The following is an 857,831-nucleotide window of genomic DNA, read 5'->3' as shown; positions in this document are numbered from 1 at the left end:
TTTTGTTTTCTTTTGGTGTGTATGTGTGTGTTTTCTGGTCTGCACGGTTCTCAGTCCCTCAGAACCATTTATTTCCTTTTATTGTTGTTTTCCTCACTTGGCTTCCCCGCTCCACCAGACAGGCTTAATAACTGGCAATCATCACATCGCAGGGCAAAGCAGTCGGCAGCCACCCCCGCAACGGAGGAATCAGAGCCTGAATGCTCTGGAACTATTGCCTCTTTTGTTTTTCCAGGCAGACTCCAGTTTTGTCTCTTGACTATCCCTGAATAAAGAGAATCTTAAAACATCATGTGGCTGCAAATGGCTTCACATAAGCTGGAAGGAGCAATAAACAGGAAGTCCACAGCAAAGGAGAAATAAAAATGATCAGTCAATTAGGCTGTGAGAATGACTTCACTGAGCGCCCCCCCACCTCCACCTCCAAGGCATCTTTGGAGGAAACTGGGCTGCATTAATCAGGCCTGGGCAGGCAGGCCCCAGAGCAGAGCTGCCAGGAGGGAAGGCCTGCAGTGAGCCAGCGATGGGGAGTGAGTGCCACACCACTTCCAGAGCCAAAGATCTGCCAGGAGGGGCAGGACAATGTGGCCCACATGCGGTGAGCAAATCATCCAGCCAAGTTGCAAAACTTCCATGACACTCTTTTATCCTGTCCTGGGGTGGGATGAGAGGCCCCACGATGAGGAATGAACACAATTGCCCCGGTGCTGCAGCCCACACCTGGCTGCTCTGGTGACACTCTGGACTCTCACATTCAGACAGGACCCCCCACAGTGTTCTTGAGCCATCTTGGCCCCGAGAGTCCCATGTCTAGGGAACTTGCTGCCCTTCCCAGCCACCACCAGTGCCTATGGCTTATATGCCCAGGTATCCTGACCCAGTGATGCCCCTCCAGAGCAGGAATCATCACCACGATAAGTTAGGCCCGGCTCCACCCTACCCAGGAGGCCTTCCTGAAAACAGCATCACAGAGAATTCGGAGGACAACATAGCTACTGCTTTGATGTCGGGCTTAAAGAGAAAGCATGCCTCCTAAAGCAGAGAGAGAGGAGAGAAAGAGATAATCAGCCTCTCGGTGTCTCATTTCATGAAGAGGGTCAGATTGTACAAATGGGGAGTTAAATAAAAAAGGATGTAGGAGGAGGTTCAAACTAATTTGAGGTCAGAAAAGTGAGAAACATATTTTTAGTTTCTAAGACCACCTAAAGAAGGCAGGGTAGTCCAGGCGTGGTGGCTCACTTCTGTAATCCCAGCACTTGGGGAGGTTGAGGCGGGAGGATTGCCTGAGCTCAGGAGTTTGAGACCAGCCTGGGCAACAAGGTGGAACCACATCTCTAAAAAAAAAAAAAAAAAATAGCCAGGTATGGTGGTGCATGCCTATAGTTCCAGCTACTTGTGGGGCTGAGGCGGGAGGCTCTCTTGAGCCCAGGAGATCAAGGCTGCAGTGAGCCAAGATCATGCCACTGCACTCCAGCCTGGGTGACAGAGCAAGACTGGGTCTCAAAAAAAAAAAAAAAAAAAAAAACCAGGGTATACCACATGTAGAATATTATGATTTAAAAGTAGTTCCCTCTCCAATCCTAGTTCCTCTAGTCCATCTTATTTTATTTATTTATTTATTTAAGAATGAGTTTCGCTCTTGTTGCCCAGGCTGGAGTACAGCAACACCATCTCAGCTCACTGCAACCTCTGCCTTCTGGGTTCAAGCGATTCTCCTGCCTCAGCCTCCCACGTAGCTGGGACTACAGGCACCCACCACCATGCCTGGCTAATTTTTGCATTTTTAGCAGAGATGGGGTTTCACCATGTTGGTCAGGCTGGTCTCGAACTCTTGACCTCAGGTGATCCACCCACCTCAGCCTCCCAAAGTGCTGGGATTATAGGCGTAAGCCACCACACCCGGCCTAGTCCACCTTATTTTATTGTGGCTACACTGTAAATCCATTCTGGAAGTGGCCAGGGTCATGTCTCTATACTAGGGGTTCAGCTGCAGATAGTGGGGAGCATTTCCAAGGAGGCCTGAGAGAAGGCAGGTGTTATGCATGATGCAAAACAGCAGGGTGATGGCAGAGCTCTGACCTCAATGCTCCTGAACTAGAGGTGGTCGTTAGGACTAGGTTGTTTTCCAACAGCTGACACCCCTGTGATTGGACCAAAGAGTTAGATATTTTAACCTAGTGTGTAAACGTGGTTAATCTCCGGCTTCTGTTTAAGCAATGGCCCATCTTCCTGGAAACATTCCTGCTCTCTGAGCCCTGGGATCTTGGAATAGAACCACTTGCCGGAAGTGGCCATTGCTGCTCCACCACTGTAGAAAAATCTCCTGCCCAGGTGCCCAGGCTTCTCTGTTTTATCAGCTGCTGCAAGATTCTCCATCACCTCCCCAAGCAGACCCAGCAGGAATCCAACCATTGCAAGCCTATCACTTTTCAACAACGTGGACACTTACATGGTAAGACTAGATCCACGTTATGCTGGAGTGAGGAGAGGCTCAGTAAAGCTTCCTATCTCCCAGAGAAGCTATGTGCTGAGAACTGACCCAGCCAGTTGTCCTGGACAGTAAGTGAATCAATCGGTAGAAGCCTCTGCTATGCGCCTGGGCTCTGTGTTCAGTACTGTAGTTTATACGAAAGAAGCCAAGAAAGATGTGGTCCTGCCGTCCGTGAAGTTGCACCCTAGTCTAACTCACAAGACTAACGAACATGTGGGCTGAGATCATACGATAAGGCCGCATGACCATTCTGGCCTTCGGTAAACCCAAGCCTGAACATATATCTAAAGCTATGGTGCTTCGTTAAATAATACTGCACATTGTTATTTAACTTTTCTTCTATGTCTTGTACCACCATAAGGTCATAAATTCCTCTAAAGTAGGAAGCACAACTTACCCTTTTTAGGGTCTCATGCATCCCCCCACCCCCTACAGCTTTCAGCACAGGTGCTTGTGATGTTGTTACTGGATGCTCTGGTGAGTATAATTGCGTGAAACACAATAGAATTGCAATAGGAGTTTGTGTACGGGAGTAATCTGGGTGGGCTGGGGTAGTTGGAGAGGGAGGCTTCCCTGGAACTACAAAGGGCAATTGACAGTAAAAATACCACAGTTTTTTTTTCTTTTCCTTTTGAAAGTAGTGATTAAAGACAACATTTAAAAAACTGTAAAAGTGTAAATATTCATTATAGAAACATGTCAAATGAAGAAAAATATAAAGAAGGAGATTCAAATCACGGGTAATTTCATTCCCAGAATGAGTGAGCTCACAGAATACATAATTATCAACTGTAACAAGTGCAGTGAAGAAAGAGACCAGCAAGAGAATAAATCTGAGAGACCTGATCTAGAATAGAGGAGGCCTCTCCCAGGATGCAACATTGAAGCTGAGACCTGAAGGATGAGCAGGGCTGAGATGGATGAAGAGAGAGAGAAGCACATAACAGGTGTGTTAAAGGATGCATTTCTTTAAGAAGCTAATTATGCTTGTAATCTCAGCACTTAGGGAGGCCGAGGTGGGCAGATCGCTTGAACCCAGGAGTTTGGGACCAGTCTGGGCAACATGGAGGAACCTCATCTTTACAAACACACACACACACACACACACACACACACACACACACACACACACACAAAATATTAGCTGGGCCTGGTGGCATGCACCTGTAAGTCCTAGCTACTCAGGAGGCTGAAGTAGGAGGATCACTTGAGCCTGGGAGGTCAAGGCTGCAGGGAGCCATGATTGCACCATTGCATTCCAGCCTGGGCCACAGAGTAAGACCCTCAAAAAAAAAAAAACAAAAAAAACCAGGTGAATCATCATAAGATGAACATCTGTCAAAGTTTTTATTTAATCTTTAACCTCATTAATGAATGAGGGAAACATTAAGATCTTACAACTGGTTCAAAGGCTAATTCAAAGTACCACACTTACATAGGTCAATCAAGAATGCTGAAATGAACATGTCAAAGATTCCAAATTCGGTGGATGAAGGGCAGTTGTCCCTCTGCTGGATAGAATGTATTGGCATATGGAAAATAATCCTTACATTGCTCTTAGTCATCTACAACTTGCAGAGTTGTCTCTAGCTCAGAAAATGAAAGATGGAGATGACCAGGAAGAGTAAGTCAGAATGCCTACAAATTCTTCCCCCATTTCAAAGCCTTTCAGAGTTTGTCCTGATGTGTGCAAATGTCCTGGGAAGGAAACAGCTTAAGAGAAATGAAAGAAGAGGAGGTTGCTGGGGTATAATGAGCCAGGAGGAGGGTGGTTGAGATAGGATTCATGGTGTACGTTCCCATTTGTGGGCTGTGTGTTTGTGTGTGTCAAGGTAAAGCTTATTTCTTCTTTATTTATTTATTTATTTATTTATTTATTTATTTATTTATTGAGACAGAGTCTCGTTCTGTTGCCCAGGCTGGAGTGCAGTGGTGCAATCTCGGCTCACTACATCCTCTGCCTCCAGGGTTCAAGCAATTCTCCTGCCTCAGCCTCCTGAGTACCTGAGATTACAGGTGCCCACTAACTCTTCCAGCTAATTTTTTTTTTTTTTTTTTTTTTTTTTTTTAGTGGAGACAGGGTTTCACTATATGTTGGCCAGGCTAGTCTTGAACTCCTGAACTCAAGTGATCCACCCACCTCAGCCTCCCAAAGTGCTGGGATTACAGGCATGAACCACCGTGCCCAGCCTCTTTTTTTTTTTTTTTTTAAGACCTAACTTTTTTAGGGCAGTTTTAGGTTCACAGCAAAATTGAGTGGAAAGTGCAGAGATTTCCCATACACCCACTGACCCCACATGCACCACCTCCCCATTATCCACATCCCTCACCACAGGGGTATATTTGTTACAACTGATGAACCTACATTGACATATCATTATAATTCAAATAGTGTAATTTATATTAGGGTTCACTGTTGGTGTTGTACATTCTGTTTAACTTTTATTATACATTGGAGAAGAAGGGAATGGCCTAATGCTAACAGACTCAGCAGAAAAACTCAGCAAGGCCTGTCTGCCTAGATTCTTCTTGGCCTCTCTGTGCAGAGCGCCTTCCTTCTGGGTATGGGGCAAGACACTGCTGGAATGGGAGTCTGATGACCTACAGCCAAACCAGGTAGGTCAGATTCTTTCTTTCTTTCTTTTTTTTTTTTTTTTTGAGATGGAGTTTTGCTCTTGTTGCTTAGGCTGGAGTGCAATGGCGTGGTCTTGGCTCACTGCAACCTCTACCTCCTCGGTTCAAGCGATCCTCCTGCCTCAGCCTCCCAAGTAGCTGGGATTACAGGCACCTGCCACCATGCCCAGCTAATTTTTATATTTTTAGTAGAGACAGGGTTTCACCATGTTGGCCAGGCTAGTCTTGAACTTCTGAGCTCAAGTGATCTGCCCACCTTGGCCTCCCAAAGTGCTGGGATTATGGGCATGAGCCACCGCTCCTGGCCAGATTATTCCTTTATGGCCAATTTTTACACAGAAGGCGGAGGGAAAGTTAGAGAGTAGTATTTTAGGTTTTATGGCTGGTTTGAGGGAAAGGGGTTCTGGTTTCTAAGACCTGCCAGGGTTTGGTCAAATGTAGGATGACATAATATATCCCTCATTGCATTATCATACAGAATATTTCTGCTGCCCTAAAAATCCTCTGTGTTCTGCCTATTCATTCCTCTCTCCCTTGTCTTTTTTTTTTTCGCTTAGCAATATAGGATAAACATTTTCTCATACCATCAAATATCCTTTTGAAGCCCAATTGTGAAAGCCTGCACCATTCCCTTGCAGTGGACACACCATAATGTATTAACTAAGGCCCTCAGTCCTCTTCATTTAAGTTGTTCCTATTTGAGATTCAGACACATTAGTCTTTGTTTTCATGAATCTCTGATGATTTCCCTAGGATAGATTTCTCTAAGTGGAAAGTCTATTCTAAAAGTGTTGATTAGCAAAAACTGCTTTCAAATGAAGTACTTTAGGAAAATATTGAGGTATGGAGAGGTAGCATCTTTGAGAGAGATGGAGACAGCATGAAGTGGGGCAGTTTTGGAGTCTGGATGTGTAGATTGGAAGAGGTGGGGGAGTAGAACGTGCCTCAAGGTATTGGGCTTGGGCTTTCCTTAGAGACAATGGGACATAGGCATATTTGGAAGAAGAACTAATTTGAGGGAAGAAGATAAATTTATTCAGGGACATGAAGGATTTGGGTTATTGGGGCTCAGAAAACGATACTTCAAAATGAAGGCCTCAGAAACAAAAGTTTTTCTCTGATCTTCTCTTGTCCTCCTGTCTCTCAGTCCCATCCTCCCGAGACTAGCCAGAGACACTAGAATCTAAGAACAACCCAAGGCAGGTCTTAGAAACCAGAACCCCTTCCCCCCAAAGCAAGCCATAAAAACTAAAAATATTACTCTCTAACTTTCCCCTTGCCTTCTGTTTAAAAATTTGCCATAAGGAAATTTTCCGACCTCCCTGATTGGACTGTAGGTCATAAGACCCCCTTTCCAGAAAGGGTCCTGCCCCAAACCCAGAAGGAAGGAGTGCTGCTCAGAGAGGCAAAGAAGACTCTAGACAGACAGTCCTTGCTTGGTGTTCCCACTCTGTCTATCAGCATTAGATGGTTCCCTTTTTGTCCAATCATATTATTGGACAATATTTAATATATTAATCATATATTAAATAAATGTGTATGCCTTTTCTCCAATTAATCTGCCTTCTGCAAGTTGATTTTTCAGCAAAACTTTTGAGGGCCAAGGGGAACCAGGGCGCACCTAGGGGCACAGGGGCAGAGTCTGGGCTGGAGAAGTGTATGAGTCCATTTTCACACTGCTATAAAGAACTTCCCAAGACTGGATAATTTATAAAGGAAAGAGGTTTATTTGACTCACAGTGCAGCATGGCTGGGGAGGCCTCAGGAAATTTACAATCATAGTGGAAGGTGAAGCAGGCATGTCTTACATGGCGGCAGGTGACAGAGAGCAAATGTGTGCATAGGAGGAATTGTCAAACACTTGTAAAACCATCAAATCTCATGAGAACTCACTCACTATCATGAGAACAGAATGGGGAAAGCTGCCCCCATGATCCAATCACTTCCCACCAGGTCCTGCTCTTGACACATGGGGATTATGGGAATTACAATTCAAGATGAGATTTGGGTAGGGACACAGAGCCAAACCATATAAAGAGGTAAATTTGGGAGTCATAGCAGAGATCTTCTAGTTAAAACCATGAGAGGAGCTGTCTAGGGGAGAGAGAGCCCCAGGGTGATCAGAGCCCTGCAGAAGAGCCATGCTCAGAGGCACATTTGGAAGACACAGCAAATAGGTAAACAGGGGAGAAAAAGGTGGGAAAGTGCCTTGGGAAGGCTGGGTCATAAACAATGTCAAGTACTGCCCTGAGGTCAGCAAGGCTGAGGACTAGGGGGGAAAACCATTGTGTTTGGCCAGAAGAAAGTCCTGGCAACCTCCAGCAAATGCAGTTGCAATAGAATTGTGGGGGTGGAAGTCCGCGGTTTAGGGAATAGTAGATGGAGGCATTGAGTGTCAGCCACAATGTGGAGGATTTTGGCAGCCAAAGGAAGCGGGAAGTCTGGAAATTAGCTAAAAAAGAGGAGAGTGGAGCATTGTATTTTGTGAGTGTGTGTCTTGTTCCTATTCCAAGCCAGCAGCTTCAGTCGGCTTTTCCACATCCCCTACCACAGTTTCCTCAGCTTATTTTTCAATCCTAAATATTTTTTCAATCTCAGAGGAGATTACGTGGCTTCATAGGACCAGCTCTTCACAGAGAGCCTGGAACATAGGAAGTGCTCACTAAGCATTAGCTATTGTCATCATTTTTTATTAATTAACAGTCCTTAAGGGCTGGGCATGGTGGCTCACACCTGTAATGTCAACACTTTGGGAGGCCAAGGCAGGTGAATTGCTTGAGCTCAGGAGTTCAAGACCAGCCTGGGAACATAGTGAGGCCCCATCTTTACAAAAAATAAAAAAATTAGCCGGGCATAGTGGTGCATACCTGTAGTCCCAACTATTTGGGAAGCTGAGGCAGGACAGTTACTTGAGCCCAGGAGGTCAAAACTTTAGTGAGCTATGATCACATCATTTCACTCCAGCCTGGGCGACAGAATGAGACCCTGTCCCTGCTCCCCCTCTCAACAAAAAGAGTCCTTAAGAACAAAATATACAAACAAGAAGGACAGACATGAGGTAGGTAGAGTGAGAGTGGGAATGAGGTAAAAGGCGGGGGGTGGGGGGGCGCTGTCTTTAGCAGGGAATAATTGAAGCACAAACGGCTGGTTTATCTTTTCTTGGCCTTCATTGTGGGTCTACTGTGGACTGCATCTTCTGTGTAAGATGCACTAAAGGAGCCTGCCTTTTGTCAGTTTGCACGTTGATTTGAGACTCTTGTCCAAGATTTCTTTCTGCATTTTCATTCATTGCTTTGAAGTCAGTCTGAGTTTTAGTCTGGTCCTGCCCCTTGGGACTGCAGGAGGGGACAAAGGGGAACTCCCTGGAGTTTGAGATTTGGGAAGAATGTGCAGAGGGAAAATGAGCAAATGCCAAATGTGCCGGCACTGCCAGCAGACGCGAGTGAGGGATGGGGGCGCCTGATAGCCCACATCTCCAGGAGCAGATTGTAAGCGTAATCTCAAGGATTCATCCGCAGGGAGGATCTGGGCAAGAACAAAAGCCCAGAAGTTTCTGTTTGTGTGGCAAGATACAGAAACAGTGTGGGCTGAGAAGCAGAGGGGCAGGTCCTGCCTTTCGTGTAGCAAAATGACAATTACCCCATCTTTCAGCAGGCTGTGCAGGAAGAGGTAATTCGTTTATGTTGTCTGTAATTCTGCTGGCCTTCCCCCTACCCTGCCTCACATCCTGGTTAGAAGGCAAATAAGTCACTAACGTCCAGACAACCTAGTTTAAAGCTTCGATCATTTAAATTGTCACTTTGGGTAGGTCCAGTATCTGATAAGATTAAAATGCTCCACCTTGCAGCCTTTAGCTCTGCCTACTTCTCACCCTAAGATACTACTTCTCACCCCTGTCTGGGTACACAAAGAAAGAGATGTGTGTGGGTCACACAGGACGGTGGTGGGGTGGGAGCGTCTCAGACACATCCTCAGCATTCTTTATGTTCAGGGGCTTCCTGTGTCTACCTGGTGACTACTTGCCTGGCATTCTAAGGTGGCATAAAGGCTATTTAATGTGTGCTCTCTCGGCTTGACCACAGCGCAAAGCAATACACTGATGTGGCTTCACCGTGGCTTTCCTGTTGCTGTCTGGTTCTCTGAAACTGACATTAGGTCCCTATGCGGCAATTTCTCCCTGCGGCCCTGGCTATCTAGCCACCCTTCCCCAAGGTAATTCTTATCTTTCTCCCATCAGCATAGCTGGCTGCATTTCTTTTTAAGGAGCAGAAGTCCTGCCTTTGCAAAAGCTGACCGTCTCATTGCTTGATTTCATAACTGGGCTAAATGTCACCATGGGGGAAAAAAATCTACCATTAAGGCTACCCGTACAAAGAGACATGAGCCCCCTGAATTCCTCTGCATTGACTGATGTGTCAGATCCAAAGTGTTTGGAGTAACCCGTTGTTCTGGCATCCAGTGGAGAGGGCTTTCTTAGCCAGGACTGAAAGCTTGAGAGGCCTTTTATTTCAAACCCTCTAAACTCCGTGCTCAATGAGTATGGAAAGTGTTGCATGTGGAAATCACCAGGGCGACTGGGGGAAATGTTGCCAAAAGAGAAAGTTTCCAGTTCCTTGCTTTCAAAAGTGTGCACTGTGCCATATGTTGTGAGGTAATACAGATGCTCTGAATGGGGGCGCCACAGCCAAGGAAAGCAAATACAGTTCTAGTCCCTAATCCCGGGCCAGTGCAGAACTACTAAGAAAGAGTGAAAGACCAGGCTGCTAGGAACCCAAGCAGTGCAAAATGGAAGGAAGCTGCCCTGGGCCCAGAGCTTCATTTTGTTTAGGAGGAGAAAATGAGCTTGAAAGTGTCCCTGAAGCAGCAGTGTTCACATTAACAGATACCATCTGGAAATCAAAACTCAGAGTTTGTTTTTACAGATTTGTACTGAAAACCTGCTCCAGCCAGGGAACCTCACATCTCAGAAGTCTCCAGCAGGGCACTGAGATGTAAACAATCATTTAGCAAAATCCGGAGTCAAAATGACAGACGAAGGCTGTTGTCTTCTCTTTATGTAAATCAAGAAGTGAGGTTGGATGTGACCAAGTGCATGGAGATGTTACAGTTTGTATTGAGGCATTTGAAGTAATTTTTTTTCTTTTTAATTTTGCTGGGTACATGGTAGGTGTATATATTTATGGGGTACATCAGATGTTTTGATACAGCCGTGCAATGTGTAATAATCACATTGGAGTAAATGGGGTATCCATCACCTCAAGCATTTATCATTTCTTTCTTTCTTTTTTTTTTTTTTGAGACAGAGTCTCACTCTGTCACCCAGGCTAGAGTTCAGTGGCGCAATCTCAGCTCACTGCAACCTCCACCTCCTGGATTCAAGCGATTCTCCTGCCTCAGCCTCCCTAGTAGCTGAGATTACAGGCACCTGCCACCACGCCTGGCTAATTTTTTGTATTTTTAGGAGAGACAGCTTTTCACTATGTTGGCCCAGATGGTCTCGAACTCCTGACTTCAAGTGATCCACCTGCCTTGGCCTCCCAAAGTGCAAGGATTACAGGCGTGAGCCACCGCACCTGGCCGCATTTATGATTTCTTTGTTACAAACATTACAATTATACTCTTTTAGTTATTCTTTAAATGTACAATAAATTGTTGACTGCAGTCTTCCTGTTGTGCTATCAAATACTGGATCGTATTCATTTCTTTTACCTATATTTTGTACCCATTAATCATACCCACTCCCCTGCACCCTGCCTCCAATTTAAGTAATTTTTAACAGCCTCAGAGACAGGCAAAATGTATCTTCAGGACTCTTCATTCCCCTCAAGTATCTCGGGTCCTCATTCTGGTCCCCTATTTAATCACCCTCTCTGAATCCCCTTCCCCCGATATTACCTTTCCTAGGGGATAATGGTTCAATGGAGGATAATGGTTTAATGGGTTTTTTAGTCTCTCTCCCTATCTACCCTCTCACCATATCTGTATTTTAACCGGGCTTTCTGGTGACAATACTGTGCCTCTAGAGGAACTGTCTGAATTGTGGGGATTTGAGGCAGCAACTTGGCAGGCTGTTGAGGGGATAAGAGGGTTGCATTTGGGGAGCGGGTATACCTCTCAAATCCCCATTCTGCAGACAGTCACCTACACATGAGCATTCCCTGCTGAGAAGCTGGCTGGAGCTTCTTTTGGCTGCGCCTCCCATCTCCTGCCGTAGTCTGGCAGGCATGAGCAGGAACGTGGGCAAAAGCCTTGCTTCCCTGTTCGGAGCAGAGCATTAACTGTTCTGTGTTGTTGGCTGAGAACAATTAGTGCAGGTTTCTCTGGGTAACTGGGTGAAACACAGGCCCTGTGCATAATTCTACGTGCTCACCCCTTGCCTGCATATGACTATTTTCAAACAAATTTCCCATCCAGAAGTGCTCAGCTTCTCAGAGAGCCCCCATGCCTGGCTTCTTGCTCTGGCCCTCCACCGAGCTGGGACGCAGCTGGATTGCAATTCCATGGCCGTCCACTTCCTGCTGCTCCACGCTGGACTGTGGTCATCCTCGTGCTAAGGAAGGTCACGGGCTTGTTAATTAGCTGGAAAGCAAAGACAGACAGGATACAAATGTTCCTAGAAAGAAACTAGCATAGTGTGACGTCAGTACTGTTTTCAACTTTTAGCTGCTACCCTTTCCTGTTTCCTGAGGACATTTCAACATGACTTCGAGCACAGTTAAAGTGAACTGCCAAGGTTAAGCGAGGTATGGGCCTCAGAGCCACAATGCACTGATTTTTCTCTTGGTTTCTCAAAGGGAAGGTATGTGAAACCACAATGGGAAATACAGATTTCCAAGTTTTATTTTTATTTGCATGCAACATATATTTGCATGATCCTTTATTCTTGACATTTTTGCATTCATAATTTCATTTGAAGTTTTACCAGAATCATTTTAGGTAAGGTGGGCATTTATCTTTCCCTATCTCATCAGAATGAGATATTTGAGCTTAGAGAGCTACTACAGGTAGTAGTGACCAAGGTAGGACTAATTCTAGGTTTCCCGGCTCCTAGACAGGATTTCCATTGCATCCGATTGCCTTTCATTACAGAACCCAGAAAGAGCTGTGGGTTGGTCAAAATCTATCAGATCTGTTCAAGTGGAGATATGCTTTTGTTTTTTTCGTCTGTCCAGCTTTCCTTCCTTACGGAATCTCCCAGCCCCTAATTCTATAATACTACTCGCTTAGTTTGGCTGTGGTGAAACCCACCTTGTCCTCTACTAAAGATATGGAACGAAGACCTCGTCAGTCAATCTTCCATGATCCCGGCCACCGCAATTGGCTCAGGTAGGGGCACATGACCTAAGTTGGCCAATCAGTTTTCTTGGGCCTTTTGTTAACGCTCTTTTGTTTCTCCAGGTCGTTGCTGCCATGAAGTAAGAGTCTGTCTGGAAATGAAGGCGAGCAGAGGCCACAAAGCTGAGACATGGAGACAGAGAGAGTCCTGATGTTATTATTTGAACCATTGAGTCCAGCTGTGCCTGAAACTCTTCAGTGAGCCAAGAAATTCCTTTTTGGCTTAAGCCAATTGGAGTCGTGTTTGTGATACTTGCAAATGAAAGGAGTTATTGACTAATAAAACTGCCATTTCTATCTCTCCAAGAATTAGGAAATACTTCTTTAAAACTGTTTATTTGCAGTATGCTTTATTCCTTCCCACAAAAAAGAGGCAGCTTATAAAAGTAAATATGAAAAATAGGCACAAAGGGTGTATAATACATGAAATACATGTGTATATGTCTAGCACAGTCTTTATATTAAGTTGACAAAAATTATTATTATTATTATTATTTTTGCAACAGAGTTTCACTCTTGTCACCCAGGCTGGAGTTCAATGGCATGATCTCGGCTCACTGCAACCTCCACCTCCTGGGTTCAAGTGATTCTCCAGCTTCAGCCTCCCGAGTAGCTGGAATTACAGGTGCCCGCCACCACCAGCCCAGTTAATTTTTGTATTTTTGGTAGAGATGGGGTTTCACCATGTAGGCCAGGCTGGTCTTGAATTCCTGACCTCAGGTGATCTGCCTACCTTGGCCTCCCAAAGTGCTGGGATTACAGGCGTAAGTCACTGCACCTGGCCCAAAAATTATTTTTTAAGTTACAGTACGAACTACTGCTGAGGGTGCTGGGTAATTAACATTGTTGGAGAAATTATAAACTGGTGCAAACCTTCTGGAGATAAATTTGACAATGCTTATTCATATCCATTGTTTGTCTATAATCAACCATTCTTCTTTTAGGAATGCATCTGAAAGAAATAATTACATAAATAAGGAGATATGCAAAGATTTAGCTATGAGAATGATTGTTTAATCACCAGAAGTTGGAAAACAGCCTGAATATCCAATGACATAAAAACAAAATTGGCGGGGCGCGGTGGCTCACGCCTGTAATCCCAGCACTTTGGGAGGCCGAGGCGGGCGGATCACAAGGTCAGAGATCGAGACCATCCTGGCTAAGACGGTGAAACCCCATCTCTACTAAAAATCAAAAAATTAGCCGGGCCTGGTGGCGGGTGTCTGTAGTCCCAGCTACTTGGGAGGCTGAGGCAGGAGAATGGCCTGAACCCAGGAGGCGGAGCTGGCAGTGAGCCGAGATGATGCCACTGCACTCCAGCCTGGGCGACAGAGAGAGACTCTGTCTCAAAAAAAAAAAAAAAAAATTATCTGTCCACCAATTGGAATACCATGTATTTATTAAAATAATGATGTGGAATTTTATTTACTGACTTGGAACAATATTCATATATTGTGAACTGGCTTTGGACTAATACATTTAAATTCTCCCTAGGCTGACTGGGCGCGGTGGTCCGTGCCTGTAATCCCAGCACTATGGGAGGCTGAGACGGGTGGATCACTTGAGAGCAGGAATTTGAGACCAGCCTGGCCAAGATGGTGAAACTCCATCTCTACAAAAATACAAAAATTAGCCAGGCATGGTGGCATGCACCTGTAATCCCAGCTACTCAGGAGGCTGAGGCAGGAGAATCGCTTGAACCCGGGAGGTGGAGGTTGCAGTGAGCCGAGATTGCACCACTGCACTCCACCGTGGGTGACAGAGTGAGATGCTGTCTCAATAAAATAAAATAAAACAATTAATTCTCCCTAGGCTGCAGCAAGAATCGAATGAATCACTCTTAACCCCATGCCAAACAAACAAACAAACAAACAAAAAAACCCTACTTGTTGGTTGTGGGCCTTAAAAAGAGAGCTGTATAGAAGTGGCAAAAATTAAGTTTGTGTATCCTTGCTTGGGTCAAATTTGGCTGTCCATAGATATGAGGTTAATTTTTTCCTGTTAGAGCATGTGCTGGTTCTATCTATACATGCTCCAATTTTCAAATATTTCACTAATATTAGGAGATTATCTGTTGGCATTGAGTTGGGTCTCAAAGTATCATCTATTCTAGACCAATGGTCACCAAAATGTATGTATCCTCAAAATAAAGCACTGGTCTGTGAAAAGAAAATCTTAGAACTTCTATTTCTAGTTAACCCTTTTTAATGTAAAAATATAATAAATGTGTTTTATAATGAACATAATACATGTGCCTTATAAGTAATGTGTTTTCTAATGCACATAATAAAACAGGATAGTATATAACAAATACATATGCAAAGATTATTAAAATGTTTTTGATGATAAAGTATGTTCTGGTCACCTATTGCTGTGTAGCAAACAAACTGAAAAGCTGGTGGCTCATTCATAATCTTGTGGACCAGGAATTTGTAAAGCACTCAACTGGGCTGTTCATCTTTGCCCCAAGTAGCATCAAATGGAGCAGCTGCCTCCAAGATGGTATACTCACATGGCTGGCAAGTAGGTGCTGACTATCAGTTGGGAGCTCAGCCAAGGCTGTTGGCTGATGGGAGTCTCAGTTTTTTCTATATGGTTTCTCCAGTGGGCTGTTTGGGCTTCCTCACAGCATGGTAGCTGCGTTCCAAGAGGAAATGTTCTAAGAGATAGGAAGTAGAAGCTGCCAGTCTTTAAGGCTTGGAGCAAGAAAATGCCATAACATCACCTGTATCATAGTCTATTGGTCAAAGCAGTTCAAGAGTCCGTTCATGATTCAAGGGCTAGAGGGATAGACCCCATCTATTAATGAGTAGTCTGCCAAATAATTTGTGGCCATCTTTAATCTACCATATAATACGTGATCACAAGTGTCTAAAGACCAATAATTTAGACAAACAAATGTGTCCCAAAGCCCCACTCCCCTGACTGGGCCTCAGCACTCTTACATGAGGAATTCCTGGCTGCCAGAAGCTGGTCTGCCTGGCTCCACCCATGCAGCTCGCAAAGAATGTTCCATTGGAAATGAGGCTCAGACTTCTGTCTTAGTGGCTTGTTGACTCTGTAGTCAGAAGAATAGATGCAGGACAATGGAGGAAAAATAGAGTCTATTATTGGTGCCATTGCTTTCTCTTACTCAATAAAACAGAGTTTGACTAATAGTAGAAATAACATTTATATGGTCAGTCTTGGTGACCTGTACAAAGTTTTCTCTTTCACACAGTATACTTTAAACCAAAATATATTAAATACTAACCTAAATATAGACAGAATGACTTTCATGACTCAAAAGCATATGACTGAAACTGTTCTACCAGAAATCTCCCAGTGCACAGGCTGACAACCTGCTCTTCCTTCCTCATCAACCTAGAAAAATAATCACAAACAGAACTTGAAGATTTCTCCTCTATAACAGAATATACTCTTGAGGAAAGGAAAGTTGGTTACTTAACAGTATAAACTTATCTTTGTAAGGAAATGTGTGTGAGAGATGAGAGTAAATTTATTCATTGTTTATCATCCTGACCCCTGCCTTTGAGGAGAGAGTATCCTGAGAAGAACCTGCTGTTTTCCAGAGCAGGGTGATAGGTGAGGATGCAAATTAGAAAAGGGAAGAGGGTGAAAAAATTGTTTTTCATGAGAAAGCAAGAGATGTCTGAAGGAGACAAAAGGACAGACAATGAGTTGTCCAGAGGGCTGGGGTGGGGGATGATTTGGCTAGATGGTTGCGTGTAGTCTCCTCCAGATTGCTACAAACGTGTCGGTAAAAGCTGCATGACTGTATCTGGCAATTATTTCTGTGTTGGATTGGATTCTTTAGGGGAATGATCCCAGGGGATGTTGACGTGCCTTGAAGGTAGACACAGAGGAAGGACAAGGAAGTCCAGTCACCTGTGAGCAACATTGGAATAGCTTGGAAAAGCCCAAGCTATCCTCACACCAAATTGTGAGAGTGAATATCTCTGAAAAGTAGATGACAAATGACATTTATCTTGTTAATTTTTCACTTTAATATTTTAAAATTTTCCTATTAGTTGGGTTGTTAAAAGGAAATTATTCTGAAACCTGCATGGACTTTGCAATCAGACATACCCACATTAGAACTCAGCTCCAGTATTTCTAAAGTTTCTGGATTTTGGACAAGTTCCTTAAACTTTCTAGGCCTTAGTTTCCTCACTTGTATGAACAAGATAATAATAGTCCCTTCCTTATAGGCCGTTGTGAGGATTAAATGAAATAATTTGTGCTAAATTCTTCAAACGGTGCCTTAGAACTGAGTAGACATACAATGAATGGTAAAAAAAATTATTATTGTTGTTGTTAATAACTAGTTTGCTAGTGGTTCTCAGATCCTGAAAGCAACCAGCTTTTTCTACTGGCTGCCAAGAAATTAAGGCAGCACCTGGGTATATGTCTTTATCTTTTAAAGAACCAGCAGAGTAAATTCAGCTGAGTTTTATCCCTATCACCATAAATCACACAAGATAGATATCATCATCCTAAAGAACAACGTTTTGCGCACTTACAGTGTGCAGCTTATTTAAGTTCTGTAGAAGTTAGAAACAGTCAGTGGGGCCTCCATCTAATAGCCAGGTCAGTTCTGGCCCCTAAAACCCAAGTGTCTCAATCTCTAATTAAAAACACATTAAGGGTGGGCTATAATTAGCACTGGGCCCACATGTTCTTAATTCCCAGGGAAGAATACACATTACATTTCAGGAGTTCTACACTATCCAACGCATTCTGATGTGGGGTTTGGGTTCCTCATGTGAGAAGCTTTTTGATGTGGTTTCTGTTCCAGTAAGTTATACTCTGGCTTCTCAGAGCAGGCCCAGCCTGCCATGCTCAACATGAATTCTAAGTGCCAACCAAGCATGCACGCCTGCAAGCGGACAGCACCACAGACTGCTCTGGCATTAACTCATCAGGGGCTGTTTCAGTGTGTCATGGACCCCACTGTTCAGGGCATCCAAGTTGCTGCCCTGGAGCTTGGCTATCTGAAACAGCACTCCTGAAAACATTTTTGGTCTTTGACTTCTTCAGTGGGAGGAAATATCCTCTGAACACTGCATGTGCCTGCTTGAGGCTACAGAGGCAAACTTGTGAGGATTCATGAAACATCTGTGCTGCTCAGAGTGACATCTTCCTTGTGGTGCCTGGTATTTATTCATTATATACAAAAGTATACACCTTGCGGTAGATATTACTAGTGCCCACCAAAATCTGGTTTCCCACTCTCTCTAGGCACACAGAAGACAAGCTTTCCCAGCCCTTTTTGGTTAGATGGGGCTTGGTGACTCCATACCAATGGGATGTGAGCAAAAGTGACACCGATCACTCCTACTGAAGCACTGAAGCGCAGGAGAGAGGTCCAGGCTGCCGAGGAGACCGAAGGAGTCCTGTGTTGTAGATGTCCTAGCTGTTGCCGGTACTGATGGTAGAGCCTCCATCAGCCTGGATCCTTGAGTTACTGATGGAGCAGAATTCCCTCAACACATACATGCCCAACTTGGACTTGCAATGGACATATAGCATATGCAAGAAATAAACTTTTTTTGTTTTCGGCTTTGGGATCCAGGGGTTAATTTCTTATCACAGCACAACCTAGCCTATTCTAATACAAGTATCTTGTAAATGTGAGTCATATAGAGACTGGTGGCAGGTCACCTGTATGACCTGTCACTGGAAGGAGGTCAAGCCTGTCTACTATGAAAGAGGACAAAAGGTAGATTCCTATCAGGGAGGAGCAACAGTCCAAATGACCAAATTCAAGGGCCTGGAACAGTGAAGTCAACCCTGGGATGGCTGGAGGCAGGGCAAATGTTCTGGGTGACACTCAGTCTCTGGAGGTGCTCATCCCAGGCACACCAGACTCCAGACTCAGATCAGCCAAGCAGACCAACCCAACCCCCAGGGAAGGCAAGGATCCCCAACGACCTGTTTATCCTGGACTCATTGGTTCTGATCCTGAATCAGTTGGTGGCATGTTTTTGGGGCCCCAGAAAGTAAAAGAAGCTTCATAGGTCACTTCGGATGTACAGGATGTTGGGCAGTGATGAGAGTTTATTAACTGATCTTTCTTTTCTTTGCATAGACTCTGAGTGCCAATTATCCAAATGGGAGTTAAGACACACTCAGCCTCCCTACCTAGGCTCTTTGCAATGCACTGTAAATGAGAAATGACCAACCCTTATGTGATGGGATACAGTGCTGCTCTATCCATTTGTGAGCCTGAAATTATCCAGCTGCCCTGTCTATAGCTATGGGAGTTTTAGTACACTGGATAGAAGGAACCTAGAAAGAGAATTAGGGAAAACTGTTTTTCTCTTGACATCATTGATGACATGGTTTGCAGTGACTGACAGTATCTATCTTGTGCCCAAAATGAGGTGGCATTCAGCTGATGACAGCAGAATGATGCACATAAGCAAATTCCTCATGGTGCCCAACTGTCTTTTTTTTTTTTTTTTTTTTTTGAGACAAAGTCTCACTTTTGTCCCCCAGGCTGGAGTGCAATGGTGCAATCTCAGCTCACTGCAACCTCCGCCTCCCAGGTTCAAGCGATTCTCCTGCCTCAGCTTCCTGAGTAGCTGGAATTACAGGTGCCTGCCACCATGCCTGGCTAATTTTTGTATTTTTTGTATTTTTAGTATTTTATCTTTTGTATTTTTTGTATTTTTAGTAGAGACGGGGTTTCACCATGTTGGCCAGGCTGGTCTTGAACTCCTGACCTCAGGTGATCCACCCGCCTCAGCCTCCCAAACTGCTGGGATTACAGGCGTAAGCCACCATGGCTGGCCTCCAAGCTGTCTTCTTACTAGAACTGGGAGAAAGAGGAAAGGATGATGGGGGTAAACCTCTCATGAATCCCTGGGCTGGAACTGCAGAAGGATTTATACTTCTGTATAGAATTGTCTTTGCAGAAATCTACTTCTCTGAATTAGCTGAGAATGCAGAACCCAGAGTCTGGCAATAGTGAGATGAAAGAGTTCACTGGGACCAAATTGTGTTTTTCTACTTTGCAGAACTTTAAGCTAAAGTCTTTCAGGGTTCTTAATGTTTTTCTTTCTTTCTCTTTTTCTCTTTCCTTTTTTTTAGAGACAAGATCTTGTTCCACTGCCCAGGCTAGAGTGCAGTGGCATGATTATAGGTCTGTATTAGTTTGACTCATACTGTTATGAAGAAATACCCAAAACTGAGTAATTTTAAAGAAAAAGAGATTTAATGGACTCACAGCTCCACCTGGCTGGAGAGGCCTCACAATCATAGCAGAAGGCAAAGGAGGAGCAAAGGTACGTCTTACATGGTGGCAGGCAAGAGAGCATGTGCGTGTGCAGGGGAACTACCTTTTATAAAACCATTAGATCTCGGGAGACATATTCATTATCATGAGAACAGCATGGGAAAAACCTACCTCTTGATTCAATTACCTCCCACTGGGTTCCTCCCACAATACATGGGGATTATGGTAGCTACAATTCAAGATGAGACTTGAATGTGGACATAGCCAAACCATGTCAAGGTCACAGTCCTGGACTCACACTCCTGGACTCAAGCAATCCTTCCCACTCAGCCTCCTGAGTAGCTTAGACTACAGGCACATGTCATTGCACTCAGCTAATTTTTTTATTTTTAAAATTTTTATAGAGACAGGGTCTTTCTATGTTTTCCAGGGTGGTCTTGAACTTCTGTCCTCAAGTAATCCTGCCTCGGCCTCCCAAAGTAGGTTTTTAATTTTTATTAGGTAATTATTTTCAAAGTCAAAAAGGTACAGTTACCCTTACTGAAAATTTGCCGCTGCAAGAGAAGTAGGATCTTGTTAGAAATTACTTATGTTATTTTGCTTCCTCTATCCAAATCTACTGTGGTAGGCAGGCTAGCTGGGAGACTGAAAACCACAACTTCATTCCCAGATACACTGCTGTAAAATAATTAAGTCAGATGTTAATGTTACAGGACCACCAGGTTCAATTGCCCATTGTGTGGTAACATACCAATACACTGGAACAGCAGGAGTTGCAGCAGAGAAAGAGTTTAACAATTGCAAGGCAGCCAAATGAGGACATGGGAAAAAACCTCAAATCTGCCCCCGCAAGAGGTTTGGGGATGGAGTGTTTAAGGGATCTTGTTTGGTAAAGGACTAAAAAGTATGATCATCACTGATTGAGAAGTGAGGGGTGACATCATGGGACAGGGAGATAAAGAAACTGCATTCCTGTGCTGAGTCAGTTCCTTGATGGGGGTCTTCAGACCAGCTGGAGTCAGCCATTCTGCTGGAATTCAGGATCTGAAAAACACCTCAAGCAAAGCAATTCTTGGGTAAAAAGGTACAGTCGTTAGAGATTCTATCTATGGGAACAATGGGGGAGCACGTGGTCAGTGAGCTACATGACTTCTGGTTACTTAGCAGCTGCAGAGAAATGGGTCAAAGTGCATCAGTTTTTATATCCCAGACAATGCCTAGCTATAATTCTGCCTAAAGCCTGGCTTATAATTCCAGTTAACCCTGTGACAGTGGTTTCATTAATGTGGTGAATCCATTTAAACACAGCTAAATTCAAAATGCATATATATTTTAATATGCTTGTAATGCACATGAAAATGCCTGTACTTTTAGAGTAGGAGGTAGATTTCTGACCCTGTCTTCCCCCATTCTGATTTAATAAAGAATTTGGAGAGGGTGAGTAGTGTCAGTTTAAAATATGTGGCAAGGTTGAGGTGGGAGGAACACTTGAGCCCAGGAGTTCAAGGCTGCTGTGAGTAAGGACCAAACCATTGCATTCCAGCCTGGGTGACAGAGCAAGACCCTATCTCTAATAAAAAAAGAAAGAAAGGAAAAAAAATTCATGTCAAGAACCAAACTAGTGGTTTTCTATCTTTTAAATCCATATTAATAGCACTAAATTGTACTTTAATTGTGATTTCCAAATGTCACCTCAATACTCTGTGAAGTAAAAGATAAAGCCACACATTCTGAAATGTTCTGTAGTTACATTTTATTTTTTAGGCATTCTGAATGTGCTTTATTCCTGATGGTTACTCATATGAGGATTACTGGAAACCGGAAGTGGCAGACAAAGCTTCTTGCTCAGAGCTTTAAGGCCGGATCCAGAACTGGAGCCAGTTCCACTTACTGTGATTGCCACAGGCCAGGGGGAATGGTGCCAAGGACAGGTCTTGGTGTATGGAGCTGTAAGTTGTACCTGATGGCTTGAAAATGTACCCTGATTTCAGATTGGCCCCATGCTGAAGTGTAGAACAATGGTTCCCAAAGGTCAATCTCTATGCATATTCATGGCAAAAGTTGTGAGGCTTGTACCCTTTCTGCAGGCAACAGTTAGAACTTTCAATACCTAAATTGAGCACATAAATGAATATAATACAAAAAATTAAAACTGAACCAAAAAAACATTCAAGTGAGAGAGGAAGCTGAAGTGCAAGAGGTGTCCTCTCATTAGCAGATGAAGGGGTTGTTAAGTTAAAATCTTTGTTCCATTCTGGTCCAAGGTCAAAATAGAGCTACATTCTATAAAGGAATATGAAATGACTAAAGAAAGATATTTTTAATGAGCTCACATAATTCATGGCCTGTCCATGCTGCCTAAAGCACCACTCCTGATTGAAGGGTGCCCTGAACTCTGCTCCCATCTTGCTAGCCCCCCGAGGGCTGAGATTGATGTGTAGAGAGGGAAAGTAAACCCTGAGCTTTGGGAGCTGTTTGGGGTCAAGTCAGAATTTGTTTCTGTCCTGCCTTTCAAAGCTTTGTTTTCTTATGAACCATCCATACTAATGACTCAGCACTACTGAGCCAGGGAGGGCCCGGGAAGAGCCTTCACCTTCAAGGAGGTGCAGTTCATGATGGACATTACTTAGAAATTAGGAAGGCTGGGGCTTTTTCTAAAAGGATTGATTAGAGCTAGAAATTCAGTTTCATGGTTGACCAGGCCCCTCTACATCCATCCCCACCCTGTGGGTTGGCCTAACTAAAACAAATAATAAATGTGCAAAGCTCTACAATGATTCTATTCAGAGTAACTGCCTTCCATTTCCAAAGCCCAGGCCAATGTAAAGTAATTCAAGACTTCACTCCTCTTCAGGGGACTACTGAACATCTTCTATGGCAATTAAGCCATGGAACCTGTGCAAATAAGATTGTGATGGAATGCTATTTTGAGGCATGGTGAAAGCATTTCCAAGAATTGGGTATTAATTCTGACCATAGCACATAAATGAAGTATGGGTTTTTAATATATCCATCATGGTAATGACTAATTAATACCTTTCCTTTCTAAAACATTCATAGTTTACAAAATAGGTTCACATGACTCATCTCTTTCTATTTTCAGAACCCTATGGTAGGTAGGACATGCATTATTACTTACATTAATTACATGAGAAAACTAAGACTTCTTGGAGGTTAACAAGCTTGCCCTAGCCAGGTGCAGTGGCTTGCACCTGTAATCTCTACACTGTGGGAGGCCGAGGCAGGAGGATCACTCATGCTCAGGAGTTTGAGGTCATCCTGTGCAACATAGCGAGACCCTCATCTCTACAAAAAAAAATCTTTTAAAACTTAGCCAAGCTTGGTGTCATGCACCTGTAGTCTCAGCTACTCATGAGGCTGGAGTGGGAGGACTGCTTGAGCCCAGGAGTTCGAGGCTACAATAAGCTGTGATTGCACCACTGCACTCCAGCCTGGGCAACAGAACAATTTAAAAAAAAAAATTGTCTCTAGTTAAAAAAAATTTTTTTTAATTGTCTCTGTTTAAAAAAAAAAAAAAAGCTTGCCTCAAGTAACAAAATTGGTAGTAGATTTAGGAGATTACAATCAAGACTCCAAGTCCAGTACTTTTTCCAATCCACCCCACTGTCTCTACCAGAAAAAAAAAAAATCTTTCCCTTTGTTGAAAACTTTGAAATTTATAAATTATTTTAGTACTTTTATTATTGTATTTGATGGTACTAATAAATAGCTAACAATTTTTGAGTCAAGATTAAGTTGAGTCATTATGTTGAGTTTCAAGTGCTCAACACAAATGATCTTGTTTATGAGGTAGGTATAATTATCACTATTTTTATGGGTGAGGGTAAGGCACAGAGAGGTTTTGTAATTTGCCCAAACCACACAGCTAGTAGGTAGTGGAGCAGAGATTTGAAAAAAGCCAGCATGGCTCCAGAGCCTAACTTGCAGTGGTGTGCAGCCTCCTGTCCTCACATCCATCTGGTGAAGCAGGCAGGTTTATGACTTCTTTAATTGATGATTGAGAGCCATAGGTCCAATTGCTAGTAGACAGAACCATCCACATTGCCAAAATGTTTGGTATTGTTTGGGTCCAATTTGACTGTTCCATCTGGGAGGTCAAGTTCCCAATAACCAAGAGAAACCATTACTCTTCTTTTAGATGGGGTTCTTCCTCTGCTACCCTTCCACTTTATCATAGGCCTCCTTTCCAGTCAGCTGATTTTCTTCTTCACAAAGGCATCACCCTTCTCCCTATCTTTGATACCAAAATCCCTTAAGTTCCTTTTCCTTCATTTCCCATATCCAGCCAATTATCAGGAATTCCTATTTATCTGTTGTATGTGTCTCTAGAATTTGCTTTTTCTTCTTCTCTCCTACTGCCATGACCATAGTCCAGTTGACTAACCAGACAACGGCCTCTCCAGCTTTAGGCACTTCCTACATTACAGCCATCTTGTCCCCAGTCATCTTAAAAGCTCAGTGGTCCTCATCACATTGCATGCTATGAGCCTCCAGTGGCACTCCACTGTCTGTCACAGTAGCCCTGGTTCTTGGGTCCTCCATTCTCTTCTCTCCTGTCAAGCAGGTCTCCTCATAGTCCCCATCTCTTGCCCATCTTCTTATGCCTATGCCTTCATTGTTATTTCCCCTGCTAAGTCGTTTCTCCTCTCTCATGCTTATCCCAATCTAGACATCCTTCCAGTCATCTGTGAAATCTCAGACCAGTCTTTCTTCTTGGATTTATATTGCTCTTATAGAAGATACTTAATGTTTAATTTTGTTTTCTATTTGTCTCAGTATTAATTTTATCTCCTCCACTGAAAAGGCAAATTCTCTTCTATAGTAGACTTGTCTGTCTTCTTTCTTGAGCAGCTGAGGAACCCATCTTCTCTAATTCCTTTCCCACTTCATGGCAGTTGGTTCTCTCAGGAGGTATGAGAACAAAGGGGTGGGGTGGGGATAAAGTGAGTCACCCAAGTGAAAAGGCACAGCAAGCAGAATCTGATTTCTAATCTCCAAAGCACTGTTGTTCCTCGGGATCCATGGGGAATTGATTCCAGGGTTTCCAAGGATACAAAAATCTGAGGATGCTCAATCCCTCATATAAAATGGTGTAGTATTTGCCTGTAACTTACGCACATTCTGCCATATACTTTATTTTATTTATTTATTTAGTTTCGAGACATCCTCATTCTGTTGCCCAGGCTGGAGCACAGTGGTGCCATTATAGCTCATTGCAGCTTCCTGGGCTCTAGGGATCCTTCCCCGTCAGCCTCACAAGTAACTGGGATTCTAGGCTCATGACACCATGCCTGGCTTTTCTCCTATACTGTAAATCATCCCTAGATTATGTATAATACCTCAAACAATGGAAATGCTATGTAAATGGTTACTATACTGTATTGTTTCCGTCCTTCCTTCCTTCCTTCCCTCTTTCTTTCTCTCTCTTTCTTTCCTTCTCTTTCTTTTTCTTTCTTTTCCTTCCTTCCTTCTTCTTTCTCTTTCTTTCTTTTTCTTTCTTTCCCTCCCTCCCTTCTTTCTTTTCTTTCTTTCTTCCTTTCTTTCTTTCTCTCCTTCTTTCTTTTTCTTTCATCTTTCTTTCCCTTCCTCCCTCCCTCCCTTCTTCTCCTTTCTTTCTTTTTTCCTTTTTTCTTTCTTTCTTTCTCTCCTTCTTTCTTTCTTTCTTTCTTTTTCTTTCATCTTTCTTTCTTTCTTTCCCTTCCTCCCTCCCTCCCTTCCTTCCTCTCTCTCTCTCTCTCTCTCTCTTTCCTTCTTTTTTTTTTCCTGTCTCACTCTGTCACCCAGGCTGGAGTACAGTGATGCAATCATAGCTCACTACAGCCTTGAATTCCTGGGCTCAAGCAATCTTCCCACCTCAGCCTCCCAAGTAGCTGGGACTACACGTGCACACCACCACATCTGGCTAATTTTTTTAAAAAATTTTGTATAGATGGAGTCTCGTTATGTTGCCCAGGCTGGTTTCAAACTCCTGGGCTCAAACCATCGTTCCACCTCAGCCTACCAAAGTGTTGGGTTTATAGGTGTGAGCCACTACACCTGGCCTGTATTGTTTTCTTCTTATTATTATTATTTCTTTTTTGACACAGGGTCTCACTCTATTACTCAGGCTGGAGTGCAATGGCAGATCTTGGCTCACAGCAGCCTCAACCACCCAGGCTCAAGCAATCCTCCCATCTCAGCCTCCCAAGTTACTGGGACTACAGGCCGTGCTGCTTGGTTAATTAAAATAAATTTTTTGTAGAGATGGGGTCTCACTATATTGCCCAGGCTGGTCTCAAACTCCTAGGCTCAAGCAATCCTCCAGCCTCAGCCTCCCAAAGTGCTGATTACAGGTGCAAGCCACTGCACCCAGCCTAATTTTTATTGTGGTTTCCCCCGCCTGCAATATTTTCGATCCCCAGCCAGTTGGGTGAGTCTGCGCATGCAGAACCGGGCATAGGAGGACTGTGACATATTAGAGTGGAAACTAGCTCAAGGCAGAGGTTTCAGAATAATTCATGAAACAGTTTTGCCAGAAGAGACATTGCTAGATGCTGCTAAGCATCATTCAGAATCAACAGGTTAAATGGCCATTCGTCAAGGTTAACTCTGCCCTGGGCCAGCTTCTGAGGGGTTAACACTTTGAAAACATAAGAAAGATGATAATAAAGTTAGTATATATGTACACACTTGAAAAGTGTGTTATCTTTCCAAACTGAATCCTCAAGCACCATCATCTCAGAAATCAAATACTTTTAAGTTGGAAGGCATTTTGAAGGTCATCTGATAACATTTTTGGAATAATATTAATATACTTTTCTCTTTTGTGTTTATTGACTGGCTTACCCTTTACCCTTTTGCCAGAGACATACTTACCTTTAGATTTCTACAGCATCAATGCAAAAAAAGTTAATATTGAAAGTCTTCCAATCCAAAGTAGGATTTTTGTAGAAACAGTAGTTGCAAAACCTAGGCTTTGTTGGGAGAGAAATAGGATTTTCTAAATTTCTTTAGCTCCCATTGAACATCTGAGAAACAAGGTTGTAGGTAAAACTCAGATCACAGTCATTTCCATGCCTGCAAGCACTGGTTCTGTTTAAAATGACTGGGCTGGGAAGGGAGGCAGATGCTTTAGGGTAAAAGGAGAATGATAAATTGTAGAGGCAGAAAGCCTGCCCATTTCTGGTCCCAAAGGACCATGAGAAGAAGAAGGGAGACAGATGCTGGAGAGACACATCGATCTTGATTTTCTGTTTCTGGAATGCCCAGAGGGAAGGGTGTGTTCAATAAGTTAAAGTCCACACAGGGTTCTTTCCCCCCATTTCATATTCAAGACTCTACATGGAAACATAGGCTCCCAGGTCCATCTGGGAGCGGCCACATCATTGTAAACTCAGCAGTCCAGTGTGGTTAAGCAGTGGAAGGGCTAAAGTTTGGCTTTCCCAAGTTGCCCTCAGTTCCTGTGTGGTGTGGAAAGAATTCAGGATCTCCTGCATGCCTCTGCAGGGGTGGGGCACAGATGCTGGTTGAGTCTGGCTGGAGAACTTACCAGAGAGGATGACTGCGGTGGGGGGCAAAATGGTGCTGTGGCCAAGGACTGCAAAATGAACTGCCTGAGTCCTGACCTCACTGGAGTCATAGCCAGACCCAGGGACCCACAGGAATAGAGAGCCAAAGGGGTCAAATTAGGAAAAATAAAAAAGTAGGTGGGGGCTGGGCTCTGACTCAGCCAAGAGATGAAATGAACCACAAGCTACCCAACCCATAGTCTTCGGCAGATACTGGCAGAATGCCAAGGTATGGGACAAGCGACACATCAGTGGTCACCAGTCCAGGGGGCAGCCCAGATCAGCCACCATGCAACAAACAGAGCGAGTATCCAGAAAACACCATGTGGAATCAAGCCTGCTCTTCTCCTGCCATGAGAATACAATCCACCCTCCTCCTACACCCTGGTGCCATCTTAGTGAGAGAAAGAAAGGAGAGAGACATCTGAAACTCTGGGTATTTCTTCAGAAGAGAAATCTTAAGAAAACTTCCAGAGCATGAGATTGGACTGAGATTAGAGGGTGGAGTAAATTTAGTTTCCCACGTCATAGTGGGGCTGGGGCTCCTAGGAAAAATCAGAGCATATTCACAAGTCCTCCATACTCTGAGTAGGGTGAGTGCCTTGGTGACCCTGCACCACACTCTAACCTTCTTCTTAAAAGGTACGGGAAGAGGCTCCTCTGGACTCTGGGCCAGTGTGGGAGAGAGGGGAGGCAGATATTAGTATCCCTATCTGACATATGGAGAGAACAAGTGTATCTGCATTAGACCAGTCTGGTTCAACATTTATGTAACAAGTTGTGAGCTGTTTTTCAGTTGCCGTGGACCCTCAGGTTAAAGCCCCTTCAACAACTGCAGAAGATGCCCATGGAACAATGGTGACAGGAGTTTGTGCTCAGAAGCACAACTTCAGTTTCCTGTGTCCAGGCCCAGTCATATCTGCAAGCCTTCATTCAGGAGAATCCATGGCTGAAGATGTTCCTGGCATGGTGATGTCTGGGGGTGGCATGGTTCCATGTTCCTTTTGTTGTGTCAAATGTTCCAAATGGCATGGAGTTGATAGGACAGTGATTGAACAAAATGTTTCCCTCCCTCCCTCCCTTCCTCCCTTCCTTTCTTTCCTTTCTTTCTTTCTTTTTCCTTCTTTCTTTCTTTCTTCCTTCCTTCCTTCCTTTCCTTCCTTCCTTCTTCCTCTCTTTCCCTCCCTTCCTCCCTTCCTTCTTCTCTTTCTTTCTTTTCTTTCTCTTTCTTTCTTTCTTTTCTTTTCTCTTTCTTTCTTTCTCTCTCTCTCTCTCTTTCTTTCTTTCTTTATTTCTCTTTCTTTCTTCCTTCCTTTATCACCTAAAATTGAAACCTTTATTGGCTGCAGTTTTCATCCATCTGCAAAAACACACTAGAAAGAGAAAGAGGTTGGCAACGGACTTCAGGCTTTTTCCCCAGAGTGTTGCTTACCTGACTTTAACCAGATGCTGTGCATCAGCTTGTCTCTGCCCTACATGCTCAGCATGTAAAAGACAGAAGAAATACAAGGAATGCTTGTGATGCTATGGGCCCTCCATCCCCCTCTTTTTCTCTTTCTTTCTCTCCTCCCCCCTTTTTTTCATCCCAAGACCGGATATACAAGTTCCAGAAGAGGAATATACATCCCTAGAGTTTGAAATCAAATCTGGAATTCATATCCTCTGTAAATGTACTTTATTAAAAGCAGGAGTCAAGAAAGGTTTTGGAATTATTACATTGGAGAGGTTGACTGCATAGAGAGGACTTGGAATTAGGAATAATTTTAGACATGTTTTGCAGGCAGCAAACTCGCGGATGAATGGAAAAACTGGACACTTTGACATCAGTCTTACCTCAAAGACTAAAACCAGCCCTCAAAGTGTGTTACCAAGTCTGAAAAGACAGCATGAGACTGCAATAAGGCCCATGCATTTATAATTGTCACAATCGGGTGAATTGAGATGTTTGCAGATACGCATAGTAGGTAGAAATTCCAGGCATTGCGCTGTCTGTTTGAGGTTAATCTTTGTAAAATTTATGCTGATGCTTCTGATATTTAGTGCAACCCCAGACTGCTGCCAGGGATAGAAGGCTGTGAGAGTCTGTGTGTGTGTATGCATGTGTCTCTGTGTGCATGCATGTGTCTCTGTGTACATGTGTGTGTCTGTGTGCGCATGTGTGTCTGTATACAATTGTGTGAGCATCACAACCCTGGTGCCCTGGGCTCTTTGTGTGTCTGTGTGATGTGTGTGTGTGCATGCACATGTCTGTGTGTGCATGTGTTGAGGTCCAGAAGTGGAACCAACTGAAGTTACAAGGGGAGGAACCGGGGCAAGGTCACACGAGCCACCAGGACAAGCCTGCAGCCTGTACAACTGGGTGGGGAACCAGGAACTTGTCCATTGTTCCCTCAAGGCCTGGCCAGTTTTATATCAGTAAACTGTCTCTGAACAATTTTTTCCCCTCGGCTTGGCATCACGTCATTCTGAATACCACTGCAGCTCATGGGTGTTTCTCTGATGAAAACCATCATGCGAGGGGCCAGCCAGCACCACGGCGGAGGCAAAGTGATTATGGTTTGCATTCTGGAAATAAAAGAAGAACTAAGCCCTTTAACTTGTCAGAGAAAGGTAGAAGTCCCTGGTGACCCTGGAGAAGCCCCAAGACCCTGAGGGGTCCCAGAGGGACAGGGGGAGAGCCAGTATTTCTGAGCTCATTTCAGAGGGAGTCGTGGCTGCATTTGCTAGAAGGCTCAGAGGGAAAGGTAGAAATGCTGAATGTGCTGCTCCTGATGGGGCCAGGAGCTGGCTTCCTGCCACTATTCAGCTCTGTAGTCCAGCTCCATCACTGCTCCCCGCCACTCTCCATCCACATCAATATTTCTCCTGCTGCCTTATCTGAAAGCTCCCCTTTGCAGAATATGTGGGAAGGTACCGTGAACATTTGGATGGCTAAGGTCCTTGACTTTTCATGTTGGCTGCCTCACTAAAACTTTTGAGTTATTGTCTTTATTACAACAGCCGTACAGGAGAATTTGAAATGATCCCTGCAGTGGCTCCCAGGAGAAACAGCAGTGGGATCATTTTCCCCTGTTCCTGTCTTCTGGAGAAAGCTGGATCCCTCCCCGCCTTGTTTTTTCCTCCACAGGGTTCTGGCCTCCAGAGATGAGTGAGAGGAGCGTGGGGCTGGAGTCTCTGCCCCCACAGTTCCTTGCAGGAAAGGTGGCTGCTTAGATTCCAAGCTTCCTGCCTGGACCAGTGACGACTTGACACCCCCTCGGGGAGGTGGTTATGTTTGTCCTGTAAACTCTTAGGGAACTGTGTTCTGTTCCATCAGAGGAGGTCATGTGGCTTCGAGGGAAAAGATGTGTTTTGCTGTGGGTAGCTAAGGTCATGGAGACACAGCCAGGCAGCCACGTTGACAGAGTCCCCTCTCGGGAGAGAGAGCACTGTTCAGGGAGCCAACAGGAAATGACATTCATCGTCAAGTGCAAATCAGTGGGATACAAAAAGCCCCGGGCACCAGAGTTGTGACGCTCACACAACTGTATACAGACACTGCTAGAGAAGCATGTCCTGTCAGGAGGCACAAATCAGTGAATGGATACACATTTATCTCGTTAAGACGTCTTTCCAGAATTCTCGGGCCCCTCTGCCAGAGTGTTCCAGGGAATTTGTTCTCCCACTGATTCACTGACGGCTGCGTTTTTCATTATTACTTCAGCTGTGGTTCTGAGGCTCCCCCTCCTTTCAGCGCGGGGCATCCTGTTTGTTTTTAAAAGCCAACAATTTTCCCAGAATGCACTGAAACCAGCAGGTTTTGAACAACTCGAGAGAGCTGTGCTGGCCTTCTGCTGAGGAATCTGGGGAGGGAGCTGCGGCCCAGAACCCAGCAGCCCCGGGCTCGGCTCTGAGGAGTGGTCCTTCCCTGTGGCCTTGCTATGGCCGCGTGTGCCATGGATGAAAGCACAGCTAGCCACTCTCAATGCAGATGTTTTCATCTTCTTGTTTCTTTTTTTTTTAAATTAAGGCATAATCAGTATACAGTAAAACGCACAAATCTTAAGCCTACAGCTCAATGAATTTTTTTTTTTTTGAGACAGAGTCTTGCTCTGTCGCCCAGGCTGGAGTGCAGTGTCGTGATCTCAGCTCAGTGCAACGTCTGCCTCCTGGGTTCAAGTGATTCTCTTGCCTCAGCCTCCCATGTAGCTGGGATTATAGGCGTGCACCACCACACCCAGTTAATTTTTTATTTCAAGTAGAGACAGGGTTTCACCATGTTGCCCAGGCTGGTCTCGAACTCCTGACCTCAGGTGATCTGCCTTCCTCAGCCTCCCAAAGTGTTGGGATTACAGGCGTGAGCCACCGCACCCAGCCAGCTCAATGAATTTTGACAAATGTATACTTTCAGTTAACTACCACCTGAGACTATAGACCCTATCGAAGGTCCCAGGAAATCCCCTTGTGCCCTTTCTGCTGTTTATTTTATTTTATTATTATTTTTTTAGAGATGGGGTCTCACTCTGTCACCCAGGCTGGAGTGCAGTGGCATGATCCATAGCTCACTGCAGCCCCCAGCTCCTGGGCTCAAGCAATCCTTCCCTGTCAGCCTCCTGAATGACTGGGACTACAGGAGCATACCACCATGCCTGGCTTGTTTTTTTAAATTTTTTTTTGTGGAGACAGGGTCTTACTATGTTGCCCAGGCTGGTCTCAAACTCCTGGCCTCAAGCAATCCTCCCACCTCAGCCTCCCAAAGTGCTGGGATCACAGGCGTGAGGCACCTCACCCAGCTACTGTTTAATGTTTAATCACATGCAGGTCTTACAGTGGTACTGAGCTCTGACCTCACTTGGAGTTGCTTGTCCTCCTTGCCACTCTGGAGCCTGCCACCAACACAGGCTGCAGTTCTTCCCTCCCCTTAGCCACCCTCGCCATAGCCGGGTGAGGGAGCTGGGGCAGATTCCATTGCCTTCTTTTAAAAAGTTATCATCTTGTAGCTCAGAGAGGTCAAGTGATTTGCTCGTGGCCACCCAGCCAGTAAGGAGCAGTGTGATGGCTGGACCCAGCTCTTCCATGCTTGTTCTCAGGGCTCCTTCCTCTGCCCTGGCTTTGTGCACAACACACACATGGCTGTTTTCAGGAGAGCAAAAAGCTACTGCCCTGCTGGGGTGAGAGTTGATCAGGATGTAGACCATCCATGAATCAAGGGAGCAGATGCATGGAGGCCGCTTTTGCCCAGGTTAGACGTGGCCCAGGTTCTAGATTCTAGACTGCTTCTCATGTGGGAGTCACCTCTGCCTAGCAAGCTCGTGATATGAGTTCTCGTCTCATCTCTCCCTTCTCTTTTGTGCCCCCAACACAAATGAGCAGTACGATTAATATGTATCACAATCACCTGCGGAGCTATTTACACCTCCCAGTTCTCAAACCAACTGCACTTCAATAAAGGCTTGTGAGAGGAGCTCGCTATCCGCCCCCAACCCAGAGGAAGGAGCTAACATTCATCAGTTTCCACGGTTCCGCCCCTAGCAACATTTCCTAGAAGATTCCCCTTCCTTAACGTCTTTCTCCATTGTCTTAGCTATCTGAGTAGCTCCTAGATTATTGGGTGCCTTTGGATCATGTCCATTATTCAACTCGTTCATCTAATCTCTGCTCCTTTCCGGAATTGTCCTTTAACCCCTGGAAAGCCTTAATGTTTGTGGTCATTCAACACAGCCCAAATATGCCAAATACACATGCAAACACACCCTGTGCTGAAAACCCTTCTGCAGCTCCACTGAATCAAGTCCAAAGTCCTTAAAGTGGGACCTAAGAGTCTGCCAGTACCTGATCCCTGCTTACCTTCCAGTTGCATCATTTGTCCAACTTCCCTGAAACATACCCTCTCTTTCCACCACTATTTTCCAACTGCTTTCCCACCTTCACTCATATGCAAGCTCTGCTCTCGGCCTGGAAAAGCCCTACTCTTGGGTCCATCTAGGAAACACCTTCTCATTTTTCAGGACTCAGATTGAAGATCTCTTCCTTCAGAAAACATCTCAGCCTCTCCCCTCACACCCCACACCCCAAAATGCATTATTCCTTCTTTTTAGGCTCTGTCTCCTATCCCTAACTAAACCAGGAGCCATGTATCTTCAGAGCCATAGAGTCTGAACACACATAGTGGGTACCGAGGGCAGGGCCATGAGCCCACATTTTCCTGTTAAAATAGTATTCCAGTAAAAGTGTTTACTGAGTATTTTCTCTGTGCCAGACACTGTTTTAAGTGCTTTTTTTCTATTAGACTTATTTGTATAAAAATATCTTTTTCTCTAATATTAGTTACTCAGAGTGCCCTCATGTCAGGTTTCAGAGGATGCAATATAACTTTTTTTTTTTTTTTTGAGACAGGGCCTCACTCTTTTGCCCAGGCTGGAGTGCTGGAGTGCAGTGGCATGAACATGGCTCACTGCAGCCTCAACCTCCTGGGCTCAAGCAGTCTTCCCACCTTAGCCTCTGGAGTGGCTGGAATCACAGGCCCATGCGCCACCACACCTGGCTATTTTTTATTTTTTACTTTTTGTTTTATGTTGTTTATGTTTTTTATTTTTTATTTTATGTTGCCTGGGCTGGTCTCAAACTCCTGGGCTCAAGCAATCCTCCTGCCCTGGCCTCCCAAAGTGTTGAGATCACAGGCATAAGCCACTATACCCAGCCACAATGTAAGTTTTAATTGTAGCATCTGTAAGATTCAATAAGAGCCATTGTCCCCTGTTGATTGGAGGGTTCCACTGGATTGCAGCCGTATGTTGGACATCTCTGATTCATTCATCTGAGTGGGATTGTTTTCATAGTTTCATTTATTGTAGTTTTTAAAAGTGCTAATTGAATTATTTGAAGCGTGATTTAGTTTATTTTGACAATCTCATTCCCATTATATCTAAACATGTAAATACAAGTCAATAGGAAAAAATTATTCAAGATATACAAATGATTCAATATAGAAAGGCTTTTAAATTTTATTTTAAAAGCAATCTCTCAGGACCATGTCTATTCCATTCCAGATATTTAACATGCCTTGAGGAAGAGCATCATTTTTATAGAAAGGGGATTCACGTTCCCCTAGATTTACGATGCAGGATAGAGTTGGGGGTCCCAGTGCAGAAAGGGGACCAGCAGCTGAGCCCTCCAGCCTCCTCATTATCACTGGCATGTGCTGGCATTTCTTAGGGGATGGCCAGCTTAAAGCCACCAAAACGTACTTCTTCATTCATTAATCTCTGAGAGTGGGAGTGGAGACAGGTAAATCCGCGCAAGATTGGCATGAAGTGCAATATGACTTCGCTTTCTTACAAGGAGCCACCCTTCATAGAAATTGCTTCCTTCAACCTTTCAAAGGATGAAATGCTAGAAGACAGACAGCATCTGGCTCAAACAGCAGCATATCAAAGGGGATAACGGTACACTGTGTGGTGAACAACGGGTTCCTGTATACTGAGCAGGATGATGGCAGAGGAAGAAAGCAGCCTGTGTGAGGCACAGTAAAAAAGGGTCGGTGCACCTGTGGATGTGTTAAAGAAGAGAGTGAGGACTACGGCGAGAATGACGCCATTCTGCTCAGGTGACCCGAAGAGGCAGGCAGCCATCCTCCCACGGGGGCATGAGACACAGCTGTCTTTGACTCAGGGACTGGAAGAGAAACTAAGGACAGAGGTTCTCCTTTATTTTTATTTTATTATTATTGTTTGAGACAGGGTCTTGCTCTGTTGCCCAGGCTGAAGTCCAGTGGTGTGATCACTGGACTAACTCCAGCCTCAACCTCCTGGATTCAAGCGATCCTCCCACCTCAGCCCCCCAAGTAGCTGGGACTACAGGTGCCCGCCACCATGCCAGGCTAATTTTTTAAATTTTCTGTAGAGACCTGTCTCCACTATGTTGCCCAGGTTGGTCTCGAACTCCTGGGCTCAAGCAATCCTCCTGCCTTGGCCTCCCAAAGTGCTGGAATTACAGGTAGGAGCCACTGCACCTGGCCGGACTCCCCCTTCTGAAAGTCACCAGCAACTAGCCAGGGCCATGAGTTAATGTACAACTCAAAATTGGCATCTTCAGGGGGTTCTTAAGAGAGCAGGAGAAGAGGCTATTTATCTATAATTAGATAAAAAGAGCTGAAGTTTGATTTCTTTTGTTTCAACCAACCCCTTTTTTATCCTCCCCCACCTCAAGGCTTTTCCTCCCCTTCTCAGGCATTACTCTCTTGACCTCTGCTCTTTGACCTGCTAAGGCACGATCAGCTGCACGCCATTCACACCTCTAAGTAAAATTAATCCTCTGGCATCTCCCACTATTCCCTTTCAGCTGTAACCCCAAATGAAAAGCTGTCGTCTATTAAAGGAATTTCAGGTTGATCCTGAGGTATGTTTTCTTGGCAGACAAGAATCAAATTCTGGAGGTTCTGAGTGAAGCCTGCCTTGAGTATCTCAAGCCACCCTTTTCCAGAACCTTTACGAGCCCCACTGGAAGTATTAATATCTAAGGATAGAGTGCCCAGAAATATCCCACATGCTTCATTTATACATTCATCTTTTTCAAAGTCAGTTTTAATTTCTATCAAAGTTATACATGCATGGTTTTTAGTGGTTCCCAAACATGGCTAAAATTGAGACTCATCTGGGGGAATGTTTTAAAATCCTGAAGCTTAGACTTCCCTGCAGAACAACTAAGTAAGAGTCTGTTGGATGGATGGCCCGGGTACTGGTGTTTCTGAAGTTCCCTGGGTGACTCTCATATGCAGTGGTGATGTGAGCCATTGACTTAGATTTGAGGGGATGGGCAGTTCTACAAAGCACATTCAAAACCAGACCATGGCTGGGTGGGTGACTCACGCCTGTAATCCTAGCACTTTGGGAGGCTGAGGCAGGAGGATTGCTTGAGGCCAGGAGTTTGAGATCAGCCTGGGAAACATAGTAGAACCCCATCTCTACAAAACATTTTTTAAAAATTGGCTGGGTGTGGTGTGTGCACCTTTAGTCCCAGCGACTGCAGAGGCTGAGGCAGGAAGATCATTTGAGCCCAGGAGTTCGAGACTGCAGTGAGTTATAATCTCACCTGGGCAACAGAGTGAGACGCTCTCTGAAAAGAGAAGAACAAAACAACAGGCCAAACCAAACAGCGAAGACTTATTCTTTATTTCTCACTTCCCAGAAACAATAACTTCAACTCTCTGGGTTGATTTATAGGGTATTTAATCTTTACCCTCATATTTCTAATTAGGTGCTTATATTGCTACTTCTTCATTTTTTTGGCTTTAATTACCTATTGACTTCCCTCAATGGAAAATAATAATTCACTCTCTTCTGGCATCCTCACCCCAGCCCCCAAACTCCCACTTCCCAGCCCCCATGTCAGCTCAACACAGTTATAATTTGGTTACATCAACATTCATATTAGGACTGTCCTCTTCTTTGTTTTCTTAGTTTTCTGTATACTTGCCACTAATTCAACCCCAAGAGCTCCTCAAATTGTCCTCCTCCCACTAGGTTGAAATCTCTTGAGGGAATGATTCTCACTGCCCTATGACTTCCAGCAGCCACCTCCTCAGGCCACAGCAGGATGACACCCCCTCACCACAAGTCTGGGGAATTCCACTGTTTCTTGTGTGGGATCCCCTGTCCTTCCTATCTTCTGTTTTGGTTTTCTTCCTTGTTTTTGTGGAGTCTGTCCTCCAGGAGCTTCTGAGGACAGCATATGTTAGAGTAAAGTGTTTGACGCCTTGACTATCTGAAAACACATTATTCTCTCTGGCAGTTTGGCTGGATATAGAATTTTAGACAGGAAATAATTTTCTCTCAGCATTTTGAAGGCATTACTTCACTGCATTCTGACTTTCTGGGTTGCTGTTGAGAAATCCAATACCTTTTTGATACTTGATAATTTGCATGTAACTTTTCTCTCTCTCTCTCTCTTTGAAAGCTTGTTGGAGCTTTTCCTTGATCCCAACATCCTGAAAATTCATGATGATGTACTTGGTGTAACCCTGTTTTCATCCACCGGGCCAAACACTCAGGAAGCCCTTTCAATCAGGAATCACAAGCCCTAGAGTCTGAGAAGTTGAGTTCTTTTATTAATGATTTCCCTCCTTCCATAGACTCTGTTCCCTCTTTTTGGACCTATTGTTTGGATATCAAATCCCCAGGATTTGTCCTCTAATTTTCTTATCTTTTTCTCTCCTATTTTCCAATTCTTTCTCTTTTTGTTCTACTTTCTGGGGATTTCTTCATCTCTCTCATCATTCTTTTCTATTAAGATTTTCATCTCTAATGTGTTTTTTAAATTCCTAAGATCTCCTTCTGACCTCAGCATGTCCGTTGTGTAGAGCACCGTGTTGTTAAGAGTGAAATATCTTATCTCCTCGAGGACTTTGGAAACCACCCAGGGAGGAGGGCTATGTGTGGCTTTGCTGTTTAGATATGAAACCACCTCTGGGACTCACACACACCTGGATAAGGTGACTAGAGCACCACCTCCAAGGGACACGGGGGAGACTTTACCAACATAATACATAGACAAAGATAGTATACAACCCAGAGATGCTATCTCTTCTCACTATGCAGGAAGCCTCACATCCACAGCACCATCTGCCTCGTGTGACCTGCCACCTGGTTAGTGGGTGACAGTGCCCCATCCTCACTTCCAGCAGCAAGAGCCTGACCATCACGTCTTCTTAGGTTGGCTCTGACTCTGGCTGGGCTGATGGCCATGTTGGCTGAACCAAGAGAAACCTTCACATTCCCAGATGTCCCAGAGCCCCCCTTCCCATCAGGTCTGTGTTCAGACCCCTCCTTCTCTTCCACTCATTCCAGCCCCCAGCCCCCATCCCATTCAACACAACCTATACCCAAAAGTAGAGAAAGATATGGATAAAGAGAAGGAGGGAGACAAAAGAGCAGGGGGGAGGAAATATGTTTATTACTTTAGAGGAAAGGGAAAGGAATTGGGAGAGTTCCCACCTAAAAGTGTCTGTGTTCTTGGGTGGATTAGAAGGACTAACATGGCTGAAGGCCAAAGGAATGAGGGCATGGAAGGTTCTGGGGAGTGTGGTGGAGATGACAAGCAAGGGGGTGTCGTCGTGAGGGAGGGGTGTGTGGGGAGGAGGGGAATGAAGGTAGGGGACCAATGATAACTCTAAATACAGGAAGTAAGGGGGGACTGAACAACGTCACGCAGTTGAGAAGCAGATTTAGCAGGCAGGGAGTGGGAAGAAGAACGGTGTGGTAGGCTGAACAATGGCCCCCCAAAACACATCCACATCCTCGTCCCTGGGCCCTATTAATGTCATCTTATTTAGCTAAAGAAGGACTTTGCAGATGTGGTGAAAGATCTTGAAATGAGGAGATTATTTTGGATTACCCATTTGGGTCCTAAATGCAATCATAGGTGTCCTTGTAGAGAAAGATTTGACACCAGAAGAAGAAAAGGCAAAGTAACCACAGAGGTGGAGATTGGAGTGCTGCAGCCTCCAGCCAAGCAAGGCCAGCAGCCACTGGAAGTTGGAAGACACAAGATCCTCCCCTGCCGCCTCCAGAGGGAGTGAGGCGCAAGCCCTCTCAACACCATGATCTCAGCTCAGTGATGCTGATTCTAGATTTCTTGTCTCCAGGACTATGAGAGCATACGTTTCTGTCATTTTAAGCCACCAAGCCAGTGGAAAATTGTTACGTCAACCACAGGAAACCAATACAGCAGTTAGGAAGATAGGGCCACAAAGGAGAGCTCCAGGGTTCCACATCACACAGGAGAGTCGCTCTGAGTGAGAATAAAGTACCACTTGTAGCTTTCTGCTTGTTGAAAGTGGAGTGGAAGTGAAGTGAAATGGAAATAAACATCATAAGCACTTATCCTGTGCTAACAACTGGCTGGGCATCCAAAATGCATTATCTCATTTAAATTTTATAACCACCTCTTAAGATAAGTTTTCTTATCCTTTTTTTTTTTTTTGTAGGCAAGGAGATTAAAGTGCAGAGTGATTAGGAACCACAGTGATCATGGAAATGGAATTTTGAAGTCCCATCCATCTATCTCCAGAGTGAAGCTTCTGTTCACACCATCAGGTGACTCTGAGGCTCAGATGATGAATAGGATCACAGCCTGGGCATGGAAGGGGATGGCAGAAGTTGGAGTAGGGAGGAGACTAATATCTTAATAAATGCTAAGCTCTTCGACTGAACTTGAGACCCCCTGTGTGTGCTTTGAAAGGGTGGGAGGGGAGTGTTGGGTCCTTCACCTGAAAGGGTTTCAGGGACAGTGGTCTCATCAGGGAAAAACCAAGTTTGTTATGACAAGGAAGCAGATAGGACACATTCCAGAAAAGGCTAAGGATGCAGAGAAGTTTCTTGGCTACGAAACGGGATATTGGAGAGGGTACAGTGAAAGCCATCAGAAAGGCAGACACTCTGAAAGCCAGCAAAATGGCCAAAGGGTGGCATGGAAATACTCACTATAAACCCATAGAAATGATTTATAGATAAAAGAAAACTCTTAAAATGCATGGACAACAACAACAAAACACAAACAACCTAATTTAAAAATGGGCAAAGGACTTGAATAGACATTTTCTCCAAAGAATATATACAAATGGCCAATAAGCACATGAAAAGATACTAGACTAGTCATTAGAGAAATGCAAACTAAAACCACAGTGAGATACCACTTCATATCCATTAGAATGATTGCTATCCAAAAAAACCCAAAAAAACAAAAAACCCACAGAAAATAAGTGTTGGTGAGGATGTGGAGAAATTGAAAATTGGAACCCTTGTACACATTTGGTAGGAATGTAAAATAGTGCAGCTGCTATGGAAAACAGCATGGCAGTTCTTCAAAAAATTAAAAATAGAATTACTATATGATCCAGCAATTCTACTTCTGGGTATATACCCAAAAGGATTGAAAGCAGGGATTCAAAGAGATATTTGTATACCATGTTGTAGAACAGCATTATTTGAAATAGCCAAAAAGTTAATGAACCCAAGTGTTCATCAACAGAAGAATGAATGTACAAAATGTGGTATTTATGTATATGAAATGAACCATTATTCAGTCTTAAAAAGGAAGGAAATTCTAACATGTGCTGTAACATGGAGAAGACATTTTGCTGAGTGAAATAAGCCAATCACAAAAGGGCAAATACTGAATGAGACTGGGTATCAAGAGCACTCAAATCCACAGAGACTGAAAGCCAGGGGCTAGGGGAGGGGAAATAGGGAGTTATCATTTAATGGTACAGAGTTTCAGTTTTGCCGGATGAGAAGAGTTCTGTGGCTCGATGGTGGTGATGGCTGCACAACCGCACGAATGCACCTAATGCCACTGAACTGTACATTTTAAAATGGCTAAGATGGTACTTTTTTTTTTGAGACAGGGGCTCACTCTGTCACCCAGGCTAAAGTGCAGTGGTGTGATCACAGCTCACTGCAGTCTTGACCTCCCAGATTCAAGTGATCCTCCCACCTCAGCCCCACAAGTAGCTGGGACTACAGACGTATGCCACCAAGCCCAGCTAATTTTTAATTTTTTTGTAGAGATGGGGTCTCACTATGTTGCCAGGCTGGTCTCAAAATCCTGGGCTTAAGCATTCTGCCCTCCTCGACCTCCCAAAGTACTGGGATTACAGGCGTGAGCTATGATGCCTGGCCAAGATGGTACATTTTATGTTATGTGTATCTTAACACAATTTTTGAAAATAAAATTAAATAAGTTAACAAATAACGCATGGATGAGCTTGTAAGGTAGAAAAGGAAGTCCCCAGATGCTGAAGTGAAGAGGAAGCTGAGAGCTGAAAACAGTGGTCGTGGGGAGACAATCAGGTCCAGTTATGGCCAAAGGCTTGGCTTTTAACACCCATGCAGGGACAGGAGATGAGGCCTCATGCCTGGATAAAGTGACTGGTTGGAACTGAGTCCCCTACATAAAACCCAGATGCTCTGAGAAAAGCCAACCATCAATCCAGAAAGATATTAAGGAAGCTCATCTCTACCCTGGCTCCAGCTGGGGGGAAGAACAGACCCCTGTGAAAAATCAAAACCCCAGCCATGTGCTTGGCCCAAGTTTAGAGTCCAAATATCTACTAACTGCATCAGAAGGGAACCCCAAGCCAAGAAATTAACATAAAATTGGTTCTTAGCTCCAGGATTTGACACAGCCAAAGCCAGTGCAGCCCTGCAGAGCTGGAGGATGACCTGAGCATGGAACACACAAAGGAAAGAGGCAGAGGACAGGCAGAGCCCTGAGAAGCCACATCCTGGCTTCTGAGCTGCTTTCCAAAGGCCCTGAGTTTGACAGAAATCCAAACATGTCTCGTCTCAGACGCTTTCCCCTTTAATTTTCAAATTGATGTATATTTTAAGAGAAATTTAATCCATGTGTCTCTGAATCATGTACAACAAACTCCTCTAACAGTCACTCCATGTTGGGAGCTTGGGAGATTTTTGTGAACTTGGAACAACTTGGTACAAGATGCTCTTTTTTAAAAAAAGAAAAAGATTCTGTTTCCAGTGTCTGTCTAGTTCTCCACCCCAGATCCAAGACTTTTGTCAGATGCTAGGAACCTGCTGCACGAGGACTGCGCACTCCTCTTCCTCCTCTTCCTTGGTGGTCAAAGGGAACTCATCCAAGCCACAGGGGTGCAGGGCTTGGCTCTGTCAAAGAAGCAGTGTGGTCCTTGAAGCTAGCACTACCAGGGCTTTCATTTGGTTCTCCAGCACAATGGCTGTATTTGAGGAGGGCTGGCAAACAGAACACCAGTTTCCAAACCCTGCTTCCTCAGGTGGCCAAAGTGCTCCACCCAAACTCATTATACGGTGGCAAACCTCACAGCCCCTTGTTGGTGGTTCATACTCTCCTGCTAACGGGAGCCTAGCTCCGAAAGCCTCCAGGAGAGGAAAGTATTCAGCCAGGATGGGCTGCGCAGTATTTCCCTCCAATCCTTCTCAAGTTCTGCTGGCTGAGAGCACAAGGTCCCAGCTGACCCCACTGCTTCAGCAGTCCTGCGGTGTACCTCATTTCCAGGAATCCTACCCAGCCCTGGGGCAGAGAGTCTTGTCACGTATTTACCCACAGACGCTCCAACATGTAGAACCTCTGGAAAGAATCTCCAGGCTGGGATTTTGGACCCCTACAGTTTCTACATTTCCTTTGTAACTGGTAATGATATACGTGTCCGTTTTTTTTCAGTGGTGCAATCATAGTTCACCGCGGCCTCAAACTCTGGGCTCAAGCGATCCTCCCACTTCAGCCTCCTGAGTAACTGGGATAATAGGCATGTGCCATCATGCCCTGATAAGCTTTATTTTTAAAATTTTTTTGTAGAGATAGGGTCTTGCTATGTTGTCCAGGCTGGTCTCCAACTCCTGACCTCAAGCAATCCTCCTGCCTTGGCCTCCCAAAGTGCTAGGATTGCAGGCATGAGCCATCACACCTGGCCAGGTGTTTCTTTAAAGTTTATCTTCTTTCTTACTTTCACATTCTTGCTCATTTAACTTTTTAGCTGATTTTGTGCTATGGCTGCAAAGGCCAATTAAAAGTAAGAGTCAAACCTTTTCACGTAAAACCATCATAGGAGCTAAAAACCACCTCAGGGCTGACAGGTTTTTGACATAATTTTCTCTCCTTCAGGGTTGGAGTGACTCAAAGTAACTTGCTTTTGTAGCATAATTTTAGGGGCGACCTTCTTCTCAGTAATCTCCCCTAGTGGGCCCTGCTATTCATTCCATTGCTGTTATTAGCAATCCCGCCAGTGTTAAGATTACTGGTAGAGGAAAAGAAGGAAATTTGAAATACTCTTGGAAATTAAAGCACACCAAGTCCAAAGCAGCTTGAGGCAAATGAGTCAACTGGAGCAGGAAGTCCAGCGAGAGTGATTTAGCAGAAAGAATTCTGGGTTCGGAGTCCAAAGAAGAGGGGTTTAATTCTGACTCAACCCCCTTTGTCTGCCTTACTTCTCTCATCTCTAAATGGGCGACAACTATCCCTGTCTCATTATAAGGCTGAGATTAAGACTTAAAATGTTTTGGACGTGGTAGCTCATGCCTGTAATCCCAGCACTTCGAGAGGCCAAGTTGGGCGGATCACTTAAGCTCAAGACCAGCCTGGGCAACATAGAGGAAACTCTGTCTCTACCAAAAATACTAAAAATTATCCGGGCATGGTGACAAGCACCTGTAATCCCAGCTACTTGGGAGGCTGAGGTGGGAGGATTGGGTGAGCCCAAGAGGTAAAGGCTGCAGCGAGCTGAGATAGTGCCATTACACTCCAGCCTGGGCAGCAGAGTGACACCCTGTCTCAAAGAAATAAAATAAAATAAAATATTTTAAATGTGTGTGGTTCGTGGGGTGGTCCGTGAGCCTTTTCTGTAATGACTCTGAATATCAGGACATAATGAGAGCAGTGAGCATGGGCTCAGGAAGGATGGAGCTCCAGGATCTGCCAGAGCCCACACTGTGCTGAGCCCCAATGAACTCTCTGAGGGCTGGTCTCCTATTGAGACAGCAGGGACCCCCACTCTTAGTGGCCTGCATGCCTCCACCACCCCCAAGCATGGAAATAAAAGAAAGTCTTAAGTTTCTTCAAGGAAAATTCCAGACACCGAACTAGTCCTGAGAAGTAAATGAGCAGTATGCTAAGCAAGAAGGTAATAGTAGCCTAAAACAATAGCAATGAAGCTAGAATTGTAGGATATTTGGTTCCCCTGTAGAAACTAAACATAACATCTTTTTTTCTTTTTTTTAAATTTAATTTTATTTTACGTTCTGGGGTACATGTGCAGGATGTGCATGTTTGTTACACAGGTAAACATGTACCATGGTGATTTGCTGCACTTATGAACCCATCACCTAGGTTTTAAGCCCCACATGCATTAGCTATTTTTCCTGATGCTCTCCCTCCCCTCAACAACCCTGACAGGCCCCAGTGTGTGTTGTTCCCCTCCTTTTGTCTATGTGTTCACATTGTTCCGCTCCCACATGTAAGTGAGAACATGTGGTGTTTGGTTTTCTGTTCCTGTATCAGTTTGCTGAGGATAATGGCTTCCAACTCCATCCATGTCCCTGCAAAGGACATGATTTCATTCCTTTTATGGCTGCATAGTATTCCATGGTGTAGGTGTACCACATTTTCTTTATCCAATCTATGATCGATGGGCGTTTGGGTTGATTCCATGTCTTTGCTATTGTGAATAGTGCTGCAATGAACATACACGTGCATGTATCTTTATAACAGAATGATTTATATTCCTTTGGGTATATCCTAGTAATGAGATTGCTGGGTCAAATGGTATTTCAGGTTCTAGGTCTTTGAGGAATAGCCACACCGTCTTCCACAATGGTTGATTTACATTCCCACCAATGGTGTAAAAGCGTTCCTATCTCTCTACAGCCTCACCAGCAACTGTTGTTTCTTGACTTTTTAATAATCGCCATTCTGACTGGCGTGAGATGGTATCTCACTGTGTTTTGATTTGCATTTCTCTAAGGATCAGTGATAAACAAAACATCTTAACATACATTTCTGAGTTGTGTTTCAGAAACCTGGACCTCTGCCCAATAGATCTGCCATTATGTAGACCTCAGATAAGGGGGCACTGAAGATTGGAGTCAGACCATGGTTCTTTGTTCTAACTTTCTTTCCGAGGGGCCTTGGGGGGGGGGGCACACCCATCAGCTGGAGCTAACATTCTGTTCTGCTGAGCCCAAATTTTAAAATAAAGCTTCTTTTCCTTAACCAATTGCTAATCAGAAAAATCTTTGAATCTACCTATGGCCTATAAGCCCCCGTTTCAAGATATCCCACCCTTTTAAGCCAAAACCAATGTGTAACCTCCAGGTATTGCTTTATGATTTTGCCAGTAACTTCTAATTTCCTGAAATTTATGCTTGCCTTTAAAAACCCTTACCCATGAGCCATTGAGGAGGTCAGATTTCGGGGTTGGCTGCCTGGTCCTCCTTGCTTCGGTCGCTGCAAATAAATACCTTCCTTTCTTCCCCTGCAAACCTCAATGTGGATATCTGTTCTTATTGCACCAGCAAGCAGAGCCCAGTTCAGTAAGAGTCTGAGTGCCCAAGGCATCTTGCTGGTCTGCCAGCCTTCCCCATGATGATGCCTGAGAACTGAGAAAGGACTGAGTGTGTGTCCTTTCAACACCCTTCAAGAACACCCAGAGCCTGTCTGGAGCAGCCCATCAGCCCTGGGTTTCCTCAAACATGGCCCATATGGGTCCATTCTCTATCTTGGCTCTTGGGTGAATGGCTTGGAGAGTGGGCTGGACTGTTGGAAGCTCCTGGGTGGCATTTTAATGAAGACTGTTATACTTCAGGTGTAACTTTTTTTTTTGAGATGAGTTTCACTCTTGTTGCCCAGGCTGGAGTGCAATGGCGTGATCTCGGCTCACCACAACCTCCACCTCCCGGGTTGAAGAGATACTCCCACCTCAGCCTCCCAAGTAGCTGAGATTACAGGCATGCACCACCACACCTGGCTAATTTTGTATTTTTAGTAGAGATAGGGTTTCTCCATGTTGGTCAGGCTGGTTTCGAACTCCCGACCTCAGGTGATCCGCCTGCCTCGGCCTCCCAAAGTGCTGGATTATAGGCATGAGCCACTGCGCCCAGCCTCAGGTATAACTTTTAATGATTCCTAGGAGGCTGGGTGTGGTAGCTCGCATCTATAATCCCAGCACTGGATCTGTTGAGGCCAGGAGTTTGAGACCAGCCTAGCCAACAAGGTGAAACGCTGTCTCTACTAAAAATACAAAAATTAGTGGAGCGTGGTGGGGCATGCCTGTAATCCCGGCTACTCAGGTGGCTGAGGCAGGAGAATCATTTGAACCTGGGAGGTGAAGGTTGCAGTGAGCCAGATCGCGCCACTGCACTCCAGCCTAGGCGACAGAGCAACTCTTGTCTCGAAAAAAAAAGAAAAAAGAAAACTTTTACTGACTCCTAGGGAAGCCTGCTCACTTCTGCTTGGGGCACCTTTCCTCTGGCTTCACAAAAAATTGTTTATAAGGCCAGGCCCAAATAAAATTAAACAGTATAGCAGGATTGTGATGGATTATGAGAGACTCCAGTCTGAAACAAGCAGATTCCCCGCAGACCCTGGATCTCTCAGGATAGTGAGTTACCCCGATTAGTTATTTTTTCTATCTGTTTTAATGATTGTCCCTCAGATCAGGCCCCTGGAGCTCCTGGGCCTGGGTGGGACGTGAGGCTGCCATGTGAGCCCCAGGCTCCAGCAGCAGGGGAATTTGTTTTACCTCCGGGCTTGGAAATCAGCCTGACTTTTGGGAGGGAGCCTAATTGATTCCACTGGCGGCAGCACTGTGGTGAAGACCCCTGGAAAGAATGATGTATGGGGCCAGGGTACCAGCGCCCAAGACACACACACTTCCTTTAATTAACAAGAGTGCGATGCCAACAAACACACCGGCATATGGGAAGTGAAGGCGACTGCAAGCCAAGCCTCTTGACTTCCTCTGGGGGTGCCCTGCCAACTGGGATTATTCGTTGTTCTCGTTTCCTCACAAAAAAGCCCCTGTGCTTGGTGGAGGGGCCCGACAGCGGGCGCTGGCAGTCCCCCAGGCTGGCGGCTCTGCTTGAGCCTGTCTTCCTGACTCTCTGGCAGGGCACACTTCTCTTAAGTAGCTAGTTTGAAGCAGGCAGAAAAGCCAGGGCTCCTTTCTGGGGATTTCCTGGCCAAAAACAGTCATCTTCCGGCTCCTTTTTTCTCTCTCTTGGTATATTTCAGGATGTTGGTTATGTCTATTGATAAACTTCATCTTCTTCTCACTCCAGAACTCCCATAATCACCACCTACCCTCACCCTGCAGGGTCTGCCATCGTCTCCTGCACCCATGAGGCTGGTTGAGGTTAGGAGTGGGGATGTCCTGGCTGACTCCCATGTCAGTGATAATCTATTTTAAAATATGATGCTTTACAAGTGTCTTTTGATTATTGACAATTGCAAACACTGCTTGAGAGAGTAATTAAATAAGCATACATGAAAAGTGTCTGTTACGTGTCGGGCACGGTGCTAGGTACCGAGGATACCAGGCACCGGGGGTGGAACCTCTGTCGGGGTAAGGAGGCAGAGGCGGGAACGGAGGGAACAGGACAGGGTAAGGGCCATAATGGAGACATGTTGAATGAGCCACTAGTACAGAGCAGAAGAACTCTCTTGGCTGTGCACAGACCACAGGAAGCAGATTCAGACTTTTTAACTTGTCTTTAATCTACGTTTTTATGTAGACTCTCAGGCCTCCAAATCTTCCAAATCAGAATCCCAGGGAGGAAGGCCCCCAGGAAGATGTATTTTAACAAATTTCTCACATAATTCTCATTTACACAAAATTTTGAGCACCACTCTCCAATCAGAGGGTCACTGTTCTGGGAAGAGTGCACAGAAGCGATGACACTTGAGGGGTTTGTTTTCTGTTTCTAAGTAATAGTCTTTATTTTAATTTTTCTTCTTTTTTCTTTTTTTTCTAATTTGAGATAGACTCTTGCTCTGTCGCCCAGGCTAGAGTGCAGTGATGCAATCTTGGCTCACCGCAAACTCTGACTCCCAAGTTCAAGCGATTCTTCCATGTCAGCCTCCCAAGTAGCTGGGATTACAGATGCACACTACCACACTCAGCTAATTTTTATATTTTTAGTAGAGATGTGGTTTCACCATGTTGACCAGACTGGTCTCAAACTCCTGATCTCAAGTGATCTGCCCGCCTCAACCTCCCAAAGTGCTGGGATTACAGGAGTGAGCCACTGAGCCTGGCCTGTATTTGAATTTTGATTTTCCTTAAAATAAATTATCAGAGGGTATTTTATAATATATCATATATACAGGGGTAGGTCCTAATTTTGTGGGGGAAGTAGCTTATAAAATTTGGGTGGGCATTTTTTGATATTCATTTATTATTATTATTGTGGTAAAATATACATAACAAAATTTACCATGTTAACCATTTATAAGTATTCAGCTCAATGGCATTAAGTACATTCACAGTGTTATGCAACCATCACCACTACCCATCCACAGGACTCTTTTATCTTGCAAAACAGAAACTCTGTACCCATTAAACAATAACTCCTTATTTCTCCCTTGCACCAGTTCCTGGCAACCACCCTTCTACTTTCTGTCTCTGTTAATTTGACTACTCCACGTACGTCATATAAGCAGACTCGTACAATATTTGTCTTTTTGCAATTGACTTACTTCACTTAGCATAATGTCCTCAAGGTTCATCCATGTAGAAAAATGTGTCAGAATTTTTTTTAGAGAGTCTCATTCTGTCACCCCCAGGCTGGAAGGCAGTGGTGTGATCATAGCTCACTGCAATCTTGAACTCCTGTGCTCAAGGGATCCTCCTGCCTTAGCCTCAGAAAGCACTGGGTTTACAGGCATGAGCCACTGCACCCAGCCAGAATTTTCTTTCTCTTTAAGGGTCAATAACATTTCATTGTTTGTATATACCACATTTTGCCTATCCATTCCTCTGTTGATGAACACTTGGGTTGCTTTCACCTTTTGACTATAGTGAATGATGTTGCTATGAACATGGATCTACAAATATATCTTCAAGACCCTGCTTTCATTTCTTTTGGATATATATCCAGAAGTGGACTTGCTGATCATATGGTAATTCTATTTTTCATTATCATTATTATTATTTTAGTAACTGCCACAGTTTTCCACAGTGGCTGCACCGTTTTACATTCCCACCAACAGAGCACAGGAGCTCCAATTTCTCCACATCTTCACCAGCACTTGTTATTTTCTCTTTCTTTTTCCCTTCCTTCCTTCCTTCCTTCCTTCTCCTTCTCTTTCTCTTTCTTTCTCTTTCTTTCTTTCCTTCTTTCTTTCTTTCTTTCCTTCTTTCTTTGTTTCCTTCCTTCTCTTTCTCCCTTCCTTCCTTCGTTCCTTCTTTCCTTCCTCCCTTCCTCCCTTCCTTCCTAGTAACCATCCTAATAGGTGTGAAGTGGTATCTCGTTTTGATTTTCATTTCCCTATTACTTAGTAATGTTGAGCATCTTATCACGCACTTATTGGCCATTTTCATGTCTTCTTTGGGATGACATTTGAGTTTTGAAAGATGAATAGCACCTTTTTCGTTTGGTTGGGTTTTTGTTTTGTTTTGTTTTGTTTTGTTTTGTTTTGACAGGGTCTTGCTCTGTCACCAAGGCTGGAGTGCAGTGGCACAATCACAGCTCACTGCAGCCTCTGCCTCCTAGGTTCAAGTGATCCTCCATCTCAGCCCCCCAAGTAGCTGGGACTAGAGGAGTGTGCCACCACACCCGGCTAATTTTGTTCATTTTTTTGTAGAGACAAGGTCTCACTATGTTGCCCAGGCTGATCTCAAACTCCTGGACTCAAGTGATCCTCCTGCCTCAGCCTCCCAAAGTGCCGGGATTACTCAAAGCTTGAGCCACCACGCCTGGCTAAGGACTTTTAAGGGGAGAGATGGGGAAGGTGGTATCATGCAGAAGGAATAAAGTAACAAACATCTTAAGTGTAGGAAAGAGTGTGTTGTGAGACTGGAGCACATCTAGGGAGGAGGCACAGATGGAAGTCAGGCTGGGAAGTCTCTTACGTGTCATGGAGTGGACATTGGTTGATTCTTTGACCACCCACCTATTCACCACTCCAAATGGCACCTACAGGTTGGGCACTTGTCACAAGTCAGACCAGACTAAGAATGCCAGATTCCCTCTCCTGGAGCTTTGAAGATAGAGTGAAACGAAGCAAAACACATACACAAAAAAGTTTAGCGAGCACTCATTCCAGCACGGGACCTAATAAAAATCTCTCTAATTCATTCCCTTTTCCTTAAGTGGGGTATAATTGGTTTTTGTTGTTTGCAACCAGAAAACATCAACTGACATGAATATAAAGGGAAGCACAGGGGGAGATAGAGTTCTTCATGCTTATCATGTGTCAGGAACTTGCATACATTCATTTAATTTCTTTTCTTCATGTTTTCTACTATTTTGCAGACATAACATTTAATTGTTTTAGGTGGGTCTGTGTCTTTCCAAATAAATCATTTTCTCTTGGTCTTGGGGTTTCTGGAATCAGAGGAGAGATACTACTTACTTGAGGCATTGACAATTGCTTTTGCTTGGCTAATGACTGAGAAAGGATGTAGAAGGCTTCTTTGTTGAGGGCTTTGATACAGTGGTGGAATATCTGAAAGTGACCTGTAGGTATGGACTCACCATATTTCTATCAAGTAATGAGGACATGAAGAGTGTGTTCACAAGTGTTGTGAGAAAAAGAGAGGGGTTGACAGGTCTGACAATACCTGAAAGAATAGGCTTACTTTTTCAAAAGGATTTTGGTAAACCTACAAGAAAAATAAATAAATAAAGCATAACAACAGGAAAACAAAAGTTCACTAGAAGCATAAAGAAAACACTATTTTATATAGAGAAGACCAATCACCTGAGGACATAATTAAAGAATGACTGTCACGCCTCAATGTGGATGAAAAGAGAGAGGTCAGACTATATAAGAAGTTGTTTGATAACTGTTGCTTAAAACACACACGCCCAGTAACAGTAATATCATTACAATTAAGAAAGAGAGTCATCTAATACATACACTCTCTCTAACACCACTACCATATATAAGAGATATTCGTACGTTTATAAAAAATATATATACTCAATCAACAATTATTCGAGGCACACCTACTATGTGCCAATCTCTATAGCAGGCAAGCACTATTATTTCATTTTACTAAAGAGATCACTGAGGCTTAGAGAACTTAATCAGTGGTGGAACCAGAACTCAAGCCAGGGTCTTTACACCATGTGGGTAAACCCTATTTTGATTTTTCAGTAATGGAAGTAGAAGAACTCTGTCCACCATGCTGAATGTTTTCTGTTGTTGTTTGTTTGTTTTTGTTTCTGTTTTTGTTCTTTTGAGATGGAGTCTTGCTCTGTCATCAGGCTGGAGTGCAGTGGCGCGATCTCCACCTGCAACCTCCACCTCCTAGGTTCAAGTGATTCTCGTGCCTCAGCCTCCCAAGTAGCTGGGACTACAGGTGCATGCCACCACACCCAGCTAATTTTCATATTTTTAGTAGAGATGGGGTTTCACCATGTTGGCCAGGATGGTCTCGATCTCTTGACCTCGTGATCCACCCACCTTAGCCTCCCAAAGTGCTGGGATTACTGGTGTGAGCCACCAAGACTGGCCCATGCTGAATGTTTTTGAGTAAAGGTATTACCTTATCTACTGGGGGAACCTGCCCCCAATATTTCAACGTAGGTTCTTTCTATTTTCCATAAGTGTCAGCCAGCTGAGAAATAAAGAGAAAGAGTACAAAGAGAGGAATTTTACAGCTGGGCCACCAGGGGTGACATCACATATTGGTAGGACCATGATGCCCACCTGAGCTGCAAAACCAGCAGGTTTTTATTAAGGGTTTCAAAAGGGGAGGGGGTGTACAAACAGGGAGTCGGTCACATCCTTCAAGGGGCAAAAAGCAGAACAAAGATCACATGCTTCTGAGGAAACAGGGCAAGGGCAAAATCAGAACTCCTGATAAAGGTCTATGTTCAGCGGTGCACGTATTGTCTTGATAAACATCTTAACAGAAAACAGGGTTCGAGAGCAGAGAACCAGTCTGACCAAAAATTTACCAGGGTGGAGTTTCCCAATCCTAGTAAGCCTCAGGGTACCACAGGAGACCAGGGCGTATTTCAGTCCTTAGCTCAACCGCATAGGACAGACATTCCCAGAGCGGCCGTTTATAGACCTCCCCCCAGGAATGCATTCCTTCCCCAGGGTATTAATATTAATATTCCTTGCTAGGAAAAGAATTTAGCGATATCTCTCCTACTTGCATGTCTGTTTATAGGCTCTCTGCAAGAAGAAAAATATGGCTCCGCAGGCAGTCAGACCTTATGGTTGTCTTCCCTTGTTCCCTAAAAATCGATGTTATTCTGTTCTTTTTCAAGGTGCACTGATTTCATATTGTTCGAACACACATGTTTTACAATCAATTTGTACAGTTAACACAATTATCACAGTGGTCCTGAGGTGACGTACATCCTCAGCTTACGAAGATAACATGACTAAGAGATTAAAGTAAAGACAGGCATAAGAAATTATAAAAATATTATCTGGGAACTGATAAATGTCCATGAAATCTTCACAATTTATGTTCCTCTGCTGCAGCTCCAGCCAGTTCCTCCATTCAGGGTCTCTGACTTTCTGCAACACTTATCAGATCTTTGCCATGGAATGATAACTCTGATTCTCAGGTATAAAGCAACTGTGATAATCCAGGCAAGAAATGATGAAAGCCCAAACTAAACAATTGCAGTAGGGATGGAGGAGAGGAGAAGGGTTGGAAAAATAGAAGGTTCTCTACAAGACTCAATGACATAATAAGGAGATGGAGACTTGTGAGGGCTCCAAAACAATTCCTTCCCATGTCTTTAAAAAAACTAAGTGATGGTCTTGCCTCTCACCAAAACAGAGAATACTGGGAAGAGAAGCCAACTGTGCTCCCATGAAGTCAGAGTGTCCATGATACAGAACCATGGCTCTCCTCTCCCCAACAGTCCACTAGTGTTTCCCAATCTGCTTCTTTGCCATCCTCTCAAAGTGTCACACAGCCCAGTCACTTTGAGAACATCACTGGTTCTCAACTTTGGCCAAAAGAAAACTGTGTGTTCAGCAAGTGCTTCACCAATGGCAGGATTTCACCATAATGTCTGTGGGCAGCTTCACAATTTCTGATTCAGACCATTCTTGCAACTGCAAAAGCCGCTGAAAGGTCTCTGAATGAACATCTCATGTTCTCATGTCCACTACTGCAGGGAAGGTGGAGATGCCATTCATTCCTTAGCAGATTTTTTTTCCAGCTTGTGGTTTTCACAAACCACATAGAAGACTACACATTCCTGTCCAATCAGCAGGCTGAAGACTCATGCTTGTACAGTACACATTGGTGCTGTGCGATGTACCCACAGCCAGGGAAGTCTCTGACTACTCCTGAAAACCCACTGTGGCAGCAGAGTCTGATCTGATTACTGAGAGAAGTTTTGGCAGTCCTGAATTTGAAAGAGCTGCTATGAATTTGACCCCAGGTTGAAGAGTGTTGCAATCAGATGTCATCATTCTACTGAACCTGAAGAAGACAGAGCACAGCCTGAGCTGTAGACTGGACTACAGAGTTGGGGCTGGCCCAGAAAAGAAGAGTGCTCAGTGATAGCAGCTTGAAACAACAAATGTATATTCCTTTACATTGTTCCTGTGGGTCAGGAGCCCAGGAGCAGCTTATCTGGGTGATTCTGATTTGAGGTCTCTCATGAAGTTGCAGTCAAACTATTGGTCAGGACTGCAGTCATCTGAAGGCTTGACTGGGGCTGGAGGATTCAATTCCAAGCTCACTCACATGGTTGTAGGTAGAAGTCTCAGTTCCATGCCATGTGGGCCTCTCCATATGGTTTCTTTCCATTGGGCTGCATATAGCATCTGGCTTTGCCCAGTGTAAGAGAGAAAGACAGAGTGGCACAGAGACAAAGAGAGACTCAGATCTCTGTGGAAGCCACAGTATCTTTTATAACCTAATCTCAGAACTGGCATACCAATATTTCTGCCGTATTCTAATTGGTCATATAGACCATCCCTGGCACAATGTGAGAGAGAATAACACAACCGTGTCAATGCCAGGAGGCAGAGGTCCCCACCAGAGCCATCTTGGAGGATGGCTACCATGCTGTGAAAGTTTTGGTGAGCCCTCAATCCTGTACAGAATCTGGTAAACAGCCAGAAGGAAAGACAATTCAACCTATGAGACTTACATTTAGCTTTTTTTTTTTCCAACTTGATCACAGTATAGGAAACTTTGCACACTTTATATTGCCTGCGTTTTGATCTCCAGTGGACCCAGCATTTCCAGCCCACTCCATTCATGAACCTTCCATGCATAGTGCCAGCCTCTAAATGCAACTTCACCTGCATCTAGAACCAACACTATATATAGTTCAGCACTTTATCACTTTTTTATTGTTCTGCATATACTTATATGGCTTCCCCAACTAGACTGTAGGCTCCTTATGAGAAAGGAACATATGTCTTCTTTTTATTTGGAAGGGACCACAGTGGCAAGCCTTCTGCTAGACACAAGGTGGTTGTTTAATCAAGAGTTATTCACTGACTGATTGACTTCGAGACCCTCCTTAAATCCTCCTTTTTATAGTCTGGGAATTTGAGGAGTCAGCAAGGAAAAAACTTGGTCAGATGAATCATCACTCAAGTCCAGAGCAAAACTCCATAGGCAGCTGCTGATCCCAGCTGGGGGAAGAAGGCTGGCTCTTAGGCCGAGGCTCAGAGGCTGCCTGCTGCATTTAGCTCGGGCTAATGATGCAGCCTTTCTTGCACTGAGCTGCCCACTAACTCATGAGGCTGTTGGAAGCCTTGTTCCTGTACACTGTGGGCTGGTTGTGTGCATTTGGCCAAGTGAACACTAATGCTTCAAGAGGAAATGGTTCCTAACAAGCAGAACTTTCTTTTAAATCTCTCCAGCATTTGTGAAACCATTGTGACATGGGAAGCAAGTCTGCTTACAGAGCAGAAGGGCCACTGGCCTTGCACAATGTCATCCATACACACTAGTAAGTCATAGGGTTCTGATTCTAGTCTGCTCCTTAGCACCAAATCATACAACCCTCAGTGATTTGGGATGCTGTATTCAGCCCAGTGCTGGTGATAATAGACAGGGGTGCCAATCAACTGCACTCTGCTGTTGCTAAGTGGCAACACCAATTTCTCAGATTAGAATCCCACTGAGGGCAACCTGGCCCCACTCCACCTCTGCCTGCTTTTCACTCGGCTTGAGTCTACCAAGGTTAATGTGTCCCCACTGGATGTTTGATTATCCAAAATGACCTTGGGAAACCTGTGCCTTTTGTTCTTTCAGTGAATTTACCTTCATTCCTGTGTTGTCTGCACAGTGGTTCTGCATTTGTGGCAACTCCGGGGAGAAAGGCTGTGAAAAATGCTTTGTTATATTACATTGCCCCCTGGCTCCAGTGAATTGCTCTGTAAATCACACTATTGTTAAAGTGTCCTAGGGAAACTAAACCACTTTCTGGGTCTCAGAGAGCACAAGGATATTAATCAGAGGCAACTATTGCAGAAAAAAACATTTTTTTTAAAAAAAGGAAAGTAACAAAAATACTCACAGTTTTTAATGTGTGGGGCTTGGAAAAGAGCATACATTGGGAAAGGGGCCAAACCAGAATATCTTTACTCTTTCATAAATCCTCTGATAGAGGAATGCATTATCTCTGAACACTTTAAGCCCGTTTAGTTTTATAGCAAAACAATATTGTACACCTGCTGCATCTTAATGATCTAGCTCAAGCAGCTCAAGCAGAGTGAGAATGGGGGAAGGGGTGGGAGGAGGTAGACTCTATAAATCAGGAAGAACCTTTAATCAGATTCAGCTGGGACCCACAGGGACTGCTAGGAGGATGACAGGTACAAGCATCCCACAAATATTCCTGAGAGAACCTGTCCTTGACTGTAGCCCAAGAGGCCCTGAGCCTAGCTCTGTGAGTCATAGGCTCAAAGCACCAACATTGAGGAGGGGAAGCAGCAACAACAGCACTGGTTTCTCAAATTATTGCTCAGGACAACTCGTCAGCAGGCCCACAGCCTTTGCTGAGAGCCCATAAACCACTCTGCACGAGGTATGATGAAAAAACACAAGCAAAAGAAAGAAAAAATGCTGGAACTTTAGTCAATAGAATATGGCTCAAAAGAAGTCGGAAAGTTGGGCTTGTGTCTCTTTTTGTTGCTCAGATTTCTTGTCACAGGGTTTGGTTTCTAATGAAATCTGGCTCAACATGGACAGCTTGTGCCTTCCAATGACTTTTCATCTAATGATATGTGACAAGCACCAAAAAAGTACTGGCCTTAAACATATATTAGAGACAAATTGTCTAGATCCCAGACCTCCAAAACAAAATTGTGCAAGTGGGGAGAGGGGTGTCTTTCCACTAATTAATTGCAAAGAAAACAATGCAACAAAGGTCAACCTCTTCATATCCCTTCTATTTCTTCACCCTCCCTCTTCTTCACTCCAGCTAAACACACACAAAATAAAGGTCACTTGAAATACCACCAGCCTTAATATTTTGGTGTATAGTGATTATGATTAAGTGGATGGACTCTGGGGTCAGTGGGCCTTAGTGTGAGTCATGGCTCTATGTGCCCTTGGGCAATTACATTAATTCTCTAGGCTTTAGTTTCTTCATCTGTAAAATGGAAATAATAATAGCATTGACCTCGCATCGTTCTTATGAGAATGAACTAAAGTCATCCACATAAGAGGCTCAGAACATGACCAGGCAAATAGTAGGTACTCAATAATGTCACTGTTAACAATCAGCATTATAATATATATTAATACATATATCCTTGCCATTTTAATTATGAATATATACATTTACATAGACTCTTTTTTTAAAGTAAACCATACTTTACATATGGTTTTTGTAATTGTTTTTAAACTTACAATGTATTATGAACATTTTATACATCATTAATCTCCCAGAACAACATTTTTAACGCTGCAGAGTATGCCATTACATGAATGTACCCTGGCTATTTAACCAATCTCCTATTAGACAATTAGGTTGTTTCCAATACTTGATAGTATAAATACACTCTGAGGAACCGCTTTGTAGAGGTTTCTTGCACACATCATTAGTTGCTGCCTTAGGATGAATTCCCAGAACTAGAAGCACTGAATCAAAAGAAATGCAATTAAAATATTCCAAAAAGAATAAGTGCATTACAGAAAATAAGGAAAAGGAAAAATACAATTCCACTGCACTAATACACACTAATATAATTTGGGCAATTTAGAATTTCCAATGGCTTTATTTTTCCTTAGAAGAGATAGAAGCTTCAAGTAAAAGATGGGCAGATGTTTATTATTTCTGCTCCCTTCTTAAACTCACTAAAATGACAAGAAAGAACTAAAAACAAACACAGAAACAAACAAACAAAATAAAAAACTCATAAGCCCACAATGTTAAAAAGAATGGAATAGGAGATGTCAACAGCCAAAAGATGTGAACAACATTTTGAGAGCTGAAAAGCAGATCAGATGAGCAATAACTGACTTCGTGGATCAGAGGAAACTAAAATTCATGCCATGACTGAAACTCCACACTGACTTTAAATGGAGCAGCTAGATCCTTCTGATCCCCTCTGTAGCCCTAAAAGAAGACAGACAATTTACCTCCTGGAGAGGCCGAATCAGACCATTCTGAATCAGAAATAGGAAGCACTGCTGAGGGTAGGATGAGGCATCTTCATGAAAGACATGTATTTAAGTGAAAGTTGACATACCCACTGAAAAATAAGACTCCTAGCCCCTTCCTTAACTCAAGTCCCAGCATGCTGGCAGCCAGGTTCGTACACCCTTTCCCTTTCCCCATCCCTGCTCCCTGGAGGGAAATTGGGGCATTCTTCTGAGAGCAACTGATGGGTCCAAGAGAAAAGACTATGGAGTTTCCCCTAAGGAAATGGCCCCACATAAGCTATAGTGAAGTCCAACAACTGACAAGTCTCCCCACTCCACGTGGAAGAGGATCACTTTTGAGAAAGCTCCAAATATGAAATACACCAAAAGAAACCAAACTAACCAAAAAGAGAAGCTCAGGGAAAACAAAAAACAAAACAAAAAACAAACAAACAAAAAACACCAGGGCAAGAAGCAGAAGAAAAAATACTGCATCCATGAAATGATAACAGGAGCCTATTAAAAAATTAGAAAACAAGGCAATACTCTGAGTAGTTACACATATGAGGGGGAAAACATCAACTTTTCTTTTGAAAGATAGTCGAGGAAATCTCCCAGAAGAGTAGAAGAAAAAGCTAAATTCATAGAATAAAAGATATAGATAAAGGATATAGTTAGATGTAAAGGATAAGAAAACTTGAGACAGATGTTCCAGAAAGACAGAACCAAGAAAACAGGAAGAAATCATTAAAGAATCAATACTGGGTCTGAACTGAAGGAGAGTGATGCACGATACAGTGAATAAGAAAAAACATACCCAAGACACTTCATTCTCTAGTTTCATAGCACCAGGAGTAAAAAGGTCATAGAAGATTCTAAAAAGAAATTTTAAAATGAAAATACAACTCACTTATAAAAGATTGAGAATCAGAATGGCAATTGAAGGTAATAGAGAAATTCTGGGGGAAATGATTTTAACCCAGAATTCTATACCCAGCCAAACTATCAGTCAAGTGTACCAATATAATAAACAGTTTCAGACATTCAAAGTCTCAAAAAAATTTATCTTCTTTTCTCAAGAAACTATTGGTGGGTGTGCTTCCTAAAATATCGGAGTAAGAAAAGGAGAAAAAGACATGGTGATGGGAAAGCTGACTGCTGCAATTTAGAAAACCAAACATAATTGAATAGCTAATGAAGATGCAAACTTACTTTTTTCTCACATAACAGCCCAAGATAAATATTTCAGGTCGTGGACAACTGCTTCCTTTGGTCATTCAGGGATTGTGGTTCCTTCTGCATATCTTGTTTTTCTGCTGTGTCTTAGGGGCAGTGGTTCTCAAAAATGAGATCCTCAGGCCAGTAGCATCAGCATCACTTGAGAACGTATGAGAAATGCAAATTCTCAGGTCCCAACACCAGACCTAATGAATCAGAAATTCTAGGCATAGAGGGCAGAAATCTGTGTTTTAACAAGACTTCCACGTGATTCTTATGCATGCTAAAGTTTGAAGATGACTATCCTAGGGCATTATCCTTTTCTGCATGATGAAAATTTGATTGCAAGCACTTTCATTTTCCAGTTCACCAGAGGAAAAGTGTGTAGGTTTTTATGGACCAGGCCAGGAAGTAATATACAGTTGCTTCCACTAGCATTTATTTGGCAAAATCTAGTTATGTGGTAATCCCTAGCTTTAAGGGTGAGTTGGGAAGTGTAGCGTTTAGTTAGGCAACCTCATATAGCTACATTTCTATTACAATGAAAGAAGGAAAGAAAGGATTTGGGAGGATAAGCAGCAGTTTCCACCATATGTATAATCCAGGCAACAGGACTCCAACAAAGATAAATCCCAGATGATGTTGAAGGGACCCGTAGAATGTCCTATTCACAGGGCTAGAGCTGTGAATCAGGCCACAGAGCAAAGAGTCCAGACAGGAACAGGAAAGCCAAAAAGCTCTAGGAAGGGCGGCCAATGAAAATAATGAAACCAAGAGAATACCTGTATTTGAATGTATTTTCAGGAGATTTTGTGGATGAATTAATAATAGGTACATAGAAAACTAAACAAAATACAAAAACAGAAAACTATTAATTCCAGGGAAAACAAAAGGCTGAATGAAAAAGGAAACATAATTATAGGATTCTATGTGGCTTACCTGGGAATAATATTTACATAGTCATAAAATAAATATTTAATGTTGATTTTACCCAAAATGGTGGCATAACTATGTTGGGAGGTTGAGCAGAGGGAAAGTGTGTGCAGGCCAGTTTAATGATGATAATAAGTAATATTTATATAGCGCTTACTGTGCACCAGACATTATTCTAAGCCCATTATATATTCAACATTTAATCTTCATAGTCACTCTATGAGGAAGATAATATTATTGTTACAAGAAAGCGGTCCTGATCCAGACCCCAAGAGAGGGTTCTTGGGTCTTGCGCAAGAAAGAATTCAGGATGAGTCCATAAAGTGAAAGCAAGTTTACTGAGAGAGTAAAGGAATAAAAGAATGGCTACTCCATAGACACAGCAGCCCCAAGGGCTGTCGGTTGCCCATTTTTATGGTTATTTCTTGATGATATGCTAAACAAGGGGTGGATTATTCATGCCTCACCTTTTTAGGCCATATAGGGCAACTTCCTGATGTTGCCTGGCATTTGTAAACTGTCATGGAGCTGGTGGGAGTATAGCAGTGAGGACAGCTAGAGGTCACTCTCATCACCATCTTGATTTTGGTGGGTTTTGGCTGCCTTCTTTATTGCAGCCTGTTTTATCAGCAAGGTCTTTATGACCTGTATCTTATGCCAACCTCCTATCTCATCCTGTGACTTAGAATGCCTTAACCGTCTGGGAACGCAGCACATTAGGTGTCAGCCTCATTTTACCCAGCTCCTATTCAAGATGGAGTTGCTGTGGTTCAAACACCTCTGACATTATCATCCATTTTACACAGGAGGAAATCGAGACCCACAGCAGTCAAGCAACTTGTACAAACTCACACAATTAGTAAGTATTAGACCTGGGATTTAAACCAGGTAATTTCTCTCCAGAGTCCATACTCTCCACTAGTATGCTATATGGTCACATTTTCCATGATAGGAAGTCAAAAGACAATTCCTAAAATCAGTAAACCAAGAAAAACTGGATAAGCTGTGATTTATAAATAAAGACAGAAATACCAAGAAGAAACAGATAAAAGAGTTGAAAGTAATTGTTTCTGGCTGGGGGGTAACTGGGAGTGGTCAAAGGATTGCTGTTTTTCTTATTGTTGTTACAGTCTAGTAGTAATGTTTGAATTTTAAAAGCTTTTAAACATCACTTCAGTCAAAATTAATTTTTTATTCTTCAGTGGTTGGTGCTTTGTAAAAATAAATAAATAATAAATAAATAAATTTTTTCTTTTAATACAAGATGGCAAAAAGAATGCACCTGGCTAAGTTAACTTAGAGAATGGGTCAAGTATGCAAGGTAACCAACAGGGAAAGTTACAGAGAGAGGGAGAGAGATTGAGAGAGAGAAATTTCCACAGAGAAGTGGAAACAAAAGGATGATGTTTTTGGAGGAATGACAAGCAGATTTAAGGGAGCCAGAGAGAATGAGAAGGGATGAGATTGAACAGCCAGGGCAGAGACACATTGAACATTTGTCATGGGCTATATACCCAGAAGGGAGCAACTACTTCATGGAAATTCTGTGGGCAGAATCCAGAGAAGCCACTGAATTAGCACTCCAGTGGCTTTATGCAGAATGGTTTTGATTTGGGCCTCTAACATGAGATTCCTCCTTCCTCAGTGACCAAGTCAGCTGAGAGAAACGGCTCCGGCCTTAAAGCTGAAGACAGAAGGAAGGATGAACTGCAAAGCCATAAGGTGACTGATTAAAACCCTAATTATGTGTCAACCCAGGCCAAACCAAAGTAAATAATGAAACATGTCTGTCTACTACGTGGCTTTGGAGCAAGTCGGTTAATTTCCCTGAGCCTCAGTTTTCTCTTTTCAAACAATAAATGTAATAAAGCCTGCATGTGTATAGCACATCATACTTTTCAGAGCCGTTTTTCATTTTCCTTTTCCCCGAGGTGGGTAGCATAAAATTATACAGCCAGTTATCGGTGGAACCTGAATTCTATTTCTAGATCTAATTCACTTCTCTTTGTAAACTTTGCTCAATTAAGAGTCAGAGAACTCTATGAAGTAAAAAGAAATAGATATATATTCCAATTTATAAAGGAAGAACCAAGATATACCCCATATCTCCTGGCTCATTTGGAACCAGGACCCACACCTAAGTCTTTTGGTGCTCAGTTGGGGGCCTTTTCCAATATACAGCATCTGTTGTGACTAAATGAGACTTCGTGGGTAGGTAGAAGGGCAGCTCGTAAACATGATAGTGCCCGCTCCTGCCGGCTGCCGTGGACAAGCGGGCCTGGGTGTGGCCACCATCCTTCCCTGAGTCCAGGTTTCACACGCTCTGTCCTGTTTTCAGGATATCCATTTGTCTGATTTTTTTATTTAGAAAAATACCACCTCAGTAGTAATGACAGCTAAGATTCACTCCTGCGCCTGCCCTGTAGGGGGTCCTGCTGGTGGATGCGTGAGTTGGGGAGAGGGAGGCCAGGAGGAGGCCGGGCTGAGGCACCCGGCCCCGCTTGTCCAGCAGGCTCTGGTCGCCGCCGTCCCGACGCCTGCTCCGCCTCCTGGGCCTGGCGAGTGCGCGAGGCCGAGGCTTGGGGCCCAGCTCGGCTCACTTTGGATGTTTTTAAACTCGCACGATTTTCTTCCGAACACCGTCCCGCAGCCCCTCGTTCTGCCCTCCCGGCCACCCCACGGCAGCGCCGCGAGGAAAGAGCGCCCGGGGCTCAGCCTCCAGGGAGCCGGGACCCACCGCGGCCAACACGGGCCCCGCGCCCCTTCCCAGGCTGGGCGTCGCCGCGTCGCGCCCCCGAAGGCCCCGGCCGTTCCTGCCCCAGCGCCTTTTAACCGGGGAACGCTGACTAGCTGAATACAGCGGGAAAGCCGCCATTTGTTCTGGGGCTGGCGGCCGGCATTGAAGCCAGATGTGCGCGAGGCTGACGTTGACATGGCACATCTGGTGGGGGTTTTGGTTTCCATCGCGGAGTTTACCACATCCACCCCAGTCGGCTAGGAGACAGGAGGCGGACATCTGGAAGTCATTGCAGCTGTCACGCTTCAAGGGGATCCTGTACCACAGAGAAGAGAATTCAATACGTAACGGAGCAAAATTGTCCAGCTCTTCTTGTCAGCCCAGATTTCAAACACATGCAGGAACATGGCAACCGCGGTATGGCGCCCTCCGTCCCTCTGGGGTGCCCGTGGCCACCGCAAGCCCGAGGGTCCTTTGCCCACTCCAGGCTCCTCAGTTGTCTCCATGGAAAGACTGGCTAGAAGGCCACGTTCTTTTGATCTCAGTTTGCTGGAAGTTTTAAATTAAACCTTGCTTAGGCTCTCATCCCATTTCCATTCATACCCTCTACCTTCTCCTGGCATTCAATGCTCTAGCCCTACCCTACCTACTCAACTTATCTCCTGTTCCTTTCCCAAAGCAAATACGACTGCTCAGCAAGGCTAACTAACAGAAGTCAGGCTTATTCTGACCCCAGCTTTTCCTCCTGCGTGGAATCCCCTGTTCTCTTCAGGTCAATCCAAATCTGTTCCCCGTTCTGAGGTCTACCTCAAGTTTATTTTCATCTATGAAGCCCTTCCTGACCTCTCAAGCTTCCACTGATCTTTCCTTCTGTGTGTTTCCCTAATTAAGTATAAGCCCATGAAGAGGAAATATCGTTTTACATTTTTCTATCTCCTTCAGCAGCAAACATGCTGTGCTGAAGTATAGCAAGCCCTCCATAAACCCAGTTGGATAAAAGCATGAATTAATATTTTCTTAATTAAGAAAAAATGAATCAACGCTTTCTGGTCTTTCCACGTAATTTTGTTATCTCCTTTATTTTTCATAACAAGACTCAATGTCTACGTGTAGTATGTCTTGAACTTTTTGGAAAGATAGCTCTAAAAATCTAGTAAATTAATAATAATACCTGAAGAATTCTATTAATTTGAGATTCCATTAATTTGGAATTCTGCCAGCTATAGTGCATTGATAATTGATTTTAAAAAGTGAAGTGTAGTGGAAAGAGAACCAGGGTACAAAGTCAGAGGATCTGAATCCTATTCCCAAGAGTGTCCCTAACTTTGATCTTGGACAATCATTCACCTTCTGTATGGCTCTAGTCTCCCTCTGTAAAAAGATAAAAAGTTGTGTCCAGTGGCCTCTTCCTGGTAACGGACAGAGCTGGGGACATTCTACTGAGTAGGGATACCCTTCAGCGCAGCTTTTCCCCACCATTTCTAGATCTGTTCTGGAGTTAGAGGGCGGCAGTCTCCATCAATCAGTGTTTCACCTGCCCAGCACCAAAGCCACATGGATACATATACAACGTGGAGAAAGGGCAGAATAAGGAAGGAACAAGCATAAGTAGCTGCAGGATTTAGCTGTTGTGAGTGTCTAGTGTTTTCAAAATTAAGACAAGCCATTGCAGCAAGCATTGGGAAAGACTGAGCATCTCAAGCCGTAGATGGAATCTCTTGGGTTTTGTCCTTCTTTTATGCATTGATACAAATGCAAAGCACCCTGCTCTATCCTTGCTATATGGGATGGGTAAGAATGTAACAGGATAAGTAGGATGCAGTGATCAAGGAGAGGAATAGAAGGAAGGAGGGGACTACCAAGGGAAAAAGAAAGTGTGCCTCCTTGATATGGTTGCCCAGCCAAATAGGATGTTTAGCTTCCATGGGAGAAAGGCCATGTAACAAGGTAGGAAGGGAATAGGAGTCACAGAGCCAGGTGGGTCTCTGCCATTCTGCCCTGTGGGTAAGACAGATGGCTTTTCCTTCCCAATCCTCGACTACAAAAATGAGGCACTTTTAGAGAAATAATCTCCAAACTCTTTTAGCTCTTACCTCACATAATTCATTTGGAAACCATCTTTGAACCCAAATTTAACATACCATTTCTGACTAAACTCCAAATCTCTGCCCTAGGGTTTCCTAAACTTGTGGGGTTCTGAGACATCATCACAAAGGGGAATTTGGGTATTAAATTCCTGAAGTCCTTTTGCTTCATTCCTTCTAATGGAAGAAGAAACTTTCTCCCTTTCTCCCTGGGGGCAATTGGTTGTAATAGGAAGATTACAGGTTAATGACTTAGAAAATCTTCCTCAAACGAGAATAGTACTTAATTAAATTCCATTAAATCATAACTCCTGGCTTCTGTTTTTGGCCCCTTGCTCCTGAGTCCAGAATCACATTCTTCCTTTATCCCTGGGGTTGTTGAATTAAAAGAGCATAAAGCTCTAGGGAACAACCTGATCACCTCCGCTCTATCCACCACCACTGCCTTCCTGTCTGAACACTCAAAAGATGGCCAGTGGGCAAGCCAGACTCCTTCAGAAGAGAGGATGGTCATTTCTAATTTGTCTTGGTTTATGAGCAACTTGACAATTTGACTAACTACCAAAGAGCCAGGACTAGATCATCATCTCATAAAAAGCTAATAAAAAAGGCTGTTAATGCAGCCCATTAGTCTGCTGAAAATGAGAGGTTATGCAATCATTGTCTTAGCTGGGAAGACCTAAGCTCTCCAGGAAGAGTTCACACAGCACCCAGAAAGTCCTTAAGAGGGAAGTTCATGCCTCTCTGCTGTCCTTTATGGAGCTTGGGCATTTCAGCATCTTGCCCCCTCTTTCCTTCCCTGAATGCTTCTTCTCTTTCAAGTATACCCTTGTTTTCTCTCTTCAAACTCACTCCCTCTCCATGGACACATTCTGCCACATTTCTCTGCTGTGTTCTAAGGGTGAAGCCCTAGAAGCTTCCATTCTTATGAGAAAAGTGCTCAGAACTACAGACTAGACTCAGGCCAGCCTCACACACAATCAGGCAATTTTAGGGGTTCTAGGGATGCCTTCCTTTCTCAAATAAAAAATCTGCCCTCTTCTGAACCCCACTGTTAGATTCCTTGGGAACCTTGAAGCTTTCCATTATTCAATAGTTCTCTGTTACAGACCCTGGAGAGGAACTGAGGGTGCCAGATCCCCTTATCTTGTGCAAAAGGGCTCTCTTCCTTCTCTGAAATGCTAGTGTTCTGTACGATTTTGGCACTTTTCATCCAGGGATTTGCTCTGTGACTTTGGGCTAATCACTTTTCCTCTCTGGACTACAACATCCCCCTTTGTAAAATGACTAAGAGAAGAGAAATTCTAACTTGCAGCAGGAAATTCTAGTTAAGCCCAAGGACAAGCTCTGATTGAAAGGACGGTAGAAGGGTAAAGAGTGAGTTATCTTTACATTCAATTCTAGCTCTTACCACGTAGGGCTGAACCACTTTGAGATGCAGCTCTCACCTTTGTGTGCATCTGGTCTTCCGTCTTGTGTTTATTGAAAGGATGATGCAGAGACAATGCTCTTCGGACCCCATCTACTTGCCTAGCATTGTCCAGAGCATGAAAGTTAATGCGTAATTGATTTACTCTTATGCTCAATTTATTTTCAAGATGACTCAAGGTGCCACCAAAGAAGGATACAGTTCAGGAGCAGTTTAAATGGAATCCATCTGAAGGAATCAGAAGAAATTGATGGTTTCAGGCACTGAGGATGTTCTGCTTCTGATATTTTAGCAACAAATTTGGCCTTTGTTTTTCTGGCAGCTGAGGCATAAGGGGGTGACATGAAGGACTCTGTGCTTCCTAGTGAATAGTGGGTTCAATAAATATTTTTTTCTTTTTTTGGAGTGGGGGTGGTGGCAGGGGGAACAGGGTCTCACTTGGCTGCCCAGGCTGGAGTGCAGTGGTGCAGTCTTGGCTCAATGCAGCCTCCACCTCCTGGGCTCAAATGATCCTCCCACTTCAGCCTCCCGAGTAGCTAGGACTACAAGCAAGTGCCACCACACCTGGCTAATTTTTTTGTGGTTTTTGTGGAAACGGAGTTTCACCATGTTGCCCAAGCTGGTCTCAAACTCCTGCGCTCAAGCGATCTCCCTGCCTTGGCCTCCCAAAGTGCTGGGATTATAGGTGTGCAGCACTGCACTCAGCCATAATAATTTTTTTTCATTGACTCTCAGCCACCCCTTGGTTGGGAAGGCAAAACACTGAAGGGGGAAAGTCCCAGATGAAAGGGGAACAGGGTAGATTTTGAGGACGGCTTTTGGAGATGATAAAACCCTAGAACAAGATTCAAACTTTCCTGTTGCTAAGGCAAAGCCCGTCTAAGAAAGTCCCACGATGCATGCAGGCCACTAGCACAGCTCCAGCCTAGGAAGCAGGCCCAAGACTGCACAGGCTGCTGGGCACATGCCCAGTTGCTCCCTGTAGCAGTTCCATCCCAGACGCTTTTTACAGGAAAATGTAGTATTTCTCTGTTTTGCCCAATCACACACCTTTGGAAGAGAAACAAAGTCATCTTCTATCCGTAGGTCCTTAAGCCTGAGTGCTAACCAGCTCCAAAGCTGTCCCAGAGAACCCCTCATTACAGAAAGCTTTTGCCACTGACTTGAGGATGAACACAACACCTCCTCAGCAGCAGTCAGCTCAAACTCCCCCTCATATTCCCGAACCCTGCCGCTGGGGTTCATTCAGTCAGACCCAGGATCAACCCCAACCACCCTTGCAAGAATGAATACTCAGTTTAAGCTCTGAAATTCTCCCAGTTTCTCCACAGATGAAATTCTCTTTCTCTTTGCTCCTCCTCAACTTCCACCTTCCCTCCCAGCTGCCACTCAAAAAAGCATTTGTTCTGTGGCTCCTTTTCCAGATCCAGGCTTTTTCTACTACAGGGTCCGCAAGGTTATTTCTGCTCCAGTCGGGGAGCCAGCTAGGTAAAATCTTACAAAGGTACTGCCACCTTCACCAAATTCAGTTGCATTTGGAAACCTGATTTGCCATGCTTCAGGGTGCCCGGGCTACCGGCTCTTAAAACCAACAAAACAGTGGGAAATGACTTTCTGAGGTCATCTTGTCCAGCCTCCTGCTTCTAGACAGGTGACTATCCAAATATTTTTTATTTTTATTTTTTTTGAGATGGAGTTTCACTCTTGTTGCCTAGGCTGGAGTGCAATGGTGCGATCTTGGCTCACTGCAACCTCTGCCTCCAGGAGGCAAGCGATTCTCCTGCCTCAGCCTCCCAGGTAGCTGGGATTACAGGCGCCCACCACCATGCCCAGCTAATTTTTTGTATTTTTAGTAGAGAAGGGGTTTAGTAGAGAAGGGGTTTCACCATGCTGGCCAGGCTGGTCTCAAACTCCTGATCTCAGGTGATCCGCGCACCTCGGCCTCCCAAAATGCTGGGATTACAGGTGTGAGCCACCCTACCCGGCCCAAATCTTACTGAGATAATTATTCCACTCTATCTTCTGATAGTTCTGCTACTATTTAATCACTCTTTTAGATGAGTTCTTCCTTAGATTAAACCTGATTTTTTTCCTGCCCTAATTTAGGCCCAATTCTCAGCCTATTCTTTGTAACTGTGACAAATAACCGAGTGTTTTCTCTCTGTCCTTAGCCTTCTCTTCAGCACAGAAAGTCTCCCCAGAAATAAAACTCTGATTGTTCAACTCCTTCCTTCCCACTTGTCCCTTTAAGCACCCTCTAAATCAGACCTGAGGCTCCCAAGAGAGTCATATCCTCTCTCTCGCAGCTGGTCTGAGTTTTGTCATCTGGGAGACTGGGCTTAGAACAGCTTGAAGTTAGTACAGAGGCGAACGAAGCTTTAAATCTCCAGCACTTAACAGCTTCTCTGCAGCCTCAGAGGTAACCACATTTTCTTGCCTTCTTCCTCTCATCTCTATATATATCTGTGTAATCTCTGTTCACTGGAGCCTGACTCCAGCCCTCTGTCTGCACCGCTCTGGTTGCGCTGAAAGAGGGAAGGTTAGGGAAGAAAAATTAATAGACACAGACCCATAAAAATAACAGGCTCTCTAGAGCACACATGAAGAAATAATTAAACAGATTAAACTTGGGGGATGGAAAGAGAAGGGCAGGAGGCTTAGCAGGCAGAGACTGATGCCTCTGATTTTCACTTCCAAAGGGGCTGGGGCTCAGTGGGGAGGGATTTTTGTGCTTTTTTCTTCGTTCCGGTGGGTTGGATTCACAGCCGAATATTGTTAAGTCACTAAGCTCTTTAAAGGCTAGGATGGTGCCTTATCTTTGTATCCCCTCTAGGATCCTCAGATCATGCCACACCCTAGTGAGAAAAGGAAATTTGATATTTATGGAGTGTTCTTTATGTGCCACGTACAAAGTTAGATACTTTATGTCCTGGCTGATTGTCAACTGAGGGTGTTTCAAACTTCAGAAATGAGTGCAATCATTTTCCTATGACCCAGGATGATGTCTACCTAAAGATCTTGTGATTTTGAAGCCGAAAAATAGCTTCTCACATCTTCCCCTGCCTCACTCCTTCCCTTTCTCTCTTCAATGGGCAGGAGCTTTTGCTACGATGGTGAAGGAAAGAGGAGGCTGGTATTTAGAGATCACTTCAATATCAAAATGTCTTAGTCAGCAAGGCTCTCAGAATGCCCTGGGATAGTGAGAGGGCTGCAGAGACGGAAAAGCCTTCCTCCCTCTCTCACAAGTACCACCATTCCTCTGGCACCATTCCTGGAAGCTCAAATGAAAACACCCTAAAGAGGAACAATCCTCAACCACTGGTACATTGAGCAGGGTGACCCATGCCTATAACCCCTGCTCTTTGAGAGGCCAAGGCGGGAGGATCACTTGAGCCCATGAGTTTGAGACCAGCCTGGCCAACATGGGAAAGTCCCTGTCTCTACAAAAAATAAAAAATTAGCCAGGTGTGGTGGCATACCCCTGTAGTCCCAGCTCTCAAGAGGCTGAGGTGAGATGATTGCTTGAGCCCAGGTGGTCGAGGCTGCAGTGAGTGGAGATCATATCACTGCACTCTAACCTGGGCAACAGAGCGAGACTATGTCTCAAAAAACAAACATAAAACCCCTCTATTAACATTACTTTCTGATTTTTCAACAATTTGAGAATAGATATTAAAAGACAAGGTTCAGAATAGAAACACCTTCCCCAGGGAGTGCAGACCTGAATGGCACCCAGAACAATGACTGGCAGCAAGATCACAGGGCATGGGAATGAGGCAAGCCAGATGCATGCCTCGGTCCACCGGCTCCTGCTGGCAGATTGCTTCACTGCTCTGGGCCTCTCACATGCTCTCTCTCTTCTTTTCTTTTTTTTTTCCCTCCCTCCGTCCCTCCTTCCTTTTGTCCCCTCCCTCCCTCTCTTTCCTTCCTTCCTTCCTTCCTTCCTTCCTTCCCTCCCTCCCTCCTTCCTTCCTTCTTCTTTTATTGAGACAGGATCTCACTCTATCACCCAGGCTGGAGTGCAGTGACACAGTCATAGCTCACTGCAGCCTCAACCTCCTGGGCTCAAGCGATCCTCCTGCCTTGGCCTCCCAATTAGCTGAGACTACAGGTGTGCATCACTGTGTCCAGCTAATTTTTTTATTTTCCTATAGAGAAGGGGGTCTCACTATGTTGGCCAGACTGATCTTGAACTCCTGGGCTCAAGTGATCCTGCTGCCTCGGCCTCCCAAAGCACTGGGATTACAGGTGTGAGCTACCACACCCAGCTTCTAATTTTTTTAATGAATAGGCTTTATTTTTTAGCAGTTTTAGGTTTACAGAAAAATGAGACCAAAAGTACAGAGTTTTCTTATACGCCCTCCCCACTAATTTCCTCTGTTACTAACATCGTCACTCTTTGGGTTGTACATTCTATGGGTTTTGACAAATGTAAAGACATGTACCCTTGACCAGGCATGGTGGCTCACGCCTGTAATCCCAGCAGTTTGGGAGGCCAAGGTGGGCGGATCACTTGAGGTCAGGAGTTCAAGACCAGCCTGACCAACATGGCGAAACCTCATCTCTACCAAAAATACAAAAATTAGCCAGGTGCTGTGGCAGCACCTGTAATCCCAGCTGCTTGGGAGGCTAAGGCAGGAGAATCACTTGAACCCAGGAGGCGGAGGTTGCAGCGAGCCAGGATCGTGCCACCACGCTCCAGCCTAGGTGACAGAGTGAGACTCTGTCTCAAAAAAAAAAAAAAAAAAGACATGTACCCAACATTACCCTACAGAATACTTTCACAGCCCTAAAAACCCTCTGTACTCCACCTATTCCTTCTCCCTCTCTCTCCCACCCTAACCCTCAGAATTCACTGATCTTTTTTACTGTCTCTATAGTTTTGCCTTTACCAGAATGTCATACAGCTGGAATTGTATAGTATATAGCTTTTTCAGAGTGGCTTCTTTCATTTAGTAATGTGCCTTTAAGGGTCTTCTTCTTCTTTTTTTTTTTTAATGGCTTGAGAGCGCCTTTCTGTTTATGGCTGAATCTCTAATTTTTTTGTTGAAGCATAACATATATACATTAAAGCCCAATGAATTTTTATTAAGTGAACACCCAAATAAAGATATAGAAAATTACCAGCACCCCAGCACACTAGTGCCCCTCCCGGTTACTACCAGTCCTCTAAAAATAACCACTAGTCTGACTTCTATCATCACAAATTAGTTGAGCCTGTCTTTGTAGTTCATAGAAATAGAATCACACAGTATGTACTTGTATTAGTCTGTTCTCACACTGATATAAAGATACTACCTGAGACTGGGTAATTTATAAACAAAAGAGGTTTAATTGACTCACAGTTTTGCATGGCTGGGGAGGCCTCAGGAAACTTACAATAATGGAAGAAGGCAAAGGGGAAGGAAGGCAAGTCTTATATGGCAGCAGGAGAGAGAGACAGTGCACAGAGGGGAGCTGCCAAACACTTTTTAAAACCATCAGGTCTCGTGAGAACTTACATCATGAGAACAGCATGGGGGAAACTGCCCCCATAATTTAATCATCTCCCACCAGGTCCCTCCCTCAACACATGGGGATTACAATTTGAAGTGGGATTTGTGTGGGGACACAGAGCCAAACCATATCAGTACTCTTCTATGTGTGGTTTCTTTTCTTCAATATTTAGGTTCATCTGATATTATGGCATTTGTTCTTGTTTATTCCATCATATAGATATACCAATTCATTTAACCACTCTGCTGTTGATGGATGTTTGTGTTATTTCCAGTTTGGGGCTATTACAAATAATGCTGCTACGAACATTTTTATATATGTCTTTTGGTGAACATATGCTCACATTTCATTTTGGTATAAACCCAAGAGTGGAATTTCTGGGCCACAGGGTATCTGTACCTTTAACTCTGGTAAATAATGCCAATTTACCAAAATCCTTGTACCAATTTACAATCCCACAACTTCTCATCCTCCCAAATACTTAGTATTGTCAATATTTTCAATTTTAGTCATTTTAGACCCATGGTCATTTGAATTTGCATTTTCCCAATAACTAATGAAGTTGACTACTGTCTCAGGTCAGGTCCCTTGAGAAACAGACTGAGATGGAGGTTTGCATGAGGAAGTTGATTGGGGAATGCCCTTAGATGGACACCTGTCAGAGACAGAAGGCAACAGGATGGACGTCTCATTGCAATAGGCTTCCGCTGATCCCATGGGAACTCAGGAGCTGGCCTGACCCTTCAGAGTTGTCCTGCCTTGAGGCAAGGGGGCCAAGCCTTCACAGCAATCACTGAATGTGGTTTTGACCCATCATTGAATGCAGGTTGTCCTTGGAAAGGAGTATGACTGGGTAGTAGAGTTCTCTTTTGCCAAGGGCAGTTCCTAGAGAGGACCACAGGGGAGGAGAAGGCTCCCAGAAGCTAGGGAGATGAGCGCTTTAGTCCCAGAAGGCAACCTTAACTCCACACTGTAGCTGCATCAAGCACCTTTTCATATGCTTCCTGGCTACTTAGAGACCCTCTCCTGTAAAGTGCCTATACTGATTTGCCAAGTTCTTTTTCATTAGGTTGTCTTTCTTTTACTTATTGATTTATAGAAGTGTTTTGTATATTTTAAAGATGAGTCCTTTGTCAGATATATGCAATACAAAAATATATATTGCCTTTTCATTCTTTTCATGGTGTCTTTTTATGAATGGAAATTCTTAATTTTCACAGTTTTTTATTCCTTTTTGACAAGTGGGTTTTATTGTGATCTGTTTACAAAATCTTCACATACTCTAATATCATGAGAATATTCACATGTTGCCTTCTAGAAGCTTTATTGTATTACTCTTCATATTAATGTCTGTGGTCCACCCTGAATTGATTGTTGTGTATAGCATGTTCTAGAGACCAAATTTACTTTTTTTTGTTTGGACTTCTAATTAACCTTAGCACCGTTTACTGAAAAGATCACCCTCATCTCATTACATTTCAGTGATAACTTTGCCATAAGCCGGGTGACTGTGTCTATGTGGGTCTATTTCTGGGTCCTGTTATGTTCTGTTGGTCTTTATGTCTGTCTTTGTACCAATTCCATACAATTTTAATTATCAAAGCTTAAGATAAGTCTTGATAGCTGATCATATAACTCCTCTGACTTTGTTTTCCTCAAGAGTGTCTTTATTATGCATAGCTCTTTCCATTTCCACATAGATTTTAGAATCAGCTTGTCAATTTCTACCAAAAAAAACAACAACCTGGCTTGGATTTCTATTGGAATTGTATTGAATCTATCGATCAATTTTGAGAGAATTGACTTTTTACAGCACTGAGTCTTCCAATCCCTGACCATGGTATATATTTACTGTCTTAGTCTGTTTTCTGTTGCTTACAACAGAATATCAGAAACTCAGTAATTTGTAAGGAAAATAAATTTATTTCTTATCGTTATGGAGGCTGAGAAGTCAAAGGTCAAGAGATCACAACTAATGAGAGCCTTCCTGCTGGTGGAGATTCTCTGCAGAGTCCCAGGGTGGCATAGAATACCACAGTGGGGGCTGTGTGTACTAGTTCAGGTCTCTCTTCCTCTTCTTATAAAGCCACCAGTCCCATTCCCATGACAACTCATTAATCCATTAGCCCATTAGCCTATAAATCCATGAAAAGCTTAATCCATTCCTGAGAGCAGAGCTGCCATGACCCAATCACATCTTAATGGCCTTACCTCTCAATACTGCTGTATTAGGGATTCAATTTCAACATGAATTTTGGAAAGAACAAATATTCAGACTAAAACATCTATCTCTTCTTTAATTTCTCTCAGTAATGTTTTGTAATTTGCAGTAAGGAGATCTTATACCTCTTTTGTTAGATTTATTCCTACATGTTTGATTTTTTTTTTTTAAGAGTGTCTCACTCTGTCACCCAGCTTGGAGCACAGCAGCATGATCATAGCTCACTGGAGCTCAAACTCATGGGCTCAGGTGATCCTCCTGCCTCAGCCTCTCAAGTAGCTAGGACTGCAGGCACAAGCCACCATGCCCAACATAGTAGTCTTTATTTAATCTTGATTTTCCTTTAAAGAAATTATCAGATGATATTTTATTATATACCATATGTACAAGAGTAGATTCCAATTGTGTGGGGCAGTAGCTTATAAAATTCGGGTGGCCATTTAAAAATATTCATTTATTATTATTATTTTAAATGTGGTAAAATACACACAACATAAAATTTACCATCTTAACCATTTTTAAAGTATTCAGTTCAGTGCCATTAAATACATTCATGGTATTGTGCAACAATCACCAGTATCCATCCCTAAGATTCTTTTATCTTGCAAAACTGAAACTCTATACCCATTAAACAATAACTCTTTATTTCCCCTCCTATGAGTCCATTTTGCTTTCTGTGTCCATGAATTTGACTATTCTAGATCTGTCATATAAATGGATTCATATAGTATTTGTCTTTTTGTGACTGACTTATTTCACTTAGCATAATATCCTCAAAGTTCATCCATGTTGTAGCATATGTCAGAATTTCTTTCCTTTTTAAGGCTGAATATTTCATTGTCCTTGGGACAGGACAAGCCTACCTTCCTAGTAGACCTAGACATTGGCCCCAAAGATGTCTTCTCCATTTCTACCATGAGGACCTAGAGAGTCATAAAATAGTCCTGGAAACCAGACCTCATTAGCCAGATTTAATGAGGCCTCGTTATGACACTCACTAATTTTGCAATTTCTCCACCCACAATGTCTTGGATTCCTTATTTATAAGGCACTTTCACATGTGATCTCACAAAATCACAACAATCCCGATATAGAAATGAGGAAACTGAGACTCAGAAAGACCAACTGGCCTTTGCAAGGTTACACTTTTGATAAACAGGCAAGACAGGATTCAAAGCAAAATCTCCTGCCAAGAAACCTTCTGATTTTAAATGCCAAGTTCCTGAAATGAAATTGAGACTCAAAGCCAGGCACGGTGGCTAACGCCTGTAATCCCAGCACTGTGGGAGGCCAAGGTGGGCGGATTGCTTGAGGACAGGAGTTCGAGACCAGCCTGGCCAACATAGTGAAACCCCATCTCTACTAAAGATACAAAAAAATTAGCTGGGCCTCAGCCTTGGGAGGCTGAGGCAGGAAAATCGCTTGGACCTGGGAGGTGGAGGTTGCATTGAGCCTAGATTGCACCACTGCACTCCAGCCTGGGTGACAGAGTGAGATGCTGTCTCAGAAAAAAAAGAAAGAAAGAAAGAAGGAAAGAAAGAAAGAAAGAAAGAAAGAAAGAAAGAAAGAAAGAAAGAAAGAAAGAAAGAAAGAAAGAAACTGAGACCCAAAAAAAGGATCAACAAAATGAAAAGTTGTTTTTTTTTTTAAAGATAGACTGCTAAGTAGATTAACAAAGAAAAAAGAGAGAAGATCCAAATAAGCACAATCAGACATGACAAAGGCAACATCACAGCCAATCCCACAGAAATACAAAAGATCCTCAGAAACTACTGTGAACATCTCTTTGCACACAAACTAGAAAATCTAAAGGAAATGGATAAATTCCTGGAAACACAGAAACCTCCCAATATTGAACAACAACAACAACAACAACAAAACCCCCAGAAATCCTGAACACACAAATAAGGAGTAATCGAATTTGAATCAGTAATAAAAAGCCTACCAACCAAAAAAAAGACCTGGACCAGATGGATTCACAGCCAAGTTCTACCATACATACAAAGAGGAGCTGATACTAATCCTATTGAAATTATTCCAAAAAATCAAGGATGAGGGACTTCTCCCTAACCCATTCTATAAAACCAGTATCATCCTGATACCAAAATCTGTCAAACACACAACAACAAAAAAATAAAACTACAGGCCAATATCCCTGATGAAATAGACACAAAAATTTTCAACAAAATATTAGCAAACCAAATCCAGCAGCACATCAAAAAGTTAATTCACCATGATCAAATGGGCTTTATTCTTGGGATGCAAGGATGGTTCAATGTAAGCAAACCAATAAATGTGGATCATCACATAAACAGAATTAAAAACCATATGATTATCTCAATAAACACAGAAAAAGTTTTTGATAAAATCCAACATCCAGGCAGGTGTGGTGGCTCATTCCTATAATCCCAACACTTTGAGAGACCAAGGTGAGAGGATCACTTGAGCCCGGGAGTTCAAGATCAGCCTGGGCCACCTGGTGAGACCCCATCTCTACCAAAAATTTAAAAATTAGCCGGGCATGGTGGCATACACCCATGGTCCCAGCTACTCAGGATGCTGAAGTGGGAGGATTGCTTGAACCCAGGAGGTCAAGGCTTCAGTGAGCCATGATTGTGCCACTGCACTTCAGCCTGGATGACAGAGAGAAACACCATCTCCCCTCCCCTCGAAAAATACAACATCTCTTCATGATAAAAACTCTCAACAAGCTAAGCATTGAAGGAACATACCTCAAAATAATAAGAGCCATCTATGACAGACCCACTGCCAGCATCATACTGAATGAGAAAAGGCTGGAAGCATTTTCCTTGAGAACTGGAACAAGACAAGTATGTCCACTTTCACCGCTCTTATTCAACATAGTACTGGAAGTCCTAGCCTGAGCAATCAGGGAAGAGAACAAAATAAAAGGCATCCAAATGGGAAAAGAGAAAGTCAAATTATCTCTCTTTGCTGACGATATGATTTTATACCTAAAGACTCTGCCAAAATTCTCCTAGATCTGATAAACAACTTTAGCAAAGCCTTGAGATACAAAGTCAACATACAAAAATTGAAAGCATTTCTATACATCAATACCATTCAATCTGAGAACCAAATTAAGAATCTAATCCCATTTACAATAGCCACACATACACACAAATAAAATACCTGGGAATACATCTAACCAAGGAGGTGAAATATCTCTACAAGGAGAACTATGAAACACTGATGAAAGAAATCACAGGGCTTGGCGCAGTGGCTCATGCCTGTAATTCCAGCACTTTGGGAGGCCGAGGTGAGTGGATCACCTGAGGTCAGGAGTTAGAGACCAGCCTGGCCAACATGATGAAACCCCATCTCTACTAAAAATACAAAAAATTATCCAGGCAAGATGGTGGGTGCCTGTAATCCCAGCTACTCAGGAGAATCACTTTATCCCAGGGGGCGGAGGTTGCAGTGAGCCAAGATCATGCCACTGCACTCCAACCTGGGCAACAAGAGTGAAACATCATCTCAAAAAAAAAAAAAAGAAAAGAAAGAAAAAGAAAAAGAAAAAAAAAGAAATCATAGCTGACACATACAAATGGTAAAGCATCACATACTCATGGATTGGAAGAATCAATATCGTTAAATGTCCATACTGCCCAAAGCAATCTACTGATTCAACACTATTCCTGTCAAATTACCAATGTCATTTTTCACAGAATTAGAAAAATGCTATTCTAAAATTCATATGGAACCAAAAAGAGCCCAAATAGCCAAGGCAATCATAAGCAAAGAAAAGCCAGAGGCATCACATCACCCGACTTCAAACTAAACTACAAGGCTACAGTAACCAAAACAGAATGCTATTGGTACAAAAATAGACACATACACCAATGGAACAGAATAGAGACCCTGAAAATAAACTCACACATCTATAACCAAGTGATCTTTGACAAAGTCAACAAAAATAAACAATAGAGAAAGGACGCTTTATTCAATAAATTGTTCTGAGAAAACTGGCTGACCATATGCAGAAGAATGAAAGTGGACACCTATCTCTTAATATATACAAAAATTAACTCAGGATGGATTAAAGATTTAAATGTAAGCCCTAAAATGATAAAAAATCCTAGGAGAAAACCTAGGAAATACCCTTCTAGACATTGGCCTAAGCAAAGAATTTATGACTAAGTCCTCGAAAGCAAATGCAACAAAAAATATTGAAAATTGGGACCTAATTAAAGAGCTTCTGCATAGCAAAAGAAGCTATCAACAGAGTAAACAGACAGTCTACAGAATGGGAAAAAATATTTACAAACACTATGCATATGACAAAGGACTATTATCTAGAATCTATAAGGAACCCAAACAACTCAACAAGTAAAAAACAACCCCACTGAAAAGTGGGCAAAGGACATGAACAGACACTTCTCAAAAGAAGATATACAGGTGGCCAACAAACATACGAAAAAATGCTCAGCACTGCTAATCATCAAAGTGATGCAAATCAAAACCACAACAAGATATCATCTCACACCACTCAGGAATGGCTATTATTAAAAAGTCAAAAAATAACCGATGTTGGCAAGGCTGCAGAGAAAAGGGAACCCTTATACACTGTTGGTGGGAATGCAAATTAGTTCAGCCACTGTGGAAAGCATTTTAGAGATTTCTTAAAGAACTAAAAACAGAATTACAGTTCAACCCAGCAATCCCATTACTAGTTGTAGGAAAATAAATCATTCTACCAAAAAGACATCTGCACTCAAATGTTTATTGCAGCACCATTCACAATAGCAAAGACATGGAAATCAACCCAAATGCCCATCAATGGTGGATTGGATGAAGAAAATATGGCACATATGCCCCATGGAATACTACACAACCATAAAAAAGAACAAAATCATGTCCTTTGCAGCAACATGGATGCAGCTGGAGGCCCTTGGCCTAAGTGAATTAATACAGGAACAGAAAACCAAATATCGCATGTTCTCATTTATAAGTGGGAGCTAAGCATGGGGTACACACAGGCACAAAGATGGGAATAGTAAACACTGGACCCCAAAAGGAAGGAGGGAGAGAGTGGGACAAAGGTTGAAAAAACTATCTATTGGGTACTATATTCCCTACTGGGATGATAGGATTATTAGAAGCCCAAACCCCAGCGTCACACAATATACCCATACAACAAACATGCATGTGCACACCCTGAGTCTAAAATCAAAATTTTTTTAATTAAAAAAAAAATGCTGAGTTCTGTACAATGGAAAGGTGGGATGGCAGGAAGGTGAGCATGTCTGCAAATCACAAGACTCCCTGGGCGCCGTGGAGATGGTCCTCAGCTACGAACAAAGCCATTTTCTAAGGCTCTTGTTCTTGTCTAAGGGAACAGAACCAAAACTTCCAGCCAGGGTTCTTCCTGTCTGTATTTCTTCTGCTTTTCCACTGGGTAGTTGGAAGCTGAAAGTGTGAAAACTGGAGGTATTTCAATGCCGAGGTGCCTGTTGTCTGATAAACGCCTGTCTACTTCGTCTCTTGGCTGGACGGGGAGCTGGCTGCCCAGGCAGGCCAAGCTGTAGCACCCCTTCCCAGCTGGCAGAAGATCGCAGGGCACCCCCTGCCCAGGGTGCGAGGCTTCCTGTCCGCACTGAAGCATCTGGCTTGAGCTAATGAGCTGTTGGCATGCATAGGCAATTATTTTAGCTCTTTAAAAACCTGCCAAACTTCTTTTTATAGCCATGGCAGTCCCTTAATGACTCAGGCCTGAAGTCAAATCCTCTGTGCAGAAGGCAGTGGCTCTGCTCTAGGACGTTCCCTGCCCCTTACACTGCCCCAAGTCATGGGCCCAAGGTTCAAGCTTTACCCATCTCACCTCCCCACAGCCTCAGAAGGCAGGGTCCTAAGGAGGGGCTCAGGAGGCTCGCTCAGTTCCAGGAAGTCCCAGCATATTCTGGGACCACTGGACGGGAACAAAGACCAAGGCCTCTCACCTGGGCCCTGGAGTGTGCTGATGGAGTGCTGATGGAGTCCACAGAGCATATCCGAGCTGACCTTTGGGCCTTGGAGGCCTTCAAAATGGTTAGGTTTTGGAGCTGAGTTGTGGTCTGGGCACAACTCCAGCTCCTTCTGCATCACCCTCCGTGCTATTCTTTCATTCCCCACAATTTGATGCCCCAGCAGCCGTTTCCCCAGCCAAAAGCTGCTCTCAAGGGAGAACCTGAGAAACTCACATAGTTTTATCAAAAGAAACATTGCTTTTTGGAGTGAGGTCCTAGGGAGAAATGATGGTTCCATATGAGCACGTTTTTCAAAATAGTACCTTGTCACGGCTTTTTTTTTTTTTTTTTTTTTTTTTGAGACAGGGTCTTGCTCTGTCACCCAGGCTAAAGTGCAGTGGCATGATCATGGCTTACTGCAGCCTCGAACTCTGGGCTTAAGCCATCCTCCCGCTTCAGACTCCCAAGTAGCTGGGATGACAGGTGTGTGCCACCACATCTGGCTAATTGTTTTTGTTTTTTTGTAGAGATGGGGTCTTGCTATGTTGCCCAGGCTGGTCTTGAATTCCTGGGCTCAAGTGATCCTCCCACCTCAGCCTCCCAAAGTACTGAGATTACAGGCATGAGCCACCATGCCCAGCCTCCTTGTCACAACTTTTAAAGGTAACTATTTTGACTCAGTGGCTGTTAAGACCATGCTGAACACATACTGGATGAAGTAGGGCTGCAAGAGGTAGAGAAAGGTTTGTGCAAGGCTAGCCCTACTAGGAGCTTGCTCTCCATAGGCCAGAGGCCCAGGCTCTGCACCTGACTCCTCTTGACTTGTTGGCCTGAGCAGTGTGACTGAGTGAACAGAATGGAGAAGGCCCCTTTCTGCTTCCCAAGAAAAGTCACCCACCTCTTTTTTTTTTTTTTTCTTGAGATAGAGTCTCACTCTGTTGCCCAGGCTGGAGTGCAGTGGTGCAATCCCAGCTCACTGCAACCTGCGCTTCCTGGGCTCAAGGGATTCTTCTGCCTCAGCCTCCAGAGTAGCTAGGACTATACACGTGCGCCAACACGCCCAGCTAATTTTTGTATTTTCAGTAGAGATGGGGTTTCACCATGTTGGTCAGGCTGGTCTGGAACTCCTGACCTCAAGTGATCCACCTGCCTCAGCCTCCCAAAGTGCTGGGATTACAGGCACCCCTTCTCTTTAGAATAGAGCCGTGGCATAGCTCAAGCAGCCCACTGGTTCACAGACATAGTCAACCTGCAGCACACAATCAAATGTCCCAAGGAATTGCCTTTCCTCTTTCCCCCACTTTGTTCCCTGCTTTCCTGCTCTTTCCCCAACTCATTTCCCCCTTTTCTTCATTTTCCTGGTCTCCTTTCACCCCTCTTCTCCTGTCCTTCTTCTTCCCCTCCTCTTTCTTTCTTCATTCGCCTTTTCTTCCTTTCCTGTGCCCTCCCAAGTCTTCTCTCTCTCCTCCTCCCCCTCCTTTTCCTCCTGCTTCTCCTCCTTTTCTGCAGAGAGTGTTTCTCTGGCTGTGGTTCCTCATCATGGAGAGTTCTTGGAGCTGGTGCCAGGAGTCTCTAGGTCTCTCCTAGAGATGGTCCCTGCATCTCCTCGCTGCCTCTGTGGAGCACACACCTGGCACACAGCAGAGCCCTGGGGCCCACGGTCTCCACAGCAAGCCAGGCTGTGGTGTCTAGTTGTTTCCCTGCTTCAAAAAACGGGTTCAGATAACAGGCAGAGTCAGTCACATGTATGGAGCCGTTCCTCCTGGGGCAGGCTGTATTTCTCTAGATCTCTCTGTACTTTGAGCATCGCTGTGTGCCGGGCCCAGAGCAGCGGGAGATACAGCAGGGAGTACAGAGGTAGGAACAAGCTACTGTTAGCACCAGCCAGAGTTACACAGACCTCTCTATGAATCACTTTCTGTCTCTGTGACTCAGACAAGTTATTCCAAGCTTCTGTTTGCTCCTTTGTAAAATTAAGCTTCAATTTCATTAAATGGCATAGGGCACTTCGCATGGTGCTGGCAGATAGTAAGCTCTGCACAACTGTGATGATGATGATGATGACCATGATGATGAGGTCCCACTCATTCACTTGGGTAGCTTTCCATTTAGGATGGAGATGAAACTGCAATTCAAGGGAGAAAATAAAATCAAGAGGGCATGGATGAAGAACTCTGGGCAGTGGGGGTAAGGGAGAAACTTCTTCTCCGTGGGGTGATGAGGGAAGACTTTGAGGGGAAGATAGAACTTAGCAGGGCTTTTGAGGTCAGGAGTTCAGTGTGCCACAGTGAGAGAAGGATGTTTCTAGGGGAGGAAGCACCATGAGCAAAAATACAGAGTAGGGGGAGAATCTGGCTACGCAGTTGGGGATTACTGGAACCTTTGGGATTTTGAGGTTGGAGTGTACTCTCTTGCGTGTGTGCACTAGATCACGTCCCCTCTTGCCTATTCAAGGACATCCCTCCAGCAATTTTCCTCTTTCTCTCCTGCAGCATTCCTGTTTCTCCCCTCCTGTATCATTCCTGTCAACGTCCAAATATGCTATTATTTTACCTATCTCAAAACAAAACCAAAAGCCTCCTTGACTCCACGCCTCTGCTCACCTTTAGAACAAAGCTCCTAGGAAGTTAGCTACACTCACTGTCTCCAATTTTCCTTCTCCTAACCTCTCACAGCCCACCCTTTCAGGCTGCCACACTTACCATTCTGCTGAGATTATACAGCCTGAGTATCTCTTATCCCAAATGCTTGGGACCAGAAGTGTTTCGAATTTTGGATTTTTTTTCTGATTTTTGAATATTTGCAATTTACTTACCGGTTGAGCAGGCCAAATCTGAAAATGCAAATTTCAAAATTCTCCCATGAGCATTTTTTTTTGAGCATCATGTGGGCACTCCAAAAATTGTTGATCTTGGAGAACTTTGAATTTCAGATTTTCAGATTTGAGATGCTCAGCTTGTACTTCTCAAGGTCACCAATGACCTCCACATTGTTCAAGCCAATGTTTACCTTTCTGGACCCCTCGAGAGCATTTGTCGTAGTTGATCAACACTGTCACCTTGAAATGCTTTCTTCACTTGGTTTCCAGATAGCATACTGTCCCAGTTTTCCCCCTACCTCATGAGATGCTCCCTATGATCAGTCTTTTCTGGTTCCTCCCCATCTCCCTGACCTCTTCCCACTTGAGTACCCCAGGGCTCTGGCTTGGATTTCTTCTTCTTTTTTTTTTTTTTTTGAGATGGAGTCTCGCTCTGTTGCCCAGGCTGGAGTGCAGTGGTGCGATCTTGGCTCACTGCAAGCTCCACCTCCCGGGTTCACGCCATTCTCCTGCCTCAGCCTCCCGAGTAGCTGGGACTACAGGCACCTGCTACCACACCCGGCTAATTTTTTGTATTTTTAGTGGAGACAGGGTTTCACTGTGTTAGCCAGGATGGTCTTGATCTCCTGACCTCGTGATCCGCCTGCCTCGGCCTCCCAAAGTGCTGGGATTACAGGCCTAAGCCACTACTCCCAGCCTTCATTTTATTTTAAAGCCAGTGTTTGCTTACTTTTTCTTTTGTCTTAATTTTTTTTTTTTTGAGATGGATTCTCACTCTGTCACCTAGACAGGAGTGCAGTGCCGTGATCTCACAACACTGCAATCTCCACCTCCCGGGTTCAAGTGATTTTCCTGCTCGGCCTCTCGAGTAGCTGGGATTACAGGTGCCCGCCACCATGTCCAGCTAATTTTTGTAGTTTTAGTAGAGACAAGGTTTCTCCATGTTGGCCAGGCTGATCTGAAAGCCCTGACCTCAAGTGATCTGCCCGCCTCGGCCCCCAAGGTGCTGGAATTATAGGCATGAGCCACCACGCCCGGCCAATTTTTTTAAATATGGAAAAAATGTATACAACATAAAATTTACCAGCTTGATCATTTTTAAGAGTACAGATCAGTAGTATCAAGTACATTGGCATTGTTGTGAAACAGATGTCCAAAACTCTTTTAATCTTGCAAAGCTCAAACCCTTTACCCAATAAACAAGCCCCCTCCATTCCTCCTTTGCCCAAACCCCTGGCAACCACCATTCTACTTCCTATTTCTATAAATATAACTACACTAGGGACCTCATATAAGTGGGCTCATACAGAATGTGTGTTTTTGTGACTGGCATATTTCACTTAGCATATAAGCATGTCAGTTTTTCCCCTAAACCTGATCTTCCCCCAGGCTTCTCTATCTCATTTGATGATGACTCCATCCTTCTACCTGCTCCATTGAAACACCTGGAGTCATTCTTGACTCCTTTCTGTTACACCTCACATCCAATCCAGCAGGAAATCCCACTGACTCTACTTCAAAATATGTTCAGATTTGGGCCACTTCCATCCCTCGACTATTATGCTCATGGTCCAACCCATCATCTTTTCTCACCTGGCTTATGGCAATAGGTTTTTAAGTTGGATGACCTATCTCCCTTCTCTCCTTTAAGCCCTCCAAGGGCTTCCCACCTCCAACAGGGAAATGTCAAAGGGCTTTAATAATCAACAGATCCTACGTGATCTGGCTCCCATTTGCTCTGTGAGCTCATCTCTTACTAGTCTCCCCTTGTGTCGGTGTTATCTTTGACTGCATAGCAAATTACCCCAACACTTGATGGCTTAAAACAACATTTATTATCTCACCATTTCCAGGTAGGAGGTGGGGTGTGGTTTAGCTAGGTCCTCCAACTCAGTCTCTCACAAGGCTGCAGTCAAAGTGTCTGCTGGAACTGTGGTCCTCTCAACTGAAGGTTGAATCTACTTCCAAGCTTCCTTACCTGGTTGTTGACAGGACTCAGTTCCTCAGTTCCATTGGACCAAGGGCCTCAGTTGCTCACTAGCTGTCGACCACAGGCCTCCCTCAGTGCCCTGTCATGGGGGTGTCTCCATGGGGCAGCTCACGATGCAGCAGGTGGCTTCCTCCTGCAGCAGAGCAAGCAAGTTACACAACAAGAGAAGGCAAGCAAGACAGAAGCCAGAGTCTTTCAGTAACTGGTTCTCAGAAATGGCACCCAGCATTTTTGGCATATTCTACTGGTTTAAAGCAAATCCCCAGGTCCAGCCCTTACTCAACAACAGGGACTACACAATAGCAGGGATTCTGGAGGCAGGGCTCACTGGGGGCTATTATAGACGCTGCCTACCACACCCCACTTCTTCACCTGCACAGACCTCCTTGTTCCTTGAACGAGTGGGGCATGTTCGTATCCTGGGCCCTTTGCCACAGCTGGTCCTCCATTTGGAATGCTCTTCCCACAGCAGTGAGGCTATATCTGACCACCTTACTTAAAATTTCAACAGCCTTTCCCCTACCCTCATTTCTTTCTCTGTTTTTGTGTTTTTTTGAGATGGAATCTCGCTGTGTCACCCAGGCTGGAGTGCAATGGCCCGATCTCGGCTCACTGCAGCTGCCGCCTCCCGGGTTCAAGCAATTCTCCTGCCTCAGCCTCCCGAGTAGCTGGGATTACAGGTGCCCACCACCATGCCCAGCTAATTTTTATATTTTTAGTAGAGACGAGGTTTTGCCATGTTGGCCTGGCTGGTCTCAAACTCCTCACCTCAGGTGATCTACCCACCTCAGCCTCCCAAAGTGCTGGGATTACAGGCATGAGCCACCACACCTGGCTAACCACCCTCATTTCTTCCCCCAGCTTTATTTTTCTACATATCACTGATCATTTTCTAATGTGCTGTACTTTACTTTCTTGTTTGTTTGTCTCCCCCAGTAGAATACAAGCTTATGAGAGCAGGGATTTTTGTCAGTTTGATCCACTGCTGTATCCCCAGTGCCTAGAGCACTGTCTAGTACATAGTAAGTACTCAATAAATGAATGAGGCTGAGCACGGTGGCTCATGCCTGTAATCCTAGCACTTTGGGAGGCTGAGGTGGACGGATTGCCTGAGCTCAGGAGTTCGAGACCACCCTGGGCAACACGCTGAAACCCCGTCTCTACTAAAATACAAAAAATTAGCCAGGCATGGTGGTGGGTGCCTGTAGCCCCAGCTACTCAGGAGGCTGAGGCAGGAGAATAGCTTGAACCCAGAAGGTGGAGGTTGCAGTGAGCCGAGATCGCACCACTGCACTCCAGACTAGATGACAGAGTGAGACTCTGTCTCAAAAAAAAAAAAATAAATGAATGAATCCTGCAAGCCTGTGACATTCAACTTTTTAGTGTATAATTATTTCTTCAAAAAATATGGTAAGGAATCCAAAAATATAAGACAGATGAAAGTAAAGTGGCTCTGTTCAAACTAGGGAGTACAGAACCAAAGTCCCACTCCATCTGCTCCCACCCCAACCCTGTCACTCCCCATTTGAGAAGGCTCACAGAGCCCTGGGGTTCTCTCAGAGAGCTGTAAGCAGTTCTATTCAAAGATGAGAGGGAAAGAGATCTCTGCCCCAAACCCTTGTGTGCGGGCTGGATCCTGCTGGAAACGAGCCTGGTCTTTTGAGCCACAGGAAAGGAGCCCCACAGCTTTGCCCCTATCCCCATGCTGGCCTCCCGTGAGCTCGATATGTGGACCCAGCTCTCTCCCAGCAAAACTTTGTCTCATTCCTGGCCTCTGAAGAGTGAGAAAACACTCAGAACCCCCAGCACATCATTGTTGAAACAGATCTTAAATGTCATTTAATGTAACCCACTGAATCATTAATTCATTCAACAGCCATCCAGTCCTTGCTATGTTTGTGCCAGGCACGGCATACAGACATGAAAAGCTGAGTACCTATCCCCTAGAAGTACATGTGGGAGACAGCAAACACTGAAAAGACTTTCTCCAAATTCTATTTGAACACCTCCAGTGCTGGGGAACTCACTACCTACCAAGGCCGTACATTACCCTGCCCGATAACATTAGCAGCAAAACTGTTCTTTTTCTTGAGCCCTGAATCTGCTTTCTTACAGCGTCCACCTTTGGTCTTAATTTTATCCTCTGGCTCCACACTGAATAAATCTATCCCTCACCAAATGACAGCCTTTTAAGTATTTGAAAACAGTAATCAAGTCCCACAGAAAACTCTCTAGAGACTTGTGGCCGCCTTTGGGGACCTACATTTTGTGGCTGCTCCTAACCAGTTGGATTTCGGAGCTAGGCAGAGCCTAGTTGCCGCTAATCTTGTAGCAGGGCTGCAGGGCTGGAAACTGCCTCTGGAGTTGGAAGCCCACAGTGCCCCACCCCAGCATGAGGGAATTCCAAGATGCTTGCACTAGAAGGGTAAACGGTTCCAACAAGAGGTAATTCCTGGGCTGGAGGCAGTTCACTGCCTCCACATTCATCTCCCTAGAGAGGGCAGCTTCTCCTCTGGGTCCAGCCTTGCAGCTCACTCATTTGATTTCAAAGCAGCCAAATCCCAGTTCTTTGCGACTTGGGGAAGTACAGTGGCAGTGGGGGAGGTAGCAGCAAGGAATTCGATGGTTTTTTGTGTGTTCTTTGTTTCAACAAAATGTAGTTTTCCAAGTAATTGCTTGCCTGATGCAATAGGGCCTGCTGGGCCTCCAGGGCGTAAATCTTCCTGACAAGGGGGCAGTTTTCTGCTTCTTCCTGCAAGGCTGAAGCCCAGTTCTTTCTCTGGGACAGCCCAGCAGGTCTTGAATTCATTAAAGTTTCTCCAGCACTTTCTGCCAGAGCTGTGGGCTGCTTGGCACAATCCTGGCTGCCCTTTCCTGCAGGAGGAGCCTGGGCTTGCCCAGGAGAGGAGGAGAGGGAGTTCAGTGGGGCGGAGGAAAGGGAGAGGGAGCTGGGGATGGGGTGGTGGGGAGGGGAGAAGAAGTGAGAGCCTTTACCATTAGCTGGCTAGCCAGGCAGCCTTAGGAAGGCAAGAAAAAGCCTCAAAAAATATTCTCAGAAGAACCAGGATCTGGAAGTGACATGTGGCATCTACCCTGCACAGCTGCACGAGAAAACATGTTCGCAAAAAAGCTGTCTTGATTCCTTGCTGCAGGGAAGTAAAGGTCCATTTTAAAGTGTCTGAAGATTCTCTGTGTGACATTGCCCTCATCTCTTTCCCTTCTTTCCTTCTCTTTTTCTCCATGCACTTGTTTCCATTTAAAATGTAAATAAATAAAAACACTCTCTTGCTTCCTTTTCCCTCCTTCCTTCATTCTTCACCCCCAATTCCCTGCCCATCTCAAATTCCACCCCAGCCCCACTTCTCTGACACTCGAAAGTGCCTGAATCCATTTTCCTTCCCACCCACTTCTCTGCAAGGTGTCTGTCTCTCTCCATTGCCCTTCTTCTCCTCCTGCCCCGTGAGTCTCCTCTGGTTAAATGAGGTAGAATGCTGGCATTCTCACGTCCTTGGGGACATCTACGCATCTTAAATACATAGAGAAGACAGAAGGTCATCAGAATGTCAACCTGTTGAGGGCAGGAGTATATCTGAAATCAGTAGCAAACACCCACCACTTGGCATGGTCCATACTCACCAATGGGTCCACGTCCAACCCTGCTCATTTCTAATAAAGAAAGGCCATTCTGGTCCACACAGGCCTTTAATCCATGATCCCAAGTAAAGGCCTCAGGCAGAACTCTTCCATGAATACCATTATTACAGGAAAGGAGTCTCAGTCCAGACCCCAAGACAGGATTCTTGGATCTCACACAAGAAAAAATTTAGGGTGGGTCCACAGTGCGAAGCAAAAGCAAGTTTATTAAGAAAGTAAAGGAATAAAAGAATGGCTACTCCATAGACAGAGCAGCCCCAAGGGCTGCTGGTTGCCAGTTTTTATGGTTATTTCTTGATGATATGCTAAACAAGGGGTGGATTATTCATGCCTTTCCTTTTTTTATTTTTTTGAGACAGAGTCTCACTCTCTCGCCCAGGCTGGAGTGTGGTGGCATGATCTCAGCTCACTGCAACCTTCGTCTCCTGGGCTCAAGCAATTCTCCTGCCTCAGCCTCCCGAGTAGCTGAGATGACAGGCACATACCATCATGCCCAGCTAATTTTTGTATTTTTAGTAGAGACGGGGTTTCACCATGTTGGCCAGGCTGGTCTCGAACTCCTGAACTCAAATGACCTGCCCACTTTGGCCTCCCAAAGTGCTGGGATTACAGGCATGTGCCACCACGCCCAGCCAGTGCCTCCCCTTTTTAGACCATATAGGGTAACTTCCTGACGTTGCCACGACATTTGTAAACTGTCATGGTGCTGGTGGGAGTGTAGCAGTGAGGAAGACCAGAGGTCACTCTTATTACCATATTGATTTTGGTGGGTTTTAGCTGGCTTCCTTACTGCAACCTGTTTTATTAGCAAGGTCTTTATGATCTGTATCTTGTGCTGACCTCCTATCTCACCCTGTGGTTTACAATGCCTTAACCATCTGGGAATGCAGCACAGTAGGTCTCAGCCTCATTGTACCCAGCCCCTACTCAAGACGCAGATGCTGTGGTTCAATCGCCTCTGACACCATTTCTGCTCCTTCATAGCCCCACTCCCACCAGGTTTGTAAAACCTAACCCTCTCCACCCCAGAAGAAAAGTCTCCCAAGCTCAGTCATTTTTATGTATGTGTGAATTTAAAACCCCATGTTAGGTCAATGTAGAGATATTTGCCTTTTAATCTTCCCTAATTGTGGGATTAAAGACTTTAACATTACTTCAGGCAGCACCCGCTTGGGGAAAGGTGTTTACGGGGGGCAAAGTGATCTTTGCATTTTCTCAGAATAGACTTATATATGCAGCTACACATGCAATTCTCTCTGAAGACAGCTTCCATCCCCAACCCGTGAAACCACATTAAGAAGCTTCTTGTCCTCACTTCCAGGGTAGAGAAAGGGCTAAGAAATACCACCAATGGAGAACAAGGGGACTTGTGAAATCTCACTCCCTCCCTCACCTCCCAAGGGTCTGGAGACAGAACTCAGTGTACTAGATTAACCTAGACACATTCCTGACTGGACACAGAATCCTGGGCTAGATCTTCCAGGAACCCCGTGATTGTGGGATTCTCTATGGTCCCAACCCATGGTTTCTACCCATGCTGGAAAAAAATAAGAAGCCCCACCCTTTCACTCAAGGGCACAGATCAAAACCACGCCATTGATGGGTGTGTGGTGAGTACCGCAGGGGCACATTTGTCTTGGAATTTAACGTGCATCTCAACAGAGAGTTCTTTGGTGGGTCGGGGGCTGGGGAGGAGAGGCATGTTATCAGCAACATCATCATCAAATGATATTTTCTTCCAAGTGTCCAGATGTGCATGACACTGTGACGGGGCAGTGAAGGTGGGTCCTTGTGCTGTGTTGGAAGCTTTCTCATCAGCACCAAGAGCTGTTGCTTATTAGATACTCATACAATCGTGCTCTGCGCCCAGCCTCTCCTCGCAGTGAGCTTTAGTCTAAAAGTGGAGTGCAAACAAGCTTCTCTTCTCCAAAATCCCCATACAGAGGTCTTTAGGGGAACTCGCAGAGGCTAAGTCAGACCCCTATTTGATTTGGTTGGTGGCCTCTGCCACAGAGCTAATGAGCTGCAAAGACTCCTCTTCAAAAAGAAAACACTGAGTCTTTGAAGCCTGCACAGACCCGCCCAGAATCCCACAGTCTCCAGCTGCAGCCTTTCTCGCTTCCTGACAGGGCCCTCGAGAATCCCTCGGGATGGGAATCAGAGAACATATCCCGTGGATAGAGCAGGATGGAACCAGCCACCCATCCAGTGCACACCCCGCCAAGGTCTCCCCGCTGGAAAAGGAGAACTGTTTTGCCTTGCACCCTACATTTTATGCATGACAGGAAAAGCCTAATAACAAATACCATTTGTTGAGCAATTAATTGTCTGCCCCTGTGCAGAGCACAGTGCCTGTGTCATTTCCTTCATGTCTCTAATAAACCTTATTCTAAAGACATAGAAACTGGGAAAAGGAGAAGCTCTGCCATTAGACCAATGTCACATAGTGTGTAGATGGCAGATCCGGGGCTCCACCCTAGGTCTAGCTGACTTCCAGGACCACACATTTTAACATATGGCAAATTCATTTTATTTCTATAAAACCCTGGAAATAAGCCCTGATCCACACGTGTATAGGACTCGTGTGCTTAAGGCCAAATAGAAATTCATCTGTGTCTAAACAAATCATGCTTTAGAGCCAGTGAAGTTCTCTGAGAGAATATGGAGAAAGTTCTCACGTGTGGATCTCCTCCTCCTCACTGCCCGGCCACACATCTGTTTGGTGGGAAGATTTCTGTGTGCACACTGCCAACTTCTAGTGAAATCAGGGACCATGAGGACGGTGGGAGGTATCAGGGCTGTGGGTAAGATTTCTGCTTCCTACTGATTTCTGAGAACTTGCTGCTGAACTCCTTGATTCCTGCACAAGGGCAGCCAGATGAGAAGGTGAGAGTTAAACAGAATTAAAGAGAAGCAAGTTGTAGACGCAGAAGAAGAGCAACAAGAATCTAACAAGACTGGATTGACAACGTACTTAATGCTCAAAACTCACAGTCGTGTGTGTGTGTGTGTGTGTGTGTGTGTGTTTGCTGGGGCAGGGAGGTTGGGGAATGGGAGAACATAAGAAATAGAAGCCTTTCAAGGCTCTTGCAAACTGGTTGAGGAGAAAATATCATTATTATATACATAATAACAGCCCAAAGCAGTTTGCATTCTATCATATGGAAGTGCTGGATGATTCAGTACAGGCTGTCACTGCAAGAGGAGTCCAGATCAGTGGAACTTGAGAATAGTAAGAAGGGGCTTCATGGAGTGTGAAGGGAACTTCAGCTGGCCCTTGGAAGCTGAGTAAATGCAACCGGGTGCTGAGGAAGAGAGGGCATTCCTGCAGAGGAGCATACACATGAAGACTATAAATAATAACTCAAATCAAACCTGCATTGGACTTAAAATCACAAGCTGTTAGGGCTCAAAGGATCCTTCGAGGCTGTGTAGTTCAGCCCTTCCTTTTGCAGACAGGAACACAGAGGGGCTAAAGAAATAAAGTTGCAATGGATAAGCTGCTTAACCTCCTTGGGCTTAGTGAATATTTGTCTCCATGGAACTGGGATTTCTTTGTAGACAAGATCTCAGTTATCCTAATAACATCCTTGGGAACCAGCCAGGGAGACGGAGATGGAGATGAGAGTGGTGATTTGGTCCTTTGTATGACAGTCAGTTGGAAAAGAACCAGGTTCCCCCAACTCTGTTAGGGCAGACTCCCAAGCTGCAAAGCTATTGGGAAGGGAATGCTGTAATGAGGGGTGGTGGGGAGGAGAGACCTTCCAACTGGCCTCCCTCCGTCCATTCATGCGCACTTCCATTCTGTTCGGCACACCGCAGCCAGGTATAGTTTTATACACAAAATTCACCTATTTTAATTGGGTAGTTTGATGAAATGTTAGTAACTTTACACAGTCTTGTAAGCATGAGCACAATCAAGATATAGATGTTTCCATTACCATAAAAACTTTATTAATGCAACCATTGCTGTCCATATCTTCTCCCTACCCCTACCCAGGCAACTACGATTGCTCTGTTTTGCCTTTTCTAAGATTTCATATAAATGGAATCAGACAGCGTGCTGTCTTTTTGTTTTTCACTTCTTCCACTTAGTATGGTATTTTTGAGATTCATTTATGTTGCATGTATTAATAATTTCATTCACTTTTATTGCTGAGTAGTGTATGAGTATACCCAATCTGATTATCCACTCAGCAGTGAAGTTTGGGTTCTTTCCAGTTTTGACCTATTTTGAATGAAGCTGCTGTGAACATTCACATACAAGACTTTGTGAGGACATATATTTTCATTTCTCTTGGGTAAATTTCTGGGAGTGGGATAGCTGGGTCATAGGGTAAGTATATATTTCGCTTTATAAGATACTGTGGCTGGGTGCAGCGGCTCGTGCCTGTAATCCCAGCACTTTGGGAGGCCAGGAGGGTGGATCACCTGAGGTCAGGAGTTCCAGACCAGCCTGGCCAACATGGAAAAACCCTGTCTCTTCTGCCAACTTACATTTGACTCTCCAAAGAAATAGAACCAATAAGATATATCTATAAATAAATTTATTATAAGGTATTGGGTCACATGATTATGGAATCTGAGAACTCCCACAATCTACCATCTGCAAGCTGGAGACCCAGGAAAGCCAGCGGTATATTTCAAAGTCCTGAGAGTCAGAGAGCCAGTGGTGCAGGTTCCAGTCTGAGCCTGAAGCCCTAAGAACATGAGCACTGAGGGCAGGTATCATGAGCTGGTATCCCAGCTCAAGCAATCAGGCAGAAAATGTATTCACACTTCCTCCACCTTTTCTTCTATTCAGGCCCTCAACAGACTAGATGATGCCCACTCACACAGGGGAGGGCCAAGTACTTTACTCAGTCCACCAATTCAAAGGCTAATCTCTTCCAAAAGCACCCTCACAAATACACCCAGAAGCAATGTTTCACCAGCTGTCTGGGCACTCCTTGGCCCAGTCAAGATGACACATAAAATTAACCATCACAGCACCCTCAACCAGGATTTCAAGGATAGTTTGATAAAGAGACTATATACAAAGGTTAAAAGAAATAAAAAGAGAAGTTAAGGCATTCCAGGATTAGCAAATGTGGGAAGCCATTGTGACTCCTAGGCCTGAATGGGCAGAGGGAAAAAGGTGCTACAAGAACCAGCAAAGTTGGAACCATGGGAACGGGGCCACCCAACAGGAACTGCTGTTGTAGAATACAGGCACCACCAGAAACTCAGCACCCAGGCAGGGAGAAAGCAGGAGGGGAAATGTCATGGCTTCTCTTCCCTCTGTTCTCTTATCTCCTACTCATGCCTCCCATCGCCCAGACCCAACTGGAAGCCAGAGGGCAAGGGAGCCCAGGAGGCATAGTCTCAGTGATCACCCTCCTGGGGTGCACAGCAAGACAGAGTAGGACCTTCTCCAGCCTGGTTTTGCCCTCTTGTTCCTTCCAACACAGGCATACTGGATGTCTTTCAGTTCCTCAAATAGTTCTCTTCATCCCTTTGCTGCGTGATGATTCTTCTATGAATATTTTTCCCCTGTATGTGCCAACCTCACCCATCTTCAGCCTCCTTTTGTCAGCTTAAGCCTAAAATCTTCAAGGAAGTCTTTTATGGCTCCCCAGATTAGAAAATGACTCCCTTTTATATCTATTTCTAAAGCTCCTTGTACCTCTCTCTTACAACACTATGAATAATCAATCATGTATTATGATTAGTTAGTTATTTATCTAATATCTGCCTTCTCCAACAAACTGTGAGCTCAAGGAGAGCGGAAGCAAGTTTATTTTGCTCACTCCTCAATCTGCAGAACTAGCACAGGAAACAGCACAGGATCTGCACACAGGACTCGATAACCACATGTAGATGGATTAGTCAGTATGTCTGTCTCTCTTTCTGGAATATGAGGGAACTGATCATGTTCTACTAATTTCTGAATCTCCATCTCCAAACATGGTGCCTAGCATATAATAAGCTCTCAGTAAATATGATATAATATATTAATACATAGACAAAACTATTTATATTTTTAACCTAACTGCTTTTGAAAGTAAGGAGTTCCATTAATTTAATGCCCACTGTGAAAAGTTGTCTTTTTTAAAAATTCATCCTAAAATTAATAATAGACAATAGAGATTCCAAAAGGTGGAAGATGGGGGGGGGTGGGATGAGATGGGATGGGATGAGAAATTACCTACTGTGTACAATGTAAACTATTTGGGTGATGGCTACGTGAAAAGCCCAGACTTCACCACTACACCATGTATTCATGTACAAAACTTCACTTGTATCCCCTAAATCTATAAAAATTAAAATTAAAAAATTTGTCCTAAAATTGCCTCTTTTGAGCTTGGAGTCTTCACCCTGCTCCCCAGTTTTGTAATTCTCAGCCTTGGGAGCCAAGTCTGTATCCAACATGTTTCTGCAGCCTTCACTTCTGCCAACTCACATTTGACTTTCCCAGTCCAACTGGACGACATCTCTGCAGTCTCTTTATATTTGGCCAGACTTCAGCCCCTAGAATACTTTATTTCTGTCTTCTAGAATTTTTCAAACCCCATCATATATTACTAACTTTCCAGTGTCAGAAATGTCCATTACACTGTACTTGTCTGTTAGGTTCTTAAACCAAAGAAGGACATGGCTTTCTCTTTCCATCCCAGTCCTTGTCCTGATGTGCAAGTCAATCAAATTCTTGGAGAGTCAGTTTCTTCATCTATAAAATAGCTGTGATATCTGATAAACCAATTATGTATTGCTGGGTAACAAACCATCTAAAAACTTAGTGGCTTAAAACAACCATTTTATTTGCTCATGATTCCATGAGTCAGCTATTTGGGTTGGGCTCAGTTGGGGCCTCTTCTGCTCATCTTGCCTGGGGTCACTCATGCAGCTACAGTCACCTGGCAGTTCAGCTGGAGCTTGATTGGTTTTGAGGGCCTCAACTGAGACAGCTTGTCTGCTCCATGAGGCCTCATCCTCTGTAGGCTAGTCCATGCTGCTTCACATGATAGCAGGAGAGTTCCTGGTAGCAAGAGAAGGCAAAACACCAATACACAAGGGCTTTCAAGCCTATACTTGCATCACATTTGCTAATATCACACTGACCAAAGCAAGCCACACGGTCAGGCCCAGAATCATTGTCAAAAGGGCTACATAAAGGCATAGACACAGGGAGAATGATTCACTGGGGACTGTTACTGCAACAATCTACCATACCTGTTTGCTTCACAGAGCTATAGTGAGGAACCAATGAGACAGTGCTTGCATACCACAGTGTACAATGCCAATGCAAGTTAATATTTTATTGATGTATGTAGTCCCATCATTTTACTTTTATTCATGATATATCTGGAGTCTTTCTCTGTCCCCTATTAGATTCAAGTCCCTTTCAGATGGTGTTATGGGTTGAGTTTTATCCCCCTAAAAAGATATGTTACGTGAACTTATTTGGAAATAGAGTCATTGCAGGTGTAATTAGGTAAGTTAAGATAAAGTCATACAGGAGTAGGGTGGGGCCTTAATCCAATATGACTGGTGTCCTTGTAAGAAGATAGTGTTCTTGTAACAAAATGGCCATGAGACAGAAATACACAGGGAAAACGTCACGTAAAGCCAGAAGCAGAGATTGGAGTTATGCCACCACAAGCCAAGGGACATCTATGGCAACCAGAAGATGGAGGAGGAAAGGAAGCATCTTCCCCTAGAGGCTTCAGAGGGAACATGGTCCTGTCAATACCTTGAGTTTGGACTAGAGCCTTCAGTACTGTGAGACAAAACATTTCTGTTGTGTTAAGTCACCCAGTTTGCGATGCATTGCGACTGCAGCCCTAGGAACCCTAATTCAGATGGTAGATATCTTTAATCCTCATCAGCTTCATCTAAAGAGTTATAAGATAGAATAAGCTGACAGATTTTGGTTGGGAGTCAAGAGTTTAGGACACTCACCACTGTGGAACTTGAGCAAGTCACTTCACCTTTCTGGGTCATTGTTTTCAAATCTGTTCAGGAGGAGCGTTGCAGTGGATCCATGTTTCCAAAGTATGGTATGGGTGTACTATGATAAGGCACTTAAGATGCTTTTACATGGGTAAATGGGCAAACATTTTTAAATTTTCATGTTTATATTAATCATGGCTATCTTAAATGTCTGGTAAGGCTGGTTTTCAATTTATGTTGGTAATATAAAAACACACAAGGTTTTGAAAAGTCTCAATTTAAATAAAACCATGAGTAAATAATAGAACAGTTGGCATATGTATATGACAAAACTGTGAAAGACTGACATTTGGGGAAACATTGAACTACATATTCTCAAAAAATCCTTCCAGATCAGAAATGTTAGGATTCTGTCGATCCATAAGGATGCCCATTAGAATGGAACACAGAGAGGTCTGGAAGAAGACAGGTGGGCAGTTGATGAAGAGATGAGAGAAGCTTAGGCTGCTCTGCAAGAACCCAGGAGGGGCAGTAAGCCCTTGTCACTTTCAGAAATTGTCCTCCAATTGAGTAGCTGTTTGCTCTGTATCCATCATATATTCTTACCTCTACAAGCCCCCATCTCACTAGCTGTGTTTGCAGGATATATCTTACCCTATTTCAGCTTCCATGACTGGAAGACCCAGGTCCTGAGACAAAAACCACTCCACCACTCAAGAGGCAAATGGTAATAGCTATCAAGTTGGGAAACTGGAGAATCTTACAGTTTGACTTTGCTGTACACTGTGTTCTGATTTTCATACTAGGGTATAATATGGGGTCACATTTGACTATAAGTGGCTAATGTGTAGCTGAAGACAGAGCAAGGAGCATAGACACATGAGTCATCATCTTACCGAAGACCCTTAGTGCTGGAAACAACCTCAGAGACCATCTCTCCTCTAGTGTGTCTCACTGGATGCCTTCCAGCTCCTAAGGAAACAAATCCATTGGCGAGATACCCCTTTCATGTCCGGTGGCACTTAGGGTTAGAAATTTTCTCCCCGTAACTTAGATTAGTGGATCTTTAAGCTGGAAAGACTCTCAAACAATTGTGTGGTTTGCCCTTGCCCTTGAACTGTGCAGGTGTTGTTATCCACATTTTTCACAGGAGACAATTGGACCCCAGAGAGGTTAATTGATGGATAGGAGGATCCCATCTTCCAGTTCAATAACTTCCCATTATGCCATGGTATTCTATGCACATTCTGATTGACCTCTCAGAGCTGACTGAACCAAAAAACCATCAGTCCTTCCTTTTCCCCGGTGCTGGCATCTCTTCCCCAGTATGTTTGATGTGTGACCATGTGTGTCATCCTCCTCCAACCCCTGAGCAATCATCCTCCACCAATCCTAGGGGAAAGTGTAATTATCAAGTATACCTGCCTGACTTCTGTCCCATTGTTGGCACTGACTTGCTGGGTTTGGGATTATTGCCCATCAGTTCTTTTTCTGCATTCAGTGTCTCCACACGATAAGCCCTTCTAGCAATCCTCCATCTAGTGGAAAAGATCCCCTTGCACAGCCGTACAAATCTTTCTTTTTGTGGGGGTCGAGGGGAGACAGCGTCTTGCTCTGTTGCCCAGGCTGGATTGCAGTGGCATGATCACAGCTCACTGCAACCTTGCCCATCTGGGCTCAAGCAATCCTCCCACCTCAGCCTCCTGAGTAGCTGGTACATAGGCATGCCACCCTGCCCAGTTAGTTTTTTAATTATTGTAGAGAAAGGTTCTCACTATGTTGCTCAGGCTGGTCTTAAACTCTTGGCCCCAAACAATTATTCCACCTTGGCCTCCCAAATGGCTGGAATTATAGGTATGAACCACCATGCCTGGCCATCTTTTCTTCTCTAGACTAGATATTGCCAGTTCCCTCAACTGTTCCCCAAAGACGTGGTTTCCAAATCTCAGCCTTGCTGTTGTGGTCTGGAGTGGTCTTATGCAGTGTCCAGAACTGTCTAGATATGCAACAGTCTGGATAGAGGAGGTATCTATGCAACATCCTCTGAGTCTATACAAAAGTCTGGATACAGTTGGAATATCACCACCCAGTCTGGCCACTATACTTCTGTTCATGTATCATTAACTTTCTGAGTGGCCACAGAACACCCAGGACTCTTGGTGAACTTGCAGTCAACTAAATCCCTAAATTACGAACCAATGTTAGACTTCAGTTTCCATACCTTTTACTTGTACAATGGATATTTTTAGTGTAATTTTTAAAATCTCAGATATTCCTGTGGATGACCTGCTCATCTCCTTCAGGTCTTTGCATAAATGTCTTTTGGCAAGGTTTTCTAGACAAGCCCACCAGGAACCCTGGCCTTGCCTCAACACACCTCTCTAGCACTCCCTGTCTCCTTCTCAGCTTTATTTTTCTCTGTAGCACTTATCACCATCTGACATATTATTATTTTACTTCATTTTTTAAACTCTGTCTTCCCCTATTAAAATGTGTAAGCTTCATGAGGGAAGGGCCTGTTATCTATTTGTTCACTGCTACAACCTCGGAACAGGTATGAGTTCCTGGCACACAGTGAGCACTCTTGTATTAGTCAGCTTAGGCTGCCATAACAAAAAACCATAGATTGGGTGGTTTAAACAACACACTTTTATTTTCTCACAGTTCTGGAAGCTATAAAGCACAAGATCAAGGTCTAGCAGGGTTTGGCTTTGGGTGAGGGTTCTTTTCCTGGCTTGCAGATGGCCACCTTCTCACTGTGTACTCTTGTGCCCTTTCCTCCATGAATGCACTCAGAGAGAGAGATTTCTTTCTTTTTTTTTTTTTTTCTTTCTTTTTTTGAGATGGAGTCTTGCTCTGTCACCCAGGCTGGAGTTCAGTGGCACCATCTCAGCTCACTGCAACCTCCGCCTCCTGGGTTCAAGCGATTCTTCTGTCTCAGCCTTCCAAGTAGCTGGGACTACAGGAGCAAGCCACCACATCCAGCTAATTTTTTCTTTTTTTTGTATTTTTCGTAGAGATGGGGTGTCACCATATTGGCCAGGCTGGTCTCAAACTCCTGACCTCGTGATCCACCCACCTCGGCCTCCAAAAGTGCTGGGATTACAGGCGTAAGCCACCACGCCCAGCAAGAGAGATTTCTTATAAGGCCACCAATCCTATTGGATAGGACCCCATTTTTATGATCTCAATTAATCTTAATTATCTCCTAAAAGCCCTATCTCCAAATACAGCCCCATTGAGGGTCAGGGCTTCAACATATGAATTCTGGGAAGACACAATTCAGTCTCCCCAAAATTGAGGTCACCTACTGAAACCACTCATACAGATGAGGAAACTGTGGTCCTAAAATGCTGAGGCAACATCTTGTTCACTCTCTCCCTGACAGATCCTCACAAAGGGGCTACCAGTGGTGCCTTGGGATTGGCATGGGACTATGAAATGCCCCCAAACCAGGCCCCATCCAAAAGGCATACATCTGTCACCTTAGTTCTCCTTCCTGCTGGGGCCTCACCTCCAAACTTCAAGACCAAAGACCCTCCTTCCAACGTGTCCCGTGGTCTGGTAGGCCCCAGAAAACAGGTACAGTGGCCCATCCCCAGCTGCTGGAAGAACTTGCCATCTTTTTGGGAAGTCATTGTCAATCTGTACTTACTGAGCCCATCCCAGTATCCATCTGGGCTGTGCTAGCTACATAGTGACAAGGGGCTGATAGGACAGTGCTAATTTTCACAAAACTGTTAGACAAAAATTAAGTGCTAACCATGAATCCAGGGTGACAGGAGTTCCAAGAAGAGAGAAATCAGAGTAAGTGGAACACATCTTCATGGAAGTCGTGGGATTTGAATCAGATCTAAAAGGATGTGTGGGACCTAGACAAAGAGAGGGAAGGAAGGGAAACTTTGCAAATGGTGACAAGGGCTGGGGGTGATGACAGCACATTATGAACAAAGGATTGAGTCAGGATCGACCCCGAGTATAGGGCTGGGAGGGTGCTGAAGGCTCCAGCATCTGTGTGGAGATGGGTGAGCAAAGCGCTGGGAAATACAACTTCTTTTGCCAAGTTATTTTATGCTTTCTTCTTCCCTCCTCCCTCCTGGATCAGCTTAGGTGAAAAGGCTCAGAGCTTCCCTATAAGAGTTTACAGGGAGCTTCCCAAGAATGCTGGTTCACAGCAGACCTTTTATTTTCCCAATAGAACAGGCAGCTCCTTGGATTTTCTTACCATCCTTCCTACGCAGGGGTTTCTTCCATCAACAGCCAGTTCTGGGAGGGCGAAGAGCCCCAACTCACTCACTTGAGCAGACTCCAAGTTCCTTGGGGTCTGAGGTCCAGTGGGAAAAAAGGGTTTGGCCAGCAGGTCCCTTCCTTCTTGGATTTGACAAGAAGTGGGCAGGTCGCAGGCAGCTGTGCTGAGTATTTATGTTACGCAAAAGGCCGACTCAGCCCTTCTTCCTGCCAAGGTCAGCAAGCCACGTTCCCAGTGGTTTGGGTGTGTGGGTGTCTTCTGGGCTAGCAGGAAAGTCTGCCAGGAGCCCAGGCCTTAGCTTGTGCAGACCCCAAGAAGCTAGGCAGCTTCTATTCCCCCAAGGCTGCATCAGGTCCCCCTCGGAGATTTTCTCTCACCCCAGGCCTTCTGCCTTCTTTTCACTGAACTCTTTGTTCACCAATGAACAGTACTCAGGGGACAGCCTGTCAAAGAGGACCCAGGCCTGGACTGAGTTGGGGTGGTGGGAGGCTGTGGCAAGAACAGGAGGCCCTGGAGAGAAGGCAGGGACAGAGCAACTACAGTCATACATTTGTCAACACAACTTCAGTCAAAGCCCCTGTCACAGCCTCCATCGGCCACATCCACACACGTCCTCATTTTATGCTGCTGAAATTAGACTGAAATGGACATGATTTAAAGAGGAAAATAAGTAGCCACAGGATAACCTGATTGCTGAATGAGGAAGGGGAGCAGAGTTGTTTCAGTTCTTTGCTTTGGGAATTAGCAGAATCAGATACATTTGAGAATTAAGGATGTCTGATGTGCAGATAAACCTCCTAATTTATTTATTTATTTATTTATTATTTATTTATTTTAGAATTGGAGTCTTGCTCTATCGCCCAGGCTGGAGTACAGTGGTATAATCGCAGCTCACTGCAGCCTCCACCTCCTGGGCTCAAGCAATCCTCCCACCTCAGCTTCCCAGTAGCTAGGACTAAAGGCAGCACCACCATGTCCACGTTTGTTTGTTTGTTTGTTTGTTTGTTTGTTTGTTTGTTTTTGTAGAGATGGGGGGTCTTCCTATGTTTCCCAGGATGGTCTTGAACTCCTGGCCTCAAGCAATCCTCCTGCCTCAGCCTCCCAGAGCTCTGGGATTACAGACATAAGCTACCTCACCCAGCCCTCCAATATTATTGAATATGTGTAAAGCGGCTATGTCCTTGTCGCTCAGGCTTCCTCTCTGCCTATGCAAATTCTACCCATCCCTCAGGTCAGCTCTCTGGAAAGCACCCTGTTCCTCATCCAACTCTCATGAGTCGGGGACCGGGCTGCTCAAAGCTCACAGTCCACCTGGTACTCGGTTGGACACTGCTGAATGAAACCCCTTCCGTTGGTCCCTTGGCGAAGCTTGGATGAGAGGATTCCACCACCCCAAATTTCCCTGGATCCCTGAACACCTAAACCAACCACATTCACTGTGAGGAAAATAGATGACCATAGATAGAAAATAACAGCACAGAGAACAGGGACAGCATCTGCAAGCCAAGTCCCTGGATGATCCCAGAGCCCAGCGAGAGTTTTCTCTAAACATCTGTTTGAGTCAAAGCTCAGGGCCCACCCCAAGCATCAGCATAGGCCCCGGCCCTCCGCAGCCCGCAGCAGCATGAAGCAGGGATTCCCTGAGCTGCATATCACTGCAGGTTGCGTGAAAGAGTATGTCCAGGTGGGTGGGGCCCCGAAAAGCAGGGTCTGGGGCTGAGCTCTTTGTAAGTGAGACCCAGGAGCCCCAGTTTAATTAGAATTCCTGCCTAGGATGAAGGCTCGCGGCTGCCAGCCCAGGCCTTGAGCCATTGGTCACGGCTCATAAAGGCCACACACGAGTCACAGAGCCCAGGCGAGGCCAGCATCCCTTGTGGACGGAGCCTCAGAAGTCTCTATGATCCCTGCCTTCCACCCTGGGCTCCCCGGAACCCCATCAAAACCCCTACTCTGCAGGCCACATGTGTAACGACACCTGATAAGGATCCAGACTGATTGTGTCCACTCAGTGGGGTTTCTGTTTTCTCCCTAGCCTTCCAAGAGGCCGTGGTTGTCACCAGGGCGCCCCCACCCCTACCCCTGAATCCCAGCTGCAGGGACTGCCATTCAAACATCCACGTGTCCAAGATGGCTGCGGCATTGGCATGAGGACAAACCAACCTACCCCACAAGGGTGACTAGTTTGAGAAGATTTATATCAAACAAATACTTTTAAAACTGTGAAATGTGCTATAAACTTTGTGCCCAGTTTTCTAACGATGGCGTCGCCGGTGGCTGGCAGCTGCTCTGTTCCATGATCCCCCCAGGGTTCCAGCGGAGACCACCAAAGAGAGAGGGGGAAGGCCAGGGCTGCATTCCACTCCAGCATCTGGGAGGCTGCACCCCCAGAGGAAAAAGTGCTTGCCTGCCTGCCAGCGGGTGTACTCTGACCCTGAGCCTCCAAACACCCACCCCACAGCAGACCCCCCAGAAGCTGCTTCAGATTCCATCTTTGAAGAAACTTCATCCCTTGCTTTAACTTTCTGGATGCTGCTTACCTGTTTTCTCAGAGAGGCTAGCCCTTTAAGGGGTTCATAGTCATTTACACTTTAGTGTGAATTAGGGAGCTAAGAACAAATTAATTTAGAGAATTAGGAGTGGGGGCGCCTAGGATACCAGAGTTCTGAGGAGAAGGGAAATGAGAAGATCAGCAGAAACTGGGCTCTGAACTGAGTCAAAGGTAACCGCGGTCTTTTAAGTCAGGGGAAGTTCTGCTCACTCATCAATGATATCTTGGTTAAAGGCAGGTTGTTGGGGCCAGATTGCTGGGGTTTGAATCCTAGAACTGCCACTAACTAGCCACTAACTAGCTTTGGCAAGTTACTTAGTCATTGTGTGTCTCAGTGTCCCCAGCAGTAAAAGAAAGAAACTCTTAGCACCTTCCCCCAATGTTGCTGTAAAGGATTCAATATGTCAACATATGTGTGAAGCAGTTTAAGAACAGAGACTGGCAACTGTGCTATAAGTAAACATCACAGAAGTGTCACTACAGGTTGAGTATCCATTATCTGAAATGCTTAAGAACAAAAGTCCTTTGGTTTTTTTTTTTTTTTTTTTTTTTTTCAGATTTCAGGATAGCTGCATTATACTAATTCAGCCTCCCAAATCCAAAAATTTGAAATGTTCCTGATATGGTTTGGCTGTGTCCCCACCCAAATCTCATCTTGAATTGTAGCTCCCATCATTCCCATGTGTTGTGGGAGGGACCTGGTGGGAGATAATTAAATCTTGGGGGCAGTTTCCCCCATACTGTTCTCGTGGTAGTGAGTAAGTTTCACGAGATTGGACGGTTTTAGAAGAGGAAAACCCTTTTGCTTGGTTCTCATTCTCCCTTCCCTGCCTCCATGTAAAATGTGCCTTTTGCCTTCCACCATGATTGTGAGGCCTCCCCAGTCACATGGAATGGTGAGTCAATTAAACCTCTTTTTCTTTATAAATTACCCAGGCATGGTGGCTCACACCTGTAATCCCAGCACTTTGGGAGGCTGAGGCGGGCAGATCATTTGAAGTCAGGAGTTCAAGACCAGCCTGACCAACAGGGTGAAACCCCATCTCTATTAAAATACAAAAATTAGCCAGGCATGGTGGCGGGTGCCTGTAATCTCAGCTACTCAGGAGGCTGAGGCAGGATAATCCCTTGAACTCAGGAGGTAGAGGTTGCAGCGAGCCGAGACTGCACCACTGCACTCCAGCTTGGGTGGAAGAAAAAGACTCCCTCTCAAAAACTATATATATATACACGCATATATAGATATACACACACACACGTATATACATATATACATAAATATATATGTATATATGGTAACTTACATATGTATATATGTATATACATATATGTGTGTATATATATGTGTATGTGTGTGTGTGTGTGCATATATATGTATACACACACACACACATATAAATTACCCAGTCTCAGGTATGTCTTCATCAGCAGTGTGAAAATGGACTAATACAGCTCCAATGAGCATTTCCTTTGAGCATTGTGTTGGCTCTCAAAAAGTTTGAATTTTGAAGCATTTTAGATTTCAAAATTTCAGATTTGGGATGCTCAGCCTGTATTGTTATCTACAAAATTAGGGCGGGAGCCTGGACTGTCCTGGTATTCTACTGACAAAGTCGGGAGGCTGTCTTTGAGAGTGGCCTCTTGCTTGGAAGGAGAGTGTCTCATTCCTCCCCAAAGGAAGGCTCCTGGAGTGGGTAGGAAGAGAAATGTTTTTTAAAATCCCTGGATGGCTAGGCACAGTAGCTCACGCCTATAATCCCAGCACTTTGGGAGAGAGAGGCGGGTGGATCACCTGAGGTCAACAGTTCGAGACCAGCCTAGCCAACATGGTGAAACCCTGTCCCTACTGAAAATGCAAAAATTAGCTGGGCATGGTGGTGTGCCTGTAATCCCAGCTACTTGGGAGGCTAAGGCAGGAGAATGGCTTGAACCCGGGAGGCAGAGGTTGCAGTGAGCCAAGATCGTGCCACTGCCCTTCAGCCTGGGCAACAAAGCAAAACCCTGTCAAAAGAAAAAGAAAACTCCCTGGAGAGAGTACCCCAGCAGCCCTGAACCCTCCATCCCACAGCCTGCAAAACTCCCCTCTGCACTATCACCAGCTTTCCACCTCACATGCAAATGTTGTGCCACATTAATAAATCAGTTCCCAGCCATTAGAAGCCTGTAATAATCCCTTTCACTCAGCCTGTCCAGCCTGTTTTACAGAGCACCTAATTAACTAAGAGCTGAGATTTGGGGTTTCTTTCTCCTGAGAGACTCCTCACCGAATCCCATCTCCCAGAGCATGTCCCTGTCTGGCTGATGGAATCTCGAGGCTCGGATCAGCCTGGCTGGGAGATGGTCAAGTAGTCAGAATGTGGGAATATGGGGCTGCCATGCTAATGGAAATGAGTGATAAATAAATACATTCAATTTAATTAACTAAACGATCCATCATTACTCAGACTTAATGTCCTCCTGCAAGATCTAATCTTCATGTTACTGTTAAGAAAAGTCAATGCATCATAATGGTAAACTATAAAGGAGAATCTCAGCTCATTCCATCTCCCCACTTGGATATTTTCAAAATATTCATATTCTTGGAGATCTTGCCCTAATGCATTCGTTATTCATCCATTCCACAGAATTATTTATTGAACACTTACTGCCTGCCAGACACTGAGCTAGGCATGAGGGATACATATATTAACCGAGAGCAGTGATTCCCAAAGGGGGTGTATGCCTTAGGGAGGGAGCCAGGTGATCTGTTAGAAGTCAATAAGAAAACATTATAAGTTCCATTTCTATTTATTTTTAAGCCTGCCCCTGTTGAACTATATGTTTGTGCTTCCTTTATGATGACTAATATATGAATACAGAAGTATATGAGAGGGTTTTTTGGTTTTGGTTTTGTTTGTTTTGTTTTGAAACAGGGTCTTGCTCTGTTGCCCAGGCTGGAGTGCAGTGACGCAATCATGGTCCTTGACAACCTGGGCTCAAGTGATCCTCCCGTCTCAGCCTCCTAAGTAGCTGGATTGTAGGTGCACATCACCATACCAGCTAATTTTATTTTTATTTATTTATTTATAGAGACAGCATCTCGCTACGTTGCCCAGGCTGGTCTCAAATTCCTGGGCTCAAGCGATCCATCCACCTCTGCCTCTCAAAGTGTTGGGATTACAGGTGTGAGCCACCACGTCCTGCTGGGTGTTATTTTTAAAATAAATAAATACCCAAATATTGAAGGCACATACCCTAAACATTTTATCCATGGAGTGCCTCATCAAAAAAGCTTAGAGACCACAAGCGTAGAGCAGCAGCTCTCAGAGAGATCTGTGTGGAGTAGGCGAGAGAATTAGAATCCCCTGGAGAACCTTTTCAAAATAAATTCTCCTGTCCCCTTGGAGGAACTGTCAGAATCTCAGGGGAAGAGACTGAAACATTTGTAATTGTTACAAGCTCGAAGTATTTCCAATACTAATCCTACCTCCTCTCTCATCCCTAGTGAGAATTGTCTGTTCACTGACTTCTAGGAAGCCCTCCTTCTAGGAAGCCTGCACTGTAATATCCTGGGGTCGCCAGTAGCATATAGTGTCCAATGCAGATCATTCAGGACTGATTTGTAACTGCCTGCATTCTTCAGCACAGTCATGCACACCACGTAATGACGTTTCAGTCAACACCAGCCCACGTATACAACGGTGATCCATAAGATTGTAATACGGTATTTTTACTGTGCCTTTTCTATGTTTAGCTGTGTTTAGATCACAAATACTGTTGTATTATAATTGCTTACCGTATTCTGTACCCATGCTATACAGGATTGTGGCCTAGGAGTAATAGGCTATATCAAATAGCTTATATGTTTAGTAGGCTCTGCTATCTAGGTTTGTGTAAGTGTGCTCTATGATGTTCACATAACAATGAAATCTCCTAAAGATGCACTTCTCCGAATGTAGCCCCATCATTAAGCAACATATGACAGTACTTTAGAGATGACTGATATCTCAATTCTGTTGGAAGCTCCTTAGGGACAGATTTTGTGTCTCTCCTAAATATTGGAGTTAGACACATGCCGGCACTTTCATACCCGGGTTGATGCAAGCCGGGGAGAGTCGTTGCTTCTCTTGTGTCCAGGTCTACAGGTAGGCTTACTGTCAGAGACAGCACTGCTGGATTTGTTGAAATTGTACCTCTTTTCAGAAGGGTGGGAGAAGAGCCTGGGAGCCCTGGAGCCAAGCCAAGGAGGTGACCTGAATGCTGGCCTCCACACGCCACCTTTGGCAGACATTAAGTCACTCCCCTCATTGGGCATGGGCAGGAGAGGGATTCCTGGGACTTTGTCATCATGAAAGTGCCCATGGTCTCACCTCTCCAGGCAGGACAAAAAGAGCTGGGTTAGTCACTTGCCCTTTTTCCCAACTTCCACCCCCTCCATCTACTTCTGCAGTGCTCATTGCCCTCCTAATGCCTCTTGTCCCAGTCCCAGAGCAATTTACACTGAGGAAAATTATAGCCTTAGCCCACCCAGGGCTGATTTAGAAAGAAAAGGAGAAGTTAGGAGGGATGGAGAAATCACTGCAAAACAAACCCTTAAACTGGACGCGTCCGCTGTGAAGCTGCTGAGCTCATCCTGCCTGCCCATGGCCTCAGCTCAGGGAGGGGCCAAGGATTGCTGCTCTTTGCCCAGGGTGGTCTATAATCGGACCAGAGTTGACCATGTGACCAAGGGCATCCCACCCACAGGCTGGCTGGCAACCCTCGAGCAGGCCTGGAATGAAGAATTCTGCCCATCTGACGAGCTTCCTCCACATTTGGCATAGACAAAAAGAGAAGGTTGGGAAGCTGGTCAGAAATGAGACACACCAGAAGAGGAGAAGCCAGCCTGCCAGGACCGGGACGCCACATGGCCCCAGAGAGCTCGGGGCAGGAAGCCAGTTCCCAGAGCCCCCTCATGACTAGCAGCTCTCTGATTCCAGGGCTCAGGCACCACATGGTCCCTTGCTCCAGGTGGTCTGGGAAAGCACTGGTTCTTTGCCAATGACAGAGGCAAGCAAAGACATTGATTGTGCCCAGAGAAAGTCTCTAGATATTGTTACCAAACCAAACTTGGGCCCAACTGCTCTGTGCAGCAAAGCCAAACACTGACATGGGTCTGCAGCAAGAGAGAGTGAGGCATTTATTGCAGGGAGCCAAGCAAGAAGAATTGGGCAGCTCAGGCTTAAGACCCAAACTCCCCAATAGCTTAGAGGTAACGGTGTTTGTTTGTTTGTGTTTTTGTTTTTTTGAGATGGTGTCTTGCTCTGTTGCCCAGGCTGGAGTGCAATGGCACCATCTTGGCCCACTGCAACCTCCGCCTCCCAGGTTCAAGCAATTCTCCTGCCTCAGCCTCTTGAGTAGCTGGGATTACAGGCGCACACCACCACACCCAGCTAATTTTTGTATTTTTAGTAGAGACGAGGTTTCACCATGTTAGCCAAGCTGGTCTCGAACTCCTGACTTCAAGTGATCTGCCTGCCTCAGCCTCCAAAGTGCTGGGATTACAGGTGTGAGCCACCGCACCTGGCCAGCTTAGACGTAAGGGTTTTTAAAAGCGAACAGGCAGAGGTTACAAGTACAGTCATCAATCAAGTCTTGGAAGCTATACATTGATTTGAGCTTCAAAGGTGGGACATCTTGAAGTGGGTGGGTGGGGGGGCATAGATCATAGGTGGATTTAAAGAAATTCTGATTGGCTATATGAAATAGCTTATGTGTGTAGCAGGCTCTACTATCTAGGTTTACATAAGTGCACTCTATGATGTTCACATAACTATCAAACCGCCTAAAGACGCATTTCTCAGAATGTGCAAGAAGTCTTTTGTCAAGGAGGAAAAGCTTTGTCTAAAACTTTGGGGTCAGCAGACAAGAATGTTAGCTCTGGCCCAGGGGCATGACCTCCTCCAGGCCCCTCAGGAAGAACTTTAGGACAAAGATCAGCAGTCAAAGTTCAGTCCTCCGCTCCCCCTTATCTGAGGTCTATGTGCCAGCAGATCCACTCAGTAGGGGTCCAGGTTTCTGAAAAACAGCTCAGGGACATATGCTTAGATGTTATCTTTAGTTTCTGTAAGGGACAAAACATCTCCTGCTTCTCATTTCTTGGCTATTGTTTTAGGCTACTATTACCTTCTTGCTTATCAAATTGCTCATCTACTCTCTAGGCCAGCTAGGTGCCTGGAATTTCCCTTGAAGAAACTCAAGATTTTTCTTTATTCCCATGCGGCCAATGTGGCCTGCTCAAGCCCCCACAGGACATCCGATGTTTGTCTCCATGGTCTTCATGGTGGGCCTGGACAACAGAGCTATCTAGGGGCCTCAAACTTTGAGCCCTGCTCTGTGAAAAATAGGCAGCCCCTCAGACAGGAATCTGTGGACGGCAAGGGCGGGAAGCTGTGATTCCTGGGAGGACATTTCCCTTCCTTTTCACTAGAACCAAGGTGAGGCTCAAGGGTGACTCTCCTCATCTCCTCACCCACCTCAGGCCTCTCGCAGAATCTTCTCTTCCATTTTCAGTTCTGCTCTAGACGCTCACAAGAGACAAGAGTAAGATTCCCCCCTCCAATACTGACTCAGGGAAAAAAACATAATCAGGTTTCCACTTCCAGTCTCTTGACTCTCAGGGATTGTCTGAGACCCAGCCCTCCCTGGAGGGAGCCAAAGGCTTGATGAGCTTCTTCCTAGGGCAACCTCAGGGCACAGCCCCTTGGGGCTGCTTTGGTGAAGCACATTTAGGGTGTACCCTCAATGAAGGGACAAGATGTTGAACAGGGCTCTTCTGGTTACCCAGAATTATGGCCAGGATCCAGGGTAAGGGCAAGAAAGAAAAACCACAATTAAGACCTCATATCCTACATCCAGAGGGCTGCCAACCAGGTCACATGGGGCAAGCTAAGAGGAGTCAGACCCAGCCTGCTCAACACCAACACAGCCCAAAGGAGGAGGCTCGAGGACAGGAAGGAAGGCCCCTGGTCTTTGGAACACTGCAGTGGGCATGAAGGCTTTCCCCGCCCAGAAGAGGAGTGAGGGGAACTCCAGGGGAACCACTAGGAAATGTTGGCAAGGCCTGAAAGAAGGAAGCACTGACCTCTCATCCCCACCAGATAATGACTGAGCTACAGCGCCTATTGGAGTGGAGGTGCTGAAAAACTCTTCAGAGAACATTCTGGAAAAAGGACCATGGTGCATGGCATTTTAGTTCCCCTCTTCCACCTATGGGGGCCAAAAGGAGAGTGCTTGGCACATGTTCCTTGAACTTTTGAAACTGGCGAGCAGAGATGCTGCATTAGTTTCCTAGGAATGCCGTAGCAAAGTGTCACACACAGGTGACTTAAACAGCAGAGATTCCTTGTCACATAGTTCTGGAGGCTGAAAGTCTAAAATCAAGGTGTGGTGGAGCCATGTTCCCTCTGGAACCTATAGGAATCCTTCCTTGCCTCTTCCTAGCTCCTCATGGTTTGCAGGAATGTGGTTCGGCATTCCTTGGCTTGCAGTTGCAATATTCCAACCTCTGCCTCCATCATCACACAGCCATTTTGTCCCTGTGTGACTCTGTCTCTTTGTCTCTTCTCCTTTTTTACAAGGACAACAGTCATGTTGGATTAAGGCCCCACCCTACTCCAGGATGACCTCATCTGAACTCATTATATCTGCAACAACCCAGTTCCAAATAAGGTAAGGCATAAGGTACTGAGAGTTAGGACTTCCACATATCTTTTTGGGGAACACATCCCATAACACATACTGATGCCTGTTTCTGAACTAAAGGTTTCTGAAAGTGAGAGGCTCACTGGAGTGGCCGGTGGATCTGAAGGGACTGTAGCATAGACCACTTAGAAAGAAGATGGGGCCACTCCCACCCTGCTCCAGTTCTCTATAAAGAGGACCTCAGGGATTCCTGCAGTTGTGCAGGAAGAAGCCTGTGGTGGCTGGGCGTGGTGGCTCACACCTGCAATTTCAGCACTTTGGGAGGCCGAGGCAGGAGGATCACTTGATGCCAGGAGTTCAATAGCAGCGTGGGCAACCTCTTCTCTACCGTGTGGTGGTGCACATACTCAGGAGGCTGAAGTGGGAGGATCACTTGAGCCCAAGAGGGGCTGGAGTGAGCTATGATTGTGCCAGTACACTCCAGCCGGTACAACAGAGTGAGACCACCGTCTCGAAAAAAAAAAAAAAAAAGAACCAGGAGTTCCAGGACAGCCACAGAGCTGGGTAGTAGGACACCTAAACCAGAGGGGACAAGCACCCAAAGGGAGACTGCCGCCCACCCTGGAGGGGGTTCCTTATTTTGGAGGAAACCGAGGTGAAGCTGAACACTGCCCCCAAGAAAGCCAGGCCCGGAAGTCTCCCCACACTGGCAGGGACTGGTCAGGTAGGGAAAGCTCTGCCTCTACCCCTCCTTCCTGCCCTCTAGCCCCATCGAAGAGAGAGAAAAGGAGGGAGGGTTGCAGAGGCAGACTACACCATCCTCCTGTTCTCCGGGTTGCTGGGAGCCAATGCTCTCACCAGCCCAGGAGGAGGGAGGACAGAGTGTTGCATTGTGCTTAAGACTGAAGTTTGGAAATGTGAACAGGCCCAAGCCTTAACTGCTGGAATGAGACTGTGTGAATGTCCAAAAGTGACAGGGGAGGCATGGCACCCATCCAAGGAAGCATTAGGGGATGTGAAGCAGCGGGACAGAGGGCCTACACTGTATAAATGAAAGCAGCAATTGGGGAAAATAAATCATACCATTGCAAGCTCACACTTCAACAGTTCAGACTCCTCCATCTAACCAGTTATAATGAGTTTCTCTGAACCTGATTTGTAAAAGTGTCACATGCAGGCTGCTGCCTCCACCAGCTAGGCTGTGCCCTTCATCCGGCGCTTGGGACCCAAGCTCAGACAGCCGTCTTCCTGCAGCAGTGACATGCCCAGGTGAGAACAGGTCCCAGCCCTCGTCACTCCAAAGCCAGACACAGAACTACATGGGCTGCAGCACAAAGAGGTCTTTGTTGGCATCCATCCTCAGACAATCTCAATATCCCTCCCCTCAGGTTGCAAGTGTCAGACATCAGGAAACTTTCTCCAAGGAAGCAAGGCTGAGTAAGGGCTGCCAGGCTACCAAGAAGCCAGCTCCACCATATATTTCACAGAATGAGGCTTTTTGGAGTGACACAGACCAGGGAGAAAAATGCTATGGGCACTCAAATTCTTGAGCTTGTTACTGCTCTAGGGCAAGGTGTGAAGAAAGCATTGTGGAAGATGCTGCACCATGGAAATCTGTTGGGAGAAGGAGTGGGAGCGTCTTGGTAATAATAAAGCAGGTTGGGGCGTGTGTATGTGTATTTGGGGGGACTGAAGGGTACGTGGGGCGAAACAAAACCGGCCATGGCAGCAGCGGAGGAGGAGGACGGGGGCCCCGAGGGGCCAAATCGCGAGCGGGGCGGGGCGGGCGCGACCTTCGAATGTAATATATGTTTGGAGACTGCTCGGGAAGCTGTGGTCAGTGTGTGTGGCCACCTGTACTGTTGGCCATGTCTTCATCAGTGGCTGGCACGGCCAGAACGGCAAGAGTGTCCAGTATGTAAAGCTGGGATCAGCAGAGAGAAGGTTGTCCCGCTTTATGGGCGAGGGAGCCAGAAGCCCCAGGATCCCAGATTGAAAACTCCACCCCGCCCCCAGGGCCAGAGACCAGCTCCAGAGAGCAGAGGGGGATTCCAGCCATTTGGTGATACCGGGGGCTTCCACTTCTCATTTGGTGTTGGTGCTTTTCCCTTTGGCTTTTTCACCATCGTCTTCAATGCCCATGAGCCTTTCCGCCGGGGTACAGGTGTGGATCTGGGACAGGGTCACCCGGCCTCCAGCTGACAGGATTCCCTCTTCCTGTTTCTCGCCATCTTCTTCTTTTTTTGGCTGCTCAGTATTTGAGCTATGTCTGCTTCCCGCCCACCTCCAGCCAGAGGAGAATCAGTATTGAGGGTCCCTGCTGACCCTTCCGTACTCCTGGACCCCCTTGACCCCTCTATTTCTGTTGGCTAAGGCCAGCCTTGGACATTCTCCAGGAAGGCCTGGGGAGGAGGAGTGAAGTCTGTGCATAGATGGGAGAGCCTTCTGCTCAGAGGCTCACTCAGTAACGTTGTTTAATTCTCTGCCCTGGGGAAGGAGGATGGATTGAGAGAATGTCTTTCTCCTCTCCTAAGTCTTTGCTTTCCCTGATTTCTTGATTTGATCTTGAAAGGTGGGCAAAGTTCCCTCTGACTCTTCCCCCACTCCCCATCTTATTGATTTAATTTAATTTTTCACTCCCCAGAGTCTAATATGGATTCTGACTCTTAAGTGCTTCCTCCCCCTCACTACCTCCTTTAATACAAATTCAATAAAAAAGGTGAAATAAAAAAAAAATCAATAAAGCAAAATAAAATTTGCTGGCATATGGGGCTCAAACAACTCAATTAGAATCAATTCACCAAATATTTACGGAAACCCCATTGCATGCACGAAATAGTATTAGGCACAGTTAGGAATAGAAAGATCAGTAGGGCAGGGTCTGTTTTAAAATGTACCTGGGATTGGCTGGGTGAGGTGGCTCACCCCTGTAATCCCAGCACTTTGGGAGGCCAAGGCGGGTGGATCACCTGAGGTCAGGAGTTCGAGACCAGCCTGACCAACATGGTGAAACCCCATCTCTACTAAAAATACAAACATTATGTGGGCGTGGTGGGGGCACCTGTAATTCCAACTACTCCGGAGGCTAAGGCAGAAGAATCGCTTGAACCCGGGAGGCAGAAGTTGCAGTGAGCCAAGATCGCGCCATTGCACTCCAGCCTGGGTGACAGAGCAAGACTCCATCTCAAAAATAATAATAATAACAAAATAAAATGTACCTGGGATTTATTTAGGCATGATGAGACCAGCAGATCAGGAGACAACTGCCATTCAAACTGTTCCCAAGCAGAGGAAGTGCACTTACCACCCAGGGTCCCGTGGGAAGCACCAGGGTCTGTCAAGAAGAAACACAGGTAACAGCCTGTGTGTGGTTATCTTGGAAAGGAATAGGCAGGGAAGGGTAAGCAGCCCAACAGGTCTAGGAATGAAAAATTTGAATAATTTTGGCAGGCTCTGGGCTTTAGAGGTGGTTGTCCAGTATCTGGCCCTCAGGCAATTAGGGCAGGGGATTAGTGTCCTGGCCTTGGGATCTGGTGGGGCTATGGACTTGGAATTGGTTGGTTTGCATATCAAAAATGAGCTTGCAGGAAATATGGAACCAGCCCAAATGCCCATCAATTAATGAGTGGATAAAGAAACTGTGATATATATTGGAATATTACTCAGCCATAAAAAGGAATGAATTAATGGTATTCACAGCAACCTGGATGGAATTGGAGTCTATTGTTCTAAGTGAAGTAACTCAGGAATGGAAAACCAAACATTGTATGTTCTCACTCATAAATGGGAGCTAAGCTATGAGGATGCAAAGAATAAGAATGATACAGTGGACTTTGGGGACTCAGGGGAAAGGGTGGGAGGGGGGTGAGAAGTTAGACTACAAATTGGGTTCCGTGTACACTGCTTAGGTGATGGGTGCATCAAAATCTCACAAATCCCCACTAAAGAACTTGCTCAGGTAAACAAATACCAGCTGTTCCCCAAAAACCTGTGGAAATAAAAAAATTCAACACTTTTTATAAATGAGCTTGCAGGAGAGTTGTGTGTTATCTCTAGGAATTAGTTAACCCTGGATGGGGCAGTGCTTCCTGGGTCCCAGATGGCAAGGAAACATGGTCAACACAGAGTTTCTGCTCTCAAGCTAAAAATTCAGGAGGAAGGACCTAGAACATGTCCACAAGCATAACACAAGACAGAATATAATATGTGGCATAAAAGATACAAATGAAGGGCATGGGATTTCCTAGAGAAGGAGAAATTATCCAGTTGAGGGAATCAGGAAATGCTTCAGGGAAGAGGTAGTATTTAGGCAATGAATAACAAAATATATTTAGTTTTTAATTGATAATACATGTGCATGATTTTTTAGAATCCAAAACAACAACAAGGGTCAAACTAAGAAAGGCAAAGCTATAGTGATGAAGAAGAAATCAGTAGTTGCCAGGGGTTAGGATTGGAAGGAGGAAAGAAATAAAAAGGAATAGCACAAGGGAGCTTTGGGGATGATAGAACTGTTCTATACTTAATTAGAGTGGTAGTTACACAAATTTTACATGTAGTACCGGCCAGGCCCAGTGGCTCACACCTGTAATCCCAGCACTTTGGGAAGCCGAGATAGGAAGATCGCTTGAGCCCAGGAGTTTGAGACCAACCTGGGCAACATGGCAAGACTCTGTCTCTACAAAAAAAAAAGTTTTCTTTTAATTAGCCTGGTGTGGTAGCACCCACCTGCAGTCCCAGCTACTCAGGAGGCTGAGGTGGGAGAATCACTTGAGCCCAGGAGGTTGAGGCTGCAGTGAGCCATGACTGAGCCACTGCACTCCAGCCTGGGCAACAGAGTGAGACCCTATCTGAAAATAAAATAAAATAAATTTGCATTTCTTTTCTGAGTGCCACTGAGTATCTTCTCATATTATTATTATTATTTTATTATTTATTTATTTTTTTTGAGACAGAGTTTTGCTGTCACCAGGCTGGAGTGCAGTGGTGCAATCTCAGCTCACTGCAACCTCCGCCTCCTGGGTTCAAGCAATTCTCCCTGCCTTAGCCTCCTGAGTAGCTGGTATTACAGTTGCCTGCCACCATGCCTGGCTAATTTTTGTATTTTTAGTAGAGACGTAGTTTTGCCATGTTGGATAGGCTGGTCTCGAACTCCTGACCTCAGGTGATCTGCCCACCTCGGCCTCCCAAAGTGCTGGGATTACAGGCATAAGCCACCAGGCCCTGCCTCATGTAATTTAAGAGCCACTTGGATGTCCTTTGCTGTGAATTCTGTGCATGTCCTTTATTTTTATTGCATTGGGGTCTTTATTAGTTTGTAGAAGTTCCATATAGATTGAAGAAAGGAGTCCTCTGTCTGCTGTTTATGTGGTAAATATCCTACTGTTTGTTGTTTGGATTTTGACTTGGTTGGTAGTATTTTCAGCCGTGGAGAAAGTGTTAGTCTTTATGTAATCAAATGTATCAATTTTGTTTCTTTTATGTCGTCTGGATTTTGTGTCATACAATTTCTTTCCGCTAAATGACTATTATAATTGATGGGTGAAGAGGGAGTGAACAGAGTGAGCACAGGGATCTTTATATATCTGTTATATCAAGCTTACTAATTGTATTATTCAAATCTTCTATATGCTAATTTTTTGATCTGATTGATCTATTAATTACCAAGAGAAATGTAAAAATCTACCAGTGTGATTATTAATTACCAATTTCTTCTTAAAAGTCTGTCCATTTTTGCTTATACATATGTATAAGCAAAATTATATATATATATATGTAACCATTGCAGTGGCTTACACCTGTAATCCCAGCACTTTGGGAGGCTGAGGCAGGTGGATCATTTGAGGTCAGGAGTTCAAGACCAGCCTGGCCCACATGGTGAAACCCTGTCTCTACTAAACATACAAAAATTAGCCAGGCAGTGGTGGTGCATGCTTGTAATCCCAGGTACTTGGGAGGCTGCAGTGGGAGAATCACTTGAGCCTGGGAGGCAGAGGTTGCGGTGAGCCAAGATCATGCCACTGCACTCCAGTCTGGGCAACAGAGTGAGACCCTGTCTCAAAAATAATAATAATAATAAATATATATACACACACACACACACATAAAAGCAAAATTATATATGTGTGTGTGTGTGTGTGTGTGTGTGTGTGTGTGTATACTTTTTTTGTAGAGGTGGGGTCTCACTATGTTGCCTAGGCTGGTCTCAAACTCTTGGGCTCAAGCAATCCTCCCACTTGGCCTCCCAAAGTGCTGGGATTATAGGTGTAAGCCACAGTGCCCAGCTTCAAGTTCTTTCTTGAAGAGAGAGTTAAGCAGTACATTTCTATGTCTGCTATAACATGCATATTTGCCTACATCAGCATTTTTATCCCCTTCCTAAATAATACTTGAATTTAGCATTATAACTTATCGTTTCTGCCCATATTCAGTGTAGGTGCTCAGTATCTAATCCCACCTCTTGTCACACCCCCAGAGTTAATCATCATTGTTTTATTCAGTCAATGCATGTTCATATTTTCATATACAATCCTCCCTAAGTATCCACAGGGAACTGATTCCGGGGCTCCTCTGGATACCAAAATCTTCAGATGCTCAAGTCCCTGATATAAAATGGCATAGTATTTGCATATAACCTACACACAACCTCTTGTATACTTTATAGCATCTCTAAATTAGTTATAATAGCTAATACAATGTAAATGCTATGTAAATAGTTGTTATACTGAATTATTTTTTAAATAATGTTACTTATACAAATAAAGAAACATTACAATTATAAACATTTTAAAAAATATTTTTTGAAAGTTGCAGTTATAGGTAATAAAGTTTCTCAAAATAAAACTACCATGGCACTACTGAGTAAGGCATTTCTCTCTGGATTTTTTCCCGAGCGAGGGCTGTGGATGAATTTGCACTGAGACAGCTATCCCACTTGTACATGACACACTATTTCTACATAATAAGCTGGGGTTAGGGCTAAATATTTAATAGGGAGCTGTTCTTCCAGAAATCATTCATGATTGTGGTCTACTTAATACTTTGCTTCAAGGCCTTAGGCAAGCAAGGATAAATAACAGGTGTCACTTCCTTAAACATAATTATTATTTTATATTTTTTACTTTTATTTCCATAGGTTATTGGGGTACAGGTGGTATTTGGTCACATGAGTAATTTCTTTAGTGGTGAATTGTGAGATTTTGGTGCACCCATCACCCAAGCAGTATCTATTGCACCCTATTGGTAGTCTTTTATCCTTCACACCCTGTCTACCCTTTCCCCCTAAGTCCCCAAAGTCCATTGTGTCATTCTTATGCCTTTGCATCATCATAGCTTAGCTCCCACGTATGAGTGAGAATATACGATGTTTGGTTTTCCATTCCTGAGTTACTTCACTTAGAATAATAGTCCCCAGTCTCACCCAAGGTCACTGTGAATGCCATTAATTCACTCCTTTTTATGGCTGAGTAGTATTCTATCATATATATATATGTGTGTGTATATATATATATCACAGTTTCTTTATCCACTCGTTGATTGATGGGCATTTGGGTTGGTTCCATGTTTTTGCAATTGCAAATTGTGCTGCTATAAACATGCGTGCGCAAGTATCTTCTTTATATAATGACTTCTTTTCCTCTGGGTAGCCCATTAGTGGGATTGCTGGATCAAATGGTAGTTCCACTTTTAGTTCTTTAAGGAATCTCCACACTGTTTTCCATAGTGGTTGTACTAGTTTATGTTCCTACCAGCAGTGTAGATGTGTTCCCCGTTCACCACATTCATGCCAACATCTACTGTCTTTTGATTTTTTGATTATGGCCATCCTTGCAGGAGTAAAGTGGTATGGCATTGTGGTTTTGATTTGCATCACCCTGATCATTAGTGATGTTGAGCATTATTTCATATGTTTGTTGGCCATTTGTATATCTTCCTTTGAGAGCTGTCTACTCATGTCCTTAGCCCACTTTTTTTTTTTTTTTTTTTGAGACGGAGTCTCGCTCTGTCGCCCAGGCCGGACTGCGGACTGCAGTGGCACAATCTCGGCTCACTGCAAGCTCCGCTTCCCGGGTTCACGCCATTCTCCTGCCTCAGCCTCCCGAGTAGCTGGGACTACAGGCGCCCGCCACCGCGCCCGGCTTAGCCCACTTTTTGATGGGATTGTTTGTTTTTTTTCTTGTTGATTTGTTTGAGATCATTGTAGATTCTGGATATTTGTCGTTTGTCAGACAAATTTCTCTGCTGAGAAATCTGCTGTTAATCTGATAAGTTTTCCTGTATTGGTTACCTGGTGCTTTTGTCTCACAGCTCTTAAGATTCTTTCTTTCATCTTATCTTTAGATAACCTGATGACAATGTGCCTAGGCAATGGTCTTTTTGCGGTGAATTTCCCAGGTGTTCTCTGTGCTTCTTTTTGTTGTTGTTGTTGTTGTTGCGACGGAGTGTCGCCCTGTCGCTCAGGCTGGAGTGCAGTGGTGCAATCTCGGCTCACTGCAAGCTCCACCTCCCGGGTTCATGCCATTCTCCTGCCTCAACCTCCCGAGTAGCTGGGACTACAGGCGCCCGCTGCCACGCCCGGCTAATTTTTTGTATTTTTTAGTAGAGACGGGATTTCACCATGTTAGCCAGGATGGTCTCAATCTCCTCACCTCGTGATCCACCTGCCTCGGCCTCCCAAAGTGCTGGGATTACAGGTATGAGCCACCGCGCCCGGCCCTCTCTGTGCTTCTTGTATTTTGATGTCTAGGTGTCTAACAAGGTCGGGGAAGTTTTCCTTGATTATTCCCCAAAATATGTTTTCCAAACTTTTAGATTTCTCTTCTTCCTCAGGAACACTGATTATTTTTAGTTTGGTCATTTAACATAATCCCAGACTTCCTGGAGGCTTTGTTCATATATTCTTATTATTTTTCTTTGCCTTTGTTGGATTGGGTTAATTCAAAGACCTTGTCTTCAAGCTCTGAATTTCTTTCTTCTGCTTTTTCGATTCTATTGCTGAGGCTTTCCAGAGCATTTTGCATTTCTATAAGTGTGTCCATTGTTTCCTGAAGATTTGATTGTTTTTTATTTATGCTACCTATTTCCTTGAATATTTCTCCCTTCACTTCTTGTATCATTTTTTGGATTTCCTTACATTGGGCTTCACCATTCTCTGGTACCTCCCTGATTAGCTTAATAACTAACCTCCTGAATTCTTTTTAAGGTAAATCAGGGATTTCTTCTTGGTTTGGGTCCATTGCTGTGAGCTAGTGTAATTTTTGGGGGGTGTTAAAGAATCTTGTTTTGTCATATTACCAGAGTTGGTTTTCTGGTTCCTTCTTACTTGGGTAGGCTCTGTCAGAGGGAAGGTCCAGGGCTGAAGGCTGTTGTTCAGATTCCTTTGTCCCGTGGGAGTGTTCCCTTGATGTAGTACTCTCCCCTTTTTCCTATGGATGTGCCTTCCTAAGAGCCAAGCTATAGTGATTGTTATCTCTCTTCTGGATCTAGCCACCCAGCAAGTCTACCCGGCTCCAGGCTGGTACTGAGGGTTATCTGCACAGAGTCCTATGATGTGAACCATCTGTGGGTCTCTCAGCCATGGATACCAGCACCTGTAACGGTGGAGGTGGCAGGGGGGTGAAATGGACTCTGTGAGGGTTCTTAGCTTTGGTGGTTTAATGCACTATTTTTGTGCTGGTTGGCCCTCTGCCAGGAGGTGGCACTTTCCAGAGAGCATCAGAGGTGGCAATATGGGGAGGAACAGGCAGTGGGTGGGGCCCTAGAACTCCCCAGAGTATATATGCCCTTTGTCTTCAGCTACCAGGGTGGGTAGGGAAGGACCACTGGGTGGGGGCAGAACTAGGCATGTCTGAGCTCACACTCTCCTTGGGCGAGTCTTGCTTTGGCTGCTGTGGGAGATGGGATGAGGTTCCCAGGTCAATGGAGTTATGTTCCTAGGATGATTATGACTGTCTTTACTGTGTCAGGCAGGCTGTCATGGAAGTGGGGGAAAGCTGGCAGTCACAGGCCTCACCCAGCTCCCATGCAACTTGAAGGGCCAGTCTCACTCCCACTGTGCACCTCCTAACAGCACCAAGTCTGTTTCCAGGGAGTGGGCAAGCAGGGCTGAGAACTTGCCCCAGGCTACCGGCCTCCCAGCTGCAAAAGCAAATAGGCTTTCCTTCTTCCCCTGCCTGTGGAGTCTGCACACCAGATTCACGCCCTCCCCCCAGGTTCTGGCCAGAAGGCTTCTCCATCAGTTCAAATTGTTACAAAGTTCAGCTGGAGATTTTCTTCTCCCTGTGGCCTTTTCCCAGCACTTCTGGCCACCATCCCGAAGCACTCCTGTGAGGCCAGGCAAAAACCCTAGGGGACCCATCAAGCTCCCAGGACTCTTCTCGCTGCTTCCTCTACCCTGTATTTTGCTCGGCTCTCTAAATTAACTCAGCTTCAGGTAAGGTCAAAATCTTCTCTTGTAATCTAGGCCTTCAGTTTCCCCAGTCGGGGGTGTGTGTTTGGGGGTGGACGATCTCCCTTCCCCACGTCCACAGTTTGGGCCCTCACAGTATTTAGGGTGTCTCCTGGGGCCTGCAGAAGCAATCCACTTCCTTCAGGGGGTCTGTGGGTCCTCTCAGGTTTCCTGATTTATTCCTGCAGTTGTACTGGAGCAGAAATTCGCAATGCAAGCCTCTGCGTGCTGCTCTGTCTGTCCAAGTTGGAGCTGCAATCTAGTCCTGCCTGCCATCCACCATGATCTGACCATAATTATATTTTATTGTTGTATTTTTTGCATTTTTTTGATCCACAATTGGTCAAATCCACAAATGCAGAATCCTCAGATACAAAGGGCTGACCATATGTTTACTGATTTCTTTGTTCATCATTTCTTCTTGCATTTTAATTCTTCCTTCTGCTTTCAATTTTATTCTTCCTGAAGTATATCCTCTTTCAGCAAATGTGTTAGTGTTTCTCAGACTTTGTTCTGAAAATGTTTTTATTTTGCACTCACTTTTTTTTTTTTTTTTTTTTTGAGATGGAGTCTCACTCTGTCACCCAGGCTGGAGTGCAGTGGAGCGATCTCAGCCCACTGCAACCTCCACCTTCTGGGTTCAAGCAATTTTCCAGCCTCAGCCTCCCAAGTAGCTGGGATTACAGGTGCATGCCACCATGCCCTGCTAATTTTTGTGTTTTTAGTAGAGACAGGGCATCACCATGTTGGCCAGGCTGGTCTCAAACTCCTGGCCTCAAGTGATCCACCTGCCTCAGCCTCCCAAAATGCTGGGATTACAGGCATGAGCCACTGCACCTGGCCTGCACTCACTCTTAAGTGATAGTTTAGCGAGGTATAAAAAAAATTTTTTTTTTACTAGGATTCTGAGCATTTTGATACATGATTTTCAGGCTTCTATTATGACTATTCAGAAATCTGATGATAGTCTAATTGTTCTCCCCTTGTAGAGTGCCCTGGTTCCTTTTAAGACTTCCTTTTGGTCTCTGAGGTTCTGCATTTTGACCATAATGTGTCTGGTTATTATTTCATTTGATTTATTCTGCCTGTGACCCCTGTGATTTCTGAATCTATGATTCATGTCTCTCATCAACTCTGGAAAATTATCAACCATTTCCTCTAAAATATTGTCTTTGCCTCATTGTTTTTATTTTTCTTTCTGGAACTTCTGTTAGATACATAGCGAACCTTTTTAGTCCATCCTTCATGTCTCTTAACATCTTTTTTACATTTTATATATTTTCAAACCTTTGCAATGAATTATGGACAATTTCTTTAATTCTAGATTTAAGTTTATTTATGTTCTGTTTTGTATAAATGTGCTGTTTTATACAACATTATATTTTAATTTTGGTGCCTATATTTTTTATTTCATGTGCCTGTCATTTTTTCATCATATTTTTCTCTTTTCTTACATTTTTCATTACTTTCATTTATGTCTTCAATCTTTTTGAGCATATACTTTTATGAATTTCTATCTAGTAGTTCCATTTTCAGAAGTTACTAGTCATGGCCACTGATACACACTAATGATGGATTGTTTCCCAGTGAGTTTTAAATTTTGAGCCACATCCAGCAGAATCCCATCTGTGGAAATCCTTTAAAGCCAGGGATCAGGGTGTGTCCTTCCAGTGGGATTTTGTGTTTGCTGCTGCCCATCTCTCCAGGCCGTCAGTAGTGTCAGCCTTAGGACATTTTAACATTAAAGTCTTAGCTGGAGGATTCCTGGCCACCCAGATAGTATAAATTAGAACCAAACTCAGCCAAGGTACAGGCTGTGACTACAAATTCTCAGGGGGTCCTTCTTCCCATTCAGACCCAAGTCATAGCAGATAGGCCTCCTTGCTGTCTCCTTCTGCTGGTGAATGAATGTATTTTAGTCCATTAGTTTACTGTGCATGAGGCTGACAAATGATTCTGACTTTAAGCAAGAGCCTTGGTTCCAACCCCTCTGCCTGAAGCAGGCCCAAGGCTGTGTCCCTGAGAAGGTTCAGACCCAACCCTTGGCCATCACCAGGTCTGAAAACAAGCCGTGCTCCTACCAGGGCTGCCACAGTCTCTGACCACATATTTATCAGTCTGTTTTTCAGTTTACTCTTTAATTTTGAACGTGGGAATTTCTTTTAGTTTTTTTACATGTTCAGTTATATGTTTAAAGGGATATTTGTTATATCATATTTAGGATTTCCAGTTGTTTGTATCAGAAGAATTCCCAAATTATATTAGTTCACCATATTGACAAATTAACGTCTGATCCTCCAGCAAATTAAAGGCTGAGGCAGGAGGATTGCTTGAAGCCAGGAGTTTGAGACCAACTTGGGCAACATAACAAGACCCTGTGTTTACAAAAAAAAAGAAAAAGAAAAAAAGAGAATTAGCTTGGCATGGTGGTGTGTGCCTGTAGTCCCAACTGCTCAGGAGGCTGAGGTGAGAGGATCCCTTGAGCCCAGGAGGTCGGGCTGCAGTGAGCTCTGATCATGTCACTGCAGTCCAGCCTGAGAGAAAGAGTGAAACCCTGTCTAGAATGAATGAATAAATAAATAAATGAATAAGCTTCCTCATTGTTTGTTCAGGCACTTCATGACCTCATATTAATAAGTTTATTGCCTCTCTGGGCAACATGTCAGCCTCAGTTTCTTTCTGTTAAAACACTGGGCCTCTCCATTTTTTAAATTCAAATCCCTGGGAATATGTACTTGGTTGGACTAGCTCACCCCATCTAGGCAGAGCTCCTCACCCCAAGACTCCCACAGGCCATGGGCAGCCCATGAGTTGGCTGCTTTTGAGTCAGGTTCAATCAAGTGCAGCTGGAGGAAGAATGAGTCTCACGGTGCGAAACACTGTGGCTAATGGTGCCTCCATCAGGACCATTTCCTTAGAAAGGCCTGTGGACACAGAAGGCACTCCCAGAGACAGTCCTCCTCCCAAGCACCATCAGGGCAAGATACCACCATCCCCTGAACAGCACAGCATTTTACCCATGAACAAATGAATAAATAAACAAACAGCGAGTTGAATAGCCCATAGTCAATTGTGATGGTTTGTACAGGTTTCAGTTTGAAAAGCAGTCACTAATGAGCTGCTTGGTCACATTTTGTCAATTATTTAGATGTAGAGATCAAAGTCAGATTATAGGTTGGGTACAGTGGCTCACATCTGTAATCCCAGCACTTTGAGAGGCTGAGGTGGAAGAATTGCTTGAGCCCTGTAGTTCAAGACTGGCCTGAGCAACACAGCAAGACCCCATCTGTACAAAAAATAAATTAGCCAAGTGTGGTGGCCTGTGCCTATAGGCCCAGCTACTTGGGAGGCTAAGGCAGGAGGATCTCTTGAGCCCGGGAGTTCAAGGCTGCAGTGAGCTATGATTGCATGACTGTGCTCTAGCCTGGGTAACAGAGTAAGACTTTGTCTCTAAAAAAAATTTTAAATGAAAAAGAAAAAAAAGTCACTTTATACATTTGATGCATGACAGAAAGTTGAAAGGGATAGATAACACTCTCCAGAAATGAGGTTCAAATGGTTTTGGCTGATTACAATCAACAAGATTTAATTTAATGAGGATGAGGGAAAGCCCTAAAGTTATGTCCAAAATTCCAATGGTGAAGCACAGGATTGTTGTGTCCTGACTCGGCTGCAACTCATGGACCAAGAATCTGGGACTTTTAGTGACGGTCATTTCAACCTGACCCTGACTAGTCCTGCTCAACTCCTACCCAAATCCTCCGGGCCCTGGTGAAACACATAGGGCCCACAGAAAAAGAGCTGTCCATGATCGCCCTGCCTCTGTGAGCTTCAATCCTAACTTACCTGTCTCATCAGCCTCATGTTTAGCTCTACCGCTGCCCATTCTCTTCTGTACCCCAACATAGCCTCCTTAATTTTATGCACAATTTAATTTTCTGGGCCCCTTTCTCATCTCTCTGCTTGTTAGTCATTTCACTTGCAGTCTTCTGGGTCTGCAATTCATACTAGGAACTTTGGAAGAAATGAAGGATACATTTCTCTTAGAGAAGAGACTATGGGAAGCAAAATGGGACCTTCAAATGAAAGCTAGGGTGGACAGGTCCTGTGCTGCTGCAGCCACCGCTGTTAGAACCAGAAGGGAGACAGTTGAAAGGATCAGATGTCTGTTCAATACAAGCCACTTACTGTTTCAATGAATATGTGCGAGCACTTACTATCTGCAAGGTGATAGGCACTTTGGGCCATCCAAAGGAAGTACTTGCCAACAAATAGAATGCATTCCGTTGAATTCTAGTGTTGAACGGGGATCCCTGACCTGCTATTGAGAATGCTGCAGAGTTGATTGCTGCATTGGGTAAGGGGACTAGACTCACCCAGTGGCAAAATCCTGGATCCACAGTGACATCTCCAAGCCAGGCCCACTCTCCCAGAAAGGCACTGACAAAGATGAATCCTTTTGAATGCAGAGGAGTAACAGACCACAAGCTGTAATTTCAAAGGGGTCAGAATGACCTGCAGAAAAGCCTGCAAATACTTCCCTACCTGTCTTCTTGCTTCTGGCCCTGGAAATTAGCCCAACCCACTCCCAAGCTGCACCTGCAGAAGATGAAGGGTAGCTGAAAATAGCCACCAGTGTGCAGAGCAATTTCCCAGAACCTCCATTCTCTGATTTGGCTCAGATTCTATCTTAGCTTCCTCCAATCTCCTGGCTCTGACTTCACCTTGGTTATTTGAACCTTGGCTTGACTTATCCTATAGACCAGAGAGGTTTTCAAACTTGAGCTAGCATCGGAATCACCTACAGGACTTATTAAAGCTGAAGCTGCTCATCCCCAGAGGTTTGTTTTTGTTTTTGTTTTTTCTTTTTTGAGACTGGGTCTCATTCTTTTACCTAGGCTGGAGGGCAGTGGTGTGATCAAAGCTTACTGCAGGCTGGACCTCCCAGGCTCAGGCAATCTTTCCACCTCAGCCTCCCAAGAAGCTGGGACTACAGGCACGTACCACCATGCCTGGCTAATTTTTAAAAATTTGTTGTAGAAATGTGGTCTCACTATGTGGCCCACGCTGGTCTCAAACTCATGGCCTCAAGTTATCCTTCCACCTCAACCTCTGAAAGTGCTGGGATTATAGGCATGAGACACCGTGCTCAGCCCACAGTTTCTAATTAAGTCAGTCTGGGATGGGCCCAAGAATTTGCAGCTCTAACAAGTTCCCAGGTGAGATGGATGCTGCTGGTCTCGGACCAGGCTTTGGGAGCCACTGCTCTAGAACTAGGCGCAGCTCTCCCCTCTGCGAGAACCTTTAGTGTAACCCAGCCCCGCAGAATCCTAACTCTGTCTCCTAAGCTATCACAGCCCCAGCCATCACTCCAGTACCCAAAGGGCACTTGGGATGTTACCAATGAAACGATGCCTAAAGTTTCCCAGCATTTGATTCTGAAACCCAGGGTTTCTTGATCTAGCAATATGCAAGTGCCCCAGAAGGCATTTTGCCATAGTTTTACAGAGATAATTAATTAAAAATCTTCTGGGAATGGTATTCCCTCATTGAGAGTCAGCATGTTAAAAAAAAAAAAAGAAGAAGAAGAATAAAACTAACTCTCCCAAATCTTCCTAAATCACATGAGACTCAGCTGGTGGCCTTAGAGTTGCAGACTGAAGTACCAAAGCAGACAGCTTCAAAGAAACAGTCGGGGTCAAATACAAAGAAACAGTTGGGGTCAAATATTAACAGCTGGCTCTAACATAACTCTTATTCTGTGCCAGGCTGTGTCATAAATACTTAACATATATATTAAATACATTTATGTATGTATTATTTAGTTCCTCATAACAAACCTATAAAGAAGATTTTGTTATTATCCTCATTTTCACTAAGAAAACTGGGGCACAGAGAGGTCAGGTAACTAGACTGAAGTCACACAGCTAGAACATGAGAGAGCCAGGACCAAGCCCGGGAGTGGAGCCCTCAGGTCTATGCATTCCCCACGGCACCGCACAGCCTGGGGTAACTTACACAGACTCTGAAATCTGTGTTCTGGATCCAGCCTCCTTTTTCTGCTGAAATATGTACCCCCTAGTTGGGATCCAATTTTCAGGTGCCTGAAGTCCTCCACCCTTTCCTTACCATCCCCACCTTGAAAGAGAAGTGTTCCCTTGTCGAAGAATTTCATTTCAGGCATCGGCAAGCAGAGAAATTTGGGGGAGTCACTGGGGAGGGCCTAGACCATACCAGGTCTTAGCTGGCCACAAACATATACCTGACTTAGGTTCTCAACTGTTTTTCAGCAACTTAGTGGAGGTGGGATTGCTGGGATAAGTCCCCGGGGGCTCTCCCCTAAATGGTAGGCCCCTCAAGTCATGGTAGGTCAAGGCCACTTCCAGGTTTTGAGCATATCTCCAAAAGAAGGGTTTATAATAAATGTTTACATTAAGCAATCACACATTTAACCCCCCAAATAAATATACTGGGAATGTACAGTTGACCCTTGAACAACAAATGGGGTTGGGGCACCGACCCCTTCAGATTGAAACTCCTGGTCAGGCATGGTGGCTCACGCCTGTAATCCCAGCACTTCGGGAGGCTAAGGCAGGAGGGTTGCTTGGGCCAGGAGTTCAAGACCAGCCTGGGCAACATAGTGAGACCTCATCTCTATTTTTTAATTATAAATTAAAAAATGAAAAGACTCCTGTGAATTCAGTGTGTCCCGCCATGTGATGGCATGGCAGTCTGTCATCTGAGGGTTGTGGGAGGAAAGTCTTCCCTGCCTTTTGGGTAGCTGGAGACCCATCTGCAGAGGACACCCACAATCCAAAGCTGAGCACCCCCTATCTGGCCCAGTGGCCACCCCTCCCATCTGTGACAGGACTCGCTGGAGGGGCCTAGCTCTGGGGACCCTGGCTGAGGCTCCAGCGTCAGTTGGGCTTCATCTCTGGTTTCTCCCAGAGCCCAGACTGGCCTGCCCAGCACCGTCTACCAACCAGAGGCCTCTCTCAGCCTTCTCGCTTCCTAAGCTCCAGCTGAATTCTCCCAGCTTCACTCACTGCTGCCCTAAAACTGAAAATTCATAATATTCTGGTTCATTGACCAATATTTTAATAGGCATCTAATGGGTCTTTTGCTCCTAAAAATCCCTTCCTCATATCCTGGAGCACAGCTCTAAACCTCTATATCATTTCCACGTCTGGTTGTGGAACTTGACCAAATCCACAGAGTCCTTGGCCTGCTTCTCCTTTACTAAAAGGGACATGGTTTTGTTTTGAGTTTGCCCCTTTAGTCTTTCAGAAGGGCCATAGGACCGCATAGACACCGTTCCCACCCAACGTCTGCATGTAAGACAACTGTGGTAGCAACATTGGCTTGCTTGGGCTTCGTTTCGCTGCTGCAACAACAACTAAACATTTCCCAAGAGTGAGTGCATCTCAGCATAAAGATAGGGTAGGCAGATGAGATGCATGATGCCCAGTTAAATTTGAATTTCAGATAAACAATAAATACATTTGTAGCATAAGCATAGCCTGTGCAATTTGGGGGATATACTTACACTTAAAAATTATTAGTTGGGCCAGGCACAGTGGCTTGCAATGGTAATCCTAGCACTTTTGGAGGCCAAGGCAGGAGGATTGCTTGAGCCCAGGAGTTTGAGACCAGCCTGGGCAACATAGCAAGACCCCATCTCTCCAAAAAATGAAAAAATTAGCTGGGTGTGGTGTCTTGCATTTGCACAGCTACTCAGGAGGCTGAGGCAGGAGGATTGCTTGAGCCCAGGAGATCGAGGCTGCAGTGAGTTACGATCATGCCACTGCACTCCAGCCTGGGCAACAGAGCAAGACCTTGTCTCTAAAAATTAAAAATAAAAGTAAAAATTAAAAATTATTAGTTGTTCATTTGAAATTCAAATTTAACTGGGGTGCTGCATTTTTATTTGCTAAATTTGATAATGCTAAGCTGACATCAAATAATCCAGTTTAATGAGAGTTCTGTGAAAATATGAACAATAAGTACAGGCAGCCCAACAGCCTCACTAAACTCAAGTGCCTGCTTTTTGCCTACAGAACAGCAGGCATCTGATTAATGATCACGACTGACCCAGTATCCAGTAGAAAACAGGAAATTCCCCAAAAGGATATTGCAATGCTACTTGAAAAAAAAAATGAAATGAAAAATACTACACAGTCAAAAGTTAACAAGGTCTACCATAGTTATGAAACACCCTTTCTAAGGATGACGCAGGCTGAGGTTGGTAAAGATAGATCTCTCCTCTATCATAATTTTTCCAAAGGTACTTACCTAAAAAGCAAAGGGTGATTCAGGACACCTAGGTCCTTGCCTTATTCCAGGACTGGTCACTGTAGGATTGGAGGTGAAGACCTTAACAGCAACTTCCACCCCATCCTCAGTGCCTCAATTTCACCCTAGATGCAAACAGAGACCATCTGAAGGCCCTCAGAAGAAAAGTGTGTGATGTAGTCAAGGAAGTCTTCCACCATTTAAATAAACAGCCACAGTGAGGTAGCTCTGCCCCTCCGATGAGAAGGGAGGAAAATTGCCTCATTAAAAAACATTTTCAATAAAAAATTTTCATCAGAAACATTCACAAGAGGGTTTTGGTCAAATGACGCAATAATTTTAAGGCAATAATAACCATGTTTTTGAAAGTCGGTGCTGATTACCAGGTGTATTGAAAATGGCCTTGGGGAAATCTCTGTGCAAATATTTCCTTTTTAGTTTAATTTCAAAGACTACTTAAAAGGAAAAAGGGAGGATGTCTGCAGTAATAAAGGAGCAATCATTTGCACCTGGACAGGACTGTGTTTCATCCCAGAATCTGGAGCGTTTTGTATACAGATGGGAGAGCCCGGGTGTGCGGCAGAGGCTGCGGGGTCAGGAAGGGACATGGCAAAAAAACAATGTACCTCTACCAAGGTCACACGGAAACACAGGTGGATTCGATAGCACGGCTCCCGCCTGATTACAATCACACAGCTTCCCTGCTCTGAAGAAAGCATAGATCACGTGATGGGAGGTCCCTCCTACCTTCAAAATCAAAGCCTCTGCAGCTGCCACAAAGCTAATATGGCCATGGCCAAGTTTACTGAGCATCTGCTACATGCACAGCCTGTTAGGCACCACAGGGGAGAATGAAGAGGGATAGACCCTGATCCTGCCAGCAAGTGCGAGACGAGCTCAGGAGGCAAGACTGGCTTGTGCGTGTGTGCACAGAGTGGCTTTGTACTACTCTCTTTATGGAGAGATGGAATCTGTCAGCAAGGGTGTAAGGGGGTATACAGACCTTCCTCAGGCCTCCAAGTGTAGGAGACACTTAGATAGAAACGTGGGACATTTCATAATGTTTCATAATGTCTTATATTCTATCCCTCTCTACTAGAAAACTGGAGAACCCCTGCCTTTCCCCTAAGAAATGCAAAATAGACTTCAGGCTGGTCCCAGGCTGTTTGCAGAAAACCAGACATTGGAGGTCTCTTCCAAGAAGTTCAAAAGGGGTTCTGGTTAGTGTGTCCCTTCTCTGTTTGTGTTTTGCTGGTTTCTTGCCCCACCTAGTACTTTATTCGCTCCCTCTTTTCTTCTTTTCCTTCCCACAAAAGAAAAACTCATAATGAGACCACAAGACAAGGACAGCAGAGAAGCTCCTGGATTCTCACCCATTTTGCTGAACTCTTAGGGGAGCAATGGTTCCTGTTAGGGCTGAGCCATGGTCTGAGCTGGGAGGAGGGTCACACTGACCAGGACAGGACTGCTGGTGGCCACATGCCCCCCATCCACTAAATGCTTACAGAATAAAGGATTAGACAGGTCAGCAGACGGCCACTATCAGAGGGACCCTCTGTCATTCACTACCACAGGACTGGCCACCAAGCAGCCTGGATGTTCTGGAATAGTTTCCATTTCAAATGATATATTGACCCCATAAATCATCCAAATGGCCTGGAAATTATAACATTTCAGCATCCAAGCTACAATTTCAAAAATGGCCCCTCACATTTGGAATCGGTACAAAAATCTTCCATCAGCCCAGATCTCCTGGCTGGGTTTCAGAAACTAGGATCACTGCTAGAGGATGATGGGAAAGTACATGTATTCGGCCTTCATGCTCCCCACATACCCTTTCAGCCACCTGTTCCCACCTGCTGCCCAGCCGACTCCACCCTCCCTCTGCCCCTTTCTGGTGAAAACCTGCCCCAATTAGCATCTGGCAAGCATACACCAGCAAAAAGACTGAGGAGGATGTTAGGATATTTGCATCCTCACAAGAGACAGCGTCTTGAGACAAAGGGATGAAATCCTAATAAGGAATTAGGGGGTTTAAGCAAATGTAAGAGAATATAGAGAAGGCTGGGCTTGGTGGCTCACACCTGTAATCCCAGCACTTTGGGAAGCCAAGTTGTAAGGATCACTTAAGCCCAGGAGTTCAAGACCAGCCTGGGCAACATAGCAAGACCCTGTCTCTACAAAAAAAAAAAAAAAAAACAACAACAACAAAAAAAAACAGATAGAAAAATTTAGTCGGGCATGGTGGCACGCACCTGTAATCCCAGCTACTTGGGAGGCTGAGGTGGGAGGATCACATGAGCCCAGGAGTTGGAGATTGCAGTGAGCCATGATTGTGCCACTGCACTCCAGCTTGGGAGACAGAGTGAGACCCTCTCTCTAAGAAAAAAAAAAAAAAAAAAGAGAGCGAGACAGAGAGAGAGAGAATATAGGGGAAAGGAAAGTGAGGGATCTCTGTGGAACCCTTTGAAGCTGCCCTGCCTATTTGCCACGTTAAGTCTCCTACGTCTGAATGGGGTGGAGGAAACTGCAACTGCTGTGGTTGAAGGAGAGAGTAGGTACCAAGCAGGACTGAGAGCTCCTTCATGAGTGACCAAAACTGGACACAGCCCAGTGGCTGCACACACTTCTGATGAAGGGGCCATGTGGCAGGAATAAGTTCCTTGACGACCTGACTCAAAGGCCACTGGACACTGGCTGGAAGTCTGGAGGTGAATCCCATATACTTTTTGCACTTCTGCACCTGTGATAACATGAACCCTGCCCAGTGCTGCACAGTGGCTAATATCACAGGAAGCACTCAGCCCACTGCTGTGAAAGGTACTAGGCTAGCCACTGTTGGTGGTCGCCATGTCCCAAGAATCACAGCCCCTAGGGAGCCTGGGTCACATCTCAGCCAGAAATGGTATGAAACAGATGTCTGTTCTGCTCATCTGCAGAATGGGAGCCCTGAATTCTGCCCCAAACACGGTCTCACCCAGCCAGGGGCATCTTGCCACAGCTCACCTAAAAGGCACACTCTAGGCTGCCCGGGTTGGTGGTCTATGTTCCCAGGACTCACCTGTCTTCTCTCTGCTCCCTGGTGACTACTGTCTCCCTTCTGCTCCCTCCCACACCTACGGCGGGGACCTGACTGCTACCTCCTCAGTCTCATGTTTTGATTCCATACTCTTGGCTTTCTTATTTCTGATTCCTTGCCTTTTGCTGTGATAATTCCGTGGGCAGATCTCATTGTCATGACCTCCATCTTTGGCAAGCCCTGGGACACACCTTCCCTATGTAGAGTCCCCACAGGGATGTGTGTGGGATGAGCCAAGAGAGAAACCATGCTTGAAAAATCTCTCTTCTCTTTGTTCTTCCAGCTGCCTGCAGAAGATGGGTAAGCTTCGCCCTTTTCCAATCCTCTAATCAAAGAGGATGCATGAAAGTCTTTGAAGAAAGTCTCTGCAGAAGGCTGATTCACCCTCAAATTTTTTTCTCTGCCTTCTCCTCCTATGGCCTGCAATTTCCACAATTAGAAATTAATTCCTTTGAATTTTTTCTGCTAAAATACATATAAGCCTGGGAAAGGAAACAGCAGTTGTATTCCAGAGTGAATGTACTTATTCTGAAAGAGTATTTTGATAAGGGGAGAAAGAATTTAAGAGTTCCTGGGAATGAGGGAATTGGGAACGGTTAAAAGGAGCCTCAAAGAGAGGAGAAACAACTTTGGAATGGAAAGATTCCGTCGAGAGGGGGCCCAAGCCAAACTTTTCCTCTCTCAGAGCTTTGCACAAGCCAAGCAGGTCAAAACCAGGTCTCCAATCAGCAAAAGGGGGTAAAAGGTTGGGGAATATTGGAGCAAGTTCAGGCATTGGATACAAAGGCTTCCTTTAGTCTAGGAATTGTGCAAGCACCAAGGGTGCAGTGAAAGGTAAGACCCAGCTCCTGCCCTCAATGTAGAGTTCACAACGTAGTTGGGAGAATCAGTACTCATCATTCGGGTTGAGGGCCTTGGATGTTCTGGCCACACACAGAGGAGGGGCACGGTCAGCAGGCACCTGATGCAGCCTGGAGAAAGGGGAGGATGGGACACATAGACTGGCTATAAAGAAAAAGACAAGTTAGAAGTAGCCTAACCAGTGACTAGGCACGGTGGCTTACACCTGTGATTCCAGCACCTTGGGAGGCCAAAGCAGGAGGATCACTTGAGGCCAGAACTTCAAGACCAGTGTGGGCAACATGGTGAAACTCTGTCTCTACAAAAAAATAACAAAAAATAGCCTGGTATGGTGGCACATACCTGTGGTCCCAGCTACTTGGAAGGCCGAGTGGGAGGATCACCTGAACCGGGGAGGTCAAGGCTGCAGTGAGCCATGATCATGCTACTGCACTTCAGCCTAGGTGACAGAGAGAGACCCTGTCTTAAAAAAAAAAAAAAAAATCAGCTGAGCATGGTGGTATGCACTTGGAGTCCCAGCTATTCAGGGGCTAAGGCAGAAGGATCACTTGAGCCCAGGAGTTTGAAGCTGCAGTGAGCCATGATCACACCACTGCATTCCAGCCTGGGTGACAGAGCAAGACCCTGGCTCTAAAAATAAATAAATAAATTTTTTTAAAAAAAGAAGTAGCCCACCAGGAAAAGGAAAGGCATACCAAGTGGAGGAGAGCACATAAGCAAAGGCTTGGGGGAAAGCACCTTCTATGTGGTAGGAATGTAGGTCCTTAAGCGGATGTGAAGGGAGATGAGGCTGCAAAGGTGTTTGACCACCAGAGTACTGGAGGTCATGTCAAGAAGTTTCAACTTCCTGGCTGGGCGCAGCGGCTCACGCCTGTAATCCCAGCACTTTGGGAGGCCGAGGCGGGCGGATCACCTGAGGCCAGGAGTTCGAGACCAGCCTGGCCAACATGGTGAAACCTCCATCTCTACTAAAAATACAAAAAGTAGCTGGGCGTGGTGGCGGGTGCCTATAATCCCAGCTACTCGGGAGCCTGAGGCAGGAGAATCTCTTGAACCCAGGAGGCAGAGGTTGTAGGGAGCCAAGATCACGCCATTGCACTCCAGCCTGGACAACAAGAGCGAAACTCCGTCTCAAAAAAAAAAAAAAGAAGTTTCAACTTCCTTAGGAAAGCAATCACAAGCTTCTGAAGAATTGTAAGCAGAGGACTACATGGCAATTCGTATCTGCCTTGTTCACCAGAAGGCAGGCAGATGATGGAATGCAGGGGAATGAGGCTGGGGACAGGGGCGCCAGTTAGGAGGTTATGGTAATAGATTCGAGATGAAGGACTCACCTGAAGCAGGTGCAGAGAGTATAGAGGAAGATTGGGAAGATCTGAGGACCAATGTAGGGGCTGAGGGAATGTAAGAGGGTGACAACCATTGCCTGGATTGCCAGCAGGGCCACGGGGAATGGCTCTGTCCACTGAAAAAAGGAAGGCAGGGATGTCATGCAGGGCTTAGCTTTGAAAGTTTGGATGAAAGCAAAATTTCATATGGCCAACATTGCACTTGAAAATCCCTTAAATTACCCATAATGTACAGCAGAGATCATCATGGCTTTGGTTGAATCAGATGAAGTTCCAAGGCCTTGTTATATGTGAAATGCAGATTTTTTTTTTATGTCAGGGTCTTGCTCTGTCACCCAGGATGGAATACAGTGGCATAATTATAGCTCACTGCAGCCTTGAATTCCTGGGCTCAAGCGATCCTCCTGCCTCAGCCTCCTAAGCAGCTGGGGTTATAGGTGCATGCCACTGCTCTCAGCTGAAATACAGATCTTAAACCCCAAAAATCGCACTCAGCATGGAGAGATGCTCATTACAGGAAAAACACAAGGAACTCCACAGAAATAGAAGAATCAGGTCTTCCACTTCTTCACCCCAGGGTTTTCGGCCATGGGTAGAATGACCAGCAGGAACTCCAAGCACTATTTGAGTCTATGATTCTCAACCTTGGCTGCACATTGGAATCACCTGGGGAGCTTTGAAAAATACAGATGCCTGGGTTCCACCCCCAGAGATTCTGATTCCATCCTTCTAGAGAACAGTGTACGCATCTGAATTCTTAAAAGCTCCTTAGAGATTCTAAGGTGCAGACAAGGTTGAGAACCACTGATTTAAGTTGTTCTCTCTCCTCACCTTTGCCTCATTTGAATTTCTATGAGTTAAAGGGCAAAGGGTGAGTTCAGTTTTGGACTTGGGTTCAAGCAAAGACATCCTCTACCCTCTACTAATGATCCCTCTGGGTCTTATAAATGTTTATCCAGGCAGCCCTGGGTTCAGCAACAGTTCCTGATTGATGGGTACAGTTGCTGGGATGGGGAAGAGGCTCTTCCAGACAGTAGTTCCAGACAGCTTGACTCTGAAACACAAACAAACAGAAAATAGTCACTCTGCCTCCCAACCTGTTCAGCACTGGGGAGGTGGCAGGGTGGGGATCAGGGGAAGATTTCAAACAAGGGCAACATTTACTAGGCTTTTCCAACCACGCTAGAATAGTTATTACTGCAAATAGCCGATTTGACTGCTACGAGTCTATAATTTCAATCTCTGAAGTAACATGTTCTCAGAGCTTCTGGTATCTCAGTTTGTTGATGCAATGAGGAAAATCCAAGGACAGTACTTCAGGCGCGTCCTCATGCCCCAGGTGCTAGTGCCCTAGTGAGAACCAGGCTCTGCAAAATCAGGCTCCAAGACTGTCACAAGGAGCCTCCTTCAGAGTCTAGGTTAGGGCTAAGTTCTTATTTTTCTTCCCATGCTTGCAATCTGTACGCCCTCTCCTTAAAATGGTCATTGTGTTACAGGAAAGGGGTCCTGATCCAGACCCCAAGAGAGAGTTCTTGGATCTTGCACAAGAAAGAATTCAGGGCAAGTCCATAGAGTAAAGTGAAAGCAGGTTTATTAAGAAAGTAGAAGAATAGGGCCAGGTGCGGTGGCTCATGCCTGTAATCCCAACACTTTGGGAGGCCGAGGTGGGTGGATCACCTGGGTTGGGAGTTCGAGACCAGCCTGACCAACATGGAGAAACCCCATCTCTACTAAAAATACAAAAATTAGCCGGGCGTGGTGACACATGCCTGTAATCCCAGCTACTCTGGAGGCTGAGGCAGGAGAATCGCTTGAACTCAGGAGGTGGAGGTTGCAGTGAGCCGAAATTGTGCCACTGCACTCCAGCCTGGGAAACAAGAGCAAAACTCCGTCTCAAAAAAAAAAAAAGCAGAAGAATAAAAGAATGGCTACTCCATAGACAGAGTAGCCCTGAGGGCTGCGGGTTGCCCATTTTTATGGTTATTTCTTGATGATATGCTAAACAAGGGGTGGATTATTCATGCCTCCCCTTTTTAGACCATATACGGTAACCTGACATTGCCATGGCATTTGTAAACTGTCATGGCACTGGTGGGAGTGTAGCAGTGAGGACGACCAGAGGTCACACTCATCGCCATCTTGGTTGTGGTGGGTTTGGGCTGGCTTCCTTACTGCAGTCTGTTTTATAGGCAAGGTCTTTATGACCTGTATCTTGTGCTGATCTTCTATCTCATCCTGTGACTTAAAATGCCTTAACTGTCTGGGAATCCAGCCCAGTCGGTCTCAGCCTCATTTTACCCAGCTCCTATTCAAGATGGAGTTGCTCTGGTTTGCACGCCCTCTGACAAACGTTTCTCCAGGCATCCTCCCTGGGGCATCTTTAAAACTCTAACTCCAGAAAATCCTGACCACCCCTCTCCCCAAGAGGCAATGAAGACCGAGTCAATCTATTCTCGAGTCCATAGGATGGCCGACCAGCTCAGCAACCAGAACAGAAGTGCCACACCAGTCGAGAGTGGAGGCCTCCAAGCGTAGCTGAAGGCTACCACCAGCCACTCTGCCTTGATCTGCTGGACACTGATAGGGCCTCCCCATGAGGTCCCTGGGGGAAGAAGAGGTTCATACCAGTCCCAGACTTTTGGGCATTCAAATCCAGTCAGTGTTCATCAAGCCCATGATGGAGGAGGCACAGCAGGTTAGACCATCACCTGAACCCTAATGGGAGATCACGGGTTGACCCTGATTTCCTGGAGCTGATGCTTTAACCCTTCAAGAAGGCAGCTCTTCTGTGGAAGCCCCAGCCCAGCTAGCCCACAGCAGCCAATCCAGGTCAGGCACTTCCCTCCAGGGCAGGTCCAGTGGCCAATCCAAGGCAGGAACTTCCGTCCAGGGCAGGTCAGGCCCAGTGCTCAGCTGACACATGCTGTTTGGGTTACCTCCACCTAGGGGCCAAGGGAAACCCTTGGCCTTCTGAAGGTTCTCTGAAAAATCAACGCACAAAAGGGAGATCAATTGGAAAAAAGACGTGTAAATTTATTTAACGTGTATACAAGGGAGCCTTCAGAATGAAGACCCAAAGATACAGGGGATATTGTCCACTTTTATGCTTAAGTTCAACAAAGTATGGACAGCCATGTGGAAATATGATTGGAAAAAAAGTCCATCCTGATGGACTGGCTGGGGGCTGGGGACACCCAGCAAAGCCTATCTGTCTAGAATCTTCTTGGCCTCTCTGAGCACCACTTCTTCCTTCTGGGTGTGGGGCAGGACCCTCTCTGGAAAGGGGGTCTTCTGCCCTACTGTCAAACAAGGTCAATCAGATAATTTTTCATGGCGAGTTTTTACACAGAAAAGCAGAGGGAACATTAGAGTAACATTTTTAGGTTTTATGGCTGGCTTTGGGGAAAATGGGTTCTGGTTTCTATGACCCACCATGGAAAAGAGGGATTCTAGTTTCCCTGGCCAGCCTCGGGGGAGAATGAGAGGCAGAGCCAGGAGGGCAGGAGAGGACCAGAGGAAAACTTTTGCTTCTGAGGCCTTCATTTTGGAGGCTATTGTTTTCTGAGCCCCAACACCCACCTTGGGTTATCCCAATCCTGCTAACAACACAGAAGTCTGGGACAATCATCTCCTAACCTGAGGGTAAGGGAGAGATTCCCATTCTTGTCTTTGGGATTCCTCAGATCTCCAGTGGCTTCAGTGGGTGGCTGTGAAATTCTTGAAACAAAAGCAATTCAAATTCACTTAAAAAGAAATTAATGCAAAATCATAGAGCACTTTGTGGGGGCTAAGAGGAAGGAAAAGATGTCACAAAACTGACAAATTTATATAATGTATTCATTCATCAACACCCACCATCTGCCAAGTACTGTGCAACGTCCTGGCACTACACACACGAATGAGGCACGGCCCCGGCCCCAGCAAAGTCTCAGTTTGGTTTAAGAAGCAGATGATTGGCCTGGTGCGGTGGTTCACGCCTGTAATCCAGCACTTTGGGAGGCTGAAACTGGCAGATCACGAGGTCAAGAGATCGACACCATCCTGGCTAACACGGTGAAACCCCGTCTCTACTAAAAATAGAAAAAATTAGGTGGGTGTGGTGGTGGGTGCCTGTAGTCCCAGCTACTTGGGAGGCTGAGGCAGGAGAATGGTGTGAACCCAGGAGGTGGAGCTTGCAGTGAGCTGAGATCCCGCAACTGCACTCCAGCCTGGGCAACACAGCAAGCCTCCCGTCTCAAAAAAAAAAAAAAGCAGATGACTGCAATAGTCAATGTTAACAACTGTGACAGAGGTGATATGGCAGCCCACATGAGGTGTTGAATTCTGCCTGAAGGTGTCAGGAAAAGGTTTGGGAAGATTGGTAGGAAATCAGGACGTAAGAACAAGCAGTGTAGGGAGAGACGGCACGTGTGAAGCCACAGAGCTATGTGAGAATGTGGCACCTTCAGAAACCAACTTCCAAAGGCTGGGACCTCAACCTCTGTGTCCAGCCAAGGCTTTGTCTGGCCCAGGAAGAGGGCTTTCCTGACATCATCCTACTGAAGTTTCTTCTTCACTGCACCCTGAATCTGTGCACATATGTCTGATAAGCACAGGTTCAGGTATGTGGCCTTGGGAGTCACATACGTCATCCTCTGCAGGTTGCTAAAAATACCTCGGCCATCTGCTGCCTGCCATCACACCTGCCCAGAAAGAAGTCAGCCAGGTAGGCCTTGCCAGAAAGCAGGAGTCGGCAGGGGAGGACGCTGGCAATAATGTTGCAGTTTGACTGACTATTCACTGGTTTTCAAGCATTTCAGGAGGCAAGATTTTTGCCACACAGATACACTGGCCTCAGAGAATCCCCTAAAGGGGAGGAAAGCCAGTACTTTTTTTTTTTCTTTTCTTTCTTTTTTTTTTGAGGCAGGGTCTCACTCTGTCACTTAGTCTGGAGTCTAGTGACACAATCATGACTCACTGCAGCCTCCACCACCCAGGCTTAAGTGATCTTCTCACCCCAGCCTCCCAAGTAACTGGGACTATAGTCACATGCCACCACACCTGGCTAATTTTAAATTTCTTTTTTTTTTGTAGAGACAGGGTCTCACTATATTGCCCAGGCTGGTCTCAAACTCCAGGGATTGAGCGATCTTCCTATCTTGGCCTCCCAAAGTGCTGGCATTACAATTGTGAGTCACAGCACCCAGCCGAGAGCCTGTTCTTGTTGAGTAGCTGGTCTCCACCCGAACATGGGTCAGTTGCTTTGTGTAAGTTACTGTGATCTCTACTTAAAGAGGAAACTGAGGCTCTCATGCCAGCACATAGTGAGAAGGGGTGAAGTCAAACACTATCCTAAGCCTCTATAAACCCCACAGCCATACCTGCCTTCCCAGCAAAACCCTCTTCCAGTCAAGCCAAGGACTCCAAGCTGTACCCTTTCACCTCCATCCCCTGCCTACTGACTTTCGAGAGGCCTCTCTCCTGCACCATCATCCTTCCCTTCGGCACGACTCCTTCATCAGGGAACTGTCACCAACAGCACACACAGGCTAGTTTAAGAGCAGGTGTTTTTAAACTTTCTGAACAATCCTTATTTTAAAAAATAACAGCTATATATGTATGGATCCCTGGACAGGAAGCGAATTTGTATATTCCTTTCCTAGAGAGGTCCTTGCTTGCATGACATCAGAGAAAATGAATACATGACAGAAGAAACAGAAGAAAATGGAAGAATCGAGCTCTGAAATAAAATCCTGATAAGTCTGAGATGTAAAAATAATCCATTCATAACACCTTATTCCCCATGCAGATATCCCTGTGTGACCTTAGAATTTGGGATATTCCAGTGCTGGGGATGCGACGTCACTAGACTCCAGCCTTGTCCCCTTTCTGTCAGTGCTTCTGCCTGTCCTTGGTCTGCTGAGCACTCCCCTTCTCAGGGCACACCTTACCTGCACGGTGCTCCAGGACACCTGGTTTTCCTTGTCCACCTCACACCTACCCGTTCTCTCCCAAGCCGAGGATATGGGAGGCTCCTCAGAATCCAGTCCTTCAGGCTCCCATTCCATTCAGAAAACACAGCCTTTTCCCACATTTCTCCTGAATCTTCAGTGCCACACATGCTATTGTTCTTCTGTTTTTTAGAAGCCATCTCTCCCAAGCCATCATTTTATTCTCACTTTCCTTTTTGGACTCCCCCCAATGCTTCTTTCTAGTCTCCTAATTATGCCCTGTTCAAGGGCACCAGAGTTCAAGCTTGTCTTTCACACACAACGTAACAGCAGGGTGAATAAGATGATGTAGTCGTATAGACCATAGCCTTATACAGTCATGCACGGAGTGTAGAGGGGTGGGACAGGAGACACGTTTAGGAGTCTAGATAGGAGAAGAAGTGGGTGTCAGAATGAAGTTGGGATAGAGGTTGAAGTAGAAGTACAGAAGTAGAAGCAAGAGCTTGAGCTTTGGAGTTAGATATCATCTTTTTTGTAAGCCTCAGTTTCCCTTTCTGTAAAATGGGCACAATGATGCTGACATGAAAAAGTTATTAAACAGACTAAATTTGATGCAAAGTGCTTCACTTATATGACCTCATACTGTTGTTATTCCTTTTTTTTTCAACAAGTGAAGAAATTAGAGCTTAATGCTTATGTCACTTGCCCAAAACCACACAGTTCATAAACAGCAGAGCCAGGAATCAAACCCCAGTTGGTCAGTCTCCATCACCCCTGCTTTTAGTCAACACGCTGCCTCACACGACCTCAGACATTCCAATTCCCAGTGGGACCACATCTTTGCCTCAGAAATCACAGCTACGGTGCCCCCACCAAGGAGTGAGATACTGCCCCATCTTAGTCATCTCTAGGATAGGTATCATCCTCACCAATGCTGCCCCCACCTCGCCACTCTTGAGTCAGTAATGGGCAGGTTGGCCAGCAGCCTGCAATGTGAACTGCTGCTCTAACATTGCCAGCTCTGCCCACACCCTAGAAGTGGGTAGTTACAGGCTCCTTGAGGCCAACCATGCTTCTTTCCCTTCAGATCTATGTCCTCAGCTCAGCAGGGCATGTACTAAGTGTCCAATTAAATACCTGCTTGTTGAGGTATGGGTTGAAGGTGTCTGCTGGTGCCAAGACAAGAACCTGGCAAAGGACTGGAGTGGCACATTTCTCATGAGCCACCAGCCACCTGAGTTCGCTGTGGGATCCGCCCTCTTGAAATGTGTCACTGGCAGACAGAGCCACTGAGCACCGTCTGAGTCCTAGATCCCGCTCAGCTCTGACTTCACAGGGGACCCCCGAGCCTAAAGCAGCCAGAGGGAGTCAGAGGGAGGAGCAACATGAATCATCCTCATAACATTTGTGTGAATATTACACATTTAGCTTTACTCACAAGTTGTAGGTTTGATAGAAGCAATCTTCAAAAATACTGTACAGTGAATATAATTATTTTCTTACAATCCATTTTCATTTTAATTATGCCAAACATCCAGACACCTTCTCTTCTCTGGTATCTCTCTTGTCACATTATTTACTCTCAAATCAGCTACTTTTCAAGCCATTTACTAATTTTTTTTTCAAGCCCACAAAATAGATGCAAGGACTTTTTTTTCAAATCTGAAATATCAGATCTATTTAAAAATTCATATAATATAGAAAGAAATATTGTAGTAAACACCCAATATCTACTCATAATCCCTTTCCCAAATATCACCACTATAATAGGCTGGTTTATAGCCTTCCTGAATTTTAATGTGTATGTAAATATAAATGAAATGTAAGTGAATTTGGTCATTCAAATATACTGTCCTGAAACACTCATTTTTCTTTGACAGTCTCTCACAGGATAACTGTTGATGGTTATACATATAGATTCAAGCCATAATTTTTAATAACTGCTTACTTAATATTTCATTGAATAAAATTTCCTTTTTTTTTTTTTTGAGATGGAGTTTCACTCTTCTTGCCCAGACTGGAATGCAATGGCGCAATCTTGGCTCACTGCAACCTCCACCGCCTGGGTTCAAGCAATTCTCCTGCCTCAACCTTCCAAGTAGCTGTGATTACAGGCATGCGCCTCCACGCCCAACTAATTTTTTTAGTAGAGATGGGGTTTCTCCATGCTGGCCAGGCCAGACTCAAACTCCTGACCTCAGGTGATCTGCCTGCCTTGGCCTCCCAAAGTGCTGGGATTACAGGCATGAGCCACTGCGCCCGGTCCCATTTTTTTTTTGAGATGGAGTCTTGCTCTGTCACCCAGGCTAGAATGCAATGGCGCAATCTTGGCACACTGCAACCTCTGCCTCCCGGGTTCAAGCTATTCTCCTGCCTCAGCCTCCTGGGTGGCTAGGATTACTGGCGCACCCCCACCACACCCGGCTAATTTTTGTATTTTTAGTAGAGACAGCATTTCACCATGTTGGTCAGGCTGGTCTCAAACTTCTGACCTTGTGATCTGCCTGCCTTGGCCTCCCAAAGTGCTGGGATTACAGGCGTGAGACGCCGCACCCAGCCCAAAACTTCCATTTTAAAAAATCAATACCATGTAAATGGATATTTAAGCTGTTTTCATGTCTTCGCTATTTTAAACAAGTCAAAAACAGATATTCTTCTTGATTATTTTCTTAAGATAAATTCCCAGAAGTAGAGAGATGCCTGGGCAAAGGAGTTGCATATTTTACATTTTAATGTCTATTTCTAGGCCACCTTCTAGAAAGGAGGCCTGTTGTGAAGGTCCTGTATAAAGAAATACCTTTCTTGAGTATTACAACTCTAAAGAGCTCAGAGAATGGCAAGGAGCTCCTCCTGGCTCCCCAGGCAGCCCCCACTGGGAAGCAGAATTGGGAACAGCACACCTTTTCATACTTTCTTATCCCTTACTGCAAGCAAAATCCAGGCAAACTCTTGAATCAACATAATTTTTTAAAATTTCTAGGGTCTTTTTTTTTTTGAGACAGAGTCTTGCTCTGTCGCCCAGGCTGGAGTACAGTGGTGCAATCTCGGCTCACTGTGCAACCTCCGCCTCCTGGGTTCAAGTGATTCTCCGCCTCAGTCTCCTGAGTAGCTGGGATTACAGGAAGCGCCACCGCACCCAGCTAATTTTTGTATTTTTAGTAGAGATGGGATTTCACCATGTTGGCCAAGCTGGTCTCGAACTCCTGACCTCAGGTGAACTGCCCACCTCAGCTGCCCAAAGTGCTGGGATTGCAGGTATGAGCCACTGCACTCAGCCTTTTTCTTTTTTTTTTTCATTTCTAATACTCCCTTTGCTCTTGCAGCCCAAATATTTCCTGGTTATTTACAAATTTAGATGACATTCATGACATTTGAAAATTTAAAAAATTGGAAGAAAGTGTACAGTGCACACAAAGGGACACTATATATATTCTAATATCAATGTGAGAATGACTTGACAGAACTAGTTACAAGAAAAGGAATAACCCTCCAAGATCCCCAAGAGTCACTTAAGTCTTGTTATCTCCTCTTCCACAAAACCTCATTTTCCAAACCTGGCATTCAAGACAAGTCTAGCCCCATCATAAAATGTAAAGCCTTCTTTTTCCTGAACTCCATTTTTCTCTAGTGAAGCAGAAACCATTGTCTTTCACTCAAACCTATTGAGCTTTCCTGCTTTATGTCTTGGTAGTTAATAATAAAAGATGTCACCCTTTATTGAGCATCTACTATATGCCAGGCACCATGCTAAGTGCTTTATGGAGGTGTTGGGACTCAGAAAACAATACCCCAAAATAAAGACCTAAAAAGCAAACATTTTTCTCTGATCTTCTCCTGCTCTCCTGTCTCTTACTTAGTCCATTCTACCCCCAAACTTAGCCATAGAAACTAGAGCAGGTCATAGAAACTAGAACCTCTTTTCCCCAAAACCAGCCATAAAACCTAAAAACATTAATCCAACTTTCCCTTCACCTTTCCATGTAAAAACTGGCCATAAAGAAATTATCTGACCTACCTTGTTTGACTGTAGGTCATAAGACCTTCATTTTAGAGAAAGTCCTGCTCCATACACAGATGGAAAGGAAGCTGCTCAGAGAGGCCAAGAAGAATCTAGACAGGCTTTGTTGGGTTTTCCCACTCATAATAACTAATCTATCAGCATTAGATCAGCCTTTTTTTGTCCATCATATTTCTGCACCACTGTCCATACTTTATTGAACCTGAGCATAAAAATGGACAATTAGCCCTGTATCCTTGGGTCTTCATTCTGAAAGCTCCCCTGTATACACATCCAATAAATTTGTATGCCTTTTCTCCAGGTAATCTGCCTTTTATGAGTTGGATTTTCAGCAAAACTGTGTTTTCCCTGCAGGGGATATTTTAGGTAAACCTTACAACAATCCTATGAAGTAGGTACTATTCATCCCCATCTTACATATGGAAAAATGGAGTTTCAAAAGATTAAGTGACTTACACCTAGCCACACAGCTATTCCAAGTTCAGCCATCATGTTAAACCATGTCATCCTAACACCAACATGTCAGCGTTCAATCTCTACCCTGCATTGCCTGACACCCCACTTTCTCCAGCTCCTCACAATCCAAATCCTCAAGATGCAACTCGAAACCTATCTCTTTAATAGTGTCCAACTTTCTTCTTTTTTTGTTGTTTGTTTTTTGAGACAAGGTCTCACTCTGTCACCCAGGCTGGGGTGCAGTGGCACGATCTCGGCTCACTGCAACCTCTGGCTCCTAGGTTCAAGCAATGCTCATGCCTCAGCCTCCTGAGTAGCTGGGATTACAGACACATGCCACCACCTCCAGGTTTTTTGTTTGTTTGTTTGTTTGTTGTATTTTTTGGGAGAGACAGAGTTTCACCATGTTGGCTAGGATGGTCTCGAACTGCTGACCTCAAGTCATCTGCCCACCTTGGCCTCCCAAAGTGCTAGGATTACAGGTGTTAGCCACCATGCCTGGCCTCTTTTTTGTTTGTTTGTTTTGAAACAAGGTCTCACTCTGTCTCCCAGGCCGGAGTGCAATGGCATGATCTTGGCTCTCAGCTCACTGCAACCTCCACCTCTGGGGTTCAAGCAATTCTCATGCCTCAGCCTCCCAAGTAGCTGGGATTATAGGCGCCCACCACCATGCCTGGCTTTTTTTTTTTTTTTTTGCAGTGTCCCACCTTCAATCAGCTGAATGCTCTCTTTTGTCATTCTGAATCTCCTTGTCTGAACTCTGAAGAGGTCATTGTTTCTACTCCTTGCTACCAGTGTTTCAGTTTAATTCATTCAGTTGATAGTTTTTCTTCAGTCTCCTCCATGGGCCAGGCCCTGCCAGGTGAACAGCTCGCAGCCCCAATCCTCAAGGAGGTGAGGCTGGTCGGGTCTCCCAACTAGATGGTGAGCTCATTGGAGGCAGGGACCAGATGGGTACCTCTCTGCATTCTCTACAACACTGGGAGCCCAGAAGACCTGCAGCAAATATTTCTAGATTGATTGGTACCTTGGATGGTTGACAACTGTACAGAAGGAGGGCTGCTTTTCTCCCCGCAAATCTTTGCCTGCCCCTATGACCTGCCTGGTCTATGGATTCACCACTTCCTGTTCCAGGCATTTCTCTTCTCACCAGGAGGCTGCTCAGGCCAGGTCATTTATCTCTGAGTCCTGTCTTCTTGGGAGAAGGACTGCTCAGCAGGTGCCTGATAACAAGCCCATTAAACCTCTCTCTCTGCTCTCAGCATGAGCGCTCCTGCACTCTGCAGTGTTTATCTTCCCTTCCAAGCAGCTGGGAGGATGAGCAGGGTCCACTGTGGAGAGGAGAAAGCAGGAAAGAGACTGTACCTGGAGCCGTGGGTCACCGGAACAACAAGAACTGCACACAACACACCCCGAAGGAACAGCAGTGGGACAGAGGTTAATAGAAAACCAAACTCCATCCCATCCTTCCTCCTCCACCTGCTCCTCTCTCTCCAACACACACACACACACACACACACACACACACACACACACACACACACCCTCCTTCCTTGTACCCCTGACATGAAATACAGGAATAATACCCACAGCAGAATACAGGAAAGAGGAAAAGCAAAAGAAGCTACCTTTTACGGTGGGAATTGGTGTGGGTGGTCCCTAGTCCCCAGGGTGCAATTTGAGAGTATCAGGTGGGCCTAACTCCTCTGCCGCCTGTCACCAGGGCCTGAGAATTCCCATTTAGAGTTGTTCCCATGATGTTTCCACAGTCTCCCTTTGAGAAGTAAATATTGGGCAGCCAGAGCTGGCTCTGTGGCATTCAGAAGGGCCCCACACTTGGTTTAATGTTCTGCTGTTGCTATCTTGAGATTCTTAATTTTTTAAGAAGGAATCTTGCATTTTCATTTTGTACTGGGCTTAGCAAATTATGTAGCCAGTCCTGTGGGCCACAGAGAGGAAGGGTCTTCAGAGACAGGATGAGGACAGAGCAGAATCTCCTTGTGGGACTGTGTGCAGGGGCTGGTGAGCGCTGGCAGAGCTGTCCTGGGATTGAGGGCTCACTTCACCGGCTGCATTCAGGCCCACAGAGAACAAGAAGCCACAGCCTGCAGCTGCTCAGGGAACCTGCCTGGGGCCAGACCAAACTCTCTGTTTTTTACCCCTCACCAGCCTTTTCCAAGTCACCAAAGCCAGGGGAGCACAGAGCTGAGAGGTTCTGGGTCTCACTGTGTCTTAGGGAGGACATCAGAGGTCCCCCTGTCCCCAGCTCTGAGCGTGCACAGGAGCCTGACCACACTTAAACCAGGCCCTGGTTCGGTCAGTCCACCAGGCCCTGGGCTCAGCCTCTAGCCACAAATCCTTCCACAGTCGCCAGAGCCCTGACAAAGCTGACTCTAAGGAAACTGGGACTGGGAACCCCCGGTTCACCAGGGCTGAACCGACTCCAGAGGGAGCTCATCAGACAGACCATGAGAGAGTAGAGAATTCACTCCCAACGCCATCTCCAGCAGGAGCCCTGCTCTCTCCTCTGGGAAAAGCAGCACTTTCTGCAGGGTTGGCAGGAGCGAGGCCTTCCTTCAGGCCAGGACTCAGTCCCTTTGCATCCCAGTGTCAAGCCCAGGGCCTAGCCCAGGGAAACCCCTGGAAGAGAAACGAGGAAGGAGGGAGGGAGGGATGATCTAGGTGTGTCTATTCAGAATGGAGCCTAGGAGGCCCTCCTGTCTTCTAGTCCCCTCCAAAACAGCCTGTCAGATTCCACGAATATGATTTCATTCCCTTTGCCTTTGGGGCTTGAGAAGCACTCATAAAATTCAAATGTCCCTGGAAATAGTCATTCTATGAGCTTTCTTCCTTGGAGATAAAGGTAGGTGCTTAGAGATGGTGAAGGCAGGAAGGAGGCAGGGAGGAGGGAGACAGGGAGGGAGAGGAGGAAGGGCAGGGATGACACACAGCTACTGCACCCGTGGGCCCTGGGCAGGAGCACAGCAGCCACCGGAGTGGAGAGAGGCCCTGGGCAGTCACTGAAGCCACATCTGGGCTGCCGGGCAGACGGAGGCTGCTCCACATGGCTCCTGATCTGCTGCTTATTGACTTCTGCTTCTCCCAGGCTCCTTCCTGCCCCAGCTCTCTACTGTCCTGGGCCGATGCCTCCTCGCTTCCCTGGTGACCAGAAAGCAAGGCCTCCCCTGCACGATGGGTGGGAGCACAGGGAAGGGTGGTACTACTGCGGAGTGTCAGAGCTCTGCCTCCTGCCTCCCCTCCCCCAGGCCCTCTGAGTACCCTGCCGCTGAGGCTGAGGCTGAGGCTGAGGCCATGCTGAGAAGTCTCCTGCCACGTCCGACTGCAGGAGTGGGAGGAGGAGCTGGAGGTGGGGGCTCTCAGACACTCATTGAAAATCCCGCCTGCCCCACAGAACGCAACCTCATTAAGATGGCCTGCTGGAGAGAGGATTAAGGCATCACAGTGGGTCCCCATCATGTGGTTGTTATTATCAGTCGTTTCCATCATCATTCAGAACTCATAATTCAAAACTGGTGCCCTCTTGCCAGCCGTGGCTGCCCTGGGATCAGCTGATCAGAGCCAGGCTCCCCCACGCCTACATTCCCGCTTTGAACCCATAAGCATGTGGAAGCCTCAAGCACGCAGGCCTCCAGACCCGCCTAAAAGAGAAAGGGAGTGGCCCACTCCCCCAAACCAAAGGGAGTGACGGTGGCGGGGTGAGGCGGTGGGGGCCGGTGGGGGGCCGGTGGGGGGCAGCTGGTGGTCAGGGAAGGCCTCATGAGGGAGGCGGCGCCAGGCCCTTGAATAGGGGAGGGGCAGAGAGGACAAACAGAGCTTCTTTCCTTCTAAAGCGCCTGTCTCTACTCCCCTTCCTGGCACCCCTAATAGCCTAGAAGTTTCCCTGTATCTGCCCCAAAGGCAGCAAAAAGCATTTTCCTGGGAATTCTAGGGATCAAAGTGGTCTTCACTGCCCCAGAATTCCCCCTAGTGAACCTGGTAGTGAGGACAATAACTCCTGGTTCCTCTTCACACCTGCAGCTGCTACCGGGGTGACCTCCAGGGTCCTCACTGCCGCTCCCTCCCGTCTCAACCTGGAGAGGAGAGTCACTCCTTGGAATCATCACCTGCAGTGACCCTAGGCATGGGGGAGCACCCCAGGAAGGCCTTAGATACTTTACAGTGTTCTCCCTACAGGGGAGGCTCAGCTCCGGCTGCTGCCCTCACAGACAAGGTCGCCACTGCAGGGAGTGGGCTCCCGGGGGAAGCACCCAGGCCCGAGCTCCAGTCCACTCATTCCTTCATTTGTCCTTTCATTCACTTCGCTGACTGTCTAGTGAGCACTTCCTATGGGCCAAGTGCTGAGCTGTGGACTGAGGTACAGAGGTAAGGGCCACATTATCCTCCCTGAGCTCACAGCTGCAGTGGCAGGCGGTAGAGTTGGCACTTTGAGGGTGGGACATCGTGGGGGAGGCTGGGGGTCTCTGTCCTTACCCTCAAAAAGCTCACAGCCTCAAAACCTAACACAGGGTAAACCAGGAGAGGAGTCGGCATGGAAGTCTCCTTGGACACAGGAGGAGCACCCCGGCCTCGAGACAGGAAGAGCTCACCTGGAGAAAGGGGAATGGGGAGGAGGAGGGCAAGGCTAAACACAGGAGAGACAGCAAGGCAAAGGCCTGGAAGCAACACCTAGAACCTTCCAGAAGATTAGAAGAACTGGCACAGCGATGATTCTGGAAGCTGGAGCTCAGAAAGAAAAGGGGAACCCACCAAAGGGCTTCAGGCAGGGGCCGTGAGTGGTCAGATGTACGTGTTGGAAAATGCCTGGCCACGGTGAGGGGGGGCGACTGGAGGACACCATGTTGGAGGACCTGCCGTTGTCTAGTGAGAGGTGATGGGCACCTGAACCAAAGCAGTGAAGGTGGGGATGGGACAGAGGGGCCGATCTGATGGGTTCAGGAAGGGGCATCAACAGGATGGGGTGACTGAGTGTGGAAGGCATGCAAGAAGGAGGATGATGCCCAGCACCTGGCTCCAGCAGCAGGAAGGACAGCCGAGCTGTTCACAAAGGCAGAGAAGGGAAGACAAGGAGCAGGTTCCCGGGGAATAATAAAACTGTTCAATTTTGAACTTGCTGAGTTTCTTGGGGTTTTTTGTGGGACGAATAAGAGATGCTAGAAAGCTGTTAGAGGGCTGGGCATGGTGGTTCACCCCTGTAATCCCAGTACTTTGGGAGGCAGAGGTGGGAGGATTGCTTGAGCCCAGGAGTTTGAGACCACCCTGGGCAACATGGTGAAACCCCACTTATACAAAAAATAAAAAATTAGCTAGACATAATGGCCCACGCCTGTGGTACCAGCTACTCAGAAGGCTTAAGTGGGCCAGGAGATTGAGGCTGCAGTGAACCATGATCACAACACTGTACTCCAGGCTGAGTGACAAAGTGAGACCCTGTCTAAAAAAAAAAAAAAAAAAAAGAAAGAAAGAAAGAAAAGAAAAGAAAGGAAAAGAAAGAAGAGAAGAGAAGAAAAAAAAAACTGTTAGGTATTCCTGCCTAGACCTTGAACATTACAGATTTGGAAGACAATGGCAAACTGCAGTCATAAATGAGGTCATTCAGTTTGTAAATGACAATGAGGATAAGTCACAGAGGCACACCCTCATATAACAGAAAGGGAAGGGGAAAGGAACAATAAGAGAGAGAAGAAAAAATCAGGGCAGAAAAAGAGGGAGTGCATTAGGACTTTTCCGCGTGTAACAACAAAGCCAATTCAAACTGACCTAAATAGTAAAAGTGATTTACAGGGACATGTGACTGGAAACACAGGGCCAGATCTGGCTTCAGGTTCAATTTGATTCAACCGCTCTACCAATGGCATCAAGGATCCAGTTTCTCTCTGTCCTTCAGCTCTGCCTTCTGCAGGATTAGCTTTATTATAATGTCAGTGGCCAAAACGCCCAGGTTTCTTACTTCCCCCTCCAAATCCAGGGGGAACAGGCCATCATACCCAGAGACCTCTCAGTACATCAAAGAAACATCTTACCTAGAAACTGCAAATAAATTTTTTTCCCAAACTGATTGTCTTGAATTTGGTAACATCTTCACCTCTGAACCAATTTCTATGGCTTTTATTGCTTATGCCAAAGCCATTTTCCCCAGACTTGGAGCTTAGGATAGAGTTGATTTTCCACAAAGCACATAGACAGAGGGGTAGATTCCTCAAGTAAAAGCAGGGTACAGGAGTTACCTTATTACCAAAAGACAGAAATACTGGGCATGAGGGAGGCAATCACAATACAAAATAACACAGGTGAGAGTTCTCAAGAAAGAGGAAGTAGACAACAGCAGCAAAAACTATAGAGAGGCCAAGGAACAACAACATTGAATGTGTGTGTAAGGTGGGATGGGGGAGATCTATGAGGAAATTCTTCCTGGAAAACTGGCAATCGTTGAAGAGCATCAAACCATGCATGGACTTCAGATAAGATGTGTGTGTGCACATGTATGCATGCATAGGCTTTAGCTAGGACACATGGGTGTACGTGTATACATGCATGGGTTTTAGTTAGAATGTGGGTGTGTGCGTGTATACATGCAGAGGCTTTAGATAGGACACATGTATGCATGCATAGGCTTTAGACAGGACATATGTATCCATGCATAGGCTTTAGATAGGACACATGTATGCACACATGGGCTTTAGACAGGATGTGTATGATACCATGCATGTGTACTAGTGCATGCACTCACACCACACACATTGGTAAGGAGGGGTGTCCTGGCAACAGGAGGGTCCTGTGCAGAGATCCAGAGGCAAGTTTGACAGCACATTCTGATGGAGAAAAGCAGGAATCTAGTGCAAGAATTGGAGGCAGCAGAAGATGAAGAGCCGTGAGCTGGGACCAAATTCTAGCAGCTCTCAGTAGAGTCCCCCTGAGCCTCTTGGACATAGTCCTGAAGGCTGCGGAAACTGCTGGAGGGCTTCGAGCAGGGGATGGCACAGCCACAGTGAAGTTTAGAAAAATCACTGTGGCCTCGGTGTGGGGTGTAGTGAAGGAGCAAGAGAGCAGGTGGGAAGAGCAATGGGAAGGTGATGGCAGGTGTCTGGGTGGCCTTGGCAAAGGTGGTGGGGGCAGGCAACGGTCAGAAGAGGACAAAGCAAGATACTAAAGAGGATAAGAGAGCAGGGCTGGGGAGTGATTGATATAGAGGGTGACAGGGGAGGCACTATGGATGTGAGAACAGGCCTGGACAGCCACAGCCACCATCCATCAGTAGAAGGCCACCATCCACTGTGGCCACCATCCACCAGGAGAAGGCTACCATCCACTGTGGCCACCATCCACCAGGAGAAGGCCACTATCCACCAGAAGAAGGCCACCATCCACCAGGAGGAGGCCACTATCCACCAGAAGAAGGCCACCATCCACTATGGCCACCATCCACCAGGAGAAGGGCCTGCGGAACTCTCTTCTCTCCTCCCCTCCCCCTGCCATTCATCCACCTCTGAGGTGCCAGTGATGTCACAATGCACTGCCACAGTCTGAGTGACCACCTATGAACCACCTACGAATTGTGAGAAGGAAATTGCAGGTACTTGTGTGGGAAATGCTGCAGTATCCAGCTGGCTCCACAGGTGGTAGGGAGTGGGAGCTTAAAAACGAAGAAACTGAAGGGGACAGATGATCCTGATGAAATGGAGACTGGATTTTTATTTTTTAAAAAATACAAGTGAAAGAGAATGCAGCCCCAAAGAGTAGCTGGAGCAGAATGGGATCCTAAGTCTTCGCCTTGGAGGTAGCTCCCTTCATGTCTGGTAATTTTTCTTCTTGAAGGTGAAGGGTTTGCAGTCCCTGTTCCAAGAACTGGAACCTCACGTCCTATTTCTTGTAGACTTTGGCTTTTGTTGAATGGGAGATGCTGGAATCTTTTCCACAGGAGACCAAACCAAGTCATCCTCTTGGCTACACTTCCTTGGCCCTGGCTCTAGTTTTGGGGGGAAGAGGAGAGGGCTGAGGAATTGATAGAGCGGAGAATGCACAGGGGGATGCGGGAGGAGGAACGGGGCTCCTCCCAAGGGCCCCTGGAAGAAAAGCCCGGAAGGAAGTGCTGGTGATGCTGCTAATGCTCTGCCTCTGCCTTCCCACTCAGCGTCTGCAGGCCTGGGTCCTGGGCCCTTGTCTGACCCCAGGGGAAGAGGAGGAGGAGGTGCTGATGCTGGAGCGGGTTTTCAAGGCCTGCTCTGCCCAAACAAAAGCCACCAATTTGGAAAACGCAAGCTGCTCGCTGGCCACAGCCACCTCTGCCTCCACCCACCTAGGGGGAATTGCCCCACTCGTCTCCCCAGTACACTGTCCCCGTCCAAGCCCAACCCATGTCCAAGGGAAGGCACCAGGGAAGCTGCAGCCGACGGGATTAGGCATCGAGTGCCCAGGCTGGGGCTTTGGCCTTCTCTCTGTCCAAAAAGTAGAAGTCGAGTCCAGAAAGAGCCAAACTAGAGGCCCCAGTCTCTATTTTCAGAAGATGCTCAAGGAAATCTCTTCCTCGATCTTTAAAAACCTCTCCACCCAATCGCCAGGAAGGCCATGAGGTCAAAAGCAGCCGTTTTGCTCACATCCCGCCCCTCCTTCCCCCTCGCTGAGCACCAAGAATAACTTCCTGCTGGGGATGAGGGTGGGTAAAAAAAGATTTAATTACAGCTTCTGTTTCTGACCTCGCTCCCCTACCCCTGGGAGCTGCCATGTTGCCCTGCCTGACTGTGGTGTCACCAAGAGGACACTGGCCTGGGGACACCGGCCTGGGGACACCAACCACAGGCCGGAGAGAGCCTGGGGGCTGACGGTGGGTTCCCTGAGCCGGCTCTGATAGTACCAGAAAATCCAGGGTTGGGTTACCCGCTAAGGCGGTCTCCTACTGCAGCCGAACCAGTGGGAGCACCCAGAGCCAGGGCACAGAGCGGGCTCCATGGATTGTTTTGAGAACATAGCAGGCCAAGCTCAGTAGCTCATGCCTGTAATCCCAATGCTTTGGGAAGCAGAGGCGGGAGGATTGCTTGAGGTCAGGAGTTCAAGACCAGCCTGGGCAACATAATAAGACCCCGTCAATACCAAAAATTAAAACATTAACTAGGCATGGCGGTGCATGCTTATAATCCCGGCTACTTGGGAGGCTGAGGCAGGAGGGTCACTTGAGCCCAGGCATTGGAGACTGCAGTGAGCTATGATCACACCTCTGCACTCCAGCGTGGATGACAGAGCAAGATTTTGCCTCAAATAAATAATAAACAAACAAACAAAATGACAAACTGGACATAGGGGAAATCGCTGGCTTTGGTAAGGTCAAGCTGAAGAAAAGAGAGACTCAGGAGAACACTCGGCCGACCAGAGACCACTGAGCGGAAGTAGAGTGAAACTTCCTAAGAGCCTGGAAGGTACCCCCTGTCCTCCTCGAGCCTGCAGTGCTGATGTGGAGGAAGAGCCACCCACAAGATGCGCCTGAGCCACAAGCCACACCGTGAACCCAGGTACCCTGCACCCATGTACCAGCCTGTGGGTGTCTGACGGGACCCCCCAGTCAGACTGCCAAATTCTCCAGTGTGCCCTGGGATATTCTAAAAATTATTTCTATGATTATGAAAAATAAAACTCACTTTGTGCACCCCCCCCCAAAAAAAAAATTCTAAGGCAGGATGGAAGATGCTTCTAAAAGACAGGGTAATTTTCTCCCCAGATGTTTCCAGGCCAGCACCGTCCCCGCTTCCAATTTCCAAATCTCACCCTCAACTCCCACCCCATCACATTCTGGCTGGCCAGACTGCTTCACAGTCATTGCTTTTTCTTTTTTAGAGACAGGGTCTTGCTGTGTCACCCAGGCTGGAGTGACACCATTTTGGCTCACTGCAGCTCAACTCCGCTGGGCTCAAGCAGTCCTCCTGCCTCAGCTTCCCGAGTAGCTTGGGACTACAGGTGTGCACCACCATGCCTGGCTAATTTTTTTATGTTTTGAAGACATGGGGTCTCCCTGTGTTTCCCAGCCTGGTCTTGAACTCCTGGGCTCTAGTGATCCTCCCACCTTGGCCTCCCAAAGTGCTGGAATTACAGGCGTGAGCCACAATGCCCAGTGGTTACTGCTTGTTCACATTTAGTGATCAACAGCATCAAATAAAACCTTGGCGTGCGGCCACCCATCATTGTGAACAACCCTAGACAAGACTTCTCTGGGCCCTCCACCCCCTCCCTGACCCGCCCTGCCTCCGCCTTCCAACAGCCACCAAGCAAACATTTGCAAGTCCATCTCTGCAGACCAAAAGTGCTTAGCGATCCTCTTAAACTCTGACAACCAGGTGAGGAGGGCCTTTCTCCCTATGAAACCCCTTAAACTCCTCAGAGACCCCTTTTAATCTGGTCATCAGATGTTTTTGAAAACCACTGCAGAGCCTGGGGGAGGCATCCGTGGAGCTATGTGAAAATTATCTCCCTGCTTTGGGACCTTACCCACCAGGATTCCGTTAACTGCCTTTGTTGTCCAAGAATGTGAGTTAGGAATCCCTCCAGGAGGCAGGAGGGGTGATTCCAATGAAGAGGAGAATGGAAGCTTTTAGACATGGTCCCTCTGTGCCAAGAACAGCTTTGGAGGCTTACAAGCGCTCACAGGACCATCAAAGGGAGCCGGCGCTGATACCTCTGTTTGTTGACTCAGTGAAAATACTCTATCTCAGGGTTATTGCCATTGAAAACATCTCCTCTATCTGGAATCTTTTCTACACCAAGCATACAATTGCTGCATTCATCTCTTGGGAGGAATCTGTCACCAAATCCATAAGCTGCCTCCGCCAGCAGGCGGGGCAGGATACCAACTTGCCTGACCTCCGCCCACTGGGATGAGCCAGGACGGAGTTCCTGTGTTAGTAAAGCCCCAGATGTTTCTCCTACCCTGCGGCTGCACCCTCTTCCTCCCCCACCCCTACCGCTCCCCTCTCACCCTCATAATCAAGGCAAAAGGAGAGGGGTGGAAGCAGAAATTTTCACCTCAATCAATGTTTGGGGACATTTACATAGACATAGGATGTGCTACCATACCCAAGCAAAGGAAAACCAGGCTGGGTGCAGTGGCTCACACCTGTAATCCCAGCATTTTGGGAGGCCAAGGCAGCAAGGCAGGAAAATCCCTTGAGTCCAGGAGTTCAAGACCGGCATGGGTAACAGAGTGAGACCTCGTCTCTACAAAAAAATTAAAAACTAGCTAGGCATGGTGGTACATACCTGCAGTCCTAGCTACTCAGGAGGCCAAGGCAGGAGGATCAATTGAGCCCAGAAGTTGGAGGCTGTGGTGAGCTATGATTGTGCCACTGCATTCCAGCCTGGGCAACCAAGTGAGACCCTGTCTCTAGAATGAATGAACGATGCAATCCCAGCACTTCGGGAGGCCGAGGAAGGCGGATCACCTGAGGTCAGGAGTTCAGGACCAGCCTGGCCAACATGGTGAAACTCCGTCTCAACTAAAAATACAAAAATTAGCCAGGTGTGGTGGCACTCGCCTGTAAGCCCAGCAACTCGGGAGGCTGAGGCAGGAGAATTGCTTGAACCTGGGAGGCGGAGATTGCCGTGAGCTGAGATTGCGCCACTGCACTACAGCCTGGGCAACACAGCAAGACTCAGTCTCAAAAATGAAGAAGAAGAAGAAGAAGAAGAAGAAGAGGAAGAGGAAGAGGAAGAGGAAGAGGAAGAGGAAGAGGAAGAAGAAGAAGAGGAAGAAGAAGAGGAAGAAGAAGAGGAAGAAGAAGAGGAAGAAGAAGAAGAAGAAGAAGAGGAGGAAGAGGAGGAGGAGGAGGAGGAGGAGGAGAAGAAGAAGAAGAAGAAGAAGAAGAAGAAGAAGAAGAAGAAGAAGAAGAAGAAGAAGAAGAAGAAGAAGAAGAAAGGAAGGAAAACTGACCTTGTACCATGCCCTCTATGTGCCAGACATATGCTATGTTACACAGTTGATCTGATAGTAACACACTGAGGTTGGTCTTTCATGGAGGAGAAAATTGTCCAATGTCACGGTGGCAAAAGTAAGACTTGAACCTAAGTCCCACCAGATGATGGCAAGAATGTGGGCAAACCACTAAGATGCTGAGCTTCGGGCCACCTGTCTCCATACTGGGAATCGCAATAGCACCTCACTGACCCACCTCCTTGCCCTGTGGGGAGGGAAGACAATTGTGAGTGCAAAGCTAATTCACAAGTGTCAGTGGGCTGGGAGCACCTGAGGACAGGGAGATCCTCCACTGTATCACAGTGTGCCCAGCACCCAGATCCATGCTGGGGCGTCATCAGCCCTGTACTGAGTATCAGCCCTCTACTGGAGTGGAGTGAAGCCATGCCCACACTGTGTCCCGTGGAAAGCAGAGGAGAATTCTTCTTATGGTCCGGATGGAAGGAGTGGGTGCAAACAAGGCGTCCATCACACGGCAGACCACCCTGAGCAGAGAACGAGCACACAGTGCTAGGAGTAGGAAGCAGATAAGGGGTCCCCCAAACCTCATCTTTTGGATCAACCAAATTCATGGCAGCCTAATCCAAAGAGCCCTGTGGCCCTCTCACAAGAGCTGGGAGTTGAACTGAGGCCCACAGCATACCTCGCTTTAATGGGACAGCTGAGCCCAAGCATTGGTAGTGGGGGCAGGGCAAAGGGGCTGATGGCGGCCTGATGCCAACCTCAAAGAAACCACATGGCTTCTGACACAGGGGCAAACAAGCAAGGTGTGGTGGTTCTCGCCTGTCATCTCAGCTACTCAGGAGGCTGAGGCAGGAGGACTGCCTGAGTCCAGGAGTTTGAGACCAGCCTGGGCAATATAGCAGGACCCCATGTAAAAAAGAAAAAAAAAAAAGCACAGTATAGGGAGGACAGACAAGACCCTCAGACCTGGGTATGGCTAATCTAAGAGTAAAAAGGGGCCAGGCACGGTGGCTCATGCCTGTAATTCCAACACTTTAGGAGGCCGAGGCAGGCGGATCACAAGATCAAGAGTTTGAGACCAGCTTGGCCAACATGACAAAACCACATCTCTACCAAAAATACAAAAATTAGCCGGGCGTGGTGCCAGGCACCTGTAGTCTCAGCTACTCAGGAGGCTGAGGCAGGAGAATCGCTTGAACCCGGGAGGCAGAGGTTGCAGTGAGCTGAGATCGCGCCATTGCACTCCAGCCTGGACAACAGAGCGAGACTCCATCTCAAAAAAAAAAAAAAAAAAAAAAGTATTTTAAAAGGATAAAGTGCCCTGGAGATGGAGATAAAACAGAGAATCCCCATGAAACCAAGTCAGCCCTGTCGCCAGGGCATCTCCTGTCTTCTGTTCTGATGAACATTAGCGTCACCTCCTCACGGAAGCCTCCCCTGACTCTGAGAGAGATCTTCACAGTCCCAGGACACCTTATCTATACCTGTGTCATGACACTAACTGCATTCAGCCTTTTGTTGCAAGCATTTACATTCCTATCTCCTCTTCCTCTGGAACTAAGTGCAGGGCCAGAGACTTAGTATTCTTGTGTCCTTCTAGGGCAGCTACGACAGTGCCTGGTGCTTGGGGAGTGCTTGACAGATTCAGGTTGAAGAAACAAAGGCAGGTACAGGCAAGGAAGGGAATGAGGGGACCGAGGAAGGTCGGAATGGCCCTGCTGGTCATCAGGACTTGTGGACCCACTGCCGCCTGCCCTACTATCCCCCACATCGTCCATCCCCCAGGCTCCAACATGGCCCAGTGGGGTCCCAGACACATTCGGGGGGCGGGCAGTGGGCGGCGTTTCAGTCTGGGAGGAGGCCTTTTCCCAGGCCCTGTGGACCTCCCCACCGGCGGGAAGCGATCTTGCCAGGTGATCCTACCGGATCGCATCTGCAGAACTACAACTGAGCCGCTCTCTCGGGTGATTTGTGTCTCAAAACCACGCCAAGGCTGTAAATCAGGTGGTAGGAAGCTCTGTCTCCTGTTTTCCTGCTCAGCCAGACGGAGACAGAATGTACTGCCACCGGCTCCCAAATCTGGAAAACCAAGTCTGATTTAAGAGGAGATGTTTTAGCAGACATTAGCTCAGGTCAGGGCTGGGGAGCAGGGTCTCTTGCCTCTCCCTTCCTGCTCCGAAGGAGAAGGAAACAGCCACCTCCTCCCCAGCTGGGGGCTGAGTGGGTGGAGAACCTGAAAGGCAGGTGCCTAACAAGCCCTGGGGTTCGGTAGCAGCTGCTTAGAGCTCCTCCCCGGGAGGCTCCGGAGGGGAATTTTCCACTGCCCCGTTCAATTTACCAGGACAATTTAGCTCAGCTATACCGCGGCCTTGACTATTTACAGTGGGGAGCGCAGGGCGGTGGAGGAGCCCTCTAAGAGTCCGTGCAAGAGGGCCGCGGCCCAGCTAGAAGGGTCTGCAGGGGGCAAGGTGTGGCGGAGCGGGCTTCAGGCGCAGGTTTTGCTTGCTTTCACCACGCCCCAGGTCTAGCTCACGGCCTGCACCTGGGATGTTGGGGCTGTGCAGAGGCGCCGTGGGTGGGGACCAGGCCCCCTTTTAGATAGGGAGGGGAGGAGCAGGGCCCCGGCTGCGGGGAGTTGGGAGAGAAGCCAAAGCGTCTCCCCCCTCCCTCTGTTCCTGCTTTCTCAGGATGTCTGAGATGCCCAGCGTGGGTGAGTGCACCCTCCCTCCCTGGCTCTGCTCCTCCCCCTCCCCGGAACCACCACCCCCTCAGCCCTGAGCTGCCGATGCCCTCGGGGTTCTGTTTTCATTCCAGGCTGTGGATCCGGTCGTGGGAAGCAGGTAGGAAACCATGATTCTCGGGGTTAAATGAAGAAATATATTTAGTGCTCACAGAAATTTAGAAATTTAGAAAGCCAAATATTGGGTTAGCCGCCAGGAATGGAGAGGGAAAAAACCCAAAGCAAACAGCAGAGGAAAGAAATTCCTACCAGACAAGGTCCTTATTCATTCTCCCAACCCCAGGTGCAGGGGCCTGCAGGGGAGAGACCCGCTGAACTTAAGACTCTGATCAAACCCCAGACTCGGACCCTGCGCTGCCCATGGGGCCGACCGTCAATATCTGGATTGGCAATGGCACCCTAGAGCTCACTAAGTTGACCCTAAAGCCCTTTGGGAGCCAAGGGTGGGGGTGGGGAAGGAATAACAAAGTAGAAAGTTCCTGGATTGAGGTGGAAAAATCAGTTTAACCTCCCTGGGCCTCATCTACGGAATGTAAGGGTTGGATTATGATTTCACAGGTCATAGCATCCTACTATTGTTTCTGCCTAAAATAAGCAGCAATAAGAATGAGTGTGAGGAAGACCACAGCAGCAGGACCCACCTGTTTCTGAGGCCTAGGGAGATGCAGTGATAGATTTCAGCTTATTCCTCATTCTCAGGTTTCTGTACCTTGACCCTCCATAGAGTGAACTTCTAGGTTCTGAGCTGACTCCTTGGAAACCCTAGACTCCAGGGACGCGCTTCTAGAACCTGCTCAGATTGCTACTCAGTTAACAGCCTGGCCCAGGAGGATTGCAACACCCAGCCTGGCTCCCAGGCAAGCTAAAGAGGGCTTGATGATGGGAAGAGGTTAAGGGGTACGTGGAGAGAAAGAAGGATCAGAAGGCGGAAACATCATAGACCTCCTGGGATGCCTTCTGCAGGATCACAGAGAAGGCAAAATTTGTCCTCCTGACTACAAGATGCCAAGATACATTTGTATCGAGCCACTGAATTCTCTACCCCTTCTGTAGAGGTGGTTGGGGAAGAGCTGCAGTAGGAAGCTGGGTCCCAAGTAATGAAGGACCTTTAGAAGCAGAAGGTGTTAGGGTGGGGGCAAAGGACTGAACTCTGACCAACCAGAAGAAAGGAAAAACTGGAGTTCCTTTCCCCTAGGTCTGCCTTTCTTTCTCAGGGTCTCTATTTACTTCTCATGCACTTGACTCTCTGCTTCCCTCTCCCTCATTTCCACAAAGGGGCCCAAGCTTCACATGCATCTCGCACCCCCGCACCTTGTGGGCAGGAAATCTGAGCACAGGCATTTCCTGTACGCTGATAAATGCCCACTGCAAAGAGCCCCAGCCTGAAGGTGGCCCTGTCTCCTAGTTATGTCCCTCCACATCCTTATCTCCCCAGGCTCCAGCCCTCACCAGCAGGGACTCAACAAACGCCATCTGTCAGATGAGTCATGGGACCAGAAGCTTGGGAGAAGACATGCAGAGCCAACCACTAACAAAACTGGCAAATGAAATAAATGCCCAGAAACCTGCTCCATCCCCAGCATTCCTTAAGTCCTATAAATTGCACCACCTTTTACCAGTTTTCAGAAACTAAAAGTCATCCTTGACATCCGTCCAATCAATCACCTCCTATTTATCTCCCAAATTCATTCTTTTTTCTTTTTGAAACAGAGTTTTTACTCTTGTTGCCCAGGCTGAAGTGCAATGGCACGATCTCAGCTCCCTGCAACCTCCGCCTCCCAGGTTCAAGCCATTCTCCTGCCTCAGCTTTCCTGAGTAGCTGGGATTACAGGCATGCGCCACTACGCCTGGCTAATGTTGTATTTTTAGTAGAGATGGGGTTTCTCCATGTTGGTCAGGCTGGTCTTGAATTCCCAACCTGAGGTGATCCACCCACCTTGGCCTCCCAAAGTGCTGGGACTACAGGTGTGAGCCATTACACCCGGCAAATTCATTTTTATAATCTTGCCACCCCCACAACCACTGCCCTCATGGACCCTGGGCACGCCTCACCCGAATTACAGAAATTCCCTCCCAGCTGGTAAAACTGTTTGTGTGTGGCTCTCCTTCATTCCATCCTCCCTGGTTTAGCCAGAGAAATAATTCTAAAATGTACACATCCCAAAGCATCTCATTTTCCTGCATGCAGTCTTTCATCATCCATTCACTAACTGGAGGACAACATCTGAATTTATTAGTGAGCATACAAAGGCTTTTCATCCGCTGAACCCAGCGCATCTGCTACCATTTCCCTGGTCTCCGGTCAGAACTAGTGACTGTCCCATAAACAGGTTCTGCTGGACTTCCAGTCAAGATGGAGCGGTGAGTTCTCTGTTCCAACCACAAACCAGCAGTAAATAAAACATTTTCGCATATAACCCAACACACACAGTTGGGCTGAAAAACAAGGCAAGCTTTCTGTGAACCAGAAGCAAGAACAGAGCCCAAAATCACTAAATGGGGCTGTGACTGACATGCTGCTGGGCTCTGAGTCCCAAAGGGTTTTAGAGAAGCCAGGAGCCCAGTTACCTTAGAAAGGGCAGTGACTAAGATGAACACCAGGGGTCTTCTGGAGGCCAAGAATGTTCTTTTTGTGCTCTGGGGGTTTATTACACAGGAGCATTCACTTTGTGAAAACTCATTGAGGTGCCCCTTTACGATTCATGTGCGTTTCTGTATATCTGTTATATTTCAATAGAAATGTTTACTTGAAAAACTTTGTCCTGGGAGAAAGCCCAGAGGAAGACCCTACTTTTAGATGCTGGAGACCAGGGTAGGGTGAGGTAAAGTGGGGTGGAAATAGAGCACAGCCTCAAAGTGAGGACCCATGCCAAGCCACCCACAGCTCCTCATCTGGATTGGCATCATTCTGGCACAGAATAAGGAACCATGAAATAACACGTAAGAGCTGGCGCTGGAACAGCGGCTTAGGAAAATGGGTGGAGGCAACCACAAAACTATAAACTGTGCATTCAGGAAGAGAAGAAAAAAAGACAAAAACAAAACAAATCAAAGGGGGAAAACTGCCACTAGAAATGGATCTGCAAATCAAAATTCCAAAACACATTTTAACAATGAAAAAGTCTAATGCTAAGAAAGACAGTAAAATCAATAAACAACATTAATTCATTCCAGTTGACATCAGTTTTATAGAGCAGAAGTCATAAAAATCTACCAATTTTATAGACTAGTACTAAAATCTATCAGTTTCATAGAGGATAGGTTTTGAAGTATATATACATTTACATTTCTCAAAGAAATCATAAAAACATATTAAAAATAAGCAATAAATATTAGATGAAAATAGGAATGGAACAAGAAGAAGTGGGAATAAAAAAGATTAGGAAGGCCAGGCGCGGTGGCTCACACCTGTAATCCCAGCACTTTGGGAGGCCAAGGCAGGCAGATCACCTGAGGTTGGGAGTTCGAGACCAGCCTGACCAATATGGAGAAACCCTGTCTCTACTAAAAATACAAAATTAGCCAGGCATGGTGGCACATGCCTGTAATCCCAGCTACTCAGGAGGCTGAGGCAGGAGAAGCACTTGAACCTGGGAGGTGGAGGTTGCAGTGAGCCGAGATCATGCCATTGCACTCTAGCCTGGGCAACAAGAGTGAACTCTGTCTCAAAAAAAAAAAAAAAAAAAAAAAAGATTAGGAAAAGCCTGGGCACGATGGCTCATGCCTGTAATCCCAGCACTTTGGGAGGCCAAGGCAGGTGGATCACCTGAGGTCAGGAGTTTGAGACCACCCTGGCTAACATGGTGAAACACTGTCTCTTCTAAAAATACAAAATTAGCCAGGCGTGGTGGCGCATGCCTGTAATCCTAGCTACTCAGGAGGCTGAGGCAGGAGAATTGCTTGAACCTGGGAGGTGGAGGTTGCAGTGAGCCGAGATCACACCACTGCACTCTAGCCTGGGTGACAGAGTGAGACTCTGTCAAAAAAAAAAAAAAAAAAACTCAAGGAAAACGAACAAACTGGAAATCTTAGACACAAAAAATAGCCATTGAATTGTTTAAGCCTCAATATTCAGGTTAAACTCTAGACTGAGTGTAGTCAGAGAAAAAATGATGAAATGGGGGATAGTATGGAAAAATTTATCCAAAATGAAATACAAAGAGGAAAAGAAGGAAAAATATGAAAGACAAGACATAAGTAGATTAAGAGACTCTAGCCTAAGAGAGATCTAGAAGAGGACAGTAGAGAAGCTAGCTTTGTGTATTTATTTTTATTTTTTGTTTCTGTTTCTATTAGCGTCTTGCTACCCTCTTCTAAACTTTGTACCAGAGATTTGGAAGGGAGATTGGAGATGAGTCATTTTCTTCCTCCAGCAGAGGCAGTGGGTGTCTAGACTCGGTCAGACATAGTTTATGTAGAGTCTGGCTAGACTCCATTCCCCTGCCACCCATGGACCCCAGGGATGCAGGATAAGTGTGATACCAGCAGAGATTTCCTCCAGTTCTCTGACATCTATTAATAGATGATAACAGCAACTTCTAGACTCTCTGGACTATAGCTACAGTGGTCAATCTGAAAGTTACATGCATCCCCTGATTTTCTTTTTGTTAGCACCCAATTCCCTATATTTGATCCCTTTCTGCTTGAAATACCTAGAATAGTTTCTTTTTTCTTTTTCTTTTTCTTTTTTTTTTTTGAGACGGAGTCTGGCTCTGTCGCCCAGGCTGGAGTGCAGTGGCGTGATCTTGGCTCACTGCAAGCTCCGCCTCCTGCGTTCACACCATTCTCCTGTCTCAGCCTCCCGAGTAGCTAGGACTACAGGTGCCTGCCACCAGGCCTGGCTAATTTTTTGTATTTTTAGTAGAGATGGGGTTTCACCGTGTTAGCCAGGATGGTCTCAATCTCCTGACCTCGTGATCCACCTGCCTCGGCCTCCCAAAGTGCTGGGATTACAGGCGTGAGCCACAGTGCCTGGCCCTAGAGTAGTTTCTGTGTTCTTTACTGATAAAAGCAAATGGCTGTATTTGAAGCTATACTACCCTTCCACATAAAATGGACCCAAAAAATAAAGAGTTGTAAAACAGGAAGAAAAGATCACAGTATTAGAGAACAAGTTCAGGAAGCCCAATATTCAAATAGGAGTTCTAGAAACAGAACTTGGAGGAAAACTGAGAGAAGGAATTCAGCAAAAAAAAAATTCAAGGCCGGGCATGGTGGCTCATGCCTGTAATCCCAGCACTTTGGGAGGCCGAGGTGGGGAGATCATAAGGTCAGGAGATCGAGACAATCCTGGCTAACACGGCGAAACCCAGTCTCTATTAAAAATACAAAAAATTAGCCGGGCATGGTGGCGGGCGCCTGTAGTCCCAGCTACTCGGGAGGCTGAGGCAGGAGAATGGCGTGAACCCGGGAGGTGGAGCTTGCAGTGAGCCGAGATTGTGCCACTGCACTCCAGCCTGGGCTACAGAGGGAGACTCTGTCTCAAAAAAAAAAAAAAAAAAAAAAAAAAAAATTCAAAAAGTGTTCCCAGAACAAAAGGACAGATGTTTGTCAATCAAAAGAGCCCACCTAGCGCACAGCACAAAGGATGAAAATGGATCCATGACAAAGCACATTATAATGAAATTTCAGAACATTAGGGATAAAAAGAAGATCCTATAAGCATCCAGAGATGGGGACAAACAGTTGTATACTCAGTTATCAAGAATCAGAATTCATTCAGACCACTCAAAAGCAAAAATAGAATCTAGAAAGTAATGAAGCAATGCCCTTTAAATTCTAAAGGAAAAATTATTTCTAACATAAAATTTCACACTTAAAGTTGCAATCACATGTAAAGATAGAGAAAAAATATTTTTACATATACAGATAATTTTTGTGAAGTATTTCCTTAGTACCTTCTCTCAGGAAGCGACTGAAGGATGTGTTTTACCAAAAATAAGAAAACAAAAAGAGGAAGCTATGGAATACAAAACCAAACCTGGAAAGAGAGGAAGGGAATCCCTGGGACAATGATGAAAGGGGACACCAAGATAAGAGCTGTGAATAAGTGTGGAAGGCAACCAGTCCAGATTGCAGCAGATCAGAATGCTCCAGGAAAGATTTCCTCAAGAAGATAAAAGTGATAAACTGGCCGGGCATGGTGGCTCATGCCTGTAATCCCAGCACTTTGGGAGGTGGAGGCGGGTGGATCACCTGAGGTCAGGAGTTCCAGACCAGCCTGGCCAACGTGGTGAAACCCTGTCTCTACTAAAAATACAAAAATTAGCTGGGCATGGTGGCACACGCCTGTAGTCCCAGCTACTCAGGAGGCTGAGGCAGGAGAATCACTTGAACCCAGGAGGCGGAGTTTGCAGTGAGCCGAGACCATGCCACTGCACTCCAGCCTGGGCAACAGAGTGAGACTCTGTCTCAAAAAAAAAAAAAAGAAAAGAAAAGAAAAACAAGTGATAAACTACTTAATGTTTGGATGCACTGAAAGAAGGTTTATACATCGACAGGCATGGTGGCTCACACCTGTAATCCCAGCACTTTGAGAGGCTGAGGCGGGCACATCACCTGAGATCAGGAGTTCAAGACCAGTCTGGGCGACATGGTGAAACCCCATCTCTACCAAAAATACAAAAATTAGCCAGGTGTGGTGGTGCACACCTATAGTCCCAGCTACTCAGGAGGCTGAGATGGGAGAATCACTTGAATCTGGGAGGCGGAGGTTGCAGTGAGCCAAAATCGTGCCACTACACTCCAGCCTGGGTGATTAAAGAAAAAAAAAAGTTTATATAACTTGGACTAAATTAGCAATAAGAATATAGAAAATGAAGCAAATGAAAAAGGAAGACAATCATGAACTCCAGGGAAAATAAAAGGTTGTGCAGAAAAGGAAAAATAATCACAGTATACTATATGGCTCAGCTGTGACTAGTGTTACAATAGTCATAGTAATATAAATATTTGATATTGATCTCATCAAAATTATAGTATTGAAAGGATTAAGGGACAAAATAGTGTATGTGTAGTGGTGGAGAAGGGGGTGGAAGAGAGCCAAAGCTTTATTGTCCATAGAGGGAAGACCATAAGTAAAAGCTATAGTTGAAAAATGAATATAAGCATATTATTTAGAGAGAAAGAGGTAAACACCAAAAAAACTAGCTGAAAGAGTTGAAAAAGGAGGTGGGAGGATCACTTGAGCCCAGGAGCTCTAGGCTGCCTGGAGCTATGATCACGCCTGTGAATAGCCACTACACTCCAGCCTGGGCAACATAGCAAAACTCCATCTCAATCAATCAATCAATGAGCTGAAAAAGGTTGCCTCTGAAGAAAGGGAAATGTGAGGCAAGGAGTAGGGGACTGCTGTTTTTCATAATAAGTCTTATAGACCAATTTAACTCTTTAATTTATGTGTATGTGTGATTTCATATAAAGATAAAGCTAAAATAAATAAGATCAGAACTTAATGAAACAAAAAACAAACAATAGAAAGGATAATGGTCATGCCTGTAATCCCAGTACTTTGGGAGGCTGAGGTGGGCAGATCACCTGAGGTCAAGAGTTCGAGAACAGCCTGGCCAACATGGTGAAACCCCGCCTCTACTAAAAATACAAAAATTAGCTGGGCATGGTGGCACATGCCTGTAGTCCCAGCTACTCAGGAGGCTGAGGCAGGAGAATCGCTTGAACCCGGGGGTCAGAAGTTGCAATGAACCGAGATAGCGCCATTGCACTCCAGCCTGGGCAACAGAGCAAGACTCCATCTCAAAAAAAAAAAAAAAAAAAAGGAAAGGATGCATTAGCAAACTATATCAGGAATAAAAAATTACTGTTTCCACTTACACAGAAGATTTGAAAATTTTATGAAAAGTTTTATGTATTAAATACTTCCGATAAAATGGATAATTTTCTAGTCATAAATAGCTAAAATGATGCAAAAATAAATGGAAAGCCTAACTAAACCAATTACCATCAAAATTTTTGAACTAGTAATCGAAAGTCTCTTGCCCTATGCTGGGTGCAGTGGCTCAAACCTGTAATCCCAGCACTCTGGGAGGCCAAGGCAGGTGGATCACCTGAGGTCAGGAATTCCAGACCAGCCTGGCCAACATGGTGAAACCCTGTCTCTACTAAAAATACAAAAATTAGCTGGGCATGGTGGCGGGCACCTGTAATCCTAGCTATGCAGGAGGCTGAGACAGGAGAATCACTTGAACCCGGGAGGCAGAGGTTGCAGTGAGCCAAGATCATGCCACTGTACTCCAGTCGGAGCAAGACTCCCGCTCAAAAAAAAAAAAGTCTCTTTCCCTAAATGATATCTGTCCCAGATGGTTTTAGAAACTCATTTTCTTAAACCACTAAGGCACAAATAAACTATTTGTTTGTTTGTTTGTTTGTTTTGAGATGGAGTCTCCTTCTGTCGCCCATGCTGGAGTGCAGAGGTGCAATCTTGGCTCACTGCAACCTCCACCTCCCCAATTCAAGCCATTCTCCTTTCTCAGCCTCCTGAGTAGCTGGGATTACAGGCACACACCACCATGCCCAGCTAATTTTTGTATTTTTAGTACAGACGGGGCTTCATCATATTGGTCAGACTGGTCTCAAACTCCTGATCTCAGGTGATCCACCTGCCTTGGCTTCCCAAAGTGCTGGGATTACAGGTGTGAGCCACAACACCCGGCCACAAATAAACTCTTAAAAACATGTGGCTGGGCGCAATGGCTCACGCCTGTAATCCCAGCACTTTGGGAGGCAGAGGCGGGGGGATCACGAGGTCAGGAGATCAAGACCAAGGTGAAACCCCGTCTGTACTAAAAATACAAAAAAATTAGCTGGGCGCGGTGGTGGGCGCCTGTAGTCCCAGCTACTCGGGAGGCTGAGGCAAGAGAATGGTGTGAACCCAGGAGGCGGAGCTTACAATGAGCCGAGATTGCGCCACTGCACTCCAGCCTGGGCGACAGAGCGAGACTCCATCTCAAAAAAAAAAAAAAAAAAATGTTTTCTGTTCCTGTGCCATTTGTTCTCCTAAATTCTTCTTCTGGTGAGATTTTCTGTGGAGCACAGAATAGCCCAGTTACGGCCTGCATCTTCCAACCTTCCTTGCAACTGAGGAGTGTCTGACTAAATGCTCACCTTTGATGATGAGCAAATAATGGTGCCATTTCTCCATTACTTGCTATGGAGAAATGGCGATTCCTAGGGTTCCTGTAAAAAAGTGTCACAAACTGGGGGATTAACAACAGAAATGTACTCCCTCACAGTTCTGGAGGCTGTAAGTCCAAGATCAAGTTGTCAGTAGGGTTGGTTCCTTCTGATGATTGTGAGGGGAAGTCTGTTCCACCCTGTGTCCTAGCTTCAGGTGGTGCGCTGGCAATCTGTGGCATTCCTTGGTGTCTCTCTGCCTTCATGTTCACATGGAGTTCTCCCTCAGGTGTGTCCAAATCCCCCCACCCCTCTTTTTTTTTTTTAATTTGAGATGGGGTCTCACTCTGTCACCCAGGCTGGAGTGCAGTAGTACCATCATGGTTCACTGCAGCCTCAACCTCCCAGGCTAAAGGGATTCTCCCACCTCAGCCTCCCAAGTAGCTGGGACCTACAGGCATGTGCCACCACACCCAGCTAATTTTTTTTTTTAATTTTTATTGTTAGTAAAGATGGGATCTTGTTCTGTTGCCCAGGCTGGTCTCCAACTTCTGGCTGCAAGTGATCCTCCCTCCTTGGCCTGGCAAAGTGCTGGGATTACAGGTATGAGCCACTGTGCCTGGCCCAAATTGCCTCTTTTTATAAGGACACCAGTCACATTGGATTAGAGGCCCACCCTACTCCAATATCACTTTAATTATATCTGTAATGACCCTATTTTCAAATAAGGTCACATCCTGAGTTACTGGGAGTTAAAACTTGAACATATGAATCAAGGGGACAACATTTGTTTCAAAGGAAATTGCTCACCCTCCTCTTTCCTATTCTCCCTTTCCTAAGGGCCGCACACATACAGAGCTGAACTTGTATCGCCGTGTAGATGAAGACAAACACCTTTAGGAGATGGCAGAGAAACAAAATGGGAAACCCTCAGGTCTCCAAATGACTACACCAAGCAGAATTGCCCCACCAGCCTGCACCATTCATTTCTAGACTATGAGCAAGAAGTACACTTCCATCTTATTTAAACAACCATATTTGGGGTTTTTGTTGTTGTTATTGTTGTTGTTATAGGAGCTTAGCTTTTACTCTAAGAAATACAGCTACTCAACTCACTTCATTAGGATCTTAACTATAATATCAAAACCTCCTAAGCACAGAATAAAAAATACAGTAGAGCAATATCATTTATGATCATAGATGCAGAGCTTCCAAATGAAATACTAGCATATTCAAGGAAAGATATATATACCATGACCTAGTTGTGTTTAATTTCTGGAATTCAAAAATGGAATGTTTGACATAAGAAAATCTATTAGGCCGGGCGCGGTGGCTCACGCCTGTAATCCCAGCACTTTGGGAGGCCGAGGCAGGCAGATCACGAGGTCAGGAGATCGAGATCATCCTGGCTAATACGGTGAAACCCCGTTTCTACTAAAAAATACAAAAAAAAAATATTAGCTGGGAGTGGTGGCGGGCGCCTGTAGTCCCAGCTACTTGGGAGGCTGAGGCAGGAGAATGGCGTGAACCCGGGAGGCAGAGCTTACAGTGAGCTGAGATCGTGCCACTGCACTCCAGCCTGGGTGACAGAGCGAGACTCTGTCTCAAAAAAAAAAAAAAAAAGAAAAAAGAAAACAGTTTGGCAGTTCCTCAAAAAGTTAAACATAGGATGTTTGAAAATTTAAACGTAATATGACCTAGCAATTCAACCCCAGGTATACAACCAAGAGAATTGAAAACAGGTGTTCAAACAAAAACTTGTACAGGATTGCTCATAGCAGCATTATTTATAATAGCCAAAAGGAAGAAACTACTCAAATGTCCATCAGCTGATGAATGGATAAACAAAATATGGTGTATTTCTACAATGGACTATTATTCAATCATAAAAAATGAAATGCTGATAAATGCCAAAATTGACGAACTTTTAAAACATGCTAAGTGGCTGGGTGGGGTGGCTCTAGTCCGTAATCCCGGCATGTTAAGAGGCCGAGGTGGGCGGGTCACTTGAGCCTGGGAGGTCGAGGCTGCAGAGAGCTGAGATCGCGCTACTGCACTCTAGCCTGGGTGACAGAGCAGACCCTGTCTCAGAAAGAAAAGAAAAAACAGAAAAGAGAAAGAAGACAGGAGAGGAGAGAAGGGGAGGGGAGGGGAGGGGAATGGAGAGGGGGAGGGGAGGGGAGGGGAAGGGGGAGGGAAGGGGAGGGGAGGGGAACATCCTGGCCGGGTGCAGTGGCTCACGCCTGTAATCCTAGCACTTTGGGAGGCCAAGGTGGGCGGATTGCCTGAGCTCAGGAGTTCGAGACCAGCCTGGGCAACACGGTGAAACCCCGTCTCTACTAAAATACAAAAAAATTAGTTGGGCGTGGCGATGTATACCTGTAGTCCCAGCTACTCAGGATGCTGAGGCAGAAGAATTGCTTGAACCCAGGAGGTTGAGGTTGCAGTGACGCGAGATTGCACCACTGCACTCCAGCCTGGGTGACAGAGTGAGACTCTCTCCCAAAAAAAAAAAAAGAAAAGAAAAGAAAAGAACATGCTAAGTGAAAGAAGCCAGAGAAAAAAAGGCAACACATTGTATTATTCCATTTAATGAAATATCCAGGATAAACAAATCCATAGAAATGAAGAGCAGCTGAGGGGTTGCTGGGGCTAGGGACGGGGGGGATATCAGGAATGACTGCTTCATGGGTACAGAGTTTTCAGGTGATGAAATCTTCTAGAATTAGATAATAGTGATGGTTGCACAACATTATGAAAATACCAAAAACCACTGAACTGTACACTTTAAAATTGTTAAAATGGTGAATTTTATATTATGTGACAATTTTGTAAAAGAATTCTATATCCAATGAAAATATTCTTCAAGAATGAGAGGGAAATAAAGGCGTTCTCAAGTGAAAAATCAAGAGAATTTGTCATTAGTAGACTTGTTGTAAAATAAATACTAAAGAAAGTTCTTCAAACGGAAGAAAGAGGATACCTGAAAGAAATTTAGAACATCAAGAATGAAGACAGAGAAACAAAAATGGTAAAAATCTGGTTAAATATAATAGACTATTTTTATCTTAAATTCTTTATAATATGTATATGTTGGGGCTCAGAAAACAACACCTCAAAAGTATGGCGCTTTGGTATGCTGAACACTTTGAACTAAAATAGAAAGGACTTAGAAGCTACCTCAGAATAAGGCCTTTCTGGCCTCATCTGTTTCTATCGCCTAGAGACTTCTAGAGACTTCTGGAGTCTCTATCCCCCTAGAGACTTCCCCTAGAATTTCCTTATCTGACTAAGGAAACTTCTTTCCAAAAGAAATGCAATTGTCTTAAGATCCCCTTCCTAGGAATCTCATCAAATAATCAGAAAAGATTAACCACCAGAGAAGAATGGAGACTAAAGTCAGATGACTCTTCATCTAGTCCTCTGAGGCAGTGCCAAGAGATAACCTGGGAGGCTTTATCTACCAGGTTAAGTTTCACCCCTCACCTTCCGGTAACTTGCTGGCGTCGTTTAGTTTCCTAGGAGAATCATTTACAAGATAATGTCTGAGCCTCCTGGGCCCATTCATTTCCCCTAAAAATCATTAACAACCCCTGCATTTTCCCCATCTCCCTCTTCCCTATGAAGCAGATATATAAGCCTCAATCATCTGGCCCTTTGGGTCTCATATTTAATATTGTACCCATGTTTTTGTATGTTAATAAATTTATATGCCTTTTTCTCCTATTAATCTGTGTATTGTCAGTCATTTTAGCAAATCTTTTTTTTTTTTTTTTTTTTTTTTTTTTGAGATGGAGTCTCGCTCTGTCACCCAGGCTGGAATGCAGTTGGGCAATCCTGGCTCACTGCAACCTCTGCCTCCCAGGTTCAAGCAATCCTCCTGTCTCAGCCTCCTGAGTAGCTGGGATTACAGGTGCATGCCGCCACACTCAGCTAATTTTTTGTATTTTAGTAGAGACAGGGTTTCCGCGTGTTGCTCAGGCTGGTCTCTAACTCCTGAGCTCAGGTAATCCACCCACCTCAGCCTCCCAAAGTGCTAGGAGCTAGGATTTCAGGCGTGAGCCACCGCGCACAGCCTTTAGCAAATCTTTAGAGAGAACAAAAGGGAAGCTTTCCCTCTGCCCCTGCGTATGACAATTGAAAGAAAAATTACATCATGAGACCTTAAAAGCACAGGCAACCAAAGCAAAAATGGACAAGTGGGATCACATCAAGCTAAAGTTTCTGCACAGCAAAGGAAACAATGAAGAGAAAAGGAAACTAAGTGAAGAAACAACCCACAGAATGAGAGAAAATATTTGCGAACTACCCATCTGAAAAAGAATTAATAACCAGACTATATAAGGAGCTCAAACAACTCCACTGGAGAAAAACAATCCAATTTTAGAATGAGCTAAAGATATGAATAGACACTTCTCAAATGTATGACCAACAGGCATAAGAAAAAATGCTCAACATCACTAATCATCAGAGAAATGCAAATCAGAACTACAGTAAGATATCATCTCACCCCAGTTAAAATGGCTTTTATCCAAAAGACAGGCAATAATGAATGCTGGCAAGGACATGGAGAAAGGGGAACCCTCCTACACTGTTGGTAGAAATATAAACTAGTACAGCCACCCTGGAGAATAGTATGGAGGCTCCTCAAAAAACTGAAAGTAGAACTACCATATGATTCAGCAATCTTATTGCTGAGCATCTATCCAAAAGACATGAAGTCAGTATATGGAAGAGATATCTGCATTCCCATGGTTATTGCAGCACTACTCACAATAGCCAAGATATGGAAGCAAATTAAATGTCCATCAACAGATAAATAGATAAAGAAAATGTGGGCTGGGCATGGTGGCTCATGCCTGTAATCCCAGCACTTTGGGAGGTTAAGGAGGATCACTTGAGGTCAGGAGTTTGAGACCAGCCTGGCCAATATGGTGAAACCCCATCTCTACTAAAAATACAAAAATTAGCTGGGTGTGGTGACACATGCCTGTAATCCCAGCTACTCAGGAGGCTAAGGCAAGAGAATCACTTGAACCTGGGAGGCAGAGGTTGCAGTAAACCAACATCATGCCACAGCACTCCAACCTGGGCAACAGAGAAAGAAAATGTGGCACAAATATACAATTGAATATTATTTAGCAATAAAAAATGAAATCTTAGGCCAGGCGTGGTGGCCCATGCCTGCAATCCCAGCACTTTGGGAGGCCGAGGTGGGTGGATCATGAGGTCAGGAGTTCAACACCAGCCTGGCCAAGATGGTGAAACCCCATCTCTACTAAAAATACAAAAATTAGCCAGGCGTGGCGGCAGGTTCCTGTAATCCCAGCTACTCAGGAGGCTGAGGCAGGAGAATCACGTGACCCAGGAGGCGGAGGTAGCAGTGAGCAGAGATTGCGCCACTGCACTACAGCCTGGGAGACAGAGCAAGACTCTTTCTCCAAAAAAGAAGAAATCTTGTCATTTTCAACAACATGGATGAAACTGGAAGACAACATGTTAAGTGAAATAAGCCAGGCACAGAAAGACAAATACCACATGTTCTCATATATAAGAAGTTAAAAAAAAAACAAAAAACCTGAGTGAATGGAGATAGAGGATGAAAGGATAATGGGAAGTGGGAGATAAAGCAGAGATGGTTAATGGGTACAAAAATACAGTTGGAGAGAATGAATAAGATCAAGTATTTGGTAGCACAATAGGGCAATGGGGTGACTCTAGTTAACAATTTATTGTATATTCTTAAATAACTAAAAGAGTGAAATTGGAGTTTCTAACAAAAAGAATGAAAAAGTCTTGAGAGGATGGATACCCCATTTACCCTGATTTGATCATTATACATTGTATGCCTGTATGAAAACGTTACATGTAGGCTGGGCACAGTGGCTCATGCCTGTAATCCCAGCACCTTAGGAGGCCAAGGCAGGGGGATCACCTGAGGCCAGGAGTTCAAGACCAGCCTGGACAACATAGTGACACAGTGTCTCTACAAAAAATGTTAAAAATTAGCCAGCCTGGTGTGATAACATGAGCCTATTGTCCCAGGTACTTGGAAGGCTGAGGCAGGAGGATCAATGAAGCCCAGAAGTTTAAGGCTGCAGTGAGTTGTGATCGTGCCACTGCACTTCAGCCTGGGCAACAGAGCAAGACCCTATCTCTACAAAAAAAGTACTCCATAAATATATACAACTACTATGTACCTGTAATAATTAAAAATAAAATTTTAAAAATTATATCATGGCCAGGCGCGGTGGCTCACACCTATATTCCCAGCACTTTGGGAGGCTGAGAATCACTTGAGCCTAGGAGTTTGAGACAAGCCTGGGCAACATGGAGAGACCGTCTCTACAAAAATAAAATTGTTTTAATTAGCTGGGTTTGGTGGTGCATACCTGTTAATCTCAGCTACTTGGGAGGCTGAGATGGGAGGATCACTTTAGCCTCAAAGGTAGAGGCTGCAGTGAGTCATGACTGCACCACTGCACTCCAGCCTGGATGACAGAGCAAGAGCCTGTCTCAAAAAAAAAAAAAAAATTATCTCATGGTTTAAAGAGTTTTTGATGTATGTAAATATAATATAGTTAACAACTACAAGCAGAAAGGGGGAGGGTAAAGAAACCCACGTGGTGGTAAGGTTCCTACATTCCACATGGAGTGGTAAAATATGAATTCTAAGTAGACTATGAAATATTAGGTATATATATCATAATATTATAGAACAATCTATTTAAAAAAAATTTTTTTTTGAGACAGAGTCTCACTCTGTTGCCCAGGCTGGAGTGCAGTGGCATGATCTCAGCTCACCGAAACCTCTGCCTCCTGAGTTCAAGAGATTCTCATGCCTCAGCCTCCTGAGTAGCTGGGACTACAGGCGCGTGCTACCAGGCCTGGCTAATTTTTGTATTTTTTAGTAGAGACAGGGTTTTGCTATGTTGGCCAGGCTGGTCTCAAACTCCTGGCCTCAAGCGATCCACCCGCCTTGGCCTCCCAAAATGCTGGGATTACAGGTGTGAGCCACCACCACCCAGCCAAAAAAAAAGTTAAACTATACAATGGAAGATGTGGTTAAAACTCAACAGATAGCCAGGTGCGGTGGCTCATACCTGTAATCCCAGGACTTTGGTAGGCCAAGGCGGGTGGGTAGTTTGAGCCCAGGAATTCCAGACCAGCCTGGGCAACATGGTGAAACCCCATCTCTAATACTATTGGCCGGGTGCGGTGGCTTACGCCTGTAATCCCAGCACTTTGGGAGGCTGAGGCAGGAGGATCACGAGGTCAGGAGATTGAGACCATCCTAGCTAAAATGGTGAAACCCCGTCTCTAATAAAAATACAAAAATTGGCCGGGCGTGGTGGCGGGCGCCTGTAGTCCCAGCTACTTGTAAGGCTGAGGCAGGAGAATGGCATGAACCCGGGAGGCGGAGCTTGCAGTGAGCTGAGATCATGCCACTGCACTCCAGCCTGGGCAACAGAGCAAGATTCTGTCTCAAAAAAAAAAAAAAAAAAAAAAAAAACTAAACATTAGCCAAGTGTAGTGGTGTGGGCCTGTAGTCCCAGCTGCTCAGTAGGCTGAGGGGGGTGAATCACCTTAGCCTGGGAAGTGGAGGCTGTGGTGAGCTTTGATCATGCCACTGCACTCCAGCCTGGGCAATGGGAGTAAGACCTTGTCTCAAAGGAGAAAAAAAAAAAAAGATAAATTAAAATGAAATACAAAAAAAAAAAAAAATCAAATAATCCAAAAGAAGGCAAGAAAGAGGAAACAGGAATTTTAAAAACAGAACAAACAGAAACCAAATACTAAAAAGGGAGACCTAATTTCAAACATATTGATATTTACATGAAATAAAGTGATCCAAAAGAGATTATCAGATTGGATTTTTTTTTTTTTTTTGAGACAGAGTTTTGCTCTTGTTACCCAGGCTGGAGTGCAATGACGCAATCTCTGCTCACCACAACTTCCGCCTCCCAGGTTCAAGTGATTCTCCTGCCTCAGCCTCCCGAGTAGCTGGGATTACAGGATGCACCACCACGCCCAGCTAATTCTTGTATTTTTAGTAGAGACGGGGTTTCTCCACATTGGTCAGGTTGGTCTCGAACTCCCGACCTCAAGTGATCCACCCACCTTGGCCTCCCAAAGTGCTGGGATTACAGGTACGAGCCACTGCACCTGGCCCAGAGTGGATTTTAAAGCAAACAAAAACAGACCCAACTATTTACCATCTACAATTTTATAATACAAGTAGGTTAAAAATAAAACAATGGGAAAAGATATACCATGCAAGCGCTAATCAAAAGAAAGTCGAAGTGCCTATATTAATATTAGACAAAAGAGACTTCAGAGCAAAGATAATTTCCAGAGATAAAGAGAGGCAATACATAATAATAAAAGAGTCAGCCCAGTGGGGCCCAGTGGCTCACACCTGTAATCCCAGCACTTTGGGAGGCCAAGATGGGTGGATCACTTGAGGTCAGGAGTTCAAGACCAGTCTGGCCAACATGGTGAAACCCTGTCTCTACTAAAAATACAAAAATTAGCAAGGCGAAGTGGTGTGTGCAGGTAATCCTAGCTACTCAGGAGGCTGAGGCAGAAGAATTGCTTGAACCCAAGAAGCAGAGGTTGCAGTGAGCTGAGATAGCACCACTGCACTCCAGCCTGGGCAACAGAGTGGGACTCTGTCTCAAATAAATAAATAAATAAAATAAAAATAAAAAATAAAAGAGTCAGCCAGGTGTGGTGGCTCACACCTGTAATCCCAGCACTTTGGGAGGCCTATGCAGGTGGGTGACCTGAGGTCAGGAGTTTGAGACCAGCCTGGCCAACATGGCGAAACCCCATCTCTACTAAAAATACAAAAATTAGCCAGGTGTGGTGGCAGGCACCTGTAATCCCAGCTACTTGGGAGACTGAGTCAGGAGAATTGCTTGAACCCAGGGGGCGGAGGTTGCAGTGAGCTGAGATCATGCCACTGAACTCCAGCCTGGGTGACAGAGTGAGACTCTGTCTCCAAAAAAAACAAAGTCCATTCCCCAAGAAGACATAACAATTTTAGATGTGTATGCACCTAACAAAAGAGCTTCAAAATACACACAGCAAAACCTGTTAGAATTGAAAGAACTGGACAAGTCCACAACTATAGTTAGAGATTTCAACATTCCTTTCTTAGTAACAGATAGGACAAGCCAACATAAAATCAGTAAATATAAAGAGTTGAACTATTTCATCTACCAACTGGATTCAATTGACATTTACAGAACACTACGCCCACCCAACAAGAACAGAATATACATTCTTCTGAAATGCACATTGTACATTCACTATGATAGATTATATCCAAGGTCATAAAACAAACCTTACTAAGTGCAATAGCCTTGAAATCATACAAAGTATGTTCTCAGATCATAATAAAATTAAATTAGCAATCAATAATGAAAAGATAACTGAAAAATCCCAAACACTTGGAAATTAAACAACATAATAATCTATATGTCAAAAAGAAAGTTTCAAGGGGAATTAGAAAATACTTTGAAGTGAATGAAAAATACAATATAAAATTTGTGGGATGCAGCTAAGGCAGTGCATAGAGGAAAATACATATTATTAAATGCTTATCTTAAAAGAAAAAATCTTAAATCAATATTATAAGTTTCCACATTGAGAAGCTAGAAAAACAAAACCAATATAAACTCAAAACAATCAGAAGGAAAGAATAAAAATAAGAGTGAAACCAATAAAATTAAAAACAAAAACAATGAAGAACATCAATAAAACCACAGCTACTTCTTTGAAAACATCCATAAAATTGATAATCCTCTAGCCAGATGAACCAAAAAAGTGGGGAAAGGGAAACATATTACCTGTATCTGGAACAAAAGAGAAGATATCACTACAGACACCACAGACATTTAAAGAATAATAAGAGAATACTACAAACACTCTACACAGATACAAATTTGATGACTTACATAAAATGAACCAATTTCTTGAAAGCGATAAAGCCAAAAAATTGAATTCATTTTAATGAACGGTTAAAATATTCTGATCATTTCTTGGGGTAATAGAATTGTTCTGCATCCTACTTGCTACAGTGGTGACATGAATCTAGATGTGCTAAAACTCAGAACTAGGCTGGGCGAGGTGGTTCACACCTGTAATCCCAGCACTTTGGGAGGCTGAAGCAGGTGGACTGCCTGAAGTCAGGAGCTCAAGACCAGCCTGGCCAACATGGTGAAACCTTTTCTCTCCTAAAAATACAAAAATTAGCCGGACTTGGGGTCATGCGCCTGTAATCCCAGCTAATCAGGAGTCTGAGGCAGGAGGATCCCTTGAACCCGGGAGGCAGAAATTGCAGTGAGACGAGATTGTGCACTCCAGCCTGGGCGACAAGAGCGAAACTCCATCTCAAAAACAAAATGAAACAAAACAAAACAAAACTCAGAGCTATACATATCCCCTCCTTTAAAAAGTCAATTTTACTGTTAATTTTTAAAATTTATAAAATCAATTAAGAAAAGGCCAAATCAATCAAGTGGACGCAAGTAAATAGGACATTTTCAGAAGAAACAAACAAAAATTGTAACAATATTCAACTGTCCTAGTAACCAGGAAATGCAATTAAAATAACAATAAGAAATTATTTCAGACACAAACATTAACAACAGCAAGTCTTGGGAAGATGTAGATTAACAAGACTTTCACATGCTGCTGGTAGAAGTACAACTGGTCAACCCCTTTGGAGTGGAATTTAATGAGATGAAGCTGAAAATGGGCCTGCCCTTCACCCCAGCAATGCCCCTTCTAAAACTTCTCTTAGGAGGCCAGGCATCGTGGCTCATACTTGTCATCCCAGAGCTCTGGGAGGCCAAGGCAGGAGGATACGTTGAGACCAGCCTGGGCAACACAGTAAGACCCCATCTCTACAAAAAATATTAATAACAAAAATAGGCAGAAGTGGTGGTGTGTGCCTGTAGTCCCACCTACTTGGGAGCTTGAGGTAGGTGGATCGCTTGAGCCCAAAAGTTTGAGGCTGCAGTGAGCTACGATCATGACACTGCACCCAAGCCTGGGCAACAGAGCAAGACCCTGTCTCAAAAAAAAAAAAAGAAATTCTCCTAAAAGCACAAAAAAGGATGTGCTCAAGAAAGTTCATTGCAGCATTGTCTGTAATAGCAAAATATTTTCAAAAACTAGGAAATTCAAACATCGTATATTATTCATACAATGGAATACTATATGGTAGTATTTTAAAGACATATAATATAATATTTTATGATATGATATGATATTTTATTTTATTTATTTTTGAGACAACCTCACTCTGTCACCCAAGCTGGAGTGCAGTGGTGCGATCTCAGCTCATTACAACCTCCGTCTCCCAGGTTCAAAAGATTCTCAGCCACCTGAGTAGCTGGGATTACAGGCACCTGCCACCACACCCGGCTAAGTTTTGTATTTTTAGTAGAGACAGGGTTTCCTCATGTTGGCCAGGCTGGTCTCTAACTCCTGGCTTCAAGTGATCCACCTGCCTCAGACTCCCAAAATGCTGGGATTACAGGCGCGAGCTGCTGCACCCAGCCTGACATGGTATTTCAAATAAATGAACTTAAAATTATGTGGAATTAACAAAGATAAAATCTCAAAAATATAATGTTAAATGTAAAAGCAACCTGTAAAAATGACACTAGTTATACAAATTTGAAAACATGTAAAACACTGTTACATATTGTTAGACATCTACAAATGCTTTAATAATATAAATACATGCCTGGAAAAGAGAAACCCGAATTCAGTCGTTGTCTCAGGGTGCAGTACACAAGGGGATTTCCATCGTATCTGTAACTTCTTTTCTTTTTAAGAAAAATGAAGTAAGCAAGGCAAAATACTGGAATTTAGTAGAGATGAATGGTGGATTCATGGACCTTCATGATGTTATTCTTTGCATTTTTCTTGGCATTTTTAACATTTCATAGTCAAAATAATCATTGCCTCTGTATACAAAAATATATCATAGTGGTTAAGAGCACTAACCATGAGCTCTGGAGCTGGAAAGCCTGAGTTTTTCTCCCATTTCTACTGCTCATTATCTGTGGGCTTTAGCAAATTACCTAACTTCTCTGAGCCTGTTTGCTTTTCTGTAAAATAAGGATAGCAACAGCACTTTCCTTATATTTTTATGAAGATTATATGAGTTAAAATGCAAGATGCTTAGTATTATATAATGCTGGGCACATAGCAAATACAAGTTTTAGGAATTTTTCTTAATTAATTTTTTTCTTTTCTTTTCTTTCTTATTTATTTATTTATTTATTTTTTGAGATATGGTCTCCCTCTGTCACCCAGGCTGGAGTGGAGTGGCACAATCATAGCTCACTGCAGCCTGGACCTCCTGGGCTCAAGCAATCCTCCCACCTCAGCTTCTGAGTAGCTGGGACTACAGAAGCCTGCCACCACACCCAGCTAGTTTTTTAATTTTTTGTAGAAAGGAGTCTCACTATGTTGCCCAGGATGGTCTGGAACTTATGGCCTCAAACAATCCTCCCACCTCAGCCTCCCACAGTGCTGGGATTGCAGGCATGAACTACTTACTGCACCGAAACTCTGCTGTCCACTCTGTGGTGGCTTCCCCAACACTGTCCCCGTGTCTAATTGGGCACCCCATCCTGAGTTTTTACCTTGCTTAGTGGGTAGCTTTCTTTCTTTCCTTTTTTTTTTTTTTTTTTTTTTTTTTTTTGATACGGAGTCTCACTCTGTCATCCAGGCTGGAGTGCAGTGGTGTGATCTCGGCTCACTACAACCTCCGTCTCCCGGGTTAAGCGATTCTCCTACCTCAGCCTCCCAAGTAGCTGGGATTACAGGCACCTGCCACACCCAGCTGATTTTTTTGTATTTTTAGTAGAAATGAGGTTTCACCATGTTTGTCAGGCTGGTCTCAAACTCCTGACCTCAGGTAATCCACCCCCCTCAGCCTCCCAAAGTGCTGGGATTACAGGTGTGAGCTGCTGCACCTGGTCCTTGACTATACTATTTTCTTATTTACCTTTGTATTCCAAATGTCTGGCAATGGTAGGAATATGAGTCATTACTAACAAACAAACAAATGAACAGGTGAATATCCCTTCTTTCCCCCAATAAACCTACCTGTGTTCTTTCTCCCCTTCCTCCTTCCTCTTCCCAAGGGCCCAGTACTCTAATAGACTGGCTTAAGTACCTCTAGTCATGGAAGATATACTTCGCAACACTCTTCTTGTATAATAAAAGAAACCCTTCTGTAGAAGTCACTCTTGAAACAAAAGAAAGAATCGCTAAGGGTGGAATCTTAGATCCTAAGGCACACCCCCCACTCCGCAGCTATTATCTCTCTCTGCTTAGTGCAGGACCATCTCAACAAATGAGAAACACTGGAAGATAATGTGGGAACAGAGTTCTCAGGGAAAACGCCGCGAGTGTTCTCTTGAAAAGTTGTATGTGAGACACATTTTTAAAAACACAAATCATATTCTGAATGAATAAAAGAATGTTTTTAATTTACTGGAGAAACTGGCTTGTTAAATCCTATTGTGAATTCTTTCTTAAAACCGGAGTAAGGAATTCTTTTGTTAAGTAAATATTCAAGCCCTTCCCTGCCAAAGGGCTTTTGAAATCTTTGCTGTAATGATGCTGATGTTTTCTGTGTTTATATGTCAAATGCCTGGAGCTTAATTGTTAATGGGTAAATAAGAGACGCCACTAGGTCCTTGCCAAGAAAGGCCCAATAGCTGAGGTTGGGAGAACAATGGCTCCACAGGACTCCCCCAGAGAGGGAAGAAGGGAGAGGACAGTTAGAGAAAGAGTGGCTCTATTCTCTTGTAGATGTGGCTGTTGGAGGAGCCAAGGAAGAGACCAACCTGGGGGATGAGAACACAGGCACGTGTGCTGGAGTGGACCTGAGCCTGAACAAAGGTATCGGGCACAGCTCTGGCTTTGCTTCATTTCTCCTTCTTGCCAGTTGATCAGGAATTCCTGCTGCTCTCCAGAAAACCATCAGAAGCATATGTTGCTGTTGGAATCACCACCCACCAGTGGGCAGAAGAAAGCTGGGGTCACAGGCTAATTTCCCCAGGCAGGTGGCCTGGGTTGAATTCCACGCCCGCCACTGTAGGCTAATCTGCCCCACTTTAGGCATGTTATTTAACCTCTGTCCTTGGAGTCCTATGCAGCAAAATGGGGATAAGAATGCCTACCCCATAAAAGGTTTTGTAAAAATTAATTAATATTGTAGAAAAATGCTTAGAACCGTGTCTGATGCATAGTACATGCTATGTGTGTTAAATATTTAACTGACAGTTAAGGCCAGACACATTGGCAAAGTAACCTTAAATCCAAAAACAGCAGACCAATTGTAAGGAAAGGGCTAACTGGAAATTTTTATAAGTCTGTTTGCTGAAGAAGCCTTTTCCAGATTTTTTTTTTTTTTTTTTTTTGAGACAGAGTCTCGCTCTGTTGCCCAGGCTGAAGTGCATGGTGCGATCTTGGCTCACTGCACCTCTGCCTCCTGGGTTCAAATGATTCTACTGCCTCAGCTTCCTGAGTAGCTGGGATTACAGGCACGCGCCACCACGCTGGGCTAATTTTTGTATTTTTAGTAGAGACAGGGGTTTCACTGTTGGTCAGGCTGGTCTCGAACTCCTGACCTCAGGTGATCCACCATCCTCAGCCTCCCAAAGTGCTGAGATTACAGGCGTGAGCCACTGCACCTGGCGCCTTTTCCAGATTTGAAGTTGCAGGGAGAGCTGAGGATATTCACAGGGCAAGGACTTGAGGCAGAGAGACGAAGACTCGGGTCTGCCAAAGCAAGGTCATTCCCTCTGGATTCTAGTTCTTCAGATGGATAGAATGAGGTCAAAGATAAAGCTCTCACCCAAGCAGGAGGAAAAAAACGCTCTCAAGGATTGCCAGACTCTAAAAGTTTCAGAGTTGAAAAGGGCATTTCAAGCTATAAGCAGCCAGCCAAGAGCTAGGCACAGGGTGTCTCAGTTCTTGGCATTGCTGGGCCAGCATCTATACTTAGGGAAAATCCACATGGAAGGACCCCTTCTCCTCTCTCCAGGAAAACACTCAGCTTAATGACAGCTGGGTCCAGAGCAGGGGCCTAGCAAGTCCTTGTCTGGGCCTCTGGTGCCGGAGTCAAAGGAGGTCCTGATCCAGCCTTGGGATTCCAGCAAGGACTTTACCCCATATTCAGGAGGGGAATCTACAGGTCTCCCTCAAAGACCCTCAGGACATTCTGTGGGCAGCCCCTCCACCATCTCCTCGCTGCTGTTCAAATTCTCACTTTTATTTGTGTGCCACTTTTAATTTGTCAAAGCACTGTCACATCTACTAGCTCACCTGATCTATGCCACCACATCAGAGGATACAGAAAGGTGGTATTAGGACATCTGACAGCCAAGGAAGCAGAGACTCCAGTGGTTAATGTCTAGCCCAGGACCACAGCTACTAGCAGAGGCTACACCTATACCCCTGACTTCACATCACACTCTGCCACACTCCCTCTCCTGTGTGAGGGCTCCCCCAGGAAAAGAGGAAAGACAGGAGCTATTCTAGGCAAAGTAACCTTAAATCTGAAAGCAGAAGATGAATTGCAAGGAAGTGCAGCTCCAGGACGTGTTCCCCTATCTTCCCATCAGAACTCAGCCAGCAGCCATGGACACAGGCCTCTCTTTCCTCTGCACTGCTTCCCCACCCTGGTTCCCGCTCTGGGGTAGGTCCCTCCCAGACCATTATGGCTGGGACGTGCAGCATCTTTTTTCTCTGCTTCTCCAGTAACAGCTGGTTCTGCTCAACTCCCAAAGATGATTTTCAAGAACCCCAACACTACTATCTGCCTGGGCTGCCAGAAAGAGAAAGGGCACCCTCAGAGACACTGAAGACCACCCTCCAGAAGCCGCCAGCACTTTCTATCATGTGACTAGCTCTGGGTGCTCCTTATCTAGCGAAAGGGGCTGGCTCAAATGGCACAGATATTGAAGATCTTCCTGAAGAAGACAGGAAGAGATGCTCAGGTCAGGGAGGGAATGAGACCCCTGGGGAAGGGACTCCTCCCAGCTGAGGAGTTGATTAGAAGCAATCTTGGAGTTGGCAGGAGCCTTAGAGACTGCCTGAGCCAGTCCGGGAAGCTGGCTGAGGAGCTTGGGAGCAAGAGACTAAAACCAGCCAAGTTTGGGACAGAAGGGAAGGAAAGGGTTGAGCAGCGAACAGAGAGACAAAGAACAGGCAGTTCCAAAGAGCCAAGAATGCAAATCATTTGCAGACGCCGCTGGCGAGAGCCTCCACCAAGGCTGCTGTGGGGGTGCCTGATGCCACGAGCACAGCCACTTCTACACGTCACGGTGAGCGTGAGCCCATGCATGTGAGTGTCCCCGCTGAGTCATTCCATGTGTGTAATGATTGTGTCAGTTGTGAGTCACCAATTGTGTGTCAGTCAGGGCGGGGTGTGTGTGTGCTCAGTGCACAAGCACGTGAGGGCTGCCAGTGCCCAGAGTGACAGTGGAATGTGAATGAGAGCCAGAGAACCCGAGGAGCTCAGAGCACTCCCAGGGGGAAGCTGTGTTTAAAGGGCACCACGCTTCATTCACACCGTACATCACACACCACATTTCTGAACACGTTCCAGAGAAAGCCATCTGTGCCCGCTTCCTGCTGAAACCCCCTATGGAGCAGCAGTGCTGAATTCTTCAGGCTCACGGGGTTGTTATCAGAGTCAGAGATGGCCACAATCTTAGAATCCTGCATTTCAAGCCCTTCGTTTTGCAGAGGGAGGAACTGTGGCAGAGAAAGCTGACACAATGGTCCCAGAGTCACAGAGCTAGCTGGTAGAAAAGCCAGGTGTGGACCCAGGTGTCTGTCCAGACTTCCCTGCCCAGGACTCGGTATGTCAGCACAAAGTGGGTCCTTTTTCCTTTTTTCAGCAGGGATGTGATGACATCACTTCTTTTAACTAAAATGCACCCAGATCTTCCCATGAAATGAAACCCTGATGTCACGTCCTAAAGGCTGGATTTGATGAATAGCCCAAAAGGCAAAGTTGGGGCATCTCTGGCCAGACGGTTCTAGACTGAGAGTCATTTGACCTATTTTCCAAGAGCCTTGCCCCACCCAGGTCAGGAGGAGTCCACAGGGAGACCCATTCTTAGGTCTCTAGGTCCAAGATTGGCCAGGCACTTTGGCAGCCTTGATGCTGTGTGATTCAGAAGCTGCTTATGAGATGTTTGCGGATGTCTCACACAGGACTCCTGACTCGTCATCCTGCCACCTTCCTGGTGGCCATTTCACAGCTCAATTTCTCCTGCCCCACAACAATGAAAAAATAAATGAAAGTAGGGGATTTATTTTAGCAGTTTTCAAATTGAGTATCTCAAAGGGTTTAATAGGTAAAGAGCCTAACCCTATTAACTAGTAAGTTGAGGTTTGGGGATTATCTGTTTCAATTACCCATTCCATTCATTCTTCTCAGATGGCTCAGAGTTGACCTGAACTTCAAAGGGATCACTTCAACCACTTATTTCATAATAATTATTTCATAATAATTAAGTAGTTACTATATACACAGCACTGTTGAGGCCATTCAATAGGCACAGACACTGCCCTACATCCCTGGAGAGCAGAGATTTATTATCTCATTTATCAGAACTTCAAAGCCCTTTCACTCCAATTACAGCTTGTCACTGACCATGGAGGCGGCTGAGGTGCTCAGGGCACATGAGGCAAGGAGAATGGGAGGGGCAGAGAAATCACTGCTCCAGACTAGATCTGGAGTGGAGTGGTCTTACATTTGGGCCCAGGTTCTACATTCATAAACTGGTGCTTTTCCCAACAGGGCTCTGCTAAAAACATGCCCTGGAAAGGGAGGTAAAAGGATGCCTTCTCAGCCGAGCGCGGTGGCTCACACCTGTAATCCCAGCACTTTGGGAGGCTGAGGGGGGGGTGGATCACCTGAGATCAGGAGTTCGAGACCAGCCTGACCAACATGGTGAAACCCCGTCTGCACTAAAAATACAAAAATTAGTCAGGTGTGGTGGCGCGCACACCTGTAATCCAAGCTACTCAGGAGGCTGAGGCAGGAGAATCGCTTGAACCTGGGAGGCGGAAGTTGCAGTGAGCTGAGATCGCGCCACTGCACTCTAGCCTGATTTTTTGAGACTCTGCCTCAAAAAAAAAAAAAAAGGATGCTTTCTCGTGTGGCAGACTGACAGACAGATTAAGGGTTGATATAGTAAGTGTCCTTCATATATGACACATGGGCCAAAAGAGTAGAATCACCAAATGTTTCCTTGAATATAAAAAAATATATTTGCAAGGGTGGTTATGTCAGCATTATGTGTAATTGCAGAAAGCTATAAAGGACCTGAAAAATCCATTGATAGGACATCAGTTAAATAAATCAATCATGGTACAACCATACACTGGCAGATAAGCAACTATAAAGAAGGAGTTAGATCTACCTACATTGACCCAAAGAGAGGCACAGGATTATTAGGTTTAAAAAAAGGAAAAGAGGCCGGGCACAGTGGCTCACTCCTATAATCCCTGCAGAGGCAGGAGGATCACTTGAGCCCAGGAGGTCAAGGCTGCAGTGAGCTATGATTGCGTCACTACACTCCAGCCTAGGTGACAGAGCCAGATAAAAGAAAGAGAGAGAAAGAAAAGAAAGAGAAAGAAAGAGAGAGAGGGAAGGAAGGAAGGAAGGAAGGAAGGAAGGAAGGAAGGAAGGAAGGAAGGAAGGAAGGAAGGAAGGAAGGGGAAGGGAAGGGAAGGGAAGGGAAAGGAAGGAAGGAAGGAAGGGGAAGGGAAGGGAAGGGAAGGGAAACGAAGGAAGGAAGAAAGAAAGGAAGGAAAGAAAGGTCGGGCTCGGTGGCTCACGCCTGTAATCCCAGCACTTTGGGAGGCCGAGGCGGGCGGATCACCTGAGGTCAGGAGTCCGAGACCAGCCTGACCAATATGGAGAAACCCTGTCTCTACTAAAAATACAAAATTAGCCGGGTGTGGTGGCGCATGCCTGTAATCCCAGCTACTCCGGAGGCTGAGGCAGGAGAATCACTTGAACCCGGGAGGCGAAGGTTTTGCGGTGAGCTGAGATCATGCTACTGCACACCAGCATGCCAGCCTGGGCGACAGAGCGGGACTCCGTCAAAAAAAAAAAAGAAAGAAAGAAAGAGAGAGAAAAGAAAAGAAAGAGCAAGGAACAGAATATGATCTTATTTTGCATTAAAAAATTAAAAGAGGTATCCTATAAGTAAATACGTATGTTTATATATTTGCATAAGTAAAAAAGAAAATAAGAAAATGTATACAAGTGGGAAAATGTGTAGTATATAAAAAATGTAGAGGGATACACGTGAAGCTGGTTATAATGTTTACTTCAGAGGGTGGGGTTAAAATGGGTAAGAAAATTAATATTTTGTATACATGTTTTGCCTTATCCATATAAGTTACAAATATGGATAAGTCAAAACATATTTAAGGCTTATACATACAAACTTTATACTTTATAAAGTTTATATTTATAAATATAATTTTTATATTTATAAATATTTATAAATATATAAATTTATAAATATATTTATAAATATAAACTTATATTAAATATATTAATAAACTTATAAACATATATATAACTTAAGAATAAAATGTATTACAAAAATAAAGAATAGACAAAAGGGGCTTGCAGATGCTGCCTGGCCACACTCATCCTTGGCGCTTGCCCCCATGGAGGCCTCATCTACTGTGACACTTGGAGAGCTGGCAGCCATCACTCAAGAAATCAGGACACATTTGGCCTCTGCTGCAGCATCAGGGAACAAAACAAGGACTAAGGCTGTCAGTTCTCAAGAAAAATACTGATGTGCATAATCGTATGTGACATAAATTTATTCAGTGACTTTGAGATATCTTACTCTAAAGAGATAAAATTAATTAAAACTAGTGCAAATTTCTGGCAACAGTATTCCAACTCCCCATTATTTATTGAGGGCATTGAAAATTGGAACACATCACAGATCCTTAAGTCATTCTCTGAATCCGGAGGAGAAAAGGGGAAGGCAGAGAGCACGCACCGTATGTGCCAGGCACTGGGCTGAGTGCTGCGCCTACACTATCCCACCTGATGCTTGCAATAACCCTGCAAGGCAGGAGTAAAAGGAACACACACATACACAAATACACTGACACACACACTCACACACATGATCACACACATACTCATACACTCACACTCAAGCATGCACTAGAAAATACAGAACAAAGCAAGCATTGGCAACTAATAGAAGTATAGTGCTGGCTAAGCACAATGGCTCACATCTATAATCCCGGAGCTTTAGGCTAGGAGTTCAAGACCTGGGCAACATAGCAAGATGCCATCTCTACAAAACATTTTTTAAATAAAAATCTTTTATTTTTCTTCAGATGGAGTCTCGCTCTGTCACCCAGGCTGGAGCCCAGTGGCGCGATCTCAGCTCACTGCAACCTCCACCTCCCAGGCTCAAGTGAGTCTCATGCCTCAGCCTCCCAAGTAGCTGAGATTACAGGTGTGAGGCACCACGCCTAGCTAATTTTATATTTTTAGTAGAGATGGGGTTTTGCCATGTTGGCCAAGCTAGTCTCAAACTCCTGACCTCAAGTGATCTGCCCGCCTTGGCCTCCCAAAATGCTGGGATTACAGGCTTGAGCCACCACACCTGACCTAAATAAAAATCATTTTTAAAAACAGGTATAGTGCCTCAGGGCTCAAGAAAGCAATACCCCTATTGCTGTATGGTAAACCGCAGGCAAGGCTACTGATCAGACCAGGGTAGTAGTAATTCCAGGGTTCTTTGCACACTTAGCCAGGAGACTGGCTAGCTCAGCACTGCCTGGGTTCGCTTTATCCTTTTTACCGCTCTAAAGCTCTGAGAGGCGGGACCTAAGCCTAAAAGGAAGTGAAATGAGGCAGCACTCTCTTCACTGCAAGTGATTGAAAACTAACTCAATCCAGCAAGGCAGCAAATTATTTGGCTCTCATAACTAAAAATGTCCATGAGTAGATGGCTTCTGGCTCAGTGGGATCAGGGGTCAGCTAATATCAACCAAGACTCATTCAGTCCCTTCATTTCTTCTGCATTGGCTCCATTTTTCAAGCAGGCTCTTTTGAGAGAGCAGCAAAGATGGCCCCGGTAATTCCATGTTACTTGCTGCCTTGCAAGTAGCTATTCCAATGAAAAGAAAGCACCTCATTCCCAGCAGTTTCAGCAAAAGTGCAGGGATGACTGTCATGGGCCTAGCTTGGGTCACATTCCCATTTCTGAATTAACTACCATGCTGATCTGATTGCCCAGGGTGGGTCAGCCCTTCCCATATCACATGGACTAGAAATGGGGTAGTGATCCTCCCATGAAAAAAAAAAAATGGAAGGATAGTGGCAAAGGAATATAGGAGGGATGTTGGACAAGCAGATGATAGATGCCCATCACAATGTCACGTAGAATCCTACCAATAAGAGGACAAGGATGGTGACTCATATCTGTAATCCCCATGACTCAAGAGGCTAAGGAAAGAGAATTACTTGAGGCTAAGTGTTCGAGACCAGCCTGGGCAACATAGTGAGACTTCATCTCAATTAAAAATTAGCTGGGCATGGTGGTGGACTCCTATAGTCCCAAGTACTTGGGAGCCTGGGGTTGGGGGACCACTTGAGGCCAGGATGTCAAGGCTGCAGTGAGCTATGATTGCACCACTGCACTCCAGCCTGGGCAATAGGCCAAGACCAGAAAGAAAGAAAGAAAGAGAGAGAGAGAGAGAGAGAGAGAGAGAGAGAGAGAAAGAAAGAAAGGAAAGGAAAGAAAGAAAGAGAGAAAGAGAAAGAAGAGAGAGAGGAAGGAAAGAAGAGAGAGGAAGGAAGGAAGGAAGGGAAACCCACCAACAAATTGTAAACTGTGAGAATGTGAGAAGCTGGTAGGCATTAGTTTTTTTGTTGTTGTTGGTTTTTGTTTTTTGTTTGAGTCGGAGTCTCGCTCTGTCACCCAGGCTGGAGTGCAGTGGCACGATCTCAGCTCGCTGCAACCTTCGCCTACCGGGTTCAAGCGATTCTCCTGCCTTGAGTAGCTGGGATTACAGGCGCCTGCCACCACACCAGCTTTTTGTATTTTTTTTGTATTTTTAGTAGAGACGGGGTTTCACCATATTGGTCAGGCTGGTCTCAAACTCCTGACCTCGTGATCTGCCCACCTTGGCCTCCCAAAGTGCTGGGATTACAGGCATGAGCCACTGCGCCCAGCCGGCATTAGTTTTTTATTTGTCATATCTTGGCCACCACAACGCCCTTGGAAATTGCTCAACATGACAGAAGTTCTGAAGACCCTGAGAACCCTCTGTTCCCATTGCCAAGGTTAAGGATTCAGGAAGGATGCCCAAGAACTCTGTGAAAACTCTTGTCAATAAATACTAGAACCATCAGTTCCTGACACCCCACACAGGATATGGGGAGTTCCAGTTGCCTAAAGAACTGTAACAGTAGAAGCTTCTCAATGCTAAGGAGGCTGGAAATGTCCTCCCAGGAGCCAAGGACCCAGGTTTCAGCTCAAGCTCTGCCTTTAACGAGCCACATGACCTTGAAAACATGCTTAAGTGTTGGGGGCGGTCAGAGCTTTCATATGTAAAATAAAGGGGCTGGGGAAAGCAACATGAAATGTAAAGTTGTCTCCAGCTTCAAAACTCTGATTCTAAGTCAGAGTCAGGAGATGGAAAAAGTTTATGGGTAAATAAACTTTTACCCATTGGTAAATGATTAAATAAATAAGTGAGAAAACAGTAGGCTAAAAAAAAAACAAACAAAACGAAAACCCACACCACACCCACCAGCCAAATCTGTGACAGTTTGAGCAATAAATAAATGCTAATAATAATGGATTATAACCCACTAATAAAATAACAGTCTACAAGTTCATACTGATATCCATCCATCCATTTATGCATACATGAGAAGGTCAAGGAAAAGCTCTTCTTACAGTAGAATGTTAACTAGTAAATTAACAAGGAATAACGATGTTACAAAATCATCAGTGGATATTTAAACTGGTGGTTAAAAGTTTGATGAGAAACAGGATATTTACAAAGTCTTAAGGCATCTCCCCATAAATTACTTATTAATTGCAAAGAGGAAACATAGTAACTTTACAGTGATGAAACCTGAAGGCTACTACCTTAACCAGTGATCAAAAGTTAACGTCCGCTGGCTGGGGGCAGTGGCTGACGTCTGTAATCCCAACACTTTGGGAGGCCAAGGCTGGTGGATCACCTGAGGTCAGGAGTTCGAGACCAGCCTGGCCAACATGGCGAAACCCCGTCTCTACTAAAAATACAAAAAATTAGCCAGGCTTGGTGGCAGGCGCCTGTAATCCCAGCTACTTGGGAGGCTGCGGAAGGAGAAACGCTTGAACCCGGGTGATGGAGGTTGTAGTGAGCCAAGACTGCGCCATTGCACCCCAGCCTGGGCAACAAGAGTGAAACTCCATCTAAAAAAAAAAAAAAAAAAGTTAACGTCCCCAGTGTTGGAATAGGCCAACCTCATGTATATCTTTGATACAGTGTTCTGAGAAGGTCACAGCATCTCCCCAGTGTCCTGCCCAAAACCCATAACCTGAATTTAATCACAAGAAATGTTACTTAATAATTGACCTGTACTATTTTAAAATGTCAAGGTATAATTTGAACTTTTTTGCCACACACAAAAAAAGTCAAGGTCATAAAACACAAAGAAGGTTAAGGATTTGCCCAATTTAAAAGAAACTGAAGAGACAATAACAACCAAATGCAATGTGTGATCCTGGATTAAATCCTGAATTGAGGAAAAAAATAGTTGTCAAGGATATTACTGAGTGTAATTGATGAAACTGAATATGGATGATGACGTGAGCATGCATAGCAACCTGCCTGGAGCTACGGTGTGGGTAGTCCAGGGACACCAAGCCCCCAAGCTCCAGCTAAGGCGTTCATTCCCGAGCCTGGGGACTGTGGCATCCAGCCCTCTGAAGCTGCGTGGTCCCAGGATTTCTTTCATCTTTTGCTTCCCTCTTCAAGCTTTCTGATTCATTCATTGGCATAGTCTGCTGGGAGAGGCAGCAGGAATGTCTGGAAGATTCTCCAGAGCCCCAACAGTCTGCCACCTTCACCTCTCACATCTACTTCAGCTCCAGTTCCTTCCCTGTCCCCACAGGGAGAGTCCATCCTAAACAAGGAGTTGGTGACCTGATGTCCCTGAGGAGCTCAGGAAGCCCTGATGCAGCGTGAGTTCAAGTCCCATGGGTATCCAGAGGGAACTTCCAACTGTGGTATCCCTTACACAGAAATACTTTCTGTAAACCACTCCTCCTTGCTTCCTCCCATCCTGACTCGCTGCCCAACCCCAGCTCCAGCATATTCCTCACCAGGAGGGAGCACTCACCCAGTTCAAAGCAGCACATCTGCCTGAGAGAAAAAAGCAAAGTCACCAATATGAGCCAAGTCACTGAGATGGAGGAAAAAATCTCTAGGCCACAGTCAGGATTCTAGTTCTCTTTTTTATTTATTTATTTTTATTTTTATATTTTTTTGAGGCAGTTGCCCAGGCTGGAGTACAATGGTGCAATCTTGGCTCACTGCAACCTCCGCCTCCCAGATTCAAGCGATTCTCCTGCCTCAGCCTCCTGAGTAGCTGGTACTACAGGCACGTGCCACCACACCTGGCTAATTTTTTGTATTTTTAATAGAAACGGGGTTTCACCATGTTAGCCAGGCTGGTCTCGAACTCCTGACCTCAGATGATCCACCCGCCTTGGCCTCCCAAAGTGCTGAGATTATAGGCATGAGCCACCGCGCCCGGCCTATTTTTTATTTTTTTAAGATATGGAAATCTGGCTACATTGCTCAGGCTCGACTTGAACTCCTGGCCTTATGTGGTCCTCCCCACTAAGCCTTCCAAGTAGCTGGGACAACAAGTGCATGCCACCACTCACAAACTAACTCTTATAACCACTTACTGAGGATCAGCCCTGTTGTAGGCATCGTGCTGTAAGTTTTACACACGTTTTCTTTCATCCTAATGATGCCCATGTTACGACAGAGGAACCCGAAGCCTCAGAGAGATTTAAATACTTCTCCATACCTCCCACAAGATTTTAAAATAAAATCCAAATGAATTCACAATCTAACTGTATTTTTTTTTCAATGAAGAAATGTAGAATATTTGTATAACTGCAGGAACTAGAGACCTGCACAGGCCAGACTCTGTACTAGAAGACATTAAAAACACACATTTGGTTATATAAAATGTGAAATATGGTAAAAGACACCTTAAACAAAACTAAAAGACAAAAGACTGAAAGAAACATAAGAATTGGTAGCCCATAACATAAGAATTGATAGCCCTAAATATACAAAGATTGCCTACAAATTGATTAGAAAAAGACAATCAGAAAAAGAGGGGCCATGTACAGTGGCTCACACCTGTAATCCCAGTACTTTGGGAGGCCAAGGCAGGAGGATCGCTTGAGTCTAGGAGTTCAAGACCAGTCTGGGCAACATAGTGAGACCCCCATTTCTACATAAATTGTTAAGGATTAGCCACGTGTGGTGGCATGTACCTGTAGTTCCAGTCACTCAAGAGACTGAGGTGGGAGGATCACTTGAACCCAGGAGTTCAAGTCGGCAGTGAGTTATGATCACACCACTGCACCCCAGCCTGGGCAACAGAACAAGACCCTGTCTCTAAAAAAAAATAAATTAAGTTAAATGTAAATTTAAAATAAATTATGGTACAACTATACTATGGCATATCATGCAGTTATCAAAAATATTAATGAATGCATGCCAACATATTGACCTAGACTGTAGATTTCCACACTATATTCTTAAACTTTAAAAAAGTGCATAGGGCTGGGTGCGGTGGCTCACGCCTGTAATCCCAGAACTTTGGGAGGCCAAGGCATGTGGATCACCTGAGGTCAGGAGTTCGAGACCAGCCTGAGCAACACGGTGAAACCCCATCTTTACTAAAAATCAAAAAAAAAAAAAAAAAAAAATTAACCAGGCGTGGCCGGGCACGATGTCTCACGCCTGTAATCCAGCACTTTGGGAGGCTGAGGCAGGCGGATCACAAGGTCAGGAGATTGAGATCATCCTGGCCAACATGGTGAAACCTCGTCTCTACTAAAAATACAAAAATTAGCTGGGCATGATGGTGCGCACCTGTAGTCCCAGCTACTTGGGAGGCTGAGGCAGGAGAAACCCTTGAATTCAGTAGGCAGAGGTTGCAGTGAACCAAGATTGCACCACTGCACTCCAGCCTGGGTGACAGAGTGAGACTCCATCTCCAAAAAATTAATTAATTAATTAATTAATTAAAATTTAAACACTTAAAAAATTAAAAAGTGCTGGGTGTGGTGGCTCAGGCCTGTAATCCCAGCACTTTGGGAGGCCGAGGCGGGTGGATCACGAGGTCAGGAGATCCAGACCATCCCGGCGAACACAGTGAAACCCCGTCTCTACTAAAAATACAAAAAAAAAAAAAAAAAATTAGCCGGGAGTGATGGCGGGCGCCTGTAGTCCCAGCTACTCGGGAGGCTGAGGCAGGAGAATGGCGTGAACTCGGGAGGCGGAGCTTGCAGTGAGCCGAGATCGCGCCACTGCACTCCAGCCTGGAAGACAGCGAGCCTCCGTCTCAAAAAAAAAAAGAAAAAGAAAAAAAGAAACAAAAACCCATATATGCATACATATGTTTGCTTCTGTTTCCCTTATCACACATTAAGTAGTGGAAATATGCAAGCAAACTTAGTACTGGTTACTTAGTAGACATAAGAGAGGCAAAGAGTAGCAAGAATGGTTCTTCAATTTGTTTTTGTATCCCTATTTAATTTAATTTGTTAGAAAAGAGCAGGTAACTTTTGTAACTTTCACAATTTTAAAAAATCGAGGAACTTCCAGGCTGGGAGCAGTGACTCATGCCTGTAATCCCAGCACTTTGGGAGGCCCAGGCAGGTGGGTCACTTGAGCTCAGGAGTTTGAGACCAGCCTGGGCAACATGACGAAACCTAGACTCTACTAAAAATACAAAAATTAGCCAGATATGGTGGCCTGTAGTCCCAGCTACTCGGGAGGCTGAGGTGGGAGGATCACCAGAGCCCAGGAGGTAGAGGCTGCAGTGAGCCCTGATTGCACCACTGCACTCCAGCCTGGGCAACCAGAGTGAGACCCTGTCTCAAAAATAAACAAATATCTCACTGTTATACTGAAACTTACTTTATTTAACAAATAAACATAAGTAAATAAATAATGAACTTCTTCAAATTCAAGGATCACTATGTACAGTTGTTCAGGTTCAGCACTGTATAAACGATCTGGGGTGGGAGGTATGTGTAGTATTCATATCTTCACATCGTACACGTCAGGGAATGAAGGAATGTGTGGAGACACCAGCCAAAGTTCTGAAGCTGCAGGGGAGAGTCCTCCCCTACTTAAAACCCACACCATACAATGGATCACACACACACTCAGAAGAGCCTGCACATACATTGCTGACACTCTCATATGCACCACTGTGCCTCTCCCAACCAAAATTCAGGTGACCCTGCACCCTTGGAGACCCAATTCTTTACCCTTCCTCACTTTGAACCTGGTATAACCCCTTTACTTAATGGAGGAATTCGGGTTAAGGCAAAGGTACAAGCTGCCAGAGGCATACATGCCCTGGCATTGGAGGGCAGGGGTGGGCAGGGAGCATGAGCAATGAGAGTGTGGCACATGTGTGCCCTCAGCCAGGAAGACTGCAGTGTAGATGTTCCGGAAAGCTCTCTGCTGGGCACAGCCAGGATAAGGCTGCCACGCACAGTTGTTCAAGCTATGCGGTAATATACTAAATTTAACACAATTTTACCTGAGCAAGGGGCATTGTTTTCCAATTTGCACAGAGATGCCATATGGGCAGACAGAAGCCCCACTAGTAATTGACAGAGACAGACTCCAACCCCAGGCTCTGCTTCATTATCAGCTGTATGACTTTGGAGATAAAAATAGGATCATGGATGTTACAGCACTTTTTGAAAAGTCGTAAATATAAGGTATCGTTATAAACAATTCTCCAGTTCTCCAGCCAGCAGACTGGCTGGAGATCATCTAATCTGTTCCCTGTCTCTAGGCTTATGAGAATACAGGCCACTGGGAGAGACTCGCATCTGTGGTTTCTTCAAAAACACAGCAGCCCACAGTGATCTCTCATTCTTCCATTTCTATCACATTCAGGTATGTACCAGGCATTTAGAAATCAGTGTGTTTTACAAGCTCAATAATCTTTCTTTGAGTGGGTAAGGTTTATATGTGTGGGATGTGTGTGTGTGTACATATATCTGTCCTCAATAATACCTGAAACTCCCAGAAGACAGACATTGTCCTTCTTTGCATTTCCTGTAGCCCTGTAGCACCTTACAGGTATTCATCAACTGTTTTCCCAGGTATCTTTTATTTATTTATTTTGAGACAGAGTCTCACTCTGTCACCCAGGCTGGAGCGCAGTGGTGCAATCTCAGCTCACTGCAACCTCCGCCTCCTGGGTTCAAGCAACCCTCCCACCACAGCCTCCCAAGTAGCTGGGACTACAGGCACATGCCACCACGCCCGGCTAATATTTCTATTTTTAGTAGAGATGGAGTTTTTGCCATGTTGGCCAGACCAGTGTCGAACTCCTGACCTCAGGTGATCCACCTGCCTCAGCCTCCCAAAATGCTGGGATTACAGGTGTGAACCACTGTGCCCAGCCTCCCAGTTATCTTAACTGTGTTAAGATATCACTGCCCGTTTAGTCTAGATTTAAACAAATGAAAGCTCTTCTAATAGAGATGAAATTAAATAACATATAGATGATACCTAGACAGTACTTTGTCTATGATAGATGCTTATAAACTTATAAATATTTCTTTCCCTTTACTTATGATGAAAAGCGAATAGCATTCATTCAACAACATTCATTCAAGGCCTTTTTTTTTTTTTTTTTTTTTTTTGAGACGGAGTTTCGCAATTGTGGCCCAGGCTGGAGTGCAATGGCACTATCTTGGCTCACCGCAACCTCTGCCTCCTGAGTTCAAACAATTCTCCTGTCTCAGCTTCCCAAGTAGCTGGGATTACAGGCATGTGCCACCATGCTTGGCTAATTTTGTATTTTTAGTAGAGACGGGGTTTCTCCATGTTGGTCAGGCTGGTCTCAAACTCCCGACCTCAGGTAATTCGCCTGCCTCAGCCTCCCAAAGTGCTGGGATTACAGGCATGAGCCACCATGCCCAGCCAAGGCCATTTGTTATGTATCAGGCAATGTACTGGGTATTGGGGATAAAATGATACGTAAAAAAGTCTTTTCTCAAGTTCTGTGGGTCATCTGGCCAGAAAAAATGGCCTTGATGGTGAACTCCCATGTTATGTGAAGTTGTAAACAGGCACTTTTGGATGGAGCATAACGAAGGGATAATTGGATGTAGTCGTGATTTTCTAGGGTTGGAAGAGGGTAGGAGATGGCAGTTTGGAAGGTGATGTTTGAACAGGGTCTTGAAGGATAACTAGGAGTTCACAGAGATGAAAAACAACAAAAGCATCATAACTAGAAGAAGCAGAATAAGAGAAGCCACTCACAATTTTTAAAGTTAGTTTGAAGATAACCACCTTCTTGAACAGAACTATGACTCATGCAATGCCAGGGAAATGACCCCAAATCAAAATCAGCTGATTGGAAGAGAGAAAAGCACTTCAGACCTGGGCCCTCCATCCACCATCCCACCCCTAGGTCTCTTCCAGGCCTGACACTAGCCTTTACCAACTTGTAGTTTAAAGGCATTTGTGACTGTTTTGTTTTGTTTTAACGGAGCCTTGCTGTCACCCAGGCTGGAGTGTGGTGGTGCAATCTCAGCTCACTGCAACCTCTGCCTCCTGGGTTCAAGCGATTCTCCTGCCTCAGTCTCGCGGGTAGCTGGGATTACAGGCACCTGCCACCACGCCAGGCTAATTTTTGTATTTTTAGCAGAGACGGGGTTTCACCATGTTGGGCAGGCTGATCTCGAACTCCTGACCTCAAGTGATCTGCCCACCTTGGTCTCCCAAAGTGTTGGGATTATAGGCGTGAGCCACAGCACCCGGCCGTAAAGGGGTTTGTGGCTTTTTAAAGTTTGCAAGTTATTATTTTCCTTTATCTAGAAAAGAGCTGTTTTTAAAGCCAAAGACTAAAAGTTACAAGCAGCCCCAGGTATTTATTTTAAAACTGAGAATTTCCCCGAGGCCTGAAATTTGGTGTCTGGGTTCCAGGCCTGGGGGTAATTGTTGGGTTCCCCTCTCAGACCTGCCCTCCCACCCTGCACCATCTGTTCAGCAGGGCACAGCTTCCCAAAGGTCTGCCCAGTCCTCTCCTGGTAACCCTACCTGGGGAGAAAAGCCACTCCTATGACCCACCAGATCAAAGATAGAGCCCAAAGTGTTTACAGTATCAGCTTTCGCTCCCCAGAGGGAAGGGCTGTATCTTTCTTTATGGCTACAAAACCAACGGTGGCTTTGTGAATGACCGGCCCTGTTGGCACCTCCAGGCACAGGAGCCCAGCTGCTGCCCCAGCCCAGGGAGGGAGGGAGGCTGCGGACAGGGCATCCAGCCCGAGAACAAAGCTATCAGCCCCATCTCTGCAGGGTACCAGCCTCGCCCTCACACCTGCCAGGCGGGGGCCTTTTCTTTCTCAGTTAACTTCGTCTGCCTGGTTCAGCACCAGGCACACTGGAGACTCTCCGGGTTTGCGGTTTATCGGCAGCCCAGTTTTGTGACAAGACCTTTGAGATCTGGCCTCAGGAGATGTGGGTGATACTCTTCCTCCACCTATGACCAGGTGCCTGTCTGAGCCTCAGTTGAGCCTCAGTTTCCCCATCTTTTTTTTTTTTTTTTTTTTTTTTGAGACGGAGTCTCGCTCTGTCGCCCAGGCTGGAGTGCAGTGGCGCGATCTCGGCTCACTGCAAGCTCCGCCTCCCGGGTTCACGCCATTCTTCTGCCTCAGCCTCCTGAGTAGCTGGGACTACAGGCGCCCGTCACTACGCCCGGCTAATTTTTTGTATTTTTAATAGAGACGGGGTTTCAACGTGTTAGTCAGGATGGTCTCGATCTCCTGACTTTGTGATCTGCCCGCCTCGGCCTCCCAAAGTGCTGGGATTACAGGCGTGAGCCACCACACCCGGCCAGTTTCCCCATCTTTAAATGATGGTGATCATCAAGGTCAGGAGATCGAGACCATCCTGGCTCAGATGGTGAAACCCCATCTCTACTAAAAATACAAAAAATTAGCCAGGCCTGGTGGCGGGTGCCTGTAGTCCCAGCTACTCAGGAGGCTGAGGCAGGAGAATGGCGTGAACCCGGGAGGCGGAGCTGCCAGTGAGCCAAGATGGCGCCACTGCACTCCAGCCTGGGCGACAGAGCGAGACTCCGTCTCAAAAAAAAAAAAAAAAAAAAAAAAGATGGTGATCATCATGTCTGACCTGGCTGCCTTTCAAGATTGGTCACTCATGTAAAAGGGCAGCACCGTGGGGCAGCAGAGGCAGCGCAGGGTGGAGGCTGAGGGCTCAGCTCGAGTTTACCAGCCAGGCTGTTATTTCCTAGTTATGTGACCCCAAGCAAGTTATGTAACCTCTCTGATGCCTCAGTGTTCCTCATCTGTAAAATGGGATTATAAGAGTTCCTGCTTCACAGGGTCATTAGGAGGATTAAATGAGATCATGTTTATAAAGAGCTTAGGACAGCATCTGGCACATAATACAGCTTAGCCAGCATCTACTCTGTGGATGGTGCGGGGTGGGGGGGTTTACAGAGATCAAAGGCACCGAGCTCACAGCATGGTGACTGCGAAGAGAATCAAATGAAATAACAATTGCAAAGGCAAATCAGGTCATTAACCCCGCATGCACACCCCACTTCAAACATCGTGTGTGTGTGTCTGTCTGTGTCTGTCTGTGTCTCCACTGCATGTTGTGATACCTGCCTCCCTCTCCATCCCCTCAGTCATTACCCTCCAGCCACACTGGACTCCTTTCTTGTCCTGGAACCTATCAAACTCTTTCCTGTCTCAAGCCTCCGCAGTCCTCTCTGCTTGAACTGTGGCTCCTGCAGAGAAAGCATCAGAATCTCCGGGGAACTGATTGGAAATGCACATTCTCCAGCCCCGCCCAGAACTCCTGAATTAGAAACCCTGGGGTGGGACAAGCAAGCCGTGCTTTCTGGGGCACAGGTGATTCTGGTGTGTGCTGAAGTTTAAGAACCACTGGCCGAGAACATTCTTAGGTCTGCTCTTCTTTTGCCCGGCCCCTCCCTCGCGGAGGAATTCCTTCTTATTCCTCTCTGAAGAGTGGCTGCTGCCAAAAAACGTTTGTGAGATGGCCTGGGTTTTCTTTGTTGATTTATCATTTAGTTTGGAAGAAATCAGAAGTCTCTTTAAGAAGCCAATTTGAAACATTCACCCCATGGGAACAGTTCTGGATGAAGTCAGAAGATCTGGAGGCAGCGCAGTAACACACGTAGGTTTTCTGGCCATATGGACATTTCAGAGAAAACAACGCACAGAGGCCTGGAGCAGGTGAACTGGCTTAAGTAGAGAGAAACTAAGTCATTTGGGGATATTTAGCACCTAATGTCAAGGCAGAAATGTCTAAGATGTAATTAACAGTTATATTCTAATCTCAATAGTAGCTAAGTACAGACTTAAACATAAGCCTGTATATAACAAAATAACCCCAGGAGAACCAAAGAAAATCTAGAAGTTGCTGCTAAAAACAGTTATGTTAGTGATACCTAGGAAAGTTTTTTTTCTTTTAACATGTCATTGTGGTTTACAAATGAAAATTGAGGCCGGGCGTGGTGGCTCACGCCTGTAATCCCAGCACTTTTGGAGGCCAAGGTGGGCGAATCACAAGGTCAGGAGTTCAAGACCAGTCTGGCCAACATGGTGAAACCCCATCTTTACTAAAAATACAAAAAATTAGCTGGGCGTGGTGGTGGGCGCCTGTAATCTCAGCTACTAGGGAGGCTGAGGAAGGAGAATCGCTTGAACCTGGGAGGCGGAGGTTGCAGTGAGCCAAGATCATGCCACCGCACTCCAGCCTGGGCAACAGTGTGAGACTCCATCTCAAAACAAACAAACAAACAAATGAAACAAATGAAAATTGAAACTTCACCCATTTATGGCTATTGCCTAAAGAATTTATAAATGCCTGGGTCATTGCAAGCATATTGCTGACATGTCTCTCGGTCTGCGTTACCCTGGTGGACATCACGACACTCACCTGACAGGCAGCAGCTTCCTTCCAGTAAAAGCAAAGAATCTGAAAGGAATGGAAAAGGCTCCACACAGTGCCATTTTATAGAAGGAAATGCAACAAGGTCACAGACCAGAAGGACAGCAGCCCAGGCCGGCTGGGCATGGAGGAAGTCCCAAGATGCTGCTGGGCATGAACAGACCTCCTCATACAGTGTGCCTCTGAAGAAATAATGCAATTGTGTGGGGCCAGAGGAGCCACAAATAGAACAAAGGGAGGAAAGGAAAAATCAATATGCAGTAAAGAGGAGGAAGGGAGCCCGGCGCGATGTCTGAATCTCGCTGGCAAGAAAAGGAAACAGGTGGTCTAAGCAGGCAACCCTTCACCCCACATTGTAATGCTGGGGCATGGACGTGTTCCATAGATCACTCACTGAGAAGTCTTCACAAGAACACTCCAAGGCAGACACTACTATCCATCTTCCACACACTGGGGGATTGAGAGTCAGAAGGATTATACAGCTTGTTCAAATTATAAATAAAAGCCCTGAGATTTGAGCCCAGGGTCCCAAGCTCTTTCTAAGCCACCATAGCTGCCTGGTCTATAAGGCAACTCCCCGAATATGAGCTGCAGCGAACTTGGGGGCAGATAGGACCACCTTACCTGTGTTATGGAGTTGGCTTCCCCAGGATGATCCACCTGGGAAACAGCCTCTGGGGAAACCTGACTCCTTCCCCTCCCTGCTCTGCACAAACTGATGTTATCTCTGCAAGCAGTCAGAGGGAGAGCTGCAAGTGGCCTTCACCGGGGCCTCGGGAAAGGGACACCTTTCTCCTTAGCTCCCTGTTCCCAACTCTTCCTGGAGGATGTGTTATAGAGAAAAGGGATACTCAGAGAAGCAGGAAATGGCAACCTTGGAGCTCCCAGCACTGGAATCTGCATTCTTTCCTAGTTGGCCCCTTTCCGGGGGAAAAGTGGGGGATCCCTTTTACTGCTCCACACCCTGAGCCCCTGGGACCCAGTAGTGCCCCCCTCCCTCCTTTCCACCCTGCAGCGTTTTTCACTGGAGAGTAAAACAGAACTCAATAAATCAAAGTGGTTTCCCCAGCAACCGTGGGAGAAGCAGGTTTACTTACGCCAGGTAAATAATGCATGAGCTCGGGCTGAGAAATACAGTGACCAAGTTCATGTTACTAACAGGTTCACTGAACCTCCAGGCTGGGCTTCTGAGCCGCAGTCTCAGGGGATAAGGTTGCAGTTCCCCACCAGGCCCTCCTCTCCAAAGGAATCCTTTCTGTATTCAGGCTTTTTGTTTTTTGGGTATTCTTTTTCTTTTCCCCGGTCTCACTGTGCTATATCCTACTCCCTGAATCAGATTGCCTCTGCCTTCGACAGCCAAGAGACTAGGTACCCATTCTCTGAGAGGCTTCTCCTGCTTTAAAGACAGGGCATATATTGGGAGATGCTGGATTTTGCAAAGTCAGGCTGGCTCCCTTGTCTCCTTGGGTCTGCCGGAAGACAGTTGGCTTCCAGATCCATTAGGTATATCTGACAGGTCAGCCAGGTCCCCACGTTCCCTGGCACAGATGGACTGCCAAGAAGAAATGTAAACTGAACCAAATTGTGAAAGAACAACTTGTGATGAAGACCGTGTGCTCCTCCCTCCTCCCGAGAATAACTGATACTCTCTCTCTCCCCTCTCAGATGTTTGACTCTCTCTGATTTGTACTCTGAAAGTAATAAGTTCTTCTTAAAAAAAAAATTTATAAATACTAAATTATAGTATAATGTAGAAAAATCTTTTTTCAAACTGCCCTCTCCCAATCTAAAACATCCCCTACCATGTCCCCACCCTAAAGAGAATTTCTCATTTTTAAATGATAGAAAAATTGGCCGGGTGTGGTGGCTCACGCCTGTAATCCCAACACTTTGGGAGGCCGAGGCAGGCGAATCACCTGAGGTCAGGAGTTCGAGACCAGCCTGGCCAACATGGTGAAACCCCGTCTCTACTGAAAATACAAAAATTAGCCGGGCGTGATGGTGCGTTCCTGTAGTCCCAGCTACTCAGGAGGCTGAGGCAGGAGAATTGCTTGAATCCAGGAGGTGGAAGTTGCAGTGAGCTGAGATCACACCACTGTACTCCAGCCTGGGTGACAGATCAAGACTCCATCTAAAAAATATATATATATAATATATATTTATAAATATTTATATATAATATATATTTATAAATATTTTTATATATATAATATATATAATATATAATATATAATATATATTTATATATATTATATATAATATTATATATAATATATATAATATATAATATATAATATATATTTATATATATAATATATAATATTATATATAATATATAAATATATATAATATATAATATTATATATAATATATAAATATATATAAATATATATTTATAAATATTTATATATATAAAATTCCTATGGAGAAAAAAATTAAGAAGTTGCCTCAACACAGGCAACGAGATTTAGGCAACTAATGCCATTTATTCTCTCTAACATATTAATGGTATTATAAAATGGTCTGAAAGCCGACCTTGTATACAGTATCAAAGTGTTAATGAGTAACTATCTATGGAAATGCCCCGATTAAAAGCCTTCCTGTTCCCCAGGTGGAAAGGAAGTAATTCACATTGACAACAGATGCAGCCCCCTGATGCAAAATGAGGCAAGTCTTCAGGGAGTATCATAGCAACCTCACTGGTCTGTGAAAATTATAGCAGTTTCGCATTAAAACCTGAAAACTGAACAGCCAAATCTGTTGGAAAAACTACAGGGGGAAAAAAAGCCCCTGGAGCAAATGTAAATAAGACAACTAAAAAAAACCTTCAGGTACCTATTAAAGCAGATACCTATTAGGTAAAATCATACGGATAAAGCAAGGTCTAGCTTGTGACTGAAATAAAGTACGATGTTTGGTCAGGACTACACAGTTGCTTAGGGGACTCAGGATCATGCATTCACCACTAAACATTATGACAGGCACATAAGAAATGGCCGGTGCAGTGGCTCACACCTGTAATCCCAAAACTTTGGGAGGCTGAGGCAGGCAGATCACCTGAGGTCAGGAATTTGAGACCAGCCTGCACAACATGGAAAAACCCTGTCTCTACTAAAAATACAAAAAATTAGCAGGGCGTGGTGGCAGGCATTTGTAATCCCAGCTACTTGGGAGGCTGAGACAGGAGAATTGCTTGAACCCGGGAGGCGGAGGTTGCAGTGAGCCGAGATCGCACCGTTGCACTCCAGAATGGGCAACAAGAGCAAAACTCCGTCTCAAAAAAAAAAAAGAAAAAAGAAGGAAAGAAAAGAAAGAAAGGGAAGGGAACGGAAGGGAAGGGAAGGGGAGGGAAGGGGAGGGGAGGGGAGGGGAGAGGAGGGGAGAAGAGAAGAGAGGAGAAGAGAGGGGAAGGGAAGGGGAGGGAAGGGGAGGGGAGGGGAGAGGAGGGGAGAAGAGAAGAGAGGAGAAGAGGGGAAGAGAAGAGAGGAGAAGAGAAGAGAGGAGAAGAGAAGAGAAGAGGAGCCGGGCGCGGTGGCTCATGCCTGTAATCCCAGCACTTTGGGGGGCCGAGGCAGGTGGATCACAAGGTCAGGAGTTCAAAACCAGCCTGGCCAAGATGGTGAAACCCCATCTCTACTAAAAATACAAAAAAAAAAAAAAATTAGCTGGGCGCAGTAGCAGGCGCCTGTAATCCCAGCTACTCAGGAGGATGAGGCAGGAGAATTGCTTGAACCCAGGCAGCAGAGGTTGCAGTGAGCCAAGATCATACCACTGCACTCCAGCCTGGACAACAGAGTGAGACTCCATCTCAAAAAGAAAGAGAGAAAGAACGAAAGAAAGAAAGAAAGAACGAAAGAGAGAAAGAACGAACGAAAGAAAGAAAGAAAGAAGAAAAGAGAAGAGAAAAGAAAAGAAAGGAAAAGGAAAGGAAAGGAAAAAGAAAAGAAAAGAAAAGAAAAGAACATGCTCGGTAACAACCAACTGACGAAATGACTGGAGGTATAATTGGGGGACGTGCCACCCTGTCTCCCACAGATCCTGCAAACAGGTATGTAATGATGACACAGCAGTAGTTAGCCCTCAAATATGGGCTGATAAATGGATTCGTGCAATATGGTAGCACAACCTGAAGAATGCTTTGGAAAATCACCACCACAAAATGTGCTGGGATTGAGTTGTAACAGTAGATCAACAAATCCTGTTCCACTGAGCAAACAGTCTGTCTGTTGGAGAATATGAATAATTACTCCGGAAGTTATCAACAGAAACACAAAAGTCTTGATAGAAAATCACAGAACTTATTATTTTTTTTTTAATAAAACAATGCGTGTCCCCAGCAGAACAGTCCTAGAGTAACTATGGAAACTGAGAAACTCTTATAGTAAAATCTGCTATCCCTTTGGGAGCTGGAGAGGTTTCCAGACACTCACTGCCCATCTTTCAGGTATCAGAACTTAGCACACTTTGGCATCCATTCAAAAGGCAGTACAGTTAGACACTTGCCATATCAGCATGACATTCCTGTCCCAACAACAGATTATTTCCACATTGTTAGCTATTAATCCCGCAAGGACTGTTACAAGTTACACAAACACAATCACATTATACCTTAAAGTTTCACGGTATCGATAGTATTTTCAAAGCACTATTGCACTTTTATTAAACTTTTTTTTCAGTTTCTTTTTTTCTCTTAGAGTCAGGGGTCTCACTCTGTTGCCCAGGTTGCAGTGCAGTGGCGTGATCATGTCTCACTGCATATTTTTGTTTCTATGCTCTCATTTTACTACCCACAAGAAAACTGTGGGACTAGTTGAGCTAGCATTTGACAAGAGAGAAAACTAAAGCACAGTCAGGCCTTCCAGTGCCTTAAGCCCTCAGCAATTTCAGGCGTGTCTTTGTGGCCAGGGGTATCGCTGGAGCAACACTGGGACATTCATTCCCTCATGGACACATCCCTACAGGTCAAGGTATATTATCCAAATGATACCCTCCAACACGTCACAGGCTTTCCCCTGTGTCACCCCAATAATTGAGAGGAAAAACTGGAAAGTATTTCGCAACCCTAAGCTGTTAGACAATTGCAAAACTTCCATGTAAAGTGTGCCATCTGCATGCATCTGAGACCTGGGAGGCCCTCCCTGCTCCCTCCGCACCCTGCCCTGCCACATCACCAGGGGAAGGTACATCTCGCCAGGATGATTCTGTCCTGGCCCCTGACTCACCTGACCACAGCCCTGCACCTCTCCATGAACCATGGGAAATAATTTAAGAGTTTGGGTCTAGGGAGTGCCGATCAATCCGTCCTTGGTGGGCTGCAGAACACGTGAGGTAGGGCCAGCAGCTGGCAGGGCAGAGGTCAGACAGGATCTGGGTGGGGCTCACAGACAGGCTCTGTCGCAGAGACCCCTGCCCCCACAAACACATCCCTGTCCCAGTTGAGAACCAGGAGGATACTACAAAGTCTAAGGTGGGAGGATTGCTTGCTTAAGGCCAGGAGTTTGAGACCAGCCTGGGCAACATAGCAAGACCCCATCTCTATGAAAATTAGAATATTAGCTGGGCATGGTGGCTCGCACCTCTACAGGTACTCTGCACCTCTTCCCAGCTACTCTGGAGGCCGAGGTGGGAAGATGGTTTGAGCCAAGGAGTTCGAGACTGCAGTAAGCTATGATTGTGCTACTGCACTCCAGTTTAGGAGACAGAGCAAGACCCTGTCTCTAAAAAATTAAAAATAAAATAATAATTTTTTAAAAAAGAGGGAGACTTCTTTAAAGGCCAATGGGTGTGGCCTATGGCCCAAGCCTCTAAAGCATTTTTAGGGGATCTGGGGAGAAATACCAGCCATCCCTGATCACTGTCAGAGAGAATTGCCCACTCTGCTATACAGCCTCAGAGCTGGGCCCTTCCTCTACTGGGCAATCTTTGACCAGATTTCATGCCCCGCCAACCACCCAAGCCTGGCTCCTCTCCCAGTTTTTCCAGAATGCTTTTAAAATATCACAAGCTCCAGTTTAGCTGTACTGACCCCCTGCTCAGGCGCCTCCTCCCCAGACAGGCTCTGCCCCTGAAAGGAAAACCACACTACACTCTCAGACTAAGCCCTGACTTCTCAGCGCCCCACTGCCATGCGCCTAACCCGCCCTGCAGCCTTCAGAGGAAGACTGAAGCCTCTCCTAAGGCAGGAAGCAGAAGACAGAATGCTGGGCTCCAGGACCAGAAACTCTACTCCATCTTCCCCTTACCCTGCCCACCCCAAACATCAGTCTCACACCCAACCTCCACCTCCCACCCAATCCCATCTCAGGGTCTGCAGAGCACCCTCCAAAGCATCGCAACACCATAAAGTCTCAAGTGCACTTTCCCATACTCAGAAAAGCTCTGCAGGGCAGGTGACCATCCCTCTTTCACAGATAAGAAAACTGAGGCTCAGAGAGGTTGAGTGCAGAGGATAGAAAGGAGGTTAGTGCAGTGAGTGGCAGAGCAGGGAATGAGCTCAGGTTGCAGGTCCCTGGCTTGGCACTCTCCACTGCCCTATGGCTCCCAGTCCTTGCCAGGGGGGCCCTTCTCTTTGGCCCCCCCCATTTAGGTCTTTGGAAACTGAGGCACACATTATTCTGCTCCCTATACTTGACTTTCAGCACGGCAGTGACTATAAATGGCAGCAGCCCCAGGAAGCTGGAGATTTCCTTCCATCCTGCTTGTGAAGAGCTGTGGCGCTGGGACTGGTGCGGTGGCTCACTCCAGTAGACCCAGCACTTTGAGAGATGGAGGTGGGTGTATTGCATGAGTTCAGGAGTTCAAGACCAACCTGCGCAACATAGTGAGACCTCGTTTCTACTAAAAATAAAAAAAAAATTAGCTGGGTATTATGATGCATGCCTGCAGTCCCAGCTACTCTGGAGGCTGAGGTGGGAGGATTGATGGAGCCCGGGAGTTTGAGGTTGCAGTGAGCCATGATCGCACCACAGCACTCCAGCCTGGGCCACAGAGTGAGACCCTGACTCAAAAAAAAAGCCAACAACAACAAAAAACAAGAGCTGTGGAGGCAGTGGACAGGACCAGAGCAGCTTAGAGTCAAGCCAGGTGCTCTTGAAACTGTACCAGGGGACAGTGCTGGGAGAACACAGCCCCACCCTTGACCGCACACACATCCTACAGTCGGGCGCTGCGCCCGGCAGGTCAGCCTCTGATGGCACGGGCGCCTCCCTGCTCTGAGTCCTGAGGGAAGGCTTGGGCTGCATGGCTGGGCCTCCCAGCCTTCAGAGGCCTAATGGGATGCAAATTGGAATTTGCTCCCCTAATGATGTATTATGCATGGACTTCCTATTAGAGTTCGCTTGAAAACTCATCATCCATCACCCCAGCAGGGACGAGACAGCCTTGGGCCTGTGTCAGCAGTTTCTTATCCTTTGGTGTCTAATGGCAAATTCATCTCCCTTGGCTATGGGGTCCAGGGGACTCCAGAGGTTTGGCACGTGGCCTGAGTGGAGCGGGAAACCACTTTCCAGCATCTTTGAGGTTTCCTGCCCTTGCTGGAAGCGGGCAGGGCCGGAGTGGGAAGAAGGAGACTGGTCTGCACGGTGGGGACCATCTCCAGTGGGTGCTGGACGACTTGACCTCTTGTAAAGGTGCCCTGGAGTGTGGAGATTCTCTGGCGGTAGGAGGGAGAGGTGTGGGCTGGGAGGGAAAAGGGAGTGAGCGCTCGCATCAGGGACGGTCCCAGGACCACGCTGTCTTCCACCCACGGGAGTAGATACAGTCCTGAGTGTTCTCACAGGATCAGGCTGGGGCACGTTTCCTCCCTCCCACACACCTACTTGCACACACACACCCCCACACATCCACATGCAACCCGTGTCTCTGTACTCCTGCACAAACTCACACCTCCCACACAGGTTCACATATGCCCAATCTAAACCCCCACTCACACACAGCACACTCGTCCAGTCACATACACCCTCACTCACATACCTACAATGCACACACATACCCTCCCTCATGTACACTCACACACACCCATATACCCCCACACACAGCACACACAGGTTTAGACACATACGTGCACACTCGCACCCACAGTCACATACATACCACACACACACACCCCTTCACACACTCTCACACACACAGAACACACAGGCCTATACCCACATACACACTCACACCCACACATACCATGCATGTAACACACAACCTCACTCACACTCACATATACACTCACATACACTCATACTCACACTATCATTCTCACACACACACACACACTCACACCCTCACACACGGTCACAAAGTCACACACTATCACACACATACACACACTATCACACACCCTCACCCTCACACATATACACACTCTCACATAAACACACACATACACAATCACACATTCGCACTCAGTCACACGTATACATTGTCACATACACTCACACACATTCACACTACCATTCACACATACAATCACACACACTCTTACATACACTCACACTCATATACACTCATGCATACTATCACACTCACACACTGACACACACATACACGGATACACACTCACACACTCACACTATCACTCACACTCACAAGTACACCCACATATACACACACTATCACACACTCTCACACGCACATATACACTCTCACATGCATTCACAAACACACGACTACACTCACACTATTACACCCTCACACACACATACATACACACACACAATCACATACACTCACACACACCCTCACACAATCACACACACTCTCACACACATACACATACAGTCACATACACACTCTCGCACACACTCATATAGTCACTCTCATACACACACACACTCACACACCAGTGTTGTCTCAGAGACCGCTGCAGAGCGAGCTGCTCCTCATTCATGAGAGGCTGGGAGGAGCTCTCCAGAGTCGCTAGGATACAGACTGTGTGGGCGTTTTTGGAGCAATGATAAAGTTCCTTGTCGATGTGAAGGTGGGAGTCGTGTTCTCTTCCGCAGCATCTTCCCACCATGGAGACGCCGCTGGGCATTCAGGACGAGCAGCCTGACAGGAAGGCTCCCGTAGGCTCTGGAGGTACGATAAACACAGGTCACAGGAGGCTTCAGCCCATGAAGACAGACTGTGGAGAGGGAATCCCATTAGCCACTGCTGACTGAGCACCTGCAGGGGCCAGGGCTGAGCCGGGGAGCCCAGGAGACCCAGACCCATTCCCACGCGAGAACGCCTAACCCAGGGTAGTTTATGACCTGCCACACAAGGGCTTGCAAACCCTAAGTGCTAGTCTGGGTGGTCAGAGGAGGACAACGTCACTGTGGGCTGGATTGATGAGGGAAAGAGGAGAAGGCAAGAGCATTCCAGGTGGAGAGATTGCCATGAACTGAGACTTAAGGTAGGATTATGGAAGTTGTGGAGAGAAGAGCCAACCTTGAAGAATTGGGTATTAAGGGTCTAGTCCCTGGGTTGCACTGAGGTTGGACCTGGTGTTGAACTCACTATTGCCTCATCTGAGGAAGAAGAAAGACCTCCACCTATCCTTCAGCCATGCTTCCACGTTCACCTCTTCCAGGAAGCCACCCAAGATCTCCCCTTCTCAGAGCCCAGCATATCTATTGCCTCTAAGAGTGTAATTTCTCATGATCTCAGATTTAGACCTAGTCAGCCCATAGTTAATGACTTTTTATGATAACTCCCTGATATAAATGGCAGAATCTCTGTCTACCAGGGCAAGTCATTGAAACTACTAGCAGCCTCAGTGAGGTACATGCCATATGTCAACACAGAGTATTAGAAGTGTTCAGAGGAGGATACCTAATGCTAAATGACGAGTTAACGGGTGCAGCACACCAACATGGCACATGTATACATACGTAACAAACCTGCACATTGTGCACATGTACCCTAAAACTTAAATTATAATAATAATAAAATAAAAAATAAAATAAAATAAAAAAAGAAGTGTTCAGAGGAGGAAGAGAAAACACCCAGATAGGACCATGAGGAAAGGCTGCGTGGAGGAGGTGGTGTTCATGATGGGCTGGAAAGGACAGCCTGAATGTATCCCTCACCATTCATTGGCTTACAGCTGGTCTCCCACACTACATTTTATTGATTATGGCTTAGACCTGGTCATCCCTTATAATGCCTGGCACAGACATTACAGAAAAGTAGGAGCCCACATCCAGCCCACTCCCAGTTCTGTGAGTCTCTCATTTCCAGGGAAGGTTGGAATCCTACCCTGGGTAGCCCTGTGGCTGCTGCCTTTACTCTGTAGGTCAGAGTGAGTAACAGAGTGCAATGTAGAACCTAGGAACCAGAACCTCAGAGCTGTTGGTCTTTGTTTTGCTTTTACAGCCAGGAGCTAGAGATTATAAGTGGAAGCACAAAGTTCCAAAGATACTTCAATGAGATGAAAGCAAATCACACATTTAAAAGTGTGCTTTCTAATGCCAGCACTTTGGGAAGCTGAGGCAGGTGGATCACTTGAGCTCAGAAGTTCAAGGCCAACCTGGGCAACATAGGAAGACCCCGTCTCTATTTAAAAAAAAATACAAAAATTAGCCAGGCATGGTGGTGTGCACCTGTAGTCCCAGGTACTTGGGGGGCTGAGGTGGGAGGACTGCTTGAGCCTGGGAGGTTGAGGCTGCATTGAGCCATGTTTGCACCACTTGGTGACAGAGAAAGACCCTGTCTCAAAAAAACAAAAAAGAAAATGTGCTTTGCAAAGAAATGGAATCAACCTAAGTGCTCATCAACAGATGAGTAGATAAAGAAAATGTGGTATATATACACAATGGAATACTATTCAGCCATTAAAAAAAGAACAAAATCATGTCTTATGCAACAACTTGGATGGAACTGAAGGCCATTATCCTAAGTGGAGTAACTCAGGAACGGATAACCAAAATACCTCATGCTCTCACTTATAAGTGGGATCTAAGCTAGGGATATGCGAAGGCATACGCAGTGGTATCATGCATATTGGAGACCCAGAAGCAGAGAGGGGTCGAGGGATTGAAAAATCACCTATCGGCCGGATGCGGTGGCTAATGCTTGTAATCCCAGCACTTTGGGAGCCCGAGGTGGGCGGATCACAAGGTCGGGAGATCGAGACCATCCTGACTAACACGGTGAAACCCCGTCTCTACTAAAAATACAAAAAATTAGCCGGGCGTGGTGGCGGGCACCTGTGGTCCCAGCCACCTGGGAGGCTGAGGCAGGAGAATGGCATGAACCCGGGAGGCGGAGCTTGCAGTGAGCCAAGATCGCGCCACTGCACTCCAGCCTGGGCAACAGAGCAAGACTCCATCTCAAAAAGAAAAAAAAAAAAGAAAGAAAGAAAGAAAATCACCTATCAGTCAGGTACACCGTACACTATTTGGTTGATGGGTGCACTCAAAGCCCAGACTTCACCGCTATACAATTTATCCATGTAACCTAAACCACTTATACCCCTGAAGCTAAAACAAAACAAAATCAGGCCAGGCGCGGTGGCTCATGCCTGTAATCCCAGCATTTTGGGAGTCTGAGGCAGGCTGATCAAGAGGTCAGGAGTTTGAGACCAGCCTGGCCAATATGGTGAAACCCCATCTCTACTAAGAATACAAAAATTAGCCGGGCATGGTGGCATGCACCCGTAATCCCAGCTACTCGGGAGGCTGAGGCAGGAGAATTGCTTGAACCTGGGAGGCGGAGGTTGCAGTGAGCCGAGGTCACTCCATTGCACTCCAGCCTGGGTGACAGAGTGAGACTCTGACTCAAAAAAAAAAAAAATTATGCTCTGAAATAACTTTACAGTGGAGAATCCTAACAATTACTATACCCCAGCCAGGAGACCCAGGTCCACATCAACAGTGACAAGTTATGTTGACAGTATGTAGTCTTGGTATGATGGGCTGAAAATGGCCCTTGATGCCTGCAGTTCTTCTCTCCAAACCCATAACTCCAGTCAAATCATGAGAAACACATCAGACATACTCAACCAATATGCCTCAAAACTGTCAAATTCATCAAAAACAAGGAAAGCCAGAGAAACTGTCACAGCCAAGAGGAGCCTGAGGGGACATGACAACTAAATGTAATATGGGATCCTGCATTCAGAAAAAAAGGACTAAGTAAAAACTAAGGATAGCTGAATAAAATATGGGCTTTAGTTAATAACAGTATATCTACATTGGTTCACTAATTGTAACAAATGTATCTATTCATGTAAGATGTTGATAATAGAGGAAATGGTGCAAGTAGATGGGAACTCTGTAGTGTTTTTGCAATTTTTCTGTAAATCTAAATGGTTCTAAAAGAACATTTTTATTCAAAATAATTGTGCTTTTTTTTTTTTTTTTTAGACGGAGTCTTACTCTGTCACCCAGGCTGGAGTGCAGTGGCACAATCTGGGCTCACTGCAGCCTCTGCTTGCCAGGTTCAAGCAATTCTCCTGCCTCAGCCTCCCAAGTAGGTGGGATTACATGTGTGGGCCACCACGCCCAGCTAATTTTTTTGTATTTTTAGTAGAGACGGGGTTTCACCATGTTGGTCAGGCTGGTCTCAAACTCCTGACCTCAAATGATCCACCCACCTCGGCCTCCCAAAATTCTGGGATTACAGGCATGAGCCACAGTGCCCAGTCTAGTAATTGTGCTTTTAAACAATAAGGGCATTCTGTCAATGTTAGTCATTACAAGGGTTTTTGTTTCGTTTTGTTTTTTTGGTTTTGAGACAGGGTCTCCCTCTGTTGCCCAGGCTGAAGTACAGCGGCGTGATCATAGTTCACTACAGCCTCAAAGTCCTGGGCTCAAGGGATCCTCCCACCTCAGCTTCCTGAGTAGTCAGGACTACAAGAGGGTGGCACCATGCCAAGCTAATTAAAAAAATTTTTTTGTAGGGATGGGGTCTTGCTATGTCACCCAGGCTGGTCTTGAGCTCCTGGCCTCAAGTGATCTTCCCACCTCAGCCTTCAAAAATGCTGGGATTGTTAATGTTAATAATAGACTCCCAATCCAGTGCTCATCCTGTCCCATCACATGGTTGCTGGGCATATTCTATGTGCCCATAGGGTCCTCTTGGCTGTGACAGTCTCTCTGACTTTTCTTGTTTTTAATGACCTTGGCAATTTTGAGGAGTCAGGTATTTTGCAGAACATCCCCCAACTGGGCTTTGTCTGTTCTTCTCAACTTGATTTCAAGTCACTCAGAACCATGATAGGGCCCACAGAGCTGAAACCACTGCTTTTCCCTGGGCAAGTAGGAGCGAGAAGAACCTCTGTTCCCTACGCCATGAGTCTAGGGAAACTGAGGAGCTAGGGCTCAGGGGTAAAGCTGTGCTTTGGGGAAGCATGGAAGGTTTTCAGAAAACAGGCTCAGAAGGACGGGCACGTTCTACAGTCCCAAAGTGGTGGGACTACAGGTGTGAGGCCAGGAGTCCAAGACCAGCCTGGGCAACATAGCAAGACCCTGTGTCTACAACAAATTTATTGATTTATTGATTTTTATTTTTATTTATTTATTTATTTATTTTGAGACGGAGTCTCGCTCTGTCACCCAGGCTGGAGTGCAGTGGCGCCATCTCGGCTCACTGCAAGCTCCGCCTCCCGAGTTCACTCCATTCTCCTGCCTCAGCCTCCTGAGTAGCTGGGACTACAGGCGCCCGCCACCACGCCCGGCTAATATTTTTGTATTTTTAGTAGAGACGGGGTTTCACCATGTTAGACAAGATGGTTTCGATCTCCTGACCTTGTGATCCGCCCACCTCAGCCTCCCAAAGTGCTGGGATTACAGACGTGAGCCACCGCGCCAGGCATGGTTTTTATTTTTGAGACATGGTCTCACTCTGTTGCACAGGCTGGAGTGCAGTGACATGATCTTGGCTCACTGCCAACTCACCCTCCTGGGCTCAAGCCATTCTCATGCTTCCTCAGCTTCTTCAGTAGCTGGGACTACAGGTACATGCCACCATGCCTGGCTAGTTTTTGTATTTTTTGGTAGAGATGGGGTTTCACCATGTTGCCCAGGCTGGTCTTGAACTCCCAGGCTCAAGTGATCCGCCCACCTCAGCCTCCCAAAGTTCTGGAACTGCAGGTGAGAGCCACTGCGACCCGCCTCTACAGCAAATTTAAAAATTAGCCAGGTGTGGTGGCTCGTGGTTGTGGTCCCAGATGCTCTGGAGGCTGAGGCAGAGGGATTCCCTTGAGCCTGGGAGGTCGAGGCTGCAGTGAGCTATGATTGTGCCACTGCGCTCCAGCCTGGGTGACAAAGCGAGACCCCCATCTCCTAAATAAATTAATTAATTAAATAAAAAAAGGTTCTGGTCTCACTGCACCAGGGCTGGGTCCGATGTTTCAGCTTCGCGTCTTGCGGAAGATTTGGCCTCCCACTAAGATGGGTCCAGGAGGGAGGGTCTTAGCTTGGGATTGGATATTCCAGAGGACTAGACTCTTCATGTCTCTCCAGAGCCAACCCGAGGGACGGCCTCCTTCCTCCACAGCCGGCTTCAGTGGGTCCTTGGGGACCGATGGCACTGTGGATGCTGGTGCCTTCAAGAAGTTGCCTTGACAACCCATCCTTCCAGGTGTGGGGGAGAGAGCGAGCGCCTGCATGAGTTCTGAAAAGGACAGGATTCTAGGATGTTGAGCTGCCTCTAAGAGTGTTGTCATCTTGATGGGTACCTTCATTATACAATTTTCTAGGCTCGACCCTCCCTTGCCAGCCCCTCCTCTTAGGACTCAGCCTGGTGAGGGGGCGGCAGCAGCTGCTGGGCACTGGCCTGTGTGGGTTGGACAGAGCTGGCAGGCAAATGCGGCACGCTAAATTCAGGGGACCATTCGAGATGTCTAGACAGGAAGTCAGGCTGAGACAAAAGCAAGGACACTCCCCTCACACTAGAGCCCAGGCAGGCTGTCCCACTGCTTCAGGAGCCCAGAGGATCAGACCTCTGGGGTCTGAGTGCCAGCCCACAGCAGGTCTTTCTTTTTTCACTTTTTAGAGCCAGGATCTCACTGTGTCGCCCAGGCTGGAGTGCAGTGGCACAGTCGTAGCTCATTGCAGCCTTGACCCCCAGGCTCAAGCAATCCACCTGCCTCAGCCTTCCCAGCACCAGGACCACAGGCGTGTACCACCACGCCCAGTAATTTTTAAATTTTTTTGTAGACACAGTGTCTTATTATATTGCCCAGGCTGGTCTTGAACTCCTGGCCTCAAGCAATTCTCCTGCCTCCCAAAGCGCTGGGATTACAGCTGTGAGCCACCTCACCGGCCCCAGGGCAGGTCTTTATGGAAATAAAGGGTATGTTTTGACCCAGCCCCTGTGCAGCAGAGGTGTGCAGGGTGGGGCAGGGAACTGTGGCTGGGTGGCACTCAGGTGAAAGCTGCTCACTATGGCCTTGAAGTTGAGGCTGGGAGAGTAGATCTGGCATCAGTGCTTCAGGCCCTCCTCCCAGAGCCAGCATTGGGCGTGCTCTGAACACCACTTAACATCCAAGTGGGAGTTGGCAGGGAGGGCAGGGCCTCAGGGGTCTAGCTCAGCTTAGCCAGCGTCCAGCACTGGGACCTTGAACAATCAGTCTGTCTCTCTGTGTCCCCATTTGTAGAATGGGGCTAATCCTATCCCTGCCCTACCTGCCTCATGGGTTATTATGAGATACAGATGAAACGCTGTGTGGGAAAGACCTGTGTGAAGTGCTTGGCAGGCATGACTCTAAAGGGTGTTTACACTGTGAAGCTTTGAGGCTGTTGAGATATTCAGTTCCATTGAACTGGGAGACTTTGTTTCTTTTGGCTGTCAATGACTGAGTTGCTTAGATTGGGAAGTCTTACAGGTCATTGAGCCCAACACGCCCATGTGGTCCTTGAGAAAAGCTAGAGCATGTGATGTTGTGACCTCCCTTGTCCCAGAACAAGTCAGTATCTGAGCTGGGGCAACAGCCCAGGGCCCCCAATTCTCTCACAGGGCTCCGTGGCTCATGCCACACGGCTTCCATGTCTGGCAGGGCCGATTCTCCTGGCGCTAAACACCTTCCTCTCGCCTCCCTCACCGAGAACCCAACAGCCATCATTTGCATTTTAGTACACACCCGCTCCCTGCCAGCTTATCATATAACCAAACACCCATGCCAGATTCTAGGATCTTTAAGGAAATACAAAAGAGTGAAAGACACAACAGAAAGATGATAACCAAGTGTTCCTTGGGCGCTCTGCCAGTGTGGATCGGCAGTATGCCTGGAACTCCCGGCTTCAATCTGTTCACCAACCTGTTACTCTCCCTCATCCAAGCTGCTCCTGAAAGCCCGTCTCCTCTGGGAAGTCTTCCCAGATCAACTAAGCGACTGGCAGCTTCTGTGATTTGCCCGGTCTGAACCTCGTACTTCCCTGGATGTCATGCACCCACCTTCCACCCCTGCGGGCACATGGCCTTGTCCCCTCCTCCCAGTTGCTAGGCCCATCCTGGCTCCCCACTTCCCTTCCCGCACCCGACAGCTCCCCAGTCTGCCCCGATTCCGGTCTGGAGCTTGACGTACATTTGATGTTAATACTTTTTCATCTCCTCATGTATTCGCCTCCTGCTTTCATTTGGTGGCAAGTGTCCCCTCTCTTTGCTTTTTCACATCTGTGTGGTTCATCGGAGACATTTGTAACTCAGGGGGTCTCATTATCAAGAAGGGAGAATCTCATGCCTCTGCCCTTTGCTTGGGTCTGATGAGGAGATGGCTGGACTCTCATTTCCAGTGCTTTAAACAAATCCAAATTCCATGTCTCACCAGCTTCAGCTAGCTAACTGGATTCCTGCTTCCCAGAATTCTCTCTATCCATGAGCAACAATTCTATCTTTGATTTTTTTCATCTAAGCTATGAAAGAAATAGAAAAGTCAATTTATTTATTTACTTATTTTTCGTGGCAGAGTCTCGCTCTGTCTCCCAGACTAGAGTGCAGTGGTATGATCACGGCTCACTGCAGCCTCAAACTCCTGGGCTCAAGTGATCCTCCCACCTCAGCCTTCTGAGGAGCTGAGAATACAGGTGCACACCACTACGCCTGGCTAGTTTTTTAATTTTTTGTAGAGATGGGGTCTCGCTCTGTTGCCCAGGCTAGTCTTGAACTGCTGGTCTTGAACTCCTGGTCTTGAACTCCTCAGCTCAAGCAAGCCTCCCCAACTTCAGCTTCCCAAAGTGCTGGGATTACAGGCATGAGCCACCACACCTGGCCCATTTTTCTTCCTCAGACTTTCTACTTACCCTGATCTTTGGTTATCTGAGGTTAGTGTTGTTTAAAAGGGGCCTGCAGAAATGCTACTATTTGTCGAAAAAGGAAGGGGGGTAGAACACACACACACACACACACACGCACACACACACACACATGATATCTACACATAAATATGTACATGCATAGGTATGTATGTTCTTGCTGTCAAGTTTAACTTATCTTGGAATGATATAAGTCTAAATTATCTTCGTAACTATACATTATCTCTGAATGAACACCAACATCTGAAAATATCAGTTGCCTTTGGAGATTTTCATTATATGCCTTTACAGCTTTTAAAACTTAAAAAATAATAAATTATTTGATGTATACGAAGCTTAATTAAAATGAATGTTTATCTTGAGGTATAATAAGAAATACTTCTTCCCCATGGAGCCACCAGCCTCCCATCTTAAGAAATGGAACCTCACCAATGGTGCTGAATCTTCCTGCAGCCCCTCCCTGCTTCCACAGAGGGAAACACTGGCCTCAGTCCTATTTTCATGCTTTCTTGTAGTTTATCACAAATGTATATATTCCTAAGTAATATATCATTTCACTTTACTTGCTTTCAACTTTGTAAAAATGGTATCACACTGTTTGTATCTTACTGTGACTTGCTAGTTGCTCTCACCATAGTTTCTAATATCATCCATGCTGATGCTGGTAACTCTGTCTTACTCTGTTGTCCAGGCTGGAGTGCAATGGCACGATATTGGCTCACTGCAGCCTCCACCTCCTGGGCTCAAGCAATCCTCCTGCCTCAGCCTCCCAAATAGCTGGGACTACAAGCATGCACCATCATGCCCGGCTTTTTTTTTTTTTTTTTGAGATGGAGTCTCACCCTGTTGCCCAGGCTGGAGTGCAGTGGTGTGATCTCGGCTCACTGCAACCTCCACTTCCTGGGTTCAAGCAGTTCTCCTGCCTCAGCCTCCCGAATAGGTGGGATTACAGGCATGTGCCACCATGCCTGGCTAATTTTTTTATTTTTATTAGAGACAGGGTTTCACCATGTTGGCCAGGATGGAATCGAACTCCTGGCCTCAGGTGATCCTCCCGCTTCGGCCTCCCAATGTGCTGGGATTACAGGCATGAGCCACCACGCCCAGCCGGCCAGCTAATTGTTGTATTTTTATTAGAGACAGGGTTTCACTATGTTGCTCAGACTGGTCTCCAACTGCTGAACTCAAGCAATCTGCCCGCCTCTGCCTCCCAAAGTGGTGGGATTACAGGCGTAAGCTACTGCACCTGGCCTGGCAACTTTTATTCATGTATTTTCATTGTTAACTAACATTCCATTGAGTGCATATACCCACTTTCTTGATCCCTTTTCCTGGTGATCCACAATGAGTTCTTTCCCATCTATGTGGCTATGAACATTCATGTATCTGCCTCTTGCTGCACTCATGCAAGAGTTCTCCAGGGTTGGCTCCTGGCAGTGGAACTACTGGGCCAGCGGGTAGACAGACTCCCAGCTTTTGCCAAATGGCTTCCAACGTGGTTGTACCAATCCTCTCAAGCAGCATGAAGGGGTTTTTTTTGTTTATCACTTTCATCAATGCTTGATACGAACAGTCTTTAAATTTTTTGCCAAACCAGTGGGTGTAAAATGGTGCGATCTTAGGAGCTTCATTCACATTTTTTTGGTTACTGCTAACATTGGGAGCATCTTCTTCTGTTTATTGGCCATTTGTGTTTCCTTTTCTATGACCTTTTGAATTCTGAACCATGTAAATATATTACCTGTCCAAAATATTTATTTATTAAAGTGGGCCTGCAATAACTCATTTCTCATATACAAAGGGCCTACCACTTTACACACAAATATCATCTCTGAACAGTGTCACAATAAATAAAACTGCTAACAATACACTGGTGAGTGTTATGAGCTGAACTGCATTCCTCAAACATTCATTTGTGTGGCTGGGTGCGGTGGCTCATGCCTGTAATCCCAGCACTTTGGGAGGCCGAGGCGGGCAGATCACAAGGTCAAGAGATCGAGACCATCCTGGCCAACATGGTGAAACCCCGTCTTTACTAAAAATACAAAAATTAGCTGGGCATGGTGGCACATGCCTGTGGTCTCAGCTACTCAGGAAGCTGAGGCAGGAGAATCCCTTGAACCCAGGAGGCAGAGGTTGCAGTGAGCCGAGATCATGCCACTGCATTCCAGCCTGGACAACAGAGCGAGGCTCCGTCTCAAAAGAAAAAAAAATTATTTGTTTTTTTTTTTGAGATGGATGGAGTCTTGCTCTTTTGCCCAGGCCGGACTGCAGTGGCACTATCTCGGCTCACTGCAAGCTCTGCCTCCCGGGTTCACGCCATTCTCCTGCCTCAGCCTCCTGAGTAGCTGGGACTATAGATGCCCGCCACCGTGCCCGGCTAATTTTTTTTTTTGTATTTTTAGTAGAGACGGGGTTTCACCATGTTAGCCAGGATGGTCTCGATCTCCTGACCTCGTGATCCACCCGCCTTGGCCTCCCAAAGTGCTGGGATTACAGGCATGAGCCACCGAGCCAGGCCAAAAAATTATTTGTTAAAACCTTATCCTCCAATACCTCAGAATGTAACCATATGTGGAGACAAGGTCTTTTAAGGGGTGCCTGAAGTTAAAATGAGGTCTTTAGGGTGGGCCTAATCCAATCGGACTGGTGTCCTTATAAGAAGAGGATGTTAGGACACAGACCAAAGGACAACCATGTGAAGACGCAGGGAGAAGGGTCCCTCTGTAAGCCCAGAGAGAGGCTCAGAAGAACCCACCTCATCAGCACCTTGATCTTGGACTTCCAGCCTCCAGACCCATGAGACAATAAATGTCTATAGTTTTAGCCACCCAGTCTGTGCATTCAGTACAGGGAGCAAACTATGGTGTACATAGCATCTCCACATCCTTATTTCAGCTACTCATTCATCATCAAATATTAGCAGAGCACATCCTCGGTCTAAGGCACTTTTCATTGTTAAATCCTCACTGCAGTGTTTTAAGGCAGGAATAACCACTCCTGTTTATAAAATGAAGAAACTGGCTGGGTGTGGTGGCTCATGTCTATAATCCCAGCACTTTGGGAGGCCAAGGTGGGAGGCTTGCTTGAGCCCAGGAGTTCAAGACCAGCCTGGGCAACACAGTGAGACCCTGTCGCTACAAAAAATTTTAAAACTTGCTGGGCATGGTGGTACATGCCTGTAGTCCCAGGTACTTGGGAGGCTGAGGTGGGAGAACTGCTTCAGCCCAGGAGGCAGAGGAGGCAGAGGAGGCAGTGAGCCAAGATCGCACCACTGCACTCCAGCCTGGGCCACAGAAGGAGACCCTGTCTCAAAAAAATAAATAAAATAAAATGAGGAAACCAAGGCTCACAATATTTAAGTGAGTGCAAAGGAGGATAACCAGGATGACAAAGAAACTGAAATCGCCATATGAAGGGCCAGAGAAAACTCAGGCAGATGTAATCATCTGGTTTACATGAAGAAAGGCTATCATGGGAGACAGCCCTTTATAGCCCTTCTTTATAGCCCTAAGGAATGGAACGATGGTGAATAGGAAGAAACCCCAGGCAGACAAATTTCACCTGAATAGGAAGAAAACCATTGTCATAGTCAGACTGGTCTAAAGACAGGGCAAGGCATTTGGGGAGTAATGAATCATCCCTATAGAAGCTGGACAGCCACTTAATTCGGGGTGGCGTGTATGTGTGTGTGTGGTGAGATTCAAGCTTCAGGTGTGAGGTTGGATGACATGACATCAAAGATCCCTTCCTGTCCCAAGAGTCGATGCTGTTTCTGAGACCAGGTGACAGGTAAGCAGTGGGCCAGAATCTGGACTCTGATTCCCACGTCTCTCCACCACACTGAGCTGCCTTTCAACAGATGAGTGGCTGGACAAATGAACTCCAAGGATGGTAGGGTTCACTCAGCCACCTGGGGACAGGACGCAGTGACAGGGAGTCTATACAGCTTTTGAAATGAGAGAATGAATTCCTCGCCTTTCCCTTTTCAGAAGTCTGGCGCGTGCCTTTTTGGAAGTTTCAGGAGAAGGTAGGCAGCTGGAAGCAGTAGGGAAGGAGCCGTGTTAAGACCGCCAAGCACCAGCTCCCCCATATGTCTCCTCCTTAATTAATCTTCTGCATTAGTTCCAGCTGTAAGATGACTTTTTCCCTCCATTTTACAGATGTGGAAACTGACACTCAAAGAGGCTATGGGGCCAGGGCGTGATAGCAATGTCTGTAATCCCAGCATTTGGGGAGGCCGAGACCAGTGGATCACCTAGGTCAGGAGATCGAGACCAGCCTGGCCAACATGGTGAAACCCCATCTCTACTAACAATACAAAAATTAGCTAGACATAGTGGCGGTCACCTGTAATCCCAGCTACTCAGGAGGCTGAGGCAGGAGAATCACTTGAACCCGGGAGGTGGAGGTTGCAGTGAGAGGAGATTGTGCCACTGCACTCCAGCCTGGGCAACAGACGAGACTCTATCTCAAAAAAAAGAGGCTATGGAACTGTCCAAACTTACAAAGCTAAGTCACAGCAGCGACCTTCACTAAATCACCCAACTTCAGGATGTTTTTTAAAAGAGAAACAGGGCCTCATTCTGTCACCCAGGCTGGAGTGTGGTGGCACAATCACAGCTCACTGCAGCCTCCAACTCCTGGGCTCAAGTAATCCTCCCACCTCGCCTCCCAAGTAGCCAGGACTACACGCATGCACCACCACGCCCACCTAATTTTTAAAAGTTTTGTAGAGTATATTGTCCAAGCTGGTCTTGAACTCCTGGCCTTAAGAGATCCTTCCTCAGCTTCCCAAAATGCTGGGATTATAGGTGAGCCACTGTGACAGGCCTCCATTTTCACATCTTGTTGCCCAATGGCTATCTGAATGCAAACAATTTGTTTTTTATTTCTGTAAATCCAGACTGCTATCCTTCAGTAAAAAGCCCAGGATAAGCAAGTCTTCTCAGAGAGGATTTATATGCCAGGAGGGAATGGGACAGGGGCAACTTCCTTCTTATTCTCTGATTCAGACAATTGACAGGTGAAGTAGAGGCTTCCAACCCTGGATTCCGCCAGATGGCCGCCCTTGGGCTTCTCCCTAATGAAATTCTCCAGGAAGAGAACTAGTGCTTCCTTCTCCCCGCGAATGCGGTCCTCTCTTCCTTCCTTCAGTGAACACTTTTATTCCAGAAGACAGTAATGCTCCCTTCTAGCAGAATCTCAGCAGAGAAGGGTGACTGCACTGGCTACAGCAGAGAGGACTGAATGGGCCTGTTTCAAGCTGAATGATCTATTCAGCCTTCATTGATCTGCAAACTGGCTGAGAGCCCTATGAGCTGGCCAGGAACATGGCATCGGAGCAGGGAGTGCTCTGTGCTCGTGTGTGTGTGTGTGTGTGTGTGTTGTGGAGGGAGGGGTGTGCATGCATCCAAGGCAAAGTATAACTCCTATTTTAGTCTGAGCCCCACCCTCGTTGGTTAGGACACGTAAACATGGGGCGGGCAGTGGTTCTCCCAGACAGTAACAAGGCTGAGGGGGAGGATCAGGATCATTGTTTTTCCCTTGGAGCTGGAAGGCTAGACGTATCCACTCCCCAATTCAGCTGGTTCTGCCAGAGAGAGGAAGCTGGGAAGGTTCCAGAACAGGAAGGAACTTCTTCACTCTATCAGCTTTTCTTTGACTTCTGGGGGCTTCAAAGGCCTTCCTCCTCCTACAGAGGTCAGAACGCAGTACCTTCCCATTGCAATCCTGTCCCAGAACTAAAGAATGGGACATCTTTAAGCTCTGGGTCCATAGGGCTGAGCTTTCCTCTCTCCTTTCAAATTTGGCCTCAAGAATTTCTTTCTCCGCAGTCCAGTTCCACCCTCTCCTGCACCCCTGACTTATCTGCCATATTATTCCTGCCATCCAACCTTCAGAGAACTCAGAATAGAGCACACTCCATTGTTACAGATAACCCACCAAAGGGGTGGAGAGTTACAGAACAAAGAGAAGAAACAGTAGTTTCCCTCAGAAAGTTTAATTTAGATCAGGTTAGCACAAGGCTAAGCCACTTCAATACAAAATTTATGAGCCAGTGCCTGGCACAAAGCACATGTCTTGCGGGTCAGACCTGGGGACTGCTGCTGGGGATGACTTTCATGCCTGCGTTTTAGGAATGACCTCGCAGAGGAGGCCAGCAATCCGCTGTCACGAAGACGAGTGCCAGGCTGCCATCAGGTTTACAAGGGGAGCCGTGGTGTGCCCGGCATGGGACGCTGTGCCCACTAAGCGCAGGAGCAAATGCAGAGAGCCAGTGGCAGCTGGGTAGAAGGGAGGGACTGATGCTTTAATACCAGACACAGGGAGAGGAGATTGCACAGAGGGAGATCATCCCACTACCAGGGACCAGGTAGTGTTCGTCACATTCCACAGGTCCAGTGGCACAAAATCCCCAGAATGGGGAACACAATGAAAATAGACACAGCCAGGCAGAGGCTGCTTACCTGCGGAGTGACCTTGGATGACACTTCAAGCTGGTTGGGCCTCAGTTTTCTCACCTAGGTGAGGAAGGAGTTGGATTTGATCAGTGATTTCCTGAATTTTGGACCAGTCCAATTAACTAAAAGTTTGGGGGACTAACTTTTCATGCTGCCAAAAAAGAATATTTTAAAAATATCACCATCACTATCAGTTTTAAAAAGAAAGCACATTTTGATACTAAAAAAGTAGATGAGGCTGGGCGCAGTGGCTCACGCCTGTAATTCCAGCACTTTGGGAGGCTGAGGTGGGCAGATCACAAGGTCAGGAGTTTGAGATCAGCCTGAGCCAACATGGTGAAACCCCGTCTATACTAAAAATACAAAAATTAGCCAGGTGTGGTGGCATGTGCCTGTAATCTCAGCTACTCAAGAGGCTGAGGCAGGAGAATTGCTTGAACCCAGAAGGCAGAGGTTGCAGTGAGCAGAGATCGTGCTACTACACTCCAGCCTGGGCAACAGAGTGAGACTCCGTCTCAAAAAAAAAAGTAGATAAGACATCATCTTAGAATACTAAGGAGAGGCCTTTAAAGAAATTCAGCTATATGGAAAACTCCACTACATGATCGTACTTGTCTCATTTCATCAAAGACTCTTGAAAGCTTCATTATGGAGGGAAACGGATTCAAGCATTGGGGAACTAATAGATGATTCCAGAGGAGCTTCCTAGCTCCAAAGATTTCAAGATTTGAATCACACCTGAGCAAATCACCTAATCACCCTTTGAACTTCTATACAATGAGGGTGGCTCAATGAGAGAATATAGATAGGGACTGGGTATTTCCCCAAGGCTGCAGCATAGTAATAACCCTCAGAGAATGGTGACTGATGTACTCTCTGCAGGTGATCCCTGACACCTGGAATGAAAGTTATCATTCCTCTTGTTTAGCTGTTCCAATTTTTCCTGTGTTCTGAGGTGCCCAAGAAGCTTCCTCTAGGGATTTCCTGTAGCTTTGAAGGTCTGAGCAGGGTGCTACAGGCAGAAAGCTGGGAGATACCCCCCACTTCTTGCACTGGAGGCAATAAATCACACTGGGGAGGAACCGCACCTCACCCTTGCAGCGCTCGTAGGTAAATGTCTTTCAATGGGCCGACACGGTGGCTCATGCCTGTAATCCCAGCACTTTGGGAGGCCGAGGGTGGGGGTGGATCACTTGAGGTCAGGAGTTCCAGACCAGCCTGACCAACATGGCGATACCCTATCTCTACTAAAAATACAAAAATTAGCCAGGCATAGTGGCGTGCACATGTAGTCCCAGTTACACGGGAGGCTGAGGTGGGAGAATCACTTGAACCCAGGAGGCAGAGGTTGCAGTGAGCTGAAGATCTTGCCACTGCACTCCAGCCTGGGCAACAGAGTGAGACTCCGTCTCAAAACAATGTCTTTCAATGAACGTAGGTGAGATGTCACTTCTATACTCTGAGGTCCAGAGACTCTGTGCTCTACACAGATGAAAGAAGCTGTGTGTGCAGTTTTAATAGAACCCACCCCAGGCTATGGGCTCCCAGAATTTCACAACAGATCAGCCAGGAGGGAAGGGAGGTATTCTTCCCTAGAGCTGTCATTGTGGTGACAGAAACAATCGAGGGAGCAGCTCCCCACCCAGCCCCAGGATCTGGGTCCAGCAGACCTGGAGAGTCTGCCCTGGCTGCACAGACCGTGGTGGGACTGTCTGGCGGAACTGTTGTCTGGAGACAATGCAGCCCATGTGACAGGCCTTAATGAGTCCCTTCTGGAATCCCACAATGGCCAAGTGGCACAGGCTCTCTGAATAGGTTGCTGTTTTTCAGCAGTGGCAGGGGCTGTGTTGTGGCAACCTCCTCTCTTATTCAACCTCCGGCATCTCTCTTCTTTTCCTTTCTTTCTTACCTTTGTCTTTTATCTACTTTAACTCTCCTGTTCCCTTTTGATCTCTTCCTTCTCCTCCACCCTCCTGATTTCTGTTGTTTCTTAGACACAAAATCGCCCTTCACTCCTGCCCTGTGGTTGCCCCATTCCTGGATCACAGAGCTGATCAGTTGCTGCAGCATGTACCCCCTCTCCTTTCCGGGGACTGCTTTTATTTATTTATTTATTTTTTGAGACAGAGTCTCACTCTGTTGCCAGGCTGGAGTGCAATGGCGCAATCTCGGCTCACTGCAACACTGCAACCTCCACCTCCCGGGTTCACGCCATTCTCCTGCCTCAGCCTCCCAAGTAGCTGGGACTACAGGCACCCACCACCACGCCCGGCTAAATTTTTGTATTTTTAGTAGAGACAGGGTTTCACCGTGTTAGCCAGGATAGTTTTGATCTCCTGACCTCGTGATCCACCCGCCTTGGCCTCCCAAAGTGCTGGGATTACAGGCGTGAGCCATAATGCCCGGCCCCTAATTTTTGTATTTTTAGTAGAGATGGGGTTTTGCCATGCTGGCCAGGCTGGTTTCAAACTCCTGACCTCAAGTGATCCACCCACCTCGGCCTCCCAAAGTGCTGGAACACAGAGGAGTGAGCCACGGCGCCCGCCCTGGAGGCTGTATTTAAATCCTGCTTTCCCTGCTGCTGGGAGTGTGGAAGAGTCAGCGCATCTCTGTGATTGAAAGGAAAAGCCACTGTGATATAAGTTAGTTGTGTGTGCTGCCATGCCATGCCCCCATTTTAAAGTTCTCTAAGCACTAGCAGGATGGCTTCTTTTTCTCTGCCACTATGGAGAATTGCAAAGTTCTGATCTAGAAACTGCGCAGTTGGGTATGTTTGCCTTCCTGCTCTTCCTTCCTGGATTGGCAGTGACAGGGGCCATGGGCAGCAGAGGCTGAACCAATCATGGGCACTGGGGGCCCCTCCCAGCCCAGGCCACACTTTAGGGCGTCTCCTGGGTGCCTTCCCTACAGCCTGGCTGGCTGGCTTCAGCTGTCAATCAGTCTGTAAGAAGCCCCACTGCTGGGGAGGGTCCCCTCTGCCACTGCAGGCTTTCCTTCACCATCCATCCCTCAGCCTGCACTCTCCACCCCCACCCGACCTCTTCAGAACCAGAGCTGTGGAAAAATCAGTCTTGATGAATGGAGATTACGGGGCTCTGTGTGTTACAAAATGTGGTCAGGAAATGCTGAGGGTCTTCCTGAGCTCACTAGTGGATTCCCTAGAGAAGGATAATGCAATTGAAGAGGAATTGAAAGGAGCTTTCCAAAGAGAAAGAAGAAAGACAGCAGTTTCTGTCCAGGAGGGGAGAAGTGGCAGAGGGCAGAAGCCAGGGCCAGAGCACTGCAGCCACTCCATCAATCTGCAGCTTTCCATCACTTCAGCCCTGGCAGTGACGCCGAGGGGAAGGGAAATCTGAAGCCAGAGAGCAAGAGGACAGAGAGCACAAGAGATTGCCAAGGAAGTTATTGAGGAAAGGGATTTGAGAATCACCAATGTGTTTCAGGCTCCTGGATTGCTCGCCCTTCTTTCTCTGCCTCAATCACGTTTTCTTTGACATCTGTCCTTATGAAATCCAGGTGCAGGATGAAATGTTGAGTGAGGATGGAACAAAGGAAGACCACTGATGAGAATAAGGAAGGCAAAGGGGGCAGGACCTCCCCACACCTCTTTTTATTTTTTAAGAGACAGGGTCTTGCTGTGTCTCCCAGGCTGAAGTGCAGTGGTGTGATCATAGCGTGCTGCAGCTTTGACCTCCTGGGCTCAAGGGATCCTCTTGCCTCAGCCTCCCAAGTTGCTGGGACTACAGTCACAAACCACCATGCCCAGCTAATTTTTAAATTTTTTCTAGAGACATGGTCTCCAACTCCTGGCCTCAAGCAATCCTCCCACCTCGGCCTCCCAAAGCACTGGGATCACAGGTGTGAATCACTGTGCCTGGCCCCCACCTCTTTAGACCCAAACTGGCATCAATCTAGGTGGCAGCTTCAGAATGGCTTTGTGGAGAGGTGAGCCTGGTACCACCCCCAAATGTCTGAGCAATAAACCAGAGGGTAGTTCAGGCCTTCTTGCCCATCGGTGACTCCTGGTACCGTGCACAGCAGCTCAGGTAAAGGTGGTCCACATCTAATGAGCACCTATTACCAACCCAGCTAAAAAGCCCTGAGCTTTACATTCTCATAACTCTACAAATCCACTTCACAGTTGAGAAAATTGAGGTGCAGAGAGGCTGCTAAATTTGCCAAAGTGACAAAAGAAAAAATTTGTACATTGGACAGACCGATGCTTACCCAGCTCCTAGGAGAATATTGGAAAGTCAGTGAAGCAAAATGCTAAGGAGGGCTGCAGTTATTCTGCATATTTGATCAAGGATAGAGATAGTCTCATTTAGATCCTCTGAAGGGCTTTAGAATTTAAATAAAAGGCTACCTGAAGCAGAAACAGGAAGAGGAAGGTAGGAAGGGTGTGTAACTGCTCCCCAGTCCCAGGACAAAGCCCCCTTAGCCAGGACCAGGGGGACCGACCACATCTTTGTCTGGACAAAGTTGTGTGGGCATTTATTGTCCCAATGTGTGCTCCAACGATCCTCTACCTGTCATCAACCCTCTGTTTTTGCTGCCACCAACACATGATAATCTAATCTGGAAGTTAAAAAAAAAAAAAAAAAAAAAGGAATGGAGTATCTGTAGAAACAAACATCATCAAATGTCCTGGCTCCCTTCCCAGGGCTTCAATAAAAATGCAGGAAGGAAGAAGCCACAGAGCGGAGTCCACATCAGCAAGTCCTTCCTGAGTCTCCATTAAGTACTCAGGAGAGGACTGTGCAGCTTCAGTGCGGATTGCCAGGTGCTGTCCCGGAGGGGACCCTCCTGGTGGAGGAACAGGCTTAAGGATGAACAGGGGACAGAGATGTGTTGAGTATTTGTATTCCTGGATTGTTCTCTTTTCTGTGCCCCCATATTCAACATTTTGACATAACAAACTTTCTTCCTGGCCAGGCACAATGGCTCATGCCTGTAATCCCAGCAATTTGCGAGGCCGAGGCAGGTGGATCACCTGAGATCAGGAGTTTGAGACCAGCCTGGCCAACATGGTGAAACCCTGTCTCTACTAAAAATACAAAAAATTAGCCGGGCGTGGTGGTGGGCACCTGTAATCCCAGCTACTCAGGAGGCTGAGGCAGGAGAATCACTTGAACCTGGGAGGTGGAGGTTGCAGTGAGCCAAGATTGCATCACTGCACTCCAGCCTGGGCGACTGAGCGAGACTCTGTCCCCACCCCCCCAAAAAAACAAACTTTCTTCCTGATTGTTATAATAATGTTCACTGCACTTAAAAACTTGGTTTTGAATTATCGTATGAAGTACAGCTCTAATTTAGGCAACTAGTGACCTGCGTTCTGCTCGGGAAGCTGGGAGGCAGGGACAGGGGATCTTTCATAGACGTAAGGAACACAATAGCCAAACAAAGTTTATGGTGAGAAACCTGACAGCGAAGTCAGAGACAAAACCATTTCTTTTTTTCTTTTACTTTCTTTTTCTTTTCTTTCTTTCTTTTTTTTTTTTTTTTTGGACATAGGGTCTCACTGTGTTGCCCAAGCCAGTCTCCCACTCCTGGGCTCAAGTGATCCACCCCACTTGGCCTCTCAAAGTGCTGGGATTACAGGCGTGAGCCACCATGCCCGATCAAAATCGTTTCTTTAATCAGAAGACTACCTACCCCTTGCTCCTCTACTAAAAATTCTGAAAGGCCGGGCAAGGTGGCTCATGCCTGTAATCTCAGCACTTTGGGAGGCCGAGGTGGGCAGATCACGAGGTCAAGAGATGGAGAACATCCTGGCCAACATGGTGAAACCCCATCTCTACTAAAAATACAAAAATTAGCTGGGCATGATGGTGTGTGCCTGTAGTCCCAGCTACTGGGGAGGCTGAGGCATGAGAGTCGCTTGAACCTGGGAGACAGAGGCTACAGTGAGCCAAGATCGCACCACTGCACTCCATCCTGGTGACAGAGTGAGACTCCATCTCAAAAAAAAAAAAAATTATGAAAGACAGAAGGAGGTGGAACTATAGGCGGGCAGAAGGCGTGCTAAAAGATACAAATGAAAAATAAACTTGAAACATACCTAGCAGAAAGCACACTTGATTTGAAAGATTCTATCTCAGTTTTCTGTGGACCTATTCATAACACAGAAACATGGTTTCTTAAAATACAGTTTCTGCACTGGTGGGTTGAGTCTCCTCAAAAATGCCTTCCATATTTTCACTGGCCCCTGCTTTGGCATGAACTCATAATTCCTGAACACCACCTCCAAGTGGGCTGGCAGAACTGGAACCGGCAGGGTGGTTCTGAAACCTAGGGACACCCCTAGTGACACTGAGATTTGGGCACACAGGTGTCAGATTTCAGCTCTTCTTTTTTTCTATCATCCCACCCCCTCCCTCAACACACACACAGACATACACACACACACACTTCACAAGATCCTATGAAGTAAAACAGTTTTAGAAAAATGGCACTGGTGTTGATTCAAGCAGATTACTAACAAGTTCTCTCTAAAAACACACACTCAAACTGTTACAATTCTGTTTGGTGTGGTTTAAACTTTTTTCTAATAATTGAATTTTTAAAGAAAGAGGGGTTTTAAATTCCCTTCTGTTAATCAAGAACAGCCTCTTTTCCCACATGGACTGGCTGGCCATGAAGGCTCTGGAGTCAGCCTATCTGCATTGATAGGTTTGCTTCCTTACATAATGACTTGGGGAATTATGTAGCCTCAGTTTTCTCACCTGTGAATTGGGAGCTAACAATAGCATCTGTGAGGTTGAAATGGGATAACTCCTATAAAACCATTTACCATAGTACCTGCTCATAGTAAGCATTCATTAATAGTAGCTATCATGACTTCAAAATAAAACATACCACCAAAAAGCCTTATGTAGAGAGATAAAATCTAACACTGTGATATTTATTTATTTATTTATTTATTTACTGAGACAGGATCTCCCTGTGTTACCCAGGCTAGAGTACAGTGGCATGAACATGGCTCACTGCAGGCTTGATCCTCCTGGGCTCCACTAATCTGCAGCCTCTCAAAGTGCTGAGATTACAGGCCACCATGCCTGGTCCACTATTTGTATTTTCTATACAGGCATACCTTGGAGATATTGTGCGTTCGACTACAGTCTACCACAATAAAGCTAATATTGCAATAAGGTGAGTCGCATGAATGTTTTGGTTTCCCAGTGCATATAAAAGTTACGTTTGACCGAGTGCGGTGGTTCATGCCTGTAATCCTAACATTTTGGGAGGCCTAGGCGGGTCAATCACCTGAGGTCAGGAGTTCAAGACTAGCCTGGCCAACATGGTGAAACCCTGCCTCTACTAAAAATACAAACATTAGCCAGGCATGGTAGCGCGTGCCTGTAGACCCAGCTACTCCGGACGCTGAGGCAGGAGACTCGCTTGAACCCAGGAGGTAGAGGTTGCAGTGAGCCAAGACTGCACCTGCATTCCAGCCTGGGAGACAGAGCAAGACTCCCTTTTAAAAAAAAAAAAAAAAGTTATATCCACACTATACTGCAGTCCATTAAGTGTACAATAACATCATGTCTAAAAAAAGTCCATACCTTAATTTAAAAATACTTTATTGCCAAAAAATTGCTAACAATCATCAGTGCCCTCAGTAAGCTGTAATCGTTTTGCTAGTGGAGGGCCTTACCTCAATGTTGATGGCTGCTGACTGATTAGGGTGGTTGGTTGCTAAAGGTTTGGGTGACTGTGGCAATTTCTTAAAATAACACAACAGTGAAGTTTGCCACATCAATTGACTATCCCTTTCACAAAAGACTTGTCTGTAGCATGTGATACTGTTTGACAGCATTTTATCCATGGCAGAACTTGTTTCAAAATTGGATTAGATCTTCTCAAACTCTGCTGCTGCTTTATCAATTAAGTTTATGGGATATTCTAAATCTTTTGCTGTCATTTCAACAGTGCTCACGGTATCTTCACGAAGGGTGGATTCCATCTTAAGAAACTACTCTCGGCCAGGTGCTGTGGCTCATGCCTGTAATCTCAGCACTTTGGGAGGCCAAGGAGGGTGGATCACCTGAGGTCAGGAGTTTGATACCAACCTGGCCAACATGGTGAAACCTTGTCTCTACTAAAAATATAAAAATTAGCCAGGTGTGGTGGCACACACCTGTAGTCCCACCTACTCGGGAGGCTAAGGTAGAAGAATTGCTTGAACCCAAGAGGCAGAGGTTGCAGTGAGCCAAAATAGTGCCACTTCACTCCAGCCTGGGCAAAAGAGGGAAACTCCGACCCTGTCTCTACTAAAAATACAAAAATTAGCTTGGCGTGGTGGTACATGCCTGTGATCCCAGCTACTCGGGAGGCTAAGGTATGAGAATCCCTTGAACCTGGGAGGTGGCGGAGGTTGCAGAGAGCCAAGAACGCACAACTGCACTCCAGCCTGGGCAACTGAATGAGACTCCATCTCAAAAAAAAAAAAAAAACACTCTCTTTGCTCATCCATAAGAAGCAACAAAGCAGCTCCCCATCCATTCACGTTCTATCATGAGCTTGTAGCAATTCAGTCACATCTTCAGGTTCCACTTCTAATTCTAGTTCTCTTGCTATTTCCACCACATCTGCAGTTACTTCCTTCACTGTAGTCTTGAACCCCTCAAAGTTATCCATGAGGGTTGGCATAAACTTCTTCCAAACACCAATTAATGTAAATATTTTGACCTTCTCTTATGAATTGCAAATGTTCTTCATGGGATCTAGAATGGTGAATCTTTTCCAGAAGGTTTTTCAGTCGACTTTGCCCAGATCCATTAGAGGAATCACTATCTAAGACAGCTACAGCCTTATAAAATGTGTTTCTTAAACAATAAGACATGAAAGTTAAAATTACTCCTTGGTCTATGGCTGTAGAAGGATGCTGTGTTAGCAGGCATGAAAACAACATTTATCTCCTTGAACATCTCCATCAGAGCTCTTGGGTAACCAGGTATGTTGTCAATGAGCAGTAATACCTTTGAAGGAATCCTTTTTTTCTGAGCAGTAGGTCTCAGCAGCGGGTTTTATTCAGTAAACCACCAGGCACGGTGGCTCACGCCTGTAATCCCAGCACTTTGGGAGGCTGAGGTGGGCGGATCACGAAGTCAGGAGATCGAGACCATCCTGGCCAACATGATGAAACCCTGTCTCCACTAAAAATACAAAAATTAGCTGGGTGTGGTGGTGCATGTCTGTAATCCCAGCTACTCAGGAGGCTGAGGCTTGAACCTGGGAGTCAGAGGTTGCAATGAGCCGAGATCGCACCACTGCACTCCAGCCTGGCGACAGAGCAAGACTCCTTGTCAAAAAAAAAAAAAAATTCAGTAAACCATACTGTAAACAGATGTGCTGTCATTCAGGCTTAGTTATGCCATTTACTGAACACAAGCAGAGTAGATTTAGCATAATTTCTAACAGCAATAGGATTTTTGAAATGGTAAATGAACACTGGCTTCGACTTAAACTCACCAGCTGCATTACCTCCTAACAAGAGAGAGTCAGCCTGTCCTTTGAAGCTCTGAAGCCAGACATTGACTTATCTGTAGCTAGAAAAGTCCTAGATTACATCTTCTTCCAATAGAAGGCTGTTTTATTTACATTAAAAAATCTATGATCTTAGCTAGATCTTCTGGATGACTTGCTGCAGCTTCTACATCAGCACTTGCTGCTTCACCTTGCACCTTTATTATATGGAGATGGCTTGTTTCCTTAAGTTGAAGCAGCCTCTGCTAACTTCCAACTTTTCTTTTGCTGCTTCCTCATCACCCTCAGCCTTCACAGAATTGAAGAGAGTTAGGGCATTGCTATGGATTAGGCTTTGGCTTAAGGGAATGTTATGGCTGGTTTGATCTTCTATCCAGATCACCCAAACTTTCCTCCATATCAGCAATAATGCTGTTTTGCTTTTTTGTCATTCATATGTTCACTGGAGTAGCACTTTTAATTTTTTTTTTTTCCTTGATACAGAGTCTCGCTCTGTCACCCAGGCTGGAGTGCAATGGCGTGGTCTCGGCTCACTGCAACCTCAGCCTCCTGGGTTCAAGTGGTTCTCCCGCCTCAGCCTCCAGAGTAGCTGGGGCTACAGGGGCGCGCCACCACACCCAGCCAGTTTTTGTATTTTTAGTAGACACGGGGTTTCACTATGTTGGCCAGGCTGGACTCGAACTACTGACCTCGTGATCCATCTGCCTCGGCCTCCCAAAGTGCTGGGATTACAGATGTGAGCCACTGCACACCCAGCCTCACTTTTAATTTTTTTTAAAGAACTTTTGGCTGGGTGTGGTGGCTTACGCCTGTTATCCCAGCTCTTTGGAGGCCAAGGCAGGCAGATCACCTGAGGTCAGGAGTTCAAGACCAGCCTGGCCAACATGGCAAAACCCCATCTCTACTAAAAATACAAAAATTAGTTGGGTGTGGTGACACATGCCTGTAATCCCAGCTACTCTCAGGAGGCTGAGGTGGGAGAATCACTTGAACCTGGGAGATGGACATTGCAGTGAGCCAAGATCACGCAGCTGCACTTCAGACTGGGGACAGACCGAGACTCCGTCTCAAAAAAAAAAAAAAAAAACCTTTTCCTCTGCATTCACAATTTGGCTAATCATTTGGCACAAGAGGCCTGCGTCTGGGCCTATCTCAGTCTTTAACATGCCTTCCTCACTAAGCTCAATCATTTCTAGCTTTGGATTTAAAGTGAGAGACATGGAATTCTTCCTTTCACTTGAACACTCAGAAGCCATTGTAGGATTATTAATTGACCTAATTTCAATATTGTGGTATCTCAAGGAATAGGCAGGCCCAAGGAAAGGGAGGGGTGGGGGACAGCCAGTCGGTAGAGCAGTTGCAACACATATTTATCGATTCGGTTCACTGTTTTATATGGGTATGATTCATGGTGCCCCAAAACAATGACAATAATGAAAAGATCACTGATCATAGATCACCATGACAGATATAATAATAATGAGAAGGTGTGAAATTTTGCAAAAATTACCAAAACGTGTCCCAAAGACATGAAGTGAGCACACTCAGCTGGAAAAATGGCGCCAATGGCCTTGCTCAATTCAGGGTTGCCACAAACATTCCATGCTTAAAAATCGCACTATCTGGGAAGTACGATAAAGCAAAGCACTGGCCGGACGCGGTGGCTCACACCTGTAATCCCAGCACTTTGGGAGGCCAAGGCGGGTGGATCACGAGGTCAGGAGTTTGAGACCAGCCTGGCCAATATGGCGAAATCCCGTCTCTACTAAAAATACAAAAAAAAAAAAAAATTAGCCAGGCATTGTGGCACGCACCTGTAGTCCCAGCTATTCAGGAGGCTGAGGCAGAAGAATTGCTTGAATCTGGGAGGTGGAGATTGCAGAGCCAAGATCGCGCCACTGCACTCCAGCCTGGGCGACAGAGCAAGACTCCATCTCAAAAAAAAAAAAAGCAAAGCACCATCAAACAAGGTCCATCTGTGTATTTCTCAGAAAATAAGCTCACATGCTCACATGCTTGGAAACCTATCAGAACCAGACAAATGGTGTTAGGAACAGAGCAGCAAATAATTGGCCTCTATCTAGCCTTAGCAAGAAACATCCTGGAAGAACTAAGGGGACTTAACACCCACGCAGATTACTTTCTAGATAGGCCTGAGAAATCCACCCCAGCTGACTCAGCAAAGAGATACCTACAGGCCCCCCTCATCTGCTAACCAAAACCCTATATTGGCTGCCGGGCACTGTCAGGGTATGCCTGGCTTCTCCTGGGCTAGGCAGGCCTCAAAAAGGTGCCCTGAAAGCTCTCTGCACTCAGTGGCATGGAGGAAACCAGGTTTCGGTGAAGACAGGCAGTCAGAGGCATCTCCAGCCCTTCCAGAACCCAAACCATTCTTTAGTCATCTGAGATATCAGGAGATCAGCTTTCATGTTGTCCCTCTTTCTCTTTGGATGACTAAGAAGGCTTTTCTTTTCTTTTCTTTTTTTTTGAGAAGGAGTCTCACTCTTGTCACCCAGGCTGGAGTGCAATGGCGCGATGTCGGCTTGCTGCAACCTCCACCTCCTGGGTTCAAGTGATTCTCCTGCCTCATCCTCCTGAGTAGCCGGGATTACAGGCACGCGCCACACCTGTTTCTACTGAAAATACAAAAAGTTAGATGGGCGTGGTGGTGTGTGCCTGTAATCTCAGCTACTCTGGAGGCTGAGGCAGGAGAATCGCTTGAACCCGGAAGGCAGAGGTTGCGGTGAGCTGAGACGGCGCCATTGCACCCCAGATTGGGCAACAAGAGCGAAACTCTGCCTCAAAAAAAAATCACTATATATTATTATTATCATTATTATTATATTTTGCTGATTAGAAAACTAGTACAAGATCAGGGCCAGGGTGCCTTGGAGCACATTGGAGGAAGGCCACTTCCTCTGGGCAGAGGCAGCCGGGCAGTAGCACACAGGATTCCAGCCCAGGGCCTATAAAAAAAACTCCTCTCAAAAAAGTCAAACAATGTAAAGGTACATAAAAAATGGGCCAGGCACAGTGGCTCATACCTGTAATCCTAGAACTTTGGGAGGCCAAGGTGGGAAAATCACTTGAGCCCAGGAGTTCAAGACTAGCCTGGGCAACATAGCTAGACTCTGTCTCTACAAAAAATTAAAAATTTAAAAATTGGCCAGCCATAGTGGCATGGACCTGTAGTCCCAGTTACTTGGGAGGCTGGGGCAGGAGGATCACTTGAGCCCAGGAGTTCAAGGCTCCAGGGAGCTGTGATCACATCACTTCACTCCAGCCTAGGCAACAGAGAGAGGTGGCTCAAAAAAATAGAGCCTGGCTCAAAAAAACAAAACTAAACCGAAGTATAAGCCTCTTACAATCACATTCCCAAAGAAAACCACTATTAAAAATTTGGTTAACTATTTTGTTTTGTTTTGACAGAATAATAAAATTCAGTTAGGGGGAAATTTAACCTGAATGGGAGAACACCATCTATTTTTAAATTATCTTCCTCTCTGACCCTACCCAGCCCAATATCGCCAAAGGTTCTTAACAACCCAGGAGAAGTCAGCTGCAACTTTATTAGCATATCCTTGGATGGAATCCGCATCAAAGTTGAATCCTCAAGTATCTCAGCCTAACCCTGAAACTTTGATCTTTGTACCTAGGCAGGGCAAAGCCTAAGGAACTAGGTCCTTCACTCTTGGGGGTGGAGGGCGGTCCTCAGAAATGCAAATTTTTCACTGTTCTGCCACTGCCTCCTCTGTCACCTCTCCAGACCCCAGCCCTTGGATGAGTGGCTTTAACCAGGAGAGGGTTTACAAGTCTGTGTCAGAAAGAGGAGAGCCTTTGGAGAACCCTGAAGAAACACACAGGACAGAAGACCAGCTTGTTTGCATTTAGTGTTCTGAAGGGAGTCAGAATCCTAGACCAGCGACCATAGCTGGAAGGATTCGCTGAGGTTTAATAGGGCCCCTTAGCTTCCCCATATGTGTTCTTGTTGTTTTTCTCTTATTTCACAGTAAAATCTATAACAAAAAGGGCTGTTTATCTTGGGGTACACCAAGGAAGAGGGAGATGAGGGTGAAAAATATATCCTTTTCTGCAGCTGGTGTTGGGGAACAGAGAATCCAGGGTGGAAGTGGGGGTAGAGATGGTAAATACATAAGAAAGTCACAAAGAAGGCTGGGTGCAGTGGCTCACACCTGTAATCCCTGCACTTTCGGAGGCTGAGGCAAGTGAATGGCTTGAGCCCAGGAGTTCAAGACCATCCTGAGCAACATAAGGAGACTATCACCTCCACAAAAAAATACAAAAACCAACTGGGCATGGTGGTGTATGCCTGTAGTCCCAGCTACTTGGGAAGCTGAAGTGGGAGGATTGCTTAAGCCCAGGAGGTCGAGGCTGCAGTAAGTCAAGATCGTGCCACTGCACTCCAGCCTGGGGGAGTGAGGAACCCTATCTAAAAAAAAAAAAAAAAAAAAAAAAGCCACAAAGATATGCAGGCTCCAGAAGGTGTCTTCCATCAAAGGAAAGTTCCTGGGCTAAAAAATAATAATAACAACAATGACTACCATTTATTGAGCATTTACAATGTTCTGGGCGCTTTGCCAAGTGCATTACACACATTTTCTCATTTAATCCTTTCAACAGTCCTGGGAAGAACAGTTACCATTGTTATCTTCATTTCACCATTGAGCAAATGCAGTGGAGCTAACTAGCTTGCCCAAGATCACACAGCTAGCAATAAGTGGCAGAATCAGGACCCATGCTCAAAACTGTTTGACCCCAGAGACTAAGTTCATCCCTTCAGAGCAAAATAATTCGATGCTTCAGTGACTACCAACTGTCTACCCCCCACCCCCACCCCTCAACACAAACTCTCCAGGCTTGCTTTCCTCAGCTATCCCAGATGAGTTTGTGGATTTTCACATTGCCATCTTTCAAGATTCAGGCATCGCTTCCCCTGAGTCATCTTCCTTCCTGATCTCTCCTTCCACAGCCCCCTGCAGATGCCCCCGGGTGGCACTACGTGTCATGTTTGGTCTCCCCCACAAGACAAGTGAGGTCCCCCAGGCTGTGCACTCATCTCTTTCATCTTCGGATCCACTGTGCCCGGCACAGCGCCTGACACACAAGAAGTGCTCCCTGACACCCCCAGGCTCCGTGAATAGATGTGGCATTCAGGCCAGACAGAGCTGAGCTGCCACACAGCTCGCTCCCTTTCTCACTCCAAATTGGCAGAAGAGAGTGAATGTTATTTACAAAAACACCAAGCCAAATAAGACCCTCCCTTCCCTGACATGCTGAAGCTGCTCTGGGAACAGACAGGGGTCACCAAATGGTGGCCAGATGGTGACTGACTGCTGCTCCCTAACTCCAGGGGCCTGGGGCAAAAGGCTTGGCTGCCCACCTGCTCCCAGGACCTGTGAACCATCCACTTTGTAGGGAAAACCCCAGACAGTTCCCTCCTCCCGAATCCCCTTCTGCAACCAGCTCTCGGAGTGGAGACTCTGCCAGCTCTCACCACATCCTGGGGACTCTTGAAGCCTGGGCTGGAAGTTCTGCAACCTTGCCCCATGTCAATGGTGCTTACTTTACCTGACTTGTTCCATAACAAAGAATTGTTAATTCTGCAGTATCGACCCAGGGTAGTGGGGTGATCATTCCTGGTAGGCACAGCTGAGCCCTAAAATAACAGAACCCAGATAGAGCAGGGGCAGAAGGAATGTGGGGAGAGGGGAAGAGGAGCTCCCGTCTGCCAGGGAAAACTCTGAGGACACAAGTAGCTGGAGGAACAGGGAAGGGATTTCCTACAGTGTTCCCAAACAAAGAGAGCTGGCCGGGCTTTGGGGAGAGCTCCGTTTCCCTTCGTTTCATTCAGCAGTGGTCTCCTCCTCCCACAGATGTGGGAGGCAACAGGCCCCCAACCAGTTATCAGGCCCTCCAGCATGAGGGCCTTTGTCTCCCCTTAGACATGTAGCTGGCAGGGCGAAGGGCCGACAAATCCTCCCTGACCCTCCCAGCTCTTTGTTATCTCAGAGGGAAGGTTACATTTCTGTATGGGAGGCAAGGTGCCAGGAGGCCTCGGGCAGAACAGAGACAGGCAGAGCTGCTGTCTGACCCCTGTTGCCTGGAGCAGCTCAGGGCTGCCCTAGGGACACTCTCCCTCCACTGGCCTGGGGCCCTTCCAGAAATGGGAGGGCTACATTTCAGAAAGAGGGCGAGTAGAGGAGTGGGACAGAAAAGGAGCGAGGTGGGCTGGAAGGATAAAAGCAGCCAACTCTCAATTATTCAGAAACCTGTCTGCAGTGTGTGGACAGCCCATGCCTTTGCTGAGTTTCTCACCTTCTCTGTTCAGCTGCCATCAGCTCTTTCCCTGAGAAGTGGAGGAGGGACCCTGGCAAGTTGGCCACTTGCTTTCATTTTGGCTTCTTGATAAATCTATAGAGGATTTTTCAGCAGCAGGCCCATGTCCCTCAACCCCAAACAAGCATTTAGATCATTATCTTTCTGTTTAAATCAAGAACGCATTATTTAGCCTTTTATTTGGGGTTCAAGATACTCCTACAATGGTTCTAAATCATAAGAAAAAGGGGCTTGATTTAAAACCCCTTGTTTTGGGCCAGGAATGGTGGCTCACGCCTGTAATCCCAGCACTTTGGGAGGCCAAGGTGGGCAGATTACCTGAGGTCAGGAGTTCGAGACCAGCCTGGCCAACATGGTGAAACCCTGTCTCTACTAAAAATACAAAAATTAGCTGGGCATGGTGGCAGGTGTCTGTAATCCCAGCTACTCGGGAGGCTGAGGCAGGAGAATCGCTTGAGCCCAGAAGGCAGAGGTGAGCTGAGTGAGCTGAGATCGTGCCATTGCACTCCAGCCTGGGCAAAAAGAGCAAGACTCCATCTCAGGAAAAAAAAAAAAAAAGAAAACAAAAAAAACCCTTTTTTGAGAAGAATTACGGAGCAAAGTAGAAAAATAGTAGCTGGGTGTTAACATTAAATGCTGGATTTTTTTCATGGCTTGTCTTCCCAATCATATTCCCTCAAATTGTGTTTCCTCCTCTGGTAACCCAGGTTGGTTATGCTTAGCAAGTCCATGAACAATAAATATACATGGAAAACCTCCTGTGTAGAATTGGTCAGACACCTAGATAAGATCCTTGCCCTAAAGCAGTTTAGAAACCAGTTAGAAAGAAAGCAGAGTAAGGAAAACCACTAACAAAGCACGGTATCAACTCAGTGGATAGTCAGCAAGTGAGCAGGGGGTCCAGGGACTGACAAAGCTGGGATGGGCAGGGAAGGCCTCTTGGGGGTAGGGTGTGAGTATGGCCTTCTTACAAGCGTGTGATGTGTAGTAATTAAAATGCAGGAGGCCTAATGGGTGGGCAGCTTACATAGGAGTATAAACCAAGCTTGACCAGGAGCTGAAAGGTTAAATGGTGGCTCTTAGGGGAAAACCCTATAAACAGTGGCTGAAGTTCATTTATTCAACAAAGATATGAGTTCTTGTTTCTCATTTTTTGTTTTGTATTATTTTGTTTTGAGACAGGGTCTTACTCTGTCGCCCAGGCTGGAGTGTAGTGGCTGGATCATAGCTCACTGCAGCCTCAAACTCCTGGGCTCAAGCCATCCTCCTTCTTCAGCCTCCACCTCCAGCTAATTTTTAAAAATATTTTGTAGAGACAAGGGCTCACTTTGTTTCCCAGGCTGGTCTTGAACTTCTGGCTTCAAGTGATCCTCCCGCTTCGGCCACCCAAAGTGCTGGGATTACAGGCGTGAGCTGTAATTTAGTTGTTTATTTACTCATTTGTTCAACAAATACTTATTGAATATTTGCTCTTTGGCCAGTCAAGGGATTTCATGAGTGTCTACTATGTGAATAACACTGTGTTGGCCACTAGTCTGTCACCTACTGGTGGATTAGAAAAATAGCGCGAGGACCATTTTTTCTTTTCTTTTCTTTTTTTTTTTGAGACGGAGTCTTGCTCTGTTGCCAGGCTGGAGTGCAGTGGCACAATCTCGGCTCACTGCAACCTCCGCCTCCCGGGTTCAAGCGATTCCTCTGCCGCAGCCTCCCCAGTAGCTGGGATTACAGGCAAGCGCCACCATGCCTGGCTAATTTTTTTGTATTTTAGTAGAGACGGGGTTTCACCTTGTTGGCAAGGATAGTCTCGATCTCCCGACCTCGTGATCCACCCGCCTCGGCCTCCCAAAGTGCTGGGATTACAGGCATAAGCCACCGCACCCGGCCAACTCTTTTCTTAAATTAGCCAGGGAGGCGTGGGTGGGTTGGGTGAGGAGTTGGGTGGGGGGATCTCATTCAGTATTCAAACTTCTACAAGTTTCGGGGTTGAGGTGGGTGATGGTAAGGGAACAGGCCCTGCCACTACCTTTCATAGTGACTTCCATTTGTGTAATATTTTTGGTCCACTGAGAGCTATTATTTTATTTGATTCTTATGACCATCTTGTGAAGGAGTATCAACAGATACCCCGTTTTGATTTTATCAGATGCATGATTTGTCCTACATCAAACTTCATAAATGATGGACAGAATGGAGGAATCCTTCAGACCAAGTGCTGCCTACTTCCCACCCCAATGGTGGCCTCAGCCTGGGCTCACATCACACGCCCCAAGGAGCCTTGGAAAAAATAAAGGCTCTTGGCTCCTTCCTGGGACAGCGTGATTCCTCATGTCTGAGCAGGCCCATGAACTTGTATTTTTCAGACGTTCCCTAGGACCCGTGTCCATCTGGATTAGGGAACCACTACATTATACCACTTCGCGGGAAGACTCAGGGGGAAGCATTTTAGCCACTTTCCTGTGTTCCACAGTACTGGAGGGTGTTCTGAGTGGGCTGTGATTAATTTCCAAACCAACCACACGTCTCCCCTCAACTCCCACTGCTTACTCTTTGCTTCCTAGACATTCACTGCAGGCTGGAGACTTCTGGAAGCCAACAGCATCGCTGTAGAATTTACAGGGTCCAGTTCCCGGTGGACCACAAAACCTAAATTATGTGGCTGGGGAAAGCTGAAATCCAAGGGAAGGGTTTGAGGAGGGGCTGACCTTATAATAAAACCGGCTTGTATTTACTAAGTGTTAACTATGCGCTAGGCCCTCGTTGACGCCTCAACTCTATGTGAAAAGCACTATTATCCCCCATTTACAGATGGGAAAACAGAGATTTAGAGCGCGAAAATCATTTCCCCAAGGCGCACAGACTCCAAAGCCCACGCTACCAGGTACAACCTCAAGGCTGCGGCGTCTCTTCACCTGCCCCCTAGCCCCCAAACCGCTGCTATGTCTAGGGCCTGACATTCCGGCGCCCTCTGGGACGTGCTCAGATGCAGGGGCGCAAACGCCAAAGGAGACCAGGCTGTAGGAAGAGAAGGGCAGAGCGCCGGACAGCTCGGCCCGCTCCCCGTCCTTTGGGGCCGCGGCTGGGGAACTACAAGGCCCAGCAGGCAGCTGCAGGGGGCGGAGGCGGAGGAGGGACCAGCGCGGGTGGGAGTGAGAGAGCGAGCCCTCGCGCCCCGCCGGCGCATAGCGCTCGGAGCGCTCTTGCGGCCACAGGCGCGGCGTCCTCGGCGGCGGGCGGCAGCTAGCGGGAGCCGGGACGCCGGTGCAGCCGCAGCGCGCGGAGGAACCCGGGTGTGCCGGGAGCTGGGCGGCCACGTCCGGACGGGACCGAGACCCCTCGTAGCGCATTGCGGCGACCTCGCCTTCCCCGGCCGCGAGCGCGCCGCTGCTTGAAAAGCCGCGGAACCCAAGGACTTTTCTCCGGTCCGAGCTCGGGGCGCCCCGCAGGGCGCACGGTACCCGTGCTGCAGTCGGGCACGCCGCGGCGCCGGGGCCTCCGCAGGGCGATGGAGCCCGGTCTGCAAGGAAAGTGAGGCGCCGCCGCTGCGTTCTGGAGGAGGGGGGCACAAGGTCTGGAGACCCCGGGTGGCGGACGGGAGCCCTCCCCCCGCCCCGCCTCCGGGGCACCAGCTCCGGCTCCATTGTTCCCGCCCGGGCTGGAGGCGCCGAGCACCGAGCGCCGCCGGGAGTCGAGCGCCGGCCGCGGAGCTCTTGCGACCCCGCCAGGACCCGAACAGAGCCCGGGGGCGGCGGGCCGGAGCCGGGGACGCGGGCACACGCCCGCTCGCACAAGCCACGGCGGACTCTCCCGAGGCGGAACCTCCACGCCGAGCGAGGTAAGAGCCGCGGCGCCCCCGGATCTGGGGCGGGCTTGGCGTCCCGAGCGGCCCCCGGCGCCGGAGCCTCCCGGCTGCGCGCTTTGCCCGCCGCAGCCCAGCCGGGGCCGGCGCCTCCCTCCGCTCGCCGCCCGCCCCTTTCACCTCCTGGCTCCCTCCCGGGCGATCCGCGCCCCTTGGGTCTCCCCTCCCTTCCCTCCGTCCGCGTCTCCTGCGCCCCCTCCCTGCGCTCGTCCCGCCGCTCTTCCCGCCGCCCAACTTTTCCTCCAACTCGCGCTCGGGAGCTGGCGAGGCGGCGGCGGCTCCTCAGTGAGTCCCGGGAGGGACAGGCCCGGGGCGAAGGCGGCGAGGCCCGCGGTTTCCTGGACTGGGGAGGAGGGCGGGAGTGGGCGGCGAGGTGGGATGCGTTGTGTGTGTTATGTGTGTGTGTTGCATTCCACTCCATGTCTTTTTGGTCCCCTTTTGGGGATTCACCCCCAATTCAGCAGGTAGCTTTGGGCTCAACGCTAAAAATCCGGGGCATTCCTAAGTCCTTTTCCACCCCCGGGAAAGCCTGGGGTGCGGGTTGGGGTCGGATGGGGTGGGAGATGAACTGCGGAGGACGTGGAGGGCTAGGTTAGCTTCTCTTGGAATAGGTTTTAAGGAGGTGTCGTCACCAAATGGCTGAATCTGCTTGAGCTGAGAGCGAAAAACGACTCCCCTTTCCAGAAGGGGTGATCTTATGACTTGGACGGTCTCTGAAAGGGTCGGAAGTTTGGGGAACGGGAGGACAACCCACGGTCGTTAAGCCGAGGTGTGGGATGGGGGCGGAAGGACCGTTCGGTCCCAATCTGGTTCCTAGAGGTGGGGGAAGGGATGAGGGTTTTTGTCCGGTGTGGTTCACTCGGCAGCGATGCGTATGCTTCTCTGGCCCAGACCCCTCTGCACCTCGCTTCCCCTACCGTTATGTTTGGGGTTGGGAGAAAAGTGAGGCTACGACCCATGTTTGCGGAGGAATTTTATGGACCTTGTAGATGGGGGTTCATATAGAACACACACCCCCTATGAGGCAGCCAGACACTTTTTTGGTGGTGGTGGGGGGGGGGTGGGGTGTGAAGCCTGTTTCTTGTTCTGAGCCCAGAAGCTATCAACCCTTTTGAAAAACATTACCACGGTGCCTTTCTCCCCCAGCACTCCCCCACCCCCAATTTCCAGATGTAGCAGCCGCATCTGGTTCCGTTTCACCCCACACGGGTACACCGCAGCCGCATTATTAACTTCCCTCTTCCTCCCCTCCCCCTCCCCCAAATTAAAACTCAGATTCTTCAGCCTGTCTTGACCACCTCCCTCCTTAACATTTCTGGAGACTTGGAGATGCGGCGTTGAGATTCGGGGGAGAAAAGAAAGTTCCCTTGGATCCCGAGTTATTTAAGATCTCACCAAGTTATTCGCCGCCGCTGGTGGGTGGCGGCGGTCCGGGTGCTTTCTGGATTGCGCAGTAAAGAGGCATCTTGGGAGATGGGGCCAAGGTTTTAGGGGGTGCCACTCGCGAACGGTTCATCCGCTAGACTAGGGGGGCTCTTTGGCTGTGCGTCTGGCCAGAACTGGCCTTGACGATGGAAGTTTCTGGAACCAAAGCGTTGCTTTCTCTCCCTTGTGTTATAGCTGGAGCTGCGGGAGCGCCTGCCCTGCCCGGAGCCCGCGGTCCCCTCTCGGCTGCCCCGCGGTGGCGTCACGCGCCCCTCCCGGAGCAAGCCCGGTGCGCAGGGCCGGGGGCGTGGGCGGCTGCTGCCAGAGGCGCTCTCTGTGTGTTTTTAAGGACTGATTTGGGCCGCATCCCCCGGAAACTAAAGTGGGGTGTTTTACCGTTTAAATAACGGCTACAGGTTTGAAAGCGGGGTTGGATTTTCGAGTTGTGTTTGGTAATAGTCTTTGAGGCAGGAAAGCGCCTTGTGGTCCAAAGTTGCCGGGAGGGTGGGGAGAGTCGGTGTCTTACCCGCTTCTTTCCAGCCTCTTTCAAATTGAAAACACTTCTCTGGTTTCCTTCTTTGGGCGGTAGTTTTGGAGGCTGTAATGAAATCGCACTTTCTCTAGACGTGGTAATTAAGGTGACTGTTTCCTCCGCAGATGTGCCCTACCCTTTGCACCTCCGGACCAGCGCTTTTTTTGGAATACTATCTAGCCTTGAGACTGTTTAGCAGAAAGTGGCCATTTTCCTCCCTTGGCCCGGGCTCCCGGTTTCCTCCCTGAGGCTTGTTTAAAAGCGAAGTAGCAGGGCCCCGTGGGACGCGCCTTGGTCTGGGTAATCACCCCCACGCCCGGGTCATCCACCTTCCTCTCGGTGACCGAGGTTCAGCAGCCTCTGCTATTGCCGGCCGTCTTTGCCGATGGCCTGCCTCCCTAATGACTTGTTTACATATCCTACCCCCAGTGGGTTAGGAGAAGCTCCGGGGCTGCCCCGACCCTCCGAGTGCAGGGTGTTTGGGGACCGGGAGGCTGCTGGGGCCTGACTCCAGCTGGGAGGGTTATGAACTGCATCAGTGACGAGCTGCTTGAAATATCTGTTGCATTTACTCTTAGTCATAGCTGAGTGTCAGCTTTTTAATGAGGTTCATCCAGATTGAGAGCCACTTGGACTGCGTACTTCACTGCCTGCTTTTCCAAACATGCCTGCAGAAATGCTCATTTTCGAGGTATTTTTCCCAATGGGAATTCAGGCCAGAGTGGGCACCACTTGAACAATCTTAGGGTGCTTCTTTTCCTTGGCCTCTGGCCATGGAGGGTGTTAGACAGTTCCATTAGGTGGCCCTTTGATAGCAAGGGAAGCAAAGGCTCAGGAAGAAATGGAGAAGCGTCCCCCACTCCCTAGGGGCAGAGGATTAGATACATCGGTGCATCCCTCAGGCTGGGCTAGCTTTATTCCTGGTGGACTCCAGAGGGCAAGAAAATTGAATTGAACACTGGGTAGGCAGATTCAAGCCTTAGAGACCAAGGAAAATCCATGGGTTTTGCTTTTAGTGGTGTGCTCTTTGTTTTCAGTATTGACCTGAAACAAGACTCCTAAAATGAGAGATTTGCTGGTATGAACTTGGGGGTTTAGCAGCCGGCTTCTACAAAGGCTTTTTTCTTGCCTTCGTTTCTAAAGTGTCTTTCGTCAAAATGGCTGTTAGTTATAGAACATCCTAGCAAAGTTTGAGCCTGTTGCTGCTGGAGGAAAAGGAGTTAGAATTGATTCAAATGTCTTATTCTGAAAGGGCCTCACATCACTTGATAGTTTAATTTCCTCCTGGGAAATTTGTGTCTTACATTTGTCTTCCCCAGAGCTTTGTAAAAGGCCTGAACGCACCAGGGACTAGTGGGAGCCCAGATGCAGAGCTTTAGAGAAGATTCTGGTGTTTCCAGAGAGGATGAAATGTCAGACTTGGGCTAGGATATTTGTTTTTCCTCCTAAGGTTGCATCTACTTTAAACAGAAATTCTCTCCTCGCCACCATTTATCTCTCCCCTGCAATGAAAGAAACCATGTTTAGGGCCCTCTCCCCCATTTAATAGCCCTCACATGGATGAACTATCCCAAGAATTTGGTGGGGTTCCACTCATAGTACATCCTGTCTTCAAGAGCAAGGTTTTCTAGATTATGTGCAGCAGTTCGTGTTTCACTTGTTGCTTTTTTTTTTTTTTTTTTTTTTTGAGATAGTCTCGCTCTGTCGCCCAGGCTGGAGTGCTGTGGCGCTATCTCAGGTCACTGCAACCTCCGCCTTCCGGTTGAAGCGATTCTCCTGCCCCAGCCTCCCTAGTAGCTGGGATTGCAAGCATGCGCCACCATGTCCGGCTAATTTTTTGTGTTTTTAATAGAGATGGTGTTTCACCATGTTGGCCAGGCTGGGCTTGAACTCCTGACCTCAAGCAATCCGCTGGCCTCGGCCTCCCAAAATGCTGGGATTACAGGTGTGAGCCATTGTGCCTGACCACTTATTGCTAATTTTTTATATGTCTCTTACTTCCAAGGACATTTAGACACTTTTTTTTTTTAAAGAGACTCAAAAAATTAGCATTTCCATTGGACCAACTAAAATTTAGCAAGCTGAGCTGAGTAACTTTCTCCATATGTTTATTAAGTACTTGCCCCCTGCCCTCTCAACATGTGAGTAGAGAATGGTCACTTTGGGGAAGAAATAAGTCTTATTCTCATCTGAAGGGATTAATGTTTTGGTGTTACTTCCTCAATTCTGAAGAACCAAGTTGTCCAGAAATTTTCTCAGGGTTCTTTGGACTAGAGTTTGGCTGGTTAACAAGGGGTACTACCTAATTGCTTTTCTCTGATATTCTCAGCCTCTTTTTCTGGAGGAGTATCTCTGTCAGTTTCTTTTCATCAGCCCTTTTTTTTCCTTCATTCACTTACTCATTCATCCAGTTAACAAACATGTTGGCATCTCCTGTGTACATGCTAGGTGCCGAGGGTGTTAGCAAAGGTTAGGGAGGCACAGACCCTGTTCTGAAGGAGCCTGCAGTTTCGTGGGGAGAGAAGAGAATGAAGAACATAAATAACAATCATATAATATGACCTAAGTGCTATGTGAGAGGGGCTAGTAATGTGGTTTGCAAATTTGGAGGAATGAAATTCTCCAGCTAGAAGGCCCAAGAAAGTCTTATGGAAGAAACAGCTTCTTAAGGTGGGGTTCAGAGAAAAGGGAAGGGCTGGCCTGTTGCAGAACAAGGAATGGCATGAAGAAAGTCTTGCACAGAGGCATGGATGTTGCTTCGAGCTGTGGCGCCCTATAGAAATAGAACATGAGCAGCTGGTCACAGTGGCTCATGCCTGTAATCCCAGCACTTTGGGAGGCCAAGGCAGGCGGATTGCTTGAGCCCATGAGATGGAGATGAGCCTGGACAACATGGTGAGACCCTGTGTCTACCAAAAAATACACAAATTAGATGAGTATGCTCGTGCTTACTGGTAGTCCCGGCTATTCAGGAGGCTGAGGTGGGAGGATCACTTGAGCCTAGGAGGCAGAGGCTGCAATAAGCTGTGATTGCACCACTGCATTCCAGCCTGGGGGACAGAGGAAGACCCTGTTTAAAAAAAAAAAAAAAAAAAAAGCCAGGCACAGTGGCTCATGCCTGTAATCCCAGCCCTTTGGGAGGCCAAGGCAGGTGGATCACCTGAGGTCAGGAGTTCAAGACCAGCCTGGCCAACATGGTGAAACCCTATTTCTACTAAAAATAAAAAAATTAGCCGGGCTTGGTGGCTCATGTCTGTAATCCCAGCTACTTGGGAGGCAGGAGAATCGTTTGAACCCGGGAGGCGGTGGTTGAGCCAAGATTGCGCCACTGCAACTCCAGCCTGAGTGACAGAGCAAGACTCCATCTCAAAGAAAAAAAGAAAGGAAGAAAGAAATATAACATTATAACATGAGTTATGTATATGTTCAGATTTTCTAGAAGCCACATTGGAAATTAAGTTAAAAGAAAGAAATAGGTAAAAAAAATTTTTTTTTTTGAGACGGAGTCTCACTTTGTTGCCAGGCTGGAGTGCAGTGGCGCAATCTCGGCTCACTGCAACCTCTGCCTCCCGGGTTCAAGCAATTCTCCTGCCTCAGCCTCCTGAGTAGCTGGGACTACAGGCGCGCGCCACTGCACGCAGCTAATTTTTGTACTTTTAGTAGAGACGGGGTTTCACCATGTTGGCCAGGATGGTGTCGACCTCTTGACCTCGTGATTTGCCCACCTCAGCCTCCCAAAGTGCTGGGATTACAGGCGTGAGCCACCGCGCCTGGCCAATATTTGTTTTTTAATTAACTTGTTTGTTTAGATTTTATTTAATGTAACTATATTTCCAAAATATTATCATTTGAACATGTAATCAATATAGAAATTATTGATGAGATACTTTACATTTTTTTCATAACAAGTTTTTAAGATGCGGTGTATACTTTTTACTTATAGCATATCCGTTAGCACCAGCCACATTTCAAGTGTGCAGTGGCCACTGTGTGGGCCACAGGTCTAGAATATAAGACATGAAGATGGAGAGTGAGAAATGCCTTTGGAAAGGTTGGAAGTTCCTGTCCTTCTGCTGCCAATTACCAAATCTCCTGAGAGTGCTATTAAGGAGTGACTCAAAGCACTACACAAAGAGAATTATAAATATCTTAATATTATATCTGAAATCCAAATGCATAATTCTTTACATTTGGTTGGTACTTTAGAGAGGAGAGAATGGGCACAGTCACCCACACCACCCATTTGAGCCTCATAATCACCTGTGATGTGGCTTCCTCTAGGTGGGAAACCGAGGCTTAGAACGGTTAAGTGACTATCCCAGGGTGGCAAGATCATAAGTGGAAGGGTGTGAATTCATACTGTCTCCAGCGGACAAGAATAAAAAGACCCAGGCTGGGTGTGGTGGCTCATGCCTGTAATCCCAGCACTTTGGGAGGCCACTGTAGGTGGATCTCCTGAGCCCAGGAGTTCATTACCAGCATGGGCAACATGGTGAGACCCCATTTTTATTAAATATACAGAAAATTAGCCCAGCTTCTCGGGAGGCTGAGGTGGGAGGATCACTTGAGTCTGGGGGATGGAGGTTGTAGTGAGTTGAGATCGTGCCACTGCACTCTAGCTTGGGTGACAGAGCAACACTCTGTCTCAGAAAGAATAAAAAGATTTGGCCATGAATTCGTCAGCTAGTTTTCCTTACATAATTTTTGGACAAGGAGATCTGACATTCATAGGTTTTTCTCTTAGAAGTGGGAGAGCTTCAAGGTCACGTGGTCCGTCCAGCCCCTGCTATCTCACCAGACACTGTCCACCCTGTATGTTGGATCAGTACTCCAGTGAGAAGACAGCAGGCACTTTCACCCATGCAGCCCATTCAGTCTTCATAACCACCTGTGATGGAGGCAAGGCAAGTATTTCAGCCCCCTCTGATGAGTGGGAAACTGAGATGTGCCCCCTCTCTGCTCCCCACCGAGGACCTCTGCATGCAGGCATGAATCCCAGGAGCCTAGCTGATATTGGAGAGACGGGGCGGGGGGAACCAGCTGCAGGGTCTTGGAGGAAGCTGCTGTGTACACCTGCAAGGCTGCAGGTTACATCTATCTGTCAAGCAGTGAAGGAAGGAAGTTGTTTCTAAGGGATTGGAAAAATTCATTAATTAGTAGAATGAGAAACTGAGGTGAAGCAGGAGGTGGCAGGGTCCCAGACAGCATGTTGGACTAGTGGCCTGTGTCACTGTGTTTTTTGCAGGCGGGTGGCATGGGGTGTATGCTGACTTCTTATTCCAGGAGTTGGTGCCAGGAGGCCAGGTTTTCTTAACATCCTTGTTTTACAGATGTCAAACTTGAGGGCCAGAGGGGTAGGAGAGGAAGAGACTTTTTGTACCTTTTTTGGGAAAGAACAAGAGGGAAGCTGGCAGATGAATTTGAAGTGCATTGACCAGGGAGCTGAGAGAGGGCGGTCTGCAGCCAGCCCACACCTGGGAGGAGGCGGCAGGCTTTTCTGGGGACAGAGTGGCCAAGTCGAAGCAAGCTTAACCATCTCAACATGACACCACTCTTTCCCATTGGAACCTGAGAACTTGTTCAGTATTCTGACACTTAGCAAGGGACCTGGGTTTTCTTGGTCAGGTGTGCGTTTCTGGGTGACAGGCCTGCATCAGGTGTATTTTCGGGATGTAGTAAGTTGTGGAATATGGGTTTAGGGGCATCCTCTGGCAAGCACTGCTTCTATCCCAGCTCTGGGAATGTGCCCCATGCAGTGTCCTAGATGGCCCATCTGTGGTCTGCTTCCAAGGGTCTTTCTTTTAGTTAGTTAGTTTTGAGACAGAGTCTCACTCCGTCACCCAGGCTGGAGTGCAGTGATGCAATCTCGGCTCACTGCAACCTCCACCTCCCAAATTCAAGCAATTCTCATGCGTTAGCCTCCTGAGTAGCTGGGATTACAGGCGTGCACCACCACACCCAGCTAATTTTTGTATTTTTAGTAGACGAGGAATTTCACCATGTTGGCCAGTCTGGTCTCAACTCCCCACCTCAGGTGATACTCCCGCCTCAGCCTCCCAAAGTCCCGGGATTGTAGGTATGAGCCAACATGCCCTGGCACAAGGGTCTATCTTTGACCAATGGAACTGCAAATCAAGCCTCTTTTGTTACCAGAGTTACCTTGGATTTACCCTTATCTACTTGGTTTGGATAAATTGAGTTTGCATCAGATGGAGTCAGGCTTGATCAATCCCTTATTTACTTCCTCCCACCCTGTTCTCTAATATCCAAAAACCTTGAGGCACTATTACATGCTAGCTACATTTCCTTGAGTAAAGTACTTAACCTCTTTGAGCCTCAGTTTCTCCATTGCATAAAAGGAATAATAAAACTTATCCCCCATAAGTTTATAGTGAGGAATGAATTAATTCCTCACTATAGTTCTAAATTAATTCTACTTAGGGCATCCTTGGTACATAGTGGGTGTTCAGTATTCATTTCATTTTCTCTTTTCTGATTCCTTTCGTAAAAGTAGAAAAATGAAAGAGAAATGTTGACTTCTCTTTTGATTTGAAATCATTAAAACATTTTAGTAAGCCTTGGGAGGGAGCTAGTGGTGTGGCATGTGTATCCCGCTGGCCAAGCACATGTGAACGAAGCCAAGAATCCAGGGGCTTTTCTGCCAGCCAGCACTGACTCACTTGCGAGGGGCCCTGCCTGGCTCGGGGGAGGCAGGGCTGAAGTACCACATTAGGGCATGTTCCGGGGAAGTAGATTCTCTGAATAACTTGGATGGCTCCCTGGAGCATTTAGGACAGAAGCCACCTGGAAAATAGAGATGGTCACCCCCACGTAGCCTTGACAGTGCCCAGAAAGTCTTGTCACTTGGTAAATGTTAACAGCTATGATCCGTTCTTTAAGACCCTGGGGAGTTTTAAGTTTTACCCCACCAGACCTGAGAAGGGTAAAGGGCTGCAGATTCTGTTCTTTTAACTGGGGCCAGTGTGAGCCATCTTTGACTCAGTGCTTGCAATAGACCTTGATTCTGCAGTGGGACCTCCCAGGCCCCCTTGCCCCCCGCAACTTCTGGACTCATATCCGTCAGACATCACTTGTCACCTTCCAGCATCAGGGAGAACTGGATCCCTCCTGGCTCCACACTCTTAGGCTCTTTGTAAGTAGCTGGTGAGGGTTTTCTTCTCTCTGCAAGGGAGGCTGGTAGAACTATGGATGTGATTCGTACAATTTTAGAGACAAAAAGAAAGTACCCAGGAGGTCATTTATTTCAGCTGCTTCATTGCATAGGTCGGGGAGTTGAGCATGGAGTCCAGCAGCTACTAACTAGTTATCTCTGTACCTGGCTTCCATTTACTGGTCCTTAGCTTGTTCCGTGATTCTTCATTGCCCCTTATTTCTCACCAGAGGGACTGGTTGGCCCTAGATGGAGTGGTCTTTTTAAAATTTTTTTTTTAAATTTTTTGAGACAGAGTCTCACTCTGTCACCTAGGCTGTAGTGCAGTGCTGCGATCTCGGCTCACTGCAACCTCCGCCTCCTGAGTTCAAGCAATTCTCCTGTCTCAGCCTCCTGAGTAGCTGGGATTACAGGTGTGTACCACTATGCCCAGCTAATTTTTGTATTTTTAGTAGAGATGGGATTTCACCATATTGGCCAGGTTGGTCTTGAACTCCTGACCTCAAATGATCTGCCCACCTTAGCCTCCCGAAGTGCTGGGATTGCAGGTGTGAGCCACCGCACCTGGCCTGGGCAGAGTGAAGTCTTATGCTGGGGAGCCATCAGCATGCTCAAACCTCCTGCAATTGTAGCACACTTTGTAAAACTGTTTCCCACAAAAGGGCAGAACTATTTGGGACTTTCATGAGACCATTCACTTTGTAGCACATACTACTTTGAAGTTTATACCTTGGAAAACCTCATGATGGTATTCCCAGGCTTGCACGTAATCTGCACTCAAAACATAGCTGTAGAATTGAACTAAAGCATCCCTCTGTCCAATTAAGACCTATAACCTCTCTTTTTGAGACAGAATCTCGCTCTGTCACCCAGGTTGGAGTGCAGTGGTGCAATCTCAGCTCACTGCATCCTTCGCCTCCTGGATTCAAGCGATTCTCTTGCCTTAGCCTCCGAAGTAACTGGGACTACAGGTGCGCGCCACCACGCCTGGGTAATTTTTGTATTTTTAGTAGAGACGGGGTTTCGCCATGGCCAGGCTGGTCTCAAACTCCTGGCCTCAAGTGATCCTCCCGCCTCAGCCTCCCAAAGTGCTGGGATTACAGGGTGCACCACCACACCCAGCCAGGACCTATGATCTAATTCATTGTTGGGGTAGCTTCACAATTTTCTTCTGGACGCCTTAGTAAGTCCACACTTTAAGCAGCCACCACATGGCATACTTTACCTTCTGTTTTTCCTTTCCCCTCCCCTACCTAGACCCTCCTAACTTTTGGGGTTTTTTTCCTTTCCTCAGGGTCAGTTTGAAAAGGAGGATCGAGCTCACTGTGGAGTATCCATGGAGATGTGGAGCCTTGTCACCAACCTCTAACTGCAGAACTGGGATGTGGAGCTGGAAGTGCCTCCTCTTCTGGGCTGTGCTGGTCACAGCCACACTCTGCACCGCTAGGCCGTCCCCGACCTTGCCTGAACAAGGTAAGGTGCTGGCTGGGGGCAGCCTGGACTCCTGGGCCTTGGGAACAGGATGGGCTGGGAGGGAGGTGATATGGTTGCAGGTGATGTGGTCAACAGGGAAGGCTCCTTCCCAAGTGGAGCAAAGAACTCCCTTCCTGTAGGAGAAACTCTCAAGATACCTGGGTTGGTTCTGGTCTGGTTATAAACATAACTGACTTCATCAGAGGTTGGGGTCATGAAGGCTGGTGACATCCATTTACCTGAGATGACATGTTTGTGGGGGGTAATTTATGCTTTTCTCTTTCTGAGGAAAGAATATCTGATGAGGACCCTAGTGTCACACTTTAACATAGGTGATGTATAAAATGCAGCTGGTGGTGCAATGGGGAGAGAATGACCTTAGAATTTGCGTGTAGAACTTGGGTCAGACTACAGGGGATGTTGTAGGAGGTGAGAGCTTGCTAAAGACCTCTGACTTCCAGAAAATTGTTTCAAGGCCACATCTTCGCCAGGCATAGTGGGTCACACATGTAACCTCAGCACTCTGGGAGGCTAAGGCAAGAGGATCACTTGAGGCCAGGAGTTCAAGATCAGCCTAGGCAATATAGCGAGACCCCATCTCTACAAAAAAAAAGGAAATTAACTGGGTGTGATGGTGCACGCTGCTAGTCCCAGCTACTTGCTACTCAGGAGGCTGAGACAGGAAGATTGCATGATCCTAAGAGTTGAGGCTGCAGTGAATTATGATTGCACTACTGCGCTCCAGCCTGGGTGAAAAAAAGGCACATCTTCTATAAGGGTCAGCAGTCATGGCTTCACGCCTGCATTTTCCTATCCTTAACTGTGTCTCACAGGTTCTGTTTGGGGGCCTGCCAAGCGATTTGCTTTGGATAGGTACTGTTTGAGGGGTTTTGAAGTGATTGAGACCCAGGAAGCATAAAGGGGCATGGAGACCTATGGCGTGTTGGAAATTCAGAGCCATCATCGGTAACAGGAAGGACTTACCCCACCATTCTTGGGATCTGTGTGAGCTGTGGAAAGGCCTCTTGGGAGATTATAGGTACAGAATACCGGTGGCTTTCGCGGGACTTTGAAAACTAATGTATGAGCATTTCTGCTGCCAGAGGATAGTGTGGTTCGTGACTCAGTGGCTGGTCACACAGAGAAGGTTGACACACAGTGGGTGAAAGGTTGGAGGTGCGCGTGATGGGGTGGCTGTGTGCAAAAGGCTGCCACTCAGCTGGTCAGGGACTCGTTTGAATGATGAGTGATGGGTGAGAATATGTGTCCTCTGGATGGAGTTGGGGATGAACAGGGAAAGTTGTGTGAGACTTTATAGAAGGTGCAGTGGCTAGAGCAGGCATATTCATGTTGCTGTCAGTAACAGAACCGAAGGCAAGGTCTGAGCTGGAGCACGGTGGGGACCCAAAGTGGGAGAGACTGTGTCTGCCCACAGGGAGTTTATGGTCAGGAGGGATGGGCAAGTACAGGGATAAGTAACACAAGACAGACTGTGTTTAAACCACCCAGTGAAGTTACAACCAGAGGTGGTGGGAATGCAGAGGAAGAGGGGAGCAGAGAGCACCTGAGATGGGCTTGAGTTCAGAAGGGGAAAAATGAAGGGCCCTCCAGGTTGAACAGCATGAGTGTTCAGAGACAGCATGTATATGGTTTATGGAGAACGGTTTGCCTGGTGAGTAGGTAGCTCTGGGAAACAACACTTGGAAAAATTGGATTGAGTTAGCATATGGAAGGCTTAATGCCCTGCTAAGAAAACTATACTTAGGGCCGGGCACGGTGGCTCACGCCTGTAATCCCAGCACTTTGGGAGGCTGAGGCGGGTGGATCACAAGGTCAGGAGTTCGAGACCATCCTGCCTAACACGGTGAAACCCCATCTCTATTAAAAATACAAAAAAATTAGCCGGGCGTAGTGGCAGGCGCCTGTAGTCCCAGCTACTCCAGCTCCAGTCTCCAGCTGAGGCAGGAGAATGGCGTGAACCCGGGAGGCAGAGCATGCAGTGAGCTGAGATCGCGCCACTGCACTCCAGCCTGGGCAACAGAGTGAGACTCCGTCTCAAAAAAGAAAAAGAAAACTATACTTAGGCCAGGCGTGGATTATGCTGGTAATCTCAACATTTTGGGAAGCCGAGGCAGGAGGATTGCTTGAGCCAAGAAGTTTGAGACCAGCCTGGGCAACATGATGAGACCCTGTGTCTACAAAAAATAGAAAAATTAGCCAGGTGTGGTGGCACATGCTTGTAGTCCCAACTATTAGGGAGGCTGAGGTGGGAGGATCACTTGAACCTGGGAGGTAGAGGTTGCAGTGAGCCATGATCACACCGCTTCACTTCAGCCTGGGTGACAGAGTGAAACTCTGTCTAAAAAAAAAAAAAAAAAAAAAGCAAGAAAAGAAAACTAGACTTAAATGGGTAGATGCTGGGAAACTTGAAAAGTTTTTAGCAAGTAGTGACACTATCAGCTTTCAGAAAGTTAATTTGGCAGCTCAGTGTGGATGGCTGGGAGGAAAGAGTGAGGTGCACCTGTGTTTGCATCCTGCTCTGCCACTTGATAGCTGCATTATTTACTTCAACAAACTACTCAAACACCATACGTCACAGTTTGCTCATCTGTAAAACAGGGATAAATAATAAAGGGTTAAGTGGGGTAATCCAGATGAAGCACTTCCATGTAAGGTGTTAATAGTTGCTATTGCTGCCACTGCTGCTGCCAGAAGGATGAGGTCGCAGGTTATTTTGAGTGTCTGGCTAGAGGAAGTGCAGGTACTGACCAGGATGGGGACTGGGAGATGATAGAGGAAGGAAAAAGTAGTAAAGACACTACAGCAATAGCATCTGTGGGTTTAAGTAGGTTGGGTGTCAACTGTGGGCAACTGGAGACTGAGATGAGAGTGTAAAGGGAGTGAGTCAGAGTGGGAGGTTTGAGGGGAGTTTAGATTTGAATCCGCCAATTGTAGACAGCGATAAAGGAGTGGAAGAGTAGCAAGGAGCTAGTTGAGGTTTGAGAATGTGAATTTATAATGGAGCCTAAAGTACTTTCTTTTTTTTGCAGCCCAAGAAGGGAGAAGTGGATCTCGGGCCTGGCTGCTTGTGAGCCAGCCCGACGGGATGAGTATAAGGAACTTTAGGGCCAGGGTGGGGGTGCTAGTAGAGGAGGGGGCTTCACGGAAGCTGCTGGGGCAGGGTGGAGGCTGGAACCTGGGGGCTGAAGATCTTGATGAGGACAAAGTACCGGCCCTGTGAACAGAAGAAAGGGAGTAAGAGAGGTGGATGGGGCTCTTAGGAGCCATGTACCCAGGAAGACTGACATTAAATGACCATTTTTTAAAAATCAACTTAATTTTCAAAGGCACATTGGCTCCCACCTATAATCCCAGTACTGTGGGAGGCAGAGGCAGGAGGATCACTTGAGCCCAGGAGTTTAAGATCAGCTGGGTTTGTTTGTTTGTTGGTTGGTTGGTTTTAAGAGACAGAGTTTCACTCTGTTGCCCAGGCTGGAATGCAGTGGCATGATCTTGGCTTACTGCAACCTCTGCCTCCCAGGTTCAAGCGATTCTCCTGCCTCAGCCTCCTAAGTAGCTGGAATTACAGGTGCTCACCACTATGCCTGGCTAATTTTTATATTTTTAGTAGAGATGGGTTTCACCAGGTTGGCCTTGAACTCCTGACCTCAAGTGATCTGCCCACCTCGGCTTCCCAAAGTGCTGGGACTATAGGTGTGAGCCACCACACCTGGCCAAACCAACTTAATTTAGGTATAACAGTTTGGGCTATTGTAATAAGACTGCTGTGAACCTTCATGTGCAAGCCTGGGTGGGCACACATTTTCCTTGGACTGCCCTGGTTTTGATTTTGGCTCCACACCTTACTGACTGTTGGCTCTTGGGGAAGTTCCTCTTTGTGCCCTTTTATAAAATATATTGATAATGAATGTGTGCTCATAAGGTCATTGTGAATATCAAATAAGCATGTCTGCAGAGCTCATAGGACATTGCCTGGTCCGTAGGCCATGAGCAGTCAATGGCCGTTGTGGGTCCCTTTCCCTGGGCCTCCAGGGGAGACGGCACATGGCGAGGAGCATGTTGTTTCATGGGACACAGCAACGGAAAGCCCCTGCACTTGGAGAACAAGCCCCAGGTCTCTGTTTGGTGGAGTAAGCCCCCGTCTCAGTGTGAGTGTGGTGCTTTCACATAGCCTGTCTCTCATGAGCTTTGTGACAGAACAGAGAACTGCTGTGCCCAGGACATTCTAAGGGGAGATCTGGCTTCATGCTTTGTAAGCTGTAAGGAACCTTGTAAGTGTAAAGTATATTGCATAGTCTTGGGCCTGCTGATTATTAAATAATAATGCTGATATTTTTTAATTAATTAATTAATTTATTTGAGACGGAGTCTCACTCTGTCGCGAGGCTGGAGTGCAGTGGCGTGATCTTGGCTCACTGCAACCTCCACCTCCTGGGTTCAAGCGATTCTTCTGCCTCAGCCTCCCAAGTAGCTGGGATTACAGGCGCGTGCCACCACGCCCAGCTAGTTTTTTTGTATATTTAGTAGAGACGGGGTTTCACCATGTTGGCCAGGATGGTCTCGGTCTCCTGACCTCATGATCTGCCCACCTCGGCCTCCCAAAGTGCTGGGATTACAGGTGTTAGCCACCATGCCTGGCCAATGCTGCTGTTGTCCTAAAAAAAAAATCATAGGGCGAGCACAGTGGCTCACACCTGTAATCCCAGCACTATAGGAGGCCGATGCAGGAGGATTGCACGAGCCCGGGAGTTCCAGACCAGCCTGGGCAACATAGCAAGACCCCATCTCTAAAAATTTTAAAAATTAGCTGGGTAACGTGGCACACATCGGCAGTCCTAGCTATTCAGGAGGCTGAGATGGGAGAATTGCTTGAGAGTTGCTTGAGCCCAGGAGTTGAGGCTACAGTGAGCTATAATCAAGCCACTGCACTCCAGCCTGGGTGTCAGAAGGAGACCCTGTCTTTAAAAAAAAGAAGAAACACATTATAATCTATGTATTAAGGGCTTTGTCCAAAAGGTGAGAGCAAACCACCTAAAACCCTGTTCACACTGAGTTTTCCCCATTTAAAAGGCCTTGCTGTGATTTTAAGTGTGTGTGTGTGTGTGTGTGTGTGTGTGTGTGTGTGTGTGTGTGTCTGTGTGTCTGTGTGTCTGTCGGGAGCCCCTCCCCACTGAGCGCAGTACCAACGCCCCTCAGTCTGCAAGTGCTCCTGAGGGATTGGGGAGGGCCTGGAGTTTCTGGCTGTCCTTGGAAAGTTGATTTAATAAGGGTTCCAGGAAAACCAGCCTCCCTCCCCTCTCCCTCTCCTTCCCCTCCTTTGGTTTGGGATCTTACAGAGCCTCAGCTTGTTTCAGATCAGGCTTTGAGAGTGGTGAGGGAGTTGTTTGGAAAGACTGAAGCCGGTTTCAGATGATAAGCCCCAACATTCTGAGCTTGCAGAGGGTGCATTTGTCTGTCTTTTGCAATAAGTCAAGTCTTGGTGGGCAAAGCCAGTGAGTGAGTACAACACTGCTTGCAAGGCCACTGCTGGTAGTTGGGGTGGGGGTCCTGCCCCCTTTTCAGCAGTACTGTGGGTTAAACACCCCAGTGCTCAGAAAACCTGCAGCTCAGAAGTGATTTAATGGGCTGAGTTTTACAGCTCCTCCCACCCACCCAGATTTGAAGGAGTCTGGTGGCTTGTTAGAGGGGGGAGAGGTTGCACTTAATGGAAAAACCACACATTTCCATTCTGGCCTCAAGCCCCCTGGATGCCCTGTGTGCACCACAAAGCGGGGCTTTGTCTCTGTGTTTTGCAGAAACCTGCACCTATGGGGGAGAGGCTGTGCGTGGTGCCAGAGCCATTGCCTAGCCTCAGATCATAGGGCCCTTGCAGGTCCTCCATCCCTGGGCGTCTCCAGCTGCCTTTGGCCCAAAGGGGTGTGCGTTTCAGCCTGGCTGCAGGGAGAGTCTCAAATAGGTACTACAGGTTTGGTAGTGGGACACCCTCTGTTCCACTATCAGACCTGTAGTCTAGCATCTACACTGGACTGTGGTCCTGTGTCCCAAGGCTGCCTTGGGACACAGGCAAGACCCTCCCCTACTCCCACCCCATCTCCAGCATGATTTCTTATGATGAAAAGAACTTGTTTGCTTCTCATTCAACCTGGATGGTAAGAGGAGTTTCTTCATCCCCTGCCAGAAGGCGAATGGAATTCCATGGAGCAAAAGGTGATGTCAGATGACCCTCTTGAGAACAAGGGTGGAGGATTTAGGCCTCTAGAAATCTGCAAGGTGCTAAGCTCATAACAGGTTTCCCCAGAGGATCAGCTCTGTCCCACTTCCCCTGGAGAAGTGGCTCCAGTGCCTGGAAGGGGTGTTTGCAAGTGTTCAGAGCTGGACAGGGAGGACCCAGCCCTCGGCCTGTGAGAGAATGTGAGGACGCTCACGTGGCCCTCTTGACCAAGCTGGGGCAAGCGCAGCAAAGCCACTCCGAGGCTGTGTTCTTGGCTCCGGCTTCTGCATTGCTACACCATTAGCTTCACTGATTTTCCACTCTGGCTCTGCCAGGCCCGCTCCCTGAAGTCAGGGAGGAGGAATTTCTCAGGGAAGAACAAATGGCTGTCCAGAGATCTTGCTGCCAGTGGGGGAAGGGAGGGATCCCAAACAAAGACTCTGTCAGGGTTTCCATCACCTGGTTCCTGTGACTACCTGGAGTCGGGTCAGCAGGAACTGGAGAGACAGCATCAGGGATTCTTTGGGAGCCTGTGGCCCCAGCACGGAGGGGTGTTTGCTCCTGGCCAGGCAGAAGCAGTGAGTGATGGCTTGTGTCTGGGCGGTGATGAATGGCCCTGGGAGAAGTGAGTCCTGGGGAGTCATTATCCGGGAGGGCGAGGTCTGGGGTCAGAGAGCCCGACCAGCAGCTGGCCCTATTTTCACAATGCCTCGTTCCTCCGGGGCCACTGGGGGCTCCAGCTCACCCTGTAGACACCACCTTTGCCTCTTTCTTCCTTCCCTGAGGCTTGGAAATGAGACAACTGTTTCCCTGTTGACCGGGGAAGTCCAGCTGCTCTCATTCTCCTGGGCTCCTGAACGGGGCGGCCCAGGCCTTCCTCCTGGGCCTGGCTCTTTCACCAACTTGCAGGCAGGCAATCCCTTCTCCCCACCCACCATACTCCCCAGCCCCACTGCACCCTAAATAATTAAGCTGAAAGCTAACTGCCCTACCTGGATCTGAAGGGCCTGGGCTAAATCCCAAACTGTTTCCTCCTAGGAGAAGCCTGCTGGAGTCTGGGCCACTTCTGACCTTGGGGTTTGCTCTGACTTACAGCTGGTGGCAGCCAAGTAGCAGGGCCAATTGCCCTAACCCCTCCTCCCCGGTAGTGGGCCTGTTGCCTCTTAGCATTGCCAGTGTGGCACCAAGAGACATTGAACTTCTACCCTCAGAGTTCCCTCCCTTCTCCTGTTTCTTGGCTCACAACAGTTCTTGCCTTTCCACTTGCCAAACAGGTATCTACTGCCTTCATGTAAAGCATTTGTGCCCTGCAAACTAGGGGCTGTGGGGTGAGGGCTCCGTGTAGCTGGTTTCAGGCACTGAGAAAGATCCACCCTGGCAGAGCTTGAAACTCCACGCCCTCTCCTCGTTCACATGCTGTGGCGTGGCTGAGCCTCCCGGGATGGGTTGTGTAAAAGGTGGGGTGGGGGCTGTGCCATTTGTGTTCCCAGGCCCTGGACATGGAGACACAGGGAGCCTGAAGTGGGTGAGAGGGTCAAGGAGTTCCGCAAAGAGTAGACTTAGTGGTTACGAGGTTGGGCAGAGAAAGAGGTCAGAAACAGCAACACGGAGGTTTCTAGGAGTTAACCAACAGTGAACATTGAATTCAGAGCTTAGCCCTTCCTCACTTTTCTCTAGGATCAAAAACTAGCTTCTGGCTAATGGTCCATTCATTGACTGATTTTTTTTCACTCATTCATTTATTCATTCATCTAGTCAAGCAAGTCTCTTCCTTTTTCCGTAAATACAATGTATACTTTATACATTGTTTTATCCTAGTCCCTTAGCTGGAAATATCTGTTCCTGTCCTTTTCTTCCTTTTCACTTTTTATAATTCCTGCTCAAATCTTAGTTTAAGGTTTAGCTTGGGTTTAGATTAAAGCTTAACTTAAGGGCCACCTCCCTTTTGAAGCCTTCCCCTATCTCCAAATTAATTACCCCATTTTTTCTCTTTTTCTTTTTTCTGTGTTTTTTTTTTCTCCTGAGACCTAGTCTCGCTCTGTTGCCCAGGCTAGAGTGCAGTGGAGTGATCATGGCTCACTGCAGCCTCGACCTCCTGGGATCAAGCGATCCTCTGGCCTCAGCCTCCTAAAGTGTTAGGATTACAGGCATGAGCCACCATGCCCTTTTGAGATGTAGTCTCGCTTAGTCATCCAGGCTGGAGTGCAGTGGCGCGATCTCGGCTCACTGCAACCTCTGCCTCCCAGGTGCTAGCGATTCTTCTGCCTCACCCTCCCGAGAAGCTGGGATTACAGGCACCCACCACCATGCCCAGCTAATTTTTGTATTTTTTGTAGAGACAGGTTTTCGCCATGTTGGCCAGTCTGGTCTTGAGCTCCTGACTTCAAGTGATCCACCCGCCTCAGCCTCCCAAAGTGCTGGGATTACAGGCGTGAGCCACCACACCTGGCCTCTTTTTAACTTTCATTCTAACACTTACTTTACTCTGCCTCACATTATGTGGAGTTTTTAATAGATGTCTGTTTACTCCACTAGAGCAAAGTTCTCTATAGTCAGCAAGTATATCTTTATCACTCTTTTAAAAACATTAGTGTTTAGGCTGGGCGCGGTGGCTCACTCCTGTAATCCCAGCACTGGCCAGCCTGGCGAAACCCTGTCTCTACTAAAAATACAAAAATTGGCCAGGTGTGGTGGCACGCACCTATAATCCCATCTACTCAGGTGGCTGAAGCAGGAGAATCACTTGAACCCGCGAGGCGGAAGTTGCAGTGAGCCGAGATCGCACCACTTCACTTCAGCCTGGGCAAAAGAGCGAAACTCCGTCTCAAAAAAAAAAAAAAAAAAATTGGTGTTTTGTTAGATAATCTGGGTTCATCTTTCAAAATTCAGAAAATACAGACCTGTAAAGAGGAAAAGGAAGACTCCTATAATTCCATCATTCAAAAGCAATCACTGTTAACTGAATTTATTGTTTTAGACTTTTTTCTTGCATTTATGTAAACCTGACTTTTCAGAATTAGGATTTATACTGTATACGATGTTTTGTGACTGATATCAGCATTTAGAGCCATACAGAGAATGTTTTTCATTATGCTTAAGAACTACATAATGTTCCATTGTGTGGGTGTACAAAGTTGATCCAGTTCTCTACATTTGGGCATTTAGGTTATTTTCAATAGTTTGCATTCAATAGAACATATTCTTACAAATAAAATCTGTCCATGTATCCAAGGATAGTTCCATTTGTTTTAAGTTTTGATTTTATCACTATTACATCACTATACCAAATATCCCCCAAAAGATTATACCAGTAAATGTCTTTTAAAATATAATAATAAATACCAGCCGGGTGCAGTTGCTCACACCTATAATCCCAGCACTTTGGGAGGCCGAGGCAGGCAGATCACTTAAGGTCAGGAGTTTGAGACCAGCCTTGGTAACATGGCAAAACCCTTCTCTACTAAAAATACAAAAATTAGCCGGTCATGATGGCGGCCACCTGTAGTCCCAGCTACTCAGGAGGCTGAGGCAGGAGAATAGCTTGAACCCAGGAGGTGGAGGTTGCAGTGAGCTGAGATTGCACCACTGCACTCCATCCTGGGCGACAGAGCAACGCTCTGTCTCAAAAGTAATAATAATAAATATCATCTCCACACTCTGCATGCTTGACATTTTCCCATTTTTACAATGATTCCATAGGCATAGGTTTTATGACCATAATCAGATGAGTAAACTGAGGTTTGAGGGGTTAAGTAACCTATCTTAAGTTTATATAGTGGGTGAGGGGTGGAACTAGGATTTAAACTCAGGTGGTTCTGCTATAGTATTTTTTTCCCATTGTATTACACTATTTTTCTATATCAAATTGGGTTTCCCCACAAAATCTAGGTGGACCAACTTCTGAATGTAAACATTGCTGGCTCAGTCCCCTTTGTCTCACAGGAGTCAGGCATCCCCTCCCTTTGTCAGGGGTGTGTGTGTGTGTGTGTGTGTGTGTGTGTGTGTGTGTGTGTGTGTGTGTGTGTTTGCTTGCAGTAATATCTCCTGTGGCATTCTGTAGAGAGGTTACACATCAGTCACAGGTCTGTGAACTGCCTTAATGAACAAGGTTCCCTAGCCTAGAATAATCAATGGAACAAAATCCCCATGGACGCTGCCATTTCCACTGTTGCCAAAGACCTACATGGAGAAGGTTCCCAAGGTGTCAGATCCGACACCTGAGTTTTCTTTATAGGTCACAGTTAGCCTAGAATGTGTGGTATGGGTATTGCCTGGACGCATAAACTAGATTGCTTCTAATATGGATGTGGTCCAACAATCTCTGATGAATGGAAGTAAACATATCAAAAGCTTCAGAGGCTGGGACATTAACATTTTTTTGAGGCTACTAGTGTTTTTTATAAATAATGAAGAAGGGCCAGGCGCAGTGGCTCACACCTGTAATCCCAGCACTTTGGGAGGCCGAGGTGGGCAGATAGAGTGAGCTCAGAAGACCCGCTTGGGCAACATGGCATAAACCCCATCTCTACAAAAAATACAAAAAATTACCTGGGCGTGGTGGTGGGCGCCTGTAATCCCAGCTACTCGGGAGGCTAAGGTAGGAGGATCACCTAGGCCTGGTGTGGTGGGTCACACCTGTAATCCTAGCACTTTTGGGGGCCAAGGTGGGCTGATTGCCTGAGCTCAGGAGTTCGAGACCAGCCTGGGCAACACGGTGAAACCCTGTTTCTACTAAAATACAAAAAACTAGCCGGGTGTGGTGGCGGGCGCCTGTAATCCCAAGTACTCGGGAGGCTGAGGCGGGAGAATCGCTTGAACCAGGGAGTCAGAGGTTGCAATGAGCCGAGATTGTGCCACTGCACTGCAGCCTGGCTACATAGCAAGACTTCCTCTTTAAAAAAAAAAAAAAAAAAAAAAAGGTGGGAGAGGGCTGAGTCAGTTTGCCTTGGAGGCATGGGGGAGGAGAAGGATGTGAACAGGGAAGTGATCTAAGAGCTTCCCTAGGAAGGAAGGACACCCTTTTCCTGGAATGCTCTCCTGCTCTGCCACAGCTTTCAGTCAATTATCACTGCCTTTAGAATGCTTATCAGCACTCCAGCCCTTCAGAAGTGTCCTTCTCCTCCTCTGGTGTCAAACTCCAGAGTTTACTTTTGGAATTAAGGTTTATTTTCCTTAGGTTTTAGGAAGTAGCTTTTGAACCTTAGAAGAGTCAGTTTCCTTTACTAACTACTGAATGAAGTTAGGCATTCAAAACTTGGGTAGTCATGATTTGAAGTGTCACTTGCGGCCAGGCACAGTGGCTCACCTGTAATCCCAGCATTTTGGGAGGTTGAGGCGGGCAGATCACCTGAAGTCAGGAGTTCAAGCCCAGCCTGGCCAACATAGTGTCTCTACTAAAAATATTAAAAAAAAAAAAAAATAACCGGGCGTGATGGCAGGCGCCTGTAATCCCAGCTACTCTGGAGGCTGAGACAGGAGAAGCACTTGAATCCAGGAGGCGGAGGTTGCAGTGAGCCAAGATTGCACCATTGCACTCCAGCCTGGGCAACAGAGTGAGACTCCGTTCCCCAAAAAATGAAATGTCAATTTCATTGAGACTGTATGAATGCCTGACATGCACTTGAAAGTGATGTTTATTTTATAATTTTAGCCCTTCTTCACTACCCCAAACTCCCAGTGCATTTAAAAAATTTATTGGCCTAGCCATTCTCATGGGGTAATATATCATGACCATCAAAAGATGACACTAAAGTGAATCCTCCATGTATAGCTGGGCTTTCTGCCAGCCTTAGATTCTGGAGAAGCACCCCAGGCCAGGGAGAACGGGTGAAGAGGAGAAGCATTTATTGAAGGTGCTGGTAGCCGGAGCCCTGAGACCAACACAGAATCGTTTTTTCTGAAGGACAACTCAAGGACAGTTGAGGGCTCTTCACTTCCCTCACATCAGAGGGAGCTTTGTGCTCACGATGGGCACGGAAAGGGATGCCAGTAAGCGATGCCCCTCTATCATCTCACAAGACCCAGGTGAAACAGGACATTGGTTAGGGCTGGGACAGGGTCAGTCAGCCTTCTCATTTTACAGTGGAGGAAGCTGAGGCTTGAGAGGGGAGGTGACTTGCCTGAGGTCACACAGTAAGTGATCAGCTGTCATCTGAGTGATTTCTTCAGGTACTCTCTCTGGCTGGACCCAGCCAGTGACAACTACCTGTGGCTCAAGCTGAGTTTGGGACTAAATGGTTTTACAAGGACCTCAAAGTATACTCTCTCTCTTCTAGTAGGACATGGGGAATACTGACTTTGCTGAGAGTAAGGGCTCTTTTCCCAGGATTGTTCTAGATCCCCAGATCACTGGAACCCTGAGCATAGATACTAGGCTTTAGCTTCCTGGCTACCACAGAGCCACACACTCTCAGGTAGAAAAATCCCTAAACTGGCTGGGCATGGTGGCTCATGCCAGTAATCCCAGCACTTTTGGAGGCCCAGGCAGGTGGATCACCTGACGTCAGGAGTTCAAGACCAGCCTGGCCAACATGGTAAAACCCTGTCTCTACAAAAAAAAAAAAAAAATTTAGCCACGCGTGGTGGCAAGTGCCTATACTCCCAGCTGCTTGGGGGGCTGAGGTGGGGGGATCACTTGAGCCAGGGAGGTGGAGGCTGCAGTGAGCTGAAATCATGGCACTGTTCTTTAGCCTGGGCTACAGAATGAGACCCTGTCTCAAAGAAAAAAAAAAAAAAACCCGAACCATGTTTTTAATTTCTTAAAACTGAGAGTACTAAATGCTCAACGTTCATGTTGTGTGCATAAAAGTGAGACTGAAGGATGAATGTGTGGGGTATGGATAGATGGGATGTGAATGAAGCAGTCTCTGGGTCCAAGCTCTCCTGGAAATTCGTGGAACAGACCAGTGGTCCCAGATTTTTAGATTTCATAGGCCAGTAAAATTTCCCTCCAGATTTTTGGAACCAACAAAGGATCATCAACTTTTTTGCCAAGTAAGAACGTTTTTAATAAACTAATGCTGCCTGCTACCATTACCACCTGATTCTTTTTTTTTTTTTTTTTTTTTTTTTTGAGACAGTTTCATTCTTGTTGCCCAGGCTGGGGTGCAATGGTGCGATCTCAGCTCACTGCAACCTCCACCTCCTGAGTTCACGCAGTTCTCCTGCCTCAGCCTCCTGAGTAGGTGGGATTACAGGCATTCGCCACCACACCTGGCTCATTTTGTATTTTTAGTAGACACGGGGTTTCTCCATGTTGGTCAGGCTGGTCTCGAACTCCTGACCTCATGTGATCCGCCCACCTCAGCTTCCCAAAGTGCTGGGTTTACAGGCGTGAGCCACCGAGCCCAGCGCCATCTAATTCTTTTGTTGTGGTAAAATATATGTAACATAAAATTAACCATTTTAACTATTTTTATTTTTTTAAGTTAAATTGATTATGTAATGTTTTTGAGACAGGGTCACACTTTGTCACCCAGGCTGGAGTGCAGTGTTGCTATCTCAGCTCACTGCAGCCTCGACCTCCCGGGCTCAAGAGATCCTCCCACCTCAGCCTCCCAAGTAGCTGGGACCACAGGTGCACGCTACCATGCCTGGCTAATTTTGTTTTTCTTTTTTTTTTTTTTTTGTAGAGATGAGGTCTCACTTTGTTGCTCAGGCTGATCTCTAACCCCTGGACTCAAACAATCCTCTCACCTCAGCCTCCCGAAGTATTGGAGTTAAGAGATGTGAGCCACTGTGCCCGGCCAATTTTTAAATTTGTAATTGATGCATAATGGTTATGTATAATCGTCGGGTACGGTATGATGTTTTGATCCACGCACACATTATGTAACGACCAAATCATGGTAATTGCTGTATTGTATCCATCACTTTAAATATTTATCATTTCTTTGTGGTGCATTTTCACCAATTTTAAGTGCACAGTTTTGTAGCATAAAATTTATTCACGCTGTGTAGCCATCACCACCATCCATTTCACCTTCCCTGACACCTTACCTGTTCAACGCTAACTCCCCCTTCTCCCCTCTTCCAGCCCCTTGGTAACCACTATTCTACAGCTTTTCATTTTCAAAGGATGTTTTATTGTCTTTAGTCTCATCGTGTGAAACCTTAAGAGAATTTCTTTACGGTGGAGAAAAAGTAACTTTATGAAGCCCATTCCTTTCTCTACTCTGGAGAGGCTGGTGACCCAGCCCCACCATTGCAGGAATGAGACGGGATTGCGGGGATATGGCAGGCACTTGGGGTGCTGAGAGTCCAGGTGAACTGTGAGCTCAAGCACCCATGTCGGGCTTGGGGGACCAGAAGACACATCCTGAAACAGCTGAAGCCTCTACTAATTCATCAGCAAGTTTAGGGAGCGGCAACTTTTCCCTGCCCAGCTGCTGGCGTTTCCTTCCCCATACAATTTCTGCTGAGTTTGGGGGAGGGGAGGTTGTTCGAGAGGCCCCAGCTGGGAGAGGTGGGGGGAGGGCGATACATTCTTTTCCTTAAGGAACCTGACCGAACTTTAAGGTCAGAGCTCAGTGGAGAGTGGGAGCTGCAGGGTTACCTCTTTGCCGTTGATTCATCTCTCCACCCTCCCCCACTCTTAATGATCTTTCCATTACAGAACCCAGACCAGGAAGTGCATGACAGGTCGCAGCTGCAGACACATGGCTGGGAGGCCTGGGCTCCGGGCCAGTGGTGGGAGAGTCTGAGCTCCCCTCCAGCAGTGGGACCCCTGCACACACACACACACACACACACACACACACACCACTTTAACAACTTGGTGGAAGATGTTCTTTCTTATGCACTGTCACAGGTGATGACGAGTTGGACTTTGCTTTGAGTTTAGGATGTGATTTATATTATAATAAAGGCAGGAGAAGACACTCCCCCTGCCCCGGTCCAACCTGAGTGTTTAGATCCCCCCAACTTACAGTCCACCTAAGTGGTCCTTACCAGATCCTGGGAGCTTTCTATTATCGTGCAGATGCCCCAACTTCTTTTCCCAAAATAGGACCCACCCAATATGGCCTTAGAAGCTTCCCAGGGTATCCGGGGCAGTTGCTAGTCACAGTCTTAATGTCTCCGAAATAGTATGTTTTCCTCTCTATGTTTCTATTAAAATGTCAGCCCCAAAACATGTTTCTGGGTGGAGGTCTAGGTGCAACAGCACAGCCTTTGCAAACACAGATAGACTTGGGTTCAAGTCATAATAGATGAGTTGAGCCTCTCATTTTTCAGTCTTCATTGGGGATGGCTCTTTCCATTTGCAAGTTGTTCAGGAAATGTTAATTGACCCTAAACTGTGTCCTAGGGGGCAGTTGTCACACAGGAGTTTCTGTCTTCACCACCAGCTGTGTCCTTGGCTTCCTTCCCTGAATCTGCCAAGGCTGGATTCTGGTGCTAAATGTGAAATGGTGACACAAACTTCTAGGAACTGTGAGCTTGGACGGCCCTCCTCCATAGCCGCAGGGCATCTACCTTTGCTCTTCTTGGATGAGTGAATGAACTTCCCTCTTTCCAGAGCAATGCTTTCTTCCTGTTTAGATAGGAGGGAGAGAAGCAAAGTGTATTGGGAATAGGTTGAGCGAAAGAGTGTAGTAAGAGTTTTCTGTACAGCTCTGTCCTTAATGTATCAGTAAACAATAGGGTGAGAACTTTTGCTGGGGAGAGAGGAAGGAGGGAAATTTCTTTTCAGACAACTCTTGGGTGCATTCCTTTGTTAATCACTTAATTACAGCCCTTCTCCCAGTGAGGTAGTGAACTCCCCATTGTGAGAGGTAGGGAGGAGGTGGGGGACACTGGTGCTGATTGGAGAAAGGTGGCAAAATCCCTAGGGGAAAAAAGTACAGATTTGAAGGAGGCATCAGATGAATCCGTGCATAGAAGCTTGAGCCCCAAACTCAGTTCTCAGGCTGCGTTATCCTTTACGACACCCAGAGTCCCTCTGTCTTTTAAGATCCACACACAACTCTCCAGGCCAATAGCTCTTGGCGCCTGCGATTCCCAAGTGGGATTCTACACGTGTCTTGCTGCCCAGCTCGGGGGGATCTGTTTTTGGGGGGTCTCGGGGCGGGTGCAGGGTCCTGGCTGTGGCTTTGGCTAGTGCAGGCGGCTCGGCACTAAATTACAGTGACGAGGTGGGACGCACAAAAGGCCGAAATCTTTTTTTAATAAAAACAAAACAAAACTCTGGGCCCCAAGCCCCTGGGCTGCTGAATGGCCATGGCTTCCTGTCAGGATTAGCCGGGCTGCCTGGGCCTGTGTGCTCGGCCTTTCTCCTCAGGAAATACCTTTAGTAAGCCCCGGTGGGGTCCCCATGGCAACGCACGGGGGGACCTGCTGGCAGAGGCCATTCAGTCTGCCATTGTCCCCCGGCCCCTTTGTTGTGAGCTTTATTGCCGGCCCTCTGGCAAACACAGCAGTTTGCACCGTTTTGTCAGGCTGAATGTGGAGTTTTTACATTTTAATGGGCTCTTCTGGCAGTGGCCCATTTGCATGCAAAATGTCCCCTCTTACTCTTTTCACTTTCTTCAATTTAAAAAAAAAAAAAAAGCCCTTCTCCAAATCCCCTGGGTCGGGGGGCTGGTGGACGCCATTGGCCCTGGGTGTCAGGCCCTGCTAATTGATTTGGTGCTCCCGGCTCTCTTTCCACACATACCTGTGCCCCCCATTTTTGCAGCTCTCCTTCTATTTGGGGACTCCGAGAGTTGAGAGAAACACATTTTTGGGGCTCTCTCCACCCAAACCCTTGTAGGATGGCAGCTGTGACCCGGGATTTCGGTGAGATGCTTCTGCACTCTGGCCGGGTCCTGCCAGCCGAAGGTAAGTTTTCAGTTCCATTTCAAAGCCAAAATACGTAATAAAAAAACCTCTGCAGAGGGCCCCCGGAGCCCCGCTGCGCTGTTCTGTGCTCCTTTTAAGTTGCTTTCAAAGCCACCCCGAGTTCCTCCCCCACCCACAATTGCCCCCTCATTTATCTCTGGGGAGTTTATACCAAGACTGTAAACATTCCTGGACCACCAGTTTCCCCCATGTTGCTGAGGAGTTTAGCCTTTCTCTCCTAATTTTCTTAACTCAGAAATCAAAAAGATGGAATAGGGATGATAGAAATTGCTACCCTGAGACATCATGCTCATGGAGGATGCCTGGATTTTGTTGGGGGCCAGTTATCCAAGCCCTAAGCCCTTTGGAGTGTAGAACGTAGAGTAGGTAATACAAATACCTACTGTCAGCCCAGCACCCCAGCAACATGAGTAAGTGCAAGACACAGGCATGAACATTTTCAGCTCTAGGGAAAGGCACATTCATGTTGGGGAGAGGTGGAGAATGCAGTTTGGCCAGTCTCAGAAGAGTGAGTTTTAAGGCCTAGGAAAGTGATGGAGATGATTGCTTGTTGGAGAGAGAGAAGGAGAAAGGCATTTAGGGGAAGAAAAGGAAAATGAAAGGAGCAGTGAGGATATTGGCTCCACTGGGGAGGTGGAACTGGGGTAGTGGCCGAACCAGGGGTGGGAGAGGACGTGGTTGAGAGGCTCCAGACCAGCTGGGGCTGTCATGGAGTGTTGGGGGTCTGGAGCAGTCAGGACTTGAAAGCCGGGACCCTTGTGAGCCCTGTGCAGTCCTGAGGATGTGGCCCAAGGGGGAGGGCGGACCAGCTCTTTTGCCTCGTGTTCTTAATCTTCTCAGTGGGTCATCAGGGGTCATCAGCTGTAAGCTGTAATCAACGGTGAGGGGCTCGAGAAGAGAAGGTGTCAGGTGACTGCTGGGGATTGAGCTGAGGACAGGAGAGGCAGGGTGCTGTCTCCTGTGGCCCAGGCAGAGCGGCACAGACCTGGAGTGGGCCACCCCTCATCACCCCATGTGCTGCGACAGTGCTGGCTGGACTGAACCCTGGAAGAGTACCTGGACACAGTGGAGGGGCCAGGACCCAGCAGATGCAGCCTCTAGAGCTTGTCCCTGTTTTGTGACTTTGGGAGCCATTTTTCCATGTTTAAATGGGAAGGAACACAAGTCACCTGGTCACAAGGAAGCAGGCCCTATGAAATATTAAGTGCAATGCCAAAACAGGGCATTGTTACTGGTCTTGAGTCTGCCACAATCACAATGAACACCTCCCCCATTTTCTCACCTGCCACATTTGGACAGCCGAGCCTGCTGGACTCGCAGGGGCAGGAGAGTGCATTTTATAATTAAAAGCACTCAACTGTAAGGTAATGATTGATATGAGCTATGGGCTTGAGGAAATGAGGGAAGGAGGGGAGGATAAGGCCAAAGCAACCAACTTCAGAATCTCACGGGAGGAGGTAGGATGCAGGGGGTGCCATTAGACAGAATCAAAGGGCTGAACCAGAAGGGCTTCCTCACCTGGGGAAGTCAAGACACTGTGAAGATTGAGGCTGCCTTGCACAGCGGTAAAGCTGGACTCTGGATGTATGATGTATGTGGATTCTGGAGAACCAGGCTACCTGTGTTTGAATCCCAGCTCTGCCACTTAACAACCTAGCTGGGCCATCTTGGACTAATCCCAAATCTTTCTGTGCCCCAGTTTCCCCCTCTGAAGATAATAATTCCTTTTTTTTTTTTTTTTTGAGACGGAGTCTGGGTCTGTCACCCAGGCTGGAGTGCAGTGGTGTGATTTCGGTTCACTGCAACCTCTGCCTCCTAGGTTCAAGTGATTCTCCTGCCTCAGCCTCCTCAGTAGCTGGGATTACAGGCGTGCATCACCACGCCTGGCTAATTTTTTGTATTTTTAGTAGAAATAGGGTTTCACCATGTTGGCCAGGCTGGTCTCAAACTCCTGATCTCAGGTGATCCACCCACTTCGGCCTCCCAAAGTGCTAGGATTACAGGCATTAGCCACTGCACTGGGCCCGAAGATAATAATTCTAACTCTTAAATACTTCACAAGATTCTAAGTTAACACATGCTGAGAACTATGCTGGTATGTAGTAAGCCTCCGCATCCATAGGATAGAAATCATAGTAGGATCAACCTCATAAGTTTCCTATGAGGATGAAATGGGAGGGTCTGTGTTAAAAGCTTTGTGCAGCCTATGGGATATAGTGAGCGTGCTGGAAATATTGGCCAGTAGTAGTATTGCTGTTTACTCAGATGTTTATGGATCCCTAGATAATATATGGGAAGGCACATGGTAAATTACAAAGTGCTATGCAAATGTGTTGTTATTCTTCACTGGGTTCCTGTTAAGTTGTGGGGTTTGGGGATGGATAACTTCCAGACCAGAGTGGCTGCTGTGGGACCGGGCTGGTGAAGCGGTATTTCAAAATACATTTTCAGGTGTGTTTGTCCATGTGGCATGAATGCCCTGCATTCATAGTCTCTGCAGAGAGGTGTGTTCCCTGGGATATCTTTGGTGGCTCTGTTCTATCCCTCAACTTACAAATTGAAATCATTATTTGTTACTGTTTTCTCCCATGAACCTTCTGTTCCTGGCCAGCTGTACAGCCTGGCCTCATCTCCCACTGCCCCTCAGACCAGGGTACAGCCATGCCTGTAAGCACTTCATTCTCTTCTGTTCCCCCCAGACATTTCACTTCTCATCTAAATCCTCTCTTTTCCCTTCCCCGTCATTTTGTCCAACCTCTGCTCTCACTGCTGATACTTTTCTTTATGTTTCATGACGTCAGAGCCTGTGCTAGACCTGCCTGTACTTGGTCCTGACATTCTCCATTTGTCTCATGTTGCAGTATAAAATCTTAATCCATATTAAGGTGCTGTGCAAATCTGAGCACCCCTGTTAGGGCAAGACATATGCCTTCTGGGCCTTTGTTTCACCCATTTCTCCTTGCACAGTGACAAGGGCTCCCAGAGTCACCTAATGGTAGCTATGTTGATGAAAGTTCCCTGACTCCTCCTTGGATTTTTGAGAACTGGGGTCTCATCTTGTCATAAGAATAGCAAGGTTTGTATGGGTTTGGGTCTCTGATGGTTCCCATGACTGGTGGAAGACACAGATTTAGAATCAAGAATTGGGAGGCCGAGGTGGGTGGATCACTTAAGTTCAGGAGTTCAAGACCAGCCTGGCCAACATGGCAAAACTCCATCTCTACTAAAAATACAAAATTAGCCGGGCGTGGTGGCGCTTGTCTATAGTCCCAGCTACTCGGGACTGAGGCACGAGAATCACTTGAACCTGGGAGGCGGAAGTTGCAGTGAGCCAAGATCCCAGAACTGCCTTCTAAATGACTGTGGGAGATTTTTGTCCAGTCCTGCTAGAAGCAAAATGCTGTACCTGTTGGCTTGTTGGAAGTACAAGCCTGCAGTATTTGGGGGGAAAGTAGGAAGGGAAGAGGGATTCAGTAGGGCCTCATTATCATTAATCGTGTTCCTGAACTTGAAAGCACCATGGGAAAATCCCCTCCCACCCCTGCCTCTGTCCTTTCTAGCTGCTTCCTTGAGGATTATCAAAAAGTGTGGGTCTCCGGTGGGCTCCTAATTCCTTCTTAGGGGATAGAGACACCTTAGAGAAGCAGGGTAGGTTTGATGTATGAATCCTTGTCACTCGCACTAAAAGGAGCACTGGTTGCAGCCTGCACAAATTCCCAAGGTCCACCCGCCAGCTGCTTTGACCCAGGAACCTGCGTGGTAATGAGATCAGCAGCCTGAGTTCTCGAACGATGTTCAAGGCAAACCCTAACCCTGACCTTCCCACTCCTGTTGATGAGAACGGTGACTCCATTCTATTGGCATCAAAGCATAAGGCCCCTTTTTTTTCACAATGCACTTTTTTTGTTGTTGTTGAGACAGTGTCTCTGTTGCCCAGGCTGGAGTGCAGTGGCAAGATTATAGCTCCTGCAGCCTTGAGTTCCTGGGCTCAAGGGATCCTCCCTCCTCTGCCTCCCAAGTGCCTGGGGACTACAGGCATGCACCACTATGCCTGGCTAATTTTTTTATTTTTCGCAGAGACAGGGTCTCACTATGTTGCCAGGGCTGGTTTTGAACTCCTGGCCTCAAGCAGTCCTCCCACCTTGGCCTCCCAAAGGGCTGGGATTACAGGCATGAGCCACTGCACCCAGTCCGCAATGCACTGTTAACACATGGCACCTAGAGCCTGTAATAGTGAACAGCCAGTCTTTTTCAGCCTCAGGCTAGGTCACCAGGGAATCCAGATACCAGATGCCCTCCAGCCTCCATTCCCCACCTCATCTCTCAGGAAACAGATGCACAAAGCAAGTGTTTTGGTGCTGCTTCCCTCACAGCATCCCCATGTGCATTTTGAGGACAACCTTTGTATCTGATTCCAATTAATCAGGTTCTCCAGGAGTTGGAATGTTGGTTTCAAGTGACTGAACAATAAAGTGGCTTTCTTCATCTTTCTTGGCCAGTCCAATAAAAGTGTCAGGTAGCTTTTCTCTTGCTAATGGACACCTAACGACACCCTGGCCTGTTGGTCTTGACCAGAGAAAGGCCAGCTCAGGGCAGCTGGAGCTGAAGAGGCAAGGACCTTTCTAATGAGGACATAAGTGAGGGACACTGGAAAGACCAAAAGAGAATGGAAAGTACTGACATGGTAGTTGCAGGGTGCTAGTGAGCAGTCATGCCCCCAAATCAGCCACCTTACATAGAACTCCCCAAGTTCAGGGCCACTGGATGGGGTTGTGACGCAGTCAAGCAGGGCCCAGAAAGCATACAAGCAGTTGGTTTCATCTCCTGTAAGAAAGTGGCATCATCCCTGCTTTGTAAACGGAGAACCTGACACACACCAAGAGCACTCCTAGCCGTGGAAAAAAGCCGCTAGAACCCGAGGTTAGTCTGATTTTTGGTTCCTCTGAAAATTAGCTTTTGCTGGATGCTAGATTCAGTTCTGGACTTACTGAGTAGTCTCTGGGTTTTTGACATTGTTAGGCACTGTGGGAAAATTATAACAGGTACGTCTGCGCTGAGTTGCTTGCTAATTCCTAGGAGAGACTTGGACATTTTGGACAATTAAGAAGCAATACAGGCCAGGCACGGTGGCTCACGTCTGTAATCCCAGCACTTTGGGAGGCTGAGGCGGGTGGCTCATCTGAGGTCAGGAGTTCGAGACCAGCCTGACCAGCATGGTGAAACCCCATCTCTACTAAAAATACAAAATTAGCCAGGCGTGGTGGCACATGCCTGTAATAATCCCAGCTACTCGGGAGGCTGAGGCAGGAGAATTGCTTGAACTGGGGAGGCAAAGGTTGCAGTGATCCGAGATCACGCCATTGCACTCCAGCCTGGGCAACAAGAGTGAAATTCTGTCTCAAAAAAACAAACAAACAAAAAGAAGCAATACAGCTCTTTGAGAAAGATGCAGTCATAAGTGGTGCAGAGTTGCAGTCTGCCCATTCCTGCTCCTCACTCATCGCTGTTCCGAACAAGTCAGCCAGGAAGCCGCACTGCACCAAGGCTTTTAAAGATACCAGAAAACACCTGTGAAGCTGGAGGTGACCATTCACCAAATTCGAATCCCTCTAATGATCCGCAGCGTAAAATCCCTGGAGAAGGTGTGTGCTGACTTGATTCAGAGGAGGAAAGGAAAAGAATGTCTAAGTGAAGGGACCAGTTTGAATGCCTGCCAAGACTTTGAGAATCACTATAAGAAAATCTCCTTGTGGTGAAGGTTCAGAGACATGGGATCGTTTCCAGATGAGAATCCACAAGCTACCCACTGACTTGCACAGTCCTTCTGAGATTGTTAAGCAGTTGACTTCCATCAGTGTTGAGCCAGGAATTGAGGTGGAAGTCACCATTGCAGATGCTCAAAGTCAACTATTTTAATAAACTGATTAGCGGTTGTTATAAAAAAAAAAAAAAAAAGCAGCAGCAATATGGGTTGAGCGCAGCGGCTCACACCTGTAATCCCAACACTTTGGGAGGTCAAGGTGGGTGGGTTGCTTGAGTCCAGGAGTTCAAGACCAGCCTGGGCAACATTTGAAATTTTAACTTATTTTTTAAAAAAGAAAGAAACATTATACCCAATATCTGTCAATTGATGACTGCAATGTGGTATGTCTACACAATTGAATATTATTAGGTCATTAAAAGGAACAAAGTGCTGATTCTATGCTATAACATGGAGGAAGTTTGAACACATGCTAAGTGAAAGAAGCCAGTCACAAAAGATCACATATTGTATGATTCCATTGATATGAAATATCTAGAATAGCCAAATCCATAGACAGAAAGCAGATTAGTGGTTGCTTAGACTGGGGATAGGGGATGGAGGAGTGACTACTATGGGTCAGGCATTTTTTGAGGGGCGAGGGATGGTAAAAATGTTCTAAAGTGAGATTGTGGTGAATGATTGCACAACTCTGAATATACAAAAACCATTAAATGGATGAATATTACAGCATGTGAATTACCTGTCTGCTGTTTAAATAAAATAGAAACAATACAAAATGGAATGTAATTGAGTGTGAATTTGTGTGATTCAGGCGGTAACTGTTTTACAGAAAATTAGAGATGAGACATTGATATAAACAAGGCTTCCTAGTTTCTTGTTTTGTTTTAAGACAGGGTCTGGCTGGGTGCGGTGGCTCACACCTGTAATCCCAGCACTTGCTAACTGAAGATGCAAGGACCGAGGCGGGCAGATCACTTAAGGTCTGGAGTTCAAGGACAGCCTGGCTAACATGGTGAAACCCCATCTCTACTAAAATGCAAAAATAAGCCAGCCATTGTGGCATATGCCTGTAGTCCCAGCTGCTCCAGAGGCTGAAGTGGGAAAATGGCTTGAACCTGGGAGGCAGAAGTTGCAGCAAGCCAAGATTGTGCCACTGCACTCCAGACTGGGCAACAAAGCAACTCTGTCTTAAAAAAAAAAAAGGGTCTTTGTCATCCCGTCCAGTGGCATGATCATAGCTCACCGTAGCCTCCAACTCCTGGGCTCAAGCAATCCTGTCTCAGCCCACTGAGTAGCTGGGACTACAGGCATGTGCCACCAAGTCTGGCTAGTTTTTAAATTTTTTTGTAGAGACGAGGTCTCACTATGTTGCCTAGGCTGGTCTTGAACTCCTGGGCTCAAATGAGCCTCCTGCCTCAGCCTCCCCAAGTGCTGGGATTGCAGGCATAAGCCACTGCACCCAGCCCCTGGACGTTTTGGATGGTGGACTTTGAGTAGTTTGGGGTAGGAGGACTCTGGAGTGGCGCTGACAGTCCTCAGGAAGGAGTAAGCTTTGCCATGCCAGGGAGGATGCAGCCGTGCTGAAAGCATCCCAACTGGGGAGGGGGGGGGGCGCGGTGGGGAGGGACAGCCCCTGGTAGAGAGAATGGGGCTGGGTGGAGAGAGTGGAAGCCAATTGCAGGGAGTCTTGAAGGTGAGGCAGGGATGTGGATTTTACTCTGTACACAGGGTAGATTTTGATCAGGAAAATAATGTCAAGCACATGACAGCTTGGAAGCAGGAGTCTGAGCTGCAGCCCCAGGGAGGCCATTTAAAAGATTATCCCGGCTGGGCGCCATGGCTCATGCCAGCACTTTGGGAGGCCGAGGCAGGCAGATCACGAGGTCAGGAGCTTTAGACCAGCCTGACCAACATTCCCCTTCTCTACTAAAAATACAAAAATTAGCTGGGCATGGTGGCGCATGCCTGTAATCCCAGCAACTCAGGAGGCTGAGGCAGGAGAATCACTTGAACCCGGGAGGCAGAGGTTGCAGTGAGCCGAGATCGCAGCACTTCACTCCAGCCTGGGCGAAAGAGCAAAACTCCATCTCAAAAAAAAAAAAAAAAAAAATTTATCCCGAGATGGTTCCGGTAAAGGGATAGGACAGAGCATACCTGAGCCACGTTTGGAAGGGAACCGGGGTCTAAACTTGCATCAGGAGGAAAGCGAGCTGGTTCTTGAGGCTTTTACAGATCACGTATAGTGGAGTTTTGTTTGCACGTTCTGGTTGGGACGGGCAGGAAGTTACGGATCCAAGCTGGTATCAGCTAGAGCGGGTCTCACCAGGGCCAGTGTTCCTTTGCTGCATTCTCTTGGGGGGAAATAAATGCCTGGGGGTTCTCTTTGCTACATTTTTGTCTTTGGGAGCTGCTTTTTTCTCTGGGATCGGCTGCAATAGGCCTTGTGATGCCAGAGGGTAAGAATTCAAGTTTACTCTTGACCAATGGGTTGCACAGATCACAAGCTGCAAAATATTTAATCACCGAGGTCATTTGAGGGAAATGAGATTTGATCAATAGAAGTGTCTGCTCTGTTCCTTAAGAGTTGAGTCTAAACTGCTTTTCTCCTTACCTTCGTTTGGCAAAACCACAGACCATTAAAAATGGAAAGAATAACTTTTTCTAAGGCCCACAAAAGCTTATTTTTAATCAGTTGTGTGGTCTACTCACCTTTGTGGTGTTCCCCTTGACCGGACTCACAAAAATAAACGTGTGCAAGCCTAGTGGTTTCTGAGCCCTTTTAAAGCAGTACCCCTGTTTCTGACAACTCTTATTTAAGATAAAGCCCATGGGTCAATGCAGGACTGGGTCTGCAACCTTGGCCCCCCCAAGAGAAACCACTGTCAGTCCCTGTCAGTTGCTGATCATGATGCGCGGGACACCCATTTTCATTTTTAAGGTTTCTAGCGGAAGCCTGTTGAGCACTTGAGGAAGACCGTGTTTCAAATAAGGGGGAGTGAAAGAGAAAAGGGAGAGTAGAAAGGAAGGCAGTGAAGAGCCAGAGTGACTGCACGTGTGGTATTTATTGAGCAAGCATTTCTTGAGCAACTCCTGGGCGCCAGGCATCGTAGTAGGTGCTGGGGATTTAAAGGTACCGATGACACATCACCGCACTCAGGTTCAGAAAGAGGACTGCCCTTCAGTGTGACAGGTGCCAGGAGGGGGAGGGCACCTAACCCAGACTGGGAGTCAGCACCGCCCTGGAGGAGAAGTCACCAGCTAGGCTGAGACAGAAGAGTGAGTAGTGAGAGCTGGACAGAAAAAAATCAGGGGCCCTGTGGCCACTGGGGCAGCCGTGAGCCACAGCAGGGGCTGAGGGAGAACATGCTGTTTCAGAGCCTTATGCATCGGGGAGCGGCAGTCGCTCCACTGAGTCTCTTAGGGTGAACAAATGGTGAGAAAAGTCCTCTCCAAGGCTGTGGGCGGGATGTGGGTGGTAGGTGAGAGGTGGAAGATGCCAGGAGTACATTTGAACATCCTAAAAGGAAATAGAAAGTTCATTTCCCCTCGTGAGTGCAGAGGGGTGTGCTCAGGAGATGGGTAACAGCCCAGGATGGTGAACTCAGGTGTGTCCGGGCCACGGGCCTTCTTGAACGCGTGCGGGAAGAGGCACTGGTCAGGGGAGGGACAGGTGCTCTTGGTGGTATCAGATCTTGTGAGGTGCAGACACCCCGGTGGGTCCAGTGCTCCCACCCAGGGACAGAGAAGGATGGGGCACGGGGAGGGAGAGTGGATGGTGGGGGGCCTGAGGGTGTGCCCAGTCAGAGGGCTGAGGAGAAAGGACCTTTGTGTGCGACAGCTCCTGCTGCCAGAGCAAGTGTGGGTTTTATGGCAGCTGTGGCCTCCCGTCCTAATATAGTCAACAGCTCCAAATCCCCTGCCCTGACACCTGTTAGCGAGAGGTTCCCTGAGCTGACCTCTCCTTGGGCTGCCCCCCCAGCATGTGCATCTGACGCGTCGAGGGCCAGACCCCCACCCTCTCCGAATCACACGCATCCTGGTCAGCCCCCAGTTGACAAATTGCCTTCTCTCGACTTGGGCAGGGGCTGCTGGGGTTTTGAGGGGCGGGGTTTGTTCAGCTGTTGCTAGGGAAGGGTGAGGCTGAGCTATCCCAAAGGAAATGGGGTGTTCCTCTGGCAAGTGGCAATCTTGGCAAAGAACTGAGCATCTGGGGAGGGGGCAACTCCGGACACAAAGAAGTCCTGGGGAGGGCCGACCTTTCCCCTTAGGATGGGGGAAATGAAATGCGCTTAATGCTGCTACAGCTGCTTCCTAACTTTGCCTCTTTCTTCCTTTGACTTTTGGAGGAGTGGGGTGGAAAAGAGATGGGGGTTCCCAGGCAGCCAGCTGTTTTCCCCACTGACCCATGCTCCAATTCCCACTGCCCTGGCTCAGTAGCCTCCAGTAAGTGATGCCCAGGATGGTGCGGCTCCGTGTGGCCAGCGTAATTCCCTTTGTCTCTCCCCTCCTCCCCTCTCCCTGTCTTCCTCTCTCGCCCCTTGGCTTCCCTTCCCGGCCCCGTGGTGGCTGCAGCCCAGCCCTGGGGAGCCCCTGTGGAAGTGGAGTCCTTCCTGGTCCACCCCGGTGACCTGCTGCAGCTTCGCTGTCGGCTGCGGGACGATGTGCAGAGCATCAACTGGCTGCGGGACGGGGTGCAGCTGGCGGAAAGCAACCGCACCCGCATCACAGGGGAGGAGGTGGAGGTGCAGGACTCCGTGCCCGCAGACTCCGGCCTCTATGCTTGCGTAACCAGCAGCCCCTCGGGCAGTGACACCACCTACTTCTCCGTCAATGTTTCAGGTTGGTAGCCAAGCCCTGCCCTTGCCCCTCCCTAGACCCACCCCCTCCAGCCCTCTCTGCCAGTTTCAGAGGAAGGTGAACCTCCTCCCCCTCCGTGATCTGCCCCCACTCTGCTTCAGAAACTGCTGCCCACTAACATTGCTCCCTGCCTGCCGCGTGGCTTGGCTCTCAGAGAGGTGACTAGGTGGGGTGGGCCCCAGGGCCGGAGATCTGGGGCTTCCAGGACACACCTCGGAGGTGATTGCCAGGGCTCTTGGGATGTTAAGACCCTGTGATTTTTTTCCACCACAGCTTGCCCAGATCTCCAGGAGGCTAAGTGGTGCTCGGCCAGCTTCCACTCCATCACTCCCTTGCCATTTGGACTTGGTACTCGGCTTAGTGATTAGAGGCCCTGAACAGGTGGTGGTATCCCTGCTCTGCTGGAGAGGAACCCAGGTGCACCGCAAGGGAGCTGTGCGAGGGCAGCCAGGGAGCCCTGGAGCTCTGTGAACTTGGGAACTTGCCACTCTTAGAATGTGACTTTCACAAAACTAGGAGTTGAGGAAGTGGAGCTGAAATTTTCTTTATGCCATTTATGCACCTCAGGGTGTGGACTTGGCAGCAGATCCCCAAAGGTGATAGGAAGGACTGGAGAAAGATCTGGCATGAACCCTGATGGGTGACCACATGTGTATCAAGCGTGTTCTTACAAGAAATAAATACTTATTGGGGAGAGGTGTTGGCAGCTGCTGGGGTGGTGGGTGCCCTATCTGCTCTGATTAAGGAGGGCAGCCCCCAAACCTTAGTAGACACATGCTAGAAAAATTCTGACTGTGGGGTGTTTAGCCCATCCTTTGGAAATAGCATCTAGCCACAGTGTGTCTAGACCTGCCTGGGTTTCCCTATAGTCAGCCGTCCAAAGAAGAATACAGGTTGCCTGGCTCCAGCACACCCAGGTGGCACCACAAGTTGAGAAAGCGCCTTTGAATGTAGGACGGAATTAAGTTAAATAGGAACAGCTGACCCTGATGGAACCACCCAGTGTGAAGGCTTCCAGGCAGTGGGGGCAGTGCTTCGGGGAAGGAAGCAAACACGCACAGGAACTGTTCTTAAACAGTTTCCATCCCACCAAGAGATCATCACTAAGGGAGCAGTGGGACTGGGATCCCCATGGGGAGGGTGTCCGTGTTCATCTGGAACTGCACTAGCCTTGGTGAAATCTAGGGGTCCCTAGGAGGAACCTCAGTGCCCCTTCTTCTTCCCATAGATGCTCTCCCCTCCTCGGAGGATGATGATGATGATGATGACTCCTCTTCAGAGGAGAAAGAAACAGATAACACCAAACCAAACCGTATGCGTGAGACACTGTTTCCTATCTTACTGCCCTTTGGGTCTGGGCATTGGGTTTAAGAGGGGAGGGGAAGGCTGAAAGGGGAGGAAGAGGAGGGCACATGGGGTCACGGTGCCTGTTCTGCTAAGTGCCAGGCACTGCTCACAGGTGTTGGGCAGATGGGCAAGACACCTCCAGGTCCTGGCCTGGGCCCTGCTCCTGAGCCTGACCAGCTGCTCCTCTCCACCCTGCCTGTCTCTCTTGGCTTTCCCCGGGCAGCCGTAGCTCCATATTGGACATCCCCAGAAAAGATGGAAAAGAAATTGCATGCAGTGCCGGCTGCCAAGACAGTGAAGTTCAAATGCCCTTCCAGTGGGACCCCAAACCCCACACTGCGCTGGTTGAAAAATGGCAAAGAATTCAAACCTGACCACAGAATTGGAGGCTACAAGGTACGTGTGTGTGCATGCGAAAGTTAGAGTAATGGGAACAGGGGAGGCCGAGTTAGGAAGTCCTGATTACATGCTTTTCATTTTTTTAAGTAATACTTTCCACCTATACAGGTTATTCATTAAAATTTTTAAATACAAAAAAATGCAAATAAAGTTTAAACATTTCTTCAGTCTTCTTTCTGTAATATGGTTTTTACATAGTTGATCACATCATGTATGTAATTTCCTTGCCTTGTCATTTGTTAACATGAGTCTTTTCCTGATATATTTCAAGCATGAATATTTGAAACATAATTTTTCATGACTGTATAAGATTCCATTATTTTAAAATCCCATAATTTGGCTGGGCATGGTGGCTCACGCCTAAAATCCTATCACTTTGGGAGGCCGAGGTGGGCGGATTGCCTGAGCTCAGGAGTTCGAGACCAGCCTGGGCAACATGGCGAAACCTCCTCTGTACTAAAAATACAAAAAATTAGCCATGTGTGGTGGCAGGCTCCTGTAATCCCAGCTACTGGGGAGGCTGAAGCAGGAGATTGCTTGAACCCAGGAGACAGAGGTTGCAGTGAGCTGAGATCACGTCATTTCACTCTAGCCTGGGTGACAGAGTGAGACTCTGTCTCCAAAAAACAACAGAAAAAGTCCTATAATTTAATGAACTATTTTGTGATATTAGGTATTTTCTGGTTTTTCACCATAATAAATAATGTTGCAGTGAATCTCTGTCAGCATTTTTTTAAGCGTGCTTCCTTAGGACAGATTGTTACAAGTGAAATTACTAACTTAAAGGGTGTAAGCATTTTTTTTTTTTTTTTAGACGGAGTCTCACTCTGTCACCCAGGCTGGAGTGCAGTGGTGCCATCTTGGCTCACTGCAAGCTCCACCTCCCAGGTTCATGCCATTCTCCTGCCTCAGCCTCCCGAGTACCTGGGATGTGCAGCCACCATTCCCAGCTAATTTTTGTATTTTTAGTAGAGACGGGGTTTCCCCATGTTGGCCAGGCTGGTCTTGAACTCATGACCTCAAGTGATCTGTCCGCCTGGGCCTCCCAAAGAGCTGGGATTACAGGCTTGAGCCACCGCACCCAGCCAGAAATATTTTAAATTAATTCACCATGCACTCACTACATGCAAGACACCATGCTTTAAATGCTGCAAGATAGCGTTCCTGCCCATAAAAATTTTGCAGTCTGATAGGAGGCAAATGTCCATGAGCAGCTACCGTAAAAAGTAGACTGTGATCAGTGCTTTGGTAGGCAGAGAGGAAAGGGTGAGCACAGTTCTGACCAGAGACTGGACTGGAGGAGATGGTTTTTGAAATGAGCTGTCAAGGACAGTGGGGGCTGGATTCTTAGTGTAATAGGAGAGGTGCACAGTTGGGAACATTCTTGGTGTATTTGGGAGTGTTTGCAGAAGGCACATCTGTCCGGATCACGAATGATCTTGAACGTCACAGTGGAGACTTCTGGAGTCTTTACACCCCATCTGCCAGCTTGCAGAGTGTGAACGGGCTGGTAGGGGGGCAATCCACGCCTTGTCCTAGCCAACCCTGCAGCCTGGGGCCCTGTGCCACCAGGCTCTGATATGGAGGGCAGGTGCCACGGGGTGCCGACATTGTCATGGGGCCTGCATTTTCCTCTGGACCCTCAATGTATCCCTTTGGCATTTCCCCTCAGGTCCGTTATGCCACCTGGAGCATCATAATGGACTCTGTGGTGCCCTCTGACAAGGGCAACTACACCTGCATTGTGGAGAATGAGTACGGCAGCATCAACCACACATACCAGCTGGATGTCGTGGGTAAGAGGGCAGAGGCAGCAGGAGGAATGAGTTTAGTGGGAAGAGCCAGGCTTGGAGAACACAGCCGGGGTGTCCAGGTTTCTTAGGGGCAGAGTCAGGATAGCGATTGGCACTTCTTGGCTTTGTCACCTTGAGCAGGTCACTTCTCCCTTTTGAGCCTCACTTTTCTTATCTGTAAAATAGAGTTAAGATCAGACAGTAACACGGTCAAAGCTGGTTGTCACTGTGAAATTGAAGGTGCTGTTCAGAGTCTGTCCTGAAGGAGGCGTTGTTGGAGAGGTGTTAAATGTAGCGTAATAGGAGCTGTCGCTTAATGCTAGCAAGATGCCAGGCTCCTTAAATACCTGCCCTGTAATGCTCATGGCACACCTGCAAGGTGGGCAGTATTAGTCTAGCCCTGCACAGGAGCACAGGCGCATAGGCTCAGAGAGGTCAGACACCTTGCTAATGCAGAACTGCACACCTGTGCCAACTTCAGGGCATCACAGGAGACTCTGGGAAGAACATTGAGCCTCTTGGAGCTATTACCGCAACCTTTTCCTTCTAGGAGTTCTGAAACTCACTCCCTAGAGATCATTGGGTACAGAATCTCTCAGCCAGTGTTCTTCTTGATTATGATGATATGGTCTAAGAAGGAGATTGTGGCCAGGAGCAGTGGCTTATGAGCTCCAGGTGGCATGATGGGATTACTCACGCCTGTGATCCCATCACTTTAGGAGGCCAAGGCTGGAGGATTGCTTGAGGCCAGGAGTGTGAGACCAGCCTGGGCAACACAGTGAGACCCTGTCTCTATAAAAAAATTTAAAAATTAGCCTAGTGCAGTGTCATGTACTTGTAGTACCAGCTGAGTTAACTGAGGCTACTGAGGTGGGAAGATCACTTGAGCCCAGGAATTCGAAGCTGCAGTGAGCTATGATGACACCCTTGTGCTCCAGCATGGGTGACAGAGTGAGACCCTGCCTTTAAAAAAAAAAAAGGTAAAAAGGAGATTCTGATCCAAGAGGTTGGGGTAAGATCTGAGATTCCGCGTTTCTAACAAGCTCCTAGGGGATGCTGGTAGCACTGCTCGTGGACCACACTTTGAATAGCAGGAGTCAAAGTGACTCTGGTTTTTTAAGGAGGAGCAGGTTGTGCTGAGGTCTGGGGGTGCAACTGAATTAGAAGGTTCTCCATTAAAGCATGAGCGACTTACTGTGACTGTAAATATGATGACTGCCTTGGGGAGGAGGATCCTGATGGCTTAGGGCCTGAAGAGAGGGTGTCCCTTTCCCCAGCTCTGTTTTGAGAGGCTTGGGCTCAGCAGAAGTGCTGGGAGGTTTACAACCCATCACTGGGAAAGCCAAGTGGGGCGCAGGTGAGCCCACCCCTCTTTAGCCATGGCAAGGTCCCCATGACAAGTGCCTCCTCTCCCATCTTCCACAGAGCGGTCCCCTCACCGGCCCATCCTGCAAGCAGGGTTGCCCGCCAACAAAACAGTGGCCCTGGGTAGCAACGTGGAGTTCATGTGTAAGGTGTACAGTGACCCGCAGCCGCACATCCAGTGGCTAAAGCACATCGAGGTGAATGGGAGCAAGATTGGCCCAGACAACCTGCCTTATGTCCAGATCTTGAAGGTAATCATGGCACCAGTCTTCGTGGGCCAGTCTACTGGGAAGGAGACCACTGTCTCGGGGGCTCAAGTTCCTGTGGGCAGGCTCAGTTGCCCCCGAATGGGATCATTCCTCACGCTTCAGGCACACACACTCCATCTCAGTAGGGATCTAGCCACATCCCCCAGGACTAGTAACAGAGGTCACAAAGTGGAGGTGAGCTGGGAACAGAGGGCTGCAGGGATGGGTGGTGCTGGTCTGTAATAAGCTTTGAGAGCAACGTCACTGGGGCTTTGGGGTCAGCTACACAAGGAAGGCATTTGGACCCCTGCCTTTTCATTGCCCGAAACCAGAGCCTTTCCACCAAGCGTTTCCCAGTCTTAGCCCTGTGTCCTGAGTTACGTACGATCTTTCTGGCAAATGGGGTGCATGATAAGAGCATCTCTTACGAAGAGTTGGAAAAACAAATGCCATATATAAATTCTAAGCCATATGAGGACGAGGAGTAATGGCATTTTCTTCCTTTTTCCTCTCACTCCCAGACATTCATTGTCCCTGAATGCTCCATTAATCCAGGGAAGGTAATTGCCTAAATCTCCAGTGGATCTCGCAACAGGAAGGAACCAGAAGCTGGGAAAGTTGTTTACCTCTTTGTCCCAGAGTTAGACCTCATCCTCCCCTAGCTTAGCTGTCTCAGAGATATACTGGCCCTCCCTTCTCTTCTCTTTGCTGCTGGTGCTAAAACTGCTCTGTAGGTCATTGGCCACTGTCTCCACTCACAACCCCTGCTCCAGTCCTGGAGGGAGTGGGTTAAACACAAATAGAACATTCCATTTGAAGCAGTGATTCTTTTTTTTTTTTTTTTTTTTTAATCAAATGCTTTGGACTTTTGAAGTCCACTTGTTCTGTACTTGTAAAAGGGAAAGAAGGCCGGGCGCAGTGGCTCACGCCTGTAATCCCAGCACTTTAGATCACTTGAGGTCAGGAGTTTGAGACCAGCCCGGCCAACATGGTGAAACCCCATCTCTACTAAAAATACAAAAATTAGCTGTGCATAGTGGTTGGCACCTGTAGTCCCAGCTACTCAGGAGGCTGAGGCAAGCTAACTGCTTGAACCCAGAAGGCAGAGGTTGCAGTGAGCTGAGATCACGCCACTGCACTCCAGCCTGGGTGACAGAGTGAGTGAGACTCTGCGTTAAAAAAAAAAAAAAAAAAAAAAACTAAAAGGGAAAGGTAATAAATCTCACTTAACATCTCCCTTCGCTCCCTGGGCCTGCCTGAAAGTTACACGGGAGCAACGTGCGTGGCCACATCTCAGCTTTGCCCAACTGACTGGTGTGTCGTTGGTTTGTTCCAGCATTCGGGGATTAATAGCTCGGATGCGGAGGTGCTGACCCTGTTCAATGTGACAGAGGCCCAGAGCGGGGAGTATGTGTGTAAGGTTTCCAATTATATTGGTGAAGCTAACCAGTCTGCGTGGCTCACTGTCACCAGACCTGTGGCAAAAGGTAATGGGGAGATGGATGGGACCCTGTGCTGGGGATTTGATGTAGGCCCCAAGCTGCTGGGGCAGGCGGGGAAGCCAGTACTGGACTGTCCTTGCCACCCTACTGTATTTCTAGTGCCCAGAGCCATGGAAAAATACCCGGCCTGGGAGGCTGGTTTGGTTTGGTATTGTGTTGGTGTCTGTGGGTTCCCTCTCTGCCTTCTGTGTGTTCCTTGGCTTTGTGTGGATCCATGTGAGGACTCACGGGGACACGGTTTTGCTGTGTTACAAATGGTACTTCAGACTGAAGTTGTGAGTGAGTGGTGATTAAGAGAAGGGGCCATAGGCCAGGCACAGTGGCTCACGCCTGTCATCCCAGCACTTTGGGAGGCTGAGGTGGGAGGATCGCTTGAAGCCAGGAGTTTGAGACCAGCCTGGGCAACATAGCAAGACCCCATCTCTACAAATTAAATAAATTAGCCAAGTATGGTGGCGTGTGCCTGTAGTCCCAGCTAGTCTGAAGGCTGAGGCAGGAGGATTGCCTGAGCTTAGGTCGAGGCTGCAGTGAGCTATGTTTATGCCACTGCACCCCAGCCTGGGTTGACAGAATGGTACCCCATCTCTTAAAAAAGAGAGAGAAGGGGTTAGGCATTCCCTTGCATACTCGCATCTGCTGGCTGTGTATGCACATGTGCGTGTGTGTATGCGTGTGCATGTGTGTGTCTGCAGCCCCCGCCATCCCTCCTGTGTTCACCTTCTGGCTATCTTTACCTGAAACCAAACAGCCCCTGCCCGCCGGCCCCATTTCTCCATGCCGCTCACCGCCCGCATGCTCGGATGGGCCAGTGGCTGCCAGCATCTGGTGAAGGGTCGTAACCAGCCATCGTCTTCTCAGGTCTGCCGGAGTTCTTCCCTCAGGGTCTCACCCTCTTCCTCTAACAGGTTTTGCTGCCTGGTGGTTTTCGTTTGTTCCTTGTTGCAAAGAAGATGTCAGGGAGCATTTCTTCCTCTAGTCCCCCTTCTTTCTGTCTCCTTCCCTTGCTCTGCGTCTCTTAGAGGTCTCATGTCCTGTGCTTGTCCATTTTGCTTCCGTTGTCTCTTCTAGACTGCTGGAGTTAATACCACCGACAAAGAGATGGAGGTGCTTCACTTAAGAAATGTCTCCTTTGAGGACGCAGGGGAGTATACGTGCTTGGCGGGTAACTCTATCGGACTCTCCCATCACTCTGCATGGTTGACCGTTCTGGAAGGTACACACTGTAACTTCTCCTCTCGATGTCCTGCCCTCGCCACGGGCACGGGGGGAGCATGCATTTCCAGGCTTGGGGAGACACAGAGGCAGGAGAGCTGGAAGAATGGGCTCCTGCCTGCCTGGTGCCACATCCTGCCCCAGCTTTGAGGGCTGAATCCTCTCAGCTCAGAGAAGAGCTTCCCTAGTTTTGCAGGCGCACGGAGGCCTCCCACCCGTACACCTGCCTCTGCTCTCCCCCTGGCCATTGCAATGCATGCCCGGGATCTGGGTTTACCCTGCAGCCCGACTCCTCCAGGGCAGGCTCCTTCCGTCCTTGGGTCCAGCAGCCTCCCCCCTCCGCTGGGTACTGAGCATCTGAAAAGTCTCAGATAGGGCCCTACACCTCTTCTCCCTTCTCAAGTGCTCAGCCCAGGGGTGGGGCTTGCTGCTTGCAAAGAGCAGCCCACCCTCCTGTACTGCCATCCTATTGCCTTTGAAGAAGGAGGTCAGCCTGGACAGGTGAACTGAGTTGCCTTCAGAAAGGCCTGTCTCAGGCAGCCGCAGCAGGCTTCACGATGTCCATGTATCCTGTTTGCCTGCTGCCGTCTCTCCTCTCCCAAGAGGGGAGGTCTGCGTGTTGAGCCAGGGAGGAAGGAGCCTGCAGCCTGCTCAGGGTGGTGGCTGGTGACTGCGGGGCCAGGGCTTGCTGCTGTCTCTCGGAATGTCCTGCATGTGGGTCTGGCTGTTCCTGCTGGCACTGCCCTCTTCTCTCTCCCCTCCTTTCCCACTCTGCCCTGCTTGCCCGTCAGGGTCTCCGGATGCCCCTGCTGGAGGCAGAGAAGCGTTCTGTTTTTATCATCGTCCCTGTCTTGGTCCTGTCCGTGCTCCCCATGTGCTCCCAATCAGTTGTCTTCGTTCCTCAACATCAGGGAAAGAAAAAACAGCAACACTTCTCCCTGTCATCAGCTCTGCTGTCTCCTTGTCAGGCCTTGGGACGTTCTCTGGGCTCAGTCTAGGGTCGTGCCTCATGCCTCATGCCTCTCTGGGAAGGTTCCCAGGGGCGCCGCCTCCATGGTTGGCTGGTGGGTTTTAAAGGGGAAGGTTGGGAGGAGGCCTGTGGAAGGAGGAGGGCCGTCCACACCCGTGGGGCAAAGCGTGTTCCATGAAACCAGTGCTGTGCGTGCTGGGATGAAAGCCTCCCAGCCTCTCGTGCTGAAGGGAAAGGTGGACCGAACTGGCTTAGCTGCTGTGGCAATGGGGTGGGGGGTGAGTCCTAATCAGAAGGTGGGAGAAGAGAATAACAAAATGGAACTCCGCCCCCTGCCGCCACATTTCCTTAAGTTTTAGGAGTTGGGGCCTATGAGTAGAATTTGAAAGAACTACCAAAAAAGCTTATTTTTGGAAATTAAGTCAGCTTTGCCTGTGGTTTGGCTAGGAATAAATATTTACCTGTGTGCCCCTACAGAGATGACACAGACCCAAAGTGGGACATTGAGCAAGGCACAGGCTGGTTCCCCTCCTGTCCTCTGTCCTCATTCTGTGAGTGCCACCATCACCAGGTACTGTGGCCTGCAGAAATAAACGAGGCACCAACCCTGCCCTCAGGGACCCCGTGTCTTCTTAGGGACAGAGGACTCAGAAACATCTGTGTCCCCGCATGTTAAGTGCATGCACACAGTGCTGAGGCTTTGCAGAGAAGGGCCATGGCTCCCTGAGGAGACCAAGAAAGGCACATAGAAGTGACTTCTCAGCTGGCCCTTGCAGGATCCCTGGGTGCCTGTACCTCTCCAGTCCAGCTGAGCAAGGAGGCTCAGGAATTAATGAAGATGGGGCTTGTGTAGCACGATGGTTCTAGGCCATCCCTTTTCCATGGCTCAAGTCCATTGAAGGCAGCCTCCAAAATCAGGGGGTTGCCTGATCCTCCTAGTGCCACAATCCCAGTCCTAGCTAGAACTTGCCATGGTTCTTCTCCCTAAAAGTTCCCAGGGGACAGGAGACAGGTGTTGCTTTTCTAATGGAGCGGGACCTCGCATGGACGGGGCCCTCCAAGCCTGCTAACACCCTGTTCGCACTGACTCAGCCCTGGAAGAGAGGCCGGCAGTGATGACCTCGCCCCTGTACCTGGAGATCATCATCTATTGCACAGGGGCCTTCCTCATCTCCTGCATGGTGGGGTCGGTCATCGTCTACAAGATGAAGAGTGGTACCAAGAAGAGTGACTTCCACAGCCAGATGGCTGTGCACAAGCTGGCCAAGAGCATCCCTCTGCGCAGACAGGTAACAGAAAGTAGATGGGGGATTTGCACACTCAGCACCACCTCTCTCTCTGGGCCTCTAATGCCCTGCCCTCTCCATTGTCCCTAATTTATAGCTTTGGGCCTTATTTTCTGGCTTCTGGGCAAGGCACAGTGGAATATCATGAACTAAGTGCTCTAGAGTCTGTTTCAAGCTAGTGTAGCCCGTGAATTTCCTGCACCCTCCATATCACACTGCAAGTCCTCCGGACTCCTGGGACATGGATTGGGAGGAAGTCCTATTTGGACAGAATGTGCAGCCAATAGCATGAATTTGAACTGTCCCCAAGGGCTGCTTAGAAGTGCAGAGATGCAGGGTAGAGAAGAGAACTGTTTGTATTAGTCCATTTTCACACTGCTGAGAAAGACATACCCAAGACCGGGCAATTTACAAAAGAAAGAGGTTTAATGGACTCACAGTTCCACGTGGCTGGGGAGGCCTCACAATTGCAGAAGGCAAAAGGCACGTCTCACATGGCGGCAGACGAGAAGAGAGCTTGTACAGGGAAACTCCCCTTTATAAAATCATCAGATCTCGTGAGATTTATTCACTATCACAAGAACAGCACAGGGAAGACCTGCCCCCATGAGTCAATGACCTCCTACCAGGTCCCTCCCATAACACGTGGGAATTCAAGATGAGATTTGGGTGGGGACACAGCCAAACCATCTCAGCCATACCATACCCTTGTCCCCTGTGTGCCCACCCTTCCCCACGGGAGGAAATGGTACAGATGGCACAGGTGTGTGCAAGAATGACCGTTCCCTCAGAAGCCTGTGCTCATTCTGGAAGGTGCTTTGGGAGTTAGGAATCCATAAGCTAAGGCAAAGTATTTGCAAAGAGTCAGGAGAACAGAGTTGTTACTGCAATGATCAGTTATAAAATGTCAAGCTGGAAGAGGTGCATTTGGTCTGCTTATTTTAAAGGTGAGTGAAGTCCAGAAAGGCCAGCTTGTGGCAGAAATAGGTCAGTCCTAGAAGTTGGGCCTCCTGGCCTACCATGGTCTTTGGACCACTCTGTGTTGAGGAAAGAACATCAGATACACAGACATGTGCCTCTGCCATTGTTGGGAAGCCCTGACTAAGAATGGGAAGGAGTCACCCCGTCCCCCCTCCTTGCTCTAGGGTGACCCCACTCTTCCTTGCAGGTGTCTGCTGACTCCAGTGCATCCATGAACTCTGGGGTTCTTCTGGTTCGGCCATCACGGCTCTCCTCCAGTGGGACTCCCATGCTAGCAGGGGTCTCTGAGTATGAGCTTCCCGAAGACCCTCGCTGGGAGCTGCCTCGGGACAGGTAATAATACTTTGACTCCCAACTTTTTGAAGGCATTCCTTGCTTGCTATTCTAGTGGTGGAAGGTGTGTATACTAACACCTTCTGGGCGGTGAAGGTTCATGAAATGCCTGCAGAAACATTCATTCCACTTTCTGCTCGCAGTTGGGTGAAATACAGAGAGGTGGAGATGGGGTGCCTCTCAAGGTTTGAACTTCACCAGCCCCAACTTATGCCACTCTCTGTTTCCCCCGAAAGACTGGTCTTAGGCAAACCCCTGGGAGAGGGCTGCTTTGGGCAGGTGGTGTTGGCAGAGGCTATCGGGCTGGACAAGGACAAACCCAACCGTGTGACCAAAGTGGCTGTGAAGATGTTGAAGTGTAAGTGATGCTTCTGTCCTTGCAAAGAAAATCTTGTCCCATTCCAAGCAAACAGCAGGCCTCGGGCCCAGCAGAACAGCTTCTCTGGTGCCTTTGCTGCCCACACCTGCTCCGCTGCCTGCTTGGGGTTACCTGGGAGTGGAGGGGGTGTTCTGCACCTTGAGATTGTTCTATGACGTCACTCTGTTCCTTGGCGTCAACCTGGGCTGTGGTCAGGTGTTTATCCTGGATCCATCGCTTGCAGGCTTTCCTCACCACATCCCTGCCCACTCACTACCACCTATTGCAACAACGGCTCCCATGAGAGGGAAGAGAAAACAAGTTTGGATGAAGTGGGGAGGAGAGAATCAAGTCCCAGGGAAAAGCAGCCCCTCGACACATACCCCACTCCCTTAGCCTTTATCCTGCCCTCCTCCCTTCCCAAGTAAATGAGTCTCAACGTGTTCTTTAAAGCGGACGCAACAGAGAAAGACTTGTCAGACCTGATCTCAGAAATGGAGATGATGAAGATGATCGGGAAGCATAAGAATATCATCAACCTGCTGGGGGCCTGCACGCAGGATGGTGGGTGCCGGCCAGACTGGCTTTCCCTGCCCAGCGGGGAGAAGATCTGAGCTGGGGTATCAGTCCCAAGGCCTCTCTCAGCCACAGCTAGGGAAGGGGGTTAAGAGAGGCTGCTTTGGCAGAGGTTTAAAATGTGTTATCTCGGGATCTGGGCTCCGCTCATTGGTGTTCATTCAGGAATACAGATACCTAGATTCACACACGTGGTGTGTTAACAGAGGCAGCTGAGTAATTATGGTCTAAGAGCGCTCAGGCTGGGTGCAGTGGCTCATGCCTGTAATCCCAGCAATTTGGGAGGCCGAGGCAGGAAGATCACTTGAGATCAGGAGTTCGAGACCAGTCTGGTCAAAATGGTGAAACCCCATCTCTACTAAAAAATACAAAAGTTAGCCAGGCATGGTCACGCATGCCTATAATCCCAGCTACTCAGGAGGCTGACGCATAAGACTTGCTTGAACCCGGGAGGTGGAGGTTGCAGTGAGCCAAGATCACGCCATTGTACTCCAGCTTGGGAGATACTCCCGCTGTCTCAAAAATAAAATAAATAAATAGGCCAGGCACAGTGGCTCACGCCTGTAATCCCAGCACCTTGGGAGGGTGAGGCGGGTGGATCACTTGAGGTCAGGAGTTGGAGACCAGCCTGGCCAACAGGTGAAACCCCATCTCTACTAAAAATACAAAAAGTAGCCGGGCGTGGTGGCGCATGCCTGTAATTCCAGCTACTCGGGAGGCTGTGGCAGGAGAATCGTTTGAACACGGGAGGCGGAGGTTGCGGTTAGCCGAGATCGCGCCATTGCACTCCAGCTTGGGCAACGAGCAAAACTCCATCTCAAAAAAAAAAAAAAAAAAAAAAAAAATTAGCCAGGCATTGTTCATGCCTGTAATCCCAGCTGCTTGGGAGGCTGAGGCAGGAGAATCACTTGAATCCAGAAGGCAGAGGTTGCAGTGAGCCGAAATTGCGCCACTGCACTCCAGCCTGGGCAACAGAGTGAGACTCCATCTCAAAATAAACAGACAAACTGGGGCTCTTACCCCAATGTTGCTCGGGAATTTTCTGGACTATGCTGGGAGTAATTATTTCTCTGATTTTTTTTGGGTAGTAGAATGGATTTCCCAGGTCCCCTAAGAGGAGGCAGGAGATGGGAGGTTGGCCGGGGTGTGCTGCTGGGGGTGGGGTTTCTTTGAGGTGAAGCCAAACCTGCTCACCTGCTGCTGGCCCCATGGCCTCTTCTCCTGTGCCTGCAGGTCCCTTGTATGTCATCGTGGAGTATGCCTCCAAGGGCAACCTGCGGGAGTACCTGCAGGCCCGGAGGCCCCCAGGGCTGGAATACTGCTACAACCCCAGCCACAACCCAGAGGAGCAGCTCTCCTCCAAGGACCTGGTGTCCTGCGCCTACCAGGTGGCCCGAGGCATGGAGTATCTGGCCTCCAAGAAGGTGTGGAACCTGAAGGCTCCCCTGGGTAATGCCAGGGTGGGAACAGAGCCCCCCTAGTCTTCCAGCCTGTGACTTATCATCTTGTGGTGGCGTTGTGGATGCACTGAGCACTGGCCCTGTGTGCCCTGTGTGTTGTCTTAGGCTCTCTGGGAACTGCAGAGTCAGGAGCACCAGTGTAGCCAGGTGGCCTTGGGGTCAGACTGATGCAGGGTCCGATCTGTGCACTGCCACTTTCTGCGTAGCCTCAGGCAGCTACTTAGCATCTTAAAATTCTTCAAATACAAAATAATAATAATATCAGCTGGGTGCAGTGGCCAAGGCGGGAGGATTGCTTGAGCTCAGGAGTGTGAGACCAGGTTGGGCAATATATTGAAACCCCGTCTTTAAAAAAAAAAAAAAAATTAAAAAATTAGCTGGGTGTGGTAGTGCGTGCCGATAGTCCCAGCTACTCGGGAGGCTGAGGTGGGAGGCTAGCTTGAGCCCAAGAGTTTGAGGCTGCACTGAGCCATGATCACACCACTGCACCCCAGCCGGGGCGACAGAGCAAGGCCCTGTCTCAAAAGAAAATAAAGTATAACAATACCTGTTGTAGAATTGTTATGAAGATAAAATGAAACTGTCTGTGAGTGTTGAGTGCAGTGTTTGGTGTGTAAGGGCTGGCCTGGTTTGAGCCCAGCCCCATGTGGACTTGCTGTGCTGGGAGGCAGGACCTAGGAGCATGCATCGCTGCAGACGCAGCAGAGGCATAAGGGGCCAGTCTTTGGGGAAGGAAGGGAGGAGCGCTTGCTGTGATGAGAAGCCTGGAGCTGGCAGAGAATGTTAGAAGAGGGAAAGCAAAGGTTCGGGGGGCAGAGCAGTGTGGCAGAAGTTCTATGAGACAAGTCGGCTAGTTGCATGGGTGGCGGCCGCCCAGAGCCTTCCAGCTCCCTCACCTCCCCGCCTCCCGCTCTCCCTTCCTCCTTCCTCAGTGCATACACCGAGACCTGGCAGCCAGGAATGTCCTGGTGACAGAGGACAATGTGATGAAGATAGCAGACTTTGGCCTCGCACGGGACATTCACCACATCGACTACTATAAAAAGACAACCAACGTGAGTGCCGACAAGGCCGCCCTGTGCTGGTGGTTTCATCTGAGAAGCAAGGAGTGGGGTGGGCTGAGAACCCACCCCCCAGTCCCTTCCCACCTGTGCCCTCATGGCCCTGCCTGGGGCCACTCCAACCTCCCCTGTGCTGCTTTCAGGGCCGACTGCCTGTGAAGTGGATGGCACCCGAGGCATTATTTGACCGGATCTACACCCACCAGAGTGATGTGTGAGTTTGTAATAGCAATTGCCAGGGAGGTGTGGGATAGAGAGCTTCTAGCACTGTAGAGTCCTGCTTTCTCCCTGGACTGAGGAGTCCTCTTTCTGCCCCAGAGAGAAAAACAAAACATTGTCTGTGGCCATTCCCTCTGCTCCAGATGTTGAAAGGCTGATCTGTTCTCCATGCTGTCTCCTGGCACTGCCCTGGGTAGAGGATTTGTGCTGGGGGAGGGGAGGCGGAGAAGCTCTAACACCCTGTGGCTCTCCGCCCATTTGCAGGTGGTCTTTCGGGGTGCTCCTGTGGGAGATCTTCACTCTGGGCGGCTCCCCATACCCCGGTGTGCCTGTGGAGGAACTTTTCAAGCTGCTGAAGGAGGGTCACCGCATGGACAAGCCCAGTAACTGCACCAACGAGCTGTAAGCCCGAGGAGATGTCGGAGGCCCTGAGCCAGGCCTTGGGGCAAGAGTGGGCTTGAGGGGCAGGGGGCTAGACTAGAGAGTATCCATCTCCAGGAGACGTCCCTGACCTTACAGTCCTGCCGCAGGTACATGATGATGCGGGACTGCTGGCATGCAGTGCCCTCACAGAGACCCACCTTCAAGCAGCTGGTGGAAGACCTGGACCGCATCGTGGCCTTGACCTCCAACCAGGTAAGGCTGCCCGTGCCAGAGCCAGAGCTCAGGCCGTCCCCACTGCGTGCACGCACCTCCCTGAGCAGGGAGGAGGGGCCCGGCCCATCGCTGCTTCCTCTCGCCCATCACAGGAGTACCTGGACCTGTCCATGCCCCTGGACCAGTACTCCCCCAGCTTTCCCGACACCCGGAGCTCTACGTGCTCCTCAGGGGAGGATTCCGTCTTCTCTCATGAGCCGCTGCCCGAGGAGCCCTGCCTGCCCCGACACCCAGCCCAGCTTGCCAATGGCGGACTCAAACGCCGCTGACTGCCACCCACACGCCCTCCCCAGACTCCACCGTCAGCTGTAACCCTCACCCACAGCCCCTGCTGGGCCCACCACCTGTCCGTCCCTGTCCCCTTTCCTGCTGGCAGGAGCCGGCTGCCTACCAGGGGCCTTCCTGTGTGGCCTGCCTTCACCCCACTCAGCTCACCTCTCCCTCCACCTCCTCTCCACCTGCTGGTGAGAGGTGCAAAGAGGCAGATCTTTGCTGCCAGCCACTTCATCCCCTCCCAGATGTTGGACCAACACCCCTCCCTGCCACCAGGCACTGCCTGGAGGGCAGGGAGTGGGAGCCAATGAACAGGCATGCAAGTGAGAGCTTCCTGAGCTTTCTCCTGTCGGTTTGGTCTGTTTTGCCTTCACCCATAAGCCCCTCGCACTCTGGTGGCAGGTGCCTTGTCCTCAGGGCTACAGCAGTAGGGAGGTCAGTGCTTCGTGCCTCGATTGAAGGTGACCTCTGCCCCAGATAGGTGGTGCCAGTGGCTTATTAATTCCGATACTAGTTTGCTTTGCTGACCAAATGCCTGGTACCAGAGGATGGTGAGGCGAAGGCCAGGTTGGGGGCAGTGTTGTGGCCCTGGGGCCCAGCCCCAAACTGGGGGCTCTGTATATAGCTATGAAGAAAACACAAAGTGTATAAATCTGAGTATATATTTACATGTCTTTTTAAAAGGGTCGTTACCAGAGATTTACCCATCGGGTAAGATGCTCCTGGTGGCTGGGAGGCATCAGTTGCTATATATTAAAAACAAAAAAGAAAAAAAAGGAAAATGTTTTTAAAAAGGTCATATATTTTTTGCTACTTTTGCTGTTTTATTTTTTTAAATTATGTTCTAAACCTATTTTCAGTTTAGGTCCCTCAATAAAAATTGCTGCTGCTTCATTTATCTATGGGCTGTATGAAAAGGGTGGGAATGTCCACTGGAAAGAAGGGACACCCACGGGCCCTGGGGCTAGGTCTGTCCCGAGGGCACCGCATGCTCCCGGCGCAGGTTCCTTGTAACCTCTTCTTCCTAGGTCCTGCACCCAGACCTCACGACGCACCTCCTGCCTCTCCGCTGCTTTTGGAAAGTCAGAAAAAGAAGATGTCTGCTTCGAGGGCAGGAACCCCATCCATGCAGTAGAGGCGCTGGGCAGAGAGTCAAGGCCCAGCAGCCATCGACCATGGATGGTTTCCTCCAAGGAAACCGGTGGGGTTGGGCTGGGGAGGGGGCACCTACCTAGGAATAGCCACGGGGTAGAGCTACAGTGATTAAGAGGAAAGCAAGGGCGCGGTTGCTCACGCCTGTAATCCCAGCACTTTGGGACACCGAGGTGGGCAGATCACTTCAGGTCAGGAGTTTGAGACCAGCCTGGCCAACTTAGTGAAACCCCATCTCTACTAAAAATGCAAAAATTATCCAGGCATGGTGGCACACGCCTGTAATCCCAGCTCCACAGGAGGCTGAGGCAGAATCCCTTGAAGCTGGGAGGCGGAGGTTGCAGTGAGCCGAGATTGCGCCATTGCACTCCAGCCTGGGCAACAGAGAAAACAAAAAGGAAAACAAATGATGAAGGTCTGCAGAAACTGAAACCCAGACATGTGTCTGCCCCCTCTATGTGGGCATGGTTTTGCCAGTGCTTCTAAGTGCAGGAGAACATGTCACCTGAGGCTAGTTTTGCATTCAGGTCCCTGGCTTCGTTTCTTGTTGGTATGCCTCCCCAGATCGTCCTTCCTGTATCCATGTGACCAGACTGTATTTGTTGGGACTGTCGCAGATCTTGGCTTCTTACAGTTCTTCCTGTCCAAACTCCATCCTGTCCCTCAGGAACGGGGGGAAAATTCTCCGAATGTTTTTGGTTTTTTGGCTGCTTGGAATTTACTTCTGCCACCTGCTGGTCATCACTGTCCTCACTAAGTGGATTCTGGCTCCCCCGTACCTCATGGCTCAAACTACCACTCCTCAGTCGCTATATTAAAGCTTATATTTTGCTGGATTACTGCTAAATACAAAAGAAAGTTCAATATGTTTTCATTTCTGTAGGGAAAATGGGATTGCTGCTTTAAATTTCTGAGCTAGGGATTTTTTGGCAGCTGCAGTGTTGGCGACTATTGTAAAATTCTCTTTGTTTCTCTCTGTAAATAGCACCTGCTAACATTACAATTTGTATTTATGTTTAAAGAAGGCATCATTTGGTGAACAGAACTAGGAAATGAATTTTTAGCTCTTAAAAGCATTTGCTTTGAGACCGCACAGGAGTGTCTTTCCTTGTAAAACAGTGATGATAATTTCTGCCTTGGCCCTACCTTGAAGCAATGTTGTGTGAAGGGATGAAGAATCTAAAAGTCTTCATAAGTCCTTGGGAGAGGTGCTAGAAAAATATAAGGCACTATCATAATTACAGTGATGTCCTTGCTGTTACTACTCAAATCACCCACAAATTTCCCCAAAGACTGCGCTAGCTGTCAAATAAAAGACAGTGAAATTGACCTGAGAGAAAATGAAATGGCCGTTTTACTTAGAGGACCAAATTGGGTCTCCTGAGGAAAGGAATCCAGTTTATCTAATGAAGATGTTGTGCCATGAAGGCACTGAGTCTGTCTGGTTTCCTGAGGGTTAAAAGATTAGGGCTGGGATCACCACAGCATTAATCAATACTGCCTTTCCGTCTCTTCTAATTGCCATAGGCTGGAGATCATCGGTCCCTTGGCCCTGCTAATGTAATGTATTGATCTCAGGTAAGTAAGATTGAGCATCAAATGAGGCAAGAAATCTGTCTCATTGTTAATGAGGTTGCTGTGCTTATTCGCCACCACTGGGTGGAGCCAGCGAGCTGAAGTTTCAGTTGGCATTAGGTGAAGCACCAGTCCGCTCTCAAGTCACATTGGTCCAACTACTACCTGCTAGTGTGTGCTGGTGGTGAGTGGGAAATCTTTAGCCTAGATTTGGCATTACAGAAAAACTGGGCAGCACTGATGTGGCTCGTTTTGGGATGATTTTAGAATTAGACATGACACAGGTGCAAGGCCCTAAGTGTCAGTGGCCACCACCTCTCTATTGTAGCAGAATTGTGTGTAAGACCCAGGACACATCTAGCATCACTGTAGTTGGGTTTTTAGAGAATGCCTAAAGTGGCCAGGCATGGTGGCGCATGTCTGTAATCCCAGCACTTTGGGAGGCTGAGGCAGGCAGATCACCTGAGGTCGGGAGTTCAAGACCAGCCTGGCCAACATGGTGAAACCCCATCTCTACAAAAATACAAAAATTAGCCAGGCGTGGTGGTGCATGCCTTTAATCCCAGCTACTCCAGAGACTGCGGCAGGAGAATCGCTTGAACCCAGGAGGCAGACGTTGCAGTGACAAGATCGTGCCACTGCACTCCAGCCTGGGTGACAGCAAGACTGTCTCAAAAGAAAAAAAAAAAAAAAAAAAAAAATCTAAAGTCATACCCAATGAGATCATTAGTGGCAGGTAGAGCCAAGGCATCTGCATCTATAGAGAAGGGAGCAGAGAGGAGAAAGCTCTGAAACAGCTGGCACAGCCTTCCATTCCCTCCACTGAGGAGAGCCAGGGAAGAAGGTGGTCAGTAAGAACCCAACTGCTAAGACTTGGTCTGGGCGGGTTCCTTCTAGGTGGACCGTCAACAGTATTCAGGACCATTTCCACCATACTGCCCTACATGCAGGTCTTCGCGTGCAGAAGGGATCTATTTCATAAACATGCTAACTAGAGGTGTAACTTTCATTACCCCGGGAGGCTCAAAGAGTTGGTGGTTAACGATTTACCAGAACACCACTAGCTGGGGCTAGATGTAAGGATCACTGAACCCAACAGCCAAGCACCCTAAATGATGAGAACAACAAAACATCCTTGACTTCTCTGAGCTGCTAGCAGAAGAGTGGGAGGAGAGGTCTATCAAGTGGCCCGGGTCCCTTGACCAGGTCACTGCTCATTCCCACCCTGCTCGGAGGGAAAGCCAGAAGGAACTGTAGGACAGCCCAGCAGTACCTATGACTCATTCAGCTAAAACAGAATTGAGCAAGTTTAGCTAATCCCTTTCCCACATTTAACACCTGAAATGTGGACTAATTAAAATACCCGTCATTTTTGAAATGGGAAAGTGTATTGTGAATCACCTCGATAGGCAGGATCCATGATTGCTGTATGTGCACAGTAGGGATTCATCATTCCCAAAGAACTGGGCTTCATTAGTGGGACATGGTGGGGCTTCTCTGATGGAGCACAAATTTAGAAAGCATTGTAGAATGCATATTCTTGCTGTGAAGTGCTGGTGACATTCCTCATTTAGGTGATCCCAGACAGGACAGTGGAGTTTTACTTGTTTTAACTGACTGCTGTCTAACCACAGCAAGTAAAGAAATCTAATTTTATCACCTACAGGCTGAAATACCTTTGGCCTTCTAACCACTCCCCAGGGGAAGAAAGCCCTTGGTCAGCTGCATGGCAGTCTATCTATTATTTCATATTATTAATACTGAAAACACCAAGCATAAATATCCTAATGTAATACTTGTTGCTGGGTAGCACAGGGATTATATCAGACTTTCACAATCCCTATGACTAATAGTCTTATTTGTGAAAGACAAACTGGCCAGAAACACACACACCCAACACAAACATGGTTAAGGCTTAAACCCTTAATTATGCTTCCTAGCAAAATGGTGGCTAATGAAAGCCATATGTGCTAGAAGAGTGGCTGCCTCGCAGATTGCGGCTGCCTCACAGATTGCTGCAGCCTCTGCAGGCCCAAGATGGAGGTGTCGGAAGCAGCCAAATCTTTCTGATTGCCAGTCTGTTTCTCCAGGAAGCTTCATTATATCCAGAAAGATCTTACTGGGGAGTATATCCATCCCATCTCATAAGGTACTTTGTTTCCAGGGTGCTGATCCTACTGGTGGATCATTCAGAAAGTTAATCAGGTGCTCCTAAAATGGTTTTTGGAACTTCCAAGTTCTTACTCAGAATTCCAAGCCATAGGAGACAGGTATCTAAGGTGCCAAGCTGATTCCATTGTGCAAAAAATTTCCTCTCTGAAGGGACGTACACATGAAACTAAAAAAACAACATGATGGGGGGTGGGCTTTATACAAAGTTGAGTGGGGTGACAATGGTACAGAGGAAATGGGACTTTGCAATTATATTTTTCTAAGTGGTCTGAACTTGGTCTCACTACCCACATCACCTGGAATGGTTACCAGGCCTCAAAGGACTGCCCCACGGGCTAAACAGCTGATCCGCTCTCTGAAGCCAGACAGTCTTATCTGGGAGGTCCTTTACAGATGCCACTGTTGAGGGCCGGAAGCTGAAGAGAGTGAGCTCCATCCTCAAGTAGTCCTTTATGCTCCTTTTGAACTAGCCTTGCTGTTCTGGGCCGTCATTTGTGATTTGGCCTGGAGTGTCTAGGCGTAAAAAACAAGGACTGTAGGCATTAGTCACAGACGTGTAAGTTCTTAAGGAGTGAATGCTATTTTTGTTTTCTTAATCAAAATAGTGACCACAAAGTCAAATCTGAGATTATAATTTACCTTGGTAATAAAAGATAAAGGAGATTTACAAAAAACAAGGTATGTGTGTGCCTTGGGATGCTTTTCTGGGCTTACCCCATCTGTGTCTTCATAGATTCTCTGTCCTGCCAGCCATGTCTTTGGTCCACAGGAGCCACTTCCCACTTCAACTCTCCCACAACCTCCCCACTGTTTACTCTCTTCATGCCCTGTGCTCTTGCCCCAAATCCCTTCACCCAATTGGGAAAACTGGATGATAGATAAGTAGTTTCTTATTTACATGCATTTCTCTGGAAATTAAAGTTGCTTTCCAGCTAGTATTTCCTCACGTCGGAAGCATGTGTAAAATAACACATGGAAACTATTTCCACCTGGCACATAAGAAAAAAAGGGTCTGCCTATATTGTAACTGACTTCTACACTTTGCATGTTTTAGTCTGACCCACAATTTTTTTTTTTGGATAGTTGAAGTAAAAAACGTGGTTACAAGATGACTAAAGTTTGGCCTACAATTTCCTGTTTGGACAACAGGAAGAATTGTGCAGTGTTTTGCAACAGGACTAATTCTAGATTCTCACTGCCCTTAAAGATAACTAGAGGGAAAGGGTCTTCTCTTTCTTTTTCATTTATTAAAGATACTTACAGGTTCTTCAGAAGAAGTGATGGGTCCTTTAGGTAATGAAATAGGTGTTGATGGTGTTATGGGTGATGATGTAACTGGTGGCGGCTGTATAAAGTCTTCATCCTTAAACATCAGAACTGAGAGTTGGGTTACTGATTTAAAAGAAAATGTGTATTAATCTACAGTCCACTACCTTGACTACCAGGAACTTGTCACAACTACCTCATATCCTGGCACAGGATTCAAAAGGCAAAATCTGGAACCTAATTACGTGTAGCCAAATATTAAGCTTCCTCTTAGATCAAACAGTACAATAAATATTCCTTATTAAGGAACATTATTGTATTGAATTTCAATTTCATTAAGGGGATTAAAACAGGAGAAAATGACCCATTGCTATTTTCATTTTTTAATCTAATTAACCAAATGGAAAGTAACTGTCTAACCTTAGTTCCCTTCAGTTGAGGTGCAAGATCCACCATGTTCTCTTTAGATTCAGTGAAAGTAGGTAATTCCACAAGAATATCAGTCTTTGGAGCCTGGGGAGATAAACATTTTATGTATCATAAGCTTTCTGCTCTTCCTAAAACCCAGAAACTTTTACAGTAGTCAATGCCTTTTTTAGCACTATTTGCTTTCCACTAAATCCCTAACTTCCTCCTCTAGCTACACCCTTTATGAGTAACCTATGAAATATGCCCCTGATGTAGCAACTTAGTATTATTTCTCTTTGAGTTTTGAGTACTTTATATACAAAAGTTGCACTCTGATAGATTCTAGCATTTAAAATAATCATTAGCAATCCACTGATGGCACTGGTCCTGCTGTTGGCCTCAAAAGCCATTTCTCAATTATTTGTTTTTCTTTTTTTCTTTTTTTTGGAGATGGAGTCTCACTCTGTCACCAAGGCTGGAGTGCAGTGGCTCGATCTCGGCTCACTGCAACCTCCACCTCATGGGTTCAAGCAATTCTCCCTGCCTCAGCCTCCTGAGTAGCTGGGATTACAGGCGTCTACTACCATGCCCGGCTACTAATTTTTGTATTTTTAGTAGAGACGGTGTTTCACCATGTTGGCCAAGCTGGTCTTGAACTCCTGACCTCGGGTGATCCACCCACCTCAGCCTCCCAAAGTGCTGGATTACAGGCATGAGCCACTGCTACTGGCCTCAGTTATTTTCTAATAGCATTGATGTAACTTGGTCTATGTTGCATCTTTTTCATTTTTAGTATCTAATAATAAATGATAAAATTGCCTGATTTACTAAAATGGTAAGCTCCTATAACGCAAGGAAGATGGGGAGAGGAGTGGTATTAAAATAGATAACGATAAGAATGGGAGTGGTGATAGAATAGCTAGCTAACCTATCTTTAGGAATTAGATTTGAAAAACATATATCACTGTGCTTTGGAAGTAATTTGTGGACTTTGGAGGGATAAGGCTACATACATCCAAAATTACAGTATATTTGATGTCTCTATTCTTCACAGAACCTAGCATGCTACTTGTTCTCATTTTGTATATATACATGGAGAATAGAAGTTTAAAAACATGGGTGGGAAAAAGCCAATAACTTGCTTAGGAGCTTATCATTTTGTCCTTAATTCCGTTCTCACCCACTCCAGAAAGCAACATCTGGATAAAGAGCTTATGGCCCTCTAGAATAATTCTGAGAACCCAGATTTAGCTGAGACAGTGAGCTCCTCCAAGATTTCCTTGCCCCTGACAGCAATCTAAGAATGACGATTAACTTTGGTCTGTCTCACATGAGTGGATCCAAGAGTTGGATAGAATAAGAACCCACTAGCCTGCCTTTTAGAACATGGTCTATACTCTGAAACTGCTCCTAGTCTCCCTAGAGTTTTTCCTGGACAAATCCCAAAACCAGATTACTCTAGAAATATGAAAAGGGAAAGCAAGATGGTGTTTCCTGAAGTTGGGTTTTCATATTGGACTTCAAATAATTTTCCTTGGCTTGTCCAAGGAGTCAACAGCATAATTAAGATGTAAAACGACTGGCCCTCACTTAGTACTTGGACTAGTCCCCTAAACCACAGTGTAGCATATTCTACAAGAATCTTTCCTTTCTTACTCATGCCGGGTTCTGAGTCAGACAGGAAGCCACCAGCTAGAGAAGCGGGAGGCCCTTTCTGATGGGCCCAGAGCAAGATGCTGTAGTGACTGGGCCAATCTTATGCTCTTCCCTACAACACCAGGAAGAAAAATGATTAAGGAAATGAGTTGAAAGACATTCTAGATAAGCCATTCAATGCTTAAAGACTAATAGGAATCTGGACAAATGAAATAGAACAGGAACCATTCAGTCTAAAAGGAGAAAGCAGCAGAAACACCCACACCCACACACACCAGTCTGCTAATGAAGATAGTTAAGAAAAAGGAATAAACTGCTCCTATTAGTAAAATTCTCAATCAAGCTGGGCTCAAAGGCAGTAGCAGCCTTAAGGCTGGAGGTAAAACTGAGTGGCTTCAGTTTTCTGTTTTGTTTTGTTTGAGACGGAGTCTAGTTCTATTGCCCAGGCTGCAGTGCAATGGCGTGATCTCGTCTCACTGCACCTCCGTCTCCCAGGTTCAAGCAATTCTGCCTCAGCCTCCCAAGTAGCTGGGATTACAGGCGCCCGCCACCACGCCCAGCTAATTTTTGTATGTTTAGTAGAGATGAGATTTCACCATGTTGGTCAGGCTAGTTTCAAACTCCTGACCTCAGGTGATCCACCTACCTCGGCCTCCCAAAGTGCTGGGATTACAGGCGTAAGCCACTGTGCCTGGCCTTCCTTTGTTTTGTTTGTTTGTGGTTGGTTGGTTGGTTTTTTTAGAAATTTTTAAAACACATAAAGCCAGTTGGGTCAAATTCTAAAAGGCCAAAAGAAATGCCTGCTCTAACTGCAAGAGTACACCAAGTGTTTGTGGAGAGGCCTCAGTTGGATGGACGTCGAGGGTCCCCATTAACCCAGGTACTCACCTCCCCACTGAGTGGTATCTCAATCGGCTTGGGCTTCACATCTATCAGGTAGAAGGTGCGGGACAGGAGCAAAAGGGAAGGAGGGACGTTCTCCTTCAGGTGGAGGTCCTGCCACTGGAGAACGGGAGGGGAACAACACGTGAGAATCAGAACACCAGAGCCAGAGTGATCCGCGGTCATCTACCCTCCCTGGCTGACAGCTTCCCACCGCCCCCGCCCTTTCCGCCAAGCCGCTCAGGTGATGAGTCACGGCAGAACACGGACAAGAGCCCAGCCCTGGCTTCTGCACTGAGGGGGCACCCTACAGCCTCCCTCACTATGGTGGAATCACTCTCAGAGAGGGAGAATTCAATTAAACTCTCAACCCAACTGTGGATCAAAGTAGTCAAGTATCTTCTGTTGGACAAAGTGTAGATAATGTGAAAGAATAAATCACAGCCTGGGCAACACAGGGTGACTCTGTCTCTACAAAAAAATTTTCTAATTATCTGGGTATGGTGGTACATGCCTGTGGTCCCAGCTAGGAAGGCTGAGGTGGGAGGATCGCTTGAGCCCGGGAGTTTGAGGCTGCAGTGGCCTGTGTTAGTGCCACTGCACTCCAGCCTGGGCGACAGAGTGAGACTCTGTCTTCTTAAGATCAGTAATATATGCACAAAAGATAAAATTCAAAAGGTACCATAAAAAGTATTCACAAAGCTTCTGCAGTGACAGTGTCATAGCCAACGTTCAAGAAATACATGATTTTAAGGATCTTTCTCTACAATGTGCTGTCTTCCAACCAGAGCTGGTCCCACACATGAGAGGAAAAAGTAACCTAACATGGTTTCCAAGCCACACCATGGCTGGTAACCTAAGATCATCTGTGCATTCTTCATGGCATTTCTTACAATGATGAGAATGAAATGTAATAGGAGTTACTCCTTTGTTTTAAAGCATTGATGCTCTTACTTGAAGTCCAAATATGCTATCTGAGGAAAAATATTAAACATGGGTTACCACAGTGTGTGCTGGTTTGGGGCACTAATTGAAAAGCAGCCCCAGGTGGGCCACCAGGCAAAGTGGGGACCTCCAGACAGATTCACACAGATGACAGGCCTTGAACTGAAATTTTTGCCAGGACCCGTTACACTACGTGAAGTAGGTCAAAATTCTAAGGTGGTCCCAAGACACCTTGTCCCTGCAATACCCACACCCTCTCCTAGTTATTCAACAGTATTCTGGCTGCTGTGTGAAGGGATTCTACAGGTGTAACTGAAGTCCCAAGTCGGTTGACCTTAAGATAGGGAGATTCTTTGGATGGGCCTCACCAATCACATGAGACCTTAAATCTGGGGCTAGAGGTCAAACACGGGGGAAATTGGAGATTTCAAGCATGAGGAAGCTCTGGCATATGAGAAGTTCTCTCTTGCAGATGAAGGAGGCCAAGAGGCAAGGAATACAGGTGGCCACTAGATGCTGAGAGTAGCCCGGGGCTCACAGCCAGCTGGGAAACAAAGACCTCAGTCCGACAGCTGCAAGGAACTAAGTTCAGCCAACAAACTGAATGAACTTGGAAGCAGGTCGTTTCCCACAGCCTCCAAAGGAGCACAGCGTGCACTTCTGACCTACCAACTGTGAGCTAATATACCAGTGTTGTTTTAAGCCACTAAGTTCATGGTCATTTCTTAGGCAGCAATACAAAACTGATAGAGATCCCAATCAAAGTGAAAAATCAACCTAGTCCTTCAGCATCCCACTGCTCAATGAAATAAGGCAAATTAAGTAAGACGGTTCACTTGCAAAGGAGAAATCACATAAGGAGGTCTGCATATTGTAGGAGAGAGTTCTAGGGAAGAGGACCCCAGAGGGGCGCTGCTACTTGCCTCCGTGAGCTGTTGTCGCAGTTGTTCCTCCGTGAGACCCAGTGATCTCATCCCTCGGGCCCTACAGGCAGCCTGTAGTTCTGATACACTCAATGCTGTCACCCCTTCCTTGGCAATTATCTGAAAGAAATGTAAGGGATGGAGTTGGAACTTTTGATTCCAATTTTACGTAAACCCTAAATTCCAGCAAATCAGTGGAAACAGAATCAGAGGCTTGGATGCTTTGTCCCCTGCACTGGCTGCTACTGCAAAGGCGACGTAGGGAGGTGGCAGTTGAAATAATGGGAATCCTGCCAACAGGTATTAGCAATTAGCAATATCAGGGCTATTTACACAACTCCTTCCCAACATTCTGTCATCAGAGTAATTATTTCCCTTTTTGATCTGCATTTTGTCTGGTTGTGACATACATACTTTTCCATGGCAGCTTTATGGTTCATTAGAAAAAAGTAGTTCACTTGAAAAGCTCACAATGTACCATTTGTTGCATGTCCCTGTAGTGTTCTCCCCTGCTGTCCCCCCAACACCCCCAGAAATGGCCCTAACACACTGGTCCACAAAACTCCCTCAGTAAATAACACAGTTTCTGCTTGGCGTAACCCAAAACAATGGTATTTCTGGGACCAGTGTTGTTTATTCCAAAGCTCTAAGAGCAACAACTGAAATCTAAATGGGGCCAAAAGGATCATGCTTTCTCAGTTCTGGGAAACCTGCTCCCCCAGGTGGAATGCTTATAAAGCAGCTGATTCTGAGTCAAACATTCCTTCCATTTTTTAAAAAAGCCTAATTAGTAGTTATAGTCCAAGGGTGCCTTTCTTCTACAAGGTGTTGAGGCTCTGCTTTTCCTCCCAGTATTATGCTTTGCATACCAAGCCAACTACCCCTTCTTGGCAGGCCAATGCGCCCGGCAGAATATTGACTTTGGCACCAGCTTCCCGGTATGAGAGCAGAAGTGTGGGAGCAGAGCTTTGTCAGGAATCTACTGAGCTGCTGTTTCCTTCCCAGCAGGTCCTAACTGCTTTAGATGAGTCCCAGCTAAGACATCCAAATTACTAACTGCTTATGATGGCCTTCTCAAGAAATGGGTAAGGGGATGACAACTCCTCAAATGAGTAATCAAGGTTCAGGTTGTCATGGTAATGGTTGTTTAAACCACTCATTTTGTCAGAACCCAACATGACCAGACCCAACAGAAAATAATGCACTTCTACCCAGGCATGGTGGTCACACCTGTCATCCCAACACTTTGGGAGGCTGAGGCGGGTGGATCACTTGAGGTCAGGAGTTTGAGACCAACCTGGCCAACATGGTGAAGTCCCATCTCTACTAAAAATACAAAAATTAGCCAGGTGTGATGATGTGTGCCTGTAATCCCAGCTACTTGGGAGGCTGAGGTGTGAGAATCACTTGAACCCGGGAGGTGGAGGTTGCAATAAGCCAGGATTGCGCCACTGCAGCCTGGGTGACAGAGCAAGACTTTGTCTCAAAAACAAAAACAAAAACAAAAAATACTGCACACTTCATCCCACAGGCACCCTAAGGTATGTCCCAAAACCTTGCTAATTCCCTAGAGCTATGGTTAAGCTCTTACTTCATCATCTGCTTTTATAGACTTCAGTTTCATCAGGAGCTGAAAGCGGAGCAGGTTGTTGGTTCCAAATGTCTGCAATTCCAGCAGTTTGCAAAGGGCAACCAGCTGAGGGCGATCTAAGTGTTCCAGGGCCAGCTGGTCCTCAAATAGTTTGGAGAAGCGAACTATCTCCTTTGTGCTGGGCTTGTGGCCTGTCTGGACCTATGCAGTGGGACAAAAAGGCCAATTAAAATGTGTTTTCTACTTAATTTAACTTTCCCAATAGGCTATTTGAAAGAGACATCAAAGCATTTATGGGACTCTGTCTGACATCTGGAAATCGGCTTCGTGGTATAAAGAAAAGATATCCATCTGAAGTCAAACTACATCAGCTGAAAAATCAGGAGTTTGGAAGTTTGACTCTAAATCTACTGTTCTCTCCAAGAAGTTATCAATGTCTTCAAAACGTTGATTACTTTAAGACAGGCTTTTCTGCAAACTACTATCAATGTTTATAATATTAAATGTTTACAATATTATATGTTCATAATTTAGATATTTGCAATTCCAAAGATGGTGAACAATTTGGGAAATCCATGATGACATGCGTTTTTCATAGAACGCCCAGCCCCGAAGTTGTTCGGCATTACATAAAAGATGGACACCTGCTTCACGTAGGATGAGAGCTGTGTAGAGGCATCGCCCATCTTGGCTCTGTTCCTCCTTGCCATTTCTGTCATGGTTTCTTGAAGAAATTTTGCTAGTTCCAACTTTACAGCCATTTTCTTTTTCTGTTTTTCTTCCTTAATGGTAGAAGAATAAAAGTTACTCAATCCTTCGTGATTGTAAATTGGTAGATAAAGATGGGAGAAAAATAACTGTCTCCTTGTTATTGCTCATCCCTACATCATGTAATAACGTGATTCTCAGGCATAGATGAATGGGTTTGTGAGACCAGAGCAAGTAAAAAGAAGCCTCTATTTGGAACTTGTCTCCTTACTTTTTCTTTCTCACTAATACAATAATCATAAGCATTTGATAGATCCAAAATGTTCCCCCAATGGGAGGCTTTATAATTATTTAGCACGAGATACTATCTCTCTCTCTCTCTCTCTCTCTCTCTCTTTTTGAGATCAAGTCCCACTCTGTTGCCCAGGCTGGGGTGCAGTGGCACGATCTCGGCTCACCGCAACCTCCACCTCCCAGACTCAAGTGATTCTCCTGCCTCAGCCTCCTGAATAGCTGGGATTACAGGTGTGTGCCACCACACCTGGCTAATTTTTTTTTTTTTTTTTTTGAGATGGAGTTTCGCTCTGTCACCCAGGCTGGAGTGCAGAGGTACCATCTTGACTCACTGCAACCTCTCTCTCCCGGGTTCAAGTGATTCTCCTGCCTCAGCCTCTCGAATAGCTGGGATTACAGGTACACGCCACCACACCCCGCTGATTTTTTATTTTTAGTAGAGTAGGGGTTTTCACCATGTTGGCCAGGCTGGTCTTGAACTCCTGACCTCAAGTGATCTGCCTGTCTCGGCCTCCCAAAATGCTGGGATTACAGGCTTGAGCCACAGCGCCCAGACAAGAATGAGATACGATCTCAACCTGGTGCAAACTATCCAGTCTGCCAGTTGAGCTAACTCCTTGAGTGGCCCTGGGTTTTTCTTTACAAACAAAGAAAACTAGGAAATGGACTCTACCTAATGTGGCTTACAGTTTAACTAGAAAACAGACATAAGTAATTACAATACAGTGAGTTAAGTGCTCTAACAGACATGAACACAGCACTACACAGAAGAAAAGTAAATGGACACTGTGTTGGCTGGTGTTTCTTAATCCTTGTTAATCATCAGAAATGTAGTATGGTAGCATTTTCAAAATAACCACAGTCAGGACTCAGGGTGGTAAAGAAGAACAGGAATCTACGTATATTTTTAAGTTGCCTAGGAGATTCTAATGATCAGCCAATCATAAGAATCACTGATATTTAGATAGATCTTAAAAGATACAGCCAAAAAAAAAAAAATCACACAATAGTATGATCAGAACCCACTTAGTGGCCGGATGAGGTGGCTCACACCTGTAATCCCAGCACTTTGGGAGGCCGAGGCAGCTGGATCACCTGAGATCAGGAGTTTGGGACCAGCCTGGCCTGTCACGGTGAAACCCTGTCTCTACTAAAAATACAAAAATTAGCCGGGCGTGGTGGCACATGCCTGTAATTCCAGCTACTCAGCAGGCTGAGGCAGGAGAATTGCTTGAACCTGGGGGGAGGATGCAGTTAGCCGAGATAACGCTACTGCACTCCAGCCTGGGCAACAGCACGAGACTCTGTCTCAAAAAAAAAAAAAAAAAAAAGAACCCACTTAGTCATCCATTTCATTCATCCATATCCTTCCATCCATCTATCCATTTATTTATTGCACATCTACCATATTAGGTACTGGGGATAAAATGAGCAACAACAGGTAAGAATTCCTGCCCTCATGGAACTTTTAGTGTAGTGGGAGAGACAAACTTTAGTGACTAATGATAATCCCACAATTCCTCACATTAATATAGAAGCATAATGGGTAAGTGCTATGAAAGAGAAATACATGGTGCTGTGATCTGATGTAAACAGAAAGCTCCTCTCTCCATGGAACAAAGCAAACAAGAATTTTCTGAGACTGTGGCCATGATGTAGACATATTTGTATGTTTCAGGGAATGAGTGGTGTTCAGGAAAGAGGTAACATTTAAATAAATCACTTCCTCTATTCCCCCCATCTTCCTGAATTCACTAATACTTTCCTTGGAATGTTATGGCATTAATTCTAGATGCTGATTATTTTAAATGTAAGCAAATTAAAACATTGCCAGGCAGTCAAATATTGTAATTTGATTTATCCTGTGAAGGTATCCCGAATTTGTCTTCAAGTCTCTTTTTTTTTTTTTTTAAGACAAAAATCTCACTCTGTCGCCCAGGCTGGAATACAGTAGCATGATCTTGGCTCTTGGTAACCTCTGCGTCCCAGGTTTAAGTGATTCTTCTGCCTCAGCCTCTGAAGTAGCTGGGACTACAGGCACGTGCCACCATGCCAGGCTAATTTTTGTATTTTTAGTAGAGATGGGGTTTCACCATGTTGGCCAGGCTCGTACTGAGCTCCTGACCTCAAGTGACCCACCCACCTCGGCCTCCCAAAGTGCTGGGATTACAGGCATGAGCCACCACGCCCGGCCTTCAAGTCTTTATTCTTATTGTCAATTTCATAATGTATTCTCTGTCATCTCTCTCTTGGGCTAGCATTCCAGCTGGTTTCCCTTCCTTGGCTCTACCCTCTGCTGCCCCTCCTGCCAGCAAAATTATTCCTCCAAAACATAGATCTAATCATGTCATCCACCCAGCTACCCTGCTTCAAACGTTCCCTTTCCATTATTCACCATGGTGAAAGGGAAAGCCTAAATTCCTTAAGTGGGTGGATGCCTTCCAACCTGACCCCAACACATCACTTTGTCTGTTTCCTGTCATTGATGCCCTGGAACTGCCTACTTCAACCACAAATAACCAACCAGTGGTCTCTGATTACATCATACTCTCTTATGCCACTGAGCCATGTTAAATGCTATTCCTTTTATCCAGAATACCTTTCCCAGACCATGGTAAAATGCCACTTACTCTTTAAGTCTCAGTTCCAAAGTTACCTTTTCTGTGAAAAAGTTTCCAATCTTACTGATTTAAAAGTTGCCCTTAAAATTAGCTGGGTGTGGTGGCAGGCGCCTGTAATCTCAGCGACTCAGGAGGCTGAGGCCGGAGAATTGCTTGCATCCGGGAGGCGGAGGTTGCAGTGAGCCAAGATTGTGCCACTGCACTCCAGCCCGGGTGATGGTGCGAGACTCCGTCTCAAAAAAAAAAAAAAAAGTTGCACTTTTTGTCTTCTCATAATGTTTTGTTCACACTTTCTTACCATATGCTGTCAACGCTGTCTAGTAGAGTGGCACAGAACGGGGAGAAGGAAGGAGCTGCCTCTGTTTTCTCACCGGCACAGTGACTGCCACACTCAGTGAAGGCTCCCTCTTCTCAGGGGCTGCTGAACTGTCTGTTGGGCTGACTAAATCATACCTACTGTTCCACTAGTCACCGCGGTAACAGTGGATTTCTGTTTTCTTTATTCTTTTTTTTTTTAAACAGGATCTCACTCTTGCCCAGGCTGGAGTGCAGTGCAGTGGCCTGATCTCAGTTCACTGCAGCCTCAACCTCCTGGGCTCAAGCAATCCTCCCGCTTCAGCCTCCCAAGTAGCTGGGAATTCAGGTGCATGCTACCACACTTGGCTAATTTGTTTAAAATTTTTGTTTTTTAGAGACAGGGGTCTCACTATATTGCTCTGGCTGGTCTTGAACTCGTGGGCTTAAACAATCCTCCCACCTCAGCCTCCCAAAATGCTGGGATTACAGAGATGAGCCACTGCATCCAGCCTGTTCTCTTTGTTCTTTTGACAGTTAAAATCAAGTTAGAATTTAGTGGAGAAGAGAAAATCTTTTCAACAAATGGTCCTGGAAAAGCTAGATATCCACATACAAAAAAGAGAGAAATGAATCTATATACTGACATTACAGTTTTCATAAAAATTAACTCGGCCTGGCGCAGTGGCTCACGTCTGTTATCCCAGCACTTTGGGAGACTGAGGTGGGCAGATCACCTGAGGTCAGGAGTTCGAGACCAGCCTGGCCAACATGGCAAAATCCTGGCTCTACTAAAAATACAAAAATTAGCTGGGTGTAGTGGCACATGTCTGTAATCCCAGCTACTTGGGAGGCTGAAGCAGGAGACTCGCTTGAACCTGGGAGGTGGAGGTTGCAGGGAGCCGAGATCGCACCATTGCACTCCAGCCTGGGCGACAGAGCGAGGCTCCATCTCAAAAAAAAAAAAATAAATAAATAAAAAAATAAAATGGATCACAGACATAAATCTAAGACACAAAACTGTAAAACTTCTAGAATAAAACAGGAGAAAAATGTAGGTGACCTTCAGTTGGGCAATAAGTTTTTAGCTACAACACTAAAAGCATGATTCATGAAAGAAAAAATTGATAAGCTGGATGTCATTAATCCTGAAAGCATTTGCTCTGTGAAAGACATGGTTAAGGAATGAAAAGATAAGCCACAGAGTAGAAGAAAACGTTTGCAAAATATATATCTGATAAAGGACTTTTACCCAAAATATACAAAGAACTCAGAATAATAATCAGAAAACAAAAAAACCCAATTAAAAAGTCAACCGAAGGGCTGGATGCAGTGGCTCACGCCTGTAATCCCAACACTTTGGGAGGCTGAGGTGTGTGGATCACCGGAGGTCAGGACATCGAGACCAGCCTGGCCAATATGGTGAAACCCTATCTCTACTAAAAATACAAAAATTAGCCAGGTGCAGTGGTGGACACCTCTATTTCTAGCTACTCGGGAGGCTGAGGCAGGAGAATCACTTGAACCCGGGAAGCAGAGGTTGCAGTGAGCTGAAATTGCACCACTGCACTCCAGCCTGGGTGACAGAGCCAGACTCCTTCTCAAAAAAAAAAAAGTCAACCAAAGATCTAAACAGACACCTCCCCAGAGAAGATACACAAATGGTAAATAAGCACAGGAAAGATACTCGACATCAGGAGACTGCAAATTAAAACAGTGAGATACCACTACACACCTGTTTCGTGGCTAATGTCTAGAGCACTGACAACATCAAATGCTGGTACTCTCATTTGTTGCTGGTGAGAATATAGAACAATACAGCCACTTCGGAAGACAGTTTAGCAATTTCTTAAAAGCTAAACATAGTCTTACCATATGATCCACCAATTACTCTCCTAGGCATTTACCCCAATGAGTTGAAAGCTTACATCCACACAAAAACCTGTACATAAGTGTCTATAGCAGTTTTATTCATAATTGTCAAAAACTGGAAGCAATCGAGGTGTCCTTTCATAGGAGAATGGATAAACAAGCTGTGGTACAGCCATACAATGGACTATCACTCAGTGATAAAAAGAATTGAGCAATGAAAAGAACTTGAAATGCATATTGCTAGGTGAAAGAAGCCAGTCTAAAATGGCTACACACTGTATGATCCCAACTATATGACATTCTGGAAAAGGCAAAACTACAGAGACAATAAAAAGATCAGTGGCTGCCATGGGTTGGGGGAGGAAAGAAGAGGGACAAATAGGTGGAGCACAGGGAATTTTTTTTTTTTTTTTTTTTTTGAGACAGGGTCTCCCCCTGTCACCCAGTGCCTCTGGAGTGCAGTGACACTATCATAGGTCATTGCAGCCTTGACCTCCTGGGCTCAAGTGATCCTCTTGCTTCAGCCTCCCAAGGAGCTGGGACCACAGGCATGAGCTACCATGCCCAACTAATTTTTGCATTTTTTGTAGAAATGGGGTCTCACTATGATACCCAGGCTGGTCTCAAACTCCTGGGCTCAGGCGATCCACCTGCCTCAACCTCCCAAAGTGCTAGAATTACAGACATAAGCCACTGTGCCTGGCCCACAGGGAATTTTTAGAGCAGTGAAACTATTTTGTATGATACTGTGATGGTGGATACATGAAATTATGCATTTGCAAAGCCCACAGAAATGCTTCAACATGAAGAGTGGACCCTAAAGTATGAGCTTTAATAATAACATGTCAATATTGGTTTTTTTAATCATTACAAATATAGCACACTAATGCAAGATATTAATTACAGGAGAAATTGGGATGGGGTTGGGTGGGGAGAAGTAGTACTTTCTGCCCAAGTTTTCTGTAAACCTAAAAACTCCTCTAATAAGGTTTATTAAATTTTATTAAAGTTAAAAAATCATACCTTTTTGGATTCACTTTCAAAAGTTGATGGCAACATCTCTGGGAAGAGTTTCAGAAACACTGGTAATAAGAATTCCATGAAGGGTACAATTAAGAACACCATAAATGGAACCAGGCGGAAGAAATCAACACAAGTTCTCAACAGCTATAGAATTAAATGCATATGCAATATTCATTATTTTAGGGCATGCCAAAAACAAAAATGAAAAACAAAACCAAAAAAACCCTGTCTTGTTTCATTTTCTTTCTTTCAAGAGATAGTGTCTCACTATGTTGCCCAGTCTGGCCTCAAACTCCTGGGCTCACGCAATCCTTCCACCTCAGCCTCCCAAGGAGCTGGGATTACAGGCATATGTGCCATGCTCAGCTTGGTTCTTAAAGTGTTAAAAACCCAAGACAGGTTTTCTGCAGCTGTTTATAAAATGAAGAGGCAGGGTTTTCCTGTTTACCATAGCTCTGAAGTAACTTTTAGGGGCTATCTTGAAGGAAATCTATGACAATAAAAATATTATTGGCATCTCCTAGACTTCATCTATGTTAGAGGGTCCATACTTTAATAGCATTGTATTACTTAAAATTGTTTTTTTGTTTGTTTGTTTTTTTGAGATGGCATCTCACTCCAGGCTGGAGTGCAGTGGCACGATCTCGGCTCGCTGCAACCTCCGCCTCCCAAGTTCAAGCCATTCTCCTGCCTCAGCCTCCTGGGTAGCTGGGACTACAGGCACGTGCCACCATGCCCGGCTAATTTTTGTATTTTTTTTAGTAGACAAGGGTTTCATCGTGCTGGCCAGTCTGGTCTTGAACTCCTGACCTCAAGTGATCCGCCCGCCTCAGCCTCCCAAAGTGCTGGGATTACAGGCATAAGCCATCGTGCCCAGCCAAAATTGGGTTTTAAAAATGCATATGCTTAATATATTAACAACAGTTGAAACATGAAGCCCCTCAACTTCTTGGAAAGATTAAAAAACACAATTATAACTATTCTACAAACATGCACATGTACCCCTGAACCTAAAATAAAAGTTTTTTTTAAAAACCGTTATACAGGAAAATATATAACAAATTTCAGAATACTGACTAAAGTTGTACAGTAAGTCGGTTGCAGACAAGAAACTGGTTCTCACCAGCAGTTATTATTCCTACTCTGGGATTTTTAAGATGAAGTTTACGTTGAATTTAAATAGTTGAGTTCCCAAATAGTTCATTTTAATTTCACATTTTCTTTCTCAAATATGATTCTTGCCTACCCTTCGTCTCTCTCGTCTGGTCAGGACCTGTCCATGCAACAGCCTCCAAACCATTCTGGCAGCAACTTTGGCGTCAATCCAAAGTAAGTAGAATCCATTGTAATAATATTTTAGTTCATCCATGATTTTTTGTCTATAAGATTGTTTGCCTTCTTTAATCTCCATGCCAGTTTCTTTTGTGGCCTGAGGGCTTGTCACCTGTGGATGTTTTGTGGCTTGCTCCAGCTGAGGTTTGCCAGGAACTTCTTGCAGCCAGCAAGTGGATGTGTGTAGCTTTTGTATTAGTCTAGTTCCTGGGTGAAGTACTGTATTGCCTGGCTGACTAGGATCCGAGTACTTCTTGCTCTCATAGTTCTTCATACATGTCTTATTTAAATGGGAATCTGGCAAGTGAAGAAATGCACATGATGGGGAATAAGAAGAGCAGGTAGGATGGACAAAATGGCTAGGGAATCTGGAATAAAAAGCAACATCCTCTGAGTTAAGTACATACTATTACAAAGCACACACTATCATAAAGCACATATTATTAAAGAAATAGATAGTACATCTGGTCAAAATAAAACAGCTTTTTTTTTTTTCCACTCCCATTGCCCAGGCTGGAGTGCAGTGGTGCAATCTCGGCTCACTACAACCTACGCCATCTGGGCTCAAGCGATTCTCCTGCCTCAGCCTTCTAAGTAGCTAGGATTACAGGCACAGGCCACCATGCCCAGCTAATTTTTGTATTTTTAGTAGAGTCGGGTTTTCACCACATTGGCCAGGATAATCTCAAACTCCTGACCTCAAGTGATCCGCCTGCCTTGGCCTCCCTAAGTACTGGAATTACAGGCATGAGCCACCATGCCTGGCCAAGGAATATTGTTTCAAAGAAACATTTGATGGTCACTGTAGGAATTAACCAGTCACATAATACCGCCTTGCCTATGCAGTGTCTTTGAACCCCTCAAATGAGAGGAACTTACAGCTGAAATACCCTTCACCTAAATTCTTCTAGAACATTGGGCTGGCCGCGATGGCTCATGCCTGTAATCCCAGCGCTTTGCGAGGCCAAGGCAGGTGGATCACCTGAGGTCAGGAGTTCAAGACCAGCCTGGCCAACATGGTGAAACCCTGTCTCTACTAAAAATACAAAAATTAGCCGGGTGTGGTGTCATGCACCTGTAATCCCAGCTACTAGGGAGGCTGAGGCAGGAGAATCGCTTGAACCCAGGAGGTGAAGGTTGCAGTGAGACAAGACTATGCCACTGCACTCCAGCCTGGGCAACAGAACAAGACACCGTCTCAAAAAAAAAAAAATTAGAATTGGGCACCCCAATTAAGGGTCTCTAGCTTCTGGTATTGCAACAGCCCACAGTTTGCAGTTAAACTACCATATCAGATTGTTTGAGAATAAAAATATGGGCCAGGCACAGTGGCTCACGCCTGTAATCCCAGCACTTTGGGAGGCCAAGGCGGGCGGATCAAGAGATCGAGACCATCCTGGCCAACTTGGTGAAACCCCATCTCTACTAAAAATACAAAAATTAGCTGGGCGTGGTGGCACGTGCCTGTAGTCCCAGCTACTCGGGAGGCTGAGGCAGGAGAATCACTTGAACCTGGGAGGCAGAGGTTGCAATAAGCCAAGATCGTGCCACTGCACTCCAGCCTGGCGACAAAGCGAGACTTGTCTAAAAAAAAAAAAAAAAAAAAAAACTAAAATAAAATAAAATAAAAATATGACAGATACTGGCAAAGAAAGTTACTGGCAAAGAGATGTCTTTTTCCATTCTTTCAGTTTTTTGGTTTTTTTTTTTGTTTTTTTTTTTTTTTTTGAGACAGGAGGAGTCTCACTCTGTCACCCAGGCTGGAGTACAGTGGCATGATCACGGCTCACTGCAGCCATGACCTCCTAGGCTCATGTGGAAGAAATCAACACAAGTTCTCAACAGCTATAGAATTAAATGCATATGCAATATTCATTATTTTAGAACATGCCAAAAACAAAACCAAAAACAAAAGCAAAAAAAATTTGTCGCCAGGCACGCTGGCTCATGCCTGTAATCCCAGCACTTTGGGAGGCTGAGGAAGGTGGATCACGAGGTCAAGAGATCTAGACCATCCTGGCCAACATGGTGAAACCCCATCTCTACCAAAAATACAAAAATTAGCTGGGCGTGGTGGAGTGCACCTGTAGTCCCAGCTACTCGGGAGGCTGAGGCAGGAGAATTGCTTGAACCCAGGAGGCGGAGGCTGCAGTGAGCCAAGATTGCGCCACTGCACTCCAGCCTGGTGACAGAGCAAGACTCTGTCTCACAAAAAAACAAAAAACAAAAAACAAAAAAACAAAAATAAAAAATTTGTCTTGGTTCTTTTTTTTTTTTTTTTTTTTTCTGAGACAGAGTCTCACTCTGTTGCCCAGGCTGGAGTGCAGTGACGCGATCTTGACTCACTGCAACCTCCGCCTCCTGGGTTCAAATGATTCTCCTGCCTCAGCCTCCCGAGTATCTGGGAATACAGGTGCCTGCCACCACACCTGGCTAATCTTTATATTTTTAGTAGAGACGGGGTTTCACCATGTTGGCAAGACTGGTCTCGAACTGCTGACCTCAAGTGATCTGCCTGCCTTGGCCTCCCAAAGTGCTGGGATTACAGGTGTGAGCCATCACACCCGGCTCTTTTTTTTCTCTTTCTGTTTAAGACACAGAGTCTTGCTATGTTGCCCAGGCTGGCCTCAAACCCCTGGGCTAAAGCAATCTTCCTACCTCGGCCTCCCAAGGAGCTGAGATTACAGGCATATGCACCATGCCTGGCTTGGTTCTTAAGGTGTTAAAAACCGAGGCTGGAGTAGAGTGGTGTGATCACAGCTCACTGCAGCCTCGACCTCCCAGGCTCAGCATCCTGAGTAGCTAGGACTACAGGCCCGCACCACCACGCCCAGCTAGTTTTAAAAATTTTTGTAGAGATGAGGTCTTGCTATGTTATCCAGGCTGTTCTTTTTTTTTTTTTTTTTTTTTTGAGACGGAGTCTCACTCTGTTGCCCAGACTGGAGTGCAGTGGTGTGATCTCGGCTCACTGCAACCTCCACCTCCCAGGTTCAAGCGATTCTCCTGCTTTAGCCTCCTGAGTAGCTGGGACTACAGCTGCATGCCACCACGTCCAGCTAATTTTTGTATTTTTAGTAGAGACGGGGTTTCACCACATTGGCCAGGATGGTCTCGATCTCTTGACCTTGTGGTCCACCCGCCTCGGCCTCCCAAAGTGTTGGGATTACAGGCGTGAGCCACAGTGCCTGGCCCCAGGCTGTTCTTGAACTCCTGGGCTCGAGCTATCTTCCTGTCTAGGCTTCCAAAAGTACTGAGATTATAGGTGTGAGCCACTGCAGCCAGCCTCAGACTATTTTTGAAGCATGCCAAGATAAAACGCTCTTTGAATGGCCAAAAAGGGAAAAGTAAGTGCTCAGTGAATAGTCTTTAGTCTCAGTGAATAAATAAATGGTGGCCGGGCACGGTGGCTCACGCCTGTAATCCCAGCAGTTTGGGAGGCTGAGGTGGGTGGATCACTTGAGGTCAGGAGTTCAAGATCAGCCTGGCCAACATGGAGAAACACCATCTCTATAAAAATACAAAAAAATTAGCTGGGCATGGTGGCCCATGCCTGTAATCCCAGCTACTCGGGAGGCTGAGACAGGAGACTCACTTGAACCCAGGAGGCAGAGGTTGCAATGAGCCAAGATTGTGCCATTGCACTCCAGCTTGGGCAATAGAGCGAGATTTCATCTCAAAAATAAATAAATAAATAAATAAATAAATAATGGTAACAGACCCTAATGGGACACGAATATGCCCTAAGACTGGCTGTTCATCAGCCATTTTACTCGCTTTACATCTAAGGACCTCACGTGATGTTCATCAATTACAGAGATGTCACTCTAAAACCAGTACATCTTCTGGCTGGGCACAGTGGCTCACGCCTTTAATCCCAGCACTTTGGGAAGCCCAGGCTGGCGGATTACCTGAGGTCAGGAGTTCAAGACCAGCCTGGCCAACATGGCGAAACCCCATCTGTACTAAAAATACAAAAATTAGTGGGACATGGCGGCGCATGCCTGTAATCCCAGCTACTTGTGAGGCTGAGGCAGGAAAATCTCTTGAACCTGGGAGTTGGAGGTTGCAGTGAGCCAAGATATCATGCCACTGCACTCCAGCCTGGGCAACAGAGTGATAATCCGTCCCAAAAAAGAAAACAAAAACAAACAAACAAAAAAAACTACATCTTCTTTTCTTTTTTTTTTTTGAGATGGATTTTTACTCTTGTTGCCCAAGCTGGAGTGCAGTGGCCCAGTCTTGGCCCACTGCAACCTCCGCCTCCCAGGTTCAAGCGATTCTCCTGTCTCAGCCTCACAAGTGCTGGGATTATAGGTACCTGCCACCATGCCGGCTAATTTTTGCAGTTTTAGTAGAGACGGGGTTTCACCATGTTGGTCAGGCTGGTCTTGAACTCCTGACCTCAGGCAATCCGCTCGCCTTGGCCTCCCAAAGTGCTGGGATTACAGGTGTGAGCCACTGCACCCAGCCTCCAAGAAACTTTTAATTGTGTACTAAGCCAATCCTTTCCATCTAGAAGGATGAAATTCAGGCCAGGCGAGGTGACTCACGCCTGTAATCCCAGCACTTTGGGAGCCCAAGGCAGGCGGATCACCTAAGGTCAGGAGTTCCAGAGCAGCCTGGCCAACATGGTGAAACCTCGTCTCTACTGAAAATACAAAGATTAGCCGGAGGTGGTGGCAAACACCTGTAATCCCAGTTACTTGGAGGCTGAGGGAGGAGAGTAGCTTGAACCCGGGAGGCAGAGGTTGCAGTGAGCCGAGATTGCACCATTGAACTCCAGCCTGGGCGACAGAGTGCGACTCCATCTCAGAAAAAAAAAAAAAAAAGAAGAAGAAGAAGAATTACGTTCATATTGGGGGGTAACTCCAATGCTTACCTTGTTCGAGCAATAGCCAGAACTGAATTATAACTGTAGAAGGCCATATTTATTTTTGTCTCAAGTAGTTAACATAGGGACCTAGGCAAAAGGAGTAAGTAAACAATTTAGTAGTTTAAAAATACATCAATTAAAAGACATCAGGATTTTAGTGTTTTTAACTATTGCAAAGGTAGAACATTTGCATAGTTAAGGTACAAAACCTCCTTCAAGCTCATTTCCAACAATCAGATATTTTCGTAGCTCTGGACTTGAGAATGGTACTTTGAGATTCCAACAAACGGTAATGATCTCTAAGATGATGATGCTCATGAAGATGGTACAATCTTCAGAGACATTTTGATTTCTGGTCAATAGTATCTAGTAATGCAACTTCAATGATTGCCAAGTACTTAAAAGTAGAGCAATACATATCTATCTGTAGCCTTAAAATATAGGTAGAAAGTGAATATTCTGAATTTCTTTTCAGTTAGCATTGTTCTATATTTAGGCAAGTTGTCCCAAACCCTGAATATTGGACGTACCCACTAATCTAATTTATGTAGCAGTGGATGAAGGTAGACATGCAACCTACTAATCGCTCAAGTGGAGGTAAAACTGTTTCCCTTGCTACTGATTCTCCAGAGCCCAAACTGAGCTTTGAACCTGTAAATAACCTTCACCAAAACCCATCTCCATCCAGGGGCGCTTTTCTGCTAAGGGCCGCGAGGAACGGCAGAAGAGCTGACATTCCCAATGGCAGCTTTGCTCTCTTGTGGTTGGGAAAAGAGTTCCAGGAGCTCTCCTGAATAGAAACCTTAGCCACAGAGCTGACATTTTCAACAGGGGCTCGAAACCTGTGGACCCACACTAACGGTGGGTGGTGTTTCGCGGGCAGGAGACGACACCTGAGGCGGCGGTTAATCCGCTCGGGCCCGGGCGCTCCCGGGCGGCGGACACCACTCGCACTCGCATTGGCGCCGCCCCACGCCCGCTGCTCCCGGGCTCCCTCGGCTTTGCCCATCACCACACGGGAGCAAAACGCGCCCTCGGCTTCCTCGCCCGGCGGCTTCGGCGCGCCTGATGTGTGCGCGGCCTGCATGCGGCGGGGTCTGGGGGATATGCTTTGGTTTTCTGGTGCGGAGGTGGGACAGGCACGGGAACGACGACCCTCGTGGATGATCGGGGTTGTTGGAAATGAAGCCGAGGAGAAAGAAGCAGGGCCTGGGACGGAAAAAAGGACGGAGCGCGCTGTGCGGGGAAGGGGGAGGAGAGGCCGAGCTTCAGAGTTCGCGCTGTGCTGGGGAACTGGCGGGGATGAGGTCGTGGGTGGAGGAGAGCGCGGTGGGAACTGGAAGCTGTCAGAAGCCTGGATCATGCTCTGATGAGAGGAGCAGGATGCGGACCGAGCGGGATCCGGAGGAAAAAAAGGCAGCGCGGCCCACCAGGTCGCGGCCTGAGGGCTGGGCCTGCCCACCCCTACCTCCTCGGCCGGGCTCCGCGGAACGGCCGCCTAGGTCCTCCCAGCTCCTTCCCGGGACCCCCAAGCTAGAAGGGCCCGAAGCCAAGTCTCTACGGTTCCGCCTCTTTCCTCGCCCCTGACGTCACTCTGAGTGACGACATCGCCAACCAATAAGCTCTCAAGTTCTGGGGAGGGCGGGCGTCCTTCACCTTAGCAGCCCAGGAAGCCGCAAAGTCGCGTTTACATCGCCGAAGTGACTTCTTTGTGGGGCTTGGTTTAAGGCGCGTTGGTGCTGGGGGGCCCGAAGGTGACGTTTTTCTGCCAGTCCACACTCCGCAGGCAGTGGCTAACGCCCGAGGAAACCCGTGATTGAAGACTGGATTAAACAGGCTCTTTCCCTGACAGCTTAATATGTCTGATAGTCGCCATGGTAACCATTTCGGAGTCATGAATGACATCACTTTGATGTATTCTCCCTCGGACCCTGCAAATCCGGAACTGCCAGAGGGGCGCTGAGAGGATTTGATGGTGTCGCAGAAAGGGCGGGAATCGGAAGGAGCGCATTCCTCTCCCTTCCTCTCCAGAGGCTGGAATACTGTGAAATCTTCATATGGAAATCTGTATTCTACTAAAAATATTTGCTTTCTCAATGGTCCCTTAACAAGTGTTGTTTGTGATTAATAATTTGTATAGAAATCTCAGCATATAAAATGTATGTTATAGTAGCTGTGAAATGACAGACACTGCAGGTTTGAGGGCACTTCAGTTCCTAGGATGGCCAACTGAGCCATCTTGGGAAAATGAAACATCTAGAAATATTCTCATTCCCCAGTTATCTTTTCCCATCCATTTTATCTGGCTCCAGAAGAAAGAGTTAAAAATTTTTTTTATTTAGGCTGGGCGCGGTGGCTCACGCCTGTGATCCCAGCACTTTGGGAGGCCGAGGCGGGCGGATCACAAGGTCAGGAGACAGAAAACATCTTGGCCAACATGGTGAAACCCTGTCTCTACTAAAAAAAAATACAAAAATTAGCCGGGCATGGTGGCGTGCGCCTGTAGTTCCGGCTACTCTGGAGGCTGAGGCAGGAGAATCGCTTGAACCCGGGAGGCAGGGGTTGCAGTGAGTCGAGATCGCGCCACTGCACTCCAGCCTGGGCGACAAGAGCGAGATTCCACCTCAAAAAAAAATTTTTTTTTTCTTAGTGGCTCTACTCGACCACCATACAGCAAGGAATCGCTTTCTCACGGAGAATACGTCTCCTGACATGTGAGCTGACCACAGACTTTACTCATCTGGGCTACACATTTTTAAGAATGGAAGATGGCGGTATTAAACGTCAGTAAAAAATGCAGACTGCTTTTAATCCACAAAGGATTTTTCAGCTAATAACCAAATAGATCCACTGTTAAATAGGCAAAACTTTTCAGTTTGGCCACTAGAGGTCTCTTTGTGCATGTCTGATGTTCAACTTTGCACATAAAGGTTTCACTTCACGTTCTGTTTACCAGTATTAAAATCTACAAAGCTTTGGACTCTTTACTTTTCCCTCACTGAAAATTCCTGGTGGTCAAATTTTGAGCTCTAGAAGGTAGATGTAGTTTTCACACTAATTTCATAAATTAATCATTGCACTACCATGTACTGGTACTTTTCTGGAAAAGATCTTAAAGGATGCAAAAATATTTTCAGTTCCCTGGGAGACATTTTATACGGGGAAATATTCTTATTCATGCATTGTATTCACTTACAACCAGGCACAGTGAATATCATTAAGTATTCATAAACCAGATGAACGATTCCATGCCCAGTATTTGAAAGATGAGCTAGGTTTTCTACCATGGCCATATGTCAGCAATCCTATCCTAAAAAGGGAAGGGCTAAGAACTCTTCTTATTGAGATATCTGTTCAAAGTAATGTCCGTCTTCCCTAGTTATGAGACTTGGCAATTTCTTTGACTTTCAGGATAAGAGATTTATCATGTAAGATTCTGTATGTAATCTTCAGAAGAGAAATTTTTAAAAAAATATTTTTTCCTCCATGACTCTGGCCCTGAGAATTGTGTTAGATTGCTGTCTTAATGAGCTCCTTGTTCATTTTCTATGGCGAACAGTAAGCATCGTCTAAACCTCAGAAGATGTTAGATACTGAAAATGTAAACTATTATTTTTAATGGCCATTTTCCTAAATATGCCACCAGATCAAGTATACTAACTGTATTTTGTAATGTTTTGCAGGAAAAGACTATGCATCTACTTCACATAACTCCAATTTTAAACTCTTGCTGTCAGCATAGCTATTAGAAACAGGCTAATATAAGATCCCTGGGGACAATTTACTAGATTCTCCTCAAGGGAGAAACCCAGGTGCCGGGTCAAGGCAACAGTTTATCAACAAAGCAAGGAAGACACAGGAGGAAGAAAAAGAAGAATGGAGGTAGAAAGGCTCATAGAAAAAAAAAAAAGACCAATTTAATCCCTCTTTCCTGGAGATAGAATTAAGCTAGACTTGGTGGCCCGCTTTGGCCATCTGTGTTTTAAAATGTCATATCACAAATAAAAAGTATGCTTTTACTGATAGCTGTAACTTGTGGTACTACTTAAAGCATACGTTTAAAAATATTTAATGATTAATAGTAATGAGATTTTTTTTTTTTTTTTTGAGACATAGCCTCTCTGTGTCGCCCAGGCTGGAGTGCAGTGGCGCGATCTCGGCTCACTGCAAGCTCCGCTTCCCGGGTTCACGCCATTCTCCTGCCTCAGCCTCCTGAGTAGCTGGGACTACAGGCGCCCCCCACCACGCCCGGCTAATTTTTTGTATTTTTAGTAGAGACGGGGTTTCACCGTCTTAGCCAGGATGGTCTCGATTTCCGGACCTCGTGATCCGCCTGCCTCGGCCTCCCAAAGTGCTGGGATTACAGGCGTGAGCCACTGCGCCCAGCCAATACTGATAATTCTCAGTATCTAGTATTAACCGGGTTACGTTTAAAAAAAATAGTTCATAATTAGTGCCCTTTTAAATAACTGATCTGTAGAAATCATTTAATTTCCTTAAGTGATATTTAAAGATAGAGATATCTAATTTCTTGTAATAGTACCAAAGACATCCAGCACTATAACGTCTACAGAGTATGACGTCTAGCGGTAAAATGGCTTTATTCTCAGAACAGAGTATCGGTTTCCTCATTTGCTTGCTGCCTCTGTTTCCTTTTTACGTTCACGTCTCTGTGCTGTAACCTTCCAAATCCTTATCACCAGGCCCCAGGAAATATCACCTGGTCGGCACACTCCTGCAGGGCCAGATCACTGTGCACACACTTAACCTTCCATTGTTTTCCATACGTTTCCTAGGATGCGGGGGGCTAGAGGATGACGGAGAGTTGCCTCCCGGTTCTTCCTCTCGTTCTTATCTTGGGCCCTCTAGGACAAATGTCCCTCACGTCCCTCGATGCGAAGGTCTGGCCGCGAGCAGCCGCGGCCTCCGGCACGTGACGGTCACGGAGCCGTCGCGGTCCCCCGCGGCTGGGGGGCACCCGGGGATGCGGCGGGCGCTGACGTCGTCCTCCCGGTTACCCACAAGCCTCCGGGCCGCAGCAGAGCAGGAAGAGGCGCGCGGGGCCGGCGCCTGCCGGGGAGGTCGAGGCGCTCCCTCGGCGAGCCGGCGCCGCCGGCCGGGTCTCCTACTGCTTGCAACCGGGGGAGGGGGACCATCCGACAGCTCAGCCGGGGCTGAGAGGGAGACGACGCCAAGGCGGTCTTGCATCGCCCCCGGCTTTCCAAATGCAGACCCTACCGGAACCGGAGCCCTTCCCTGACAGCCGTAGGACGGGAGACGGCCGAGGGGTCGCCTGGACTGCCCCGCCCTCGCGCGGTGACCCACCGGGGACCGTGCGAGGGTCGCTTCTAACCCTTAAGAGCTAGAGAGCCGAGTCACCCTGAGGAGCGCCGTATGGCGCTGGTTGCGCGTTGTTCTTTAATCAGCCTCACTGAACGCGCCGATCCCAGTTTTACCTCCCGGGCCCCACCTTTCCACGCCTCCTCCGGCTTCCCGGGGTGTTTTGTGTGTCACTCTCCCACGTACAGTCCCTCCCCGTCCCTCGTTCCTCGGCCCTCTCGCCCGGTCTCCCTAGTCGTCCAGACGCTAGCTGCCGCGGGCGTTCCTGGTTCGCGCTCCCGCCCCCTCCGCCCCGCCGACTCGCCGCTTCCTCCGGAGCCCCAGCGTCCCGAACCAGGGACTGCATTTCCCGGCAGGCGCCGCGGCCCGCGGCCAATGAGGGGCTGAGGATTTGGCGGCGGCGGCGCCCCGAGAGTCGGGGTGGGGGGGCTTTGTGCGCGGCGGCGGCGGGAGAGGCGGCGGCGGCGGCCAGCACGGAGGCGGAGGCCGAGGGGGCTGTGCACAGGTCGCCGCGGAGAGGCGTGCGAATTCCGAGCCGAGCGCCGAGGACCGTGCTACCCAGGCCGGGCTGCCAGCCGCAGGCTCCTCTCTGGCAGCAGCGGCGGCGCGGCGACCCCCGTCCCTCGGCCTCCCCTTCCCATCCCACCTCCCGAGCCTTCCTCTTCCCGCAGCACGCCCGGCCCGGCCCGGCCGTGGCCCTCCTCAGTGCCGGCCGCCATGGCAGAGGCGTCCGGCGCGGGGAAAATCTAGCCCGGGGATTTCATGCGGCCTAGCTCGGTTCCGCCTCCTCCTCGCGCGGCCCCAGCGGCTGCCCGCACCCCAGCCCCACTCCGGGCCTCCGTGTCTCTCCTGTGATCGCACTGACACGGCCGGGGGGTTAGAATGGAACAAACTGAAGGTAAAGTGCGTGTGCGTGTGTGTATGTGTGTGTGTGTGTGTGTGTGTGTGTGCGCGCGCGCGCGTGTGTAGTGCTAGGAAGGGCTGAGGAGGGAACGACGGGGAGGGGGCGACCTAGGGATGGAGCGCCAGACCCCAGGAGGAATGGAAGGGGAAGCGGGTGGCCTGAAAGGGCTCGAGGGGAGTCCTGACGGAGGAGCAGATGGCAAGGTGGGGGGTGTGGAGGGAATTGGGGGGTGGGCCAGGGGAGGTGGGGAGTGGGATGGGAGTCGGAGTGGCGCTGAGCTGGGAATTGGGAAAGTGGGATGGGGGCGGGGATAAGGATGGATCGGGGAGGGGCAGGGAAAGGGGAGAAGAGTTGCATGGAGATTACAGACCTGGGTGGACTGATAAATAGGGAGATTTGGGGATGGAGTGTAGGAACCAGAAGAGTCTGGGAGAAGGGGATAAATTTGCTGGAGAAATGGGGCATTTTATGGGAATGAAGGGAGAAATGAGGAATGGAAGTGAAGGAAAAGGTGGATTAGGAAAGGGGATGAGGCAGGCTGCAATAGGAGAATGGGAAATAGACGCAGGAAACTGGAAGACAGGATTGGGCTAGGGAAGGAAATTAACTGAATGATGACAGGGATGAGAACGATCGACTTAGCGTCAGAGTGGGAGGAAGAGAAGGGGATGGAGGTCGTTAAAGTGTTAGGAAGGGAGGCCTTTTGTTCCTGTATTTGTGTGTATTCTGTGTCTTTCTTTCAAGGCTAGAGAATAGAGAAGCTGGTGGTTATGGGATTGTGATTGTTGTGAAATGGGGAGGTGTGGGTTTTACTGTTTTGAGGGAGAAGGCGATGTGTTTGTGTTATGGAAGGGAGGCAGGGAGAGACATGGCCATAATTTGATGGTTTTGGGGAGGGAGTGAAGATTATTTCGATTTAAAGGGGGCAGGGGCAGCCATGTTTGCTGCCAAGGCACTGCAGTGTAAATAAATTCCTTTTCCTCTCCGACATCAGTATGAATCTGGAAGGGGCCAATTCAGACTGTTAGCCCCCTTTCTTTCTATTCATGAACTCTTTTCCCCTTACGTCTTGGGTCATTTTAAATTATTCATAACCGCCAAAGGAGGTAGTGATGTTTTCCATCACTACCTTTTTGATGCTTTTCTCCCTCTCTTTACCCTCTTCCTTCTGGTTGCAAACAAGGTATGCTAATGAGCTGCAGTGTAAATTTAACCCATTTAATCAATTTAAAACTAGATTTTTACTAGCTGAAGGAATCATTACTACGCTTACATATCAAACATGATCGTGAAGTCTTTTACGTATTGAAAATTCGTTTGTTTCGGAAGCCTCAGAAGCAGTCAACATGTTTTCTGCAATTCTTTAAGTAAACAAGGAAATTGCATCGGTTATTTTACTTGGGCCTGTGCTCTTGGCAAAGCGCTGTGTCCGGGTGAAAGGGGTAGGAAGCTCTGCTTGTGGTAGATTATCGGCTTGCTGTATTTTGAATGTTGAAAAATTAGAAATGTATGTATTTTTAAATAGTATTTCTGATAGCTCTTGCTTATAGGTGATGAGCGTGTTAAGTGATGAGTGTGTTAAGAATAGTATTTTCTTTTTTAAATAAACTCTCTTTTCCCCATCTCTTCTCTTTGCCTTCATGTAGCTGGCTCAATACAATCTCCAGATGCCAGTTCAGCACAGTGCAATGATCTGTGAAGTAGGCATGCAGTTCTTAGAGTCTCATTGAGATGCCAGGGTTTTTTTGTTGTTGTTTTGTTTGTTCGTTTTTTGATTGAAACTTCAGTTGACTCTCAGGAAACTACAGTAACTAATATATTCAACTGTAACTACTTGTACAATTTGAAATAATTACTATTCTAAGGTTTAAATCCTGACAAATTTACAGAACATACATTGGTGTTAAGTAGAGCCTATTTTATTTCATATTGGATTAAATGTGTGTGTGACCTTTTGTTTTTATTATAGCAGTTGGAGTAATCCAAACTTTAACCTATCACATTGATATTGAAACTGTTCTCTAATACCAAGAAGGCCTGTTAACATTGTAATATGGTGGACTCAAACCAGTTGAACTACATTTAACCTACCTAAATGGCAACATCCTCTCAGTTGTTATACAGAAGCTTAGGATATATTCTTGGTTTGTTAGAAAAATGAAATTGAATGTTGTTAAAGTGGTACTTTGTAAATCTGGCTTTTACACTAAAAGCACCCTCTCAGCTTGTAGTATTTTAATTTGATAATATTCAGCCTGAATTTGTTTGAAATTCTGTGAGGAACAGTTGCATTAAAAAAAAAATTCAGCATGCTTTTTCTGGAATTTATTTTTATGGCAATTTAAGTTTTATATCTCCTACTTGATTGACATGTTATTTGTAATTAGCTGGTAAATTGTGTGCATGAGCTATCAGTGCTGCAAATTTTTAGGAAAATAAGCAATCATTAAATAGAAAAATTTGTGTTGGAAGCTTTCATTGCTTAAAAAAAAAAAAAAGAAAAAGTTTATTTTTATGTATGCAGCATCCTTTAAAGATCAGGGTTCCTGCCCAGCTGTCATAAGTATCCTGGTTCCTTGGACAGGTATTCATATACGAAGAAGCCTACTCTTGTTAAATAACACTTATAACCAATTAATATGTCCATCAGCCCACCTGTTACCTGTGTTGGCTTTTTTTTTTCTTTTTTTCCCTAACCCTTAAATTAACAAATGCCGTCTCTTACACTGATCAGATTGAATGAGTTTTGGATAAAGGAAACTGTCTTTGAGATTGGTGATTGTTGAGTGAACTGTCAAATCTGATTCTAATGACAGCGTTTCTGGAATTTATAATAATATTCATAATCCACTAATAGCTGCTCACAGTTGTCCTCACACTGTGCTATGCTGAGTGTCTCACATGCATGATTTCCTTTTATCCTCCTAACAGTTTTATGAAGTTAGTACTTTTTTTTTTTTTTTTTTTGAGAGATGGAGTCTCACTCCTGTTGTCTAGGCTGGAGTGCAATGGTGCGATCTCGGTTCAATACAACCTCCACCTCCCAGGTTCAAGTGATTCTCGTGCCTTAGCCTCCCGAGTAGCTGGGATTACAGGCACACGCCACCATGCCCTTCTAATTTTTGTGTTTTTTTGTTTTTGTTTTTGTTTTGAGACGGAGTCTCGCTCTGTCACCCAGGCTGGAGTGCAGTGGCATGATCTTGGCTCACTGCAAGCTCCGCCTCTCGGGTTCACACCATTCTCCTGCCTCAGCCTCTGGAGCAGCTGGGACTACAGGCGCCCGCCACCACGCCCTGCTAATTTTTTGTATTTTTTAGTAGAGACAGGGTTTCACGGTGTTAGCCAGGATGGTCTCGATCTCCTGACCTCGTGATCCACCCGCCTCGGCCTCCCAAAGTCCTGGGATTACAGGCGTGAGCCACCGTGCCCGGCCAATTTTTGTATTTTTTTTAGTAGAGACAGGGTTTCACTATGTTGGCCAGGCTGGTCTCAAACTCCTGACCTCGTGATCTGCCCACCTTGGCCTCCCAAAGTGCTGGAATTACAGGCATGAGCCAACACGCCCGGCCAAGATGGAGTTTGTTTGTTTGTTCGTTTGTTTGTTTTGACACGGAGTTTCACTCTTGTTGCCCAGGTTGGAGTGTCTCAAAAAAAAAAAAAGTTATTCACATATTCACATATTACAGAAGGCTAAGAAGTTAAAAAAATAAAGTTAGCATTCTTCTCCACTGATAACCACTTGAAGTTTCTTGTATGTCCCTCTGGAAAACTTCTATGCATGTATGTGTATATTTCTCTTAAAATATTTTCAAATGGATCATACTATCTGCATTTTGCTTTTTTGTTTTTTTGTTTGTTTTTTGAGATAGTTTTGCTGTTGTTGCCCAGGCTGGAGTGCAGTGGCGCGATCGTGGCTCACTGCAGACTTCACCTCCCGGTTCAAGCGGTTCTTCTGCCTCAGTCTCCCGAGTAGCTGGGATTACAGGCATGCACCACCGTGCCGGCTAATTTTTGTATTTTTAGTAGAGACGAGGTTTCCCAAAGTGCTGGGATTACAAGCGTGAGCCACCGCACCTGGCCACTTTTTCATTTTAACAGCCTATCTGGGACATCTTTTTAAATTAGTACCTATGAATCCACGGCTGGGCGCAGTGGCTCACGCCTGTAATCCCAGCGCTTTGGGAGGGAGGCTGAGGCGGGCGGATTGCTTGAGGTCAGGCGTTTGAGACCAGTCTGGCCAACATGACGAAACACCCATCTCTACTAAAAATACAAAAATTAGCCAGGTGTGGTGGCGGCGCCTGTAATCGCAGCTACTCGGAAGGCTGAGATGGGAGAACTGCCTGAACCCCGAGGGGGAAAGCCGCAGTAAGCTGAGATTGCGCCACCGCACTCTAGCCTGAATGACAGAGCGAGATTCCGTCTCAAAAACAAAACAAGGCCAGGCATGGTGGCTCACGTCTGTAATTCCCGCACTTTGGGAGGCTGAGGCAGGAGGATCACTTGAGGTCAGGAGTTTGAGACCAGTCTGGCCAGCATGGTGAAACTCCCGTCTCTACTAAAAATACAAAAATTAGCCGGGCATGGTGGTGCGTGCCTGTAATCCCGGCTACTCCGGAGGCTGAGACAGGCCAATCGCTTGAACCCAGGAGGCGGAGGTTGCACTGAGCTGAGATTGTACCACTGCGCTCCAGTCTGGTAGGCAAAGCGAGACTCCGTCTCAAAAACAAAACAAAACAAAGAACAAAAACAATAAAAATTAGTACATATGGATCCACAGCTTTTTTTTTTAAAGAGTCTTGTAAGTATTTCATTGTTTAAAACATCGATTAACATTTAGTTTGTTAGCAGGTTTTGCTATTATAAGTAAATAATAGTTGGTCCTGAATTAAGTTCCTAATAGCCTGTTAAATGGAAGAGAGATAGTACAACTACTTTATTTTAGAAGAGAGAAAACTGAGGCCTATGGAAGTGAAGTCTGGGGCTTTTTTGACAAACCCGTTACTTGGTTCTTTACAGCACAACCTATTACTTCCTTAAAGTATTGGAGCTGCCTGGCCGGGCGCAGTGGCTCACGCCTGTAACCCCAGCACTTTGCGGGGCCAAGGCGGGTGGATCACCTGAGGTCAGGAGTTCAAGACCAACCTGGCCAACATGGTGAAACCCCGTCTCTACTAAAAATACAAAAAATTAGCCGGGCCCGGTGGTGTGCGCCTGTAATCCCAGCTACTCTTGAGGCTGAAGCAGGAGAATCGCTTGAACCCAGGAGGCAGAGGTTGCAGTGAGCTGAGGTCGCGCCATTGCACTCCAGCCTGGGCAATAAAAGCAAAACTTTGTCTCAAAAAAAAAAAAAGAAAGAAAGAATTAGAGCTGCCTATGAAAACTCAAGGTGAGGGGGCAAACTTAAGGTTAAGTATATTTAGTAGAAAGAGTTAAAGGGGAGTAAGCTGCAGTGAGGCAAGAGATCTTGTATTTTTTCATATTTTATTCACCATGTTGTGAACATATATGCATAAAATATTTTTACATGCAAAAATGAATTGTGTCCAAGTTATCTTGAGGTGTGTGTTTTTGTATGAAGTGGATTTTAGTGGACTTTTTCTTGTTTGAATAAAATTATCAATAAAATAAGATAGCGATGAAACGAAAAAAATTAGAGGTCCATCATGGTCTTAGAAAAGGACCTGGAAAAAAAATAGAGACATTGGTAAAAATTTTAAAGTGAGCTAAAAATCCCTATTTGAAAACAAGTTAAAAATCTTAGCATGGACTGTTGCTTACTTTATTTAATTTTTTTTTTCTATCAAGAAGAAAATGGGTTACTTATTCATTGGGATCTTTTAAAACAAAAAGATAGTCTTGTCTGTTGTAGATACTTCAGAAATTAAAATTGTTAAAACTTTAAAAATGCTTAGAACTTGGCATCTGTCCATAAAATCTGTTTTTCAATGCAATTCTGTTTTTAGTTTTACTTTTTTTTTAAAAGCAGTCTATTATTTTTTGAAAAAGCAACTAAGATGATTCATTTATTTGTTAATAAACATGTCCAGCATTTGAGTTTTTAAATGAATGGTGAACTTTATTTCTGCAGGCCAATCTTTTTATGAATTATATTTATAAGTTATAAATAATTATACTTATATTGTTATATTAACAAGGACAAATGTAAGAAATTGCTTATACTAACATTATCTAACCTTTTTTTAAAAAGCTTACAGTTTTGTTTTCATTTTTACTGTTGCTGTTAGTAAATATGTAATAAAGACTTTAAACACTTCTGTAGTATGTTGTACCTGCACTGTGTAGCATGAAAAGAAGGTAAAGGTATATTTTAAATTTTGTGGACTTAGAGAATGTTCAGTTTTTACCACATGGATGTGTTGTTACTCCTAAAGCACAACTTTTTTGATAAGATTTTGAATTTGAAAAAGCTCTTTGAAAAAGTATTCTTAGCTTGTTTTTTTAGATGTGGATCTTTATCGTCATTAACTGATCTACAGTGATAACTTTTCCCCCTTCTAATATTTAATTACTAGGTTCTTTTTTCCATCTACATTTAGGGCTACTTAGAGCAAGTGACTAGGAAAATGAAAATTGTTAATATTCATACTGTTTCAGTTTTAGCCATGTGTAGCATGGAAAGATAAAACATGAATAATACCTTACATTTATGTGGCATCTTCTGAGGTGTTTGGTAGAATTCCCACAGAATAACTTGGCTTTTTAAAAATGTGAAGTTAGAAAGCACAAGAATTATTATTTATTTATTTATTTTTAAATTTTTTTTTCGAGACAGAGTCTCCCTCTGTTGCCCAGGCTGGAGTGCAGGGGCGCGATCTCGGCTCACTGCAAGCTCCGCCTCCCGTGTTCGCGCCATTCTCCTGCCTCAGCCTCCCGAGTAGCTGGGACTACAGGCGCCCCCCAGCACGCCCGGCTAATTTTTTGTATTTTTAGTAGAGATGGGTTTTCACCGTGTTAGCTAGGATGGTCTCGATCTCCTGACCTCGTGATCCATCCACCTCGGCCTCCCAAAGTCCTGGGATTACAGGCGTGAGCCACTGCGCCCAGGCAAGAATTATTTAACTCAGTCTTAAGATGGGAAAATTAAGATTTCAGAGACCCCTTCAGGCCAAATAGACTGTCATGTTACGGAGAATAAAATTTTCAGATTTCCGTATAATTAATCTTTTCTCTTTTTTTGTGAGACAGGGTCTGGCTCTGTTGCCTCTGCTGGACTGAAACTCTTGGGCTCAAGCAGTCTTCATGTCTCAGCTTCTCTAGTAGCTGGGACTACAGGCAGGTGCCACTGCGCCGGGCTCTGTATGATTACTTAAAACAAATTAAGACTGTGTGTGTCCTGATTTTTCTTCATAGCTTATATTACCCACATTCTAATAGATAATTAAATATTAAGTAACAAGTATTTTTCTACATAGGTGTGCTTTTTCTTATTTTGGTGTAAGTTATATACATATTTCCTAAGATATATAGATTTATTTATTTTTTTTATTTTTAGAGACAGGGTCTTGCTCTCTTGCCCAGGCTGGAGTGTAGTGGCATGATCCTAGATCATTGCAGTCTTGAACTCCTTGGATCAAGCAGTTCTCCTAGCCTCATCCTCTGGAGTAGCTATGACTACACACATGTGCCACCCTGCCCAACTAATTTTTTTTTTTTTGAGACAGGGTCTTCCTCTACCACCTAGGCTGGAGTGCAGTGGCACAGTCATGGCTCACTGCAGCCTCAACTTCCCAGGCTCAGGTGATCCTCCCACCTCAGCCTCCTGAGTAGCTGGGACTACAGGCGTGTGCCACCACACCCAGCTAGTTTTGCTTTTTTTTTTTTTTTTTTTTTTTTTGTAGAGACAGAGTTTTGCCAAGTTGCCCAGGCTGGTCTTGAGCTCCTGGGCTCAACCAATCCTCCCACCTCGTCCTCCCAAAGTGTTGGGATTATAGGCATGAGCCACTGTGCTGGTCCCCCTAGCTATTTTTTAAAATTTTTTTGTAGAGATGGAGTCTCACTTTGTTGCCTGGCTGGCCTTGAACACTTGGCCTCAAGTGATCCTTATAGGGAGGCGTTTTAAATTTAAGAATGGGTAGCTTATTGGGATTTCATAGGTTAAAAAAATTAGTTTATCAAATTGATTTGAGATTAAGAAGATCATATGGAGATACTCCTAGTGGCATTTGGGCCATAGCCAAGACAATATTGTGTCTATTGAATCTTATGTTATCTAATTTCTCTTAGCTGTGGAGGCTTAAGAAAGCTATATGTAAAAAACAAACAAAAACTTTAAGAAATAGGCATTTTAAAGCCTTTTACGTTATGAAATGTGAAATATAAAAAAAAGCATATAAAACTTGAATGTACAGTATAAACAAATAATTAGGAAGTGAAAATACAAAAATTAGGCGTGGTGGCACACGCCTGTAATCCCAGCTACTCGGGAGGCTGAGGCAGGAGAATGACTTGAACAAGGGAGGCGTAGGTTGTAGAGAGCCAAGATTGCGCCACTGCACTCCAGCCTGAGCGACAAAGCAAGACTCTCCATCTCAAAAAAAAAAAGAAGTGAACATCGGGTAACTATCACCCAGGTAATAAGTCCTTTAAGAAAAGCTGCAGAGACAACCTCATTGGTTTAGCTGGTATTGCTTTGGTGGTAGTTGGACTTTAGGGACAAAAATGTATTGATGTCCTTGGTTTTTCTTTTTTCTTTTTTTCTTTCTTTCTTTTTTTTTTTTTTGAGAGGAGTCTCGCTGTGTTGCCCAGGCTGGAGGTCCAGTGGCGCAATCTCGGCTCACTGCAACCTCCGCGTCCCGGGTTCAAGCGATTCGCCTGCGTCAGCCTTCCGAGTAGCTCGACTACAGGTGCCCATCACCACACCCGGCTAATTTTTGTAGTTTTAGTAGAGACTGGGTTTCGCTATATTGGCCAGGCGTGAACCGCCGCGCCCGGCTGGTGGTTTTTTTTTTTTTTTTAATAATAGTAAGAACCTGCGGCCGGGCGCAGTGGCTCATGCCTGTAATCCCAGCACTTTGGGAGGCCGAGGCGGGCGGAGCACCTGAGGGGAGGAGTTGGAGACCAGCCTGGCCAACATGGCGAAACCCGTCTCTACTAAAACTACAAAAATTAGCCAGGCGTGGTGGCAGGCGCCTGTAATACCAGCTACTCAGGAGGCTGAGCCAGGAGAATCGCTTGAACCCGGGAGGCGGAGGTTGCAATGAGCCGAGATTACGTCACCTCACACGCCAGCCTGGGCGAAAGAGCGAAACTGTGTCTCAAAAAAAAAAAAAAAAAGAACCTGAAGAATTCATAAGCATGCGAGTTCAACGAATATAAAAACTGAATAACCAGTTTTTAATTGTTATTGCCAGAAGGGGTCTCTGAACAATATTTTTAAGGTAGCTTTCTAACATTTATTGTCAGTGTTTAGTGATTTGAAATCTTAGTACCTTACCGATGAATAACAAAAAATAATACTGAATCCTGTAAGAAAGTGCCATTTTATACAAAATGTTGTTTGTTTAGAGTTCATCTCTGTTGCACTTTTTGGTAAGATTCAGTGATTAGGTTTTAAATTAACATGCAAACTCTAAAATGACTTACTTAGAAAATGTCGATTTGTCTATATTGTTAATTTCTTAGCTTAACTATCTTAATTAACAAAAATGAGTTTGACACTCCTGCTTTTGCAGTATTGGAACCATTCAAAAAGTATTAACCTGAGAAGTAATCAGTGATGACAATCTATGTTTGACCCTTCATCCTTGGTACTTCTTGAGTTTTAACTTTTCTGTAATTTGGGCAAGAGAACCAAATTTCTTTTGAAGCTGGAGAAACTGCATTATGCTTTCCTGGCCTTCAAGAATATTTTCTTAGGTATTTGGAAAGGTTAAGTGTTGATTTTTGAGGATTAGGATAGCAGAAAAATTTGAATGCTTTTTTCCCACTGAGTACCTGCTGAATACGGTCTATTTGCGTACAACTCTGCCATGTGAACTTTGAGAAAGGCATTTTTATAAATTAAAGCCTTTATTTGGTTATTATAATTTTGTCACTCTAAGTGGTCTCCTTTTGTATGATCTCTGCAAGATTCAAATGCATCAGAATATAGTATTTCATATTAGATTGTGGTGAGAAACTTCTTGCTTTGTTTTATTGTATCCTTGAATTCTTTTCTGTAGTGCAATAGCATGTTATTCTTTTTTACTCCCACTGAAGGTTAAATATATTTCTTGCTAATTTTTCCCCTGCATGGGCGATAGCGATTTTAAATCTTGAACGTGTATGTTGAGTTTTCCTAGATGTGGAAGTAATCATAATTTGATATTTTTAGAAAGATAAATTAGGTAATGTGGCTTTGTGTATGCAGTAGAGTTAATATGCTTTTATTCACCTCATGGTTTCTATGTCATTACCACCTGTTGGTTTTTATTTTTTAATGGAAAACTTGAACTTCTCCAAAGTGACTAGTTTTAAAATAACATTTATGTAAGGATTGTTTATACAGAGAAATTGAAAACCAGAAGGTATAAAGACAATTAAAATTATCTAAAATTCTACTAGTTAGAAGTAACTACTATTAATATTTTGTTCTATATCCTTCCAATATTTTTTCATATGTATTTTTTTTACATAGTTGGAATTGTGCATCCATATTATTTTGTAATATGTTTTATTATTTAATATATTATGAAATAAATGTTTGTGATTTAAAAAATCAATATAGAATTTCAGTGTACAGGTGTGCTATTATCTGTTTACCATTCTGTGTTGAAGGTCTTTTAGGCAGTTTGCAATTTTGGGATATTGTAAGTTGATGGACATCCTTATACATTAAAAAAAATTATATGGCTGATTATTTCATTACAATAAATTCCTAGAAGTAGAATTACTTAAAAGATATAAACATTTTGAAAGCTTTTGATACATATTTCCAAACTGTTCTCTTGAAAGATTTTTTAAAATAATAGTTTTATTGAGATATAATTCACATACCCAAAATTTATCCATTTAAAGTATACAATGCAGTGGCTTTTAGTATGTTGACGGGGTTATATAACCATCACCACAATCAATTTTAGAACATTTCCAGAAAGGTTTGAACCAGTTTAAACCCAGCAATATTATAAAGTTTTGTTTTAAAAACAGCATTTATTCATAACATTTAAAGTAGTACAGTATACAGGAACACAACAGCTTGTGTGATATATACTTTATATGCATTTGAGAGAGATTTTAGAAAGTCCTTCATGAGAAGATGATGCTCCTACGTCCCATTTTAAGAAAACCTGACATATTAAGCTTAAGCTGATTAAACAAAATATGAGGTATATTTTTTTGAATTATAAAATTATTCTCCTGAGCCTGGGCGACAGAGCGAGACTCTGTCTCAAAAAAAAAAAAAAAAAATTCTCCTGGACAGTCAGAATGTCTTTATTGAGAGAGTATTGTGTATGGTTTAAAATTTTTTTAAAAAATTCAAATTTGATTTAGAAACACTTTATTTTAGAAAACATCTGTGGAAAGTATGTTTTACCTATACAGTTAACTGTAGCAAACTTATCACCTTATAGAAAATATGGTTTTCTTTTAAGAGAGGTTTGCTTTGTTCTAATTGACCTTCCCCCCGAAAGTTGTTCTTTTGTTATGTTCGCTTAAGCCGTTTAACAAAACATTTTTTAAAAACTGGGTGGGCTGGCTGGGCGTGGTGGCTCACACCTGTAATCCCAGCACTTTGGGAGGCCGAGGTGGGTGGATCACTTGAGGTCAGGAGTTTGAGACCAGCCTGGTCAACATGGTGAAACCCCATGTCTACTAAAAATACAAAAATTAGCCAGTGTTGTGGTGCACGCGTGTAGTCCCAGCTACTCAGGAGGCTGAGGCAGGAGAGTCGCTTGAACCCAGAAGGCAGAGGTTGCAGTGAGCTGAGATCGTGCCACTGCACTCCAGCCTGGGCAACAGAGCGAGACTCTGTCTCAAAAACAAAAACAAAAACAAAAACAAAAAACAAAACTGGGAGGGCAGTGAAGTATAGGGCAAGAGTCAAGGAGATCTGAGTTCCTATCCCCACTTCACTTTACCACTGAAGATCAGTGTTCTTATCTCTAAAAGTGCAAATGAAAATTATTCTTGGAGTTACAGGGATTCAAATTAGAAGTACTAGAGTGTGCGTAGAACTGTACCAGACACATAGTTGATAATGAATAACTTTTTTAATAGAAGAAAAATAGTGTACACAAAATGAACTAGTCTTTAGTCACATGTTTAATGGAAGAAGAACTGAACTCAATTGGCTAAACTCACTTTCATAGAAGTTAAAAGTTGAACATCAACTAATACCTGAAGAGAATCTTTGCCTAGGTTATATGAGTTTTTCTTAATTGTTGAGAGAATTCATGCTGGTTCAAGTTTGAACATGAAGTTAACTTTCCAGTCCAATTTTACTTCCACTGTTTTATTACAACTCATGATGGCTAAAGCTTCACTAAAGCTTGGTGTTCTGATTAAACAAACAGGTGATGTGAAATTTGGATATATAGTATGAAATTCTGAATTTTCTAACTTTTATTACTTATTTTGAAAACTACATGTTGAATACTAAAATACTACATGTTGAACCTAAAATACTAAAGCGATAAACAAAAAAAACAAAACCCAAACTGGTCTTTATAGAAAAGATAAACTTAGTAAATTATTATTTAGATATAATAAATTGCTTAGTGCCTTAAAAACTACATATCATCTTTGGCATACATTCTCTTTTGCCTTTTTTGGGGGAATGGAGGATACAAGCTAAAAGAAAGTAAATTTGAATGCTTGCAAAATTTTAAGAACCAATCTCAAACCATTTTACCATAATTTAAAAGTTTGTCCAGGAAATAGGTAAGAAAATATGTGGATGAACTTGTTAGTTTACTAGATTTCATAGTGAATGGAACAAGATGACTGATGAAAGTTGTTTGTAGTAATTTTCATTGTGAGCAACTACCCTTGCTGTAAAGGATTGGAAAATAATGTAATTTCCTTCAAGTGGTAATACCATGTCTGTTGTTGCTGGGTGTGGTCAGCAACAAAGCGAAGACAGTTGAGGTTAAACTAGATAGATAAGGGAAACAGGGTGTTTTACTAGTAAGCTTTGTATTGGTAAAAGGCAGTTCAATAGTAATGTGGTTTAGTCAGGAAAAAAATATGAACTACAAAGCCACCTAAAATGTTGTATAACTTAATGGAATCATAGTCAAGTGAAAACTGTATGATTGAATTTAGTGACAGGATTTATGGTTAAATGAAACACTTTTTTGTTGTTGTTGTTTTCTTTTTTGTATTTTGTTAACTAAGTTCTACTTCACGCAGGTTACTTCCTAATTCAGGATATTTTAATGTCTTTAATCATCATCCTTCTCTAAACATCTTTCTCTAAATTTTTAGTGGAAAATTTAAAGTGAACACATTTCAGAAAATATTTGAGGTGACAACGCTAAAGTTAAACAGATTATGGAGTAGCACAGTTATTCTTTACAGATAATTTGCTGCCTGGTGCAGTGGCTCACACCTGTAATCCCAACACTTTGGGAGGCCAAGGCGAGTGGATCACCTGAGGTCAGGAGTTCGAGACCGGCCTGACTAACATGGTGTAACCCCCTTTAGCTGGGTGTGATGGTGCATGCCTGTAATCCCAGCTACTTGGGAAGCTGAGGCAGGAGAATCACTTGAACCCTGGAGGCAGAGGTTGCAGTGAGCCGAGATTGTGCCAGGGCACTCCAACCTGGGCAACAAGAGCAAATCTCTGTCTCAAAAAAAAAAGATATTTTGCTTTATTAATAGTTTAAACTCAGAAAAGTTTAAAAAAAGTTAAGAGAAAACATACAACTTCTCTAACACACCTTGATTCCTTACTAGGATTTTGTAAAGAGAATCGTGGCCATGCTGATTTTACTCCCTAAAATCCTATCTATGTCACTAACTGTATTGGTTGTGAATTTCATATAATTGTTTGATATTACAAATAATGGTCATCTTAAATAATGTTAAGGTGATAGATGAGATTTAAAGTTAGTTTTTTATTTATTTATTTTTTTGAGACAGAGTCTCACTCTGTCACCCAGGCTGGAGTGCAGTGGCACAATCTCAGCTCACCGCAACCTCCACCTCCCGGGTTCAAGTGATTCTCCTGCCTCAGCCTCCCTAGTAGCTGGGACCACAGGCATGCACCACCACACCCAACTAATTTTTGTATTTTTGGTAGAGACAAGGTTTCACCATGTTGGCCAGGCTTGTCTTGAACTGCTGACCTCAAGTGATCTGCCTGCCTCGGCCTCCCAAAGTGCTGGGATTATAGGCATGAGCCACCACACCTGGCCAAAAGTTAGTATTTTAACCACATATATATATATATTCTTTTCAGAATGAAAACTCAAGCCCTACACTTATGTATTGATAATAGGAGGAATCACAGCTCATTTTCCCATTTTTCGTGGTCATTTTATATATGTGGATCACCTGATCCAACCTTTCTTATGATGTTAAATGAAAACCCAAAGATACTGTCTGTCCTCGGAATTTATGCAGCTAAGTTAGGGGTAGAAGCAGAACTAAAATTCAAGTCTTATGACTCTAAGACCAATGTTAGAGTACATCCTTCTACTCTGTGGACATTTTGCTTGTCCCTAGGTATATGAGTTTGTCTTACTCTGGCATAGAGATCTATTTGCTGAACTTCCTCTTATGTGACTTCTTTCTAGCATCACAGTAATATTAACAGATTTCTTTAAAAATTTATAATTCTTATTTAATATAAGCTTTTAAAGGATGTTTTTGTTAAGGTAAAATTTGAAAAATAATGTAGATCAGCACTGTCTAATAGAATTTTCTATGATGACAGAAATATTCTGTATCTGCACTGACCAATATGGTAACCTTAGCCACATGTTGATGTTGAATGCTTGAAATATGGCCATTGTAACTGAGGAACTAAATTTTTAATGTAATTTAATTTTAACTTGTTTAAATTTAAATAGCTACGTGTGGTTAGCCCAGAATTAGCTATTCTTAGTGAAGGGAAAGAATTAAGTAGATATAGGCTGGGCACGTTGGCTCACACCTGTAATCCCAGCACTTTGGGAGGCCGAGGTGGGCAGATCATGAGGTCAAGAGATCAAGACCATCCTGGCCAACATGGTGAAACCCCGTCTCTACTAAAAATTCAAAAATTAGCCAGGTGTGGTGGCGGGCGCCTGTAGTCCCAGCTACTCACGAGGCTGAGGCAGAGAATTGCTTGAACCCAGGAGGCAAAGGTTGCAGTGAGCTGAGATCATACCATTGCACTCCAGCCTGGCGACGACAGAGACTCTATCTCAAAAAAAAAAAAAAAAGAATTAAGTAGATGTGAACATAATTGTACATTCTTTGCCTTGTGATTACTATATTTGTGTGTTTTTGTGGGCTAGATGTTTAAAATCTCATTTTTCCAGTGTGTTTGCTACGTTAGATGGTAAATAAATTCTTCATGGCAAAGAAAGATAACTATAACTTATCAGTAATAGTTGTTTGAAAGCTGGAATATTTTAAAAGTCTTTTAATCAGTGCAATTACTAGCAGACTATAGATTGCCGACCAACAAAATGATTTAAATACAGAATGCATTGCCTTCATTTCAGCTTTTTTTTTTTTTTTTTTTTTTGAGACAGAGTCTCACACTATCACCCAGACTGGCGTGCAGAGGTGCGATCTTGGCCCACTGCAACCTTCGCCTCCCAGGTTCAAATGATTCTCATGCCTCAGCCTCCCGAGAGTTCCATTTCAGTATATTTTGGATCAGTTATGTTTACATAACATTTAAGATTTAAACTTTATACTACATGGAATACTTGAGTAAACCGTAATTTAAATCTTTTTACTATAGCCATAACTCAGAAGCCTCTGAAACAGAGTGAACGTCAAAGGAAATAAAAGTACCTGATGATCATCTTTTTCCTTGTCTTTTTCCAGCCTCTCTATATGACTGATTCCTGGTTTTGGTTTCATTAGTTTTTTAATAAGAATCTAAGCCGGGTGCGGTGGCTCACACCTGTAATGCCAGCACTTGAGGTCAGGAGTTCGAGACCAGCCTGGCCAACATGCGGAAACCCCGTCTCTACTAAAAATACAAAAATTAGCCAGGCATGATGGCGGGCACCTGTAATTGCAGCTACTCTGGTGGCTGAGGCAGGAGAATCGCTTGAACCTGGGAGGCAGAGGTTGCAGTGAGCTGAGATCGTGCTAGTGTACTCCAGCTTGGGTGACAGAGCGAGACTCCGTCTTCAAAGAAAAGAATCCAGCCCCCCGTCCCTGTATTGTATTACCCTGTTTTATAGTAGCATATCACTATCTGAAATTTCCATGTTTATTTTAGCTCCATGAGACTAGAATCTTATTTCTTTGGATTTCCCAAGATCTAGAACAGGGTCTGGTACATAGTTAGTGTTCAGTAGTGAACCACATCACAGACAAAAACAAAAATAAGACTCTACAAGGAGAAAGATATATAACATGGCACTTGGAGTCTGGGAATAGGCAAGGTGAGACTCAGCTTTTGCTTATCTTGGCAGTGTTGGTGTGGGTGATTCAAGCTGGTTAGTTTAATTTTGTATAGAAATGTTTCTCTGCGAACTCAATTAAAAACAAAACTTTTGTCCAGACATACAATATATACTAAATAAATTCTATCTGCCTCATGGAGCTGGAAAAGGGAAACAAACATGAGAAAATATTTCCGTGGTCAGTTTTTGACTAGTCAGTCTCATTTATTTGGGAAAACAGAGGTTATGGGATTTACTCAAATGCCTGTTCTTGAGTAGTGTTTTAAAATGTGAATGAAAGTCTGTTTATTTAGGAAACTTGCACATTATTTATCTTTACAAAATAAATTTCCACCTAGTGATTACTCTTTAGAAAAATTGTTGGATTAATATAATTCTTTGTGATGGCTATGAGGGGCTTTTCTTAAAACTGTGACTATTATATGTTTAAATTAACAAGACTTTAAAAAATGATTCTTACTATAGTGCTGTCTTTATTACTACAAGTTTTCTTTCTCCCTATATATTTTTATGAAAATCAGCCACAAAATTCAATGTGGCCCAGAGATTTTGGTTGTCAGAAATGGAAAATCTTAAATAGGTGTTTTAGTAGTAAAAGGACCCATAGCATTTTATTATGTCATGCATAGTAGTGGCTTGACTGCCATTTTGTTATTTGTATCAGGTCTACCCCTAGAATGAGAGTAAACTCCAGAGTATAGAAAGCTGCGGCAGCTGTGCCAATGAAATGGGAGAAATTCTTTCCATTTCTTCTGCTTATGTGAGAGATGACAGTAACACCCTACCAGCAATTAAAATCTAATGGCTTTTCCTGGTTGTCCAGGGACAAATTGTAGGTCACATCATCATGCCTGTATCTATAGATAAAACTATTTATGTTGTAATGGGGCAAGACTTCTGTTGTTGTTGTTGTTGTTGTTGTTGTTGTTGTTGTTTGAGACGGAGTCTTGCTCTGTCACCCAGGCTGGAGTGCAGTGGCACGATCTTGGCTCACTGCAACCTCCACCTCCCAGGTTCAAGCGATCGTCCCACCTCAGCCCCCTGAGTAGCTGGGACTACAGACGCGCATCACCATGCCTGGCTAATTTTTTTTTGTATTTTTAGTAGACACGGGGTTTCACCAGGTTGGCCAGGCTGACCTCGAACTCCTGACCTCAAAGTGATCCACCCACCTTGGACTCGCAAAGTGCTGGGATTACAGGCATGAGCCACCGCGCCTAGCCTAAGACTTCTTTTTTAAGTGATATTTCTATTTTGGGTACACCAAATCTTAGGTTAATGAATCTAAGGATTCCCCTCCTTCTGTTTATAGGGATGCTCCTGAAACTGAAGACAACCAAGTGAGTGGAAAGGCTTTCAGAAAAACCCTTGTTGCTGCTGTAACAAATTACAACAAACTTAATGGCTTAAAACGACACAGATTTATTCTTTTACATTTCTTGATGTCTGACATGGGACTAAAATCAAGGTGTCAGCGGCAGAGGTGCGTTCCTTCTGGAGGCTCTAGGAGAGAAACTGTTACCTTGATTTATCTAGCTGTTTCCTTCCCTTTTTTTTTTTTTTTTTTTTTTTTGAGACGGAGTCTCACTCTGTTACCCAGGCTAGAGTGCAGGTGCAATCTCAGCTCATGGCAACCTCTGCCTCTCAGGTTCAAGTGATTCTCCTGCCTCAGCCTCCAGAGTAGCTGGGACTACAGGCACGCACCACCATGCCCAGCTAGTTTTTGTATTTTTAGCAGACAAGAGTCTCACCATGTTGGCCAGGCTGCTCTCGAAGTCCTGACCTCAAGTGAGCCCCCGCCTCTGCCTCCCAAAGTGCTGGGATTACAGGCATAAGCCACCATGCCCGGCCCTCTTCCTCCATTTTCAAAGTCAGCAGTCTTCAAATCTCTCTCTGACTCTGATCCTTCCCACCAAAAGGATGATAAGGATCCTTGTGATTATGTTGGGTCCACCTGAATAGTATAGGATAATCTCTCCATTGCAGCATTGTGTTTGCTGCCATTCCTATGTTCATTTAGCAGCTTTCTTCCCTCACATACTAGGGGATGGGGATACAGCAGTGAGCAAGATGTAGAAGTACGCAGTACCTTCGTTAACACGGAAGTAGTTTTGTTTTGTTTTTCTTTCCATGACTGAAGGCACTACCACACTTTACTTTGGAAACTAAAGATAAATCTGAACTTCAGTTATCAGCGCACATTTGGCAATTCTCTGAGCACTGAAGTTACTCAAAGACACCTAAATATCTCGTGACATTCCAAAATAAATTGATTTTATGTTGAGCACAGGTTTTGTATTAGTCTATAAATGATACAAAAAAGGAAGTCTTTTTTTAGAGTTTCAGATTCTCATCATGTGTTATGTTCTACAGTGATGATGTTGTGACAGTTTCTCTTACGCTGTTCATAGTGAATGTAGGTTTTGTATACTGATACAAAAGACAGAGCTTCGTGTCATAATATCCCACTGTTTAGGAAAATATGAATCACAATATGTTGTCAATTGTTTATATATGCTTGTAGAATTATTATTAGATTCATGGTAGAGCATATTTAATGTGGTTATGTAAATGTTTAAAGTTTCTTGGAAAAAAATTCTTGACAAGTCGTGACTCTTTTGGATGATGTACTTACACTCGTATTTTGAGCACTTAATAAAATATCTAATTTTAATTTTCCAATGAAAAGATTACTTGCTAAAATTAAAAAATTACATACTAAACTTTTTAAAAAGTTTAAAAATAATTGGGGCAAATTTTTTTTCTGTTTTCCTCTGAGTGACGTTACATTTATGAGGTCTTTCTTAGGAAGGAAGAAGCAAATCTGTACTCTCAGTTCAAAATCCATGCCATTAAAAAACAGCCTGTGATATTTCAATAATACTGCTTAATGGTATTAGCACATATTAAGCTTTTTAAATTGTTAATCCAATCTTGTGCCCCCCCCCCCCCCCCCGCCTTACTGTAATACTCTATTCTGTTTTGGATTGATTTGTTTATTGATAATGTGCCAGGCACTATAGTTGGCTCTGGGAATTCAAGGATGAACTAGTTTCATGTCCTGTAACTTTCAGTCTGTCCATATTCTCTGGCATCTAAGTTGTTTTTATTTCCTGGAATTTTATAGTGTGCTTTCATTAAATACTTATAATTTGGTTTTGCAACATATGAAGAAAAGCCCTTCTAAAAATCTAGATCATTTGAAACCTGTGATATTAAGAAGCCAAGAAGGTTCTCAATGGAAGTCTTTAGGTACTGGTTTATAATAGGTCTTTGGAAAGGAGCTCCTCTCTCTTCCACTACAGGTTAGAACTTGTTTCCTAAGCCAAAAATGCCTGAGGTCCCCTGCATCCTCTCTCCCCGTCGTCACACCCCCAGCTTCTCAACCCTGGATATTTTCCTTTGTCATCCAGGACACTTGTCCCTTTCTGTCTTTTTTTTTTTTTTTTTTTTTTTTTGAGACGGAGTCTCGCTCTGTAGCCCAGGCTGGAGCGCAGTGGCGCGATCTTGGCTCACTGCAAGCTCCGCCTCCCAGGTTCACTCCATTCTCCTGCCTCAGCCTCCTGAATAGCTGGGACTACAGGCGCACGCCACCACGCCTGGCTAACTTTTTGTATTTTTAGTAGAGACGGGGTTTCACCGTGTTAGCCAGGATGGTCTCGATCTCCTGACCTCGTGATCCGCCCGCCTCGGCCTCCCAAAGTGCTGGGATTACAGGTGTGAGCCACCGCGCCCGGCCCCTTTCTGTCTTTTGTTTTTATTGTTCAAGTATCAAACATAATTTATTTCTGGCCGGGAGCAGTGCCTATAAGCCTAGCACTTTGGGAGGCCAAGGCAGGCGGCTTGCTTGAGGCCAGGAGTTGGAGACCAGTCTGGCCAACACGGTGAAACCCTGTCTGTGCTAAAAATAGCAAAATTAGGCTGGGCGTGGTGGCTCACAACTGTAATCCCAGCACTTTGGGAGGCCAAGGTGGGTGGATCACTTGAAGTCAGGAGTTTGAGACCAGCCTGGCCAACATGGTGAAACCCCGTCTCTACTAATAATACAAAAATTAGCTGGGCTTGGTGGCGCGTGCCTGTAATCCCAGCTACTCGGGAGGCGGAGGTTGCAGTGAGCCAAGATTGTGCCGCTGCACTGCAGCCTGGGTGACAGAGTGAGACTCTGTCTCAAAAAAAAAATTATTTCTCCTTCATTTATTGAAAAGAGTGGTCCTTCTTATGCTTTTGCTTCGTTATTTAATAACTAAATGTCATATAACAAGTCCTGTTCTGGAAGGGTAACTTCTGTTGATACATCTTGAGTTTATTATATATAGATGGAGCTAGACTACTTTGTTTTGGATGCATGTTGTTAGTAATTATACAAAAATGGCATAATTTGCTTCACGTCTTGGAGGAAAGTGAGTAAAATTACATGAAAATATAAAGGGAATGTATTTTTCCCAAATTTTTTTTTTAAGCAAGCAGATTTTCCAGTTTAACCCAGAAATTAGTCAGCAGCTTAGAGTTCTTTCTAAAAGGCTACCATGGAAAGTACCTTTAAGTCAAGATATACAGATAAGGTTTACTAATATAGAACATTTGTTTTACATACTAAAATGCTGTAAGCCCTTTTTGTCATTTGGAGAATTGATGTTTTATTAGTATAACTGCTGAAAAGTAGTACAGGAAAATGTTTTCCCCTAAATCATAGCCTTAAACTTTGAAAGAGTCAGCCTCAACCAGAATGGTAGTAAACCTCTTTAAATGATTCAGAGTTTGACCAGCAGTCTTTTCAAACCTCATAATTTTGACATCCTCAAGTTTTCATTAAAAAAGCTATAGGAGAACTAAAAATGTGTTAAGTGCTTATACAATTAATATATAATGGCCTTTGAATCTGAGAAGTCCAAGTATATGCATTACCATGGGAATTTAAGAAATTATTTGGACTGGCACAGTGGCTCATGGCTGTAATCCCAGCCAAAGTGGGAGGATTGCTTGAGTCCAAGAGTTCAAGACCAGCCTGGGCAACATGGCAAAACCCTGTCTCTACAACAAATTTTAAAAATTAGCCAGGCATGGTGGTGCACGCCCATAGTCCCAGCTACTTGGGAGGCTGAGGTGGGAGAATCACCTGAGCCCAGGAAGTTGAGGCTGCCATGAGCTGTGATTGCACCACTGCACTCCAGCCTCAGTGATATAGTGAGACCGTCTCAAAAAAAAAAAAAAAATTGTTTGAGAGGAAATGCCCACATTTTAGTGAGAAATAATTTGCATTTGTACTATCGTGGTTCAAACTTTTTGGATAACTGTAACTGCCAACTGTATAACACTTGGATGCCACTAAAAGCACTGTATTTTGTTTGTGGATGAAATAGTGAGATCTATTTTATAGATGGTGTTTGTTCCCTCAAAGGATAAAATAATCTAAAGACAAATAGAACAATCACTTGCATTTGTAATTTCATTTTTATTTCCTTGACAAAACATTTTCAAGCAGGATCCGTTTTGTTTGAAAGTTAACATTGAGTTGTATAGTCACTGTACCAAATTTGGTTATTGCTTTTGTCTGTAGTGAGGGCTAGATTAGATCCTATCGATTCTAGCTGCTTTCAGTGAATAAAAGACAAACATTTTTGTTCATTTCCTTTTTGGTACCATAGGGGCGTGGTCAAGTTCTTAGAACCAGGTGGTTGGTTTTTACTTTTTGTTTCCTCCAGAAGTCCACACCCACATCTCTGCTTTTTCTTGTGTATGTGTGGGGTGAGGGTGAAGTTAAAATGTGATTAGAAAGGACTCATGGCTTTCAAAGGAAGAATATTGATTTTTAGTGTAATTTGTGCCCTGTCCTTAGGGTAGAAATTGACTTTTGCTTCTGTTCATACTTCATAGCAGTTTGGTTTTGCTGATTTCTAAAGGTATGTGTTTGGGTCCTTTAAAAATATGTATGTACTACTTCAAAAAGGGATGAGGGGCTTGCAGTTTCACAATAAATAGCATTAAAAACTTACCTCCATTATTTTTAAACAATACACATTTGTTACTGTATTACTAAAAATTTTTTAATTATGAAAACCTAAATGGGCAATACCAGAATTTATAACTTATAGTCAAAGGGTTACTCTGATCATATATTTAGATTAAAATATTAGTAGAACACAGAACCAGAAAGAATGGAGTCTTTTTTAAAAACTGACATTAGAGGATTTTAGCATCTTCTATAGTTACGCATTTTTTCTTTGTAGAGTTTCTGGTTTCACCCTACCAAACCCATATACTGAAAATAATGGAGCATATTAAAAAAAAAATTAACTGTTCCTTTCCCCCCATTTACTTCTTGGTGTCAATTTGGGGAAAAATTGTAAAACGAGAATCTCCCTTGATGCTGTCACCCGGAGATCTTTATATTCTGTGATCAAATGTGAGTCACATTCAGAAGATGTTTTTAGGGGGGCTTTGCGTGTATGTACATATTAAATTGATTTCAAAGACAGGATCCAAATACAGGATCACTGAAACATTAAGTGATCATTCAGTTAGAAATTAGTATATGAATATATTTGATAGCTTTCTCTTTATACTTCACAGAATCTATGCTTAAGCTTGTCTTTATGTACTGCGTTTAAAACAAAATGACCCTCTAGTTTTTTAACATTATGTATCTTAAAAAAAATTTTTTTAAATAATGTTTTTGCTGCATAAATTGCCAAACATGCTAGGTTTTCAAGAACCAGCATAGCTGGTTCATTACTGTAGACTGTCTGCATGTACTCCATTCCTGTTACTATGGAAACACATTGAGTGTGGATTTATCATAAACCTTGAGAAATATTCCTTGCAACAGTTCATATAAAGAAACATCTGGATCCCTTGTTTATCCTGGGGTGAAGGAAGACCACCGTCTTCCTCTGTGTTGTGAAAATCATATTATATTCCACCATTTTTTTCTAGCTGTAAAAATTCTCATGTACATCTATCAAGTATACTTTGTTTTATAGTATGATTGATTATGTTTACTAGAACAACTTTGGAAAATAGATTGATTTTCATGCTGATTCAGTTAACTACAACTATGACAATTGTATTTTGAGAGCTTCTACATTCTGAATTTCAGACCTACATTAATAAGGTTTTAAATATATATATACATATGAGTTTCTTTTTTTAATATATTTTGGTCTTTGGTTGGGTTAACACTCCCTCTGGAAGTTTATTTGACTTCATTCCAGTCTCTTGGAACTTTAAACCTTCATGAAAGTTAAGTCTAGAACTAAAGAGAATCTCAGTGACATCTAAGTGAGCTAAGTTGTTAGTCTCATTTTACCAAGGATATTACCTGAGGAGACTGTAACTGCTTTTATATTCTGTTACTACCTCCATGCAAAGACCCACAGCAGCTCTGTGAAGCATTTCATTTATATAAAATAACTTCTTTAAGTTTATGTAGTTTAGTTTAAAAGATTCATTGAAGCCCCTCCTCTGAGCCTTTGAGTTAGGTTCCAAGAGCATATATGGGAATAACATTACTTCCTGCTCTTAAGAAAACTCACATAAACAGATCATTTTATGGTTAATTCTGAGAGGCACGCATAGAATATCTTAGAACACAGAGGAAAGTTACTCAGACTAACTTAGAGCTTAAGTGACTACTTCTTGGAAATGACATTCTGAGCTCAAAAGATGGTTAAGAGTCAAGCAAAAAAAATAAAAAAGGAAAAGGGTATATTATGGATAGGATATAATATTAGTAAAGGCACAGAGGAGTGAAATCATGGTGTGCAGAGAAATTTCCAGTGATTTTATATTACTAGAGTACAAAAATGACTTGAGGTTGAAGAGGTAGGTTAGCGACCTTGCTTGGAGGGCCTTATATGATCTGTCAGTCTAAGTGCTTGGCCTTTTTCTGGGCAATGGGAAACCATTGAAGGATTTTAATCAATAGAGTGTTGTGGTTTGATTTACAGATTAACCTAGGAATGTATTTGTAGAGTAGCTGTGTCTGAAAACAGAAATAGACAATTTATATGACATCTTAAAACCACTTCTAATTCCAAAATGCTTAAATAATGATATCAATGTAAGGATTTTTTTTTTTTTTTTTTTTTTTTTTTTGAGATGGTGTCTTGCTTTGTCACCCAGGCTGGAGTGCAGTGGTGTGATCTTGGCTCACTGCAACCTCCGCCTCCCAGATTCAAGCAATTCTCCTGCCTCACCTTCCCAAGTAGCTGGGATTACCGGCGTGTACCACCATGCCTGGCTAATTTTTGTATTTTTAGTAGAGACGGGGTTTCGCCATATTAGCCAGGCTGGTCTCAAACTCCTGATCTCAGTTGATCTACCCACCTCACCCTCCCAAAGTGCTGGGATTACAAGCATAAGCCACTGCTCCCAGCCTAAGGAATTTTTAAGTATAATTAAATATAAAGTTTCTATTATTGAGAAGAGACTGGCATTTTAAACATAGAAAAAAAGAATATATACAGCACAACATGTAATTCTATAGAGTAGAATCTAGCAATACATTCCACAGAAATAATTGTTTATGAATTTGTTATAGTGACTTAAACTATAAATTTAGCACATTATGAATACTTAATTGATATTTATAGGCTCAAGTTGTTCATCTGAAACACGTAACATGATTTCTTTCTTTCTCCCTCTTGCTCTTTTTTTTATTTTAGAGAAAGAGTTTTACTGTGTCACCCAGGCTGGTCTTGAATGCCTGGCCTCAAACAGGCCCTCTACTTCAGCCTCCTAAGGAGCTGGGATTGCAGGCATGAGCCACCATGCCTGGCTTGATTTCTTTTCCTGTTTTTGTTTTTTTCAACTCTGTATCTGTGATTTGGCTTAAGGATTCTATAAACTTTTCTATTATCAGCCCACCATCCCCCACCACCATGAATAAGTTGGTAAATAATAAGAGCACTAAAGCTTTGATTGATAATTTTCAACTTTTTTTTGCTTATTTAAAACTGTATAGTTTCAGCAAAATTAGAAGTATTCATTGATTGATTTATCTTTTTTAAAAAATTAGCCTAGAAACATTGTTCAGAGGATGAATTTATCAGAAATGTTTTTGTGTGGTGATTTCATTTACTTGAAAGTACATATTAGAATGGATAGATTAGTACAATTATTTAGTCTCCCACCAAATTGTTAGTTAACTCTGGGGAGTGGGAGTGGAGAAGGGTGAAGTGAGGTTCTGTTGTTGTTTACATATTTAGGGATTGTGGGAAGTAAGCTTACTTGTTAAGAGCCAATGCTGTGGAACAGAGTGTGTGTTTGAACCCTCCATTTACTTGATCTCAGACTATGGCAAGTTATTTGATCATACTGGCCTTGATTTTTCATTTGTAAAATGGGATAGTAATAGTATTTCCTCAAAGGGGTGTTCTGTGAAGTAAAATAATATAACAAATGTAAAATGTTTAGAATAGTATTGACACTAAGCTCTCAAATGTTAGCCATTAAAATTATTGCTTTAAAAATAAATTGAACACATTATCTTTATCAGGGATTTATTTAGGACAAAGGTTTAAGAATTTCTGATGGCCTGTACCAAGTAATTTGAAAAGCAATGTGTGAAGAACACCTTACTTCCACATCCTACTTGTTTCTCATGGCCTAAATGCCTCCTTGCCCAGCATTTTTCTTCTCCTTAGATGTCTGTTATAATTGTAGTAGTAACACAATTCAATTCTTAGTCATCTTCTGTTTCACATTGTTTGCTACTATTTTATGTGTCTTACTCACAAAATCTTACATTATCTTGCTAAAGAGATTGAAAGTACCTTTAGGTCAGTGATTTTTTTTTTTTTTTAACTTTTTAGCAGTTCTGTATGCCCAGCATTGCAATGAATGATAATAATAGCCAACAAGTGGCCAGGCTCTAACTGTATGCCAGGCACTGTCTTAAGTGCTGTTCATGGATTAACTCTTAATTCTTACGGCAGCCCTGTACAAGGTACACAATTGCAGGTATCCACAATTTCTGGCTAAGGAAACTGAGGATTAGAGATGCTGAATAAGTTGCCTGAAGTCACACAGCCAGCAGGACTTGAAGTATGCTTTTGAACTTAGTTTGATTCTGAACCTGCACTCTCAAGCACAGTGCTCAGTAGAGCCCCCTAATCTAGTAAGGTCTTAACCATTTTATCAGTTGGTGTGTCTGCTGCGTGAAGGCTGGCCGCCAGACTCCGCTGCCCATAAAAATCACTATGTAAAGAAATTTACATGTAGTCCCAAAATATCTGTTTTTATGAACTACCAAAACTGCTTTCTTGATTGCATTGTTGTATTATTTGGAGGCATAATATGAAGAAGTATGGCCCTCTTAATGCTTACGGTTTCTAGAAAATATAACAATGTGGCCCCTTTAGCTTGTTTGCTTAGAACATGGCACCAGAATTTAATGGAGGCTTATACCACTTTAGGTACCTGTAGCTTTTTATTTTTAGTACTTCTTCCAAACACTAGCCAAATCATTTGTTTTTTTTTTCCCCGAACTTTTCAGTTTAAAAATTTTCAAACCTTTAGAAAAGTTAAAAGAATATTACATTCAACACCTAGATTCGCCAGTTGTTAAAATTTTGTCTCATTTGCTTTACTCTAGGTATATATACCTTTTTTAAAATCCTCAACCATTTGAAAGTTGTAGATACCATGACACTTTATCACATATTTCAGCATAGCTCTCCTAAGAATGAGAACATTCTCGTATATAAACAGAATAGCATTATCAGAACCTTGAAATTAATAGCTCCATTGTTTAAAGCCAGTTCATATTTTAAAATTCTTTAGTTGTCTCCACAATATCTGTTTAATCTTTGTGTTTGTGTGTATTTAAATCCAGGATTTAATCAAAGTTCATGCATTGTATTAGGTTGATAAATCTTGTCTCTTTTAATCTAGAATAGTCTTTCCACCTTTCATTTGTTTTAGACATTAGCCTCTTTGAAGAGCCCAGGCCAGTTGTCTGGGAGAATATCCCCCATTTTGGATTTGTCTGATTATTTCCTCACTTTAGATTCGGTCTAAGCACTGGGAAGAATACTTCAAAGGAAGAAAATGCGAGATTTGCTAAATGACTGGTTTTATGGCTTAACAAAGAGGGAAGAATCAATCACCTGTGAGCCTGAGATTTCTAGTCTGGGAAGCTAGAAAAGTGGTGGAAGCAATGACAGACTGGGGTAGTCTGAAAGGGACATTGCACTAGGAAAAGGACAGTGCATTCAGTTTTGGACTAATGACCTTTAGCGTTTAGTGTAGTTGTCCTTAAGTAGTTGGTTATTCTCTGGCGGTAGGATGTTGTGAAAAAGAGCACAGGATTAGAAATCAGGAGACTGATTATTTTTCAAGCTTTATCACTAATTAGCTTTGTGGTCTTGGAAAGTCAGTATTTGAAGTGTTCTATGTGGTTACCTAAAAAATGAAGTTAATGCACACCTTGCCCTGTCAGTCTGACAGAGTTGTTTTGAGGATCAAATACAAATGTATATGAAAACACTCTGTGATACAAATGTATATGTGTTCACTCCATGGACTCCTGTGTAATTATAAGAAGGTAATGTTATTTTCTTAGTTCAGACTAAAATGAAATATTTGGAGTTAGGGCTAGAGAAGACAGGAAAAGGGGAAAATATAAAACTTTTTGTGTTTGAAACTCAATCAAAAGCATCAGAAATCTCAGTCTCTGAATACATATGCCTGAAAAACCCTGAAGACTATAATTTGGGAGGCGAATCTGGAAGCTGATCTTGTATACAACAGTTACAAGAACCAAAAACACAGGTTGCATCTTGTTAGATGTCATTATTTGACTTGCCTTCAAGTTGGAAGTATAAATGAGAACTTTTGAATTCTGCCTGTGTAGTTGGTCCATGCTTGTTAACAGAATTTTTAAACATTTCCTTCTTATGTCTGTTGCTGTGAGCTATACATTTTTGCCAAAAGTTAAATTAAGGTAATGTTTCAGTTGTTAAACATTGTCAGTAAATATGGTATGCTAATCAAGAGCACAGACCCTGGAACTGCGGTTTTTTTGCAGTGAGCCAAGATCGTGCCACTGCACTCCAGCCTGGGTGAATCTTGGGTTGAATCTTAGCCATGTGCACTTGAGCAAGTCATTTAACTTCTCTGTGCCTCTATTTCCCTATGTATAATAGGAGATAATAGCTACATGAATGTTGTTGGGAGGATTAAACGTAGTACTTATGTCAAGCACTTAGAATGGTGCCTGGCATATGCAAAGTGCTATGTAAGTGTTAATGGTGGTTATTAGAATATTTGTGATTTTGGTAGTGACGAAGGAATAAAGTACCTGAACAAAAGAATTCTTTTCCCAGAACTGATAGCTGAGGGAAACAGAAGTGATACAGTAGTAAAAATCATGGACATCAGGAGCTCGAGATCAGCCTGGGCAACATAGTGAAACTCCATCTCTATAAAAAATACAAAAAATTAGCCAGGTGTGGCGCATGCCTGTAGTCCCAGCTACTTGGGAGCCTGAGGTGAGAGAATCATCTGAACCCAGGAAGTCAAGGCTGCGGTGAGCTGTGATTGTGTGTTTCTGCACTCCAGCCTGGGCAACAGAGTGAGACCCTATCTCAAAACAAACAAACAAACAAACAAACAAAAACAACATGGACTTCAGAGTCAGACATGCCTAGATCCAAATTCAAGTTCTCCCACTTTGTGGTTTAAGCAGGCCACCTAGCCCCTCTGAAGCTCACTTTCTTTTACCTATGAACCAGAAATCACAATCCCTATCTTGCAGAGTTGTGATTATTAAATGAGCTGATGTGTAAAGTGCCTGACACTGAGGTGACACTAAGAAAATGAGAGCGCTCTGGATCCCTCCCACCCCCCACCAATGTAAAGCAATACATACAGTTCAATTTCTTGTGTGCAGTCTTATTCATTTGTTTGTAATTTTAGGACTTCCAAAATCATTTCCATTTGCTAACAGCAGAAGAAACAGTGGCTGTATAATTGGATACACCTTGAAAAGTGTATTGTCAGCTTTGTTTCCCTCTTCCATTTGCTGTTTGGGGTTATTTGTTTTATTATTACAGCAGATCCTACTGGAACCAAGATGGTAGACACTGTTAATCAGTCTATTATTAATCTATTAATAATAGGCATTGTTAATGATTCTGTTATTAACAGAGTCGAACTGGAATGTAGCCTCAGGATCCTTTTTTTTTTTTAATTATACTTTAAGTTTTAGGGTACATGTGCACAATGTGCAGGTTTGTTACGTATGTATACATGTGCCATGTTGGTGTGCTGCACCCATTAACTCTTCATTTAACATTAGGTATATCTCCTAATGCTATCCCTCCCCACTCCCCCCACCCCACAACAGGCCCCGGTGTGTGATGTTCCCCTTCCTGTGTCCATGTGTTCTCATTGTTCAATTCCCGCCTATGAGTGAGAACCTGCGGTGTTTGGTTTTTTGTCCTTGCGATAGTTTGCTGAGAATGATGGTTTCCAGCTTCGTCCATGTCCCTACAAAGGACATGAACTCATCATTTTTTATGGCTGCATAGTATTTTTTTTTTTTTTTTGAGACGGAGTCTCACTCTGTTGCCCAGGCTGGAATGCAATGGTGCGATCTCTGCTCACTGCAACCTCTGCCTCCTGGGTTCAAACAATTCTCCTGCCTCAGCCTCCCAAGTAGCTGGGATTACAGGCACTTGCCAGCATGCCCAGCTAATTTTTGTATTTTTAGCAGAGACGGGGTTTCACTGTATTGGCCAGGCTGGTCTCAAACTCCTGACCTCGTGATCCACCCACCTCGGCCTCCCAAAGTGCTGGGATTACAGATGTGAGCCACGGCGCCCGGCCTCAGGATCCTTCTTCACAGTATTCTAGGAAGCTACAATCAGTTCATCAGAGTTGATATAGCTGTGAAAACTGGTTTGTCCTTCCTGCTTTAGAACTTTCTAGAAGAGGCCAGGCATGGTGGCTCACACCTGTAATCCCAGCACTTTGGCAGGCTGAGGCGGGCGGATCACGAGGTCAGGAGATCGAGACCATCCTGGCTAACACGGTGAAACCCCGTCTCTACTAAAAAAAAAATACAAAAAAAATAGCTGGGCATGGTGGCGGGCACCTGTAGTCCCAGCTATTCGGGAGGCTGAGGCAGGAGAATGGCGTGAACCTGGGAGGCGGCGCTTGCAGTGGGCTAAGATTGCACCACTGTACTCCAACCTGGGCGACAGAGCAAGACTCCATCTCAAAAAAAAAAAAAAAAGAACTTTCTAGAAGAAATGTTTGTTGGATTATCAAAATATTATATGGATTGTCCATTAATCTTCTATTCTGTGATGTGCACGTGTCAAACCTTATGACAAGGCAGGGTGGTCTTGTAGCATTTTCTAACAGATACTTATCTATATTGTAACGTTATTACATAATGTAGGCATCTTCGGACACCTACTGGAGGAGGTGCAATAATTGAAAGATTATAATGCAATGATCTAACCAAGAATATGCATCAAAGTTACCGGGGATATAGTCTTAAAAAACTTATGCCCAGGACCCCACCCCAGATTTATTCAATTAGAATCTTCAGGAGGCAGACCCTGCCACGTACATTTTGTAAAAGTACTCCAGATGCTTCTGCTATATATACCACTTGTTAAAAATAAGTAGATACTGGCAAAAAAGTCAAACATATTTACAAGAAAAAAACAACCCCATCAAAAAGTGGGCGAAGGATATGAACAGATACGTCTCAAAAGAAGACATTTATGCAGCCAACAGACACACGAAAAAATGCTCATCTTCACTGGCCATCAGACAAATGCAAATCAAAACTACAATGAGATATCATCTCACACCAGTTAGAATGACAATCATTAAAAAGTCAGGAAACAACAGGTGCTGGAGAGGGTGTGGAGAAATAGGAACACTTTTACACTGTTGGTGGGACTGCAAACTAGTTCAACCATTGTGGAAGACAGTGTGGCGATTCCTCAGGGATCTAGAACTAGAAATACCATTTGACCCAGGCATCCCATTACTGGGTATATACCCAAAGGAATATAAATGATGCTGCTATAAAGACACACGCACACATATGTTTATCGCGGCAGTACTCACAATAGCAAAGACTTGGAACCAACCCGAATGTCCAACAATGATAGATTGGATTAAGAAAATGTGGCACATATACACCATGGAATACTATGCAGCCATAAAAAATGATAAGTTCATGTCCTTTGTAGGGACATGGATGAAGCTGGAAACCATCATTCTCAGCAAACTATTGCAAGGACAAAAAACCAAACACTGTATGTTCTCACTCATAGGTGGGAATTGAACAGTGAGAACACTTGGACACAGGAAGGGGAATGTCACACACTGGGGCCTGTTGTGGGGTGGGGAAAGGGGGGAGGGATAGCATTAGGAGATATACCTAATGTAAATGACGAGTTAATAGGTGCAGCACACCAACATGGCACATGTATGCATATGTAACAAACCTGCACATTGTGCACATGTACCCTAGAACTTAAAGTATAATAAATACATATATATATATATATATATATATATAAAGAAAGAAATTACAATAAAAAAATAAGTAGATACTGGCAACTATAGAGAAGCACACACTATTGGTATGAGAGTTCATTGACATAGTATAACCTATAGAACAATTTTACAGTATCTCAAAATTTCAAATCTGTCCTATAGAAATATATATGTGCACAAAAACAGAGTTTAGAGAATGTTTCAGGCCAGGCGTGGTGACTCATGCCTATAATCTCAGCACTTTGGGAGGCTGAAGCAGGAGGATTACTTGAGTCCAGGAGTTTGAGACCTACCTGGGCAACATAGCAAGACCCTGTCTCTATTTGAAAAAAAGAGTAAAGAAAAGAAAAGAAAAATAAGTAAAAAATAAACGAGGTTTTCTGCAGACGTATTTATTATATCAAACAATTGTGAGAAACTGATGATCAGTACATAAATGGTTAAATACAAATACCACGTTTGTTTACTATGCAACCATTTAAAGAATGAATATGTATGAAAATTGTCTATACATGCTGATGTAGAAGTATATCTAGGATATATTGTTAAGTTAAATAAGCAAGTCACAGAATAAGCCCTATTTTAAAAATTTATATGTAAAAATGTAGAGAAAGATGTGAAAGTATACCCATCAAAGTGTTTATAGTGGTTGTCTTGGCATAGAAGAGTGGGAATAATGAAGTGGGGACAGGAACAGGCCTTTTCACTTTGGTGTTTAAAATATTTGCAGGCCAGTCGTGGTGGCTGACGCCTATAATCCTAGCACTTTGGGAGGCTGAGGCAGGTGGATTGCTTGAGCCCAAGAGTTCAAGACCAGCTTGGGCAACATAGTGAAACCCTGTCTACAAAAAATACAAAAATTAGCTGGGCGTGGTGGTGCATGCCTGAGTCCCAGCTACTGGGGAGGCTGAGATGGGAGGATCACCTGAGCCTGGGAGGTTGAGGCTGTAGTGAGCCATGATTGTACCACTACATTCAAGCCTGGGTGACAGAGTGAGATTCTGTCTCAAAAAAAAAGAAAAAATGCAATAACATTTTATTATTTTTGTAATAAAAACAACCACTGGACAAAATATGAATGATTTTAAAGGAAGCTCTTATGGAAGCAGATTGATATGTGTCAGGACACTGCTTATTTTGCAAACACCAGTTTTAACCTGAGACGATCTCTAACTTGGGAAATAAAAAGGAATGTCAAAACTATTTCGTGTGTTGGTGGTGATGATAAAATCTTGTTGCCACAGTTGTTGTGAAAGTAATCAGGAGTTTCAAACAGATAAGCATTGAAGATAAAAGGTATTTGCCCTGTGTCAGAATTATATCAGTTATCTGTTTTAGAAATATTTAATGTCTATGCATATCTGGATATGAAAATTGAGTTCAAAACATTTTAGTTTAATCCTTTTTCAGTTGATTAGCCTCTAGCCTATGAGAATAGTAACACCTTCTAATCCCCTCTTTTATAATTTTAGGCCCGATGAGAGAAAGGGAAAGTTAAGGATGCTGGAGCAGAACAATGGATTTCTCTTTCTCTTTCATGCAAGGGATCATGGGAAACACAATTCAGCAACCACCTCAACTCATTGACTCCGCCAACATCCGTCAGGAGGATGCCTTTGATAACAACAGTGACATTGCTGAAGATGGTGGCCAGACACCATATGAAGCTACTTTGCAGCAAGGCTTTCAGTACCCAGCTACAACAGAAGATCTTCCTCCACTCACAAATGGGTATCCATCATCAATCAGTGTGTATGAAACTCAAACCAAATACCAGTCATATAATCAGTATCCTAATGGGTCAGCCAATGGCTTTGGTGCAGTTAGAAACTTTAGCCCCACTGACTATTATCATTCAGAAATTCCAAACACAAGACCACATGAAATTCTGGAAAAACCTTCCCCTCCACAGCCACCACCTCCTCCTTCGGTACCACAAACTGTGATTCCAAAGAAGACTGGCTCACCTGAAATTAAACTAAAAATAACCAAAACTATCCAGAATGGCAGGGAATTGTTTGAGTCTTCCCTTTGTGGAGACCTTTTAAATGAAGTACAGGCAAGTGAGCACACGAAATCAAAGCATGAAAGCAGAAAAGAAAAGAGGAAAAAAAGCAACAAGCATGACTCATCAAGATCTGAAGAGCGCAAGTCACACAAAATCCCCAAATTAGAACCAGAGGAACAAAATGTAAGTTGAAAAGTCGTTTTGAAAAATTTTGTTATATTTCACATTTACTGGAAGTTCAAGAGATCTTTTTGGTTTTTATCTCTTTAAATATGAATCTGTCTGATAACTTCTTTAATCACTAGCAACGTGCTCAGAATATTATAATAGGTGCTGAGTATTTGTTGAATATATGAATGGACATGATTAGTTAAGAAATATTTTTAAAACATGTAAAACGAATCTTTCTGCTTATGTTTCTTTGTCCTGATGACCTCGGTTATTTTTATTTGCTTACAATAGACTGTTGGTTTTTGAAAATCAAGAGGAAAGGCAAAGAGAAGATAGCTAATTATATTGGGTTTTCATTATTTTAGACCAACTTTTTCCAGTAGAGCTTAGATTTAACACTCATTGCTAATGTTTGCTACAAAATAACCTGAAATAATAGAAATCTTTTTATTAAAATCAGAGTTAGTATTAATAAATATTGATTAAAACTTCAGGTGAGTTTTTATAAAAGTCATCCTTTATAGGTAACTTAAGATATATGCTGCTGAATTTTTTAATATCTGAGATTTCAGCGTGAATTTGCTTAGCAATAATATAATAAGTATGTAACATAATTCTAGCTTAAATGAAGAGTTCATAATATAAATTGCAAATGTTTTCTAAACTTTGACTTGGGAAAACTATATTTATTTTTATGACAGCTATCTGCTTTTATATGTGTTATACCTGAATAAGTTAATTTATTTTCTGTTCAAAGAAATGTTTACTTCTTACCTATTCATCTTTTCCTTGGTAGCTGGCTTCTATTACTTCATACAACTCACATGTGATGTTTTTCTGGAGTAAAGGTCACAATGCTTCTAGACTCTCACAAGTCCCAGTGTGACATTTCAACATGTTTTCTCACTTTTTATAGTTTTCTTATTTATTCATTAACAAATGTTGGTGAAATGCTCCTCCTACTGTGTGCTAGGCAATGATCTAAGACTTAAAGGTATGACAATGAATGAAAAGTAGAGATGCCTGCTCTCAGGATGCTTATATTCTAGTGAGGGGAGCCAGAAAATACACACACATATACATATATATATACACATATATACATATATACAATATATATTTATATATACATATATATACATATATACATATACTATATATACTATATACATGTGTATATACATATATACATATACATATACTATATATACTATATACTATATATGTATATATACATAGTCTTCATAGCATCTAAAGCTAACTTATGTACACACATATACATATGCATATATACATAATACATAGGTATGTATATACATATATGTATATATACATATATACATACATATGCATACATATATGTATATGTGTGTACATAAGTTCTCATAGCTTTAGATGCTATGAAGACAATAAAACTGGGTAATGAGATAAAGAGTAATCAGTGATGTTTCTAGTAGTCATTTTGCAATGAGATTCTAAAACCAGTTCTGTCTCTGTTAGATGTCTGCTATACCTAGTTCTTTATATCACCTAAACCTTCAGTTAACTATTATAGCTCAGGATTAGAATGTTTAGATTTTATTTTATTTTATTGTTTTTGAGACGGAGTTTCACTCTTATTGTCCATGCTGGAGTGCAGTGGTGCAATCTTGGCTCACCGCAACCTCCGCCTCCAGGGTTCAAGCAATTCTCCTGCCTCAGCCTCCCGAGTAGCTGGGGACTACAGGCATACCACCACGCCTGGCTAATTTTTTTTTTTTTTTCAAGTAGAGACAGGGTCATGTTAGTCAGGCTGGTCTCAAACTCCCGACCTCAGGTGATCCACCTGCCTTGGCCTCTCAAAGTGCCGGGATTACAGGCGTGAGCCACTGCGCCTGGCCCAGATGTTTAGATTTTAATTTAAGGGTTTTAATTCATTTTCCCTTTTATTGAATCATGATGAGCAAAATTTACTATTTGATTGTTTAGGATCTTACAATAGCTTGGGATAAAGGAATATCAACTTGACCAAAAGTATAGCTGGAGAAAGTGGCATTGACTGCCTGGAATATTACTAGGAGCATTGCCTGAAAGTCGAGTCTTGGGGGGAAATCCAGGTTTTTTTCTTGTTCGTTCTCTCTCTCTCTCCCTCTCTCCCTGTCTCCTTCTCCCCCTCTTCCTCTCCCTCCCTCTCCCTGCTCCCCTCTCTGCCCCATTCCTCCCCCTTTCCATCCTACCCCCTCGTCCCTTCCCCCTTCCATTCCTTCCTTCTTCTCTCCCTTCTTCTCTGCCTCTCTCCTCTCTCTCTCTCCCTCTCCCTCTCACCCCTTCTTTCTTCCCTTCCTTCAAAGAAGTAAAGAGGTAAGTTCTTGTTAATTGAATTTTGATTAATTGGAACTGTATCACACACGGGGGCAGTTGTAGAAGTTGTAGTCCATTCTGACCACAGACCTTCAAAGCCAGAGCTCCCACAGCTCTTGCCTATCGTTAATGTCATGCTTTTGCTAAGCTAGAGATGTGTATAAATTAATGTTTCACAACTGCATATATTTTTAAATTAGATTTCCTTAACTTGAACAACATCTACAGTGCTTCCTTCAGGACAGTTGTTTTAAGTGTTTTAATAGTCAATACCCTATGCCTACTGGTTGTCCATAGGGGTCCCAGCCCTTGGTGTTTAGCATTGTAGAGAACTGAGAAGTGAAAAGGAAGCCCAAAGAAGCATCCACTGACTTCACTGGACAGCTTCCCTCCCCCAGATGCCTCAGGGAAACATAATGAAAAATGTATTCCTGGAGAAAAAAGTCTGATTTAAATCTCCTGGAGCTGGATTTGCTTTTATATAGATTTTTTCTTTTACTTTACTTTGTTGTTGTTGTTCCTTAAAAGCTCACTCATAGGTTCATAGGTTCTTTTTTGAGCAAACAAAATCTCATATAGTTGAGTTCCATGTTTAAGTCCGGGCATGGTGGCTCAATCTGTAATACCAGCCCTTTGGGAGGCTGAGGTGGGTGGATCACTTAAGGTCAGGAGTTCAAGACCAGCCTGGCCAACATGGTGAAACCCCATCTCTACTAAAAATATTTAAAAATTAGCCGGGCGTGGTGGTGGGTACCTGTAATCCCAACTATTCGGGAGGCCGAGGCACAGGAATTGCTTGAACCTGGGAGGTGGAGATTGCAGTGAGCCAAGATCATGCCACTGCACTCCAGCCTGGGTGACAGAATGAGACTCTGTCTGAAAAACAAACAAATAAAAAAACACAACACCTTAAGATTTCACCTGCTACTTTTTTTCTTAGTACTTGATGTGTAAGTATTTCCCCCTAATTCTAAGCTGTTTGGCCTTCTGAAGAGTGGCTGTTATTTGGAACAACCTAAGTATATCTTCTCAGCAATGAAAATGTGTCCAAACATCTAGGCAGCAGGAGACCTGAGATCACTACTGAAATTGTATATTTTAAAAATCTGCATGAGCTGTTTTTCCTCCCACCAAATCAGAAATATGTGGCTGTGTTTCTGCATGTCTTCCTCCTTGGCAGGTGGAATGCCTCAGGCATGTGAGCGTAGGCCCTATTATTCAAACAGTCACTGGTCTCCTATCAGCACTTCAGTGGGCTAATCCACTAAGGCAGAGTCTCATTAACCCTTAGTTTGCCATATCCCCTTATAAAAAGCAGAGTGGCTGGATCAGTCCCGTGAACACTAAGGTAGCAGGTTTGGTTCTCTAGCCTCAGAGTATTAGGCCTTAAAATTCTTAGAAACTCTTTATATGCAAAATGTTCTTTATTGTACACATTTTTTATTTGATTTTATGTGTTTATTTTTGAGACAGAATCTCACTCTGTTGCCCAGGGTGGAGTGCAGTGGTGCAGTCTCGGCTCACTGCAACCTCTGCCTCCAGGATTCAAGCGATTATCCTGCCTCAGCCTCCTCAGTAGCTGGGATTACAGGGGTGTGCCACCACGCCTGGCTAGTTTTTGTATTTTTAGTAGAGATGGGGTTTCATTATGTTGGCCAGGCTGGTCGCGAACCCCTGACCTTAGGGTGATCCACCCACCTTGGCCTCCCAAACTGCTTGGATTACAGGTGTGAGCCACTGCACTTGGCCCACATTTTTTATTTTTAAGGTTACAAACTTAAGTCATTCAGAAAGTAAAATAAAAATGCACAATTTATTACCTTTAAAATTTTCTTTCCAACTTTAATGTTGACATCAGTTTTTTGTTCTTTTAGGGACTATGATTTTACTCTATGTTTTTGAAATTTATATAAGTAATATTATTAAGGCTTTGAAATTCTGACAGATTTGATGTGTATTACTAATCTTTTTTTTTTGAGGCAGAGTCTCTGTCACCCAGGCTGGAGTACAGTGGCACGATCTCGGCTCACTGCAACCTCTTGCCTCCCGGGTTCAAGCGATTCCTATGCCTCAGCCCCCCAGGTAGCTGGAATTACAGGTGTGCGTCACCACACTCAGCTAATTTTTTTGTGTATTTTTAGTAGAGACGGGGTTTCGCCATGTTGGCCAGGCTGATCTTGAACTCCTGACCTCAAGTGATCCACCCACCTTGGCCTCCCAAAGTTCTGGGATTACAGGCGTGAGCCACGGCACCTGGCCTGTAGTATACTCATCTTAATGAATGTCTTGGGTTTTAATAAAAGTAATAGGCTGAAGGCCGTGGTGGCTCACGGCTGTAATCCCAGCACTTTGGGAGGCCGAGGCGGGCGGATCACAAGGTCAAGAGATCGAGACCTCCTGGCCAACATGGTGAAACCCCATCTCTACTAAAAATACAACCAGGCGTGGTGGCGCGTGCCTGTAATACCAGCTACTTGGGAGGCTGAGGCAGGAGAATCGCTTGAACCTGGGAGGCAGAGGTTGTAGTGAGCCGAGATCATGCCACTGTACTCCAGCCTGGCAACAGAGCAAGACTCTGTCTCAAAAAAAAAAAGTACTAGGCTAAAATTTGTAAAGGAATATTTAGGATAATGTAATTTATTTTAGCTACTCTTAACATAATTTTTAGGTGTTCTTATGTGGAGTCAATTAAAAATGTAAAAAAGTGGTATATACCCACAAAATCATAATTTTAAAATTAAGATGAATTGAACATTAAGGAGAGCTAACTCACTGTCATCTTTTTCTCTGATGTTTTCTCTTTCTGACAAAGCAGTGGAATTAGTACCCAAAGAGGGTATCTCTGTCCCTACTTAATTTTAATGTCTTAAACTTGTCTCTGTCTCTGAATGCCTACCAGGTATATCTGTTTTGCTCACGTACATTTTATAATAGATACTCCCTCTCTATTATTGCAGCATCCTTACTTGAATTCTTTTTCTTCTCTTACTTATATAGTCTTGAAAGCTTAGAATAAATCCTCTTGGGCATCCTTCGCTCCCTAGCCACTTATTTCTTTTAAAATGACTGTGTAAAAAACTTTAATTCTTTGAAAGTGATTTTGATGGTGTTTCAAACCAGCCTGAAGGAAACACCAACAATCTGGAACAAATCAAAAAATTAAAAAAGATAAGACATTTGAATTATAAGATTTGGAAGGAAGTCCTTTTTTTTTTGTTTTTTTGGAGACAGGGTCTCACTCTGTCACCCAGGCTGGAGTGCAGTGACGTGATCATAGCTCACACAGCCTCAAACTCCTGGGCTCAAACAATCCTCCCACCTTAGCCTCCCGAGTAGCTGGGAGTATATAGGTACACATCACTACGCCTGGCTCTTTTTTTATAGAGATGGGGTCTCGCCATGTTGCCCAAGCTGTTCTTCAGTTCCTAGGCTCAAGTGATCCACCTGCCCCAGCCTCTCAAAGTCCTGGGATTATAGGTGTGAACCACTGTGCACAGCTGGTACCGTTTTTAACCTCAGGTATCTCACACATGCTACTCCTTCCTCCTGGAATGTTCTTTCCTCCATGTTTACTAAGCTAATTCTTCGTCCTTTGATTCTTAGATTGTAATTTTTCTTTTTTTTTTTTTTTGAGACGGAGTCTCGCTCTGTCACCCAGGTTACAGTCCATTGGTGTAATCTCAGCTCAGTGCAACCTCTGCCTCCCAGGTTCAAGCAATTCTTCTGCCTTAGCCTCCCAAGTAGCTGGGATTATAGGCACCCACCACAGTGCCTGGCTAATTTTTCTATTTTTAGTAGAGACAGGGTTTCACCATCTTGGCACGGCTGGTCTCGAACTCCTGACCACGTGATTTACCCACCTTGGCCTCCCAAAGTGCTGGGATTACAGGTGTGAGCTACTGTGCCTGGCAGATTGTAATTTATTTTCTTAGAGAGGCTTTTCCTGACCTTCATATCTGAAAATACATATACACTTACACTATTATTTATCTTTCTCTTCCTAGCACTTACTTTTTTTGTTTGTTGTTGTTGTTTTAAGAGACGGGGTTTCGCTCCATCACCCAGGCTGGAGTGCAGTCATAGCCCATTGAAGCCTTGAACTCTGAGGCATAAGCGGTTCTCCTGCCTCAGCCCCTCAGAGTAGTTGGGACTACAGGCATTTGTTGTTTTTAGGTACTGGGCCTCACTCTGTTGCCCAGGCTGGTCTTGAACTCTTGGCCTCAAGAGATCATTCCACCTTGGCCTCCCAAAGTACTGACAGGTGTGAGCCACACCATGCCGAGCCATAGCACTTACTTTTTAACTGGATGTTTGTGTTTCTGTTTTTTAATGTCAGTCTCTCCTGCCCAGCTGTAAACTCCTTGGGGTCAGGAATCACATCTGTTTGTTTCACTATTATATATAGCCTATATAGCTTCTAGAACTGGGCCTGGAACGTCCTAGGCACTGTGAAGTGAATGATACTTGGGTTTGGGGACATTAGTCTGGCTTATAGAACATATCATTTTCCTAAAACTTAAAAATCTTTTTAGGCCAGGTGTGGTGGCTCACACCTGTAATTCCAGCACTTTGGGAGGCCAAGGCAAGTGGATCACCTGAGGTTAAGAGTTCAAGACCAGCCTGGCCAACATGGCAAAACCCCGTCTCTACTAAAAATACAAAAATTAGCTGGGTGTGGTGGTGCGGGCCTGTATTCCCAGTTTCTCAGGAGGCTAAAGGAGGAGAACCACTTGAACCTGGTAGGCAGAGGTTGCAATGAGCCGAGATGGCGCCACCACACTCCAGCCTAGGCAACAGCAGAGTAAGACTCTGTCTCAAAAAAACAAAAACCTTTTTATACTTTTTTTAATTTAATAAAACTTTGTTTTCACAACAGTGTCTTTAAATGTTTTGAAATAATAGAATGAGAATTTTAAGTAGCTTTTAGAATTAATCATATTCTTTTAGTGGAGTGAAGACCTACTTTAATGGCTATACCCTCTTTTTAAGCCATCTAAATTAAATTCTGTTCTCTAACAAGTAACATATTTTAAAAATCTTTTAAATTGTAGAAGTAATTTGGTTTTTTTTTTACAGAAAAGACGAATAATAAAAAGGTATAGAATATCTTCCTTCACCATTTCCCTCATGTCATTCCCAAAAGATAATTACTGGTATCAATTTTGTTTACATTGTACCAAATATTTTCAAGGCATGTATAAATTACATATTTTTAAATAAAAAATTGGAAGATATTGGTAGACATGCAGATTACTGACATGAAATAATACTGTAGTTACCATTCCTCTGCTTAGATTTTCTTGTTTTGGATATTTCTATAGAATAAATTTCTACAATGTGATTGCTAGATGGAAGAGTGTACATATCTTGAATTTTGATAGCTACTTCCAAATTGCCTCCCTAAAGGGTTTTAGAAACTTCTTTCTTTCCTTTTTTTTTTTTTTGAGATGGAGTCTTGCTCTGTCACCAGGCTGGAGTGCAGTGGCATGATCTCGGCTCACTGCAACCCCCACCTCCCAGGTTCAAGCAATCCTCCTGCCCCAGCCTCCTGAGTAGCTTGGACTACAGGCGCACACCACCACACCCAGCTAATTTTTAGTGTTTTTAGTAGAGACGGGGTTTCACCATGTTGGCCAGGATGGTCTCAATTTCTTGATCTCGTGATCCACCTGCCTCAGCCTCCCAAAGTGCTAGGATTACAGGCGTGAGCCGCCATGCCCAGCCCATCTAGATTATGTTTAATACTTAGCTCTTGTAAGTAGCAATGGTATGCATATCTTCATACTTATCCATATTTTTTACATCTCTCAGTGCTTTTCAAATATACATTCTTAGAAGTAGATTTGCAAGGTCAGAGTCTGAAAATTTAATGTTTTTCATATATACAACCAAATTGCTCTCAGAAAAGTTTCAAGTTACATCTTACTAGTAATCTTAGAGTGCCCATTTTTTCTAGAATCTGAGCATTAAAAAGAAAATTACCAGTTTATTTAGAAATTAAGTGGGTTTTTTTTTTGTTTTTTTTTTTTGAGACAGAGTCTCACTCTGTCACCCAGGCTGGAGTGCAGTGGCACAATCTCGGCTCACTGCAACCTCCGCCTCCTGGGTTCAAGTGATTCTCCTGCCTCAGCCTCCCAAGTAGCTGGGACTACAGGCATGCGCCACCATGCCCGGCTATTTTTTTAATTTTTAGTAGAGACGGGGTTTCACCATGCTGGCCAAGCTGGTCTTGAACTCCTGACCTTGTGATCTGCCTGCCTTAGCCTCCCAAAATGCTGGGATTACAGGCATGAGCTACTGCACCCGGCCTAGAAATTAAGTTTTAAAAGTAACAAAATAAGAAAAAGGAGATAAAGCTATGATATGGGGTGGAAAATGAATGTTGAGACAGCATTAGGTATTGAGTAAGTTGTATTCTTACTCCTTACATTGTTCAGTTAATAAATGCCCTTTATTCTCTTTATTTAGTTTTCTTTGATTCTTTTTATGTATGTCACTGTTTTTTGTTTGTTTGTTTATTTAATGCCATTTTATTCTACTTACCTATACCTTTTCACCTAGAGACCAAATGAGAGGGTTGACACTGTATCAGAAAAACCAAGGGAAGAACCAGTACTAAAAGAGGAAGCCCCAGTAAGTTGTTTTACTGAATACTGTCTAACCAAATATGGTGGAAGAAGGTGAAACACAGTGATTGAATTGCAACACAATTGTATTGGTACTACGCTTCTTAATTTCAGAAATTATATTGAAATAAGTCTTGGAGCTGGTTTGATAGGTGGATATTTTCAGTGAATCATTTTCCTTTTCAAAACTATGACCTGTTTTTTTTTCAATTGATCATGTGTATTTTTTTTTTTTTTCTTTTTGAGACGGAGTCTCACTCTGTTGCCCAGGCTGGAGTGCAGTGGCGCAATCTCGACTCACTGCAACCTCTGCCTCCTGGGTTCAAGCGATTGTCCTGCCTCAGCTTGCCGAATAGCTGGGATGACAGGCACGTGCCACCATACCCAGCTAATTTTTGTATTTTTAGTAGAGACGGGGTTTCACTGTGTTGGCCAGGCTGGTCTCGATCTCCTGACCTTGTGATCTGCCCTCCTCACCCTCCCAAAGTGCTGGGATTACAGGCGTGAGCCACCGCGCCTGGCCGATCATGTGTATTCTTAACATGCCTTGTTAATAATTTGGCAACAGAAACCATCAATCCTATCTTCAGTATTTGGGGTGGGGCTTATTAATATTTTTCCTCCTTCCCTTTTGCTAGTTTTAGATAGGAGGCATCAGAGAAAAGTATAATTGAAGATAAATTTACATTGTTAGCACTTTTAATGTACTTTATACATAGTTTCTTTTTTTGAATTTCTGATGTTTTTTGACCCTTTCCTGTATCAAAGTATAATTGAAGATAAAATTACATTGTTAGCATTTTTAATGTACTTTATATCTAGTTTCTTTTTTTGAATTTCTGATGTTTTTTGACCCTTTCCTGTATCAAAGTATAATTGAAGATAAAATTACATTGTTAGCATTTTTAATGTACTTTATACCTAGTTTCTTTTTTTGAATTTCTGATGTTTTTTGACACTTTCCTGTATCAAAGTATAACTGAAGATAAAATTACATTGTTAGCATTTTTAATGTACTTTATACATAGTTTCTTTTTTTGAATTTCTGATGAAGTTTTTTGACCCTTTCCTGTAGGTTCAGCCAATACTATCTTCTGTTCCAACAACGGAAGTGTCCACTGGTGTTAAGTTTCAGGTTGGCGATCTTGTGTGGTCCAAGGTGGGAACCTATCCTTGGTGGCCTTGTATGGTTTCAAGTGATCCCCAGCTTGAGGTTCATACTAAAATTAACACAAGAGGTAAGAAAAGGCATAAACAGATACTAAGTAAAAGGTTGGAAATAAAAGTGACTTTTAAATGTTGTATGTGAATATAAGAATACACACGTAATATATAATCTGATACAAAAATGTGCATATCCGTATCAGTTTTGTGGATTTTTTTTTTTTCTTTTTTTTTTTGAGACGGAGTTTTTGCTCTGTTGCCCAGGCTGGAGTGCAATGGCGCAATCTCAGCTCACTGCAACCTCCGCCTCCTGGGTTCAAGTGATTCTCCTGCCTGGGCCTCTGGAGTAGCTGGGATTACAGGCACCCGCCACAATTCCTGGTTAGTTTTTGTATTTTTAATACAGATGAGGTTTCACCATGTTACCCAGGATGGTCTTGAACTCTCGAACTCAAGGGATGCACCTGCCTCGGCCTCCCAAAGTGGTAGGATTACAGGCGTGAGCCACTGCGCCCGGCCTCTGTATCAGTTTTTAAAACCAGTGAAATACTGATAGTCATTTTAAATTGCAGAGTGCTTCTATGGCTAATGCAGTCCTTGTTTCCCTTATGATACCCTACATTTGCTTATAATTTGCTTACACTTGCTTTTTTTAAAGACCTTAATCTGACTGAAAATATGACCTCATATTTCCTAAAGAAAGCATATGGACAAGCGATCAGATGTTTTATATGAACTTAATAAGCATTTGCGCCAAGCCTTCTTTGAACATTTTTATTTCATCGTTGACTGCTATGGATAGTAATTTTTTACCCAGACAAGTACTTTTCATCCTGGCAAATTTTGCAGGATGCTTTTTTTTCCTCTACACTCCATTCTTGAATCGGTAAATTTACTGGGGCATCCTTGTAAATTTGATATGACATGTAGCCTGAAGGTTGCTATATAATATAGAATCCTACCTTAGGAATGTTAATAAAAATTAAGAAAGACAATTCTAACTTTTCTCTACTCCTTTTCTGGGATTTGACCAAAGAATGATGTGGAGTAGATTGCTGAGATTCTAGCATTTGAAATGAACTTGCTTAGTAGCCAAAGAAAGGTTTGAGCTTGGAACTTACTTCTGGGTGTTAACTTTGTGAATTGACTCTTGTCATGTGTAGAGTTCCTCATTGTCTGTGACAAGTTTGTACCTGTTTCTTTTTCTTTTACTTTAAACCATCTGTCTTGGTCCTTGTTCACTCTTCTGAAGGGAAAAAGTATCTCTTTATGTCTGGCAAGGCACATTTGTGATAGGATCAGCCATATCTGTGATTCTTGTGCTGCATAACCAAGAATCTCTCCCAGTATAGAAGGCCATCTGGCTCAACCATTTTTCGTCTTGTCAATGTGACCTGCTGATTAAAGGTTAGGAGACGGGATGTGTCAGCGAGGCAGAAGTGAAAAACCAGCATTGTTGGGTGTCTGCTTTAGTGCAAGGTCCTGTGTTCAGTAGTTCTCTTATATATTTTCTTATCCAATCCTCATAGCAGCAACACAGTGAAGTAGGTACTTTTATTATCCCATATTTTAAATAGGTAAACAGAATCTCAAAGAAATCTTAATTTCATAACCTCTCCTCCTAAACACTGCCTTATATTACAGGGAAAGCAGTTAAATTCACCTAGTCATCATTTACAGAGGTTGGAGGAGGCAGTCTTATTATAGTTCCTTCATTTATATAAGAAGGGTATTGGACTAGTCATCTCTGAAGTACCCTACCCCTCTAATAATCTATGGTTATATGAGTGGGAAAAGAAAAGACAAGGATTTTCCAAGAAGACCATGCTTTCTTAAATAAAACAATTCATGTCCACATCTAGGCCTCCAGAACTCTCTAAGAAGTTACATCATGTCAGAACTCTGGATCTTCACTTCTGTCCCCTGAGGAAAGCATACTGTTGAGATTATATAAAGAGTTTCATATTCAATTACTTTATGAAAACCTGCAGATTTCAGCTTTTTTCAAGATACAAATGAAAGCACAATTTATGTCTCATCTGTATTTCAAAGGAAGTATTTACATTTAGTTTTATTAATTAACCTAATCTCAGCTGGGCAAGGTGCCTCATGCCTGTAATCCCAGCACTTTGGGAGGCCAAGGTGGGTGGATCACCTGAGGTTAGGAGTTCAAGACCAGCCTGGCCAATATGGTGAAACCCCATATCTACTGAAAATACAAAAATTAGCCAGGCGTTTTGGCGCATGCCTCTAAGGTCTCACTCAGGTGACTGAGACAAGAGAATCACTTGAACCCAGGAGGTGGAGGTTGCGGTTGCAGTGAGCCGAGATCCACCACTTCACTCCAGTCTGGGTGACAGAGTGAGACTTGGTCTCAAAAAAAAAAAAAAAAAAAAATTCTAGCCTGGTACCCCCAGGCAGTTTCCTACTTTAGTGCTGGAAAAACCGATTTTGTTTATATTACTACCAGAAGTCTGAAATTTTAGGTTAAGAAATGCATATATTTTAACCTATATATTTTAATAAAAATTTAAATTATTTTTCTATAGTAGTTTTAAAAACTTTATTGAAATATAATTCTCATATCATAAAATTCACCTGTTTTTTTTGTTTGTTTGTTTGTTTTTGAGATGGATTGTTGCCCAGGCTGTAGTGCAGTAGCACGATCTCAGCTCACTGCAACCTCCGCCTTCCAGGTTCAAGCGATTCTCCTGCTTCAGCCTCCCAAGTAGCTGAGATTACAGGCACCCACCACCACACCGGCTAATTTTTTTTTTTTTGTATTTTTAGTAGAGACGGGGTTTCACTGTGTTGGCCAGGCTGGTCTCAAACTCCTGACCTTGTGATCTGCCTGCCTCGGCCTCCCAAAGTGCTGGGATTAAAGGCGTAAGCCACTGCTCCTGGCCAATTCACCCTTTTAAAATGTACAGTTCATTGATTTAAAAATCTGTACATTCACAGAGTTGTGCAACCATCACCACAATCTATTTTAGAACATGTTCATCAACCCCCAAAAATCCTGTATCCATTAGCAGTCACCCTCATTTCTACCCGCTAAGCAGCCAGTAACTACTTTCTGTCTCTGTAGACTTACCTATTCATCTGGCTTCATTCACTTACCATAATGTTTTTGAGGTTCATCCATGTTTTAACATGGTATCAGTGCTTTATTCCTTTTTATTGCCAAATAATATTCCATTTATGGCTATATAGTATAGTTTTAAATGCAGTAGTTTTCTGACAGTTTTTCTGAAAACCAAAAAAACACAGCCTAAAAATTCTGTTAATTATGTTCCACGCATGATGCCTATTAAGCATTTTATGCTGATCATTACTTTTTTAATAGCACATATACTGCATGTATACATGGGAGATACCCAGAGAAATGAGTGAATCTCCTGTGTTGCTTTCTATCTAAGCAACTTTGTAAAATTTATCTTAATCATATATAGTAATCACTGGTTTCCATATTGTTATTAGTCAGTATTTTTTTTTTCTTTTTTTTGAGACGGAGTCTCGCTCTGTCGCCCAGGCCGGACTGCGGACTGCAGTGGCGCAATCTCGGCTCACTGCAAGCTCCGCTTCCCGGGTTCACGCCATTCTCCTGCCTCAGCCTCCCGAGTAGCTGGGACTACAGGCGCCCGCCACCGCGCCCGGCTAATTTTTTGTATTTTTAGTAGAGACGGGGTTTCACCTTGTTAGCCAGGATGGTCTCGATCTCCTGACCTCATGATCCACCCGCCTCGGCCTCCCAAAGTGCTGGGATTACAGGCGTGAGCCACCGCGCCCGGCCATTAGTCAGTATTTTTATTAGATTCTTAGCACTGGAAAATGTACTTAACAGTTTTTCACACATAAAGATGTAATAATTATTTGTAAGAGCATGTTGAAAGATGTTTGGATCACAATTCTATTTTAAGTTGTATTTTATTATTTAGGACTCATTAAAAATTTAGCTCTTCAGTCAGAGACAGATGTGCTTGTTTCTTGACTTTTCAGGTCTGTAGCTTCTTATTTCAGTCTTATTTCATAGTTTTCCAGGTGTCAGGAAACAAAGTGCTAACAAATAGGCAAAATGTTTGTCTTGTTTCCTCTCTAGTAAATGATTTAATGGGGGAAGAAGTTGAAAATACAGATTAAAATGAAATTGTGTTATCTATAAATTTCGGCTTTTATGTTAAGTCCTTTGGGATTATCTGTTCATATCTGAAGAAATAACTCTGATGTTTGGAAACATTATGTACTATGTTTTTTTAATCTGAATACCTGTACCCACTACCCTGTCCTTGAAATTCACTTATTAGTTTAGGTTATATTTCTATTTTTCCCCCCAAAAACCCTTTGGATTTCAGATAAATCTTCTTTGACTAATTATAATTAGATTTGTGCTTGGGTCTTTATTCTCAGATGAGATGATATGAAAATCTGAGTCCACTGTTGCCTTTTTCTTCCTAATTACTTTGGGTTCTCTGAAAAGATCAGTTCCTGCATTTCTCCATTGATCTAATACTTTTTCTCTAGAACAGTATTTTTCAGACTATTTTTCGCAAAAGATCAGTTTTTTTTTACTTTTTTCAAATGTCTAGTCTACTATGTACTAATACCTCTGTAAAATACAACCAAACTTAATTATTTAAAAAAAAAAGAATGCCCTTCCCCTGAAAAAACACCTAGTGCAAGATTCTTGATCATGTGTCTAGATATCATAACAATGTCAAATTGCTGTCAGAGCTTCTCAATGCTTACTCAACTTCTGTACTTACTTTTGTCCCAGACTGGCTTGTTTGTCAAACCAATTTCAGAGTAGCATTGCCCTTAATCAGCAGTTCTCAGATGTTGTGGTCCCAGGACCCCTTTTACTCCTAAAACTTGAGGACTCAAAAAGGCTTTTGTTTACGTGGGTTATATCTAATGTTATTTAAATTTAGAAATTAAAGCTGAGATGCAGGCGCAGTGGCTCACACCTGTAATTCTAACACTTTGGGAGGCTGAGGCAAGAGGATTGCTTGAGCCCAGGAGTTCAAGACCAGCCTGGGCAACATAGCAAGACCCCATCTCAGTTTAAAGAAAAAAAGAAATTAAAGCTGAGAAAATTTCAAAATATTTATTGATTTATTTAAAAATAAGAACCTATCATAGGCTGGGGCCAGTGGCTCATGCCTGTAATCTCAGCACTTTGGGAGGCTGAGGCAGGAGGATCACTTCAGGCCAAGCGTTTGAGACCAGCCTGAGCAACATAGTAAGACTCCCATCTCTACAAAAAAAAGCAACAAAAAAATTTATTAATTAACTGAGCATGTGGCATATGTCTGTAGTCTTACCTGCTCAAGAGGCTAAGGCACAGGATTGCCTGAGCCCAGGAGTTTGAGGCTGCAGTGAGCTAGGATCATGCCACTGCAGTCCGGCCTGGGCCATAGAGTGAGACCATGTCTCTAACAACAAGAACTCCTTACATGCTATCATTAATTATATTTTTATGAAAAATGACTATTTTGTTAAAAAGTTAATGAGAAGAATGTTATTTTGTTTTGTTTTGTTTTGTTTTGTTTTGAGACAAGAGTCTTGCTCTGTCACCCAGGCTGGAGTGCAGTGGTGCAATCAATTATTTGTGGTGATTTTTACAGTAGCTATTAGTTCTATAACTGGTGGGTATTGGAACATATCTTTGGACAATCCAAACATACAAGTTTTAGTGGGAGTAATACTGAGGAACCTGGGTTAGATTCCCATTTTTGGCAAAGTAGATGTGAATGCTTATGTTCTGAAATGGTTAATAAGAATTTTTACTTACAGGTGCCCGAGAATATCATGTCCAGTTTTTTAGCAACCAGCCAGAGAGGGCGTGGGTTCATGAAAAACGGGTACGAGAGTATAAAGGTCATAAACAGTATGAAGAATTACTGGCTGAGGCAACCAAACAAGCCAGCAATCACTCTGAGAAACAAAAGGTAACTAACATGTTAATATTATTTACCTAGTATGGTTTTTAAAGAACTTAATAATTTAGAAGAATTTTTCATACTTGAATTCAGATAATTATTAGAATCCTTTTTTTAAACCCCTTTCAGCTGTTTTAATCGTAATGGTAAATGACTAGTAAGTTTGTAAGTACACCAATGAGTTTTATATGTCATATAAACGACGTATAGTACTATTAAAAACTTTAGCTACCTGCTTAATATTGAATTCTATTGTGAGTTTCATTAATGTGCATAAGTGTACCAGATGCTAGTGAAATGTGGATTTTTGCCAGGGATTTTTACTCTTTTTTCTATTTCAGCATGTTTCCATAATTTCTTTTCATTCTTGTTTAACAAAATTGTTTTATGAAAGTAAACTTTTAAAAATATTTAATGAGTGCCTATTGTGAAACAGGTATGCTTTTAAGCATTTTACATATATTAACTCACTTATTATTCATAACAACCTGTATGAGGTAGATACTATTATTCCCCTTTTTACAGATGAAGAAATTGAGGCACAGAAAGCTTATGTAACTGGTTCAACCGAGATCACACAAGTGATGGAATCAGGAAATATATTTGATGTGGTGGTGGATATTTTAGAATTTTGACATGAACTCTTGGTAATCTGGTTAAGAGTTTAAACTCAACTAAATTAGTGTGGGTCTCTTATGATTCAGAAATTTGTCATTTTTTACACTTGAAAAACTAAATTTTATCACAGAATTTTGATTAATTTTATGAGACTTACATTTTACAGATTTATATATGAATATTTGACATATGCTATCTCATAGTTTTATTAACTAATTTCTGGCTACATCAGTCTAGCCACCTGGATAATTCCTAATTGCTCTGGCCATCTCACACATCTTTATTCAAAGTATTTTTACCCCTCTTGCCAATCCAAAGTCTTCTGATTGACTCTGGACCTAGAGACCTATGGAAACTATAATTCAGGTCTACCTTTTTTCTCATCCATGCCTGTTCTCCTTTGTCTTGTTAATTTTCATTTGTTCCTTGAGGCTCTGTCCTTTCACTTCATTCTGTCCCTGCATGCATTGTGGTTCAAACTCTGCCAGTAGCTTTGTTGTGATCTCTGTAGCACCCCTGACTTGCCCTCTGCCCGAGATATGGGAGAGAATTGGGAGTTTCAGGGTATCATTTTTAATGTTAGTGTTTTATTAGCCACTGAAAATAACCATTTCTGTAATCATTGTTCTCTTTTCCCTCATTATCACTAGCTTTTTATGTATATGAGAGGAGAAGGATGTCTCCCTCTTGGGGACCTTGTCCAGCAGAGTGATCAGCAAAGGAAGGATATAAAAGAGAGTAGATCCTCATGTTATCGAATATCTTTTTATCAGAATTATGGAGATAGAACATTCCACTTGTTTGACCAAAGAACCTGAAGATATTTATGTAGACCTGAAAAGATAACAGGATCACATGGGAAATACATATCAATTTTAATGTACCTATTAGAGTAAAGCATGTCTGATAATCTCTATCTTTTTTAAAGATTCGGAAACCCCGACCTCAGAGAGAACGTGCTCAGTGGGATATTGGCATTGCCCATGCAGAGAAAGCATTGAAAATGACTCGAGAAGAAAGAATAGAACAGTATACTTTTATTTACATTGATAAACAGCCTGAAGAGGCTTTATCCCAAGCAAAAAAGAGTGTTGCCTCCAAAACCGAAGTTAAAAAAACCCGACGACCAAGATCTGTGCTGAATACTCAGCCAGAACAGACCAATGCAGGGGAGGTGGCCTCCTCACTCTCAAGTACTGAAATTCGGAGACATAGCCAGAGGCGGCACACAAGTGCGGAAGAGGAAGAGCCACCGCCTGTTAAAATAGCCTGGAAAACTGCGGCAGCAAGGAAATCCTTACCAGCTTCCATTACGATGCACAAAGGGAGCCTGGATTTGCAGAAGTGTAACATGTCTCCAGTTGTGAAAATTGAACAAGTGTTTGCTCTTCAGAATGCTACAGGGGATGGGAAATTTATCGATCAATTTGTTTATTCAACAAAGGTACCTCCTTTTTTCGTGGAGTTTTTTGGGGGATGGTATTTTAAAAGTGGTCAACCTTGGCATTTAAAACAATGACCTTGGCATAATTTAAATACCCTTTCTACCCACTGAATTTGAAACATACAGTCATTGTACTCTGTGGGCAAAAAAGACAGGCAAAAAGGCTATGTTTTTCTTCTTTTTTATCCCCTTCTTTTGTGATTTTCCCATCTGTAGTAGATTAGTCTTGAGCTGTGCAGCCAAAATTGAGCTTAGCTCCCTAAAGTCATGGAAAAAAACTGGGCACTTTGCCTGTTTCTAGTTTGCGTAGTTAGCTTTTCTTAGTTGCAAAGTGTACTTCTTATTAAAATCATTTTTGTCAATTATATGAATTAACCATTGTTATAAAAACCACTGTAATAATTGTACCTGCTGACCTGTTTGGTTCCACCAGCAATTTTGTTAGATTCTTATGGGCTTGCGATATCTAACTGCCTTTCAGAGAATCCCAGAACTGTGTTTGTTCTGTAACAATTAGCTGTGGCAATAACTTGGGTAATGGGGTAAAAACAGCCTCTACAAACTGTGTGCCTTCATCAGTTTGTCCTGGGCCTCCATTTAGGGCACTTATACTTTAGCTTGAAGACTTTAAAACTCTTCCATAATATTGGTAGGTATTTATTCCGTGTACCTCTTCACTACCATCCCATCCCATCCCACTGTGTTGAGTTTGTGATTCTGATTTAGTTGCATTTCATTCATGTGTATTAAAGAATTCTATGCTTATTTTTTCCTAATATAGTCATATGCAGATTAATTAGTTAAACAGGGGAATGCTTAATTAGTAATACATCTTCCTAGAGAAATGTCAAGGGTGCTCTTTTAACCTGGTCTGCCCATAGGTTCAGCTGACTTCAGTTAAGGCCAAGCTACCTGCAAAAACTTGAATTGCAGTCCCCACTTGGTTCTCTTGATAGCAAATGAATATTTTTCATCTTTCAAATAGCAAATGAGTATGTTGCATCTTTTTTGAGTACAAATTGGCTTTATTCTTGGAGCTAGTTTTACTGCTTCTGATGCACAAGTCAAACTTTGTCACTACCACCCCAAAGAATGCTATTTAAAGGAAATTCAAGATAAAACTGATCTTTTCAAAATGAAGACTCTAAAAATATATGCATGTATATATTTATATTTATTTTTTTCCTTTTTAAGAGATGAGGTCTCACTCTGTGGCCCAGGCTGGAGTGCAGTGGTCAATAATAGCTCACTGCAGCCCCAAGGGATCTTCTGCCTTGGCCTTCCAAAGCACTGAGATTACAGTCATGAGCCACTGTGCCAGACCTTTTAAAAATTTTTTGTAGAGACAGGGTCTCACTATGGTGCCCAGGCTGGTCTTGAACTCCTGGCCTCTAGCTGTTCTCCTGCCTCAGTCTCCCAAAGTGTTGAGATTACAGGCAGGAGCCACGGTGCCTGGCCAAAAAAATACATATATGTTTATAAATCACTTCTTTACTTCTATTCCATTGCATTAAAAATACCTAAAAGGAGACCTAAGTTAATTATACCTGCCTTCTTTCTGCTTCGGATTACTTATTGGGTCACATTTTGGTCACCATGAGTGACATATTTCTGTATCTAGGGGTATTCTTGTCTCTTAAGACATATTGGCATTTTTTTCTGTGTAATAGAGCACTTTACCAAATGCAAATGACTAGAGTTCTCTTACTGTGATATGTATAAAGACCAGAAAATATTTTGTTTTTATAGAAAATTGAGTGATACAGGTATATTTTTTAGTGACATTTATCACCTAGACTTAGACAAATACTCTACCTCACGTGATCTTACTGTGCATTTTAAAATGTATCTTGGAATTAGCTGGGCATGGTAGCACATGCCTGTAGTCCCAGCTACTCGGGAGGCTGAGGCAGAATTACTTGAACCTGGGACGAGGCAGAGGTTGCAGTGAGCCAAGATCACACCACTGCACTGCAGCCCAGGTGACAGAGCCAGATTCCATCTTAAAAAAAAATTTTTTTTGGCCGGGTGCGGTGGCTAACGCCTGTAATCCCAGCACTTTGGGAGGCCAAGGTGAGCAGATCACCTGAGGTCAAGAGTTCGAGACCAGCCTGGCCAACATGGTGAAACCTCATCTCTACTAAAAATACAAAAAAAAAAATTAGCAGGGCGTGGTGGCACGCATCTGTATTCCCAGGTACTTGGGGAGGCTGAGGCAGGAGAATCACTTGAACCCAGGTGGTAGAGGTTGCAATGAGCCAAGATCACACCATGCACTCCAGCCTGGGCGACAGAGGGAGACTTCTTCTCAAAAAAAAAAAAAATTGTTTTTAATTTTTAAAAAAAGTATCTTGATCACTTAATCAAATTTCTGATAAAGGCTAAGATAACTTAATTGCAATCAAAGACCATATAAAATTTAAGCAAATTATGATCATTTTAAGCCATCTTTATAAGCCCATGATGCCACTTGCCTGGTAATCACCTGTTTTGTTGTTTTTTCTTTTGCCTTATTTTAAAGGGAATTGGTAACAAAACAGAAATAAGTGTCAGGGGGCAAGACAGGCTTATAATTTCTACACCAAACCAGAGAAATGAAAAGCCAACGCAGAGTGTATCATCTCCTGAAGCAACATCTGGTTCTACAGGTTGGTATGAATGAAAAGTATATATAGGTCCATTTTGAGAAATCCTTGTTCTGTTCTGCTATAATGTGGTAGCTGTGTTTCTAAGAAACTCTTAGTTATCAAAAGTAAATTATATTTAAAAATCAAAATATAAAAGCAGTTACTTTAATAGGAAAGTGGGTTAGGGGCTAGAGAACTTTATTCATAGCAAGTTATTTTTTGTACAAGAATTAAAATAATAGGGTTCTATAATTAAAAGTGTATAGCTATAAAACTCTATATGTATCTGAGTAAATACACCATCGACTATCTCTCTTTGCATAATAACAGCTTTACTTTTCCCACTCTATTAGCACACACATACCATTTCCTCCTTTACCCCTGTTGGAAACAAATGGCTGATGCCAAAGCTCTTGTCATTATTCCTAGTTGTGCTAGATACTAGTAGCTGAGGGGCCTAGAGCCTAATTGTCCTAATGTAACCTGTTTTCTGATTAGCAGACACCATGAATTGAAAATCAAGCCATGTTATTCTTGCTTAAAGGAGAAGTGACTGTATTCAGTAAGATTGTGCCTTTGGAATGTTTAACTTTTTTTTTTTTTGAGACAGAGTCTCACTCTGCCACTCAGGCTGGAGTGCAGTGGCTCAATCTCGGTTCGCTGCAACCTCCACCTCCCAGGTTCAAGCGATTCTCCTGCCTCAGCCTCCTGAGTAGCTGGGATTACAGGGGCATGCCAACACACCCAGCTACTTTTTGTATTTTTAGTAGAGACAAAGTTTCACCATGTTGGCCAGGCTAGTCTCCAACTCCTGACCTTGTGATCTACCTGCCTCGGCCTCCCAAAGTGCTGGAATTACAGGCATGAACCACCACGTCTGGCCTTTTTTTTTTTGAGACGGGGTCTCACTCTGTCATGCAGAGTGGAGTACAATGGTACGATCATGGCTCACTGCAGCCTCGACCTCCCAGGCTCAGGTGATCCTCTCACCTCAGCCTCCTAGGTAGCTGGGACCACAGGCATGCACCATGATACCTGGCTAAGTTTTTGTACTTTTTGCCATGTTGCCCAGGCTGGTCTCGAACCCCTGGATTCAAGCGATCTACCTGCCTCGGCCTCCCAGTGTGCTGGGATTATAGGCGTGAGCCATTGCACCCAGCCAACATAATTTTTTTGAGACTAACTTACTAAGGATTTTAGAGTTTCAATTGAATGTCTGGTGGGTTTGGTTTATGTAACAGTATTATATTAGTAGTATTTCTGTAATACTGCTTGCTTCATATAGCCATCAAGAAAAGAGTTAAGTATTAACTAGCGTGTTCATTTGGAATCTTAGTTTAGAAGAAAGGAGTTTGTTTCATTTTGTTCTTTAAAAATTTGTTTTGAATCTAAGAAGCGACTATAGTAGAAAAAAAAGTTAAACTATTTTCTGAACGTACTTATAGACCCATATATGGGTTTCTTTGTTTTCCCACACTGACCAGCTGGGTGTCCTATGATTCAATTTGATTCTCACACTATCTCCCTGGTGTTAGAGTCCAATCCCTCAGGTTAAGCGCTCAATCCTATGAGACTGCCCCCACTTCAGATGTCAGTTGCAAGTCTGGGGCTTCAGAGCTTCTGACTGACCAGCTATAAATTGGAGGTTCTCGTGACCCCCTCCTTGGGTTTAGTCATTTGCTAGAGCAGCTCACAGAACTCAGACAAGCCCTTTCTTTACATTTACTGGTTCATGATAAAGCATATGGCAAAAGATACAGATGAACAGCCAGATGGAAGAGATGCACAGGGCAAGGTATATGGAAAGGGCTGTAGAGCTTCCATGCCCTCTCTGGCCATGCCACCCTACAGGCACCTTCGTGTGTTCAGCAACCTGGAATTTCTCCAAACCCTGTAGCTCAGGGATTTTTATGGAGGCTTTATCATGTAGGCATGATCAATTATTAACTCAGTCTTCAGCCCCACTCCCCTTCTCGGAGGATGGGGGGGTGGAGCTTAAAGCATCTAATCATAGCTTGGTTTTTCTAGTGACTAGCCCCCAACTAGGAACCCACCAAGAGTTGCCTCTTTAGAGCAAAAAACACTTATATTATGCAGGAAATTCCAAGTAGGAGCTCTGTGCCAGGAACCAGGGGCAGAGATCAAATATATGTTTCTTATCATATCACAATATCACAGTGACCAAGTAATTTTCTGGATGGATCAAAGTCTTAAGACCTGAAGTGGTAATCTTGAATCAGTAGTAACTCAGGCAAACCTGTGACTGAGTGGCATAAAGTGTAAATATTTTTGTAAGGGAAATTTAAATAAGATTCTAATTATTATAATAGCAAAGTAAAAAAAAATCACTGTTCACAAAAGTACTTGGGCTAGCTTTCTTAAAAAGAAAATAATGGGAGCTGCAGGACAGGGAGAGGTAATGCCAGTGGAGATGCAGCACATGTTGGATGGGGCATTTTAAACAGCCTTTTTCAATATGGAATTGGGAAGGAAAGTTGAGTTAAAGAAAGGAGGGAGTGAATAGCAAAGTCCAGTACTACATTTGCAACTTGTATCATTTCAAAATACTTTATAAAAAGATGAACTTACAATGTCAAAGGAATGAGTAGATGGACTTAGAAGATTTCATATTAGCCATAATTGAGAATGTTCCCTTCTTTGAATATTAAAAGAATCTTTTGGCCTCCACTTTCCAAATTAGGTATGTCAGTTTTGTTACCTCTTTACACTAAATGATTAGTAATTTGTCTGAATTTAAATGGGATACCTAGGAGGATCTTTATTTGAAATCAGCAGTTTCCTAAGGAGAAAGTAAATTCTTCCTATATTAGACTGATCTTAACTCAAATATTATGCTTTTATTTTGGATGGAGCTTGTTTTTCTTTCTCCTCTGAAAGTTACTGAATTTTTTTTTTTTTTTTTTTTTTTGAGACAGGGTCTTGCACCCAAGTTGAAGTGCAGTGGTGTGATCTTAGTTCACTGTAACCTTAAACTCCTGGACTCCAGAGATCCTCCTACCTCAGCCTCCTGGAGTAGCTGAGACTACCCAGTGCCTGCCACCATGCTTGGCTAATTTATTTTATTTTTATTTTTTGTAGAGATGAGTGTCTCACCTTGTTCCCCAGGCTGGTCTCGAACTCCTGGGCTCAAACGATCCTCCTGTCTTGCCCTCTTGAAGTGTTGGGATTACAGACATGAGTCGCTGTGCCCAGCCTGAACATTTTCTTTTTATATAGTATTTTCATTGTAAGATTTAATCTCTGCTATGAATATTTCCTTTTTTTCTTAAGTGGAAGGTTATACTTCTTTATATCTGGAAAAAGGCAGTGTTGTTTTTTGCTTAAGCAGGAACGTAGAATTTAGGTTGTAAATTAAGATTGAAAACTTAATTTAGGGCCAGGTATGGTGGCTCACACCTGTAATCCCAGCAGTTTGGGAGGCTGAGGCAGGCGGATCACAAGGTCAGGAGTTTGAGATCACCTGGCCAACATGGTGAAACCCTGTCTCTACAAAGGTACAAAAAAAAAATTAGCTGGGCATGGTGGCGCACGCCTGTAATCCCAGCTACTCAGGAGGCTGAGGCAGGAGAATCGCTTGAACCCTGGAGGCGGAGGTTGCAGTGAGCCAAGATCGCGCCATTGCACTCCAGCCTGGGTGACAGGGAGAGACTCCGTCTCAAAAAAGAAAAGAAAAGAAAAGAAAAAAAACTTAATTTAGGGACTGGTGCTCTAAAGCTTTGAGCTTGTTTGAAGTTTGGTTAACAGCTGTGGTTGATAAGCATACCTTGTCTTTTTAAGTGACCATTTTGCTTTTTGTGAAAATAACTTCAGTAGTTGAAAAGTCAAAATAGAAACTTGTTCACCCTTCAGAAACCAATTGCATCATCTCAGCTGATGTTAACTGCTTAAGGAAATTATTGAGCCTTTTCTTAGTAAATTTCAGGGATATATAAAATGTTTGGCACTGTCACATTTTTGTCGTTTGAAGAACTGTACTTGTATTCACACTAGATTTCAAAGTTATTTTCCAAACCCAGAAATGCTCACCTCCTCTTTCTTAGAACATGAACATAATACTCTTCAATGGTTTTAAATGTATATGTTCTTTGGGTAACTTTCAGAATAATTTTAAGAAATCATGTTGCTTTATCCTCTATAAGACAGTAAATCAAATCTCATCTGCTCTTCATGGTGTGATTATATTACCCTCAACACAAGTAAATATTTTTTTGTTCGTTTTTAAGCAATTCCATTTTCATTTTTGCCCTTCCTAGTAGTAGTTGAATATTGACACTTTAATACTAAAGTATGGATCTCGGATCCTCAGGTTGGTCTGGGAGGGTAGCATATCTGCTGTCTTAGTAAACATTTTCGTCAGTGTAAGGAGAAGAGTGAGAGTAAAGAAAGGAGCCAATACCTTTATTTGTGATTACTATAAATCGATTAACCACAGCTCTAAAACAATATATTGTTATCAAACTACCCGCTCCTTCCCAAAAACAAAACAAAGTAGTGGGATCCTTCATTTTGGCTTTGAACTAAAGTGAGGGAAGTCATTTATACATAGCCAAGAGCAATGAAACCAGAAAATATAAAGGTTATATGAAAGGCTTTATAGATAGAGCTTCTATCTGATTTTATAGGTCTTAGTGGCTTCTTCCTATGGCAAGCCAGAGGTGATTATGATTTAGGAAGGAATACGTAGGTGGTCCAGGCACTGAAAACATGGAGAACAGCTGCACTGCAGGTATCATTCCTCCTCAGGCTCACAGAATGAAATCATTCCTGACAATGTTCTTTCAAGTTGTGTTCTTCAATTTCAGTTTTATCCTTTCCAAAAATGGGGTCCATGTGAGTTTTCTTCAATTCGCTTTTAAAGAATTGTACTCTTTAAAAATCTTAATAGTTTGTTTTACCATTTAACATGAAAAAGCTTGATAATTTGTTTCAACTAGTTTTCCACGACTAATTATTTCCAGAGTATAACAGATCCCTTGATAGTCAAATTAATGATTAGGTTTTGGTCACATTTTTTGCCTTCCCTGCTTTTCCTGCTTTTGTTATTAATAACAACAGCAAAACTTACATAAGTGCAACAAGCACTGTTAACCATTTTATGTATAGAATTAATTAAACTCATTTGTTAAAATGCAGAATGTGTGGCACTGATTGAATTTTGAACCAATAATTTCTAACATCAGGTGGATAATAAAGTTTATTTTTATGCATCCTTCAGTCCCTTCATTCCCTAATTATATTTACCTAAAGATGTTTATGTGCCTTTAAAACTAATGTGTCTGCTGTTTTAGTTTGACTTTTCAATTTTTAAAAAACCAATCCCCCTTTATTTGTATAATTTAGGACCCTTTGTGAATCCCAGTCTCAGCTTATCAGCCTTTACAATTTGATCTGTTAAATAATTTATATGCTCCTGAATGTTTAGCATTTTTTAATGATTTTAATTAAAATTCCAAAAGTAATGGGTAAGAAAAGCAAGGAATGTGGTCATATCTTAATTACATAGATGTCAAGGTATCCTTAAGTGAGTTTTTGTTTGTGTGTTTAAATCATTTCTTAGGCTCAGTAGAAAAGAAGCAACAGAGAAGATCAATTAGAACTCGTTCTGAATCAGAGAAATCCACTGAGGTTGTGCCAAAGAAGAAGATCAAAAAGGAGCAGGTTGGCTTCCTACATGTAGAGAGTTAAAACATTGTATTTGTAAATGTTGTGGCTTACATTCCTGTCTTAAAAGAAAGAGAAACTTTCCCCCACACTGAGTTTCCTTTCTGGACTATCTTAACGCTTCTGTCCTGGTGGGTTCCAGTGCTCAGTTTTAATACAGCCATCCCTGTGATTCTGCTTCAAGCATTTTCACAGAAAACAGGTTTCAGGAGATGGGAAGCCAGTGGTGCAAGACTTAAAAAATCCTTCACATTTATTTAGAAGTTTCTGTTATCAGCAGAATGATTTCATGTTTTTATGATTTTTATTTGGAACCATCATTGAGTTCCTTTTTTTTTTTTTAAGTTTGATTTTTGGTTTAAGCTGCTGGTATATATTGTTTTTTATTTTTTAAACAAATCAATTTAATTTATATTCTTATATTTAAGAAGCAGATATTCATAGATGATCTGTTTTTTCTGTTAATATCGCAGATTTTTTGGAATGTTATTTTCCCAGTGGAATATTCACCTGATATCAGGTTGTCAGATAAATAATATTTAGGTAAAAAAAGGTGTGTGGGGGGGTTGCATTTTGACTGAAGTGTATTAAACCAGTGTAATCAATGTAGTAAGATACATTTAAATCAACTTTTCAAATAAAATTTTAGAAGCCATTCTTCTTTAAATTAAACTCACAATCAGATTTTTTCTTAATTTTTTTGTTAAAGAATATCCATTCTTACAGCCTAAACACCTGCTAGCAAACAAAACAAATTCTGAATAGAATTAGTTCCAATAAGTTTTATATTTTTTAAACCATTTATATGGAAGAATGTGAGCTTTTCTATTTAAAATATTTCCTTCATGATTTTAAACTTCCAAATTTAAAAGCTAACTTTGTGGGTGCTCTGTGGTATCACCAAGCAAGTGAAACAGTTTTTCCAGAATATTTAACTAAAATTTAAATAGTATACTAATTTGTCATTCATTTATCATATTAACTTTCATATTTCATACTTAGGAAATTATATTCCAAAAAATCTTTCTAAGCTCTTGAAAATCTATAGTTATTCATTACCAAAATGAAGTTGTGATTTTGCCAGCTGGTTCCCAAAATCAGTCTGTGACCAGTCAGTTTTAAACTAATAAGCAGAATGAGTATAAAAAGTGGGACAAATTGTTAATGCCACTGTGTTATAGTTAGTAGTAGAACAATACCAGTGATTGTTTAGAAGATTTTATATTTGTATTACTAATTGTATCTTATAAAAGCGTTTCTGTTGTATGTTTTTTTACCTGTTGTAAAAAAAATAAAATTTTTTTTAAAAAGCTTAGAACAATCCTTAAATATTTACAAAATGTGTTTCAACATTCATATTTCACCACATCTTAAAGAAACATGAAATTCAATTTATAGCTTAAACAGGAACTCCTCCAAACAGCCTCCTTTCTCTAATTCCAATGGTTCAATCCTCAAATTACCACGTGTTTTACATATACATTGGCAGAATAACTTCTGATCTCGCTCTCCTAATGTAGGATCAAGACACTGTTCATAAGACACTCAAGAAAGTGCTTTTGCAATATCACAAACTTATTTTCTTAAGTTTGTACTAGCAGCAAAAGTATTGAGCTTCCAGCTGTATGGAGCCCTGTAGCACTCTCTACAGAGAGGGTCCTGATTCCCAGCAACTTAGCTGTGAGTGCAGGCGCGGAAGGGTCTTAAAGTGGCGTGAGTTACATTAACCTGAGTATCATAGTAAGTAAAAATTTATCCTAACGTCTTTGGGGCGGGAGGGGTTTTTAGCAACATTGGGGCCGGTTGCAGAAACAACCCCTCTCCTGCCTTCCAGACACTGAGGAAAGTATTCTTGTTCTCTTCATATACCAAGGGAATGGTGGGAAAAGTCTTTGCTAGAGAGCATGTGGCTGTGTGTTGTCACTTGATATTCAGCACAGGCAGCTAGGATTTAAACCCTCCCTGATCTTGAGACAGAGAACTTTACCCAAAAGATGGGACTGAGTTCAGATTTCAGATACATTAATCACTCATCATTGCTTAGATTGATGAAAGTATCTTTTCCCTCTGTTAATAATTAAAAGGGAAAAAAATTCTTTGTTAATGCTGTATTTTTCTGTCCAAACAGGTTGAAACAGTTCCTCAGGCTACAGTGAAGACTGGATTACAGAAAGGTGAGTTAATATTATAATGTTGCTTTGCATTTCCTTGATTAAAACCAATTTTTAAGAATTATTTGTACTTCATGTATTTTTGTCTGTCTCTGTAAATCGTTGTTGCTCTTCAGTGTGAAATTGCAGTATTCCCCAGTGTTCGTGTGTGTGTGTGACTTTTAGAGTTGATCTTATTCTGTACCTCCACGTGAAAAGTCTTACTTGTTTTGGTAAATTGGAGAACACAACGTAGACTTGATACTGTTTCCAACTTTTCTCCATAAGATTCTGGGGTTTCACTGGCTTATAAACTAGGGATGTGACGAATCCACTTTTTTTGGTATTCGACTGAATACCGAATAGTAGCTATTCATGTTTGTCAAACATGGACTATGACAAATCAGACAAGACAAGCTGATTGAAAAAATCTTGCCACATTTATTTTTACAGTGCTGTAAAATCTTTTTGTAAATTAAAATGATTCATAGCATTTATGGCCACTATTAGATGACCTTATGCGAATCTATTTGAGATATGCACAAAGTTTAAGAAAGCTTAAACTTATATCTGTATTTTCTGTGTGCAATTTGACTACAGTACAAACTCCATAGCATGATTCGTGCGTTTTTGGTGAGATCAAACTGTATTTAATACCTGTAGTTTACTCTGGGCAAATTGCATTATTTAAAAATAAAATAAAACAACAGCCTCTCTGCATTCTCGGGGAGAAGTCTGCAGCGATGGTCTCCGTGGAGATCCTCAGCAGAACTGAACAGCCTCTCGGAGGGAACACTGCTTGGCGGAGCTCCAAGAAAAGACATCGCGATCGCTGCGAGATTAGGAGGCCTGATTGCGTTGTGTTTCCACCATTCCACAGGGTCGGCGGACCGGGGAGTGCAGGGCTCTGTCAGATTCAGTGACAGCTCCGTCTCCGCAGCGATTGAGGAAACTGTGGACTGAGATTCCTGTACAATTTCATCCCAGAAACTCCAGACTTGTAGTCTCCATGCAAGATTTCTTTGTCGGCGGCTTGATAAACAGTTTCTTTGTTTTCGATTTTGATTTCGCCAATCATCATTATTGGCATTTTCCTGCCTGGTTTCTTCTTCAAGACTCTGAACAATTGCTTTAACAGTCAAATGATTTTTTTTTTTCGGTTTGAGCTGGATGGGTACAGCTTAAATCATGGGTCCAGCCTAAAAACCACCATTTAACTTACACTGATCAATTTCAACATGGACTGTTTTTGGTTTTTTGTTTTTAAATAAAGCATCATTAATGCACATCTGCAGGGGTTTGCCAAACAGCCCAAACTGTATACATTACAATCATTAAAAGTTCTTATTTTTTTTAATATTAGTGCCGTTATCATGGAGAACAGCATGACAGCTGTCTTTGGCAGTCTGTCATTTTTCTAGCATTTTCAGAAACTCATCGGAAATGGCGGTACCTGTGTTTCCCTTCGAAAGCCTCTCAGTACAGCACTCCTGTTCCTCTGTTAAAACTCCTTGTTAATCCAGTGATCTTTTAGGCCAAGGAAATATTTTGTGATGGTGTTCTGGGTCCATACACCAGCAATGAAGGAGATAGATTTGTGTACTTGTGTTTTTTAATCAGCATTAACATGGGCAGGCACCCTCATTTATAGATGTCAGGAAACATTCAGTGAAAAACTTGTAGAATGGGATGTGATAACGAGGTTCCAGTAATCTGAGCAGTCTAACGAGGCCCACCTCCTCCACCACAGAACGTGGCTATGTTCCAAGTGCTACTCTCACTCAGCCTGTTGCGGATCTTCATGGCCTCAGGAGACTTGTTTCTCCATGGGCTCTTCTGGACTGCACACTTCCACCATAGCTTGCTGGGTTGATCTAGATGTCTGTTTGTTGTATGGAAATTTTGGGGGAAAAAATCCAAAACACAAACTGTGGGTTGAAATATTAACCGTCTCCTTGGTTCCTTGGTATTCACCGTGCCTGATCTGCACATTTCATCGTGGCTGTTTCTGTATAGCCTATACTGCATTAGCCCAAGAGATTGTTGCTTTGTAACTTTTTGCACTATTGTTTTGGCTGGATTTGTATTACACACAGTTTTAAAAAAAACAATTCCACACTATTCTCTGCCTTTTTTTTCCTATTTATTTCTTCCCGCACAAATTCCACATAGAGGCCTTCCCATCCAGCTCTACGTGATTTGGCTGCACTTGAACACTGATTGTCCATTTACAGCCCTCAGCAATGTGCCTTCTAAATGGCATGACATATGTAGATGTGCTGCAGCGCTTGTTAATGGTCACAATAAATGCCACTTCACCAAGGAAGTCTCAGATGAACAATTATGAACATCCAAATTTTATTGGGGGGCAATAATCAACTGAATTGCAAAATTTGGGGGAAAATGGCACTATCCGTGTACGAATCGAATACAAATCAAAGATTTGTCACATCCCTAATAAAAACAAGATGGAGATGTCTCTGCAACCATATTTGTAAGCTACACAGTGTGTTGGGTTTTATGTCTTCCCCCTCCAAATTGAATGGTTCTTTGAATTGCTCCAAATCCATCAGCTATCCTGCAATTTTCATAGAATTGATTTTTAGGTTGGAACGTGGGCTCTGTTGACTGAAAATAGCTTTAGAGAGGAGAACTGAATTAAATGTTTTGATAGAGCGGTTGTAAATTAAATCAGTCACTACCAGGAAGGTCAGAAGTTCTGAAGTTTTGACTCATTATTTCAGTGTTACAAAGAGAGCTATGCTTTTTCCACACTAAAGATGAGTTTGAGAAAAGAAAATATTCTCCCACACACAAAAAAATTAAAACAAACCTTAAGTACTATTTTAGGATTAATTTCAGTGTGTTGTATTAAGGTGCCAGCGAGATTTCAGATTCCTGTAAACCTCTAAAGAAAAGGAGTCGCGCCTCAACTGATGTAGAAATGACTAGTTCAGCATACAGAGACACATCTGACTCCGATTCTAGAGGACTGAGTGACCTGCAGGTAAATATGTGCAAGGGTCTGGACAAAGTGTTCTTTCTTGAACATAATGCTTTTCCCTTATTTATTTGGGGAAATCAGGACATTTTAAAAATACTCATAGAAAAAAATCACTTTGTTTATTTTGAGTGTCTTAATTCTTTTGCTCTCATGTTATATAACAAAACTATAGTTTGTTTGTAATTTTAACTACAGTTTTTCCCAAAACAGCAGACCTATGATATCTGTGGATTTTGGAAAGAAAGGAAGGAAAAAGGTGGTTGTGTCAAGATCTAATGTTTGAGCAAGTCTTACTAGGATTTTCATAGCATCTTATCTTGGAGGGAATTTTCATTTTGTTTTTCTTAAAAATGCTATGTTTTCTATGTAGGTAGGCTTTGGAAAGCAAGTAGATAGCCCTTCAGCTACTGCAGATGCAGACGTTTCTGATGTGCAGTCCATGGATTCAAGTTTGTCGAGAAGAGGCACTGGAATGAGTAAGAAGGACACTGTATGTCAGGTAGGCAGGTAACTGGTGCTATGGCTTGAAATAATTGCTATTATATTCTGCCAGTAATAGACTTAACTCCTGTTGAAGAGGATAATATGTTTCCAAATTATTATGATATTACTTTAAAGCTACAGATATAAAACCTCTTTGTGGTTCTTTTTTTCCCTTTCTGAGTTGGAATACTTACCCACATGCCAATCTTTAGTGTGATATACTATAATTAATTGGAAGTAAATGGCAGATGACTGATTGGAAAAACTTTCTTAAATTCAAAATTTTAAAGTAATAACTTTCTCAGTGTATTTTTACCGTTCTTGAAAAAATACTGCTTTGCCCTGTGAAGAAAACTTAAATATGCAGATCCCAAAGAAGGAATCCTAAAAGATCAAGTATGACTTTAAACTTTATACCATATTGTATCTGGAAATACTGTAATTGTCTAGTTCTCTGGTTCTCAAAGTGAAGGCCAAGGACAAACAATATCAGCATCTTCTGGATACATATTAGAAATGCACATTCTTGGGGCCCCCGCCAGACCTACTGAATCACAGTCTGTGGGTGAGGGACCCGGTAATTTGTGTTTAACAAGCCGCCCATGTGGTCTTGATGTTTGCCAAAGTTTGAGAACCACTGCTTTTTGCCATATTACAGATTTGTGAAAGCTCTGGTGACTCTCTGATTCCTTGTGAGGGAGAGTGCTGCAAACACTTTCACCTGGAGTGCCTGGGATTGGCATCACTTCCTGATAGCAAGTTCATCTGCATGGAATGTAAAACTGGTAAGATGACTTATTTCGATAGTCATGAAAAGATGAATGGGATTGTGCCAGGAATGTGCACTGACAACCTCTCCTAGGACATCTTGTTCCCATCACTTTTATTAGCCCTCCTCCTCTCTTCCCAAAGGTATTTCAACAAATTAAGATTTGGCTTCAAGATTTAAAAAGTAGTTAAATTTCCTCCTACTGGTGCCTTCTACCATAAAACCTGTCAAATTACCAAGATGAATTTGTGTTTTATCTAAAGAGTTATATAAAGTATGTTAATTGAGTTATTTTTCAGATGGATTTGAGATTTTGGGGGCTCAATAAATTGGTTTAAAGTTCTTTAAGAGACTGGAAGAAGTATCAGTGCATAACTACAGTGATTATATTTCTAGTGGAAATTTGGAGCTACTGGAAATCATTTTTTAAACTTGGGATTCACCATTTATTTCTTATCTCACTATACATAGACTACCACCTACTAAAATAATTTGTAGAGAAATAAATATGCTAGTTTATATTTCTTCTCTCTGTAGCCATAATTCTGGTTAATATCATGGAAAGCAAGTCGTAGTTGTTTAATCTGTCACAACATGGCAAATTAAAAATAACTGGAGATGACATGGTGGTGCTTCTAGGAAACATGTTGATGTGTTTTTTGTTTTGCTTTGTTTTAGCTATGAGGAACTAAGCCAATCAGATAGCAAGTGTACATGATATGCTGATCTTACCTTTGACTCTTTATTATTTTTCTACTCCTTCTTTTCCTTTTATTTGGATTCTTACAGATATTTATTTTATCTTTTCTTATTTGATTGTATGCCTCCTAAAATCTTTCAGACAAAAAGTTAGTAATTTTTTTTTTTTTTTTTTTGAGACAGAGTCTCGCTCTGTCGCCCAGGCTGGAGTGCAGTGGCACAATCTAGGCTCACCGCAAGCTCCGCCTCCCAGGTTCACGCCATTCTCCTGCCTCAGCCTCCCGAGTAGCTGGGACTACAGGTGCCTGCCACCACGCCTGGCTAATTTTTTGTATTTTTAGTAGAGACGAGGTTTCACCATGTTAGCCAGGATGGTCTCGATTTCCTGACCTCGTGATCAGCCTGCCTTGGCCTCCCAAGTAATTTTTTTTTTTAACTGAACACTGACTTACTAAATGTTAGGTGCTACAAGTACTAAGCATTTTCTCCTGCTATTTCATTTGATCCATGATGAGATAGGTACTATTATGATTTCCATTATGCAGAAGGAGAAACAGGATTAGAGAGTTTAATAGCTTCCCCAAAGTCACAAAGATAGCCCATGATGACTCTGTGATTTAAACCCAGGCAGCTGGACTCCAGATTTATTTTTTCTTTACCATGGTCTTCTACTGCCCTGGTGAATAGGATGGACATCACAAGTCATATGTCATATATCCCAATACACATTCATTCACATACATACACACACACACAAATACACACACACATGTACATAAACTAAGCTATGGAAGCTGTTTAGAACATATAACTTAAAATTTTCCCCTTATAAAATATTTTATTCATCACATTTAGACTCTGCAGTAAAACTTGTGAACAGTTTGCCAACTGGCAGCCCCGGGGTCATATTATCTGCACATCGTTTTATTTGGCCTTCAGAATGCATTTTCATTTTTGAACACGGATAGAGCATGTAATCCTGGCTCCTCACATTCCCCATTATTCCTTTTTCTAAAATTCAGTCATTCCAGTCACTTATATATGCTGCCTGGCCCCTTTAAGCATTCAAGTATTGTATTAGGGACTTCTTGCATTGCTATAAAGAAATACCTGAGACTGGGTAATTTATAAAGAAAAGACGTTTAAGTGGCTCACAATTCTGCAGGCTGTATAGAAAGGATAGTGCCAGTATCTGCTTGGCTTCTGAGGAGGCCTCAGGAAACTTACAATCATGGCAGAAGGCAAAGTGGGAGTAGGCACTTCAAATGGCAAAAGCAGGAGCAAGAGAGAGAGTTGAGGGAGAGGGCCACAATTTTTAAATGACCAGATTTCACAAGCACCCACTGACTGTCGCAAAGACAGCACCAAGCCATGTGGGATCCACCTCCATGATCCATACACCTCCCACCAGACCTCACTTCCAACATTGGGGATTATATTTCAACAGGAGATTTGGGTGGGGACAAATATCCAAAGTATATCAAGTATGCAATCCCTGATTTAAGATATTGATAGGAAGGACCATATATCTCAGTATTAAAACACTCTTAGGGCTTCTCTCCTAACTCTAGAATCCAGGAGAATTCTTCCAACAGAGGCTAGGTGTATTTAATTTGGTACACATCTATTAGAAAATTTAAGAGGGAAATTTGCTTTAAAAACAGTTAAGTATGGGATGTTATCAGTAAGCATGAAAAAAAATTTTTAATAAAAAACAGTTGGGTAGAACAAAGTCAGAGGACTCACATTTCCTCATTTGAAAGTATACTACAAAGCTACAGAAGTCAAAACAGTGTGATACTGGCATAAAGACAGACATATAGACCAATGGCATAGAAAGCCCAGGAGTAAGCACTTGCATATATGGTCAAATGATTTTTGATAAGGGTGTGAAGACTAGTCAGTGGAAAAAAAGACAGTCTTTCCAACAAATGATGCTGGAAGAGTTGGATATATGCCTGTAAAAGAATGAAGTTGGACCCTTACCCAACAGCATAAACAAAATTAATTCAAGATGAATCAAAGACAAAGATGTAAGAGCTAAACCTATAAAACTCTTGGAAGAAAAAATTGCATAGAGGAAAAGCTTCATGACAATGGATGTGGCAGTGATTTCATATACATGACACCAAAGGCACAGGCAACAAAAGGAAAAACAGACAAATTGTACTTCATCAAAATTAAAAACTTTTGTACACCAAAGGGTCTTATCAACATAATGTAAAGGCAACCCTCAGAATGGGAGAAAATATTTGCAAATTACATATCTCATAAAGCATTAATACCCAGAATATATAGAGAACGCCTTCAACTCAGCAATAAAAAACTAAACAACTCAAGCCAGGTGTGGTGGCTTATGTCTGTAATACCGGCACTTTGGGAGGCTGAGTTGGGCGGATCACCTGAGGTCAAGAGTTTAAGACCAGCCTGACCAACATGGAGAAACCTCATCTCTACTAAAAATACAAAATTAGCTGGGCATGGTGGCACATGCCTATAATTCCAGCTACTCGGGAAGCTGAGGCAGGAGAATCGTTGAACCTCGGAGGCAGAGGTTGCAGTGAGCCGAGATCGTTCCATTGCACTCCAGCCTGGGCAACAAGAGCAAAACTCCATCTCAAAAAAACAAAAACAAAAAACGAAACAATTCAAAATTGGGCAAAGATCTTGAGCAGATAGTTCTCCAAAGAAGATAGGCAGATGGTCAATATACATATGAAAATATGCTCTATATAATGAGTAATCAGGGGGCCAGGTGCAATGGCTCATGCCTGTAATCCTAGCACACTGGGGAGCCAAAGCAGGTGGAGCTCTTTGAGCTCAGGAGTTTGAGACCAGCCTGGGCAATATGGTGAAACCCTGTCTCTATTAAAAAAAAAAAAAAAAAGTAATCAGGGAAATGCAAATCAAAGCCACAATGAGATGCCACTTGATACCCATTAGAATGAATAGTATCAAAAAAAAAAGAAAAAAGAAAACAACATGTTGGCTTAACTATGGAGAAATTGGAACCCTTGTGCATTGTTGGTGGGGATATAAAATGGTGTAGTGGCTGTTGAAAACCCAATGATGGTTTCTTAAAAAATTAAACAGAATAACAAATGGTCAAGCAATTTCACTCTGGGTATATACCCAAAAGAACTGAAAGAAGGGGCCAGGCGTAGTGTCTCACACCTGTAATCCAAGGATTTTGGGAAGCCAAGACGAGCGGATTGCTTGAGTCCAGGTGTTCAAGACCATCCTGGGCAACATGGTAAAACCTCATTTCTACCAAAAAAAAAAAAAAAAGTTAGCCTGGCATGGTGGCGTGTGCCCATAGTCCCAAATACTCAGGAGGCTGAGGTGAGAGAATCACCTGAGCCCAGGAAGTCAAGACTGCGGTGAACTGTAATGGCATCACTCCACTCCAGCCTGGGCAACCAGAGTGAGACTCTCTCTCAAAAAAAAAAGGACTCCAACAGATATTTGTACTGTCATATTCATATTCATAGCAACATTATTCACAGTAGTCAAAAGGTAGAAACAACCCAAATGTCCATTGATGGATGAATAAACAAAATGTAGTATGTACCTACAATGGAATATTATTCAACCTTAAAAATAAATTGTGATACATGTCATAACATGGATGAACCTTGAGGACTTTATGCTGAGTGAAATAAGCCAGGTATAAAAGGCCAACAAATATTGTATGATTGCATTTATATGAATTACTTGGAATAGTCAAATTCTTAGAACAGTAGTCACCAGGGTTGTAGGGGAGGTGAGATGAGGAGTTCTTTAATGGGTACCAAGTTTCAGTATGGGATGATGAAAATGTTCTGGAGGCAGACAGTGGTAACAATGTGAATGTACTTAATGCTACTGAACCGTACACTTAAAAATGGTTAAAGTGTTAAATTTTATGTTATATATATTTTACCACAATTATTAAAAAAATTAAGTGCTTTTAATTAATGACATGAAAATTAGTTTAGTACCTATTTGGTACACTTCTAACATATTAGAAGTGAGAACTGTGATTCTTCAAACCATTGTTTAAGGTCATTTAGGCAATTTTCCTTTGTTTACAAAAGATAAACACTTCACATGTAAGAAGTATTGCAGGTACATACCTAATATGTTCTTATACTACCACTTTCTATTATTTAAGTCAAACGTGATTTCTGGAAAGAAAGCATCTTTATTTGCCCTTTTGAATAAAATGTACAATAGAATAAGTCTCCAAAAAGAGTTCTGTAACAGATAGTTTTACTTATTCTGTTTTTCCCCACTTCCCCCATGGTCCTTGACTCTGGACCGATGGACTGACTTCTTTTTTTTGGTCCCATTGCCCAGGCTGAAGTGCAGTGGTGCAGTCTCAGCTCCCTGCAGCCTTGACCTCCCAGGCTCAGGTGATCCTCCCACCCCAGCCTCCTGATTAGCTGTAGGGACTACAGGCACGCAGCACCATGCCCAGCTAGCTTTTTATTTAATTAATTATTTATTTATTTATTGAGACAGATTTTTGCTCTGTCGCCCTGGCTGGAGTGCAGTGGCGCAATCTCAGCTCACTGCAACCTCCACCTCCCAGATTCAAGTGATTCTTGTGCCTCAGCCTCCCGTGTAGCTGGGATTACAAGCACACACCACCACGCCCGACTAATTTTTGTATTTTTAGTAGAGCCAGGGTTTTGCCATGTTGGCCAGGCTAGCCCCGAACTCCTGACCTCAAGTGATCCACCTGCCTTGCCCTCCCAGAGTGCTGGGATTACAGGTGTGAGCCACTGTGCCCAGCCTCCAGCTAGTTTTTTGGTTTTGTTTTGTTTTTTTTTTTTAGTAGAGAGACAGGTTTACCATGTTGCCCAGGCTGGTCTTGAACTCCCATACTCAAGCAATGCACCCACCTTGGCCTCCCAAAGTGCTGGGATTACAGGCATGTGTCACTGTGCCTAGCCACTGACTGACTTGTTCTTAATGAAAGCCATTTCCTAGTGAAAAGGAAGAGTATGGAAAGCACTCACATGTTAGAGCTCTAACCTAAGTCTTAAAGGAGTTTGATAGTTCAGCTCTCTGTTAGCATAACATTTGCACTAGTTTTCACTATTTTCATTTATATTAGGCTTATTTTGATCATTACATAAATGAAGGCTTATTTTATATTTTCTTGAGAGAGGTTCTTGCTCTGTCGCCCAGGCTGGAGTGCAGTGGCATGATCATAGCTCACTGCAGCCTCGACCTCCTGGGCTCAATCCTCCCACCTCAGCCTCCTGAGCAGGTGGAACCACAGGCACATACCACCACACCTGCCTAATTTTTTAATTTTTTTGTAGAGATGGGGTCTTACTGTGTTGCTCAGGCTGGTCTTGAACTCCTGTGCTCAAGTGATCCTCCCGCCTCGGCCTCCCAAAGGGCTGGGATTACAGGCATGAGCCACTGTGACCATCTGAAGTCCTATTTTATTTTTACAGAGAGTAGTTTATTTATTAAACCAATCTGTGAAGTCAAACTTCCTACCTTTTAAATATATTTTTTTAATTTTTAAAACTTTTAAAAGTTATTTTAAAATATATAATTACCTTCATATCTATATACATGGTAAAATGTACTTTATTGGCCTTAACCATGTGGTGAAAAAATGTACTTTGAAATTACATATTTACAATGGGACCAAAAAAAACCCACCTTACTGTACTTTATTTCTGCAAAACAATTTAAAAAGTGAACATCACAGTTTCAACTACTCATTTTAAAGAACTTTTATAATTCAGCAAATTTGTAAAGATTGGGTACTTCCAGAATCAAAGAACAATAATGCAGTTCACCTAACTTTCTGTAAAAAAGCAAAACTATCCCTTATATTTTTTCCTTCAGATTTTTAGCAGGCATTATAAGAAAAGTGGACAAAAGACTTGAACACTTTCGAAAGATGATATTCAGATGACCAATAAACATTTGACAAGTTTGTTATTATAATTTGCAGTTCTTTGCTTAAACATTTCTTTCTGTATCTTTATTGACTCTTGTGAATTATCTGTTTATGTGTCTTATCCATTTATGTTTTGTGGTGTTAAAAGTATTCTTATCATTTGTTAATATTTTAAATTTATTTCTAATTACACAAGTAAAACATAACCACATTGTTTTGAAAATATTATAATTACTGTTCTTGCTGATGTTACCCTCGATCATCAGTCTTAATCCTAGGCCCTTACTTAGTTCCAGTCCTGACAACCATTGTCAGTTTGACGTGTAGCCCTGTAAACCTTTGTGTGTGTCTGTGTGTGTGTGTTTTAGTACAAATCTGTCATACCATTGTTCTGTCGGAGCTCTTCTTATGTCAATACAGATGCATTCTATTTAATTGCTGCATAGTGCCCTAGTATACATATAGTCATAGTTTATTTAACTCTTCCCCTATCGAAGGACATTTGAGTTACTTTCACTTGTTTGCAATTACAAACAATGTTTCAGGCAACATCCTTTAACATTTACTCTCAGTCTTCCCCAGTGTAGTTATTGAGAAATTGAATTTCTAGGCAGAAAGTGAATGTACTTTTATTTTAATGGATATTGCCCAGTTGCCTTCTAAGGTAGCTGCTTCCAACTTAAACTCCTGCCAGCCCCCTACACCCTTATCAATAATTGGTATTATCACTGTAGTCCCAATTACTCTGGATTCTGGGGCACGAGAATCACTTGAACTTAGGAGGCAAAGGTTGCAGTGAGCCAAGATCACACAACTGTACTCCAGTCTGGGTGACAGAGCGAGACTCTGTCTCAAAAATAATAATTGGTATTATCAAACTCTTTAAGTTTTTTTGTATTTATTTATTTATTTATTTATTTTATTTTATTTTTTTTTTTTTTGAGACGGTATCTCGCTCTGTCACCCAGGCTGGAGTGCGGTGGCGCGATTTCGGCTCACTGCAGGTTCCACCTCCCGGGTTGACGCCATTCTCCTGCCTCTGCCTCCCGAGTAGCTGCGACTACAGGCGCCCGCCACCACACCCGGCTAATTTTTTTGTATTTTTAGTAGAGACGGGGTTTCACCTTGTTAACCAGGACAGTCTTGATCTCCTGACCTTGTGATCCACCCGCCTTGGCCTCCCAAAGTGCTGGGATTACAGGCATGAGCCACCGCGCCTGGCCGTTTTTTTCTGTTTTATAACTGGTTTCAGTTAGCATTTACCTGATTACTAGTGAAGATGAACACATTTTAATTTTCTTTTGCCTATTTGTCTTTATGTAAATTGCCCATTTACATCCTCTGCCCACTTTTACATTAGGCTGCTTTGGTTTTTTTCTATATTGATTTGTAGTTTGTAAGTCTTATTCCATTATCTTTGCTTATATATGTTGTGTGCGTTTTCTCCATATGTAAACTGTTTATACAACAAAACATAATCTTTTGTCATTTTTGTTGCATATTTCCCTACATCTGTTTGTCTTTTACTTGTTTCTTCTTTTTTTCCTGTTTAGTTTTTTCATATTTGGCATTATTTTCCTCCTTGAACATTGGACATATTCACCAGTGGAGCCATCTGGGCCTAAAATTTTTTTTTGTTGAAAGATTTCCAATTATAGTTTCAATTTCTTTTAATAGTTTACAGAACTATTCATATGTCCTGTTTATTTTTGTGCCATTGTTCGTAAGTTCTTTTTTTCTAGGAATCTGTCCGTTCATCTAAATTTTCAAATTTATTAGCAAAAATATAGTGATATCCTTTTACTATCTTTTTAATGTTTGTAGGATTGGTAGTGATGTTCCATTTTTCATATCTGATATTAATATTAGGATCTTTCTCCTTTTTTTATTATTCTTACCAGAGGTATCAGTTTTATTATTCTTTTTCAAAGAACTAGGTTTTGTTAATTCTCCCTGGCGAATGTTGATTTCACTTCATTCTTGACGAATATTTTCACTGGGTATAGAATTCTGGTTTGGTAATTATTTTCTTTCAGCCCTTTGAAAATATCATTCTATTGTTTTTTTGGCTTCCATTTTTCTCTTTCAGTCAGCTCTGTTTGAAAGTAATTGTCTTTTTTGTGGATAATTTGAATATTTTCTTTATCCTTGATTTTCTATAGTTCGAATAAGATATGTCTAGCTGTAATTTTCTTTTTTATTAGGATTGTGAGTTTTCATTTTATGTATATTTTGCACATAGAAATAATCAGTGATTATCTAATGGAATCAGACTTTCCTTTGGTAATTTATTTATTCTATGTGGGGAAAACTTTGCTGCTGTCTGCTACCAGATGTCAAACAAATTCTGTTCTGGCTTTTCTATGGAATCAGTTTTGGAGATCTAAATTGTTTTTAGTATTCTGTCTCCAAATTGATAATCAATTATTCTAGCAAAATTTAAAACATAATTTTAATTTAGCATTTATTTTAAATTTTTTTTGTGCATTAAATTCTTAAGTATAGTAATAGAGTCTGTTTTAGGAGTAGCTGTTTGATGTCTGTAGCTGCTTCTACTTGAATATGCTTTAGTCAATTTTATTTAATTTGTATTCCTCACCAATTTTCCAGGGCAGCACCCATGTTTTTCGTGTAAAGTGTCTGGTAAAGATGTGAAGCGTTGTTCTGTTGGTGCTTGTGGGAAATTTTATCATGAAGCCTGTGTCCGCAAATTCCCCACTGCCATCTTTGAATCAAAAGGATTCCGCTGTCCTCAGCACTGCTGCTCTGCCTGCTCTATGGAGAAAGATATCCACAAAGCAAGTAAAGGTAAAACAGCTGAAGAAGGAGACAAAGATTTTTGTTTTAAGGGCAGTGGCAAATAACATTATCAAGCATATATTACAAACAACATAAGGCATTCTTCTTCTGTGTATCTCTAGCTTTAACAGTTCAGCCACAGTACATACACAGTACATGTTAAGTAGAGATTACATTCTAAATTCAGACCATGAGAAGAAAATTCCATGTGTTCAAAATACCCTTGAAAGTCCTTCAGGTAGGTGCCATATTGGATACCACCGTCTCTGCAGCATTGGAACAAATAATTTTTTCTTTGGATGATCTCTACGTGACTATTAGGCTTACATTTAGGGGCCATATAGCATAGGATGACAGAGCCAGACTAGGGAAGAAAAAAATGCTTTCCATCTACTGTAACTAGCATCTCAGAGGGACCCAAAAAAGCCCAACTCCAGAAACTTATTTTTATGTCCCGCTGATGCCTTATTAGATTCCTTTTTGACTTGTCTTTAAACAGGCCGCATGATGAGATGTTTAAGATGTCCAGTTGCCTATCACTCTGGAGATGCTTGCATTGCGGCCGGAAGCATGTTAGTATCCTCCTACATTCTCATCTGTAGTAATCATTCCAAACGGAGCAGTAATTCTTCTGCTGTAAATGTAGGCTTTTGTTTCGTTTGTGCCAGAGGTGAGTGTCTGACTTTTCTCTTCATTTATTTTTGAGGTCATTGGCATATTTCTCCATTAACATAGAGTCTCAGCATTGGGAAAGAACTCAGGCCATCTAGTAGAATCTCCTACCCAGTGCAGAATTCCACTGTAATATATCCCTGAGAGAGATGAACATTTCCAGTAACTTTTATAATGCTAGATGTCCAAAGTGTTAGAATACTAATTCTTCCATAAGTTAAGCTAAAATCTGCATTTCTAAAAATAACAGAATTATAGTTAAGTTCTTAGTTTTTCTGTTTGGAGCATTAAAAGATTAATCTTTTCCCTTCTGCAAACAACTCTTCTATTCAAAGTAGATCCTTCCCATTTCATAATCTTAAACCAGAACTTTCAACTGATTGAGATTTCACTTGGAAGGCAAAACTAGCACATCCATTTTTCAGTTGTTTATGCTGTATTTTATCATAATGTTTTGGTCTGGCATTGAGGAGGGCCTGATGGGACACAGCCAAGGCAGCATATGTGGTGGTGTTAGTTCAGAGCCAGCCATGTGGGCTTTCTTGTTGCCAGCTGTTGACGTTTAAGTACACCAAGAGATTGATCAACTAAAAACAATACTGTAGCCCTACGGGGGTCAGTGAACTTGGGTTCATGATAAATATAAAATCAAACTTCTTTAGTTGAATGTTATACAGAATATCTGGCTTTATCTCAAGCCATATTATAATAAAACTTTTTTGGTACTTAGTAAGCATTATAAAAACTAACTAATATCCCTAAATATTGCTTTGGTTTGTTTTTAAGTGCAAAGTTTTCTGACTTTCCCTCTGAACTATTCTCAAGGCCTCTAAGGCCCATCATGCTTGTTAGATTCTATTTAGACCATACTGAACATGAAAGTGGTTTTTGTTTGGTTGGTTGCTTTTGCTTTAGGAGACAGTTATTTTAATTTGGTGAAAGTACTATAACAACTTTCTAAAATAGAATTTAGGTAGTATGATAGATCTTAGGTGGTTTTGCTTTTGTGTCTCTCATTATGAAAACATTACTTGGAGGTAGGCAGTAAAAGATTAAATAAATCGTAGTCCTTTGTGGAGTAGCTAGCAGGGTCTGTAGTAGACACTACTTTCTGTTTGCCTGTTTTATAAGCACATGTGACTGTCTGCCTTTGGAGCAGGAAGTACTGTGTCTTTCTTAACTACAGCAGTGTCAAATGTATCCTGCTCTGAAACCTGGCTGGTATCATGGAGGAGTAGGTCTGAAATGTTTCCTGCTATATCGTAACAGGTGGGCAAATAATAAATAAAAAGGTGTCACTCATTGCCTTTCCCATCTCTGCATTCCTAAGAAAGTAATGATTAGAAGAAAAAATTATTGTATTATCAGTTGAATGTTTAGCTTTAGAGTCTTTTAAACGGATGAGTGGCAGTGATAACATAAAGTCTCTTATTGCTTTGCAAACTCTATGCTACCATTGCTGGGCACTGACATTTCCTGTCAGTGTATAAGCATGCATAATTTAGCCCGCATTTTAATATCAAGTTTATAACTATTATGTTGGCTTATGTTGGGGCACATTCTGAATCAAATGCCATCAGTAGATTAATTAATATTCTCTTTTGCTCTACTTCATTCAATAATTGGGATACCTTTAAAATAGGTATTTTCAGGCTGGGCACAGTAGCTCACGCCTGTAATCCCAACACTTGGGAGGCTGAGGCAGGAGGATTGCTTAAGGCCAGGAGTTCAGGACCAGTTTGGGCAACATAGCAAGACCCCATCTCTACAAAACATAAAGGAATTAGCCAAGCATGGTGGTGTGTGCCTGTGGTCCCAGCTACTCGAGAGGCTGAGGAGGGAGGATCACTTGACCCCAGGAGTTCAAGACTGCAGTGAGTTGTGAAACAAAATATAGTATTTTCAATTTAGGACAGCTAGAAAATTGTACGCTTATAGAAACTCTAGCCACTTTGTTAAATTTAACTTACATAACTTGATTAAATTCTGAGAATAATGTAAGTGGAGGGAAAACCCATGTTTAACAACAGAATCTGTATTTACATCTTAACAATTTGACGGTTATCCAGGAATATTTACTGAATTTAAATGCCTGTTTAAGCAAAATTATTTAATTCCCACATATTTTAACTGTGAAACTTTGTATGGTAAACATAACCTTCATTTTATTTTCTAGCATTTGACAAAGACTTACTCTAAATAGATCAGATGCTGGGAAGGCTTAAATCAAAAGTCTTTCAGAAGTAAATAATATGTGTTCTTTTATAAGTATTTATAAAGGTCACCTTTTTTAAGGAGACATAACTGTAATAAATCCACACACAGAAAGGAGCACTTTAGTCATTTCTGTTTGGGTATTAGAAAACTTAGCTTGTTTTGCTTGTTTCTTGCCTTATACAGAATTTTTCCCTCCACATAGATTTTCTCTTAGTTCTTGGTTATTGGGTGTTTAAAATCATTAAGCTATTTCTTAAGGACTACAATGTCTGGAAATATTTTTTGAAATGTTTCAGGGTTTGACATCACTCCTCTTCCACATGCCACCTAATCGTGGAGTCACAAGAAGTGTGCGGACATTTTTCAGTGTAGTGCACATTCTTTAGCATCTCCTTTCATCTTAGAGGGTTGTGTAAAATAAGTTACTTAACATTCTATGCCTTTCTTTGTAATGGTAATTTTAAATGGATAATGTAGGCTGGAGTTTTCTTTTCATTTTAACAGTAAATAATAGCAATTTATTTTGCATATGTAAGTCAAACTTTACTAAACATTATCTGAATGAATTGCCACAGTTTCCCTAAGAAGTTATCTCTCCATAGTATACAGGTGAGAACACTGAAACCTAGATTAAATAATTTACCTAATGACACACAAGTTGTTAAATGGAGGGACTAGTATTTGTACTTAATCCTTCTTATTTCAAAGCCCATATTCCTTTACACTACTCCATCTCCCTCTATTAAATGTACAAAGTTCATTTCAACATTATATAACTTTTTTTTTTGAGACAGAGTTTTGCTCTTGTTGCCCAGGCTGGAGTGCAATGGTGCAGTCTCAGCTCACTGCAACCTCTGCCTTCTGGGTTCAAGCGATTCTCCTGCCTCAGCCTCCCAAGTAGCTGGGATTACAGGCATGTGCCACCACGCCTGGCTAATTCTTTTGTATTTTTAGTAGAGATGGGGTTTTTCCATGTTGGTCAGGCTAGTCTCAAACTCCCGACCTCAGCTGATCCGCCTGTCTCGGCCTCCCAAAGTGCTGGGATTACAGGCGTGAGCCACCATGCCCAGCCCATATAACTTTTATTAGAAGACTCTGGCTGAGCACCATGGCTCATGCCTGTAATTCCAGCATTTTGAGATGCTGAGGTGGGAGGATTGCTTGAGCCCAGGAATTCAAGACCAGCCTGGGCAACATAGCAAGACCTCGTTTCTACAAAAAAATCAAAAACGTAGCCAGGCATGGGGACAAATGGCTGTAGTCCTAGCTACTCGGGAGGTTGAGGTGGTAGGATCACTCGAGCCCAGGAGGTTGAGGCTGCAGTGAGCTGTGATCTGCCACTGGACTCCAGCCTGGGTGACAGAGCGAGACCCTGTCTCAAAAAAACAAAACAAAAAGAAGATTGTCATATTGTTAGTAATTTCAAGTTCCATTCTGTTATTTAGGTCAGAGATATTTCTTGAATTCGTCTCAGTGTAGAGTATGAAGACAATGCCCACAGAAAAAAGTAAATGGTAATTTCCCTCCCCTTCAAAATGATCTCTTAAATAAAACTGCTGCCGTAATTTGTATTGTAAATCCTACATCATTATACACTGATCCAGTAACCAAGATAGAGGATAGAGAAATGTCCCCTGGTCTCACAGTTGCCTAGGTTTAGGAGTGGCTTATAGCTACATCATGAATTAACTGGGGGAGGGGTAAGGGAAAGAAGAGGGAACCACAGGTAGCTTTAGTGTTTTCCTCCAAGTAGCATAGCTGTAATTGGTAGATCAAAAAGATTGTTTTTATTAACGCTTAAGTTGGTAATCCTTTTATATTGTGGCAGGGAAAAAATGAAAATGTTTGCATTACCTCAGTAAAGTTCAGGAAATTATGGCTCCTTTAAAATCATGTACCAGGCCTGGCACAGTGGCTCATGCCTGTAATCCCAACATTTTGGAAGACCAAGGTGGGAGGATTACTTAAGGCTAGAAGTTAGAGACCAGCCTGGGCACAAAAGCTATTATAGACCCCATCTCTACAAAAAAATTTAAAAATTAGCCTGGTGTGGTGGCATGTATCTGTAGTCCCAGCTACTCGGGAGGCTGAGGCCAGAGGATCGCTAGAGCCCAGAAATTCAAAGGTGCAATGAGCCATGATCACACCACTACCCTCCAGTCTGAGTGACAGAGCAAGACTCTGTCTCAAAAAATATATATATAATATAAAATGAAATAAAACATGTACCATATTGATAGAGAAGAGTTTCATTATCTGGCAGAGAAAGTTAGGATTTCTTTGAGTATGTCTGAAGATATGAATAGAAAAAAGGAGAGACTTCCATTCTGCATTAAAGTGCTACTTGATATATTGAAGGTAGATCAGGGTCTACTTATGTAAATGATTCTTATTTCTATCTCATTACATGATATATAATATCATTTTGTTCTTTGGGCTGTCGTCATTGTACATCCAAATACGAAGCAGTGTAGCTTTGTTTTCCCTAAGGGGTTTTCTGTATGATGTCAAGTGTTTATATCTTCAAATTATTTGAAGTTTTCTTCTGCAGAATTTAGGTTTCTATAATATATAGGGATAAGGAATTGAGTAGTTCAGACTCCCTTTGAAAACTGTAGAAAACCTTTCTGTCAGATCTTTCTTTTTTCTTCATATTCTCATTTTCGCCCTCCCCACCCCAGCTTTGAAGCATACATAATAGGTGTTGGTTTATTTTTTCCTCATGGAATCATGGGTAGTTTCATTGCAGCTCATCTCTTTCTGTTTGTTTCGTATAGGGCTGATAGTTCAGGACCATTCAGACCCCATGTTCAGTTCATATGCCTATAAGTCCCACTACCTACTGAATGAATCAAATCGTGCTGAGTTGATGAAATTACCTATGATTCCTTCTTCGTCAGCTTCCAAAAAGAAATGTGAGAAAGGTAATAATCAAAATAGTTTCTCTTGCTTTTATTTTTGCATTTCCTATTTTTTTCTCTTTCAATATAGGGGGGAAATGTATGCCTGTCAAGCACCATCTGTTGCTTTTGGTAAATTCTGCCTTGGTGGTTGTGACTGTTTCTTCATATGGCTGCACAATTATTAAAAAGGGCTTAAAATAATTCCATTGTTGCACATTTTTACATACTCTTCCCTTGAATAAATTTTTACACATTCCATATTTATAAGTTATTAAAATAGGAAGACTAGGATTTTGGTCAGTATAAATATAGAATCATATTCTAAATGTTCTTTCTCTTTTTCCTGGTGTGAAACTATCATTCAAGTTGGAATAGAAAAGATAGGGTATAATTTGTTACTAACTTTCAACTAAATAACAAGGTAGGTTATTAAAAGAGGGAAACTAAGATACTGATACTTGAAAGTTTGCTTTTAGAATATGTTCTGTCATTGGGCTTCTTAAATGTTTGGTTAAGATGCTATGAAAACTAGTTGCCCTTCCCTTAGGAGACATTGGTGGGAAGCTGGTTGGGGAGAATACCCCTAATACTGGATGCTGGAAGGCAGCCCAGCTGAATTGCTGATGGATAATTATCCACACAGTACCAAGAGCTAAATGGATATTTCTGTTCTCCCAGTTAATTTAACCTATGGAAGAAAACTTTATATTGTGTTTAGTTTTCCATAGCCTACCTGTTATAAAAATGATTTAACAATGATGTATTATTTGGGGAGTTATTATCCCACTGGGAAAAATAAATGAGCTTGAAAGGTGAGGGCCTTTTCCTGTGTACATTCCCATTATGATCTGGGGCCAAGTTCAGAATCTTTAAAGAAAACTTCATTCATAACTAATATACTCTATACACACACACACACACACACACACACACAGTAGGTGTATTTGAAATGGGCTTTTGAAAAAATTCTTTGTGTTGCCTGTTTGATGTATCTTTGCTCTTTGTCAGACATCTGAAGTGGCAACTCATGACTAAAAGAAAGTGAGACTAAGCAAGTCGATTGGAACATATTAGAAGTATTGGAGAGAGTACTGGCTTTTTTGTCTGTTTTCTGCAGTCAGATTATATCACCTTATTGATAATACTGCCTACTTCCAAAACAAAAAAATGAACATAGGTTTGACTTACTCCATAATTATTCTGCCTGAGACATTTTAGGAAATGCTTTATTTTCTTGCTGGTACCTATATAAAATTAGATTAATTCAATTGTTGCTTACTTTGTTTTCAGTACTCAGTATTAACTTTGACATGAATTGAAATTATTTTGAGCCCTCTGTTTGCTTAACTTGAACCATATCTTACTTCTCTTGTATCCTAGTTTTCTTGCATAGCACCAAGGTGGACCATTCACATTTTTTTTTATTTCCCTTGTGTATTTTAAGCATCTTTATCATGATGATTTTCTCTGATGATTCTGGCTCTGTATTTCCTCTGAAATAAGACTTAAAATTAAGAACTATTCCATAATGTTAAAAATGGCCAGCCTGACTTTTCTAGGTCAGTACTAATAATCACATGTCCTCTAAAGCTGTTTGCAGACTTTTCTCCCTGCTGGTCATTCCTTTCTGATGGAAAAAAAAAATGAATAATCTCATTTTACTTTAAATTTATAGACAAATTCCCTCCCTAAGTGTAGAGCACTTGGGCATCTGATCTCTAGGTTGGTAAATTGAATCAATTAATCTATACTGAGATGTAGTCCCAGAAAAAAAATCTTGATGATTGAAGTAAAAGCTTTTAAGCAGAGGAAATACAGTGATTTAATTCATCATGGGTTGTATATGGATTTTCTTTTTGTTTTTATGTTAATCAGAAGTTTGAAAATTTATAGGAAGACAAGATTTTCTGGAAAATTGGTAGCAAGCCCTCAGAAGGTTGGAGCATGTGATTTGATAAAGTTGCATAGAGGGCTCTTACCCTTTTGCTTATGAGACTTTAAATCTTCGTACACTCATGGGTTATAGACCTGATTTTCCAATGAAAAGATCAATTTTTTTCAATAAATATTTGTCTTTATTATATTTCATCTTCAGTGGTTAACATTCGCTGTCACGTATTGAAATACATATTAGAAATACCTAATTTCCTCCCAGAATTTCATATTTCTTAGCATTTACAACTATTTTGTTTGCCACACCTGTTTTGGTCTCAATCCAGAGAGTATTTTGTGTATCTAAAAGGAAAGAGTTTTGATAGGGAACTTGGAATTAGCTCCTTGCATATGGTACTTCATTCTATACTGATAACTACTTAATTTTATGCTATAAAGCAGTGGTTCTCAATATGAAGTCAGAAGAGACTTATGTAAACAAAATTTTTGAACTATGTTTAATATTTCAGAAAATCTAACAATTACACATTTGTACAGAATCAAACTGCATGAGTTTTTAAAATTTGGCTATGATTTTAACAATTTAATGGGATAATACTAGTTTTGTTATTGGGATCAGAATCTCTGATTGGCAGTTATATATTTCTTTGGTTAATAAAAATCGGAGAAATTGTTACTTTTAAAATGCAGATTTTGGCCAGGCATGGTGGCTCACGCCTGTAATCCCAACAGTTTGGGCGGCTGAGGCAGGAGGATTGCTTGAGGCCAGGAGTTCAAGACCAGCCTGGGCAAGATAGAGCCCGTCTCAAAATATATTCTCTGTATATGTATATATATAGAGAGAATACACACACATACACACACACACACACACACACACACACACACACACACACAGAGGGAGAGAGAGAGAGAAAGAGAGGTTTTTTGGTTGTTGATAAAATATTTGAAATTATGTGGGTTCATGAGGAGGGAAAAGGGAATCCTTGGTGATGAAAAAGTTGCAAACCACTGCTGTATAGCCTGTAAATCTTCACCAAAAGGTAATGATAACATAATCACCAATTTGAGATTCTGTGTTCCTTTTGCTTTTTGTATTCTTTATGGAAAGAAAAAAGTACTGATCAACCTATTGGCTATTTTTTTGCTTGCTAATTATATTGTAAAGGAATTTAGTTAACCATGGCACTGGATTAAAATACAACGATGACTTGCTTTCTTTCTTACCTCTGAAGGAGAAAAGAAAGTTGCTACTTACATGTTTGAAAAACCTCTCAAATCTACTCAGTCAAAAGATTTTATGCTTCAATTTGGTCATATGTTAAGAGTTTAGCTTCTAAACTGATACCTCAGTAGCCCATAGTTTAAAGGAGTAAAGAGTACATGGATGCTTTTGGTACTACTCAGAAGCTCTGAGTTTCTGGCCACTGAAACCCTGAAAAGTAGCTAAATACGTTCACTTGCTATTTTAATCCATCACTGTAGATATGACTCAGTCCCTTTGTTATTTTCCCCCAATTTGAAACAAATTTAATGTGCTGAAAAGATAACTTTCTCCTTTTTCTTTCTTTTTCTCTCTCCTCTTTTCTCAGTTATTAAGACTGTTTATTTGTTTCAAGGTGGAAGATTGCTCTGCTGTGAATCGTGCCCAGCTTCCTTCCACCCGGAATGCCTAAGCATAGAAATGCCAGAAGGCTGCTGGAATTGTAATGACTGTAAAGCTGGCAAGAAACTACATTACAAGCAGATTGTTTGGGTCAAATTGGGAAATTACAGGCAAGTTTTTCCAAGAACAAAGAGGAAGTATTCAATCATTGTGCAGACCAGTTTCATACTCTGGATACAGAGTGACTTGGAGATAGATAGGTAGACAGCATGGACCTACTTCCTTAAAAAAAAAAAAGAAAAGAACCATGTTTTGAGGCTGGGTTCTTAAGGGGTTGGGAAGGTTATGTTCCTAATTCATTATTGAATTTCTTTTTCTTTTTCTTTGGGATTGGTTGGTTGATTGTTTGTGAGGCGGTTTGGCTCTATCACCAAGGCTGGAGTGCAGTGGTATCGCAGCTCACTGCACCCTCCACCTGCTGGCTGAAGCCATCCTCCCACCTCAGCCCCCAAAGTAGCTGGGATTACAGGTTCACACCACCACCCCTGGCTAGTTTTTTGTATTTTTAGTAGAGACAATGTTTCGCCATGTTGCCCACGCTGGTCTCAAACTCATGAGTCAAGCAATCTGCCCACCTCAGCCTCCCAAAGTGCTGGGATTATAAGCATGAGCCACCATGCCCACCAACTTTTGTTTTTAAGTCCTGAAAGTTGTTTTATACTAATGGGCTATGTACTACTAGATTTTGGAATAAAAGGTCTTATATGGACAGTGGAGATGATTTTTTTTTTCCAAAAAAAACTTTTTTTTTTTTTTTTTTTTGAGACGGAGTGTTGCTTTGTCGTCCAGGCTGGAGTGCAGTTGCGCGATCTTGGCTCACTGCAAGCTCCGGCTCCCGGGTTCATGCCATTCTCCTGCCTCAGCCTCCCGAGTAGCTGGGACTACAGGCGCCCGCTACCATGCCCGTCTAATTTTTTTGTATTTTTAGTAGAGATGGGGTTTCACTGTGTTAGGCAGGATGGTCTCGATCTCCTGACCTTGTGATCCGCCTGCCTTGGCTTCCCAAAGTGCTGGGATTGCAGGTGTGAGCCACCACGCCCGGCCAAAAAAAAACTTTAAAAATTTTTTTTTAATTTAAATTGAATAAATATAGTGAGATGGGGACTCATTATATTGCCCAGGCTGGTCTCGAACTCCTGGGCTCAAGCGATCCTCCTGCCTCAGCCTCCCAAAGTGCTAGAATTATAGGAATGAGCCACCACACTTGGCCAGAGATGATATTTTCTTTGTGTCTTAATTAGATATATGTTGATTTCTGATTTCTAATAAAATCAAGTTTATATTCTGGTCAAAATAGCTCTTTGCCCCTGAATCTCGTCCATTTTAGCCCTAAACCATGTGTAAAGAGAAAACTTTTTAGAATTTAAGGAGAGATTATTCCATTAAGAGGCTTTAGTCTTAAGGGAATGAAGCAGGAAGTATGTGAGTACCATTATTTTAATAGTACTTTCTCCTTTAAGGCTTCAACGAGCCTTTGCTGAACAGGTATAGTGATACAGTTTTAAAACTTGGCCAGGTACAGTGGTTCATGCCTGTAATCCTAGCACTGTAGGAGGCTGGGGCAGGTGGATTGCTTGAGCTGAGGAGTTCAAGACCAGCATGGGCAACGTGACAAAACTCTGTCTCTACAAAATATATACAAATTAGCTGGGCATAGTGGCGTGCCATGTGTGGTAGCATCATAGCTACTCGGGAAACTAAGTCTGGAGGATTGCTGGAGCCCAGGAGGTTAAGGCTACAGTGAGCCATGATTGTGCCACTGCACTCCAGGCTGGGCAACAGGGCAAGACCCTGTCTCAGAAAAAAACAACAACAAAAAAACACAATTAAACTAAAAAACTCTACATTTTGAGGCATATATTTATCATTTTACAAAGAAAATAGATACTATTCAAGATAGCACAATAGAGTTCTGCTTTTCAGTTAGAATCCTAGGTAAAATATATTTCTCTTTTTTTTTTTTTTTTTTTTTTTTTTTTTTTTGAGACGGAGTCTCACTCTGTCACCCAGGCTGGGATGTAGTGATATGATCTCTGCTCACTGTAACCCCCACCTCCCAGGTTCAAGCGATTCTCCTGCTTCAGCCTCCCAAGTAGCTGGGATTACAGGCACCTGACACCACGCCTGGCTAATTTTTGTAATTTTAGTACAGACGGGGTTTCACTGTGTTGGCCAGGCTGGTCTCGAACTCCTGACCTCAGCTGATCCGCCCGCCTCGGCCTCCCAAAGTGCTGGGATTACAGATGTGAGCCACTGTGCCCGGCTCTAAAATATATTTCTAGAAAATTTTAAATATACTGTAATTTTTTTAGCAAGAGCTATGTTTGTTCTCCCTCTCTCTTTTTAATTTTTTTTTTGAGACAGGGTCTCGCTCTGTTGCCAGGCTGGAGTGCAGTGGTGTGATCTTGGCCCACTGCAGCCTCTGCCTGCTGGATTCAAGCAATTGTCCTGCCTCAGCCCCCCGAGTAGCTGGGACTACAGGCACGCTCCACCACGCCTGGCTAATTTTTGTATTTTTAGTAGAGACGGGGTTTCACCATGTTGGCCCGGATGGTCTCAATCTCTTGACTTCCTGATCCACCGGCCTCAGCCTCCCAAAGTGCTGGGATTACAGGCATGAGCCACTGCACCCAGCCTGTTCTCTCTCTTTTACATATGTTAGACATGTTTACCCATTTAAATTTTAGAACTTCATTTTTAGCTGAGATCTGGGGTATTGAAATCAAACCTCCCCCCACTTCTTTTTCTTTTTCTTTTTTTTTTTTTTTTTGAGACAAAGTCTTGCTCTGTCCCAGGCTGGAGTGCAGTGGCACGATCTCGGCTCACTGCAACCTCTGCCTCCTGGGTTCAAGCGATTCTGTTGCCTCAGCCTCCCAAGTAGCTGGGATTACAGATGCATGCCATGACGCCTGGCTAATGTTTGTATTTTTTTTTGAGACAGAGTCTCGCTCTGTCGCCCAGGCTGGAGTGCAGTGGCGCGATCTTGGCTCACTGCAACCTCCGCCTCCCGGGTTCAAGTGATTCTCCTGCCTCAGCCTCCCAAGTAGCTGGGATTACAGATGCATGCCATGATGCCTGGCTAATCTTTGTTTTTTTTGTTTGTTTGTTTGTTTTTTTGAGACAGAGTCTCACACTGTTGCCCAGGCTGGAGTACAGTGGCACGATCTTGGCTCACTGCAAGCTCTGCCTCCCGGGTTCACGCCATTCTCCTGCCGCAGCCTCCCAAGTAGCTGAGACTCCAGGCACCCGACACCACACCTGGCTAATTTTTTGTATTTTTTTTTTTTAGTAGAGATGGGGTTTCACCATGTTGGCCAGGATGGTCTCGATCTCCTGACCTCGTGATACACCCGCCTTGGCCTCCCAAAGTGCTGGGATTACAGGCGTGAGACACCGTGCCTGGCCTAATCTTTGTATTTTTATTAGAGACGGGGTTTCACCATGTTGGCCAGGCTGGTCTTGAACTCCTGACTTCAAGTGATCTGCCCGCCACAACCTCCCCAAGTGCTGGGATTACAGGCCTGAGCCACCACACCTGGCCAATACAGTATGTTTTTAATACCTGGGAAGAAATACATCTAATGTTAATAGTGTCAAGGATGAGATTACAAGAAGAGGCATTTTCACTTTTCTACTATACATTTCTGCATTGTTTTAATTTTTAGAAGAAGTGCATACTGCTTTCATAATTGAAAAATATGTATCTTTCTGGCATGGAGAAGGGTGCACAGTTTGAAAATTAATACATTTAAGACATTTCTAGATAAGAAATATCTAAAACAATGTAAGAAGCCTTCAGATCTTCAAATAAACTTCAATTTTTTTAAAGTTATGGATATAAAAATGTCTTTGATTTATTTTAACACTTAAATTTTAATTATATTACATTTTAAAGAAACCCAAAACAGTGCTCCAATTAAATTCACAGTCCAGTGAGATCTTATATCTAGGTCAGATTCTTCTTGTATGTTTTGGAAAGACTTCCATCCGTGAACTAATTCTTAATGTATTTCTTTCCAGTCAGGCCCAGTGGGGCTGCATGAAGCTGTTTATTTTCAATAACTAGTTATTCCAATGTGTTGCTTCTTGGGGGAAAATATGAGGACCTGGAACAAACCCAGGCAGAACATGTGACTCTTCCTAACTGACGTTAGTGAAGGCAGTAACTGTATACATATTTAATTACCTTAAAGTTGTTTAGAAATAAATAGAGCCTGCTTTGAGAACGAACCAAGTATCAATCACAGAAAATATTGGTTTTTGTTTTGTTTACAATTTGCGCATGGATTCTTACCCATGTTTTCAATTCTTAGATGAACAGCAGAGTACCTTTCAGGTGACACTTTATCAAGTTCTGCAATATAAATCTGGGAGTGCAATCATGTCATCATTTATCTTCTCAATAATACAGTTATGTGTTAAAAATTGTTTTATTAAGCATATGTAAAATAAGAGATTCAAAAAATTTAAGTCTATGTATATTTACTACAAAAGCCCATGAGGTTGGCCTCATTTTCTGACTGTTAGCTTCATCATTCAATTCTTAACTTGTCTGCTTGCTAGAAACTGTCAGATTTCCTCACAGATGGTTTCATTTAGTGACTGCTGTAGTATTCAATTATCATAGCCTGAAACAGTTATATTTTCATTCTGTCCACTATTCCATGTTTAATTATGATCTAAGATGAATTAGATTCTGAAATACAAAGTGATATAAAACCTAGTACATTTGACCAAGAGGTGTTTGCCCAGGTTGACTCGAGACTAAATGCTGATTTGAATGGGAGTGGCCATTCTTTATGATAGCATCAGTTTATTCTCAAAATGATTCCATTGACTACTAGAAATAAACTGTTATACCTTGAAAGATAATCTCAGTATTAAGTTTGGGGGGAAACATGACTTTTCTAGGATTGAAATTAGGTTTGGAATATCATTGGGTAGTAGGTTCAGTATTATTACATTTTAGAACATTTTCATGATATATATTTTATAAATATGAAATATTTTTTAAAAGAAAGTAGATCAGGTGTTTAGGGCCTAATTTGTTTAGTCTGTGTTCACTATTTCATTAATTACTTTTTATAATGATGTGTGGTATTTTATGTTCTTAGAATCTGAATGAAAATTGCAAAATACAAAAACTTTTTTCCCTTCTGCCAATCTTGTAAATAGTGGTTTTTTGTTTCGTTTTTGCCCTCTTGATCTAAAATTGCTTTTGTTTTCAGATGGTGGCCAGCAGAGATCTGCAACCCCAGGTCTGTGCCACTGAACATCCAGGGCCTTAAACATGACTTGGGGGACTTCCCTGTATTCTTCTTTGGTTCTCATGACTACTACTGGGTACACCAGGGCAGAGTGTTCCCTTATGTTGAAGGAGACAAAAGCTTTGCTGAAGGGCAGACTAGTATTAACAAGACCTTCAAAAAGGGTAAGCTGGATGATGTTTACAGTGACTCAAAACTACAACTCCGGTGTCAGTTTCTCAACATCTCCTCACCTCCCTAATATTTCTGGTATTAGAGAATTTTCACTAGACATTATGATCCTGTGTCCATAAGCTTCCAGTCACATTAGAACCAGGTTTAAAATACATTTCAATATTGTAGACTGTGCTGTGTATTTGAAAGGAATTTCTTCAGTGTCTTTCTATAAACACAGATTATTCTAGGAATAGTCTTTTTTTTTTTTTTAGACAGGGTCTCACTCTTGCCCAGGCTAGAATGCAGTGGCATGATCACAGCTCACTGCAGCCTTGAACTCCAGGGCTCAAGTGATCCTCTTGCCTCAGCCTCCCGAGTAGCTGGGGCTACAGGTGCCCACTATCATGCCCAGCTAATTTTTGTACTTTTTATAGAGATAGGGTTTCACCATGTTGCCCAGGCTGGTCTTGAACTCCTGGGTTCAAGCGATCTGCCCACCTCAGCCTTCCAAAGTGTTGGGATTATAGCTCTGAGCCACCAAGCCCAGCCTGAGAATAGTCTTTTTAATCAAGTGAAGTTCCTTTGCAACAGAAGAGTAGTAAAGACTTGCCATGAAAAGCCTTACAACTGCTTTTGCAATGAGTTGCCAGCAAGTTTGGCTTTCTGGTAAGGGTAAAATGAATTTAAATCTATTACAAGGCAAAAAGCTGCTCTTAGGGTCACTTGGAGACTTCTGATCATTGAAGTAGAGCCTCTTCCCTGTGGCTACAGCATGCACAGAGCATAGTGTTCAGTGAGTTATATCCTATTTCTTTGTTACCCCATCCTGGTGGTAAACAGTAACTTCCAGAAAATAATTCTAAAAAGAAAAATCTCAGGCCAGATGCAAAGCATTGGGAAGGCAGCGTAAAACTACTATCCCATCAATTTTCCTTTGGTTTTTGGTATTTACATACTTTGTATCATCTTATTGGCAGCACTGGAAGAAGCTGCAAAACGTTTCCAGGAATTGAAAGCACAAAGAGAAAGTAAAGAAGCCCTAGAGATTGAAAAAAACTCAAGAAAACCCCCTCCCTACAAACACATCAAAGTAAGTCTTTATCTCTGGCCTGGGATTGCCAAATAAAATAAGAAACAAAGTAAGTCTTTACTATGAAAGCATTGTTATTTAATAGATGAGACGAAATGCATTACTCTTTAGTAGTTAAAGACCCTCTTTGACTTGTGCAAACTTTTGCTAATTATCACAGTCTTCTGTAAAACAGAGCTTCTGTTGGAAGCATCAAATGGGAGCCATAGTTATTGTGCTGTGAAAATTAGGTCTTTGATAAGTCCTCTCATACCTAGTAGCAACATGTCTTATGTGAAATCCTGTTCTTGTTCTACCAGGTTATCCCGCCACCAAATGAGAATATAGGTGTTTACTCCCTTTATTTCAGAGAACCCACAAACAAGCGTATTTTCTCTTGTTTTCAGTTATGAAATTTCCATCTAGTGAAAGTAGAAATACCCAGGATAAATAAGTGAAAATTCACATGAGGCTTTGATATTTTTGTCAACTAAATGACAAAAGAGATGGTTATTAATCTCAGCTTATTCATCAGGAAAGACAACCTTTCTCGGAGTAGCACCACGAGGCAGTAGCGTGGATGTTTTAGATGTTCCTGTTCACATTGCCAGATGACTTACCTGCTGCCTCTCTCTCGCTTGCGATTTTGTTTTCTAGGCTAACAAAGTAATAGGAAAGGTGCAGATCCAGGTTGCTGACCTGTCAGAGATTCCCCGCTGTAACTGCAAGCCAGCTGATGAAAACCCTTGTGGCTTGGAATCGGAGTGCCTGAACAGAATGTTGCAGTATGAATGCCACCCGCAGGTGTGCCCAGCTGGAGATCGTTGTCAGAACCAGTGCTTTACAAAGAGACTATACCCTGATGCAGAGATCATCAAAACGGAGCGGAGAGGCTGGGGCCTCAGGACCAAAAGGAGCATTAAGAAGGTAGCATGGGATGGTGGTGGGGGGTGGAAGAGACCAGAACCTGGCTTTTCAGGAATGCTTCAGTAGGGTATAGTTCTAGGGATAAAATCAGCAGGAATTTGTGGTAAAATGTTAAAACTTTCCATGTTGAGAGTTTGGTACTTCTTGAGCAAAGAAGAGTAGTAGGAAGAAGATAGTGATAAAATGTGCTTAAACTTTGAGTGTCCAGTGGCTAGTCATAAAAAGGAGAGAGGGGACACTGGTAATTTCTATGTGAAATGGTTTTTACTTGTTTTTTTTATTGTTTTATTTTTATTTTCTTTTAAAGACAGGGTCCCCATTCTGTTACCCATGCTGGAATACAGTGGCGTGTTCATAGCTCACTCAAGCCTTGAACTCCTGGGCTCAAGAGATCCTCCCACTTCAGCCTCCCGAGTAGCTGGATAGGGTCTCACTACATTGCCCAGGCTGGTCTCAAACTCCTGGACTCAAGCAATTCTCCTGCCTTGGCCTCCCACAGTGCTGGGATTATAAGCATGAGCCACTGTGTCCAACCTAAAATTACTCTTGACATTTTTCTACCTTTTAAAAAAAATCAGCCGGGCACAGTGGTCACAGCCGAGGTCAGGAGATTGAGACCATCCTGGCTAACATGGTGAAACCCCGTCTCTACTAAAAATACAAAAAATTAGCCGGGCGTGGTAGCGGGCACCTGTAGTCCCAGCTACTCGGGAGGCTGAGGCAGGAGAATCACTTGAACCCTGGAGGTGGAGGTTGCAGTGAGTTGAGATCGTGCCACCGCACTCTAGCCTGGGTGACAGAGCGAGACTCCATCTCAAAAAAAAAAAAAAATCAGGTTTGTAATTTTAAAATGCCATCTAATGTAGTAAAGAAAAGTCATAGAATACAATCAATACAATACAATACAAAAAAGATAGCAGAGTGAAATTCTTCCTACATCCCTTCAATTCTTCATCTCCTCATCAGAGATAACCATTGTTCATAGTTTGATAGGTAGCCTTTTATAACGTTTTCTATATAGTTATAAACATATATAATAATACATTTTTTAAGGGTTTTCTAAACATAAGTATCAGACGTTTTCTTCCCATTCACACACGATAGCATAAATACATTTGTGGCAGTACATATAGATTTTACTTCATTCTTTTTAACAGTCTTATTTTAGTCATAGTAAAATGTACCATATTTAACCTATTTCCCAATAAGTAAATAAATAACCTATTTCCCCAATAAATAAATAATTTAACCTATTCCCAATAAATAAATAGATACATAAATATTTTTAAATTCCATAATGAATGTTCTTGGTCATCCACCTTTGTGCATCTATTTCTGTAGGTCAGATTGCTCGAAGTGAAATTCAGTTATTCGGTACATGTGTATTAAGCTGCTTCCTATGTGGCAGGTATTATTCTTGGCACTTGGAAAACAATAGTGAACAAGACACATGAAACCCTTACCTTAGTGGATCTGCTTGAGGAGACAGATAGTAAACATGTCGAGTGCCATTAACTGCTGTGAATAAAAATAAAGCTGGAAAAGGGGCTAGCTGGTGACAGGGATTGCCCTTTTCAAGTGATTGGCTCAGGGAGACCTGAGGAGGCGCTGTTTGCCGTGTGTGTGGTAGAAAGCCATGAAGGTGTGTGCAGGAGAAGAGCACGTCAGACTGGAGGCAGGCAGCTGTAAAGGCTGCAGTGTGCTCCAGGAACAGCAGGGAAGTTCTGTGCCTGGGGAGGAGCCACAGGAGAGGAAAGAGAGGAGCTGCGGTGAGAAGGTCAGCCACTGGCTAGATAGGATGGTGCCTTACTGGCCATATCTGCCATGGGATGGGGAACATCTGGAGGATTTTACTAGGGAGTGACTTGATCTGATTTGGTGTATTAGTTTTCTATTGCCACACACAAATGTTACCACAAAGTTAGCAAATTAAGACATAACACACATTTTATTATCTCACAGTTAATATGGGTCAGGAGTCTAGGCAATCCTTAACTGGGTCCTCTACTGAGGACCTCACCAGGTAGCAATCAAGGTGCCGACTGGGGCTGGGTTCTCCTCTGTGGCTTGACTAGGGAAGGATCTGCTTCCCTGCTTGCACAGTTGTTGGCAGAACTCCGTTCTCTAGCTATAGGGCTGAGAGACTCCAGTTGTTTTTGTTTTGGGGTGTGTGTGTGTGTGTTTGTTTGTTATGTGGTTGGCCAGGAGCTGCTTTCAGCTTCTAGAGGCTGCCCACAGTTCCTTGCCACATGGGATTCCCAGCATGCCACTTGCTTCCTTACAGCCAGCAGGGGTGAGAGACACTACAGGAAGATGGACACTGAAGTCTTATGTCATAAACTCACATAATCACCCCGTCACCCATGCCATATTCTGTTGGTTAGAAGCTAATCACAGGTCCTGCTCACATGCAACAAGGGGAGGAGGCGACAAAATGGCATGAACACCAGCAGGCAGGCATCACCGGGGCCACCTTGAGAGTCTGTCTGCCACACTTGGGTTTCGAAAGGATAACTGTGGCTGTGGTATGGAGAACATATGATAAGGAGGAAAGAGCGATAAAGGGAGACCATTAGAGTCGCCCAGGAGAAAGACAATGGTGACGTGGAATCACTGGGGTTGTAGTTGAGCCAGGAGGGAAGTGGTTAGATTTCTGACATTTTGAAGGTAGAGCCAACAGGATTTGCTGATGTATTGGATATGTGGACTGGGCTGCTTGGTCAAAGGCCAACCACATCTAAAATGTCATTGTATAATGCAAAATGTTTTATATTACTTTAGTGCCATGCATATCATATATACAAATTTTTGCCTATGATTTCACTGGAGTTTATGGGGCCATCCTGAAATCCATCCACTTTAATATTGTGTTAACACCTTTTAATAGTAGTTGCACTTATTCTGAAATGTGTTGTAAGATAACTTATTAAACAGTCTTGATTTTCCTGCTCTTTAGCTAGCACTTGAGGGTTTGCTGATGTAAGACAATTGGTCTTTTACAAAATAGCTAGAAATATACAATCACTGAAAAGTGTAATAATCACAGAGACATTATAGCAACATGAAAAAGATATTCGGGGTATTTACAGGAAAGAAGTCCAATATGAAATGGAATGTACACAGTCAGTCCCCTTCTTTCTCCACAGAACAGATTCCTGAAAATGTGTGCCAAACTGGGAACTTCTTGTTATGAAGTTGTTTCTTTCTCAGAAAAAATTTTAAGGTATTAAATATTGAATGACAGCCTCTTTGCTGTGGTCTATTTTAAGATATTAAATATTGAGTGACAGCCTTTTTGCTGTGGTCTATTTTAAGGTATTAAATATTGAGTGACAGCCTTTTTGCTGTGGTCTATTTTAAGGTATTAAATATTGACTGACAGCCTCTTTGCTGCGGTCTTTCAGGACAGATCTGTAGCATTTTTTAAGTTAATGAATTTGTTACAATTTTTTTTCACAGTTGAATTCATAGTTAATGGTTTTTAAGTCTAGTCAGCATCTCTTTGAGGCTAAAGATCTGTCTCAGGACATCTGAAATATTTCCATCTTTATTTACAGTGGTATCAAGTTTATGAGACTTGCTCTCATATTTGATATCAGCACTTAATTTTTCTGTATTTACTCATTTTCATAGACTAACAAGTATAAACCATAATAAATCATGATCAAGCTTTTAAAGTCACAAAACTATTTCTTCAAATGAAATCTTACCTTGAATCCCAATGTGTGAAAAAAGAAGTAGTAGAGCTGATTTGGTTGAAATTCTCCTCTATGAGTTTCCACTAAAGAAAATTTGCCCTAGGCCGGGCACAGTGGCTCACACCTGTAATCCTAGCACTTTCGGAGGTTGAGGCAGGTGGATCATTTGAGATTACGAGTTCGAGACCAGCCTGACCAACATAGTGAAACCCCATCTCTACTAAAAATATAAAATTAGCTGGGTGTGGTGATGCACACCTGTAATCCCACTACTTGGGAGGCTGAGGCAGGAGAATCGCTTGAATCCAGGAGGCGGAGGTTGCAGTGGGCCAAGATCACGCCATTGCACTCCAGCCTGGGCAACAAGAGTGAAACTCCGTCTCAAAACAGAAAATTTGCCCTAACATCATTAAGTATAGTAACAGTATGTGGCAATGCAGCCAAGATGGCAATACAATCTGCTACCCTTTGATATCATATCACAGTGCAAAATGTTGTTCATCAGCTGATAACAAAGTCCAAACTGGATACAGGAAAAGCTATTTGAGGCTGACAGTGTATATAATAGAAAAATGTGCAGAACAGTCCCATGTCCTTTGTGAGAAAGGACTGGAAGGAAAAAGTGAAGGAAATTAACTGTTTATGGTGCTGCAGTTACAGATGAATTTTGGTTTGTTTTTTTTTCCTTGAAACAGTCTTGCCCTGTCACCCAGGTTGGAGTGCAGTGGTACAGTCACAGCTCGCTGCAGCCTTGAACTCTCGGGCTCAAGTGATCCTCCTGCCTCAGCATCCTGAGTAGTGGGGACCACAGCCATGCACCACCACACCTGGCTGATGCTTTTTATTTTTTGTAGAGATGAGGTTTCACTGTGTTGCCCAGGCTGATCTCAAACTCCTGGCTCAAGCAGTCCTCCTGCCTCAGCCTCCCAAAGTGCTAGGATTACAGCATGAGCCACCACACCTGGCCTGTTTTTCTAACTGAATTCCATATCATAGCTTATACAGTAGATAAAAACAAGAGAGAGAAAAAGCCAGTGGTCACCTTTGGTAGTGACTGCTCCGCAGCTGAAGCATATGTAGCTCCGTGAAGCAGACCGGTGCTTCTCGCTGAGCTCACTCGCCACATGCCACCAAAGGAAGAGGCAGGGAGGTTAGGGCCCTTCTAGTTTAACCATTCATTTCTTTTCCCTTATTATAATCTATTTTTATCAATAGAAAAGATTAAATGTTTTAAAGACCATTGGCTTATGTTCCTAATGATTTTCCACAATCAGAAAACGTGATGCAGTACTTCTTTCTCTTCAGCTAGGGACTACCAACAGTTCTGTGATACTAAGAGCTATGAGAAGGGCTAGTGGAAATTTGTGGGGTGGGGGGTGGGAGGGAGAATGGGGAGAATGGGACAGAAATCTGATAAAATAAGCCAATACCTTTTTGTTTTTCAAGACATTTATTTTCCTCTAAAATATATTAGTAAGATTGGTAAGTCCTTATAGAGAATATTGACCTAGATTGAATGAGCAGTGCTTTTGAGGTGAAAAGGTTAATGATTATGTAATTATAAACACAAAATGTTGAATGTACAATATTTGCTCTTATTTTAAAAGGAGCTTATCACTGTATGCCTTTTAGAACAGCTTAAATAATAAATAGTGGCAATACCAGATGCAGACAGGACGTGGAGAAAGTGGATCTCATGAACTGCTGGTGGGAACATAACGATGGTATAGCAACTCTGGACAATAGTTTGGCAGTTTCCTTAATAAGGAAACATACACTCACCATATGGTGCAGCAGACACACTCCTGGCCATTTATCCAGGAAAATGAAAATCTATGTCCACACGAAAACTTTCACCAGAATGTTCATAGCAGCTTTATTTGTAAAGCCAAAATCTGGAAACAATCCAAATGTTCTTCCATGGGTGAATGGCTAAACAAATGGCAGAAACACTACTCAGAGATTTAAAAAGAACAACCTGTTGATATACTCAGCACCTTGGGTAGATCTCAAGAGAATCTGCCTGATTTTTTTCTTTAAAGCCAATCTCAAAAGGTTCTGTACTATATCATTCCATTATAAAACATTCCTTTTTTTGTTTTTTTGGTTTTTTGAGACAGAGTCTTGCCTTGCTCTGTCACCCAGGCTGGAGGGCAGTGGCGCGATCTCGGCCCTCTGCAGCCTCTACCTCCTGGGTTTCGGCGATTCTCCAGCCTCAGCCTCCTGAGTAGCTGGGATTACAGGCATGTGCCACCACGCCTGACCAATTTTTGTATTCTTAGTAGAGACAGTGTTTCACCATGTTGGCCAGGCTGGTCTCGGACGCCTGACCTCTGGTGATCCACCCGCCTTGGCCTCCCAAAGTGCTGGGATTACAGGCGTGAGCCACGGCGACCAGCCAAAACATTCTTGAAATGACAAAATTCTAGAGATGGAGAGCAGGTGAGTGACTGCCAGGGGTTAGGATGAGATGAGTGGAGGAGGGGTGTGATTGTAAAGGAGTGAGTATCACAAGGAATCTCTGTGGTGAGGCACCAGCTCTGTGTCTTGATTGCAGTGGTGATTACATGATCCTACGCCTGCTAAAACTGCATAGAATTATATACACACACAAATGTATGCATGTAAAATTGGTAAAATCTGAGTAAAGTCTGGATTATACCAATGTCGGTTTTCTGGTTTTGATATTGTACTGTAGTTATGTCAGATGTTACCACTGGGGAAACTGAGTGAATGTTCCCAAGATTTCCCATGTACTATTTTTGCCACTTCCTCTGAATGTCAGTAATTACTTGAAAAGAAGCTTAAAAACAAAAACAGAGCTCACTTGTTTCAGATTCAGATCTCTTCCAGGTCTCACCCCGAAACCTGCATAGCCACCAACTAGTAAAATTCTGTTATAATATAGCTTCAAAGGCTAGAGTTAGCTTTATCCCCAGATCCCAGCAATGCCCCACATGTTGTCACTTGGACTATAAAAATAGTATTGTCAGCAAGAAAAGGCAAGCAGATTGTCACCTTCTGAGGCACTTATACCAGAAAAATAATGCCACCTGAATGCCTATGAATAAATAACCATTTCTTTCTAGGGTTGAAGTTATATTTTCAGGGTTCTCTTTAATTATTTTGGGTTATACATGTGTCATTAAGCAATGCTTTATATAATACACTGATTTTAAGTTACATATTGCACATTTATCTCCAGGGTGAATTTGTAAATGAATACGTCGGTGAATTAATTGATGAAGAAGAATGCAGATTGCGAATCAAGCGAGCCCACGAGAACAGTGTAACTAATTTTTATATGTTAACTGTTACCAAGGTAAAATTGCTTTTTTTTTTTGTAAGAAAAAGGGATTTGTTTTTGTTTTTGTTTCATAGTCTTAATTTGAACTCAGTTTCTTTTAATTTGATTTTTCTTCAGGCAGAGCATAATGATTTGCAGTAGCTAGTGTGCTGCCTACTATAATGTGCCAATTATACCAGAGTAAAAAAATGAATGATACTGAAGCTTTGCACGTCATGTAAGACAGCACTGTGAGTGAAAATAAAACCAGGAGCAGGGTTAGCATATCTGGATTTTAGTCTGAGCTCTTTGTCAAAAAAGTCCTGGGCCTCAGTTTCTTTATTACTGAAGGAGAGAATCAACTCTGTGATTCTAAGTTATAAACCACCGTTATTAAAGTTCTACTGGAGCCAAAACTCCAAATTGTTCTGTATATTAAAACTTTTCGGCAGGGCATGGTGGCTTACACCTGTAATCCCAATACTTTGGGAGGCTGAGGAGGGCAGATCACATGAGCCCAGGAGTTTGAGACCAGCCTGTGCAACATAGGAAGACCCTGTCTCTACAAAAAATAAAAATAAAGTTAGCCAGGTGTGGTGGCACGTTTCTGTGGTCCCAGCTCCTCAGGAGGCCGAGGCAGGAGGATCACTTGAGCCCAGGAGGTCAAGGCTGTAGTGAACTGTGATCACACCACTGCATTCCTGCTTGGGCAATGGAACAAGACCCTGTCTCAAAAAAAAAAAAAAAGAAAATAATGAGCGCTGTCATAAGAAAAATGACAGTAAAGCTGCTAGTTTAATCTCTGCAGTTGTAAGACCTATTTGATACACAGTACATCCATTATCTCAGTTAATTTTTTTGTCAGTTCTCTGATTTACAGAGGACAAGAAGCTGATGTCCAGCCATGATAAGTGATTTGTTGACTATTTTGTTACACTTTTAAGAACCAAGACTAGTACCCATATTTCCTGTGTTCTAGGCTATCATATCTCTATAACTGAGATTCAGAATATCATTAAAGTAAGAAATGGAGCTTAAAAGTATTTTAACTGATACGTCATTGTTTGAAAGTTGTACAACTTTCATAAACATATTTCATAAACATCAGTTAAAATGTCGTTCTTTATGATTGCTGGGATCTGGCTCCTGCAACCCTATCCTCCCTGCCAGTGGCCCCTTCAGCCACCGTGACAGCACTTGAGAGGCTCAGTTCTGTGGAGCTTATCCAGATTATTAGAGTTCAAATTCAGGAAACCTGAATATTCAGCTTTTCAATGTATTGTGAACTTTAAGTAAAAACAGAGCAAACAGATAAGCACTGGAGAATATATCCTACACAGTAGTCCTTCCATCAGACAGCTCTCCAAGTTTTGTTTCTCATTTTTCTTTCTTCTTTCTGGCCTAAGCTCTCATGTATCCCCTCCTATACTAGTTTTGCTTCCTGCTTGGAGCAGAAAAGGAAGGCTGACAGCAAAACAACAGAGCAGTTATCAGAACTTTGAGATCTCTAATCAGAAAATACCATTCCTAAACCTCTGGCCCACTAATCTTCTAAATAGCATTATTCCATGGTCTATTTGTTTCTAGAAGCAAACTTAAAAAGCAACTAAATCCCACTTTATCCTAATTACTTTGACTTGAAGGTCATCAAATAAAGGAGAGAACTTAGTAAATTACCCAGGCAGCCTCACATTTCCTGATCTGTCAGTTGTCAAACACCAGTTGGTAGCAAAATGCTGCTGCCTGTGATCCTTGACTGAGTTGGATGTTTCTGGGAGAGACTTAATTTATGTAAAAGGTACTTTTCTTTTCTTTCTGAAGGACCGTATAATTGATGCCGGCCCAAAAGGAAATTATTCTCGCTTCATGAACCACAGTTGTAATCCCAACTGTGAAACACAAAAGTGGACAGTGAATGGAGATGTTCGAGTGGGACTATTTGCTCTCTGTGATATTCCTGCAGGTAAAAAAGTGACTCGTTCCCCATGCTTTCCTCCCTAGGAAGAAAGAATATCCTATAGAGCTAGGACATGGTTCTTCAAGGCTTGATGCCCAAGAACTTATTTAAATAAGAGGAAGGTTATATTTAGAAAACGTATTCAAATAAAAGGAGAGTTATATTTAGAACTGAGTGTTAGCTGCCAGTGAGAGGTAAAAATCTATAACCTCAAAAGGGAATTTAGTGAGAACTTTTATGTAAGAGCGGGTCTGACAGGATTCTGTGTCCGCAGTCCTGCTGAACGAATTCTCCAAGTTAGCTGCTGTCCATAGAGTGTAACCAGATGTTTTAGCTGTTGTTTTCTTTTTAAAACATATTAACAGTAATGAGCTTGTGTTAACAGCAGCTGGTTCCTTAGTTGCTGGGATCTTTTGTTGTTGTTTTCACTTTGAAAGATCATTCTGTTTCAAATTAGACATAAAAGCCTCTGAAGCCAAAGCTGTTTTCATTTTTCCTTACCTATCCAGCATCTGAACAATAAAACTTGGTTTCTCCTTTGTTTAGTTTGTAGAAAAATTGGTGAGAAGAGAAATGTTATAGCTAAAACAGATTTAAACTGTGTTTCTAGAACTCATTGTGGATTGTTTAAGCCCAGCTAGAAGAAAGCTTAGGAGGCCCTAGTTTGAGTCCCTGGATCTTTGGTGTATGCAGTAAACCTTCATTTTGGATCTTTATTTGATCATAATATAAGGCAGTAATTACTGGAAATAGTATTGTTACAATTCCATGGTCATATTGTTCATTTAGAAACTAGTGTGAGTTAGCTATAGAAAAGAAGGCTGAACTGGAACCTAGTCTCCTGAGCATAGATTGCAGATTCTTAGACCCTATCACTTTGGTTTCAACCACTGCTGTGAAAAGGACATGACTTCTTTTGAGGATGTGTAGTTTTGCTGTCATTGTTCCTGGGTGGGGATGTTTTTCTCCTTTTCTTTTTTTACCATCACTGTTATCAATGAGGTAGAACACTGGCAAGGGAAACGCCTTCATGCCAAAATGATGTCTCTTTTTTTCATTAGGGGAGTGTGCCTGTGAGAGCTTTTCTCTTCCCCATGACTCGAGTTTGAATAATTATTTCTCCTGTGTTTCAGGGATGGAGTTAACATTTAATTATAACCTAGATTGTCTGGGCAACGGCAGAACGGAGTGCCACTGTGGAGCAGATAACTGCAGTGGTTTTCTAGGAGTGCGGCCAAAGGTCAGTCTTGCAGGGGAGCGCCCCCAGTCAACAGGCGATAAGGAGTAGGGCTGTTAAGAAGTCTGTTTGGCCGGGCGCGGTGGCTCATGCCTGTAATCCCAGCACTTTGGGAGGCCAAGGCGGGCAGATCACGAGGTCAGGAGATCGAGACCATCCTGGCTAACACGGTGAAACCCCATCTCTACTAAAAATACAAAAAATTAGCTGGGCATGGTGATGGGTGCCTGTAGTCCCAGCTACTCGGGAGGCTGAGGCAGGAGAATGGCGTGAACCCGGGATGCGGAGCTTGCAGTGAGCCAAGATCGCACCACTGCACTCCAGCCTGGGTGACAGTGCAAGACTCTATCTCAAAAAAAAAAAAAAAAAGAAGTCTGTTTGTGTGTTTGTGACCATCTCAGGAACCTGCTGGCAATTGGGCACCTGGATTAGTTTGTGGGTCATCAGCTGGGCTTATCGAACATTTAGACTGTGACTTTCCAAGGAAGCTTGTTTCAGTAAGGTCTGTTAGGTTCTGAGAATGTATTTCATTTCAGATTGAATATGAAATTAGCAAAAAGCTAATTTAAAACTTTTTAAAAACCCACAAAATACTAAAGGCCACTGAATTATACACTTTAAAATGGCGAATTATGTGGTATGTGAATTATATCTCAATGAAAAAAATTAACAGGTTGTCTAAAAGTTGCTTGGATTTACCACTACCCTTGCAATTAAAAATAAAAAGCACCTGGCTGGGCGTGGTGGCTCACGCCTGTAATCCCAGCACTTTGGGAGGCTGAGGCCGGTGGATCACAAGGTCAGGAGTTTTAAGACCAGCCTGACCAACATGGTGAAACCCCATCTCTACTAAAAATACAAAAATTAGCTGGGCGTGGTGGCACGCACCTGTAATCTCAGCTACTCAGGAAGCTGAGGCAGAAGAATCGCTTGAAACTGGGAGGCAGAGGTTGCAGTGAGCCAAGGTCGCGCCATTGCACTTCAACATGGGCGACAGAGCGAGACTCCATCTCAAAAAACTAAATAAATAAAAATAATAAAAAGCACCCTATTCAAAAGTCAGTGAAGGCCAGGCGCAGTGGCTCATGCCTGTAATCCTAGCTCTTTGGGAGGCCAAGGCAGGCGGATTGCCTGAGCTCAGGAGTTCAAGACCAGCCTGGGCAACACAGTGAAACCCCGTCTCTACTAAAATACAAAACATTAGCCATGTGTGGCAGCACGTGCCTGTAGTCCCAGCTACTCGGGAGGCTAAGGCAGGAGAATTGCTTGAACCCAAGAGGTGGAGGTTGCAGTGAGATGAGATCGCCCCACTGCACTCCAGCCTAGTGACAGAGTGAGACTCAGTCTCCAAAAAAAGTCAATGAAAGGCTGAGGCGGAGGATCACTTGAGCCCAGAAGTTTGAGACCAGCCTGGGCAATGTAGCAAGACCCTGTCTCTACAAAAAAAATTACAAAAATTAGCCAGGCATGATGACATGCACATGTAGTCCCAGCTACTTGGGAGGCTGAGACAAGAGGATTGCTTGAGCCCAGGAGGTCGAGGCTGCAGTGAGCCAAGATTGCACCACTGCACTTCAGCCTGGACAACAGAGCGAGAACTCCATCTCAAAAATAAAATAATTTTTAAGTCAGTGAAAACAAAACTTTATTTTTGTTATAGTATTTGTTGCAGCATAAGGCCTCCTGATGTTTTTAGGTAATTGTACAACAGATGAATTTAAATGAATGCAAGGTTGCAGGGTTTTCCTGTGTCCAGCTTCATGCACTGTCTGTGATGTTTGAAACTATGATCCTTTCTTTCCTGCCAGTCGGCATGTGCGTCAACAAATGAAGAGAAGGCAAAAAATGCTAAGTTAAAACAGAAGAGACGAAAGATCAAAACAGAACCAAAGCAGATGCATGAAGATTACTGTTTTCAATGTGGAGATGGTGGAGAGCTGGTCATGTGTGACAAAAAAGACTGTCCCAAAGCATACCACCTCCTATGCCTTAACCTGACTCAGCCACCATATGGTAAGCTGGACCTTCAGGACCCTTTCCCTAATTTGTGTCTTTGCCAACTATGTGTAACTCACAATATATTCCATGCCATGGGATAGGAAATGTTGAATAGAACAAACAATAGCGAAAAATTACGCTGGCAAAAATCTTTCCCCTTACACATTTGGGATACCTTGTGGTTCCTCAAGGATTGGTTTCTTGTATACTGTTCCCGTAGGTGGGTACCTGTGGCGTTGGGTTTTGGCCAGTAGCTCACATCCATCCTAAACTGTACACCCAGATCTATGTTTGGTTGAAATTTGGAGTTGTATTCAATTGAATTCCATCTCCAATGAGAGAAGAAGGAACCTGGGTTTTTCATGGGTAATCAAGACAGGCACTAACTTGGGCACTTCTCCTTCTTCCTCCCCATCTCCCCGAATTAGGAAAGTGGGAGTGTCCGTGGCATCAGTGCGATGAGTGCAGCAGTGCAGCTGTTTCCTTCTGTGAATTCTGTCCACATTCATTTTGTAAAGATCATGAAAAGGGGGCCCTGGTTCCCTCTGCACTGGAAGGCCGCCTCTGCTGCTCGGAACATGACCCCATGGCTCCTGTGTCACCAGAATACTGGAGCAAGATAAAATGTAAATGGGAATCACAAGATCATGGAGAAGAAGTAAAAGAATAAATGTGTGGTGTCCCCTCCTTTCTATTTAAGTGAAAAAAGCAAATAGATCATGCATTTAAAAAGAAGAGACTGCTACAGTGCATACAGCCTTTGCCATCGGAACTGCCTTATTAAAGCAAAAATGGGAAACCAGTTCATGCAGGCAGAAGCAGTTGGTGGTGTCTGGTTTTTGTTTGATTTGGTTGGTTTGGGATTCTTTTGTGGAGGGTTAAATTCCCTTGGTCTTTTCTTGCCTTTTATTGTGCTTCAGTGCCATTGCAGCTTGAAAAAGAAATGTTTTTGCTGTTAAAATAAGAACAAAGAGAAAAGTAAGTTTTGTTAATGAGATAAATTTAAAGTCTAAGATGTGTTCCTTGGTTGTATAAAGCAAAAGTAGCCATCATTCCTTTATTTATTTTCATTTTTAGGAATTTCAAGAAGTGTAGTTCAATAGTCTAATCAAGTGTGTGTGTGTTTTAAGTAGGAATCTGAGAAAGCCCTCTAGGAAAGGGTATGATAAGCTTTATATACCTCTTTACTGAGCAGTAGGTAGGCTCACTTCTCTTTCCCTTCAAAATGCTTTTCATAGGCTTAGAGAAGGGCTCTATGGAAGTATTAAATCTGGCCTCTTGAAAACAATGCCTCGGTGGATTTTACCTCTGTGGTCTTAAACAAGGTGGGCTTTGTACTATGGTAACTTTACCTAGAAGGGTATATGGTGTGTTTCCTTGGTGGAAGGAAAAAAAGGAATGGATGTGCTCACTGATTTTTAAAACGTTTTCCATTGACATGGATGGTTTGGGTTTTGGATGAAGTGCGTTTCTGTGGATATGAAGCATAGTTGGAATGGTCACTCCTATTTTCCTGACACTGATTAAGGCAGCTAAAGGGGGATGAAGGCATAAACCAAAATTTGGATCATATAAGCACCATTTTCTGTCCAATTTTATTGTAGACCCTGGTCTTAATTGGAGAGAATTACAGGCATTTTATTTTTTGTCTCTGTTTTCCTCTCCTACTCAAACATTTCTTTTGTCATCTGACCATTCAGTCATGTTTCCTGGTAAAACCACACAAGTGAGTTTGAATTGTATTTGAATAGATCTTTTTGGTTGAGTTCCTAATTTGGGGGGTGAAAGTAGTAGGGGCATCCCCAGGTTACATGTAAAGAATTTCTATTATTATCCAGTACTTAAGATTGCTCCCATTGAGTAAGGGGAAGAACTTCTACTTTTACAGGGTGCATAAGAGCCACACAAACACACTTCATCTTAGGAAGCACTTGGAGAAAACTCCCAAGAAAGTCAGTGTTAGCAAAAATGGTTGATGGTGATGCTTGACTCTTATAGATGCGAGTATACCAAGATGTCTGCTCACCAAACTCACTTGCTTTTAATGCTTAGGAATATGTATATTCCAGTATTCCTTGTATGAAAATAATTAGTAATGTCAGACATTGTTGTAACACTGTACTAAGTAGAAGTCTAGGGTTAGCTTGAATGAATGTTAACTTTCTCTGTGAATTTTGACTGCTTACAATTGCTGGTACCTGGTAGCATTTATTTTCCCTCAAGTACCTAGTAACCTTATGAAGGTAGGGAGGGTAGATGCTCTACCACATTCCTTCAGCTGTATTGAGTGTTCCATTTGCTTATCAATTTAGAGCTCTTCTATGGAAAGAGGGTGAAAATCTGTTTTGTGCCTCTTTTTTTTGTATGTAAATGTGCAATTATACTGGATTTTCTCTTGTAAAAAACACTACAATTCTTTTACTGAAGCTCCTAAACTGCCATTTGCCTGACTCCAGCAATTAATTCTGCGGTGACTCATTGGGCTTCCAGTACTTCTGTTGATTAGATATGGTCCCAAAAGAAAGAGCAAAATGGAAAATGCGATCCATGTCACCAAATATAATTGCTACAAGTAACATGAAATACAGCTCACCAAAACACTAAACTTTGCTCTTGAGCAATTATATAGTTTGATGTCCTTTTAAAAAATAAGAAAAGCTAGGTTTTATCATACTAAAATTTTATTTTGTATATGATGTTTGGTTTTTTAAACTTACTAACATAAGGATTTCCTTTAATATTCCAAATACAGTTCTTGAAACAGTATCCAACATGAAATCTTATCTCCTTGCTTTTAGACTTAGTGCTATTTACTATCTAAAGACTTTTCTATGGTAAGCCAGGGTACATCCTATATACTACAGATACCTTAGGTTTCAGTATTTTTATGCAGCTTCTTCATTGTGTCACATTTTGTTTTCATATCTGTAACAGAGCTCTGCTGAAATTAAAAAAAAATTATGATTAATAGGATTGTTTCACCATTTCAGAAATCAGAGTAGAAAACAAAATAGCTGCCAGGTGCAGTGGCTCACACCTGTAATCCCAGCACTTTGGGAGGCCGAGGTGGGCAGATCATGAGGTCAGGAGTTTGAGACCAGCCTGACCAACATGGTGAAACCCTGTCTCTGCTAAAAATACAAAAAGGAGCCGGGCATGGTGGCACATACCTGTAGTCCCAGTTTCTCAGGAGGCAGAGGTTGCAGTGAGCCAAGATCACATCACTGCACTCCAGCCTGGGTGACAGAGCGAGACTCCATCTCAAAAAAAAAAGGTAACCATAGTTCTGAAGTCTTTGGCCATGAATGTTCTTTAATGGTCTAAAAAGCGGTTTTAGTCATGCTGGTGCCAAGGAGTTCTCCTCACACCTCCATAGCGTCAATGTTGACCTATTTGATATATTTTTAAGTTGCAGATTATAGATGCAGAAAGAGAAAATTGTCCTTTATGTGTGCATGAGTATACATGCACTGTGCCTGTGATACACCAATGAAATATTCCAAAAGACATTGCTCACTCATAGTCTGAAGTTGGTATTTGTTAACTTTTAAATCTATATGTGGTCAGAGTGTAAGTGGCTGGTTTTTATTCTTGTCCAACAATGAAATAACTTAAAGCAGCATGGGCTAATGGTGGTATTTTTTTTAACCACATGTTAATTTGTTGAAGGAAGAAGTGAACATAAGATTTTTGATAATCAGCCTAAAGCTTCAGAAACTGGATCAGTAAGAGCTAAAGATGAAATCCTGGGAAACTTTCTCAGGCACTGTGCAGGGGAGGGAGGGGCTGGACCGCCACTGCTGCGAGGGAAGAATCAGAAGAGCTGCCTGTGGCTGGCTGAGAAGGGCAAGGTGGATGGCTCTTCATTCCTGGAAGGCTGAAGCAGCCAGAGGCAGTGATTCACCTCTTTAATGTCTAATCAGGGAGAGATACAGGAGTGAGGTGGGTTTTATTTTCATTTTTGTTTTAACAAGTTCCCACTCTTATCTTAATTCTCAAAAATGATCTGGCCTCATCTATAGAACTGGCTGAGTTGGGGAATCATTTAAAATTTGGGATTTTCTGTACAAGTCAAGAACATATGTGAAAGCTAAAAAAGTAATGGAGGCAGGGGGACTGCTCCCAGCTCCCTTCTGCCATTTACACAAAATATTTGAAAACATGTCTGTAAATAACGTTGTGGAACTGAGATATTGAGTATCTAATCATGTAAAGGACCCTCAGATGGGACAGGCTATTGGACAACTTTCCTGGTTCATGAAGTGGAATTTCCTTTTTGAGTAGTTTCTTGCATGGTGTATTCCAATAGGTCAAACCCAGACCTACTGTTTGCAAACAGGCCATCTGTAGAGAATACAATCTCTGGACTGCCCAGGACTTGTTGCTTGTCTTTCATTTCATTTTAAATACAAAGCTCTTCCTTTAGCATTCACCTTGAAGTCAAGGTGTTGGCTGCCACATGCCATGTCCTCTTAACAAGATAAGAAAACAGTGGCTATGGAGCCCTCACAGCTGGGAAGCTGACATTCTATACTTCCATATGAGAAAAAGGACATTGGAAAGTTGCTTTATTTCTGGGCAGCGTAGACTAAAGTTACTTTTCACAAGGCTGATGCATCCAGCCTCCCCCAGTTGTCCAAGTTGGTGCAGACATGAATTGATGAATGGAAACACTTTCCTTTGGCCTAGGGCCACCTAGAATTGGTCTCTGGTTATTTGTAAAACAAAAAGTAGAACTTGCTTCCATTTTCAGATGGACTAGGGAATACTATAATTAGACAGCTTTGCAATGAATTAACAAATACTGAAAAGTTGGAAATGTGTATATACTGAAATCTCACCAACTTTTACCTGGGGTGGGGTACCAGGAGAAAGGGAACCCCCTTTCTCCTGGTAAAGGGTAAGGGGGGGGATAATGTTTACCACAGGTACGAAATAGTCACTTTAACATTGAGACCTCTGCCTCATTGAATTCAGGTTTTTTAAGTACTTGAAACTCTTCAGATTCTCCTTATTTTAGTTTCTTTTTACATTTATGAAGTAGAAAGCATTGTTTTGTAAACTGTTTTGAAAATAAATAGCCTAGTCTCTTATCCTCTTTAGCGTGGATTAAAGGTGAAGTTCTGCAAATGGGAGAGTGTTCACAGTAGATAGCTCAGATTGATTGAACACATTTGAGGAAGAGACTCCTGCATGAGATACCAGCATTTTTACAAATACTTTTTATGTACATTCTTTATTTTGTCATTTTGTCAACCCTCTCCCCAAGCACATCTTCTTTCCTTTTACTATGTCTATGTAGGGAAAAAAACAAAACAAAAAATTGCACTTACGTTACACTCCCAAAATGTGGGTAATCCGTGTCTTTCAAAAAACATTTCTGTTTTTTGTTTTGTTTTGGTCAGTCCATTGCATAAGTGACAAGTTTGGGTGCTTGTGGCACGTATGTATGAAGCGGGAGGGGGATGAGAATTGCCTGTCCTTCAGTAGGCTGTAAAAGTAATTTACATGTAAGTAAAAAGGGAAAATAGAATAGATGCCAAAGTCATTTATTCAGTCCTTAGTTTTCTTATGTGGCATTACTGCATCTGCTAGTTAGTGAGAAAGCACCCTCAGCTTTTACTGCTCCCCTCCCTGCCTGCCAACACACTTGATGTGTGCAAACAGCCCTCAAGTATCTGTCAGATGACCTATATAAGGTATTGAATAAGGTATTCTTGTCAGTTTAGAAATGGACTGGATAAAACTTACTTGGTTGTCATTATTTTATCTCATTTGTCCTGTTACATGCCCTATGTTAAGATAATTATATTGCCACTAATAATCAAGATGCTAAATGAGTATTACAACTGGCTAATATCATTTTTTATATACAAGGGTATGTGTATATTTGGAATTGATATGAGAAACTCATTTGTACCCATTTGAGTGATATTGCACAACAAACACAGATACCTACAGACTCCGTTTTCATTTTCTCGTGTTCTTTATGATAATGATCTTTGTAGATTGGTTATTTCTGTACTTTATCTGTAATAAACTTTGTAGATCCTGTGAACCATTACTTTGCCTAAATCACTTGAGACTTGAGTCTTTAATAACAAAGCATCAATATTCACTAAAGTCAATCTCTTTTGAGTTTCTGTGACTTGGCTAGAAGCTCTTGACACTAAGGGATTAGTGTTAATTTTCCCTGGGGGTGTTCCACTAGGGCATTACTGTATAATGACTTGATGTTGCCACATAGACTTCAAGATATATAATATTTTGAGGATTTTGTTGATTGGCCTATGTTTTATTGCATAGTGTGAAACGTGTAAAGCTTGGTTAACCTGTATATAGATAGCTTATTGTTGACTAGTTATAGTGTATTTAGGGTTGCCTGTAATATTTAAGCTTCTTTACTGATGTGTGTGCTGGTAGGAACATATAATTTTTGTACATTATATTTACTGAGATGTTGCCTTTTTTATTTTACAAATACTTTGGAATTCCAATGTGTTTTTTGCTTCCGTGAGGATTAATTTGGAAAGGTTTTTAATGACATTCCACTGATTTCAGATTTTGCTTGAGATTGACTTCAATAAATTGTCCTGTATGTTCCAAATTAAATATGTGGGCTTGTTCTTTGCCAATAATTTTTTGCTACAACACTCTGGGCAGGAGGCCATCCTGGGTGGGAGGACTAAATGACACAATCCAGCCAACCTCAGGTAGTGTAGCTTCCTGCAGAATGCGGCTGTGTTGCTAAGGAACGAGGATCTGAGAGCGGGCTGTTTGGTTTTCCATTTAGAGGCGAGGTCCCGGGAGAAGGCTGCTCCCCGCGGTGGTGTGGTTGGGCCGTGGAGACGAGCTGCTGATGATGGACCGTACGCCGACCTACTCGGCTGGAACTGGGGCGCTGGCTCCCTGCTGAACGCACCAGAGGGCAGCTCCGCTGGCTTTGCGTACCCTTTGCCAGACGATGCCCTCGGCACAGCCGCCAGGCCGTCTTCCTGGGGAGCCGCCGGAGCGCGGGCAACTGGGAGAGGGGGCGGTGCCCAGTTCCCGGCCCGGCCCTCCCCGCGGAGGTGGCCACGTCAGCGCAGCGTCGCTCGGAGCTCGCGGCCGGATGGGGAAGGCGGCGGCGGCGGTGGCCTTTGGGGCCGAAGTGGGCGTGCGGCTCGCGCTGTTCGCGGCCTTCCTGTAAGAAAGATCCACGGCCGGGCCCGGGCGGCCCCGCTTCCCAGGCAGGCGGGCGGCACGGGGCGGCGGGTCGGGCAGTGGGGAAGCGGGGAGGAAGCCAGGCGACCTGCTCTGCGCTTCTTTGTTCCCCTCTAGGGTGACGGAGCTGCTCCCCCCGTTCCAGAGACTCATCCAGCCGGAGGAGATGTGGCTCTACCGGAACCCCTACGTGGAGGCGGAGTATTTCCCCACCAAGCCGATGTTTGTGCGTGGAGAAAGATCGTCTTTCCTCCCTCCCCATGACCCGGCTTCCCGCGGGCACCTGTGCGTTTTCCACCCCGAGACGGCCTTTGTAGGGACCCACTGCCCACTCCGCTGCTGTGCGCTGGGTTCCGCCTCCTAGGGCTCGAGTGTTTAAGATCCTGATTGAGAGAGGAGGGTGTCCGAGCCTCTTTGGGCTGAGACAACGTTTTCCCGGGCGCTCTGTGCCTCAGCCTGAGGTACCGGGGCCCGAGCCGCACGGGCGCTGCTGTTCACTGGTGGCGCTGCCTGGCGCCCGGTTACGCGCACTCAGAGACCTTATGTTAGCTCCAGTGAGTCCTGCTGTGTCACATCCCTCTTTCCTGTAGGAGCACGAGTGTGGCTTTTTTTTGGATTGTTTTTAACCTCTGACATTCTGATTCAGGTTATTGCATTTCTCTCTCCACTGTCTCTGATCTTCCTGGCCAAATTTCTCAAGAAGGCAGACACAAGAGACAGCAGACAAGCCTGCCTGGGTGAGCGCTAGCCCTTTCGGGCCGGTTTCTTCGTGCTGGGAACCTAGGAGGTCGTTGTGGGATTCAGCCACGGTGAGCCTGTGTGGAGGCCACTGAGTTCTGCATTCCTAAAGGAACTCTATCCCCGCGGGAGAGGAAAATAGCACTGCAGGGACTTGGTTACGCAGGCTACACGGCAGGCAGCCCTGTGCCTAAATGCACTGGGTTATTTGTACCTCAGAAATGTCTTTGGCCTAGTACAAAAGTTCTCGGCTACAAAAGAGTGATCACTGAGGACCCTAATTATTTTTGTGCCCAGGCCTGGTTGGATTCTATCCATCTCAGAAACAGCACGGCTGCTCTCATAACGAGGCCATGACCATACCTTTCCTCCTAGACAGATCCTTTCAACTAATGGCTTTGCTTTGCAGCTGCCAGCCTTGCCCTGGCTCTGAATGGCGTCTTTACCAACACAATAAAACTGATCGTAGGGAGGTAAGTGACAACAGCTAACCACCCCAGCATCTGCCTCAGCCCTTACCCACCAGAACAGAGAGGTTAATGGTGTCCACCACACGTCTTTCTCATTCTTTTCTCCTTTATCTTCACTCTGATTTTTCTTTTGTCATTCAACGCTTACTCCCTTCCCCATACCTCAGTCCTCCAGGTGACACCTGGGCTCTTTTCTGCCTGAACAGCATTTCCCACCAACGGCCACAGCAGTCGGTCAGTGTCCTCTTGAGCACCTCCTGAAGCTGCAGTGTCATTTGCTGTTTGCCCTAAAAAGTAATCATGTGCTGGAATGGGCGTTTTTCCCCTAATTTAAATGCTCACCTTGAAAGGCTTTTCTCTTAGTGTGGTGACTATACTAAGCCAGTTACCTTATTTTGCCTGGGGCACTATTTGACCAATAGTTAACAGGATTATTAATGTCTGCTACAACTGAAAAATAATTTCTGGAGTTAATGATTTACGTTCCAACCATGCTGCTTTCTTCCAGGCCACGCCCAGATTTCTTCTACCGCTGCTTCCCTGATGGGCTAGCCCATTCTGACTTGATGTGTACAGGGGATAAGGACGTGGTGAATGAGGGCCGAAAGAGCTTCCCCAGTGGACATTCTTCCTGTATGAATATCATATGGACTCTACCCTATGCTTGTTTTCACATCATTGAATTTAACCTAGAAAGCTAGTAGGGATGGGAAAATCTGACTACTCTTGTTTCTACAATTTGGAAAATCCCCCCTTCTTTAGTAACTCCACAGTTTAACAAGTCTGAGCCTTGACTATTTGGGTAAATATTACAGAACAGAAAGGTAGTTTACCTTCATGAGATTTGCACATTTAATTGTTATATTATTTGCCTAGATCCTGCAATCTTGTACTAGCAATAAAAATACCTTTAACGAAGAGTTTCTATGTGTCAGGTACTTTGAAGCATTTTCATTTCTTACCTAATTATAGCTCACAATAATCCAATGAGGTGGGGACTATTGTATTTATGAGTCCCATTTATAGATGAGGAAACTAAAGCATCAACAAGTTGATACATATAGCTAGTATACCGAAAACTATACTCAGATAAAACATTAACTTTGGGGCACTAAGTCCTTCATTTTTCTTTTTGTTTCCCTTTCCTTCACAATGACTTACACTATAAGTATACACAAAAAAGGATTAAAACACCCTCATGGCCGGGTGTGGTGGCTCATACCTGTAATCCCAGCAATTGGGAGGCCAAGGCATGCAGGTCACTTGAGGCCAGGAGTTCAAGACCAGGCTAGCCAACATGGTGAAATCCCAACTCTACTAAAAATAAAAAAATTAGCTGGGCATGGTGGCACACACATGGAGTCCCAGCTACTCGGGAGGCTAAGGCAGGAGAATCGCTTGAACCCGGGTGGTGGAGGTTGCAGTGAGCCGAGATGGTGCCACTGCACTCCAGCCTGGGCGACAGAGCAAGACTGTCTCAAAAAATAAATAAATAAAAACATACTCATGCTTCCTAGCCTCCTATGTGGGGATGAATGAGGTAGCTTCCTTTAAAAGACAAACCACTTAAAAGTTTTTCTTGTTCCAGTTGCATTTGCTGGTCTGGCCTTTGCGTCCTTCTACCTGGCAGGGAAGTTACACTGCTTCACACCACAAGGCCGTGGGAAATCTTGGAGGTTCTGTGCCTTTCTGTCACCTCTACTTTTTGCAGCTGTGATTGCACTGTCCCGCACATGTGACTACAAGCATCACTGGCAAGGTAAGCAAAGTACTCAGGCTATGGAAGCTTGCATATTTCACTCATTTTATTCCTAGCACCTAGCACAGAGGAGATGCTTACTAAATATCTGCTGAATGAACAAATTAATGAGTATGGATGGTCTGGGTTCTGTACTAAGTACATTTAAAATTATAGGAAAGATAAGACAAAAAGAGTTTACCAAAGATAAACATCCTAATTTTTCCATTATTTGAAGCATTGTAAGTTCAAGTTAAACTGCATCTACAGGAAATTTAAAACCTCAAAGTTCAATTTACTCTCTTAAAAATCAGGTTCATTGTCATAGGACTTTTGTTCAAAAACATAAGTAAAATTCAAGAAAACATAAAATTATAATTAAACCAAACAAATTTAAGCTGAATGCTATAGTAAGTAAAATATCCAAATTACAGAACACCTGGCTTGGCGCGGTGGCTCACACCTCAGCACTTTGGGAGGCTGAGGCAGGCGGATCACCTGTAGTCAGGAATTCGAGACCAGCCTGGCCAACATATTGAAACCCCGTCTCTACTAAAAATACAAAAATTGAGGCCAGGTGCAGTGGCTCATGCCTGTAATCACAGCACTTTGGGAAGGTGAGGTAGGTGGATCACCTGAGGTCAGGAGTTGAAGACCAGCCTGACCAACAGTGAAACGCTATCTCTACTAAAAATACAAAATCAGCTGGGCATGGTGGCACACGCCTTTAATCCCAGCTACTTGGGAGGCTGAGGCAGGAGAATGGCTTGAACCTGACACAATTCCAAAAAAAACGCTGGAGGTATTGCCCACAGGTCCTCAGGAACCCTATTTTAAATTTTTAAATAAACTAGTTTTTTGCAAAGAGAAGCAACTCTTTTTTTTTTTTTTTTTTTTGAGACAGAGTCTAGCTCTGCGCCCAGGCTGGAGTGCAGTGGCACCATCTCGGCTCACTGCAACCTCCACCTCCTGGGTTCAAGCAAGTCTCCTGCCTCAGCCTCCTGAGTATCTGGGATTACAGGCACATGCCACCACGCCCGGCTAATTTTTGTATTTTTAGTAGAGACAGGGTTTCACTTGTTGGTCAGGCTGGTCTCAATCTCCTGACCTCGGGATCCATCTGCCTGGTCCTCCCAAAGTGCTGGGATTACAGGCGTGAGTCACCGTGCCCGGCGAGAAGCAACTCTTAAAATACTTTATTCCTTCCTCTAGGACCCTTTAAATGGTGAAAATGGGCAGATGAATAGCAATAAGTGGACCTTTGTTACTCTTCTGAGTTAGAAAAATTCTAATTTAGTACACTCTGAACAAAGCTTATTATACTTACTTAAGATGTGTTTTGATTTGGTGTTCAGAAAGCAACCTGACAATGATAATACTGTAACTATGATAAAATTGAGAATAAAAAGATTTTATTTAGAAATCATAAGTCTGGAATTGAGGTTATTTTAGCCCCACAGTAGAGTATCCTGGAGGGCCAGGTCCTCTATGCTATGTGTATGTAATAGGATTTAGGAGCCTAATATTAAGAGAAGACCTTGTTTCCACTCTCTTCAGATGTACTAGTTGGATCCATGATTGGAATGACATTTGCCTATGTCTGCTATCGGCAGTATTATCCTCCTCTGACTGATGCAGAATGCCATAAACCATTTCAAGACAAACTTGTACTTTCCACTGCACAGAAGCCTGGGGATTCTTATTGTTTTGATATTTAAAAATTGAATCTGGCCGGGCGTGGTGGCTCATGCCTGTAATCCCAACACTTTGGGAGGCTGAGGAGGGTGGATCACCTGAGGTCAGGACCAGCCTGGCCAACATGGTGAACCCTGTCTCTACTAAAAATACAAAAATTAGCCAGGAGTTGTGTGCCGTAATCCCAGCTACCTGGGAGGCTGAGGTAGGAGAATTGCTTGAACCTGGGAGCTGGAGGTTCCAGTGAGCCGAGATCGCACCACTGCACTCCAGCCTAGGCAACAGAGTGAGACCCCATCTCAAAAAAAAAAAAAATTGAATCTATCTCAATAGAGAACAGGTGAACTAGCCCTCCTAACCGGACCATGCACAAGACAAGAAATTCTAGCCTTTTTTTCCCCTTCCAAGGTGCAAGTGAGGACATAAGCCACACTGTATTCTGCCTCCAAATGATTACACACTTTTGCCCCTGCTCATCTATCTTGAGGAGTTACGGTTCTTTTCCACTACTGTATGCCACATGTTCTAGTAAAAGGATCTTTCAAAGGTGTCCAACACCTTATGAATCTGGTCTATCAGATTAATATCTGAAGATCTACAGTGTTTTTACATTTAATTTAAATGCCATTCTTAGAAGGATCTTGTCACAAAGAAGCCTTTACATAGCCCCACCTTGTCTCAGAAGCTAGAGTTCATTATCAAAACTTAATTTCCATTTCATATAGCTCAAAATCTTAAAATCTAGGGCATGGCCAACTAAATTACTTTGATTCTGTTTACCTTCTCTGATGACAATTCCATCAAGCCTTAAATAGGAAAATGTCGAATCTAGGGTAATTTATCACTTTTGTGTGCATCTTATCTGAGTCCAGCCATCTGGTACTGCTGTGCATTTTGAACACCGTGGGCATAAACAATTTGTTGAATTACTAAGTGAAAACAATAATAAAGAAGAAAATGGTCAGGAGTGTGGTTTCAGCACTACTAACAGATGACTGTTTCTACCTCATTTGACCATAACTGTACTTGTGAGCTTCTTTCCTTCCATTCATGACTGAAGATCTGCTCAAATGCACCAACACTGCCAAGTGACTAAGGTAGAAAAGAAAAATGACAGGTATCGTCATCTGAAGGACAGATGAATCTTTTTCTGCCCCTTCTTCACAATGGAATATAAGGAACAATTATGGGATGTCATCAGAATGGATGCCATAGGACCTACAGCTCCCTTTCTCTTTATTGTGATTATACTTTAAATATGACATTGTCTTTTATGTGTATGTTCCTATATTTTCAATGTATCTTTTTCCTTCAGTAAACCTGATATTCAAATAAAATGGTAAATGTGTGCTTTTTTAAATATTTAAAGTACATTAAGGGGCTGGAACTTTAGTAAAGCAAAACATTGAATTCCCCATCCGCCCTAAGTGATTCAACTGCTGTTATCTATAGTACTGGCTAATATTTATAAATACCAAAGGAAAGTCTCTTATAATTGCCATGCTTTAAATTCTGAACTTAAATTCTGCCTATGACAATTAAAATACCAGTCAACAGGAAAGAACTTACATATTAGTTCTTTGCCCAAAACCTATTTTTTTGTTTTAGTAATACATAAAGACAGAGAAAATCGTGACTGTACTGATTTTCTTGACTTTGAGACGGGTGAGTCCAGGTAAAAGTAGGCCACTAGTCAATATGGTTTCATGTTAGTATTTACTAAAGTTTTAAATATAATCACGTAGAAAACAAACATTTCAAAAATGCAAAATATTAGAAATCTAATCAGTGCTATTAATCTTTCCATGCAAACAATCTCTTTTGCTGAGATAAGTGATACTAGTTCTGCAGCTGGGAATATGTACAAAATGATGCTGTACCAGAGTTTAAAAATAGGGTTGGTCTAGAGATTGCACATGATACAAATGAAGCAGCGCAAATAATATATGACTAAATACAGGATTTCAATCAAGCTTATCATCCTGGGAATATACAGCTATAATACCATGAATAGACAAGATATAAAGCTCTTTCACAGTTACCCACCCCTCACCACTAGGAAAGAAACATTTCTTAATACAAAGAGTGGTTTATCTGGCTATCCAGGGCTATGCTGTCCATCTTTGGTTATAGGGACTCCCTCTGCTTATCCTTTGGTTTACTCTTAAATAGCACCTATTCTGCCAATAGGAAGAGTAAACATAAATTTGAAGACCACAACTTGGCAAAAGCTTCCCCTTAATATACAGTGAATACTTAATTCTCAATAACTCAGAGTTTATATACCTTTAAAAAAATAAAGTATTCCATATATCTGAAACTTAGTGGCATACTTAGCACTAGACTATAAGCAGATGACAAAGAAAGGCCAGGCCTGACCTATACCCCAACCTTACCTCTACAATCTCCATGGTGACAGTAATTACCCTTCATTTTCCTTTTCTTTCCAGAAAGGGATAAAGACCACTGCTGTCTAAGGAATGGCTTCAGTAAATATTAAATGTCAGTGGCTTTGAATACCATAACATTTATAAAAAAATTTATAAACAATAAACCACAGCTCGCCTGCCTTTGCCACTCTATAAACAGAGGCCTGTGGAATCTGAGAGCAAGTATAAAGGATTATCATAAAGAGAACTACAAAGACAATGACAAACTGACCAATGAAGAAGAAAAATCTACAGCAAAGTAGTGAAAAGATGCCTTGACAAAATTAGTGTGCAGTCACTTGTGTTCTTAGAAGTAAACCTCACTTCATATGTTCCAGACTCAGCTGACACTGACTCTGGAATAGCTGTTTCTTGGACCCTACAGACATAAGTTTTTCTTTCAGAACAAGTTAAACATTTCCCCCTAGCCAAACCTACCTGCTCAACCAATGCTGCCCGTGCCAAGAGCCTTTTAAATATGCTTTGTGGATTATGGATACCTAAGAAGGAAAGAGGATACACAATACTACCTTAGCTCAAGTAGAAATGGCAGGTGACAAATTCTGTTTCACCATAAAGGCACCACTAAAAGGTTTTATTTAGAACCTCAGCAGCCTGTAGAGGCTACACAATTTCAGGTTCATCAGCTTTTACAACTATTTTCAACGTAAGAATAGAAGCTATTAGCAAATAACTTCTATCAAATATAAAAGGGAGGCCTAGGATATACAACATCTTTGCTTTATAAAGATGCACCTAACATGAACTAACTTGTCAACTTTAGACTCTTACAGCAGCTCAAACAGTTGCAAAAACAATGAACATCAGTGATTTCTGGCAATAAGTCTGTCAGTTCTAAGAGAGTAAACAACACTTTTTTAAAGCTACATTCTAGTCTTTCTTCATACACTACACATAAGAAAGAAATGCAGGTTCAAAAATAAATCACCCAAAAGTCTTTTCCATGTCCACTGAGACTTAGCCTTCAGTTCAACACAAACAAGAGATAAGTGTACTCCAAAATGCCTTCTGAATCTCAAGAATCTGTTTCCAAACTAGAACATTTTCTAAAGATAAGCAATAAGTTCCTTAAAAACATGTCTACCCCACCCAAAACAAATCAAACCCAAAATAGGCTTTACACCCTGTCAAGTACTAATCAATAAAGTGTGGCAACTATAAACTATCATCAAAGAATTAAAGACACAAACCACCCCCAGCTATGCAGAAAAAAATGGCAAGTGTTTATATGAAGCCAGTGGTTAAAAGTAATAGGGCCTTTTGCTTTTCCATTCATTTCCAAAGAGGAAGATTATCTTCCAAAGACCCCAGTGGTGAGTAAGTGGCAGGCAACATGCAGGAAATGACGCAGCTGAGGAGAGGAAAATTGCAGCAACAAACAGGTGGATTTTCTGGGGAAGGATCCCTCAATGTCCGTCTAGGGAAGAAAGTGGGAGAAGAGCTGCAGTCACAACTGGAAGGCAACCACAGAGAATGCCAGAGTCGAATACACAGACTTTGTAATTTCACATCTAAAAGGCTGAGTAATTTAAATCTCAGGATGGGTGGTTGGTAATTAAAATCATAACTGTTGCCACAGTAACTCTTAGATAACAGAACCATTAAAACTCTGAGTTTAGATCCTAAAAAATGACAGGTGTCATTGGACAAAATCTCTAGCAAAACAGACATACACTAATCTTCCTCTAAATGGGCTACTGTGTTTTTTTCCCCATGAATTTCTACCAGTCCCTCTAAAAATGAATAGCAGCCTAGATCTTGGTGACAGGCAACAGCTAGTATATTTAAAAAGAGCTTGAGGCTCCATAGTTCATTATAACATGTTAATATGTAAGAATTACACTATATATATGACATTTTAAAACTTACATTAAGCAGCCATAGATGGGTCATTTTTACTGTAAAGGCTGATCAAGGAAGATACCCTGGGTTTGGTAGATCTCTTTGAGGACGAGCAATACTGTATCTTCAGACTCCCTATAAAGAGAAAAAATTATGTTGAGAAAAGGAACTAACACTTGTGCCAAATGTTTTACATATATTATCTCATTTAATCCATACAACCATCTTGCAAGTTTATTTTTTACTTCTGCAAAGAAATGAGATTCAGAAGTAATGTAATTGGCAGTGGTTTGGAAGGTGACCTGGCAAAGAACTCTGGCATTAAGTCTAGTAATATAAAAAAGCTAGGAAGAGAGGCCAGGTGCGGTGGCTCATGCCTGTAATCCTAACACTCTGGGAGGCTGAGGTGGACAAGTCACTACAGGTCTGGAATTTGAGCCAGCCTGGCCAACATGGTGAAACCCCATCTCCACTAAAAATACAAAAACTAGGGCTGGGCACGGTGGCTCACGCCTGTAGTCCCAGCACTTTGGGAGGCCAAGGTGGGTGGATCACAAGGTCAGGAGTTTGAGACCAGCCTGGCCAATATGGTGAAACCCCATCTCTACTAAAAATACAAAAATTAGCAGGGTGTGGTGGTATGCGCCTGTAGTCCCAGTTACTGGGGAGACTGAGGCAGAAGAATTGCTTGAACCCAGGAAGCGGAGGTTGCAGTGAGCCGAGATTGCACCACTGCACTCCAGCCTGGCAGATAGGCGAGACTCCGTCTAAAAAAAAAAAAAAAAAACTAGCCAGGCGTGGCAGCATGCGACTGTAGTCCCAGCTACTCAGGAGGCTGAGGCAGGAGAATCGCTTGAACCGAGGAGGCAAAGGTTGCAGTGAGCCGAAGGTTGCAGAGTGTCACTGCACTTCAGCCTGGGCGACAGAGTGAGACTCCATTTCAAAAAAAAAAAAAGCCAGTAAGAAATAACCAAGAATTGTTCCTTTTCCACAGAGATCATTCTAGAGACACTATTGAAGAGTTATCCAGTTGGTCACCTTAATTTTTAAAATATTATGCACTTTTTGGAAAAGGTAATACAATCATAAGGTTCCAAATTCCAACAATATAAGAAAGTAACGAAGTCTCCCTCCCACCTTTGTTCCTCAACCACCACCAGTTCCCATCTTCTGACAACCAATGTTATCAATTTCTCATGCGTTTTCCAGATATTATTCTACGTATGCACAAGCAATTACTTATATCCACACTTCATAACAAAATTTGATTTAAAAAGATTAACACTCATGAGGGACTGCCTTAAGGATATAAGCCTCTATTATTCTTCTAGATCTGTGGTTCAACATTTATTGAGTCATGCATCCTTTTGAGAATCTAATGAAATTACGGATTCTTCCCCAGAAAGGATCACATTGCAACCACAATTATAAATGTGTATTTCATTGGATTCACAGACTTCCCTCATCTCCCACAAACTCATATACACAGACCCCAGCTTAAGAAATTCCTGTATCAACAAGTGGGAATTAGCTCTATCAGATATTAAAATGGTACATAAATAAGCAAATCAACAAGTAAGAAGTTGAGAAATAGTCCCATTTATGTATAGGAATTTAATTAAGTGGCCAGGCACGGTGGCTCACACCTATAATCCTAACACTGGGAGGTCGAGGCAGGCAGATCACCTGAGGTCAGGCGTTCGAGACCAGCCTGGCCAACATAGTGAAACCCCATCTCTACTAAAAATACAAAAATTAGCTGGGCATGGTGGCACATGCCTATAGTCCCGGCTACTCAAGAAGCTGAGGCAGGAAAATCATTTGAACCCAGATGGCGTAGGTTGCAGTGAGCCAACTACTGCACTACTGCACTTCAGCCTGGGCAACACAGCAAGACTCTGTCTCAAAAAAAAAAAAAAGAATTTAATTAATTTAATTTAGAATCTCAAATCTATTAATAGTGTTGAGACGTGGGGAAAAAAGGACCTGAATCTGAATCAAAGATTTATATGTAAAAATTAGATATAAAATATTAGAATAGCCAGGCATGGTGTTGCACACCTGCAGTCCCAACTACTCAGGAGGCCAAGGCAAGAGGATTGCTTGAGCCCAGGAATTCAAGGGTCTAGTGCACTAAGATCATGCCTGTGAGAAGCCACTGCATGCAAGATCCTGTTTCTAAAAAAAATTATATATATAACAATATACTGTGTTGGCTGGGTGCAGTGGCTCACGCCTGTAATCCCAGCACTTTGGGAGGCTGAGGTGGGATCACTTGAGGTCAGGAGTTTGAGACCAGCCTGACCAACATGGTGAAACCCTGTCTCTACTAAAAAGACAAAATTAGCCAGGTATGGTGGTGCACACCTGTAATGCTGGCTACTTGGGAGGCTGAGGCAGGAGAATCACTTGAACCTGGCAGGCAGAGGTTGCAGTGAGCCGAGATCACACCATTGCACTCTGGCCTGGGCAACAGGGTGAGATTCCATCTCAAAAAAAAAAAAAAAAAAAATACTGTGGTAAGAATTTTTTTGGAAAGTAAGGAAGATCTTTCTGAGTATGACACAAATTCCAGAAACCAAAAAGCAAATGACAACACATTTGATTACATAAAAATAAAAATTTTGAGCAGGCGCAGTGGCTCATGCCTGTAATCCCAGCACTTTGGGAGGCAGGGGCAGGTGGATCACCTGAGGTCAGAAGTTTGAGACCAGCCTGGCCAACATGGTGAAACCCCATCTCTACTAACAATACAAAAATTAGCTAGGCATGGTAGCGCACACCTGTAATCCCAGCTACTCAGGAAGCTGAGGTACAAGAATTGCTTGAACCTGGGAGGCAGAGGTTGCAGTGAGCCAAGATCGTGCCACAGCACTCCAGCCTGGGTGACAGAGTGAGACTCCTTCTCAAAAAAAAAAAAAAAAAAAAAAAAAAAACTTGTTGGCCAGATATGGTGGCTTACACCTGTAATCCCAGCACTTTGGGAAGCCAAGTGGGAGGATCACTGGAGCCCAGGAGTTCAAGACCAGCCTGGGCAACATGGCAAAACCCCATTTCCACAAAAAAATTTGAAAAATTAGCTGGGCATAGTGTTACACACCTGTGGTCCTAGCTACTCCCAGCTGCTCAGGAGGCTGAGATGGGAGGATGGCTTGAGTCCAAGGTCAAGGCTGCAGTGAGCTATAATCGCACCACTGCACTCCAGCCTGGGTGATAGAGTGAGACTGCCTCACAAAAATAAAAATAAAAAATAAAAAAAAGTTGATGTGGAGCAACTGAAACTCTCAAACACTGCTGATGGAGATGTAAACTGCTGGTGGCAAAACAGTTTGGCAGTTTCTTTTAAAAATACACTTCCATATAGTATCCACCCATTCCATTCCTATTTACCCAAGAATATGTCCATGTAAAGTCTTATACATGAATGTTCCTAGCAGCTTTGTTAATAGCCAAAAACTGGAAACTATCAAAATATCCATCAACAGGTAAATGGACAAACTGATATATCCATATAATGGAATACTACTCAGCAATAAAAAGGATATGCTATTGATATACACAACATTGATCATGTCTATAATACCAACAGCTTGGGGGGCCAAAGCAAGAGGACTGCTTGAGGCCGGGAGTTTGACACCAGCAGGGGCAACATAGTGAGACCCCATCTCTACGAAAATAAATTTAAAAAAAATTAGGCCCAGTGGCACATGCCTGCAGTCCCAGCTTCTTGGGAGGCTGAGATGGGAGGATCCCTTGAGCCTAAGAGGATCCCTTGAGCCCAGAGATCTAGGCAACAGTGAGCCATGATTGTGTCACTGCACTCCAGCCTGGATGACAGAACAAGACTATCTCAAAAAAATAAATAAATAAATAAATAAGCTAAACGCCAAACAACAAAAGTATATACTGTAGGATTCCAAATACAAGTCATAAGCAAACTAATCTACAGTGGCAGAACAGAGCAGTGGCTCCCTGGAAATTAGGAGGAGTGGGGAAGAGAAAAGAAGGGAGGGATTACAAAAGGCACAAGGAAACTTTTGAGAGTGATGAATATGTTAAGTTGATTGTAGTGATGGCTTCACAGGTGTATACATGTCAAAACTCATCAAATGTGTATTCTTTTAATATGTACAGTATATTGTACATTTTCACCCAACAAATTGGCAAAGATTTAAAAATATTAAAACTGTTGGAAAAGCTGTGGAGAAACACACACTTTCGTACATTATTGCTGGGAGTATAAAAAGGTACAACCTCTTATTTGTCAATATTTATCAAATTTTACAAATGTATATACCCTTTATGCCATTGATTTCAATTCGAAGTATTTTACATTACAGATATACTCATGAGTAGGTGAAATGACATGAACAAGGTGTGTGCAAAAGAAAAGGAAACCTGAAAGTCCATGAGTAGAGGACGGCTTAAATAAATTATGGTGTATTTACATAACGGAAGACTATGCAGCTAAAAAAAAAAATGAGGAAACAACATATAATAGGTTAAAAAATGCCAAGATATACTAGTAGAAAAAACAAGGCACAGAACATTGCCTTTAATTTACTATTTATGTTTTTAAAATAAGGGAAAGAATATATTCACATACATATATTTATTATGGAGGCATAAAATAGATGGCTGGAAGACATTTTACATTAGTTGTATATGGGGAAGAAACTGATTGCAAGAAACAAAATAAAAAAGAGGCTTTTCATTATTTTTCTTTCTTTGAATTTCAAACCATATGAATGTACTGCCCACACAGAAATATTAAAAGAACTCTGCTTTCTTTTCTATCAAGCCAGATCACCAGAGATCATTCTTAGCATTATTTTAGCCCCTTACAAGATTGCTTTTGGCCTCTACTGTATATATTATATACAAACGATAGTGATTGCATCAGATGATAATTCCTCATCAGAATTCAAGGGAAAAATTATTCTTAGGACCTTTGAGCTTGCTTTTTTTTTTTTTTTTTTTGAGATGGAGTCTCGCTCTGTCACCCAGGCTGGACTGCGGTGGCCGTGATCTCGCTCACTGCAACCTCTGCCTCCCAGGTTCAGGCAATTCTCCTGTCTCAGCCTCCCTAGTAGCTGGGACTACAGGCATGCACCACCACACCTGGCTAATTGTATTTTTGGTAGAGACAGGATTTCGCCATGTTGGCCATGCTGGTCTGAGCTTTCATTTTTAAAACACTTATCTCTGACCCATCTTATTTCCCTTACTTTATTTTTATGTCAACTTCTTCAGGGATTAATTAGTATTATTTTATACTATTTTTTTTCAGACATGGTCTCGCTCTGTCACTCAGGCTAGGGTGCGGTGGCACCATCATGGCTCACTGCAGCCTTCAACTCCTGGCCTCAAGCAATCCTCCTTCCTCGGCCTCCCAAAGTGCTGGGATTATAAGCATGAGCCACCATACCCGGCCTGAATTTCAATAAGCATCATTAATCCATTCTACAATCCATCAGGTAACCAATTATATTTAATAATAATTCTGCCCAGGCGTGGTGGCTCATGCCTGTAATTCCAGCACTTTGGGAGGCAGAGGTGGAGGCGGATTGATTGCTTGAAGTTTAGACCAGCCTGGGCAACATGGCGAAACCCTGTCTGTACAAAAATTAGCTGGGCATGGTGGTGCACAACGGTCATCCTACTTATTAGGGAGACTGAGGGGGGAGGATCACTTGAGTCCAGGAGGTCAAGGCTGCAGTGAACCATGAGCATGCCACTGCACTCCAGCCTGGGTGACACAGCAAGACCCTGTCTCAAATAATGATAAAATAATAATAATTAATTCTGTCACAGCTACCATAAATGCTTTCAAATGGGTTTGCTATAAGACTTCCAGCAACAGTAATATTTGTTCCAGTTCATTCATGTGCACCTAAATGGCCAAAAGACACATTTTTAACACCAAGATAATTGAACTTATGGTTGTTGGCATCATTAGCCTCAACCATGTTCTACCCAGCTGCAAAATAAAACAACAGTGTGTTTAAACCAGATTCTTGAAATGACATGATTGTGCTTGTGCTGTCTAAATGAGAAGTCATTTTAATTCCAAAGGTACACAGGTCTTTTTTTTTTTTTGAGACAGGGTCTTGCTCTGTCACCCAGGCTAGAGTGCAGTGGTGTGATCATGGCTCACTGTGGTCTCAAACTCCTGGGCTCAAGTGACTCTCCTGCCTCAGCCTCCCAAGTAGCTGGGACTATAAGCGCATACCACCACGCCCAGCTAATTTAGTTTTTGTAGAGATGAGGTCTTGCTATGTTTCCCAGGCCGGTCTCAAACTCCTGAACTCAAGCAATCCTCCCACCTTGGCCTCCCAAAGTGCTGAGATTATAAGCCTGAGCCAATGCACCTGGCCTATCCTCCTTTTTCTACATCTATCAAATATCTATGAAACAGGTAAACAAACAAAACAGACAAAAATAAACAACATTTACCAGTAGCATAGATGGCTTTGTAAAGCAAATAAATACTCATTAAAACTTTCAATAGGCTTCTCCTGTAGCACATAGTCAATGCGTTGGCCTCCATTCAGCATCCCCACATTGATAGGCAGGACTTCTTCTTTAACTGCCACAGAGGTCTCTTCTGTGTTAACATCTGGATATGGAAGAACCATAATAAGAATCTAAAACCTTTTGGCCTTCAGGGTTATCCTGTTAACTTCTCCTCACACTCCAAGTTTACCAGAGAATGAGCTACTCTCTGTTCAGAGAGCTCTCTCCCATCTTCCTCCTCTCAATCTCCTTCAAGCTCCTTCTCAGGTCACAGTAATTTTGTCCAATCCCCTTTTTTGCTTTTGCGCAACACATCTCATTACCTATACCATTGATAGCTAGGTCATTTGCCTTGGGTTTATACTAAATGCAAGCAGGAATAGAGCTCTTTAGAAGTTGAAAACTAAAGCAAAAGAATGCAATATTAACTATGAAATTAAATGTGAAATTAAATTAAATTAACTATGAAAAACGCCACACCATGGCATCCCTCTTATCTGGCAGCTGGTCAATGTGTACAGTGTCACTGACCACTAGGCTTCTCTGAAGTTGATTCAGGTTCTGCTTCAGTTTCTTCTGGTGTTTCTGAAGCTTGTAAGGCAGGGTATGGAGCTCTGGTAAAAGACTTCCAGGCCATCCGCAGCGAACCTAGCAAGTTGTTCTTAAGGTCCATACTCATCCTGGTCAAGCCCTCTCTCAGTTCTGAAACATATAAATAAAGAACATTAAATGATTTACAAAGAGCTTAGGGTCCAACATAGCTGAACAGAGTGAATGATGCCCTTTGCACTGGCCAAAAGGTCTAGAATTATCAAGTTCTATGCTCGGACTTACCTAAGTGCATCCGCTTCCTGCCTTTATGATGTGGGATCAGCATTGGCTCAAATTCCACTCCTGGGACCACCATTGGTTCAATCCTATAGGCCACAGGATCAAACTACATAGGAAAAACAAGAGCTACATTTACCTCTGCTAAGCACAGTCTGGAAACTATATAACTTTTTTTTTTTTTTTTTTGAGATGAGGTCTCGCTCTGTCACCCAGGCTGGAGTGCAGTGGTGCAATCATGGCTCACTGTAGCCTTCAACTCCTAGGCTCAAGCAATCCTCCTGCCTTGACCTCCCAAAGTGCTGGGATGACAGGCATTAGTCACCATGTACAACCAGAACTATGTATCTTAAACAATAATCATAAGTTCATTTAAAAAAATGTACAGTTCTGCTCCATCACTTCCAAATCAATACTATTATAAGTTGTCTCATTGCTAGACAATGGAATAGGAAAAAAAAATCAACACAACAGAAAATCCTATGTTCTTTAACAATAAGCCCTGATATTTAGGTAAAACCACAATAGCTGTACAATGCTTACAGGGTGATAAATATTGAAGAAACCTTTGCACGTTGGAAATCTGTAGTTGGGATCAATTCTTTTTAGTCCTCGGACAGTAAGGAACATTCCAATGGGAGATCCAAAGGCAAAGAATATCTCTGGTTTATAGATGAGCCGGGGGTATTTCACAGACACCTCAAAGGAGGAAAATAAAAGCATCTCTCATTAATAACAAAAGTTACATCTGTTTCTACCATACAAATAGCAGGCTGTAAAATGATCAAAGAGAATTAGTTACCTGCCCAATGCCAACATCCAGATAGTCACCATTTCTAGTATTACTGCTACTGCAGAACTCAGATTCTTTGGGGATGTTTGCCCCTGAAGCAGGCTGCGGGGCTGGTCTCTTAATACCCTAAAGAATAAAAAATAGTTATGTGGAGAAGCTGGGCATGACGGCATGCACCTGTAGTCCCAGCTACTCAGGACCCTGAGGTAGGTAGGTAGGTAGGATTGTTTAAGCCCAAGAGTTCAAGTCCAACGTGGGCAACATAGTCTCTATTTAAAAAAAAAGTATGGGGAGCTACTATATAGTAAAAGTATAGCCAAAGGATTATATAGTTTTCTACTGGTTTGAAAGGACCCTTGGGAAAGTTCTGAAATGGCAGCCAAAAATTCTAGGAAGATTTCCTCAGAAAACAAGATTAAATTATTGCCTTAAATTGTTAATTGACATTCTTAGATGCTCTAAAATGATGAAAGTTGTACATAGCCATTTCAGTAGCGTTGAAACTTTAGGCAACAATCATAAGAGAAAACAATAGCAGGGCACTGTGGGAAGATAATGCTGAGGATTGCTAGAGTTCTATGAAGTGCTGTGCCTCTGTAATCAAGGGAAGTAGGATGTCGATGGGCTGGGCCAAGAACTGAGTCTTTAAAAAGAAATGAGCCACCTGCTAAAAAGTTGGAAAAGAACTAACTACTGGCCAGGCATGGTGGCTCACGCCTGTAATCCCAGCACTTTGGGAGGCTGAGGTGGGCGGATCACTTGAGGTCAGGAGCTCAAGACCAGCCTGGCCAACATGGTGAAACCCCATACTAAAAATACAAAAATTAGCTGGGTGTGGTGTCGCGTGTCTGTAATCCCAGCTACTCAGGAAGCTGAAGCAGGAGAATCACTTGAATCCAGGAGGCGGAGGTTGCAATTGAGCCAAGATCGTGCAACTGCACTCCATCCTGGGCGACAGAGCAACACTCCGACTCAAAAAGAAAAAAACTAACTAATAAGATATGGAGTTAGAAATTCAGTGACCAGAAAAACTGAATGTGGAAGTACTGTTAACACAGGTAAACCTTCAGAATATTATGCTAAGTGAAAGAAGTCAGACACATGGCTCAAAAGGACATTCCATTTATATGGAATGTCCAAAATAAGCAAATCTGTAGAAACAGAAAGTAGATTAGTGGTTGACAGAGGCTGGGGGCAGGGAGCAATGGGGAGTGACAGCAAATGGGTATGGGGTTTCCCTAAGGGACAATGGAAATGTGCTGAAATTGGATAGTGGTAATGGTTACATAACTCTATGAATATACTAAAAACCATTAAATTGTAAACTTTAAAAGGGTGAATTTTATGGTATGTGATGTGAAGTAGATATTGGTAAAACTCTCATGAAAAGAAAAAAGCAAAAAATAAATAAATAAATAAATGGTAGGAGAATTCCAGAGGAGAGAAGACTTCTGAAGCTAATAATACTTTTAAGGATGTAAAAAAAGAAGGGCCAGGAGCGGTGCAGCACTTTGGGAGGCTGAGGCACATGGGTCATCTGAGGTCAGGAGTTCAAGACCAGCCTGGCCAACATAGTGAAACCCCGTCTCTACTAAAAATACAAAAAGTTAGCTGGGCATGGTGGTGCACACCTGGAATCCCAGCTACTCAAGAGGATGAAGCAGGAGAATTGCTTGAACCTGGAAGGTGGAGGTTGCAGTGAGCCGAGACCACCCACTATACTCCACCCCGGGCAACACAGCGAGATTTCATTTCCAGGAAAAGAAAAAAAAAAGAATGTAAAAAAGAAAATGTGTTTAATTTCTAGAAAGAGAGCCAAAGATCGGCCAGGCGGGTGGCTCACACCTGTAATCCCAGCACTTTGGGAGGCCAAGGCGGGCAGATCACAAGGTCAGGAGTTTGAGACCAGCCTGGCCAATATGGTGAAACACCGTCTCTATTAAAAATACAAAAATTAGCCAGGCATGGTGGTGGGCGCCTGTAGTCCCAGCTACTCGAGAGGCTGAGGCAGGAGAATCGCTTGAACCCGGGAGGCAGAGGTTGCAATGAGCTGGGATCACACCACTGCACTCCAGCCTGAGTGACAGAGCGAGACCCTGTCTCAAAAAAAAAGAGCCAAAGATCAATTACCAAAAAACTGCTTGGCTCCCCAGAGTAAACATCCCACAAAGCACAAGGACACACTATGGACATCAAAGAATTGTTTAGTCCAACAAGCTGTATTAGGCACATACCATTGAGTTTTTTCTGGTGCTGAAATAGTTTAATATCTTCTTTCTTGGTCCTAAAGGAATTCCTATTTCCTGAAGATCTCGGTCTGTACATAAAGCCTAGGCATAGAAAATCAAGTCTTTCTTATTTCTAGACAAAATAAAATCAATCCTGTCCCCTAAGAGGAACAAGGCCTAGGCACTCTGTTGCTGCCTGTCTCTCTAGTAGTAAAACATCATAGAATAACTTCCAGAAAAAAGGACCTGTTTTATTCATGAAACAGCCTAAAAAAGAATAGAAAATATCAATACTTATAATATCAATGTTACAATAATATAGACATTGTTATTGTTAAAAAAAAAAAAAAAAAACAGAGAAGTTGGGTATCTAAGGACTTCAGGACATAAAAATCTTCCTTGATTTCTGGCCAGGCGCGGTGGCTCACGCCTGTAATCCCAGCACTTTGGGAGGCCGAGGCGGGTGGATCATGAGGTCAGGAGATGGAGACCATGGTGAAACCCCGTCTCTACTAAAAATACAAAAAAAATTAGCCAGGCGCAGTGGCAGTCACCTGTATTCCCAGCTACACAGGAGGCTGAGGCAGGAGAATGGCGTGAACCCGGAAGGCAGAGCTTGCAGTGAGCCGAGATCGCGCCACTGCACTCCAGCCTGGGCAACAGAGCAAGACTCCGTCTCAAAAAAACAAAACAAAACAAAAAAACTTCCTTGATTTCTATACTGACTTAGATGTCACATGCCTGAGAAGGATTATACTCCTGCTGATGAACGCAAGCACTGAGAACATACAGCAAACACACAAGTATGGAACAGACTAACAATCAAGATCTCAAGTGTCACTCATCGTTTTTTTTTTTTTTTTTTGAGATGGAGTCTTGCTCTGTCGCCCAGGCTGGAGTGCAGTGGTGTGATCTCAGCTCACTGCAACCTCCACCTCCTGGGTTCAAGCGATTCTCCTGCCTCAGCCTCCCAAGTAGCTGGGACTACATGTGTGTGCCACCACACCCAGCTAATTTTTGTATTTTTAGTACAGACAGGGTTTCACCATGTTGACTAGATTGGTCTCGAACTCCTGACCTCGTGATCTGCCCACCTCGGCCTCCCAAAGTGCTGGGATTACAGGCATGAGCCACCACACCCAGCCAGCTATCACTCATTTGATTAGGGAAGCCTTCCTGCACCTTATGAGACCAGGTTAATTCTTACAACACGGTGTACTTTTCCTACTTACTTATTGTAATTGCCATGATGTGTGTGATTATTTAACATGTGTCTTCCCCAGTAAACTATAAACACTATGAGGTCAGGGATCATATGTCTTATTCACCAGTCTATCCAGTACTTGGTATAGTAAGCATTTTCTAAATATCTGTTAAATGAGTGAATGTATCACAAACCAGAAAAAGGCACGACAAAAATGGAAAAAAAAAAAAAAAAACAAATCAGCTGGCTGGGCACGGTGGCTCACACATGTAATCCCAGCACTTTGGGAGGCCAAGGTGGGTGGATCACGGGGTCAGGAATTCCAGACCAGCCTGGCCAAGAGACCAGCTTGGCCAATACAGTGAAACCCCATCTCTACTAAAAATATCAAAATTAGCCAGGCGTGGTGGCGGGCACCTGTAATCCCAGCTACTCGCAAATAACAGTAGAGCTCTTGAAAGTACAACAGAAAATTAGAGTTGGAATAGCTAATGGTTATTTATTTGTTTGTTCTTGCACTCATGTTTTCTATGAGCCGTACTGGTTAGTCTGCTCCATTGCTCTATGAATATCAATATGGCCATCTGACCTTTGAACTTCCACAAAGCAAAGGTCACTTGATATGATAAAAAGCAAATAAATAATGCTAAGGAACATTAATCATAAAGTATTTATGACTAAAAAGTGTCTAAAGGGTAGGCTCTTAGTAAACACGATAAACAAAAATACTGAAAATGGCTTGGCATAAAGTTTTAAAAGATTATTTTTACCAGAGCTTCCTTATCTACTTTCTCCTTCTCAAAGATATCAAAGAATTCAGAGAGCTGAAGTTTCTTCAAATCTTCCTCTAGTGTAGGTGTATCTCCTTGATCCATTACAATATTTAGCGAATCCTAAAAATTAAATTATAAAGCTCATATTCTTGAAATTCATTTAGTTTCCTTTAATACTATTTTGCAGTAAAGAAATACATAGATTTCCACAGCAATGTATCTTAACTTTAACAAATTGTCATTTATGCAAGATATAAATTAAGAGGTTCCAAGGTTTTGCAACTTCAATTGAAAATATGTTTTTAAAGAAATTAGTAAAATATTCATCATCATTAACAAACATTTGCTGAATTTTAAGGGAGCTCAGTGCTTAAGAAATTAGGAAAACAGTGCTTAAGAAATAAAACAGTCTAGGCTGGGCATGGTGGCTCACATCTGTAATCCCAGCACTTTGGGAGGCCGAGGTGGGCGGATCACAAGGTCAGGAGTTCAAGACCAGTCTGACCAACACCCTGTCTCTACTAAAGATACAAAAATTAGCCGGGTACGGTGGCATGCGCCTGTCCCAGCTACTGGGGAGGCTGAAGCAGGAGAATCATTTGAACCCTGCAGGCAGAGGTTGCAGTGAGCCGAGATCATGCCACTGCATTCCAGCCTGGGTGACAGAGCAAGAGACTGTCTCAAAAAAAAAAAAAAAAAGAAAGAAAAAAAAGAAATAGAAATAGAAATAAAATAGTCTAAGACAAAAGCTCTGCTCTGGAGGAACTCATGGTCCAACAGGAGAAATAGGTACCAAATCAATCCTACAGATGATACATGGTTATAGGAATTTTTACTAAAATAATGTTTAAACATCAAGTCCCCAATACTTTCGAACAGAGTTTCTATAAATCATATCAATTTGTAGCCAATTCATTCATTTGTTCATATGCAAACTTCATTTAGCTCAATGATTCCATAACTCTATTAACAGATCAGCAGTGCATATTTTTGAGACGGAGTCTCACTCTGTCACCCAGGCTAGAGTGCAGTGGCACGATCTCAGCTCACTGAACCTCCACCTCCCAGGTTCAAGCGATTCTCTTGCCTCAGCCTCCCAAGTAGCTGGGATTACAGGCACACACCACCATGCCCAGCTAATTTTTGTATTTTTAGTACAGATGGGGTTTCACCATGTTGGCCAAGCTGGTCTTGAACTCCTGACCTAAGGTGATCCACCAGTCTCAGCCTCTCAAAGTGCTGAGATTACAGGCATGAGCCACCGCGCCCAGCCAGTGGTGCATATTCACAAAAGAAAATAAGATAACTATGGTTTAGAATATAACAATTATTATTTGTAGAAGCATGTTACTATCTTCCTTCTATCATCCAAGAATGACAGAGATAATTAAAAGTCTGTTAAAATGAAAATAAGTGTAAATGTAATGTCATGACATGAAACTAAACTCAGCTAAAAACAAAAAATAAGTCTAAAATCTATAAATCCTTACTAAGGAAAACTACAAGAAAACCTAGCTGAACATCTAAATTACCTTTTCACTGTCAATATCCCCCAAAGAATCTTTCTGATTTGTTAGGATATCAAACAATATAAGCGAACCTATAAGTAAAATAGAAGAAGGGACAATTTCTAAGCATTAGCACTAAATGGCTCTCTGTTATACAAAAAAGGCATAAGCCAATTACATATGTAAGCAAATCTATACAGCAAGGAGTCTTTCTTTCCAATTTACCGCCACCCTTCCAACCCCTTCCAAATTTCCTGACCACAGACCACTTCTAGACCTCTGAATTTCATACTGATAAAAGACATTGTGCTTCAAAAACAGGTGTCTTTAAAATGTGATAGTCTTCTCTGGTCACACAGAACTCATTTTGTTACCTAAACTATGACCAGCAATGGATACACCCCCTTTGAAATCAGGGTTCCTCTGTAGAAAAAGTGTGTATATTCGGTTCATTTCAGAAGCAACTGTGTCCACAATAGTCTGACAGTAGGTGGGACTATTGTAGAAGAAGACATCCAGAATTGTGTCATTGGTGAAGTGCCTGAGGCGGTTAATGCTGGGCAGGGTTATTCGCTGCAGATCTCTGAAAAAAGGAAAAATAATATAAGCAGGAAACCTAAATACACTTAATAGCTGCTTCCAATTTTAAGCCTTCAAGCTTAAACATTTTATAACAAACAATTGTCGATTTATAGGAAAAAACAAAAAGAGGACAAAGGAACATGTGTAATGAAGCCAGAGGAATGTGATAAGCAAAATTCAGAGTATAAAAAACCCTCAAGTCAAACCCATTTCTTCCATAAATAAACTGCAAGAAAACAACAGATGTAGACAGAGAGGTAAGTGGTAATCAAGAAAATAAATTAAAGAGACTTTTCTTTTTTTTTTTTTTTGAGACAGACTCTCGCTCTATTGCCCAGGCTGGAGGGCAGTGGCACGATCTCAGCTCACTGTAACCTCTGCCTCCCAGGTTCAAGCGATTCTCCTGCCCCAGCCTCCCAAATAGCTGGAATTGCAGGCATGTGCCACCATGCCCAGCTAATTTTTGTATTTTTAGTAGTGACAGGGTTTTGTCATGTTAGCCAGGCTGGTCTCAAACTCCTGACCTCAGATGATCTACCTGCCTCGGCCTCCCAAAGTGCTGGGATTACAAGCATGAGCCACCATGCCCAGCCCAAGAGAGACTTATAATAAAAGACATATCAACTAATTGCAAGGTATGGGCTTTATTTGGATCCCAGTTTAAAACATGTTTGTAATTATATAAATATGTATACAAAAATTAATGTATATAATTATATAATTAATGTATATAAAAATATGTATAAAATATGTATAAAAATATAATAGACAACTGGAAATTTGAACAGACTAGGTATTTGATGATATTAAGAAATTTTTAAGTGTGATAATAGTGTTATGGTTATACATTTTTTAAGTCCTTTAAAATATACTGTTCAGGGCCAGGAGCGGTGGCTCACGCCTGTAATGCCAGCACTTTGGGAGGCTGAGGCGGGCAGATCACGAGGTCCAAAGTTCGAGACCAGTCTGTCCAACAGAGTGAAACCCCGTCTCTACTAAAAATACAAAAAATTAGCCGGGTGTGGTGATGTGCACCTTTACCCCAGCTACTTGGGAGGCTGAGGCAGGAGAATCACATGAACCCAGGAGGCGGAAGTTGCAGTGAGCCGAAATTGTGCCATTGCACTCCAGCCCAGGCAACAGTGCAAGACTCTGTCTCAAAAAAAACAACAAAAAAAATACTGTTCAGGCCGGCGCAGTGGCTCACACCTGTAATCCCAGCACTTTGGGAGGCTGAGGCGGGCAGATCATGAGGTCAGGAGTCCAGCCTGGCCAATATGGTGAAACCCTGTCTCTACTAAGAAATACGAAAATTAGCTGGGCATTGTGGCGCATGACTGTAGTCCCAGCCACCTGGGAGGCTGAGGCAGGAGAATTGCTGGAACCCAGGAGGCAGAGGTTGCAGTGAGCCGAGACCGTGCCACTGCACTCCAGCCTGGGTGACAGAGCGACACTCCATCTCAAAAATAAAATAAAAAATAAAATATACTGTTCAGGCCAGGCACTGTGGCTCACACCTGTAATCCCAGCACTTTAAGAGGCCAAAGCAGACAGATTGCTTGAGCCCAGGAGTTCAAAACCAGCTTGGCCAACATGGTAAAAGCCCATCTCTACAAAAAATAGAAAAATCAGCTGGATTGGGCCAGGCATGGTGGCTCACGCCTGTAATCCCAGCACTTGGGGAGGCCAAGACGGGCGGATCACCTGAGGTCAAGAGTTCGAGACCAGCCTGACCAACGTGGAGAAACCCTGTCTCTACCAAAAATACAAAATTAGCCAGGCATGGTGGCGCATGCCTGTAATCCCAGCTACTCGGGAGGCCAAGACTGGGAACTGCTTGAACCCGGGAGTCGGAGGTTGCGGTGAGCTGAGATCACGCCACTGCACTCCAGCCTGGACAAGAGCAAAACTCCATCTCAAAAAAAAAAAAAAAAGATAAAAAAAATCAGCTGCAAGTGGTGCCACATGCCTGTAGTCCCAGCAGTACTTGGGAGGCTGGGGCAGGAGGATCATCTGAGCCCAGGGAGGTCCAGGCTGCAGTGAGCTGTGATCACACCACTGCACTCCAACCAAAAAAAAAAGATACAAACTGAAACATTTACAGATGAAATTACAGGATGTCTAAGATAAAAATCATATGGTGATGAAGGGGCATTAGATAAGGTATGAAGATACGGTTGAGGCAGAACCAGCCATGTGTTGAGGCTTGTTAGGGCTGGGTAATCAGTATACAAGGATTCATCATATATACTACTTCTGTGAACAAAATTATCTCTAATAAAAAAAAGTTTTCTAAAAAGACAAAACAAAAAATGTAAAAGGCTTTTCCTGGAATTCTCAGCAGTAAGGTTTTTTAATTACAGGTCAAACGATAAAGAGATCAGCTCCCTCTCTCAATGCACAATTTCTAAAAGCAGAAAAAGGTGTGAGTGCCAGGTGCCAAAAGCAAACAGAATTCATATCTGGGAGAGGAAGACCACGCTGACAAAATCTAACATCCAGTTAAAGGTTTCTTAAAATTCCCAGAAAGATTCCTCAAATATTCAACCACTTCTGCAATTTATAAGGGCTACGTGCCCTTAGTAACCTCTTAGCATCTGCTCAAATATTGAAGAATCCGGACCCCACCACAGTGTTTGGCAAACAGAATATACCCAAATCACAGGGTACTGAGAACTGAGACACAGAATCAGAAAAGCCATTTCTGAGACCAGCATGGAAACAATGCTGACTACTTCCTGCATCTCCTGGTTCTATTCTAGAACTACATTAGAAACACACTACTTGCTGGAGAGCCCCATAGCTAGATATCCTCAATTTAAGCAACATTCTCTGTCATTACCATAAAATTTACAAACAAAACTAATGGTCTTGTACCTTAAGAAAGCCATCACTTAAAAGTCACTGTACCAATTATACCTCAAGTTTTAAATGCTAGTAGTTTAATGTTTGAGAAATCCCCCCTTTTTTCTAAATTTGGACAAATATTATTTAAATATAATAACAAAAGGAACAACAAAATACTTTGTACATCTTGGGGTATGGCTAGCTTTTGACATCTGAAGATGGAAATGGTTATACACTATGGGAAGATAGCAATATTTGGCTTTAATGCTAAAGATACAATGAAGCTGTAACAGTAAATACTAGTGAGCCAGTAAAACATACTGAAGATACACACAGCTCTCCACTCCTAACCAGGGCTAATTAAACCAAGGGACTGATCAGCATTTAATAGCATATCTCTAAGAAATTTTAAATATTCAGTCAGCTATAGCATAAAAACGTCCCCAAGCATAGCAATGATCAGAAAATATAATCACAGCTAACAACTCGAAGGTATTAAGTATTACTCACACATCCACACCAGTAGAATGCAAAGGACTGTGCCAGTTGACTGGAAGAAATTCTACCCTCCCAATCTGCTGATTTTCTTGGGCTTTCTTAAAATGTGTCTGTAGCAAGTTCAAGGAAACACTGCGAAAATCATTAACTGGAAAAGAAAATTAACTTATGCATCAACAATGAAGTAACAAATCTGTAGAATCTGGATGCAACAAATCATGTAATTATACTCTAACTACATTTGCACAGAACACATACTGACTTCCGTCAAAAATAAAGTGGTATTCAGGAAAAATTATGAATGCATATAGGAAAAGATGTTTCTTTAATAACTTTTTTTTTTTGAGATGGAGTACTGCTCTGTAACCCAAGCTGGGGTGCAGTGGCGAGATCTCACCTCACTGCAGCCTCCACCTCACTGGTTTAAGCAATTCTCCTGCCTCAGCCTCTTGAGGATCTGGGATTACAGGCACATACCACCATGCCCAGCTAATTTTTGTATTTTTAGTACAGATGGGGTTTTGTCCTGTTGGCCAGGCTGGTCCTGAACTCCTGACTTTAGGTGATCTGCCTGCCTTGGCCCCCCAAAGTGCTGGGATTACAGGTGTGAGCCACCGTGCCTGGCCTAACAACTTGCTTTTACCATACAAAATATTTCATCAAAAGAAGGCTAACTTCAGGCCAGGAGCAGTGGCTCATGCCTGTAATCCCAGCACTTTGGGGGGCCAAGGCAGGTGGATTTTATGAGGCCAGGAGTTCAAGACCAGCCTGGCCAACATGGCGAAACCCCATCTACTAAAAATACAAAAATTAGCCAGGCATGGTGGTGTGCGCCTGTAATCCCAGCTACTCAGGAGGCTGAGGCAGGATAATCACTTGAACCCGGGAGGCAGAAGTTGCAGTGAGCTGAGTTTACACCACTACACTCCAGCCTGGGCAACAGAGCAAAGCTCTTGTCTCAGGAAAGAAAATAATATATTTAAAAACAAAAAAAAAGGAAAAGGAAAAAAAAAGAAAGCTAAACTTCAAAACGTCGGCATCATGAGAACTGTTTCATTTTTTTTTTAATCACATGACAATATAACAACAGTCTTGCAGTTGAATTCCTACCCTAACTTTCTGGTTCTTATAAACAAGCACCACCCAATACTTTAAAGAAAAAAAAATACACTGTTGTTTGAAATTCATATCACATCAGTCTCAACCTTCCACAATACAATTCTAGTTTATGTTTAGAACCATTAGCCAGTTAGAATAAGACACCCTAATTGGAACAATTAAACTTTGAATACTATCAGGTTTTAGAGGACACCTTTTTTTTTTTTTTTTTTTGAGGTCTCACTCTGTTGCCTAGGCTGGAGTGCAGTGGCCCGATCTCGGCTCACTGCAACCTCTGCCCTCCGAGTTTAAGTGATTCTCTTGCCTCAGCCTCCCGAGTAGCTGGGATTACAGGCGCCTGCCACTGCGCCCGGCTAATTTTTGTATTTTTAGTAGAGACAGCGTTTCACAATCTTGGCCAGGCTGGTCTTGAACTCGTGACCTCATGATCCACCTGCCTTGGCCTCCCAAAGTGCTGGGATTACAGGCGTGAGCCACCGCACCCAGCCTAGAGGACACCTTTCAAAATCTAGTTATACTAATGACTTAAATCCTCCAATTACAATATCAAAGGTTTATCACAGTATGAATTACAAAAATGATTGATGCTTCTGTTATTCATTAAACTCTATCATCTTTATGGTTCCCTGTAAATTTGAAATAGTTAGAAATAGGACCACCACATCATAAAACACAATTTTATAGGGATTAACTGCTTGTTCATTTGAGACTATTACAATAGTTAAGAGTATAAACTATTAGACTCAGGAATTTCCTAGCACTTCAGGTCTAAGCTGAGAAGCTTTACTACCTTGCCACCTGTCTTTAACTCTCCAAATCTTCTTATGCAGCTAAGACAATAGACCAAAGACAAGGCTTTATCTCAGCTCACAAGAGCACTGATTAATATTCTCTCACATGCTTTGCAAACCTACCACACTGTACAATGCTTCGAAAGCGGAGATCACAAGCTGGTCCAATCCCATGGACTACAAAAACCAAGTGATCTATTTGTAAAGGTTCTCCTATAAATGAAATTAAAAAGAAAATTATTCTGTATAATTAGTCATGTATTCTAATATCATTCATCATGAAAAGGTTATAAATATGAGCAAGTTAAAAGATGAACAGATAATTTAAAAGATACAAAATAGTCCTTTAAGTACCTAGCAAAAATACACTGATTTTACTTGGTTTCTAATTTATCTTGAAATAAGTCTGTAAAATTTTTTTCAGGACTTTTTTCTTTTTTTTCTGATCTCTGAAAAAGAAAACTCGGCTGGGCGCGGTGGCTCACGGCTGTAATCCCAGCACTTTGGGAGGCCAAGGCAGGTAGATCATGAGGTCAGGAGTTCGAGACCAGCCTGACCAACACGGTGAAACTTCATCTCTACTAAAAATACAAAATTAGCCGGGTGTGGTGGCACATGCCTGTAATCCCAGCTACTCGCGAGGCTGAGGCAGAAGAATCACTTGAACCCTGGAGGTGGCAGAGGTTGCAGTGAGCCGAGATCACACCACTGCACTCCAGCCTGGGTGACAGAGCAAGACTCTGTCTCCAAAAAAAAAAACTCTTTTTTTTTTTTTTTTAAATTATGGTTTTTTTTTTGTTTGTGACAGAGTCTTGCTCTGTCACCCAGGCTGGAGTGCAGTGGCACGATCTTGGCTCACTGCAACCTCTGCCTCCCGGGTTTAAGCGATTCTCCTGCCTCAGCCTCCCGAGTAGTTGGGACTACACGCACACGCCACCACACCTGGCTAATTTTTTGTAGTTTTAGTAGAGACAGGGTGTTTCACCGTGTTAGCCAGAATGGTCTCGACCTCCTGACCCGCCCGCCTCAGCCTCCCAAAGTGCTGGGATTACAGCCGTGAGCCAACACACTTGGCCTTTTTTCAGGTTTTAAAAACTTTTTTTTTTTTTTTTTTGAGACAGAGTCTCACTCTGTCGCCTAGGCTGGAGTGCAGTGGCATGATAAACACTCATTCCAGCCTCAACCTTCTGGGCTCGAGTGATCCTCCTGCCTCAGCCTCCAAAATAGCTGAGACTACAGATGTGTGCTACCATGCCCAGTTAATTTTTGTATTTTTTGTACAGACAGGGTTTCGCCATATTGCCCAGGCTGGTCTCGAACTCCTGGGCTCAAGTGATCCTTCCACCTTGGCCTCCCCAAGTGCTGGGATTACAGGCATGAGCTACCACGTGCAGCCAGGTTTTTAAAACTTTTTATTTCTAAATAACTAGAAATGTACAGAAAACTAGAAAGCATAGTACAGACACTCCCACATACTTTTTACAGAGATTCAACTTTTTAACAATTACATTTGCTTTATGATTCTCTGTGTGTGTACACACACACACACACACATTTATTTTTCTGAATCATTAGAAAGCAGACTACATACATCATCAGGTTGCATGCACCATACCTCTTTAACCCTTTAATACCATAATGTGTATTTCCTAAGTATATTATCTTACATAACCATAATACAGTTATTGAATCCAGGCAACTGAACATTGATAAAATACTTTTATCTAGTATTTCATTTTTATCAATGTTTGGTATGTTTTTAAAGCCTGAAATTTTAAACTCATCTTTTTAAATTACAGTAAAGCTAGGATTTTGTCCAAGAGACAAGAAAAAAGGAATATTATAATCCAATTAAATATATTATAAAACCATAAGTGACCCTACCTAGATAGCAGTGCATAATCAGGTCCTGCTGAAAAACAGTTTTCCTTAGTTGAAAATCTTCAAGGACAAGGAGTTATTACCAGGTATAAATTTCTAGTCAAGTAGGTGGAATCACACTTCTTGGAATTAGGACTAAATCAGTTCATCTGTACTTAGTGACTTCCTGGATAGTATTGCCAAATTTTACCCATCCTACCATATGTTTTAAAAGATATTTTTACATCTATTAAGATTCTTAGTAGACGAAGTGATGCTAATCTCAACTTGGAATAAACCCATATGATTAAAGATGATTTTTAAGCCTTGAGGTAATCTAAATCCACAGAAAAAGGTCACAATTTAAGGAGTAAACAAATACATCCAAAGGTAAGAAAAAATAAACGATTAACATTACCACAATGAATGTCAACAGAGATGTTCTCAACTCCTCTCTTCACAGTTCTTGGTCGACCCTGCTCCGTGGGTGTTGAACCCCAATCATCAGACCCTGCAACTGGCTGGTAATGCACCATAAGCTTAAACAGAACAGATCAGAGCAATAAAAATATTCTGCAATACAATCATCTCTATACAATGCAGTTTTAAGTGTAGAATCATGTCTTTCAAACCACACAGTAAAATCTGAACTGGAGTTTTGATATACAACTCGTATGGCTTGAAATGAGAACCGTGAAAATATATTAGGCTAACAGATCTGTCAATAGTCCCTTTCTACATGGAAGACATGCTCACATAATATGTCAGTGATTTTCTTATTCTACAGTGGCATAATTTTCCATAAGAAAATTATTTTGTATAAGCTGAGTTGGGTAAATAACAGTAGTGGCTACAAGTTTTTAAGTTTCATAACTGTGAATTCAATATAAAATTTGACAAAGGTTATCCTACACAGAGTGCTTAGCAAAAGAAACCAATTGAGTTCTCCCTAATAGCGCAATTAACTTTTTATCCCGACAAGAGAAATGCTTTGTTTTACCTTTGGATTGTGTAAAATAATAATTTCTCTGTTGGGAGATTCCAGTTTCTTTTTCCATTCATCCAAAGTTACAGCAAGCATGTAAGTTTCCTTAAAAGAAAACACATTTCATTAGAGTTCTCTAGTAGCTTTCCTATTAAACTGAACCTATTAACAAGAATACTATGTATTAATGAGTTTCAATAAGAATATCCTACTCCAATTTATCAAATTTATTTTTAAATCTTTTTGTTGTTGTTGTTGTTTGTTTTGTTTTGTTTGTCTTACTCTGTCGCCCAGGCTGGGTTGCAGTGGCACAATCTCGGCTCACTGCAACCTCCGCCCCCCAGGTTCAAGCAGTTCTCTTGCCTCAGTCTCCCAAGTAGCTGGGATTACAGGCACCCGCCACCACATTCGGCTAACTTTTGTAGTTTTAGTAGATACGGGGTTTGGCCATAATGGCTAGGCTGGTCTCAAACTCCTGACCTCAGGTGATCTGCCTGCCTCGGCCTCCCAAAGTGCTGGGATTACAAGCATGAGCCACAGCACCCAGCCTATTTTTAAATTATTTTGAAATTACAACTGATAGTAGCACCAGGACAAAGGGGGAAAAATACTCCTAATTCCATCATCTACGCTAGATAATTAGTGTTCACATTTTAATATATTAATATTAATGTTCTAGACCAGGCGTGGTGGCTCATGCCTGTAATCACAATACTTTGGGAGGCCAAGGCAGGAAGATCACCTGAGGTCTGGCATTCGAGACCAGCCTGGCCAACACGGCAAAACCCCATTTTTACTAAAAATACAAAAATTAGCCAGTGTGAGCCGGGCGCGGTGGCTCACGCCTATAATCCCAGCACTTTGGAAGGCCAAGGCGGGTGGATCACCTGAGGTTGGGAGTTCGAGACCAGCCTGACCAACATGAAGAAATCCCATCCCATCTCTACTACAAATACAAAATTAGCCAGGCATTGTGGCACATGCCTGTAATCCCAGCTACTCGGGAGGCTGAGGCAGGAGAATCGCTTGAACCCAGGAGGCAGAGGTTGCGGTGAGCTGAGATCGCGCCACTACACTACAGCCTGGGAAACAAGAGTGGAACTCCGTCTCAAAAAAAAAAAATTAGCCAGTGTGGTGAGGCACGCTTGTAATCCCAGCTACTTAGGAGGGTGAGGCAGGAAAAGTGCTTGAACCCAGGATGCAGAGGTTGCAGTGAGCCGAGATCGCACCACTGGACTCCAGCCTGGGCAACAGAGTGAGACTCTGTCTCAAAAACAAAAACAAAAACAAAAACAAAAAAAGCAAAAAAAAAAAACCAAAAACAAGAAAAAGGCTGGGCGTGGTGGCTCACGCCTGTAATCCCAGCACTTTGGGAGGCCGAGGCGGGCGGATCACGAGGTCAGGAGCTTGAGACCATCCTGGCTAACACGGTGAAACCCCGTCTCTACTAAAAATACAAAAAATTAGCTGGGCGTGGTGGCGGGCGCCTGTAGTCCCAGCTACTTGGGAGGCTGAGACAGGAGAATGGCAAGAACCCAGGAGGCAGAGCTTGCAATGAGCCAAGATCGTGCCACTGCACTCCAGCCTGGGAAACAGAACGACACTCTTGTTTCAACAACAACAAAAAATACTAACGCTCTACTCCAATTTAAAGAAAAATTTCAGTTTTCAGAGCAAGAAAAATAAAAGCTAAAAAAGATCAATCCTGTGACCATAGCATAATACAGTTTGCATTTGTATTTGTGTGTGTGTGTGTGTGTGTGTGTGTGCGCGTGTACTTTTTTTTGTAGTGGTGGGGTCTTGCTTTGTTGCCCAGGCTGTTCTCAAATTCCTGGGCTCAAGTCATCCTCCTGCCTTGGCCTCACAATGTGCTGGGATTACAGGTGAGAGCCACTGTGCCCACCAGTTTTTTTTTTTTTTTTTGAGATGGAGTTTTGCTCGTTGCCCAGGCTGTAGTTCAATGGTGCGATCTCCACTCACCACAACCTCCACCTCCCGGGTTCAAGCAATTCTCTTGCCTCAGCCTCCCAAGTAGCTGGGATTACAGGCGTGCACCACCGTGCCCAGCTAATTTTGTATTTTTAGTAGAGACGAGGTTTCTCCATGTTGGTCAGGCTGGTCTCAAACTCCCAACCTCAGGTGATCCGCCCACCTCAGCCCCCCAAACTGCTGGGATTACAGGCGTGAGCCACCAGGCCCGGAGTATTTTTTTCTTTTTTTACACCTTAAAACACCACAACCATTTCCATCGTATTTTAAAATCTGAAAAAGGCCAAGCACAGTAGCTCACACCTGTAATCCCAGCACTTTGGGAGGCCGAGGCCAGCAGATCATTTGAGGTCAGGAGTTCGAGACAAGCCTAGCCAACATGGTGAAACCCCATCTCTAATAAAAATCAGTAGGAACAACTCTCCCATTACAATATTTTCCTTTCAAGGATTGAAAAGGGGAAAAGAAGTACATATTTCAAAATAAATCTCCCAACATACAATTCTGAGTTATATTCTAAATAATGTTATGAAACACATGAATGAACAGTTCCTACTTGGCTAAACACCAAACAAAATGGAATCTAATTCATATCTTTTTCACTACCTACTTTACAAACCGTCAAACCATTCCTGATTTTAATGAAACATGAAAAAAAATACTACCCAAACAGTTTTGTTCTTTTTCTGAGGAAAGATAGCAGTGCCCCTTAAAAAAAATTAGCCAGGTGTGGTGGCGGCCACCTGTAATCCCAGCTACTTGGGAGGCTGAGGCATGAGAATCACTTGAACCGGGGAGGTGGAGGTTGCAGTGAGCCAAGATCGCACCACTGCACTCCAGCCTGGGCAACAGAGCGAGACTCCGTCTCAAAAAAAAAAAAAAAATCTGAAAATAAGACTACTTTATCCTGAAACTTGCTTGTAAATAGAAATGCTTTATTATGTTTTATAATGTGATGCAGACAGAACCAAAGTCTTTCTGGAAATTTCACAAAATAAATTACAAAGGAAAGAAAAGATTATTAAATAAGAGAAAGAAAGAATAAGTAAAAAAAGAGTCAAAAGAATACCTCTAAAACTTGGCTGAAGCTCTCCGAGTAGGGAACATACTTATTGTCTTTGTCCCCCTTGTAAAACCACGTACATCGTCTCACTTCCGATGCCAGTTCATCCCAGTATACAGCATACCGCATCCTCTCCCCCAAATGAACATCATATCTGCCCCCATCAGTAGGAACAACTCTCCCATTACAACCTTTTCCTTTCAAGGATTGAAAAGGGGAAAAGAAGTACATATTTCAAAATAAATCTCCCAACATACAATTCTCAGTTATACTCTAAATAATGTTATGAAACACATGAATGAAAAGTTCCTACTTGACTAAACACCAAACAAAATGGAATTTAATTCATATCTTTTTCACTACCTACTTTACAAACCGTCAAAACCATTCCTGATTTTAATGAAATATGAAAAAAATACTACCCAGTTTTGTTCTTTTTCTGGGGAAAGATAGCAGTGCCCCTTAAAAAAATTATATAATGTGATTTTTCTGAATTTGCTTGAGGAACCATAAGGTAAATTAATAACCATCATGATGATTCAGTATAAATAGAATCATTCTTGTTTTATAAAAGAAGAAAAGACAAGTGACAAGTTAGAGAGTTCATTCTTCTGCACCCCACTCTATACATACTTTTTTCTTTTCTTTTCTTTTTTTTTTTTTGAGACAAGTCTCACTCTATCACCCAGGCTGGAGTCCAGTGGCACAATCTTGGCTCACTGTAACCTCCGCCTCCCGGGTTTGAGCAATTCTCCTGCCTCAGCCTCCCAGGTAGCTGAGACTACAGGCACAAACCCCGCCGCCCAGCTAATTTTTGTATTTTTAGTAGAGAAGGGGTTTCACCATTGCTGGCCAGGCTAATCTCAAACTCTGACCTCAAGTGATCTGCTCGCCTTGGCCTCCCAAAGTGCTGGGATTACAGGTGTGAGCCACTGTGCCCAGCCTTACACATTCTTTATAAAACAAAGTAAAACATAAGCTAGAACATTAAAGATATTACTGGGGGGCTGGGCACAGGGTGTAACACGCCTGTAATCCCAGCACTTTGGGAGGCCCAGTCAGAAAGATTGCTTGAACCTAGGAGTTCAAGACCAGCCTAGACAATATAATTAGGCCCCCAACTCTAAGGAAAAAAAAATTATTGGGTAACTATGCAGAAATAATAATAGATACTGTTTTCAAAATACAGACCAAATTCTTGAATATTATTGATTGGCTAGGTATTAGTGCAGAAGTTCTATATAAAATGCTGTAAGAAATTATGTAACTGGAAAAATCTAAAATTTGGTTTTCATAGCACTCACTATAAGGACCATTATATTATAGTTTGAAGAGGGGAGAGTCTTTGTCTATTCCAAGTCATAATTTTCACCTACCAGAGCTATATGCCTCTTCCAGCTGCTGTGAATCCTCAGAGTTGAAAGGAATCCATGTCTCCTTAGAATCTATTATCTTACAATAAAACCAATGGGGAGAAACTGGTTCATACAAGCTGCCAGCATCCATGTCTATTAGCTCAAAGGAACTACATGAGTTTGGTGACGGAGATGGATCTGACTGGGACAACTGCTCCTGTTGTGACTGCACTGATGACATTTCGCTCTCTAAAGACAAAAGAAAACTATCAGGAAAACGAACTTAACTGTGTAACTGTTCGCACACACACACGCACAAAACTAATCATTTTACGGAGCCATTTCTGCAACAACAACAACAACAAAATCTACATAATTTAAAAGAGAAATAACATAAATTAGCAACTGGATGGGTGGAAGCTTTAAATAAAATGCTTCTATTAGATCAACCATTGCACAGAGTTCTCAATTCTCTCAGTAAACTGGGTAATTTTACTCAGTCCATAAGTTATAAAACAAACCCAGAATCACAGGACCACATGCTCGAAACTAGATTGCAACAAAAACATTTTACCCTAATTTCCAATCTAAATGTAGTTAAAGGCAGAAAATTTACTCCAAGTCAGCTGGGTCATGCCCTGTCCTAGTAACGCCAAGGTTTTGGGCTCCAGGCCCCTACCATTACACAACTAATGGAATCTTAAAATACAAAAAATAAAACTGTTCGCTTAGGAACCAATCATTTTTGATGGATCCTTGAAGTCGCTTAATGGGTGGTGGTACAAATTGGGAAAAGACGAAACCTCGCCTGGGGCCACGGTGCGCACACGCACGCCCACTCCCATAGCCAGAATCTCAGATGAAAGCTAACAAGCGACCTCAAAAGCCTCCTCCCGCAGAGGCGGCTCTGACCAGCTGTTTCTACCTCTCCAACACTCCTTCCACTCGGCAACGATCAGCGCCGCAGGCACCAGAAGGACACTTCTAAGCTGCCTCGTAGGGCGGGGGGCAGGAGGGCATCTCGCGCGGGCCCGGCGGGACGGCAGACGCCGGCTTTCGGCTCCATTGTCCTTTTCCCCACACAGACTTACCTCAGCCACCCTGGCGCGCCCCTGGCCCCCGCGACCCTAGGCCCTGGCGCCCCGCTCCGGGCCCTCGGAGCTCGGGCTCAGGTCGTCCGCCCGCAGCCCCGCGACAGCAGCAGGGCAGCCAGTGCAGACCACAGGGTTCACAGGGTGCCCAGGGTTCCCCCAGGCTCGGGGCTTCCCGGGAGCCGAGGTTCCCCCGCCCCGCATCCCGGCCCCGCAGCGCTGCGCCGCCCACCTGCACCCAGCCTGGCCTCCCTCGGTCCAGCCGCCCGCCCGACGCGGTCTCACCTGGCGGCCCCGCCACTCCTCAGGCTCTCCTGCCCTCCCTGAGGAGGACACTGCATGGCCCGGCCGCGGCCTTTACCCCAGCCCGGGCGGGGCGCGGCGGAGCAGGGCGGAACCTGCAGCCCCGCCGGGCTCGCGCCGAACACCAGGCGCCACGGCGCTCCCAGTGGGCGAGTAGCGGGCCCGGATGCCAGGCGAAAAGGTGAGGCGGCGGGGAGCGCGGCGCGCGACCGCGGGTGGGGCGTGCAGGGCCGCAGGGCACGGGCGGCAAGTGTCGCGAGAGGTGGGGGGAGTCGCGCGAGACGTGGCTCCTGCGGGCAGGGAGCTGCAGCGCCGGGCGGCGGGCTGCTGGCTGCTGAGGTCTAACAGTGGGGGAGAGTTTCGAGTGTCCGTGGCGGAAGGGGCTTCGAGATCAGTTTCTAGTATCCGTGACGGCAGGGGCTTCAAGATCAGTTTCGAGTGTCCGTGGCGGAAGAGGCTTCAAGGCGGCCCCTCACGTACGGGGCGGGAAAGTCGGAATGATCCTCGGGATACGCTACAGACCCTACTAGTGCGCCAGGAGCAGCGCGGTGATCACCGGACGCAGGGACTGCGCGGCCCCGGGATTAGCGGAGTAGGGCGGAGGGCGCAGCCACAGCCGCCCCGCTCCTGGCCTCTGCTTCTGGGTGCTGAGAACGGGTGTCACTAGCATTTGCCAGGCAAAAAGGCTTTGGCCCGTCCTCCGTGCATTTATTATGATTTAGAGGTTACCAAAAAGGTATCCCTAAAAAATGTAGAGGTGTCGGGCGTGGTGTCAGCGCCTGGGTCTGAGCTACTCAGGAGGCTGAGGCTGAAGGAGCGCCCCAGCCCATTGGTGCCAGCTGCATGAGCCCAGATGGCGCCAGTGCACTCCAGCCTGGGTAACACTGCGACACTAGTCTCTAAACAAACAATAAAATTAATAATTTTTTTTTGTTTTGTTTTGTAGAGGCAACCTTAACAGGATTTAAAAGATGCCAGGGAGGTTGGAGATGAGATACTGCTGTCCAAACAGGAAGACATAACTGAGGTGAAAAGTTGAAAGGGGCTGGACGCAGTGGCTCACGCTTGTAATCCCAACACTTTGGGAGGCCAGGAGTTCAAGACCAGCCTGGCCAACATGGTGAAACGGCATCTCTACTAAAAATATAAAAATTAGCCGGGGGTGGTGGCTCGCGCCTGTAATTCCAGCTGCTTGGGAGGCTGAGGTGGGAGGATCACTTGAACCCGGGAGGCGGAGGTTGCAGTGAGCCAAGATCGCAGCCACTGCACTCCAGCCTGGGCAACAGAGGGAGACTCCATCTCAAAAAAAGAAAAAAAGAGAAATTTCCCGCAGTCATGAGGTCGAGTACAGGCCCTGCCCGACTCTCCTTAGTATTTCATTTTAATACCTTTTGGTATTTAAAAAGATATTTTCCTATATTCTAACTAGATTATAGGGCATTTTTTTTCAGTTTTTGTGTTTTTGTTTTTTGTTTTTTGTTTTTGAGACGGAGTCTCACTATGTCACCCGGCTGGAGTGCAGTAGCACGATCTCGGCTCACTGCAACCTCCGCCTCCCAGATTCAAGCGATTCTCCTGCCTCAGCCTCCGGAATAGCTGGGATTATAGGCATGCGCCACCGCGCCCAGCTAATTTTTGTATTTTTACTAGAGACGGGGTTTCACCATGTTGGCCAGGATGGTCTCGATCTCTTGACCTCGTGATCCACCCGCCTCGGCCTCCCAAAGTGCTGGGATTACAGGCGTGAGCCACCTTGCCCGGCCTATTTCAGTTTTGTTATTTCTTCACAAACAGAAAAAGAAAACAATTTTTTATAACACATTTATTCTCTTTGCAAATTAACAGCCACACACAAATATCCCCAAGTTAACACCTTCCCTTCAAATTTATTACACTTAGAATAGCTTCTGCAAGGCCGGGCACAGCGGCTCACGCCTGTTAATCTCAGCACTTTGGGAGGCCCAGGCAGGCCGATTTAGCAAGGGGTGGAGCTAAAATCACGAACCCACACAGTGTGACTTCAGAGCCTGCACCTAAGTAACTTGTCTAAAATCAGTCAGGTAAGTGACAGAACTGGAACTTGAATTTAGGTTTTCTATCTTCAAATCCTGTTGTAGCCTCCATACCAGCTGTTCTCAAATTTGGAGGGCTGTCTCAAAAAAAAAGTGGATTGCAATGTGCAGTTTGAAAATATATCAGTAAACTTCACATATTCTGATACTATTAAAATCCATTTTTCTGTCTTGCACTTTGTTTTATTTTTGTTGTTTTGAGTAAAGTGAAAGCAAGTTTATTAAGAAAGTAAAGGAATAAAAGAATGGCTACTCCATAGGCAAAGCAGCCTATCTTGCACTTTGAATGGATCTCTTACCCATGTGTGACTTAAGACATGTATTGTTCATTTGGGAAAGTATCAGTTCACTGAGCTATGTAGATCTTCCAAATGTTAATATATTTTATTATACAATTTTTTAAAAATTACCGATCTCATCAGAAAAGTCTTTAATATTGGGAAGCTGTCAAGCTCAGAGTAGCAGGTACAAGTTTTCCAATATTCTGCTTTTTTCTTAAAAGGTCAAATTTTATCATTGGCAACAAATGATAAATTGTCTTCCTTGAAGTGACAAGTCTCCTTTGTTTTCAAATAAATTTCTGCTAAATACTTACATACAAATAGCCATAGTTTGTCCCTTATACTTTCAAATAAAAATGATGTTGCATGAAAAAAGAGCATCTAGTTCAGCTTCCAATTCAAATAGTCACTCAAGTTCTTTTTCTTCAAGACACCACCATCTTACTTTTGGTATGCAACAAAATGGTTTTATGGGCCACAGTGACTCATGCTGTAATCAAGCACTTTGGGAGGCTGAGGCTGGCGGATTGCATGAGTCCAGAAGTTTGAGACCATCCTGAGCAACATGACGAAACCCACCTCTAAAAAAAAAAAAAAAAATTAGCTGAGCATGGTGGCACAGACCTATAGTCCCAACTACTCAGATGGCTGAGGCGGGAGAATGGCTTGAGCCCAGGAAGGGGAGGTTGCAGTGAGCCGTAATCACTATATCTGGTTAATTTTTAAATTTTTCTTAGAGACAGGGTCTCACTACATTGCCCAGTCTGGTCTTGAACTCTAGGCTCAAGTGATCCTCCCACTTCGGCCTCCTAAAGTGCCCAGCAGGAATCTGCATTTTAAATAGTTACCACACATGATCTGGATGCAAGTATTTGGGATCCACACAGTATAAATTTTAGGTTCCCCAAAAGTCTGCATACATAGGTAGTTTCAGACAAATAGAATATCTTACTGTGCCCCTTAAAAATAAAAACCCATGGCCGGGCGCGGTGGCTCATGCCTGTAAAAACTTTGGGAGGCTGAGGCGGGTGGATCACGAAGTCAGGAGATCGAGACCATCCTGGCTAACACGGTGAAACCCTGTTTCTGCTAAAAATACAAAAAATTAGCCAGGCTTGGTGGTGGGCTCCTGTAGTCCCAGCTACTCAAGAGGCTGAGGCAGGAGAATGGTGTGAACCCGGGAGGCGGAGCTTGCAGTGGCTGAGATCTTGCCACTGCACTGCAGCCTGGGCGACAGAGCGAGACTCTGTCTTAAATAATAAATAATAAAAACACACTTAATGTTACTGGCTGTTGTTTGTGGTTGTATATCAGCCTTTTACCAGACAAGCCTTAACAGGTAAAATGTAAAACAATCTCTACTTTTTCCCTTTCAATGTTCTAGTGCAAGAGGCAGCGAACTTTTTTTCTGTAAAGGGCCAGATAAATTCTTTAGGTTCTGTAGGCCATAAGGCTCTGTCACAACTAATCACTTCTCCTGTTGCAGCACTAAAGCAACCAGAGAGGAGATGTAAACTGATGAGTGTGGCTGTGTCCCAGTAAAGTGCAGGCAGGGGTTTAATTTGATCTCAGGTAGTAGCTTGCTGACCCCATGCTCCTAGTGCAGAAGATAACGCTAATGGCCAGTAAGTTGTTTAAAGAGCAAAACCAAGAATGTAGGGGTCATAAACAACTGGATCTTATATCCAAAGCTGGAATCATTGTTTTTAGAGGCAGAAGTCCTCAATCCCAGATTAACACCTAGGCATCCAGAGTGAAGAAAACTTCACAGTTGTCTCTGACGCTGACTATACAATAACAAGACCAGGGCTTTGGGCTCTGACAGTGATTTTCAAACTTTCACCACTCACTGCAGCTTCGACCTCCCAGGCTCAGATGATCCTCCTACCTCAGCCTTCCAAGTAGCTGAGATCACAGGTGTGCACCACCACATCCTGCGAATTTTTTTATTTGTAGAGACAGGGTCTTACTATGTTGCCCAGGCTGGTCTCAAACTCCTGGGCTCAAGCGATCCTCCCACTTTGGCCTCCCAAAGTGCTGGGATTACAGGCATGAGCCACCACACCCAGGCCTAAGTAGGTTCTTAAAATGTAGATTTTCAGATCCAACATGATCTGAAATGTAGATTCAGAAACATAGATTAAAACGTAGATTTTCAGAATCCAACAAGATTCTGATTTGACTAGAACACTTAATCAGAGGGGTCCATATTGTGATGGTTAATTTTAGGTGTCAGCTTGACTAGATTAAGGAATACCTAGAGAACTGGTAAAACATTACTTCTGGGTGTGTCTGTGATGTGTCTGTGAGGGTGTTTCCAGAAGAGATTGGCATGTGAGGTGGTGAACAAACCTCTTTGAGGGGGCAGAAGGTGTGAAGATAAATTTGTGTCCCATGTGAATGCTCACCAAAGGGTGACCTCAGCAGAAGAGAACTTTAATAACCAAGTAGATAGGATGACCTATTCTGTGGATACTAGTCAGCCTCTGGCCCCTGCCACCCCTGTCATTGCCCAGTCACCCCTGTCATTGCTCATGAAGAAATTGGCCATGGTAGCAGGCATAAATGTTTTTGCATGGCTCAGCAACATGGACTCCCACTCACCAAGGCTGACCTGGCTGTGGCTACCTCTGAGTGCTCAATCTGACAGCAATAGAGACCAGCACTGAGCCCCTGATTGTGGCACCATTACCTGGGGTGATCAGCCAGCCACCTGGTGGCAGGCTGATTACACTGGATGGCTTCCATCAGGGAAGGGGCAATGTTTTGCTCTTACTAGAATAGACACTGGATAGGATTTGCATTCCCTGCCCATAATGCTTCAGCCAAAACCATCATCCCTAGATTTACAGAAAGCCTTATCCACTGTCATAGTGTTCCATACAGCAGTGCTCTGACCCAGCAGTGCTCTGACTCACTTCACAGCCAAGAAAGTGTGAAAATGGGCTCATGCTCATGGAATTCACTGGTCTTACCATGTTGCCCACCATCCTGAAGCAGCTGGCTTGACAGAGTGGTGAAATGGTCTTTTGAAATCACAGTTACAGCACCAGCTAGGTGGTAATACTTAGCCGGACTGGGACAACCTATAGGTGCTCTGAATCGGCATCCAATATATGGAACTGTTTCTCCCATAGCCAGGATTCATACATCCAGGAATCAAGGGGCAGAAATGGGAGTGGCAGCACTCACCATTATCCCTAGTGACCCACTAGCAAAATTTTTGCTGCCTATTCCCAAGATTTTATGCTCTGCTGGCCTAAAGGTCTTAGTTCCACAGGGAGGAATGCTGCCACCAGGAACCACAACGATTCCACTGAACTGGAAATTCAGACTGACACCCAGCCACTTTGGGCTCCTCATGCATCTGAGTCAAAAGGCCAAGAAGGGAATTACTATGTTGCTGGGGTGACTGATCCAGACTATCAAGGGGAAATTGGCCTACTACTCCCTAGTGAAGGTAAGGAAGAGTAAGTGTGGAATATGGGCGGTGCCTTAGGGCGTCTCTCAGTATTACCATGCTCCGAGATTAAGGTCTGTGGGAAACTACAACAACCCAATCTAGACAGGACTACAAATGGCCCAGACTCTTCAGGAATGAAGGTTTGGGTCACCCTGCCAGGTAAAGAACCACAACAACTAGCTAAGGTGCTTGCTGAAGGCAAAGGGAATACAGAATAAGGGTTTTAGCTGGTATTTATAACTAACTTATTCTACAAATGGGCGGTAGTAGTTATAAATACCAGCTAAAACCATGTTACAGAAACAAAGACTGTTTCATTAAGAAACAGTCACATACAGGCTGGGTGTGGTGGCTCATGCCTGTAATCCCAACACTTTGGGAGGCCGAGCTGAGTAGATCACTTGAGGCCAGGAGTTTGAGACCAGCCCGGCCAACATGGTGAAACCCTGTCTCTACAAAAAAATAATAATAATAAAATAAGAACAAAAATTAGCCAGGGGTGGTGGCACACACCTGTAATCCCAGCTACTTGGGAGGCTGAGGCAAGAGAATCGCTGGAACCTGGGAGGTGGAGGTTGCAGTCAGTCAAGATCATGCCACTGCACTCCAGCCTGGGCAACAGAGTGAGACCCTGTGTATTACCCTGTTTTCACAGTGCTAATAAAGACATACCCAAGACTGGGTAATTTATAAAGGAAAGCAGTTTAATTGACTCACAGTTCAGCATAGTGGCGGAGGCCTCGGAAAACTTCCCATCGTGGCAGAAGGGGAAGCAAATACGTCCTTCTTCACATGGCAGCAGCAAGAAGTGCCAAGCAAAAGGAGTAAAAGCCCCTTACAAAACCATCAGATCTCATGAGAACTCACTATCACGAGAACAGCAGCATGGGGGTAACCGCCCCCATGATTCAATTACCTCCCACCGAGTCCCTCTCATGACACATGAGTATTATGGGAACTACAATTGAAGATGAGATTTGGGTGAGTACACAGCCAAACCATATCACTCTGTCTGAAAAAAAAGTCACGTGTGTATATTTATACACACACACACATATACACACACACACACACGCACACACACATATATACTTTTTTTTGAGACAGGATCTCCCTGTCACCCAGGCTGCAGTGTAGAGCTGCATGATCACACAGCTCACTGCAGCCTCGACCTCCCCGGCTCAAGTGATCCTCCCACCTCAGACTCCCAAAGTGCTGAGAGTACAGGCATGAGCCACAGTACCCAGCCATATGCATATATTGAGCAAATATCTGTTTTTATTCCTTATTTCTTTATAATACAACATAAGACATATTGACTTTACATCAACATTTAAGTACTGTTAATTTTACATCATAGTATTTAAGTTATGGGATATCAGGAAAAGAGTAAATATCACCCAAGAACTTCACCTTCTCTTCTCGGGATGGGATTAATGCATTTCTCATTGTACATAGGATAGTTGCATCATGGTAGGCAGAAATAATACCTTGCTATTATCTTTATTTTGAGATTAAATATGGTTTACAGAGATGCATATGGGTGCCAAGTTGATAAGAGGTGGACTTGTGATGCTTAATTTTAGGTGTCAATTTGACTGGATTAAGGAATACCTATAGAACTGGTGAAGCATCACTTCTGGGTGTGTCCATGAGGGTGTTTCTGGAGGAGATTGGAATGTGAGTCTGTGGATTGAGTGGGGGAGATCAATGCAGGAAGGCACCATCCAATCAGCTGGGGTCTCAGAACAAAGAAGACAGAGAAAAGGGCCGGGTGCGGTGACTCATGCCTGTAATCCCAGCACTTTGGGAGGCGAAGTGGACGGATCACGAGGTCAGGAGTTCGAGACCAGCCTGATCAACATGATGAAACCCCATCTCTACTAAAAATACAAAAATTAGCCGGACGTGATGGCGCGTGCATGTAATCCTCGCTATTCAGGAGGCTGAGGCAGGAGAATCATTTGAACCCAGGAGGCAGAGGTTGCAGTGAGCCGAGATCAGTCACTGCACTCCAGCTCTGAGTCTCCAGAGTGAGACTCCATCAAAAAAAAGAAAGAAAAGAAAAAGAAAAGGCGATTTCTTTTCTCTCTCTCGCTCTCCTGGAGCTTGAGACACTCTTCTGACCTTGGACATTAGAACTCCAGGACTTGCACCAGCAGCCTCACATGTTCTCAGGCCTTTGGCCCCAGACAGAATTACACTATTGGCTTCCCTGGTTCTGAGGCTTTCACACTTGGAGAGAGCCACGCTACGGACATCCCAGGGTCTCCAGCTTGCAGATGGCATGTCCTGGGACTTCTCAGCCTCCATAATCACATGAGCTAATTCCCTAATAAATCCCCTGTCATCTCTCTGTCTATACTATTAGTCCTGTCTCTCTGGAGAACTCTAAGAAAATGAATCTATACTTTAATCAAGAATATGAAAGCTACAGCTGTGAGGCAAGATTCTTTGAATCAGGAAACAAGAAGACTTGAGTTTTCAGCTATACCACTTACTGATAAAGTAAGAATGTTAGAATTAGAAGAAACATTAGAGACACCACAGTGATGTTATCTTCCAGCCCAAACTCAGTGGTTTTTATAAGCTCATAAACCAAACATGAAAATGCATTTTATTACTTTACAGCCACAACTGAAAAGTTCCTGCCCTCAACGTGAATAATTTCTCTTAGATATTTCACTTTGAGGAAGGTGATTTATATTTATGATTTCTCTGTCTTACTTAAATGAGGGCCAAATTTGTTTTGAGAGCAAGTAATAGCTTCAGTTGAAGCTGTGCAGCAAGGTGGCTCTCCTCTAGCCCTGGGAGGTTTCCAACAAGCCAAGGTTTCTTCTCAGCTAGGGTTGCCAGACTGAGCAAATGTAAATGTAGCAAATGGAAATATAAAATGTAAAATGTTTAGAAAAAAAACAGGAGAAAATCTCCAGGAACTAGGGGTAAACAATGAGTTCTTAGAGACTTTACACCAAAATCTCCATCCTTTAAAGGAAAAAATGATAAACTGGACATCATCAGAATTAAAAACTTTACTCTGTGAAAGACTCTCTTAAGAGGATGAAAAGACAAGCTACAGACTGGGATAAAATATTTGCAAACTACATATCTGACAAAGGTCTAGTATCTAGAAAACAGAGAACTCTCAAAACTCACTAATGAAAAGACAAAAAAAAATTAGAGCTAAATCTTGGTTTCTACTACCATTCTTCAATTAGAGGACACAGGACTCCTTGGAGAAATAACTGATTCTTGGACTGGAATAGGAAAAATACAGGATGAGCCTGGAGCATCTCACAGTAGCAGAAAGTTTAGAAGGGCTTAAAAAAAAAAACCCACAAAACGATGGGTGTATGTCAGAAGGATAATGGAATCAATGAAAAGAGCTTCCAGTGGCCAAAGTGGAACAATTTGAGCAACAAAATGAATAAGGTAGCATTAGAGCATAACCCAAAGTATAAAATAAATATCCATGAGTCCATACTCAATAAACAAGAGATTAGGTCAATCTTCCTTGTAGGGAAATTCCAAATAATTTATGTAGATATTCCACTCCCAAGGAGATGAAGAATAAGTTCCACACTCCTTAAGTGTACAGCTGTGTATAGTGACTTTCTTCCAGCGTATAGTGTGAAAAATGGACAAAAAAGACTAACTGTATAGTGAAGAAGTCTGACCAACACTACCTCAGCCAGGTGATTAAGGTTAATGTTAACAGTACAAGTCATGTTGATAGCATATGCCCGTGATATGATTGATGAGAAGGGTAAGTCGCCTCTGTGGTCTTCCTCCCCAAAACCCATAGCCCCCATCTAATTATGAGAAAAACAGACAAATCCCAATAGAGGGATGTCCTAAAAAATTACTTTGCCAGTACTCGGCAAAACTGTCAAGGTCATCAAAAACAAGGAAAGCCTAAGAAAGTGTCAAAGCCAAGAGGCCCCTGAGACATGATGACCAAATGTAAGGTGGTATCCTGGATGGAATCTCAGAAGAGAAAAGGGATATTAGGTAAAAATTGAGAAAACTAAATAAAGTATGGCCTTTTGTTAGTAAGAATCAGTATTGATCCATTATGACCGACGCACAACACTGAGTTAAGGTGTTAATAGAGGAAACTGGGTGAGGGGCGTATAGGAATTCTCTGTAGTATCAAGTATCATCACAGTTTTTCTGTAAGACTAAACTATCCTAACATTAAAAGTTTATTAAAATAAACCTAATTAGAAAATAGGCAAAACACTTGCAATATATTTCACAGAAGAGAATATACAGATGGCAAATTAGCACATGAAAAGATATTCAACATCATTAACCATTAGAGAAATGCAAGTTAAACAACAATGACATATCAAAACACACCTATCATTATGGCCAAAATAAAAAATAGTGATAATACCAAATACTGGCACAGATACAGAGAAACTCATACATTGCCTGTAAGAATGTAAAATGGTATAGCCACTCCAGAAAAATATGGCAGTTTCTTTAAGGATTATATGTGCAACTAAAATATGACCCAGAATTGCACTCACAGGCATTATTTCATTTCATAAGAAATAAAAACTCTTTTTTTTTAGACAGAGTCTCGCTGTGTCGTCAGGCTGGAGTGCAGTGGTGCAATCTCAGCTCACTCCAACCTCTGACTCCCTGGTTCAAGCGATTCTCCCAAGTAGCTGGAATTACAGGCACGCGCCACCACACCCAGCTAATTTTTGTATTTTTAGTAGAGACGGGGTTTCACCATGTTGGCCAGGATGGTCTTGATCTCCTGACCTCGTGATCTGCCCGCCTCAGCCTCCCAAAGTGCTGGGATTACAGGCGTGAGCCACCGCGCCCCGCCAATAAATAAACACTTATATCCACACAAAAACCTGTACAAGAATGTACACAGAAGCTTCATTCAACAGCCAAAACCTGGGAACAACCCAGATGTCCTTCAATAGGTGGATGCTTAAACAAACTATAGCACATCCATACTACAGATAACTACATAGGAATAAAAAAAGAACAATTGGCTGGGCACAGTGGCTCATGTCTGTAATCCCAGTATATTGGGAGGCCAGGATGGGAGGATCCCTTGAGCCCAGGAGTTCGAGACCAGCCTGGGCAACATAGTGAGACCCCAAATCTATAAAAAATTAGCCAGGAGTCGGCTGGGTGTGGTGGCTCACGCCTGTAATCCCAGTACTTTGGGAGGCTGAGGTGGGCAGATCACCTGAGGTCGGGAGTTTGAGATCAGCCTGACCGACATGGAGAAACTCTGTCTCTACTAAAAATACAAAAAATTAGCCGGGCATGGTGGTGCATGCCTGTAATTCCAGCTACTTAGGAGGCTGAGGCAGAAGAGTCGCTTGAACTCGGGAGGCGGACGGAGGTTGTGGTGAGCCGAGATCGTGCCATTGCACTCCAGCCTGGGCAACAAGAGCGAAACTCTGTCTCAAAAAAAAAAAATTAGCCAGGAGTAGTAGTGCACACCTGTAGTCCCAGCTACTCAGGAGGCTGAGGTGGGAGGATCACTTGAGCCCAGGAGTTTAAGACCACCCTGGGCAACATGGTGAGATCTCAAATCCACAAAAAATTGTTAAAAATTAGCCAGGAGTGGTGGTGCACGCCTATAGTCCTACCTACTCAGGAGGCTGGGGTGGGAGGACCGCTTGACCCCAGGCGGTTCAGTCTGTGGTGAGCTGAAATCACACCATGGCACTCCAGCCAGGGTAACAGAGCAAGACTCTGTCTCAAAAAAAATAAATAAATAAAATAAATAATGATTTATACAGAAAACAATTGAGATGAATCTCAAGATAATTATGCTGATCGAAAAAAAAAAAAGTCAAGTCTCTAAAGGCTTACATTCTGTATGATTTTACTTACATAACATTCCTGAAATGACAAAATTTAGAAATGAAGAACAGACTAGTAGTTGCCAGGGTTTTAGTGTAGGGGGAGAGGGGAATCATGTAGTTATAAAAAGGTCAACAGGAGGGATAAACAGCAGTGATGCATCTTTATATCAATTTCAGTATCCCGGTTGTAACTTTGCAGTAAAGTTTTACATTTTACCCACCAAGGGAAACTGGGTAAAGGGTACATGAAATCTCTGCAGTACCTTTTTTTTTTTTTTTTTTTTTTAAAGACAGTTGCCCAGGCTGGAGGGCAGTGGCACCATCATGACTCACTGTAACCTTGCACTCCTGGGCTTAAGTGATCCTCCTGCCTCGGTCTCCTGAGTAGCTGGGACTACAGGCACATGCCACATAACGCCTGGCTAATTTTTAAATTTTTTTGTACAGACGGGGTCTCACTATGCTGCTCACACATGTAAGCCACTGTGCCTGGCCTCTGTATTATTTCTTAAACTGCATGTAAATCTACAAGTACCTCAAAAACTATAATGTAAAATATACAGCGAAGTACAGTGGCTCACACCTGTAATCCCAGCACTTTGGGAGGCTGAGGTGAGCGAATTGCTTGAGCTCAGGAATTCGAGACCAGCCTGGGCAACATGGCAAAACCCCCATCTCTAAAAAAAAATACAAAAATTAGCCAGACGTGGTGGAATGCACTTGTAGTCCCAGCCATTTGAGAGGCTGAGGTGGGAGGATTGCCTGAGCCTGAGAGGCAGAGCTTGCAGTGAGCTGAGATCATGCCACTGCACTACAGCCTGGGTAATAGAGTGAGATTCTGTCTCAAACAATCAACCAACCAACCAAACAAACCAAAAACAGTACTCCTAGTTAAATTTGAATTTCAGATAACAAATCATCTTTTAGTATATGTATTTCCCAAACATTGCATGGATCATATTGATATTAAAAATGATTTATTGTTTGAAATTCAAATTTAACTGGGAATTCTGTATTTCATCTGTCAATTCTACTCTTGGTCTTAGCCAATTTTGGAAATATATATTGCAAAATAAAAGGACATTTAGGGGTTGGCTGAGAGAAAATGTGCCATGATCCCAGAAGCACCTAAATCCTCACTCGCAGCTGGTCCTTACTCTGCCTTCCACTTATCATGACAAATGTGGTCACTACTCCCCATGAGAAAAGCCAGAATGTAAAACCTTCCTGTTTTCATATAAGAGTGAAAATCATGCAGCTAGCCTCCTCTTCCCAATTTCAGACTTAAAATAGCTATCCGCTCCAAGAAAGATTATAAAAAAGTAATTAAGCAGAATAGTCAAGAAACATTTTCTAAAGGTAATTTTGGCACCTGTAATCCCACAACTTTGGGAGGCCGAGATGGGAGAATCATTTGGAGCCAGGAGTTCGAGATCAGCCTGACCAATATGGCAAAACCCCATCTCTACTAAAAATACAAAAATTAGCTGGGCGCAATGTCACACGCATGTAATCCCAGCTACAAGGGAGGCTGAGGCACAAGAATCGCTTGAACCCAGGAGGCAGAGGTTGCAGTGAGCCAAAATTTCACTACTACATTCCAGCCCGGGTGACACAGCAGGACTGCGTCTCAAAAAAATAATAATAAAAATAATTTTGGGTCTCTAGAGTAACAAAACCATACTTCAAAGAATACAAGGCCAGGCATGGTGGCTTATGCCTGGAATCCCAGCATTTTGGGAGGCTGAGATGGGTAGATCACTTAAGCCCAGGAGTTCAAGACCAGCCTGGGCCACATGGCAAAACCTCATCTCTATAAAAAATACAAAAATTAGCTGAGTGTGGTGACGCATGGCTGTAGTCCCAGGTACTGGGCAGGCTAGGGTACAATCAATTGAGCCTGGGAGGTTGAGGCTGCAGCAAGCTAGGATCACACCATTGCACTCTAGCCTAGGCTATGGTATAAAACCCTGTCTCCAAAATAAAATAAATACACACACACACACACACACACGAACACACAAGCAAGAACAGGCGTGGTGGCTCATGCCTGTAATCCCAGCACTTTGGGAGGCCGAGGAGGGGGGATCACCTGAGGTCAGGAGTTTGAGACCAGCTGACCAACATGGAGAAACCCCGTCTCTACTAAAAATACAAAATTAGCCGGGTGTGGTGGCACATGCCTGTAATCCCAGCTACTGAGGAGGCTGAGACAGGAGAATCTCTTGAACCCGGAAGGCGGAGGTTGCAGTGAGCAGAGATCATGCCATTGCACTCCAGCCTGGGCAACAAGAGTGAAACTCCATCTCAAAAAAAAAAAAAAAAAAAAAAACAAAAAAAACGGATATCTGAGAAATACCTCTAACGTGATAATGTGATAATGACAAAGACTAAAAGAAAAAAGCAATTTTGAGGAAATCCATTATTCGAAAGAAGAAAACACCAAGAAATCATCATTAATATCCTCAGAGATACAAGATGCTCCAACTGTAAACAAAAGCAGAATCTCATAAAGGAACCCAGCAAACAAAAATATCCTTGGAAGTTAAAAATATGATAGGGCCAGGCGCAGTGGTTCATGTCTGTAATCCTAACACTTTTGGAGACTGAGGCAGGAGGATCACTTGAGGTCAGGAATTCAGGACCAGGACCAGCCTGGGCAATATAGTCAGATCCTGTCTCTAAAAAAATGGTGTGTGTGTGTGTGTGTGTGTTTTGAGACGGACTCTCACTGTGTCGCCAGGCTGGAGTGCAGTGGCGCGATCTCAGCTCACTGCAACCTCCGCCTCCTGGGTTCAAGTGATTCTCATGCCTCAGCCTGAGTAGCTGGGATTACAGGCATGTGCTACCATACCCAGCTAATTTTTATATTTTTAGTAGAGACGGGGTTTCACCATGTTGGCCAGGCTGGTCTCGAACCCCTGACCTCATAATCCACCCGCCTCGGCCTCCCAAAGTGCTGGGATTACAGGAGTGAGCCACTGCAACTGGCCAAAAGTTTGTTTTTTTGGTTGTTTGTTTTGAGATGGAGTCTCGCTCTGTCGCCCAGGCTGGAGTGCAGTGGTGCGATTTCAGCTCAACTGCAAGCCCGCCTCCCGGGTTCACATCATTCTCCTGCCTCAGCCTCCCCAGTAGCTGGGACTACAGGTGTCTGCCAGCACACCTGGCTAATTTTTTGTATTTTTAGTAGAGATGGGGTTTCACCATGTTAGCCAGGATGGTCTCGATCTCCTGACCTTGTGATCCTCCCGCCTCGGCCTCCCAAAGTGCTGGGATTACAGGCGTGAGCCATCACGCCCAGCCAATTTTTTTTTTTTTTTTTAATGATAGAAGAGGCTGGGCATGGTGGCTTATGCCTATAATCCCAGTACTTTGGGAGGTGGAGGTGGGTGGATCACTTGAGGTCAGGAGTTCAAGATCAGCCTAGCAAACAGGGTGAAACCACATCTCTACTAAAAATACAAAAAATTAGCCAGCGTAGTGGTGGGTCCCCATAGTCCCAGCTACTCGGGAGTCCAAGGCAGGAGAATTGCTTGAACCTGGGAGTTGGAGGTTGCAGTGAGCTGAGATCACACCACTGCACTCCAGCCTGGGTGACCGAGTGACAGTCTTTCTAAAAAAAAAACCAAAAAAAAAGATGGAAGAAATGTAAGACACAATGTTTTAGAAGTCAGAAGAAAAAGTTCGCCAGGCATGGTAGCTCATGCCTGTAATCTTAGCACTTTGGGAAGGCAAAGTGGGTGTATCGCTTGAGCTCAGGATTTCAAAACCAGCCTGGGCAACTTAGCAAAACCCTGTCTCTACAAAAAAATACAAAAAAAATTAGCCAGTTGTGACGGTGTGCACCTGTAACCCAGCTACTCAGGAGGCTGAGGCAGGATGATCAACTGAACCAGGAAGGCAGAGGTTGCAGTGAGCAGAGATTGTGCCCCTGAACTCCAGCCTGGATGACAGAATGAGACCCTGTCACACAGAAAATAAAAATAAAAAGTGATAAAGTTGTATAAATCTCCTACAAAGTACCACAAAAAGGCAAAACATTAAAAAAAAAACAAACAAACAGAAAACATAAGAAAATTAAAGAACCAGTCTATGAGGCCTACAGTCAAAACAGTAGTAATTCTAGAAAGTATTAACAGAGAAGACTGGGATGGAGGAAAGAGGGAAATTAACAAACAAACAAAAAATCAAAAAATTTCACAGGACTTAATGGTATGAGTTGCCAGAATGAAATGGCCCCAGCAAAACGGATAAAAATGGACCTAAACCAAAGCTATTCTTAGGAAATTTCAGAACAAATGGGGCCCCCCCAAAAATTCTATAAGCTTCTAGAGAAAAATATCAGGTTTTATACAAAGGATCTTGAATCAGAATGGCATATGCTTCTCAACAGCAATTCTGGAATCTACAAGACAATATAACAATGCCTTCAAAATCCTTAAGATAATCATTTCCTAGAATTCTATACCCAGCCAAACTATCAATCCATTGGCTAGGTGGAACAGACATTTTCAAATATGCAAGATCAAAATAAATTATTTCCCATGCACCCTTTTCCAGGAAGCACCTGGAGAATATGCTCCACCAAATGACGGAATAAACAAAAAGAGAAAGACATAGGATACAAAAAACAGAAAACCAAAAGAAGAGACAAAAAGAATCCACAGCATGACCCTATGTACTATGCCAGGAACATACTAGTTTTCCAGTCAGAAGGGTTCAGGATAGACTCTTCAGAAGTTTGAAATTGATAAAATATTTATATATATATATTATATATATTTATATTATATATATTTTAAATATATATTATATATTAAATATATATTACATATTTAATGTATATTTAATATTTTAAATATATATTTCTAATATATATTTATATGTTTTATATATATATATTTATTTATTTTTTTTTTTTTGAGACGGAATCTCACTGTTGCCCAGGCTGGAGTGCAGTGGCACGATCTCAGCTCACTGCAACCTCCACCTCCTGAGTTCAAGTGATTCTCCTGCCTCAGTCTCCCAAGTGGCTGGAATTACAGGCATGCGCCACCACACCCAGCTAATTTTTGTATTTTTAGTAGAGATGGGGTTTTGCCATATTGGCCAGGAGGATCTCCTGACCTCAAGTTGTCTACCCACCTCAGCCTCTCAAAGCAGTAGGATGACAGGTGTGAGCCACCGCGCCCAGCCAATATTAATAATTTTTAATCATTTTGTATTTATCTTAATTTTTTAATTTTTTTTTTAAATAGAGACGAGGTCTCACTATGTTGCCCAGGCTGGTCTTGAACTCCTGGGCTCAAGCAATCCTCCCGCCTTGGCCTTCCAAAGTGCTGGGCATACAGGCATTAGCCACCATGCCGGGCCTTGTCTGAGCATCTTGAGAGACTTAGACGACTGAGAGAAGGTCAAATCAGTCTTAGGTAGATAAGCAAACAAAACAAATATGACAGATGATTAATTCCAGGGAAAACAAGTTGTTAGGAAAGGAAAAGTAATCAGGTTACTATATAGCTAAACTCTCCTTAGCATTTACATAGTCAGGATAACGTACAATGAAACTACCAAATAAGTATATTGAGGACAGGTGTGGTAGCTCACATCTGTAATCCCAGCACTTGGGAAGCCAAGGAGGGAGGATCACTTGAGCCCAGCCAGGCATTTGAGACTAGCTTGGGTAACATGGCAAGACTCCATCTCTACAAAAAATTACAAAATTAGCCAGGTGCCATAATGCATGCCTCCCAGCTACTGGGGAGGCTGAGGCGGGAGGATCCCTTGGGCCCAGGAATTTCAGGCAGTAGTGAGCCGAGATCATGCCACTGCACTCCATCCTGGGTGACAGAGCAAGACTCTGTCTCAAAAAAAAAAAAAGTAAAGAAAACATATATATATATATATAGAGAGAGAGAGAGAGAGAGAGAGAGAGAGAGAGAGAGAAAGAGAGAGAGAGAGAAACCTGGAAACCTGGCCAGGCACAGTGGCTCACACCTGTAATTCCAGCACTTTGGGAGGCCAAGGTGGGCAGATCACCTGAGGTCAGGAGTTCGAGACCAGCCTGGCCAACATGGTGAAACCCCGCCTCTACTAAAAATACAAAAATTAGCTGGACGTGGTGGTACATGTCTGCAATCCCAGCTACTCAGGAGGCTGAGGCAGGAGAATGGCTTGAACCTGGGAAGTGGAGGTTGCAGTGAGCCGAGATCGCGCCATTGCACTCCCACCTGGGCGACAGAGCAAGACTCCGTCTCAAAAAAAACATAAAAACTCAGTTGAAGCTGGTTGAGGTGGTCCATGCCTGTAGTCGCAGCTACCCAGGAGGCTGAGGCAGAAGGATCACTTGAGCCCAGGAATTTAAGACCAGCATAGCAAGACTCTTGTCTCTAAAAACAAAATTTTTTGATTAACAAAAGAAAAACTCAGTTGAAAGTGGTTGCCTTTAGAGAAGGAGAAATGGGGGTGGGATCAGGAGAATGCTGCCTTTCATAGAACTGACTTTTTAAACTCGTAACTTCTACGAATTGAGGTAAACTCCTTACTTTTTTAAAAAAATAAGTAAAAAAAAGTAAAGTTGTAAAAGAAAAGCTCCATCAACTATCCATCCCCCAAAAACTTTTTTATGCCTATTTAATCTACATTCTTCAAAATTTTTTTAACCTGCCTAGCTTTAATGGTATTATTTACATTAACCAACTGAAAAACTGTTTTCAGAACCCCATTTTTAAAAGCATTTAAAAGAATTCTGCACCAACATGTGGAGACACATATAATCCAACCCCTGTATACTTCATTAGGGCTTATTTGTTTAAACAGTTTCATTGGCATTCATACTTGGAACAACAGAGGGTTATTATAAAAAAAAAAAAACATAGTTGTGTTTATCATGCCAGGACTGGGTAACTTTATTCAAGACTTTGACAAAATGATCCCCAAAGTAATATAAATGTAGACACTTTAAAAAGTCCAGATGTGAAATTTCAAGAAAACTTTGAATTCAGTCCAAAGTCAGTATTAAGTCAAAAGTTGAACCAATTCTACAAATCATAAATACTATTTTCCTTCTTAAGTTCATATATTTTCTGAGATAGATTACCAACTTAGTTTTCTTTGATATTGGTATTTGGAATAATTTTAACATGATTTAACATCTTTAAGTTCTAAATCTATACTTATCCTGAATATCTTATTATAGTTAAAAATATAAATCCAGAACTGACAACTCTTCCTTACAGAAGAATTCCAATAATAAATGTAGAAGGATTGAGAGAAATAGAAAATCACCATTAGAACACCACAGTAGTAACTGCCACAAGCAAGATCTGCCAATGGATAGTAAAATGAGCAAAAGTTTAAGCAGAAACGGGACATTTGCATAGTCTCCGGGTATCTCCAGCAAATATTCAATAATTACAAGGAAAACACAGTAAGTTTACAGTAGCGAATCCTAGCAGACACCACCTTAGCATAGTGATCAAGGTTAACAACACCAGAAATACATTACAACATCAGGTATCCCCTGTTATGATACACTGTCACAGACTGGAAGACAGGACGTAGGCATGATAGCTAAATGCAAGGCTGGGTCTTGGAACAGTAAAAGGACATTAGTGAAAAGACTAAAATCTCTACTTTTTAAACTTTCTACTTTAGTTAGTATTATATCAAGGTTAATTTCTTAATTTTGACAAATGTTCTATTGTTACGTAAGATGTTAACATAAGGGCAAGGTGGGTGCAGAGTATACAAGAACTCTACTACTTTTACAACTCTTCTGTAAGTCTAAAATTATCTCAAAAGCTTAAAAAATAACTGTTAGAAAACAAACATGTATGTGCATAACATGTGTACATATATATAAATCAAGACTTCATGGAAATTGGCATCTTGGGCACTCAGTCAGTAAAAGAATAGTGTTCTCTTCTGAATTATTCATTGTCTTACTGGTAGCTTAGCTTTAAGGTCCTCCCCCTTCTAGACTTTTAATTTCAAGTATAAATTTCTAATTTTCATAGAAAAGCCTTTTTTAAACATTCCTATATTAGGCCAAAAATAAAATCCTAGAATAAAATTATCACCATATTATCTTATAAAATCACTCATCCCAATCATAAGACCCAGCCAGTATTTTTACTACATTTCCTCTCCTCATCTGTTTGTATTGGTTTGGTTTGGTTTATGAGTGGGGACAGCTAATAGATTTAGTATTTACTCATAGGCCTGACAGTCTAGGGGAAAAAAAATTATCACTTGGGTATCTTATGAAGAAACAGCTATTTTTCCAAGAACCAATATTGTGTACTCACCTCAGACATAAAAAGTTATTTACCTAAGTCTCTTCTATCTAACAGCATAGAGTTACCCAAACAAGGCCAATAAAGACCCTTTCAATATCCTTTTCTTAAATTTGGCTCTAAAATGACTGTTAATAATGGTAATAAATGTCTTTTTATTAAACAGACAATTTTATCTTATGCAATTTAGGGAAATAAACATAAAATCTACCTTTAAATGAAGAAAATAATAATTTCCCACTCTAACTATGGCTGATTCATTCCCTGAGCATGAATCCCATTTTACCCTCATTGTTTTTAACTATAAACTGAGCTGAAATCTGCTCACAGGTGAAACTAGTATTTTAGATGGAGAATGATATTACCAAGTAATCATATTTATTACTTTTTGTAGTAATTATTTCTACTCACTGTGGCATTTAATGTTTCATCTGTAACTCTCTATCACAATGCCCTCTATAGAAGCAGCAATAGTGAAAACATAACTACACTTTGGGGAAAAAAAAAAAAAACAGGAAAAAACAGATAACTTTTAAGTGGATCTTTATCCAAATACAATAAAAAAGCAAAAAAGAAAAGTGTCCGTAAACATTTTCATTTTATGTCAATGCCATTTCCAAATTTACCTTCCACTACTACCATGAACAGCAGAAGTGGTAAAAAAAAAAAAAAAAAAAAAAGAAGAAAAAAACTCTAACCTAATGATCTATAGAAAAAGGGAGACAATTTACTCACTACACATTGCAGTATATTCAAGTGGTGAAAAGATATAAATTTTTTCAGAACTGCCATACTATCTGGCTGTCAATATAGTCTCTTGAATAATTATATTAAACATATTACTACAAAATGTACCAAGAAGTAGAGAATAATACTATATTTGTAAACTGCAAATAACAAAACAAAACAGAAGTCCAAGAAGGCTAAAGTCTAAGCTATAATTACACATGAAGTATATGTTGAAAGCAGTCACAATGTACAAAAATGTGACAAGATATCCAGATGTTTAAAAAAACACATCCTGTTTGTCTCAGATTATATCCAGTTTCATCTGGTAGGTTTCTGATAAGCCTGTTGTGTGAAGTGTGTTTCCCTCCTGCTGGTAAGAAGCAGCTTGTAGATATCCATAAATTTTTTAAGGAGTGAGTCTACTTGGCAATATTGGTAACTCCATAGTTTCCTATTACATTCATTCGTCTGAAAACTGAAAACAACTCATGACTAAAATATTCTTCCATTCCTTTGCCAGTTTTTCAAGTATAAAATCAAAGGAAAGCTGGAATGTATTGCTTCTTGTCATCAACAGGCATTTCAAAAAGAGGGTAATTAACCAAATCAAGTGTTCTTTGGTCAAGTTAGTAACAGGCTTCCACTTTGTTCTAAATCCTTTCATAATCCTTTTTTTTCTAATTTTTCCAGTATGGCCTGAATCTTACAAACAGCCTCTTTTCTGGCCTGCCGTACAGAGTCCTGGCCCCCAGTTTCAACTGAATCCAGTTCCAAAAGTTCCTTGGTTAGCATTTCTTCCAGAAGCCAGTATGCTTTGTCTGTCTTTTTTCCTACAAATTCTTCTACTTCTTGTTCAAGATACTGGACCTTCTCCAGCACATGTATGATTTTTTTAATACTCGGAGGAGTACTTTCATCTGAAGGTACACATTCTTCAGGAAGACTGCTACTTTGATCTTGATTGTTGGGATGGTCACTGGTGGCATTACCATACAGCTGAGGCTCAGCACTATACTGGACTTGGGAATCCAAAAGATCTGAATCATCATTGTTCACTGTCCCCGAGGATTCGTACTGATGGACACTGCAAGGAAAGTTGTGCCGGTTCATGCTTTGATCTGATTGGCTATAGGGGTATGAAGAATCCTTGGAGTGGGAGAGCAAAAAGAGGAAAAGAGCTGTTTTAATGGGAATGCATCAACATCAAATTTGTTAGCCCACATCTTTCACTTGACCAGAAAGGTACATGAAAAGATTCCCTAACAATAAAATTGGACCCCTCTCCTTAATCATTTGCAAAAAAACACAGTCCTAAGAAGATAAAAGGGAGTGCCCTGTCAGACAAAAGGCACAGAATTTTTGAGTTATAATGGCTGGAACCTGCCCTGTGGCAGGTCCATCACCATGAGCACCTCATAGTCCATCCTGTGACCTAATTAATAAGAATTAGTTTTTCCCCTAAAAGGTTAAAAACCTCAAGCAAGGTCTTGAAAAGGAACACAGCCACAAGTGATAATGTTCAAGTCTGTGGTTTAAATACAAGCTCATGCTACAGATATTTCACATTGGTTTTGTCTTCTGTTCATAGATTATTTGAAGTAGTAAAATGCATCTTTGCATTTAACGTTTAGAAGAATTACAACAAACAGAAAATGTGTATCTTTCTGTCTTTTAACAAAAACGATGTGAATCTAAATCTTCTCTAAATATAAAGTCTATTAAAAAAAAGAAAAAGGAAACCGAGCTGAGGTAAAGCTATAGATAAGTAGTCACCAACTTTTTGTAATTAGTCCCCATTTAACACAAACCAGTACAGAAACTATATAAACCATGTTATGTTCTCCTAATTACACACACATTAAAGGAACAACATTTAGGTCTCCTACCTTGGGCTGCTGGACTGGGGGTGAAGGGGGTGACTGGGGAGAGCCACTGCTAGGCCATGGTGAAGTACTTTCAGTCATGTAGAGATTGCCGGGTGGTGCTGAGGGCGCTGATGAAGGCCAGGGATAACGGCCACCCATTCCATAAGCACCAGGAGAAGCCCACGCATCTTCTTGTGGTCGTACAGTCGGTCCTGATTGTGGAACACTACGATTACCATCTCCATAAGGATAATGGGGCAGGGTCATTCCAGGGTTCTAGATTGAGAAGAAGAAATATACCAGTCATTGTGAAAAACTTATAATAAAAATATTCTGCTACAGGCAGATTCTGAGATGCTTCCTCTCTTCTTAACAGAGTATACATTAGCTGCTACCGGACTAAACTGTAGTAAATCTAATTAATCAGCTGCAGTAATTTCTCCAAGCCTCAAAAAGTTGGTTCCAAAGATACCAGGGGTAGATTTAATGACAATAAAACTCAGAAGGAATAAGGCCTAAAAATTCAATGGATGAAACCCAAGTCTGTCCCATAGATACTATAAACAAACGGACCCATATGCTATAAGGAAGCACAAATAAAGACATGTTAGAACTCCTCTTGAAGTGAACAGAGAAATAAACATAGTTATTCACAGAATATTAAAAAAACATGAACCTGGCCAGGCGCGGTGGCTCACGCCTGTAATCCCAGCACTTTGGGAGGCTGAGATGGGCGGATCACGAGGTCAGGAGATCGAGACCATCCTGGCTAACAAGGTGAAACCCCATCTCTACTAAAAATACAAAAAAAATTAGCTGGGCGCGGTGGCGGGCGCTTGTAGTCCCAGCTACTCGGGAGGCTGAGGCCGGAGAATGGCATGAACCCAGGAGGTGGAGCTTGCAGTGAGCCTAGACCGTGCCACTGCACTCCAGCCTGGGCGACAGAGCGAGACTCCGTCTCAAAAAAAAAAAAAAAAAAAAGAACCTAACAGGGTGCTAAAAAAGGCTAAGATTTGCCTGGCACGGTGGCTCATGCCTGTAATCCCAGCACTTTGGGAGGCCGAGGGGGGCAGATCACGAGGTCAGGAGATCAAGACCATCCTGGCCAACATGGTGAAACCCCATCTCTACTAAAAATACAAAAATGAGCTGGGCGTGATGGCGCGTGCTTGTAATCCCAGCTACTTGGGAGGCTGAGGCAGAAGAATTGCTTGAACCCAGGAGGTAGAGGTTGCAGTGAGCCAAGATCACGCCACAAAAAAAAAAAAAAGGCTAAGATAGGGAAACTTTCAAGCAGCAACTCTCTAAAGATTACTTTCAGTATAAAAATTTATGATTATGACCTTCAGCCAAAGTCCATTTACTGCAATAGCTGCCACAAATAAGAAAGGCATCAATATAAAAGCCTTCCCAATCTAGAAGTGTCTTATTAAATCAGCACTAGTATGAACAGATGCTCTTCCACTGTTTACAAGAGGCAGAGACTTTGAATTCATTTTTTTCCCAATAGAAAACAACTCACCTGTGAAGGCGGATATCCTGGAACCTGCCCCCTAAGAGGGGGTGCTTCAGTCTGACAGTCCTGCTGGGGATAGATCCAACGAGAGACTGGAGTTGGGCTGTTGCCAGATGAACGGTAAGTACTTGGAACTTCTGTGGAGTAACTGGTCTGAGTATAACCAGGTGCATAATAAGCCCCTGAGTATGAGGCAGTATTTGCCCCAGGGCCTGGGGGGTATGTTGGACCATACGCTCCATTTGTATAAGAATTCAAACTCTGAAAAAAACCAAGTTGAGTGAAAAAAAGATGAATTAGTAGAAGAGCTGAAATGCCCTGACTTAATGCCTAAACTTGAAAACTTTGAGAAGATGTTAATCACTAATGCAGGCCAGGCACAGTGGCTCATGCCTGTAATCCCAGCACTTTGGGAGCCCAAGGTGGGAGAATCATTTGAGGTCAGGAGTTTGAGACCAGCCTGGACAACATAGTGAGACCCTGTTTCTACAAAAATAAAATAAAATAATTAGCCAGGCATTGCCAGGCACAGTGGCTCAAGCCTGTAATCCTAGCACTTTGGGAGGCCGAGGCGGGTGGGTCACCTGAGGTCAGGAGTTCTAGACCAGCCTGGCCAAAATGGTGAAACCCCATCTCTACTAAAAATACAAAAATTAACCGGGCATGGTGGCAGGCGCCTGTAATCCCAGCTACTCGGGGGGCTGACGCAGGAGAATCGCTTGAACCCAGGAGGCGGAGGTTGCAGTGAGCCAAGATCGTGCCATCGCACTCCAGCCTGGGGGACAAGAGTAAGACTTCATCTCAAAAAAAAAAAAAAAAAAAAAATTATCTAGGCCTCATGGCACACATCTGTAGTCCAAGCTACTCAGGAGGCTGAGGTGAGAGGATTGCTTGAGCCCAGGAGGTCAAGGCTGCAGTGAGTCATGGTTGTACCACTGCACTCCAGCCTGGGCAACAGAGTGAGACTCTGTCTCAGAAAGTATAAGAAAACAAAAAAATTATTTAAAAAGACTATAGAGACAGACCTAGCTCTGCCATAGGCTTTGTATTTAACCTTCCCTAACTTCAGTTTCTCCATCAGGAAAATGAAGATCATAAACGTATCTTTGAGGATTACTGTCAAAATTAAATAAGATGACATATATAAAAGGTTTAGCATAGTGTCTGGCATATAGTATGCTCAATAAATGGTAATTATTTGTATTATGACTGTTGTTAGTATTATCATGGCTGGGTCATGACATGAACCCAGATCTGACTCTGAAGTCCAGTTCTTTGTATTACACCATCACTCTGCATCCCAAATGATACCAACAACAAACTCCTCATATATTGCTCACTGTAGTTTTAAATAACCTATTCAGACTCTTATCCACACCCAGAATCCTCAGTTTAATAATCCAAACAAGATTCAAGCTAGGCAGGCGCACAGGCTCATGCCTGTAATCCCAGCACTTTGGGAGGCTGAGAAGGGAGGATCACTTTTTTTTTTTTTTTTAAGATGGAGTCTTGCTCTGTCACCCAGGCTGGAGTGCAGTAGCAAGATCTTGGCTCACTGCAACCTCCACCCCCCAGATTCAAGCGATTCTCCTGCCTCAGCCTCCCAAGTAGCTGGGATTACAGGCATGCTATAATTTTTGTACTTTTAGTAGAGATGGGATTTCACCATCTTGGCCAGGCTGGTCTCGAACTCCTGACCTCATATCCACCCGCCTCAGCCTCCCAAAGTGCTGGGATTACAGGCATGAGCTACTGCATCCAGCCTAGGAGGGAGGATCACTTGAGCTCAGGAGTTACAGACCAGCCTCAGGAATATAGTCAAACCCCATCTATTTAAAAAAAAAAAAAAAAGTAATTTTTAAAAAAAGATTCAAGCTTAATGCTAAATTTAAATGATCACCTCAACGTGTTCTATTAATTTCTACTTTACCCTTTAAAAACAGTGAAAACACAGAATCCAGTTTTCCTATACTCATCTCTATCTCGAAGACTATATAATCTTTCCCACTTTAGGTATGAGGATACCCATGACCAAAGAATTCCATGCAGGATGAGGTATAATAAACAGTCAGCAATGCATTCCCTGAGCAGAAGACCATGAACCACCACTATGTTAAAACTACTAAGAGGCTGTTAAGGTCTTCGGGCATAAACAAAGAACTCCGTAATACATCACACACACAATTGGAGACTTAATAAAACATTATGTGACTTTTTGTACTGTTATTCAACTTCTAGAAATCCTAAGGAAATGATTCAACTAGAGAAAAAGTTATAGACATGAAGTTCTTCATCGCAGCATTATTTACAATCACACAAAATTGTAAACTACCTAAATGTCCTATAACAATGGAATCTTTAAGTAGATTAAAGACTATTCATTGAAAAAATTGTATTCAGTCTTCAAATTTTATTGTTATGGCTAGGCGCACAGACTCATGCCTGTAAAAATCCCAGCGTTTTGGGAAGCCAAGGTGGGAGGATTGCTTGAGCCCAGGAGTCTGAGAACAGCCTGTGCAAACAGCAAGACCTCATCTCTACAAAAAAAAAAAAAAAAAAAAAAAAAAAAATTAATTAGCTGGGCGTGGTATGGCACAGCTATAGTCCTTAGCTACACAGGAGGCTGAGGCAGGAGGATCGTTTGAGCCTAGGAGTTCAATGTTACAGTGAGCTATAATCAAGCCACTGTTCTCTAGCCTGGGTGACAGTAAGACCCTGTCTTCAACTAGCTAACTAACTAAATAAATATTTTACTGTTAGAACTGACCAGATATTTAATGATATGAAATAATTATTTTTAAGGTTGTTTTTTTCCTTTTAAGTTTTAATTTTTAATTAAAAATGTTTAAAAACATTGTGGTTATGTTTTTAAAACTTCCTTATATTTTAAAGAAACATACTTAGGTATTTATAAGTGATAAAATGATATCTGAAATTGCTTCAAAATACTCCAAGGAAATACTCCAAGAATAAATACACGACGGCCATGTACTGATAACCCATTGAAACCAATAGATGGGTTCATGTTACTTTAGTGTGTGATTCTCATTGCTTTTATGTGGCTTTTGTTGTTTATTTTTTTTCTTTTTCCCTTCTCACAGGCGTTGTTTTTGTTTTTTTTTTCGTTGTTGTTGTTTTTCTTTAAATAGAAATGAGGTCACGCTATGTTGCCAGGCTAGTCTCAAACTTTTAGGCTGAAGTGATCCTGGCACCTCAGCCTCCCAAAGTGCTGGGATTATACCATGCCTGGCCATTACTTTTTTTCTCCCCAAGACACCCAGGGTAGAATGCAGTGGCACAATCACGGCTCACTGCAGCCTCAAACTCCGGGCTCAAGCAATCCTCCCACCTTAGCATCCTAAGTAACTGGGACCACAGGCATGCACCACCATGCCTGGCTAATTTTTGTATTTTTTGTAGAGACAGGGTTTGGCCATGTTGCCCAGGCTGATCTCGAACTCCTGGGCTCAAGCAATCCACTCGCCTCAGCTTCCCAAAGTGCTGGGATTACAGGTGTGAGCCACCACATCTGGCCAGCCATTACTTTTGATGCTTGAAAATTTCCTTGATTCCTGGAATTACTTCCTGGTTTTGAGATGCCTTCATGAGTTCATTGCTTCTTTTCCCAAATAACCACTGTCCTGACAGATCACAAAGCTGTCACATGCATGTTTACAAAAGAACACAGAATCAGATTATATAACAGCCTTGCAGTTGCTAAAGATGTTTGTTAAGGATGAGCTAAAGATCCTATTTCAGAAACGTGGCAAAGTTTTTAAGTCTTTGTCTGAAAAGCAGCTTGTGTGAAAGTTGCCAATGCCAAGATGGAGTCACTTACATCAGACCCAAAATGGAGGGGGAGGTCACGAAGGAGGGGATCTCATGCACACATGTCTGCGATAAGTATTATCACAAGGACTTTTTTTTTTTTTTTTTTTGAGACAGGGTCTCACTCTGTCACCCAGGCTAGAGTACAGTGGCACCATCATAGCTCACTGCAGCCTAGATCTCCCAGGCTCAAGTTATCCTCCTGCCTCAGCCTCCCAAGTAGCTTGGACTACAGGTATGAGCCACTGCACCCAGCCTATATCACAGGGCTTTCTAAAAACTCACAAAAAATCCCTGTAGGCCCTACTCATCTTGCTTGTCCTACATATGTCTGTAACAGGACTTATCACAAAAAATTCCTCAACCAGGCACGGTGGCTCACACCTGTAATCTGAGCACTTTGGGAGGCCAAGGTGGGCGGATCACGAGGTCAGGAGATCGAGACCATCCTGGCTAACACGGTGAAACCCTGTCTCTACTAAAAATACAAAAAAATTAGCTGGGCGTGGTGGCAGGCGACTGTAGTCCCAGCTACTCAGGAGGCTGAGGCAGGAGAATGGCGTGAACTCGGGAGGCGGAGCTTGCAGTGAGCCAAGATCGTGCCATGGCACTCCAGCCTGGGCGACAGAGTGAAACTCTGTCCAAAAAAAGAAAAAAAAAAAATTCCTCAAGACTGCAGTTTCACATAAGCCATCTTCATAAGAACACTCGCTTAGCAATGAGTTTCCAGTAACATCAGCTCCTACAACAGGCCCCTGTGACCAATGATGTTTGTCTCAAAACAGCTTATATGGACTTCTCCTCTTTCCCTTTAAAAGTTTCCCCTTACTACAACTTCTCCAGATATGTAGGGGATGATTATCTATGGTATGCGCATCTGAAATTGTAATTCTCTGTTTATTTCCAAACAGATTCATTTCTTTGAAGAGTCCTTCTCTCTGTTGTTATTTTAGGTTGACACTTGGAGCACAGCAAAGAAAATACAGGAGTTCCTTGCACCATTTAGAGTCATAAGACGGAATCCAAAAAGGAAGAAAATGCTTCTAGGACTTCAGAACAGATTTCTGTTACATATTAAAGTATGTCATAAAAATGAAGGACTTGGCCAGGCGTGGTAGCTCATTCTTGTAATTCTAGCACTTTGGGAGACCAAGGCAGGTGGATCGCTTGAGGTCAGGAGTTCCAGACCAGCCTGGGCAACAAAGTGAGACCCCATCTCTACAAAAAATACAAAAATTAGCCAGGTGTAGTGGCGTATGCCTAAGGTCCCAGCCACTCAAGCAGTTAAGGTGGGAGGATCACCTGAGCCAGAGGAGATTGAGGCTGCAGTGAGCTGTGATCATGCCATTGCACTCCAGCCTGAGAAACAGAAAAAAAAAAAAAAAGGGGGCCGAGCACAGTGGCTCATGCCTGTAATCCTAGCACTTTGGAAGGCCAAGGCAGGTGGACTGCTTAAACTCAAAGAGTTTAAGATAAGCGGGGGCAACCCCCTCTCTACAAAAAATACAAAAATTAGCTGGGAATGGTGGCATGTGCCTGTAGTCCCAGCTACTCAGGAGGCTGCAGTGGGAGGATCGCTTGAGCCCAGGAGGTGGAGGTTGCAGTAAGCCAATATCATACCACTGTACTCCAGCCTGGGTGACAGAGGGAGACCTGGTCTCAAAAAAAGAAAGAAAAGAAAAGGAAAAAGAAGGACTTAAGAACAAAGCAGAAGCAACTCAACCGAGTTTGAATAATACTGAGAAAACCTCACGAACTTTATTAACAGTTGGGTGAGACAATATCTTCTGCTTCCAGAGATACAGCCTGAGATTGTGAACTTCCGTGCTGTTCACACCCTACTCCATGAATCGCCCTCCATGCTCCTCTCAAGAGTCCACACTATTAGTTAAAGAATGAAGTTCTGAAAAATGAGGAAGGCTTTAGTTCAAATGCTGCCCTAATACTTGCATAGCACATAAACTGCACCTGGCACATGGCAGGCTAATCAACTTGGAAGATTGGTCAGACACCTTAGCAACATTAACAGCTTCTTAAAAAAAAAAAAAAAAAAAAAAAAAAAAATATATATATATATATATATATATATATATATATATATATATATATAAATTCCACACTCAGAATAAATGCATGAAATTACATATTCTTGGCTTATTATAGCTACTTTTGAATGAGAATTTTTAAGATTTATAAAACCAACCAAACAGAAGAATGACCATGTGGCAAGGCTAACCCAAGGAGGTAGCCGGAAGGTAAAGACATGATACTGCTTAATTTTTTAAAAAGGAAACCAGTCATATCTATATACCACTATAGGAGTCTATCTTGGATAGAAGCTAGACCAAGTGCAATGGCTCACGCCTGTAATCCCAACACTTTGGGATGCTGAGGTAGAAGGATCACCTGAGCCCAGGAGTTCAAGACCAGCCTAGGCAACATAATGAGACCCCATCTCTGCAAAATATTTAAAAATTAAACCAGGTGTGGTTGCACGCACCTGTACCTAGGACACTGAGACAGGAGGATCACTTAAGTCCAGGAGTTCAAGGTTACAGTGATCTATGATTATGCCACTACAATGAACTGGGTGGTAGAGCAAGACTATCTATCTCAAGAAACAAACAAAAAAAAGATGATGATAAATGTATAATCCCCATGTGATGTTTCGCCAGAAAATACACATGTGCTCACCTCAAAAAGGTGTATGTCTAGACACCTTTGGGTTATTTTAAATCCAACAACTTGTATGTTGTATCTAAAAACATTTGCACATTATTACTGTTGCTTTTAAAAAGTTACTACTAAATTATAAGTTAATCTTTTTTGAACCTACATATGAATGTAATAAATACTTTTACCTAAGGGGGAAAATGTTATGAGAAAAAGCAATCTTTATCAGTAAGATCAGTGAAATCAGAAAAATTAACATTAACTTATAATTCATGACTATGAGTTTTGTCTCCCTCTTACATTAACTATAAAAGTACACATGCTACTCTCCAAACTGATCTATGATGCAATCTCAATAAAAATCTCAGCTGCCTGGCCAGGCATGGTGGCTCATGCCTGTAATCCCAGCACTTTGGGAGGCCAAGGCAAGCGGATCACCTGAGGTCCGGAGTTCGAGACCAGCCTGACCAACATGGAGAAACCCCATCTGTACTAAAAATACAAAATTAGCCGGGCGTGGTGGCGCATGCCTGTAATCCCAGCTACTCCAGAGGCTGAGACAGGAGAATGGCTTGAACTCGGGAGGTGGAGGTTGCTGTGAGCCAAGATCGTGCCATTGCACTCCAGCCTAGGCAACAAGAGCAAAACTCCAGCTCAAAAAAAAAAAGAAAAAAAGAAAATCTCAGCTGCCTTTTTTACATAAGTTGAAAAGCTGATCCTAAAATTCATATGAAAATGTAAGCAACCCAGAATAGCCGAAACCATATGGAAGAAGAAAAAGAAAAAAGAGAGAGAGAGTCCATCTCTTTGGAGAGACTCATACTTCCTGATTTCAAATTTTACTTCAGAGCCACAGTAATCAAAACAGTTTGGTATTGGCTTAAGGAAGACATATAGATTAATGGGACAGAATTGAGAGTCTGGAAATAAACCCTTACATTTATGATTTTTAGGAAGGGTACCCAGGCTGGGCACGGTGGCTCATGCCTGTAATTCCAGCACTTTGGGAGGCCGAGGCAGGTGGATCACTAGAGGTCAGGCGATCCAGATCAGCCTGTGCAACATGGTAAAACCCTGTCTCTACTAACAATACAAAAAAAATTAGCCCGGCATGGTGGCAGCCGCCTGTAATCCTAGCTACTCGGGAGGCTGAGGCAAGAATCACTTGAACCTGGGAAGCAGAGGTTTCAGTGAGCAGAGATTGCACCACTACACTCCATCCTGGGCGACAGAACAAGACTCTGTTTCAAAAAAAAAAAAAAGGGGGTACCAAGATAATTCAGTGGAAAAAACATAGTCTTTCAACAGATGATACTGAGACATAACTATCCACATGTAAAGCAGTGAACTTGGGCCTTACTTTGCACCATATTGCAAAAATTAACTCAAAATGAATCATAGACCTAAATGTGAGAGCTAAAACTATAAAAAAATTCTGAGAAGAAATCGGGCTGGGCGCAGTGGCTCACGTCTGTAATCCCAGCACTTTGGGAAGCTGAGGCAGGTGGACCACGAGGTCAGGAGGTCAAGACCATCCTGACTAACATGGTGAAACCCTGTCTCTACTAAATAAACAAAAAATTAGCCAGGTGTGGTGGCGGGCACCTTTATTCCCAGCTACTTGGGAGGCTGAGGCAGGAGAATCACTTTAACCTGGGATGTGGAGCTTGTAGTGAGCCAAGATTGTGCCACTGCACTCCAGCCTGGGCGACAGAGCGAGACTCTGCCTCAAAAAAAAAAAAAAAGAAATCACAGGAGTGAATCTTTATGATCTTTGGTTAGTCAAAGTCTTCTTGGATAAGACATCAAAAGCAGGAGCAACAAAATAAAAAACAAAAAAATTGCACTTGATCAAAATTAAAAGCTTTTGTGTTTCAAAGGACACCATCAAGAGTGTGAAAAGCCAACCCACAGAATGGAAGAAACTATTTGCAAATCATATACAGTCATGCACTGCATAACTATGTTTCAGTCAGCAGTGGACTGCATACATAACAGTGGTCCCATAGGATTATAATGGAGCCAAATAATTGTATTGCCTTGCAACAGTGTAGCTGTCATATGGATAGCACAATGCATTACTCACCTGTTTATGGTGACGCTGGTGTAAACAAACTTGCTGTGTGCCAGTTGTATATAACACATACAATTATATGTAATACATAATACTTGATGATGATAATTGACTATGTTACTGGTTTATGTATTTACTACATACGACATTTGTTATCATTATCTTAGCATGTACTCCTTCTACTTGTACATTTTTTAAAGGTTAACCGGAAAACAGCCACAAGGAGGTCCTTTGGGAGGTATTCCAGAACCAGGCATTTATCATAGGAGATGACAGTTCCCACCTGTCTTATTGCCCCAAGATGAGGAGGTGAAAGACAGTGATACTGATGATCCTGACCCTAGGTTGGCCTATGCTAATGTATGTTTGCGTCTCCCTTTTTAACACAAACAGTTTTAAAAATACAAAAACAGCCACGCATGGTGGCTCACGCCTTTAATCCCAGCACTTTGGGAGGCCAAGGAGGGCAGATCACCAGGTTGGGAGATCGAGACCATCCTGGCTAACACGGTGAAACCCATCTCCACTAAAAATACAAAAAATTAGCCGGGCGTGGTGGTGGGCGCCTGTAGTCCCAGCTACTCAGGAGGCTGAGGCAGGAGAATTGCTTGAACCTGGGAGGCGGAGGTCGCAGTAAGCCGAGATCGCACCACTGCACTGCAGCCTGGGCGACAGAGTGAAACTCCATCTCAAAAAAAAAAAACAAAAAACAAACAAAAAACAAAAAAACCTTAAAAACAGGAAAAAGCTTAATAGAATAAGGATATAAAGAAATTAAAAAAAAAAAGAAAGAAAACTTTTTTTTTTTTTTTTGAGATGGGAGTCTCGCTCTGTTGCCCAGGCTGGAGTGCAGTGGCGTGATCTCGGTTCATTGCAAGCTCCGCCTCCCGGATTCACACCATTCTCCTGCCTCAGCCTCCCGAGTAGCTGGAATTACAGGCGACTGCCACCTCGCCCGGCTAATTTTTTGTATTTTTAGCAGAGACGGGGTTTCACCATATTAGCCAGGATGGTCTCGATTTCCTGACCTCGTGATCTGCCCGCCTTGGCCTCCCAAATTGCTAGGATTACAGGAGTGAGCCACCGCGCCCGGCCCCAAGGAAACATTTTTGTACAGCTGTACAGTATGTTTGTATTTTAAGCTAAGTATTACTATAAAAGAGTCAAAGCTTTTTAAAATTTAAAAGTTTATAAGGCCAGGTGCAGTGGCTCACTCAGGCCTATAATCCCGGCACTTTGGGAGGCTGAGGTGGACAGATCACCTGAGGTCAGGAGTTCAAGACCAGCCTGGCCAACATGATGAAACCCTGCCTCTACTAAAAACACAAAAATTAGCCAGGTGTGGTGGCACACGCCTGTAGTCCCAGCTACTAGGGAGGCTGAGGTGGCAGGATCGCTTGAACCCAGGAGATGGAGGTTGCAGAGAGCCGAGATCACGCCACTGCACCCCAGTCTGGGGGACAGAGTGAGACCCTGTCTCAAAAAAATAACTTAAAATAAAATAAAGTTTATAAAGTAAAAAAGTTACAGTATTTATTGAAGAAAGAATTGTTATACAAATTTATGGTAAACTAAGTGTACAATGCTTATAAAGCCTACAATAGTGCACAGTAATATCCTAGACCTTCACATTCACTCACCACTCACTCACTGACTCACCCAGAGTAACTTCCAGTCCTGCAAGTTCCATTCATGGCAAATGCCCTGTACAAGTGTGATATAATATTTTGTTATCTTTTATCTGTATTTTTACTGTATCTTTTCTATATTTAGATGTGTTTAGATACACCAGTACTAACCATGGTGTTACAATTGCTTACAGTATTCAGTACAGTAACATGCTGTACAGGTTTGTAGCCTAGAAGCCATAGGCTATACCATATAGCCTAGGTATATAGTAAGCTGTACCATCTAGACTTGTGAAAGTACACTCTATGATGTTTGCACAATGACAAAATTGCCTCTTGATGCATTTCTGAGAAAATATCCCCATTATTAAGCAATGAATGACTACATTTGATAAGAAACTTGTATCTAGAATGTATAAAGAATGCTTAAAACTCAACAATAAAAAGACAACCCAATTTTAAAATGGTCAAGGAATCTTTTCTTTTTTGAGACAGAGTCTTGCTCTGTCACGCAGACTGGAGTGCAATGGCGTGATCTCATCTCGGCTCACTGTAACCTCTGCCTCCTGGGTTCAAGCAATTCTCCTGCCTCAGCCTCCCAAGTAGCTGGGATTACAAGCGCCTGCCACCACGCCCAGCTAATTTTTGTATTTTTAGTAGTGAAGGGGTTTCACCATGTTGGCCAGGCTGGTCTCAAACTCCATACCTCAAGTGATCTGCCCACCTTGGCCTCCCAAAGTGCTGGGATTACAGGTGTGAGCCACCGCACCAGGCCCAAAGAATCTAAATAGACATTTCTCCAAACAAGATATACAAATGGCTAATAAGCACACTAAAAGATGCTCAAATCATTAGTCATCAGAGAACTGCAAATCAAAACCACTTTGCACCCACTAAGATGGCTATAATTTTTTTTTTTGAGACAGAGTCTCGCTCTGTTGCCCAGGCTGCAGTGCAGTGGCACAATCTCAGCTCACTGCAAGCTGCCTCCTGGGTTCATGCCATTCTCCTGCCTCAGCCTCCCAAGTAGCTGGGACTACAGGTGCCCGCCACCACGCCCGGCTAATTTTTTGCATTTTTAGTAGAGATGGGATTTTACCATGTTAGCCAGGATGGTCTCAATCTCCTGACCTCGTGATCTGCCTGCCTCGGCCTCCCAAAGTGCTGGGATTACAGGCGTGAGCCACCGCGCCCGGCCTATAATAATTTTTTTAAAGGAAAATAAGTATTGGTAAGGATGTGGAGAAATCAGAGCCCTCATACATTGCTGATGGGACTATAAAATGGTGCAATCCCTTTGGAAAACCGTTTGCTAGTTCCTCAAATTGATACATATAGGGTTACTCTATGACCAAGCAATTCCATTTCTAGGTATAGACCCAAGATAAATAAAAACATATTTCCACATAAAAATTTGTACATGAAGGTTGTAGCAGCATCATTTATAAAAGACAAAAACGAAAGACAACCCAAATATCTATCAATTGATGAAATTTGGTATATCCTGAGAACATGGAGAAGTTTGAAAACATTACACAGTGACAGAAGCCAGAAACAAAATGCCACATACTGTATGATTCCATACAAAATGTCTGGTTAGAAAAATCCTGAGAGATAAAAAAGTAGATTACAGGTTGCCAAGAGCTGAGGGGAGGGAGTAATGACATTTCAAGTTCAGGGTTTCTATTCGGGGTGATGACAGTGTTCCAGAATTAGACAGTGATAATGGGTAAACTTTGTGAATATACTAAAAACCAAATGAATTGTACACTTTGAAGGGTGGATTTTATAGTATGTGGCCAAACCACAACTATGTAACATTTAGCAATAACAATGTCTACTTCTCAATTTCAGTCACAGGGATGAGGCTGACACAAGTAAAATGAAAGTTTGTGGTAAGTACTAACATGATCTTTATTTTACATTCCATTATCTCTGATCAACCTCATCCTTAAGTTCATATATACATGATTATTATAGGCCAGGCACAAGGGCTCACACCTGTAATCCCAGTGCTTTGAGAGGCCAATTTGGGAGGATAGCTTGAGGCTAGGGGTTTGAAACCAGCCTAGGCAACACAGCAAGACCCTGTCTCTACAAAAAAAGCAAACAAATTAGCAAGGCATGGTGATGTACACTTTTAGTCCTAGCTACTCAGGAGGCTGAAGTGGGAGGATCTCTTGAGCCCAGGATTGGGAGACCAGCTTGGGTAACATGGCGAAACCCTAACTCTACAGAACAAATTTTAAAAATTAGCTGGGCATAGTAATGTGCACCCATGGTCCCAGCTACTCAGGAGGCTGAAGTGGGAAGATCACTTGAAGCCAGGAGGTCGAGGATGCAGTGAGCTGTCATCATGCCACCATACTCCAGCCTGGGCTACAGAGCAAGACCCTGTCTCAAAAAAACAAACAAAAGCCAGGTGCAGTGGCTCACGCCTGTAATCCCAGCACTTTGGGAGGCCGAGACGGGTGGATCACGAGGTCAGGAGATCAAGACCATCCTGGCTAACACAGTGAAACCCTGTCTCTACTAGAAATACAAAAAATTAGCTGGGCGTGGTGGCGGGCGCCTGTAGTCCCAGCTACTCGGGAGGCTGAGGCAGCAGAATGGCGTGAACCCGGGAGGCAGAGCTTGCAGTGAGCCGAGGTCGCGCCACTGCACTCCAGCCTGGGCAACAGAGCGAGACTCGGCCAAAAAAAAAAACAAAAAAAAAAAAAAACAAAAAAAAACACCCCAGTAATATGGCTAGATAAAAAAATATAATGGAAATATGCAAATATGACAATTACTCCTTTGTTAGTACAACCATTTTGAAAAGTAATTTGGCTGTATCTAATAAAAATGTACACACCTGGCCAGGCATGGTGGCTCATGCCTGTAATCCCAGCACTTTGGGAGGCCAAGGTGGGCGGACCACGAGGTCAGGAGTTCGAGACCAGCCTGGCCAACACGGTGAAACCCCATCTCTATTAAAAATACAAAAATTAGCCGGGCATGGTGGCAGACACCTGTAATCCCAGCTACTCGGGAGGCTGAGGCGGAGAATCATTTGAACCTGAGAGGCGGAGGTTGCAATGAGCTGAGATCGCGCTATTGCACTCCAGCCTGGGTGACAGGGTGAGACTCTATCTCAAAAAAAAAAAAAAAAAAAAAAAAAGTACACACCTAAACCCAAAAATTCCAGACCCTAAGGAAATTCTTATCTCGTATTTATATAACAGAAAGATGAAAACCAACGATGAGCAAAAGAAGCAAGCTGCAGGAGTGTGTTTGTTAGTATGAAATCACACATCTCAAGTTTAAAAACATGTAAAATAAAAGTATATAAAGTTTATGGATACACAGGCAAGTAGTAAAGGCACAAAAACACAAATGGGGTAATAAATATAACTTCAGGCCGAGCACGATGGCTCATGCTTGTAAACCCAGCACTTTGGGAGGCCAAGGTGGGCGGATCACCTGAGGTCAGGAGTTTGAGACCAGCCTGGCCAACATGGTGAAACCCCATCTCTACTAAAAATCCAAAAACTGGCCGGGCGTGGTGGCTCACGCCTATAATCCCAGCACTTTGAAAGGCCGAGGCAGGCAGATCACCAGGTCAAGAGATTGAGACCATACTGGCCAACATGGTGAAACCCCATCTCTACTAAAAATACAAAAATTAGCTAGGTGTGGTGGCACATGCCTGTAGTCCCAGCTACTTGGGAGGCTGAAGCAGGAGAATCACTTGAACCCAGGAGGCGGAGGCTGCAATGAGCCAAGATCATGCCACTGCACTCCAGCCTGGCGACAGAGCAAGACTCCATCTCAAAAAAAAAAAAAAAAATCAAAAAATTAGCTGGGTATGGTGGTGTGTGCCTGTAGTCCCAGCTACTCAGGAGGCTGAGGCAGGAGAATCACTTGAACCTGTGAGGAGGAGGGTGCAGTGAGCTGAGATCATACCACTGCACTCCAGCCTGGGCAACAGAAAATGACCCTGTTTCAAATAAATAAATAAATAAAATTTCAGTAAATGAAAAGAAGTGTCATTGGGCTTCAATTGTATTTGGTTTACTTCTTTCTTAAAAATCTGAAACAAATGTGGCAAACAGAAATTGACAAATCTGCATGCTAGATTTTCGTGGGGTTTTTTTGTTTGTTTTTTGTTTTGAGACGGAGTCTCACTCGTCGCCCAGGCTGGAGTGTAATGGTGTGATCTCAGCTCACTGCAACCTCCGCCTCCTGGGTTCAGGCGGTTCTCCTGCCTCAGCCTCCCGAGTAGCTGGGAGTACAGGCGCCCACCACCACACCCAGCTAATTTTTGTATTTTTAGTAGAGATGGAGTTTCACCATGTTGGCCAGGCTGGTCTTGAACTCCTAACCTCAGGTGATCTGCCTGCCTTGGTCTCCCAAAGTGCTGGGATTACAGCTGTGAGCCACTGCACCCAGCCCTGCATGCTAGATTTAAAATGTATATATTTTCTGTACTTTTTATAATTTTAAAATATTTTAAATTAAATGTCTGTAATCAGTAAAGTTTTCAAAAATAAGTATATTTTATGTTTGTTCCTTCTGGGTCCTGGAAAATAATTTATTATGCCTCAAGCTATAGGTATATTTGCCTAGATATTTCCTTATCTCTGAGCTAAAAACATTAAGATGAGATTGATGGAGCCCATTAAAGCAAAGAAAAAAAACACACACTCATCACTGCTCTAAAATCTGCACAGGTTTTGAAAATAAATCTATTCATTAAGAAAAAGTTCAGAAAGTCTCTGTTTTTAAACCATACCTGGCCTTGCAATTCTGGTCTTACAGGATATGTACTTGGGTAAGGAGCCCTAGATCTCGCAGTAGAATTCCAATAGTTAGAATTGTAGCTAGGATATGGTGGCTGCTCCTAAGAAAAAAAGAAAAATAAATTCACTCTTAATAACATTCATACATCATTTTAAGATAGATTGATAGAGGCAGGTTATAAGGATTAAAAAAAAAAGCAATAGACAAAAAGCAATAAGCTGGGCACAGTGGCACACGCTTCTTGTCCCACTACTGCGGAGGCTGAGGTGGGTGGATCGCTTGAGCTCAGGTGATTGAGTCTAGTATGGTCAAGAGAGACCCCGTCTCTTAAAAACAAAAAATAAAAGAAAAAAGGGAATAGGACCCCAACTATAAAACTGCTAATTATTCAGTACATGGTAAATCAAATGCTCTATGACAAAACAATTATTACCTAGTAAAAAGCTGTTCTTATCTGTTTCGACAATGCCACCACACCAAATGCTATATAAAGGAATTCTACTACATCAAGATGATTAGCAAAATCAGAGACATTAGATCACCTCTATCCTTCTCCAATAACTAATCCTCAAGACTACTAATTTAATTAGTGCAACAAAATGGTTCTTTGCTACTGTTATATTTACCAATAACTTTGGAACACAAAGACATTACTACTAGAGTTTCGCTCAAGCACATACATCTTCAATCTCCAACTTCTTTGCCTTGACACACCCTAGTTTTTCATATTCTACTCTGTGCTATGGCTAAGCTTTCCGCTGGCAGCCTCAGTGTCAGGCATTGATGCAGAACATTTACCAATCCAAAGAGAAAATCTAGCTACGACAATAATTTCATCAGCCTTTCTCTCCAACTCAGAAAGTTAACGCATGATTTGCAATAAGCCAATAAACTTTGATAAAAGACTAAATATACTCAAAACTTCTCAGAGCACCTATTATCTGGTTTATTACATACATTTATTATCCTATGAGTTATTTTGCTTTCAACTGTATAGATTTAGGGTTTTTTTTTTTTTTTTTTTTTTGAGACAGAGTTTCGCTCTTGTTGCCCAGGCTGGAGTGCAATGGCACGATCTCGGCTCACTGCAACCTCCGCTTCCCAAGTTCAAGCAATTTTCCTGCCTCAGCCTCCTGAATAGCTGGGATTACAGGCACCTGCCACCACGCCCAGCTAATTTTTTGTACTTTTAGTAGAGACCGGGTTTCACTATTTTGGCCAGGCTGGTCTTGAACTCCTGACCTCAGGAGATCCACCCGGCTTGGCTTCCCAAAGTGCTGGAATTACAGGCGTGAGCCACACTGTGCCCGCCCAAGTATAGTTTTAAGCTTGAACAGGACCTTCGACATTTTTTCTAAAACTTTGAATATGATTTCACAAAGAAATTCATTGGCAGCTGAAATAACTGAGAGATTATCACTATTAGCTTAACTGCACTACTTATCCATTTCATAATACTTTGTTTTCAGTAATACTTTGAATTTTTTTCAGTAATCATAATTATCAACACTGTTGGTACTGTTTGTTATCTTGGTACTGTTATGCGGGTATTATAGTTGCAAATGAATACTTACATTGGTATTGTTGGGAATCAGTATTTTCACAATGGGAGATAGGAGACACAGATATAAGAATAATGAAACTTAAAACCTTATAATCCTTAATTTGAATTGTAAATATCAGTATGAATTCAAACTGTATTTTATCTTCTTTAAAAAACCACCAACTTGGCCAGGCACAGTGGCTCACGCCTGTAATCCCACCACTTTGGGAGGCCTGACGCGGGTGGATCACCTGAGGTCAGGAGTTCGAGACCAGCCTGGCCAACACGGTGAAACCCCGTCTCTACTAAAAATACAAAAATTAGCTGGGTGTGGTGGTGGGTGCCTGTAATCTCAGCTACTCAGGAAGCTGAGGCACGAGAATAGCTTGAACCCAGGAGACAGAAGTTGCAGTGAGCAGAGATCATGCCACTGCACTCCAGCCTGGGCCACAGAGCAGAGACTCCGTCTCAAAAAAAAAAAAAAAGACAACCCACCAACTTGGGCTGGGCGCAGTGGCTCAATCTGTAATCCCAGCACTTTGGGTAGCTGAGGCAAGAGGATTGCTTGGGGCCAGAGACCAGGAGTTCAAGACCAGCCTGGAAAATAATGAGACTCAGTCTTTACCCAAAAAAAAAAAAAAAAATGTCAGGTGGGCGTGATGATGGGTGCCTATAGTCCCAGCTACTCAGGAGGCTGAGAGGTGAGAGGCAGAGGCAAAGTCCAGAAATTCAAGGTTATGGTGAGCTATGATCTATGATTGTGCTACTGCACTCCAGCCTGGGCAACAGAGTAAGACCCCATCTTTAAAAAGAAAAAACCTACTGACTTGATAACCACACACAGAATATAATTCAAATAATTCTTGAACAGTTTTCTGAATGGACATCTTTAGTGGTACCTTTCTAAAAGCAAAAGAAATTTAAAAATATCTTAAACTCTTCATATAATGTTATTAGTAGTGATATTACTATCTTAATTTTTAAACTATATTGTGTGTATTGTAGAATAGAATAAATACATACAGTAGTGTTATTGGGAACCGATATTGTCACGAGGACAAGGAAAGATAAAATATGGAATGGGGCAAAATGAGGAAGAACTGGGGGATAGTGAATGTGGTGGTGTCATTACAAACTCACATAAGTAAAAAACATAATTTGGCTGGGTGCAGCGGCTCACACCTGTAATCCCAGCACTTTGGGAGGCCAAGGCAGGTGGATCACGAGGTCAGGAGATAGAGACCATCCTAGCTAACACGGTGAAACCCCATCTCTACTAAAAATACAAAAAATTAGCCAGGTGTGGTGGCGGGCGCCTGTAGTCCCAGCTACCTGGGAGGCGGAGCTTGCAGCAAGCCTAGATCACGCCACTGCACTCCAGCCTGGGCAACAGAGGGAGACTCCGTCTCAAAACAACAACAACAACAACAAAACGTAATTTAACCTTTTATGCAAAACAAACAAATATGGATAAAAGTGACAGTGTGCCAGTCCACACAAAGGATTTAGGAGTCGCTGCAAATTCTAGCAACCCTCTTGTGTTCCCATGCCCTCCACAAGACCTACATTATCTTATATGGGAGCTGTGTTTTCAACTGAAGTCCCAGGATGAGAAGACACACAGGTAGACCTGAACTGAACCTGGGGCCTAGAGAAGAACCACTAGAGTGGACTCACAGAACCTGAGCAAGAAATAAATGTTTATCATTATAAGCTACTAAAATTCTGGAATTGTTGTTTCAGTATAGGAAAAGTCAATTAATGCAATAACTAACAATCAAGTTGGTAACATAACCACAGAGAAAAAAGAATTACTTCAAATGACTTTTAGCTCACGTTATTTTGACTGTACGTCCTCAGTGGAATTTATTCTCTAAGGACAAGCTGAACTGCAAAGAAACCGAAACTGCATCCATTAGTTGTTACTCATAAAACTGGTATTCTTATTTTCAAGTTTTACTCACTACCATCCAATTCACCTATTTAAAGTATATAATTCAGGCCTGGCATGGTGGCTTACGTCTGTAATCCCAACACTTTGGGAGGCCGAGGTGGGTGGGTCACTTGAGGTCAGGAGTTCAAGACCGGCCGGGCCCACATGGTGAAACCTCGTCTCTAATAAAATACAAAAATGAGCTGGGTGTGGTGGCGGGCAGCTACTCAGGAGGCTGAGGCACGAGAATTGCTTGAACCCAGGAAGCAGAGGTGTAGTGAACTGAGATTGCACCACTGCACTCCAGCCTGGGCAACAGGGTGAGACTCCATCTCAAAAAAAAAAAAAAAATTAGCCGGGCATGGTGGCACACACCCGTAGTCCTAGCTACTTGGGAGGTTGAGGCAGGAAAATTGCTTGAACCTGGGAGGCGGAGGTTGCAGTGAGCCAAGATCGTGCCACTGCACTCCAGCCTGGGTGACAGAGCAAGGCTCCATCTCAAAGATAAACAAATAAATAAATAAAAAGTAAATAAAAAGCTGATATTAAAGTAGCCACTCCAGCTTTCTCATAGTTGCCTTTTGCATATTTTTATATATATATACATATATATGTATACATGTATATATGTATACATGTATATGTATACATGTATATATGTATACATGTATATATGTATATATATGTGTACATGTATATATATGTATACATGCATATATATATGTGTATACACGTATATATATGTATTTATATGTGCATATATGTAATTTTTAATTAATAAAAGTAGTACATATTTTTGGGATACATGTGATATTTTGATACATGTATATAAAGTGTAATGATCAAAACAGGGTAACTGGCATATCTGACACCTCAAACATTTATCTTTTCTTTATTGCATTATATTTCTTTTTCCATCCATTTACTTTCAAACTATTTGTATCTTTAAACCTTAAGTGTGCCACCTTTAGACACCATATAATTGGATCTTGTTTTTTTTTTAATCCAGTCTGTCTTCTGACTAGATTGCTTAATCCATGCACATTTAATATTATTGATATAGCTGGATTTACATGTTTTATTTTTACTTTTTGTTTTTTATATGTCTCATGTGTTTTTGTCCTTTATTCCACCTTTACTGCTTTCTTTTGCATTAAGTGAATATTTTCAAATGTAGCATTATAACTTAATGATTATACTTTTTTTTTCTTTAGCAGTTACTCTTGGGCTAACAATACACTTCTTCTTCTTCCTTTTTTTTTTTTTTTTTTTTTTGAGACGGAGTCTCACTCTATCACCCAGGCTGGAGTGCAGTGGCACGATCTCGGCTCACTGCAAGCTCCGCCTCCCGGGTTCATGCCATTCTCCTGCCTCAGCCTCCCAAGTAGCTGGGACTACAGGCGCCCGCCACCACGCCCGGCTAATTTTTTTTTTTTTTTTTTTTTGTATTTTTAGTACAGACAAGGTTTCACCATGTTAGCCAGAATGGTCTCGATCTCCTGACCTTGTGATCTGCCCACCTTGGCCTCCCAAATTGCTGGGATTACAGGCGTGAGCCACAGCACCCAGCTGGGCTAACAATATGCTTCTCATCAGAATCAGCTTCTGATTTATACCAACTTAATTCCAGTGAGATACAGGAATGCTATTCCTATATAAGTCTGTTCCTTTTCCCCTTTTTTGTGATTTTATTGTAATCCACATTATGTCTACAAATGTTACAAACTCAACATTATATTGTTATACTTATTACTTTATATAATGTCTTTTAAAGAATCTGAGAAGAAAAGAGCATATTTGCATCTTTTGTTATATTAACCTTGTTATTAATCATTTCTGATATGCTGGTGTGTTCAATGGTGTCTGACACTTCTCCAACACATCAGTCTTTTTTCTCTCCTTCATATTGCATAATCTGTATTGATCTATCTTCAAATTCATGAATTCTTTCTTCTGTCAGTTCTAGCCTATTGAACTCCTCTAGTTAATTTTTCATTTTAGTTACTGTACTTTTCAACTCCAGAATTTCTATTTGTTTCTTTTTTAATATATAATTGCTATCTCTTTATTGATATTCCCTATTTGACATGACATTATCACACACCTTTCTTTGCTTCTTTAATCATAGTTTTTTAGTTATTTGAACATATATAATGGCTACTTTGAAGTCTTTGTCTATTAAATGTGACATCTGGTCACTTTCACAATCAGTTTCTGTTACCTGCTTTTTTTCCAGTGTATGGGTCATACTTTCCTGTGTCTTTGCATAGCTCATAATTCTTTGTTGGAAACTAGACATTTTAGCAACTCTGAGTACTACTGGTCCCACCTTTTCCACCTTAGGCTTGTTATTGTCATTTGCTCATTTGTTTAGTAACCAGCTGGATTATTTTTGCAAAGTCTGTTTGCCCTCAAACTTCAAGTATGAAGTATGTGATATTGCTCATTAGAAGGCACAGCCTTGGGTATGCCCACAGTCATCCTGGATGACAAAGATTTTTGTAAGACTTTCTTTGAGTGTATCTTTCCTTGACCACATCTAGTTGTTAAAGCTTCACTAATTTCCAGCTGATTGCTCTACTGGTTTTAATAACACCCTGAGGCATAAATTGCTCCACAGACTGAGTAGATCAAATTTGGGTCCCTCTAAAGGGACAGTTAGTTCCCAAGGTCAGTGTTTGAGAGTTGTTCTGATACCAAAGGGCTCCTCCTAGCTTCTTCTTTTCCTGGTTCTCTCCAGCAAACTAGCTGGCCTACTAGTTTATCCTGCATCTCCAGTGAATCTAACCAGTCTCTTCCCTATTGCTTTGCACAACAACCTCCGCAGTTTTTTTGACTTTCTCCACACTCCTGAGCTTCTCCATACTTTGTTCCTTTAGGAAAAGATTAGGAGCTACCTGTTTTACAGCCTACTTCTGCTTCCAGATAAAACATCTGAGCCACTCTCTACAGCTAGAGTGGGGACAATGGTGTGTTTATCTGAATGGCATCCCTGCTTTACGAAGTGGAGTACCCACGGGAAGGGAGGCTGTAGACTTAGGGCTTCTCGGCTTGAAAAGCAAGGGTAAAGGAGATCAGAGCCCCAGTATTTTCAGCAGTGCCTTGCCCAAGGTCAAGTCTCCATCCTAGGAGTAGGGACTGGGTGAAAGAAAGGAACCACCACCACTCAGCCACAATTACCTAGAATTTTGCCTCAGTGACAGGCATCTGAGGCAAAATGAGAAATGTTGGTACGCTACTCCTCCTCCTAGGATGAAAACCTTCTGACTGAGGCTATGAGGTGGAATACATGGAGCTGGAGCCCTGTGTTCTTGGCTACACCCTCTAGAGTAAAGTTTCTATCTCACTAGCTGCAAAAAAGGAGGGATGGAGGAGCTTTTAGTTCAAATACCACAGACCCAATGTTCTTACTGACTTTTGTAGATTTTCTTGAACAAGTGTTTCTTCATGGCCAGGCGCGGTGGCTCACACCTATAATCCCAGAACTCTGGGAGGCCAAGGCAGGTGGATCACGAGGTCAGGAGTTCAAGACCAACCTGACCAACATGGTGAAACCCTGTCTCTACTAAAAATACAAAAATTAGCTGGGTGTGGTGACACATACCTGAAACCCCAGCCACTCAGGAGGCTGAGGCAAGAGAATCGCTTGAACCTGGGAGGTGGAGGTTGCAGTAAGCCGAGATCGCCAAGATGGCGCCATTGTACTCCAGCCTGGGTGACAGAGCGAGACTCTGTCTAAAAAAAAAGGTGTTTCTTCATTTGCTATATTCCCTAGGACCATTTCCAGAAACTGTAATTTGTTGTTTTTTAAAATTAATGTTCACCAGTTTCACTGGGGACTAGGTCCACAGAATTCTTCATGCTGTCATGCCAGAACTGGAACCTGGCATTATTTTGAACTTATTTTATACATTATTGTTAGATTGTGCAAATATTTGTAATTAAGTTAGGAATCAAGATTTTTTTCATATAAAATATACAAAGAAGTTAAAATTCCTATAATGTTAAATTTGAATTAATATAAATATGAACTCATTTATTTTTCTATTTTAAAATACTTATTTTATAATTCTGCCCTTTGGAAAGGTCTAGACACAATGACAACACAATAACAATTAGTATATATGCCAGGCACCCAACTGTAATTTCTGTACCAAGTATTAAGGTATTGCCCCTTGCCCCTCAGGTCCAAACACAGCATTCTATTTTTTTTTTTTTTTTTGAGACAGAGTCTCACTCTTGTTGCCCTGGCTGGAATGCAGTGGTGCGATCTCGGCTCAATGCAATCTCCACCTCCCAGGTTCAAACCATTCTCCCGCCTCAGCCTCCCGAGTAGCTGGGATTACAGGCATGCGCCACAACGCCCAGCTAATTTTTGTATTTTTAGTAGAGACAGGGTTTCACCATGTTGGCCAGGATGGTCTCGATCTCCTGACCTCGTGATCTGCCCACCTCAGCCTCCCAAAGCGCTGGGATTATAGGCGTGAGCCACTGCGCCCGGCCGCAAGCACAGCATTCTATACTTGGCTCTGTGATGTAAGGCTGGAAGTCTACAAACCTTTCTCCCTCCCCAGCTTGCTTGCTTTCTGGTTCTGCCAACACACTATGCTAGGCTAGAGGAGGAGACAGTGGACTTGCTTCTTCCTGTCTGCTGTTTCTGTCAGTGTCAACACCGCAATGCCATTCAACCTGTACGCAGCAGTCAGTCAACAACACTCTCCGACCCGAACGTCCTCAGAGGTATCTGCACCAGGTAGGAGGCGCCACCTCCTGGCCACTCTTCCAAGTTTCCAGGTTCTTTTTATATTTTTATTTTATTTTATTTTATTTTATTTTATTTTATTTGAGACAGGGTCTCACTCCGTCACCCAGACTGGAGTGCAGTGGCACAATCACAGCTCACCACACCCTCGGCCACCTGGGCTCAGGTGATCCTCCCACCTCAGCCTCCTGAGTAGCTAGGAATACAGGGGCCCACCACCACATTTGGCTAATTTTTGTATTTTTTGTAGAGACAGGATTTTGCCATGTTGCCCAGGCTGGTCTTGAACTCCTGGGCTCAAGCAATCCACCTGCCTCAGCCTCCCAAAGTGCTAGGATTACAAGCGTGAGCCACTGCGCCCGGCCATTCTTCCAAGTTTCCTGGCTATAATCACTCCAACCTCTTCCCTTTATTCCCCAGCCCCAGGAATTGTAGCTGCTTCCTCCACTTACTATTTTCTGTTACTTCTGTGTTCTCTTTTTCCCTTTTCATAACTCCAATAACCTGTTTAGCTAATTTCCTAAATCAAATTCTAACTAGTGTGGTTTCTGTTTTCCTGCTCAGATCCTGACTTAACGGTTTCTAAATGTAATTCTCCACTTGGGAGAAAAATACAATCAAGTTCTTAAGGAATGGCTGATTATGTGTCTTGGGACAAAATATATACAAAGCCTGAGACATCTTGTTGTACCAGAAATCAAGGAAGCTATCAAAAATCAATGGGTCATGCCAGGCACGGTAGCTCACGCCTGTAATCCCAGCACTTAGGGAGGCAGAGGCGGGAGGATAGCTTGAGCCCAGGAGTTTGAGACCTCCCTGGGGAATACAGTGAGAACCTGTTCTCCACAAAAAGAAAAAGAAAAAAAAAATCAATAGATTATGTCCAAAGGAATCAGAAGCCAAGAAAAAGGGACTCCCATTGACATAATATGGTATCATTTAAGCATCAAAAAGAATGACTGCTATCTGCTGCTAAGGTTTCCAGTACAGATGCAAGGAAAAAAGTGTCCTTATGCTTTCCGTCTGTCTGATTGTGGCAGCTGAGATTAAATAGAAGAATACAGGGAAACTGGAATAACCTTGAAAACAGTGAAGAGCCTGTTTTACTCAGAAGAATCTAACTTTTGAGTCGGCAGGAGAAGTTCTGGGAAATAGCCCTTACCACCCTTACCTGGTTGATTACACTTGCAAAAGCTTAAAGGTGGCCAGGCACAGTGGCTCATGCCTGTAATCCCAGAACTGTGGGAGGCTGAGGCAGGTGGATCACAAGGTCAGGAGATCGAGACCATCCTGGCTAACATGGTGAAACCCCATCTCTACTAAAAATACAAAAAAAAATTAGCCAGGCCTGCTGGCGGACGCCTGTGGTCCCAGCTACTCAGGAGGCTGAAGTGGGAGAATGGCATGAACCCGGGAGGCGGAGCTTGCAGTGAGCCGAGATTTCGCCACTGCACTCCAGCCTGGGCGACAAAGAGAGACTCTGTCTAAAAAAAAAAAAAAAAAAAAAAAAAAAGATGGGTCAGTATGTATAGCTCAGTTGTGGTGGTGGTGGTGGTGGTGGTTATGTAATTGTATGTATTTATCAAAACTCACAGAACTATACCCTAAAGACAGTGAAATTTACTTTTTGTAAATTATGCCATAATTTTTTTAATGAAAAAAAGAATGTCCTCAATGAAGCACTAAAAAGTATAATTTTATTGTCTTAAGGAAAAAAATAATGTCTTTGTCTTTTTTTTCCTCCTTTTGGACAAAATGGGACAAATCTAAAAATATCCCTAGTAACAGTGAAAGTCTGTAGCTCATGGCCCTCCCAACATGACACTAATTCTATGAAATAGCATTTGGTTTCACAGGAAACTGGCTGAAGCTGAACTCTATTCTATAAACTAAGTTACCAATTTTATCATGTGCCTAACTCTTTCCAAACTTTTTATTTGTTGAATGAAATACAAACTAAAACAAAGGTAATAAAATGTTTTCACAAGCCACAATAATGTGAATTAAAGTTCTATGCCAAAGAAAATTTGATTAAAATTATGCAAGATAACTAATTTATTTCCTTTCTTCTGAGAAATAAATAATCCCAGCTGAAGACTGGAGTCAATTCCTTTAAAGTGGATATGTGATTACATTTTCCAAAATGACTTACCAACATTCCCCCAAACTGAAACCCCAGTCCAAGCAAATCTAACAGCAGAGGAATCAGTAGCACTCGTACTACATAAATTCCATTTACAGATTTGCTTATATTTTTCATAAGAATTGGACAAAAATTATTAGTAAAGTACATAAGTTATTTGTATAGCTATATGGTTCATAATCACTAACAAATCACCTTATGCTCCTATACTGACCATCATAATTTTTTAACTTTTCAAACTCATTTGGATCTCTTCCAAATGCTTCTCTGTGTTGTCCCTCTTGCCCCAGCATCTGGTTCAAACATTTACCACATAAATTTTGCAGAGCATCCCATTCTACTTCCCTTACTGTAAGATGACCTAGCTTCCTACTCCACCACGAAAGGAGACCAATAGCTGTCAATGCCCCTCTGCTCCAACTCCAAACTTGTTACTTTTCTCCCTTTAGCTCAAAAGGTTTCTCAACTCTAACTCTTTTCCCTTACTTCCTTTTTTTTTTTTTTTTTTTTTTTTTTTTTTGAGATAGTCTCGCTAGGCAGCCCAGGCTGGAGTTCGTGGCATGATCTCGGTCACTGCGACCACCGCCTCCCTGGTTTGAGCAATTCTCAGACTAGCTGCAATTACAGGCGCCCGCCACCACGCCCGGCTAATTTTTGTTTTTCTTTTTCTGGGACAAGGTCTTGCTCTGTTGCCCAGGCTGGAGTGCAGTGGTGTGATCTCGGCTCACTACAACCTCCATCTCCCAGGTTCAAGTGGTTCTCCTGCCTCAGCCTCCCAAGTAGCTGGGATTACAGGTGTGAGCCACCACACCTGGCTAATTTTTGTATTTTTAGTAGAGACGGGGTTTCACCACGTTGGCCAGGCTGGTCTCAAACTCCTGACCTCAGATGATCTGCCTGCCTCAGCCTCCCAAAGTGCTGGGATTACAGGCGTGAGACACCGCACCCAGCCTAAAGTTTTACTCTAAAAAAACATAGGGAGTGGCCGGGTACCAAAAATACAAAAGTAGTCGGGCATGGTGGCGGGTGCCTGTAATCCCAGCTACTTGGGAGCCTGAGGCAGTAAATCGCTTGAACCTGGGAGGTGGAGGTTGCAGTGAGCCAAGATGGCGCCATTGCGCTCCAGCCTGGGCAAAAAGAGCAAAACTCCGTCTCAAAAAAAAATTTAAAAAAAAAAAGGCTGGGCGCGGTGGCTCACGCCTGTAATCCCAGCCAAGGCGGGCGGATCACGAGGTCAGGAGATCGATACCATCCTGGCTGACACGGTGAAACTCCGTCTCTACTAAAAATACAAAAAAATTGGCCGGGCGTGGTGGCGGGTGCCTGTAATCCCAGCTACTCGGGAGGCTGAGGCAGGAGAAGGGCGTGAACCCAAGAGGCGGAGCTTGCGGTGAGCCGAGATCAGGCCACCGCACTCCAGCCTGGGTAACAGAGTGAAACTCGGTCTCAAAAAAAAAAAAAAAAATAGTGATAGATTTCTAATTTTTTCCCTGCCATACTTAAATGTGTTAATATAGTCAAGTCTGTGTTGTAGTTCAGTACATCATCTAAATATAATCAGTTCTATAGAGCAATGCTTCTGAAATATTAATGTGCATATGAATCACCTGGGGATCTTAATAAATTGCAGCAGTAAGTCTGGAAGAGGAGAGATTTTGCATTTCTATCAACCTCACAAGTGACACCGAGGCTTCTAGTCCATGGACCACACTTTTTGAGTAGCAAGGTTATAAAAGGTTCCTATACTGTTTGTTTTTTTAATTTGACAGATGTATACTATAAAAATGCAAAACATAAAAAAAAGTCAAAATAACAAATCTGGAAAAAACATTGCAACATCTGTGACAACATGCATATCTTTTTTTTTTTTTTTTTTTTTTTTTTGAGACGGAGTCTCGCTTTGCTGCCCAGGCTGGGGTGCAGTGGCATGATCTCGGCTCACTGCAACTTCTGCCTCCCGGGTTCAAATGATCCTCCTGCCTCAGTGCCCCTAGTAGCTGGGATTACAGGCATGCGCCACCATGCCTGGCTAATTTTTGTGTTTTTAGTGGAGGTGGGGTTTCGCCATGTTGACCAGGCTGGTCTCGAACTCCTGACCTCAGGTGATCCACCTGCCTCAGCCTCCCAAAGTGCTGGGTTTACAGGCGTGAGCCACCACGCCCGGCCAACATACATATCTTTGGTATGAGTTTTCTATTGCTGCAGAAAAATTACCATCCTATACTTTTAAAGTTTCAGAATCATCAATCTGAAAGATAGTACAAACTATTAAAATGGTTTACAAATGCCCATTACACATTTCCACCTTTATCTCCAACTACTTCAGCACCATCACCCACCCTGTGGGCACAAATGTACTCAAACCACACCTGACAACCCCTTACACAATGCTAAAATCTTAACTTCTTTAGTCTATCCAACCCTCCCTAACTCTATGCCAGAAAACAGACTTTGGTTTTGATAATACAGCAGGCCCAGCAAAAGTCAGTCATCAGTTTAGAGGTCCTCTCCTCTTTCCCCACTTCAACTGATTTTTGGTCTAATTTGGCCAAGCATTTCACCATTCTATAGTCCCATGACCTATGTATTCCAGATTTAGGCTGAGAAAATATGGATCTTTCTTTCTTTATTTTTTTTTTTGAGATGGAGTTTCGCTCTTGTCTCCCAGGCTAGAGTGGAATGGTGTGATCTCAGCTCACTGCAACCTCCGCCTCCTGGGTTCAAGCGATTCTCCTGCCTCAGCCTCTCGAATAGCTGGGATTACAGGCGCCCGCCACCATGCCCAGCTAATTTTTGTATTTTTAGTAGAGACGGGGTTTTGCCATGTGGGCCAGGCTGGTCTCGAACTCCTGACCTCAGGTGATCCGCCTTCCTTGGACTCCCAAAGTGCTGGGATTACAGGCATGTCACCACACCCAGCTGGATCTTTCTTTAATTTATAATTAATCTTGGCCGGGCACTGTGGCTCACACCTGTAATCCCAGCACTTTTGGAGGCCGAGGCAGGAGGATACCCTGAGATCAGGAGTTCAAGACCAACCTGGCCCACACGACAAAACCCCGTCTCTACTTAAAATACAAAATTTAGTTGGGCATGGTGGCAGGCGCCTGTAATCCCAGCTACTAGGAAGGCTGAAGCAGGAGACTTTGACCCCGGGAGGCAGAGGTTGCAGTGAGCTGAGATTGCGCCACTGCATTCCAGCCTGGGCGACAGAGCAAGACTGTGTCCCAAAAATAAAAAATAAAAATAAAAAATAATTTATCACTGCTCCATGTTTTTCTCATACAATTGTTTACACTGTGATATAATCAACATACTATAAACTCTACCCTTTTAAAATGTACAATTCAGTAGTTTTTAGTATATTCAGAGTTGTGCAACCATCACCACTGATTTTAGAACATTTCTTATTTTTTGTTTTTTATTTTTTTATTTTTAGAGACAAGGTCTTACTATGTTGCCCAGGCTGGTCTCGAACTCCTGGACTCAAGCAATCCTCCAGCCTCGGCAACTCAAAGTGCTGGGATTACAGGTGTGAGCCATCTCACCAGGCCCTGATTTTAGAACATTTCATTATCCCAAAAAGAATATTCTCACCTACACCGCCAGTCCCCCAACCTCTGGCAACCATTAAGCTTTCTGTCTCTAGATTTACCTACTCTGGCCATTTCATATAAATGGAATCACACAATATGCAGTCTTTCTGACTGACTTAGCTCACGTAGTGTGATGTTTTCAAGGTTCATTCATATTGTAGCATGCATCAGCAGTTCATTCCTTTCTAAGGCCAAATAATACTCCATTGAATGAATATATTAACACCATATTTTGTTTATCGATGCATCAGTCGTTATGTCCTTACAACATTCCTGTATTCGAATAAAGAACCAGGGCTCCAAGAGGTTCACTCACTTTATAACTCAAATAATAAAATGACATTTGGGGCCGAGCGCAGTGGCTCACGCCTGTAATCCCAACACTTCGGGAGGCCGAGGGGCAGGGGAAAGGGGGATCACTTGAGGTCAGGAGTTCAAGACCATCCTGGCCAACATGGCGAAACCCCGTCTGTACTAAAAATACAAAAATTAGCCGGGTGTGATGGCCGGCGCCTGTAATCCTAGCTACTCGAGAGGCTGAGGCAGGAGAATCGCTTAAACCGGGAGGCGGAGGTTGCAGTGAGCCGAGATGGCACCACTGCACTCCAGCCTGGGCAACAGAGCGAGACTCCAACTCAAAAAAAAAAAAAACAAAAAAAACGACATTTCTACTTTTTGGCGATTATGAATAATGATGCTATGAACATGGGCGGACAAGCTTTATGTGAACATACGTTATCAGTTTTCTTGGGTATATAGCCAGGAGTGGGCTTGCTGGGTCATAGACTAATTCTAATGCTTAATGTTTTGAGGAACTACCAAACTATTTTCCACCATTTTACATCCCCACCAGCAATGTACGAGAATTTCACTATTACATTTTCAACAAATGAGGATAATTCTTGAACGAACAGAGAGGTATGCTGCCACCGCAGAACGACAACCCACTACCCAGAAGACTGTATTAACAAAGCAGAAGTATATGTCCGGCAGGAAAACGGAGAATAAAATGTTGCAGGTCCAAGTGTATTAGGCAAGTGAGTTAACCTCGCAGAGCCCCGGTTCCTTATTCGAAAACAAAAAAAAGGGCCGCTGTAATGCCATTTTACCTTGCAGTCGCCGTGAAAATTAAATCAGTCAATCCGCGTAAAGGTACTTTACAACACTGATTATTCATGATTCGATCTCAGGCAAGGCATTAGGGGCAAACAGCTAAATGCCCAGATCCCTCCTCCTCGCAAAGGTTCCTTCCCCTCGGGAGGGTCCCTGAGCGGCATCGGGGGCTGCAGCCACTTCCCTTCCCCGGGAGAGCCGGCCTGCCAGCCACGCAGGATAAATTGCTAGAGCTGGAGCAGTAGATCCGTGCCACCCCTACCCAGCACCGCTCCCAGGAGAGAGATCTGCAGCCTGCTGCTAAGCTTAGTAAGTCCGCGCAGGATCTTTCTTTTTTAAATGGTAATAAACATATTTTTTGGGGTCGAAGCAGAAAAGGAGGGGCAAAGGGAACACAAGCATGTCCCCCCAACCTCTGATCTTAGTCTCGGTCTCTCCAACACCCCCCGCAACACACCCTCCTCCACATAAGGAAAACAAGTATGAAACCCGATCCTTTACGAACCCCAGCCCCAAGGGCCCTCACCTCCCCGCAAGGACAGAGGGTGCAAAGCTTACCTGGTGGCTTCCTCCGGCTCGACCAGGCTCTGGCCAGGCGCCTCCCGAGGGATAGTAGCCATCGCCTCCTCCGCCTTCTCCCAGCCAGGTGGTCTCCGCCGGGCCGCCCCCGCGCACCCGCCAGGAAATGGGAGGCTGGGGAGGTTCAGGGCGAAGAGGATATAAGGGTGGAGGTGGGTGTACCGGCACATCTCCACCCCCAGGCCCGTAGTAGCGGCCGTAGGACGGACCGTCACTGGGGCCGTAGCCCGAGCGCCTCAGGGCCGACATGGGATCCGCTGCCCTGAAGCGCTTCCCGCCCCGCTCCCCACGGCCGACCCATCGCGCAGGCGCCCGCGGGCGATTGCGAATGGAGAGCAGCGAAGGGGGTCGGACGACGCCAGCCAATCCCAGGCCCGGGCCCGCCCCTTCTGCTGCCGAACCCCGAAAGCTGAGGGACGGAGGTCAGTGACTCTGGGGTCTCGGGAACCCGGAGACGAAGGAAGACACCGTGTTCCTTAAGAGGGAGTATACGTTTCCTCGCCATTTATCCAATGGAGTTTCCTCTTACCTACTTAACAGGAACAGGGAAAGGGTGTCCCCCAACGGTACGGCTGCCCCGCCTCTTCCTGGGGGCCCACACGTGTTACAGGAAGTGGGTAAGGGTAATATGGAGGAGCTTCCGGCAGCCCCCGGCGGCTGAAAGCCGGGGCAGAAGTGCTGGTCTCGGTCGGGATTCCGGGCTTGGTCCCACCGAGGCGGCGACTGCGGTAGGAGGGAAGAGGTTTTGGACGCGCTGGCCTCCCGCCGCTGTGCATTGCAGCATTATTTCAGTTCAAAATGAACTATATGCCTGGCACCGCCAGCCTCATCGAGGACATTGACAGTGAGTAGTTTATCTCCTCCCGGTGGAGCCCGGGGTTAGACCCTTCCTCCCGGGCGGGCGCCTCTTCCGAAGAAGCTTGTAGAATGAGTCCCGGGCGGGGCCGGTGTGTTCTGAGCTCAATCCGGGCGTTCCGCGTCGATGTCCTCCACAGCTGCGGTACACACCGCTTGCCCACCCAGTAGCCTGCTGCTACTTCTGCCCCTCGCAGCCTCCGCCAGCCCTCTAGCTGGTGAGCCCCAAGCGATGGAACTCATTCTTGCTTCCGTGGATCGCGGCAGCAGAGGCCCGAACACGAAAGAAGCCCGGGGAGGGGGGGGGCTTCTCCCCCGTCCACTCCTGCCTGCAGTATTTCGAAGTATCAGCGTGTTACCGGTGGATGGATCGGAATACCTAGAGAGAGGATTCATTAAAAAGCGAAAATATTAAGACAGCGGCAGTTGGACTTAATTGGCAGTAAATGTAGGCGCTCTACGGTGTGGCCATTTGCTAGCTTATTTTACTGTGAGGGTCATTAGCACCTTCAGGTTATTGTAGTAGAGACCACTGTTAGACATGGTATTGACTTTTCTGGAAAGACCAAATCACTTGCAACCTTTTTTTTTTTTTTAAGACAATTTACTTTTGCTTTTACTAAGAAGACCTCCCTTATTCCTGGTTTTTGTCCGGAAGAGGAGCTCAGTCCTATACAAAAGCGAAAAGAACCGTCTGCAGTTGTTCTGGCTTTCCTTTTTTCTAAATTCCGTCTGTGCATTATTCCTCAAGCAACATTTTTTATTGTTTTAATCATGTGATCTTTCTCATTAACTTGTTTCAAGATGATTTACACATAGTTTTAAATAAGTTGCAATCGTCTCAGTTACTCTGTGAATACGCAATTTAGAATCTATGGTTAAAATTTCATTTTACGGGCCTGGCGCGGTGGCTCACGCCTGTAATCCCAGCACTTTGGGGGGCCGAGGCGGGCAGATCGCCTGAGGTCGGGAGTTCAAGACCAGCCTAGCCAACATGGTGAAACCCCGTTCCTACAATTAGCTGGGCACTATGGCGGTGCCTGTAATCCCAGCTACTCGGGAGGCTGAGGCGGGAGAATCGCTTGAACCCGGGAGGAGAAGGTTGCAGTGAGCCGAGATCGCACCATTGCACTCCAGCCTGAGCGACAGAGCAAGACTCCGTCTCAAAAAAAAAAAAAAAATCATTTTATGGTTGACAGATCTTTTTTCTTTTCTTTTCTTTTTTTTTTTTTTTTTTTGAGACAGAGTCTTGCTCTGTCGCCCAGGCTGTAGTGTGCAGTGGCGCGATCTCGACTCACTGGAACCTCCACCTCCCGGGTTTAAACAATTCTTGTGCCTCAGCCTCCCAAGTAACTGGGATTACAGGCGCCTGCCAGCACGCCCAGCTAATTTTTGCATTTTTTGGTAGAGACGAGGTTTCGCCATGCTGGGCAGTCTGGTCTCCAACTCCTGACCTCAGGTGATCCACCCACCTCGGCCTCCCAGAGTACTGGGATTACAGGCGTGAGCCACCGCCTCCGGCCGACAGATCATTTTTTTAAACACAAATTACTTATTGTGCTATGTAAGGGAAATGTAGTGTAATTGGACTAAATATATATTAACATCTATATGAACCTGTTACGTGTAACAGGATGTTTTAGTTGCTCGAGGATGCTCTTTTGCCCTCATCTCTCCTTATATATCCTCTAACACATCCTGCCATTTTACTAAAAATCAGTTTTGCTCTTTGGTCCTCTAACCCCTACCTCTTTGTAGATTCCAGACCCCCTACTTTATGAAAACTTTGAAGCCATTTGATATGCACCCTTTGCTCCCCAACCCTAACACACAGTTTCCTCCTTGTGTTTCTGTATTTTCACCCATCCTTTAATTTGAGTAGGAAGGATTCCTCCCTTTTTGTCTGTCTGTTGTTACTGTCTCCTCTCACTGCTTCTGGAACCTTTTTTCGTTGTTAGCCTTTTTCTTTTATATCCTCTGTCTCCCCAACCCCTGCGTTCTTCCCCTCATGTGTTACTGTCTATCCATCTCAAATATTTTCTCCGTTCTCTTCATATGCCCATCCCTTTTTTCATATCTTTATCCCCAAACCTCGAGTCATTTTCATTTTGTCTGTTTCTTGATCACCTTCAATAGACTACTTACATTACTCCTGCAATCTAATTTTTATCCTGAAATTACTCAAGCTGCATTCTTCAAAGTTATTCGTCTAAGGTCTTCTTCTGTGTTCTCTCCCCTTTGCAGCACTGTGATACTCTCCCCACCAGATTCTTTAATTCTCTTCTCTTGATTTCTCTAACAACTGGTACTTGGTGATTTTCTTACTTCTCTGGCTCTTACTGTTCTCCAAAATAGATGGTCACTTGGATTACATGTGGCCTACTTCTTTAAATCTTTAGTAGATCTCCTGTACTTTAGTTTTTTATATCACCTCTTTGTAGATTTATCCAAAATTGCTTTCTCTAATCTTGATGTCTTTGGTTTTCCAGTCTTACTGTTTCCAACTATCTGCGTGTGTTTCTATTAAGTGTCCTGATAGCACTTTAGAATCACAAAGAGCTAATAACCTTCACCCTGAGCTTGCTGCTTTTATTCCCAACTCTTGGTAAATAGTTTTGTGATGTCTCATAAAACTCCTACATCTTTACCTCACATCTTCAGCACCCCACCCTCTCACACATACCCACTTATACAAACTCAGTAAACAGACTCCATCACTTAATGTTTTCTTGTTCCCTATGAAGTCAAATCCAGATGCAGCCTGCGCCCAGTACTTTTCTGACTTTATCTACTGTTCTTTCCCTTCACACCCTCAGCTTTTAGCTAAACATGGATGTATAGCCCTTTTTTCCTCCTCTTTAATTTACAGATTTCCTTCTCCCCCCCCGCCCCCTTCCTATCACTCTTCTTGTGCCCTAAAATTATCTACCTTTTAAGGTCCAACTCTGATACCTCCTTCAGAAATACAGTTTCTCTCTCTGTAGTCTCATATAATTAAGATTTGCTTTCTGTGGTACTTATTTATAGCGCAAGGAAGAGTATAAATTCCTTCAGGGCAGAGTCACTGTGTTTTTCCTCTGTTCTGCATCTAGAAAGTACTTTAGGCATGGAATGAAAGAAATTTTGCTGGGTGCGCTAGTAACTGGCTTATTTTCATTCTTCAGTGTCAGCTCAAAGTCACCTCTTCAGAGAGGCTTTCCCTTGCCACCCTTCCTTCTGTAACCACTTCTCTCCCTTCATCATACTGCCTTGCTAGTTTATTATTCCATTGTCCTAATCACAATAGGTTATTTTCTTATTTATTTGTCCTCCTCCAACATGAATATAAATTCATAAGGTTGGTGACTTTCTAAGTCTCATTCTCTACTGTATGTCTAGACCCCAGAACAGCACATGCCCCCTCAGTAAACATTGAATTTCTGCTCTAGCTTATTATTAGTCTTCATTTTAAATGCCTGAAGCATTGTGTTTTTATTTAAAGCCTTCTATGGTTACAAACAAAATGTGAGATAGAAGCTCATCTTTTGAGGACAAAATAATTCTACAAATAAGATAATAGTCATCTAGATTAAATTTGTCAATTTACAGATATAAAAACTGACATGACATGAGATGGTTTAAGTGTCAAACATAAGGGTCTTTGGCTAGGCGCCATGGTTCACGCCTGTAATCCCAGCACTTTGGGAGGTGGAGGTGGATGGATCATCTGAAGTCAGGAGTTTGAGACCAGCCTAGCTAACATGGTGATACACCATCTCTACTAAAAATATGAAAATTAGCCAGGCATGGTGGCAAACTCCTGTAGTCCCAGCTACTAAGGAGGCCGATGCAGGAGGATCGCTTGAACCTGGGAGGCAGAGGTTGTAGTAAGCCGAGATTGTGCCACTGCACTGCAGCCTGGGTGACAGAGTGAGACTCTGTCTCAAAAAAAAAAAAAAAGAAAAAAGGAAAAAAAAAAAACCAACATAAGGGTCTAGAGCCAGCTAGTCAGGCTTCCTGGTGCCACGCCCTGTCCTTTTCCCACTCTGCCACACTGCTCTGATTCTTTTCACTACTGATGTTATCTAAATCCGCGTTGCTGTGCTGCTTTTTTCAGTTTTCCAATGAACTTGAACTTCACATTAAATGCATTGGCCGAGGAAGTGGTACAGCTTAAACTGTTAATTATTATCCTAAATACTCGCTGAACTTGTCAGTTTTCATTTAAAAGATTTTTTCCTCTCTCCCCAGAAAAGCACTTGGTTCTGCTTCGAGATGGAAGGACACTTATAGGCTTTTTAAGAAGCATTGATCAATTTGGTATGTATTAATTTATGGACATCTCTTATACTCTGGATAATAACAGCAGCCCATTGCATTTTTTGTTATTTAATATTGAAATTTATCTGCAACTTTTTCACGTGTGTGACCTAGTAGGACTGATTTTAGTGAGTACATCATTGTTTTCTATACATTCAGATTAGGTGGTTCAAAGCTTATATATATTTCCAAGCTCGTTTCTAAAACTGGCTTTCAGTAGAATCCCCAGTAGGGGGAGCCAAATGATAGAAATAAACTCAGTCCACCGAAGAGGCTTGTTTTGTTTTGTTTTGTTTTTTGTTTAGACGCGCTCTCGGTCACCCAGGCTGGAGTGCAGTGGCACAATCTTGGCTCACTGCAACCTCCGCCTCTTGGGTTCAAGTGATTCTTGTGCCTCAGCCTCCCAAGTAGCTGAGATTATAGGCTCCAGCCACCACCCCCAGCTAATTTTTGTATTTTTAGTAGAGACGGGGTTTCGCCATGTTGGCCAGGCTGGTTTCAAACTCCTGACCTTAGGTGATCCACCCACCCAGCTGAGCTGGGCAGTTGTTCTGCTCCTCATGGTTTTAGGACAGTCCCTTGGTGTCTAGAAGGTGAGTCAGCTGGTTTGAAGGAGCTTCACTCACATGTCTGGTGCATCAGTGGGGACAGCTGGAAGGCTGGTCTTAGCTCCCATAGTGCTGAGATTATAGGCGCGAGCCATTGTGCCCGGCCCAAGGCTGCTTATTTCTACATTGGCAGGGTAAAATGACTTCAAAGCAGTTCCGGAAGTGAAGGTAATCCCTCCCTAGCCAATGAAAATTGGGTAGAAGGCATTTCCTTTATTTTAAGGACCCCAACATTAAGCTTAATACTTTACATATAGGGATACATTGGAATAAGAGGCCTCTGTCTTTGTTTCGCATCCTGCATTTTTCTTAAGTTAAAAGATTATGTTTCCTTCTGTTTCAAGGAACTTCATGTTCATGCTAACATTTATTGGATATCTGCGAAATCACTGGATTTGAGCATGAGGAAGAAACGTAATTAAAACACTTAAAAGGATTATGGAAGATATGAACATAGATTTCTCCTTTACTTCAAATAGGACAAGTAGTACTAATTGAAAGAGGAAAAATAATTATTGTTAACAAATTGGAGTCCTGATTCTTAAGTCAGATTCATCAGAGTACTTTGAGGGAAGGGTAGTGGCTATTAAGTTGACTTTTAGATTACAAATATAGTTATCTGTCAAGGTGAAAAAATAGGTTTTTGCTGTATCATAACCCATGGATACCTGCGTTGGGTCAAATGAATCCTAATTACTAAAAGAAAGTTGAATCTTCAGCAGATCATCACATACACACCCACACAAAAAGAAAAGCTGTTTCTTTCCAGAAAACAAAAGTTTTGATCTCTGTGGTTGTTTAGGCCCAAGTTTTCCAAGTTCCTTATTCATTTATATTTTCCTATGGTTTTTTTTGGTATTAGCAATTAACTGATAAAGGAATTTATTTCTCTTATTTCTGCTGTCATTCATGTATTAGCCCAACATAATCCCAGACATCTCCTAACTGGTACGTCTTACTCAATGAAATAGGAGAAGATTATTTGAAATTTTAGCCTTCCCCAGAATTAGAAAGCTTGGGGGCCCGGCACTGTGGCTCACGCCTGTAATCCCAGCACTTTGGAAGGCCGAGGTGGGCGGATCACAAGGCCAGGAGTTCAAGACCAGCCTGGCCAATGTGGTGATCCCTGTCTCTGCTAAAAATACAGAATTAGCCGGGAGTGGTGGCAGGCACCTGTAGTCCCAGCTACTCCGGAATCTGAGGCAGGAGAATTGCTTGAACCAGTAGGCAGAGGTTGCAGTGAGCTGAGATGGCGCCACTGCAGTCCAGCCTGGGTGACAGAGCGAGACTCGGTCTCAAAAAATAAATAAATAAAAATAATTAGAAAGCTTGGAAATCATGTTTACCTAAATCTTTTCAAAATAACTGATTATTGAGTTATGGGCCTTTACCCAGTAGTTTAAACTAAATATCTTTGGTTTTTCCCTATACACTTACAGCAAACTTAGTGCTACATCAGACTGTGGAGCGTATTCATGTGGGCAAAAAATACGGTGATATTCCTCGAGGGATTTTTGTGGTCAGAGGAGAAAATGTGGTCCTACTAGGAGAAATAGTAAGTGAAAACTATTAAGCTGCTGTAGATCTTCATATTCATGCTAGTTAGACTTCTTTTTTTGTCTTTTCAAAAGAGAATAAAAATATTCTCCACATTTATCTGGCTTCTCCTAGGCAACTACCAAATTAATTTAGGGAAGCTACAGAGAATACTTTGTTTCAGTGCCTTAACAAATGTGTTCATTAATATATTTGTTTAATAGCAGAAAATTGACAAAGCTTGATTTATATATGCTGGGGAAGGTGTGTCTTACATACGTTGGAATATTTTGCAGTCATTTAAACAATTGGTTACAAGTGGTTTTTCATGGCATAAAGCTAATGCACAGTATTTCAGGGAAGTACATATTGCCTGTACAGTACAATGTGATATCCATATTAGTAAAGGGGGAAAGGGAAAGAGTAGCTATAGGAAAAGCTTTTCCGTTACCTATCCCGAGAATGGAGTTCAGTCTTACTTGGATCCTTAGCTCACAGCCAGGGAGAGGGTATTTTGGTATCTGTGCCAGAAAGACCAGCTGGCAGGTGAAAGGTTAAATCAGATTTTCTGAGGTATTGTTGCTGTAGGTCTTCGTGTGTGCAGACATACACACACACACCCCTACTAGAAGTACTCAGATTTTTTTTTAAAGTATCTTATTTAAAACCTTTGATTTCATCTTGTTATTTCTGATTATTGGGTTTGCAAGGAAAATAAAAATCTCTTCAAGAGTAGTTGAAATTAAGGGTTGAGCCAGCACTGTCTTCTTTTTTCTTACCAAAAACTTTGGTGTTTGCTTAATTTTTAAAGTTTTTAATACTGTTTTCTAAATACCTAGCCATGTCTTAAATCAGTTTGCAGAAATCTTTAGAGTGGTTTGGTTTGTAGCCATTTTTAACAGCCATTTGAGAAAGCAAGGAGATAATTCTGCTAGGGTTGGGTTGGTTCAGAGACCTCATATTGGAAATAGCTAGAAATGACTAATCCAGACTATCAATACTGCCCAAGTGAAATATATGAAGTATATGAAATATATGAATATATGAAATATATGCTGTGAAATATATGAAATAGCTTTTTCTTACTTATAAAATATTTATAAGTAATACTTATAAAAATTTTTCTTATAAAATATTTTTGTAGTTTGTACTTTTAGTTCAGTGTATCATTTCTTGCATGTTTAAGCAGCAGAAATTGTTTTTTGTTTTTTGGGTTTTTTTTTTTTTTTGGGACAGAGTTTTGCTCCTGTTGCCCAGGCTGGAGTGCAATGGCATGATCTCAGCTCACTGCAACTTCCGCCTCCCAGGTTCAAGTGATTCTCCTGCCTCAGCCTCCCGAGTAGCTGGGATTACAGGTGCCCGCAACCAAGCCCAGCTAATTTTTGTATTTTTAGTAGAGACGGGGTTTCACTATGTTGGCCAGGCTGGTCTCGAACTCCTGACCTCAGGCGATCTACCCGCCTCGGCCTCCCAGTGTGCTGGGATTACAGGCATGAGCCACCGCGCCCAGCCAAGCAGCAGAAATTGTTATCTTCTTGTGTCGCATAAAGGCTGAAACAAGGCCAGGTGCGGTGCCTCACGCCTGTAATCCCAGCACTTCGGGAGGCTGAGGCGGGCGGATCACAAGGTCAGGAGATCGAGACCATCCTGGCTAACACAGTGAAACCCCATCCCTATTAAAATACAAAAAAGTTAGCCGGGTGTGGTGGCGGGCGCCTGTAGTCCCAGCTACTTGGGAGGCTGAGGTAGGAGAATGGCATGAACCCAGGAGGCGGAGCTTGCAGTGAGTCGAGATCGTGCCAGTGCACTCCAGCCTGGGCGACAGAGCAAGATTCCGTCTCAAAAAAAAAAAAAAGTCTGAAAGCACCTAGTACCATGGTACCCATGGGGAGACACTACATGACTGTAAAGTAGTCTGCCAGTATTTTTTTTCTTCCAGAGATGGGGTCTCACTATGTTGCCCAGGCTAGATTCAAACTCCTAGGCTTAGGCAATCCTCCTGTCTCAGCCTCCCAAGTAGCCGGGACTATAGGTACATGCCACTGTGCTTGATACTGCCAGTATATAGGGGAGCTGACCCATCTCTGCATGGTGGGGTTATAGATGATTTTTAAAAATACTTTTCTGAATTTAATTTTGAAGAGGCAACGTATCAGAGGAAAAAACTTAAGTTAAAATACTGGGGTGGGTGCAGTGGCTCACGTCTGTAATCCCAGTACTTTGGGAGGCCGAGGCAGGCAGATCGCTTAAGCTGCAAGAGACCAGCCTGGGCAACATGGCCAAACCCTGTCTTTACAAAAAAATACAAAAATTAGCCAGGGGTGATGGTGCACATCACCAGTCCCAGCTACTTGGGAGGCTGAGGTGGGAGATTCACCTGAGCTCAGGGAGGTCGAGGCTACAGTGAGCCATGATTGTACCACTGCACTCCAACCTGGGTAACAGAGCAAGACCCTTTCTCAAGAAAATATTCACAGATATGCTTCTGTTTTATAGTAGTAAACATAGCAGACATGCTTTTTATACTGGTTACATTGGCACAAAGTTACATCTAAGTAGATGTGTGTGTTTGTGCAGAGAAAGAGGTGAACGTGTTTGTTCTTGAAGTTTAATTGTTTCCTTGGATCCCTTTTGTGAGGAAAAGTTCCCTTTTTTAAAAAAATATGTTATGGTTTGGATGCTGCAGAAGTTTTACAGGGGTACCACTACAGAAACTTGGTTCCAGGAATGCCTGCATTGTTATGTGAATCAGCAATCAGGAGAAATTATGTACCAACCCCAGAGGAATTCATACATAGAAATCAGTTTCTGTAAACACTATATTGGTTAAGAAATCCCTGAATTCTGCCTCAAGGACGATGATGATGACACAGCATTAAGTAATAAGACTGTTGGGAAGAAGCAGCAACAGCAGCATGAATTGCTTAGCAAGTCACATACTGAAAAGCCCAAGAGGCAGTGCATTAGGCCGAGAACACTGTGCTCTCTTTAGCTGCTACTCATGGGTTGGGAGGGCAGGTGGTAATATATACTTTGCTGGGTGCTGTTAACTTTGGACCTAGAGCAGGGCTTGCTTATGTAATTTGTGTGGCTTTCATTGTAACTTCTGTGGTGAGAGTCCTCTCTGACTGATAATGCCACTGCCTGTGAGTTCTGAGACCTTGGCAGCATGTGGTAATAGTATGCAGGGCAGAGCATCTGGAGAAGTGTGTCAGTACCGTCCCAAACTTTTATCATTGAAAGTCATAGAGGAGGGTAAGAAACAGGAATACTTTGTATAGGCTTTCCATCTTACAAAAACACCAAATAATACCTGTACATTCATTTTAAGGACAATAAACTGAATCTATGGACAGTGAGATACTTTTTTAGCAAGGTTCTTCTGCATTATGACATTGGTTAGCAAATGTTTATAAGGGCCAGGCACAGTGGCTCACACTTTGGGAGGCCAAGGCAAGAGGATGCTTGAGGCCAGAAGTTTGAGACCAGCCTGGGCAACATAGCAAGACCCCATCTCTACAAAAAGAAAAAAGATTTAATGCCAGATGTGGTGGCACATGCCTGTAGTTCCAGCTACTTAGGAGGCTGAGGCAGGAGGATCACTTCAGCCCAAGAGTTTCAGATCATGGTGAGCTGTGATTGTGCCACTGCACTCCACCCTGGGCAACAGAGCAAGATCCTGTCTCTAAAAAAATGAAAAATGTGCTCACATTGGCAGCACATCTACTAAAATTGGAACAACACAGAGAAGATTAGCACGGCCCCTGCTTAAGGATGACACGCAAATTCATGAAGTCTTCTATATCTTTAAAAATAATTAATGAAAAATGTTTATAAAACATTCAAAAATAAAAATATTAAGCATACTATGCCACATTTAAGTGAAAAAACGAATTAAAGTCAGTATTTGCATTGTGGGTTTTTGGGAGGGGTTTGTTTTTGAGGCAGCGTCTCACTTTGTTATCTAGGCTGACTGCAGTGGTGTGATCACAGCTCACTGCAGCCTCAAACTCCTGGGCTCAAGTGATCCTCCCCCCTCAGCCTCATGAGTAGCTGGGACTATAGGTACACGTTACCACGCCCAGCTAATTTTTTATTTTTTACTTTTTTTTTTTTTTCCTTTTGAGACAGAGTCTTACTCTGTCGCCCAGGCTAGAGTGCAGTGGTGTGATCTTGGCTCACTGCAACCTCTGCCTCCTGGATTCAAGTGATTCTCGTGCCTCAGCTTCCCGAGTAGCTGGGATTACAAGTGTGAGCCACCACACCTGGCTGGGTTGTTTATTTTTTTTAAGTCAGTATATATGTAGAAAAATTGTAGGGATATTATCAAAATGTTAATCCTCCATACTGGAATTATGGATAATTTTTAAATTTTCCTTGTTTGTCTATTTTCCATATTATCTACGATGAGTGTGTATTTTTTAAATAAGGAATTTTTTATTAGGCAACAATTTTTTGTTTTTTTTTGAGATGGAGTTTTACTCTTGTCACCCAGGCTAGAGTGCAATGGCGTGATCTCCGCTCACTGCAACCTCCGCCTCCCAGGTTCAAGTGCTTCTCCTGCCTCAGCCTCCCAAGTAGCTGGGATTACAGGCACCTGCCACCACGCCCAGCTAATTTTTTTTGTATTTTTAGTAGAGACGGGGGTTTTGCCATGTTGGCCAGGCTGGTCTCGAACTCCTGGCCTCAAGTGATCTGCCCGCCTCGGCTTCCCAGTGTGCTGGGATTACAAGCGTGAGCCACCATGCCCAACCTAAGCAGCAATTTTTTAAATAGTGGAGAAAAATATTGGGACCAAATTGGTTTAGTAACCTAAATGGTCTGCCGAGGTTCTCCCTAGAAGACTTGTTGCCGTAAAGGGAAAAAGAGTCTTGTTACAGTTTAGATCTAGACTACAGAGCTGGTACGGTGGCGCACACCTGTAGCCCCAGCTACGTAGGAGGTAAAGGCAAGAGGATCCCTTTTTATTTTTGTCTTTTTACTTTTTTTGAGACGGTCTTGCTGTTGCAGAGGCTGGAGTGCAGTGACACATTCATGGCTCACTGCAGCCTTGAACTTCAACCTCCCAGGCTCAAGCAGTCCTTCCACCTCAGCCTCCTGAGTAGCTGGAACTGTAGGTGAACACCACCACACCAGCTTTTTTTTGTTTTGTTTTTTGGTGGAGTTAGTTAGGGTCTCACTGTGTTGCCCAGGCTGGTCTCGAACTCCTAGGCCCAAGTGATCCTCCCACCTCAGCCTCCCAAAGTGCTGGGATTACGACTGTGAGCCACTCCACCCGTCCTTAAAATAATTAAAAAAAAAAAAAAGTCTAAGGCCACATTGCCTCAATAACCTCCCTCTTGGATTCTCTGCAGTGGGGGAGATAGCTGTCTATAAGCAGCCCTAATTTTTTTTTTTAAGGAAATTAATCGTGGACTAATAGAAAATTAATCCTGACTAATATGGGATTTTGGATCACATAAAGCTCTGTTATACAAATACTTATTACTGCCTATAATCCCAGCACTTTGAGAGGCCAAGGCAGGCAGATCATGAGGTCAGGTTTCGAGACCAGCCTGACCAACGTGGTGAAACCCTGTCTCTACTTAAAATACAAAAATTAGCCAGGCGTGGTGGCACGTGCCTGTAATCACAGCTACTCAGGAGGCTGAGGCAGGATAATCGCTTGAACCCAGGAGGTAGAGGTTGCAGTGAGCTCAGATTGCGCCACTGCACTTCAGCCTGGGTGACAGAGAGACTCCATCTTGAAAAATATATACATATACTGATCACTATTAACCTCATTGTAAGTATGTATCCTATAGTAGTGTTGTCAGGCATTTCTTTGAAAAACTTACCGGTCCCTAGGAGAAGGATATTTCAGTTCCTGTCACAGTTATGAAAAATAATCTGAGCCTGATAGAGGAATCCATTTGCCTTGAGATCTGTGCTTTCTATTCTTGGTCTTCAGGTGAAGTTTTCAAACCTGTCTCTTTTGTAGGACTTGGAAAAGGAGAGTGACACACCCCTCCAGCAAGTATCCATTGAAGAAATTCTAGAAGAACAAAGGGTGGAACAGCAGACCAAGCTGGAAGCAGAGAAGTTGAAAGTGCAGGCCCTGAAGGACCGAGGTCTTTCCATTCCTCGAGCAGATACTCTTGATGAGTACTAATCTTTTGCCCAGAGGCTGTTGGCTCTTGAAGAGTAGGGGCTGTCACTGAGTGAAAGTGACATCCTGGCCACCTCACGCATTTGATCACAGACTGTAGAGTTTTGAAAAGTCACTTTTATTTTTAATTATTTTACATATGCAACATGAAGAAATCGTGTAGGTGGGTTTTTTTTTTAATAACAAAATCACTGTTTAAAGAAACAGTGGCATAGACTCCTTCACACATCACTGTGGCACCAGCAACTACTTCTTTATATTGTTCTTCATATCCCAAATTAGAGTTTACAGGGACAGTCTTCATTTACTTGTAAATAAAATATGAATCTCAAAAGTGTCATGTTATTTCCAAGTTTGAGTTACCTGTAATGAATAGATTAATAGATTAATTAAGTTTCTGCTCTCAAAGGTATAAGCAGTCCACATACTGGGATTTCCCCCTTCAGTCACAGTTTCAAGTAGCTGGCTACTTAGGAAGGAATATTTTTATTCCAGTCATCTCAGGGGTCCTCTCCTGTTTCCATGTTTGTATCTGTTAAGAAATACAAATGTTCGGCAGGGGCGGTGGCTCATGCCTGTAATCCCAGCACTTTGGGATGCCGAGGCGGGTAGATCACCTGAGGTCGGGAGTTGAAGACCATCCTGACCAACATGGAGAAACCCTGTCTCTACTAAAAATACAAAATTACCAGGGCGTGGTGGCGCATGCTGTAATCCCAGCTACTTGAGAGGCTGAGGCAGGAGAATCACTTGAACCTGGAAGGCAGAGGTTGCGGAGAGCCAAGATTGCACCATTGCACTCCAGCCTGGGCAATGAGCGAAACTCCGTCTCAAAAAAAAAAAAAAAAAAATATAAACGCTCAGGCGTGAGGAGGGAGCTTTCAGCTGTTTCCCAGTTACTGGTTACTGCAGAAGACTCATGTTTGAGAAACGACATCATGGTTGCTCTTGCTCCTGCTTCGCCCATGGCTATTCCAAACTAAGTCCCCACGAGACCCAACATGTTCTTACAGTGGCTTGTTCTCCAGGTTTTCTGCTAATTTAATTAGGTGTTCTAGTCCTTTGTATTGAGTCTTGAGTATCTTAACGTTCTCATCAAAAAGGAACATAAATGGTATTGTAGTGACTGAAAGCCCATAGTGATGGCACTTTGTGTGACTGTCGAAGAGTAGGGATTGCATGAAAAGCTTAACAGATTTGTACTTCAAGAAGGAAGCATGGGCCGGGTGCAGTGGCTTACACCTGTAATCCCAGCACTTTGGGAGGCAGAGGCAGGTGGTTCACCTGAGGTCAGGAGTTCAAGGCCAGTCTGGCCAACATGGTGAAACCCCGTCTACTAAAAATATAAAAATTAGCATGGTGGTGCATCCCTGTGATCCCAGCTACTCGGGAGGCTGAGGCAGGAGAATTGCTTGAACCCGGGAGGCAGAGGTTGCAGTGAGCTGAGATTGCACCACTGTAGTCCATCCTGGGCGACAGAGTGAGACTCTGTCTCTAAATAAATAAATAAAGGAATCATGGTTTAGTAGACAGTGGGCTCAACTAGGAGTTAGGAGATACCGTGTGAAATTGGCAATTATTGGCAGATTAGGCTTGAGTAAGTCATCCTCTGATTCTCAGTAATTTTAACTGATTATTCCAGGTAGTTCCTTTTTATATTCTGTTAAGCAAAAATGTTATTTTCATAAATTTTATATCTAATTTGTATGTGTGTGATTTATTATTATTATTTTTTTTTTCTTTGAGACAGAGTCTTGCTCTGTCGCCCAGGCTGAAGTGCAGAGGTGCGATCTTGGCTCGCTGCAACCTGCACATCCCAGGTTCCCCGAGTAGCTGAGATTATAGGCACGTACCACCACACCCCTCTTTAATTTTTGTACTTTTAGTAGAGACGGGGTTTCACCATGTTGGCGTGGTGGGTTCCCGAACTCCTGACCTCAAGTGATCCTCTGGCCTCGGCCTCCCAAAGTGCTGGGATTACAGGCATGAGCCACCACGCTTGGCCTGTATGTGTGTGAATTATTTTATAGTATTAACATTTTATGAGCTCAGGGGTTTTTAAAACTGCCCAAAAGGCCTACAAACCATTTGACTTCTGAACTGTTCATCATTGGGCTGATTTTATAGTAGGTAACTTATGAGGAAACTATTGCACTTAATGGCTTATCTAATGTTTTGCCCATCTTACTGTTTAATAGAATGTATTATTAACTACCCACATAAAGAGAAGAAATACCAACTTTTGAAAAACGTGTGACTACAGTAAGATACTCTGAAGTTCAGCAGAATGACAGCATTTGTTTTTCAGAGCCCCACTGCTTCAAAACATGTGACACCTCCAAGAAATGTGAATTCGTTACAGTTATCTTGTGTTTTCAACATCCATCAATTCCCACTGTAATGGCAAGAGTTATGATTTACTCTTACGTTAAATTCCAAGAATTTCCAAGCCATAGCAAGGTTTCAGTCATTGTGTGTACTGTCTTGCTTTAGACCTTTATCATACAGCCAACAGCCAAGACTTGGACCTAAAGGATGAAACTCTCCGGACTATCTGCAGCATTCTTAGTTCCTCGACTGCCCAGTGGGATGGTTTGCCCTCACCTTACCCAAGCCAGTCTTTGCAGATACTGAAATCTAATGCTTTTTTCCCCGACCATTGCTGGACTCTTGTATTATTAGGCTTCAGAATCAGTCCCATTTCATACTTCTGTTTTATCTTTTTTTTTTTTTTTTTTTTGAGACGGAGTTTTGCTCTTGTTGTCCAGGCTGGAGTGCAATGGCACGAATCTCAGCTCACTGCAGCCTCCACCTCCCGGGTTCAAGCAATTCTCCTGTCTCAGCCTCCCGAGTAGCTGGGATTACGGGCATGCCCCACCACGCCCAGCTTCCCTTGAGGCTGCTTTCAGGGTAGAAAAATAAAGTTCTTCCAATTGGGGCTTGAGACTGCTTTCAGGGTAGAAAAATAGGAAGATCTACCAAAGACCCCTTTCTGGCCATCTGTTTTCTGAAATAATTGAGTACAGCAGCATATCTCTTACTCTTTTTTTTTTTCGCCCTTAGCCCGTAACCTTCTTAGACTGCATGCTCTTAGCTAAGTTTAAACCGCAGTATCTGCTCCCCTCCCTGATCTGATAAAATCCAAACAGGCTCTGGATACTTAGTGGAGCCAAGTACCCTCATACTGGCCATTATGGACGCTCAGGGAAGCCAGGTCAGGATGAGTCCCAGTGATATCACAGGTGAAGAAGGCTGGAAAGTATCATTTTCTTCACAGGAGTGTGAGTGGGCCAGGACAGGGAGGCCAAGCACAGTGCAGACAGCAGAAGGGGTAGGCCAGGAGGCAGAGTAGGCACACCTGCCCAAGATGACTGACTGCACGTGGCCCAGAATTTCTTTTTTGAGTGGACTAGAATAAAAAATAGAATGCAGGTGGCTCACGCCTGTAATCCCAGCAGTTGGGGAGGCCGAGGTGGGTGAATCACTTGAGCTCAGGAGTTCGAGACCAGCCTGGGCAACATGGCGAAATATCATCTCTACCAAAAATACAAAAAATTAGCCAGGTGTGGCATACGCCTGTCGTCCCACCTACTCAGGAGCATAGTGGGTGACAGTGAGACTCCGTCTCAAAAAAAAAAAAAGGCTGGGCGCAGTGGCTCTCACCTGTAATCCCAGCACTTTGGGAGGCCGAGGTGGGTGGATCACCTGAGGTCAAGAGTTCCAGACCAGCCTGACCAACATGGAGAAATTCTGTCTCTACTAAAAATACAAAATTAGCAGGGCGTGGTGGCACATGCCTGTAATCCCAGCTACTCGGGAGGCTGAGGCAGGAGAATTGCTTGAATCTGGGAGGCGGAGTTTGCAGTGAGCCGAGATCATGCCATTGCACTCCAGCCTGGGCAACAAGAATGAAACTCCGTCAAAAAAAAAAAAAGAAAGAAAGAAAGAAAGAAATCAAAGCGCATCACATAATAAAGTTAGGCCATGTGTGAAACTTGTTATCTGCATGTATGCAGATACTGGAGATGTAAAATAAATTTGTTACTGTGCCTGGCTGTCAGAAACATTTGAAAAACACTACCTTATAGTAAATTTGTATGTGCTTATTTCAACTACGAAGGAAAAGAGTATTTGCATCCATTGAGGTACAGAAAAAAAAAATTTTAAGTCCACGTTCATTTTCATATCTTTCTTCTCAACTCCTGAAAATCACCTGTGCCCTGGATGGGGATGAATCTGTTGATCTCTGGGCTTAACACATGCTATTCCCCGAAATTTGCATGAATCCTTCTCTCACTATCTTCAGATCTCTGTCACATTCCCCTCCCTTGACTGCCCCTTTAAAATAGCACCCCTGGCTGGGTGCCGTGGCTCATGCCTGTAATCCCAGCACTTTGGGAGGCCGAGACAGGTGGATCACCTGAGGTCAGGAGTTTGAGACCAGCCTGGCCAACATGGTAAACCCCGTCTCTACTGAAAATACAAAAATTACCTGGGCATGGTGGCACATGCCTGTAATCCCAGCTACTTGGGAGGCTGAGGCAGGAGAATCGCTTGAATCCGGGAGACAGAGGGTGCAGTGAGCCGAGATCGCACCATTGCACTCCAGCCTGGGCTACAGAATGAGACTCTGTCTTAAAAAAAAAAAAAAAAATTAGCCGGGCGTGGTGGCAGGTGCCTGTAATCCCAGCTACTCGGGAGGCTGAGGCAGGAAAATTGCTGGAACCCAGCAGGTGGAGGTTGCAGTGAGCCGAGATCATGCCACTGCACTCCAGTCTGGGTGACAGAGTGAGACTCAGTCTCAAGAAAAAAAAAAAAAAGCACCCCGTCCCCATCTGTAACTTTCCAGCTTTTCACCCTACCAAGTATTGCCATCTGACATATATTTTACCTGTTTACTGTCTGCTCCCCTCCCTCACTAGAATGTAAACCCTTAAGGATGGATTTCTATCTGTCTTGTTCACTCTTGTATCCCCAGCATCTAGAATGATGCCTAATGTGCATTAAGTCTCAGTATGTATTTGTTGAAGGATGGATGGATGGATGGATGGATGGATGGATGGATGGATGGATGGATGGATGGATGGATGAAAGCATGAAGTAAGTTCAGGCTGGCTTACCAATATGCTTCAGAGACCAGTACGACCCCAAAAGGTGAAGACAGTTGCGACCACTGAGCGGCCAGGAGTAGGATAATTAGTAGTGATCAGTCCTTACATTGAATATGGAGATGTTCCCCTACTGTGGAGGCAGCCTTTAGTGCAGGCCATAGCCCTTCAGGTGTGAAGGGTTTGGAGGTAATTGGTGGTAAAAAAATTCTGAGACCCGGTGTGGTGGCTCATGCCTGTAATCCCAGCATCTTGGGAGGCCAAGGTGGGCGGATCACCTGAGGTCAGGAGTTCAAGACCAGCCTGACCAATATGATGAAACCCCGTCTCTACTAAAAACACAAAAATTAGTTGGGCATGGTGGCACATGCCTGTAATCCCAGCTACTCAGGAGGCTGAGACAGGAGAATCGCTTGAACCTGGGAGGCAGAGGTTGCAGTGAGCCGAGATCACGCCATTACACTCTAGCCTGGGCAACAAGAGTGAAGCTCCGTCTCAAAAAAAAAAAAAAAAAAAACCTGGAAAAGCATCCCAGGAAAACATGGGGGTGAGGGTTGGACAGGGAGCTGGGTGCCTGTCAGGGTTGCTGGGAGTAAAGATTTTCTTCTACCTGTTCTCCTCCTAATTGTCCTCCAGGCAGATGTGGGCTGCAGTGCCCACCCCCATCTTGCATGTCACCCTATAGGGGTCCTGTGGATAATGGGAGCAAGAGACTGCTTTAAGGGTGCTTGATTTTACCAATTAAGCTGGTCCTGTATTCACCTAAGTGGCCAAAGATCAAAAGTTAATTTTCCAGCCAAGCGCGGTGGCTCACGCCTGTAATCCCAGCACTTTGGGAGGCCAAGGCAGGCAGATCACCTGAGGTCAGGAGTTCAAGACCAGCCTGGCCAAAATGGTGAAACCTTGTCTCTAATAAAAATACAAAAATTAGGCCAGGCGCAGTGGCTCACGCCTGTAATCCCAGCACTTTGGGAGGCCGAGGCAGGCGGATCACGAGGTCAGGAAATCGAGACCATCCTGGCTAAGACGGTGAAACCCCGTCTCTACTAAAAATACAAAAAATTAGCCTGGCGTGGTGGCGGGCGTCTGTAGTCCCAGCTACTTGGAAGGCTGAGGCAGGAGAATGGTGTGAACCCGGGAGGCGGAGCTTGCAGTGAGCCGAGATAGCGCCACGGCACTCCAGCCTGGGCGACAGAGCGAGATTCCGCCTCAAAAAAATAGAAAAATAAAAAAATAAAAAAATTAGCGGGGCGTGGTGGCGGGTGCCTGTAATCCCAGCTACTCAGGAGGCTGAGGCAGGAGAATCACTTGAGCCTGTGAGGCGGAAGTTGCAGTAAGCTGAGACCGTGCCGCTGCACTCTAGCCTGGACAACAGAGCGAGACTCTGTATCCAAAAAAAAAAAAAAAAAAAAAAAAAAAAAAAAAAAAAAAACAGAGAGAGAAAGAAGGAAAGAGAGAGAGAGAGAGAAAGAGAGAGAGAGAAAGACAGAGAGAGAGAGAGAGAAAGGAAAGAAAGAGAAAGAAAAAGAAAGAAAGAGAAAGAAAAAGAAAGAAAGAAAGAAAAAGAAAGAAAGAAAAGAAAAAAGAAGGGAAAAGAAAAAAAAGGCCTCAAAGCCTGTTGCTTTGGGAACCCAGAGAACTGAGTGGTGTCACGACCCAAGTACGTAGCTGGGGCCAATAGAAAGAGAGAGGGCTCACTGCTGGGCAGATCTCAAGGTCAGGAACCCAGAATGCCTGGGAATCCATCACCAAGACACAGTTTTTTTTCTGATCAGGTTTACTGAGGTGTAATTTACATAAAGTAAAATTCAGCCTTTTTGGTGTGGAGTTCTATAAGTTTTAACAACTGAGTATAGTTATGTAACCACTATCACGATCAAGATACAGAATATTTTCATCACTCCTGCCCTGTGTATTTCTTTCCTCCTTTCCAGCCCCTGGATAACACTGATCTATTTTCTGTCCCTATAGTTTACAGTGGCAATGAATTCAAAGTGTTCTTAAAATGGTGTGTAGGTCAAATTAAATATTGTGAGGGCTAAATTCAGTTTGTTCTTCTGGTTTAGGTGATTACAAAAGACCAAATGCTCTATGTTCTCTGCCAAAATTCCTGGGAAAGGAAATCAAAAGTCGGGCTTACCTGCTTGAAATGGTGGGTGAGGGGGGGAAACAAGAGACTCCAACAGAATTTAAAGTTGAGTAAGCATCCATCACCCTAAAATTTATTGACTGCTAGATGGCAGCCAGGCATATGCTAAGATGCAACTATTAGCCCCACTTTTCACAGAGAGAGACAGGAGATTTTAAAAGGTTAACCCAGCCAGGCCCGGTGGCTCATGCCTGTAATCCCAGAGCTTTGGGAGGCTGAGGCAGGAGGATCGCTTGAGCCCAGGAGCTGAAGACCAGCCAGGGCAACATAGTGATATCCTGTCTCTACAAAAAATAATGAAATTAGCTGGGCATGGTGGTGCACACCTATAATCTCAGCTATCTGGGAGGCTAAGCTGGAAGGATCTCTTAAACCTGGGAGATTGAGGCTGCAGTCAACTGGGATTGTACCACTGCACTCCAGCCTGGGCAATAGAGCAAGACCTTGTCTCAAAAAAAAAAAAAAAAAAAAAAAAAGGGCTGGCACAGTGGCTCACGCCTATAATCTCAGCACTTTGGGAGGCCAAGGTGGGTGGATCCCAAGGTCAGGAGTTCAAGACCAGCCTGCCCAACATGATAAAACCCCATCTCTACTAAAAATACAAAAATTAGCCAAGTGTGGTGGTGCGTGCCTGTAATCCCAGCTACTCGGGAGGCTGAGGCAGGAGAATCCTGGGAGGCGGAGGTTGCAGTGAGCCGAAATTGTGCCATTGCACTCCAGCCTGGGTAAGACAGCGAGACTCCGTTTCAAAAAAAAAAAGTAAAACAAGGAGAAATTGGCAAGAGTCTTATTTATACTGTGATAAATATTTATCAAGGTGGGGCCAAAAGGTAAAATATTGGATCTTTTTTTTTTTTTTTTTGAGACGGAGTTTTGCTTTGCTCTTGTTGCCCAGGCTAGAGTGCAATGGCGCGATCTCGGCTCACCACAACCTCCACCGCCCAGGTTCAAGCAATTCTCCCGCCTCAGCCTCCCAAGTACCTGGGATTACAGGCATGCGCCATCATGCCTGGCTAATTTTTTTTGTATTTTTAGTAAAGACGGGGTTTCTCCATGTTGGTCAGGCTGGTCTCGAACTCCTGACCTCAGGTGATCCGCCCACCTCGGCCTCCCAAAGTGCTAGGATTACAGGCATGAGCCACCATGCCGGGCCAAAATATTGGATTCTAATTAAAGAGTAGGGTGAGGAAAGGCACAGAGGACAGCCTCTGAGGGGAGACTGCACTGCAAGTATCCCTGGAACAGAGAAGGTATGCACAGGATGGATGGCAGCAGGCACCACAGGGAGAGCTGAGCACTGCTGGGTAGAATCCAGGTGAGAACTGGAATGGCCAAATTGGAATTGTGCTAAGAATTCTGGACTTTATCTTGTGAGGTATTGATGTATTGTTACCTCATTTAAACCTTATAACTAACCTGAGAGGATGAAGAAAATAAAAAGAGGCTGGGCGTTGTGGCTCACGCCTGTAATCCCAGCACTTTGGGAGGCTGAGGCCACGTGGAATGGCCCAAGCTTCCCCTGACAGCCAGCTCGCAGCCCTCAGAGTCTCCTCCAAGCTGCTGGCCATCTGCTCTACCTGGGACACCCTTACCCCATCAACTCTCTATTTTCAACCCCCTCCACAAACCTAGCTAACTCCCATTCGTATTTTCCAGAAGCCTTCCGTAACATTCCTCCCTCCCTCCCCCATAGAATTAGAGGTTCCATCATCTCTACTTCCAAAACACCTCATCTGCTCTACGACTGTCCATACTGGGTCTATGGTTCAACTCATATTGTCCTAACTTTAGAGCCACATAGAGACATTCAGGAAAGGACTGTTGAATGAATGGAGGGAGGGAGGGAGAGAGGGAGGGAGGGAGAGAGGGAGGGAGGGAGGGAGAGAGGGAGGGAGGGAGGGAGGGAGGAAGGAAGGAAGGAAGGAAGGAAGGAAGGAAGGAAGGAAGGAAGGAAGGAATCCCCTTTTTTGCTCCAAAGCCCTGGCTCTCTCGCCTGGCCTGGGGGCCTTCCTCTCCAGCATGGCACATCCACACCACCTGAGCTGGCCTCCTGGCTCTCCTCCCCCATGGCCTGCCATGGTCATCTGGCCTCCTTTCTTGGAAGCTCTGCCCTCATCAAAAAGCAGAGCCAGATACAGATGGTCCAGAACCAGAGGAAATTCCCAGACCTCTCTCGCCACTTTACTGCTCAGAGGGATGGAGAGAGTTAATGAGTCATTCTGCCTGGAAAGGATGAGGGAGAGAGCCTTGGCCCTTGCAGAGGTCACCCAGCACCACCTCCCAACCACCCCCTCCCAGGAGTCAATGGCAGCCTCTGACATCAGCCACAGCCATAGGCTCTATCCTCCGTCTCCCACACCACCTCCACCCCTTTCAGAATGGCCATAATTCTCCACAGGAAGGCAGCAGCAGGGCCTTGATCATCATCTGCATGGCCTGTCCCATAATAACCGCCTTCCCCCTCCCCCCACCTCGCTGAGGCAGGCCTGCAGACACACATGTGCAGGAGAGGCACATGCCCCAGCAGATCAGAGGGAGGAGCCGGGGGAGCTGGCACCCCACCTGCCCAGCTCATCCACTGCACCTCCTCTCTGAAAGGTAGAGGGCCTAGGCACAGGCTGGCGACGGGGGAGAGGCCCTGCTGTCTTCCTTGGGGACTGAGGGCTGGAAACAATGCCTTCAGGCAGGTTTCCTGAGTCTAAAGATATACCTGCACCCCTAGCTGCTTTCCCAGTTGGTCACTCAATAGAGAAGGAGCACACCAGGCACAGTGGCTCACTTTGGGAGGCCGAGGCAGGAGGATGGCTTGACCCCAGGAGTTCAAGACCAGCCTGGGTAACATAGCAAGACCCCGTCTCTATTTTTAAAAATTAAAAAAAAAAAAAGTTTTAATAGAGAAGGAGCAAGAGTCCCCTGTGTCTCTGCTGGAGGTGAGTGCTGAGGGTGGGGACAGCTTTTAAGGGGGAAAGTGGACCCAGCACCTGCCTTGGGGAGATAATTCCACAGAAGAGACAAGCAAACACATACAAACCATTCAACAAATCAGGACCAGAACTAAGCCCCTCAAGTGATACTGACAGTAAGGGTGTGGTGGGAGGAGCCAGCATTCCAGAAGACCAGGATGGTCTAGGAAGGTTTCCTGGAGGAGGTTTTGAGGAAGGGGCCGGGTACCTCTAGGCAGCCTCTGCTCACAGGATTCCCCGACTGCATCACCGGGGTGGAAATCGGGGGCCAGGGGGGTGACTCCCCTGTTCTATATGGGCTCCAAGTGCCAGGCCTGGCTCTGAGCAGATCCTGTCCCTTTCACCCTGTCTGGTGTTGGGGAGACAGCGAGAGTGCATGGGGCCCCGGCACTGCTCCCCATTTTTAGGGCTCCCCTCTGCCTCTGTGAGGTGGTGGCAGGACACAGAACTCCCTCCCACAGGGAGCAGGGCCTGGGCCAGGGGCAGTTCCAGTGTGAGTTTTTCCACTCCCAATATTCTTGCCCAGTGAATCTGGCTTAAAAGCAGCCTCAAGGTCACTGTAAAGGGAAGAGATTCCGTCAGAGTCAGAGCCCAGCACGTGCTGCGCCTGGGTAAGGGTGAGTGGGAAATGCAGAGGCCTCGTGGGGCCTTGCTCAGCCTGACAGGGCCCCTAAAGTGCAAAGACTAGGGTGAACACCCCAACGCCCTGTCTTTTCTTTTTTTCCTTTTTTTTTTTTTGCAACAGAGTCTCGCGCTCTGTCATCCAGGCTGGAATGCAATGGTGTGATCTCAGATCACTGCAACCTCTACCTCCCAAGTTCAAGCAATTCTGCCTCAGCCTCCTGAGTAGCTGGGATTACAGGTGCCTGCCACTATGCCTGGCTAATTTTTGTTTTTTTGTTTTTGTTTTTGTTTTGAGACGGAGTCTTGCTCTGTCACCCAGGCTGGAGTACAGTGGCTTTATCTTGGCTCACTGCAACCTCTGCCTCCCGGGTTCAAGTGATTATCCTGCCTCAGTCTCCTGAGTAGCTGGGATTATAGGCATACGCTACCACTCCCGGCTAATTTTTGTATTGTCAGTAGAGACGAGGTTTCACCATGTTGGTCAGGCTGGTCTCAAACTCCTGACCTTGTGATTTGCCCGCCTCAGCCTCCCAAAGTGCTGGGATTACAGGCATGAGCCACTGTGCCCAGCCCATGCCCTGTCTTTTCAAGCTTTCTGCACATACCAAGACCCCCAGCCCAGCTCACTCAGACAAAGCTACTGGCGGGAAAGTGTGAGGAAGGGTGTGGGCGTGGCCCAGGCCCTCCTCTTCTCTCTGCCGTATACTGATAGGGCTGCCCCGCCCCCCCCCGCCCCCCCGCGACTCAGCCACGAGAGGTCATCCTTGCTCCAGCACAGACCCCTAAGAACCCTCACTCGGAACAGGACTTTGGGAAAGGTGGTTTCTATAAATAGATGAGTAAATAAATTGACAGTTGAATATACCAAGCGTCCTGGGGACCGCAGGAGGAACTGTGTACAGATGGCTTGAAGGCCAGAGGCTTGGGTTGTTGTCCTGGCCCTGCCACTGGCCAGCTGTTTGACCTTGAACAAGTCAGTTCCACTCTGTGGACTTCAGGGTCCTCACCCAGAAGAAGAGCAGCCATATGGTCTCTACTGCCTGGTAAACACCCTGGCTCACTCTCGCGAGACGGTGGTTCTCAAAGTGTAGTGTGTAGTCCACACAACACCTGCATTGCAACCACTGGGTATTTATTTATTTATTTATTTAATTTATTTATTTATGACGGAGTCTCACTCTGTCGCCCAGGATGGAGTGCAGTGGCACGATCTTGGCTTACTGCAACCTCTGCCTCCTGGGTTCAAGTGATTCTCATGCCTCAGCCTCCCGAGTAGCTGGGACTACAGGTGCCTGCCACATCACCCGGCTAATTTTTTGTATTTTTAGTAGAGATGAGGTTTCACCATGTTGGCCATGCTGGTCTCGAACGCCTGACCTCAAGTGATCTGCCCACCTCGGCCTCCCAAAGTGCTGGGGTTACAGGCGTAAGCCACCGCGCCTGGCCAAGGGAAGTTTTTTTCTTTTCTTTTTTTCTTTTTTCTTTTCTTTTCCTTCTTTTTTTTTTTTTTTTTTTTTTTTTTTTTTTTTTTTAACACAGGTTTCTGAGCCTCAATTCCAGATCAGCTGAGCCTGGAGTTTCTGAAGACAAGGGCTAGAAATCTGCACTTTAAAGTCTTGAAAACCACTGTGTGCCTTCATCTAAGCTGCCCCTGCTTCTCTCCCCTCCATCCCTCGCCTGGCCCTGTCCTCCCTACTCTCCCCTGCACCCTCCCCCGCCCCAAGCTCCCCACAAACGGCCAAAGCAGCAGTGTGAGGCAATCGCTCTATCCTTGACCCCTTCCTTTGCACAGTGAGTGATGGCGTTTTTATCTCCTGATGATGATGCACAGCCTTCAGCGGGGGACATTTAAGACGCAGAACACCAGGTCCAGGCTGCAGCTGCGGGACTCAGAGGCGAAGCTTGAGGGGCTCAGGAAGGACGAAGAACCACCCTTGAGAGAAGAGGCAGCAGCAGCGGCGGCAGCAGCAGCGGCAGCGACCCCACCACTGCCACATTTGCCAGGAAACAATGCTGCTAGCGACATTCAAGCTGTGCGCTGGGAGCTCCTACAGACACATGCGCAACATGAAGGGTGAGCGCTGCGGGAAGGAGGCGATGAGGGGTTGGCCAGCTCTCAGCGGATGAGGCTCAGGCCACCCAATTCTGATCCTAGTTGTGCCTCTTACTGGGTGAACCTGGGCAAGTTTCTTCCCTTCTTGAATCTCAGTTTTCCCCTCGGAAGAAGTGGGCTGGTTACTAAGATATATCCCTTCCAGATTCTATAATTTCTGGTCTCCCCTCCAGGACTCCAATCTTTTTTTCTCCTTTTCTTTCATTTTTATTCTTTTTCTTTCTTCCTTCCCTCCTTCCTTTCCTTTCTTTCTTCCTTTCTTCCTTCCCCTTTTCCTTCATTCGTTCTTTTTTTCTTCCGCCTTTTCTTTTTTTTTTGTTTGAATAAAGGTCTCTGTCACAGAGGCTGGAGTACAGTAGAACAATCATAGCTCACTGCAGCCTCAAACTCATGGGCTCAAGCCATCCTCCCACCTCAGCCTCTTGAGTACCTGGGACTACAGGCGTGCACCACCACAACCAGCTAGTTTTATTTATTTATTTTTATTTTTATTTTTTTTAGAGACAATGTCTTGCTATATTGGTCACGCTGGTCTTGACCCCCTGGGCTCAAGGGATTCTCCCACCTTGGCCTCCCAAAGTGCTGGGATTACAGGTGTGAGCCGCCACACCTGGCTTACTTTATTTTGAGATGGAGTCTCACTCTGTTGCCCAGCCTGGAGCGCAGTGGCACGATCTCGGCTCACTGCAACCTCCGCCTCCTGGGTAGCTGGGATTACAGGTGCATGCCACCACGCCTGGCTAGTTTTTGTATTTTTAGTAGAGACAGGGTTTCGCCACGTCGACCAGACTGGTCTTGAACTCCTGACCTCAGGTGATCTGCCTCCCAAACTGCTGGGATTATAGGCATGAGCCATGGCGCTCAGCCTATTTTATTTTTGAGGCAGTCTCGCTCTGTTGCCTAGGCTGGAGTGCACTGGCGCTATCTTGGCTCACTGCAGCCTCTGCGTCCTGGGTTCAAGCAATTCTCCTGCCTCAGCCTCCTGAGTGGCTGGGACCACAGGCGTGCACCACCATGCCTGGCCATCTTTCTTGAACTATTCCTGACTTTGCCTTCCTTCAGAGCTGGACAAGTCTTGTAGCAGGGGTACACAGGAAAGTCTTGCCCACAGTGGCAGAGTAAATATTAGACTTGACTCCCACAGGCAAAAAAAGACGGAGAAGAGACATAGGGGAGTAAGACAGGAGGGCAAGGTAAAGAGATAAGACGGAAGACTGATTATCATTGAATAGCCAGGAAGGGGCAGAAACCAGCTACAAGAGGCCACTTTTGTAGAGCTGATTCGCATCCAAGGTCATTTGAATCAATCCCCTGCTGCCACTGAAGGGTACACAAGTCAATCTAGGCACGATCTTTCCAATTACACTGGATTGAATTAGCTACCTTTAGAGCGAGAAGCCATGCTTAGATCTGCAGCTGGCAGTGGTGTTGTCGTCCTCACTAGATGGACAGGGCTTCCCTGGCCCAGAATCCAGGGGCACACAGAGTAGCTTATGCATGCAAGCACACAGACTCACAGAAGCACAGATTCATGCAATCAGATTCTGGCAAGCACACAGACCTCATGCAAGCACAGACTCGTGCAGACACACAGACTCATGCAAGCACACAGGCCTCAGGAGTTGTATTCTCCTTATGAAGTAGGATTTTTCTGGTTGCTTGAACACAGCTTTTTCCCCTTTTAGAGACAGAAACTCCAGCAGGCTCTGGTATAGCCCATCTCCAGGCAGGGCCAGGCCTGACCACCCCAGATGGAAGGCAGATTTCTGGACCCTGGAGCACTGCCATGGGAGTTGAGGGCCTGGCTCTAGTTCAGGTCCCTGCTAGAATCCTGTGTGCTCCTGAGCAAGTCACTTCCCTCTCCAAACCAACTTACTCATTTGAGACAAGATGAGGGGGTGGGAGTGGTCCATCTCTAAGGGGCTTTCCAGCTCCTAGACAAGGGTTATTCCCTTCTGCAGGGCTGAGGCAACAGGCTGTGATGGCCATCAGCCAGGAGCTGAACCGGAGGGCCCTGGGGGGCCCCACCCCTAGCACGTGGATTAACCAGGTTCGGCGGCGGAGCTCTCTACTCGGTAAGTGCTGAGGCTTCTGGGCTCCTGGTGCTGCTGGCAGGAGGTTCCCTGGAGGGTGATGTGGTGCATGTGGCTTTGGCTCCCCTCCTGCCATTCCTTCATTTTGAGAGGACGTCCCCAGCCTAGAGTTCCTCAAGGCCAGATCCCTCTCTGGTCACCTGGGGCGGCTGTGATTAACTCGACCAGCAGGCTGGCCCCTATGGCTTTAGTCCGGGCTCTTCAGAGCAATGAGCAGACCCAGAGCTCCAGGGATGAGAGCTGGTGGAGGCTGGGAGAAGAAGGAAGCTCTGTCTCTCCTCGGCTGTGTATCCAGGTTCTCGGCTGGAAGAGACTCTCTACAGTGACCAGGAGCTGGCCTATCTCCAGCAGGGGGAGGAGGCCATGCAGAAGGCCTTGGGCATCCTTAGCAACCAAGAGGGCTGGAAGAAGGAGAGTCAGCAGGTAAGTGTCGGGGAGAAGCCTGTGGTTCCTCCATGCTCCACTGCCATCCTCAAGGCCAGCTGGGGTTACTATTTTTCCCAGAATTCCTGTCTCATGCAGCAGTCACTGGGTAGCAAGTGGTTTTATCTTGAGAACTCTCCTTTCTCGAGAATATATCCTCAGATAATGCTCTTCCCCCATAAAAGACACCCTGGAGAGTCCTGTTTGAGAAACACTATTCCTGTGTCCTTAGTTACAGAATAGGATTGCATTGTGTGCCCACTTGGCAGACATCATGCAAGGGGAACTCCAAGTGCCTCATTGCCCTGGGTCAGATATCCCAACGATGCCAAAGTGCACTGTCTGTGCTGTCAGCCCACCTGTGGCTGGGCTTGCAGGGGTGATGTGGGCTCACCCTACAACAGGCCTGGACTAGAACACAGAGTGGTCCATGGCCTTCTGGGGTTCTCTGCGCTTGAGCACTGACCCATCACAGGGGACAGTAACCAGGTTCACGGTAAAGGCTGGTGGCTCTGTTATGGAGATTTTGGTGGCTTTACCTTCAGCAAAAGCTGACATGCTGCCCACTACACAAAGTTCAGGTAGAACCCTTCCTTCCCTAAGTTCTCAGAGTAATGGAGTTAACAGACTACTAGTTTGGGAGCCAACTGGGACTTAGGTCGGCACTGCTCTTAGTTAAGGGTCCCTGGGCCAATCACTGACCTTCTCTGGCCCCACATTCTTCTGGTGTGGAATGAGGTATTGAACTAAAACAAATCTTGAAGATCCCATTCAACATTCTATGTATCTAATTAAGCTGGTGTAAAACACTTTTCCCACTCCCAGGTTTCTCTCTTGGGATCTTTGAGCTTCTGAAGTCAAGTAAGAGTCTTTTCAGTTGGACCTACCCATACCACCATCATTCACCACCAAGACAAAGGGTCCAGTGGGGCTGGGTGCAGTGGCTTACGCCTGGAGGCCGAGACTGGAGAATTGCTTGAGCCTAGGAGTTTGAGACCAGCCTGGGCAACACAGGGAGATCACATCTCTACAAAAAATTTAAAAATTAGCTAGGTGTAATGCTGCTTGCCTGTAGTCTCAGCTACTTGGGAGGCCGAGGCAGGAGAATTTCTTGAGCCTAGGAGGTTGAGGCTGCAATGACCCGTGATTGTGCCACTGCACTCCAGCCTGGACAACAGAGTGAGACGGTCTCAAAAAAAAAAAACAAGAAAAAAATCTTAAAAAGGGTCCAGTGGCAGCAGGTAACTTCCTCCAGTTGTCAGCAGATGCACAAGGCCATGGCAACAATGATTACCGACTCTATCTTAGGACAGTTCCAGGCTTCCTCGTGCTCAACTTGGAGTTCCTTTGCTGTTCCCCTCCCCATCTTGCCTTGTATTGCCTATGGGACCTAGACTAAGAATATATATATATATATAAAATTTTTTTTTTTGAGACAACTCTGTCGCCCAGGCTGGAGTGCAGTGGTGCAATCTCCACTCACTGCAACCTCTGCCGTGCAGGTTCAAGCAATTCTCCTGCCTCAGCTTCCCAAGTAGCTGGGATTACAGGCGCCTGCCACCATGTCTGGCTAATTTTGTAGTTTTAGTAGAGACGGGGTTTCACCATCTTGGCCAGGCTGGTCTCGAACTCCTGACCTTGTGATCCACCCACCTTGGCCTCCCAAAGTGCTGGGATTATAGGCGTGAACCACCATGCCCGGCCAAGAATATTTTTGTCTAACCACCTTCTGGGGGCTCCTTTCTCTGACAGGACAATGGGGACAAAGTGATGAGTAAAGTGGTCCCAGATGTGGGCAAGGTGTTCCGGCTGGAGGTCGTGGTGGACCAGCCCATGGAGAGGCTCTATGAAGAGCTCGTGGAGCGCATGGAAGCAATGGGGGAGTGGAACCCCAATGTCAAGGAGATCAAGGTGAGCAAAGTCCAGGTGCAGGTGGCAGGGGCCCAGGAGAGCCCAGTGTGAATGCTGTATCAAAGAGAGGACCCCTAGCTGTGGGGGGTGCTTAGCCCAACACAGGCTGAGTCGTGATTCTGGTTCCCCATGGCCTGGTAGGTCCTGCAGAAGATCGGAAAAGATACATTCATTACTCACGAGCTGGCTGCCGAGGCAGCAGGAAACCTGGTGGGGCCCCGTGACTTTGTGAGCGTGCGCTGTGCCAAGCGCCGAGGCTCCACCTGTGTGCTGGCTGGCATGGCCACAGACTTCGGGAACATGCCTGAGCAGAAGGGTGTCATCAGGTAATACGGGCAGCAGGCTCCAAACCCCCCTCTTCTAACACAGGCCTGCAGGTGTGCACCCAAGCATGTGGACTGCATCCCCAGCTCCAAGAAACCAACCCTTGGTGCACCCATGGCTTCCTTCTACAAAAGAAGATACTTATTTACCAAAGGAGGGACAAAGACAAGATAGGCCCTACTTGGACAGCCAGACAGCTTGTCATGACCCTCCCAGAAAGTTTAAGAACCTTAATAATTTTCTGAAGCATGGGGCAGGGCTGAGGTTCACCTGGTACGCTCAGGAACAGCTGTAATGTAGACTAAAATATTGAAATAATCCATACCACTCAGTACACCACAGCCTCCTGAATTTCCCAAGGCCCCAGCCCAGCCACCAGCCTGAATCCTTTCCCTGACATCCCAGTAATCCAGCAACTAAAGGGCACAAGAGGCCGCAGGGGCTGCTCCAGCTACAAGCAGCCTTTATTCTGATGAGCTGGTAACTGTGCCAACTGCCAAATAATTACCCTTTGCAAAGGGCACTTCCCTGATGAGACTCAGAAAAGACAAGGTACCGTAGAAACGTGTTATCTATGGTACTGGTGTAAGCAGCCAGTGCAAGAGAGAACTCGCAACTGTCCTCCTGACTTGACTTCTCCATTTGCCAGGGCGGAGCACGGTCCCACTTGCATGGTGCTTCACCCGTTGGCTGGAAGTCCCTCTAAGACCAAACTTACGTGGCTACTCAGCATCGACCTCAAGGTGAAGGGCATGGGAGGGGGACCTGGAAGGCAGGTGGTAGTGAGAAAAACAGGCTCTTCCCATTCCCCCCATGCTGCAGAAAGAATCCTCTTCTATTCTGATAGAATCACAGGCTGTAAGACAGGGAAGGGTCTGGAGTGATGGCCTAACTGCTACTCTACCATCTCCAAAGCCTGTGATGGCCCCCTCTTCTTTTTTTTTTTTTTTTTTTTCGAGACTCAGTTTCATTCTGTCACTCAGGCTGGAGTACAATGACATGGTCTCAGCTCACCGTAACCTCCGCCTCCCGGATTCAAGTGATTCTTCCGCCTCAGCCTCCTGAGTAGCTGGAACTACAGGCGTGTGCCACCACACATGGCTAATTTTTGTATTTTTAGTAGAGACGGGGTTTCACTATGGTGGCCAGGCTGGTCTCAAACTCCTGACCTCGTGATCTGCCTGCCTCCAAAAGTGCTGGGATTACAGGCGTGAGCCACTGCGCCTGGCCCTCTTCTGTCTCACAGCAAAGTTCAACTCTTATATGTAGTTATCATTTTAGAAAGAAGGAAACTTAGGTCCAGAGATCTGAAGGGTGAAAAAGGCAACATAACTGGTTCAGGGTCACACAGCTGGGAACACCAGGCTGAAACATCTTGTTGGCCAGTCTTGTGCTTCTGAAAGTCATGACAGCAGAGGAGCAATGCAGTCCTCCCGCCCTTGACTGGGCAACTCCAAGGCTGCACCTATTAACAGAGCTCGAAGACCAAGCCCCTGGCAGCCTGTTTGTGATAGGGTGCAGTGTCAAGAGTGGGCCAAAACCCACAAGATGGCCAAATTCTCCTACCTCCTACTGCAGGGGTGGCTGCCCAAGAGCATCATCAACCAGGTCCTGTCCCAGACCCAGGTGGATTTTGCCAACCACCTGCGCAAGCGCCTGGAGTCCCACCCTGCCTCTGAAGCCAGGTGTTGAAGACCAGCCTGCTGTTCCCAACTGTGCCCAGCTGCACTGGTACACACGCTCATCAGGAGAATCCCTACTGGAAGCCTGCAAGTCTAAGATCTCCATCTGGTGACAGTGGGATGGGTGGGGTTCGTGTTTAGAGTATGACACTAGGATTCAGATTGGTGAAAGTTTTTAGTACCAAGAAAACAGGGATGAGGCTCTTGGATTAAAAGGTAACTTCATTCACTGATTAGCTATGACATGAGGGTTCAGGCCCCTAAAATAATTGTAAAACTTTTTTTCTGGGCCCTTATGTACCCACCTAAAACCATCTTTAAAATGCTAGTGGCTGATATGGGTGTGGGGGATGCTAACCACAGGGCCTGAGAAGTCTTGCTTTATGGGCTCAAGAATGCCATGCGCTGGCAGTACATGTGCACAAAGCAGAATCTCAGAGGGTCTCCTGCAGCCCTCTGCTCCTCCCGGCCGCTGCACAGCAACACCACAGAACAAGCAGCACCCCACAGTGGGTGCCTTCCAGAAATATAGTCCAAGCTTTCTCTGTGGAAAAAGACAAAACTCATTAGTAGACATGTTTCCCTATTGCTTTCATAGGCACCAGTCAGAATAAAGAATCATAATTCACACAAACATCAGTCTTTGTTTTAATATTGTACTGTTAAAAAAATCTATGCAGCTGGGTGCAGTGGCTCACGCCTGTAATCCCAGCATTTTGGGAGGCTGAGGTAGGCGGATCACAAGGTCAGGAGATCGAGACCATCCTGGCCAACATGGTGAAACCCCGTCTCTACTAAAATACAAAAAATTAGCTGGGTGTGGTGGCGCAAACCTGTAGTCGTAGCTACTTGGGAGGCTGAGGCAGGGGAATCACTTGAACCCCGGAGGCGGAGGTTGTAGTGGGCCGAGATTGTGCCACTGCGCTCCAGCGTGGGCGACAGAGTGAGACTCCATCTCAAAAAAAAAAAAAAAAAAATCTATGCTAGTAGATTACAACTTCACACTAGAGGAGTTCTGGACAAAGCTTTTAATTAGTCAAACTAAATTAAGGCTCATTAAAAGGAAAGGAACTACTGGGAAATTATGCAATTCAATAATTTAGACTCTGTTACCAGGATCTTTCATAAAAATTTAATTTCCATAATCATAACCTAAATGAGTTCTTAAAGAATTCTATAAGCAATAGCTGATTAATGGGCCCTGGAAGATGAAGATTATAACTGTTTATTTACCTAATTAAAAGGAAAGGCAGTGCCAAATATGAGAGGATAAACAATATTAGTTAACATTTCTGTTATTTATGATGCCAATTAGTAGTAAGATAATTCCACAGCTGTCAACTTTGTTTGGGGCTGGCAACTTCTCTGCTTAAACAGGCTAAAAGTTTAGTATTCTGGGAGAAGTGGCTGGAAGAAGGGGTAATATGGTGAAAGCAAATTCCCTTTCCCAGGAGTCAAGAGAATTTATGTGAGGTGGCTCCCGCCTGTAATCTCAGCACTTTGGGAGGCCAAGGCAGGCAATCACCTGAGGGCAGGAGACCAGCCTGACTAACATGGAGAAACCCCATCTCTACTAAAAATACAAAATGAGCTGGGCGTGGTGGTGCATGCCTGTAATCCCAGCTACTTGGGAGGCTGAGGCAGGAGAATCGCCTGAACCCGGGAGGCGGAGGTTGAAGTGAGCCAAGATCGAGCCACTGTACTCCAGCCTGGGCGACAGAGCGAGGCTGTCTTAAAAAAAAAAAAAAAATTATACACACACACACACACACACACACACACACACACACATTGGGATGGGAGGGGGGTAGGGAGGATGAAAAAATCACCATTACCACCTGAAGCTTTTCCATTCTTGTTTTAATAGCATTGATGATTTGCACCATTTGGAGATAGAGCTCTGGCTTATTTATTATAAAACAGGAGCTGGGCACAGTGGTGCCTACCCACAATGCCAGCTACTCTGAAGGCTGAGGTGGGAGAATTGCTGGAGGGCAATTCGAAACCAGTCTGGGCAAGATAGTGAGACCTCATCTCAAAAAAAAAAAAAGAAGGAAAAAACAAAGGAGTTGATGAAACCAAATTATGACAAACTAAATTAAAAAATTAAAAAATAGCATTAGTGGGAACACTGTGGTATTTCCTGAGGTATTAAAATTTTACAACTAGTAAAGGTATTTATTATAATTTATTCGGATTGTTTCTTAGTTTATTTTTGACATGGATAAAATTATTGTTTATCTAGGAGCCTCAGAGTTGAGAGAGGATAGTTGTAGAGAAGTATTTCTAAAATGGAATTATCATCCACTACCAGCTAAGAGAAAATAGTTACTTGTTTAAAGATACCTTAAAGCAACATATATTGTAGTTTCAAGAGAACAGGCTGACAGTCAAGAAATAGGCTTTTAACAAACCCACTGGTTTGCTGGATTCTAATTGCCTCCTTCAAACTATGTAATTGTGTCTTTCTGGTTTCTGTGGAGATATTTTCCCACTTGTTTAATTTTACACTGGAATAAAACAAGTTATCACTGTTGATCTGATTACAGAAACTATTTTATATAGGACGCTGTGAAGAGTAGATATTCTCTGAGCCCTTCAAATGAACTGTATTAAAACACACACACACTTTTGAAGTTTGAGAAGAACATCATTACCTGTAACCTTTGATTTGTGAAAATATATACAAAAAGCTAATTTTATAATTTAGATGGAGAGTGTGTATACAACTTATATGTGGTAATTTATATTACAAAGAGTTAACATTCAGCTTCCTCTAAATAACACCACCCTCATTTTCTTGGAGTACCTCAAACTCCGATGATCTAGAAGCTTTATAACCAGGTCTGCCCTTGAAGACTAGTTCACGCATTAATAGGTGTCTAGGGCTGAGCCTCAGCCTCCAATCACACTCGACCTGTATAGGCTTTCCTGTTCAGAGATATGCAGTGGCCAAATCAAAGTGTCTGGGTGATTCATCGGGAGACAAATATATTAATCAATGCTACTATGTTAAAATACCAATATTGTCTTGAAGTGTGGGAACTCTCTTAAACAGGAAAATGATAAGATATTCAGAAGAGCCACAGGCATAACATGGTGATTCTGCAGCAGCATGTCACCCTCCAGTGGTGAGCCACTCTACTTATTAACCGAGGTAGAGAGGTAAATGCAGGAGGGACTTTGGGCAATCCTGGGAGGGCTGTCTTTGCCGTAAGACTGATGTATTGAAAAAAGGAAGACAGGCCGGGTGTGGTGGCTCATGCCTGTAATCCCAGCACTTTGGGAAGCCGAGGTGGGCAGATCATGAGGTCAGGAGATCGAGATCATCCTGGCTAACACAATGAAACCCCGTCTCTACTAAAAATACGAAAAAAAATTAACCAGGTGTGTTGGCACGTGCCTGTAGTCCCACCTACTCAGGAGGCTGAGGCAGGAGAATTGCTTGAACCCAGGAGGCGGAGGTTGCGGTGAGCCAAGATTGCGCCACTGCACTCCAGCCTGAGTGACAGAGCAAGACTCCATCTCAAAAAAAAAAAAAAAAAAAAGAAAAAGAAAAAGAAAGAAAAGAAAAAGGAAGATAAGGAAATTATATATGAATCCAAAAGGAAAGGGTTTTTTGTTTTTGGACACAGGGTCTTGCTCTGTCGCCCAAGCTGGAGTGCTGTGGTGCAAACATGGCTCACTGCAGCCTCGAACTCCTGGGCCCAAGGGATCCTCCCACCTAAGCCTCCAGAGTAGCTGGGACTACTGGCATGTGTCATCACGTCTGGCTAATTTTTTTACTGAGAAGGGATCTTGCTATGTTGCCCAGGCTGGTCTTGAACTCCTGGTCTTGAGCAATCTTTCTGCTTTGATGTCTCAAAATGCTGGGATTATAGGTGTGAGCCACAGTGCCTAGAAGCCTCATTCTTTTTTTTTTTTTTTTTTTTGAGACAGAGTCTTGCTCTGTCGCCCAGCCTGGAGTGCAGTGGCACGATCTCAGCTCACTGCAACCTCCGCCTCCCGGGTTCAAGCAATTCTCCTGCCTCAGCCTCCTGAGTACCTGGGATTACAGGTGCCCGCCACCACGCCCGGCTAATTTTTGTATTTTTAGTAGAGACAGGGTTTCACCATGTTGGTCAGGCTGGTCTCGAACCCCTGACCTCGTGATCCACCTGCCTCGGCCTCCCAAAGTGTTGGGATTACAGGCGTGAGCCACCGCGCCCAGCCTAGAAGGCTCATTCTTACATTTCAGTCTTTAATAGTCCGAAAACTGCCCTTTAGCCATCAGCTCAGGGCAAAGGAAGATAAGCAAGACAGGAAACCACCCGCACATATATCAACATCCATGTTCCAAGGGAAGACCGGGAGGGAGATCATTAGCCCTTTTAAACTCTTGTTCCTCTCCTCAAGGTGGCAGATTTTCACAGGAAAGGGGGTGGCTGATTGGCAAGAATGGGAGCAATAGGAAAGCAGCCAAAACACAACTCAGAAACCCGGCTCTTCCTCCCAGTGCCAGCTCCCTTCCTCGTGCTGCTTACATTTCTGAACACTGTCACCAAGAGGCACCCAATCTGAAGGGAAGCAAAGTGTCACATAAACTTCAAAACAAGTTTTATTTGGGAAGTTTCTCATTTTGTTAAAGCTGCAAGCAAGTTTCTTTCACAATTACACTTCCAGAGATCTAGTAGTTTTACGGATCTCAGTGTTCAAAAGTGTATTTCAAAATGAACAAAACCAAACCCACACCAAAAGGAAATAGCGTTTAGATTGGTTTGGAATGTATAGCCATTGATTTCAGGTGTTCTCAGAAACAGGTTACCATTTCCTTGGAAAACAGGTGGGATACAGTCAATGCCCACAGAAGGAAATGTCTTTTAAATAAGTTAGTTACTCGGACAATATTATTCACTCCTTAGAAAATATAGTAGGATAACAAGTCACAGCTGGCAGGGTATGCAGTACAGCACCGATTTCACAGGGGGCTTATGCAATCCTGGAGTCAGCGGTTGTTGGCTTATGGTACACAAAATAAGAGCAGTCACTGGAAGTGGGGAGAAAATGGTGAAAGGCAGGCAGTCTCCCGCAGTCCTACCCAGCCTTTTAACTTGCTAAAAGGAGAGGCTGTGTTTTTAGCATCTTTGGGAGAACATTTGAGACAGTTCAAAAACAAAAACAAAACCCCCAGTATTATTCCCAGAAAGTCCTTGACAGAAAAGAGGGACCTGGTCAGGGTTCCCATGGGGGACTGCGCCTCCCATCCACTTCTGTCTCCACGTGATACAAGACGTCAGCCAGGGTGTGCTCTACCACGGCGCCCCAGCCCATGTCACTCATCTGCAGGAGGAATGAGAAACAGAACACGGTGACTACAGCAGCCACGGAGATGCTGAGGACACATGCAGCCATTTGTAATGTTACTCACAGGGCGGTAAGTGAGATCCTTCGGAGGATACTTGAAGCATGGTCCAAAGTTAATGGAAACCTGGAGCGAATTCAATTCAAGCAGACATGGAAAAAATGGACAAAAAATATTGGAAAAGTTAATTTGACACAGGAAATTTTCACTTTAAATGTGGCTACAATACTCGGGGGATAAATGGAACAAATAAGATATATATTAAATATTACTAAAAGTGGTCAACATCCTGATGTCCATCAAGAATTAGGTAACTAAAAGAGATCTGTGTTGATTTCTGTTGTCAAAGAAAAATAAAAATTCAGGATCCCAATTTGCTCTGTCAAAAGGAAAAAATTAAGCTGAAAGCTGAGTCATGCAAGAAACTGCCTTTCCTTTTGTTGCTAAGCAGACACCTACAGATAAAACGTTAAATATCCCCACAGGCAGCTACTTTATGTTCACCTTACCTTATGTGAAGTGCCGATTTACCGGGCATGAGATGAATACATAATTGACTTTCCCCTATCTGCTCCTTTTCTCTTGCAACATGTGGATGACCATACCCTCCTACTTTCCCCTCCAGCCCGCATTTCCCCTTTATTTTACTTTTTATTTTTTTTGAGACAGGCTCTGACTCTGTTGTCCAGGCTGCAGCGCAACAATGCGATCACGGCTCACTGCACCCTTGACCTCCTGGGCTCAGGGGATCCTCCCACCTCAGCTTCCCAAGTAGCTGGGACTGCAGGCATGTACCACCACGCCTGGCTAATTTTTTGTATTTTTTTGTAGAAAGGGGGTTTTGCTATGTTGCCCAGGCTGGTCTCGAGGTCCTGGGCTCAACTGATTCTCTTATATTGGCCTCCCAAAGTGTTGGGATTACTGCCGTGAGCCACTCCGTCCAGCCCTTTTTCTTTTTAAAACTTTTAAGCCCTCAAATTCATCCTTGGAGAAAGGCACAGACCACAGACTGTTTCTGTGATTCTGTTTTTTTCTTACAGGCAGGTCCTTAACTTTGGCAAAATAAACTTCTAAATTGATTGAGATCTGTCTCAGATAGTTTTGGTTTACACTGTTTAAAGATTTCCTTTTTTTTTTTTACCTGCTTCAATGGTGCCTACTGACAGACTAAAAGTACATGGAAATCTTCATGCATTAACTTTTTCTTTCTTTTTTGAGACGGAGTCTTGCTCTGTCACCAGGCTGGAGTGCAGTGGCATGATCTTGGCTCACTGCAACCTCCACCTCCCAGGTTCAAGCAATTCTCCTGCCTCAGCCTCCTGAGTAGCTGGGACGACAGGCGCGTGCCACCAAGCCTGGCTAATTTTTTATTTCTTTTTGAGACAGAGTCTCGCTCTGTTGCCCAGGTTGGAGTGCAGTGGCACAATCTCGGCTCACTGCAAGCTCCACTTCCTGGGTTCACGCCATTCTCCTGCCTCGGCCTCCTGAGTAGCTGAGAATACAGGCTCCCGCCACCAGGCCCAGCTTTTTTTTTTCTTTTTTTTTTTTTTTTGTATTTTTAGAGAGATGAGGTTTCACCGTGTTAGCCAGGATGGTCTCGATCTCCTGACCTCATGATCGGCCCGCCTCGGCCTCCCAAAGTGCTGGGATTACAGGTGTGAGCCGCCACACCCGGCCGATGCCCGGCTAATTTTTGTATTTTTAGTAGAGATGGGGTTTCACCACGTTGGCCAGGATGGTCTCGATCTCTTGACCTCGTGATCTGCCCACCTCGGCCTCCCACCAAAGTGCTGGGATTACAGGCGTGAGCCACTGTGCCCAGCGCCACCCCCGCCCTTTTTTTTTTTTTGAGACGGAGTCTCACTCTATTGCCCAGGCTGGAGGGCAGTGGTGTAATCTTGGCTCACTGCAGCCTCCATCTCCCGGGTTCAAGTGATTCTCCTGCGTCAGCCTCCCCCACAGCTGGGATTATAGGCGCGTGGCCATCACATCTGGCTAATTTTTATATTTTTAGTAGCAACGAGGTCTCACCACATTGGCCAGGCTGGTCTTGAACTCCTGACCTCAAATGGTCTGCCTGAGTCACCCTCCCAAAGTGCTGGGATTACAGGCATGAGCCACCGCGACTGGCCTAAGTTTTCTTTTCTTTTCTTTCTTTTTTTTTTTTTTGACACAGAGTCTCGTTTTGTCACCCAGGCTGGAGTAGTGGCACGACCTCAGCTCATTGCAACCTCCGCCTCCTGGGTTCAAGTGATTCTCCTGCCTCAGCCTCCTGAGTAGCTGGAATTACAGGCATGTGCCACCAAGCCCAGCTAATTTTTGTATCTTCAGTAGAGACGGGGTTTCGCCATGTTGGCCAGGCTGGTCTCGAACCCCTGACCTCAAGTGATCCACCCACCTTGGCCTCCCAAAGTGCTGGGATTACAAGCGTGAGCCAGTGCACCCAGCCCCAACTTTTCTATATATCTGTATCTATCTACCTATCTACCTATATATTTTTAAAACCAACAGGCCCTAATGATAGTACCCTTCTTCATGTTTGGATCATATTTAAAAAAAAAAAAAACTTGCCAGATGTGGTACCTCATGCCTCTCTGTAATCCCAGCACTTTGGGAGGCTGAGCTGGGAGAACTGCTTGAGCCCATGACTTTGAGACCAGCCAGGGCAATGTAGTGAGATCCTGCCTCTACAAAAACAAAAACCAAAAAATTAGCACACCCCACCTACTCAGGAGGCTGAGGTGGGAGGATCACTTGTGCCCAGGAGGTCAAGGCTATGGTGAGCCTATGCAACAGAGTGAGACACTGTCTCAAAAAAAAAAAAAAAAAAAAAAAAAAATCATTGTAAGCAACAATGACTAATAATGGTGGGTTATCATGACATCCCAGGAGGATTTGTGTATGTGTATTTATATCCTTCCTACTGAACGGTAACACCACACCACGTGCTCAAGGGAAAAGTATGGCGCACACAAACTGCAGGACCTTTTTCTATCCAGCAAATACTCCCTAAGATGCCCAAACTGTTTCTGGACTAAACAGTAATGGTAACAACACATGCGCATGCCACTCTGAGGCTGCTTGGATTTCGTTCCAGCACTCAGTAACTTTGTCATCACAACCCATTCATCTGCTTCCCTCAAGTTTTGCTCATGGGATGGAAACATGTACGTACCGTGCAGCTCTTGTACAGTGAGATGGCTGGGAAGTAAACCCCCTCAAAAATATCTTTGTAAGCCACACCTTGATTGACACCATTTTTATAAAATATTATCTGAAACAAAAACCATGGTTTTACTTCAGAACTGTAAAAAAGAACAAACAAAAAAAGAACTCTCTAGGAAAATATGTTAGAAGTGCTGCTGCCAGACTGCTAGTCACTCACCCAAGAACAGTGCATAACTTGTGTAATAACAACATCTTCAATTTTTATAATACTTTCGATTTTTCAAAGCATGTTAATATGCACTATTCAGGCTTTTTTTTCTTTTTTGAGACAGGGTCTCACTCTGTGACTCAGGCTGGAGTGCAGTGGTGTGATCTTGGCTCACTGCAGCCTCAACCTCCTTGGCTCAAGTGATCCTCCCACATCAGCCTCCCAAGCAGCTGGGACTACAGGCATACACCACCATATCCAGCTAATTTTTAAAATTTTTTTATAGAGACAGATCTCACTGTATTGCCCAGACTGGTCTCAAAGTCCGGGGCTTTGTTTTCTGAATTCCTGTGCTACATATACCAAACATTTCTATATTTTATTATTCATTGCACTGTATTTATAAAAGTAAGCTGGGAGGCCGAGGAGAGAGGATTACTTGAGGCCAGGAGTTGAAGACTAGCTTGGGCAACATAGTGAGACCTCATCTCTACAAAATTTTTTTTTTTTTTTAAAGTAAGCTGGCCTTCCATGGACTCCTTGGGACCACACCTGTTTAAGCGTGCTTGTTTATCAATTCCTTTCCCCGAGTCAGTTCTCACTTCTGCTTTTTCACTTTGAAGTTCTCTAAGACTCTTATGTCACATCTCTGAATCCTCATGTTCCTCCTTTCTCTCCCAGAATTACACTGAATATCCTCTCTTGACCACTTCAATTCTTCAGAAAAGGCTGCCTTCTCTTCCCACAAGAGGGGGCTTTCTGGTTATTGCATCTTTAGATCTAATAATTATTTCTCTTTAGTATTTCTTTCCTAAAAACAGCTGAAACTCGTTTCTTTATTTCACCTCCATCTCCTTCTATTAGTGTCCTGGGTGGCCTCACAGCATTAGCATTTTTATGAAAAAAATGTTTCCAGCTTAACTTTCTTCCTCTACATCCCACTTCCCTTTTTATTTTTGGTGCTTGTGGCTGGCCCAGATGTGCCAGCCTTTCTCTGACTGTGCTATGACCTTGGGCAGACATGTTTCCAGCAACCCCGGAAGTGGAGGCAGAGAAAGTTCTGAAGGACACTGAGTGAGACGTTACAGCTCCTAGTGCCCCTGGGCCACACCACAAGGTCTACTCTCCCACTCCAGGTTCCCTCCCTTTGGACTTGATACCTCCTCTGATAAAGAATAAAGACACTGGACTTGCTTCCTCAGTCTCTTGTAGATTTCCCAACAGGCCACTATTTTTTTTTTTTTTTCATTGATCATTCTTGGGTGTTTCTCACAGAGGGGGATTTGGCAGGGTCACAGGACAACAGTGGAGGGAAGGTCAGCATACAAACAAGTGAACAAAGGTCTCTGGTTTTCCTAGGCAGAGGACCCTGCGGCCTTCCGCAGTGTTTGTGTCCCTGGGTACTTGAGATTAGGGAGTGGTGATGACTCTTAACGAGCATGCTGCCTTCAAGCATCTGTTTAACAAAGCACATCTTGCACCACCCTTAATCCATTTAACCCTGAGTGGACACAGCACATGTTTCAGAGAGCACAGGGTTGGGGGTAAGGTCATAGATCAACAGCATCCCAAGGCAGAAGAATTTTTCTTAGTACAGAACAAAATGAAGTCTCCCATGTCTACCTCTTTCCACACAGACACAGCAACAATCTGATTTCTCTATCTTTTCCCCACCTTTCCCCCTTTTCTATTCCACAAAACCGCCATCGTCATCATGGCCCGTTCTCAATGAGCTGTTGGGTACACCTCCCAGATGGGGTGGTGCAGGCCACTATTTTTATACACTTTTCTCTACAGAGTTATCCTGAAAGAACAGGATCATGTCTCTAACAGCAGAAGCATGGTACTACATAAAGAGCAAAACACAATAAGCAGAGGGTGAGCTTGCCGCTGGCCAGTGGGGCTACCAGATGCCCCTTCATTCCCCTTTGGGCCTCGTGTTCCTCACTTTTATAATGAAGGAATGGGTCCTAACGCTCAAGGCCTTATGATTCTAATGTTCTTATGGCCATGACTCACCTCACTATGGGGAGTCTGCTTCAGGCTCTTCTCTGCTTTATCCACAAAGTCTTTTTCCTCAAAATACAAATAACTCTTGAATTTTATCAAAGCCTTGAAAACCAAGAAAGAAAAAAAGGCACAATAAAGCATCAGCTCCATCATCATGAAAAAAACGCATCCGCACACAAATAGTGTTAACCCCTTGAGCTCTACAACAGATATTAAAAATCTTTGCAGTTGAGTTTTGCTAGATTTTGAACTATTACACACTTCTTAAAAAATACCAGATGGCACATGTTTATTAAAACATTTTCAGTAGGCCTTTAGTAAGAAACGTGAGAAAATACATAATACATACATGCTTACCACAATAAAAATACCCATAAAAGTGGCTAAATTCACACATCTTTTCCAATAATCTCACTGAAAAAAATGACGTTTATTGAGTCTACAATCTCTTATTCTTTTTTTTTTTTTGAGACGGAGTTTCACTCTTGTTGCCCAGGCTGGAGTGCAATGGTGTGATCTCTTCTCACTGCAACCTCCGCCTCCCGGGTTCAAGCGATTCTCCTGCCTCAGGCTCTCGAGTAGCTGGGATTACACCACACCCGGCTAATTTTTTGTATTTTTAGTAGAGACAGGGTTTCACTATGTTGGCCAGGCTGGTCTCAAACTCCTGACCTCAGGTGATCCACCCGCCTTGGCCTCCCAAAGTGCTGGGATCACAGGCATGAGCCACTGCGCCCAGCCTATTCTTTTTTTTTTTTTGAGACAGTCTCACTCTGTCACCCAGGCTGGAATGCAGTGGTGTGATCTTGGCTCACTGCAATCTTGGCCTGCCAGGTTCAAGCGATTCTCCTGTCTCAGCCTCCCAGGCAGCTGGGATTACAGGCATGTGCCACCACACCCGGTTACTTTTTGTATTTTTAGTAAAGACGGGGTTTCGCCATGTTGGCCAGGCTGGTCTCGAACTCCTGACCTCAGGTGATCCACCCGCCTCAGCCTCCCAAAGTGCTGGGATTACAGGCACGAGCCACTGCACCAAGCCTACAATCCCTTATTCTATGAAAATATTTTGAAGGTCACCTTCTTCCCCGTCCTAGTTTCCCATCTGTTCCCACAGGTGGTCTCTGGGTCACCTCTTTCTTACTGGTTCTTAAGAGTCTATTTAACTATTCACTTCCAGAGAAATATATGACATTAATTTAAAAAATTTCAATTTCTTAACATATATATGTATTAAACATGGTTAGAAAAGAAGAATTCCCAAGATATACAAGCATATAAAACGAGAGTCTCTCTTTCTATGTCCCTTATACCCAGTTTCCCCTGCCAAAAGTAATCACTGTTCCAGTGTCCTGGTATCCTTCCAGAGAATCTAGGCATATATTGTCTTCAAAATTAAAACACACACATGTGGCCGAGCGCAGTGGCTCACGCTTGTAATCCCAGCATTTTGGGAGGCTGAGGCAGGCAGATCACGAGGCCAGGAATTTGAGATCAGCCTGGCCAACATGGCGCAACCCCGTCTCTACTAAAAATATAAAAATTAGCTGGGCGTGGTGGTGCACGCCTGTAATCCTGGCTGCTCAGGAGGCTGAAGCAGGAGAATTGCTTGAACCTGGGAGGCAGAGGCTGCAGTATGCCGAGACTGCGTACCACTGCACTCCAGCCTGGGCGACAGAATGAGACTCTGTTTCAAAATAAAACACCAGATAAACATACAAAAAAAAAAAAAGCCCAAAAAGCCATACAAATGGTAACATATTATAAGTTTTGTCTTGCATCTTGAGTTTTTAACTTGGCAACTACATTAGAGACCATTTTATAATCAGTATATATGCGGCTTTTGAATAGATCCATAGTATTCTGTCGTGTGGACATGTCACTAAAAATTATTTATTTATTTATTTATTTTTGAGACAGTCTTGCTCTCTGTCGCCCAGTCTGGAGTTCACTGGCATGATCTTGGCTCACTGCAACCTCTGCCCTCCAGGCTCAAGCGATTCTCATGCCTCAACCTCTTGAGTAACTCAGATTACAGGAGTGTGCCATCACATCCAACTAATTTTTGTATTTTTTTTGTAGAGACAGGGTTTCGCCATGTTGCCCAGGCTGGCCTCGAGCTCCTGGCCTCAAGTGATTTGCCTGCTTTGGCCTCCCAAGCATGGAGCCACAGTGTCTGGTCAAAAAATTTGTTTTTTTTTTTAATTAAAGGAAAAAAAATTTTTTTTGTAATGTAAATGAATCATTGAAAAAACACCTACAGAATCCTTTTAAGTGCAGACCTCTGTGTTCTGTAAAACCAGGCATCAGTGTGGTATACATTTAAAGAGTTCCGGGAGGCAGGATGGTACAATAAGTCACTAGTGTGATATAATCAATAAAAATGAGACTGTAGGCTGCTTATTATCAGAATAAACTCAGAGTATTTCCACTATCAAATTTAAAGACTTACTCTAAAGCTATGATAACCAAGACACTGTGATACATGCATAAAGGACAAGAAACAGATCACTGAAATACAGAGCTCTGAAGTAAACCTTTCCTTAACACAAACATCTGATTTTCAATAAAGGCATCAAAGAAATCCAGTGGAGAAAGGAAAGAGTTAACATATGGTGCTGGGATAATTGTGTAATCATATGGAAAAAAAATGAATTTCCATACTATACATAAAAATCTGGTCGGGCACAGTGGCTCATGCCTGTAATCCCAGCACTTTGGGAGGCCGAGGCGGGAGTTCAAGACCAGCCTGACCAACATGGTGAAACCCTGTCTCCACTAAAAATACAAAAATTAGCTGGGTGTGGTGGCGGGTGCCTGTAATCCCAGCTAATCGGGAGGCTAAGGCTGGAGAACAGCTTGAACCCATGAGACGGAGGTTGCAGTGAGCCAAGATTGCACCATTGCACTCCAGCCTGGGCAACAGAGCGAGACTCCATCTAAAGAAAAAAAAAAATTAATCCAAGGTAAATCAGACACCTATGTGTAAAAGCTAACACCATGATGTTTTCAAAGGAAAACATGGGAGAATATCTTCATGACAGGGAGTAGCCAAAGATTTTTTTTTAAATTCATGGAAAGAAATAAGTATAAAAGAAAAATTTGATAAATCAGACTTCATAAAAACTAAAACTTTGGTTCCTCAGAAGACACTATTAAGTGCAGTGACTCATGCCTGTAATCCTAGCACTTTGGGAGGCTGAAGCAGGTGAACTGCTTGAGCCCAGTAGTTCAAGACCAGCCTGGGCAACATGGAAAAAAAAAAAAAAACAAAAAATACCAAACCTGTTTCTACCAAAAAAATTTAAACTTAAAAAAAAAAAAAAAAAAAGAACAGAGAAGTCTCAGAATAGCAATATTAACAGGCAAAATATTTGAAGAGAAACTTCACAAAAAACATATGAGTGGCCGAAAAGCACATGAAAAATGCCCAGTATGTCATCAAAGAAATGCTAATTTAACTCACAATGAGATACTACTACACACCCATCAAAAATGGCTAAAATTAAGTTGACAGACAATCATAAATGTCAGCAACTAAAACCCTCATATATGGTAGGAAAAGAGTTTGGAAAATTTCTTATAAAGCTAAATATGTAACTATCCAATGATCCAAAAAGACTGTACAAGAATATTCATAGCATCTTGCTCATAGTAGCCCCAAACCTGAGACGGCCCAAGTGTCTGTCAGTAGGAAAATGCATAAACACACTGGGGCACATTCATGCAATGGAGTACTACCCTGCACTGAAAAGGGTGCACAGATATATGCAGCAAAATGGATGAGTCTCAAAAGCCAGATATAAAAGACTACAGACTGCATGAGCCCATTTAAGTTCAAGAAGAGGTACAAATTAAAGTATGGTGGGAAAGAAAGTTAAAACAGTGGTTGCCTCTATGTGGGGGTGAGGACTAACTGTGAAAAGGCATGAGGAAACTTCCTGAGGTGATGGTAAGTGTCCACATCTCTTTTTTGGGGGGAGTGCAGTGGTGTGATCACAGCTCACAGTAACCTTGAACTCCTGGGCTGAATGATTCTCCCATCTCAGCTTTTCAAGTAGCTGGGACTATCGGCACTTTTTTAGTCTTTTGTACAGATGGGGTCTCGTGATGTTACCCAGGCTGGTCTTGAACTCGTGGGCTCAAGCAGTCCTCCCAGCTTGGCTTCCCAAATTGTTGGGATTATAGGCGTGAACCATCATGCCTAGTGGATCCTACATTTCAACAGTTTAGGTCAAACTCAAAACTCAGTGAATGTACACTTAAAATTTGTGTACTTCATTTTATATACATTTTGTATCAAAAGAATGAATTAAACAGGCTGAATTCTAGCTTATGTATCCTGAAGTACTTAGTGGGAAAGTGTCCTGATGTCTGTCATTTTCTCTGTAGTGCACTAAAAAAAGACAAATGATAGATGGGTAGAAGAATGAATGGATGACTATTTGTGCACCGATTGTTACTGTTATTCTGAAAATGTCATAGCAACAGGTTAGGAAAAAACGTGAGCTGTGGCTCAGTTCCTAAGAGATCACACAAGCCAGTGATAAGCACTGGCTGCCACAGGCCTTCAAAGCCAGGAATCTGCCGGGAGAGGACAAACTCACCTTATCTTTGTATGTGTCTGGCAATGACTTGGCTGTCTCTGTGTCTTCAGGAAGATTAATATAAAATCCCAGGACGTCTCCCTGTCCATAGCCAGAAGAGTAGTGTTTGCCAATGGACTGGTGGAACTTGGTTCCCTTTTTGCTCCGCCAAGAATAGCTAAATTTATCATAACCTAAAGGAGCTTGAAGGTTTCCTGTCCCAATAAAAACATACACAGGAAGTCAGAAGATTGCAAGTCAAATCTAGTTTGCTGAAGGAAAAAGATCCTATTTCTTTTTATGTTTTTTGGTCAATTTTGTAAAATTGCTTAAAAACTTTCTCACAAGCAAAGAATTACAAAAATATCCCGGGAATAGCAAACCAGCTCAACCCTCAGGAACTGAATTCTATGCCCACAATCTGGTAAACCCAACAGCCTTGAAGCCTTAGCCCTTGGCCAGATGGTCTATCCTCTCTATCTGCTGTGATGTCCATATTAAGGCCCCAGCTTACCTAGGGGCTGGGACCAACCCAGTCTGGCAGCGGTATCTGGTGGCATCTCATCCACAGTGATTTCAAAATACCAGGCACCTTTCCGTACTCCATGAGAGGCCCTCACCATAGAGTAGCCCTTCTCTCCAACCACAGTCAGCCGGTCATCTGAGATCTTTAACTGGGGAGCTGCGGTGACAGAGATTAAAAGAAGGCCTGCAACTTATTTGAGGTTCTTGGGGACAATTGCCACAAAAACATTAGTCCAATAAAACAATTTAAAAATCACAAATATCAGGTCAGGTGTTTGAAATATTAGTTGAGGAGTTTAAAAATCTCAGCATAAGATACTGGCAAGGAATGAGAAAGCAACAAAAAAGAGAAAGTTGTTAGGTTACTTAGTTTTTATTACATGTGATTATCTTTTTTTTTTTGAGATGGAGTCCCGCTCTGTCGCCCAGGCTGGAGGGCAGTGGTGCAATCTCGGCTCACTGCAACCTCCACCTCCCGGGTTCAAGCAATTTTCCTGCCTCAGCCTCCCGAGTAGCTGGGATTACAGGCGCGTGCCACCACGCCCAGCTCATTTTTGTATTTTTAGTAGAGACAGGGTTTCACCATGTTGGTCAGGCTGGTCTCGAACTCCTGACCTCGTGATCTGCCCGCCTTGGTCTCCCAAAGTGTTGGAATTACAGGCATGAGCCACCGCACCTGGCTTATCTTTTTTTTTTTTTTTTTTTGAGACAGAGTCTTGTTCTGTAGCCCAGGCTGGAGTACAGTGGCACGATCTTGGCTCACTGCAACCTCCGCCTCCCAAGTTCAAGCAATCCTCCTGCCTCAGCCTGAGTAGCTGGGATTACAGGCGCCCACCACCACGCCCAGCTAATTTTCGTATTTTTAGTACAGACGGGTTTCACCATATTGGTCAGGCTGGTCTCGAATTCCTGACCTCAGGTGATCCACCTGCACTGACCTCCCAAAGTGCTGGAATTACAGGCTGAGTCACTGAGCCCAGCCTACATGTGATTAACTTTAAGACATCTGATTGATATTAATTATATTGCATATTCCCTCAAATATAACAAACCAATGGTGATGAGTTTGGAACTTAATTTGAATAAATCTTCATTTAAAAAATTTAACTTTTTTTTTTTTTTTTTAAGAGCCAGGGTCTTGCTCTCTTACTCAGTCGCACAACCACAGCTCACCATAGCCTTGAACTCGTGGCCTCAGGCGATCTTCTTGTGTTGGCCCAAGTGCCAGGATTACAGGTATGAGCCACTGTGGCTAGCCTCTTGACTAGTTTTTTTTTTTTTTCCTTGAGATAAGGTCTCATGCTGTTGCTCAGGCTGGAATGCAGTGGTGTCATCTTGACTCACTACAGCCTTGATTTCCTGGGCTCAAACAATCCTCCTGCCTCAGCCCCCAAGTAGTTGGTACTACAAGTGCTACCACATCCAGCTAATTGTTTGAAGAGACAGGGTTTGAACAAGTTGCCCAGGCTGGTCTCAAATCCTGAACTCAAGCAATCTGCTCTCCTTGGCCTCCCAAAGTTCTGGGATTACAGGAATGAGCCACAGCACCTGGCCTTAACTGTTTTAAAACAATTTCAAACTTTCTTTCTTTTTTGAGACAGAGTCTCGCTCTTTTGCCCAGGCTGGAGTGCAGTGGCGCGATCTCTGCTCACTGCAAGCTCCGCCTCCCGGGTTCACGCCATTCTCCTGCCTCAGCCTCCCAAGTAGCTGGGATTACAGGTGCCCGCCACCACGCCCGGCTAATTTTTTATATTTTCAGTAGAGACAGGGTTTCACCGTGTTAGCCAGGATGGTCTTGATCTCCTGACCTCGTGATCCGCCTGCCTCGGCCTCCCAAAGTGCTGGGATTACAGGCGTGAGCCACCGCGCCCGGCCAACAATTTCAAACTTTCAAAAAATAGTAGAGTCCTAGTGTGTGCTTCACTCAGTTTTCCCAAATGTTCACATCATGTATAATCATTAACATAATCATCAAAACCAGAAAATTAACAATAATACTATTAAATAATCCATGGACCTTCTTAAAATTAAGCCAATTATCCAAGTAATATCCCCTTCTCTGGCCCAGGTTCTAATCCTAGATTCCACATTTCACTTAGTTGTCATGTCTCCTTAGCCTCTTCCAATCTCAAACAGTTCCTCAACCTTTCATAAGCTTGACACTTTGAAGAATATTGGTCATTTCAGTTTGTAGAATGTCCCTCAGTTACATTTGTCTGGTGTTTTCTTTTGTTTTTTTTTTTTGGAGATAGAGTCTTGCTCTGTCATCCAGGCTGGAGTGTGATGGTGCAACCTCGGCTCACTGCAACCTCTGGCTCCCGGGTTCAAGCGATTCTCCCACCTCAGCCTCCCAAGTGGCTGGGATTACAGGTGCCTGCCATCATGCCTGGCTAATTTTTCTATTTCTGTAGGGATGGGGTTTCACCATGTTGACCAGGCTGGTATCAAACTCCTGACCTCCGGTTATCTACCCACTTTGGCCTCCCAAAGTGCTGGGATTACAGGTGTGAGCCACCATGCCCGGCCTGGCGTTTCCTCATTTTAAGGTCAAGGTTATTGTTATTCTTACTCAGGAACTCCAATGAGGTAATGTTGTGCCCCTCAGTGCATCATATATGCTATCAAAATAGTGATGTTCACCCTGGTCACTTGATTAAGATGATGCCTGCCAGGTTTCTCCACTGCTAAATGACAATTTTCCTTTTGTAATTAATAAATATCTCAGGAGATGAACCGGTATTTAAGACAATCAAGGAAATCTGATTATGAACTGAATTTGGATGATAGCAAGGAATTATTTTGGTTATAAAAGAAAATATCTGCATTTTTTTTTTTTTTTGAGATGGAGTTTCACTCTTGTCGCCCAGGCTGGAGTGCAATGGCGCGATCTCGGCTCACTGCAACCTCCGCCTCCCAGGTTGAAGAGATTCTCCTGTCTTAGCCTCCCGAGTAGCTGGGATTACCACCAGGCCCGCAATTTTGTATTTTTAGCAGAGAAGGGGTTTCTTCATGATGGTCAGGCTGGTCTTGAACTCTCGACCTCAGGTGATCCACCCGCCTCAGCCTCCCAAAGTGCTGGGATTACAGGCGTGAGCCACTGTGCCTGGCCCCAATAGCCGCATTTTTAAAGAGATGCATAGTTTTTAGTGTACATAGGGTGATATATATATTTTTTTAATTCAGAAAAAGAAAAAGAAATAAACAGATAAAGCAAACATGGCAAAATCTTGAACTGTTAAAATCTGGGTGAAAAGTGTACAAGGTATCGCTATAGTTTGGGTATTTGACCCTAAGTGCAGGTTGAAATTTGATCACAATGTTGGAGGTGTGGTCTGATGGGAGGTGTTTGGGTCAGGAGGGCAGATACCTCAAGAGCAGATTAATGCGGAATGTGGGGATGTGAGTGAGTTTTCACTCTATTAGTTTCTGAGGAGCTGGTTGTTAAAAAGAGCCTGGCACCTCCCTCCCTGTCTTGCTTCCTCTCTTGCCATCTAACGCCTGCTCCGCTTTGCCTTCTACCATGACTGGACATGCCTGGGATCCTCACCAGAAGCAAGCGCTGGTGCCATGCTTCTTTTAGCCAAATAAACCTCTTTTCTTTACAAATTACCCAGCCTCAAGTCCTCCTTAGTAGCAACACAAAGGGACTAAGACAGGTATTCACTGTAATTCATCTCTCTACCTCTGCATATGGTTTGAATCTTACTTTATTACCAGGCCATTATGTGAGATAAGGGAGCAATCTAAATAATCAGGGGAGAACCCCATGACTTCCACAGAAAGAAAAAATGGCAAAAGGTGGGAGAGAATTTCGAGGCTTTGCAGGCTGATTTTAACAGGAAAGGTTGAGGCTGCAGTGAGCCATGATTACACCACTGCACTCCAGCCTGGGTGGCAGAGTGAGACCCCATCTTGAAAACAAACAAATAAACAATGAGGCCAGATGCAATGGCCCATGCCTATAATCCCAGCACTTTGGGAGGCCAAGGAAGTAGGATCACCTGAGGTCAGGAGTTCAAGACCATCCTGGGCAACACAGTGAAGGAGACTTTGTCCCTAAAAAAATAATTAAAATTTAGCTGGGTGCAGTGATGTGTGCCTGTAGTCCCAGCTACCTGGGAGGCTAAGATGGGAAGATTGCTTGAGCCAGGAAGTCGAAGCTGCAGTGAGCTGAGATTGCACCATTGCACTCCAGCCTGGGTGACAGAACAAGAACCTTTCTAAAAAAAAAAATAAAATAAAATAATTGCATGGAGCAAAGACTATATATATAGCACGCTGCTATTCATGTATAAAAAAGGAGATAAGGCTGGGCGCAGTGGCTCACACGTGTTATCCCAGCACTTTGGGAGGCTGAGATGGGCAGATCACCTGAGCTCAGGAGTTTGAGACCAGCCCGGCCAACATGACGAAACCCCATCTCTACTAGAAATACAAAAATTAGCCACGGGTGGTGGCACACACCTGTAGTCCCAGCTATTCGGGAGGCTTCAGCATGAGAATTGCTTGAGCCAGGGAGGTGAAGGCTGCAGTGAGCCGAGATCACGCCACTGCCTTCTAGCCTCAAAAAACAAATCAAACCAAAAAAACACAGAAACAGACAAACAAAAAAGGGAGATAAAAGAATATATACATGTACTGTATCTGCTCATTTGTGAAGAAATACAGCAAGGATAAACTAGAAACTAGAGTGTGAGTGGGAAGATGGTGGAAAAAAGAGAGTGAGAAGGGCACTGTAGGGGTGATGAGGGAGTGACATTTTGTAAACCGTTCTGTACAGCTCTGACTCCCAGAACCATAGTAATGTTTCACACATCCTCACTCCAAACATACATACACACAAACAATCAACATGTGGGAGAATCCAAAATGGCATCAAACACTAGCAAATAAACCTGACTTAACTGGACATGACCCACTAAAGGAAGTGGGGAAGAAAAGAACTAATCTAAGTTACCAGTACCTTGGACTGAGTACGGCAAGTCTAAAGACAAAAAGAGCTATATATAAATGCTATAATCTACTTAGTAAATGTTTCTCCCAGGGATTAGAAATTCTGAAACTGGCTGGGTTCAGTGGCTCATGCCTGTAATCCCAGCACTTTGGGAGGCTGAGGCGGGCAGATCACAAGGTCCAGAGTTCAAGACCAGCCTGGCTAACACGGTGAAACCCCGTCTCTACTAAAGATACAAAAAATTAGCCGGGCGTGGTGGCACGTGCCTGTAATTCCAGCTACTCAGGAGGCTGAGGCAGAAGAATCACTTGAACCCGGGAGGCAGAGGTTGCAGTGAGCCGAGATTGCGCCACTGCACTCCAGCCTGGGTGACAGGGCAAGACTCCAACTCAAAAAAAAAAAAAAAAAAAAGAAATTCTGAAACTACTTTATGTGCATATTAAATATGAGCAAGGTCAAGAATGGTGGCTCACTCCCAAGACCCTGGGAGGCTGAGGCAGGATGACGGCTTGAGCCCAGGAGTTTGAGACCAGCCTAGGCAACATAGTAAGACCCCACCTCTAAAAAATTAAAATTAAAAAACCCAGCTAGGTGTGGTGGCGTGTGCCTGTGATCCCAGCTACTCAGTAGGCTGAGGCAGGAGGATCGTTTGAGCCCAGGAGGTTGAGGCTGCAGTGAGCCAGGACTGCATCACTGCATACCAGCCTGAGTGAGACTCTGATCTCTATAACAAAATAAATATATTGAAATAAAGTAAATATATTGTAGATAATTATCTAATTATTCACATTTCCCACTGTTGGAGAAAGACCTTACAAATAAGGAAAGGAGGAAGGCTGTCAACCCAGGTATCAATATAAATTGTTATCTGTGTACATGCAGGTTTGTACATACACACATGCACTTCCTACCTCTGACCACTGAGGAAGTCTAGAAGCAATGACGCCTAGTAACAGCACACCTAACACCTAGATATTAATTGCTATTTGTTTATTTACTTTATTACTTAAAAAAAAAATAAGGAACGCTTCACAAATTTGTGTGTTATTCTTGCACAGGGGCCATGCATCTTCTCTTTATCATTCTAATTTTCGTATATGTGATATATGGAAGTGAGCACCTAGATGTTATTCCTAAACAACATGCTCCAATCAAAGGAACCAGGGCTCGGTGAAAGAAGTAGGCCTGGGGCACAGAAAATATAAGATTGGCCAGGAACACCTTTTGATGCCTCAAAGTAAAGAAATTTTTTTTTTAAAAAAAGACACGGCTTATCGAAAGAACACAAGAACCAACTTCTTGAAGAAGCTCCTACTTGCCAAAGCTGGAATAATTTAAACAACAAAATAATCAAAGTATTGGATTATACTCCCTGAAATAAAGTAAATATATATGAGTCCATACTGATATAAATAATCAATTAACAGAAAAGGGAAAGAGGAAATCGAAAATCATCATACAACACAGTCATAATTGTTGCAGACAATATCCACTGATGGGTGCTAAAATTAGTGAACATAAGTTTAAAAACAAACAAGATATTTGCATAGATAGACTCGATGTATTTTTGCCTAAGACATTTGTTAAGTATAAGGGAAAGACGGTAGTTTTTTACAGTGGAGAAAGCTAGCAGAATCACCTTAACCAAATGATCATGGTCAACGTAACCAATAAGACCTACTGACATCATGAATCCCATGAGATGATGCTATAAGACATTGTTTCCGTGTTATTCTTCCCCAAACTGCCTAACTTCAGTCTAATCATGAGAAAACATCAGACAAATCTTCACTGAGGAATATTCAACAAAATAACTGATTAAAACACTTAAAAATATCATGGTCATGAAAGATAAGCAATGGCTTTGGAACTGTTAAAGACTATAATAGACTAAAGAGAAATAATTAAGTGTGAGTGGAAAAACTGGTAAAATTGAAAGGTCTTTCTCTAGTTGTGTTGATAATATTTACCAATGTTAATTTCCCAGTTTTGATAACTGTACTATGGTTTTCTAAGATATTATCATTAGGAAAAGCTTGATGAGAAAGAAAACTTATTTTTGGCAACTTTACTGCAAGTTTAAAATTAGTTCAAAATAGAAAGTTTTAAAAAACCATATATATATATATATATATATATATATATATATATATATATATAAATAAAACGGCTGGAGCTTATAGGAAGGAACAGAATTTCTTGCACATTCTGGATGAATCTAGACAGAGATGGGGGTGAGGCAGTGGCAACAGACTGAGATGTACACCTAATTCTAGACTGACAAGGCTAATGATGGCAGTTCAAAGTAACCCTGCATCCATATGATCTCCAATACTTTACATACCTCGATCATGTAGGGCTAACAAAACCCGTTCATACAAGCAGGCTCTGTAGAGGTCTCCAGGAATAGGTTTTCCTGCCCAGCAGTCAAGTTCCAGCTTCTCGGGGTCAGGGGCGTGCGGATCAGGCTCAGCTAGAATATACCGATAGCCATCTTTGTTAAACGGGTGTTCCAATGGGTAGCCATGAGGGGGAAGGCGCTGAGCAGAAAACAAAGGGTCACTGCAGAAAGGAAAAAATAACATCAAAAAACTAAAACCCCCTTTAGCTCAAATGCATTCAACTGTGTAAGAAAGGCCTCTGGTTTATTTCAGCTAGAATACATGCAACTTCACAGCAAATACTTCTCATTACTCAAATAAGTAACTCTGCCCTCTTCAGGCAAAACAAGGAAGTGAAAAGGATTAGCTTTATTGAGCAAGGTAGTTTTGGTGAAATTACTTGTAGATTGTGGATATCTTCCCAGTGGTCTTTAAACATGAATTGATGTCTATGAAACTGAGCTGGTACATTATGCGGGGGGGGGGGGGGGGGGAAGGGAGGAGAGGAATGGGGGTGATTAGGGTGATAGTCTTTAGTATACTGATTATTATAAAGTAATGAACAGAAGCTCAGAGACATAAGCACTTGCTATCTTGCTAATCTAAGTAAATAACTTGTGCAGTGAGCCGAGATTCCATCACTGCACTCCAGCCTGGGTGATAGAGCAAAACTCCATCTCACAAAAATATATAAATAAATAAGCAACCTGGATTTCATCACCTCAGCTTTAGACAAAGGGAAGGGAAAAGGCATGAGAAGGGAGAAGCAGAAAGTTAAGGAGCTAAAGGAGCTAACATTCAACACTGGTTTCACTCCCTCCCCACCTATCCTTTCTCAAGTCGCCTTAACAGAACTTCACTCCCTAGGTTCCCCAGGCTTATCACCAGAAGACACTATACTTGTTACTACTATAAATTTTGTACTAACAAATGTATGTACACTTAAATGTAAAACATGACACTTAAACTTGGGTTTGTTTTGTTTTTTTGAGACAGTTTCGTTCTCGTGGCCCAGGCTGGAGTGCGATAGCGCGATCTCAGCTCACTACAACCTCTGCCTCCTGGGTTCAAGCAATTCTCCCACCTCAGCCTCCCGAGTAGCTGGGATTATAGGCACGTGCCCCCAGGCCCAGCTAATTTTTTTGTTTTTTGTTTCAGTAGAGATGGGGTTTCACCACATTGTCCAGGATGGTCTCAAACTCCTGACCTCAGGTGATTCACCTGTCTCAGCCTCCCAAAGTGCTGGGATTACAGGCATGACCCACCGTGCCCGGCCTGGGGTTATTATTTTTGTTTTTTGTTTTGTTTTTGAGACGGAGTCTCATTCTGTTGCCCAGGATGGAGTGCAGTGGCATGATCTTGGCTCACTGCCACCCGCCTCCCAGGTTCAAGCGATTCTCCTGCCTCAGCCTCCCAAGTAGCTGGGATTACAGGCGCTCACCACTACACCTGCCTAATTTTGTATTTTTAGTGGAGATGGGGTTTCGCCATGTTGGCCAGGCTGGTCTCAAACTCCTGGCCTCAAGTGATCCACCCTCCTTGACCTCCCAAAGTGCTGGGATTACACGCATGAGCCACTGCGCCTGGCCTCCAACCTGGGGTTATTTTGTCCCTCAAAGTGCTCAAGGTTTAGAAAAAATGGACAGGCTTTTTAACCTCCGACCCTTGAACTCTCTTCCCTCTGCTGGACTTTCCCAGCACCAAATAATACTTAAATAGTGAGGGGGGCAGGGTGGGCACTCTCCCCACCTCCGGGCCTTCTTGGTGGTCCCTGTGGTCCCTCCATCCTGCTGTTTGCGCTTGGCTCCTCGTCCTTTTCCGCTGCTTCCTGCTGCAATTCCCCCTTTGAAGAGAAGGCAGATTGCTTTCAATGAGCCACAAGGGAAACACCATGTGGATACTGAAATTCCATAGGGACCAACACACCCAATGTGCATTTGTGTAACACCACAGGAGGATTTCCTTCCAAAGGCATATTGGATTTCACCCTAGTTTTCAAAGAATCTACTGAGCATCTCATAGCCTGGGAACACTGGGTTCTGGCAATAAACTCAAATGAATCCAGCACTATGATGGTTGGGTTACAGTTTTCAACCTTTGTTCCTAATAAACTGCAACTATTGGTATACTTTCTCAGGGTGTGACACAAATGCATTCTCACTCATTCAGATCCCAAACACCCACAGCTAAAAAGAATGAAAACAACTGTATGGGCACATTTTTTTTCATCCAAATTAATACAAACACCCATAAAGAGAGAATATCCTCACTGTAAGTCGATGTTCACTTGCTTGAACTACACAATACAGTCCATAAACATCATAAAAGCACAGTATCTGCTAAAGCATTGAACCTGAATATCCAACAAGACAAAATACATCCAACATGGAAAACGGAAACAGAAGTACTAAAAAGGTGTTTCTCTCCAGTACTGCTAGATCTCCATCGTGGTTGCACATGACACAAATAAGAAAGAAGGCTTTCGATTTGCTAGGCAATTTTTAGTTCCATACCCATTCGTCAAATACAACATTTATTAAGATTGTGCCAATGCACTAAAATTCAGGTTAGATTAACCTGGCTTGTGGAACTAAAAGCAATAAATAGGAATAGACAATTTACATATTTTATACAAAAAATTTAGCTACATACTAAAGCCACAAGGAAGATTACCTTGTGTATTTCTGAAATAGGTACTTTGAAATTTTTGTCCAGTTCAAATTCCTCTCAATTAGTTTTATTTTTCCCTCTTCCAGGAAATGTCCCTGAACTGCAGGAAAACACCTTTACGTAAACAACTGCAGAGTACTAAATCTTAATTTGGGGCAAGCTTGGGAATTACTAGCAGTTCTGCTGCAATAAAAAGGATCAAGACATTGAAGGTGGCTCATATTCTGCATATACAGGACCAGACTTTTTATGCAGAATTTCCTTTGGTGAACACCTCAGATGTTATTCCTATTTTTCATAAAAGTTTAATGTTAAACTGCTGCAATGTCATCATCTCTAGTTTAAGTAACCATAATCAAAAAACAATTAAATTTTTGTTTTTTTGAGACAGAGTCTTGCTCTGTTGCCCAAGCTGGAGTGCAGTGGCACGATCTCGGCTCACTGCAACCTCTGCCTCCTGGGTTCAAACGATTCTCCTGCCTCAGCCTCCTGAGTAGCTGGGATTACAGGCGCCTGCCACCACACTTGGCTAATTTTTTGTATTTTTAGTAGAGATGGGGCTTTGCCATGGTGGCCAGGCTGGTCTCAAACTCCTGGCCTCAGGTGATCTGCCTGTCTCGGCCTCCCAAAGTGCTGGGATTACATGCATGAGCCACCTCGCGTGGCCACAATTACATTTTTAATTGTCATTTGCATTTTGATTATTTTAAGAAGTTTCAGATCCAACCAGAACAGAGCAAACAGTACAGAAGTGGGGTGGCTGGCCATGTTAGGCAGAATATGACAACATACAAGCTCTTAAATACTAACATTAAACTCAACTACTGTTTCATATTAAGTGCTATTGCCGCCATTTTCATAATGCTTCAAATTATGTAGTTTTTAGCTTCTACCATAGCTCAGCAAAAAGCATTTTCCAAACCACAAAATACTTAAGTCTGAGAGGCTGAAAGAAGACAGTGGAGGAATTCACCTCCAAAAGTGGCTCCACCTGTAAGAACAGAAGTGGCACCATGTATTTGTCAAATTTTAACAATTAAAACGGGAAAATATGTTGTAAAAAGATAACACACTAGCTATTTCCAACCCACCTTAAAATATTAGTAACAGTAGAAATGATCAGATATTTAAGACGCGACCACTCCAAAAGACAGGTTAATGATCCCATATATCAGATGAACAGCTAAATATCTCTCAGCCACCCCAACTCTTATTAAATAACCATTAGTAACGAGGGGTTTTCCCGCTATTAGATGGGTTAACAGAAGAACAAGCTGCAATGGGTGGTTAATATAGAAATGCTATCATGTGAATGAGCTGAAGTTTCAGGGCAAGAAAAATTAGAAGATGGGCACAGGAAATCTGTTAAAAGTAACAGCTGAATTGCAGAAAAAGAGTGGAGAGGAGATGAATCTTTCTAAATTTAATGTTAGTTATAAGGATACAGATATAAACACAGCAAATCTGACCTTGAAATGGTTCCTTGTCTTATGCTAAACCTGTCTCACTCAAGACCAAACTGTTGTAAAGTGACAAAAAGTTCTCCTCTATTACCATCTGCCAAATCCTTGGCTAGTTCCTAAAAATTGAGTTTGAACTATAAAAGCATTTTAGTAAGTATCCAGGTTAAGGGTCAACCCAAAGAATGGCCAGTTCTAGGCACAACTGGATTCAATAGCTTCCAAATATTTCAGCAATGAGATATGTAAACACTTACCATTTAAATTCCCACTAGTAGACACAGCACTGCTCTGTTTTTGGTTGTCATAAGCAGGACCAATGTTACTAAGGTCCTGCAAAAATACATCCAATTAAAAAAGGAGTCTACGTAAGTCAGTCAATCTGGATGCTCATAAAACAAGAGAAATTCTAACAGAATGGGAACTAAAATTGACAATTCTTTTTTTTCTGAGATGGGGCCTTACTCTATTGCCCAGTCTGTAGTACAGTGGCGCGATCTCGGCTTACTGCAACTTCTGCCTTCCAGGTTCAAGCGATTCTCTTGGTTTACCCTCCCGAGTAGCTGGGATTATAGGCACACACCAACACGCCTGGCTAATTATTATTATTTTTTTTTTGAGAGAGTTTCACTCTTGTCACCCAGGCTGGAGTGCAGTGGCGCGATATCGGCTTACTGCAACCTCTGCCTACCAGGTTCAAGTGATTCTCTTGCCTCAGCCTCCTGAGTAGCTGGGATTAGAGGTGCCTGCTGCCATACCCAGCTAAAGTTTTGTATTTTTTAGTAGAGATGGGGTTTCACCATGTTGGCTAGGCTGGTCTCAAAACTCCTGACCTCAGGTGATCCACCCACCTTGGCCTCCCAAAGTGCTGGGATTACAGGCATGAGCCACCATGCCTGGCCTAATTTTTCTATTTTCACTAGAGATAGAGTTTCGCTGTGTTGGCCAGGCTGGTCTCCAACTCCCGATCTCAAATGATCTGCCCGCCTCAGCCTCCCAAAGTGCTGGGATTACAGGCGTGAGCCACCATGCACAGTCTGAAATGGACAATTCTAAACAATGAAGCTTGCAGAGTCCCAAACTTGGGTGTTTTAAGGACCAGCAAGCAACCTTGCAAGTATGTGTGAGGTAGGCCAAGTGTAAGGATCAGAATAGTTTCAGAATGGCGATAAATGGCAATTAATCAATCAACTTGGGTAGAGGCAGGAGAGGGCACAGGGCAAACCAGAGTGCCTAAGCCCCATTCACTCAGCTCCTGTGGGAATTCAGGCCCCATGCAGTCAGATGTTTTCATTTTACAAGACAGAAATCTAAATTTCTATGTGAAATCTTGCATTTTCTTTTTTGAGAGACAGGTCTTGTTGTATTGTCCAGGCTGGTCTTGAATGCCTGGACTCAAGCAATCCTCCTGCCTCAGCCTCCAAAAGTGCTAGGATTACAGGCATGAGCCACTGCACCGGGCTGAATCTTGCATTTTCAAAGCTGGCAAATCAAACATGTAAAGACACAGCTTTAAGATTTGACATTCTGACTTGCCAAATGTGAACCCTGCTGTTGAACAAAAAACAGCAATTTTCGTTTGCCTGTTATGTTAGATATGCAACACAAATTCTTCAAAACAAATTCTTTTCACAACAAAGAAAGTTTTTAAGAGCAAAATTTAAGATGGCAGGAAGATTAGAAGTAATTTGAAATAGCATTTTTACATGTTACAAGCGAGGAAACTAAAGTTAAAAAAAAAAGTGATTTGAAGAAATTCATAACATTTTGGGGAAGACCCACAACAAAAACACTATACAACACTGGTCTCTTGGTTGAAGGTGAGTACTCTCATATCAGTCACTATTTTTTTGGAGTCCACCATGCTATGTGCATATAATGGCAGTGTGTTATGTGGCAAATATACAAATGTAAACAGAACCTGATTACCTATCCCCGAGTGGCTTAAAATCAAAAAGAAAATGTAAAACATATTAATGTACCTGATCCAAAAGTCCAAATTTGGGGTAATCTTCTTCTGGATCTTTACTGCCTGGATCTGGGTGTTCCTTTACCAAGAATACATCTCTTTCTTTACTCTAAAAAGAAGTAGTGTTTTACTATTAATGAACATTTTATACTTAAAAGTATGGAATTAATAATCAACCACTAACTCTAAAAGTCAATTCCTAGGTGCAGTGTCCAAAAAAGATAGTATCGTTTTTCCTTCTAAGAAATAATCAGTGACCATCAAAAAATTCAAACAACAGAGAAACACAAAGAGTGCCCAAGTTTTTCATAATCCTCACCTATCCTTCTATTTCACAAAGATAAGCACTGTTAACAGCTTGCTGTTGACTTCTCCCCAGGTGCTCTCTTTAATTTTAAGGACAATATTGCCTATAACTTTTTTTTTAATAGAAGAAAAGAAATGGTCTCTAATTTCAATACAAAATTATTCTTGGAAAAGTACTGTGGACAAGTTTCAATACATAAAACCAGGTGTATGCGGGCAATGTTCATATAAGACAATATGCATCTCACTGATTCTGTGTGTGAAAACTACTAAAATTCACAATTAGCTGTATCTCACACTCAAAGATTTAACATTAAGTTGTTCTAATTTTATCATTTCACAATGAGACGATATTATTGAATTCTTACAAAAAACAATGGTTTTTTAAATGTCAAGTCTAATCAATTTTAATCTACTTACCATTGTTTTAACAATGTTATTTGGCCAAGTCATTTTCCCAGGTCTCTGTCTGGTTGTCATGCACTCCCAGTATTTATCAATAAATGGTATAATATCCTAATTTTCAAAATAAATTAAGACTATTACTGCTGCAATCAAAGATATGCTGACAAAGAAAGAAAACAGCATTTTTCGAAGATCTTGTTAGAATCAAGAGAAAAATCCATGTTAGTTTTTCCCCCCACGGTGTTATACAAGGTTTACATGTTTGTCTTTTAATCTCTGAATATTTCATTGCATACACACAATACACAGATTATGGGGATTTCCACAAGTATAAACAAACCTTAGCCATGTAGGGCTTACACTCCAATTGGAGAGAAAAGCTCTGTCACAGTCCCTTGGCTGTCAATTGGAAGATGACTCCCAAATTATTCTCTCTTGAACTCCTATTTCTACCAGCTGAGACATCTCTATCTGGACATCCTAAAGGGACCTCAAACTTCTTGTGACTAAAATGGAACTTGGTATATTACCTCATAAATCTGCTTTATGGATTTCTATTCTTGCTCCTGATAACTTAGAACCAGTCATCACCCAGAATAAGCTAGACACATTAAGAGTTGTCCTTGACTCTTCTCTCACAATTTTTACACCTAAATGCTCACCAAATAAATTTTAAAATTTCAGAAATGTCACTTCAGTCAGGACTCCCTTCCATCCCCACTGCTGTGACTGTGGCTCTCACCAACTCCTGCTTGCATGACTGAAACGACTTTTGACCTTCATCTTCTGGCCTCCTATTTAGATAATCTTCAAAAGCACCACCACCAGAGTTAGCTCCATGACAACTAAATCTTTACTGAAAGGAACCAGGGAAAGTACAAAGAAAGCCTGGAATATTTTGTTGTTCCAGAAAGTAAGGAAGAGTTCAAAAACGGATGGGGGAGTATCAAAGAGTTTCAGGAGTCAGTCTGATAGGGCTACAATGGTTGAATCTGGGACAACCTGAGGGTCAGAAATGAAAAAATCCAACAAGAGCTGGGCGTGGTGGCTCACGCTTGTAATCCCAGCACTTTGGGAGGCTGAGGTGGGTGGATCACTTGAGGTCAGAAGTTTGAGACCAGCCTGGCCAACATGGTGAAACCCTGTCTCTACCAAAAAATACAAAAATCAGCCAGGCATGGTGGCATGCGCCAGTAGTCCCAGCTACTCAGGAGGCTGAGGCAGGATAATTGCTTGAACCCAGGAGGCAGAAGTTGCAGTGAGCCGAGACATCGCACCACTACATTTTAGCCTGGGTGACAGAGCCAGACTCCATCTCAATTAAAAAAAAAAAAAAATTCCAACAATGGACTATAACACACTGATTTTTAAAAAATAATCCACAGTGATATTTAAAAGGGAAGAAAAAGAATGAGGGAAAGTTATTTACAGAAGACTTGCAACCAAAGAATGTATTCTGATTTACAACTACTACTCTAACAACTGATTCAGGGTTGGATAATCAATGGGGGCTAAAAATCACTGGTTGAAAGGAGTAGGAAAATAAAGTACTCACATAATCTCCATGTATGGCTTAAGGATTACTTAGCACAAAGATAAAAATGCTCCCTCCTTAACCAACTAGTCAAATTTAGGATCACTAATAATAAAACAAAGCAATATCTTATATACCTCCTGATGTGACAGTCTAAAAAACACACAATACTTATGTAATATTCTTGCCAAAGATGTTTAACACATGGCCAGGCACAGTGGCTCACAACTGTAATCTCAGCACCTTGGGAGGCCAAGGCTGGTAGATTGCTTGAGCCTAGGAGTGTAAGATCAGCTTGGGCAACATAGTGAGACCTGTCCCTATTAAAGCGGAAAAAAAAAAGTTTAACCTGAACATAATCATGAAGAAAGTCAAATGCAAATTGAGGAATATCATGCCAAACAACTGCCTAAGCACTTAAAAAATTTTAATTCATTAAATAAATAAATAAATAAATAAATAAATAAAGGGGCTGGGTGTGTTGGTTTATGCCTGTATTCCCAGACGTTTGGAAGGCCAAAGCAGGAGGATCACTTGAACCCAGGAGGTCGAAACCAGCTAGTGAGACCACATCTCCACAAAAAATTTTTTTAAGTTAGCTGGATGTGGTAGCATGCGCCTGGAATCCCAGCTACTCGGGAGGCTGAGGTGGGAGAATAGCTTGAACACAGGAGGTTGAGGCTGCAGTGAGCCGGGCCTGTGCCACTGCACTCCAGGCTGGGTAATAGAGCAAAACCCAACTGAATAAAGGAATTGTTTTATTAATAGATTAGAGACAAAACAGTCATTACAACTAAATGTAATGGGTGATCCTGACCAGATCCTGGATGGAGAAAGAAGCTATAGAGGAGGATATTATTAACACAAAAATAATCCTGAGAAACTACAAATATGAACTGTAAATTAGTAGTACTGCACCAATGTTAAATTTTTTTATTATGATTATGGCACTGTGGTTGTATAACAGAATATTGGGTAAAGTGTACCCACAATGTAGCCTCATATAGCTTAAGGGAAAAACAGATATATGGGGACATAAAACAAATGTAGCAAAATGTTAACTGTTAAATCTAAGAAGAAATGGGCCGGGTGCAGTGGCTCACACCTGTAATCCCAACACCTTGGGAGGCTGAGGCGGACGGATCACTTGAGTACGGGAGTTCTACCTGCCTGGGCAACGTGGCGAAACCCTGTCTCTAAAAAAACCATAAAAACTAGCTGGGTGTGGTGGTGTGCACCTGTAGTCCCAGCTACTTGAGAGGCTGAGGTGGGAGGATCACCTGAGCCCAGGAGGTCAAGTCTTCGGTGAGCCGTGATGGTGTCACTACATTCCACCTTGAAACTTTTCAAAATAATTTTGGAAAAAATAAACTAAAAAGAGGCCACGTGCAGTGGCTCACACCTGTAATCCCAGCACTTTGAGAGGCCGAGGAAGGCAAATTGCTTTAGCCCAGGAGGTCAAGGCTGCAGTGAGCCATGATCACACCACTGCACTCCAGCCTGGGTGACAGAGACCCTCTCTCAAAAAAAACACAACAGTCCAGGTGCGGTGGCTCACGCCTGTAATCCCAGCACTTTGGGAGGCCGAAGCCAGTGGATCATGAGGTCAGTTGGAGATGAGCCTGGCCAACACGGTGAAATCCTGTCTCTACTAAAAATACAAAAAATTAGCTGGGCGTGGTGGCGCATGCCTGTAATCCCAGCTACTCGGGAAGCGGAGGCAGGAGAATCTCTGGGACCCAGGAGGCAGAGGGTGCACTGAGCTGAGATCGCATCACTGCATTCCATCTTGAAAAAAAAAGAGAACAAGGTAATCACTGAATCCACTGTCATATATTCAATAAAAACTGGGAAGAAAGTACTTGTTAGGGAGTATATTTAGAAGTTCCACCTAACTCTTCAATATAACTGCAATCACATTAGTTCCACCTCTACCTTATCTTTGGAGAACATTGTCTTCGGATGTTCATCCTGTGTTCGGGACTGCCATGTCAGGTTGGCCAAAGCACTAAGGCACATTTCCTTCAAGTCTATCAAAAACAAAAAGGAAGAAACAGTTATCTGTAGTACTACATCTCTACTACCAAGGGAATACTCGATAAGTGGTCCAGAAAATAACAATTATAGCAGCAAAATGGAGTCATCATGTGACCTGAAATGGGCAATTGCAATTATTCAGAGCTAAACCCCAACTGAATTTATACCAGCTACTAGGCAAAGGTCTCCTGATTCTGCTACGCCCAGATCCCTTTTCTTTTCCAGTGGATAATCATCTTCAAATACTCCAGAGTTTGTTCTTACTTGCTTGCTTCCGGAGGAAATAGGTATTCCCACTGTGATGGCAGACGTTGCAATGAAAACTGTAGTTGGTCATGAAAGGTAGACAGGATCTGCCGAAGAGCCAAATTATACGAATTAGTGAACTTGTGAACACACACACTTCTTTTTCTTTTTTTAAAGACAGGCTCTCACTCTACCACTCAGGCTGGAGTGCAGTGGTGCAATCATAGCTCACTGCAGACTTGACGTTCCCTGGCTCAGGTTGATTCTCCCACTTCAGCCCCCCAAGTAGCTGGGACTATAGGCATTAGCCACCATGCCCAGCTAATTTTCGTATTTTTTTATGGAGTCAGGGTTTCGCCATGCTGCACAGGCTGTACGCCTCTTTATGAGAAGTTAACATGAATCCATTCCCCTCAGTGACAGGTAAATTAAAATGTTAATATGTTAACATAGTCTTAAAATGTAAAAAGGTTGTCAAAACCAAAACAGGGCTCATATTTTTATAAATACCTGGATTTTTCTGTCACGAAAGTTAATAAGACCTTATCCGTTATACTGGACAATTCAGCATCTAGAAGGTTCTCACTGGTATCTCGTTAAGTTTATTTTTTGAGTACCTAAAAAGAATATGCCAGGCTAGCTGTAGAAGAGGACAAAGTAGTCTAAGGTGTATCTCTATGGTGTCAATAATGTGGTTGGAAAGGGCAGGCAGAATGTAAGAAAAAATGAATTAAAAATGTAAATAACTAGGCCAGGCACAGTGGCTCAGACCTCTAATTCCAGAACTTTGAGAGGCCAAGGCGCATGGATCACCTGACATCAAGAGAAGACTTGCCTATTTGAAGGCAAGAGAGGAAGAGGCCAGGAGGGGAAAGACAATATGGCAGAGACGGATGCAACAGAGGAACCAACGCATTTGAGAAGAGAAACATGGTAGTGATTGCACAAGATGACAGGAAAAGCACAGGAGTTTAGTCTTGCAAAGGGCAAAGTAACAGAAGGACAGAAGACCTTTAGTATAAATGGCTTAAGCTAGAAGAGAAGAAATCAGAACAAAGGTTTATCTTGGACTCTGAAACTAGCTTAGGATATCCTCAGAGAAGACTGCATTTACCAACTATTGCTACCCTCATGGAATTACGAAACATTCTTACAAATGTTACAGCTGAGTTTCCTTACCTTCACTTCTCTGTAGAACCTCTTCTGTTTAACAGACTATTGTGATAAGCTTATTTACAAAGACAAAACCTCATACTAAAGATAGGTAGGTAAATAGTTATTTTAATTTAAATACAAACAGGTGTAAAAAGCAGCCTTTTTTATACCCTGCTAGCTCACATTCTCTATCTCAGTTGTAAAAGATAATCCATCCCACCTAACTGGGCTTTATTTTTCTTTTCTTTTTTGAGACAGGGTATCACTCTGTTACCCAGGCTGGAGTGCAGTAGCAATCATGGCTCACTGCAGCCTCAACCTGCAGGGCTTAAGCAATCCTCCCACCTAAAGCTCCTGAGTAGCTGGTACTACAGATGTGAACCACCACGCCCAGCTAATTTTTTTCTATTTCTCGTAGAGACAGGGTCTCACTATGTTGCCTAGGCTAGTCTCGAAGTCCTGGGCTCACGTCATTCTCCTGTCTCGGCCTCCTAAAGTGCTGGGATTACAGGTGTGAGCCACCATGCCTGGCCTTTTTTTTTGAGACGGAGTCTCACTGTCGCCCAGGCTGGGGTGCAACCTCTGCTTCCCGGGTTCAAGTGATTTTCCTGCCTCCCGAGTAGCTGGGACTACAGGCACGCACCACTGTGCCCAACTAATTTTTGTATTTTTTTTTCTGGTGACGGGGTTTCACCATGTTGGTCAGGCTGGTTTTGAACTCCTGACCTCGTGATCAGCCTGCCTTGGCCTCCCAAAGTGCTGGGATTACAGGCGTGAGTCACTGCGCCTGGCCCCCCACCTTTTTTTTTTTTTAACTTGATACCACTGATAGGATCTAACTGGACTTTAGATATAACTTTTGAAATTCAGTTACAAACTGTTGTCTCCAAAGCTACCAAAACTTTGAACTGTGATTTGATTCTTCCTTGAATTCCTCCCAGTTATCTCTCTAGTAAACTTCCTTTCCTAAACTGTCTATCCAAACAAATTTTTCTGGCAAAAGTGGCCCTATCTTAGGCCTCTCTAAGAGACCAGGCTTGCTTAGCTAGTGTGTTTTCCCAGCAGATGTTGCTACCAAGATCAATTATTTCTTCCTGATCCTTCAGTATTTTTCTTTCTTTTTAAAAACACTCTTTCCTAAATCACAAGTCACATGTTAATTAAGACATCAGCATTTCTAAAACCCACTTTAACCTTTTAACTAGAAAGTATACAACAGATTATAAAGGAAAGCTGGGTGTGGTGGCTCATGCCAGTAATCCCAACACTTTGGAAGGGTGAGGCAGGAGGATCCCTTGAGCTCAGAAGTTCGAGGCTGCAGAAAGCTGTGATCCTGCCATTGCACTCCAGCCTGGGCAGCAGAGCGAGACCCAGTCGCAAGAAAAAAACAAGAAAACATATATATATGTATATATATATACATATACACACACACACACACACACACACACACACACACACATATATGTATTTCTTCACAATCTCACCCAAGGTGGATTAATTTCACGATAATGCAGCCTTATGTTTAGATAGTCTTTTATAAATGTATTAGCATAATACAAACCATAAAGAACATTACAGAGAGCGAGCAGTACAATTATTCCAACAGACAGTCAGTATAAGGAAAAAAGTCTTTCATTCTCAATCACAATATGATTTTAATTCACTAGAAGAGGTACATGATTGGAAATAGGTTTGCTGAGGAGAGTAGACAATATACCTAAAGGAGTGAGTCAGCAGCAATGAGAAAGGAAAAAAAGGATGGTTCAGGCATAAAGAGCATGGGTCATCTCAAATTTTGGACAACAGGCTTTATCCACATATATCCTTTCTGAAAAATCCAAAACACCAACACAAGGTTTATATTGTTCTAAATTTGTTTATATAACACTTTGTAATTGCATTTTTTTTTGTCTCCAAACCAGGTTGTCAACTCAAAAGGAGGGGCAATACCCACCATTGTATCTACCAGAGCTGTGCCCTCAGTAAGCAGATAACATGCTAAGGGAATTAAAACAACTCCTGATTCAACATCCTACTTGCTGAATAGGGGTTAGGAGACATAGGAAATACTTTGCATTTATTTTGCCCACAAAGTAACTGTTGAGCATGTTCAGATTTATTTTACCGAGCAATTCTCACAAAAACTATGAAAAGTACTCACGAGGTATCTATGCCAAATGTGTCAGCCGTGAACCATTTTGTACAAATCCCACATTGCAGCTCTACCTCACCCAACTGTCGGCCATTCTCTTCATCCACGGAGCCCGCCTGAGTATCCATCACCTCTGATGTATCCCCAGCACCTTCCTGTGTCAGAGCAGTTCGAGACTCAAATCAGTTGACTTGAATGTATTTTACTTTATTTTATTTTTTTAAGAGACGGGGGTCTCCCTATGTTGCCCAGGCTGGTCTCAAGTGATCCTGAGGTCTCAGCCTCCCAAAGTGCTGGGATTACAGGCATGAGCCACCGTGCCTGGCCTGAATGTATTTTTGATTCGCTTAAAAATGTAAAAACAAGGCCGGGCGCGGTGGCTCACGCCTGTAATCCCAACACTCTGGGAGGCTGAGGCGGGAGAATCAACTGAGGTTAGGAGTTCGAGACCAGCCTGGCCAACATGGTGAAACCCCGTCTCTACTAAAAAGACAAAAAAAAGAAGCCAGGTGTGTTGGCAGATGCCTGTAATCCCAGATACTCGGGAGGCTGAGGCAGGAGAATCGCTGGAACCCGGGGGGAGGAGGTTGCAGTGAGCCGAGATCGCGCCACTGCATTCCAGCCTGGGCGACAGAGCAAGGCTCCGTCGCAACAAAAAAAAAAAAAAAAGAAGAAGAAGAAATAACTAAAACAAACCCTATTTTGTCTTGCAAACAACTAAAAATACTTACTAGTGTATCTTTTCCATTAGATGATTCTGTCTCCAAGCCACCGCTTACATCGACCAAGTTTGCCTCCCTATAAGATAATGAAAGCGCTCAAGTAAGAATTCTCAAGACAAACCTCAAAATGCCTATTCCCAAAAATGATGATCAAATTACAGCCGAACTTCATACTCCTGCAGCTTTTTCAGCTAAGCCTGATCTCAGACTGGATGCCCAAGGTACTGTCAGGATACTGAGAAGGTGGACATGTCAGACAGTCGCGGACCCACGGAGCACAGGGAAGCCTAACCGGCCTTTACAGTCAAATCTACCTGGGTTAGAGTTGGTCCTGGGAGAGGTTCAAAGAGAGGCAGCTCTCCCACCCTGTTTTCAGAGTGACCGTTACTTCTTCCAGTCTGGCACTGCAAAGTGGTTTCTTTTCTGGAATATGTGAAGGCCTCCCGTTAAAGTGTGAGCTACCAGCTTCCTGCCAGGGTGCAAGGATCAGAGATAACGACAGGAGCCTCAGCTCCCACCGCCCGTGAAAGGTGCGGAAGGGGCGTTATCCGAGATATGCTTGAGAGGGGACGGGCCAAGCGGCGCAGAGGCAGGGCGAGCCATTGGCGGCGGGGCCTGGGTTCGCAGGGGGCGGGCGGCAGGGCTCCAGGAGCCGCGGGATTCGCGAGGGGCGGGCCTCCCTCCCGCGTCTTCCTCGGGCGGCAGGACCTCTTACCCGCCTTCAGCCTCCCCGGAACTGGGCTCAACTGTCGGAGCAGCAGAGATCCCCTCTCCAGGAGGAGCGGCTGCTCCCGCTGCCACCGGCTTCATCTCCCCCTCTTCTGCCCCTGTTGCATTTGCGACCGCTCCTGGGCCAGGCCCGGCACCCGCTTCCTGGCCAGGTCCTGCTCCTGCCGCCGCCATCACGGCCACCCCTGGACTTCTCGCGAGAATACTCTCTTCTCTCGCGCGCGTTGCTGTGTGACGCTGTAGTCTTCAAACAGAAAAAGCCCGCGGTGCGTCCACCGCCTGCCTGAGGAAGCATAATTCCACGACCGCTTTAAGGCCAGGCGCGCGGGCAGAGGTGGGCCGGCCTCCCGCGCCGGCGGTGGCCGCGGGCCTGGCAGGCTGAAGGTGGAGGAAGCTAGATGGTTAGTGCGGCTCTCTGGAGGACTTCCTTTCGAGTCAGGGACTGACGCGGCGTATTTTCGTGGCTACGACTGGATATTCTGCGCAGAAGAGGGTCCTTGAGAGCGCTGGCCGTGCCGTGCCGCCAAACACTCCTCACCACCGAATGTGGGAAACGTCTTCCTTGGAGTCTAGCACTCCCTGCCCGCCCCGGATGGAATTTGGTTTTCTGCGCAGGGTCGCCCCTTGGAGCCCGTTTCCAAATGATTTTAAGAGGGAAGGGAATCTAGGGAGGCCGATTCCAGGGGCGAGGGTGGAAAACCCAGGCCGGGCAGCCGAGGAGCGGCGTGGGCACTAGAAGCGGCTCGCCGCTTCCTACTGTGAGAGGCGGAAAGCGAAGCCCCGGGGTGTGCCGGGGCACTCGGAATGTAGACAAGTTTGGTGCCCAGCGAAAGGAAGAGGTGTGGACTGAAAGTACGAACTTGGGAAGTCATCAACAGTAGCTGGTGGCTGGCATCAGTGGAGTGAGTTGAGTCTTTCAGAGCCATGGTCTCCAAACTCGAGAATGCAAACCTCTGAGAGTGTTGCGGCCAGGAACGTTTTCAGGACACCAGTGTTTATCCTATATCCTAAAATGTTGCCTAACGATAATACACTCTTCTCCCGCTTTACACAAGAACGGCGCACCCCTCGCCAATCCTCAGTCTAATCTTACTGTGATGTGTCCACCGATAGTGTAGGAATCTCTGGGCCACTGGACGCCATGGGAAATACGTAGATATTGATTTCCCAATTGGTTCTCAATTATTGGTTTTCAACAAAATTGAAGAAAGACCTAACTGAGTTGCCAGGTTACATTTTTAAAATTGATGATAAATACTTAAATCAGGGGTTGGTACTCCAAAGAGAAGCAGGATGCTTGATCTAAGTATCTCCTCCCAAATACGTAGTATTGTAGCAGTTTTAACATATGGTCGCAGAATTTTGTGTTTTCTTGTTGTTGTTTGTTTGAGACAGAGTCTCGCTCTGTCGCCCAGGCTGGAGCGCAGTGGCCCGATCACGGCTCACTGCAACCTCCACCCCAGGTTCAAGCGATTCTCCTACCTCAGCCTCCCGAGTAGCTGAGATTACAGGTATCTGTCACCACGCCCGGCTAATTTTTGTTAGTAGAGGCGGGGTTTCACCATGTTGGCCAGGCTGGTGTCGATCTCCTGACCTCAAGTGATCCACCCACCTGGGCCTCCCAAAGTGCTGGGATTACAGGTGTGAGCCACCGCGCACGGCTTTTTTTTTTTTTTTTTGAAACGGAGTCTCGGTTTGTCGCCCAGGCTGAGTGCAGTAGCGCGATCTCAGCTCACTGCAACCTCCACCTCGCGGTTTCGGGTTCAAGCGATTCTCTTGCCTCAGCCTCCCGAGTTGCTGGGATTACAGGCACGCGCCATGACGCCTGGCTAATTTTTGTATCTTTAGTAGAGACGGGGTTTCACCTGTGTGTTTTTTTTTTTTTTTTCTGAGACAGAGTCTCGCACTGTCGCTCAGGCTGGAGTGCAGCAGTGGCGGCATCATACCTCACTGCCGCCTCAAGTTCCCCGGGTAAAGCAATCCTCCTGCCTTAGCCTCCTGAGTAGCAGGGACTATAGGCACGAGCCACCACGCCCAGCTAATATTCTTTTTTTTTTTTTTCTTTTTGAGACGGAGTGTTGCTCTGTCGCCCAGGCTGGAGTGCAGTGGTGCAATCTCCGCTCACTGCAAGCTCCACCTCCCGGGTTCACACCATTCTCCTGCCTCAGCCTCCCGAGTAGCTGGGACTACAGGCGCCCGCCACCGCGCCCAGCTAATTTTTTGTATTTTTAATAGAGACAGGGTTTTTGCCGTTTTTTAGCCAGGATGGTCTCAATCTCCTGACCTTGTGATCCGCTGCCTCGGCCTCCCAAAGTGCTGGGATTACAGGCGTGAGCCACTGCTCCCGGCACGCCCAGCTAATTTTCTTAATTTTTAGTAGAGACAGGGTCTCATCATGTTGCTCAGACTAGTCTCCAACTCCCGAGCTCAAGCGATCCTCTTGCCTGGGCTTTCCAGCGTGCTGGGATTACAGGAGTGAGCCATCATGCCTCCACACAAATTCTTTAATACCCCCCTCCCCTTGATTGTGTGGGCTGGACTCAGTGACTTGCTTCTAACTAATAGAATGTAGAAAAAGAAAATAACATGGCCAGACGCGGTGGCTCATGCCTGTAATCCCAGCACTTTGGGAGGCCGAGGCGGGCGGATCACCTGAGGTCAGGAGTTCGAGACCAGCCTGACCAACATGGAGAAACCCCGTGTCTACTAAAACTACAAAATTAGCCAGGCGTGGTGGCGCATGCCTGTAATCCCAGCTACTCAGGAGGCTGGGGCAGGAGAATCACTTGAACCCGGGAGGCGAGGTTACAGTGAGCCGAGATCGCGCCATTACACTCCAGCCTGGGCAACAAGAGTGAAACTACGTCTCAAAAAAAAAAAAAAAAAGAAAAAAATAGTAATTTTTATTTTTTATTTATTTTCTTTTTCCTCTTGGTAGAAAATAGTAGTTTTTACGGTGCAGAAATGGGCGAACACACCACCTTACCCAAGTGGTCAGGTTAATATAACCAGTTAAAAATTATAGGCCGGGCGCAGTGGCCTACGCCTGTAATCCCCGCACTTTGGGAGGCCGAGGCAGGTGGATCACGAGGTCAGGAGATCGAGACCATCCTGGCTAACAAGGCAAAACCCCGTCTCTACTAAAAATACAAAAAATTAAGCGGGCGTGGTGGCGGGCGCCTGTAGTCCCAGCTACTTGGGAGGCTGAGGCAGGAGAATGGCGTGAACCCAGGAGGTGGAGCTTGCAGTGAGCTGAGATCGCACCACTGCACTCCACCCTGGGGGACAGAGCGAGACTCCGTCTCAAAAAAAAAAAAATTATAAATATACCCCCCGATATACAATGAGATGGCAACTTCATCTCTTTGGTATTCCCCAAAATCCATAATCCAAGTCTAATCAAGAGAAAGCATCAGATGAATCCAAGTTGAAAGACATTCTAGAAAATATGTTGGCTGGGTGCAGTGGCTCATGCCTGTAATCCCAGCACTTTGGGAGGCCAAGGCAGGAGGCAGGAAGATTGCTTGAAGCTAGGAGTTCAAGACCAGCCTAGGCAGCAAAGCAAGACCCTGTCTCTATAAATTTTTTTTTTTTTTTGAGACAGAGTTTTGCTCTTGTTGCCCAGGGTGGAGTGCAATGGCGTGATCTTGGCTGACTGCAACCTCCGCCTCCTGGGTTCAAGCGATTCTCCTGCCTCAGCCTCCTGAGTAGCTGGGATTACAGGCATGCACCACCATGCCCAGCTAATTTTGTGTTTTTAGTAGAGATGGGGTTTTTCCATGTTGGTCAGGGCTGGCCTGGAACTCCCGACCTCAGGTGATCCACCTGCCTCGGCCTCCCAAAGTACTGAGATAACAGGTACCCACCACCACACCAGGCTAATTTTTTATTTTAGTAGAGACGGGGTTTACCGTGTTGGCCAGGCTGGTCTCATACTCCTGACCCCCATGTGATCCACCCACCTCAGCCCCCCAAAGTGCTGGGATTACAGGCGTGAGCCACCATACCTGGCCAGAAAATTAAAACTTGAAAAAAAAAAAGGTGTTAGTGGTAGATCACCATAATCTGACATAGAACTTTTTTTTTTTTTTTTTTTTTGAGACTGAGTTTTGCTCTTGTTCCCCAGGCTAGAGTGCAATGTGACGGTCTCAGCTCACTGCAACCTCCACCTCCAGTGTTCAAGAGATTCTCCTGCCTCAGCCTCCTGAATAGCTGGGATTACAGGCATGTGGCACCACGCCCAGCTAATTTTTTGTATTTTAAGTGGAGATGGGGTTTCACCATGCTGTCCAGGCTGGTCTGGAACTCCTGACCTCAGGTGATCCACCCGCCTCGGCCTCCCAAAGTGTTGGGATTACAGGCATGAGCCATTGTGCCTGGCCCTGACATAGAACTTTGAAGGAGTTCAAAGAATTGAGTTCCATTGCTTCATAAATCCTGGGTGGGAAAATGCTAATTTATGTAAAGAAAAGTTGTCAGCTCTTTTATCTATAAAAATGAAAAATGCTGGGTGTGGTGATGCATGCCTGTCCCAGCTATTCGGGACAGGTGAAGTGAGAGGATCTTGAGTCCAAGAGTTGGAGGCAAGCCTGGGCAACATTAATGCAAGCAACATGGTGAGAACAAGTCTCTTAAAAAAAAATGAAAAATAGGCCAGGCATGGTGTCTCACTCCTGTAATCCCAGCACTTTCAGAGTCCGAGGTGGGTGGATCACGAGGTCAGGAGATAGAGACCATCTGGCTAACACGGTGAAACCCTGTCTCTACTAAAAATACAAAAAAAAAAAAAAAAAAAAAAAAGGTTAGCTGGGTGTGGTGGCACGCGCCTGTAGTCCCAGCTACTCGGGAGGCTGAGGCAGGAGAATCGCTTGAACCCAGGAGGTGGAGGTGCAGTGAGCCGAGATCGCACCGCTGCACTCCGGCCGAGGTAACAGAGCAAGAGTCAGTCTCAAAAAAAAAAAAAAATAGTAATCGATGCTAAACCTCTCATTCTAGCAATAATGATACTTATTCATGAACATATGAATTGAAAAAATAAATGCTCAGTCCCATTAAGAATTACAGCTTCAATAAAATTTTGACTTTTATGTTTAATTATCAATCTATAGACTACATTTGATCAGTTGTATACTAATAATTATATTCCCGGCCAAAGATAGTGGCTCATGTCTGTAATCCCAGCACTTTGGGAGGCCGAGGCAGGAAGATTACTTGAGCCCAGGAATTTGAGACCAGCCTGGGCAATATAGCAAGACCCTCATCTCTACAAAAAACAAAATATTAGCCAGGTGTTGTGGCTTTAGTCCCAGCTATTTGGGAGGATCAACTAAGCCCAGAGAGGTCAAGCTACAATTGCACCACTGCCCTCCAGCCTGAGCGACAGAGCGAGACCCTGCTTCAAAAAAGAGAAAAAAAAAAACTTGCTCATATTTTTTGTTTTTGTTTTTTTTTTTTTTTTTGAGACAGGGTTTTGCTCTCTTGCCCAGGCTAGAGTGCAGTGGCAGGATCACAGCTCACTGCAGCCTCATCCTCCCCAGGCTCAGGTGCCCCTCCCACCTCAGCCTCCTAAGTAGCTGGGATTACAGATGTGCACTACCATGCCTGGCTAATTTTTCCATTTTTTGTAGAGATGGGGTTTTTCCATGTTCCCCAGGCTACTCTCAAACTCCTGGACGGGGAGATATGTCCACCTTGGCCTCCCAAAGTGCTGGGATAACAGGCATGAGCCACCATGCCTGACTTATGTATTTCTTGAATGGATGATGACAGACATAGAAATCACTACAATAGAAATATTTTTTAAGGTTTTATTTAACAATGCTAATGCTTACAATCCACATGAAATCCTTTGTAACTAAACTTACAATGATAAATTCATGCAAACAAAATTTTGAAGACTGTTAATTTAGATCAATGTCTTTCAAATGTTTTAGCCACAACTCACATAAGAAATACATTTTGCAATGACCCAGTATACACATGATTTATACTTGAAGCAAAAGATTTATTAAACATTCTGCACTTTGTATTATGTCTTTTTTTCATGCCATTAGTGACATACTAAATTGATTTGGTGACCCTAGCAATATGAAACGCTTATGTAACATGCTTTCAAATGCCAGTGGTCTGGGGATTGAACCCCTGAGTGGCACCTACATTTTTTTTTAAGTCACCTGGTTTTTCTCTGTTACCCAGGCCGTACTTGAACTCCTGGGGTCAAAGGATCCTCCACCCTCAGCCTCCCAAGTAGCTAGGACTACCAGTTCATGCTACTGTGCTAACTTGGCACTTATATTTTAAAAGTCGTGAACGATTTTAGCTAGAGAAGTTTCAGGGTAGGGGCAGCATCCACATTGTAATGGATTGAGGAATGGAGGGATGGAAGTAGAAATAGCTGTGTAGACAAATTTCCAGTTTTGTGTTCCTGAGGCTTTTTTTTTTTCTTTACTTTTAATTTTTTTTTTTTTAAGACGGAGTCTTGCTCTGTTGCCCAGGCTGGAGTGCCACTGCGTGATCTTGGCTCACTGCAACCTCTGCCTCCTGGGTTCAAGTGATTTGCATGCCTCAGCCTCCTGAGTAGCTGGGAATACAGGTGCATGCCACCACTCTCTGCTAATTTTTGTATTTTTAGTAGAGATAGGGTTTTGCTGTGTTGGCTAGGCTGGTCTTGAACTCCCGGCCTCAAGTGATCCACCTGCCTCAACCTTCCAAAGTGCTGGGATTACAGGCATGAGCCACTGTACCCGGCCTGCATTTTTTTTCCATAAACGGGAAAACCCTAGTGAAATATGGCAAAATGTCAATGTCTGTTAAATCTTTGTTTACTACATGGTTCTCTGTACTTTTTAAGTATGTTTGAAATAGTCCCTAAACAAATGTTTGTCTCTGATGGAGAGAAAACAATTGGATGATAATTGGGAAGGGAGTGCAGGATTGGGGGACAGGCTAATGAAAGTTTTATTCATCAGTAGGGAGCCAGAGGTTGAACATATAGGAGAGAAGATGGTTGATGGAGCAGCTTTCTAAAGAAGGTGAGGGAGTAACTGAGTCAGCTGACAGAGTTGGAGAAGTTAGTCTTGGTCTGGAGGAGGCAATCCCATTCATTGCCTGAGACTGGAGGAAAGAAGGAGAATAGAAGAAGGATATCATTTGGTATTATTATTATTATTATTTGAGACGGAGTTTTGCTCTTGTTGCCCAGGCTCAAGTGCAGTGGTGCAACCTCGGTTCACTGCAATCTCCGCCTCCCAAGTTCAAGTGATTCTCTTGCCTCAGCCTCCCAAGTAGCTGGTATTACAGGCTGCCACCACCACGTCCAGCTAATTTTTTGCATTTTTAGTAGAGACAGTGTTTCATCATGTTGGCCAGGCTGGTCTTAAACTCCTGACGTCAGGTGATCCACCCATCTTGGCCTCCCAAAGTGCTCGGATTACAGGTGTGAGCCACCGCACCTGGCCCATTTAGTGTTATTATAGGGAACAGGAGACCAAGGGAAAATACTGGACACTGGAAGGCCTGGCTGAGCTTGGAGGATGCACACCTGCTGGGGCATGGATTTCTGTCTTCACACTTTGCTCCATCTGCACAAAGCTACGTAAGAGTCACAGCAAAGATGAACGGAAACATGCATCTGAGGTTTTGGTTTTGCCAGGCAGGTAAGAGTCAGGGCCAGGATAAAAGGGAATCAAAGATAAGAGTGAGAAAGTTCAGTTGATTAACCGTGGCATCAGAGAGAGCAGAGGGACAGGAGGAACTCGGGACCCAGAAGTCCAAATGAGGAGGCAGAGCCGGATGCTGAGAGGCTGAGGAGACAGAAGGCAATATTATTTGAGTTTCAAGGTTTTAGAATTCCTTGCCTCCTCCCCCACAGGTAGCTCACCTGTGGATAAAAGTAGGCAAGGCTGCGATAGAACCAGACCTCCTAACTTCTGGAATTCAAAGCAAAGCATCCAGCCTGGGGCAGTGGCTCATGCCTGTAATTCCAGCACTTTGGGAGGCCAAGGCGGGTGGATCATGAGGTCAGGAGATCGAGACCATCCTGGCCAACATGGTGAAACCCCGTCTCTACTAAAATACAAAAAAATTAGCCGGGCATGGTGGTGCACGCCTCTTGTCCCAGCTACTTGGGAGGCTGAGGCAGGGGAATTGCTTGAACCTGGGGGGCAGAGACTGCAGTGAGCCAAGATCTCACCACTGCACTCTAGCCTGGTGACAGAGCATCTTAAGACTCCATCTTAAGAAAAAGAAAAAAAAAAAAAGAAAAGAAAAGCATCCATCAAAACTGGGTCCTGGCCAGGCGTGGTGGCTCATGCCTGTAATCCCAGCACTTTTGGGAGGCTGAGGCAGGCAGATCACCTGAGATCAGAAGTTTGAGACCAGCCTGGCCAACATGGTGAAACCTCATCTCTACTAAAAATACAAAAAGTAGCTGGGCATGATGGCACATGCCTGTGGTTCCAGCTACTCAGGAGGCTGAGGCAGGAGAATGGCTTGAACCCAGGAGGTGGAGTTGGTTGCGGTAAGCCAAGATCACACCACTCCAGTCCAGCCTGTGCAACAGAGTGAAGCTCTGCTTTAAAAAAAAGAAAAGGAAAAAAACAAAAACAAAAACTGCGTACCTTCTCATGATAAGGTTAATAATGAAAATCACTACCAGAACACCGGGTTGGAAGTTTAGGATGGCCTAACAGGAAAAACATATTTTTAGGAGCTCTCTCTCCAGTAACTGCTTAATTCACTCAGTTTACCAGAAAGCTGATTTGATGCAGCTGCCGACTGAAGAGTAAATTATTCTACCGTGGTGAAAATGTGGAGGCCATTCTCACATCCTCAAATTCAGAATGCTCATAATTATGATTCCTGAGTAGTGGAATGATAAAGATGTTGTTGTTTCTTTTCTCTATGTTTTCCAGTTGGTTTTTTTGTTTGTTTGTTTTTTAAGCGACAGGGTCTTACCCTGTCACCCAGGCTGGAGTGCAGATCATGGCTCACTGCAACCTCAACCTTCTTGTCTCAAGCAATCCTTCCACCTTAGCCTCCTGAGTAGCTGGAACTCCTAGCATGTGCCACCATGCCTGGCTCATTTTTCTTATTTTTTGTAGAGACGGAGTGTTTTAGTGTGTTCTCATGCTGCTAAGAAAGATATACCTGAGACTGGGTGGTTTACAAAGGAAAGACATTTAACTGACTCACAGTTCAGCATGGCTGGGGAGGCCTCAGGAAACTTACAATTGTGGCAGAAGGGGAAGCAAACACATCCTTCTTCACATGGTGGCATCAAGGAGAAGTGCCGAGTGAAGGGGAGGGTGGGAAAGCCCTTATAAAACCATCAGATCTCATGAGAACTTACTCACTTCGCAAGAACAGCATGGAGGTAACCACCCCCACAATTCAATTACTTTCCACTGGGTCCCTCCCGTAACGTGGGGATTACAGGAACTACAGTTCAAGATGAGATTTGGAGGCCAGGCACAGTGGCTCACTTCTGTAATCCCAGCACTTTGGGAGGCCTAGGGGGCGGATCACAAGGTCAAGAGATGGAGACCATCCTGGCCAACATGGTGAAACCCTGTCTCTACTAAAAATACAAAAATTAGCTGGGCATGGTGGTGCATGCCTATATTCCCAGCTATGTGTGTGGCTGAGGCAGGAGAATCACTTGAACCTGGGAGTCAGTGAGCTGAGATCATGCCACTGCCCTCCAGCCTGGCAACAGAGTGAGACTCCATGTTGGAAAAAAAAAAAAAAAGATGAGATTTGGATGGGGACATACCCAAACTATATCATTTTGCCCCAGCCCCTCCCAAGTCTCATGTTCTCACATTTCAAAACACAATCATGCCTTACCAACAGTCCCTCAAAGTCTTAGCTCATTCTGGCATTAACTCAAAAGTCCAAGTCCAAAGTCTCATCTGAGACAAGTCAAGTCCCTTCTGCCTCTGAACCTGTAAAATTAAAAGCAAGGTAGTTACTTCCTAGATACAATGGAGGGTACAGGCATTGGGTAAAAACACCCATTCCAAATGGGAGAAATTGGCTAAACAAAGGGGCTACAGGACCCGCTCAAGTTTCAAATCCAGACTGCAGTCAAATCTTAAAGCTCCAAAATGATCTTTGACTCCATGTATCACATCCAGGTCACACTTGCTGAGACCAGCTCGGTTGTGGAGACCCCAACCCAGTGGCACTAGAGGAATAAAGACACAGACACAGAAATAGAGTGCAAAGTGGGATCAGAGGGCTAACAGCCTTCAGAGCTGAGTGCCTCGAACAGAGTTTGACCCACCTGTTTATTGACAGTAAGCCCATGATAAACATCGTTTCTGCAGTTTATAGATTAACTAAAAGTATCCTTTATGGGGAACAAAGGGACAGGCTCTGGCTTGCTATCTGCAGCAGGAACATGTCCTTAAGGCACAGATCGCTCATGCCATTGTTTGTGGTTTGGGAACATCTTGAGCGGTTTTCCACCCTGGGTGGGCCAGATGTTCCTTGCCCTCATTCTGGTAAACCAGCAACTTCCAGTGTGAGCGTCATAGCCATCATAAGCATGTCACAGTGCTGCAGAGATCTTGTTTATGGCCAGTCTTGGGACCTATTCCCAGCAACACTGATACAAGAGGTGGGTTTCCAAGGTCTTGGGCAGCTTTGCCCCATGGCTTTACAGGGTACAGCCCCACTCCTGGCTGCTTTCGTGGGCTGATGTTGAGTATCTGTGACTTTTCCAGGCACACAGTGCAAGCTGTTGGTGGATCTACCATTCTGGAGTCTGGAGGATGGTGGCCCTCTTCTTACAGCTCTACTAGGCATTGCCCTAGTGGGGACTCTATGTGGGAACTCCAACCCCACATTTCCTTTCTGCTCTGCCCTAGCAAAACTTCTCCATGAGGGCTCTGCCCTGCAGCACATTTATGCCTGGACATCCAGGCATTTCCATACAGCCTCTGAAATCTAGGCAGAGTTTCCCAAACCTCAATTCTTCTGTGCACCTGCATGCTCAACACCATGTGGAAGTTGCCAAGGCTTGGGGCTTGCACCTTCTGAAGCCATGGCCTGAGCTGTACCTTGGCTCCCTTTAGCCATGGCTGGAGTGGCTGGAACATAGGGCACCAAGTCCCTAGGCTGCACACAGCAGGGGGGCCTTGGACCTGGTGAAGGAAACCATTTTCCCTCCAAGGCCTCCTGACCTGTGATGGGAGGGGCTGTTGTGAAGGTCTCTGACATGCCCTGGAGACATTTTCCACATTGTCTTGGAGATTAACATTCAGCTTCTTACTACTTTTGCAAATTTCTGCAGCAGGCTTGAATTTCTCCCCAGAAAATGGGGTTTCTTTTCTATTGCATAATCAGGCTGCAAATTTTCCAAAGTTTTCTGCTCTGCTTCCTCTTGAATGCTTTGTTGCTTAGAAATTTCTTCTGTCAGAGGCTGGCTGCAGTGGCTCACGCCTGTAATCCCAGCACTTTGGGAGGTTGAGGCAGGTGGATCACGAGGTCAGGAGATCGAGACCATCCTGGCTAACAAGGTGAAACCCCGTCTCTACTAAAAATACAAAAAATTAGCCGGGCGCGATGGCGGGCGCCTGTAGTCCCAGCTACTCGGGAGGCTGAGGCAGGAGAATGGCGTGAACCCGGGAAGCGGAGCTTGCAGTTAGCCGAGATCATGCCACTGCACTCCAGCCTGGGCAACAGTGCAAGACTCTGTCTCAAAAAAAGAAAAAAAAGAAAAGAAATTTCTTCTATCAGATACACTAAATCATCTCTCTCAAGTTCAAAGTTCTATAGATCTCTAGGGCAGGGGCAAAATGCTGCCAGTCCCTTTGCATAGCAAGAGTGACCTTTGCTCCAGTTTCCAATGAGTTTCTCATCTCTATCTGAGACCACCTCAGCTTGGACTTTATTGTCCATATCACTATCAGCATTTTGATCAAAGCCATTCAACAAGTCTCTAGGAAGTTCTAAACTTTTCCACATCTTCCTGTCTTCTGAGCCCTCAGTCTCCAGGAAGTTCCAGACTTTCCAACATTTTCATATCATCTTCTAAGCCCTTCAAACTGTTCCAACCTCTGCCTGTCACCCAGTTACAAAGTTGCTTGCACATTTCTGAGTATATTTATAGCAGCACCCCACTGGCAGTACCAATTTACTGTATTAGTCTGTTCTCATGCTTCCAATAAAGACATACCCAAGACTGGGTAATTTATAAAGGAAAGAGGTTTAATTGACTCACAGTTCAGCATGGCTGGGGAAACCTTGGGAAACTTACAATCATGGTGGAAGGGGAAGCAAACATGTCCTTCACATGTTAGCAGCAAGAAGTGCAGTGCAAAATGGGTTAAAGCCCCTTATAAAACCATCAGATCTCATGAGAATGAACTCACATCACGAGAACAGCATGGAGGTAACCATCCCCATGATTCAATTACCTCCCACCTCCCATGACACATGGGGGTTATGCCCTCCAGCCTGGGTGACAGAGCAAGAGCAAGATCCTATATTAAAAAGAAAAGAAAGGAAAAGAAAAAGAAATGGTTTATTATATATGTTCCTTAGAAAAAGAGAAAGAACTCTGAACATAACTGAAATATTTGAGATAAGGCTTTTACCACCACACAAAAGCCTACTTGGGAGATGAGAAGGGAATGGGCCATGATTTTGTAATGATGTAGGAGTCAAGGACTTTACAATGATATAGGAGTCAATGATATAGGGCCATGACTTTGTAATGATATAGGAGTCAAGTCAAGAATTTTGTAATGATATAGGTAGATAGTGAGGGTAGGGAAGTCCTTGGTAAGGTTTTTCTTTTAATGAAAAACAGCCCCCAATTATTTTCCTTTCTAACAAACAGCAGCCTGTAAAATCGAGTTGAAGACATAGGTGCTGGCAGTTGAGCCAATCATGTTAAAGATGGCGGCTCCATTTTCCCTTTTCTGCCAGTCACGTGTACAATAAGGAGCAGATAAGATGGTGCTGGCCAAGGGGAAAGCTCATTTGCATAACAAGATTAGGGTGGGGCGGCCAGCCTTCCCCCACACTTTATAAACATCATACCTGATCAAACCAATCTGTGAGCACTACGTAAATCAGACATCAGCTCCTCAAACCTGACTATAAAATCTAGTGCATCCGCTGCCGGCTGGTTTTTTCCTCTCAGAAGTCCCCTCTCTCTCACTAGAGAGAGAGCTGTTTTCCTTTCTCTTTCTTTTGCTTATTAAACCTCTGCTCCTAAACTCATGTGTGCCCATGTCCTAAATTTCCTGGCCTGAGATGACCAACCCCGGGTATTTACCCGAGACAACGTAACTGCTTCAGTAGTAACTCTGGATACGAACTTAGCCTTGCAGGGATTTCCAAGCCCCAGTGTGGCACAGCTGAAGCAGAATCACTTCCATGCCCTCAAACTTGGCCCAGAAGTACCAAAGGGAGTTGCTGGACCTGAGGGGCTGGGGCTTCAGTGACCATAATGGAATGACCCATAGCCCCATATGGGCCCATAACTGAACACCAACCAGATGGGGCTGGTGGAAGGCTACTGTCAACCTGAAATGAAGAAACTGTTATTGAACCAGAATGGGGTCCAATTGCCTGGTGCAGTAAAAGTAGATATCCACACCAAGGTTTTGCAGCAGTAGTGAAGAAGGAATTCATGAATTTTAAAAGCATAATCAAAGACCAGCAAGACATTTTTACTTTTTCCTTCAAAAGCTAAGTGTACTGTAGCCCCCCACCCCACATAGTCATAGTCTAAGTTAGAGAAGAATACTAACTGCCTGTTTTTCCTTCTGTGCTCAGCAAGCCTTATCTGTACTCACCAGTTTCACATTCCTTGAGGCTCAGCAAGTTCCTGCTTTACCTCCCTAGCGCAGCTGCAAAGTTACAAGGTTGATAAGCATATGTTACAGAAAGAGTTTCCCAAGGATATAGAACATGTAGTATACATAAATGTAAAAGACTGATCAACTGCCTTTGTTCTCACTTCTGTAAGTACGCTTCCTGCATCACATAGCTCTCAGCCACTGACTGCTTAAAAGGTGGCTGCTTTCTTTGTCCGAGGCTCAGACTTTCCTGGACGCTAGTCCTACTGAGCCAGGTGATCACCTTAATAAAGGCTTTCCTGAACTCTGGTTGGTCTCTCCCGTCTCTGATTGTCCCACAACATTTCTGGGGGCTTGTCCAGGATTGGAGATGGCAGATTTCTATATCCTTTGCCTGTGGGCTAGAGCCCCAGGATGCAGGAGATTTGAGACCCTTGGCACCACTGGGTAAGACTTAGCCCAGAAGGAGAACAGCTCTCCTGTGTCTTGGAGCCTTTCCCTGACAGTGCAAACAGAACCGACTTAGGAGTTGCAGGACAGTCACAGGAGCAGCGTGCAGGCAGACTACTGAACCATGGTAAGGTTGGGCCCTGGAAAAGCCCATCCCATAAGGACAGAAGGGGAGCTTGATCACCTCCCAGGGAACAACCACTTATTCAACCCAGAGTGGCTGGGGGTGGCAGGAGTGGACTGCCAATTTGGATGAACCCCATGTCCCCACTAACAAGTGAAAGTGGTTCACTGGATCTGGAAGCAGAAACTGGGAGTGTGTGGGTGGGTGCGTGTGAACCTACCTGGGACATGAGAAAGGCTTGTTTCATCCAATGAGGAGTGAAAGTGTGTGAAAGAGATGGTCTCAGGAGAGGCCAATGCAGGGAGTGACATGGGGAGGTGCAGATCTCTTTTTTTTTTTTTTTTTTGAGATGGAGTCTCACTGTGTTGCCCAGGCTGCAGTGCAGTGGTGCGATCTTGGCTCACTGCAAGCTCCACCTCCTGGGTTCATGCCATTCTTCCACCTCAGCCTCCCAAGTAGCTGGGACTACAGGCGCCCGCCACCACGCCCAGCTAATTTTGTTTTTGTATTTTTAGTAGAGACGGGGTTTCACCATGTTAGCCAGGATGATCTCAATCTCCTGACCTCGTGACCCGCCTGCCTCGGCCTCCCAAAGTGCTGGTATTACAGGCATGAACCACCATGCCCAGCTGGGAGGTGCAGATCTCTTAGCGCAGACTGTGTGCTCCGAGGCAAGCGTGGGATGAGCCAGACCTAGGTTACTGTGTCAGGCTGACAGGATTAGCTTCATAGCTTCACAGCAGTAGTTGGCTGTGACCTGGCCAAGCAGTGTCCGAACCTCCCGTAATAGGACCCAGTCTGGTGAATCCGAGAGTGAAAGTGAGAGTGAAAGTGCACCGTGAGGGAGGAAATGGGAGGAAAAGCATCGAAGCCAACTCAATTAGAATGTATATTGAAGAACTTCAAGAAAGACTTTTATGGTGATTATGGAATGAAGTTAACAACGTAGTGGCTAAGAACCCTTTGTGAAATTGACTGGCTCTCCTTTAATGTAGGGTGGCTGGCCAAGGGAACCTTAGATTGGGAAATAATTGGCTGAGTGTTTCAGGTGGTCACTGGGATCGGAGAACAGCCGGGGCACCCTGATCAGTTTCCATACACAGACTCCTGGCTGAGCATGATTTAAACCCATCCGAAATGGCTACAGGCCTGTTTTGAAAATTATTTAAGACTCTAGTGGCTTGTACAAAACAAGGAACCATAGAAAAGACCCAAAAAACCAGTCCCAGGAGAAACAGTAGCAAGGAAAACAGGAAAAACCTGTCCTACAGGCCCCACCAGAAGAGCTAGAGACTCCACCCCCTTATGTTCCTATTTACCTATCTCTGACAAGACTTAGGAAGACACTCCAGCAGCTGTCTCCGGAGGGTCAGACTCAGAGAAGAGTACCCCCCAAACTTCACTATGTAGGGAAGAGCCAGGGCCACTGCCTGATAAATCAAAGGAGGAAATCCAGGATGAGGTTGGCCATCTCCGGTCAGGACGCGGCCGAGACATGCAGATGCCCGTCAGAGAAACTAGGCGACAGATCTATTTAGATGCACAAAATGAGGTTCAAGGAGGAGAATGGCTTTATGTTTATCAGCCCTTCTCTACTACAGACATTTTCAACTGGAAGAGCATACTCTCTCCTATATGGAAAAACCCCAGGCTCTTATCGACCTAATGCAGTCCATCTTCTTAACTCACAACCCAACCTGGGCTGACTGCAAACAGCTCCTTCTGTCACTGTTCAATACAGAAGAACACCGCAGAGTAATACAAGCGGCTCATCAGAGGCTAGAAAAAAATGCCCCAGTAGGTACAGGAGATGTCAGACAGTGTGCTCGGCAGGCTTTGCCAATAGAAACTGACCCAGGCTGGGACCCAAATCAGGCCCAAGATCTGCTGAAGTTGCTGAGATACCAAGAGGCTCTAATACAAGGAATAAAGACTGAAGGGAAGAAGGCAACAAACACTGGAAAGGTTTCAGAAGTCTATCAGAAACCAGATGAAAGCCCCAGTGAGTTCTATGGGAGGCTTAGACAGGCTTACCGGCACTACACACCTTTTGACCCAGAAGCGGCAGGGAATCGGTGCATGGTTAATGCGGCATTTGTGAGTCAGGCACAAAATGACATTAAGCGAAAGTTGTAGAAGCTGGAGGGGTTTGAAGGTATGAACATTTCCCAGCTTATCCAGGTGGCAACATGTTTGTAAATCGAGATGAAGAAGTAAAGCAGGAGGCCAAGCATAGAGTGAAGGAAAAGGCAGAGTTCTTAGCTGCAGCCCTGGTTGAAAGAGAGGCTGGATTTGCAAGAGGATGTGGATGTGGCCATAGATGCAGTTGTGGTAGAGGACAAGCTAGGCCAGGTGAGGAGACCAAGACAGGTCAGGAAGGTCAGCCTAGACTAGAGAGAGATCAATGTGCGAGATGCAAGCAAAGACGGCATTGGAAAGATGAATGTCCAGAGAAAGAAAAGGATAAAGGCAACAACCAGGGACAGAATGGCTGGACAAGGCCTCCTTCCCCTGCTGGGCAAGGTGTAGTAGGATCTGACATGGATCTAATTGGGCTGGCAGGCGCCAACGGCTACCTTGAAGACTGAGACAGACCGGGCTCCATCTCATTAGGCCCTGAGGAGCCCATGGTCTCAATGGTAGTAGGGGGCTGAAAAACAGACTTTATGGTAGACACAGGTGCTGAACACTCGGTTGTGACTCAAACAATTGGGTCGTTATCAAAAGACTGCTAATATTATTGGGGCCACAGGTATCACAGAAAAAACATTATTTTTCAAATCAAAGAGATGTATGATTGGAGACCAAGAAGTCCAACACAAGTTCTTATACTTGCCGAACTGCCTGGGGCCCTTGTTGAGGAGAGATTTGCTGCAGAAGATGCAGGCTCAAATCTCCTTCACACCAAGCAGAGATATGACCTTGAGCCTAGGGCAAAAAAAGGCTATGGTACTGACTCTTACAGTACCCAATGCAGAGGAGTGGAGACTTTATGAATGTAGTTGCCGGGAGTGTGGAAAGGAGTACAGCATAGCTGAGAAAGAAAAACTGTTCACAGACTTACTCCTTAAGTTACCAGGAGTCTGGGCGGAGGACAATCCCCCTGTAAATCAAGCACCTGTCATAGTAGAGCTACTATGAGGAACCTGCCCGGTGCGGATGCATCAGTATTCCATTCCCATAGAGGCTAACCAAGGGATTGCAAAGCACTTAAAATGGCTCCTTGAATTTGGAATAAGAGACATATGTGTCTCCCCATGGAATACTCCCCTATTGCCAGTGTTAAAACCTTCTGGTGACTACCAGCCTGTACAAGATTTAAGGGCAGTCAACCAGGTAGCTGCTATACTGCATGCTATTGTGCCTAACCCGTACACTGTGCTTGGACAAATACCTGCTAGTGCTGCTTGGTTCACATGCTTGGACATTAAAGATGCATTCTTCTGCATCCTGTTAGCCCCTGTAAGCCGAGACATTTTTGCCTTTGAGTGAGGCCCATCTCAGTATACCTGGTCTAGACTTTCCCAAGGTCTAGACTTCCCCAAGGATTTAAAAACTCCCCAACTATCTTTTTTTTTGTTTCTTTGTTTTGTTTTGTTTTGTTTTGAGACGGAGTCTCGCTCTGTCGCCCAGGCTGGAGTGCAGTGGCGCATCTCGGCTCACTGCAAGCTCTGCCTCCTGGGTTCATGCCATTCTCCTGCCTCAGCCTCCCGAGTAGCTGGGATCACAGGCACCTGCCACCACGCCCGGCTAATTTTTTGTAATTTTAGTAGAGACGGGGTCCCAACTATCTTTGAAGAAGCACTAGCCTCAGACTTAAAGGCTTTCACACCACCAAGCAATCGCTGTGTCTTACTGCAATATACAGATGATCTGCTGTAAGCTGCACCCACAACAAAGGAATGTATCCAAGGAACAGAGTCTCCTTAGAGTGCCGTGGGAAGCTGGCTATAAAGTATCTAAGGAAAAGGCACAGATCTGTGGCCAAGGAGTTTGGTATCTTGGCTTTTATGTCTCCCAAGGGCAGTGTGAGCTTGGACAGGAGTGAAAAGAGATTGTCTGTAGCATTCCTCAGCCAGACACAAGGTGGCAAGTGTGGGAATTCCTAGGGGCAGCTGCTTTTTGCCACATATGGATTCCTAACTACTCGCTCCTAGCAAAGCCTTTATATGAGGCAACCAAAGTGGGAGAAAAAGAGCCCCTCCTTTGGGGAAAAGAACAGGACATGGCTTTCAAGGAAATCAAGAAAGCTTTAACCTGGGCCCCAGCACTAGGACTGCCAGACATGACAAAGCCCTTTTACTTGTATGTTCATGAAAGAAAAGGTATGGCTACAGGAGTCTTAGTGCAAACACTAGAGTCATGGTATTGGCCTGTAGCGTATTTGTCCAAGCAACTGGACTTGGTGGCTATGGGATGGCCACCCTGTTTCAAGGCCCTGGCTGCCACTGCCTTGTTAGCCGAAGATGCTAACAAGCTCACATTTGGACAGAAGTTGATAATTCGTGTGCCCCACACAGTTGTCACCTTGATGGAACAGAGAGGACATCGTTGACTCTCTAACCCTAGGATGCTAAGATACCAAGGACTCCTATGTGAGAATCCATATCACCTTAGAGACTGTGAATACCCTAAATCCATCCACACTGTTACGAATAGAATGTGCAGAACATGGAAAGCTCCTGTTATGTGCCCCAGGGTACCACTGCTGTGTAGAAACAGTGGATGAAGTCTTTTCAAGCCAGGAAGACTTAAAGGATCAACCCTTAAATGACCCAGATGTTGAATATTTTACTAATGGAAGCAGCTTCATATCTGAGGGTATCAGAAAGGCCAGATGTGCCATAGTCACATTAAGCTCAGTAGCTGAAGCCCACCCCCTACCGGTAGGAACCTCAACGCAGAAGGCAGAACCAATAGCTCTCACTAAAAGCAATATTTCTAGCGAAGGGAAGGTCAGTGAATATCTATACTGACTCAAGATATGCTTTTGCAACCTTGCATGCTCATGGCGCTATTTACAAAGAAAGAGGACTGTTAACTACTGAAGGAAAAGAAATAAAGAACAAAAAGAAAATACAGCAGCTCCTAGAGGCTATATGGACTCCAAAGGAAGTAGCAGTCATCCACTGTAAAGGACATCAAACAGGAGGAAGTGATAAGGCTACAGGAAACAGAAAAGCAGACAAGGAAGCAAAAAAGGCTGCAATGACAGAAAAACAACAAATAAAGAAGAGACTTATGCCATGCCCTTATTAGAGCTTCGCCTTGCAGATGCTCCTAACTACTTGTCCAACAAGAAGGCGTGGTTCATGCAGGAAAACGGGAGTTATCAGAAAGGAGGCTGGTGGAAGTTTTCAGATGGGACGCTTGCCATTCCAGAAGCCACTGCCCCCTGATTTATAAAGCAGTTTCACCAAGGAACACACATGGGGAAGACAGCTTTAGAGATTCTCGTAGGGCAGTATTTCTATGTGCCACGCCTAACTGCCATCACTCGAGCTGTCTGCGAGCAGTGTGTTACTTGTGCCCAGAATAACCCAAGGCAAGGACCTACTTGGCCCCCAGGAATTCAGGAAACAGGGCCAGTGCCATGTGTAAACCTATTTGTAGACTTTACCGAACTGTCTCAGGCTGGGGGCTATCGTTACACGTTAGTGTTTGTCTGCACCTTTTCAGGGTGTGTCGAATCATTCCCCACCAGGACAGAAAAGGCATGAGAAGTAAGCAGGATATTATTAAAAGACATTATTCCTAGATTTGGACCGCCTCTAACCTTAGGCTCAGACAATGGACCAGCTTTTGTGGCAGCAGTAGTACAGCAACTAACTCAGACGTTAAAAATTAAATGGAAACTGCATGCAGCCTATCGCCCACAAAATTCTTGAAACGTTGAAAGGATGAACTGGACTGAAACAACTGTTGAAGAAGTTTTGCCAAGAGACTCATTTAAGGTGGGACCAGGTATTGCCCATGGTCCTTCTCCGAGTCAGGTGTACCCCTACAAATTAACCAGGTATCCACCCTATGAGATAGTGTATGGCCCACCACCCCCACTTATATCTCAGTTAAAAGGAGATTGAAAGGAAATTGGAGAACCGACCCTAAGAAGATAAATGCAGGCATTAGGTGAGGTAATGCAAGAAGTACAAAGGTGGGTAAGAGAAAGAATACCTGTTAGCCTTACAGATGCAATACATCTTTTTCAACGTGGGGACTCTGTATGGGTTAAATGCTGGAATCCTACCACCCTCGGGCCCTTATGGGATGGCCCCCATATTGTGATCATGTCTACCCCTACTGCTGTTAAAGTTGCAGGTATTACACCACCACAGTCAACTAAAACCTGCAGCCTCAGTTCAAGACCAATGGACGAGTCAGCAAGATCCAGATCATCCAACTCGACTGATCTTGCAGAGGAACCAAGGCGCAGCAGGAAAAGACAACTGCCCTGCTACGACCACACCAGAGGCTGGTCGGTCAACGCACGGCTGTAGCTTAAGGAAGCATCAAGCTCTGCTCTAGTCACACAACTGGAAGCTGACTAGTCTACGCAAGGCTGAAGCTTAAGGAAACATCAAGCCCTGCTCTAGTCACACAACCAGAAGCTGACTAGTCTATGCACGGCCGAAGCCTGAGGAAGCCAGCACTAGATGAGTAAATGTGGACTGAATTTGCAAATGTAGTTACACTATTGCTTATACTGATTGCCTTGCTGTCATGCTATCTTTGCAACTGCTACCAAACTTGTTGCCCAGGAGGATGCCCGTGCATAGTATAAACTTGATCAGACTAATGACAATAATGTTAACAGGCATGGGAGGAAACCAAGATAATTGTCATCATTGTATGATAGAAGCTTGGTCTGGTAAAGGTATAACTAAAACCCTGTTATATCAAACTTATTATGAGTGTAATAAGTTTGTAAAGGAACTCCCTTGGGGACATGTGTTTATAATCAAACCAGCTACTCCGTCTGTGACACGGAAATAGGCAACCTCAAGTATGTTATAATCCAGGCCTCCTTCCCTATGACTTCTGGTTTTAAATTCAAAATAGGGAAACCTTTATTACCTTCATATGCCAATCCTAAAGACGTTAGAACTGGGAAACTCGTAAGCAAAATGCAGGTATTCTCTTATTCACATAAAGGATCTATTTCTATATATTTTGATGCCTGTCAGGCTGCACACCTCAGCAACCTAAACAATCTAGGAGTAGTCTGCAAGAACTTAGGACAAGAAAGAGTCAGTAGCAAGCCTGCTAAGATCATAACAGGAGAACTAGAAGAAGAATGTCCTGATGGTAACATTCAATGGACCACAAATCAGTTCAGCCAATGCCTTTATGCAGGGAGAGTAGCTCTGCTAACCAGCCAAGAAGCAAAGATTGGTTGTGCAACTAAAACATGCAACCCCCTAAATCTGACCATATTAAGGCCAAACATGCCTTTTTGGACTAAAGGACACCAAGGAGAGCAATCTTTGCTCGAGAAGAAGTAAATCTAGGTATTCAATTAATCATTATTAAAAAGACTCAGCGAGCTGAAGCTCAAGTCAGTCCAATGTCACAGTTCAGATTTTTCAAATCCTTCAGTAAACATTTTAACCCCAGGGAGCCAAAAGTTCAGATTCCACCAATGTCAGCTGAGAACCTACTCACTCAGCTAGCTGAAAGTATTGCTACTAATCTCAGAGTCACCTCATGTTATGTATGTGGAGGTACCAGTATAGGTGACCAATGGCTCTGGGAGGCTAGAAAACTAATGCCATAAGATAACTTTACCATACTGGAATTTGTTACAAGGTTCAATGCAAACCCAAGCGTCTGGCTCTTAAAAACCCCTATCATTAGAAGATACTGCATAGCACCATGGGGAAAAGACTTTCAAACTCAAGTAGGAGATAAAACTTGTTTAGGTCAGCAATATTTTGAATAGTCTAAGAACAAGACACAGTGGAGAAGCTTTATAGACAATTCCTCTGTACCAGATTTTAACCCTCTCTTTCAGTTTCCAGCACTAAATCAGTCATGGTATCAACTAGATGCTCCAAATGTTTAGAAAGCACCGGCAGAACTATATTGGACCTGTGGGACAAAAGCCTATCAACTATTGCCTGAGAAGTGGACTGGAGCCTGTGTGTTAAAGACAATAAGGCCGTCCTTCTTCTTGCTCCCACTGAAACAAGGGGAAGATTTAAGTTACCTGGTCTATAATGAAGAAGGGAAAAGGACCAGAAGAAACGTCTTTATTCAGATAAGTACTGTAGAAAAGATAAACACAAACATAAAGAAGGACATTGAGATAGGAAGCTGGAAGGATAATGAGTGGCCTCCTGAAAAAATTATCAAATACTATGGGCCAGCTACATGGGCTCAAGATGGATCATGGGGCTACCGCACCCCTATTTACATGTTAAACCGAATTATAAGATTGCAAGCAGTACAGAAGTCATAGTCAATGAAACACCCCAAGCCTTGGATCTGTTAGCTTTACAGGCCACTCAAATGAGAGATGCTATATACCAAAATAGGCTAGCATTAGACTACCTCCTAGCCTCAGAAGGAGGAGTTTGTGGCAAGCTTAATTTGACCAACTGTTGCTTACAAATCGATAATAACAGAAGAGCTGTTATGGAAATTACTGCTAGAATGAGGAAGTTAGCCCATGTCCCAGTCCAGACTTGGTCCTGGTGGAGCCCAAACTCACTTTTTGGAGGATGGTTCTCATGCTTGGAAGGCTTTAAAACCTTGATAATTGTTTTTATAGCTATAGTAGGAGGATGTCTAATACTGCCTTGTCTTTTACCTCTCCTCATCAGAAGCATCCAGTCTACTATTAAAGCAATAGTGGACGGAACAACTACCACCAAAATAATGGCATTACAAAAATACCAACCAGTCCCCCAGGAAGAATACGTGCCTACACAGGAAGAGATAAACGACTGTGGTGCTCTTTATCAATCTACATTTATGGCGAGCACCAAAGGGGGGGGGATGAAGAAGGAATTCATGAATTTTACAAGTACAATCAAAGACCACCAAGAAATTTTTACTTTTTCCTTCAAAAGCTAAATGTAGTTTAGAACCTGCACCCCACGTAGTCTAAGTTAGAGAACAATACTAACTGCCTGTTTTTCCTTCTGTGCTCAGCAAGCCTTATCTGTACTCACCAGTTTCACATTCCTTGAGGCTCAGCGAGTTCCTGCTTCACCTCCCTAGCGCAGCTGCAAAGTTACAAGGTTGATAAGCGTATGTTACAGAAACAGAGTTTCCCAAGGATGTAGAACATGTAGTATACATAAATGTAAAAGACTGATCAACTGCCTTTGTTCTCACTTCTGTAAGTACGCTTCCTGCACCAGGTAGCTCTCAGCCACTGACTGCTTAAAAGGTGGCTGCTTTCTTTGCCGAGGCTCAGACTTTCCTGGATGCTAGTCCTACTGAGCCAGGTGATCACCTTAATAAAGGCTTTCCTGAACTCTGTTCGTCTTTCCCGTCTCTGATTGTCCCGCAACAGCAGAAAGGAAGACATTTATTTGCAGTGCACCAAGCAGGAAGGACCAGGTAGCTCGCTCTCAAATCCTGACTTCCCCAGTAGCTTGCAGGTAAGGGTTCTTAAAGGCAGGGGTAAAATTCGGGAAAGCAGAAGTTACAGGCAAAGTCATAAGTCAGTACATGAAGCTTACACATTGGTTTTGGCTTAAAAGAGTCGGGTATCTTGAAGGCGAGGAGGGTTCGGGGGAATGTAGGGGTGTTACAAGCAACAGGTAAATTCAAAGATTTTCTGATTTGCAATTGTTTAAGGGAGAAAAATTTGGGGTCAGAAGAAAAGAATGTTAGCTCAATGTTGTGACTGTGACTTGCTCTAGGCCCCTCAGGAAGAACTTTAGAATAAAGGACAGCTGTCAGAGTTCAGTCCTCAGTTTCTCCTTATCTGAGGTCTGTGTGCCAGCAGATCCATTGGGTGGGGGTCCAGTCTCTGAAAAACAGTTCAGGGACACGCGCTAAGATGTTATCTTCAGTTTACATAGGGAACCAAACATTTCCTGGCTCTAGCTTCCTTTGCTGTTGTTTTAGGCTACTATTACATTCTTGCTTATCACGTTGCTCGTTTATTTATCAAGGCTAGCTAGGTGCTTGGAATTTTCTTTGAGGGAACTCAAGATTTTCCTTTATTTCCACGCTTGGGAGGGACTTGGCAGGCCTCTAACAAGTAGGTGGGGGAGTGGAGAGGGAGGGTGCGGTCCCTGCTTTGTCTCTCAGCACTTTGGGAGGCCAAGTTAGGAGGATCACTTGGGCCCATGGGTTGGAGACCAGCCTGGGCAACATAGTGAGACCCCGACTCTACAAAAAATTTAAAAAATTAGCTGGACTGGGCGTGATGGTTCACGCCTGTAATCCCAGCACTTTGGGAGGCCAAGGCAGGTGGATCACTTGAGGTCAGGAGTTCAAGACCAGCCTAGACAACATGGTGAAACCCCGTCTCTGCTAAAAATACAAAAATTAGCCGGTCATGGTGGCGGGCGCCTGTAATCCCAGCTACTCAGGAGGCTGAGGCAGGGGAATTGCTTGAACCCGGGAGGTGGAGGTTGCAGTGAGCTGAGATCACACCACTGCACTCCAGCCTTGGTGACAGAGTGAGACTCTGTCTCAAAAAAAAAAGAAAAAAAATTAGCCGAGTGTGATGGTGCATGCCTGTAGCCTTAGTTATTCAGGAGGCCAAGGCAGGAGGATTGTTTGAGCCCAGGAGGTCAAGGTTGCAGTGAGATGTGTTCACGCCACTCAGCCTCCTAAGTAGCTGGGACTACAGGTGTGTGCCATCGCACTTGGCTAATTTTAAAATTTTTGTAGAGACAGGATTTACTATGTTGCCCAGGTTGGTCTTGAACTCATGGACTCAAGCGATCCTCCTGCCTTGGCCTGCCGAAGTGCTTGGATTACAGTCGTGAGCCACTGCTCCCAGCCTGTACTGACCACAGGGCCTTCAATACCCAAGGGAGAGAACTTGTATGAAAACAAGTTATGTCCCATCCCCGTACCAGGTAAGAAAATAAGTTTTATCTGATGCATGGGAGTCCTTTTAAATTATCAGGCCCAAAGAGGCATTAAAATGAAATAGCAATCACGTCCTACTTTCCCCCACCCCATTTTGAGCTATGTGTTCATCTCTTGAAATTGCTTGCTATTGCTAAAAGTAGCCATAAATTAACCTAACAGTGCTGCAACAGCCACTATAACCCACACCCTATAGCTTAACAATGTATATAGCCAATCAGCAGCTTATGTTATTTTGATGGAAATTCTTGGTAAACAACTCAGGAACTGCCTCTTCTTTCCCTTTAAAAATCCACTTGTGGACCAGCACGGTGGCTCACACCTGTAATCCCAGCACTTTGGGAGGCTGAGGTGGGTGGATCACCTGAGGTCAGGAGTTCAAGACCAGCCTGGCCAACATGGTGAAACCCCATCTTTACCAAAAATTCAAAAATTAGCCAGGTGTTGTGGTGGGCACCTGTAATCTCAGCTACTCGGGAGGTTGAGGCAGGAGAATCGCTTGAACCCAGGAGAAAGAGGTTGCAGTGAGCCGAGATTGAGCCATTGCACTCTAGCCTGGGCGACAAGAGCAAAACTCTGTTTCAAAAAACAAAAAAAAGTCCACTTGTGGCTGGGCATGGTGGCTCACGCTTGTAATCCTAGCACTTTGGGAGGCTGAGACAGGCAGATCACCTGAGGTTGGGAGTTCGAGACCAGCCTGACCAACATGGAGAAATCCTGTCTCTACTAAAAATACAAAATTAGCCAGGCATGGTGGTGCGTGTCTGTAGTCCCAGCTACTCAGGAGGCTGAGGCAGGAGAATTGCTTGAACCTGGGAGGTGGAGGTTGTGGTGAACTGAGATCACGCCATTGCACTCCAGCCTGGGTAACAAGAGCGAAACTCCCTCTCAAAAAATAAATAAATAAATAAATAAATAAATCCACTTGTAACTGCTGCTAATTGGAATGTATATTCAGGAAACTTAAATCTGTGCTCCCATGTTACAATCCTCAAGCTTGGTGCAAATAAACTCTCTACTTATATTAATTTAGCTTCAGTTTATTCCATTTAAATATTAATTTAGCTTCAGTTTTTCCTCCAACACAGCCTTTGTTGAAGGCCTCTAGGCTCTCTCCTAACAAAGAACAGTGGGTCAGATGCCCTGGACTCGACTCCAAGGACTCACTCTCTCCCCCACTACGATGCCCCCATGTTGTTATCATCAATTAAGCAAAACAAAGCTTTCTGTGTTTGTTAAAGTCATGATGAAGATAATTATGCGGTAGTTCATCTCAATGGAGCAGTCATTCAGTCTCTGCTGAAGCTTCTGGGCCTTCATTTCTAGTGTTTATACACTGAGCCAACTAAGCATTCCTGGTTACTTCTACTTCCAGTAACCAGATATCTGAGTCCCATCAAACACAGTAAAAAGAGTTTTCTTCTTATTATTATTAGGAAAAGGTGAGCTCCATAAAAGGTGGGTATATATATTTTGAGATGGAGTCTCACTCTGTCAGCCAGGTTGGAGTGCAGCGGCGCGATCTTGGCTCACTGAAACCTCCGTCTCCAGGGTTCAAGCAATTCTTCTGCCTCAGCCTCTGGAGTAGCTGGGACTACAGGCGTGCACCACCAGGCCTGGCTTTTATTTATTTATTTATTTTTAGACAGAGCCTCGCTCTGTCACCCAGGCCAGGGTGCGGTGGCTTATCTCAACTCATTGCATGCAACCTCTGCCTCCTGGGTTCAAGCCATTCTCCTGCCTCAGCCTCCTGAGTAGCTGGGATTACAGGCACACGCTGCCATGCCCAGCTAATTTTTGTATTTGTAGTAAAGATGGGGTTTCACAGTGTTGTTCAGGCTGGTCTTGAACTACTGACCTCAGGTGATCCACCCTCCTCAGCCTCACAAAGTGCTGGGACTACAGGCGTGAGTCACCGCGCCTGGCTGTGGGTAGAGATTTGTGTCTGTTTTGTTTACTGATGTATCGTAGGCACCTAGAACCATGCCTGGCACATATAAGGCACTCAGTAAATATTTGTTGAATAAATGAAACTGCATTCTCTCCTGTGAATGAGGCTTGTTCCTTTATTTTTATTTATTTATTTATTTTTCAGACAGAGTCTCGCTCTGTCACCCAGGCTGGAGTGCAGTGGCATGATCTAGGCTCATTGCAACCTCCACCTCCCAGATTCAAGCAATTCTCATGCCTCAGCCTCCTGAGTAGCTGGGACTACAGGCACGCGCCAACAAGCCCAGCTAATTTTTTTTATTTTAGCAGAGATGGGGTTTCATCATGTTGCCCAGGCTGGTGTCAAACTCCTGAGCTCAGGCAATTTGCTCACCTTGGCCTTCCAAAATGCTAGGATTACAGGTGTCAGCCACCGTGCCCAGCCTGAGGCTTGTCACATTTTAGTGCCAAAGATGCCACCAACCCCACTGGGGAAGCAGCCCAGATGGGTTCAGCAAGGAGCTTGTAAAATAAACATAAAATTCTGGGCCGGGCACAGTGGCTCACGCCTGTAATTCCAGCACTTTGGGAGGCCAAGGCAGACAGATCACCTGAGGCCAGGAGTTCAGACCAGCCTGACCAACATGGAGAAACCCTGTCTCTACTAAAAATACAAAATTAGCCGGTCGTGGTGGTGTGCATCTGTAATCTCAGCTATTCGGGAGGCTGAGGCAGGAGAATCGCTTGAACCTGGGAGGCGGAGATTGCGGTGAGCCGAGATTGTGCCACTGCACTCCAGCCTAGGCAACAAGAGTGAAACTCTGTCTCAAAAAAAAAAAAAAATAATAAATAAAATAAAATTCTACATTCTACCCCACCCCCACCCCCACTGACTGAATGGTCAATACCCTTCTTGGCCAAGGGGAGCCTAGATGAACATTAAAAACTGAACTCCCTCAAGACCAGCCTGACCAACATGGAGAAACCCTGTCTCTAATAAAAATACAAAATTAGCTGGGTGTGGTGGCGGGCACCTGTAATCCCAGCTACTCGGGAGGCTGAAGCAGGAGAATTGCTTGAACTAGGGAGGCGGAGGTTGTGGTGAGCCGAGATTGTGCCACTGCACTCCAGCCTGGGCAACGAGTGAAACTCCATCTCAAAGAAATAAAATAAAATAAAATAAAATAAAATAATAAAATAAAATAAATAAAATAAAATAAAATAAAAAAACTGAACTCCCTGGCCAGCATTTTGGGAGGCTGAGGTGGGTGGATCACCTGAAGTCAGGAGTTCGAGACCACCCTGGCCAACATGGCGAAACCTTGTCTCTACTAAAAATACAAAATTTAGCTCCACATGGTGGTGTGTGCCTGTAATCCCAGCTACTTGGGAGGCTGAGGCACGAGAATCACTTGAACCTGGGAGGCAGAGGTTGCAGTGAGCCGAGATCTTGCCATTGCACTCCAGCCTGGGCAACAGAGCAAGACTCCATCTCAAAATAATAATAATAATAATAATAATAATAAATAAAATAAAGAATAGAAAAGAAAACTGAACTCCCAGCCATGACAGGAAGGGAGGTCGAACACGCCTTGTTATGCCCCCTCCCTTTTGGAGTTTAGGCACAACTGACCAGCATATTAAATAGAGATCATAAGACGGACAAACATTCCCTAGCAAGCTGACTGACAAACAGATTCTTTGTTGCAATAAGATACCACATTATAAATAAGACCCAAGGCTATCCCAAGCAGGAGTAAAGTCTAGCCTGCAGGCCAGCAATCTTGCTACATAGCATCCTTATCTTAAACATTCCTTTCTGCTGATTCCAAGTTTTCGACAGAGCCTTACTCCTTTAACCAACTGCAAATTCAAGAATCACTGAATCTACTTATACCTATAAGTCCCCACTTCAAGACATCCTGCCTTTTAGGGCTGAACCAATGTGTACCTTTCATGCATTGATATACGTCTTTGCCTATAACTCCTGCCTCCCTACAATGTATGAAACCAAAGGCTCATCAAGGCTCCTTCGGTCTGTGTTTTCCCCAGGGCTATGGTCACTCCTATTGGCTCAGAATCAGCCTCTTTAAAATATTTTACAGCTGGGCTCAGTGGCTCACACTTGTAATCCTAGCACTTTGGGAGGCCGAGGCGGGTGGATAGACTGAGGTCAGGAGTTCGAGACTAGCCTGGCCAACATAGTGAAACCCTGTCTCTACTAAAAATACAAAATTTAGCTGGGCATGGTGGCGGGAGCCTGTAATCCCAGCTATTTGGGAGGCTGAGGCAAGAGAATCGCTTGAACTTGGGAGGCGGAGGTTGCAGTGAGCCAAGATCGCACCACTGTACTCCAGCCTGGGTGACAGAGCAAGACTCCATTAAAAAATATATATATTATAATTTAAATATATATTTAATTATTTATATTTAAATATATATTAAATTATTTATATTTAAATATATATTATAATTTAAATATATAATAATTTAGTATATATTATAATTTAAATATATATTTAAATATATATTTAAATTAATATATATTATTTATAATAATATAATTTAAATATATATTTAAATATATATTAATTTAAATATATATATATATATATATATATATATATATATATATATTTTTTTTTTTTTTTTTTTTTTTTTTTGAGACAGAGTCTTGCTCTGTCGCCCAGGCTGGAGTGCAGTGGTGCGATCTCAGCTCACTGCAAGCTCCGCCTCCCTGGTTCACGTCATTCTCCTGCCTCAGCCTCCCGAGTAACTGGGACTACAGGCGCCCGCCACAACGCCCGACTAATTTTTTGTATTTTTTGTAGAGACGGGGTTTCACCGTGTTAGCCAGGATGGTCTTGATCTCCTGACCTCGTGATCCACCCACCTCGGCCTCCCAAAGTGCTGGGATTACAGGCGTGAGCCACCGCGCCCGGGCTATATTTTTAAAAAATATATATTAAATATATATTTAAATACATTAAATATATATTTAAATATTTATACTATATATTTATATATTATATATAAATATATATAAATACAGTATATTTAAATACATTAAATATATATAAATACAGTATATTTAAATACATTAAATATATATAAATATAGTATATTTAAATACATTAAATATATATAAATATAGTATATTTAAATACATTAAATATATATAAATATAGTATATTTAAATACATTAAATATATATAAATATAGTATATTTAAATACATTAAATATATATTTAAATATATAGTATATATACACTATATATTTATATACTATATATACTATATATACTATATATACTATATATACTATATATATCTACTATATATATATAGTATATATATAGTATATATAGTATATATAGTATATATAGTATATAGGTATATATATAGTATATATAGTATATATATAGTATATATAGTATATATATACTATATATAGTAGATAAATATATATATAGTATATATATACTATATATATTTATCTACTATATATACTATATATATACTATATAGTATACTATATATAGTATAGTATATATACTCTATATAAATATATAGTATATATTACTATATATAAATATATACATACTATATAAATATAGAGTACATATACTGTATATTTATATATACTATATATAAATATATCGTATATGTACTCTATATTTATATATACTATATATAAATATATAGTATATATATTTAAATATATATACTATATATTTATATATTATATATAATATATATAATATATAAATATATAGTATATATATTTAAATATATAATTATATATAATATATATAAATATATTATAATATAATATAATATAATATAAATTTAAATATAAATATATAATATATATGAAATATTTTATATAATTATAAATAATTAATATATTAGTTAATATAATTAATATATTAATTATATTAATACATTAATTAATATAAACAATTAAATATTATGTTTAAATATATATTTATATATTTTATATTTAAATATATAGTATGTATATTTATATATTTTATATTTAAATATATATGCTATATATACTATATATTTTATATTTAAATATATAGTATATATACTATATATTTTATATTTAATATATAGTATATATACTATATATTTTATGTTTAAATATATAGTATATATACTATATATTTTATGTTTAAATATATAGTATATATACTATATATTTTATATTTAATATATAGTATATATACTATATATTTTATATTTAAAATATAGTATGTATACTATATATTTTATATTTAAAATATAGTATGTATACTATATATTTTATATTTAAAATATAGTATGTATACTATATATTTTATATTTAAAAATATAGTATGTATACTATATATTTTATATTTAAATATATAGTATGTATACTATATATTTTATATTTAAATATATAGTATATATACTATATATTTTATATTTAATATATAGTATATTTGTATATTTTATATTTAAATATATATAGTATAGCTATATATTTTATATTTATATATATCTATTTATATATTTTATATTTATATATACTATATCTATTTATATATTTTATATTTATACATATACTATATCTATATATTTTATATTTATATATACTATATCTATTTATATATTTTATATTTATATATACTATATATTTATATATTTTATATGTGTATATATACACATATATATATATTTATATATGTGTGTGTGTATATATATATATATATTTTTTTTTACAGAGTTTGGTTTTTCCGTTAACATGCTCCTCTGGAGCCTGAGGAGTTTGGAAACAAGCTGCCTGTTTACCCAGGGACACAGGAGCACTGAATGGCTGGTTCTCCACTCCTTGTGAATGTAGGCTTGGTGCAATCACTGGACTAGGAGAGCTAACATCCTGAAATTATGCAGCTGGGCAGTTGTCCAAGCATGATCCTAGACTAAACCACATTAGCACCACCTGGGAACTGATCAGAAATGCAAATTCTCAGGCTTCATGCCAGACCTACTGAATTAGAATCTCTGGGGGTCAGGCCTCACAATCTGTGTTCTAGTCAGCCCTCCATGTGATTCTGATGCACATGAAGGTTTGAGAACAGCTGATGTAGTGAGATGACAGAGCGGGAGGATGAGCTGGAAGAGGAACAAGTGCTGGAAGCTCAGGGTCATTTTAAGTGCCGAGGGGGTGCATGTGCAACTGAGAAGATGGAAGTTCCTCTGGGAGCTATGAGGAAGACTCACCATGGGTTAGGCCATAGCGAATGTCTCTTGTGAGAGTCCCTGCAGAATGCTGGAGGCCAGAAAGTGGGGCAGGGAAAGGGTGAGATGAACTTTTTTTTCTTCTTTCTTGAGACGGAGTTTCGCTCTTGTTGTCCAGGGTGGAGTGCAGTGGCATGATCTAGGCTCACTGCAACCTCCACCTCCCGGGTTTAAGTGATTCTCCTACTTCAGCCTCCCAAGTAGCTGGGACTACAGGTGCGCGCCACCATGCCCGGCTAATTTTTGTAGTTTTAGTAGAGACAAGGTTTCACCATGTTGGCCAGGATGGTCTCGATCTCTTGACCTCGTGATCCACCCACCTCAGCCTCCCAAAGTGCTGAGATTACAGGCATGAGCCACCGCGCCTGGCCTGAGATGAACTTTTTCCCTTACCCCAGTCACCTCAAGTTCTGACCAGGATGTGGTAGGTGGGTTTTTCTGCTGGAACCTGCAGGCGATGAATCATGGTGCTGGCACTTAGAGTATGAATGAAGCTGTGTAGTACAAGAAACCCAAATATCTGGGAGAGGTCAAGAGGACAGCAGTCATGAGAGACCTGAAGTAGGGGAAATCTAAGAGTGGGCTTGCCTGCCTCATGGAGGGGACGAGATGGACTCTTTTTTTGTTTGTTTGTTTGACACAAAGTCTCGCTCTGTTACCCAAGCTGGAGTGCAGTGGCGCCATCTCAGCTCACAGCAATCTCCGCCTCCTGGGTTCAAGTGATTTTTGTGCCTCAGCCTCTAGAGGCTGGGATTACAGGTGTGCACCACCACGCCCAGCTATGTTTGTATTTTTAGTAGAGATAGGGTTTCACCATGTTGGCCAGGCTGGTCTTGAACTCCTGATCTCAAGCAATCTACCTGCCTTGGCCTCCGAAGTGCTGGGATTACAGGCGTGAGCCACCGCGCCTGGCCAAGATGGACTCCTGAGAAGAGACAATGTCATGACCTCCTTTCTCTCTTCCTTGACAAAAGGAAGGTTCCGATTGAACCAAAAACTTTAATACTGTGATACCCTACCTTGTTTTAACCTGAATTTACTCTCCCTTAGCTGAGAGAGCCAGACAAACTCCATTTTGGCTCCTTCACTTGCAGCCCCTTGCAGCCTCTTACCCACCCCCTTCCTCAATGACTTAACTTGTGCAAGCTGACTCCCAGCACATCCAAGAATGCAATTAACTGATAAGATACCGTGGCAAGCTATACCCGCAGTTCCCAGGAATTTGCCCGGTTGATAGTACTCTAAGCCCCCCGCATTTGTGTCTGGTTGATAGTACCCAAAGCCTCCACATCTATCACCTTGTGATGGATTTAAAGCCCCTGCACCTGGAACTGTTTGTTTTCCCGTAACCATTTGTCTTTTTAACTTTTTTGCCTGTTTTACTTCTGTAAGATTGCTTCAGCTAGGCTCCCCCTCCCCTTTCTAAACCAAAGTATAAAAGAAAATCTAGCCCCTTCTTCGGGGCTGAGAGAATTTTGAGCACTAGCCGTCTCTCAGTCACCGGCTAATAAAGGACTCCTGAATTCGTCTCAGAGTGTGGCGTTTCTCTATAACTCGCTCGGTTACAACAATGCAGTTACTGACTCAAGGATTTAAGTTTTCTTGATTCAGGCCCAAGAGCCAGGGCCCTTTGTCATCCACCCACTGAATCCCAATACCCATCTGGCCGCTGAAGCAGCTGTATTTGTTCACATATTAGCCTGTGTGAGCCCTGTGCATGGCTGGCCAGCTGTCTGACAGGTCAGGATCAACAGCACTCCCTTGGGCTGACAATGTCCTCCTGCTTGTGGTGGCCCATCCTCAGCCCTGCAGGAACCTGAAAGAAGCTGACAGGTTCAATGTAAGGAAGGAAGAACTGAATTCTTAAGGAGGGAGAAGAGGCGTGGCTGAAGGTTTTGGTTGGAGGTGGTAAATAGGATATCTTGTCAACAGGAGGACTATCTGCTCATGATTGAATGGCATTTCCAATCATATCTTGACTATAGCAAAGAATAGTGATGCCATCTTGTTCCTCTATGATTTGAGATCTCCAAACCTATGACTGAAGAGACACAGGTAGTAGGCCTCATGGTATACACACTACAAGGTTCCCACACAAGATAATCTTTTGCCCCTGGGCAGTATGTTGGCCCTTTGTAATGCAAAATGCTAATCTAGTTTAAACGGTGCTATGGTTTGGGTGTGGTTTGTCCATATCGAAACTCATGTTGAAAGTTCATTGCCAATATAATGGTGTTGGGAGGTGGTGCCTTTAAGATGTGATTATGTTAAGGTAGATTAATGTCCTTTTTTTTTTTTTTTGAGACAGTCTCTCTGTGTCACTCAGGCTGGAGTGCAATGGCACAATCTTGCCATTGTGCAATGGCACAATCACTGCAACCTCCACCTCCTGGGCTCAAGCGATTCTCCTGCCTCAGCCTCCCGAGTAGCTGGATTACAGACACCCACCACCGTGCCTGGCTAATATTTGTAATTTTAGTAGAGACGAGGTTTCACCATGTTGCCCAGGCTGGTCTCAAACTCCTGACCTCAGGTGATCCACCCACCTCGGCCTCCCAAAGTGCTGGGATTACAGGCATGAGCCACTGTGCCCGGCCCCTTTTTTTTCTTTTAACATGTGTTTTTTCATTTATTTATTTTTGAGACAGGGTCTCGCTTTGTTGCCCAGACTGGAGTACAGTGGTGCAATCATAGCTCACTGCAGCCTCCATCTACCTGGCTCAAGTGATCCTCCTGCCTCTGAGTAGTTGCTCAAGTTATCCTCAGTCTGCTGAGTAGTTGGGACTACAGGTGCACACCATTGTACCTGGCTAATTTTTTATTTTTTATTTTTAGTAGAGACAAAGTCTCACTATGTTGCCCAGGCTGGTCTGGAATTCCTGAGCTCAAGTGATCCTCCCGCCTCAGTCTCTCAAAGTGCTGGGACTACAGGCATGAGTCGCTGTGCCTGGCCTATTTTAAAATTTATTTTTGAGATAGAGTCTTACTCTGTTGCCCAAGCTGGCCTCAAATTCCAAGCTGAGCCCAAGCAATTTTCCCACCTCAGCCTCCCGAGTAGCTGGGACTAGGGGCACTCACCCCCACACAGGGCTAGGATAGAGTAATGTCTTTCTCTGGAGACTGGGTTAGTTCACACAGGAATAGATTAGTTCCCTCGAGCTCATATTGTTTTAAAGTAAGGTGTTTGGCCCCTTTCTTGCACATACCCACTTCCTCTTCTTCTTCTCTGCCTTGTTGTGACACAGCATGAGTCCTTACCAGAAGTCAAGCAGATGCTTGTGCCATGCCCTTGGACTTTCCAACCACCAGAATCATGAGCCAAATAAACCTCTTTTCTTTACAGATAAACCAGCTTCAGGTATTCTGTTATAGCAACACAAAATGGAACAAGACAGATAGATAGATGCCATCTATGGAGGAAAATAGAGAGGAAGTCATGCTATTTATCCCAAATCAGACCAGCATTACTAACATAATCTGTTAGTGAATTAAATAAGACTGTGGCAAAGTTCATCAGGCTTAAGGAGTATTTGGATGTCCTATAGTTAATAATAGTATATTATGTATTTCAAAATTGCCAAGAGTAATCTGTCATGGGATTAAGAGTAAAAAAAAAAATTTTTTTTAAAGAAATTTAAAGTGGCTGGGCATGGTGGCTCATGCCTGTAATCCCAGCACTTTGGGAGGCTGAGGCAGGCAGATCAACTTAGGTCAGGAGTTTGAGACCAGCCTGGCCAACATGGTGAAACCCCATCTCTACTAAAAATACAAAAATTAGCTGGGTGTGGTGGTGGGTGCCTGTAATCCCAGCTACTCGGGAGGCTGGGGCAGGAGAATCGCTTGAACCCAGGAGGCAGAGGTTGCAGTGAGCCAAGATCCCACCATTGCACTCCAGCCTGGGCGACTAGAGCAAAACTTCGTCTCAAAGAAAAAAAAAAAAAAAAAAAAAGGGCCAGGTGCAGTGGCTCACGCCTGTAATCCCAGCACTTTGGGAGGCCAAGGTGGGTGGATCATGAGGTCAGGAGATCGAGACCATGGTGAAACCCCATCTCTACTAAAAATACAAAAAATTAGCCGGGCAAGGTGGCGGGCACTTGTAGTCCCAGCTACTTGGGAGGCTGAGGCAGGAGAATGGTGTGAACCTGGCAGGCGGAGCTAGCAGTGAGCTGAGATCACGCCACTGCACTCCAGCCTGGGCAACAGAGCCAGACTCCGTCTCAAAAAAAAAAAAAAAAAAAGAAATTTAAAGAAAAAAAAAGAGAAAAATACACAAAATTGCCGAGAATAAAATTCAAATGTTCTCACCACAAAAAAATGATTATGCAAGCCTGGGCAACAAGGCAAGACCCTGTCTCTACAAAAAAATAAAAAAAAGTAGACAAGTGCAGTGGTTTATGCCTGTGGCCCCAGCTACATGGGAGGCTGAGGCAGGAGGATTGTTTGATCCAAGGAGGTGAGGCTACAATGAACTCTGCTCACATCATTGCACTCCCGCCTGGGTGACAGAGCAAGAGCTTGTCTCAAAAAAGAAAAAAAAAGTAAGCATTTGAGGTGATTGATATGTTAAACAGCTTGATTTAATCAGTCTGCACTGTATACATATGTCATAACATCACTTTGTACCTCATAAATGTATACAATTGTAATTTGTCAATTTATAATAAAACAATTAAAAATCACATTTAAAAACGTAAAAGACTACTTGGGTATCAGTGTCGCTGTGTAGGTCATCAGAGCTTTCTCCTATGCTGTAGATGTCCCTCATTGGAGTGAAGAGGCTGGGGAGCTGTGAATGGGTTTTTTGGTTGCTTCCTGAAAGGCTCAGAAGCTGAAACTAGGCCAGGCACGGTGGCTCACGCCTGTAATCCCAACACTTTAGGAGGCCGAGGAGGGCGGATCACCTGAGGTCTGGAGTTCGAGGCCAGCCTGGCCGACATGGTGAAACCTCATCTCTACTAAAAATGCGAAAATTAGCCAGGTGTGGTGGCAGGCACCTGTAATCCCAGCTATTTGGGAGGCTGAGGCAGGAGAATTGCTTGAACCTGGGAGGCGGAGGTTGCAGTGAGCCGAGATTGTGCCATTGCACTCCAGCCTGGGAGACAAGAGCGGAACTCCGTGTCAAAAAAAAAAAAAAAAAAAAAAAAGCTGAAACTGTCCCAGGAGTTGGAGGATAACCTGAATATCCAGGATTCCTATGCAAATCTGAAACCTATCCTATAGAGGCTAAGGAAGAAGTTTTGAACAGCCCAGAGTCCTGACTGTTTTTGGAAGGTAGTGCAGTACCTAGGAAAATGTTCAAATGCAACCTCATGGTAGAAGCTCGGGTTGAGAAATGCCAGACAAGAGTAAACAGTGTTCCTGGCTGGAATTCCTTGGCAGATAGAGTCAGCTGGCGGCTGCTGGCCAGAGAGATGGGTCGAGGATCAAAGGGCAGTATGACCATGTGCATGGCTGCGCTTGGTCGAAGGGAGGAAGCAGGGCTATAACTAGCTTGTCCCAAACCAAGTCTGGGCATCGCAGGCAGATTCTATACTATGTCTGGTTCTGCCCCACAACACAATCCTGCCCACTGTGTCTGGAAAACTTCTTCCTAAGTATTCCTTTCAGACAATGAGGATACAGTTGCATGATCTCGATAGAAAAAATGTGGAGAAATGTGCTTAAGTCTTGAATACATATGGCATCCTCACTTTTCTTCACCTAACGGAGTGCAATAACCATTTCCTAGACGTACCCAGCCTTCCTTGCTTTAATGAACTCTACCAGCAGGCGGCAGCACAAAGACGAGGCTTGCAACATCATTCCGCGCAGAACCCAAGACCAAGGAACAAACAAGGACGGATTTAAGGCTCCTCCTTAGAAAAACGTCTTCCTATGCTGTTTTGCATAGGAAACGGCCTCTGATTTGCAGCTGGGGGTTGGAGGGATTCACCTTCACTTTGCTGTGGCCCAAGAGCCCTTCTCTTCCCTACTCTCCCTGCAGCATACTCTCTGGAGTGTGTTAAACTCAGCAAAACCTAATCCTTAAGGGTTGCACTTTCCCCCCGGTTAACCGGCAGAAAGCGGGTTCCTTGCCTTTTCCTGCTGACGAAAAAACAGGGCTTTATTCAGTTATCTCCGTCTATGCTGTTACTGGGGTGCTTGTTCCTCCATGCAGGACTGATTGTCCCACAGCAAGGAGCACATGTCCTCTGCTTGCGGAGAGGAAGTGTTGGTCATGCTCAATTCTGCACCTTATTTCGAGGAGGTCAGGTTTGTGATGTCTGCAATGAAAGCAGAGTGCACACATGGCTGCTGCATCATTGGAAGGTCTGCTCCTTGAAGGCAGGGCTTTGTGTTATCCACTCTACCCCTAGTGCTTAAAACAGTGCCTGGCACACAGTAGGCACTCAACAAATAGCCCTTGAGTAAATGAGAAAAGGCTATCAACCTTATACTCCTTTGTTTTCACTACCTCACTTCCCCAAACCCATGAATTCTAAGCAACTCACCAAACACCTGAATGACTTCCTGGCTCCAGGTCTCTCCTCTACCTGCTTTACCTTGACACTCACCTGTCACTGCCTGTTCTGACATCTCCAACCAGTATCCCAGTTGCCTATAGCTCAGAGTCAGAACAGCCCAGACTTCAGTTCTATTCACAGTGTGGCACTAAGAGCATAGGTTTTGGAGGCTGCGCATGGTGGCTTATGCCTGTAATCGCAACACTTTGGGAGGCCGAGGCAGGAAGATCACTTGAGGCCGGGAATCCAAGACCAGCCTGGGCAACATGGCAAGATCCCCGTCTCTAAAACAAAACAAAACAAAACCTGATAGGTTTTGGGGCTGAAAATACAGGAGTTGGAATTCTAATTCTGGCCCTCACTAGCCATGGTCATGTGTAAAACAGGAATAAAAATACTAACCTCATAAATTATGGAGATCCTAAATAAGATTTTAGTGAAGCTCCAGACAGGCAGAAGACATTCCATCTTTTTTTTTCTTTTGACATTCCATTCATGCTTTTTTTTTTTGGTTCCAACAATTAAATCCCATGCTATCTAAACCTACTACGTGCTACCCAACCCAGCAACACACAACTGACTAAAAATATCCTAGTATCTTACACATGCTGGATTCATTCTAGACACACTTTTGTGAATGCAATTCCTTCTCCTTTTTTTGACTCTGTTACCCAGGCTGGAATGCAGTGGCACGATCTCAGCTCACTGCAACCTCCATTTCCTGGGTTCAAGCAATTCTTCTGCCTCAGCCTCCCGAGTAGCTGGGATTACAGGAATGCGCCACCACGTCCAGCTAATTTTGTATTTTCAGTAGAGACGGGGTTTCTCCATGTTAGTCAGGCTGGTATCGAACTCCCGACCTCAGGTGATCCGCCTGCCTTGGCCTCCCAAGGTGCTGGGATTACAGGCGTGAGCCACTGCACCCAGTCCTTTTTCTTTTTTCTTAAACAGAGTCTCACTCTGTCGCCCAGGCTGGGGTGCAGTGGTGCAATCCTGGCTCACTGAAACCTTTACCTCCTGGGTTCAAGAGATTCTCCTGCCTCAGCCTCCCGAGTAGCTGGGACTACAGGCGCCCACCACCATGCTCAACTAATTTTTGTATTTTTAGTAGAGACAGGGTTTCACCATGTTGGGCAGGCTGGTCTTGAACCCCTGGCCTCAAGAGATCACCTCCACCTCAGCCTCCCAAAATGCTGGGATTACAGGCATGAATCACTGCGCCCAACTTCAATTTCTTCTATAGTCTACATATTCTTCCCACTGTCACTGATCGTCCCTGTCTTGCTGACCTGTCACATTTATCACTCCATTTATTTGTACCTAATCATGCCTCCTTGGATTATGTCACATTTTCTCAGGCATTTGTTTAAAAATTCTCTTGTATTGCCTCAAGATCTAGCATTTACTAGACGCTTAGTAAATGCTTGTTAAATCAGAGTTCAGTTGGGGCCCGAGCTGTGGCTCATGCCTTTAATCCCAGCACTTTGGGAGGCTGATGAGGGCAGTGATCACTTGAAGCTGGGAGTTCGAGACCAGCCAGGTCAACATGGCAAAACCCTGACTCTACTAAAAGTAGAAAAACTAGCTGGGCGTGGTGGCACATGCCTGTAGTCCCAGGTACTTGAGAGGCTGAGACAGGAGAATTGTTTGAACCAGGGCAGCAGAGGTTGTAGTGAGCCGGGATTGTGGCACTGCACTCCAGCCTGCGTGACAGTGAGACTCCGTCTCAAAAAAACAAAACAAAACAAAAAAACCAGAGGTTGGATTTACCTGGAAAAGACCACTTGGAGTCTTTTGCTGAATCCCACCCTTCTGGAAGTACTGGTTTTTAGGTGGCAAGACTATGAGCCTTCTTTTTTTTCTTTTTTTGAGATGGAGTTTCATTCTTGTTGCCCAGGCTGGAGTGCAAACAGCGTGATCTCGGCTCACTGCAAACTCCGCCTCCGGGGTTCAAGCGATTCTCCTGCCTCAGCCTCCCAAGTGGCTGGGATTACAGGCATGCGCCACCACGCCCAGCTAATTTTGTATTTTTAGTAGAGATGGGGTTTCTCCATGTTGGTCAGGCTGGTCTGCAACTCCTGACCTCAGGTGATCCGCCTGCCTCAGCCTCCCAAAGTGCTGGGATTACAGGCGTGAACCACCGTGCCCAGCCAAGTATGAGCCTTCTTGATTGGCCACATGTCCTTAGGCTTTTCCTTGAGTCATCTTGATAGATGTCGCACTGAAAGGCGCCAGGAAAAAGGCGGCCTGGTCGATACCTGTCTGGCTACCTGGGAGTTGGAGCGATGCCCACAGCTGTGTCAATAGCAGCCTGGAGGTTGGAAAATCACCAGCAGTTCAGCTCCCCACACTCCACTCATGCTCACTGGGAACATTCCCCACAGTTCCATCTTTGGTCTCCTTGCTGTTCACTCTGCATAATTCCTAAACCAGCAATTCCTTTCTGACCTCTTGCCTGGATCTCCTGGACCAGAAACCTTCAACACATCCCTCCTCCCTCTACCTCACCCAAGGGTGTCAGTCTTTCTTCTCAATACAGCCCATTCCCATCTCCACTGCTAGGCCAGCCTCTTCATTTGTGCACAGAAAGCCTAACAGCATCCACATTTCTCCAGTTGACCTATTCCTGGGGGCTCCTGTACCTTACGCCATTCATGACGCAGGAATCCTACCAGTCCTATCAAGCCACACCTCCTTCGTGAAGGCTTCTCAAACCTCAGATTCCTCTAACTTGGGACATGCACAGCCTCCCCTCCATTCAATGGACAAGCACATAAGTATTGCTTTGTATTTCCAATGACCATTTACTACTTGGAATACTTCTCGTCTCCTGATCAGGTTGTAAGCTCTTTGAGAATACACAACATAGCTAAAAACATGCATTTGTCTCTTCTGGGTCTTGGCATGTGGTATCTGTCCAACAGTTGTCAGAGTGTTCCCCAATTGCAACAACAGTGGTTTTGGTGATGTTGGAGGGTGGCAGGGGCCAAACTGTGATGGTCCCCTAGAGTGAGCATCTCTATGAGCTTTAGGTCTCAATGCACAGGCATGTTCAGCTGGACCACAACAGTCTCGCTTTCCTTAAGATTTTAACTTCCTTGTGGACAAGGACTGTGTTGTCGATCATGGCCACACCACAGCACCCGGCCAGAATTGACACTCAAAACACACCTGGGGTCCTCAGGAGGATGCTTTTGCTCAGTGGGAAAGGGACACACTTTTTTATTTCTTCTTTTTATCTCTATTTTTCATAGAGATGGGGGTCTTGCCATGTTGCCCAGGCTGGTCTCAAACTCCTGGCCTCAAGTGATCCTCATCTTGGCCTTCCAAAATGCTGGATTACAGGCATGAGCCACCATGCTCAGCCTGAAAAATTATCTTACTGTGGCCCCTGAACTATCAGATACATCATTTTTTAATGATTTATTTACCTGTCTCTTAGACCCTGAGACGTAAGACCAAGAAGGGAAATGGACCTGTAGGCTGGCAAGACCTCTGGTGGGATGTCAGAGTGAGATTTTTTTTTTTTTCTGTGAGTCAGTGTCTCACTCTGTCACCCAGGCTGGAGTGCAGTGGTGCGATCTCGGCTCACTGCAACCTCCGCCTCCCAGGTTCAAGCGATTCTCGTGCCTCAGCCTCCCGAGTAGTTGGGATTACATGCGTGCACCACCACGCCTGGCTAAGTTTTGTATTTTTAGTACAGACGGGGTTTTGCCATGTTGGGCAGGCTGGTTTCAGACTCTTGACCTCAAGTGATCTGCCCACCTTGGCTTCCCAAAGTGCTGGGATTACAGGCATGAGCCACCTCGTCTGGCCGCGTTTTTTTTTTTTTAAGAGACAAGGTCTTGTTCTGTTGCTCAGGCTGCAGTGCAGTAGTGCAATCATAACTCACTGCAGCCTCGATCTCCTGAGCTAAAGTGATCCTCCCTCCCCAGCTTCCCAAGCAGCTGGGACTACAGGTGTGCACCACCATGTCTAGCTAATTTGTAAATTTTTTTGGTAGTAGAGATGGGGTCTCACTATGTTGCCCAGGCTGGTCTCGAACTCCTGGCCTCAAGTGATCCTCCCACCTTGACCTCCCAAAGCTTTGGGATTACAGGCAGGAACCACTGTGCCTGGCCTTGGAGCATGATGCTTTTATTGGAAAGTTACGGGATTGGGAAGGCTGACCCAATCTCTCCTTTGAGCCTACTTGAAGCTTTCATTATTCTTTGCACCAGTGGTGGCCCATCCCTAGCCTCTCTTTTCCATCCATACGGACAGACTTTGCTGCGTGCTTGGAGGCAACGTGCCAAAGGCCAGGCCTGCCACACATCACCATGCACCTGGACTCAGCTGCTTTCAGTCCTTGTGAGGGAAGGGGGCTGCAACCCAGCTATAGAAAAGGCCAAGCAAGCAACTTGGCCACTGAAGGTCTGCTGCTCTCCAAACAGCAGGTGGACAAGTGCTATGTGCTCGGAGCTTGTTAAGTAAATGCCAGCCACTGCCTCTTGTTCATAGGCCATCCACCCACCAGCATACCCTGTAATAAGAAATTCCTATTGCTTCTCAGCAAAGATCTCTGCCTAGTTACCATTCAAGACCTTCAGAAACCTCACCCTTCTTTGGCCATTTGTTAAAGTCATTCTCACCCATACAAACTGCCTGCTCTGACCAAAGCAGGCTACTATGTCTCTTCCCTGAACACCCCAGCTCCCCAAGACCATCTGAGCTTGGCAACACTGGGCCCCTGCCTCCCCCAACCCACTCATTCCCAGGGTCCAGCTGTAGCATCACCTCCATGAAGCCTCTACTCTGTCACTGGAGTGCAGTGGCACAATCGTGGCTCACCACAGCTTTGAACTCCTGGGCTCAAGTGTTCCTCCCACCTCAGCCTCCTGAGTGGCTAGGACCACAGGTGTGCACCACCATGTCTGGCTACTTAAAAAATTTTCTGTAGAGACGGGGTCTTACTGCGTTGCCCAGACTGGTCTCCCACTCCTGGCCTCAATCAATCCTCCCACCTCAGCCTCCCAAAATCCTGGGATTACAGGCTTGAACCACTGTGCCCAGCCTATGCTACCTTTACTTTCGGGCAAATCTTACATTTCAATGAAATTTTCAAGGCAGAGAGCTTGTCTGTGTTTGTGCCACACATGACAGCTCACACAAAGCGATCAATTGGCAAAGGTCGAGTGCCCGCAGATCAGATGCCACACTGGCCAAGGCAGGGGCTCTTCCCTTTGACTCTTGCATGGAATGGGCCCTGACGGGAAGGTGCCAAACTCGACAGGCTTGGGGTTGAGAGAAGGGGGAGAAAGCACAGAAGCGAGGCAGCTGCCTTGCTACTGAAAAACAAGAGATCAAGAATACCAGGGTATGGGCTGGGCGTGGTGGCTCACATCTGTCATCCCAACAATTTGGAACGCTGAGGTGGGAGGATCACTTGAGACCAGGAGTTCAAGACCAGCCTGGGCAACATAGCAAGACCTTATCTCTACTCACAAAAAACTTAGCCAGGTGGTGGTGTGAACTTGTAGTCCCAGCTACTCAGGAGGCTGAAGCAGGAGGATTGCTTGAACCTAGGAGTTTGAGGCTGCAGTGAGCTAGGACTGTGCCACTGCACTCCAGCCTGGGAGACAGAGCAAGACTTCGTCTCGGAAAAAAAAAAAAAAAAGAGTAGCAGGACTCAAATCCAGTCCCATGTGCCATTCAGCAGCTGCACGATTTTACCTGTTCTTGTGCCAGTCTTCTCAGCTGTAAAGTGAGGATAACAGTTGTTCTACTTACCCACAGGATCAGAGTCAGAATCAAATAAGGACAGGCCCACGCTTTAGAAGCACTGTACAAGGCTGGGCACGGTGGCTTACACCTGTAATCCCAGCACTTTGGGAGGCCAAGGCGGGTGGATCACCTGAGGTCAAGAGTTCGAGACCAGCCTGGCCAACATGGTGAAACCCTGTCTCTACAAAAATACAAAAAAATACTAGCTGGGCATGGTGGCGGGCACCTGTAATCCCAGCTACTCGGGAGGCTGAGGCAGGAGAATTGCTTGAACCCAGGAGGTGGAGGTTGCAATCAGCTGAGATTGCGCCATTGCACTCCAGCCTGGGCCACAAGAGTGAAACTCCGTCTCAAAAAAAAAAAAAAAAAAAAAGCAGCAGCACTGTACAGATAGCAGCTGGTGTTAGTTACCAAACAGAGTTGAAAAAAGCTCAGACGGGGCCCAACTCTTGGCCCTAGGGCGAAGGTGGCTTTTATTTCCTCTCTTGGGGAAGGAGGGGGAGGGAGCTTTCCCAAGCACATCAACCTAAGGAAGGGGTGGTTGCGCCCCCAGCAGCGAGGGGCTGGAACTGCTGATCATTCGGAAGGAAGGGTTCGTTCTTGTCCACTTCCTGGCCCTTGGCTGCAGGGTGTGCTGGCAGGGGTCACTCCCCTTGGGGTGGCAGCTCCTGCATCAGTGGAGGCACAAGGAGGTATCTGCTGGTGTTCACGAAGAGGAGGGGGCAGGTGCCCTGAGTGAGGGAGAAAGGGCTGGGGTGTCCGACCCCACGCCAACGCCTGCCCAGTATGATCACTTTCATAAGGCCTGGCTGGTGGGACTCCTCCCAGGAAGGCCCTGAGGGGCCCCTTGGTAGTGCTCCACACGATGGCTGGTGCTTTAAATGTCCATCTCAAACTGTGACTCTTCACCTGGGGAGAGAGGGGACAGAGGGCCAGGTCAACAATGGGTGAATGCTTGGTATATGAGGCCATTCTTTCATTGCTATAAAGAAATACCTGAGGTTGGGTAATTTATAAAGAAAATAAGTTTTTTTTTGTTTTTTTGTTTTTTTTTTTTGAGATGGAGTCTCACTCTGTCTCCGAGGCTGGAGTGCAGTGGCCCAATTTCGGCTCACTGCAACCTCCGCCTCCTGGGTTCAAGCGATTCTCCTACCTAAGCCTCCCAAAAGAGTAGCTGGGATTATAGGCACCCACCACCACACCCAGCTAATTTTTGTATTTTTAGTAGACCCGGGGTTTTGCCATGTTGGCCAGGCTGGTCTCGAACTCCTGATCTCAGATGATCCACCCTCCTCAGCCTCCCAAAGTGCTGGGATTACAGGTGCGAGCCACCGTGCCCAGCCAAGAAAAGAGGTTTAACTGGCTCGCGGTTCTGCAGGCTGTACAAGCATGACGCCGGCCTCAGCTTGGCTTCTGGGGAGGCCTCAGGGGGCTTTTCGTCATGGTGGAAAGCAAAGCGGGAGCAGGCATGTCACATGGAGGAAGCAGGAGCAAGAGAGAGGGTGGAGTGGCGCTCCCACACTTTACAACAACCAGATCTCGAGAGAACTCATTCACTATCATGAGGACAGCACCAAGCTGTGAGGGATCTGTCCCCACGACCCAAACACCTCCCACCAGGCCCTACCTCCAACACTGGGGATTACAATTTAACATGAGATTTGGGCAGGGACAAATATCCAGACTATATCATTTCGTCTGACTCTTGTTGTTTTTGCTTTTTTCTTTAGAGACAGGGTCTCACTCTCTTGGCCAGGCTGGCGTGCAGTTACGCAATCATAGCTCACTGCAGCCTTGACCTCCTGGGCTCAAATGATCCTCTGGCCTCAGCCTCCCAAGTAGTTGGGATTACAGGCATGCACCACCATGCCTGGCTAATTTTAAAATTTTATGTAGAGATGGGGTCTTGCATTGTTGCCCAGGCTGGTATTGAACTTCTGGCCTCAAGTATTCATCCTGCCTCAGCCTCCCAGAGTGCTGGGATTTCAGGCATGAGCCACTGTGCCTGGCCACCAGCTGATGTTTTTAGGGGCCAGGGACAGCCCCTATTTTTTGAAAGTAGATAACTTGTTTAGTTTCACAGGCTCACAGCTGGAAGGAAATTAAGCTTGAGATGAATCATGCTGTGAGTCTTGTCTGATTCAGATGAAATTCTGGACTTTGAACTTTTGAGCTAGGACTGCAACGTGTTAAGTCTTTGGGGATATGGGGACCAAATTAATATATGTGTATATGAGAAGGACATGAGTTTGGGGGGTCCAGGGCTGGAATGCTATGGTTTGAAATTCATACAGAAACTTAATCCCCAATGTAACAGTATTAAGAGTTGGGGCCGTTAAGAGGTAATTGGGTCATGAAGGCTCTGTCCTCATGAATGGATTAGCCCATTCCTGGATTAATGGGTTACCACAGGAGTGGGCTAGTTATCACAAGAGTGTTATAAAAAGGCAGCTTGGTTCTCTCTCATGTGCCCCTCTTGCCCTGTGATGCCTTCCGCCATGTTATGATGCAGCAGGAGGCCCTCACCAGAAGCCCAGCAGATGCGGGCACCATGCCCTTGGCCTTCCCAGCCTCTAGAACTGTAAGAAATAAACCATTTTTCTTCATAAATTACCCAGTCTCAGGTATTCAGTTACAGCCATAAAAAAACAGACTAAGACACAGGCAACTATTGTCTGTCTTGTACTGTGAGGTTCCCAAGGTAATTATGAATCATGTCCTGCAGGCCCTGGGGAGATTAATTCTGCTGCTGTTAGCAGAGCCAGCCAAGCTGAGGTCCCTGCTGCTTCCTGTCTGGGCCTGGGGTACGGCCTTCCGGGTGAAGGGTCGGCGGGTTCCAATCTGATTATAGTTGCCCGGAAGTGCTTATGCTGCATCATCTTGCAGCAGAGAACTCCAACACTCTGCCAAGCCAGTCAGGATGCCACAAAGAGTGCATTCACTTACACCACTACCACAGTGGCTGCTCTAATTACTCGGGAGGTGGGGACAGCAGGAAGGACCCAGCTACCAAATGTCAAATCGGCAGAGACAACTGGCTGCATTGTTTCTACCTGCCTTCATGAAGATCCACTAGGGGACCAACAGCCCAACAGGAGGCATCCCGGATGTATTTCTTATCTTGTAGACATATAATTTCCCAAAGGACAAGTACACTGTGTCTTTGATAACTTGTCTCTTGCACCACAAACATCATGGGTGTGTTCCAAGTGGAAATGCTTCAGAGACAATTATACAGAGGCACATGCTTACGAAAGTTGCTGTGTGCAGCCGCTGCCATTTCAAACAAACTCCCCGCTAATTACATGACCCAAAGGTGCCAGATCACCTTTCCTGAGGTGCCTGGGCCCCTTTCAGGGGGAAAGTTGCTACCAATGAAGAGTTCAACCTCCCCACCCCTACTCTCACCCTCTGGGCTCTGAGCTGCTCCTTAGAGGGTAGGGCAGAGTCCCTGTTGTTCCTCCTCCCTGGAATTGCCCCCAGTGGATGGACTCCAGGAGCCTCATACATTCCCTTTCCCAAGGTAGAGCCTGGCCAAGCCCCGACACTCACCGCCCGCCCGCTTATCTTCTGGGCTATTGCGCAGGTGGCTCTGGCTGGCTTCCATGGGGGGCTCATCACTGGAAGGGCTGGTGACCCCCGGAATGGTGGGCAGATCCCTTGGGGGTGTTTTGGTCACAGGTGAGTTCCGACACTCCATCAGGAATTTCCGGTCATAGATGATCCTGGTACCTAGAAGGGAACAGGGAGGTTGGTCAAGCCATCTGCAGCCTCTTGCCTGCCGGTTTTTCCACTTTTTAAAGGCGTGGCTGCAGTAGAGGCAGCAGATTCTCCTGAAAAACCCAGAGGAGGCTGGGTGCGGTGGCTCATGCCCATAATCCCAGCACTTTGGGAGACCAACATGGGTGGATCACCTGAGGTCAGGAGTTCGAGACCAGCCTGGCTAACATGGTGAAACCCCGTCTCTACTAAAAATACAAAAATTAGCCAGCGTGGTGGTGGTAGCCTGTAATCCCAGCTACTCAGGAGGCTGGGGCAGGAGAATCACTTGAACCTGGGAGGCAGAGGTTGCAGTGAGCCGATTGCACCACTGTACACCAGCCTGGGTAACAGAGCGAGACTCCTTTTCATAAAAAAAAAAAAAAAAAAGCCAGAGTAGTGAGGCTTATTTGGGGGCCTGGCTGCCACCCAGAACTCTGCTACCTCCAAACGGCCCCAACTCCCCTTCACATGGAATGATCCAATGGAAGGGGTCTGCAGGCCACCAACTGCACCTGTGTCTTCCCAGAGCTCTGTGCACACTGTGCTCTGTCCCTATAGCCCCTCAGCTCACTCACCCACCTGGGCTTAGTGTTAATTACCCATGACAATCACATACCACGGTGGAAAAAATGCATTTCTAGTCATTATTCAGTCCTGTCCTTACAGCACTCCTGTGGGATACCCAGAATAGCTGCATTTTACAAATGACCAAACAGAAAATACTTGTGATTCAACCAGAGTAGTAAAAATAAGAACTTTTGCCAGGTGTGGTAGCTCACACCTGTAATCTCAGCACTTTGGGAGGCCACCGTGGGAGGACTGCTTGAGCCCAGGAGCTTGAGACTAGCCTGGACAACTTAGAGAGACCTCATCTCTACAAAAATGTTAAAATGAGTCGGGCATGATGGGTACGTGCCTGTAGTCCCAGCTACTCGGGAAGCTGAGACGGGAGGATTGCTTGAGCCCAGGAGGTCCAGGCTGCAGTGAGACCCTATCTCAAAAAGACAGTTCCAAAAAAAAAAGAGAGAAATGCCTGGGCTTTGCGGAGAAGAGCCAGAGGCAGGAGTGAAGGGTGGGCTCTCCTGCTGAGCCCCTCCTTTGTGAGGCCCCCAGTGTGTCCTGCCAGTGTGTCACTGACCTTGGAATTCTACCCCACCATCCCAAGTAGCTGGGATTATAGGTGCGTGCCACCATGCCCAGCTAATTTTTTGTATCTTTAGTAGAGACGGGATTTCACCATGTTGGCCAGGCTGGTCTCAAACTCTTGACCTCGTGATCTGCCTGCCTCGGCCTCCCAAAGTGCTGGGATTACAGGTGTGAGCCACCGTGCCCGGCCCCTTTGTATCTTTTTATAGCTACCTTCTATTTATGGCAAGTGAATCCGGTGTTCCATATATAGTAGTGATAGCAATTCCTTTTAATATACAATAATATAATAATATATTATAGATTCTATAATAAAATAATGTAAATTAAATTCAAAAGCTAAGGTGATATAAAGAAATATTAAATATCTGTACAAGTGGAATGCAAGGTATGGTAATAATTGTGCAGATAAAATATGAATAACCCAAGTTTGGGAATCATGATTTAAGGACTTCAGGAATGCCCTTCCTTAGCAATAACCTTGAAATCTCTCCTTCACTTAGGGGCTATGATGAGTAGCATTCCAACAGCTGAGATTCATTTCTTACACTTTATTTTACTTTTTTGATTTTTAATTTTTATGGATCCATAATAGTTGTACATATTGAGATTCATTTCTTGATGCTCAGCACTGGACTCTGTAAACCCCTGGAAAGGAACCAATTTCCATCTCGGAGTCTGAGTGTGAGTTCCTGAAACGGGGCTCTGTGCTGAGGATGACGTGAGATGCTGAAGGGCAGAGGAATGCAGAGAGATACCTAAAGATAAACTTCACCTGCTGGCTGTGTTCCTCTAGTCTGGCTGTGGCCCCTCCAGGCAGTCACTGGTCTTACTCTCCTGTCCCCTTGCAGGAGAGGCAGTGATACTGAAGCTGACAGCCCTGCTCATTGCCTATGGGACTCCAGCGCACAGCTGTTTCTTAGGAGGAGGGGTGTAAAGAACCAGGGTGCATTTGGGCTCCGTTCCCAGTCAGCTGTGTGACCCTATGCACCTTGCTCCTTGCACCCCCTGTTTTGGGCCTCCATCTCCTCATCTGTAAAATAAAGACCCATGCACCTTCTAGGTCTGAGTGCCTATGAGCCCAGATTACAAATGGAGAGCAGTGGTGCCCTCTCTTTGCAGGGCTGGGGTGACAGTGAGGGGAGGTAAGGGAAGACCAATTTCTAACTCTTTTTTTTAAAAAGTGACCCAGATTTGTTTTGGTTCTAGAGGCCAGATGTGGCACTGCTCCACTCTGCAAGGCTTGGGGTTGTACAATCTCTCCTCCCCAGAGGGGAGGGAAGCCCAGAGACCCCAGGGTCCAGGCAGCGGGGTGGGGACTCAGTGGACAAGTGGCTGGACATCCTGGCTCCAGATGGGACCACTTTTTTTCTGTTGTTTCTTAATCTTTGAGACTCGGCAAGAGTGCCCCCCTTCTTGTTTCCCCCCAACTTTGCTTTTTGTTTGTTTGTTTTGAGATGGAGTCTTGCTCTGTCACCCAGGCTGGAATGCAGTGGCACAATCTTGGCTCACTGCAATCTCTGCCTCCTGGGTTCTAGCAATCCTCCCGCCTCAGCCTCCCCAGTAGCTGGGACAACAGGCATGTGCTATCACGCCCGGCTAATTTTTGTATTTTTTGGTAGAGACAGGGTTTCACCATGTTGGCCAAGCTGGTCTTGAACTCCTGACCTCAAGTGATCCACTGGCCTCAGCCTCCCGAAGTGCTGGGGTTACAGACATGAGCCACACTTTTTTTGTTGTTGTTGGTTTGTTTATCATAGCGTGAAACCTAAGAGTTAAAGATTCAACAGTCTCAAAGAAGCGCCCAGGGGCCAGCAACCATCTGGAGAGCCTCTTTAAAGGTCATCAGCCCCTGGTGACTTTTTAAAAATTGTGGTGAAATACACATAACATTGACCATCTTAAACATTTTCGGTAGGGTGTTGTGCTACCATCACCGCCAATCATCTCCAAAACGTTTTCATCATGTGAAACTGAAACTCTACAACAACTCCCCTTCCCCACTCCCTCTAGGCCCTGGCAAGCAGGGTTCTACTTTCTGTCTCTCTGAATTTGACTACTCTAGGTATCTTATATAGTGAAATCATACAGGATTTGCTTTTTCATGACCGGCTTATTTCACTTAGCATAATGTCCTCAAGGTCCCTCCACACTGTAGCATGTGATAGGATTTCCTTCCTGCTGAAGGCTGAATAATATCCCATTGAGAGTGTGCGCGCATTTTGCTTATCCTTTCCTCTGACTGATGGACACCTGGGTTGCTTCCACTTCTCAGTTATTGTGAATCATGCTGCTATGAACATGGGAATACAAATACTTCTTGAAGATCTTGCTTTCACCAGCCTGGCCAGCATGGTGAAACCCCGTCTCTACCAAAAATACAAAAATTAGCCAGGCGTGGTGGCACACACCTGTAATCCCAGCTACTCTGGACTGAGGCAGGAGAATCGCTTGAACCTGGGAGGCAGAGGCTGCAGTGAGCTGAGATGGCGCCACTGCGCTCCAGTGAGCTGAGATCGCGCCGCTGCCCTCCAGCCTGGGCGACAGAACAAGACCCTGTCTCAAAACAAAACAAAACAAAAAAACAGGCCAGGTACAGTGGCTCATGCTTGTAATCCTAGCACTTTGGGAGGCAGAGGCAGGCAGATCACCTGAGGTCAGGAGTTCAAGACCAGCCTGGTCAACACGGTGAAACCCTGTCTCTACTAAAAATACAAAAATTAGCTGGGCGTGGTGGCACACCCCTGTAATCCCAGCTACTTGGGAGGTTGAAGCAGGAGAATTGTTGAACCTGGGAGGCGGAGGTTGCAGTGAGCCAAGATCATGCCACTACACTCCAGCCTGGGCAACAGAGCAAGCAAGACTCTGTCTCAAAAAAAATTAAATCATTAATTATACTTAAAAGTGAAAGAAAAAGCCTCTGTGCCCTTTGTTCTATGGCTACCACAGTTACTTAAAAATAAGAATCCTAATTTTACCTAATAAAAGCAGAGATTTCAGTTGGGGAGGGGTCTGTGAGGAGTAAACAGCAGCATGCAGAAAGTCAGCCGAAGGCTGGGTGAGGTGGCTCGCACCTGCAATCCCAGCACTTTGGGAGGCTGAGGTGGGAGGATCACTTGAGCCCAGGAGTTTGAGACCAGCCTGGGCAACATTGCAAGACCTTATCTACAATTTTTTTTTTTTTTTTGAGATGGAGTCTCATTCTGTTGCCCAGGCTGGAGTGCAGTGGTGCGATCTCGGCTCACTGTAACCTCTGCCTCCTGGGTTCAAGCAATTCTCCTTGCCTCAGCCTCCCAAGTAGCTGGGATTACAGATGCCTGGCTAATTTTTGTAGTTTCAGTGGAGACAGGGTTTTGCCATGTTGGCCAGGCAGGTCTTGAGTTCCTGACCTCAGGTGATCCGCCTGCCTCGGCCTCCCAAAGTGCTGGGATTACAGGCATGAGCCACTGCACCTGGCCTACTAAAATTTTTAAAAAATTAACCAGGCATGGTGGCATGCGCTTGGAGTCCTAGCTACGCGGGAGGCTGAGATGGGAGGATCGCTTGAGCCTGAGAGATTGAGGCTGTGGTGAGCAGTGGTTGCACCATTGGACTCCAGTCTGGGAGACAGAGCGAGACCCTGTCTAAAAAAAAAAAAAGACAAACCTTAAAGCCTGGCTGAAGACACCTGCTGCAGAGCTACTTGGTGCTGGGGACACTTGGCCCATGTACAAGGTCAGGAAATGGAAACACGAGTGGGTGGGATGGATGCCAAGGTCCCTTCAGGGCTGCTGGTCAGGTGTGGTCTGACAGAAACCTGTGTGTGTGTTCAGCAGGTGGAGTGGCATCACGCTAGGGTGGCCTCCACATAAAACTCTTTAGCCAAAGGTGGGGGCTACGGCTGGGCGCAGTGACTCACATCTGTAAATCCCAACAGTTTGGGAGGCCAAGGTTGGAGGATCACTTGAGGCTGGGAGTTCCAGACCAGCTTGGCCAACACAGCGAGACCTCATCTTTAAAAGTAAAACAGGCTGGGCGCAGTGGCTCACGCCTGTAATCCCAGCACTTTGGGAGGCCGAGGCAGGCAGATCACCTGAGGTCAGGAGTTCGAGACCAGCCTGGCCAACATGGCGAAATCCCGCCTCTATTAAAAACACAAAAATTAGCCGGGCATGGTGGCACACACCTAATCCTAGCTACTCAGGAGGCTGAGGCAGGAGAATCACTTGAACCTGGGAGGCGGGGGTTGCAGTGAGCCGAGATCGTGCCACTGCACTCCAGCCTGGGAGACAGAGCACGACTCTGTCACAAAAAAATAAAAAAAAATATAAATAAAAGGAAAACAAAACCTCTTTAACTGAGGTCCTATGTCATCAGCAGGCCTGTCTTGGACCCCTCTGTACACTGGGGTAAATGACCCACCTCCACTAGGTCACTACAAAGAGTATGAAGTACTTTTGAGGATCAAAGTGACTTCAAGATGGCAGAGCCATGACATTTTTCTCCTACTCCTCTCAAAAGTCATGCCAAACACCAAGAATGAGAAGTACAAGCACGTTCTCCAACCTGGATGCAGGGAGAGCTCCAACTGTCACCCCAAATCACAACAGGTAAAGACAGAGGCAAGTACAGGAGCGGTCAACGATCTCATGGGGAGGAAGCGGGTGACACTGAAATGCAGGGAGGTGGGGGTGGAGCAAGTTCTCCGTTTGCCCCAGAGAACCCCAGGAAGGTTCAGGAATTAGGCACAGCATGGAATCTGGGGATGGGGGCTGATAACAGGGAGACTGCTTGGAAGTCTGTATGGAAAATGGAAACCCCAGGTTCTTACCAGCATCTAGCAGCTGCCCTGAGGTTTACTCTCTTAAGCAAACTTACCAGAGGGGTGCCAGGTGTCCCTTGCCCCAAGGAGAGGGGTGACAGAGAAATTAAAGTTGACCTCCTGAATGGTGAGCCTTAAGCCCTCTCCTCTCCCCTGCTTCAGAATAAAGAGTGAAGATAAAGACCTACAGAAACTGATTGTGGCATGGGGGTCCACAGTGAATAAAACCAGCTAGCCACCAGATGGAACCCATCAGTCTCTGGGCCACACAAGGGACTCCTGGTCAGCTCCTGAGTTCCCCACCCTTAAATAAAAACAGCCAGGCCCGGTGCAGTGGTTCACACCTGTAAGTAATCCCAACACTCTGGAAGGCTGAGGTGGGAGGATCAGTTGAGCCTAGGAAGTTGAGGCTGCAGTGAGCTATAATCATGACATTGCACCGTAGCCTGAGCGAAAGAGCGAGACCCTGTCTTTCAAAAAAGAAAGAAAGAAAGAAAAGACCGAGGCAGGCGGATTGCTTGAGCCCAGGAGTTTGAGACCAGCCTGAGCAACACGGTAAAACCCTGTCTTTACAAAAAAGACAAAAATTAGCCAAGCGTGGTGGCACACGTCTGTAGTTCCAGCTACCCAGGAGGCAGAGGTGGGAGGATCACCAGAGCCCAGGAGGTCCAAGGCTGCAGTGAGCTAAGACTGCACCACTATACTCCAGTTTGATTGACAGAGTGAAACCCTGTGTCAAAAACTAAATTTTAAAAAATTTAAAAAACCAACCAGTCAAATGTTCCCACACATTTCTGAGAAAGGCTTGTAGCATTTAAGGCGAGATCTAAGCAAATCAACAGGAGGAAACAGGTAATAAAGGAAGCAGAAAATCTTAAAGAAAAACAAAAGAGGCCGGGTGCAGTGGTTCACGTATACAACCCCAACACTTTGGGAGGCTGAGGCGGGTGGATCACATGAGATCAGGAGTTCAAGACCAGCCTGGCCAACATGGTGAAACCCCGTCTCTACTAAAAATACAAAACATTAGCTGGGTGTGGTGGTGCACACCTGTAGTCCAGCTATTCAGGAGGCTGAGGCACGAGAACCGCTTGAACCCAGGAGGCGGAGGCTGCAGTGAGCCGAGATTGTGCCACTGCACTCCGGGCCTGGGGACAGAGAAACATTCCATCTCAAAAAAAAAAAGAAAAAAGAAAAAGGACAAAGAGATGAACAATAGGCAAAAAGATAATAAATTAGGGGTCCAATATTGGATGGCAGGAAGTCCAGAAGGAGAAAAGAGAAACTAATAAAAGGGAATTTACTTTAAAAATATGAAGAAAGGCCAGGTGTGGTGGCTCACGCCTGTAATCCCAGCACTTTGGGAGGCCGAGGTGGGTAGATCACTTGAGATCAAGAGTTTAAGACCAGCCTAGACAACATGGTGAAAACCCATCTCTACTAAAAATACAAAAATTAGCCAGGCATGGTGGTGTGTGTCTATAATCCCAGCTACTCGGGAGGCTGAGGCAGGAGGATTGCTTAAACCCACAAGGTGGAGGTTGCAGTGAGTTGAGATCACGCTACTGCACTCCGGCCTGGGGGACAGAGCGAGAACCTGTCTCAAGAAAAAAAAAAAAAAAAAGAAGACGGAAATTTTCCTGAATTGAAAGAGATGTCTTGAAATTGAAGCTCCCCTTTCAGTAAGTAGTGCAATGAATTCAAAACACTCAGTTAACATCATTGTGAAATTCACAATACTGGCGATAAAGAGAAAATCCTTTATAGGATTTTCAGGTATACACAAGGACAGGGAATGAGAAGGGCGTAAAATGTCTTAAATGGCAAGACTGGAAGCCTGCAAACGGTGCCTTGACGCCTTCACAATCTGACAGAAAATTCACTTCAACCTGCATCTTATCCCCTGCCAAACACAAATCAAGTAAAAGTATAACAGAGATACTTCTCTTTTTTCTTTTCTTTTCTTTTTTTTTTTTTTGAGACGGAGTTTCGCTCTTGTTGCCCAGGATGGAGTGCAATGGCGCAATCTCGGCTCACTGCAACCTCCGCCTCCCAGATTCAAGCAATTCTCCTGCCTCAGCCTCCCGAGTAGCTGGGATTACAGGCCTGCACCACCAAGCCCGGCTAATTTTGTATTTTTAGTAGAGATGGGGTTTCTACATGTCGAGGCTGGTCTTGAATTCCTGACCTCAGGTGATCCACCCGTCTCGGCCTCCCAAAGTGCAGGGATTACAGGCATGAGCCACCGTACCCGGCCTCTCTTTTTTCTTTAAATTAAATCAAATTTTATTTTTGGAGACAGGGTCTCGCTATGTTACCCAGGCTGGTCTCAAACCCCTGGTTTCAAATGATCCTCCTGCCTCAGCCTCCCAAAGTGCTGGGATTACAGGTGTGAGCCACTGCACCTGGCCATAGAGACATTTCAGAAAGAATACAGTAAGATGTGTTCTGCCAAAATTATAGAAAGACTAGGGCTTCAGGGAACCCCACATTGACAGTTGTGTGGCAGGGCTGGAGCAGCCAAACTGTTACTCCAAATCTTGTCTTAGTTTAGGAGAGAGGGAAAAAATGGGCAGATAAATCTAGAAGTCCAACTGTGTGCAAGACCTTACTGTGAGGCATTTTAGAGAGCTTCTGGAAGGTTTGGGAAAACCTAAATGAAAACTAAGCACATTTTTAAAACAAAGCAATTATTAACTCTGCTTTTTTTAAAAAATATATATATATAAAAGTGGAAATGCTATTATTATAGATAGTACTTGGCTCAAGAATCATCATAATAAAAACAACAAATGTTTACTTTTAATTTTAGTTTAAATTTTTTTTTTTTTGAAACAGGGTCTTGCTCTGTCACTCAGGCTGGAGTGCAGTGGTGCCATCATGGCTCACTGCAACCTTGGACCTCCTGGGCTCAGGTGATCCTCCCACCTCAGCTTCCTGAGTAGCTGGGACTACAGGCAAGTGTCACCACACCCAGCTAATTTTTGTATATACTTTTTTGTAGAGACAGGGTTTTACCATGTTGCCTAGGGTGGGCTGGAACTCCTGGGCTCAAGTGATCCACTGCACCCAGCCTGTTTTTGTTTTTTGTTTTCCTTAAAGACAGAATCTTGCTATGTTGCCCAGGCTAGACTCAAACTTCTGGGCTCAAGTGATCCTCCCGCCTCAGCCTCCTGAGGAGCTGGGATTACAGGTGTGTGCCACTGCACCTGGCTGGATTTTTAAAACTTTGAAATGTAATTTTATTGGGACAATGAGGGGAGAGGAAGAGAGAAAATACAGAAATAAAAAAAACCTCATTTATCAAAAAAGTGATTCAGGCTGGGCGCAGTGGCTCATGCCTGTAATCTCAGTGCTTTGGGAGGCCAAGGTGGGTGGATCACCTGAGGTCAGGAGTTCGAGACCAGCCTGGCCAACATGGCAAAACCCTGTCTTTACTAAAAATACAAAAATTAGCTGGGCGTGGTGGCATGTGCCTGTAATCCCAGCTACTTGGGAGGCTGAGGCAGGAAAACTGCTTGAACCTGGGAGGCAGATGTTGCAGTGAGTTGAGATCGCATCACTGCATTCCACCCTGGGCAAGAGAGTGAGACTCTGTCTCAAAAAAAAAAAAAAAACAAAACCCAAAACCCTACACTACACCTTAACTCCCATGAACTGTATTCAAGTATAGAGACTACTGCAATCCAGGGACAAAAATGTTAATCCTTACCCACATATTTGCCGGTCTTTGCTCAATCCTTTTTTCCTGAAAGTAGGTGTGCTGGTCTCATTTACTTACTCACTGAACCTCTACTTTGTACTAGCACCATGCGAGGTGCTAGGGATTTAAAAAAGTCAGATGTAGTGAAAGTGCCTAGATCCAAACCTTATGTAATTTAGTCGAGAAAGACCCGTAAACAAGTGATTACAGCCAAGTGTGTGAAGTCCACAGACAGGCGTAAGAGGAGATCACCAAGGGACACAGATCCCAAGTCCTCCATCTTCCTGCTTCCAAGCAGCCTGACCCTAAACCCCCGGCCCAGAGAAACATCCATCTCACCCCAGTTCTCCAGTGCCCGAGGGGTGAGGGAGGTGAGCTAAGGCTGACCTTGATTGCCAACCCAGAGATGCAGAGCAGGGAAACCCAGAACCCTGCCTCCCAGCAGGGCAAGGGAAGAAGAGAGGAGCACCCCTACACCTCAAACCATTTGTGTAGCTGGGATCCAGCCCGTTGTGTGCTGGGGGTAGAGTTCAAGGTTCGGTCTTGAACTATCTGGGGACAATAACTGAGGCTCATTCTACCTGAAATCCTTTGGAAACCCAGCTCTGTCATTCCATTTGCTAGCTCTCATGACTCTGGGCAAGTTATGACTTAAAATCTTTGTGCCTCAGTTTCTGCTTCTCCAGATTGGCGACGACAATGATGATGATGATGATGGTAGTGCCAACTTCATAGGATTACTGTGTGGATTTGAACAGTGGCTGACACAATGTAAGCCCCATACAATTCTAGTTATTATCATGACCTGCAGGGTCCAGGTGACATAATTTCACCATTTATTCAGTTCCATCCATACCAGCAACCAATTATCAGTCAAAGCAGGGATAAATCAGAGGACAGGTAAGCAACTCAGGAGAGACACTTGGAAGGGACAGGGTGAGGGTGTCCTCCCTCCTTTTTAGGCCCACGGAAACCAAGAACCATCATAAACTTCAGCATGTTTGTTAGCCAGTATCCTTCAGGATTTTAAACTCCAAATGTGCACCAAATATAGGAATGATATTTTTTTTTCAAGGCATGCTTTGTGGTGACAGTAGTTTGCTTTCAATATATAAAGCAATGGGGGGGTTCAAGACCAGCATGGGTAACAAAGCACGATCCCATCTCTACAAAAGAAGTTAAAAATTAGCCAGGTGTAGGCCGGGTGGGGAAGCTCACGCCTGTAATCCCAGCACACTGGGAGGCCAAGGCAGGTGGATCACTTGAGGTCAGGAGTTTGAGACCAGCCTGACCAACATGGTGAAACCCTGTCTCTATTAAACATACAAAAATTAGCTGGGCGTGGTGGCAGACGCCTGTAATCCCAGCTACTTGGGAGGCTGAGGCAGGAGGATTGCTTGAACCCAGGCAGAGGTTGCAGTGAGCCAAAATCGCACCATTGCACTCCAGCTTGGGTGACAGAGCAAGACTCTGTCTCAAACAAACAAAAAAAAAATTAGTCAGGTGTTGTGGTGCATGTCTGCAGTCCCAGCTACTTAGGAGGCTGAGGCAGGAGGATGGCTTGAACCCAGAATTCAAGGTTGTAGGGAACTACAATTTTACCACTGCACGGTAGTCTGGGAGACAGAACAAGATCTGTCTCTAAAAAAAGTAAGGAAATATTTCTATTAATTAATTATCATTATTATTATTTTTTGAGATAGAGTCTCGGTCTGCTGCCCAGGCTGGAGAACAATAGTGTGATCTTGGCTTACTGCAACTTCTGCCTCCTGGGCTCAAGTGAGCCTCTTGCCTCAGCCTCCCAAGTAGCTGGGACTACAGGCATGCACCACCATGCCCAGCTAATTTTTTTTTTTTTTTTGTAGACAAGGTTTTGTCATGTTGCCTTGACTGGTCTTGAACTTGTGGGCTCAAGCAATCCCCCCACCTCGGCCTCCCAAAGTTCTGGGATTACAATAAATAAAGCCATAGAGACATTCCCTTAGGTTCTAGTTTCCTCACCTGTAAAACAACGGCATTGTACTAGGCTCATTCAAACTATTTTGAAAGCACCAGGCACGTGCCATTTATTTTTAGGATCTCCTTGTTGGCAGGTACTTAATGTACAAATAGCATAGTGCTTGGAGGCAGATGTTCTGGGCTCAAACCTGAGCTTGCCACATGTCAGTCCCTGAACTCCAAGTTGCACTTTCATTCCTCAGTTATAAGAGGGAGGGAATAACAAAATCCACACCTCAGAGGAGTATCGTGAAGATTAAATAAAATAAAGAACATCAAGATTCTTTGTGTGAGAATAAAGTGACACTCACATAATTGCTGTTAAAGAGAAAATCACTTGGGAGAACATACGCAACCAAAGAAAGATGTCACAAGCCGGGAACAGGAAGCATTTTTGGAGGCCAAGGAGCATTGGAGTGCTGCATGAATGAAGGCTTAGATTTTCGGGCGAGGTGCATACAGCAATCGTTGCCATCTGTCATCCCCTCCGGTCTGTGCTCACAGCCTGACGTGCTAGGTCTTATTCCCCCTTACAACTCCCCACGCAGGAGCTTCACCTTGCAGAAGAGGAAACTGAGGCCCAGAAAGGCTGTCCCCTCACAGCCGTCCAGAGGCCAACCTAACCCACCTCGACTCCAATCCTAAATGCCTCCTACTGTTTAAAATTAGCAAGGCTGGATCATGCCTGCAATCACAATGCTTTGGGAGGCCAAGGCATGAGAATTGCTTGAGGCCAGGAGTTTGAGACCAGCCTGGGCAACACAGTGAGACCCCCATCTCTACAAAAAATTTAAAAAGTAGCCTGGCATGATGGCGTGCGCCTATGATCCCAGCTACTCCAGAGGCTGAGGCAGGAGGATCGCTTTAGCCCAGGAGTTTGAGGCTGCAGTGAGCTGGGATCATGCTACTGTACTCTAGCCTGGGTGATAGAGTGAGACCCTGTCTCTACAAAATAAAATAAAATTAGTAAGGCAGACCAGGCTACCACCCCTTAGCTAACACTCTCAGCTGGAAAAATTAGGAGGTCTTAGACTTCTGGGTGCTTGTCAGAACAGGATGTTCCCTGCCTTGAGCGCTTCCCCATAGCCCTCCAGTGCCCATACTCTGCGGCTGGATAGGACTTCTGTAAACTGAGCCGCGCATGGCCCTCACTTTCCCCTGGGGTTCCTTTGGCAGAAGCATTCTTCCATTGGATGTGGGGACGTGAGGCTTAGTGAGAGTACGAGGATGGAATTCCTAGAACTGCTGTTCCCATTCCAGGGAGAGGGAGAGCATTTCACAACAGGGCCGGGGTGGGGGAGGTCCAAATGCTTCTGCTCAGATCCAAGCCAACAGCCAGTGAGCAAAACACCCTGGACAATCTGAACTCCAGCTCTGAGGCAGCTCCCTGTTAACCTGGAGGTAAATACGCCGACATGCCAGAATCTCGGTCTTCCCTCCCTCCTCGCCACACAGTCCAGGGAGGAATCACATGTGTCTGGGTGGCTTTTCTGGCTGGATGGTCTATTTAACAAGCAGGACAGAACTGCCGGGGTGGAAATCCTGGTGAGAGATGCAGAGCACACTCAGTCCAAGACTTTTCTTTACCTCTGCCCCGCAACCGCTGACCTCCACAAAGAGAACCAAGATCCCAACATTTCTCAGGGGCCAGGGGTCTTATGAAGCTGCTGGATACCAGATGGGGACGATCGGCAGCCTCTCCCTCTGAGGCCCTGGCATGGGAGGGAATAGGTCAGTTTCTTTGAAAATTGGCTTCAGGCCAGGTGTGATAGCTCACACCTGTTATCCCAGCACTTTGGGAGGCCGAGGCAGGTGGATCGCCTGAGGTCAGGAGTTTGAGACCAGCATGCCAACGTGTTGAAACTCTGTCTCTACTAAAAATACAAAAACTAGCCGGGTGGTCCCAGCTACTCAGGAGGCTGAGGCAGGAGAATCGCTTGAATCCAGGAGGCAGAGGTTGCAGTGAGCCAAGATCGCACCACTGCACTCCAGCCTGGGCAACAGAGCAAGACTCCATCTCAAAAAAAAAAAAAAAGAAAAAGAAAAGAAAAGAAAAGAAAATTGGCTTTGACAGAGACTTTCAGAACAAAATAGCTGAGCTAATTATTCTGATTGCTGGCCAAGCTCCTCCCCTTCCTTAACCTCCTCCCAAACACTTCAAATGCACCCTATGGGTGAAGCTGTCCCTGAAATTCATTACCAATAGGGAATGACCTTCTGAAATGCCTCCCATTACAAACAGTAGTGATTGCTGTCCCAGTTGGAAAGGGGAATGGCCCTGTTATGAGCTGAATAGTTGAATAGCATCTCTCCCAAAAACTTTTTTTCGTGTGTGTGAGATGGGGTCTCACTCTGTCACCCAGACTAGAGTTCAGTGGCATGATCTTAACTCACTGCAGCCTCCGCCTCCCTGGTTCCAGAGATTCTCCTGCCTCAGCCTCCTCCTGGTAGCTGAGATTATAGGCACCTGCCACCACGCCTGGGTAATTTTTTGTATTTTCAGTAGAGACAGAGTTTTGCCATGTTGGCCAGGCTGGTCTTGAACTCCTGACCTCAAGCGATCTGCCCGCCTTGACCTCCCAAAGTGCTGGGATTACAGGCATGAGCCACCATGCTCGGCCTGCCCCCAAAACTCTTATGTTGAAGCCCAACCCCAGTACCTCGGAATGCAACTGTATTTGGAGATAAAGTCTTCAAGGGGATGATTAAATTAAAATGAGGCTGTTAGGGTGGGGCCCTAATCCAGTCTGACTGGGGTCCTTATGAGAAGAGATTTGGATGCAGACAGAGGAAGGCCCATGTGCAGATACAGGGAGAAGGTGGCCATCTGCAAGCCAAGGAGAAGGGCCTCAGAACCCAGCCCTGCTGGCACTTTGATCTTGGACTTCCAGCCTCCAGAACTAGGAGATAATTCATTTTGTTTAAAGCACCCAATCTGTGGTATTTTGTTATGGCAGCCATAGTAAACTAAGGCAGGCCCACTCTACCCTTGTGTTCAGAAGGGCAGAAGAGAGAAATCTGTTTACACCACACACTCACACACATGCTCCTTAAGGCAAGAGACCTCCACACTGTCCACTTCCAAACCAAAGGGAGTACTGAGCCCGACTGTACCCTCTGCTATTCTCATTCCTGCCTGGTTTTGTACTGCTGGGCACAGACACATGAGTCCATCCTATTGCAAGTACTACAGAAAATTAAGGATATTCACATGGTAGTGCTGGGTAGGGCAGGGCAGGTGTGGGCTCCTCTGAAGAGTGTTCCCAAAGCCTGGCCTGCAGGACACTTGGAGGGGGAAGAGGAGATGGTTTGGGTGATGGCCTGCAATGAAGGCTCAACACAAAGAGGAATAGATTGCTTAGCGGTCCAGCATCATGGCCACCTGTGTGGTTTGCTTTTTTTTTTTCTTCTGAGACAGGGTCTCACTCTATTACACAGGCTGAAGTGCAGTGGCGTGATCATAGCTCACCGTAACCTCAAATTCCTGGGCTCCAGAGATCCTCCTGCCTCAGCTTCCCAAGTAACTAGGACTAGAGGTGCATGCTGCTACACCTGGCTAGTTTTAAAATTTTTTTGTAAAGACAGGGTCTCACTATGTTGCCCAAGCTGGTCTCCAACTCCTGGCCTCAAGCAATCCACCTGCCTTGGCTTCCCACAGTGCTGGGATTACAGGCATGAGCTACTGCACCCGACCTTGTGTGGTTTGCTTTGTGGAAGTGAACATAAGGCCGTGAGAACAGGGTATGGGATCTATGAGTCAGTACCTTTAGGAAGGTGTCCTTTGTTCTTTAACCCTGATTCACAGGGTTGTGATTCCAGTCGGCTTCTGCACCTGGTCCTGGCTCTGCTGGCCACACATCAGGACAGGCAGCACGTTCCCTCTAAGACCCATTCTTTGAGGTCTGGCCCTTGTGGAGGATTATTCGAAAATGTGGCTCCTACCACTCCTCCCATTCCTGTTTGCACATGTAGCTTCTCTCATTAAAAGGCATATATTTCCTGCCAGGTGTGGTGGATCATGCCTGTAATCCCAGTGATTTGGGAGGCCAAGGCAGGCAGATCGCCTGAGGTTAGAAGTTCGAGACCAGCCTGGCCAACATGGTGAGACCCCCGCCTCTACTAAAAATACAAAAATTAGCCGGGCGTGGTGGCAGGTGCCTGTAATCCCAGCTACTTGGGAGGCTGAGGCAAAAGAATCACTTGAACCTGGGAGGCGGAGGTTGCAGTGAGCTGAGATCGTGCCACTGCACTCTGGCCTGGGCGACAGAGCCAGATTCTGTCAAACAAACAAGCAAACAAAAAAGGCCAGGCGCGATGGCTCACGCCTGTAATCCCAGCACTTTGGGAGGCCGAGGCGGGCGGATCACTTGAGCTCAGGAGTTCAAGACCAGCATGGGCAACATGGTAAAACCCTGTCTCTACTAAAAATACAAAAATTAGCTGGGCATGGTGGTGCATGCTTGTAATCCCAGCTACTCAGGCAACAGAGAGAGACTCCATCTCAAAACAACAACAACAACAACAACAACAACAACAGGCATGTATTTCCCCTCTCCCTGAATCTGGGCTGGCCCTGTGACTTGCTTTGACCGACAGAATACTTGGTAAGTGATGTTATGGGACTTCTGAGCCTAGGCCTTAAGTGGCCTTGGAAACTACCATGTAAATAAAACTCAAGCTAGACTACTGAGTGATCAGAATGTTGGGAGACCAAGAGGATAGAGGGAACTCCCAGGCTTCCAGCTGTCCCCAGCAATGCCCCAGATGTATGGGTAAGACCATCTTGGAGCTTCCACCCCAGGACAGTCCAGCTGTACACTGTATGCAGCCATATGAGTAAGCTCAGCAAGATCTACAAAGAACCCAACGAACCCAAAAGATGGAGAACAATAACAAATCGCTGCTGTTTAGTTACTGTTTGGGGATGGCTTGTTATATAGCAATAGCTAACTGATACAACCATTTTCACCAAGTGTCCCTGCACACCTAAGAAGCCCTGATCCTCTGGGCCTAGTATCTGAGCTCTCTTAATGAGCTTTCATGGGCATAACCATCAGATTACATGGAGCCCTTTGCTGTGCATACCCAAATGTCAGTGAGCAGCAGTTACTTACTCTTGCCTTGTCAGCAATGCTGGATGCAAACAGGTAAATAAACAGCATCAGTCACAGTGTCTGAGACCCCGGCCCCAATACTGGCTTGTTCAGTGTAAGAAAAAGTTGCCAGATGCAGTGGCTCACATCTGTAATCCCAATGCTTTGGGAGGTTGAGGCAGGAGGATTGCCTGAGGCCAGGAGTTCAAGACCAGCCTGGGCAACATAGACCTCATCTCTACAAAAAATAAAAATTAGCCAGGTGTGGTAGCATGTGCCTGTGGTCCCAGCTACTCGGGAAGCTGAGGCAGGAAGATTGCTTGAGCCCAGGAGCTCAAAGTTACAGTGAGTGGTGATCGCGCCACTGTACTTCAGCCCATAGACACTCCAGCCTGGGCCACAGAGGTGAGGCCCTATCTGTTAAAAGTTTTTTGTTTTTGCTTTTTAAAAAAAAGAAAAAAAGTCACATCCACTCCCTGTTCGGTAATATTGGGACAAGAAATACCAGCAATACTGTTTAATACAAATGTTCCTTGACTTAAAATGAAGTATGTCCCAATAAATCCACCATACATAGAAAATATCTTAAGTCAAAAATGCATTTAGGGCCAGGTGCAGTGGCTCACGCCTGTAATTCCAGCACTTTGGGAGGCTGAGGCGGGCAGATCACTTGAGGTCAGGAGTTTGAGACCAGCCTGGCCAACATGGTGAAACCCCATCTCTACTAAAAATACAAATTAGCTGGGTGTGGTGGCACACGCCTATAATCCCAGCTACTCAAGAGGCTGAGGCAGGAGAATGGCTTGAACCTGGGAGGCAGAGGCTGTAGTGAGCAGAGATTGCACCACTGCACTCCAGCCTGGGCGATAGAGCAACACTCCAACTCAAAAAAAAAAAAAAAAAAAAAGTATTTAGTACACCTAACCTACTGAACATTATAGCTTAGCCTTCCCTACCTTAAATGTGCTCAGAACACTTACATTAGCCTACAGTTGGACAAAACCACCTGGCAACACAGCACACTATAGACTCTATAGTGGGCTGTCCAATCTTCTGGCTTCCCTGGGCCACACTGGAAGAAGAATTGTCTTGGACTACACATAAAATACACTAACACTGGCTGGGTGTGGTGGCTCACGCCTGTAATCCCAACACTTTGGGAGGACGAGGTGGGCGGATCACCTGAGCTTGGGAGTTCGAGACCAGCCTGACCAATATAGAGAAACACCATTTCTACTAAAAATACAAAATTAGCTGGGTGTGGTTGCGCGTGCCTGTAATCCCAGCTACTCAGGAGGCTGAGGCAGGAGAATCACTTGAACCTGGGAGGCAGAGGTTGCAGTGAGCCGAGATTGTGCCATTGCACTCCAGCTGAGCTTAAAAAAAAAAAAAAAAGAAAGAAATTTCATAATGTTTTAAGGAAGTTTACGGACTTGTATTGGGCCTCATTCAAAGCTGTCCAGAGTGCATGTGGCCTGAGGGTCTCGGGTTGGACAAGCTTGTGACTGGCCATTTGTCCTCATGTTTGTGGGGCTAAATGGGAGCTGCAGCTCACTGTCCCTGCTGAGCATCTCGAGAGCATGTACCTCGTATCGCTGGCCCAGAAACAGATCAAAATTCACAATTCAATGTACAATTTCTAGGCTGGGCGTGGTGGCGCACACCTGTAATCCCAGCTACTTGAGAGACTGAGGTGGGAGGATTGCTTGAGCCTGAGAGGCGGAGGTTGCAGTGAGCCGATATCATGCCAATGCACTCTAATGTAGGTAATAGAACAAGACTCTGCCTTTTTTTTTTTTTTTGAGATGGAGTCTTGCTCTGTCTCCCAGGCTGGAGTGCAGTGGCGTGATCTCGGCTCACTGCAACCTCTGTCTCCCGGGTTCAAGCGATTCTTCTGCCTCAGCCTCCTGAGTAGCTGGGAGTACAGGTGTGTGCCACCACACCTGGCTAATTTTTTGTACTTTTAGTAGAGACGGGGTTTCACCATGTTAGCCAGGATGGTCTCTATCTCTTGACCTCGTGATCCACCCACCTCAGCCTCCCAAAGTGCTGGGATTACAGGCATGAGCCACCGTGTCCGGCCAAGAATCTGTCTTAAAACAATTTTTAAAAGTACAATTCCTACTGAACACATATCACTTTCATACCATCGTAAAGTCAAAAATTGTAGTCACACCATCATAATCGGGGACTATCTGTATGAGGATAAGTAGGAGGGTTCAGAGAAGGTTATTCTCTGGCTGGTCCAGTGGCTCACGCCTGTAATCCCAGTGTTTTGGGAGGCTGAGGTGGTGGATCTCTTGAGCCCAGGAGTTCCAGACCAGCCTGGGCAACATGACAAAACTCTGTCACTACTAAAAATTTAAAGATTAGCCAGGCGTGGTGGTGTGTGCCTGTAGTCCCAGCTACTGGAGAGGCTGAGGCAAAAGGATCACCTGAGCTCAGGGGGTTGAGACTGCAGTGAGGCATGATCGTGCCACTGTACTCCAACCTGCAACAGAGTAAGACTTTGTCTCAAAAAACAAACAAACAAAAAACAGACAACATCATCAAAACAGAGAAAGTTAGTTTCTGCCCCTGGGACATTCTGAGATAAACACTTATACCCTGCAACTGAAAGGACAGAAAAGGAAATTTAAACGTCATCATTAAGCCAGCGGAGACTCAGGCCTGACAGTAAGAAAACTAGGTTATCCTGACCAGGCATGGTAGCTCACGCCTGTAATCCCAGCATTTTGGGAGGTCGAGGCGGGTGGATCACAAGGTCAGGAGATTGAGACCATCCTGGCCAACATGGTAAACCCCGTCTCTACTAAAAATACAAAAATTAGCTGGGTGTGGTGGTGCGTGCCTGTAATCCCAGCTACTCAGGAGGCGAGGCAGGAGAGTCACTTGAACCAGGGAGGTGGAGGTTGCAGTGAGCTGAGATCATGCCACTGCACTCCAGCCTGGGCGACAGAGCAAGACTCAGTCTCAAAAATAAATAAATAAATAAAATAAGAAAACTAGGTTATCCTGAGGGGAACGCTTTCATTCCAGCATTCTTTTCAACTCTTCACCTTCCAGACACTAGACCTGGCATTAGGTCATGTGGATACAAAGATGAGTAAGACTGCTCAGAAAAAATTTCCTGGCTAACCTAGGGAACAAACACGTAAACAAAAACGTGTGATTCATTCGCTATGAATCATAATGGAGAGAGACCCCAGGCATGGGTCTAAGTCAGACCAGAAAGAAACAGGTTTTTCATGGGTTTGTTGGCACAGGCAAGAATCTATGTGCACAACTGAACATTTTTTTTTTTTAAAACTCACCTTAGAAAGCAATGTTCCTTTTTTTCAATATTGCTGTGCCTTCCCAGGCCAAGCACAGTGGAGCATGCCTCTAATCCCAGAACTTTGGGAGGTCAAGGCGGGTGGATTACTTGAGCTCAGGAGTTTGAGGCCAGCCTGGGCAACATGGCGAAACCTCATCTCTACCAAAAAATACAAAAATTAGCCGGTTGTGGTGGTGCATGCCTGTAGTCCCAGCTACTTGGGAGGCTGAGATGGGAGGATTGCTTGAGCCCAGGAGGTTGAGGCTGCAACTGCACTCCAGCCTGGGTGACAAAGTGAGACCCTGTTTCAAATTAAAAAAAAAAGAAGAAACAATATTGCTGTGCCTTCCTAACTCATCTTCCAGAACATGAAAATAAAGGTCTATATGAGAAAATGCCTCGCTACTTTATGTCAATGGATAAATATGGTATTGCTCTGCTGACCCTTTTTCCTCAGATTTGGCAATGAAGGACTTTTTTGGTCTTTTAGGAAGCAAAAAAATCAAACTCTCTCTCTTTTTTCTTTGAGACGGAGTTTCACTCTTGTCACCCAGAATCGTTCGAGTGAGTCTCGTGCCTCAGCCTCCTGTGTAGCTGGGATTACAGGCGCCTGCCACCAGGCCCGGCTAATTTTTTTTTGTATTTTTATTAGAGATGGGGTTTCACCATGTTGGCCAAGCTGGTCTTGAACTCCTGACCTCAGGTGATCTGCTTAGCCTCCCAAAGTGCTGGGATTACAGGTGTGAGCCATCGCACCTGGCCTCTCCTTTCAAATAATAAAAAACTAGAGGGTCAGACTCAGAAGCAAAGCATGACCCTGTCTCTACAAAAATAAATAGCCGGGTTTGTGGTCCCAGCTACTCGGGAGGCCGAGGCAGGAGAATTGCTTGAACTCAGGAGGCGGATGCTGCAGTGAGCTGAGACGGTGCCACTGCACTCCAGCCTGGGTGACAGAATGAGACTCTGCCTCAAAAATAAAATAAAATAGGCCGGGCGCGGTGACTCATGGCTGTAATGTCAGCACTTTGGGAGGCTGAGGCGGGCGGATCACGAGGTCAGGAGTTCGAGACCAGCCTGGCCAACGTGGTGAAACCCCATCTCTACTAAAAATACAAAAAATTAGCCAGGCGTGGTAGCGCGCCTGTAAACCCAGCTATTCGGGAGGCTGAGGCAGGAGAATTGCTTGAACCCAGGAGGTGGAGGTTGCAGTGAGCCGAGATCGCACCATTGCACTCCAGCCTGGGCGACAGAGCAAGGCTCCATCTTGAGGAAAATAATAATAAATAAATAAATAAATAAATAATTAGCTGGGCATGGTGGTGCGTGCCTGTCATCCCAGCTACCCGGGATTCTCCTGTCTCAGCCTGAACCTGGCAGGTGGAGGCTGCAGTGAGCTGAAATCATGCCACTGCACTCTAGCCTGGGCGACAGAGTTAGACTGCCTCAAAAATAAAATAAAATAAAATAAAATAATAAGGCCGGGTGTGGTGGCTCATGCCTGTAATCCCAGCACTTTGGGAAGCTGAGGCGGGTGGATCACCTGAGGTCAGGAGTTTGAGACCAGCCTGACTAACATGGTGAAACCCTGTCTCTAATAAAAATACAAAAATTAGCCGGGTGTGGTGGCACATGCCTGTAATCCCAGCTACTTGGGAGGCTGAGGCAGGAGAATCACTTGAACCCAGGAGGCGTAGGTTGCAGTGTGCCAAGATTGCACCACTGCACTCCAGCCTGGGCAACAAGAGCGAAACTCTGTCTCAAAATAATAATAATAATAAAAAGGAGTCTGGGGATTGGAGGGATTTTGGAGTGCTCTACACCAGGAACCCCCCACCAAATCTTTAATAAGGGACACAGTGTGGAATGCTTCCAACACTTTAAAAAATTTTATTTATTTAATTTATACCGACAGAGTCTCACTATGTTGCTCAGGCTGGTCTTGAACTCCTGGCCTCAAGTAATTTTCCTGTCTCAGCCTTCCTAATAGCTGGGATTACAGGAGTGAGCCACCGCACCCAGCTCCTTCAAACACTTTAAAAGGAAGCTCAGGTAAATGTGAGAAGAGGGTCCATCGTTTCTCCCTCACTGCATTAATGTCCAAGCTCTTTTAACCCATCCTTAATAATTTCTTCCCTCCATGTGACTAAGGCCTCAGGACATGGGCTGTGCTCTGGCTTTGGTGCCCAGCCTACATCCCCTTCTTCCCAGCACTGCCTGTTTCATGTCCAAAGACTTGGGAGCTGCTCCAAGGTAAGCTTCCTGGGCACAGACCTTGTTTGCTTAACCAAACAGGGTGCCATTAACACCTGCAGCCCTACCTGCTCACCTCGGATTCACCTTATCCAGGTACGGGTCTTTGGCACAACTGCCATCCAAGCCTGTATATAGGCTTCAGAGTCAAACATGCAACACGGAGCTGGGAATGTGGAGATTGATGAGGGAAAGTTTCTTTCTGACCCACTCAAAGGTTCTGCTGGCTAATGAGCTGTTTATGGTGTCGCTGGATATTTTTAAGACTCCACAGACTCAAATATTCATACATGACACTCCCTTCGGCAATTAAATTATCTTAAGTACTCTGGACAGCTAACCTCAGAGCAGAGCCTCAGTGTGCAAATGGTTAATGACCATGGAAAGCAAACTGGAGGCCAGGTGAGGTGACTCATGCCTACAATCCCAGCAGTTTGGGAGGCTGAGGTGGGAGGACTGCTTGAGCCCAGGAGTTTGAGGCCAGCCTGGGTAATACATAGAGACCCTGCCTCTACAAAAAAATAAAAAAATTAGCAGGGCATGGTGGCACGTGCCTATAGTCCCAGCTACTTGCAAGGCTGAGGCAGGAGGATCACTTGAGCCCAGGAGTTTGAGACTGCAGTGAGCTATGTTTGTGCCACTGTACTCCAGCCTGGGTGACACCATGAGACCCTGTCTCAGGAAAAAAACAAAAAAAGGGCCGGGTGCAGTGGCTCACGCCTGTAATCCCAGTACTTTGGGAGGCCAATGCAGGCGGATCACGAGGTCAGGAGATCGAGACCATCCTGGCTAACACGGTGAAACCCTGTCTCTACTAAAAACACAAAAAATCAGCCGGGCTTGATCGCGGGCGCCTGTAGTCCCAGCTACTTGGGAGGCTGAGGCAAGAGAATGGCGTGAACCCGGGAGGCGGAGCTTGCAGTGAGCCAAGATCTCACCATTGCACTCCAGCTTGGGCGACAAAGCGAAACTCCATCTCAAAAAAAAAAAAAAAAAAAAAGGAAAGCAAACTGGAGTCATAGGAATGGAGATAGTGCAACCCAACTGCTGCTTCTTTCCCTCCAGGGACAATCACTTGAGGGCCATTCCCAGCAGGAGTGACTGGGGGGTACTTACTCCAATGGTTTTTCCTGAGAAGCTGACAGTCCCTATAAGTAAGCAGGTGCAGACAGCCATGCAGACACTCTATCAAAAGCCTGGCTCTCCACACCACGATTTAGAGATCAAAGTTTACCTGGATGGAGCCATCTTTTTTTTTTTTTTGCTAGACTCCAGAGATCTGAAAGGTGAGGGAAGTTATGTTTCACTAATTCCTGAGTACTCAGAGTGTGGTATGTGCACCAATCAGTCAGAGCTAGTTAGAAATGCTGAATCTAGGCCGGGCATGGTGACTCACGCCTGTAATCCCAGCATTCTGGAAGGCCGAGGCAGGCAGATCACTTGAGGCCAGGAGTTTGAGACCAGCCTGGTCAACATGGTGAAACCCCCGTCTCTACCAAAAAATACAAAAATCAGCTGGGCATGGGTGGTGCATGCCTGTTGTCCCAGTTATTGGGGAGGCTGGGGTGGGAGGATTGCTTGAACCCAGGAGGTGGAGGTTGCTGTGAGCTGAGATTGCGCCACTGCACTCCAGCCTGGGTGATAGAGTGAGACCCTGTCTCAAAAAAAAAAAAAAAAAAAAGAAAGAAAGAAAAGAAAGAAATGCTGAATCTAGTTCCCACCCCCACCTACAGAATCAGAATATGCACTTAAATGAAGCCCCCAGTTATCCTCAAGCACCTGGAAGACTGAGAGGCAGTATTCTGCTCTGGAGCAAAAGGGTGTGACCATTTTGGCTGCAATGTGACCATTTTGGCTTCTCTGCCCTGGCAGAGGTGGGCTGAGGTGGGCTTTGGAGGAAGAGTCCACACCTTGGCTAATCGAGGCCGACCAGGCTTGCTTGACTTTAGTGGAAGTCAGCCAGGTTTCCCTGGCTTAGGGACTGTGAGCTGTACCTGCTCCACTGGACGACCAAACAGTGAGCTGGCTTTAGGCTCCTGGCACTGCTAGCTTCTTCCAGTGATCTCAGAAACATATGCTATGCCCTGATGCAGAAGTCCCTTCCCCACTCCCCCTACTGCTAAAGACCTTCAAAGGGAAGGGGATTTGCTGTGGTCTGTCAGCCCCCTGCCCACTCCCCACTTCCCAACCCAAAGTGAAAAGTGGATTTGAAGTTCCTATATTTTATATTTATTATTTATTTTAGAGATAGGGTCTCGCTCTGTCACCCAGGCTGGAGTGCAGTGGTCAATCATAGCTCACTACAGCCTCCAACTCCTGGGCTCAAGCGATCCTCTGGCCTCAGCCTCTGTAGTAGCTAGGACAACATTTTGTTGTTGTTTTGTTTGTTTCTTTGTAGAGATGGAGTCTCACTATGTTGCCCAGGCTGGTCTTGAACTCCTGGCCTCAAGCAATTCTCCTGCCTTGGCTCCCCAAAATGCTGGCATTACAGGTGTGAACCTTGGTACCCGGGCCAGAAGTGCCTATAAACAGTATCCTGGCTTCCAATTTGACCCAACAATCCAGCAATAAAGAGTGCAAAAAAGGGCTACCTGCGCCTTCAGGCCGGCCTCAGGGCCCACCCTGAACAAATCCAGCAGACACTTACACCCTCATTTGAAAGAACTCCAAAATTGTCAGGAATTGTCCTGGTAGACCATTGTGACAGAGACAAAGGAGAACAGCATGGACTACAAAAGACCCAGCAAGGGAAAGAGGATGAGTCGGGAATGGCAACAAGAGCCCCTGCGAGCTTTTCCTTGGCTCATTTCTAATAGAAAAGGAAGCATTTCTCCCTTCTCTGCCTGGTTGCTATTTCTTGTCCAATCTGGGAAAACGGTGTGACAATGGGCAACAGACACGTGTTCAAGCTCTGGGGCCTCAATGCCGGGCTCTGTAGAATAAGACGGCAGGGCTGGACAAGATCCCTAACCGTTCTAACAGTGTATGTTTTGGATCAAACAGCAGAGGACCTCGGATCTGGCCGCGCTCGCTGCTGGTGGGACAGCTGCCTGAGAAAATAAGCATGTGGCCCCCGCCCGCCACCTAGCCAAGCGCCAGGATCTGTCGCGTTTTCTAGTAGTATGGAAAGCAGCGTGGAGGAGAATGAAGGGAGAGGAGCAAAAAGGGGTGGGGGCAGTGCGACAATGAGAGGGGAGGAGAGAGCCACGAGGATTTATTTCATCATGCAAACAGGCGCGTAGGTTTCATCAGCGTCTGTGCGCTGGGGCTCCGGGGCTGGGAGGGAATGCCAGGTTCCTGAGGGCAGCCCGAGGCTGGCCCCCCCACCCGTGCCAGCTCAGCTTCCTCTTCCTCATCCTCTCCCAGGGAGGTCACACGGTGCCTCCTCCTCTCCCCGGACAGAAGAACGTGTTTTTCTGCACAGCCCTGGCCGTGGCGCCAGGGTCCCCCCCGCGGAGATCCCACTCGCGTAAATGGGGAACGTGCCACAGGTGCCCGGGAGGCGCTGCTGGAGCAGGCAAGCACCCCCAGATCCGAACCTCAGTCAGAGCGCGCGAGTCCAACACAAAACTCGGCGTGCTTCGGGAAGGAAAAAGGGCCCTGCAGGAATCGTTTATCCCAACAGATAATACCCATCCCATAAAAACACCAGGCCAGGCCTCTCCTGGATCGTGGGCCACCCTAACTCCGCCCTCTCCCGCTTCGGGAGCGCCCCCAACACCCACAAGGGGCAGCACAGCTCGGCATGTGGCTGTCCTGGAGGCGTGCGTGTTTGTTAGGTGTCAGCTGTCTGACACCTAACAGAAAGAGGAAACAAACGGGGCAGTTTGTAACTCGGGTCTGGAAGACGCACTCAGAGGGGAAGCGGGCGGCCACTTCCATGACCCTCGCTGTCTCTCCGATGCCCCTTTTCCGTTCTTTCCAATCACGGCGCCCTTGAGCCTGGACACCCGGTCCAATCCGCGATTCCCGATCCTCCCGCCCGCCCAGGAGCCGGCAAGCGGCGTCGCCAAGCCCGCGCCTACCTCCCGGGGTGGTGCTGAAGAGCGTGCCGCCGGGGGTCGTGCTGTAGTCCCCGGGCGGGAGCTGCACGCCGTCGCCGAGCACCACCCGGCGAGTGGCGGGGATGGCCCGGCTTGGGGTCTGGCTGCAGCTGCTGCCCCCGGACATGGTCTCCTGTGCGCTGCACCCGCGAACCTCTCGCTGCCCTCCCGCGCCTCCAGCCTCGCTCCGCCTCGCCCCGTGCCGCCCCGCCCCAGGACGCCCCTTCCGCCTCTCCCGCCCCACGCCCCTGGGATTTGTAGTCCGCGCCGCAGCCCCACCCAGCTCCAGGACGCTGCTTCCACGTGGGATCCCCCGCCGCCCCCCGACCCACTCCCGTCTGCTCACGGGCTCTTCCGCACGGGCGCTGGCGCCGCCCCGCAGCGACTGCCCCTCCGTCCGGGGTCCCTCCCCGCCACGCTGGCAGGGACGGATATGGGGATGGCGGGCGGGATAGCTCGCCTAAATTAATCCTTGGCTGGGTTGGGGGCGGCGACTCAGGACCGCGCGGAGATCCGAGCTGACCCGGCCCACTGCAGGAAGGCCCGGTTTCTGCATTAGGACATCAGGCCTGGTGTACCCTTCGGCACTCCCTGTTTCGTGCCTTAGTTCCTCAGATGAGAAAATGGGGATTGAGTAGTTATGCTCACCGCCCCCCGCCCCGCTTCAATTTCTTGACCTTGATGGGGGTGGGGGTGGAGGGGCTAACAATTCCGTTCCCGGCCTTTAGAGAGGGTGTGGGAGGAGGAGTGAACCAACCAGCGGCGTCCTGGGAGCTAAATTTAGAGCTGGGGGCGCAGAGGTGGGTGGTGGGGAAGGGCGTTGGAGAGGAGTAAGAGTGTCGAAGAGGTTTCCCGATAGCCCCTGAATTGAGTCCAACGTCCACCTGAGGTTTAGTAGGTACTCCTTGGATGGATGGATGGATGGATGGATGGATGGATGGATGGATGGATGTTCAAGGGGAGAGAGAAAAATGCAAGAAGGACCGAGGATGGAAAAGCTTGTTGGGTTTGAGAAGTTCTTAGCATTATGGGCACATATTGTGGGGAAGAGGGTGAAGAGGGGAGGGCAGTTTAAAAGGGAAATTGGGTGGTGCACCTGTAATCCCAGCTACTCAGGAAGCTGAGGCTGGAGGATGCTTGAGCCCAGGGGTTTGAGGCTCCAGTGAGCTGTGATCACACCACTGCACTCCACCCTTTGTGACAGAGACCCTATCTCTAAAAAAATATATAATAATTTTTTAAAAAGGAAATTGGGGTCAGGTCGTTGAGTTTTTCAAATTATGCCAAAGTGCTTGGACTTTGTCTTAGAAGGGCAGGAGATATCAGAGATCTTTTAAGCAGGGGGATGACATGATTTGAGTTGTTTTTTGGAAGGATAACTAGTAGCCAGTGGAGTTTCAGAATGGGCCAAGGAGGGCAAGGCCTGAGATAGGGAGACCTGTTGAGTTTGGTCTCACTTTTGAGGGAAACTTTAGGCCTACAGTGGCTAAGACAGTAGCCACCAGCTACAGGTGCACATTGAGCACTCCAAATGTGACCAGTCCAAACTGTCACAAGTTTAACATACACACCATATTTCAAAGACTTAGTGTGAAGAAAATCATGTAAAATACCTGAATAATTTGTTTCTATATTGATTGTATGTTGAACTGATAATATTTTGAGTATACTGGGTTAAGAAAAATACATTATAAAAATTAATTTTGGGCCAGGCGCAGTGGCTCACGCCTGTAATCCCAACACGTTGGGAGGCCGAGGCAGGCGGATCATGAGGTCAAGAGATCGAGACCATCCTGGACAACATGGTGAAACCCTGTCTCTACTAAAAATATAAAAAAAATTAGCTGGGCATGGTGGCGCATGCCTGTAGTCCCAGCTACTCGGGAGGCTGAGGCAGGAGAATTGCTTGAACCTGGGAGGCAGAGGTTGCAGTGAGCTGAAATCATGCCACTGCACTCCAGCCTGGCGTCAGAGCAAGACTCTGTCTCAAAAGAAAAAAAAATAAATTTCGGCTGGGTGCAGTGGCTCACGCCTGTAATCCCACCACTTTGGGAGGCCTAGGCGGGTGGATCATGAGGTCAGGAGTTCAAGACCAGCCTGGCCAAGATGGTGAAACCCTGTCTCTACTAAAAATACAAAAAAACAAAACAAACAAACAAACAAACAAAAACAACAGACCGGGCACAGTGGCGGGTGCCTGTAATCCCAGCTACTCGGGAGGCTGAGGTGGAGAATTGCTTGAACCTGGGAGGCAGAGGTTGTAGTGAGTAGAGATCTGCCACTGCACTCCAGCCTGGGTGACAGAGTGAGACTCCGTCTCAAAAAAAAAAAAAAAAAAAAATTAATTTCATCCAGGTGCTGTGGATCACACCTGTAATACCAGCACATTTGGAGACCGAGGTGAGCAGACTGCTTGGGCTCAGGAGTTTGAGACAAGCCTGGGCAACATGGTGAAACTCTGTCTCTACAAAAAAATTTAAAAATTAGCCCAGTGTTGTGGCTCACACCTGTGGTCCCAGCTACTTTCAAGGATGAGGTAGGAAGATGACCTGAGCCCCAGAGGTGGAGGTTGCCATGAGCCAAGATTGCACCACTGCACTCCAGCCAGGGCTCAAAAAATAAATAAATAATATAAGATAAAAATAGACCAGGCCTTGCTGGTTGCAGCGATGTGCACTTGTAATCCCAGCCCTAGCTGGGATTACAAGGCCAGAGGATTGCTTGAGGCCGGGAGTTCAGAGACCAGCCTGGGCAACATAGTAAGACCTTGTTTCAAAAAAGAGAGAGTTTCAGGCCGGGTGTGGTGGCTCACGCCTGTAATCCCAACACTTTGGTAGGCCGAGGGGGGCAGATCACGAGGTCAGGAGATTGAGACCATCCTGGCTAACACGGTGAAACCCCATCTCTACTAAAAATACGAAAAAAAAAAATTACCCGGGCATGATGGCAGACGCCTGTAGTCCCAGCTACTCGGGAGGCTAAGGCAGGATAATCGCTTCAAACTGGGAGGCAGAAGTTGCAGTGGGCTGAGATCGTGCCACTGCACCCATCCTGGGTGACAGAGCGAGACTCCATCTCAAAAAAAAAAAGAGTTTCACTCTGTTGCCTGGGCTGGAGTGCAGTGGCTAATTATAGGCACAATCATAACTCAGTGCAGCTTCCAACTCCTGGGCTCAAGCCATCCTCCCACCTCAGCCTCCCCAGTGGCTGGGATTACAGGTGCATGCCACTGCACTTGGCTAATTAAAGAAAAGAATTTTTTGGCCGGGCGAGGTGGCTCATGCCTGTAATCCCAGCACTTTGGGAGGCCGAGGCAGACAGATCACCTGAGGTCAGGAGACCACCTGGCCAACATGGTGAAACCCTGTCTCTACTAAAAATACAAAAATTAGCCAGGCGTGGTGGTGTGTGCCTGTAATCCCAGCTACTCAGGAGGCTGAGACAGGAGAATCACTTGAACCCAGGAGGCATAGGTTGCAGTGAGCCAAGATCCTGCCACTACACTTTAGCCTGGGCAACAGCAAGACTCCATCTCAAAAAAAAAAAAATTTTTGTAGAAATGAGATCTTGCTATGTTACCTAGGTTGGTCTCAAACTCCTGGCCTCAAGTGATCCTCCCTCCTCAGCCTCTTAAAGTTTTGGGATTACAGGCATGAGCCACTGTGACTGGCCCCTCTACCTTTTTCTAGAGCAGGAACTCATTCATATGGAAAAAACAGCTTTTATCTGAGGAATGGGAATCCTTTTAAATTATCAGGCCTAGACATTAAAATGAGACAGCAATCACGTCCCACTACCCCCTTTTGAGCTATGTATTCATCTCTTGAAACTGCTTGCTATTGTCACAAGTAGCCATAAATTAACCTATTAATAATAATGCTGCACTAAAGACTATATAGGGTGTGGACACTATAACTTAACAGTGTATAGCCAAGGCTGGGTGCAGTGGCTTACTCCTATGATTTCCACACTTTGGCAAGCCAAGGTGAGAGGATGGCTTGAGGCCAGGAGTTTGAGACCAGCCTGGGCAACAGAGAGACCCTCCCCCTTCATCTCTACAAAAAAATTTTTAAAATGTGGCCGGGAGTTGTAGCTCACGCCTATAATCCTAGCACTTTGCGAGGCCGAGGCAGGCGGATCACCTGAGGTCAGGAGTTTGAGACCAGTCTGGCTAACATGGTGAAACCCCGTCTCTACTAAAAATGCAAAAAGTAGCCAGGTGTGGTGGTATGCGCCTGTAGTCCCAGCTACTAGGGAAGCTGAGACAGGAGAATCGCTTGAACCTGGGTGGCAGAGGTTGCACTGAGCCAAGATCACGCCACTGCACTCCAGCCTGGGTGACAGAGTGCCTCATCTCAAAAATAAAATAAAATTAAAAATTAAAAATCAATGTATGGAGAATGATTAATTGATACTATTTCTGTAAACCAATGAGATTTCTTGACAGACCACTTTGTATCAGAACCTATTGCCTTAAACTTGTAACTTGTAAACTTGTAATTCCTGTTAATTGGAGTGTATATTCAGGACATGAATCTATGCTCCTGGGTTGCAGTCCTCAAGTTTAGCCCAAATAAACTCCCTACTTATATTAATTTTGCCTCAGCTTCTTCCTTAGGTTGACAATATCAAGTCTTGTAATTGAGTAGAAAAGGACATAGGAAAAAAACCCAAATTCTTCTTCTTCTTCTCACATGTCCAACTCCACACTCAGACACCAGCTGGGTGAGGTTTCCTCCTTACACAGCAACCGAGCAATTTGGCCAAGGTAGATTCTCCAAGGGACACCAGCTCGATGTCCTCTAATTCAGTCAAATTCTGACATTATCTGCCTGGAGATAGTGCAAGATCCCACAGGTTAAGGGCTCAGTCCTACAAGACTGCCCCCCACTTGAGATGTCAGTCAAAAGTACAGCCTGTGATCTGTGCTTCTGACAACCCGGGCCTTGGGTTTGATTCATTTGCTAGAGTGGCTCACAAAACTCAGGGAAACACTTAGGTTTCCCGGTATTTTATAAAGAGTATTACAAAGAAGCAAGGCACAGGCACGTACGCGCCTGTAGTCCTAGCTATTTGAGAGGCTGGGGTGGGAGAATCACTTGAGCTCAGGAGTTTGAGGCCAGCCTGGGCAACATAGTGAGGCTTCATCTCTAAGTATAAATAAATAATCTAGTGATTTTTAAATTATTATTATTATTGTTTGAGACACATTCTCACTCTGTTGCTCAGGTTGGAGTACAGTGGCTTGATCTCAGCTCACTGCAACCTCTACCTCTTGAGTTCAAGAGCACACAAAAGATGCTGTTATCTCTCTGGAGATTCTAAGTGTTTTAGGAGCTCTGTGTCAGGAAACAGGGTGAAGACCAAATATAGCCCTCCCTCGGTATCTGCAGAAGAGTAGCTCCAGGACCTCTTGAGGATATCCTCAAGTCCCTGATATAAAATGGGTAGTATTTGCATATGTCAACAAAAGAGCCAAACTCTGTAAAATATCTAAAGAGATGTATTCTGAGCCAAATATGAGTGACCAATGGCTCATGACGCATCCTCAGGAGATCCTGAGGTCATGTGCCCAAGGTGGTTGGGGTAGAGCTTGGTTTTATACATTTTAGGGAGACATGAGACATCAATCAATACATGTAAGATGTACATTGGTTTGGTCCCAAAAGGTGGGACAGCTGGAAGTGGGAGCTTCCAAGTAATGGGCAGATTTAAAGGTTTTCTGATTGTCAGTTGGTTGAAAGAGTTATTTTCAATAGAAAGGAATGTTTGGGTTAAGATAAGGGGTTTTGGAGACCAAGTTTTTTATCATGTAGATGAAGCCTCCAGGCAGCAGGCTTTACAGAGAATAGATTGTAAATGTTACTTATCAGACTTAAAGAGTCTCTTCTATCAGCAATTCCAAAAAGGAGGAAGGTATAATGAGGCATTTCTGGCTCCCCTTTCCCATCATGGCCCCAAACTAGTTTTTCAGGTTAACATTGGAATGCTCTTGGCCTAGAGGAGGGGTCCATTCAGATGGTTGTGGGGGGACTTAGACTTTTATTTTTGGTTTACACATATAACCTATGCACATCTTCCAGTATACTTTAAATCATCCCTAGATTATTTATAATACCTAATACAATATAAATGCTATTTAAATAGTTGTCGTATTGTTTAGAGAATAATGACAAGAAAAAAAAGTACATCAGCTGTGTCCAACCCTTTAAATGTGAGGACTTTTTTGCTTATCTGTGGTGGCAGATATCACAAAAATTGTACATGGACCTTTTTTGTTGTTGTTGTTTAGCTCATCAGTTGTCATTAGTGTATTTTATGTGTGGCCTAAGACAATTCTTCCAGTGTGGCCCAGGGAGGCCAAAGGTTGGACATCTATGGTGTACATATTCAGTACAGATGCAATTCTTTTTTCTGAATACTTTTTCTTTTTTTTTTGAGACAGAGTCTCACTTTGTCACCCAGACTGGAGTGCAGTGGTGCAATCTCGGCTCACTGCAACCTCTGCCTGCTGGGTTCAAGTGATTCTCCTGCCTCAGCCTCCCAAGCAGCTGGGATTACAGGCATATGCCACTACGCCCAGCTAATTTTTGTATTTTTAGTAGAGACAGGGTTTCATCATGTTGGCTAGGCTGGTCTTGAACTCCTGACCTTGTGATCCACCCGCCTCGGCCTCCCAAAATGCTGGGATTACAGGCATAAGCCACCACACCCAGCCTTTCTAAATATTTTTCTATGCAAGCTTGGTTAAGTCCACAGATGAGCAGCCCTTGGATATGGAGGGCCGAGTATTTCACCATGTCACAGAGTATCAGCTCCTGTCATATGGACATCCATGTTGTCACAGAGTATCAACACAGGGCAGGGGCCATGTGTTTACTTACTCTCACTCTCCTCAGCACTTACCCAAGAGAGGCCACTGATAATACTTTTGGGTGCTGCTGCTGCCAAAAGCCAAACTTGTTTCTGACTTTTCTTCCAGGCTCATTTAAGTCTATTACTTAAGCTCACAACTGTTACAGCTGGAGGCCAAAGAAAAGGAGGGCCAGGCATGGTGGCTCATGCCTCTAATCCTAGTACTTTGGGAGGCCAAGGTGAGAGGATGGCTTAAGCCCAGGAGTTTGTGACCAGCCTGGGCAACATAGGGAGACCCCTATATTAATCACCACCACAACAAAACTTAGTGGGGTGTGGTATATGCCTGTAGTCCCAGCTACTTGGGAGGTTGAGGTGGGAGGATTGCTCAAGCCTGGGAGGTCAAGGTTACAGTGAGCTGTGTTGGTGCCACTGCACTTTGACCTGGGCAACAGAGTGAGATGCTGTCTCAAAACAAAAAACAAAAAAAGTTGGAATGAGCTGAGGAATGTTTTCTAGAACCAGTAAAGAAAGTTAGGGTGGGAGGCTGGGCACAGTGGCTTGTTGCGGGAAGTCAGGGACCCCAAACGGAGGGACCATCTGGAGTTGTGGCAGAGGAACATAAATTGTGAAGATTTCATTTTAATATGGACATATATCAGTTCTCAAATAATACTTTTATAATTTCTTACATCTGTCTTTACTTCAATCTCTGAACACAAATTGTGAAGATTTCATTTTAATATGGACATTTATCAGTTCCCAAATTAATACTTTTATAATTTCTTATGCCTGTCTTTACTTTAATCTCTTAATCCTGTTTTCTTCGTAAACTGAGAATGTACGTCACCTCAGGACCACTATTGTGTTAACTGTACAAATTGATTGTAAAACATGTGTTTGAACAATATGAAACCAGTGCACCTTGAAAAAGAACAGAATAGCAGCGATTTTCAGGGAACAAGGGAAGACAACCATAAGGTCTGACTGCCTGCAGGGTCAGGCAGAGTAGAGCCATATTTTTCTTCTTGCAGAGAGCCTATAAACGGACTTGCAAGTAAAGAAGATATTGCTAAATTCTTTTCCTAGCAAGGAATATTAATAATTAAGACCCTGGGAAAGGAATGCATTCCTGGGGGGAGGTCTATAAATGGCCGCTCTGGGAGTGTCTGTCTTATGTGGTTGAGATAAGGACTGAAATACGCCCTGGTCTCCTGCAGTACCTTCAGGCTGACTAGGATTGGGAAACCCCACCCTGGTAAATTTGAGGTCAGACCAGTTCTCTGCTCTTGAACCCTGTTTTTTGTTGTTTAAGATGTTTATCAAGACAATAAGTGCACAGCTGAACATAGACCCTTATCAATAGTTCTGAATTTGCCCTTGTCCTGTTTGCTCAGAAGCATGTGATCTTTATTCTCCTTTTTGCCCTTTGAAGCATGTGATCTTATGACCTACTCCCTGTCCTTGCACCCCCTCCCCTTTTGAAATCCTTAATAAAACTTGCTGGCTTTAAGGCTCAGGTGGGCATCACGGTCCTACCAATATGTGATGTCACCCCCAGAGGCCCAGCTGTAAAATTCCTCTCTTTGTACTGTTTCTGTTTATTTCTCAGACTGGCCGACACTTAGGGAAAATAGAAAGAACCTACGTTGAAATACTGGGGGCAGGTTTGCCCAATAGCGGCACATGCCTGTAATCCCAGCACTTTGGGAGGCCTAGGTGGGTGAATCACTTGAGGTCAGGAGTTTGAGACCAGCCTGACCAACACAGTGAAACCCTGTTTCCACTGAAAATACAAAAAAAATAGCTGGGTGTAGTGGGTGCACTTGTAATCCCAGCTACTCAGGAGGCTGAAGCGGGAAAATTGCTTGAACCTGGGAGGCGGAGGCTACAGTGAGCTGAGATTGTGCCACTGCACTCCAGCCTGGGCAACAGAGCAAGACTCCATATTTAAAAAAAAAAAAAAAAGGAAGAAAGAAAGATAGGGTGGGGGATGCAGGGTCCGAGAAGAGGTTCCATCACACCTTGCTCTACTTGACCAACAGGCAGGGAGAGGCAGGGACAGATGTTACTTTAAGTGGGTGGAATTCATCTTGGTAACCTAAACAGGCACAATGGCCCCATCCTTCTGGTTTGAAATGCTTTGTGAGGTTCATAAATTATATTGATGGAAAATTAAGGACAGCCCTGAGCAGGCACCAGCACCCTCCGGTGTTCATCTCAACATGGCTCTGCTGATCTGGACCAGCTGGGGCAGGCGTGTCAAGAGAGGGCCCCCAGGAATGGTCCCAGGAAGCAGCAAGAGCTGCAAGAGTGAGATGCTTCCAGTTCGCTGAATGGAAACTGTAGTGGAGGCCAGGTGTGGTGGCTCATGCCTGTAATTGCAGCATTTTGGGAGGCCAAGGCAGGAGGATTGCTTGAGCCCAGGATATTGCGATCAGCTTGAGCAACATGATGAAACCCTGTCTCTACAAAAAATAGAAAAATTAGCCAGATGTGGTGGCATGTGCCTGTAGTCTCAGCTACTCAGGAGGCTGAGGTGGCAGGATTGCTGAAGCTGAGGAAGCTGCAGTGAGCCATGATTGTGCCACTGCACTCCAGCCTGGGCAACAGAGTGAGACTCTGTCTTCAAAACAAAAGCAAAAACAAAAGCAAAAAGAAACCTGTAGTGGAGCTGACTTCTGAAGCTGCTCAAGCTAGAAAGGGACTTGGGAGACAGTGCGAGAGAAGTGTCCTGGGTGTGTGTGTGTGTGTGTGTGTGTGTGTCTCCATTGCAAATTTTTTTTTTAATGGTATCTCTCTCTGTCACCCGGGCTGGAGTGCAGCAGCACAATCATGGCTCACTGCAACCTCTGCCTCCTGTGTTCAAGCGATTCTCCTGCCTCAGCCTCCCGAGCAGCTGGGATTACAGGCATGTGCCACTATACCTGGCTAATTTTTGTATTTTTAGTAGAGACAAGGTTTCACCATGTTGGCTACACTGGTTTTGAACTTCTAACCTCTGTGAGTCACCACGCCTGGTCTAATGCAAATACTATTTGATACTGAAGACATTCCCTGCTTCACCACTGGGAATCCTTTCTTGTCCTGTTGTCATGGCCCCAGTGATCTTTCGTGGCTCCTGTTATTTCTTGTACAATAAGGGATTCTGGGCTTTGTAAACCAAAAATAAAATTCTAAGCCCCTCAGTCATCTGAATGGACCCCTCCTCTAGGCCAAGGGCATTCCAAAGTTAACCTGAAAAACTAGTTCAGGCTATGAAGGGAAAGGGGAGCTGGATATGCCTTATTATACCCTCGTCCCTTTTAAAATTGCTGATAGAAGAGACTCTAAGTCTGATAAGAAACATTTACAGGCCAGGCACAGTGGCTCACGCATGTAATCCCAGCACTTTGGGAGGCCGAGACGGGCAGATCACGAGGTCAGGAGTTCAAGACCAGCCCAGCCAACATGGTGAAACCTGGTCTGTACTACAAATACAAAAATTAGTCAGGCATGGTGGCACATGCCTGTAATCCCAGCTACTCAGGAAACTGAGGCAGGAGAATCGTTTTAACCTGGGAGGTGGAGGTTGCAGTGAGCCAAGATCACACCACTGCACTCCAGCCTGGGTGACAGAGTGAGACTCTGTCTCAAAGAAAAAAAAAAATTGAAATATTTACAATCTATTCTATCTGAAGCCTGCTACCTGGAGGCTGATATGCATCAGAACCTAGGTCTCCACAATCCCTTATCTTAACCCAGACATTCTGTTCTATTGATTCTACATCTTTAGACAATAACTTAACTCTTTCAACCAATTGCCAATCAGAAAATCTTTGAATCCACCTATGACCTGGAAGGCCCCCCCCACCATTTTTCCTGTTGTCCTGCCTTTCTAGACCAAACCAATGTACATCTTACATGGATACGTTGATGCCTTATGTCTCCCTAAAGTATATAAAACCAAGTTGTGGCCCAACCACCATGGTCACATGTTCTCAAGATCTCCTGAGGATTGTGTCATGGGCCACTGGTCCCTCATATTTGGCTCAGAATAAATCTCTTCAGATATTTTTCAGAGTTTGACTCTTCATCAAGAGTGCCTCTTCTCAATTTCCTTCCCCAGATATAAATTCAGCCTTTCTTCAGAAAGCTCTGTTTCCATTCCAGATAGATTCATGGTATCCCAGCGTTGGAGCTCAGAAACCAATATGGCACTTTGACGTGCTGAACTGAAGAAGCCTCAAGGTCTTTCTGACTTCCTGGGCCCCCTATCTCTCAATCCTCTGTCTCTCCCAAAGCACAGGATGAAGTAGTTCTCTGAAGTTTCCTTATCTCCCTAAAGTCCACATCTGCCAAAGAAGAAAACAATCACCTCTGGTCCCTTCCATGCGTTCTCATTAATGGAACTCTGACCACAGGATGAAAGACTGAAGTTTGTCAACACACTTGGACAGAATTTTGTCACAAACCATTTTCTGCTCTACAATGCCAACAGACTTTGTCCTAGGCCATTGTATTGTAAACCAAAAAGTATCTGAGGCAGGATTCTATCAATTTAGAAGTTATTTTGCCAGGATTAAGGACATGCCCAGGAGAAAAGAACACAGAATCACAGAAACAGTCTGTGATCTGTGCCTCTCTCCAAAGAAGATTCTGAGGCTTCAGTATTTAAAGGGGAAAAGCAGGTGGGTGGGGATAGAGGGAGGGTGTGGTCATTCACATTACAAGACAAAGAGCAGGTAGGGAACAGTCAGTTATAAATTTGCCTGGTGCTCAGTAAACTGGCACTTTATATAAGATAAGGTGAACATAGCACAGCTACTTGTGGGCCTGTTTAACTTTATATCAGTAGATGTCTTAGGAACAAAAGGAAAGCCAGCTTCTTGTATGATTCAGTGTTCAGCTTAAGGGGGTTTTTCCTTTTGGCATTTTGAGTTGGGGTCCCGAGGTTTTATTTTCTTTTGACACTTATCCCTCCTTTTCTTTTGACACTTATCCCTCCTTTTCTTTTGAAAATCTTTGCCGGGCGCAGTGGCTCACGCCTGTAATCCTAGCACTTTTGGAGGCCAAGGTAGGTGGATTGCCTGAGCTCAGGAGTTTGAGACTAGCCTGGGCAACATGGTGAAACCCCGTCTCTACTAAAATACAAAACAAAATTAGCTGGGCGTGGTGGCACGCACCTGTAGTCCCAGCTACTCGGGAGGCTGAGGCAGGAGAATTGCTTGAACCTGGGAGGCGGAGGTTGCAGTGAGCTGAGATTGCACCACTGCAATCCAGACTGGGTGACAGAGCGACGTCTAAAAACAAAACAAACAAACAAAACTGTTTTTTTTTTTTTTTTTTTGAGATGGAATCTCGCTCTGTTGCCCAGGCTGGAGTGCAGTGGCACAATCCCACTGACTGCAACCTCCACCTCCCGGGTTCAAGCTATTCTCCTGCCTCAGACTCCCTAATAGCTGGGATTACAGGTGTGCACCACCACACACAGCTAATTTTTATATTTTTAGCAGGGCTAGGATTTTGCCATGTTGGCCAGGTTGGTCTCGAACTCCTGACCTCAGGTGATCTGCCTGCCTCGGCCTCCCAACGTGCTGAGATTACAGACATGAGCCACCAAGCCAGGCCAAGAGAAAGCATTTAAGAAGAAAAGGAGTCTCTGGTTTTTGTTTTGTTTGATCTGTCATGGTTAGGATGGTTTATTCCTAGATAGGTCCCATGTTGTTAGAAAAGCCCATTTTCAGTAGTTTGTGAAGTATCATGTCCCACGAATTAAAAATAGGGAAAGGAAGAAAGAAGGAAAACAGAAGAAGAAAAGGAAGAAATAGCAAACAAAGAAAAAAGGGAGAGCAATCCTGGAAAACCAATATAGGCCATATTACTCTGAAGTCCATGCATCAGCAGGCAGGTATAAAAATGGTTTATGGACTGGGCACAGTGGCTCATGCCTGTAATCCCACCACTTTGGGAGGCCAAGGATTTCTATCATTTGAGGCCAGGAGTTCAAGACCAGCCTCGCCAACATGGCAAAACCCCATCTCTACTAAAAACACAAAAATTAGCCGGGTGTGCTAGTGCACGCCTGTAGTCCCAGCTACTCAGGTGGCTGAGGAGGGAGAATTGCTTTAGCCTGGGAGGTGGAGGATGCAGTGAGTGGAGGTCATGCCACTGCATTCCACCCTGGACAACAAAGGGAAACTCCGTCTCAATAAAATAAAATAAAATAAAAAACCAAAGGTTTATGTATATAGACAGGTTTCTCTTATTTTCCTCTGAAATTTAAGGTGTCTAGCTTCAGTTCACAGCACTTTAAGAAAAGCATAGCTTAATTTTTAGGGATTTCAAATCAGGATAAATGGGGGGAAAAGAAAAAGAAGAAAAAAGTTGCAAACATTATTTTGGAGACTTGTAGCCAGGAAACATTTCAGGATTCAGTTCAAATTTTAAGACATAATAAAATGGAAAAGCACTGGACAAGGCTAGAAGCTAATAACTGGTGTACTATAGTTTATTGTGAAACAATTTTTCTCTCTCCAACTCCTCAGTTTTATTAAAGATGAAATCATAGTAGGATCAATTTATTTGTAAAATAAGTTTTAGTCTTATTATAGTTGGCTTGATTATTTGCATAAATGCAACAAGAATAATTATTGGCCATATAAGTGCTCTCTCTATTTTTATTTTTATTTTTTACACAGTCTCATTCTGTTGCCCAGGTTGAAGTGCAGTGGCGCGATCCAGCAAACTGCAACCTCCACTTCCCAGGTTCAAGTGATTCTCCTGCCTCAGCCCCTCAAGTAGCTCGAATTACAAGCATGCACCACCATGCCCAGCTAATTTTTGTATTTTCAGTAGAGTCAGGGTTTCACCATGTTGGCCAGGGTGGTCTCGAACTCCCGACCTCAGGTGATCCACCTGCCTTGGCCTCCCAAAGTGCTGGGATTACAGGCGTGAACTACTGCGCCTGGCCGATTTAATATAACTTTAGATTCTAAATTATATGTTTATTTACAAGCATTTGTTTTATTAAATTTACCTAGTTAATCAATTTTTTTTTTTTTGAGGGAGTTTTGCTCTTGTCGCCCAGGCTGGAGTGCAGTGGCGTGATCTTGGCTCACTGCAACCTCCTCTTCCCGGGTTCAAGTGATTCTCCTGCCTCAGCCTCCCGAGTAGCTGGGATTACAGTCGCCCACCACCATGCCTTGCTAATTTTTTTGTGTTTTTAGTAGACACCTGGTTCCATCATGTTGGCCAGGGTGGTCTCGAACTCTTGACCTCAGGTGATCCGCCCACTTCAGCCTCCCAAAGTGCTGGGATTACAGGCATGAGCCACCACTCCCAGCCTAATTAATTTTTTAAAGATAGTTTACCTAGATAGCTTATGAAAACTGTGATAGTCATCATTTAAAGTTATTTTCCTGTGAAACATTTTTATATCTTATGAATTTCAGATGTTTACCAAAGTAAGAAACTTAAGGTTAAATAAATGTTTGTTTTGTTTTATTTTATTTTGCCAATAACTCAGGATTTAGCTGTTTCCATTAAGCCAACATTAAATACCTTATTTATTTAAAAATTACACAAACAATGATAATTCTCTTTTGGGCTACATTTATAGCTTTATAACCCTCATGCCACATTTTGACAATTTATAATATCTAGCAGAGATAATATAAAACCACTTGACTAATAAATCTAAACAATAATGTATGTTGACAATTCTGAAGACATTTCTAATTTTATTTTACAAATACTTTTAAAACCAGGTTATTTATTAAAGATTTACTTGTCACACGAACTTAAAAAGGCAATTAGGCTTAAAGTTTCTACTTTTCTATAAAGTGTTTAATTTAAGTAAATTTTACTTAAATTTTACACACCTGTAATCCCAGCACTTTGGGAGGCGAAGGTGGGTGTATCACCGGAGGTCAGGAGTTTGAGACCAGCCTGGCCAACATGGTGAAATCCTGTCTGTACTAAAAATACAAAATTACCCGGGTGTGATGGTGCATGCCTGTAATCCCAGCTACTTGACGGGAGAAATACTGGAACCTGGGAGGGGGAGGTTGCAGTGAGCTGAGATTGTGCCATTGCACTCCAGCCTGGACAACAGGAGCAAAACTCTGTTTCAAAAGTAAAAAGAAAGCTACATACCTCCCTCACAATTTGCTTGTGCGCCCCAAGATCTTTACCTTAAAACAGTTCTGTTGACTTTCACCCTGGCATTGTAAACTGATAGCTTATCTTCCCAGGTGCAGAACAGAAAGTCATCCCTCTCCTCACTTGAGACAAATGCATATCTGATTGCTTCCTCTGATCTATGTTTAAGTGAAAACGCAGATTCACTGAGTCAGACTAAATTGTGTATTCAGTGAAAGACTGGTCAAGGACTCAAAAGAATGCAACCAGGCTGGGCATGCTGGCTTACACCTGTAATCCCAGCATTTTTGGAGGCCTAGGTGGGTGGATTGTTTGAGCCCAGGAGTTGGAGACCAGACTGAGCAACATGGCAAAACTACGTCGCTACAAAAAATACAAAAATTAGCTGGGTGTGGTGGTGCACACCTGTAGTCCCAGTTACTTGGGAGGCTGAGGTCTGAGGATCGCTTGAGCCTAAGAGTTCGGGGCTGCAGTGAGCTGTGAGGATGGTGCCACTGCACTCCACTTGCCTGGGAGACAAGAGTGAGACCCTATCTCAAAAAACAAACAGGCTGAGTGTGGTGGCTCATGCCTGTAATCCCAGCACTTTGGGAGGCTGAGGTGGGCGGACTACTTGAGGTCAGGAGTTCAAGACCAGCCTGGTCAACATGGTGAAACCCCATCTCTACTAAAAATACAAAGATTAGCTCTGCATGATGGTGGGCACCTATAATCCCAGCTACTCAGGAGGCTGATGCAGAAGAATTGCTTGAACCTGGGAGGCGGAGGTTGCAGTGAACCTAGATTGAGCTACTGCACTCCAGCCTGGGCGACAGAGTGAGACTCTGTCTCAAAAAACCAACCAAAGAATACAACCTTTTGTCTTTTATCTGCCTATGACTTAGAAGCTCCTTCATTCCACTTCGAGTTGTCCTGCCTTTCGGGACCAAACCAATGTATGTCTTACCCATGTTGACTGATGTCTCATGTCTCCCTAAAATATGTAAAATCCAGCTGTACCTCAACCACCTCGGGCACATGGTTGACAGGACCCCCTGAGGCTGTTTCACAGGCACATCCTTAACCTTGGCAAAGTAAACTTTCTAAATTGATTGAGACCTGTTTCAGGTATTTTGGGTTCACATTGATAACCTGTTTCATTACTTTAGTCAATTGTCAGCTTGATAGCCCTAAATTTGCATAGTAAAGGAACAACTCACGTTAAAATCAGATAGTGAAATTTACTTTCCAGAGTACAGAGAGGGAGAAAGAAAGAGAATCTGGGTGTGTTAGAGGGAGATTAAAAAGGAATACCAAGCCAAACATATAATTGTTAAAATCTACCACAGGATTTTATAATTTAGATACTTTTTTTTTTTTGAGACAGAGTTTCACCCTGTCGCCCAGGCTGGAGTACAATGGCACGACCTCGGTTCACTGCAACCTCTGCCTCCCGGGTTCAAGTGATTTTCCTGCCTCAGACTCTCGAGTAGCTAGGATTATAGGCACGTGCCACCACGCCTGGCTAATTTTTTGTGTCTTTAGTAGAGATGGGGTTTCACCATGTTGGCCAGGCTGGTCTTGAACTTCTGACCTGGTGATCCACCTGCCTTGGCCTCCCAAAGTGCTGGTGCTGGGATTACAGGTGTGAGCCACTGCCTTTTTTTTTTTTTTTTTTTTTTTTTTGAGACGGAGTCTCACTCTGTCATCCAGGCTGGAGTGAAGTGGTGTGATCTTGGCTCACTGCAACCTCCACCTCCCTGGTTCAAGCGATTCTCCTGCCTCAGCCTCCCTAGTAGCTGGGATTACAGGTGTGTGCCAACATGCCCAGCTAATTTTTGTATTTTTAGTAGAGACAGGGTTTCACCATGTTGGCCAGGCTGGTTTCGAACTCCTGAACTCAGGTGATCCGCCCACCCTGGCCTCCCAAAGTGTTGAGATTATAGGCATTGAGGCGGGAAATTAAAGAAAGAAAGAAAAATAAAATTAAAAGGAGAAAGAAATAAGCTTTCCTGTATTAGGCTGACTTGTCCCAGAGGCAGCAATGGGCACAGCGCAGACCCAGGGAAAGCCTTGATAATACTATCTAAGAAGCCAGGACACAAAGGAACGTGCTCTGGAGGCTCTCCCAGCACTTCCTCAACATAGGGAGAAGAGAAACAAATTTTCCTTTGTTTTATGGTATGAGTTTATAGATTCTTGTTCTCTGTACCTAGTAACTTCAAGTATTCTGTTTTATCTAAGAAGTACAGCAAAGGTCATGAGAAGCCTGAGCAGGCCCGAACAACAGCTGTCTGGGCACCATAGTAAAGGTTATGAGATAAACCAGTGCAAGGCTCTTTAGAGTAAAACCTAGATAACAGACATCTAGGTTGCTTGGCATTGGTCATGTGTAGTCCTGAGTTATGAACCTGTCACAATTTGATTAATTGTTCTGACTCTATATCCTTGCTTTCACGCCACTGTAACTGTAAGCCTGCTTCAAGCTAGCCCACCCCCTTTTTGAAGTGTGTGTAAAAGTCAAGTGCTGTCTTTGTTCTGGGCCCAGCGTTTAGATATTATGTCCGCTGGGTCATCTGAGTGCACTCAATAAAGATATCCTGTATACACCCCAAGATCTCTCTCTGGTCTTCCTGATCCCCCAATGGCACGAGCCACCGTGCCCTGCCTAGACAGATAATTTTAAATTTAGTCTCTATTAACTGTACTTCTGGGCTCTGGGCAGAGCCCACACTGAATCCTGGGTCTCCAGAAAGAGAGACATCATGAGAGTAGGCCACGTAATGCTTTTACAGTGCACTTTGTTACAAAGCTATTACATTGTGTTTTAAGTGTTTAAACCACACCCGTTCTTATCTTCAACACTTAAGAGTAGCCCCTGTAGCAATAACTATTTCGATAAAGAATAAAATAAAATAAAATAAAATAAATTAGGTAACTCAATACAAAAGCCAGCAGATTAAGATCTGAGAGGAACTTGTCTGTTTACCCTTTGGGATTTCATAAGGAAAAACAGGGGCTTCTCCTAAAAAGGAGTCTGGCGTCTTCTCTGTTTTCTTTCTTTCTTTGTTTTTTTTTGAGACGGAGTCTCCCTCTGTTGCCCAGGCTGGAGTGCATTGGCGCGATCTTGGCTCACTGCAAGCTCCGCCTCTCGGGTTCACGCCATTCTCTCGCCTCAGTCTCGCCAGTAGCTGGGACTGTAGGCGCCCGCCACCACGCCAGGCTAATTTTTTTTTTGTATTTTTAGTAGAGACGGGGTTTCACCGTGTTAGCCAGGATGGTCTCCATCTCCTGACCTCGTGATCCGCCCACTTTGGCCTCCCCAAGTGCTGGGATTACAAGCGTGAGCCACCGCGCCCGGCCCTTTTCTGTTTTCTTCAGGGAATCCCAGGCTGTTAGAAATTATTTAAGATCCCTCAGGCAGCAGAGGATGGCATGAGGAAGGAGAGACAGAGAGAAGTATATGGAGATAATAGAATTCAGTCCACTGAGAAGAAAAAAAGCATTTTTTCTCAAAAAACAAGATCCTAGGAGAGAAAAAAATGCATGAAGACCTTTTAAATATATATCTAGGCCAGGCTCGGTGACTCATGCCTGTAATCCTAGCCCTTTAGGAGGCTGAGGCAGGAGGATTGCTTGAGCCCAGGAGTTTGAGGCCAGCCTGGGCAACATGGGGAAACCTAGTCTCTACTAAAAATACAAAAATTAGCCAGTTGTGGTGGCGCACGCCTGTAATCCCAGCTATTTGGGCAGCTGAGGCACAAGAATTGCTTGAAAGGGGGAGACTGAAGCAGCAGTGAGCCGAGATTGTACGAATACACTCCAGCCTGGGCAACAAGGTGAGACCCTGTCTCAAAAAAATTAAAACTAAAGCTGGGCACAGTGGCTCACACTTGTAATCCCAGAACTTTGGGAGGCTGAGGTGGGCGAATCACCTGAGGTCAAGAGTTCGAGACCAGCCTGGCCAACATGGTGTAAACCCTGTCCCTACTAAAAATACAAAAGTCATCCAGGCGTGGTGGTGCATGTCTATAATCCCAGCTACTCAGGAGGCTGAGGAGGGAGAATGGCTTGAACCTGGGAGGTGGAGGTTGCAGTGAGTGGAGATCTGCTACTGCACTCCAGCCTGGGTGACAGAGTGAGACTCCCTCTAAATTAAAAAAAAATATATAAAAAATATAAATATAAAATATATATCATATATAAATATATATATTAAATGAGAAAAAATATTTAAAGGGAAAAGCAGGCTGGCAGGGAAAGAGGGAGACTGTGGTCATCCACATTACAAGAGAAAAGGAGGAGGGAGGGAATAGTCAGTTATGGATTTGTCTCCTACTCAGTAAACTGGCACTTTACGTAAGATAAGGTGAACGTAGAGTAGTAGCTACTTGTGGAGATATTTAACCTTTTATCAGTAGCTATCTGCTTAGAAACAAAGCAGCTTCTTCTTCTTCTTTTTTTTTTTTTGAGACAGAGGCTCCCTCTGTTGCCCAGGCTGGAGTGCAGTGGTGCCATCTTGGCTCACTGCAAGCTCCGCCTCCTGGGTTCACGCCATTCTCCTGCCTCAGCCTCCCAAGTAGCTGGGACTACAGGTGCCCACCACCACGCCCGGCTAATTTTTTGTATTTTTAGTAGAGACGGGGTTTCACCGTATTAGCCAGGATGGTCTCGATCTCCTGACCTCATGATCCACCCACCTCGGCCTCCCAAAGTGCTGGCATTACAGGCATGAGCCACCGCGCCCGACTGGAACAAAGCAGCTTCTTGCATGATTCGGCTTTTGGTTTAATTTTTTCCTTTTCGCATAGTGAATTGGGGTCTCATGTTTTTATTTTCCTTTCACAGTATGTTCTTCAAGTCCATTGAATTTTCTTAAACATCTTTTAGAACCCCCCTAAAATAATCTGCACTTCCCCACCTCCCTTTCCCCTAATAAAAAAAGCTGTATGACCATCTGTACCCCACTGACTTATTGGGTAACTCTCCTACAATTCCCTGGTGCTATGCATGCTGAAATGAATGTGTATGCCTTTTCTCCACCTAATCTTGCATAGTGCTATAAAGAAATACCTGAAGGTCGGGTGTGGTGGCCCATGCCTGTAATCCTAGCACTTTTGGAGGCCTAGGTGGGTGGATCACTTGAGGTTAGGAGCTCGAGACCAGCCTGGCCAACATGGCGAAGCCCCGTCTCTACTAAAACACAAAAATTAGCCGGGTGTGGTGTCACGTGCCTGTAATCAAAGCTATTCTAGGGAGGCTGAGGCAGGAGAATCACTTGAACCCAGGAGGTAGAGGTTGCAGTGAGCCGAGATTGTACCACTGCACTCCAGCTTGGGCAACAGAGCGAGACTCCATCTCAAAATGAAACAAAACAAAACAAAAAACCTGAGTCTGAGTAATTTATAAAGAAGAGAGGTTTCATTGACTCATGGTTCTGCAGGCCATACAGGAAGCATAATGGCTTCTGCTTCTGTGGAGGCCTCAGGAAACTTACAATCATGGTGGAAGCAAAGAGTGAGCCAGTACTTTGCATGGCCGGAGCAGGAGGAAGAGAGAGAGAGGGGGGTGCCATACCCCTTTGGACAACCAGATCTCATGAAAACTTCCTATTGCGATGATGGCACCAAGGGGGAATGGTGTTAAACCGTGAGAAACTACCCCAATGATCCAGTCACCTCCCACCAGGCTCCACCTCCAGCATTGGGGATTACAATTCTTTTTTTTTTTGAGATGGAGTCTCGCTCTGTCGCCCAGGCTGGAGTGCAGTGGGGTGATCTTGGCTCACTGCAACCTCCACATTTTTTTGCTCGATAAGTGAACACCAACCACGAACTTCATTCCTCAGCCTCCTGGGTAGCTGAGATTATGTGCCACCATGCCCGGCTAATTTTTTGCATTTTTTAGTAGACACTCCTCAGAAGAAGGAATTCAGGGGGTATTCAAGAAGAATACCTAATGGATGCTGGGCTTTGTACCGGGGTGATGGGATGACCTGTGTAGCAAACCACCATGGCACATGCTTACCTATGTAACAAACCTTCACATCCTGTTCATGTACCCCGAACTTAAAATCAAAGCTGAAAAAAAAGGGATATAAAGTCATAAAAAAAAAAGGAAAGAATTCGACTGAGGGGCATAAGGTAGAAAGAGAGACCAAGGCAAGTTTCAGAGCAGGAGTGGAAGTTTATTTAAAGCGGCTTTAGAACGGGAAAGAAAGTATGCTTGGGAGAGACTCAGGTGGGTGACTTGAAGAACAAGCATGGTGTTTAACCTTGATCGATCCTAGGACTTTATAGGCTGGCCCCTTTCCCATGATTCTTCCCTTGGGGTGGGCTGCCTGCATGCGCAGTGCCTTCCTTACCCTTGGAAGTGAGCATGCGCAGTGTGTTTAGGAAGTTATACACATGTCCATCTGAGGCTTTCTTCCCTTTTCTGGTGGAGTGCCCCAGAAGGTCATACTCCACCATTTTTTTCTCTTAATGTGCATATCCAGGAAGTTGCTTTTCCCTGGCGTCTGCATTCGAGTAACACTTTAGCGCCACAGGTGTGGACCATTAGGAAATGGCCTCTCCCTGTTGCTGGCTGCCAATTTATCACTCTAGAGAGGCAATGTGATCATTGCCAAACCATCACCTGACATTCCTAGTGGGTAGGAGAAGAGAGAGCCCTCTCCTGCCCCACTCATGCCTGTCTAACTACCTGTAACAGCTCCATGGGCTCAAAGCTTTACATAAAAATCGTAGTGGCTTAGAGCAGGGTCTACAATCTTTACCACATCCTAGGGTTAATATTCTTTTTTTTTTTTTTTTTTTTTGAGATGGAGTTTCACCCTTGTTGCCCAGGCTGGAGTGCAATGACACAATCTCAGCTTACTGCAACCTCTGCCTCCTGGGTACAAGTGATTCTCCTGTCTCAGCCTCCTGAGTAGCTGGGACTACAGGCACCCACCACCACGCCTGGCTAATTTTTTGTATTTTTAGTAGAGATGGGGTTTCACCATGTTGACCAGGCTGGTCTCGAACTCCTGACTTCAGGTGATCCACCCGCCTTGGCCTCCCAAAGTGCTGGGATTACAGGGGTGAGCCACCGCACCTGGCCTTTAATATTCTTTGAATCATCTCCTTCCCATTGCAATAGGTTGGACGACTACCAACTACTCTAGGAATTTTTTCATCTCCTCTAATAGAAGACCCATTCCATATGAGCAGGGACTTTGTCTTCTGTATCTCCAAAGGGTAGAACAGCTCTTGGCACATAGTACCTGAGAAATAAATGAAACTTTTTGGTTGGGCGTGGTGGGTCATGCCTGTAATCCCAGCACTTTGGGAGGCCGAGGTGGGCAGATTCCTTGAGCCCTGGAGTTCAAGACCAGCCTGGGCAATATAGTAAGATCCTGCCACTACAAAAACTACAAAAAATTACGTGGGTATGGTGGTGCATGCCTGTAGTCCCAGCTACTAAGGAGGCTGAGCCAGGAGGATCACCTGAGCGCAAGGAGGTCGAGGCTGTCATTGTGCCACTGCATTCCAGCCTGGGCAACAGAATGAGACCCTGTCAAAAAAAAAAAAAAAAGAATGAAAGAAAGAAAAGAAACTTTCTAAATTTGAGGAATGCCTCTTTAAATGATCAGGCCCAGGGAGGCATTGAAATCCAACAACAGCCTCCTTCCACCCCATGAGCTGAGTAACTACCTCTTTGAGCCACTCGCTATGTGAGCTCTAGACCGGCTGACACCAAGCAACCATAAAATTAACCTAAGAGTGCCATATGCTGGACACCTTAACGCATACCCTATAGCTCCGCAATGTACAGCCAATCACTAACTAATGTTATTTCTGTACACAAATAAGAATTCCTGTTAAACAACTCTGTATCAGCCTCACTCCTTCCCTTTTGACTTTAAAAATCTACTTGTGGCTGGGCACAGTGGCTCACACCTGTAATGCCAGCACTTTGGGAGACTGAAGCAGGAGGATCGCTTGAGCTCAGGAGTTCGAGACAAGTCTGTGCAACATAGCAAGATCTCATCTCTAAAAAAAAAAAAGCACATGCCATGGTGGCACATGCCTGTAATCCCAGCTGCTTGGGAGGTTGAAGCCCAAGAGGATCACTTGAGTCCAGGAGACCACAGTGAGCTATGATCCCACCATTGCAGTCCAGCCTGAGTGACAGAGTGAGACCTGTGTCTAATAAAAATAAAAAACAAAAACAACAACTTACTTGTAACAAAAGCCAAACAGAGCACTTTCCTAAAGCAACTTGGAAGTGTTTTCTGGGCAGCTGTTCTCACTTTGGCTCAAGAAAACTTTTTTTTTTTTATTTTGAGACAGCGTCTTGCTCTGTCACCCAGGCTGGAGTGCAATGGCTCGATCTCGGCTCACTGCAACCTCCGCCTCCTGGGTTCAAGTGATTCTTCTGCCTCAGCCTCCTGAGTAGCTGGAATACAGGTGCTCACCACCACGCTTGGCTAATTTTTGTATTTTTAGTAGAGACGGGGTTTCCCCATTTTGGCCAGGCTGGTCTCAAACTCCTGACCTCAAATGATCCGCCCACCTCGGCCTCCCAAAGTGCTGGGAATAAAGGTGTGAACCACCACGCCCGGCCAAGAAAGCTCTATAAAATTATGTTTTGTGCCTTGTCGTCTTCCTTTAGGTCAGCATACCTGCTCAATCAATACCTGTTGCAGGAATTAACTGTAACATTGGAATGCATGCAAATATTAAATAACTTTACTGTGCTCTTGTGTGCAGTGCGTTTGCACGTAAACAGTTTTCTTTGCTTCATGGTCATCAGCGGAGTGGTGTAACAAGATGATATGCAATATCGGCACAGGATGAGACCTCAAGTCTATGGAGTTGCAGAAACAAGAGAAGCCAGACCCTTGGATCTGCCCAGCCACACATTAATATATGGATCCAGGCCAGGCGTGGTGGCTGACACCTGTAATCCCAGCACTTTGGGAGGCTGAGGTGGGCAGATCACCTAAGGTTAGGAGTTCGAGGCCAGCCTGGCCAACATGGTGAAACCCTGTCTCTACTAAAAATACAAATATTAACCAGGCATGGTGGTGCATGCCTGTAATACCAGCTGATTGGGAGGCTGAGGCACAGAAATTGCTTGAACTCGGGAGGTAGAGGTTGCAGTGAGCCAAGATCCTGCCACTGCACTCCAGCCTGGGTGACAGAGTGAGACTTGGTCTCAAGTATATGTGTGTGTGTGTATCCAACGTGTATCTGATTTTTTTTTTTTTTTTTGATACAGGGTCTCACTTTGTCACCCAGGCTGGAGTGCAGTAGCACAATTACAGCTCACTGCAACCTTGACTTCCCAGGCTCAAGCGATCCTCCCACATCAACCTCCTGAATATCTGGGACTATGGGTGTGCACCACCATGCCTGGCTAATTTTTTCTATTTTTTGAAGAGATAAGGTCTCACTATATTGCCCAGGCTGGTCCCGAACTCCTGGGCTCAAGCAATCCTCCTGCCTCGCCTCCCAAGTAGCTGAGACTACAGTCATGTGCCACCACACCTGGCTAAATTTTTTATTTTTGGTAGAGATGGGGTCTGTGTTTAGCTCGTTCTCACATTGCTATAAAGAACTACCAGAGACTGGGTAATGTGTAAAGAAAAGAGGGTTTAGGCTGGGCATGGTGGCTCATGCCTGTTAACCCAGCACTTTGGGAGGCCAAGGTGGGCGAAACATGACGTCAGGAGTTCGAGACCAGCCTGGCCAAAATGGTGAAATCCGTCTCTACTAAAAAACCGAAAAAAAAATTAGCTGGGGGTGATGGCGGGTGCCTGTAATCCCAGCTACTTGGGAGGCTGAGGCAGGAGAATTGCTTGAACCAGGGAGGCAGAGGTTGCAGTGAGCTGAGATTGAGCCACTGCACTCCAGCCTGGGCAACAAGAGTGCAAGACTCCGTCTCAAAAAAAAAAAAAGAAAAGAGGGTTTAATTGGCTCATGGTTCTGCAGGCTGTACAGGAAGCATGGCTGAGGAGGCCTCAGGAAACTTACAATCATGATGGAAGGCAAAGGGGAAGCAGGCATGTCCTACATGGCTGGTGCAGGAGGAAGAGAGAGCAGGGTGGGGGAGACGCTACACACTTTTAAACAACTAGATCTCATGAGAACTCTATCAGGATACAGCACTCGGGGGAATGGTGCTAAACCATTAGAAACCACCCTCATGATCCAATCTTCTCCCACCAGGCTCCACCTCCAACACTAGGAATTACAATTCAATATGAGATTTGGGTGGGGACACAGAGCCAAACCATATTAGAGTCTCCCTATATTGCCCAGGCTGAGCTTGAGCTCCTGGGTTCAAGTGGGGCTCAAGTTTGAGGCCAGCCTTGGGCTCCCAAAGTACTGGGATTATGGGCATGAGCCACCGCACCTGGCTATGTTTGTAAAATAAAACACAAAAAAGGAGGCGAGTCTTGTCAGAGGCGTATGAACCACAGCAACTCCATCTTGAATAGGGGCTGGGTAAAATGAGGCTGAGACTTACCGGGCTGCGTTCCCAGATGGTTAAGGCATTCTAAGTCACAGGATGAGATAGGAGGTTGGCACAAAATACAGGTCATAAAGACCTTGCGGATAAAACAGCTTGCTGTAAAGAAGCTGGCCAAAACCCACCAAAACCAAGATGGTGATGAGAGTGACCTCTGGTCGTCCTCACTGCTACACTCCCACCAGCGCCATGACAGTTTACAGATGCCATGGCAATGTCAGGAAGTTACTGTATATGGCCTAAAAAGGGGAGGCATGAATAACCCACCCCTTGTTTAGCATATCATCAAGAAATAACCATAAAAATGGGCAACCAGCAGCCCTTGGGGCCACTCTGTCTATGGAGTAGCCATTCTTTTTTTTTCTGGAGACAGAGTCTTTCTCTGTTGCCCAGCCAGGAGTGCAGTGGGGCAATCTCGGTTCACTGCAGCCTCCACCTCCCAGGTTCAAGCTATTCTCCTGTTTTAGCCCCTCGAGTAGCTGGGATTACAGGTGCCCACTGTCTCATGTGCATCCATGTGAAGAGACCACCGGACTTTGTGTGAGCAACAAGGCTGTTTATCTCACCTGGGTGCAGGCGGGCTGAGTCTGAAAAGAGAGTCAGCAAAGGGTGGTGTGATTATCATTAGTTCTTATAGGTTTTGGGATAGGCAGTGGAGTTAGGAGCAATGTTTTGCGGGCAGGGGATGGATCTCACAAAGTACATGCTCAAGGGTGGGGAGAATTACAAAGAACCTTCTTAAGGGTGGCAGAGATTACAAAGTACAGTGATGAGTTAGGGTGGGGCAGAAACATCACAATGGTGAAATGTCATCAGTTAAGGCTATTTTCACTTCTTTTGTGGATCTTCAGTTGCTTCAGGCCATCTGGATGTATTTGTGCAGGTCACAGGGGATATGATGGCTTAGCTTGGGCTTAGAGGCCTGACACCCACCACCACATCAGGCTAATTTTTGTATTTTTAGTAGAGACGGACTTTCATCCTGTTGGTTAGGTTGGTCTCGAATTCCTGACCTCAAGTGATCTGCCCACCTCGGCCTCCCAAATTGCTGGGATTACAGGTGTAACTCACCGCGCCTGGGCTGTGTCAGGCCTCTGAGCCCAAGCTAAGCCATCATATGCCCTGTGACCTGCACTTACACATCCAGATGGCCTGAAGCAACTGAAGAACCACAAAGGAAGTGGTTCCTGCCTTAACTGATGACATTCCACCATTGTGATTTGTTCCTGCCCCACTGATCAATTGACCTTGTGACATTCCTTCTCCTGGACAATGAGTCTCATGACCTCCCCACCCTGCACCTTGTGATCCCCGCCCCTGCCCACAAGAGATAACCATCTTTAACTGTAATTTTCCACTATCTACCCAAATCCTATAAAACTACCCCACCCCTATCTCCCTTTGCTGACTCCTTTCTCAGACTCAGCCCACTTGCACCCAGGTGAATAAACAGCCTTGTTACTCACACAGAGCCTGTTGGTGGTCTCTCTTCACATGGACTCGCATGACATTTGGTGCCAAAGACCCGGGACAGGGGGACTCCCTAGGGAGACCGGTCCCCTGTCCTTGCCCTCACTCCGTGAGGAGATCCACCTACAACCTTGGGTCCTCAGACCAGCCCAAGGAACATCTCACCAATTTTAAATTGGGTAAGCAGCCTCTTTTTATTCTCTTCTCCAACCTCTCTTGCTATTTCTCCACCCTTCAATCTCTCCCTTCCTTAATTTGGTTCCTTTCCCTATTTGTTAGAGACAGAGGAGACATGTTTTATCCTTGAACTCAAAACTCTGGCGCCGGTCACGGACTCAGGAAGACAGTCTTCCCTTGGTGTCTAATCACTGTGAGGATGCCTGCCTGATTATTCACCCACATTTCAGAGGTGTCTGATCACCGCGGGGATGCCTGCCTTAATCTTTCACCTTGGTGGCAAGTACCACCTCCCCTGGGTGGCAAGTACCACCCCCCAACTCTCTCTGTGTCTCTACCCTCTCTTTTCTCTAAACTTACCTTTTTACTACGGGCAACCTTCTGCCCTCCATTCCTCCTTCTTCTCCCTTAGCCTGTGTTCTAAAAAACTTAAAACCTCTTCAACTCTTGCCGGACCTAAAACCTAAGCATCTTATTTTCTTCTGCAAAACCGCTTGGCCCCAATACAAACTTGACAATGGTTCTGAATGGCCAGAAAACAGCATTTTTGATTTCTCTATCCTACAAGATTTAGATAATTTTTGTCAAAAAATGGGCAAATGGTCTGTGGTGCCTGATGTCCAGGCATTCTTTTACACATCGGTCCCTCCCTAGTCTCTGCTCCCAATGCGACTCATCTCAAATCTTTCTTCTTTCTCTCCTGTCTGTTCCTTTAGTCTCCACTCCAAGCTCTGAGTCCTTTGAATCCTCCTTTTCTATGAACCCATCTGACCTTTCCCCTCCTCCCCAGGCTGCTCCTCACCAGGCCGAGCCAGGTCCCAATTCTTCCTTAGCCTTCACTCTCCTACCCTATAATCCTTCTATCACCTCACCTCCTCACACCTGGTCCAGCTTACAGTTTCATTCCATGACTAGCCCTCCCCCACCTGCCCAACAATGTCCTCTTAGAGAGGTGGCTGGAGCTGAAGGCATAGTCAAGGTTAGTGCTCCCCTTTCTTTAGCCGACCTCTCCCAAATCAGTTAGCGTTTAGGCTCCTTTTCATCAAATAAAAAAACCCAGCCCAGTCCATGGCCCGTTTGGCAACAACCCTTAACACTTGACTGCCCTAGACCCAGAGGGGCCGAAGGCCGTCTTATTCTCTCTATATATTTTGTTACCCAATCCACTCCCAAAATTAGGAAAAGCTCCAAAAAGTAGATTCCGGCCCTCAAACTCTACAAGAGGACTTAATTAACCTTGTCTTCAAGGTGTACAATAATAGAAAAGAGATAGCCAAGCAGCAACTTATTTCTGAGTTGCAATTACTTGCCTCTGCTGTGAGAGAAATCCCAGCCACATCTCCAGCACAAAAGAACTTCAAAACACCTAGACCTCAGTGGTCAAGCATTCCTTCAGAACCTCCTCTCCCAGGATCTTGCTTCAAGTGCTGGAAATGTGGCCACTGGGCCAAGAAATGCCCACAGCCTGGGATTCCTCCTAAGCCATGTCCCATCTGTGCGGGGCCCCACTGGAAGTCAGACTGTCCAAACTCGCCCGGCAGCCACTCCCAGAGCCCCTGGAACTCTGGCCCAAGGCTCTCTGACTGACTCCTTTCTAGATCTTCTCAGCTTAGTGGCTGAAGACTGATGCTGCTCGATTGCCATGGAAACCTCCTGGACCATCACAGATGCTTTGGTAACTCCTACAGTGGAGGGTAAGTCCATCCCCTTCTTAATCAATATGGAGGCTACTCACTCCACATTACCTTCTTTTCAAGGGCCTGTTTCCCTTGCCTCCATAACTGTTGTGGGTATTGACGGCCAGGCTTCTAAACCTCTTAAAACTCTCCAACTTTGGTGCCAACTTGGGCAACATTCTTTTATGCACTCCCTTTTTAGTTATCCCCACCTGCCCATTTCCCCTATTAGGTTGAGATGTTTTAACAAAATTATCTGCTACCCTGACTATTCCTGGACTACAGCCATATCTCACTGTTGCCCTTCTCCCCAACTCAAAGCCTCCTTCACGTCTTCCTCTTGTATCCCCCCAACTTAACCCACAAGTATGGGACACCTCTACTCCCTCCCTGGCAACTGATCACATGCCCATTACTATCCCATTAAAACCTAATAATCCTTACCCCGCTCAATGTCAGTATCCCATCCCACAACAGGATTTAAGGGGACTAAAGCCTGTTATCACTCGCCTGCTACAGCATGGGCTTCTAAAGCCTATAAACTCTCCTTACAACTCCCATTTTACCTGTCCAAAAACCGGACAAGTCTTACAGGTTAGTTCAGGATCTGTGCCTTATGAACCAAATTGTTTTGCCTATCCACTCTGTAGTGCCCAACCCGTACACTCTTTTGTCCTCAATACCTTCCTCCACAACTCACTATTCCATTCTTGATCTTAAAGATGCTTTTTTCACTATTCCCCTGCACCCCTCGTCCCAGCCTCTCTTTGCTTTTACCTGGACTGACCCGGACACCCATCAGTCCCAGCAGCTTACCTGGGCTGTACTGCCACAAGGTTTCAGGGACAGCCCTCATTACTTCAGCCAAGCTCTTTCTCATGATTTACTTTCTTTCCACCCCTCTGCTTCTCACTTTATTCAATATATTGATGACCTTCTACTTTGTAGCCCCTCCTTTGAATCTTCTCAACAAGACACCCTCCTGCTCCTTCAATATTTATTCTCCAAGGGATATCAGGTATCCCCCTCCAAAGCTCAAATTTCTTCTCCATCCATTACCTACCTTGCCATAATTCTTCATGAAAACACACGTGCTCTCCCTGGCTGATCTTTCAAACCCCAACCCCTTCTACAAAGCAACAACTCCTTTCCTTCCTGGGCATGGTTGGATACTTTTGCCTTTGGATACCTGGTTTTGCCATCCTAACAAAACCACACCATGGTTTTGGAGAGTGAAGGAAGTGGCCACGGGGAGGTCTGCCTGGGGTTTTTCTCCTGCAGTGGATTTGGGTGTGTCCCTCTGAGCTGGTTCAGGCTTAGAGACATTGTGTGTTCGGCAGGAGAGCTGACATAGCAGGGAGAGCCCTTGGCTGCAGCTGAAGAACAGTGACACTGTGGTCTTCAGTGACAGTGGGGGACCAGGAGGGGACTGGCCATGTGGACCTAGAGGTCTTCAGGGATGTATCAGTCAGGGTCACCCAAACTGGGTCATCTAAGGAGAGTTTAATTAAGGGATGATTTACAATGGGGTGGGCTGGAGATAGGGGAAACAGAAGGGAAACTTCAACAGCCAGGCTAGAATCCCAGCAAGGGAAAGGAAGTGATTACTGGAATCCAGAGAGTGAGGGAGCCACACAGTGGCTACCACCTTCAGGCCTGGGCCGGGTATAGGGAGGGAGTTGGGACATAGGCCGTCATACCTCACTGCCTCCTGCCCTCAGATATCCCGCCAGTTCCCTAATCCAGCTGGGAGACAAAGGACAAGGGAGCCCATTGATGTGTCCCTTAGGTCAACATCCTGGGGCTCAGAGCAGGGTGGAAAAGAGTGGAGAGTAAACCTCAAAAGGGCAACAGAAGATTCCAGCACAGTGGAGTAGAGGACAAACAGGGAGGGGATGTGCAGAGCAGTCAAGAAAGCAAATCCTGGTCGGGTGCAGTGGCTCATGTCTGTAATCCCAGCACTTTAGGAGGCCGAGGCGGGCAGATCACGAGGTCAGGAGTTTGAGACCAGCCTGACCAACATGGCGAAGCCTCATCTCTACTGTAAATACAAAAATTAGCCAGGCGTGATGGCGGGCACCTGTAATCCCAGCTACTCGGGAGGCTGAGGCAGAATCGCTTGAACCTGGGAGGCGGAGGTTGCAGGGAGCTGAGATCGTACCACTGCACTCCAGCCTGGGCAACATGGTGAGGCTCTGTCTCAACAAAACAAAAAACCAAAACCGAAAAAAAAACAAACCAAAACAAGAACCAGAAAGCAAATCCTGATCCTGAACAAATGTGTGTGTGTGTGTGTGTGTGCGCCTGTGTGTGTCTGTGCCTCTGTGTGTGTGTGTCTGTGTGTGTATGTGTCTGTGTGTACATGTGGATGCGTGTGTGTGGAGTATCACGATGCACTCTTCTTGCATTGGGGGCGAGTCCCCAATTGTGGACCGAAGTCCACAATTCCGTTGTGCACAGGGTGAGGATTCAAGGTCCACAATCTCTAAATGTTCCTCCCCACCCCAAATACTTCTTCCATTCACAGGTTGATGCCTAGAATTTTCCCATTTTAGCTTTTTTCTTTTTCTTTTTTTTGAAACAGAGTCTTGCCCTGTCACCCAAGCTGGAGTGCAGTGCCACGACCATGGCTCACTCTCACAGCAGCCTCGACCTCCCAGGCTTAAGCCATCCTCCCACCTCAGCCTCCAGAGTAAGCTGGGACCACAGGCATGTACCACCACACCCAGATAATTTTTTAAATTTTGTAGAGATGGGGGTCCCACTGTGTTCCCCAGACTGGCCTTGAACTCCTGGGCTCAAGTGATCCTCCTGCCTTGGCCTCTCAATTTGCTGGAATTACAGGTGTGAGCCACTAAGCCTGGCTGCTTTTTTTCTTTCTTTCTTTTTTTGAGACGGAGGCTCACTCTGTTGCCCAGGCTGGAGTACAGTGGCGCTATCTCAGCTTACTGCAACCTCTGCCTCCCCGGTTCAAGCAATTCTTCTGCCTCAGCCCCCTGAGTAGCTGGGACTATAGGCACTTGCCACCATGCCCGGCTAATTGTATTTTTAGTAGAGATGGGGTTTCACCATATTGGCCAGACTGGTCTTGAACTCCTGACCTCGTGATCCACCTGCCTCAGCCTCCCAAAGTGCTGGGATTATGGGTGTGAGCCACAGCGCCCAGCCCTGGCTGCTTTTTTCTTTTCACTAAAGTTTCTGCAAAACTGTAAACATGTCCTTGGAATCCGAGACTGTACAAGGAAGAAAGGAAACAAACGTTATGGAGCTCTTACCCAGTGCCTGCACTGCACAAGGTTGCACATGGATGGAATCACTGAATGTCCCCACGACCTTATAAGAAAAGTATTAGTATCTTCATTTCACACACGAGGGAGAGGAGGTTTGGGGTCGGCGGGGGTGGGGGGATAGCCTGCCCATACCCAAAGCCCATTTTTTTTTTGAGACAAGGTCTTGCTCTATGGCCCAGGCTGGGGTGCAGTGTTGTAATGATAGCTCCCTGCAGCCTCCACCTCCTGGGCTCAAGTGATCCTGCCACCTCAGACTCTGGAGTAGCCAACTACAGGTGTGCACCACCACACCCGCCTCATTGTTTGTTTGTTTGTTTATTTATTTATTTATTTATTTTACTTCTTGTAGAGACTGGGTCTCATTATGTTGCCCAGGCTCCAAATTTAAGTATTTGCATAATGTATTTAATCCAAAACCCATACACTTAACCACTCTACCAATGATTCCCGCACTTCAGAGTATATCACATCAGCTGAGGAGTTTGTGAAATAGGTGAAATCTTTAGCTGAGAGCAGGTTTTACTGGGAGAAGGGGAAAACCATCTTAAAGAAGAGAGAGGTGAGGACAGTGTGTTTGTCTGCTTGGGCCGCTATAACAAACAAAATAGCATAAACTCAGCGACTTAGGCAACAGACATGTATTTTTCACAGTTCTGGAGTCTAGAAGTCCAAGATCAAGGTGCTGGCTGATTTGGTTGCTGGCGAGGGCCCTCTGCTTGGTTTGTAGATTGCTGCCTTCTCACTGTGAACTCAGAGGGCAGAGAGAGAGAGATGGAAAGGAAGAGAAAGAAAGGGAGAGAGGGAGAAAGGGAGAGGGAAAAAGGGAGAGGGAAAGGAGGAGAGAGAGAGAAAGAGAAAGGGAAGCAGGCAAGGAGAGAGGAAGGGGAGAGGGAGAGAGAGAAGTGGTAGAGGGAGAGAGAGAGAGAAAGGGAAAAAGGGGGCGAGGGAAAGAGAGACAGAGGGAGAATGGGAGAGAGAGGGGGGAGAGAGAAAGGATGGGAGAAAAGAAGGAGAGAGAGGGAGGGTGAAAGGGAGAGAGAGAGGGAGAGGATGGGAGAAGAGAGGGAGAGAGAGGGAGAAAGGGAGAGAGAGAGAACTAGAGAAGAGAGAGAGAATTAGTGGGGGAAGGAGAGAGAGAGAGAAAGGGAGAAAGGGGGCGGGAGAGAGAGAGCGCGCGGGGGGGGGGGGCAAGAGAGAGAGAGAGAGAGCACAACCCAGCACGCCCTGCAAGAGTGCAAGAGCCTGTGGTGTCTTTTCTCATAAGAACACTAATCCCATCATGAGCGCTCCACCCTAATGATCTCATCTAAACCTCCTTACCTCCCAAAGGCCCTACCTCCCAATCCCATTACATTGGGGTTAGGGCTTCAACACGTGAATTTGGGGAAGACACGAACATTCAATCCATTACAGACAGGAACCTTGAGGACTGTTGCCTGGGGCGGGTCCACACTGCGCTTCGGAGTGGTGACACTGGCCGGCCTCCGGCCCTCGGGAAGGACTCCAGGGTAACTGCCTTCCTTTTCCCTTCTGCGGACTCCAACGGAACCCTGGACTCAGTCTTCTAGCCTCACTGGATCTCACAAAAAGCAACCCTCTCAGTATGGACATATTTGAAAACTCAAAGCCGATGGTGCAGTGTTAATTCCATGAGTTTTGTGGATAAAAAGTTCTGGGTTCAAAGTCCACTAACTTCCTATGCACCCTTTACAAATCACTCTGAAATTCCATTTTTTTTTCCACGAGTGAAATGGAGGAAGCACTACTTCCCCATGTAAAACCTAAGGCGTCATGTTGGGAACCGTGGTGGACTCACAGGGAATGCCCAGCGCCGTTGAGCAGCCGCCTCCTGGTTCCCAGGCTGGGCTTCTGCCAACAGGCCCTCAGTTTCCTTTATTGGAGACACAAAATGTGACATTTATTAAGTGTCCCAGCGCACTGGGGACCAGTTCTGCCCATGGACTCGCCTCTGTCCCTAACCTCTGGGTTGGCATGTACATGAGAAAACATGCGGGTCAACAAAAAAGAAAGACATGGGGGTGTGATGGGAAGGGGTAGCCGGAATGTCCTCGAAAGCCACCCCAGAGCGTGGGAAGTGCTGGGGGAGCCCCAGGGCGCTCCCATGGGGTGAACGCTGCGCCGCAGCTCCCTCTAGTGGCACTCTTGGTGAGACTGTAGGGTTTGATTTGTGAATATATATATATATATTTTTTAGACAGAATCTGGCTCTGTCGCCCAGGCTGGAGTGCAGTGGCGTGATCTCGGCTCACTGCAACCTCTGCCTCCAGGGTTCAAGCAATTCTCCCGCCTCAGCCTCCCTAGTAGCGGGATTACAGGCATATGCCACTATGCCAGGCTAATTTTTGTATTTTTAGTAGAGATGGGGTTTCACTATGTTGGCCAGGCTGGTCTTGAACTCCTCACCTCAGGTGATCTGCCTGTCTCAGCCTCATAAAGTGCTGGGGTTACAGGCGTGAGCCACTATACCGGACCTTTTTTTCTTTTAAATAGAACCAGTTCATTTCACAGTTGGTCCATCAGTCTGTCTTTTCATTCACTCTATAAATGTTTACACTATCACACACAGAGTCCAAATAAAATGAAACCAGAGCATTTTGTCATATTGGTGCAAATTTGAGGATGAAGGCTTTTGGCTCAATTTTATTTTATCTTAATTTGTTTGTTTTTTTAGAGACAGGGTGTTCTGTCGACCTGTCTGGATTTCAGTAGCACAATCATGGCTCACTGCAGCCTTGAACTCCTGGGCTCAAGCAATCCTCCCACCTCAGCCTCCTGAGTAGCTAAGACCACAGGTACACATCACCACACCCAACTAATTTTTAATTTTTTTTGTTTTCTTTGTAGAGATAGGGGTCTCACTATGTTGCCCAGACTGGTCTTGAACTCCTGGCTTCAAGTGATTCTCCTGCCTCAGCCTCGTTAAGTGTTAGGATTACAGATATGAGCTACTGCTCCTGACCTTGGCTCAATTTTAAGCAAATTATTGTGTCTTAGTGATTTTTTTTCTTTACTATAGATTTTTATTCTGTTTTTTTTTTTTTGTTTGTTTGTTTTTTTTTTGAGACGGAGTCTTGATTTGTCGCCCAGGCTGGAATGCAGTGGCGTGATCTCAGATCACTGCAACCTCTGCCTCCAAGGTTCAAATGATTCTCCCTCCTCAGCCTCCTGAGTAGCTGGGATTACAGGCACCCGACATCATGCCCAACTAATTTTTGTATTTTTAGTTGAGACGTGGTTTCACCATGTTGACCAGGCTGGTCTCGAGCTCCTGACCTCAGTTGATCCGCCCACCTTGGCCTCCCAAAGTGCTGGGATTACAGGCCTAAGCCACCACGCCTGGCCTTTATTTTGATTTTCATATGCTTTTTAGGTTTGTTTATGAGTGCAATGACCACTTCCAGGGATTCTTCTAGCCTGCATTTTCTAATCCGGTAACCACTAGTCACTTACAGTTTTTTATATTTAAACTTATTGTAATTAAATTAGGCCAGGCACAGTGGCTCACGCCTGTAATCCTGCACTTTGGGAGGCTGCGGGAGGTGGATCACTTGAGTTCAGGAGTTTGAGACCAGCCTGGGCAACATGACAAAACCCTGTCTCTACAAAATATAAAAAATTAGCTAGGCATGGTGGCATGCACCTGTGTCCCAGCCACTCTAGAGGCTGAGGTGGGAGGATCACTTGAGCCTGGGAGGTGGAAGTTGCAGTGAGCTGAGGTCATGTCACTGCACTCCAACCTGAGTGACAGAGCCAGACCTTGTCTCAAAGCAAACAAACAAAACCTAATTATAATTAAATCAAATGTAAAATTCAGTTCCTTAGTTGCACTATTCATATTTCCAGTGTTCGATACCCACATGACTAGCGGCTATCTCACTGGACAGTGCAGATATATACATAATATATCCATCTCAGAACATTCTGTCGGCCTACACTGTAAGCCAAGCTTGTCCAACCTGCAGCCTGTGGGCTGCATGTGGCCCAGGACAGCTTTGAACGTGGCCCACCACAAATTTATAAACTTTCTTAAAACATTGTGAGTTTTTTTGTGATGTTTTTTAGCTCATCAGCTATCATTAGTGTTAGTGTATTTTTAAAAAATTTTTGTTTATTTTTATTTTCTATTTTTTTTTGAGACGGAGTCTTGCTCTGTTGCCCAGACTGGAGTGCACTGGCACAATCTTGGCTCACTACAACCTCTGCCTCCCAGGTTGAAGCGATTCTTCTGCCTCAGCCTCTTGGGTAGCTGGGATTACAGGCGCGCGCCACCACGCTCAGCTAATTTTTGTATTTTTAGTAGAGACAGGATATTGCCTTGTTGGCCAGGCTGGTCTCTAACTCCTGACCTCAAGTGACCCACCCACCTCTGCCTCCCAAAATGCTGGGATTACAGGTTTCAGCCACCACGCTTAGCCAGTGTTAGTATATTTTATGTGTAGCCCAAGACAATTCTTCCAGTGTGGTCCAGGGAAGCCAAAAGATCGGACCCCACTGTGTAAGCAGGGGTGAGGACCCAGCTGTGGGAATGTCCTGTCATGTTGATGTGGAGGTGTAATCCGTCCACTCCATTCTTTGCCTTCTAACCTGCAGTTTGGAAAGTGGCCTCTAGCTGATGCCATAAGGAACACAGAGAGTGTATGCATTGGAAGACCTAACTTCCTACTCTTTGTTAACCATGTTGGGACAAGCGCCTGCTTTCTCGGGTCCCCTTTAGCCCAGTTTCTTATCCAAATGCCCATCGACCAGCAGAGGGAGCTGGTCCCCAGGCTGACCCACCCTTAGGTTTTCTTCCTTGGGAGATTTTGGTTGTCAAAGCTTTGCCCCTGCAGCCCTGAGTGGCCAGCTCTTCTCTTGCCCTCTGCCCTTTTGTGTTCTAACTTTGGGCTGAAAGGAACTTGGGGTAATCTTATTTAGGCTTTGCACACACCTAAATCTTATTTAGGCTTTTGCATTTTATCTGTTATAAGAGAGCAAGTGGGCAATGAATGCGCCCTCCTGAGGGTGTCTGAAAAGTGGGAAGTCTCCATGTCCTAATCCATTGCCATTGACTTCAGCAGCAGAGGAAGCAGCACAACATCTGGAAATGAGGCTTCTCCAACTTCTGCTGCTAATTAGCTCTGTGACCTTGGGCAAGTCACTACTTCCAACCCCAGGTCTCTCTTTTTTTTAATTATTTTAATTTATTTTTGAGACAGGATCTCACTCTGTCACCCAGGCTGGAGTACAGTGGTGTGATCTTGGTTCACTGCAACCCCTGCCTCACAGGCTCAAGCGATTCTCATGCCTCAGCCTCCCAAGCAGCTGGGTGATATGGTTTGGCTGTTGGGGAAACCTCTGCCTAGATTTCAGAGGAAGTATGGAAACACCTGGATGTCCAGGCAGAAGTGTGCTGCAGGGGTGGAGCCCTCATGGGGAACCTTTGCTAGGCAGTGAGGAAGTGAAATGTGAGGTCAGAGCCCCCACATAGAGTCCCCACTTGGGCACTACCTACTAGAGCTGTGAGAAAAGGGCCACTGTCCTCCAGACCCCAGAATGGTAGCTCCACTGACAGCTTGCACCCATGCAACTGGAAAATCCACAGACACTCAATCTCAGCCCATGAAAGCAGCCTGGGTGGAGCTGCCTAAGGCTGTGGGAACCTACCTTTTACATCAGCATGAACTGGATGTGAGACACGTAGTCAAAGCAGATTATTTCAGAGCTTTAAGATTTGATTACTGTCTTGCCTTGTTGGATGTCAGACTTGTATGGGGCCTATAGCCCCTTTATTTTGGCCAATTTCTCCCATTTGGAATGGGTGTATTTACCGAATGCCTATACCCCCATTGTATTTAGGAAGTAACTATCTTGCTTTTGATTTTATAGGCTCATAGGCAGAAGGAACTTGCCTAGTCTCAGAGGAGACTTAGACTTGGACTTTTGAGTTAATGCTGGAATGAGTTAAGACTTGGGGGACTGTTGGAAGGGCATTATTGCGTTTTGAAATGTGAGGACATGAGATTTGGGAGGGGCCAGGGTGGAATGATATGGTTTGGCTGTGTCCCTACCCAAATGTCACCTAGAATCGTAGTGGGAGGGACCTAGTGAGAGGTAATTTGATCATGGGGTGGTTACTTTCATGCTGCTCATACCATTATCATGATTAGTGAGTTCTCATGAGATCTGATGGTTTTATAAGAGGTTCCCCCTTCACTTGGCTCTCATTCTTCTCCTTCCTGCTGCCATGTGAAGAAAGACATGTTTGCTTCCCCTTCCTCCAAGATTGTAAGTTTCCTGAGGCCTCCTCAGACCTGTGGAATTGTGAGTTAATTAAACTTCTTTTCTTTATAAATTACCCAGTCTTGGGTATGTCTTTATAGCAGTGTGAGAACAGACACAGGCACATGCCACCACATCTGGGTAATTTTTTTGTATTGATGGGGTTTTGCCATGTTGTCTAGTCTGGTCTGGAACTCCTGGACTCAAGCAATTCACCTGCCTTGGCCTCCCAGAGTGCTAGGATTACAGGCATGAGCCACTGCACCTGGCCCAGGCCTCTCTTCATATGTGGTGAAGGATGTGGGACCTGATGATTTCCAAAGCCTTTTGCAGTTCTAGATTCTATAACTTGGCCAAAGCCTTTGTGATCTGGTGGACACAGAGGTTGAGATCAAGATAAAATAGATATTCTCCCAAAAGAGGAATCTGCAGGCCTGGATGGTTTCACTGGATAATTCATTCAAACACTCATAGAACAGCAGACATCTCTTTTGCACAACCTTTTCCAGAAAATAGAGGAGGGAACACTTGCTAACTGATTTTATGACACCAGTATTGTCTTATTATTATTATTATTTGGGATGGAGTTTCACTCTCGTCACCCAGGCTGGAATGCAATGGTGTGAACTTGGCTCACTGCAATCTCCACCTCCCAGGTTCAAGTGATTCTCCTGCCTCAGCCTCCCAAGTAGCTGGGATTACAGGTGTAAGCCACCACACCCAGCTAATTTTTGTAGTTTTAGTAGAGACAAGGTTTCAACTTGTTGGCCAAGTTGGTCTCTAACTCCTGACCTCAAGCAATCCACCCTCCTTGACCTCCCAAAGTGCTGGGATTACAGGTATGAGCCACTGTTCCCGGCCAATTTTATGAGACCAAAAACAGACAAAGGGCCGGGTGCGGTGGCTCATGCATGTAATCCCAGCACTTTGGGAGGCCGAGGCAGGCAGATCATAAGGTCAGGAGATCGAGACAATCCTGGCCAACATAGTGAAACCCCGTCTCTACTAACAGTACAAAAATTACCTGGGCTTGGTGGCAGGTGCCTGTAATCCCAGCTACTGGGGAGGCTGAGGCTGGAGAATCGCTTGAACCTGGAGGCAGAGGTTGCAGTGAGCCGAGATCACGCCACTCTACTCCAGCCCGGCAACAGAGTGTGACTCCATCTAAAAAAAAAACCAAAACAAACAACAACAACAACAACAACAAAACAGACAAAGGCAGTACTAAAATGGAAAACTCTAGAGCAATATCTCCCATGAACTTAGATGTAAAATCCTTAATAAAATATTAGCAAATTGAATCTATCAACGTAAAAGAATTATAAATATAAGCTCCAGCACAGTGGCTCATGCCTGTAATCCTAGCACTTTAGCAGGCCATGGTAGGCAGATCTCTTGAACCCAGGAGTTTCAGACCAGCCTGGGCAGCATGGTGAAACTCCATTGCTACAAAAAATAGAAAAATGAGCCAGGGATGGTAGTGCATGCCTGTAGTCCTAGCTACTCCGGAGGCTGAGGTGGGAAGATCACCTGACCCTGGAGAGGTCGAGGCTGCAGTGAGCTGTAATCGTGCCACTGCACTCCATCTTGGGTGACAGAGTGAGACTCTGTCTCAAAAAAATAAAATAAAAATAGAATTACTAATATAAGTATAACAATAATTATATACTGTAACCAAGTAGGACTTATTCCCATTATATAGGCTGGTACAACACTCAAAAGTCTGCCATCAAGAAAGGAAGGTAAAAAAACAAGTCTTCCATATCAAGTGATCAATAGAGTTTAGATATTTAAAAAGTCCACCATATCAACAAGCTAAAGAAAAAAATCATATAATCATATCAGTTGGTGAAGAAAAAGCATTTGATGAAATCTAGCGCACATTTATGATAAAAACTCTCAGCAAGTTAGGAATAGAGGGCAACTACCTTAACTTGATAAAGAGCATCTACAAAAAACCTGACAGCCCACATCATAGTGAATGGTGAAAGACTGAATGCTTTCTCCCTAAGACTGGGAAAAAGGTAAGGATGCCTGCTCTCCCCTCTCTTATTCACCCTAGTTCTGAAAGTTCTAGCCACTGCAATAAGACAAGAAAAAGAAATAAAGGACATATGAAATGGAAAGGAAGAAATAAAACTGTTTCTCTTTGCAGATGACATGATTGTCTATAAAGAAAATCCGAAATAATCTACAAAATAAAGCTGACCCCCAAACCAAAACCCTCTTATAATTGGTTGTGAATTAAACAGGTTACAAGATACAAGATCAACACACAAAAATCCATCATGTTTATGTATACTAACAACAAACATGTGGAAACTGAAATTTAAAACACTGCATCATTTACAAATGGTCCAAAGAAAGTGAAACACTTAAGCATAAGCTGAACAAAACTTGCACAGGCTCTGCAAGCTGAAAATTACAAAATGTTGATGAAATAATTTATTTATTTATTTATTTATTTATTTTGTGATGGAGTCTTGCTCTTTGCCCAGGCTGGAGTGCAGTGGCTTGATCTCAGCTCACTGCAACATCTGCCTCCTGAGTTCAAGTGATTCTCCTGTCTCAGCCTCCTGGGTAGCTGGGGTTACAGGCACGTGCCACCACCCCCAGCTAATTTTTGTATTTTTAGTAGAGATGGGGTTTCACCATGTTGGACAGGCTGGTCTCGAACTTCTGACCTCAGGTGACCCTCCTGCCTCAGCCCCACAAAGTGCTGGGATTATAGATGTGAACCACCATGCCCAGTCCGATGAAAAAAATTTTAAAAGACCTAAGTAAATGGAGAAATACACTGTGGTCATGGAGTGGAATACTCAATGTAGTAAAGAGGTCAATTCTCCCCAAATTGAGTCAGGTGCAGTGATGTACACCTGTAGTCCCAGCTACCTGGGAGGCTGAGGCAGGAAGATCCCTTGAGCCCAGGAGTTTGAGGCTGTAGTTGAAATGATCGCATCTGTGAATAGCCACTGCACTCCAGCCTGGGCAATATAGTGAGACTCCATCTTCAAAATTTTTTTTAATTTTTAGTTTTATTTATTTCTTTTTTTTCTTTTTTTTTTTTTTTTTGAGACGGAGTCTCGCTCTGTCGCCCAGGCTGGAGTGCAGTGGCGGGATCTCGGCTCACTGCAAGCTCCGCCTCCCGGGTTCACGCCATTCTCCTGCCTCAGCCTCCCAAGTAGCTGGGACTACAGGCGCCCGCCACTATGCCCGGCTAATTTTTTGTATTTTTAGTAGAGACGGGGTTTCACCGTTTTAGCCGGGATGGTCTCGATCTCCTGACCTCGTGATCCGCCCGCCTCGGCCTCCCAAAGTGCTGGGATTACAGGCGTGAGCCACCGCGCCCGGCCTTATTTATTTCTTTATTTTGAGACAGAGTCTCATTCTGTCACCCAGGCTGGAGCACAGTGATGAGATCTCGGCTCACTGCAACCTCCACCTCCCAGGTTCAAGTGACTCTCCTGCCAAGTAGCTGAGATTACAGGTGGGTGCCACCACACCTGGCTAACTTTTGTATTTTTAGTAGAGACAGGGTTTTGCCATGTTAGCCAGGCTGGTCTTGAACTCCTGACCTCAGGTGATCCACCCGCCTTGGCCTCTCAAAGTGTTAGGATTCCAGGCGTGAGCCACTGAGCCCAGCCAAAAATAATTTTTTTTAGAAGTGTAATTACTATTAAAATCCCAGCAAAGTATTTTGTAGACATAGACAAGTTTATTCTAAAATGTACATGGGAAAATATAGACTCTAGGAACAGGAAAATAATCTTGGGAAAAAAAGAAAGATGAAAGTGGGAGGAATTACTCTACCTCTTATTAAGATAAAATAGATACTGTAGAAGAACAGGATGAAAGAAAAAGGGAGATCAAACTCTGGCCAGCCCTCCTCTGAGATAGTGGAGACAGAATCCCAGGGGCTTGCTTTCATCTGATAGCTGAAGCATCAATGGTCACATGGTCACTGGAAGGCTGTGGGCGTACAGGAAGCTTGGTTTCCCTGAGAAAATTCCCATCTCTTTAAGCTCCTTTGAGAGTAGCTGGAACTTTAGTGAGAAGAGTCCACCATGCCTGGAAGAGAGATTCTAAAATGCTGCTGGTTTCTTGAGGTTGTCTCATGGGTGAGTTGAATGTTCTACTTCTTTCCCCACGTGCACCCGAAATTTGAAGGCAGAAGAGCATCAGGTTCCTGGTTTGTTTGTTTGTTTGTTTATATATTTATTTATTTTGAGAAGGAGTCTCAGTCTGTTGCCTAGGCTGGAGTGCAACAGTGTGATCTCGGCTCACTGCAACCTCTGCCTCCTGGGTTCAAGCAATTCTCCTGCCTCAGCCTCCCAAGTAGCTGGAATTACAGGCACCTGCCACCATGTCTGGCTAATTTTTAAATTTTTAGTAGAGACGGGATTTCACCGTGTTGGCCAGGCTGGTCTTGAACTCCTGACCTCAAGTGATCCGCCCCCCTTAGCTTCCCAAAGTGCTGGGATTACAGGGATGAGCCACCACGCCCAGCCTGTTTCCTGGTTTATAGTTGTGTGCTAGGCTGATATGGTTTGGCCCTGTATCCCCACCCAAGTGTCATGTCGAATTGTAATTCCCAGTGTTGGAGGAGGGGCCTTGTGGGAGGTGACTGGATCACAGGGGCAGACTTCCCCCTTGCTGTTCTTGTCACAGAGTTCTCATGAGATCTGGTTGTTTGAAAATGTGTAGCCTCTCCTCTTCACTCTCACTCTCTCCTGCTCTGCTGTGTGAGGATGGTGCTTGCTTCCTTTTTGACTTCTGCCATGATTGTAAGTTTCCTGAGACCTCCCCAGAAGCTGAAGCCTGTATAGCTTGCAGAACCATGAGCTGATTATACCTGTTTTCTTTATAAATTACCCAGTCTCTGGTATGTCTTTATAGCAGTGTGACAATGGACCCAGCCCAGCCTAGACTACATTATTTTCTCTTTTGCCCCCTGTGAACTCTCATTTTTTTCCCAATGGAATGATAATGGGAAGAACTCTCATTTTAATAGGGGAAAGGAGGGCCAGGCATGGTGGCTGATGCCTGTAATTCCAGTGCTTTGGGAGGTCGAGGCAGGCAGATCACCTGAGGTCAGGAGTTTGAGACTAGCCTGGCCAACATGACGAAACCCTGTCTCTACTTAAAATACAAAAATTAGCCAGTCATGGTGGCGGGTGCCTGTAATCCCAGCTACTCAGGAGGCTGAGGCAGGAGAATCACTTGGACCGGGAGGTGGGGGTTGCAGTGAGCCGAGATCATGCCATTGCACTCCAGCCTGGGTGATGGGCGACAACAGTGAAACTCCATCTCAAAAAAAAAAAAAAAATACATGAAGAAGCAAGACTGAAATTGGGACTACCTAGACGAATCCCACACAAAGGTGAAATCAGGCTGGCCCTCCTTCCCCAGCCAAGCTCTGGTTTGGAATCAGTGAGGCAACCAGACCCTCATCCTGTGGGCCTTTCCTCTTCCAGTACCCCATGACTCATTAAAAGGTGAAGCGTGGCCAGGTGCGGTGGCTCACGCCTGTAATTTCAGCACTTTGGGAGGCCGAGGCGGGCGGATCACCTGAGGTCAGGAGTTCGAGATCAGCCTGGCCAACATGATGAAACTCCATCTCTACTAAAAATACAAAAATTAGCTGGGCGTGGTGTTGCACGCCTGTAATCCCGGCTACTGAGGTGGCTGAGGCATGAGAATTGCTTGAACGTGGTTGGCGGAGGCTGCAGTGAGCCAAGATTGTGCGACTGCACCACTGCATTCTAGCCTAGGCAACAGAGCGAGACTCTGTCTCAAAAAAAAAAAAAAGAAAGAAAGAAAAGAAAAAAATAGAAAAGATAAAAAGGGTGAGGGGCTTAGGTGGGGTCAGGAGAAATGGGAACAGTGTCTGGAATGAATGAAAGGCAGGCACCAGTGACCCTTTGGTCCAGGCTGGAGACATTTGTGTAGGGAGCATTTCATTTTTACATCAGGGAGGTGGAAGAGGTCATGGTAAGTTTACATTGGAGGGATTTCCTTCCTGCAGCCTTGAGAGGACCCCAGACAATACAAGTGGCTAAAAAGATAACCCCCTAGCCTGTGGGGTACAGGGCTCTCCCACTCCATGGGCCTCACTGTATTTCCCTGGTGGTCATGGATGGTGGTTGAGGACTTTCCCTTCTTCCTGCAAGCCTGGGTCTCCTTCTTCCCCACCACACCATCCTGGAATGCCTTCTTGGCTCCTGGGGCTGCTGCCTTTGATCTCAAATGGCATCAGGACATCGACATTGGAATCACTTTCTAATCCGGGACAGATGTGAGCCCAGGCGTGTGAGTGGAAAGTAAGATAAACCAAACCAAGCAAATAAGACAAGTAAGAAGAGAGCCCAAAGTGGGGCAAAAGTCCCTGGGCCAGGTGGCTCAGCCTGTAATTCCAGCACTTCGGGAGGCTGAAGTGGGAGGATCACTTGTGCCCAGGAGTTTGAGATCAGCCTGGGCAACATAGCCAGACCCGATCTCTACAAAAAATAAAAACAAAACATTAACGATGCATCATTGGCCAAGTAAGACTTGGGCAGATATAGTTGCTGCCGAGGCCCCAGCACAGCATGGGGCTGAAAGGGCCATCTCTTCAAGGCCCTCACTCCTGTTGCCCTACAAGGTTCCGGGTCTGTGCCTCAAGGGCATGTCCCCAACCCTCTGGGCAGCCTAGAGAAGGCTCCCAATAAACATCTGAGCAGCTGCAGGCATCCGGGGAGCCACCCCTCCATCCCCAGCCTGCCAGCTCTCTTGCAGCCTCACACCTCCCTTTACCACCCCTTCCTCTCAGGACAGTCACCCTTCACCTTTGGGTTAGTGGAGGGGCGTGCCCTGGAGAAGACCTCCCCAGGAGTGGAGGGGCTGGGTACAGCCATCTGCCAGTGTAAAATATGAGAAGCAGTGGGGACAGGCAGTAGAGCTTTCAGGAGGGAAGTTTCTCTTTCTTGCCCTCTTTTTTTTTTTTTTTTTTTAATGTACTTAAGACTCTGAGGAAAATGGGGGAAGGTGTACAAGTAGGAAGGGGGTTTGGAAGCACACCAGGAAACAGCAACTGTCCATTTGAGTTGCTGCATTGCTAGGACTAGACTAATTCTAGTCGGCTTGCGATGCAGACAACAGGTGGGGCAACTCTGACTGTCTCCAGGACTTCGGATAGACTGTTCAGACCTAGTGGGCCTCTCAGAGGTCTGGGTCGCAGTGACCCTGAGGAACCTGGGCACCCTTGACTCATTAGGCGAGAACCCAAAGACTCCCCAGGAAGCCTCCAATAGATCTAGTTCCCAGGCAAGACTGGTTAACTCCAGACAGGCCCCCACATTGGCCTACAATGAGATGGGCACATAAACTCCAATGTGGCTGTACAAAGTTTAGCATTCTGTAAACTACACTGGTTGAATTATCAGGTTGGTCCCACGGATTCAGATCCAACTTGGGAACCTCCAAGCTTTTAAAAATTAATTCATTTGTTTATTTATTTACTTATTTATTTTTATTTTTTTTTTTGAGACAGAGCTTCACTCTTGTTGCCCAGGCTGGAGTGCAATGGCACAATCTCAGCTCACTGCAACCTCTGCCTCCTGGGTTCAAGTGATTCTCCTGCCTCAGCCTCCCAAGTAGCTGGGATTACATGCGCCCAACACCATGCCCGGCTAATTTTTTTTTTTTTTTGTATTTTTAGTAGAGATGGGGTTTCACCATGTTGGCCAGGCTAGTCTCGAACTCCTGACCTCGTGATTCACCCCTTGGCCTCCCAAAGTGCTAGGATTACAGGCGTAAGCCACTGTGCCAGGCCCAAATAATTTTTTTTTTTTTTTGAGACAGTCTTGCTCTGTCACCCAGGCTGGAGTGCAGTGGCACGATCTCGGCTCACTGCAACCTCCACCTCCTGGGTTCAAGTGATTCTCCTGTCTCAGCCTCCTGAGTAGCTACGATTACAGGTGCGCCCCACCACACCTGGCTAATTTTTGCATTTTTAGTAGAAACGGGATTTCGCCATGTTGGCCAGGCTGGTCTCAAACTCCTGACCTCAGATGATCTGCCCTCCTCAGCCTCCCAAAGTGCTGGGATTACAGGTGTGAGCCACTGCACCTGTCCCCAAATAAATCTTAAAAAGGAACACATCGAAACCTATAAAAGGTACAGTAAAAATATGGTATAAATGATTAAAAGATGGTACACCTGTATAGGGCACTTAGCATAAATGGAGGTTTCAGGACTGGAAGTTTCTCTGGGTGAGTCAGTGAGTGGTGAGTGAATGAAGGCTGAGGACATTACACTATTGTAGACTTTATAAACACTGAACACTTAGGCTACACTGAATTTATTAAAGATGTTTTTCTTTCTTCAGTAAATTAAATTTAGCTTAATGTAACTTTTTTACTTTATAAACTTTTTTTTGGTTGTCAAATGATCCTTTATTAAAATATTGTCCTTTGTGGTTCTTAACTAGCTGAGCATTCCTCCGCACTACCGTTAAAAGTCATCTATGATGTCATGAGGGTGGCGGCCATCAACATTGCAGCCACAGACTGGGCAGGCCCCAAAATCTCTTCAACGGTTCCAGAGAGTATGCTGGCTAAAGATTGATGCCTGGGCAACCTTGACAATCCAAAAGTGTTATTTCCAGGCAGGGTGTGGCGGCTCACGCCTGTAATCCCAGCACTTTGGGAGGCCGAGGTGGGTCAGTTGCCTGAGCTCAGGCTCAGGAGTTCGTGACCACCTTGGGCAACATGGTGAAACCCCATCTATACTTTAAAAAATAAAAGAAATTAGCCAGGCGCAGTGGGGCGCACCTGTAGTCCCAGCTACTAGGGAGGCTGAGGCACGAGAATCACTTGAGCCCGGGAGGCAGAGGTTGCTGTGAGCTGAGATTGCCGCACTGCACTCCAGCTTGGGCTACAGAGTGAGACTCCATCTCAACAACAAAAGTGTTATTTCCGCTGTGTTTAATGTTTTTCTGTTTCTTTCTGCCTTTTGGCAGTTTGTCGAGGGCTTTGATGATGAGAGCAGAGGCAGAAGGTACCCCCTCAATCTGGGCCTGTCTGTTCTGGTCAGTTTCACTGTAATCCTCATACGCTTCCAGTCACTGATTGCCTTGGCAATGTCATCATCAACTTTTAGAGACAGACCTAGGGGGCTGATCTTGGGAGCCAGTGCAGATGTGGCACTGACTTCACCCCCAGTACACCCCAGGTGTATGAATTTGATCTCACTGGGGTTGAACTTAGGCAGCTGGTGTCAGATGAACCTGGATTTGGGACAGCAGAAGAAAGTTGCCCCACATCCTCCTCCAAGCTGAAAACCGAAAGACTTTATAAGCTTTAAAATTTTTTTAAATGTTGACTCTTTTGTAATAATACTTAGCTTAAAACACAAACCCACTGTACAGCTGTACAAAATTATTTTCTTTCTTTATATCTTTATTCTATCAGCTTTTTCTATTTTTAAATATTTTATTTTATTATTTAGTTATTTATTTATTTTTGGAGACGGAGTCTTGCTCTGTCTCCCAGGCTGGAGTGCAGTGGCACCATCATGGCTCACTACAACCTCCTCCTCCCGGGTTCAAGCAATTCTCCTGCCTCAGCCTCACAAGTAGCTGGGATTACAGATGCACGCTGCCACGCCCGGCTAATTTTTTTGTATTTTAGTAGAGATGGGGTTTCACCATGTCGACCAGGCTGGTCTTGAACTCCTGAGCTCAGGCAATCCACCCGCCTCAGCCTCCCAAAGTGCTGGGATTATAGGCGTGAGCCATCGCGCCTAGCCTTTATTTTTAAGTTTTTTAACTTTTTTGTTAAATCTAAGACACAAACACACACATTAGCCTAGGCCTACCCAGGGTCAGGATCCTCAATATCACTGTCTTCCACCTCCACATCTTGTCCTACTGGAAGGTCTTTAGGAGCGATAACACGCATGGAGCTACCGTCTCCTGTGATAGCAATGCCTTCTTCTGGAATACCTCCTGAAGGACCTGCCTCAGGCTGTTTTATAGTTAACTTTTAAAATATACATAAGTAGGCCAGGCGGGGTAGCTCACACCTGTAATCCCAGCACTTTGGGAGGCCAAGACAGGCAGATCACTTGAGGTCAGGAGTTCAAGACCAGCCTGGCCAACATGGTGAAACTCTGTCTCTACTAAAAATACAAAAATTAGTCAAGCATGGTGGTGCATGTCTGTAATCCTGGTTACTCAGGAGGCTGAGGCAGGAGAATTGCTTGAACCTGGGAGGCAGAGGCTGCAGTGAGCCGAGATCCTGTCACTGCACTCCAGCCTGGGCGACACAGTGAGACTCTGTCTCAAAAAAAAAAAAAAAAATGTGGCTGGGCACAGTGGCTCACACCTGTAATCCGGGCACTTTGGGAGGCTGAGGTGGGTGGATCACCTGAGGTAAGGAGTTCAAGACCAGCCTGACCAACATGGTGAAACCCCGTCTCTACTAAAAATACAAAAAAAATTAGCCAAGCGTGGTGGCGCATGCCTGTAATCCCAGCTACTCAGGAGACGGAGACGGGTGAATCACTTGAACCCGGGAGATGGAGGTTGCAGTGACCCGAGATCGCACCATTGCACTCCAGCCTGGGCAACAAGAACAAAACTTCTTTTCAAAAAAAAAAAATATATATATATGTATACACACACACACACACACACACATCTTATATATGCATATATATACCCATAAATAGAAGAAGTAGGCTCTCAAATAACAGTAACAGGAAAAGTAAATACATAAACTAGTAACATAGTTGTTTATTATCATTATCAAGTATGCACTGTACATAATTGTAGGTGCGTTACTTTTATAGGATTGACAGTGCAGTAGGTTTGTTTATACCACCATCACCACAAACACAGGAGTCACCCATTGCACTACAATGTCACTAGGCGATAGCAGTTTTTCAGCTCCATTATAATTGTCACTGGCTGGAATGTCACATACACAGATGCCCAGGCTGGTCTTGAACTCCTGACCTCAAGTGATCCGCCTACCTTGGCTTCCCAAAGTGGGATTACAGGTGCGAGCCACCCCGCCCCACTTGTTCTGTTCTATTGTTTCTGTTCCTCTGGAGAGCCCTGACTCCTCCACCTATCAAAACACTTCACAGCTCTGACCCTCCAGAGTCTATTATTTTAAACTGCAATCACAGTCATGACTGGTCAGTGTAACTTTTAGGACACCCAGCCTTAAGTTCCTTCCCCTCATTTTACAAAAAAAATGGTCCTTGTTTGAAAGTTTCATGCAGAGATATTGGTTTAACCCATTGCATTTCAGTGGTTCTGCTTATCACAGAAGACATCACCCTAGGCGAGCTTCTCAAAGGGACTCTCTCTCCTCTTTATCAAAGTGCCCATTTTCCCATACACCCATATTTGGCTGTGCAAAAAGAAATTTCTCCCATTCTCCAGGAGAGCATCTAGTGTCCTTACCCTTTGGGCAAACTCTTCTTAAAGAAAGTTCTTGTAAAGTCAGTCACCCAAGTTGTAGCTGACTGAGGGGCATTCTCTTTCAGAAGTCTTTGCTTTTTTTTTTTGATTGGTCCTTGCTCTGTTGCCCATGCTGGAGTGCAGTGGTATAATGATAGCTCACTGCAAACTTGAACTCCTGGGCTCAAGCAATCCTCTTGCTTCAGCCTCCCAAATTGCTGGGACTACAGACCTGCAGCACCACCCCTGGCTAATTTCTGTATTTTTTGTAGAGACAGGGTCTTGCTATGTTGTCCAGGCTGGCAGAACCTCTCCCTCCCAAAGTACTGTGATTATAGGCATGAGACACCATGTCCGGCCTCACTGATATATCAAATTACACATTACAATGATAAGAAATTCTTCTGGCCAGGCGCAGTGGCTCACGCCTGTAATCCCAGCAGTTTGGGAGGCCGAGGTGGGCAGATCACTTGAGGTCAGGAGTTCAAGACCAGCCTGGGCTAGATGGTGAGACCCCCCATCTCTACAAAAAACATGGTGAAACCCAAACTCTACTAAAAATACAAAAATTAGCTGGGTGTGGTGGCATGTGCCTGTAATCACAGCTACTCAGGAGGCTGAGGCATGAGAATCTCTTGAACCCGGGAGGTGGAGGTTGCAGTGAGCCTAGATTTCACCACTGCACTCCAGCCTTGGCAACAGAGTGAGACTCCACCTCAAAAAAAAAATTATTTATTTTATTTTTTAGACACAGGGTCTTGCTCTGTTGCCCAGGCTGGAGTGCAGTGGCACAATCATAGCTCACTGCTGCTCGGTACATCTCAGCCTCCTGAGTAGCTGGGACTATAGTCACCAGAAGTCTTTTCTATTTATTTATTTATTTTGGGATGGAGTCTCATTCTGTTGCCCGGGCTGGAGTGCAGTGGTGTGTGATCTAGGCTCACTGCAGCCTCTGCCTCCTGAGTTCAAATGATTTTCCCACCTCAGCCTCCTGAGTAGCTGGGACCACAGACATGTGCCACCATGCCTGGCTAATTTTTGTATTTTTAGTAGAGACAGGGTTTCACCATGTTGGTCAGGCTGGTCTCAAACTCCTGACCCCAAGTGATCCACCTGCCTCAGACTCCCAAAGTGCTGGGATTACAGGCATGAGCCGCTGCATCCAGCCAGTTTTTCCATTTTAATACGAGATAATATCTTCAGTTAAAAAGCATGAATTTATAATGATGAATTTTTATTTTATTTTATCTTAATTTTTAATTTTTTGTTTTGAGACAGGGTTTCACTCTGCTGCCCAGGTTGGAGCACAGTGGTGTGATTACAGCTCACTGCAAACCTTGACCTCCCAGGCTCAAGGGGTCCTCCCACCTCAGCCTCCCAAGTAGCTAGGACTGCAGGCGTGCACCACCACACCTGGCTAATTTTTTCTATTTTTTGTAGAAATGAGGTCTCACTATGTTGCCTAGGCTGGTCTGGAATGCCAGCCTCAAGAGATCTACCCACCCACCTCTGCCTCCCAAAGTGCGGGGATTATAGGAATGAGCCACCATTCCCAGCCTAATGATGAAATTTTAAGGTGAAAACATCTTTTTCCCTTGGAGGAGGAGACCTTCTTATCCCTGACATCACAGGCTACATTGTCCCTACAACAGCTGGCTGGACAGTGTTCCATTAACACTCCTTTTTTTTTTGAGATGGAGTCTCACTCTGTTGCCCAGGCTGGAGTGCAGTGGCGTGATCTCGGCTCACTGCAACCTCTGCTTCCCAGGTTCAAGCGATCCTCCTGCCTCAGCCTCCCAAGTAGCTGGGACTACAGGCACGTGCCACCATGCCCGGCTAATTTTTGTATTTTTAGTAGAGACAGGGTTTCAACATGTTGGCCAGGCTGGTCTCGAACTCTTGACCTCGTAATCTGCCTGCCTCGGCCTTGCAAAGTGCTGAGATTACAGGAATGAGCCACTGCGCCCAGCAGTACTCTTTTTTATTTTTTTTATTTTTTTTGAGATGGAGTGTCGCTCTGTTGCCCAAGCTGGAGTGCAGTGGCACGATCTCAGCTCACTGCAATTCTCTGGCCTCAGCCTCCCAAGTAGCTGAGATTACAGGCCTGCACCACCATACCCAGCTAATTTTTGTATTTTTAGTAGAGATGGGGTTTCACCATGTTGACCAGGCTGGTCTCGAACTCCTGACCTCGAGTGATCCACCCACCTTAGCCTCCGAAGGTGCTAGGATTACAGGCATGAGCCACCGTGCCCGGCCAGCACTCCTTTTTGATTTATTCTTCTTCCTGGTGTGCTACAGCCTCTGGGAAACTCCAGCAGGAAAAGACCCCCGTGGGAACATCTCCATAGGAGGCTCACAGCATCCTCTCATGCTGGTGTACCAGGTGGAAATGGCACCACGTGGCAGGTGCTGATGGATGCAGGTCCTAGTGGCAGGTTCAGTAGGGAAGAGGATGTGGTTCCAGGAAGCCTGTGGTGGGATCGCTGGCCTTGGGAATGAGAAAACTTTTCAGGAGATAATATGACCTGTAGGAAGGTGTCACTTCTGTCAAATTCAAGATGAGAGGCTAAGACCAAAACATAATGAGTGTCAGGTCTGTAAGTTTGTCCCAGCACTTTGGGAGGCAAAGGCAGGAGTACTGGTTGAGGCCAGGAGTTTGAGACCAGCCTGGGCTATACAGACAGACCCATCTCTACAAAAAAAAAAAAAATTTTTTTTAATTAGCTGGGTGTGGTGGTGAGTGCTTGTAGTCCCAGCAACCTAGGAGGCTGAGGCAGGAGGGTCGCTTGAGCCCAGGAGTTTGAGGCTGCTGTGAGCTTTGATCACACCATTGCACTCCCGCCAGGGCAACAGAATGAGACACTGTACATATTAAAAAAAAAAAGCCTATAAGTTTGAAAACAACAAGCAGTGAATGGATAAAGGTCAGGCATCCAGAGTGGAGGATGAGAACACTGAGTAAAAATCAGTGGGACTCTCTTCCAAGAAGCCACCCCAATCCCGAACCTCTGCACTTTTGTTTTTTTTTTTTTTTTTTGAGACAGTCTCACTCTGTTGCCCAGGCTGGAGGGCAGTGGCGTGATCTCGGCTCACTGCAACCTCCTGGATTCAAGCTATTCTCTTGCCTCAGCCTCCAGAGTAGCTGGGACTACAGGCATGCGCCACCATGCCTGGCTAATTTTTGTATTTTTAGTAGAGATGTGGTTTCACCACGTTGGCCAGGCTGGTCTTGAACACCTGACCTCAGGTGATCTGCCCACCTTGGCTTCCCAAAGTGCTGGGATTACAAATGTGAGCTACTGCGCCTGGCCTGGAACCTCTGCACTTTTGTGTATGCGAGTCCCACCATCTGGATGCCAATTTCCCTTTCCTGTGCCTTTCCACATCCTAATCATTTGTTTTTTTGTTTTGTTTTATTTTTGAGACAGAGTCTTGCTCTGTCACCCAGGCTGGAGTGCAGTGGCATGATCTCGGCTCACTTCATCCTCCGCCTGGCAGGTTCAAGCGATTCTCCTGCCTCAGCCTCCCAAGTAGCTGGGATTACAGGCATGCGCCACCACGCCTGGTAATGTTTGTAATTTTAGTAGAGATGGTGTTTCACCATGTTGGCCAGGCTGGTCTCGCACTCCTGACCTCAAGTGATCTGCCTACCTCAGCCTCCCAAAGTGCTGGGATTACAGATGCGAGCCACAATGCCCAGCCCCAATCGTTTGTTAACATTCAACTCCAATTCCTCCTCTTCGTGAAGTCTTTTCTGACCATGCCCTCTGGGAGTGGTTTCTCTTTCGCTGGCATCCCACCTTCACTGGCACTCACTTCCCTCCTCTACCCTAGTCATTTGGCAGTTACTTCTTATGTTTAAGCCTCTCCCTCTAGAGTGGAATCTGAAGGTGGCCATTGTGTCTGACACCTCTTGGTATGTTCCAGCACCTGGCCCTAGCCTGGTGCCTAGCACATAGCTGTGTCCCGTACTTGCTGACTGATGGATGGGTAATTGACGCATCAGGGCAGGCATTCTTTCTCAGTCCTTGTTTAATGACATTGAGACTTGAAGAGCTTGCTATCCAGAGACTTGTTCCCTCTGAGCAAGCAGGGGTTGTGCTGCTGGGTTTAATTTATGTTGCTCTGCCTTTCATGCTTTCAAAGGACTTTCCCACAACAGACTGGGGACCTAAAGGTTTGTGCCACTAGCACCAGGGCTCAGAGATGAGTGGTGACAGATGCAGCCAAGTGTGCCGGCCCTTGACCTGGTTCCGCTTCTGCACCAGGGTTGGAGCTTTCTGCAGCCATGGGGTCTGGCGCTTCATTCCCAGCTTATTCCCATGTGGAGTACAGTCTCTGGGCTTTCACGTGGAGGTGTGGGCTTGCATCTGTGAGTGGGGGGACCCACCCACTGGGTGTACATGACTATGTATATGGATGTGATGACTCTTGGTGAGGGGCAGGTGAGCTGGGCATGGTGGCTCACCCCTGTAATCCCAGCACTTCGGGAGGCCGAGGCAGTCAGATCACTTGAGGTCAGGAGTTCAAGACCAGCCTGGCCTGGTTCTACTAAAAATATAAAAATTAGCCAGGCATGTTGGTGGGCGTCTGTGATCCCAGCTACTCAGGAGGCTGAAGCAGGAGAATCGCTTGAAGCCAGGAAGTGGAGGCTGCAGTGTGCTGAGGCCTCACCACTGCACTCCAGTCTGGGCAACGGAACGAAACTGTCTCAAAAAAAAAAAAATTAAATATGTCAGGATTAAATTAAATATGTATTAAACTTTGTCTTCCCAGGAGATGCCTTCACTTGCTTTCCTTCCCCTCTCCGTGATGGGATAAAGCCACCCTACCAATATCTATGCCGAAAGCTGCCTCTCCCACAGGACTGGCAAGACTCCTTTGGCGGAACAAAGTAAAAACGAAACTTTCTCTGTGGGGCTGGGAGCTCCCTACCCAGGGGCAGGGACCGGGTCCTAGTCACCTCTCCATCAGCACACTGAAGGTGCAGACTGGCCAAGGACAAGTAGGGGCTTGGAAAAAGTGTGAGGAGTGAAGGAAAGGCTGGATGCCCCAGGGTGCTGCAGCCCTACCAGCCAGGTTGTCCTGTGATGACTTAGGCTGAGTGGCTTCTCTTCCTCCCCTCCTATTTATTGATTTATTTTAGAGACAGGGTCTCACTCTTCTGCCCAAGCTGGAGTGCAGCAGTGCCATCATAGCTCACTGTAACCTACAACTCCTGGGCCCAAGCAATCATCCCATCTCAGCCTCCCAGGTAGCTAGGATTACAGGTGCATGCCACCGTGCCTGGCTATTTATTTTATATTTTTTTGCAGAGGTGGGGTCTTGCTATGTTGTCCAGGCTGGTCTCAAACTCCTGGCCTCAAGTGATCTTCTCTCCTTGGCCTCCCAAAGTGCTAAGATTGCAGGTGTGAGCCACCATGCCTGGCCCATTTTCTTTTCTTTTTCCTTTTCTTTTCTTTTCTTCTTTTTTGAGATGGAGTCTCACACTGTTGCCCAGGCTGGAGTGCAGTGGCACAATCTCGGCTCACTGCAAGCTCCGCTTCCTGGGTTCCAGCGATTCTTCTGCCTGGCTAATTTTTTCTGTATTTTTAGTAGAGACGGAGTTTCACTATGTTGACCAGGCTGGTCTCAAACTCCTGACCTTGTGATCCTCCGCCTTGGCCTCCCAAACTGCTGGGATTATAGGCGTGAGCCACCACACCCGGCCAGCCCATTTTCAATTTATCATGGCGGGGAAGAGAATCCGATCCTGACTGGAAAGCAAGATGCCCTGCCACCTCTTGGGACTGAAAAAAAAAAAGTAGCATTTTTCCCATCCATGACTTCTTCAAAAACAGGAAACACTTCTCTTTTCTCCCACCACACCCTCTCCCACTGGCATCTGGATCCTGACCATTCTCTTGATGCTTTCTTGAGGGGCCCTCAGCCATGTGCCAGGGCATGGGGGGCTCCGCTTCCCTCCTCTTTGCAGCCAGGAAAGCTCCTCACTCCTTTCTTAATTAAAGGCATTTGATAAAACCCAGCACTGGCTTCCCCACTGGGGAGGAGCCATCCTCAGTGTCCTGTCTTCTTTCCCTCCCAGCACCAGCTGCTCTTTCCCCAGCACTTGCTTCCCAGGGGAAAGATGTGGTTGGTAGGAGGGAAGGGATCAGAGAGTGTTTTAGCTCTAGTACCAGCTTCTTTGGGAGGCAGAAAGGTTCCAGCCTTGTCTGAGCTTTCCCTCCTAGGGAAGGAAGGGAGAGGAGAGCATGGACCAAGCAGCATGGAGGATCTGCCCTCCTCTGTGCTGCCTCCTTCCATCAAAGAAAGTGGGTGGCTCTCACCTGTAATCTCAGCACTTTGGGAAGCTGAGGTGGGAAGATCACTTGATGCCAGGAGTTCAAGACCAGCCTGGGCAAGAGAGTGAGACTCCAGCTCTACAAAACATCAAAGAAAATAGTAAGCATGGTGGGGGGTACCTATAGCCCCAGCTACTTAGGAGGCTGAGGAGGGAGGATCACTTGAGCCTGGGAGTTCAAGGCTGCAGTGAACTCTGATTGAACCACTGTACTCCAGCCTGGGTGACAGAGTAATACCTTGTCTATAAAATAAATAAATACACTTTGGGAGGCTGAGGTGGGCAGATCACTTGTGGTCAGCAGTTCGAGACCAGCCTGGCCAACATGGTGAAACCCTGCGTCTACTAAAAATACAAATATTAGCTGGGCATGGTGATGTGCGCCTGTAGTCCCAGCTACTCGGGAGGCTGAGGCAGGGGAATTTTTGAACCTGGGAGGCAGAGGTTGCAGGGAGCCGAGATCATGCCACTGCACTCCAGCTTGGGTGGATGCAAAGAAGCCAGCCAAAGCAGCATCTAGGGGTGACTTGAAAGGCGATGCTAGAAACTTACCACTGGGTTGGTGGGCAACCCCTCCTGCTAATAGTGGCAGGAGGCAGACAAATGCCTAGGCAGATAGGGGCAGGTCCCTGGTGAAACCACACCTCCAAGCCGAAGATATTTTAAAGCCTGAAAGCCAAGCTACAAGTCAAATCCACGGACCGGATTGAGAACCTGTCTTGGTGTGCTTTCCTCTTATTAATCCCCACCCTTCACCTATTTTACATTCACCTACCCTTTCCTAATTGGTTTTCTACACTGTCCATGCCCCACCTTTGAGTGGTGTCTTCGCTTTAACCTTTATTGCATACTCACAAACCAATCAGCACGCAATCCCCATTTTGAGTCCATAAAAGCCCCAGACTCAGCCACACTGAGACAGAAACCACCTGACTGCAGGGGTTGAGAACGAGCCCCACTCCCAACATCCCCTCTCCACTGAGAGCTGTTCCATTGCTCAACAAAATCCTTCTCCACCCATCCTCACCCTTCTAATTGTCAGCATAACCTCATTCTTCTTGGATGCAGGACAGGAGCTTGGGAACCGCTGATTGCAAGTGCAATCTATAACACAGGGGGCAGTGGTGGGAAGGGGGGTTGTTGCCAGCCTGGAGGTCTCCCTGGTTGGCAAAGTGGCCGAGAAAAATCCTGCATCGGCTGGGTATGGTGGCTCACGCCTGTAATCCCAGCACTTTGGGAGGCCGAGGCAGGTGGATCACCTGAGGTCAGGAGCTCAAGACCAGCCTGGTCAACAAAGTGAAACCCCATCTCTACTAAAAATACAAAAATTAGCCGGGCGTGGTGGCACGGACCTGTAATCCCAGCTACTCAGGAGGCTGAGGCAGGAGAATCGCTTGAACCTGGGAGGCGGAGGTTGCAGTGAGCCGAGATGGCACCATTGCACTCCAGCCTGGGCAACGAGAGTGAAACTCTGTCTCAAAGAAAAAAAAAAAAAAATCCTGCGTCACTGCTTTCTCTTTCCCCCTCTGGCTTGATCCCTCTCTTACCTCCTGGAAGGAAGCCTAAGCATTTGGGCCTGGGTTGTAGGTGGGACTCGTGACCTCTCCCAGCCTCTGGGGAGCAGCTTCTCCAATAGTCAGGGATCTCAATGACCTTCCTTCCTTCCTTCCTTCCTTCCTTCCTTCCTTCCTTCCTTCCTTCCTTCCTTCCTTCCTTCCTTTCTTCCTTCCTTCCTTCGTGCCACTTGCAAAAGTTCAATGATTATTCAGAAACTGGAAGAAGGATTTCTCTTCCTACCTCAGGAGAGAAAGAAGCATTTCTTGGTCCCTTCTTCCATTTATGACCAGGAGCTAAAAGAGAAGGCACTGCTAGAACACACTCCCTGTCCACCCCTGTCTCCCCAGGCATAAGGCTTTCATTCCAGGCCAGTCCTTAGGCACCAGAATGCCTTTGGTTTCCGCATAAAGGAGATCCCTTCTGTCTCCCCTTCAAGTCCTCTGGATCTGACCTTGGGAAACAAATCAGGTGTGTGCAGAGTTGGCTGTGCCACATTACAGAATACAAGAAAAGTCTTAGCTTAGGGGCTTCTTTTCAGTTCTGATAGTTTTTATCTCTCTGCCTTCTGGTTAGATGGTGGGCCATTGCCATGGTGGGGGCCTGGAGAAGGCAGACTGGCAGGTGGCACCAGCCACAGCCTGGCTGGGAGTGAAGGAAGTTGTTTTGGAAAAGGGACCAACTCCTTGGATGCCTGTGTACCTGTTAGAAATGAACCTTTACTGCACACTTTCCACAAGATGAAAAAAAAAAAAAAAGAAACAAACCTTTACTGTGTTATAATGGACAAGCCTCCATTTCCTCTCTGGGCCTCAGGTTTTCTTTTCTTTATTTTTTATTTTATTTATTTATTTATTTTTTGAGTCAGAGTCTCGCTCTGCCACCTAGGCTGGAGTGCAGTGGCCTGATCTAGGCTCACTGCATCCTCCGCCTCCTGGATTCAAGCGATTCTCAAGCCTCCACATCCTGAGTAGCTGGGATTATAGGCGCCCACCACCACGCCTGGCTAATATTTGTAGTTTTGTAGAGACAGGGTTTCACCATGTTGGCCAAGCTGGTCTCGAACTCCTGACTTCAAGTGATCTTCCTGCCTCGGCCTCCCAAAGTGCTGGGATTACAGGCGTGAGCCACCGCACCCAGCCTGGGCCTCAGGTTTTCAATTCTGTAAAGTGTTGGTGCTGGATTTGACCGTTAAGACTGTTTTTAGCGCTTATGCTCTGCCACCTCCACCCTATGCCCCTAGACTATTTGTGACGAAAGAAGAAACAGCAAACACCAAACCAGCTGCTCAGAGGCCACATATACACGCATGATTTCATAAAAATGAATGGATGGTTGCTGTGGGCAATGGAGAGGAGAGACAGGGTAAAGGGGTAGCAAAAACTTCCACCTAGTTTTTGCTCCATTCCAAGAACTTTAAAGCCAGAAGGGTGGATTATGAATGTTAGAATAGAACTGCCTGTTACGCATGTAGTCTTAGACAGGGTATAAGGCTGCGATCACCTGAACTCTTTTTGGCTTCTTTAGTCCACCTCACATGAACATATACAGACACACATATACATGCACCCAATCATGATGTTCACAGGAGAGAGTACTCTTCCCTGCTGTTAGAACTTCTGCTCATCAGGCGGCTGCTGCCACTTCTGGCTCTGCCAGACACATATTCTAAATCACAGAGCTATTCTCCCTGGCACATAACCCCCGAGCACCAACATGTAAACAGCAGCCTGAGGGCCTGAACTCAGTGCATTCAGAGGCCCACAGACGCTGCCTGCTTCCAAGGGCACAGAACAAAGGTCATCTGGGGGCTGAGGGCCAGCGCAGTGCTCTCTCTGGGCAATGTACACTTCTATCCCGAGTTGGATGACCTCTCCGGCCCAGGCAGTACTAATTCCCCTCGGGCCAGTCATTAGGACGACTTCCCAGAACAGTAGGCCAGCTGTCTCCACCCCTCTGCTGACCATCAAAAATGAAGGTGAGAGTATAATTGGGTACATCCCCAGGGAAGACCATTTGGCAGTATCTTTCAAATTTGCAAATGCATAGACCTTATAACATAGCAAAATCTATTTGTAGAATATACTCACATACAGGTGAAATGACATGTGTTTAAGTTATTCATTGCAACATCATCTGTTAGTAAAGATAAGAAGTAAGCTCGATGTCTATCAGTAGCAGACTGGTTTCATAGACAATCATATAACCATACAATGGGATACTGAAAATGAGATGCTTTTGGCTGCGCACGGTGGCTCATACCTGTAATCCTAGCACTTTGGGAGGCCCAGGTGGGTGGATCATCAGAGGTCAGGAGTTTGAGACCAGCCTGGCCAACATTGCAAAACCCCGTCTCTACTAAAACTACGAAAATTAGCCGGGTGTGGTGGCACGCGCCTGTAGTCCCAGCTACTTGGGAGGCTGAGGCAGGAGAATCGCTTGAACCTGGGAAGTGGAGGTTGCAGTGAATCGAGATCGCACCACTGCACTCCAGCCTGGGTGACAAAGACTCTGTCTCAAAAAAAAAAAAGAAAGAAAGAAAGAAAAAGAAAATGAGACACTTTTGTATATCTATCTGGAAGGATCACAGATACATAGTCAAATTAAAATAAGCAAGGTGCAGAACAGTGGGTATATATGACTGCTATTTGTATAGAAAAGAAAGGATAAAAGAATATATATATTTGTATTGACTTGTATCTATATAAAATATGAGCCGAGGGATAAACCAGAGACTAATGGTAGTTACCTGCTAGGGAGATGAAAACTGGGATGAAGGCAAGTCTCTATTATATGCATTTGTTATATTTTGATGGTTGAATAATGTGCACGTATAATCTATTCAAAATATTAAGTTATAAAACACAAAATCACAAAAGAGACCCAATAGTCTATAGACTAAGGTGGCAAAAGAGGGAGCCCTTCCCCCTGCCATCTGCTTGGGCGGGGGAAAACCAGACTGAGGAATGAGAGCAGGGATGAGTTGGCAGAGGAGGAAGAAGCCAAGTGTCTCAACATTGATGGATTTGCTCATAAAACCATCCCTAACCGGAGTCAGAAATTTCTCTTCTTACAGTGTCGTTTGGTTATTGGCCTAATCATTCCCCAAACTCAGGCACACTCAGGTGGTTTGAGAAATCCTGTCTTTTTTGAAAATGTTAAACATTTTTACACACTTCTTCCAAATTACAAGGTCACCCCTAAGGCATTGACATCATTGAGGTTGCTTCACTTTCCGGCACCCCTTTCCCTTCCCCCTCCAATGCTGATGTCCTGGAAAAAAATTGCTGAATGGCATGCATTGATTTTGGAGATTACTTTTTGGGAATCTTATGATATCCCTTTGAGATAACTGGCAACAACACTCTGGGGTGCTGCAAAACCCTACTTGGGAGTGACTGCCTTGCTGGTCAACAGGAAGCCACAGCCAAGACTCTGTGCCCAGTGGGGCCTGCACCACTCTGTCATGACTTGAGTGGGGGCAGTAAGAGGTGGAAGGGGCCAGAGGCTGCCTCTTCACTTTCACCCCCATGGATTTCCATGGATCCAAAGGCCTGCTTGGGGTTCTTCATGGGCATAGAAGTCACTTGCTTGGGAGCCCAAGACAAACCCTGCTCATGGGTGAGCAGCTGGGTCCCTGGGAGACGAGGCTGGTTCTTTTTCCTTGGGGATAATTTTAGGTTCTGAATTCCCCTGCAACCTTCCTAACTCCCAGCCCCCAGCTCAGCCTCCCAGAGGGATTGTTCATACCAGTGACTATAAAGTGTTCTCTCGAAATATAGAGCTGTTCAGAGACCTGCCAGGGCATAGCCCTGGAGGCATTTTCCATGATAATTTTTCCCCCTTTGTCCCATTGTTTCAGAGGAGGAAGCATGATAGCTCAAGAATCAGGTCCTGATAGTCCCTGATAAGGTGTCACATCTTCCTGCCTCTCCACTTGAACCCTGGGGCTTTATTTTCCAGCGCCCCCCTCCCCGTACGCAATCTGAGAGGAACTGGTTTAGAGATTGAGAGAGCAGGGGCTGGAAAAAGGAAGCCTTGCAAGTCTTGAGTGAGGGCAGGGAGAAGGGAAGAGGAAGAGGGAAGCCTCTGGTGGAACCGCCTAAGAGACTTCAGAGGCTTTGAAACACCAGGCCTGCCACCACACACGCTCAAAAATGAACGCATGAATTCCTCAACTCAACGCCTTCTAGTTTTTAAAAGTTAATGAATGAAATCCTTAAGGAAGTCCGGACACGGTGACTCACACCTGTAATCCCAGCATTCTGGGAGGCCGAGGCGGGTGGATCATCTGAGGTCAGGAGTTTGAGACCAGCCTGGCCAACATGGTGAAACCCCGTCTCTACTAAAAATACAAAAATTTGCTGGGCTTGGTGGCACATGCTCATCCCAGCTACTTGGGTGGCTGGGAGGCTTGGGAGGCTGAGGCAGAAGAATTGCTTGAACCTGGGAAGTGGAGGTTGCAGTGAGCAGAGATTGTGCCACTGCACTCCAGCCTGGGCAACAAGAGCAAAATTTCATCTCAAAAAACAAATAAACAAACAAAAAACCTAAAGGAAGTGGAGCGAACACTTACCATTGGGGAGATGGCAATGGAAGAGTTGTGTATAGTTTGGGGGGATGGTGGACCTGCCTCATACCCAGTCACCCATTTACCCATTTTTTTTTTTAAAATAGGGTCTTGCTTCTTGCCGTCTTCCAAGCTGGAGTGCAGTAGTAGCATGATCACAGATCACTGTAACCTTGAACTCCTGGGCTCAAGCGATCCTCTCCTCTCAGCCTCTTGATTCATCCTTTCTTTTTTTTTTTTTTTTTTTTTTTTCTGATATGGAGTTTCGCTCTTGTTGCCAAGGCTGGAGTGCCATGGTGTGATCTCGGCTCACTGCAACCTCTGCCTCCCAGGTTCAAGAGATTCTCCTGCCTCAGCCTCTTGAGTAGCTGGGATTACAGGCATGCGCCACCACACCTGGCTAATTTTTTTTTTTTTTTTTTGTATTTTTAGTAGAGACAGGGTTTCTCCTTGTTGTTCAGGCTGGTCTTGAACTCCTGACCTCAGGTGATCTGCCCACCTCGACCTCCCAAAGTGCTGGGATTACAGGCGTGAGCCACCGCGCCCACCTGTTGATTCATCCATTTTTAATATGTCTTTATAGCAGAAAGATTTTAAGAGAAGGGGCTATCTAGAAAATCTCTAGGTGGAAAGGTGCATGGAAGGGGCAGTGCAGAGTGGGGAAGATGGAGAAATTGAAATTCTTCAGCATCCCAGACTACATAGTGCCAAATCCAAATGCAAATCCAGAGCTAGCAATGAAAAAGACTCCTGGCCGGGCGCGATGGCTCACGCCTGTAATCCCAGCACTTTGGGAGGCCGAGGCGGGCGGATCACGAGGTCAGGAGATCGAGACCATCCTGGCCAACATGGTGAAACCCCGTCTCTACTAAAAATATAAAAATTAGTTGGGCATGCTGGCGGGTGCCTGCAGTCCCAGCTACTTGGGAGGCTGAGGCAGGAGAAGCGCTTGAACCCGGGAGGTGGAGATTGCAGTGAGCAGACATCACATCATTGCACTCCAGCCTCCAGCCTGGGTGACAGAGCGAGACGCCGTCTCAAAAAAAAAAAAAAAAAGAAAAGAAAAAGAAAAAGACTCCTGAGCCTCCTAGTGGTTCACGCCTGCAATTCCAACTACTCAGGAGGCTGGGACAGGAGGGTGGCTTGAGCCCGGGAGTTCAAAGCCAGCCTGGGAAAAATAGAGAGAGAGAGAGACTTGAAATATGGTAAATTTCCTCAGTACCTGAAAATATTAAAAAAAACAAAAAGCTAGAAGGAAAGAGAAGGTAACTGAAACAGAAGGGAAAGGGGACAGATCTCACCAAGCTGAGGTCTTGGGAGAGGAGATACTGGCTGAGCCCTATTACTTAATTTAAAATACCTTAGGGGAGGCCACCCAAGTGGATGCGGGGCTCCTGTGAATCCTTTGCTTGACTCCAGCGGGTTACCTTTGCCTCTGATACATAAAGGGTGGGGATGGGAGCGCTCTCCTCTCTCCTTCCCCTGCCTTGCTGTGGGAACTTCTGGGAAAGGAGGTGCAGGGCTCCAGGAAGCCAGTGCCCAGGGAGTGCTATGCTGAGTCCAGGAGCCTGGCCACGGCAGGGGTGGACAGATGGTGGCAGAGGAACCACGGTGTCCCTTCCTCCAGATTTAGCTAAAGGAAACGTGGAGCATCCCATTGGCCATCCTCCCCACTCTCCAATTCGGCTCCAGAGGCCCCTCCAGACTATAGGCAGCTGCCCCTTTAAGCGTCGCTACTCCTCCCCCAAGAGCGGTGGCACCGAGGGAGTTGGGGTGGGGGGAGGCTGAGCGCTCTGGCTGGGACAGCTAGAGAAGATGGCCCAGGCTGGGGAAGTCGCTCTCATGCCTTGCTGTCCCCTCCCCTGAGCCAGGTGATTTGGGAGACCCCCTCCTTCCTTCTTTCCCTACCGCCCCACGCGCGACCCGGGGATGGCTCCGTGGCCTCACGAGAACAGCTCTCTTGCCCCATGGCCGGACCTCCCCACCCTGGCGCCCAATACCGCCAACACCAGTGGGCTGCCAGGGGTTCCGTGGGAGGCGGCCCTAGCCGGGGCCCTGCTGGCGCTGGCGGTGCTGGCCACCGTGGGAGGCAACCTGCTGGTCATCGTGGCCATCGCCTGGACTCCGAGACTCCAGACCATGACCAACGTGTTCGTGACTTCGCTGGCCGCAGCCGACCTGGTGATGGGACTCCTGGTGGTGCCGCCGGCGGCCACCTTGGCGCTGACTGGCCACTGGCCGTTGGGCGCCACTGGCTGCGAGCTGTGGACCTCGGTGGACGTGCTGTGTGTGACCGCCAGCATCGAAACCCTGTGCGCCCTGGCCGTGGACCGCTACCTGGCTGTGACCAACCCGCTGCGTTACGGCGCACTGGTCACCAAGCGCTGCGCCCGGACAGCTGTGGTCCTGGTGTGGGTCGTGTCGGCCGCGGTGTCGTTTGCGCCCATCATGAGCCAGTGGTGGCGCGTAGGGGCCGACGCCGAGGCGCAGCGCTGCCACTCCAACCCGCGCTGCTGTGCCTTCGCCTCCAACATGCCCTACGTGCTGCTGTCCTCCTCCGTCTCCTTCTACCTTCCTCTTCTCGTGATGCTCTTCGTCTACGCGCGGGTTTTCGTGGTGGCTACGCGCCAGCTGCGCTTGCTGCGCGGGGAGCTGGGCCGCTTTCCGCCCGAGGAGTCTCCGCCGGCGCCGTCGCGCTCTCTGGCCCCGGCCCCGGTGGGGACGTGCGCTCCGCCCGAAGGGGTGCCCGCCTGCGGCCGGCGGCCCGCGCGCCTCCTGCCTCTCCGGGAACACCGGGCCCTGTGCACCTTGGGTCTCATCATGGGCACCTTCACTCTCTGCTGGTTGCCCTTCTTTCTGGCCAACGTGCTGCGCGCCCTGGGGGGCCCCTCTCTAGTCCCGGGCCCGGCTTTCCTTGCCCTGAACTGGCTAGGTTATGCCAATTCTGCCTTCAACCCGCTCATCTACTGCCGCAGCCCGGACTTTCGCAGCGCCTTCCGCCGTCTTCTGTGCCGCTGCGGCCGTCGCCTGCCTCCGGAGCCCTGCGCCGCCGCCCGCCCGGCCCTCTTCCCCTCGGGCGTTCCTGCGGCCCGGAGCAGCCCAGCGCAGCCCAGGCTTTGCCAACGGCTCGACGGGTAGGTAACCGGGGCAGAGGGACCGGCGGCTCAGGGTCGGGAAGCATGCGATGTGTCCGTGGGTCAACTTTTTGAGTGTGGAGTTTATTAAGAGAAGGTGGGATGGCTTTGCTTGGAGAGAAAAGGGAACGAGGAGTAGCGAACCAAAATGGGACCCAGGGTCCTTTTCTTTCCGGATCCAGTCACTAGGGTAGAAGCAAAGGAGGGCGAGCGGGCCGTCGTTCCTCACCCAAGGACCCAAGGTGCGCCACCGGAAAGCGCTGCGGTGTCCCGAGGACTCTCGCCTCGCCTGGTCGGCTTTAGGGATTTTTTTTTTTTTTAAATAGAGACAGGGTTTCGTCTCTGTCGCCCACGCGGGAATGCAGTGGCGCGATCTCAGCTCACTGCAGTCTTGAACTCCTGGCTCCTGGGCTCAAGCGATCCTCCCACCTCAGCCTCCTGAGTATCTGGGACTACAGGCGAGCCCCACCAATCCCAGCTATTTTTAAAATTTCTTGTAGAGATGGGGTCTTGCTATGTTGCCCAGGCTTGTCTTGAACTTCTGGCCTCAAGTGATCCTTCTGCCTCAGCCTTCCAAAGCATTAGGATTACAGGCCGGAGCCAGGGCGCCGGGTCGGCTCTAGTTTTGGTTTTCCAGCTCAGTTCTTTGCCCCCCTCCCCCGATTTCTTGCCATCACTAGACCTGGCTCGGACTTGAAGGCAGGGCTAGTGCCCCCCCACCCGCCCCCCAAGCCCTCGGCCTCAGTTCTGGGTTTTCTCAAAGGTTTGACAGCTGTGGAGGTGAGAATCCACTTCCGGTATGAAGTACAGTTGTGAGTGAGGAGCCTGTGAGTGCAGATGTGTGCCCTCCCGCTCCCTGGGCTGGGTTGGAGTAGGGATGGGGTGGGGCGTGTGTGGCTGGGTGGTGCCCTGGCGTTTTTGTGTAACTAAATATGCGTTCCAGGGTCTCTGATCTCTGTCATTCCCCTCAGTGCACCTGTTGCTCCTTTCACCCCAGGGTCTATTATCTCCACTTTTTTTCCCAGGGCTTCTTGGGGAGTTTCTTAGGCCTGAAGGACAAGAAGCAACAACTCTGTTGATCAGAACCTGTGGAAAACCTCTGGCCTCTGTTCAGAATGAGTCCCATGGGATTCCCCGGCTGTGACACTCTACCCTCCAGAACCTGACGACTGGGCCATGTGACCCAAGGAGGGATCCTTACCAAGTGGGTTTTCACCATCCTCTTGCTCTCTGTCTGAGAGATGTTTTCTAAACCCCAGCCTTGAACTTCACTCCTCCCTCAGTGGTAGTGTCCAGGTGCCGTGGAGCAGCAGGCTGGCTTTGGTAGGGGCACCCATCACCCGGCTTGCCTGTGCAGTCAGTGAGTGCTTAGGGCAAAGAGAGCTCCCCTGGTTCCATTCCTTCTGCCACCCAAACCCTGATGAGACCTTAGTGTTCTCCAGGCTCTGTGGCCCAGGCTGAGAGCAGCAGGGTAGAAAAGACCAAGATTTGGGGTTTTATCTCTGGTTCCCTTATTACTGCTCTCAAGCAGTGGCCTCTCTCACTTTAGCCATGGAATGGCTCCGATCTACCTCACAGCAGTGTCAGAAGGACTTCGCCAGGGTTTTGGGAGCTCCAGGGTTCATAAGAAGGTGAACCATTAGAACAGATCCCTTCTTTTCCTTTTGCAATCAGATAAATAAATATCACTGAATGCAGTTCATCCTCGGCCCCCTTTCCCTCCGTTTGTTTTCTTTTCATAATCCACTTACTCCCTTCCCTTCTACTCTGCGCTGGCTTTTGACAGAGGCAGTAAATTAGGCCTAATCCTCACTCTTTTCTTCCTAATCTTCATCAAACAAAAAATGAAAAGTCTGTCTGGACGAAGGGGAGTGAGCTTGAGCCTTTGATATCTTGCTCCCCCACCCTTCCTGAAACTCTTGAAATCCAGTTGCCATTGAGTAGCAAAGCCACGCTCCCCACAGGACTTGGACAGAGGGCCCACAGGGGGATGGGCTGGCTGTGGCCAGGTTTAGGGCAGGGGGCATTTGTCCCCTCCATGCTATAATCCAGTGGTGCCTTACATGGTGTGTGTGTGTGTGTGTGCGTGTGTGTGTGTGTGTGTGTGTCTGGAGGCACAGGCACAAAGCATTGCTTGGGTTGGTCAAATGTCTTGTGTCATAAATATATTCTGATGTTTCCCAGCCTTTCCACAACCTCTACCTTCCCACTCACCTTCCCCAGCTACAAAAATCTGTATTATCCTCTTAAAGTAAAACTGGAGTTACAAATTTGAGCCTGTTGATGCAGTTTTCTCTTATTTCCATTTTATGAATCTTATCAGCCAGGTTTCCTATGTAAAGAAAATTTCTAAGGAAATCATTAGATCATTTTGTGAGTTTCTATTTAAACTCTATGAGCCAAGACTATTGTCCAGGATGATTTATGGAATGCCCGGTAAATCACAGATGTTTTGCGTGTTTGTGATGTAGTGCGCAATGTGTTGTCTTGGTTCAGGGGCCCTAGAGTTATAAAATTCCATCTGCCCCAAGGAGGAGCTCGATAGATTTCCACATATGGGTGTTCCCTGTGAATTGGACCTGGTCTGTGCTGCTCTCTTTTCTCCAGGAGCCCAGGTTTTATTTCTCAGGATGTTTTCATACCAAAGATGACTTTCTCCTTTTCAACCAGGGCAGGGTGAGATCTCTGGTGTCTGAGGTGTGCAAGATTTCTTGGCAAAGACTCAACTTTGTGGCTGTTAGTGGAGGAGGAAGTCTTGCTTGACAAATAAGAGGCCCTCCTCTCCCCATCTCTGGATATTCTCCCAACATCGCTGGATAAAATTGGCCAGTCAGTGCTAGGCAGGGGAGAATGATGATGTTGGAGGTGGGGCCCCTGGTGTGTAGACTTGTCCTTGAACATTGTCCAGAAGCTCATACTGCTTGAGTCTTGTTGGACTTGCCCGTGCGCCAGCTGTCACACTCCTTTGCAGTGTTTAGACTTGTGCTGGGGCTATGGATTCCATCTGCAGATTGTCAGATAGAATCTGACAGTCTGGTCATTTCTCCAGCAACTTGTGGCCAGGCATCAAGTGGAGGGAGATTTACATCCTTGGATGGGAGCAGGCTGCTTTTGCTAGCATGAGGCCTGAGCACTTGAACTGTAGAAGACAAACAGCTGTCCCCTGAACCCAGAGATATGATGACTTCCAGGCCCGTGAGAACAACAGAGTCCCTAGAGCCGCTGGCCTCCCCAGAGTCTGTTAGCTGGAGCTGGGCATGGGACAGAAATGACATGGAAGAGAGGGCTGAGTTGGAGGAGAGGGAATGAAGAGCGGGCTTTTTCAGAGCTGACCTACCCTCTGCATCAAGTGGAACTGAGGGGGAACAGGCAGAATTTGGGTACAGGAGGATGTGGGGGGCTGACTTTCCCAGACTTTCTTCTGGGGAATGGAGGTAGGTGCAGGCTGTGGTCCTCACGGGCAGTCCCTGGGCCTTAGTCCCATGCTGACTGCATCCTCAACCCTAGGAGAGTAGGAGCAGCTCCTCTCCTCTGTGTGTTTCCATTGCACCCTACATGGTCCTAGGAGCACAGGGGAAGGCATGGGAATAGCGCTTCTTACTGTTTTCATCTTAAAACTGCCTAGATCCAGGCCTTTTGAAGGCCTCTTGGCGAAGGTATGTCTACACACTGTCTGTGTTTGGGTGTCTGTCCAGAACGGGGAAATGGGAGCCTGCCATGGCAAGCACTGCTAATGCTCTCCCCCACACAACAAGCCCTGGGTATAGTCTGCCTTTGGCCAGTGAGAAGCAGCTGAAGCATAACATGCAATTCAGTTTAATTTGAGGCCGAGGTGGGCGGATTACCTGAGGTCAGGAGTTCGAGACCAGCCTGGCCAACATGGCAAAACCCCGTCTCTACTAAAAATACAAAAATTAGCCGGGCATGGTGGTGGGTGCCTGTAATCCCAGCTACTTGGGAGGCTGAGGCAGGGAGAATGCTTGAACCCGGGAGGCAGAGGTTGCAGTGAGCCTAGATGGCACCACTGCACTCCAGCCTGGGCAACAGAGTGAGACTCCATCTCAAAAAAAAAAAAAAAAAAAAAAGGGACAAGGAAAAAGACAGTCTCATAGAAATCAAATAACTTCCTTGTATCGACTCTCACCCCATCTACCAGATTCCAAAGTCCATTTTCTCTTCTCTATATGCACTGCTTAGAAGCAGTTGTGTGACACTGAACAAGTCACTTAGCCTTTCTGACTGTTTCTTTGCCTGTGAGTCAACTGGAGATTACATGATCACTCTACTCAGCTCATGCAGGCTGCTTTTGAAGACCCGGTGAGACACTGTGTGTGAAAGTGGTTTGGAAACTGAAAATGCTTCTCCGGTATAAAGCGGTGAAATCAGAATCTGGAGCTTGGATGAGTCCCAGGTCTATTATAGCAGGGATCCCCAACCCCTGGGCCGCAGACTGCTACTGGTCTGTGGCTTGTTAGGAACTGGGCTGCAGCGCAGGAGGTGAGTGGAGGGCAAGCGAGCATTAACACGTGAGCTCCGCCTCCTGTCAGATCTGCGGCTGCGTTAGATTCTCACTGGAGCGCGAATCCTAAAGTGAACTGCACATGTGAGGGATCTAGGTTGCATGCTCTTTCTGAGAATCTAATGTCTGATAATCTGAGGTGGCAGCTTTATCCCAAAACCATCTCCTTCTCCCCTGTCCGTGGAAAGATTGCCTTCCACCAAACCGGTCCCTTGTGCCAAAAAGGTTGGGGATCACTGTCTTATAGGGTCTTGCTCTGTTGCCCAGGCTAGAGTTCAGGGGCACAATCATGGCTTATTGCAGCCTCAGCCTCCTGCTCAAGTGATCCTCTTATCTCAGCCTCCCAAGTGGCCAGGACTACAGGCTTGCACCACTATGCCCAGCTAATTAAATTTTATTTTTTGTGGAGACTGGGTATTTCTATGTTGCCCAGGCTGGTCTTGAGCTCCTGGGCTCAAGAGTTCCTCCTGCCTCAGCCTCCCAAAGTGCTGGGATTATGAGCATGATCCACTGTGCCTGGCCCTGGTTTTGCTCCCTGTATATTCCTGTTTCTGTCGACAGCCTGGGTCTTGGACCCACTTGTCTTTGGTCTTTGTGGACATGCCCTGCCTGGTCTTTCTTCTGCAAGTTTGTACTCACCTCAGACTGACTGCTTTGGTTTTCTGTCCTGGTCTTTATACATCTCCACCTCTGGCTCTGTTTCCATGTTCAGACCCTGGTCTGGCCCGATATTTTGCTCCTGGTCTGGATCACCCCATCATTACCAATGCAACATTTACAACGAGAACAATTTTAAGAATGGGTAGGCCAGGCGCAGTGGCTCACGCCTGTAATCCCAGCACTTTGGGAGGCCGAGGCGGGTGGATCACCTGAGGTCAGGAGTTCAAGACCAGCCTGGCCAACATGGTGAAATCCCATCTCTACTAAAAATACAAAAGTTAGCCGGGCGTGGTGGCAGGCGCCTGTAATCACAGCTGCTCGGGAGGCTGAGGCAGGAGAATCGCTTGAACCCAGGGAGGCAGAGGTTGCAGTGAGCCGAGATTGTGCCACTGCACTCTCAAAAAAAAAAAAAAAAAAAAAAAAAGAATGAGAAGATTTAGAACAGAAGGTACTTCTGGATCTCAGGACATTATGGTCTATTATAGTAGGGGGTTCATGAGAATGGGACCCTAAGGAACCAGAAAGGGGAGAGAAGGTGGCGTATACTTTGCTAGGGCTGCCATAACAAATGACTACAAACTGGGTGGCTTAACACAGGAGGAACTGATTCTCTCACAGTGCTGGAGACTAACAGTCCAAAATCAAGGTGGCAGCAGGGCTGTGCTCCCTGTGAGGCGGGAGGGGAAGATCCTTCCTTGCCTCTTCTCTTATCCCGGTGTTTGCTGACAATCCTTGGGATTGTTTGACTGGAGCTGTATCACTCTAACTTCTCCCCCATCTTCACAAGGCCTTCCCCTGTCTGTCTGTGCCCACATTTCTCTCCTCTTATAAGGACATCGGCCATTGGATCAGGGCTCAACCTAATCCAGCATGACCTCATTTGAACCTGGTTACATGTGCAAAGACCCCATTTCCAAATAAGGTCACATTCACAAGTTCTGGGTGTTAAGACTTCAACAAACTTTCAAGGGGACATAATTCAACCCCTAACAGAGGGTATGATGGGGAAGGGGAAGACAGAATTGCTCCAGACCTTTCCAAGCTTATCTTATTCCTGCTGCTTCAAACCCCCATTTCTTTTTCTTTTTCTTTTTTTTTTCTTTTTTTTTTTTTGAGATGGAGCCTTGCTCTGTCGCCCAGGCTGGAGTGCAGTGGTGTGATTTTGGCTCACTGCAACCTCTGCCTCCTGAGTTCAAGCAATTCTCCTGCCTCAGCCTCCCGAGTAGCTGGGACTACAGGTGCATGCTACAATGCCCAGCTAATTTTTGTATTTTTAGTAGAGATGGGGTTTCACCATGTTGGCCAGGCTGGTCTTGAGCTCCTGACCTCAGGTGATCCTCCTTCCTTGGCCTCCCAAAGTGCTGGGATTATAGGCTTGAGCCACTGCATCTGGCCCAAACCCACATTTCTAAGGCTCTGTTTCATCCTGTCGCCAGCCAGGAGGGTGGCAGAGGTGCTCCCATTCCTGGATTTCCATTGCTGGGGCTTTCCTCCCATCTCCCTGGGCCCAGATTGAAGGGGTCGTTTATCAAATCAGACCTTGCGTTTGCTGTCCCTTGGAGTAGAAGTTGCTGTCCACTCTCCATTCTTCCCATCTTCCTTGAGTAGTAGAAAATTTAAGTTTTAGCTGGAAACACAGCCTCCTAGCTAAAAACACTTGGCAGCATTTGCAGTATGTGGTGGCACACACCCGTAGTCCCAGCTACTCGGGAGGCTGAGGCAGGAGAATCGCTCGTACCTGGGAAGTGGAGGTTGCAGTGAGCCGAGATTGTGCCACTGCACTTCCATCTGGGTGACGGAGCAAGACTCCGTCTCAAAAAAAACAAAACAAAACAAAAAAACACTTGGCAGCCTAACTTGCGGATAGGCATGGCCACGTGACTAAGTGCTACCAGCAGAAGTGTGCAGCACTGGCTGGAATGCGGGTATGATGGTGAGAACTGAAGTAGCCGCCTGTGGTCACAAGACGGTAATCATGTGTTGTGGATGTCAGAGGAACCAGATGGAAGGAGCCTGGGTCTCTGGCAGTGTGGAGCCACCATTTTGGCCCTGGACTGCTTATGTTTAAGACCCTTAAATGAAAGAGAAATAAACTTCTGGCCAGGCACAGTAGCTCATAGATCTCATGCCCATTTTCAAGGCCTTATATCCAGCTCCACAAACCAAGCCACACAGGGCTGGGCACAGTGACTCACATTTGTAATCCCAGGGCTTTGGGAGGCTGAGGCAGGAGGATTGTTTGAGTCCAGGAGTTTGAGACCAACCTGGGCAGCACAGGGAGACCCCATGTCTACAAAAAATTTTTAAAAATGTATCTGGGTATTGGTGGCATGTGCCTGTAGTCTTAGTTACTCAGGAGGCTGAAGTGGGAGGATGGCTTGAGCCCAGGAGGTTGAGGCTGCAGTGAGATTGCACTACTGCACTTTAGCCTGGGCAACAGAGCAAGACCTTGCCTCTAAAAACACACATGTACACACACAAATACTGAAATAAGCTTATATCTTGTTTAAGCCACAGTTACTTTAGCCATTTTTCTTTTCTTTTTTAACGGTAGCTGACCTGAACAAATATATCAGCCAAGGAGTGGGAAAGAAGGTTATACCTTTTTTAGGGTATATAGGTTATACCTCTGGGGAGAGGCATGGACATCTTCCTGGGTTCTGCAATGAGTGTAGCTTAGGTTAATCTAGCCATAAAGCGGCCTTGCTCTGGTACCTTGCAGGGTACCTCTGACCTATGAGAACCAACATCTCTCTAGAGTCTGAGTTTTTGTTGCACCTGAGACCACCAAGTCCATCTCCTTGACATTGATTCTTATGGGGATAATTATCAATAAGTATATTAGCTTCCTGAGACTGCTAAAACAAATTACTACAACCTTGGTGGATTAAAACAACAGAAATGTATTCCCTCACAGTTCTGGAGGCCAGAAGTCTGAAATGAAGGTTTTGGCAGAGCTGGTTCCTTCTGGAGGTTCTCAGGGGAAAATCCGCTCCATGCCCCTGGTGGCTTCTAGCTTCTGGTGGCTCTGGCAGTTCTTGGCATTCCTGGGTTTATAGACATGTCACTCCAGTCGCCACCTCTAGCTTCAATTTGTGTGGCTTTCCTGTGTCGCTGTGTGTCTTCTCCTTTGTGTGTCTCTCTCTCTCTGTTTTTTTTTTTTTTTTTTTTTTTTGGTGACAGAGTCTTGCTCTGTTGCCCAGACTGGAGTGCAGTGGCGCAATCTTGGCTCACCGCAACCTCCACCTCTCAGGTTCAAGCGACTCTCATGTCTCAGCCTCCTGAGTAGCTGGGATTACAGGCGCATGCCACCGTGCCTGGCTAATTTCTGTATTTTACTAGAGATGGACTTTCACCATGTTGCCCAGGTTGTCTCAAACTCCTGACCTCAGGTGATCTGCCCTCCTTGGCCTCCCAAAGTTTGTTTTTGTTTTTGAGATGGGATCTCACTTTGTCACTCAGGCTGGAGTGGAGTGATACAATCATAGCTTACTGCAGCTGCAAACTCCTGGGCTCAAGCAATCCTCCCACTTCAGCCTCCTGAGTAGCTGGCACTACAGGCCCATGCCATCACACCTGGCTAATCTTTTTATTTTTGTAGACAGAGGGTCTCACTATGTTGCCCAGGCTGGATTTGAACTCCTAACCCCAAGCAATCCTCTTGCCTCAGTCTCTCAAAGTACTGGGATTATAGGTGTGAGCCATGGTGCCCAGCCATTTCTGTCTCTTATAAAGACACCTCTCATTGGATTTGGGGCCCATCCTAGTCCAGCATGATCTCATCTCAAGATCCTCACCTTAATTACATCTTCAAAGACCTTTCTTTCAAATAAAGTTACATTCTGAGGTTCCAGGTGAACAAACCTCACCCACTACAGTGAGAGACACTTGTGAGCCCTTTAACTGGGAGTTCTGCTCCCATAAGTTTAGCATCCACTCCAATCACTGCCACCCCACCAGGGAACGGCTGTTTTCTCCAGAAGATCTTGGACTCTGTGGTAAGCACAATTCTGAGATGACCCCCAGTGAACTCTAATGACCCCATATCTTTGCATAATCTTCTGATGAATGTGGGTGGGGCCCATAACTTGCTTCCAACCAGTAGAATATGGCAAAGGTGATGGATGCTACTCTTGGACTATGATACATGGCAGAGAGGAAGGGATTTATTTTTTTTTTGAGATGGAGTCTTGCTCTGCTGCCCAGGCTGGAATGTGGTGGTGTGATCTCGGCTCACTGCAAGCTCCACCTCCTGGGTTCATGCCATTCTCCTGCCTCAGCCTCCTGAGTAGCTGGGACTACAGGCGCCCACCACCACGCCCAGCAAATTTTTTTGGATTTTTAGTAGAGACGGGGTTTCACCATGTTAGCCAGGATGGTCTCGATCTCCCGACCTCGTGATCCACCTGCCTTGGCCTCCCAAAGTGCTGGGATTACTGGCGTGAGCCACCAAGCCTGGCCGAGGAAGGGATTTTGAAGATGTAATTACAGTCCCTAATCAGTTGATTTTAAGCAAATAAAGTGGGAGATTATGCTGGGTGGGCCTGACTTAATAAGGTGAGTTCTTTATTTAAAAGAGGGTCTAGAGCTCAGAAATAGTCAGAGATATACTCCTACTGGCCTAGAGGAAGCTAGCCACTGAGAATTCTACAACTGTAAGAAAATGAATTCTGGCCAGGTGCAATGACCCACGCCTGTAATCCCAGAACTTTGGGAGGCCAAGGTGGGCTGATACTTGAGGCCAGGAGTTTGAGACCAGCCTAGGCAACATGATTAAACTCCATGTCTACTAAAAACACAAAACAAACAAACAAACAAACAAAACTAGCTGGGTGTGGTAGCAGGTGCCTGTAATCCCAGCTACTCGGGAGGCTGAGGTAGGAGAATCGCATGAACTTGGGAGGTGGAGGTTGCAGTGAGCTGAGATCATGCCACTGCACTCTAGCCTGGGTGACTGTCTCAAAAAAAAAAAAAAAAAAGGATGCTGCCAACAACCACAGGAGCTAGGAGGACACTGAGCCTCCGGTGAGACCATAGCCCTAGCCGACATCTTGATTGCAGCCTGGGGACCCTGAGCAGAAGACCCAGCTAACCCGTACCTGAACTCCAGACACATGGGAACGGTGAGAAAATAAATATGTTATTCTAAGCTGCTGAGTTTGTGGTAATTTGTCACATGCAACAGAGAATGAACACAAACTTACTACACTACATGATTCTGCCTGAGGCTGCTCTTTCTAGCAGTCCTTCTCTGACAGTGCTTTTTTCTTCTCCTCTTTTTTTTTTTTTTTTGACAGGGTCTTGCTCTGTTGCCCAGGCTGGAGTGCAGTGGTGCAATTACAGCACATTGCAGCCTCAGCCTCCCAGTCTCAAGTGATCCTCCCACCTCAGCCTCTCAAATAGCTGGGACTACAGGCACACACCACAACTCCTGGCTAATTTTTTTGTAATTTTTGTAGAGATGGGGTCTGACTATGTTGCCCAGGCTGGTCTCAAATTCCTGGGCTCAAGCAATCCTCCCACCTCAGCCTCCCAAAGCACTGGGATTACAAGCATGAGCCATTGCACTTGGCCAGGCAATGTTTTTAAAGGTGCCCCTTCAGAACTCAAGACACACTGGGATGACAAGCTCAGGAAGATCCCCTTGCAATGATCTGTGACTCTCTTTGAAGGCTTCATCTCAGTCTGTTTCATTTTGCTATAAAGGCATATCTGAGGCTGAGCAATTTATAAAAAAAAAGAGGCTAATGTAGCTCATGTTTCTACAGGCTGAGAAGTTTAAGGGGATGGCCCTGGCTACTGGCAAAGAACTTTTGTGCTGGATCACAACATGGCAGAGAGGGTCAAAGAAGAAGCAGATATGTGTGAAAAGGGGAAAACCTGAGGGGCGTCCTGGCTTTATAACATCCCACTCTGTCGGGAACTCACCCATTCCTGCAAGAACTAATCCAGTCTCATGAGAGTCAGAATTCACTTACTCCTGCAAGAACAGCACCAAGCCATTCATGAGGGATCCATCCCCGTGACCCAAACACCTCCCACCCGGTGCCCCTTCCCAGTGCTGCCATATTGGGGATCAAATTTTGACATGAGTTTTGGTGAGGACAAACAATATTCAAACCCTGGCAGGCTTATCTGGGACTCTTGCTTCCATGTCCTAGGAACAGGATCTCTGTGTGTCCATTGTTTGCTCCTGAGGGAACAACCAGTGATCTCAAGATTCCTTGGTCCATATACACCTTTTAAGTAATTTAAGGCCAGGTGCAGTGGTTTATGCCTGTAATCCTAGTGCTTTGGGAGACTGAGATGGGAGGATTTCTTGAGGCCAGGAATTTGAGACCAGCCTGGGCAACATACTGAGACCAAGTCTCTACAATAAATAGAAAAATTAGCCAGGCATGGTGGCATTTGCCTATAGTCTAAGCTACTGGGAAGGCTGAGGTGGGAGGATTATTTGAGCCTGGGAGGTCAAGGCTGCAGTAAGCTGTGATGAAGACACTGCACTCCAGCCTGGGTGACAGAGCAAGACCCTGTCTCAAAAAAAAAAAAAAAAAAAAAAAAAGAAAGAAATTTAGGAGCTAGAGGTACAGAACTCATTATCACAGTTTCATTTCTGAGTTGCCAGTGAGGAGCCATACTTTATAACTCAGAGGCACAGCACACCGTACATGGTTCCCAAAATCTCTTTATCAAGAAACAAGATGAAACATGGCCTCCACTGTGGATATTTCCAGAAGCGAGTGGGGATGGGCCACTTCTTCCCAGAGGAGAGAAATAGGAATGGGAGGGCTCTGCAACAGTCGGTGCCATCCACACAGTCTCTGGTTTCTCTTCCAGTCATGGATCACGCGACCAAGCCTGTCCTTCTGGGGCCTCCCCTTGTGCCTCCCCTTGGGCCTGAGTCTGAATCTAATTGACGCTGGAACACTCTCCCAGAGCCACAAGGTTGGGTGCTGGAGGAATGAGGGAAGCAGAGGCAGCTGCTTTTCTAATGGAGAAATTCCTTTTTTTTTTTTTTTTTTGAGGCGGTCTCACTCTGTTGCCCAGGCTGGAGTGCAGTGGCGCGATCTTGGCTCACTGCAACCTCCGCCTCCCAGATTCAAGCGATTCTCCTGCCTGAGCCTCCCGAGTAGCTGGGATTACAGGTGCCCCACCACCATGCCCAGCTAATTTTTGTATTTTAGTAGAGATGGGGTTTCACCATGTTGGCCAGGCTGGTCTTGAACTCCTGACCTCAGGTGATCCACCTGCCTCAGCCTCCCAAAGTGCTGGGATTACAGGCATGAGCCTCCATGCCTGGCTGAGAAACTCCTACCATTTTTGGGGAGGGAGAAACATATGGGGCTGATGGCAAACTTTAGTGCTCCAGTTCCCTCAAGACTCAGCACCCAGGTGTGACACCTTCTCATTTTCTTTGCTCAGTCTTAAGAGCAAACTGTAGTTTTTACCCTAAGCCACTTTTAAGACCATGAAGTTGGTGGGGTTGGTGACTATCTGGTATTGACTGGAGTGGTCTGGTATAGGAGCTTCCGATGTTATACAATGAAATTTTTTTTTTAAAACTTTGCCTTTGTTTTTCTTTATTATTCCTTGCAAGTTGTTGTCAGGAAAAAAGAAATCTGTTTCTTTAAAAAAAATGAGGTATAGGCCGGGTGCGGTGGCTCATGCCTGTAATCTCAGCACTTTGGGAGGCCAAGGCGGGTGGATCATTTGAGGTCAGGAGTTTGAGACAAGCCTGGCCAACATGGAGAAACCCATCTCTGCAAAAAATACAAAAATTAGCCAGGCGTGATGGTGCGCACCTGTAGTCCCAGCTACTCAGGAGGCTGAGGCAAGAGAATTGCTTGAATATGGGAGGCAGAGGTTGCAGTGAGTTGAAATTGCACCACTGCACTCCAGCCTGGGTGACAGAGCAAGACTCTGTCTCAAAAAAAAAAAGTATAAAAGTTGTACAAAAAGAGTGGATATTATTAATACAGAAGATATTGTTTAAGAAGATATTTTTCAAAAGCACCCCTGCCTGCCAGCATCTCCCCCCAGGCTTGGTCCACTGCCTGGTATTTTTATGGAAGACATCTGGCAATTCCATTCCTTGGCCATTGCCTTAGCTCAGACCTTCATCGCTTCTTAACTGAATTAACTAAAATAGTCTCCACTTGGCCTTCTTGCCTAATTCTGGTTCCCCTCCACAAGCCCCCAGAGAATTTTTCTGAAATATAAATCTGATCATGTCATTCCCTTTCTCGAAATCATCCAGTGGTGTCCTAAAGGTTTTGGGGTAAGAGTCAGATAGGCCCTTAAAACGCCTATCATTTTTATGGACGAAGCCTACTTCCCTAACTTGATTTCCCACCACTCCCTCAATATGCTTTTATTCCAACCATACTTAAATGCACTAAAAAAATTCTCATTTTTTTTTTTTTGTATCTGTACCTTCACACATGGTACCCTCTGTCATCCATTCAAACACAGACTGTACTTTCTGCTCATCTGTCCACCCCAGCAATACTTTTTTTTTTTTTTTTTTTTTTTTGAGGCAGGGGCCCACTCTGTCTTCCAGGCTGGAGTGCAGTGTAATCATGGCTCACAGCAGCCTTGACCTCCAAGAGCTCAGGTGATTCTCCCACCTCAGCCTCCGGAGTAGCTGGGACTACAGGCATGTGCCACCATGCCTGGCTTATTTTTGCATTTTTTGTAGAGACGGGTTTCGCCATGTTGCCAGGCTGTTCTCAAACTCCTGGACTCAAGCCTCTGTCTGCCTTGGCCTCGCACACTTCTGGGATTACAGGCATGAACCATTGCACCCAGCCTCAATAAGTTTTTGTTGAATGAACAAATTCTAATTATGTTACAAGGTGAAACTGACAGGGTTTGCCAATGGCTTGGATGCAGGGTTTAAGAGAAAAAAAGGAAAGTTAGGGATGAGCCCAAGATTTTTGCCCTGAGCACATGACAGAGTGAACTTGTCATTTACAAAAGTGGGGAAAATGTGATAAGAGCAGGTTTGGTGGGGGATATGAAACTATGAGTTAGTTTTCAGACATAATATATTAAAACATTTGTTTTAATTTTTTGTAGAGATAGGGTCCCACTATCTTGCCCAGGCTGGTCTCAAACTCCTGGGCTCAAGTGATCCTCCCACCTCAGCCTCCCAAAGTACTTGGATTACAGGTGTGAGCCACTGTGCCCAGACAGTTCTTTTTAACACAGTGCATTTTGTTTTATTTTATTTTTTAAATGCAATCTTGCTCTGTCACCCAGGCTGGAGTGTAGCAGCACGATCTCAGCTCACTGCAACGTCTGCCTCCCGGATTCAGGTAATTCTCTTGCCTCAGCCTCCCAGGTAGCTAGGATTACAGGCGCCCACCACCTCGCCTGGCTAATTTTTGTATTTTTAGTAGAGATGGGGTTTCACCATGTTGACCAGGCTGGTCTCAAACTCCTAGCCTCATGTGATCTGCCCACCTTGGCCTCCCAAAATGCTGGGATTACAGGTGTGAGCCACTGCACCCAGCCATGGACATAGTGCATTTTAAAAGTCTATTAATGATTAGTTATTTGTTGGAATAACAAATAGGCATTGGATTTTCAAGTGTGTAGGTCAGGAGAAAAGTTTGGGGCTGGATATATACCTTTGAGATAAGGGTATTTAAGCTCATGGAAGTAGGTAAGATCATCTGCATGGTGACCATAGACAGAGAAGAGAAGAATTCAGAGAACAGGGCCCTGGGGCATTCCAACATTTAGAGGTTAGGAATCAAAGGAACCAGCAAAGCCAACTGAGAAGCAGCAGCAGTGAGGCAAGAGGGGAATCAAAGGGAAATGGTGTCCCGGATGCCACCGGAAGAAAATGTTTTAAGAAGGAAGTGGTCAGTTGTATTACGTGCTGTTGAAGCATCAAATCAGAAAAGGACTGAGAGCACATAACTGAATTTGGCAGTATGAAGGTCTGGCATTTGTGATCTCAGTGAGACCAGCTCTGATGATGTGGTGATGATGAAATGCTGATCAGATTGGATCTTAGTCTATTTAGTGTTGCCATAAAGGCACACCTGAGGCTGGGTAATTTATAAAGAAAACAGGTTTATTTGGCTCACAATTCTGCAGGCTAGAAGACTGGACATCTGGGGAAAGTCCCAGGCTGCATCTCCCACTCATGGTGGAAGGTGAAGAGGAGCTGGTGTGTGCAGAGATCACAGGGTGAGAGAGGAAGCAAGAGAGAGGGTAGGAGGGAAAGGTGCCTGGCTCTTTTCATAGGTTGGTGCAAAAGTAATTGCGTTTTTTGCTATTTTTTTTTTTTTTTTTTTTTTTAATGGCAAAACCTGCAATTACTTTTGCACCAACCTAATAACAACCAGTTCTCACAGGAACTAATAAGAGTGAGAGCTCACTCACCACTGTGAGGAAGGCACCAAGATGTCCATGAGTGACCTGTCCCTAAGACCCAAAGACCTCCCATTAGGCCCCACCTCCAACATTGTATTAGTCCATTTTCACACTGCTGATAAAGACATACCTGAGACTGGGAAGAAAAAGGGGTTTAATGGACTCAGTTCCATGTGGCTGAGGAGGCCTCACAGACATGGTGGAAGGTGAAAGGCATGTCTTACATGGTGGCAGACAAGAGAGAGAACTTGTGCAGGGGAACTCCTCCTCATAAGTAAGTAAGTAAGTCTGTCATGAGACTTACTCACTATTACGAGAACAGCACGGGAAAGACTTGCTCCCGTGATTCAATTACCTCCCACTGGGTCCCTCCCATGACATGTGAGAATTGTGGGAGCTACAATTCAAGACGAGATTTGGGTGGGAACAGAGCCAAACCATATCAGGGATCAAATTTTAACATGAGATTTGGAAAAACATCCAAATTATTGCACATTGGGTCCAGCAGAATATGGGAGGTGAAGAAGTGGAGATACAGTACAAAACGCCCTTTCATTTGCTGTCGTTCTGAAAAGGAACAGAGAAGCATGATGTGGCTGATCATCATGTTGTTATTTTGGTTCATCTGGGGACTGTTTCCCAGAATCCTTGTTAGATTCTGGGTTACAGTTGGAAAAAAGAGGAACATATTTTGTTCTTTTGGTTCATCTGTGGACTCTGTTTCCCAGAAGCCTTGTTAGATTCTGGGTCAGAGTTGGACAAAAGAGGAAGATACCCAAGCTCTGGGAGGTGGAAGTGAAGCAGCTCTCTTAATATCTGAAGGACTTCAGGGTGAGACACAGAAGCAGAAGTAGTTGGAGGCCCCAGCTTACTTTAGACTCTCCTCCACCCACGTTCAGTTCTGCTTCCAGACTGTTGGCTCTGTACACCACTGGAGGACATGGGCCCATCAAAACACACCTGGCTGCAACACACAGAGGCAGTAGCTACACAGAAGCCATACCTTTTGGCCTGGTGTGGTGGCTCATGCCTGTAATCCCAGCACTTTGGGAGTCCAGGGCGGGTGGATCACTTGAAGTCAGGAGTTTGAGACCAGCCTGGCCAACATGGCGACACCCCGTCTCTACTAAAAAAATACAAAAATTAGGCCAGGCTCGGTGGCTCATGCCTGTAATCCCAGCACTTTGGGAGGCCGAGGCGGGTGGATCATCTGAGGTTGGGAGTTCGAGACCAAACTGACCAACATGGAGAAACCCCGTCTCTATTAAAAAAAATAAAAAATTAGCCAGCGTGGTGGTGCATGCCTATAATCCCAGCTACTCAGGAGGCTGAGGTAGGAGAATCGCTTGAACCCGGGAGGCGGAGGTTGCAGTGATCTGAGATCGTGCCGTTGTATTCTAGCCCGGGCAACAAGAGTGAAACTCTGTCTCAAAAACAAAAACAAAAACAAAAACAAAAACAAAAAAAAACAAAAATTATCCAGGTGTGGTGGTGGGCAATTGTAATCCCAGCTACCTAGGAGGCTGAGGCAGGAGAATTGCATGAGCCCAGGAGGTGGAGGTTGCAGTGAGCCAAGATCACGCCACTGCACTCTAGCCTGAGCAACAGAGTGAGACTCTGCACTCCAGCCTGGGCAACAGAATGAGAATCCATGACTCTGCACTCCAGCCTGGGCAACAGAGTGAGACTCCATCTCAAAAAAAAGAAAAGAAGCCACATCTACCCTTAGACCTCTCCATATGGATCCACTTCTGCAGTTGCACGCATGTGGCTCCTCAGATTTCCCTGCAAGCGCAGACGTGCCCACCCAGGTGGGTGCTTTCAGGAGCTTGATGAGTGATTGTCTCCGATTCTGCAGCTTCCATCTCTGGGTCTTCACTTCCCCAGCCCCTCCCCTGATTGTGTAAGGTCGAATCCCCATAATACCTACATCACTCGCAGCGCTTCTGTTTCCTTAGTGAACTCTTGCTTCATAGATACATGGGCTAACAGCTGGAGGATGTGAGGTCAAGGGAATGTTGTTTGTTTTTAAGATGGGGGGTTTAGCTGCCTGTTTATGCTCAAGAGAATGTTCTAGTAGAGAGGGGGAATTAATGATAGAGGAAAGGAAGGACAACTGCAGGAGGAATGCAGGCTCTGAGCAGCAGGGCTGGGACCCAGGGGACCAGGGGAGAGGCTGGACTGAGATAGGGGCACAGGGCAGGGACCCAGGGGACCAGGGGAGAGGCTGGACTGAGATAGGGGCACAGGGCACTCATCCATTGTTTTGAGGGAAAAGGCAGAGTAGGTGGACACCTGTGCGAACAGACTAGTAGCTATGATGGCAGCCTGTGGAAGTCTCTTCTGATTGTTGGTTAGGCGCGTAGGCTCACGCCTGTAATCCCAGCACTTTGGGAGGCTGAGGTAGGTGGATCCCTTGAGCCAGGGAGAAGGAGGTTGCAGTGAACCGAGATCGTGCCACTGCACTCTATCCTGGGCAATAGGTCCTGGCCAGACCTTGTCGGGGGAAAAAAAAAGTCTCTTCTGATTGCTTTTATTGTCTCAGAAATAAGATCAGCAGCTGACAGTACCAAGAGGAAGTGCTGGTTATTTGAGAGAGGGAAAGGTGGGACTTAATTCTGAAATTTGGTCTTTTTTGGCTGCCTGGTCTGTTAACCTCCTTCTAAAGCTTGGGAAATTCTTCATTTTCTGAGTGTTGGTGGGTGCTAGAGCCCACCTCCCACCATGGAGGCTGAAAAGACCAGACCTTCATTCCAGCTATGCCTTAGCGAGGGCATGGGCAGGGCATGGGTCACATGAGCGGGCTCAGTCAATCAGACGCAGACTTCCTGATCTCAGCCTGGGGCCAGTTGGAGAATCCTTTCCCAGAGCAGCAGCTTTGGTGGCGAGGTCCCATCTCTCTAGGATCTGCGGGGCAGCAAGGGCATCCATCAGAGGAAGGTGAGGGTGGAGCCGGTCACAACATCCTCTAGTGTTTGGCAGTGGGATCCTCCTCGCCAGCTTCCATCATTTCATCATTTTTTTTTTTGAGACTGAGTTTCACTCTTTTTTTTTTTCAGACGGAGTCTTGCTCTATCGCCCAGGCTGGAGTACAGTGCTTGAGAATCTCGGCTCACTGCAACCTCCACCTCCCGGGTTCAAGCTATTCTCCTACCTCAGCCTCCTGAGTAGCTGGGATTACAGGCATGTGCCAACACACCCGGCTAATTTTTGTATTTTTAGTAGAGACGGGGTTTCACCATGTTGGCCAGGCTGATCTCAAACTCCTGACATCGTGATCCACCTGCCTCGGCCTCCCAAAGTGCTGGGATTACAGGTGTGAGCCACTGCACCTGGCCTTGAGACTGAGTTCCACTCTTGTCGCTCAGGCTGGAATACAATGGCATGACCTCAGCTCACTGCAACCTCTACCTCCTGGGTTCAAGCCATCCTCCTGCCTCAGCCTCCCAAGTAGCTGGGATTACAGGCATGTGCCACCATGCGTGGCTAATTTTTTCTTTTTTCTTTTTTTTTTTTAGTAGAGACGGGGTTTCACCATGTTGGCCAGAATGGTCTCAAACTCCTGACCTCAGGTGATCCACCTGCCTTGGCCTTCCAAAGTGCTGGAATTACAGGCGTGAGCCACCGTGCCTGGCTATGACCAACTTCCTTCTGTGGTTTGGTCTTGGTGGTGCTCTGCTCTGAAATCTCCAGCCTTTCTGTCAATTACAATAGCCACCTGATATCCTTTCAATAAATTCCTCTTGGACTTAGCCAGAATTAGTTTCTGTTGCTTGCAACAAAGAATCCAAACTGATACTGACAGGAATTAGAGGCTTGACTCAAAGAAAGTTCGTTCCAACTTCTCTCTGCATCTGCATACAGTTGGCGTCATTTTTTTCTGAGTTTCTTGCATGTTAGAGACCAGTAGCTTCTGGAAGCTTTATGATCATTTCTTTATAATTGTATGACTGGAGAATAATGACAGGTGCTTTTTCTCCTCCAACTCCAACAGAAAATCCCAGGAAAGTACTCCGATAGGCCAGGCTTAAGCCACATGTCTCTTCTCAAAGCAAGCACTGGTCTGAATGCTGGTGTCCTCTCAAATGTGTATAATGAAACCTAATACTCAATATAAGAGTGTTGCCAGGAGCGGTGGCTCACGCCTGTAATCCCAGCACTTTGGGAGGCTGAGGCAGGCGGATCACGAGGTCAGGAGATTGAGACCATCCTGGCTAACATGGTGAAACCCCGTCTCTACTAAAAATACAAGAAATTAGCCAGGCGTGGTTGTGGGCGCCTGTAGTCTCAGCTACTTGGGAGGCTGAGGCAGGAGAATGACATGAACCCGGGAGGCGGAGCTTGCAGTGAGCCGAGATGGTGCCACTGCACTCCAGCCTAGGCGACAGAGTGAGACTCTGTCTCAAAAAAAAAAAGAGTGTTAAGAGGTGGGGCTTTTTGGAAAGTGATTAAGTCTTGAAGGCTCCACCTTCATGAATGGGATTGGTGTCCTTATAAAAGAGGTTGGGCTGATGAGAGATGGGAACTTGGGGCCACAAGCATGTCATTCCCTTTTACTGGCTGACCAGCTACCAGGCAGAGCCTCTGGCATGAGCCAACTTTCCTCTCCATTTACCTCTCCTCTCCTCATTCCCACTCCCCAGCCCTGGGCACTCCACATAGCCTGCAGTTGTCCAGAGAAAAACGTCTTTTCCCCCTGCTGCTGGGACAGTACTGGGGACCCTGGAATTTTTACCAGATTTGGAAGTGTGAGGCCAACAGACAAAAAAAATAGCCATTAAAAGTGATGCTCTTCAAGAATTTGATGGGCCAGGTGCTGTGGCTCATGCCTGTAATCCTAGCACTTTGGGAGGCCGAGGTGGGTGGATCACTTGAGGTCAGGAGTTCGAGACAAGCCTGGCCAACATGGTGAAACCCTGTCTCTTCTAAAAATACACAAATTAGCTGGGTGTGGTGGTGTGCGCCTGTAATCCCAGCTACTCAGGAGGCAGAGGCAGGAGAATCGCTTGAACTCGAGAGGAGGAGGTTGCACTGAGCTGAGATTGCACCACTGCACTCCAGCCTGGGTGACAGAGCGAGACTGTGGCTCAAAAAACAAACAAACAACAACGAAAAAGAATTTGGAGGCCAGGCTTAATGGCTAATGTCTAATTCCAGCATTTTGGGACTTGGAGGCAAGAGGATCACTTGACCCCAGGAGTTTGAGACAGCCTGGGCAACATAGTGAAACCCCATCTCTCCCAAAAATTAGAAAAATTAGCTGGGCCTGACGGTGCATACATATAGTCCTAGCTATTCCAGAGGCTAAGGCCTGATCCTGGGAAGTTTGAGGCTGCAGTGAGCCTTGGTCGCACCATGGCACTCTAGCCTGGGCGACAGAGTGACATCCTGTCTCAAATAATAACAATAATAATAATAATAATAATAATTTGTAATGAATGATGCAGTGAACACTTGCTGACTGTCTTCCCAGAATTCCTTCTCCCCTCTCCCATTCCTAAGAGCACCTGGAATCTCAGGGGGAATCTTTCTCGGCTGGCACCACCCTAGGCTCTAGGTGGTTGGTTTAAACTGATGGAGTATTCCATTCTCAGCCATGTTAAGATTAGGGATGGGCGAGGGACTCAACTGAAGCCAAGGAGAAACAACAAAGGGGCCCAGGGAATTCAGGAAAGGAAAAGTAAACGTTTTATAAAGGAAAAATTTTAAATATCAGGACCCCTACAAACTTCTTTTTTTTTTTTTTTTTTTTTTTTAAGACAGAGTCTTGCTCTGTCACCCAGGCTGGAGTGCACTGGTGCTATCTGGGCTTACTGCAACTTCTGTCTCCCAGGTTCAAGCGATTCTCCTGCCTCAGCCTCCCTAGTAGCTGGGATTACAGGCACCTGCCACCACACCCAGCTTTTTTTGCATTCTGAGTAGAGACGGGGTTTCACCATATTGGCCAGGCTGGTCTCGAACTCCTGACCTCAAGTGATCTGCCCACCTCTGCCTCCCAACATGCTGGGATTACAGGTGTGAGCCACTGTGGCTGGCCTAATTTTTGTATTTTGGTAGAGACAGGATCTCAAGTGCCTGTAATCCTAGCAGATGGGGAGGATGAGGTGGGAGGATCACTTAAGGCCAGGAGTTTGAGACCAGCCTGGGCAACATAGCAAGATCCCACCTTTGCAAAAAATTAAAAAAAAAATTAAAGGCTTCAGAGAATTCTATTGCATGGATATCATTATTAATTTAAACATTCCTTCGGTAATTGGTATTTGGTTTATTTGCAAACAAAGCTGACATGTAGATTCCTTAAGTGTGTATCACTTCGTTTATGTGCTGCATCCCATCCATCATCCACTTTTTTTTTTTTTTGAGATGGAGTTTCACTCTTGTCGTCCAGGCTGGAGTGCAATGGCTCAATCTCGGCTCACTGCAACCTCCGCCTCCCTGGTTCAAGCTGTTCTCCTGCCTCAGTCTCCTGAGTAGCTGGGATTACAGGCACAGGCCATCAAACCCAGCTAATTTTTGTATTTTTAGTAGAGACGGGGTTTCACCACATTGGCCAGACTGGTCTCAAACTCATGACCTCAGGTGACCTGCCCGCCTCAGCCACCCAAAGTGTTGGGATTACAGGCGTGAGCCACTGTGCCCGGCCCCATCCACTTTTGTTCTCACATCCAGCGTCAGCCAGAGAACCAGCCTGACGCATCCAGGACAGTAGAGCCAAGGGGATGCCAGAGAATGAAGCTGGGGCCCTGATGATAACTGTGTCCCTCTGGACTGAACTCCGACTGGAGTCAGATGTACCCTGGCCCTCCCAGTTAGGTGCCAATACTTTCTCTCTGTTGCTCAAGCTGGTTTGGACTAGGTCTTTTTTAAATTACCTGCAGCATAAAAGGTTCTCACTGGCACACAATAAAATCCTCACAGCTGAAATGTTAAGTGAAGAAAGTATGATGAAAATGACACATAAATGTTGATAGCAATTACCTTAAAATATAAATGTCAAAGAATAGAAACTGGATGGAGGTGCACCCGGACTGAAGTTATGGATTGGTTGTAGGGAATTTGTGTGCTTCATTATAATTTTTTGATGCTTTTGAGTTTTCTACAATAATACGGACTACTTTCATAATCATTTGCCTCAAAACAGGTTCCCTGGGAGCATAGCCTGAGACAGGAGTTCCTGGGCATGTGACTTAGGGAAGGAGTGCCCTTCAGGAAGAACCTGGAAGGGAGTGAAGGAAGCAGGATTGTGAAGGGGAAGGAACCAAGCAAGGATGTGGCCTCAGGTCAAGTCTAGGCTTCGCCTGGTTGGGGAATGGGCCCTGAAGTGTAGATTGAGCCACAGAGGTGAACCGAGACAAGGGGGCTGGCCTTTTTTCTTTTTCTTTTCCTTTTTTTTTTTTTTTGAGACAGTCTCGCTCTGTCACCCAGGCTAGAGTGCAGTGGAGAGATCTCGGCTCACTGTGCCCTCTGCCTCCCGTGTTCAAGCAATTCTCCTGTCTCAGCCTCCTCCCTACATGCGCCCACCACCAAGCCAGGCTAATTTTTTTTTTGTATTTTTAGTAGAGACGGGGTTTCACCCCATTAGCCAGTATGGTCTCAATCTCCTGTCCTTGTGATCTGCCTGTCTTGGCCTTCCAAAGTGCTGGGATTACAGGTGTGAGCCACCGTGCCCGACCTTTTTTTTTTTTTAAAGACAGGATCTCACTCTGTCAACCAGGCTGGAGTGCAGTGCCATGATCATAGCTCACTGCAATACCACCACGCCCAGCTAATTTTAAAATTTTTTGTGGAGTGGGTGGGGGGGGTCTCCCTATGTTGCTCAGGCTGGTCTTGAGCTCCTGGGCTCAAGTGATCCTCCCGCCTCAGTCTCCCAAAGCACTAGGATTGCAGGTGTGAGCCACCATGCCTGGCTGTGGCTGACCCTTTGTATGCCTAAATCAGGCAGTCATTGGCTACCCCTGTCAGTGGGGGTGAAACCTCCAGGTGGTTTCTAGGCTAGCTGACTCCTGCCAGCCAAGCACAATTCTCCAGAGAACACAGGCATATAAGCCTTGTCCACCAGCGAAGCAGCAGCTGGGGCCGGGCACATTGGTGGTGAAGGCCTTCTGGGTGAGACATCAACAGTGTTTGCAACAATCATTTAAAGAGTTATTTAACATCAGGCTGGGTGTGGTGGCTCATGCCTGTAATCCTAACACTTTGGGAGGCTGAGGTAGGCAGATCACTTGAGGTCAGGAGTTTGAGACCAGTCTGGCCAACGTGGTGAAACCCTGTCTCTACTAAAAATACAAAAAAAAGCCGGGCGCAGTGACTCACGCCTGTAATCCCAGCACTTTGGGAGGCCCAGGTGGGCAGATCACCTGAGGTCTGGAGTTTGAGACCAGCCTGATCAACATGGAGAAATCCCCCTCTCTACTAAAAATACAAAATTAGTTGGGTGTGGTGGCGCATGCCTGTAATCCCAGCTACTCGGGAGGCTGAGGCAGGAGAATCTCTTGAACCTGGGAAGCAGAGGTTGCAGTGAGCCGAGATCACACCACTGCACTCCAATGTGGGCAGCAAGAGCGAGACTCTGTCTCAAAAAAAAAAAAAAAAAAAAAGAGAGAGTCATTAAACATCAAAAGGAAAAGAAAGCAAGCAATATGCAGACTGACTCTATAGAGGCTGGCTCTTTTCTCCCCTTGGCCTCTGCTGTCTATACTTACTAGTTGGCTGTCATTGAAACTTAACAAATGGCCAGGTGTGGTGGCTCATGCCTGTAATCCCAGCAGTTTGGGAGGCCAAGGCAGGCAGATCACCTGAGGCAAGGAGTTCGAGACTATCGACAAAGTGAGACTCCATCTCAAAAAAAAAAAAAACCAAAAAAAGAAAGAAAAAGAAACTTAACAAACATATGTAGAAGTCTTGGCTCTAGATAACTGAGAGAAATAGGACTGGCTTAGTGAGTTGCCAATTATATTCTAATAATAGGATTCTTTATTAAAACAACTGTGGAAGAAAACAGTGTTTGCTTTTTATTCCTTTTGAAATCTGGGGCACTTTGCAAAATGGAAATCAATGCCTCGACTTGCATTGGTGTGTGATCTGGGGTTTTTGCTTCTGCAGGAGAAGCCCTATCTGGCTTATTGGCTGCCTGCCTTGCCCTATGTCTTTCTTTCTTTTTTTTTTTTTTAATTTGTATAAATGTGTGAAGTACAAGTGTAATTTTGTTAGATGCATACATCGCATAGTGGTGAAGTCAGGGCTTTTAGGGTATCCATAACCCCAACAATGTACATTGTATCTGTTAAGTAATCTCCCATTATCCTTGCCCTGTCATCTAAGGAGTGGGCTTGTTACTTTGGACTGAGCCACCTGGGGCTAGAGAAGAGAAGGCATTGAGTGAGGGAAACGGGCTTGGGAATTCCGGAGATTGTTATCCTGCCCTGCCCGCTGTCTGAGGGGATTCTCCTCAAGTACCCTGGAATGTTCCTGTGGCCCCTGTGGATCGCCACCACAAAGATCATGAGGTTCTGTTGCCCTGGCAACCCGTTGTCCAGCGCCTCTGCACTGGGGCTGCCAAGGTTCCAGGAAGAGGCAGGACTGCCCGGCCCAGCCTTGGAGGAAGACTTCTGGGCAGAAGCGGAACACAGGAGCAGAGACACATAGTCTTGGCTCCAGTTTCGTTTCAGTTATGCCCACCCTTTCAGTGTTCATGGATGTGCCCCTCGCCCACAAGCTAGAGGGCAGCTTGTTAAAGACCTACAAACAAGATGATTACCCGAACAAGATATTCTTAGCCTATAGAGGTAGATGCCTAGCAGTTCTGAAGTATAAGACTTAAGTGATGGTAACTGCCTCTAGGAGGACAGTGTTCCCTGCTGCAGGGGGAGGGGTGCAGCCCAAGCTTCTGTGGGTGGAGAGATCTTTTCTTGTTAACAGAATTACCCAGTGGGGAAAAGTGCAGATAAGGTCCCAGGTCATTCCATGCTCTCTGCCCTTCTCTGGGGGCTTCTAGGGATTTGGTGAGAGCTATGTCCTCTTCCACAACTCTATGCTTGGGGGCCTGCATGGCCATCCCACACTTCTTCAGATTCTTACCTCCTCTCTCTCTCTTTCTCTTTCTCTTCCTGTTCTTGAACCAAGAATGGTTCTCCAGATTGAGCTTTCTGCTATGCAACTGGGGCTCACCACTGTGAAAGTCAGGGTTACCTTTATTTAGCTTCATCTACCTATAACTCTCATTTTGCATATATATATATATATATATATATATATATATATATATATATTTTTTTTTTTTTTTTCTTGAGACAGGGCCTCACTCTGTTGCCCAGGCTGAAGTGCAGTGGCAAGATCTCAGCTCACTGCCACCTTTGCCTCCTGGGCTCAAACCATCCTCTTGCCTCAGCCTCCTGAGTAGCTGGGACTACAGGCGCTGGTCACCATGTCTGGCTGTTTTGTATTTTTTTGTAGAGACAGGGTTTCATCATGTTGCCCAGGCTGATCTTGAACTCCTGAACTCAAGTGATCCACCCACCTTAGCCTCCCGAAGTGCTGGGATTACAGGCCTGAGCCACCAATCCTGGGCTTGTATAATTTTTAACCTTTAAAATGGCATAGGTTTCAGTTGTCTTTTTTAAAAAGACAAAAATAATACACATTCACTAACAGCATATTCTTTTCATCAAGGAGAAAAGAAAAGGGAAAGTTGTATTTTCACAGGCACCTTCCCACAGCCCCATGGAGTCCAGGAGAGATTTGTTTGCAGGCTGTCTGCAGAGCTCAGCCCTGGGGGCCCAAACCAGGCATCTGGAGCTCCCTCTGTGGTTTTCCTCACAGTCTGCATGACAAATGAAGGCCATCCCTGGGTTTCTCTCGTGGTGCAGAAGACTCGACTACAGATTTCACAGGATCCCTCCCTGAATTATGAGTACTTGCCCACCATGGGCCTGAAATCATTCATCCAGGCCTCTCTAGCACTCCTCTTTGGAAAGCACAGCCAAGCCATTGTGGAGAACAGGGTGAGAAGGTGGGCCCTCCCCTGGCTCATTTAGACACAGAGAGTGGCGATCTGGGTCTGCACAACCTTAAACCCGAAGGGGACCTCGGAGGGCCCCCTGGTATTGATAAAAGAGATACCTGAGGCTCAGAGAGTCCACAAGTCCTTAGCCATCGAGTCAGGATCGGAATCTCAGTCCAGTGGTATTCCCACCTGCTCACACTGCTGATTTGAAAGCTCTTTCAAGACAGGAATGATCTGAATTGGAGGTGGTGTTAGTATTCCCATTACTGTTTTATTTTTTAACCTATTATATATATTTTTTGAGACAGAGTCTCACTCTGTCACCCAGGCTAGAGTGCAGTGGTGCCATCTCAGCTCACTGCAACCTCCACCTCCCAGGTTCAAGCAATTCTGGTGCTGCATCCTCCTGAGTAGCTGGAATCACAGGCATGTGCCATCACGCCCAGCTAATTTTTGTATTTTTTGTAGAGACAGGGTTTCACCATGTTGGCCAGGCTGGTCTCAAACTCCTGGCCTCAGGGGATTCCCTGCCTCGTCCTCCCAAAGTGCTGGGATTACAGGCATGAGCTACTGCGTCTCGCCTCCATTACTGTTTTAGAGTGTTATTTCTGTCTATTTCTTTTTATTTTTTAATGTTTATTTACTTATTATTTTTTTGAGACGGAGTCTCACTCTGTCACCCAGACTGGAGTGCAGTGGCCTGATCTCCGCTCACTGCAACTTCCGCCTTCCGGGTTCAAGTGATTCTCCTGCCTCAGCCTCTTGAGTAGCGGGGATTACACATGCCCAACACCACATCCGGCTAATTTTTGTATTTTTAGTAGATACGGGGTTTCAACATGTTGGCCATGACCTCGAGTGATCCACCCACCCCAGCCTCCCAAAGTGCTGGAATTACAGGTGTGAGCCACCACACCTGGCCTATTTGTGTCTATGTCTTGCTGGCAGGTAGGGGGTGTACACACTGTTGGTGACAGTGGTGCCTTCCAGCTTGGCGTCCAGTTTCTCAGAGCTTGGCATAAGGATGCTCGTATAGTTTACATCATCTCTTCTCAAAAAGGTTAGTCTTACCCAAGATGAGGGGAACAGCAATCCCCGTCCCTTGTTCCTAATCCTCACCCCATTTGCCATCTTCACTGTTATCCCTCATTCTCTGTCATGAGCAAAATGGCAGACAAGCCAAGCTATTTATGTCCTTTTCCTGTTAATGTCCCACCTTCAGCCAGTGACTCTCAGCCCCACACTCCAGTACCTCTGTCTCCGTCTCTCTGTTTCCCATGTACCAGCTAGTGGGGGGCTGTGTTCCCACAGAACTGCATGGACTCGTCTTCCAGGACATGGGCTTTACAGTTTATGAATACTCTGTCTGGGACCCCAAGAAGCTATGCATGGACCCCGACATACTCCTCAATGTGGTGGAGGTAGAGGGGCCCCGCTCAGAAACTCCTCCCTAGAGCTGACTTACAGCCTAATGTTCCTCTCCTCCCCACACCTCTTAAGTCATCCAAGACCTTTTCCAGGTTTGAATTTGCCTGGCCCTTCAATGGTAACTAACATGGAGGAGCACTTCACCCCCAAATGCCCTGGGGCCGCCACTCCTGGGTGGGGGTGAAGCCTGATGAGACCGTCTGTACCTGCAGCAGATCCCACATGGCTGTGTCCTTGTGATGGGGAACATTATCGACTGCAAGTTGACACCAAGTGGGTGGGCAAAGTTGATGTCCATGATAAAGGTAAACCCAATCTCCCACCCGACCTTCCTGTCTTTGACTCTCTGCTCTCTCCTCCATCTGTCTCATTCTTTTTTTGTTCTCCTTTCTCCTACAGAGCAAGCAGATATTCCCATTTTTTGATATTCCCTGTCAAGGTTTATACACCAGTGACTTGGAAGAAGATACTAGAATCTTACAATACTTTGTGTCTCAAGGCTTTGAGTTCTTCTGCAGCCAGTCTCTGTCCAAGAATTTTGGCATTTATGGTATGGTACAGGCAGAAGAAGGGAGGGTCTGTTGCTGAAGTGGTGCTGCGCTCACAGCACAGTGATGTTTTTGATATCTCATCCTTGGGAGGGAGCCAAGGACTCTAGGGAGAGCACTATAGAAGCAGAAGTGGGGAGCACTGAGCTAGAATTTGGTTCTGTTACTAAATCTAGTAACAGAACCCAACCCAGCTTGGCTTGGATCATTTCACCCCCTCAGGCCTCTGTTTCCTCAACTATAAGATGAGAGGGTGGGGCTGGCATGGTGGGTGACACCTGTAATCCCAGTTGACACCTCCTAATCCCTCCTTTGGGAGGTCAAGGTTAGGTGATCACTTGAGGCCAGGAATTCAAGACCAGCCTGGGCAACACACCGAGACCCGGTCTCTACAAACAATTAAAAAAATTAGTCGGGCATGGTGGTACACACCAGTAGTCCTACCCACCCGGGGGGCTGAGGCAGGAGGATTGCTTAAGCCCAGGAGGTAGAGGTTGCAGTGAGCTATGATTCCACCATTGCACTCTAGCCTGGGCAACAGAGAGAGATGGTCACTTTAAACAAATAAAAATAAAAATAAAAATAAAAAAGGAAAGGAAAGGAAAAAACAGGAGAGTAGAACTTAGTGATCTTTCAAATTCCTTCCTCCTTTAAGACTCTGACTTATGGGTACTTTTGCTGGAAGGAGAGCCTCTGGCAACTTCCCGGAGCCTGAATATCACCCTGGCTGGGCTGCAATGAGGGCCTTGTGGTTCAACCCTTTCTTCTGCAAGGTTGGGGGTTGAGATCTAGGTGAAGGCCTTGGGAGTGGAGGAAGGGGCTGAGGCTGAGGCTGTCTTCCCAACACTGCAGATGAAGGAGTGGGGATGCTAGTGGTGGTGGCAGTCAACAACCAGCAGCTGCTGTGTGTCCTCTCCCAGCTGGAAGGATTAGCCCAGGCCCTGTGGCTAAACCCCCCCAACACGGGTGCACGTGTCATCACCTCCATCCTCTGCAACCCTGCTCTGCTGGGAGAATGGTAAGGGTGAGGGCTGGAGCAGGAAGGGATGGGAGAGGCCCTGGGTGCCTGCAGACCTGCTGATCTGCAGGATTCGGCAGGGTGCTTCTCTCCTGCCCATGTGGCCTTTTTACTCCATTCATTCATCAACATTTACTAAGGACCTGATGTGTACCAATGGCGGTGGCTATGCCAAGGGTTGCCTTAGGGGACAGAGTGATAGGACATTTGTTTTGCACCCAGGCCAATGAGTTATATGAACTCTTCCAGATTGCTTGGGGAGATAAGAGAGCATCAGGGGCTTGCAACTCTGGCAAAATCTGCCTGGGAGCCTCCCTGGTTTGCTTAAATGAATATGAGATCAAACCTCCCTCCCACTCATAATCATCCCAGAGCCTCTGGCACTCTGTTGGAGACCTTTGAAGGTAAGAAGAGTGGACTGGCAATGAGGGAGGTTTGAGGGCAAGGGGGACCTCACACCCTCCTTTCTCATTGTCCTTCCTTGGTAGGAAGCAGAGTCTAAAAGAAGTTGTAGAGAACATCATGCTAACCAAGGAAAAAGTGAAGGAGAAACTCCAGCTCCTGGGAACCCCTGGGTCCTGGGGTCACATCACCGAGCAGAGTGGGACCCACGGCTATCTTGGACTCAACTGTAAGGGTCTAGGGGGCTGGTGTCCCCCCTTTCTGACCTTTGGCCTGTATTTGAGCATTAAACTTCACTGACTAGGTGACCAGTTCCTAGCTTCACTCCAGATTTTGATTCTGTCCTCTGGAAAATGGGCTGCTTTAAAGACACTTCTGGACCCCCAGAAGTACCGACACTCCCTATCCTTCATAAACCAGCCTGGGTGCCCGGTGCAGTGGCTCATGCCTGTAATCCCAACACTTTGAGAGGCCGAGGCGGGTGGGTCACCTGAGGTCAGGAGTTCGAGACCAGCCTGGCCAACATGGTGAAACCCCGTCTCTACTAAAAAATAAAATATGAAAATTAGCCGTGCATGGTGGTGCATCCTGTAATCATAGCTACTTGGGAGGTTGAGGCAGGAGAATCGCTTGAACCTGGGAGGCGAAGGTTGCAGTGAGCCAAGATTGCACCATTGAACTCCAGCCTGGGCAACAAGAGCAAAACTCCATCTCAATCAATCAATCAATAAAAAAATAAGAAAATAAACCAGCCTGGGCTAGAGGAGAATTCGAGATGGCCAGTCTCGAGATCTGAGACCTTGTCATGATTTTAGCCCAGCAGGTGGAATACCTGGTCAGGAAGAAGCACATCTATATCCCCAAGAACGGTCAGATTAACTTCAGCTGTATCAATGCCAACAACATAAATTACATCACTGAGGGCATCAATGAGGCTGTCCTCCTCACAGAGAGCTCAGAGATGTGTCTTCCAAAGGAAAAAAAAACACTGATTGGAATAAAACTTTAGTCTTTGCAAAAATCTTGTGCTGATTATTCATTACTACAATTCATTTCTTTGCTTATTTATGAAGCAGTGGTCTGGCCTCAGTACAGAGAAAGAGACAGAGAGAAAGAGAGAGAGAAAGGCCCAGAGGGGAAGGGTGTATCTACCTTCATTGGCCATCTCATATTTATTGAGCACCTACTACATTAAGGCCCTGAGCTGGCCGTGAAAGGGAGTACAAAAAACAGGTAGAAACCAGCCTGTTTTCTCCAGACACTTACAGTCTAGTTGGGAGACAAGCCTTAGTCACATAAAACACTTAAGTAACATTTTAAGGCTGAATGTGACAGAAGTCAGAATATATAAACAGAAAATGTGCCAGGAATTTAGAAAAGAAATACGTCAAAGTGGGCCAGAATAGATGGGGAGCATCTCATGAGGAGGTAGCACTTGATTGGGATATTGATAGACAGATGAATGGATTGGATGAATAATAACTAATAGAAGCTGGAAGGATATCCTAGGTCAATAACAACCTGAGCAAGTGTCACTGACATGATAAGAAAAAATAAATGTTTATCGGGCAGCTACTAATACATGGGACTCTGCAAACTCCCAGGATACCAACAGGTATATGACACAGTTGGTGCCCTCCACTCTCGTTGGGGAGACACAATTTATATGGTTGAAAGGAAAAACTCTTTTTTCTCTCTCCTCTACTGTGACTCTCAATTCTGACACCAGATTGTATAGGGTTTTTCCCACACAATTAATTCCGTTCTTTGGTAGACATCAGTTGGGTGTCTTAAAATTCAATAGATTCTTTTTTATTTTTTCTTTTCTTGGGATGGCGTCTCTGTCGCCCAGGCTGCAGTGCAGTTGTGCAATCTCAGCTCACTGCAACTGCCACCTCCCAGGTTCAAGAGATTCTCTTGCCTCAGTCTCCCAAGTAGCTGGGACTACAGGTATGTGCCACCACGCCCGGCTAATTTTTGTATTTTTGTTAGAGACGGGGTTTCGCCATGTTGGCCAGGTTGGTCTTGGACTCCTCTTCTCAGGTGATCCACCCGCCTCAGCCTCTGAAAATGCCGGGATTACAGGCGTGAACCACCATGCCCAGCCCAATTCAATAGATTCTGATACTACCTACCTGGAGTTAGCATCAAATTCCAGAGGTGAATGGCTCAGTTCTGCAAGACTGCACCCCGTGAATGGCTCAGTTCTGCAAGACTGCACCCCACTTCAGATGCCAGTCACATGTCCAGTGGTGTGACTTGTGCATCTGCTATAAACTGGGGTTCCTACCACTCCTTCCTTGGGTTTGATAATTTGCCAGAACAATTCACATATCTCAGGAAAATAGTTTATTTACTAGATTATCAGTTTGTTATAAAAGGATGCAACTCAGGAACAGCCAGATGGAAGACACGCATAGGGAAAGGGGCGTGGAGCTTCCATGGTCTCTCTGGGTTCGCCCTCCCAGCTCCTCCATATGTTCAGCAACCTGGAAGCTCTCCCAAACCCTTTAGTTAGGGGTTTTTATGAAGGCTTCATTGCACAGGCATGATGGACTAAAACATTGGCCGTTGTTGATTAACTCAACCTCCACCCAGTCCTTCTCCTCTCCCCAGAGGTCAGGGGTAGGCTAAAAAGGTCCAACCTTCTAATCACATTGTCGGCCCCTCCCACAACAAGCCAACCATCCTTATGGGCTTTCGAACAGTGACCGCATTAACATAAACTCAGCTGTGGTTGAAGAGGTCTCATTAGGAATAATAAACAGTGCTCCTTTCACTCTACACTTCTTAATGCTTTGGAAATTCCAAGGGTTTGTTTTATTTTTTTTAAGATGGAGTTTCAGTCTTGTTGCCCAGGCTGGAGTGCAATGGCGTGATCTTGGCTCACTGCAACCTCCGCCTCCTGGGTTCAAGCAATTCTCCTGCCTCAGCCTCCCAAGTAGCTGGGATTACAGGCATGTGCCACCGTGCCTGCCTAATTTTTTTTTTTAACTAGAAACGGGGTTTCACCATGTTGGTCAGGCTGGTCTCGAACTCCAGCCTGACCTCAAGTAATCCATCCGGCTCCGCATCCCAAAGTGCTGGGATTATAGGCGTGAGCCACTGTGTCTGGCCTCCAGGGGTTTTTAGGAGTTCTGTGCCAGAAACTGGACAGCGACCGAATCTATTTCTTATCATAAATCACAATACCACAATGATAAAAATGTAGATAACAATAAAAGGTGAAATGTAGTAAGTGCTAATAAGTGTTTCAGTAAAGGGTTAGCCCAGGAGGACTTAGTTACCCAAACCCTGCATATTCCAAGGGTCTTCAGGACTGGGCCTCACTGGCTCCTGGGGTGTGCATCCAGACCCTTGAGTGTCCTACCTGATAAGAGTGTCTTTGTGGCCCAAGACCTTGGGATGCATCTATTAGTTTGATTTCTTGGGGCTGGAGACTGAGCAGCTAAGGTCCGTTATATGGGTACTGCATGACTATGTAATTGATCCCCAATAAAAACTCTGGACACCAAGGCTTAGGGGGGCTTCCCTGGTTGGCAGCACTTCACATGTGTTGTCACACACTGTTGCTGAGAGAATTAAGCACTGTTCTGTGTGAATCCACTCAGTGAAGACAGCTGGAAGTTTGTGCCTGGTTTCTCGTGGACTCCACCCTGTGCCTTTTTCCCTTGCTGATTTCACCCCGTTTCCTTTCACTGTAATAAACCGTAACCACAAGTGTAACAGCTATGCTGAGTCCTGTGAGAGCCTGCAGGTGGCCTCAGAGACCTCCAACACACACGTTCAATTAGATTCAGAGCTGGGTTTAGCAGGAAGATTCAGGCAAGCCCATTTTCAGCTTCCTTGCATCCCCTGAGGATGGCTCCTGCAGGGAGTACAGACAAGTGATCAGCCTCATAGGGTTGGGCTTGAGATCCAAAAACCTGGCTGCCAAGGTTAGTAGGCTCCTGCCTGGAAAAGAAAATCCCCTTCCCAAAGACCGTAATTCTTATGAGAGGTAGCAGAGTGATATGGCTTAGCTGTGTCCCCACCTAAATCTCATCTTGAATTGTAGCTCCCATAATTCCCACATGTGGGAGGGACCCAGTGGGAGATAATTCAATCATGGGGGTGGTTTCCCCCATACTGTTCTCGTGACAGTGAATAAGTTTCATTAGATCTGATGGTTTTATAAGGGATTTCCCCTTTCACTTGGCTCTCCTTGTCTCTTGTCTGCCACCATGTAAGATGTGCCTTTTGCCTTCCTCCATGATTGTGAAGCCTCTACAGCCACGTGGAACTGTGAGTCCATTAAACCTCTTTTTCTTTATAAATTAGTCAATCTCAGTATGTTTTTATTAGCAGTGTGAAAACAAGCTAATACACAGGGCATCTGACTAGAGGTGATTGTGAGGAGGCTTGCAAGAAAGTTCATAGAACAAACATAGCCATCTCCTCTGGCTTCCTGTTGTTTAGAGATGGGTTTTATTTTGAGCCCCTGTATTTGTCCACAGTCTCAGGTTCTTCTTCAGGTCTTCTGATGGCTCCTTTGTCCCCAGGTTCTAAAGGCTTCTTGTCCCAATGTCAGAATAACTCTAGAGAACCCTCAGTGCTTGCAGATGGCAGGTTTTAACTGTTCTCAAAGGCGTACTAGCATGAGGAGATAATTTATTCAGCCAACGTTCTCCCCACCCTCCTGAGCCTAAGAAAATCATGGACTCTCATGTTACGGAGGTCAGAAAGCTTTGAACTACTAAAGCAAGACTATTGTCTTTGACCTTTCTTACTAGTGGATTACATGAGCCACAAGGATTTCTAGTGTACCCAGCCCAGGATGCTGGCAGGATTTGGCGGACAGACTGGTTATCCTCAACCTTTGTTCCTAATTGGCTTCCATTCCCCACTATTGACTTCACACTCAAGATTCACTTAAACCTTTCTTGAAAGTATTTTCTGCCTAAATCACCTCTTTTTTTTTTTTTTTAGACGGAGTCTCAGTCTCACTCCATCACCCAGGTTGGGGTGCAGTGGTGCGATCTCGGCTCACTGCAAACTCCACCTACCAGGTTCAAGCAATTCTCCTGTCTCAGCCTCCTGAGTAGCTGGGATTACAGGTGCCTGCCATCAAGCCCAGCTAATTTTTGTATTTCTAGTAAAGACAGGGTTTCACCTTGTTGGTCAGGCTGGTCTTGAACTCCTGACCTCAGGTGATCCACCCGCCTTGGCCTCCCAAAGTGCTGGGATTACAGGCATAAGCCACCATGCCCAGCCTAAATCACCTCTTAAAGTTAGTTTCAGATACCTGGTTACTCTTTATTATTTATTTATTTATTCTTGTGCCTTAGCCTCCTGAGTAGCTGGGACTACAGGGGCGTGCCATCATGCCTGACTAATTTTTGTATTTTTAGTAGAGACAGGGTTTCACCATGTTGGGCAGGCTGGTCTCGAACTCCTGACCTCAGGTAATCTGCCTGCCTCAGCCTCCCAAAGTGCTGGGATTACAGGTGTGAGCCACCGTGCCTGGCCCTCTTTGTTTAAAGTATTAATGATTTAAAACGTTTTATTGTAAACATTTGCAAACACAGTAGGAAGAATTATATGAGTCTCCTTATACCCATCATCCAATGTCCATGATTGCATTGTAGGTAATCTTGTTTCCTTTACATTTCCACACATATTTCCAAATTATTTTGAAGCAAATCATCACATATTTTCATCTGTAAATATTTTTGTATGTGTGTCTAAAAGACAAGGGCTTCCTCTCTTAAAATAACCACAACACCATCATCATACACCTCCAAATCAACAATTGCTTGATATCATAATATATCCAATATCATATGTTCATGTATATAATATCATAAATGTACATTTCCTGAATATTTGTATTATTATTATTTAAAAAAAATTTTTTTAAGCCAGGTGCAGTGGTATGTGCCTATAATCCCAGCTTCTCTGGAGGTACTCAGGAGGGCCAGGTGGGAAGATTGCTTGAGCCTAGGAATTCGAGGCCAGTCTGGGCAACACAGCAAGACCTCATCTCTCTTAAAAAAAAAATAGTTTTTAAATACTAAATCACATATGGTAATTAGTTATTGTGATGGCTTTAAACATTTTCTGAAAATTCTTGGCACTCCTCCCATATAAAGGTAAAGCTTAATTCTCCTTGCCCCGATAGCTAGAGCAATTATTTTGTCTTCTATGTTTCTTTTCATCTATACTTTCCCCCTCCATCTTTTTTTGACTTGCAATTTTTTAAAATTGAAGAACTGGATCTTTTGTCTTGTCAGGTTTCCCACGGAGTGAATTTTGCTGATTTCATCTTCATGATATCATTTAACATGTTCCTCTGTCTCGTTGCATTTCATGAAAATAGCAATCTAAATCTGGAGACTTGATCAGATTCAAGTTTAATATTTAAACAATTTTATAATTTAAAATATTTAGAGATGAGGTTTCCCAGTGTCATCTAGGCTGGAGTGCAGTGGCAAGATCATAGCTCACTGCAGCCTCAAACTCCTGGGCTCAGGTGATCCTCCTGCTTCAGCCTTGCAAGTTGCTGGGACTACAGGTATGAGCCACGGTGACTGGCCAATCTCCTTTCTTTTTTTTTTTTTTTTTTTTTTATTGATCATTTTTTGGTGTTTCTCGCAGAGGGGGATTTGGCGGGGTCATAGGACAATAGTAGAGGGAAGGCCAGCAGATAAACAAGTGAACAAAGGTCTCTGGTTTTCCTAGGCAGAGGACCCTGAGGCCTTCCGCAGTGTTTGTGTCCCTGGGTACTTGAGATTAGGGAGTGGTGATGACTCTTAACGAGCATGCTCCCTTCAAGCATCTGTTTAACAAAGCACATCTTGCACCGCCCTTAATCCATTTAACCCTGAGTGGACACAGCACATGTTTCAGAGAGCACAGGGTTGGGGGTAAGGTCATAGATCAGCAGGATCCCAAGGCAGAAGAATTTTTCTTAGTACAGAACAAAATGAAAAGTCTCCCATGTCTACTTCTTTCTACACACACAGCAACCATCCGATTTCTCAATCTTTTCCCCACCTTTCCCCCTTTTCTATTCCACAAAACCGCCATTGTCATCATGGCCCGTTCTCGATGAACTGTTGGGTACGCCTCCCAGACGGGGTGGTGGCCGGGCAGAGGGGCTCCTCACTTCCCAGTAGGGGCGGCCGGGCAGAGGCGCCCCTCACCTCCCGGACGGGGCAGCTGGCCGGGCGGGGGCTGACCCCCCAACCTCCCTCCCGGAGGGGGCGGCTGGCCTGGCGGGGGCTGACCCCCACCTCCCTCCCGGACGGGGTGGCTGCCGGGTGGAGACGCTCCTCACTTCCCAGACGGGGTGGCTGCCGGGCGGAGGGGCTCCTCACTTCTCAGATGGGGCGGCTGCCGGGCGGACGGGCTCCTCACTTCTCAGACGGGGCGGCTGCCGGGCGGAGGGTCTCCTCACTTCTCAGACGGGGCGGCGGGGCAGAGACGCTCCTCACCTCCCAGACGGGGTCGCGGCCAGGCAGAGGTGCTCCTCACATCCCAGACGGGGCGGCGGGGCAGAGGTGCTCCCCACATCTCAGACGATGGGCGGCCGGGCAGAGACGCTCCTCACTTCCTAGATGGGATGGCGGCCGGGAAGAGGCGCTCCTCACTTCCTAGATGGGATGGCGGCCGGGCAGAGACGCTCCTCACTTTCCAGACTGGGCAGCCAGGCAGAGGGGCTCCTCACATCCCAGACGATGGGCGGCCAGGCAGAGACGCTCCTCACTTCCCAGACGGGGTGGCGGCCGGGCAGAGGCTGCAATCTCGGCACTTTGGGAGGCCAAGGCAGGCGGCTGGGAGGTGGAGGTTGTAGCGAGCCGAGATCACGCCACTGCACTCCAGCCTGGGCACCATTGAGCTCTGAGTGAACGAGACTCCATCTGCAATCCCGGCACCTCGGGAGGCCGAGGCTGGCGGATCACTCGCGGTTAGGAGCTGGAGACCGGCCCGGCCAACACAGCGAAACCCCGTCTCCACCAAAAAAATACGAAAACCAGTCAGGCGTGGCGGCGCGCGCCTGCAATCGCAGGCACTCGGCAGGCTGAGGGAGAATCAGGCAGGGAGGTTGCAGTGAGCCGAGATGGCAGCAGTACAGTCCAGCTTCGGCTCGGCATCAGAGGGAGACCGTGGAAAGAGAGGGAGAGGGAGACCGTGGGGAGAGAGGGAGAGGGAGACCGTGGGGAGAGGGAGAGGGAGAGGGAGAGGGGGAGGGAGGGGGAGGGGGAGAGGGAGAGGGAGAGGGAGCCAATCTCCTTTCTTTCATACCAAAAATCCTAGTTTCGACCACACAAGTGTAGTCGCTTATTTGCTTTAACTGACATTACCCATACGATAGCCTCTGAAAAATAATACCAATACTGATACGATTACTGGAAATGATTTAAAAAAAATTTTGTTTTTTAAGACAAGGTCTGGCTCTGCTGCCCAGGTTGAGGTGCAGTGGCACAATCATGGCTTACTGTAGCCTCAGCCTCCTGGGCTTAAGCAGTCCTCCCGCCTCAGCGTCCCAAGTAGCTGGGACTACAGGTATGTGCCACTACGTCCCACTAATTTTCTTTAAAAAATTTTTTTCCAGAGCTGAGATCTCACTATTTTGTGCAGGCTAGTCTCGAAGTCCTAAACTGAAGGGATCCTCTCACCTCAGTCTCCCAAAGTGCTAGGACTACAGGTGTGCGCCACAGTGTCTGGCCTAAAAACTTTTTTCAGCCTTGGTGTCCTTAGAATATATCCTCCTGGGGAGCAGGGCACGGTGGCTGATGCCTGTAATCCCAGCACTCTGGGAGGCCGAGGCAGGTGGATCGCTTGAGCCCAGAAACTTGAGATGAGCGTGGGCAACAGAGCAAAACCCCGTCCCCATTTCAAAAGAAAGAAAGAAAGAGGGAGGGAGAGGGAGAGAGGGGGGAAGAAGGAAGGAAGGAAGGGAGGAAGGGAGGGAGGAAGGAAGGAAAGGAAGGAAGAGAGGGAAAAAAAGAAAGAAAAGACAAGACGAGATAAGGCGAGATGAGACGAGACGAGACAGACAAGACCAGGTGTGTGGCAGCGGGAGGCAGGCTGAGGTGGGAGGTTCACTTGAACTTGGGAGGCAGAGGCTGCAGTCAGCCGTGATTGCACCACTGCACTCCAGCCTGGGTGACAGAGAAAGACCTTGTCTCAAAAAGAAAAATAAAAGAATATATCCCTCTAAGGATGTATAGCTAAATTACTCATTTTAAAGATATTTGGAATAGTTCCTGTGTGTGGTCATGTCACCAATTTAATTCACAGATTCATTTGCTTCATTTCACTGTTGCTTTTAGACAATTATTTCCTATTTGGCTCCTAAGTAAACAAAACAAAACAAAACAAAACACAAATGGACCAAAAACTAGTAGATTTGCAATATATATATGACATAAAGAAGAAGATCCTGATGGAAAAGTGGGCTTAGGACATAGGTGAGCAATTTCCTAAAAAAAAAACACGAATACCTGAAATTATTCATCATTAATCAAATAATGCAAACTGAAAGAATTCACAAGCATGTGGAGAAAGACACAACAAACAATAAAGATGAGTCAATCTCATTAGCATCCAAGGGGCAGGAAGTGAAGAGGCAGTCTGTGATGCTGGCTAGAAATGGAAACATCAGGACCCAAGACTCATTGCTCTGCTTCTCCTGAAGGGTGGGGAAGAGGATTAACTAAGAGTGGGGGAAGAGGATTAACAAGATTGCTCACCTGTGCTGAGTGTCTATTTGAGTCAGGTTCATGGTTTTCTCCAGCAAAGTTCAGCTACTTATATGCAGACTCAGAGTAAGAGAGAAGTGAGGTGTAATTAGGACTGAGATTCTACAGGAAAGTATGACTGAGGAGACAGGCCAGAGAGAGATGAGAATCTGCAGGCAGCAACTGCTGTTCTGGACATGGGATTTGGCCTGGGTATGAAGGAAAGTAAAGATATGGGGAGAGGAAGTGATATCATCCACAAAGGTAGAGTAAGGACCACTGAAAAATTTCTCCTTTGCAAAATCAGTGAGAGACTGGTAAATTGTCAGAAACAACATTTTCAGAACTCCAGAAATTAACCAATGGCTTTCAGCAACCTGGGGAGTGTTTATTCAAGACAAACAGCTGAAGGGTATTTTTTGTGCTGGTTTAACTTGCTCTAGTCCCATCCCCTTCTCTCCAGTTATGCAGTAGCCTTAAAACCAACAGCATGCCGGCCAGGCGCGGTGGCTCACGTCTGTAATCCCAGCACTTTGGGAGGCCCAGGCAGGTGGATCGCTTGAGGTCAGGAGTTTGAGACCAGCCTGGCCAACATGGTGAAACCCCATTTCTAGTAAAAATACTAAAATTAGCTGGGCGCCTATAATCTCAGCTACTAGGGAGGGTGAGACTAGAGAATCACTTGAACATGGCAGGAGGAGGTTGCAGTGAGCCAAGATTACGCCACTGCACTCCAACCTGGGCAAAAGAGTGAGACGTTGTCTCAAAAAACACAAAAAACCCACCCCGACCCCCAAAAAACCAACAACGTACAAACGTGGTGAAAACCAGTAGCCTGGCAGCCACTAGAGGGGGCAAAATAGGGCCGAATGGGGCAAAACTCTTTCAAGCCTCATTCCCAGAGAATTGTCATTATTTGATCTGTGTGGTGGTTCCCTGGAAGACCCCACTCATAAGGCTGTTTGACAAGAGCTAACTTGGTGCTAAGGCCTTTTCCCCGGGACATTCATCAGCAACACTGAGAGATAATGGTTTAACTTTGCAGCTGTCTAAGGCAGTGGATAACAGTTGGGCAAATGATAAGCTAACCAAAAAACTTAGCAAGAAGACTGGGGAATGAGATACTGACAGGGGTTTCGAAAAGCTCAAAAATATTCCTGAGAACCTACAGGGCCACATGCATGTACAGGGTTATGCACATACCCAGGAAAGACCTAAAACAGCACTAATCTCTCCCCTCTGGCTGACCTTGAGGCTCTGTGCAAGATGAGGTAAAGGATAAGGCAGAGTTGTCAGCTGCTCACCTGAATGATGAAGGCAGGCCCCCACATGCACACAGAGCCCCTTGGCAAAGACTGGGACACATTTTGGTTCCAAGCATTTTAGAAAATCTCTAGTCAGTCATTAGCTGACCACTAAACTAACCAAGTAGAGACATTAGTAGCCATATATGATGAAGAATACAGACTTTATAAATTAGTTGAGAAAAGTCACTAAAAAATAGCAAGCGGCAGTAATGACAACAAGCATGAGAGAATCTGATTTCTAGAGTGGCCACATTGTATTACTTCAAATGTCCTCTTATAATAAAAATTATGAGAAGTACAAAGAAACAAAAAAGAATGGTCCATAAACAGAAAGAAACTCAACTAATAGAAACTGTCCCTAAGGATACTCAGATATTGCACTTACTAGACAAATCAGCTATTTAAAATACATTGAAAGAGGCTGGGCATGGTGGCTCACACTTGTAATCCCAGCACTTTGGGAGGCCAAGGTAGATGGATCACTTGAGGCCAGGAGTTCAAGACCAGCCTGGCCAACATGTGAAACCCCATCTCTGCTGAAAATACAAAAATTAGCCAGGCGTGGTGGTGCACATCTGTGGTCCCAGCTACTCGGGAGGCTGAGGCAGGAGGATTGCTTGAACCCAGGAGGCAGAGGTTGCAGTAAGCCAAACAAAACTATCTTTCAAAAATTAAGAAGAAATTAAGACATTCCCAGATAAACAAAAACAGAGTATTTGCCCTTAGCAAGTGTGTTTGTTCTACATAATAAAGGAAGTCCTTTGGGCTGAAATGAAAGGACTCTAGGCAGTAACTGGAATCCACATAAAGATCACTGGTAAAGGCAACAACACAGGTAAATAAAAAAGACATTATAAATATATTTTTGTTCATAATTCTCTTTTCTTCCTACCTTCTAGAGATAACGTTTCAACTTTGCAGCTGTCTGAGGCAGTGGATAACAGTTGGGCAAATGATAAGCTTACCAAAAAACTTAAGAGGAAAGCTGGAAAATGACATTGCTTGTTTTTATTTACAAAGCAACTTCATAGAACAATACTTATAAATCAGCATTGATTTATACACAGTATATAAAAATGTAATTTTTATGATAACAGCACAAAAGTTGGGGAAAGGAATGGAGCCATAGGCAGCTTTACTATAGGTTTACTATAGGACTAATGTTTTTCCATACAACTGAAATTAAAATGATGTATTAGTCATCTTGGCCTGCCAGAACAAAATGCCATAGAAGAGATGGCTTAAACAGAAGTTTATTTTGTCACAGTTCTGGATGGTGAAAGTCTGAAATCAGAGAGAGGGGCAGCATGATTGGATTCTGGTAAGAGCTCTCCTCTGGCTTGCAGATGGTTGCCCTCTCACTGTGTTCTCATATGGGAGAGAGAGAGAGAGAGAAAGAAAGAGAGTGGGAGAGATAAGGCCATTCTTATGACCTCATTTAACCTTAATCACCTCTTAATCTGGGGATTAGAACTTCAACATATGAATTTGGAAGTGGGGTGAGGACCCAATTAAGTCCATAGTAGATGATATTAATTTGAACTAGATTTTTATAAATCAAGATGTAATTGTAATCCCCAGGGCAACCAATAAGAAAGTAATTTTCAAAATACAGTAAAATAAATGACAAGGGGCTGGACACAGTGGCTCATTCACTCACTTCTGTAATCCCAGCACTTTGGGAGGTTAAGATGAGAGAATCACTTGAGCCCAGGAATTCGAGACCATCCTGGACAACATAGTGAGACCTTGACCTTACAAAATAAATATGAAAAAAATTAGCTGAGTTTGGTGGTGCATGCCTGTAATCCCAGCTACTCAGGAGGCTGAGGCAGCAGGATTGCTTGAGCCCAGAAGGTCAGGATTGCAGTGAGCTATGATCATGCCACTGCACTCCAGCCTGGGAGAGAAAGTGAGATCCTGTCTCAAAAAATAAATAAAATAAAATAAATAAAAATGACAAGAGAATGAAAATGGCACACTAGAAAATGTCTATTTAACACAAAGGGGCCAGGCATGGTGGCTCACACCTGTAATCCCAGCACTTTGGGAGGCCGAGGCAGGCGGATCACCTGAGGTCAGGAGTTCGAGACCAGCCTGGCCAACATGGTGAACCCTGTCTCTACTAAAAATACAAAAAAAAAATTAGCCAGGCATGGTGGTGGGTGCCTGTAGTCCCAGCTACTTGGGAGGCTGAGGCAGGAGAATTGCTTGAGCTCAGAAGGCAGAGGTTGCAGTGAGTTGAGATCGCACCATTGTACTCCAGCCTGGGCAACAACAGCAAAACTCCACCTCAAAAAAACCCAAAAATACAAAAAAAGAAACCACAAAGGAAGCAGTAATAGAGGAATAGAGGAACAAAGAAGATATATAGAAAACAAATAACAAAATAGCACATGTAAATCTTAACTTATTGGCCGGGCGCAGCAACACACATCTGTAATCCTAACACTTTGGGAGGCTGAGGTGGGCAGATCACTTGAGGTCAGGAGTTTCAGACCAGCCTGGCCAACATGGCAAAACCTTGTCTCTACTGAAAATACAAAAATTAGCCGGGCATGGTGGTGGGTGCCTATAATCCCAGCTACTCAGGATGCTGAGGCAAGAGAATCACTTGAACCCAGTGGGGAAGGGGTGGGTGGAGGTTGCAGTGAGCTGAGATTGTGACACTACATTCCAGCCTGGGTGAAAGAGTGAAACTCCATCTCAGAAAAAAAAAATATTCGCAATTACATTAAATGTAAATGGATTAAAAACTCCATTGAAAAAGCAGAGATTTGCAGAGTAGATTTAAAACTATGATCCATGTATATCCTGTCTACAAGAGGCACAGTTTAGTTTCAAAGACACAAATAGGCTGAAATTAAAAGAATGGAAAAAAGTATACATGCAAATACTTAAACCAAAATGGACATAATACCAGACATAATAGACTTCAAGACAAAAAATCAATACTAGATATAAATAATGGTAATTTAAAAAAGATAAGAGGGAATACATCCAAAATATTTAACAATTATAAACATATATGCACCTAACAACAAAGCCCTAAATTACATGAAGCAAAACTGTCGGGGTTGAAAAGAAGAACAAATAGTTCAGCAATAATAGTTGGAGACTTTTGATAGTCCAGTTTCAATAATGGGTAGAACAAAACAGGAAGTTAACAAGAAAATAGAAGACTTGAACAACATTATACACAACCTAGACCTAAAACACGTCTATAAACCACTCCACCCAACAACAGAAGTGCATGTGAACATTCTCCAGTATAGGCCATAAAACAAGCCTCAATAAATTTAAAAAGAATGAAATCATATAAAGTATATTCTCCAACCACAATGGAATGAAATTAGAAATCAATAACAGAAGGAAAGTTGGGAGATTAATAAATACATGGAAATTAAACAGCATACTCCTAAATAACCAATGGGTCAAGGAAGAAATCACAAGAGAAATTGGAAAATACTTTGAGATGAACAAATATGAAAATATAACATACCAAAACTTATGAGAGAAAGTAAAAGCAGTGCTTAGAAGGAAATTTATAGCTGTAAATGTCTATTATGAAAAAAATATATATGATCTAGCAATTCCACTTCTGAGACACAATTCAGTCCATAGCAGTGTGGCTTATATCAGATGACATGAACTGAAGTAGCTGGTAGATATGGAGGGGAGTTGTTTTTGTGTTGTATATTCCTACATGGCTCTGTTTAACTAGGTGCCAGTTGTCTGTATTCACTTTCTTGCAGAAGAAATCACATATAAGTTATGCTCAAACTGTTTCCTAACATATTAATAGTGTTGGAACAAATTCAGGTTTTCAAATCAAGCATTATACCACCAGGTATTTTTTGTAGATATTGACAGCTGATTCTAGAATTCATATGGAAAAGCAAAAGACCTAGAATAGCCAAAACTATCTTGAAAAAGAACAAAGTCAGAATACTAACATTATCTAATTTCAAGTCTTATAAAGCAATAGTAATCAAGATAGTGTGGTATAAACATAGACAAACAGATCAGTGGAACAGAATAGAGTGTCCAGAAATAAACACATCTACATATGGACAACTGATTTTTGACAAAGATACAAAGGCAATGCAATGAATAGTGCTGTAAAAATTGGATAAACACACGCAAAAAAAGAAAGAAATTCAGAAAGGAAGAGAGAAAGAAAAGAGCTTTAATTCATACCTTGCACCATATATAAAATTTAATTAAAAACTGATCATAGACCTAAATGTAAAACATAAAATTATAACACTTCTAGAAGAAACCAGGGCCTGGCACTCAGAACAATAAATACCGAGTTCTGAGTGGGGGCGGGCCTCCCACTGCTGCCTGGGCTATCCCTTCTTTGAGACACACTCAGCACATCCCAGAGTTCCTGCAAAACTGGTCCCACACCACAGCACTGAAGCTGTCACGGGAACATGGAGAAGTGGATTACCCCATATGGGAAATTTAATAAATCCCCACTAGACTCCCCTGATCTACCAGTGGCCTTGTTTTCCTCCTCTTCCTCTTGCTTGTTTCTGTTAGAATCTCTCACATCTCTTAATGGCCTTGAACAGATCAGCTCAGACCCCAAGCTTATACCGTCCCTTCAATATAATCCTGCCTTTAGAAGGCAGTTTGGAGAGCACGACCTCTGGGGGTGTCACTTCCCCGGATACACAGCTGAGTGGCTTAGTTAGTATTCCTCCAACGAAAGTGGATTTCCTTGGTCAGTGGGAGTATGTTCTGTGCTTAAGAAAAATTAGCATTTCTCCATTTTACTACAATTAAAAAGGATAGTCTAGTGGTTAGGAGACTGTGCTTTGGCCTGAAACAGACCTGAGTTCACATCTGTGTTCTGCATTGATCTGTGGAGCCTTGGGCAAGTTCTCTATTCTCACTAAGGCTCGGTTTTCTCTTCTGTAAGATGGGGGTAAAAATCCCTACTTTAAGGCCGGGCTTGGTGGCTCACGCCTGTAATCTCAGCTCTTTGGGAGGCCGAGGTGGGCAGATCACCTGAGGTCAGGAGTTGAGACCAGCCTGACCAACATGGTAAAACCCCGTCTCTACTAAAAATACAAAAATTAGCTGGGCGTGGTGGTGGGCGCCTGTAATCCCAGCTACTTGGCAGGCTGAGGCAGGAGAATCGCTTGAACCCGGGAGGCAGAGGCTGCAGTGAGCAGAGATGGTGCCACTGCACTCTAGCCTGGGTGACAGAGTGAGATTCCGTTTCAAAAAAAAAAAAAAATCCCTAATTTTATGGGTTGTGGTGATGATGAATAAGATCATTTATGTAAAGAGCTTGGCACAGCTGGGCACAGTGGCTCACGCCTGTAATCCCAGCACTTTGGGAGGCCGGGGCTGGTGGATCACTTGAGGTTAGGGGTTTGAGACCAGCCTGGCCAACATAGTGAAACCCTGTCTCTACTAAAAATACAAAAATTAGTTGGGCATGGTGGTGCGTGCCTGTAATCCCAGCTACTTGGGAGGCTGAGGCAGGAGAATTGCTTGAACCCAGGAGGTGGAGGTTGTAGTGAGCTGAGATTGCACCATTGCACTCCAGGCTGGGTGACAGCGAGACTCCATCTCAAAAACAACAACAACAAAAAAAAAGATCTTGGTACATGATAAGTGCTCAGTAAGAGTTATTATTAGCAGAAATCTTCCAGAATTTCTAGAAGTTTCATTCATCACTAAAGTCCCCAGGAGGGAACTCAAGAAGCCACGACAGCCACTGTGGGTCATGAAAGGTTTGCTGTGTAGCCTCTTCATTTATCTGGCTCCCCAAGAATGTCTGCAGATGAGAATCCTTATCTCACGATCCCACTCAATCTTTCTTCCTAGCTCTTTGCTTAAATTTCCCTTTTGTGATGCCCCTGTACTTTCTAATGTCCTCACTCTCTCCCTCCACAACCATGGGCACATACGAAGCAGGGGGTACCACTGGGCATCGTGTGGTTCACAGCCCTTGATTGTTCAAGGAAGGAGCTAGATACATGGAAGTCCTGATGCCAGTCTCCAATGGTGGATATCAGTGGCTCTTAACGTTTTCTGGGTCAGAGAACCTTTTAGAATCTGATGAAAGGTAGCAACTGTCTGTCTAGAAAGATATATATTCTCACATGCACACAACACTTGCCTACAATCTCAGGGGCTCTTGGATGCAGAGATGCCCTTCCAGTGCCGCCTAAGTGTTCCCAAGACCCAGGTAGCCTGGATGACACCTTCAGTACCTTCCCGGGAGGTCTCTCACAGAGCTGCAGCAGCAGAAAAACAGACCTCAACTCTTTCCCCTTTTCCTGCCTTCCCTTTGTCAGGAGGTGCCAGGAGAAGGAAATAATAACTGCTCTAAGGGGGTCAGGGAGAGAAAGAAACAAAATCAGGCTGGGTGAGGTGGTTCACGCCTGTAATCCCAGCACTTTGGGAGGCCAAAAGGGATGGATCACTTGAGTCCAGGAGCTTGAGATCAGTCTGGCCAACATGGTGAAACACTGTCTCTACTAAAAATACAAAAATTAGCCAGGCGTGGCAGTGTGCCCCTGTAAACCCAGATACTCGGGAGGCTGAGACATGAGAATTGCTTGAACCCCACTGCTCTCCAGCTTGGGCGACAGAGCAAGACTCCGTCTCAAAAAAAAAAAAAAAAAATTCAGCCAGTACTTAAAGTCAGTCTGTGAGCAGTGAGAAATGACTAAGTGAACAGGAGCATGTTTTGTGAGCTTCACAAAGATTCATGGTATCAATGAAAGATATATGGTGACCAAGAAGAACTCTGTGGATTGCAGCAGAAATAGAGGTTGGAATGGGAGGAGGGGGAGAATGGCCTAGAAATGTTACTGGGGCTAAGAGGAAAAGAGCTCTGGAGATTGGTTACACAACGTCAGTGTACGTAACACTACTGAACTTAAATGTAAGACACTTAAATGCTAAGACAAAATCTCACTCTGCCACCCAGGCTGGAGTGCAGTGGCACGTTCATGGCTTACTGCATCCTCGACCTCCTGGGGTGAGCCCAGGCCAAGCTAATTTTTAAATTTTTTTTAGAGGTGAGGTCTTGTTATGTTGCCTAGGCTGGTCTCGAACTCCTGGCCTCAAGTGATCCTCTTGCCTTGGTCTCTCAAAGTGCTGGGATTACAGGCGTGAGCCACTGTGCCTGGCCTTCACCATAATTTTTAGTTACTGGCCATCATATCCTCCATGAGAATGTTTAGGGTCTACCCTACCAGACCCTGGGCAGTTACCCATCCCTACCTTCTAGAAAGTGCAGAAGCTCAATGACAGACTTTGGTCTAGGGCCTGTTTTGTCAATGGTAAGTTAATGATGGTGGGATCACTGATGGTGCCAGTGCTGGAATTAGTGTAAAGCTATAGAAAATGGGTAAGTTTAATTGAAGGGCCGGGCACAGTGGCTCATGCCTGTAATTCCAGAACTTTGGGAGGCTGAGGTCAGGAGTTTGAGACCAGCCTGGCCAACATAGTGAAACACTGTCTCTACTAAATATACAAAAATTAGCTGGGCATGGTGGGATGCGCCTGTAATCCCAGCTACTCGGGAGGCTGAGGCAGGCGAATTGCTTTGAACCCAGGAGGCGGAGGTTGCAGTGAGCTGAGATTGTGCCACTGCACTCCAGCCTGGGCAGCAGAGTGAGACTTGTCTCAAAAAAAAAAAAAAAAAAAAAGGAAAGAAAGAAAGAAAGAAAAGAAAAGAAAGAAAAAGAAAAAAAAAGTGAGTTTAATTGGAAGGGCGGGAGGAGGGAGCACAAAGCTGGCCTGCAGGTGTATCCTGCCCTCTGCCTTTCAGGAGAGTCTCACGGGCGCACCCTAATCGGGAACCTGGAAGGTTCACATGTGCATTGCTACTTTCCAGTTGCATGACTTCTGAGGCAGCAGATGGTGCTGTTTAGCAAACCTGGGCACCAAGAACAAGAAACCTGAGCTTTTAACTTGAGAGGTCAGCCCCTGCACCCGGGTAACTCTCCCTTCCATCTGCCAGGGCAGAGGAAGGTATGGAAGGTGGGAGTCTTCTTCCTCTTTAAGCTCCTTAGAGCTCCTCTGCTGGCCCCAGGGAGGAGGGAGGGCTGAGATCTGTTTTCATGTGTGTTTCCCACGTGTGTTGGTATCCCAAACGTCTCTGGAATGCGGCTCAGGTGCAGCCTTTCTGAGAGGGGTGAGGAAGTTCGAAGGCATCCTCACACACCCCTCCATGGGCTGGGCTGACTCACCCACTCCTCAGCTCAGGGTAGCTTCAACAGCTTTATGAGCTCCTCCTGACCCTAGGATTACCTCCTTTCCTTAGGAAGCTGGAATTGCTCTCAGATTTCTGGGGCTCCACAGCAAAACAGACAAAACACTTGAAAAACCTCTCCTTACATGCATTTTTAAATTTCATATTTTTATCCAGTGAACTACACAGGTTCCAGAACTGTGGTGCTTTCTGTGTGGGTTAGAGCGTGGGATTAGGGAGGAGGTCTCCTTCTACCCTGGGGATCAGTATTTGATTGTTTCACTGGGCTTTGCCCCCAACAATGCTAGGATTCTGGGATGTGAGAACACAACACTGGTTTGGCAGCTTCAGCAAGTTTTAAAAAGCCCTGCACTCCAAAGCCCGTGGAACCTCACTGCACGCTGGTGTTCACTCTTAGCATACCTCTGTGTCCCTACCCTTGTGTTCCCTTGGCCTCACCTTTCTCATGGTGTTCTAATTTATGTTGTTTAACTTCATTTATGTGGTGTTGTAAACAACCTTAAATCTTTTTTGAAACAGGACAGGGTACAAATAAATAGAAAAACACAGCTCTAAAAGGTTAGATGTTTTGATATTTGCTGAACCTTGTGCTGATGTAAGAAAATTACTACATCCCTCAGGGACTATAATATCTAGAAGCCTCCAAGACTGGTGGGAGAGAGATGAACTCCTTATGGGAAAAGGCAGCAGAATCAGATAGCCATGACTTTGGGCCCCTGGGATTCCCGATGTCTCCCCTGGGCATTTTTCTAGGGTTGCTGCTGTTACCACCAAGTTTTCCGGTGGGGTGGAGTGGGATGTTTTAACCATCTTGTCATTATGGACTCATGAACTTTCCCTTGATGCTTTAGAAGCAGAGCTGCTAAAGCTCTAAACTCATAAGACTGAAACTTTATTTATTATTATTATTTATTTAGAGATAGGGCTTGCTCTGTCCCCCAGGCTGGAATGCAGTAGCATAATCATAGCTCACTGCAGCCTCCAAATCTTGAGTTCAAGCGATCCTCCTCCCGAGTACCTGGGACCACAGGCATGTGCCACCATGCCTGGCTAATTTTTAAAATTTTTTTGTAGAGATGGGATCTCGTTGTGTTGCCCAGACTGATCTCAAACTCCTGAGCTCAACTGATCCTCTTGCCTCAGCCTCCCAAAATGCTAAGATTACCGGCATGAGCCACTGTGGCTAGCTAGTTGATTCTAAAATGCATATGAAAATGCAAAACTCCAGGTGGGGCGCAGTGGCTCATGCCTGCAATCCCAGAACTTTGGGAGTCTGAGGTGGCTGGATCACTTGAATGCAGAAGTTTGAGACCAGCCTGGGTAACGTGGTGAAACTCTGTCTCTACCAAAAATACAAAAGATTAGCTGGGCGCGGTGGCACTCACCTGTAGTCCCAGCTACTCGGGAGGCTGAAACAGGGGGATTGCTTGAGTCCCGGAGGATGAGGTTGCAGTGAGCCGAGATTGTGCCACTTTACCCTGGACTGGGTGACAGAATGAGACCCTGTCTCGAAAAGAAAAAAAAAAAAAAGAAAGAAAGAAAAAAGAAAAAAATGAAAAAAAGAAATGCAGAGGTCTAAGAATAGCTGGTAAATCTTGACAGAGGAAGTACAAAGCTGAAGACTTTACACTACTAGATATTAAGATGTGTCATGAAACTGTGGTAATTAAGACAGTATGGTATTGGTTCAGTAATAATGAAATAGACCAGGGAACAGAATAGAGTTCAGAAACATGATATTGACGGGCCCATAGGGGAAAGCTGGGTCATTCAATAAATGGCACTGGGTCTATGGGATATTGTAGGAGCTGAGGAAAAACTTTCCCTCTACCCGCTGAAAAACCAACTCACAAAAGGCAGATTAGGAAGAGAAATGGCCCACAAATGTTTTTAACGTGAACAGGAATCTTATCAAAATATAAGATCTCAAAGAAAAATGTCATTGATGCTTTTATACTATCTTGAAGTTACAGAAAGAATAGGGGCTTGGATTCATGGCAAAATAGTTTATGGGAGGGAGAGAAGAGAGGACTGGCTAGCAAAGGTGTCTTGTTATATGGAGGGGATCTCACAGGTTGGAGCCTTCAGAGAGAATAGGTGGTAAATGTTTCTTTCAGACCTTTAATGGTGTCAGACTCTCAGTTCATCTTTCCTGGATCCAGGCAAGGGAGGATCTCAGAGAAAGCCTGGCTGCATCACGCAGATTCTCAACAGATGCAAATCTCCCCGACAAAAGACAGCTTGGGGTTGGGCGCGGTGGCTCATCCCTGTAATCCCAGTACTTTGGGAGGTCTAGGCAGGCAGATCACTTGAGGTTAAGAGTTCGAGACCAAGGCCGGGCGCGGTGGCTCACGCCTGTAATCCCAGCACTTTGGGAGGCTGAGGCAGGCAGATCACCTGAGGTCGGGAGTTCGAGACCAGCCTGACCAACATGGAGAAACTCTGTCTCTACTAAAAATACAAAATTAGCTGGGTGTGGTAGCACATGCCTGTAATCCCAGCTACTCGGGAGGCTGAGGCAGGAAAATTGCTTGAAAACCCAGGAGGTGGAGGTTGCGGTGAACCGAGATTGCGCCATTGCACTCCAGCCTAGGCAACAAGAGTGAAACTGTCTCAAAAAAAAAAAAAAAAAAAGAGTTCAAGACCAACCTGACCAACATGGTGAAACTTCATCTCTACTAAAAATACAAAAATTAGCCAGGTGTGGCGGAGGGCACCATAATCTCAGCCAGTCAGGATGCTGAGGCAGGGAGAATTGCTTGAATCTAGGAGGGGGAGGTTGCAGTGAGCCTAGATGGTGTCCCTGCACTCCAGCCCGGGCAACAGAGTGAAATTCCATCTCAAAAAAAAAAAGAAAAAGACAGCTTGGTAGGACTCCTTCTGTCCACAGGTCCTCTGAACAACCATCTCAAAATATGTCAGACTAGGCCGGATGTGGTAGCTCATGCTTGTAACTCCAATATTTTGGGAGGCTGAGGTGGGAAGATTGCTGGAGCCCATAGTGAGCTGTGATCGCATCTCTGCCCTCCAGCCTGGGGGACAGAGAGAGATGCTGTCTCAGAAAAAATTTAAGGCGGGCCCGGTGGCTTATGCCTGTAATCCCAACAGTTGGGGAGACCAAGGCAGGTGGATCACTTGAGGCCAGGAGTTCGAGACTAGCCTGGCCACCATGGTGACACTCTGTCTCTACTAAAAATACAAAAATTAGGCCTGGCGCAGTGGCTCATGCCTGTAATCCCAGCACTTTGGGTGGCCGAGATTGGCGGATCACCTGAGGTCAGGTATTCAAGACCAGCCTGGCCAATATGGTGAAACCCCATCTCTACTAAAAATACAAAAATTAGCCAGGTGTGGTGGCTCATGCCTGTAATCCCAGCTACTTGGGAGGCTGAGGCAGGAGAATCGCTTGAACCCAGGAGGCGGAGGTTGCAGTGAGCCAAGATTGTGCCACTGCACTCCAGCATGGGCAACGACAAAAAAAGCGAGACTCCATCTCAAAAAAAAAAAAAAATGATAATGATAATTAGCCAGGTGTGGTGGTGCACGCCTGTACTCCCAACTACTCAGGAGGTTGAGGCGGGAGAATCACTTGAACCTGGGAGGCGGAGGTTGCAGTGAGTGATGGTGCCACTACACTCCAGCCTGGGTGACAGAGTGAAACCCTGTCTCAAAAAATTTTTTTTAAATGTCAAAGTATATTTCGGAGTGAAATCTTTTGGGTTCCTTCAGTATTCATATGGGGAAAAATGAATCTTGATCCCAACAGATACTATATGGTAGGGAAAATTTTGTGCTTCAGTGGAAAATTGCATTATCTATAGTACATTCTCTGGATTATCTGATTTTGATTCTATGATAGCTATTTTACAGCTCTGTGTCTGGTAGACAATTGAAAGCAATGCAAAATTCATAAAAGCAAATTGTCTAGTGGAGGGACACTCCCTGCCCCCTCCTCCAGAAAAACAAGCTTTGCCTCCATTTGCATATTCATTTCAATATTTCTGGTCTCTAAATGCGTCTATTCTTTGGATTCACCTTTGAACTGGTTGTAACACCTTACTAGTTTTTCTTAATAATAAGTGTAATAAAATTTTAACATGTTTATTTTTATGTCTGTATGAAAGTTCATAATTTTATGTTTTTTAAAAAATTAATTTTTGGGTTGGGCGCAGTAGCTCACGCCTGTAATCCCAGCACTTTGGGAAGCCGAGGGGGGTGGATCACCTGAGGTCAGGAGTTCGAGACCAGCCTGGCCAACATGGCGAAACCCCATCTCTACTAAAAATACAAAAATTAGCCAGGCGTGGTGGCTCATGCCTGTAATCCCAGCTACTCGGGAGGCTGAGACAGGAGAATTGCTTGAACCCAGGAGGCAGAGGTTGCAGTGAGGCGAGATGGAGCCACTGCACTCTAACCTGGGTGACAGAGCAAGACTCCATCTCAAAAAAAATAAAATTAAATTAACTTTTGGCCAGGCACAGTGGCTCACACTGTAATCCCAGAACTTTGGGAGGCCGAGGCAGGTGGATAACTGGAGCTCAAGAGTTTGAGACTAACCTGGGCAATGTGGAGAAACCCTACACCTACAAAAACTACAAAAATTAGCCAAGCATTGTGGCTCATGCCTATAGTCCCAGCTACTAACACTTGGGAGGCGGAGGTAGGAGGCTCACTTGAGCCTGGGAGGTTGAGGCTGCTGTGAGCCATGATCATGCAGCCTGGGTGACAGAGCAAGACCCTGTCTCAAAAAAATTAACTTTGAATAATACAAAAAATTAGGTGGATTGCTAATATAAAGGTGGAAGGCAAACCAAAATGCTTTTATAAGACAATAAAGGAGAATATATTCATGACTTTGAGACAGCAATGATTTCTTAGAAAGGACTTAAAGCACTAACCATAAAAGAAAAGATTGATCATTTGGGTGTCATTAAAATTAAGACTGCTTTTCATCAAGAAACACCACTAAGAGAGTGAAAAGGCATGCCACAGAGTGGGAGAGGATACTTGCATTACATTATAGACTTGATATCTCTATCTTTGTAATGACATCTACAAATCAATACAAAGACAGAAGAAAAATGGGCCAAAGATATGAGTAGGCCCATCACGAGAAAACCATATCCAAATGGTGAAAAAGCTTAAGAAAAAGCATACAGCCTCATTAGTCACCAGGGAAATAAAAATTAAAACTATTGCACAGCCGCCAGAAGGGTGAAATGCAAAAGACAATACTAAATGTCTTCATCTGCTTGTGTTACTATAAGGAATACCCAAGGCTGGGTAATTTATAAAGAAAAGAGGTTCATTTGGCTGCTGGTTCTTCTGGCCATACAAGAAGCATGGCACCAACATCTACTTCTGATGGGGGCCTCAACCTGCTTCCACTCATGGCAGAAGGCAAACGGAAGCCTGCGTGTGCAGAGACCATAGGGTGAGAGAGAAAGCAAGAGAGAGAGGGGAGGTAGCAGTCTGTTTTTTTTAATAACCAGCCCAGGCTGGACGCGGTGGCTCATGCCTGTAATCCCAGCACTCTGGGAGGCGGAGGCGGGTGGGTCACTTGAGGCCAGCAGCTCAAGACCAGCCTGGCCAACATGGCGAAACCCCGTCTCTACTAAAAATACAAAAATTAGCTGTGCATGGTGGCAGGAGCCTGTAATCCCAGCTACTTGGGAGGCTGAGGCAGGAGAATTGCTTGAACCTGGGAGGCGGAGGTTGCAGTGAGCCGAGATGGTGCCACTGCACTCCAGCCTGGGTGACAGAGCAAGACTCCGTCTCGAAGAAAAACAAACAAACAACAAACGAAACGAAAAAAAACGCAATCAGCCCTCACAGGAACTTACAGAACGAGAACTTACTCACTACTTCCAAGACTGCACCAAGCTGTCATGAAGTCTTGAGGGATCCGCCCCCATGACCCAAACACCTCCTATTAGGTCCCACCTCTGACACTGGGGATCACATTTCAACATGAGGTTTGGAGGGGTCAAATATTCAAACCATAGCACTGAGGCTGACAACCATGTGGAGAAACTGGATCTCAAACATTGGTGGGAGTATAAATTGCTATAACCTCTTTAGAAAATTGTTTAGCAATATCTCTTAGTGCTGAACATACACCCACCCTGTGATCCAGCAATTCCATTCTTGGGTGTGGGTGCACACTTATGTCTATGCACTGAAAGACAGAGGAGAATTTAGAGCGATTTCATTCCCCATACCCCTGTATTCGCTTCCTGTGGCTGCTGTCACAAATTACCACTAACTTGGTGGCTTAAGACAACAGATGGCCGGGCGCAGTGGCTCACACCTGTAATCCCAGGACTTTGGGAGGCCAAGGCAGGAAGATCACCTGAAGTCAGGAGTTCAAGACCAACCTGGCCAACATGGTGAAACCCCTGTCTCTACTAAAAATACAAAAATCAGCTAGGCATGGTGGCGGGCACCTGTAATCCCACCTACTTGGGAGGCTGAGGCAGGAGAATTGCTTGAACCTGGGAGACGGAGATTGTAGTGAGCTGAGATTGTGCCATTGCACTGCAGCCTGGGTGACAAAGAGAGACTCCATCTGAAAAAAAAAAAAAAAAAAAAAGGCAACAGATATTTATTCTCTCACTGTCAGCTCTGGAGGTTGAAAGTCCAGAATGAAGGTGTCAGCAGGGTTGAACTCTGTCCAGAGGCTCTAGGGAGGTGTTGTCACTCGTGTCCTCTGGCTTCTGGTGGCCTTGGGCATTCCTTGGTTTGTGGATGCATCAGTCTCATCTCTGCCTCCTCCTTCTCAGGTCTTTCTCCTCCTGTTTGTGTAGTCTCGCTCTGCCTTGTTCTGTTAGGACACTTGTCACTGGAGTGAGGGTCCTTCTGGATAATCCGAGATGATCGTGTCATATCAAGGGCCTTAATTTAATTACATTGGCGAAGACTCTTGTTTTTATATATATATATATATATATATATATATATATATATATAAAATTTATTTATTTTAGAGATAGGGTCTCGCTATGTTTCCCAGGCTGGAGTGCAGTGGCTGTTCACAGGTGTGATCCCACTACTGATCAGCACAGGAGTTTTGACCTGCTCCGTTTCCAACCTGGGATGGTTCATCCCTCCTTAGGCAACCTGGTGGTCCCATGCTCCCAGGAGCTCACCGTATTGATGCTGAACTTAGTGCAGACACCAAATCAACCTAGTGCCCTACAGCCCAGAACTCCTGGGCTCAAGCAATCTTCCAGCCTTAGACTCCTGAGTAGCTGGGACTACAGGTGCATACCACCATGCCCCATGAGACCCTTATTTCTAAACAAGGTAGCATTCACATGTCTGAGGATTAAGACATGGACATATCTTCTGGAGAGCCATCCTTCAGTCCACTGCAGGCCCCAGACTACAAATAACATGAATGTCTATCAGCTTTAGAATGGAAAATAAATTGTGGTATATTCATACCATGGAATACTATAAACCAATATGAATGAAAAAATTACTGCTACAGGAACTGCATTAGTGAATCTCATAAACATAATGCTGATTGAAAGAAGTCAGACTGGCCGGGTGTGGTGGCTCACGCCTGTAATCCCAGCAGTTTGGGAGGCCGAGGTGGGTGGATCACCTGAGGTCAGGAGTTTGAGACCAGCCTGGCCAACATGGTGAAACCCCATCTCTACTAAAAATACAAAAATTAGCCAGGCATGGTAGTGTGTGCCTGTAATCCCAGCTACTCAGGAAGCTGAGGCAGGAGAATCGCTTGAACCCAGGAGGCGGAGGTTGCAGTGAGCCGAGATTGTGCCCCTGCACTCCAGCCTGGATGACAGAGCAAGACTTTGCCTCAAAAAAAAAAAAAAAGCCAGACCCAAATGTCTGATAAATGTCTGATTCACTTATGTTCAAAAATGGCAAAACTAAGCTGGGTGAAGTGGCTCCCACCTGTAATCCCAAGTACTTGGGAGGCTGAGGTGGGAGGATCACTCGAGCCCAGGAGTTTGAGGCTGCAGTGAGCTATGATTGTGCCTCTGCACTCCAGCCTGGATGACAAATGAGAGCCTGTCACTTAAAAAAAAAAAAAAAAAAAAGCAAAACTAATGTATGAAGATAGAAATTAGGACAGGGGGTTGGGCGCAGTGGCTAATGCCTGTAATGCCAGCACTTTGGGAGGCCGAGGTGGGCAGATCATGAGGTCAGGAGATCGAGACCATCCTGGCTAACACGGTGAAACCCCGTCTCTACTAAAAATACAAAAAATTAGCTGGGCGTGGTGGCAGGTGCCTGTAGTCCCAGCTACTCGGGAGGCTGACGCAGGATAATGGTGTGAACCCGGGAGGCAGAGCTTGCAGTGAGCTGAGATCACACCACTGCACTCCAGCCTGGGCGACAGAGCGAGACTCCATCTCAAAAAAAAAAAAAGAAAGAAAGAAAAGAAAGAAAGAAATTAGGACAGGGGTAACTTTTGGAGGGGAGGGGGACTGGGAAGGACTCACAGGCAGATTTCTGTAGGTGCTGATACTATTTCTTTACCTGGGTGGTGAAAATTCACCAAACCAAACATTTTGGTACACTTTTTCTGCATAGGATGGCTATAATACATTTTTCTTTTCATCCTCTTTCCTTTATTATAACTATGCTACATTTTAATGAAGTTTATTTTTAAAAATCTTGTTACTGGCTGGGTGCAGTGGCTCACACCTGTAATCCCAGCACTTTGGGAGGCTGAGGTGGGCGGACCACCTGAAGTCAGGAGTTCGAGAGACTAGCCTGGCTAACATGGTGAAACCCCATCTCTACTAAAAATACAAAAATTAGCCGGGCATGGTGGTGCGTGCCTGTAATCCCAGTTACTCAGGAGGCTGAGGCAGGAGAATTGCTTCAACATGGGAGGTGAAGGTTGCAGTAAGCCAAGATCGCATCATTGCACTCCAGCCTGGGCAACAGACTGAGACTCCGTCTAAAAAAATTTAAAAAATATGTTACTATACAGGTGTGAGCCACCACACCTGACCTATGATGAACAGGTATATTTTTAGCATCAGAAAAAAAAATATATATGTATATATACATATTGATGGCTGCTGCCCAGGCTGTAGTGGAGTGGCACAATCTCAGCTCACTTTAACCTCTGCCTCCTGGGTTCAGGCGATCCTTGTGCCTCAGCCTACTGAGTAGCTGGGATTACAGGCACCCACCATCACAGGCTAATTTTTATATTTTTTTAGTAGAGACAGGGTATTGCCATGTTGGCCAGGCTGGTCTCAAACTCCTGACCGTAAGTTATCCACCCTCCTCGGCCTCCCAAAATGCTGAGATTACAGGCATGTCCAGCCAAAAAATAATTTTTAAATTTAAAAATAGGGATGGGGGGGTCTCACTATGTTACCCAGGCTGGTCTTGAACCCCTGAGCTTAAGGGATCCTCCCACCTCAGCCTCCCAAAGTGCTAGGATCACAATCAAGAGCCACTATGCCTGGCCTAAACCTTGTATTTTAGAAAGCTAATTATACAGGGTGTAGGGCTAAAGGTGGCAAGGATTGAACGGACAGATGCTGAAGCTTTGCAAGTTATTTGTGTCTGTTCTACTTAACTTGAACTGCCTTCTATTTACAAAGAATCAGGAGAACTAGAAATGGTGGTACAAAGGTGAAGTACTGGCCTGGTACTGTGGCTCATACCTGCAAGCCACTGATTTGGGAGGCCCAGGTGGGAGGTCGGCTTGAGGCCAGGAGTTTGAGACCAGCCTGGGCAACACAGTGAGACCCCATCTCTACAAAAAATTAAAAGTTAGCCAGGCATAGTGGCACACAGCTGTAGTCCCAGCTACTTGGGAGGTTGAGGCAGGAGGATTGCTTGAACCTAAGAGGTCAAGGTTGCAGTTAAGGTAGGAGAATAGGGAATCAGGGTAACTAAGGGTTAAGGCATAAGCAAAAGAACAACAGGTGCAGCCAGTTCTAGGCAAGATTAGGCAACATCCAGGCCACATCCTCGCTCCTCTGATAACACTTCAGACTCCGATTGGTTGCGTGCCAATCCTTCATAGGGTGTAACCAATGGAGGCCTCTAAAGGGCACCTGGGGTGTTACCAAATTCTCTTATCTTAATAAAAACCCTAAAGAACATTGCAGTTGGGGCTCTTGAGCCGCTTGCTAGAGCCTGCTCCCACTCTGTGGCATGCGCTTTCACTTCAATAAATCTGCGCTTTCATTGCTTTTTCCTTTTGTTGCTTTGTGTGTTTTGTTCAATTCTTCATTCAATGAGTCAAGAACCTGGACAACTCACAGTCAAGACTTCCTATCCGATAACACAGTGAGTGATGATTGCATCATTGCACTCCAGTTTGGGTGACAGAGTGAGACCCTGTCTCTAAAAACAAAGTAACAAACAAAAAACCAAAACAAGAAACAAAGATGAGGTGCCCATTTCCTGCTTTTGAGATGATACCAAGTGAATAAAGCAAGTCCTGAATAAAGCATAAGAAATAAACTAGGAAACAGAAGCAATCTGGCTAGGAGAGGCCTAAAGGAAGGATTTGTGCAGTGGGAAGGGAAGGAAAGGGGTGCACATTTTCTACTACATTGTATTTGTGGGATCCAGGGGTCTTCTTTGAGGGGACCTGACAAATTGGAAAGACAATACCTTTGCATTATCTATAACATAAGTTTTGTTCAACAAAGCCATGCTCTTAACACGGTTGCAGGGGAAATGGTTAGCCACTTGCCTGTTGAGATCATTTTCTGTCCGGTTTTCTGTCCATGCTGAAGGCTTGCACGTCATTTATGGATCTTCTACTTACCTTGAACTGCCTTCTATTTGCAAGCAATCAGGAAAGCTAGAAATGGTAACACAGAGGTGCCCTACTGGCCGGCACGGTGGCTCGTGCCTACAAGCCACTGCTTTGGGATGCCGAGGCAAGAGGATTGCTTGAGCTCAGGAATTCAAGACCAGCCTGGGCAACATAACAAGACCCCTGTCTCTACGATAAAATTTAAAAAATTAGCCAGGCATGGTGGTGTGTGCCTGTAGTTCCAGCTACTTGGGAGGCTGAGGCAGGAGAATTGCTTGAACCCAGGAGTTTGAGGCTGCGGTGAGCTGTGACTGCAGCACTGCGGGGACTGCAGTGAGTCTCAGTACAATGTGTTTTGCCTTGGTAAAGGGGAGAAAACAGCTACCAAGGTGCCTGGGCCATGGTTTCAACCTCCACATTGCCACAGCTACTGGGGCAAGGGAAAGAGAACCCGATGTCAGGCACTCTGACCTCCCTTCTTCTCACTGACCCCCCAAGGCAGGAAGCCCTTGCTCCTCAAACCTACAACTGAAAGGTGCCCACGGCCAACCAAGTGGGCAGGAGGCTGAGGCAGCTGGACACGGGGAAGCCCGAGGGCTGTTTAGAGCCAGGTGAGTGAATCACCCTGTGTGGACATTTGTCACCACATCCCAGAGTCTGAAGCAGAGCAGAAGGTCAAGGAGCCATTTCCAGCCCCTTTCTGCTCCTCCATGGGCTAGCACAAGAGCCCACCTGGAGTCCCCAGAGATGGTTTCTGAGCTAGTGTCCCTGCAGCAGGGGCATCAGGGACACTGAAGGGCTCTGGGGGAGTGACTGTCAGGAGGATTCTCTCCCTGGAACCCCTTTTCTCCTCTTCCCCAGCGTGGCCCCAGGGACTCTCTTATGGAAGAGGTGCTTCCCGCTGGTCTAGACACAGCCCTGCCTTCTCATCAGCTCTAACTGCACAGCTCGGCTGCCCAGGGCCATCTAGGTGGCTGGGAGTCCTGGCACTCTCTGCTCTGCTGCTTTTGAAGGAGGACAGGTGTCTCACCTGTCCAGTCTAACCTGCCAGGCTTGTCCATGTGCTCAGGGTTGATTGAAACTCTTCCTCTTTCAGTCCAAGCTGGAGGCAGGGCAGGATGGGAGGAAGGAGCAGCCTTCCTGTTCTGCCGCACCCTGGCTGCGGGAGGTATTTACAAACACTCCTGGAACTCAGTGACCCTGCGCGGGTTCAGCCGGCCAGCATAGCCTGGCCTTTGGGAGTGGGGAGGAGCGGCCACGGTGGAGTCTTCCCAGGGCCAGTGGGGAGCCAGGGGCCTGCAGGGTGCCTGCCTTGTCACTGCCCTTGTTGTTGTCCCTGTGCATCCCCCAGCCTGGATTCTGGGTCTGGAAAATTGGGAGAAGACAGAGGGTGACTCCTGGGCAGAGTCATGGGAACAACGTGCTCTGGGCTGGTGGAGGGGAAAAAACAGCCACCAAACAGCTGGAGGCAGCAAGGCACACCTGGTGCTGGGGCTCCGGCCTCTTCCTTCTCTGAAAAATTTCCAGTTCCTGCCTTGGGAAGCCCCCACTCCTTTGAGCTAACCCCTGCCAGTGGTCAGTGTCTGATGAGAGTGGTCTGGATTTCTCCTGGGTGGTGAGGCAGCTGTGCCTGCCTCCAAACTACCACATCTGCTTTCACCAAAGTCTATTTGTGTCTCACAGAAACTCAAACACATGAGGTCACAGGTACTTCCCCACCCTCTTTGTCCTCTAATCCTTTCCATGGGTGGAAGATATGCTTTGTTTCATACTCAGCTGGGGAGGCTGTCCAGCTAGGTTTTATGCCTTGTTTTCTTTATTGGGGGAGCAGCACTAAAAATGTGAGTGTTGGAGAGGAGGGGGAACTAGAGCTGAAAAACTTCCTCCCAGGCTGAGTTGTTTGTTTGTTTGTTTGTTTTTAAAGACAGGGTCCCACTCTGTTGCTGAGGCTGGAGTGCAGTGGTGCAATCATAGCTCACTGCAGCCTCGAACTCCTGGGCTCCAGCAATCCTCCCACCTCAGCCTCCCTAGTAGCTGGGACTACAGGTGGACGCCACCACACTCAGCTAATTTTTGAAGTTTGTTTTATAGAGACAGAATCTCAGTATGTTGCCCAGGCTGGTCTTGAACTCCTGGGCTCAAGTGATCCTCTAGCCTTGGCCTCTCGAAGTGTTGGGATTACAGGTGTGAGACGCTGTGCCCCACCTCCCCAGGTCAGTTTTGAACTGAAATCTATGACTTTGTCCAGCTGGCGTGTAGTAGAACATTGGACAGGTAGGATAATCAAGAGGAAAGTGTATACCCTCTTATTTAATTCAGTACCAACTTAGAAGAGACTCCAAGATGGGGAAGAGGTAGGCAGATTGGGGCAGAAGGCAGACAATCCCCAGGTGAAAATGAATGAAGGCATCTAGCTGTGACCTGCCTGCCAAGCTGTTGGCTGCTGGACTCCTTCTTCTCATACCTCCCTTGCAATTTGAGAACAGCCTAAGCAGGTCACTGCTCAAAGTTCTCTGAAGGCTGGCTCCCCTGGTCTCAGCCTGGTGTTCTCTGAAGGCTGGCTCCTTAGCCTGGTGTTCATGGTCTGAGCGCAGCCTGTCTTATTTCTGTCTTATTTCTACCACTCATTCTCAGTGGCCTCCTAAAGCATCCTACATTCCAGCCACAATGGGGTATGTGAAACCTGGAAACGCCACGACTCTCTGGTCCCCATATCTTTGCGTAGGCTGTTCTCCTCTTCTCTCCTGAAATGCTCTTCTCATATGTCTCCTCCTGTTTCTGTCAAATCTGATATATCCTTCAGGGCCCAGCTGAGCCCCTCCTACTTCACAAAAATCCACCAACTTACAGAAATCGCTCTCTCCTCAAAACACCCAAAGCATCACAGTAATCAGGACTTCCTTTAGATGATGCTGGAGTGCCTTGGAACTGAGTCTCATTCAGCTTTGTGCACTTGGTAGCACCCGGCACATGCCTGGCACAAAGTAAATGCTCAACAAATCGTAACAGGGTCTCGGTCTATTGCCCAGGCTGGAGTGCAGTGACATAATCATAGCTCACTGTAGCTTCAAACTCCTGGGCTCCAGTAATCCACTCACCTTAGCCTCCTGAGTAGCTGGGACTATAGGTGCGCACTACCATGCCTGGCTAATTATTGGTTTTATTTTTTATCTTTTTGTAGTAACGAGATCTTGCTGTGTTGCCCAGGCTGGTCTTGAAGTCCTGGCTTCAAGTGATCCTCCCACCTCAGCCTCCCAAAGCACTGGGGTTACAGGTATGAGTCACTGCATCTGGCCTCAAGAAGCCTTTATGGAAATTAACTGAGTCATAATGTTGAATGAGTATAATGGATCATCCAGAAGGGAAAATGGCACCAAAACAACACAGTTCTGTTAGGCTTTCTTGCCCCTTCTATGCCTGCTGGCTTCTTTCCCCCACTCCTCCCATCATCGTTACATATTTCCAACATGGCCAGGTGCAGTGGCTCACACCTGTAATCCCAGCACCTTGGGAGGCCGAGGTGGGCAGATCACTTGAGGTCAGGAGTTCAAGACCAGCCTGGCCAACATGGTGAAACCCCATTTCTACTAAAAATACAAAAATTAGCGGGCATGGTGTCGTACATCTGTAATCCTAGCTACTTGGGAGGCTGAGGTACAAGAATCGCTTGAACTTGGGAGGCAGAGGTTGCAGTGAGCTAAGATTGCGCCATTGCACTCCAGCCTGGGAGACAGAGCAAGACTCTGTCTCCAAAAAGAAAAAAAAAAAAGAAAAAAAATATTTCCAACATACTAAACAGGCCTTTCTCACACTGCAGCTGCCCTCAGTTGCAAACCTGAGGCATACCTCTGTCTTCTAATTTCCTACGTGGTAAAAGGAAACACTTGGTCCTCATGGTTGGCCAACTTAACCTGCAAACTCTTGAGTTCAGTAGCACTTCCCGGGTACCTACTGTGCACCCAGGTTTGTGCTGGAGGCTGTGAAGGAGACAAGTTGAATAAGTCACTACCTGGTCCCTGCCCTCAGCAGGGCATAGGAAGTCAAACCTTGGAGAAATATGAGTGAACCCTTGCAGTGGGAGGTTGGCAAAGACAGTCAAGGGTACAACGTAAAGGCCTGGAAGTAAAAAGTGTCTGGGCTACAGGTTTGTTTGTTCGGGAGATAGAGGAGAATGAGGTAGGGTGGGGTCAAAATGGAGTACCTTGAAATCTCTGTTCAGTCCGAAGGTAACGCGGTTGCTGGTGAGGCAGCCAGCAGGTTAGTGAAGCAATGTGCAGTGTGAACCAGAGGGAGGAGAGCCTGGAGATTGGAGGGACACGAGTAGCCATCCAAGATTGGGGTTCTGTGGATCTGGAAGAATCAAGAGATGCACTGAACAGCTGTTTGGGAGTCAGGACACTGGGATCCCAGTCCCAGCTCTGCAGAGGGACCTTGGACATGTCACTCCTCTCTTCTGAGTCTTTCCTTAACTGTAAAACTTTAAAACCTTCCAAGTGACCTTTCCAATCTGATGACTCGTTAAACAGTTGAGCCTTTGAACTAGGACCTGTGAAATGAAGGGAAGCAGCCGATCTATTAGGCATTTGGAACAAGAAAGGGACTGCCTGGGAGCCCAGGGATAGAGGCAGGGAGAGACTAAAGAGGGCCTGGCAAGGGAGAAATGGGGAACTGCGGGCTGGGGGCCTGCCACTGTCCCGATGTTTGATTTGGCAATCCCATTTTCAGTTCCTCCTTTCTTCCCTTTTTCTAACTCAGCCTCGCCTTATCTGGTGGGGGGAGGGCAAAATAGGACACTCCCACATTGAACTCATGCTCCCCAGGATACCTTCCCCTTTTCCGGCCCTCACAAGGTCCTCACCTTCCTCTGCAGCTGCCTTCCTCCAGAGCAAGGCTTTCCAGCGGGAGAAGTAGAAAGCACAGTGAATTGGGTGGGCATCTTCCTTAGCACCCTCATAGTTACCAACTTTATTTTTTTGAGACAGGGTCTTGCTCTGTTGCCCAGGCTGGGAGTGCAGTGGCACGATCTCGGCTCACTGCACCTCGACCTCCTGGGCTCCAGAGATCCTCCAGACTCAGCCTCCCAAGTAGCGGGGACCACAGGCGCTTGCCACCACTCCTATCTAATTATTTTTAATTTTTTTTGTAGAGACGGGGATCTGGCTATGTTGCCCAGGCTGGTCTCGAACTCCTGGGCTCAGGAGATCCTCCTGTCTCAGCCTCCCAACGTGCTGGTCATGGTTATTTACTGAGAACTCACCATGAGCCAGGCACTGGGCCAAGAACTGTAATGCATTATTATTATTATTTTTTACAGCAATCCTAGGAGGTGATTGTCAGGTGAAGAAATTGAGACTTGATGTTAGGTAATCCGCGCAAGGCCACGACTGGCGATGTGACCCTGGAAATGAGGTCTGACTTCCAAGTCAGTGCTTCGGCCAGCTCCTTCCCGCCGTGCGACCTTTGGCAGCTGGGGACCCCATCCGTCACCTACCACCTCTCAGATTAGATTCTCGATGCGCCCGCCCCTGCGCACGTGATCCCCTGCCTGCCTGGCCGCGCCAGCCCCGCCTCCGGCGCCCGGGTGCCCGGAGCTGCCCGCGCTGCTGAGGCCGGCGGGGCGGGGCGGGGCGGGGCGGGGCGCGGCGCAGCAGGTGGAGCAGGCGGCTCGGGCAGGGGCGTGGCCTTGGCCATGAGGGGCGTGGCCTGGCGGGGGTGTGGCCGGAAGCCTTAAAGTGGCCTGGTCGCCGGGGCGGGCCGTGGAGGCCGCCAGTCGCGGCGATCTTCTCCTCGCTTCTGGAGTGTTATCGTCACCATGTCCCTAATGGTCTCGGCTGGCCGGGGCCTGGGGGCCGTGTGGTCCCCAACCCACGTGCAGGTGACGGTGCTGCAGGCGCGGGGCCTGCGGGCCAAGGGCCCCGGGGGCACGAGCGACGCGTACGCGGTGATCCAGGTGGGCAAGGAGAAGTACGCCACCTCCGTGTCGGAGCGCAGCCTGGGCGCGCCCGTGTGGCGCGAGGAGGCCACCTTCGAGCTGCCATCGCTGCTGTCCTCCGGACCCGCGGCCGCCGCCACCCTGCAGCTCACCGTGCTGCACCGCGCGCTGCTCGGCCTCGACAAGTTCCTGGGCCGCGCCGAGGTGGACCTGCGGGATCTGCACCGCGACCAGGGCCGCAGGAAGACGCAGTGAGTGCGGGCGGGGAGGGGAGGGCCCGGCCTGGGGGCGCGGACCCCTCCGGCAGGGCGGTCTGGGCGCTGGACCCTTCGAGAGTAAGCCGGGCAGCAGCGGGGAAGGCCTTTCGGGACGGAGCCCTCGGCCGGTGCTGGTGTTCTCACCTGGCTTCCCCTTCTGCGGCTGTCCCGCCCAGCTCTGCCAGCTTTGGGTCTTCTTGGAAGAAGGGGCCGTATCTGGGGCGCTTTTTTTTTTTTTTTTTTTAGACAGAGTCTCTGTCGCCCGGGCTGGAGTGCAATGGCAATGGCACGATCTCAGCTCACTGCAAACTTCGCCTCGCAGGTTCACGTGATTCTCCTGCCTCAGCCTCCCGAGTAGCTGGGATTACAGGCGCGCACCACCACGCCCGGCTAATTTTTTTTTTTTTTTTTTTGAGACTGAGTCTCACTCTGTCGCCAGGCTGCAGTGCAGTGGCACGATCTCGGCTCACTGCAACCTCCGCCTCCTGGGTTCAAGCGATTCTCCTGCCTGAGCCTCCCGAGTAGCTGGGACTACAGGCGTGCGCCACCACGCCCGGCTAATTTTTGTATTTTTAGTAGAGACGGGGTTTCATCAGATTGGCCAGGATGGTCTTGAACTATTGACCTCGTGATCCACCCACCTCGGCCTCCCAAAGTGCTGGGATTACACGCGTGAGCCACCGCGCCCGGCCCGCCCGGCTAATTTTTGTATTTTTAGTAGAGACGGGGTTTCACCGTGTTGGCCAGGCTGGTCTCGAATTTCTGACTTCAGGTGATCCGCCCACCTCGGCCTCCCAAAGTATTGGGATTACAGGCGTGAGCCACCGCGCCGGGCCTGGGGCGCTTTTGAATCTGCAGGACGCCCCTCAGCGTCTGGCACACAGTAAGCACTAAGTGAATTTTAGATGAATTCCAACTATACGTGGGCAGGTGCCTTCTTCTTACTAGGGTGGTAGCCCGTGTCTGATACTCGCCTTCGCTTGGGTGGAAGGCCTCCTGGGTATTTCACTGAATAGAAGAACACTTCGAGCCGAGAATGACTGGGCCAGGGCGCAGGGCAGAGGAACAGGAGGCATGAAACCAGCTGACACCCCCACCCTAAAGGCTAACCCCGGGCGCAACGCCTTTACAATGCGGGGTGGGTGGAGGTTGGGGGAGGGGAATGGCGTTTGCCGGCTGTCACATGACTTGCTAACCCCTTCCCCTACCTCATACTTGCCTAGGGGGTTGGTGAAGAGAATTTGCCCCTACAGAAAGAATGTTACAACAGTGTGGTGTGTGCCCTGGGCCCCATGTTAGTAAAGATTTCTCCAGGTTGGAAGGAGCCCGGGTGGGCCCTTGACGGAGCAGAACTGGGCATTGTTTCCTTTTGGAGTTGGTAGAGTTCTTCTCTCTGGTCCTAATCCTGGTGGATGTCTGCTCGCCTGTAGCTCCCAAAGATTGTGTCAGGTTATTTCACTTCTGCAGTAAAAACTGGGCAAAAACCATTCACTCCATGATATTACCGAATTATTTGTTTCACAGGTGTTCGGAAAGGGCAGTGCTTCACCCAAAGGAACGTTCGATTATGTTCATCTAGTATGCCAAAGCTAGCCTCGATTAGCTTAGCTGGTTACTTTGTTAGATCTTAAATACACAGGCCAGTCAGTTAGCACCGAAAGCCTATAGTCTAGGAATCACACTGATTTGCTTTGTGTGTTTTAGATATACATAGCCTTTTAACTTTCCCTTCTGTGGGAGACAGGAAAAGCCAGAGGGTTTGTCCTCTGGAGGCTCCCTTTACTGTGGGGTGGGTTCCATTTCAGCATGTAGGCTTGCAAATGGAATATTTGATGATGCAAACTTACCTGGCCAGAGATGAATAGGCATTTCTGAACTCACATCAGATAAAACTAGCCTTGATGTGAGGATGGATGGGGTATCTCACAGCATCAATTTACAAGCCATAAGGTGAGCAGTGTTTTTGCTAAGGAGGGGCTGCAGCAATGCTGATCTTCCATCTGATTAAATGACACTGGGGGTGGTGGGTTGGCTTCCCTTCAGCTTCAAATGGGTGCTGTTGGCCATCCGTTGTCTTGCGCCATCCCAACATGTGTGTATTCACTTCCTTCTCTGCCACCTGTTTCTTATGTGGACATTTTATCCCCTTGAGAGGTAGATCACATCTCCCTGCCAGAGATGGAGATTCCAGAGTCCTGGGTCCAGTGCCCACAGCAGCCCTGACTCATTGTTGGGCTTCTCTGTCCCTAAACACCCAAGTTTCTCTATTTGTAAATAGAGCATGTTGCCAGACTTAATTGATGTTTGTAAGATGTTTCTGGGTTCCTGGATTAATGGGGCCAATGTATCCAAGAAGTGATTGAAAAGGTTGGCAACTGCTTTGTGAGAGATTGAAACCTTGAGCTCTCTTTTTTTCAGGAAGAGTTCAGTCTCTGCATCTTCATTTTTCTTATTTTATCCAATGTAACCCTAAACCTATACAATAACTCCCACCTATTATGTGAACCGATTACCACCTAGTCACAGTATTGACTTCCAGGAAAATGGTGCTTAGTTGATTTTTTTTTCTTTCTTAAAATAACTGCAAAGGAAGGCTTCTTTGCATCTCTATGGGTAGATGAAATTTCCACTTTCCATCTACAACTTTCTGGGACTTTCCAAGGTGCCAAGGGTGCTGTCTGATGCCCTGGTGCCCAAGATAGCTGAGATTTAAAGAATAAGATATGCATTGAAAGGTGGAATTTTTTTTTTTTTTGAGATGGCGTCTCACTCTGTCCCCCAGGCTGGAGTGCAATGGCGTGATCTCGGCTCACTGAAACCTCTGCCTCCTGGGTTCTAGCAATTCTCCTGCCTCAGCTTCCCGAGTAGCTGGGATTACAGGCACCCGCCACCATGTCCGGCTAATTTTTGTATTTTTAGTAGAGATGGGGTTTCACCATGTTGGTCAGGCTGGTCTCGAACTCCTGACCTCAGGTGATCCACCCGCCTCAGCCTCCCAAAGTGCTAGGATTATAGGTGTGAGCCACCGTGCCAGGCGAAAGGTGAAATTTTAACAGAAGGAAATGAGGTGTGCTAGAAAAGTCATTTGAACGGGTGATTAATGGTTTGACTCCATTTCAGACTTAAAACAAGAAACAAAAGCTAAAATCTTGGTCTGTAGATTGTGTGTGTGTGTGTGTGTGTCTCTCTGTCTGTCTGTCTTTGTCTTAATCTCTAGCAAAGAAGAGTTGCTGCAACAGAGTATGACTTTTTTCTTGGGTCCAGAAGCTGAAACTCAAGGAGTTAAGAGCTAACTGTGCAAATATTTCCATTTGTTTTCTTGATAAGGCCCCAGTATCATTTATTTAGAGTCAAGATGTGATGACATATACTCTTAAAACATCAGAGGCTAACATATAAATAGGATATATCTAGTAGGGAAGAATGTGTGGCCCATTAGGAAAAATTGAAATGAATTGACTTTGCACTTACACATCTGTTAAGGACCTGGGGTCTTAGTGGGTCTCAGATAAATGGGAATCGGCTAAGTACTGTGACTGCAAAACAGACATGAATCTAACAGGTAGAATCGGGTGACCAATATGAGGGATTCTCTGCTCAACTCTCTAGTCTCATATAGTTTGGGACCCTAGATTGATAGAAACCTTTTTAGGAGGCTAGACATGGTGGTTCCTACCTGTAATCCTAGCACTTTGGGAGGCCGAGGCAGGAGGATCACTTGAGCTCAGGAGTTCAAGACCAGCCCGGGTAACGTGAGACCCAAACTCTACCAAAAAAAAAAAAAAAAAAAAAAAAAAAAAAAAAATATATATATATATATATATATATATATATATATATATATATTGGCAGGCACCTGTAGTCCCAGCTATTCCGGAGGCTGAGGTGAGAAGATCATTTGAGCTCAAGAGTTAAAGGTTAGGGTGAACTGTGATCAGGCTACTGCACTCCAGCTTGGGCAACAGAGTAAAAGCCTGTCTCTAAAAAAAAAAAACATATATATATATGGCTGGGCGTAGTGGCTCATGCCTGTAATCCCAGCACTTTAGGAGGCCAAGGTGGGTGGATCACCTGAGGTTAGGAGTTTGAGACCAGTCTGGTCAACATGGTGAACCCTGTCTCTACTAAAAACACAAAAAATTAGCTGGACGTGGTGGCAGGTGCCTGGGTGCCTGTAATCGCAGCTACTCGGGAGGCTGAGGTAGGAGAAATGCTTGAACCCAGGAGGTGGAGGTTGCAGTGAGCTGAGATCGCACCACTGCATTCCAGCCTGGGCGACAAGAACGAAACTCTATCTCAAAATATGTATGTATGTGTGTGTGTGTATATATATATATATATGTATATATATATGTATATATATGTATTTATGTATATATAAATCAAAATGAAAAACCTTTTTGGATACTAAGAGCAACAAAATTTAGGGAAGTAATTTCTTAAGTATAGATTAAAACAAATATTTATGCAGCCTGGTGACTAGAAGGCTGTTGTGTAACTAAACACCATGAAACTTAATATTGCGATAGTCCTCCCCACATGAAGAGAGAGTGTGAGTGATGAAGGGCCATGTTCTTATATCTATTAAAACTCAAGAGGGAATTTGGTTGCATATGAAAGGACTTAGGTATTATAAAGGGTTAGATACTTGGAAGAACTGCAAGTTTAATAAGATGCTGAAATAAGTTGCCAACAGAAATGTTGGTTATTAAAAAAAAGAAAAAAGCAAGGGCTAGATAGTTGTTTTTCTGGGAGAGTTGGATGCAGAAAAACGACATAGATGACCACAGAGGTCCATAATCCACAAATTATAAGCAATGGGTGTTTGTTTTTATACCTTTAGGTTTCCTAAGAACATTTAGATTTTGCTTAATAGGTTGGAAAATTCAAGTAATGTTATTACTGATTACATTTTTCTTTTCTTGGAATTTCCCTTAAAGATAATATTGAGCCTTACTGGAAACCTCCCCAGGTCTTTCGAAGCCACAGTCCCCTCCCACTCTAGTGTAGGAAACTGAGATAGCTCAGTGCTCAAGCCTGAATTCTCTGTAGGTTCTAGAATAAACAACCCTAAACTGCTTATAACAGAGGAATGAAATGACTAAAAAGGATGAGAGTCCTTCAGAGTTGTTCTGGTGACATGGAAGATATTCCCTCATGGTTTTTTTTTGTTGGTATTGTTTATGATTTCATTTGTAAGACATTCAGTTAGTATGGAGAAAGTTCTACCTGCTTTTTTTCCATCTTCTTGTTTCTAAAGTTTATCCTTTTTTTTTGGAGACAGGGTCTCACTCTTTCCCAGGCTGGAGTGCAGTGACATGATCACAGCTCACTGCAGCCTCGACCTCCTGGGTTCAAGCAATCCTCCCAGCTCAGCTTCCCGAGTAGCTGGGACTACAGGGGTGTGCCACCATACCGAGCTAATTTATTTTTTGGTTTTGTTTTTGTAGAGATGGGATCTCACTATGTTACAGGCTGTGCTTGAACTCCAGGGCTCAAGCAGTCCTCCTGCTGTAGCCTCCTGAAGTGCTGGGATTACAGGTGTGCGCCACCTTGCTCAGCCTCATCCATTCTTGTAGTCAATATTTTTTAATGCCTACTATGTGCCAGGTGCTAGATATACAGTGTAAACAATGGTGAAGAAAACAGGGATGATCCCTGCTTTCAGGAAGCCCAGAGCCTTGTAGGGGAGTAGGCATTAAACGAATGAACATGTAATCTCAGCACTTTGGGAGGCCGAGGCAGGGGGATCACCTAAGGTCAGGAGTTCGAGACCAGCCTGGCCAACATGGTGAAATCCTGTCTCTCCTAAAAATACAAAAATTAGCTGAGTGTGGTCGTGTGCACCTGTAATCCTGGCTACTTGGGAGGCTGAAGCAGGATAATTGCTTGAACCCAGGAGGCAGAGATTGCAGTGAGCCGAGATTGCTCCACTGCACTCCAGCCTGGGCTATAGAGTGAGATTCTGTCTCAAAAAAAAAAAAAAAAGAAAAAAGAACTCACAAATAAATAATCATATATTGTGGTAAGTACTGTGGAGAAAGAGGACAGGATATTATAGAAGAAAAGGGCAGGAAGGACATGATTTAAAGAAGGAGATTGCAGGTAGCCTCTCTGAGGCAGAGAGCTGAAGAAAGAAGAGGAATTTTTCTAGTGAGGAGTGGAGGAAGGGGGCCTGGTGGAGGAGTAGCAGCCTGTGCAAAGGCCCTGAGGCAGGAATACCTGGGAAGTGGGGGCGTGCTTGTGTAAGATGAGGCTGAAGAGGAAGGCGAGGCTTTACTTAGGAGGAATGGTAAGCCACTGAGTGTTAAAATTAAAAGCAGTGGGGGCTGGGCACAGTGGCTTACACCTATAATCCCAGTACTTTGGGAGGCCAAGGTGGGTGGATCACCTGAGGTCAGGAGTTTGAGACCAGCCTGGCCCAACATGGGCTCTACTAAAAGTACAAAAATTAGCTGGCCATGGTGGCGGGTGCCTGTAATCCCAGGAGGCTGAGGCAGGAGAATTGCTTGAACCTGGGAAGCAGAGGTTGCGGTGAGCTGAGACTGCGCCATTGCACTCCAGCCTGGGCAACAAGAGCAAAACTCCGTCTCAAAATAAATAAATAAATAAATAAATAAATAAATAAATAAATAAATATAAATAAAAGTAGTGGGTTGATACGGTCCAATTTATTTGTCAGAGATCACCGTGGCTCTTGGGTAGAGAATGGATTTGAAGCTGGCCTAACCTAGAATTGGACAGACAAAATGGGAGGCTGTTGCAGTAATCTAGATGGTGGATGGTGGTGGCTTGGACTAGAATGATGTCCAAGCCACCTGTGGAGGTGGACAGAGGTGGTGGATTTAAGAAATATCTTGGAGGTTCAACTGACCTGACATATGATGGATTGGATATGGTAGGGTGAGAGGGAAAGAAAGTAATAAGAATGAACACATAAAATCAGGAGAGCTTGGTGTTGAAAGTGAACCAGGAAGTGGCAGCTGCTTTCTTTCCCTTACAGTCACTGTGATACCAGGGTGAGGTCACCATTACAAAGACAGCTTTGGGCTGTGACACCTGTGAGTGGAGATTTCTGTTGGAGATTTCTGTTGAAGTGAATTACTAGGAAATGCCATTGAAACCAGGGCGTGTATGTATGTGTCTGCAAGTGATTACCCACTCAGTACCGCCAAGTCTTTGTCTTGTAACAGCAGAGCTGCTGTGATCTCATTGATGTGCTGTCACACAGCAGATGAAGTCACTGCTTTAAGGGATATAGGACTAAGAAAAGGAGAACATAATATATAACATTAGTAAAGTTAGACCCATAAATGAAAAAAAAATTCTCAAGTAAGTGAACCAGTTAAATGTTTTTTGCATTACGAACTGTAAGCATAGAAAAGAGTCTTGTGCCTTTCTCATTTTACTTAAACTGCCTTTGGTTACAAAGACTTCTATTGTATTTCTGTAACTCCCATCAGAGGAAGGTTTTTATAAATAGTATCTGATATGTCATTTTAATTGTAGTTATTAACTAAAAAATGTTATAATTACATTACAAGCAATCCACATGCTTATTAAAATGCCATCAACTCTAACATGTATTTGCTGACATTACTCTTCCTATCCCTTAACAATAATCTTAGACATCCATTAAGATACTATGGTTTTCATTGCTATACGCCCTGGAAAATTGTGCTTCTTACCCTATACTTTTGAAGGAGGGACAGCTAGCTCTGGCTTAGCTCCAGAAGGATTAAGAAGGTCTAGCCTTGAATAGAGAGAGTGATGGGAGGTCATTTTAGGCCTTATCTTCATCTCAGAGCACTTCCCTAGGTGGCCTTTGGTTCTGGGTCTGGCACAGATCTCTAGACCTAAGGGTCTCTGAATTACAACAAAATTAACCCCCAGACCCTTGTATTGGCAACGAGAGAGGTTTTGCTCTCCATAAGATGTCCTGGTTCAGATCTCATGCCCCAGCTGGCTCAGGAGGAGACCAAGCCTGACTTTGCCCTGTTTTCCTCTGGGACAGGGACCATGTCTGTTGTGTCCTTTGCTGTGTTACCCAGCGTAGGGGCTCAATAAATGCATCTGTGAGGGAGGCAGTGGTTGTGGTTCCTGTAGGCACAGGGCAGGCAGTAGATTGCCTGGGTGAACGTGGAGAAGCATTTAATCTTATGTTTAGCCTGGTAGATTACAGACTGGGGATGTCCGAAGTATGAAATCAAAGCTCTGCTTCTTTTGGTTTCCCAGTTTGGGGTATGGCTTTGTGGTCAGTGCCCTTTTCTTCTTCTTTTTTTTTTTTTTTTGGCAGAATTTTGCTCTTGTTGCCCAGGCTGGAGTGCAATGCCTCAATCTCAGCTCACTGCAACCTCCGCCTCCCAGGTTCAAGCAATGATTCTCCTTCCTCAGCCTCCTGAGTACCCTTTTCTTCTTGAAGAAGCAGGTTACTTTCTGCGGCTTGCTGGCTAATGATGCCTGTGGCAAAGGAGGCAGTTTTCACCACTAATGAGACAGAAATTCCTCTCCTGCAGGGAGACGATTGTTGATAATCTGTTAGAGGAAAATCAAGGGCTTTAGTCTCCAGGGTGTTCCTGGGGGACACATTTAGGAATGTGCCTGTGGAGAGAAAAAAGGCAATGGTAATTAAGTATCTTTTCCTGAATGCTGGCCTTTGAATGGAGTAGAGGGAAGGCATTTATAAGAAATCCCCAAAAAATATTTCTAGAGGTGTGACTGCCACTTCACTTTTTAAAAAAGGACATGGCTAGCGTCTAGGTAGAACAATTAAGGCCTCTAGAAAGCCTGGTCTAAAGAGGCCTCTGGTTATTATAAAAGAATGGGCATCCTGTGTGAAATACAGTAGCAGTCGACTGGGGCCCCAGATGTTTCTTCAGTCTGCTCCTTTCCCATGCAGAGAACTGTGACATGTGGTTCACCAAAATAGAACTTTTCATTTTTACTAATCATTTGTTATTAAAACAGGATTTAGAAATGCTTTGGTGAGGCCAGGCTCATGCCTGTAATCCCAGCACTTTGGGAGGCCGAGGTGGGTGGATCACTTGAGGTCAGGAGTTCGAGACCAGCCTGGCCAACATGGTGAAACCTTGTTTCTACTAAAAACACAAAAAATTAGCCAGGTATGGTGGCGGGCACCTGTTATCCCAGCTACTCAGGTGGCTGAGGCAGAAGAATCACTTGAACCTGGGAGGCAGAGCTTGCGGTGAGCCAAGATCCCGCCACTGCACTCCAGCCCGGGTGACTCTGTCTCAAAGAAAAAAAAAAAGAAATGCTTTTGGTGTAATTATTTTCCCTTCCTTTGGACTTACCTTGCTTATGGAATAAATCATAGATACTCTGCTTCCTTGCCAGAAACTCTCATGGCAAGAAGTATGGGAGTTTATGTGGTGAGGAAGGGCTGAGTGTTCTCTGATGTCAGTCATGCTGAAGTTTGTTTTCTTTTGTCCTGGTTAAGGGGTGGTGAACCAAACTATTGCATTTTATTTTTCCATTCTTAAAGTCTCTGTATGTGAGGACCCCATGGTTGCCCCAAGACAATATTCTTTGACAGAACAAATAAATGCATCAGTGGCATTTACATTTGAGCAAGAGGTGAGATACTGGATTTGATGGTAGAATATTAACATATGTGGCTTTTTGAGATAGGATCGAGCTTTGTAAAGAATTGGTAAGTCATGATGATGGGTGTGGTAGACTTAAATGTTTAAAAATGAGTTAATTTTTCTAATTCTTAGAGAATTGTTAAAATAAAGATGCTTGGTATTTCCTTTAGTCTTCACCTACAAGAAATTTAGTATTGCTCTCCACTTAGAAAACCTATCTTGATTCATAGACTTAATTATGCCATCTTGGCCTATTTCTGAGAGTTCGAGGGCCCTCTGTTTCTTGTCTCTTTCTTTTCTGTGTAGAAACCCTGAAGGGGTCCATAAGGATCATGACATCTCTCAATAAGTTGCGGAAAGTAAAGCCGGGCGCGGTGGCTCATGCCTGTAATCCCAGCACTTTGCGAGGCCGAGGCGGGCAGATCACGAGGTCAGGAGATCGAGACCATCTTGGCTAACATGGTGAAACCCCATCTCTACTAAAAATACAAAAATTTAGCTGGGCGCGGTGGCGGGTGCTTGTAATCCCAGCTACTCAGGAGGCTGAGGCAGGAGAATGGCGTGAACCCAGGAGGTGGAGCTTGCAGTGAGCTGAGATAGCGCCACTGCAGTCCGGCCTGGGCAAAAAAGCGAGACTCCATCTCAAAAAAAAAAAAAAAAAAAAAAAAAGTTGCAGAACGTATACACTGAGGGGCTGGGTGCAGTGGTGGCTCATTCCTGTAATCCCAGTACTTTGGGAGGATCACTTGAATCCAGGAGTTTAAAACCAGCTTAAGCAACATGATGAGACCCTGTCTCTACAAAAAATAAAACATTAGCAGAGTGTGGTGGTGCACGCCTGTAATCCTAGCTACTTTGTAGGCTAAGGTGGGAGGATTGCTTGAGCCTGGGAAGTTGAGACTGCAGTGAGCCGTGATGGCATCACTGCAGTCCAGCTTGGGCAACAGAGCCCGTCTGAAAAAAATGAAAACAAATACATTTTTTTTTTTAAAGAAAGTACACACTGATCATGGTTTGTTAAAAATTTTATATATCTTTTAAGTTTGGAAATGTAGCTAGGTGTGGTGTCTCACGCCTGTAATCCCAGCACTTTGGGAGGCCAAAGGGGGCGGATCACCTGAGGTTAGGAGTTTGAGACCAACCTGGCCAGCATGGTGAAACTCCGTCTCTACTAAAGATACAAAAATTAGCCGGGTGTAGTGGTGGGCGCCTGTAATCCCAGCTACTCAGGAGGCTGAGGCAGGAGAATCACTTGAACCCAGGAGGCAGAGGCTGCAGTGAGCTGTGATTGCGCCACTGCACTCCAGCCTGGGCGACAGAATGAGACTCCGTCTCAAAAAATAGATAAACAGATACATAATTTTGGAAATTATATAATGCAAACCAATTTTGGAAGTGAGTCATTTCTGTTCCCTTCAAATGCAAATCATTGTTATTTATATTTGGTCGATAAGTTAGGGTGGTTAGTAATACAGTGTGTCAAAACTGTTAAAATCCTAAGTTCCCTTTAGAGAATCATCTGAATGGGTAGATAAACTATGGCATATACCCACTTCACGGAATATCATTTAGCCATTCAAAATTATAAGTTTGACGATTATAAGCCAGTAATGTATAATGCACTACAAAGAAAATTGCATATGTACAGCTAAGTAGGAGTTATAGCTAAGACTTATGGCCAGGTACTGTTCTAAGCACTTTGCATACATTAAGCCATTTAATCTTCCTAACATTCTTATGAGGTGGGTGTTCCTAACCCTGTTTCAGAAGAGGATCCTGTCCCACAGAGAGGTTAAATATCTTGCCTAAGGTTTCTCAGCTGCTAGTTGTTAAAATGTATGGGAAAAAGACTTAAAGAAGATTTATAAAAAGGCAATGGTCAGATTAGCATGGGACTGAGTCCATTTTTACTTTTTTTTTTTTTTTTTTGAGATGGCGTCTCACTCTGCCACCCAGGCTGGAGTGCCGTGGCGCGATCTTGGCTCACTGCAACCTCCACTTTCCAGGTTCAAGCAATTCTTGTGCCTCATCCTCCCGAGTAGCTGGGATTACAGGTGTGTACCACCACACCCGGCTCATTTTTGTATTTTTAGTAGAGGCAGGGTTTCACCATGTTGGCCAGGCTGGTCTCGAACTCCTGACCTCAAGTGATCTGCCCGCCTCGGCCTCCCAATGTGCTGGGATTACAGGCGTGAGCCTCCATGTCTGGCTGTCATTTACCAGTTCTTAGAATTCAGTTTGGTGGCTACAAACAGCCTTTCCATGCTGCTGGAGTGGCTGTTTTGGGAATTAAGGTCAAAAAAACAAGCCATGACCTATTTGCCACTCTCATGATTTACGAATTTTTCCAAGTAGCTGACAATGGGCAGAGGGCAAGGTCTAGGGAGGCAATGTCGGCTGATGGGTAATTCTGTGTTCAGAGTTAGGTTATGATGACTAGCTACCTTCTTCAATACCAGCGCTCGTTAAACTGCATAGCTTCTGGAAGGTACACAGCACAGATGTTTTATAGGTCATAAACATTTCTGTCTGTCTGCTGTGCATGGCTTCTAGGTGACCAGAAGAAGAGACTGGACGTTTTACCCATATGCAATCACTCCTTTTCAGATCCTTTTTAAAAGATGTTCTCAACTGCTAACTACATGATTTGCAGCCTGATTTTTTATTTCCTGGGGAAGACAGTTCATGGACTGCTTTTAAAATTTCTTCATCTAAGAAAGGTTAAGTGTGTCCTCTGTCCCACACTAGGTCAGGGGTGGTTCTGTTCTTCCTGCTTCTTTCCTCACTCGAGGCCATCATCCCCTGTGTCATGATGCCTGGTTAACGTGGAGATGACTCATGCTATAAGTCAGGATTGGGATTTTGTGTAGCCAAGGAAGTAGGCAGTCCTCACCGAACCCGGAGTCCAAACTGGATACAGAAATGATGATCCCTTGAAATTAACACTGACACATGTAAAGTGTGGAGGTAACCCAGAGAGCTGGTGGTCCTCCTTGCCTGGCCTTTCCTGGAGACCTGTGTTTAATACGGGGATGCAGTATTTATTCACTTCCTGAACAGTCCCTAGATAGGTGGTTCTGATAGCCTGTTGGGGCTTAAATGACCTGAAACCTTATTTGTATGTGAGTCATTATTGTGATGAAATTGTGTACTTCAGCAAGAGTTTTACCTGTAATTAATTTCTCTCATGCCTGAAAGTTAGAAAGTTGGAAGCAGTTGCCCCAATGTAACAAATGCTTTGTGATCTTGGGTGAGCCTGTTCCCCATCCCATTGCAGGGAAAGCTTTTTAGTCCTCCTCATTCTCTGTATTTCCAGCGTCTGGCATGTAAAAACGTTGGAACTGAATCTCCGAAGGCATCATTTCTCTGCATATGTCTGCTCTCTGGAATGTTCTAAAGGGAAAAAACATGTTTGTTTCAGCTGCAGAAAGATTATTTTTGAGACATACCAGTCAGTCCTTTACCAGCGTAATCGTGAATATCTGCAGGGCTGCACGGGAAGGCTTTTCATTTCCCCATAGCAAGAGCCATGCTGCCCTGACCCTGCCACATTCCGACAGAAGGACCCCTGGGATCAGCTCTGGGTATGTTTGGGAAGCCAACTCCATGTTCTGAGGCACACCGGCCCTGAGGATAGGGCATGGTTGAATGGTCTTAGCTGTTCCAGAAGGACTGAAAAGCCCAAGAGATTTCACAGTATGGATGCAGGCACGGGCTTCCCAGTGGGCTACTCAGGGGTGCCCTGCACACCACTCTTGTGTGTGGGCACAGGCTCATGTTTTTTTCTGCATTGTATTTAGCTCATTCTTTTTCTGTGTTCCCTTATTTCTCTTCATAAAACATCTTTTTGAAAGTGTAGAAAACTTAAATGACTTTTTGTATACTTTTATCTGTGCCTTGTCTTGTGTTTGACCAAAAAAAAATAAGATCCCCAAAAACAAAAACTGCAGGGTAGCCTATTTGGATAATACACAGTTTTGCTTGTCTGTGGCAGGACCACCATTTGGGAGGGTGTATAAAACTGATAATAGTGGTTGTCTCTGGTATGGAGACTGAGGGGCATGGGATCAGGAGGGGTGGGAAGATGGAATTTTTCATCCTATACCATTTTGTATGATTTGAATTTTTACCCAATGCCTGTTATTACTTAAAAATATAGGCTGGGGGCCGGGCCTTCTGGCTCACACCTGTAATCCCAGCACTTTGGGAGGCCAAGGTGGACGGATCATCTGAAGTCAGGAGTTCGAGACCGGCCTGGCCATCACGGTGAAACCCCGTCTCTACTAAAAATACAAAACTTAGCTGGGTGTGGTAGCGCATGCCTGTTATCCTGGCTACTCAGGAGGCCGAGACAGGAGAATTGCTTGAATCTGGGAGGCAGAGGTTGCAGTGAGCCGAGATCACGCCACTGCACTCCAGCCTGTGCAACACGGTGAGACTCCATCTCAAAAAAAAAAAAAACAATTAAAAAATATAGGCCGAGTGCAATGGCTCACACCTGTAATCCCAGGCACTATGAGAGACTGAGGTGAGAGGATTCTGTGTGGCCAGGAATTTAAGACCAGCCTGGGCAGCATAGCAAGACCCTATCTCTAAAACAAAACAAAAGACTAGCTGGCATAGTGGTTCACACCTGTAATCCTGGCACTTTGGGAGGCTAAGGCAGGCAGATCACTTGAGGTCAGGAGTTCGAGACCAGCCTGGCCAACATGGTGAAACCCTGTCTCTACTAAAAATACAAAAATTAGCTGGGCATGATGGTATTTGCCTGTAATACCAACTACTCTGGAGGCTGAGGCATGAGAATTGCTTGAACCCGGGAGGTGGAGGTTGCAGTAAGCCGAGATCATGCCACTGTACTCCAGCCTGGGCAACAGAGCAAGACTGTCTCAACAACAACAACAACTAGTTGGGTGTGGTGGCACATGCTTTTAGTCCCAGCTCCTCAAGAGGCTGAGGTGGGAGGATGGCTTGAGCCTAGAACTTTGAAGCTGCTGTGAGCTATGAATGTGCACTGTACTCCAGCCTGGACAACAGAGCAAGACCCCATCTCAAAATATATATGTGTGTGTATATAGTTTATAGAAATTTTATGTTGGCCGGGTGTGGTAGCTCACGCCTGTATTCCCAGCACTTTGGGAGGCCGAAGCAGGTGGATCATGAGGTCAGGAGTTCGATACCAGCCTGGCCAAGATGGTGAAACCCTGTCTCTAGTAAAAATACAAAAATTAGCCGGATGCAGTGGTGTGCGCCTGTACTCCCAGCTACTCGGGAGGCTGAGGGAGGAGAATCACTTGAACCTGGGCGACGGTGGTTGCAGTGAGCTGAGATCATGCCACTGTACTCCAGCCTGGGCAATAGACAATAGAATGAGACTCTGTCTCAAAAATAAATAAATAAATAAATAAATAAATAAAATTATGTCACTTTCTACATATCCAGAGATCCTTTTAATTCTTGCAGGACTGAGTTTAATGATAAGCAATAATAATTTGTTTATTGAAGGGATCATTTGATTTTTACTTTTGATAGGTGGCAAGATTTTTTCAGAATATGGGCTTAAAAATAAACTTGCTACATTGGGATTATGGCTCTCTTTTTCTGCCCTTTGGACTAGGGAAATGGACCCAACCCTGATTTCTGAGATAATTCAAGCTTTCAGGGCCTACGTGAAAGATAATACTGGAACACACCCACGCTGCCATCACATGCTGTGTTGCTAGGCTGGGACTTTATTATTTATGAGCTACTTCTGTGAGGTGCAGGAATTAAGTGAACTGAAAAACACATGGGCAGTAACACTTAGAAACTGGGTTGATCTTAAATATAAAAATCCCCAGATGTGTTCTTCTGGTTTGGGATTTCTTAGGGCAAGATATTCAAGCACTGTGGCTTTCACTGTCTTATCAAAGTATGCTTCTATCAAACATCCCTTGCTTAAACTGTTTTTGAATTTGAGGATAATATTGCTAGTAAAAGAAACAATTCTTGGCTGGGCACAGTGGCTCACGCCTGTAATCCCAACACTTGGGGAGGCTGAGGCAGGCGGATCACCTGAGGTCAAGAGTTTGAGACCAGCCTGGCCAACATAAAATTAGTTGGGCATAGTTGCGCACGCCTGTAATCCCAGCTACTCAGCAAGCTGAGGCAGGAGAATCGGTTGAACCCAGGAGGAGGAGGTTGCAGTGAGCTGAGATCACGTCACTGCACTCCAGCCTGGGCGATAGAGTGAGACTCAGTCTCTAAAACAAACAGACAAACAAACAAACACCAAGAAAAAAAAACCAGAAAAAAAAAAAAACGAAACAATTCTTGTTTTGCTTTCCAGCTTTAATACATGGAGCACAGATTTGTAAATTCTGCCTCTTTGCCTGGGCTGTTTCCCTGCTGGCCTGTGATTCAGCCTGTTTCATATCCTTCAATAGCCCCGTGGCTGGTGCCTGGCTACCTGGTGTTTGGCTTTAGGTTTGCTTGTGAAATTAAGCAGCAAGAACAGTTGGTGACGTTTATATTTGCACTTCCTAATGGTGTTGGAAGTTTCCAAAGCAAATCCCACTTTAGGACCCAGGGATTGGACCTGAGAATCAGGTAATAATTGGTCCCGAGGGAGGATTCTGGAATCGGTTGTAGTTTTGCTCAAAAACCATTAGGAAGTGCAAAGAAAACCTCACTGATACTTTCGGAAAGGCAAGGCTGGCCCTTGGAATTGTCAACTGGCTATGTTACAGGAAAGGGGTCCTGATCCAGACCCCAAAAGAGAGTGTTTGGTCTCCCGCAAGAAAGAATTCAGGGCAAGTCTGCAGTGCAAAGTAAAAGCAAGTTTATTAAGAAAGCAAAGTATTGAAGGTACAGCTACTCCATAGACAGAGTAGGACGTTCCCGAAAGTAAGAGGAGGAACACCTCCACTCTAGGCACTATGCTTATTCATACACAGGATAAAAAGATCATTGAGAGATGTGCCCTACTACAAGGGTTTGTGATAAAGGATTAATTTTCTTAATTACTATATTTTGTGAGAATCAATATTATTAGCTTCAAAGCAAAATTAGGATAGCCTTTGTTCTCCAGATTTGGGGATATTAGAACACTCCCAAGTCTGGGTCTGTTTGGTAAACATTATCCATCTGTTCCCTTACCCATAAACATCTAGAGGCTAGGAATACCTAACTTTCTGGGAATGCAGCGCAGCAAGTCCCAGCCTCATTTTCCTAGCCCTCACTCAAGATGGAGTTGCACTGGTTTGAATGCCTCTGACAGCTGCTTTGGAGGCCTGTCACATTTGTGCATCCCCGTGGAGGGCTAATAGAAGGGCCCGTGTGGAAGAGCTGTGGAGAAACCCCTGCCTGAAGCTCCTGCCCTGGGCGGGGAGGTGAAGCGTGCTGCCCGCCTGCGGTTGGTGAGGTCATCGAAACCTCCTCAGTTAGCGTTCAGCAACTTCTCCTTTTCAGGTGCCTGCAACTGGTATTTACAAAAGCTAAACACCCTTCATCACCAAGGCTACCATTTACCACATGACTGTCAGAAGAGAAAAATATAAATAATCCTCTCAAAATTGAAGTGACAAATATGCAGACAATTCCAGGCCAGGCCCTGGAAAATGTATTGGACAGACACTAGGCTGGCAAGGGTGACATTGTCTATAAAGACCTTGCATTTTCCACTTGAGCCCAGGAGTCCAGGGCTGCAGTGAGCTATGATCGCACCACTGCACTCCAGCCTGGGCAAGAGAGTGAGACCCTGTTGCAAAAAATAAAAAATAAAAAAAGACCTTGCGTCTTGCAACACCCACCACTCCCCGCCTGCCCAGCTCTGGATTGAGGTTATAAAAACCATAAAAGATTTGTCTCCTAAGGGTCCAAAATTATAGCTCATATAATTTTATCCTCTCCTTGCTGTATTTTGTGAATTCATTTTAAGTTCTTCTTGATGACTTTGTATACTGGCCTTTAAGTAATCTCAACGATTTATGACTGATGGCAAGCTATGTTAGTTTCCTTCCTTTCTTCTTTCATCTTTGGACATTTAAATGAGAAGCTTAAATGTTTCTCAAAAAGAATTTAAATTTGAACCCTCTTTTCTCTATGTTACAAAAGATGGCCCATCCAAGATAAATTAGGAGAGAATTTAAAGCAGGAGTCTTGGTGTAGGGGAAAGAATAGGAGAAAGAATAGGGGAAACTGATTTGGAATCCTAGCTGTACCCCATAGTGGTTGCAAGACCTTGTGCCAGTTCTCAGACCTCTGAGCTTCAATTTCTTCATCTATAAAATGGGTATAATATCTACTCCGTGTCGTTCTTGTGAGGCTGAAATGAAGATGTCTCTGTGCGTAGGCAGTGTCAGGTATGCCACAGGTGCTGTTTAGGTGTTAGGTTTCGACTTTCCCCTGTGCCTTTCCTCTAAGTGTAGAAGGAGCCGTAGCAGTGGGGGCAGGGATCTGCCCTGTGAGCGAGCCACCAGCCATGGCTGAAGGTGAAAGAGGAAGTTGTGCTCATTTGGGCAAAACCATCATTTCCTTTAAGTCCACTACCTTCCGCTCTTAAATAGGTCACCGAAAAGAACTTCAGAATGTGAGTTCTCAGTTTGTGAGGGTGACCTGGTGGACAGCTCACTATAGACCAGGTATTTGGAGTTATTTGTCCCATTGTATGGTCTTGCTACAAACTGGGCTCACATTTTTTTTTTTTTTTTTTGAAAGGGATAGGGTCTCACTCTGTTGCGCAGGCTGGAGTGCAGTGGTGCAATCATAGCTCTTACTACAGCCTTGAACTCCTGGGTTCAAGTGATCCTCCTGCCTCAACCTCCCAAGTAGTTGGGACTATTAAGTACGCACCACTGCACCCAGCTAATTAAAAAAAAATATTTTTAGCCACGCTTGGTGGCTTATGCCTGTAATCCCAGCACTTTGGGAGGCCAAGGTGGGTGGATCACTTGAGGTCAGGAGTTTGAGACCAGCCTGTCTAACCATACCCTGTCTCTACTAAAAATACAAAGAATAGCTGGGCATTGTGGCATATACCTGTAGTCCCAGCTACTCGGGAGGCTGAGGCAGGAGAATCACTTGAACCCGGGAGGCGGAGGTTGCAGTGAGCCGAGATCGCGCCATTGCACTCCAGCCTGGGGGACAGAGCGAGACTCTGTCTCAAAAAAACAAAAATTTTTTTTTTGGAGAATGGGATCTTGCCTTGTTGCCTATACTGGTCTCAAACTCCTGGATCCAACCAATCCTCCTCTCTCAGACTCCCAAAGCACTGGGATTACAGGTGTGAGCCACTGTACCCAACCTGGCTCACATTCTTACAGTTCACCAAAGGTATAGGGCTCCTAAATGGAAAATGAATGCCATGAGATCTCCTTTTTCTGAAGCTTGTCTCTCAGTGGAGTTGGACTGGTATAATGTCATTTTTCACATCTTGAAGTGGGTTGCAAATGACCAAGTGTAATTCTTGGATAGTGTTTGAAATGTGACTTTTTCTGATTATTAAGCTAGGGAAGAAGGCTTCCTTTCCAACTAACCATTTTTTTTATTGTGGTAAAATATATGTAACATTAAATTTACCATTTTAACCTGTTTTTTTGAGACAGAGTCTCACTCTGTCACCCAGGCTGGAGTGCAGTAGTGTGATCTTGGCTCACTACAACCTCCCTCTCCCGGGTTCAAGCGATTCTCCTGCCTCAGCCTCTAGAGTAGCTGAAATTACAGGCATGTGGCACAACACCCGGCTATTTTTTGTATTTTTAGTAGAGATGGGGTTTCACCATGTTGGTCAGGCTGGTCACAAACTCCTGACCTCAAGTGATCTGCCCGCCTTGGCCTCCCAAAGTGCTGGGATTACGGGCGTGAGCCACTGCGCCTGGCCCCATTTTAACCATTTTTAAGTGTGCAGTTCAATGTCATTAAGAATATTCACATTGTTGTGTGATCATCACCGCCATCCATCTCCGGAACTTTTTCATTTTCCACAACTGAAGCTCTATACCCATCAAACATTAACTCCTCATTCTCTCCTTCCCCTCCTCCGGCAATCACCATTCTACTTTCTGACTGGATGAATTTGACTAACCCAGGAACCTCACATAAGTGGACTCATATAGTGTTTGTCATTTTCTAACTGACTGATTTCACTTTTTTTTTTGTTTTTTTTGAGATGGAGTCTGGCTCTGTCGCCTAAGCTGGAGTGCTGGAGTGCAGTGGCATGATCTTGGCTCACTGCAACCTCCGCCTCCCGGGTTCAAGCAATTCTCCTGCTTCAACCTCCTGCATAGCTGGGATTACAGGTGCTCGCCATGATGCCCGGCTAATTTTTGTATTTTTAGTAGAGACGGGGTTTCGCCATGTTGGCCAGGCTGGTCTTGAGTTCCTGACCTCAGGTGATCTGCCTGCCTCGGCCTCCCAAAGTACTGGTATCACAGGCGTGAGCCACTGTGCCTAGCCTGATTTCACTCTTTTAAAAAATTCTTTATTTTTATTTATTTATTTTTAGAAACAGAGTCTCACTTTGTCACCCAGACTAGAGTGCAGTGGTGCAATTATAGCTCACTGCAGCCTCGAATTCCTAGGCTCATGTTGAGTAGCTGAGAGTATAGGCGCACACCACCATGCCGGCAAATTTTTTAATTTTTTATGGAGATGGAGTCTCGCAATATTGCCCAGGCTGGTCTTGAACTCCTGGCCTCAAGTGATCCTCCTGCCTCAGGCTCCCAAATCTCTGGGATTACAGGTGTGAGCCACCATGCCCAACCCCCTCCCCACTTTTTTTTTTTTTTTAATTCTGTGTTGTATTATTATTATTTTTTTACTCCCTGGCAGGGACCATTCCTTACTACAAACTTGATTTTCTCTGAGATTTAATTATACATCATTTGCACGCCACCCTTCTTAACTGTTTGTGTATGATCTTTGCTTTTTTTTTTTTTTTTTTTTTTTGAGATGGAGTCTCACTCTGTTGTCCAGGCTGGAGTGCAGTGGTGCGATCTCGGCTCACTGCAACGTCTGCCTCCTGGGTTCAAGTGATTCTCCTGCCACGGTCTCCTGAGTAGCTGGGACCACAGGCGCCTGCCACCACACCCGGCTAATTTTTTATATTTTTAGTAGAGATGGGGTTTCACCATATTGGCCAGGCTGGTCTCGAACTCCTGACCTTGTGATCCACCCACCTCAGCCTCCCAAAGTGCTGGGATTACAGGTGTGAGCCACCGCACCTGCCCTGATCTTTACATTTTTACCCTACTGAAGGAAAACATCACTCATCGGAAGTGATTCCATGGAATATTTTTTTTTCTTTATTTTTAGAATGAGCTCTTTATTGAATCAGGATTTGAGGTGATTATACGCTAAGCACAACACTGGATCCTATCTTTGTCTAGCGCGTGTCTTCTCAAAAATAAAAGTGCAAAATAAAAAACAAAACAAAAGAAATAAAAGTGCAAATTCTGCTCTCAGCCGGGTGCAGTGGCTCACGCCTGTAATCCCAACATTTTGGGAGGCTGAGGCGGGCGGATCATCTGAGGTCAGGAGTTCGAGTCCAGCCTGGCTACCATGGTGAAACCCCATCTCTACTAAAAATACAAAAATTAGCTGGACATGGTCACGCGCTCCTGTAATCTCAGCTACTCAGGAGGCTGAGGCAGGAGAATCACTTGAACCCAGGAGGCAGAGGCTGCAGTGAGCCGAGATGGTGGCATTGCACTCCAGCCTGGGTGACAGAGCAAGACTCTGTGTCAAAAAAAAAAAAAAAAAAAAAAAAAAAAATTCTGCTCTCATCTACCACTTCCCGAAGAGAAAGCATGAGAATGCATGCATTGAAGAGGCTGCTGGTAGCAGAGAGGAGAGGCCAGTTCATGGGGATTGTGAACATTGTTGCAGTTGCTTCCATTCAAAGGTAACTCCTCAGCCTTTCTCCTTTCAGGTGGTATAAGTTGAAATCCAAACCAGGAAAGAAGGACAAGGAGCGAGGAGAAATTGAGGTTGACATCCAGTTTATGAGAAACAACATGACTGCCAGCATGTTTGACCTTTCTATGAAAGACAAGTCTCGGAATCCATTTGGAAAGCTGAAGGACAAGATCAAGGGGAAGAATAAGGACAGTGGGTCAGACACCGCCTCCGCCATCATCCCTAGCACGACACCTTCGGTCGACAGTGATGATGAGTCTGTGGTTAAAGACAAGAAAAAGAAATCAAAGATCAAGACCTTACTTTCCAAGTCAAATTTGCAGAAGACGCCTCTTTCCCAGTCCATGTCTGTCCTGCCGACTTCAAAGCCAGAAAAAGTGCTGCTTCGTCCCGGAGACTTTCAGTCCCAGTGGGATGAAGATGACAATGAGGATGAGTCCTCCTCGGCCTCGGATGGTGAGTTTCTGCCTCTTCCTGCTTGACCTCTCTTCTTCCTCTTACCATGCTTCGTTCTGAGAGAGAAGAAACAGACAAATCTCAAGAGAAAGAGTTTAATTCAATTCCTCAATTACAAAATCATGGTGGTGGGGATGATGATAGCGGTGGTTAAGATGCCCTCTCTAAGGCTAGGCGTGGTGGCTCACGCCTGTAATCCCAGCACTTTGGGAGGCTGAGGCAGGCAGATTGCTTGAGCCCAGGAGTTTGAGACCAGCCTGGGCAACATGGTGAAACCCTGTCTCTACAAAAAATATAAAAATTAGCCAGATGTGATGACATACTCCTGTAGTCCCAGCTACTCAGGAGGCTAGGCTGGGAGGATTGCTTGAGCTCAGGAAGTAGAGGCTGCAGTAAGCTGTGATCGTGCCACTGCACTCCAGCCTGGGTGACAGAGTGAGACTCTGTCTCAAAAAAAAAAAAATGCCCTCTCTGTTTCTTTTTTTAAAATATTTTTTGTTTGTTTGTTTTAGAGACAGGGTCTTGCTCTATTGCCCACGCTGGAGTGCAGTGGCGCGATCATAGCTTACGGCAGCCTCCAACTCCTGGGCTCAAGGAATCCTCTCACCTTGGCCTTCTGAGGAGCTGGGACTACAGGTGTGCATCATCACACCTGATTAATTAAAAAAAATTTTTTTTTTAGAGATGAGGTCTCACTATGTTGCCCAGGCTGGTCTGAAACTCCTGGCTTCAAGTGATCCTCCTGCCTCAGCCTCTCAAAGGGCTCTTATGACCGGTGTGAACCATTGCCCATGGCTGAGATGCCCTCTCTATTTCTAAGCCCTCTGGTTTCTTTCCTTCTTTCTTCCTTCCTTCCTTCCTTCCTTCCTTCCTTCCTTCCTTCCTTCCTTCCTTTCTTTCTTTTCTTTTCTTTTGAGATGGAGTCTTGCTCTGTCACCCAGGCTGGAGTGCAATGGTGCGATCTTGGCTCTTTGCAACTTCCGCCTCCTGGGTTTAAGCAATTCTCCTTCCTCAGTCTCCCGAATAGCTGGGATTCCAGGTCCGTGCCACCACACCCGGTGAATTTTTGTATTTTTAGTAGAGTTGGGGTTTCACCATGTTGACCAGGCTGGTTTTGAACTCCTGACCTCAAGTGATCCACCTGCCTTGGCCTCCCAAAGTGCTGGGATTATACCCTCTGGTTTCTAAGAATGTATAAATTCCTTTTCCAGAGTTCCTGGCTCTATAAATGATGTCCACTAGTACAAGCTTTTAGAGCTAACAGAATGAGTGTCTTCCAAGTTTTTTTTTTCTTTTTTTTAAGGGTAAAACCATGGAACCTTATGGTAATTCTGATATTTCATTAATTCATCAGGTAGTTATTGAGTTCCTGTGATGTGCTCAACCCTCGTGGGATATAGCCTTATCAGAAGCCAAGGAATCTGCTTCCTTTAGCTCTGAGTTAATTATGTATTTTGAACTTCAATTTCAATGTCTAAATCCCTCCCATTGGCCGGATTCTGCTACTCTACCAAGAGTGCTGCCCTTTTCATTGGTTTAACCCAGAGTTTCTCAACCTCAGCACTGTGGACAGTTTAGACTAGACAGGCCTTTGTCGTGGGGGGCTGTGCTATACGTTGTAAGATGTTCAGTATCATCCTTGTCCTCTACCTGCTGGATACGAATAGCAGCACACCCCCTCCAAGTTGTGGCAACCAGAAATGTATCCAGACGTTGACAGATGCCCCTACACTGCAAACCACCCGTTTAACATCTTATCCCCTTTCTGTTCTTTTTCTTCCCAAAGTCATGTCTCACAAGAGAACAGCGAGTACGGATCTTAAGCAACTGAACCAGGTCAACTTTACCCTTCCCAAGAAGGAAGGACTTTCCTTTCTTGGTGGCCTTCGGTCTAAGAATGATGTCCTTTCCCGCTCTAATGTCTGCATCAATGGGAACCATGTTTACCTGGAGCAGCCAGAAGCCAAGGGTGAGATCAAGGATAGCAGCCCGTCCTCCTCCCCATCCCCCAAGGGCTTCAGAAAGAAGCATTTGTTCTCTTCTACAGAGAACCTGGCGGCTGGGTCTTGGAAGGAGCCTGCTGAAGGAGGTGGGCTGTCTTCTGACAGGCAGCTCTCCGAATCTTCCACCAAGGACTCCTTGAAGTCTATGACCCTGCCGTCCTACCGACCTGCCCCACTGGTCAGTGGGGACCTCAGGGAAAACATGGCCCCCGCAAACTCAGAGGCCACAAAAGAAGCTAAGGAGAGCAAGAAGCCAGAGAGCAGGAGGTCCTCTTTGCTGTCTCTGATGACGGGGAAGAAGGATGTGGCTAAGGGCAGTGAAGGTGAAAACCCTCTCACGGTCCCAGGGAGGGAGAAGGAAGGCATGCTGATGGGGGTTAAGCCGGGGGAGGACGCATCGGGGCCTGCTGAAGACCTTGTGAGAAGATCTGAGAAAGATACTGCAGCTGTTGTCTCCAGACAGGGCAGCTCCCTGAACCTCTTTGAAGATGTGCAGATCACAGAACCAGAAGCTGAGCCAGAGTCCAAGTCTGAACCGAGACCTCCAATTTCCTCTCCGAGGGCTCCCCAGACCAGAGCTGTCAAGCCCCGGTGAGTTTTGGCTCTTCTCGTGCAGGGCATTTCTGCCTTGCCATTGGTGGTTTTCAGGCTTACGTTAGACCAGCTCTTGTGGGTCCCATGATATCATAGTACCCATATATGCCAAAGGTTTGCTGGTCTAAATTATTTTTTTAACCAGTCCCTACTGCCAGCCTGGCCTGCCCTGTATAAATTGCAGTGATGTTTCCCAGCTCAGAGCTACTGCCCAGCAGGCATGGTCTGTCCTTTCAGTCAGCTTATCAGATCTCAGTGGAACGCAGTGGTTTGTAGCAGATTGTGGGTGTTGCAAGTTGGGAATACTGAGTTTGGGTTGTAGTGTATGCAGAACCTGTGTTTTCGAAGTTCTTATCTCACATTTCCCTTTGAGCCAGATGTTATCCTGCCTCCTTGCCTTTTGGCATTGGTTTCTGGTATGAGAGACCCTCGGTCCTCTCTCAAGTGACAGTGACGGTTCTTTGTGTCCACTCTGCCCCTTGTTGTAAGAGCCGGCATAAGCCTTGGGGACTGGCCTTGGGGACTTCTGCTTTTCTGTGTGATCACATTCATACTGACAATATTTCTGCGGTCTGGGGAGTGAGATTTTTTTTTTTAGAGATTCTGCTTACTTTGACATGCACACACACACACACACACATATACACACACATACACACTGTTCCTCTTAAACTTATCTGTGCCTGTTGCTTTGTGTTACATCTTTAACCACTTTAAACCTTTTAGGTGCATTTTGTCCTGTAATAATCAAATGCTCGGGCCTTGTGTTAATCACCACAAGAAACCAGAGGCTATTGCTTTACCGGGATCTTTTCATTTCTATTGCAACAGACTTTTGTGTGACGGATCTGCTTGGTTATAAAAGTGTCTGTTGTGTATGTTAAGTGTTAGTGTTCCTTTTTTTTTTTGAGACAGTCTCCCTCTATCGCCCAGGCTGGAGTGCAGTGGCACGATCTCAACTCACTGCAACCTCCACCTCCCAGGTTCAAGCAGTTCTCCTGCCTCAGCCTCCCGAGTAGCTGGGACTACAGGTGCACACCACCACACCCGGCTAATTTTTGCATTTTTCAGTAGAGATGAGGTTTCACCATGTTGGCTGGGCTGGTCTTGAACTCCTGACTTCAGGTGATCCGCCTGCCTCGGCCTCCCACAGTGCTGGGATTACAGGCGTGAGCCACCGCGCCCGGCTAGCGTTCCTTTTTTAACTTCTTAAGGTACTGCCCCACGTGTAAAGACGTTCTCCCCTGGTGAATGACTTGTTTTTGTGTATTTTCTTTGTCTCTCGTGATGCATCTGCACTGACCTGCAGATTTTATTTTGTCCTTTTTGCAGACTGGAAGTGTCTCCAGAGGCGCAACCCACAGCCAGGCTTCCTTCCCCTACTGACTCCCCTTCCTCTCTTCCTCCTCTTCCTTCTAGCTCTGGCCAGGCATCTGTCCCCTCTGAATTGGGACATGGTGCAGACACACAGTCCTCTGAGAGTCCTTCTGTCTTCTCCTCTCTCTCATCTCCCATAGCAGCTCCCATTTCCACATCCACTCCAATTGAAAGCTGGCCTCTCGTAGACAGGGGCCAGGCCAAGTCTGAAGGACCACCCTTGCTCCCTAAGGCAGAGTTGCAAACTGAGAGTTTAACACCGGTTCCAAATTCTGGTTCTTCTGCCCTGGGATCACTTTTCAAACAGCCATCCTTTCCAGCAAATAAAGGGACAGAAGATTCTCTGATGGGCAGGACCCGTGAGACAGGCACAGAGAAGAACACCAGCAGCCTTGAGTTGGAGGAGTCTCTCCCAGAGCAGCCTGAAACAGGGCGACAAGAGGAAGAACTTCCGAGATTCCCCTGCAAAAAACAAGACTACAGCCCATCATCTGGAGAAGCCCAGGAAGTACCGTTTGCCCTTTCACTCAGCAGTGATGGAGCTGTGAGCCCTGTTGGGGAGCTTGCAGCAGGAGGAGACAGAGACTTGGAGAGTCAGGCTGGGTCTCTTGTGGAGAGCAAAGCCAGGGATGCAGCTGAAGAAGTGGCGCCCCCTCTTCCCATGGGAGCATCAGTCCCTTCCATTGATTCCATGATGCGGAAGCTGGAAGAGATGGGTCTGAACCTCCGCAAGGACCAGAAGAAAACCAAGAAGCGTGTGTCATTTTCTGAGCAGCTCTTCACGGAAGAGGCAGTGGCGGGGGCTGCCTTGCTGGTGGAAGGACACAGCAGTTGTCCCCAGGAGCTGAACCCTGCATGGTCTGTTGCTGGAAACGCGTCTGACGGAGAGCCTCCTGAGTCTCCCCACGCAGAGGACTCAGAAAGGGAATCGGTGACCACACCTGGGCCAGCGACGTGTGGTGCGCCAGCCTCCCCAGCGGATCACCTCCTCCTCCCCTCCCAGGAGGAGAGTTTCTCCGAAGTCCCCATGAGTGAAGCAAGCTCAGCGAAAGACACTCCACTCTTTAGGATGGAGGGAGAGGATGCCCTTGTGACTCAGTATCAGAGCAAAGCCAGTGACCACGAAGGTTTATTGTCTGACCCCTTGAGTGACCTTCAGTTGGTCTCAGATTTTAAATCTCCAATCATGGCCGATCTGAACTTAAGCCTTCCTTCCATTCCTGAAGTCGCATCGGATGATGAAAGAATAGATCAGGTTGAAGATGACGGAGATCAGGTTGAAGATGATGGAGAGACAGCAAAGTCGTCAACTCTGGACATAGGAGCTTTGTCCTTGGGCTTGGTAGTCCCCTGTCCTGAGAGGGGAAAGGGGCCCAGTGGCGAGGCAGATAGGTTGGTACTGGGGGAGGGCCTGTGTGATTTCAGGCTGCAAGCACCCCAGGCATCTGTGACAGCTCCTTCAGAGCAGACCACAGAGTTCGGAATTCACAAACCACATCTTGGCAAGAGCTCAAGCTTGGATAAACAGCTGCCAGGCCCCAGTGGTGGTGAGGAAGAAAAACCGATGGGAAATGGGAGTCCAAGCCCGCCTCCTGGCACATCCCTGGACAATCCTGTACCCAGCCCCTCCCCTTCTGAGATCTTTCCTGTCACACACTCTTTCCCCAGCTCTGCACATTCTGACACTCACCACACCAGCACAGCAGAATCTCAAAAAAAAGCCACAGCAGAGGGCTCCGCTGGTAGAGTTGAAAATTTTGGCAAGAGGAAGCCACTCCTCCAGGCCTGGGTCTCACCCTCGGAGACACATCCAGTCTCAGCTCAGCCAGGCGCTGGAACTGGGTCAGCCAAGCACAGGTGAGAGATGGGGGAGATTGTCTATGTAAATGTGAGCAATGTCCCCCTTTGCTTCCTACCTGCAGAGGTTACGGCTTTCTAACCACACAGACGTCTGATGTGACAACCCACCTGTCACTGTCCTGCTGGTAGGGCTGCCCCTTGTGGTGGTAATACCTCAAGACACTGCTGCGTTTATAGCAAGAACATAATAGTAGTCTGTAAATATAGCTTAGGAATTGTTCTGCACGGTCAGATTTGGAGCTCGCACATTGCAGAAACGCAATGCCACCAGTATCTTAACTGTCTCAGAACTAACTGGCATTGAGTGGTAGTAGTATCTAGCAGTGTCAAAAACTTCTTCAAGCACTCCCCAACGTGAAGCTTGTATGTTTGTTTTGAGCTGTCTTTACTGTGGAGGGACAGAAGCCTCTGCAGAGTTTTACAGTGAATGCCTAGGCTCTAGTTGACTTAAAAAAATAAGAGACTGCCTTTAATGTTCTGATGTTTGTAACAAGACCAAGGGTCCCGTGAAGATATCAGGACATCTGGACAAGGACATGCTTTCCTGGCTTGCATGTGGCAGCCCTGTCCTGACTGCTTTTGTTTCCACAGGAACTGAGACATTGGAGTGCTTTGGCCCAGAGATGAGGGCAGCATGTGACCCACCTGCCCCTTGTCTGGCTTACTGGCTGCCGTCTTTGCAGTGGGCAGTTGCTCAGTTTTGCCATGACCGGAGGGTCTAAAGATCCTTTTCCCCTTCTCTTTAGACTTCATCCTGTGAAGCCAATGAATGCAATGGCCACCAAGGTTGCTAACTGCAGCTTGGGAACTGCCACCATCATCAGTGAGAACTTGAACAATGAGGTCATGATGAAGGTATGTCCTCTGAGAAGCTGGTGTGTTCGTTAGGGATTGACAGAACACCCGTTTCCATAGTCACCATCGTATACCTCTCCCTGGGCAGCCGGTGGTGCCAGGAACACTTAGTCATACATCTTGAGTCTTTGAGTAAACTTTGGAAGCCCCCAGACATTCCATTGGATAATTACTTTATTCCCTTATACTTGTTTAGTTATTGTTAATTTTTTTTTTTTGTCTCAAGCAACATGATTGACACTGGCCCTTCTTTTTTAAAAAAATTATTTAAAAATTTTCCTTCTTAATAGAGATGGGGTCTTGCTATGTTGCCTAGGCTGGTCTTGAAATCCTGGGCTCAAGTGATCCTCCCACCTTGGCCTCCCAAAGTGCTGGGATTATAGGCGTGAACCACCACACCCAGTCTGGCCCATTCAGGTCAGGTATTTTCTTTTTCCCTCATGTTTCCTTTCCTTTGGCAAGAATGTAAAATTCTGATAATTGCAATCATTGCATAGATATACTTTTTTGGTAACATTATTTTGAAATAATTTCAAATGTTAAAAAAAAGTTGCAGGAACAGTACAAAGAGCTCCTACAAACCCTTCCTCCCAGTTCTCTAGTGGTTAACATTTGACCACATTTGCCCATCAGTCTCATCCTCTCTGCTTCCTCTCCCCAACCTTCTCTCTTTCTGGATATACACACGCAGGTGTATGCATAATTTTTTTTAAAAATCATTTGGAAGTAAGTTGTGTACCTCATGTTCCTTTTAACCCTAAATACTTAACTATGTAATTCCTAACAGTAAGGACATTTATTAAAATCAGGGAACTTTTTCTTTTTTTTGAGATGGCGTCTCACTCTGTCACCCAGGCTGGAGTGCAGTGGTGCAATCTCGGCTCACTGCAACCTCCCCCTCCTGGGTTTAAGCGATTCTCCTGCCTCAGCCTCCCAAGTAGCTGGGACTGTAGGTGCGCGCCACCATGCCCGGCTAATTTTTGTATTTTTAGTAGAGACAGGATTTTGCTATGTTGGCCACGCTCATCTCGAACTCCTGACCTCAGGTGATCCACCTGCCTTGGCCCCTCAAAGTGCTGGGATTACAGGGATGAGCCCCTGCGCCCGGCCTACCTCATGCTCCTTTTACCCCTAAATACTCCTAACAGTAAGGACATTCATCAAAATCAGGAATTTTTTTTTTTTTTTTTTTGATACAGGATCTCATTCTGTTGCCCAAGCTGGAGTGGAGTGGCATGATCACGGCTCATCATAGCCTCGACCTCCTGGGCCCAATCAATCCTCTCACCTCAGCCTCCCAAGTAGCTGGGACTACAGGCGAGCACCACCATGCCCAGCTAATTTATGTATTTTTTGTAGAGATGAGGTTTCATCATGTTGCTCAGGCTGGTCTTGAACTCCTGGGCTCAAGTGATCCACCTGCTTTGGGCTCCCAAAGTGCTGGGATACAGGTGTGAGGCAAGATGCACAGCCTGTTTTCTGTTTTTCAGTATGAATTAATACTATAGTCAACAATTTCCTATATGGAATTTTTTCTTCTCCTTTAGATTTTTTCCTTAAGGTAAATTTCCAGGAAGTATCTTGCTCATTTGGAGGGTCTCTAAAATTATGGGCTAATATTAAAAAACAACTCCCCACAAAACAAAACCAGCCTCCCAGATGAACTCTGCCTAGGATTGTCTTCATCCTGCTCTTTCTGGTTCTAGAATCTGAAGGATTTAGAATACTGCCTTGCTGCAAATCCCTGGTCTTCAACTCATTATCTGGACTAGAAGAGAATGATTTACTGAGGGATTGGTGACCTTTAGTGGGCAAGGATATATTGTATTTCAAATATGTAGAGAGGGACTTCCCAACTGACACTGGGAACTGCAGTCTATAGAAATAAACTTTGTTTTTATTTTAGTTCAGAGCAGCTAAAATTTCATTCCATCATATATTTTACAGTCCCATGGACTCCGGATATTGAATAGTTTTTTTTCTTTTTTTTTTTTTTTGAGATGGAGTTTTGCTCTTATCGCCTAGGATGGAGTGCAATGGCGCCATCTTGGCTCACCGCAACCTCCACCTCCCGGGTTCAAGGGATTCTCCCACCTCAGCCTCCAGAGTAGCTGGTATTACAGGCACCCGCCACCATGCCTAGCTAATTTTTATATTTTTAGTAGAGACGGGGTTTTGCCATGTTAGCCAGGCTGGTCTCGAACTCCTGACCTCAGGTGATCCACCCGCCTCAGCCTCCAAAAGTGCTGGGATTACAGGCGTGAGCCACCGCGCCCAGCCTTGTTTTGTTTTTTAATGGAGATGGGGTCTTGCTCTATTGCCTAGGCTGGCGGGCAATGGCTATTCACAGGTGCAATCATAGCTCATCGCAGCCTCGAACTCCTGGGCTCAAGTGATCGTCCTACCTCAGCCTCCCAAGTAGCGGGGACTACAGATGTGCCACCATGCTTGACTGAAAGTGTTTTTCAAGTGCTGGGTACTTGTTATTCCCTCTGGCTTCACTGCATGTCTACCAGTAAGAGCTGGGATAAAGGTTTACAGGAAGCTGGAGGTCCAAGTTTTTGGTAAAAGAAGAGAAGTAATCATAACTGATGATTGCTGAAAACAAGTCAGCATCTTCTTGCTGCCTTGCCCCACTTTTTTCTTCCTTCCTTCCTTCCTTCTTTCCTTCTTTCCCTCCCTCCCTTCCTTCCTTCCTTTTTTTTTTCTTTTTTGATGGATTTTCGCTCTGGTTGATCAGGCTGGAGTGCAATGGTACGGTATCAGCTCACTGCAACCTCTACCTCCCAGGTTCAAGCAATTCTTATGCCTCAGCCTCCCAGGTAGCTGGGATTACAGGCATGCACCACCACACCCAGCTAATTTTTTTGTATTTTTAATAGAGACGGGGTTCTACCATGTCGGTCAGGCTGGTCTTGAACTCCTGACCTCAGGTGATCCACCCACCTCGGCCTCCCAAAGTGTTGGGATTACAGGTGTGAGCCACTGCGCCCGGACCCCACTCTTTCTTTGTAGGACACATTGACAGGGCAGGTGGTAAGCATTGGTCTCAAAATTATCAGCCACAGCCAGAATTGTGTACCTACTACATTTCGGCCCTAGCCTAAAAATGTACAATATGTCAACCAGCTTGCCTGGCTTCTGTGTGTTGCAGATAGATGAGGCAGCACTTGTCTTCCTGGAATTAATGATATTTATCAGGAAATGGGATAAAAGGACAGCATAAAGGGACAGCAATGAAAATTGGGGTCATTCAGCAGCTTCCCATCCATCTTCCTTTTACTGTGGAATGCAGTGTGGCTCCAAAGAGAAACAAACACCTTGTTTCTGGGAAGTTAGCAAGACCTTTGGCTCCCATTTTATTTCCTCTTCAAAGCTCATTTAATTCAAGGGCTTATCTACTGGCCCTAAGAGAATAACTTAGCTCAAAACAAAGGCAACTGCTGCTTATTTTGCTCATGATTTGTAAGCCTGGCTGCCACCCCGCTGCCTGCCTGCAACACATCTCTTGGTTCTGGACCATGCCTAGTAAACATTCTGGGTAAATACGGGACGTTTCCTGGAGGCTCTGCTATTGGCCTGCCACGTGATAGATGCTTTGTGTTAAGGCACAAGACAGTATTTATAAAGATACCTACTCTTTGGAATGTTGCAAAGTAAGAGAGGTTTAAGGGAAAGAAATTGCATAGCTAAAGTTATGAAATGCTAGCTGGATCATTACTACAGTGTTTTTTTTTTTTCTTTTCTTGGTTGTTGTTTTAGCGCCTCCATCCTTTATAGATGATTTATAACTGGGAGAGTATTATTTACCCAGGTGGCTTTAACATTTCCGTTTTAAAATAGTAAAGCCAACTAGATCCAAAAATCATCTGTGATATGGAAAAAGTTGGATGTACATTTGAGTGTATGTCATTATCACAACTATGTAAAAGGAAAAGTCCAGGGTAAGAATCCTGGTGAGAAATACATGACAATGGGCACCATTCTTTCTTGCATTTGTGGGTATTTTCTCTGTGCTTCTTCTTCTCCAAGGCCATTACTCACTTTTTATGATGCTGGCTTATTTATAATTTTTTTTTTTTTTTGAGATGGGGTCTCGCACTGTTGCCCATGCTGGAGTGCAGTGGCACGATCTTGGCTCACTGCAACCTCCGCCTCCCGAGTTCAAGCGATTCTCCTGCCTCAGCCTCCCGAGTAGCTGGGACTACAGGTGCCCGCCACCATGCCTGGATAATTTTTTGTATTTTTAGTAGAGAAGAGGTTTCACCATGTTGGCCAGGTTGGTCTCAAACTCCTGACCTCATGATCCGCCCACTTCAGCCTCCCAAAGTGCTGGGATTACAGATGTGAGCCACCATGCCTGGCCCTGTTTTATAATTTTTAAATATTGCAAAACTAGGCTCTTCTAATGATTTTCAAGTCCTTTATATCCTTTTTCCCTTTCAATTACAGAATCCAAATTAAATAGCTGTTTGACGGTTCGTATGAAGTACCTTAAGTGTGTACACATTTTCAATTCTAGGCATTTATCTTAAGGAAGTACTTAGAGATATGGCCAAAGATTTATGTTCGTGCATTTTGATAAAAATGTTATATATAATTGTACAAATTGAAAACAACATAAATATCCAGCAATAGAGGAATAGTTAAAATATAATGAGATTTTAAGCATCCATTAGAAAAGCAAGTTTTGCTAAAATGTTATGATGGAAAAAATGCTTATTAAATAGTAAAAAGCTGTAAAACTATTATTTTGTATGAGGCTGACATTATAAAACATATCATCAAGAACCCCAGGAAGGCCGGGCTCAGTGGCTCATGCCTGTAATCCCAGCACTTTGGGAGGCTGAGGCAGGTGGATCACTTGAGGTCAGGAGTTCAAGACCAGCCTGGCCAACATGGTGGAACCCTGTCTCTACTAAAAATACAAAAATTAGCTGGATGTGGTGGCAGGTGCCTGTAATCCCAGCTACTCGGGAGGCTGAGGCAGGAGAAGCACTTGAACCTGGGAGGCAGAGGTTGCAGTGAGCCGAGATCGTGTCACTGCACTCCAGCCTGGGTGTCACAGTGAGAATCTGTCTCAAAAAAAGAAAAAAAAAAAAAAGAATCCCAGGAAAAATAAAGAGACCCAAATGTTAGGTGTTGGAATTAATTATATGACACCCTACAGGTGTCAGCCTCTGCATCCCTCTCTCTTTCAAACTCCATGCAGAGTATCTTATGTATTGAGACTTTTAAAAAATAAATAAATAAGATCCTTATATGACAGAGATATAATCTAAAATCCCTTGAGGACGTATTCTTTGCCATTATTTACAAAGGTGACTCTTTTTTCTTGATATAAAATGTAAGGCTGGGTGTGGTGGCTCATGCCTGTAGTCGCAGCATTTTGGGAGGCCAAGGTGGGAGGATCACTTGAGCTTGGGTTTGAGACCAGTCCAGGCAACATAGAGAGATCCCGTCTCTATGGGGAAAAAAAAAAAAAAAAGGCATTAAGTACATTCACATTGTTGTGTAATCAATCGCTAGGGCTCTTTTCCAGACTTGCGACTTTTCAATGAAATATTGTTTTGGAAGTCACATCTACAGTGACTGAGGTCCAGAGGAGGTGCATCGTGAATGCATGCCTTCAAAGTTTTAAAAAACAAAGATTAGGGGAGAAGCAGGTTTTGGAAAAGCAGTCCAGTGTCTCACCTCTAAATGTGCAGCCTGTGTGGGGTTGAACCCGCTCTGTCTATGGAAACGTTGGTGTTGTGTGTCTAAGTTAGTACCGCCATCATCTTGCTTTTGTTCCTAGCCAGGATGGGAGGGCTGGGATCCCTCCTTTGACTTCTGGCTCGTGTCCAGGCAGTTTGCGTCACTGACTGAACTGGGGCTCCTATCATGTCACTGAGGAACTAGTGTTGATTCTTGGAGAAGGTAGTCTCTTGGCCTTCCTGGTAGGCAGTGAAACCGTTAGACCCTCAGGGCAGTAAAGCTATTCCTGCCTCAGAGCTCTGCCAGCAAAATCATCTTGATTCTTTAAACATGTAAATCTCAGGCTACAGATTTCAGGAAAAGTCACTTTTTTTTCCTTACTGGGGACTTACACAGCATGTGACTTTTCATTTAAGCTTTACCTTACATCTCCTCCTGGTTCAAGCTGCTTGGGCTTGCAGGGGCCCCAGATCATAAATGCTGATAAAGCACAGTGACTCCGCAGGGTGTGTGCTCTCCTCGGGAGTGGAACACTCAGCTCTGGGACAGGCCGCTGTGTACCCAAGGGCGTGCCTAGACGGCCACGGGTGAGGACGGGGCATGGTGGCACCTGGCTCTGACTCCGCATATTTCTCGAGTATGAAGTGATGTGAAGTGGGGTCCCTGGGTGTCCTCTGCATCCACCTGCTCATTGAGTCCTTCTGAGCGCAGCTTTGGCAGGAGCAGACAGTCTGGGCTGGACCTCGACCTGCTGCCCTGGAAAGAAAGCCCTTGCTCCCTGCACTTGCTGTCACAGCTGTGTCTTCCTGGGCCCCCTCTGGCTTGGGAGTCGTCACCAGCTCTGCACTGGTGTTTGGTTGTGTGAGCTCCTAGTGTTCCCAAAGGAGTGAGCACTCATTTGGAGAACTGAGTCCTCCCATGATGGCACTGCTTAAAATCCAAACCCAGAGTCAAGTCCAGAGGTCCTCGACCTGTGAGGCAAGTATGGTTTTTACATTTTTAAAAGTTCATACAACAAAATAAAACAAAACAAACAGACCAAAAAACCAAGGAAGAACATGTTAACAAAGGCTGTCTGTGGCCCGCAAAGGCTCAAATATGTGCTATCTGGCCCTTTCCAGAAGACTTCATCAGTCAACAACCTGTTTTCACTGTAAATTGAAAACGGATTCCCTGGCTGGGCACGGTGGCTCATGCCTGTAATCCCAGCACTTTGGGAGGCTGAGGCAGGCGGATCACCTGGGGTCAGGAGTTCAAGACCAGCCTGGCCAACATGGTGAAACCTTGTGCCTACTAAAAAAATACAAAAATTAGTCAGGCATGGTGGTGCATGCCTATAGTCCTAGCTACTCAGGAGGCTGAGGTGGGAGAATCACTTGAACCCAGGAGGCGGAGGTTGCAGTGAGCTGAGATCGCGCCACTGCACTCCAGGCTGGGTGACAGAGTGAAACTCAGTCTCAAAAAGAAAGAAAGAAAGAAAGAAAGAAAATGGATTCCCAAGAGACCCAGATCACTAGTCACTTTTTCCTCCTTTGTACTTCTTTTAGGTTTTAGGTTTCTGTGCTAATTTTATAACTCCTTTTTCCCAACTATTTCCCCCCCTCCAAAGAAATACAGCCCCTCGGACCCTGCATTTGCATATGCGCAGCTGACCCACGATGAGCTGATTCAGCTGGTCCTCAAACAGAAGGAAACGATAAGCAAGAAGGAGTTCCAGGTCCGCGAGCTGGAAGACTACATTGACAACCTGCTTGTCAGGGTCATGGAAGAAACCCCCAATATCCTCCGCATCCCGACTCAGGTTGGCAAAAAAGCAGGAAAGATGTAAATCAGCAGAAAAAAAACACCGAGACGTTTCTGTGACTTCACTTTCACCTGCTCCAGGGGTCAAGGACTTGCCTTGCCTGATAACCAGCCAGCAGGCTCCGAATCACCATCTCCCTCACATGTTATCCGGCAAGAGTGAATTCTACCAATGGAAGCCAGGTTAATGATTACAATTAATCTTTTACTGTACATTCCCAAGGCTTTAGTTTTAAATGCCACTGTGCCTTTAACAAGGTTGTAAATATTTTATGCCCACCAGAGATGTGGTCATAAGATCTGATCCTGAGCCAGAGATTCAGATGGCACAGGAAGTATTCATGTATTTTAACACTGGGGTTTTCTTTCTTTCATACTGAGATTTTTTTTCAGTATGTATCCTCCAGCTCTTAAAGCTTACCTGAGAAAGCTTTAAATGAGAAAAGGACCATGCGATTGGTGCTGTGTTACATACACATACTTTCTTGGCTTCTGAGTAGCTCAGGTGTGGCTTTTGGCTGCAGATGTTAAATTTTGATACCATGTAAACCTACCCAGCTTCTCAGACTTGGGTCTTGTTTTTTGATGGGAACAGAGGTGTTTAGAGAAAGCCTCTGAGTATGCCTTTCAGATTTTGAACAAGCGGCCTTTTCTAAACATCGACTTCTACTACTCTCTAGCCTTAAAATACCTTCTGCTTAGATCCAGGGCCCTTCTACTGGAGATAGGAAAAGTAGAATTCAGGAATTAAAAGAATTACTCTTTATTCAATTTGAGGAACTTGGTGAAAGCCCCTCCTCTTATGACAGCCAGGTTCCTGCTGGCTAGACCAGCCTATTCAGCGCTTTGCTAGGGGATTGGGTGGTCCACGCACTCGCTAATACAGTTCTCCAGGTGTGGAATGATGTCAATACGATTGCTTGGCCTTTTCCCCCTGTGCCTTTGCTCGGTGCTCTGGTTTCCTCAGCAACACTCCTTGTAAGGGGCAGAGACAGGGTCCACCAACTCCCCAAGATGAAGAAGCCCCTTCAGGCCAGTCGTGGTGGCTCATGCCTGTAATCCCAGCACTTTGCAAGGCCGAGGAGGGTGGATCACTTGAGGTCAGGAGTTCGAGACCAGCCTGACCAACATGGCGAAACCCCATCTCTACTAAAAATACAAAAATTAGCTTGGCATGGTGGTGCGTGCCTGTAATCCCAGCTACTCGGGAGGCTGGGGCAGGAGAATTGCTTGAACTTGGGAGATGGAGGCTGCAGCGAGCCAAGATCGTGCCACTGCACTCCAGCCTGGGCAAGAGTTTTTTTAAGACTCTTAAAAAAAGAGCCTGGGCAATTTTTTTAAGACTCTGTCTTAAAAAAAACTAAAAAGAAAAAAAGAAGCCCCTTCACTCTACAGGGGACAGGAGACCATGGATTGGACCCCAAAGGGATTGAACTGCATCTGCATGTCTGTCCTTTGAACACTTTCTCTCCCTGCCCAAAAGGAAACCCAAATTATTTGTGGGATACTGGGGAAATTGTAGTGAAGGGCTTAATGTAGTTAATAAAAGTTAAAAGTCAGTAGAAAACAGGTGCCTCAGCCTTCAAATGGTTGCTTTTTTTCCATTTTCCCTCATGAATAGACTCACCAGCATTTTACCCCCTTGTTATAAAACTGTGCAGAGCAAGAAGATGATACTTATTTTTGAATTTGTATTTTTAAAACTAGATTTATAGACTTTTTTTTTTTTTAACTAGGGCACTTGCTTCCTTCTTAGCTAAAAGCACCAGCTGAGATTTTTCAGGTAATTTTGTTGTTACTCACTTAAGACTGGAATTAGAATGTTTCTGGTATTTCTCATTTTTTTCCCTGGCTATGATAGAATCTCATCTAATCTTGACATCTCTCCTAGGGGAAGAATATCACAGGCTAATAGCGTGGTTGGGGGTGAAGATGATAGCAGTTATTAAATCAGGAATCTCTTTTATGTGTGTCCTTGTTACATTGAGGTTAAGAGACAAAATCATTGGCAGTGCAATCTCTTTCCAGGATTTCGTTTGCTGTGGCATTGGTTATATCAGAGCACTTTAATCTGAAGGATGATACTGTAACTTGATTTATCTAATTAGCTTTTAATTATCTACAGCTATTTTATTTTATTTAATTCTCTCCTACAGTACTGGGACCACTGTAAACTTCTCAGATGACTTGTATTTTTGTAGTGCTATGAAATTTATTTACATACTTATAAAGAAAACTGTATGTTCACTTGAACTCTGAAAATGTACATGTATGGCTGGACGCGGTGGCTCACGCCTGTAATCCCAGCACTTTGGGAGGCTGAGGCGGGTGAATCACTTGATTGAGGTCAGGAGTTCGAGACCAGCCTGGCCAACATGGCAAAACCCCGTCTCTACTAAAAAATACAGAAATTAGCTGGGTGTGGTGGCAGACAGCTGTAATCTCAGCTGCTCGGGAGGCTGAGGCACAAGAATCGCTTGAGCCAGGGAGGTGGAGGTTGCAGTGAGCTGAGATCACATCATTGCACTCCAGCCTGGGCAACGGGCGAGACTCTGTCTCAAAAAAAAGAAAGAAAGAAAAGGTACATGTATATATTTGTCCTGCATTATGTTTTTTACTTGATATAAATGTATTTTTACTGTGATAGTCCAAGTGCCCTGGGGGGCAGGTGTGCTCTATGTGGTTCTTCTTCCATTGGAGAGCTGGCGTAGAGATCTGCAGTGTTCACAAGGATGTTGGTTTGGAGATGTCTGCTGCTAGGACCTGGGGTGTGTGACTCAGTCCATATGAGAGGGACATCTGGGTGGAGGAGTAAATTCCTGTGCTCTGAAATGCCACTTGGTAGCTCTGGACAATGAAGGACAATTGACTCAAGGGTGCCTGGCTTCTGCTGCTGCTGGGAAAAAATTCAGTTTATAGCATTCCTGCACCTCCCAAAGTAGATAACCTGGAGGTCATTCAGTTAACAACTGTCCCTGAGGACTCAGTTTTGGGGGAGGGGTTATCTGGGAGAAGCTTTAGCCTGTTCTGAGCCATTAGGAGACATTAGTGAATTGGAGCACTGGAGAATCCTACAAATGGCCTATGTCTCAGAAGAGCTGGGACCTCCTTCCAGCTGCTGCAGATGCTGACAGGCCCTGGGAGGCTGCTGTGCTCTGGAGAAGCTGGAGCAGCTCATTTCTTGGCCTAGCCTGGCTGCCTCAGAAAGAGCAGTCAGGACTTGAGGGAAGCATCAAATTCTATACCCATAAACTGCAGTTGGAAGTCAGCTTTTTGAAATGTCCAGCCTTTGCCCAATTGTTTCAGATCATCTCATGCCTCAGGCTTTGGCAGGTATCCTGCCCTCCATCTTATTCCAGTGTGTTCACCTCATCAAGGCAGCAGAGTGGATGAAGGAGTAAGTCTGCCCTTTGCCATACTGAACAGCTGTGGACCCCGATTGGTGAGGGCTCTGCATATGCCTGTATGAAGGAGATACAGGTGTGTGTGCACATGCCGGTATGAAGAAGACACAGGCATGTGCTTCTCAGTTTTGCTAACAGTGGGAGCTCAACGGGGCAGAGGGAGGAAGGTCCATGATGCTCAGCCACATACTGTAGAGAGAGGCAATTTAATGTTAAATGACGCACCATCCTCCCTCCCACCCTTCTCCCAGTCAACTTTTTTTCTTTTTCTAGAACTACTAATTATCTCTCAAGGCTGAAAAATTAATTGCCTTAGGTGGAGAACTTAATTCCTAGTATCCACCAAACTTAACTCCGTATCTCCATATGGTGTCTCCATATCTACTGTGTGAGCTACTTAACTGACGCCCTCTTCCTCCAACTGAAGGATCGCCCAACGTTTTTGGATTATAGAATTATTATTTCCTGCTTTCTTTCTTTGGGACTTTTGAATTTCTTTGGTTTCGTTTTTAAGAAGTAACCCAACATTTCCTACAACACTAAATAAAATGGTACTTACCTTTCAAAGATTTGTGTCTGTAGTTTGGTATGGGTGCAATAAAAATTTATTTTGTCTTCCTGGAAAACCTCTCTTGGTGGGGGTGGGGGGATGACCAGTGTTTCTCATCCCATGAGGGTCTCTCACTGGGATTTCTGTTGCTGCCATCTTGCCTGGTTCCCAGGAGTCCCAAGGCCCTTTTTCTCAAAGAGGACGGACATGTCTGGTCCCTTCGGATGCACCCTTCATCTTGGCCTGAGGGACCATGGCACTGGCCAGAGAAACTGAGTTGGAACGTGCTGCCCCCTTTTCCTTTGCAGCCGGTACCCTTGGCTGAGCATTTGGACAGGGTCTTTCCTCAGTTCCCACCCCCACCACACACACAGGTTCCCACAGAGTGATGTCTTCACTTTGGGGGCATGAGTTGAATTCAGGCTGGGCTCAACTGCCCCATCTGGGAACCAGGTCCTTGTTCAGTTGACTTAGTTTGTCCATGTGTGAATAGAGGGTATTAGGGATGCACAGGAGTCTCCTGGAGTTCATCTCTCCAAACCCCAGGCCTTTCCCAAGGAGGTGAGAGGTGTGCCTGCCCCGCGAGCGGTGCACGTGGTCCACACTCCAAGGTCCCAGACCTCTTGGAATGGAAGTGATACCTTTGCTCTTAGAGATGAGTCACATTGTAGAGAGACAGAGGCAGGCGGTGCCTGTGAGACTCCTGGGCTGGGATGGGGGAGCTTCCCTGAAGGCCTCCCTGGTTTTGGTGGAGAGGCCTGGTGATTCCAAGTGGACATCGACTGCCATGTGTAGTGACATGAAGACACTTAATAAATTTTATTTTATTTATTAAATCTCTTAATAAAACAACCCTCTAAATGGAAGGTCTTCAAGGAAGGAAAGTTTAATTACACAAATGACCCCAACTTTTCTCTCTCAGATTTATTCCCCTTGCTTTGGAGTTCTGTTTGGTTCCTGCTATTGCCACCAAACCCAGCCCTCAGGGCCAGGCTATTATATTTTTCAAATTCCAGCCCAAGGAGGGAGACACAACCATCTTTTCTTTTGAGTCCCCTTAGCCCAGCAGCTAGTAATGGAAAGCTTTAAAAAAAAAACAAAAAACCAGGCCTGGCACAGTGACTCACTCCTGTAATCCCAGCACTTTGGGAGGCCAAGGCGGATGGATCACTGGAGGTCAGGAGTTCAAGACCAGCCTGGCCAACATGGTGAAACCCCGTCTCTACTAAAAATACAAAAATTAGCCGGGCATGGTGGTGGATGACTGTAATCCCAGCTACTTGGGAGGCTGAGGCAGGAGAATTGCTTGAACCCAGGAGGCAGAGCTTGCAGTGAGCCAAGATCATGCCATTGCACGCCAGCCTGGGTGACAGAGCAAGACTCTGTCTCAAAAAAAAAAAAAAAAAACAAGAAAATAAGGGAAATAATTATAGGATATATGAACAACATAAAAGGTGAACTTTCCCAAATCCAGAATTCTGAGTCGAAGTCAAGCCCCAAAGGTCTAGAGGCACCCAGTCACTCGGCTAGGTGGGCCCCAGTTGTTCTTAGGTGACCTGAGTTCCCTTGTGCTCCATTCTGGAGGAGCAATAGACGCTGTTCCCCTCCTCCACTCCCCTGTCTGCTCACTTACTCTAGATTTTTCTTTTTTTGAGATGAAGTCTCACTCTTGTCGCCCAGGCTGGTGTGTAATGTTGCAATCTCAGCTCACTGCAACCCCTGCCTCCCATGTTCAAGCGATTCTCCTGCCTCAGCCTCCTGAGTGGCTGGAATTACAGGCACCTGCCACCATGCCTGGCTAATTTTTCTATTTTTAGTAGAGATGGGGTTTCACCATGTTGGCCAGGTTGGTCTCTGAGGCCAGCTTGACCTCAGGCAATCCACCCGCCTCCGCCTCCCAAAGTGCTGGGATTACAAGCATGAGCCACCGCTCCCAGCCCTCACTCCAGATTTTTCTAAGTAACAGCATAACATGTTTGTTCTTGGAAAAGAAAAAAGTCCTAATTTCCTCACTACCAAGAGGTAACCACTGTAGTTTTGACTTGTCTCAGGATTTTTCCTCTCATGTAAATAGCCACACTTTACAAGGAAGATAGGATCACACCGTCTGTACTGTTTTGAACGTATCTCCACGACTTGGTAGCTGGCAGCTATGTGTGTTCTGCGACAAGGACTGATAGGATTCCCAGGAGAAACTTTCCTGGCTAACAATTCCCTTTGGCAAAAAAAAAAAAAAAAAAAAAAAGCTGCAGCAGTCACAAAGATAATCTAGGTCCCTTCCGGCCCAGGTTATAATCATAGCCACCTGTGGATCAAAGTGGGGACTTGCCGGGGACACCCTGCCCACTCCCAACCAGGAAAACAGTCACTTACCGGGCGTGGTTACCATTCTTTACTGGGGCCAGTGGTCAGCACGACAGCCGCCATTAGCCCTTGGACCCAGTCTCTCAACACAGGCAGCTTGCCCCTGGGCTGCTCTGCGGGTGTCAGCTTTTGGGCCCTGCAGTTTTCCCCTACTGGGACGTCATGAACTATCACTTCTGACTCGAAACTGGCTTCCTTGAGCCCTTTGAGGGCAGGGTTTCCCAATGCCAAAAAGCCTCCTAAGGGGATATGTCCTTACTCGGCCTTTTGACTTTCTATTACTTTACACAGAAACCTGTGTCTTGAGCCTGGGAAAGAATCGCCTTGGGGACATGATATGGCTCTCAGAGTTGAGAATAAGCTGCCTCTGTCCTTATGGACTGCTCACTTCAGGCTAAACCTTGACTGCAAAAGGAAGGCCTGCTTCTTGAAGCACTGAGGTGTACTATTTTTAATAATTCTCATTCAGGTCAATGTCTCCATCGTGCAGCTGGGCAAACAGACCCAGAGAGGCAGCAGCACTCTCATTTGCCTAAGTCACACTGTGAGTTGTTAAGAGAGGATTCGATCTTATAACCTGTCTGACTTGCAGGCCTAGAACAGGGGTCAGCAAACTACAGCCTGCCTCCTGTTTTTGTACAGCCTTTTCAAGTCAAGAATGGTTTTTACATTTTTTTTTTTAATGCTTCAAAAAAAGTCAGCTGGGTGCAGAGGCTCACGCCTGTAATCCCAGCACTTCGGAAGCTGAGGCACAATACTGTGAGCCCAGGAGTTTGAGTCCAGCCTGGGCAACATAGTGAGACCGCCCCCCACCACCATCTCTACAAAATAGAGAATAAAAAATGAATAAATTGGGCATGGTGCACATCTATAGTCCCAGCTTCTTGGGAGGCCAAGTAGGGAGGACTGCATGAGCCCAGGAGTTTAAGGCTGCAGGGAGCCTGGGTGACAGAGTAAGACCCTGTCTCCAAAAAATAAAGAAAACAACCAAAACAACAGTATTTCATGACACATACAAATTATATGGA

The 857,831-nt window shown here is 45.0% G+C and overlaps 13 protein-coding genes, 6 long non-coding RNA genes and 6 pseudogenes across 108 annotated transcripts, besides 186 other annotated features; 15 read left to right on the top strand and 10 right to left on the bottom strand.

The window, feature by feature from the left end:
• Window positions 11,581-12,081: an enhancer, noted in NCBI's record as "H3K4me1 hESC enhancer chr8:38558842-38559342 (GRCh37/hg19 assembly coordinates)". NCBI's record gives its function as "activates a minimal SCP1, AML or CMV promoter by ChIP-STARR-seq in primed H9 embryonic stem cells {active_cell/tissue: H9 hESC(primed)}" and the evidence as "EXISTENCE:reporter gene assay evidence [ECO:0000049][PMID:30033119]".
• Window positions 12,229-12,769, top strand: LOC124901936 (uncharacterized). Its single transcript, XR_007060892.1, has 2 exons — window positions 12,229-12,451; window positions 12,524-12,769. It is a non-coding gene; the product is annotated as an uncharacterized LOC124901936 (long non-coding RNA).
• Window positions 23,909-24,202: a silencer, noted in NCBI's record as "fragment chr8:38546721-38547014 (GRCh37/hg19 assembly coordinates)". NCBI's record gives its function as "represses an EF-1alpha promoter that drives an FKBP-Casp9 reporter gene in an ReSE screen in HepG2 liver carcinoma cells {active_cell/tissue: HepG2}" and the evidence as "EXISTENCE:reporter gene assay evidence [ECO:0000049][PMID:32094911]".
• Window positions 61,693-62,294: an enhancer, noted in NCBI's record as "H3K27ac-H3K4me1 hESC enhancer chr8:38508629-38509230 (GRCh37/hg19 assembly coordinates)". NCBI's record gives its function as "activates a minimal SCP1, AML or CMV promoter by ChIP-STARR-seq in primed H9 embryonic stem cells {active_cell/tissue: H9 hESC(primed)}" and the evidence as "EXISTENCE:reporter gene assay evidence [ECO:0000049][PMID:30033119]".
• Window positions 62,295-62,897: an enhancer, noted in NCBI's record as "H3K27ac-H3K4me1 hESC enhancer chr8:38508026-38508628 (GRCh37/hg19 assembly coordinates)". NCBI's record gives its function as "activates a minimal SCP1, AML or CMV promoter by ChIP-STARR-seq in naive and primed H9 embryonic stem cells {active_cell/tissue: H9 hESC(naive and primed)}" and the evidence as "EXISTENCE:reporter gene assay evidence [ECO:0000049][PMID:30033119]".
• Window positions 68,159-68,228: a silencer, noted in NCBI's record as "silent region_19131". NCBI's record gives its function as "represses an Ori minimal core promoter by ATAC-STARR-seq in GM12878 lymphoblastoid cells {active_cell/tissue: GM12878}" and the evidence as "EXISTENCE:reporter gene assay evidence [ECO:0000049][PMID:35858748]".
• On the top strand, window positions 112,148-113,232 carry RNF5P1 (ring finger protein 5 pseudogene 1; annotated as a pseudogene). The gene has a single exon (NR_003129.1). The product of NR_003129.1 is annotated as a ring finger protein 5 pseudogene 1 (transcript).
• Window positions 113,233-122,242: 9,010 nt separating this feature from the next.
• LOC105379384 (uncharacterized) lies at window positions 122,243-148,339 on the bottom strand. Of its 2 annotated transcripts, XR_949692.2 has the most exons (5): window positions 146,543-148,339; window positions 145,622-146,245; window positions 138,147-138,227; window positions 137,136-137,491; window positions 134,907-135,564 (listed from the first exon to the last, which is right to left on the bottom strand). It is a non-coding gene; the product is annotated as an uncharacterized LOC105379384 (long non-coding RNA). The 2 variants fall into 2 exon arrangements; XR_007060891.1 differs by lacking the exons at window positions 145,622-146,245; window positions 146,543-148,339 and adding an exon at window positions 138,366-138,580 and having other exon boundaries at window positions 122,243-137,491.
• Window positions 145,305-145,838: an enhancer, noted in NCBI's record as "NANOG-H3K27ac hESC enhancer chr8:38425085-38425618 (GRCh37/hg19 assembly coordinates)". NCBI's record gives its function as "activates a minimal SCP1, AML or CMV promoter by ChIP-STARR-seq in naive H9 embryonic stem cells {active_cell/tissue: H9 hESC(naive)}" and the evidence as "EXISTENCE:reporter gene assay evidence [ECO:0000049][PMID:30033119]".
• Window positions 145,839-146,372: an enhancer, noted in NCBI's record as "OCT4-NANOG-H3K27ac hESC enhancer chr8:38424551-38425084 (GRCh37/hg19 assembly coordinates)". NCBI's record gives its function as "activates a minimal SCP1, AML or CMV promoter by ChIP-STARR-seq in naive H9 embryonic stem cells {active_cell/tissue: H9 hESC(naive)}" and the evidence as "EXISTENCE:reporter gene assay evidence [ECO:0000049][PMID:30033119]".
• Window positions 147,617-148,135: an enhancer, noted in NCBI's record as "H3K27ac-H3K4me1 hESC enhancer chr8:38422788-38423306 (GRCh37/hg19 assembly coordinates)". NCBI's record gives its function as "activates a minimal SCP1, AML or CMV promoter by ChIP-STARR-seq in primed H9 embryonic stem cells {active_cell/tissue: H9 hESC(primed)}" and the evidence as "EXISTENCE:reporter gene assay evidence [ECO:0000049][PMID:30033119]".
• Window positions 148,136-148,655: an enhancer, noted in NCBI's record as "H3K27ac-H3K4me1 hESC enhancer chr8:38422268-38422787 (GRCh37/hg19 assembly coordinates)". NCBI's record gives its function as "activates a minimal SCP1, AML or CMV promoter by ChIP-STARR-seq in primed H9 embryonic stem cells {active_cell/tissue: H9 hESC(primed)}" and the evidence as "EXISTENCE:reporter gene assay evidence [ECO:0000049][PMID:30033119]".
• Window positions 158,965-159,054: an enhancer, noted in NCBI's record as "active region_27254". NCBI's record gives its function as "activates an Ori minimal core promoter by ATAC-STARR-seq in GM12878 lymphoblastoid cells {active_cell/tissue: GM12878}" and the evidence as "EXISTENCE:reporter gene assay evidence [ECO:0000049][PMID:35858748]".
• LOC124901935 (uncharacterized) lies at window positions 159,657-169,900 on the top strand. The gene is made up of 2 exons (XR_007060890.1): window positions 159,657-161,950; window positions 169,559-169,900. It is a non-coding gene; the product is annotated as an uncharacterized LOC124901935 (long non-coding RNA).
• Window positions 160,639-161,140: an enhancer, noted in NCBI's record as "H3K4me1 hESC enhancer chr8:38409783-38410284 (GRCh37/hg19 assembly coordinates)". NCBI's record gives its function as "activates a minimal SCP1, AML or CMV promoter by ChIP-STARR-seq in primed H9 embryonic stem cells {active_cell/tissue: H9 hESC(primed)}" and the evidence as "EXISTENCE:reporter gene assay evidence [ECO:0000049][PMID:30033119]".
• Window positions 163,764-163,823: an enhancer, noted in NCBI's record as "active region_27253". NCBI's record gives its function as "activates an Ori minimal core promoter by ATAC-STARR-seq in GM12878 lymphoblastoid cells {active_cell/tissue: GM12878}" and the evidence as "EXISTENCE:reporter gene assay evidence [ECO:0000049][PMID:35858748]".
• Window positions 180,708-181,527: an enhancer, noted in NCBI's record as "H3K27ac-H3K4me1 hESC enhancer chr8:38389396-38390215 (GRCh37/hg19 assembly coordinates)". NCBI's record gives its function as "activates a minimal SCP1, AML or CMV promoter by ChIP-STARR-seq in naive H9 embryonic stem cells {active_cell/tissue: H9 hESC(naive)}" and the evidence as "EXISTENCE:reporter gene assay evidence [ECO:0000049][PMID:30033119]".
• Window positions 181,528-182,348: an enhancer, noted in NCBI's record as "OCT4-NANOG-H3K27ac-H3K4me1 hESC enhancer chr8:38388575-38389395 (GRCh37/hg19 assembly coordinates)". NCBI's record gives its function as "activates a minimal SCP1, AML or CMV promoter by ChIP-STARR-seq in naive and primed H9 embryonic stem cells {active_cell/tissue: H9 hESC(naive and primed)}" and the evidence as "EXISTENCE:reporter gene assay evidence [ECO:0000049][PMID:30033119]".
• Window positions 181,900-182,194: a silencer, noted in NCBI's record as "tiled region #511; HepG2 Repressive non-DNase unmatched - State 23:Low, and K562 Repressive non-DNase unmatched - State 22:ReprW". NCBI's record gives its function as "represses a minimal TATA promoter and a strong SV40 promoter by Sharpr-MPRA in HepG2 and K562 cells {active_cell/tissue: HepG2 | K562}" and the evidence as "EXISTENCE:reporter gene assay evidence [ECO:0000049][PMID:27701403]".
• Window positions 182,349-183,169: an enhancer, noted in NCBI's record as "OCT4-NANOG-H3K27ac hESC enhancer chr8:38387754-38388574 (GRCh37/hg19 assembly coordinates)". NCBI's record gives its function as "activates a minimal SCP1, AML or CMV promoter by ChIP-STARR-seq in naive H9 embryonic stem cells {active_cell/tissue: H9 hESC(naive)}" and the evidence as "EXISTENCE:reporter gene assay evidence [ECO:0000049][PMID:30033119]".
• Window positions 183,170-183,991: an enhancer, noted in NCBI's record as "OCT4-H3K27ac hESC enhancer chr8:38386932-38387753 (GRCh37/hg19 assembly coordinates)". NCBI's record gives its function as "activates a minimal SCP1, AML or CMV promoter by ChIP-STARR-seq in primed H9 embryonic stem cells {active_cell/tissue: H9 hESC(primed)}" and the evidence as "EXISTENCE:reporter gene assay evidence [ECO:0000049][PMID:30033119]".
• Window positions 184,065-185,032: an enhancer, noted in NCBI's record as "OCT4-H3K27ac-H3K4me1 hESC enhancer chr8:38385891-38386858 (GRCh37/hg19 assembly coordinates)". NCBI's record gives its function as "activates a minimal SCP1, AML or CMV promoter by ChIP-STARR-seq in primed H9 embryonic stem cells {active_cell/tissue: H9 hESC(primed)}" and the evidence as "EXISTENCE:reporter gene assay evidence [ECO:0000049][PMID:30033119]".
• Window positions 184,065-186,000: a biological region, named in NCBI's record as "P300/CBP strongly-dependent group 1 enhancer GRCh37_chr8:38385147-38386346".
• Window positions 184,577-185,776: an enhancer, noted in NCBI's record as "P300/CBP strongly-dependent group 1 enhancer chr8:38385147-38386346 (GRCh37/hg19 assembly coordinates)". NCBI's record gives its function as "activates an origin of replication core promoter dependent on BRD2, BRD4, P300/CBP, MED14 and CDK7 cofactors, with strong dependence on P300/CBP, by STARR-seq in HCT116 cells {active_cell/tissue: HCT116}" and the evidence as "EXISTENCE:reporter gene assay evidence [ECO:0000049][PMID:35650434]".
• LINC03042 (long intergenic non-protein coding RNA 3042) lies at window positions 184,743-202,571 on the top strand. Its single transcript, NR_167676.1, has 3 exons — window positions 184,743-185,082; window positions 196,893-196,996; window positions 200,766-202,571. It is a non-coding gene; the product is annotated as a long intergenic non-protein coding RNA 3042 (long non-coding RNA).
• Window positions 184,900-185,194: an enhancer, noted in NCBI's record as "tiled region #13; HepG2 Activating non-DNase unmatched - State 4:PromP, and K562 Activating non-DNase unmatched - State 21:Repr". NCBI's record gives its function as "activates a minimal TATA promoter and a strong SV40 promoter by Sharpr-MPRA in HepG2 and K562 cells {active_cell/tissue: HepG2 | K562}" and the evidence as "EXISTENCE:reporter gene assay evidence [ECO:0000049][PMID:27701403]".
• Window positions 185,033-186,000: an enhancer, noted in NCBI's record as "OCT4-H3K27ac-H3K4me1 hESC enhancer chr8:38384923-38385890 (GRCh37/hg19 assembly coordinates)". NCBI's record gives its function as "activates a minimal SCP1, AML or CMV promoter by ChIP-STARR-seq in primed H9 embryonic stem cells {active_cell/tissue: H9 hESC(primed)}" and the evidence as "EXISTENCE:reporter gene assay evidence [ECO:0000049][PMID:30033119]".
• Window positions 185,089-185,138: an enhancer, noted in NCBI's record as "active region_27252". NCBI's record gives its function as "activates an Ori minimal core promoter by ATAC-STARR-seq in GM12878 lymphoblastoid cells {active_cell/tissue: GM12878}" and the evidence as "EXISTENCE:reporter gene assay evidence [ECO:0000049][PMID:35858748]".
• Window positions 190,875-191,833: an enhancer, noted in NCBI's record as "OCT4-NANOG-H3K27ac-H3K4me1 hESC enhancer chr8:38379090-38380048 (GRCh37/hg19 assembly coordinates)". NCBI's record gives its function as "activates a minimal SCP1, AML or CMV promoter by ChIP-STARR-seq in naive H9 embryonic stem cells {active_cell/tissue: H9 hESC(naive)}" and the evidence as "EXISTENCE:reporter gene assay evidence [ECO:0000049][PMID:30033119]".
• Window positions 193,467-193,968: an enhancer, noted in NCBI's record as "OCT4 hESC enhancer chr8:38376955-38377456 (GRCh37/hg19 assembly coordinates)". NCBI's record gives its function as "activates a minimal SCP1, AML or CMV promoter by ChIP-STARR-seq in primed H9 embryonic stem cells {active_cell/tissue: H9 hESC(primed)}" and the evidence as "EXISTENCE:reporter gene assay evidence [ECO:0000049][PMID:30033119]".
• Window positions 200,035-200,612: an enhancer, noted in NCBI's record as "OCT4-NANOG-H3K4me1 hESC enhancer chr8:38370311-38370888 (GRCh37/hg19 assembly coordinates)". NCBI's record gives its function as "activates a minimal SCP1, AML or CMV promoter by ChIP-STARR-seq in naive H9 embryonic stem cells {active_cell/tissue: H9 hESC(naive)}" and the evidence as "EXISTENCE:reporter gene assay evidence [ECO:0000049][PMID:30033119]".
• Window positions 200,613-201,191: an enhancer, noted in NCBI's record as "OCT4-NANOG hESC enhancer chr8:38369732-38370310 (GRCh37/hg19 assembly coordinates)". NCBI's record gives its function as "activates a minimal SCP1, AML or CMV promoter by ChIP-STARR-seq in naive H9 embryonic stem cells {active_cell/tissue: H9 hESC(naive)}" and the evidence as "EXISTENCE:reporter gene assay evidence [ECO:0000049][PMID:30033119]".
• Window positions 201,862-202,660: an enhancer, noted in NCBI's record as "OCT4-H3K27ac hESC enhancer chr8:38368263-38369061 (GRCh37/hg19 assembly coordinates)". NCBI's record gives its function as "activates a minimal SCP1, AML or CMV promoter by ChIP-STARR-seq in primed H9 embryonic stem cells {active_cell/tissue: H9 hESC(primed)}" and the evidence as "EXISTENCE:reporter gene assay evidence [ECO:0000049][PMID:30033119]".
• Window positions 208,367-209,156: an enhancer, noted in NCBI's record as "OCT4-H3K4me1 hESC enhancer chr8:38361767-38362556 (GRCh37/hg19 assembly coordinates)". NCBI's record gives its function as "activates a minimal SCP1, AML or CMV promoter by ChIP-STARR-seq in primed H9 embryonic stem cells {active_cell/tissue: H9 hESC(primed)}" and the evidence as "EXISTENCE:reporter gene assay evidence [ECO:0000049][PMID:30033119]".
• Window positions 209,157-209,947: an enhancer, noted in NCBI's record as "OCT4-H3K4me1 hESC enhancer chr8:38360976-38361766 (GRCh37/hg19 assembly coordinates)". NCBI's record gives its function as "activates a minimal SCP1, AML or CMV promoter by ChIP-STARR-seq in primed H9 embryonic stem cells {active_cell/tissue: H9 hESC(primed)}" and the evidence as "EXISTENCE:reporter gene assay evidence [ECO:0000049][PMID:30033119]".
• Window positions 209,967-210,821: an enhancer, noted in NCBI's record as "OCT4-H3K4me1 hESC enhancer chr8:38360102-38360956 (GRCh37/hg19 assembly coordinates)". NCBI's record gives its function as "activates a minimal SCP1, AML or CMV promoter by ChIP-STARR-seq in primed H9 embryonic stem cells {active_cell/tissue: H9 hESC(primed)}" and the evidence as "EXISTENCE:reporter gene assay evidence [ECO:0000049][PMID:30033119]".
• Window positions 210,822-211,677: an enhancer, noted in NCBI's record as "OCT4-H3K4me1 hESC enhancer chr8:38359246-38360101 (GRCh37/hg19 assembly coordinates)". NCBI's record gives its function as "activates a minimal SCP1, AML or CMV promoter by ChIP-STARR-seq in primed H9 embryonic stem cells {active_cell/tissue: H9 hESC(primed)}" and the evidence as "EXISTENCE:reporter gene assay evidence [ECO:0000049][PMID:30033119]".
• Window positions 216,190-216,758: an enhancer, noted in NCBI's record as "H3K4me1 hESC enhancer chr8:38354165-38354733 (GRCh37/hg19 assembly coordinates)". NCBI's record gives its function as "activates a minimal SCP1, AML or CMV promoter by ChIP-STARR-seq in primed H9 embryonic stem cells {active_cell/tissue: H9 hESC(primed)}" and the evidence as "EXISTENCE:reporter gene assay evidence [ECO:0000049][PMID:30033119]".
• Window positions 216,759-217,326: an enhancer, noted in NCBI's record as "H3K4me1 hESC enhancer chr8:38353597-38354164 (GRCh37/hg19 assembly coordinates)". NCBI's record gives its function as "activates a minimal SCP1, AML or CMV promoter by ChIP-STARR-seq in primed H9 embryonic stem cells {active_cell/tissue: H9 hESC(primed)}" and the evidence as "EXISTENCE:reporter gene assay evidence [ECO:0000049][PMID:30033119]".
• Window positions 217,327-217,895: an enhancer, noted in NCBI's record as "OCT4-H3K4me1 hESC enhancer chr8:38353028-38353596 (GRCh37/hg19 assembly coordinates)". NCBI's record gives its function as "activates a minimal SCP1, AML or CMV promoter by ChIP-STARR-seq in primed H9 embryonic stem cells {active_cell/tissue: H9 hESC(primed)}" and the evidence as "EXISTENCE:reporter gene assay evidence [ECO:0000049][PMID:30033119]".
• Window positions 217,327-217,994: a biological region, named in NCBI's record as "Sharpr-MPRA regulatory region 7766".
• Window positions 217,700-217,994: a silencer, noted in NCBI's record as "tiled region #7766; HepG2 Repressive non-DNase unmatched - State 22:ReprW, and K562 Repressive non-DNase unmatched - State 21:Repr". NCBI's record gives its function as "represses a minimal TATA promoter and a strong SV40 promoter by Sharpr-MPRA in HepG2 and K562 cells {active_cell/tissue: HepG2 | K562}" and the evidence as "EXISTENCE:reporter gene assay evidence [ECO:0000049][PMID:27701403]".
• Window positions 222,268-222,769: an enhancer, noted in NCBI's record as "OCT4 hESC enhancer chr8:38348154-38348655 (GRCh37/hg19 assembly coordinates)". NCBI's record gives its function as "activates a minimal SCP1, AML or CMV promoter by ChIP-STARR-seq in primed H9 embryonic stem cells {active_cell/tissue: H9 hESC(primed)}" and the evidence as "EXISTENCE:reporter gene assay evidence [ECO:0000049][PMID:30033119]".
• Window positions 222,923-223,424: an enhancer, noted in NCBI's record as "OCT4 hESC enhancer chr8:38347499-38348000 (GRCh37/hg19 assembly coordinates)". NCBI's record gives its function as "activates a minimal SCP1, AML or CMV promoter by ChIP-STARR-seq in primed H9 embryonic stem cells {active_cell/tissue: H9 hESC(primed)}" and the evidence as "EXISTENCE:reporter gene assay evidence [ECO:0000049][PMID:30033119]".
• Window positions 224,432-224,933: an enhancer, noted in NCBI's record as "OCT4 hESC enhancer chr8:38345990-38346491 (GRCh37/hg19 assembly coordinates)". NCBI's record gives its function as "activates a minimal SCP1, AML or CMV promoter by ChIP-STARR-seq in primed H9 embryonic stem cells {active_cell/tissue: H9 hESC(primed)}" and the evidence as "EXISTENCE:reporter gene assay evidence [ECO:0000049][PMID:30033119]".
• Window positions 226,699-227,200: an enhancer, noted in NCBI's record as "OCT4 hESC enhancer chr8:38343723-38344224 (GRCh37/hg19 assembly coordinates)". NCBI's record gives its function as "activates a minimal SCP1, AML or CMV promoter by ChIP-STARR-seq in primed H9 embryonic stem cells {active_cell/tissue: H9 hESC(primed)}" and the evidence as "EXISTENCE:reporter gene assay evidence [ECO:0000049][PMID:30033119]".
• Window positions 227,584-228,231: an enhancer, noted in NCBI's record as "OCT4-H3K4me1 hESC enhancer chr8:38342692-38343339 (GRCh37/hg19 assembly coordinates)". NCBI's record gives its function as "activates a minimal SCP1, AML or CMV promoter by ChIP-STARR-seq in primed H9 embryonic stem cells {active_cell/tissue: H9 hESC(primed)}" and the evidence as "EXISTENCE:reporter gene assay evidence [ECO:0000049][PMID:30033119]".
• Window positions 228,232-228,880: an enhancer, noted in NCBI's record as "H3K4me1 hESC enhancer chr8:38342043-38342691 (GRCh37/hg19 assembly coordinates)". NCBI's record gives its function as "activates a minimal SCP1, AML or CMV promoter by ChIP-STARR-seq in primed H9 embryonic stem cells {active_cell/tissue: H9 hESC(primed)}" and the evidence as "EXISTENCE:reporter gene assay evidence [ECO:0000049][PMID:30033119]".
• Window positions 232,537-233,038: an enhancer, noted in NCBI's record as "OCT4 hESC enhancer chr8:38337885-38338386 (GRCh37/hg19 assembly coordinates)". NCBI's record gives its function as "activates a minimal SCP1, AML or CMV promoter by ChIP-STARR-seq in primed H9 embryonic stem cells {active_cell/tissue: H9 hESC(primed)}" and the evidence as "EXISTENCE:reporter gene assay evidence [ECO:0000049][PMID:30033119]".
• Window positions 235,128-235,629: an enhancer, noted in NCBI's record as "OCT4 hESC enhancer chr8:38335294-38335795 (GRCh37/hg19 assembly coordinates)". NCBI's record gives its function as "activates a minimal SCP1, AML or CMV promoter by ChIP-STARR-seq in primed H9 embryonic stem cells {active_cell/tissue: H9 hESC(primed)}" and the evidence as "EXISTENCE:reporter gene assay evidence [ECO:0000049][PMID:30033119]".
• Window positions 238,226-239,208: an enhancer, noted in NCBI's record as "OCT4-NANOG-H3K27ac-H3K4me1 hESC enhancer chr8:38331715-38332697 (GRCh37/hg19 assembly coordinates)". NCBI's record gives its function as "activates a minimal SCP1, AML or CMV promoter by ChIP-STARR-seq in primed H9 embryonic stem cells {active_cell/tissue: H9 hESC(primed)}" and the evidence as "EXISTENCE:reporter gene assay evidence [ECO:0000049][PMID:30033119]".
• Window positions 239,839-240,632: an enhancer, noted in NCBI's record as "OCT4-H3K4me1 hESC enhancer chr8:38330291-38331084 (GRCh37/hg19 assembly coordinates)". NCBI's record gives its function as "activates a minimal SCP1, AML or CMV promoter by ChIP-STARR-seq in primed H9 embryonic stem cells {active_cell/tissue: H9 hESC(primed)}" and the evidence as "EXISTENCE:reporter gene assay evidence [ECO:0000049][PMID:30033119]".
• Window positions 240,633-241,426: an enhancer, noted in NCBI's record as "OCT4-H3K4me1 hESC enhancer chr8:38329497-38330290 (GRCh37/hg19 assembly coordinates)". NCBI's record gives its function as "activates a minimal SCP1, AML or CMV promoter by ChIP-STARR-seq in primed H9 embryonic stem cells {active_cell/tissue: H9 hESC(primed)}" and the evidence as "EXISTENCE:reporter gene assay evidence [ECO:0000049][PMID:30033119]".
• Window positions 244,044-245,030: an enhancer, noted in NCBI's record as "H3K27ac-H3K4me1 hESC enhancer chr8:38325893-38326879 (GRCh37/hg19 assembly coordinates)". NCBI's record gives its function as "activates a minimal SCP1, AML or CMV promoter by ChIP-STARR-seq in primed H9 embryonic stem cells {active_cell/tissue: H9 hESC(primed)}" and the evidence as "EXISTENCE:reporter gene assay evidence [ECO:0000049][PMID:30033119]".
• Window positions 244,438-244,607: an enhancer, noted in NCBI's record as "active region_27251". NCBI's record gives its function as "activates an Ori minimal core promoter by ATAC-STARR-seq in GM12878 lymphoblastoid cells {active_cell/tissue: GM12878}" and the evidence as "EXISTENCE:reporter gene assay evidence [ECO:0000049][PMID:35858748]".
• On the top strand, window positions 244,770-302,262 carry FGFR1 (fibroblast growth factor receptor 1). Of its 14 annotated transcripts, none has more exons than NM_001174064.2 (19): window positions 244,770-245,424; window positions 255,871-256,049; window positions 273,032-273,099; window positions 283,457-283,723; window positions 284,970-285,059; window positions 285,312-285,484; window positions 287,160-287,283; window positions 288,706-288,896; window positions 291,464-291,608; window positions 293,670-293,866; window positions 295,032-295,177; window positions 295,414-295,535; window positions 295,989-296,099; window positions 297,345-297,535; window positions 298,504-298,626; window positions 298,776-298,846; window positions 299,116-299,253; window positions 299,382-299,487; window positions 299,601-302,262. In NM_001174064.2, the coding sequence occupies exons 3-19, from the start codon at window positions 273,033-273,035 to the stop codon at window positions 299,775-299,777; spliced, it is 2,439 nt and encodes an 812-aa protein (NP_001167535.1). In that variant the 5' UTR covers window positions 244,770-245,424; window positions 255,871-256,049; window position 273,032; the 3' UTR covers window positions 299,778-302,262. The 14 variants fall into 14 exon arrangements, with proteins under 14 accessions (NP_001167535.1, NP_001341296.1, NP_056934.2 ...); NM_001174067.2 differs by lacking the exons at window positions 244,770-245,424; window positions 273,032-273,099 and adding exons at window positions 245,681-245,733; window positions 252,150-252,309 and having other exon boundaries at window positions 284,970-285,053; window positions 293,670-293,872; NM_001354367.2 differs by lacking the exon at window positions 273,032-273,099 and having other exon boundaries at window positions 284,970-285,053; window positions 293,670-293,872; window positions 300,810-302,262.
• Window positions 244,888-244,957: a silencer, noted in NCBI's record as "silent region_19130". NCBI's record gives its function as "represses an Ori minimal core promoter by ATAC-STARR-seq in GM12878 lymphoblastoid cells {active_cell/tissue: GM12878}" and the evidence as "EXISTENCE:reporter gene assay evidence [ECO:0000049][PMID:35858748]".
• Window positions 245,228-245,357: a silencer, noted in NCBI's record as "silent region_19129". NCBI's record gives its function as "represses an Ori minimal core promoter by ATAC-STARR-seq in GM12878 lymphoblastoid cells {active_cell/tissue: GM12878}" and the evidence as "EXISTENCE:reporter gene assay evidence [ECO:0000049][PMID:35858748]".
• Window positions 245,368-245,487: a silencer, noted in NCBI's record as "silent region_19128". NCBI's record gives its function as "represses an Ori minimal core promoter by ATAC-STARR-seq in GM12878 lymphoblastoid cells {active_cell/tissue: GM12878}" and the evidence as "EXISTENCE:reporter gene assay evidence [ECO:0000049][PMID:35858748]".
• Window positions 246,667-246,786: an enhancer, noted in NCBI's record as "active region_27250". NCBI's record gives its function as "activates an Ori minimal core promoter by ATAC-STARR-seq in GM12878 lymphoblastoid cells {active_cell/tissue: GM12878}" and the evidence as "EXISTENCE:reporter gene assay evidence [ECO:0000049][PMID:35858748]".
• Window positions 247,017-247,156: a silencer, noted in NCBI's record as "silent region_19127". NCBI's record gives its function as "represses an Ori minimal core promoter by ATAC-STARR-seq in GM12878 lymphoblastoid cells {active_cell/tissue: GM12878}" and the evidence as "EXISTENCE:reporter gene assay evidence [ECO:0000049][PMID:35858748]".
• Window positions 247,624-248,125: an enhancer, noted in NCBI's record as "OCT4 hESC enhancer chr8:38322798-38323299 (GRCh37/hg19 assembly coordinates)". NCBI's record gives its function as "activates a minimal SCP1, AML or CMV promoter by ChIP-STARR-seq in naive and primed H9 embryonic stem cells {active_cell/tissue: H9 hESC(naive and primed)}" and the evidence as "EXISTENCE:reporter gene assay evidence [ECO:0000049][PMID:30033119]".
• Window positions 254,751-255,739: an enhancer, noted in NCBI's record as "OCT4 hESC enhancer chr8:38315184-38316172 (GRCh37/hg19 assembly coordinates)". NCBI's record gives its function as "activates a minimal SCP1, AML or CMV promoter by ChIP-STARR-seq in primed H9 embryonic stem cells {active_cell/tissue: H9 hESC(primed)}" and the evidence as "EXISTENCE:reporter gene assay evidence [ECO:0000049][PMID:30033119]".
• Window positions 256,253-256,754: an enhancer, noted in NCBI's record as "OCT4 hESC enhancer chr8:38314169-38314670 (GRCh37/hg19 assembly coordinates)". NCBI's record gives its function as "activates a minimal SCP1, AML or CMV promoter by ChIP-STARR-seq in primed H9 embryonic stem cells {active_cell/tissue: H9 hESC(primed)}" and the evidence as "EXISTENCE:reporter gene assay evidence [ECO:0000049][PMID:30033119]".
• Window positions 257,765-258,467: an enhancer, noted in NCBI's record as "OCT4-H3K4me1 hESC enhancer chr8:38312456-38313158 (GRCh37/hg19 assembly coordinates)". NCBI's record gives its function as "activates a minimal SCP1, AML or CMV promoter by ChIP-STARR-seq in primed H9 embryonic stem cells {active_cell/tissue: H9 hESC(primed)}" and the evidence as "EXISTENCE:reporter gene assay evidence [ECO:0000049][PMID:30033119]".
• Window positions 259,977-260,700: an enhancer, noted in NCBI's record as "OCT4-H3K4me1 hESC enhancer chr8:38310223-38310946 (GRCh37/hg19 assembly coordinates)". NCBI's record gives its function as "activates a minimal SCP1, AML or CMV promoter by ChIP-STARR-seq in primed H9 embryonic stem cells {active_cell/tissue: H9 hESC(primed)}" and the evidence as "EXISTENCE:reporter gene assay evidence [ECO:0000049][PMID:30033119]".
• Window positions 261,425-262,148: an enhancer, noted in NCBI's record as "OCT4-H3K27ac-H3K4me1 hESC enhancer chr8:38308775-38309498 (GRCh37/hg19 assembly coordinates)". NCBI's record gives its function as "activates a minimal SCP1, AML or CMV promoter by ChIP-STARR-seq in primed H9 embryonic stem cells {active_cell/tissue: H9 hESC(primed)}" and the evidence as "EXISTENCE:reporter gene assay evidence [ECO:0000049][PMID:30033119]".
• Window positions 262,149-262,872: an enhancer, noted in NCBI's record as "OCT4-H3K27ac-H3K4me1 hESC enhancer chr8:38308051-38308774 (GRCh37/hg19 assembly coordinates)". NCBI's record gives its function as "activates a minimal SCP1, AML or CMV promoter by ChIP-STARR-seq in primed H9 embryonic stem cells {active_cell/tissue: H9 hESC(primed)}" and the evidence as "EXISTENCE:reporter gene assay evidence [ECO:0000049][PMID:30033119]".
• Window positions 266,472-267,018: an enhancer, noted in NCBI's record as "OCT4-H3K27ac-H3K4me1 hESC enhancer chr8:38303905-38304451 (GRCh37/hg19 assembly coordinates)". NCBI's record gives its function as "activates a minimal SCP1, AML or CMV promoter by ChIP-STARR-seq in primed H9 embryonic stem cells {active_cell/tissue: H9 hESC(primed)}" and the evidence as "EXISTENCE:reporter gene assay evidence [ECO:0000049][PMID:30033119]".
• Window positions 267,019-267,566: an enhancer, noted in NCBI's record as "OCT4-NANOG-H3K27ac-H3K4me1 hESC enhancer chr8:38303357-38303904 (GRCh37/hg19 assembly coordinates)". NCBI's record gives its function as "activates a minimal SCP1, AML or CMV promoter by ChIP-STARR-seq in primed H9 embryonic stem cells {active_cell/tissue: H9 hESC(primed)}" and the evidence as "EXISTENCE:reporter gene assay evidence [ECO:0000049][PMID:30033119]".
• Window positions 269,023-269,812: an enhancer, noted in NCBI's record as "H3K27ac hESC enhancer chr8:38301111-38301900 (GRCh37/hg19 assembly coordinates)". NCBI's record gives its function as "activates a minimal SCP1, AML or CMV promoter by ChIP-STARR-seq in naive and primed H9 embryonic stem cells {active_cell/tissue: H9 hESC(naive and primed)}" and the evidence as "EXISTENCE:reporter gene assay evidence [ECO:0000049][PMID:30033119]".
• Window positions 269,813-270,603: an enhancer, noted in NCBI's record as "OCT4-NANOG-H3K27ac-H3K4me1 hESC enhancer chr8:38300320-38301110 (GRCh37/hg19 assembly coordinates)". NCBI's record gives its function as "activates a minimal SCP1, AML or CMV promoter by ChIP-STARR-seq in primed H9 embryonic stem cells {active_cell/tissue: H9 hESC(primed)}" and the evidence as "EXISTENCE:reporter gene assay evidence [ECO:0000049][PMID:30033119]".
• Window positions 270,604-271,394: an enhancer, noted in NCBI's record as "OCT4-NANOG-H3K27ac-H3K4me1 hESC enhancer chr8:38299529-38300319 (GRCh37/hg19 assembly coordinates)". NCBI's record gives its function as "activates a minimal SCP1, AML or CMV promoter by ChIP-STARR-seq in naive H9 embryonic stem cells {active_cell/tissue: H9 hESC(naive)}" and the evidence as "EXISTENCE:reporter gene assay evidence [ECO:0000049][PMID:30033119]".
• Window positions 271,395-272,185: an enhancer, noted in NCBI's record as "NANOG-H3K27ac-H3K4me1 hESC enhancer chr8:38298738-38299528 (GRCh37/hg19 assembly coordinates)". NCBI's record gives its function as "activates a minimal SCP1, AML or CMV promoter by ChIP-STARR-seq in primed H9 embryonic stem cells {active_cell/tissue: H9 hESC(primed)}" and the evidence as "EXISTENCE:reporter gene assay evidence [ECO:0000049][PMID:30033119]".
• Window positions 272,186-272,975: an enhancer, noted in NCBI's record as "OCT4-NANOG-H3K27ac-H3K4me1 hESC enhancer chr8:38297948-38298737 (GRCh37/hg19 assembly coordinates)". NCBI's record gives its function as "activates a minimal SCP1, AML or CMV promoter by ChIP-STARR-seq in naive and primed H9 embryonic stem cells {active_cell/tissue: H9 hESC(naive and primed)}" and the evidence as "EXISTENCE:reporter gene assay evidence [ECO:0000049][PMID:30033119]".
• Window positions 273,767-274,557: an enhancer, noted in NCBI's record as "OCT4-NANOG-H3K27ac-H3K4me1 hESC enhancer chr8:38296366-38297156 (GRCh37/hg19 assembly coordinates)". NCBI's record gives its function as "activates a minimal SCP1, AML or CMV promoter by ChIP-STARR-seq in naive H9 embryonic stem cells {active_cell/tissue: H9 hESC(naive)}" and the evidence as "EXISTENCE:reporter gene assay evidence [ECO:0000049][PMID:30033119]".
• Window positions 275,869-276,370: an enhancer, noted in NCBI's record as "OCT4 hESC enhancer chr8:38294553-38295054 (GRCh37/hg19 assembly coordinates)". NCBI's record gives its function as "activates a minimal SCP1, AML or CMV promoter by ChIP-STARR-seq in primed H9 embryonic stem cells {active_cell/tissue: H9 hESC(primed)}" and the evidence as "EXISTENCE:reporter gene assay evidence [ECO:0000049][PMID:30033119]".
• Window positions 277,270-277,776: an enhancer, noted in NCBI's record as "OCT4-H3K27ac hESC enhancer chr8:38293147-38293653 (GRCh37/hg19 assembly coordinates)". NCBI's record gives its function as "activates a minimal SCP1, AML or CMV promoter by ChIP-STARR-seq in primed H9 embryonic stem cells {active_cell/tissue: H9 hESC(primed)}" and the evidence as "EXISTENCE:reporter gene assay evidence [ECO:0000049][PMID:30033119]".
• Window positions 277,777-278,282: an enhancer, noted in NCBI's record as "OCT4-H3K27ac hESC enhancer chr8:38292641-38293146 (GRCh37/hg19 assembly coordinates)". NCBI's record gives its function as "activates a minimal SCP1, AML or CMV promoter by ChIP-STARR-seq in primed H9 embryonic stem cells {active_cell/tissue: H9 hESC(primed)}" and the evidence as "EXISTENCE:reporter gene assay evidence [ECO:0000049][PMID:30033119]".
• Window positions 278,283-278,790: an enhancer, noted in NCBI's record as "OCT4-H3K27ac hESC enhancer chr8:38292133-38292640 (GRCh37/hg19 assembly coordinates)". NCBI's record gives its function as "activates a minimal SCP1, AML or CMV promoter by ChIP-STARR-seq in primed H9 embryonic stem cells {active_cell/tissue: H9 hESC(primed)}" and the evidence as "EXISTENCE:reporter gene assay evidence [ECO:0000049][PMID:30033119]".
• Window positions 278,554-279,057, top strand: RPS20P22 (ribosomal protein S20 pseudogene 22; annotated as a pseudogene).
• Window positions 280,285-280,961: an enhancer, noted in NCBI's record as "OCT4-H3K27ac-H3K4me1 hESC enhancer chr8:38289962-38290638 (GRCh37/hg19 assembly coordinates)". NCBI's record gives its function as "activates a minimal SCP1, AML or CMV promoter by ChIP-STARR-seq in primed H9 embryonic stem cells {active_cell/tissue: H9 hESC(primed)}" and the evidence as "EXISTENCE:reporter gene assay evidence [ECO:0000049][PMID:30033119]".
• Window positions 280,962-281,639: an enhancer, noted in NCBI's record as "OCT4-H3K27ac-H3K4me1 hESC enhancer chr8:38289284-38289961 (GRCh37/hg19 assembly coordinates)". NCBI's record gives its function as "activates a minimal SCP1, AML or CMV promoter by ChIP-STARR-seq in primed H9 embryonic stem cells {active_cell/tissue: H9 hESC(primed)}" and the evidence as "EXISTENCE:reporter gene assay evidence [ECO:0000049][PMID:30033119]".
• Window positions 282,743-283,740: an enhancer, noted in NCBI's record as "H3K27ac-H3K4me1 hESC enhancer chr8:38287183-38288180 (GRCh37/hg19 assembly coordinates)". NCBI's record gives its function as "activates a minimal SCP1, AML or CMV promoter by ChIP-STARR-seq in naive H9 embryonic stem cells {active_cell/tissue: H9 hESC(naive)}" and the evidence as "EXISTENCE:reporter gene assay evidence [ECO:0000049][PMID:30033119]".
• Window positions 284,737-285,734: an enhancer, noted in NCBI's record as "OCT4-H3K27ac-H3K4me1 hESC enhancer chr8:38285189-38286186 (GRCh37/hg19 assembly coordinates)". NCBI's record gives its function as "activates a minimal SCP1, AML or CMV promoter by ChIP-STARR-seq in primed H9 embryonic stem cells {active_cell/tissue: H9 hESC(primed)}" and the evidence as "EXISTENCE:reporter gene assay evidence [ECO:0000049][PMID:30033119]".
• Window positions 287,281-287,972: an enhancer, noted in NCBI's record as "OCT4-H3K4me1 hESC enhancer chr8:38282951-38283642 (GRCh37/hg19 assembly coordinates)". NCBI's record gives its function as "activates a minimal SCP1, AML or CMV promoter by ChIP-STARR-seq in primed H9 embryonic stem cells {active_cell/tissue: H9 hESC(primed)}" and the evidence as "EXISTENCE:reporter gene assay evidence [ECO:0000049][PMID:30033119]".
• Window positions 289,720-290,220: an enhancer, noted in NCBI's record as "OCT4-H3K27ac hESC enhancer chr8:38280703-38281203 (GRCh37/hg19 assembly coordinates)". NCBI's record gives its function as "activates a minimal SCP1, AML or CMV promoter by ChIP-STARR-seq in primed H9 embryonic stem cells {active_cell/tissue: H9 hESC(primed)}" and the evidence as "EXISTENCE:reporter gene assay evidence [ECO:0000049][PMID:30033119]".
• Window positions 290,221-290,721: an enhancer, noted in NCBI's record as "OCT4-H3K27ac hESC enhancer chr8:38280202-38280702 (GRCh37/hg19 assembly coordinates)". NCBI's record gives its function as "activates a minimal SCP1, AML or CMV promoter by ChIP-STARR-seq in primed H9 embryonic stem cells {active_cell/tissue: H9 hESC(primed)}" and the evidence as "EXISTENCE:reporter gene assay evidence [ECO:0000049][PMID:30033119]".
• Window positions 290,835-291,378: an enhancer, noted in NCBI's record as "OCT4-H3K4me1 hESC enhancer chr8:38279545-38280088 (GRCh37/hg19 assembly coordinates)". NCBI's record gives its function as "activates a minimal SCP1, AML or CMV promoter by ChIP-STARR-seq in primed H9 embryonic stem cells {active_cell/tissue: H9 hESC(primed)}" and the evidence as "EXISTENCE:reporter gene assay evidence [ECO:0000049][PMID:30033119]".
• Window positions 291,379-291,924: an enhancer, noted in NCBI's record as "OCT4-H3K4me1 hESC enhancer chr8:38278999-38279544 (GRCh37/hg19 assembly coordinates)". NCBI's record gives its function as "activates a minimal SCP1, AML or CMV promoter by ChIP-STARR-seq in primed H9 embryonic stem cells {active_cell/tissue: H9 hESC(primed)}" and the evidence as "EXISTENCE:reporter gene assay evidence [ECO:0000049][PMID:30033119]".
• Window positions 291,925-292,469: an enhancer, noted in NCBI's record as "OCT4-H3K27ac-H3K4me1 hESC enhancer chr8:38278454-38278998 (GRCh37/hg19 assembly coordinates)". NCBI's record gives its function as "activates a minimal SCP1, AML or CMV promoter by ChIP-STARR-seq in primed H9 embryonic stem cells {active_cell/tissue: H9 hESC(primed)}" and the evidence as "EXISTENCE:reporter gene assay evidence [ECO:0000049][PMID:30033119]".
• Window positions 292,470-293,015: an enhancer, noted in NCBI's record as "OCT4-H3K27ac-H3K4me1 hESC enhancer chr8:38277908-38278453 (GRCh37/hg19 assembly coordinates)". NCBI's record gives its function as "activates a minimal SCP1, AML or CMV promoter by ChIP-STARR-seq in primed H9 embryonic stem cells {active_cell/tissue: H9 hESC(primed)}" and the evidence as "EXISTENCE:reporter gene assay evidence [ECO:0000049][PMID:30033119]".
• Window positions 293,117-293,618: an enhancer, noted in NCBI's record as "OCT4 hESC enhancer chr8:38277305-38277806 (GRCh37/hg19 assembly coordinates)". NCBI's record gives its function as "activates a minimal SCP1, AML or CMV promoter by ChIP-STARR-seq in primed H9 embryonic stem cells {active_cell/tissue: H9 hESC(primed)}" and the evidence as "EXISTENCE:reporter gene assay evidence [ECO:0000049][PMID:30033119]".
• Window positions 294,479-295,242: an enhancer, noted in NCBI's record as "OCT4 hESC enhancer chr8:38275681-38276444 (GRCh37/hg19 assembly coordinates)". NCBI's record gives its function as "activates a minimal SCP1, AML or CMV promoter by ChIP-STARR-seq in primed H9 embryonic stem cells {active_cell/tissue: H9 hESC(primed)}" and the evidence as "EXISTENCE:reporter gene assay evidence [ECO:0000049][PMID:30033119]".
• Window positions 296,151-296,816: an enhancer, noted in NCBI's record as "OCT4-H3K27ac hESC enhancer chr8:38274107-38274772 (GRCh37/hg19 assembly coordinates)". NCBI's record gives its function as "activates a minimal SCP1, AML or CMV promoter by ChIP-STARR-seq in primed H9 embryonic stem cells {active_cell/tissue: H9 hESC(primed)}" and the evidence as "EXISTENCE:reporter gene assay evidence [ECO:0000049][PMID:30033119]".
• Window positions 297,257-298,027: an enhancer, noted in NCBI's record as "OCT4-H3K27ac-H3K4me1 hESC enhancer chr8:38272896-38273666 (GRCh37/hg19 assembly coordinates)". NCBI's record gives its function as "activates a minimal SCP1, AML or CMV promoter by ChIP-STARR-seq in naive H9 embryonic stem cells {active_cell/tissue: H9 hESC(naive)}" and the evidence as "EXISTENCE:reporter gene assay evidence [ECO:0000049][PMID:30033119]".
• Window positions 299,646-300,319: an enhancer, noted in NCBI's record as "OCT4-H3K4me1 hESC enhancer chr8:38270604-38271277 (GRCh37/hg19 assembly coordinates)". NCBI's record gives its function as "activates a minimal SCP1, AML or CMV promoter by ChIP-STARR-seq in primed H9 embryonic stem cells {active_cell/tissue: H9 hESC(primed)}" and the evidence as "EXISTENCE:reporter gene assay evidence [ECO:0000049][PMID:30033119]".
• Window positions 300,320-300,992: an enhancer, noted in NCBI's record as "H3K27ac-H3K4me1 hESC enhancer chr8:38269931-38270603 (GRCh37/hg19 assembly coordinates)". NCBI's record gives its function as "activates a minimal SCP1, AML or CMV promoter by ChIP-STARR-seq in primed H9 embryonic stem cells {active_cell/tissue: H9 hESC(primed)}" and the evidence as "EXISTENCE:reporter gene assay evidence [ECO:0000049][PMID:30033119]".
• LOC102723716 (uncharacterized) lies at window positions 300,394-313,317 on the top strand. Its single transcript, NR_188043.1, has 4 exons — window positions 300,394-302,511; window positions 310,310-310,511; window positions 311,769-311,845; window positions 312,617-313,317. It is a non-coding gene; the product is annotated as an uncharacterized LOC102723716 (long non-coding RNA).
• Window positions 303,605-303,654: a silencer, noted in NCBI's record as "silent region_19126". NCBI's record gives its function as "represses an Ori minimal core promoter by ATAC-STARR-seq in GM12878 lymphoblastoid cells {active_cell/tissue: GM12878}" and the evidence as "EXISTENCE:reporter gene assay evidence [ECO:0000049][PMID:35858748]".
• LETM2 (leucine zipper and EF-hand containing transmembrane protein 2) lies at window positions 303,878-330,974 on the bottom strand. 19 transcript variants are annotated; one of them, XM_017013056.2, is made up of 11 exons: window positions 330,839-330,974; window positions 325,375-325,455; window positions 320,410-320,863; window positions 319,164-319,307; window positions 312,996-313,133; window positions 312,352-312,552; window positions 310,761-310,880; window positions 308,899-309,012; window positions 306,367-306,459; window positions 305,942-306,043; window positions 303,878-305,193 (listed from the first exon to the last, which is right to left on the bottom strand). In XM_017013056.2, exons 2-11 carry the CDS (start codon window positions 325,419-325,421, stop codon window positions 305,131-305,133), a joined length of 1,476 nt encoding a protein of 491 aa, XP_016868545.1. In that variant the 5' UTR covers window positions 325,422-325,455; window positions 330,839-330,974; the 3' UTR covers window positions 303,878-305,130. The 19 variants fall into 19 exon arrangements, 18 of the variants coding, with proteins under 18 accessions (XP_016868545.1, XP_016868542.1, NP_001350133.1 ...); XM_017013053.2 differs by lacking the exon at window positions 330,839-330,974 and adding an exon at window positions 327,025-330,795; NM_001363204.1 differs by lacking the exon at window positions 330,839-330,974 and adding an exon at window positions 326,837-326,929 and having other exon boundaries at window positions 320,287-320,863.
• Window positions 307,591-308,092: an enhancer, noted in NCBI's record as "OCT4 hESC enhancer chr8:38262831-38263332 (GRCh37/hg19 assembly coordinates)". NCBI's record gives its function as "activates a minimal SCP1, AML or CMV promoter by ChIP-STARR-seq in primed H9 embryonic stem cells {active_cell/tissue: H9 hESC(primed)}" and the evidence as "EXISTENCE:reporter gene assay evidence [ECO:0000049][PMID:30033119]".
• Window positions 308,743-309,242: an enhancer, noted in NCBI's record as "OCT4-H3K4me1 hESC enhancer chr8:38261681-38262180 (GRCh37/hg19 assembly coordinates)". NCBI's record gives its function as "activates a minimal SCP1, AML or CMV promoter by ChIP-STARR-seq in primed H9 embryonic stem cells {active_cell/tissue: H9 hESC(primed)}" and the evidence as "EXISTENCE:reporter gene assay evidence [ECO:0000049][PMID:30033119]".
• Window positions 312,822-313,323: an enhancer, noted in NCBI's record as "OCT4 hESC enhancer chr8:38257600-38258101 (GRCh37/hg19 assembly coordinates)". NCBI's record gives its function as "activates a minimal SCP1, AML or CMV promoter by ChIP-STARR-seq in primed H9 embryonic stem cells {active_cell/tissue: H9 hESC(primed)}" and the evidence as "EXISTENCE:reporter gene assay evidence [ECO:0000049][PMID:30033119]".
• Window positions 322,142-322,643: an enhancer, noted in NCBI's record as "OCT4 hESC enhancer chr8:38248280-38248781 (GRCh37/hg19 assembly coordinates)". NCBI's record gives its function as "activates a minimal SCP1, AML or CMV promoter by ChIP-STARR-seq in naive H9 embryonic stem cells {active_cell/tissue: H9 hESC(naive)}" and the evidence as "EXISTENCE:reporter gene assay evidence [ECO:0000049][PMID:30033119]".
• Window positions 323,422-323,923: an enhancer, noted in NCBI's record as "OCT4 hESC enhancer chr8:38247000-38247501 (GRCh37/hg19 assembly coordinates)". NCBI's record gives its function as "activates a minimal SCP1, AML or CMV promoter by ChIP-STARR-seq in primed H9 embryonic stem cells {active_cell/tissue: H9 hESC(primed)}" and the evidence as "EXISTENCE:reporter gene assay evidence [ECO:0000049][PMID:30033119]".
• Window positions 326,213-326,262: a silencer, noted in NCBI's record as "silent region_19125". NCBI's record gives its function as "represses an Ori minimal core promoter by ATAC-STARR-seq in GM12878 lymphoblastoid cells {active_cell/tissue: GM12878}" and the evidence as "EXISTENCE:reporter gene assay evidence [ECO:0000049][PMID:35858748]".
• Window positions 326,303-326,442: a silencer, noted in NCBI's record as "silent region_19124". NCBI's record gives its function as "represses an Ori minimal core promoter by ATAC-STARR-seq in GM12878 lymphoblastoid cells {active_cell/tissue: GM12878}" and the evidence as "EXISTENCE:reporter gene assay evidence [ECO:0000049][PMID:35858748]".
• Window positions 326,303-326,871: a biological region, named in NCBI's record as "OCT4 hESC enhancer GRCh37_chr8:38244052-38244553".
• Window positions 326,370-326,871: an enhancer, noted in NCBI's record as "OCT4 hESC enhancer chr8:38244052-38244553 (GRCh37/hg19 assembly coordinates)". NCBI's record gives its function as "activates a minimal SCP1, AML or CMV promoter by ChIP-STARR-seq in primed H9 embryonic stem cells {active_cell/tissue: H9 hESC(primed)}" and the evidence as "EXISTENCE:reporter gene assay evidence [ECO:0000049][PMID:30033119]".
• Window positions 326,993-327,072: an enhancer, noted in NCBI's record as "active region_27249". NCBI's record gives its function as "activates an Ori minimal core promoter by ATAC-STARR-seq in GM12878 lymphoblastoid cells {active_cell/tissue: GM12878}" and the evidence as "EXISTENCE:reporter gene assay evidence [ECO:0000049][PMID:35858748]".
• Window positions 326,993-327,654: a biological region, named in NCBI's record as "OCT4-NANOG-H3K4me1 hESC enhancer GRCh37_chr8:38243269-38243898".
• Window positions 327,025-327,654: an enhancer, noted in NCBI's record as "OCT4-NANOG-H3K4me1 hESC enhancer chr8:38243269-38243898 (GRCh37/hg19 assembly coordinates)". NCBI's record gives its function as "activates a minimal SCP1, AML or CMV promoter by ChIP-STARR-seq in primed H9 embryonic stem cells {active_cell/tissue: H9 hESC(primed)}" and the evidence as "EXISTENCE:reporter gene assay evidence [ECO:0000049][PMID:30033119]".
• Window positions 327,093-327,332: an enhancer, noted in NCBI's record as "active region_27248". NCBI's record gives its function as "activates an Ori minimal core promoter by ATAC-STARR-seq in GM12878 lymphoblastoid cells {active_cell/tissue: GM12878}" and the evidence as "EXISTENCE:reporter gene assay evidence [ECO:0000049][PMID:35858748]".
• Window positions 327,655-328,285: an enhancer, noted in NCBI's record as "H3K4me1 hESC enhancer chr8:38242638-38243268 (GRCh37/hg19 assembly coordinates)". NCBI's record gives its function as "activates a minimal SCP1, AML or CMV promoter by ChIP-STARR-seq in primed H9 embryonic stem cells {active_cell/tissue: H9 hESC(primed)}" and the evidence as "EXISTENCE:reporter gene assay evidence [ECO:0000049][PMID:30033119]".
• Window positions 330,228-330,577: a silencer, noted in NCBI's record as "silent region_19123". NCBI's record gives its function as "represses an Ori minimal core promoter by ATAC-STARR-seq in GM12878 lymphoblastoid cells {active_cell/tissue: GM12878}" and the evidence as "EXISTENCE:reporter gene assay evidence [ECO:0000049][PMID:35858748]".
• Window positions 330,768-330,917: a silencer, noted in NCBI's record as "silent region_19122". NCBI's record gives its function as "represses an Ori minimal core promoter by ATAC-STARR-seq in GM12878 lymphoblastoid cells {active_cell/tissue: GM12878}" and the evidence as "EXISTENCE:reporter gene assay evidence [ECO:0000049][PMID:35858748]".
• Window positions 330,948-331,347: a silencer, noted in NCBI's record as "silent region_19121". NCBI's record gives its function as "represses an Ori minimal core promoter by ATAC-STARR-seq in GM12878 lymphoblastoid cells {active_cell/tissue: GM12878}" and the evidence as "EXISTENCE:reporter gene assay evidence [ECO:0000049][PMID:35858748]".
• Window positions 330,948-331,786: a biological region, named in NCBI's record as "H3K27ac hESC enhancer GRCh37_chr8:38239137-38239927".
• Window positions 330,996-331,786: an enhancer, noted in NCBI's record as "H3K27ac hESC enhancer chr8:38239137-38239927 (GRCh37/hg19 assembly coordinates)". NCBI's record gives its function as "activates a minimal SCP1, AML or CMV promoter by ChIP-STARR-seq in naive and primed H9 embryonic stem cells {active_cell/tissue: H9 hESC(naive and primed)}" and the evidence as "EXISTENCE:reporter gene assay evidence [ECO:0000049][PMID:30033119]".
• NSD3 (nuclear receptor binding SET domain protein 3) lies at window positions 331,134-443,701 on the top strand. Of its 2 annotated transcripts, NM_023034.2 has the most exons (24): window positions 331,134-331,606; window positions 365,190-365,908; window positions 374,798-374,869; window positions 375,938-376,100; window positions 381,820-381,974; window positions 383,512-384,027; window positions 386,549-386,675; window positions 392,233-392,333; window positions 394,465-394,510; window positions 397,363-397,493; window positions 397,861-397,989; window positions 398,632-398,758; window positions 407,960-408,157; window positions 408,648-408,818; window positions 413,815-413,961; window positions 417,453-417,609; window positions 422,728-422,930; window positions 423,900-424,012; window positions 424,649-424,918; window positions 431,822-431,938; window positions 433,724-433,865; window positions 434,993-435,099; window positions 436,905-437,109; window positions 437,523-443,701. In NM_023034.2, the coding sequence occupies exons 2-24, from the start codon at window positions 365,234-365,236 to the stop codon at window positions 437,762-437,764; spliced, it is 4,314 nt and encodes a 1,437-aa protein (NP_075447.1). In that variant the 5' UTR covers window positions 331,134-331,606; window positions 365,190-365,233; the 3' UTR covers window positions 437,765-443,701. The 2 variants fall into 2 exon arrangements, with proteins under 2 accessions (NP_075447.1, NP_060248.2); NM_017778.3 differs by lacking the exons at window positions 397,363-397,493; window positions 397,861-397,989; window positions 398,632-398,758; ... (10 more) ...; window positions 436,905-437,109; window positions 437,523-443,701 and adding an exon at window positions 395,367-396,988.
• Window positions 332,077-332,611: an enhancer, noted in NCBI's record as "OCT4 hESC enhancer chr8:38238312-38238846 (GRCh37/hg19 assembly coordinates)". NCBI's record gives its function as "activates a minimal SCP1, AML or CMV promoter by ChIP-STARR-seq in primed H9 embryonic stem cells {active_cell/tissue: H9 hESC(primed)}" and the evidence as "EXISTENCE:reporter gene assay evidence [ECO:0000049][PMID:30033119]".
• Window positions 334,892-335,393: an enhancer, noted in NCBI's record as "OCT4 hESC enhancer chr8:38235530-38236031 (GRCh37/hg19 assembly coordinates)". NCBI's record gives its function as "activates a minimal SCP1, AML or CMV promoter by ChIP-STARR-seq in primed H9 embryonic stem cells {active_cell/tissue: H9 hESC(primed)}" and the evidence as "EXISTENCE:reporter gene assay evidence [ECO:0000049][PMID:30033119]".
• Window positions 353,748-353,917: an enhancer, noted in NCBI's record as "active region_27247". NCBI's record gives its function as "activates an Ori minimal core promoter by ATAC-STARR-seq in GM12878 lymphoblastoid cells {active_cell/tissue: GM12878}" and the evidence as "EXISTENCE:reporter gene assay evidence [ECO:0000049][PMID:35858748]".
• Window positions 365,974-381,819: a mitotic recombination region, noted in NCBI's record as "NUP98-NSD3 recombination region recombines with the NUP98 (NSD3) recombination sub-region within the nucleoporin 98kDa recombination region". NCBI's record gives the evidence for it as "EXISTENCE:nucleotide sequencing assay evidence [ECO:0000219][PMID:11986249]" and "EXISTENCE:Southern hybridization evidence [ECO:0000078][PMID:19380029]".
• Window positions 409,860-410,009: a silencer, noted in NCBI's record as "silent region_19120". NCBI's record gives its function as "represses an Ori minimal core promoter by ATAC-STARR-seq in GM12878 lymphoblastoid cells {active_cell/tissue: GM12878}" and the evidence as "EXISTENCE:reporter gene assay evidence [ECO:0000049][PMID:35858748]".
• Window positions 439,758-481,820, bottom strand: DDHD2 (DDHD domain containing 2). Of its 19 annotated transcripts, XR_007060724.1 has the most exons (20): window positions 481,546-481,820; window positions 480,191-480,418; window positions 478,821-479,011; window positions 475,778-475,867; window positions 475,196-475,316; window positions 473,041-473,130; window positions 471,020-471,155; window positions 467,455-467,663; window positions 467,105-467,172; window positions 465,570-465,692; window positions 463,602-463,697; window positions 461,377-461,493; window positions 461,118-461,273; window positions 460,581-460,683; window positions 460,278-460,448; window positions 459,687-459,849; window positions 453,258-453,365; window positions 451,806-451,867; window positions 442,428-442,585; window positions 439,758-440,032 (listed from the first exon to the last, which is right to left on the bottom strand). XR_007060724.1 is itself a non-coding variant. In XM_011544456.3 (18 exons), exons 2-17 carry the CDS (start codon window positions 480,408-480,410, stop codon window positions 453,284-453,286), a joined length of 2,136 nt encoding a protein of 711 aa, XP_011542758.1. In that variant the 5' UTR covers window positions 480,411-480,418; window positions 481,546-481,820; the 3' UTR covers window positions 439,758-445,792; window positions 453,258-453,283. The 19 variants fall into 19 exon arrangements, 12 of the variants coding, with proteins under 12 accessions (XP_011542758.1, XP_047277570.1, NP_001349843.1 ...); XR_007060723.1 differs by having other exon boundaries at window positions 439,758-445,792; XR_001745504.3 differs by lacking the exon at window positions 451,806-451,867.
• Window positions 443,983-444,462: a silencer, noted in NCBI's record as "silent region_19119". NCBI's record gives its function as "represses an Ori minimal core promoter by ATAC-STARR-seq in GM12878 lymphoblastoid cells {active_cell/tissue: GM12878}" and the evidence as "EXISTENCE:reporter gene assay evidence [ECO:0000049][PMID:35858748]".
• On the top strand, window positions 444,181-450,275 carry PLPP5 (phospholipid phosphatase 5). 22 transcript variants are annotated; one of them, NR_148893.2, is made up of 8 exons: window positions 444,181-444,279; window positions 444,415-444,523; window positions 444,944-445,034; window positions 445,445-445,508; window positions 445,673-445,799; window positions 446,014-446,138; window positions 447,094-447,264; window positions 448,801-450,275. NR_148893.2 is itself a non-coding variant. In NM_001354452.2 (7 exons), exons 1-7 carry the CDS (start codon window positions 444,206-444,208, stop codon window positions 448,959-448,961), a joined length of 741 nt encoding a protein of 246 aa, NP_001341381.1. In that variant the 5' UTR covers window positions 444,181-444,205; the 3' UTR covers window positions 448,962-450,275. The 22 variants fall into 22 exon arrangements, 18 of the variants coding, with proteins under 18 accessions (NP_001341381.1, NP_001341385.1, NP_001096029.1 ...); XR_001745608.3 differs by lacking the exon at window positions 448,801-450,275 and having other exon boundaries at window positions 445,333-445,508; window positions 445,712-445,799; window positions 447,094-447,265; NM_001354452.2 differs by lacking the exon at window positions 445,673-445,799 and having other exon boundaries at window positions 444,998-445,034.
• Window positions 481,019-481,518: an enhancer, noted in NCBI's record as "H3K27ac hESC enhancer chr8:38089405-38089904 (GRCh37/hg19 assembly coordinates)". NCBI's record gives its function as "activates a minimal SCP1, AML or CMV promoter by ChIP-STARR-seq in naive H9 embryonic stem cells {active_cell/tissue: H9 hESC(naive)}" and the evidence as "EXISTENCE:reporter gene assay evidence [ECO:0000049][PMID:30033119]".
• Window positions 481,019-481,847: a biological region, named in NCBI's record as "H3K27ac hESC enhancer GRCh37_chr8:38089405-38089904".
• Window positions 481,178-481,847: a silencer, noted in NCBI's record as "silent region_19118". NCBI's record gives its function as "represses an Ori minimal core promoter by ATAC-STARR-seq in GM12878 lymphoblastoid cells {active_cell/tissue: GM12878}" and the evidence as "EXISTENCE:reporter gene assay evidence [ECO:0000049][PMID:35858748]".
• Window positions 482,418-482,467: a silencer, noted in NCBI's record as "silent region_19117". NCBI's record gives its function as "represses an Ori minimal core promoter by ATAC-STARR-seq in GM12878 lymphoblastoid cells {active_cell/tissue: GM12878}" and the evidence as "EXISTENCE:reporter gene assay evidence [ECO:0000049][PMID:35858748]".
• On the bottom strand, window positions 500,104-536,550 carry BAG4 (BAG cochaperone 4). 2 transcript variants are annotated; one of them, NM_004874.4, is made up of 5 exons: window positions 536,266-536,550; window positions 520,610-520,717; window positions 505,639-505,893; window positions 504,138-504,392; window positions 500,104-503,397 (listed from the first exon to the last, which is right to left on the bottom strand). In NM_004874.4, the coding sequence occupies exons 1-5, from the start codon at window positions 536,533-536,535 to the stop codon at window positions 502,912-502,914; spliced, it is 1,374 nt and encodes a 457-aa protein (NP_004865.1). In that variant the 5' UTR covers window positions 536,536-536,550; the 3' UTR covers window positions 500,104-502,911. The 2 variants fall into 2 exon arrangements, with proteins under 2 accessions (NP_004865.1, NP_001191807.1); NM_001204878.2 differs by lacking the exon at window positions 520,610-520,717.
• Window positions 502,400-502,694: a silencer, noted in NCBI's record as "tiled region #4585; HepG2 Repressive non-DNase unmatched - State 15:Elon". NCBI's record gives its function as "represses a minimal TATA promoter and a strong SV40 promoter by Sharpr-MPRA in HepG2 cells {active_cell/tissue: HepG2}" and the evidence as "EXISTENCE:reporter gene assay evidence [ECO:0000049][PMID:27701403]".
• Window positions 517,745-517,934: an enhancer, noted in NCBI's record as "active region_27246". NCBI's record gives its function as "activates an Ori minimal core promoter by ATAC-STARR-seq in GM12878 lymphoblastoid cells {active_cell/tissue: GM12878}" and the evidence as "EXISTENCE:reporter gene assay evidence [ECO:0000049][PMID:35858748]".
• Window positions 535,608-535,947: an enhancer, noted in NCBI's record as "active region_27245". NCBI's record gives its function as "activates an Ori minimal core promoter by ATAC-STARR-seq in GM12878 lymphoblastoid cells {active_cell/tissue: GM12878}" and the evidence as "EXISTENCE:reporter gene assay evidence [ECO:0000049][PMID:35858748]".
• Window positions 536,229-537,086: an enhancer, noted in NCBI's record as "H3K27ac hESC enhancer chr8:38033837-38034694 (GRCh37/hg19 assembly coordinates)". NCBI's record gives its function as "activates a minimal SCP1, AML or CMV promoter by ChIP-STARR-seq in primed H9 embryonic stem cells {active_cell/tissue: H9 hESC(primed)}" and the evidence as "EXISTENCE:reporter gene assay evidence [ECO:0000049][PMID:30033119]".
• On the top strand, window positions 536,675-550,084 carry LSM1 (LSM1 homolog, mRNA degradation associated). Of its 3 annotated transcripts, none has more exons than NR_045493.1 (4): window positions 536,675-536,852; window positions 541,372-541,440; window positions 543,488-543,603; window positions 549,565-550,084. NR_045493.1 is itself a non-coding variant. In NM_014462.3 (4 exons), the coding sequence occupies exons 1-4, from the start codon at window positions 537,085-537,087 to the stop codon at window positions 549,733-549,735; spliced, it is 402 nt and encodes a 133-aa protein (NP_055277.1). In that variant the 5' UTR covers window positions 536,912-537,084; the 3' UTR covers window positions 549,736-550,066. The 3 variants fall into 3 exon arrangements, 1 of the variants encoding a protein (NP_055277.1); NM_014462.3 differs by lacking the exon at window positions 536,675-536,852 and adding an exon at window positions 536,912-537,130 and having other exon boundaries at window positions 549,565-550,066; NR_045492.2 differs by lacking the exons at window positions 536,675-536,852; window positions 543,488-543,603 and adding an exon at window positions 536,912-537,130 and having other exon boundaries at window positions 549,565-550,066.
• Window positions 536,858-537,007: an enhancer, noted in NCBI's record as "active region_27244". NCBI's record gives its function as "activates an Ori minimal core promoter by ATAC-STARR-seq in GM12878 lymphoblastoid cells {active_cell/tissue: GM12878}" and the evidence as "EXISTENCE:reporter gene assay evidence [ECO:0000049][PMID:35858748]".
• Window positions 537,087-537,944: an enhancer, noted in NCBI's record as "H3K27ac-H3K4me1 hESC enhancer chr8:38032979-38033836 (GRCh37/hg19 assembly coordinates)". NCBI's record gives its function as "activates a minimal SCP1, AML or CMV promoter by ChIP-STARR-seq in primed H9 embryonic stem cells {active_cell/tissue: H9 hESC(primed)}" and the evidence as "EXISTENCE:reporter gene assay evidence [ECO:0000049][PMID:30033119]".
• Window positions 537,418-537,507: an enhancer, noted in NCBI's record as "active region_27243". NCBI's record gives its function as "activates an Ori minimal core promoter by ATAC-STARR-seq in GM12878 lymphoblastoid cells {active_cell/tissue: GM12878}" and the evidence as "EXISTENCE:reporter gene assay evidence [ECO:0000049][PMID:35858748]".
• RNU6-323P (RNA, U6 small nuclear 323, pseudogene) lies at window positions 547,287-547,393 on the top strand (annotated as a pseudogene).
• Window positions 550,011-557,066, bottom strand: LOC105379382 (uncharacterized). Its single transcript, XR_949687.2, has 2 exons — window positions 556,981-557,066; window positions 550,011-550,095 (listed from the first exon to the last, which is right to left on the bottom strand). It is a non-coding gene; the product is annotated as an uncharacterized LOC105379382 (long non-coding RNA).
• Window positions 558,905-559,890: an enhancer, noted in NCBI's record as "H3K27ac-H3K4me1 hESC enhancer chr8:38011033-38012018 (GRCh37/hg19 assembly coordinates)". NCBI's record gives its function as "activates a minimal SCP1, AML or CMV promoter by ChIP-STARR-seq in primed H9 embryonic stem cells {active_cell/tissue: H9 hESC(primed)}" and the evidence as "EXISTENCE:reporter gene assay evidence [ECO:0000049][PMID:30033119]".
• Window positions 558,905-562,614: a biological region, named in NCBI's record as "STAR 5' regulatory region". NCBI's record gives its function as "regulatory_interactions: LOC116186927 | STAR".
• Window positions 559,051-559,085: a protein binding site, noted in NCBI's record as "SF1 site; -3397 to -3363". NCBI's record gives the evidence for it as "EXISTENCE:protein binding evidence [ECO:0000024][PMID:20601698]".
• Window positions 559,244-559,261: a protein binding site, noted in NCBI's record as "SF1 site; -3204 to -3187". NCBI's record gives its function as "positive regulation of promoter activity" and the evidence as "EXISTENCE:protein binding evidence [ECO:0000024][PMID:20601698]".
• Window positions 559,392-559,417: a protein binding site, noted in NCBI's record as "SF1 site; -3056 to -3031". NCBI's record gives the evidence for it as "EXISTENCE:protein binding evidence [ECO:0000024][PMID:20601698]".
• Window positions 561,165-562,480: a promoter, noted in NCBI's record as "1.3 kb HindIII fragment". NCBI's record gives its function as "cyclic AMP responsive promoter" and the evidence as "EXISTENCE:reporter gene assay evidence [ECO:0000049][PMID:7547998]".
• Window positions 561,524-561,553: a protein binding site, noted in NCBI's record as "SF1 distal site". NCBI's record gives the evidence for it as "EXISTENCE:protein binding evidence [ECO:0000024][PMID:8703908]".
• Window positions 561,934-561,966: an enhancer, noted in NCBI's record as "Pax6 binding motif; methylation-sensitive". NCBI's record gives its function as "mediates positive regulation of promoter by Pax6" and the evidence as "EXISTENCE:reporter gene assay evidence [ECO:0000049][PMID:21971485]".
• Window positions 562,315-562,614: an enhancer, noted in NCBI's record as "active region_27242". NCBI's record gives its function as "activates an Ori minimal core promoter by ATAC-STARR-seq in GM12878 lymphoblastoid cells {active_cell/tissue: GM12878}" and the evidence as "EXISTENCE:reporter gene assay evidence [ECO:0000049][PMID:35858748]".
• Window positions 562,321-562,343: a protein binding site, noted in NCBI's record as "CEBP site; -140 to -118". NCBI's record gives its function as "mediates induction by prostaglandin E2" and the evidence as "EXISTENCE:protein binding evidence [ECO:0000024][PMID:10473624, PMID:18583320]".
• Window positions 562,336-562,359: a protein binding site, noted in NCBI's record as "LRH-1 site; -111 to -87". NCBI's record gives its function as "positive regulation of promoter activity; antagonized by Nr0b1/Dax1" and the evidence as "EXISTENCE:protein binding evidence [ECO:0000024][PMID:15181096]".
• Window positions 562,336-562,363: a protein binding site, noted in NCBI's record as "SF1 proximal site; -105 to -95". NCBI's record gives its function as "important for induction by angiotensin II and cyclic AMP" and the evidence as "EXISTENCE:protein binding evidence [ECO:0000024][PMID:9188726]".
• Window positions 562,358-562,383: a protein binding site, noted in NCBI's record as "SREBP-1a site; -90 to -65". NCBI's record gives the evidence for it as "EXISTENCE:protein binding evidence [ECO:0000024][PMID:11145563]".
• Window positions 562,360-562,383: a protein binding site, noted in NCBI's record as "-78CRE". NCBI's record gives its function as "mediates response to angiotensin II" and the evidence as "EXISTENCE:protein binding evidence [ECO:0000024][PMID:11145563, PMID:22253417]".
• Window positions 562,392-562,416: a protein binding site, noted in NCBI's record as "CEBP site; -55 to -31". NCBI's record gives the evidence for it as "EXISTENCE:protein binding evidence [ECO:0000024][PMID:10473624]".
• Window positions 562,406-562,415: a protein binding site, noted in NCBI's record as "SF1 site; -42 to -35". NCBI's record gives its function as "positive regulation of promoter activity" and the evidence as "EXISTENCE:protein binding evidence [ECO:0000024][PMID:9188726, PMID:16901925]".
• Window positions 562,406-562,420: a protein binding site, noted in NCBI's record as "DAX1 site; binding may be influenced by polymorphism at SNP rs16887226 (PMID:16901925)". NCBI's record gives its function as "represses promoter activity" and the evidence as "EXISTENCE:protein binding evidence [ECO:0000024][PMID:9384387, PMID:16901925]".
• Window positions 562,406-562,424: a protein binding site, noted in NCBI's record as "COUP-TF site; -42 to -24". NCBI's record gives the evidence for it as "EXISTENCE:protein binding evidence [ECO:0000024][PMID:16901925]".
• Window positions 562,424-562,428: a TATA box. NCBI's record gives the evidence for it as "COORDINATES:motif similarity evidence [ECO:0000028][PMID:16901925]".
• Window positions 562,453-570,705, top strand: STAR (steroidogenic acute regulatory protein). The gene is made up of 7 exons (NM_000349.3): window positions 562,453-562,650; window positions 564,651-564,764; window positions 565,078-565,205; window positions 566,958-567,116; window positions 567,258-567,442; window positions 568,090-568,183; window positions 569,019-570,705. The coding sequence occupies exons 1-7, from the start codon at window positions 562,587-562,589 to the stop codon at window positions 569,130-569,132; spliced, it is 858 nt and encodes a 285-aa protein (NP_000340.2). The 5' UTR covers window positions 562,453-562,586; the 3' UTR covers window positions 569,133-570,705.
• On the bottom strand, window positions 573,325-607,912 carry ASH2L (ASH2 like, histone lysine methyltransferase complex subunit). 8 transcript variants are annotated; one of them, XM_005273682.2, is made up of 17 exons: window positions 607,667-607,876; window positions 606,961-607,027; window positions 606,239-606,384; window positions 602,938-603,026; window positions 602,572-602,666; window positions 599,118-599,213; window positions 598,405-598,500; window positions 596,680-596,755; window positions 595,936-595,953; window positions 594,042-594,135; window positions 592,256-592,473; window positions 584,947-585,114; window positions 584,454-584,647; window positions 579,859-579,951; window positions 577,639-577,737; window positions 574,530-574,589; window positions 573,325-574,441 (listed from the first exon to the last, which is right to left on the bottom strand). In XM_005273682.2, the coding sequence occupies exons 1-17, from the start codon at window positions 607,852-607,854 to the stop codon at window positions 574,334-574,336; spliced, it is 1,905 nt and encodes a 634-aa protein (XP_005273739.1). In that variant the 5' UTR covers window positions 607,855-607,876; the 3' UTR covers window positions 573,325-574,333. The 8 variants fall into 8 exon arrangements, with proteins under 8 accessions (XP_005273739.1, XP_005273740.1, XP_006716475.1 ...); XM_005273683.2 differs by lacking the exon at window positions 607,667-607,876 and adding an exon at window positions 607,266-607,612; XM_006716412.2 differs by lacking the exon at window positions 577,639-577,737.
• Window positions 574,920-575,214: a silencer, noted in NCBI's record as "tiled region #4493; HepG2 Repressive non-DNase unmatched - State 15:Elon, and K562 Repressive DNase matched - State 5:Enh". NCBI's record gives its function as "represses a minimal TATA promoter and a strong SV40 promoter by Sharpr-MPRA in HepG2 and K562 cells {active_cell/tissue: HepG2 | K562}" and the evidence as "EXISTENCE:reporter gene assay evidence [ECO:0000049][PMID:27701403]".
• Window positions 578,701-579,446: an enhancer, noted in NCBI's record as "NANOG-H3K27ac hESC enhancer chr8:37991477-37992222 (GRCh37/hg19 assembly coordinates)". NCBI's record gives its function as "activates a minimal SCP1, AML or CMV promoter by ChIP-STARR-seq in primed H9 embryonic stem cells {active_cell/tissue: H9 hESC(primed)}" and the evidence as "EXISTENCE:reporter gene assay evidence [ECO:0000049][PMID:30033119]".
• Window positions 579,447-580,190: an enhancer, noted in NCBI's record as "NANOG-H3K27ac hESC enhancer chr8:37990733-37991476 (GRCh37/hg19 assembly coordinates)". NCBI's record gives its function as "activates a minimal SCP1, AML or CMV promoter by ChIP-STARR-seq in primed H9 embryonic stem cells {active_cell/tissue: H9 hESC(primed)}" and the evidence as "EXISTENCE:reporter gene assay evidence [ECO:0000049][PMID:30033119]".
• Window positions 590,925-591,031, bottom strand: RNU6-988P (RNA, U6 small nuclear 988, pseudogene; annotated as a pseudogene).
• Window positions 607,489-607,688: a silencer, noted in NCBI's record as "silent region_19116". NCBI's record gives its function as "represses an Ori minimal core promoter by ATAC-STARR-seq in GM12878 lymphoblastoid cells {active_cell/tissue: GM12878}" and the evidence as "EXISTENCE:reporter gene assay evidence [ECO:0000049][PMID:35858748]".
• Window positions 607,779-607,908: an enhancer, noted in NCBI's record as "active region_27241". NCBI's record gives its function as "activates an Ori minimal core promoter by ATAC-STARR-seq in GM12878 lymphoblastoid cells {active_cell/tissue: GM12878}" and the evidence as "EXISTENCE:reporter gene assay evidence [ECO:0000049][PMID:35858748]".
• Window positions 608,019-608,108: a silencer, noted in NCBI's record as "silent region_19115". NCBI's record gives its function as "represses an Ori minimal core promoter by ATAC-STARR-seq in GM12878 lymphoblastoid cells {active_cell/tissue: GM12878}" and the evidence as "EXISTENCE:reporter gene assay evidence [ECO:0000049][PMID:35858748]".
• Window positions 610,290-610,578: a silencer, noted in NCBI's record as "fragment chr8:37960345-37960633 (GRCh37/hg19 assembly coordinates)". NCBI's record gives its function as "represses an EF-1alpha promoter that drives an FKBP-Casp9 reporter gene in an ReSE screen in HepG2 liver carcinoma cells {active_cell/tissue: HepG2}" and the evidence as "EXISTENCE:reporter gene assay evidence [ECO:0000049][PMID:32094911]".
• Window positions 622,739-622,854: a transcriptional cis regulatory region, noted in NCBI's record as "candidate enhancer chr8.1253 targeted for multiplex CRISPR interference". NCBI's record gives its function as "positively regulates ASH2L and STAR gene expression with high confidence in K562 cells {active_cell/tissue: K562}" and the evidence as "EXISTENCE:mutant phenotype evidence [ECO:0000015][PMID:30612741]".
• Window positions 634,980-635,274: a silencer, noted in NCBI's record as "tiled region #11218; K562 Repressive non-DNase unmatched - State 7:EnhWF". NCBI's record gives its function as "represses a minimal TATA promoter and a strong SV40 promoter by Sharpr-MPRA in K562 cells {active_cell/tissue: K562}" and the evidence as "EXISTENCE:reporter gene assay evidence [ECO:0000049][PMID:27701403]".
• Window positions 640,658-641,383: an enhancer, noted in NCBI's record as "H3K27ac-H3K4me1 hESC enhancer chr8:37929540-37930265 (GRCh37/hg19 assembly coordinates)". NCBI's record gives its function as "activates a minimal SCP1, AML or CMV promoter by ChIP-STARR-seq in naive H9 embryonic stem cells {active_cell/tissue: H9 hESC(naive)}" and the evidence as "EXISTENCE:reporter gene assay evidence [ECO:0000049][PMID:30033119]".
• Window positions 642,837-643,564: an enhancer, noted in NCBI's record as "H3K27ac hESC enhancer chr8:37927359-37928086 (GRCh37/hg19 assembly coordinates)". NCBI's record gives its function as "activates a minimal SCP1, AML or CMV promoter by ChIP-STARR-seq in naive H9 embryonic stem cells {active_cell/tissue: H9 hESC(naive)}" and the evidence as "EXISTENCE:reporter gene assay evidence [ECO:0000049][PMID:30033119]".
• Window positions 653,040-682,871, bottom strand: EIF4EBP1 (eukaryotic translation initiation factor 4E binding protein 1). Its single transcript, NM_004095.4, has 3 exons — window positions 682,687-682,871; window positions 656,145-656,324; window positions 653,040-653,501 (listed from the first exon to the last, which is right to left on the bottom strand). Exons 1-3 carry the CDS (start codon window positions 682,829-682,831, stop codon window positions 653,470-653,472), a joined length of 357 nt encoding a protein of 118 aa, NP_004086.1. The 5' UTR covers window positions 682,832-682,871; the 3' UTR covers window positions 653,040-653,469.
• Window positions 659,043-659,256: a silencer, noted in NCBI's record as "fragment chr8:37911667-37911880 (GRCh37/hg19 assembly coordinates)". NCBI's record gives its function as "represses an EF-1alpha promoter that drives an FKBP-Casp9 reporter gene in an ReSE screen in K562 erythroleukemia cells {active_cell/tissue: K562}" and the evidence as "EXISTENCE:reporter gene assay evidence [ECO:0000049][PMID:32094911]".
• Window positions 677,455-677,956: an enhancer, noted in NCBI's record as "H3K4me1 hESC enhancer chr8:37892967-37893468 (GRCh37/hg19 assembly coordinates)". NCBI's record gives its function as "activates a minimal SCP1, AML or CMV promoter by ChIP-STARR-seq in primed H9 embryonic stem cells {active_cell/tissue: H9 hESC(primed)}" and the evidence as "EXISTENCE:reporter gene assay evidence [ECO:0000049][PMID:30033119]".
• Window positions 682,051-682,150: an enhancer, noted in NCBI's record as "active region_27240". NCBI's record gives its function as "activates an Ori minimal core promoter by ATAC-STARR-seq in GM12878 lymphoblastoid cells {active_cell/tissue: GM12878}" and the evidence as "EXISTENCE:reporter gene assay evidence [ECO:0000049][PMID:35858748]".
• Window positions 682,651-683,090: a silencer, noted in NCBI's record as "silent region_19114". NCBI's record gives its function as "represses an Ori minimal core promoter by ATAC-STARR-seq in GM12878 lymphoblastoid cells {active_cell/tissue: GM12878}" and the evidence as "EXISTENCE:reporter gene assay evidence [ECO:0000049][PMID:35858748]".
• Window positions 682,780-683,074: an enhancer, noted in NCBI's record as "tiled region #54; K562 Activating DNase unmatched - State 1:Tss, and HepG2 Activating DNase unmatched - State 1:Tss". NCBI's record gives its function as "activates a minimal TATA promoter and a strong SV40 promoter by Sharpr-MPRA in K562 cells, with weak activation in HepG2 cells {active_cell/tissue: HepG2 | K562}" and the evidence as "EXISTENCE:reporter gene assay evidence [ECO:0000049][PMID:27701403]".
• Window positions 697,606-698,107: an enhancer, noted in NCBI's record as "NANOG hESC enhancer chr8:37872816-37873317 (GRCh37/hg19 assembly coordinates)". NCBI's record gives its function as "activates a minimal SCP1, AML or CMV promoter by ChIP-STARR-seq in primed H9 embryonic stem cells {active_cell/tissue: H9 hESC(primed)}" and the evidence as "EXISTENCE:reporter gene assay evidence [ECO:0000049][PMID:30033119]".
• Window positions 699,016-699,187: a silencer, noted in NCBI's record as "fragment chr8:37871736-37871907 (GRCh37/hg19 assembly coordinates)". NCBI's record gives its function as "represses an EF-1alpha promoter that drives an FKBP-Casp9 reporter gene in an ReSE screen in K562 erythroleukemia cells {active_cell/tissue: K562}" and the evidence as "EXISTENCE:reporter gene assay evidence [ECO:0000049][PMID:32094911]".
• Window positions 724,957-725,147: a silencer, noted in NCBI's record as "fragment chr8:37845776-37845966 (GRCh37/hg19 assembly coordinates)". NCBI's record gives its function as "represses an EF-1alpha promoter that drives an FKBP-Casp9 reporter gene in an ReSE screen in K562 erythroleukemia cells {active_cell/tissue: K562}" and the evidence as "EXISTENCE:reporter gene assay evidence [ECO:0000049][PMID:32094911]".
• RPL12P48 (ribosomal protein L12 pseudogene 48) lies at window positions 729,549-730,340 on the bottom strand (annotated as a pseudogene).
• ADRB3 (adrenoceptor beta 3) lies at window positions 746,806-750,415 on the top strand. Its single transcript, NM_000025.3, has 2 exons — window positions 746,806-748,140; window positions 749,166-750,415. The coding sequence occupies exons 1-2, from the start codon at window positions 746,936-746,938 to the stop codon at window positions 749,185-749,187; spliced, it is 1,227 nt and encodes a 408-aa protein (NP_000016.1). The 5' UTR covers window positions 746,806-746,935; the 3' UTR covers window positions 749,188-750,415.
• Window positions 747,073-747,807: an enhancer, noted in NCBI's record as "H3K27ac-H3K4me1 hESC enhancer chr8:37823116-37823850 (GRCh37/hg19 assembly coordinates)". NCBI's record gives its function as "activates a minimal SCP1, AML or CMV promoter by ChIP-STARR-seq in naive and primed H9 embryonic stem cells {active_cell/tissue: H9 hESC(naive and primed)}" and the evidence as "EXISTENCE:reporter gene assay evidence [ECO:0000049][PMID:30033119]".
• Window positions 773,259-773,775: an enhancer, noted in NCBI's record as "OCT4-NANOG-H3K4me1 hESC enhancer chr8:37797148-37797664 (GRCh37/hg19 assembly coordinates)". NCBI's record gives its function as "activates a minimal SCP1, AML or CMV promoter by ChIP-STARR-seq in naive H9 embryonic stem cells {active_cell/tissue: H9 hESC(naive)}" and the evidence as "EXISTENCE:reporter gene assay evidence [ECO:0000049][PMID:30033119]".
• Window positions 773,281-779,124, top strand: GOT1L1 (glutamic-oxaloacetic transaminase 1 like 1). 5 transcript variants are annotated; one of them, XR_949376.3, is made up of 9 exons: window positions 773,281-773,490; window positions 774,524-774,705; window positions 775,656-775,767; window positions 776,019-776,128; window positions 776,348-776,440; window positions 776,535-776,685; window positions 777,536-777,701; window positions 777,951-778,105; window positions 778,190-778,262. XR_949376.3 is itself a non-coding variant. In XM_005273399.4 (9 exons), the coding sequence occupies exons 1-9, from the start codon at window positions 773,376-773,378 to the stop codon at window positions 779,110-779,112; spliced, it is 1,263 nt and encodes a 420-aa protein (XP_005273456.1). In that variant the 5' UTR covers window positions 773,281-773,375; the 3' UTR covers window positions 779,113-779,124. The 5 variants fall into 5 exon arrangements, 4 of the variants coding, with proteins under 4 accessions (XP_005273456.1, NP_689626.2, XP_006716348.1 ...); XM_005273399.4 differs by lacking the exon at window positions 777,951-778,105 and adding an exon at window positions 778,919-779,124 and having other exon boundaries at window positions 776,351-776,440; window positions 778,190-778,332; NM_152413.3 differs by lacking the exon at window positions 777,951-778,105 and adding an exon at window positions 778,919-779,124 and having other exon boundaries at window positions 778,190-778,332.
• Window positions 777,617-778,118: an enhancer, noted in NCBI's record as "H3K27ac hESC enhancer chr8:37792805-37793306 (GRCh37/hg19 assembly coordinates)". NCBI's record gives its function as "activates a minimal SCP1, AML or CMV promoter by ChIP-STARR-seq in naive H9 embryonic stem cells {active_cell/tissue: H9 hESC(naive)}" and the evidence as "EXISTENCE:reporter gene assay evidence [ECO:0000049][PMID:30033119]".
• Window positions 784,700-784,994: an enhancer, noted in NCBI's record as "tiled region #5273; HepG2 Activating non-DNase unmatched - State 24:Quies". NCBI's record gives its function as "activates a minimal TATA promoter and a strong SV40 promoter by Sharpr-MPRA in HepG2 cells {active_cell/tissue: HepG2}" and the evidence as "EXISTENCE:reporter gene assay evidence [ECO:0000049][PMID:27701403]".
• Window positions 796,513-797,029: an enhancer, noted in NCBI's record as "H3K27ac hESC enhancer chr8:37773894-37774410 (GRCh37/hg19 assembly coordinates)". NCBI's record gives its function as "activates a minimal SCP1, AML or CMV promoter by ChIP-STARR-seq in naive H9 embryonic stem cells {active_cell/tissue: H9 hESC(naive)}" and the evidence as "EXISTENCE:reporter gene assay evidence [ECO:0000049][PMID:30033119]".
• Window positions 797,030-797,545: an enhancer, noted in NCBI's record as "H3K27ac hESC enhancer chr8:37773378-37773893 (GRCh37/hg19 assembly coordinates)". NCBI's record gives its function as "activates a minimal SCP1, AML or CMV promoter by ChIP-STARR-seq in naive H9 embryonic stem cells {active_cell/tissue: H9 hESC(naive)}" and the evidence as "EXISTENCE:reporter gene assay evidence [ECO:0000049][PMID:30033119]".
• Window positions 797,120-797,414: a silencer, noted in NCBI's record as "tiled region #823; HepG2 Repressive non-DNase unmatched - State 8:EnhW, and K562 Repressive non-DNase unmatched - State 8:EnhW". NCBI's record gives its function as "represses a minimal TATA promoter and a strong SV40 promoter by Sharpr-MPRA in HepG2 and K562 cells {active_cell/tissue: HepG2 | K562}" and the evidence as "EXISTENCE:reporter gene assay evidence [ECO:0000049][PMID:27701403]".
• Window positions 802,527-803,026: an enhancer, noted in NCBI's record as "H3K4me1 hESC enhancer chr8:37767897-37768396 (GRCh37/hg19 assembly coordinates)". NCBI's record gives its function as "activates a minimal SCP1, AML or CMV promoter by ChIP-STARR-seq in naive H9 embryonic stem cells {active_cell/tissue: H9 hESC(naive)}" and the evidence as "EXISTENCE:reporter gene assay evidence [ECO:0000049][PMID:30033119]".
• RN7SL709P (RNA, 7SL, cytoplasmic 709, pseudogene) lies at window positions 804,368-804,667 on the bottom strand (annotated as a pseudogene).
• Window positions 809,675-809,844: an enhancer, noted in NCBI's record as "active region_27239". NCBI's record gives its function as "activates an Ori minimal core promoter by ATAC-STARR-seq in GM12878 lymphoblastoid cells {active_cell/tissue: GM12878}" and the evidence as "EXISTENCE:reporter gene assay evidence [ECO:0000049][PMID:35858748]".
• Window positions 813,644-813,873: a silencer, noted in NCBI's record as "silent region_19113". NCBI's record gives its function as "represses an Ori minimal core promoter by ATAC-STARR-seq in GM12878 lymphoblastoid cells {active_cell/tissue: GM12878}" and the evidence as "EXISTENCE:reporter gene assay evidence [ECO:0000049][PMID:35858748]".
• On the top strand, window positions 813,908-854,787 carry RAB11FIP1 (RAB11 family interacting protein 1). 3 transcript variants are annotated; one of them, NM_001002814.3, is made up of 6 exons: window positions 813,908-814,334; window positions 835,854-836,296; window positions 838,083-838,890; window positions 840,226-842,127; window positions 842,877-842,985; window positions 850,292-854,787. In NM_001002814.3, exons 1-6 carry the CDS (start codon window positions 813,964-813,966, stop codon window positions 850,508-850,510), a joined length of 3,852 nt encoding a protein of 1,283 aa, NP_001002814.2. In that variant the 5' UTR covers window positions 813,908-813,963; the 3' UTR covers window positions 850,511-854,787. The 3 variants fall into 3 exon arrangements, with proteins under 3 accessions (NP_001002814.2, NP_079427.4, XP_016869358.1); NM_025151.5 differs by lacking the exon at window positions 840,226-842,127; XM_017013869.2 differs by lacking the exons at window positions 842,877-842,985; window positions 850,292-854,787 and having other exon boundaries at window positions 840,226-842,131.
• Window positions 814,094-814,523: a silencer, noted in NCBI's record as "silent region_19112". NCBI's record gives its function as "represses an Ori minimal core promoter by ATAC-STARR-seq in GM12878 lymphoblastoid cells {active_cell/tissue: GM12878}" and the evidence as "EXISTENCE:reporter gene assay evidence [ECO:0000049][PMID:35858748]".
• Window positions 815,653-816,285: an enhancer, noted in NCBI's record as "H3K27ac hESC enhancer chr8:37754638-37755270 (GRCh37/hg19 assembly coordinates)". NCBI's record gives its function as "activates a minimal SCP1, AML or CMV promoter by ChIP-STARR-seq in naive H9 embryonic stem cells {active_cell/tissue: H9 hESC(naive)}" and the evidence as "EXISTENCE:reporter gene assay evidence [ECO:0000049][PMID:30033119]".
• Window positions 821,020-821,069: a silencer, noted in NCBI's record as "silent region_19111". NCBI's record gives its function as "represses an Ori minimal core promoter by ATAC-STARR-seq in GM12878 lymphoblastoid cells {active_cell/tissue: GM12878}" and the evidence as "EXISTENCE:reporter gene assay evidence [ECO:0000049][PMID:35858748]".
• Window positions 821,874-822,812: an enhancer, noted in NCBI's record as "OCT4-NANOG-H3K27ac-H3K4me1 hESC enhancer chr8:37748111-37749049 (GRCh37/hg19 assembly coordinates)". NCBI's record gives its function as "activates a minimal SCP1, AML or CMV promoter by ChIP-STARR-seq in naive and primed H9 embryonic stem cells {active_cell/tissue: H9 hESC(naive and primed)}" and the evidence as "EXISTENCE:reporter gene assay evidence [ECO:0000049][PMID:30033119]".
• Window positions 822,587-822,786: an enhancer, noted in NCBI's record as "active region_27238". NCBI's record gives its function as "activates an Ori minimal core promoter by ATAC-STARR-seq in GM12878 lymphoblastoid cells {active_cell/tissue: GM12878}" and the evidence as "EXISTENCE:reporter gene assay evidence [ECO:0000049][PMID:35858748]".
• Window positions 822,813-823,751: an enhancer, noted in NCBI's record as "OCT4-NANOG-H3K27ac-H3K4me1 hESC enhancer chr8:37747172-37748110 (GRCh37/hg19 assembly coordinates)". NCBI's record gives its function as "activates a minimal SCP1, AML or CMV promoter by ChIP-STARR-seq in naive and primed H9 embryonic stem cells {active_cell/tissue: H9 hESC(naive and primed)}" and the evidence as "EXISTENCE:reporter gene assay evidence [ECO:0000049][PMID:30033119]".
• Window positions 829,943-830,062: an enhancer, noted in NCBI's record as "active region_27237". NCBI's record gives its function as "activates an Ori minimal core promoter by ATAC-STARR-seq in GM12878 lymphoblastoid cells {active_cell/tissue: GM12878}" and the evidence as "EXISTENCE:reporter gene assay evidence [ECO:0000049][PMID:35858748]".
• Window positions 831,471-831,580: an enhancer, noted in NCBI's record as "active region_27236". NCBI's record gives its function as "activates an Ori minimal core promoter by ATAC-STARR-seq in GM12878 lymphoblastoid cells {active_cell/tissue: GM12878}" and the evidence as "EXISTENCE:reporter gene assay evidence [ECO:0000049][PMID:35858748]".
• Window positions 831,978-832,691: an enhancer, noted in NCBI's record as "H3K27ac hESC enhancer chr8:37738232-37738945 (GRCh37/hg19 assembly coordinates)". NCBI's record gives its function as "activates a minimal SCP1, AML or CMV promoter by ChIP-STARR-seq in primed H9 embryonic stem cells {active_cell/tissue: H9 hESC(primed)}" and the evidence as "EXISTENCE:reporter gene assay evidence [ECO:0000049][PMID:30033119]".
• Window positions 832,692-833,406: an enhancer, noted in NCBI's record as "H3K27ac hESC enhancer chr8:37737517-37738231 (GRCh37/hg19 assembly coordinates)". NCBI's record gives its function as "activates a minimal SCP1, AML or CMV promoter by ChIP-STARR-seq in primed H9 embryonic stem cells {active_cell/tissue: H9 hESC(primed)}" and the evidence as "EXISTENCE:reporter gene assay evidence [ECO:0000049][PMID:30033119]".
• Window positions 854,788-857,831: the final 3,044 nt, after the last annotated feature.

Source organism: Homo sapiens, chromosome 8, assembly GCF_000001405.40.
Source record: "Homo sapiens chromosome 8, GRCh38.p14 Primary Assembly".
Lineage (NCBI taxonomy): Eukaryota > Metazoa > Chordata > Mammalia > Primates > Hominidae > Homo > Homo sapiens.
This window is presented reverse-complemented; position numbering and strand designations above follow the sequence as displayed.

Bases quoted from the DNA above. Each gene is read 5' to 3' on its own strand.
- ADRB3 (NM_000025.3), top strand. From the start codon at position 746,936: ATGGCTCCGTGGCCTCACGAGAACAGCTCTCTTGCCCCATGGCCGGAC. The intron at 748,141-749,165 runs GTAGGTAACCGG...TTTTTTTCCCAG, and splicing joins CTTTGCCAACGGCTCGACGG to GGCTTCTTGGGGAGTTTCTT.
- BAG4 (NM_004874.4), bottom strand. From the start codon at position 536,535: ATGTCGGCCCTGAGGCGCTCGGGCTACGGCCCCAGTGACGGTCCGTCC. The intron at 520,718-536,265 runs GTAAGCTTTGCA...TTTTTTTCTTAG, and splicing joins GAGCCGGAGGAAGCCACCAG to GAGCAGCCACCATATCCTAG. The intron at 503,398-504,137 runs GTAGGAGACCTA...TCCCACTCCAAG, and splicing joins CCCCAGTCCAGCAGCCCAAG to GATTCTTCATACCCCTATAG.
- ASH2L (XM_005273682.2), bottom strand. From the start codon at position 607,854: ATGGCGGCGGCAGGAGCAGGACCTGGCCAGGAAGCGGGTGCCGGGCCT. The intron at 579,952-584,453 runs GTGAGTTTGTCC...TTGGTTTTCAAG, and splicing joins CAGACACATACAAAGATAAG to GCTTTGATAAAATTCAAGAG. The intron at 574,442-574,529 runs GTGAGTAACATT...TTCCTCCTGCAG, and splicing joins AGGATCTCACTTACCGCCCT to ATGAGTGACATGGGCTGGGG.
- STAR (NM_000349.3), top strand. From the start codon at position 562,587: ATGCTGCTAGCGACATTCAAGCTGTGCGCTGGGAGCTCCTACAGACAC. The intron at 562,651-564,650 runs GTGAGCGCTGCG...TCCCTTCTGCAG, and splicing joins ACACATGCGCAACATGAAGG to GGCTGAGGCAACAGGCTGTG. The intron at 564,765-565,077 runs GTAAGTGCTGAG...CTGTGTATCCAG, and splicing joins GCGGCGGAGCTCTCTACTCG to GTTCTCGGCTGGAAGAGACT.
- FGFR1 (NM_001174067.2), top strand. The intron at 295,178-295,413 runs GTAATAATACTT...TTCCCCCGAAAG, and splicing joins TGGGAGCTGCCTCGGGACAG to ACTGGTCTTAGGCAAACCCC. The intron at 299,254-299,381 runs GTAAGCCCGAGG...GTCCTGCCGCAG, and splicing joins AGTAACTGCACCAACGAGCT to GTACATGATGATGCGGGACT.
- PLPP5 (XM_024447307.2), top strand. From the start codon at position 444,206: ATGGGGAAGGCGGCGGCGGCGGTGGCCTTTGGGGCCGAAGTGGGCGTG. The intron at 444,280-444,414 runs GTAAGAAAGATC...GTTCCCCTCTAG, and splicing joins GCGCTGTTCGCGGCCTTCCT to GGTGACGGAGCTGCTCCCCC. The intron at 445,035-445,444 runs GTGAGCGCTAGC...TTTGCTTTGCAG, and splicing joins CAGCAGACAAGCCTGCCTGG to CTGCCAGCCTTGCCCTGGCT.
- EIF4EBP1 (NM_004095.4), bottom strand. From the start codon at position 682,831: ATGTCCGGGGGCAGCAGCTGCAGCCAGACCCCAAGCCGGGCCATCCCC. The intron at 656,325-682,686 runs GTAGGCGCGGGC...GTTCCCTTCTAG, and splicing joins CTTCAGCACCACCCCGGGAG to GTACCAGGATCATCTATGAC. The intron at 653,502-656,144 runs GTGAGTGTCGGG...CTCTCTCCCCAG, and splicing joins AGAAGATAAGCGGGCGGGCG to GTGAAGAGTCACAGTTTGAG.
- LETM2 (XM_017013056.2), bottom strand. From the start codon at position 325,421: ATGGCCTTCTACAGTTATAATTCAGTTCTGGCTATTGCTCGAACAAG. The intron at 313,134-319,163 runs GTATGATTTTTT...TCTACCATTAAG, and splicing joins TTGAAAGTGAATCCAAAAAG to GAAGAAAAACAGAAAAAGAA. The intron at 305,194-305,941 runs GTAAGTATCTTT...TTTTACGCCTAG, and splicing joins TCACTTCTTCTGAAGAACCT to ACACTCCAGGCCAAATCACA.
- LSM1 (NM_014462.3), top strand. From the start codon at position 537,085: ATGAACTATATGCCTGGCACCGCCAGCCTCATCGAGGACATTGACA. The intron at 537,131-541,371 runs GTGAGTAGTTTA...CTCTCTCCCCAG, and splicing joins CCTCATCGAGGACATTGACA to AAAAGCACTTGGTTCTGCTT. The intron at 541,441-543,487 runs GTATGTATTAAT...ATACACTTACAG, and splicing joins AAGAAGCATTGATCAATTTG to CAAACTTAGTGCTACATCAG.
- GOT1L1 (NM_152413.3), top strand. From the start codon at position 773,376: ATGCCCACCCTTTCAGTGTTCATGGATGTGCCCCTCGCCCACAAGCTA. The intron at 776,441-776,534 runs GTAAACCCAATC...TTTCTCCTACAG, and splicing joins AGTTGATGTCCATGATAAAG to AGCAAGCAGATATTCCCATT. The intron at 778,333-778,918 runs GTAAGGGTCTAG...TCATGATTTTAG, and splicing joins CGGCTATCTTGGACTCAACT to CCCAGCAGGTGGAATACCTG.
- DDHD2 (XM_011544456.3), bottom strand. From the start codon at position 480,410: ATGTCATCAGTGCAGTCACAACAGGAGCAGTTGTCCCAGTCAGATCCA. The intron at 473,131-475,195 runs GTAATGTTAATC...TTTCATTTATAG, and splicing joins CTCTGTTGACATTCATTGTG to GAGAACCTTTACAAATAGAT. The intron at 463,698-465,569 runs GTAAAAATAATC...TTCTATGCCTAG, and splicing joins AAGTAGATAAGGAAGCTCTG to GCTTTATGTACAGACCGAGA.
- NSD3 (NM_023034.2), top strand. From the start codon at position 365,234: ATGGATTTCTCTTTCTCTTTCATGCAAGGGATCATGGGAAACACAATT. The intron at 417,610-422,727 runs GCAAGTTTTTCC...TTTTGTTTTCAG, and splicing joins GTCAAATTGGGAAATTACAG to ATGGTGGCCAGCAGAGATCT. The intron at 424,919-431,821 runs GTAGCATGGGAT...ATTTATCTCCAG, and splicing joins CCAAAAGGAGCATTAAGAAG to GGTGAATTTGTAAATGAATA.
- RAB11FIP1 (NM_001002814.3), top strand. From the start codon at position 813,964: ATGTCCCTAATGGTCTCGGCTGGCCGGGGCCTGGGGGCCGTGTGGTCC. The intron at 842,128-842,876 runs GTGAGAGATGGG...CCTTCTCTTTAG, and splicing joins ACTGGGTCAGCCAAGCACAG to ACTTCATCCTGTGAAGCCAA. The intron at 842,986-850,291 runs GTATGTCCTCTG...CCCCCTCCAAAG, and splicing joins ACAATGAGGTCATGATGAAG to AAATACAGCCCCTCGGACCC.